Source organism: Lithobates pipiens, unplaced genomic scaffold, assembly GCF_037356315.1.
Source record: "Lithobates pipiens isolate NorthernLeopardFrog02 unplaced genomic scaffold, aLitPip1_a1.2 Scaffold_59, whole genome shotgun sequence".
NCBI classification, from domain to species: domain Eukaryota; kingdom Metazoa; phylum Chordata; class Amphibia; order Anura; family Ranidae; genus Lithobates; species Lithobates pipiens.
The window spans coordinates 931,094-1,906,268 of NW_027507880.1; the positions used below are offsets into that span (position 1 = coordinate 931,094).

General features: G+C 44.3%; 7 protein-coding genes, 1 long non-coding RNA gene and 1 pseudogene across 15 annotated transcripts; 6 read left to right on the forward strand and 3 right to left on the reverse strand.

Moving 5' to 3' along the window:
• Window positions 1-48,676: 48,676 nt before the first annotated feature.
• On the forward strand, window positions 48,677-136,798 carry LOC143958183 (uncharacterized). Its single transcript, XM_077467655.1, has 11 exons — window positions 48,677-48,716; window positions 50,839-51,049; window positions 55,339-55,437; window positions 103,539-103,610; window positions 105,230-105,301; window positions 107,652-107,723; window positions 121,642-121,694; window positions 130,900-130,971; window positions 132,622-132,693; window positions 135,003-135,074; window positions 136,685-136,798. The coding sequence occupies exons 2-11, from the start codon at window positions 50,857-50,859 to the stop codon at window positions 136,796-136,798; spliced, it is 891 nt and encodes a 296-aa protein (XP_077323781.1). The 5' UTR covers window positions 48,677-48,716; window positions 50,839-50,856.
• LOC143958164 (uncharacterized) lies at window positions 48,693-357,957 on the forward strand. 3 transcript variants are annotated; one of them, XM_077467621.1, is made up of 8 exons: window positions 48,693-48,700; window positions 324,748-324,949; window positions 325,797-325,895; window positions 334,550-334,621; window positions 335,942-336,013; window positions 348,208-348,252; window positions 355,944-356,027; window positions 356,571-357,957. In XM_077467621.1, the coding sequence occupies exons 1-8, from the start codon at window positions 48,695-48,697 to the stop codon at window positions 356,948-356,950; spliced, it is 960 nt and encodes a 319-aa protein (XP_077323747.1). In that variant the 5' UTR covers window positions 48,693-48,694; the 3' UTR covers window positions 356,951-357,957. The 3 variants fall into 3 exon arrangements, with proteins under 3 accessions (XP_077323747.1, XP_077323748.1, XP_077323746.1); XM_077467622.1 differs by lacking the exon at window positions 48,693-48,700 and adding an exon at window positions 322,533-322,732; XM_077467620.1 differs by lacking the exon at window positions 48,693-48,700 and adding an exon at window positions 322,533-322,716.
• Window positions 139,015-150,369, forward strand: LOC143958166 (uncharacterized). Its single transcript, XR_013270097.1, has 3 exons — window positions 139,015-139,088; window positions 140,713-140,784; window positions 150,303-150,369. It is a non-coding gene; the product is annotated as an uncharacterized LOC143958166 (long non-coding RNA).
• A 27,237-nt stretch (window positions 357,958-385,194) lies between the features above and the next one.
• LOC143958170 (mannose-binding protein C-like) lies at window positions 385,195-971,380 on the reverse strand. 4 transcript variants are annotated; one of them, XM_077467630.1, is made up of 6 exons: window positions 971,255-971,380; window positions 968,788-968,980; window positions 966,326-966,397; window positions 963,520-963,564; window positions 389,741-389,815; window positions 385,195-386,277 (listed from the first exon to the last, which is right to left on the reverse strand). In XM_077467630.1, exons 2-6 carry the CDS (start codon window positions 968,960-968,962, stop codon window positions 385,898-385,900), a joined length of 747 nt encoding a protein of 248 aa, XP_077323756.1. In that variant the 5' UTR covers window positions 968,963-968,980; window positions 971,255-971,380; the 3' UTR covers window positions 385,195-385,897. The 4 variants fall into 4 exon arrangements, with proteins under 4 accessions (XP_077323756.1, XP_077323755.1, XP_077323758.1 ...); XM_077467632.1 differs by lacking the exons at window positions 385,195-386,277; window positions 389,741-389,815 and adding exons at window positions 927,811-927,833; window positions 960,324-960,407 and having other exon boundaries at window positions 971,255-971,378; XM_077467631.1 differs by lacking the exons at window positions 385,195-386,277; window positions 389,741-389,815 and adding exons at window positions 955,902-957,461; window positions 960,324-960,407 and having other exon boundaries at window positions 971,255-971,379.
• On the reverse strand, window positions 499,946-536,443 carry LOC143958188 (mannose-binding protein C-like). 2 transcript variants are annotated; one of them, XM_077467658.1, is made up of 5 exons: window positions 536,337-536,443; window positions 526,930-527,121; window positions 518,653-518,778; window positions 510,885-510,965; window positions 499,946-500,410 (listed from the first exon to the last, which is right to left on the reverse strand). In XM_077467658.1, the coding sequence occupies exons 2-5, from the start codon at window positions 527,111-527,113 to the stop codon at window positions 500,019-500,021; spliced, it is 783 nt and encodes a 260-aa protein (XP_077323784.1). In that variant the 5' UTR covers window positions 527,114-527,121; window positions 536,337-536,443; the 3' UTR covers window positions 499,946-500,018. The 2 variants fall into 2 exon arrangements, with proteins under 2 accessions (XP_077323784.1, XP_077323785.1); XM_077467659.1 differs by having other exon boundaries at window positions 536,359-536,405.
• Window positions 766,962-814,962, forward strand: LOC143958153 (uncharacterized). The gene is made up of 5 exons (XM_077467612.1): window positions 766,962-767,017; window positions 797,928-798,120; window positions 802,443-802,514; window positions 809,619-809,663; window positions 814,808-814,962. The coding sequence occupies exons 2-5, from the start codon at window positions 797,946-797,948 to the stop codon at window positions 814,960-814,962; spliced, it is 447 nt and encodes a 148-aa protein (XP_077323738.1). The 5' UTR covers window positions 766,962-767,017; window positions 797,928-797,945.
• On the forward strand, window positions 816,752-821,649 carry LOC143958167 (pulmonary surfactant-associated protein A-like). The gene is made up of 2 exons (XM_077467626.1): window positions 816,752-816,831; window positions 819,624-821,649. The coding sequence occupies exons 1-2, from the start codon at window positions 816,771-816,773 to the stop codon at window positions 820,001-820,003; spliced, it is 441 nt and encodes a 146-aa protein (XP_077323752.1). The 5' UTR covers window positions 816,752-816,770; the 3' UTR covers window positions 820,004-821,649.
• LOC143958169 (pulmonary surfactant-associated protein A-like) lies at window positions 864,047-893,467 on the forward strand. Of its 2 annotated transcripts, none has more exons than XM_077467627.1 (4): window positions 864,047-864,172; window positions 877,870-878,044; window positions 889,501-889,584; window positions 891,891-893,467. In XM_077467627.1, exons 2-4 carry the CDS (start codon window positions 877,888-877,890, stop codon window positions 892,268-892,270), a joined length of 621 nt encoding a protein of 206 aa, XP_077323753.1. In that variant the 5' UTR covers window positions 864,047-864,172; window positions 877,870-877,887; the 3' UTR covers window positions 892,271-893,467. The 2 variants fall into 2 exon arrangements, with proteins under 2 accessions (XP_077323753.1, XP_077323754.1); XM_077467628.1 differs by lacking the exon at window positions 864,047-864,172 and adding an exon at window positions 864,466-864,527.
• Window positions 918,501-919,080, reverse strand: LOC143958189 (small ribosomal subunit protein eS6 pseudogene; annotated as a pseudogene).
• Window positions 971,381-975,175: the final 3,795 nt, after the last annotated feature.

The window sequence follows — 975,175 nt, forward strand, 5'->3', positions numbered from 1 at the left end:
CATTTCCTGTTCCTTTGCATGTTTGTCACACTTAAGTGTTTCGGAACATCAAACCAATTTAAACAATAGTCAAGGACAACACAAGTAAACACAAAATGCAATTTGTAAATGAAGGTGTTTATTATTAAAGGTGAAAAAAAATCCAAACCATCATGGCCCTGTGTGAAAAAGTGATTGCCCCCCTTGTTAAAACATACTATAACTGTGGTTGTCCACACCTGAGTTCAATTTCTCTAGCCACACCCAGGCCTGATTATTGCCACACCTGTTCACAATCAAGGCATCACTTAAATAGGAGCTGCTTGACACAGTAAGGTCCACCAGAAGATCCTTAAAAGCTACACATCATGCCGAGACCCAAAGAAATTTAGGAACAATTGAGAAAGAAAGTAATTGAGATCTATCAGTCTGGAAAGGGTTATAAAGCCATTTCCAAAGCTTTGGGAATCCAGCGAACCACAGTGAGAGCCATTATCCACAAATGGCGAAGACATGGAACAGTGGTGAACCTTCCCAGGAGTGGCCGGCCGGCCAAAATTACCCCAAGAGCGCAGCGACGACTCATCCAAGAGGTCACAAAAGACCCCACAACAACGTCCAAGGAACTGCAGGCCTCACTTGCCTCAGTTAAGGTCAGCGTTCATGCCTCCACCATCAGGAAAAGACTGGGCAAAAATGGCCTGCATGGCAGAGTTCCAAGGAGAAAACCACTGCTGAGCAAAAAGAACATCAAAGCTCGTCTCAATTTCTCCACAACACATCTTGATGATCCCCAAGACTTTTGGGACAACATTCTGTGGACCGATGAGACAAAAGTGGAACTCTTTGGAAGGTGTGTGTCCAAGTATATCTGGCATAGAAGGAACACTGCATTTCATAAAAAGAACATTATACCAACAGTAAAATATGGTGGTGGTAGTGTGATGGTCTGGGGCTGTTTTGCTGCTTCAGGACCTGGAAGACTTGCCGTGATAAAAGGAACTATGAATTCTGCTGTCTACCAAGAGATCCTGAAGGAGAATGTCCGACCATCTGTTCGTGTACTCAAGCTGAAACGAACTTGGGTTCTGCAGCAGGACAATGATCCTAAACACACCAGCAAGTCCACCACCGAATGGCTGAAGAAAAACAAAATAAAGACTTTGGAGTGGCCTAGCCAAAGTCCTGACCTGAATCCTATTGAGATGTTGTGGTATGACCTTAAAAAGGCCGTTCATGCTCGAAAACCCTCTAATGTAACTGAATTAGGACAATTCTGCAAAGATGAGTGGGCCAAAATTCCTCCAGGACGCTGTAAAAGCCTCATTGCACGTTATCGCAAATGCTTGGTTGCAGTTGTTGCTGCTAAGGGTGGCCCAACCAGTTATTAGGTTTAGGGGGCAATCACTTTTTCACACAGGGCCATGATGGTTTGGATTTTTTTCACCTTTAATAATAAACACCTTCATTTACAAATTGCATTTTGTGTTTACTTGTGTTGTCCTTGACTATTGTTTAAATTGGTTTGATGTTCCGAAACACTTAAGTGTGACAAACATGCAAAGGAACAGGAAATGAGGAAGGGGGCAAACACTTTTTCACACCACTGTACACCTGATGATTTACAGGATTTCTGTATGGCATTGGATCTTGACTACACCCCACTGCCGGATTGGTATGCAGAGTTTCAGGAGGTTCCCCTGGAAAAAATGCCATTGAACTCTCCTCTCTCCACCCCTGAAAAGAGGCTGAACAAGAAACGAAGGTCGCACCGCCTAGAAGGTTCTAAGAATGGAACGCCCAGAGCAACCAGAGGGGACCACAGAGGACAAGAAGATGACTGATGGTTTATCCCCCTGTTCGCAGCTACATGCTAACTAAGTATCCACTGGTTACTCCTATATGTGCAGGCTGAGAACATATTGTGCGGGGACTTGCTAAATGATAACCTAGGGGGACCCCCAGAAGCTCCGTAACAGACTACCACTGAAACTGGACCCTAACACCCCCCCTTTTTTTTTCTCTTCCCTCCCCCCTTACCCCTCCCTCTATTTCCCCTCCCCTCCCTCCCTCTCTTCCCCCCTTCTCTTCCATCCCCCAACCTCCTCCTCCCCTCCTCCCCCTCCCTTCCTCTACTCCCCCTTTTTATTTTGGGGATCAGATGACAAATGGGAGTAATTAGTAAAAGAGAGTAGGCGGTTGAATACCAATGACTGTGGTGAAATTACCTATGGGCCTGCCTACCCTCCTCAACCAGGTTGGGTGAAAATTAATATCTGGAAATAGATGATGTTACTTATATGCTAGTTATGCGGGTTGTGTGTGTTGAGTTGCAATCTGTTTACACATATACTTGGAATTACTTTTATACTGTTTATATTAGTAGAGATAAGTGGCTGACAGTGTACTTATTTGTCAGCAGCCTCCCTTCTTTACCCCCACCAAGTGCCTCCGCACCTACTATGTGTGTTGTGGACGCACTGATTCTCTACCTATTCAGTTATTATCTTTTCTTTCTACCTCCGGTATAGTCGCTAGGTGTAGAACCTCAAAAAAAAAGGTAGGCCGCATTTTGAACTCCAGCAGGAGACACATTTCAGGACAAATCAAGTCCCCAAACTGACTGATTCCTATTTCCCAGAGGCTTATCATGCCACAAATGATGAAACCAGAGCTAGGGGAGTCTCTACTTTGATAAGTAAAGATGCATCCTTCACCTTACAATCCATAAAGCTAGACCCAAAGGGCAGGTATCCCGATGACAATAGCTAATGTATACTTCCCAAATTCAGCACGCGTGTCCTTCTGTCAATATATCGTGCAGGAGCTCCTGGAGTTCTCTACGGGATGTTTAATCCTGGGGGGAGACTTCAACGTACCTTTAAACCCCATAAATGACACATCTACTGGGAAAACTTGCATTACATACAAGGCCCTTAAACAAATAATACTATTACTTCAATCCTTACAACTGATTGACACCTGGAGATTTATGCACCCCGAAGGTCGTGATTTTACGTTTTTCTCACCCCCACATAGTCAACATTCTTATATAGACTATATTTTCATCTCCCAACGAGACCTAGCCCTAATCTCTGGGGCCCACATTGGTATCCAGTCTTTTTCTGGCCACGCCCCCACTTCTTTGGCTGTGAAAACACCCACAACCACGGCAAAATCTTTTAATTGGAGATTGAATGCCTCTCTCCTGACAGATCAAGACTGCACGAGAGAACTCATAAGAATGGGCTCAAAGCGCAAAAAAGATAGGGAGAAACGTATACACTCCCTGACGGAACGCATAAAACATCTAGAAACTATTCATAAGCAATCTCTTTCCATTCAAACAGCCTCGGAAGCTCTGGAACACAGAAAGGCTCTTCAGAAGCACTTTGACGATAGGGCAAAGCGGTTTCTGATTTTTAGAAAGAAGATTTATTATGAAGCAGGCAATAAGCTGGGAAAACTACTAGCGAGGGCTTTAAAGGAACAGACAGACAAAAATTTTATAGTGGGGATTGGACGAAGTGATGGGAAATTAGATGTGACCACCGAGGCCATAACAAAACATTTCCATGACTTTTTAAGATTATGTAACCTACCACGCCAACACAGACCGGAGGGTCTAAAGGGAGGGAGGACGCAGATCATTCATGACTACTTAGAAAAAAGTGGCATAAAAAAGTGGCATGCCTACCCTATTAGAATCAAACATATTATTGCTAGAGGAGCCAATAACAACAGAGGAGATAACTATCGCGATCAAACATGCTTTAATCAGGCAAGAGTCCGGGACCGGACGGATTTACATCTATATACTATAAAACTTTTGCACACCTGCTAAACTTACCACTCAATGCGGCTTTAGACTCTCTGGCTAAGCCTAAAGCAGTAGTGTCTGACTTCCTATCAGCACACATTACCATTCTTCACAAGGAAGGCAAAGATGTAGCAAAATGCGCTAGCTATCGCCCTATTTCTTTGCTAAATCTAGATTAAAGATCCACGCAAAAATACTAGCCTCGAGGTTGAGCCCATTGTTCCCAAACCTGATTGGCCCAGACCAAGTGGGCTCTATGCCCGGCAGGGAGGCTAAAGACAACGTCATTAAGGCTTTGCTCTTGACTCAGGCGGCACGCAAGGGTAAAACAGAAGGCTTTCTCTTGTCTATGAATGCAGAGAAGGCATTCGACCGCGTAGCTTGGGATTATATGCTGGCTGTTTGTGCCAAGATAGGCTTAGGTCCACGTATACAATATATATTGGGGGATTGAGCCTCCCACTCACTAATCCCTCCAACCAACTGTAGATAATTTTAAATGTGCTAGTGCCTAAACTCACTAAGTGATCCCTGTGCCACCTTGATACAATATAACCTCCCCAAAGTGTATATAAAAAAATATATTATAACAACATATATATTTTCAAAATTATCGTCCTTCATATACAATGGTTATTTCAACAACTCCAACTGTGTCATCTTAATCCCCGTTCATCTTCTAATGGAACATCCGCATGTGTCACCAAAGAAAAACCAAATCTGTGCCACCATCACCTAGTAGAATGGCCACTCACCAGACGTCACCAACCAGTAAACCTTCGGTTCAGCCAACGAATAACCAATCCTCACTGTACTTCTCTCGTTAGCAATTCCTCAATGTCCGTATATCCATGCAAATTAAATAGAACCCCTATTTCGCGTAAAACCATTTCATCTTTAATAAAAAATCATTAAAAACATATTGCACTCACATTTCAATGTGTATATTAGCCGACACCAAACTTTTTCAGCAATGAGAAAACCGCATAGAATCAGGCAAGCCAACGATGTTCCGCAGGTGGTACTCTCCTCCCTCCACTAAACCGACCTGTTCCTGGCTGATATTCAAGGACAGTATGTCTCCCACAGCTTCTACGCGTTTCGCAATTCAGCGTCGTCAGGAAGCTTCTGTGCAATTCTGGGATAAAATATATCGTGCAGGAGCTCCTGGAGTTCTCTACGGGATGTTTAATCCTGGGGGGAGACTTCAACGTACCTTTAAACCCCATAAATGACACATCTACTGGGAAAACTTGCATTACATACAAGGCCCTTAAACAAATAATACTATTACTTCAATCCTTACAACTGATTGACACCTGGAGATTTATGCACCCCGAAGGTCGTGATTTTACGTTTTTCTCACCCCCACATAGTCAACATTCTTATATAGACTATATTTTCATCTCCCAACGAGACCTAGCCCTAATCTCTGGGGCCCACATTGGTATCCAGTCTTTTTCTGGCCACGCCCCCACTTCTTTGGCTGTGAAAACACCCACAACCACGGCAAAATCTTTTAATTGGAGATTGAATGCCTCTCTCCTGACAGATCAAGACTGCACGAGAGAACTCATAAGAATGGGCTCAAAGCGCAAAAAAGATAGGGAGAAACGTATACACTCCCTGACGGAACGCATAAAACATCTAGAAACTATTCATAAGCAATCTCTTTCCATTCAAACAGCCTCGGAAGTTCTGGAACACAGAAAGGCTCTTCAGAAGCACTTTGACGATAGGGCAAAGCGGTTTCTGATTTTTAGAAAGAAGATTTATTATGAAGCAGGCAATAAGCTGGGAAAACTACTAGCGAGGGCTTTAAAGGAACAGACAGACAAAAATTTTATAGTGGGGATTGGACGAAGTGATGGGAAATTAGATGTGACCACCGAGGCCATAACAAAACATTTCCATGACTTTTTAAGATTATGTAACCTACCACGCCAACACAGACCGGAGGGTCTAAAGGGAGGGAGGACGCAGATCATTCATGACTACTTAGAAAAAAGTGGCATAAAAAAGTGGCATGCCTACCCTATTAGAATCAAACATATTATTGCTAGAGGAGCCAATAACAACAGAGGAGATAACTATCGCGATCAAACATGCTTTAATCAGGCAAGAGTCCGGGACCGGACGGATTTACATCTATATACTATAAAACTTTTGCACACCTGCTAAACTTACCACTCAATGTGGCTTTAGACTCTCTGGCTAAGCCTAAAGCAGTAGTGTCTGACTTCCTATCAGCACACATTACCATTCTTCACAAGGAAGGCAAAGATGTAGCAAAATGCGCTAGCTATCGCCCTATTTCTTTGCTAAATCTAGATTAAAGATCCACGCAAAAATACTAGCCTCGAGGTTGAGCCCATTGTTCCCAAACCTGATTGGCCCAGACCAAGTGGGCTCTATGCCCGGCAGGGAGGCTAAAGACAACGTCATTAAGGCTTTGCTCTTGACTCAGGCGGCACGCAAGGGTAAAACAGAAGGCTTTCTCTTGTCTATGAATGCAGAGAAGGCATTCGACCGCGTAGCTTGGGATTATATGCTGGCTGTTTGTGCCAAGATAGGCTTAGGTCCACGTATACAATATATATTGGGGGATTGAGCCTCCCACTCACTAATCCCTCCAACCAACTGTAGATAATTTTAAATGTGCTAGTGCCTAAACTCACTAAGTGATCCCTGTGCCACCTTGATACAATATAACCTCCCCAAAGTGTATATAAAAAAATATATTATAACAACATATATATTTTCAAAATTATCGTCCTTCATATACAATGGTTATTTCAACAACTCCAACTGTGTCATCTTAATCCCCGTTCATCTTCTAATGGAACATCCGCATGTGTCACCAAAGAAAAACCAAATCTGTGCCACCATCACCTAGTAGAATGGCCACTCACCAGACGTCACCAACCAGTAAACCTTCGGTTCAGCCAACGAATAACCAATCCTCACTGTACTTCTCTCGTTAGCAATTCCTCAATGTCCGTATATCCATGCAAATTAAATAGAACCCCTATTTCGCGTAAAACCATTTCATCTTTAATAAAAAATCATTAAAAACATATTGCACTCACATTTCAATGTGTATATTAGCCGACACCAAACTTTTTCAGCAATGAGAAAACCGCATAGAATCAGGCAAGCCAACGATGTTCCGCAGGTGGTACTCTCCTCCCTCCACTAAACCGACCTGTTCCTGGCTGATATTCAAGGACAGTATGTCTCCCACAGCTTCTACGCGTTTCGCAATTCAGCGTCGTCAGGAAGCTTCTGTGCAATTCTGGGATAAAATATATCGTGCAGGAGCTCCTGGAGTTCTCTACGGGATGTTTAATCCTGGGGGGAGACTTCAACGTACCTTTAAACCCCATAAATGACACATCTACTGGGAAAACTTGCATTACATACAAGGCCCTTAAACAAATAATACTATTACTTCAATCCTTACAACTGATTGACACCTGGAGATTTATGCACCCCGAAGGTCGTGATTTTACGTTTTTCTCACCCCCACATAGTCAACATTCTTATATAGACTATATTTTCATCTCCCAACGAGACCTAGCCCTAATCTCTGGGGCCCACATTGGTATCCAGTCTTTTTCTGGCCACGCCCCCACTTCTTTGGCTGTGAAAACACCCACAACCACGGCAAAATCTTTTAATTGGAGATTGAATGCCTCTCTCCTGACAGATCAAGACTGCACGAGAGAACTCATAAGAATGGGCTCAAAGCGCAAAAAAGATAGGGAGAAACGTATACACTCCCTGACGGAACGCATAAAACATCTAGAAACTATTCATAAGCAATCTCTTTCCATTCAAACAGCCTCGGAAGTTCTGGAACACAGAAAGGCTCTTCAGAAGCACTTTGACGATAGGGCAAAGCGGTTTCTGATTTTTAGAAAGAAGATTTATTATGAAGCAGGCAATAAGCTGGGAAAACTACTAGCGAGGGCTTTAAAGGAACAGACAGACAAAAATTTTATAGTGGGGATTGGACGAAGTGATGGGAAATTAGATGTGACCACCGAGGCCATAACAAAACATTTCCATGACTTTTTAAGATTATGTAACCTACCACGCCAACACAGACCGGAGGGTCTAAAGGGAGGGAGGACGCAGATCATTCATGACTACTTAGAAAAAAGTGGCATAAAAAAGTGGCATGCCTACCCTATTAGAATCAAACATATTATTGCTAGAGGAGCCAATAACAACAGAGGAGATAACTATCGCGATCAAACATGCTTTAATCAGGCAAGAGTCCGGGACCGGACGGATTTACATCTATATACTATAAAACTTTTGCACACCTGCTAAACTTACCACTCAATGTGGCTTTAGACTCTCTGGCTAAGCCTAAAGCAGTAGTGTCTGACTTCCTATCAGCACACATTACCATTCTTCACAAGGAAGGCAAAGATGTAGCAAAATGCGCTAGCTATCGCCCTATTTCTTTGCTAAATCTAGATTAAAGATCCACGCAAAAATACTAGCCTCGAGGTTGAGCCCATTGTTCCCAAACCTGATTGGCCCAGACCAAGTGGGCTCTATGCCCGGCAGGGAGGCTAAAGACAACGTCATTAAGGCTTTGCTCTTGACTCAGGCGGCACGCAAGGGTAAAACAGAAGGCTTTCTCTTGTCTATGAATGCAGAGAAGGCATTCGACCGCGTAGCTTGGGATTATATGCTGGCTGTTTGTGCCAAGATAGGCTTAGGTCCACGTATACAATATATATTGGGGGATTGAGCCTCCCACTCACTAATCCCTCCAACCAACTGTAGATAATTTTAAATGTGCTAGTGCCTAAACTCACTAAGTGATCCCTGTGCCACCTTGATACAATATAACCTCCCCAAAGTGTATATAAAAAAATATATTATAACAACATATATATTTTCAAAATTATCGTCCTTCATATACAATGGTTATTTCAACAACTCCAACTGTGTCATCTTAATCCCCGTTCATCTTCTAATGGAACATCCGCATGTGTCACCAAAGAAAAACCAAATCTGTGCCACCATCACCTAGTAGAATGGCCACTCACCAGACGTCACCAACCAGTAAACCTTCGGTTCAGCCAACGAATAACCAATCCTCACTGTACTTCTCTCGTTAGCAATTCCTCAATGTCCGTATATCCATGCAAATTAAATAGAACCCCTATTTCGCGTAAAACCATTTCATCTTTAATAAAAAATCATTAAAAACATATTGCACTCACATTTCAATGTGTATATTAGCCGACACCAAACTTTTTCAGCAATGAGAAAACCGCATAGAATCAGGCAAGCCAACGATGTTCCGCAGGTGGTACTCTCCTCCCTCCACTAAACCGACCTGTTCCTGGCTGATATTCAAGGACAGTATGTCTCCCACAGCTTCTACGCGTTTCGCAATTCAGCGTCGTCAGGAAGCTTCTGTGCAATTCTGGGATAAAATATATCGTGCAGGAGCTCCTGGAGTTCTCTACGGGATGTTTAATCCTGGGGGGAGACTTCAACGTACCTTTAAACCCCATAAATGACACATCTACTGGGAAAACTTGCATTACATACAAGGCCCTTAAACAAATAATACTATTACTTCAATCCTTACAACTGATTGACACCTGGAGATTTATGCACCCCGAAGGTCGTGATTTTACGTTTTTCTCACCCCCACATAGTCAACATTCTTATATAGACTATATTTTCATCTCCCAACGAGACCTAGCCCTAATCTCTGGGGCCCACATTGGTATCCAGTCTTTTTCTGGCCACGCCCCCACTTCTTTGGCTGTGAAAACACCCACAACCACGGCAAAATCTTTTAATTGGAGATTGAATGCCTCTCTCCTGACAGATCAAGACTGCACGAGAGAACTCATAAGAATGGGCTCAAAGCGCAAAAAAGATAGGGAGAAACGTATACACTCCCTGACGGAACGCATAAAACATCTAGAAACTATTCATAAGCAATCTCTTTCCATTCAAACAGCCTCGGAAGTTCTGGAACACAGAAAGGCTCTTCAGAAGCACTTTGACGATAGGGCAAAGCGGTTTCTGATTTTTAGAAAGAAGATTTATTATGAAGCAGGCAATAAGCTGGGAAAACTACTAGCGAGGGCTTTAAAGGAACAGACAGACAAAAATTTTATAGTGGGGATTGGACGAAGTGATGGGAAATTAGATGTGACCACCGAGGCCATAACAAAACATTTCCATGACTTTTTAAGATTATGTAACCTACCACGCCAACACAGACCGGAGGGTCTAAAGGGAGGGAGGACGCAGATCATTCATGACTACTTAGAAAAAAGTGGCATAAAAAAGTGGCATGCCTACCCTATTAGAATCAAACATATTATTGCTAGAGGAGCCAATAACAACAGAGGAGATAACTATCGCGATCAAACATGCTTAAATCAGGCAAGAGTCCGGGACCGGACGGATTTACATCTATATACTATAAAACTTTTGCACACCTGCTAAACTTACCACTCAATGCGGCTTTAGACTCTCTGGCTAAGCCTAAAGCAGTAGTGTCTGACTTCCTATCAGCACACATTACCATTCTTCACAAGGAAGGCAAAGATGTAGCAAAATGCGCTAGCTATCGCCCTATTTCTTTGCTAAATCTAGATTAAAGATCCACGCAAAAATACTAGCCTCGAGGTTGAGCCCATTGTTCCCAAACCTGATTGGCCCAGACCAAGTGGGCTCTATGCCCGGAAGGGAGGCTAAAGACAACGTCATTAAGGCTTTGCTCTTGACTCAGGCGGCACGCAAGGGTAAAACAGAAGGCTTTCTCTTGTCTATGAATGCAGAGAAGGCCTTCGACCGCGTAGCTTGGGATTATATGCTGGCTGTTTGTGCCAAGATAGGCTTAGGTCCACGTATACAATATATATTGGGGGATTGAGCCTCCCACTCACTAATCCCTCCAACCAACTGTAGATAATTTTAAATGTGCTAGTGCCTAAACTCACTAAGTGATCCCTGTGCCACCTTGATACAATATAACCTCCCCAAAGTGTATATAAAAAAATATATTATAACAACATATATATTTTCAAAATTATCGTCCTTCATATACAATGGTTATTTCAACAACTCCAACTGTGTCATCTTAATCCCCGTTCATCTTCTAATGGAACATCCGCATGTGTCACCAAAGAAAAACCAAATCTGTGCCACCATCACCTAGTAGAATGGCCACTCACCAGACGTCACCAACCAGTAAACCTTCGGTTCAGCCAACGAATAACCAATCCTCACTGTACTTCTCTCGTTAGCAATTCCTCAATGTCCGTATATCCATGCAAATTAAATAGAACCCCTATTTCGCGTAAAACCATTTCATCTTTAATAAAAAATCATTAAAAACATATTGCACTCACATTTCAATGTGTATATTAGCCGACACCAAACTTTTTCAGCAATGAGAAAACCGCATAGAATCAGGCAAGCCAACGATGTTCCGCAGGTGGTACTCTCCTCCCTCCACTAAACTGACCTGTTCCTGGCTGATATTCAAGGACAGTATGTCTCCCACAGCTTCTACGCGTTTCGCAATTCAGCGTCGTCAGGAAGCTTCTGTGCAATTCTGGGATAAAATTAAATTGATAATTAAGCAAATAACCAACACCAAAATTAATTTGAATGCAGCTGCATGCCTGCTCCACATTACAAACATCTCAATAAGGAGATATAAAAACTCTTTGACCAGACATCTCCTAAATGCAGCAAAATCTCTGATCCCAGTATACTGGAAATCACAAAAAGTTCCCTCCGTGGCGGAATGGCTGAACAAGGTGTCTGACATATATACTATGGAAGAGACTCTGACTACATGGAGAATACATTCTAAGCCACCACTCTGTATTTTTAGAAACTGATGTCCGGGGACTCTTCATCACCCTAGAACTCCTAATGGAGCTGGAATTATAAACTCCTTCAGACATACGAATATACCATTCTACACTTTCTTTTCTTTTCTCTCTACTTCTTAATACTCTTTTGTCTATCTTCTATGCTTCATACGAAATTTACATTCTATAAAGGAAGATATAACAGCTTGTAATGATAACAACTATACTATCACATTACACCAAAATCTGGAAAAAAGATAACTTAATGCTGTATCACTATTAAATTCCTCACAATCAGTGGGGAAGAGGTTACTGTTTGAATAAGACAACTTTTTACATACTTAAGAATAGAACTTGACTCTAGTAAAACTCAGTTATATGTAATATATGCAATGTGATATCTAAATATGTACCTAACAATGTAATACAAGCAGATACATCTGCAAACGTCATGTTCCTGTCACTTTACTTTACATATCCTTTAATAAACTTGGAATGTTTAAAAAAAAAATATATATATATACTGGTATTGAGCATTGAAATATGAAGCCACACATTGTTTTTAGTTCAAATTTTTTAATCTGTGCACATTCACATGTGCGTTTTAATATATATTTGTTTTGATCATTTTTTTTAACATCAAAATAATATATATATATATATATATATATATATATATATATATATATGTATATATATATATATATATATATATATATATAATATATTTTTTTTAATTTTTTATTTTTAAAACCAGAACATGAACTATGAACTATAATAATGATATATAATAATATAAAGATGATCTATAATAACAATAAAATTGGGATGTGGTCATCATCATGCAGCAGGGAATGAAGAAAATTAAATATTTTTTAGAATGGAAAAAGGGATTATATTCTCCCCAAAATATCTATCATGCTCTTCATTTCCTGCTGCATGATGTTGAGGCGATTGCGCATGGCATCAATCTCCCCATTCCATGTCATGATCTGCCCGATGAGCCTCTGTGCGCTGTCTGTAGTGAACAGTTCTGCTTCCTGTTCCACAACCAGCACATCATCTAAAAATGGGTTAAAAAACATGTATTTAGAAATGTGCGGGCATGGGGGCGTGGCCTGCAGGGGGTAGCGGATGGCAGCTTGAGTCCGGAGCTCCGGAACACATCGGGGATCTAGCGGCACAAACCGACTCACCGGGACCCCTTCGCCCTGTACGAACAGCCTGACAGCCGCACACACCTCCGCACCATGTCGCGGAAACGCAAGGAGCTGCGCAAGCCCCAGCGCCTGACGGACTTTTATCCTCACAAGCTGCAGGAGGGTAAGCAAAATGTCCACCGGCCATCTTCCACACCATCAAACAATGCGGCCTCCTCTCCCCCCTCAGCTAGCAATGGTCATCATAATGACAGCTCCCCGGCAAGCTCCCACCTTAGTTCTCCCTCCCCCATATTGGGCAGCCCAGGGAAGGCCAAGTTTAAGCTGGATGGCGACGGATGCAATCTACAGGCCTTCCATGCTTCAGACTCAGGGGATGAGACACATGAACTTCCTGACTCCATTGAATCATTCCCCACGCAGCATCAGCCTGTCATGGACACTGTGCTGAAAGATATGCTTTTATCCCTGAGAAGCTCACTCCAATCCGACATGGCACAATGCATGCATAAGTTTCACACATCTATACAGGGAGTGGAGACCCGGGTTGAGCACATTGAACAGAAAATGGGTGAGTTTGCTAACACCATTAATGATCTGGTGGATTCTCATGAGGAAAGAGAAGGGGATACTGAGTGGATTAAATCAAAACTCGCTGACATTGAGGACAGAAACAGGAGGAATAATTTGAAAATCAGAGGAATACCAGAGTCAATACAACAAAATGACTTGCGTACATATGTCTCCTCATTGTTTAAAACCCTAGATCCTAATCTTTCTGACCTGGATATAACTATTGATAGGATTCATCGTTTACCTAAACCATCTTTTTTGCCAGAGCAGGTCCCAAGAGATGTGATCCTACGTCTACACTTTTACCATGTGAAAGAACAGTTGTCACTGCTGATGCGCAAAGGTGAGCATATTCCTACACAATACCATAACCTGCAGTTTTTTGCTGATTTGTCGCAATACACATTGCAAAAAAGGAAGAACCTGATCTCCATCACTAAGGCGCTTAGGAATCATAAAATCATTTACCGCTGGGGATACCCTACTAAACTCTCCATTGCGAAGGATGGCCGCACGCACGTCATTGACTCTTTGGAAAAGGGGCTTGCCCTCCTAGAACAATGGAAGATTCTCCCAGAGCGATCAGCGGAGGACAACACAAACAACTCTAGACGCACACCAAGTCCTACGTGGACAACCGTTACGCATAAGAATACACATTCCCATGCATAACCCGGGTGGGTACTATGTTTACTCCATCATCCCTGATGGTTTTCTCAAGACTGCCTTTAGGCTGACTAACTTTCTCCCCTTTTTTTGGACTCGGAGCAGTTTGCAACTGCATACCGGTGCTACAAGTTTTTCTGCTCACGTTGGAAGCGGTTAAGTTATGTGGCTTTAGGATAAGTCACTCAATTCTATGGTTCGCTTGTTTTCTTTACTTTACTTTGTTGTTTCTTGCTTTTTTCTGTTTCAAGTTCTTGTAATCGGAATTCGGAGACTCCAAGATGTACCCATTGCTCCAGAGCACCTCCTAGCACAGATGGATGTTGGTCACACACCGCAGTTCCAAGGCGCTCGGCACAGTGAGTACTCTTTATCCACTAATCAGGTAGCATGTGCCCTCCTGTACTCTCCCATGACAGCATTCGAGATGAGAATTCACCGCCTTTTGAATGTAAAGCCCATTGCTACAATACAGCTCACTTTAGTTACTACCCATGGGTATTAAACTTATCTCCATCAACACGAAGGGTCTCAACCATCCAGTCAAGAGAAGATCTATGTGGAATGAGGCAATCACCAACAAGGCTGATATCCTATGTGCACAGGAGACACATTTTATTGCGTCGCCTCCACCACGCTGTTTGCACAAAAGTTTTCCCCACGTATTTACTGCTAATGCTCCCACGAAAACGAAAGGAGTCTTAATAGCGGTTAAGGACTCAGTAGCTTTTTCTCTAATTGAGTTCATTAGCGACGCACAGGGTCGTTTCCTCATACTGATCTGTGAACTTAATTCAGCTACCTTCACCATAGTGAATGCCTATTCCCCTAATAGGCGACCGGTAAGCTTCTTCCATAGATTGATGAAGAAAGTGAGAGCACACCAAAAAGGGAGACTTATCATCTGTGGAGAATTTAATGCTACTCCCGATCCGACTACGGATTCATCCTCAGGATCCAGGCGCACTGGCCCATCCCTGCTACCCTCACTCCATAAACTTGAACTGTTTGACGCCTGGTGGTGCTTCCACGAGGAAGAAAGAGACTTCACTTTTTTTTCATCCCCACACAGGTCGTATTCCCGCATCGATCTATTCTTGGTCGAACAGGACACACTAGCGGACGTGGCCTCCACAACCATTAATACCATTACGTGGTCTGATCATGCCTCTATTACTTTGACATTGTCGGGTTCACTAACAGGGGGGCACCTCCATTATGGAGACTAAACTCGTTTCTTCTTCAGAGGAAGGACTGTAAGGAAAGAATTGAATCGCAATTGAAAGAATTTTTTTAACTTAATGCTTTATCTGTACAAGATAAATTTGTACTTTGGAATGCGCATAAAGCATTCATACGTGGTATATTTATGCAATTGGGGGCGTGGATCAAGAGGCAGCAACGTAAGCAGGTTACTGATTTAACTGAGCAGATCTCCCAATTAGAAACCCATAACAACTTCCGGTTCCGGCGCCACATGAGGAGGAGGTAAGCGGACTCAGCTCCCGCCGCATACCCCCTATTAACCGGCTACAAGGCAGCCATTCGCCTCGGGGATCCCTCCTGCTGTCAGGGGAAGGTGTAGAGCCCTTGATGGACCGTTTTGTGGAGCGGTCCGGGAACCGATCGCTGACCGCCGCGATGCCCGCGACGGCAGACGCGGTCGAATCCTCGGCCAATATGGCGCCGGTACAAGGCTGAGCCATCACTCACAGCTCCTCTGCTCCCAGGCATAGAAACGCTTCCTTCGGCGGACATAGCCCAGGCTGTGGTAGCCTTACTGACGCCTACGCTGACGGCCTCTATAGACTCTGCAATACACAAGGCTATGGAACAGTACCGGAACGAGCTTCAGGCCCAGGCACAGCGCCTTACACAGGCTGAAGAGCGGATCTCCCTCATGGAGGATGACACCACTGCTCAGGCTGCTGCTCTGGCTCGCCTCACACGTACTACCAGGGACTTGTGGATTAAATTAGATGATTTTGAGAATAGGGCGAGAAGGAATAACCTGAGAATAGTAGGATTGCCTGAATCAGTTTCTGCGGGACAGCTTATGGACCTCTGTATGGTTACTATCCCTGCTCGACTGGGCCTACCTACCCCATGTGTGGTGGAACGTGCGCACCGCCTGGGACAGCTCTCGGAACAGCGCAGCAAACCTAGAGCGGTCATAGCTAGATACTTGAACTATGCAGACAAGCATGCTATCCTGCAGAAGTTCCGCTCCCAACGCACCCTTACGGTTGATGGCGTTAATTTACTCCTGTTTGCTGATTACTCTGCAGAAGTCATGCGACTGCGAAAAGAATTTTCACCGATTTGTGCCTCCCTCTTTAAGAACCATGTCAAGTTTACTTTGGCTTATCCGGCGATTCTGCACGTTACTCTTCCCAATGGCACTCGCCGCACCTTCAACTCACCCTCTGAAGCAGAACGATTCACCAATTACCCTGCAGACATGGATACCACACGTGACCCCTCGATGCTGAGTCCCTCTGCTGATCCGGCTGCCGCCCCCCAGGCCCCTGCTGGTAATCAGCTGAGCCCCTCCAAACCACCATACAAGCAAAGTCGCTCCACTACCCAGCGCCCGCGCTCTGAGCTCCGCTGAACTTGCCTTTTGATCCCTCCCGGCTCCACGCCTGGATATTGGTAATGTTAAAAAGTGTTTCCACTTTTTGGTACTCTCAGCCACTACTCTTGCTGTGAGTTCATCAATGGGATGATTGCCTACGAAATGGTGCTTGCACACTGTTATTTTGTTATATACTTCATGTTCCTCTTATGTTTGTTTATAACTGGGGCTATTACCCCTATTCTTGAAAATGTCCATGTTATGTTGTTTTAGTTAGGGGTATTAGCCCGCCTATTTCACCTGCACGATTGGTTTTCCCATTCTTGTCATGCAGCTATCATGCTGCCCATCTACAACTTTGGGGTTAGCCCCTCTTCCCCTGCCCCCCCCCAATCCTCCCCCACCTCCCGGTCAGAGATACTGAGGGGTACTCTCTCCCTTCCCTTACCCTCCCCCCCTACCCTCACCCCCCCGGGGACTATTTCCGGCCTATCCCAGGGGGCTAATGCACCTGCCGGGAGCCGTCTACCTTAGATGCAACCCGTGTGGAAAAAGGTGAAGTGGGCTACGGCTACTCTATGGTGGATACACCTAACATGTTCTGTTACAATTCGTACTGTCTGGATCTGTCCCCTTTTCCTTTTCTTTTCCTTTCTCTTTCCTGCTAATGTTTTCCTTTTTTCTCTCCCTTCCACCTGTACCTGGCTACCCTTGGGGGTTTCCTTACATATGCGCACTCCCTGGAATATTTTTGTCTGTCTCAATGTCAACTTAATGCCTCTTTTGCCAGCTATTACCACCCCTGATGACCCCTATGGCTGATGCCTCCAAAGACCGATTGACTGTAGTATCATGGAATGTTAAAGGCCTTCGTTCACCCTCCAAGCGCATGAAAGTCCTCTGTCATCTGAAGCGGTTGAAAGCCGATGTGGCGCTCCTACAAGAGACCCACCTGACTGACGGAGATCTTTCACGCCTTCGTAAACTTTGGGTTGGCGAAGTTCTGGGCTCCCCGGCTGTGGGTCGCAAGGCGGGGGTGGTTATTCTGCTCCATAAACGACTGCAGTATACCACTCGTGATGTCCGTATAGACTCGTGTGGTCGTATGATCACCTTGCACCTGACCCTGGCTTCTAAAGACATTGCTATAACTAACGTGTATGCGCCCAACTCCCCCGACTTGTTGTTTTTCAGGGAGCTGGGAGCCTGGATCTCCCAAGCGCCTGAAGCACACCACCTGATAGGTGGGGACTTTAACTCGGTCATGTGTCCCTCTGAGGATAGGACTTGCACTAACTCCCGTGGCCCTGCTCCTTCGGCCCAAACTGACGGTGACGCCACCCCCCTTGCCCGTACGTTCTCATCACTAAATTTCACTGATATATGGAGTTTGTCCCATCCTACGGAGCGTGAATTCACTTTTTATTCACCCCCCCACAAGTCGTTCTCGCGTCTTGATTATCTCTTTGTGTCCCCTGCTCTCCTGCCGATGGTGAGCGATCCTGACATCAAGGACATGGCCATTTCAGATCATTGCCCTGTGACGGTTAGTCTGTTAAATGTGAGACCTTCCTCTTCCTCGCCCATATGGCGCTTCCCCTCCTATCTGGCCAATAACGAGGACTTCAAACAAATGCTACTCACTAGTTGGACCGAATATACAGAAACGAATGGTGAACATGTCGCCACTCCGAATCTCTTCTGGGAGGCGGGCAAAGCCTTCCTCCGAGGCAGGATTATAGCTTATGTGACGCAATACAAGAGACACTCAAAGCAACACTATATACAAGCTAGCGAAAAACTTCGCTCCATGCATCTTGAGCTCCAACGTAATCGCACGCAGGCTAATGTCAGGGCCTGGCAGTTAGCCAAGCAGGACTTTGACCTCTGGGCGGAACGGCAGGAGCAGATTGCCTCCTCCTTTCTGTCCTTGCGCCTTCATAAGCATGGCAATAAAGCGGGTAAGCTTTTATCTCGGCTATGTGCGGGCTTTAAAAGGCCCGCCCATATCCATGCCCTGAAGCACCCCGACGGATCCATCGCTACCTCCTCTAAATTGATAAGCCAATTACTGACTGACTACTACTCCTCCCTATATGCGGAGGATCCCATTGACCATTCAGTCGCTGACCAGTTACTCTCGAGGGTGAGTTTGCCACAATTGACCGGACCGCAATTAGACGCCATAAACGCCCCTATTACCCTGGACGACATTCGGTCTACGATAAAATTGATGTCCCCTTCTAAAGCACCTGGCCCCGATGGCTATTCAGCCGAATTTTATAAACTTACCCGAGACTTTATACCTGCCACTCTATCCAAAGTTTTTACAACCCTATGGGACGGTGGTTCCTACCCCCCTACAGGTTCTCAGGCTTACATTAAGTTGATTCCCAAACCGGGCAAGGATCCCCTATGCCCAGGTTCGTATAGGCCCATTTCCCTTATAAATGTTGACGTTAAAATACTATCCAAAATTATAGCTTCACGCCTAGCTACCATCCTCCCTACCCTCCTACACCAGGCCCAATCAGGATTCACTACTGGCAGATCAGCAACTTTAAATATCCGCAAGGTACTTCTGGCATTGGAAAGAGCGAAACTATACCCTGAACAGGACTTAGCCATCATTTCCATTGATGCCGAAAAGGCTTTTGATAACATAAATTTTGCCTGGCTATTTAAGGCACTGCAAGCCTTTGGCTTTTCGGGTCCAGTCACGCACTTCCTCTGCCAAATGTACAATGCCCCGACTGCCAGATTAGTTACTCCAGACTTTGTTTCGCCCACCATCTCTCTCACCAAAGGGACAAGACAAGGGTGTCCCTTATCCCCTCTACTGTTCAATCTAGCGATTGAACCCTTATCTAGACTTCTAAACTCCCCGGACGGTGTCAGCGGTATTGCGTTTGGGGACCAGAACCTTCAATCTGCGCTTTTTGCGGACGACATTTTACTTTTTTCGTCTAATCCCCCGGCTGATTTTGTTAAACTCCGTGACCTATTCGCAGCATATCGCCTTTGCTCGGGATTTAGAATCAATTTTGGTAAAAGCGAAATCCTGTCCTTAAATTTGCGAAAAGCCATCTCCTGGCAATCATCCTCACCCTTTGCAATGGCACGACACCACATAACCTACCTGGGAGTGCGCATAGGTCGAGAGCCCTCTTCCCTTTATACCCTCAATTACCCACCCTTGATCTCTAAGATTGTGCAGGAGCTGGAGGCTTGGGCAGGCCTGCCGTTGTCACTCTTTGGAAGGTGTCATCTCTTCAAGATGGTCTCCTTTGCGAGGCTACTCTATCCGATGCAGACCATCCCACTCCTCCTTAAGCACTCGGATGTGCAGAAAATACATAAAGCTTTGTCCGCTTTTCTCGGGGCCAATAAAAAGCCACGCATTGGCCTTCAAAAATTATGTCTTCCGAAGCCTGACGGAGGTGCGGGCCTGCCCAATCTCCGTTTCTATAATCTCTCATGCCTCCTGAGACAGGGCCTTGACTGAATAGCGGGCAAATCAAGATACTCCAATCACCACCTTGAGAAGGCGCTGGTACATCCTTACACGCTCTCTGCGATCCTTCACTCCAACGTTCACGCTTTACCACCTCATCTTAAATGTAACATCCTTATTCGGGACACTGTGGTGGCTTGGAGGGAGGTTAGGAGGCTCCTGGGATTACCCACTAATATTTCAGCTCATCTACCTATTCAAGGCAACCCCATGTTTCCGCCCTCTACTATTCATTCAGCTTTTGCCCACTGGGAGCAACGGGGTCTACTCAACGTGTCATCCCTTTATGAGCAGGGACGAGGAACACTCAAATCCTTCCAAACATTATCTCAGGAATTCTCACTGCCTTCTCATCATGCGTTTTATCACCACCAAATGCTGAGCTACCTGAAGTCAATTGGAGGAATACGTCCGGACTGCCTCCGCAAGTCGCATTTGGACGCTGTGCTTCGACAGGGCGATTACTCCATCTCTACCCTATACTCTCACCTAATCAACTACCAGGCGGAAAAATACCATGTTGCCCCCTTCAAACAATGGGCCTCTATATTTAATGATATGAACCTACCGGAAAGGATCCTGAAGGGATACAGACTTGTTTACAAACTGGTTATCTCGGAGAAGTGGAGAGAAACTCAATTTAAGATCACTCATAGAGCCTATTACCCCTTCCGTACTAACACCGAAGATCCCTCGCAAGCCAAATGTTCCTGGTGCTCTCTGGATCGCCCCACCCTACTACACCGTTTCTGGGATTGCACCTTCATATCAGCATATTGGGACTCAGTCTTGGATTACATCCAACTCGTTACCGGAACACATGTACCTAAGGACCCGTTGATCTGCCTGTTTAGTTGCGACCCTCTACCCGAGTCGCTAGCCTCTCCGAGTTCAGTTACCCTTTCTCATTGGTCTCACCTATGCTTGCTGGCGGCTCGCAGGACTATTATGAATTACTGGATTTCCACAACTCCACCGAGTCTAACAGGTGTTCAATATACCCTCCTCTCGCTGTTTCACATAGAACGGCTTGATGTTATATCATCCCACTTTGTTTCCACTCCTCGCTTCTTTGCCAGATGGAGGGCTTATATCGAACAATCCTTTACCTCGGAGGAAATTAATACTATTGTTTCCCCCTTTCGCTATACAAGCTGGTACCTACAACGAGACATCGGCAATGCATTGGGGAAACTCAAGCTGACATCACCCCCCGCCAACTCTTCTCCTTCACAGGACCCCGCTCTCTTATTGGCTCAACTACCACTGGACATGTCTGACCCTATCTCTTCTGCACTGGAGGACATGCAACCCTCTACCCACCCTTCTGCATCACCATGACTCTTCCTGGTCTTGGATCTCTGTTTGTACCGAACATTAGTGTTCTTTTATGGTCCTACATGTAGGGGTTTTATGTATGTATAGATGATACTGTTTCTCATCTCCATGTTTTTTCGTGTTACCACTCTGCAGTTGGATCATGACGTGATCCTCGCCTCCCAGGGTGCCATTCCCTATCTCCTTTCCCCCCCCTCTACCCGCCTTCCCTCCCCCCTCTTCTTTATCTTTTCTTTCTTTTTTTTTCTTTTTCCCCTTCTTCTCATCTTCCTTTTTCATTTACCTCTCTCTTGAAAGATTAAACTGCTTACTACTGTGGCCCTTTGGGTCGATGGGGTGTAATACTCCTTCTCTTTTTTGTTGTTTTACATTCTCTCGTATGTATGGCTTTCCAAAGATACTGTCTTACTTCGACTGCTGTGTATTGTTTAAATTTGTCTTTTTTGCTCAATAAAAATATATATAAAAAAAAAAGAAACCCATAACAAACATAATCCATCCCGCACAATATCACACCGACTTAGCAAGCTGAGACATGAGTTGAGATTATTGCTATTAGGAGATTTTGAGAAATCTTCCTGAAGGCTCAAGATGTCCTTCTATGCTACGGGGAATAGAGCAGGTAAAAACTTAGCGAATAGAATAAAGGGACTGAGACATAAGGCCAGAATTCCGTATATACTACACCCTGTCACACATAGCAAACTTTACCACCCCTAGGAGATAGCAGACGCATTTAGTCAATACTACAGCTCCCTATATAATTTGAAGAATGACCCCCATACTGCCCAACCTACTCCTGAAGCAATTCAGGCATTTTTGGATAAACTGAGTGTTCCTGCTGTTTCACAGGATCAATTAACAACCCTAAATCGCCCATTTACCGCTGAGGAAGTCCACAGAGCTATTAACTCCCTCCCGTGTAACAAATCACCAGGTCCGGATGGGTTCTCAGGGGACTATTACAAATCCTTTAAACTCTTGACTCCATATCTTGAGCAAGTTTTTAACACTGCTGCTGCCTCTGCCTCCTTTCCCCCTGAGATGTTGACTGCTGTCATTTTAACATTGCCGAAGCCAGGTAAGGAGCCTAACACCCCGCAAAACTTCAGACCTATATCACTCCTTAATATCGACCTGAAAATATATGCTAAAATAATTTCTTTCCGCTTGTTAGATCTCATGCCCTCGCTCATACATCATGACCAGACAGGCTTCACCAAAGTACGGCAGACATCTGACGCCACACGTAGACTGATAAATATTATCCATTTGGCCGGGTTGCGTAGGAGGCCTTCTCTGCTCCTAGCCTTGGACGCAGAGAAGGCCTTCGATCGCGTTCATTGGCAATATCTTTACCAGGTTCTATCGAAATTTGGTCTCTCTGGTAGTATCCTTAATGCCATCCTGGCCCTTTATTCCAAACCATCAGCCCAAATTTACACCTCGGGAGTACTGTTTAGGCCGTTTATGATTACGAACGGCACTAGGCATTGATGCCCTCTATCTCCTTTAATTTTCAACCTTTTGATGGAACCCCTGGCGATTCATATCCGATCTCACCCGGATATCTCAGGTTTTCCCACGACCGACTCAACACATACAATCAGTTTATTTGCAGATGATATCATAATGATCTTAACTGATGTGGAAACTTCCCTGGCTTCGGTGCATGCATCTCTTACTATGTTTAACAAGATATCTTACTACAAAGTCAATGATACCAAGTCATACATAATGGATCTAGGAGTGGACCCACGGGTCCAAAAGAAACTTATGTCACAATTCCCCTATGTGTGGAAGCAAGATGGGATCAAATACTTAGGTATAACCCTTACGAACTCCACGGCAGGGTTATTTACAGCCAACTATTCTCCGTTCTTGGATGCTCTTGGTGCAAAACTACAGGAGATCTCGAGGGTAGAATTGTCTTGGACAGGCCGCTTGGCAGCCTTTAAGATGATGGTGCTACCACAGCTATTGTACCTGCTCCGAGCATTACCTATTGTACTCCCCAACTCCTTTTTTATTAAGGCACAATCTATGTTGACCTATGGCGAGGTAAGAAAGCTCGTTGTGCCTTCAAAAATCTGGTTAAGGCTAAAAATGCTGGGGGTATAGGCCATGTCATATTGAAAGACTATTACTCCGCAGCTATCCTCGCTCAAGTTAGAGCTTGGTTCCCCCATCCGCATAGTCCCAGATGGGTGGAGTTAGAGAAAGCACAGATCAATGAGAGGGGACTAGTGGACCTACTTTTGTCTTCCACCTTCCCTGCTCAGATCCACGCGCATTTATCAGTTACTATGGAGGCTACCCTCAATGTCTGGAAACAGTTTACATCTTTAGACTTCTCAGAACAGGTTTTAAGAGCAATTCCACTCCCAATATCTTGTGTTTCATGGCTAGTACCTGATCTTAATGTAAGTAGGTGGGTGAATAGGGGAATCATTAACTTGTCAGACTTGATGACTGGACCCACTCTTAAAACGTTTGAGGCACTGCAAGTAGAATATGGTCTAGAGGAGAATGACCGTTACAGATACATACAGATAGTTCATTTTCTTACGAGAAATCCCACCCTACACATACACTTACCATGGCGCGCTGTTCTTTTTCTCACTAATTGTACTACCACTATTAAGGGCATATCCATTTTTTACTGTCTTTTTCATGATAAGACAAACTTTGAAAAATCCAATAATATTAAGGCGTGGGAACGCGAATTGGGTGCAGAATTCCCTGCAGACCAATGGATTAAGGCTTTACAAACAACCTTTAAAGCGACTAAAAGCGCTAACCTTTGGGAAATGACCCATAAATTACTACTAAGATGGTACCTGACTCCTTATAGGGTCTCCAGATTCTCCCCTCAGTCCTCCCCCCTTTGCTGGAGAGAGTGTGGGGAGACTGGAACTCTTTATCATGTCATGTGGGATTGCCCAGAGTTGAGGCAATTGTGGTCTGGGACATTTAGTTTGATCTCTACCTTAACAGGGAAATTGGTGCTACCGACTGCAGCTGTAGCAGTTTTATCCCTAGGCATAGAGCAATTACCACCACAGACTAGAACTATAGCCACTCATATTCTCCTAAGTACTAGGTTAGTAATATTGCGTCATTGGAAGGAGAGTAACCCCCCTTCCCTCAGAGAAGTCATTGAAACAACTAATACGAAATTCTCTTTGCAGCATCTCAGGGCAACTTTTTACAGATGAGTATTAACCACTTAAGGACCGCCGTATTGCCATTCTACGTCATCAGAATGGCACAGGCAGGCACAATCATGTAGATCTACGTGCCTGCCTTCCAGCGGGTGGGGGGTCCGATCGGACCCCCTCCCGCTGGATACGGCGGTCCGTTTCCCTCCAGCAGCGATCCGTGATGAGGGGATGGCCGTTGGTTTTCGGCCACCCCCTCTGGATCGCTCCTGGCCAATGATGAACTTCCTCCCACTGTGTATTGTTTACACAGGAAGGAGGAAGTGATGTCATTCTCCTCGGGGCGGTCTTTTTGACCGGACTACGAGGAGAAGACTAATAGTAAGTGTGCACCAACACTACACTGACATGTAGGTACACACAGGCACACAAACCCCCCTCCGATCCCCCCCCCCCCCGATCGCCCCCCCCCGATCCCCCCCCCCCCAGTCACAGTGTCACTGATTGCATTGATCATTTCTTTACTGATCAATGCATTCAGTGTCAGTTGTAAAAGTAAAAACTGTCAGGGCAGTTAGTGTTAGGTCCAGGGTAGCCCCCTATCACCCCCCAATAAAGATTTAACCCCCTGATTGCCAGTGTCACTAAGCGATAATTTTTCTGATCGCTGCAGTAGTGTCGCTAGTGTCGCTAGGTAGCTAGTTATTTGTTTAGGTTCACCGCCAGAATTTTATATCGCTAGGTACCCCGATATACTACCCAATAATGGTTTTAACATCCTGATTGCCCCTAGTTAACCCTTTCACCCCCTTTTGCCACTGTCACTAAGCGATCATTTTTCTGATCGCTGCATCAGTGTCGCTACTGTCGCTAGGTAGCTAGTTATTTTTTTAGGTTCACTGCCAGGTTTTTATAGCGCTAGGTACCCCGATATACTACCCAATAATAGTTTTAACATCCTGATTGCCCCTAGTTAACCCTTTCACCCCCTTTTGCCAGTGTCACTAAGCGATCATTTTTCTGATCGCTGCATCAGTGTCGCTACTGTCGCTAGGTAGCTAGTTATTTTTTTAGGTTCACCGCCAGGTTTTTATATCGCTAGGTACCCCGATATACTACCCAATAATGGTTTTAACATCCTGATTGCCCCTAGTTAACCCTTTCACCCCCTTTTGCCAGTGTCACTAAGCGATAATTTTTCTGATCGCTGCATCAGTGTCGCTACTGTCGGTAGGTAGCTAGTTATTTTTTTAGGTTCACCGCCAGGTTTTTATAGCGCTAGGTACCCCGATATACTACCTAATAATGGTTTTAACCCCCTGATTGCCCCTAGTTAACCCTTTCACCAGCGATCACAGTATAAGTGTCACTGGTGACGCTGGTTAGCCAGTTAGTTATTTAGGTTCCCCGTCAGGTTTTTATATAGCGCCAGGGACCCCCATATACTACCTAATAAAAATTTGAACCCCCTGATTGCCCCTAGTTAACCCTTTCACCACTGATCACCGTATAAGTGTTACGGGTGACTCTGGTTAGTTTGCTTTTTATAGCATCAGGGCACCCACCATTTATTACCCAATAAAGGTTTAACCCCCTGATCACCCAGCGGGTGATATCAATTAGGTTTTAGGGTCAGGGTCTGCGTCGCCCCAGGCAGCGCTAGGTTAGTGCCAGTACCGCTAACACCCACGCGCAAAGCATACACCTCCCGTAGTGGTATAGAATCTGAACAGATCAATATCTGATCTGATCAGATCTATACTAGCGTCCCCAGCAGTTCAGGGTTCCAAAAAAACGCATTGTTAGCGGGATCAGCCCAGATACCTGCTAGCACCTGCGTTTTGCCCCTCTGCCCAGCCCACCCAAGTGCAGTATCGATTGATCACTGTCACTTACAAAACACTAAACACATAACTGCAGCGATCGCAGAGTCAGGCCTGATCCCTGCGATCGCTAACAGTTTTTTTGGTAGCATTTTATGTTTAAATCCGGAAGGCAGTGCTTGGTTTTCGGGGTCCCGTACGTGGCTAGGCTCCCAAAAAGTCCCCCACATGTGGTATCCCCGTACTCAGGAGAAGCAGCAGAATGTATTTTGGGGTGTCATTTCACATATGCCCATAGCATGTGTGAGCAATATATCATTTAGTGACAACTTTTTTTTTTTTTTTGTCATTATTAAATCCCTTGGGACAAAAAAAAAATATTCAATGGTCTCAACATGGCCCTCAGCAAATAGCTTGGGGTGTCTACTTTCCAAAATGGGGTCATTTGGGGGGGTTTTGTGCCATCTTGGCATTTTGTGGCCTTCAAAACTGTGATAGGTAGTGATAGGTAGTGAGGAGTAAAATAAAAAATGTATGCCCTTAGAAATCCTGAAGGCGGTGCTTGGATTTCGGGGTCCCGTACGTGGCTAGGCTCCCAAAAAGTCCCACACATGTGGTATCCCCGTACTCAGGAGAAGCAGCAGAATGTATTTTGGGGTGTCATTTCACATATGCCCATAGCATGTGTGAGCAATATATCATTTAGTGACAACTTTGTGCAAAAAAAAAAAAGTTTGTAATATTCCCGCAACTTGTGGCAAAATATAAAATATTCCATGGACTCAACATGCCTCTCAGTAAATAGCTTGGGGTGTCTTCTTTCCAAAATGGGGTCATTTTGGGGGGTTTTGTGCTATTTTGGCATTTTATGGCCTTCGAAACTGTGATAGGTAGTGAGGAGTTAAATCAAAAATTTGCACCCTTAGAAATCCTGAAGGTGGTGATTGGTTTTCGGGGTGCCGTGCGCGACTAGATTCCCAAAAAGTGCCACACATGTGGTATCCCCATACTCGGGAGAAGTAGCGGAATATATTTTGGGGTGCAATTCCACATATAACCATGGCATGTGTGAGCAATATATCATTTAGTGACAACTTTTTGTAAAATTTTTTTTTTTTTTTGTCATTATTTAATCCCTTAGGACAAAAAAAATAAATATTCAATGGGCTCAACATACCCATCAGCAATTTCCTTGGGGTGTCTACTTTCCAAAATGGGGTCATTTGGGGGGGGGTTTGTACTGCCCTGCCATTTTAGCACCTCAAGATATGAGATAGGCAGTCATAAATTAAAAGCTGTGTAAATTCCAGAAAATGTACTCTAGTTTGTAGACGCTATAACTTTTGCGCAAACCAAAAAATATACGCTTATTGACATTTTTTTTACTAAAGACATGTGGCTGAATAAATTTTGCCCTCAATGTATGACTAAAATGTAGTTTATTCGATTTTTCTTATAACAAAAAGAAGAAAATATCTTTTTTTTTCAAAATTTTCGCTCTTTTTCCATTTATATCGCAAAAAAAAAAAAACGCAGAGGCAATCAAATACCATCAAAAGAAAGCTCTATTTGTGGGAAGAAAAGGACGCAAATTTCGTTTGGGTGCAATATTGCATGACCGCGCAATTACCAGTTAAAGCAGCGCAGTGCGAAATTGGAAAAAGACCTCTGGTCCTTAAGGTGTTTATTGGTCCGGAGCTGAAGTGGTTAAATGGTCAAATTGGTCTACGTGGTATACCTCTCGAAGTTGATAATGATGTTGTTTACATGGTTTACAAAGTCAACACTTATAGGATTCTAATCGGTTCTAACCCCTTCTTTTCTGTTATACTTAGCTCCTAGTGCTGTTTGATGTACAACTCTGTGACGTGCTAGTATTCTTGCTCTTTTATTGTATGCAAAAATTCTCCGATATTGAATGAAAACTGAATATCTTAATAAAAAGTTATTGAAATTAGAAATGTGCGGGCATACATAGATTACCTGAAGCTGGGGTGTCAGACACTCACCTGGTGGGGTGTACATCTCTGTCACTTCCTCCACCTCTCTTTCCGCCACATCCTCACGATTGCTAGGGCTAATTTGCCATTCAGGCTGGCGAGGTTGGGGTCCTGGCGAGGATGGGGGTCCCTGGAATCTTGTTGTCTGGGTCTTTTCTCCCCTATGAGAATGAAACAAAAGGTATACTTAGTACACAGATATGAAACATTGCTTTGAGGTGGTATGAACGGTGGTTCAAACATACGAACGGTTCAAGCATGCAATTTACTATTTAGAACAGGAACACACGACAGGTACTTTTTCTATGCACCTTCTTTATTTTGAGATACTGATCTGGCTCCCTCTGTTTTATGTCGGACCAGCGCTTCCTTAATTAGTCTTTGGACCGTCGTACCCCAAACTTCTGCTCCAGAGTGTTCACTACTCTACTCATGATTTGGTCCTTTGCCAAATATTGGATGCATGTATGGGCCATCTCCACCATTTCTTCAAAGGCCATGTTGGTGGCCTTAAATTTCCTCCTCCTAGATCGGGATTCCTCCTAACTTGATGACACATTGGCCAACATCTGTTTCTCTGCCATGCTTGCTCCAACTGCGCACCGAAGAGAGAAGGGGGCGGGGAATATTAGAGAAAAGGAACGTCAGGGGCAGGCAATGCGAGCGGAGTTTCACACATGCGTAGTGTATGTCAAGCTTAGCACGCGGTCTGTATATAGGTCCGATCGGAATATACGATGGACTCCACCCCATACATGATCGAAAATTTTAAGCACTGCACTTCTCTTTTGCTAAATACATGTATAGAAAAATAATATAATTCATAGACATGTAGAGAAAACCAACATGTAAAGAAACCAATTAAAGTCAATGGGACACGAACGTTAAATATTAACGATGCAATGTAACATTCAGAATAGGCAGGAAACTAACACAAGCCAAAACAAGGTGAAAGTAGACACGAAAGGAAGGTGCGTTTCTAAAATCTGTCGCTACCGCTGGTACTGTTAAATGACTGTATTTTACTTTGGAAATGTAATTTTTCTCTCTGACTGTTTTTAAACATGGGAAACATGCGCAACTTTACAGGCATACTATAGACATCCACACCCAACCCCCCAACACACACCCAGGTACGAAATGTAAAGGAATATTTTACTTTTCTTGTTTCACTTTTAAACATTAAAGTCCATGGTCCCAAAAAAACTGCCATTTTGGAAAACGTTCTTTTGCATTGATACATGTCCCCTGGGTCCCCAAAAACATTTTATGACAATAGCTTGCATATTGTTGATTAAAATTAAGACTTTAAAATTCTCAAATAGGCTTTTATAGGGTGTTCTGTGGATTTAGAATTTGTCACAAACAACCTAAACGGTTTGCTATTGGGTGAACAGGCAATGTTCAAGTCAAACTCATGTTTGACTCGAACATACAGCCCATCCCTACTGCTTAAATAAAGGCCCATATTGTGAGCAGCTTATGAGCTATACGCCACCCATTATGGTTCGTTTTTTATTATGTTTTGCAGACATAATATAAAAAAATACTGATACTTGACACCAAAATGATGAAGTCAAGTTTGAATTTACACAAATTCCTTACACAAATTATAAAAAAATACAGGGAACTCACTTGTCTGTGGCAAGTCAAACATAAAGACTATTGCAATAAAACCAAGAGAATAGCAGCAATTGAGCAACTGGTGGAATTAGCAAAAACTGTGTACCCCTACAGCTTTATCAAGACAAAAATTGGGGGCCTCAGAAGCATGTACAACAGGAAACGAAAGAAGATAGATGAATCCAAAACATCTGGAGCAGCAGATGAAGATGTCTATGTTCCCAAGCTATGGTATTTTAACAGCCTCCATTTTTTAAAGGTTCAAACGGTATCACACAGATTTCTCTCTACACTACCCCCTCCATCAGCTGAGGCCACCGATACTGAGCCTCATCCTACACAGGATGAAGAGGAGGCGGAGATCAGCTTGATCCAGGTATAGCATTATTTAAAAGCTTGGCTAAAATATATATATGTTGTTAATTAGATGCTAGTATGCCTAATAATTAGTTGTCTTAAAAAGTGAGTTCCATATCAATAGACAAGTAGAGGCCAAAAAGGATTTGGACAAGAATGAGAAATGCTGGAGTCATATTGATAGTCTTTAATAATTGGACACATTCCAAATTAAAAAAGTCATGAGCTGAAAAGTGTTTGTGATTGATGACCAAAAATTAAAATGATGGTGGCCCGGCAGAAGAACCGAAGAGGGGGACAAGACCCCCGAAGTCGGGAGAAGAGGCCGGCGGCGGGGAGGAAGAAAGCCGGACTCCTCCGCTAGTAAAAGAGCTACACACAGATAGCGGAGGAGTCCGGCGAGAAGACCCCCGAAGACGGAAGACCCCCGGAGCTGTGCAATAAAATATTTTTTCCCTGTGTTGTGTTTTTTTTTGTACTTTATTTCACAGGTGAATGGGTAGGGGTACATTGTACCCCATACTCATTCACATAGGGTGGGGGGCCGGTATCCGGGGGCCCCCTTCTTAAAGGGGGCTCCCGGATTCCGATAAGCCCCCCGCCCGCAGACCCCGACAACCAACGGCCAGGGTTGTCGGGAAGAGGCCCTTGTCCTCATCAACATGGGGACAAGGTGCTTTGGGGTGGGGGGGCCGCGCGGCCCCCCCCTTCCCCAAGGCACCCCCCATGTTGAGGGCACGCGGCCTGGTACGGCTCAGGAGGGGGGGCGCGCTCGCTCGCCCCCCTTTCCTGGCCGGCCGGGTAGCGTGCTCGGACAAGGGTCTGGTGTGGACTTTGGGGGAACCCCCACGCCGATTTTTTTCGGCGTTGGGGTTCCCCTTTAAGCCCATTCCAGGCGGCGGAGCCCGCGACGTCTCCTTCGCGGGCCCCGCCTACCTGTACACGCGCTCGAAATGGGCGGACTTTCCGAGCGGGAACAGTTTGCTCATTTCGAAAGTAGCCTACACACGGGCGGACTGTTCGCTCAAACACAGTTTCAGCGGACAGTTTTTCGGAATTTCCGAAAGACTTTGTCCGTCCAACTGTCCGCTGAAACTGTCCGCTGAAAGCCCACACACGGGCGGACTGTCCGCCCAAACACTGTTCAGCGGACAAGGTTGGGCGAACAGTCCGCCCGTGTGTACGCGGCCTTACACTACTGACTGCAAGCTCTATTATTAAAGATAGATCACTAGCTATATAGGTGAGGTGAATATCGCGGTGTATACTGCGGTCAGGGCACACAGACAATAACCAGAAAACAGCAGAGATAAAGGGGTATATACAGATGTATACTGTGCTGTGCTGGAGGCACACACAACTTCCAATAACTCCTGCAGATGGCAATTGGGCTCAAATAGAGAACAGCTATGTAGATGGATATAGCGGTATGTACTGGGTACAGAGCACGCAGACAGCACGCACTATCTCCTAACACTACTGACTGCAAGCTCTATTATTAAAGATAGATAGATCACTAGCTATATAGGTGAGGTGAATATAGTGGTGTATACTGCGGTCAGGGCACAGACAATAACCACAACACAACAGCAAGATAGGAAATCAGCCAAAAACGATCGGTGTGTACTGTGTTGAAGGTACACAGAACACCCACTGCTTCAGACGCCAACACACTACACGAGGCCGCCGCAATGGCGGCCTTATATAGTGTGGGGCGTGCACTACACAGCCTGAGCTATGATTGGCCACAGGCATCCTGCCTGTGGCCAATCATGGCTCTCCTCGCTGCTGGCGCTGCGATTGGCCAAGCATGCGGAGTCACAGTGCATGCTTGGCCAATCATGAGCCAGCAATGCACTGCGCCATCGCAGTGCATTGTGGACCGTGAGCGCCACGCGAATTTGACACGAACGGACCAAAATGTTCGGATTTCGCCGAACGGACGAACAGCCAATGTTCGAGTCGAACGTACGTTCGACTCGAACACGAAGCTCATCCCTAGTGATTAGTCTGTGAGGAATGAAACCAGATTGGAATGGGGAGATAAGGCAGGGGATATGGGTAGCAAGTCTATCTGCAAGGATTCTACTGAAAATTTTCAAATCATTATTCATAACTGAAATTGGTCTATAATTTTGGGGGAGTACATGATTCTTGTTTGGCTTGGGGATCAGGGACATGTTCGCTAATAACATTTCTTCTGGGAAGCTGCCACCCTGCATCACCCAGTTAAAGAGGAAGGTGAGTCTGGGAGCTAAGACCGACGCAAATTTTTTGTAATAGATGGCAGCAAAGCCGTCAGGGCCTGGGGCAGAGCCTTGTTTAAGGGATTTAATAACTTTTAAGACTTCCGCCGTAGAGATGGTGGAGTTCAGGTGTGCTATTTGGGATTCAGATAGGGTTGGCAATGGCACCTCCTCCAGCCATGTGTCAAGCTCCGGGACATTGATATTCGGGTCATGAGCCAACAAGGAAGCATAGAATTTTTCAAAGATAGCTAAAACTTCTTTAGGGTGAGAAGTGAGGTGGCCCTCGCTAGAGGTCAATTTATAGACATGCGTTGGTTGCTGGGAGTGTTGTAATTTGCGTGCGAACCTAGAGGAGGCTGCCCCATCTGATAGGATGTGTCACGCTTTCGCATATCTGAGAAGTTTTTCCGTTTTGTTTGTTAAAAGGGAGTCAAGTTCTAAGCGTTTACGGTCAATCTTCTGTCTGGTAGAGTCTAAGTGTAATGAGGACGTGTTCTTGTACAAGTGATCAAGCTCTCTCGTCAAGGTTAGAATCCTACCGTTTAATAGCTTATTACGGGCAGACGATATCGCTATTAGTTTACCTCTTAAAACAGCCTTATGCGGGACCCAGATTGTAGAGGGTGATAACTCTGGTAGGGCATTAATGGAAAAGTATTCCTCTATCGCTTCCTCTATTTTGGACACTGTATCTGCATCTGTCAGAAGAGATTCATTAAGTCTCCAGGAGTGTAATGTGGGGGACAACTTAATGAAAGTGGTGGTAAAAGCTGTGGCATGATGGTCCGACCAAACACAGGGGTAAATACAGCTCTGCGTCGAGTTTGCTAGAATAATGGGAGAGGCAAAGATATAATCCAGTCTGGCAGAACTGTTATGTGGATGGGAATAGAAAGTGAACTCCCGAACACCTACGTTATGTGCACGCCAGGTGTCCGAGAGTTGACACTCCAAGAGTCCATGGGTAAGTGATTTGGGGAAGGCCCTAGTGAGGGGGGTGTGGGAGGAATGGTCCAAGTTGGCATTAGCTACCAAAATTAAAATCTCCACCTATAATTAAGTGAGGGGAATGAAAGGAAGCTAATTTAGTGAAAAAAGATTTAAAGAAAGTAGCTGGGGCATCATTGGGGGCATACACACTTGCAATTGTCAATTCCCTGTTATGTATTAATCCCTTAATAATAACATATCTACTATCAACATCTTTATAAACCCGTTTCACCTCCATAGGAAAAGAGGAATGTAGGAAAATGGCGGCACCCCTAGATTTAGATTGGTATTGAGAATAGAACGCTTGAGGAAAGTTCCTATGAAAAAATTTAGGATGGGAATTATGTGAGAAGTGGGTTTCTTGAATGAGAAGTATTTTGGCATTTATTCCCTTGTAGAAATCAAACGCCTTACGTCTTTTCGTGGGGGAATTAAACCCCTTAACATTATGGGACACACATGTAATCGCCATAAGTAGAAACAAAGGGAGTGATCAGACAAGAGGCTCCAATCATAAAGCAATAATTGGGAAATATAATTCGGGGGGGACCGTAATAAGGAAAGGCAGAAAGGGGTGCAGCCATTATCCCGTTAAGAAATACATATATGCATAACCTAGTCCACAACATGCATAATAAAACGTGGCAATGTATGTAGCGTTGAGAATAAAGAGATTGATTAAAAAGTACTGGACCCCCAAAAATAAGGGGGGAGAGGAAAAAAAGAAAAAAGAAAAAAGAAAGGGGGGGAAAAACATATAAAAGTTGAAAAGAAAACTTTTTCGAGAAACCAAAACCCCTGAACCAAGCCATAGTCCAGAATACGTAGAGTCCAGTCAGGATATGTAGATCAGGGGGTTCAGGTGGTCAGGGGAGCCGACAACAGCAGTAAAAAAAGAAACGTCAGGTCCCCGTGCACCTGAAAGAAACAAACAACCGGAAAAAAAAGGTAACTTCGAGACACCAAGGTCTCAGTCCCAGCTTGATACGGCAAAAAAAGGAAAAAAAAGAGTAGGCACAACAAACCGTTCAGGTATTCTGCTGGGGGGGAAGCATGTCGCAGCACCAAAGGACACCAGCATGGAGCAGTCATAATGGGAACAGGGGAAAATGGGGGGCATACCTGCTACCAACACCACAGAGGGAGAAATGTCAAAAGAGAAGCATAGTGGAGTAGAGAACTTCAGCGAGGACTTCCTCCGTTAGGTTCACCGATCCCGTAACGAATACGCCTCCTGTCCCTCTGTGACGGTGGTGTTTGCCAGATAGGAGCCGGTCTCGGGGTCAGCGGGGGTCTCCGGGCTTCCGCAGCATCCAGGAGGCCCAGTTTCACCAGCAAATCTTGGCCCTCTTGAAGCGTAGATACCGAGCAAGTGCTGCCATTATGAGGGACTATCAATCTAAACGGGAAGCCCCATCTGTAACGAATGCGAGCAGATTGGAGTGAAGAGGTGATATCTTTGAGGGACCGACGTCTCTCAAGGGTGGCGGGTGAGACATCCGGGAAGATCTGGATTTGAGTGTCGTCAAGGAAAATGCGTTGTTTGTTTCTGGCAGCTCGTAGGATCTCCTCCTTCACCAAGAAATCTTTAAGACACAAGATGATATCTCTTGGGGGCTTGTCTGCTGGAGGTTTCGGTCGGAGGGCCCTGTGAATGCGGTCGCATTTAAACGCAGCAGATTCATGGTCAGGCAGGAGGGATTTGAACAGACGAATCACTGTGGGGATTAGGTCCACTTCTGTTTCTGGGATTCCTCTGAGACGCAAATTGTTACGCCTATTCCTGTTGTCGAGGTCCTCGACTTGCATTTGTATCATGGTAAAAGCAGAAGCAAGAGTTTCGTGTTCTCTGCTTAAATCGTTGTGAGCTATTGCTAGTTCATCATGTTTACTTTCAAGTCTCTCCGTTCTGGAGCCTAAAGCTGCTATTTCCTGCGATAACGTGTGAGACGTCTTATGTAGCTCAGTTTGGAACTTAGCAGCCATCTTGTCATATATGGCTTCCAGGCTAGCATCCAGATCAGCTTTAGAAAGGGTGTTAGACTCACCAGCCCTTGTCAGTGGTGGGAAGAGATCCGAAGAGATCTGCGGCGCGGAGGCCGGAGAGGCGGCGAAACTGCCCTGATCCGTGCCTTCTTGAGACATCACGCCATTGTCCCTTGTCCGGAGGAGATAGTGGGTTAGCGTATGTTGGCACGATTTGCGGGAGTTCTTCTTTTTAGCAGGCATGCACCGTGGTGAGGGGACCTGGGGGGTGTCAATGTTAGGGCGATAGAGAGGTTTCAAAGCCCCCAGGGCGCTGATTAAGTCCCGGTCTGCACGGAGCTCTCACTCTAGGCTGCCATCTCGTTCAGCGCCGCGCATGCGCCCTCTAAGTCAAGATTTTTAAGGCCATAACCAGACATATGGGCATTGCAAAAGTAAGCAGTAGAAATAACACCCGTGGTGTAGGCGGGTGTTATTAAAGCTAATATAACAGTTAGAGCAGAAAAAGGAAAAACAATTCCCAAAAAGGACAAAAGAAAGAAAAAAGAAAAATAAATTGTCTCTTGAGTTGGATATTAGCGTACCAACAAAAAGGCCAAATTAACCTAAAAAAAAAGGAGAAAAAAAACAAGAAAAAATACAGTAACAATTGTAGACCTGAGATTTAGTGGTGTCTCAAGAGCCCTGGGCCAGTGCCAGAGGACATGTGGGAAGATATGGAGACTCCACAAGATGACGAGACAGACGATTCCATCTCACTCTCCAACCGAACTAGATGTGATCAAACGTAACTTCAAAAACGGGGCTGTAGCTCAAAGTAAATAGTCAACTCTTGTGTAGGTATAAGAAAGTTAATATAACCAATACAGTTAACAGATGGTGAAATGATGAAAACGGTGATAAGATAAATTAGTGAAACGGTTCCATGGAGCTATCAATGCAATGGCATAGCCGAACTAAGAGCCTGGAGGTCGACCATGGTGGCATCAGGTGAGGAATCTATTGTAACCAGAGTGTTGAGGTGTAGAACGTTGAGAAAAAGTGGAGGCTTTCTTTCTTGTGCCCTTGGCAGGGGTCCCAGAGCCTAAATTGTGCAGAGGAGGCCCGTGGAGTAGAGGGTGGTGGGAGTAGATCCTCTGCTGGGAGAGGTGGAAGGCCCAGGCCTTTGAGGAATGCTTCACCTTCATGCAGGTCTCACAGCACATTCTGTGTTTCATCCTTCACGACACTCAGGCAGAATGAGAAACCTCAATAATAAGGAATTTTGTGGAACTGTAGATGTGCAGTGATGGGACGTAGATTGTGTCTTTTTGCCAAGGTGATAGGGGGAAAATCGCTGAAAATCTGAATTTTATCTTCCTTGTATTTTGTGTGGGCATGGTTGCGTGTCACTAGGGTGAGGGCCTCCTTGCTATCATAGTAGTGGAATCGCACCACTATATCTCTTGGCTTGACCAGGAGGGGTTGTTTGGAATGAGGACTCAGCCATAAGGACTTGGTCATTTGGAGAAATTGAGACCGGGGATGCAGGCCTAGTCAGGAATCACTGCATGGTAGTAGTAGGCAGTAGCACGTTATAGGACCGGGCATATGGCTTTTGATAGCCAATCTTCACCATGGGCTGCCCAGAGGGATCAAGGTCTGATTGAACTCACCCCCAAAGCTGAATGAGGCTTGCGTTGCTGAGAAGGGGTCACGGAGAGTGGAATGGGACCAGAGCTCACTTACATTGCGTCCCCCATCTCGAAAAGCCACACATGCTCCTGCTCTAAGCTATTCTGACAAACATCCTTTATATACGTATCACTATTCTGGTGTTTAAGAAATATCAATTTAATTCATGTGTGAAAGACAATGTAAGATGTGTTTACAGCACCAACATCATATTGGAGAAGGTTATTGGGGAACTGGAGAAAGTGCAGGGAAGAGCAACCAAACTGATAAGAGTCATGGAGGAGCTCAGCTATGAGGAAAGATCAGAGGAACTGCATTTATTCTCTGAGAAGAGGAGGTTAAAGGGAGATATGGTCAACATGTACAAATACATGTGTGGTCCATATAGTAAACTTGTTGTTGTGGTCATCATAGAGGACAAGGGGGGCACTCTTTACATCTAGAGGAAAATAGATTGAATCTCCAAATAGACTCCATCAAAAGCTGGTTCTGGCCATTTCAGTGGATTGCTTTAAGAAAAAAATCCTGGATTCTTTCCTAAATGTAATATAACTGGATAATAACAGTTATAGGTAAAATTGATTCAGGAAGGAAATGTTTCCCCTGCTGGAGCAAATTGGTTAATGCTTTGCTGTTTTGTTTTTTTGTTTGCTTGCCTTTCTCTGGATAAACTGTGGGTATAGGATTGTGTGCATAGAATTATAAGATTTTTTTTTCCACATTTTTTTTTCCTTTTTATTGGTTGAACTAGATTGATGTTTGTCTTTTTTCAACTAGACTAACTATGTAACTATATATCAACATTCTACACAATGGGCAATTCATAAACTTTTATATTATCTTATGATAAATATTTGTCTTGGCCTGATGGCATGTAAATACAATTCATTAAATACTGTTGGGAATGTGTGCTTAATTAATGAAGCCATCAATCATGTAAGATATTATGAACACGCTAAAGAAGGCTTTTCTGTGATTGTCAAATGAATTGTTTTGACGTGCCATTGGCAAATTCTTTACTTACCAGGTGGATTATTAATAAATGTATTATATTTATGGATTGATCTCCATAGATACAAAGGTCTCTATGACTGGCATGGCTGCATATGTACCTTGCAGTGACCGTGCACTGACCTTACCATAGGTCTAAATGTGTGAGGGGAAATAGGCCTGTGACAGACCCAATGGGGACAGAGGCTTTTAAAGGGAAATAGGGACAAGCTGCTTACCCACTGATTATGGCCTATGGAGAGAGCGGATCATTCTCCTATGATGGACAACCACGTGATAAATGGTGAGAGTGTGGCTTGGATTAATTCTCGGAATAATTACAATAAAACATCCCTTCTGGAGTGGATGGAAAGGTGTAATATTAATCTTGTACAAGTTAATGGTCAGAGGGAACATGGTGGCCCTCCTGCAGACTGGGTTGCAGAGGTTCCTTCACTTGGGACATAAATATTTATTAACAATATCAAGGCAGCTATAAAGATAAATTAATTTCTCTTTTTCAAAGTGCTGGAACATTGTATGAGTTTGTCTCATAGACTGTTGTAGGCTGTTGCCAGATGGTCTAAGGTGGGGTGGGGTGAGATGGGATCATTGTTTTTTATGTGTTTATTGTTAACTAGGTCTCTTCCATTGTGTAAAAGACACACAGAAAACCTGGAGCGCTGCAAGTCTAGGGGCCAAGTGAAGTGACTCTGATGAATGGTAGCCAAATTGGTGGATCAGATTCAGTGCAGCCAGAACAGCATGGGAAAAATGCAAAACAGTAAAAAAAAAAAAATCAAAGTGCAGCGCTCTGAAAGAGTGATCCAATATAATCCAAAATGGTGCTGTCTGCACAAATAATGCTTACTAACGTTTAAGTGTGCGATGCTGTTTATTCCATAAATTTGATAAAAAGTAACATTAACATAACATAACTTTGTTACTTTTTATCAAACGTATGGAATAAACAGCATCGCTCACTTAAAGAGGAAGTGAACCCTGATGAGTTTACTTCCTCTTTCATTCCCTGCAAAGGCAAAGCATAATGGACTACTATGCATCGCATAGTAGCCCATTATGTGTCACTTACCGGACACAGGAGCCAGCGAAGTCGCCGCTGTCCCCTGTAGTCCACCGCATCCATCTTGTTGGTGGGTTTCGCAGCTCCGCCGCTGTCATTCGGCGAAGCCGCGATGACGTTACTCCCGCGCATGTGCACGGGAGTCGACACGCACGGCAGCTCCATTCTTGGAAATGCTGCACTCAGTGCACCTGCGCGCCGCTGTCTACGGCGCATGCGCCATAGACAGCGGTGCCCGTTTTCGGGCAAATATCTCCTAAACCATATAGGTTTAGGAGATATTGCTTGGACCTACAGGTAAGCCTTAATCTAGGCTTCCCTGTAGGTCAAAGTGGTTTGTAAGGGTTTACAACCACTTTAAACGTTAGTAAGCATTATTTGTGCACACAACACCATTTTGGATTATATTGGATCACTCTTTCAGAGTGCTGAACTTTGATTTTCTCTCCCACTGTGCCCCTCCTAGGTGTGCATTCTCATTGTTAAATTGAGTCACCTGTTGTTTGTCTGTCTGATCATCTGTTGGGGATGTGATTAATATTGTGACCACTTTACCTTGTTACTGAACCATTGTAGGATGTTTATGCTTATGATAATGAGTAATGTGCTTTGTATCCATGGTAATGGTCTGGGTGGGCACTGAGTCACCTAGGTGGCTAGTTTTTTAATTAGCTTAATGTTTATGTTTATGTTGTCCCTTCCTTAGCTAGGTTTAATATATCCTGTTTAAAGTTTGCATTGTTAGGGTAATGTGATCAGGTACTACCTGATCTTCTGTGCTATAAATTCTGTGTGAGTTTTCAAAAAAGTGAATTCCAGTTTGCATCTAAGCTAGTCGCCTATTCTTGTAATCAGCTACATAACCTGGTTCCTGGGTCCAGACTGGAGGATGCTATGTCTTGAAGGAGGCACCAAAGCTGGGTGCTGGATGGTTCTTTCACAAGGCCAAAATATGTTTCAAGTTTTGAATAGAGGGGTGAAGGGATAGTAGCTGTGTTGGGTTTTAATTGCTGATTGTGTCCTTTAGTAGATTTTCCTTCATTGCCGAACAATTGACATTAAACAAGATGTGAATGTAGTGCTAATCCCGTAGGAGCTGCTGGATTGAATAGGTCCCTTGTTCATTACCTCAACCAACTCAATAGCCTCAGACACACTAGGTTGAATGTATAAAAATGCAATAGCGGGGGGCGTGGCCGGCAGCCGAGGAGTATGGCCGCGTAATTAGAGAGCTCCGTCCACCGCAACATTCCGGAGCTTATTACCGCATACCTGGGCCTCGTTTCTCAGCACAACTTACCTCTCCAGGTCCGGGCAACCGAGGAGATCATGTCCCGCCGCAGAAAGGAAGCCAAGAGACTGAGCAGGATGACGGACTTCTACCAGCCAGTGTACAGGCCCAAGATGGCGCCGGTAAGCAGCATGTCAGGGAACGTGGCACACAGGCAGAGGAGCATTCCCCTAACACTAAGCACAGGCAACCCCGTTCAGGATCATCCCCGGGGGATAGGCTCACCTCACCAGCGGCGTCCTCTACCTCCAGCCCAGTGAAGGCAAAGCAACCCCACTTACAGGAGAGGGAGGAAGAGGACTTTGGTAATGTTTCCCTAAACGATACTAGGGAATTACAGGACTCCATCTTGGAATTCCCCACTAGCAACCAACCTGTGATTGACACCACATTGAAGGATATGCTAGTATCTCTCCGCAGTACAACACACGCTGACATTTTGTCTCTTGCAAGCAGCTTTAATGCAGAGGTCAAAGCGGTGGGAGACAGGGTCTCACATATAGAGCATAAAATGGGCGAATTTGTAGGGACTATTAATGAAGTCATCGATGTTCATAATGAGAGAGATGATGAGCTTACTTTGATGAAAGAAAAACTGGCTGACCTTGAAGACCGCTCAAGGAGAAATAATATAAAGATCCGCGGGATCCCAGAATCAGTTAAGCCAGCAGAGCTGCAGGCTCACTTCCAAAAAAAATTTCAGGACGCTTTACCTGATGCCTCTATGTATGATCTAGCTATTGATTGGATCCATAGGCTACCCAAGCCCAAACATATTCCGGATCACTTGCCCAGAGACACAATTGCCAGAATTCACTTCTTTCAAACCAAAGACAAATTTCTTTTGCAAGTAAGAAATCCTGAAAACCTACCAGAATCAGCCCAAGGTCTGTCCTTCTTCCCTGACCTATCTTCCTTCACAATGCAAAGGCAAAGAAATATGGCGACTATTACAAAACCTTTACGGAATCATCGTATTCCCTACAAGTGGGCATACCCGGCTAAACTGTTGGTTTCCTATGAAGGGAAGACTTTCACAATCAAGTCAGTGACAGAGGGCATCCGTCTTCTGAGCGACTGGCGTATTTTTCCAAGGGAAGAGGACACCCATTCTGCGGGTTCATCCCCACATCCAGGTTCCCCCACCTGGTCCAGACCTGGCACAAAGTGATGACCCAGGCACTCATTAAAGTATTTCAGTTTAGAGCTCCGGAACTCGGTGGAATCTCTAGCTCTCTATAAGCCCTCCGTTGATTAAGGGTATTATCCCTACAGATTCTTTGAATCGCCTGTTTTTATTTCTGTTTTTTCTTTGTTACTGTTATTTTTTTAAATTTTTGACTGTTTTCGATTGCGCACTCTCTGGTGCACAAAGCGTGGAACACTCCAAAGCAACGCCTCTATAGTAGGCCAAAGGACCATTCATATACCTATATGCAGTACTATTCCTGGGGACCACTTACCCTGACGGATTGTTTTTCATTTATTTTGGTCTGTTTTCTTCTTGTTTGATTGTTTTTTCCTTGTTGGGTGATAACTCATCGGCTCGGGCCAACACTAATATTGTGAAGTTTGTTAATTTTGCTATTGGTTATTGCCAATCTGACCTGTTGTGCTGACTCTGACACCGGAGGTCTGCAAAATGGGTTTCAAGATTACCTCATTAAATGTCAGGGGGCTGAATAGCCCGCAGAAGCGTGGGCTACTCTGGAGAGAGGCGAGGAATCTGCGGAGCGATGTCCTGTGTCTACAGGAAACGCATTTCCGCAGTTCCAAGCATCCGCAACTACAAATCTTCCACTATCCTACAGCTTACTATTCTAATGCACAAAAGAAACATAGAGGAGTAGCTATTTTGATAAGTAATTCAATCTCATTTAAATGCATCCATGTTGAATCTGACCAGTCTGGTAGATTTATTATTTTGGTAGGGGAAGTTAACAACGTTACATACACCTTTATTAATGTATACCTGCCTAATACCGGGCAGCTTTCTTTTCTACGAAAAGTGTGGAAAAAGGTGAATGCAGTGCGCAAGGAATATCTGATTTTGTGCGGGGACTTCAATGCTGTCCCAAACCATTCTCTTGATGTTTCTACAAACCCTTCCAGAACGGGAGGCAGGGTCTCCCTTGCGCGCTTCATGGCCTCAGAGAGTCTATTTGATGTATGGAGGTGCCAGCACTCCACAGAACTCGATTACTCCTATTACTCTTCTGTACATAAATCTTATTCTAGAATTGATGTTTTTCTGCTTGACAAATTTTTACTCCAAAAAGTCAGCTCTTCCTCTATCCATAATATCACCTGGTCAGACCACGCTCCGATATCTATTGAGGTGGAGGGATGGCGTACAGAAACAAGGGCAAATAGGTGGAAAAACGACACATTTTTATTTTCTCACCCGAAATTTAAGGCAGAGATCGCAACTGAACTGCGTGGTTTTTTTGAGCTCAATGCCCCATCGGTGACAGATCCTTTTATTCTTTGGAACTCTCACAAGGCCTTTGTGAGGGGCATCCTCATTAAAATGAGCAGCTCGGCCAGAAAACAGTCCAACCTGAAGGTGCAATCCCTTATCTCCCAAATAGAGCACTTGGACTCAGCGAACAAACGATCCCCTGATCCCTCTATAGGCAATCAGTTAGACAATTTGAGACACGAGCTACGCCTCTTGTTAATTTCATGTCAAACTAGGTCACTAGCAAATTGGAAAGCTAGGTTTTACCAACAGGGTAACCGGGCGGGGAAACTTCTAGCCAAACAAATAAAAGAGAGGTCGATTCAGCAGAAAATCCCTTTTATTTATCACCCCGTAACTGGTTCTAAACTATCCAATCCTAAAGATATTGCGAACGCATTTCGTGATTACTATAACACTCTCTACAATCTGAAGGACGACGCGTCCATCCCTCAACCCTCCCCTGCTGCGATACAGGGATTTTTGGAGAAAATTTCTCTCCCTAAGATAAGTCAGTCACAACTAAATATCTTAAACGAACCGATTTCTTTGAGCGAGCTATCAAAAACGATTTTGGCCATGCCTTTAAATAAATCCCCAGGCCCTGACGGCTTCTCGGCGGAATATTATAAGGCATTCTACCCAATTTTGGGTGGGTACCTTCTTGACACCTTTATGAAAGCCACAGTAGACTCCTCGTTTCCGTCAGAAATGTTATCCGCCACAATAGTGACACTTCCAAAACCGGGTAAATCCCCAGATAAACCTCAGAACTTCAGGCCTATATCCTTACTAAATGTAGACCTGAAGGTCTTTGCAAAAATTTTGGCAAATCGGGTATCAAGTATTCTTTCCACACTGGTCAAAAATGATCAGGTGGGCTTTATCCCGGGGCACCAGGCGCCAGATGCAACTAGGAGGATCCTAAATTTAATTCATGCAGCCGAAATATCAGGTGTCCCTTCTCTGCTTCTGACTCTAGATGCAGAGAAGGCTTTTGATAGGGTCCACTGGGGGTATTTGGGCCAGGTTCTCGATAAATTTGGAATTTTGGGTACTATTAATTCAGCCATCTCTGCTTTATATTCCAAGCCCTCAGCCATGGTTTATACTGAAGGTATGTTCTCCGACTCCTTCCACATTACAAATGGCACTCGTCAGGGGTGCCCGCTGTCGCCCCTGATCTTTGCCCTTTTTTAATGGAACTTCTGGCTGAAACGATCCGCACGCATCCTCAAATAGCCGGTATTACGACATCCAAACTTACACATTCTATCACGCTATTCGCTGACGACGTTATTTTGTCCCTAAAACACCCCTCTTCCTCCCTACAAGCAGTACATGACACCCTTGCACAATTTAATAAAATATCATACTATAAGGTGAACTCCTCAAAATCCAGTATTTTAGCTATCAATGTCGCTGAGCAAACTAAAACGCTTCTGGCAAAGCGATTTCCTTACCCTTGGTCTGTAGACCCCATTCAATACTTGGGAATATATTTAACATCGCCTAGCGCCAACACTTTCAAGGTGAATTTTCCGCCCCTCATATCATCTATACAACAGGAACTTATAAGGCTGAAGGGGTTCTATTTATCGTGGATGGGTAGATTGGCGGCATATAAAATGCTGATTCTTCCAAAGTTACTGTACTACTTTAGGGCCTTGCCAATCGCCATTCCTAGGTCATTCTTCACTTCAGCCCAATCACAGCTACACAAATTCGTTTGGGGGGACAAAAAACCCAGATGCCCATATTCTTATCTACTCAGGAAGAAAGATGTTGGCGGCATGGGTCTACCTGTTTTAAAAGACTACTACGTAGCGAGTCTACTAGACCAAACGAAATTTTGGATATGCCCCCCGGTGGAGAAGCAGTGGGCCTCGATTGAGAGCTCTTGGCTTCTACCCAGTACACCATACTCCACACTGTTGGCATCTTTCATAACCACCAAGACCTTTAATTCAGCTTTCCCTATAGTGCAACTGGTTGTGGACACGTGGAGAGGCTTTGTCAGGGACGGGGCGTTACTTCACCCCTCGATTGACATCCCTATCCCCCTCTCATCCATATGCACACACGTCCCGGATTTGGATTTAGGGGCTTGGGAGAAGTTGGGTATTACATTGATCTCAGATTTGTTGGACGGTGGTAGACCCCTTTCTTTCGAGTCACTTATGCATAAATTTGAACTACCTAGGTCGGAATATTTTACTTATAGACGATTAGTCTCGTTCCTGTCTCAACACAAGGGTTCGGTTATTCCAATCCCGCGACAAGCGTGGGCATTCTGGTCTGATGTATCTAAAGTTAAAGGGGGTATTTCTTTATTTTATAACTTACTGCAAAACAAGAGCTGCTTTGTAAAATCCCCCCCATTTCATAAATGGGAAAGTGAGCTCTCTGCGAAGTTCTCGGACGATCAGTGGAGAAACGCAATTAAAAGTAACAGTGGATGCATCAGATCAGTTACGCACTGGGAAGTCTCACAAAAAATCCTACTTTGGTGGTATTATACCCCTTACATCACGGCAAAATTTACCCAGGGTAGTCCAAATACTTGCTGGAGAGGGTGTGGGAGAGTCGGCACTTTGTGCCATATGCTTTGGAAGTGCCCCCTCATCAGAGGCTTTTGGAGAGGGGTGTTTTCCTTGGTCTCTAAAGTGACTGGAATCCTAAGCGTGGTATCTCCAGAGTTGGCGTTGCTAAGCTTAAATATTGATCAGTTCCCACCTTCCTTGAGAATGATAGTGACCCAGATTCTATCTACAGCTAGACTATTGATAGCAAAATATTGGAAAAACCCCTGCCCCCCTGGCAAGGGGGAATTAATCAGAAGGATTGATGAAACGTATAAGCATGAGCAGCTACTGGCTAGTAGGGAAGGAAAATTCTCAAGTTTTTGTTTCCAATAGTCCCCATGGACTAACATTAGGAATATTGCGTAATTGGATATTTCTTTTTTTGTTGTTTTCAAATACGGTGTTAAAATTCACCGTTATTAACCTGTTTTTTTCCTGTATATTTTGAAAAATGCTACTGTTGTTATAACACAAAAAGGGGCTTGTCACCCTCTGGCGCCCAGGGGGTCACAGTGTACATTTCTATTTGTATGATGTGAATTGTAAATCGACACATGTATGTTTGCCATTGTTACCAAATGTCTACCTTATCTGTACACCATGCAAGCCTTTCAATAAAAAATATTTCTAAAAAAAAAAAAAAAATGCAATAGCACAGACAATTGCTGAAAATAGCACTTGGCACTCAGCTGTAGTAGCTTGTCAAAGAAGCAAGCACTAGGCAAGCTAGTAAAAGCAAACATGGTATATTGTCAGTTAAGAAGTGTTGGTGCACTTATCTGTCATCCCAACCTACCAGCATACTATATAGGGTGGTAAAAATGCAACATATATAAGACAGATGTAGTGTCCAGGGGCATTAAAAAAAAAGGTAAAGCGCAGGTGCAGTGTGGATGTGATATATTTAATGTCTTGCCTCCAATTAATTAGTTCCTGCTAGCAGTTTGAATGATGGGCAATGAGCCCCCTCACTAGAACCCTGTGAGCTGTGAGCTTTGCTGAAAAATAGGGCATCCCACTCTCTCCCTCAGAAATGCCTCTGGAATCCAGTGGTAGGAAGCAGCTGGTGAGCAGACATTCTGGTCCCTCTATGGCAATGTTGCAATGCTATCTCTCTGGTCAGCGATGGACAGCAAAGGCTCTTCCTAAACCTCTGCTTCATCCCCCCCCCATGGGTCAGCCTTGCTACAGTCTGTCAGTGCCTGCAGGTGTGCGCTCCCCAAGTCTGTGGTGCCAAGTGTGTTGTTTATGGCCAGTTCAGTAAAAGCTGTCTTGCCATGCCCTCTGCTCCTCAATGCCTCATGGGAACTGTAGTGTACATAGACTGTAAGCTCTAATGAGCGGGACCTTCTGATTCCTACTGTATTAACTCCTTCCTGACCAGCCCCGCAGTTGTACTGGTTGGCTCCCCTGGGAAAATCAACGTAACTGTACGCCGGTTTAACTTTTGGCCACTAGGGTGCGCATGGTCGTGCACGTGCCCAGCTGTTGTGATAACCGCCAGTCAGCCGCAATCGCTCCACACTGAGACAGAGTGTAATTTACCTGGAGAATGGAGAATACCTTTAATAGGATTATGGAGGGTTGTGTACGCAGAGATTTCCCCACTATAAATACAGAGCAGGGAGAAAATCCACCCTTCAACCATTCAACTAAATGACAAACACTCTATAGAAATGAAACCTCTTAAAGCTAATTCCATTGTCAATATTTGCATATTGAATTTGTAGGTATTTGCTAATCTTTGGTTTAGTTTAGATTGTGCAAATAGCGTATCAGTAGGTATAAAAGCCTGTTGGAACTATTTCACTAAATCTGATCTACAGTAAATGACTCTATACCAGGATTATAGGGTTGATACCTGCACTATAGAAACAGTGCAAGAAGAAATTCCACCCTTCACCTATCCAGCTAATTGACAGTTGTGTTATATTTGTAGGTTAGCAAGACTTTTGAAAGAGACATGTACCGTATCTGCTATTTTGTATGATATACACATCCTTATAGATATCTATGGGTAGATCTGTAAGGCGAACTTAAGAAATATCAGAGATGGCAAAACGGTTGTTCAGTTGTTCCATGTGTTAAGTAGATACGACACGGGTTTGGTCTGAATTTAGGTTTGGACTGAACTCATAAGCAATTTGAGTGTCATTATGTGCTGGGGAGAAGGGTAAGTAGTAGGCAACAACATACACTATATAAAAGTATTAGGATGTCTGCCTTTACACGCCCATTAAATTTAATGGCATCCCAGTCTTATTCTGTAGGTTTCAATGTTCAGTTGGTCCACCCTTTGCAGCTATAACAGCTTCAACTCTTTTGGGAAGGCTGCCCACAAGGTTTAGGAAAGTGTGCCTTTAGGAAAGTTTTACCATTCTTCCATGTAGACTTCCTATTGGATATCCAGGGTTTGGGTCCTCTCATGATCCAGAAGAGGACTGACATCACGAAAGGGGGGCAGTCGGGGACCGGCAATCTGGTTTTGCAGTGCCCCAGAGCCGGCAGTGGCAAGAATTAGTGAGTGTATCTGTAACAAAGTAAGGGAGAGAGAGAGTGGAGTTAGGGTTGAAAATATTTTAGACCAGAGCTACTAGACTGAAAATGTATCTATTTGGGATGTATCTAGTTACCTATGCTGATTTATTTGACTTAGGATGCAATCAATTCAATGTAAGGATCAGAACAATTTTCACTTTCGTTTTTCTCACACAGGGACACAATAACTCTATAGGAAGTTTCATCCACTAGAGAGTATTTCATAATAAATATTTGTAGATTTTGTTTCTACATCATGTTTGTTAAGTCTTTTGTTTAGCTACAGTAGATTATGCAAATAAGCCAATCATTTATCAGTATATATAGAGGCATGTTGGAGCTATTGTGCTACACCTGATTGATTCAGATTTTGACTGCATATGTCGGTGAGTACATGATCAGGTACTATTTGAATTATATTTATATGATTCTATTTGTATGTACTGTAGCTGCAACACAAAATAATTCCTGCGGCCTGTTTCTATTTTCTAACTATTGAAACATGCACTCCAACATGGGTAGGTTTCCAAATAGTGACAAGAGTAGATCATGCTCTGTTGGAAGCCTGTGTGATGGGGTTACAAAGCAGAAGCAATGAGTGCTGTCACCCTTAACAAGAAGTGTTTCAACAAAGACCTTCATGGCAGGGTCATCAGGGGTTGTTTTACTGAAAACTACTGATTTGAAAAGCTTGAAAATAACTTTTAAAATTACATTAAAATTGTGAATTTTTTTATAATATTTTATTAATTGGGTTTACATTTACTGTTATATGTTTTCTGTTTATTGATTTTTTTAGATGGTTGAGTTAGTTTGAATTTGGCTTAAAGTCAACATATACTTTGCCCACTCAAATTTGATCTTGTTGAAGCTTACACAAGGACCAAAGCTGTAGAAATTTCCGGTGAGGCCCCATAGCAAAACCATTAAAGTAGCCCACAGTAACCTCAATCTGGAAGACTATTCCTCTAGTGATACAACATACTAACTGTTATTATAGCAGGTGTATAGAGCAGCAATTTCAAACCAAGGTTCCTCTAGAGATTGCTGAGGTTTTCTTGAGCTGTGGCTGATTGACCTTTCATCTGATTTTGCATGTATAGTTCCAGGTCCAAATCCACCATGTCCAATGTCATTTGGCAGAATCAGCAGTATGATACCAATTAACTTTTTTAGCTGTTGGTAAGTGTGTCATTCTGACCACCAATGTAACAAGCATTCTACTCATTGACCAGCAATGTAAGGAACATTCTTTCCATTGACCACCAATGTAAGGGACATTCTTTCCACTGACCACCAATGTAACGGGAATCCTTCCTACTGATCACCAATGTAAGGAACATTCTTCACACTGATCACCAATGTAAAGGGCATTCTTCCCACTGATCGCCAATGTAAGGAACATTCTTTAACTGATCACCAGTGTAAGGGATATTCTTCCCAATGATCACCAATGTAAGGGGCTTTACTCCCAAAGATCACCAATGTAAAGGGCATTCTTCCCACTGATCACCTTCACCAATGTAAGGAACACTCTTCACACTGATCACTATAGTAAGGGATATTCTTCCCAATGATCACCAACGTAAGGGGCATTCATCCCAATGAAAACCAATGTAAGGGGCATTCTCCGCACTGATCACCAATGTAATGCTGCGTACACACGACCGGACTTTTTGACAGCAAATGTCCGACGGAACGAATCCGCCAGAAAATTCAATCGTGTGTAGGCTTCATTGGACCTTTGCTGTCTAAAAATCAGACGGACTTTAGAAATAGAACATGTTTAAAATTTTTCCCCGGAATCAGTTCCTATTGAGAAATCCGTTTGTGTGTATGCTAGTCCGATGGACAAAAACCAACGCTAGGGTAGCTATTGGCTACTGGTTATGAACTTCCTTATTCTAGTCCAGTCATACGTCATCACGTTCAAATCCGTCGGACTTTGCTGTGATTTTGTGTGTCCAAGTCCGTTCGTTTGTAAAGTCCGTCTGAACTCCACCGAAAGTCCGTCGGGAGGACCGTGGAACCTAGTCTGCCGGAAAATCGTGTGTACGCGGCATTAGAGGCATTCTTCCCAATGATCTGCAGCTGAACCAATGTAACTGTAGCAAATTTGCTATACCTAAACTTTAGCTTTAAGCCCTTGATATACAGTAAGTCCTAGGTTACAGATATAACCCTAACAGATGGTGCTCATGCCTGGTGATATTCAGGCATTTGGCATTGTGCCATAAAAGGCAAGATAATGAGACCCATACTCTACTACAACAAAAGCATCAAGTATTTAAATTTGTCTACGGTGGGTGAACAGTATGGCAGAGGAGCACACAGAATGTGATTGTAAGGACCAGGGGAGCAATTGTCTGCTCTAGATGTCCTAGAGCCATGTTAGATGTCTTAGCGTAGCCCTAGATATCCTAGGGTAGTCTTAAATGTCCTAGAGTAGTCCTAGATGCCCTAGAGCAGTTTAATAGCTTATATACAGTTACTATTACCTCAAATGTTTTTTTCTTCCATGCAGACCAGCTGTATTTGGAATATGTCAATCTTGTCAATCTTGAAGATTCTTGGTCTACTCTTGCTTCATGTGACTTTAGTGACTCCAGGTGTGCAGATATGCCGAGACCCTGATGAGAATGCCTACTCAATCATCACATGTGGAGCTCCTGGGAAGCATGGTCTACCAGGCATGAATGGAACAAATGGATTGAAAGGGGAAAAGGGTGAACCAGGTAAAATAGACACAATTTTCTTTCAATGATTTTTATTGAAATTAAGTTTTATCAATAACAGGGTTCACTTTGATACATATTTCGTTCACAATCATGTTACAGTTGTGGATCTCAGATTAGTGCAAAAGAAACCATATGTACTTATATTAAAACACATATCAACAAACTAGTGAATCATAGAATAACCAACCCTCTCTTTCCAAGACTGTTCATTATATATCTGACAACACTATCAATAACCTTTACAGCACACTATAGAGAAACCGTCGCGAGGTAGAATCCGGTTACCCAGCCTGGAATCGTAGCAGATCATTAATGGTAAACGCATGCTGGTTTGGATATTCCGCGGAGCCCACTATCACATTAATGGGAACCCAACCATGGGAACAAAATAGCCCTTTGTGTAAAAGGAAAAAAAAAGAAACAAAAAGGGGGGTGAAAGAAGAAAAGAGATGAAAGGTAAAAAGGGAGAAAATAAGGCAGGAGAAAAGAAGGAAAGAGGGGAAGACAAAAAGGGAGAAAAGAAAGAGTGTATAGACGATCTCCATGCTCCAGACTACTAACCCCCCTCCCTCACGGCAACTGAAGATATCTAACCCAGGGGTTCCATATCTTTTCAAATCGGTTCTGTTGGTCTCGGAGAATACTAGTTAGTTTTTCATTTATCATGATCCAGGAAATTTTGTTTTTAACTAGTGCCAGGTTTATCTAAGGGGTTTTCCACGCTCGTCCTATGGCAATTTTAGCTGCCAACAAAATAAAAGAAATGAGGGACCTGAGATGCTTAGGCAGGTCATTCGAGAGGTCAAATAGGGCTGTTTTAACATTTTTAGGTATATTTACTCCGGTCACCGAGTATATCAAATTAAAAATTCTTATCCAGAATCTGTTAACTTTTGGACATGTCCTCCAGGTGTGGAACACTGTGTCCACTTGACCGCACCCTCTAAAACAGAGGGGCGAAGCATCTGGGTGCATTTTAGCTATCCGCGTCGGGACCAGGTACCATCGTGACAGTACCTTGTAATTGGCCTCTACGAGGGACGTGTTCAAATTTCCCCTGTGCACCACGGTCGACCATCTGGACCAAACATCTTCATCAATCGTCTCCCCCAAGTCCGCTTCCCCAACTATTTGGTAAGAGAGCTTAGAGCCCCAGTCTGATAGCAAGGCGTACAACTCTGAAATGCTTCCCCGCGTCCCAGGCGCTTTGAGGCACTTATTTTCATAAAGTGTTCTAGAGTTGATATCTGCCTTGCCTTGACCAAGTGATTGAATATAATGGATAATTTGAGAGAATCGAAATGTCTCTGCCAATGTGTCTCGAAAGTAGGAAAGTTTTCTGATACCTTTATGGTCTATAAAATGTGCTATCCTAAGTAGGCCTTTATTGGTCCACCAAGCAAACTGTAGCGGGTGCTGTCCTGGTGGGAAATGCGGGTTTCCAAAGATTGGGGCCACTGGGATATGTGGTGACCTCAGAGGGTAAACTTTGCACATCCTATCCCAGAGGTCCAATGAGTGGGAGAGGGAAGGGCTCAGAATGGCTCTACGCTCTCTAGAAGGTAGCCACATCAGAGGATCTATGGGGAGGGGGGAACACGCCTGAGCCTCTAAATTAATTCGGGTCGATAGGTTGTAGAGTAAATTTGGTAAAGCTGTGTCAGTTGGGCCGCTCTATAGTAGCGCAAGAAGTGTGGTACCCCTAGTCCACCCTGCCCCTTTGCAGCATACAGGGAAGACCGGGCCACCCTGCAGCCCCCCCCCCCCCCCCCCCCCGATTCCAAATAAATGTAAAGACTAATGATTGGAGCTGTTTAAAAAATTTTGCGGGAATCGGGATCGGAAGGGACCTAAAGTAGTAAAGAGTCCTAGGGAGCGTCATCATTTTAACAGTGCCTATCCTACCCATCCAAGAAAGACTATAGTTCTGCCAGTTCTTTAAATACTCTATTGTGGAAGAGAGAAGGGGGCGTAATTAGCTTTGTATAAGGTGAATACATTTGTAGTGAGTTTGATATCAAGGTACAGGGGGGGCCTGTTTGCTCCATCGAAATGGGAAGGAAGCTTGTACGGTGGTCCTAGTTGAAGCGGATAAATTGATATTCATTGCCTCAGATTTAGACTGATTGACCCTCAGGCCCGATATTATTCCAAACTCAGAGAGGAGCGATGCCAAATTAGGTAATGTCGTGATGGGGTCTGTAATGAATAGCAGGAGATCATCTGCAAATAGTGCGCATTTATGATCTCTGCCTCCGCTAGTTACTCTGTGTATATTAGAATTGGCTCTGATGGCGATTGCCAATGTCTCTATTGCAATTATAAATAAAAGTGGCGACAGGGGACAACCTTGTCTGGTTCCTGTTCTTATTTGTATTAAATCCGACTTGTGACCAAAGGCGACGATGTTAGCCGAAGGGGTAGAATATAATTTGGACAGCAAAGAGAGGAATTTAGGTCCAAAATTCCATTGTCTCAGAATGTGGAACAAAAAGGGCCAAGAAAGGGAATCAAAGACTTTGTGGAGGTCCAATGATAACAGCATACCTCTTCTAGTTCCTAGGCCATCCCAATTAGAGTTAAGCAAAGATATAAGGTCTACTGCCCTGCGGATTTGATCCGCCGCTTGACGTCCTGGGACAAAGCACACCTGATCCACATGGATGTATTGTGCTAGGAAGGTATTTAGTCTATTAGCATAAATTTTGGTTAATAACTTCAAATCCACGTTAATGAGTGATATAGGGTGATAGTTTGTTATGTCACTGTGGTCTTTGGCAGGCTTTGGTATTAAACAAATATTGGCTCTATTTAGATCTCCCCCCAGGTGATCTCCTTCACTTAAGGCCATGAAAAATTCCAATAGGCGGGGTGCTAGGATATGGGCAAACTTCTTATAATAAGAGGCAGAGAATCCGTCTGGACCAGGTGTTTTAGAGGCATGAGCCTGTTTTATTGCAGACAATACCTCTTCTATGGAGATAGCACCGTCCAGTATTTCTTTGTGGAGGTCAGATAGGGACGGTAGAGGCAGGTCTCTGATAAAGTCATTTATGGCACCTGGTTGTAAGGTCTCCGGCTCTCTATATAAGGAGGCAAAATAGGAATGAAAGAGTTTTAATATCTTTTGTGGGTTCTGTGTATGGGACCCATCAGGCTGTTTAATCCTTGGGACTGTCCCGCGTGCGGGGTCTGGGGGTCAGTTTGCGTGCTAACCATGTTCCCGCTCTGTCAACCTGGGTGTACAATTTTGCCTGTGTCCATCTGACGTTTTTTTCCACCCTGGTTGTAAGAAAAAGATTTAGCTCCAATCTAACCGAGTCAATCTGGGCCCTCAGGTCTAGGTCAGGATTGTCCTTGTGTTGGGCTAGCAGGTTGGACAGTTCGCGCTCCTTTTGATTAATCAATGAATCAGAAATAGACACAATTTTAATACAATTAAAGACCTGTAGCCCAAGCCAGACCCCAATCCAGAAGGTGTATTCTGGAGGCTAGTGAATGCCCCTGGAAGTAGTACACCAACGCAGGACCCTGTATCCCATGTGACAAATTCAATCAAGAAGAGCTGATGTCAAAAGTACAGGAAGAACCTTTAGAATTGTTGTTACTGGTTACTGATCTCCTTTGCAGGCTGTGCAGTAAGAAGAATGTAAATACCTTTCTTAGTAATGTAGCTTTATTGTCTTCGGGGATTCTGGTCATCTCTGCCAGCATTAAAATAACCCTATATGCCTGACACAGTCTTCCTCGGTTAGTAAAACATTCATAGCTGTTTGTAGTTAAAAAAAATAGTTTAACCTCTTTGGATCTTTGGACCTGTCTAATAAATTGAAAGTCTGAAGTGGTTCAGTTTTGCTCAGCAGGCTCTGGGCTTCTGTCTAAAATTGATTTGGACTTCTATGGAGTTTCCAGATCACTTTTATGAACATAGAATGCATAAGGTCCCTCATTTATGGTTAACCAAACTGCTGAGCTGTGAAGGCATTTAAAGAGTTACCTATTGATAGATTTGAGTTTGGTCATTTTTTGCCCTTTCAAAGGCGTGCAGTTTTTAGGCTTGACATGTTTACCATCCTTTTAGCCAACGCTACCTCATCTTTTATTTTATTTTGAATTAAATTGCCTTTGTGTTCATTAAAATAAAGGTGTGTATTAGATCGTTGAGGGGGGGCTCATTAATATGTTACCATGGGGCCCCTTGATCTGTAGTTACACCCCTGCTTAACTTGAAAAATTATATCTGATGGGAGGTCCACTTTAGCTCTTTATATGTATTCCATAATTAGGTCTGCCTGGAACACCGGGGAAAACTGGACAAACTGGACCAAGAGGAGAACAGGGGCCAGCAGGACCAAAGGGAGAAAGAGGAGACAGAGGAGCTTCAGGTAATCTCTGAACTGTAAATTTCCTGCCAATTCAAAAATGAAATCCATGGTACATAGGTATAGAAGTCTTCATTGGCAGAAAACAGGAAAAAGCGATTTCAATCCTTGGATTTCAGTTATTTTAATCATTGTGGCTCAGCATCAGATCTGCACATTAAATAGTGCAGTCTGCATGCAAATGCAGTCTGCCTAGGAACATCCACTCCTTCAGACTGACATCAATCCATCTAATCATTTTGATATTTGCATACCTCCCAACTTTTGAACTTCAGAATGAGGGACACTTAAGGGAGGAAGCGACTGCCAGCATGCTGCATGCACAACGGCAAATACAGATGTGTTGTTCAACACTTAACAGTGGGGTACAGAGTACAAGGTTTAGGAGAGTGCTATGTACAGAGCGCAGGGTTCTGGAGTGCGTTATGTACAGGAAGGTGGGCTCTGGAGTATGTTATGCACAGGGTGCAGGTTTCTGTAGTGAACTATGTACAGAGTGCAGGAGAGTGCTAGGCACAAAGTGCATTGGTCTGGAGTGCATCACCTACAGAGTGCAGGGTTCTGGAGTGCAATATGTACAAAATGCAGGGTTCTGGAATGTGTTACATACAGAGTGCAGGGTTCTACAATGTGTTACGTACAGAGTGCAGGGTACTGAGGGGGGTTACGTACAGAGTGCAGGGTTCTGGAGTGTGTTATGTACAGAGTGCAGGGTTCTGGAGTGTGTTATGTACAGAGTGCAGGGTTCTGAAGTGTGTTATGTACAGAGAGCAGGGTTCTGGAGTGTGTTACGTACAGAGTGTAGGGTCCTGGAGTTTGTACAAACATACAAACACACACAAACACACACAAACATACAAACACATACATACACATACAAACACACACATATGCACTTTAGAGTTGATTTTTTATTGTCTACACATAACCTTGCACGGTATATATTGTTCACAATTTATGTTGTATCCACTAGTGACATCTGGTGGAAATTTATTATATTGCACTTTACACGTTATGCAGATATTGTTTAGTAGTGTTATTCACAAGGTAGTAGGGAGCATGGTTTATTATCATTTTTTCATACACTAAAGGTCATTAGCCTTACAACTAGCAGTCCCTATAAATATAAATACAAGTATTAGCATTTGCGCAGGTAAGGGAATATAAACAATTTTCAACTTTCCCCAATTTTATACAGTTTAAAAAAGGCTGTGCTAGCTTACATACTGTAAGGAGTTTGTATTTTCTTGATTTGGCCTCGTCAGAGTTAGCAGCTCTGACACAAGTGTATTATCCTGATCCTGCAAGTCCACACACTGTATGATTACTGGGAGTAGCGAAGTCCACATTTTGTTGACCCCTAGGTAGCTCTTTACAACCAGGACGAACCATTTTACATCTGCATGTAGCTTATAATGTGTAGCATCAGATAGAATCATATTCGACTAATACTTAGAATTTTTTAGAGATGAACATATTCACACTGATCTTGATAAAATTAGTGGTGGTTCTCAGAAAGGGCAGAGTCAGTGTTTAAAGACCTCTTCCTTACCACTGCTTTCACAACTGTAGGGTTCATTTAAAGGCTTATGAGGTGATAGTTTATTTGCACCACAGGTCCTGTTAGAAATTTGTTGGGGATGAAGAAGAAACCAGGGAAGTCAAAAACCAAGCAGATTAAACTAAAGCTTTTACTCTTTCTTGACTAACTAGGCCCTCCTGGATTACAAGGGATTTCCCGACCAACTGGAGCAAAAGGGGAAAGAGGAGTCAATGGGGCACCAGGTTACTGGGAACTTTGCCCACTAAAGTGAACCCTCTCTGCTTACATGAATGATTTGTATGACTTTAAATGAAACCACAGAGAGGAATATATACACCGTAGCTGAATGTGAACTGGTATAACTGGGTTTGCAATACAGGGTGCCTAGGTTTATGAAGGCTTCTATTGGAGGTTATATGGTAAAAAGTAGGGATGAGCCAAACACCCCCCCCCCCATTCGATTCGCACCAGAACATGTTTCATAGTTAGTAAGGTTGAATAAAGACACCAGTCCATCCAGTCCAACCTGAGTGAGTGTCTACAACTGTCCCTGTACATTGCACACTCACATCAGTCCCTACCCTCAAGGAGCCCACAATCCAAGGTCCCCATTCATACTAGGGCCAATTTTGGACAGAAGCCAATTAACCTACCTGCATGTCTTTGGATTGTGGGAGGAAACCGGAGTACCCGGAGGAAACCCACGCAGGCACATGGAGAACAGGTAGTTCCAGGCAGGTAGTGTCATGGTTGGGATTTGAATCAGTGACCCTTCTTACTGCTAGGTGAGAGTGCTAACCACTACACCACTGTGCTCCTTTGAAAGGCTTATATGCAAGTTATTTCCATAAAAAATGAATGGGGACCCGGGTCCAGCCCCAGGGGACATGCATCAATACGAAAAAAGTTTTAAAAATAACAATTTTTTCAGGAGCAGTGAGTTTAATAATGCTTAAAGCAAAACAATAAAAATGAAATAAATAAGAAATAGATGGTGTTGCGCTCCACACCAAATAAATTAAGTCTAGTAACACAATTACTAAATAATCGCATAAAATCTTAAAAACGCACTCATGTGATTAAAATTAAAATCACTAAATATAAATCTTGAAAACGTGCTCATACGATTAAAATTCCATTAATTCTAAGATATATACCAAGTGAATAATACAGTGCTTGAAATAAAACTATTTCCTACTAATATTCATAAAATGAAAAATGATCTATATAATCGTGATAAAGTGACAAGAAAAGAATCGCAAATCTTTAAAATTGTCAAAAGAATCGTGACATCAAACAAATCTGTGTCAGTCCATGAAAGTGCATCCAAGTGCCAGCATGTGTGCAGAAAAAAATATATATGATATTAAATACACAATAAAATTATATAAAACGGTGTGTGAAAAAAATTATTATCGCAGAATACAAAAGATAATAGTCCAGCAAACGTGATAAAAAATGTCTCTAAGGCGCATGCGCGGCAGCTCGATGGACGGTCGCAGGTCCTGAGAGCTCCGTTCACTCCGATCGTTAATTCCCGCCGCTGAGCCATACGGAGAAGAGCTCCTCACCGCCACATCGCCCTCATACTCCAGCGGATCGGTGTCACTTACCCGGTGACCGGTTACCACGGTGAGACGCAGTCTAACCCGGCAGTTAGATCCGGAGATCCAGGCCGCATCCGCCGCCATGATGGCGGACATTGCCTCACAAGCACAAGGCCGGAATCTTAATCCGATGCCATCCATCGCAGATCGGATCTCGTCTGATCCACAACCCAAGGATCCTCTTCCACATAATGTGAGTTACCCGCAGATGTCTTTATCTTCCCCAGCATCTACAGAATCATTGCTGTGGAGATTCCATGGGGGATCTCCTCTCACTCCTATGGAAGATTATCTCTCCTCTCCTGCAGCACATGGGGCTTCCCCATCTGCCCACACTAATCCCACTGATATGCCTGCTCTGCTTGAAACATTCTCCCAAATGCTATCGAGAGGCCTTGCTCAGAATGCTTCCCATATTACCTCAATTATTCAAGCTGACCTACAGCTCCTTGGGTCCAGGATTGAAGCAATTGAAATGAAAACTGATCAGACTGTAGCCAGGACCATACAGAATACTGACAGGATCTCTGAACTACAGGAGCAGCTGGACACTGCTTATTCTAAATTAGATGACCTTGAAAACAGGAATCGACGTTACAACTTTAGGCTCAGAGGCCTACCTGAATCTTTTAAAGATACAGATACGGTGGTACGCGCCTTCATTTCGTCTCTCTTACCAGATCTGCCGGATCATCGTCTAGAGCTAGACCGCGCACACCGAGCTCTTCAGCCTCCTCGCCAAGATGGGTTACCTAGGGACATCGTGGTCAAACCCCACTTCTTTAAAACTAAGGAAGAAGTCATGCGAAAGGCCAGAGAGACTGAAAATCTTTCCTTTCAAGGTCATCCAGTCCAAATCTTTTCGGATCTGTCCCCGTACACGATCCAATTGCGGAGATCCTTAAAACCACTTCTGCAAGTCCTAACGCAGAATTCTATAACTTATCGTTGGGCATTCCCATTTAGGCTACATTTTACACATGCAAACAAGTCGTATGGTTTTTCTAACTTCTCTGATGGCGAACGCATACTCCTTCAACTGGGCATTATCTCTCATTCTCCTACTGACCCTGCAGACCCCAAGTCCTCAAGTTCCGCGAAGAGACCACCCCCAGCGAGCCCAGACAAGCCCCTCTGGCAGAAGCAGAAGGCTAAGCGGTCTAAAGATGGTTGTCCTACCTGAGCGGGATCAAGCCTGGATGAGTCTTCTTTGTGAAACTCCATTGACACTACCTTTTGCTTTTTCACACTTTGGTAAAGGCGCTTAAGTTGCGCATTTTCAATTGTTTCCCCCCATTTTTTTTTTCGGGATGCGAGAGGATATCTCCTCAGACGGGTGCGATCCGCACTCCCACGAACTTCCTACATGACTTTTGACTCTTTTTATTTTATACATTTTTATTTTCGGGTTTTTTTTCCCTTTCTATACTACAGCCCTAGCTGGGCTATGCCACTATGAGCGGCAGCTCTTCTCCACATGGCAATTGTCAACTATCGCATGCTTAAGGCTCTCCCAATTTTTATTTGGTTTAATATTATTGTTTCATGTTTTGTGCTGGTTTTTTGATTCTTTTTTCTTTTCTCATTTAGGGGGCTGTAGAAGCTCCCCATTTATTTTGATTGGGTATTGGGCCTCGGGTGGGATCCGGTCGGGGTGGTTTGCACTGCGCCCCCTCCAGTCTCCGAGTGACGGACTGTTCATTCCTCTCACCCGGAGACTCCCACACTTTCCCCTTCGCTGGGAATTTCTCCCGAGACTTAGAGTCTCGGGCCCTACATGCAGGGGACTGACATGTGTCCACCTCCCCTGCATTTAGTTCTTTGTATTATACGTGTTATCATAGTTTATGTTCACTCACAGTTCACCAACGTTCACAGGTGGTTTTTTATATCGCTTTTGTTTTATCTCCGCAGGATTAGTCATCTCCTCCCTATCCCTTCTTCCCCTCCCCTCCTTTTCCGGGTCTACCAGGGCATCACTACGCTGACAACCTCACTGCCTAGGCCGGTAGCTTTCCCAGCATGGGATGATCCCTATCGCCATAGGGGCATGGTAAGAAAACCCTCTATAACGTTTTGGTTAATCTCTTTGACTCGTAATGCCTGACCACAGACATCCCCCCTCTTTTTGTATAGCTACACATAACGTACAGGGGATGAACTCTCCCATCAAACGGAGGAAATTATTTCAATTTTACCAAGCCCAAAAGATAGATGTGATTTTCATGCAGGAAACTCACTTTAAATCCACCTACAATCCCTCCTTTCTACATAGTCGTTTTCCTCAATTCTTTCTGTCTAATGCCAAAAACAAAACAAAGGGAGTAGCAATTTGTATTTCTAAGAACCTTAGATTTACCTCTTCGGAAATATTCAGAGACAAAGACGGTAGGTTTATTATGGTTAAGGGATCCCTGGAAGGAACTCTCTACTCTTTTGTGTCATATTATGCCCCCAACAAGGGACAATCGGCTTTCTTTCACTCCATGATGTCCACCTTAGACCCCCTATTAGAGGGTAAGATAATAATGGGGGGAGATACCAACCTCCCGTTTGACCGCACCCTGGATAAAGCAAGTAATAGATCAGCACACAACCGAAAACCTCCTAAACAGAGCACTAAGATTGCGACTACTCTAAACGCGAGAGGTTTAGTGGACATCTGGAGGGAAAAAAACCCCACTGGTAAAGACTATACGCATTACTCAGCCCCCCATCAGGTACATGCCAGAATTGATCACATTTTTGTACAATCACACACTATTCCATTAGCCATAACAGCAGAAATAAGGGACACTGCACTATCTGACCACTCGCTTGTGCTCCTTCGACTTCAGTCCTCGCACAACTCCTGCACTAGATTCACTTGGCGACTTAATGAGGGTCTCCTTAGTGATCCTGCACATAGTGCAGAAATCTCAAACGCCATCAAAGAATACTTCTCCCTTAACAAGGAACCCCATACTGCACCGGACATTGTCTGGGCTGCTCATAAAGCTGTCATCAGGGGGAAAATCATTCAACTCGCCTCTCAATTAAAGAAAGGGCGGAAGGCTCATATAGACTCTCTGACCAAGGAATTCCGCTTGCTAAGTAAAGCGCATAAGCGTAATCCCACTAGAGAATCCATGGAAGCCATGCACACAGCTAGGACTGCCCTCAATCTGGCTCTGACTACTGAAGCGGAGAAGCACTTGCGATGGTCGGGGGCACGGTTTTACTATCAGAAGGACAAGATAGGGGCTAAACTCGCAGCCAAATTATCCCCGAGGCTACGTTCTTTTGCGTTCCCGAAAATCAGAGACCAAGATGGGACCCTAACACAGAACCCCCTCCGCATTATGTCCTCCTTCCACAAATTTTACACCTCCTTATATAAGGACGATAAAGATATTCAGCGGACTCCAGTGGCTCAATTTTTGGACTCTGTCTCCCTTCCAAAGCTGTCCCCAGAGCATTCTACCCTATTAGAAGAACCAATTTCGGTGCCTGAAGTCCTAGAGGTGATCAAACGACTCAAAAGCAATTCTGCCCCGGGCCTGATGGGTTCTCGGTGGGATACTATAAAAAATTCGCCCCGATCCTTGCCCCCTCTATGGTTGCTTTCTTCAACTCCACCCGGTCTGGCTCTCCCCTGGATAAAGCCCTGAATTTAGCCTATGTTTCTGTCATCCCTAAACCTGGCAAAGACGCATCCCTGGTACAAAATTATCGCCCGATTTCACTTATCAATAACGATCTCAAAATCTTAACTAAGGTGCTTTCTAATAGAATCTCAACATTTATTTCCCGATACATTCACAAGGACCAGGTGGGCTTTATCCCGGGGAGACAAGGACCGGACCAAATTAGGCGAGCAATGGACATCATTTCTATCCTTAACTCTCATTGGGATGGCGGTCCCTCTCAGGAAGGCTTTTTGTTGTCTATTGACCTACAAAAGGCTTTTGATACGCTGACATGGCCTTTTCTATTTCAAGTCCTGGAAAGATGGGGCTTTGGTCCACTCTTTCTGGGGACCCTCCGAGCTTTGTATTCTACACCGAGCGCTCAAGTTCGTTTACAAGGTTGTTATTCGGAGACTTTTAATATCGAAAAGGGCACCAGACAGGGGTGTCCGCTCTCACCCCTGCTGTTCGCTATAGCAATAGAGACCCTTGCCATTGCCATTAGAGCTCACCCTGACATTAGAGGAGTGCGTTGTGGTCAACAGGAACATAGATGTGCCCTATTCGCGGATGATCTCCTCCTCTTTATTACCTCCCCTCTGATCTCCACCCCTAATATATTTGCACTTCTAAACGCGTTCGGATTGGCCTCGGGCTTAAAAATGAATGCTTCGAAGTCCTTAGCTTTAAATGTCTCGGTACCCCTGACTATGGTTAATACACTTCAAACTCACTTTCCTTTTACATGGTGCCCCACTTCGTTACCTTATCTGGGCATTTACCTGACGCCTACTGTTAATACTCTCTATTCGGCTAATTATCCCTCAGCCTTTACAAAATTGTATGCAGATTTACTAAACTGGTCCCATCTTGGTCTCTCATGGCTAGGTCGCATTTTTGCGATCAAGATGACGCTACTGCCCCGCATCTTGTACCTGTTCAGATCTCTTCCAATACCCGTTAAGAAAGCCCAAATTCAGCCACTTCAATCAAAAATCCTCCAATTCATCTGGGGATCCAAGGGTTGTAGAGGATCAAGACAACTATTATATAGACTCAAAAGACAGGGTGGTTTAGCACTACCCAACATTTGGTGGTATTACCAAGCGGCACAATTGACGCAGATTTCTGTGGTTTATTCCAGGGGTCCCAAACCTGATTGGGTCACTATTGAAAGACAGGCTGTTCCACATCACACCATCGACTACCTCATCTGGGCTCCTCCCAGAAACAGACCCCCTATCATGTCTCCCACCCTCTCTCATTCGCTTGCCCTATGTGATCGGCTGCACAAAAATACTGCATTAATCTCGGAACTACGCCCGTTAACACATGTTTTCCATAACCCTGACTTTCCGCCAGGCATGAATATATTGGCATTTAGTTGGTGGCTCAACAAAGGTCTTCTGAGGATTGGCAACTTTTTCAACGCTTCTGGCCCATTTTCTCTTTCATACTGTTTGAAGAAACTTGAGATGCCCCGCACCGAACATTTTAGATATTCCCAACTAGCACATTTCCTTCACTCCAGATGGCCCAATAGACCAGAACCCCCTTCTGTCACGGCATATGAGTCTTGGTGTTCAGACATTACGAGTCAAAGAGGAGGGATATCTACGATATATACGTCTCTAGCCTCTGCAAAGTCCAAACCTTCCTATGCGTTAGCCTGGGAAAATGACCTCAATATGTCATGGGATAGTGACCTCTGGTTCACCTGTTTCCGGAGATCCTTTACTGGGATCCTCAATGTGTCCCTGATTGAAGCTAGCATCAAAATTATTACTAGATGGTACAGGGTTCCCGCTCGACTTGCCCAGATCTTTCCGGAGGCGTCCCCTCTGTGTTTCCGTGGTTGCGGTCACGTAGGTTCACTACTCCACACATGGTGGAGTTGCCCATATATTAGGGGCCTTTGGAATAGGGTATTTGCACTCCTTCGCAAACTGGTATCAGTCCCGATTCCCCAAAATCCTGAAGTAGCTCTCCTTAACCTCAAAGTGGAAAAAGCTAACAAATCATCCCAGGCACTCATATTCTTTATCCTTTTGGGCACCAAAATCACCATAGCCGCTCACTGGAAACAGCGTACAGTCCCATTCAGGGCTGTCAAACAAAAGATCTCATGGATTATGGCTCAGGAGAAGCTGGTTAGTCGTATACTAGACAAAGCCTCTTTCTTTGAGAAAGTCTGGGAACCCTGGGCCGCATTCCACAAAATCCCACTTCTTCCGGGACTATAAACGTGAATTGGTTTTCTTTTTTTTTTTGTTTTTTTTTTTTTTTTTTTTTTTCTCTGATACCCTGGTAGACCCCCCCCCCCCCACCCCTCCCTGCTTTCCCTTCACCTTCCTCCCCTTCCCCCTCTTTAACACCTCTTTTTTAGACCGTTTTTGGTTCTGACTTGAGTTGACTATTCCTGTATTCTTCATGTTTTATGAACATCTTTTGATTTTTCATACCCACCGTATGGTTTTCTCGGCCTTTTGAGTTCTATGGTCGGAACAAGGGGTAACGGTAACTATACTCTAGATTGGTTTTAGTTACTAAGTTCATAACAAGCACGACGCAGCCTGGGTTTCCTGGGTTCATCTAGGGGACTCAGTCTCCGTTGCTATTTTTGGCTAATAGGTTGGACCCTCAAAATTTTATGTATTTTGTCTAAACTCTAACGGACTATCCAGGTCTGGGTTGGGTGGGGGGGCTCCCTGCCACAGCAAGAGCCCTTTTCGGGGTGGTAGGGGGCCTTCGGACACTTTGCCCAGGTCCGTTTGCAATAGGGTGCAGGTGTGAGATGCACCCCCAATAACAATACTGAGCAATGACAATTGACTATCCAAGTGATCTCTAACGGTCCAACCTATCTGGATGGCTGGAATCCATACATGGTCGTTATCCTTGAAGTTGTTACCCTTTTTCTGTTGTTACCCCAAATTGATCTACTGATATACCAACCCAGTTCCTGACCACTGTTCAATACATGTACGGTCTTGTTAACCCATCTGTTTTTCATATATGATTCAAATTATAAAGGGTTGATATTTTCCGACACCATATGCCTTTTGTTAGACAGTCTTACTTTACTATCACTAGTCTAATGTATCACAGCTTGATGTTGTATGCCTGACTTGTCTTGTTATTCTACTGTTTTGTTTTGCATAAAATCAATAAAAATATTGAAAATAAAAAATGTCTCTAAATAAGTATAAAAAAGCTAAATCATAAAGTTCATGCAGGAAATGAAATAAAATCCACGCTGTGCTATGTGAAGAAATTAATCCTATGAGCAACCCCGGGATGATTCCACCAGTGATTTTGCAGCTCCTTAAACGTGGGTGCTCACACACTGAGTGCAGTGGGTACCTTACCTCACTGCTGTCAATAAGACAGCAAAATGCTCCAGTGCAACAGTTGTGTCCTCAAATGGGGTGTATATCCTCAGTGGGTGTAGGGGAACTTCAACACTTTGCGGTGTATATCCTAAATGTAGTATGGGCGCCCCCAAAACCTTTTCCTCCAGATATTCCGCAAGGGTTCGCAAGTCAGACCCAAGAAAGAAAGAGGGGGGGCTCCAATGGTGAAGTACGTTCACACAAATACTTTATTATAAAAAGGAACTAAGTCCTGGGTACTCACATTTATGCAGTAAAAATCAAATGTTTTTTTCACTAACAAACAACGAACGGCTTCCTCGTTCGTACCCCGGACGTCACTTCCGGTATCCTCCTAGGCCAATCCTACGCGTATCGTCATTGATCACGTGACTTCATCAGGGACTAGTGCATAGGAGGTGGACGAACGTTTAAATAGTCTTTCTAATTGGCGGCCATTTTCCTGTAGTCAATCCTATTTAATACTATTCGCGGGCACGACTCTAGTTACACGGCCATTTTCTAATAGACTACATTATCGACCGGTTCTGTGCGCTTCCCGGTCGTGTTTTCTATAGGTACTAGAATAGTCTATTCGTATATTAGGTAGATCTGTGTCCGCTTGCCTGACCTAAAGCCCAATTGGGACACCCGGTGGTTGTGTTTATTCAAACAATAACCCGGGATCTCCCTAATTTGTGTGACGACGAATAGCATTCTTGATGTCAATAGCAATGTGAACACATTCACTTGCTATTGGAACGACGGGACCGCAGTCCGTTCGTGAGCTAGTTTAAAATTAAAAATGTATTGTAATAAAAAATACATAAAAAATTATAAAAAATGGCTTGAGATAGAGGGTAATAAGCAAATTATTAAATATTCTTTAATTGGTAAAAAACATAGTGAATCTAAATCTATCATATAAAATATTAAAATATTGGTACTAGTTAATTTGTGAGTAAAATATCTAGAATAGTGTGACATAATATTTTTAAAATAAAAATAAAGTGCTCCCGACAATTAGTTGAGCGATAATCAAGATATCAAAAGGACGCATATGTATGCGATTTGGGGGATGGATGCCGGAAATGAGGTCCAGAGTTCCAAAAATTCCCTTTCAGTATATCATTGTAGAATACAGTAACAGGCAAGATGTTATATGTCATAGTGCTTTAAATATATAAAATTCAAATTCATAATAAAATATCTAAAATTACCTAAAAATCGCTGATAAAACAGTTAAGATCAAATTCTATATTGAGTCCTTGAGGTGTAAAAGTATCTAAGGTAAAAATCCATTTAGATTCTAGCTGACTGAGCGTTCTCACTTTATGCCCCCCCCTCCAATGCTTTCTGTAGGGCTCAATCCCCCAAAATGTGAGGTGGGTGGGATCTTTATTATGGTGTGTTAGAAAATGTTTTGACACACTGTGTTTGTCAAATCCATTAATTATATTTTTGACATGTTCCTTTATGCGAACCCTCAGAGGTCTCTTGGTGCGGCCTACATACTGTAGGCCGCAACTGCATTGTAGGACATAAACAGCCCCTTCAGTGTTACAGCAAATAAACTCTTTAATATCGTAGGAATTCCCAGTGCTTGTGGAGCTAAATTTGAATCTTTTTTCGGGTGGGCATTTTGTTTTTGTACACGCAAAACACCGCTTGCATGGAAAAAAGCCCTTTCCTGTGAAAAAAGTCACACCATTGTATGGTGGGTCAGGAACATTCCTGACGATCTTATCCCTCAATGTTGGTGCCCTTTTGTACATGAACTTGGGAAATTGGGGTAGAAGGTCTTTTAGATGCACATCTGAGCGTAAAATATACCAGTATTTTTTAATAATTGCCTCTATTTTCTTATATTGGGCATTATAATTCAGAATGATTGGTACTTTGCCTGCTTCCAGCTTGGGGATTTGTTTGTCTTTAATCATCTCCATGCGATCCATATTTTTTACTTCTAAGATCTTCATTCTAATTTCTTCGTCCTTATATCCTTTATTTGTGAACCTGTGACCAATCTTCTCTGCTTGTGTCAGATATTCTTCAGTTTTTGTGCAATTTCTGCGCAATCGCATCAGCTGCCCTTTTGGGATGTTGCACAACCAGTTTTTGTGGTGGCAGCTCATGATTGGCAAATAACTGTTTTTGTCCACATTCTTAAAGTGCGTTCTTGTGCGTAGAGTTTCATTTTCTTGTAGGATTTCTAGGTCAAGAAAAGAGATGGATTCACTATTAACTACCCATGATAATTTGATATTTCTGTCATTGCGATTCAGTGTCTCCAGGAATACAGTTAGGCTATCTATGTCTCCTTTCCAGAGTATGAGGATGTCATCTATATACCTCTTATATAGTATTAGCTCTTCAGGTTTGCCGGGTAGTACCACATCCTCTTCCCATTGAGACATATAAAGGCAAGCTACACTGGCCGCAAACTTCGCTCCCATCGCAACTCCAGTTTTTTGGTAGTAATACTCGCGATCATACCAAAAATAGCTGTTCTTGAGGCAAAAGTCCAAGCATTTCACTAAGTATTTTCGCTGTACGCATGGCAAAGTACTGTATTTCCTTAGGCCCCACTTCACTGCCTCACACGCTTGATGGTGTAGGATAATTGTATATAATGACGAGACGTCTGCAGATGCCATAATCCATGGGCCTTCCTCTTTTGGTAGTCCTTCCAAGATTTGTAATACTTGTTTGGTATCTCTGAGGTACGCTTTTGTTTGTTTGACTACTGGTTGAAGATATTTATCGATATATTCCCCCATTCTAGAGGTTAAAGAGTCGATCCCATTAACTATGGGTCTTGGGGGCGGGTCCGCTTTATCCTTATGGATCTTGGGAAGTGAGTAAATAATCGGGGTCCTACATGCCTCGGGGATCAGATACTTCGCTTCTTTTTTATTCAAGATGTTTCTCTTTAATCCCAGATGCACCACCTGTTCCAGCTCCTTTCTACATTTAAACACTGGGTTCTTAGGTAATTTAGTGTAGGTAACACTGTCTGACAGTAATTTTGTCATACTGTTCTTATACTGTATTTTAGAGAGAATTACAATCCCTCCCCCTTTATCAGCAGGTCGGATGACTATGTCCTTCCTCTTTGTTAGTTTTCTGATACCACTCTTTATATGTTTAGGTTCCTCCAGTTTCTTAATTCTTAAATCTTTCAAGTCTTGTAAAACCACTTTTTTAAAAACTTCAATATGTCTGTTGTTCGAAATCAAAGGGTTAAAAACTGATTTGTTTCTTAATTCACTCCGTATGATATCTTGATCCTCATTCTGAATTCGCTTTTTAATCGGGTTACCGGCCAGGTATTTTTTAATATTCAAGGTCCTTACATACTTCTGTATTCCTACATATGTTTCAAATTTATCTAAATTCTTTGTCGGGGCATATTTAAGACCTTTATCTAGTACGCCAATCTCTTCTTGGGATAGGGGGAGGCCACTCAAGTTGAAGATCCCCTCACCTTTTAATCTCTTCTTTGCCTGTATTCTTTTTCCGGACCTCTTCCCTCTCTTCTTACAGGACTTCTTCTTTGATCCCACTGATCGTTTAGGCGTCTTGGTGGGTGATTCTCCATGCCCCTCCCTAAAAAAGGCCTGCTTTGATACTGGTCCTGGTAGTAGCCATGGGATCTCCCATCTCCGTTTTCCTCATAATGGTCCCTTAGGGGAGCATAATAGTTGTTTGTAGGTATTGGATAGCGTCCATCAGGATAGGGGTAATCGCGCGGTGTGCCCCAATTATCTCTATGACCAGTCCCATAATTATGTGGGGGGGTCCTTCCTCGTTGGCCCTGCGTTCCTTGGGGTGGGCCTCTATTATCCCTTTGATCCCTAGGGTCATATGGTGGCTTATTGTAGTTGCCATTCTGTGTCCTTCTCTGGTTATTATTTTTCCAGTAAGGCTTCTTACCCCCATTATGTGGTGTTTGGTTTGAGTAGGGCGGTCTCCTCTCAGCTCTTTGTGGTGTGGAGTAGTTGTGGTCATTTTCTCTCTCATTACCCCTTGGGGCCCTAGATGGTTCTACCAGATTTCCAGTTTGTAGATCATTTTGCTCTGATCTGATTTGGATATTCCCAGGTTGTGTAGTTCTCTCTGGGGTGGAGAATGTAGAGATCGGATCCAAATTACCTCTCTGTCTCTGCCATTTAAAAACATCATCGTTTTTAAAATCATTGATATCCCTTGTGTACTTCTTGCTTTTCCTAGTCTGGACTTCTTTGTCCTTCTTGGCTAGGTCTTTATTCAATTGTGACATGAGTGAAGTGAGCTCAGGCTTATCCTTATGTGTTTCCAGTTCCCCTTTTATCTCTCCTATGGTCTGATCTATTTTCTTTAATTTCCTCTGTTTTCTTTTAAGTAGGAAAGTGAGTAATTCTAAACCTTTTGTGTTAAAGAAAGAAAACCATTCATCGATCGACTCCTGGTCAACCAAACCATCGTTTGGTGTAATGTCCCATCTGAGTCTTCTCGGCACTATGCTATCTTTCTGGTACTGCTCAAAAGTGGTTATGTCCCACCATAGGCTCACTTTTTTCTCCATGTTGTGGCCCAACTTCCGCATCAGACTCTCCAAACCCCCATTTTTTATTGTATTGGAGTCTGAGCTATTAAATACTTGTTCTAGATCGATTTTCCTTTTTTCCATAAAAGAAAATACCTCCATTATGGCTGCAAGGATATATGGGAGAGTGAGTCAAAATTAGTAATGGTAGGTTATCCTCGCGCTATAGTGGTAAAGTTAGAGCAGGTTGGTGTGGTTGCAGCAAAAAACACCGACAGAGGTGCAAACCCTCCCCTCAAAGTGACAGTAAATAAGAAATAGATGGTGTTGCGCTCCACACCAAATAAATTAAGTCTAATAACACAATTACTAAATAATCGCATAAAATCTTAAAAACGCACTCATGTGATTAAAATTAAAATCACTAAATAATCGCATAAAATCTTGAAAACGTGCTCATACGATTAAAATTCCATTAATTCTAAGATAGATACCAAGTGAATAATACAGTGCTTGAAATAAAACAATTTCCTACTAATATTCATAAAATGAAAAATGATCTATATAATCGTGATAAAGTGACAAGAAAAGAATCGCAAATCTTTAAAATTGTCAAAAGAATCGTGACATCCAACAAATCTGTGTCAGTCCATGAAAGTGCATCCAAGTGCCAGCATGTGTGCAGAAAAAAATATATATGATATTAAATACACAATAAAATTATATAAAACGGTGTGTGAAAAAAATTATTATCGCAGAATACAAAAGATAATAGTCCAGCAAACGTGATAAAAAATGTCTCTAAATAAGTATAAAAAAGCTAAATCATAAAGTTCATGCAGGAAATGAAATAAAATCCACGCTGTGCTATGTGAAGAAATTAATCCTATGAGCAACCCCGGGATGATTCCACCAGTGATTTTGCAGCTCCTTAAACGTGGGTGCTCACACACTGAGTGCAGTGGGTACCTTACCTCACTGCTGTCAATAAGACAGCAAAATGCTCCAGTGCAACAGTTGTGTCCTCAAATGGGGTGTATATCCTCAGTGGGTGTAGGGGAACTTCAACACTTTGCGGTGTATATCCTAAATGTAGTATGGGCGCCCCCAAAACCTTTTCCTCCAGATATTCCGCAAGGGATCGCAAGTCAGACCCAAGAAAGAAAGAGGGGGGGCTCCAATGGTGAAGTACGTTCACACAAATACTTTATTATAAAAAGGAACTAAGTCCTGGGTACTCACATTTATGCAGTAAAAATCAAACGTTTTTTTCACTAACAAACAACGAACGGCTTCCTCGTTCGTACCCCGGACGTCACTTCCGGTATCCTCCTAGGCCAATCCTACGCGTATCGTCATTGATCACGTGACTTCATCAGGGACTAGTGCATAGGAGGTGGACGAACGTTTAAATAGTCTTTCTAATTGGCGGCCATTTTCCTGTAGTCAATCCTATTTAATACTATTCGCGGGCACGACTCTAGTTACACGGCCATTTTCTAATAGACTACATTATCGACCGGTTCTGTGCGCTTCCCGGTCGTGTTTTCTATAGGTACTAGAATAGTCTATTCGTATATTAGGTAGATCTGTGTCCGCTTGCCTGACCTAAAGCCCAATTGGGACACCCGGTGGTTGTGTTTATTCAAACAATAACCCGGGATCTCCCTAATTTGTGTGACGACGAATAGCATTCTTGATGTCAATAGCAATGTGAACACATTCACTTGCTATTGGAACGATGGGACCGCAGTCCGTTCGTGAGCTAGTTTAAAATTAAAAATGTATTGTAATAAAAAATACATAAAAAATTATAAAAAATGGCTTGAGATAGAGGGTAATAAGCAAATTATTAAATATTCTTTAATTGGTAAAAAACATAGTGAACCTAAATCTATCATATAAAATATTAAAATATTGGTACTAGTTAATTTGTGAGTAAAATATCTAGAATAGTGTGACATAATATTTTTAAAATAAAAATAAAGTGCTCCCGACAATTAGTTGAGCGATAATCAAGATATCAAAAGGACGCATATGTATGCGATTTGGGGGATGGATGCCGGAAATGAGGTCCAGAGTTCCAAAAATTCCCTTTCAGTATATCATTGTAGAATACAGTAACAGGCAAGATGTTATATGTCATAGTGCTTTAAATATATAAAATTCAAATTCATAATAAAATATCTAAAATTACCTAAAAATCGCTGATAAAACAGTTAAGATCAAATTCTATATTGAGTCCTTGAGGTGTAAAAGTATCTAAGGTAAAAATCCATTTAGATTCTAGCTGACTGAGCGTTCTCACTTTATGCCCCCCCCTCCAATGCTTTCTGTAGGGCTCAATCCCCCAAAATGTGAGGTGGGTGGGATCTTTATTATGGTGTGTTAGAAAATGTTTTGACACACTGTGTTTGTCAAATCCATTAATTATATTTTTGACATGTTCCTTTATGCGAACCCTCAGAGGTCTCTTGGTGCGGCCTACATACTGTAGGCCGCAACTGCATTGTAGGACATAAACAGCCCCTTCAGTGTTACAGCAAATAAACTCTTTAATATCGTAGGAATTCCCAGTGCTTGTGGAGCTAAATTTGAATCTTTTTTCGGGTGGGCATTTTGTTTTTGTACACGCAAAACACCGCTTGCATGGAAAAAAGCCCTTTCCTGTGAAAAAAGTCACACCATTGTATGGTGGGTCAGGAACATTCCTGACGATCTTATCCCTCAATGTTGGTGCCCTTTTGTACACGAACTTGGGAAATTGGGGTAGAAGGTCTTTTAGATGCACATCTGAGCGTAAAATATACCAGTATTTTTTAATAATTGCCTCTATTTTCTTATATTGGGCATTATAATTCAGAATGATTGGTACTTTGCCTGCTTCCAGCTTGGGGATTTGTTTGTCTTTAATCATCTCCATGCGATCCATATTTTTAACTTCTAAGATCTTCATTCTAATTTCTTCGTCCTTATATCCTTTATTTGTGAACCTGTGACCAATCTTCTCTGCTTGTGTCAGATATTCTTCAGTTTTTGTGCAATTTCTGCGCAATCGCATCAGCTGCCCTTTTGGGATGTTGCACAACCAGTTTTTGTGGTGGCAGCTCATGATTGGCAAATAACTGTTTTTGTCCACATTCTTAAAGTGCGTTCTTGTGCGTAGAGTTTCATTTTCTTGTAGGATTTCTAGGTCAAGAAAAGAGATGGATTCACTATTAACTACCCATGATAATTTGATATTTCTGTCATTGCGATTCGGTGTCTCCAGGAATACAGTTAGGCTATCTATGTCTCCTTTCCAGAGTATGAGGATGTCATCTATATACCTCTTATATAGTATTAGCTCTTCAGGTTTGCCGGGTAGTACCACATCCTCTTCCCATTGAGACATATAAAGGCAAGCTACACTGGCCGCAAACTTCGCTCCCATCGCAACTCCAGTTTTTTGGTAGTAATACTCGCGATCATACCAAAAATAGCTGTTCTTGAGGCAAAAGTCCAAGCATTTCACTAAGTATTTTCGCTGTACGCATGGCAAAGTACTGTATTTCCTTAGGCCCCACTTCACTGCCTCACACGCTTGATGGTGTAGGATAATTGTATATAATGACGAGACGTCTGCAGATGCCATAATCCATGGGCCTTCCTCTTTTGGTAGTCCTTCCAAGATTTGTAATACTTGTTTGGTATCTCTGAGGTACGCTTTTGTTTGTTTGACTACTGGTTGAAGATATTTATCGATATATTCCCCCATTCTAGAGGTTAAAGAGTCGATCCCATTAACTATGGGTCTTGGGGGCGGGTCCGCTTTATCCTTATGGATCTTGGGAAGTGAGTAAATAATCGGGGTCCTACATGCCTCGGGGATCAGATACTTTGCTTCTTTTTTATTCAAGATGTTTCTCTTTAATCCCAGATGCACCACCTGTTCCAGCTCCTTTCTACATTTAAACACTGGGTTCTTAGGTAATTTAGTGGTATCTTGGTATCTATCTTAGAATTAATGGAATTTTAATCGTATGAGCACGTTTTCAAGATTTTATGCGATTATTTAGTGATTTTAATTTTAATAACATGAGTGCGTTTTTAAGATTTTATGCGATTATTTAGTAATTGTGTTATTAGACTTAATTTATTTGGTGTGGAGCGCAACACCATCTATTTCTTATTTACTGTCACTTTGAGGGGAGGGTTTGCACCTCTGTCGGTGTTTTTTGCTGCAACCACACCAACCTGCTCTAACTTTACCACTATAGCGCGAGGATAACCTACCATTACTAATTTTGACTCACTCTCCCATATATCCTTGCAGCCATAATGGAGGTATTTTCTTTTATGGAAAAAAGGAAAATCGATCTAGAACAAGTATTTAATAGCTCAGACTCCAATACAATAAAAAATGGGGGTTTGGAGAGTCTGATGCGGAAGTTGGGCCACAACATGGAGAAAAAAGTGAGCCTATGGTGGGACATAACCACTTTTGAGCAGTACCAGAAAGATAGCATAGTGCCGAGAAGACTCAGATGGGACATTACACCAAACGATGGTTTGGTTGACCAGGAGTCGATCGATGAATGGTTTTCTTTCTTTACTGGAAAAATAATAACCAGAGAAGGACACAGAATGGCAACTACAATAAGCCACCATATGACCCTAGGGATCAAAGGGATAATAGAGGCCCACCCCAAGGAACGCAGGGCCAACGAGGAAGGACCCCCCCACATAATTATGGGACTGGTCATAGAGATAATTGGGGCACACCGCGCGATTACCCCTATCCCGATGGACGCTATCCAATACCTACAAACAACTATTATGCTCCCCTAAGGGACCATTATGAGGAAAACGGAGATGGGAGATCCCATGGCTACTACCAGGACCAGTATCAAAGCAGGCCTTTTTTAGGGAGGGGCATGGAGAATCACCCACCAAGACGCCTAAACGATCAGTGGGATCAAAGAAGAAGTCCTGTAAGAAGAGAGGGAAGAGGTCCGGAAAAAGAATACAGGCAAAGAAGAGATTAAAAGGTGAGGGGATCTTCAACTTGAGTGGCCTCCCCCTATCCCAAGAAGAGATTGGCGTACTAGATAAAGGTCTTAAATATGCCCCGACAAAGAATTTAGATAAATTTGAAACATATGTAGGAATACAGAAGTATGTAAGGACCTTGAATATTAAAAAATACCTGGCCGGTAACCCGATTAAAAAGCGAATTCAGAATGAGGATCAAGATATCATACGGAGTGAATTAAGAAACAAATCAGTTTTTAACCCTTTGATTTCGAACAACAGACATATTGAAGTTTTTAAAAAAGTGGTTTTACAAGACTTGAAAGATTTAAGAATTAAGAAACTGGAGGAACCTAAACATATAAAGAGTGGTATCAGAAAACTAACAAAGAGGAAGGACATAGTCATCCGACCTGCTGATAAAGGGGGAGGGATTGTAATTCTCTCTAAAATACAGTATAAGAACAGTATGACAAAATTACTGTCAGACAGTGTTACCTACACTAAATTACCTAAGAACCCAGTGTTTAAATGTAGAAAGGAGCTGGAACAGGTGGTGCATCTGGGATTAAAGAGAAACATCTTGAATAAAAAAGAAGCGAAATATCTGATCCCCGAGGCATGTAGGACCCCGATTATTTACTCACTTCCCAAGATCCATAAGGATAAAGCGGACCCGCCCCCAAGACCCATAGTTAATGGGATCGACTCTTTAACCTCTAGAATGGGGGAATATATCGATAAATATCTTCAACCAGTAGTCAAACAAACAAAAGCGTACCTCAGAGATACCAAACAAGTATTACAAATCTTGGAAGGACTACCAAAAGAGGAAGGCCCATGGATTATGGCATCTGCAGACGTCTCGTCATTATATACAATTATCCTACACCATCAAGCGTGTGAGGCAGTGAAGTGGGGCCTAAGGAAATACAGTACTTTGCCATGCGTACAGCGAAAATACTTAGTGAAATGCTTGGACTTTTGCCTCAAGAACAGCTATTTTTGGTATGATCGCGAGTATTACTACCAAAAAACTGGAGTTGCGATGGGAGCGAAGTTTGCGGCCAGTGTAGCTTGCCTTTATATGTCTCAATGGGAAGAGGATGTGGTACTACCCGGCAAACCTGAAGAGCTAATACTATATAAGAGGTATATAGATGACATCCTCATACTCTGGAAAGGAGACATAGATAGCCTAACTGTATTCCTGGAGACACTGAATCGCAATGACAGAAATATCAAATTATCATGGGTAGTTAATAGTGAATCCATCTCTTTTCTTGACCTAGAAATCCTACAAGAAAATGAAACTCTACGCACAAGAACGCACTTTAAGAATGTGGACAAAAACAGTTATTTGCCAATCATGAGCTGCCACCACAAAAACTGGTTGTGCAACATCCCAAAAGGGCAGCTGATGCGATTGCGCAGAAATTGCACAAAAACTGAAGAATATCTGACACAAGCAGAGAAGATTGGTCACAGGTTCACAAATAAAGGATATAAGGACGAAGAAATTAGAATGAAGATCTTAGAAGTTAAAAATATGGATCGCATGGAGATGATTAAAGACAAACAAATCCCCAAGCTGGAAGCAGGCAAAGTACCAATCATTCTGAATTATAATGCCCAATATAAGAAAATAGAGGCAATTATTAAAAAATACTGGTATATTTTACGCTCAGATGTGCATCTAAAAGACCTTCTACCCCAATTTCCCAAGTTCATGTACAAAAGGGCACCAACATTGAGGGATAAGATCGTCAGGAATGTTCCTGACCCACCATACAATGGTGTGACTTTTTTCACAGGAAAGGGCTTTTTTCCATGCAAGCGGTGTTTTGCGTGTACAAAAACAAAATGCCCACCCGAAAAAAGATTCAAATTTAGCTCCACAAGCACTGGGAATTCCTACGATATTAAAGAGTTTATTTGCTGTAACACTGAAGGGGCTGTTTATGTCCTACAATGCAGTTGCGGCCTACAGTATGTAGGCCGCACCAAGAGACCTCTGAGGGTTCGCATAAAGGAACATGTCAAAAATATAATTAATGGATTTGACAAACACAGTGTGTCTAAACATTTTCTAACACACCATAATAAAGATCCCACCCACCTCACATTTTGGGGGATTGAGCCCTACAGAAAGCATTGGAGGGGGGGGCATAAAGTGAGAACGCTCAGTCAGCTAGAATCTAAATGGATTTTTACCTTAGATACTTTTACACAGGACTCAATATAGAATTTGATCTTAACTGTTTTATCAGCGATTTTTAGGTAATTTTAGATATTTTATTATGAATTTGAATTTTATATATTTAAAGCACTATGACATATAACATCTTGCCTGTTACTGTATTCTACAATGATATACTGAAAGGGAATTTTTGGAACTCTGGACCTCATTTCCGGCATCCATCCCCCAAATCGCATACATATGCGTCCTTTTGATATCTTGATTATCGCTCAACTAATTGTCGGGAGCACTTTATTTTTATTTTAAAAATATTATGTCACACTATTCTAGATATTTTACTCACAAATTAACTAGTACCAATATTTTAATATTTTATATGATAGATTTAGATTCACTATGTTTTTTACCAATTAAAGAATATTTAATAATTTGCTTATTACCCTCTATCTCAAGCCATTTTTTATAATTTTTTATGTATTTTTTATTACAATACATTTTTAATTTTAAACTAGCTCACGAACGGACTGCGGTCCCGTCGTTCCAATAGCAAGTGAATGTGTTCACATTGCTATTGACATCAAGAATGCTATTCGTCGTCACACAAATTAGGGAGATCCCGGGTTATTGTTTGAATAAACACAACCACCGGGTGTCCCAATTGGGCTTTAGGTCAGGCAAGCGGACACAGATCTACCTAATATACGAATAGACTATTCTAGTACCTATAGAAAACACGACCGGGAAGCGCACAGAACCGGTCGATAATGTAGTCTATTAGAAAATGGCCGTGTAACTAGAGTCGTGCCCGCGAATAGTATTAAATAGGATTGACTACAGGAAAATGGCCGCCAATTAGAAAGACTATTTAAACGTTCGTCCACCTCCTATGCACTAGTCCCTGATGAAGTCACGTGATCAATGACGATACGCGTAGGATTGGCCTAGGAGGATACCGGAAGTGACGTCCGGGGTACGAACGAGGAAGCCGTTCGTTGTTTGTTAGTGAAAAAAACGCTTGATTTTTACTGCATAAATGTGAGTACCCAGGACTTAGTTCCTTTTTATAATAAAGTATTTGTGTGAACGTACTTCACCATTGGAGCCCCCCCTCTTTCTTTCTTGGGTCTGACTTGCGATCCCTTGCGGAATATCTGGAGGAAAAGGTTTTGGGGGCGCCCATACTACATTTAGGATATACACCGCAAAGTGTTGAAGTTCCCCTACACCCACTGAGGATATACACCCCATTTGAGGACACAACTGTTGCACTGGAGCATTTTGCTGTCTTATTGACAGCAGTGAGGTAAGGTACCCACTGCACTCAGTGTGTGAGCACCCACGTTTAAGGAGCTGCAAAATCACTGGTGGAATCATCCTGGGGTTGCTCATAGGATTAATTTCTTCACATAGCACAGCGTGGATTTTATTTCATTTCCTGCATGAACTTTATGATTTAGCTTTTTTATACTTATTTAGAGACATTTATTATCACGTTTGCTGGACTATTATCTTTTGTATTCTGCGATAATAATTTTTTTCACACACCGTTTTATATAATTTTATTGTGTATTTAATATCATATATATTTTTTTCTGCACACATGCTGGCACTTGGATGCACTTTCATGGACTGACACAGATTTGTTTGATGTCACGATTCTTTTGACAATTTTAAAGATTTGCGATTCTTTTCTTGTCACTTTATCACGATTATATAGATCATTTTTCATTTTATGAATATTAGTAGGAAATTGTTTTATTTCAAGCACTGTATTATTCACTTGGTATCTATCTTAGAATTAATGGAATTTTAATCGTATGAGCACGTTTTCAAGATTTTATGCGATTATTTAGTGATTTTAATTTTAATCACATGAGTGCGTTTTTAAGATTTTATGCGATTATTTAGTAATTGTGTTATTAGACTTAATTTATTTGGTGTGGAGCGCAACACCATCTATTTCTTATTTACTGTCACTTTGAGGGGAGGGTTTGCACCTCTGTCGGTGTTTTTTGCTGCAACCACACCAACCTGCTCTAACTTTACCACTATAGCGCGAGGATAACCTACCATTACTAATTTTGACTCACTCCCCCATATATCCTTGCAGCCATAATGGAGGTATTTTCTTTTATGGAAAAAAGGAAAATCGATCTAGAACAAGTATTTAATAGCTCAGACTCCAATACAATAAAAAATGGGGGTTTGGAGAGTCTGATGCGGAAGTTGGGCCACAACATGGAGAAAAAAGTGAGCCTATGGTGGGACATAACCACTTTTGAGCAGTACCAGAAAGATAGCATAGTGCCAAGAAGACTCAGATGGGACATTACACCAAACGATGGTTTGGTTGACCAGGAGTCGATCGATGAATGGTTTTCTTTCTTTAACACAAAAGGTTTAGAATTACTCACTTTCCTACTTAAAAGAAAACAGAGGAAATTAAAGAAAATAGATCAGACCATAGGAGAGATAAAAGGGGAACTGGAAACACATAAGGATAAGCCTGAGCTCACTTCACTCATGTCACAATTGAATAAAGACCTAGCCAAGAAGGACAAAGAAGTCCAGACTAGGAAAAGCAAGAAGTACACAAGGGATATCAATGATTTTAAAAACGATGATGTTTTTAAATGGCAGAGACAGAGAGGTAATTTGGATCCGATCTCTACATTCTCCACCCCAGAGAGAACTACACAACCTGGGAATATCCAAATCAGATCAGAGCAAAATGATCTACAAACTGGAAATCTGGTAGAACCATCTAGGGCCCCAAGGGGTAATGAGAGAGAAAATGACCACAACTACTCCACACCACAAAGAGCTGAGAGGAGACCGCCCTACTCAAACCAAACACCACATAATGGGGGTAAGAAGCCTTACTGGAAAAATAATAACCAGAGAAGGACACAGAATGGCAACTACAATAAGCCACCATATGACCCTAGGGATCAAAGGGATAATAGAGGCCCACCCCAAGGAACGCAGGGCCAACGAGGAAGGACCCCCCCACATAATTATGGGACTGGTCATAGAGATAATTGGGGCACACCGCGCGATTACCCCTATCCCGATGGACGCTATCCAATACCTACAAACAACTATTATGCTCCCCTAAGGGACCATTATGAGGAAAACGGAGATGGGAGATCCCATGGCTACTACCAGGACCAGTATCAAAGCAGGCCTTTTTTAGGGAGGGGCATGGAGAATCACCCACCAAGACGCCTAAACGATCAGTGGGATCAAAGAAGAAGTCCTGTAAGAAGAGAGGGAAGAGGTCCGGAAAAAGAATACAGGCAAAGAAGAGATTAAAAGGTGAGGGGATCTTCAACTTGAGTGGCCTCCCCCTATCCCAAGAAGAGATTGGCGTACTAGATAAAGGTCTTAAATATGCCCCGACAAAGAATTTAGATAAATTTGAAACATATGTAGGAATACAGAAGTATGTAAGGACCTTGAATATTAAAAAATACCTGGCCGGTAACCCGATTAAAAAGCGAATTCAGAATGAGGATCAAGATATCATACGGAGTGAATTAAGAAACAAATCAGTTTTTAACCCTTTGATTTCGAACAACAGACATATTGAAGTTTTTAAAAAAGTGGTTTTACAAGACTTGAAAGATTTAAGAATTAAGAAACTGGAGGAACCTAAACATATAAAGAGTGGTATCAGAAAACTAACAAAGAGGAAGGACATAGTCATCCGACCTGCTGATAAAGGGGGAGGGATTGTAATTCTCTCTAAAATACAGTATAAGAACAGTATGACAAAATTACTGTCAGACAGTGTTACCTACACTAAATTACCTAAGAACCCAGTGTTTAAATGTAGAAAGGAGCTGGAACAGGTGGTGCATCTGGGATTAAAGAGAAACATCTTGAATAAAAAAGAAGCGAAGTATCTGATCCCCGAGGCATGTAGGACCCCGATTATTTACTCACTTCCCAAGATCCATAAGGATAAAGCGGACCCGCCCCCAAGACCCATAGTTAATGGGATCGACTCTTTAACCTCTAGAATGGGGGAATATATCGATAAATATCTTCAACCAGTAGTCAAACAAACAAAAGCGTACCTCAGAGATACCAAACAAGTATTACAAATCTTGGAAGGACTACCAAAAGAGGAAGGCCCATGGATTATGGCATCTGCAGACGTCTCGTCATTATATACAATTATCCTACACCATCAAGCGTGTGAGGCAGTGAAGTGGGGCCTAAGGAAATACAGTACTTTGCCATGCGTACAGCGAAAATACTTAGTGAAATGCTTGGACTTTTGCCTCAAGAACAGCTATTTTTGGTATGATCGCGAGTATTACTACCAAAAAACTGGAGTTGCGATGGGAGCGAAGTTTGCGGCCAGTGTAGCTTGCCTTTATATGTCTCAATGGGAAGAGGATGTGGTACTACCCGGCAAACCTGAAGAGCTAATACTATATAAGAGGTATATAGATGACATCCTCATACTCTGGAAAGGAGACATAGATAGCCTAACTGTATTCCTGGAGACACTGAATCGCAATGACAGAAATATCAAATTATCATGGGTAGTTAATAGTGAATCCATCTCTTTTCTTGACCTAGAAATCCTACAAGAAAATGAAACTCTACGCACAAGAACGCACTTTAAGAATGTGGACAAAAACAGTTATTTGCCAATCATGAGCTGCCACCACAAAAACTGGTTGTGCAACATCCCAAAAGGGCAGCTGATGCGATTGCGCAGAAATTGCACAAAAACTGAAGAATATCTGACACAAGCAGAGAAGATTGGTCACAGGTTCACAAATAAAGGATATAAGGACGAAGAAATTAGAATGAAGATCTTAGAAGTTAAAAATATGGATCGCATGGAGATGATTAAAGACAAACAAATCCCCAAGCTGGAAGCAGGCAAAGTACCAATCATTCTGAATTATAATGCCCAATATAAGAAAATAGAGGCAATTATTAAAAAATACTGGTATATTTTACGCTCAGATGTGCATCTAAAAGACCTTCTACCCCAATTTCCCAAGTTCGTGTACAAAAGGGCACCAACATTGAGGGATAAGATCGTCAGGAATGTTCCTGACCCACCATACAATGGTGTGACTTTTTTCACAGGAAAGGGCTTTTTTCCATGCAAGCGGTGTTTTGCGTGTACAAAAACAAAATGCCCACCCGAAAAAAGATTCAAATTTAGCTCCACAAGCACTGGGAATTCCTACGATATTAAAGAGTTTATTTGCTGTAACACTGAAGGGGCTGTTTATGTCCTACAATGCAGTTGCGGCCTACAGTATGTAGGCCGCACCAAGAGACCTCTGAGGGTTCGCATAAAGGAACATGTCAAAAATATAATTAATGGATTTGACAAACACAGTGTGTCAAAACATTTTCTAACACACCATAATAAAGATCCCACCCACCTCACATTTTGGGGGATTGAGCCCTACAGAAAGCATTGGAGGGGGGGGCATAAAGTGAGAACGCTCAGTCAGCTAGAATCTAAATGGATTTTTACCTTAGATACTTTTACACCTCAAGGACTCAATATAGAATTTGATCTTAACTGTTTTATCAGCGATTTTTAGGTAATTTTAGATATTTTATTATGAATTTGAATTTTATATATTTAAAGCACTATGACATATAACATCTTGCCTGTTACTGTATTCTACAATGATATACTGAAAGGGAATTTTTGGAACTCTGGACCTCATTTCCGGCATCCATCCCCCAAATCGCATACATATGCGTCCTTTTGATATCTTGATTATCGCTCAACTAATTGTCGGGAGCACTTTATTTTTATTTTAAAAATATTATGTCACACTATTCTAGATATTTTACTCACAAATTAACTAGTACCAATATTTTAATATTTTATATGATAGATTTAGATTCACTATGTTTTTTACCAATTAAAGAATATTTAATAATTTGCTTATTACCCTCTATCTCAAGCCATTTTTTATAATTTTTTATGTATTTTTTATTACAATACATTTTTAATTTTAAACTAGCTCACGAACGGACTGCGGTCCCGTCGTTCCAATAGCAAGTGAATGTGTTCACATTGCTATTGACATCAAGAATGCTATTCGTCGTCACACAAATTAGGGAGATCCCGGGTTATTGTTTGAATAAACACAACCACCGGGTGTCCCAATTGGGCTTTAGGTCAGGCAAGCGGACACAGATCTACCTAATATACGAATAGACTATTCTAGTACCTATAGAAAACACGACCGGGAAGCGCACAGAACCGGTCGATAATGTAGTCTATTAGAAAATGGCCGTGTAACTAGAGTCGTGCCCGCGAATAGTATTAAATAGGATTGACTACAGGAAAATGGCCGCCAATTAGAAAGACTATTTAAACGTTCGTCCACCTCCTATGCACTAGTCCCTGATGAAGTCACGTGATCAATGACGATACGCGTAGGATTGGCCTAGGAGGATACCGGAAGTGACGTCCGGGGTACGAACGAGGAAGCCGTTCGTTGTTTGTTAGTGAAAAAAACGTTTGATTTTTACTGCATAAATGTGAGTACCCAGGACTTAGTTCCTTTTTATAATAAAGTATTTGTGTGAACGTACTTCACCATTGGAGCCCCCCCTCTTTCTTTCTTGGGTCTGACTTGCGATCCCTTGCGGAATATCTGGAGGAAAAGGTTTTGGGGGCGCCCATACTACATTTAGGATATACACCGCAAAGTGTTGAAGTTCCCCTACACCCACTGAGGATATACACCCCATTTGAGGACACAACTGTTGCACTGGAGCATTTTGCTGTCTTATTGACAGCAGTGAGGTAAGGTACCCACTGCACTCAGTGTGTGAGCACCCACGTTTAAGGAGCTGCAAAATCACTGGTGGAATCATCCCGGGGTTGCTCATAGGATTAATTTCTTCACATAGCACAGCGTGGATTTTATTTCATTTCCTGCATGAACTTTATGATTTAGCTTTTTTATACTTATTTAGAGACATTTTTTATCACGTTTGCTGGACTATTATCTTTTGTATTCTGCGATAATAATTTTTTTCACACACCGTTTTATATAATTTTATTGTGTATTTAATATCATATATATTTTTTTCTGCACACATGCTGGCACTTGGATGCACTTTCATGGACTGACACAGATTTGTTTGATGTCACGATTCTTTTGACAATTTTAAAGATTTGCGATTCTTTTCTTGTCACTTTATCACGATTATATAGATCATTTTTCATTTTATGAATATTAGTAGGAAATTGTTTTATTTCAAGCACTGTATTATTCACTTGGTATCTATCTTAGAATTAATGGAATTTTAATCGTATGAGCACGTTTTCAAGATTTTATGCGATTATTTAGTGATTTTAATTTTAATCACATGAGTGCGTTTTTAAGATTTTATGCGATTATTTAGTAATTGTGTTATTAGACTTAATTTATTTGGTGTGGAGCGCAACACCATCTATTTCTTATTTACTGTCACTTTGAGGGGAGGGTTTGCACCTCTGTCGGTGTTTTTTGCTGCAACCACACCAACCTGCTCTAACTTTACCACTATAGCGCGAGGATAACCTACCATTACTAATTTTGACTCACTCCCCCATATATCCTTGCAGCCATAATGGAGGTATTTTCTTTTATGGAAAAAAGGAAAATCGATCTAGAACAAGTATTTAATAGCTCAGACTCCAATACAATAAAAAATGGGGGTTTGGAGAGTCTGATGCGGAAGTTGGGCCACAACATGGAGAAAAAAGTGAGCCTATGGTGGGACATAACCACTTTTGAGCAGTACCAGAAAGATAGCATAGTGCCGAGAAGACTCAGATGGGACATTACACCAAACGATGGTTTGGTTGACCAGGAGTCGATCGATGAATGGTTTTCTTTCTTTAACACAAAAGGTTTAGAATTACTCACTTTCCTACTTAAAAGAAAACAGAGGAAATTAAAGAAAATAGATCAGACCATAGGAGAGATAAAAGGGGAACTGGAAACACATAAGGATAAGCCTGAGCTCACTTCACTCATGTCACAATTGAATAAAGACCTAGCCAAGAAGGACAAAGAAGTCCAGACTAGGAAAAGCAAGAAGTACACAAGGGATATCAATGATTTTAAAAACGATGATGTTTTTAAATGGCAGAGACAGAGAGGTAATTTGGATCCGATCTCTACATTCTCCACCCCAGAGAGAACTACACAACCTGGGAATATCCAATACAGATCAGAGCAAAATGATCTACAAACTGGAAATCTGGTAGAACCATCTAGGGCCCCAAGGGGTAATGAGAGAGAAAATGACCACAACTACTCCACACCACAAAGAGCTGAGAGGAGACCGCCCTACTCAAACCAAACACCACATAATGGGGGTAAGAAGCCTTACTGGAAAAATAATAACCAGAGAAGGACACAGAATGGCAACTACAATAAGCCACCATATGACCCTAGGGATCAAAGGGATAATAGAGGCCCACCCCAAGGAACGCAGGGCCAACGAGGAAGGACCCCCCCACATAATTATGGGACTGGTCATAGAGATAATTGGGGCACACCGCGCGATTACCCCTATCCTGATGGACGCTATCCAATACCTACAAACAACTATTATGCTCCCCTAAGGGACCATTATGAGGAAAACGGAGATGGGAGATCCCATGGCTACTACCAGGACCAGTATCAAAGCAGGCCTTTTTTAGGGAGGGGCATGGAGAATCACCCACCAAGACGCCTAAACGATCAGTGGGATCAAAGAAGAAGTCCTGTAAGAAGAGAGGGAAGAGGTCCGGAAAAAGAATACAGGCAAAGAAGAGATTAAAAGGTGAGGGGGGATGGGGCGTGGCTTGGCTGGGTCCGGAGATGGCCGCTTGAGTGAGGAGCTCCCGCACTCTGAGGACCTAATTCTGCTTCTTTTGGGGAACCGCTGCACCTTACCACCATGGGTAAGTCGAATAGAAGCACCTCAATCTCCCGGACACCGAAGGAGACCGGAACGCAGCTCGGCCGCAATATCCCCGAGCTGTTCCGCTCCCTCCGCTCTGACAACCACGAGGCTGCGCAGGCCTCAGGCCCTTACTCTCCGAGTCACGGCTCGGACTCACTGTCGGAGGAAAGAGAATCCCAAAGCAGGCACCCGACACCCGCGGTGAGCCTCTTTGACCTGCAGAAGGTAGCTGCCGACATTACTAGTAACATCACCAGTACTCTCTCGGCAGCCATTCTCGACCTTAAAACAGACATTCAGGCGGTGGCTACCCGACTAGATGACGTGGAACAGACCACACAACTACACACCGCTGCTTTAAAACAAGTGCAACGCACATATGATTCCCAACTTGCCTACCTATTTGACCTTCATCGCCAGGTCGAGGACCTTGATAACCGGGGACGTAGGCACAATGTGAGAGTCAGGGGGGTACCCGAGAGCCTGGAGGCCGGTTCCCTGCCACAAACAATATGTGCCATCTTTAACGATCTGCTGGATCGCCCGGCGGACTCGCCGATCGAGATGGAGAGACTCCATAGGGCCTTGCGACCCCCACCGCGTGATGGGGAGCCCCCCAGAGACGTGATATGCTGTATTGTAAACTTTCCACTAAAAGAGGAAATACTACGGAAGGCTAGGGAAAGAGGCCGGATACTACATAATGGTACTGAAGTAAAACTTTTTCAGGACCTTTCCCCAACTACTCTTCAGAATAGGAGAGCTCTTCGCCCTCTGCTGGACCAACTGAGATCGCGCAACATTCCATACCGGTGGAAGTTCCCATTCGGCCTCTCGGCGACCGCCAGGGGTCGCACCGCTATTCTACGTTCACCGGACGACTTGGCAGCCTTCTGTGAACAACTTGATCTACCCCTGACGGAGCTTCCGGACTGGTGCGCTTTCCATTTCCCGTCGGAACCATGGCGACCGGTGTCGCACAGCCCTTCTCCGAAAGCACAGAGGCACCGCTCAAGACGTCGAGGACCGGATCATTTCTCACCCGAGGCTCATGCATCCCGTCGGGACCCACAGCACCGCACACCGGGACCTCCTGAGACCCCTCATAGGGATCGCTAGGAAGCGCAAGTTGTCTCCAGATCCATAAACCTTGCCAGCCAGTAAGTGCGTACCGATGTTTTTTTTTTTTTGCTGTTGATCTGTACCTGCTTGTTCTAGCCAGCCCTTTGTCAACCGAGATGGTGACGTTGTCTACTTAACCCTAGAGGCCGCGCTATCCTGATCTCAAGGCTGTTATTAGTACTTTAACTCATAGTAGCACAGTGAGACTAAGGTGATTGTGAGTACAGGACCCCTTGAATGTTGCTTAAGACTCCTGAACTCCCCACGGAGCTGTAGCCGGCTGACCTCATCCCATTGCTGTGCAAAACCCTTCCATACCTGCTGCCATTAAGACATTGGTTCCAGTGAAACTGCACAGGCCGCAATCACTGGCACACAGACGGCCGCGATCCTGCAGGACAAGCAGTGGCATAGATTTTTTTTTTTTTTTTTTTTTTCTCTCTTCCCCCCCTGGTGCTATCTTTATATGTATTCACTACAGAACTCTGTGTTGTACGCTGCATGGACTGAGCCCCCCTTTTTCTTTTCCCTTTTCTTTTAAATTTTTTTTTTCTACGAATTCCTGTTCATTTATAGCTACACCTGCTTACGTGTAATGGAGCTTTTGGGTCTTGTATACCCCATTGATTGATGTTGCATTGGTTCTTGAATGTTGCCCCTTCCCACACCTGCAAGCACTCCCATATTGGGATACACCAATTATATTGTACATCTAGCAATACAGGCCCATTCTGGAATGGATCACAGGTGTAAAAAGCTCCTCTGGCCCACGTGCAGATCTATACACCAAAGCATTATCACCTCATAGATGTTTCTTTTTTGTTGTTGTTTATCTTCGGGCTATGGGGGAGGGATCTCAGCTACAGGGCCCCTGCCTTGACAAGGGGGAAAGGGATTGAGAGTCCTAATGCTTCCCCCCCCCCCCTTTTTTTTTTTTTTTTTCTTTTCTGTTTTTTTTTTTGTTTTTTTTTTTTTGTTTTTTTTTTTTTTTTTTTTTTTTATATACTACGGTGATAACCTCCCTACACCCCCTATCCTACTAGCTGTAGCACATTTTAATCTCTAAGAGATCTCTGTATTATCTCGGACCTGGACCCGTTACTCCTGTCCCGAAATTCCCAGAATCGCTGGGCTAGGACACTCGCTTCCCTCCAGGGCGGTGTTGACTGGTTCAGCCGAGCTTAGGACGGACCTGACTGTTCTCCCGTGAACGCATTTGGGTATATTAACCGCCCCCCAGGACTCCACTCCAGCCCCACTACTGACCCGGCTGAAACCCCCCCCCCCCCTCCCTTCTTTTTTCGTTTATTTATTTATTTATTTCTTATCTTTAGTTTTACTCCTTCCCTTTGCAAGTGCCACTGGCTAGATGATGTTTCGGGGGTTAGAATCAAACCGCCTCTCGAGAGCAGTTAAGGGTCACAGTATAGTTTTCCTCTTGCAATTTATTGTATGATACTGGCAGGCTGGCAATACTGGTAACAATGTTGATCTATTTTTTCTGCTTTTTTTTTCCCCCTTTTTTTGTGCCTTGTTGATTGTACTGAAAAGTTTTGGGTGTACCTTATATTGTTAAACCTGGTTCCCCTTCCCCTCCCTGTTTTACGCCCTGTTGTTCCCCACTCAGCTACTGTCCTCTAGCTCCTCTGGAGTGCGGAAGCATATGTGCCCAGTCATTCTCAGTGTTCCCCTGCAGCGGATCTACGAAACTGGACCGCTGACCCTCCAGCACCTTTCTCTCAGGTGGAGCGGTGTTTCCGTATCCACCTCTGGTAACCTCCTCTGATCTACACCTCGTGGTGCTCACGATCTTTCCCCCCCCTCTTTCTTCTATCTTTCCTTTCGCCCTTTGGGTCTTCTCACTCTTCCTGTTTCCCCTCACCTCCTTCTTGTCCTCCCTGTCTTTTCTTTCTCACTCTTTCCTCTCCCCCCCTCCCCTTCTTTCCTCTTCTTTTCTCTCTCTTTTAACCTTCCTCCCCATCTCCTCCCCCTTCTGATACCTGCCCTACCCCCTCCCCTCACCCACACCTTCCGCACTAGTCACACTTACCCACCCCTCAGCACAGCCACCTCGGTATAGAGAGGCGCTTCCTTTTACTTTGAACGAGTGTCCATAGAAGCCCGTTGCTTTACTTTTGAATCTCCACATACCGTGCAGATGGACCCGCACCGTCGCGGTCCCCTCTCCTTGAAGTGTGTGTCGCTCAATGTTAAGGGTCTAAATGTCCCCGAAAAACGGTCGCAGGTTATGTCCGCCCTTACTAAACACAAAGCTCAGTTTATTTTTCTTCAAGAAACCCACTTCCGCTCGAATTCCATTCCCAAGCTCACTAACCATGTTTACCGCACAGCTATCCACTCCTCAAACCCCTCCGCAAAAACGAAAGGTGCTTCCATCTTAATATCCAGGCACGCGCCTTTTCAAATCTCAGACACACTAGTAGACCCGGAGGGCAGGTTTGTGTTTATTAAAGGCCGTTACGCTTCAAAACCACTAACGTTAGCGAATATTTATGCCCCGAATGAACGTCAAGTCTCTTTCTTTAGAAAGCTTTGTGCCCTTCTCCACTCTTTCAAGGAAGGCATAGTCCTCCTTGGAGGCGACTTTAATGTCCCACTGCACCCGGACATCGATACCTCATCCGGCACCTCCTCACTGCCCTACCGGGCCCTCCGACAAATTAAACTACGGCTACAGGACCTAGAACTACACGATACATGGCGTACGTTGTTTCCCACGGTTAAAGACTACACCTTCTATTCCAACCCATTCCAAAAATATTCCCGCATTGACTATTTTTTCCTCTCTCAACCTGACCTGACATACCTTACACATTCGACGATAGAACCAATGTTCCTCTCGGACCACCACCCTATCACGGTTTCCCTGACCTTTCCAGACTCAGTCCCGCGACCTAAAACCTGGCGATTAAATTCTGCATTACTCAAAGACGGGGAGTTTGCCACACGCTTAGAATCCCGAATCCGGGAATATTTTCTAGACAATGCCCCGTCAGTTGCGTCCCCAATCACTCTGTGGGAGGCACACAAATGTGTCATACGGGGGGAGCTGTTAACACAAGCAGCGACAGTCAAGAGAAATCACCAGGATTCTATACTAAAACTAATAGACAGAATTAAACACCTAGAGGCCTCACATAAACATTCTCAATCACAGCGCTCTTTCCAAGAACTGTCTCACACACGCTCCCTCCTGCTGGAAGAGTTAGGGAAACATACAAGACGTCGCTATGTGCTTCATCAAAAAGTTTTTTACGAACAGGGCAATAAGTGCGGGCGACTGTTAGCTAGGGTAGTGAAAGCCTCTAGACCCTCCAACACTGTACACCAGATCCAGAGTCCACAGGGCACACCTTGCTTTAAAAATGAAGACATCGCAAAGTGTTTTGAGAATTACTACAAAAAACTATACAATTTACGACCTACCACCCAGAACCCGGGTCGGATAAATGAGAGGAAAGTGGCCATTCGGAATTTTCTGACTCAATACTTCCCAAATGTTCTCTCAGGTGAACAAGCTGCAGACATGGAGCGGCCTCTTTCCATGGAGGAGCTCCAGAACGTGTTAAAGCAGATGAAAACGGGAAAGAGCCCGGGCCCTGACGGGTTTACGTTACAATATTATAAATCCTTTTCCACCGTACTGTCACCACAACTATTAAATACCTTTAACGCCATGGCAAACCCCACGATCTCAGTCGGACGCATGCTAGAGGCCCACATTACGGTTATACCGAAAGAGGGAAAGGACAACACACGCGTACAGAATTACAGACCCATTTCCCTCTTAAATGTAGATATAAAAATTTACGCCAAAATGTTAGCGAATAGACTATCCCCACTTTTACCCAATCTTATCTCTTTGGATCAAGTAGGCTTTGTCCCTGGAAGGGAGGCTAGGGACAACACTATCAGAGCCCTAAACCTTCATCACTGGCTTTCAACATCAAACACTCAGGGTTTCTTCTTATCTCTAGACGCTGAGAAGGCGTTCGATAGAGTGGCCTGGGATTACATGCATGAAACCCTGCAGGCAGTAGGCCTCCAGTCTCGCATGCTGGCTCATATCTCTGCGCTATACTCCTCTCCGAGTGCGAGTGTGCGGGTTAATGGCCACCTATCGGACGCCTTCTCTATAGGTAACGGAACACGCCAGGGCTGCCCCCTGTCCCCGTTAATCTTTGTTCTGATATTAGAACCCTTCCTTAATAAATTAAGAGATAATCCCGATATAAAAGGCCTTTGGATACAGGATAGGGAATACAAAGTAGCTGCCTTTGCAGATGATATTCTGCTGTCCCTCACCTCCCCCCTCACCTCTATCCCTAATCTGCTGAAGGATGTAGAACATTTTGGAACTTTGTCTCACCTAAAGATCAATTATGCGAAATCCCATGCCTTAAATGTCTCCCTTCCCGTGACGGAAGTAGCACGTTGCCGGGAATCCTTTCCTTTCTTGTGGAATCAGGAAGCCATTACATATCTAGGCATTCAAATCACGACAAAATTGACTAACCTATACAAGGAAAATTTCCTGAAAGCCCTGAAAAAAGCCCAACAAGACTTGCAAGACTGGGGGAACCTCAATGTCTCTTGGTTCGGCAGGTCAGCCCTTTTGAAAATGATAGTGTTACCACGACTCTTATATCTCATCCAATGCATCCCCATCAGCCTCCCAGTATCCTTTTTCGCAACATACAAGTCAGCATCGTCATTGTTTATATGGAGGAACTCCCCGCCACGCATTAAATATACACGTTTAACACGCCCCAAACCCAGAGGTGGTATTGGGCTACCGGACCTCTACAACTATTACTTGGCGAGCCACCTTACTCGTCTTGTTGATTGGCGCATTCATGAGGCTGGTAAGGTCTGGGTAACACTGGAGAAATCTTTTACGCGTCTCCCTCTTAGGTCCTTGCCCTGGGTTCCCTCCCGACTTTGGCCTGTAGAGGTCGGGGCACACCCAACCATCTACCCATCTTTAGAAGCCTTTAGAAAGGCAACAAAATCGGCTGCACTTTCCTCGGTGCCCGGTCCACTGACGCCTTTAAGGGGGAACCCCGGTTTTACACCGGGTATCTCATCCTCCTTTCTTAGACAGGAGTGGCCACAGGAGGAAATCCTAGTTCATCAGCTCTTTGCTCGAGGAGCCCCTCGCTCCTATGAGGATTTAGTAGCGACGTCCCCTACCACTTCTTTTCCATTCTGGATATATAGGCAGATCCGACACTTTCTCTCCACTCAGGCGCCGACAGAGACTTGGACAAGACGCCTGACTCCGTTCGAGTCTATCTGCACACGCCCCCCCCCACAAAGACACCTGATTTCCGGTATCTATGAGATACTTATGGATGAAGTCCCTAGTTACCCGGACCCAGCTCGCGTAGCTTGGGAACGCGATCTTCAGGCACCTCTCACGGACGATAATTGGGCCCTTATTAATGAATACGTCCACAAGGGATCTCTTAATGTTGCCATCCAGGAAAACTGTTATAAAATCGAAACACGTTGGTATAGGACTCCTTCACTTCTACATAAGTTTTCCTCATCCGTTCCAGATTTATGCTGGAGGTGTAAGAAGGCGAAAGGAACTATGCTCCACATATGGTGGGAATGTGAAGGCCTTCAGCCATTTTGGAAGGAGGTACATGAGCTTATTGCCCACATCACGACTTACACTTTGGATTACTCCCCAGCACAATACCTCTTGCATCACACCCACCTGACCAAAACTGAGTACTATAAGTCCCTCGCCATGCACATGGTAAACGCGGCAAGATTATGCGTCCCGGTACATTGGCGAACTACACACACTCCAACGATAGGCGAATGGTTTAGGAGAATTTCCAGGATAGAGGAAATGGAAGAGCTAATACATATTTCTCAGGAACGTATTCAAAAATTCACGACAACTTGGGCCTGCTGGATCCACTTTAAATCTACGCAACGCTTTCAGACTTGTGGCACTTGAACATTAGCCGTTGCCGGACTGTACCGAGGTGGTGAGCCTGCTCTGGATCATATTGCCTATGGGCATATGTCCTCGATAGCAACTATACCTTACACTCCCCCCTTTCCCCTTACCCTTTCCCACCCCATGTTCCTTTTCTTGCTCCCCATTTTCCCCACCCCCCTCTTTTCCCTGTTCCTTTACTATTCTTCCTCCCCTCTTTAAAATCTATTCTCCTTTCCTACTCGTGCATCCCCTCCCCCCCCCCTTTTTTTCTTTTCTTCTCTCTCTTTTCTTCCTTTTTCTCTATTCTTCTCTCTCTTTCTCTCTTTCTTTCTCCCCCCTTTTTTTTCTCTTCATAATTCCCCACTTACTTTTCTATCTTTCTTCTTGCCAAGTGTGGCAATGTGAACCCCCTGCTGGTTTCTGAACTGCTAAGAGGGATTCCCAATGGGCTTATTATCCACATGACTACCATACTTCATGCCGATGCCCTGGAATCTCTGTAGATCATGTTTCTTGTTTTCTGTTTTGAACGTATAAGCTGTTATGTGCAAAATCTAATAAAAAATTTTTGTGGAAAAAAAAAAAAAAGGTGAGGGGATCTTCAACTTGAGTGGCCTCCCCCTATCCCAAGAAGAGATTGGCGTACTAGATAAAGGTCTTAAATATGCCCCGACAAAGAATTTAGATAAATTTGAAACATATGTAGGAATACAGAAGTATGTAAGGACCTTGAATATTAAAAAATACCTGGCCGGTAACCCGATTAAAAAGCGAATTCAGAATGAGGATCAAGATATCATACGGAGTGAATTAAGAAACAAATCAGTTTTTAACCCTTTGATTTCGAACAACAGACATATTGAAGTTTTTAAAAAAGTGGTTTTACAAGACTTGAAAGATTTAAGAATTAAGAAACTGGAGGAACCTAAACATATAAAGAGTGGTATCAGAAAACGAACAAAGAGGAAGGACATAGTCATCCGACCTGCTGATAAAGGGGGAGGGATTGTAATTCTCTCTAAAATACAGTATAAGAACAGTATGACAAAATTACTGTCAGACAGTGTTACCTACACTAAATTACCTAAGAACCCAGTGTTTAAATGTAGAAAGGAGCTGGAACAGGTGGTGCATCTGGGATTAAAGAGAAACATCTTGAATAAAAAAGAAGCGAAGTATCTGATCCCCGAGGCATGTAGGACCCCGATTATTTACTCACTTCCCAAGATCCATAAGGATAAAGCGGACCCGCCCCCAAGACCCATAGTTAATGGGATCGACTCTTTAACCTCTAGAATGGGGGAATATATCGATAAATATCTTCAACCAGTAGTCAAACAAACAAAAGCGTACCTCAGAGATACCAAACAAGTATTACAAATCTTGGAAGGACTACCAAAAGAGGAAGGCCCATGGATTATGGCATCTGCAGACGTCTCGTCATTATATACAATTATCCTACACCATCAAGCGTGTGAGGCAGTGAAGTGGGGCCTAAGGAAATACAGTACTTTGCCATGCGTACAGCGAAAATACTTAGTGAAATGCTTGGACTTTTGCCTCAAGAACAGCTATTTTTGGTATGATCGCGAGTATTACTACCAAAAAACTGGAGTTGCGATGGGAGCGAAGTTTGCGCCCAGTGTAGCTTGCCTTTATATGTCTCAATGGGAAGAGGATGTGGTACTACCCGGCAAACCTGAAGAGCTAATACTATATAAGAGGTATATAGATGACATCCTCATACTCTGGAAAGGAGACATAGATAGCCTAACTGTATTCCTGGAGACACTGAATCGCAATGACAGAAATATCAAATTATCATGGGTAGTTAATAGTGAATCCATCTCTTTTCTTGACCTAGAAATCCTACAAGAAAATGAAACTCTACGCACAAGAACGCACTTTAAGAATGTGGACAAAAACAGTTACGGTATTTGCCAATCATGAGCTGCCACCACAAAAACTGGTTGTGCAACATCCCAAAAGGGCAGCTGATGCGATTGCGCAGAAATTGCACAAAAACTGAAGAATATCTGACACAAGCAGAGAAGATTGGTCACAGGTTCACAAATAAAGGATATAAGGACGAAGAAATTAGAATGAAGATCTTAGAAGTTAAAAATATGGATCGCATGGAGATGATTAAAGACAAACAAATCCCCAAGCTGGAAGCAGGCAAAGTACCAATCATTCTGAATTATAATGCCCAATATAAGAAAATAGAGGCAATTATTAAAAAATACTGGTATATTTTACGCTCAGATGTGCATCTAGAAGACCTTCTACCCCAATTTCCCAAGTTCGTGTACAAAAGGGCACCAACATTGAGGGATAAGATCGTCAGGAATGTTCCTGACCCACCATACAATGGTGTGACTTTTTTCACAGGAAAGGGCTTTTTTCCATGCAAGCGGTGTTTTGCGTGTACAAAAACAAAATGCCCACCCGAAAAAAGATTCAAATTTAGCTCCACAAGCACTGGGAATTCCTACGATATTAAAGAGTTTATTTGCTGTAACACTGAAGGGGCTGTTTATGTCCTACAATGCAGTTGCGGCCTACAGTATGTAGGCCGCACCAAGAGACCTCTGAGGGTTCGCATAAAGGAACATGTCAAAAATATAATTAATGGATTTGACAAACACAGTGTGTCAAAACATTTTCTAACACACCATAATAAAGATCCCACCCACCTCACATTTTGGGGGATTGAGCCCTACAGAAAGCATTGGAGGGGGGGGCATAAAGTGAGAACGCTCAGTCAGCTAGAATCTAAATGGATTTTTACCTTAGATACTTTTACACCTCAAGGACTCAATATAGAATTTGATCTTAACTGTTTTATCAGCGATTTTTAGGTAATTTTAGATACTTTATTATGAATTTGAATTTTATATATTTAAAGCACTATGACATATAACATCTTGCCTGTTACTGTATTCTACAATGATATACTGAAAGGGAATTTTTGGAACTCTGGACCTCATTTCCGGCATCCATCCCCCAAATCGCATACATATGCGTCCTTTTGATATCTTGATTATCGCTCAACTAATTGTCGGGAGCACTTTATTTTTATTTTAAAAATATTATGTCACACTATTCTAGATATTTTACTCACAAATTAACTAGTACCAATATTTTAATATTTTATATGATAGATTTAGATTCACTATGTTTTTTACCAATTAAAGAATATTTAATAATTTGCTTATTACCCTCTATCTCAAGCCATTTTTTATAATTTTTTATGTATTTTTTATTACAATACATTTTTAATTTTAAACTAGCTCACGAACGGACTGCGGTCCCGTCGTTCCAATAGCAAGTGAATGTGTTCACATTGCTATTGACATCAAGAATGCTATTCGTCGTCACACAAATTAGGGAGATCCCGGGTTATTGTTTGAATAAACACAACCACCGGGTGTCCCAATTGGACTTTAGGTCAGGCAAGCGGACACAGATCTACCTAATATACGAATAGACTATTCTAGTACCTATAGAAAACACGACCGGGAAGCGCACAGAACCGGTCGATAATGTAGTCTATTAGAAAATGGCCGTGTAACTAGAGTCGTGCCCGCGAATAGTATTAAATAGGATTGACTACAGGAAAATGGCCGCCAATTAGAAAGACTATTTAAACGTTCGTCCACCTCCTATGCACTAGTCCCTGATGAAGTCACGTGATCAATGACGATACGCGTAGGATTGGCCTAGGAGGATACCGGAAGTGACGTCCGGGGTACGAACGAGGAAGCCGTTCGTTGTTTGTTAGTGAAAAAAACGTTTGATTTTTACTGCATAAATGTGAGTACCCAGGACTTAGTTCCTTTTTATAATAAAGTATTTGTGTGAACGTACTTCACCATTGGAGCCCCCCCTCTTTCTTTCTTGGGTCTGACTTGCGATCCCTTGCGGAATATCTGGAGGAAAAGGTTTTGGGGGCACCCATACTACATTTAGGATATACACCGCAAAGTGTTGAAGTTCCCCTACACCCACTGAGGATATACACCCCATTTGAGGACACAACTGTTGCACTGGAGCATTTTGCTGTCTTATTGACAGCAGTGAGGTAAGGTACCCACTGCACTCAGTGTGTGAGCACCCACGTTTAAGGAGCTGCAAAATCACTGGTGGAATCATCCCGGGGTTGCTCATAGGATTAATTTCTTCACATAGCACAGCGTGGATTTTATTTCATTTCCTGCATGAACTTTATGATTTAGCTTTTTTATACTTATTTAGAGACATTTTTTATCACGTTTGCTGGACTATTATCTTTTGTATTCTGCGATAATAATTTTTTTCACACACCGTTTTATATAATTTTATTGTGTATTTAATATCATATATATTTTTTTCTGCACACATGCTGGCACTTGGATGCACTTTCATGGACTGACACAGATTTGTTTGATGTCACGATTCTTTTGACAATTTTAAAGATTTGCGATTCTTTTCTTGTCACTTTATCACGATTATATAGATCATTTTTCATTTTATGAATATTACCGTATATACTCGAGTATAGGCCGACCCGAATATAAGCCGAGGCCCCCAATTTACCCCCAAAAAAACTGGTAAACTTATTGACTCGTGTATAAGCCGAGGGTGAGACATGCCTGTCCATCCCTGTGTGTGTGTCCCTCCCTGTGTGTCCGTCCATCCCTGTGTGTGTGTCCGTCCCTGTGTGTCCATCCATCCCTGTGTGTCCGTCCATCCCTGTGTGTGTGTGTGTCCATCCATCCATCCATCCCTGTGTGTGTGTGTGTCCATCCATCCATCCATCCCTGTGTGTGTGTCTCCATCCATCCATCCATCCCTGTGTGTGTGTGTCTCCATCCATCCATCCCTGTGTGTGTGTGTGTGTGTGTGTGTGTGTGTGTGTGTGTGTGTGTGTGTGTGTGTGTGTGTGTGTGTGTGTGTGTGTGTGTGTGTGTGTGTCCAGCCTACCTGTGTCCCGAGCCTCCGTCCCGTGCCTTGCCTCCTTGCCTCCGTCCCGTGCCATGCCTTGCCTCCTTGCCTCCGTCCCGTGTCGTGCCTTGCCTCCGTCCCGTCCCGTGCCGTGCCTTGCCTCCGTCCCGTCCCGTGCCTTGCCAGGATCGCCGCTCTTCGTCGGCGCCTCGGCGGCCATACTACAATTCGAAAGCCGCGCCTCCGCCTCCGCCTGTGATAGGCGGAACACTGAATTTCCCAGCAGCCTGTGTTCCGCCTATCACGGACATCGTCTCATCCTCGTACTACGGACGAGGATGAGACGATGTCCGTGATAGGCGGAACACAGGCTGCTGGGAAATTCAGTGTTCCGCCTATCACAGGCGGAGGCGGAGGCGCGGCTTTCAAATTGTAGTATGTCTGCCGTCTGTCTGCTCGATACGCTGATCGAGCAGTCAGACGGCGATGACTCGAGTATAAGCCGAGGGGGGCACTTTCAGCCTCAAAAAAGAGGCTGAAAATCTCGGCTTATACTCGAGTATATACGGTAGTAGGAAATAGTTTTATTTCAAGCACTGTATTATTCACTTGGTATCTATCTTAGAATTAATGGAATTTTAATCGTATGAGCACGTTTTCAAGATTTTATGCGATTATTTAGTGATTTTAATTTTAATCACATGAGTGCGTTTTTAAGATTTTATGCGATTATTTAGTAATTGTGTTATTAGACTTAATTTATTTGGTGTGGAGCGCAACACCATCTATTTCTTATTTACTGTCACTTTGAGGGGAGGGTTTGCACCTCTGTCGGTGTTTTTTGCTGCAACCACACCAACCTGCTCTAACTTTACCACTATAGCGCGAGGATAACCTACCATTACTAATAAAAATGAAATATCGTGCCTGGGGGTCCCTTTAGTCTACCTGTAAAGTAACACATATTTCTGATGTTTATTACAGTCCTGCAGAAAAATGAAATTTCTAAAGGAAAAAAATGTATTTAAAATTGCTTGCGCCTGTAATGTATTGCCAGATCCCGGCAATATAGATGAAACATTTTTGTTGTTTTAAATGGAGTGGGAGTCCCCCCAAAAAAATTTATACCAGGCCATTCAGATCTGGTATGGATTTTAAGGGGAACCCTTTAAAAAAATGGTGTGAGGGTCCCCCCAAAATCCACACCAGACCCTTATCAGAGAGAGCAGCCTGGCAGGCCGGGAAAGAAAGGAGACGAGCGAGCCCCTACAATGTACCCCTACCCATTCACATGGGGGACTGGGATCTGGGGGCTCCCTTGTTAAAGGGGCTTCCAGATTCCAATAATCCCCCTGCCCTCAGACCCCCATAACAACCGGGCAAGGGTTGTGGGGATGAGGCCCTGGTCCCCATCAACATGGGGACAATGTGCTTTGGGGGACCCCAAAGCATCCTTTCCATGTTGAGGGCACGTGGCCTGGTATGGCCCAGGAGGGGGGGGGGGGCTTGCTCGTCCATCTCCCACCTGGACCTTCAAGGTTGCATGCTCGGATAAGGGTCTGTTATTTTTAAAATTTCGGTTCAGGGTACCCCTTAAAATCCATACCAGACCTAAAGGGCCTGGTATGAATTTTTGGGGGGGCACCCCATTTTTAAAAAAAAATTTGGTATGGGTTTCCCCTTAAAATGTGAGTTTTTTTAGTAAATACTATGTTATCCTATATGTTGTTCTATCTTTAATTCATGTGATCACTGTATTACATGGCTTTTCAGGAGCACCTGGTATACAAGGGGTTGCCGGACCAACAGGCTCAAAAGGAGAAAGAGGAAGCAGCGGACTTGCAGGTAAATAAGGAACATATTGTTTGTATATATGAAGGAAATTAAGACTCATTTCTTTTTCTCTGGTCTGCATTTCAACCCAAGCTTCCATTAATGGTATCTCACCAAACTCTGCTGTAACTCAAAACCCACTTTCAGCAAAAAATCTTTTGCTTTGGATAGAACAAGGGAAGGTCAGTGTGAGGTATACACTGTTAGTTTAGGGCAGGGGTCTCCAAACTCTTTAAACAAAGAGCCAATTTACTGTCCTTCAAGCTTCAAGGGGGCCAGATTTTGGCCAATGTGAGTAGAAAATAACCCCGACATAATTGGGAGTAAACACTGTCCCATTACTGGTTTTAACAGGAGGAATAGCATTCCATTGATGATGTCAGTGGGAGGAATGATGCCCCATTATTGGTCATGGCAGGAGAAACAGTGCCCTATCAATGGCGTCAGTGGGAGGAATAATGCCTCATCATTGGTCATAGTAGGAGGAACAGTGCCCCATAGATGGGGTCAGTGGGAGGAATAGTGCCCCATAATTGGTCTTAGTAGGGGGAGCAGTGCCCCATGGATGATGTCAGTGGGAGGAATAGCACCCCATCATTGGTCTTAGTAGGGGGGACAATGCCCCATAGATGGTGTCAGTGGGAGGAATATTGTTCCATCGTTGGTCTTCATAGGAGGAATAGTGCCCCATTATTGGTGTCAGTGGGAGTAATAGTGTCCCATCATTGATATTAGTGGGAGGAATAGTGACAATAAGACAAATCTAAAATGAGCTTGCCCTACTTGTTATGTACAAATCCATGCACAATGCTGTAATTTGCAACTTTTGAACTTCAGAATGAGGGACACTTAAGGGAGGAAGCAACTGGCAGCACGCTGCATGCACAACAGCAAATACAGATGTGTTGTTCAACACTTAACAGTGGGAGGGGCTTAATGGGTACTGAGTACAAGGTTTAGGAGAGTACTAGATACAGAGTACGGGGTTAAGTGTGTTATGCACAGAGTGCATGGCTCAGGAGAGCGCTATGTACAGAGTGCAGGGTTCTGGAGTGCATTATGTACAGGAAGGTGGGCTCTGGAGTATGTTATGTACAGGGTGCAGGTTTCTGTAGTGAACTATGTACAGAGTGCAGGAGAGTGCTAGGCACAAAGTGCAGGGTTCTGGAGTGCATCACCTAAAGAGGGCAGGGTTCTGGAGTGCTTTATGTACAGAATGCCGGGTTCTGGAATGTGTTACATACAGAGTGCAGGAGTTTGAATTGTGTTACGTACGTGTGTTAGGTACAGAGTGTAAGGTCCTGGAGTTTGTACAAACATAAAACACAGACAAATACACACAAATAGAAACATACAAACACATACATACACATACAAACACACACATATACACTTTAGAGTTGATTTTGTATTGTCTACACATAACATTGCACGTTATATAGTGTTCACAATTCATGTTGTATCCACTAGTGACATCTGGTGGTCATTTATTATATTGCACTTTACACGGTATGCAGATATTGCTTAGTATTGCTTCCATAGAATAAAACTATTTAGCCTTACAACTAGCAGTCCCTATTAATATAAATACAAGTATTAGCATTTGCGCAGGTAAGGGAATATCAACAATTTTCAACTTTCCCCAATTCTATACTATTTAAAAAAGGCTGTGCTAGCTTACATTCTGTAAGGAGGTTTTTTTTTCTCTTGATTTGGCCTGGTCAGAGTTAGGAGCTCTGACACAAGTGTATTATCCTGATCATAGATGGTGTCAATGGGAGGAATATTGTTCCATCATTGGTCTTCATAGGAGGAATTGTGCCCCATTATTGGTGTCAGTGGGAGAGATGGTGCCTCATCATTGTCAGTTGGAGGAATAGTGTCCCGAGGGCTGGATAGAAGCAAGCAAAGGGCCACATCTGGCCCCTGGGCTGCAGTTTGGAGATCACTGGTCTAGGGTGACCACATTTCCAAACTTCCATTCAGGGATTCCCCCCAGCATGCACCAGTCAGTGACATCCCAAGGGGGCGGTGCCACCTAGTGACGTCCCATTTAAGAAATGTCACTCGGCTTACAATGCAGTCGGCAGATGGCCGTGTTTGAGAGTGGAATGGGGGTTTATATGCAACTTTAGTGCCTCAGATAAAAAAAAAGCATTTGTTAAATGTATGTTCGTCTAACATTGCAGCTGCATGTAGCCACTTAGATTCAAAGTGTGTAATTGTTCTTTCAATGTTCGGCTAACATACATTAAACAAATGCTCTTTATATCTAAGGCACTGAAGATGCATATAAAAAAAAACATACTTTAGACTACAAAAGGAATACAAATGACCTTAGGAATCTGGAGAAAAAATTTGGAAAAAATGAAGCGTCAAGACAAATCTAAAATGAGCTTCCCCTACTTGTTATGTACAAATCCATGCACAATGCAGTAAATGCAACTTTTGAACTTCAGAATGAGGGACACTTAAAGGAGGAAGCAACTGGCAGCATGCTGCCTGCACAACGGCAAATACAGATGTGTTGTTCAACACTTAACAGTGGGAGGGGCTTAATGGGTACTGAGTACAAGGTTTAGGAGAGTGCTAGATACAGAGTGCGGGGTTCTGAAGTGTGTTATGCACAGAGTGCATGGCTCAGGAGAGTGCTATGTACAGAGTGTAGGGTTCTGGAGTGCATTATGTACAGGAAGGTGGGCTCTGGAGTATGTTATGTACAGGGTGCAGGTTTCTGTAGTGAACTATGTACAGAGTGCAGGAGAGTGCTAGGCACAAAGTGCAGGGTTCTGGAGTGCATCACCTACAGAGTGCAGGGTTCTGGAGTGCATTATGTACAGAATGCTGGGTTCTGGAATGTGTTACGTACAGAGTGCAGAGTTCTGGAGTGTGTTACGTACAGAGTGCAGGATTCTGGAGTGTGTTACGTACAGAGTGCAGGGTTCTGGAGTGTGTTACGTATAGAGTGCAGGGTTCTGGGAGTAGGGAAGTCCACATAACCATTTTGTTGACCCCTAGGTAGCTCTTTACAACCAGGACCGATCATTTTGCATCTACATGTAGCTTATAATGTGTAGCATCAGATGGAATAATATTCGACTAATACTTAGAATTTTTTAGAGATGAAGATATTCACACTGATGTTGATAAAATTAGTGGTGGTCCTCAGAAAGGGCAAAGTCAGTGTTTAAAGACCTCTTCCTTACCACTGCTTTCACAGCTGTAGGGTTCTTCTAAAGGCGTATGAGGTGATGGTTTATTTGCACCACAGGTCCTGTTAGAAATTTGTTGAGGATAAAGAAGAAAAAAGGGAAATCAAAAACCAAGCAGATTTAACTAAAGCTTTTACTCTTTCTTGACTAACTAGGCCCTCCTGGATTACAAGGGATTTCTGGACCAACTGGAGCAAAAGGGGAAAGAGGAGTCAGTGGGGTACCAGGTAACTGGGAACTTTGCCCACTAAAGTGAACCCTCTCTGCTTACATGAATGATTTGTATGACTTTAAATGAAACCACAGAGAGGAATATATGCACCGTAGCTGAATGTGAACTGGTATAACTGGGTTTGCAATACAGGGTGCCTAGGTTTATGAAGGCTTCTATTAGAGGTTATATGGTAAGGAGTAGGGATGAGCCGAACACCCCCGGTTCGGTTCACGCCAGAACATTTTTCATAGTTAGTAAGGTTGAATAAAGACACCAGTCCATCCAGTTCAACCTGAGTGAGTGTCTACAATTGTCCCTGTACATTGCACACTCACATCAGTCCCTACCCTCAAGGAGCCCACAATCCAAGGTCCCCATTCATACTAGGGCCAATTTTGGACAGAAGCCAATTAACCTACTTGCATGTCTTTGGATTGTGGGAGGAAACCGGAGTACCCGGAGGAAACCCACACAGGCACAGGGAGAACATGCAAACTCCAGGCAGGTAGTGTCATGGTTGGGATTTGAAACAGTGACCCTTCTTACTGCTAGGTGAGAGTGCTAACCACTACACCACTGTGCATGTGAACATGCAAAAAATGTTTGCGAACACTGTGCTCCTTTTAAAGGCTTATATGCAAGTTATTTCCATAAAAAGTGTATGGGGACCCGGGTCCTGCCCCAGGGGACATGCATCAATGCAAAAAAAGTTTTAAAAACAAGCATTTTTTCAGGAGCAGTGATTTTAATAATGCTTAAAGTGAAACAATAAAAATGAAATATTGTGCCTGGGGGTCCCTTCAGTCTACCTGTAAAGTAGCACATCTTTCCGATGTTTATTACAGTCCTGCAGAAAAATGACATTTCTAAAGGAAAAAATGTCATTTAAAATTGCTTGCGCCTGTAATGTTTTGTCAGGTCCCGGCAATATAGATGAAACATTTTTTTTCTTTAAAATGTAGTGGTGGGAGTCCCCTCCAAAATCTATACCAGGCCATTCAGGTCTGGTATGGATTTTAAGGGGAACCCTTTAAAAAAAATGGTGTGGGGGTCCCCCCCAAAATCCACACCAGACTCTTATCAAAGCAAGCAGCCTGGCAGGCCAGGAAAGAAAGGAGACAAGCGAGCCCCTACAATGTACCCCTACCCATTCACATGGGGGGCTGGGATCTGGGGGCTCCCTTGTTAAAGGGGCTTCCAGATTCCAATAATCCCCCTGCCCTCAGACCCCCATAACAACCGGGCAAGGGTTGTGGGGATGAGGCCCTGGTCCCCATCAACATGGGGACAATGTGCATTGGGGGACCCCAAAGCATCCTTTCCATGTTGAGGGCACATGGCCTGGTATGGCCCAGGAGGGGGGGGGGCTTGCTCGTCCATCTCCCATCTGGACCTTCAAGGTTGCATGCTCGGATAAGGGTCTCTTATTTTTAAAATTTTGGCTCAGGGTACCCCTTAAAATCCATACCAGACCTGAAGGGCCTGGTATGAATTTTGGGGGGGCACCCCATTTTTTTAAAATTTTCGTGTGGGTTTCCCCTTAAAATGTAAGGTTTTTTAGTAAATACTATGTTATCCTATATGTTGTTCTATCTTTAATTCATGTGATCACTGTATTACATGGCTTTTCAGGAGCACCTGGTAGACAAGGGGTTGCCGGACCAACAGGCTCAAAAGGTGAAAGAGGAAGCAGCGGACTTGCAGGTAAATAAGGAACATATTGTTTGTGTACAACTGCACATGAAGGAAATTAAGACTCATTTCTTTTTTCTCTGGTCTGCATTTCAACCCAAGCTTCTATTAATGGTATCTCACCAAACTCTGCTGTAACTCAAAACCCACGTTCAGCAAAAAAACGTTTGCTTTGGATAGAACAAGGGAAGGTCAGTGTGAGGTATACACTGTCAGCCTAGGGCAGGGGTCTCCAAGCTCTTTAAACAAAGGGCCAGTTTACTGTCCTTCAAGCTTCAAGGGGGCCAGACTTTGGCCAATGTGAGTAGAAAATGCATAAGTGGGAGTAAACACTGTCCCATTACTGGTTTTAACCGGAGGAATAGCATTTCATTAATGATGTCAGTGGGAGGAATGATGCCCCATTATTGGTCATGGCAGGAGAAACAGTGCTCTATCAATGGTGTCAGTGGGAGGAATAATGCCCCATCAATGGTCATAGTAGGAGGAACAGTGCCCCATAGATGGGGTCAGTGGGAGGAATAGTGCCCCATAATTGGTCTTAGTAGGGGGAGCAGTGCCCCATGGCTGATGTCAGTGGGAGGAATAGCACCCCATCATTGGTCTTAGTAGGGGGGACAATGCCCCATAGATGGTGTCAGTGGGAGGAATATTGTTCCATCATTCGTCTTCATAGGAGGAATAGCGCCCCATTATTGGTGTCAGTGGGAGTAATAGTGTCCCATCATTGATATTAGTGGGAGGAATAGTGTCCCATCATTGATATTAGTGGGAGGAATAGTGTATCATCAATGGTTTTAGTAGGAGGAATTGTGCCCCATTATTGGTGTCAGTGGGAGAGATGGTGCCTCATCATTGTCAGTTGGAGGAATAGTTTCCCGAGGGCCGGATAGAAGCAAGCAAAGGGCCACATCTGGCCCCTGGGCTGCAGTTTGGAGACCACTGGTCTAGGGTGACCCCATTTCCAAACTTCCATTCAGGGATTCCCCCCAGCATGCACCGGTCAGGGACATCCCAAGGGGGCGGTGCCACTTAGTGACGTCCCATTTAAGAAATGTCACTCGGCTTACAATGCAGTCGGCAGATGGCCGTGTTTGAGAGTGGAATGGGGGTTTATATGCAACTTTAGTGCCTCAGATAAAAAAAAGCATTTGTTTAATGTATGTTAGCCTAACATTGCAGCTGCATGTAGCCACTTAGATTCAAAGTGTGTAATTGTTCTTTCGATGTTCGGCTAACATACATTAAACAAATGCTCTTTATATCTAAGGCACTGAAGTTGCATATAAAAAAAAAAACATGCTTTAGACTACAAAAGGAATACAAATGACCTTAGGAATCTGGAGAACATTTTTTGAAAAAATGAAGCGTCAAGACAAATCTAAAATGAGCTTCCCCTACTTGTTATGTACAAATCCATGCACAATGCAGTAAATGCAACTTTTGAACTTCAGAATGAGGGACACTTAAAGGAGGAAGCAACTGGCAGCACGCTGCCTGCACAATGGCAAATACAGATGTGTTGTTCAACACTTAACAGTGGGAGGGGCTTAATGGGTACTGAGTTCAAGGTTTAGGAGAGTGCTAGATACAGAGTGCGGGGTTCTGAAGTGTGTTATGCACAGAGTGCATGGCTCAGGAGAGTGCTATGTACAGAGTGCATGGTTCTGAAGTGCATTATGTACAGGAAGGTGGGCTCTGGAATATGTTATGTACAGGGTGCAGGTTTCTGTAGTGAACTATGTACAGAGAGCAGGAGAGTGCTAGGCACAAAGTGCAGGGTTCTGGAGTGCATCACCTACAGAGTGCCGGGTTCTGGAGTGCATTATGTACAGAATGTTGGGTTCTGGAATGTGTTACGTACAGAGTGCAGAGTTCTGGAGTGTGTTACGTATAGAGTGCAGGGTTCTGGAGTGTGTTATGTACAGAGTGCAGGGTTCTGAAGTGTGTTACGTACAGAGTGCAGGGTTCTGGGAACAGGGAAGTCCACATAACCATTTTGTTGACCCCTAGGTAGCTCTTTACAACCAGGACCGATCATTTTGCATCTACATGTAGCTTATAATGTGTAGCATCAGATGGAATAATATTCGACTAATACTTAGAATTTTTTAGAGATGAACATATTTACACTGATCTTGATAAAATTAGTGGTGGTCCTCAGAAAGGGCAAAGTCAGTGTTTAAAGACCTCTTCCTTACCACTGCTTTCACAGCTGTAGGGTTCTTCTAAAGGCATATGAGGTGATAGTTTATTTGCACCACAGGTCCTGTTAGAAATTTGTTGAGGATAAAGAAGAAAAAAGGGGAATCAAAAACCAAGCAGATTAAACTAAAGCTTTTACTCTTTCTTGACTAACTAGGCCCTCCTGGATTACAAGGGATTTCTGGACCAACTGGAGCAAAAGGGGAAAGAGGAGTCAGTGGGGTTCCAGGTAACTGGGAACTTTGCCCACTAAAGTGAACCCTCTCTGTTTACATGAATGGTTTGTATGACTTTAAATGAAACCACAGAGAGGAATATATGCACCGTAGCTGAATGTGAACTGGTATAACTGGGTTTGCAATACAGGGTGCCTAGGTTTATGAATAGTGATGGACGAACTTCCGACGGGACGTTTCGCGAACGCGGCAGATAGTTCGCGAACCGGAAAGTTCACGGCGGGCCCCATTGACTTCAATGGAAGGCGAACTTCGCAAACCTATAGGTCAAATTTGCAGCCACAAAATAATTATTAGCTGGGCAAACATAGTCCCACCACATGGCCAATGACATAACACATGTATGAGGTGAATCTGGGATCGACAACTACAAGCATTCTTTTTTTATATGGGAAATTGTTGTGACAATTCAGGACTGTGGAGCGCATGAAGGCAATGGAGGAGACGGAAGGTCAGGGACCAGGATAGGCAAAGAAGAGGGTGCAGGAGATGATCACCAGCAGAGTGACATACAGCAATGACACCTGCACCGTGATAGAGTCATCTGACAGCAGCACCGTGATACAGAGCACTGACATCAGCAGCGTGACATACAGCAATGACACCTGCACCGTGATAGAGTCATCTGACAACAGCACCGTGATAGAGAGCACTGACATCAGCAGCGTGACATAAATCACTCACACCAGCACAGTGATATACAGCACTGACAGCAGCACCGTGATAGAGAGCACTGACATCAGCAGCGTGACATAAAACACTCACACCAGCACGGTGATATACAGCACTGACAGCAGCACCGTGATAGAGAGCACTGACATCAGCAGCGTGACATTAAGCACTCACACCAGCACCGTGATATACAGCACTGACAGCAGCACCATGATAGAGAGCACTGACATCAGCAGCGTGACATTAAGCACTCACACCAGCACTGTGATATACAGCACCGACAGCAGCACCGTGATAGAGAGCACTGACATCAGCAGCGTGACATTAAGCACTCACACCCGCACCGTGATATACAGCACTGACAGCAGCACCGTGATAGAGAGCACTGACATCAGCAGCGTGACATTAAGCACTCACACCAGCACCGTGGTATACAGCACTGACAGCAGCACCGTAAGCAGCCCCAGGAGGAAGTCAGCACAGCACAGGGATGGTGAGATCCCCTCATAATAAGCAGGCCCAGGAGAAAATCAGCACAGCACAGGGATGGTGGGATCCCCTCATAATAAGAACCCCCAGGAGGAAGTCAGCACAGCACAGGGATGGTGTGATCCATTCATAATAAGAACCCCAGGAGGAAGTCAGCACAGCACAGGGATGGTGTGATCCCCTCATAATAAGAACCCCCAGGAGGAAGTCAGCACAGCACAGGGATGGTGTGATCCCCTCATAATAAGCAGGCCCAGGAGAAAATCAGCACAGCACAGGGATGGTGTGATCCCCTCATAATAAGAACCCCCAGGAGGAAGTCAGCACAGCACAGGGATGGTGTGATCCCCTCATAATAAGCAGGCCCAGGAGAAAATCAGCACAGCACAGGGATGGTGTGATCCCCTCATAATAAGAACTCCCAGGAGGAAGTCAGCACAGCACATGGATGGTGTGATCCCCTCATAATAAGCAGACCCAGGAGAAAATCGGCACAGCACAGGGATGGTGTGATCCCCTCATAATAAGCAGGCCCAGGAGAAAATCAGCACAGCACAGGGATGGTGTGATCCCCTCATAATAAGAACCCCCAGGAGGAAGTCAGCACAGCACAGGGATGGTGTGATCCCCTCATAATAAGCAGGCCCAGGAGAAAATCAGCACAGCACAGGGATGGTGTGATCCCCTCATAATAAGCAGGCCCAGGAGAAAATCAGCACAGCACAGGGATGGTGTGATCCATTCATAATAAGAACCCCAGGAGGAAGTCAGCACAGCACAGGGATGGTGCGATCCCCTCATAAGCAGCCCCAGTAGAAATATGACACCGCTCAACCTCTTCAAAGAGGAGGGTAGGGGCATATAGTACGGTGTGCTTTTTTGGGACAAGGAAGTGAGCCAAATGAAGAAAGAAGGTCTGTGTGCTTGATTAAAAAAATTGTTTATAGACATATACATGGTCTACTGGTCACATGTGTTGAATTCCTCCGAGATCCATGCCTCATTCATTTTTAGAAATGTGAGGTAGATTAACACTGTCGTGAGCTAGGCGAGTACGCTTATCGGTCAAGATCCCCCCTGCTGCGCTGAACGTCCTTTCGGACAGGACACTGGATGAGGGGCAAGCCAACAGTTCGATTGCAAATTGGGCAAGCTCTGGCCAGAGGTCAAGCCTGCCCACCCAGTAGTCCAGGGGTTCATCACTCCTCAGAGCATCCACATCGGCCGTTAATCCAATGTAGTCAGACACCTGATGGTCTAGGCGTTCCCTGATGCTGGATCCGGATGACACCTGTCGATGGGTCGGCTGAAAGAATGACCTCATATCCGAAGTCACCAACACATCTTCAAACTGGCCTCTTCTTGCAGGCGCTGTTGGATTGGTACCCGCAACTCCTTCTCTGGGAGTGGGAATTGCTCCTCTGCCAGCGCACGCAAAAGCAGAATGCAGCATTTCTCGAAGCAAGGCCTGGAAGTGCTGCATTCTGACAGCCCTCTGCGACGGCGGTAACATTTCTGCCATTTTGTGTTTGTACCGGGGGTCTAACTACGTTGCCACCCAGTACTGGTCCTTGACCCTTATGCTTTTTATACGGGGGTCCCTATTAAAACACTGGAGCATGAAGGCCCCCATTTGCACTAAAGTGGAAGCGATGTGGTGGCCTGGCTCCTGCTCATCATCCAGGATAATGTCGTCCTCTTCATTCTCCTCTCCCCATCCACGCACAACAGGGATCCCAGAAAGGTTTAAAGCATGCTCTTCTTGCTCCTCCTCATCCGCCCCGGCACCATCCTCCTCTGACTCCTCTTCAGACTCCTGTTGTTGACTTGTCTCAGATAGAGTAGCCCCCCCCTGGGAATTCATCCAGCATTGCGACTTCCTCATCTTCCCGCTCCTGCTCCTCCACAGCTTGATCAATGACATGACGCAATGCACGCTCCATAAAGAAGGCATAAGGTACCATGTCACTGATGGTGCCATGGCTGCGACTGACCAGTTTGGTGATCTCCTCAAATGGCCGCAGAAGTCTGCAAGCGTCGCGCATGAGCAGCCACTGGCGCGGTGAAAAAAACCCCAGCTCCCCAGAACCGTTTCTGCCGCAGAGTTCATACAGGTAGACGTTAACTGCACGTTTCTGCTGGAGCAGCCTATCAAGCATATAGAAGGTTGAGTTCCATCGCGTCGGGCAATCGCAAATAAGACGTCTGACCGGCAGATTGTGTCGCCACTGAATGTCAGCAAGGCGAGCCATGGCCGTGGAAGATCTTCTGAAATGGGCCGAGATTTTCCTTGCCTGCCGCAAGATGTCCTGGACCCCAGGGTATTTGACAACGAATCGCTGCACGACCAAGTTTAAGACGTGTGCCATGCATTGAACGTGCGTGATTTTGCCCTGTTTCAATGCGCTAAGCAGATTGGCACCGTTGTCACACACCACTTTACCAACTGTCAAATTGAGCAGTGTTAGCCACTGCCTGTGAACGCAAAGCTGAAAGGAGTGCTGGGCCACTGTGGCTCTTGGCTTCCAGGCACAACAGACGCAGCACGGCATGGCAACGTCTCACCTGGCATGTGGAATAGGTTCTGGGGAGCTTGGGCGGTGCAGCGGAAGAGACGGTAGCAGCGGAAAAGGAGGAGTCAGCTGAGGAGGAGAGGGAGGAGGATGGAGTAGGAGGAGGAGGAGAAGAAGAGTCAGGCCTGCATGCAATCTGTGGCGGTAAAACCAAATCTACACAGGTGCCACGGGTTACATGCTTGACGGCCGTCAGAAGGTTCACCCAGTGGGCAGTAAAAGTGATATACCTTCCCTGCCCGTGTTTGCTAGACCACGTGTCTGTGGTCAGATGTATCTTGGCACCGACACTGTGTGCCAGAGATACATTCACTTGCCGCTGAACATGGCCATATAGCTCTGGGATGCCCTTCTCTGAGAAATACTTCCTTCCTGGGACCTTCCATTGTGGAGTTCCAATGGCCACAAATTTGCGAAAGGCCTCTGAGTCCACCAGTTTATATGGCAGTAGTTGGCGGGCTATGAGTTCTGACAAGCCAGCCGTCAATCGTTGGGCAAGAGGGTTATCCGGCGTCATCATTTTTTTAAGCTCGAACATTAGGCCAGAAAAATGTGAGATTGGCATGATGGAAGGTGGAGTGGAGGACAATTGTGAGGAGAGAGGAGAAGGAGAAGTAGAAGACGAGGCTGGACGGTGAGAGCCTGCAGTGCGGCTTTGTGTGTTCCGTTGTTCCCACTCGGCTCGGTGATGGCTGCCCATGTGCCTTCTTAAGGCGGTCGTCCCTAGGTGAGTGTTGGGCTTACCGCGACTAATGCGTTGACTGCAAAGATTGCAGATGGCAACGCTATTGTCAGCAGCGGACACGTTAAAAAAAGCCCACACTGCGGAGCCATGTGCCAGTGTCCTGGCAGCGCCAGATGTGACCGTACATGGTCGATGACTCGCTCCTGATACATTTGCAGTCTGCTTTGTCCCTCCTGTGCAATGTAAGTTATTCCTGCTTCTCCTCCCTATCTGCTGGTCCATATCTCCCTCTGAACTCCCCTCCTCTTCCTCTCTTGTGGGCACCCACGTGACATCACTAGACACATCATCATCAACATCACCTTCCCCACCGCTATAAGTAGAGATCTCGGAGTAGGCAGCAACACCGGGGACCAACCTCCTCCTTGGGCTGATCTGGGTACTGTCGTCAGACTGCTGAGTAGCGGTTGTTGCTACCTCCTCTTCCTGATCCAATACCAAGAGTGGCTGCGCATCAGAAATGTCCTCATGATATGGATCGGAAAATAATTCCTGTGACTCAAGCGGAAGGTATGTGGTGGTGGTGGTGGTGGTGGTGTTGTTGGTGGTAGTGTCTTTGGGGGTGCACATAGCAGAGAGTGAAGAAGAGGGTGCAGATCGAGAGGATGAGGAGGGTGCAGAAGAGTAAGGCTGAGTGAGCCACTCAAACAAGTCTGGTGTGTCCTTTAAAGTAATTGAACGCACCTTCTGCAACTTCCCACTTTGGCTCAAGGCTGTTTCTCCTGCCCTACCCCTACCACCCCTGCGGAAGGGCCTGCCTCTTCCTCTGCCTGTCATTTTTTAAATGACCCTGTGACAAAACTCTTAGTCCCTACACCGATGAAGGACTGCTGCAGTATAGGGCAGCGGTCAGCAGTAGTGCACCTCAACCCTATGTATTGTGGACCGATACCGGTCCTTACAGAACAGCAGACTGTACCTCACTCAACCCTATGTACTGTAGCACCCTACACCAAGTTACCAGTCCTTATAAGGACCTTTGTGGACCAAGTAGGTTGTGTGTGACTGATTAGCAGACTGTACGTCAGTCCCTATACTGCTGAAGGACTGCTGCAGTATAGGGCAGCGGTCAGCAGTGGTGCACCTCAACCCTATGTATTGTGGACCGATACCGGTCCTTACAGAACAGCAGACTGTACCTCACTCAACCCTATGTACTGTAGCACCCTACACCAAGTTACCAGTCCTTATAAGGACATTTGTGGACCAAGTAGGTTGTGTGTGACTGATTAGCAGACTGTACGTCAGTCCCTATACTGCTGAAGGACTGCTGCAGTATAGGGCAGCGGTCAGCAGTGGTGCACCTCAACCCTATCTATTGTGGACCGATACCGGTCCTAACAGAACAGCAGACTGTACCTCACTCAACCCTATGTACTGTAGCACCCTACACCAAGTTACCAGTCCTTATAAGGACCTTTGTGGACCAAGTAGGTTGTGTGTGACTGATTAGCAGACTGTACCTCAGTCCCTATACTGCTGAAGGACTGCTGCAGTATAGGGCAGCGGTCAGCAGTGGTGCACCTCAATCCTATCTATTGTGGACCGATACCGGTCCTTACAGAACAGCAGACTGTACCTCACTCAACCCTATGTACTGTAGCACCCTACACCAAGTTACCAGTCCTTATAAGGACCTTTGTGGACCAAGTAGGTTGTGTGTGACTGATTAGCAGTCTGTACGTCAGTCCCTATACTGCTGAAGGACTGCTGCAGTATAGGGCAGCGGTCAGCAGTGGTGCACCTCAACCCTATGTATTGTGGACCGATACTGGTCCTTACAGAACAGCAGACTGTACCTCACTCAACCCTATGTACTGTAGCACCCTACACCAAGTTACCAGTCCTTATAAGGACCTTTGTGGACCAAGTAGGTTGTGTGTGACTGATTAGCCGACTGTACGTCAGTCCCTATACTGCTGAAGGACTGCTGCAGTATAGGGCAGCGGTCAGCAGTGGTGCACCTCAACCCTATCTATTGTGGACCGATACCAGTCCTTACAGAACGGCAGACTGTACCTCACTCAACCCTATGTACTGTAGCACCCTACACATACCAAGTTACCAGTCCTGATAAAGAGCTTTGTAGAACAAGTGAGTTGTGAATGATTAGCAGACTGCAGCAGAAGGGCAGCAGTCAAGTATAATATTCTTTCTATATTTGGAAGAAAGAATATTATACGTGTACAAGCCTATTACCATACCACTGATACCAGTCCTGAAAAGAACCTTTGTGGAACTAATAGTAACAGCTACTGTTTAAACTGACCCTCACTGCCTGACACACTGCTTCCTTCCTGTCCCTATACAAACTGTCAAAACAGAGGAGACTGGAACGATAACTGGTTACTCGAATAGCACTTTTGTGGTCCTGATAGTAACAGCTAATGATGATGATGATGACTAATCTGGCTGTCCCTAAAATAGCAGCAGACACAGCGCTCTGTCCCTTTATCTAAACTGACAAAAGACACTCAGGCTGCTGCAACAATCAGTAGCACAGCAAACCTATATACACCTAACACCTATACCAGTCCTGAAAAGAACTTTTGTGTACCAAATAGCTAGCGTTTTATCTGTCCCTGCTCCAAACAGCAACCTTTCCCTATAGTGACAGAAGAAAGAATGTAAAATGGCCGCCGGATCGGGTGTATTTATAAGTTAGGGGGAATGTCCAAGTGTCCATGTGCTGTCATGTCTCAATTGGCTGTCCTGTACCCCATGATGGATGTGTCATCAGGTCAAAGTTCCTTTACACAGTAAAAACACGGAAGTCCGCCGGGCGAACGACGCCAATAGTCCGCCGAACTGGCGGACCGCGAACAGCCGAAATTCGCCGCGAAACGACCGCCGGGCGAACTGTTCGGCCATCCCTATTTATGAAGGCTTCTATTAGAGGTTATATGGTAAGGAGTAGGGATGAGCCGAACACCCCCGGTTTGGTTCACACCAGAACATGTTTCATAGTTAGTAAGGTTGAATAAAGACACCAGTCCATCCAGTTCAACCTGAGTGAGTGTCTACAATTGTCCCTGTACATTGCACACTCACATCAGTCCCTACCCTCAAGGAGCCCACAATCCAAGGTCCCCATTCATACTAGGGCCAATTTTGGACAGAAGCCAATTAACCTACTTGCATGTCTTTGGATTGTGGGAGGAAACCGGAGTACCCGGAGGAAACCCACACAGGCACAGGGAGAACATGCAAACTCCAGGCAGGTAGTGTCATGGTTGGGATTTGAAACAGTGACCCTTCTTACTGCTAGGTGAGAGTGCTAACCACTACACCACTGTGCATGTGAACATACAAAAACATGTTTGCGAACACTGTGCTCCTTTTAAAGCCTTATATGCAAGTTATTTCCATAAAAAGTGTATGGGGACCCGGGTCTTGCCCTAGGGGACATGCATCAATGCAAAAAAAGTTTTAAAAACAAGCATTTTTTCAGGAGCAGTGATTTTAATAATGCTTAAAATGAAACAATAAAAATGAAATATTGTGCCTGGGGGTCCCTTTAGTCTACCTGTAAAGTAGCACATCTTTCCGATGTTTATTACAGTCCTGCAGAAAAATGACATTTCTAAAGGAAAAAATGTCATTTAAATTTGCTTGCGCCTGTAATGTTTTGTCAGGTCCCGGCAATATAGATGAAACAGTTTTTTCTTTTAAATGTAGTGGTGGGAGTCCCCTCCAAAATCTATACCAGGCCATTCAGGTCTGGTATGGATTTTTAGGGGAACCCTTTAAAAAAAATGGTGTGGGGGTCCTCCCAAAATCCACACCAGACCCTTATCAATGCAAGCAGCCTGGCAGGCCAGGAAAGAAAGGAGACAAGCGAGCCCCTACAATGTACCCCTACCCATTCACATGGGGGGCTGGGATCTGGGGCTCCCTTGTTAAAGGGGCTTCCAGATTCCAAAAATCCCCCTGCCCTCAGACCCCCATAACAACCAGGCAAGAGTTGTGGGGATGAGGCCCTGGTCCCCATCAACATGGGGACAATGTGCTTTGGGGGACCCCAAAGCATCCTTTCCATGTTGAGGGCAAGTGGCCTGGTATGGCCCAGGAGGGGGGGGGGGGGGGCTTGCTCGTCCATCTCCCATCTGGACCTTCAAGGTTGCATGCTCGGATAAGGGTCTGTTATTTTTAAAATTTCGGTTCAGGGTACCCCTTAAAATCCATACCAGACCTGAAGGGCCTGGTATGAATTTTTGGGGGGCACCCCATTTTTTTTTTTTTTTTTTTTTGGTGTGGGTTTCCCCTTAAAATGTAAGGTTTTTTAGTAAATACTATGTTATCCTATATGTTGTTCTATCTTTAATTCATGTGATCACTGTATTACATGGCTTTTCAGGAGTACCTGGTAGACAAGGGGCTGCCGGACCAACAGGCTCAAAAGGAGAAAGAGGAAGCAGCGGACTTGCAGGTAAATAAGGAACATATTGTTTGTGTACAACTGCACATGAAGGAAATTAAGACTCATTTCTTTTTTCTCTGGTCTGCATTTCAACCCAAGCTTCCATTAATGGTATCTCACCAAACTCTGCTGTAACTCAAAACCCACGTTCAGCAAAAAAACTTTTGCTTTGGATAGAACAAGGGAAGGTCAGTGTGAGGTATACACTCTCAGCCTAGGGCAGGGGTCTCCAAACTCTTTAAACAAAGGGCCAGTTTACTGTCCTTCAAGCTTCAAGGGGGCCAGACTTTGGTCAATGTGAGTAGAAAATGCATAAGTGGGAGTAAACACTGTCCCATTACTGGTTTTAACCGGAGGAATAGCATTTCATTAATGATGTCAGTGGGAGGAATGATGCCCCATTATTGGTCATGGCAGGAGAAACAGTGCTCTATCAATGGTGTCAGTGGGAGGAATAATGCCCCATCATTGGTCATAGTAGGAAGAACAGTGCCCCATAGACGGGGTCAGTGGGAGGAATAGTGCCCCATAATTGGTCTTAGTAGGGGGAGCAGTGCCCCATGGATGATGTCAGTGGGAGGAATAGCACCCCATCATTGGTCTTAGTAGGGGGGACAATGCCCCATAGATGGTGTCAGTGGGAGGAATATTGTTCCATCATTGGTCTTCATAGGAGGAATAGTGTCCCATTATTGGTGTCAGTGGGAGTAATAGTGTCCCATCATTGATATTAGTGGGAGGAATAGTGTCCCATCATTGATATTAGTGGGAGGAATAGTGTATCATGGATGGTTTTAGTAGGAGGAATTGTGCCCCCATTATTGGTGTCAGTGGGAGAGATGGTGCCTCATCATTGTCAGTTGGAGGAATAGTGTCCCTAGGGCCAGATAGAAGCAAGCAAAGGGCCACATCTGGCCCCTGGGCTGCAGTTTGGAGACCACTGGTCTAGGGCGACCACATTTCCAAACTTCCATTCAGGGATTCCCCCCAGCATGCACCGGTCAGTGACGTCCCAAGGGGGCGGTGCCACCTAGTGACGTCCCATTTAAGAAATGTCACTCGGCTTACAATGCAGTCGGCGGATGGCCGTGTTTGAGAGTGGAGTGGGGGTTTATATGCAACTTTAGTGCCTCAGATAAAAAAGCATGTGTTTAACCTCTTGGGACCCGCGCTACAGCCGAATGACGGTTACAGCGCGGATCTCCTTTCCCGGGACTACGTCTATTGACGTAGTCCCGTGCACGAGCGGCCTGCGCGACCCCTGAGGGGTCTATGAGACTCGCCTGATCACCGATCAGAGCAAGGGGTCGATCCCGACCCCTTATCACGTGATCAGCTGTCAGCCAATGACAACTGATCATGTGATATAACGGAGTCGGTAATCGGCTATTATTCCTCCTCGCGCTGACAGTGCGAGGAGAAAAAAAAAAAAGCCGATCACCTACCGGCCGTGATCGGACATCAGTCCCGGGCACGCCCAGCCCTGCCAGTGCCCACCTGCCCCCTGCCAGTGCCCACCTGCCCCCTCATCAATAAAGATGATTAAAAAATAAGTGCCCCCCGTCAGTGCCACCCAGCAGTTCCCATAGTGCCACCCAGCAGTGCCCACAATCTGCCTCAACAAAGGTGCTGCACCCCAGTGCCACATATCCGTGCCCATCCGTGTCATCTACCAGTGCCCATCAGTGCCCAGCAGTGCCGCCCATCAGTGCCCAGCAGTGCCACCTCTCAGAGCCACCTATCAGTGCCACCTATCAGTGCCCATCAGTCCCATCTATCAGTGTTACCTATCAGTGCCCCTTAGTGCCACCCATCTATGCCACCAATCTGTGCCATCTTATCTGTGCCCATCTTTGCCCATCGGTGCCGCCTTATCTGTGCCTATTAGTGCCGCCTTAGCTATGCCTATCAGTGCCCACCAGTGCAGCCTATCAGTGCCCACCAATGCAGCCTATCAGTGCCCACCAATGCAGCCTATCAGTGCCCACCAGTGCAGCCTATCAGTGCCGCCTCATCAGCGCACTTCAATGAAGGAGAAAAATGACCTGTTTGCAAAATTTTATAACAAACTATTAAACGTGATTTTTTTTTTTGATTTTTTTTGCGTCTTTTTTTGTTTGTTTAGCAAAAAATAAAACTCCCAGCTGTAATTAAATACCACCAAAAGAAAGCTCTATTTGTGGGAAAAAAATGATAAAAAATTCATTTGGGTACAGTGTTGTATGCCTGCACAATTGTCATTCAAAGTGCATCAGCGCTGAAAGCTGAAAATTGGTCTGGGACTGAAGGGGGTTTAAGTGCCCAGTAAGCAAGTGGTTAATGTATGTTCGCCTAACATTGCAGCTGCATGTAGCCACTTAGATTCAAAGTGTGTAATTGTTCTTTCAATGTTCGGCTAACATATATTAAACAAATGTTCTTTATATCTAAGGCACTGAAGTTGCATATAAAAAAAAAATACTTTAGACTACAAAAGGAATACAAATGACCTTAGGAATCTGGAGAAAAAATTTGGAAAAAATGAAGCGTCAAGACAAATCTAAAATGAGCTTCCCCTACTTGTTATGTACAAATCCATGCACAATGCAGAAAATGCAACTTTTGAACTTCAGAATGAGGGACACTTAAAGGAGGAAGCAACTGGCAGCACGCTGCCTGCACAACGGCAAATACAGATGTGTTGTTCAACACTTAACAGTGGGAGGGGCTTAATGGGTACTGAGTACAAGGTTTAGGAGAGTGCTAGATACAGAGTGCGGAGTTCTGAAGTGTGTTATGCACAGAGTGCATGGCTCAGGAGAGTGCTGTGTATAGAGTGCAGGGTTCTGGAGTGCATTATGTACAGGAAGGTGGGCTCTGGAGTATGTTATGTACAGGGTGCAGGTTTCTGTAGTGAACTATGTACAGAGTGCAGGAGAGTGCTAGGCACAAAGTGCAGATGTCAGTAAAATTCCATTCCTCTTACTGATCAGTCAACTCCAGTCATGTTGATTAGAAGACAGATTTATTACAGATATACCAGTACAAACGGATGAGGGACCCTTCTAGCAGGAGGTCCACAGCAAAGTCATACCAAGAAATATGTACACAGTCATTTTATAGCAGTATTTGGCAACCTGCCATTGGCTAAGGCACACTGGTGACTCATGGTGCATTGTCAGCTTTATTGCCAAAGCCAGAGTGCCTTTTACAAGCTTTTAGTAATATCTGCTAGTTTCTCAACTAGCCTTGGTCAGGCTCTTTAGCTACACAAAGTACATATAAGGAACAAGGCAAACATCGATATCACCTGTAATTCTTTGCATATTTCTTATCATTCCCTCCTCTGAGATCTATATTTGCCTCCTCAATTTATTATTTCAGTGCAGGTCTGTTCCACAACTGGGTTTTCAGACCTTACTTCATTCAGAGGAGTACTCTCATCATCATAGATATCATAGTTTCATAGTTAGTTAGGTTGAATAAAGACACCAGTCCATCCAGTTCAACCTGAGTGAGTGTCTACAATTGTCCCTATCCCTGTACATTGCACACTCACATTGGTCCCTACCCTCAAGGAGCCCACAATCCAAGGTCCCCATTCATATACTAGGGCCAATTTTGGACAGAAGCCAATTAACCTACCTGCATGTCTTTGGATAGTGGGAGGAAACCAGAGTACCCGTAGGAAACCCACGCAGGCACAGGGAGAACATGCAAACTTCAGGCAGGTAGTGTCGTGGTTGGGATTCGAACCAGGGACCCTTCTTACTGCTAGGTGAGAGTAGTAACCACTACACCACTGTGCTGCTGTTCCTTGGGGAACTGTGTGGTACATTGTCCTGGTCATGGCTGTCTCAATTAATCTTTGAGAGAGTCCTCGAATACAGGGAATACAACAACATCCACAAATGACTAAGATGGCTAAAACCACGGCGATAGAGATCAAACATGAGGTGACAAGTCCAGTCCATTTCCCAAACCAACCTTCAAGCCAATTTGTGAATGGATCATTAATACCCGAGTTTTCTGCGATTTCATTCGATAAAGCTGTCAATCCTTCGAGGGCTCTAGTCACGGTTCCTCCAGGAGCTGTATTGTTAGGAATAAAGGTGCAACACATACCGCCAAACATTTTACAGATCCCTCCTCTTTCTGCTAGGATCATATCTAATACCATCCTAATCTGCCATGCCATCAAAGAGGTAGGGGCTAATTGCTCTGCTAATCCCTTAACTGCATCCCTGGCGTAGTTTACAAACCTTTGTTGGTTATAGTATATATAGTTAATCCAGTCAACATTCTTGTTTACTGTCACCCACCAAAGAAGAGACTCAAATCCAGCTGCCACTTGATTCCTAGCCTTAAACTCGCTTGTCACTCCACGTGGAACCCCAATCTCATCCATGTAGATCTGGGGGTCAAAAGACCCTGCAGGAGAGGTGTCCCTTCTGCTCCCCTGGTGACCCTTCTTCCAAGGGGACTCTGACAGTGAGCGCAGAGGCATTGCCAGCTGTACCAGGGCACAATCCCCTCGGGAATTGGCTGGGATTCTCGCTCTGAGCCTCTTATCTCTGCATAACCACCAGATGTCCGCCCTCTGGGTGTCGTGCTCAACCCAGTCGTCACCCTCTCCCTTTACAATTTTGTTAATCCTCTCCATGCAGTAGTCATCCGGTAAAGACCCCAAATCTGTGCCACTCTCATTCCCTGGAAGTGAAAAACAAGTAAAGTTGCCAGGGTATGCCATGACAGCTGGGGGTATCTGAGGTCTCTGAACCTGGGGAAACAACAAACTTAACGTGTGACAGGAAGTGTTGGTGTCAGGTTTGTATGTTTTTTTTTATACAGCTTTAGCACACACCTTAAGCCATCTGGATCTGTATTATTATTTAAGGGAAAGGGCACTGTAGCTAGCTGGGGTCTGGCCCCTGCACAGACCAAGCAGTTCTCTTTTTTAAGGGTATTAGCAGTATATATTAACCATTCAAGCCATTCATTCTTATATTGGTATCCTGTTTCTAATATTATAGTTTCTTCCACTGTGAGATTGGTGAATCTCACTGTGGGTCCTAATAACTCTACTGTAAGTTGGTCCTCATTAGCTAATTCTTTCTTCTTGTTTGTCTCATTCTTGGGTTTGACTTCAAGGAAGAATTTTCCCAAAGGTTCAGTTCCTGATATCCAAGCTCCTATATGGTATAACCTCTGATCTTCTAGTTTAGGGTCCTTCAGGGAAATCAATAATATATTACAATTCTTTGGTTCCGTACAGGGAGAGTGGGCCGCTTTAGTTATGGTTAATCTATTCTTTAAATCTCCTGCTGCTGGGATCTCATATCCCCAATCTTGGGCTGCAGTTGTCCACATGACTGAATCCCAAGTAGTACACCCGGTAGTTCCAGTCAAGTAGCACACGTATTTGTCTGCCCAGGTCAACTTACATGCTTCTACCTTATCTCCACAATCTGTCATCTGGCAGAAATCCACCTGTATAGTACTGGTGGTTCCCTCAACAAAGGTGAGGTTTAATGCTGTTCCTGTCTCTTCCCAATTGATTGGTTCCACTATCCTCCCGTGTCTCCTACCTCCCCGTATAGAGGCCTTACCTAGAGTCACCAATGCTGCCACGAGGAACAAAATCCCTACCATCCTATCTGAAGTGAGGGGGGCCTAAATAGGGCCTTTTCTTCACCAAGGTTGAGACAAGCAGACCTTTTATCTGCCTCCCTTTGTAGTTGGACTTTCTCCCTCCTTCAGTCTTTCTGTCCCTACTCTGCCTATGTTTACCTTTTTACAGTGGGATTGGTGAATCCAGGTAGTCCTTTCAGCAATTCTTACTGCGGTGGGAGTAGTAAGGAGTACTTGATATGGACCATCCCACTTAGGGGAGTGCCAGTGCTTCTTTTTGATCACCTTGATGAGGACCCAGTCTCCGATTTGTACTTCGTCTTCTCCTATAGGCTCTCCTTCTGGAATGGAACACACTTGGTTAATTTGTTTCTGTTTTAACAACCTTGACATGTATTCTGCTAAGATTCTCTCCACTTCCTCTATGTGGGTTTCATTTGGTAATAAAGGTATTTTATAAGGTCTACCATACATCATTTCAAATGGACTCAGCCCCTCCTTAGTGGGGGTGATGTGCATGCTTAAAATAGCTAGTGGGAGACAGTACATCCAATTTTTCCCTTTCTCTGCCATAGCCTTTTTTAGCTTGCTCTTTAATATCCCATTATGTCTTTCTACGAGCCCTGCTGACTGAGGGTGATATGCACAGTGATTCTTTACTTCTATACCCATCACTTCTGTTAAATGTTTTATGGTCTGATTTACAAAATGTGGACCATTATCACTATAAATCTTCTCTGGTATCCCAAATCGTGGAATGATATCTTTTAGTAAGGCTTTGGATTCTGTTAAGGCATCAGCACTTCCTGTGGGGAATATCTCTACCCATTTGGTCAATGAATCACTGATTACCAAACAATATTTCTTCCTTTCACATTTGTGTAATTCAATAAAATCCATGCAAATGTGTTGGAATGGATATTGAGGTGTGGGGAACTTCCCTTTCCATGGTCTTATGCCTCCCTGAGCATTGTGTCTTGCACATATACCGTATATACTCGAGTATAGGCCGACCCGAGTATAAGCCGAGGCCCCCAATTTACCCCCAAAAAACTGGGAAACCTATTGACTCGTGTATAAGCCGAGGGTGAGATATGCCTGTCCATCCCTGTGTGTGTGTCCATCCATCCATCCATCCCTGTGTGTGTGTCCGTCCATCCATCCATCCATCCATCCCTGTGTGTGTGTCCATCCATGTGTGTGTGTGTGTGTGTGTGTGTGTGTGTGTGTGTGTGTGTGTGTGTGTGTGTGTGTGTGTGTGTGTGTGTGTGTGTGTGTGTGTGTGTGTGAGGCCTTGTGTGTCCAGCCTACCTGTGTCCCCAGCCTCCGTCCGGTCCCGAGCCTCCGTCCGGTCCCGTCCCGTCCCGAGCCGAGCCTCCGTCCGGTCCGGTCCCGTCCCGTCCCGAGACTCCGTCCGGTCCCGTCCCGTCCCGAGCCGAGCCGAGCCGAGCCTCCGTCCGGTCCCGTCCCAGGATCACCGCTCTTCGTCGGCGCCCATTTTCCTGTTCAAATGCCGCGCCTCCCTGTCTGTGATAGGCGGAACACAATTTCCCAGCAGTCTGTGTTCCGCCTATCACGGCCATCCTTTCATCCTCGTCCGTAGTACGAGGATGAGCGGATGTCCGTGATAGGCGGAACACAGGCTGCTGGGAAATTCAGTGTTCCGCCTATCACAGGCGAAGGCGGAGCCGGAGGCGCGGCTTTTGAATTAGAATAGAATGGCCGCTGTCTGTCTGCTCGACACGCTGATCGAGCGGGCAGACAGCGATGACTCGAGTATAAGCCGAGGGGGGCACTTTCAGCCTCAAAAAAGAGGCTGAAAATCTCGGCTTATACTCGAGTATATACGGTAATGCATTGAGAACAAAAAGTTTTTGAGTAGTTTGTAAAGCCATAGGCTGCTACCACTTTATTTAGTATCTCTCTCATCCCCCTGTTTAACACATGTGTTACTCCATGGGTCAAGAATGCTGCATACTTAAATAAAGTCTTTGGCAGGACTGGTTTGTTTTCTGGAGAGATATATCTGCCCTCCTGGAGGGTGCATCCTTTTGTGACCCAAAGTTGTTTTTCAGATGGGGGTGCACAACTTTGCATATCCTTCAAAATTGTGTGATCTAATTGTATATCTTCCTGTTGTACTAAGATTTGTGTAGATTGATTAGCTGCTTGTTTAGCAGCTTTGTCTGCTTTTTTATTCCCCTCACATATTGGGTCTTTGCCTTTTGTATGGGCCTGACATTTACATATTGTCTACTCTATTGGAAGCTGGATAGCATCGAGTAATCCTAAAATGAAATCAGTATGTGAAATGGGTTTGCCCCCAGAAGTGACCATTCCCCTGTTTTTCCATTGCTGGGCAAATACATGCACTGTAGAAATTGCGTACTGGCTGTCCGTGTAGATGGTGGCCTTTTTCCCTTCAGCTAGGGTACATGCTCTTATAAGAGCGATTAATTCTGCTACTTGTGCTGAGTAATGACTAGGTAACATTTCAGCTTCCATTACCTCTGTTTGTGTGACGACTGCATATCCAGTAGCATTCGTGCCATCAGGATTCTTTCTGCTGGATCCATCAACAAAAAGTGTCATGTCAGAATATGGTAATGGAGTGTCTTTAAGGTCACTCCTAGGTAATACCTTCTCAGCAATAGCGGCCGTACAATCGTGTTTTTCACCGTCTGTTGGTATTGGCAGAAGTGTGGATGGGTTTAAAGTAGTGCACCTTTGGATGGTTATATGCGGTTGTGTCAAAAGCACAGTTATACAGGATAAGTGTCTTGCTGGGCTAAGGTGTGAAATTTTCTGTTGTAGTAATATTACTGATACAGCATGTGGGACCTTTAATATGAGCGGGTGATACAGTACAGTGGAGGCTGAAGCCTTAATCTCTTCTGCTGCTGCGACCACTGCCTGCACACATGGGGGAAGTGCTCTTGTCACATTATCAAGTTTAGTGGAGTCATATGCGATTGGTCTTTGTTTACCCCTATGTGTCTGTGTCAGTACTGATGTCATGTGTCCATCTCTTGAATCTACAGTTTGCTCAAACAGTTTCTCATAGTTGGGTAGTCCCAGCACTGAGGTGCTTGTTAATGTTCTTTTTAATTCAGTAAAAGCTGTCTCACTTTCTTCATTCCACTGTATGTCATCCTGGGGGGCCATGGGTTCCCCATGTATTGCCTGCACTAAAGGTGCAGTCAAGACTGAATAGTTGGGAATCCATGTGCTACAGAAGTTTGCCATACCCAGAAATTACATCATCTGCTTCTTTGTTTTTGTTTTTGGCACTTGGAGAATTACTTGTATCCTTTCATCATCTAAATGTTTCCCCTCCTTTGAAATGTTATATCCCATGTATCTAACATTATCCTGGCAGAACTGCAATTTCTTCCTATTTACTTTATGGCCCTGCTCACATAAAAAATGCAAAAGGGCTATGGTGTCTAATGCACAATTTTTTTTTGTTGGAGACGCCAGGAGAATGTCATCTACATAAAGTAGAAGCTGACTGCCTCCTGATGGCTCAAACTGTGCTAAATTTGCTGACATTGCCTGTGCAAAAATAGTGGGCGATTCACAATACCCCTGTGATAATCTTGTGAAGGTATATCTTTTCCCTTTGTAGGTAAAAGCAAACCAAATCTGATGGTCTGGGTGAATTGGTATGCTAAAAAAGGCATTACTGATATCTATAACTGAGAATACCTTGCTGTCTGGAGAGAGATCATTGAGCAAAGTATGGGGGTCTGGCACCACTGGCGCTCGGGGTATCACTGCCTGATTTACCGCTTGAAGGTCCTGTACCATTCTCCACCGAGGGTGGTTGTTTCTTCACAGGAAACAAAGGGGTATTGCAAGGCCTGTCTGGGCAGGGTATAACTATCCCTGCTTTTAAAAGGTCCTGTATCACCGGGGATATGCCTCAGGGGGTACTGTCTTTGATGGGGTCTGTGGTGTCTGTGGTGTGATTTTGGAGTGATAGTCACTGGCTGGACTCCCTTAATAAGTCCTACAACTGCTGGTCCCTTGGTCCAGAGTTTCTCTGGAACCTGGTCCAAAGGATCAGCATCGGTCACCAAATATCATGGTGTTATGGACTTTCGCACATGGGCAGATGGTGTAGTGGTGACCTCATCTCCCCTGGGTCGCTGACAGAAGTAGCCAGTAGAATAACTTTCATACATGTCTGGTATCCTTGTCTGCTTCCAATCTTGCAATTCCTGGCATTGTTTTACAAAATCCCCACAATCCACCCAAGCCCTATCTTTCAGTTTACTGAGGGACAGATGGGGGGTTGTTTCCTTAAACAAATCCTTTTCCTCTGGTGGCAGAGCACAAGATGATGCACAAAACCCTTCGTTGTTCCAATAGACATTAGTTAACTGTAACACCACTTCCTTTTTCAAAAAGAAGTGGAAGGTATAGTCTCTGTCTGGTCCTGGTGTCTTTTTAACCCACATAGTGCAATACACTCTGCCCATTGGCTGGAAATCTACTGACCTTTTAGACCCCATGACTTCCCTTGTATGTTTAACCATTTTCTCGATCGTTTCTGAAGTAATTTTGTCTTTAAGGTATGCATCTAGTGAGTAATAGTAATAGTTTTCATCCCATGGGGGGAGAACAAGTTCTTTCCCCACCCTCACTGTGAACCCCGTGTCTTGTGCATGTATTGACAAGTGCATTGCTGACATCAAATCTCTTACTAGTAAGTTTACTGGGCATACAGTTGATAGGATTACCCTAGTAGTTACTCGCATCCCTATCCTGGGATGTTCTACTGTGACATATTCAGACAGGGCCTCTCTTACTGTTGTACCATTTACTCCCTGTACCAAAATTGATTTTGTGGATTGTTTTATTTGTGGTATGTCCTCTGGATGTATTAATGTCCTAGATGCTCCAGAATCTACCAAAAACGTAACATCTTTCCCTTCAATCTTCAGGCTCACCTGCGGTAGGTTATCCACATATCCTACCCTACCCAGGTGACTTATGCTCTCGATGTCTAGTCATTCTGTCCTCCAGGGGCCTGATCCCTCTGGACAGTCTCTGGCCAGATGTCCCTGTCGGTGGCATGTCCAACATTCTATTTTTTTTACCCATTCCCTATCTTGCCATCCTTCTCTGTTCCCTTCATTCCTACCTCTTCCTCTATAACTGCCCCTTCCTCTCCCCCTGTTGCCTCCCCGACCTCTCCCTCTGTTCTCGGGTGCGGCATCAACAGTGTATTCCTCCCCATCATCCTGATTATTGTCACCTTGCAAGAAAACTTTCACTTTCACATTCTTCTTTCCTTTCTCCTTAAGCCACCTTTCATTATGTTTTGCCCATTGTAATGTGTCTAACACTCCAGCTGTTCTATATGTGACCATACTTTTTGTGATATACTCTTTGTGTTCTGGTTTTAATCCATTAACAAAAGTAATCTTCAGCTGTTGCTGATATGCACTATTAACGTCCTCTGATTCCGGTAACCCGGAGTATGATTTGAAAATTTCCCTTAATCTATTTAAATAATCGTTAACGTTTTCCTTATCCTCTTGTGCAGTCATATTGATCTTTTGCCAATCTGTGCGCTGGATGAATCTATTAGTTATTCGTTGGAGAAGATTATTTACTCTTGCATTTAAATCTGCGTGATTTGGAGCAAGAGGGAGTCCCCTATTCCCTTGGTGGTCCACTGCACATGGTTCCCAGTCTCCTTTTACTGAGGCCCAATCTGGCCCCAATACACGTCTGATTGCCCGCTCTACCTCCACCCCATTTAGTTTATAGCTATCCCGCAGCCCCTGAATATTTTCAACAAATTCTGCTGGACCTAATTTGGGGTGCTTAATATGTTCGGTGGCTTTTTGTACATCACTTTCAGTCCAGGGCCGATATACGGTCATAGTAAGAGGATGGACTTGTCCATTTATGTTTTGACCTGCCATTGGATTAGGGACCTCAATCAGAGGGCACATATTCTCCTCCTCGTCCTCCCCAGGGTATCTTGTGGGAGCTCTTCGATCTCGGGCTGTTTCCCCCGCCTGTACCCACCCCTTAGCAATGGCTTCCATTAATGTCTCTATCATGGATCTGTTTAACCTAGGGCTGTCATGGGCTGCTTGTGCAATAGGGGAGACGCCCAGGCCTTCCTGTGGGGGCTGGTTGGGTCCCTTCTGGGGGGTGGAGGCTTGAAGGGGAAGAGGGTGTGACTGCAGGATGAAGGGGTTAGTTCCAGCCCCCTGCGGCAGGGTGGGATATGTTGGCTGTGGAGGGGGAGGGGCATGATAGGGCGGTGGTTGCTGCACTATACACATAGTATCATCTTCTCCATCAACCAAAGGCAACTGCATTTGGAATTTATTCCTTTGGTTTGATTTAGCTTTACTTTCTGCTCTACTCTGCGCTTGGTGCAACCATTCCTCTGCTACTTGAAGTCCATATCGCTTCTGATCCTTTGGTCCAAAGATATTAATTCTATCTACTAAAGCTTGACAACCCCTCACTGTTAGTTTCCCATTAAACCCACAGTCCTTTTCCCACTTACGGCAATATTTAACATTCTTTGGACTTTTACCATGCATACATTTCTTATCACCTTCTAATGGTACATTTGGTACACAGCAACAACACAAACAAGCGCAAAAAATACCTTTGCAGAGTGTATTCCCCATGTTTCCCTCTCTCTTTTTTTTTTCTTTTATACACACACACACACACACACACACAACAACAAAAAAAAAAAGTGAGTCCAGTTTTTATTTTTATTTTTTTTTAACCATCTGCAGGGACACAGATATATATAAATATATATATATATATATATATATATATATCTGCCTTAGCAAACAAGGCACTCCACTCCACACTCAGTAGAGAATCCAAAAAAAAAAAAAAATCGCTGCAGTAAGTTAAACATGAGGAAGAAAGACCAAGAGAGTTAATCTCATGTGTTAACAAATGCAGCAAAAGGAACAGTGCTAGAAATATTACTCTCGAGAGAAAAAGAGAAAAAAGAATCAATCTATGGAAGGGAGAAGTGTTGCTGAGAAAGTTACTCGCACAGTCACTTCCTCTTTTGTCCCAACCATCAAAAACCTGAAATGGCCACCGTGACTCTCTGTAATCTATCCGGAATACTTGTAGTCACTATTCACAACAATTATCAATTATCTTCCGGTACCTTATATTTTTTTTGTAATCTGTCTCGGACAGTGGGCTACGTCTATTTACCATAGGCAACGTCCCCAAGTGCCTCTGTCTTCGGCCACTGTGTCACCTAGCCACAGTGGAGGCATACTCAATAAATAGAAATAAAAAAAAAAAAAAATCACCTTGAGTAGAAGAGAAAAGAAAAGATCTGTCTTACCTTTCACAGACGGAGGACTGGATCAAATAAGTCCAGTAGCAGAGCTTAGGTGTGGTTCCGGAACCGACCAGCCTCTTTTTACCACTTAACTTGAGTGGGAGGACCTAGGTCTCGGTGAGAGGGAGTCTGATACTCACCGATATTTTGGACGGAACCGTTCGATCCACCACCTAATCCTTGCTTCCGGCTCGAAAGGACCATGGTGTCAGTAAAATTCCATTCCTCTCACTTATCAGTCAACTCCGGTCATGTTGATTAGAAGACAGATTTATTACAGATGTACCAGTACAAACGGATGAGGGACCCTTCTAGCAGGAGGTCCACAGCAAAGTCATACCAGGAAATATGTACACAGTAATTTTATAGCAGTATTTGGGAACCTGCCATTGGCTAAGGCACACTGGTGACTCATGGTGCATTGTCAGCTTTATTGCCAAAGCCAGAGTGCCTTTTACAAGCTTTTAGTAATATTTGGTAATATCTGCTAGATTCTCAACTAGCCTAGGTCAGGCTCTTTAGCTACACAAAGTACATATAAGGAACAAGGCAAACATCGATATCACCTGTAATTCTTTGCATATTTCTTATCAGCAAGGTTCTGGAGTTTATCACCTACAGAGTACAGGGTTCTGGAGTGCATTATGTACAGAATGTCGGGTTCTGGAATGTGTTATGTACAGAGTACAGGGTTCTGGAGTGTGTTACGTACAAAGTGCAGGGTTCTGGAGTGTGTTATGTACAGAGTGCAGGGTTCTGGAGTGTGTTATGTACAGAGTGCAGGGTTCTGGAGTGTGTTACGTACAGAGTGCAGGGTTCTGGAGTGTGTTATGTACAGAGTGCAGGGTTCTGGAGTGTGTTATGTACAGAGTGCAGGGTTCTGGAGTGTGTTACGTACAGAGTGCAGGGTTCTGAGAGTAGGGAAGTCCACATAACCATTTTGTTGACCCCTAGGTAGCTCTTTACAACCAGGACCGATCATTTTGCATCTGCATGTAGCTTATAATGTGTAGCATCAGATGGAATCATATTCGACTAATACATAGAATTTTTTAGAGATGAACATATTCACACTGATCTTGATAAAATTAGTGGTGGTTCTCAGAAAGGGCAGAGTCAGTGTTTAAAGACCTCTTCCTTACCACTGCTTTCACAACTTTAGGGTTATTCTAAAGGCTTATGAGGTGATAGTTTTTTTGCACCACAGGTCCTGTTAGAAATTTGTTGGGGATAAAGAAGAAAGCAGGAAAATCAAAAACCAAGCAGATTAAACTAAAGCTTTTACTCTTTCTTGACTAACTAGGCCCTCCTGGATTACAAGGTATTTCTGGAGCAACTGGAGCAAAAGGGGAAAGAGGAGTCAATGGGGCACCAGGTAACTGGGAACTTTGCCCACTAAAGTGAACCCTCTCTGCTTACATGAATGATTTGTATGACTTTAAATGAAACCACAGAGAGGAATATATGCACCGTAGCTGAATGTGAACTGGTATAACTGGGTTTGCAATACAGGGTGCCTAGGTTTATGAAGGCTTCTATTAGAGGTTATATGGTAAGGAGTAGGGATGAGCCGAACACCCCCCCCCCCCCCCCCAGTTCGGTTCACACCAGAACATGTTTCTAAGTTAGTAAGGTTGAATAAAGACACCAGTCCATCCAGTTCAACCTGAGGGAGTGTCTACAATTGTCCCTGTACATTGCACACTCACATCAGTCCCTACCCTCAAGGAGCCCACAATCCAAGGTCCCCATTCATACTAGGGCCAATTTTGGACAGAAGCCAATTAACCTACCTGCATGTCTTTGGATTGTGGGAGGAAAGCAGAGTACCTGGAGGAAACCTGAGTACCTGGAGGAAACCTACGCAGGCACAGGGAGAACACGCAAACTCCAGACAGGTAGTGTCATGGTTGGGATTTGAAACAGTGACCCTTCTTACTGCTAGGTGAGAGTGCTAACCACTACACCACTGTGCATGTGAACATGCAAAAATGTTTGCGAACACTGTGCTCCTTTTAAAGGCTTATATGCAAGTTATTTTCATAAAAAGTGTATGGGGACCCGGGTCCTGCCCCAGGGGACATGCATCAATGCAAAAAAAGTTTTAAAAACAAGCATTTTTTCAGGAGCAGTGATTTTAATAATGCTTAAAGTGAAACAATAAAAATGAAATATTGTGCCTGGGGGTACCTTTAGTCTACCTGTAAAGTAGCACATCTTTCCGATGTTTATTACAGTCCTGCAGAAAAATGACATTTCTAAAGGAAAAAATTTCATTTAAAATTGCTTGCGCCTGTAATGTTTTGGCAGGTCCTGGCAATATAGATTACATTTTTTTTTCTTTTAAATGTAGTGGTGGGAGTCCCCTCCAAAATCTATACAAGGCCATTCAGGTCTGGTATGGATTTTAAGGGGAACCCTTTAAAAAAATGGTGTGGGGGTCCCCCAAAATCCCCACCAGACCCTTATTAAAGCAAGCAGCCTGGCAGGCCAGGAAAGAAACGAGACGAGCGAGCCCCTACAATGTACCCCTACCCCTTCACATGGGGGGCTGGGATCTGGGGGCTCCTTTGTTAAAGGGGCTTCCAGATTCCAATAATCCCCCTGCCCTCAGACCCCCATAACCACCGTGCAAGGGTTGTGGGGATGAGACCCTGGTCCCCATCAACATAGGGACAATGTGCTTTGGGGGCCCCCAAAGCATCCTTTCCATGTTGAGGGCACGTGGCCTGGTATGGCCCAGGAGGGGGGGGGGGCTTGCTCGTCCATCTCCCATCCGGACCCTTCAAGGTTGCATGCTCGGATAAGGGTCTGTTATTTTTAAAATTTCGGCTCAGGGTTCCCCTTAAAATCCATACCAGACCTGAAGGGCCTGGTATGAATTTTGGGGGGTGGCACCCCATTTTTTTTTACATTTTGGTGTGGGTTTCCCCTTAAAATATAAGGTTTTTTAGTAAATACTATGTTATCCTATATGTTGTTCTATCTTTAATTCATGTGATCATTGTATTACATGGCTTTTCAGGAGCACCTGGTAGACAAGGGGTTGCCGGACCAACAGGCTTCTAAGGAGAAAGAGGAAGCAGCGGACTTGCAGGTAAATAAGGAACATATTGTTTGTGTACATGAAGGAAATTGAGACTCATTTCTTTTTTCTCTGGTCTGCATTTCAACCCAAGCTTCCATTAATAGTATCTCACCAAACTCTGCTGTAACTCAAAACCCACTTTCGGCAAAAAAAAACTTTTGCTTTGGATAGAACAAGGGAAGATCAGTGTGAGGTATACACTGTCAGCCTAGGGCAGGGGTCTCCAAACTCTTTAAAAAAAGGGCCAGTTTACTGTCCTTCAAGCTTCAAGAGGGCCAGACTTTGGCCAATGTGAGTAGAAAATGCATAAGTGGAAGTAAACACGGTCCCATTACTGTTTTTAACAGGAGGAATAGCAGTTCATTAATGATGTCAGTGGGAGGAATGATGCCCCATTATTGGTCATGGCAGGAGAAACAGTGCCCTATCAATGGCGTCAGTGGGAGGAATAATGCCTCATCATTGGTCATAGTAGGAGGAACAGTGCCCCATAGATGGGGTCAGTGGGAGGAATAGTGCCCCATAATTGGTCTTAGTAGGGGGAGCAGAGCCCCATGGATGATGTCAGTGGGAGGAATAGCACCCCATCATTGGTCTTAGTAGGGGGGACAATGCCCCATAGATGGTGTCAGTTGGAGGAATATTGTTCCATCATTGGTCTTCATAGGAGGAATAGTGCCCCATTATTGGTGTCAGTGGGAGTAATAGTATCCCATCATTGATATTAGTGGGAGGAATAGTGTCCCATCATTGATATTAGTGGGAGGAATAGTGTATCATCGATGGTTTTAGTAGGAGGAATTGTGCCCCATTATTGGTGTCAGTGGGAGTGATGGTGCCTCATCATTGTCAGTTGGAGGAATAGCGTCCCGAGGGCCGGATAGAAGCAAGCAAAGGGCCACATCTGGCCCCTGGGCTGCAGTTTGGAGACCACTGGTCTAGGGTGACCACATTTCCAAACTTCCATTCAGGGATTCCCCCCAGCATGCACCGGTCAGTGACGTCCCAAGGGGGCAGTGCCACCAAGTGACGTCCCATTTAAGAAATGTCACTCGGCTTACAATGCAGTCGGCAGATGGCCGTGTTTGAGAGTGGAATGGGAGTTTATATGCAACTTTAGTGCCTCAGATAAAAAAGCATTTGTTTAATACATGTTCGCCTAACATTGCAGCTGCATGTAGCCACTTAGATTCAAAGTGTATAATTGTTCTTTCAATGATCGGCTAACATACATTAAACAAATGCTCTTTTTATCTAAGGCACTGAAGTTGCATATAAAAAAAAAACATACTTTAGACTACAAAAGGAATACAAATGACCTTAGGAATCTGGAGAAAAAATTGGAAAAAATGAAGCGTCAAGACAAATCTAAAATGAGCTTCCCCTACTTGTTATGTACAAATCCATGCACAATGCAGTAAATGCAACTTTTGAACTTCAGAATGAGGGACACTTAAAGGAGGAAGCAACTGGCAGCACGCTGCCTGCACAACAGCAAATACAGATATGTTGTTCAACACTTAACAGTGGGAGGGGCTTAATGGGTACTGAGTACAAGGTTTAGGAGAGTGCCAGATACAGAGTGCGGGGTTCTGAAGTGTGTTATGCACAGAGTGCATGGCTCAGGAGAGTGCTGTGTACAGTGTGCAGGGTTCTGGAGTGCATTATGTACAGGAAGGTGGGCTCTGGAGTATGTTGTGCACAGGGTGCAGGTTTCTGTAGTGAACTATGTACAGAGTGCAGGAGAGTGCTAGGCACAAAGTGCAGGGTTCTGGAGTGCATCACCTATAGAGTGCAGGGTTCTGGAGTGCATTATGTACAGAATGTCGGGTTCTGGAGTGTGTTATGCACAGAGTACAGGGTTCTGGAGTGTGTTATGTACAGAGTACAGGGTTCTGGAGTGTGTTACGTACAGAGTTCAGGGTTCTGGGAGAAGGGAAGTCCACATAACCATTTTGTTGACCCCTAGGTAGCTCTTTACAACCAGGACCGATCATTTTGCATCTGCATGTAGCTTATAATGTTTAGCATCAGATGGAATAATATTCGACTAATACTTAGAATTTTTTAGAGATGAACATATTCACACTGATCTTGATAAAATTAGTGGTGGTTCTCAGAAAAGGCAGAGTCAGTGTTTAAAGACCTCTTCCTTACCACTGCTTTCACAACTGCAGGGTTCTTCTAAAGGCTTATGAGGTGATAGTTTATTTGCACCACAGGTCCTGTTAGAAATTTGTTGGGGATAAAGAAGAAACCAGGGAAATCAAAAACCAAGCAGATTAAACTAAAGCTTTTACTCTTTCTTGACTAACTAGGCCCTCCTGGATTACAAGGGATTTCTGGACCAACTGGAGCAAAAGGGGAAAGAGGAGTCAATGGGGCACCAGGTAACTGGGAACTTTGCCCACTAAAGTGAACCCTCTCTGCTTACATGAATTATTTGTATGACTTTAAATGAAACCACAGAGAGGAATATATGCACCGTAGCTGAATGTGAACTGGTATAACTGGGTTTGCAATACAGGGTGCCTAGGTTTATAAAGGCTTCTATTAGAGGTTATATGGTAAGGAGTAGGGATGAGCCGAACACCCCCCCACACCAGAACATGTTTCATAGTTAGTAAGGTTGAATAAAGACACCAGTCCATCCAGTTCAACCTGAGTGAGTGTCTACAATTGTCCCTGTACATTGCACACTCACATCAGTCCCTACCCTCAAGTAGCCCACAATCCAAGGTCCCTATTCATACTAGGGCCAATTTTGGACAGAATCCAATTAACCTACCTGCATGTCTTTGGATTTTCGATTGTGGGAGTAAACCGGAGTACCCGGAGGAAACCCACGCAGGCACAGGGAGAACATGCAAACTCCAGGCAGGTAGTGTCATGGTTGGGATTTGAAACAGTGACCCTTCTTACTGCTAGGTGAGAGTGCTAACCACTACACCACTTTGCATGTGAACATGCAAAAAATGTTTGCGAACACTGTGCTCCTTTTAAAGGCTTATATGCAAGTTATTTCCATAAAAAGTGTATGGGTCCTGCCCCAGGGGACATGCATTAATGCAAAAAAGTTTTAAAAACAAGCATTTTTTCAGGAGCAGTGATTTTAATAATGCTTAAAGTGAAACAATAAAAATGAAATATCGTGCCTGGGGGTCCCTTTAGTCTACCTGTAAAGTAGCACATCTTTCCGATGTTTATTACAGTCCTGCAGAAAAATGACATTTCTAAAGGAAAAAATGTCATTTAAAATTGCTTGCGCCTGTAATGTTTTGTCAGGTCTCGGCAATATAGATGAAACATTTTTTTTCTTTTAAATGTAGTGGTGGGAGTCCCCTCCAAAATCTATACCAGGCCATTCAGGTCTGGTATGGATTTTAAGGGGAACCCTTTAAAAAAATGGTGTGGGGGTCCCCCCAAAATCCACACCAGACCCTTATCAAAGCAAGCAGCCTGGCAGGCCAGGAAAGAAAGGAGACGAGCGAACCCCTACAATGTACCCCTACCCCTTCACATGGGGGGCTGGGATCTGGGGGCTCCCTTGTTAAAGGAGCTTCCAGATTCTAATAATCTCCCTAACCTCAGACCCCCATAACCACCGGGCAAGGGTTTAGGGGATGAGGCCCTGGTCCCCATCACCATGGGGACAATGTGCTTTTGGGGACCTCAAAGTACCCTTTCCATGTTGAGGGCTTGTGGCCTGGTATGGCCCAGGAGGGGGGGGGGGCTTGCTCGTCCATCTCCCATCCGGAACTTCAAGGTTGCATGCTCGGATAAGGGTCTGTTATTTTTAAAATTTCGGCTCAGGGTTCCCCTTAAAATCCATACCAGACCTGAAGGGCCTGGTATGAATTTTGGGGGGGGGCACTCCATTTTTTTTACATTTTGGTGTGGGTTTTCCCTTAAAATATAAGGTTTTTTAGTAAATACTATGTTATCCTATATGTTGTTCTATCTTTAATTCATGTGATCACTGTATTACATGGCTTTTCAGGAGCACCTGGTAGACAAGGGGTTGCCGGACCAACAGGCTCAAAAGGAGAAAGAGGAAGCAGCGGACTTGCAGGTAAATAAGGAACATATTGTTTGTGTACATGAAGGAAATTAAGACTCATTTCTTTTTTCTCTGGTCTGCATTTCAACCTAAGCTTCCATTAATGGTATCTCACCAAACTCTGCTGTAACTCAAAACCCACTTTCAGCAAAAAATCTTTTGCTTTGGATAGAACAAGGGAAGGTCAGTGTGAGGTATACACTGTCAGCCTAGGGCAGGGGTCTCCAAACCCTTTAAACAAAGGGCCAGTTTACTGTCCTTCCAGCTTAAAGGGGCCAGACTTTGGCCAATGTGAGTAGAAAATGCATAAGTGGGAGTAAACACTGTCCCATTACTGGTTTTAACAGGAGGAATAGCGTTTCATTAATAATTTCAGTGGGAGGAATGATGCCCCATTATTAGTCATGGCAGGAGAAACAGTGCTCTATCAATGGTGTCAGTGGGAGGAATGATGCCCCATTATTGGTCATAGTAGGAGGAACAGTGCCCCATAGATGGGGTCAGTGGGAGGAATAGCACCCCATCATTGGTCTCAGTAGGTTGGGACAATCCCCCATAGATGGTGTCAGTGGGAGGAATATTGTTCCATCATTGGTCTTCATAGGAGGAATAGTGCCCTATTATTGGTGTCAGTGGGAGTAATAGTGTCCCATCATTGATATTAGTGGGAGGAATAGTGTCCCATCATTGATATTAGTGGAAGGAATAGTGTATCATCGATGGTTTTAGTAGGATAAATTGTGCCCTATTATTGGTGTCAGTGGGAGAGATGGTGCCTCATCATTGTCAGTTGGAGGAATAGTGTCCCGAGGGCCGGATAGAAGCAAGCAAAGGGCCACATCTGGCCCCTGGGCTGCAGTTTGGAGACCACTGGTCTAGGGTGACCACATTTCCAAACTTCCATTCAGGAATTCCCCCCAGCATGCACCGGTCAGTGACGTCCCAAGGGGGCGGTGCCACCTAGTGACGTCCCATTTAAGAAATGTCACTCGGCTTACAATGCAGTCGGCAGATGGCCATGTTTGAGAGTGGAATAGGGGTTTATATGCAACTTTAGTGCCTCAGATAAAAAAGCATTTGTTTAATGTATGTTCGCCTAACATTGCAGCTGCATGTAGCCACTTAGATTCAAAGTGTGTAATTGTTTTTTTAATGTTCAGCTAACATATATTAAACAAATGCTCTTTATATCTAAGGCACTGAAGTTGCATATAAAAAAAAACATACTTTAGACTACAAAAGGAATACAAATGACCTTAGGAATCTGGAGAAAAAAATTGGAAAAAATGAAGCGTCAAGACAAATCTAAAATGAGCTTCCCCTACTTGTTATGTACAAATCCATGCACAATGCAGTAAATGCAACTTTTGAACTTCAGAATGAGGGACACTTAAAGGAGGAAGCAACTGGCAGCACGCTGCCTGCACAACGGCAAATACAGATGTGTTGTTCAACACTTAACAGTGGGAGGGGCTTAATGGGTACTGAGTACAAGGTTTAGGAGAGTGCTAGATACAGAGTGCAGGGTTCTGAAGTGTGTTATGCATAGAGTGCATTGCTCAGGAGAGTGCTGTGTACAGAGTGCAGGGTTCTGGAGTGCATTATGTACAGGAAGGTGGGCTCTGGAGAGTGCAGGAGAGTGCTAGGCACAAAGTGCAGGGTTCTGGAGTGCATCACCTACAGAGTGCAGGGTTCTGGAGTGCATTATGTACAGAATGCCGGGTTCTGGAATGTGTTGCGTACAGAGTGCAGGGTTCTGTAGTGTGTTACACACAGAGTGCAGGGTTCTGGAGTGTGTTATGCACAGAGTACAGGGTTCTGGAGTGTGTTATGTACAGAGTGCAGGGTTCTGGAGTGTGTTACGTACAGAATGCAGGGTTCTGGGAGTAGGGAAGTCCACATAATCATTTTGTTGACCCCTAGGTAGCTCTTTACAACCAGGACCGATAATTTTGCATATACATGTAGCTTATAATGTGTAGCATCAGATAGAATCATATTCGACTTATGCTTTGAATTTTTTAGAGATGAACATATTCACACTGATCTTGATAAAATTAGTGGTGGTTCTCAGAAAGGGCAGAGTCAGTGTTTAAAGACCTCTTCCTTACCACTGCTTTCACAACTGTAGGGTTCTTCTAAAGGCTTATTAGGTGATAGTTTATTTGCACCACAGATCCTGTTAGAAATTTGTTGGGGATAAAGAAGAAACCAGGGAATTCAAAAACCAAGCAGTTTAAACTAAAGCTTTTACTCTTTCTTGACTAACTAGGCCCTCCTGGATTACAAGGGATTTCTGGACCAACTGGAGCAAAAGGGGAAAGAGGAGTCAATGGGGTACCAGGTAACTGGGAACTTTGCCCACTAAAGTGAACCCTCTCTGCTTACATTAATGATTTGTATGACTTTAAATGAAACCACAGAGAGGAATATATGCCCCATAGCTGAATGTGAACTGGTATAACTGGGTTTGCAATACAGGGTGCCTAGGTTTATGAAGGCTTCTATTAGAGGTTATATGGTAAGGAGTAGGGATGAGCCGAACACCCCCCGGTTCAGTTCACACCAGAACATGTTTCATAGTTAGTAAGGTTGAATAAAGACACCAGTCCATCCAGTTCAACCTGAGTGAGTGTCTACAATTGTCCCTGTACATTGCACACTCACATCAGTCCCTACCCTCAAGGAGCCCACAATCCAAGGTCCCCATTCATACTAGGGCCAATTTTGGACAGAAGCCAATTAACCTACCTGCATGTCTTTGGATTGTGGGAGGAAACCGGAGTACCCGGAGGAAACCCACGCAGGCACAGGGAGAACATGCAAACTCCAGGCAGGTAGTGTCATGGTTGGGATTTGAAACAGTGACCCTTCTTACTGCTAGGTGAGAGTGCTAACCACTACACCACTGTGCATGTGAACATGCAAAAAATGTTTGCGAACACTGTGCTCCTTTTAAAGGCTTATATGCAAGTTATTTCCATAAAAAGTGTATGGGGACCCGGGTCCTGCCCCAGGGGACATGCATCAATGCAAAAAAAGTTTTAAAAACAAGCATTTTTTCAGGAGCAGTGATTTTAATAATGCTTAAAGTGAAACAATAAAAATGAAATATCGTGCCTGGGGGTCCCTTTAGTCTACCTGTAAAGCATCACATCTTTCCGATGTTTATTATAGTCCTGCAGAAAAATGACATTTCTAAAGGAAAAAATGTCATTTAAAATTGCTTGCGCCTGTAATATTTTGTCAGGTCCCGGCAATATAGATTAAACATTTTTTTCTTTTAAATGTAGTGGTGGGAGTCCCCTCCAAAATCTATACCAGGCCATTCAGGTCTGGTATGGATTTTAAGGGGAACCCTTTAAAAAAATGGTGTGGGGGTCCCCCCAAAATCCACTCCAGACCCTTATCAAAGCAAGCAGCCTGGCAGGCTAGGAAAGAAAGGAGACGAGCGAGCCCCTACAATGTACCCCTACCCATTCACATGGGGGGCTGGGATCTGGGGGCTCCCTTGTTAAAGGGGCTTCCAGATTCCAATAATCCCCCTGCCCTCAGACCCCCATAACCACCGGGCAAGGGTTGTGGGGATGAGGCCCTGGTCCCCATCAACATGGGGACAATGTGCTTTGGGGGACCCCAAAGCACCCTTTCCATGTTGAGGGCCTGTGGCCTGGTATGGCACAGGAGGGGGGGGGGGGGGCTTGCTCGTCCATCTCCCATCCGGACCTTCAAGGTTGCATGCTTGGATAAGGGTCTGTTATTTTTAAAATTTCGGCTCAGGGTTCCCCTTAAAATCCATACCAGACCTGAAGGGCCTGGTATGAATTTTGGAGGGGGGGGCATCCAATTTTTTTTATTTTGGTGTGGGTTTCCCCTTAAAATGTAAGGTTTTTTTAGTAAATACTATGTTATCCTATATGTTGTTCTATCTTTAATTCATGTGATCACTGTATTACATGGCTTTTCAGGAGCACCTGGTAGACAAGGGGTTGCCGGACCAACAGGCTCAAAAGGAGAAAGAGGAAGCAGCGGACTTGCAGGTAAATAAGGAACATATTGTTTGTGTACATGAAGGAAATTAAGACTCATTTCTTTTTTCTCTGGTCTGCATTTCAACCTAAGCTTCCATTAATGGTATCTCACCAAACTCTGCTGTAACTCAAAACCCACTTTCAGTAAAAAATCTTTTGCTTTGGATAGAACAAGGGAAGGTCAGTGTGAGGTATACACTGTTAGCCTAGGGCAGGGGTCTCCAAACTCTTTAAACAAAGGGCCAGTTTACTGTCCTTCAAGCTTCAAGGGGGCCAGACTTTGGCCAATGTGAGTAGAAAATGCATAAGTGGGAGTAAACACTGTCCCATTACTGGTTTTAACAGGAGGAATAGCAGTTCATTAATGATGTCAGTGGGAGGAATGATGCCCCATTGTTGGTCATAGTAGGAGGAACAGTGCCCCATAGATGGGGTCAGTGGGAGGAATAGTGCCTCACCCATCACTGAGCACAGGTGTGTGAGGAGGAAGGTGTCTGTGGAGCTCCTCCAGCTGATCGGTGTGAGAGGGGAGTGGTGAGGAAATCTCTCCCAGCTCTCCTGGCCCCTTTCTGGGGAAGCCTGCTGGAGGTTCTCAGCCATCTCCTGGGCCTTCGGGTGACATGCCTTCCTGTGGACAAGCGGATCTCTCTGCCCCTGGTGAGGACGAAGGCTCGCAAGCCATTCGGGAGCGAGTGGTGGCCGGGATAAAGGTCCTGAATAGGGAGAGGGATAAGCTGTACAAGTTACGTGCGGAGCTGAAGCGTCTGAGAAGACAGCGTGAGGGCTTACACAGCCAGAAGCGAGGATCCATGGATCCAAAGATCCAATTGGCCAAAGTCCATGTGGAACATCAGGAGACCATTGTGGCCATGATGGAAAGCAGAGTTGGGCCCTTCAAGGAGAAGTTTGGAAACGACAGGAGGTTTGGAAGTGTGACAAAGATGGAGGTGGAGGAGGAGACCCCTAATTCCGCCCCCCTGCCCCCCCAGGGAGAGGTAAGCAGCCCCATGCCTTCCCGGGACTCAGGAGGCATGCTGAGGGCCATCCAGGTAATGGAGTCTCCTATGCGGGGGGATCGGTTGGTGTTCAATGAGGAGGACATTACAGATAATGTTCCTGATAAGGTAAAGCCAGCGAAGCCCCATGTTGTGGACAAGACTGTGTTTGTGTCTTTTACTGATAATGACAATGTGCCTGATGACAGTCAGACTGCTAATCCTGTGTGCAGCCATGTTGTGCCGGATGATGATGTTGCAATGCAGCAAAACTTACATGTAAAAAGTGTTATTTCTGTGGATGAACTACAGGTGTCAGCAGAGCCCATTAACCCTTCTTTAGCAGAGTCCAAAGCTGTTTGCCCCACTGCTGCTGAGGACTCTACTGCGCAGCATCAGGAGACAGCTGGTACTGCAGCAGCAACTATGACCATTCCTGATGGGAAAATTTCTGTGACTGATAACAATCACCCCAGCACCAGTGTGATGGACAATCGTCCTGCTGCGGATTCAGTGTGGAGCCTTGGCCCTGATAAACCTACTTTTGCTCAGGTGGTACGCTCTGCTCCTGGTAGCTCCGCTCCCAAGTGGGGTTTTCCCCTACAGCCTACCACTTTGGGCACCCCAGGATCTGGTCTTGGGTCTCTGGCTTCTGCTGGGGGTCCCAGACGTAATGTTGTGATTCTGAAATGGGAAGGTGGTGCAGTCCCTCCAGCACGGCGTGCGGTGGTGGATCTCATTTTAGAAATGGGGTTTGGGGCAAATGATCTGTATGCCTTTATACATGTGTCTGGGACGAGGGATTATACAGTTAGCTTCACCAGGCCAGAGGGTCTTGATCTGTTCTGGGAGCGATATGAGGCTCGGTGCAGGTCAAGACCTGAATGGGAAGGTCTGGCCCCAGTTGCAATCTCTCAGAGGTCAACAGTTAAAAAAATCACCATCATTCTGACCAATGAGAGCGTCCCCGCTCGGGATTTAGAGGTTTGGTTGCGGAACTATGGGGAGGTTTTGATTAAGCCCAGCAAAATCCTTGATGAGCGTAACATCTGGACTGGGGGTTGGTCAGTAACAGTCAGGTTGGCCAGGGATGGGAATGTTGTCCGTCACCTGCCCTCCTCAGCTTTTATAGGGAGGGATAGGATGACTATTTTCTACCCTGGTCAGCCGAAGCTGTGTCACCGCTGTGGAGAAAAGGGGCATTTGAGCTCCTCCTGTTAGGCCTTGATATGTTCAGTGTGTCGGGATCAGGGTCACATGGCCAAGGACTGCCCCGATATGATCAGGTGCAACCTGTGCCTGCGCCTTGGCCATCCCTACAGCAAATGTCCTGAAGCCTGGCACAATATGGAGAAGGAGGTAATGGATGACTTGTCGGGGCTGGACAGGATGGAGGGTGAGGCCCCTGGTGTACCATCCTCCTCTGCGGTGACTGACTCCCCTGGTCCTGCTCAGGATCCCTCTCCAGTTTCTATGGCCACCCCTCCTGTGTCTGTAAGTATTCCTTCTGTATCTGTCTCTGTGTCCCCCCAGCCTGCTGTATCCTCTCCTCTTGTGTCAGAACCTTCCAAGTCTGTGCCCCCCGTGTCAGTTACCCCCCCCCCCCCCCCCCTCTAAATCTGTCTCAAAGTGATCACCACCCCCACCAGGAGTGGTAGCAGGTACTAAAAAAGTCGCTTCTTCCTCTATAAAGGAGTCTTCTGTGAAGACTCCAAAGAAAAAAAACAGAGATTATGGCATCTCTGAAGCTGACCTGCAGTACCTGGAGAAGAGAAGGAAGGTTGGGAAGCGGAAGCAGGTGGTGAGGACGGAACGGGCTCCAGTACCAGTCTCCAACTGTCGTAGGTCCTCTGAATGGTATGTTTCTTCATCTGGAGCTTCCTCTGAACGAAGTTCCGATTCTGAAATGGAGTTTGAGGCTGCCTCAAGAAAGAGAGCGGCTTCTGGTGATGAGCAGCAGAAGGGAGCTAAGAAGCAATCCACCCAATAACCCAAATGGCGGTTCCCCCTCCGTTAAAAGTGGTGACAATAAATGTTGCCAGCATTAAGTCAGTAAGAGCTCGTTCCATGGCCTTCTTTTTGTTCAGCCAATTAGATGCTGAAGTTTTATTTTTGCAAGAGACTAGGCTCACCTTCTTGGCAAATATTCATATGGCCAAGAGAGAGTGGAGGTATGGTCCATCTTACTGGTCTCTTGCGGCCGAGCCTTACGGCAGTGTGGCGGTGTTGTTTAAAACCGGTATGGTAAATGTCCGGCGGGTTATTGAGGTGGAGATTGGGAGATGTATGGTCTTAGACGTCCTTGTGGGGGGGCAGGACCTGCGCCTAATTAATGTTTATGGGCCGCACACAAAGTGGGACAGGAAAAGCCTTTTTACAAGGATCAAGCCATTTCTTTTTACATCCTGGCAAGTGGTCTTTGGAGGTGACTTTAATACAGTAACTAGGCCCAAGGATAGGAAGGACTTCAAGGACCGGCTGGGATATGATAGCGTTTTTTTAAATAGTATGGTTAGGGATGCTGGTCTTGTGGATGTGCACATTAAGCACCTCCTGGATGACACCGGGTTCACCTTTCATCGAGGTAGTAGTCAGAGTAGGATAGATAGTTTTTTTTGAAGGAGACCTCTGCTTTCTCGCCCCCCAGTGGTGCAGGCAGTAGAGTTCTCTGATCACTGTATGCTATCTGTGGTCCTGAATGCTTCAGACGCCCCTCAGAGGGGCAAGGGCATCTGGAGATTGAATTCGACTCTACTCAAGGAAGAACATGTTAGACAATCCTTTGAGGAATTCTTTCAGGCTCAGGTGACCATCCTGGACTTTTGTAGCAGCAAGGCTGAGTGGTGGGAGCTGACCAAAAAGAGGATCGCTGGATTCTTCAGGGGCCTAGCCAATAGAAAGCAGTTTAATAAATACATGACCTACCAATGTTTACGGAGGAAGCTGAATATTCTTATCTTGAGAGGAGGACCCTTACCAGAACTGCAAACAAGGTGTAGCTGTTAAAACGGTTGTTGGCCTTAAGGACAGTACAGGTTCCTTGACAAAGTCCAGGTCAGGGATCCTGGAGGCCGTGAGGTCCTTTTATGCTGACCTTCTTGGGAGGAAAGAGCTTGACCGTGACAAGATGGACAGCTTTTTGGACTCTACTCCAGGTCTAAATGGTGGAGATGTTCCATTGATGAATTTGACAGAGGAGATCACAGTTCATGAGGTGATGAGGGCAATTGATCAGCTTGCTATCAAAAAGTCACCTGGACCGGATGTCTTGACGGCTGAGTTTTACAAAGCCTTTAAGTCTATTCTGGCCCCACATTTGGTAGAGGTTTTTAACAGTTGCCTTGCTGAGGGGGTGCTTTCCCCTTCCATGAGGCACTCGGCTGTGATTCTTCTTTCAAAGGGTAAAGATCCTTTGATGATTGAGAATTGGCGCCCCATCAGCCTTCTTAATGTTGATAGAAAGATACTGGCAAAGATTATTTTCTGGCGCCTATCGTCAGTAGCAGAGTCTTTGCTTTCTAACCATCAGCACTGTTCGGTCCAGGGTAGGAGCACCTTCACAGCGGTTTTAGCTGTCCGGGAGGCCTTGGAGCGGTGCAGGGCTGCAGGCTAGGGAAAGTATTTGCTAACATTGGATCAGGCAAAGGCTTTTGATCGTGTTAACCATGAGTACCTGTGGTTGCTCCTTAGTAAGTATGGTCTGCCGGGTTGTTTTGTCGATTGGTTAAAGGTCTTGTATAAGGGGGAAGAAAGCTTTCCTCTTGTTAATGGTTGGGTTGGGCAGTCCTTTGAGGTTGGCTCGGGGTGGGGCAGGGTTGTCCTCTGAGTCCCCTGCTCTATGTGTTTGCAATTGACCCCTTCATTAGGAGGCTAGAGAGTGGCATGTTGTGTGGGGTGCCAGTGGGGCTCCCGGGTGAGCCACCTTTGAGGGTTGTTGCCTATGCGGACGATGTGTCGGTGATTGTCACTGGGGCAGATGAAGCAGAGGAGGTGGTCTCTCTGACATCACGGTATTCTGAAGCATCAGGCTCCAAGATCAATCAGGAAAAGAGTGAAGTTTTTTGGATAGGAAAGGAAGGTGAGGGGTTTGATCTCCCGGACACCTTTCCAGTGCCCAAGGAAAGAATTAAGATTCTAGGCATTGAATTTGGACCCGGTGATTATGGCCTCAAAAACTGGGAAGGCAGACTGGAAATTGCCAATACTAAGGTGGTCAGCTGGAAGAGATGGAAGTTATCTCTGAGGGAAAGGGTTGATCTGATTAAGACTTACCTAATTCCGATCTTCTTGTATGTCAGCTTTGTCTGCATATTGCTAGTGTCTCTCTATGCTAGAGTCAGTAGTGTGTTCTTTCAGATGCTGTGGGGGAACAGACTGAATCCCATCAAGAGGAATGTCACCTATCTATCCAGGAGGGAGGGTGGCTTAGGTATGGTCAACCCAGTTCTTTTCTTTTCACTGCTATTTCTCAAATGTAAGATTGGTAATATGCTTGCAGTGGAACCTCCTGGATGGGTAGGCATATTTAGATCTTGGTTTAGGCCTTTTCTGCGACTTTGGGAAGAAGGTGGCCAATTAAAGAATCTCAGGGGTCATCGTGGTCAGCTACCAGCCTATGTTGCTCCGTGCCTGAAGTTACTGCGGCAGTGGCGATTGTCGGCTGAAGATCTCAGATCGGTTCTGAGGAAAGTCCTTATGAGTCGAGTCTTGGGCGAAGTCTTTCATGACCCACTGGCCTTAATGGATTGCCCAGGCCCAGTTTTGAGGGTAGGGTTAAGATTGATTCATTTGGACAGAGTACCCCCTAAATTTAGGGATCTGGCCTGGTTGTGCTTCCATGGGAGGCTCTATGTTCGGGGCAATTTGAAATTCCGCAGTGGGGTGGATCATAGCTGTCCTCGGGGGGAGTGTGCAGGTGAGGAGGAGACTATGGACCATTTTCTGCATCATTGCCCCTTTAACATAGAGGTGTACAAACAGGTGGGACGGGCCCTCGATGTCCCTTTCCTCTCCAGGCTGGGTTATGCTGAGAGGGCGTATGAAGCATTCAATATTGGTGTTTTTTTTTGTTTGGATACACTTTTTCTAGTTAGTCTAGTAGTCCGTTATTTCACCTGGAACGCGTGGTGTCAGGTCAGCATTCGGCATAAAATCCTTCCTGTTGAGGTGGTGGTGTATGAAATTCTGCATGAGGTGGAAAAGATTCGGGTGCTTGAAGGGACAAGCGGAGTCAGGGGGCTTGGTTGAAGGCGTGGAGGGTTTTCAAGCCTCCCTGACTGCCATGAGTCTCTTTCCCGGGTGTGGCTCTCTGTCTCTTATCACCCTAGATTTTTTCATTTATCATTCATTTTTGATAAATGGCTGCGTACATAGGTGATGGGTTGTGCCTCTTAGGCCCTCTCTGCTGCTTTATGTAAATAGTTTTCTGAACATGTTTTGCTAATGGAATATGTATATATTGTATATATTCTGGACATTGATGTGTATTCCTTTGTTTTCTGTTGACGTTTTATAATATGTTTTTTTTTTTTTTTACTTTTGTATAAAATTGGTTGCTTGATTCTTTTTAATAAAAGATCAATAGTGTCCCATCATTGATATTAGTGGGAGGAATAGTGTCCCATCATTGATATTAGTGGGAGGAATAGTGTCCCATCATTGATATTAGTGGGAGGAATAGTGTATCATCAATGGTTTTAGTAGGATGAATTGTGCCCCATTATTGGTGTCAGTGGGAGAGATGGTGCCTCATCATTGTCAGTTGGAGGAATAGTGTCCCGAGGGCCGGATAGAAGCAAGCAAAGGGCCACATCTGGCCCCTGGGCTGCAGTTTGGAGACCACTGGTCTAGGGTGACCACATTTCCAAACTTCCATTCAGGGATTCCCCCCAGCATGCACCGGTCAGTGACGTCCCAAGGGGGCGGTGCCACCTAGTGACGTCCCATTTAAGAAATGTCACTCGGCTTACAATGCAGTCGGCGGATGGCCATGTTTGAGAGTGGAATGGGGGTTTATATGCAACTTTAGTGTCTCAGATAAAAAAGCATTTGTTTAATGTATGTTCGCCTAACATCGCAGCTGCATGTAGCCACTTAGATTCAAAGTGTGTAATTGTTCTTTCAATGTTCGGCTAACATATATTAACCACTTCAATACCAGGCACTTAAACACCTTCCTGCCCAGACCAATTTTGAGCTTTCAGCGCTGTCGCACTTTGAATGACAATTGCGTGGTCATGCTACACTGTACCCAAATTAAATTTTTATCATTTTTTTCCCACAAATAGAGCTTTCTTTTGGTGGTATTTGATCACCTCTACGGTATTTATTTTTTGCGCTACAAATAAAAAAATATCGAAAATTTTGAAAAAAAAAAAGTTTTTTTTGTTTCAGTTTCAAAACTTTGTAAATAAGTACATTTTCGCCTTCACTGATGGGCACTGATGGGGCTACACTGATGGGCACTGATAAGGCGGCACTGATGGGCACCAATGTGGCACCAATGAAGTGGCACTGATATGTGGCACTGATAGGCGACACTGATAGGCGGCACTGATGGGCGACACGGATGAGCGACACGGATGGGCGACACGGACGGGCACTGATAGCTGGCACGGATTGGCATGGATGGGCGGCACAGATGGGCGGCACAGATAGGCATGGATAGGCGGCACAGATGGGCATGGATAGGCGGCACAGATGGGCATGGGTGGGCACTAATAGGCGGCCCAGGTGGGCACTGATAGGCGGCCCAGGTGGGCACTGATAGGCGGCACAGGTGGGCACTCATAGGCGGCACAGGTGGGCACTCATAGGCGGCATTGGTGTTATACTATAGTAATGGATGCCAATCAGTGCCAAACAATAATGCATGCCAATCAGTGATGCCCATTGTGGGCACTGATTGGCATCCATTATGGGCACTGATTGGCACCCATTGTGCTGACTGGCATCCCTGGTGGTCTAGGGAGGATTACCTTTTCCCTGGTGGTCTGGTGGCGTCCCTGGTGGTCCAGTGTGGGCATCCTCGGGGGGGCTGTGCTGATAATCGATCAGCACAGACCCCCCCTGTCAGAGGAGCAGCCGATCGGCTCTCCTCTACTCGCGTCTGACAGACGCGAGTGAGGGAAAGCCGATCACCGGCTCTTCCCATTTACACTGTGATCAGCCGTGATTGGACACGGCTGATCACGTGGTAAAGAGTCTCCGTCGGAGACTCTTTACCGAGATCGTAGTTGCCGGGTGTCAGCCTGACACCCCGCAACAACGATCGCCGCGATGCGCGCCCCCGGGGGCGTGCAGCGGCTCATAATCCTGATCACGTCATATGACGTCCGGTCAGGATTATGCAACCACTTTGCAGCCGTCAATTGCCTATAGGGCGGGCGGCAAGTGGTTAAACAAATGCTCTTTATATCTAAGGCACTGAAGTTGCATATAAAATAAAAAAAAACATACTTTAGACTACAAAAGGAATACAAATGACCTTAGGAATCTGGAGAAAAAATTGGAAATAATGAAGCGTCAAGACAAATCTAAAATGAGCTTCCCCTACTTGCTATGTACAAATCCATGCACAATGCAGTAAATGCAACTTTTGAACTTCAGAATAAGTACACTTAAAGGAGGAAGCAACACGCAGCACTCTGCCTGCACAACGACAAATACAGATGTGTTGTTCAACACTTAACAGTGGGAGGGGCTTAATGGGTACTGAGTACAAGGTTTAGGAGAGTGCTAGATACAGAGTGCAGGGTTCTGAAGTGTGTTATGCACAGAGTGCATTGCTCAGGAGAGTGCTGTGTACAGAGTGCAGGGTTCTGGAGTGCATTATGTACAGGAAGGTGGGCTCTGGAGAGTGCAGGAGAGTGCTAGGCACAAAGTTCAGGGTTCTGGAGTGCATCACCTACAGAGTGCAGGGTTCTGGAGTGCATTATGTACAGAATGTCGGGTTCTGGAATGTGTTGCGTACAGAGTGCAGGGTTCTGGAGTGTGTTACGCACAGAGTGCAGGGTTCTGGAGTGTGTTATGCACAGAGTACAGGGTTCTGTAGTGTGTTATGCACAGAGTACAGGGTTCTGGAGTGTGTTATGTACAGAGTGCAGGGTTCTGGAGTGTGTTACGTACAGAGTGCGGGGTTCTGGGAGTAGGGAAGTCCACATAACCATTTTGTTGACCCCTAGGTAGCTCTTTACAACCAGGACCGATCATTTTGCATCTGCATGTAGCTTATAATGTGTAGCATCAGATAGAATCATATTCGACTTATACTTTGAATTTTTTAGAGCTGAACATATTCACACTGATCTTGATAAAATTAGTGGTGGTTCTCAGAAAGGGCAGAGTCAGTGTTTAAAGACCTCTTCCTTACCACTGCTTTCGCAACTGTAGGGTTCTTCTAAAGGCTTATGAGGTGATAGTTTATTTGCACTACAGGTCCTGTTAGAAATTTGTTGGGGATAAAGAAGAAACCAGGGAAATCAAAAACCAAGCAGTTTAAACTAAAGCTTTTACTCTTTCTTGACTAACTAGGCCCTCCTGGATTACAAGGGATTTCTGGACCAACTGGAGCAAAAGGGGAAAGAGGAGTCAATGGGGCACCAGGTAACTGGGAACTTTGCCCACTAAAGTGAACCCTCTCTGCTTACATGAATGATTTGTATGACTTTAAATGAAACCACAGAGAGGAATATATGCACCGTAGCTGAATGTGAACTGGTATAACTGGGTTTGCAATACAGGGTGCCTAGGTTTATGAAGGCTTCTATTAGAGGTTATATGGTAAGGAGTAGGGATGAGCCGAACACCCCCCGGTTCGGTTCACACCAGAACATGTTTCATAGTTAGTAAGGTTGAATAAAGACACCAGTCCATCCAGTTCAACCTGAGTGAGTGTCTACAATTGTCCCTGTACATTGCACACTCACATCAGTCCCTACCCTCAAGGAGCCCTCAATCCAAGGTCCCCATTCATACTAGGGCCAATTTTGGACAGAAGCCAATTAACCTACCTGCATGTCTTTGGATTGTGGGATCAAACCGGAGTACCCGGAGGAAACCCACGCAGGCACAGGGAGAACATGCAAACTCCAGGCAGGTAGTGTCATGGTTGAGATTTGAAACAGTGACCCTTCTTACTGCTAGGTGAGAGTGCTAACCACTACACCACTGTGCATGTGAACATGCAAAAAATGTTTGCGAACACTGTGCTCCTTTTAAAGGCTTATATGCAAGTTATTTCCATAAAAAGTGTATGGGCACCCGGGTCCTGCCCCAGGGGACATGCATCAATGCAAAAAAAGTTTTAAAAACAAGCATTTTTTCAGGAGCAGTGATTTTAATAATGCTTAAAGTGAAACAATAAAAATGAAATATCGTGCCTGGGGGTCCCTTTAGTCTACCTGTAAAGTAGCACATCTTTCCGATGTTTATTACAGCCCTGCAGAAAAATGACATTTCCAAAGGAAAAAATGTCATTTAAAATTGCTTGCGCCTGTAATGTTTTGTCAGGTCTCGGCAATATAGATGAAACAATTTTTTTCTTTTAAATGTAGTGGTGGGAGTCCCCTCCAAAATCTATACCAGGCCATTCAGGTCTGGTATGGATTTTAAGGGGAACCCTTTAAAAAAAATGGTGTGAGGGTCCCCCCAAAATCCACACCAGACCCTTTTCAAAGCAAGCAGCCTGACCGGCCAGGAAAGAAAGGAGACGAGCGAACCCTTACAATGTACCCCTACCCCTTCACATGGGGAGCTGGGATATGGGGGCTCCCTTGTTAAAGGGGCTTCCAGATTCTAATAATCCCCCTTACCTCAGACCCCCATAACCAACGGTCAAGGGTTGTGGGGATGAGGCCCTGGTCCCCATCAACATGGGGACAATGTACTTTGGGGGACCCCAAAGCACCCTTTCCATGTTGAGGGCACGTGGCCTGGTATGGCCCAGGAGGTGGGGGGGCTTGCTCGTCCATCTCCCATCTGGACCTTCAAGGTTGCATGCTCTGAAAAGGGTCTGTTATTTTTAAAATTTCGGCTTAGGGTTCCCCTTAAAATCCATACCAGACCTGAAGGGCCTGGTATGAATTTGGGGGGGCACCCCTTTTTTGTTTTTAATTTTGGTGTGGGTTTTCCCTTAAAATGTAAGGTTTTTTACTAAATACTGTTATCCTGTATGTTGTTCTATCTTTAATTCATGTGATCACTGTATTACATGGCTTTTCAGGAGCACCTGGTAGACAAGGGGTTGCCGGACCAACAGGCTTCAAAGGAGAAAGAGGAAGCAGCGGACTTGCAGGTAAATAAGGAACATATTGTTTGTGTACATGAAGGAAATTAAGACTCATTTCTTTTTTCTCTGGTCTGCATTTCAACCCAAGCTTCCATTAATGGTATCTCACCAAACTCTGCTGTAACTCAAAACCCACTTTCAGCAAAAAAACTTTTGCTTTGGCTAGAACAAGGGAAGGTCAGTGTGAGGTATACACTGTCAGCCTAGGGCAGGGGTCTCCAAACTCTTTAAACAAAGGACCAGTTTACTGTCCTTCAAGCTTAAAGGGGCCAGACTTTGGCCAATGTGAGTAGAAAATGCATAAGTGGGAGTAAACACTGTCCCATTACTGGTTTTAACAGGAGGAATAGCGTTTCATTAATAATTTCAGTGGGAGGAATGATGCCCCATTATTAGTCATGGCAGGAGAAACAGTGCTCTATCAATGGTGTCAGTGGGAGGAATGATGCCCCATTATTGTTTATAGTAGGAGGAACAGTGCCCCATAGATGGGGTCAGTGGGAGGAATAGTGCCCCATAATTGGTCTTAGTAGGGGGAGCAGAGCCCCATGGATGATGTCAGTGGGAGGAATAGCACCCCATCATTGGTCTTAGTAGGAGGGACAATGCCCCATAGATGGTGTCAGTGGGAGGAATATTGTTCCATCATTGATATTAGTGGGAGGAATAGTGTCCCATTATTGGTGTCAGTGGGAGTAATAGTGTCCCATCATTGATATTAGTGGGAGGAATAGTGTCCCATCATTGATATTAGTGGGAGGAATAGTGTATCATCAATGGTTTTAGTAGGAGGAATTGTGCCCCATTATTGGTGTCAGTGGGAGAGATGGTGCCTCATCATTGTCAGTTGGAGGAATAGTGTCCCGAGGGCCGGATAGAAGCAAGCAAAGGGCCACATCTGGCCCCTGGGCTGCAGTTTGGAGACCACTGGTCTAGGGTGACCACATTTCCAAACTTCCATTCAGGAATTCCCCCCAGCATGCACCGGTCAGTGACGTCCCAAGGGGGCGGTGCCACCTAGTGACGTCCCATTTAAGAAATGTCACTCGGCTTACAATGCAGTCGGCGGATGGCCATGTTTGAGAGTGGAGTGGGGGTTTATATGCAACTTTAGTGCCTCAGATAAAAAAGCATTTGTTTAATGTATGTTCGCCTAACATTGCAGCTGCATGTAGCCACTTAGATTCAAAGTGTGTAATTGTTCTTTCAATGTTCAGCTAACATATATTAAACAAATGCTCTTTATATCTAAGGCACTGAAGTTGCATATAAAAAAAAAAAAAAAAAAAAAACATTCTTTAGACTACAAAAGGAATACAAATGACCTTAGGAATCTGGAGAAAAAAATTGGAAAAAATGAAGCGTCAAGACAAATCTAAAATGAGCTTCCCCTACTTGTTATGTACAAATCCATGCACAATGCAGTAAATGCAACTTTTGAACTTCAGAATGAGGGACACTTAAAGGAGGAAGCAACTAGCAGCACGCTGCCTGCACAACAGCAAATACAGATGTGTTGTTCAACACTTAACAGTGGGAGGGGCTTAATGGGTACTGAGTACAAGGTTTAGGAGAGTGCTAGATACAGAGTGCAGGGTTCTGAAGTGTGTTATGCGTAGAGTGCATTGCTCAGGAGAGTGCTGTGTACAGAGTGCAGGGTTCTGGAGTGCATTATGTACAGGAAGGTGGGCTCTGGAGAGTGCAGGAGAGTGCTAGGCACAAAGTGCAGGGTTCTGGAGTGCATCACCTACAGAGTGCAGGGTTCTGGAGTGCATTATGTACAGAATGTCGGGTTCTGGAGTGTGTTACACACAGAGTGCAGGGTTCTGGAGTGTGTTACGCACAGAGTGCAGGGTTCTGGAGTGTGTTACGCACAGAGTGCAGGGTTCTGGAGTGTGTTACGCACAGAGTGCAGGTTTCTGGAGTGTGTTATGCACAGAGTGCAGGGTTCTGGAGTGTGTTATGTACAGAGTGCAGGGTTCTGGAGTGTGTTATGTACAGAGTGCAGGGTTCTGGAGTGTGTTATGTACAGAGTGCAGGGTTCTGGAGTGTGTTATGTACAGAGTGCAGGGTTCTGGAATGTGTTATGTACAGAGTGCAGGGTTCTGGAGTGTGTTATGTACAGAGTGCAGGGTTCTGGAGTGTGTTACGTACAGAGTGCAGGGTTATGGGAGTAGGGAAGTCCACATAACCATTTTGTTGACCCCTAGGTAGCTCTTTACAACCAGGACCGATCATTTTGCATCTGCATGTAGCTTATAATGTGTAGCATCAGATGGAATCATATTCGATTAATACATAGAATTTTTTTAGAGATGAACATATTCACACTGATCTTGATAAAATTAGTGGTGGTTCTCAGAAAGGGCAGAGTCAGTGTTTAAAGACCTCTTCCTTACCACTGCTTTCACAAATGTAGGGTTCTTCTAAAGGCTAATTAGGTGATAGTTTATTTGCACCACAGGTCCTGTTAGAAATTTGTTGGGGATAAAGAAGAAACCAGGGAATTCAAAAACCAAGCAGTTTAAACTAAAGCTTTTACTCTTTCTTGACTAACTAGGCCCTCCTGGATTACAAGGGATTTCTGGACCAACTGGAGCAAAAGGGGAAAGAGGAGTCAATGGGGCACCAGGTAACTGGGAACTTTGCCCACTAAAGTGAACCCTCTCTGCTTACATGAATGATTTGTATGACTTTAAATGAAACCACAGAGAGGAATATATGCACCGTAGCTGAATGTGAACTGGTATAACTGGGTTTGCAATACAGGGTGCCTAGGTTTATGAAGGCTTCTATTAGAGGTTATATGGTAAGGAGTAGGGATGAGCCGAACACTCCCTGGTTCGGTTCACACCAGAACATGTTTCATAGTTAGTAAGGTTGAATAAAGACACCAGTCCATCCAGTTCAACCTGAGTGAGTGTCTACAATTGTCCCTGTACATTGCACACTCACATCAGTCCCTACCCTCAAGGAGCCCTCAATCCAAGGTCCCCATTCATACTAGGGCCAATTTTGGACAGAAGCCAATTAACCTACCTGCATGTCTTTGGATTGTGGGAGGAAACCGGAGTACCTGGAGGAAACCCACGCAGGCACAGGGAGAACATGTAAACTCCAGGCAGGTAGTGTCATGGTTGAGATTTGAAACAGTGACCCTTCTTACTGCTAGGTGAGAGTGCTAACCACTACACCACTGTGCATGTGAACATGCAAAAAATGTTTGCGAACATTGTGCTCCTTATAAAGGCTTATATGCAAGTTATACGAACTGGAAGGAGGTTTGTGGCTTTAAATGAAGCGATTGAATAGTGGAGGTGAGTTATAAATACATAATATTCAATTGATGACATACATCATAAAAAATATTTATTGATTTAATATGTAGTACAAAGCACATGTAAAAAGCATAAACATGATAAACAGATTAGTACAAACATAGTACCATAAGATCAGGGTAATAGACAATATTTATATGGGTAGATACCTTGGTAGATGAATACCATGGCAACCCGCCCAAAACTGGCACATGTACCCACATGGTGCATATATATATGTATATCTATAAAAAAATAAAAAAATATATTTAAACAAATCTTTCCCAAATGTTGTACAATATGGAAACAGGTTGCTGAGTAGAAATCAGTGTCAGGCCATATGGAATATTTAACTGTAGCATCAAGTGTAGTTCGACGCGTTTCATGGATTTTTCCACTCGTCAGGAGCAGATGCATCGATAGTTCCTATGGAATATATATAGTAAAGATATAATATGTCATCACATATGCCTCACTTTCACATCCTTTTGGACATTTTTTACTTTGCACATCATACTTCATTACAAATATATATATTTTTCGGTTAGTTTATATTGGGCTCACTATTCGATTCAATCACTCACTCACACACATTTTTCTAATCACATGCTCACACACACACTTAAACTAGTGTGTTCACTCAGCTCAGGTGTGGCCCCACCTTCTCCATTGGCTCACTGTGTGGTATTGGCAGCATATTTCAACATCCCCCATTTGGAGCTGGCTGTTCATATGGCCAGTCTCCCTCTGGGGGTGAATGCACATCCATTTGTTGGTAGCGCTCTGTTGTGACACCATGGTATGATTTTTCTTCTTTGTATTTTTGCAGTTTTGCTGTTCAGCTTCATTTTTTTTATTTTATTTTTTGCATTTTCACATTTACTTACATTCATGTTTTTGCACACATCCACCACATCACACATGCTCTTACTTTTATATTCTTTTGGACACTTTTTACTTCGCACATTATACTTTATTACAAATATATATATTATTTTTTGGTTAGTTTATATTGGGCTCACTATTTGATTCAATCACTCACTCACACACATTTTTTCAATCACATGTTCACACACACACACACTTAAACTAATACGTGTTGTTTTCAGACATTTCGGTTTCATTTATTACACACCATCACTTCTCATTACAGAAAGTTATCCTGGTCACATTCCACCTACTTTGTGACTACCGGATGTTGCAATTTTATATTATGCTGCCTCAGCTCCCGCGGTGGGATATATATCCGCGGCTTGCCCTTGGCCAGTCACCATGCATTGCGGTTGCTGTTTGGGTTGGTGAGTGCGTTTGGTGAGCCGTCTATAGATATTTTATATGTTTTCAAATAATGACATATTATATCTTTACTATATATATTCCATAGGCACTATCGATGCATCTGCTCCTGACGAGTGGAAAAAGCCATGAAATGCGTCGAGCTACACTTGATGCTACAGTTAAATATTCCATATGGCCTGACACTGATCTCTACTCAGCAACCTGTTTCCATATTGTACAACATTTGGGAAAGATTTCTTTAAATATATTTATACATTTTTTTATAGATATACATATATATATGCACCATGTGGGTACATGTGCCAGTGTTGGGCGGGTTGCCATGGTATTCATCTACCAAGGTATCTACCCATATAAATATTGTCTATTACCCTGATCTTATGGTACTATGTTTGTACTAATCTGTTTATCATGTTTATGCTTTTTACATGTGCTTTGTACTACATATTAAATCAATAAATATTTTTTATGATGTATGTCATCAATTGAGTATTATGTATTTATAACTCACCTCCACTATTCAATCGCTTCATTTAAAGTCCCAAACCTCCTTCCAGTTCGTATACATTACCGGGATGGAAGCACCTTGTGGTGCTTCATTTAAAGTCCCACCCCTCCCCCCTTCATATATGCAAGTTATTTCCATAAAAAGTGTATGGGGACCCGGGTCCTTCCCCAGGGGACATGCATCAATGCAAAAAAAGTTTTAAAAACAAGCATTTTTTCAGGAGCAGTGATTTTAATAATGCTTAAAGTGAAACAATAAAAATGAAATATCGTGCCTGGGGGTCCCTTTAATCTACCTGTAAAGTAGCACATCTTTCCGATGTTTATTACAGCCCTGCAGAAAAATGACATTTCTAAAGGAAAAAATTTCATTTAAAATTGCTTGCGCCTGTAATGTTTTGTCAGGTCTTGGCAATATAGATGAAACATTTTTTTTTCTTTTAAATGTAGTGGTGGGAGTCCCCTCCAAAATCTATACCAGGCCATTCAGGTCTGGTATGGATTTTAAGGGGAACCCTGAGCCGAAATTTTAAAAATAACAGACCCTTATCCAAGCATGCAACCTTGAAGGTCCGGATGGGAGATGGATGAGCAAGCCTCCCCCCTCCTGTGCCATACCAGGCCACGGGCCCTCAACATGGAAAGGGTGCTTTTATTTTGGTGTGGGTTTCCCCTTAAAATGTAAGTTTTTTTTTTTTAAATACTATGTTATCCTATATGTTGTTCTATCTTTAATTCATGTGATCACTGTATTACATGGCTTTTCAGGAGCACCTGGTAGACAAGGGGTTGCCGGACCAACAGGCTCAAAAGGAGAAAGAGGAAGCAGCGGACTTGCAGGTAAATAAGGAACATATTGTTTGTGTACATGAAGGAAATTAAGACTCATTTCTTTTTTCTCTGGTCTGCATTTCAACCTAAGCTTCCATTAATGGTATCTCACCAAACTCTGCTGTAACTCAAAACCCACTTTCAGTAAAAAATCTTTTGCTTTGGATAGAACAAGGGAAGGTCAATGTGAGGTATACACTGTCAGCCTAGGGCAGGGGTCTCCAAACTCTTTAAACAAAGGGCCAGTTTACTGTCCTTCAAGCTTCAAGGGGCCAGACTTTGGCCAATGTGAGTAGAAAATGCATAAGTGGGAGTAAACACTGTCCCATTACTGATTTTAACAGGAGGAATAGCAGTTCATTAATGATGTCAGTGGGAGGAATGATGCCCCATTATTGGTCATAGTAGGAGGAACAGTGCCCCATAGATGGGGTCAGTGGGAGGAATAGTGCCCCACCCATCACTGAGCACAGGTGTGTGAGGAGGAAGGTGTCTGTGGAGCTCCTCCAGCTGATCGGTGTGAGAGGGGAGTGGTGAGGAAATCTCTCCCAGCTCTCCTGGCCCCTTTCTGGGGAAGCCTGCTGGAGGTTCTCAGCCATCTCCTGGGCCTTCGGGTGACATGCCTTCCTGTGGACAAGCGGATCTCTCTGCCCCTGGTGAGGACGAAGGCTCGCAAGCCATTCGGGAGCGAGTGGTGGCCGGGATAAAGGTCCTGAATAGGGAGAGGGATAAGCTGTACAAGTTACGTGCGGAGCTGAAGCGTCTGAGAAGACAGCGTGAGGGCTTACACAGCCAGAAGCGAGGATCCAGAGATCCAATTGGCCAAAGTCCATGTGGAACATCAGGAGACCATTGTGGCCATGATGGAAAGCAGAGTTGGGCCCTTCAAGGAGAAGTTTGGAAACGACAGGAGGTTTGGAAGTGTGATAAAGATGGAGGTGGAGGAGGAGACCCCTAATTCCGCCCCCCTGCCCCCCCAGGGAGAGGTAAGCAGCCCCATGCCTTCCCAGGACTCAGGAGGCATGCTGAGGGCCATCCAGGTAATGGAGTCTCCTATGCGGCGGGATCGGTTGGTGCTCAATGAGGAGGACATTACAGATAATGTTCCTGATAAGGTAAAGCCAGCGAAGCCCCATGTTGTGGACAAGACTGTGTTACTGTCTTTTACTAAAAATGACAATGTGCCTGATGACAGTCAGACTGCTAATCCTGTGTGCAGCCATGTTGTGCCGGATGATGATGTTGCAATGCAGCAAAACTTACATGTAAAAAGTGTTATTTCTGTGGATGAACTACAGGTGTCAGCAGAGCCCATTAACCCTTCTTTAGCAGAGTCCAAAGCTGTTTGCCCCACTGCTGCTGAGGACTCTACTGCGCAGCATCAGGAGACAGCTGGTACTGCAGCAGCAACTATGACCATTCCTGATGGGAAAATTTCTGTGACTGATAACAATCACCCCAGCACCAGTGTGATGGACAATCGTCCTGCTGCGGATTCAGTGTGGAGCCTTGGCCCTGATAAACCTACTTTTGCTCAGGTGGTACGCTCTGCTCCTGGTAGCTCCGCTCCCAAGCGGGGTTTTCCCCTACAGCCTACCACTTTGGGCACCCCAGGATCTGGTCTTGGGTCTCTGGCTTCTGCTGGGGGTCCCAGACGTAATGTGGTGATTCTGAAATGGGAAGGTGGTGCAGTCCCTCCAGCATGGCGTGCGGTGGTGGATCTCATTTTAGAAATGGGGTTTGGGGCAAATGATCTGTATGCCTTTATACATGTGTCTGGGACGAGGGATTATACAGTTAGCTTCACCAGGCCAGAGGGTCTTGATCTGTTCTGGGAGCGATAGGCTCGGTGCAGGTCAAGACCTGAATGGGAAGGTCTGGCCCCAGTTGCAATCTCTCAGAGGTCAACAGTTAAAAAAATCACCATCATTCTGACCAATGAGAGTGTCCCCGCTCGGGATTTAGAGGTTTGGTTGCAGAACTATGGGGAGGTTTTGATTAAGCCCAGAAAAATCCTTGATGAGCGTAACATCTGGACTGGGGGTTGGTCAGTAACAGTCAGGTTGGCCGGGGATGAAAATTTTGTCCGTCACCTGCCCTCCTCAGCTTTTATAGGGAGGGATAGGATGACTATTTTCTACCCTGGTCAGCCGAAGCTGTGTCACCGCTGTGGAGAAAAGGGGCATTTGAGCTCCTCCTGTTCAGCTTTGATATGTTCAGTGTGTCGGGGTCAGGGTCACATGGCCAAGGACTGCACTGATATGATCAGGTGCAACCTGTGCCTGCGCCTTGGCCATCCCTACAGCAAATGCCATGAAGCCTGGCACAATATGGAGAAGGAGGTAATGGATGACTTGTCAGGGCTGGACAGGATGGAGGGTGAGGCCCCTGGTGTACCATCCTCCTCTGCGGTGACTGACTCCCCTGGTCCTGCTCAGGATCCCTCTCCAGTCCCTATGGCCACCCCTCCTGTGTCTGTAAGTATTCCTTCTGTATCTGTCTCTGTGTCCCCCCAGCCTACTGTATCCTCTCCTCTTGTGTCAGAACCTTCCAAGTCTGTGCCCCCCGTGTCAGTTACCCTCCCCCTCTAAGTCTGTCTCAAAGGGAACACCACCCCCACCAGGAGTGGTAGCAGGTACTAAAAAGGTCGCTTCTTCCTCTATAAAGGAGTCTTCTGTGAAGACTCCAAAGAAAAAAAACAGAGATTATGGCATCTTTGAAGCTGACCTGCAGTACCTGGAGAAGAGAAGGAAGGTTGGGAAGCGGAAGCAGGTGGTGAACGGGTTCCAGTGCCTGTCTCCAACCGTCGTAGGTCCTCTGAATGGTATGTTTCTTCATCTGGAGCTTCCTCAGAATGAAGTTCCGATTCTGAAATGGAGTTTGAGGCTGCCTCAAGAAAGAGAGCGGCTTCTGGTGATGAGCAGCAGAGGGGAGCTAAGAAGCAATCCACCCAATAACCCAAATGGCGGTTCCACCTCTGTTAAAAGTGGTGACAATAAATGTTGCCAGCATTAAGTCAGTAAGAGCTTGTTCCATGGCCTTCTTTTTGTTCAGCCAATTAGACGTTGAAATTTTATTTTTGCAAGAGACTAGGCTCACCTCCTTGGCAAATATTCATATGGCCAAGAGAGAGTGGAGGTATGGTCCATCTTACTGGTCTCTTGCGGCCGAGCCTTACGGCAGTGTGGCGGTGTTTAAAACCGGTATGGTAAATGTCCAGCGGGTTGTTGAGGTGGAGATTGGGAGATGTATGGTCTTAGACGTTCTTGTGGGGGGGGCAGGACCTGCGCCTAATTAATGTTTATGGGCAGCACACAAAGTGGGACAGGAAATGCCTTTTTACAAGGATCAAGCCATTTCTTTTTACATCCCGGCAAGTGGTCTTTGGAGGTGACTTTAATACAGTAACTAGGCCCAAGGATAGGAAGGACTTCAAGGACCGGCTGGGATGTGATAGCGTTTTTTTAAATAGTATGGTTAGGGATGCTGGTCTTGTGGATGTGCACATTAAGCACCTCTCGGATGACACCAGGTTCACCTTTCATCGAGGTAGTAGTCAGAGTAGGATAGATAGGTTTTTTTTGAAGGAGACCTCTGTTTCTTGCCCCCCAGTGGTGCAGGCAGTAGAGTTCTCTGATCACTGTATGCTATCTGTGGTCCTGAATGCTTCAGACGCCCCTCAGAGGGGCAAGGGCATCTGGAGATTGAATTCGACTCTACTCAAGGAAGAACATGTTAGACAATCCTTTGAGGAATTCTTTCAGGCTCAGGTGACCATCCTGGACTTTTGTAGCAGCAAGGCTGAGTGGTGGGAGCTGACCAAAAAGAGGATCGCTGGATTCTTCAGGGGCCTAGCCAATAGAAAGCAGTTTAATAAATACATGGCCTACCAACGTTTATGGAGGGAGCTGGATATTCTTATCTCGAGAGGAGGAGATCCTGGGGCAATCTCTGAAGTGAAACTCCTCCTCAGGAAGTGTCAATATGACCGGCATGCCTCTTTGGTTCTGGAGAGGGACTATGGGAAGTACCACTCACCTGACCCTTACCAGAACTGCAGACAAGGTGTAGCTGTTAAAACGGTTGTTGGCCTTAAGGACAGTACAGGTTCCTTGACAAAGTCCAGGTCAGGGATCCTGGAGGTCGTGAGGTCCTTTTATGCTGACCTTCTTGGGAGGAAAGAGCTTGACCGTGACAAGATGGACAGCTTTTTGGACTCTACTCCAGGTCTAAATGGTGGAGATGTTCCATTGATGAATTTGACAGAGGAGATCACAGTTCATGAGGTGATGAGGGCAATTGATCAGCTTGCCATCAAAAAGTCACCTGGACTGGATGGCTTGACGGCTGAGTTTTACAAAGCCTTTAAGTCTATTCTGGCCCCACATTTGGTAGAGGTTTTTAACAGTTGCCTTGCTGAGGGGGTGCTTTCCCCTTCCATGAGGCACTCGGCTGTGATTCTTCTTTCAAAGGGTAAAGATCCTTTGATGATTGAGAATTGGCGCCCCATCAGCCTTCTTAATGTTGATAGAAAGATACTGGCAAAGATTATTTTCTGGCGCCTATCGTCAGTAGCAGAGTCTTTGCTTTCTAACCATCAGCACTGTTCGATCCAGGGTAGGAGCACCTTCATAGCGGTTTTAGCTGTCCGGGAGGCCTTGGAGCGGTGCAGGGCTGCAGGCTGGGGAAAGTATTTGCTAACATTGGATCAGGCAAAGGCTTTTGATCGTGTTAACCATGAGTACCTGTGGTTGCTCCTTAGTAAGTACGGTCTGCCTGGTGGTTTTGTCGATTGGTTAAAGGTCTTGTATAAGGGGGCAGAAAGCTTTCCTCTTGTTAATGGTTGGGTTGGGCAGTCCTTTGAGGTTGGCTTCGGTGGGGGGGGGGGGGGGGGGCAGGGTTGTCCTCTGAGTCCCCTGCTCTATGTGTTTGCAATCGACCCCTTCATCAGGAGGCTAGAGAGTGGCATGCTGTGTGGGGTGCCAGTGGGGCTCCCGGGTGAGCCACCTTTGAGAGTTGTTGCCTATGCGGACGATGTGTCGGTGATTGTCACTGGGGCAGATGAAGCAGAGGAGGTGGTCTCTCTGACATCATAGTATTCTGAAGCATCAGGCTCCAAGATCAATCAGGAAAAGAGTGAAGTTTTTTGGATGGGAAAGGAAGGTGAGGGGTTTGATCTCCCGGACACCTTTCCAGTGCCCCAGGAAAGATTCTAGGCATTGAATTTGGACCCAGTGATTATGGCCTCGAAAACTGGGAAGGCAGACTGGAAATTGCCAATACTAAGGTGGTCAGCTGGAAGAGATGGAAGTTATCTCTGAGGGAAAGGGTTGATCTGATTAAGACTTACCTGATTCCGATCTTCTTGTATGTCAGCTTTGTCTGCATCTTGCCAGTGTCTCTCTATGCTAGAGTCAGTAGTGTGTTCTTCCAGATGCTGAGGGGGAACAGACTGAACCCCATCAAGAGGAATGTCACCTATCTATCCAGGAGGGAGGGTAGCTTAGGTATGGTCAACCCAGTTCTTTTCTTTTCACTGCTATTTCTCAAATGTAACATTGGTAATATGCTTGCAGTGGAACCTCCTGGATGGGTAGGCATATTTAGATTTTGGTTTAGGCCTTTTCTGCGACTTTGGGAAGAAGGTGGCCAAGTGAAGAATCTCTGGGGTCATCGTGGTCAGCTACCAGCCTATGTTGCTCCGTGCCTGAAGTTACTGCGGCAGTGGCGATTGTCGGCTGAAGATCTCAGATCGGTTCTGAGGAAAGTCCTTATGAGTCGAGTCTTGAGCGAAGTCTTTCATGACCTACTGGCCTTAAGGGATTGCCCAAGCCCAGTTTTGAGGGTAGGGTTAAGATTGATTAATTTGGACAGAGTACCCCCTAAATTTAGGGATCTGGCCTGGTTGTGCTTCCATGGGAGGCTCTATGTTCGGGGCAATTTGAAATTCCGCAGTGGGGTGGATCGTAGCTGTCCTCGGGGGGAGTGTGCAGGTGAGGGGGAGACTATGGACCATTTTCTGCTTCATTGCCCCTTTAACATAGAGGTGTACAAACAGGTGGGACGGGCCCTCGGTGTCCCTTTCCTCTCCAGGCTGGGTTATGCTGAGAGGGCGTATGGAGCATTCAATATTGGTGGGGTTTTTTGTTTGGATACACTTTTTCTAGTTAGCCTAGTAGTCCGTTATTTCACCTGGAACGCGTGGTGTCAGGTCAGCATTCGGCATAAAATCCTTCCTGTTGAGGTGGTGGTGTATGAAATTCTGCATGAGGTGGAGAAGATTCGGGTGCTTGAAGGGACAAGCGGAGTCAGGGGGCTTGGTTGAAGGCGTGGAGGGGTTTCAAGCCTCCCTGACTGCCAGGAGTCTCTTTAACCACTTGCCGACCGCCGCACGACAATATACGTCGGCAGAATGGCACGGGCAGGCATATGGGCGTATATATAAGTCCCTGCCTGCCCGCGGGTGGGGGGCCCGATCGAGCCCCCCCCCGGTGCCTGCGGCGGTCGGCATTCCTTCGAGAGCGATCCGGGATGAGGGGGCGGCCATTCATTCATGGCCACCCCCTCGCGATCGCTCTCGACGAATGGAAATCCTCCGTGACATCACTTCCTCTCCTGTAATGTAAACACAGGAGAGGAAGTGATGTATTCTCTCCTCCGTGTCGGTATTTTTCGTTCCGGCACCGAGGAGAGAGGTTCGGTGAGTTGCACCAACACCACCACACATACAGTAGAACATGCCAGGCACACTCACACCCCCCCTTTACCTCCCGATCACCCCCCCAATTACCCCTGCCCCCCCAGTCACAGTGACACCAATTGCTTTTTTTTTTTTGCATTGGTGTCATTTGTGACTGTAATAACTGTTAGGACAGTTAGGGTTAGCCCCCTTTAGTTCTAAGGTACCCCCCTAACCCCCCCAATAAAGGTTTAACCCCGTGATCACCCCCCGTCGCCAGTGTCACTAAGGCTGGGTTCACATTGCAGCGGTTTGAGAACGGATGTGATTCGCACCGCACTGCAGTGCAAATCACATCCGATCTCTGTGCGATTCGAGTTCAGCCATACAGATAGTATGGCTGAATTCGTGTCGCACCCGCCGCACCCGCCGCAAACTCGCACGGGACCCTTTTTTTGGTCCGCAGCAGAATCGGATCGCATGGGTGTTCACACCATGCGATCCGAGTTTGCAGATCGCACTGCGATATGCGAACTGATCTGGGGGTGTCATTAACATTTCACTGACACTCCCAGCAGTTCGCATAGGGCAGTGTGAACTGCCGCCGGGAGGCATGCGATGCGGGAACCCGCCGCGGATTCGTGGCGTTCCCGCATCGCTCCAGTGTGAACCCAGCCTAATAAGCGATCATTTTTCTGATCGCTGTATTAGTGTCACAGGTGACGCTAGTTAGGCAGGTAGGTATTTAGGTTCGCCGCAACTTTTTATAGCGCCAGGGACCCCCATATACTACCGCATAAAGCCCCCTGATTGCCCCCTAGTTAACCCTTTCACCAGTGATCACCATATAACTGTTACAGGTGACGCTGGTTGGTTAGTTATTTTTTTATAGTTTCAGGGCACCCGCCATTTATTACCTAATAAAGGTTTAACCCCCTGATCACCCGGCGGGTGTCATTTGTGACTGTAATAACTGTTAGGTCAGTTAGGGTTAGCCCCCTTTAGTTCTAAGGTACCCCCCTAACCCCCCCAATAAAGGTTTAACCCCGTGATCACCCCCCGTCGCCAGTGTCACTAAGGCTGGGTTCACATTGCAGCGGTTTATGAGAACGGATGTGATTCGCACCGCACTGCAGTGCAAATCACATCCGATCTCTGTGCGATTCGAGTTCAGCCATACAGATAGTATGGCTGAATTCGTGTCGCACCCGCCGCACCCGCCGCAAACTCGCACGGGACCCTTTTTTTGGTCCGCAGCAGAATCGGATCGCATGGGTGTTCACACCATGCGATCCGAGTTTGCAGATCGCACTGCGATATGCGAACTGATCTGGGGGTGTCATTAACATTTCACTGACACTCCCAGCAGTTCGCATAGGGCAGTGTGAACTGCCGCCGGGAGGCATGCGATGCGGAACCCGCCGCGGATTCCTGGCGTTCCCGCATCGCTCCAGTGTGAACCCAGCCTAATAAGCGATCGTTTTTCTGATCACTGTATTAGTGTCACAGGTGACGCTAGTTAGGCAGGTAGGTATTTAGGTTCGCCGCAGCTTTTTATAGCGCCAGGGACCCCCATATACTACCGCATAAAGCCCCCTGATTGCCCCCTAGTTAACCCTTTCACCAGTGATCACCATATAACTGTTACAGGTGACGCTGGTTGGTTAGTTATTTTTTTTATAGTTTCAGGGCACCCGCCATTTATTACCTAGTCTCACTAGTGTACCCCTAAATTTAGGGGTGTCTACTTTCCAAAATGGGGTCATTTGGGGGGGGTTTGTGCCATCTTGGCATTTTATGGCCTTCAAAACTGTAACGCCCTTAGAAAGCCTGAAGGCGGTGCTTGGTTTTCGGGGCCCCGTACGCGGCTAGGCTCCCAAAAAGTCCCACATATGTGGTATCCCCGTACTCAGGAGAAGCAGCAGAATTTATTTTGGGGTGTCATTTCACATATGCCCATGGCATACGTGAGCAATATATCATTTAGTGACAACTTTGTTAAAAAAAAAAAAAAAAAAAAAAGTTTGTAATTTTCCCGCAACTTGTGGCAAAATATAAAATATTCCATGGACTCAACATGCCTCTCAGCAAATAGCTTGGGGTGTCTACTTTCTAAAATGGGGTCATTTGTGGGGGTTTTGTGCCATCTTGGCATTTTATGGCCTTCAAAACTGTAATAGGTAGTGAGGAGTGAAGTCAAATATTTACGCCCTTAGAAAACCTGAAGGCGGTTCTTGGTTTTCGGGGCCCCGTTACCTGGCTAGGCTCCCAAAAAGTCCCACATATGTGGTATCCCCGTACTCAGGAGAAGCAGCAGAATTTATTTTGGGGTGTCATTTCACATATGCCCATAGCATGTGTGAGCAATATATCATTTAGTGACAACTTTGGGAAAAAAAAAAAAAAAAAATTAAAGTTTGTAATTTTCCCGCAACTTGTGGCAAAATATAAAATATTCCATGGACTCAAAATGCCTCTCAGCAAATAGCTTGGGGTGTCTACTTTCTAAAATGGGGTCATTTGTGGGGGTTTTGTGCCATCTTGGCATTTTATGGCCTTCAAAACTGTAATAGGTAGTGAGGAGTGAAGTCAAATATTTACGCCCTTAGAAAACCTGAAGGCGGTTCTTGGCTTTCGGGGCCCCGTACGCGGCTAGGCTCCCAAAAAATCCCACACGTGTGGTATCCCCGTACTCAGGAGAAGCAGCAGAATTTATTTTGGGGTGTCATTTCACATATGCCCATAGCATGTGTGAGCAATATATCATTTAGTGACAACTTTGTGTAAAAAAAAAAAAATATATATTTTTTTGTCATTATTCAATCGCTTGAGGCAAAAAAATAAAATATTCGATGGGCTCAACATGCCACTTATCAATTTCCTTAGGGGGTCTACTTTCCAAAATGGGGTCATTTGGGGGGGTTTTGTACTGCCCTGCCATTTTAGCACCTCAAGAACTGAGATAGGCAGTCGTAAACTAAAAGCTGCGTAAATTCCAGAAAACGTACCTTAGTTTGTAGATGTGACAACTTTTGCGCAAACCAATAAATATACAGTTATTGACTTTTTTTTTACCAAAGACATGTGGCTGAATACATTTTGGCCTAAATGTATGACTAAAATTGAATTTATTGGATTTTTCTAATAACAAAAAGTAGAAAATATCATTTTTTTTCAAAATTTGCGGTCTTTTTCCATTTATATCGCAAAAAATAAAAATCGCAGAGGCAATCAAATACCATCAAAAGAAAGCTCTATTTGTGGGAAGAAAAGGACGCAAATTTTGTTTGGGTACAACATTGCATGACCGCGCAATTACCAGTTAAAGCAGCGCAGTGCCAAATTGTAAAAAGACCTCTGGTCATTTACCAGCAAAATGGTCCGGTCTGAAAGTGGTTAACGGGTGTGGCTGTCTGTCTCTGTCTCTTGTCACCCTAGATTTTATCATTTATGATTCATTTTTGATAAATGGCTGCGTACATAGGTGATGGGTTGTGCCTCTTGGGCCCTCTCTGCTGCTTTATGTAAATAGTTTTCTAAAGATGTTTTGCTAATGGACTATGTATATATTGTATATATTCTGAACGTTGATGTGTATTCCTTTGTTTTCTGTTGACGTTTTATAATATGGTTTTGTTTTTTACTTTTGTATAAAATTGGTCGCTTGATTCTTTTTAATAAAAGATCAATAGTGCCCCATAATTGGTCTTAGTAGGGGGAGCAGAGCCCCATGGATGATGTCAGTGGGAGGAATAGCACCCCATCATTGGTCTTAGTAGGGGGGACAATGTCCCATAGATGGTGTCAGTGGGAGGAATATTGTTCCCTCATTGGTCTTCATAGGAGGAATAGTGCCCCATTATTGGTGTCAGTGGGAGTAATAGTGTCCCATCATTGATATTAGTGGGAGTAATAGTGTCCCATCATTGATATTAGTGGGAGTAATAGTGTCCCATCATTGATATTAGTGGGAGCAATAGTGTCCCATCATTGATATTAGTGGGAGGAATAGTGTATCATCGATGGTTTTAGTAGGAGGAATTGTGCCCCATTATTGGTGTCAGTGGGAGAGATGGTGCCTCATCATTGTCAGTTGGAGGAATAGTTTCCCGAGGGCCGGATAGAAGCAAGCAAAGGGCCACATCTGGCCCCTGGGCTGCAGTTTGGAGACCACTGGTCTAGGGTGACCACATTTCCAAACTTCCATTCAGGGATTCCCCCCAGCATGCACCGGTCAGTGACGTCCCAAGGGGGCAGTGCCACCAAGTGACGTCCCATTTAAGAAATGTCAGTCGGCTTACAATGCAGTCGGCGGATGGCCGTGTTTGAGAGTGGAATGGGGGTTTATATGCAACTTTAGTGCCTCAGATAAAAAAGCATTTGTTTAATGTATGGTCGCCTAACATTGCAGCTGCATGTAGCCACTTAGATTCAAAGTGTGTAATTGTTCTTTCAATGTTCGGCTAACATATATTAAACAAATGCTCTTTATATCTAAGACACTGAAGTTGCATATAAAAAAAAAAAACATACTTTAGACTACAAAAGGAATACAAATGACCTTAGGAATCTGGAGAAAAAATTTGGAAAAAATGAAGCGTCAAGACAAATCTAAAATGAGCTTCCCCTACTTATGTACAAATCCATGCACAATGCAGTAAATGCAACTTTTGAACTTCAGAATGAGGGACACTTAAAGGAGGCAGCAACTGGCAGCACGCTGCCTGCACAACGGCAAATACAGATGTGTTGTTCAACACTTAACAGTGGGAGGGGCTTAATGGGTACTGAGTACAAGGTTTAGGAGAGTGCTAGATACAGAGTGCAGGGTTCTGAAGTGTGTTATGCACAGAGTGCATTGCCCCCTCAGAGTGCTGTGTACAGAGTGCAGGGTTCTGGAGTGCATTATGTACAGGAAGGTGGGCTCTGGAGAGTGCAGGAGAGTGCTAGGCACAAAGTGCAGGGTTCTGGAGTGCATCACCTACATAGTGCAGGGTTCTGGAGTGCATTATGTACAGAATGTCAGGTTCTGGAATGTGTTGCGTACAGAGTGCAGGGTTCTGGAGTCTGTTATGTACAGAGTGCAGGGTTCTGGAGTCTGTTATGTACAGAGTGCAGGGTTCTGGAGTCTGTTATGTACAGAGTGCAGGGTTCTGGAGTCTGTTATGTACAGAGTGCAGGGTTCTGGAGTCTGTTATGTACAGAGTGCAGGGTTCTGGAGTGTGTTATGTACAGAGTGCAGGGTTCTGGAGTGTGTTATGTACAGAGTGCAGGGTTCTGGAGTGCGTTATGTACAGAATGTCAGGTTCTGGAATGTGTTGCGTACAGAGTGCAGGGTTCTGGAGTGTGTTATGTACAGAGTGCAGGGTTCTGGAGTGTGTTATGTACAGAGTGCAGGGTTCTGGAGTGTGTTATGTACAGAGTGCAGGGTTCTGGAGTGTGTTATGTACAGAGTGCAGGGTTCTGGAGTGTGTTATGTACAGAGTGCAGGGTTCTGGAGTGTGTTATGTACAGAGTGCAGGGTTCTGGAGTGTGTTATGTACAGAGTGCAGGGTTCTGGAGTGTGTTATGTACAGAGTGCAGGGTTCTGGAGTGTGCTATGTACAGAGTGCAGGGTTCTGGGAGTAGGGAAGTCCACATAACCATTTTGTTGACCCCTAGGTAGCTCTTTACAACCAGGACCGATCATTTTGCATCTGCATGTAGCTTATAATGTGTAGTATCAGATAGAATCATATTCGACTTATACTTTGAATTTTTTAGAGCTGAACATATTCACACTGATCTTGATAAAATTAGTGGTGGTTCTCAGAAAGGGCAGAGTCAGTGTTTAAAGACCTCTTCCTTACCACTGCTTTCACAACTGTAGAGTTCTTCTAAAGACTTATGAGGTGATAGTTTATTTGCACCACAGGTCCTGTTAGAAATTTGTTGGGGATAAAGAAAAAAACAGGGAAATCAAAAACCAAGCAGTTTAAACTAAAGCTTTTACTCTTTCTTGACTAACTAGGCCCTCCTGGATTACAAGGGATTTCTGGACCAACTGGAGCAAAAGGGGAAAGAGGAGTCAATGGGGCACCAGGTAACTGGGAACTTTGCCCACTAAAGTGAACCCTCTCTGCTTACATGAATGATTTGTATGACTTTAAATGAAACCACAGAGAGGAATATATGCACCATAGCTGAATGTGAACTGGTATAACTGGGTTTGCAATACAGGGTGCCTAGGTTTATGAAGGCTTCTATTAGAGGTTATATGGTAAGGAGTAGGGATGAGCCGAACACCCCCCCGGTTTGGTTCACACCAGAACATGTTTCATAGTTAGTAAGGTTGAATAAAGACACCAGTCCATCCAGGTCAACCCAAGTGAGTGTCTAAAATTGTCCCTGTACATTGCACACTCACATCAGTCCCTACCCTCAAGGAGCCCACAATCCAAGGTCCCCATTCATACTAGGGCCAATTTTGGACAGAAGCCAATTAACCTACCTGCATGTCTTTGGATTGTGGGAGGAAACCGGAGTACCCGGAGGAAACCCACGCAGGCACAGGGAGAACATGCAAACTCCAGGCAGGTAGTGTCATGGTTGGGATTTGAAACAGTGACCCTTCTTACTGCTAGGTGAGAGTGATAACCACTACACCGCTGTGCATGTGAACATGCAAAAAATGTTTGCGAACACTGTGCTCCTTTTAAAGGCTTATATGCAAGTTATTTCCATAAAAAGTGTATGGGGACCCGGGTCCTGCTCCAGGGGACATGCATCAATGCAAAAAAAGTTTTAAAAACAAGCATTTTTTCAGGAGCAGTGATTTTAATAATGCTTAAAGTGAAACAATAAAAATGAAATATCGTGCCTGGGGGTCCCTTTAGTCTACCTGTAAAGTAGCACATCTTTCGTATGTTTATTACAGTCCTGCAGAAAAATGAAATTTCTAAAGGAAATAATGTCATTTAAAATTGCTTGCGCCTGTAATGTTTTGTCAGGTTTCGGCAATATAGATGAAACATTTTTTTCTTTTAAATGTAGTGGTGGGAGTCCACTCCAAAATCTATACCAGGCCATTCAGGTCTGGTATGGATTTTAAGGGGAACCCTTTAAAAAAATGGTGGGGGGGGTCCCCCCAAAATCCACACCAGACCCTTATCAAAGCAAGCAGCCTGGCAGGCCAGGAAAGAAAGACGAGTGAACCCCTACAATGTACCCCTACCCATTCACATGGGGGGCTGGGATCTGGGGGCTCCCTTGTTAAAGGGGCTTCCAGATTCTAATAATCCCCCTGCCCTCAGACTCCAATAACCAGCGGGCAAGGGTTGTGGGGATGAGGCCCTGGTCCCCATCAACATGGGGACAATGTGCTTTGGGGGACTCCAAAGCACCCTTTCCATGTTGAGGGCACGTGGCCTGGTATGGCCCAGGAGGGGGGGGGGGGGCTTGCTCGTCCATCTCCCATCCGGACCTTCAAGGTTGCATGCTCGGAAAAGAGTCTGTTATTTTTAAAATATCGGCTTAGGGTTCCCCTTAAAATCCATACCAGACCTGAAGGGCCTGGTATGAATTTTTTTTTGGGGGGGGGGCATCCCATTTTTTTATAATTTTGGTGTGGGTTTCCCCTTAAAATGCAAGGTTTTTTACTAAATACTATGTTATCCTGTATGTTGTTCTATCTTTAATTCATGTGATCACTGTATTACATGGCTTTTCAGGAGCACCTGGTAGACAAGGGGTTGCCGGACCAACAGGCTCAAAAGGAGAAAGAGGAAGCAGCGGACTTGCAGGTAAATAAGGAACATATTGTTTGTGTACATGAAGGAAATTAAGACTCATTTCTTTTTTCTCTGGTCTGCATTTCAACCCAAGCTTCCATTAATGGTATCTCACCAAACTCTGCTGTAGCTCAAAACCCACTTTCAGCAAAAAAAAACTTTTGCTTTGGCTAGAACAAGGGAAGGTCAGTGTGAGGTATACACTGTCAGCCTAGGGCAGGGGTCTCCAAACTCTTTAAACAAAGGTCAAGTTTACTGTCCTTCAAGCTTCAAGGGGCCAGACTTTGGCCAATGTGAGTAGAAAATGCATAAGTGGCAGTAAACACTGTCCCATTACTGGTTTTAACAGGAGGAATAGTGTTTCATTAATGCTTTCAGTGGGAGGAATGATGCCCCATTATTAGTCATGGCAGGAGAAACAGTGCTCTATAAATGGTGTCAGTGGGAGGAATAATGCCCCATCATTAGTCATAGTAGGAGGAACAGTGCCCCATAATTGGTCTTAGTAGGGGGAGTAGTGCCCCATGGATGATGTCAGTGGGAGGAATAGCACCCCATCATTGGTCTTAGTAGGGGGGACAATGCCCCTCAGATGGTGTCAGTGGGAGGAATATTGTTCCATCATTGGTCTTCATAGGAGGAATAGTGCCCAATTTTTGGTGTCAGTGGGAGTAATAGTGTCCCATCATTGATATTAGTGGGAAGAATAGTGTCCCATCATTGATATTAGTGGGAGGAATAGTGTATCATCAATGGTTTTAGTAGGAGGAATTGTGCCCCATTATTGGTGTCAATGGGAGAGATGGTGTGCCTCATCATTGTCAGTTGGAGGAATAGTGTCCCGAGGGCCGGATAGAAGCAAGCAAAGGGCCACATCTGGCCCCTGGGCTGCAGTTTGGAGACCACTGGTCTAGGGTGACCACATTTCCAAACTTCCATTCAGGGATTCCCCCCAGCATACACCGGTCAGTGACATCCCAAGGGGGCGGTGCCACCTAGTGACGTCCCATTTAAGAAATGTCACTCGGCTTACAATGCAGTCGGCGGATGGCCGTGTTTGAAAGTGAAATGGGGGTTTATATGCAACTTTAGTGCCTCAGATAAAAAAAAAAAGCATTTGTTTAATGTATGTTCGCCTAACATTGCAGCTGAATGTAGCCACTTAGATTCAAAGTGTGTACCGTATATACTCGAGTATAGGCCGACCCGAATATAAGCCGAGGTCCCCAATTTACCCCCAAAAAACTGGAAAAAATTATTGACTCGTGTATAAGCCGAGGGTGAGACATGCCTGTCCATCCCTGTGTGTCGTCCATCCCTGTGTGTGTCCATGCATCCGTGTGTGTGTGTGTCCATGCATCCGTGTGTGTGTGTGTGTGTGTCCATGCATCCGTGTGTGTGTGTGTGTGTCCATGCATCCGTGTGTGTGTGTGTCCATCCATCCCTGTGTGTGTGCATGCATCCGTGTGTGTGTGTGTGTGTGTGTGTCCATGCATCCGTGTGTGTCCATCCATCCCTGTGTGTGCATGCATCCGTGTGTGTGTGTGTGTGTGTGTGTGTGTGTGTGTGTGTGTGTGTGTGTGTGTGTGTGTGTGTGTGTGTGTGTGTGTCCGTGCAGCCTACCTGTGTCCAGCCTGCCTGTGTCCGTCCAGCCTGTGTCCGTCCAGCCTGTGTCCGTCCCGGCCTGCGTCCCGTCCCGGCCTGCGTCCCGTCCCGGCCTGCGTCCCGTCCCGGCCTGCGTCCCGGCCTGCGTCCCGTCCCGGCCTGCGTCCCGGCCCGTCCCGCAGCTCTTCGTCGGTGGCCATTCTAGGATTCAAAAGCCGCGCCTCCGTCGGTGATAGGCGGAACACTCAATTTCCCACTGACTGCTGGGAAATTGAGTGTTCCGCCTATCGGATGTCCGTGATAGGCGGAACACTCAATTTCCCAGCAGTCAGTGGTCCGCCTATCATGGACGTCCGCTCATCCTCATACTACGGACGAGGATGAGAGGACGTCCGTGATAGGCGGAACACAGACTGCTGGGAAATTCAGTGTTCCGCCTATCACAGGCGAAGGCGGAGACGGAGGCGCGGCCTTTGAATCCTAGAATGGCCGCTGTCTGTCTGCTCGACACGCTGATCGGGCAGACAGACAGCGATGACTCGAGTATAAGCCGAGGGGGGCACTTTCAGCCTCAAAAAAGAGGCTGAAAATCTCGGCTTATACTCGAGTATATACGGTAATTGTTCTTTCAATGTTCGGCTAACATACATTAAACAAATGCTCTTTTTATCTAAGGCACTGAAGTTGCATATAAAAAAAAAACACTTTAGACTACAAAAGGAATACAAATGACCTTAGGAATCTGGAGAAAAAATTTGGAAAAAATGAAGCGTCAAGACAAATCTAAAATGAGCTTCCCCTACTTATGTACAAATCCATGCACAATGCAGTAAATGCAACTTTTGAACTTCAGAATGAGGGACACTTAAAGGAGGCAGCAACTGGCAGCACGCTGCCTGCACAACGGCAAATACAGATGTGTTGTTCAACACTTAACAGTGGGAGGGGCTTAATGGGTACAGAGTACAAGGTTTAGGAGAGTGCTAGATAGAGTGCGGGGTTCTGAAGTGTGTTAGGCACAGAGTGCATGGCTCAGGAGAGTGCTATGTACAGAGTGCAGGGTTCTGGAGTGCATTATGTACAGGAAGGTGGGCTCTGGAGTATGTTATGTACAGGGTGCAGGTTTCTGTAGTGAACTATGTACAGAGTGCAGGAGAGTGCTAGGTACAAAGTGCAGGGTTCTGGAGTGCATCACCTACAGAGTGCAGGGTCCTGGAGTGCATTATGTACAGAGTGCATGGTTCTGGAGTATGTTACGTACAGAGTGCAGGATTCTGGAGTGTGTTATGTACATAGTGTAGGGTTCTGGAGTGTGTTATGTACAGAGTGCAGGGTTCTGGAGTGTGTTACGTACAGCGTGCAGGGTTCTGAGAATAGGGAAGTCCACATAACCATTTTGTTGACCCCTAGGTAGCTCTTTACATCCAGGACCGATCATTTTGCATCTGCATGTAACTTATAATGTGTAGCATCAGATGGAATAATATTCAACTAATACTTTTTTTAGAGATGAACATATTCACACTGATCTTGATAAAATTAGAGGTGGTTCTCAGAAAGGGCAGAGTCAGTGTTTAAAGACCTCTTCCTTACCACTGCTTTCACAACTGTAGGGTTCTTCTAAAGGCTTATGAGGTGATAGTTTATTTGCACCACAGGTCCTGTTAGAAATTTGTTGAGGATAAAGAAAAAAACAGGGAAATCAAAAATCAAGCAGTTTAAACTAAAGCTTTTACTCTTTCTTGACTAACTAGGCCCTCCTGGATTACAAGGGATTTCTGGACCAACTGGAGCAAAAGGGGAAAGAGGAGTCAATGGGGCACCAGGTAACTGGGAACTTTGCCCACTAAAGTGAACCCTCTCTGCTTACATGAATGATTTGTATGACTTTAAATGAAACCACAGAGAGGAATATATGCACCATAGCTGAATGTGAACTGGTATAACTGGGTTTGCAATACAGGGTGCCTAGGTTTATGAAGGCTTCTATTAGAGGTTATATGGTAAGGAGTAGGGATGAGCCGAACACCCCCCGGTTTGGTTCACACCAGAACATGTTTCATAGTTAGTAAGGTTAAATAAAGACACCAGTCCATCCAGGTCAACCCGAGTGAGTGTCTAAAATTGTCCCTGTACATTGCACACTCACATCAGTCCCTACCCTCAAGGAGCCCACAATCCAAGGTCCCCATTCATACTAGGGCCAATTTTGGACAGAAGCCAATTAACCTACCTGCATGTCTTTGGATTGTGGGAGGAAACCGGAGTACCCGGAGGAAACCCACGCAGGCACAGGGAGAACATGCAAACTCCAGGCAGGTAGTGTCATGGTTGGGATTTGAAACAGTGACCCTTCTTACTGCTAGGTGAGAGTGATAACCACTACACCGCTGTGCATGTGAACATGCAAAAAATGTTTGCGAACACTGTGCTCCTTTTAAAGGCTTATATGCAAGTTATTTCCATAAAAAGTGTATGGGGACCCGGGTCCTGCTCCAGGGGACATGCATCAATGCAAAAAAAGTTTTAAAAACAAGCATTTTTTCAGGAGCAGTGATTTTAATAATGCTTAAAGTGAAACAATAAAAATGAAATATCGTGCCTGGGGGTCCCTTTAGTCTACCTGTAATGTAGCACATCTTTCGTATGTTTATTACAGTCCTGCAGAAAAATGACATTTCTAAAGGAAATAATGTCATTTAAAATTGCTTGCGCCTGTAATGTTTTGTCAGGTTTCGGCAATATAGATGAAACATTTTTTTCTTTTAAATGTAGTGGTGGGAGTCCACTCCAAAATCTATACCAGGCCATTCAGGTCTGGTATGGATTTTAAGGGGAACCCTTTAAAAAAAATGGTGTGGGGGTCCCCCCAAAATCCACACCAGACCCTTATCAAAGCAAGCAGCCTGGCAGGCCAGGAAAGAAAGACGAGCGAACCCCTACAATGTACCCCTACCCATTCACATGGGGGGCTGGGATCTGGGGGCTCCCTTGTTAAAGGGGCTTCCAGATTCTAATAATCCCTCTGCCCTCAGACCCCAATAACCAGCGGGCAAGGGTTGTGGGGATGAGGCCCTGGTCCCCATCAACATGGGGACAATGTGCTTTGGGGGACTCCAAAGCACCCTTTCCATGTTGAGGGCACGTGGCCTGGTATGGCCCAGGAGGGGGGGGGCTTGCTCGTCCATCTCCCATCCGGACCTTCAAGGTTGCATGCTCGGAAAAGAGTCTGTTATTTTTAAAATATCGGCTTAGGGTTCCCCTTAAAATCCATACCAGACCTGAAGGGCCTGGTATGAATTTTTTTTTGGGGGGGGCACCCCATTTTTTTATAATTTTGGTGTGGGTTTCCCCTTAAAATGCAAGGTTTTTTACTAAATACTATGTTATCCTGTATGTTGTTCTATCTTTAATTCATGTGATCACTGTATTACATGGCTTTTCAGGAGCACCTGGTAGACAAGGGGTTGCCGGACCAACAGGCTCAAAAGGAGAAAGAGGAAGCAGCGGACTTGCAGGTAAATAAGGAACATATTGTTTGTGTACATGAAGGAAATTAAGACTCATTTCTTTTTTCTCTGGTCTGCATTTCAACCCAAGCTTCCATTAATGGTATCTCACCAAACTCTGCTGTAGCTCAAAACCCACTTTCAGCAAAAAAAAACTTTTGCTTTGGCTAGAACAAGGGAAGGTCAGTGTGAGGTATACACTGTCAGCCTAGGGCAGGGGTCTCCAAACTCTTTAAACAAAGGTCAAGTTTACTGTCCTTCAAGCTTCAAGGGGCCAGACTTTGGCCAATGTGAGTAGAAAATGCATAAGTGGCAGTAAACACTGTCCCATTACTGGTTTTAACAGGAGGAATAGTGTTTCATTAATGCTTTCAGTGGGAGGAATGATGCCCCATTATTAGTCATGGCAGGAGTAACAGTGCTCTATCAATGGTGTCAGTGGGAGGAATAATGCCCCATCATTAGTCATAGTAGGAGGAACAGTGCCCCATAATTGGTCTTAGTAGGGGGAGTAGTGCCCCATGGATGATGTCAGTGGGAGGAATAGCACCCCATCATTGGTCTTAGTAGGGGGGGCAATGCCCCTCAGATGGTGTCAGTGGGAGGAATATTGTTCCATCATTGGTCTTCATAGGAGGAATAGTGCCCAATTTTTGGTGTCAGTGGGAGTAATAGTGTCCCATCATTGATATTAGTGGGAGGAATAGTGTCCCATCATTGATATTAGTGGGAGGAATAGTGTATCATCAATGGTTTTAGTAGGAGGAATTGTGCCCCATTATTGGTGTCAATGGGAGAGATGGTGTGCCTCATCATTGTCAGTTGGATGAATAGTGTCCCGAGGGCCGGATAGAAGCAAGCAAAGGGCCACATCTGGCCCCTGGGCTGCAGTTTGGAGACCACTGGTCTAGGGTGACCACATTTCCAAACTTCCATTCAGGGATTCCCCCCAGCATACACCGGTCAGTGACATCCCAAGGGGGCGGTGCCACCTAGTGACGTCCCATTTAAGAAATGTCACTCGGCTTACAATGCAGTCGGCGGATGGCCGTGTTTGAAAGTGAAATGGGGGTTTATATGCAACTTTAGTGCCTCAGATAAAAAAAAAAAGCATTTGTTTAATGTATGTTCGCCTAACATTGCAGCTGAATGTAGCCACTTAGATTCAAAGTGTGTAATTGTTCTTTCAATGTTCGGCTAACATACATTAAACAAATGCTCTTTTTATCTAAGGCACTGAAGTTGCATATAAAAAAAAAACACTTTAGACTACAAAAGGAATACAAATGACCTTAGGAATCTGGAGAAAAAATTTGGAAAAAATGAAGCGTCAAGACAAATCTAAAATGAGCTTCCCCTACTTATGTACAAATCCATGCACAATGCAGTAAATGCAACTTTTGAACTTCAGAATGAGGGACACTTAAAGGAGGCAGCAACTGGCAGCACGCTGCCTGCACAACGGCAAATACAGATGTGTTGTTCAACACTTAACAGTGGGAGGGGCTTAATGGGTACAGAGTACAAGGTTTAGGAGAGTGCTAGATAGAGTGCGGGGTTCTGAAGTGTGTTAGGCACAGAGTGCATGGCTCAGGAGAGTGCTATGTACAGAGTGCAGGGTTCTGGAGTGCATTATGTACAGGAAGGTGGGCTCTGGAGTATGTTATGTACAGGGTGCAGGTTTCTGTAGTGAACTATGTACAGAGTGCAGGAGAGTGCTAGGTACAAAGTGCAGGGTTCTGGAGTGCATCACCTACAGAGTGCAGGGTCCTGGAGTGTGTTACGTACAGCGTGCAGGGTTCTGAGAATAGGGAAGTCCACATAACCATTTTGTTGACCCCTAGGTAGCTCTTTACATCCAGGACCGATCATTTTGCATCTGCATGTAACTTATAATGTGTAGCATCAGATGGAATAATATTCAACTAATACTTTTTTTAGAGATGAACATATTCACACTGATCTTGATAAAATTAGAGGTGGTTCTCAGAAAGGGCAGAGTCAGTGTTTAAAGACCTCTTCCTTACCACTGCTTTCACAACTGTAGGGTTCTTCTAAAGGCTTATGAGGTGATAGTTTATTTGCACCACAGGTCCTGTTAGAAATTTGTTGAGGATAAAGAAAAAAACAGGGAAATCAAAAATCAAGCAGTTTAAACTAAAGCTTTTACTCTTTCTTGACTAACTAGGCCCTCCTGGATTACAAGGGATTTCTGGACCAACTGGAGCAAAAGGGGAAAGAGGAGTCAATGGGGCACCAGGTAACTGGGAACTTTGCCCACTAAAGTGAACCCTCTCTGCTTACATGAATGATTTGTATGACTTTAAATGAAACCACAGAGAGGAATATATGCACCATAGCTGAATGTGAACTGGTATAACTGGGTTTGCAATACAGGGTGCCTAGGTTTATGAAGGCTTCTATTAGAGGTTATATGGTAAGGAGTAGGGATGAGCCGAACACCCCCCGGTTTGGTTCACACCAGAACATGTTTCATAGTTAGTAAGGTTAAATAAAGACACCAGTCCATCCAGGTCAACCCGAGTGAGTGTCTAAAATTGTCCCTGTACATTGCACACTCACATCAGTCCCTACCCTCAAGGAGCCCACAATCCAAGGTCCCCATTCATACTAGGGCCAATTTTGGACAGAAGCCAATTAACCTACCTGCATGTCTTTGGATTGTGGGAGGAAACCGGAGTACCCGGAGGAAACCCACGCAGGCACAGGGAGAACATGCAAACTCCAGGCAGGTAGTGTCATGGTTGGGATTTGAAACAGTGACCCTTCTTACTGCTAGGTGAGAGTGATAACCACTACACCGCTGTGCATGTGAACATGCAAAAAATGTTTGCGAACACTGTGCTCCTTTTAAAGGCTTATATGCAAGTTATTTCCATAAAAAGTGTATGGGGACCCGGGTCCTGCTCCAGGGGACATGCATCAATGCAAAAAAAGTTTTAAAAACAAGCATTTTTTCAGGAGCAGTGATTTTAATAATGCTTAAAGTGAAACAATAAAAATGAAATATCGTGCCTGGGGGTCCCTTTAGTCTACCTGTAATGTAGCACATCTTTCGTATGTTTATTACAGTCCTGCAGAAAAATGACATTTCTAAAGGAAATAATGTCATTTAAAATTGCTTGCGCCTGTAATGTTTTGTCAGGTTTCGGCAATATAGATGAAACATTTTTTTCTTTTAAATGTAGTGGTGGGAGTCCACTCCAAAATCTATACCAGGCCATTCAGGTCTGGTATGGATTTTAAGGGGAACCCTTTAAAAAAAATGGTGTGGGGGTCCCCCCAAAATCCACACCAGACCCTTATCAAAGCAAGCAGCCTGGCAGGCCAGGAAAGAAAGACGAGCGAACCCCTACAATGTACCCCTACCCATTCACATGGGGGGCTGGGATCTGGGGGCTCCCTTGTTAAAGGGGCTTCCAGATTCTAATAATCCCTCTGCCCTCAGACCCCAATAACCAGCGGGCAAGGGTTGTGGGGATGAGGCCCTGGTCCCCATCAACATGGGGACAATGTGCTTTGGGGGACTCCAAAGCACCCTTTCCATGTTGAGGGCACGTGGCCTGGTATGGCCCAGGAGGGGGGGGGCTTGCTCGTCCATCTCCCATCCGGACCTTCAAGGTTGCATGCTCGGAAAAGAGTCTGTTATTTTTAAAATATCGGCTTAGGGTTCCCCTTAAAATCCATACCAGACCTGAAGGGCCTGGTATGAATTTTTTTTTGGGGGGGGGCACCCCATTTTTTTATAATTTTGGTGTGGGTTTCCCCTTAAAATGCAAGGTTTTTTACTAAATACTATGTTATCCTGTATGTTGTTCTATCTTTAATTCATGTGATCACTGTATTACATGGCTTTTCAGGAGCACCTGGTAGACAAGGGGTTGCCGGACCAACAGGCTCAAAAGGAGAAAGAGGAAGCAGCGGACTTGCAGGTAAATAAGGAACATATTGTTTGTGTACATGAAGGAAATTAAGACTCATTTCTTTTTTCTCTGGTCTGCATTTCAACCCAAGCTTCCATTAATGGTATCTCACCAAACTCTGCTGTAGCTCAAAACCCACTTTCAGCAAAAAAAAACTTTTGCTTTGGCTAGAACAAGGGAAGGTCAGTGTGAGGTATACACTGTCAGCCTAGGGCAGGGGTCTCCAAACTCTTTAAACAAAGGTCAAGTTTACTGTCCTTCAAGCTTCAAGGGGCCAGACTTTGGCCAATGTGAGTAGAAAATGCATAAGTGGCAGTAAACACTGTCCCATTACTGGTTTTAACAGGAGGAATAGTGTTTCATTAATGCTTTCAGTGGGAGGAATGATGCCCCATTATTAGTCATGGCAGGAGTAACAGTGCTCTATCAATGGTGTCAGTGGGAGGAATAATGCCCCATCATTAGTCATAGTAGGAGGAACAGTGCCCCATAATTGGTCTTAGTAGGGGGAGTAGTGCCCCATGGATGATGTCAGTGGGAGGAATAGCACCCCATCATTGGTCTTAGTAGGGGGGGCAATGCCCCTCAGATGGTGTCAGTGGGAGGAATATTGTTCCATCATTGGTCTTCATAGGAGGAATAGTGCCCAATTTTTGGTGTCAGTGGGAGTAATAGTGTCCCATCATTGATATTAGTGGGAGGAATAGTGTCCCATCATTGATATTAGTGGGAGGAATAGTGTATCATCAATGGTTTTAGTAGGAGGAATTGTGCCCCATTATTGGTGTCAATGGGAGAGATGGTGTGCCTCATCATTGTCAGTTGGAGGAATAGTGTCCCGAGGGCCGGATAGAAGCAAGCAAAGGGCCACATCTGGCCCCTGGGCTGCAGTTTGGAGACCACTGGTCTAGGGTGACCACATTTCCAAACTTCCATTCAGGGATTCCCCCCAGCATACACCGGTCAGTGACATCCCAAGGGGGCGGTGCCACCTAGTGACGTCCCATTTAAGAAATGTCACTCGGCTTACAATGCAGTCGGCGGATGGCCGTGTTTGAAAGTGAAATGGGGGTTTATATGCAACTTTAGTGCCTCAGATAAAAAAAAAAAGCATTTGTTTAATGTATGTTCGCCTAACATTGCAGCTGAATGTAGCCACTTAGATTCAAAGTGTGTAATTGTTCTTTCAATGTTCGGCTAACATACATTAAACAAATGCTCTTTTTATCTAAGGCACTGAAGTTGCATATAAAAAAAAAACACTTTAGACTACAAAAGGAATACAAATGACCTTAGGAATCTGGAGAAAAAATTTGGAAAAAATGAAGCGTCAAGACAAATCTAAAATGAGCTTCCCCTACTTATGTACAAATCCATGCACAATGCAGTAAATGCAACTTTTGAACTTCAGAATGAGGGACACTTAAAGGAGGCAGCAACTGGCAGCACGCTGCCTGCACAACGGCAAATACAGATGTGTTGTTCAACACTTAACAGTGGGAGGGGCTTAATGGGTACAGAGTACAAGGTTTAGGAGAGTGCTAGATAGAGTGCGGGGTTCTGAAGTGTGTTAGGCACAGAGTGCATGGCTCAGGAGAGTGCTATGTACAGAGTGCAGGGTTCTGGAGTGCATTATGTACAGGAAGGTGGGCTCTGGAGTATGTTATGTACAGGGTGCAGGTTTCTGTAGTGAACTATGTACAGAGTGCAGGAGAGTGCTAGGTACAAAGTGCAGGGTTCTGGAGTGCATCACCTACAGAGTGCAGGGTCCTGGAGTGCATTATGTACAGAGTGCATGGTTCTGGAGTATGTTACGTACAGAGTGCAGGATTCTGGAGTGTGTTATGTACATAGTGTAGGGTTCTGGAGTGTGTTATGTACAGAGTGCAGGGTTCTGGAGTGTGTTACGTACAGCGTGCAGGGTTCTGAGAATAGGGAAGTCCACATAACCATTTTGTTGACCCCTAGGTAGCTCTTTACATCCAGGACCGATCATTTTGCATCTGCATGTAACTTATAATGTGTAGCATCAGATGGAATAATATTCAACTAATACTTTTTTTAGAGATGAACATATTCACACTGATCTTGATAAAATTAGAGGTGGTTCTCAGAAAGGGCAGAGTCAGTGTTTAAAGACCTCTTCCTTACCACTGCTTTCACAACTGTAGGGTTCTTCTAAAGGCTTATGAGGTGATAGTTTATTTGCACCACAGGTCCTGTTAGAAATTTGTTGAGGATAAAGAAAAAAACAGGGAAATCAAAAATCAAGCAGTTTAAACTAAAGCTTTTACTCTTTCTTGACTAACTAGGCCCTCCTGGATTACAAGGGATTTCTGGACCAACTGGAGCAAAAGGGGAAAGAGGAGTCAATGGGGCACCAGGTAACTGGGAACTTTGCCCACTAAAGTGAACCCTCTCTGCTTACATGAATGATTTGTATGACTTTAAATGAAACCACAGAGAGGAATATATGCACCATAGCTGAATGTGAACTGGTATAACTGGGTTTGCAATACAGGGTGCCTAGGTTTATGAAGGCTTCTATTAGAGGTTATATGGTAAGGAGTAGGGATGAGCCGAACACCCCCCGGTTTGGTTCACACCAGAACATGTTTCATAGTTAGTAAGGTTAAATAAAGACACCAGTCCATCCAGGTCAACCCGAGTGAGTGTCTAAAATTGTCCCTGTACATTGCACACTCACATCAGTCCCTACCCTCAAGGAGCCCACAATCCAAGGTCCCCATTCATACTAGGGCCAATTTTGGACAGAAGCCAATTAACCTACCTGCATGTCTTTGGATTGTGGGAGGAAACCGGAGTACCCGGAGGAAACCCACGCAGGCACAGGGAGAACATGCAAACTCCAGGCAGGTAGTGTCATGGTTGGGATTTGAAACAGTGACCCTTCTTACTGCTAGGTGAGAGTGATAACCACTACACCGCTGTGCATGTGAACATGCAAAAAATGTTTGCGAACACTGTGCTCCTTTTAAAGGCTTATATGCAAGTTATTTCCATAAAAAGTGTATGGGGACCCGGGTCCTGCTCCAGGGGACATGCATCAATGCAAAAAAAGTTTTAAAAACAAGCATTTTTTCAGGAGCAGTGATTTTAATAATGCTTAAAGTGAAACAATAAAAATGAAATATCGTGCCTGGGGGTCCCTTTAGTCTACCTGTAATGTAGCACATCTTTCGTATGTTTATTACAGTCCTGCAGAAAAATGACATTTCTAAAGGAAATAATGTCATTTAAAATTGCTTGCGCCTGTAATGTTTTGTCAGGTTTCGGCAATATAGATGAAACATTTTTTTCTTTTAAATGTAGTGGTGGGAGTCCACTCCAAAATCTATACCAGGCCATTCAGGTCTGGTATGGATTTTAAGGGGAACCCTTTAAAAAAAATGGTGTGGGGGTCCCCCCAAAATCCACACCAGACCCTTATCAAAGCAAGCAGCCTGGCAGGCCAGGAAAGAAAGACGAGCGAACCCCTACAATGTACCCCTACCCATTCACATGGGGGGCTGGGATCTGGGGGCTCCCTTGTTAAAGGGGCTTCCAGATTCTAATAATCCCTCTGCCCTCAGACCCCAATAACCAGCGGGCAAGGGTTGTGGGGATGAGGCCCTGGTCCCCATCAACATGGGGACAATGTGCTTTGGGGGACTCCAAAGCACCCTTTCCATGTTGAGGGCACGTGGCCTGGTATGGCCCAGGAGGGGGGGGGCTTGCTCGTCCATCTCCCATCCGGACCTTCAAGGTTGCATGCTCGGAAAAGAGTCTGTTATTTTTAAAATATCGGCTTAGGGTTCCCCTTAAAATCCATACCAGACCTGAAGGGCCTGGTATGAATTTTTTTTTGGGGGGGGGCACCCCATTTTTTTATAATTTTGGTGTGGGTTTCCCCTTAAAATGCAAGGTTTTTTACTAAATACTATGTTATCCTGTATGTTGTTCTATCTTTAATTCATGTGATCACTGTATTACATGGCTTTTCAGGAGCACCTGGTAGACAAGGGGTTGCCGGACCAACAGGCTCAAAAGGAGAAAGAGGAAGCAGCGGACTTGCAGGTAAATAAGGAACATATTGTTTGTGTACATGAAGGAAATTAAGACTCATTTCTTTTTTCTCTGGTCTGCATTTCAACCCAAGCTTCCATTAATGGTATCTCACCAAACTCTGCTGTAGCTCAAAACCCACTTTCAGCAAAAAAAAACTTTTGCTTTGGCTAGAACAAGGGAAGGTCAGTGTGAGGTATACACTGTCAGCCTAGGGCAGGGGTCTCCAAACTCTTTAAACAAAGGTCAAGTTTACTGTCCTTCAAGCTTCAAGGGGCCAGACTTTGGCCAATGTGAGTAGAAAATGCATAAGTGGCAGTAAACACTGTCCCATTACTGGTTTTAACAGGAGGAATAGTGTTTCATTAATGCTTTCAGTGGGAGGAATGATGCCCCATTATTAGTCATGGCAGGAGAAACAGTGCTCTATCAATGGTGTCAGTGGGAGGAATAATGCCCCATCATTAGTCATAGTAGGAGGAACAGTGCCCCATAATTGGTCTTAGTAGGGGGAGTAGTGCCCCATGGATGATGTCAGTGGGAGGAATAGCACCCCATCATTGGTCTTAGTAGGGGGGGCAATGCCCCTCAGATGGTGTCAGTGGGAGGAATATTGTTCCATCATTGGTCTTCATAGGAGGAATAGTGCCCAATTTTTGGTGTCAGTGGGAGTAATAGTGTCCCATCATTTATATTAGTGGGAGGAATAGTGTCCCATCATTGATATTAGTGGGAGGAATAGTGTATCATCAATGGTTTTAGTAGGAGGAATTGTGCCCCATTATTGGTGTCAATGGGAGAGATGGTGTGCCTCATCATTGTCAGTTGGAGGAATAGTGTCCCGAGGGCCGGATAGAAGCAAGCAAAGGGCCACATCTGGCCCCTGGGCTGCAGTTTGGAGACCACTGGTCTAGGGTGACCACATTTCCAAACTTCCATTCAGGGATTCCCCCCAGCATACACCGGTCAGTGACATCCCAAGGGGGCGGTGCCACCTAGTGACGTCCCATTTAAGAAATGTCACTCAGCTTACAATGCAGTCGGCGGATGGCCATGTTTGAAAGTGAAATGGGGGTTTATATGCAACTTTAGTGCCTCAGATAAAAAAACAAGCATGTGTTTAATGTATGTTCGCCTAACATTGCAGCTGAATGTAGCCACTTAGATTCAAAGTGTGTAATTGTTCTTTCAATGTTCGGCTAACATACATTAAACAAATGCTCTTTTTATCTAAGGCACTGAAGTTGCATATAAAAAAAAAACACTTTAGACTACAAAAGGAATACAAATGACCTTAGGAATCTGGAGAAAAAATTTGGAAAAAATGAAGCGTCAAGACAAATCTAAAATGAGCTTCCCCTACTTATGTACAAATCCATGCACAATGCAGTAAATGCAACTTTTGAACTTCAGAATGAGGGACACTTAAAGGAGGCAGCAACTGGCAGCACGCTGCCTGCACAACGGCAAATACAGATGTGTTGTTCAACACTTAACAGTGGGAGGGGCTTAATGGGTACAGAGTACAAGGTTTAGGAGAGTGCTAGATAGAGTGCGGGGTTCTGAAGTGTGTTAGGCACAGAGTGCATGGCTCAGGAGAGTGCTATGTACAGAGTGCAGGGTTCTGGAGTGCATTATGTACAGGAAGGTGGGCTCTGGAGTATGTTATGTACAGGGTGCAGGTTTCTGTAGTGAACTATGTACAGAGTGCAGGAGAGTGCTAGGTACAGAGTGCAGGGTTCTGGAGTGCATCACCTACAGAGTGCAGGGTCCTGGAGTGCATTATGTACAGAGTGCAGGGTTCTGGAGTATGTTACGTACAGAGTGCAGGATTCTGGAGTGTGTTATGTACATAGTGTAGGGTTCTGGAGTGTGTTATGTACAGAGTGCAGGGTTCTGGAGTGTGTTACGTACAGCGTGCAGGGTTCTGAGAATAGGGAAGTCCACATAACCATTTTGTTGACCCCTAGGTAGCTCTTTACATCCAGGACCGATCATTTTGCATCTGCATGTAGCTTATAATGTGTAGCATCAGATGGAATAATATTCAACTAATACTTTTTTTAGAGATGAACATATTCACACTGATCTTGATAAAATTAGAGGTGGTTCTCAGAAAGGGCAGAGTCAGTGTTTAAAGACCTCTTTCTTACCACTGCTTTCACAACTGTAGGGTTCTTCTAAAGGCTTATGAGGTGATAGTTTATTTGCACCACAGGTCCTTTTAGAAATTTGTTGGGGGATAAAGAAGAAACCAGGGAAATCAAGAACCAAGCAGTTTAAACTAAAGCTTTTACTCTTTCTTGACTAACTAGGCCCTCCTGGATTACAGGGGATTTCTGGACCAACTGGAGCAAAAGGGGAAAGAGGAGTCAATGGGGCACCAGGTAACTGGGAACTTTGCCCACTAAAGTGAACCCTCTCTGCTTACATGAATGATTTGTATGACTTTAAATGAAACCACAGAGAGGAATATATGCACCATAGCTGAATGTGAACTTGTATAACTGGGTTTGCAATACAGGGTGCCTAGGTTTATGAAGGCTTCTATTAGAGGTTATATGGTAAGGAGTAGGGATGAGCCGAACACCCCCGGTTCGGTTTGCAGCAGAACATGTTTCATAGTTAGTAAGGTTGAATAAAGACACCAGTCAATCCAGTTCAACCTGTTTGAGTGTCTACAATTGTCCCTGTACATTGCACACTCACATCAGTCCCTACCCTTAAGGAGCCCAAAATCCAAGGTCCCCATTCATATACTAGGGCCAATTTTGGACAGAAGCATATTAACCTACCTGCATGTCTTTGGATTGTGGGAGGTAACCGGAGTGCCTGGAGGAAACCCACGCAGGCACAGGGAGAACATGCAAACTCCAGGCAGGTAGTGTCGTGGTTGGGATTTGAACCAGCAACCCTTCTTACTGCTAGGCGAGAGTGCTAACCACTACAGCACTGTGCATGTGAACATGCAAAAAATGTTTGCGAATAGTGATGGCCGAACAGTTCGCCCGGCGATCGTTTCGCGGCGAATTTCGGCTGTTCGCGATTCGCCCGATCGGCGGACTATTGCCGCCGTTCGCCCGGCGGACTTCCGTGTTTTTACTGTGTAAAAGAACTTTGACCTGATGACACATCCATCATGGGGTACAGGACAGCCAATTGAGACATTACAGCACATGGACACTTGGACATTCCCCCTAACCTATAAATACACCCGATCCGGCGGCCATTTTACATTCTTTCTTCTGTCACTATAGGGAAAGGTTGCTGTGTGGAGTAGGGAGAGATAAATCGCTAGCTATTTGGTACACAAAAGTTCTTTTCAGGACTGATATAGGTGTTAGGTGTATATAGGTTTGCTGTGCTACTGATTCTTGCAGCAGCCTGAGTGTCTTTTGTCAGTTTAGAGAAAGGGACAGAGCGCTGTCTGCTGCTATTTTAGGGACAGCCAGATTAGTCATCATCATCATCATCATCATTAGCTGTTACTATCAGGTCCACAAAAGTTCTATTCGAGTGACCAGTAATTGTTCCAGTCTCCTCTGTTTTGCCAGTTTGTATAGGGACAGGAAGGAAGCAGTGTGTCAGGCAGTGAGGGTCAGTTTAAAGAGTTGCTGTTACTATTAGTTCCACAAAGGTTCTTTTCAGGACTGGTATCAGTGGTACAGTAATAGGCTTGTACACGTATAATATTCTTTCTTCCAAATATAGAAAGAATATTATACTTGACTGCTGCCCTTCTGCTGCAGTCTGCTAATCATTCACAACTCACTTGTTCCACAAAGCTCTTTATCAGGACTGGTAACTTGGTCTGTCTAGGGTGCTACAGTACATAGGGTTGAGTGAGGTACAGTCTGCCGTTCTGTAAGGACTGGTATCGGTCCACAATAGATAGGGTTGACGTGCACCACTGCTGACCGCTGCCCTATACTGCAGCAGTCCTTCAGCAGTATAGGGACTGACGTACAGTCTGCTATTCAGTCACACACAACCTACTTGGTCCACAAAGGTCCTTATAAGGACTGGTAACTTGGTGAAGGGTGCTACAGTACATAGGGTTGAGTGAGGTACAGTCTGCTGTTCTGTAAGGACTGGTATCGGTCCACAATAGATAGGGTTGACGTGCACCACTGCTGACCGCTGCCCTATACTGCAGCAGTCCTTCATTGGTATAGGGACTGACATACAGTCTGCTATTCAGTCACACACAACCTACTTGGTCCACAAAGGTCCTTATAAGGACTGGTAACTTGGTGAAGGGTGCTACAGTACATAGGGTTGAGTGAGGTACAGTCTGCCGTTCTGTAAGGACTGGTATCGGTCCACAATAGATAGGGTTGACGTGCACCACTGCTGACCACTGCCCTATACTGCAGCAGTCCTTCATCGGTATAGGGACTAAGAGTTTTGTCACAGGGTGATTTAAAAAATGACAGGCAGAGGAAGAGGCAGGCCCTTCCGCAGGGGTGGTAGGGGTAGGGCAGGAGCAACAGCCTTGAGCCAAAGTGGGAAGTTGCAGAAGGTGCGTTCAATTACTTTAAAGGACGCACCAGACTTGGTTGAGTGGCTCACTCAGCCTTACTCTTCTGCACCCTCCTCATCCTCTCGATCTGCACTTTCTTCTTCACTCTCTGCTATGTGCACCCCCAAAGACACTACCACCAACAACACCACCACCACCACCACATACCTTCCGCTTGAGTCACAGGAATTATTTTCCGATCTATATCAAGAGGACATTTCTGATGCGCAGCCACTCTTGGTATTGGTTTAGGAAGAGGAGGTAGCAACAACCGCTACTCAGCAGTCTGACGACAGTACCCAGATCAGCCCAAGGAGGAGGTTGGTCCCCGGTGTTGCTGCCTACTCCGAGATCTCTACTTATAGCGGTGGGGAAGGTGACGTTGATGATGACGTGTCTAGTGATGTCACGTGGGTGCCCACAAGAGAGGAAGAGGAGGGGAGTTCAGAGGGAGATATGGACCAGCAGATAGGGAGGAGAAGCAGGACTAACTTACATTGCACAGGAGGGACAAAGCAGACTGCAAATGTATCAGGAGCGAGTCATCGACCATGTACGGTCACATCTGGCGCTCCCAGGACACCGGCACATGGCTCCACAGTGTGGGTTTTTTTTAACGTGTCCGCTGCTGACAATAGCGTTGCCATCTGCAATCTTTGCAGTCAACGCATTAGTCGCGATAAGCTTAACACTCACCTAGGGACGACCGCCTTAAGAAGGCACATGGGCAGCCATCATCGAGCCGAGTGGGAGCAACGGAACACACAAAGCCACACTGCAGGCTCTCACCGTCCAGCCTCGTCTTCTACTTCTCCTTCTCCTCTCTCCTCACAATTGTCCTCCACTCCACCTTCCATCACGCCAAGCTCACATTTTTCTGAAAAAAGGCAGGCTTCCGTGGGCCTAATGTTCGAGCGTAAAAAAATGACGCCGGATAACCCTCTTGCCCAACGATTGACGGCTGGCTTGTCAGAACTCATAGCCCGCCAACTACTGCCATATAAACTGGTGGACTCGGAGGCATTTCGCAAATTTCGCAAACTCCACAATGGAAGGTCCCAGGAAGGAAGTATTTCTCAGAGAAGGGCATCCCAGAGCTATATGGCCATGTTCAGCGGCAAGTGAATGTATCTCTGGCACACAGTGTTGGTGCCAAGATACATCTGACCACAGACACGTGGTCTAGCAAACACGGGCAGGGAAGGTATATCACTTTTACTGCCCACTGGGTGAACCTTCTGACGGCCGTCAAGCATGTAACCCGTGGCACCCGCGTAGATTTGGTTTTACCAACACGGATTGCATGCAGGCCTGACTCTTCTTCTCCTCCTCCTCCTACTCCATCCTCCTCCCTCTCCTCCTCAGCTGCCTCCTCCTTTTCCGCTGCTACGTCTCTTCCGCTGCACCGCCCAAGCTCCCCAGAACCTATTCCACATGCCAGGTGAGACGTTGCCATGCCGTGCTGCGTCTGTTGTGCCTGGAAGCCAAGAGCCACACTGGCCGGCACTCCTTTCAGCTTTGCGTTCACAGGCAGATCAGTGGCTAACACCGCTCAATTTGACAGTTGGTAAAGTGGTGTGTGACAACGGTGCCAATCTGCTTAGCGCATTGAAACAGGGCAAAATCACGCACGTGCCATGCATGGCACACGTCTTAAACTTGGTCGTGCAGCGATTCCTTGTCAAATACCCTGGGGTCCAGGACATCTTGCGGCAGGCAAGGAAAATCTCGGCCCATTTCAGAAGATCTTACACGGCCATGGCTCGGCTTGCTGACATTCAGCGGCGACACCATCTGCCGGTCAGACGTCTTATTTGCGATTGCCCGACGTGATGGAACTCAACCTTCTATATGCTTGATAGGCTGCTCCAGCAGAAACGTGCAGTTAACATCTACCTGTATGAACTCTGCGAAAGAAACGGTTCTGGGGAGCTGGGGGTTTTTTCACCACGCCAGTGGCTGCTCATGCGCGACGCATGCAGACTTCTGCGGCCATTTGAGGAGATCACCAAACTGGTCAGTCGCAGCCATGGTGCCATCAGTGACATGGTACCTTATGCCTTCTTTATGGAGCGTGCATTGCGTCGTGTCATTGATCAAGCTGTGGAGGAGCAGGAGCGGGAAGATGAGGAAGTCGCAATGCTGGATGAATTCCCAGGGGGGGCTACTCTATCTGAGACAAGTCAACAACAGGAGTCTGATGAGGAGTCAGAGGAGGATGGTGCCGGGGCGGATGAGGCGGAGCAAGAAGAGCATGCTTTAAACCTTTCTGGGATCCCTGTTGTGCGTGGATGGGGAGAGGAGAATGAAGAGGACGACATTATCCTGGATGATGAGCAGGAGTCGGGCCACCACACCGCTTCCACTTTAGTGCAAATGGGGGCCTTCATGCTCCAGTGTTTTAATAGGGACCCCCATATAAAAAGCATAAGGGTCAAGGACCAGTACTGGGAGGCAACGTACTTAGACCCCCGGTACAAACACAAAATGGCGGAAATGTTACCTTACAGAGGGCTGTCAGAATGCAGCACTTCCAGGCCTTGCTTCGAGAAATGCTGCATTCTGCTTTTGCGAGCGCTGGCAGAGGAGCAATTCACACTCCCAGAGAAGGAGTTGCGGATACCAATCCAACAGCGCCTGCAAGAAGAGGCCGGTTTGAAGATGTGTTGGTGACTTCGGATATGAGGTCATTCTTTCAGCCGACCCATCGACAGGTGTCATCCGGATCCAGCATCAGGGAACGCCTAGACTGTCAGGTGTCCGACTACATTGGGTTAACGGCCGATGTGGATGCTCTGAGGAGTGATGAACCCCTGGACTACTTGTAGTGATATAATATATATATAGCGTGGCGGGTAGATGATTAATTCGTTATTATAAGTACTCTTCCGCAGCAACCCAATTCTTCCAGAGAGATGCACTTTATTGGACTTCCAATACAGAACAAAGTCTTGTAACAGATGACAAAATTCAACAGAGTATATCTTACAGATCTAGAACATATTCAGAGTTCCATGTTCCTTAATCCTTGGTGCCTTCACACACACAGACAAGACTGCCTGAATGCCAGCTTGAATGTCCTCTCAAGTACTGGTCTGACACGGAGGGGTTCTGCTAGGTCAACTAAATGTTTCCCATGAATACCTCCCTCCAATCTAATTACCATCAATAAATACTTTTTCTATGGTCCTACAACTTCCTTAAGTTAAAACAATGTATCCATTGAAATGTTCAATTAGCTTAACTGGCCATACCTCACACACCTAGGTAGACTTGCATAAGATTAACACATCAAAGGGTCTTCAGCTGTCCCTTTGATATGTTAAAATGCAGTTGGCTTGGACAACTCAACTGAATTTCTGGTCATTATGGTAATTTAATACAATATCCTACATGAATTGGCCAACATATTACAACACTACTGGGTGGCAGGCTTGACCTCTGGCCAGAGCTTGCCCAATTTGCAATCGAACTGTTGGCTTGCCCCTCATCCAGGGTCCTGTCCGAAAGGACGTTCAGCGCAGCAGGGGGGATCGTGACCGATAAGCGTACTCGCCTAGCTCACGACAGTGTTAACTACCTCACATTTCTAAAAATGAATGAGGCATGGATCTCGGAGGAATTCAACACATGTGACCAGTAGACCATGTATATGTCTATAAACAATTTTTTTTAATCAAGCACACAGACCTTCTTTCTTCATTTGGCTCACTTCCTTGTCCCAAAAAAGCACACCGTACTATATGCCCCTACCCTCCTCTTTGAAGAGGTTGAGCGGTGTCATATTTCTACTGGGGCTGCTTATGAAGGGATCACACCATCCCTGTGCTGTGCTGACTTTCTCCTGGGGGTTCTTATTATGAGGGGATCACACCATCCCTGTGCTGTGCTGACTTCCTCCTGGGGGTTCTTATTATGAGGGGATCACACCATCCCTGTCCTGTGCTGATTTACTCCTGGGCCTGCTTATTATGAGGGGATCACACCATCCCTGTCCTGTGCTGACTTCCTCCTGGGGGTTCTTATTATGAGGGGATCACACCATCCCTGTGCTGTGCTGACTTCCTCCTGGGGGTTCTTATTATGAGGGGATCACACCATCCCTGTGCTGTGCTGACTTCCTCCTGGGGCTGCTTACGGTGCTGCTGTCAGTGCTGTATATCACGGTGCTGGTGTGAGTGCTTAATGTCACGCTGCTGCTGTCAGTGCTGTATATCACGGTGCTGATGTCAGTGCTTAATGTCACGCTTCTGATGTCAGTGCTCTCTATCACGGTGCTGCTGTCAGTGCTGTATATCACGGTGCTGATGTCAGTGCTTAATGTCACGCTTCTGATGGCAGTGCTCTCTATCACGGTGCAGGTGTCATTGCTGTATGTCACGCTGCTGATGTCAGTGCTCTGTATCACGGTGCTGTTGTCAGATGACTCTATCACGATGCAGGTGTCATTGCTGTATGTCACGCTGCTGGTGATCATCTCCTGCACCCTCTTCTTTGCCTACCCTGGTCCTTGACCTTCCGTCTCCTCCATTGCCTTCATGCGCTCCACAGTCCTGAATTGTCAGAACAATTTCCCATATAAAAAAAGGAATGCTTGTAGTTATCGATCCCAAATTCACCTCATACATGTATTATGTCATTGGCCATGTGGTGGGACTATGTTTGCCCAGCTAATAATTATTTTGTGGCTGCAAATTTGACCTAAAGGTTTGCGAAGTTCGCCTCCCATTCAAGTCAATGGGGCCCGCCGCAAACTTTCCGTTTCGCGAACTATCGAAACGTCCCGTCAGAATTTCGTCCATCACTATTTGCGAACACCATGCTCCTTTTAAAGACTTGTATGCAAGTTATTTCCATAAAAAGTGTATGGGGACCTGGGTCCTGCCCCAGGGGACATGTATCAATGCAAAAAAAGTTTTAAAAACAACCATTTTTTCAGGAGCAGTGATTTTAATAATGCTTAAAGTTTAACAATAAAAATTAAATATTGTGCCTGGGGGTCCCTTTAGTCTACCTGTAAAGTAGCACATCTTTCCGATGTTTATTACAGTCCTGCAGAAAAATGTAATTTCTAAAGGAAAAAAATGTCATTTAAAATTGCTTGCGCCTATGTTTTGCATGATCCCAACAATATATAAAACTTTTTTTATAATATATTATATATATATTTATTTTTAAATGGAGCGGTGGGAGTCCCCCCCCCCCAAATCTATACCAGGCTGCTCAGGTCTAGTATGGATTTTAAGGTGAACCCTTTAAAAAAATGGTGTGGGGGTCCCCCCAAAATCCACACCAGACCCTTAAGAGACGAGCGAGCCCCTACAATGTACCCCTACCCATTCACATGGGGGGCTGGAATCTGGGGGCTCCCCTTCCCTCAGACCCCCATAACCACCAGGCAAGGGTTGTGGGGATGAGGCTCTGGTCCCCATCAACATGGGGACAATGTGCTTTGGGGGACCCCAAAGCACCCTTTCCATGTTGAGGGCACGTGGCCTGGTATGGTTCGGGGGGAGGCACTTGCTCGTTCGTCTCCCATCCGGACCTTCAAGGTTGCATGCTGGGATGCAACCTTTAATTTCGGCTCAGGGTTCCCCCCAAAATTCATACCAGTCCTGGGGGGGGGGGGGGGGACCCCTCGCCAGTTTTTTTTTTAATTTTGGTGTGGGTTTCCCCTTAAAATGTAAGTTTTTTTTAGTAAATACTATTTTAGCAATCCTTGTTGTAATAGTCTTGTTATATATAAATGTTATCCTATATGTTGTTCTATCTTTAATTCATGTGATCATTGTATTACATGGCTTTTCAGGAGCACCTGGTAGACAAGGGGTTGCCGGACCAACAGGCACAAAAGGAGAAAGAGGAAGCAGCGGACTTGCAGGTAAATAAGGAACATATTGTTTGTGTACATGAAGGAAATTAAGACTCATTTCTTTTTTCTCTGGTCTGCATTTCAACCCAAGCTTCCATTAATGGTATCTCACCAAACTCTGCTGCAACTCAAAACCCACTTTCAGCAAAAAACTTTTGCTTTGGATAGAACAAGGGAAGGTCAGTGTGAGGTATACACTGTTAGTTTAGGGCAGGGGTATCCAAACTCTTTAAACAAAGGGCCAGTTTACTGTCCTTCAAGCTTCAAGGGGGCCAGACTTTGGCCAATGTGAGTAGAAAATGCATAAGTGGGAGTAAACACTGTCCCATTATTGGTTTTAACAGGAGGAATAGCATTTCATTGATGATGTCAGTGGGAGCAATGATGCCCCATTATTGGTCATGGCAGGAGAAACAGTGCTCTATCAATGGTGAAAGTGGGAGGAATAATGCCCCATCATTGGTCATAGTAGGAGGAACTGTGCCCCATAGATGGGGTCAGTGGGAGGAATAGTGCCCCATAATTGGTCTTAGTAGGGGGGACAATGCCGCATAGATGGTGTCAGTGGGAGAAATATTGTTCCATCATTGGTCTTCATAGGAGGACTAGTGCCCCATTATTGGTGTCAGTGGGAGTAATAGTGTCCCATCATTGATATTAGTGGGAGGAATAGTGCCCCATCATTGATATTAGTGGGAGGAATAGTGTATCATCAATGGTTTTAGTAGGAGGAATTGTGCCCCATTATTGGTGTCAGTGGGAGAGATGGTGCCTCATCATTGTCAATTGGAGGAATAGTGTCCCGAGGACTGGATAGAAGCAAGCAAAGAGCCACATCTGGCCCCTGGGCTGCAGTTTGGAGACCACTGGTCTAGGGTGACCACATTTCCAAACTTCCATTCATTGATTCCCCCCAGCATGCACCGGTCAGTGACGTCCCAAGGGGGCAGTGCCACCTAGTGACGTCCCATTTAAGAAATGTCACTCGGCTTACAATGCAGTCGGCGGATGGCCGTGTTTGAAAGTGAAATGGGGGTTTATATGCAACTTTAGTGCCTCAGATAAAAAAAAGCATTTGTTTAATGTATGTTCGCCTAACATTGCAGCTGAATGTAGCCACTTAGATTCAAAGTGTGTAATTGTTCTTTCAATGTTCGGCTAACATGCATTAAACAAATGCTCTTTATATCTAAGGCACTGAAGTTGCATATAAAAAAAAAAAAACACTTTAGACTACAAAAGGAATACAAATGACCTTAGGAATCTGGACAAAAAATTTGGAAAAAATGAAGCGTCAAGACAAATCTAAAATGAGCTTCCCCTACTTGTTATGTACAAATCCATGCACAATGCAGTAAATGCAACTTTTGAACTTCAGAATGAGGGACACTTAAAGGAGGAAGCAACTGGCAGCACGCTGCATGCACAACGGCAAATACAGATGTGGTGTTCAACACTTAACAGTGGGAGGGGCTTAATGGGTACAGAGTACAAGGTTTAGGAGAGTGCTAGATACAGACTGCGGGGTTCTGAAGTGTCTTATGTACAGAGTGCAGGGTTCTGGAGTGTATTACGTACAGCGTGCAGGGTTCTGAGGTGTGTTATGAACAGAGTGCATGGCTCAGGAGAGTGCTGTGTACAGAGTGCAGGGTTCTGGAGTGCATTATGTACATGAAGGTGGGCTCTGGAGTATGTTATGTACAGGGTGCAGGTTTCTGTAGTGAACTATGTACAGAGTGCAGGAGAGTGCTAGGCACAAAGTGCAGGGTTCTGGAGTGCATCACCTACAGAGTGCAGGGTCCTGGAGTGCATTATGTACAGAATGCCGGGTTCTGGAATGTGTTAAGTACAGAGTGCAGGGTTCTGGAGTATGTTACGTACAGAGTGCAGGATTCTGGAGTGTGTTATGTACATAGTGTAGGGTTCTGGAGTGTTATGTACATAGTGTAGGGTTCTGGAGTGTTATGTACATAGTGTAGGGTTCTGGAGTGTTATGTACATAGTGTAGGGTTCTGGAGTGTTATGTACATAGTGTAGGGTTCTGGAGTGTTATGTACATAGTGTAGGGTTCTGGAGTGTTATGTACATAGTGTAGGGTTCTGGAGTGTGTTATGTACAGAGTGCAGGGTTCTGGAGTGTGTTACGTACAGCCTGCAGGGTTCTGAGAATAGGGAAGTCCACATAACCATTTTGTTGACCCCTAGGTAGCTCTTTACATCCAGGACCGATCATTTTGCATCTGCATGTAGCTTTGATGTGTAGCATCAGATGGAATAATATTCGACTAATACTTAGAATTTTTTAGAGATGAACATATTCACACTGATCTTGATAAAATTAGAGGTGGTTCTCAGAAAGGGCAGAGTCAGTGTTTAAAGACCTCTTTCTTACCACTGCTTTCACAACTGTAGGGTTCTTCTAAAGGCATATGAGGTGATAGTTTATTTGTACCACAGGTCCTGTTAGAAATTTGTTGGGGATAAAGAAGAAATCAGGGAAATCAAAAACCAAGCAGATTAAACTAAAGCTTTTACTCTTTCTTGACTAACTAGGCCCTCCTGGATTACAAGGGATTTCTGGACCAACTGGAGCAAAAGGGGAAAGAGGAGTCAATGGGGCACCAGGTAACTGGGAACTTTGCCCACTAAAGTGAACCCTCTCTGCTTACATGAATGATTTGTATGACTTTAAATGAAACCACAGAGAGGAATATATGCACCATAGCAGGTTTATGAAGGCTTCTATTAGAGGTTATATGGTAAGGAGCAGGGATGAGCCGAACACCCCCGATTCGGTTTGCAGCAGAACATGTTTCATAGTTAGTAAGGTTGAATAAAGACACCAGTCAATCCAGTTCAAGCTGAGTGAGTGTCTACAATTGTCCCTGTACATTGCACACTCACATCAGTCCCTACCCTCAAGGAGCCCAAAATCCAAGGTCCCCATTCATATACTAGGGCCAATTTTGGACAGAAGCATATTAACCTACCTGCATGTCTTTGGATTGTGGGAGGAAACCGGAGTGCCTGGAGGAAACCCACGCAGGCACAGGGAGAACATGCAAACTCCAGGCAGGTAGTGTCATGGTTGGGATTTGAAACAGTGACCCTTCTTACTGGTAGGCGAGAGTGCTAACCACTACAGCACTGTGCATGTGAACATGCAAAAAATGTTTGCGAACACCATGCTCCTTTTAAAGACTTATATGCAAGTTATTTCCATAAAAAGTGTATGGGGACCTGGGTCCTGCCCCAGGGGACATGTATCAATGCAAAAAAAGTTTTAAAAACAACCATTTTTTCAGGAGCAGTGATTTTAATAATGCTTAAAGTGAAACAATAAAAATGAAATATTGTGCCTGGGGGTCCCTTTAGTCTACCTGTAAAGTAGCACATCTTTCCTATGTTTATTACAGTCCTGCAGAAAAATGTAATTTCTAAAGGAAAAAAATGTTATTTAAAATTGCTTGCGCCGATAATGTTTTGCCAAATTCCAGCAATATATATGAAACTTTTTTTATAATATATTATATATATATTTATTTTTAAATGGAGCGGTGGGAGTCCCCCCCCCCCCCCCAAAATCTATACCAGGCTGCTCAGGTCTAGTATGGATTTTAAGGTGAACCCTTTAAAAAAATGGTGTGGGGGTCCCCCCAAAATCCACACCAGACCCTTATCAAAGCAAGCAGCCTGGCAGGCCAGGAAAGAAAGGAGACGAGCGAGCCCCTACAATGTACCCCTACCTATTCACATGGGGGGCTGGGATCTGGGGGCTCCCCTTCCCTCAGACCCCCATAACCACCGGGCAAGGGTTGTGGGGATGAGGCTCTGGTCCCCATAAACATGGGGACAATGTGCTTTGGGGGACCCCAAAGCACCCTTTCCATGTTGAGGGCACGTGGCCTGGTATGGTTCGGGGGGGGGGGGGGGGCGCTTGCTCGTTCGTCTCCCATCCGGACCTTCAAGGTTGCATGCTGGGATGCAACCTTTAATTTCGGCTCAGGGTTCCCCTTAAAATCCATACCAGTCCTGAAGGGACTGGTATGAATTTTGGGGGGGGGCCCCCTCGCCAGTTTTTTTTTTTTAATTTTGGTGTGGGTTTCCCCTTAAAATGTAAGTTTTTTTTTTGTAAATACTATTTTAGCAATCCTTGTTGCAATAGTCTTGTTATATATAAATGTTATCCTATATATTGTTCTATCTTTAATTCATGTGGTCACTGTATTACATGGCTTTTCAGGAGCACCTGGTAGACAAGGGGTTGCCGGACCAACAGGCACAAAAGGAGAAAGAGGAAGCAGCGGACTTGCAGGTAAATAAGGAACATATTGTTTGTGTACATGAAGGAAATTAAGACCCATTTCTTTTTTCTCTGGTCTGCATTTCAACCCAAGCTTCCATTAATGGTATCTCACCAAACTCTGCTGTAACTCAAAACCCACTTTCAGCAAAAAATCTTTTGCTTTGGATAGAACAAGGGAAGGTCAGTGTGAGGTATACACTGTTAGTTTAGGGCAGGGGTATCCAAACTCTTTAAACAAAGGGCCAGTTTACTGTCCTTCAAGCTTCAAGGGGCCAGACTTTGACCAATGTGAGTAGAAAATGCATACCGTAAGTGGGAGTAAACACTGTCCCATTATTGGTTTTAACAGGAGGAATAGCATTTCATTGATGATGTCAGTGGGAGCAATGATGCCCCATTATTGGTCATGGCAGGAGAAACAGTGCTCTATCAATGGTGTCAGTGGGAGGAATAATGCCCCATCATTGGTCATAGTAGGAGGAACTGTGCCCCATAGATGGGGTCAGTGGGAGGTATAGTGCCCCATAATTGGTCTTAGTAGGGGGAGCAGTGCCCCATGGATGATGTCAGTGGGAGGAATAGCACCCCATCATTGGTCTTAGTAGGGGGGACAATGCCCCATAGATGGTGTCAGTGTGAGGAATATTGTTCCATCATTGATCTTCATAGGAGGAATAGTGCCCCATTATTGGTGTCAGTGGGAGTAATAGTGTCCCATCATTGATATTAGTGGGAGGAATAGTGTGCCATCATTGATATTAGTGGGAGGAATAGTGTATCATCGATGGTTTTAATAGGAGCAATTGTGCCCCATTATTGGTGTCAGTGGGAGAGATGGTGCCTCATCATTGTCAGTTGGAGGAATAGTGTCCCGAGGGCTGGATAGAAGCAAGCAAAGGGCCACAAGGGCAAAATGGCCCCTGGGCTGCAGTTTGGAGACCACTGGTCTAGGGTGACCACATTTCCAAACTTCCATTCAGGGATTCCCCCCAGCATGCACCGGTCAGTGACGTCCCAAGGGGGCGGTGCCACCAAGTGACGTCCCATTTAAGAAATGTCACTCGGCTTACAATGCAGTAGGCAGATGGCCGTGTTTGAGAGTGGAGTGGGGGTTTATATGCAACTTTAGTGCCTCAGATAAAAAAAAGCATGTGTTTAATGTATGTTAGCCTAACATTGCAGCTGCATGTAGCCACTTAGATTCAAAGCGTGTAATTGTTCTTTCAATGTTCGGCTAACATACATTAAACAAATGCTCTTTATATCTAAGACACTGAAGTTGCATATAAAAAAAAAAACATACTTTAGACTACAAAAGGAATACAAATGACCTGAGGAATCTGGAGAAAAAAATAAAAAATAAATTAAGCCTCAAGACAAATCTAAAATGAGCTTCCCCTACTTGATATGTACAAATCCATGCACAATGCAGTAAATGCACAAAACTAAATTCAGCTATAGGGAACTACTAGTACTTAATGTACCTGATGTCTGTAACACACTGAGGAGAAGGAGGACTGAGCACTGCAGCTTCCAGTATTCTATCTGGGAGTCTGGACTCTCAGGACTCCCACGGCTATAAGACATGCCAAATACTGTCATGTGGGCGTGATGTCCACGTTGGGAGGCTGGAAAACAGTGCAGGCTAATGGCCACGGCTCCTCCTTTGTGAAAGTGCACAACTAGGAAGGGGAGGGGGCTTAGTCCACCTCTTGCTGTGTTTCTCCAGGAGAGGCAGGGCGCCGCAGGCCGCACGTCGTGTCGGGGTGACGTCATTGTCAATCAATGCAGCCATTATTTGCATCAATATAGAAATGGAAACGGCTGTATCAGCTGTGTCAGTTTCATACCAGGGCACTGTATTGTCCCGGAATGAGGATGCCCGGGACCCAGGACAGACCTACAAAATGCAGGACTGTCCCGGGCAATCTGGGACACGTGGTCACGTTATATCAGTCTCACCCGACAAAAAGATTTTCCCAATTGCAGGACAAAAAATGAAATACCAGCAAAACTGAGAGTGATTGTCACTGGGAAAGGTCAGGTAATCAATTAACCCTTTGCACACACAAAGTAGCCACAAAATTGTAATGTAAACACGCACCATTCACTGCATCCCCTGTTGTCATGCTGCCCTTTAAAAAAATGTCTGTATCACTCGAAACCATACGCAGACAGGAATGTAACAGAGTTTTTACTATTATTACAAAACAGACATAAGCGACAGTAAAATTAAAAGGGTTAAAAAATGAAAAAATACTTAAGAAGGTGTGCTGGAGTGTTTTTAAAATGCCCTAAACCCTTAACCACTTGCCTACTGGGCGCTTTCACCCCCTTCCTGACCAGGAAAATGTTCAGCTTTCAGCTCTGTCACACTTTGACGATTGCGTGGCCATGCAACATTGTAACTAAACAACATTTCTATAATTTTTTTGAGACAGATAGAGCTTTCTTTCATTGGTATTTAATCACCACTGTTTTTTGTTTTTTGTTTTTTGCTAAGAAAAATGTTGAAAGAAAGTTTTTCTTAGTTTCTGTTATAAAATTTTGTAAATAAGTAATTTTTCTCCTTCACTGATGTGCGCTGATGGAAACTGATAGGCTACACTGATGGGCACCGATGAGCACTAAAGAGATTGCACTGATGAGGAGGCACTAATATGCAGAACTGATGAGCACTGATAGGTAGCAGTAATGGGCACTGATAGGTGGCACTGATGGGCACGATATGCAGAACTTATGGACACTAATTGGCAGCACTGAGGGGCACTAATTGAAGACACTGATGCACGGGACTGATGAGAAGGCACTGTTGGGAACTGATTGGCATTACTGCTGGGTACTTTTGGGGCTACACTGATAATGAGGGCACTGATTATCAGTGCCCTGATTTTCTGTGCAGATCTCTCCTGTGAGAAAATGCTGCTAACAACTCTTCTCTCCTCACAGGCTGTCAATGTGTGGAGAAGAAAGCCGATAATCGTAAATTCCTTGTTTACATGTGATCAGCTGGGATTGAATTGCTGATCACATGGGTAAAGAGCCTCGTCATCGGCTCTTTACAGGGATCGGTGATACGCCGTGTCTCAGGGTCAAAACTCACCACCGATCACCGAGCTACTCACCCCTGTGGGCACACATGTGTGGGCAGAGTGGAATTACATCATATGAGGTCCTCCCAAAACGAGAGAGCCACCGCCCGCTCATCATTTGACAATACTGTGTGCGGGAGGCAGTTTTTGCCCACAATCCTGAGTAAGTCTTACTGTATTTTCATAGGACAATGCTCCACAATCAGAAAAACATAATTTCCTTCATCAGAAGGAACTTAAGATTTGAAAGAGAAAACTTGATATACTGTATACAGTATCTAATGTATATTTCTCCTAGGAGTTCTAATTAGTCCTACTAGCCTTCTTGCATAGCCGTGTTTGGTGTCAGAGTACTGTTCTCTTCTACATTAATGTAACTGTTTTTTAGGAACCTCATTACAGTACGAATTATAGAAAATGTATGAAATTGAGTTATGGGGAGTTCAGCTCAAAATCAGTAAAGGTTATTTCATCAGCTTCATAGTTATATATTTCTTAAACTGCACAACAGACCATATACAATAGGACCATTTAAAGACAGTTTTTTTTAGAAGTCTTTAGAAGGCTTATGATGTCTCAGCATTCTCTTAAATTGGACTTCCCTTTGTGAAATGTGTTGCCTTCCATAACTGCTTTAACAAAAATAGGATATTCTAATCTGACTGTTCTTTTGCCGACTTTTGAATCTTGGAGAAAAAGCTATGCCCACAATTTGAGGTTCATCACACCTTATTATCATCACTGTGGGATCCTCTGTTTTTTTGCAGTCTGTGTCCCTTATAGTTCAATTCACTCCTCACTTTTAAGAACTAGAAGTCATTGGAAATCAATTTTCTTCAGGGTTAAATGAGCTCTAGAAAATGGGATCTGCACCTATTGAATAGATATAACAAAATGCTTTCAATGACAGACCAAAAGCGAGTGAGAGTACAAAAGATTGATCATCAGCATGGCCTGTGGTCTCTCTGCAGAAGATATTTTCCCCACTACTGAGTTACCAGGCCATGTTCTGCACTGTGTCTCTGTATAGAGGTGGCCATCTTGCTAGAGGCAGGGCTTTTGCTTTCTTATGTCAGAGCACCCAGCAAGGAGAACAGTGAGTAGCACTGTGGTAATATCATCAAATCTCACTCCATATCTGGTGACATAGTTAGAGGCAGCAGTGCCCTACATCTCACACTGCAGATATACAGTTATTGGGCAGTAGCTACAAGAATGCCTAAACACCCTCACATATCTATTAGCAGAAAGTAAACAGACAGACTGTCATCAATGTCATCAATATTTCGTTTAAAATATTGATCTTCAACCAACAGATATTCATAGGATGCAATTTATTTTGACCTTCTGCACAGATTATTTAAAGTTTTAACTGTATGGGTTTTGTTTAATTAACTCTTTCAATAAATATGTTCTATAACTAACAGGACCACAGGGACCGAAAGGGGAAAGAGGAGACAGCGAGTCTCCAGATAACAGGCCATGTCATTTTTTCCTTACATAATCACATATTACATTGATTTCATTCAGTATTAGCTCTTGTACACACGGTCGGAGATTCCGACGACCAAATCCGTCGAAGTTATTCCGACGGATTCATTCCGGACCAGGTCCAGAAGTGATGTTGCATACACACGGTCGGACCAAGTTGTCGGAATTTGCGGTTGCCAAGAACGCGGTGATGTAAGCCATGTATGGCGGGTCTACAAAAGGGAAGTTCAGCACCACGTCCGGCACCCTTTGGGCTCCTTCTGCTGATCTCGTGTCTATCGCGTGTAGAAGTAGAAGTTTGGTGAAAGACGATTTGCGCTTTTCAGATTAGTGATTCAGATCGCTACTGCTCTTCGGTTTGTGCTTGTGTGTGCGTATCTGATTATCAGTTCGTGCAGTCATTAAGTATTTGTTTCTCATTGTGGACTATATCTTGGTATAGTACTCTTTGAAAGGCATTTCTTATTGTCTGCTTGCTTCTGCTAATCAGGTCGTTCTTTCAGGCCTTGCTGTTTATCGGTGCTTTCTGTTGTCCGTTCTGACGAGCCGACTGTTTTGAAACCATGTTTCGTACTCGTCGTAGAGTTTGTGCTGTGCAGGGGTTTCGTGTTGGGGTTCTTACTTTGACACAAGCCCGGTTCAAGAACAGGGAGGGGAGGCGTTTGTGGACCAAGAATTGGTTGCGCCAGCGTGACCAGTTCTTGCACATGCCTTTGCTCCGTGAGATCCGGGAGAATAATCCTGATGATTTCAGGAATTATCTCCAGATGACGGACCCCGTTTTTCACTGTCTGCTGGCTTTGCTGACCCCTTATATCAGCAAGCAGGATACCTGCATGCGGCAAGCCATCACTCCGGAGCAGAGGTTTATCGCCACGTTGCGCTACTTGGTGACAGGGAGAAGCCTTCAGGACCTCAAGTTCTCTACAGGCATCTCCCCCCAGGCTCTGGGGATCATTATTCCAGAGACCTGTTCTGCCATCATTCAGGTCCTGCAGAAGGACTATATGAAGGTAAGTTTTATTCTTTAACATCACATTCTATGTATTTCATGATTGATAATGTCTTGCATTTCTTTCCTAATTCCCTAATTACCATCATTGCAATATGCTCTAATTCATATGCTCTGCCCCTTTGTCCTCAGGCATATTTGCCTCACTAACTTCCCCACCATGCTCTTCTTGGCCCATAAACTATAGTCTAGTCACTTACCAATGTCTTTTGTCAGCTCCATAGTATTGTTTTCCCCTAAACACCACCTATAATGTCTACAAATGTGATGTGTGTGCTTCAATTCATGCAGAGTCAGTTTTTAAATTTTTTGGGGTTGTGCCAAACTCATTAGGAACTCCCCTCCCCCCAACTGCTAGCTCAGCTGATAGCAATCCTCTCTGATGACTTTACCAAACCCAATACACACTATATCTACCTTTTTAAAGATCACATTTATGGATGAATTCACCAAAGCATGTAGTGCAAGGGCCTGCCTCAATACTTTCAAATGCTATTTTTATTTCGTTTTTTCACCTATTAATTATCTTGATATGTAATAGCAGAATGTCAAAATGTGCTTCCATTTTGGTTTCTTTTTGGTATTATGACACTTATTACCTGTCTGGTGGGCTGCCAATAGTGTAACTAAGGAGGGGCTTTCCAAAGTATCACACATTATTTAGGCATTCAGCTCTCAATCAAGTGGAGAGGGTTACCTGTCCAAAACACCCCCCCCCTCATTTTTTAGCAAGGATCCATCAGATGGGGGGGATGGGGGGGTGATGACTCTCATAAGGGGACCTTATACTTAAGGATTTAAATACTCAGTTCCCAAAATGTTATACTAATCTTGGCCAAAAATGTTGGTGTCTAATCTGCTTGCAATGTTGATTTGTCAAATTACTAATTTTGGTTCTTGTTTCACTCCACAGTGTCCTTCAACGCCACAGGAAGGGCAGACTGTGGCCTCCCACTTTGCCAGTCGTTGGGACTTTCCCAATTGTGGAGGAGCAATTGATGGGAAGCACGTCCGCATCGTCCCACCACCCAACTCGGGGTCGTACTATTTTAACTACAAGGGGTTTAATAGTATCGTGATGTTGGCAATGGTGTCTGCGACATATGAGTTTTTGTATGTGGACGTGGGGCAAAATGGACGGATGTCCGATGGTGGAGTCTTTGCACGAACAGAGTTCTACTGGCGTCTCCAGAGTGACAGTCTGGGCTTGCCACCCCCAGAGGAGAATCAGGAAGGACTCCCGTTTGTCTTCGTCGCGGATGAGGCGTTTGCCCTGGCGAACCATCTGATGCGGCCTTTCCCGATGAGGACCCTCACCCCAGACCAGAGGATTTTTAATTTCCGCCTGTCCAGAGCCTGAAGAGTGGTGGAGAACACTTTTGGTATACTGGCCAGACGGTTCCGCCTTTTTCTTACGTCTATTCACATGGCAGAATACAAACTGAATCACATAGTGCTGGCGTGCTGTGTTCTGCACAATTTTCTTAAAAAAGTTTCTGCGAACTATGCGGTCTCAGTTGGCCAACAAGAAGCAGACTTGCTGGAAAATGAAGATAACCTCACGGGCCTTGAACCTGCTCATCCTGGCTTGCCCCCCCAAAGCGCCCGTGAGGTTAGAACCCAATACATGGACTACTTTGTGGGTAGGGGGGCCATTGATATGCCAGACAATGTCTGAGAGGCATTTTCAAAATACATTTTTCTTTGAAACTCCTTCATTTACTGCTTGGCTTGGTTTTAGGAGCCTCCTAGGTATATTTATGTTTTTTCAAGTTGTGCCTTTTTAAACAACAGTGCAAACCCAAGTTCTGAGCGAGATGAGGGGACAGTCTCTTCTTTAGATAAGCTTATTATGTTGTGGGTCTGCTACACACACACCTTGTTTTTGGTAACTAATGTATGTAGTGCATTAATGACCAAAATCATGCTCATTTTCAGCACCATGGCTGGAAAATGACATGATTGTCCAAATTTACACCTCACTGTGGGTGTTTTTTACTAAAGGCACATCCACTATGCACTATAAGTGCACTGCAAAAGTACACCTGAAACTGCACTTGGAGTGCAAAGTGGAGTTTCCTTTAGTAAATCACACTCCTTCTCAGCACAAACTAAAATTTTATTCCAAATACATTTTTGGTGCAATGAAAAAGGAAGCCACACATTGATGATAATTTAACTTTTTAATCCAAGCACATTCACATGTGCGTTTAGAAAAGGTTTTTACAACAAAACAATAAATTGTGTGTATCAAAAACAGAGTTTCTTAAATTTTTTGTTTATTGGTGTTTTTGTGTAAACATGCATGTATCAAAGCGTAAAATACAGAACAAAGGAACTTACAAAGTTCAACTTTAAAAAGTGAAGACAATATCAGACATGAGTATGTACAAACTGGGCTGATATTGCCTTCATCACATGGGGTGTCACCCCTGGAAAATCCAAATTTGGAAGATGCACACAGTGTGCCAACATGTGCTATCTCCCATCATGGGGGATCAATGTACATGTTTTGGTGCTGCAACCCCTTCATCTCAGCCACTTTACACAAAATGCATACATTGATCCCCCATGATGGGAGATAGCGCATGTTTACCCACTCTGTGCATCTACCAAATTTGTAATTTCGATAAATACAAAAGTTGTGTTTTAACCACTTCAGCCCCGGACCAATTTTCAGCCTAAGGACCAGAGGTCTTTTTACAATTTTGCACTGCACTGCTTTAACTGGTAATTGCGCAGTCATGCAATGTTGTACCCAAACGAAATTTGCGTCCTTTTCTTCCCACAAATAGAGATTTCTTTTGATGGTATTTGATTGCCTCTGCGATTTTTATTTTTTGCGATATAAATGGAAAAAGACCGAAAATTTTGAGAAAAAAAGATATTTTCTACTTTTTGTTATAAGAAAAATCGAATAAACTAAATTTTAGTCATACATTTAGGGCAAAATTTATTCAGCCACATGTCTTTAGTAAAAAAAATGTCAATAAGCGTATATTTATTGGTTTGCGCAAAAGTTATAGCGTCTACAAACTAGAGTACATTTTCTGGAATTTACACAGCTTTTAATTTACGACTGCCTATCTCATTTCTTGAGGTGCTAAAATGGCAGGGCAGTACAAACCCCCCCAAATGACCCCATTTTGGAAAGTAGATACCCCAAGGAAATTGCTGAGGGGCATGTTGAGCCCATTGAATATTTTTTTTTTTGTCCCAAGTGATTGAATAATGACACACAAAAAAAAAAAGTTTACAAAAAGTTGTCACTAAATGATATATTGCTCACACATACCATAGTTATATGTGGAATTGCACCCCAAAATATATTCTGCTGCTTCTCCTGAGTACGGGGATACCACATATGTGGGACTTTTTGGGAGTCTAGCCACGTACAGCACCCCGAAAACCAATCACTGCCTTCAGGATTTCTAAGGGTGCAAATTTTTGATTTCACTCCTCACTACCTATCAGTTTCGAAGGCCATAAAATGGCAAAATAACACAAACCCCCCCCCCCAAATGACCCCATTTTGGAAAGTAGACACCCCAAGAAAATTGCTGAGGGGCATGTTGAGCCCATGAAATATTTTATATTTTGCCACAAGTTGCAGGAATATTACAATTTTTATTTTTTTTGCACAAAGTTGTCACTAAATGATATATTGCTCACACATGCTATAGGCATAAGTCAAATTACACCCCAAAATAAATTCTGCTGCTTCTCTCGAGTACGGGGATACCACATGTGGGGGACTTTTTGGGAGCCTAGCCGCGTACGGGACCCCGAAAACCAAGCACTGCCTTCCGGATTTAAATATAAAACGCTACCAAAAAAAACTGTTAGCGATCGCAGGGATCAGGCCTGACTCTGCGATCGCTGCAGTTATGTATTTAGTGTTTTGTAAGTGACAGTGATCGATCGATACTGCACTTGGGTGGGCTGGGCGGAGGGGCAAAACGCAGGTGCTAGCAGGTATCTGGGCTGATCCTGCTAACAATGCGTTTTTTTGGAACCCTGAACTGCTGGGGACGCTAGTTTAGATCAGATCAGATCAGATATTGATCTGTTCAGATACTATACCACTACGGGAGGTTTATGCTTTGCGCGTGGGTGTTAGCGGTACTGGCACTAACCTAGCGCTGCCTGGGTCGACGCAGACCCTGACCCTAAAACCTAATTGATATCACCCGCCGGGTGATCAGGGGGTTAAACCTTTATTGGGTAATAAATGGTGGGTGCCCTGATGCTATAAAAAGCAAACTAACCAGAGTCACCCGTAACACTTATACGGTGATCACTGGTGAAAGGGATAACTAGGGGCAATCAGGGGGTTCAAATTTTTATTAGGTAGTATATGGGGGTCCCTGGCGCTATATAAAAACCTGACGGGGAGCCTAAATAACTAACTGGCTAACCAGCGTCACCAGTGACACTTATACTGTGATCGCTGGTGAAAGGGTTAACTAGGGGCAATCAGGGGGTTAAAACCATTATTGGGTAGTATATGGGGGTACCGAGCGCTATAAAAACCTGGCGGTGAACCTAAAAAAATAACTAGCTAACTAGCGGCACCAGTGACACTAATGCAGCGATCAGAAAAATGATCACTTAGTGACACTGGCAAAAGGGGGTGAAAGGGTTAACTAGGGGCAATCCGGAGGTTAAAACCATTATTGGGTAGTATATGGGGGTACCTAGCGCTATAAAAACCTGGCGATAAACCTAAAAAAATAACTAGCTACCTAGCGGCACCAGTGACACTAATGCAACAAACAGAAAAATGATCGCTTAGTGACACTGGCAAAAGGGGGTGAAAGGGTTAACTAGGGGCAATCAGAGGGTTCAAATTTTTATTAGGTAGTATATGGGGGTCCCTGGCGCTATATGAAAACCTGACGGGGAGCCTAAATAACTAACTCGCTAACCAGCGTCACCAGTGACACTTATACTGTTATCGCTGGTGAAAGGGTTAACTAGGGGCAATCAGGGGGTTAAAACCATTATTGGGTAGTATATGGGGGTACCTAGCGCTATAAAAACCTGGCAGTGAACCTAAAAAAATAACTAGCTACCTAGCGGCATCAGTGACACTAATGCAGCGATCAGAAAAACGATTGCTTAGTGATACTGGCAAAAGGGGGTGAAAGAGTTAACTAGGGGCAATCAGGGGGTTAAAACCCTTATTGGGTAGTATATGGGGGTACCTAGCGCTATAAAAACCTGGCGGTGAACCTAAAAAAATAACTAGCTACCTAGCGACACTAGCGACACTAATGCAGCGATCAGAAAAATTATCGCTTAGTGACACTGGCAAAAGGGGATGAAAGGGTTAACTAGGGGTAATCAGAGGGTTAAAACCATTATTGGGTAGTATATCGGGGTACCTAGCGCTATAAAAACCTGGCGGTGAACCTAAAAAAATAACTAGCTACCTAGCGACACTAGCGACACTAATGCAGCGATCAGAAAAATGATTGCTTAGTGACACTGGCAAAAGGGGGTGAAAGGGTTAACTCTAGGGGCAATCAGGGGGTTAAACCTTTATTGGGGGGTGGTAGGGGGCTACCCTGGACCTAACACTAACTGCCCTGACAGTTTTTACGGTCACAACTGACACTGAATGCAGTGATCAGTAAATAAATGATCACTGCAATCAGTGACACTGTGACTGGAGGGGAGGGGGGGTGATTGGGGGGTTTGTGTGCCTGTGTGTGCCTACGTGTTAGTGTAGTGTTGGTGTACACTTACTTTCACTTCTCCTCGTAGTCCGGTCAAAAAGACCGCCCCGAGGGGAATGACATCACTTCCTCCCTGCCTGTGTTTACTATACACAGTGGGAGGAAGCTTCTCATTCGCCAGGAGCGATCGAGAGGGGATGGCCAGAAACCAACGGCCATCCCCTCATCCCGGATCGCTCCTGCAGCGAAACGGACCGCCGTATTCAGCGGGAGGTTGTCCGCTGGAAGGCGAGCACGTACATGTACGTGCTTGTGCCTGTCGGTGCCATTGCACCGACGTACATTGCCATGCGGCGGTCCTTAAGTGGTTAAAAATGCAAAACTAAAATCCTATCTATTTTTTTCTGTTTCACACTCTCCCCAAAACATCAGTGATGTTCTTCATTTTATTTTTAACATCATTGATGTTTTGCTGTATATTTTCCAAATCCCGATTGCACCCCATTATCTCCCCAATCAGGATCTGGGCACTTTCACTGGTAAAACGGGAATCTTCTTCCACATCACCTACAAAACAAAGCAAAAAAAACACACCATGTAATAAAAATATGGTGACATACATTGATGACCTTACCGGAAGCTGTGTTCTCCAACACTCACCTGTTGTGGTGACAATTTGCCCAACCTCTGGTTTTCTGGTTTTCGAAGTTGCCCTTCTTTGGGAGGGGTGTGGTCCCTGGTGTCCTCATACTTGCCGAGTCTTCTCTCCCCTATGAGAATGTAAAAAAAAAAAAAAACATAGCACACAGAGGGCAGAAATAGGAATATGAAACATTGCTTGGAAGTGTTGTACAATTGTGTTTTTTGGCCGAGTTCCAAGGTGAGAACATTATTGTGGACACTTTGTTAAGCTGGAATACTTACCTGCAGACCGATGTTTCTTACGAATGAATGAAACCATGAACTTGAAAGTGGCCATTTTAAAATGCACAACATGAAATCAAAGCACATGGAGCAGTATGCAAGCAAGAATAATCATATGAACACACAACAACTACTTACTTTTTTTAAGAACACGCTTGATCCTTATGTACTGCTCCCTCAGTTTCAGGTCTGACCAGCATTTTCTCAGTTGATCCTTGGATCGTCCTACCCCAAAATTCTTCTTTAGACTCTTCACAACTTTATTCATGATCTTGGCCTTTCTGATATTTGGGTTTGGGTAAGGTCCATACTTCCCATCATAGTCGGTCCTGTTCAATATGTCCACCATCTCCAACATCTCTCCAAAAGACATATTTGAGGCCTTAAATCTTCTCTTCCTGGATGGGGACATTTCAGGCTCCGGGCTTTCCTCCACCTCCTCCTCGTTAGTGGAACTTTGATTGTGCACCTGCGTTCTCTCCGCCATGTGCTCTCCCCATTGCGCTGAAAGCGAAGGGGTGGGGAATAGTCTAGAAAGAACGTCAGGGGCGGGCGGAGTTTCACGCATGTGCACTGTATATAAAACGCAACACGCGTGTGTCGTCCGCACGATCTGGGAAGAGAGTGAGGCGCGGGCACGTCGATCGTGCAAACGAAGGTAACATTTTTAACTTAGTGCATCACTAGACTAAACTGCTTCTATCTAGGCCGATGTTGGGACAAGATTAGGAGGGTTTTTAATGGCATTATTAGTATTTGAGGGTTTGTCTTGTGTTGTGTCTTGCAGACAAGATGGATCCATTCCAAAACCCCAATTTTATGGGGCTATTCATCCAAATGTACAGGGAGATGCCCTGCCTGTGGCAGATCAACAACGAGTTTTATTACGACATAAGAAAGAGGAACGCAGCGCTGCAGAAACTTCTTTCTTTGGTGCGGATCATGGTCCCCACGGCAGACATGGCCTATATGAATATGAAAATTGGGGCCATGAAGATTACATATCTCAGGGAGAGAAAGAAGCACCTGGAGTCCTTGAGAGCAGGAGATCCAGATGACGTTTATTACCCCAGGATGGTTTACTTCCACAGGCTGCATTTTCTGGTAGACCAGGGGGTACCCAGGCCACCACTCGACCGTCTTCCTTCAAGACATCCTTCACCCCCAGCTGAGGCTTCCAACATCCAACCTGGGCCTTCCAGGAAGCAACATGTGGTGGGGCCCAGCTTGAGACAGGTATTGCATTGTTGAACATATTTCTTGTGTTACATTTAATGATGTTAAATAGATGTTCTTATTGATCAGTAAGTTGTGATTTAACAAAGTGGTTTACATATCAAGAGACAGTAGTGACCAAAAATGATGGGACGGGAAAGAAAATTGCTGGGCTCAGAATGATAGTCTGTTCTATTTGGTAACATTCAATTTGCAAAAGCCAGGAGCACAAAATGGTGTGATTGATGAGCAAAAAACTAAAACTATGTCCCATTTTCATACACAGGACGACCTCAGTCGGGGGGGGGCTGTGGCAAGTGGCAGCCAGGAGGTCGACCAACGCCCTCCTTCTCCTCCTCCTGCCCCAACTACAGGAGTCCAGCCACAGCCTCGAAGGATGCCTGGTGGGAAGTGCCTAAGGAAGACGAGAGAGTGATGGCCTGGGTTCAGTCTGGTCTGCCCGAAGATGCAGCCTCTTGAAGAACCACATCCTGGGGACATAAATGGCATCTGAATTTCCTGTTCTCTAGAACTTTGGGACCAGACTTCTCTCCCTGAGATATGTACTCCTCAGGCCACCAATTTTTCTTATTCTAATTTGTTCATGTCTGCCCCGGGGGCCAAAGGCTGCATCAAAGTAACAAGTTTCTCCAGCGCTGCGTTCCTCTTTTTATTTTATTGCGACCAAAATAAAGGTTTTTTTTGTTAGATGAAATACTTGCGTATGTGTTTTCCTTCCAAAAGGCCAGTTTATTTGTGAGCAGGCAGGTACATTTCAAAACTACAAAGTGAAATGAATAACAAGGGGTACCAACACTAAACAACCTCCTGTAGATTAAAAACGAAAAACCCAAGATAAAAAAAATAAAATAATGTTGTTGTGGTAAGTTTACACACAAAAAACACCCCAAAAAAAGGAGAAATTAGCAAACTATCTTTAAAGGAGATTTTTAGGAAAAAAAAAAAAAAAAAGCATCCAAAAAAGAATAAACAAAATCTAAAATGGTGTAGATGTGAGGAAAACAAAAATTGTATTGCCGAAATGGTTAAAAAAGAGTCATGAAATACGTTCGGGAGAAGTGTGTGTGACTATGAGCATCAAAAGAAGTTCCTTCTTGCAGCATTGTAAAGAACAAGAGAATGCGCTTCATCAAAGAATTTTTAACATTGCAGCGTGACGAATGTGCTATATCGATTATGAGCAGTAGTTTTACCAGAACGTGTCGGAATTTGAATGTGAGCATGCGTGGCACCTTGTCCGCCGGAGTAGGCTACACATGATCGGAGTATGTCCGATCGAAGCAGTTTGTCGGAAAATATTTCCGGCAAGTTGGAAAATTTGGTCCGACGGATATTCCGACGGAAACAGTCCGATGCATACCACACACAGTCGGAATATCCGAAAAACGCTCCGATCGGACACATTCTGTCGGAATCTCTGATCGTGTGTACAAGGGCTAAAACTGTTCAGCCAGGTTCACATCTACAGTATCTGGTCTGTTTTTCTTTAGCACATTTCTTAATGCGTGTTGTAGCACATCTACACACCTGTAAGAAGTGGTCTGAGTAGCGCCTTTCAGTGACCAACGTTTTTAAGACTGGATGACTCCCCCCTGTGGCACCAAGTGTGATTTTGCAAACTAGGCACTTACTGTTTGACCTGAGCACACACTCTGCCTGTGCTACCTTTCTTTCAGTAGGATTATTGTGGTTATACACCCTGCCTCTTCCTCTTTCTGGGAAGGACTTTGGAATAGCAACGTCTCCTGGTTTTCTCCTGTGGGCACAATATAGCAGTTGTTATCATGCTTCCTGTGTTACTGTGGCCTCCCTCTCTACTGCTGTGGAGATCATGAGTAGCCCTCTGGGGACCATGCATTTACAAGCATTGCAGATCTTAAGAGCAAGGAAAAAGGATCGGATGGTCTTGCTAGCTCAGGCTCAGTTGTTAGCTCTAATAGGGGTGGTCGTTTACCTACTCAGGACCCTTGTAACCTTTACTCTGATGGTTGCTTGCCTTCCTATTAACATTATTGAGCTCAGAGTAATTCGGTTGTCTTCCCTTTCGTGAGAATATCCAAGAAAAGTAAGACAATACCATGGCCATGGCTTACATAAGCACTATAGAGATATCAAAAGTCATGCCACACGAAAGAAAGCTGGCTTAATCCTTTCTTGGGCAGACCTGCAGGTTTCAACCTTGTTCATAGAAAAACATCCCAGTTATGGAAAATTGCCAGACAGACTTTTTCAGTTGTCAGCATCTAGATCCAGAAGAATGTTCTCTCCTTTCAGAGGTATTTCAAGCTCTTCACCACAGGTGGTAGACAAAAGACATAAATATGCTACCGTCCAGATTCAACATCAAACTGGACAGGTTTTTGCCAGGTCCAGGGACCCTCATGCCTTTGCAGTGGACTTGCTGGCGAAGTTCACTGGTTCAGGCTTTCTGTCCCTCTAGATCAAGTATGTCCAAAGTTCGGCCCGCGGGCCAAGTGTGGCCCACATTCTGGTTTCGAACGGCCCGCCGGTTAATTTGGACATATATGTCTTTTATGGCCCCCAACGAATCTCTGAGCGCCAGGACACAAAAGATATATATATTCTGGGTGCCTAGGAGGGGACATGAAGGGGGCAGGATGAGTGACGTAAATACAGGAGTATTTCCTGTTTACATGGCGGCCTCTGTAATAGGAGGTCCCATCTTCTGCACTGCCATTGGACGACTGATTTGTCCTTCTGTCCTGTTCTGTCCTTGTATTAAAGATTTACACCTTAAGCAGGATATTGTCCTTCCCTCTTTATATCTTGCTCCAAAACAACCAAAGAAAAGTCCCCTGCACACACTCAGTAGACTCTCTAGCAGCGGTGGTTTCTGGACAGGTATAACAGCATAATGCCAATCCAGTAAGACAGTTAAGCACTGGCTTTTGAGAATTTCCTCAGCAGGTAGTTTCCAAACTTTTTTCTCCTGCTCCAGCTCATTTTGGGACTTGTAGTCCCACATAGTTCTTCTACTAATTTATCTATCCTCCTAGGAACTAAATCCTCTATTATTCTTTGAGCCCTTCTCCCATTCTCAAATGGCAGGCTTTCCTTTTCCCAGGCTGTTCTGCTAATCATGGTGTCCTATTGCTGTCCCAGGCATAGACAGGGATTCTTTCCCATGGTTGGGCTACACTCCCCGAGCCTGTTAAGGCACACTCCAACAGATCTGTTATTGCTTCACGAGATTTTTAGCAGCAGGGTTTCTGTTCACATGTTTAATTTCTGCCATAGGAATGAGCTTGATGTTCGAGTGGAACATAAGTTCAACTTGAACATTGGGTGTTTGTCCGTTTGCCAAACAGCAAACAATATGGTTACAGTTTCTAATACACTTCAGGCAGTATACACAGTATATAATACAGTGCAACTGTTGTACTATTTCTAATACAGTGCAGGCAATATACATAGTATATAATACAGTGTAGTATGCTGTGAAAAGAAAAAATCCCCATCATGTCTGGAATTCCACCATGGGGAGGCAGACACTCACAGGCTAATAAAAGAGGGGGAGCAGCCTTTGTGTCTATAGTCAACAGTGGTGTTCGTCGACATGGTTCATTATCTGCAGGTGGCCTTGGGGCATGCTTGTCCTTTTTTCTGCTGCTGGCTGTGTTATTGAGCCACAACAAGAGTTGGTGGAGTGGATAACGAAGCTGTCCTCAGCCTACTCATCCTCTGTCACCCAGGCTCATAGTAGTTTGCCTTCTGACGCAGCTGCAAAAGTGGCCTATTACACTGGCTCCTTGTCCACAGTCATTCCTTCTGTAGCCCCACCATCATGCACAAAGGAGTCCCCTGAATTATTCGACCACAGTGTCGGTTACATGCTGCTGGAGGATGAGCAGCAATATGAAGGCTCCAATGTTGGTTCCCAAGTGGAGGAAGGGAGCAACGTGAGCCTAGAGAGAGAGGATTCCACAGAAGGACAAGAAACTGGCAGTCATGTCCTCAAACTGCAGCATACTGCCTAGTTTACTCCAGTGACAAGGAGCGAGGGCATGATGAGGTCACTGACCGTACTTGGGTGCCTGAGAGAAGAGTGGAGGAAAGTGAGGAGGAGGAGGCACAACTCCAATGAGGCAGGATGTGCTCCAGGGGTCAGCTTAAGGGCAGCCACCCTATTGCCTCACACCGCAGAGCTCCACAGGTGCAGAGTGCTGTTGACTTCCTGCTGACTTTTAGAAGTTCCTTGGTGTGGGTTTTTGATATATGTGCAGCAGATCACACCATTGCTGTTTGCAACCTATTTCTGAAGCAGATAAAGTGTGGCCAGAACAGCAGCCACTTGGGCACCACATGCTTGACCAGACATATGACAACCTGCCATGCAGTCCGTTGGCAGCAGCACCTGAAAGACCCACATCATAGAAAAAGGCAGACTTCTCCTTTCTCCTCTTCTGGGATCTCAAACCCTACTATACCTCCAGTCCTCTCAAATACCTGCCCTGGGGGGGATTAAGGTATAGCAATAGGTGTCACAAGTACTTGCAACCAATCTGCTAGCAGTACACTACCAGTTAATGTCAGCAGGCAAAGTTCCCTATCTCTGATGCTAAACCGTAAAAAGAAATTCAGTCCCAGCCATCCACATTGTCAGCATCTAAATGCTAGCTTGGCCAAATTTCTAGCACTGCAACTGCTGCCTTTTCAGCTGGTAGACTCAGCCCCCTTTCGTGAATTTGTGGAATGTGTTGTACCATAGTGACAGGTTCCAAAACGCCATTTCTTTTCAGGTAAGGCCAATCCAGCTCTCTACCAGGGCCGTCTTTAAGGCAGGGCAAAAGGGGCAGCTTCCCTGGGCTCTGTAATTGTTGTGGGGCCCAAAACAGCTGCCTCATACTTGCCAACTATCCAGGTTTAAATTCCCTTGTCCCTTGAAGTTTTAGTCCTGTGCTTTGTCCTAATATTTCAGTGTGAAGTGCTGGTACTAATGCTGCGCAGCTCTGCCCTATTGTGTACAGATGATTCACCTGCAGGCCCTGTGTTTACATGTAAAAAACAGCATTCATATGTAAATAGTGGTGCTAATACAAAGTAAATGGCTGCGGCCGGCGGCATTGATATGTAAATAAAAGCAGCATTCGTATGTAAATCATGCACCCCTGCAGTGAGGAGATGATGTGCTGTATCCTCTAGCAACCAATCAGTGAGCCATAATTTATGCTGTAACCTCTAGCAACCAGTCAGTAAGCAGTAAGAATATGCTGAAACTGCTGGCAACCAATCGCTTTTGCTGCCTGATCTGATACAGTAAACTGATTTTAAGTCTAGCTATTTATTGTATGTCTCAGAGCAGGTGGAGAGTGAAATTGTATGGGGGAAGCCCAAGAAAAATTTTGCCCAGGGTCCATTCAACATTAAAGACTTCCCTGCTCTCTACTGCCATGTGGAAGGCAATGTTTTGGCCTAATTGGACAGGGCAGTCAGCACTAAGGTTCATATTACCACTGACTCATGGTCCAGCAGACATGGGCAGGGACGTTAACTTTCCTTCACGGTGCACTGGGTAACTCTGCTGGCAGCTGGAAAAGATGCAGTACAGTTTTTAGTGTTGAAGCTTGTTCTGCCACCATGCCACAAAAAAGCTAGTGGTGATTGTGCCACAACATCTGTGTTCTCCCCTCCCTCATTGAATTTGGTGGTGCAACATTTCTTTACCAGGTACTCAGGCTTATAAGATCTTCTGAAGCAGGCCAAAAGTCTGTGGTCCTTTCTTACAATGTCAGTGCTCAGCTGGCTGGCATTCAAAGGGAATGCAACCTGGCCATCAACCGTCTCATTTGTGACATGCCCACCAGGTGGAACTCAATGTTGGCAATGCTGTAGCGGCTGCACACCCAGCAGTGGGCCATCAATGAGTACCTGTGTGGGTATGGCACCAGGACAGAGTCAGGGGAGCTTGGCTTCTTTTTGCCACTCCAGTGACTACTGATCAAGGATGCATGCACTGTCCTGTCACCATTTGATGAGGCCACAAGGATGGTGAGCAGTGACAGTGCATGCATCAGTGACACTCTACCTCTTGTCCACCTGTTGGAGCATATGCTGCATGGAATAATGGACAGGCACTTGAGGCAGAACAGAGGCAGGAAGAGGAGGACTTCCTTGCCTCTCAAGGCCCCCTTTATCCAGACCGTGTTCCTGCTGTCCCTCCTATCACACAGGAAGAGGATGAGGAGGAGGAGGATGATTGTGTCAGCATGGAGGTGGAGGCTGGCACTCATCAGCAGCAGCAGCAGTCTTGTAGGGATGATTTACAGTCCCAAGAAACCTGTGGACTTGTACGTGGCTGGGAGGAGGTAGCTGCGGATCATGTTGTCCTTAGTGACCCAGAGGACTCCAAACCGAATGCCTCAGCTAACCTACGCTGCATGGCCTCCCTGATCCTGCAAAGCCTGCGGAAGGATCCTTGTATTCTTCGGATCAAGGAGAGGGACCATTACTGGCTGGCCATTCTCCTTGATCCATGGTACAAGGGTAAGGTTGGCGACCTTATCTTGCCATTGCAGAGGGAGCAGAGGATGAGACATCTCCAGGAGGCCTTGCAGAAAGGTCTGTGTAACGCATTCCCAGATGCTGGTCGGTTACAAACTCCTGGTCCTGGACAACGTGTTGCTGAGGCTTGGTCAGAAGGAGCGGTGGAGAAGGTGGCTATCTGACCGATGCGTTCAGACAATTTTTTAGTCCTCAGCCCCAAGGTATGATCGGTTCCAGCAACCATCGCCAGCGTCTGATTTACATGGTGCAGGAATACCTAGGGGCAAGGTCAGATTTGGACACCTTTCCCACCGAAAATCCTCTGGCTTACTGGGTCTTGAGGATGGACCACTGACCAGAGCTTACACAGTATGCAATTAAGCTACTGGCTTGTCCTGCATCCAGAGTTCTTTAGGAACGCATCTTCAGTGCTGCTGGTGGCTTTGTAACCACCAGCAGCTGCCCACCGACTCGGCTGATCGACTTACCTTCATAAAGATTAATCAGTCTTGGATCACCACCAGCTACCAAGCACCTGAAGCTGATGTAACCAAATATTTTTTTTTGAAATATCACATCCCTTCAAGACTGCCTATGCTGATGCTGAGTGACTGTCCTGTTATGTTGACTGTCTATCCTCTTCCTCCTCCGTTGATATCTTGGAAGAACATTTTGGTTCTGGGTGATGCCAGTAATTACAATTCTTGATGCAATGCTTTGCAGCAGGGCTCATTCCTGCACTCCAACTAGAGTTTCTGTGAGAGGCTGCAGTGTTGTGGCACCAGCACCAGTGCCTAAGGCCCAATTTTTCTGCCCATGTTTAACAGGGGCATCTAATTACAATTCTTGATATAATATTTCACAGCAGGGCCCGTTCCTGTGCCCACCGAAGAGTAACTGTGAGGACTTATAGTGTTGCGGTACCACCACCACAACCACCAAAGGCCCAATTTTTCTACCAGTGTTCAGTGTTGAACAATGGCATGTAATTACAATTTTTGATATAATCGTTCACAGCAGGGCGCTCCAGCGCCCACCAAGAGTCACTTTGAGGGCTTACAGTGTTGTGGCAACACCAACACCTTATACCATTTCTGCAGAGCATATAGGGCAGGCCCCTACTTTCAAACACCCAACTTACAAACGTCTCCTACTTGCAAACGGAAGGAGACAACAGGAAGTGAGATGAAAAAAGACGGATGGCAAAAAAAAATGATACAGGGGTGATAACCCTTCCCTATGTTTTCCAAAAAGCTTAAAAATAGATTTTTTGACTGGAGCTACACTTTAAAAATGTACCAGTTCAAAATTACAGATTCTTCTTAACACAACAAACCTACACAGTCCCTATCTTGCTTGCACCCCCTGTATACTCCTGTTCTGAGTATATAGGGCCTGGGGGCCCCACGCCTTTCCTTTTTTTAATATGGGTACGGGGTTCCCCTTAATATCTGTACAAGACCCAAAGGGGCTGATAATGGGCAGGGGGGCTACCCATGCCATTTTTCTAAATGATTTTTATCCATATTGCTGGAACCAGATATTACATTAAAACCGCAAGCAGTTATAAAAGACTTTTTTTTCTGTTAAATGTCATTTTGTGCAGGGACTGTTCTAAACACGGGAAACACATTGGACAATTCATAGGCATACTATAGACACCCCCCAGGCACGATATTTAAAGGAATATTTCACTTTTTTCACTTTAATCGTCATTAAAATCAGTGCTCCCGAAAAAACTTCAGTTTTTAAAAACATTTTAGGCATTGACCCATGTCCCCTGGGGCAGGAGCCAGATCCCCAAACCCTTTTCAGGACAATATCTGGCATATTAGCCATTAAAATTAGCACTTTTTTTTCGAACGTTTGAGTCCCATAGACTTCAATGGTGTTTTAAAGTTTGCACGAATTTTCCATCCATTCGAAAGTTCTGGTGTGAACCGAACCGGGGGGTGTTCGGCTCATCCCTATTCCACAATGATCAGTACCTATGAGTCAAATAAGAATCAGGGTAAGTTTAAGAGAGGGTATGGCTGTCAAATCCAAGTGTCTATTTCATAAAATGTAGCCTCACTGTGCACATCATATGCAGACTCACTGTGCCCATAATGAGGGATTCCCGCCATGCCTGTACTGAGTTCCCGGGTCTGTACACCCACTGTGCCCATAATGAAGGGTTCCCACCATGCCTGTACTGAGTTCCTGGGTCTGTACACCCACTGTGCCCATTGTGAGGGGTTCCCACCATCCCTGTACCGAGTTCCCCAGTCTGTACACCCGTTATGCCCATAATGAGGGGTTCCCATCTTCCCTGTGATGAGTTTGTGGCTGGCTTTTATACTGGCAATAGACTTCAGAGAACAAGTGTACAGGGTACATTATGTAGGTTCAACCTGAGTTTATCTTGGAAAAACAATAGCTATCAGTTGTTATTTTGGGGTATTTTGGGGTATTTCCCTTTAGATTGTACACTTGAAAGGAAGTATAGACTAGGGATCTCCAAACTATGGCATGAGAACCACATCCGACCCACTACAAGATTTTACCCGGTCTGCATCATATACCAGACTGCACATTATACACCGGGCTCTGCACATCATATGCCAGGCTGCATATTATACACAGGGCTCTGCATATCATACACCAGGCTGCTCATTATACACCGGGCTCTGCACATCATATACCAGGCTGCACATTATACACTGGGCTCTGCACATCATATACCAGGCTGCACATTATACACAGGGCTCTGCATATCATATACGAGGCTGCACATTATACACCGGGTTCTGCACATCATATACCAGGCTGCACATTATACACTGGGCTCTGCACATCATATGCCAAGCTGCACATTATACACAGGGCTCTGCACATCATATACTAGGCTGCACATTATACACAGGGCTCTACTAAAGCAGATGAATCATGCCTATCTTGTGTATAACCACATCAGGCACCTTTTCTGCAACCTGTAAATCACACATATGTGCATTCTGGAACCTGTAAATCGCACATAACTGCATTTTCCAACCTGTAAATCACAGATATCTGCATTTTGCAGCCTGCAAATCATACATATCTGCATTCTGAAACCTGTAAATCACAAATATCTGCATTCTGCAACCTGTAAATCGCACATATCTGCATTCTGTAAATCGCACATAACTGCATTCTGTGACCTGTAAATGGCACATATCTGCATTCTGGAATCTGTAAATCACACATACCTGCATTCTGGAACCTGTAAATCGCACATATCGGCATTCTGTAAATCACACATAACTGCATTCTGCAACATGTAAATCGCACATATCTGCATTCTGCAAACTGTAAATCAAACATATCTGCATTCTGGAACCTGTAAATCGCACATATCTGCATTCTGTAAATTGCACATAACTGCATTCTACAACCTGTAAATCGCACATAGCTGCATTCTGCAACCTGTAAATCACACATATCTGCATTCTGGAACCTGTAAATTGCACATATCTGCATTCTGTAAATCGCAAATAACTGCATTCTGCAACCTGTAAATCACACATATCTGCATCCTGGAACCTGTAAATTGCACATATCTGCATTCCGTAAATCACACATAACTGCATTCTGCAACCTGTAAATCGCACATATCTGCATTCTGCAACCTGTAAATCGCACATATCTGCATTCTGTAAATCATACACATTCGCATTCTGCAACCTGTAAATCACAAATATCTGCATTCTGCAACCTGTAAATCGCACATATCTGCATTCTGCAAGCTGTAAATCGCACATATCTGCATTCTGTAACCAGTAAATCACACATAACTGCATTCTGCAACCTTTAAATTGCACATATCTGCATTCTGTAACCTGTAAATCACACATCTGCATTCTGCAACTTGTAAATCGCACATATCTGCATTCTGTAAATCGCACATAACTGCATTCTGCAACCTGTAAAGCGCACATATCTGCATTCACACATCTGCATTCTGTAAATCACCCATATCTGCATTCTACAACCTGTAAAACCTGTAAATTGCACATATCTGCATCCTGTAAATCGCACATATCTGCATTCTGCAACCTGTACATCGCACATATATGCATTCTGCAACCTGTAAATTGCACATAACTGCATTCAGCAACCTGTAAATTGCACATATCTGCAACATGTAAATCACACATATCTGCATTCTGTAAATCGCACATATGTGCATTCTGTAAATCTCACATAACTGCATTCTGCAACCTATAAATCGCACATCACTGCATTCTGCAACCTGTAAATTGCACATATATGCATTCTGCAACCTGTACATCGCACATATCTGCATTCTGCAACCTGTAAATCGCACATATCTGCAACCTGTAAATCGCGAATATCTGCATCTTGTAAATTACTCATAAAGTTGATAACCGGGGGGCGGGGGGGTTGCTGCCGCCGACCACCGAAAGTTTGATAAAGTTGATAGGGGGTATGGGTGCTGCCGTCGACCACCAAAAATGTAATAAAGTTGGTAAGTGGGGTGGGGGGCATGTGCTGCCGCTGACCACCACAAAAGTTTAAACAAGTAGTTAAGCTGGGGGGCAGGTGGGTGCTGCTGACGATGACCGAAAATGTGAAAACAAGTTGATAAGCGTGCGTGCGGGGGGCAGTGGGTTGGAGTGCTGCCGCCGACCGACCACCTGTGATTGTTGGGCAGGGGGGGACAATGCACATAAGGACATTTTTACTTTTATACACCTATGTGCCCCTTTTAAAAGTTGTTAAATGGGGGGTGGGGGGGGTTTGCCAACCCCCGAACATGTAAAAAACTATTTTATAAGTGGGGAGAGGTCAGGGGGTGCCACCAACCTCCAAATATCAAGAAAATCAAGTTGTTGAGGGGGTGCCGCTGACCGCCAAACACGTGCAAAATGATAAGCGGGGGGAGGTGGCCTGCCACCGAACAGCGAAAGTGTGCAAAAACCTGATTTTAAGGATGATAACACTGCTGTTAAGAGGGGGGTGTTCTGCCGCCGACCAACGAAGATTTCCACACCTCGAAGATCATGGCTTACCTGCTCCTCTCAGACAGGACGTTGCACTGAAGAGCAGAGTGGCAACGTCACTTCCTGGAGTGATGTCGGAAGCACCGCCCATGATAACTGAAAGTGCAAGTCTATGCCAGGACACCATGCCGGAAGCTGTGGCGCAATCGACAGAGTCAGTTTTTTGGGGCAAATGAAGCTCCGTGTCTGCAATTTCGTGATAGACGTGGCACTTCCCATATTGCACTGCGCCCGGCGCCAGGACACAGTGCACATAAGGACATTTAAACATTTTTTTTTTTAAAGGGACATGCTTAAATGTTTTTTTTTTTTTACATTTTTTTAACTGCTCCCAGCCATCCACATGCCCAGCGGTTAAATGCTAGCTTGGCTAAATTGCTAGCACTTCAACTGCTGCCTTTTCAGTTAGTAGACTCTGCCCTGTGAGTTTGTGGAATGTACGGTTCTTCAGTGGCCGGTTCCCAAATGCCACTTTTTCGCACGACAGGCGATTTCTGGCTCTCTACCGGCATGTGGAAGATAATGTGTTGGGCTCGCTGGACAGGGCGGTCAGAGCTAAGGTGCATATTACCACTGACTCATGGATAGGGACGTTGCCTATCTTTCACGACGCATTGGGTGACTCTGCTGGCAGCTGGGAAGGATGCAGGACAAGGTGCAGTAGTGTTGGAGGTTGTTCCCCAACCAAGCCTACAAAATACTACTACTAGTGATTGTGGCACACCTCTCTGCTCCACCCCCTCCTCTTCTTCTTCCTCCATGGCCTCTTCCTGTGCTTTGACCTCAGAACCAGCGGTGCTCCGTAGGCATTAAAGGGGCTACGCAAGTACGCAGGCAAAAAGATGCCATGCCATGCTTGTGCTGGTGTGCTTGGGGGACAGGAGCCACACTGGGGCAGGTATTCTGTCAGCTCTGCAGGGGCAGGCTGAGAGGTGGTTGACACCATGCCAGCTTAAGCCAGGAATGGTGGTTTGTGACAATGGCACCAACCTCCTCTCCGCCCTCTGACAGGGACAACTGTCCCATGTGCCCTGTTCTCACGTCCTTAACTTGGTGGTGCAGTGGTTCTTGGGCAGGTACCCGGGCTTACAGGATGTCCTGAGGCAGGCCAGGAAACTCTGTGTGCATTTCCGCCGGTCATATAATGCCAGTACTCGGCTGGCTGAGCTCCAAAAGGAATTTAACCTGCCCAAGAACCGCCTAATCTGTGACATGCCCACCAGGTGGAACTCAATGTTGGCCATGCTGCAGCAGCTGCACACACAGCAGAGGGTCATAAATGAGTACCTGTGCGACTATGGCCCAGGACAGGGTCAGGGGAGCTTGGTTTTTTTCCCCACGCCAGTGGGCCATGATCAAGGATGCATGCACTGTCCTGTTTTCATTTGAGGAGGCCACGAGGATGATGAGCAGTGACAGTGCATGCATCGGTGACACTGTCCCTCTTGTCCACCTGTTGGAGCATACGCTGCGTGGAATAATGGACAGGGCACTTGAGGCAGAACAGAGGCAGGAAGAGGAGGACTTCCTTACCTCTCAAGGCCCCCTTTATCCAAACAGTGTTCCTGCTGCACCACCAATTACACAGGAAGAGGACAAAGAGGAGGAGGAGGAGGATTGTGTCAGCATGGAGGTGGAGCCTGGCATTCAGCATCAGCAGCAGTCTTTTAGGGATCATTTACAGTCCCAAGAAACCAGTGGACTTGTACGTGGCTGGGAGGAGGTGGCTGCGGATCATGTCGTCCTTAGTGACCCAGAAGACTCTGGACCGAATGCCTCAGCTAACCTACGCTGCATGGCCTCTCTGATCCTGCAAAGCCTGCGGAAGGATCCTCGTATTTGTCAGATCAAGGAGAGGGATCATTACTGGCTGGCAACCCTCCTTGATCCACGTTACAAGGGTAAGGTTGGAAACCTTATCTTGCCATCGCAGAGGGAACAGAGGATGAAACATCTTCTGGAGGCCTGGCAGAAAGGTCCGTGTAACGCTTTTCCAGAGACTGGGAAACTCCTGGTCCTGGTGCTGCTGAGGCTTCGGTCAGTCACAGAAGGAGCAGTGGAGAAGGTGGCCGTCTGACCGATGTGGTCAGACAATTTTTTAGTCCGCAGCCCCAAGGTATGATTGGTTCCAGCAACCATCGCCAGCGTCTGATTTACATGCCCCTAGGAATACCTAGGGGCAAAATCAGACTTGGACACCTTTCCCACCCAAAATCCTCTGGGTTACTGGGTCTTGAACATAAAGAGAAAATAAGGGGGCCATAAAGCTCTACAGAAGGGAGTAACTCTGGAATAAATCCTGAGAGCATAGAGAATATAAGAGACTATTGTGGTATCAAATTATACTAAATAAAGAAGATCTTAAAATGTAATTAGATTTTATTTGAACAAAAAGAAAAATAGAAAACAGATATATAAATATTTAAACAATAGCCATAAGGACATATTGATAATAATTACTCGATATAAAATCAACAATGTTATACAAAAATAGCTGAAACCCCCATACAGAAGGGTTTTTACATGAGTGTAGGGTAGACGTATAGCTCGACCGGTTTCGCAGTAAATAACCGCTTTCTCTTTATGCTTGATTTGGGACGATGGTATCTTGTTTATTTAATAAAAATTGGTGAGGCGCCCCTTTAATCAATACTGGATCTTGAGGATGTATCACTGGCCAGAGCTTGTACGGTATACAATTGAGCTACTGGCTTGTCCTGCATCCAGCGTTCTTTCAAAACAACCATTCAGTGCTGCTGGAGGCTTTGTAACCAAGCACAGGGTGCACCTGTCCACCAACCCGGTTGATCGACTGACCTTCATAAAAATGAATCAGTCTTCGATCACCACCAGCTACCAAGCACCCCGATGCTGATGTAACTGAATAATCTTTTTTTAAATGTCAGATCCCTTGAGTGACTAGCCTCTTCCTCCTCAATGATCATGCTGATAGCTTGTAAGAACGTTTTTGGTTCTTGGCACCAGCACCAGTGCCTAAGGCCCCATTTTTCAGCCCCTGTTTAACAGGGGAGTTTAATGAAAACATTTTATTCAATACTTTGCAGCAGGGCTCATTCCTGCGCTCCAACTAGAGTATCTGTGTGGGGTGGCAGTGTTGTGGCACCAGCACCAGTGCCTAAGGCCCATTTTTTCAGCCCGTTTAACAGAGGCTTGTAATTACAATTTTTGATGCAATGCTTTTCAGCAGGGCTCATTCTTGCACTCCAACAATAGTATTTGTGAGGGGTTGCAGTGTTGTGGCCCCAGCACCAGTGCCTAAGGCCACATTTTTCAACCCCTGTTTAACAGGGGCGTCTAATTACAATTTTTTATGCAATACTTTGCAGCAAGGTTCATTCCTGTCTCGCACATGTGGTATCCCCGTACTCAAGAGAAGCAGAAGAATGTATTTTGGGGTGTTTTACATATAACCATGGCATGTGAGAGCAATATATAATTTAGTGACAACTTTGGGCAAAAAAAAGTTTGTCATATTCCCACAACTTGTGTAAAAATATAAAATATTCCCTGGACTCAATATGCCTCTCAACAAATAGCTTGGGGTGTCTACTTTCCAAAATGGGGTCATTTTGGGGGGGGGGGGGGGTGTGCTATCTTGGCATTTTATGGCCTTCTAAACTGTGATAGATAGTGAGGAATGAAATCAAAAATGTATGCCCTTCCTGAAGGCAGTGCTTGGATTTCTGGGTCCTGTACGCGGGTAGGCTCCCAAAAAGTCTCACACATGAGGTATCTCCATACTCAGGAGAAGCAGCAGAATGTATTTTGGGGTGTAATTCCACATATAACCATGGCATGTCTGAGCAATATATAATTTAGTGACAACTTGTATTTTTTGTTGTTGTCATTTTTCAATCACTTGTGACAAAAAAATAAAATATTCAATGGGCTCAACATGCCTCTCAGCAATCTCCTTGGGGTGTCTACCTTCCAAAATGAGGTCATTTGGGGTGGGGGGGGGGGGTTGTACTGCCCTGCCATTTCATTTTAGCACCTCAAGAAATTAGATAGGCAGTCGCAAACTAAAAGCTGCGTAAATTCCAGTAAATGTACCATAGTTGGTAGACGTTAAAACTTGCGCTTATTGACCTTTTTTTTTTTTCAAAGACATGTGGTTGAATATATTTTGCTCTAAATCTATGACTAAATTTGAGTTTATTGGAACAAAAACTAGAAAATATCATTTGTTTTCCAAAACATTTGGTCTTTTTTCGCTCATATCGCAAAAAAGAAAAACCTCAGAGGTGATCAAATACCACCAAAAGAATTCTCTATTTGTGGGAAAAAAGGGATACACAATTTGTTTGGGTACAGCAATGCATAACCTCGCAATTACCAGTTAAAGCAGCGCAGTGCCAAATTCTAAAAAGTGTTCTGTCAGGTAGGGGGTAAAACCTTCCGGGGCTGAAGTGGTTAAAATGAGCACTTTTGATTTTTCATGTTTGTGTTCCATAGACTTTAACGGTGTTCGCACACATTTTTTGCCTGTTCGCAAGTTCTGGTGCACACAGAACCGGGAGTGTTCTTAAATATACCTATATCTATGTGTTTTATTATTGAAAACATAAATTCTGTCAGTTAATGCATTGACTTGATTAACCAGGGCCAGCAGGACCACAGGGACTTCCAGGATCACAGGGACCTGCAGGGGTTGCTGGACCAACTGGACCTAGAGGAGAACAGGGGCCATCAGGAGCAAAAGGAGAAAGAGGAGACAGCGCAAATGCAGGTAAAGAGAAAGCCATCTATGAGAGCACATTGTTTCATCTACAAATCATTTATTTGAAGATAGTAAGGTTGGATTGTATAAAATGTCTTGATCATTAGTGTTTATGTGAAATAAGGCTCTCTAACCACATATTTCAAATAAATGCATTGTTCATGCCATATAGAAGGGCAGCTAAAATTGTGAACTTTAGGTGTAATCTGGTTCATCCTTATTTTAACATTTTCTGAACTGTGCAAAGACTTACAGTTTTTTTACTATAAATAAGTCACACCTTGAATAGAAAAGCCTGTCCCCAGCCAGCATGCTGCAGAATGGGACCCTTTCTCTCTATTAGAAAGCAGTGATCCTGCTAAGTTAGAGCCAAAGTTCTCCAATCAGCGGAAGCTTTGTTTATTGCAGAGCAATCAGGTGATCAGGGCACTGCTGGGGCTGCACTGATGATCAGTGCCCTGATTACCTGTACAGTCTCCCCTTGCGAGGTAATGCTGCTGATTGGCTCTGCTCAGGAGAGCCGATAAACTGCACTTCCTCATTTACATGTGATCATCTGTTATTGGACACAGCCGATCACATGAGTAAAGAGACGCATCATCAGCTCTTTACAGAGATCGGGGTCACATTGGGTCCTAGGGACACGGCATGACTGCCACAATGCACGGCCCCCACGAAGTGTGCGAAAGCGGTGACACTGGGGCGACGTCATATGACATTGCCCCAGAATGTGAGGGGATCCCATACACTATATTTTTCTTTATGGTAGGCGGGGGTTATTTAATCGAAAGGTTCCATTGGGCTTTAAGAATAGTCCTAAACATATTTTTATTTGAAGTTTCAATTGTTGAAAAATTATTTCTCTCAAAATATCATTCCCTGGTTTTACTGCTACAGGGCGGCAACTGTGTGCAGGATCACGTATATATATTCATGATCCTGCACTTCCAGGTAGGGGCACGAATGCGCTCTACCAGCAGTTCGTTCCTGCTGTGATTATACACAGCAGGAGCCGATCAGTAGGTACCGTGAACTCGATGTCCACTGGCACCCGCCTATTATCTGCAGACAAAATGTAAACAAGGCAGATTGCCGTTTTGACAGGAGGAAAACATGGATCCTGAGTCTCTGCAAAGCAGGGACAAGGATCCGGGTCTTTCCCTAATAAAAGCACCTCCCACACTGTAGTAAAACACTGGCTAGACACACAGTTAACCCTTTGATCGCCCTTGATGGTAACCCCTTTCCGGCCAGTGACGATGCATATTTTTTAGCACTGATCACTGTATTAGTGTCACTGGTTCCCAAAAAGTGTCAGTTAGTGTCAATATCACAGTCATGTTCTAAGTTGCCGATCGCTTCTTTTATTAGTAAAAAAATAAATAAAAATTAATTAAAATATCCCATAGTTTGTCGACGCTATAACTATTGCCCAAACCATTCAATATACGCTTATTGTTTTTTTTTACCAAAAATATGAAGCAGAATATATATTAGCCAAAATTTATGAAGAAATTTAATTTATTTATCGTACAACATGGGACACAGAGCCATCTCTCTCTCTCTGGATAGAGGGGAAAGCTGGAAAAGATCGGTGGATGCTGCTCCATTTTCCACCGCCTGCACGGTGGTTTGTCACAGCCTCCTTGACGCCCCCCCCCCACACACACACACACACACGCCGATCCCGTTGGAACGGAGGCCAAACTTGCGTGGGAAATGCTCTTTTTTAATAAGAGGAGGGAGCACAGTGGAAATACGGAGGGGGCGTGGCTTAGCGTGGCATTGGCGTTGCTGTCTGCAACTGTCGGAGGAACACAAGAGCAAAAGGGGACATGTAAGTGGTGACATAGGCATTCCCTTGGCACATTTACTAAAGCACCAGGCTGAGCAATAATGGCAGCGGCAGTTGCTGGACTATTTGCTCAAGCAGTGAGTGCAATTTCTTCTGGTAGTACCTCTGCATTTGTGCATTGGGCTATGGTCAGAAGGGGAGGTAGAAACACCCCAAAAAAGGGCTCAAGAGGGACTCCTTCAAGGTCTAAAAAGCCTAAACTCATCTCTACAATAGCATCTTCCCCTGAGAGATCTGAGGTGGCTGGTCAGGGTGAGCCATAAGGGCTGTCAAATGTTGCACCTGTTTCCAACACTGCAGCCCCTATCTATACTATGGAAGAGTTTTTTTATGCATCCATGATAGGTTTGGAAGATAGGTTAGCAGCTTTAATCGCATCCTAGTGTGGGACAAAATGTGACAGGTCCCCTTACATTACCCAGGACCCTCTAACTGAGGATCTCGGGGCAGGGGAAGATGAATTTCCCTCAGGAGACCATGAAGAGGCTGATGACTCCTCTTCTGAGGCGTCAGATGCGGAAAGATCAGCTTCATAATCTGATAGATTATTGGTGCAATCTCTTACTGAGATGGTCTGTTCCACATTTTTTGCTACCCTTAATGGAGTTGGTTGATAAGCCCACTTCTTGTTTGGGTTTCCTAAAGCCTCCTAAAGCTGTGCATGCCTTTCCTGTCCATGAATTGCTGGAAAAGCTGATGTATTCTGAGTGGGATCACCCAGATAAGCATTTTTGTCATCTTAAACAATTTTCATCACTTTATCCTATGGAGGAGAAATTCACAAAAAAAATGGGAGATACCAGAAATTGATGCTGCTATATCCTCTGACAATGCTCAAATGCTTAGGGATCCAATGGACAAAAAGTTGGAATTTCTATTAAAAAACACTTTTTCTCTGGCAGGTTCAGTGACTCAGCCTGCGCTGGCAGCAATTGGTGTATGTCAATCCTCGAGAGACCAGTAAACAGGTGCTCAAGGTTATTCCTGATCAGCAGGCCCAGGATTTAGCCAAAGCGTTAAGTTTTGCAATAGACGCCATGAGAGAGTCTATTCTTCAGGCCTTGTGCCTTATGTTTGTGCTGGTGCATATGCGTAGAATATTATGGTTGAAAAATTGGTCAGCCGAGGTGCCATGCAAAAAGTTCCTGGCTAGTGTTCCTTTTCAGGGTAAATGGCTGTTTGGGGATGATTTGGATAAATATATCCAAAGAATTTCTGGTGGAAAGAGTACTCTTTTGCCTGTTAGGAAGAGGAGTAAACATGTTTCATTTAAACAAGCTCCTTCTCCACTCTCCAGTGCCAGCTGAAATCAGCCTGCAGGCAGTCACGATGGCCTCCGCCATCAGGTTCAAGAGGTAAACCTCAGGGTCAACCCCAGGGACAAAAGAAGTCCTGGGGGAGGAAACCTACAAAACAATATACTAAAGCCTCCCCATGATGGGGCACCCGCTCACTTGAGTGGGGGGAAGACTTCTGCAGTTCTCAAGGGTCTGGCAGGAAGTGTGTCAAGACAAATGGGTGACTTCTTCAATAGCTTTAGGGTACAAACTAGAGTTCAGAGAGTCCCCGTCTCCTCATTTTCTCAGATCAAACGTTCCCAAGGATCCAGAGAAAAAGAAGTCTCTCTTTCAAGCATTGGACCGTCTTTTGTCTCAAAAAGTGATCTTGGTGGACCCCATGCAAGAGCAGGGATTGGGGTTTTATTTAAACCTTTTCACTGTGCCAAAACCAAATGGGGATGTCAGACCCCAATCTGGATCTCAAAGATCTAAACCAGTTCCTGAATATCTGTTCTTTCCGCAGGGAGTCAATCTGATCAGTAGTCTCCATCCTACTAGGAGGAGAGCTTCTGACATCAATCAACATCAAGGAACACCTCAAGTGTTTTCAAAGGTCCTGGCCCCTCCTCTAGCCAGATTAAGGGCCCAAGGTATAACGATTATAGCGTATCTAGACAATCTACTCTTGATAGACCAGTCGGTAGCCTGCTTAGACCAAAGTATGATCACCATACTCAGCTACCTGGAATACGTAGGTTGGATTCTCAGCCTAGAGAAATCCTCCTTAAATCTATCAAGGAGATTAGAATACTTGGGTCTAATTATAGACACAGCCCAGAAAAGGGTATTCTCGCCCCAGGCAAAGATCAGTGCCATAAAGGAACTGATTCAGGTGGTCAAGGCAAAGAAGAATCCTTCCATTCGACTTTGCATGAGGCTGTTAGGAAAGATAGTGGCTTCGTTCAAGGTCGTTCCTTATGCTCAGTTTCATTTGAGGCTGCTGAAAAACAGTATCCTATCCTAATAACCAAGAATCTGCAGAAGGAAAAATCCTTCCTACCAGTTACCTGGAAGGTGGTAACAACAGATGCCAGCCTTTCAGGTTGGGGAGTAGTCCTGGAAGAGGCAAATGTCAAAGGAAATGGTCCAGATCAGAAATGAGCTTGACCATCAACATTCTAGAGATTCGGGCAGCACGCTTGGCCCTGAGGGCCTGGCGCTCAGGTTATGGAATTGTCTTGTCAGGATTCAATCCGATAATGCCACAGCAGTGGCCTATATTAATCACCAAGGGGACACGAAAACTGGTGTGGCCCAGAGAGAGGTGAATCATATCTTAACTTGGGCAGAAAACAATGTACCTTGCCTATCGGCAGTCTTCATTCCAGGAATAGAAAATTGGCATGCGGACTACTTGAGTCGACACTAGGGATGAGTCGAAACACCCCCCGGTTCGGTTTGCACCAGAACTTTCGAACAAACCGAACTTTAGAACCCCATTGAAGTCTATGGGACTCAAACGTTTGAAATAAAAGTGCTAATTTTAATGGCTATTATGCAAGATATTGTCCTAAAAAGGGTTTAGGGACCTGGCTCCTGCCCCAGAGGACATGGGCCAATGCCTAAAATGTTTTTAAAAACGGCAGTTTTTTTGGGAGCACTGATTTTAATGACGATTAAAGTGAAAAAAAAGGGAAATATTCCTTTAAATATCGTACCAGGGAGGGTGTCTATAGTATGCCTATGAAGTGCTATGTGTTTCTCGTGTTTAGAACAGTCATTACACAAAATGACATTTAACGGAAAAAAAGTCATTTAAAACTGCTTGCGGTTTTAATGTAATATCTGGCAATATGAATGAAAATCATTGAGAAAAATGGCATAGGTAGCCCCCCCCTGCCCATTACCAGCCCCTTTGGGTCTTGTATGGATAATAAGGGAAACCCCGTACCCATATAAAAAAAAGGAAAAGCGTGGGGCCCCCAGGCCCTATATACTCAGAACAGGAGTATACAGGCAGTGCAAACAAGACAGAGACTGTGTAGGTTGTTGTGTTCAGCAGAATCTGTTTGTAATTTTGAACTGATACATTTTTAAAGTGTAGCTCTAGTCAAAAAATCAATATTTAAGCTTTTTGGAAAACATAGGGAAGGGTTATCACCCCTGTATAATTTTTTTTTTGCCATCCGTCTTTTTTCATCTCACTTCCTGTTGTCTCCTTCCATTTGCAAGTAGGAGGCATTTGTAAGTTGGATGTTTGAAAGTAGGGGCCTGCCCTATATGCTCGACAGAAATGGCGGAACAAGGTGTTGGTGTTGCCACAACACTGTAAGCCCTCAAAGTGACTCTTGGTGGGCGCTGGAGCGCCCGGCTGTGAACGATTATATCAAGAATTGTAATTACATGCCATTGTTGAACAGTGGTAGAAAAATTGGGCCTTTGGTGGTTGTGGTGGTGGTAGTGGTGCCACAATACTGTAAGTCCTCACAGTTACTCTCGGTGGGCGCAGGAACGGGCCCTGCTGTGAAATATTATATCAAGAATTGTAATTACATGCCCCTGTTAAACAGGGGCTGAAAAATTGGGCCTTAGGCACTGCTTTCTGGTGCCACAGCACTGCAACCTCCCCCAGATACTCTAGTTGGAGTGCAGGAATGAGCCCTGCTGCAAAGCATTGCATCAAAAATTATATTACATGCCCCTGTTAAACAGGGGCTGAAAAATTGGGCATATACACTGCAACCTCTCCCATATAGTCTATTTGTAGTGCAGGAATGAGCCCTGCTGCAAAGCATTGCATCAAAAATTGTAATTACATGCCACTGTTAAACAGGGGCTGAAAAATTGGGCCTTAGGCAGTGGTGCTGGTGCCACGACACTGCAACCTCTCCCATATACTCTATTTGTAGTGCAGGAATGAGCCCTGCTACAAAGCATTGCATCAAAAATTGTAATTACATGCCCCTGTTAAACAGGGGCTGCAAAATTGGGACTTAGGCACTGGTGCTGGTGCCACGACACTGCAACCTCTCCCACATACTCTATTTGTAGTGCAGGAATGAGCCCTGCTGCAAAGCATTGCATCAAAAATTGTAATTGCACGCCCCAAAAAATTGGGCTGGTGGCATCACCCAGAACCAAAAATGTTCTTCCAAGATATCAGGAGGAAGAGGATAGACAGTCAACATAACAGGAGAGTCACTCAGCATCAGCATAGGCAGTCTTGAAGGGATGTGATATTTCAAAAAAAAATTATTCGGTTAGATCAGCTTCAGGTGCTTGGTAGCTGGTGGTGATCCAAGACTGATTCATCTTTATGAAGGTCAGTCGAACAACCGAGTCGGTGGAAAGGTGCACCCTGTGATCGGTTACAAAGCCACCGGCAGCACTGAAGGTGCGTTCCTAAAGAACGCTGGATGCAGGACAGGCCAGTAGCTCAATTGCATACTGTGCAAGCTCTGGCCAGTGATCCATCCTCAAGACCCAGTAAGCCAGAGGATTTTCGGTGGGAAAGGTGTCCAAGTCTGACCTTGCCCCTAGGTATTCCTGCACTATGTAAATCAGATGCTGGCGATGGTTGCTGGAACCGATCATACCTTGGGGCTGCGGACTAAAAAATTGTCTGAATGCATCAGTCAGACGGCCACCTTCTCCACCGCTCCTTCTGACCGATGCCTCTGCAACACGTTGTCCAGGACCAGATGTTTGTAACCTACCAGTCTCTGGGAACGCGTTGCACAGACCTATCTGCAAGGCATCCCGGAGATATTGCATCCTCTGCTCCCTCTGCGATGTCAAGATAAGGTCGCCAACCATACCCTTGTACCGTGGATCAAGGAGAGTGGCCAGCCAGTAATGGTCCCTCTCCTTGATCCGAAGAATTCGAGGATCCTTCCGCAGGCTTTGCAGGATCAGGGAGGCCATGCAGCGTAGGTTAGCTGAGGCATTCTGTCGAGAGTCCTCTGGGTCACTAAGGACAACATGATCCGCAGCTACCTCTTCCCAGCCACGTACAAGTCCACAGGTTTCTTGGGACTGTAAATCATCCCTAAAAGACTGCTGCTGCTGATGCTGAGTGCCAGCCTCCTCCTCCATGCTGACACAATCATCCTCCTCCTCCTCCTCCTCCTCCTCCTCCTCATCCTCGTCCTCTTCCTGTCTGATGGGTGGGACAGCAGGAACACTGTCTGGATAAAGGGGCCTTGAGAGGCAAGGAAGTCCTCCTCTTCCTGCCTCCTGTCCATTATTCCACGCAGCGTATGCTCCAACAGGTGGACAAGAGGTACAGTGTCACTGATGCATGCACTGTCACTGCTCAGCATCCTTGTGGCCTCCTCAAATGGTGACAGGACAGTGCATGCATCCCTGATCATGCCCCACTGGCATGGTGAGAAAAAAAACAAGCTCCCCTGACCCTATCCTGGTGCCGTAGTCACACAGGTACTCATTGATGGCCCTCTGCTGCATGTGCAGCCGCTGCAGCATAGCCAACGTTGAGTTCCACCTGGTGGGCATGTCACATATAAGGCGGTTCTTGGGCAGGTTCAACTCCTTTTGGAGCTCAGCCAGCCGAGCTCAGGAATTAAATGATCTGCGGAAATGCACACAGACTTTCCTGGCCTGCTTCAGGACATCCTCTAAGCCCAGGTACCTGCCCAACAACTGCTGCACCACCAGGTTAAGGATGTGAGCCACACAGGGCACATGGGTCAGTTGTCCCTGTCGGAGGGCGGAGAGGAGGCTGGTGCCATTGTCGCAAACCACCAATCCTGGCTTAAGCTGGCGTGGCATCAAAAACCTCTCGGCCTGCCCCTGCAGAGTTGACAAAATATGTGCCCCAGTGTGGCTCCTGTCCCCCAAGCACACCAACGCAAGCATGGCATGGCATTGTTTTGCCTGCGTACTTGCATATTTCCTTGAACGCCTATGGAGCACCGCTGTTTCCAAGGACAGAGCACTGGAAGAGGCCATGGAGGAAGAAGAAGAGCAGGGGGTGGAGAAGAGAGGTGGGTCACAACCAGTAGTAGCATTCTGGAGGCGTGGTGGCAGAACAACCTCCAACACTACTGCACCTTGTCCTGCATCCTTCCCAGCTGCCAGAAGAGTGACTCAATGGGCCATGAAAGACAGGTAATGTCACTGTCCATGCCTGCTGGACCATGAGTCAGTGGTAATATGCACCTTACCGCTGACCGCCCTGTCCAGCGAGGCAAGGACATTGTCTTCCACATGCCGGTAGAGAGCCAGAATCGCCTGAGAAAAAGTGGTGTTTGGGGACCTGCACATTGCACAAATTCACGGAAGGGGGCAGAGTCTACCAACTGAAAAGGTAGCAGTTGAAGTGCTAGCAATTTGGTCAAGCTAGCATTCAACTGCTGGGCATGTGGATGGCTGGGAGTGAACTTCTTTCTAAGGTCCAGCTGGGGCAGGCAAATTTGACTGCTACAATCGGACGTGCGTGTACTGCTAGCAGAGTGCCCGCAAGCACTTGGCTGTGACACACCTAATTCTACACCTTCATTCCTCTCAGCACAGGTTTCAGAGAGGACTGAAGGTTTAGCGGGGTTGGATATCCCAGCTGATGAGGAGCAAGGAGAGGTCCGCCTTGTTCTTTGGTGTGGGTTTTTGAGGTAAGCTTGCCAACGAGCTGCATGGCAGGTCAACATATGTCTGGTCAAGCATGTGGTGCCTAAGCGGCTGATGTTTTGGCCATGCGAGATACGCTTGAGACGTATGTTGCAAATAGCAGCGGTGCGATCTGATGCACTCGTCTCAAAAAAGGCCCACACCAAAGAACTTTTAAAATAATGCGCAGAGGCAGCGCCCTGCACAGCCGGAGCTCTGCAGTGTGATTCAGTCTGTGTGCTGCCCCTCAGCTGGCCCCCAAAGGGCATCCTGCCTCATTGGAGATGTGACTCCTCCTCCTTCTCCTCCTCTCTCCTATCAGGCACCCACATGGAGTCAGTGCCCTCATCATCCCCTACCTCTTCGTCACTGGAGCAAATCTGGCAGTATGCTGCAGCATGTGGAACATGGCTGCTAGATTGCTGTCCTTCTTGAGCATCCCCTCTCTCTGCGCTCACGCTACTGCCTTCCTCTAGCTGAGTATCATCATCAGAGCCTACAAAACACTGGGGATTCTCCTGGAGCATGTACCCAACACTGTGCTCAAACAGTTCAGGGGACTCCTCAAGAGGAAGTGGTGGGTCTAGGGAAGGAGTCACTGATGATGACATTGAGACGATTGAAGAGGATGCGTTGGCAGCTGCTTTGATAGTACCCTGAGCCTGGGTGAGAGAGGATGAGGAGGATGAAGAGGGCTTGGTCATCCACTCTACCAAGTCTTCTGCATGATGCGGCTCAATGCGTCCAGCTGCCGAAAATAAGGAAAAGTGTGTCCCATGGCCACGTGCTGATGACGATGCACCGCGTCCACGTCCAGCACTGTTGTCTCTAGACACAGAGCCTGCTTGCCCTCTTTTATTGCAGAAATGGTAATGGCCTGCAGGGAGATGGGAAAAACAGCAATTGGGTAGTGTATATTGTGCTGGAGGCACAAAACACCCACTAACTCCGGCAGATGCCTTTATTATAGAACACCAGCAATAAAGGGCAGATACAGGTGTATATTGTGCTGTGCTGGAGGCACACAACACCCACTGACTCCTGCAGATGCCTTTATTATAGAACACCAGCAATAAAGGGCAGATATAGGTGTATACTGTGCTGTGCTGTAGGCACACAACACCCACTAACTCCTGCAGATGCCTTTATTATAGAACACCAGCAATAAAGGGTAGATATAGGTGTATACTGTGCTGTGCTGGAGGCAGACAACACCAACTAACTCCTGCAGATGGCTCAATTAGAGAAGAGCAATCTAGGTAGCTACAGGTGTATACTGCGCTGGAGGCACACAACACAAACTAATTCCTGCAGATGGCCCAATTAGAGAACAGCAATGAAGGGTATATACAGATGTATTCTGCGGTGCAGGCACACAGACAACACCCAGTCACCCACTAACTTCTGCAGATGGCAGATGGCTCAATTAGAGAACTGCAACAAAGGGTAGATACAGGTGTATTCTGCGGTGCTGTCACAAAGACAACACCCAGTCGCCCACTAACTCCTGCACATGGCAGATGGCTCAATTAGAGAACAGCAACAATGGGCAGATACAGGTGTATTCTGCGGTGCTGGCACACAGACAACACCCAGTAGCCCACTTACTCCTGCAGATGGCTCAATTAGAGAACAGCAACAATGGGTAGATACAGGTGTATTCTGCGGTGCTGGCACACAGACAACACCCTGTCGCTCACTAACTCCTGCACATGGCAGATGGCTCAATTAGAGAACAGCAACAATGGGTAGATACAGGTGTATTCTGTGGTGCTGGCACACAGACAACACCGAGTCTTGCACTAACTCCTGCAGATGGCAGATGGCTCAATTAGAGAACAGCAACAATGGGTAGATACAGGTGTATTCTGCGGTGCTGGCACACAGACAACACCCAGTCACCCACTAACTTCTGCAGATGGCAGATGGCTCAATTAGAGAACACTGAACAGCAACAATGGGTAGATACAGGTGTATTCTGTGGTGCTGGCACACAGACAACACCGAGTCTTGCACTAACTCCTGCAGATGGCAGATGGCTCAATTAGAGAACAGCAACAATGGGTAGATACAGGTGTATTCTGCGGTGCTGGCACACAGACAACACCCAGTCGCCCACTAACTCTTGCAGATGGCAGATGGCTCAATTAGAGAACAGCAACAATGGTTAGGTACAGGTGTATTCTGCAGTGCTGGCACACAGACAACACCCAGTCGCTCACTAACTCCTGCACATGGCAGATGGCTCAATTAGAGAACAGCAACAATGGGCAGATACAGGTGTATTCTGCGGTGCTGGCACACAGACAACACCCAGTAGCCCACTTACTCCTGCAGATGGCTCAATTAGAGAACAGCAACAATGGGTAGATACAGGTGTATTCTGCGGTGCTGGCACACAGACAACACCCTGTCGCCCACTAATTCCTGCAGATGGCTCAATTAGAGAACAGCAACAATGGGTAGATACAGGTGTATTCTGTGGTGCTGGCACACAGACAACACCGAGTCTTGCACTAACTCCTGCAGATGGCAGATGGCTCAATTAGAGAACAGCAACAATGGGTAGATACAGGTGTATTCTGTGGTGCTGGCACACAGACAGCACCCAGTCACCCACTAACTCCTGCAGATGGCAGATGGCTCAATTAGAGAACAGCAACAATGGGTAGATACAGGTGTATTCTGTGGTGCTGGCACACAGACAACACCCAGTCGCCCACTAACTCATGCAGATGGCAGATGGCTCAATTAGAGAACAGCAACAATGGTTAGGTACAGGTGTATTCTGCAGTGCTGGCACACAGACAACACCCAGTCGCCCACTAACTCATGCAGATGGCAGATGGCAGATGGCTCAATTAGAGAACACCAACAATGGGTAGATACAGGTGTATTCTGCGCTGCTATTACACAGACAACACCCAGTTGCCCACTAACTCCTGCAGATGGCAGATGGCTCAATTAGAGAACACTCAGAACAGCAATGAAGGGTAGATACAGATGTATTGTGCAGTGAAGGCACACACACAACATCCATTAACTCCTGCAGACGCCAGAACACTAAACAAGGCCGCTCAATTAGAGAACAGCAACAATGGGTAGATACAGGTGTATTCTGTGGTGCTGGCACACAGACAACACCCAGTCGCCCACTAACTCTTGCAGATGGCAGATGGCTCAATTAGAGAACAGCAACAATGGTTAGGTACAGGTGTATTCTGCAGTGCTGGCACACAGACAACACCCAGTCGCTCACTAACTCATGCAGATGGCAGATGGCAGATGGCTCAATTAGAGAACAGCAACAATGGGTAGATACAGGTGTATTCTGCGGTGCTGGCACACAGACAACACCCATTCGCCCACTAATTACTGCAGATGGCAGATGGCTCAATTAGAGAACAGCAACAATGGGTAGATACAGGTGTATTCTGCGCTGCTATTACACAGACAACACCCAGTTGCCCACTAACTCCTGCAGATGGCAGATGGCTCAATTAGAGAACACTCAGAACAGCAATGAAGGGTAGATACAGATGTATTGTGCAGTGAAGGCACACACACAACATCCATTAACTCCTGCAGACGCCAGAACACTAAACAAGGCCGCTCAATTAGAGAACAGCAACAATGGGTAGATACAGGTGTATTCTGTGGTGCTGGCACACAGACAACACCCAGTCGCCCACTAACTCTTGCAGATGGCAGATGGCTCAATTAGAGAACAGCAACAATGGTTAGGTACAGGTGTATTCTGCAGTGCTGGCACACAGACAACACCCAGTCGCCCACTAACTCATGCAGATGGCAGATGGCTCAATTAGAGAACAGCAACAATGGGTAGATACAGGTGTATTCTGCGCTGCTATTACACAGACAACACCCAGTTGCCCACTAACTCCTGCAGATGGCAGATGGCTCAATTAGAGAACACTCAGAACAGCAATGAAGGGTAGATACAGATGTATTGTGCAGTGAAGGCACACACACAACATCCATTAACTCCTGCAGACGCCAGAACACTAAACAAGGCCGCCGCTCATCCTGCCTGTGGCCAATCATGGCTCTCCTCGCTAGTGATGGACGAACTTCCGACGGGACGTTTCGCGAACGTGGACCGCGAACGTGGCCGATAGTTCACGAACCGGAACGTTCACGGCGGGCCCCATTGACTTCAATGGAAGGCAAACTTCGCAAACCTACAGGTCAAATTTGCAGCCACAAAATAATTAATAGCTGTGCAAACATAGTCCCACCACATGGCCAATGACATAACATATGTATGAGGTGAATCTGGGATCGACAACGACAAGCATTCTTTTTTTATATGGGAAATTGTTGTGACAATTCAGGACTGTGGAGCGCATGAAGGCAATGGAGGAGAGGGAAGGTCAGGGTAGGCAAAGAGGGTGCAGGAGATGATCACCAGCAGCGTGACATACAGCAATGACACCTGCACCGTGATAGAGTCATCTGACAACAGCACCGTGATAGAGAGCACTGACATCAGCAGCGTGACCTAAAGCACTAACACCAGCACCGTGATATACAGCACTGACAGCAGCACCGTGATAGAGAGCACTGACATCAGCAGCGTGACCTAAAGCACTAACACCAGCACCGTGATATACAGCACTGACAGCAGCATCGTGATAGAGAGCACTGACATCAGCAGCGTGACATACAGCAATGACACCTGCACTGTGATAGAGTCATCTGACAACAGCACCGTGATAGAGAGCACTGACATCAGCAGCGTGACATAAAGCACTAACACCAGCACCGTGAAATGCAGCACTGACAGCAGCACCGTGATAGAGAGCACTGACATCAGCAGCGTGACATACAGCAATGACACCTGCACCGTTATAGAGTCATCTGACAACAGCACCGTGATAGAGAGCACTGACATCAGCAGCGTGACATAAAGCACTAACACCAGCACCGTGATATACAGCACTGACAGCAGCACCGTGATAGAGAGTACTGACATCAGCACCGTGATATACAGCACTGACACCTGCACCGTAACCAGCCCCAGGAGGATGTCAGCATAGCACAGGGATGGTGGGAGCCCCTCATAATAAGCAGCCTCAGGAGGATGTCAGCATAGCACAGGGATGGTGGGAGCCCCTCATAATAAGCAGCCCCAGTAGAAATATCACACCGCTCAACCTCTTCAAAGAGGAGGGTACGGGCATATAGCACGGTGTGCTTTTTTTGGACAAGGAAGTGAACCAAATGAAGAAAGAAGGTCTTTGTGCTCGATTAAAAAAAATGTTTATAGACATATACATGGTCTGCTGGTCACATGTGTTGAATTCCTCCGAGATCCATGCCTCATTCATTTTTAGAAATGTGAGGTAGTTAACACTGTCGTGAGCTAGGCGAGTAGTCTTATCGGTCACGATCCCCCCTGCTGCGCTGAACGTCCTTTCGGGCAGGACACTGGATGAGGGGCAAGCCAACAGTTCGATTGCAAATTGGGCAAGCTCTGGCCAGAGGTCAAGCCTGCCCACCCAGTAGTCCAAGGGTTCATCACTCCTCAGAGCGTCCACATCGGCCGTTAACCCGATGTGGACGCTACATTTCCCATGATGCTCCACTATACTGCAAAGTGCAGAAGCATCGTGGGAAATGTAGTTCCAAAACATCTGGGGTGCCAAGGTTCGCCATCACTGGTCTAGGCGTTCCCTGATGCTGGATCCGGATGACACCTGTCGATGGGTCGGCTGAAAGAATGACCTCATATCCGAAGTCACCAACACATCTTCAAACCGGCCTCTTCTTGCAGGCGCTGTTGGATTGGTACCCGCAACTCCTTCTCTGGGAGTGGGAATTGCTCCTCTGCCAGCGCACGCAAAGGCAGAATGCAGCATTTCTCGAAGCAAGGCCTGGAAGTGCTCCATTCTGCCAGCCCTCTATGATGGCGGTAACATTTCCGCCATTTTGTGTTTGTACCGGGGGTCTAAGTACGTTGCCACCCAGTACTGGTCCCTGACCCTTATGCTTTTTATACGGGGGTCCCTATTAAAACACTGGAGCATGAAGGCCCCCATTTGCACTAAAGTGGAAGCGGTGTGGTGGCCTGGCTCCTGCTCATCATCCAGGATAATGTTGTCCTCTTCATTCTCCTCTCCCCATCCACGCAAAATAGGGATCCCAGAAAGGTTTAAAGCATGCTCTTCTTGCTCCTCCTCATCCGCCCCGGCACCATCCTCCTCTGACTCCTCTTCAGACTCCTGTTGTTGACTTGTCTCAGATAGAGTAGCCCCCCCTGGGAATTCATCCAGCATTGCGACTTCCTCATCTTCCCGCTCCTGCTCCTCCACAGCTTGATCAATGACACAACGCAATGACCAGTTTGGTGATCTCCTCAAATGGCCGCAGAAGTCTGCATGCGTCGCGCATGAGCAGCCACTGGCACGGTGAAAAAAAAACCAGCTCCCCAGAACCTGTTCTGCCGCAGAGTTCATACAGGTAGATGTTAACTGCACGTTTCTGCTGGAGCAGCCTATCAAGTATATAGAAGGTTGAGTTCCATCGCGTCGGGCAATCGCAAATAAGACGTCTGACCGGCAGACTGTGTCGCCGCTGAATGTCAGCAAGGCGAGCCATGGGCGTGTAAGATCTTCTGAAATGGGCCGAGATTTTCCTTGCCTGCCGCAAGATGTCCTGGACCCCAGGGTATTTGACAACGAATCGCTGCACGACCAAGTTTAAGACGTGTGCCATGCATGGCACGTGCATGATTTTGCCCTGTTTCAATGCGCTAAGCAGATTGGCACCGTTGTCACACACCACTTTACCAACTGTCAAATTGAGCGGTGCTAGCCACTGATCTGTTTGTGAACGCAAAGCTGAAAGGAGTGCCAGGCCAGTGTGGCTCTTGGCTTCCAGGCACAACAGACGCAGCACGGCATGGCAACGTCTCACCTGGCATGTCGAATAGGTTCTGGGGAGCTTGGGCGGCGCAGCGGAAGAGATGCTAGCAGCGGAAAAGGAGGAGTCAGCTGAGGAGGAGAGGGAGGATGATGGAGTAGGAGGAGGAGGAGAAGAAGAGTCAGGCCTGCATGCAATCCGTGGCGGTAAAACCAAATCTACACGGGTACCACGGGTTAAATGCTTGACGGCCGTCAGAAGGTTCACCCAGTGGGCAGTAAAAGTGATATACCTTCCCTGCCCGTGTTTGCTAGACCACGTGTCTGTGGTCAGATGTATCTTGGCACTGACACTGTGTGCCAGAGATACATTCACTTGCCGCTGAACATGGCCATATAGCTCTGGGATGCCCTTCTGTGAGAAATACTTCCTTCCTGGGACCTTACATTGTGGTGTTCCAATGGCCACAAATTTTCGAAAGGCCTCCGAGTCCACCAGTTTATATGGCAGTAGTTGGCGGGCTATGAGTTCTGACAAGCCAGCCGTCAACCGTTGGGTAAGAGGGTTATCCGGCGTCATCATTTTTTACGCTCGAACATTAGGCCCACGGAAGCCTGCCTTTTTGCAGAAAAATGTGAGCTTGGCGTGATGGAAGGTGGAGTGGAGGACAATTGTGAGGAGAGAGGAGAAGGAGAAGTAGAAGACGAGGCTGGACGGTGAGAGCCTGGAGTGTGGCTTTGTGTGTTCCGTTGCTCCCACTCGACTTGGTGATGGCTGCTCATGAGCCTTCTTAAGGCAGTCGTCCCTAGGTGAGTGTTGGGCTTACCGCGACTAATGCGTTGACTGCAAAGATTACAGATGGCAACGCTATTGTCAGCAGCGGACACGTTAAAAAAAGCCCACACTGCGGAGCCATGTGCCGGTGTCCTGGGAGCGCCAGATGTGACCGTACATGGTCGATGACTCGCTCCTGATACATTTGCAGTCTGCTTTGTCCCTCCTGTGCAATGTAAGTTATTCCTGCTTCTCCTCCCTATCTGCTGGTCCATATCTCCCTCTGAACTACCCTCCTCTTCCTCTCTTGTGGGCACCCACGTGACATCACTAGACACGTCACCATCGACGTCACCTTCTCCACCGCTATAAGTAGAGATCTCGGAGTAGGCAGCAACATCGGGGACCAACCTCCTCCTTGGGCTGATCTGGGTACTGTCATCTGAGTAGCGGTTGTTGCTACCTCCTCTTCCTGATCCAATACCAAGAGTGGCTGCGCATCAGAAATGTCTTGATATGGATCGGAAAATAATTCCTGTGACTCAAGCGGAAGGTATGTGGTGGTGGTGGTGGTGGTGTTGGTGGTAGTGTCTTTGGGGGTGCACATAGCAGAGAGTGAAGAAGAGGGTGCAGATCGAGAGGATGAGGAGGGTGCAGAAGAGTAAGGCTGAGTGAACCAATCAACCAAGTCTGGTGCATCCTTTAAAGTAATTGAACGCACCTTCTGCAACTTCCCACTTTGGCTCAAGCCTGTTGCTCCTGCCCTACCCCTACCACCCCTGCGGAAGGGCCTGCCTCTTCCTCTGCCTGTCATTTTTTAAATGACCCTGTGACAAAACTCTCAGTCCCTATACCAATGAAGGACTGCTGCAGTATAGGGCAGCGGTCAGCAGTAGTGCACCTCAACCCTATGCATTGTGGACCTATACCAGTCCTTATAGAATGGCAGACTGTACCTCACTCAACCCTATGTACTTTAGTACCCTATACCTTACCAGTCCTTATAAGGACCTTTGTGGAATAAGTAGGTTGTGTGTGAGTGATTAGCAAAGTGTACGTCAGTCCCTATACCGATGAAGGACTGCTGCAGTATAGGGCAGCGGTCAGCAGTAGTGCACCTCAACCCTATGTATTGTGGACCTATACCAGTCCTTATAGAATGGCAGACTGTACCTGACTCAACCCTATGTACTGTAGTACCATATACCTTACCAGTCCTTATAAGGACCTTTGTGGAACAAGTAGGTTGTGTGTGAGTGATTAGCAGACTGTACGTCAGTGCCTATACCGATGAAGGACTGCTGCAGTATAGGGCAGCGGTCAGCAGTAGTGCACCTCAACCCTATGTATTGTGGACCTATACCAGTCCTTATAGAATAGCAGACTGTACCTCACTCAACCCTATGTACTGTAGTACCCTATACCTTACCAGTCCTTATAAGGACCTTTGTGGAACAAGTAGGTTGTGTGTGACTGATTAGCAGACTGTACGTCAGTCCCTATACCGATGAAGGACTGCTGCAGTATAGGGCAGCGGTCAGCAGTAGTGCACCTCAACCCTATGTATTGTGGACCTATACCAGTCCTTATAGAATAGCAGACTGTACCTCACTCAACCCTATGTACTGTAGTACCCTATACCTTACCAGTCCTTATAAGGACCTTTGTGGAACAAGTAGGTTGTGTGTGACTGATTAGCAGACTGTACGTCAGTCCCTATACCGATGAAGGACTGCTGCAGTATAGGGCAGCGGTCAGCAGTAGTGCACCTCAACCCTATGTATTGTGGACCTATACCAGTCCTTATAGAATAGCAGACTGTACCTCACTCAACCCTATGTACTGTAGTACCCTATACCTTACCAGTCCTTATAAGGACCTTTGTGGAACAAGTAGGTTGTGTGTGACTGATTAGCAGACTGTACGTCAGTCCCTATACCGATGAAGGACTGCTGCAGTATAGGGCAGCGGTCAGCAGTAGTGCACCTCAACCCTGTGTATTGTGGACCTATACCAGTCCTTATAGAATAGCAGACTGTACCTCACTCAACCCTATGTACTATAGCACCCTACACCAGGTTATTACCAGTCCTTATAAGGACCTTTGTGGAACAAGTAGGTTGTGAATGATTAGCAGACTGCAGCAGAAGGGCATCAGTCAAGTATATTATTCTTTCTATATTTGGAAGAAAGAATATTATACGTGTACAAGCCTATTACCATACCACTGATACCAGTCATGAAAAGAACCTTTGTGAACCTAATATAGTAACAGCTACTGATTAAACTGACCCTCACTGCCTCACACACTGCTTCCTGCCTGTCCTTATATAAACTGACAAAACAGAGGCTACTGGAACAATAACTGGAATAGCACTTTTGTGGACCTGATAGTAACAGCTAATGACTAAACTGGCTGTCCCTACAGCAGACATACCGTCCTGTCCCTTTCTCTAAACTGACAAAAGACACTCAGGATGCTGCAACAATCACTAGCACAGCAAACCTATATACACCTAACACCTATACCAGTCCTGAAAATAACTTTTATGTACCACATAGCTAGCGATTTGGGTCACTGCAATCTCTCCCTGCTCCACACAGCAACCTCTCCCTATAGTGACAGAAGAAAGAATGTAAAATGGCTGCCGGATCGGGTGTATTTATAAGTTAGGGGGAATGTCCAAGTGTCCATGTGCTGTAATGTCTCAATTGGCTGTCCTGTACCCCATGATGGATGTGTCATCATAGTTCAAAGTTCTTTTACACAGTAAACACGGAAGTCCGCCGGGCGAACGGCGCCAATAGTCCGCCGAACGGGCGGACCGCGAACAGCCGAAATTCGCCTCAAAACGACCGCCGGGCGAACTGTTCGGCCATCACTACTCCTCGCTGCCGGCGCTGTGATTGGTCAAGCATGCGGGGTCACAGTGCATGCTTGTACAATCATGAGCCAGCAATGCACTGAGATGGTGCAGTGCATCGTGGGCCATGAGCACCACGCGAATTTGGCACGAACGGCCCACAGAGTTCTGGCTTTGCTGAATGGGCGAACAGCCGGTGTTCGCCCTCAGGCTTTCACACTGGAGAGATAGCAGCGGCTGTTTCAGGGCGCTTTGCAAGTGCTATTTTTAGCGATGTATCGCCTGCAAAGCGCCCCAGTGTGAAAGGGGCCTAACATGGCTTAGTTCTTTGCGAACTCTTGGGTGTAAGCCATCCTGCTCATTTATTCAAATTAAGTTTTTCTAGTCTTTTTTGAACACTGGCTTCTGTCAGCCACAAGGATTCATTCAATATAATGTTGTTGACATTATGTTCCTGTTTATTATACCCCTCCTTTTTTTATGGTGCTTATAAAGTCATCTTCAATGAGTTTCACATGTTATAATATAACTATGCAACTGTTTTCAGCGGTTTCAAGTAGAGATCAAATATGTCAAGCCTCAAAACTTTGTATGCCAGTGAAATGGCAAAAAATGGTGTTACCCAAAATTATTAATAGGTGACACTTTAAATTCCTTTATAGCTCATTAGTTTAGAGTTGACCATAAACGAGGGACCAGGGATTATCGCTCTAACTCCAGAGTGTATCATGATATATAACATGTTTTAACCTCTTCAGATATGCTAGAAAGGCATATTGTAATATGAGTAGATAAAATGTATTTTTTCAAATTCAGTTTTCTTAACCTCTTCCCAGCGATGTATCACACATATGTGGCAGCTCGGCAGATGGTCTTTAATGCCAGAGAGGCTGCATATATGCAGCCCTGTGTAAACAGATTTCTTTGCTTGTTCGCCCTGTGCGCTCCCAGCACAGTCACTGGCGGGGACAGGACAGTTCCCAATGCATATTTGCAATTGGGAGCTTTCCACTCATGTGACCACTGTGACAGCCAATCACAGCAGTCACATGACATGCCACCTCTTCCTCCCAACATTTAGAAGCTCTTAAAGGTCTGGGAGGCAGCAGCGGGGGGTTTATTTTATAGTGAATTAGAACATATGTTAAATAATCACAGTACGTGGATTGCTTGATTAGCCAATCACAAAGCATCAGAGTAGTCATGTGGGAGGAAGAGGGGTGAGTTACATGCTCCCGCATAACTAGAACTCTTGGTAACTCTGGGAAAATGAAGCAGTGTGGGAAGAAGAAGAGATTCCATAATGTAAGCTTTTGCATGGCCCTATGTTTTTTTCCTTAAAGTAAACCCAAACCAAAACCAAGGCTATAAGGTAGAAAGCCATTGTTGCCTACATTTACTTTTCAGAAGCTTCAGAAAAACCTGAGGAGCTCTATTATGCAAATAGCAACTTTGGTTCTGAAGTAGGAGTTCTCCTGCCTCCTTCACCATACTCTCAGTCCTTCTAAACGATTAATGGCTTTACTGACCAATAATGATATGTAGAAAGCAGGACTGGGCAGGTCAGAGCTCCGACTTTAAAGCCCATAACTGAGTTCCCTCTGGTTTATGGCTCCCAAGGAGCTTGTAAATACCTCATTATATTCTTAGGCACCTCTAGGCGAATGATTTTAAGTCTTGCTATAGTTTAGCCTTCTTTACAAGGAGCACAGGTTCACTGTAACCTGCATTCTGTGGCTTTAAATAGGAAGTAAACTCTCCCACTCTGATGCTTCTTTTTATTTAGTCCATTATAATAAGTCATTATCAGACTATAGCCACTGTAATCCAGCCCAAATAGCATATTACTCACTGTTTAAAGAAACTTTAAAAAACTTGTTTCCGGGGGTTAGGCAGCGCCATCTTAAGTATTGTTTTCTGAGTCCACAGTGGAGTGTATTTCCGCCCTTACATTGAGCACTTCCTGTACTGTTAACCAAACCTCCTTCTCAAGCCAACGTTTCTTTGGCAACCCTGCTTCCCTGTTCATAGCTTACTTGTTTATTTCATAGTATTTACTTGTGGTGATGTCTAATGTTTCCCTTTGTCAGACTTATCAGCTTCAGCTGATAAGACTGCAGTAATGGCCAAGTTTAGACTGTATGTGAGGTCACATGGTCACATGGTGTGTAGGAGGAAGCTCTGAGTGATTAGCAGAGTTCAGTGTTGTGCCGCATGAAGTCCTGATAACAGATAGATAAGACATAGAGAGTGTGCCTTAAATCAGGGGAGATCTGGGCAGAACAACAAGGATTACAACAATACTAAGCAAATAAGGGGATATCTACAAGCAGTGTTCATTAGGGTTTTTTTATGCTGATTTACATGGGACAAAGTTGTGGGGGACCACTTTAAAGAATATCGCAAATATGTTTTACCTGTAGGCTTAAAAAATAAGTTGTTTTTGCTGTTTTGAGTTTTGAGAGTACTAACTGACTTCTCTTTTCTTAGCACTTGAAGATATTAAAAAGCAAATCTTGGATTTGGACACACGACTTAAATCAGCATTAAAATCACAGAGCAAAGGTTAGCTGGATGCTTTAAACCATTGTTTGACAACCAGGGTGCAATGGCACCAGGGTTGCCAGTTGGGTTTCCCTGGGTCTGCCGAAAGCATGAGACCGAATGAATATTCACTGTTTCCACATGAAGGAGAGGGCTCTATGACAGGGGAACTCTGTGGTGATTAGAAGATTCTGATGTGAGGGGAGGACTCTGGCGTGGGGGTACTCTGATGTGATGGGGGGCTCTTGTTTAGAGGAAAAACTTTAATGTGATGGGAGGGTCTCAGATGTATAGGGGGGAGTTGGATGTTTAGGGGCCACTGACATGAAGGAGAGAACTCTGATGTGAAAGGGCTACTAAAGTGATGTTAACACTCATGTGGAAAGGTTTCTTCACAGTAAGAGCTGTGAAAATGTGGAATAGATTCCCTCCAGAGGTGGTTCTGGCTAAAGTAGATTGCTTTAAGAAAGGCCTGGATTATTTTCTAAATGTACAAAATATAACTGGGTACTAACATTTATAGGTAAAGTTGATCCAGGGAAAATCCGATTGCCTGTCTCGGATCAGGAAGGATTTTTTTTCCCCTGCTGTAGCAAATTGGATCATGCTTTTCTGGGGGGTTTTCGCCTTCCTCTGGATCAACTGTGGGTAAAGGATTGGGTATATGGGATTGTACAATATTTTTTTTTTATGGTTGAACTAGGTGGACTTGTGTCTTTTTTCAACCTGACTAACTATGCAATTTCATCAAGGTCGCTGTGTGCATTATCCCAGGCTCAGGTTTCCCATTGAGAAGTCATACTTTACACATTTTAGAATAGTGTGCCTCAAGGTTTTGCAATTTTATAAAGGATACTGTGACTGAAAAAAGTTTAAGGAGTACTACAATAGATTAGCATTAACCATGACCACACTATGGAAATAGCACACTTGAGAACTCAGCATAAGGTTAGTGTCAGGGGCGTAACTATAGGGGGTGCAGCAGTCGCGACCGCAACCGGGCCCTGTGATGCAGGGGGCCCATGCAGCCCCCTCTACATATGGCCGGCAGCAGCATAGGCAGATAGGGGTACCAGTGCACCATGCACACTGGTGGCTGGAGGTGGAGGGTGACTAGCAGAGCTCCATGCTCGACTATCGCACTGGCTGCTCTTCAGTTGTGCATTCCCCGCATGACCTGTGTCCTGGGCCGGCTCCTCAGAGTACCCCTCTCCTGCTCCATGCATTGCCGCTCAGTCCGATGTCTGTTCTCCCCAGCCAGATGGGGCACCTAAAAATAAAAAAATAATAAAAAAAAACTACTGATGCCAGTGGTGGAACTACAGGGCTCACAAAGGTCATACCTGTGACCACGCCCTGGAGTTCCACCGCCGGACTTGGAGAGAAGGGCCCTGGCTGGGGTTCAGGGGGGCCCTTCATGGTTTCTTGCATCGGGGCCCTGAAGGTTCTAGTTACGCCACTGGTTAGTGTGAATCCCTCTTAACCACTTCCCGACCAGCGCACGACGATGTACGTCGACAGAATGGCACGGGCAGGCATATTGGCGTACAGGTACGTCCAATATTCAATGCCGCCCTGCCATCGGGAGCGCGCCGCTGGCGGCACGCTCCCGCGCTGGTCAGGACCCCCGTGAGTCCGGTCGCGGGACCCGCGGACTCGATCGCTGTGGGCATCCCCGCGATCGTCTCACGGAGCGGCCGAATGGAGGAAATGCTGTGTAAACAACATTTCTCCATTCTCCCTAGCAACTAGTGACGCTGATCTCTGCTCCATGTGATTGGAGCAGAGATCAGTGTTCACTAAATGAAAGCCCAACCCCCCCACAGTTAGTAAAACACCCCTAGGAACACTTAACCCCTACACTGCCACCCACTGGTTAACCCTTTCACTGCCAGTGTCATTTACACAGGAATCACTGCATTTATATAGCAGTGATTACTGTATTAATGACAATGGTCCCAAAAATGTGACAAAAATGTCCGATGGGTCCCCCACAATGTCGCAGTCACAATAAAAATCGCTGATCGCCGCCATTACTAGTAAAAAAAAAAATAATAAAAAATTATTAGAAAAAATGCTATAAAACTATCCCTATTTTGTAAACGCTATAACTTTTGCGCAAACCAATTAATAATCGCTTATTGCGATTTTTTTTACCAAAAATATGTAGAAGAATACGTATCGGCCTAAACTGAGGGAAAAAAGTTTTTTGTATATATTTTTGGGGGATATTTATTATAACAAAAAGTAAAAAATAATGCGTTTTTTTTCAAAGTTGTCGCTCTATTTTTGTTTATAGCGCAAAAAATAAAAACCGCAGGGGTGATCAAATACCACCAAAAGAAAGCTCTATTTGTGGGAAAAAAAGGACGTCAATTTTGTTTGGGAGCCACGTCGCACGACCGCGCAATTGACAGTTAAAGCGACGCAGTGCCGAATCGCAAAAAGTGGTCTGGTCTTTGACCAGCAAAATGGTCCGGTCTGCAAGTGGTTAATGGGCACAACAGGTGTGCAGTCCCAAAATCTTAGTGTAGAGATATCAAGAGTACAGCGATAGAAGGGGCTATCTGGGGGTCAACTCTCCAGCATTCACCAAAGAATAAAACATATCATTTTTTAGTGAACTGACCCTTTAAGCTACCAATGGGTCTCATTTTTAAAAAGTCTAAAAAAGAAAGAGGACTTTTTCTCCACCAGCTGGCAATTTCTCGATACTATCTGGAAGCACAGACAGATCTTAGCTTAGTCTGTTTGTGTACTGTGGCAGGAGACTGGGAAAAACCAACACAGACAATGGGGAAATTTTAATAGATAGGTAGACCTGATTACAGCAAGTAGATCTTCCAGCAATTTCATGACTGGGGCAACCTGTGCCAGTATCTATCACACAGAAGCAATGCCGGGCAATGACATTTACTTGTTAGGTAGGTGTAGTCAGACCCCAAGCCAGTCGTATTGTCTGTCCCAGGTTCTATTACCAATTGGGTGCCCAGCAGCCAGGCACACAGCAGTTTCCAGTCTCTCTACACAATAACCAGGCAGAAGTTTTATTTTTTTTGGAGGTTTATTGTTTAAAGAACTTGGACGGGGAGAGGGTTAGCCTTGGGATACTCCAGAACCAGTGTAACTTTAACTAAGGACATGCTCTAGTAAAGGTTAACTTCTTCAAAGTAGGCCTCTAAGATAAGTGATTGTGGTCATACAGCTCAGGGAGATTCCACACTGGAAACAGCTCAGAGCCAGCAAATGTGGAACAGTCTCTTCACAGAAAAAGACAAAAGCAGAAAGTCTCTCAAGGATCTCAGTCTTTACTCACTATGTACCTGTATACATAGATGCCTCCTTCCAGTAACACCCACCTTGTACCGTGAGCTTCTCAGCCAGATCCTCAGCAGACTTTTTTCCAGACTATTCCCACATCATCAAAAGTCCATCCGTCAGCTCTTCCTTAGCTGAGATTGCAGTGGACCTTCAGCAGTCTTCAGCTAGATGGCCTAGGAGGGCAAACAGCCCTTCCAGACTGGGTTTCTCTCCACCAGGGCAAGGACCCTGAGGCCCTAAAAGAGTTATGCACACCTCAGCCTCCTGCTGGTTAGTCATCCTCTCGACCACAGATTGGCTGAGGCTGCATGAATAATATTCTGCCCAGATGTCAGAAACAGGTGTGACCAGAAATGTGTGGACTTCTATGGAGAATACCAGGCACAAGTAAAATAATGTAATTTATTAAGAATAAGCGGATAACATATATATATATATACCAGTGTATGTGTATATATATATATATATATATATATATATATATATATATATATATATATATAACACACCTCCAATATACCAGAACTGTATAGATCAAACCAGAGCACCTAATAAGTGAGTGAACACACATTGAACAACTGCCCAAACCAAGTATATATGGATAGCAGAATATGAGAAGCGCAGTCAGTGTCAGAGCCAGGGTCATACACGGGAGATCAGGCAGGAGGAGCTGGGAGAAAGCCAGGACAGGGAGATGGTAAACAGGAGAAGGAACAAGCAGGCAAGTAAGGGATCCTGCTGCAGGGTCAGGGTTCAGGATCAGGATGTATGAACGCAGGTCAGGGGTACATGGAACAAACACCAAGGCAAAGAAGAAAAGCATAGTCAGGGCTTAAATACACTTCCTGCAATGAGCATCAGGTGATGCCTGATTACCATGAGCTTCTGTCTGCTGAATCTGTAGGAAGCAGAACCCATAACAGCCAGAAGTAAGCAAATTCTGCTGCACTGGCTACAAGGAGACAAAAAAATTAAACATTTTACCTAAACCTATTAGCAACCTAACTAGGAGGGTGCTACATCAGTAATCATCCAGGAAAGAATATATTCTATTTTACTAAGCAACTAAATTACAGTTCTATGATAAAACAGGTTTCTTTCCTTATCCCTTTTCCTCTTCTTGTTACAGGTTTACCAACGGGACAGCGAGCCACAGCCGGTGACAAAATCTATATTTCAGGTGGTGCTATAGATACCTATGATGCAGCCATAACCATTTGTAAAACAGCTGGAGGTCAGCTGGCTGTACCGCTAAACTCGGCAGAGAATAATGCTATTCTTACACTCCGCAACCAATTTGCCATAAATGCAGTCCTTGGTATGAATGACAAACAGACACTGGGCATTTTCCAATATCTCAACAACATGGTCATCTCCTACCAGAACTGGGATTATGGAGAACCCAATAATCATAGGGGAATAAATGAGGACTGTGTGGAGATTCTTTATTCTGGAAAATGGAATGACTACCCTTGTGAAATGCCAAAACTTGTCATTTGTGAGTTCTAAATCTGCAGAAATTCATTGGCCTTACCCTCTGTGATTATGGATCTGGTAAAGCTTTTAGCTTCTAAAGTGACCCTGTTTACTTAATTTCCTAACCCACCCCAATTCTCGTTATTTCTTATATTCATCTTCCCTTAACTTACCCTCTGCAGGAAGCCTTATGTGATAGCCAATATGGCCTAGTTGGAGCTTACACAAAGCTTAGGACTCTCCTCCCCATCTGGGGTTTTGTGACTGGTTGCAAGGGTGGAAAGGAGCTGAGTCCCAGGCTCTCAAATACCTGGACATATGAAGTATTACTTCATATAACTTCATATTAGTAATACTTTGTATTACAATTTTCTATTTTGTATTTTCAAAATAACAATTTTTTTACCTATGAATATATTAAATAAAAAAAACACAGTTATGCAAGTTTGCAGATCGGGGGTTCTGGTTCTCAAATTTCCATGCTTGTTCTAGATCAGAAGCTCAAACAGTATTGGAGCCAGACGCAGCCAGGCCATGTATTTTCTAAAGGTTGTCAGCAATGGATGTCTTTATATTTCTACCAGTGCACGTTACATTTAACATCTTCCTTTACAAGGCTCAGATCCTAATTTCTTCAAATCATTACCAAACATAATCAGTTTTTTATAAATGTATGTAATAATTCTTCAGATTTAAAAAAAAAAATATCTTTGATTATAGGAACAAAAAATTATATATTAAAAAAATCTCCATACTCAAAGTTGACTTTTCATCTATGTATTATCACAGTGTTTCTTAAATCCAGTCCTCAAGGCGCCCCAACAGGTTATGTTTTCAGGCAGAGTGGGATGGCAGACACTGTGCGGTTAGTAAGGTGGATGAGTCTGGCAGCAGCATTCATGATGAACGGAAGGGGTATAGCCTATATAAAGGTAATCCAATGAGGAGGGAGTTGCAGTAGTTGAGACGAGAGATGACCAGGGAGTGAATTAGAAGCTTTGTGGTGTCATTGGTTAAAAAGGGGCATATTCTCGAGATGTCGCAGAGGTTGAGATGGCATGATTTCGACAGCGAATGGATGTGTTGTAAAAAGGACAGTTCAGAATCCAAGGTTACTCCTTGCATCCCAGCATGTAGAGATGGACTTATAGTTGTGCCATTGATCTTGACAGAGAAGTCAGGTGAAGGGGATACATGGGGAGGAAATATTATGAGCTCAGTTTTGGATAGATTGAGTTTGAGGAAGTGGCGTGACATCCAGTCAGATATATCTGTTAGTAAATCAGTGATACATCAGAAAAATGATGAGGTAAGCTGAGGGGTAGAGAGATAGATTAGGGTGTCGTCAGCATAGAAATTATATTGAAAGCCATGATGATATTGGAAGCTATCAGCTGACCCAGGGAGGAGGTGTAGATCAAGAATAAGGACAGAACCTTGGGGGGGCCCCTATGGTAAGAGGAATAGTAGAGAAGGAAGTAGAGTTGTAAGTGACACTGAAGGTGCTGTGAGATAGATATGATTTGAATCAATGGAGAGTACAGTAATGGAGAATTATTTGAAGAGGAGGGGGTGGTCAACTGTATTGAAGGCAGTGGAGGGGTCCAAGAAGGAAACTAGAAGGGTTTTTAACCAGTTGCCGACCGCCGCACGCCGATGTACGTCGGTAGAATGGCACGGGCAGGCATAAGGACATACATGTACGTCCCTTGCCTCCCGCGGGTCGGGGGCCCGATCGGGCCCCCGCCCGGTGCCTGCGGCGGTCGGTTTTCGTCCGGGAGCGATCCGGGACGAGGGGGCGGCCATTCATTCATGGCCACCCCCTCGCGATCGCTCCCGACGAATAGAAATCCCCGGTGACATCACTTCCTCTCCTGTAATGTAAACACAGGAGAGGAAGTGATGTATTCTCTCCTCCGTGTCGGTATTTTTCGTTCCGACACGGAGGAGAGCGGATCGGTGAGTTGCACCAACACTCTACACACACAGTAGAACATGCCAGGCACACTCACACCCCCCCTTTACCCCCCGATCACCCCCCCAATTACCCCTGCCCCCCCAGTCACAGTGACACCAATGTCATTTTTTTTTTTTTTTTTTGCATTGGTGTCATTTGTGACTGTAATAACTGTTAGGGCAGTTAGAGTTAGCCCCCTTTAGTTCTAATGTACCCCCCTAACCCCCCCAATAAAGGTTTAACCCCGTGATCACCCCCCGTCGCCCGTGTCACTAAGGCTGGGTTCACATTGCAGCGGTTTATGAGAACGAATGTGATTCGCACCGCACTGCAGTGCAAATCACATCCGATCTCTGTGCGATTCGAGTTCAGCCATTCGCCGCACCCGCCGCACCCGCCACACCCGCCGCACCCGCCGCAAATTCGCACGGGACCCTTTTTTTGTCCCGCAGCAGAATCGGATCGCATGGGTGTTCACACCATGCGATCCGAGTTTGCAGATCGCACTGCGATATGCGAACTGATCTGGGGGTGTCAGTAACATTTCACTGACACTCCCAGCAGTTCGCATAGGGCAGTGTGAACTGCCGCCGGGAGGCATGCGATGCGGGAACCCGCCGCGGATTCGCGGCGTTTCCGCATCGCTCCAGTGTGAACCCAGCCTAATAAGCGATCATTTTTCTGATCGCCGTATTAGTGTCACAGGTGACGCTAGTTAGGCAGGTAGGTATTTAGGTTCGCCGCAGCTTTTTATAGCGCCAGGGACCCCCATATACTACCGCATAAAGCCCCCTGATTGCCCCCTAGTTAACCCTTTCACCAGTGATCACCATATAACTGTTACAGGTGACGCTGGTTGGTTAGTTATTTTTTTATAGTTTCAGGGCACACGCCATTTATTACCTAATAAAGGTTTAACCCCCTGATCACCCGGCGGGTGTCATTTGTGACTAATAACTGTTAGGGCAGTTAGGGTTAGCCCCCTTTAGTTCTAAGGTACCCCCCTAACCCCCCAATAAAGGTTTAACCCCGTGATCACCCCCCGTCGCCAGTGTCACTAAGGCTGGGTTCACATTGCAGCGGTTTATGAGAACGGATGTGATTCGCACCGCACTGCAGTGCAAATCACATCCGATCTCTGTGCGATTCGAGTTCAGCCATTCGCCGCACCCGCCGCACCCGCCGCACCCGCCGCACCCGCCGCAAATTCGCACGGGACCCTTTTTTTGGCCCGCAGCAGAATCGGATCGCATGGGTGTTCACACCATGCGATCCGAGTTTGCAGATCGCACTGCGATATGCGAACTGATCTGGGGGTGTCAGTAACATTTCACTGACACTCCCAGCAGTTCGCATAGGGCAGTGTGAACTGCCGCCGGGAGGCATGCGATGCGGGAACCCGCCGCGCATTCGTGGCGTTCCCGCATCGCTCCAGTGTGAACCCAGCCTAATAAGCGATCGTTTTTCTGATCGCTGTATTAGTGTCACAGGTGACGCTAGTTAGGCAGGTAGGTATTTAGGTTCGCTGCAGCTTTTTATAGCGCCAGGGACCCCCATATACTACCGCATAAAGCCCCCTAATTGCCCCCTAGTTAACCCTTTCACCAGTGATCACCATATAACTGTTACAGGTGACGCTGGTTGGTTAGTTATTTTTTTATAGTTTCAGGGCACCCGCCATTTATTACCTAGTCTCACTAGTGTACCCCTAAATTTAGGGGTGTCTACTTTCCAAAATGGGGTCATTTGGGGGGGGTTTGTGCCATCTTGGCATTTTATGGCCTTCAAAACTGTAACGCCCTTAGAAAGCCTGAAGGCGGTGCTTGGTTTTCGGGGCCCCGTACGCGGCTAGGCTCCCAAAAAGTCCCACATATGTGGTATCCCCGTACTCAGGAGAAGCAGCAGAATTTATTTTGGGGTGTCATTTCACATATGCCCATGGCATGCGTGAGCAATATATCATTTAGTGACAACTTTGTGAAAAAAAAAAAAAAAAAAAAAAGTTTGTAATTTTCCCGCAACTTGTGGCAAGATATAAAATATTCCATGGACTCAACATGCCCCTCAGCAAATAGCTTGGGGTGTCTACTTTCTAAAATGGGGTCATTTGTGGGGGTTTTGTGCCATCTTGGCATTTTATGGCCTTCAAAACTGTAATAGGTAGTGAGAAGGGAACTCAAAAATTTACGCCCTTAGAAAGCCTGAAGGCGGTGCTTGGTTTTCGGGGCCCCGTACGCGGCTAGGCTCCCAAAAAGTCCCACATATGTGGTATCCCCGTACTCAGGAGAAGCAGTAGAATTTATTTTGGGGTGTCATTTCACATATGCCCATGGCATGCATGAGCAATATATCATTTAGTGACAACTTTGTTAAAAAAAAAAAAAAAAAAAAGTTTGTAATTTTCCCGCAACTTGTGGCAAAATATAAAATATTCCATGAACTCAACATGCCTCTCAGCAAATAGCTTGGGGTGTCTACTTTCTAAAATGGGGTCATTTGTGGGGGTTTTGTGCCATCTTGGCATTTTATGGCCTTCAAAACTGTAATAGGTAGTGAGAAGTGAACTCAAAAATTTACGCCCTTAGAAAGCCTGAAGGCGGTGCTTGGTTTTCGGGGCCCCGTACGCGGCTAGGCTCCCAAAAAGTCCCACATATGTGGTATCCCCATACTCAGGAGAAGCAGCAGAATTTATTTTGGGCTGTCATTTCACATACGCCCATAGCATGTGTGAGCAATATATCATTTAGTGACAACTTTGTGTAAAAAAAAATAAATTTTTTTTTTTTGTCATTATTCAATCGCTTGAGGCAAAAAAATAAAATATTCAATGGGCTCAACATGCCTCTTATCAATTTCCTTAGGGGGTCTACTTTCCAAAATGGGGTCATTTGGGGGGGTTTTGTACTGCCCTGCCATTTTAGCACCTCAAGAAATGAGATAGGCAGTCGTAAACTAAAAGCTGCGTAAATTCCAGAAAACGTACCTTAGTTTGTAGATGTGACAACTTTTGCGCAAACCAATAAATATACAATTATTGACTTTTTTTTTACCAAAGACATGTGGCTGAATACATTTTGGCCTAAATGTATGACTAAAATTGAGTTTATTGGATTTTTCTAATAACAAAAAGTAGAAAATATCATTTTTTTTCAAAATTTGCGGTCTTTTTACGTTTATATCGCAAAAAATAAAAATCGCAGAGGCAATCAAATACCATCAAAAGAAAGCTCTACTTGTGGGAAGAAAAGGACGCAAATTTTGTTTGGGTACAGCATTGCATGACCGCGCAATTACCAGTTAAAGCAGCGCAGTGCCAAAGTGTAAAAAGACCTCTGGTCATTTACCAGCAAAATGGTCCGGTCTGAAAGTGGTTAAAGATAAAATGTTCTCAATGGTTCTCAAATAATTTTCTTAGCATATCTAGTAGACATGTGCAGAGTAAAATATTTTGTTTCGGAATTTCGTTTTCGTCTGAAAACTTAATTTATTTAGTTACTCCCGAAATTCGTTTTTATTTATTTCGTTTTTCGTTCAAAAATTGCATTCGTCCAAAAATCCACATGAATCACGGTCGAATCTGTCTTTGAAGGCTTATGGTGTCTGTCGAATGTATAAAGAAGATTCGACGGAGCTAGTATATAGCATACTTTAGAACCCTATTAAAGTCTATGGGACTCCAACGTTCAAAATCTAAAGTGCTCATTTTAAAGGCTAATTTGCAAGTTACTGTCCTAAAAAGTGTTTGGGGACCTGGGTCCTGCCCCAGGGGACATGGATCAATGCAAAAAAAAGTTTTAAAAACGGCCGTTTTTTCGGGAGCAGTGATTTTAATAATGATTAAAGTGAAACAATAAAAGTGTAATATTCCTTTAAATTTCGTAGGGGGGGGGGGGGTTGTCTATAGTATGCCTGTGAAGGGGCGCATGTTTCCCATGCTTAGAACTGTCCCTGCACAAAGTGTCATTTATGCAGGAAAAAAAGTCCTTTAAAATCACTCGCAGCTGAATCTTACCCCATCCTCGTCCACCGCATCCCTGTTTTGTCCACTGACCTCTCCATCTCGCCGGTGGGACATTGGAGCTCCGGACGGAGCCGTTATTTTTGTCGGATCCGCCGCCGTTTTTGCCCTGCGGCGGCGGGCGACGCGACAGGCTGGACGCCGCCATCTTGCGGCCTACACCGCTACCCGGAGCCTCCGGATCGAGCATCCTGGGTCCCCCCTCAGCCGGGATCGCAGCAAGCGCTCACCGCGGACCCCTCGGGACAGCCTCTCCTGAGCCAGACCACCGCTAATCACCGCTTGGATGCCTGAAGGGACTCCCGGACCCCAGCTAGACAGGTGAGCTCCGGCGGCCATCTTGCTACACCCGAGGCCTTCAGCAACGTACCTGCCCTCTCCTGCAGCCGGATTATTGCTCCTGCCAGCACAGGCATTGCCCCTGCATCAGACTAACTTGCTAACCCTCCTGAGTGCCTGCCTGTACTCCCTGGTCACATCCTCCTGTACTGCACCTATCTCTGGCCTACTCAGCGGCCATCTTGGTCCACTCATCGCCTTTCCCAGCTGCCTGTGGCCTACATTGGCCTGCTACTCACCCTGGTTTTTGTGCCCTACTTTGTGCCTCCCCCCCTTGTTTCAACCAGTGGGGCAGTGGTGTCTGGATTTCACTCACCTGGCTGTTTGGAACTGCTGCGGCCTGCACTCCTGCTTCATCCCCCCCTCCCCTCCCCCCCACGGTTGGTTTGGGCCTCCTGAATGGCAGCTTACTATTTTGGGGTCTCATCTTGGGTCCCAATTGTTTGACAGCCATGTGATCATCCCACGTAGGCCTTAGCCGCCTTCCAATGCTCCCGTGCTGCTCACAGTTGCAACTTTCCTATGGGAATCACCGCATGTAACTGAATATACGCCTAGTCCCAACGCCTCATGGTGAAATACGGGCCGAAACACCTTCCTCAGTCTACGTCCCCGGATTTGCGGCCCTCACAGACACAGACTCTGGATCGATTTTTAAGCAGGCCAGTCTCCCCAGCCCCTTCTCCAGGTTCTTTCACATACGCACAAGTGGCGTCCCAAGCACCGGCGCACGACAGTCCACAATCCCTGTCACACAGCCACTCGGACGCAATGTCCGCCCCGGTCACAGTTGATGTACTTGACGACAAATTGCGAGCACTCCTACAAGACTTGACGAGTAATGTTTCTAAGGAAATGGGTAAGCTGGCCCATGAACTGCGGGGAGAGCTTGCCCAGATTGGAGAACGGACTGATGTCCTGGAATCCAAATTTGATGACCTGATACAATATGTCCACGTTCTGGAAGAAGACAACGCCGGTCTGAAACAATCAGTCTCTCAGCTCCAATCCCAACAGGAAGATTTGGAGAATAGGGAACGTCGCTAAAACCTTCGGATCAGAGGCGTCCCGGAGGCTATTGGTGAGGGGGAGATCAGACCATACCTACTCAGCCTCTTTAACGTTGTTGCCCCTAAAGTCCCGGACATAGACTGGAGAATGGATAGGGCTCACAGATCTCTGGCCCCAAAACCACCGGCCGGAGCCAATCCCAGAGACATTATCGTACGCTTCCATTACTACGATAGCAAAGAAGCTTTGACCATGGCCACCCGGAACAAATCCCGTTTGGAGTTTAAAGGAGCCAAGATACAAATTTTTAGTGACTTATCCCCTATTACTCTTGCCAAACGTCGCAGCTTCCGTCCCGTGACTGCCCACCTACAAAACCATCAGTTTCCGTATCGTTGGTTTCCTTTCCGCCTTTCTGCTACTAAGGATGGGATTCAATACTCTATGAGAGATCTTCAGGAGAGTGAAGCTTTCATACGTAACCTGGGCCTACCACCGCTTCCAGACGAAGACCCCATGCCGCTTCCGACGATGCCCAGACCCTCATCCATTCCTGCTCGGATCTGGACCCCAGCACGCCAGAAGCCGCAGAAATCCTTTTCTACTCCTCAACGTAACCTGCATCCTAGACTCCCTCCCTGATGGAAGCTTCCATGTGTTATGTTTGGCTGATCCTGGCCTCGGCCCCTATCTCACCATGTTTCCTCTTTAACAAGGGATTTTTGCAATTTTAGTTACAGGTTCTATTTTCCACCGCCCCTGTTCTTTTTTGGTTGTTGGGACTACAGTGTTTTGCTCTCATTTCCTGTAGATATTGCTGGAAGGTGGCGGGGTCTCTCCAGATGAGCTGGAACCCCTGATGTGCCTTCTTTGGTTCCATGGCTACGGCTGTGGACTCCTGGGTGGTTTTTACCCCCCAGGCTTTTTTTCTTTTAGTAATGTTTTTTTTTTCTATTTTCTAGGCCTATTTTTTGGCCTTTTTTTCATCTTTTGTTCAATTTGGATACACTCTACTACAATTCATAATTACATTGTTGTTATTATATGTCTTCATTTGCCTTTTACTTCTAGGACACACCACGAGTCCCGATTTCTTCATGGTTGGTATGGTTATGTCCGTTTTTTATGTGTATATTACGCTTGTCTTAAGCTTTCTCTGATTTCTAAACGATGGCTTTGAAGGTACTTACCTACAATGTTAAGGGCCTGAACTCAATCCATAAGCGCTGGTTGACTTTGAAGGAGTTCAAGTCCTCTAACGCGGATGTGGTCCTAGTCCAGGAGACCCACTTTCGCCCGGGGGGATCTCTTAAATTTGCGGCCAAATATTTTCCGGTCTCTTTTATGGCCTCCGACCCCTCTGGCAAAGCAGGGGTGGCAATACTGATTAAAAAGACATGCCCGCTACGGGTTAAGTCCTCATTTATTGATCCTCAGGGCAGATACATTCTCCTGGACTGTGACTACTTATCTCGTTCTCTTACTATAATCAATGTTTATGCTCCTAACTCAGGCCAGATTCACTTCCTCACTGAGGTCTTGGACGGCCTGGGCACCTATGCCCAGCCATTCATGATCCTTGGCGGGGACTTTAATATGGCCATGTCTGCTAGGAAGGATAGGCAGACCCTGTTTTCAGACAATCCCTCTTTAAAAACGGAACGTCAATCTGCTGCGTTTCGCAAGCTTATTAGGTCTCATAACTTTTTAGACACCTGGAGGATTAAACACCCTACACATCGGCAATTCTCCTTTTACTCTCCCCCACACAAGATGTACTCTAGATTAGACTACATCTTTGTTTCGGCGCCCCTCCTAACGTCGGTAGTGGCCTCGGAGTTAAATCCCATGACGTGGTCTGATCACGCATCGGTACAGCTCGATCTCGTCCTCACCCTCTCCACACCTAAGACCTGCCACTGGAGATTCAACGAGTTCCTCCTCCGCGATCCAGTTACCGAAACTCATCTATCTCACGGGTTAGCCGAATTTTTTCAGCTTAATGAAGGGTCGGTGCGGGACGTGTCCACCCTTTGGGAAGCCCACAAGGCTGTCTTTAGAGGATTATGTATCTCGGCTGGCTCTTGCCTAAAGCGGGACTCGGCAGCGCAGAGACTGGACCTCCTCTCGCAATTGCAAAGAGCTGAAGCTCTGCTTGTGTCCTCCCCATCGGTGCCGCGTCTTCGCACAGTGACCTCTCTCCGCGAATGGTTAAAGTCTTTAGACATGCACAAATGTTCTAAGGCTCTGCTTTGGACTAAACAGCGGTTCTATGAATTTGCCAACAAGCCTCATAGGATGTTGGTGAACAAGCTTAAGCCCCGTCCGTTTCACTCCTATCCTGACCTCCTGCTGCAGCCGGACGGCACTCCGACTTACTGCCCCTTGACGATGACTAAAGTGTTTGGCACTTTTTACAAAAAATTATATAACTGCCTAGCTTCTGACCCCAATCATGAGTTCTCCCAAGGTAGCTTTGATGACTTCTGCGCCTCCTTGAAATTACCAGTGCTGTCTTCCCCACAAGTAGACACCTTAAATGCCCCCGTTACACCGGAGGAGCTGGCTGCGGTTGTAAAAGACCTTCCGTCCCATAAATCCCCGGGTCCTGATGGGCTTCCTTATGTTTATTATAAAACTTTTCTCCCGACACTAAGCCCCCACCTGCTTAATCTTTTTACCTCCCTGCAAAGGGGCAATATGCCGCATTCTCAGTTTCTCCACGCACATATCACAGTTATCCCGAAACTGGGTAAATCCCCTACACTGCCAGATAATTACAGACCCATAGCCTTACTCAACTCCGACTATAAAATCTTCACCAAAATTTTAGCTAATAGGCTTTCCTTATTGATTCCTGCTCTGGTTCATAATGACCAGGTGGGATTTGTGCTGGGCAGACGGGCTGGGGATAATACCAGGCGTACCATTGACCTCATCGATCTACTCGATAAAATGTCTCGTCCGGCCATTGTTTTGAGTTTAGACGCACAAAAAGCCTTTGACAGGCTGGGATGGCCCTACATGTTTGCAACGCTTAAGCGCTTTGGTCTTTCTGGTTCTTTCCTATCAGCCCTGCAAGCCCTATACTCGTCTCCCACGTCCCAAGTCCAATTGGCATCTTACAGATCCCCGCTATTCACACATAGTAATGGTACCAGACAGGGATGCCCCCTCTCCCCCTTGCTGTTTATATTATGCTTAGAACCCTTGGCTGCAGCTATACGGGCGGATTCGGACATAAGGGGAGTCTCCCTCAGACTGAAAGAATACAAGCTGTCTCTTTTTGCGGACGACATTCTCCTCACACTGACGTAACCCCTAACCTCCCTTCCCAAACTTCACACTATTTTAGATTCCTTCGGTAGGCTCTCGGGTTATAAGGTAAATGCGTCTAAAACCGAAGCGCTCCCTATTCATATCCCCCCCGCACTTCAAGCTTCCTTGGAATCCACGTATCCCTACCGTTGGTGCCCCGTTTCTCTCAAATATCTTGGCATTAACCTGACCGCCAAGTACGGCTCCCTTTATGAAGCTAACTATACATCCTTAATAGCGGAAACGCATAGTCTACTCAGAAGTTGGTCCTCCTGCCCCCTATCTCTCCTGGGTAGGATTAATGTATTGAAAATGGCCATACTCCCTAAGTTTTTATATCTTTTTGAAACATTGCCAGTTGCTATCTCTATGCCTCAGCTTAGGAATATTCAGCGAGCCTTTGCTAAATTTATATGGGGGAATAAGAGGCATTGGATTGCCCAAACGGTGGTTTTTGCTCCACGATCTCATGGAGGACTGGGAGCCCCCGATATCGTGAAGTACTACTATGCGTCGCACCTAGTGGCGGCTATCTCCTGGTCGTCGTATTTTGCTGCCAGTAGATGGTCGGAGCTAGAAATGAGTGTGGTCACCCCGGTCCATCCATGCTCCATGCTATGGTCTGATTTGACCTCCTCTATGGCGCAGCTTAGGCGTATATGCCTGGGACCGATGCTTTTTACTCTCTCCGTATGGAAACAGTGTCACAAACGGTTCTCTCTCTCTTCTCCATGCTCACCCCTGCTGAATGTCATTTTTAATCCGGATATGCCTGACAGCCTCTCGGTGAAGAATATGTTTCCTTGGTATAGGTCTGGCGTCTTTCAACTCCGCCATCTGGTGCATCCAGTATCTCGCAAATTCCTATCCTTTCCTGAGCTTCAGAACAAATATGACATTCCTGATCGACTCTCTTTCTCTTACATTCAATTCAAACATTATTTCCACTCTAGATCTCCTGACCTGATTCTGGCCAACCCTAACACCTTTGAAACTTTGTGCTCACAAGGCCCGTGCCAGAAAGGACTTATATCCTCTATTTATAGTGTCCTCCACATTTCGACCTCACCCACTACGGACACACATCTCTATATGAGAAGATGGGCTACGGTTTTACCTTCCCCCTTAACCATTTCCCAATGGCAGGACATCTGGACCTCTACCTCTAGAGTCTCCAGATGTGTGGAGCAGAGAGAGACGGCCTACAAGATACTAATGTTCTGGTACAAAACCCCTGAAATGTTACATAAATATGATCACTCCGTATCTAAGTTGTGTTGGAGATGCCAACGAGATGAGGGCACCCATTACCATATTTTCTGGAGCTGCCCTTTGATTGTGCCTTTTTGGTCCATGGTCCAATCCTTACTACAATCTGTTCTGGAGGTAGATATTCCATTAGACCCTAAACATTATTTGTTAGGCCTGCCTGTCGCGGCGTTATCTAAACACGCCAAGAAATTGACAGCCTATATTCTTCTAGCTGCTAAGAGAACGATTCCCACTCTTTGGTTATCCACCTCCCCTCCGTCCCAATCGCAGCTAATCTCGGCTATTGCATATATACGCAGAATGGAACATATGACTGCGTTGGTGCAAGATACTCTACCCAAGTTTTCTAAAATATGGGACAGGTGGGATATTTCCATGGTTAACCCTGAGACTGTACCTTAACTCTTTTGACCATTTACTCTAGGGAATGGTTTTCTCAGGTTTGGCCCTGGGACTTCTACTCCACAACCCCTTCCACAATGATATATATATCCTTTGGTTTTTCTATGTGTCCTTACTGGTAGACTCGTGGTGTGTCCTTTTTTCTTTTTATTTTTTGATGTGCTGTATTGAAATGTTCACAGTCCATTTCCCGCCTGCGGCGGTTTTCTTTGGTGATGTTACATTATCAATAAGTGACTATTTGTATCGCTGTGTACGAATTCACCTGTTGTATGGAAAATTTTTCTTCAATAAAAACATATTTAAAAAAAAAAAAATCACTCGCAGCTATAATGAATTGTCGGCTCCCGTAATACAGAGAACACTCATTGAAAGTAATTGATAAAAAAATAAATAAATAAATAAATAAATAAATAAAGCGTGGGGGTCCCCCAAATTCAATTACCAGGCCCTTCAGGTCTGGTATGGATATTAAGGGGAACCCTGCCTCAAATTTAAGAAAAAATTTGACGTGGGGTTCCCCCTAAATATCCATAACCAGACCCTTCAGGTCTGGTATGGATATTAAGGGGAACCCCGCGTCAAATTAAAAAAAAAATTGACGTGGGGTTCCCCCTAAAAATCCATACCAGACCCTTTATCCGAGCACGCAACCTGGCAGGCCGCAGGAAAAGAGGGGGGACGAGAGAGCGGCCCCCCTCCCTCCTGAACCGTACCAGGCCACATGCCCTCAACATTGGGAGGATGCTTTGGGGGTCTGTGACCCCTCAAAGCACCTTGTCCCCTTGTTGATGAGGACAAGGGCCTCATCCCCACAACCCTGGCCGGTGGTTGTGGAGGTCTGCGGGCGGAGGGCTTATCAGAATCTGGAAGCCCCCTTTAACAAGGGGACCCCCAGATCCCGCCCCCCCCCCCTGTTTGAAATGGTAAGGGGGTACAAAAGTACCCCTGCCATTTCACAAAGAAAGTGTAAAAAATGGTTAAATAAAACAAACACACTTTTGAAAAATTCCTTTATTAAAAATAAAAAAATAAAAAAAAGATTCCAGCGGCGGTAATCCACTCTTGCTATCCAGCGACGGACGATCATCTCTCCAGCAATGGCTCATCTCATCCAGCGCAGCGATCCATCCTTCTTCTGTCTCCGTGGAGGAGACACTGCAAGGATTCCGGCGGCTGACGTTTCTTATATACAGAGGGCGGGGCCACCCGTCACCTGACCCCGCCCCCTCTGACGCAAGGGGAAACCCGGGGTTCCCCGTGACGTATAGGTGACCCCGCCCCCCTCTGATGTAACGGAAACCTGCCTGTGTTACATCAGAGGGGTGCGGGTCACCCATACGTCACAGGGAACCCCGGGTTTCCCCTTGCGTCAGAGGGGGGCGGGGTCAGGTGACGGGTGGCCCCGCCCTCCGTATATAAGAAACGTCAGCCGCCGGAATGCCTGCAGTGTCTCCTCCACGGAGACAGAAGAAGGATGGATCGCTGCGCTGGATGAGATGAGACATCGCTGGAGAGATGACCGTCCATCACTGGATAGCAAGAATGGATAACCGCCGCTGGAATCTTTTTTTTATTTTTTTATTTTTAATAAAGGAATTTTTCAAAAGTGTGTTTGTTTTATTTAACCATTTTTTACACTTTCTTTGTGAAATGGTAGGGGTACTTTTGTACCCCCTTACCATTTCAAACAGGGGGGGGCCGGGATCTGGGGGTCCCCTTGTTAAAGGGGGCTTCCAGATTCTGATAAGCCCCCCGCCCGCAGACCTCCACAACCACCGGCCAGGGTTGTGGGGATGAGGCCCTTGTCCTCATCAACATGGGGACAAGGTGCTTTGAGGGGTCACAGACCCCCAAAGCATCCTCCCAATGTTGAGGGCATGTGGCCTGGTATGGTTCAGGAGGGAGGGGGGGCCGCTCTCTCGTCCCCCCCTCTTTTCCTGCGGCCTGCCAGGTTGCGTGCTCGGATAAAGGGTCTGGTATGGATTTTTAGGGGGAACCCCACGTCAATTTTTTTTTTAATTTGACGCGGGGTTCCCCTTAATATCCATACCAGACCTGAAGGGCCTGGTAATTGAATTTGGGGGACCCCCACGCTTTTTTTATTTATTTATTTATTTATTTTTTTATCAATGACTTTCAATGAGTGTTCTCTGTATTACGGGAGCCGACAATTCATAATAGCTGCGAGTGATTTTAAAGGACTTTTTTTCCTGCATAAATGACACTTTGTGCAGGGACAATTCTAAGCACGGGAAACATGCGCCCCTTCACAGGCATACTATAGACAACCCCCCCCCCCCCTACGAAATTTAAAGGAATATTACACTTTTATTGTTTCACTTTAATCATTATTAAAATCACTGCTCCCGAAAAAACGACCATTTTTAAAACTTTTTTTTGCATTGATCCATGTCCCCTGGGGCAGGACCCGGGTCCCCAAACACTTTTTAGGACAGTATCTTGCATAATCTTTTCTCTCTGTCAAATCTTTTTTCTCTGTCGAATATTTTCTCTATATAATCTTGGACTAATAGAGGTAAGGTTAGGCACATTCGAACACAGGTTCTATAGACACAGATTGTTGTCAGAGTCATGTCGAATCTCCTATTCTATATCGAACTGTTGTAACAATGAAAACGAAAATAAAGCATTTATTTATGTCGGATCTTTCGTTTTTCAGATTTTGTGCTTTCGTTATCGTTTGTCAAAACGAAAACGAAAATAGCTGAAATTCGGACGAAAATGCATTCGGACGAAAACGAATGCACATGTCTAATATCTAGGGCCTTCAAAGTTTAGGCACTTCAGTAGATGACAAAATATAATTCTCTAGTTATTTCATTCAGAGTGCATGTGCTGTGACCAATTCGGAAATAGCTCTCGTGATTGGTACCAGCTTAAATGGTAAGGCAATGTGTCACTATGCCAAGGTCAATTTCCACTGCTGGACTACTCCTCCCCATGTCTACCCAGCCTTCCTCCAGGCTTCTGTGGTTCCTCAGCTGTCAGTTATGAAAAAGAGGTTTGCCTCATCTAGATGACTATGCTGCATGTGCGTCCCATCCCAAAAAGCATTGTTGAAAAACAGGTTCTTCAAAGGGTGGGACTTTAAATGGACGTCAGGCAGTGTTATAGTATAAAAGTAACAACATTTATTACGCAATACATAAATTACATCATACAAAACATGAAACCAATGATAAAACCATATGTAGGGAAAAAGATGGAAACAACAGCTATAGGAGAACAGGCGTGCTGGCGGCAAGATGTCCGACTCATTTCAAATGCACAAATGGTGCGGATCTTCCTCAGGGATCATGCGGCCTTAGCCACTACAAAAGCTGTGACTCTATGAGGATAATAAAATATGTACCATCAAAAGTCTATATTGAATATATAAGTACATTCCACATATTATAGATTATTAAATGACAAATCCTCAAAAAATGATTAATAAATATTGAGAAAATAGTCCAGTGAGGTGAAAAAAATGAATAAAAAAAAATAAAATGAATTATTTTGTGCATTCAAAAAACACTTATAATTGTGACCTCCACCACACAAAATATGCGCTTACCAGAAGGCAAGCAATATCATGCCTGTAGTTAGACTCAACATCCAGACACCAGACCAACAGCAAATCATTATATATACACTGGAGACAGGCCAGGAAATCAAACCTCGGCAGGTAAATCAACAGCCAGTGGTCAGGGTCCCAGGAGGATGAAAAGAAAACTCACCATAGTGGTAATCCGTAAATCATCGGTTTATTTAAAGATAAAAGTTTCACTTACATTTGCATAGAAGTAAAAAGCTTGTAAAAAATTCTGGCCGGCTTGCAGACACCCGTTCACACATATGCTACACCACAATGATGTCAGCAGGTCTTCTTCCTGATGTACATTTCGTCATAAGAAGACTTAGTCATGGGGAACGGGCGACGCACTGACTCATCCCTATAAATACAATACCAGACAACCAAGCCTCATTGAGAATAATAAGTGGGGGAACTGGATTGCCTGATTCCAAAATTAAAAAATGAAATAAGTCAGTATTTACCCAAAAAAGCTCCCATAAAAATTCATTAAAAAATGTTGACATGTTAACTACAATGAATTGAGAATTTTGGAGGAAGAGAACATATTAAAGTGGAAGTAAACCCATCGATTTAAACAGTTAAAAAAAAGGCATGCCGGGAATGCTAACTGCACATTGGCTGTGCTCTCAGCCAAACTATCAAACCATCCAATGGCTGGTGTCATAACGAATCGCATGTGCAGCACCATAGCAGTTGAAGGTTAAACAGAGGCAAAGATGGCAGCTTCCTTGGCTGAAAACGATAGGGGAGTTTACTTCCACTTTAAAAACATTAAATGATTATAAGCATGAAACATCACCTGTGAAATAAAAAATCATTATTTGTATTCACAGTCGTAATATGCCAAATGCATTGGATGATGTGGGTGAAATTCCACAGTGTCACCTAGTAGAACAGATAATAATTACACTCCAACCATCCTAAATATGGCAACTTCCACCTGTGCAATCTACCAACGGATATTATACCCACACCGAGGGAGGAGAATAGGTACACAATATGATCAAAAATAATAGCAAAAATGTATATAAAGGCCACATAGGGAACCATTGGGAACTGGAGGTGATCTCCCAGTTCCCATCAGACAAAAAAACAGGCACCAATCCATGAATGGATAACTGGAAATCACCTCCCAATCACCATCAATCAATTGGCACCAATATTATACATAGATAAATCCAAGATACAAATTATATTGGAAAACAACTGACCAGAGAAATATATATAAGTTTAGTAGGTGCAGCCACTGAGGGTTCACAGCAAGTTTACAAAAAATACCAACATTTTGGAATTATCAATAAATGCATTTAAATCAATATCTACATTCAAGCCAAAAGGGGTGTAACATTTTATTTTGTAGATCCAAGCCATCTGAAGTATCGAGACACCACGTACCAAAGAACCACCTCTCCAATGAGGGGTATACCTATCAATCCCAAGGAAGATGGTCTTGGCAGGATTCCTCTTGTGGACTTCTAGGTAGTGTCTCGAGACTGGATGTTTGGGAAAACCATGGATAATATTTGTCACATGCTCATTGAGCCTAACCGAGGGGGCCTGCTTAGTCCTGCCCACATATTGCAGCCCACATGGGCACTGGAGCAGGTACACGCAACACACACCATCAAACGGGACCACTAGTTCCATGTGACAAATTGCTTAATGTCAAACTCTTTCAGGGTACTGGGTGATGTAAATGTATGGTTTCTTCTTTGTGAACAGCCACTCAAAGAACAAACTTTACACCTCCTGCATTGATAGAACCCGGTTAGATTTAAAAAAAAAAAACATTTTAATGGGGGGAGGGTCAAGAACATTAGGTGCTACTCTGCCTCTAAGGGAGGAAGCTCCCTTGTAAATGACCTGTGGCTTGGCATGAAGAACAGTATTCAAAGAATTATCATTGGTCAATATATGCCAATGTTTTCTAATAAGTTTGCCTACATTTCTATAATGAATGGAATAGGTGGTGATAAAGGAGACAGAAGGTACCCTATCACCATTTGATGATCTCTCGCTAAGCAGATCTTTCCTATCTATTGATGATACTTCTTCCAAAGTCTTAACAAGGGAGGCATTAGAGTAACCCTTTTCAAGGAATCTTTTAGTCAGAACATTCGCCTGAAGAATAAACTCTCTATTGTCAGAGCAGTTTCACATCGCGTGCATGAACTGGCTTTTAGGTACTGATCTTAGCCATGCCTCATGATGGCAACTATCAACTGGAATGTATGAGTTTCGGTCAGTACTCTTGAAAAAGGTGGCAGTGGCAAACAGATCATGTGACACCCCAATCCTTAAATCAAGGAAATTAATCTCAGTCTGACTGGCTTCATATTTAATAGTAGAGATACCTCTAGTGTTAACATTTAGCTCACATATAAAGAGGTCCAATTCAACTTGACTACCATCCCACAGGAGGAGGATGTGGTCTATATACCTGGCCCATAACAGCACTTGGGGTTTCTTGTGGGCATAGACGACATCCTTGTCCCAAAGGGCCATAAAGAGGTTTGCCAAGCTGGGGGCATATTTAGCCCCCATGGAAACTCCTCTATCTTGTCTGTAAAAAAGGTTGCCAAACCAGAAATAACTTCTAGATGCTGCAAATTGGAGCAATTCCTGGTGCAATTCCTGGAGCAAAGAAGGCGGCGGCGGCGATGGCGAACAAGAAGACCGGGCCAACGCTAGTAAAAGAGCTGGAAGAAAATAGCGGAGGAGCCCGGCAGAAGAAGACCCCTGAAGTCGGAAGAGGACCCCCGTAGTACAGAAGAAGACCCCCGGACGGCGGTGACGACGAAGGAGAAAGCCAGGCTTCTCCGCTAGCAAAAGAGCAGCAAAAGAGCAGAAGATATTGGAGGAGCCCGGTGAGAAGACCCCCAAAGTCGCAAGAAGACCCCCGGAGCTGGCTAATAAACTACTTTAAAAACTTGTGTTGTGTGTTTTTTATTTACACTTTTTCCCCCAGATGAATGGGTAGGGGTACATCGTACCCCACACTCATTCACATAGGGTGGGAGGCCAGAATCTGGGTGCCCCCTTATTAAAGGGGGCTCCCAGATTCCGATAAGCCACCCGCCCGCGGACCCCATTAATCAATGGCCAGGGTTGTTGGGAAGAGGCCCTTGTCCTTATCAACATGGGGACAAGGGGCTTTGGGGTGGGGGCCTGCAGGGCGCCCCCCTTCCCCAAAGCACCCACCTCCCCATGTTGAGGCCACATGGCCTGGTACGGCTCAAGAGGGGGGCACTCGCTCATCCCCACCCCCTTTCCTGACCGGCCAGGCTGTGTGCTCGGATAAGGGTCTGGTATGGACTTTGGGGGGACCTCACGCCATTTTTTTGGTGTAGGGGTTCCCCTTTAAATCCATACCAGGCAATGGAGCTAGCAAGGTGTCAATCTCGCTGATGAAATCGGCAACATTGACTGCCCTCGCTAGTCCCGTCGTACCTGAAGTCACGTTCAAAATAAATGGACTTTACTCCGTGTGTGTTTAAGTCCGTTTATTTGAAAAGTTCAAATGATAACAAAAGTGCAGGATCTGAAAAACGAAAGATCCGACATAAATAAATGCTTTATTTTCGTTTTCGTTGTTACAGCAGTTCGATATAGAATAGGAGATTCAACGTGACTCTGACAATAACAATCTGTGTCTATTGAACCTGCGGTCGAATGTGCCTAACCTTACCTCTATTAGTCCAAGATTATATAGATAAAGTATTGACAGAGAGAAAATATTCGACATAGAGAGAAAAGATTTGACAGAGAGAAAAGATTCTAAAGTGCTAATTTTAAAGGCTAATATGCAAGTTACTGTCCTAAAAAGTGTTTGGGGACCTGGGTCCTGCTCCAGGGGACATGTATCAATGCAAAAAAAAGTTTTAAAAACGGCAGTTTTTTCAGGAGCAGTGATTTTAATAATGATTAAAGTGAAACAATAAAAGTGTAATATTCCTTTAAATTTCGTACCTGGGGGGTGTCTATAATATGCCTGTGAAGGGGCGCATGTTTCTCGTGCTTAGAACTGTCCCTGCACAAAGTGTCATTTCTGCAGGAAAAAAGTCCTTTAAAATCACTCGCGGCTATAATGAATTGTTGTCTCCCGTAATACAGAGAACACTCATTGAAAGTCATTGATAAAAAAAAAATAAGTAAATAAAAAAGCGTGGGGTTCCCCCGAATTCAATTACCAGGCCCTTCAGGTCTGGTATGGATATTAAGGGGAACCGTGCGTCAAATAAAAAAAAATTGACGTGGGGTTCCCCCTAAACATCCATACCAGACCCTTCAGACCCTTCAGACCTGCAGCAAAAGAGGGGGGACGAGAGAGCATCCCCCCTCCTGAACCGTACCAGGCCACATGCCCTCAACATTGGGAGGATGTTTTGGGGTCCCCCCCAAAGCACCATGTCCCCATGTTGATGGGGACAAGGGCCTTATCCCCACAACCCTTGCCAGTGGTTGTGGGGGTCTGCAGGTGGGGGGCTTATGATGTAATGCAGGTTTCTGTTACATCAGAGGGGGGTGGGGTCACCCACATGTCATTGGGGAAGCTTGGCTTCCCCAATCGCATCAGAGGGGGCGAGGTTAGGTGACGAGTGGCCCCGCCATCCGCATATAACAAACGTCAGGCCGACGGGATCCCACAGTGTCTCCTCCGTGGAGACAGAAGATGGATGGATTTGCTGCGCTGGATCAGATCAGCCATCGCTGGACCCCGGAGAGATGATCATCCGTCGCTGGATAGCAAGAGTGGATTACCACCGCTGGAATCTTTTTTTTTATTTTTAATAAAGGACTTTTTCAAAAGTGTGTTTGTCTTGTTTAACAATTTTTTACACTTTCTTTGTGAAATGGTAGGGGTACCTTGTACCCCCTTACCATTTCAAACAGGGGGGGCGGGATCTGGGGGTCCCCTTGTTAAAGGGGGCTTCCAGATTCTGATAAGCTCCCCTCCCACAGACCCCTACAACCACCGGCCAGGGTTGTGGGGATTAGGCCCTTGTCCCCATCAACATGGGGACATGGTGCTTTGGGGGGACCCCTAAGCATCCTCCCAATGTTGAGGGCATGTCGCCTGGTACGGTTCAGGAGGGGGGGCGCTCTCCCGTCCCCCCTCTTTTCCTGCGGCCTGCCAGGTTGCGTGCTCGGATAAAGGGTTTGGTGTGGATTTTTAGGGGGATCCCCACGTCAATTTTTTTTTTAGTTTGACGCGGGGCTCCCCTTAATATCCACCCACGTAAATTTTTTAAAATTTGACGCAGGGTTCCCCTTAATATCCATACCAGACCTGAAGGGCCTGGTAATTGAATTTGGGGGAACCCCACGCTTACTTATTTATTTATTTATATTTTTATCAATGACTTTCAATGAGTGTTCTATGTATTACGGGAGTCAACAATTCATTATAGCCGCGAGTGATTTTAACCACTACAGCCCCGGACCAATAAACACCTTAAGGACCAGAGGTCTTTTTCCAATTTCGCACTGCGCTGCTTTAACTGGTAATTGCGCAGTCATGCAATGTTGTACCCAAACGAAATTTGCGTCCTTTTCTTCCCACAAATAGAGCTTTCTTTTGATGGTATTTGATTGCCTCTGCGATTTTTATTTTTTGCGATATAAATGGAAAAAGAGCGAAAATTTTGAAAAAAAAAGATATTTTCTTGTTTTTGTTATAAGAAAACTCGAATAAACTAAATTTTAGTCATACATTGAGGGCAAAATTTATTCAGCCACATGTCTTTAGTAAAAAAAAATGTCAATAAGCATATATTTTTTGGTTTGCGCAAAAGTTATAGCGTCTACAAACTAGAGTACATTTTCTGGAATTTACACAGCTTTTAATTTATGACTGCCTATCTCATTTCTTGAGGTGCTAAAATGGCAGGGCAGTACAACCCCCCCCCCAAATGACCCCATTTTGGAAAGTAGACACCCCAAGGAAATTGCTGATGGGTATGTTGAGCCCATTGAATATTTTTTTTTTTTGTCCTAAGGGATTGAATAATGACAAACAAAAATAATTTTTTTTGCACAAAGTTGTCACTAAATGATATATTGCTCACACATGCTATGGGCATAAGTCAAATTACACCCCAAAATAAATTCTGCTGTTTCTCCCGAGTACGGGGATACCACATGTGGGGGACTTTTTGGGAGCCTAGCCACGTACGGGACCCCGAAAACCAAGCACTGCCTTCCGGATTTAAATATAAAATGCTACCAAAAAAACTGTTAGCGATCGCAGGGATCAGGCCTGACTCTGCGATCGCTGCAGTTATGTTTAGTGTTTTGTAAGTGACAGTGATCGATCGATACTGCACTTGGGTGGGCTGGGCAGAGGGGCAAAACGCAGGTGCTAGCAGGTATCTGGGCTGATCCTGCTAACAATGCATTTTTTTGGAACCCTGAACTGTTGGGGACGCTAGTATAGATCTGATCAGATCAGATATTGATCTGTTCAGATTCTATACCACTACAGGAGGTTTATGCTTTGCATGTGGGTGTTAGCGGTACTGGCACTAACCTAGCGCTGCCTGGGGCGATGCAGACCCTGACCCTAAAACCTAATTGATATCACCCGCCGGGTGATCAGGGGGTTAAAACTTTATTGGGTAATAAATGGTGGGTGCCCCGATGCTATAAAAAGCAAACTAACCAGAGTCACCCGTAACACTTATACGGTGATCAGTGGTGAAAGGGTTAACTAGGGGCAATCAGGGGGTTCAAATTTTTATTAGGTAGTATATGGGGGTCCCTGGCGCTATATAAAAACCTGACGGGGAACCTAAATAACTAACTGGCTAACCAGCGTCACCAGTGACACTTATACTGTGATCGCTGGTGAAAGGGTTATCTAGGGGCAATCAGGGGGTTAAAACCATTATTGGGTAGTATATGGGGGTACCTAACGCTATAAAAACCTGGCGGTGAACCTAAAAAAATAACTAGCTACCTAACGACACTAGTGACACTAATGCAGCAATCAGAAAAACGATCGCTTAGTGACACTGGCAAAAGGGGGTGAAAGGGTTAACTAGGGGCAATCAGGGGGTTAAAATCATTATTGGGTAGTATATTGGGGTACCTAGCGCTATAAAAACCTGGCGGTGAACCTAAAAAAAAAATAGCTACCTAGCGACAGTAGCGACACTGATGCAGCGATTAGAAAAATGATTGCTTAGTGACAGTGGCAAAAGGGGGTGAAAGGGTTAACTAGGGGCAATCAGGGGGTTAAAACCATTATTGGGTAGTATATCGGGGTACCTAGCGCTATAAAAACCTGGCGGTGAATCTAAAAAAATAACTAGCTACCTAGCGACATTAGCGACACTGATGCAGCGATCAGAAAAATTATCGCTTAGTGACAGTGGAAAAAGGGGGTGAAAGGGTTAACTAGGGGCAATCAGGGGTTTAAAACCAATATTGGGTAGTATATCGGGGTACCTAGCGCTATAAAAACCTGGCGGTGAACCTAAAAAAATAACTAGCTACCTAGCGACAGTAGCGACACTGATGCAGCGATCAGAAAAATGATCGCTTAGTGACAGTGGCAAAAGGGGTGAAAGGGTTAACTAGGGGCAATCAGGGGGTTAAAACCATTATTGGGTAGTATATCGGGGTAGCTAGCGATATAAAAACCTGGCGGTGAACCTAAAAAAATATCTAGCTACCTAGCGACAGTAGCGACACTGATGCAGCGATCAGAAAAATGATCGCTTAGTGACACTGGCAAAAGGGGGTGAAAGGGTTAACTCTAGGGGCAATCAGGGGGTTAAATCTTTATTGGGGGTGATAGGGGGCTACCCTGGACCTAACACTAACTGCCCTGACAGTTTTAACTGTTACAACTGACACTGAATGCAGTGATCAGTAAAGAAATGATCAATGCAATCAGTGACACTGTGACTGGGGGGGGAGGGGGGCGGGGGGCGATCGGGGGGGGGGGGGTTTGTGTACCTATGTGTACCTATGTGTCAGTGTAGTGTTTTGGTGCACTTACTTTTAGTCTTCTCCTCGTAGTCCGGTCAAAAAGACCACTCCGAGGAGAATGACATCATTTCCTCCTTCCTGTGTAAACAATACACAGTGGGAGGAAGCTTGCCATTGGCCAGGAGCGATCCAGAGGGGGTGGCCAGAAACCAATGGCCATCCCCTCATCACGGATCGCTTCTGCAGCGAACCGGACCGCCGTATCCAGCGGGAGGGGGTCCGATCGGACCCCCCACCCGCTGGAAGGCAGGCACGTACATGTACGTGCTTGTGCCTGCCTGTGCCATTGTAATGACGTACATTGGCAATACGGCGTTCCTTAAGTGGTTAAAGGACTTTTTTTCCCACAGAAATGACACTTTGTGCAGGGACAGTTCTAAGCACAGGAAACATGCACCCCTTCACAGGCATAGTACGGACACCCCCCTGGTACGAAATCTAAAGGAATATTACACTTTTATTGTTTCACTGTAATCATTATTAAAATCACTGCTCCCGAAAAAACTGCAGTTTAAAAAAAAAAATTTGCATTGATACATGTCCCCTGGGGCAGGACCCAGGTCCCCAAACACTTTTTAGGACAGTAACTTGCATATTAGCCTTTAAAATTAGCACTTTAGATTTTGAACGTTGGAGTCCCATAGACTTTAATAGGGTTCTAAAGTTCACACGAAGTATGCTATATACTAGCTCCGTTGAATCCTCTTTATACATTCGACAGACACCATAAGCCTTCAAAGACAGATTTGACGGTAATTCATGTGGATTTTCAGACGAATGCAATTTTTGAACGAAAAACAAAATAAATAAAAACGAATTTCGGGAGTAACTAAATAAATATATTTTTCGGACGAAAACGAAAATTCCGAAACGAAATATTTCACTCTGCACATGTCTAGTAGCTAGTGATTTGCAGACTGTCCCTCAGTCCCTACACTGATAAAAGACAGCTGCAGAATCGGTCAGCAGTCAAATATAATAGGCTTTCTATATTTGAAAGAAAGTACTGTATATTAAACGTGTACAACCCTATATACTGTACACCTATACCAGTCTTTAAAAGGACCTTTGTGGACCTAATAGTAATAGCTAGTGATTAAACTTACTGTCCCTGCTCCACACAGAGTCCTGTCCCTACACTGACAAAAGACAGCTGCAGAATCGGTCAGCAGTCCACTCAGCAATCAGCAGCACAGCAGTCAGCAGCAGTGCACCAGAACCCTATATACTGTACACCTATACCAGTCCTTAAAATGACTTTTGTGGACCTAATAGCTAGTGATTTGTGTCACTACAGTCTGTCCCTGCTCCACACAGCAACCTCTCCCTACACTGACAAAAGACAGAATGTAAAATGACTTCCAGATCAGGTCTATTTATAAGGTGGGGGAATGTCCAATTGTCCATGTGCTGAAAGGTCTCAATTGGCTGTCCTGTACCCCATGATGGATGTGTCATCACGGGTCAAAGTTCTTTCACACTGTAAACGCATATGTCCACCGCACGAACAGCGACAGAAGTCCTCCGGTTTGGCGAATCTCGAACACGCAAAATTCGCCACCTACCGATCGCCGGGCGAACCACAAGGCCATCCCTAGCTGTAAGGTCAATACTGTATTACACTCACACATAAGGAGGAAGTTTCCAGTGCCATATTTCTTCAGTTAAGCAGTCATCAACGTACCATTTATTCTACAGTTTTCTTTTTCTCTAGCTGAACATATCTGGAAGGAACTTTTATCATCTTCTGCAAAGCATTGCTGTTCTATTTGCAACTTGAACTTTGAATTGCAACCTAGGGGGAGCCATTGAGTACATTTTAGATATTGCATTGTATTACTGAGTGTAAGTGACATTATATTGCAAATTGGTGTGTGTATTGAGGCCTCAGTGGGAAGATGTTTAATATAGGTATTGAGTGATAGCGAAACACTTGTCCCATTGTACACCTGTCTAAATATACTCCCTACAGTGATTATACAGTCTATAGTTATCATATATAAGTTGAGTGCTACCAACTGTCATTTTTTCTTTATGTCCATTCACATTGTTCATTGTGATTGTTATTCACTCTAGTAAACTTTCTGAGTGGTTCAGTGACATTGATAACATCCTATTACAGAATGGAACCCAAGGTGTCAGAGGTAAGAGAGGATTTGCAGAGTCAGGCTAGCCAGTGGGGTATAGAGTCAATCAGCAGCATTCAAGGGTGTACCGCTACATTTGGAGGTCCCACCAAGATACCCCATCTGGGGTGCCCGTGCAGATCAGTTGATGACTCCAGAGTAGAAGTCATGGACCCAGCTACTGCCACCGAATGGAGCCAGGAGTATGGGAGCCGGTTGGAGAAAACCACAGTTCTAAGGCTACCAGGAGTCCGGTAGTTCGATAAAGAGGTATGGCAGTTGATGTGAAAGGCTGTCCCAGTATGAGGGTCCTACCTCTTGGACCTGAAACATGAATTGGATGAAGATTGCACCTATGCCCTTCTAGAGTGGAAAGTGGATGTTCCGGTGGTATTCCAAAAGGGGGTGGGGAGACTAGTGCTGCGTACACATGATCAGATTTTTCGACAACAAATGTTTGATGGGAGCTTGTTGTCAGAAATTCCGAACATGTAGGCTCCATCCGACATTTTTTGTCGGAATTTCTGACAACAAAAATTTGAGAGCTGGATCTCAAATTTTCCAACAACAAAATCCATTGTCGGAAGTTCAGAGCATGTGTACACAATTTCAAAGCACAAAATTCCACGCATGTTCTGAATCAAGTACGAGACAGGAGTGCTCGGTATGGTAAAACTAGCGTTCTTAATGGAGATAACACATTCGTCACGCTGCAAATTTTGAAATCTTTCAATACAGCGTATTCTCTTCTTTTTTATAATGCTAGAATTATTACGTTTTTTTGCAGCTGATATTCACACAGAGTTCTGACAAACTGATTTATTTATTATTTCTTGTGATCTCATGAATAAAAAAATAAATTTCGCCAGATCTCCAGAATAATGTTTTTTTATTTTTGTTTATAGTAATCTCATTTTTTTTTTAAGTCAAGATCTCCTGTTTTTTGCTTTTTTTTTTTTAGTGATCTCCATAATATTTTTTTTTTAGTTTTGTGTCAAGTTACCACAACACCATTATTATCTTGTATTTTTTAAGCTCAAGGAGATTGGTTGGTGTTGGTGTCCCTTGTTAATTTTACATTGCCTTTTTGAAATGTACCTGCCTACTCACAAACAAACTGTCTTTTTTTAATTTTAAGACATAGCCAATGATTTTAGACAAAAAATAGACATTTATTAGGAGTCATAACAAAATAAAGAGGAAGGCAACGATCCATTTAATAGGGAGCACAATCCGGTCCAGGACTTCGAGAGATCAGGAACAGCAGCAGGTAACATATATGTCCCCAGGCTGTGGACTTACAACAGCCTGGGTCTTTTGCCAGACCAGACCAAACCCAGGCCATCACTCTCTTGTCTTCCTTACATACTTCCTTCCATGCTTCCTTCCACGCTTGCTTCCAGGCTGTGGCTCTGGTGTTGGAGTTGTGGCAGGAGGTGGAGGAGGATTAGGATGATCCAACTCACAGAGGTGGGTTTTGCTTGTGAGTTCACCCCTCAACCCCTTATTTAGGGCCATATATATATTACCTCCTCACAATAGAGGCATTGGCCCACAACTGCAGTTTGCACCAATGCAGGCATAGGCCTCATGAAGACTGGGGGGGTTCTGAGGGCCACAGAAGCCTGCTGAATTAACCTAAGTGCTGATAACTCCACGCTCCTCCCCTTCCTGGACCTTTTTTGTTGAAGGCGGAGGGGAGGGACCTGAGATTCGGTCAGGCTACTGGGCTCGGACACCTCCTGGCTTCCACTTACCCCCGCAAACCTCCTGGCTGCCACTTTCCCCTTCCACCTCCTGGCTGACACATTCTACAGCCTCCTCCTGGCTGAGGATTTCCTGTGTATGAAAAGGGGACATCGCTTTAGTTTATTGTTCATCCATCACACACAATTTTGAGAAATATGTTGAACAATCCTATACCTGACTCAAGCTGGGTTCTTCCACATTTTCTTCCTGGGTGGAAGGCCCAGGTTGTATGTTGGAAGCCTCAGCTGGGGTGAAAGGAAGAATGGAAGGAAGGGTTGAGAGTGAAGGCTTGATTTCAGTCTGGTCTGACAGAAATTGCAGTCTGTCGTCCCCAGAACCTGGGGTCATAAATGTCATCTGCTGCTGCTACTGATGTCTGGGAATCCTAGACCTTCTTGCGCTCCCTATTATATGTGCTCCTCAGGCCACCAATTTTGCACTTCAAATAGTTGATGTTGATCTGCCGTGGGGGTCTGTGGCTCATAAATTACAGCAATTTATCCAGTGTTGCCTTCCTCTTTAGTCGATTTGTATAAAAGGGGTGTTTTGTCTGCCACAGACAGGGCAGCTCTCTGTACACATCAATGAATCGGGGGAGGAAATCATGATTGTTGAATCGATACATTTTATCTGCAAGACACAACAGAAGACAAACCCTAATGTCAGGCTAAACTTGCATAATCATGTCCCAATATAGGCCTCAATCTCTAAGCAGTATAGGATACTGATGCCCCAAGTTCAAATTGTACCTTCGTTAGAACGATCAGCGATTCTGCTACTCCGTCCTCCGCTCACAGATCGTATGTGTTATACTTTATATACACTGTGCATGCGTGAAACTCCGCCCGCCCCTGACCTTCTTTATAGTATATTCCCACCCCTTTCAGCACAGTGGGAGAGCACATGGCGGAGAAAGAACAAGTGCATGAAGACAGCAACAATGACGAAAGCCCGGAGCCACGAACATCCCAATCCCAGAGGAGATTTAAGGCCTCTAATGTATCCTTTGTAGAGATGGTGGAGATGGTGGACATCTTGAAGAGGGCCGACTATGATGGGAAGCATGGACATTAATCAAACCCAAATGTCAGAAAGGCCAAGATCATGACTAAAGTTGTGAAAAGTCTGAATTTTGGAGTACTGCGATCCAAGGATCAATTGAGGAAACGATGGTCAGACCTCAAATTGAGGGAGCAGGATCAGTACAGAAGAGAGTGCTGCAAAAAAGTAAGTATTTTGTCATGTGTTCCTATTCTTCTTATTATGTTCACGTGCTGATCCATGTGCTTTTTTTTTACTGTTGTACAGTTTAAAATGGTAAGTATCAGGTTTGTGGGCACAGTAATCTTAAACATTGTTCGTTCGCCCACTAATACAATATTTTTGGTAGATGCAGGTTAACTACATTTGTTCAGGCCTATTTGTATTAAAAGAAGTTTAGTACATTGTTGTCTAGATGAGTTTGTGACTAGAATTTAATGTAAACTTGATTCAGTATGAGGAGAGGACACTCAGCAGCTGTTTACACATCTGGACGCACTAGTGTGGGTCACTAGAACAAATGTTTTTAGGGTGTCCCACACAGGTGCTCCAGTGGATACTAGGGGTGTCTCTATGTTTGAAACATTACCCAAAAAGGTAAGTATTCCAGCTTGAAGAAAGGGAAAAAATCATGTCTTCAGCTTGGAATCTACCAAAACAGACAATTTTACGACACCTCAAGCAATGTTTCATATTCCTATTTCTTGCCTTAAATATCTGCGTGCTAAGTATAACTTTATTTTATTCACAGGATCAGGACATCAGAGTAAACCAGGGACCCCCAGCCTCCTAAAGAAGGGGAAGTCACCACACCACAACCTCAGGATGTGGAGGAAGGAGAGGTTTATGAAGTGGGCGAAATAGTGACCACAACAGGTGAGTGTCTGAGACCACAGCTTTAGGTAATAGATGTATGCCTGCATATTTATAATACATGGTGTGTTTTTTTTCTTTTAGGTGATGATGTGGATGTTGTGGAAGAAAAATCTAATTTCACAAGTGCAAGTGCACCTGTCCTCGGGGAGATCATGGTGGGCAATCGGGATTTACAGAAGATCAAGGAAGACATCAATGATGTTGAAAAAAGAATCAAAAACATAATTGATGTTTTAGGCAGAATATAAAACACACCATTTTTTTATTTTATTTTTATTTTTATAAGAACTTTTCTAAAAAATGTTGAAAGCCAAATTTTGAAGGTGCACTCAGTGGGGTTTATTTACTAAAGGAAAATCCACTTTGCACTGCAAGTGCACTTGGAAGTAAATTCACTGTAGAGCCGAGAGGAATATGCAAGAAAAAGAAAAAACAGAATTTTTGCTTGCTTACGTTTGGATGATAAAATCAGCAGAGCTTCCACTAATTTCAGATCTACTCCTTAGATTTAGAGCGACTGCACTTCCAAGTGCACTTTCAGTGCAAAGTGGATTTGCCTTTTGTAAATAACCCCAGTGTGTGACAGTGGGTTTTATTTACTAATGGAAAATCCACTTTGCACTGAAAGTGCACTCGGAAGTGCAGTCGGCGTAGATCCGAGAGGGACATGCAAGGAAAATAAAAAACAAAATTTTAGCTTGCACATGATTGGATGATAAAATCAGCAGAGCTTCCCCTCATTTCAGATATACCCCTCAGATTTAGAGTGACTGCACTTCCAAGTGCACTTTCAGTGCAAAGTGGATTTGCCTTTTTGTAAATAACCCCCAGTGTGTTAACATGTGCTATCTGCCATCACTGGATATCAAGGTACACATTTTGTGGGTGCAACCCCTTTCTCGCAACTAAAGTAGCTGAGACTAAGGGTTTGTACCCCAAAACACATACATTGATCCCCCATGATGGCAATTGATCCCCCATGATGACCCTAGGCATGGGATCAGGAGAGAAATCCCCATTTTGACTCCCAGTTTATGTGCATCTTCAAAATTTGGCTTTCACAGGGGTGACATCACCCTATCTGATGAAGGCAATGTAAACACAGTTTGGACATACTAATGTCTGATATTGCTTGAGTTGTGTATTGTTTTATGTTTTGAAAAGAATGCCTGTTTACCACAAAAAAGGATATTTCGACTGTCCCAAAAGAAAATATATATTCCAAAAATATGTTGGTTTGTTCAAAACCCCTTTTCTAAATGCATATGTGAATGTACACAGAGTAAAAAAAACATCTTCTACTCAACAATGTGTGTCTTTCAATGCTCATAGCATTTTTTTGCTTAAGTTGGTCTTTACAGTGACAATGAGGGTTATTTCCTAAAGGCAAATCCACTTTGCACTACATGTTTCAGTGCACTTGTAGTGAAAGTGGATTTTCCTTTAGTAAATAACACCCACAGTGCTTTATAATTTGCATCAATCAGGCCATTATCGTCACTCCAAAAAATTAATTCAGGGTGCTGAAATGATGAATATTATCATTAATGCGTTACATGCATTAACAACAAAAAGACACATTCTTCCCGCTACTCAAACTACTCCTTATAAGCTCTCATGGCCCACCCCTACACGTTGGTGGCCCTTCTCGACTGTAAATGGAAATCTATCCCTGTACTAGACATGTGCGATTAGTTTCGTATGAATCGAAAATTCGTACAAATTTCCATAAATTCATACATTCAGGAGGATCCGAAATATGAATTGCTATGCTTCTGAATTTTGTACGAAATACAAAATTTTGTTTTTGAATTTCGGATCCAAATTCCTTTACAACAAAAATGTGACTGGTGTTTTGTTGACCATTCAGAGGTTTTCTTTTGCTGCTGATTGAGGGTTGGGAAAATGACCTTTTTTAATATGGGAGTGGGAGAAAATAAGAATGTCCGTTAATTACGATTATTCGTTATGATGAAGTTAAAAACCCAGGAAGTCAGCACAGCACAGGAATGGTGGGAGCCCCTCATAATGATAAATTCATCATAACGAACATTCATAATTGTTATGAAAAGTTAACGAACCTACCAAAAATGTGTATTTCATACAAATCGAAATTGAATTTCGGACACGAATTACGAAACACAAATGAATTCTAATAAGAAACAGAGTGAAACAAAACAAAATGAATTTATTGACATGTCTACCCTGTACCCTTTCAGCATAACCTCCTCTTATGGGATACTGCCATAGCCTGGAGAGAAGTAAGAAAATGCCTGAAACTTTCCTCCTTCGTGTCCAGGCACCTCACGATCCAAGGGAACCCACATTTCCCTTCAGGAATAGATCACAAACCTTTCCACATCTGGGAACAAAAAGGCCTCACAAAGTTCTCCACCCAATGCAATATGGAAACGGGCCACCCCCACAATTTCTTAACTATTGCCGAAACATTCTCCCTTCCCAAACACATGCTTTCCACTTCGGCCAATGCATCAACTATCAACTTTATTCGGAACTCATGTAGAGAGAAAAGTAAGTGATTCCAAGTGTCCTTTACAGATCTATTACTCCAAGCTGGCTCATACATGATTTCCGACATCTACAAACCCCTTCTGCAAAAATGAATTCCCTTGATCGAATCCTCATCAGCAGCAAATTGGAGCAAATACTTCCCAGTCCCTGACATAGTGGACAAACTCCTACTGGGTTACAACAAAATCTCACAGCTTATCCCTAATGAAGCATGGAAAGAAACACAACTAAATATTCTCCACCGCGCCTACATACCCTTTCTCTCAGTCAAGAACAATTCAGATGCAGCCAAATGTCCCCTCTGTCACCAATCACGACCATCTCTTACCCACCATTTTTGGTCATGCTCCTTCATCCCCACATTCTGGGACCAAGTCATCTCCTACATCTTCAACATAACCCTGCTGAAAATACCAAAGGGCCCCTTGCTCCTCATTTTTGGGTATTGGGATGTTTAACTAGTACCATGGTCCCCCAACAACCACCTGCCTTATAAAGACTGGGCCCTGATATGTCTCTTAATCGCCAGGAGAATCATCCTAAAAAATTGGACCTCCCCCTGTCACTCGAACTCCAATGGGAGCGTCTAAACTTACTATACAAAGAAAAAATCAACATGGACCTCAAACAGGAAGCCTCCAAAGCACGATTCTTCTCCCGATGGCACGCCTTCATGCATTCAAAACTATCTAAAGAGGACCTTGATGACTTTGAAAAAAAATCCTTCTCCTACTACCTTTAACAACACCACTCACACCAAGAACGCTAAGTTCATGACAATGTAATTGGTGAATCCCCCCATCCTCTCCTCATCCCACCTGTTTATTTGTTCTCTGTTTTGCCTTGTAGATCTGATAGAATTTTTTGCAACTGATCCATCCAGTTATCCCTGTATTGATAGTTACTTTTGTTGTGTTGCCTTACTTCTGGTGTGTGCACTGTACACACAACGCCAGTCTACATGGTATTTATTTCTTATGTCATACGAAAACATTTTATCTTTGTTACTACCTCCTGTATCAAATTATCTTTCAATAAAATCTATTGAAAAAAAAAACAACAAAAAGAAAGTGTGTGTGTAGCAGACCCACAACATAAATAATAGTTAGCAGAAGAAGATTGTCACCTCATGTATCAAAGAAATTACGTTAGATCTATTGAAGAAACTGGCCAAAAAAAAAAAACCATTGGAGAACCTAGGAGACTACTAAAAGAAACACAAGCAGTAAATCAAAGGAATTTTTTTTTTGAGTTTAAAATACAAATTTATTTGAAAAATAAATTCATTTAAATACATATAATGTGATGTTAAAGGATAAAAGTTGTCCTAATATAGTCCTTCTGCAGGACCTGAATGATGGCAGAACTCTGGAATAATGATCCCCAGAGCCTGGGGGGAGATGCCTGTTGAGAACTTGATGTCCTGCAGACTTCTCCCCATCGCCAAGTACTGCAAGGTGGCGACAAGCATCTACTCGGGAGTTATGGCTTGCCATATGCAGGTGTCCTGCTTCATAATATAAGGGGACAGGAGAGCCAACAGATGGTGAAAAATGGGGTCCGTAATCCAGAGATAATTCCTCAAATCATCAGGATTATTCTTATGGATCTCCTGCAACAAAGGCATATGAGAGAATTGGTCATGCTGGAGCAAACAATTTTTCGTCCATGAACTCTTCCTCGCCCTGTTCCTGGATTGGACTTGGGTCAAAGTAAGAACCCCAACACCAAGCCCCTGCACAGTATGAACTGTACGATGAATACGTACCTGCAACATGGCTTAAAAACGGTCAGCTGGTCAGAGCGAACGAACAGGATGCACTGAAAATCAGAAAGCCCTGAGAAGAGTGAGCTGAAAATCAGAAATGAGCGCAAGAGCGCATTGAAAATCAAATACGTAATATAAAAATACGCGTTGAAAACCAGATGCAAAATGACTACACGCACTGAAAACCAGATACAAACGAGGCTGAAAACTGCGAATTGTCTCTTACCAAACTTCTACTAACATGAGATAAAAATGAGATTAGCAGAAGGAGCCCAAAGGGTGGCGCACTGGCTATTGAACTTCCTCTTTATAGTGCCGTCGTACATGTTGTATGTCAGCGCGTTCTTGGTGATCAGAATTTCCAACAACATTTGTGCGACCGTGTTTATACAAGGCAAGCTTGAACCAACATGCGTCGGAAAAAAATACCAGGATTTCGTGGTTGGAGTGTCTGATCGTGTATACGCAACATAAGAGAAGGCCTGGAAGGCCAAGTGATCCCAATACAGTTGCCGGAGGAGGTGGGTGAGAAGTCCCCAGAGCCACCGCCAGAGAGCCCTGTTGCCGGCAGTCCAGCTGTTGGTAACCCAAATACCAACCCAAATACCCAAAGATCAACCGGTGAAAAACTCCAGGGGGTCTCAGTGAGGGAGCCAACTGAGAACCCCGATGAGAAACAGAGCTCCAGGAAGCAAAGGAAGAGAGGGGCCAGAACGAGGCCATGAGGAGAAGAGAAGAGTGGTTCATTTACCTGAGCCATACCGACAGTTAAGCAACCTGGCACGGGGGTCAGGGAGCCAGGCGCAGATGCTTTACCATCATCTAGGACCATGGTTAGGTCCTACCAGAATATCCCCAATTCATTTGGGAATTTGTCCCCCACAAGTGTGTCATAGAGATGGAGGATTTTATCCCAGAAGAGAGTAATTCTCGGGCAAGTGCCTCAAATGTGTGTCATGGTGCCGGGGCCCACAAGCATCTCCAGCACGTATCTGATACATTAGGATCAATTTTATAATTGTGAGGCAGCGATACCACCTGGACACAATTCAGCATTTTTGTTCTTGATCATAAGATGAGATAGACAATTTAAAGGAAAGCGCCAGTGTTTTGCCCCATTCCATATTATCAAGAGATACCGTTCTCGTTCCCACTTGGAATGGTGGTGCATCTGGGAAAGAGATCTGAACCGAATCTGATATATCTGGGATAATGCGTGGTCTGGTCTGCTAGATTGGGACAGCAACAACTCAAATGACGTGTACACACGATCAAACAATCGGGTGGAAAAGTCCGGCAAACTCAAGTCCGCCAGACAATCCCCCCGTGTGTAGCCTCCGGCTGACTTTTTTTACCCGAAAGTACGGCGGACTTAGAAAGTAGTTTTGCACTCCAATCTTCCCGCCGGACTTGCATTTCGGCCGTGCGTATGCCAGTCCGCCGTACTTTTGAAATGAACTGACTTTTCCCGCTCATTTTGAGCACGTCTCCAGGTAGGCAGGGCCCGCGTCTCTGGCTCCGCCACCTGGTATGGACTTAAAGGGGAACCCCAACGGTGAACAAAATCCCCCCCGGTCCACATCAGACCCTTATCCGAGCATGCTACCCGGCCGGCCAGGAAAGGGGGGACTAGCGAGCCCCCCCCGAGCCGTACCAGGCCGCGTGCCCCCAACATGGGGGGGTGCCCTGGGGAAGGGGGGGCGTGCTGTGCTGTAAACTATTGCAGCTGTGCAATAAACTATTTTAACCATTGTGTGTTGTTTTTTTTACTTTTATTTACAGGTGAATGGGTAGGGGTACCCCATACTCATTCACATAGGGTGGGGGACGGTATCCGGGGGCCCCTTATTAAAGGGGGCTCCCGGATTCCCATAAGCCCCCCGCCCGCAGACCCCGACAACCAATGGCCAGGGTTGACGGGAAGAGGCCCTTGTCCTCATCAACATGGGGACAAGGTGCTTTGGGGTGGGGGATCCGCGCGGCCCCCCTTCTCCAAGGCACCCCCCCATGTTGAGGGCACGCGGCCTGGTACGGCTCAGGAGGGGGGGCGCTCGCTCGCCCCCCCTTTCCTGGCCGGCCGGGTAGCGTGCTCGGACAAGGACCTGATGTGGACCTGGGCGGGACCCCCACGTTGATTTTTTCGGTGTTGGGGTTCCCCTTTATGTTCATACCAGGTGGCGGGGCCAGCGACGCATCCTTCGCGGGCCCGCCTACCTGGAGACGTGCTCAAAATGAGCGGACTTTCCTCCGCGTGTGTGGGCGAGGCCGTTCATTTCAAAAGTACGGCGGATAGTCCGGCGGACTTAATACGCCGTATTAGTCCGCTGAAAAAGTGCCGTGTGTGGGCAAGTAGCCCATTCGGAAAATCCGGCGGACAGTCCGGCGGATAGTCTGCTACGTGTGTACGCGGCAAAAGGCTGTTTGTGACCTATTCAAGTTGGCGAAAAGATAATACAAGATATCTGATGGTTATTGTTTTGTGTATGGTGCCTAAAATGTCCAGAAGCCCCTTGTTCTATCTTTTTTCATGCTAGATTGGGACGTGGCACATGATACTTTTATGTATCCACAGTACCACTCTGTGCGAGATACATTATTTAAAATGTTTCATGTTTGGCATTTTGTCCAGAAAGTGTGTCAATCCAGACACCAGTTGGGGCTACGACATGCCAGGAGCATGTAGAATAAGGGAATTTGTTTATCAGCTCAGAGCATATGGCTCAGCAGAGGAGCATCAGACGTTTGCCTTGAAAGAAATTTAGAGTTAATACAAGTCAGAGAGAAAGAATGTAGTCAAAAGAGTGGGGTCAATGGGCTAGGTCTCGAGGACAGCCAACCTTTGGTAAGGTAACTGTCCCAGATTTGTTGCGTAGCAGCAGTCATAAGAGGTAGTAGGTTAGTAGGGGGTAGGGATGAGCTTCTTGTTCGAGTGGAACATACGTTCGACTCGAACATCGGCTGTTTGTCCGTTCAGCGAATACCGAACGTTATGGGCCGTTCGCGCCAAATTCGTGTGGCGCTCACGACCCACAATGCACTGCGCCATCGCAGTGCATGCTGGCTCATGATTGGCCAAGCATGCACTGTGACCCCGCATGCTTGGCCAATCAGAGCACCGGCAGCGAGGAGAGCCATGATTGGCCACAGGCAGGATGCTGTGTAGTACACGCCCCACACTATATAAGGCCGCCAGCGCGGCGGCCTTGTGTAGTGTGTTGGCATCTGTAGGAGTTAGTGGGTGTTCTCTGTGTACCATCAACACAGTATACACCGTTCATTATCGGCCAATATTGCTCTTCTGTAATTGAGCTGTTAGCAATCTGCAGGAGTTTGTGCCTGTTGTCTGTGTGCCCTGACCGCAGCATACACCATTATTAGGGATGAGCTTCGTGTTCGAGTCGAACGCATGTTCGACTCGAACGCATGTTCGACTCGAACATCGGTCGTTCGTGCGTTCGCCGAATTCCGAACGTTTGGGCCGTTCGCGGCAAAATTCGTGTGGCCCACAATGCACTGCGATAGCGCAATGCATTGCTGTCTCACGATTGGCCAAGCATGCACTGTGACCCCGCATGCTTGGCCAATCACAGCGCCAGTAGCGAGGAGAGCAATGGTTAGCTCAGACTGTGTAGTGCACGCCCCACACTATATAAAGCCGCCTTTCAGGCGGCCTCGTGTAGTGTTTGTTAGCATCTGAAGCAGTGGGTGTTCTGTGTACCTTCAACACAGTTACACACCAATCGTTTTTGGCTGATTTACTATTTTGCTCTTGTGTAGTGGTTACTGTCTGTGCCCTGACCGCAGTATACACCACTATATTCACCTCACCTATATAGCTAGTGATCTAGCTTTAATAATAGAGCTTGCAGTCAGTAGTGTTAGTGCGTGCTGTCTGCGTGCTCTGTACCCAGTACATACCACTATATACACCTACATAGCTGTTCTCTATTTGAGCCCGATTGTCATTTGCTGGAGTTATTGGAAGTTGTGTGTGCCTCCAGCACAGCACAGTATACATCTGTATATACCCCTTTAACTCTGCTGTTTTCTGGTTATTATCTGCGTGCCCTGACCGCAGTATACACCGTGATATTCACCTCACCTATATAGCTAGTGGTCCATCTTTAACAATAGAGCTTGCAGTCAGTAGTGTCACTCAGGAGATAGTGCGTGCTGTGTGCCTGCTCTGTACCCAGTACATACCGCTATTATCCACCTACATAGCTGTTCTCTATTTGGGCCCGATTGGCATCTGCTGGAGTTATTGGAAGTTGTGTGTGCTTCCAGCACAGCACAGTATACATCTGTATATACCCCTTTAACTCTGCTGTTTTCTTGTTATTGTCTGCGTGCCCTGACCGCAGTATACACCGTGATATTCACCTCACCTATATAGCTAGTGGTCCATCTTTAACAATAGAGCTTGCAGTCAGTAGTGTCACTCAGGAGATAGTGCGTGCTGTGTGCCTGCTCTGTACCCAGTACATACCGCTATTATCCACCTACATAGCTGTTCTCTATTTGGGCCCGATTGACATCTGCTGGAGTTATTGGAAGTTGTGTGTGCTTCCAGCACAGCACAGTATACATCTGTATATACCCCTTTAACTCTGCTGTTTTCTTGTTATTGTCTGCGTGCCCTGACCGCAGTATACACCGTGATATTCACCTCACCTATATAGCTAGTGGTCCATCTTTAACAATAGAGCTTGCAGTCAGTAGTGTCACTCAGGAGATAGTGCGTGCTGTGTGCCTGCTCTGTACCCAGTACATACCGCTATTATCCACCTACATAGCTGTTCTCTATTTGGGCCCGATTGACATCTGCTGGAGTTATTGGAAGTTGTGTGTGCTTCCAGCACAGCACAGTATACATCTGTATATACCCCTTTAACTCTGCTGTTTTATAAAAAAGGCATCTGCAGGAGTTAGTGGGTGTTGTGTGCCTCCAGCACAATATAAACTACCCAACTACTGTTTTACCCAACTCCCTTCAGGCCATTACCATGTCTGGAAGGCCAGCAAGGAGAGGCAGACAGGCGCGAGCTGATAAAAGAGGGCAAGCAGGCTCTGTGTCTAGAGACAACAGTGCTGGTCGTGGACGCGGTGCATTGTCATCAGCACGTGGCCATGGGACATGCTTGTCCTTCTTTTCTGCAGCTGGACATGTTGAACCGCAACATGCCAACGACTTGGTAGAGTGGATGACCAAGCCCTCTTCATCCTCCTCATCCTCTCTCACCCAGTCTCAGGGTAGTAGAAAAGCAGCTGCCAACACGTCGTCGTCCCTCCTCTCAATGTCATCATCAGTGACTCCTTCCCTAGACCCACCACGTCCTCCTGAGGAGTCTCCTGAACTCTTTGAGCACAGTGTTGGGTACATGCTCCAGGAGGATGCCCAGTGTTTGGTGGGCTCTGATGATGACACTCAGCTAGAGGAAGGCAGTAGCGTGAGCACAGAGAGAGGGGATGCTCAAGAAGGACAGCAATCTGGCAGTCATGTTCCACAAGCTGCAGCATACTGCCAGGTTTGCTACAGCGATGAAGAGGGAGGGGATGATGAGGGCACTGACTCCACGTGGGTGCCTGGAAGGAGGGAGGAGGAGGAGGAGGAGGAGGAGGCACATGTCCAACGAGGCAGGATGCCCTCCGGGGGCCAGCTTAGGGGCAGCACACCGACTGAATCACACCGCAGAGCTCCGCCTGCGCAGAGCGCTTCCTCTGCGCAGAGCGCTTCCTCTGCGCGTTATTCTAAAAGTTCTTTGGTGTGGGCCTTTTTTGAGACGAGTGCATCAGATCGCACCGCTGCTATTTGCAACATATGTCTCAAGCGTATCTCACGTGGCCAAAACATCAGCCGCTTGGGCACCACATGCTTGACCAGACATATGTTGACCTGCCATGCAGCTCGTTGGCAAGCATACCTCAAAGACCCACACCAAAGAACAAAGCGGACCTCTCCTTGCTCCTCATCAGCTGGCATCTCCAACCCCACTAGACCTTCAGTCCTCTCTGAAACCTGCTCTGAGAGGAATGAAGGTGTAGAATTAGGTGTGTCACAGCCAAGTGCTTCCGGGAACTCTGCTAGTGGTACATCCACGTCCGATTATAGCAGACAAATGTCCCTGCCCCAGCTGCTGGACCGGCGGAAGAAATTTACTCCCAGCCATCCACATGCCCAGCGGTTGAATGCTAGCTTGGCTAAATTGCTAGCACTTCAACTGCTGCCTTTTCAGTTGGTAGACTCGGCCCCCTTCCGTGAGTTTGTACAATGTGCGGTTCCTCAGTGGCAGGTCCCCAAACGCCACTTTTTCTCACGGAAGGCAATTCCAGGTCTCTACCGGCATGTGGAAGGCAATGTCCTTGCCTCGCTGGACAGGGCGGTCAGCGGTAAGGTGCATATTACCGCTGACTCATGGTCCAGCAGGCATGGACAGGGACGTTACCTGTCTTTCACGGCCCATTGGGTCACTCTTCTGGCTGCTGGGAAGGATGCAGGACAAGGTGCAGTAGTATTGGAGGTTGTTCCGCCACCACGCCTCCAAAATGCTACTATTGGTTGTGACACACCTCTCTCCTCCACCCCCTCCTCTTCTTCTTCCTCCATGGCCTCTTCCAGTGCTCTGTCCTCAGAACCAGCGGTGCTCCGTAGGCGTTGCAGGGGCTACGCAAGTACGCAGGCAAAACGATGCCATGCCGTGCTTGCGCTGGTTTGTTTGGGGGACAGGAGCCACACTGGGGCGGATGTTTTGTCAGCTCTGCAGGGGCAGGCCGAGAGGTGGTTGACGCCACGCCAGCTTAAGCCAGGAATGGTGGTTTGCGACAATGGCACCAACCTCCTCTCCGCCCTCCGACAGGGACAACTGACCCATGTGCCCTGTGTAGCTCACGTCCTTAACCTGGTGGTGCAGCGGTTCTTGGGCAGGTACCCCGGCTTACAGGATGTCCTGAAACAGGCCAGGAGAGTCTGTGTGCATTTCCGCCGATCATTTAATGCCTGTGCTCGGCTGGCTGAGCTCCAAAAGGAGTTGAACCTGCCCAAGAACCGCCTTATATGTGACATGCCCACCAGATGGAACTCAACATTGGCCATGCTGCAGCGGCTGCACACGCAGCAGAGGGCCATCAATGAGTACCTGTGCGACTACGGCACCAGGACAGGGTCAGGAGAGCTTGGTTTTTTCTCACCACGCCAGTGGGGCATGATCAGGGATGCATGCACTGTCCTGTCACCGTTTGAGGAGGCCACAAGGATGGTGAGCAGTGACAGTGCATGCATCAGTGACACTATACCTCTTGTCCACCTCTTGGAGCATACGCTGCGTGGAATAATGGACAGGGCACTTGAGGCAGAACAGAGGCAGGAAGAGGAGGACTTCCTTGCCTCTCAAGGCCCCCTTTATCCAGACAGTGTTCCTGCTGTGCCACCCATCACACAGGAAGAGGGTGAGGAGGAGGAAGAGGAGGAGGAGGATGATTGTGTCAGCATGGAGGTGGAGGCTGGCACTCAGCATCAGCAGCAGCAGTCTTATAGGGATGATTTACAGTCCCAAGAAACACGTGGACTTGTACGTGGCTGGGAGGAGGTAGCTGCGGATCATGTTGTCCTTAGTGACCCAGAGGACTCCGGACCGAATGCCTCAGCTAACCTACGCTGCATGGCCTCCCTGATCCTGCAAAGCCTGCGGAAGGATCCTCGTATTCTTCAGACTATTACTGACTGGTCACTCTCCTTGATCTACGATACAAGGATAAGGTTGCTGAACTTATCTAGCCATCGCAGAGGGAGCAGAGGATGAGCCATCTCCGGGAGGACTTGCAGAAAGGTCTGCGCAACGCGTTCCCAGAGACTGGGAGGTTACAAACTCCTGGTCCTATACAACATGTTGCTGAGGCATCGGTCAGAAGGAGCATTGGAGAAGGTGGCCGTCTGACCGATGCGTTCAATTTTTTAGTCCGCAGCCCCAAAGTATGATCGGTTCCAGCAACCATCGCCAGCGTCTGATTTACATGGTGCAGGAATACCTAGGGCAAGGTCAGACTTGGACACCTTTCCCACCGAAAATCCTCTGGCTTACTGGGTCTTGAGGATGGATCACTGGCCAGAGCTTGCACAGTATGCAATTGAGCTACTGGCCTGTCCTGCATCCAGCGTTCTTTCGGAACGCACCTTCAGTGCTGCTGGTGGCTTTGTTACCGATCACAGGGTGCGCCTGTCCACCGACTCGGTTGATTGACTGACCTTCATAAAGATGAATCAGTCTTGGATCACCACCAGCTACCAAGCACCTGAAGCTGATGTAACCGAATAATTTTTTTTTTTTAAATATCACATTGCTTCGAGACTGCCTATGCTGATGCCGAGTGACTGTCATGTTATGTTGATTGTCTATCCTCTTCCTCCTCTGCTGATATGTTGGAAGAACATTTTTGGTTCTGGGTGATGCCACCAGCCCAATTTTTCAGCCCCTGTTTAACAGGGTCGTTTAATTACAATTTTTGATGCAATGCTTTGCAGCAGGGCTCATTCCTGCACCACAACTAGAGTATATGGGAGAGGTTGCAGTGTCGTGGCACCAGCACCAGTGCCAGCAGCCCAATTTTCAGCCCCTGTTTAACAGGGGCATGTAATTACAATTCTTGATATAATATTTCAAAGCAAGGCCCGTTCCTGTGCCCACCAAGAGTAACTGTGAGGACTTATAGTGTTGTGGCACCAGCACCAGCACCACAACCACCAAAGGTCAATTTTTCTACCACTGTTCAACAATGGCATGTAATTATAATTCTTGATAAAATCGTTCACAGCAGGATGCTCCAGCGTTCACAAAGAGTCACTTAGAGGGCTTACAATGTTGTGGCAACACCAACACCTTGTTCCACCATTTCTGCAGAGCATATAGGGCGGGCCCCTACTTTCAAACATCCAACTTACAAACGTCTCCTACTTGAAAACGGAAGGAGACAACTGGAAGTGAGATGAAAAAAGACGGACGGCAAAACAAATTATACAGGGGTGATAACCCTTCCCTATGTTTTTCAAAAAGCTTAAAAATTGATTTTTTGACTGGAGCTACACTTTAAAAATGTACCAGTTGAAAATTACAAACAGATTCTACTTAACACAACAAACCTACAAAGTCCCTGTCTTGTTTGCACCGCCTGTATACTGCTGTTCTGAGTATATAGGGCCTGGGTACGGGGTTTCCCTTAATATCTGTACAAGACCCAAAGGGGCTGGTAATTGGCAGGGGGGGCTACCCATGCAATTTTTTTCAATGATTTTCATCCATATTGCCTGAACCAGATATTACATTAAAACCGCAAGCAGTAATTTTCCGTTAAATGTCATTTTGTGCAGGGACTTTTTTTTTTCACTTTAATCGTCATTAAAATCAGTGCTCCCGCAAAAAATGCTGTTTTTAAAAACATTTTAGGCATTGACCCATGTCCCCTGGGGCAGGAGCCAGGTCCCCATACCGTTTTTAGGACAGTATCTTGCATATTAGCCATTAAAATTAGCACTTTTTATTTCGAACGTTCGAGTCCCTTGGACTTCATACGAATTTGGGGTCCGTTCAAAAGTTCTGATGCGAACCGAACTGGGGGGGGGGGGGTGTTCGGCTCATCTCTACTTGGGATTATATGCTGGCTGTTTGTGCCAAGATAGTCTTAAGTCCACGTATGATGGCTAGCATCTCCGCACTATACCAATGCCCATCAGCAAAATTAAAGATAAACGGCACCCTGTCAGATAAAGTCCTGATAAAAAATTGAACTAGGCAGGGTTGCCCTTTATCACCTCTGTTGTTCATACTCTCCCTGGAACCTTTCATTAGGATAGTTTGAGAAAACACAGAAATCCGGGGCTTTAAAGTCAGGGAGAGGGAATATAAAGTGGCCGCCTATGCGGATGACTTGCTCTTTTTCTTGTCCAACCCACTGATCTCTCTCCCTGTTCTCTTGAAGGACTTTGCTACATAAGGCTACATCTCAAATCTTAAAATCATTTATGCAAAGTCAGAAGCCCTGAATGTCTCGCTGCCAGAGAAATTACTTAGTCAGGTACAATCAGCGTCCCCCTTTAGATGGGAATCCAAGGCTTTAAAATACCTAGGCACTTGGCTTACACCTAAATTAGAAAACATCTATGGATGTAACTTTCTTCCTTTTTTACAAAACGTATGGAAAGATCTCGACAGGTGGCAATCGAGAAACTTTTCCTGGTTCGGCCGAGCGGCCATAATTAAAATGACCATTCTCCCCAAACTGCTCTATTTATTGCACACACTCCCACTTGAAATCCCCAGGGCCTTTTTTGCGTCCCTTAGAACCATACTACTAAGATTCCTCTGGAATTTCCAAAGGCCCAGAATCAGGTATGCCTACCTAATGAAACCTAAGGAACGAGGTGGATTAGGCCTACCAGATTTTGAATCCTATTACAGAGCAACACACCTGTCTAGGATCATTGATTGGCACTGCCATGACACAGCAAAAGATTGGGTGACATTAGAAACAGACTTAACCTCTAAAGTACTCCCCATGGATCCCGTGAGAAAGCTGCCCAGAGAACTTAAAAAGACATCCCATAACCAGAAACGCACTAGAAATCTTCCACACTATATCCAAGACGCAGACCATCTATTCACAACCCAGACCGTTAACTCCCCTGAAAAATAACCCAAACTTTTTTCCGGGTATGAACAATCCACACTTTCATTCCGGAGAAAACTTGAGGCCAATATTAGCAGTGGGGGGCTCCTTTGCGGGCCCCGCCTACCTGGAGACCCGCTCAAAATGAGCGGACTTTTCTCTGGGCAGGAAAAGTCCGCTCATTTCAAAAGTACGGCGGACCGGCATATGCACAGCCGGATTGTCTGCCAAAATGCAAGTCCGGCGGGAAGATTGGAGTGCAAAACTACTTTCTAAGTCCGCCGTTCTTTCGGGTCAAAAAAGTATGCCGGAGGCTACACATGGGAGGATTGTCCGGCGGACTTGAGTTTGCCGGACTTTTCCACCCGATTGTTTGATCGTGTGTACGCGGCATAAGAATAGAACTTGACTCTAGTACCACTCAGATATATGTAATAGACGCAATGTGATATCTAAATATGTACCTAACAATGTAATACAAGCAGTTGCATCTGCAAACGTCATGTTCCTGTCACTTTACTTTACATATTCTTTAATAAACTTGGAATGTTTAAAAAAAAAAATATATATATATATATATATATATATATATATATACTGGTATTGAGCATTGAAATATGAAGCCACACATTGTTTTTAGTGCAATTTTTTTAATCTATGCACATTCACATGTGCGTTTTAATATATATTTTTTAATATATACTTTTTTTTAACATCAAAATAATATATATATATATATATATATATATATATATATATATATATATTGTGGCAGCACGCAGGTAAAGTCACCTGGTTGTATCCAGGATGGGAAATATGTGTGCCCTAGATTCAGGCTTTATGCAGACTTGTACAACTAGAGGGGAAGCTGAAGTAAGTGGGCTCATTAAGACCTCTACAAAAAACCCCAGCATGCTTAGGGAGATGCTCCATCCTGGAACCAGTTTTTGTGTGTATAGACTGGGGAGTGTGACACCTGTTCTGTGCGGTGAGTTAACGCCTGTGTGGCAAACCTCTACAACAGAGACAGGGACTGGTGCAGCACAAGGCTGCACTCAGTTGTTAGACAGGGAAACTAAGTGTGTAATTAGAGGTCAAGCTGACCAGGATTTATTTTCATGTTTTTCTTTTGTTTTGGTTGTTATATTTTTTACTGCATGTAACATGAATAAACCGCACCTTTTGTTTTTTTCCACTTACAACGCTGTCTGCTGTGCCTGATTTTGTGTTGTGAACCCATCCAGGGGGTCACACACACCCGCTGCCGAGCTAACTCCTCACAGTTGGTGGAGAATTTTGGCAGTTTTTTTTTTAAGGCCAGCATGGAGGAGATACTGAGACAGCTGGCTCTAGCCAATGCAAATCAGCAGCAAACAAATGCGGGTTTACAAAGGAGCCTTGCAGCCAAGCAAAAGACTATGTGGTACTAAAAACAGAAATATTGGCACGGCTGGGTGTCACCCTGGCCGTCCGGGCTCAGCGTGTTCATAATTGGACTTTTCAGGTTGGAAAACCTCCCAGGTCTCAAATGTATGATCTCATTCACCTGAGCAGGAAGTGGCTGCAGCCAGAGACTTTGACCGCACCAAACATTGTGGAACGTGTTGTCATGGATCGTTTCTTGAGAGCTCTTCCTACTGCCATCCAAAAATGGGTAAGCCATGGAGACCCAGAAAATGCAGATAAACTTGTGGATCTGGTTGAGAGGTACTTGGCTACAGAGAACCTGACCACCTCTTTCAGGGACTCACGGACTTTCTACCCTAAGACCAGATCATCCCCAGTGGTGGGTAAGATGACTCCAATGGGTGAGGGTGGAGAGAGTGAGAGGGTGGGAGTTCTACCTAAGGTCTGGCGGGAGCAGCCCAGGAAGCCCATGCTGCAAGAGGCAGCGAAAAAGATTATTTGCTACCGCTGCCGGCAAGAGGGACATATTGCAGCCAATTGCCCAGTTATGGATGAGCCTATGCAATGTGACTTTATAAGGGAGAGACGTCAGTCGCTGTTTGCGACAGTTGCATGTACTGCCATTCGGGGACCTGAGAAACATTTATGTAAAATGTGTATTAATGGTAGAAATGTTGATGTGTTGCTGGATTCAAGTAGCCTGGTAACGTTCATAAAAGCTGAATTAGTTACTACAAAGGTCTCTGGGAAGAACAAGGTGGCTGTTATTTGTGTGCATGGGGACACCCAAGAGTATCCTGTAACTTCAGTGTTTTTTGAGACCACCAAAGGTAACCTCTCTCATCAGGTGGGGTCAGTGTCTCACTTACCACATGATGCTATTGTGGGAAGGGATTTTCCAAAATTCTGGGAACTCTGGGATCGTCCTGAGCCCCCCACTGGTGCCCCTATAGACCAGGAAGATGACCAGAATTCCTCTGGGAGTGGTGAGGACTCTCCTGAATTTCCCTTGTCGGTATTGGGGGAACTCGAGAAACTGGGGAGGAGCCAAATCCTCAGATGAAAACATGCCATCTGTGGAGTTTTCAGATCTTGAGGTTCACATGGAAAATTTTGCCACAGAACAATTAAAAGATCCCACCCTAATAAAGGCACGGGAAAATGTGGTGAAAATAGATGGCGAGTTAGTGAACCCAGATAAGACTTGCACTTATCCGTACTTCATTATGGAAAGGGACCTGCTGTATTGAGTGGCTCAAAGGGCAGAAGAAACCATTGAGCAACTTGTGGTGCCCAAACCTTACAGAAAGTTGGTGTTAGAATTGGCCCATGGGCACATTCTGGGAGGTCATCTGGGGACCGAGAAAACCAGAGAGAGGGTACTGCAGAGATTCTATTGGCCTGGGGTCATGAAGGAAACAGAAAGTTATTGTTCTTCCTGCCCTGTGTGTCAGAAGTCGGCACCTATGCCACATTTCTGAAACCCGCTGGTACCTCTTCCTATCATTGAGGTCCCCTTTGAGAGGATCGCAATGGATTTGGTAGGTCCGATAATGAAGTCTGCTAGGGGGCATCAGTACATTTTGGTTATATTGGACTATGCTACCCGTTATCCGGAAGCAATTCCTCTTCGAAATACCTCGGCCAAAACCATAGCCAAAGAGATATCTCTTGTTTTTAGCCGCGTGGGTATTTGTAAGGAACTGCGCACGGACCAAGGTACACCCTTTATGTCCAGGGTTATGAAAGAACTATGCAAGTTGTACAAAGTGACACAATTGCGTACATCTGTGTATCACCCCCAAACAGATGGGTTGGTTGAAAGATTCAACAAAACCCTAAAACAAATGTTAAAGAAGGTGGTGGATAGAGATGGAAAGAATTGGGACTGTCTAATACCCTATCTGATGATTGCCATTAGGGAGGTACCCCAATCCTCTACGGGTTTCTCACCCTTCGAGTTGCTCTATGGGAGACACCCAAGAGGGCTGCTGGATATCGCCAAGGAAACTTGGGAAAATGAGAGTTCTCCTCACAGGAGCGTGATTGAGCATGTCGCCCTGATGCAAGATAGAATTGCACAGGTAATGCCAATCGTAAAGGAACATTTGACCTAAGCACAGTTAGCACAGCAGAGAGTGTACAACCGTGGGGCCAAGACCCGTACTTTTTCCCGGGGGGATAGGGTCTTGGTGCTAGTCCCTACGGTTGAAAGCAAATTTCTGCCCAAATGGCAAGGTCCATACGAAGTAATTGAAAAAATTAGTGAGGTGAACTACAGGGTTAGACAGCCAGGAAGGCGAAAGCCGGAGCAGATCTATCACGTCAATCTGCTGAAAGCCTGGAGGGATAGGGAATCCTTAGTCGCAGAGACTTTGTCACAAGCACAGCCTGATTGCTTAGTTCCTGAGGTTGGAATAGCAGACACCTTATCGAAAGCCCAACAACAGGAGGTTAAAGAGTTTGTACTTCGTAACAAAGAGATTTTCTCTGAGCTGCCGGGACAAACATCTGGCGTAGAGCATGACATTATCACCCCGCCAGGAGAGAGGGTAAAACTAAAACCTTACAGAATACCAGAGGCCCGACGGGAGGCAATACGTGGGGAGGTTCAAAGGATGTTGGAATTGGGTGTGATAGAGGAGTCCCAGAGTGACTGGTCCAGTCCTATCGTACTAGTGCCCAAACCTGATGGGAGCTGGCGGTTTTGTAACGATTTTCGACAATTGAATAAAGTTACAAAATTTGACACCTACCCCATGCCGCGTGTAGATGAGTTGATTGACCGGCTGGGAACAGCCCGATATATGACAACTCTTGATCTCACCAAAGGGTATTGGCAAATTCCCCTGGCCGAGTCGGCCAAGGAGAAAACTGCGTTTGTAACCCCAGATGGGGCATTCCAATATAAGAGAATGCCGTTTGGGTTACAGAATGCACCGGAAACATTCCAGCGGAAAATGGATAAGATTCTGAGGCCCCATCAGAAATATGCTGCAGCTTACCTGGATGATGTGATTATCCATAGCACAGACTGGGTCTCACATTTGCCAAAAGTACAAGCAGTCCTAGACTCTATCCGGGAAGCTGGGTTTACGGCCAATCCAAAGAAGTGTACCATTGGACAGGAGGAGGCCAAATATCTTGGGTACACTATTGGGAGGGGGGTGATAAAACCCCAAGTCAATAAAGTCAAGGCCATACAGAGTTGGCCACGTCCCAACAGCAAGAAACAGGTACGAGCCTTTCTGGGAATCGCTGGCTATTATCGACGATTCATTCCCCATTTTGCTTCTCAGGCTGTGCCCCTCACCAACCTGACAAAAGGGAAAGAGTCGGTCATGGTTAAATGGTCCCCAGAGGCTGAAGAAGCATTTCAGTCCTTAAAAACAGCCTTATGTAGCCAGCCAGTGTTGCACTCACCAGACTTCTCTAAGGACTTCGTGGTACAAACTGATGCATCAGACGTTGGGTTAGGAGCAGTGTTATCCCAGGTCTGGAACGGGGAATAGCACCCAGTCATTTACCTCAGCAGGAAGTTGAAGTCCCATGGGGTAAATTACTCCACGATTGAGAAGGAATGTTTAGCAGTGAAGTTGGCTCTAGATTCCCTTCAGTACTATCTGCTAGGTAGGCATTTGACCTGGTGACTGATCACGCTCCTTTAAAGTGGATGGCTCAGAACAAGTAGACCAATAGAAGGGTAAATAGGTGGTTCCCGGCCCTACAGGAATTTAACTTTACAGTTAAGCATCGCCCTGGTGTTAAAATGGGGAATGTGGATGCTTTGTCTCGGATACATGCGTGTCTGACTGCTTGTGTTACAACCCCAAGGTTGAAACAAGAGGGAGGGGTATGTGGCAGCACGCAGGTAAAGTCACCTGGTTGTATCCAGGATGGGAAATATGTGTGCCCTAGATTCAGGCTTTATGCAGACTTGTACAACTAGAGGGGAAGAGTTAATGAGCCCAGCTGAAGTAAGTGGGCTCATTAAGACCTCTACAAAAAACCCCAGCATGCTTAGGGAGATGCTCCATCCTGGAACCAGTTTTTGTGTGTATAGACTGGGGAGTGTGACACCTGTTCTGTGCGGTGAGTTAACGCCTGTGTGGCAAACCTCTACAACAGAGACAGGGACTGGTGCAGCACAAGGCTGCACTCAGTTGTTAGACAGGGAAACTAAGTGTGTAATTAGAGGTCAAGCTGACCAGGATTTATTTTCATGTTTTTCTTTTGTTTTGGCTGTTATATTTTTTACTGCATGTAGCATGAATAAACCGCACCTTTTGTTTTTTCCACTTACAACGCTGTCTGCTGTGCCTGATTTTGTGTTGTGAACCCATCCAGGGGGTCACACACACCCGCTGCCGAGCTAACCCCTCACAATATATATATATATATATATATATATATATATATATATATATATATATATATATATATATATATATTTATATATATATATATATATATATATATATTATATTTTTATTTTTTTGTGTGAAAAATAGGCATGTTTAAAACTGGAACATGAACTATGATAACTATGAACTATAATAATGATATATAATAATATAAAGATGAACTATAATGACAATACAATTGGAATGTGGACATCATCATGCAGCAGGGAATGAAGAAAATTATATATTTTTTAGAATGGAAAAAGGGATTATATTCTCCCCAAAATATTTATCATGTTCTTCATTTCCTGCTGCATGATGTTGAGGAGATTGCGCATGGCATCAATCTCCCCATTCCATGTCATGATCTGCCCGATGAGCCTCTGTGCGCTGTCTGTAGTGAACGGTTCTGCTTCCTGTTCCACAACCAGCACATCATCTAAAAATGGGTTAAAAAATATGTATTTAGAAATATGTGGGCATACATAGATTACCTGAAGCTGGGGTGTCAGACACTCACCTGGTGGGGTGTACATCTCTGTCACTTCCTCCACCTCTCTTTCCTCCACATCCTCAGGATTGCTGGGGCTAATTTGCCATTCAGGCAGGTGAGTTTGGGGGTCCCGGCGAGGTTGGGGGTCCCGTGAGGTTGGGGGTCCCTGGAATCTTGTTGTCTGAGTCTTTCTCCCCTATGAGAATGAAACAAAAGGTATACTTAGCACACAGATATGAAACATTGCTTTGAGGTGGTATGAACGGTGGTTCATACATACGAACGGTTCAAGCATGCAAGTTACTATTTAGAATAGGACACACGACAGGTACTTACTTTTTCAAAGCACCTTCTTTATTTTGAGATACTGATCCGGCTCCCTCAGTTTAATGTCAGACCAGTGCTTCCTTAATTGGTCTTTGGACCGTCGTACCCCAAACTTCTGGTCCAGAGTGTTCACAACTCTACTCACGATTTGGTCCTTTACCAAATATTGGATGCATGTATGGGCCATGTTTCCAATCGTAATCCTCCCTTCGCAAAATATCCACCATCTCCACCATTTCTTCAAAGGCCATGTTGGTGGCCTTAAAGCTCCTCCTCCTAGATCGGGATTCCTCCTCACTTGATGACACATTGGCCAACATCTGTGTCTCTGCCATGTTTGCTCCGACTGCGCACCGAAGAGAGAAGGGGCGGGGAATATTAGAGAGAAGGAACGTCAGGGGCGGGCAATGCGAGCGGAGTTTCACGCATGCATAGTGTATGTCAAGCTTAGCATGTGGTCTGTATATAGGTCCGATCGGAATATACAATGGACTCCACCCCATACATGATCAAAAATTTTAAGCACTGCTCTTCTCTTTTGCTAAATAAATATATGGAAAAATAATATAATTCATAGACATGACGAGAAAACCAACATGTAAAGAAACCAATTAAAGTCAATGGGACACGAACGTTAAATATTAACGATGCATGACGCTCGGAAAATGGAGGTTTGATGCATACGCCATTTATAAAGCATGAATGTGCGATGAAATATAACATTCAGAATAGGCAGGAAACTAACGCAAGCTGAAAGTAGACACGAAAGGAAAGTGCGTTTCTAAAATCTGTCGCTACCGCTGGTTCTGTTAAATGACTGTATTTTACTTTGGAAATGTAATTTTGCTCTCGGATTGTTTTTAAACATGGGAAACATGCGCAACTTTACAGGCATACTATAGACATCCACACCCAACCCCCCAACACACACCCAGGTAGAAATGTAAAGGAATATTTAACTTTTCTTGTTTCACTTTTAAACATTAAAGTCCATGGTCCCAAAAAACTGCCATTTTGGAAAACGTTCTTTTGCATTGATACATGTGCCCTGGGTCCCCAAAAACTTTTTATGACAATAGCTTGCATATTGTTGATTAAAATTAAGACTTTGAAATTCTCTCATATTCATTTTATAGGGTGTTCTGCGGATTTAGAATTTGTCACAAACAAACTAAACGGTTTGCTATTAGGCGAACAGCCAATGTTCAAGTCAAACTCATGTTCGACTCGAACATAAAGCCCATCCCTACTAAAGGCCCATATTGTGAGCAGCTTATGAGCTATACGCCACCAATTATGGTTAATTTTTTATTATGTTTTGCAGACTTGACACCAAACTGATGAAGTCAAGTTTGAATTCACATCAATTCCTTACACAATTTATAAAAAAATACAGGGAGCTCACTTGTCTGTGGCAAGTCAAACATAAAGACTATTGCAATAAAAACAAAAGGATAATAGCAGCAATTGAGCAACTGGTGGAATTAGCAAAAACTGTGTACCCCAGAGCAACCTACAGCTTTATCAAGACAAAAATTGGGGGCCTCAGAAGCATGTACAACAGGAAAGAAGATAGATGAATCCAAAACATATGGAGCAGCAGATGAAGATGTCTATGTTCCCAAGCTATGGTATTTTAACAGCCTCCATTTTTTAAAGGATCAAACGGTATCACACAGATCTCTCTCTACACTACCCCCTCCATCAGCTGAGGCCATCGATACTGAGCCTCATCCTACACAGGATGAAGAGGAGGAGGAGATCAGCTTGACCCAGGTATAGCATTATTTAAAAGCTTGGCTAATATATATATATGTTGTTAATTAGATGCTAGTATGCCTTTAATTATAATTAGTTGTCTTAAAAAGTGAGTTCCATATCAATAGACAAGTAGTGGCCAAAAGGGATTTGGACAAGAATGAGAAATGCTGGAGTCATATTGATAGTCTTTAATAATTGGACACATTCCAAATTAAAAAAGTAATGAGCTGAAAAGTGTTTGTGAATGATGACCAAAAATTAAAATGATGTTGATTTTTCACACACAGGAAATTTTGAGCCAAGAAGAGGCTGGGCCCAGCAGCCAGACAACGGAGTGCAGAATCCCTCCCCTGCATACTCCCAAAAAATGGGCCAGGAAGAGCCACCACCTGGATGAGGCCACAGCTGACTTCCTAACTAGGGCTACTTCTGTAATCACCACAGCACCCGAGAGTGTCTGAAGGGTTTGGCTGTTTTACAGCTAATAAGCTATGCAAAATTGACCCAGATCAAAGTGAGCTATGTGAGGATATCATCATCCAGCTCCTCAGCAAGGCCAGGAAATGTGAGCTAACCACCAAATCACATGTGTGTAATTTGGACCACACACCTTTACCTCCTCCACAACAAGCCTACCCACCTCAGCAAGCCTACCCACCTCAGCAAACCTACCCACCCCAGCAAGCCCACCCACCTCAGCAGCATGGTGGTCAGTGGCAAAATCAGCCCCAGGATGCACAACAAGGCCAGTGGTCTGGGGAGTTTAGCGGCTACTAATTTAGTATGTTGTATTTTTTGATTTGAGTATGATTTAATAGGCTATATTTTTTTATTTTTCGGTGTATCATTTGCTCTTTTGGCTTATAATTTTAAATTTAAAAATTGTGATGACAGAGAATATGTCTAATAATTTAAGAATTTTATTTATGTTGTAAATGCACAATAAACAAAATGGCCAAAAAAAATATTTTTTTTTATTGATATCATTAGAACACAAATCCTATGTAAAATATGTTTGTTAGTACTTATTCAGTATCACCAGCAAATCATATATATTATTAACCCATTAAATATGAGAGAATGTGCTCTGCATTTAGAAAATTCAGAATATGACATGTCAAAAATGTGCTATCTACATTACGAGCGCTAGTTTTGCAAGACTAACCTCTTCATGCTGGTCCTTGCTCCCGAGCATGCGTGTTTGTACTTTGGACTAAAGTCCGATGGTTTTGTGTACACACGTTTGGACTTTGCTCCATCTGACTTATGTTGTCAAAAAGTTTATCCGTTCGCACAGCCAACAAAAGTCAGATGAAAACCGCTAAAGTTTGTCCGATGCAGCGTACACACGGTCGGATGTTGCTCCAAAACAGCTACCGGTAATTTGTTGTCAAAAATTCTGATCGTGTGTACGGGCCTTAAGTCAAGATTTTTAAAGTCCTAACCAGACATATGGACATTGCAAAAGTAAGCAGTAGAAATAACACCCGTGGTGTAGGCGGGTGTTATTAAAGCTAATATAACAGTTAGAGCAGAAAAAGGAAAAACAATTCCCAAAAAGGACAAAAGAAAGAAAAAACAAAAATAAATTGTCTCTTGAGTTGGATATTAGCGTACCAACAAAAAGGCCAAACTAACCTAAAAAAAAGGAGAAAAAAAACAAGAAAAAATACAGTAACAATTGTAGACCTGAGATTCAGTGGTGTCTCAGGAGCCCTGGGCCAGTGCCAGAGGACATGTGGGAAGATATGGAGACTCCACAAGATGACGAGACAGACGATTCCGTCTCACTCTCCAACCGAACTAGATGTGATCAAACGTAACTTCAAAAACGGGGCTGTAGCTCAAAGTAAATAGTCAACTCTTGTGTAGGTATAAGAACGTTAATATAACCAATACAGTTAACAGATGGTGAAATTATGAAAACGGTGATAAAATAAATTAGTGAAATGGTTCCATGGAGCTATCAATGCAATGGCATAGCCGAACTAAGAGCCTGGAGGTCGACCATGGTGGCATCAGGTGAGGAATCTATTGTAACCAGAGCGTTGAGGTGTAGAACGTTGAGAAATAGTGGAGGCTTTCTTTCTTGTGCCCTTGGCAGGGGTCCCAGAGCCTAAATTGTGCAGAGGAGGCCCATGGAGTAGAGGGTGGTGGGAGTAGATCATCTGCTGGGAGAGGTGGAAGGCCCAGGCCTTTGAGGAATGCTTCACCTTCATGCAGGTCTCACAGCACATTCTGTGTTTCATCCTTCACGACACTCAGGCAGAATGAGAAACCTCAATAATAAGGAATTTTGTGGAACTGTAGATGTGCAGTGATGGGATGTAGATTGTGTCTTTTTGCCAAGGTGATAGGGGGAAAATCGCTGAAAATCAGAATTTTATCTTCCTTGTATTTTGTGTGGGCATGGTTGCGTGTCACTAGGGTGAGGGCCTCCTTGCTATCATAGTAGTGGAATCGCACCACTATATCTCTTGGCCTGACCAGGAGGGGTTGTTTGGAATGAGTACTCAGCCATAAGGACTTGGTCATTTGGAGAAATTGAGACCGGGGATGCAGGCCTAGTCAGGAATCGCTCCATGGTAGTAGTAGGCAGTAGCACGTTATAGGACCGGGCATATGGCTTTTGATAGCCAATCTTCACCATGGGCTGCCCAGAGGGATCAAGGTCTGATTGAACTCACCCCCAAAGCTGAATGAGGCTTGCGTTGCTGAGAAGGGGTCACGGAGAGTGGAATGGGACCAGAGCTCATTTACATTGCGTCCCCCATCTTGAAAAGCCGCACATGCGCCTGCCCTAAGCTATTCTGACAAACATCCTTTATATACGTATCACTATTCTGATGTTTAAGAAATATCAATTTAATTCATGTGTGAAAGACCATGCAAGATGTGTTTACAGCACCAACATCATATTGGAGAAGGTTATTGGGGAACTGGAGAAAGTGCAGGGAAGAGCAAACAAACTGATAAGAGTCATGGAGGAGCTCAGCTATGAGGAAAGATCAGAGGAACTGCATTTATTCTCTGAGAAGAGGAGGTTAAAGGGAGATATGGTCAACATGTACAAATACATGTGTGGTCCATATAGTGAACTTGTTGTTGAGGTCATCATAGAGGACAAGGGGGGCACTCTTTACGTCTAGAGGAAAAGAGATTGAATCTCCAAATAGACTCCATCAAAAGCTGGTTCTGGCCATTTCAGTGGATTGCTTTAAGAAAAAAATCCTGGATTCTTTCCTAAATGTAATATAACTGGATAATAACAGTTATAGGTAAAATTGATTCAGGCAATATCCGGGGGGGATCAGGAAGGACATTTTTCACCTGCTGGAGCAAATTGGTTAATGCTTTGCTGTTTTGTTTTTTGTTTTCTTGCCTTTCTCTAGATAAACTGTGGGTATAGGATTGTGTGCATAGAATTATAAGATTTTTTTTTTCCACATTTTTTTTTTTCCTTTTTATTGGTTGAACTAGATTGACGTTTGTCTTTTTTCAACTAGACTAACTATGTAACTATATATCAACATTCTACACAATGGGCAATCCATAAACTTTTATATTATCTTATGATAAATATTTGTCTTGGCCTGATGGCATGTAAATACAATTCATTAAATACTGTTGGGAATGTGTGCTTAATTAATGAAGCCATCAATCATGCAAGATATTATGAACACGCTAAAGGAGGCTTTTCTGTGATTGTCAAATGAATTGTTTTGACGTGCCATTGGCAAATTCTTTACTTACCAGGTGGATTATTAATAAATGTATTATATTTATGGATTGATCTCCATAGATACAAAGGTCTCTATGACTGGCATGGCTGCATATGTGCCTTGCAGTGACCGTGCACTGACTTTACCATAGGTCTAAATGTGTGCGGGGAAATAGGCCTGTGACAGACCCAATGGGGACAGAGGCTTTTAAAGGGAAAAGCTGCTTACCCACTGATTATGGCCCATGGAGAGAGCGGATCATTCTCCTATGATGGACAACCACGTGATAAATGGTGAGAGTGAGGCTTGGATTAATTCTCGGAATAATTGCAATAAAACATCCCTTCTGGAGTGGATGGAAAGGTGTAATATTAATCTTGTACAAGTTAATGGTCAGCGGGAATATGGTGGCCCTCCTGCAGACTGGGTTGCAGAGGCTCCTTCACTTGGGACATAAATATTTATTAACAATATACCTCAAGGCAGCTATAAAGATAAATTAATTTCTCTTTTTCAAAGTGCTGGAACATTGTATGAGTTTTTCTCATAGACTGTTGTAGGCTGTTGCCAGATGGTCTAAGGTGGGGTGGGGTGAGATGGGATCATTGTTTTTTATGTGTTTATTGTTAACTAGGTCTCTTCCATTGTATAAAAGACACACAGAAAACCTGGAGCGCTGCAAGTCTAGGGGCCAAGTAAAGTGACTCTGATTAATGGTAGCCAAATTGGTGGATCAGATTCAGTGCAGCCAGCTCAGCATGGGAAAAATGCAAAACAGTAAAAAAAAAAAATCAAAGTGCAGCGCTCTGAAAGAGTGATCCAATATAATCCAAAATGGTGCTGTGTGCATAAATAATGTTTACTAACGTTTAAGTGAGCGATGCTATTTATTCCATAAATTTGATAAATTGTAACATTAACATAACATAACTTTGTTACTTTTTATCAAACGTATGGAATAAACAGCATTGCTCACTTAAACGTTAGTAACCATTACTTGTGCACACAACACCATTTTGGATTATATTGGATCACTCTTTCAGAGTGCTGAACTTTGATTTTCTCTCCCACTTCGCCCCTCCTAGGTGTGCATTCTCATTGTTAAATTGAGTTACCTATTGTTTCTGTCTGTTTGATCATCTGTTGGAGATGTGATTAATATTGTGACCACTTTACCTTGTTACTGAACCATTATAGGATGTTTATGCTTATGATAATGAGTAATGTGCTTTGTATCCATGGTAATGGTCTGGGTGGGCACTGAGTCACCTAGGTGGCTAGGTTTTTAATTAGCTTAATGTTTATGTTTATGTTGTCCCTTCCTTAGCTAGGTTTAATATATCCTGTTTAAAGTTTGCATTGTTAGGGTAATGTGTTACTACCTGATCTTCTGTGCTATAAATTCTGTGTGAGTTTTCAATAAAGTGAATTCCAGTTTACATCTAAGCTAGTCGCCTAGTCTTGTACTCAGCTACATAACCTGGTTCCTGGGTCCAGACTGGAGGGTGCTATGTCTTGACGGAGGCACCAAAGCTGGGTGCTGGATGGTTCTTTCACAAGGCCAAAATATGTTTCAAGTTTTGGATAGAGGGGTGAAGGGATAGTAGTTGTGTTGGGGTTTATTTGCTGATTGTCCTTGTTTAGTGGATTTCCCTTCACTTACCGAACAGTTGACATTAAAGATGTGAATGTAGTACTAATCCCGTAGGAGCTGCTGGATTGAATAGGTCCCTTGTTCATTACCTCGACCAACTCAAGAGCCTCAGACACACTAGGTTGAATGTATAAAAATGCAATAGCACAGACAATTGCTGAAAATAGCACTTGGCACTCAGCAGTAGTAGCTTGTCAAAGAAGCAATCTCTAGGCAGGCTAGTAAAGGAAAACATGGTATATTATCACTTAAGAAGTGTTGGTGCACTTATCTGTCATCCTAACCTACCAGCATACTGTATAGGGTGGTAAAATTGCAACATATATAACACAGATGTAGTGTCCAGGGGCAGGTGCAGTGTGGATGTGATATATTTAATGTCTTGCCTCTAATTAATTAGTTTCTGCTAGCAGTTCGAATGATGGGCATTGAGCCCCCTCACTAGTCCCTGTGAGCTGTGAGCTTTTCTAAAAAATAGGGCACCCTCAGAAATGCTTCTGGAATCCAGTGGTAGGAAGCAGCTGGTGAGCAGACATTCTGGTCCCTCTACGGCAAAGGCTCTTCCTAAACCTCCGCTTGATCTCCCCCCCCCATGGGTCAGCCTTTCTACAGTTTGTCAGTGCCTGCAGGTGTGCGCTCCCCAAGTCTGTGTAGCCAAGTGTGTTGTTTATGGCCAGTTCAGTAAAAGCTGCCTTGCCATGCCCTCTGCTCCTCAGTGCATCACGTGAACTGTAGTGTACATAGACTGTAAGCTCTAATGAGCAGGACCCTCTGATTCCTACTGTATTAACTCCTTCTTGACCAGCCACTTCAGTTGTACTGGTTGGCTCCCCTGGGCGAATCAACGTAACTGTACGTCAGTTTGCCTTTTGACCACTAGGGGGCACATGGTTGTGCACGTGCCCAGCTGTCGTGATGACCGCCGGGCAGCCGCGATCACTCCACACTAAGACAGAATGGAGATCTGCCAATGTAAACAGACAGGGGTGAGGAGAGCGATCTGTTGTTCATACTAAGTATAAACAACGATTGCTGTCCTCACCCCGTCAGTCCCCTCCCCCTACAGTTAGAATCACTCCCTAGGGAACACAATTAACCCCTTGATTGCCCATTAGTGTTAACCTCTTCCCTGCCAGTGACATTAACACAGTAATCAGTGCATTTTTATAGCACTGATAACTGTATAAATTGCAATGGTCCCAAAAATATGTCAAAAGTGCAGTCCTGATAAAAATCGCTGATCACTGCCATTACTAGTAAAAAAAATAATAAAAATGCCATAAATCTTTCCCCTATTTTGTAGACGATATAACTTTTGCGCAAACCAATCAATATACGCTTATTGTGAATTTTCTTACCAAAATATGTAGAAGAATACATATCGGCCTAAACTGAGGAAAAAATTAGCTTTTTTTAAAAAAAAATGGGGATATTTATTATAGCAAAAAGTACAAAATATTGTGTTTTTTTTTTTTCAAAATTGTGGCTCTATATTTGTTTATAGAGCAAAAATTATAAAAAAGTCGAGATGATCAAATACCACCAAAAGAAAGCTCTTTTTGTGGGAAAAAAAAGAACGTCAATTTTGTTTGAGTACACTGTCGCACGGCTGCGCAATTGTCAGTTAAAGCGGAGCAGTGCCGTATCGCAAAAAATGGCCTGGTCATTGAGCAGCCAAATCTTCTGGGGCTGAATTGGTTAAAGTGTATTGTATTTGTACTGTCTACCCTCAAGTTTTATAGTGCTGCGTAAACTGTTGGCGCTATATAAATCCTGCAGAATGATAATAATAGTCCACTGGTCCCATTGTATAGCTGCAGTCTAAAACTACAACTACCATGATTCATAATGCTCTTCCATAACATTGGTAAATTACAAGTCTCCTGCTAGGTGGCAATGGGTTCCAGGTTCCGAGACATTGGTAAATTACGAGTCTACTTAGTGTGTTCCAAGACATTGGCAAATTACTGGTCAGCCGATAGGTGGCAGTGGATTCCACGACATTAGTAAATTATTAGTCTGCTGATATGTGACAGTGAGTTCCATAACATCATAGTTACATAGTTAGTTAGGTTGAATAAAGTCCATCCTGAGTGAGTGTCTACAATTGTCCCTATCCCTAGGTGAGAGTGCTACCCACTACACCACTACACCAGAATGATTAGTCTGCTGATAGGTGGCAGTGGCTTCCATGACATTGGTAAATTACAATTCTACTGATAGATGTAACTGGGCTCCATGACATTGGTAAATTACCATTCTACTGATAGGTGGCAGTGGCTTCCATGACATTGGTAAATTACAATTCTACTGATAGATGTAATTGGGTTCCATGACTTTGGTAAATTACCATTCTACTGATAGGTGGCAGCGGGTTCCATGACATTGGGAAATATGTCAGAATCAGTCTTTTGGAACATGGTGGCCTTACATTGCAGTTTCTCTATGAACAAGGCAGCCTCACCGTATGAAAATCTCTCTAGTAACAGACAAGTCTTGGCAATCTCACTCACATTGCTTTTCCCCTGAACAAATTACAACGGCTTTTGTAGTAACATAGCAAACCCATTTAGCATGGCAGTAGTCCCTAGGGTTTGTTTCCTATAAAAACTCACATGTTCAAAGTGGCAGCAGGCTCTTGTAGAAGTCTCTTGTTTCTGGTAGCATGACAGTTCTCTCTGATTGTATAACTGCACTCTTATATTATAGTAGTGCTCTCATGTAACACAACAGCACTCTGATTGTACAATATATCTGTTTGGTAACACAACAGCACTCTGATGGTACACTATGAATCTCTTGTAACACAATGATTTTTTCTGCTAACACTTCAGATCTTACTGGTGGCAACTGAAGCTTTTTTGGTCAGGATGGAATGGAGAATGTTTAAGATAACCTCTGATAAGGACACTTTTCACCCTAATGCATTTATCATGGAGAATACCTTTAATAGGATTATGGAGGGTTGTGTAAACAGAGATTTCCCCACTATAAATACAGGGCAAGGAGAAATTCCACCGTTCAATCATTCAACTAAATGACAAACACTCTATAGAAATGAAACCTCTTAAAGCTAATTCCATTGTCAATATTTGCATATTGAATTTGTAGGTATTTGCTAATCTTTGGTTTAGTTTATATTGTGCAAATAGCGTATCAGTAGGTATAAAAGCCTGTTGGAACTATTTCACTAAATCTGATCTACAGTAAATGGCTCTATACCAGGATTATAGGGTTGATACCTGCACTATAGAAACAGTGCAAGAAGAAATTCCACCCTTCATCAATCCAGCTAATTGACAGTTGTGTTATATTTGTAGGTCAGCAAGACTATTGTAAGAGACATGTACCATATCTGCTATTTTGTATGATATACACATCCTTATAGATATCTATGGGTAGATCTGTAAGGCGAACTTAAGAAATATCAGGGATGTCAAAACGGTTGTTCAGTTGTTCCATGTGTTAAGTAGATACGACACGGGTTTGGTCTGAATTTAAGTTTGGACTGAACTCAGAAGCAAGTTGAGTGTCATTATGTGCTGGGGAGAAGGGTAAGTAGTGGGCAACAACATACACTATATAAAAGTATTAGGACGTCTGCCTTTATACGCACATGAAATTTAATGGCATCCCAGTCTTATTCTGTAGGGTTCAATGTTCAGTTGGTCCACCTTTTGCAGCTATAACAGCTTCAACTCTTTTGGGAAGGCTGCCCACAAGCTTTAGGAGTGTGCCTTTGGGAATGTTTGACCATTCTTCCAGAAGCGCACTTGTGAGGTTAGGCACTGCTCTTGGACGAGAAGGCCTGGCTCTCATTCATCCCAAAGGTGTTCTATCGGGTGGAGGTCAGGACTCTGTGTAGGCCAGTCAAGTTCCTCCACTTCAAACTCTCTCATCCATGTCTTTGTGGACCTTGCTTTGTTCACTGGTCCAAATCATTTGGTGGAGGGGGAGTTGTGGTGTGGGGTTGTTTTTCAGGGGTTGGGCTTGGCCTCTTAGTTCCAGCGAAGGGAACTCTTAAGGCGTCAGCATACAAAGAAATGTTGGACAATTTCATGCTCCCAACTTTGTGGGAACAGTTTGGGGATGGCCCCTTTCTGTTCCAACACGACTGCTCACCACCAGGGCACAAAGCAAGGTCCATAAAGATTTAGGGTGGAGGAACTTGACAGTCCTTACCTCGATAGAAACGCTTTGGGATGAATTAGAGAAAAGACTGCGAGCCAGGCCTTCCCTTCAACATCAGTGCCCGACCTCACAATTGCACTTCTGGAAGAATGGTCAAACATTCCCATAGACACATTCCTAAACCTTGTGGACAGCCTTCCCAGAAGAGTCAAAGCTGTTGTAGCTGTAAAGGGTGGGCCAACTCAATATGGAACCCTACAGACTAAGACTTGAATGCCATTAAAGTTCATGTGTGTAAAGGCAGGTGTCCCAATACTTTTGACAATATAGTGTATTTAGATATCTATACACAAATTAGCGGCGAGCCTCACAAACTCCTGTATAGTCCATATAGTCCATACGACATTGTCTGTTGGGTTCCCATACACCGCTTCTGTAAATAAGTTCCAAAAGAAGAAAGGGATGGACCACAGAAATACTGTATCTTGATCTTCCTGATAGTTTCTGTTTATTCCTTAATATTAGGGATGAACATGAGTTTGGTTCATTAGGTTGCAAGCTGTCACTCCCACCTAATCAGCGTACAGTCAGTCGCAGCCAGGACATTCTTTTGTGATATGGCACTGCGTTACTTTAACTGATAATTCATGCAACGCTGTATCCAAATAAAATGATGTCCTTTTTTTCCCCCATAAATAGAGCTTTCTTTTGGTGGTATTTGATCATCCCTGTGTTTTTTATTTTTTTATTTATAAACAAAAAAAGTTGGACAATTTTGAAAAATAAAAATAAAAAATTATTTACCTTCTGCTATAAAACATATCCAATAAAAAAGTTGAAAAAATCTAATTTCTTCACAAATTTCTTCATAAATTTAGGATACATAATGTATTCTGCTACATATTTTTGGTAAAAAAATCCCACTAAGCGTATACTTATTGATTTGCGCAAAAGTTTTAGAGTCTACAAACTATGGGATATTTTTATTTATTTATTTTACTAGTAATGGCAGAAATCAGTGACTTATAGCGGGACTGCAATATTATATCGGACATTCTGACACTAACTGGCACCTTTGAAACTTTTTGGGGACCAGCGACACAGTGATCAGTGCTAAAAATAAAGACTGCACTAGTGATACTGGCTGGGAAGGGGTTAATCAGGGACGATCAAAGGGTTAACTATTTGCCTAGCCAGTGTTTTACTACAGTGTGAAAGGTGCTTTTACTGGGGAAGGGGTGACATTTATTCCCTGCTTTGCAGGAACACAAAAGCCATGCCTACCCTCCTTTCATAACGGCGATCTGCCTTGTTTGCATAGGTTGCAGTTACGTGTCTCTGCCTGATGATTGTCAGGTGCCGAATGACATCAAATACACTATATGCGCTGATCGGCTTCTGCTGTGTGTAATCACAGAGGGCGTGAGCTGCCGGTGGCACACATACATGCCCCTTACCCGGAATTGTCGGAGTGCATATATATATATATATATATATATATATATATATATATATATATATATATATATATATATCAGTATACTGTATATACACATATATATATATATATATATATATATATATATATATATATATATATATATATATATATATATATATATATATATATGATCCAGCACACAGGTGCCGCCCTGTAGCAGTAAAACTGCTATAGGAAGGACTTAAAGTAGCTAATATGGCCACATGACCATATTTGGGTAATGACAGTCCAAATATGATCATGTAGTCATATTGGGTCAAGGATGTCATAAGCATCCCAACCCCTTTGTTTCATGTGGTGGAATGCTCTGACTGCGGCTGATTGGGCGTTGATTTAGCTTAAACTTATGTTTAAACCAAACCAGTGCACATCTCGTCACCCACTCCTTTACCTTTTCCCCAGCACATATTAATATTTCTTCTCTCTAACCACTGTAAGTCTTGCGAGTTTCTCATGAAATGTTCATTGTATCTTCTTTAGACCAGTGTTTCTAAACCAGAGTGCCATCTGGGTTCCCGGGGTACCGCTAGCACAGAACCCAGTTTTCTCTGGTTTAGCATCATGAGTTGCCATGGTGCAGGTGGGCCATCTGCCAGCCCCAAAACATCCAGTGACACTCTAGGGCCAGGACGAATGGTGTCATTGGCCTCTATGGTGATGGAGGCCAGCTCACTGGAACATGGCAATTTATGACTTTGATGCAGGGCCTCCTGCATCCTTCACCCTTTTGCACTGTGCTGGAGCCAAACATTTATGCTATGATGTGAAGAGGGGACTGTATGATTGAAAGGCTCTATTCTGGATGGGTTTGAGGGCTATGTGATAGGAGACTGTGTGTTGATGGCATTCTACTGTTCTCGGGAGGAATTGATGTTATGGGGAACTCTGATGTGATAAAAATTGCCAGCACAAAATGGATCTTTAGATTGAGTCCAAATGATTTTTTATTGAAGAATGATCATACCACAAACAGAAGAATGCAACATTTTAGAGCCGCGAATGACCCCTCCATCAGGGATGTAATGGGGGAGGATATATAGGGAGGCTGATGTGATGGGGTGCTCTTATGTAGAGGGGGCCTCTGATGTGATGGGGGCCTATGGTGTGAAGGGGTGACTCTCACGTGAAGAAGGGACTCTGAAATGATGGTGGGACCTCCTACATGATGGGAGACCTCTGATGTGATGGGGCAACTTCTGATGTGAAGAGGACTTCTGATGTAATTTCATCAAGGTGATGGTATACATTGTCCCAGTCTCAGGTTTCCCATAAGTAACATTTCGATTTTTTTTTTTTTTTTACAATTTAGACTGAAGTGCCTCAAGATTTTTAATACCTTTTCGGGTGCCCTCCTAATCCCTATCTGATTGCTGGACAAATAATCCCTATCTAAATGCTCATTTATACTCACCTTAAGCTATGGTCATGCATTGCCACAACCCCAAGTCTTCCCTTCTATTTACTTTCTGCTTGGGTTCTTTATTGTCTTCATTATGTAGACTTCCTTTTGGATATCCAGGGGTTGGGTCCTCTCATGATCCAGAAGAGGACTGACATCACCAAAGGTGGGCAGTCGGGGACCAGCAATCTGGTTTTGCAGTGCCCCAGAGCCGGCAGTGGCAAGAATTGGTGAGTGTATCTGTAACAAAGGGAGAGGGAGAGTGGAGTTAGGGTTAAAAATATTTTAGACCAGAGCTACTAGACTGAAAATGTATCTATTTGGGATGTATCTAGTTACCTATGCTGATTTATTTGACTTATGATGCAATCCATTCCATGTAAGGATCAGAACAATTTTCACTTTCGTTTTTCTCACACCGGGACACAATAACTCTATAGGAAATTTCATCCACTAGAGAGTATTTCCTAATAAATATTTGTAGATTTTGTTTCTACATCATGTTTGTTAAGTCTTTTGTTTAGCTGGATTATGCAAATAAGCCAATCATTTATCAGTATATATAGAGGCATGTTGGAGCTATTGTGCTACACCTGATTGATTCAGATTTCGATTGCATATGTCGGTGAGTACATGATCAGGTACTATTTGAATTATATTTATATGATTCTATTTGTATGTACTGTAGCTGCAACACAAAATAATTCCTGCGGCCTGTTTCTATTTTCTAACCATTGAAACATGCACTCCAACATGGGTAGGTTTCCAAATAGTGACAAGAGTAGATCATGCTCTGTTGGAAGCCTGTGTGATGGGGTTACAAAGCAAGAGCAATGAGTGCTGTCACCCTTAATAAGAAGTGTTTCAACAAAGACCTTCATGGCAGGGTCATCAGGGGTTGTTTTACTGAAAACTACTGATTTGAGAAGATTAAAAATAACTTTTAAAATGATATTAAAATCGTGAACTTTTTTTAATAATATTTTAGTAATTGGGTTTACATTTACTGTTATATGTTTTCAGTTTATTGATTTTTTTAGGTGGTTGAGTTAGTTTGAATTTGGCTTAAAGTCAACATATACTTTGCCCAATTTGATCTTGTTGAAGCTTACACAAGGACCAAAGCTGTAGAAATTTGTGGTGAGGCCCCATAGCAAAACCATTAAAGTAGCCCACAGTAACCTCAATCTGGAAGACTATTCCTCTAGTGATACAACATACTAACTGTTATTATAGCAGTTGTATAGAGCAGCAATTCCAAACCAAGGTTTCTCGAGAGATTGCTGAGGTTTTCTTGAGCTGATTGACCTTCCATCTGTTTTTGCATGTATAGTTCCAGGTCCAAATCCACCATGTCCAATGTCATTTGGCAGAATCAGCAGTATAATACCAATGAACTTTTTTAGCCGTTGGTAAGTGTGTCATTCTGACCACCAATGTAACGAGCATTCTTCTCACTGACCACCAATGTAAGGGGAATCCTTCCCACTGATCACCAATGTGAGGTACATTCTTCACACTGATCACCAATGTAAAGGGCATTTTTCCCACTGATCGCCCATGTAAGGAACATTCTTCAACTGATCACCAGTGTAAGGGATATTCTTCCCGATGATCACCAATATAAGGGGCATTACTCCCAAAGATCACCAATGTAGAGGGCATTCTTCCCCCTGATCACCATAGTAAGGTATATTCTTCTCAATGATCACCAACTTAAGGGGCATTCATCCCAATGAAAACCAATGTAAGGGGCATTCTCCGCACTGATCACCAATGTAATGCTGCGTACACACGACCGGACTTTTCGACAGCAAATGTCCGACGGAACGAATCCGCCAGACAATTCGATCATGTGTAGGCTTCATCGGACCTTTGCTGTCTAAAAATCAGACGGACTTTAGAAATGGAACATGTTTCAAATTTTTCCACCTGAACCAGTTCCTATTGAGAAATCCGTTCGTGTGTATGCTAGTCCGACGGACAAAAACCGACGTTAGGGCAGCTATTGGCTACTGGTTATGAACTTCCTTATTCTAGTCCGGACGTACGTCATCACGTTCGATTCCGTCGGACTCTGGTGTGATTTTGTGTGTCCAAGTCCGTTCGTTTGTAAAGTCCGTAGGAACTCTGCCGAAAGTCCATCTTGAAGACCGTCGGACCTAGTCTGCCGCAAAGTCCGGTCGTGTGTATGTGGCATTAGAGGCATTCTTCCCAATGATCTGTAGCTGAACCAATGTAACTATAGCAAATTTGCTGTACCTAAACTTTATCTTTAAGCCCTTGATATAAGTCCTAGGTTACAGATATAACCCTAACAGATGGTACTCATGCCTGGTGATATTCAGGCATCTGGCACTGTGCCATAAAAGGCAAGATAATGAGACCCATACTCTACTGCAACAAAAGCATCAAGTATTTCAATTTGTCTGCGGTGGGTGAACAGTATGGCAGAGGAGCAAACAGAATGTGATTGTAAGCACCAGGGGAGCAATTGTCTGCTCTAGATGTCCTAGAGCCATGTTAAATGTCTTAGCGTAACCCTAGATATCCTAGGGTAGTCTTAGATGTCCTAGAGTAGTCCTAGATGCCCTAGAGCAGTATAATAGCTTATATACAGTTACTATTACCTCAAATGTTTTTTTCTTCCATCCAGTCCAGCTGTATTTGGAATATGTCAATCTTGAAGATTCTTGGACTACTCTTGCTTCATGTGGCTTTAGTGACTCCAGGTGTTCAGATATGCCAAGACCCTGATGAGAATGCCTACTCAATCATCACATGTGGAGCTCCTGGGAAGGATGGTCTACCAGGCATGAATGGAATAAATGGATCGAAAGGGGAAAAGGGTGAACCTGGTAAAAATAGACACAATTTTAATACAATTAAAGACGTGTAGCCCAAGCCAGACCCCAATCCAGCAGGTGGATTCTGGGGGTTAGTGAACCTCCAGAATCCCTGGAAGTAGTACACCAATGCAGGACCCTGTATCCCATGTGACAAATTCAATCAAGAAGAGCTGATGTCAAAAGTACAGGAAGAACCTTTAGAATTGGTGTTACTGGTTACTGATCCCCTTTGCAGGCTGTGAAGTAAGAAGAATGTAAGTACCTTTCTTAGTAATGTAGGTTTATTGTCCTCAGGGATTCTGGTCATCTCTGCCAGCATTAAAATAACCCTATATGCCTGACACAGTCTTCCTCAGTTAGAAAAACATTCATAGCTCTTTGTAGTTAAAAAAATAATAAAAAATAGTTTAACCTCTTTGGATCTTTGGACCTGTCTAATAAATTGAAAGTCTGAAGTGGTTCAGTTTTGCTCAGCAGGCTCTGGGCTTCTGTCTAAAATTGATTTGGACTTCTATGGAGTTTCCAGATCACTTTTATAAACATAGAATGCATAAGGTCCCTCATTTATGGTTAACCAAACTGCTGAGCTGTGAAGGCATTTACAGAGTTACCTATCGATAAATTTGAGTTTGGTCATTTTTTGCCCTTTCGAAGGTGTGCAGTTTTTAGGCTTGACATGTTTAGCATCCATTTAGCCAACGCTACCTCATCTTTTATTTTATTTTGAATTAAATTGCCTTTGTGTTCATTAAAATAAAGGTTTGTGTATTAGATTGTTGAGGGGGCCCTGCTTAACTTGAAAAATTATATCTGATGGGAGGTCCACTTTTGTTCTTTATATGTATTCAATAATTAGGTCTGCCTGGAACACCGGGGAAAACTGGACAAACTGGACCAAGAGGAGAACAGGGGCCAGCAGGACCAAAGGGAGAAAGAGGAGACAGAGGAGCTTCAGGTAATCTCTGGACTGTAAATTTCCTGCCAATTCAAAAATGAAATCCATGGTACATAGGTATAGAAGTCTTCATTGGCAGAAAACAGGAATAACCGCTTTCAATCCTTGGATTTCAGTTATTTTAAACATTGTGGCTCAGCATCACATCTTCACATTAATTATTGCAGTCTGCATGCAAATGCAGTCTGCCTAGGAACATCCACTCCTCCAGACTGACATCCATCCTTCAAATCATTTTGATATTTGCATACCTCCCAATAGGGATGGCCGAACGGTTCGCCCGGCGGTCGTTTCGCGGCGAATTTCGGCTGTTCGCCGTCCGCCCGATCGGCGGACTTCCGTGTTTACTGTGTAAAAGAACTTTGACCTATGATGACACATCCATCATGGGGTACAGGACAGCCAATTGAGACATTACAGCACATGGACACTTGGACATTCCCCCTAACTTATAAATAGACCTGATCCGGCGGCCATTTTACATTCTTTCTTCTGTCACTATAGGGAGAGGTTGCTGTGTGGAGCAGGGAGAGATTGCAGTGACCCAAATCGCTAGCTATTTGGTACACAAAAGTTCTTTTCAGGACTGGTATAGGTGTTAGGTGTAGTTCAGGATAGAGGTTTGAGGCACTGCTGTGCTACTGATTTTTGCAGCAGCCTGGCTTTTGTCAGTGTAGAGAGAGGGACAGGACGCTGTTTGCTGCAGGGACAGTCAGTTTAATCATTAGCTGTTACTATAAGGTCCACAAAAGTGCTATTCAAGTTATTGTTCCAGCAGCCTCTGTTTTGTCAGTTTAAATAGGGACAGGCAGGAAGCTGTGTGTGAGGCAGTGAGGGACAGTCAGTTTAATCAGTAGCTGTTACTATTAGGTCCACAAAGGTTCTTTTCAGGACTGGTATGGTAATAGACTTGTACACGTATAATATTCTTTCTTCCAAATATAGAAAGAATATTATACTTGACTGCTGCCCTTCTGCTGCAGTAGTCCTTTATCAGTATAGGGACTGAGGTACAGTCTGCTAATCATTCACAACCTACTTGTTCCACAAAGGTCCTTATAAGGACTGGTAAGGTAGAGGGTACTACAGTACATAGGGTTGAGTGAGGTACAGTCTGCTATTCCTTAAGGACTGGTATAGGTCCACAATATATAGGGTTGAGGTGCACTACTGCTGACTGCTGCCCTACTGCTGCAGTAGTCCTTTATCAGTATAGGGACCGAGGTACAGTCTGATAATCATTCACAACCTACTTGTTCCACAAAGGTCCTTATAAGGACTGGTAAGGTCTAGGGTACTACAGTACATAGGGTTAAGTGAGGTACAGTCTGCTATTCCTTAAGGACTGGTATAGGTCCACAATACATAGGGTTGAGGTGCACTACTGCTGACTGCTGCCCTACTGCTGCAGTAGTCCTATATCAGTATAGGGACTGAGGTACAGTCTGCTAATCATTCACAACCTACTTGTTCCACAAAGGTCCTTATAAGGACTGGTAAGGTATAGGGTACTACAGTACATAGGGTTGAGTGAGGTACAGTCTGCTATTCCTTAAGGACTGGTATAGGTCCACAATACATAGGGTTGAGGTGCACTACTGCTGACTGCTGCCCTTCTGCTGCAGTAGTCCTTTATCAGTATAGGGACTGAGGTACAGTCTGCTAATCATTCACAACCTACTTGTTCCACAAAGGTCCTTATAAGGACTGGTAAGGTATAGGGTACTACAGTACATAGGGTTGAGTGAGGTACAGTCTGCTATTCCTTAAGGACTGGTATAGGTCCACAATACATAGGGTTGAGGTGCACTACTGCTGACTGCTGCCCTACTGCTGCAGTAGTTCTTTATCAGTATAGGGACTGAGGTACAGTCTGCTAATCATTCACAACCTACTTGTTCCACAAAGGTCCTTATAAGGACTGGTAAGGTATAGGGTACTACAGTACATAGGGTTGAGTGAGGTACATTCTGCTATTCCTTAAGGACTGGTATAGGTCCACAATACATAGGGTTGAGGTGCACTACTGCTGACTGCTGCCCTTCTGCTGCAGCAGTCCTTTATCAGTATAGGGACTGAGGTACAGTCTGCTAATCATTCACAACCTACTTGTTCCAAAAAGATCCTTATAAGGACTGGTAATGTATAGGGTACTACAGTACATAGGGTTGAGTGAGGTACAGTCTGCTATTCCTTAAGGACTGGTATAGGTCCACAATACATAGGGTTGAGGTGCACTACTGCTGACTGCTGCCCTACTGCTGCAGTAGTCCTTTATCAGTATAGGGACTGAGGTACAGTCTGCTAATCATTCACAACCTACTTGTTCCACAAAGGTCCTTATAAGGACTGGTAAGGTATAGGGTACTACTGTACATAGGGTTGAGTGAGGTACAGTCTGCTATTCCTTAAGGACTGGTATAGGTCCACAATACATAGGGTTGAGGTGCACTACTGCTGACCGCTGCCCTATACTGCAGCAGTCCTTCATCGGTATAGGGACTGAGAGTTTTGTCACAGGGTCATTTAAAAAATGACAGGCAGAGGAAGAGGCAGGCCCATCCGCAGGGGTGGTAGGGGTAGGGCAGGAGCAACAGGCTTGAGCCAAAGTGGGAAGTTGCAGAAGATGCGTTCATTTACTTTAAAGGACGCACCAGACTTGGTTGAGTGGCTCACTCAGCCTTACTCTTCTGCACCCTCCTCATCCTCTCGATCTGCACCCTCTTCTTCACTCTCTGCTATGTGCACCCCCAAAGACCCTACCATCAACACCACCACCACCACATACCTTCCGCTTGAGTCACAGGAATTATTTTCCGATCCATATCAAGACATTTCTGATGCGCAGCCACTCTTGGTATTGGATCAGGAAGAGGAGGTAGCAACAACCGCCACTCAGCAGTCTGACGACAGTACCCAGATCAGCCCAAGGAGGAGGTTGGTCCCCGGTGTTGCTGCCTACTCCGAGATCTCTACTTATAGCGGTGGGGAAGGTGACGTCGATGATGACGTGTCTAGTGATGTCACGTGGGTGCCCACAAGAGAGGAAGAGGAGGGGAGTTCAGAGGGAGATATGGACCAGCAGATAGGGAGGAGAAGCAGGAATAACTTACATTCCACAGGAGGGACAAAACAGACTGCAAATGTATCAGGAGCGAGTCATCGACCATGTACGGTCACATCTGGTGCTCCCAGGACACCGGCACATTGCTCCGCAGTGTGGGCTTTTTTTAACGTGTCCGCTGCTGACAATAGCGTTGCCCTCTGCAATCTTTGCAGTCAATGCATTAGTCGCGGTAAGCCCAACACTCACCTAGGGACGACCGCCTTAAGAAGGCACATGATCAGCCATCACCGAGCCCAGTGGGAGCAACGGAACACACAAAGCCACACTCCAGGCTCTCACCGTCCAGCCTCGTCTTCTACTTCTTCTCCTCTCTCCTCACAATTGTCCTCCACTCCACCTTCCATCACGCCAAGCTCACGTTTTTCTGTAAAAAACAGGCTTCCGTGGGCCTAATGTTCGAGCGTAAAAAAATGATGACGCCGGATAACCCTCTTGCCCAACGGTTGACGGATGGCTTGTCAGAACTCATAGCCTGCCAACTACTGCCATATAAACTGGTGGACTCGGAGGCCTTTCGAAAATTTGTGGCCATTGGAACACCACAATGGAAGGTCCCAGAAAGGAAGTATTTCTCACAGAAGGGCATCCCAGAGCTATTTGCCCATGTTCAGCGGCAAGTGAATGTATCTCTGGCACACAGTGTCGGTGCCAAGATGCATCTGACCACAAACATGTGGTCTAGCAAACACGGGCAGGGAAGGTATATCACTTTTACTGCCCACTGGGTGAACCTTCTGACGGCCGTCAAACATGTAACCCGTGGCACCCGTGTAGATTTGGTTTTACCGCCACGGATTACATGCAGGCTTGGCTCTTCTTCTGCTCCTCCTCCTACTCCATCCTCCTCCCTCTCCTCCTCGGCTGACTCCTCCTTTTCCGCTGCTAGCGTCTCTTCCGCTGCGCCGCCCAAGCTCCCCAGAACCTATTCGACATGCCAGGTGAGACGTTGCCATGCCGTGCTGCGTCTGTTGTGCCTGGAAGCCAAGAGTCACACTGGCCCGGCACTCCTTTCAGCTTTGCGTTCACAGGCAGATCAGTGGCTAACACCGCTCAATTTGACAGTTGGTGAAGTGGTGTGTGACAACGGAGCCAATCTGCTTAGCGCATTGAAACAGGGCAAAATTATGCACGTGCCATGCATGGCACACATTTTAAACTTGGTCGTACAGCAATTCATTGTCAAATACCCTGGGGTCAGGGACATCTTGCGGCAGGCAAGGAAAATCTCGGCCAATTTCAGAAGATCTTACATGGCCATGGCTCGCCTTGCTGATATTCAGCGGCGACACAATCTGCCGGTCAGACGTCTTATTTGCGATTGCTCGACGCGATGGAACTCAACCTTCTATATGCTTGATAGGCTGCTCCAGCAGAAACGTTCAGTTAACGTCTACCTATATGAACTCTGCGGCAGAACAGGTTCTGGGGAGCTGTGTTTTTTTTCACCGCGCCAGTGGCTGCTCATGCGTGACGCATGCAGACTTCTGCGGCCATTTGAGGAGATCCCCAAACTGGTCAGTCGCAGCCATGGCGCCATCAGTGACATGGTACCTTACGCCTTCTTTATGGAGCGTGCATTGCGTCGTGTCATTGATCAAGCTGTGGAGGAGCAGGAGCGGGAAGATGAGGAAGTCGCAATGCTGGATGAATTCCCAGGGGGGGGCTACTCTATCTGAGACAAGTGAACAACAGGAGTCTGAAGAGGAGTCAGAGGAGGATGGTGCCGGGGCGGATGAGGAGGAGCAAGAAGAGCATGCTTTAAACCTTTCTGGGATCCCTGTTGTTGTGCGTGGATGGGGAGAGGAGAATGAAGAGGATGACATTATCCTGGATAATGAGCAGGAGCCAGGCCACCACACTGCTTCCAGTTTAGTGCAAATGGGGGCCTTCATGATCCAGTGTTTTAATAGGGACCCCGGTATAAAAAGCATAAGGATCAAGGACCAGTACTGGGTGGCAACGTACTTATACCCCCGGTACAAACACAAAATGGCGGAAATGTTACTGCCGTCACAGAGGGCTGTCAGAATGGAGCACTTCCAGGCCTTGCTTTGAAAAATGCTGCATTCTGCTTTTGCGTGCGCTGGCAGAGGAGCAATTCCCACTCCCAGAGAAGGAGTTCCAGGTACCAATCTAACAGCGCCTGCAAGAAGAGGCCGGTTTGAAGATGTGTTGGTGACTTCGGATATGAGGTCATTCTTTCAGCCGACCCATCGACAGGTGTCATCCGGATCCAGCATCAGGGAACGCCTAGACCGTCAGGTGTCCGACTACATCGGGTTAACGGCCGATGTGAACGCTCTGAGAAGTGATGAACCCCTGGACTACTGGGTGGGCAGGCTTGACCTCTGGCCAGAGCTTGCCCAATTTGCAATCGAACTGTTGGCCTGCCCCTCGTCCAGTGTCCTATCCGAAAGGACGTTCAGCGCAGCAGGGGGGATCGTGACCGATAAGCGTACTCACCTAGCTCACGACAGTGTTAACTACCTCACATTTCTAAAAATGAATGAGGCATGGAACCTTGGAGGAATTCAACACATGTGACCAGTAGACCATGTATATGTCTATAAACAATTTTTTTAATCGAGCACACAGACCTTCTTTCTTCATTTGGCTCACTTCCTTGTCCAAAAAAAGCACACCATACTATATGCCCGTACCCTCCTGTTTGAAGAGGTTGAGCGGTGTCATATTTCTACTGGGGCTGCTTATTATGAGGGGCTCCCACCATCCCTGTGCTGTGCTGACTTCCTCCTGGGGCTGCTTATTATGAGTGGCTCCCACCATCCCTGTGCTGTACTGACTTCCTCCTGGGGCTGTACCTCTGCTGTGCATTTTATGAGGGGCTCCCACCATACCTGTGCTATGCTCATTATGAGTGGCTCCCACCATCCCTGTGCTATGCTCATTATGAGGGGCTCCCACCATCCCTGTGCTCTGCTGACTTCCTCCTGGGGCTGCTTACGTTGCAGGTGTCAGTGCTGTATATCACGGTGCTGGTGTCAGTGCTGTATATCACGGTGCTGGTGTCAGTGCTGTATATCACGGTGTTGGTGTCAGTGCTTTATGTCACGCTGCTGATGTCAGTGCTCTATATCACGGTGCTGCTGTCAGTGCTGTATATCACGGTGCTGGTGTCAGTGCTTTATGTCACGCTGCTGATGTCAGTGCTCTCTGTCACGGTGCTGGTGTCAGATCACTCTATCACGGTGCAGGTGTCATTGCTGTATGTCACGCTGCTGATGTCAGTGCTCTCTATCACGGTGCTGCTGTCAGTGCTGTATATCACGGTGCTGGTGTTAGTGCTTTATGTCATGCTGCCGATGTCAGTGCTCTCTATCATGGGGCTGGTGTCAGATCACTCTATCACGGTGCAGGTGTCATTGCTGTATGTCACGCTGCTGATGTCAGTGCTCTCTATCACGGTGCTGCTGTCAGTGCTTTATATCACGGTGATGGTGTTAGTGCTTAATGTCACGCTGCTGATGTCAGTGCTCTCTATCACGGTGCTGTTGTCAGATCACTCTATCACGGTGCAGGTGTCATTGCTGTATGTCACGCTGCTGATGTCAGTGCTCTCTATCACGGTGCTGGTGTCAGATGACTATCACGGTGCAGGTGTCATTGCTGTATGTCATGCTGCTGGTGATCATCTCCTGTACCCTCTTCTTTGCCTACCCTGACCTTCCCTCTCCTCCATTGCCTTCATGCGCTCCACAGTCCTGAATTGTCACAACAATTTCACATATAAAAAAAGAATGCTTGTAGTTGTCGATCCCAGATTCACCTCATACATGTGTTATGTCATTGGCCATGTGGTGGGACTATGCTTGCACAGCTAGTAATTATTTTGTGGCTGCAAATTTGACCTGTAGGTTTGCAAAGTTCGCCTCCCATTGAAGTCAATGGGGCCCGCCACGAACGTTATGGTTCGTGAACTATCGGCTGCGTTCGCGGTCCGCGTTCGCGAAATGTCCCGTCGGAAGTTCGTCCATCACTACCTCCCAACTTTTGAACTTCAGAATGAGGGACACTTAAGGGAGGAAGCGACTGGCAGCACACTGCACGCACAACAGCAGATACAGATACGCTGTTCAACACTTAACAGTGGGAGGGGCTTAATGGGTACAGAGTACATGGTTTAGGAGAGTGCTAGATACAGAGTGCGGGGTTCTGAAGTGTGTTATGCACAGGGTGCATGGCTCAGGATAGTGCTATTTACAGAGTGCACCAGTCCCACCACATGGCCAGGGTTCTGGAGTGTGTTATGTACAGCAAGGTGGGCTCTGCAGTATGTTATGCACAGGGTGCAGGTTTCTGTAATGAACTATGTACAGAGTGCAGGAGAGTGCTAGGCACAAAGTGCAGGATTCTGGAGTGCATCACCTATAGAGTTCAGGGTTCTGGAGTGCATTATGTACAGAATGCAGGGTTCTGGAATGTGTTACGTACAGAGTGCAGGGTTCTGGAATGTGTTACGTACAGAGTGCAGGGTTCTGGAGTGTGTTATGTACAGAGTGCAGGGTTCTGGAGTGTGTTATGTACAGAGTTCAGGGTTCTGGAGTGTGTTACGTACAGAGTGCAGGATTTTGAAGTGTTAAGTACAGAGTGTAGGGTCCTGGAGTTTGTACAAACATACAAACACACACAAATACAAACATACAAACACATACATACACATACAAACACACACATATGCACTTTAGAGTTGATTTTTTATTGTCTACACATAACATTTCACATTATATATTGTTCACAATTTATGTTGTATCCACTAGTGACATCTAGTGGTCATTTATTATATTGCACTTTACACGTTATGCAGATATTGTTTAGTAGTGTTATTCACAAGGTAGTAGGGAGCATGGTTTATTATAATTTTTTCATACACTAAAGGTCATTAGCCTTATAACTAGCAGTCCCTATAAATATAAATATAAGTATTAGCATTTGCGCAGGTAAGGGAATATCAACAATTCACAACTTTCCCCAATTTTATACTGTTTGAAAAAGGCTGTGCTAGCTTACATACTATAAGGAGTTTTTTTCTCTTGATTTGGCCTGTTCAGAGTTAGCAGCTCTGACACAATTGTATTATCCTGATCCTGCAAGTCCACACACTGCATGATTACTGGGAGTAGGGAAGTCCACATAACCATTTTGTTGACCCCTAGGTAGCTCTTTACAACCAGGACAAACCATTTTGCATCTGCATGTAGCTTATAATGTGTAGCATCAGATAGAATCATATTCGACTAATTCTTTGAATTTTTTAGAGATGAACATATTCACACTGATCTTGATCTAAGTGGTGGTTCTCAGGAAGGGTAGAGTCAGTGTTTAAAGACCTCTTCCTTACCAGTTACCACTGCTTTCACAACTGTAGGGTTCTTTTAAAGGCTTATGAGGTGATAGTTTATTTGCACCACAGGTCCTGTTAGAAATTTGTTGGGGATGAAGAAGAAACCAGGGAAGTCAAAAACCAAGCAGATTAAACTAAAGCTTTTACTCTTTCTTGACTAACTAGGCCCTCCTGGATTACAAGGGATTTCCGGACCAACTGGAGCAAAAGGGGAAAGAGGAGTCAATGGGGCACCAGGTAACCGGGAACTTTGCCCACTAAAGTGAACCCTCTCTGTTTTCATGAATGATTTGTATGACTTTAAATGAAACCACAGAGAGGAATATATGAACCGTAGCTGAATGTGAACTGGTATAACTGGGTTTGCAAAACAGGGTGCCTAGGTTTATGAAGGCTTCTATCAGAGGTTATATGGTAAGGAGTAGGGATGAGCCGAACACCCCCCCCCCCCCCGGTTCGGTTCGCACCTGAACATGCAAAAAATGTTTGCGAAGAACCGTGCTCCTTTTAAAGGCTTATATGCAAGTTATTTCCATAAAAAGTGTATGGGGACCCAGGTCCTGCCCCAGGGGACATGTATCAATGCAAAAAAAGTTTTAAAAACAACAATTTTTTCAGGAGCAGTGATTTTAATGATGATTAAGGTGAAACAATAAAAATGAAATATCGTGCCCGGGGGTCCCTTTAGTCTGCCTGTAAAGTAGCACATCTTTCCGATGTTTATTACAGTCCTGCATAAAAATGACATTTCTAATAGAAAAAATGTCATTTAAAATTGCTTGCGCCTGTAATGTATTGCCAGATTCCGGCAATATAGATGAAACATTTTTTTTCTTTTAAATGGAGTGGGATCCACCCCCAAAATCTATACCAGGCCGTTCAGGTCTGATATGGATTTTAAGGGGAACCCTTTAAAAAAATGGTGTGGGGGGTCCCCCCAAAATCCACACCAGACCCTTATCAAAGCAAGCAGCCTGGCAGGCCAGGAAAGAAAGGAGACGAGCGAGCCCCTACAATGTACCCCTACCCATTCACATGGGGGGCTGGGATCTGGGGGCTCCCTTGTTAAAGTGGCTTCCAGATTCCAATAATCCCCCTGCCCTCAGACCCCCATAACCACCGGGCAAGGGTTGTGGGGCTGAGGCCCTGGTCCCCATCAACATGGGGACAATGTGCTTTGGGGGACCCCAAAGCACCCTCTCCATGTTGAGGGCACGTGGCCTGGTATGGTTCAGGAGGGGGGGCACTTGCTTGTCCGTCTCCCATCCTGACCTTCCAGGTTGCATGCTGGGATAAGGGTCTGTTATTTTTAAAATTTTGGCTCAGGGTTCTCCTTAAAATCCATACCAGACCTGAAGGGCCTGGTATGGATTTTGGGGGAAGGGCCCACGCAGGTTTTTTTTTAATTTTGGTGTGGCTTTCCCCTTAAAATGTAAGGTTTTTTAGTATATACTATTTTAGCAATCCTTCTAACAATATTCTTGTTGTATATAAATGTTATCCTATATGTTGTTCTATCTTTAATTCATGTGATCACTGTATTACATGGCTTTTCAGGAGCACCTGGTACACCAGGGGTTGCCGGACCAACAGGCACAAAAGGAGAAAGAGGAAGCAGCGGACTTGCAGGTAAATAAGGAACATATTGTTTGTGTACATGAAGGAAATTAAGACTCATTTCTTTTTTCTCTGGTCTGCATTTCAACCTAAGCTTCCATTAATGGTATCTCACCAAACTCTGCTGTAACTCAAAACCCACTTTCAGCAAAAAATCTTTTGCTTTGGATAGAACAAGAGAAGGTCAGTGTGAGGTATACACTCAGTCTAGGGCAGGGGTCTCCAAACTCTTTAAACAAAGTGCCAGTTTACTGTCCTTCAAGCATCAAGGGGGCCAGACTTTGGCCAATGTATGTAGAAAATGTCCCGGCATAAGTGGGAGTAAACGCTGTCCCATTACTGGTTTTAACATGAGGAATAGCGAATAGCATTCCATTGATGATGTCAGTGGGAGAAAGGATGGCCCATTATTGGTCATGGCAGGAGAAACAGTGCCCTATCAATGGTGTAAGTGTGAGGAATAATGCCCCATCATTGGTCATAGTAGGAGGAACAGTGCCCCATAGATGGGGTCAGTGGGACGAATAATGCCCCATAATTGGTCTTAGTAGGGGGAGCAGTGCCCCATGGATGATGTCAGTGGGAGGAATAGCACCCCATCATTGGTCTTGGTAGGGGGGACAATGCCCCATAGATGGTGTCAGTGGGAGGAATATTGTTCCATCATTGGTCTTCGTAGGAGGAAGAGCGCCCCATTATTGGTGTCAGTGGGAGAGAGGGTGCCTCATCATTGTCAGTTGGAGGAATAGTGTCCCGAGGGCCCGGATAGAAGCAAGCAAATGGGCCACATCTGGCCTCTGGGTCGCAGTTTGGAGACCACTGGTCTAGGGTGACCACATTTCCAAACTTCCATTCAGGGACTCCCCCCAGCATGCACCGGTCAGTGATGTCCCAAGGGGGCGGTGACACCTAGTGACGTCCCATTTAAGAAATGTCACTCGGCTTACAATGTAGTCGGCGGATGGCCGTGTTTGAGAGTGGATTGGGGGTTTATATGCAACTTTAGTGCCTCAGATAAAAAAATCATTTGTTTAATGTATGTTTGCAGTTTCATGTAGCCACTTAGATTCAAAGGGTGTAATTGTTCTTTCAATGTTCGGCTAACATACATTAAACAAATGCTCTTTATATCTAAGGCACTGAAGTTGCATATAAAAAAAACATACTTTAGACTACAAAAGGAATACAAATGACCTAAATTCAAATTAAATTCAGCTATAGGGAACTAATAGTACTTAATGTACCTGATGTCTGTAACACACTGAGGAGGAGGACTGAGCACTGCAGCATTCAGTATTCTATATGGGAGCAGGGGCGGACTGACCAGTCGGTCACTCGGGCGCCGCCCGAGGGCCCGCAGACGTTAGGGGCCCGGACTCGGCCATATGAGAGGCCACTTGCAGCGGCTGAATTACATGCCGCGCCCGCAATGCAGATAATAACACTGTTAACTGTGCGCTGCTCCCCGCCGGCCCCTCCTTCCCCTGTCCATCCCAGGCCAGGTGCTTGTACTGTATGCATCGTGACATCACCTGACCTGGGACAGACGAGAAGAGTGGAGGGGCCGGCGGGGAGCAGCGCGCTGTTAGAAGTGTCTCAGGCTCAGCATCCAGTGACTCGGTGAGTGAAGCCGAGACACCAGGGCCGCCACACGCGATGGGGGGGGGGGGGGCGGCGCGGTACAGACAGATGCATGGGCCCCGGGTCCCTCCATCCCACAGTGTCCTCCTGTGCTGTGTGTATGTCCTGTGTGCATGTCCCCCTGTGTGCTGTGTGTATGTCCTGTGTGCATGTCCCTCTGTGTGCTGTGTAAGTATGTCCCCCTGTGTGCATGTTCTCCCGTGTGCATGTCCTCGTGTGCTGTGTGCGTGTCCCCCTGTGTGCTGTTTAAGTGTCCTGTGTGCATGTCCTGTGCAAGTGTGTGTCCTATGTGCATGTCCCCCTGTGCTGTGTGCATGTCCTGCTGTGTGCATGTCCTGTGTGCATGTCCTGTGTGCATGTCCTGTGCTGTGTAAGTATTTGTCCTGTGTACATGTCCTCCCATGTGCGTGTCCTCCCGTGTGCGTGTCCTCCCGTGCTGTGTGCGTGTCCCCCTGTGTGCTGTGTAAGTGTCCTGTGTGCATGTCCTGTGCTGTGTAAGTGTGTGTCCTGTGTGCATGTCCCCCTGTGTGCATGTCCTCCTGTGTGCATGTCTCCCTGTGCTGTGTGCATGTCCTGTGTGCATGTCCCCCTGTGTGCTGTGTGCATGTCCCCCTGTGTGCATGTCCCCCGGTGTGCTGTGTAAGTGTCCTGTGTGCATGTCCTGTGCTGTGTAAGTGTGTGTCCTGTGTGCATGTCCCCCTGTGTGCATGTCCTCCTGTGTGCATGTCTCCCTGTGCTGTGTGCATGTCCCCCTGTGTGCATGTCCCCCGGTGTGCTGTGTAAGTGTCCTGTGTGCATGTCCTGTGCTGTGTAAGTATGCGTCCTGTGTGCATGTCCCCCCGTGTGCATGTCCCCCCGTGTGCATGTCCTCCCGTGTGCATGTCCCCCTGTGTGCTGTGTAAGTGTCCTGTGTGCATGTCCTGTGCTGTGTAAGTATGTGTCCTGTGTGCATGTCCTCCCGTGTGCATGTCCTCCCATGTGCGTGTCCTCCTGTGCTGTGTGCGTGTCCCCCTGTGTGCTGTGGAAGTGTCCTGTGTGCATGTCCTGTGCTGTGTAAGTGTGTGTCCTGTGTGCATGTCCCCCTGTGTGCGTGTCCTCCTGTGTGCGCATTCTCCCTCCAGTGTCCCCCTGTGTGTGTGCCTTCTCCCTCCAGTATCCCCCTGTGTGTGTGCCTTCTCCCTCCAGTGTCCCCCTGTGTGTGTGCCTTCTCCCTCCAGTGTCCCCGTGTGTGTGTGTGTGTGTGTGTGTGTGTGTGTGTGCGTTCTCCCTCCAGTGTCCCCGTGTGTGTGTGTGTGTGTGTGCGTTCTCCCTCCAGTGTCCCCCCCCCTGTGTGTGTGCTTTCTCCCTCCAGTGTCCCCCCCCTGTGTGTGCTTTCTCCCTCCAGTGTCCCCCCCGTGGGTGTGCGCGTTCACCCTCCAGTGTCCCCCCCCCTGTGTGTGTGCGCGCGTTCTCCCTCCAGTGTCCCCCCTGTGTGTGTGTGTTCTCCCTCCAGTGTCCCCCCCCCCGTGTGTGTGTGTTCTCCCTCCAGTGTCCCCCCCCCCTGTGTGTGTGCGCGCGTTCTCCCTCCAGTGTCCCCCCCGTGTGTGTGTGTTCTCCCTCCAGTGTCCCCCCCCCCGTGTGTGTGTGTTCTCCCTCCAGTGTCCCCCCCCCTGTGTGTGTGTGTTCTCCCTCCAGTGTCCCCCCCCCCCGTGTGTGTCCCCCTGTGTGTATGTTCTCTCTCTCCAGTGTCTCCCTGTGCAGGTTTGGCTTGAGTGTGGAGACCAAGGGGGCCCCATGATCTTCTATTGCCCGGGGGCCCCATGAGTTGTCAGTCTGCCCTGTATGGGAGTCTGGACTCTCAGGACTCCCACGGCTAGAAGACATGCCAAACACTGTCATGTGGGCATGATGTCCACGGCAGGAGGCTCCTCCTTTGTGAAAGTGCACAACTAGGAAGGGGAGGGGGCTTTGTCCACCTCTTACTGTGTGTCTCCAGGAGAGGCAGGGAGCCTCAGCCCGCACGTCGCGCCGGGGTGATGTCATCGTCAATCAGTGCAGCCTTTCTCTGCATTAATATAGAAATGGAAACGGCTGCATCAGCTGTTTCAATTTCATACCAGGGCACTGTATTGTCCCGAAATGAGGATGCCCGGGACCCAGGACAGACCTACAAAATGCAGGACTGTCCCGGGCAATCCGGGACACGTGGTCAGGTTATGTCAGTCTCACCTGGCAAAAAGATTTTCCCAATTGCAGGACAACAATCTAAATACCAGCAAAACTGAGAGTGATTGTCACTGGGAAAGGTCAGGTGATCAATTAACCCTTTACACACAGAAAGCAGCCACAAAGTTGTAATGTAAACATGCACCATTCACTGTATCCCCTGTTGTCATGCTGTCCTTTAAAAAAATGTCTGTATCACTCGAAACCATACGCAGACAGGAACAGAGTTTTTACTATTACAAAACAGACATAAGTGACAGTAAAATTAAAAGGGTTAAAAAATGAAAAAATACTTAAGAATAGTCTGGTTCCAATGGTAAAATGAGTGCCCCCAGCCATTTGTGCAAAGCTAACTACACCCAATCAAAAGGTCTGTGTGGTATGTTGTAGGTGTGCTGGAGTGTTTTTAAAATGCCCAAAACCCTTAACCACTTGCATACTGGGCACTTTCACTCCATTCCTGACCAGGAAAATGTTCAGCTTTCAGCTCTGTCACACTTTTACGATTGTGCGGCCATGCAACACTGTAACTAACCAACATTTTTATAATTTTTTTGAGACAGATAGAGCTTTCTTTCGTTGGTATTTAGTCACCACTGGGTTTTTTTTTTTTTTTGCTAAGAAAAATGTTGAAAGAAAACGTTTTTCTTACAAAATTTCTGTTATTAAATTTTGTGAATAAGTATTTTTTCTCCTTCACTGATGTGCGCTGATGGACACTGGTTGGACACCGATGAGCACTAAAGAGGTGGCACTGATGAGGAGGCACTAATATGCAGCACTGATGGACACTGATAGGCGACACTGATGAGCACTGATAGGTGGCACTAATGGGCACTGATAGGCGACACTGATGAGCACTGATAGGTGGCACTGATGGGCACGATATGCAGAACTTATAGACACTAATTGGCAGCACTGAGGGACACTAATTGAAGACACTGATGGACGGGACTGATGAGAAGGCACTGATGGGCACTGAAAGGCAACACTGATGGGAACTGATTGGCATTACTGATGGGTACTTTTGGGGCTACACTGAAAATGATGGCACTGATTATCAGTGCCCTGATTTTCTGTGCAGATCTCTCCTGTGAGGAAATGCTGCTAACGACTCTTCTCTCGTCACACGCTGTCAACGTGTGGAGAGGAAAGCTGATAATCGTAATTTCCTTGTTTACATGTGATCAGCTGGGATTGAATTGCTGATCACATGGGTAAAGAGCCTCGTCATCAGCTCTTTACAAGGATCGGTGATACGCCATGTCTGAGGGCCAGAGCTCACCACCGATCGTTGAGCTACTCACCCCCGTGGGCACACATGCATGGCCAGAGTGGAATTACGTCATATGATGTCCTCCCAAAACAAGAGAGCCACCGCCCGATCATCATTTGACAATACAGTGTGCAGGAGGCAGTTTTTGCCCACAATCCTGAGTAAGTCTTAGCCCTTGTACACACGGTCGGAGAATCTGTCGGAATGAGTCTTATCGGACCGTGCCGTCAGATAATCCGACTGTGTGTGGTATGCATCGGACTGATTCCGTCCGAATCTCCGTCCGACTCAATTTTCCAACATGTTGGAAATATTTCCCGACCAACTGGGCCAGACGGACCTAATCCGATCATGTGTAGAGCATTTTCATCGGACCAAGTGCCACGCATGCTCAGATCAAATTCCTACATTAAAGGTATTGGCTACTAGCCTGAATGTAGTCCCATCCTAATGAAATTACGTCATCACGTTCTGAAAGATCGGATTTTTCGCCAACTTGGCCCGACCGTGTGTATGCAACAGTTTCGGATACAATCCGTCGGACTAAATCCGACCGGCAAAATCCGACGGATTTGGTTGGCAAAATCTCCGACCGTGTGTACGTGGGCTCACTGTATATTCATAGGACAATGCTCCACAATCAGAAAACCATAATTTCCTTCATCAGAGAAGGAACTTAAGATTTGAAAGAGAAAACTTGATATACTGTATACAGTATCTAATGTATATTTCTCCTAGGAGTTCTAATTAGTCCTACTAGCCTTCTTGCATAGCCGTGTTTGGTGTCAGAGTACTGTTCTCTTCTACATTAATGTAACTGTTTTTTATCAACCTCATGACATTTGTAGGACTTAAGCCCCCTAAAAATGCATATCCATAACCTTCCACCCATGACAGGCACCCCCTCCAAACCCGATCCCCACCTTTAACAAACCACGGACAAGGTACGGAGTAAATGGCCAACCGGCCTTAATTTATTAACAAAATATATACTTTAATAAAAAATACCATAAATAACTTTAAATTGTAAACATTCCCAGCCTTTAAACGGGTCATGGGTACTAGCATAACAACATACTGGTCACTGCGAATGACTTCCCACTTTTTGACCTCTTGACCTCCAGACAGAATTCCCTGTCTCGGAGGCTATACCCAAACCATCGCAGTGACCTACCTCTTTTTAACCCTTCCAGGTTAACCCCTCGTAACCTGAAAGTACATTAACCACCCCCATCCCATGGATGGGTACAACAGTCTTTTATACCTGTAATCTCCCTTTTCCTACTCAAAATACCCAAGCACCACCTGCAGACCACCCCTATAACCCCAACCTGACATATCCAATAGAACCAGGGAGGGTAGGTGGGAATCGCTTCCTCCTCCGCTCTCCGAGTGAAAGCATGGTACGCCGCTATCACGTACAATGCCGTAGCTCCGCCCCCCAGCTCTGCCTGGCCCTGCTCTTAAAGTGGCCCGAGGCTCCTTTCTTAAAACAGCGACAGGGCTGTCCCTGCACCTGTCATGCCGTCCCTGCGCTGACCCCCCCCCCCCCCCTTTAGGGGTGTATGGCTGCGGAATTCTCTTTACAGTAAGAATTATAGAAAATGTATGAAATGGAGTTATGGAGAGTTAAGCTCAAAATCAGTAAAGGTTATTTCATCAGCCTCATAGTTATATATTTCTTAAACTGCACAACAGACCATATACAATAGGATCATTTAAGGACAGGGTTTTTTTAGAAGTCCTTAGAAGGCTTATGATGTCTCAGCATTCTCCTAAATTGGACTGCCCTTTGTAAAATGTGTTGCCTTCCATAACTGCTTAAACGAAAATAGGATATTCTAATCTGACTGTTCTTTTACCGACTTTTGAATCTTGGAGAAAAAGCTATGCCCACAATGTGAGGTTCATCACACCTTATTATCATCACTGTGGGATCCTCTGTTTTTTTGCAGTCTGTGTCCCTAATAGTTCAATTCATCCCTCACTTTTAAGAACTAGAAGATTGGAAATCTATTTTCTTCAGGGTTAAATGAGCTCTAGAAAATGATATAACAAAATGCTTTCAATGACAGACCAAAAGCGAGTGAGATGACAAAAAACTGATCATCAGCATGGCCCGTGGTCTCTCTGCAGAAGATATTTTCCCCATTACTGAGTTGCCAGGCCATGTTCTGCACTGTGTCTCTGTATGGAGGTGGTCACCTTTCTAGAGGCAGGGCTTTGCTTTCTTATGTCAGAGCCTCCAACAAGGAGAACAGTGAGTAGCACAGTGGTAATATCATCAAATCTCACTCCATATTTGATGACTAAGGATGAGCCAAACACCCCCCTGTTTGGTTCGCACCAGAACCTGCGAACAGACCTAAACTTCATGTGAACTTTAGAACCCTATTAAAGTCTATGGGACTGGAACGTTCAAAATTAATTTGCTAATTTTAAAGGCCAATATGCAAGTCACTGTCCTAAAAAGTATTTGGGAACCCGGGTCCTGCCCCAGGGGACATGGATCAATGCAAAAAAAAGTTTTAAAAATGGCTGTTTTTTCAGGAGCAGGGATTTTAATAATGATTAAAGTGAAACAATAAAAGTGTAATATTCCTTTAAATTTCATACCTGGGGGGTGTCTATAGTATGCCTGTGAAGGGGGGCATGTTTACCATGCTTAGAACTGTCCCGACACAAAGTGTCATTTCTGCAGATAAAAAATTCATTTAAAATCACTCGTGGCTATAATGAATTGTCGGCTCCGTAATACAGAGAACACTCAGGCTTGATTCACACCTATGCATTTTTTGTGCTTTTTGCATTTTGCAGATTTGCAATAAAGATCGTGTTCCATAGGAAACCATGTTAAATGGACTGTAGTGCAAATCTGCAAAATGCAAAAAGCACTAAAACTGCATAGGTGTGAATCCAGCCTAAATGAGTGTTCTCTGTATTATGGGAGCCGACAATTCATTCATTGATTAAAAAAAAAAAAAGCGTGGGGTTCCCCCAAATTCAATTACCAGGCCCTTCAGGTCTGGTATGGACATTAAGGGGAACCCCGCATCAAATTTAAAAAAGAAATTGACGTGGGGTTCCCCCTAAAAATCCATACCAGACCCTTTATCCGAGCACGCAACCTGGCAGGCCGCAGGAAAAGAGGGGGGGACGAGAGAGTGCCCCCCCCCCTCCTGAACCGTACCAGGCCATATGCCCTCAACATTGGGAGGATGCTTTGGGGGTCTGTGACCCCTCAAAGCACCATGTCCCCATGTTGATGGGGACAAGGGCCTCATCCCCACAACCCTGGCAGGTGGTTGTGGGGGTCTGTGGGAGAGGGGCTTATCAGAATCTGTAAGCTCCCTTTAACAAGGGAAAAGGAAGTTTAGATTGCGCTATGGGCCACTTGCTATAAAATAAATGGAATTTATGACAAATATATTAAATTAAATTAAATGGTAGTATGGGAAAATAGGTAAGAGCAGCCTCTATTTATTTCCACCTTGACAGGTGGAAAGATACTAGGAAAAAGGTGAGGAGAAATAGACTTGGCGCTATACCCTTTCCCACTGGGAATCTATATATTTTAAACTTTTATAAGATATATTTTCCAGCTTGCTGGCAATTAAATGAAAGTGTTGAATATTGTGGAACCCACAATGAAAACCAATAAATGGTAAATGCTTACCATAAACAGTTCTGGTGATATATGAACAAGTGCAAGTACACTACATGTGCCACGAATTATATACTGTCATTATTGGAAAAATTATTAGAATGCAAGTGAAAAAATACAAGTGAAAAAATAAATAAACACAAAAATGGTGGCTATTTCTTGCCTAAAAATATAGTGACTGTGCTTAATCTATAATAAAAGAATCATGCTGGATATAATCAAGGTAAGATAGCGTGATAACCAGCACACTGTGGCAAAAAAACAAACAAACATGTGTTGTGCGAAAATCAAAAGCAATAAAACCAATATTAAAAATTGGAATTAACATTCATAGTGAACCATATATATTTAGGTTGTGAATAATCTTTAGTGAATGGCGTGATCTTCCGTGCGTAAAGGGAGGAAAAGGGGGTGACGGTTTCCAAATAGTGTTTCCCGTGTTCAGTGGTTACTTCAATAATATGCTCTCACCGGAAAAAATACCCCATCCGGGGTGGATCGACCTTCACAATATCAGCTATCGTGTCGCTCTCTGGCTTGCTTCTGATGTGATACTGGGGGTCTCTCGTTTTTCGGTGAGTGTAGTAAGCCACGTGTGTTATGTCAAAAGAGAGGCATATCCATAGCGTGATACCGTTTAAAATGCATATTTATTAAAGAAAATGAATCAAACCTACTTACAGACGTAAATATTGCAATTGCAGTTATAATACAGCATTCAGGCAGGTTTAAAAGTCCCGCTCAGCTTCCTGGTTGATGCTAGAGGTGTACGTCGTCTGGCCATGGATATGCCTCTCTTTTGACATAACACACGTGGCTTACTACACTCACCGAAAAACGAGAGACCCCCAGTATCACATCAGAAGCAAGCCAGAGAGCGACACAATAGCTGATATTGTGAAGGTCGATCCACCCCGGATGGGGTATTTTTTCCGTTGAGAGCATATTATTGAAGTAACCACTGAACACGGGAAACACTATTTGGAAACCGTCACCCCCTTTTCCTCCCTTTATGCACGGAAGATCACACCATTCACTAAAGATTATTCACAACCTAAATATATATGGTTCACTATGAATGTTAATTCCAATTTTTAATATTGGTTTTATTGCTTTTGATTTTCGCACAACACATGTTTGTTTGTTTTTTTGCCACAGTGTGCTGGTTATCACGTTATCTTACCTTGATTATATCCAGCATGATTCTTTTATTATAGATTAAGCACAGTCACTATATTTTCAGGCAAGAAATAGCCACCATTTTTGTGTTTATTTATTTTTTCACTTGTATTTTTTCACTTGCATTCTAATAATTTTTCCAATAATGACAGTATATAATTCGTGGCACATGTAGTGTACTTGCACTTGTTCATATATCACCAGAACTGTTTATGGTAAGCATTTACCATTTAGTGGTTTTCATTGTGGGTTCCACAATATTCAACACTTTCATTTAATTGCCAGCAAGCTGGAAAATATATCTTATAAAAGTTTAAAATATATAGATTCCCAGTGGGAAAGGGTATAGCGCCAAGTCTATTTCTCCTCACCTTTTTCCCTTTAACAAGGGAACCCCCAGATTCCAGCCTCCCCCTGTTTGAAATGGTAAGGGGGTACTCCTACCATTTCACAAAGAAAGTGTAAAAAATGGTTAAATAAGACAAACACACTTTTGAAAAATTACTTTATTAAAAATTTAAAAAATTTAAAAAAGATTCCAGCGGTGGTAATCCACTCTTGTTATCCAGGCAGGTTTCCGTTACAGCAGAGGGGGCGGGGTCACCCATACGTCATTGGGGGAAGCCCTGGCTTTCCTCACTAGCGTCAGAGGGGGCGGGGTCAGGTGATGGGTGGCCCCGCCCTCCTAATATACAAAACGTCAGTCACCGGGATCCCCGCAGTGTCTCCTCAGTGGAGACAGAAGATGGATGCATGGATGGACTGCGCTAGACTGAAAATCACCCGTCGCTGGATCAGATCAGCCATCGCTGGACCCCGGAGAGATGATCATCTGTCGCTGGATAGCAAGAGTGGATTACCACCACTGGAATCTTTTTTTATTTTTTTTTATTTTTAATAAAGGAATTTTTCAAAAGTGTATTTGTCTTATTTAACCATTTTTTACACTGTCTTTGTGAAATGGTAGGGGTACTTTTGTACCCCCTTACCATTTCAAACAGGGGGGGCTGGATCTGGGGGTCCCCTTGTTAAAGGGAGCTTCCAGATTCTGATAAGTCCCCCGCCTGCAGACCCCCCCAACCACCGGCCAGGGTTGTGGGGATGAGGCCCTTGTCCCCATCAACATGGGGACATGGTGCGTTGAGGGGTCACAGACCCCAAAAGCATCCTCCTAATGTTGAGGGCATGTGGCCTGGTATGGTTCAGGAAGGGGGGCGCTCTCTCGCCCCCCCTCTTTTCCTGTGGCCTGCCAGGTTGTGTGCTCGGATAAAGGGTCTGGTATGGATATTTAGGGGGAACCCTGCGTCAATTTTTTTTTTCATTTGACGCAGGGTTCCTCTTAATATCCATACCAGACCTGAAGGGCCTGGTAATTTAATTTGGGGGACCCCCACGCTTTTATTTTTATTTTTTTTATCAATGAATGAATTGTCGGCTCCCGTAATACAGAGAACACTCATTGAGCGTTCTCTGTATTACGGAGCCAACAATTCATTATAGCCGCGATTGATTTGAAATGAATTTTTTTTCTGCAGAAATGACACTTTGTGCAGGGACAGTTCTAAGCACGGGAAACATGCGCCCCTTTACAGGCATACTATAGACACCCCCCAGGTAAAAAAATTTAAAGGAATATTACACTTTTATTGTTTCACTTTAATCATTATTAAAATCCCTGCTCCTGAAAAAACGGCTGTTTTTAAAACTTTTTTTTGCATTGATCCATGTCCCCTGGGGCAGGATCCAGGTCCCCAAACACTTTTTAGGACAGTAACTTGCATATTAGCCTTTAAAGTAGCACTTTAGATTTCTCCCATAGACTTGTACAGGGTGTTCCAGCTTTTCGAATTTGCCGCGAACAGCCCAAATTGTTCACTGTTCGCTGAACAGGCGAACAGGCAATGTTCGAGTCGAACATGAGTTCGACTCAAACTCGAAGCTCATCCCTACTGGTGACATAGTTAGAGGCAGCAGTGCCCTACATCTCACACTGCAGATATACAGTTATTGGGCAGTAGGTACAAGAATGCCTAAACACCCTCACATATCTATTAGCAGAAAGTAAACAGACAGACTGTCATCAATGTCATCAATATTTTGCTTAAAATTATGATCTTCAACCAACATATATTCATAGGCTGCAATTTATTTTGACCTTCTTCTGCACAGATTATTTAAAGTTTTAACTGTATGGGTTTTGTTTAATTAACACTTTTAATAAATATGTTCTATAACTAACAGGACCACAGGGACCGAAAGGGGAAAGAGGAGACAGCACGGCTCCAGGTAACAGGCCATGTCAATTGTTCCTTACATAATCACATATTACATTGATTTCATTCAGTATTAAACTGTTCAGCCAGGTTCACATCTACAGTATCTGGTCTGTTTTTCTTTAGCACATTTCCTAATGCGTGTTGTAGCACGTCTACACACCTGTAAGAAGTGGTCTGAGTAGCGCCTTTCAGTGACCAACGTTTTTAAGACTGGATGACTCCCCCCTGTGGCACCAAGTGTGCCTTAGCAAACTAGGCACTTGCTTTTTGACCTGCACACACACTCTGCCTGTGCTACCTTTCTTTCAGTAGGATTATTGTGGTTGTACACCCTGCCTCTTCTTCTATCTGGGAAGTACGTTGGATTAGCAACGTCTCCTGGTTTTCTCCTGTGGGCACAATATAGCAGTTGTTATCATGCTTCCTGTGTTACTGTGGCCTTCCTCTCTACTGCTGTGGAGATCATGAGTAGCCCTCTGGGGACCATGCATTTACAAGCATTGCAGATCTTAAGAGCAAGGAAAAGGGATCAGATGGTCTTGCTAGCTTAGGCTCAGTTGTTAGCTCTAATAGGGGTGGTAGTTTACCTACTCAGGACCCTTGTAACCTTTACTCTGATGGTTGCTCACCTTCCTATTAACATTCCTGGGCTCAGAGTAATTCGGTTGTCTTCACTTTCGTGAGAATATCCTAGGAAAGTAAGACAATACTATGGCCATGGCTTACATAAGCACTATAGAGATATCAAAAGTCATGCCACACGAAAGAAAGCTGACTTAATCCTTTCTTGGGCAGACCTGCAGGTTTCAACCTTGTTCATAGTAAACATCCCAGTTATGGAAAATGGACAGGCAGACTTTTTCAATTGTCAGCATCTAGATCCAGAAGAATGTTCTCTCCTTTCAGAGGTATTTCAAGCTCTTTGCCACAGGTGGTAGACAAAAGACATAATTATGCTACCGTCCAGATTCAACATCAAACTGGACAGGTTTTTGCCAGGTCCAGGGACCCTCATGCCTTTGCAGTGGACTTGCTGGCGAAGTTCACTGGTTCAGCCTTTCTGTCCCTCTAGATCAGGTATGTCCAAAGTCCGGCCCGCGGGCCAATTGTGGCCCACATTCCGGTTTAGAATGGCCCGCCTGGTAATTTGGACATATATGTCTTTTGTGGCTCCCAACGAATCTCCGAGCGCCAGGGGCACAAAAGATATAAATATTCTGGGTGCCTAGAAGGGGACAGGAAGGGGACGGGATGAGTGCCGTAAATACAGGAGTATTTCCTGTTTACATGGTGGCCTCTCTAATAGGAGGTCCCATCTTCTACGCTGCCATTGGATGACTGTTCTGCCCCTATTAAATATTTACACCTTAAGCAAGATATTGTGCTTCCCTCTTTTTATCTTGCTCCAAAACAACCAAAGAAAAGTCCTCTGCACACACTCAATAGACCCTCTAGCAGCGGTGGTTTCTGGACAGGTGTAACAGCATAACGCCAATCCAGCAAGACAGTTAAGCACTGGTTCTCCATTTGAGAATTTCCTCAGCAGGTAGTTTACAAACTTTTTTCTCCTGCTCCAGCTCATTCTCCTTTTGGGACTTGTAGTCCCACATAGTTCTTCTATTCATTTATCTATCCTCCTAGGAACTAAATCCTCTATTATTCTTTGAGCCCTTCTCCCATTCTCAAATGGTAGGCTTTCCTTTTCCCAGGCTGTCCTGCAGCTAATCATGGTGTCCTATTGCTGTCCCAGGCATAGACAGGGATTCTTTCCCATGGTTGGGCTACACTCCCCGAGCCTGTTAAGGCACACTCCAACAGATCTGTTATTGCTTCACGAGGTTTTTAGCAGCAGGGCTTCTATTCACATGTTTAATTTCTGCCATAGGAATGAGCTTGGTGTTCGAGTGGAACATAAGTTGCACTCGAACATTGGGTGTTTGCCTGTTTCCCGAATAGCAAACAATATGGTTACAGTTTCTAATATGCTTCAGGCAGTGTACACAGTATATAATACAGTGCAACCGGTGTACCATTTCTAATACAGTGCAGGCGGTGTACACAGTATATAATACAGTGTAGTATGCTGTGAAAAGAAAACATCCCCATCATGTCTGGAATTCCACCATGGGGAGGCAGACACTCAAAGGCTAATAAAAGAGGGGAAGCAGCCTTTGTGTCTACAGTCAACAGTGGTGGTCGTTGACATGGTTCATTCTCTGCAGGTGGCCTTGGGGCATGCTTGTCCTTTTTTTTTCTGCTGCTGGCTATGTTTTTGAGCCACAACATGCAGAAGAGTTAGTGGAGTGGATAATGAAGCTGTCCTCATCCTACTCATCCTCTGTCACCCAGGCTCATAGTAGTTTGCCTTCTGGCACAGCTTCAAAAGCGGCCTATTACACTGGCTCCTTGTCCACAGTCATTCCTGTAGCCCCACCATCATGCACGGAGGAGTCCCCTCAATTATTCGACCACAGTGTCGGTTACATGCTGCTGGAGGATGTGCAGCAATGTGAAGACTCCAATGTTGGTTCCCAAGTGGAGGAAGGGAGTAACGTGAGCCCACATCATAGAAAAAGGCAGACTTCTCCTTTCTCCTCATCTGGGATCTCAAACCCTACTATACCTCCAGTCCTCTCAAATACCAGCCCTGGGAGGAATTAAGGTATAGCAATAGGTGTCACAAGTACTTGCAGCCAATCTGTACACCACCAGTTGATTTCAGCAGGCAAATTTCCCTATCTCAGATGTTAAACCATAAAAAGAAATTCGATCCCAGCCATCCACATTCTCTCATCCACATCTAAATGCTAGCTTGGCCAAATTTCTAGCACTGCAACTGCTGCCTTTTCAGCTGGTAGACTCAGGCCCCTTTTGTGAATTTGTGGAATGTGTTGTACCATAGTGACAGGTTCCAAAACGCCATTTCTTTTCAGGTAAGGCCAATCCAGCTCTCTACCAGGGCTGTCTTTAAGGCAGGGCCAAAGGGGCAGCTTCCCTGGGCCCTGTCATTGTTGTGGGGCCCAAAACAGCTGCCTCATACTTGCCAACTATCCAGGTTTAAATTTCCTTGTCCCTTGAAGTTTTAGTCCTGTGCTGTGTCCTAATATCTCAGTGTGAAGTGCTGATACTAATGCTGCACAGGTCAGCCCTATTGTTGTGTACAGATGACTCACCTGCAGGCCCTGTGTTTACATGTAAATAACCGGCATTCATATGTAAATAGTGGCGACAATACTAAGTAAATAGCTGCAGTCGGCAGCATTGATATGTAAATAAAGGCAGCATTCATATGTAAATCATGCACCACTGCAGTGAGGAGATGATGTGCTGTAACCTCTAGCAACCAATCAGTGAGCCATAATGTGTGCTGTAACCTCTAGCAACCAGTCAGTAAGCAGTAAGGATATGCTGTAACTTCTGGCAACCAATCGTATTTGCTGCCTGATCTGATACAGTAAACTGATTTTAAGTCTAGCTGCTATTTATTGTGTGTCTCAGAGCAGGTGGAGAGTGAAATTGTATGGGGGAAGCCCAAGTAAAATTTTGCCCAGGGTCCATTCAATATTAAAGACTGCCCTGCTCTCTACTGCCACGTGGAAGGCAATGTTTTGGCCTAATTGGACAGGGCAGTCAGCAGTAAGGTTCATATTATCACTGACTCACGGTCCAGCAGGCATGGGCAGGGACATTACCTTTCCTTCACGGCGCACTGGGTAACTCTGCTGGCAGCTGGAAAGGATGCAGGACAGTTTTTAGTGTTGAAGCTTGATCTGCCACCATGCCACAAAAAAGGCTAGTGGTGATTCTGCCACAACATCTGTATTCTCCCCTTTCTCATTGAATTTGGTGGTGCAGAATTTCTTTACCAGGTACCCAGGCTTATAAGATCTTCTGAAGTAGGTCAAAAGTCTGTGGTCCTTTCCGCCGGTCCTACAATGTCAGTGCTCAGCTGGCTGGCATTCAAAGGGAATGCAACCTGCCCATCAACCATCTCATTTGTGACATGCCCACCAGGTGGAACTCAATGTTGGCAATGCTGTAGCGGCTGCACACCCAGCAGTGGGCCATCAATGAGTACCTGTGCGAGTATGGCACCAGGACAGAGTCAGGGGAGCTTGGCTTTTTTCGCCACTCCAGTGACTACTGATCAAGGATGCATGCACTGTCCTGTCACCATTTGATGAGGCCACAAGGATGGTGAGCAGCAACAATGCATGTATTAGTGACACTGTCCCTCTGGTCTTCTTGCTGGAACACACGATTTGTGGAAACATGGACAGGACACTTGAGGCAGAACAGGAGAGGAAGAGAAGGACTTCCTTTCCTCTCAAGGCCCCCTTATCCAGATAGCATTCCTGCAGGTGTGCCAAACACACAGGAAGAAGAGGAGGAGGAGGACGATTGTGTCAGCATGGATGTCAAGGGGATAACATGCAGCAGTCTTCAAGGGATGGTTTTCAGTCACCAGAAACCCAAGAAGTTGTACGTGGCTGGGAGGAGGTAGTTATGGAAAATGTGATCCTTAGTGACCCAGAGGACTCAGACTCTGCAAACTCATGCTGCATGGCCTCTCTGATTTTGAAAATCCTTCAAAAGAACCCTAGGATTGGTGGTTTTAAGGAGAGGGATCATTACTGACTGGCAACGCTTCTTGATTCACGTTAAAAGAGTAAAGTTGCAGATCTCATCCTGCCTTCGCAGAGGGAGTAGAGGATGAAACACCTTCAGGAGGCCTTGAAGAAAAGTGTGTGTAATGCATTTCCAGACACTGGGAGGTTAACATTTCCTGGTGCTGGAGAACGTGCTTCTGATGCTTTGTTCGGTCAGAGGAAGAGCGGTGGAGAAGGTGGCTGGCTGACCGATGCCTTTAAACAATTTTTCAGTCTTCAGTGCCAAGGTCCAGCAACCATTACCCACGTCTGCATTATATGGTGCAGGAATATCTAGGGGCAAGAGCAGACTTGGAGAACTTTCCAACAGAACATCCACTGGGTTACAGGGTCTTGAGGTTGGTCCCCTTGCCAGATCTTGCTCAATATGAAATTGAGCTACTTGCCTGTCCTGCATCCAGCGTGCTTTCTGAATGCACATTCAGTGCTGCTGGAGGGTTTGTAATGGATCAAAGCGTGCCTGTCCACAGACTCCGTTGATAGGCCCACATTTATAAAAATGAATTAGTCTTGGATCAACAGCTATCAAGCACCTGATGTTTGTGGATTGAATTTGCTATGCATCTGGGATCCCTTGAAGACTATGCCTATCTATGCTACCAGGGGCGAACTGACAACTCATGGGGCCCCCGGGCAATAGGAGATTATGTCACCCCCAGGCAATCAGAGATTATGGGGCCACACAGTATATACATACACACATACACAGTATACAGAAACATCTTTCTATTGGCTGAGAAGGTACTGGAGAGGTGGGGCAGCTATAATCTCAGGATTTTTAGACCAAAAGAATGTCGTATGGGACATTTCAGCGATAGATATAAAAAACACACAGATTTTTACACACTGTCCCTGGTTTTACTGCGGCTGGCAGCCCTGATGGGCCCCCTAGTGGCCCGGGGCAGTGCCCGAGTGGCCAAATGGTCAGTCCGCCCCTGTATGCTACCTATCATATTTCTCCTCAATCACGATGATGCTAGCTTACAACAATATTTTTAAGGCACCGCCAAACACCTAAGGCCAAATTTTTCTGTCCCTGTTTAACAGGGGCATGTAATTAGAAATTTTGAAATAATATTTAACAGCAGGGACCGTTCCTGCGCCCAGCAAGAATAACTGTGGGGTGTTACTCTGTTCTGGCACCACCAACACCTAGGGCCCAATGTTTCTGCCCCGTTTAACAGGGCCATGTAATTACAATTTTTGAAATAATATTTAACAGCAGGCCCCATTCCTGCACTCAATAAGAGTACCTGTGAGGGGTTAACATGTTCTGCCACCACCAACACCTAACGCCCAATTTTTAAGCAGAGTATATAGCGCAGTTCGTATAGTATATATACTGCAGTTCAGAGTATGTAGTGCAGTCCGTATAGTAAATATAATGCAGTTCAGAGTATATAATGCAGTCAGTGTAGTATACATAATATAGTGCAGGATATATAGTGCAGTGTACAATATATAATATAGTGTATTGAAGTGGTTAAGGGGAGTCCTATGACAGAATAAAAAAAAAAAAAATTGCGTGGAGTTTCCCTTAATATTCTAATATCCATACCAGACCCGAAGTGCCTGGTATGGACTTTTTTCATGTATTTTTATGTATATTGCTGGGATCTGGCAATACAATGCAGCCGTGAGCAATTTTGAATTAATTTTTTTTTTCCTTTAGAAATTTCATTTTGCTGCAGTACTGTTTTAAACATTGGGAAAATGCGCTACTTTACAGGGAGACACGATATTTAAAGGAATATTTAATTTTTATTGTATCACTTTAAGCATTCTTAAAATCACTGCTCCTTTAAAAACTTTTTTTGCATTGATGCATGTCCCCTGGGGCAGGACTTGCATATAAGCCTTTAAAATTAGCATTTTTGATGTTTCACATCATGCCAGTTTAAGAAGTCAGGTTCTGCAAGTGGCTCTCTGAGTCTGTCAAGCCTTCATTACCTGTTTGTTATGTGGGCCTTTTCAGATTGGTTGCTGTTTGATCAGTCCTCAGCTTCGGACATTCAATTTTTTTAATGATTAAAGACCATGTACACAGTGTAACTAAGAAAATGGGATTTTTTTACTTATTGGTAAAATTAGTTTCTTGGAGTACAGTACCGGACACTGGTCCTCCGTCTTTGTTCTTATGACCTCTGTTATACAGAGAGATTGTCCGTGCAAGCCTCTTTTTATGTCCAATAAACTGAAGGTAGCTGCATTGAACCCAGGCATAATGAATAAATAGCCTATGTCAGATAACATACTCCAAGAAATTATTTACTGGTAAGTACTTTTAGTGTCTGGTAAATGCTAGAACATTCAATTGTGTCTTCTATCTCTCAGGAACTCTATTTTAAGATCTCTGAGTTCCTGGGTCTAAAGAAATGCTGTGCCGATTATGAGAGGTTCTCAACACCGATGTTGGATTTTTTATTTATTTAAAATTATGGAGAGTGTAGAAGGAGAAACTGGAATACACAAAGGGGAACAGAAACATCAAAAACTCACAGGGGCACAGGAAAAGAATTAGGAACTATGGCAGGGAGAGCTCACTGGCAGAACATGCTTTTGGATACAAGGATCCTTCTTATTTTGCTTGGCCATTAACTTTCCGATGCAACTATGATTATGTTCAGGGATAAAAATAACTAAACTGTAAAGTGGTTTTATACTTCCACTACTGATGTTAAAGCCCTAGAAACACATGCAGTCCATACATTAAATGCTCAGATCTTGGAAACCACAGAAGTCAAAAGGAATAGTTGAACATAGTAAAGAGACAAATGTTTGGTAGTCTGGACACATCCATAGGAGGTTTCTGCTTTGGGTAATATGGTGGAAATGCTCATTTGTTTTGCCATTAGTCAATTAGAGCTACAGACTGAAAAACTGGAATAAAAAGTTTCCTCTCAAATTCTCAATGTCTCCTGACCAATCAGAAGTAAACAAAGTTTACATTTTTGGCCTTGAGCATATTAAAGAAAAACAAATTATTTATTATGTGATATATACACCTTAATCGTGTCAACTCTTTTCTTAGCAATCGAAAATCTTAAATTGCAAGTGACTGGTTTGGATAGACGGATGAGAGATCTGCAATCAGACCTTGAGAAGCATGGAAAAGGTTAGCTGCATACCTTTTATTTGGATGACTTTCACCTTGGTAATGTATATCTCGTGTTTGGGGCCAATGGGTAGGTAGGCAGATGTTGCCTTGAGCTCTTCAGTGAGGGGAGGAAGGCTAAAAGGATTGTAAGTCCATCCTATGAAGCAGTCTGCAACTCATGGCATGGTCAGAAGCAGTCTGTTAACCCAATAAAACAAACGCTAAAAATTAGTGTGGCAAGCTTAAAGCCCAACTACAGGAAACCCAAAAACTTTCCTTTGCAGTGTAGGCACAGCCACACTTTAAGGGAGGATTTTTAGGCATCCTTGAGTTCAGCTTTAAGTGCACAAGAGCTTCTGCTGGGCCTTCAGTTTAGATTTTTAGATTTTAGGAAGCTCTCTAAATAAATCATTTTTAGATGGAGATCATCAATGGTTGCCACAGTTGTCCACTTAGAGGATCTCTTTAACCTAATAAAAAGTGGTAGATGTTACTTTCTAATATATGTTGCAAGTCTGATGATGAAAATATTTTCTCTTTCTCTTATTCCCACTGTTACAGCTTTATCCTTTACAAAAGGATTCGCTAGAAGCGGTGACAAAATTTATATTATAAACGGCATTGAAGCCACTTATTTTGACGCCAAATCTAGTTGTGCTATTAGTGGAGGTCAGCTGGCCTCTCCCCGAACCCCCGAAGAAAACCAAGCCATCTTTACTCTCCGTAAGCAAGTTGATAAGCATGCATTCCTGGGTATAAACGACCTACAGAAAGAGGGTGATTTTAGATATCCATCTGGAGGAACCATCATCTACTCCAACTGGGCCCCAGGTGAACCCAACAATGTTGGTGGCAAAGAGCACTGTGTGGAAATGCGTGAAACTGGAAAGTGGAATGATGAGAATTGCACAGAAAAACGGCTTTTTGTTTGTGAGTTTTAAATCAATGCAAATAAGCTGATTCTATGAATAATAATAATTGTTTTAATAAAAAGAAAAACATTTCAGTGTCAGGATACAACCGGCCTCTGGCAAGCATTTCAACCTACAAAGTAATGGCTCCTATACTATCTATTGTGTTTAATTCTGTAATTGAGTGTTCCTGTTACTCCTACAACATTTACTAAAATAATATGAATGTATCTATACAGTTTTAAGTTTATCTTAATACAATACACTTAGGATATACCTCCATTCCATATTATCAGTATACATCCATTGAAGTATATATTTCCAATAGTAAGTATTTTACATAAATTATCCTCTTACATGTATTACCTATACAACAAATGTAATCTTAAAGCGTTTCTTAACCCTGATTCCACCTACCAGCCACTAATACCCTGATCATGTCATACTGTCAATATAGTCAGCCCAGATATTCCATTAGCTTTACTTTTGTGTTTCCCCACAACGTCTATTCAGCCCCAAACTTTTTCCCCTTTTCTCCATCCCTGCACATGCAATAGCACAGTAGTACTATAACAGTCAGCGAGGGGCTTTTCTGGCAGTCACTGCTACACTAAGTCAGAATCCTAACTGTAAATACTCTGGCATCACTTCTGACTTCTAGATCTTAAATCAAAAATCATCAAAAAAATCACATTAAAATGAAAAGAAAGAAAATTTCCAATTCTTAGTTTCTTCTGAAACTATGCCATGGTCCTGGAGTGAAACACCCTCATGTATAGTCAGATTGTTGGGTTCCTGGAAACATCTGTTCAGGGGTTATGATCATCAATCTATAGATTTGTCTCATGTACCTCTCATCCATGTGTGTTCGATTACTATATTTGCATTAAAATATGACTCTATTATTCAATGTTTTCTAATGTTACCATGCTGCTTATGCTTTGATGATGTGCTATCGAACATGCTGTAAACCTGACTTCTAAATGTTTGCAATTGGAACTTTCATTTTCATATTATGTGACCTCATTTTGGAAATAAGGGAATTACAAAAAAAATCTCCAATTCCTTTTTAACCCTGTTGGACAAACATAAATGATCTATCTATCTATCTATCTATCTATCTATCTATCTATCTATCTATCTATCTATCTATCTATCTATCTATCTATCTAATCTATCACACACATACTGTACATCTTGCTTCCTTATAAAGTTGAATATATTTTTATTTTTATTTTATTTTTTGTTGTAGAAGAATAATCTCTACATCAGAAGAGTGAGAAAACAATCTTGTCCATATAAAAAAAGATGTAGTAACAACAGTATTAAAGTACATCTTCTGAAGCAGTGGAGCCCTCATGTGTCCTGACATGGGAATATGCCATCATAGAGAACAAAAATATATAGGAATGAGGGCAAATATGACAACAATTAATTTTGCTTCCTTTTTACTGTATGTATCCCCTTACACAGGGGTCTCCAAACTTTCTAAACAAAGAGACAGTTTACTGTCCTTAAGACTTTTGGGGGCCAGACTATGGCCACTGGGAGTAAAAAAGGTCCTGATGTCAGTTGAAAAATACATTGCCCTAACTTTGGTGTCATTGGGAGGACATCGTTTCTGGTATCAGTGGATGAAACAGTGTCCCAGGGGCTGTATAAAAGCAAGCAAAGGGCCACATCTGGCCCCTAGGTCACACCTTGGAGACCACTTCCTTAACAGGCAGATAAGGGTTCTTTCCCACAGTGTGCAAGATATCAGGATATACGCTATACACATTACCAAATGTATTGGGACTCCTGCCTTTACACGCACGTGAACTTTAATGGCATACCAGTCTTAGTCCATAGGGTTCAACAGAGGCAGCTCTAGGCTTTGTGAGGCCTTAGGCAAACCTTAGACATGAGGCCCCACTAACTCCCACAATGAGAAAAATAATTCAAGCAATAAAAATTAATGGTATAAATTGCATATATATAGAGCCTTAAATCCTATGAATTATGAATTTACAGTTTCTAGAACTTTGTCTAACCAATTCTTCTTTAATCAAATATATATACACTACATATATATATTATATATATATATATATATATATATATATATATATATATATATATATATATATATAAGAGGGCCAGTATGGTGGCCCGTAATTATGGGAGGAGCCCGGAGGGTATATAATCAGACCACCCACAACGGTCTGTGTCGGTTCCAGTGCAAGGTACTGCACATCAAGGGGCCAACTCGTCTCAGCTCCCTCACGGTCGGCTATCTGTGCGTCCAATCGCAGGTGCACTTCGGCTTCTTCATTCGTGGTCTTCGTCGGTGGTTCCTGCTCATGGTCGCAGATAAATAGTATCCGAATCTTTTAATATCATGTGCAAACTTGCGGCTTATCGTGCTTACTATCCTGCACCCCTTTCGCAAAACCTACCTCTGAGTTGTTGACACTCATGTCCCGACATCTTTCGGCACAGTCATAGTACATTCGTAAATTCCTTCTACCAAACATACGATTCATTCATAGATCCAAGCCTCCGAGTCTCTGTCGGTCGTTCTCCAATATCACTCGCCATAGGCTTCACTAGTTATAAGATTCACTGTTCTCATCCTTTTTTGAGATAAACAGGTATTGTTTGTATGGGTTTCTGTGGCTGATTGACGTGTAATTAAACCCACCTGATGTCTTTCCTGCACTTGACTAGCCTGGGGTGATGGGTGGTTGATAGGTGTTTGGTTTCACAGCAAGGAATGGCATACACTCTACAACCAATTCATATCAGATACTCCTTACTGCCAATTTATATCAGATTCATCTCATACATTTTTTAAGCTGATTCGTGTCAAATGCATTGCACAGGCTGACTCTGCCAACTCACTGCGTGTCCACGTAGTTGTACCTTCGGTCGTATATCTTCATCGATTGTCCCACGCTCGGACCGCTACACACTCGCTGTTGCAGGTAGGACTTTGTTGTTACTGCTCCTCCAAACTCTAGTAGTTACGTTATCATGTTCGTTTATCATGTTCGTTTTGCAAAAAGTCGCACTTACGCCACCGTAAGTCTTTCTATGTCATCTTTCATGTATTTCATGCTTTCTACCCAAGGTGGGTTTACTCGAGCCGTTCACTTCACGGCGATGCGGTCAAATCCGACATTCAAGCCCCTTACTCACCTCGCGTCTACGGTCGATTCAAAACTAGTCGCAACTTTGCTTCTATGTTTCGGATCCTCGGCAATCACAAAGCCCCTTCAACCGCCATCACCATTTAGTTGATTCGAACCCAGCCATATCATCGGCAATACGGTCAGATCTGTCATACGAGCCCCGTAGTCACCTCACATCTATGGCCGATTCGAAACTAGTCGCAACTTCGCTTCTATGTTTCGGATCCTCGGCAATCACAAAGCCCCTTCAACCGCCATCACCATTTAGTCGATTCAAACCCAGCCATATTAGCGGCAATACGGGCAGATCTGTCATACGAGCCCTGTAGTCGCCTCGCATCTACGGCCGATTCGAATCTAGTCGCAACTTCGCTTCTATGTTTCGGATCATTGGCAATCCCCAGCCCCTTCAACCACCATCACATTCAATCAATCCGAACCCAGCCATATCCTTAGCGATACGGTCGGATCCCATATATGAGCCTCTCAGTCGCATCTACGGAAGATTCGAGTCTAGTCGCAGCATCGGCGCAACGATTCCAGTCCTTGCCAAACGCAACTCTAACAACCAAGCCGAATCCTGTTGCATCTCCGACTCAAATGAGTCAAATCAGACTATTCCATAGCTATAGCCCAGTTCAAACTAGTCACATCGACTGTACGAATTCAGCAGTACTTACGTTTGACTTTCTCAGTCTATCCATACATGATCATACACAATTCTCTCCACCAATTTGCTCAGTGTTGCGCACGGTCATTCCTACATAATCACATTTCCTCTATAACCTTTTCTTTCGCATTTCAACAAAGCTCCTTGCAATCGCTGCAAGCATCAATGCAGTGGCTCAAATACGGCCACTCATCTCCAGTAGCAACACGGCTGCTCTCCTCATTCCTACACACTTATAATTTAATTTATAGATTCAAATAAAGCTGCTTTCTTGCAATCGCTGCAAGCATTTCAGCAAGTGGCTCAAAGTGCCACTCATCGTCTCCAGTAGCAACACGGCTGCTCATCATTTTCTCTGTTGCTTTCCCCTTTTTAGGCCAGTTAGAACACCAGTTAGTCCACCCTGCACCAGGTTTGGACAGTATCTCCCAAAAAAAAACAAAAAAAAACAAAAAAAAAAATACAAAAAAAACAAAAACAAAACCAAAACCCATTGTTGAGGGCTTGCATCTTCACCAGGGGGCCAGCTTTGCCCCAAAGAGCTCTTTGCAATCCCTCTTGTCAAAACGAAATTCTCATGTCACCTTACTACAGGCTCCCGGTCAACTCAGTTCTCGACCCCAACCAGTCGACTTCACAACTAGTGCATAAAGTCAGGTGTTTAGTTCAATGGGATTCCCCCTTTCTCTTAAACACTCTCTTACTACATATTTTTACTTCACATACAGAATTTGACCTGCTCCTGAGGCGTTAGCAACTGTCACATACTTCTGTGCACTTCACTCTGTTTTCGAAGCACAAGCCTTCAATACGCAGACAAGGTCGCCTAATCTCCATACTTGCTGGCAGTGCAAGCATTAATAGACCGAACCCACGTCAATTAACTACAGATCGCAACATTCCTACTTAGTATACCAGACTTCAGCTACCCACCCCAGTCCGCCCTGGGGCGCTACGGTTCATTGGTCTGTGCCAAGCACAGACTGACACTCGAGCTATCGGTTACCTAGCCAGTCACCTCCTGGCTCACCGCGGTTGTCATGCATTCTTTTGAGTTTTCTAAAGTCACACTCAACAGCGCTCGAGCGCAAACCAACTGTCACTATGGCTGTCGTTCCTTGTCCTGTTCTTCTTGTTTCCTTCCGCCTTTCATCTTATCTACCCAACGCAACTATCCCCTCCTACCTTTGCAACTTACCTCAAACATACGCACCCCCCCCCCTTACTTTTAGTTGACGCCATGTCGCAGGCAGACAGTGAGGACTTTGCCTCAGCCCTGCCATCACCCTTTATGGGCTCAGCAAGTGGCGGTTTACAGTCTCACAAGAGCTTGGATCAATAAAAACAAAAAAAAACTCATAGCAGAACGGTGTCGCAGGAGTAAATCCTACCCTGCCGCAGCCAGGAAACCAAGCCTTTAGGCTATTGTTTCCACCGCCAGTGGCACCCCTTCCAGGCACCACTTCAGTCTATCTTCTTTGCGACTACTCAGCGGCACTCCTGGGTAACCGCACTGTCAACAGCAGTCGCCGAAGTCCAAGCAGAGTGACAGCTCTGGAGGTACGCCCAGCCGTGCCCCTACCAGCTCCAGTCACCACCGTCATTCCCGTACCTTCACTTACAGATACACCTAACTTCTGCACCATCGTCTTCCCTGCACACCTTGTCCTAGCAGGGCATCTAGGAGGACATCTTGGATGACAACGACGTTAACTTAGCATCCCTCCTCATAGCAGTACACAACTTGGCCTAGAACAAGTCATATTCGTGGTGAGATGTCTCCGTCATCCTGAAGGCCAGAGACCCTTTACTTAATCGCAAGCTCACTGTCACAGAGTTTGTGCTGGCCTTGGGGACAGTCAGAGACATGTTAGGCAGAGCAACCCCAACAGGAGGGTAGAATTGGACCCGTATCTGCATGCAGCAGGTCACAAGTACGCAGGGTGCCCATCCTTTGACTATCACCGCTCATTTTCAGCCAAGGCAGCAGCCAGACTCAAGGGGATCCTTTACCTCCCATCTTTTAGTGTTTCTCTTCCAGGTAAAGACCCTGACTAAATCCTTAAATTAAGATGTGCCAGCTATAGCAGATCTATCCATGGGAGTCGAATTTCTCACAAATTGGAATGGCATGCCAATGTGTATTCCCTCAGGATCTCTCTCTTCATCTCAGGTAGTCATGGTCACCACAGCCTCCACAGGTCCTCGCCTCAATTTTTTGCCAAATTGGGTTTATATGGCCATGGCCGTCAGAAATCCTCTTGATTCCTGGGTTCAGTTAGTCCTCCTCTTTGTTCGACCTCTACCCCATTGTCGCAGCAGCTCAAGTCTGGTGCAACAACTGGGCAGGACAAACAGCGACGTTCGCCACAGACAACCAAGCCACAGCCAGTATTATGAATAAAGGAGGTCCTAGTAGCCTGCCATCGTGGCCTTCCTGCGCAGGCTGGTGCCACTATCCCCACAGCACCAATCTAACGTCCTATGCATCCACATCCCAGACAAACGCAATAATCTGGCCGACGCACTACCCGTTAACTTTGCTTCGTTATTTTTTGCAGGAACCTGGAACTGACCCGACCATGTCTCTTATCCCACACTGGTCGTAGCTAACCTCGGATTCAAACAACACTTTCACAACGCTACCTGCCTTATTTATCTTTCACTATCTCACAACACCCTGAAGGCCTACCGTGCAGCCTAGAGGTTCTATGTCAGGTTCCTAGCCTCAAACCCCAGAGCAATACCAAGAGTTCTCCATCACATCCTGGTCTTCATATTATGCCACCACACACAGTTGGCATTGTCACACAATACCTTAGACCCCACTCAGCTGACATCCAGTATTTCATCCCCTTATGAGATCCTAACAAACCGTCTTGTTTGCCGCCCATACGGTCAAGACCATGTTGTGTGGTATTCACAGGCAATGACCCCAAATCAGTATCAAACGGCTACCCGTCACCAGCGCCATCTTCTGAGACGTGTCTTTCATCCTGTTACATTCCCCTTTGGCTAAATTCAGCCTGGTTGTTCAAGCAGCCATCTACCTGGCTTTCTACAGCTTCTTACGCCCCAGTGAATACTGCCACCATCCCAGTTGTAAAGTGTTACGTAGACGCCACCTCACACGCCTTCAGACTTCATCTTGCTCCTCAGGGTGTCCAAAACACAATAGTCCGGTCCAGGGGTTGACATCAAACCTTTCCAAACTCTCAAAGCCTGGTGCCCCGTGTCCATCCTAGATCAATTTTTGGTCCATATGTTTGATCCCTCGCAGGACAGCCCATTACTACCGTTCCCGATTAGTACCCCAGGCAGCAACAAGTTCATTAGTCACGTCAGGTTCCTTTTGAGTAAATTAGGCCAGGACCTTGGTCATTTTCTTGGACATTCTTTCACATTGGAGCAGCATCAGCAGCCTCACGAAACGGGGTCCCAGTCCACGCGATCAAAGATGGGCAGGCGGGAATCCACCTGCTTTACTCGATACATCTCCAATTGACAAGTGGAAATGTCCTGAGCCTTCAGCAACTTTGCCCCGTAGTGTCTTGTTGTAAATAAATTAATAATTACCTCCCTAAACCAAGTCTTTTGCGGCCTTCTCTTGGCATATCGCCCAGCAGACCAGGGCTCACCGCCCAGCTCACCAGGGCTTACCTTACAGCAGACCAAGGGCACAATTCAGGTCTATTTTATGTTGTTAGTCTTGTGACGTGTTTATGTGTTCTTTCATATCTCTTAGAGCGGAGGGCTCCGTCCATAAATAAGAGGGCCAGTATGGTGGCCCGTAATTATGGGAGGAGCCCGGAGGGTATATAATCAGACCACCCAAAATGGTCTGTGTCGGTTCCAGTGCAAGGTACCCACCCACCCATTTCCCTTCTCAGAGTACTTCACTTAAAACACGTTTCTCTACAGAAACATCCATTTACTTTCTTAAGGTATGCGGCCTTCTCTTGGCATATCGCCCAGCAGACCAGGGCTCACCGCCCAGCTCACCAGGGCTTACCTTACAGCAGACCAAGGGCACAATTCAGGTCTATTTTATGTTGTTAGTCTTGTGATGTGTTTATGTGTTCTTTCATATCTCTTAGAGTGGAGGGCTCCGTCCATAAATAAATATATATATATATATATATATATATATATATATATATATATATATATATATATATATATATTACACACACACAAATATAGATAACATTTGTGCAGCTGCTACTAGCAATATGTTTAAGTTATAACAAGAGTCAAAACCATGTTTGTCCATTTACATGAAGGTCAGGTTAATAAAAGCCAACACAGAGTTCCCCCTTACATCAGAGTTTCCCCCTTACAGTGCAAGGGGAAATTTGATGAAAGGGGGAATGTTGCAGACTTTGGTGTAAGGGACCTCTGATGTAAGGAGGGGCTCTGGTGATGAGATCACCTTATATCAGAGTTCCCCTTTATGTCATTGTCCACAGAGTTCCAACTTGCATTTAAAATGAAAACTCTAATGTGGGGAGGACTCTGGTCACCATAGAGCACCAGCCGCAGAGTGAATGTACTAAGAAGGTCAGAGAATGCAGATATGATACATGAGATGGTCAGAGACTGCAGACATGATACAGGAGATGGTCAGAGACTGCAGACATGATACAGGAGATGGTCAAAGACTGCAGACACACTATAGGAGATGGTCAGAGACTGCAGACATGATACAGGAGATGGTCAGAGACTGTAGACATACCACAGGAGATGGCCAGAGACTGCAGACATACTAAAGGAGATGGTCAGAGACTGCAGACATACTACAGAAGATGGTCAGAGACTGCATACAAGATACAAGTGATGGTCAGAGACTGTAGACATACTACAGAAAATGGTTAGAGACTGCAGACATGATACAGGAGATGGTCAGAGAGTGTGTGGACATGATACAGGAGATGGTCAGAGACTGCAGACATGATACAGAAGATGTTTAGAGACTGCAGACATGATACAGGAAATGGTCGGAGACTGCAGACATAATACAGGAGATGGTCAGAGACTGTAGACATACTAAAGGAGATGGTCAGAGACTGCAGATATACTACAGAATATGGTCAGAGACTGCAGACATAATACAGGAGATGGTCAGAGACTGCAGACATACTACAGGAGATGGTCAGAGACTGCATATATGATACAAGTGATGGTCAGAGAGTGTGTGGACATGACACAAGTGATGGTCAGAGACTGCAGACATACTACAGGAGATAACCAGAGAGTGTGCAGACATAATTTGGCTGAAATTGTACCCGGGTCACATTGCACAGAATGCACAGCATGTTCCTGTGTTTTTCACTTTGCTGCACTAACATGCCTAGAAAGGGGGCACTCGTTTGGGCACCTGGAGCAATTGTGCATATCAGTTGTGGGGTGCCAAGGGCCACTCCCTCTGTGGTAGACAGCATCTCTTTGATTGGGGGGGAGAGGATATGTGCTAAGGGGGTGGATTTCATATCCAAACCCCCTTGTAGCACAAGTCCTAAAGTGCCCCCTAAAACATATCCTCTCCCCCCAAATCATTCAAAGGGAACTGCAGGCTGCTTACGGGCGGCATGCGGGAATGAAAATAGCCTGCACGAATGCTGGAAAGGGTGAGGTACAGGTAAATTAGGCAACCGCGGGGTCCCTGGGATTTGCGAGGCCTGAAGCGGTCGTCTAATTTGCCTAATTAGAGAGCCGCCTCTGCATTTAAGCTTAAAGTATGAGAAGATCTGTACCATGATCACCACAAAAAGATGACACGGCCATCTGATTCATCTGAGGATGCACAGACAAAGCCACACCACACTATTCCAAGCTCCTCCGAACCCTAAACGGATCGGGAGCATCTTGATGTTAAAAGGGGGTGCTCGAAGGGATTTATCCCGGCAAATGGATGCAGTTTCTCAGGCCCAGGAGAAATCCAAATTGGGATATCATTGTGAAGCCACGTTTCTACAATGTGAAGGAGGAAGTCATGAGGAGGTGGTGGGAAGCAGACCATCTCACTATCCAGGGCCACCCTGTTCAGGTGTTCGCTGACCTATCCCCTTACAATATCCAGAGGAGATGATCCCTTAAACTGCTGCTGCTTGTACTATCCCAGAAATCTATTAAATATCGGTAGGCCCTTCAAGTTTACCTTTACTTATCAGAACAAGTGACATGGCTTCGCTACCATCCAGGAAGGTGATGGGCTTCTTCATCTCTCAAGCTACCTCAGTAATGCCTGAATCTGCCTCTTCACACAAGACCCCTGGATCTTTTAAGCGACCACCTCCAGTGAGCCCTATCGCCCCTCTATAGTAGAGGCAACACACCAAGCGATCCAAGGACGCTCAACCTCCTTGATACCACATCTGACTTGACTGGTGCTTTTTCTATTTTTTAAAAGGTCTTATTCTACCTGGTTTTATACTGACTCAAGTATCCCCTCAACGCTGATGAACATTTTTTGATTTTTCTTTATCTAAGTTATGTAGCTAATGTACTGTTCCGGAAAAAATAATGTTTCGTAACAATTTGCTTTCTCCTTTGTTATTGTCTTAGAGCCGTGTTTACGGGTGGGTGTGTGGGCACATTTCTGTTGGTGTGCATGGGTGTGCATGTGTACATGTGCACACTGAAAGTTATACATGTTTGACTGTTGCTTCCCACACATTCACCCAGTACGGTTCCTATATATAGTTATTAGAACTATCTGTTTGAAGGGAGGGCCTGGGCAGCTCTTTTTGCCTCCCAGGCTATCACTACAAAGTTTTCTCCTTTAACACATTTGCCTGTTGATCTGGTTATAATGACTCTCATCTTGGTCTTCACTTCTCACCCTAAGATCTCACTAGCCAACCCCCTTTGTGGGGCTGTACTTACTAAGATTGGTCTAGGCCTGAGCAGACTACATGCGTCTCCATCTGCCTCAATGCTGAGGATTTTCCTTAAGGTGGAGGCAGATCCCTGCCCTCCGATTTGGTGGGCATTTTCAAGGTACCCTGCCCATGTGGGATTTGGCAGGCCCATTCCCACCCTGGTAGAATCTGCGGTATCCAAAGGGAGGATGCCACGTGAGCCTCTACCCTTTCTCTTCTTGCTCTCTTTCCTCCTCCTATGCTCACATTCTCTTCTTCGGATCTTCCGTTCTTAGCTCCCACTCTTTTCCACTCTATGGTCCTGTGTGATACAATCCTTGCCAACCCAGCACTCACCTTTGAACTCTGCCCTTTAAGACACCTCTTTAATAATCCTCACTTCCCACCAGGTTTGGACATCAGAGCATTCCAGTGGTGGTTAAATAAAGGCCTATTTAGATAGGGCCCTTTTTTTTCGCTATGAGACCTCTTATTCTGAACCACTGTGTACAAAAACTGGAGATGTCCAAATCAGAAAACTTCAGACTGATTCAAATCCGCAATTTCTTGCTCTCTATTTGGAAAGCTGGTTCAGAAGTCCCGAGAGTCACACCCTATGAAAAAGGGTGCTGCGCTATCAGAGATCAGAAAGTGGGCATATCTTTGATATACACTTCTTGGGCAGACTTCAGGCAAGCTTTCGTATGCTTTAATATGTGAACAAGACTTGACTATAGATTGGGATATGGAAACCTGGTATCAACACTTCTCCCGTTCCTTTAAAGGTATTGTTAATGTTTCGCTAGTAGAGGCTAGTGTCAAACTCCTGACCCGCTGATATTTGGTCCCCTTTCGCCTAGCCCATATCTTACCTAGGGCTTCCTCCCTATGTTTTAGGGGTTGTGGCCAATGGGGAGATCTACTCCATATATGGTGGAATTGTCCCTGTTTAAGGGGTTTCTGGAATAGGGTTTTCTACTTGCTGCGGAAGGTCACAGGCGTGGCTGTCAACAAATCGCTGCTCATTGCCTTAATGAATGAAAAAATAAAAAAGATACCTGTGAGCACCCAAAAACTGATCTACTTTATTCTATTGGGGCAAAGATTACCATTGCACATGCCTGGAAGCAGCCCTCTGTGTCCTACCTGACAGCAAAGAGGAAAATACCTTGGATATTGGCCCAAGAAAAAGCAATAGGTATTATTCAAGACAGTGTTAAGAGATTTGACATGATCTGGGCACCCTGAACTGACTATGTCTTCTTCTTATCATAACTGACCAGGTTTTCTTCCTCCCCCTTGGTGTCTATGCTGACCTCTGTCTCTCTTCTTCTCCTCTTTTCTATACTCTCCTTGCCTCTTGTGCTTTCCTTTCTTACTCTTTTGCTATCCCTTAATTGCTTCCTTTGTCCTGTTTCACGTCATAGCGTGATCAGCAACACAGCTTTTCTCAATGTAGAAATATTCTCAAGTTCCTATAGGTTATGTTGGCGAGCATTATGTAGATACGTTTTCATACCTAGGAGTGAAAGGTTGTATGTTGTGGCAAACTGCCCAATCCACCCACTACTGGGATTACATCTTGGGAGCTCAGCCTGGAGGGCCTGGGAAGCCTACACTCCCGAGTCCTCTCTAGTGATCTTCACAAGGACATGATTACTACTGAGGTTCTTGATCATCTCTTTATTCCTCTTATAGTAAGGCATAACTTTGTTCTCAGGCTAATAATCTTTCCTACCTGGTTAGCTTGATTTCTACCTCATTCCCCCAATCTCTCTCCCATATATATGCTCAGCCTGTATTATGTTGTACTCTGTTGTCGACTTCTTTTGTTCAACCTTTTATATGAAACTTGTTACTGTATTATACTTGCATAACAATAAAAATATTGAAAGATAAAAAGATGACAAGGCCATATGAAAAAGATACTTGGGGTATATGGATGATGGAGTCAGCAAATAAAACAGAGGAAATTACTGTTTTTACTATGGGATTTAAGGAAAAGTCATTCCAAACAAAGAATCCAAATTGGGATGATCAGGGAGACAAGGAACAATTGTCAAGACTTGGGCCTTATGCAGTTGCCCTGTCTTTGTCAGCAAAGTGCTCAGGGGCTGACATGAACTGTCACCTTTCAGTGGCTGACAAAGGGGGAGAGCTACAACATAAGTCTGATACTCCAGTAAAATGTGAAGGGGATTGGGAGGTACAGGAAGAGGAAGGCAGAGCAGCAGGACATGGAGAGGAAATGGCCATGCTAGCAATAAGGGAGGAAAGTCTCCAAGCAGAAGGGACACTTTCTGTCCTGCTGACGGGAGAGGATGTGAAATTAAATGTCACTGGAAGAAGCTATACTAAGCGCACGGGAAGAACACTGCTAATCTTTGCAGCCAGGTGGTTAGCGAAACCGTATGAACATTTGAAAGTGCAAAACACATCCCTAAAAGAAGCGCTAGAAATACCAAAGATAACCTCAGTACTTTAGAAGCTTCTATGTCAAATTCTGAGGCTATCCACCAGCAATTAGTACTAGAAAACCAAAGATTACAAGAGGACGTTCATCAGTTGGGAAAAAGACTGAAGAATGCAGAAAGTGAACTGAAACCATTATCCGTCGACTGCTAGAAGCCGTTTTCTCATTTCTCAGAGTGGATAACAAAGCAACGGATTTGGGTATGTCTGAACTCAGGGGGACATCCTCCACACCTAGGGTATGTACCAACAAGAATAAATCCCTGGAAGGTAAGATAAAATTGCCCCTATATCTTGTAAATAGCCAGCTACTAATCCAGTTGTAGCCATCCCACTTGTAGCCATCAAACATTCTCATCTAAAACAAATATGCTTGTTAAGAGATGCTGTACCACATTAGATAAGATAAAGTGTTACTTATGTGGGGTATTTGGTCACATATCTAAGTTCTGTCTATACAGTCCCATTGAAAAAGTCAGTAAACATAATCCATATAGGACCAGAAGACGTGATTTTGAAGTGTACTCTGCACGCTTTGCCACGTGGCCTAGGTGTAAGAAGTATGGTCCACCTAGGTCATGGATCCCATTCCAAAATCCTGAGAATGCATCTATACAGGCAGAGAAGGGGCTAATGAAATGGGATGGATCTCTGAAAGAATGTAAACCTTACAAAACAGATGTTATGGGTTTAAGAATAAGTTCCAGTTATTATACAAAACATGCTGATATGTGTGATGTCTAGAGTTTGTCTTTAACCTAGCTAATTGTGTGAGTGTGTGTATGGAATATGAAATATACTGTATGTTGCGTCGTCTAACTCTGAACTCTACTGTCTAAACTGCTGAGAACCCACCCAAATGACCACCCCTTCTTTCTGACCAGGTCGGTGAGAGTGTAAAGCAAACTGTATTAACATGCAAATTACCTGAGCCAAGATAAATATTTCTAATAGTGAATTAAAATGTGTATTTACTAAAATGTGTTTGTTTTCCAGAGAGACAGTTCTGCGAGAGGTTCTTTGTGGTGAGGTATTATGATTTGTAGATAAATGGTTACGCTAAAAGGTATATTACGAGTTGCTAATTCTTTTTCTCACCATGGTGAATACATTTTTGGGGGGAAATTAATGGTATACCATAACACAAAAATCTATGTGGTAGTAATGAAATTAGAGCTCAACAATTTTTGGTATTTTAAAAAGTGCTAAAACAAATAAGAAAGACTTTCTTTATAGAATGTAATGTATATTTGTGTTTCATATGCTAATGTCTTGTTACAGGTACTGTATATATAACCAGTGGTTTATTTTGTGTCTTGTTGAAAAATGAAATGTTTATTATTAAATTTTACTGGTGTTTTATCCCTCAGATTCGATAATTGGGTTTCATGGCTTTCAGAAAAAAAGGAAATCACAGCCTCCATTGACAACTTTATACAAAATAGTTTTTCTTTTTCCTGCTTTGTCAGGATTCACATGTGAATGTTTTAGGCTCGGCTGTGTTTTGGACTACCTAGTGTGTGTTGTATGTTCTGATCCGACATGTATTAAGCTTTGGTGTGAACGAGTTTCTTTGCTCCACTGATTAGCAGAACCAACTAACTGAAGTCTGCATCTCCAGTTCTCTTTTTTTTAATGAAAAGTTGAGTAAGACTGAGGGGGATAATTGTCACTCTAACACATATATTATATAAATCTCTGTCTCTGACAGTGTTATTGCATTTAGTGGTAAGAGTGTTTTGCTTTTATTCAGAGTTTGAATTGCATCTGTCATAGATCTGTTACATATCTGTTTCCTATTCCTAAAGATCAGTGGCTACGCTGATACTTGCAGTTCCAAGGCTTTAGGGTAAAGGTCTTATGTTACTTTTGTGTAGACTTGTGTTTATGACTGCCTAAACCCCCTGCTGTTATTGTAATTAGTTACATGCCCAGCCATGCCTGGCTGTTCAAGCTCAGCTCATTGCCTCAGGCTAAGGTATGTTAATGTCCCTAGCAGTCTATCTGTGTGTCCCCATGTGTATTTGAAGCCTGTTTCCTGCCCAGTGTCACCATGCAACTCTATTTGCTCCTAGAGTTTCTTGTTTGTCTGTTTTTACATGGCTATTTGTTACCAATTGTCTAATGTGTCTTTGGCATATCTGTCATTAATATCTTGTGTTTCAAGGCACACTGGCTGGCTTGAATTGTACCCCCTATTGTTCAGTGATCCAGGTGCCTCAGTGCTGCAAGGGATTTTTCTTTACCTGTTGGCCAGTTGTGTCTGGTAGCAGCAGTTCCTCGAGCTGGATACACATAATGCAATTTTTGTTTTTCAGTTTCTTTAAGATTTACCTTCAGATGTATAGTACGAGGGCCTGCCTGATTGCATACAAGTTAAGAGTGTATATGTCTGACCTCATTTTGTATGGTTTTGGGTGAGTCTGGAGAAGAGTTGTGTATGAAGATTGGGCTTGTTACCAGATCTTGGCTGTTCCAAGGGCCCTAACTTTCGTTATATGTGTGGGCATGCTGTATTCTCCTCAGTTAATACCCATAGGTGTCCTTCCTGTCCTAGAGTCCTTGTGTACCTTAACTAGTTGTCTGTGTCCTGCATGTCAGGAAGAACGACTCCCCAGTGTCATTTATGTGAGTCCTGTCTGAAGAGTGTAGGAAGTCTATTTTGTATGGGTGAAGGATAGCCTTGTCTGATTACCAAATTGTTAAAGGAGGGAAAAGGGGTGCAGCCTCTATAAAGAATCGAGTGTACCTGTTGTGGTTTTCAATCTGGGTATTCAGACTATTTCCCATACTTATGATAAAGAGAGGCTTAATGGAGACTGCCTTTGGAGCTGGAGGTGGGGCACTGGGTACCTTAAAACACTATGGAGTGGCAGATACTGAGGACCACATTAGGAGGTCTTGTGCTATATATCAGTGAAGGGGTTAGGAAATCCAACTTGCTCTGTCCAGCATCCAGGACCTCGGAGAAGTGACTGACTTTTTCTCAGTGGGACAACTTTCACTTTGCAGGGACAGGCAGGTGGGGATAGTATCCAGGTTGCCTATGAGTCTTAATAGATTGGTGGATGGCTCATTTCCAGGATGGCCAAATTCGAACTTGCACTATTCTCATCCCTAATGGCAGGGATGGAACATTGTGCAGATATTACAGTCAATTTGGGTACTATCCTATCAGGCTCTACTGTGTTACACCCCGGAGTCCATCTTGTTCTGATGTTTTGAGTCCGGACAGCCTCAGATGACTGGTACTGATGAGTGCTGGAGAAAGGAAGGTGGTGTGCCTTGGGAAAAGGACAGAATCATGAGACAACAATGCTGGCACAGGAGGGGGTCGTGTCTAATGGATGCCGGGTTAGTGTCCCAACTGGTCTTAAACAAAGTTAAAAATACTTGGACCTGGGACCAGAGTACTGGTTCTGGTATCACATGTTTAATGATGCACTGTTTTCAGCATCAGGTTAAATTGTACTCAGCAGGGTACACTACCTCGAGCAGACTATTATACATCTCCTCTTGCCCTTGGCGTGGATATAGCAGGAACACCAGGTTGTACCCCGATCAACCCTGAAGAAAAGTTTTATAGCAAACCTGACATCCTCTTACACTGACTGAAACTTCCATTGGGATTCGGGGAGGAGTTAAAAGTTGGGTAGTTGGGTAGTTTGGGCAACAGAATTTAGTGCCAACAGTTTGTGCAAGGCGTGAATAGAAGGGCCCTGCTCGAGAGGTTTATGATCTAAGGGGAGGAGGGTGGTAAAAAAAAAAAAAAAAGAAAGAAATAGCTGCTGGGAATTATCTGATATGGAGTTAACATTTTAGTTGGAGCCGGTGTATTAATCCAAATACCTCATACTAAGGTTTCTTAATGGGAAAAGTTTATTCAGGTACCACAGCTTTAGTAAACTTCACCCTGTTGCTGTACTGATGCGTGTATCTATTAAGAGACCGATGTAGAGTATTGTGCGCATTTAAAAGAGGACCCTGGAACTATATTTTTCTTTTTGTTGTTTTGGGAAAAAGCCTCTAAAATTTTTGAGCAATAAACTGCAGACGGGTTTGACAAAATTCAAAAGGTTTTTGGCAATCATTGTTTTATTCTCTCCTTTTTTAATATTTTTTTTTACCCGACTTGTCAATTTTTAGTGACAGTGATCCTGTTCACCTGTTGATCACTAATATGGGAGAGGAGTTATCTAGCTGCAATGTATTATTTTTCAAGGTACTTTATAATATTCTTTCAGGACAGTTATTTATTGTTTGTGTGTTTTTATGAATGCAGATTCGATGCTCTTTGACATAATTTGAGTGATAAATGGTCTGGGTTGAAGCGGCATTAAACCTGTATGTTGTTTTCATTTTTTTGCTTATTTCATTTGTTTTTCTTCTTTCTCTTTCCTACTTTATTTGTTTTGTATTCTTATCTTTCATTACTTTAAATTATGGTGCCAGTCCATTAGCTGATAATGTACTTCTATATCTTTAGAAGTAAATGTATTAATCTTCTGATACTTTTGTTTGAATATCAGACATGAGCTATGAATTGTAAGGCTATACCGTTTCTCCTTTCCTAGGAATCCAGTGGGTCCTATAGAATGTTTTCCTGAAACATACAAATACCATATTTCACAAAGTATCCCTGGACATGCAGGTCTTATGTCCTTAATGTAATTCTACCTCCCCAAATGTCATTCTAACTCCCCTAGTCTGCCTACTGCTTTAACCTGAGCCCTGTGAGCAGGTGTGGTGAACCCAGGGACCTGTAAATGTCAAGCGTTGTTGACTATCCCTACCATCAAGGGCCATGGATGATGCTGGCTATTGCTCGGACTCTGTACCCTGTGGGGATCCCCCTTTACTCATCCACATTACACCCCTTATAAGTATTTAGTCTTAATGGCCAACCCGCTGCTCCTGTCTGGCATTCTTCCAATAGCTGTACACTGACATTCTTTTTTTTTTTGTATTCATACATGACTGCTTGGAGGCCCGCCCGACCCTCACCTGAACAAGCAACAACAACCAAGCAATTTCTTGCAACAAATGTGCAACGAATAAGACTCTCCTGAACTTTCCTTCACCATGCTGAAAAGTGCTGTCTCGCGGTCTGATCCATTGTTACAACCATTACAACATATTCCAAAGTTACAGGACTAGATATGCCAGGATCCCGCTATCGATGTTGGAGTTCCGCTCTTCCAAGGTAGAGGAACGTGGAAACATTGCAGCACAGGCACTCTTGGTCCGGATGTGGAGTCTCAAAGGCACCAGGATTTTTCTTGCTGTCTCTATCTTTATGGGTTCTGTCATGTTCAAGAAAGGAAGAGGAGGCCTCAATGGTGGTGGGGAAGGTTTGGGTCTTCTGGGCTGTTGTGGGTGGGTACAAAATCATTGAGGGAGGGCATAAGTTCAAGAATGAACTTCAGGGGGAACTGGTGTGGAAATCTTGCGCTTCATACTTATATTCATATCAAAGGGTTTCAAGGAAGCCATTGTGAGGACTTTCTAATTAATGCCCCGTTTCAATGTATGTGTGTGTGTATATGTGTGTGTGTATATATATATATACAGTGGTGTCATTTCCTGTTCCTTTGCATGTTTGTCACACTTAAGTGTTTCGGAACATCAAACCAATTTAAACAATAGTCAAGGACAACACAAGTAAACACAAAATGCAATTTGTAAATGAAGGTGTTTATTATTAAAGGTGAAAAAAAATCCAAACCATCATGGCCCTGTGTGAAAAAGTGATTGCCCCCCTTGTTAAAACATACTATAACTGTGGTTGTCCACACCTGAGTTCAATTTCTCTAGCCACACCCAGGCCTGATTATTGCCACACCTGTTCACAATCAAGGCATCACTTAAATAGGAGCTGCTTGACACAGTAAGGTCCACCAGAAGATCCTTAAAAGCTACACATCATGCCGAGACCCAAAGAAATTCAGGAACAATTGAGAAAGAAAGTAATTGAGATCTATCAGTCTGGAAAGGGTTATAAAGCCATTTCCAAAGCTTTGGGAATCCAGCGAACCACAGTGAGAGCCATTATCCACAAATGGCGAAGACATGGAACAGTGGTGAACCTTCCCAGGAGTGGCCGGCCGCCCAAAATTACCCCAAGAGCGCAGCGACGACTCATCCAAGAGGTCACAAAAGACCCCACAACAACGTCCAAGGAACTGCAGGCCTCACTTGCCTCAGTTAAGGTCAGCGTTCATGCCTCCACCATCAGGAAAAGACTGGGCAAAAATGGCCTGCATGGCAGAGTTCCAAGGAGAAAACCACTGCTGAGCAAAAAGAACATCAAAGCTCGTCTCAATTTCTCCACAACACATCTTGATGATCCCCAAGACTTTTGGGACAACATTCTGTGGACCGATGAGACAAAAGTGGAACTCTTTGGAAGGTATGTGTCCAAGTATATCTGGCGTAGAAGGAACACTGCATTTCATAAAAAGAACATTATACCAACAGTAAAATATGGTGGTGGTAGTGTGATGGTCTGGGGCTGTTTTGCTGCTTCAGGACCTGGAAGACTTGCCGTGATAAAAGGAACTATGAATTCTGCTGTCTACAAAGAGATCCTGAAGGAGAATGTCCGACCATCTGTTCGTGTACTCAAGCTGAAACGAACTTGGGTTCTGCAGCAGGACAATGATCCTAAACACACCAGCAAGTCCACCACCAAATGGCTGAAGAAAAACAAAATGAAGACTTTGGAGTGGCCTAGCCAAAGTCCTGACCTGAATCCTATTGAGATGTTGTGGTATGACCTTAAAAAGGCAGTTCATGCTCGAAAACACTCTAATGTAACTGAATTAGGACAATTCTGCAAAGATGAGTGGGCCAAAATTCCTCCAGGACGCTGTAAAAGCCTCATTGCACGTTATCGCAAACGCTTGGTTGCAGTTGTTGCTGCTAAGGGTGGCCCAACCAGTTATTAGGTTTAGGGGGCAATCACTTTTTCACACAGGGCCATGATGGTTTGGATTTTTTTTCACCTTTAATAATAAACACCTTCATTTACAAATTGCATTTTGTGTTTACTTGTGTTGTCCTTGACTATTGTTTAAATTGGTTTGATGTTCCGAAACACTTAAGTGTGACAAACATGCAAAGGAACAGGAAATGAGGAAGGGGGCAAACACTTTTTCACACCACTGTATATATATATATATATATATATATATATATATATATATATATATATATATATATATGCGACGTAACGTGTGCGGTGATGCGATGTACTTACTTCCAGAAATGTTGGATGCATGGGCATGTCCACCAAATGTGTACCAATGTGCCTTGATCTGTTTAACATCTCCAACACGTTTCTGACATGGTGGGTTTGAATTTATAAATGACAGTTGGAGTGCTATACCAGCATGATTGTATTTTATATCCGGCTATTGGTCCAAAAAAGGAGGAAGTGGGTTGCGGAAATGAGATGAGTTTGGGGTGGTTTTTGTGTGCCTCTTTCGAAAGGTGTCAGTGCTCTGAAGCAGGGTTTTTTGTCCAATGTCTTTATAAAGTGTGTGAGCTGTAGGTATGTCCATGATGGGATAGGGGGCTTATCTATGAGTGTGGCAAGTCAAGAGGCTGAAAGTATTTGCTCATGATCATAGAAATTATGTGCCAAGATTTGGTCTCGGGACCAGAACTGGTGTAGGAAGCTGTTAGTCATGCCCAGGGGGAAGTCTGGGTTCATTTTTATCTGGGTCATGGGGCCTGGAATGGTCGATAATTGAGTGTGATTACATGTTCTATGGAAACAGGTTATGGTGGGTTTGATTAATGGGTGTGAACCAATGTACTGGGAAGTGTGATAACTCTGCATCCATGGCATGGATTTATAAGGCAGGGCTGTAAAGAACGCCTCTAGTCCTACCCAGACTTTCGTTGATGCATGTAAATTCCAGTCAATGAGTCAGATAGATGGCCTTGTAGTTGTTCTGTAAGTCCGGTAGGCCGATCCCCCCTAATTGTTTGGGCAGGAAGAGGTGTGTATACTTTATTCTGGGTCTATGATCCCCCATAGGAATTTGGAGCAGAGGCCTCTATATGTTCTGAAAAAGGCAGGTGGGAGGTGGATGTATACTGTTTGTAATATGTATCTCAGTAGGTCCATTTTCGCTCGACCTTGCACCAAGCTTCCGCCACAGCACCATGACCACGTTGAAACGCAGCTAAGACGGATAATCTTAACACTACTCGAACTCCGTCCTCCCCTTCCCCATCCCCCACTTGCCCAACCCCCACTCGCACCCGTACCCCGATCTCTCCTCTAGAAGGGTTCCCCCCCCTTCCCCACCTTCCCCTTCACCTCTTCTCCACCCTAAACGCCAGATTATACCCTTCTGTATGCTCTTGGAGATATCCTCCTGCTCTATGTTCTGAAATTGAGACTAAGATGCGCTCATTGACACACACGATGGTCTGATCTACTTCACTGGCTACGTCCAGTTGCTAAATAAACAACACTAACTCATTGAGAATACTTTTCCATCCACAGTGTGCTCCCCTTTGGGGTGGATGGCTAGCCTGGAGACTGGACGTGGCTACAAGTACCCGCACCTATCCCATTATACCACTATACCCACACATATATTTGATGTTAGTTTATACCTAATATGGTTAATGCCTCATAGGCTTTTAGTTATTACACTTCAGGTGATAGTTCCACATCATACAACTATCGTTACAACATAAGTTAGCCCCCCCGGGGGTGTTTGGGCTTTATATCTATGTAATCCAATACTTCAGATGTCTGTTAGTCCGTTCAATCTATTTACATCAATCGGATTACGATAACTATGCTGTACTGGTTAACCTGCCTTCCCCCCATCTTTTTCTTATTTCTCTCTTATTTTTCTAATCTTTCTATACAACTATGATGCATGTACGCCTATGCCAACATGTTAATAACAAGATTTGTATTTTCTCATATTACTGCTCCATATTCGTACTGCTTGTACTAGCTTACTACGAATGTTTCGGATATTTGATATTTGTAATTTTTGCAATATTTATCAATAAAATTCTTTTGGAAAAAAAAAATATGTATCTCGGTAGGGCATTCATTTTTAGGATTGCTGCCCTACCGAACCACAAGAAAAGTGGTTTGTTTCAGTTTTTTAGGTCCGCTGTCACTTTGTTCAAGATTGGTATATAGTTTCTTACGTATAGGTCTTGCAGCTTGGATGGGAGTTGAATACCCAAGTAGGTAATTGCATTTGATTTCCATTGGAAAGGGAAGTTTTCTTTACATTGTGCCACTAGCGGTGAAGGCAAGGAAATTTTAAGAGCAAACGATTTTGAAAAGTAAATTTTAGGATTAGAGATCACATTGAAGTGGTAGAATTTTTTTAATAGAACTGGCAGCATTGTGTGGGGGTTTGTAAGAAACAGAAGTATGTTGTCTGCAAATGCAGAGAGTTGTGACCATTTTTCCCTTTAACCAGCAGAGACATATAGTGTTGGTTGCAATCCCAGTGCCATCTTGTGATGGGTTTTTGGGATTGATTTATCCACTTTTTTGCTTTTTGTGGATGCCAATTAATATATAATCCCCTTTCCTGACAGACTCCATGGCAGCAACATGTGGGTTAAGTCCCGCCTCCACTACCCTATAGGACACTACTCCCATACATCTTATAAACAGATACTCTAGTTGGAGTGCAGGAATGAGCCCTGCTGCAAAGTATTGCATCAAAAATTGTAATTACAAGCCCCTGTTAAATAGGGGCTGAAAAATTGGGCCTTAGCCACTGGTGCCGGTGCCACAACACTGCAACCCCTCACAGATACTGTAGTTGGAGTGCAGGAATGAGCCCTGCTGCAAAGTATTGCATCAAAAGTTGTAATTACACGCCCCTGTTAGACAGGGGCTGAATAATTGGGCCTTAGCCACTGGTGGCGGCACCCAGAACCAAAAATGTTCTTACAAGCTATCATGATCATTGAGGAGGAAGAGAATAGTCACTCAGCATAACAGGATAGTCACTCAGCATCAGCATAGGCAGTCTTGAAGGTATCTGGCATTTAAAAAAAAATTATTCGGTTACATCAGCATCAGGTGCTTGGTAGCTGGTGGTGATCCATGACTGATTCATTTTTATGAAGGTCAGTCGATCAAACGAGTCGGTGGACAGGCGCACCCTGTGAACGGTTACAAAGCCTCCAGCAACACTGAATGTGGCCAGTGATCCATCCTCAAGCCCCAGTAACACTAAGGATTTTTTGGTGGGAAAGGTGTCCAAGTCTGATCTTGCCCCTAGGTATTCCTGCACCATGTAAATCAGATGCTGGTGATGGTTGCTGGAACCGGTCATACTTTGGGGCTGCGGACTAAAAGATTGTCTGAACGCATCGGTCAGGCGGCCACCTTCTCCACTGCTCCTTCTGTGACTGACAGAAGCCTCGGCAACACGTTGTCCAGGACCAGGAATTTTTAACCACCCAGTCTCTGGGAACGCATTGCACAGACCTTTCTGGAAGGACTCTCGAAGGTGTTTCATCCTCTGCTTCCTCTGCGACTGAAAGATAAGGTCTGCAACCTTACCCTTGTATCGTGAATCAAGGAGGGTTGCCAGCCACTAATAATCCCTTTCCTTGGTCCAACAAATACAAGGTTCCTTCCGCAGGCTTTGGAGGATCAAGGAGGCCATGCAGCGTAGGTTAGCTGAGGCATTCGGTCCGGAGTCCTCTGGGTCACTAAGGATGACAGGATCCACAGCCACCTCCTCCCAGTCACGTACAAGTCCACAGGTTTCTTGGTGATCCCTAAAAGACTGCTGCTGATGCTGAGTGCCAGGCTCCACCTCCATGCTGACACAATCCTCCTCCTCCTCATCTTCTTCCTGTGTGATCGGCGGGGCAGCAGGAACACTTTCTGGATAAAGGGGGCTTTGAGAGGTAAGGAAGTCCTCCTCTTCCTGCCTCTGCTCTGCCTCAAGTGCCCTGTCCATTATTCCATGCAGCGTGTGCTCCAACAGGTGGACAAGAGGGATAGTGTCACTGATGCAGGCACTGTCACTGCTCACCATCCTTGTGGCCTCCTCAAACGGTGACAGGACAGTGCATGCATCCCTGATCATGCCCCACTGGCGTGGTGAGAAAAAACCGAGCTCCCCTGACCCTGTCCTGGTGCCGTAGTGCACAGGTACTCATTGATGGCCCACTGCTGCGTGTGCAGCCACTGCAGCATGGCCAACGTTGAGTTCCACCTGGTGGGCATGTCACAGATTAGGCGGTTCTTGGGCAGGTTAAATTCCTTTTGGAGGTCAGCCAGCCAAGCACTGGCAGAAATGCACACAGACTTTCCTGGCCTGCCTCAGGACATCCTTTAAGCCGGGGTACCTGCCCAAGAACCGCTGCACCACCAAGTTAAGGACGTAAGCCAAACAGGGCACATGGGTCAGTTGTCCCTGATGGAGGGCGAAGAGGAGGTTGGTGCCATTGTCACAACCCACCATTCCTGGCTTAAGCTAGAATGGCATCAACCACCTCTCAGCCTGCCCCTGTAGAGCTGACAGAATCTCTGCCCCAGTGTGGCTCCTGTCCCCAAAGCACACTAGCGCAAGCACCGCATGGCATCTTTTTGCCTGCGTACTTGCGTAGCCCCTTGAATGCATATGAAGCACCGCTGGTTCTGAGGACAGAGCACTGGAAGAGGCCATGGAGGAAGAAGAAGAGGAGGGGGTGTAGGAGAGAGGTGTGTTAGAATCACCAGTAGTAGCATTTTGGAGGTGTGGTGGCGGAACAACCTCCAACACTACAACACCTTGTCTTACATCCATCCCAGCTGCCAGCAGAGTCACCCAATGCGCCGTGAAAGATAGGTAACATCCCTGTCCATGCCTGCTGGACCATAAGTCAGCAGTAATATACACCTTACTGCGGACCGCCCTGTCCAGCGAGGCCAAGACATTGCCTTCCACATGCCGGTAGAGAGCCGGAATCACCTTCCGTGTGAAAAAGTGGCATTTGGGAACCTGCCACTGAGGAACTGCACATTGCACAAACTCATGGAAGGGGGCAGAGTCTACCAACGGAAAAGGCAGCAGTTGAAGTGCTAGCAATTTAGCCAACCTAGCATTCAACCGCTGGACATGTGGATGGCTGCTAGTGAACTTCTTTCGGTGGTGAAGCAGCTGGGGCAGGGAAATTTGCCTGGTACAATCGGTCGTCGGTGTACTACTAGCAGATTTTCCTCAAGCACTTGGCTGTGACACACCTAATTCTACACCTTCATTCCTCTCAGAGCAGGTTTAAGAGAGGACTGAAGGTATAGTGGGGTTGGAGATCCCAGCTGATGAGGAGCAATGAGAGGTCTGCTTTGTTCTTTGGTGTGGATCTTTTAGGTACGCTTGCAAACGAACTGCATGGCAGGTCAACATATGTCTGTTGAAGCATGTGGTGCCCAAGCGGCTGATGTTTTGGCAACGCGAGATACGCTTGAGATATATATTGCAAATAGCAGCAGTGCGATCTGATGCACTCAACTTTTAGAATAACATGCAGAGGCAGCGTCCTGCACATGCGGAGCTCTGTGGTGTGATGCAGTCGGTGTGCTACCCTTAAGCTGGCCACTGGCGGGCATCCTGTCTCTTTGGAGATGTACCTCCTCCTCCGCTTTCTCCTCCTCCTTCTCCTCCTCCTCTCTCCTATCAGGCACCCACGTGGAGTCAGTAACCTCATCATCCCCTCCCTCCTCATCACTGGAGCAAACCTGGCAGTATGTTGCAGCTGATGGAACATGACTGCCAGATTGCTGTCCTTCTTAGGCACCCCCTCTCTCTAGGCTCACTTTACTGCCTTCCTCTAGCTGGGTATCATCATCAGAGCCTTCAAAACGCTGGACATCCTCATGGAGCATGTACCCAACACTGTGCTCAAACAGTTCCGGGGACTCCTCAGGACATGGTGGGGCTAGGGAAGGAGTGGCTGATGCCATTGTGCCGAAGGAAGAGGCCACCCTTGGCAGCTGCTTTTCCAGTACCCTGAGCCTAGGGGAGAAAGGATGAGGAGGATGAGGAGGGCTTGGTCATCCACTCTACCAAGTCTTCGGCATGTTGCGGCAGCCAGCTGCCGAAAAAAAGGACAAGCATGCCCCATGGCCACGTGCTGATGAGGATGCACAGTGTCCACGACCAGCACTGTTGCCTCTAGACACAGAGCCTGCTTACCCTCTTTTATTGGCTTGTGACTGTCTGCCTCTCCTTGTTGGCCTTCCAGACACACTAATGGCCTACAGGGAGATGTAGCTGCACAAAGCTGGGACGTATATACTGATATACTGCAGCTAGCAGAATCAATTGCCTGCCAGAAGTATTATTAGTATGCGAACACCAGCAATTTGGGTAGCTTTAAGTGCACACTGTGCAGAGTACACAGTACACCAACTGTAATTACTGCAGCTGCCTTCCTGTTGTATAGGATCAGAACAACACCAGCAATTGGGATATCTTTAAGTGCACACGGTGCAGATGACACAATACACCAATACACCAAATGTAATTACTGCAGCTGCCTGCCTGTGGTATAGGATCAGAAGAACACCAGCAATTGGTGTAGCTTTAGGTGCACACTGAGCAGAGTACACAGTGTACCAACTGTAATTACTTCAGCTGCCTCTGGTATAGGATCAGAAGAACACCAGCAATTGGAGTAGATTTAGGCACACACTGTGCAGAGTACACAGTACACAAACTGTAATTACTGCAGCTGCCTGTCTGTTGTATAGAATCAGAAGAACACCAGCAATTGGGGTAGCTTTAGGTACACACTGTGCAGATGACACAATAAAATAACTGTAATTATTGCAGCTGCCTGTCTGTTGTATAGAATCAGAAGAACACCAGCAATTGGGGTAGCTTTAGGTGCACACTGTGCAGAGTACACAGTACACAAACTGTAATTACTGCAGCTGCCTGCCGTATAGGATCAGAAGAACTCCAGCAATTGGGGTAGCTTTAGGTGTACACTGTGCAGATGACACAATACACCAACTGTAATTACTGCAGCTGCCTGCCTTTGGTAGAGGATCAGAAGGACACCAGCAATTGGGGTAGCTTTAAGTGCATACTGTGCAGAGCACACAGTGCACCAACTGTAATTACTGCAGCTGCCTGTGGTATAGGATCAGGAGAACACCAGCAATTGGGGTAGCTTTAAGTGAACACTTTGCAAAGGACACAGTACACAGGAACGACTCTAGCTAAACTGAATACAGTGTGTGTGTGTGTGTGTGTGTATATATATATATATATATATATACACACACACACACGCACAACACCTAGGATGCATATATATACACAATACACTGACTGCAGCTAACCGACTAGCCTCCCGCCTGCTCTATCTAACTCAAATTAAATGAAATCTCTGTCTATCTGTCTCTGCCACCGCAACACACTACACAAGGCTGCCACGCAGGCGGCCTTATATAGTGTGGGGTGTGTACTAAACCCTCTGAGCCATAATTGGCCAAAGCCTGCTCTCTGTACAGACGGCGCTGTGATTGGCCAAGCATGTGGGTCATAGTGCATGCTTGGCCAATCATCAGCCAGCAATGCACTACGATTCCTCAGTGAATTATGGGCCATGACACGCCACTCGAATTTGGCGCGAACGCCCCATAATGTTCGGGATTTGCCAAACGGATGAACAGACGATGTTCGAGTCGAACATGGGTTTGACTCGAACACGAAGCTCATCCCTAGTCTCCACATGTCAAGATGCTAGGAGTAACCTGTCCTTTCTGCAACACATCCATTCCCTGTCCAAACCATGCCATCTCAACCTCTGCAACATCTCCAGAATACACCCCCTTTTAACCAATGACACCACAAAGTTTCTAATTAATTTCCTGGTCACCTCTCGCCTCAAATACTGCAACTCCCTCCTCATTAGATTACCTTTATATAGGCTATACCCCTTCAGTTCATCATGAATGCTGCTGCCAGACTCATCCACCTTACCAACTGCACAGTGTCTGCAATCCCTATCTGCCTGAAAACATAACCTGTTGGGGCACCTTGAGGACTGGATTTAGGAAACACTGTGATAATACATAGACGATAAGTCAACTTTGAGTATGAAGAATTTTTTTTAATATATTTTTTTGTTCATATAATCAAAGATATTTTTTTTTTTAATTCGTAAGAATTATTACATACATTTATTAAAACTCTTCATGTTTGGTAATGATTTGAAGAAATGAGGATCTGAGCCTTGTAAGGAAGATGTTAAATGTAACGTGCACTGATAGAAATATAAAGACATCCATTGCTGACAACCTTTAGAAAATACATGGCCTGGCTGCGTCTGGCTCCAATACTGTTTGAGTTTCTGATCTAGAACAAGTATGGAAATTTGAGAACCAGAACCCTGATCTGCAAACTTGTTCATAGGTAAAAAAAAGGTTTTGAAAATACTAAATAGTATTTTTAAAAAAAACAAAATAGAAAATAGTAATACAAAGTATTACTAATATGAAGTTATATGAATCAATACTTCATATGACCAGGTATTTGAGAGCTTGGGACTCACCTCCTTTCCAACAATTGGGTGCCTATGCAACCAGTCACAAAACCCCAGATGGGGAGGAGACTCCTAAGCTTTGTGTAAGCTCCAACTAAGCCATATTGGATATCACATAAGGGAAGATGAATATAACAAATAATGAGCATTGGGGTGGGTTAGGAAATTAAGTAAACAGGGTCACTTTAGAAGCTAAAAGCTTCACCAGATCCATAATCACAGAGGGTAAGGCCAATGAATTTCTGAGGATTTAGAACTCACAAACGACAAGTTTTGACATTTCACAAGGGTAGTCATTCCATTTTCCAGAATAAAGAACCTCCACACAATCCTCATTTATTCCCCTATGATTATTGGGTTCTCCGTAATCCCAGTTCTGGTAGGAGATGACCATGTTGATGAGATATTGGAAAATTCCCTGTGTCTGTTTGTCGTTCATACCAAGGACTGCATTTGTGCCAAATTGGTTGCGGAGTGTAAGAATAGCATTATTCTCTGCCGAATTTAGCGGTACAGCCAGCTGACCTCCAGCTGTTTTACAAATGGTTATGGCTGCATCATAGGTGGCTATAGCACCACTTGAAATATAGATTTTGGCACCGGCTGTGGCTCGCTGTCCCGTTGGTAAACCTGTAACAAGAAGAGGAAAAGGGATAAGGAAAGAAACCTATTTGATCATAGAACTGTACTTTAGTTGCTTAGTAAAATAAAATATATTCTTTGCTGGATGATTACCTATGTAGCACCCTCCTAGTTAGGTTGCTAATAGATTTAGGTAAAATGTTTAATTTTTTTGGCTCCTTGTAGCCAGTGCAGCAGAATTTGCTTACTTCTGGCTGTTCAGCAGCTTCCCCTTGCATTCCAATAAGTTCTGCAATATAGTGGGTTGGGAGAGGCAGACCTTGGCGCCAGGAAAGTGTTCAGCTGCTGGTGGCACTGTGGCTCCTAGACCTATAGGCTGCAGTTCCGGTGTCCATCAGTGGGTGTCTCAAGAGCCAGAAGCTCATGGTAATCAGGCATTGCAGGAAGTGTATTTAAGCCCTGCCTATGCTTTTCCTCTTTGGCTTGGTGCTTGTTCCATGTACCCCTGACCCGCGTTCATACATCCTGATCCTTAACCCTGACCCTGCAGCATGATCCCTTACTTGCCTGCTTGTTCCTTTTCCTGTTTACCATCTCCCTGTCCTGGCTTTCTCCCAGCTCCCTCTGCCTAATCTCCCGTGTATGACCCTGGCTCTGACACTGACCACGCTTTTCATATCCTGCTATCCATATATACTTGGTTTGGGCAGTTGTTCAATGTGTGTTCACTCACTTATTAGGTGCTCTGGTTTGATTTATACAGTTCTGGTATATTGGAGGTGTGTTTATATATATGTTATCCACTTATTCTTAATAAATTACATTATTTTACATTTTACTTGTGCCTGGTATTCTCTGCAGACATCCACATATTTCTGGTCACACCTGTTTCTGACATTTGGGCAGAATATTCATGCAGCCTCAGCCAATCCATGGTCGAGAGGATGATTAACCAGAAAGAGGCTGAGGTGTGCATAAATCTTTTGGGGCCGCAGGGTCCTTGCCCTGGTGGAGAGAACCCCAGCTTGGAAGGGCTGTTTGCCCTCCTAGGCCATCTAGCTGAAGACTGCTGAAGGTCCACTGCAGTCTCAACTCAGGAAGAGCTGGCAGATGGACTTTTGATGATGTGGGAATTGTCTGGAAAAAAGTCTGCTGAGGATCTGGCTGAGAAGCTCACGGTACAAGGTGAGTGTTACTGGAAGGAGGCATCTATGTATACAGGGACATAGTGAGTAAAGACTGAGATTCTGGAGAGTCTTTCTGCTTTTTTTCTTTTTCTGTGAAGAGACTGTTCCAAATTTGCTGCCTCTGAGCTGTTTCCAGTGTGGGATCTCCGAGCTGTATGACCACAACCACTTATCTTAGAGGCCTACTTTGAAGAAGTTAACCTTTACTAGAGCTTATCCTTGGTTAAAGTTATGCTGGTTCTGGGATCTCCCAAAGCTAACCCTATCCCCATAAAAGTTCTTTAAACAATAAACCTCCAAAAAACAAACTTCTGCCTGGCTATTGTGTAGAGAGACTGGAAACTGCTGTGTGCTTGGCTGCTGTGCACCCATTTGGTAATAGAAACTGGGACAAACAATACAACTGGCTTGGGGTATGACTACACCTACCTAACAAGTAAAGGTCATTGCCCGGCATTGCTTCTGTGTGATAGATACTGGCACAGGTTGCCCCAGTCAATTCATGAAATTGCTGGAAGATCTACTTGTTGTAATCCGGTCTACCTGTCTATTCAAATTTCCCCCTTGTCTGTGTTGGTCTTTCCCAGTCTCCTGTCACAGTACACAAACAGACTAAGCTAAGATCTGTCTGTGCTTCCAGATAGTATCGAGCCTCTTTCAGGCTCAAGCTAGAAATTGCCAGCTGGTGGAGAAAAAGCCCTCTTTCTTTTTTAGACTTTTTAAAAATGAGACCCATTGGTAGCTTAAAGGATGAGTTCACTAAAAAATGATGTTTTATTCTTTGGTGAATGCTGGAGAGTTGGCCCCCAGATAGCCCCTTCTATTGCTGTACTCGTGATATCTCTGCACTAAGATTTTGGGTCTGCACACCTGTTGTGCCCATTATGAGGGAATCACACTAACCTTATGCTGAGTTATCAAGTGTGCTATTTCCATAGTGTGGTCATGGTTAATGCTAATCTATTATAGTACTCCTTAAACTTTTTTCAGTCACAGTATCCTTTATAAAATTGAAAAACCTTGAGGCACACTATTCTAAAATGTGTAAAGTATGACTTATCAATGGGAAACCTGAGCCTGGGACAATGCACACAGCGACCTTGATGAATTTGTGTAGTTACATAGTTAAATAGTTATTCAGGTTGAAAAAAGACACAAGTCCATCTAGTTCAACCATAAAAAAAAATATATATATCATACAATCCCGTATACCAAATCCTATACCCACAGTTGATCCAGAGGAAGGCAAACCCCCCCCAGAAAAGCATGATCCAATTTGCTACAGCAGGGGAAAAAATTCCTTCCTGATCCCAGAGAGGCAATTGGATTTTCCCTGGATCAACTTTACCTATAAATGTTAGTACCCAGTTATATTATGTACATTTAGGAAATAATCCAGTCCTTTCTTAAAGCAATCTACTGAGCTGGCTAGAACCATTTCTGGAGGAAATCTATTCCACAATTTCACAACTCTTAAGCCTCATGCACACAATCGGACTTTGTACAAACTTTCCCGTGGAGTTTTGCACAAAGGCCGTCGGCCGTGAACTTGTATTGCATACATACGGCAGGACTTTTTCAGCCAACTTTCACCAAGTCACATGTTTTTTCTGCTCTTTACCACCACCTTTGGTCAACTTCTGTATTGTGGTCTGATCTTTTGCATTGGTTCTGAGCATGCGTTTGTACTTTGTACAAAAGTCCTATGGATTTCTGTAAACACGATCAGACTCCATCTGACTTTTGTTGCCGGAAAGTTTGTCCGTTCGCACAGCCAACAAAAGTCAGATGAAAACCGAAAAAAGTTTGTCCGATGGAGCATACACACGGTCGGATGTTGCCTTAAAACAGCTAATTTGCATGTTTGTTGTCAAAAAGTCCAATCGTGTGTATGGACCTTTACTGTGAAGAAACCTTTCCGTATTTGGAGATGAAATCTCTTTTCCTCTAGGCATATAGATGCCCCCTTGTCATCAGTGTTAACATCACTTTAGTAGCTCTTTCACATCAGAGTTCTCTCCTTCATGTCAGTGGCCCCTAAACACCAAACTTCCCCCTATACATCTGAGACCCTCCCATCACATTAAAGTCTTTCCTCTAAACAAGAGCCCCCCATCACATCAGAGTACCCCCATGCCAGAGTCCTCCCCTCACATCAGAATCTTCCGATCACCACAGAGTTCCCCCATCATAGAGCTCTCTCATTCATGTGGAAACAGTGAATAGTGGGTCTCATGCTTTCAGCAGCCCAGGGAAACCCAATTGGCAACCCTGATGCCATGGCACCCTGGTTGTGAAACAATGGTTTAAAGCATCCAGCTAACCTTTGCTCTGCGTGATTAATGCTGATTTAAGTCGTGTGTCCAAATCCAAGATTTGCTTTTTAAGATCTTCAAGTGCTAAGAAAAGAGAAGTCAGTTAGTACTCCCAAAATTTAAAACAGCAAAGACTACTTGTTTTTTAAGCCTACAGGTAAAACACATTCAGTGAATACTGTGTATTTGCTATATACTTTAAAACCACATAATACAGATTACAGTGAACCTGTGCTTCATGTAAAGGAGGCTAAACTATAGCAAGACTGAAACCATTCACCTACAGGTGCCCGAGAATACAATGAGAGAATTCCCAAGCTCCTTGGAAGCCCAGACACCAGAAGAAACTCAGTTATGGGCTTTGCAGTCAGAGCTCTGACCTGCCCAGTCCTGCTTTCTACATATCATTATTGGTCTGTAAAGCCATTAATCATATAGAAAGACTGAGAGTATGGTGAAGGAGGCAGGCAACTCCTACTTCAGAACCAAAGTTGCTATTTGCATAATGGAGCTCCTCAGGTTTTTGCACTTCCCGATTGGCTTCTGAAGCTTCTGAAAAGTAAATGTAGGCAACAATGGCCTTCTATCTTATAGCCTTGGTTTTGGTTTGAGGTTAATTTAAGGAAAAAACATAGGGCCATGCAAAAGGTTACATTTTGGAATCTCTTCTTCTTCCCGCACTGCTTCATTTTCCCAGAGTTACCAAGAGTTCTAGTTATGCGGGAGCATGTAACTGACCCCTCTTCCTCCCACATGACTACTCTGATGCTTGGTGATTGGCTAAGCAAGCAATCCATGTACTGTGATTATTTAACATATTTTTTTTTATAATTCACTATAAAATGAACCCCCGCTGCCGCCTCCCGGACCTTTAAGAGCTTCTAAATGCTGGGAGGAAGAGGTGCAATTCCGGTCATGTGACTGCTGTGATTGGCTGTCACAGTGGTCACATGAGTGGAAAGCTCCTAATCGCATGTATGCATTTGGGAACATTCCTGTCCCCGCCAATGACTGTGCTGGGAGTGCACAGGGCGAACACTCTCAGCAAAAAAATCTGTTTACACAGGGCTGCATATATACGGCCTCTCTGGCATTAAAGACCATCTGCCGAGCTGCCACATATGTGTGATACATCGGCAGGAAGAGGATAAGAAAATTGAATTTAAAAAAAAATACATTTTATCTACTCATATCTACTAGCATATCTGAAGAGGTTAAAACATGTTATATATCACCACTCACTCTAGAGTTAGAGCGATAATCCCTGGTCCCTCGTTTATGGTTAACTCGAAACTAATGAGCTATAAAGAAATTTAAAGTGTCACCTGTTAATAATTTTGGGTAACACCATTTTTTTCCATTTCACTGGCATACAAAATTTTGAGGCTTGACATATTTGATCTCTACTTGACCCATCTTTTATTTTGAAGAAAAAATAATGGGGTTAAATTGTTTTTGCATGCACTGAAATTCATTTTAGTGTATTTCTTCCTGACAATATGGGTATAAAAAACAGATGTATAGTTATATTATAATGTGAAACTCATTGAAGATGACTTTATAAGCACCATAAAAAAAGGAGGGGTATAATAAACAGGAACATAATGTCAATAACATTATATTGAATGAATCCTTGTGGCTTACAGAAGCCAGTGTTCAAAAAAAGACTAGAAAAACGTAATCTGAATAAATGATCAGGATGGCTTACACCCAAGAGTTCTCAAAGAACTAAGCCATGTTAGGCCCCTTTCACACTGGGGCACTTTGCGGGGGCGCTACAGCACTAAAAATAGCACCCGCAAAGCGCCCTGAAACAGCCGCTGTTGTCTCTCCAGTGTGAAAGCCAGAGGGCTTTCATACTGGAGAGGGGCACTTGCAGGATGGTTAAAAAAGTCCTGCAAGCCGCATCTTTGGATCGCTGTAGGATCGGTGTATTTACCACTCCTAAAGCGCCCCTTCCCAGCGGCTGCAGCAGCGATTTGCGGGTGGTTTTAACCACCTCAGATCTCTCAGGGAAGGATACCATTGTAGAGATGAGCTTAGACTTTTTAGAGCTTGAAGGAGTCCCTCTTGAGCCCTTTTTTGGGGTGTTTCTACCTCCCCTTCTGACCATAGCCTGATGCACAAATGCAGAGGTACTGCTAGAAGAAATTGCACTTACTGCTTGAGCAAATATTCCAGCAACTGAAACTGCTATTATTGCTCAGCCTGGTGCTTTAGTAAATGTGCCAAGGGAATGCCTGTGTTACCACTTGCATGCCCCCTTTTGCTCATGTGTCCCTCCGACAGTTGCAGACAGCAATGCCAATGCCATGCAAAGCCATGCCCCCACTCTATTCCCACTGCGCCCCCTTCTCTTTTTTAAAAAAGAGCCTTTCATGAGCGCGGGCCTCCGATCTGATGGGATTGGCGTGTGTGGGGGGGGGGGGGTGACAAGGAGGCTGTGACAAACCGCAGTGCAGGCAGTGGAAACTTAAAGCGGCATCCACCGATCGTTTCCAGCTTCCCCCTCTATCTAGAGATAGAGATGGCTCTGTGTCCCGTGATATATGATAAATAAATTGAATTTCTTCATAAATTTTGGCTAATATGTATTCTGCTACATATTTTTGGTAAAAAAATAAAACCCAATAAGCATATATTGATTGGTTTGGGCAATAGTTATAGCGTCAACAAACTATGGGATATTTTTATTCCTTTTTATTTATTTTTTTTCTAATAAAAGAGATGATCGGCAACTTAGAACATGACTGTGATATTGCAGCCGACGTTCTGACACTAACTGACACTTTTTGGGAACCAGTGACACTAATACAGTGATTAGTGCTAAAATTTATGCACTGTCACTGCACTAATGTCACTGGCCAGAAAGGGGCTACCATCAAGGGCGATCAAAGGGTTAACTGTGTGTCTAGCCAGTGTTTTACTACAGTGTGGGAGGTGCTTTTACTAGGGAAAGATCCAGATCTTTGTCCCTGCTTTGCAGAGACTCAGGATCAATGTTTTCCTCCTGTCAAAATGGTGATCTGCCTTGTTTACATTCTGCATGCAGATGATAGGCAGGTGCCAGTGGACATCGAGTCCACGGTAGCTACTGATCAGCTCCCACTGTGTATAATCACAGCAGGAGCGAGCTGCTGGTAGAGCGCATTCAAGCCCCCTACCTGGGATACGTGATCGTGCACGCAGTTGCCGCCCTGTAGCAGTAACACTGCTGTGTATAGTTAGGGAATGGTTTTTCATGAGAAATAATTTTCAACAATTGAAATTTCAAATAAATATATGTTTAGGACTATTCTTAAAGCTTTTAGATTAAATAACCCCCGCCTACCATAAAGAAAAATATAGTGTATGGTATCCCCTCTCGTTCTGGGGCAACATCATATGGCGTTGCTCCAGTGTCACTGCCTTGCAGTGCGGCAGTCCCGCCATGTTCCTAGGACACAACGTGACCCCGATCTCTGTAAAGAGCTGATGACATGGCTCTTTACTCATGTGATCGGCTGTGTCCAATAACAGATGATCACATGTAAATGAGGAAGTGCTGTTTATCGGCTCTCCTTGCCTCACACTGACAAAGTGTGAGGTGAGCAGAGCCAATCAGCGCCATCACCTCGCAGGGGAGACTGTACAGATAATCAGGGCACTGATCATCAGTGCAGCCCCAGCAGTGCCCCGATCACCTGATTTTTCTGCAATAAACAAAGCTCCCGCTGATTGGAGAACTTTGGCTCTAACTCAGCGGGATCACTGCTTTCTAATAGAGAAAAAGGGTCCCATTCTGCAGCATGCTGGCTGGGGACAAGCTTTTCTATTCAAGGTGTGACTTATAGTAAAAAACTAAGGCTTTGCACAGTTCAGAAAATGTTAAAATGAGGATGAACCAGTTTACACCTAAAGTTCACAATTTCAGCTGCCCTTCTATATGGCATGAACAATGCATTTATTTGAAATATGTGTTTAGAGAGCCTTATTTCACATAAACACTCATGAGCTAGACATTTTATACAATCCAACCTTAATATCTTCAAATAAATGATTTGTAGACGCAACTATGTGCTCTCCTATATGGCTTCATTTTTACCTGCATTTGCACTGTCTCCTCTTTCTCCTTTTGCTCCTGGTGTCCCCTGTTCTCCTCTTGGTCCAGGTGGTCCAGCAACCCCTGCAGGTCCCTGTAATCCTGGAAGTCCCTGTGGTCCTGCTGGCCCTGGTTAATCAAGTCAATGCATTTACTGACAGAGTTTATGTTTTCAATAATAAAACACACAGATATAGGTATATTTAAGAACACCCCCGGTTCTGTGTGCACCAGAACTTGCGAACAGGCAAAAAAATTGTGCAAACACCGTTAAAGTCTATGGAACACAAACATGAAAACTCAAAAGTGCTAATTTTAACCACTTCAGCCATGGAAGGTTTTACCCCCTTCCTGACAGAACACTTTTTACAATTTGGCACTGCGCTGCTTTAACTGGTAATTGCGCGGTCATGCATTGCTGTAGCCAAACAAATTGTGCATTTTTTCCCCCACAAATAGAGCTTTCTTTTGGTGGTATTTGATCACCTCCGTGGGTTTTATTTTCTGCGATATGAATGAAAAAAGACCAAATATTTTGAAAAAAAAAAAAGATATTTTCTACTTTTTGTTATAAAAAAATCCAATAAACTCAATTTTAGTCATACATTTAGGCCAAAATATATTCAACCACTTTGGAAAAAGAAATGTCAATAAGCGCAAAAGTTATAACGTCTACCAACTAGGGTACATTTTCTGGAATTTACGCAGCTTTTAGTTTATGACTACCTATATAATTTCTTGAAGTGCTAAAATGACAGGGCAGTACAACCCCTCTCCCCCCAAATGACCTAATTTTGGAAAGTAGACACCCCAAGGAGATTGCTGAGAGGCATGTTGAGCCCATTGATTTTTTTTTTGTCACAAGTGATTAAATAATGACAAAAAAAAAAGTTTTTTTACAAAAAGTTGTCACTAAATGATATATTGCTCACACATGGCATGGTCATATGTGGAATTGCACCCCAAAACACATTTTGATACTTCTCCTGAGTATGGGGATACCTCATGTGTAAGACTTTTTGGGAGCCTAGCCATGTACAGTAACCCGAAAAGCAAGCACCGTCTTCAGGATTTCTAAGGGAGTACATTTTTTATTTCACTTCTCACTACCTATCACAATTTCGCAGGCCATGAAATGTCAAGATAACACAAAACCCCCCCAAATGACCCCATTTTGGAAAGTAAACACCCCAAGCTATTTGCTAAGAGGAATATTGAGTATTTTGCAGATGTCCCTTTTTGTCACAAAGTTTGGAAAGTGGAAAAAAGAAAATAAATAAATGTTTATTTTCTTTGTTCATTTTCAAAAATAAATGAGAGTTGCAAAATACTCACCATGCCTCTACGTAAATACCTTGGGGTGTCTACTTTTCCAAAATGGGGTCATATGCCCCCCTGAAGGCGGTGATTGGTTTTCGGGGTCCTGTACAGGGCTAAGTTCCCAAAAAGTCTCACACATGTGATATCCACATACTCAGGAGAAGCAGCAAAATGTATTTTGGGGTGTAATTCCACATATTAGACATATGCGGAAATTCATACATTCAGGAGGATCTGAAATACAAATTTTTATGCATACCAATTTTGTACGAAATATGAAATTTAGTTTACAAACTTTGGATCCAAATTCCATTACAAAAGAATCGGAAAGAATGTTCGTTAATTACGATTATTCATTACGATGAAGTTAAAAACCCCAGGAAGTCAGCACAGCACAGGGATGGTGGGAGTCCCTCATAATGATAAATTCATCATAACGAAAATTTGTATTTCGTACGAATCCAAATTGAATTTTAGACACGAATTACAAATACAAGTACAAATTAATTTTAATACAAAACAGAACGGAACAAAACAAGTTTATTGACCATGGAATCAACATACCTATCAGCAAATAGCTTGGGGTGTCTACTTTCCAAAAAAGGGGTCATTTGGGGGAGTTGAAATGTCCTGGCATTTTATGCACAACATTAGAAGCTTATGTTGCGCATCACCCACGCGTCTAACCCCTTGAACACAAAGCCCTTTCTGATACTTTTTGTTTACATGAAAAACATTTTTTTTTTGCTGGAAAATTACTTTGAACTCCCAAACATTATATATATATTTTTTTAAAGCAAAGGCCCTAAAGCTTAAGATGGTGGGTTTTGAATTTTTTTTTTTTACACAGTATTTGTGCATCGATAATTCGAACGCAATTTTTTTGGAAAAAAAAACACCTTTTTTATTTTAATGCACTAAAACACACTATATTGACCAAATGTTTGATGAAATAAAAAGTATGATCTTATGCTAAGTATATGGATACTAATACTGACCTTCACAGTGATACCTCACATGTATGGTGCAATTGCTGTTTACATATGACACCAGACCAACGCTTGCGTTCGCCTTTGCGCATGAGTATGGGGGGACAGGGGTGCTTTCTTTTTTTTTAAACTGTTTCTTTCATTTTTTATTTTTTATAATTTTTATTGTTATCTCAGGGAATCCCCTATAATAGCAATAGGTAAAGGTACTCTTTTTAAAAAAAAATTGGGGTCTGGGTGTGATAAAATGCTTTCCCAATTTCCCAGTGGCACTGTTTATATCCCGTGAAACCTAAGTCATGAAATTCTTATAGCTTACGGTTTCTTAGGCCATAGAGATGATTGGAGCCATTCTGGTCTCTGATTAGCTCTATGGTCAGTTGGCGGAACCACCGGCTGCATTCTCGGGTTCCCTGTTGGGACAGGAGATCACGAGAAAACCATGGAAGATGGTAGAAGGGGGATGTTCCCTCCCACTGCTTGTAAAAGCAGTCTAGAGGCTAATTATCCACTAGGATTGCATTTAGATGAAAGCCAACCGCTGCCTGAAAAGAATGATACTAAGATGATACCTAAACCTGCAGGCATCATTCTGTTATAATAAGTCCAGCAACATACCAGTACGATGTTGGGAATATATTGTAATATTCTTTTTTTCATGCAGCCTGTGAGCCGTAAGAAAAAAAGAGATTGTTCGGGGGGTATGCCCACCATTAGAATACTGCCCTTCATCCACCCCATAAATCAGTGTTGCAGCTGAATGGCGTACCTGAAAAGCAAACAATGGTAATGATAAAACATTAACTCAACTAAAACAACTTGATTTTTTAACGCAATCTGTGCCTAAAAAATATATGCTGAAGCATTGGGGGCAATCTGCCCCTAATGTTAGGAGCAAATCGCTCCTCCACCTCTGCCCCCATGCTTCGGATATATGCTCTTTTTTTTTTACTGTTTTGGTGAAATCACCTCCTACAACGCTAGAGTCACGGCTTTACGTATCGTGGGAGCAAATGCTGTTGCTGTCAGAATAAATAAACCAGTGCTGCAGCTGAATGGCATACCTGCTAAGCAAACATTAGGTTTTTCCAACAACAAAAGCGTGGATTTTTTTCCAAAGGATGTAGGATGTAGGCTCAAACTTGTCTTGCATACACACAAATATTTGTATGAAGCATACACACGGTCAGACTTTCAGACAACAAGCTCACATCGAACATTTCTTGTCGGAAAATCCTATTATGTGTATATGGCCCATAAGACATACCATACCTGCAAAGCAAATACAATAAAAAATAGTAAAAATAAAATATTACAGTTCTAAAATACAGTAACAATAGAGATAGAACAATAGAGAGCGAACAATAGAGCGGCCAATAGAGAGCGAACATAAAAGAGAGAACAATAGAGAGAGAAGAAAAATAAAACCACAACTATTTTTGGCTTTTTTATTTTTTTGTGTGTGTGTTTTTTTTATTGCACTTTTACATAAACTATAAACTATAAACTTTCCAGATTAGGGTTTCAAAATCTTTCGAGATCCTGTGTAAGTGTGCCCTAGGACTGTGCAATGCTGTACCCTATGCTAATACTCCACTACTGTGTGGTAGCATTCAAAACATTCGCCAATCCGAAGACCAGGTTGGTCAGGACAGGAGGGACAATAAAAGCATCTGTCACGCCTATATCCATGCTTTCTGCAGACACAATATCTTATTTGGGGTGATCGTTGGGTAGGGGTACCAGGAAGGACATCCGGGAAAATGCCTCCAATGCAGCCATCTCACTGCATTTGGATTGGGAAGTTGGGCCACAGCACCATCTGAAAACAGAAGGGCTGTGATGTCCTCTTCCTGGAATTTAAGGAAGGATCCAGTTCATCCTGAAGCTTTGTATAGCACATAAGCATTCAGCAGAGCCAATTAGAATAAATATACAGACACTTTTTTATACCAGCATCTGGCCTTACGGACTATTAGGTATGGCGCTAACAACTGGTTGTTGAGGTCCACCCCTCCCATATTAAGGTTATATTCGTGGACACAGAGGGGTTTCTCCATGACACCAGTCGCCGTTTGAATTTGGACCGTCGTGTCTGCGTGAAGGGAGGACAGAAAGAAAACATTCTTATTATCCCTCTACTTCACAGCGAGCAATTTATTACATCTCAAGCAAGCTCCCTCCCCCAGCCTAAGATGGGAATCTACAAGCCACTGGGGTAAGTCCCGGCGATTAGATCGCACAATGTCACATGACTCAATTCCATGATCAAACAAGTGACTAAAAAGTGTCACGCTTGTGTAATAATTGTCCATATACGAGTGGTACCCCTTTCCAAATAAGGGTGACATCAAGTTCCACACAATCTTACCAGTGCTCCCTATGTGGTCTGGGCAGTTCTCTGGCTCTACGTAACTATCTCTTCCCTCGTTAACCATAAAACTATATGTATAGCCTGATGTCCTGTTACAGAGCTTATACATCTTGACCCCATATCTGGCACGCTTGCAGGGAAGATACTGTTTGAATGACAAGCGGCCAGAAAACATAATCAGGGATTTATCAACGTGGACAACTTGATCAGGAGTAAACAAGGCTGCAAACTGCTGGTTAATCTGCTCGTATTGTGTCCTGGTCATGCAGGAACATGGTGAATCGGGTCAGTGCACTAATATGACCACAACTCACTTTTTTTAGTTATGTCCATGAGGAGGGATAGGTCAAGGAAAGTCTTAAAGTCAGAGACCATAATAGGTCTCCAATCTCTGGCAAGGGTCCACTGGGGATTAGCGGCGATGAATTGAGCAGCATACAAATTGCTTTGGTTGACAAAAGATCTATAGAGATCTTCCTTGAAAAACAGCGAATAAAAATCAAGTGACATAAAATCAACTCTTTCCACCTGAATTCTGGGTTGGCCAGTGAATGGGGGAAGTACAGGTGCTGCAGAAGTGGTGGGCTCCCAATTCAGATTGGAAAATGAAGCAGGAAGGTCCCCATAGGCTTGACAGGCTTGACTTTGTCTTCTTGGTGGCTGCGGGACACTAGTTGTGCTAGCCACCTTACCACCTTGAACTGCACTTATGGGCCTCGCCACGTCACCAAGTGTTTACTGCAGTGCTGGATGTACAACCAGGATGTACTAGGCTGCTGGTGCTTGCCAGTTCACCAGAAGAATGAGCGGCACTAGTACTGGCTCTCTGCTCCATACGAAAGCCCTGTGGTTCTTGCACCTCACCAACAGCAGAAAAGGGTTGGGTACGCCTGACCTTGGCAGGGACCACTACTCCTTCACCAGAGCTATCTGTCTGTGTGCTGCTGCTGTCTACAGGTTTGTATTCTGTGCCTGAATCTGACAGATGGGTGACTTCCTCATGTAGGACTCTTTACTAGTGTACCTTCAAATGGACATTTTGGCCTCTAAATTTACTGGTACAACTAGTGAGACTCACAGGATAAAAGAGCACCAGGTTTTCAGTGACTGCTTCAAACGCTACCAAAAAAACTGTTAGCATTCGCAGGGAACAGGCCTGACATCATGCAAATGCTGCAGTTATGTGTTTAGTGTTTTGTAAGCAACAGTGATCGATTGATACTCCAATAGAAACAATGAAACCTAATCAAGCTGCTCCACAAAACCTCACCTAGAGATGCTTTATGGTCATGGAAGTAGCTGTTCTATAGACATGGAGATAGCTGTTCTATGGACCAAGAGGTGGTTGCTCTATGAACCTAGATGTGGCATTACTATGGTCCCGGAAGTAACTGCTCTGTGGACTTAGAAATTTCAATGGATCTAGTGGTAGCTGCTTTATTGCCCTGGAGATGGCTCGAACAATCTGCAGCTTCTTTATAAACTTGCATCATACAGTTTAAGCATTTGAAAGCATTAAAATATTTTTTTCATACCTGTTTCTCCCTTTTCCCCTCTTTCTCCATTTGTTCCATTTTTGCCATTCTTTCCAGGAGCTCCACATGTGATAATAGAGTAGGCATTCTCATTTGAGTCATAGCACACTTGTGTGGCTGGTGTCACTAAAGCTACATGAAGCAAAAGAACACCAAGCACCTTTATAATTTGTATATTCCACATTTTTTAGTCTGTAGAGGAGAAAGACATTTTTTGTCACTGACCGCCCAAAAAAAACGTCAAAACACAATATTATCTGCAGACAAGCAAATTAATTGCACATGGCTCCCGTATTAAAAAAGAGGAACAGAAAGAGATTGAAGATCTATTAGATAAAATTCATAAACTTGAAGTCAGACATAAGATACACTTTCGATCTCGTAGATGCCCAAGAAATGGAGACCCTGCGAATAAAGCTGTTACAGTGTCTGGATCAAAAGACCAAAGATAGGTATAGATATTTTGCCCATTGTTTTTATGAGCAGGGAAATAAGTGTGGTCGGTTGTTGGCAACACATCTAAAAAAACAATAAGAATCTCACCACATTCATTCTCTGTTGGTAAATAAAAAACAAGTACTAGATACTCAATTAATAGCGGCAGAATTCCACCGTTTTTATACATCTTTATATAATGTTTCCTCTCCTTCTTTAAATGCTGCAATGACTGTGTTGCCATCTGCGGCCTTGGAAGAAATGGAATGTCCAATTACTACAGAGGGATTGGATAATAGTAATAGCTACATTACCATTAGGTAAGAGCCCTGAGCCGGATGGCTTCACAAATGTATATTATAAAAAATTCCTTTCAACTTTGATACATCCTCTTTGCAATTATCGTAACTCTATCACTGCTTCAAACCCGCTGTCCTCAGAAGCTGTACTGGTCCATGTTGTGGTCCTTCCAAAATCTGGGAAGGATCCACAACAATGTGCCAACTATAGGCCCATATCCCTTCTTAATTCAGATACTAAAATCTTTTCTAAAATATTAGCCTTTTGATTACAGGAGCATGTCTGGCTTTATGAAGAATCGAGAAGCTAGAGATAACACAATTCAAGCTCTTCATATTCTTCACTAGGCTCAAAATGGACCTAAACAAACTCCACGAGCGGTAATATCAATGGATGCTGAGAAAGCATTTGATAGGGTAAATTGCAATCCCACAAAGCTTTTTTAAACGTATGCGCAGAGCCTTTCAGACTTTTGTATGGAATGACAAACATCCCAGACTGGCTTATGATATACTGCGCAGACCTAAATGGGAGGGAGGGGTCGGGCTTCTCGATATCACTCTATACTATAAGGCCATGTTTCTAATACATGTCCTAAATTGGTGTCATGACACAGCAAATAAAATATGAGTCTCTTTGGAGAAAACAATGGCAGGTAGGAACTTGGCAGGGGCACCTTGGATTCCAAGCGTGTCAAGGGGTCTTTCAGAATGGACATCTCCCTTAACGTTGACATCCTTGTCGCTATGGGATAAAATGAATATAATGGGCAAACTGGCCCCACAGACATCTCCTTTGGCCCCAATGGGGGTATATCCTTGGTTCTCCCCAGTAGTGATGGACGAACTTCCGACGGGACGTTTCGCGAACGCGAAACGCGAACGGACACAAACGTTCGCGAAAACGACCGTTCGCCGCGGGCTCCATTGACTTCAATGGGAGGCGAATTTCGCAAACCTTTAGGTCGAATTTGCGGCCACGGGGTAATTATTAGGGGGTAGCACGTAGTCCCACCACCTGGACAATAGCATAATACATGTATGAGGTGAATTTGGGATCGATAACTACAAGCATTTTTTTTTTATTTGGGAAATTGTTCTGACAATTCAGGACTATGGAGCTAATGAAGGCAATGGAGGAGAGGGAAGGTCAGGGACCAGGGTAGGCAAACAAGAGGGTGCAGGAGATACAGAGCACTGACAGCAGCACCGTAATACAGAGCACTGACATCAGCACCGTGACATACAGCGCTGACAGCAGCTCCGTGACATACAGCGCTGACAGCAGCTCCGTGACATACAGCGCTGACAGCAGCTCCGTGACATACAGCGCTGACAGCAGCTCCGTGACATACAGCGCTGACAGCAGCTCCGTGACATACAGCGCTGACAGCAGCACCGTGACATACAGCGCTGACAGCAGCTCCGTGACATACAGCGCTGACAGCAGCTCCGTGACATACAGCGCTGACAGCAGCTCCGTGACATACAGCACTGACAGCAGCTCCGTGACATACAGCGCTGACAGCAGCTCCGTGACATACAGCGCTGACAGCAGCACCGTGACATACAGCGCTGACAGCAGCTCCGTGACATACAGCGCTGACAGCAGCTCCGTGACATACAGCGCTGACAGCAGCTCCGTGACATACAGCGCTGACAGCAGCTCCGTGACATACAGCGCTGACAGCAGCTCCGTGACATACAGCGCTGACAGCAGCTCCGTGACATACAGCGCTGACAGCAGCTCCGTGACATACAGCGCTGACAGCAGCTCCGTGACATACAGCGCTGACAGCAGCTCCGTGACATACAGCGCTGACAGCAGCTCCGTGACATACAGCGCTGACAGCAGCACCGTAAGCAGCCCCAGGAGGAAGTCAGCACAGCACAGGGATGGTGTGATCCCCTCATAATAAGAACCCCCAGGAGGAAGTCAGCACAGCACAGGGATGGTGGGAGCCCCTCATAATAAGAACACCCAGGAGGAAGTCAGCACAGCACAGGGATGGTGGGAACCCCTCATAATAAGCAGCCCCAGTAGAAATATGACACCGCTCAACCTCTTCAAAGAGGAGGGTAGGGGCATATAGTACGGTGTGCTTTTTTGGGTCAGGGAAGTGAGCCAAATGAATTAAGAAGGTCTGTGTGCTTGATTCCAAAAATTGTTTATAGACATATACATGGTCTACTGATCACATGTGTTGAATTCCTCCGAGATCCATGCCTCATTCATTTTTAGAAATGTGAGGTAGTTAACACTGTGGTGAGCTAGGCGAGTACGCTTATCGGTCACAATCCCCCCTGCTGCGCTGAACGTCCTTTCGGACAGGACACTGGATGAGGGGCAAGCCAACAGTTCGATTGCAAATTGGGCAAGCTCTGGCCAGAGGTCAAGCCTGCCCACCCAGTAGTCTAGGGGTTCATCACTCCTCAGAGCGTCCACATCGGCCGTTAACCCAATGTAGTCGGACACCTGACGGTCTAGGCGTTCCCTGATGCTGGATCCGGATGACACCTGTCGATGGGTCGGCTGAAAGAATGACCTCATATCCGAAGTCACCAACACATCTTCAAACCGGCCTCTTCTTGCAGGCGCTGTTGGATTGGTACCCGCAAATCCTTCTCTGGGAGTGGGAATTGCTCCTCTGCCAGCGCACGCAAAAGCAGAATGCAGCATTTCTCGAAGCAAGGCCTGGAAGTGCTGCATTCTGACAGCCCTCTGCGACGGCGGTAACATTTCCGCCATTTTGTGTTTGTACCGGGGGTCTAAGTACGTTGCCACCCAGTACTGGTCCTTGACCCTCATGCTTTTTATACGGGGGTCCCTATTAAAACACTGGAGCATGAAGGCCCCCATTTGCACTAAAGTGGAAGCGGTGTGGTGGCCTGGCTCCTGCTCATCATCCAGGATAATGTCGTCCTCTTCATTCTCCTCTCCCCATCCTCGCACAACAGGGATCCCAGAAAGGTTTAAAGCATGCTCTTCTTGCTCCTGCTCATCCGCCCCGGCACCATCCTCCTCTGACTCCTCATCAGACTCCTGTTGTTGACTTGTCTCAGATAGAGTAGCCCCCCCTGGGAATTCATCCAGCATTGCGACTTCCTCATCTTCCCGCTCCTGCTCCTCCACAGCCTGATCAATGACACGACGCAATGCACGCTCCAGAAAGAAGGCATAAGGTACCATGTCACTGATGGCGCCATGGCTGCGACTGACCAGTTTGGTGATCTCCTCAAATGGCCGCAGAAGTCTGCATGTGTCGCGCATGAGCAGCCACTGGCGCGGTGAAAAAAAACCCAGCTCCCCAGAACCGTTTCTTTCGCAGAGTTCATACAGGTAGACGTTAACTGCACGTTTCTGCTGGAGCAGCCTATCAAGCATATAGAAGGTTGAGTTCCATCGCGTCGGGCAATCGCAAATAAGACGTCTGACCGGCAGATGGTGTCGCCGCTGAATGTCAGCAAGGCGAGCCATGGCCGTGTAAGATCTTCTGAAATGGGCCGAGATTTTCCTTGCCTGCCGCAAGATGTCCTGGACCCCAGGGTATTTGACAAGGAATCGCTGCACGACCAAGTTTAAGACGTGTGCCATGCACGGCACGTGCGTGATTTTGCCCTGTTTCAATGCGCTAAGCAGATTGGCACCGTTGTCACACACCACTTTACCAACTGTCAAATTGAGCGGTGTTAGCCACTCATCTGCCTGTGAACGCAAAGCTGAAAGGAGTGCCGGGCCAGTGTGGCTCTTTGCTTCCAGGCACAACAGACGCAGCACGGCATGGCAACGTCTCACCTGGCATGTGGAATAGGTTCTGGGGAGCTTGGGCGGTGCAGTGGAAGAGACGCTAGCAGCGGAAAAGGAGGAGGCAGCTGAGGAGGAGAGGGAGGAGGATGGAGTAGGAGGAGGAGAAGAAGAGTCAGGCCTGCATGCAATCCGTGGCGGTAAAACCAAATCTACACGGGTGCCACGGGTTACATGCTTGACGGCCGTCAGAAGGTTCACCCAGTGGGCAGTAAAACTGATATACCTTCCCTGCCCGTGTTTGCTAGACCACGTGTCTGTGGTCAGATGTATCTTGGCACCGACACTGTGTGCCAGAGATACATTCACTTGCCGCTGAACATGGCCATATAGCTCTGGGATGCCCTTCTCTGAGAAATACTTCCTTCCTGGGACCTTCCATTGTGGTGTTCCAATGGCCACAAATTTGCGAAAGGCCTCCGAGTCCACCAGTTTATATGGCAGTAGTTGGCGGGCTATGAGTTCTGACAAGCCAGCCGCCAACCGTTGGGCAAGAGGGTTATCCGGCGTCATCATTTTTTTACGCTCAAACATTAGGCCCACGGAAGCCTGCCTTTTTGCAGAAAAATGTGAGCTTGGCGTGATGGAAGGTGGAGTGGAGGACAATTGTGAGGAGAGAGGAGAAGGAGAAGTAGAAGACGAGGCTGGACGGTGAGAGCCTGCAGTGTGGCTTTGTGTGTTCCGTTGCTCCCACTGGGCTCGGTGATGGCTGCTCATGTGCCTTCTTAAGGCGGTCGTCCCTAGGTGAGTATTGGGCTTACCGCGACTAACGCGTTGACTGCAAAGATTGCAGATGGCAACGCTATTGTCAGCAGCGGACACGTTAAAAAAAGCCCACACTGCGGAGCCATGTGCCGGTGTCCTGGGAGCGCCAGATGTGACCGTACATGGTCGATGACTCGCTCCTGATACATTTGCAGTCTGCTTTGTCCCTGCTGTGCAATGTAAGTCATTGCTGCTTCTCCTCCCTATCTGCTGGTCCATATCTCCCTCTGAACTCCCCTCCTCTTCCTCTCTTGTGGGCACCCACGTGACATCACTAGACACGTCATCATCAACGTCACCTTCCCCACCGCTATAAGTAGAGTAGGCAGCAACACCGGGGACCAACCTCCTCCTTGGGCTGATCTGGGTACTGGCGTCAGACTGCTGAGTAGCGCTTGTTGCTACCTCCTCTTCCTGATCCAATACCAAGAGTGGCTGCGCATCAGAAATGTCCTCTTGATATGGATCGGAAAATAATTCCAGTGACTCAAGCGGAAGGTATGTGGTGGTGGTGGTGGTGGTCGTGTTGTTGGTGGTAGTGTCTTTGGGGGTGCACATAGCAGAGAGTGAAGAAGAGGGTGCAGATCGAGAGGATGAGGAGGGTGCAGAAGAGTAAGGCTGAGCGAGCCACTCAACCAAGTCTGGTGCATCCTTTAAAGTAATTGAACGCACCTTCTGCAACTTCCCACTTTGGCTCAAGCCTGTTGCTCCTGCCCTACCCCTACCACCCCTGCGGAAGGGCCTGCCTCTTCCTCTGCATGTCATTTTTTAAATGACCCTGTGACAAAACTCTTAGTCCCTATACCGCTGAAGGACTGCTGCAGTATAGGTGAGCGGTCAGCAGTGGTGCACGTCAACCCTATCTATTGTGGACCTATAGCGGTCCTTACAGAACAGCAGACTGTACCGCACTCAAGCCTATGTACCGTAGCACCCTATACCAAGTTACCAGTCCTTATAAGAACTTTTGTGGACCAAGCAGGTTGTGTATTAGTGTTTAGCAGACTGTACGTCAGTCCCTATACCGCTGAAGGACTGCTGCAGTATAGGGCAGCGGTCAGCAGTGGTGCACGTCAACCCTATCTATTGTGGACCGATAGCGGTCCTTACAGAACAGCAGACTGTACCGCACTCAAGCCTATGTACCGTAGCACCCTATACCAAGTTACCAGTCCTTATAAGAACTTTTGTGGACCAAGCAGGTTGTGTATTAGTGTTTAGCAGACTGTACGTCAGTCCCTATACCGCTGAAGGACTGCTGCAGTATAGGGCAGCGGTCAGCAGTGGTGCACGTCAACCCTATCTATTGTGGACCGATAGCGGTCCTTACAGAACAGCAGACTGTACCGCACTCAAGCCTATGTACCGTAGCACCCTATACCAAGTTACCAGTCCTTATAAGAACTTTTGTGGAACAAGCAGGTTGTGTGTTAGTGATTAGCAGACTGTACGTCAGTCCCTATACCGCTGAAGGACTGCTGCAGTATAGGTGAGCGGTCAGCAGTGGTGCACGTCAACCCTATCTATTGTGGACCGATAGCGGTCCTTACAGAACAGCAGACTGTACCGCACTCAAGCCTATGTACCGTAGCACCCTATACCAAGTTACCAGTCCTTATAAGAACTTTTGTGGACCAAGCAGGTTGTGTATTAGTGTTTAGCAGACTGTACGTCAGTCCCTATACCGCTGAAGGACTGCTGCAGTATAGGGCAGCGGTCAGCAGTGGTGCACGTCAACCCTATCTATTGTGGACCGATAGCGGTCCTTACAGAACAGCAGACTGTACCGCACTCAAGCCTATGTACCGTAGCACCCTATACCAAGTTACCAGTCCTTATAAGAACTTTTGTGGACCAAGCAGGTTGTGTATTAGTGTTTAGCAGACTGTACGTCAGTCCCTATACCGCTGAAGGACTGCTGCAGTATAGGGCAGCGGTCAGCAGTGGTGCACGTCAACCCTATCTATTGTGGACCGATAGCGGTCCTTACAGAACAGCAGACTGTACCGCACTCAAGCCTATGTACCGTAGCACCCTATACCAAGTTACCAGTCCTTATAAGAACTTTTGTGGAACAAGCAGGTTGTGTGTTAGTGATTAGCAGACTGTACGTCAGTCCCTATACCGCTGAAGGACTGCTGCAGTATAGGTGAGCGGTCAGCAGTGGTGCACGTCAACCCTATCTATTGTGGACCGATAGCGGTCCTTACAGAACAGCAGACTGTACCGCACTCAAGCCTATGTACCGTAGCACCCTATACCAAGTTACCAGTCCTTATAAGAACTTTTGTGGACCAAGCAGGTTGTGTATTAGTGTTTAGCAGACTGTACGTCAGTCCCTATACCGCTGAAGGACTGCTGCAGTATAGGGCAGCGGTCAGCAGTGGTGCACGTCAACCCTATCTATTGTGGACCGATAGCGGTCCTTACAGAACAGCAGACTGTACCGCACTCAAGCCTATGTACCGTAGCACCCTATACCAAGTTACCAGTCCTTATAAGAACTTTTGTGGACCAAGCAGGTTGTGTATTAGTGTTTAGCAGACTGTACGTCAGTCCCTATACCGCTGAAGGACTGCTGCAGTATAGGGCAGCGGTCAGCAGTGGTGCACGTCAACCCTATCTATTGTGGACCGATAGCGGTCCTTACAGAACAGCAGACTGTACCGCACTCAAGCCTATGTACCGTAGCACCCTATACCAAGTTACCAGTCCTTATAAGAACTTTTGTGGAACAAGCAGGTTGTGTGTTAGTGATTAGCAGACTGTACGTCAGTCCCTATACCGCTGAAGGACTGCTGCAGTATAGGTGAGCGGTCAGCAGTGGTGCACGTCAACCCTATCTATTGTGGACCGATAGCGGTCCTTACAGAACAGCAGACTGTACCGCACTCAAGCCTATGTACCGTAGCACCCTATACCAAGTTACCAGTCCTTATAAGAACTTTTGTGGACCAAGCAGGTTGTGTATTAGTGTTTAGCAGACTGTACGTCAGTCCCTATACCGCTGAAGGACTGCTGCAGTATAGGGCAGCGGTCAGCAGTGGTGCACGTCAACCCTATCTATTGTGGACCGATAGCGGTCCTTACAGAACAGCAGACTGTACCGCACTCAAGCCTATGTACCGTAGCACCCTATACCAAGTTACCAGTCCTTATAAGAACTTTTGTGGACCAAGCAGGTTGTGTATTAGTGTTTAGCAGACTGTACGTCAGTCCCTATACCGCTGAAGGACTGCTGCAGTATAGGGCAGCGGTCAGCAGTGGTGCACGTCAACCCTATCTATTGTGGACCGATAGCGGTCCTTACAGAACAGCAGACTGTACCGCACTCAAGCCTATGTACCGTAGCACCCTATACCAAGTTACCAGTCCTTATAAGAACTTTTGTGGAACAAGCAGGTTGTGTGTTAGTGATTAGCAGACTGTACGTCAGTCCCTATACCGCTGAAGGACTGCTGCAGTATAGGTGAGCGGTCAGCAGTGGTGCACGTCAACCCTATCTATTGTGGACCGATAGCGGTCCTTACAGAACAGCAGACTGTACCGCACTCAAGCCTATGTACCGTAGCACCCTATACCAAGTTACCAGTCCTTATAAGAACTTTTGTGGAACAAGCAGGTTGTGTGTTAGTGATTAGCAGACTGTACGTCAGTCCCTATACCGCTGAAGGACTGCTGCAGTATAGGTGAGCGGTCAGCAGTGGTGCACGTCAACCCTATCTATTGTGGACCGATAGCGGTCCTTACAGAACAGCAGACTGTACCGCACTCAAGCCTATGTACCGTAGCACCCTATACCAAGTTACCAGTCCTTATAAGAACTTTTGTGGACCAAGCAGGTTGTGTATTAGTGTTTAGCAGACTGTACGTCAGTCCCTATACCGCTGAAGGACTGCTGCAGTATAGGGCAGCGGTCAGCAGTGGTGCACGTCAACCCTATCTATTGTGGACCGATAGCGGTCCTTACAGAACAGCAGACTGTACCGCACTCAAGCCTATGTACCGTAGCACCCTATACCAAGTTACCAGTCCTTATAAGAACTTTTGTGGACCAAGCAGGTTGTGTATTAGTGTTTAGCAGACTGTACGTCAGTCCCTATACCGCTGAAGGACTGCTGCAGTATAGGGCAGCGGTCAGCAGTGGTGCACGTCAACCCTATCTATTGTGGACCGATAGCGGTCCTTACAGAACAGCAGACTGTACCGCACTCAAGCCTATGTACCGTAGCACCCTATACCAAGTTACCAGTCCTTATAAGAACTTTTGTGGAACAAGCAGGTTGTGTGTTAGTGATTAGCAGACTGTACGTCAGTCCCTATACCGCTGAAGGACTGCTGCAGTATAGGTGAGCGGTCAGCAGTGGTGCACGTCAACCCTATCTATTGTGGACCGATAGCGGTCCTTACAGAACAGCAGACTGTACCGCACTCAAGCCTATGTACCGTAGCACCCTATACCAAGTTACCAGTCCTTATAAGAACTTTTGTGGACCAAGCAGGTTGTGTATTAGTGTTTAGCAGACTGTACGTCAGTCCCTATACCGCTGAAGGACTGCTGCAGTATAGGGCAGCGGTCAGCAGTGGTGCACGTCAACCCTATCTATTGTGGACCGATAGCGGTCCTTACAGAACAGCAGACTGTACCGCACTCAAGCCTATGTACCGTAGCACCCTATACCAAGTTACCAGTCCTTATAAGAACTTTTGTGGAACAAGCAGGTTGTGTGTTAGTGATTAGCAGACTGTACGTCAGTCCCTATACCGCTGAAGGACTGCTGCAGTATAGGTGAGCGGTCAGCAGTGGTGCACGTCAACCCTATCTATTGTGGACCGATAGCGGTCCTTACAGAACAGCAGACTGTACCGCACTCAAGCCTATGTACCGTAGCACCCTATACCAAGTTACCAGTCCTTATAAGAACTTTTGTGGACCAAGCAGGTTGTGTATTAGTGTTTAGCAGACTGTACGTCAGTCCCTATACCGCTGAAGGACTGCTGCAGTATAGGGCAGCGGTCAGCAGTGGTGCACGTCAACCCTATCTATTGTGGACCGATAGCGGTCCTTACAGAACAGCAGACTGTACCGCACTCAAGCCTATGTACCGTAGCACCCTATACCAAGTTACCAGTCCTTATAAGAACTTTTGTGGACCAAGCAGGTTGTGTGTTAGTGTTTAGCAGACTGTACGTCAGTCCCTATACCGCTGAAGGACTGCTGCAGTATAGGGCAGCGGTCAGCAGTGGTGCACGTCAACCCTATCTATTGTGGACCGATAGCGGTCCTTACAGAACAGCAGACTGTACCGCACTCAAGCCTATGTACCGTAGCACCCTATACCAAGTTACCAGTCCTTATAAGAACTTTTGTGGAACAAGCAGGTTGTGTGTTAGTGATTAGCAGACTGTACGTCAGTCCCTATACCGCTGAAGGACTGCTGCAGTATAGGTGAGCGGTCAGCAGTGGTGCACGTCAACCCTATCTATTGTGGACCGATAGCGGTCCTTACAGAACAGCAGACTGTACCGCACTCAAGCCTATGTACCGTAGCACCCTATACCAAGTTACCAGTCCTTATAAGAACTTTTGTGGACCAAGCAGGTTGTGTATTAGTGTTTAGCAGACTGTACGTCAGTCCCTATACCGCTGAAGGACTGCTGCAGTATAGGGCAGCGGTCAGCAGTGGTGCACGTCAACCCTATCTATTGTGGACCGATAGCGGTCCTTACAGAACAGCAGACTGTACCGCACTCAAGCCTATGTACCGTAGCACCCTATACCAAGTTACCAGTCCTTATAAGAACTTTTGTGGACCAAGCAGGTTGTGTATTAGTGTTTAGCAGACTGTACGTCAGTCCCTATACCGCTGAAGGACTGCTGCAGTATAGGGCAGCGGTCAGCAGTGGTGCACGTCAACCCTATCTATTGTGGACCGATAGCGGTCCTTACAGAACAGCAGACTGTACCGCACTCAAGCCTATGTACCGTAGCACCCTATACCAAGTTACCAGTCCTTATAAGAACTTTTGTGGAACAAGCAGGTTGTGTGTTAGTGATTAGCAGACTGTACGTCAGTCCCTATACCGCTGAAGGACTGCTGCAGTATAGGGCAGCGGTCAGCAGTGGTGCACGTCAACCCTATCTATTGTGGACCGATAGCGGTCCTTACAGAACAGCAGACTGTACCGCACTCAAGCCTATGTACCGTAGCACCCTATACCAAGTTACCAGTCCTTATAAGAACTTTTGTGGAACAAGTGAGTTGTGAATGTTTAGCAGACTGCAGCAGAAGGGCAGCAGTCAAGTATAATATCCTTTCTATATTTGGAAGAAAGAATATTATACATGTACAAGCCTATTACTGTACCACTGATACCAGTCCTGAAAAGAACCTTTGTGGAACTAATAATAACAGCAAGTCTTTAAAATTACCCTCACTGCCTGACAACACTGCTTCCTTCCTGTCCCTATACAAATTGGCAAAAAAAGAGAACGATTAGTGGTTACTGGAACAGCTCTTTTGTGGACCTTGATAGTAACAGCTAATGATGATGATGATGATGATGATGATGAAAGACTAATCTGGCTGTCCCTGTAGCATACACCGTCCTTTCCCTTTCTCTAAACTAACAAAAGACACTCAGGCTGCTGCAAGAATCAGCAGCACAGCAAACCTATCAACACCTAACACCTATACCAGTCCTGAAAAGAACTTTTGTGTACCAAATAGCTAGTGGTTTATCTCTCCCTACTCCACACAGGAACCTGTCCCTATCTTAACAGAAGAAAGAATGTAAAATGGCCACCGGATCGGGTGTATTTATAGGTTAGGGGGAATGTACAAGTGTCCATGTGCTGTCATGTCTCAATTGGCTGTCCTGTATCACATGATAAACGTGTCACCAAAGGTTAAAGTTCTTGTATACATTAAACACGTAAGTCCGCCGCGGCGAACGACGGAAAAAGGCGTTCGAACGTGCGGACCGCGAATGTCGGAAATTCGCCGCGAAACGACCGCCGGGCGAACCGTTCGGCCATCACTACTCCCCAGGGGAAGAACTTAGAACACTGGGAGTATGGGGTACAGATGGGAATACAATGTTCGCCCCAAGGGGTAAATTGTCCCCCCTTTTGGAGCTGACATCATCTCTTGGGAGATCTAGAATAAGATCTTTAAGCTTTTTAACTGCATTTTAAGTGTTATGTTTTCATATCTCAGAATCTGGACACCTATTAGCTCAAATGTATAGACTCGTCCTTAGTGGGCAATACACCTCAACTCCATATTGTATTAGAGAATGGGAGAGAGAGCTGGGGTGTCATTTTGCATCTTTACAACTTAAGAGATTGATTAAAAGGACCCACTCCTCCTCTATAAGTTCTCAAATTCAGGAGATGTCATATAAATTCTTAAACAGATGGTATCAGACTCCTATGCCTAACACAGATATACGTGACAAGAGATGATCGCTGATGGAGAGGTTGTGGACAACGGGGCACATACATCCATATATGGTGTATGTGCCCCAAGATTAAACCGTTTTGGGAACCAATTGCACCATGGATTAAACAACTGACAATTAGACCCATAGAAGTTACTCCTTTACATTTTCTGTTTCATGGGATGCCATGTTCTAAAAAGCTCTATAAAAAAAGCATTACACCTTATCTGTTTAATGCAGCAAAAGCATTAATACCAAGGCTCTGGAAGCAGGAGAGAGCCCCCACCTTGATGCAATGGAAAAGGGAGGTTAATGCAATAATGGAGGTGGAATGATGGTTATTTACAGTTAAGGATCAAAAGGATAAGTTTAAAGATATATGGGCAGGTTGGATGTATTACTCAAGAGAAATATCAGCTGACTAGGGTTACTGGTGATCCCCTTATATTGGTTAAAGTATATATAGCAATAGATTTCCCCCTTAGATGCGCCTGTTATTAGTTAATGGTTAATTTATTTTAGTATTAGAAACCCCACATGGGAAAGGTTTTTTCTTTCCAACCAGTTGATGGAACAGATATGAGAAGGGGAGGAGGAGAGTGAAGGGACAGTTGGTGGGAGGAAAGAGATGAGAGAGGGAGGGGAAGAGGGAAAGGGCAAAGGGAAATAGATTTTTTTTGTTAAGGGGCTTTTAAAGTTATATGCACTAAATATAGATAACTTGAGTGTAGTTTTTAAATTTATATTGTAAATGTTTTAGAAATTTTAGATTATGTTTGGTATAAACGGATTATAGTGAATTTTCACTGCACATTTGAAGAATTGTAGATGAACAGTGTTCATCCCTAATTATAAAACATGTTTATTTATTTATTTAGTTATTTATTTATTTATGCACATATGAGGAAATGGAACAGGGCATCCCTAAATTAAATTCGTTTTTTTTTTCTCCTTCCTTCTTTTGTTGCTGTCTTTCTCCTTTTCACACCCTCTTTCATTGAAGAGAGGCAGGATTTAATGCTAGGAGGGTTTCTGGGGTTCTTTTTTGTATTTTTTTTTGTATTTATTTATTTATTTTATTTATGTTATGTGTTAATTGTATATAAATATACAGTAAGTAGAAAAAACAAGGTATTTATAAACATTAAAATTTGTACAATGTAGATAAAAAAGGAATATATGTTGATATATGTTAATGTTCTCCCAATTGGAGATGTTTATTATAGCACTTTGATTCAATAAAAAAATATAAAATAAAAAAAAAATTCTTCATACTGGTTTCTCCCTTTCCCCCCTCATTTTCCATCTGTCTCATTTCTGCAATTTTTTTCAGGAGCTCCACATGTGATAATAGAGTAGGCATTCTCATTTGAGTCATAGCATACTTGTGTGGCTGGTGTCTTTAATAGGGATGGGCTGAATGGACCCCTTTTCTGTTCGCACCAGAACTTTCAAACACCAGGAAAGTTCGGACCAGTATAACAAACTCCATTAAAGTCAATGGGACCCGAATGTCAAAAATCAAAAGTGCCCATTTTGAAGGCTTATATGCAAGTAATTGAGCATACAATCATTATAGGGGTCCGGGTCCTGCCCTGAGGGACATGTATCAATAAAAAAAGTTAGCAAAAAATAAATTTTTAAATCAACAGTGATTTTTTGATTTTTAAAGTGAAAGCATAAAAATGAAAAACTCCTTCCAATATAGTGCCTGGGGCATCCCCTTAGTCTACCTATAAATTGGCACATCTGTACCATGTCATTATCTGCTGCAGCAATAATTGCATTTATGAAGCCCAAAAAAATTATTTTGCTCAGTAACAGCTGGGGAGCCAGTGTGCATGATGAGGCCACAATGTAATGCACTGGGAACAAGAGAGATTAGAGATTTTTTTCATATATTCTGGTGTCACAGAAACAAGTGTGTAAAAATTGGCCTTTGGGTGTCAGTGGTGCCTTATAGAGGTACTCTTGATGAAAGCAAGAATTGGCCTTGCTGTAAAAAATCGCAATGCTATGCACCTGTCAAACAGGTGCAGAAAAATTGGTCTTTGGGTGTCGGTGGTGCCTTCCCACCATAACCCTATAGAGGCACTCTTGATAAAGGAAGAATTGGCCTTGCTTAAAAAAAAATTGCAATGATATGCACCTGTCAAACAGGTGCAGAAAAATTACTCTTTGGATGTTAATTGTGCCTATGAAACCTATAACGTTCTTCCAGATGAAATGATTGACCACCCTCAAAGCTAGGCAGCCTCAAAGTCCTGCAGAGATTCCACATCCCAAAAAGACTTAATCAGTGACATCGGCATCAGAGGCTTCATAGCTGGTAATCCAGGACTGATTCATTTTTTATAAAAGTCAAACGGTCCACGGAGTCTGTGGACAGACACGTTCTATGATCAGTAACAAAACCTCCTGCAGCACTGAATTTCCATTCTGAAAGCACGTTGGGCAGCCCAACAACTCAATAGAAAAAGTAGAGTACTAATGCGCTATCTAGAAAGTGCTTGACAGTCAATATTAAAAAGCTAAAAATATATTTAAAAAAATAGAAAAATAATATTTTCATATAAAGTGCTTAGTGGAAAGTAGAAAGCAGCTAGACTTCTATAGTGTTACTGGCACCAATAAATCTGTGTATAAATAATGAAGTAGCGCTAACAAAAAAAAAAAAAAACAAGTGCAAATGTGCTTAGAAATACACTGATTCCTCCTGAAAATGTGTCTTAGCACAAACAATTATTAACAAACAATTATAGTGATGAATAAAACGTTCAAAACACGATTAAGTCTGATCCAGTGAATAAAGTGCAATAAAATCCAGTGAATAAAGTGCATCACATCTTCTTATTATTATTCAATTAATTAGATTAAAAATGACCACATTTCAATATTTAAAGTGCATCAATAATCAGTCTAAAAAAATGTTCCCATCAAAAAGTACATCCAAAAAGTAGTTTGACAATTCAAGGAAATGTTCAGTCTCTTAATTCTATGTGATCAAGCAGAGATGAGGGGGACAGGGATGAATAAGGGAGTCCAATCTAAAATACTGCTATGAATATATTCAGAATCCTCCCCCAGTTGTACCAGCCTCTCACCTTCAAGGAAGACCCCCACGGGTCAAATGGTGCATCAATGGACAACAGTGTGGTCACTTTCTCCTCCTTGATGGATCCAGGGCTTGTATAGCATGGGCAAACTCACTAAACAGAAGAAATTATGCCCTGCCTAATGACTGACCACCATGTCCACCTTTGCCTGTGGACACATTTTTTGCTGGCCCCCTTACTGTGCCAAAGGAGCATCTGCCTCATTTATAACATCTGCTAATGATGAAATGCATCTGGAGGAAAGCACGTAGTGACGTTACCATGCAATCTTACTAGGAGGATGGGCTCTGTGTGTTTGTGCCGGCTGGCATCTTTTTAATATGCATGCAATCTTATACTTAAATGTAAGAGCATTACCTTGCTTTTTAATTAATGCAATTGTCGCAGTATCACGCTATGGTCAGTTTGCTTTCTTTTGGAGCATCAATTTGAGTATAAGAGAGGAAGTGATTTATACGATCCAGCCCACCGGCACCAGTGGTGACATCCGCAAGCTAAAGGCCTTGGCTGGGTTATAGCCATCTGCCCTTTATGCTTGCCATCTGGTAAGCAGATATCAGTTACAGTGGTTGGGCACTCTCTTGTCTGTGTGTATACACTGTGGTGACATCAAGATTTACAAGTGTTTCATATGGAATTTTCTTATATAGTTTATGGTTTTAAATGGATTTACTGATTGAGACTTTTTTTAGCTCAGCTTCTCCATTTCCAATGTAAAAAGGTGTTTGGTGCACTTTAATTTGAGTACTCACACTACACAGACACACTCCACGGATACACTATAGTATACTGCAATATAATGTGCCAAACATACAGTGGCGCACAGAATTATATATTACTACAGTATATATACTACAGTAACTCACACAGAAGTAAATGGCACTAAACTGGCAGGAACACACAAAACTATATGCCGTTAAACTGACAGTAACACACACAAAACGATATGGTGTTAAATTGGCAGTAACACACACAGAAGTAAATGACATTAAACTGGCAGTAACGCACGCAAAACCATATGGCGTTAAACTGTCAGTAATGCACACAGAGCTATATGGCGTTAAATTGGCAGTAACACACGCAAAACTATATTACGTTAAACTGGCAGTAATGCACACAGAAATAAATAGCGCTAAACTGGCAGTAACGCACCAAACGATATGGCGTTAAACTGCCAGTAACGCACACAAAACTATATGGCATTGAACTGGCAGTAACGCACAAAGCTATATGGTGTTAAACTGGCACTAAAGCACATAAAACTATATGGCTTTAAACTGGCAGTAACGCACATAGAACTATATGGCGTTAAACTGGCAGTAACGTACGCAAAACTATATGATATTAAACTGGCAGTAATGCACACAGAAGTAAAGTGCACAAAACTATATGGCGTTAAACTGGCAGTAACGCACACAAAATGATATGGCGTTAAACTGGCTATAACGAACACAGACGTAAATGCTGTTAAACGGGCAGTAATGCACACAGAACTATATGGCATTGAACTGGCAGTAACGCACACAAAACTATATGGCGTTAAACTGGAAGTAACGCACACAGAACTATATAGCGTTAAACTGTCAGTAACGCACACAAAACTATATGGCATTAAACTGGCAGTAACACACAGAACTATGTGGCACTGAACTGGAAGTAACGCACGCAAAACGATATGGCGTTAAACTGGCAGTAACACATACAGAGGTAAATGGTGTTAAACTGGCAGTAACACAAGCAAATAGATGGTGTTCAACCATCACTACACTGATGCTATCTGAACTGTCCCTACTCTAGCTATACACTAATCTAAAGATTACTGACACGGTCTTACTACACTACACTGAAACTATATGTCCTGTCCCTATTCTACACTAATGTATGTATGGATGACACGGTCTCACTACACTCACACTATCCCTAGACTGACACTAAACTAATATTCTAGACTGACAATTGAAGCAAAATAGCACAGTATAGCACACTAACTAACTGATAGCACTGAACAGAGCCATGTCCTATCTCTCTCCACGTCGAAATCACACTGAAAATGTCTGTCATTAAAAGAATACTTTTATACTGTGGGGCAGGAATGAGCCGTGATTGAATAAAGTCATGATGACAGTGTCCAATCGTGACTCTGACAGCTTTCACCGCTTCAGCCAATTAGGGCTTGCAATGCACTGTTTAGCACCGCAATGCATTATGGTCAGTACTGGGGGGTGAAAAAATGGTCGAACAGCTGTATCTCCTCTTTAAATTGGTCATTGGAAAGCATATCCTTTTATATTAGTGGTCAGTGGGAAGAATGTCCCTTACATTGGTGGTCAGAAAGCCACACTTACGAACAGCTAAAAAAATTATTGGTATAATTCAGCTGACTTTGCCAAATGGCACTGGACCTGGAACTATGCAAGCACCATCAGATAGAAGGTCAATAAGTCACAGCTTAAGGAGTCCCAAGTAACCTCTGGAGGAACCCTGGTTAAGAATGGCTGTTCTATACAACTGCTGTGATAACAGACATTATTCTGTGTATAGCTAGAGGAATAGTCTTTCATATGGAGATTGCTGGGGGCCCCTTTAATGTTTTTGCTATTGGGCCTCACCACAAATATCTACATCTTTAGTCCTTGTGTAAGCTCCAATCAGCTCAACTTAGAATGGGCAAAGTACATGTTGATTTCAACCAAACTCAACCATCTAAAAAAAAACAATAGACTGAAAAAAAAGGGTACAGTAAATATATTAATCAATAAGATGTTAATATAATTTTAAAAGTAATTTTCACTCTTCAAATCAGTAACATAACCTCTGATGATCCTGCCATGAAGGTAATTGTTTAAGCACTCTCTTCCTATCTCTTTTCACGGGTGTTGTAACCTCACCACATGGGTTTCCATCAGAGCATGGTCTACACTTTTCACTATCTGGAAACCTATCCGAGAAAATTCTATACTTAGTGCATGTCTAGTTGGCTACAGAGAGGCTGCAGGAATTATTCTGTGTTGCAATTACATTGAAATGCAATCATATAAATATCATTCAAATAGTACCCGAAAGAGTAATTCTACTCACCGACTTGAGCACGTAGAAATCTGAATCAGGTGTAGTGCAATAGCTTCAACCTGCCTCTATATATATATTGATAAGATAACAGTTTATGTGCATAATCTAAATAAACAAAAGACTAGAAATATGTATAAACACAGTAAAATTTTGCATATTTTACTGTGTTTATACATATTTCTAGTCTTTTGTTTATTTGACATTTTGACATTTAACATTTGACATTAGAGTTTGACATTTCCTGTAGAGTTACTTTGTCATGGGTAATAAGGAGGACACTCTTCTGAAAAAAGTGTGGGAACAAGGAAATTGTTCTGTTCCTAACATTGAATGCATGGCATTAATAAGTCTAGTAAATCAGCATAGGTAACTAGATACTTTCTATATGAAATGACCAATAGGAGGAACATTTTCAGTCCAGTAGCTAAACATTCAAAATCTCCATTATGGGCTAACATAATTTTTTCCCCAATCCTGCCTCTCACCCTGATCTAACCCATCCTACAAGACATTTTCCCCATTTAAAGGAAAAAGTAAGTATTTGCAATATCTCACATTACAGCGTCCCAAGTGATTGCGGACTCACCTCTTAGCGGTGCAACCCAGAGTTTTTTTGGGTAAAGGACCCCAAATAAGGAAGTCACAATAGGACCATGCAGCTTAATCATGGGAAAATTTTAATCAAAAATTAAAGTACAAAAAACACTGGGTAAAAAACTCCACCAACACCTTTACAAAGTCTAAAATAGGTCTAAAATGATAATGTTGTCTGGGATAGATGCAACTGTGATCACATAGCACACACACATACACAGTCATACTAATAGCCAGTATATAACATCATAAAGCTGTCAGCTATAAGGAATGTAGCCTGTATTGGGCATTAAATGTTAGTAATGCTACTTTCACACTGGGGATGCAAGAGCGTTGGAACTATAGCGTCACTTGTTTTAGAGACATTTTTTGGCTGCTAGGGGAGTGCTTTTAACCCCCCCCCCCCACTAGCGGCCAAGGAAGGGGTTAAAAGTGCCTGTGTTGCAGCACTTTGGAAGCGGTGCCCATTCATTTCAATGGGCATGGTGTTTTGGAAGCACTGTACATGGCGCTCCCAAACCACCCCAAAGATGCTGCTTGCAGGATTTTTCTCTGTGCTTTAAGACTTAGAAGGGATTGCACTTTATTACGTAGGTCAAGCAAGAGTGTATCAGTTTCCAGTGCTAATGATTGTTTATGCTTACTTTCAAGTTCACCTATAGCCCGTGTCAGATTAGTAAGTTCCTTTTCCGTCTCCCTCTATTTGGCAGTGCCAGTTTTCATAAATTCTCCCCATATTACACACTTATGGGCTGCCCACACTGTCAGTGGTCCCATCAGTGATGTTTTCCTTAAAGTACAGTTTTATCACTTCTGTTATCTTTTCTACAGTTGATGTGTCTGGGAGTAATGAGGAATTCAACCTCCAGTTGGGGGTTCCAAGTCGTCTAACAGTTTTGTGTAATGACACTGAGATCGGTGCATGGTCTGAGAACGTTTTTATGCCTATCTTGGCAGTTCGCAAAAGGTGTAGGTCTCACTGTGATAATAAAATGTAATCAATGCGTGTAAATTTGTTGTGCAAAGCCGAGTAGAATCTAAAATCTCTACCTGTGTGATTGCTCAAGCGCCAGGTATCAAATAAAGTAAGTGAAGTTAGAAGTTTTATTAATTTTACGTTGTTTTTTTGTATAGCAAACTGGATTTGCCATCTGATGTGTCCTGTAGGGGGTTTAGCGCCAAGTTGAAGTCCTTGCAGGACTTTTCTAACGTCCCGCAAGTGCACCACCCAGTGTGAAAGCACTCAGGCGTTCACATTCGGGCAGCATGGGAAGCAGTTTTCAGGCACTTTACATGCACATTTTCTAGTGCTAAAATGCCTGAAAGCTGTCTCAGTGTGAAAGGGGTCATAATTATTATGGCCCATTCAGGTCTGTAGCAGATAGATATTTAGGTGGATCACCAGATTGGGCTTGTCCTCATCTGGATTAGGAATGTATGCACAATAGTGGGACTGAATGTAGAGTAGCACAGGGCTGGAGTGGATAGAGTCTCTTGGACCTTCAGCACTGTATAGTATCAGTTATTATGCAAATTTATTAATACTGATATGAGTCAGTTGGTTCAAACACTCATACAGGCAGCAGTAAAGTGCACCCACACTGTAAGCAAAGTATGGGGTCGTTGGATCTGCTCACCCAACCAATACATCAGTATGTCCACTTTCTGGATCAGAGTAGGAGCGCATGGTCCTTGCAGATCTATATCTCACTGGGATTTAGGTTGGCTGCCAATGTTGGTACTCAATTACTCTGGTCTCTCGCAGGTGTTAGAGCAGTCTGTAGTCATCTAGTCAGTATGCGTGGCCTGTGCTGAAGATGGCATCCACTGCCTCAATAGGTACATCAAGGGTGTGCCAGTGTGAAGCCACGTCACCCGTGATGTCAGTGCGTCACTCACATGGTGTGTTTTACCCACTTACCTTGTTAAAAGATAAGTACACCTTTTGGATCATGTTACATATTCCACCCATATCTAGGTTGGAACATGTAACACGTTGCAGTAGCTGCAGCCTCTCAACCCCCCCAGTGACAGCAGGCAGGCATCTTCTCATGGCACCCATTGTCACTGTTTTGAAAATAACATGGCCGTGTGGTGCTCCTCCTGTCTGGACACATCATTCATTCACAGTCCTCTAGGAATGGGAAACTACAAGTCCCGACATTCTTTGCAGCTGTCGACTCGAAGTTTCCATGAACTACCATGGTGCTGTTGAGCGCTCTGGTAGTTCATTGTCTTTTTCTGTTAGCCCTTGTACACATGGTCGGAGATTCCGACAACCAAATCCGTCAGATTTTGTCAGTCGGATTTTGTCCGACGGATCTTGTCTGAAACTGTTGCATACACACGGTCAGACGAAGTTGTCGGAAAATCCGATCGTTCGGAATGTGATGACGTAATTTCATTACGATGGGACTACGCTCAGGCTAGTAGCCAATAGCTTTGATGTAGGAATTTGATCTGAGCATGCGTGGCACTTTGTCCGATCGGAATTCTCTACACATGATCGGAGTATGTCCGATCGGAGCATTTTGTCGGAAAATATTTCCGGTTAGTTGGAAAATTTGGTCGGACGGATATTCCGATGGAAACAGTCCGATGCAGACCACACACAGTCGGAATATCCGACAAAACGCTCCAATCGGACACATTCCGTCGGAATCTACGATCGTGTGTACAAGGGCTTAGTGTTTATCTTCTTGTATGAGGTATGAGCAGATACACTGTCAAGTCTGGAGGAGTCCTTTCCAGGCTCCAAATAAAATAAAATAAATGTAAATGCACATTTCTTTACCTGCAAAAAGTTGTGCATTTATTTTTATTTTTTTCATAGGTGAACTTAGCCTTTAAGCCCGATATACTCACCTAAGACCCCCCACAGGTTCTGTAAATCCAACTGTGATGAAGTCCGAGATCATTGGTCCCCTACTCTTCCCAGTGATGATGTCATTCTCTTCTGAATCCTGAGTGACCCCACCACTGGACATCCAAAAGGAAATGTTAATGTCATGAAGGCACTGAAGGAGCCAAGCGGAAAGTAATCAGAAGAGAAACTCTAGGCTATGGCATTACGTGACTAAGTAAAAAGGGCATTTACTTTTTTTTGATACAGCAATCAGATAGAGGTAGGTGTGAGAAAAGAGGAAGCAGTGGGCAGTACCCCCAGTATAAAATGTAAAAAAATTTACAATGGACAATGCATACAACTGCCTTGATGAAATTACATCAGAAGAAGCCCTTCACTTCAGAGGCGATAATTACTACCTGAGTTTGCTGGTAATATCAGCAGGTGGTAATTGGCTATCCCCTGAGGGTGTTGGAGTCTGGTTGGAGAGAGTGTGCAGCTCAGTCATGCAGGCGTTTGAGTGCAATCTGCTCCTGTTTAACCTCCTGAGGAGGAGAAGAGTTGACATCATGGCACCCATGCATTTTACTGAGCACACTTTAATGGAAGCCCTGAAAAAGTTTAATCAGACAAAGGAGCTCATTCTTGCACTTGAGTTTAGTGTTAGAAACCACAACCCAGCAAAGTCACACAATACCTGGCATGACAAAATTGTTAGCGGTGCTCCACTTCCTGGGAAAGGCATACTTCCAAACGGTTGCTGGTGACATGGAAGGAACATCACAGGCTTCTTTCTCGCGTGTACTAGAAAGAGTTCTTCGTGGCTTCCATGCCATAGCAGATACTCACATATATCATATGCCTTATATGCCATCATTGTGGAATTATATAAACAGTGGAGTTCATGCCATGGTATCCATGCCCAACGTATTGAGTGCTATTGATTGCACACATGTCCACTTTTTCCCACGCAGTCACAAGGGGCATATACTGTATACCTTAATAGAAAGGCAAATCATTCCATCATTATCCAAGTGGTTTGTGATGCCGAATTGTGATTGATGTTGTCAGAGGTTTTCTTGTATCTGTGTATGATGCACAGGTGGGCAGGGTCTACTGTGCCCGTGCATGTAGGGTAACACTTGCGCAGAATATGCTTATCAATGTCAGGGACCAGGCAGAGACTGCGGACATGTGAAAAATCAAGCATTAAAGCAGTTCCCTGACTTAGAGATGAACCTTCACTATGTGCCGTAATAAAGTGCAGAGTTCCTCTGAAAAGTGACTTGTCCCATGTCACTACACTCTGTCCCATGTCACTACACCCTGTAACTTGTATGTTGTATTAGAAGAGACATGTTGAGTCTGCACCCAATTCGGCATTCCAGCGTACCTCTGTTACCTCCCAGTAGCAGAATGGGGTCCTGCTGAACACATAGTATATGCCTCATGTGTGCTCTCATTCAACCTGCCCTTCCTATACCATGTGACAAGGCCATAGATCTCTGAGATGCTAGTCTTCTCCCAGTTGTCACAGGAGACCTACTGCTTGGGAGGGAGCCAGAACATTGACCCCTTCATTACCAGAGGACCAGTCACCTTACTAGGTACCATGCCTAATGACTGGTTGATTGTAGATTGTTCCTTACCTTTCCCTGACTCTAACTAAAATAGCATAATGGCCCAGGCATACCTACACAAGATGAGAAACCATATAGGCATTGTGTATGACTTGGATGCTGTCTGTGGCTCCCATTATCTTTAGCGCCATCTGTGTGCTCACAGGTGGATCTGCAAACCAACTACACGCTCTCCACTCTGACTACCAGCTTGACCCACTCAGCTCCCAGTCTCAACACTCCCTCTCTTTATATAACTGGTGGGCCCGCCAAAATCAAAAGCCTAGGAACTAAGCCAAAAATGTTTTAACCCCTTTCACAACCTGGGCCGGCTGTTGGAACTAACAACACATGTTTCAACTTGCCCATACACATATTCTACGATAGTCACAGCTGTAGATCCATATTTTAGGAGATTTAGGCAGGATATCCGTGTCCACCCTCATTCCAAAACTTGAATTGTTAATGAGCATACCTTTGTAGTTCTTCGTAAATCAAAAACATATTTTTGGAAGACTGATCTTGGATTCAAATGCTAATATTTGTATATAAGGTCTGCCGGCTTAACCACTTGCTTACTGGGCACTTAAACACCCTTCCTGACCAGACCAATTTTCAGCTTTTGGTGCTCTCACACTTTGAATGACAATTACTCAGTCATGCAACACTGTACCCAAATGAATTTTGTGTCCTTTTTTTCCCACAAATAGAGCTTTCTTTTAGTGGTATTTGATCACCTCTGGGGTTTTTATTTTTTGCGCTATAAATGAAAAAAGACCGAAAATTTTGAAAAAAAACGCATATTTCTTTGTTTCTGTGATAAAATTTTGCAAATTATAATTTTTTTTTCATAAATTTTGGCCACAATTTATACTGTTACATATCTTTGGTAAAAATAACCCAAATTAGTGGATATTATTTGGTCTTTGTGAAAGTTAGAGAGTCTACAAGCTGTGGTGCGAATCGCACAAAATTGATCACACCTGATGTACTGGTGGCCTATCTCATTTCTTGCGACCCTAACAAGTCAGGAAAGTACAAATACCCCCCAAATGACCCCTTTTTTGAAAGTAGACATTCCAAGGTATTTACTAAGATGCATGGTGAGGTTTTTGATGTTGTCATCTTTTTCCCACAATTCTTTGCAAAATGAAGATTTTTTTTTTTCTCACAAAATTTTCAATGTAATAGGTTATTTCTCTCACATTGCATGTGTATACCACAAATGACACCCCAAAATACGTTCTGCTACTCCTTCTGAGTATTACGATACCACATGTGTGAGACTTTTACACAGCCTGGCCACATACAGAGGCCCAATATTGAAATAGCACCATCAGGCGTTCTAGGAGCATAAATTACACATTTCATTTCTCAACCACCTATTACATTTTTGAAGGCCCTGGAGCACCAGAACAATGGAAATGCCCACAAAGTGACCCCATTTTGGAAAGCTAACACCCCAACGTATAATCTATGAGGCATAATGAGTCGTTTGAATGGTTCATTTTTTTTCCAGAAGTTTTGGGAAAATGTGGAAAAAAAATGAAAACGCATTTTTTTTACGCAAAGTTGTCCATTTATAAGATATTTCCAACACATAGCATGTACATAGCAAAAATGACACCCCAAAATACGTTCTACTACTCCTCCTAAGTATAACGATACCAAATGTGTGAGACTTTTACACAGCCTGACCACATACAGAGGCCCAATATTGAAATAGCACCATCAGGCGTTCTAGGAGCATAAATTACACATCTTATTTCTCAACCACCTATTACAGTTTTGAAGGCCCTGGAGCACCAGGACAATGGAAATGCCCACAAAGTGACCCCACGTGGCACTGACAACACGTGGCACTGACGACACGTGGCACTGACAGATGGCACTGGAGGCAGATGGCACTGGAGGCAGATGGCACTGGAGGCAGATGGGGCTGACAGATGGGGCTGACAGATGGGGCTGGCAGATGGGGCTGGCAGATGTCGCTGACAGATGGCACTGGGGCTAGCACTGGGGCAGGCACTGGCAGATGGCACTGGCAGATGGTGCTGGCTATTTGCTCTGGCTAATTGCTCTGGCAAATGGGGCTGGCAGATGGCACTGCGACTGGCAGATGGCACTGGCGCTGGCAGGTGGCGCTGGCAGGTGGCACTGGCAGGTGGCACTGGCAGGTGGCACTGGCACTGGCGGCACTGGGGATGACGGCACTGGGGCTGACGGATGGCACTGGCACTGGCAGGTGGCACTGGCGCTGGCAGGTGGCACTGGCATGTGGCACATGGCACTGGCGGCACTGGGGCTGGCGGCACTGGGGCTGACGGCACTGGGGCTGACGGATGGCACTGGCGCTGGCAGGTGGCACTAGCGCTGGCAGGTGGCACTGGCAGGTGGCAGGTGGCACTGGCAGGTGGCACTGGCGGCACTGGCACTGGCGGCACTGGTGGTGGCAGGTGGCACTGGCAGGTGGCACTGGCGGCACTGGCACTGGCGGCACTGGGGCTGACGGATGGCACTGGCGCTGGCAGGTGGCACTGGCGCTGGCAGGTGGCACTGGCACTGGCGGCACTGATGGCACTGGGGCTGACGGCACTGGGGCTTACGGATGGCACTGGCGCTGGCAGGTGGCACTGGTGCTGGCAGGTGGCACTGGCACTGGCAGGTGGCACTGGGGCTGACGGCACTGGCGGCACTGGGGCGGACGGCACTGACGGCACTGGGGCTGACGGATGGCACTGGGGCTGACGGATGGCACTGGGGCTGGCAGGTGGCACTGGCGCTGGCGGCACTGAGGCTGACGGCACTGGGGCTGACGGCAGGCACTGGCGCTGGCGCTGGCAAGTGGCACTGGCGGCACTGGCACTACTGGCAGATGGCACTGGGCCGACAGATGGCACTGGGCTGACAGATGGCACTGGGCTAACAGATGGCACTGGCACTGGGGCTGACAGATGGCACTGGGGCTGACAGATGGCACTGGCACTGGGGCTGACACATGGCACTGGGGCTGACACACAGATCGCTCTCCCTCCTCACACGCTGTCTCTGTGTGAGGAGGGAGAGACACGGCAATGGGAGATGATCTCATATGTTTACATATGAGATCATCTCCCATTGGCAGCTGCGATCGCGCTGTGAACGGCCGCTTTGATTGGCCGTTCACGGCGATCTGTATTTGCATGTCTCCGGGAGACCACGGCGAATACAATACTTCCGCGATGCGCGCCCCCGGCGGCGCGCATTGCGGAAGTAAATACAAGGCCGTCCAGGGACGGCCAGGCGAAGGAACCCGCCTGCTCTAAGGCCGTCATTCGGCTATAGGGCGGGCGGGAGGGGGTTAATAATGCTATTAAGAATTGGCTTGTATATTTTGTTTTGGTGACTTGCATGTTTGTATTCACATTGCAGACCATGCCATGGTTTTCTCAAGTTAATTCAAGCTATTAAGTTGATTCTGATAATGTGATCTCTGTGCTTCTATCCCTACCTATACTTAGTTGTAAAAGATACAAGCTGTAAGATCAGCCAACATTCAATTTTGCTTTCCACAATCCAAATAATATTAATAATTAAATCAGTGTAGCATGCCCTGCTCCCTTAAAGCACTTTTCCACCCTATATCCTTAAAATAGTGAATCCCCAATTCCTTAAAATAAAAACAAAAAAACTCAATATATAAGTAATACCTCCCATTATAATGCATAAAATAGCCAGAACAAAAAAACATTCCCACTCCACTCATATACTGTGACCTTCAACGTGTCCTTTCCATTTACAAGTGCATATGAATACAGAAAATTCCATTACATAATATATTTCGCACAGTGCATCTATAATGTGAGATTTTCAATCAATTCATGCATAATTATAGTTCTTGGTGAACCCAGTGTAAATTCCTACAATTCCAGTACACTATTCACCAGCGTGTGAAATATGCAGTATTTTTTTTTCTTCCACACGTGAGCCCTCTTCTACACCATTAGCTTATGGTGATGCTCTCATTCTGACAGATAATTGTCTAGAAGTGTGGCCCACATGTTGTAGCCCACACAGGCATTCTAACATTTAACCATATATGGGATATCCGCACTTCCATAAAAACTTCACACATAAATTATGAAAAATAGCAGCCAACACAATTTGTTTGATTCACAAACAAAAAGCATAAAGAGTCCACATTTGGTACTAAGAATAAATATTAAACGTCTTTAAAGTCTGGAAGAGGAAGAGATGAGATCCCTGCATCAGCTACAGTGTGAATTTGCAGCACACCACACCACAGTGCCAAATCCAATCTCCTTACCAGAAAGAGAATAATTACAAACATGTAACAGAATCTGTCAGCAACTCCAACATCAAGGATGTTCAATGGATGGATATGCATATGTGCTGTGGCAGCATCACAGGACAGGCTTACATTCATCACCTCTTTCCAAACTCAACTAGGACATCTGATATCCAAGTTCACTCATAACATTCCCCCAATCATGAGACCGGTGTCACAAACAAATGAAAAACACCACATAGTGAAGCCGGTAGAGGAATGTTAAGCAATTTATTAAAGGTTGTACTTCCATAAGAGTAGATAAAAATGAATATTTGGTTAAAAAGCAAGTGTTGCTGCGGCTCAGAGCATGCTTGTTTCTCCAGAGGCCCGCCTAACGCATTTCATCCAATAGCACATTGTCAGAGGCGTGGCCTTATGACACAAGCATGCCTATCTATGTTCATTCTGGATATCGCATCAATCAGAAATTGACACTTGGAACGCACAACATATCTGTCCATGGCTTAAAATTTGTTCCAGATAAATTAAATTTGGGGCCTTTATTGATGTGCAAAAGTACATCAGAAAAATAACATCAAAATATATCTTCTCTCTTATCCCCCGAGAGGGAGGGATGCCATTGAAGGTGGAGTGAGGCACTCAGGATTGTCCAATGCCTCTCTTTCAATCCACCAGGGAATGAATGTACTTCCATCTAGCTTGGTATTTAAAAACTTAGTGATGAAAGACATCGAAAAATTAAGGATCAAAAGAGACAGCAATAATCAAAGGTTTAAAGAGAGTTGGAATCCCTGAAAAGTATAGAGTAGGTATGAGCTGAACACCCCCCCATTCGGTTCGCACCAGAACATGCGAACAGGCAAAACATTTGTTTTTGTCTTTTTAAATTGTATTTTTTATTGAAAAATTTCAAAGAGAATATACAAAAGGAAGTATAACATCAAACAATTGTCAGTGTCAGCAATGTTACAGACAAAAGCAGAAGAATAAGCAAGAAAAAAAAGAAAAAGCAACAAAAATGCAGTGGTCAGGCAATATCTGGTCACAAACGCACCCATTGTACTAATTCACCCAACATGCTTAAAAGAGTCAGGGGGAAGCGGCTGGAGGGGGATGGGGAAGGATCCAGTGTGCAAGTAGGCCAAACATATGGACAACCCACATAAGAAGCATAGCCATCCACTGGATCTGGGATACGCTCATTCCCAGAGGAGCCTATACCAGACTGAGGCAGCCTCAGGGTGAAACTCACATAGGTGTAGGGGTGAGGGAGAATACCAAAGGATTCCTGAGAGGGCTATAGGTAGGGGACAGTGGAAATACCTCACCACACATCTGTTCAAGGGGTTGAGCATTGCCAGGGGGGGCTGTAGGAAGCCCTGGGTTAAGCTGTGAATGGTCCCACAAGTCCCAAACTCGGAAGAACCTAGGCAGTGTGTCATGAACAGTAGCGGTAAGGTGCTCCATTCTACGAATCTGTTCCAGAGTTTGTAATACCTATGGGAGCGTGGGCGGAGATTGCGATAGCCATCTCAATGGTATGGCTCGCTTCGCTGCCAATAGAATAAAACCTATTCATTTCTGGGCGTTTGTGGATAGATCAGGAAAGGGCAAGCTTAGTACAAAATGGATTGGGGTTAGCGGGAGGGAGGTGTCGAAAAGGTTTTGCAGGTATGCATGGATAGAGGACCAAAAAGGTTGAATGACAGAACATTCCCAGAAGATGTGAAAAAGAGAGCCAGTATCCTTCCGGCATCTCCAGCATAGTGGGGAGACCCCAGGATGGTATTTATGTAGAATCTCCGGAGTCCTATACCAAAACATTAGAATCTTATAGATTGTCTCCCTTTGTTCTACACATCGAGATGATTTAGAGGCTATCTCCCAAATTTTCTGCCACTGGGGAGTAGTTATGGTCCGGCTAATAATCCAGGATAACTTGTGCATATAGAGGTGACTGGAGCCAGGGAGAGAGGGAGTGATCTGTAGGTATTTGTAAATCTCAGAGATGAGAAGGGTTTGGTATGGGCCTTGGGAACATAGAAGCTCAAAGGGGGTAGGTTTGTTCAGGGTAAGGGTGGGATTTTTGGAGATAAAATGTCTAATAAAGATAAGATAATAAAAGATAACGTTTCTAATTTGGAGATAGGAGTAGAATAGACCTTTGGGAACCTGAAATTTACGTTGGATGTCTGCGAAAGACAGAAGCGAATGAGTAAGTGGGTGTACCAAATTACGGAGTTGGAAGATTCCAGAATGTGTCCAGGGGAGCATACGAGAGTAAGATAGGCTGTCTGGAATGTCAGGGTTAAACATTACATTTAATAAGGGTGAACATGGGGAGGCCAGGGAGAAACGCTGGGAACATTTCTTCCATATGGAAAGAGTAAAGAGCATGGGACGTAGGCAAAGATTTCTAAGCTGATGTATGGAAGTCTCCAACTCTGCCCAGACCATCGAGCAGGGGTGGACCGGGGTTGTAATACTCATTTCAATGTCAGACCATACACTGGACGACATCCTGTGTGACCACACTATGATCGGTTTCAAATGTGTAGCAAAATAGTATTTAAGAAGGTCAGGGGCCCCCAGTCCACCTCCGGCTCTGGGAGCAAGCACAACTGAGCTAGCTATCCTATGGGCTTTATAGTGCCAGATAAAATTAAGAAAAGACCTCTGGGTCGCTTTAAGTTGGGACATGGGAACGGGGATTGGTAAGGTTTCAAACAAACATGACAGACATCTTCAAGACATTGATTCGACCCAAGAGAGAAATGGGATAAGGGTCCCATTGTCGCAAGAGTCGGTCAATGTCCCAGAAGAGTGGCGGGAAATTAGCTTGATAAAGACTAGAGTAGGAGGATGTAAGGTTAACCCCTAGGTATTTAAGGGAGTCAGTACACCAATGGTAAGTGTAGTTACGCTGCAAAATAACGAGATCTGAGGGGGGAACAAGAATAGGTAAAGCTTCTGTCTTGTTGGTGTTGATTTTATATCCAGAGAGGGAGCTAAATTGTTGCAGTAGGGCATGTAAATTGGGAAGGGAGGTGTGAGGCCTGGTCAAGGTCAGCAGAATATCGTCAGCATATAGAGACAATTTATATTCGGTTTGGCGTAATGTCACCCCTCAAATATCAGGGTGATTACGAATAGCAGCTGCCAAAGGTTCCAGACAAAGAATAAAGAGCAAGGGGGACAACGGGCAGCCCTGTCTAGTGCCATTGCTCAAAGAGAAGGAGGGTGATAGATAGGAGGATAGCTGGACCTGCGAAGAGGGTCTGGAATAAAGGGCACGTAGGGCATCAACAAAGGGACCTTCAATGCCAAAGTGAGAGAGCGTGGCAAACATAAATGGCCAGCTATTTGAGCGTCGAGGCTCAATATTAGGGCTGGGCGGTTTGTTTTATTTAGTAAATCTATCAAATCTACGGTGCACCTGGTATTGTCACCCGCATGTCTAGCCAATACAAAACACACTTGGTCCTTGTGGATGAGCTGTGGTATTAAACGGGATAACCTATTCGCCAAGATCTTGGTGAAGATTTTGTAGTCGGAATTTAGCAGCGCAATGGTCCTGTAGTTATCCGGGAGGGAGGGGTCTTTACCTGGTTTCGTAATTACAGAGACATGGGTATGGAGAAACTGGGGGTCAGATATGGTGCCTTTCAGTAAAGAGGAGAATAGGGAGAGTAAGTGTGGGCCCAGAATCAGAAGAAAGGTTTTGCAGTAGGGCCAGGGGCTTTTTGAGTGGGAAGATTCTCCACCACCTTTGCCAATTCCTCAGGGGAGATTGCGGAGTTCAGGGATGGAAGATGGTCAGCAGAGTTTGGGAAGGGGTAACGATTCCATGAAGGAATTACATTTCTCCTGGGTAAAAGTGTAATGGTCATCGGTGAGCAGGCAGTTGTACAACTTATGGTAGAATTGGCCAAATATTTTGGACATCGTGAGAGGGCAATAAGAGGGGGTACCATCAGGCTGTTTAAGGGAGTCTGGATAAGCTTGGAACGGCCGAGGTTTGAGTTTGTTTACCAGCATCATGTGGGGCTTGTTAGAGTACTCGTAAAATTTCTGTTTGGACCATAAGAGGGATTTATCTATTTTTTTTTTTTTTGTTTCACAAGTTTTTATTGGGTGAAAAAGATGATATTATACAGCTTAAAGTAAAAATACATAGAAGCGCATATTGTATATGTATCAAAAGCCGAGCACAATTACATAGTGAAGTAAGAACAATATTCAAATAGGTAGTACATTAAATAAGAGATCAAATAAACATATTATTACACCGTATTGACGGAGGTCAGCTGTTTGTTAAATTGAATACATATAGAGAGGGAGAGGAAGGGGTGGGGGAGGGGGGAAGAGGGAGAGAAAAGAAAAAAGAAAAAAAAGAAAAGAAAAACAGTGAAATTTACAGATTCTATTTCATTTATAAATGAGTTATTCTCCTAATTCCGTGTTTCGTTACTGAGTAATAATTGATTTATATTCTTGAGAGTTCTTGTATTCTATCCATTCATGCCATGTTGCATAGAATCTTGTGATTTTTTCCTGAGAAATACTAATAAGCTCTTCAATTTGCTCTATATTATTTATTCTCCGAAACCATTCCTTTTTCGTTGGAACGGATTCGGAGCGCCAATGGAAGGGGATACAGTGATGTGCAGCGTTAACCATAAACATTGGTAGTGATTTCAGATATTTTTTCCTAGGGATATCGTTTATATGAATGAGGTATTGTGCGGCATTAAAGCTCAGGTGTTCTGAGGATATCTTGTTGATGGTTTCGTGAACCGCTTCCCAAAAGGTCTGAATTAAGGGGCAGGACCACCATATGTGGATCATCGAGCCTTCCTCTCGGTTGCATCTCCAGCATTTTTCTGAGATTGTGGGGGAAAATTTGTGTAAAATAGAGGGGGTCCTATACCATCTGGATAAGATCTTATAGCTGCATTCCTGAGTGGCTACATTTAGAGACCCTTTGTGTGCATAAATATGTATTTTCTCCCACTGTTCTTCGGAGATTGAGATGTCAAGGTCTCTTTCCCAGTTTTTGCATGTTGTATTGGCTAAGTCTGGTGCCCCTTCAAATAGGGAGTTATATATGATTGAGATGAGGTGTCTGTGTGGTGTTTTTTTCGTACAAAGGTCTTCGACTGTCGTTAGGGATTTTGTCCAATGATGTGATATCTGTTTGTTGGTTAGGAAATGCCTAATTTGAATATAAGTCCAAGGGGGTATTCGGAAGGGTGCTATAATGTCATGCAGGTCTTCTCTAGAGAGTATTTTCCCATATTTAAAGAAATGCTTGGTGAGAATTTCCTTATGTGGCCAGTTGTGTTTGAGAAAGTTTCTTTCTAATCCTGGTGGGAAGTCAGGGTTGTTTACCAGAGGGGTGAGGGGACCAAACCAGGGAGTAGAGTTCTTGGATTTGAATGTGCTGTTAAAGGTTTCTAATGTGGGTCCAATTAGGGGATGAGTCTTGATATCTTTAGAGTGAAATTTAGGGTTAATCCACGGGAGTGATTTAATTGATGGGGGAAATTGGGATTGTTCTAACGTCACCCAATCCTTTACAGATTGATGAATGTTCCAATCAACTATACGCGTTAAGAGAGTTGCTTGGTAGTATTTTCTAAGATCCGGGAGAGCTATACCACCCCTGTGTTTAGGGAGGTTTAATCTGGCAAACTTTATTCTGGGGGTTTTACCTCTCCATATGAACAAGGAGCACGCTTTACGGAAGGCTGTAAAGAAGGATGATGGCACTCTGATGGGGACTGTTTGCATAACGTAGAGGTATCTAGGTAGGATTGTAATTTTTATCAACGAAGCTCTGCCGAACCACGAGATGTTTAGGGCATTCCATCTTCTCAAGTCTTCTCGAGTTTCTTTTATCCACCCAGGTAAATGGGTGATTTTTCTTGCATAGTTCCACTGAACTCGACTGTAGTGTAATGTTAAGTGCGTTTGACTTGGAATGGTTTATTTTAAGATTGGAGAGAAGATGGAAATGTTCCAGGTCTTTGAGGAGGTTAGGTAAGGACGTGTGTGGTTCTGATAAGAAAAGGAGCATATCGTCAGCAAAAGCTGCAACTTTATAGGTGTTGTCCTGAATCTCTATTCCTTTGATATCATTTTATTAGCTTTGATCCTATTTAACAGCGGTTCTAGAGTGAGAACAAATAGGAGTGGGGAAAGCGGGCATCCTTGACGGGTGCCGTTTCGTAGGTAGAAGGCGTTCGATAGGTGGTTATTTACGCGGACACGTGCAGTAGGATTGGAATATAGCGCCTTGACGTAAGATCTCATTTGGGGTAAGATTCCTATATGAATTAATACTGCGTCTATGAAATCCCATGCCACCCTATCGAACGCCTTCTCTGCATCGAGGGAGAGAAAGAATCCTTGTTTTTGTTTCGAGGTTAGCCAATGAATAATGTTTAGCGCTTTGGTCGTATTATCTCTACCCTCTCTGCCAGGTATGAAGCCCACTTGATCTAATGTTATTAAGGATGTTAGTAAAGGTAAGATTCTGTTTGCTAGGATTTTTGCATATAATTTTACATCTACATTAATTAAGGAAATTGGTCTATAATTTGTGACTTGGGTTAAGTCCTTACCTTCTTTGGGAATTACAGTTATATGCGCTTCTAATAATTGTTTAGGGGGTTGGTTTTCCGTATGTAAAGATTGGAAAGATTTCAGGAAACGTGGTTTTAATATTTCAATAAAGGTTTTGTAGTATTGTAGGGGTAATCCGTCAGGACCTGGGGCTTTTCCTATTTTCATCTCTTTTATAGCTTTGTCTAATTCTGTGCCAGAGATCGGTTCTTCTAGTTTTTGGGCTGTTTCATCTGGGATTCGGGGTGGACTATATTTACCTAAAAAGTCGTGAATAAGGTTGGCTCTCAGGTCAGAGTTTTGTGGGCTTTTGGGATTGGAAGGGATATTGTAAAGAGATTGGTAGTAGAGTTCAAATTGTTTTGCAATCTCCTCATTTGAGGATCGTAATTTACCTTGTTTATCCATTATCTGATGGATCGTTGCTGAGGTTTTTTTGTTTTGTACTGCTTTAGCGAGTAATCTCCCACTCTTGTTGCCTTGTTCGTAGTATATCTTGTGTCTTAAGATATATTGCCTTTTGGTTTTTACATTTAGTTCCTCTGCGAGCTGTTTTCGCGCGCTTGTAAGTTCCTCAAATGTTGAGACTGCAATAGTTTGTTTATGCGTTTTTTCCAGATTGTGGATGTGGGTTATCAAAGAGTTTATTTTTGCTTGTTTTTACCTCTTTATTTTGGCTAGTTTTTTTTATAAATTCTCCTCTAATAACACATTTGTGTGCCTCCCACTGTGTGATTGAAGAGGTTTCCCCGTTGTCGTTTCTTGCAAAGTAATCTTTTAATATATCATTGAACTCGGAAATATCTTTGGGGTCTTTCAGTAAGGATGTGTTCAGTCTCCATGTTTTGGTGCTGGTATTTTTCTCTGGGAAGGTCATTGTCATGGTGATTGTATGATGGTCAGATATCGTCATTGGTTCAATAGTGCTGTTGCTCAGAAGGGGAATGTCTGGTTGTGTTATAAAAAAGTAATCAATTCTTGAATATTTTTGGTGAACATTGGAGAAGAATGTATAGTCCTTGGATAGGGGGTTGAGGGTTCTCCAGGAGTCATGTAACATAAGGTTCTGTAACTGAATTTTAATTTGTTTCAATGCTCTATATGGGAGACTCGATGTTCCATTTGAAGTGTCTATTGCGGGGTTAAGTGGGATGTTGAAGTCTCCCCCTAGTATGATAATTCCTGACGCAAAGATTGTTAAAAGGTCTGTGATTCGGCATAAGAAGGCTACCTGTTTAGAATTTGGGGCATATATATTAGCAATAGTCATGGGATGGTGTCCTAGTTTTCCTTTCAGAAAGATAAACCTACCTCCAGGATCTGTCATAGTGTCTTGAAGTTGGAAAGGTGTCTGTTTGGAAATCAGAATCGAGACCCCTTTTGTTTTACCTTCTGGGTTTGTGGCATGGTAAGCAAATGGGAATCTTTTGTCTTGTAATTTTGGGGCTTTTTCAGATTTGAAATGTGTTTCTTGGATACAAATGATATTTGCTCTGTGTTTATGAAGCTCATTAAAAAGTCTAGTCCTTTTTTCAGGTATGTTAAGACCTTTGGCATTAATTGAGAGAAGTTTAATCGTTAGTGGAGTGGATGTTTGTTTATAGTCAGTCATCTTAGAGTTTTGATGTTCAGTTCTTGATAGGTATGTACTAAAAAAAAAAAAAAAAAAGGGGGGATAGGGTGGGATAGAGTGGAAAGGGATAGGGGTATGCGATTGGTGTTGAACCGGGGGTAGATATAGACCTGCTAGTCTACCCTACGAAGAATCCGGTATGTTCAAAGAGCAATGATGGTTGCCCTTTGTGTGAGATCGGGGTCCACTCGGGGTTCAATGGATGCTTGTGTTTGCTTGTTAATTATTGGAATATTAACCAAAAGGAAGTGTTTTCTTTTATCTCTTATTTAATTTTTTCCTTTCTTTCTTCTTTAAAGATACTCTTCCTATCATGAAATAACTTCCTGCACTCGGGAGAAGTCAGTCAGCAAAAAATTGGGTAGTTTAGGGCGTTTATCGATAACTTGGGCCAGGGAAAGGGTTGGTATTTAACCTAGTATCAAATGGATTTCTTTAGAAATGAGACGTTGTGATTCAATCTCATGTGTGCACATGTGGAAACATATTTGGAAGGTTGTTTTTTAGGTGTACCAAAATATATAACTTTATTGATACAATCTTGTATTTCTAGTGCCCGAAAGAGGTTAATAAAACGATTAACTGGTCGTTAGTGTAGGCCTTCAGGTCTGACCTGAGGGATAGTTACAACAGGTGTATAGCGTACTAAAAACAGTGAGCCAACTTTAAGTCACTCCGATAACCCAGATTTGTATTTAACGTTACATCATTAGAATCAAGTGTTGATCATATCGTTGTGTTTATTTTAAACCATTGGAGATAGTGTATGTTGTGTAGTCACAAAGCTTTTACCGTATGTTAGTAATAACTGGCCAAAATTGAGATACTGAATGTGTTGTCTCCGCTCTGAAATTGGTGTCTCTCCTGGTGAAATACAGGAGGGAAAAAAAATTGGGTTGCTTTCTAACGTCTAATTGAAACACCTCCAAACTTCCGAAGGGGCGGATCTCTCCCTCGGGGTTACTACTATTTTTTTTTTTTTCTCAATAGATTTTTATTAAAGATTTTCATTACAAACAAATGGTGAACAGAGATGATTGTCTCATAGCACATGTAACATATACAGTTCCATTGTACAAATAGAAAGGAAAATAAAAACAGAAAAAGAAATAACGTCAAATCAGTAGATAACAAAGAAACAGATACCATGACTCATATGCTATAATGCCGTTACCTGGGTCTACTGGTGACATCCAAGGAAGTACAAGAATGGGCTACCGCCTATCCGTTACCCTTCATGTGTCAAGAAGCTTAGCGTTTACGTGATGTGATACAAGTTGCGCAGGGGAGCTCAGTACGGACCTTCATTATGTGTTGGAAGTCGTTCTGTGGGAGAAGTGCAGGAGGAACACCCCACCTGGACACCCCGTATAGGGATCACTTCTGCGTCCCTGTAGGGTGCTCCCCCCCCCCTCCGCTCCGTTAGTGAATCTAGAGATCCATATGTTATTGACCTTATTCAAAGATCTGTAACAACCTTGGGGATTCGGTCCATTCTATCCATGGTTTCCACATGAGGAGAGTTTGTGATGAGCTCTTATGGGTTAGTGCTAGAGTGGATTTGTGAGTAAAGTGTGTCTGTATTGTGTGAAGTACTTCTTTCAGGGTGGGGGGAAGTGGATCTTTCCATTTCCTGGTAAGGTTAAGCCTCGCCGCCAGAAAAATGTGAGCTATAATGTGTCTGGTTGGGTTGGGGAACCTGTTCAGTGATAGAGATAGTATGGCAAGAGAAGGTTTTTTTGGTACATCAGCTAATGTTACCTCAGTTATAAGTTGGTATACTGTTTTCCAATATTCCGAGATTTTTGGACAGTGCCAAAGTATATGGAGTAAGCTGCCTTTCATTCCGCAATTTCGCCAGCATAGGTCAGATATTGCAGAATCAAATTTGGATATCCTGACCGGGGTCAGGTACCAACGATACGTTATTTTATATGCTAGTTCCCAGAGGGTGGAGCAACTGGTGGCTTTGTAGACGGATCTACCTGCTTTTTCCCATTCTTCTGCGGTGAAGGAGTGGCCTAGATCTTTCTCCCAGCGGATTAGAGGAGTCGATTTGACAAATGTCAATTTGTGGTTAAATAGTTTATAGAACAGAGATATGCCCTTACTAGGGATGAGCTTCGAGTTCGAGTCGAACTCATGTTCTACTCGAACATTGCCTGTTCGCCTGTTCAGCGAACAGTGAACAATTTGGGCTGTTCGCAGCAAATTCGAAAAGCCCTATACAAGTCTATGGGAGAAATCTAAAGTGCTCATTTTAAAGGGTAATATGCAGGTTACTGTCCTAAAAAGTGTTTGGGGACCTGGGTCCTGCCCCAGGGGACATGGATCAATGCAAAAAAAAGTTTTAAAAACGGCCGTTTTTTCAGGAGCAGTGATTTTAATAATGATTAAAGTGAAACAATAAAAGTGTAATATTCCTTTAAATTTCGTAGCTGGGGGGTATCTATAGTATGCCTGTGAAGGGGCGCATGTTTCTGGTGCTTAGAACTGTCGCTGCACAAAGTGTCATTTGTGCAGGAAAAAAAGTCTTTTAAAATCACTTGCGGCTAAATTGTCGGGTCTCCGTAATACAGAGAACACTCAATGAGTGTTCTCTGTATTAGCCGACAATTCATTCATTCATTGATTTAAAAAAAAAAAAAAAAAAAAAAAAAAAAAAGCGTGGGGGTTCCCCTAAATTCAATCAAAAGGCCCTTCAGGTCTGACATGGATATTAAGGGGAACCCCGTGTCAAATTAAAAAAAAAAATTGGCGTGGGGGTCCCCCCCAAATATCCATACCAGGCCCTTCAGGTCTGATATGGATATTAAGGGGAACCCCGCATCAAATTTAAAAAAAAAATTGACGTGGGGGTCCCCCTAAATATCCATACCAGACCCTTTATCCGAGCACGCAACCTGGCAGGCCGCAGGAAAAGAGGGGGGGACGAGAGAGCGGCCCCCCCTCCCTCCTGAACCGTACCAGGCCACATACCCTCAACATTGGGAGGATGCTTTGGGGGTCTGTGACCCCCCAAAGCACCTTGTCCCCATGTTGATAAGGACAAGGGCCTCATCCTCACAACCCTGGCCGTTGGTTGTGAGGGTCTGCGGGCGGGGGGCTTATCAGAATCTGGAAGCCCCCTTTAACAAGGGGACCCCCAGATCCCGGCCCCCCCCTGTTTGAAATGGTAAGGGGGTACAAAAGTACCCCTACCATTTCACAAAGAAAGTGTCAAAATGGTTAAATAAGACAAACACACTTTTGAAAAATTCCTTTATTAAAAATAAAAAAAATAAAAAAAAAATTCCAGCGGTGCTAATCCACTCTTGCTATCCAGCGACGGGTCTCCGGGGTCCAGCGATGGATGATCATATCCAGCGACGGGGGATCTCTCAGTCCAGCGCTGTCCATACCTCCTTCTTCTGTCTCCACTGCGGAGACAATGCAGAGAGCCGAGCGCTGACATTTCTTATATTGGGAGGGCGGGGCCACCCGTCACCTGACCCCGCCCCTCTGACGCAGGAGAGGGAAGCCAGGGGTTCCCCAGTGACGTGTGGGTGACCCCGCCCCCTCTGATGTAACGCAGGTTTCCGTTACATCAGAGGGGGCGGGGTCACCCACACGTCACTGGGGAACCCCTGGCTTCCCTCTCCTGCGTCAGAGGGGCGGGGTCAGGTGACGGGTGGCCCCGCCCTCCCAATATAAGAAATGTCAGCGCTCGGCTCTCTGCAGTGTCTCCGGAGAGGAGACAGAAGACGGATGTATGGACAGCGCTGGACTGAGAGATCCCCCGTCGCTGGATATGATCATCCATCGCTGGACCCCGGAGACCCGTCGCTGGATAGCAAGAGTGGATTAGCACCGCTGGAATTTTTTTTTTTATTTTTTTTTTTTTTAATAAAGGAATTTTTCAAAAGTGTGTTTGTCTTATTTAACCATTTTGACACTTTCTTTGTGAAATGGTAGGGGTACTTTTGTACCCCCTTACCATTTCAAACAGGGGGGGGGCCGGGATCTGGGGGTCCCCTTGTTAAAGGGGGCTTCCAGATTCTGATAAGCCCCCCGCCCGCAGACCCTCACAACCAACGGCCAGGGTTGTGAGGATGAGGCCCTTGTCCTTATCAACATGGGGACAAGGTGCTTTGAGGGGTCACAGACCCCCAAAGCATCCTCCCAATGTTGAGGGTATGTGGCCTGGTATGGTTCAGGAGGGAGGGGGGGCCGCTCTCTCGTCCCCCCCTCTTTTCCTGCGGCCTGCCAGGTTGCGTGCTCGGATAAAGGGTCTGGTATGGATATTTAGGGGGACCCCCACGTCAATTTTTTTTTTTAATTTGATGCGGGGTTCCCCTTAATATCCATATCAGACCTGAAGAGTCTGGTATGGATATTTGGGGGGACCCCCACGTCAATTTTTTTTTTAAATTTGACACGGGGTTCCCCTTAATATCCATGTCAGACCTGAAGGGCCTTTTGATTGAATTTAGGGGAACCCCCACGCTTTTTTTTTTTTTTTTTTTTTTTTTAAATCAATGAATGAATGAATTGTCGGCTAATACAGAGAACACTCATTGAGTGTTCTCTGTATTACGGAGACCCGACAATTTAGCCGCAAGTGATTTTAAAAGACTTTTTTTCCTGCACAAATGACACTTTGTGCAGCGACAGTTCTAAGCACCAGAAACATGCGCCCCTTCACAGGCATACTATAGATACCCCCCAGCTACGAAATTTAAAGGAATATTACACTTTTATTGTTTCACTTTAATCATTATTAAAATCACTGCTCCTGAAAAAACGGCCGTTTTTAAAACTTTTTTTTGCATTGATCCATGTCCCCTGGGGCAGGACCCAGGTCCCCAAACACTTTTTAGGACAGTAACTTTCATATTACCCTTTAAAATGAGCACTTTAGATTGTGAACGTTCGAGTCCCATAGACTTTAATAGGGTTCTAAAGTTCACACGAAGTTTAGGTCTGTTCGCAGGTTCTGATGCGAACCGAACAGGGGGGTATTCGGCTCATCCCTAGCCCTTACTAAGTTTAGAGGAAGAAGAAAGGAACTGCCAAGCTGGACGGGGGATCGATACGGTACGTTTTTTAAGGGAATTAATACAATGTTTAGTGCGAAGGTATAGAAATATATCGGAGCCGGGAAGTTGGTATTGTGCACATAGTATAGGAAAAGGTGTAATGTCATTCTCGCTAACCAGATCATTTAGGTGAGTTATTCCTAACCCTTTCCATCGCTTGAAGTCGGATTCTTCGATCAGATGATGAAGTGTTTCAATGGGGATAGGAACATTGGAGCAGTCAGGGTCATCAGAGGAAAGTTTTGTTAATTTGGACCAAGTTTGGCATGTAGCAAGGATTGGGGGAGATAGGGTTCGGGGATGTTTGCCTCCTAAAGGGAGGGCCATTAGCCAGGGCACCAGGTCCTTGCCTGGGACTGAGGATCGTTCAATGGATTCCCATAGGGTAGGGGATGGTGCGTTGGAGAACCATGCTTTAGCTTGGGTCAGGATGGAAGCCCAGTAATAATCTTGGAAGTTAATATAGCCTAGTCCACCCGCCATGCGATGTTTAGTCAGTTGGTACCCTGCGCAACGGGGTCTTTTGCCTTGCCACACAAATTTCAAGAGGAGAGATTGCAGAGATTGGAAAAACTTGGCGGGGATGGGGATCGGGACAGTCCTGAACAAATATAATATTTGGGGGAGATGGAGCATTTTAAACGCCGCTAGTCTGCCCAGCCATGAGAATTCAACCGATGCCAGCCTGGTCAGGTCTGAGTGAAGTTTAGTTCGAAGTGGAATATAATTTGCTTCAAATAATAGCTTCGTTCTAGGGGTAAGTTGGATGCCGAGGTACGTTATGCTGAGCTTCGCCCAACTGTAAGGGAAGATTAGTTTGAGTCGATCGCTGGTGTCCTTACTTACTCCCAGATCTAGTATATACGATTTAGTGTCGTTAACCTTGTAATATGATATTTCTCCGAACCAGGCTAGCATCTTTTGGACCTCTGGTAGTGTTCTTTCTGGGTCTGTGATTAAAAGTATGACATCGTCCGCAAAGAGGTTAATCTTGTGTTCAGTGTCTGCTATGCGGATGCCCTGTATGTTGCTATTGGTTCTGATGCTTTCTGCTAGGGGTTCCATAACTAAGTTGAATATTAGTGGGGAGAGCGGGCATCCCTGTCTTGTCCCGTTAGTGATATTGAAGGGATCTGATAGGGTGTCTGAGGCAAGTACCCTGGCAGATGGGTTTGAGTAGAGAGCCATTATGTAGTCGTGGATTGGACCTGATAGCCCAAATTTATGAAGCGTCAATGAGATATAGCCCCAGTGCACCCTATCAAATGCCTTTTCGGCGTCGAGAGATAGGACTAGGGATGGTGTTTGGGTGTGTTCGACATGGTGGAGAAGGTCTATCATGCGTCTAGTGGCGTTAGATGCCTGGCGGCCTTTCGTAAATCCGGACTGGTCTGGGTGTATCAATGAGGGTAGGATGTTATCTAGTCGATTAGCAAGAAGTTTAGCATAAATTTTTATATCAATATTTAGCAGCGAAATGGGTCGGAAGTTTTTAGGGGAGTCTGGCTCCTTCCCCGGTTTGGGAAGAGCCACTATTCGAGCACTAAGCATTTCAGGGGGAAATTGTGCGGATTTGGCAGCTGTGTTAAAGGTATTACATAGAAAGGGCGCTAAAATGTCTTGGAACATTTTATAATATTCGCCTGTGAAACCGTCAGGGCCAGGAGATTTGGCTGCTGGGAGGTTATGGATGGCTCGTCTAATTTCATCAATCGTGAATGGGCTATTGAGTGAAGCGAGTTGGTTTGGCGATACTTGTGGGAGTTGTAGTTTGTCAAGGAAGGAAGATATACTCTCCGGGGAGGGCTGTGTGGCGGAGGGGTCTTTAGCAAGGTTATATAGATCTCCGTAGTACGTACTAAAGGCATTGGCGATGTCATGAGGTTTAAGAAGTTTCCTGTGGGAGTGAGGGTGGAATATAAATGGGATTTTAGTCTTGGTTCTATATCCTTTGATTTTGAGAGACATTGCTTTACCTGCTTTATTGCCAGTGGTGTATGATCTGGCCTTTATTAACCTGTATAGCTTTTCTTGTTTCTCAAGGAGGTGTGCCCGTAGGTCGTGGCGCAGGGTGAAAATTTGTGCTTGGAGGGCAGGAGAGGGTGCAAGTTTGTTCTGTGACTCAGCCTTCGCTAATGCATTAGTCAATTCATCTAGCTTCTGCGATCTAGCCTTTTTTTCTCTAGCACCTAGTTGCAAGAAGGTTCCCCTAATCACCGCTTTATGAGCGTTCCACACCACCACCGGGTCCGACACAGCTTCCTGATTGATTGAAAAGTATTCTACTAGTCGTTCCCTGATATGGGAGCATGAGCTAGTGTTACGGAGTAAGTAGTCGTTTACTCTCCATATGAAAGATTTTTGGTGGGAGGGGCCATCAGAGATGCTAATGCTCACTGGAGCATGGTCCGACCAGGTGGCGGTGTGTATATCAGATTTTACTATTCTCTGCAACAATATCTTATCAACCAAAAATAGATCAATTCTCGAGTAAGTGTTGTGACGCGGCGAGAGGAAAGTAAAGTCCCTCTCACTCGCGTGACAACACCTCCAGACATCATACAGATCCATTGAGGACAAATAACTCCCCAGTAGGGAGGGGCGTCTCTTGGTGCCAGAGGTTGAATCAAGGTCAACATCAGGTACCATGTTAAAGTCTCCACATAGGATGATATGGCCTTGATGGATTCTCTTAACTTTACGGACAATTTTTTTGATAAACGCCAATTGACCATTGTTGGGAGCATAAACAGAGACAAAGGTATACATAACATTATCAATTGAACCGATCAATATTAAAAACCTTCCTTCCGGGTCGGATTCGCAGGATCCAAGTTGGAAATTCACTGAGTCTTTGATCGCTATCATCACTCCCCGTTTTTTCTTGTGGAATGAGGATGTGAACACCCGTGAGTACAGCCGATGTTGGCATTTAGGGGGAGCTTTCGCAGAGAAGTGTGTCTCTTGAACGCAAATAATGTCGCTATGGTGGGACATAGCAGTTGACCATAGAGATGATCTTTTTGCGGGGTGATTTAGACCTCTTGCATTAATTGAGATGATGTTGATTCCCATATTCGTATTTAGGGGAGGAGGTCTCTAGCACTTAAAGATGTTGATGATAAGAGAGAAGGAAAAAGAAAAAAAAAATAGGCAAACAAAGGCAAGGGAGAAGATTCCTGGGGTCCTGAGGACCCGGGTGCTGGAGGATTAGCTCAGATCTAGGATGTGGTAGAAGTAACTTCAGCTCTAATCGGTATCCCCTCAAGCGTTTGGAGTTGGCAGTAGTTGTGGAAAAGACCTGGGTAGGTCCTCAGATGTCACCTGATAAAAGCACTAGTCGCTGCTCCTGGTAGCGGCGTTGAAAATATTGGTCGGTGAGCTGTGGTATCTGCAACTGGGGAGCAGGGCAATGAGAACAATAGAGGGTGGGACAAACGTGTCCAGAGGGGAGAAAAGGGGGGTAAAAAGAAAAAGTTAAAACAACAAAAAAAGTGGAGATCCGAGATGTGCAGTATGCACAATGGATCAGCCAGTGGCCAATTCAGCAGCAGACGCTGAAGGGCAGCTGGTCAGGGTGGGGGTATAGTTCAGCAAGTATGATTCGTGTCGCAAACCATGCCGGACGGGCAGTCGTTGAGAGTGTCCCGGGTTCTTTATCAGCGACGGTTATTCTTGCGGGATCCAAGGCCCGCGCCAAAGGAGAATGGATTTGGAGTCCCTATGGGATCACGCGTCTCCGGTGGTGGATCTAGAAGGACACCCCAATCTCGCAGCAGTTTCAAGCCTCCTTCCAGGGTGGAGATGGTGTGGGGTATGCCGTTGTAGGTGGCCAATATGGTGGCCGGGTGACGCCATTTGTACTGAATTTTGTGGTTATTCATGGCCTTAGTGATAGAGCGGAGTTGTCTGCGCATCTGTAGCGTGTATTGAGACAAGTCAGCGTAGAGCTGGATATCCGAGTAGGGGGCAGGTAGAGGGGACAGTTCTCTCGCTTTCAGGAGGATTTGCTCCTTGGCTTGGAAAAAGTGCACTCTGAGAAGAACATCTCTAGGGACATCCGCCTCAAGATGGCGTGGTTTAGGCAATCTATGTATGCGGTCAATCGTTAGTTCTATGGGGGACAGTTCTGGTAGTAAGCTGGAGAACAGGGTGCTAGCAAAATTATGCAATTCTGTAGGCTGTACAGATTCCGGGATGCCGCGTATCTTAACATTATTGCGCCTTGAGCGGTCCTCAAGGTCCGCGAGTTTAGATTTCATCCATAGGGAATCGTCTTTATGGTCATGATAGGCATCAACCAGATCATTAATCGTTTCCGTGCACTCTTCCACTTTGGTCTCAATGAAAGTCACCCTGTTATCCATGTGTTTCATTTCAAGTGAAAATTTGTTGATCAAAGAGGAAAGATTTGACATGAGGGATGATTGGAGGGACACTAACATGTCCTTCATGGTGGTGTCTAGCACCGGTTGCCCCAGGGTAGGGAACTGAGCGATGGATGATTGCAAGGAAGAGATTGCAGTGTCATTATGTAGGCCTGTACTCACAGTATCTGCGGCCTGTCCTGCTGTATCCATCCGCATCCTTGTCTTCGCTGGACTCTGGGTAGCTGGGGTCGCTGGAGCGTAGTCTGGCGGTTCTCCTGAGGCCATCCTGTGCCTAATTTCGTGTGGATGGTTTGAGGCAGGCTCAGGGAAGGACAGTGAATGGCGCGCTGTGCCTCCGGCGGCGCCATCTTGCCTGGCTGTGTGGGGCTGATAGGCGAACGATTGGAGGCGCCGTGGGCCCGGTTCCTGCCCTCGTTTGCGGGACATCTCGGTCGCTGGTGATGCGGGCAGCTACGGGGGATCTGTCGGTGCTGCGGATGTCGGTGTGGGAGCCCGGTAAGTTGCTTTGCCGTCCGGATGGTGTGCGGAGCTCTCAGCTCAAGCTGCCATGTTCGGCCGCGCGCAAGCCACGCCCCCGGGGGTTACTACTATTAATAACAACTCTATTATAATTTCGAACTTCAAACACTTTTAACCCGTATCAACATTGTAAACGTCTTAAACAACTTATACCCAGTTATCTTATCAAGATAATCTTATCTTAGATATAAAGAGCATGTAAGAAAAAACAATCCGTAATATGTAGGTATAAATCTAGTAGGATGTAAACTGAGCGATATGTTTGTTAACCTTAGGGCGCATGGAACTGCATACTCCTTTTTTTTTTTTTTAAACCTTAAATGAGGTCACTGTACGTGCAGTAACTAGATTTGCTAACATAGCATTACAGTATCCTACCTTAGAAACCTAAGCTTTCCCTGTTTTCCCTATTCTCCTTGTCCTCATCACCTCTTTTTGGTAGCATAGCATAACATTAAGCGGTGATTGTCTACTCTGTGGCTTAGCTGGTCTGAGTTGTTTAGAAAATTGTCTCAATTAAAGGGGTGTTCATTACCATGAAGGATCGAAAGGTCTGCTCCAGGGGGGGGGGGAGGGGATGTTTCTAATCTAAGTTAGTGGGGTGATCTAAAACCACATTAGATCCGTAGGGAGCATAATAGTTAACAAGACAACATATTATGTCTCTAGGGGGATCATCATCTCTACCTCTGGGTCTGAGAGCTCTGTGAATCCTCTCGAATTCAATAGGGGAATCAGGGGGTCTGTCCAGAATGTCATTGAATAAAGCAGCTGCCGTTTGTTCAACTGGATTTTGATCAGCCATTTCAGGGACCCCTCTGATTCTAATGTTGTGTCTCCTCCCCATATTGTCCAAATCTTCTATGCGGCGGTGCATATCAATAATGTGATTGAGGTGGATGTCTGCATTTCTTTGCACCTGTTTTATTGCTTCTGCCTGGTGTGCTGATGCTTGTTCTATTGCTCCTGTCCTTGCTGCAATGCTCTGTATGTCTGATCTGATCTCATTGATGGCAGCAGAAAAGGAGGCTTTTATGTCCATAGACATAGCCTGCAGATTGGTCTGGAGGTCTGCTAGGCTAAACGAATGATGGTGATGTGTCCCTTGATTTTGTGCGCCGTTCGCGCTATTAGCGGTGTCCGCGGCGGCCGCAGAGCCGCCGGGCGGCATGGGCGGCTTAGGCGAGGCCGCGGCTTTGGGGCCTTCTCCGTGTGCTGTCCGGAACATCGCCGGAATGCTTACCGGCGGCTGCTGTTGATGCTCCATCCGAGCCTGGGGTGCTGGGGGACTCAGATCTCGTGTTCCCTGGTGTGGATGCTTTAGAATTCGCCCTGATTGAGGTGGATTGTTCTCCCGAGTGCCGGAGCTAAGGGATTAGGCATCCATCTTCGTCCGGAGTTAGGCCACGCCCCTGTCTATTTTCTGCATATCAAGTGATCTAAGGTGGTTGCGTAGGTAGACCACATTCCTGAGCCCGGACACCGTGGGAGAAGAGAGCAAACGGTCCTCAGCTTTGCGAAGCCTGAGAAGAGCCGAGGCTCGCTGATGCGTGGCATCTCTTTTGAGTGGGGAGCTCGTAGAAATATAATGCCCGCTGAACACAGTTTTATATGCCTCCCACAGGGTGGAGGGCCTAGAGACGGTGCCAGCGTTAAGCTTAAAATAATCAGTAAGGCATTCGGACAGTCGAACTTTAGTCTCAGGGTTATGCAGGAGAGTCTCATTGAGCCGCCAGTGACAGGTTCGGGGGGAGGCTGAGGATAGGGAGAGTTCCAAATGCATGGAGAAATGACCGGACCAGGGGACGGGATTAATTTCCGAGGAAACCTCAGCTGTTAAGAGGGACGTGATGAAGAAATGGTCTAATCTAGAGAAAAGTTTATGAGGGTGTGAGTAGAAGGTGTACTGTTTCTCACTAGGGTGTTTAATCCTCCCTATGTCTAAGAAACGTCGGGCTCTGATAAGTCTGCGGAACGATTTGGAGAGTCCGAATTGGAGGGGGTTTTGGAGGGGAACAAGACACGCTTATCTTTACCAGGGGACATGATCATATTAAAATCTCCACCAATCACTATAAAAGGATGTGCAAACTTATCTAACATGTCAAAAACAGCAGTAAGGAAGTGAACCTGACCAGAATTGGGAGTGTATACGTTAAGGATCGTGAGAGATTGAGACTGAAATGTACAATCCAGAATAATAAATCTGCCCTGGGGGTCCAGGTATGAAGACTTAACTTGCAACGGACAGGAGCGAATGATCAGGACCGCCACACCTGCCTTACCAGATGGATCCAAAGCCAAAAAAGAGGTTCGTAAAAGTTTTGCTGGCGAATTTAAGGGAGCCCCCAGGACTCTCTTGGATCAGTATCATGTCAGCCTTAGAAGCTTTAAACTCTTTCAGAGCCAATCACCTCCTCCAAACAGAGTTTAAACTTTTCACATTACTCGTAAAAAATTTCAGCGACATAACAAATTAAACTGATGATAGAGCATATGTGGAATTACAGAACATTCAGTGGGTATAGGATCCCATGTTGTAGGGAATAAGAAGCAAGAAAAAAAAAACGAAATAAGAAAAAAAAAGAAAGCCTGACACTCTGGAGATCATTAGTATAATGGCAATATAGACAGCGACAATTATCAAAAAATAGCGGCTATTGGTCACCAAGAAAAAAAAGGAAACCGAGGCCATAACAATATAAACTTCCATAAAAGACAAAATGTAAACTTGAGTAGAGTCACAGGGATATGTGAAGCACTGGAGAAGAGCTGTAGGTAAAAAACAAAAAGGCAAAAAAAGCAGTCCATGGAGGGACTGCATGGACAACAAAAAACAAAAAAACAAAAATGTAGATGACATCCGAAGAGAAACCTGGAGAAAAATAACCTCCAGAAAGCCCAGGTCTGAGCCTAGGGCCAGAGCGGGGGTCATGAAGACCACCTAGTATGGGGGAGGGGGGCCAAGAGGCCGCACCCCGCCTTCCATAGCCAAAAAATCTAGTTCAGCCAGCCTATGAAAAGAACCGAGCAGCTGTTCAGGAAGAAAAAATAACAGTCAATAAGTAACATAGTAGAACTGTAAACAGTGAACAATGAACGGTGCACCCCGTGGGTGTCGGGGTATAGGTAGGGGGAATCCACCATGGTATTACGGCCAAAAACTGCGCCATGGAAGGTCCAACAAAGCCCCAAAGGGGGTAGGTAAACTCAGCTGTGTTCCGATGCGGTTCCCCTCAAGTTGGGGGTCTGAAGGACGGTCTCCTTTGAGGGGTGAGGTTTTGATCTAGAAGGCTTTGGTTGAACTGGGGTCCAAATCCGGGCTGGAAGTGCAGACGGCCTAGGAGTAGAGGGAAGCGGTGTAGGCTCCTCATCTGGAAGAGGAGGCAGGCCAAGGCTGTGCAGGAAGGCATCGCTTTCATGTAGATCTCGAAGAGAGAATTGCGTGCCTTCTCGGGTCACTGAGAGGCGAAAGGGGAAACCCCATCTGTACAGAATCTTGTGGGTTTGGAGATGAAGCGTCAGTGGGCGGAGGCTCCTTCATCTCGCTAAAGTAATGGGCGAGAGATCATTAAATATTTGGATCTTGGCTCCTTTAAAGTCCAGCCTGGGTTGGTTACGAGTAGCGAGTGTAAGAGCTTCCTTGCTATCAAAGTAGTGGAACCGAACCACCACGTCCCTTGGGTTAGCTCCCGCTGGGGGTTTGGGTGCCAGAGACCTGTGTGCCCTGTCTAAGCGCCAATCAATATCCAGGATCTGAGGGGCCACCACATTAAACAAGCTCAAAAGGTGGGAGTGGAGATCTCTGTCTTCTACCGCTTCAGGGATGCCTCTGATTCATAGGTTCTGTCTGCGTTCATGGTTTTTGAGGTTCTCCTGTTGTGATTGGAGTTGGGAAACAGAGTGCTTAACGGCGGCATTGTCTTCCTCCAAAACTTGGACATACTGAACCAGTTCATCAAATTTAGTCTCCAGGGTGTCTGTTTGACAGCCTAATTGATTGATCTCCCCTCTCAACTCCTTGGCAAGTTTCCCAACTTCTTGAGTTATGGAGTGAGTGATAGCTTTGAGCAAGGATTGGAGTTTAGCGTCTGGGACATCTGCTGTCAGCAAGGCGGGTGAACCCTGGTCTAGGGTGGGCGAGAGGGCATACGGAGTGCCCAAATCTGGTTTGTGGCGAGTGTGAGGGTCCGGTGTAGGGTCTCCCTCAGATTGGGAGGAGGGGACGGGTTTGTGTCGATAGCGGTCCATGGTGGATGAAGATTGGAGGAGAAGTGCAGAAGCGTAGGACTTTCTTTGGTCTCCTATTTTCCCCATGGGGTGCACGGCTAGGCTGAATGGGTGAGGATGCGACTCCCGGAGGTAGTAAATCTGCAAAACGTTTAACAGGAGTCTTGGGAAGGCGGGGGTGAGGACATGGTTGTCATGGCAGGGGGACTCACATTTTCTGATAGTCAGTAGGCCTGGCCAGGCTGGCACAGGGGTGGGAGGGGGGGTAGGAGAGGCACGGGCAGTATAGGGAGGGATGGGGGCAGAGAAATCAGCCCAGGTGAACGTTGGGGGAGGCCAGGGGCACAGGGGAGATAAAGAGGGGTGGAAGCAATAGAGTACCTGGCTAGAAGGCAGGAGCACTGTGCTGGAGACTGATGAATCCGGGCAGGGGGTTGAGAGCAGCAGGGAAGAACGGTCCGGAATCCTCCAGGGCCCCCCGACAGGCTTCACTACAGGTGGGGTGCGGCGTTGTAAGCGATCCGCCTCTTCAGGGGCTTCCAGCACCTCCGTTGATAAGGTAGGCCTGACAGGCCTGAGGCCAAAGATGGCGGCCGGCCGTGGGTGTGTGGGGCTCCGCAGTAGGCCTCGGTGCGGTCTGGTGCGTCCGTAAATGCTCCGCATCCCCTCCGGGGGTGGGCCTCTTCCCGGTCGGCTGTATGGAGGCGTCAGCTGCGCCACAGAGCACAGGGGGCAGCGCGGAGGTCCGGGGAAGCGGTAGGCCCCAAGATGGCGGCGGGGCTCTGATAGCAGGAGGCTGGCCACGAGCCTGAACAGGACTCGAGCGGCCAGCGGAAGAGGCAGGAAACCCCCCGGGATGGAGCAGGAAGGGTCCGGTACTCACTGGGGAGAGTCTAAGGCTCTCTCCCCGCAAAGATCACTCCGATGGCGGTGGATTAGGCGGCGGTTGGGTTGGAGCCCAGGCACAACACGTCCGCTACCGCCGACTTTCGGTCACACCCAGCAAAAAATTAGTTTGAACACGCAAACATCATTTAATACTATGGGACACGAACATGAATAATCAAAAGTGCTAATTTTAAAGGCTTATATGCATGGTATTGTCATAAAAAGTGCTTGGGGACCTGGGTCCTGCCCCATTGTGTTTTTTAACCTTTTTGTCACTTTTTTTGTGAAATGGTAGGGGCACACACCATTACTAATTCACACAATTCACACGGGGGTGGGATCTAGGGGTCCTCTTATTAGTACTTTTGATTTCTCCCATAGACTTTTAAAGGGTGTTCCGCGGCTTTTGAATTTGCCGCGAACACACAAAATTGTTCGCTGTTCGGCAAACTGGCGTACAGCCAATGTTCGAGTCGAACATGTGTTCAACTCGAACGTAAAGATCACCCCTCGTAGAGAGGACATCATAGTCCGCCCTACCGATAAGGTTGGTAGGATTGTTGTGTTAGACAGAACAGCTTATGTGGGTCAAATGAACAGAATTCTTTCTGATACTGATGCTTACATACCTTTGCACAACAATCCAACCACCAAATATAAAAAAGAATTGACCAAAATCATTGATTCAAGATTGTAGGGATAACTTACTCACAGAAGAAGAGAAGGCTTTTTTAATACCAATAGCACCAAGAGTACCAATCATTTATTACCTTCCCAAAGTCCACAAAAATTAAGCTAACCCACCGGGGAGGCCCATAATTAGCAGTTTGGACTCTGTTACTTCAAGAATTGGGAAGTATATTAATGGTTTTCTACAGCTCCTAGTCTCACAAACTCCATCCTTTTTAAAGGATGCTGCTCAAGTTATTACATTATGGCTATGGCTGATATTGCTTCTCTCTACACTATTATATCACATCAAGATGGATTTGAAGCAGTGAATATGTTCCTGAAAAGGGACAATAACTTTTTACCCACCCAAAGGGATTATGTGTTTACTAATTCACACAATTCACACGGGGGGGGGGGTGAGATCTGGGGGTCCCCTTGTTAAAGGGGGCTTCCAGATTCCAATAAGCCCCCTGCCCGCAGACCCTCACAACCACCGGGCAAGGGTTTTGTGAATGAGGCCCTTCTCCTCATCAACATGGGGACAAGGTGCTTTGAGGGGCTACCTCAAAGCACTCTCCCAATGTTGAGGGCATGTGGCCTGGTTTAGTTCAGGAGGGGGGGCTATTTCTCTTCCCCCCTCTTTTCCTGCCATCTGCCAGGTTGCGTGGTCGGATAAGGGTCTGGTATGTGATTTTTTGGGGGGACCCCGGGCCATTTTTTTAAAAAATGTTGGTGCGGGGAACCCCTTAATATCCATACTAGACCTGAAGGACCTGGTATGGAATTTAGGGGGACCCCAATGCATTTAAAAAAAAAAATTGGTTCAGGGTACCCCTGCGGGGAAATCCCCATGCCATTTTTATCAATGAACTTTTATGTGTATTGCGGACTGACAATTCATTATAGCCGCAAGTAGTTTTGAATGACCTTTTTCCTGTAGAAATGTCATTTTGCTGTCAGACTGTTCTAAACACGGGAAACATGTGCCCCTTTACAGGCATACTATAGACACCCCCCAGGTACAAAATGTAAACGGATATTACCCTTTTATTTTTTCACTTTAAGCATTATTAAAATCCCTGCTCCCGAAAAAAACAGCGTTTTTTAAAACATTTTTCTGCATTGATATATGTCCCCTGGGGCAGGACCCAGGTCCCCAAATACTTTTTTTGACAATACCATGCATATAAGCCTTTAAAATTAGTACTTTTGATTTCTCCCATAGACTTTTAAAGGGTGTTCCGCGGCTTTCGAATTTGCTGCGAACACACAAAATTGTTCGCTGTTTGGCGAACTGGCGAACAGCCAATGTTCGAGTCCAACATGAGTTTGACTCGAACATAAAGATCATCCCTGGTAGAGAGGACATCATAGTCTTCCCTACCGATAACATTGATGGGATTGTTTTGTTAGACAGAACAGCTTATGTGGGTGAAATGAACAGAATTCTTTCTGATACTGATAATTACATACCGTTGCACAACAATCCAACCACCAAATATAAAAAAGAATTGACCAAAATCATTGATTCAAGATTGTAGGGATAACTTACTCACAGAAAAAGAGAAGGCTTTTTTGATACCAATAGCACCAAGAGTACCAATCATTTATTACCTTCCCAAAGTCCACAAAAATTAAGCTAACCCACTGGGGAGGCCCATAATTAGCAGTTTGAACTCTGTTACTTCAAGAATTGGGAAGTATATTAATGGTTTTCTACAGCCCCTAGTCTCACAAACTCCATCCTTTTTAAAGGATTCTGCTCAAGTTATTACATTATGGCTATGGCTGATGTTGCTTCTCTCTACACTATTATATCACATCAAGATGGATTTGAAGCAGTGAATATGTTCCTGAAAAGGGACATTAACCTTTTACCCACCCAAAGGGATTTTGTGTTGAGTCTACTTAGGTTTGCCATGTCTGATAATTATTTTTGGTTTGGTGGCTCCTTGTATTGGCAAAATAGGGCAGTCACCATGGGCGCTAAGTTTGCCCTGAGCATGGCAAACCTATTTATGGCTAAGTGGGAGGAGGACATCATCTATACCAACAGGAGCCAGAGCTGGACTCTGGAGGAGGTATATAGATGACGTCCTCCTCCTATTGGACTGTGACCTAAGCTCTTTGGAAATGTTTATGGAGCAGCTCAATACCAAATCTTTGAGTAGTTCCTGGCAATATGAGACTAGTCAAACTAAAATCCATTTTCTATATCTTAATATTGAGATTAGAGAGGGATCTTTAGTTACTTCCATGTACTTTAAAAATACAGATTGAAACGGCTATATAGGACAGGGGAGTTGTCATCATCCCACGTGGCTAAAAGCTGGAGATTTAAGCAGGATATCCCTGTCCACCCTGCCTGTGTACATCCATTTGAGGCGGAATTGTACCAATAAAGATTATTTTTTGGTACAGATCTGAAGAATTGAATGGGACCATAATAGAAGTGGGAAATATGGATAGGCTGCTATTTTGGATGGTACAGGGAGGCCCAAAGCAGCTAAGAAAGATCATAATTTTTCATTTGTCACCACTTTCAAAGACTAAAAGGCTTTTTCCCATGCCGTAAATGTGCTATATGTAGTTTTTTCTAGCAATAAAAGTTTTTTTGAACATAGTTAACCACTTCAGCCCCGGACCATTTTGCTGGCCAAAGACCAGACCACTTTTTGCAATTCGGCACTGTGTCACTTTAACTGACAATTGTGTGGTTGTGCGACGTGGCTCCCAAACAAAGTTGACGTCCTTTTTTCCCCACAAATAGAGCTTTCTTTTGGTGGTATTTGATCACCCCTGTGGTTTTTATTTTTTGCACTATAAACTAAAATAAAGCGACAATTTCGAAAAAAAAAACGCATTATTTTTTACTTTTTGTTATAATAAATATCCCCCAAAAATATATATATATAAAAAAATGTTCCCTTAGTTTAGGCCGATACATATTCTTCTACATATTTTTGGTAAAAAAAATCGCAATAAGAGATTATTGATTGGTTTGCGCAAAAGTTATAGCGTTTACAAAATAGGGGATAGTTTTATGGCATTTTTATTAATATTTTTTTTTACTAGTAATAGTGGTGATCAGCAATTTTTATTGTGACTGTGACATTATGGAAGACACATCGGACATTTTTGAAACATTTTTGGGACCATTGTCATTTATACAGCAATCACTGCTATACAAATGCACTGATTCCTATGTAAATGACACTGGCAGTGAAGGGGTTAACCAGTGGGTGGCAGTGTAGGGGTTAAGTGTTCCTAGGGGTGTGTTACTAACTGTTGGGGGCTGGGCTTTCATTTAGTGAACACTGATCTCTGCTCCAATCACATGGAGCAGAGATCAGCCTCCCTGGTTGCTAGGCAGAATGGGGAGATTTTGTTTACAATGGCATCTCTCCGTTCAGCCGCCCCGTGAGATGATCGTGGGTATGCCCGCGGGGATCCAGTCTGTGGGACTCGCGACCGGACTCACGGGGGTTCCGACCAGCACGCGGGCACCCCAACCAGCGGTGCACTCGCGATGGCCGGCCGGCATTAAAGATTGGACATACCTGTACACCAATATGCCTGCCCGTGCCATTCTGCCAACGTACATCGGTGTGCGCTGGTCGGGAACTGGTTAAATAACATGTAAAACTATTATATCAACAGAATACATCGACATCTGTAAAGTTTAATACAAATTGAACATAATATCGATAAAAGATGTAGCAGGAAAATATCAACAATAACAGTCTTTTCGCATTTATCTTTAAGATTTACAAATCTTTGATAAATTAAATAAAGTCCACTACTGTACGAAGGAAGCAAAGGACTCCATTTGTAGCAGGGAAGAAATAGAATTTAAAGAAAAATAGTATAAGATCGAGATGGAAAGTAAACAGATAAAAATAAATAATTGAAACCTGGTGGACCATGTTTTGTGGAAATTTGTCAGAAGTTTCATCAGCTATAGCAAGCGTTTCTTCTATTTCGGAAATATGATTTACTGTGCGTGCCCATTCTCCTAATGAGTGTACTTTTGACAATTTCCAGTATTTAGGGATCAAAGCTTTTGCAGCATTCAGGAGGTGTCAAGTCAGAGATCGCTTATATCTATCTAGAGTTTAATTAGAGATGTGCAAGAGACAACATGCTTGGGTGAACTTAATCTTAGTGCCAGTGATGTAAAGAATTAAAGAATAAAGGTAGTAGGTTGCGCTATGGAACTTATGTAAAAAATACAGGGTAGATAAAAAATATATATAGGGGAAGGAAAAAATAGGTAAGAGCTGCCTCTATTACTATCCACCTGGTGGGGTGGAGAATGTTAGATGGGGAGTACTATGAATAGATCTGGCGCTATACCTATATATGAAAATATGTGTTGCCAAAAACTTAATAGTGTACTAAATTAAAAGTGTTATATCAAACTGGTGTGTAAGTGCCAATGTGCAATAAATAATTCTAGTATTGAAATAAAAATATAAATATATGAACTAGAAACGAAAAAGTATGTGTATAGAATATTTGTCGCGTTGGTAAGTATTTGCCAGCGTGCTGGCTATAAAATGTAAGATTAGCTTGAGTGCAATGGAAAACCTGAAATAGTGATCACTTCTTAAACTCTAGAACATGTAAATACCTTAAACTTGTGAACTGCTTAATATATTAGTGATCAATTGGATAAGAATTATACAAATAAAATATGAACCGCAAAAAAATATAACCCAGTAATTGGATTTAGAGTGCACAGATGTGACAATAAGGTCTATGCATGCAGTAATAAAATGTACAAAAAATATATGATAAATATCAGTACATCAAGTGAAACATGCCAAATATTGGGACTGAAAAAATAAAAATAAAAATTGTTTTTCAAAAATAAAAATGAAAATAAAAATAAATATAAATAAAAAAAAAAAAAAAAAAAAAATAAAAAAAAATATAAAAAAAAATAAATAAATAAATAAATAAAAATAAATAAATAAAAATAAAAATTAAATATTTGTCCCGGAAAAAGTCTAAAAATATAAAAGATAAAAAGTAGACAAGCAAGAAGTCTCTAGTGCAGTGCAATTAGTGGGGGATTTCCCGTGGGTGAAGGAAGGGATGTGATGGATCCAAACTATTCTTCATGCATTGTGGACACTTCTAGGTTGTACTCTCACCAGAAAAATAACCCCGTCCGGGGTGGATCAGCCTCCACAGTATGAGCTACTGTGTCGCTCTCTGGCTTGCTTCAAAATGGGCTGCTGAGGATCCCTCGTTATTTCCAGGTGGAGTGTGCCACAGTATATATATATTAAAAGAGAGGACCATCCATAGTGTGATACCGTATAAATCAATTTATTTAAGAAGATACTTAAAACTACTCACACTTTTGGTAGGAGTAATAGCATGAATGGATACAGTATAAAGGATGCAATGTGAAAGGTATGGAAGCTGCTGGGAGCGTTCCGTTCGGCTTCCCCGCCGTCTGTAATGGAGCTGGGAGCGTTCCGTTCGGCTTCCCCGCCGTCTGTAATGGAAGTGTGTATTCGATAGGCCACACCCTACGCGTTTCGTCACTGGGACGTCATCCGGAGCGGCCATCTTTACACACCTCACGCTTTATATAGGACACAATGCACCTATCGCGCATGCGCGGACAACCGCCGCCATTTTAATTGTGGGAATGCCCTTATGTCTAATAAAGCGCGGTGGTGATTGTGTTCCTATTACCATCCTATGCAGTGTTCTGCCGTTTGACCCACCGAAGGTTTTTCATGCAGAGCTATATATGTCTGCTAGTTTACTAGTATGTGATTATGCTGCTTACTAAAACCAAATTTAAATTACGCATGAATATAATACATATGAAGTTACAAATAGAAATTACTGAAAAAAACATAAAAATATAAAAATAAGTGACATTAACAATAGACAAACTGTGTTATAAAAGAATTACTAACCGATCATAAAACGATAGAGGCTTTGGACGGATAAAATTTGGGCGGATAAAATTTGGATTTAATTGTGTAATACGGAGGGAAAGAGAAAGTATAATAAAAACATGTGTGTGTAATGAATAAAATAGCTGAAAAAATGGGGTGGAAGATAAGAATAAAATATACAATATAAAAATTAAAAAGTTAAAATTGTGGGATTGGATTAAGATGAAATAAATAATTTTTAATAAATTTAACTTAATGTAGGATATTTTGGTTTCCTGGCTACGTGAGTGTATGTGTACAGAAGAGAGGAATATTTCAAGGCTAAATGTGCCCTTCCTTGATTACTATTTTTCTTTTTGGAGTAATGGGTTGGGGTGTTCATTAGTTGAATAGGTAACATTCGACCCTCAGTGCTGTAGTTTGCATTCAACCAGAAATTCAACCTACAAACATCTATACTTATTTCTTCAACGGTAATACAAATGAAATTGTATTCGTGCGATATTAACATTATTAGTTGATAGGCAGCATTCGACCCCAGATGCTATAAACTATATTCGATCAGGAATTCGGCACTGAATAATATATTATCTTTGGTAATCGTGTAAATAGGATTGCGTTCCTTCTAGATAAATTGTTGAAAAATTAAAAATTAGAAATTAAGAATTGAAGTGTGGGAAGAATTATATTTTTTATGTAAAACTATTATATTAAAATAAAAATTAAAATTAAAAATTGGTTATAAAACAGTTCAAATCCAGGTCTATATTCATTCCTGCTGGATGTAAACTTTCTAAATTAAAAATCCACTTTGTTTCATTCTGTGAAATCTTCTTAGTCATGTCTTCACCTCTCCAGTGTCCCTTCACTTTGTCAATGGCATAAAAAATCATTTGGTTGGGATCTTGGTTGTGAAAATCCCTAAAATGCCGCGAGACACTGTGTTTGTCATATCCCTTCCTAATGTTTTTAATGTGTTCACCAATTCTTATATGTAGTTCTCGTGTTGTTCTTCCTACATATTGTTTGCGGCATGGACATTCTATGATGTATGTCACATGCGTGCTTTTACAGGAGATCAATTCTTTTATGGGGAATGTCCTTCCATTGGTAACTGACATGAATTTAGTGGTTTTCCTTTGGGTTTTTTTGCTTTTGCTACATGGAAGACATTGTCCACACTTAAAAAAACCTTTTAGATGTTTACTAATTGTTATATGTCGTGGGGGGTCGATCGTGTTTTTAACCAATTTATTTCTTAGATTAGGGGCCTTCTTATAAATAAACGCAGGATTATTGGGTAATAATTTCTTTAGCGTTTCGTCCGTTTTTAGGATTGGCCAATGTTTTTTTATGATCTTTTCTATTTGTTTATGATGTCTGTTGAAACCTGTGAAGAAGGCCATTTCTATATTTTTCTTATTCCTTCCCTTCCCCCAATGATGCCCTTAACGATAAACATTTAATGGAAGACTGGTTTAAATTTTTCAATGAAAGTGAAACTATGCTATTACAAAAGATTGTACTAAGAAGACAAGTCAAACTTAAAAATATTGAAGTAGAGATTTCACACATTAAAGAACAACTGTCACCTTATAAAGAGACAACTGAATATAAGGAGAAAGAAAAAAATCTACAAGAAGCAATCAAGAAATATGACAAAGAAGTCCAACAAAAAAAGCAGAAAAAATTCCGGAGGGATGTATTGGACTATAAAAATCAGCAAATTTACAATAGTAAATAGAAAAATAGTAATCAAGGAAGGGCACATTGAAGAATGAAGAATAGTTTGGATCCATCACATCCCTTCCTTCACCCACGGGAAATCCCCCACTAATTGCACTGCACTAGAGACTTCTTGCTTGTCTACTTTTTATCTTTTATATTTTTAGACTTTTTCCGGGACCAATATTTAATTTTTATTTTTATATTTTTTATATTTTTTTATTTTTTTATTTTTTTTTTTTTTTTATAATTTTATAATTTTTTTTTTTTTTTTTTTCATTTTTTTTTTTTTTTTTTTTTTTTTTTTTATTTATATTTATTTTTATTTTCATTTTTATTTTTGAAAAACAATTTTTATTTTTATTTTTTCAGTCCCAATATTTGGCATGTTTCACTTGATGTACTGATATTTATCATATATTTTTTGTACATTTTATTACTGCATGCATAGACCTTATTGTCACATTTGTGCACTCTAAATCCAATTACTGGGTTATATTTTTTTGCGGTTCATATTTTATTTGTATAATTCTTATCCAATTGATCACTAATATATTAAGCAGTTGACAAGTTTAAGGTATTTACATGTTCTAGAGTTTAAGAAGTGATCACTATTTCAGGTTTTCCATTGCACCCAAGCTAATCTTACATTTTATAGCCAGCACGCTGGCAAATACTTACCAACGCGACAAATATTCTATACACATACTTTTTCGTTTATAGTTCATATATTTATATTTTTATTTCAATACTAGAATTATTTATTGCACATTGGCACTTACACACCAGTTTGATATAACACTTTTAATTTAGTACACTATTAAGTTTTTGGTAACATATATTTTCATATATAGGTATAGCGCCAGATGTAAAGAATTAGTTCACAGATTTTACTCCAATAGGAAGCTATTTTAGGACACTCCCACCAGATGTGCAGCATGTCTTCTCTAACCTCTCCGCATCTCCAGCACAGATCAGAAGTCTCCGGGTACAATTTTTTCACCTTCACTGGTGTTGCGTACCACTGTGGTAACAATTTGTAGGAATTTTCTTGCAATCTTATTCTAATTGAGTATGCTAGAATACATTTACTCTCCCACTGTGGGTTTGAGAAGTGCATTTGGAGAGCAGATTCCCATTGGGTTCTGAATCTGGCTGAATCTGCAGTATCTGATTGGAGACAAGAATACATCGTAGAGGTAGTTTTCTTGATCTGGTTGCCAGTCAAACAGATTGATTCAAACGAGGTAGGTTCCCTGACCATATCTCCCTTCCTATTGGAAGAGGGAAGGTAGTCACAAATAGGGATGGGTGCCGAACAACCCCCAGTTTGGTTTGCACCAGAACTTTCGAACATCGCAAAAGTTCTGAACTGAATAATGAACCCCATTGAAGTTTATGAAACCCAAAAAATCAAAAGTGCCTGGCTTTTCTTTCAAAAACTGCAAACAGGTGTGGAAAAATTGGTCTTTGGGTGTCGTTGGCATCTTCACACCATAACCCTATAGAGGTACTCTTGATGAAAGCAAGAATTGGACTTGCTGTCAAAAATAAAATCATATGCACCTGTCAAACAGGTGCGGAAAAGTTAGTCTTTGGGTGTTGTTGGCACCTTCATATCATAACCCTATAGAGGTGCTCTTGATGAAAGCAATAATTGGCCTTGCTGTCAAAAATTTTAATGATATGCACCTTTCAGGTGCAGAAAAATTGGTCTTTCTTTGGGTGTTAATTGTGCCCATGAAACCTACACCAAAAACATTCTTCCAGATTAAATCAACACCCACCATGCTAGGCAGCCTAAAAGTCCTGCAGAGATTTCACATCCCAAAAACACTTTATCAGCGACATTGACGTCAGGGGCTTCATAACTGCTGGTAATCCAGGACTGATTAATTTTGATAAATATCAGACGGTCCACTGAGTCTGTGGAAAGACACATTCTATTATCAGTAACAAAATCTCCATTTGCACAGAATGCCCATTCGGAAAGCACGCTGGACGCAAGGCAGCCGAGCAGTTCAATTGCATACTGGGCAATCTCTGGCCAGTGGTCTATTATCATGACCCAGTAAGCCAGTTGATTGTCATCTGGAAAGCTCTCCATCTGTGTTTTCTCCCTTAGATAATCGTCCACCATGTGATGCAGACACTGACAATGTGATGTGGAAGCTGACAGCTGGGCAACGAGAACTATAAAAATTGTGAAATGTATCACTTCTCTACCACTCCTCTAATGACCAACACACAAACAGGGATTATGTTACTGATGCATGCATTGTCACAGCTAACCATCCTTGTGGACTCCTCATATTGTGACAGTACAGTGCATGCATCCTTTATGAGCAGCCATTGGCATGCGGAAAAAAGCATAGCAGGCCTGAGCCTGTCTTTGTGCCATACTCACACATGTACTCTTTGACAGCCCTCTGGAGAACCTAACGCACTGAAATATATGGTGCTAAGCTTACAGTAATGCAATGAACTGTACTGCGTTAAACTGAAAATAATGCACTGAAATATACAGCGTTAAACTTGCAGTAATGTACAGAAATGTAATGCGTTAAACGGCATTTAGCTAACTGAAATATAGACAAAATTGCAGTAATGCAATGAAATATACTGTGTTAAATGGTTACTGCACTCACAATGACTAAACTATCCCTACAGTCACACTAATGTAAAGATAAATGGTGGTCGCACTACACTCACACTGACTGAACTATCCCTACAGTCACACTGATGTAAAGATGAATGGTCGCAATACACTGAACCATACTTAGATTCACACTAAACTGATATTCTACACTGACAATAGAATCAGAATAGCACACTATAGCACACTAACTGTCTAGTAGCGCTGAACAGAGTCCTGTTCTATTTCTCTCCATGCTGATATCACATTGAAAATGGCCGCTATTGAAAGAATAATTTTATAGTGTGGGATGGAACTAACAGCAGTGAGCCATGATTGGACAGAGTCATCATGACAGCATCCAATCATGGCTCTGACAGTGCTTGGTGCCCTGATTGGGCAAAGCCCTCATTGTTTCAGCCAATCAGGTCTTTCAATGCACTGTGCATTGTGGTCGTTAGGCAGGCCAAACAAATGGTTGAATGCCCTGCCTTCAACCTAAACTTTCAGTGTATCTACTGTATATCTATACACACACATATATGTTGCTTCCTTTTATGCTGAATATATTTTTTATTTGCATTTCCTTAAACAATACATCTCTACATCAGAAACGTAAGAAAACAATCTTGTCCATTTAAGAAAATATGTAGTAAAATCAATATTCAAGTGCATCTCTAGACTCAGAGGAGCACTCATGTGTCCTGACATGGCAATATGCTGTCACAGAGAGCACAAATATATCAAAATGAGGGCACATTATATATATCAAAAATTTATTTTGCTTAGTTTTATATGAAACATAGAAACAGAGAAAAGTGGCGGCAGATTAAAAAACAAGTAGTCCTTGAGTCCCGTGTTTTAGTATTTTTTTTTGTTTGTTATTTGTTTGTAAGTTTTTTGACTGAGTGTAGATCTTTTTTTCACATTACAACAAAAAAAATTAAGTAGCTCAGACAAGTTTTGACTACGGTAACAAAGCCAAAATATTAAAGAATCATGAAAGATTCAATACAATCAATGCAATACAATCAAAATTACTAAAAGAGGGGCAAAGTTGTCAAAACAACAAAATGCTATCTTATATAGAGTACAGCTCATCACAGCAAGTGATCAACAAAAGCCAACTATGATCGTATAAAGTATTCTCTCAGCGTAATATCGAAGTTTCCTAAAGGAGAGAAAAAAAAAAAACAAACATGAGAGAAGAAATGCATCATATTAACAAGCCATGAACTACATAAAAATAAAGTATAATGTAGTAAAGTAAAATATAGCAAAATTAGTATGGAGGAGTAAGTATCAGGAAAGGGGTTCTGTATGTTGATATAACATAGGAGAACCAACATTCATTATTTGAATCTTTCCAAAAGTGTAACATGCTTTCCAGGGGAATTTGTGTAGACACTATTTAAGGTGATAGTAGAATCAAAATCAAAATCAGGACTTCTAAAATCATATCACGTGCATAGATCTTTTAAATTAGTATAGGTATCGGAAAACTTAAAAGTAAACCAAGTATTTCATGTTTTATGGAAACTAGAGATATTATCAGATCTCCAGCAAATATCAGATGTTTGTGGAAACCAACTCTTGACTTTACCTAAACAGCATACCACTGGGTTAACATTTTATATGACGTCCCTTGAGTGTGGCTGCTAAGGAAGCATTTGTGTGCCATGATGCAAGCTCGTTGCCATTGTTTGTCAGAGAAGTTAGCTCGCAGGTCCAATTCCCATTGACTCTTCAATCAATGAGGTGCTTTCATTTTCTATTGTTGTAGACAGGCATAAGATAGTGAAGTAGCCCTTTGGACAGGTTTATCTCGTAAACACATCGATTCAAATGAGTTCAAAGGACTGGTAATGCATTCATTCTGTTTATAACTAGTCAGGTAATTGCGTGATTGGAAATAAGACCAGAAAGGAAAGTTTGGCACATAACAATCTTCCTTCAAAAGGTATAAACTTTTATTTCACCAGCCTGCACACAATGGGGGTCATTTACTGAGATTCCCGACAAAACTTGGGAGGCCACTGACCATTTGTCTCCTCTCTGCTTTGACAGTTCTTATATAGGCAAGGGGCAGGAACACCCAGTTATCTCACCTGTTGGCACCGCCCCCTTCTGATGTCACATGACACATTACACCCTCTCAATGGGCCATTGTTTGCCTGGGGATACAACTACTACATATTCCACAGTATTCCTCATTTCTGTAGCACTGGGTGGCTACATACCAAACTTTCCAGAGATGGACCAAATGTTTTTATAGTTCATATGCTATGTATGCATGATGTCACTTTCTAAAATTTTTCATATCAGTTCGTTTTTTTTCTCAATATCGATTTTATGGTGAGTGGAGTCATAAGCCGCGTACACACGGGTGGACTGTCTGTCCAACTTAGTCCGCCGAAACACATTTCAGCGGACAGTCCGCTTGTGTGTGGGCTTCAGCGGACTTTTTCAGCGTGCAGTCTGGCGGACTAAGTATTTCGAAATTTCCATAATATTGTCCGTCCAACTTTGGTTTCAGCGGACAGTCCGCTCGTGAGTAGGCTAGTTGGACGGACTAAGTATGGCGCATGCTCAGAAAGGATTTACACGGCGGAAGGTTGCATTGCTGTGTATTGGACGTCCTATTTCTAGTCCCGTCGTACGTGCTGTACACGTCATCGCGCAAGCTTTCAACGGACTGTTTGTTCATCGTGTGTGGTCAAGTCCGTTCATTCGAAAGTAGGACGGACTGTCCGTCGGATTGTCTGACGGACTAAGTTGGCCATACAGTCCGCCCGTGTGTACGCGGCTATAGACATGTTCAACCGTAATAAATTGTTGTGCTATTAAAGGTTATATATTTTTTGGTGTATCTAGTCATATGCATAACTGAGCTCTCATCCCCTCTCTCCTCCCCATCTACATTATCATTATTGTATTTTTTCTTTGAGGACATACATTTCAGATATATATGTTTATCACTGTTGATCAATTAATCATAATTATTAGAGTAGGCAGCACCTTGAGGGTCCTAAACGTTCAGTGTATCTACTGTATACGTATACACACACACACATTCTGCTGCTTTTTTGACTGAATATATTTTTATTTGCATTTCCTTAAAAAATACATCTCTACATCAGAAGAGTAAGAAAACAATCTTGTCCATTTAAGAAAATATGTAGTAAAGAGTAAGAAAACAATCTTGTCCATTTAAGAAAATATTTAGTAAAACCAATATTCAAGTAAATCTCTAGACTCTGAGGAGTCTTGACATGGCAATATGCTGTCACAGAGAGCACAAATATATCAAAATGAGGGCACGTTAAATATACCAAAAATGTATTTCCCTTCTTTTTATATAAAACATAGAAACAGAGAAAAGTAGCGGCAGAAAAAAAAACAAGTGGTCCTTGAGTCACGTGTTTTAGTATTTTTTTATTTTTATTATTTTATTTGAGGACAAAGTTTCCTAAAGGCAAGAAAAAAACAAAACAAAAACATGAGAGAAGAAATGCATCATATTAACAAGCCATGAACTACATAAAAACAAAGTATAATGTAGTAAAGTAAAATATAGCAAAATTAGTACAGAGGAGTAAGTATCAGGAAAGGGGTTCTGTATGTTGAAATAACAAATAGGAGAACAAACATACATTATCTGAATTTTTCCAAAAGTGTAACATGCTTTCCAGGGGAATTTGTGTAGACACTATTTCAGGTTATAGTAGAATCAAAATCAGGACTTCTAAAATCACATCACATGCCCAGATCATTTAAATTCCTATAGGTATCGGAAAACTTAAAAGTTAACCAAGTATTTAGTGTTTTATGGAAACTAGAGATATTATCAGATCTCCAGAAAATATCAGATGTTTGTGGAAACCAACTCTTGACTTTAACCTAAACAGCATACCACTGAGTTAACATTTTATATGACGTCCCTTGAGTGCGGCTGCTAAGGGAGCATTTGTGTGCCATGATGCAAGCTTGTTGCCATTGTTTGTCAGAGAAGTTAGCTCGCAGGGCCGATTCCCATTGACTCTTCAATCAATGAGGTGCTTTCATTTTCTATTGTTGTAGACAGGCATAAGATAGTGAAGTAGCCCTTTGGACAAGTTTACCTCGTAAACACATCGATTCAAAAGAGTTCAAAGGCCTGGTAATGCATTAATTGCATTAATTGCATTAATTCTGTTTATAACTAGTCAGGTAATTGCGTGATTGGAAATAAGTCCAGAAAGGAAAGTTTGGCACATAACAATCTTCCTTCAAAGAGGTGTAAGCTTTTATTTCACCAGCCTGGACACAATGGGGGTCATTTACTCAGATTCCCTACAAGTCTTGGGAGGCCACTGGCCATTTGTCTCCTCTCTGCTTTGACAGTTCATATATAGGCAAGGGGCAGGAATACCCAGTTACATTACCTGGTGGCACCGCCCCCTTCTGATGTCACATGACACATTACACCCTCTCAATGGGCCATTGTTTACCTGGGGATACAACTACTACATATTCCACAGTATTCCTCATTTCTGTAGCACTGGGTGGCTACATACCAAACTTTCCAGAGATGGACCAAATGTTTTTATAGCTCATATGCTATGTATGTATGATGTTATTATGTCGCTTTCTACAATTTTTGATATCAGTTTTTTTTTCTCAATAACAGTTGTAAGATTAGTGGAGTCATAGTCATGTTCTACCGTAATGGATGGTTGAGCTATCACAGGTTTTTATTTTTGAGTATCTAGTCATATGCATAATGTGAGCTCCCACCCCCTCTCTCCTCCCCCTCTACAGTATCATTATTGTATTTTTTTCTTTGAGGACATACATTTCAGATATATATATGTTTATCACTGTTGATCAATTAATCATAATTATTAGAGTAGGCAGCACCTTGAGGGTCCTAAACGTTCAGTGTATCTACTGTACTACTGTATACGTATACACACACACACATTCTGCTTGCTTTTTTGGCTGAATATATTTTTATTTGCATTTCCTTAAAAAATAGATCTCTACATCAGAAAAGTAAGAAAACAATCTTGTCCATTTAAGAAAATATGCAGTAAAGAGTAAGAAAACAATCTTGTCCATTTAAGAAAATATGTAGTAAAACCAATATTCAAGTAAATCTCTAGACTCTGAGGTGTCCTGACATAGCAATATGCTGTCACAGAGAGCACAAATATATCAAAATTAGCGCACGTTAAATATACCAAAACATTTTTTTGCTTCCTTTTATATGAAACATAGAAACAGAGAAAAGTAGCAGCAGAAAAAAAAAAAAAACAAGTGGTCCTTGAGTCCCGTGTTTTAGTATTTTTTTGTTTGTTTTTTGTTAACTTTTTTGACTGAGTATAGATCTTTTTTTTTACATTACCGAGTTTATTGAAAGCTTAATTATAACAAAAAAAAATAAGTAGCTAAAACAAGTTTTGACTACAGTAACAAAGCCAAAATATTAAAGAATCATGGAAGATTCAATACAATAAATCTAATACAATCAAAAAGACTAAAAGAGGGGCAAAGTTGTCAAAGCAACAAAATGCTATCTTATATAGAGTACAGATCTACTCAGCAAGTGATCAGCAAAAGCAAACTATGATCGTATAAAGTAATCTCTCAGCGTATGTTATGTTCTTAATATCTAAAATTTCAATTGGCTTTATTATACTTTATTTAGAATATGAATTCTCCATATTGTGTGAAAGAAAACTTTGAATCAATTAATCTCCATATTATGACACGCTGAAACTGAAAAAGTAAACATTTAAAACTTGTCAGGATTTTGATGAATATTGTAAATCTTATATATGCTTTTAAAGACATTTTCCTATGTAACTGATATTTTTTTTTAAAGTCTAAGGCTCCCCTTCCCCCACTTCCTGTCATTAGAATGGTCAGTCTGTGTCTGAAGAATACCAGATGTGAAAAGTAGCCCCCACTTCTGAATAGAAGGAGGGTTTATTCTTTTGGCGCAAATTTAGAAGCTTTGAGTTCATATAAGCAAAAGCTAGTTGGAAGACTGCCCCCTTTTGCATCTACACTCACCTCTGAATACATCCATCTATTTCTGCACACAGACTTTCAGCTATTCTTCAGCATACAAAGGGTTATTCCACCATTTTGTAAAAGGGAAGACAATAGAACACATGGTCTAACTTGAAGAACTCTTTTATACCTTTTAAAACGAATGAACAATACTAGAATTTTATCATTGTACTATTTTTGTAAGTATTATTTTTCTACTTTAGTGTATACAATAAAACACACATTTTGATTTACACTGACTCAGAACTAATTAAGGAAATTCATCTCACAATCGCAAGTTTGCCTTACCAAATATATACCGTATGTAAGACATATATATATATACTTACATATTTTTACATTGGCTCAGCCAGGCAGTCAATCATACGTCGGAAGTTTTTTTTTTTTAAACTTCCTTCCTTTGATCAGAGGGGAAAGAAGTGATGAACAGAAATAAACTTTGCAAAGATTGAAAAGAACCTAGAGGAACTTCGATCGATTGATTGTGAAAGACCGGAGAATTTCAGTCATACAAAAGTAAATCGAGTCCAGCGGGAAAACTGAAAAGTTTTATATTTGGTGAGTAGAAAATTAATATGGAATTTGTAGATCATTTTTTAGATGATCAAAGTAAATTAGAATTTACAGGTTTATCGAAACAGGTCTCTGATGATGTTTTATGGAAATCTATGTATAATCAATGCTTGTAAGCAAATATTGAAAAACAAATGATTTGTGTAGTGAATCAAACAGCAAGTCAAAATGTAACTGAAAATATGCAAACACATGAAAATGTATTTATTGAACCTAGTTGTTCAGGTTGTGAAACTTTTTGTACGTATATTGAGCATTTAGAGAATGAAGTAGAATTGCAGAATAATGCAACTTCAAAAAACAAACATATCTCGGTAATTACAAAGAAAGATGAGAAAAAGCAGTCAGATGCAGCAAAATCATCGTTTATACCAGATAATCCTATTGACATACAGGATCCTTCGATGGATGATGTTTGAAAACAGAAACTATTAGAAAGAGTGTCTAGACTTAAGTTGCAAATACATGATCAGCTGATGAAAATATTGAAAGATATCCTGGGGATGTCTTTGAAAGTTTTTGTGATCGTTTCAACTTGAGTGACGAACAAAGGAATAACATTTTTTGTTTATGGGTTCCTAGTCACATAGCAAGACGTTTAATCAAATCACCCTATCTTGATAATTATGGAGCTGAAGTTCATAGTAATGCATCTGAAAGACTGCGTCAGTTGTTGAAGTGTATTACTGTGGAAGAAACCCCAACAGCTGAGTTATTGGATTCTTTAAAAGTAACAATACATGATGATCCGTTTCATTTTAGTGAAACATTTGCAAAGGCATTCAAAATGGTTTATGCAGTGGATGAAGAGAATTCCGCATTAATAAGGGCATTTGTTCGACAATTTACATATTTAGACCCTGCATCAATGGTGTTAGCTAGTCAAAAAGAAACTTTGGATGACGCTACCTCAGTTATAGATCTTGCAAGAAGGCAATTGAAGCAGACTAATTTAAAATCAAAAAATTCTGTCATTCAGAATAGCAATTCTGAAATAGACAATCAGAAGGATGTTAAAGCAGGCAATGCTGCCACCTTCAGGAATGGCAGGGCAAGACAGTTTGATAATAAAAAGACAATTACTTGTTTTTTTTGTCAAAAGCTTGGCCATTATAAATCTCAATGTAGACAGTATTTAAAACATATTGAATTGAAAAACATTGGAAAAGAAAATGGATTAGTATCCAATAAACCTTCTGCCCCACCTTCAACAGAAGAAGTTACAAATTTTTCTCCTTACACCCCTCTGAGGAGAGAGTTAAAAGAGATTGGAATGAATATGAATGCATATTCAACCAGTGAAAGCAATGGGCGACAGCCTTTGTTATCTGCCCCATGACAGATAGAGGAAAGGGAAATCATTTATCATTCTCTAGTTCATATTGCCCCTATATTTTTAGACAAGAGTGGTCGCCCTTATTTAAAAGCTAAAATGAATGGACAAAAAATAAAAACTCTTTTAGACACAGGTGCTCAGATTAGTGTCATTGGTTTAAATTTACCTGTTTTATCATACGCAGCAGTTTGTACAATTGCCGGGTTTAATGGAACAGGTGATTCTCAATCTAAAATGTGCAAAAATGTTCCTTTTGAAATTCCAGGTTATTTGCAAACTGAAATAGACATGTGGTTCTGTAAGGGATCTGAAAATATCATCGGAACTGATATTTTGTATCAAAGAGGATGGATTATTGATTTAGGCAATGGAGTGATTTGGAAGGGTTCAGCTAATCATAAGCCTGTGGTAATTGATCCAGCTGATTATTCAGAAGTGGGAAGCATCTGTTTAACAGACGCAGTTGACACCGATTACAAATGGCCTGATACAGGAGAGAATTTGAAGTTAAAACAAGTGATACAGTCACACAAAAAACTTTGGAGTCAAAAAAAGAATGATGTTGGCTTATTTAAGGATATTTTAGTCAATGTCGAAGGAAAGGATCATCCCTTTGTGAAGCCATATAAATAACCACCAGATTCTGATGAACCTGTTTCATTGATCATACAAGAGTTTTTGGAACAGGGTATCATCAGGAAAGCAAATTCGGTAACAAAGAATCCTTTATGGGTAGTGGCTAAACGAGATGACCCTAGTGCATACAGACTTTTGATTGATCTAAGAATGCTAAACAAATACATACCCTGTTGTTCACCTATTGTAGCGGAAACATCAGATATCATGTCACAATTAAATGCTAATGCAAAAGTTTTTTCTGTATTAGATATTGCGAATGGATTTTTTAGCATTCCTTGGCCAAAAGCTGTCAATATAAATTTTCCTTTGTTTTAAAAAATATATCATATGTTTTCACAAGACTTCCCCAAGGCTTTCATAGCTCTCCATCTATATTTCATCAGGCATTGGCAAATGTTTTATCAAGGTTCTTTAGACCCGTTTGATTCAATATGTAGATGACATACTTCTTTCAAGTGAAAACGAGGAGGAGCATTTGACTCTTCTGGCAGAATTGCTGACACGTCTGCAGGAAGAAGGCCTAAAGCTGAATACACGCAAAGTTCAGCTCATGAAAAGTGAGGTAAAATTTCCAGGAATTTTGATTGGTCCAGGGAAAAAGCAGCCTTTGCAGGAACGTATAGAGGCTATTGCATCTTTACCTGTACCAACTACATTCAAAGCATTGAGACAATTTTTGGGATTGGTGAATTTTTCCAGAGATTTTATTCATTGGCAGAGGAGGCGAAACCGCTATATGACTTGTTAAAACATACAGAGGATAATGAATTTGGTCCCTGGACAGAAGTCCAGCAAAAAGCTGAAATGTTGAAAAATTATTTGCAGTCAGCTCCTGCATTAGCGACAGTGGATAAACAAGCACCATTTGCATTGCAAGTGCATGCTTCAGAAATTGCCATCTCAGCTGTTTTTCTTCAGAAACAGGGAGAAGATTGGATAATTCCTGGGTATTTTTCACGTTTAATTACCCCAGTAGAGAGGGGATTAGACAAATGTGTTCAACAATTAGTGGGTGTGCATCATGCAGTAAAAGCAACAGAGCATATTGTAGGGTTTAACAAAATCATTTTATAAACCCCACATAGTACCTTGAAGTTCCTTTTTGAGAAAAATGTTCCTGGAGTCTCCAATCAAAGATTTTCTCAATGGTTGTTGGCTCTGTCACCTAAACAAATACATGTTGAACACAATGCTAAGTATATCCTTCCTCAGTTGATGGAATACAATGGGCTAGAACATGAATGTTTGTGTGAAGTCCATGATACCCATTCTCCTCTCTTTCATAGAGAGGCAGAGAAAATGGATAAACCTGTATTTGTTGTTAGTTTGAGATATTGTATGTCAGGCAATTATTACAGTGGATATTCAATTTGGTATCCAAAACGTAATCTTGCCATACAACACAAGTTGCCAGGACATTTTTAAGCTCAACGAGCAGAACTTGAAGCAGTAAAAACTGCATTGACTATTGACAAGGAAGAGAAGAGAGGTTCACTAGTGATTTATAGTGACGTAGAGGTTTTGTGGATTCATCCAATAAGACTCTTGTGCAGAAAGAGACATTAGAAGCAGTTTTTGACCTTGCAGAGAGTAATCCTCTTACATATGCTATTGTAAAAATTCCAGCACATAAAAAAGATGATAGTGAGTTATCTGTAGGTAACAGAACAGCAGATTCATTGGCAAAGGAAGCAGCTTTGCATGGGAAGTTAGTAGTTCAACCTAAAATGGTCTCAATTAATGTTGTGAAGAAAACAGACACACAGATTCCTTAATTTTCAGAGGAACAAAAAAGGGACACGTCACTTTTTTCTCCATCGGTTGACACAGGCTCTTTGGTTTATGAAAACGGGATCTTATGTCATGACTCGGAATTCTATGTCCTGTTATACCACAACACCTACAGGTGGTATTCACTAAATATAACCATGACAGTTTAGGTCACATTGTTAAGCAAAATTACTTGAAATTCTTAAAGAGAAATTCCATTGGGACAAAATGGAGGAGACAGTAGACAGTGTAATTAAATCTTGTCTAATTTGTGCACAGGTGAATCCTAGACTAAAGGGTCAGAAACCTTCTTTGCAAAGAATTCCTCCAGCAGATGGACCTTGGTCTTCTATACAAATAGATTATATAGGGCCATTACCATCAGGAAAAATATGGATTCAGGTTTGCTTTGGTGTTGGTGGACATTTTCTCAAAGTGGATAGAGATACTCCCCGTACGCAGAGATGATGCTTTAACAACTGCTAGGATGTTGATTAATCATTAATCCCCATTTCTTTTTTCAGGAATTAACTATAAAAATCTAAAATGTAAAAAATGGACCCTCGCCCCACTAAGTGCTAAACGTGAAAATGTATCTAAGTACGTGTAAAAAATGGAAAATATACCAATACACAATATAAGTGAAATAACCAGTGAAGTGATACAAAAGTGCAAGTGCTACTAAATAATACAAAATGCAGAGGGACAAAATAGTAAACACAAACTATCGCATCAAAATGAATAAAATAAAGAGTCCTGCGCAAATCGTGCCACTGAAAAAATTGATGATGAATATAAAAATATAAAAAATAAAAACAGTCAATAAAAAATCAAAAAATAAACACACCGATGAGTGAAGGTATAAAGTGGAAAACAAGAGAAAGAACGGGACCAAATGTTCCAAAATATATAAATCCAGGCTCTCAGAACTCTCACCTCAAGATGAAATATTCAGACAAATGAAAATAACCCCAAAAACGTCTCCTTTGCTTCTTTGTATACAATAACCAAGGAATTGCAGATAAAGCATGTAGTATACACTTCTGCCACTAGAGGGCCATTTCCAGCTCTTGAATGTAATACTGCAGCTATGGACTTGTATTTCCGTGGTGTGGAACTTGAAAAGAACACAGAGGAGAGGGGGAAAGGGGGAGAGAGAGGGGACTCCAATCGTGTAGTGGTTTCAATAAATGAACAAATTTATTAAGCGATAAAAATGGACTCTCACATTTAAAAGAAAAAATTCAAACAGATAGAGTAAGATGGAGATCTGGCGTCTTATGCCAGTCTTACGCTACTTCCGGTTTGTCCTACGGCCACTCCCTACGCGTTACGTCATACCACGTGACTTCTTCATGGGGATCTTTGGGGTTATTTTCATTTGTCTGAATATTTCATCTTGAGGTGAGAGTTCTGAGAGCCTGGATTTATATATTTTGGAACATTTGGTCCCGTTCTTTCTCTTGTTTTCCACTTTATACTTTCACTCATCGGTGTGTTTATTTTTTGATTTTTTATTGACTGTTTTTATTTTTTATATTTTTATATTCATCATCAATTTTTTCAGTGGCACGATTTGCGCAGGACTCTTTATATTTTTTATTTTATTCATAACTATAAAAATCTAACCTGAAGAAATTGTGTATTTAAAAGGAGAAAAGATGTCAGCACAACAAATGAAAAGTGTAAAAGAGAGAAAATGTATCCTCATCACAGGATTCATCTTTTCCCTAGTGACAATTTTATCTGTGGTAAAATATATCATGAACTGTTCCAGTTATGCAGAGGTTAAGGATTGAAGAATTACACAACAAAGATCACGTATTATTCAGAAATAAGAGAGATGTAGACATTGATATCAATGCAGATGAACTAAAAAATAACAATGCTGATACCATTACAAAAGGACAAAAATGATATTGATATTAATGCTCATGATAAAAATCATGATTTTAGATATGTTGATATTAATACAGCAGAAGATTTGTATGGATTTGTATGTGTAGGACAGGGATATGATTTCTGTTTGAAATTGTATTTCATTCACAGCAATAATATTGAAATCAAAGTTAAAATAGAATCCAAAACAAATTTTGATAAAATGCAGGGATCTTATAGACTAAATAACAAAACCGGAACTTTTGAATGTAACATATTGTTGAGGAGTTTCTGGTCTATATATATTTAAAAGGTAATGATTCAACAATATGGTCTGGAGATGTTACTAATACTATGTCAAGATCTGGGAAAATACTTTATTCCTTTGATCAATTTTATTACCTTTTTCAAAGTTTCGTGAAGATATTAAATCCAAAATATTTAAATATAATTGGAGATGAAAAAGGGGACATTGTAAGAACATGGGATTTTAAAATAACAAAAAAATTTACTCAAATAAGGGTCAAAATTGATATTACCATAGTTGATAGGATTGTTACAGAAATTAATATTTTCCCACAATCTTTGAAAATTATGGAAGATAAAGATAATTTGCATTTGATATGTAATACAAAAATATCTTTACCTCAAAATTCATTGTTAACTTGGAAAAGGAATGATGAGTTTTTGGGTAGTTTTCTTTACAATTCTACTATCATAATTCATAAAGGAATTTTTGGTAGTGTGAATTGGATCAATGATACATTTGTTTATCAACAAATGAGAGTATCTTTGAATGATACTGGTATATATGAATGTTGCATATCAATAGGAAAGTATCCGGTGAAATGTGTTAAGGCAAGTGTTATTGTTATGTCTCCAAGGAAAACTCAATGTGTCAATAAGTAAAGTTTCTCTGCGAGTCCTTTTCAGATTAACCATTTCCAATCCAGAACTCTTTTGAGAGAGGTAAAATTTGTCATTATTTTTATGTTTCAGAATGGAAAATTTCTACAAAGTTTCCACAATGTCAAGGACATTTGGTTAATATGGAATTGGGTATTGAGAGATGGTTTGGAATTAATATTAGAAATGATAACAGAAATAAGCGTGGTATTGTTGAAGGTATTTTAGGAGGGATTGGCACAATCGGGAGTATAACAAATCGTATGGATATTAATACTTTAAAGTCTGATCTAGAAACCGCTGGTTTAGTGGGAAGTAATGGTATTAAAATACAAAGACATTTAAATCAGATTTTAGAAAATATGGTTATTAAAACTGCTAATATCATGGGTCCATCTATTTTACATCTTCAAAATATTACTCTTGATTTGATGATAAGTGAACAACATTCTCATATAGCCAGAGCATGCTTAGAGATTCAAACTGAATATTCCACTAATTTTAAAATAATTGCGCAAGCATTTCAGAGTGGAATAACTCCTCTTGGCATGTTACTATATTTACCCAAAGAATATGCATATGCTATAAATCATACAGATTTATGGGTAAATAAATGGATAGGATGCAAACAGGTCATATGTTATAGTTCTTCTATGATTCCAATAGCCGGAAAAGAACAAATTTTGGTTCCAATCACTGTTTTGGGATTACCTGTCAGCAATACACAATTATTATACTATAAATTACAGTATACAGATTTTGTATTTAACAATGAAAATTCTGAATTAGAACAATTAGATCTGTCATCATGTTTACAATTCCAGTCTAAAATTATCTGTTTACCTAATCAAGATAAAAGTATATTTCATTCTAGTTATCATAATCACACATTATGTTAAGCAAGAATAGAAAAAGTTGAAACAATTTTTGAATTAATTACTCGTGTAGATAAAAAGAAGGTTTGTTTTCAGATTATGTCAGATACAGAAAGTCTTAAAACTTTTTTCTCTTCTTGTACAAATACAGGAAACCTAAATCAAGGTTTGTATTGTATATGAGCCATTCTTGCAATAAGTATTAATGGGTTGAGAACAATTTTAACAAATATGTTTATGAAAAATATTAGCGCTCTTCCTACACAGTATAATATTTCCCAAATAGATGAATTTCCATGGGAAAATTGGTTTATTAATAGCTTTGGCTAAGGAATTGCAAAATGCAGAAGTATTGTTTAAACATGAACAAGGTAATTTGCAAGAAATATCACATCAATGGTCAGAATATTCAGGAAGTAATTGGTGGAAAAAAATTAGTAATAGTGTATCAATTTGGGGAAAAACTTTGATAACTTCAGCAGCAGGAAATATTTTATCACATCCTATTGTAATTCTTTTTATTATTATTATGTTATTTCTTATATTCCAGTTATGTTTGATGTTTAGAATGAAAAAATTATATTATCGAATTAGAAGTGAAATTAAGAAAGAAGATGATTTATTGCAAAACAAGCTTAAAAGGAGAATGGGTTTTGGAGTTACGAATTCAGTTACACATGACAGAACATTTGGCGTTATTGAATCAGAGTCTGGGTGATTATGACATGTATGTTTTGAATGGATTTATATCTGAAAAATATGATTAGTATTCATATTTCAGAGGGGAATGTTATATTCTTAATATCTAAAATTTCAATTGGCTTTATTATACTTTATTTAGAATATGAATTCTCCATATTGTGTGAAAGAAAACTTTGAATCAATTAATCTCCATATTATGACATGCTGAAACTGAAAAAGTAGACATTTAAAACTTGTCAGGATTTTGATGAATATTGTAAATCTTAGTTATGCTTTTAAAGACATTTTCCTATGTAACTGATATTTTGTTTAAAGTCTAAGGCTCCCCTTTCCCCACTTCCTGTCTCTAGAATGGTCAGTCTGTGTCTGAAGAATACCAGATGTGAAAAGTAGCCCCCTCTTATGAATAGAGGGAGGGTTTATTCTTTTGGCGCAAATTTAGAAGCTTTGAGTTCATATAAGCAAAAGCTAGTTGGAAGACTGCCCCCTTTTGCATCTACACTCAGCTCTGAATACATCCATCTATTTCTGCACACAGACTTTCAGCTATTCTTCAGCATACAAAGGGTTATTCCACCATTTTGTAAAAGGGAAGACAATTGAACACATGGTCTAACTTGAAGAACTCTTTTATACCTTTTAAAACGAATGAACAATACTAGAATTTTATCATTGTACTATTTTTGTAAGTATTATTTTTCTACTTTAGTGTGTACAATAAAACACACATTTTGATTTACGCTGACTCAGAACTAATTAAGGAAATTCGTCTCACAATTGCAAGTTTGTCTTACCAAATATATATATAAGACATATATATATATTTTTACATATTTTTACAGCGTAATATCGAAGTTTCCTAAAGGAGAAAAAAAAAAAAAAACAATCATGAGAGAAGAAACACGTCATATTAACAAGCCATGAACATGAAAATGAAAATAAAGTATAATGTAGTAAAGTATATTATAGCAAAATTAGTACGAAGGCGTAAGTATCAGGTAAGGGGTTCTGTATGTTGATATAACATAGGAGAACCAACATTCATTATCTGAATCTTTCCAAAAGTGTAACATGCTTTCCAGGGGAATTTGTGCAGACACTATTTCAGGTTATAGTAGAATCAAAATCAGGACTTCTAAAATCACATCACATGCCCAGATCTTTTAAATTCTTATAGGTATCGGAAAACTTAAAGGTAAACCAAGTATTTCATGTTTTATGAAAACTAGAGATATTATCAGATCTCCAGCAAATATCAGATGTTTGTAGAAACCAACTCTTGACATTAACCTAAACAGCATACCACTGGGTTAACATTTTATATGACGTCTCTTGAGTGCAGCTGCTGAGGGAGCATTTGTGTGCCATCATGCAAGCTTGTTGCCATTGTTTGTCAGAGAAGTTAGCTCGCAGGGCCAATTCCCATAGACTCTTCAATCAATGAGGTGCTTTAATTTTCTATTGTTGTAGCCAGGCATAAGATAGTGAAGTAGCCCTTTGGACAGGTTTACCTCATAAACACATCGATTCAAAAGAGTTCAAAGGCCTGGTAACGCATTCATTCTGTTTATACCTAATCGGGTAATTGCGTGATTGGAAATAAGACCAGAAAGGAAAGTTTAGCACATAACAATCTTCCTTCAAGAGGCGTAAGCTTTTATTTTACCAGCCTGCACACAATGGGGGTCATTTACTGGATGGTTGAGCTAGCACAGGTTTTTATTTTTGAGTATCTAGTCATATGTATAACCTGAGCTCCCATCCCCTCTCTCCTCCCCCTCTACATTATCATTGTTGTATTTTTTCTTTGAGGACATACATTTCAGATATATATATGTTTATCACTGTTGATCAATTAATCATAATTATTAGAGTAGGCAGCACCTTGAGGGTCCTTAATGTTCTGTGTATCTACTGTATGTGTATATACACACACACACATTCTGCTTGCTTTTTTGGCTGAATTTATTTTTATTTGCATTTCCTTAAAAATACATCTCTACATCAGAAGAGTAAGAAAACAATCTTGTCTATTTAAGAAAATATGTAGTAAAGAGTAAGACAACAATCTTGTCCATTTAAGAAAATATGTAGTAAAACCAATATTCAAGTAAATCTCAAGACTCGGAGGTGTCCTGACATTGCAATATGCTGTCACAGAGAGCACAAATATATCAAAATGAGGGCATGTTAAACATACCAAAAATGTATTTTGCTTCCTTTTATATGAAACATAGACACAGAAAAAAAAAAAAAAACAAGTGGTCCTTGAGTCCTGTGTTTTAGTATTTTTTTGTTTGATTTTTGTTAACTTTTTTGACTGAGTATAGATCTTTTTTTCACATTACCGAGTTTATTGAAAGCTTAATTATAACAAAAAAATTAAATAGCTAAAACAAGTTTTGACTACAAGTAACAAAGCCAAAATATTAAAGAATCAGGGAAGATTCAATACAATCAATCTAATACAATCAAAAATACTAAAAGAGGGGCAACCACCAGCTACCAAGCACCTGAAGCTGATGTAACCAAATAATTTTTTTTTTTAAATATCACATCCCTTCAAGACTGCCTATGCTGATGCTGAGTGACTTTCCTGTTATGTTGACTGTCTATCCTCTTCCTCCTCTGCTGATATCTTGGAAGAACATTTTTGGTTCTGGATGATGCCACCAGCCCAATTTTTCAGCCCCTGTTTAACAGGGGTGTGTAATTACAATTTTTGATGCAATGCTTTGCAGCAGTGCTCATTCCTGCACAACAAATAGAGTATATGGGAGAGGTTGCAGTGTCGTGGCACCAGCACCAGTGCCTAAGGCCCAATTTTTCAGCCCATGCTTAACAGGGGCATGTAATTACAATTTTTGATGCAATGCTTTGCAGCAGTGCTCATTCCTGCACAACAAATAGAGTATATGGGAGAGGTTGCAGTGTCGTGGCACCAGCACCAGTGCCTAAGGCCCAATTTTTCAGCCCATGCTTAACAGGGGCATGTAATTACAATTTTTGATGCAATGCTTTGCAGCAGGGCTCATTCCTGCACTCCAACTAAAGTATCTGGGAGAGGTTGCAGTGTTGTGGCACCAGCAAGCAGTGCCTAAGGCCCAATTTTTCAGCCCCTGTTTAACAGGGGCATATAATTGCAATTCTTGATATACTATTTCACAGCAGGGCTGGTTTCTGTGCCCACCAAGAGTAACTGTGAGGACTTATAGTGTTGTGGCACCAGCACCACCACCACAACCACCAAAGGCCCAATTTTTTCTATCACTGTTCAACAATGGCATGTAATTACAATTCTTGATACAATCGTTCACAGCAGGGCGCTCCAGCGCCCACCAAGAGTCACTTTGAGGGCTTACAGTGTTGTGGCAACACCAACACCTTGTTCCACCATTTCTGCAGCGCATATAGGGCAGGCCTCTACTTTCATAAAATCCAGCTTACAAATGTCTCCTACTTGCAAACAGAAGGAGACAACAGGAAGTGAGATGAAAAAGACGGACGGCAAAACAAATTATACAGGGGTGATAACCCTTCCCTATGTTTTCCAAAAAGCTTAAAAATAGATTTTTTGGCTGGAGCTACACTTTAAAAATGTACCAGTTCAAAATTACAAACAGATTCTACTTAAGACAACAAACCTACACAGTCCCTGTCTTGTTTGCACCGCCTGTATACTGCTGTTCTGAGTATATAGGGCCTGGGGGCTCCACACCTTTCCTTTTTTAATATGGGTACAAGGTTCCCCTTAATATCCGTACAAGACCCAAAGGGGCTGGTAATGGGCAGGGGGGCTACCCATGCCATTTTTCTCAATGATTTTCATCCATATTGCCGGAACCAGATATTACATTAAAACCGCCAGCAGTTTTAAATGACTTTTTTTCATTCATTTTGTGCAGGGACTATTCTAAACACGGGAAACACGTGGCACTTCACAGGCATACTATAGATACCCCCCAGGCAGGCTATTTAAAGGAATATTTCATTTTTTTGCACTTTAATTGTCATTAAAATCAGTGCTCCCGAAAAAAAGGGCCATTTTTAAAAACATTTTAGGCATTGATCCATGTCCCCTGGGACAGGAGCCAGGTCCCCAAACCCTTTTTAGGACAACATCTTGCATATTAGCCATTAAAATTAGCACTTTTTATTTCGAACGTTCGAGTCCCTTAGACTTCAATGGGGTTCTAAAGTTCGCAGGAATGTTTGGTCCGTTCCAAAGTTCTGGTGCGAACCGAACCGAGGGGTGTTTGCTCATCCCTAGTGGCAAACTTCTAAAACAGGGAGATAGGGACTGGGACAGCACAAGGCTGCACCTAGTTGTTAGTTAGGGAATCTACGTGTGTAGTAAGCTGACCAGGATTTCTTTTTTCATGTTTCATGTTTCTTTTTGTTGTGCTGTTATATTTGGGTCTTTTCTCCTCTTAGGGGTAGAATACAGTGGCGTAGCGTGGGTTGTTACCGCCCGGGGCAAGGCAAGTAATTTGCGCCCCCCTTAACCTGTGGACTTTTTGCACTCCCCGAGTTGCTTCCTTTCCTACAATAGTACTGACCAACCTGATTCCTACACTGACCTACCAGATTCCTTTGCCGACCACTACACTGACCTACCTGATTCCTATCCTCACCACTCCACTACACTGTCCACTAAACTCCCCTACACTGTCCACCCCACTACACTACACTACACTACACACCCCACCACACTACACTGCCCACCCCACTACAATGTCCACTAAACTCCACTGCCCACTAAACTCCACTACACTGTTCACTAAATTCCACTACACTGTCCACTACACTGCCCACTAAACTCCACTACACTGCCCACTAAACTACACTACACTGCCCACTAAACTCCATTCCACTCCACTACACTACACTTCCCACTAAACTACACTACACTGCCCACTAAAACTACACTACACTGCCCACTAAACTCCACTATACTGCCCACTAAATTCCACTACACTGCCCACTAAACTCCAATACACTGTCCACACCCCACTACACTGCCCACTAAATTCCACTACACTGCCCATTAAACTCCACTACATTACACTGCCCACTCCACCACACTACACTACACTGCCCACTAAATTCCACTACACTGCCCACTAAACTCCACTACACTGTCCACTAAACTCCACTACACTGTCCACTAAACTCCAATACACTACACTGCCAACTAAATTCCACTACACTGCCCACTAAATTCCACTACACTGCCCACTAAACTCCATTACATTACATTGTCCACTCCACCACACTACACTGCCCACTAAACTCCTCTACACTGCCCACTAAACTCCACTACACTACACTGCCCACCACACTACAGTGCCCACTAAACTCCATTCCACTCCACTACACTTCCCACTAAACTCCACTGTACTGCCCACCCCACTACACTGCCCACTAAACTCCACTACACTGCCCACTAAACTCCACTACACTGCCCACCCCACTTACACTACACTGGCCACCCCACTACACTACAGTGCCCACCCTACTACACTACAATGCCCATGCCACTAACACTACACTGCACACCCCACTTACACTACACTGCCCACCCTACTAACGCTACACTGCCCATCCCACTAGCGCTACACTGCCAACCCATCTCAACACTACACTGCCCACCCCACTTACACTACACTGCCTACCCCACTACACTGCCCACTAAACTCCACTACACTGCACTGTCAGTCATGCTGCATGTTTGTTCGCTGGCTGAAATGAATGCATGGATGTGGCGTGACTCTCCCTAACTGCTCGCTGGCTGGTGGCTACTCCCTCCTCTGAGACGACTCACCTGCTCTTTTTCATCGATCAGTTTGCCACAATGCCAATGGGGAACAATGGCGGCGGCTCAAATAAGGGGGCAGGACGGGACTCCAGGAACAGCCTGCGATCACGGACAGGCCAGGCCCGCTGCAGTTTATGACCCCATTTGCCCAATTACTGGGCACCAGCTGAGATTAAACATGGCCGCCGAATCGCAGGGGATACAGTAAATAGTAATTTGGAGGATTGAGGCAAAGTGACACACAATGGTGTGGGATTTCGCCCCCCCCCCCATATTTCGTGCCAGGGGCCATAGCACCCTCTGCCCCCCCATGCTAGGCTACTGGTAGAATATATTATCTAATACTACATATCTACAAGCTGACATATATGTATCCATTATGTTCATGCCATATGTGCACGTGTATGTATATATATATATATGAAGATACTTTTTTACTTGTTTCATACTATTGTCACAAATAAATAATGTTTACTAACCACTCTGCCTCCACAAGACAATTGCCTCATTCAAAGTCCCATATTCCTTTCTTATTTACCTGAATCGGGAGGTCATTTAAAGTCCTAAAACTCCCCCCTCTCATTTATAGACAATGACAGTATTCTATATATCACTTATCTAGTCTTTCAGATGGACATTACGGTGGGCCCCTTTATTGGTTTACATAAAAAGTAAGGCCCGGAGCATTACCTGCAAGGTAATTTAGTGCAGGGCCAGCATGACAGGGGTTAACGGGGCTTATAGTGAGGAAGGGGGTGGCGCTGTTTCTGGGGATGAAAGTGAAGAGAGGAGGGGGGAGGAGCCAGCATCGAGTTAGTTAGAACGGAAGGGGAGGCACCATTAACACGAAGAGTGAGGGGAAGGAAGTTCCCGCCCGCCCTACAATTTAGAGGATATGGTGGGGGTATGCAGCAACACAGGTGTGGGTTGCGGCAATTGGCAGGGCGCAAGATCCTTTTTGGGTCAGATGAGCACAGCAAAAGGCATGATGTAGGGACTCGTCTGAGGGACGGCTCCCAGTTGGTATATGGGTACCTGATAGTCGTCTCCGATTTGTGGATTCCACAACTGGAGGCCAAAAAGTGACTAGCAGGTACAGTTATGGTTATGCCTATGGGGAACCTTGCACTTCATTTTGTGTAAAACTGTATATATATATATATATATATATATATATATATATATATATATATATATATATATATATATATATATATATATATATATATATATATATATATTAAAAGGTTTATTTTGTTAATTATTATGTTAATTATTTTATATTTGGGTAATAAAAATTTACCCCATATCAGTGTTGTGTGGTCATTAGTGAGGACTGGGGGGGGGGGGGGTAATGGGATAGCAGGCACAAGCCATAGCTAATGTCATAGTCATGAAAGGCAATCAGTGCACACAAATATATACTACAAAAGACTTGCAAGCTGAACACCACAACGGCAAATCACAAATCCCCAAACATGAATACAAAACAATAAAAAGGTGCAGAGCAATAAATAAAGTTCATAAGCTGATTGAAATGCGGGATGATATTTTAGATAAACACCCAGTGATAGATGCACTCTTGAACTAAATCATCTCAGTGACAGGTCCTCCACCATAAGAAATGGATACTCTTACCAGGTGTGTTGGACCACTGAATGAACAAATGTTCAGAAGTGCAAGTTGCCACATATGGGGTGAAGATGGTACTCCAATCCAGCGAAATGACAACCAGGAATCAATCATACAGATGGCTAAAATGCCGGTATACAAGAAAATGTAAAGCATAAATCCCTTGTAAGAAGCGGCAGTGTGAATGCTAAAAACAGCGGTATGAAAACCGCACACTGAGTTCAGATGGATCACAGGTGACGACCATAGACAGTAACTCCTCCGTACGCACGTTACGCCTAGAACTCCCTTCGTCAGCAGTGGGTGGAGCTACCACATCACTCGCCATTTAATATTATTTTAAAGGTTTTAATTGTAGTTTTACAGAAACACTCGCCATTTAATATATAGTAGCCTAGTGTTCGTGGATAGCATCATGAATGCAAGGAATGCCGTGACCGGAAATCCGGGAAACTGACTTATCCATTAGCACAAACAGATACCAAATCCTATGGGGACACCAGTGGGCTTGTAAACAACGCAATGTAAACATCACATACTTAAAATAACTCAATTGATGAATATAAAATATAAAATATTTGCCAGATCAATACAAAGTGATGAATAATCTAAATACCTAGAAATGGCTAAGAAACATAAAATATATTTTTATAAAATACATTATAAAACATTATGAAACTGGACGAAAAACCTGCAAACATCTGAAAAATATATAGAAATAAAAAAAATATGAAGAACACAAATGCTGCATCAAATGGCAGGGGGAACTTTCTTATGACCTACTTGTCTGAGATAAAGCAATTGAGGTCAAAGTCGATGGAACCAACATGCGCATCTCGTGGATCCAGAAGGATTCACGCCGACTAAGTTGACGAATATATCTCCCTAACTGCTCGCTGGCTGGTGGCTGCTCCCTCCTCTGAGGCGACTCACCTGCTCTTTTTCATTGATCAGTTTGCCACAATGCCAACGGGGAATGATGGCGGCAGCTCAAATAAGGAGGCGGGATGGGACTCCAGAAACAGCCTGTGATCACAGACAGGACAGGCCAGGCCCGCCGCAGTTTATTACCCCATTCACCCAATCACTGGGCACCAGCTGAGATTAAACATGGCTGCCGGATCGCAGGGGACACAGAAAATAGTAATTTGGAGGATTGAGGCAAAGTGACACACAATGGTGTGGGATTTCGCCCCCCCATATTTTGTGCCCGGGGGGGCCATAGCACCCCCTGCCCCCCCATGCTATGCTACTGGTAGAGTATATTATCTAATACTACATATCCTTTTGTATTTACAGTTTATTTATGTACCCAACTCCTGATGAATGGCATATAGCCATGAAACGCGTCGATTTTCCATGGGGTGCTCAGTCAAGTCTGGCTCATTACCTATTCACTGTCCCATATATACATTTTATTCATTCTAAATTCATTGGGTACTATAACTGTAAATGTGTATGTGTATCTTTTTTTTGTTTTTACAGCAGCTCTGTTGCATATGGTGTACCAATGTCTGTTTGTATTAGGAAATATCTTGTATTAAATCTACAATTAATCATGCTCAGGATTGATATTATTCATCTTATTGCCAAATGCTGTTTCTATGACACGTGTACATATTTGTATTTATACCATTTTATCACTATTCATTACTTCTCATGTGCTACCAAACTGACATATATGTATCCATTATGTTCATGCCATGTGTGCATGTATATATATATATATATATATATATATATAAAGATACTTTTTACTTATTTCATACTATTGTCACTAAAAAATAATGTTTACTAACCACTCTGCCTCCACAAGACAATTGCCTCATTCAAAGTCCCATATTCCTTTCTTATTTACCTGAATCAGGAGGTAATTTAAAGTCCTAAAATACCCCCTCTCATTTATGTACAATGACAGTTAGTATTCCATATCACTTATCTAGTCTTTCAGATGGACATTACAGTGGGCCCCTTTATTGGTTTATATAAAAAGTAAGGCCCAGAGCATTACCTGCAAGGTAATTTAGTGCAGGGCCAGCATGCCAGGGGTTAACGGGGCTTATAGTGAGGAAGGGGGTGGCGCTGTTTCTGGGGATGAAAGTAAAGAGCGGAGGGGGGAGGAGCCGGCATCTAGTTAGTTAGAACGGAAGAGGAGGCACCATTAACACGAGGAGTGAGGGGAAGGAAGTTCCCTCCTGCCCACCCTACAATTTAGAGGATAGGGTGGGGGTATGCAGCAACACAGGTGGTGGGTTGCGGCAATTGGCGGGGAGCAAGATCCTTTTTTGGGTCAGATGGGCACAGCAAAAGGCATGGTGTAGGGACTCGTCTGAGGGACAGCTCCCAGTTGGTATATGGGTACCTGATAGTCGTCTCCGAGTTGAGGATTCCACAACTGGAAGCCAAAAAGTAACTAGCAGGTACAGTTATGGTTATGCCTATGGGGAACCTTGCACTTCATTTTGTGTAAAACTGGATATATATTAAAAAGGTTTATTTTGTTAATTATTATGTTAATTATTTTATATATGGTTAATAAAAATGTACCCCATATCAGTGTCGTGTGGCCATTAGTAAGGAGTGGGGGGGGGGGGGGGTAATGGGATAGCAGGCACAAGCCATAGCTAATGTCATAGTCATGAAAGGCAATCAGCGCATACAAATATATACTACAAAAGACTTGCAAGCTGAACACCACAAAGGCAAATCACAAATCCCCAAACATGAATACAAAACAATAAAAAGGTGCAGAGCAATAAATAAAGTTCATAAGCTGATTAAAATGCAGGATGAAATTTTAGAAAAGCACCTGGTGATAGATGCAGTCTTGAACTAAATCATCTCAGTGACAGGTCCTCCACCATAAGAAATGGATACTCTTACCAGGTGTGTTGGACCACTGAATGAACAAATGTTCAGAAGTGCAAGTTCCCACACATGGGGTGAAGATGGTACTCCAATCCAGCGAAATGACAACCAGGAATCAATCATACAGATTAAAGGATAAAAAAAGAAGGAATGATCTCAGTGCAGACTGTATAGATCGTAATTTATTCCAAAAATATAGTGGCTAAAATGCCGGTATGCAAGAAACTGTAAAGCATAAATCCTTTGTAAGAAGCGGCAGTGTGAATGCTAAAAACAGCAGTATGAAAACCGCACACTGAGTTCAGATGGATCACAGGTGACGACCATAGACAGTAACTCCTCCGTACGCACGTTACGCCTAGAACTCACTTCGTCAGCAGTGGGTGGAGCTACCACATCACTCGCCATTTAATATATAGTAGCCCAGTGTTCATGGATAGCATCATGAGTGCAAGGAATGCCGTGACCGGAAATCCGGGAAACTGACTTATCCATTAGCACAAACAGATACCAAATCCTATGGGGACACCAGTGGGCTTGTAAACAACACAATGTAAACATCACATACTAAAAATCACTCAATTGATGAATATAAAATATAACATATTTGCCAGATCAATACAAAGTGATGAATAATCTAAATACATAGAAATGGCTAAGAAACATACAATATATTTTTTATAAAATACATTATAAAACATTATGAAAATGGACGAAAAACCCGCAACCATCTGAAAAATATATAGAAATAAAAAAAAAATATATAAAAAAAAATATGAAGAACACATATGCTGTATCAAATGGCAGGGGGAACTTTCTTATGACCTACTTGTCTGAGATAAAGCAATTGAGGTCAAAGTCGACGTTCAACCCTCCTGGAACCGACACGCACATTCCCTCCTTTCCAATGCTGGTTAAACCTTGCAAAGCCCCAAAATTGGGTGATTGCAGCTGTCTTTTGTCAGTGTAGGGACAGGACGCTGTGTGGAGCAGGGACAGTCAGTTTAATCACTAGCTAGCTATTACTATTAGGTCCACAAAGGTCCTTGTAAGGACTGGTATAGGTGTACAGTATATAGGGTTGTGGTGCACTGCTGCAGACTGCTGCCCGATTCTGCAGCTGTCTTTTGTCAGTGTAGGGACTGAGGGACAGTCTGCAAATCACTAGCTACTAGGTCCACAAAGGTCCTTTTAAGGTCTGGTATAGGTGTACTATTTGGTGTGCAGTATATAGGTGTGTAATACACGTATAAAATACTTGCACATATAGAAAGCATAGTATAGTGCATTACCACTGTGCAGCATTGTGACTGCTGAGCGGTTCAGCAGTGATACTACAAAGAGTGACAAACGCAATAAAAAAAAAGTATTATAACTGGTGTGATAGACCAGTGGCCCCCAAAAATGACAGATTGAAGCAGGGTGTTATATACCTTCTTCCACATACATACTGCACTTCCCTAGAGACTTTTGTCACAGGGTCATTTAAAAAATGACAGGCAGAGGTAGGGCAGGAGCAACAGCCTTGAGCCAAAGTGGAAAATTGCAGAAGGTGCGTGCGATTACGTCAAAGGACGCACCAGACTTAGTTGAGTGGCTCGCTCAGCCTTACTCTTCTGCACCCTCCTCATCCTCTCGATCTGCACCCTCTTCTTCACCCTCTGCTGTGTGCACCCCCAATGACACTACCACCAACACCACCAAAACCACAATATACCTTCCGCTTGAGTCACAGGAATTATTTTCCGATCCATATCAAGACATTTCCGATGCACAGCCACTCTTGGCATTGGATCAGGAAGAGGAGGTAGCAACAACCGCCACTCAGCAGTCTGACGACAGTACCCAGATCAGCCCGAGGAGGAGGTTGGTCCCCAGTGTTGCTGCCTACTCCAAGATCTCTAATTGTATTGGTGGGGAAGATGACGTTGATGATGACATGTCTAGTGATGTCACGTGGGTGCCCACAAGAGAGGAAGAGGAGGGGAGTTCAGAGGGAGATATGGACCAGCAGATAGGGAGGAGAAGCCGGAAGAACTTACATTGCACAGGAGGGACAAAGCAGACTGTTAATGTATCAGGAGCGAGGCATCAACCATGTCTGGTCACATCTGGCACTCCCAGGACGCCGGTACATGGCTCTGCAGTGTGGGCTTTTTTAACGTGTCCGCTACTGACAATAGTATTGCCATCTGCAATCTTTGCAGTCAATGCATAAGTCACGGTAAGCCCAACACTCACCTAGGGACAACCTCCTTAAGAAGGCACATGAGCTGCCATCACCAAGCCGAGTGGGAGCAACGGAACACACAAAGCCACACTCCAGGCTCTCACCGTCCAGCCTCATCTTCTACTTCTCCTTCTTCTTTCTCCTCACAATTGTCCTCCACTCCACCTTCCATCATGCCATCCTCACGTTTTTCTGCAAAAAGGCAGGCTTCCGTGGGCCAAATGTTCGAGCGTAAAAAAAATGATGACGCCGGATAACCCTCTTGCCAACGGTTGATGGCTGGCTTGTCAGAACTGATAGCCCGCCAACTACTGCCATATAAACTGGTGGACTCGGAGGCCTTTCGAAAATTTGTGGCCATTGGAACACCACAATGGAAGGTCCCAAGAAGGAAGTATTTCTCACAGAAGGGCATCCCAGAGCTATATGGCCATGTTCAGCAGCAAGTGTATCTATGGCACACAGTGTCAGTGCCAAGATGAATGGATGGCATTATACTGTAAGTCAAGTAAATCTCCATAGGTAAATAGATACATTCCAAACTGGGTAGACACAGAATACATTATATGTGAAATGACCAATAGGAGCCCATTCTGGGCTAAGAATATATATATTTTTTTCACAACCCTGCCTCTCATCCCCTTCTAACTCATCCAACTAGACATGTTCCACCTTCTCTTGTTAAGCCAGATATACTCACCTAAGATCCCCATCCAGGTTCATCACCACTGCCGGTCCCAAATGACTGCAAATCCAGTGTAATGGAGTCATAGATCACTGATCCCCTACTATCCACCTGTGGTGATTTTATCCTTTTCTAGGTCCTGGGAGAAGTCCACCACTGGACATCCAATAGGAAGTGTTCATGTCATTAAGGCACCGGAGGACCAAAATGGGAAGGCAATACATGGATCTTGGCGACAAATTATTCTATAATTTCTTCTGATTATAGAATCCCCTATTACCACCAACTGTCTAGGCCTACCTGCACTCCCTTCACCACCCCCACTAGAAGGGCTGCTCTCCCAGCTGTTAGGGGGAGCAGTGACATCTAGGGCTGCCATGAGCAGCTCATACAGGGCGCAGGGGCACCACCCCCCTGATCCATGTGCCCAACCCCTAATCTACATGTAGGGTACCAGATGCATGGATTTAAATGTTTTTGTTTAACCACTTCAGCCCCGGACCATTTTGCTGGTCAAAGACCAGACCACTTTTTGCAAATCAGCACGGCGTCTCTTTAACTGACAATTGTGCGGTCATGCGACGTGGCTCCCAAACAAAATTGACGTCCTTTTTTCCCCACAAATAGAGCTTTCTTTTGGTGGTATTTGATCAGGCGTTAAGTGTTCCTAGGGGTGTGTTACTAACTGTGGGGGGCTGGGCTTTCATTTAGTGAACACTGATCTTTGCTCCAATCACATGGAGCAGAGATCAGCACTAGTTGTTAGGCAGAATGGGGAAATGCTGTTTACAACACCATTGCGTGCGCCGGTCGGGAACCGGTTAAGCACATGATTACAGCCTAAAGCTAAATTGGCTTCAAAAATGGTGGGCTGCAAAAAGGGGTGATGGCCTGATTGGTCACAAGTCCTAGGTCCTGTTTGGCCGGGAGGAGAAGCAACTGCCAGGACTCAGGAGACATGAGGAGGAAGCTGCCAAAGCTGCGACCTGGATGGGGTAAGTGCGGGGCTGGCGGGGACCTGGTGGGCAAGCAAAGCAGGGATCGATTGAGCGATAGGGGAGTGGTGATAGTGGCTGGATGGAGGCTGGGGGCCACCCCCCCCCCCAAGAAAATTGAGCACCAGCCGCCACTGGACATGAAAATATACAATAAAGCAAGTGTTACTCCAGGAGTAGTTTTTACATTTATTTTGTGGAAATTCTTGTTCAAAATTTGGCAAGCCAAGGCAAATTTCATTGAAGTCTATGAGTAGGTAAATCTTGGTGTTAAATTCTGGCAATTTTTAGGGCTAATAATCAAAACTACTGCAATGATAGGCATTCCAAGGGGGACATATCCAAAGCAAGAACTTTTTTTTTAAACTAAAATACAGTGTAACAGTCCTTCACTTGTTCTATAATCTCCTATTGTATATCTTCACTCAATGTCACTTTTCACTTTCACGTGATATATATTACATTTAGGAGAGACAAAAAAGACAACATAGGAGGTGCGCATGCAACATGGCTGGTGCATTACCAATGGCAATTTTATGAATAATAAAATCCATAAAAAGTGGGTACTCGCAAAACACAACTTTCAATTGAGCCATAAAAATCACAGGCTGTATGCACATGTGCAGCACCATACCACAGGGTAAAGCTGACAAGTTTCAGGGGCGCACCCCCTTCCTCAGAGCTCAAGACACCACTGAGCCTGTGCCCTCCACATCAGTCCAGCGTACCTCTGCCACCTCACTCTCTGTGACAGAATGGTGTCCCGCCATGCATGAAGTGTAAACCTCATGCCTGCACTTGTTAACTCCTTCCTAGTCTGTGATCAGACTAAGGCTACTAGACATAATTCTACTTCGGTTCCAGTTGCTATGGAGACTGACCGCTGGGGAGAGAGGACCCATTACCTGCACTAGGTACCACACTTTACATCTGGCTTCAATGTACCTTGTGCTAGTTTTTGGTTACCCATAGCAACTGCATTCTTTCTCCTTATCTTCTTAGGTTAACCTTTGTAGTAGTGTTGCTTCCTACCCTATGTGTGCTTTGCTGACCCAAGTTCTTTCCATATGCCAGAACCAACATGCACTCATTTGAATAACTTCAAACCAGGCTCAGAACAGTGGTTGCATCTTTTTTTTACAAGTCTTTAGCATACAGTTCAACGTGAACAACGCCAATAACCTGACCCTAGCCTTTACAGGTGATGGTCCATTGTTGGCATTCCCCAGGTTACCGGTTCCTCAGATTGACTGCACAACAATCACAGCATTCTCTATCTTGATTAGGCTGAAGCTCTGAAGTCCTGGGAACCCAGCCTTTGCCCTTTTTATACCACAGGTGGGTTGGCTGGATCCAAAAAGTCTGGGAACAGCAGAACACAAATTAACTCTTTCACTCTGAGCCTGGGCCAGCCACTGACTGAACTAGCATACCTGTAGGCAACCCTTGTTAGAGAGTACCTTCAGTTGTACTGGTTCTGGAGTATCCCAAGGCACACCCTTCCCCCATTAACGTTCTTCAAACAATAACCCCCCCCCCCACAAAAAAATAAAAATAAATTCTGCCTGGTTATTGTGTGGAGAGACTGAAAACTGCTGTGTGCCTGGCTGATGTGCACCCAATAGGGAATAGAACCTGGGACAAACAGTGAGACTGGCTTGGGATCTGCGCTACATACTTACAGTATCTCACAAAAGTGAGCACACCCCCCACATTTTTGTAAATATTTTATTATATCTTTTCATGTGACAACACTGAAGAAATGACACTTTGCTACAATGTAAAGTAGTGAGTGTACAGCTTGTATAACAGTGTAAATTTTCTGTCGCCCTAAAATAACTCAACACAGCCATTAATGTCTAAACCTCTGGCAACAAAAGTGAGTACACCCCTAAGTGAAAATGTCCAAACTGGGCCCAAAGTGTCAATATTTTGTGTGGCCACCATTATTTTCCAGCACTGCCTTAACCCTCTTGGGCATGGAGTTCACTAGAGCTTCACAGGTTGCCACTGGAGTCCTCTTCCACTCCTGCATGACGACATCACAGAGCTGTTAGAGACCTTGCGCTTCTCCATCTTCCATTTGAGGATGCCCCACAAAGGCTCAATAGGGTTTAGGTGTGCAGACATGTTTGGTTAGTCCATCCCCTTTACCCTCAGCTTCTTTAGCAAGGCAGTGGTCATCTTGGAGGTGTGTTTGGGATTGTTATCATATTGGAATACTGCCCTGCGGCCCAGTCTCCGAAGGGAGGGGTTCATGCTCTGCTTTAGTGTGTCAAACTACATGTTGGCATTCTTGGTTCCCTCAATGAACTGTAGCTCCTCAGTGTCGGCAGCACTCATGTAGCCACAGACCATGACACTCCCACCACCATCCTTGACTGTAGGTAAGACACACTTGTCTTTGTACTCCTCACCTGGTTGCCGTGACACACGCTTGACACCATCTGATCCAAATACATTTGTCTTGGTCTCATCAGACCACAGGACATGGTTCCAGTAATCCATGTCCTTAGCCCTTGTACACACGGTCGGACATTCTGACAACCAAATCCGTTGGATTTTGTCTGATGGATTTTGACCGAAACTGTTGCATACACACGGTCAGACAAAGTTGTCGGACAATCCGATTGTTCAGAACGTGGTGACGTTATATCACTATGATGGGACTACGTTCAGGCTAGTAGCCAATAGCTTTGGTCTAGGAATTTGATCTGAGCATGCGTGGCACTTTGTCCGATCGGAATCATGTTGTCGGAAAATTTTATAGACCAGCTCTAAAACTTTGTTGGTCGGATATTCCGACAGAAACAGTCCAATGGAGCCCACACATGGTCGGATTATCTGACAACACAGTCCGATCGGACATTTTCCGTCAGAATGTCTGACCGTGTGTACAAGGGCTTAGTCTGCTTGTCTTCAGCAAACTGCAGGCTTTCTTGTGCTTCATCTTTAAATGAGGCTTCCTTCTGGGACGACAGCCATGCAGACCAATTTGATGCAGTATGTGGCGTATGGTCTGAGCACTGACAGGCTAACCCCCCCCCCCCCCACCCCTTCAACCTCTGCAGCAATGCTGGCAGCACTCATACGTCTATTTCCCAAAGACAACCGCTGAGCACATGCACTTAACTTCTTTGGTCACCCATGGCAAGGCCTGTTCTGAGTGGAACCTGTCCTGTTAAACCACTGTATGGTCTTGGCCACTGTGCTGCAGCTCAGTTTCAGGGCCTTGGCAATCTTCTTATAGCCTAGGCCATCTTTATGTAGAGCAACAATTCTTTTTTTCAGATCCTCAGAGAGTTCTTTGCCCTGAGATGTCATGTTGAAATTCCAGTGACCAGTATGAGAAAGTGAGATTGATAACACCAAATTTAACACATCTGCTCCTCATTCACACCTGAGACACTAATGAGTCACATGGCACCGAAGAGGGAAAATGGCTAATTGGGCCCAATTTAAATATTTTTAATTGGGGGTGTACTCACTTTTATTGCCAGCGGTTTAGAAAATAATGTCTGTGTGTTGAGTTATTTTGAGGGGACAGCTAATTTACACTGTTATACAAGCTGTACACTCAGTGTTTTCACATGAAAAGATATAATAAAATATTTACAAAAATGTGAGGAGTGTACTCATTTTGTGAGATACTCAGGGCAGGACTTACCATTCAGCTTGACGGCTCAAGCCTATGGGCCCCGCTGAGATACATAGCCGAGTTTCCCCGGCTAGGCTCCGCTTACAGTCCCGCCCAGTCCCGCCCTATGATGGGCATAACACAGGGACTGGGCGTGACTGTGCGCCGAGCCGAGTACACTCGGCTCCGCTTGGGACCGCGAGAGGACCCTAGAGCCACTGTAAGGACATATTCAGGAAAGCCGCGATGACGTCACTCCCGGGCATGCGCAAGGGAGCCGAGACGCACGGCATTGCGTGGCATCTTCGTCATTGACGATGTCACGCTCAGTGCGCCTGCGCGCCACTGTCTACGGCGCATGCGCCGTAGACAGCGGTGCCTGTCTTCGGGAAAATATCTCCTAAACTGTATAGGTTTGGGAGATATTTCTTGGACCTACAGGTAAGCCTTAATCTAGGCTTACCTGTAGGTCAAAGTGGTTTGTAAGGGTTTACAACCACTTTAAAGTTAGTATATAGTGAAATACATTACTTACAACTCTGTCTGACTACTTAGATGTTGAATTTTAACCACTTCAGCTCCGGACCAATAAACACCTTAAGGACCAGAGGTCTTTTTGCAATTTCGCACTGCGCTGCTTTAACTGGTAATTGCGCGGTCATGCAATATTGCACCCAAACGAAATTTGCGTCCTTTTCTTCCCACAAATAGAGCTTTCTTTTGATGGTATTTGAGTGCCTCTGCGATTTTTTTTTTTTGCGATATAAATGGAAAAAGAGCAAAAATTTTGAAAAAAAAAGATATTTTCTTCTTTTTGTTATAAGAAAAATCGAATAAACTAAATTTTAGTCATACATTGAGGGCAAAATTTATTCAGCCACATGTCTTTAGTAAAAAAAATGTCAATAAGTGTATATTTTTTGGTTTGCGCAAAAGTTATAGCGTCTACAAACTAGAGTACATTTTCTGGAATTTACACAGCTTTTAATTTATGACTGCCGATCTCATTTCTTGAGGTGCTAAAATGGCAGGGCAGTACAAATCCCCCCCAAATGACCCCATTTTGGAAAGTAGACACCCCAAGGAAATTGCTGATGGGTATGTTGAGCCCATTGAATATTTATTTTTTTTGTCCTAAGGGATTGAATAATGACAAAAAAAAAGTTGTCACTAAATGATATATTGCTCACACATGCCATGGTTATATGTGGAATTGCACCCCAAAATATATTCCGCTACTTCTCCCGAGTATGGGGATACCACATGTGTGGGACTTTTTGGGAGTCTAGTCGCGCACGGCACCCCGAAAACCAATCACCACCTTCAGGATTTCTAAGGGTGCAAATTTTTGATTTAACTCCTCACTACCTATCACAGTTTCGAAGGCCATAAAATGCCAAAATAGCACAAAACCCCCCAAAATGACCCCATTTTGGAAAGTAGACACCCCAAGCTATTTACTGAGAGGCATTCTGAGTCCATGGAAAATTTTATATTTTGCCACAAGTTGCGGGAATATTACAAACTTTTTTTTTTTTGCACAAAGTTGTCACTAAATGATATATTGCTCACACATGCTATGGGCATATGTGAAATGACACCCCAAAATACATTCTGCTGCTTCTCCCGAGTATGGGGATACCACATGTGTGGGACTTTTTGGGAGTCTACTCGCGCACGGCACCCCGAAAACCAATCACCACCTTCAGGATTTCTAAGGGTGCAAATTTTTGATTTAACTCCTCACTACCTATCACAGTTTCGAAGGCCATAAAATGCCAAAATAGCACAAAACCCCCCCAAATGACCCCATTTTGGAAAGTAGACACCCCAAGCTATTTACTGAGAGGCATGTTGAGTCCATGGAATATTTTATATTTTGCCAAAAGTTGCGGGAATATTACAAACTTTTTTTTTTTTGGACAAAGTTGTCACTAAATGATATATTGCTCACACATGCTATGGGCAGAAGTCAAATTACACCCCAAAATAAATTCTGCTGCTTCTCCCGAGTACGGGGATACCACATGTGGGGGACTTTTTAGGAGCCTAGCCACGTACGGGACCCCGAAAACCAAGCACTGCCTTCCGGGTTTAAATATAAAATGCTACCAAAAAACCTGTTAGCGATGGCAGGGATCAGGCCTGACTCTGCGATCGCTGCAGTTATGTGTTTAGTGTTTTGTAAGTGACAGTGATCGATCGATACTGCACTTGGGTGGGCTGGGCAGAGGGGCAAAACGCAGGTGCTAGCAGGTATCTGGGCTGATCCCGCTAACAATGCGTTTTTTTGGAACCCTAAACTGCTGGGGACGCTAGTATAGATCTGATCAGATCAGATATTGATCTGTTCAGATTCTATAGCACCACGGGAGGTGTATGCTTTGCGTGTGGGTGTTAGCGGTACTGGCACTAACCTAGCGCTGCCTGGGGCGACGCAGACCCTGACCCTAAAACCTAATTGATATCACCCGCCGGGTGATCAGGGGGTTAAACCTTTATTGGGTAATAAATGGTGGGTGCCCTGATGCTATAAAAAACAAACTAACCAGAGTCACCCGTAACACTTATACGGTGATCAGTGGTGAAAGGGTTAACTAGGGGCAATCAGGGGGTTAACATTTTTATTAGGTAGTATATGGGGGTCCCTGGCGCTATATAAAAACCTGACGGGGAACCTAAATAACTAACTGGCTAACCAGTGTCACCAGTGACACTTATACTGTGATCGCTGGTGAAAGGGGGTGAAAGGGTTAACTAGCAGCAATCAGGGGGTTAAAACCATTATTGGGTAGTATATCGGGGTACCTAGCGCTATAAAAACCTGGCGGTGAACCTAAAAAAATAACTAGCTACCTAGCGACACTAGCGACACTGATGCAGCGTTCAGAAAAATTATTGCTTAGTGACACTGGCAAAAGGGGGTGAAAGGGTTAACTAGCGGAAATCAGGGGGTTAAAACCATTATTGGGTAGTATATCGGGGTACCTAGCGCTATAAAAACCTGGCGGTGAACCTAAAAAAATAACTAGCTACCTAGCGACTGTAGCGACACTAATGCAGCGATCAGAAAAACGATCGCTTAGTGACACTGGCAAAAGGGGGTGAAAGGGTTAACTAGCGGCAATCAGGGGGTTAAAACCATTATTGGGTAGTATATCGGGGTACCTAGCGATATAAAAACCTGGCGGTGAACCTAAAAAAATAACTAGCTACCTAGCGACACATGCAGCGATCAGAAAAATGATCGCTTAGTGACACTGGCAAAAGGGGGTGAAAGGGTTAACTCTAGGGGCAATCAGGGGGTTAAATATTTATTGGGGGGTGATAGGGGGCTACCCTGGACCTAACACTAACTGTCCTGACAGTTTTTACTGTCACAACTGACACTGAATGCATTGATCAGTAAAGAAATGATCAATGCAATCAGTGACACTGTGACTGGGGGGGGGCGGGGGGGGATCGGGGGGGGTTTGTGTGCCTGTGTGTACCTACATGTCAGTGTAGTGTTGGTGCACACTTACTATTAGTCTTCTCCTCGTAGTCCGGTCAAAAAGACCGCCCCGAGGAGAATGACATCACTTCCTCCCCACTGTGTATTGTTTACACAGGAAGAGGAAGCTTCTCATTGGCCAGGAGCGATCCAGAGGGGGTGGCCGAAAACCAACGGCCATCCCCTCATCACGGAGCGCTCCCGGAGGGAAACGGACCGTCGTATCCAGCGGGAGGGGGTCCGATCGGACCCCCCACCCGCTGGAAGGCATTCACGTACATCTACGTGATTGTGCCTGCCTGTGCCATTGTGCTGACGTACATTGGCAATACGGCGGTCCTGAAGTGGTTAAAAGCAGCAAACTTCTGTCAGATTAGCATACCTGTGAGATGGGTTGCCGCTGCTTTTAAAGTTCAAGATCTAAGTAGTCAGACGGAGTTCTAAGTCCTGTATTTCACTATATAAACTGACTTTACTGTTATAAATACGTGTAAAATGCAAAACTCCGGTGGGTGTAACAACATGTCCGCTTTACCCCTTCTTAGTGTATCCTTCCTGTGGACGAGTGTGGGGTGTAGCAAGATGGCGGCAACGGAACACCACTTCCGTATCAAGACTGCAGTGACAAGGCTGCAAATGACACTGGACAAGGCTTCAGACGCATGGGCAAGGCTGCAGATGGACACTGAAAAGGCTGCATTTAAATGTAAGTTTTTTCCTTAAAAAAAGAAACTTCCCTCCTAAAAGTTTTTTTCCCTTAAAATTCCCTCCTAAACTTGGGGTACGTGTTATACACCGGTCCCCACCACCCTAAGTCCTGCCCTGGAGATACTGTATGCCTGTACATACTGTCGTTAGGTAAATGCAATTTAGTTCTGTTAATTACTGCCAGTCAGAATACTGAAGGTGTTTAACACTATCTCTCAGAGTAACATTATGGTCTTATTGATTGTATAACTGCACTTGTTAATTGTTTCTTTTTTAGGCTATATATGGCCTAATAAATCCTTTGAAATGCCTCAAGGTGTGTCAGTAAGTGCTGGGTTACTGAAATGTGTCATCTTCATGCGTGCAGAGAAATCGCAAAACAATTCAGTGAATCTTCCAGGAGTCGTGCTACATACATTTTGATTTGTAAAAATCTGTGTATGGAAACTCTGAACATAAGTGGCTTTTCTTTTCATTATTTTTATACAATTTCTTTAGAAAATGAACATGTAGAATTCAAGTTTTTTATTTATTTATGGATATACAGCAAGAATAAAATGTAACATGCTGTCACAGCTTTAGTTTACTGAAACTCACAGATAACTAGGTATTTAGCACTACATGGGATGTCATTCCAATAACCATTGGCCCACATTTCCACACAGTCTTCATTGTACATGTAGTCATCTGGCTGTAGTCCGCCCCAGTTGGTAAAAATAACCTTTTCACCTGTTAAGTACGTGAATTTTCCTTCTACTTGTGAATCTGTTACACCTAGGAATGCTGGAATTGACCCTCCCTTAGTGTTGATTATCTCTAGTATTGCACTATTTTCTTCCGCATTTCTTGGAGTAGCCAAACTTCCTCCAACTCCTTTACATATATTTTGGGCATCGTTTTGGTTTTCTTTCCGGCCATTAGTCACAAATACTTTACCACCAACTTCTTTGGCACCAACTTCAAGAAACAGCATAACTGAAAAAAATAAATAAAATTAATTAAATGCATGACAGATATGGGAATCTAGACATTTGTAGAATAAAACTTGCTTTAGAAACCATCAGATGTAGTGTACCCATAAACAAAGACGTGTAATGACATGTGACTATATACACCCTCCAATAGCTTGACTAAGATATACCCCCACATTTCCTGGAAACACATATAATTACAGCTAGTGAAAGAGATTGGTGGCTACAGTCTTAGCCCTTGTACACACGGTTGGATATTCCGATGGACAATGTCTGATAGGACCGTGTTATCGGATAATTCGACCGTGTGTGGGCTCCATCGGACTGTTGGAGTATCCGACGGACCAAGTTTTCCAGCTGAGCTAAAAAAAATTCTGACAACATGATCCGATCGGACTTTGTCCGATTGTGTGTAGAAAATTCCGATCAGACAAAGTGCCACACATGCTCAGATCAAATTCCTAGACCAAAGCTATTGGCTACTAGCCTGAACGTAGTCCCATCGTAACAAAATTACGTCATTCGCGTTCTGAACGATCGGATATTCCGACAACTTTGTCCGACCGTGTGTATGCAACAGTTTTGGACAAAATCCATCAGACAAAATCAACGGATTTGGTTGTCAGAATGTCCGACCGTGTGTACAAGGACTTATACTGACACTGTCTTCAAGGGTACCCGATTTAAAGAATCTTTTAAAAACAAAATAAACTAGACATATTTTTTCTGGCATTAAGGTGCCCTGGAGACCATTTACAATAATCATTGTTTGTTATGCCTGTGGGCATACCAGGTTTTATTTAAAGTGGTGCAACTTAACCACTTCCCGACCGGTGCACGCCGATGTACATCGCCAGAATGGCACAGGCAGGCATATTGGCGTACAGGTACATCCAATTTTAAATGCCGCCCTGCCATCGGGACCCCCGTGAGTCCGATCGCGGGTCCCGTGGACTCGATCGCCGTGGGCATACCCGCAATCGCCTCACGGGCGGCTGAACTGGGAGATGCCGTTGTAACAGCATCTCCCCATTCTGCCTAGCAACAAGTGACGCTGATCTCTGCTCCATGTGATTGGAGCAGAGATCAGTGTTCACTAAAAGAAAGCCCAGCTCCCCCACAGTTAGTAACATACCCCTAGGAACACTTAACCCCTACACTGCCACCCACTGGTTAACCCCTTCACTGCCAGTGTCATTTACACAGGAATCACTGCATTTGTATAGCAATGATTGCTGTATAAATGACAATGGTCCCAAAAATATGTCAAAAATGTCCGATGTGTCCGCTATAATGTCGCAGTCACAATAAAAATCGCTGATCGCCGCCATTACTAGTAAAAAAAAAAATAATTAATAAAAATGTCATAAAACTATCCCCTATTTTGTAAACGCTATAACTTTTGTGCAAACCAATCAATAATCGCTTATTGCGTTTTTTTTTTTACCAAAAATATGTAGAAGAATACATATCAGCCTAAACTGAGGGAAAAAAAAAATTTAAATATATTTTTAGGGGATATTTATTATAACAAAAAGTAAAAAATAATGTGTTTTTTTCAAAATTGTCGCTCTCTTTTTTGTTTATTGTGCAAAAAATAAAAACCGCAGAGGTGATCAAATACCACCAAAAGAAAGCTCTATTTGTGGGAAAAAAGGGACGTCAATTTTGTTTGGGAGCCACGTCACACAACCGCGCAATTGTCAGTTAAAGCGACACAGTGCCGAATCGCAAAAAGTGGTCTGGTCTTGTGCCAGCAAAATGGTACGGGGCTGAAGTGGTTAAAGCCTGACTTCAACCATGATATAATACTACTTCAGCACTACTTCTGCGAAATTTGTAACAATTTGATATGACTTCAGTGCTACTTCAGTGAGAGAGGCTGTCCATGTCACAGGGAGGAACCGTGATGTTATGAACAAAAGTTTAACTTGCAAAGGGTTAATATTTAACTTCTTTCAGGCCCAAGTGGTGCTGACACAGGTACAATTTGCAGCACAATTTACATTATAGTCTATGGCAGTGAAATCACGCTAAAGTCCTGAATAAGTAATGCATGAACTACTTCTCAAATTGCATTACTTAAAATCATACCTATTAAGATACTCTAATGCCACGTACACACAATCGGAATTTCGGCCTGCAAAAGACCGATGAGAGTTTTTGGTAGGAAAATGCGACCGCGTGTACGCTCCATCAGTCTTTTGCTGGTTGAATTACAGCCAGCAAAAGATTGAGAGCATGCTACCAACTTTTCGGTTGGGAAAAGTTCCTATCCGAAAATGCAATCGTTTGTGGCAATTCTGACGTACAAATTTCCTACGCATGCTCGGAAACAATTCGGCGCACGCTCGGAAGCATTGAACTTCATTTTCTCGACTCGTCGTAGAGTTGTACATCACCGCATTCTTGACGGTCGTAATTTCAGCAAACTTTTGCGGGAACTTGTGTATGCAAGGCAAACTTGAGCGCAATCCTGTCAGAAAAGCCGTCACATCTTTTTCCGATGAGAAATCTGATCGTGTGTATGCGGCATAACAGAAATACATTAGATGCATGTCGTACCTGAAGTCTTACTGATGTGACTAGGGACTAAGAGTGTTCATGATTTCCTATATCTTAGTATGTTGTATCCTTTAAGATGTACATCTAATGCCACGTACACACGACCAAACTTTTTGACAGCAAAGGTCAGATGGAACGAATCCGTCGGACAATTTCGATCATGTGTGGGCTTCATCGGACCTTTGTTGTCCAAAAATCAGACGGACTTGTAACACAGGCAGGTTTCCGTTACATCATAGGGGGGCGGGGTCACCCATACGTCACGGGGAAGCCCGGGTTTTCCCTTGCGTCAGAGGGGGGCGGGGTCAGGTGACGGGTGGCCCCGCCCTCCGCATATAACAAACGTCAGGCTGCCGGGATCACGCAGTGTCTCCTCCGTGGAGACAGAAGATGGATGGATTTGCTGCGCTGATTCAGATCAGCCATCGCTGGACCCCGGAGAGATGATTGTCCGTCGCTGGATAGCAAGAGTGAATCTTTTTTTTTATTTTTTTTATTTTTAATAAAGGAATTTTTCAAAAGTGTGTTTGTCTTATTTAACTATTTTTTACACTTTCTTTGTGAAATGGTAGGGGTACTTTTGTACCCCCTTACCATTTCAAACAGGGGAGGTGGGATCTGGGGGTCCCCTTGTTAAAGGGGGCTTCCAGATTCTGATAAGCCCCCCGCCCGCAGACCCCAACAACCACTGGCCAGGGTTGTGGGGATGAAGCCCTTCATCAACATGGGGACAAGGTGCTTTGAGGGGTCAAAGACCCCCCAAAGCATCCTCCCAATGTTGAGGGCATGTGGCCTGGTATGGTTCAGGAGGGAGGGGGGCCCCTCTTTTCCTGCGGCCTGCCAGGTTGCGTGCTCGGATAAAGGGTCTGGTATGGATATTTAGTGGGAACCCCGTGACAATTTTTTTTAAAATTTGATGCAGGGATCCCCTTAATATCCATACCAGACCTGAAGGGCCTGGTAATTGAATTTGGGGGACCCCCACGCTTTTTTATTTATTTTTATTTTTTATCAATGACTTTCAATGAGTGTTCTCTGTATTACAGAGCCGACAATTCATAATAGCTGCGAGTGATTTTAACTGACTTTTTTTCCTGCATAAATGGCACTTTGTGCAGGGACAGTTCTAAGCACCAGAAACATGTCCCCCTTCACAGGCATACTATAGACACCCCCCCCCCCGTACGAAATTTAAAGGAATATTACACTTTTATTGTTTCACTTTAATCATTATTAAAATCACTGCTCCCGAAAAAAACTGCAGTTTTTAAAACTTTTTTTGCATTGATACATGTCCCCTGGGGCAGGACCCGGGTCCCCAAACACTTTTTAGGAAAGTAACTTGCATATTAGCCTTTAAAATTAGCACTTTAGATTTTGAACGTTCGAGTCCCATAGACTTTAATAGGGTTCTAAAGGTCACACAAAGTTAGGTCTGTTGGCAGGTTCTAGTGTGAACCGAACAGGGCAAATGGGCACAAGAACTGCTGCACCATCAAGTTAAGGAAGTGAGCCAAACAGGGCAAATGGGAAGTTGTCCCTGTCAGAGGGCAGAAAGGAGGTTGGTGTCATTGTCGCAAACTACCATTCCTGGCTTAAGCTGGTGTGGCGTCAACCACCTCTGAGCCTGCGCCTGCAGAGCTGACAGAATCCCTGCCCCAGTGTGGCTCCTGTCCCCAAGCACACCAGCTCAAGCACTGCATGGCATCTTTTTGCCCTTAATCTCCTACGGAGAACCGCTGGTTCCAAGGACAAATCAGCACAGAAAAAGGCCACAGAGAATGAAGTAGAGGAGGGGTTGGAGGAGAGAGGTGTGGCAGAATCACCACTAGGCGTGGTGGTGGAACAAGCTTCAACACTACTGCACCCTGTCCTGCATTCTTCCCAGCTGCCAGCAGAGTCACCCAATGCGTGGTGAAAGATAGGTAATGTCCCTGTCCATGCCTGATGGACCATGAGTCAGCTTTAATATGCACCTTACTGCTGACCGCCCTGTTCAGCGAGGCATGAACATTGCCATCCACATGCCGGTAGAAAGCTGGAATCGCCTTCCCTGAAAAAAAGTGGCGTTTGGGAACCTGCCACTGAGGTACCACACATTCCACAAACTCAATGAAGGGGGCAGAGTCTACCAACTGAAAAGGCAGCAGTTGAAGTGCTAGCAATTTAGCCAAGCTAGCATTCAACCACTGGGCATGTGGTTGGCTGGGAGCGAACTTCTTTCGCCGGTGGAGCAACTGGGGTAGGGAAATCTGCCTGCTAGAAACGGATGGTGTACCGATAGCAAATTGCCAGCAAGTACTTGGCAGTGGCACACCTAATTCTACACCTTCATTCCTCTCAGTGCAGGTTTCTGAGAGGACTGAATATATAGAATATATAGTGGGGTTAGAGATCCCAGCTGATGAGGAGGAGCAAGGAGAGGTCCACCTTGTTCTTTGGTGTGGGTCTTTTAGGTAATGTTGCCAACGGGCTGAATGGGAGCTCGACATATGTCTGATTAAGCATGTGGTGCCCAAGAACTTGCTGTCTAAACCACGCTTGATACACTTCAGACATATGTTGCAAATAGCAACGGTGCGATCTGCTGCACACATCTCAAAAAAGGCAACCATACCGAAGAACCTTTTGAATAACGTGTGGAGTCACCAGCACCCTGCACTGGTGGAGCTCTGCGGTGTGATGCAGTCCGTTGGCTGCCCTTAAACTGGTTCCTGGAGGGCATCCTGCCTCATTGGAGATGTGCCTCCTCCTCCTCTCTCCTATCAGGCACCCACGTGGAGTCAGTGGCCTCATCATCCCCTCCCTCCTCGTCATTGGAGCAAACCTGGCAGTATGCTGCAGCTGGGGGAACATGACTGTTTGTTGTCCTTCTTGGGCAACCCCTCTCTCTGGGCTCATGTTACTGCCTTTCTCAAGCTGGGTACCATGATCTGAGCCTTCAAAACGCTACGCATCCTCCTGCAGCATGTACCCGACACTGTGGTCAAACAGTTCGGGGGACTCCTCCAGTGGGACTAGGGAAGGAGTAACTGATGATGACCTCGAGTCGAAGGAATAGGCTGCTTTGGCACCTGCAATGGCAGCCAAGGTAGCCTGGGTGAGAGAGGATGAGGAGGATGAGGATGGCTTGTCTGTGACTGTCTGCTTCTCCTTGTTGGCCTTCCAGACATACTGTCTTTGATGTACTGGAATTGGTACCCAAGGAATGGCCTGCAGTGAGATGTAACTGCACAAAGCTGGGATGTATATATATACTGATTATAGTGCAGCTCGCTGAATCGCCTGCCTGCCTGCCTGTAGTATTATTAGGAAGAAAATAACAGGAATTGTCTGAATTGAGCTTTAGTTGCACAATGGGCACAGAATGTAGTACACTGACTGAAAATACTGCAGTTGCCAGCCTGTGGTATTATTAGGAAGAGAATACCAGCAATTTAGCTGCAGACTGTGCCCAGTATACAGTACACAAATATACTGCATCTAGCTGAATCAACTGCCTGCCTGTGGTATTATTAGGAAGAGAACACCAGCAATTGTCTGCAGTTAGCTTTAGTTGCACACTGTGAACAGGATACAGTACACTGACTGAAAAAACTGCAGCTGCTTGCCTGTGGTATTATTAGGAAGAGAACACCAGCAATTGTCTGCAGTTAGTTTAGTTGCACACTGTGCACAGGATACATTATACGTACTGAAAATACTGCAGCTGCCTGCCTGTGGTATTATTAGGAAGAGAAAACCAGCAATAGTCTGCTGTTAGCTTTAGTTGCACACTGTGCACAGGAAACAGTACACTGACTGAAAATACCGCAGCTGTCCGCCTGTAAGTATATTAGGAAGAGAATAAAAGGAACGGATCTAGCTAAACTGAATACAGTATATATATATATATATATATATATATATATATATATATATATATATATATATATATATATATATACATTGTAAGGGATCTTCCCGGGGTAGGGTGTGTTTGGACACAGTTCACAGCAGACTTGGAATTTATAAAGCAGATCTTGGCGTTTATTCGTGGTACAAACAGTCCAGCAAACAAAATATACAGCAACACCGTGCTTTCTAAGTACAACAAAAATAAAAGTCCTAGCCCGGCTGGGCGCTTACTAACAGGTTCTGCTCACCTATCTGACACTTACAAACACAGCGTCTTTCGCCTGGATGTCGCAGGGTGAGTTTTAGCTCCAGCAGTGGCTGTGCTTGCAGCTTCCTTCAACACACAGATTGTTCATTCCCTGGCTTAGAGCAATCACCTGCAGACCCTACAGAGCCTTTAGCTTCCCAGGCTAATTAGGATCCAAGCTCACCTGATCCCAAACCCAGAACTGGATCGGGGGATGTGGAATGACAGGTCCCTCTACCAAACCTACCTGCCATTCCATATAAACCCAGGCCCGGCAAAATTAAATAACAACTCAGCAGCATATCGCTGCTGAGAAACTGATCCATCCTGGATTTACCATCTCACACTGTGTAGCAACCTAGGTGAGATGTACACCCCCTCGATCACTTCTCCAGTGACATGTCTACATATCCCCCCCCTCTTTTTCAGACCGGAGGGCTGAGCCTTTTGTCCCCACAGACAACTTACCCTCGACAATGCGTCAGCATTTGCCTGTAATTTCCCTGGCCTGTGTTCCACAGTGAAATTAAAGTTTTGTAGGGAGAGAAACCATCTAGTCACTCTTGCATTTCTCTCCTTGTTTGACTTCATCCATGTTAGGGGGGCATGGTCTGTCACCAACTTGAATTTCCTGCCTAGCAAGTAATACTTTAACGATTCTAGGGCCCACTTTACTGCCAAACACTCTCGCTCCACAATGGCATAATTTTTCTCGGCCGGGGTTAATTTTCTACTCAAGTACGTCACCGGATGCTCCTCACCATTCACTACTTGTGAGAGTACTGCACCTAAGCCTGTGTTAGAGGCATCTGTCTGGACCAGAAATTCTCGTTTGAAATCGGGGGTAACTAAGACAGGTGGTTGGCACAAGGCAGACTTAAGGCTTTGGAAAGCCTTCTCGGCCTCTGGGGTCCACGTGACCATTGCTGTCTTTCCGCCCTTTGTCAAGTCAGTTAGTGGAGCAGCAACTGAGGCAAAGTTCGGCACAAATCTACGGTAATACCCCGTAATACCCAGGAAAGCTCTAACCTGTTTCCTTGTCAGGGGTCTAGGCCAATTCTGTATTGCCTCAATTTTATTTAGCTGTGGCTTAATCAACCCTCTCCCAATAATGTAGCCTAGATATTTGGCCTCTTCTAGGGCTAGAGCACACTTCTCGGCATTTATGGTCAACCCCGCATCACTTATGGCATCCAACACGGCCTGTACCTTACAGAGGTGACTTTCCCAATCAGGGCTAAAAATGACCACATCATCGAGGTAGGCGGCTGAGTAATCACGATGTGGTCGCAGAATCAAGTCCATCAACCTCTGGAAAGTTGCAGGCGCTCCATGTAACCCGAACGGCATCACTACATACTGGAATAGCCCATCAGGGGTGGAGAAAGCAGTTTTCTCTTTAGCCTCGTCAGAAAGAGGAATCTGCCAATAGCCCTTTGTGAGATCGAGGGTGGTTATGTACCTGGCGTTACCCAACTTCTCAATCAACTCATCTACCCTGGGCATAGGATACGCATCGAACTTGGAGATCTCATTCAACTTTCTGAAATCGTTACAGAACCTCCAAGTTCCATTGGGCTTTGGGATTAGCACAATTGGGCTGGACCATTCACTCTGTGACACCTCAATTACCCCCAGAGCAAGCATACGTTTTACCTCGGCAGATACGGCTTCCCTACGTGCCTCGGGTATCCTATAGGGCTTAAGGTTTACTCTGCTTCTAGGCTCAGTTTCAATGTGATGATGGATGAAGTGTGTACGCCCTGGAAGGTCAGAGAACTTGTTTTTGTTTTTCTGTAAAAATTCATGAGCCTCCTGTTTCTGTGATACTGATAGAGTATCACCTACCTTGACTGGAGGGATTGGTTGTGACAAATTATTAACAGTATTTGTCGCCCCCAAGGATTCCCTGTCTTTCCAGGGCTTGATCAAGTTTATGTGATAAACTTGGAAAGGCTTCCTTCTACCTGGTTGGTGCACCTTGTAGTTCACCTCACTGATCTTTTCAACAATTTCATAAGGACCTTGCCACTTCGCCAAGAATTTACTCTCAACAGTGGGGACTAGTATAAGGACCCTATCGCCTGGGTTGAATGTCCTGATTCTTGCGGACCGGTTATAAATTCTACTTTGGGCCTCTTGAGCTCTCTGGAGGTGTTCCCTTACCAGGGGCATTACAGTGGCTATACGGTCCTGCATTTGTGCTACATGCTCAATAACACTCTTGTATGGGGTGCCCGCATTCTCCACCAATTGTAAGGGATCTTCCCGGGGTAGGGTGTGTTTGGACACAGTTCACAGCAGACTTGGAATTTATAAAGCAGATCTTGGCGTTTATTCGTGGTACAAACAGTCCAGCAAACAAAATATACAGCAACACCGTGCTTTCTAAGTACAACAAAAATAAAAGTCCTAGCCCGGCTGGGCGCTTACTAACAGGTTCTGCTCACCTATCTGACACTTACAAACACAGCGTCTTTCGCCTGGATGTCGCAGGGTGAGTTTTAGCTCCAGCAGTGGCTGTGCTTGCAGCTTCCTTCAACACACAGATTGTTCATTCCCTGGCTTAGAGCAATCACCTGCAGACCCTACAGAGCCTTTAGCTTCCCAGGCTAATTAGGATCCAAGCTCACCTGATCCCAAACCCAGAACTGGATCGGGGGATGTGGAATGACAGGTCCCTCTACCAAACCTACCTGCCATTCCATATAAACCCAGGCCCGGCAAAATTAAATAACAACTCAGCAGCATATCGCTGCTGAGAAACTGATCCATCCTGGATTTACCATCTCACACTGTGTAGCAACCTAGGTGAGATGTACACCCCCTCGATCACTTCTCCAGTGACATGTCTACAACATACAACACCTGGGATGCATATATATACTAAATACACTGACTGCAGCTAACTGACTCACCTGCTCGCTCTATCTAAAGCAAATTAAATGACACTGTCTCTCTCTCTCTCTCTCTCTCTCTCTATCTCTCAGCACGCCGGAACACACTACACAACGCCGAATTCCAGGCGGCCTTATATAATGTGGGACATGTACTAACTCCCGTGAGGCATAATTGGCCAAAGCCACCTTTAGCCAATTATGGCTCATCGTTCTTACCGCGCTGTGATTGGCCAAAGCATGTGGGTCATAGCGCATTTGTTGGGCCAATCATCAGCCAGCAATGCATTGCAATGCCGCAGTGAATTATGGGCCGTGACACGCGCCACTCCAGTTTGGCGCGAATGGCCCATAATGTTTGTAATTAGACAAACGATCGAATGGCCCATGTTTGAGTCGAACTTGTAGCTCATCCCTACTAAATAGCCAAACTCTCTGCTAATTTCCCTCTAAGCTCCCACAAAATTTCAGATGCTTTTATGTTGTGTGTCAGAGAGCTTGTCAGAAGTTATCATGCTGATAACAGAAGAATGGAGCAGCAGAAAGACACAGCACTTAGACCTTTTAAGAGACATAAGTGAACACTACAGATATATGTGCCTAGATAAAATTTCAGGAATGGGGTTTACAACCACGTTAAATATACGAAACATAAAGTATGAATAAAATACAGAAACTTAGAGGTGGCAACATGTACCAACATGTATGTTGGGTGCTCAACAATGCAAATACTTTAATAAAAAAAACTCTACTTGGGAGGGCCTACCTCAAGCATCATGAATTTTATTCATTCTATCAATCTAATAACTGGTACACTTTAGGGACTGATTTGAAAAGCACATCTTCATGTCTATATCGGTATTCAGTATTACCACTTTTTGTCCAGGAGGACCATTTCTTCTCTAAGGAAGCGATTTGACTTTCCAAATCTGTAATTTTCTTGATCGCCACATCTACAATTACAAAGACAATGTTTATTAATTTCATCTGAAATATACAACCTGCATGGTACTGCAAAATGATGTGACATATCTGCAGAAAATATTTCTATTTATATCTACATCAGGTTAAAATTTGTAATTTGTATAATTTAACTTAAAGTGTATCTACAGTATAACAAAAAAACTTTTCTTGATGTTTTGGATAGAGTGGCATCAGTACTCAGATTCCTTCCATTCTTGTCTAATTAAAATGTTGAGGAAATGAGAAGAACTCTCTAAGCCCCTGTACACAGGGTCGGACATTCTGCCAACCAAATCCGTCGGATTTTGTCCGACGGATTGTGTTAGAAACTGTTGCATACACACAGTCGGACCAAGTTGTCGGAAAATCCGATCATTCAGAACGTGATGACGTTATTTAGTTACGATGGGACTACGTTCAGGCTAGTAGCCAATAGCTTTGGTCTAGGAATTTGATCTGAGCATGCGTGGCACTTGGTCGGATCAAAATTCTCTACACATGATCGGAGTATGTCCGATCGAACCAGTTGGTCGGAAAATATTTCCAAAATGTTGGAAAATTGGGTCTAACGGATATTCCGACAGAATCAGTCTGATGCATACCACACACAGTCGGTTTATCCGACAACACGGTCCGATAGGACACATTCCGACGGATTCTCCGACCGTGTGTACAAGGGCTAACAAGGCCTGGCTTATAGTATAATCTGACAGAAATTTTAACTTTTCCCTACTCCTCTCTATCCAGAATGAAAAAAAAAAAAAGTTTGGACTATAAATATATTTTAAACTGGTACTCTTTCATATGTGTATGATACATAGTGGTATGTTATTTTTACCATAAAATAAATCATTATTATACTGTTTACAATCATAGCCATGCACCTGCATATAGCTTTAGTGGAAATCTATACTTTTGCCACGTACACATGAGCGGAATTCTCATTGGACTGAATCACGATCACACCAAAGTCCGACCGTCTAGAGCGCGGTGACGTACACCAGGTCCGACGAGACTATAAAACGGAAGTTCAATTGCGAGTGCACTACGCTTTGGGCCCCTTCTGCCAATTTTGTGTTTATCTCGTGTTAGTAGAAGTTTGGTGAGAGACGATTTGCGCTTTTCAGAGTTTTTACAGATCGTTTAATTGTTGTTCAGTTTGTGCTTGTGGGGTTGCTATCTGCTTTTCAGTGCATGTAATCAGTTTGTATTTGTTAATTCAGTACGTTCTTGTCTGCTCGTTGCAGATTTTCAGCTCACTCTTTACAGGCCTTGCTGTTCTTCAGTGCGTTTGGTTGAAGTGGTTATAAATCCTTACAAACCACTCTGACCTACAGGTAAGCCTAGATTAAGTAGGTCCAAGAAATATCTCCTAAACCCACATGGTTGAGGAGATATTTACTAAAAGACAGCGGCACGCAGGCGCACTATCGCCGCTAGATATTATGCCGCTGCTAACTGCGATATGCCGTTAGTGGCGGCTTCCATGTGCATGCGCAGGAGTGACATCATCCCTGCTCCGGCGATGTGAGTGGCCGGAGCAGCGATACCAGGAAGAAGATGGACGCTCCGGACTACAGGGGACAGCGGTGACATCGCTGGCTCCTGTGTCAGGTAAGTGACACATCATGGGCTACAATGCAATGCATAGTAGCCCATTATGCTTTACCTTTGCAGGGAGACAAAGAGGAAGTAAACCCATCAGGGTTTACTTCCTCTTTAAGTTCGTTCTGACCAGCTGACCATTTTGAAACCATGTTGCATGTACGTACTCATCGTAGAGTTTTTGATTTGCTTCGGCTTTGTGTTGGGGTTCATTCCTTGCCCCAAGCCCAGTCCATGAACAGGGTGGGGAGGAGTTCCGAATTTTGAGATTCAAAGTCAGAATTCTGAGATTAAAAGTCAGAATTCTGAGATTCAAAGTCAGAATTCTGAGTTTATAAATATAGTAGTCTCTATTAAGAAGATTTTAGGACCAATGAGCAATAATGTAGTAACACCCACAGACTATCATTCTGCAGACATACATGTCTTCTGCTCTATATATGGATATGTAAATGTATCTTAGTTACAGCACACAGTATAGGGAAGCAGGCAGTGCTGGGTTCTCTGGTTCCTCTACTGTATTATTAGTTTCCTCTTTTTGCTGTCTTATCCTTCTTCTCTGTCATCTGCTCCAACAAGAAGAGCCATGCTGGAAACGTGTGTATTGTGTGTGAGTGGGGGAGACAAAGCTTCCATTGATAACAAAACACAATGGCCAGTGCAGCTCTGCACCCCAACTTGTAGGAAACATTGCACTATTGTCCCTACATGAGGGAATTGTGAATGGCTAGAAGGCAGCACGACAATGTGTTTTATTGTCATAATGGATTGATAATGGCAATTACTTGTCTGAACTAACAGAGTTGCTTCACCAACAATTAACCTCATATTAAACATAAAAGCAAGCTCAGCCAGCTTAAGCCCTTGTACACACGGTCGGAGATTCCGACAACCAAATCCGTCGGATTTTGTCCGTCGAATTTTGTCCGACGGATCTTGTCCGAAACTGTTGCATACACACGGTCGGACAAAGTTGTCGGAAAATCCGATCTTTTAGAACGTGATGATGTAATTTCGTTACGATGGGACTACATTCAGGCTAGTAGCCAATAGCTTTGATGTAGGAATTTGATCTGAGCATGCGTGGCACTTTGTCCGATCGGAATTCTTTACACATGATCGGAGTATGTCTGAAGCATTTTGTTGGAAAAAATTTCCGGCAAGTTGGAAAAGTTGGTCCGACGGATATTACGACGGAAAAAGTCAGATGTAGACCACACACAGTCGGAATATCCGACAAAACGCTCCGATCGGACACGTTCCGTCGGAATCTCCAATCGTGTGTATAAGGGCTTAGAGCAGCAGGCTTATATAGGTGAAGACAAGGGTTCTAATCCAGGTGACAGTGTATGTATTTATATTTTTTTAAATATGAGATAGCGAGGGCTTAAATTGTATTTTATCAATATATCAAAATTGATTTCAAGGTATATTAACAAAGACACACTGATATATTGAGCCCACAAAGTTGTAGTATATACTGGCTACTATAAATTAGAGAGTAGAGATTTAGAAGAAAAAACAGTGTATATATTAGGGTGATCAGATGGGAATATCAGGGGGTCATCTTCAGTTTCCTCTGGGGGCAGGTCACAATTTCAGAACAGATCGATCATAGCAATTACTTGACAGGCTAGCCTGGGACTACTTAGAAGCAGTATTACGGAAAATGGGTTTGGGAGAATGCATATTAAACTTCATAATGTCTTTGTACACAAATCCCAGAGCGAGAGTGTGAGCTAACGGGCTTCTGTCAAACGCCTTCCAAATACGAAACGGAACACGCCAGGGATGCCCATTATCCCCCTTACTGTTCATCCTCACAATGGAACCTCTTTTACGCAAATTACGCGAAAACACAGATGTCCGAGGAATCACCACAGACAGCAAGGAATACAAGACAGCAGCATTCGCAGACGGCATTCTCCTTTTCCTGTCCGACCCCCTCATATCTATCCCAAACCTCCTCAAGGATTTTAACCTATTCCAATACGTAGCACATTTTAAAGTACACTTTTCCAAATCCCATGCCCTAAACATAACCTTAACAGAGAGCCAGGTCTCACTATGCAAACAAAATTTCCCATTTATCTTGAAATCGGACGTATTAACATATCTTGGGATCCAACTGCCCTTGAAATTATCAGACCTCTTCCGGACAAACGACCTCCCACTTATCAAAACAATTTCTGAAGATTTAAAAAATGGAATAAGGCCCACTTCTCCTGGTTTGGGAGAACGGCCATAGTCAAAATGAACATCTTACCACGTCTACTTTATCTTCTCCAAACAATCCCCATCAAACTACCCAATTCATTCTTTCTAACCCTTAGAAAAATTACCAGAACATATATTTGGAACCAAAAACACCCCAGAATTAGTTACGAGCAACTAATAAAACCCAAAAACAAAGGGGGAATAGGAATACCCGACGCTACTATTGGTCGTGCCATCTGCAATGAATTGTTGACTGGCATACCCACCAACAGACTAAAGACTGGGTTGTCATAGAGAACTCATTCTCCCCCCAACACATTAGTGGGACCCTCTGGACCAGAAAAACCCTCCTACCAGAAGCACTCACAAGACACCCAACCATAGGTCCCACACTGGAATGCTCCGAACAAGTCAATCGCAAACTCAAACTATCTAAAATACCAGGGCCGCTCACACCCTTACTGTTTAACCCACAATTCCCTCCTGGAATGGGGAAACACCCACTAGCCAAAAAACAACCTGAAACGGGCCTACGTGTACAACATTTAATAAAAGATGGTAGACCACTACCTCATGACCATATAAACTCAGCATGGGCCTTACTCAACCTGAGCTTATTGGAATACTGGCAACTCAGGAATTACATAAAGAGCATTCAAAACACAACGGACCTAACGGAGGCCCTAACCAATTTTGAAAAACTATGCTTAAGCCACACCCCACAACGACATGTTATTTCCACGCTCCACAATATGTTAAAACTCAAAATTGCTCAGGAATAGCGTGCAAGGCTTGGGAAAGAGATCTTAATGTAGATATGACAGAAGGAATGTGGGAGGAAGTATACCGGAATGTGCACAAGAGCTCTTTGAATGTCTCTATACAAGAGACAAATTATAAAGTCATGATGCAATGGTACCGCACCCCCGCCATACTACACAGATTTAACACATCACATCCAAACAAATGCTGGAGGTGCCATAATCCACCTAGTGACCTCCTGCATATCTGGTGGTCCTGTCGGATTATCCAAGAGTTCTGGAAACAAGTCCATGCACTAACGGAAAAAATTACCTACAGACGTGCTAGAATACTCTCCTGCACAATTCCTTTTGCATCTCCAAAAACAAACAATACAGCATACCACAAATCACTAACAATACTGTTAATTAACGCAGCGAAAATGTGCATAACCCCCATATGGGGCTCAACAAAAGCCCCCTCCTTGTCAGATTGGTTCAAAAGAATAAACAAAATTGCAGAAATGCAGGAACTAATTGCAATCTCTAGAAATAACCCACACAAATTCTCCAAACTTTGGGCATGCTGGCTTCACTTAAAGAAATCTGAGGAGTACCTTCGAGAAATGCACTCGTGAACACCTTACCCCCTATGCATGCAGCATAACATTTAATGCACATCGGGAAATAAATTATCAAAGAACATCCAACGAACTAAGCAATAATCAAATCGAACATCACACGAACCTCCCCCTGGGAGAAACACGTGAGGAACCCCATAAGGAACAACAATACATAAAAAGTGCCACTTAGGATTGCATAACAACATATAGAACGTGTAACCAAAACGTTGTAACCCTTGCTCAGCACTTGTTCCCATTCTAGTCCCAACCCCCTCCAACCCCCCCCCCCCCTCCCCAAAATGGAAAAAAATGACCCTGCATCGGTGGTGTCACTGGATGGAAAAAAATGACCCTGCATCGGTGGTGTCACTGGATGGAAAAAATGATCCTGTATTGGTGGAGTCATTAGCTGGAAAGAATTTCCCTGTGTCAACGGTGTAGCTAAGAGGAAAATGGCACTGCATCAGTATCAGTGGGGATAAACTACAGCCAATCAGTGAAGGGGAGATATCGGCGCATGCATGTACATTGTAGCACACACACACAGATTACCTTTATAGTGCAGAGCCCAGGGCTAAGTCATGAGACATGGTAGTTATCATACAGCTTCCAGGGACAGGCTTCTGAAATTGAGAACTGGCCCCATGTCAATAAAAATCCTCCTTATATATACACAGATTTGTAAAAAAATCCCTACTCTCTAATTTAAGCCCCTTTCACACTGGGACAGTGGGTGTGTCGGCGGTAAAACACTGCTATTTTTAGCGGCGCTTTACTGCCAATTTTGTGGCGCTATTTGCCCACTAGCGTGGAGCTTTTACCCCCCACTAGCAGCTGAGAAAGGTTTAAACCACCGCAAAGCGCTACTGCAGCAGAGCTTTGCCGGTGGTATAGCTGTGCTGCCCTATTGATTTCAATGGGCAGGAGAGTTGAAGGAGCGGTGTATACACCACCCCAGTGTGAAAGGGGTCTTATAGTAGTCAACATATACAACAATTTTATCAATATGTCTTTGTTAATATACCTTGAAATCAATTTGGATATATCAATAAAATACAATTTAAGCCCTCACTAACTCATACTTTAAAATAAGTTTAATATAAAATCAATATATTGAATATATATATATATATATATATATATATATATATATATATATAACTATAAAATGTGTTCTGAACTGGACTAAAACCCACAGCTTAAACAATATGAGCCTGTCACTCTCACCACTATGCTATCACTTAAAGATTTTTAATTAGTGCTTTTTATGTTTCATATGAGATTAATTCTCAGTGAAACCACTGTACTAGTCCAGACAAGTAATTGCTATGATCGATCTGTTCTGAAATTGTGACCTGCCCCCGGAGGAAACTGAAGATGACCCCCTGATACTCCCATCTGATCACCCTAATATATACACAGTTTTTTCTTCTAAATCTCTACTCTCTAATTTATAGTAGCCAGCATATACTACAACTTTGTGTGCTCAATATATCAGTGTGTCTTTGTTAATATACCTTGAAATCAATTTTGATATATTGATAAAATACAATTTAAGCCCTCGCTATCTCATATTTAAAAAAATATAAACACATACACTGTCACCTGGATTAGAACCCTTGTCTTCATCCTATATAAGCCTGCTGCTCTAAAGCTGGTTGAGCTTGCTTTTATGTTTAATATGAGGTTAATTGTGGGTGAAGCAACTCTGTTAGTTCAGACAAGTAATTGCCATTATCAATCCGTTATGATAATAAAACACATTGTCCTGCTGCCTTCTAGCCATTCACAATTCACTCATGTAGGGACAATAGTGCAATGTTTCATACAAGTTGGGGTGCAGAGCTGTACCAGCCATTGTTTTCTGTTATCTATGGAAGCTGTGTCTCCCCACTCACACACAATACACACGTTTTCAGCATGGCTCTTTTTGTTGGAGCAGATGACAGAGAGGAATGATAAGACAGCAAAAATAGGAAACTAATAATACAGTAGAGGAACCAGAGAACCCAGCACTGCCTGCTTCCCTATACTGTGTGCTGTAACTAAGATACATTTACATATCCATATATAGAACAGAAGACATGTATGTCTGCAGAATGATGGTCTGTGGGTGTTACTACATTATTGCTCATTGGTCCTAAAATCTTCTTAATAGAGACTACTATATTTATAAACTCAGAATTCTGACTTTGAATCTCAGAATTCTGACTTTCAAACTCAGAATTCTGACTTTGAATCTCAGAATTCTGACTCTGAATCTCAGAATTCTGACTTTGAATCTCAGAATTCTGACTTTTAAACTCAGAATTCTGACTTTTTTTTCAAAAACATAATTCTGTATTTTTTTTTTTTGATGGCCCCATTGCTCTTCCATATTATTTCACATAAACACTCATGATCTAGATATTTTATGCAATCCAACCTTAATATATTCAAATAAATGATTTGTAGACGCAACTATGTGCTCTCATAGATGGCTTTCTCTTTACCTGCATTTGCACTGTCTCCTCTTTCTCCTTTTGCTCCTGATGGCCCCTGTTCTCCTCTTGGTCCAGGTGGTCCAGCAACCCCTGCAGGTCCCTGTGATCCTGGAAGTCCCTGTGGTCCCGCTGGCCCTGGTTAATCAAGTCAATGCATTAACTGACAGAATTTATGTTTTCAATAATAAAACACACAGATATAGGTATATTTAAGAACACCCCTGGTTCTGTGTGCACCAGAACTTGCGAACAGGCAAAAAAATTGTGCAAACACCGTTAAAGTCTATGGAACACAAACATGAAAACTCAAAAGTGCTCATTTTAACCACTTCAGCCACAGAAGGTTTTACCCCCTTCCTGACCAGAACACTTTTTACAATTTGGCACTGCGCTGCTTTAACTGGTAATTGCGCGGTCATGCATTGCGGTACCCAAACAAATTGTGCATCCCTTTTTTCCCACAAATAGAGCTTTCTTTTGGTGGTATTTGATCACCTCTGCGGGTTTTATTTTCTGCGATATGAATGAAAAAAAATATATATATTTTGAATAAAAAAAATATATTTTCTTCTTTTTGTTATAAAAAAATCCAATAAACTCAATTTTAGTCATACATTTAGGCCAAAATGTATTCAACCACTTTGGAAAAAGAAATGTCAATAAGCGCAAAAGTTATAACGTCTACCAACTAGGGTACATTTTCTGGAATTTACGCAGCTTTTAGTTTTTGACTGCCTATCTCATTTCTTGAGGTGCTAAAATGGCAGGGCAGTACAACCCCTCACCCCCCAAATGACCTCATTTTGAAAAGTAGACACCCCAAGGAGATTGCTGAGAGGCATGTTGAGCCCATTGATTTTTTTTTTTTTTGTCACAAGTGATTGAATAATGACAAAAAAAAAGTTTTTTTTACAAAAAGTTGTCACTAAATGATATATTGCTCACACATGCCGTGGTTATATGTGGAATTGCACCCCAAAATACATTTTGATACTTCTCCTGAGTATGGGGATACCTCATGTGGGAGACTTTTTGGGAGCCTAGCCACGTACAGGACCCCAAAAAGCAAGCACCGTCTTCAGGATTTCGAAGGGATTACACTTTTTATTTCAGTCCTCACTACCTATCACAATTTTGCAGGCCATGAAATGTCAAGATAGCACAAAACCCCCGAAATGACCCCATTTTGGAAAGTAAACACCCCAAGCTATTTGCTAAGAGGCATGTTGAGTATTTTGCAGATGTCGCTTTTTGTCACAAAGTTTGGAAAGTTTAAAAAAGGAAATAAATAAATGTTTATTTTCTTTGTTCATTTTCAAAAATAAATGAGAGTTGCAAAATACTCACCATGCCTCTTAGTAAATACCTTGGGTGTCGACTTTTCCAAAATGGGGTCATTTGCCCCTCTGAAGGCGGTGATTGGTTTTCGGGGTCCTGAACACGGCTAAGCTCTCAAAAAGTCTCACACATGTGGTATCCACATATTCAGGAGAACAGAAAAATGTATTTTGGGGTGTAATGCCACATATTAGACATATGCGGAAATTCGTACATTCAGGAGGATCTGAAATACAAATTTTTATGCATACCAATTTTGTACGAAATATGAAATTTAGTTTACAAACTTTGGATCCAAATTCCATTATAAAAGAATCGGACAGAATGTTCATTAATTATGATTATTCATTATGATGAAGTTAAAAACCCCAGGAAGTCAGCACAGCACAGGGATGGTGGGAGCCCCTCATAATGATAAATTCATCATAACAAACATTCGTAATTGTTACAAAAAGTTAACAAAACTAAAAGTTAAAAGTCCAGGAAGTCAGCACAGGGATGATGGGAGCCCTTCATAATGATAAATTCATCATAACGAAAATTTGTATTTCATATGAATCTGAATTGAATTTTAGACACGAATTACGAATACAAATTGATTTTAATATGAAACAGAATGGAACGAAACAAATTTATTGACTGTGCACATGTCTACCACATATGCATATGGCATGTTTGAGCAATATATCATTTAGTGACAACTTCGTGCAAAAAAAAAAGTTTGTAATTTTCCGGAAACTTGTGGCAAAATATAAAATATTCCATGGAATCAACATGCCTATCAGCAAATAGTTTGGGGTGTCTACTTTCCAAAAAGGGCTCATTTGGGGGGAGTTGAAATGTCCTGGCATTTTATGCACAACAGAGAAGCTTATGTTGCGCATCCCCTACTCGTCTAACACCTTGAACACAAAGCCCTTTCTGATACTCTTTGTTTACATGAAAAACATTTTTTTTTTGCTGGAAAATTACTTTGAACTCCCAAACATTATATATATATTTTTTAAAGCAAAGGCCCTACAGCGTAAGATGGTGGGTTTTGAAAATTTGTTTTTTACACAGTATTTGTGCATCGATTTTTCAAACGCAATTTTTTAATTAAATTTTAATGCACTAAAGCACACTATATTGACCAAATGTTTGATGAAATAAAAAGTATGATCTTATGCCAAGTACATGGATACCAAACATGACATGTTTTAAAATTGTGCACAAATGTGCATTGGCGATTAACTACATACATTTTTAAAAGCCTTTAAAGCCTTTAAATCCTTTACAGGTTACCACTTTAGATTTACAGAGGAAGTCTACTGCTAAAATTACTGCCTTCAATCTGACCTTCACAGTGATACCTCACATGTATGGTGCAATTGCTGTTTACATATGACACCAGACCAACGCTTGCGTTCGCCTTTGCGCATGAGTACGGGGGGACAGGGGTGCTTTCTTTTTTTTTTTAAACTGTTTCTTTCATTTTTTATTTTTTATCATTTTTATTGTTATCTCAGGGAATGTAAATATCCCCTATGATAGCAATAGGTAAAGGTACCCTTTTTTGAAAAAAATTGCGGTCTTGGTGTGATAAAATGCTTTCCCAATTTCCCAGTGGCACTGTTTATATCCGGCGAAAGTCATGAAATTCTTGTAGCTTACGGTTTCTTAGGCCATAGAGATGATTGGCCTAATTAGCCACTAGGATTGCTTTTACATGAAAGCCAACCGCTGGCTGAAAAGAATGATACCAAGATGATAACTAAACCTGCAGGCATCATTCTGTTATAATAAGTCCAGCAACATACCAATACGTTGTTGGGAATACAGTGGTGTGAAAAAGTGTTTGCCCCCTTCCTCATTTCCTGTTCCTTTGCATGTTTGTCACACTTAAGTGTTTCGGAACATCAAACCAATTTAAACAATAGTCAAGGACAACACAAGTAAACACAAAATGCAATTTGTAAATGAAGGTGTTTATTATTAAAGGTGAAAAAAAATCCAAACCATCATTGCCCTGTGTGAAAAAGTGATTGCCCCCCTTGTTAAAACATACTATAACTGTGGTTGTCCACACCTGAGTTCAATTTCTCTAGCCACACCCAGGCCTGATTATTGCCACACCTGTTCACAATCAAGGCATCACTTAAATAGGAGCTGCTTGACACAGTAAGGTCCACCAGAAGATCCTTAAAAGCTACACATCATGCCGAGACCCAAAGAAATTCAGGAACAATTGAGAAAGAAAGTAATTGAGATCTATCAGTCTGGAAAGGGTTATAAAGCCATTTCCAAAGCTTTGGGAATCCAGCGAACCACAGTGAGAGCCATTATCCACAAATGGTGAAGACATGGAACAGTGGTGAACCTTCCCAGGAGTGGCCGGCCGCCCAAAATTACCCCAAGAGCGCAGCGACGACTCATCCAAGAGGTCACAAAAGACCCCACAACAACGTCCAAGGAACTGCAGGCCTCACTTGCCTCAGTTAAGGTCAGCGTTCATGCCTCCACCATCAGGAAAAGACTGGGCAAAAATGGCCTGCATGGCAGAGTTCCAAGGAGAAAACCACTGCTGAGCAAAAAGAACATCAAAGCTCGTCTCAATTTCTCCACAACACATCTTGATGATCCCCAAGACTTTTGGGACAACATTCTGTGGACCGATGAGACAAAAGTGGAACTCTTTGGAAGGTGTGTGTCCAAGTATATCTGGCGTAGAAGGAACACTGCATTTCATAAAAAGAACATTATACCAACAGTAAAATATGGTGGTGGTAGTGTGATGGTCTGGGGCTGTTTTGCTGCTTCAGGACCTGGAAGACTTGCCGTGATAAAAGGAACTATGAATTCTGCTGTCTACCAAGAGATCCTGAAGGAGAATGTCCGACCATCTGTTCGTGTACTCAAGCTGAAACGAACTTGGGTTCTGCAGCAGGACAATGATCCTAAACACACCAGCAAGTCCACCACCGAATGACTGAAGAAAAACAAAATGAAGACTTTGGAGTGGCCTAGCCAAAGTTCTGACCTGAATCCTATTGAGATGTTGTGGTATGACCTTAAAAAGGCCGTTCATGCTCGAAAACCCTCTAATGTAACTGAATTAGGACAATTCTGCAAAGATGAGTGGGCCAAAATTCCTCCAGGACGCTGTAAAAGCCTCATTGCACGTTATCGCAAACGCTTGGTTGCAGTTGTTGCTGCTAAGGGTGGCCCAACCAGTTATTAGGTTTAGGGGGCAATCACTTTTTCACACAGGGCCATGATGGTTTGGATTTTTTTTCACCTTTAATAATAAACACCTTCATTTACAAATTGCATTTTGTGTTTACTTGTGTTGTCCTTGACTATTGTTTAAATTGGTTTGATGTTCCGAAACACTTAAGTGTGACAAACATGCAAAGGAACAGGAAATGAGGAAGGGGGCAAACACTTTTTCACACCACTGTATATTGTAATGTTCTTTTTTTTATGCAGCCTGTGAGCTGTATGAAAAAAAGAGATTGTTCGGTGGGTATGCCCACCATTAGAATACTGCCCTTCATCCACCCACTTCTAATGATGGGCATACATGCACTATTTTTTTATTTTTTTTTAACTGTTGTGATGAAATCACCTCCTACAGCAATGGAGTCACTGATTTACATATCACGAGAGCAAACGCTGTTGCTGTCAAGATGAATAAATCAATGGTAACGATAAAACATTAACTCAACTAAAACAACTTGATTTTTTAACGCAATCTGTGCCTAAAAAATATATGCTGAAAAATTGGGGGCAATCCACTCCTAATGTTAGGAGCAAATCGCTTCTCCACCCCTGCCCCCATGCTTCGTATATATGCTCTTTTTTTTTGCTCAAACTTGTCTTGCATACACACGGTCACACAAATGTTGTCGGAAATTCTGAACGTCAAGAACGCGGTGACATACAACACGTACTGTACAATGAGCCGAGAAATATTAAGTTCAATAGCCAGTGCAGCTCTTATGCTTGATTCCGAACATGCGTGGATTTTTGTGGGTTGGAGTTGTGTACACACGCTCAGAATTTCCGACAAAAAGTTGGAAAATTTGAGAACCTGCTCTCAAACATTTGTTGGTGGAAATTCCGACAACAAATATTTGTATGAAGCATACACACGGTCGGACTTTCAGACAATAAGTTCACATTGAACATTTGTTGTCGGAAAATCCTATTATGTGTATATGGCCCAGAAGACATACCATACCTGCAAAGCAAATACAATAAAAAATAGCAAAAATAAAACATTACAGTTCTAAAATACAGTAACAATAGAGATAGAACAATAGAGATAGAACAATAGAGAGCGAACAATAGAGCGGCCAATAGAGAGCGAACATAAGAGAGAGAACAATAGAGAAGAAAAATAAAACCACTATTTATTTATTTTATTTTTTTCTGTGTGTGTTTTTTAAATTGCACTTTTATATAAACTATAAACTCGAAACTTTCCAGATTAGGGTCTCTCAAAATCTTCCGAGACCCTGTGTAAGTGTGCCCTAGGACTGTGCAATGCTGTACCCTATGCTAATACTCCACTAGTGTGTGGTAGCATTCAAAACATTCACCAATCCAAAGACCAGGTTGGTCAGGACAGGAGGGACAATAAAAGCATCTGTCACGCCTATATACATGCTTTCTACAGACATGACATCTTGTTTGGGGTGATCATTGGGTAAGGGTACCAGGAAGGACATCCAGGAAAATGCCTCCCATGCATCCATCCATGCATTTGGTTTGGGAAGTTGGGCCACAGCACCATCTGGAAATAGAAGGGCTGTGATGTTCTCTTCCTGGAATTTAAGGAAGGATCCAGTTCATCCTGAAGCTTTGTATAGCACATAAGCATTCAGCAGAGCCAATTGGAATAAATATACAGACACTTTTTTATACCAGTATCTGGCCTTACGGGCTATTAGGTATGGCGCCAACAACTGCTCGTTGAGGTCCACCCCTCCCATTTTAGGGTTATGTTAGTGGACACAGAGGGGTTTCTCCATGACACCAGTCGCCGTTTGAATTTGGACCGTTGTGTCTGCGTGAAGGGAGGACAGAAAGAAAACATTCTTATTATCCCTCTACTTCACAGCGAGCAAATTATTACATCTCAAGCAAGCTCCCTCCCCCAGCCTAAGACGGGTAATCTACAAGCCACTGGGGTAAGCCCTGGCGATTAGATCGCACAATGTCACATGCCTCAATTCCATGATAAAATAAGTGACTAAAAAGTGTCACGCTTGTGTAATAATTGTCCACATATGAGCGGTACCCCTTTCCGAATAAGGGTGACATTAAGTCCCACACAATCTTATCAGTGCTACCTATGTGGTCTGGGCAGTTCTCTGGCTCTACGTAACTCTTCCCTTGTTAACCATAAAACTATATGTATAGCCTGATGCCCTGTCACAGAGCTTATACATCTTGACCCCATATCTGGCACACTTGCTGGGAAGATACTGTTTGAATGACAAGCGCACCAGAAAACATAATCAGGGACTTATCAATGTAGACAACTTGATCAGGAGTAAACAAGGCTGCAAACTGCTGGTTGATCTGCTCGTATCGTATCCTGATCATGCAAGAACACAGGCATATGGTGAATTGGGTCAGTGCACTAATATGACCGCAACTCACTTTTTTTAGTAATGCCCATGAGGAGGGATAGGCCACGGAAAGTCCTAAAGTCAGAGACCATAATAGGTCTCCAATCTCTGGCAAGGGTCAACTGGAGATTAGCGGCGATGAATTGAGCAGCATACAAATCGGTTTGGTCGACAAAAGATCTATAGAGCTCTTCCGTGAAAAACAGCGAATAAAAATCAAGTGACGTAAAATGAACTCGTTCCACCTGAATTCTGGGTTGGACAGTGAATGGGGAAAGTACAGGTGCTGCAGAAGTGGTGGACTCCCAATTCAGATTGGCAAATGCAGCAGGAAGGGCACTATGGGCTTGACAGGCTTGTCTTTGTCTTCTTGGTGGCTGCGGGACACTAGTTGTGCTAGCCACCTCACCAGCTTGAACTGCACTTATGGGCCTCGCCACGTCACCAAGTGTTACTGCAGTGCTGAATGTACGACCAGGATGTACTAGGCTGCTTTTGCTTGCCAGTTCACCAGAAGGATGAGCAGCACTAGTATTGGCTCTCTGCTCCATACGAAAGCCCTGTGGTTCTTGCACCTCAGCAACAGCAGAAGAACAGGGTCGGGTACACCTGACCTTGGCAGGGACCACTACTCTGTCGTCAGAGCTATCTGTCTGTGTGCTGCTGCTGTCTACAGGTTCATATTCTGTGCCGGAATCTGACAGATGGGTGACTTCCTTGTGTAGGACTCTTTACTAGTGTACCTTCGAATGGACATTTTGGCCTCTAAATTTACTGGTACAACTAGTGAGACTCACAGGAAAAAGAGCACCTGGCTGTCAGTGACTGCTTCAAACACTACCAAAAAAACTGTTAGCATTCGCAGGGAACAGGCCTGACATCTTGCGAATGCTGCAGTTATGTGTTTAGTGTTTTGTAAACGACAGTGATCGATTGATACTCCAATCGAAACAATGAATCCTAATCAAGCTGCTCCACAAAAACTCACCTAGAGATACTTTATGGTCCTGGAAGTAGCTGTTCTATAGACATGGAGATGGCTGTTCTATGGACCAAGAGGTGGTTGCTCCAAGGATCTGGAGGTGGTGTCTAAATGGACGTGGAGGTGAATGTTCTATGGACTGGGAGGTGACTGCTCTATGAACCTGGATGTGGCATTACTATGTTCCCGGAAGTAACTGCTCTGTGAACTTAGAAATTTCAATGGATCAATGGATCTAGTGGTAGCTGCTTTATAGCCCTGGAGATGGCTCGAACAATTTGCAGCTTCTTTATAAACTTGTCTCATACAGTTTAAGCATTTGACAGCATTAAAATATGTTTTTCATACCTGTTTCTCCCTTTTCCCCTCTTTCTCCATTTGTTCCATTTTTGCCATTCTTTCCAGGAGCTCCACATGTGATAATAGAGTAGGCATTCTCACTTGAGTCATAGCACACTTGTGTGGCTGGTGTCACTAAAGCTACATGAAGCAAAAGAACACCAAGCACCTTCACAATTTGTATATTCCACATTTTTTAGTCTGTAGAGGAGAAAGAAAATTTTTTGTCACTGACCGCCAAAAAAAACTTCAAAACCCAATATTATCTGCAGACAAGCAAATTAATTGCACATGGCTCCCGTATTAAAAAAGAGGAACAGAAAGAGATTGAAGATCTATTAGATAGAATTCATAAACTTGAAGTCAAACATAAGATACGCTTTCGATTTCGTAGATGCCCAAGAATTGGAGACCCTGCGAATAAATCTGTCACAGTGTCTGGATCAAAAGACTAAAGATAGGTATAGATATTTTGCCCATTGTTTTTATGAGCAGGGAAATAAGTGTGGCAACGCAACTAAAAAAACAATAAGAATCTCACCACATTCATTTTCTGTTGGTAAATAAAAAACAAGTAGTAGATACTCAATTAATAGCGGCAGAATTCCACCATTTTTATACATCTTTATATAATGTTTCCTCTCCTTCTTTGAATGCTGCAATGACTGTGTTGCCATTTGCGGGCTTGGAAGAAATGGAACGTCCAATTACTACAGAGGGATTGGGTAATAGTAATAGCTACATTACCATTAGGTAAGAGCCCTGGGCCGGATGGCTTCACAAATGTATATTATAAAAAATTCCTTTCAACTTTGATACATCCTCTTTGCAATTATCGTAACTCTATCACTGCTTCAAACCCGCTGTCCTCAGAAGCTACTGGTCCATGAAAATAAAATTGAGTAGAATGGGTGCTATACCTTTAAATCAATAATAAGTTTCAACTTACAAAGTCCTATAACCATTGGTGCTGTGAAATTGCTGCTAAGTGAAATATTTAGAAATTATTAATATATGCATGCCCTTTATTGCAAGGGCCCCTTACTAATATAAATTTCAAGTGCACCTTCTGAAAAAAAAAAAAAAAAAAAAAATATATATATATATATATATGTGTGCAATTCTAAACGTTATAAGCCATTAATCAACATTTATAACCCATGCCAGTGATTGTGGCAAAAAAATATAATAAAAAATTAACAAACAGGTGCATTGTAATGTGCAAAAAGTTCAAATCTTCCAATTTCCTTTCCTATACTGTAAGTGTGGAAATATAGACAGATGCTTTATATTATGCAAAACAATTCACGGCCAAAGTTTTTATTTCCAAGTGGTGACATGTGCAAATTCCAGAACAACTGGTCCATGTTGTGGTCCTTCCAAAATCTGGGAAGGATCTACAACAATGTGCCAACTATAGGCCCATATCCCTTCTTAATTCAGATACTAAAATATTTTCTAAAATATTGGCCCTTTGATTACAGGAGCATGTGGTGAAATTAATTCATCAGGATCAGAATGGCTTTATAAAGAATCGAGAAGCTAGAGATAACACAATTCAAGTTCTTCATATTCTTCACTAGGCTCAAAATGGGCCTAAACAAACTCCACGAGCGGTAATATCAATGGATGATGAGAAAGCATTTGATAGGGTAAATTGCAATCCCACAAAGCTTTTTTAAACGTATGCGCAGAGCCTTTCAGACTTTTGTATGGAATGACAAACATCTTAGACTGGCTTATGATATACTGCGCAGACCTAAGTGGGAGGGAGGGGTCGGGCTTCTTGATATCACTCTATACTATAAGGCCATGTTTCTAGTATGTGTCCTAAATTGGTGTCATGACACAACAAATAAAATATGAGTCTCTTTGGAGAAAACAATGGCAGGTAGGAACTTGGCAGGGGCACCTTGGATTCCAAGAGTGTCAAGGGGTCTTTCAGAATGGACATCTCCCTTAACGTTGACATCCAGTTCGCATTGTGCGCTATACAAGTATTTCATTCAATGAATATAATTGTCAAACTGGCCCCACAGACATCTCCTTTGGCCCCCACGGGGATATATCCTTGGTTCTCCCCAGGGGAAGAACTTAGAACACTGGGAGTATGGGGTACAGATGGGAATACAATGTTTGCCCCAAGGGGTAAATTGACCCCTCTAGGAGCTGACATCATCTCTTGGGAGATCTAGAATAAGATCTTTAAGCTCGTTAACTGCATTTGAAGTGTTATGTTTTCATATCTCAGAATCTGGACGCCTATTAGCTCAAATGTATAGACTGGTCCTTAGTGGGCAATACACCTCAACTCCATATTTTATTAGAGAATGGGGGAGAGAGCTAGGGTGTCATTTCGCATCTTTACAACTTAAGAGATTGATTAAAAGGACCCACGCCTCCTCTATAAGTTCCCAAATTCAGGAGATGTCATATAAATTCTTAAACAGATGGTATCAGACTCCTATGCCTAGCACAGATATACGTGACAAGAGATGATCGCTGCTGGAGAGGTTGTGGACAACGGGGCACATACATCCATATATGGTGTATGTGCCCCAAGATTAAATCATTTTGAGAATCAATTGCAGTGTTTATTAAACAACTGACAATTAGACCCATAGAAGTTACTCCTTTACATTTTCTGTTTCATGGGATGCCATGTTCTAAAAAGTTCTATAAAAAAGCATTACACCTTATCTGTTGAATGCAGCAAAAGCATTAATACCAAGGCTCTGGAAACAGGCCCCACCTTGATGCAATGGAAAAAGGAGTTTCAGAGGTATTTTCAGTTAAGGACCAAAAGGATATGTTTAAAGATATATGGGCAGGTTGGATGTATTACTCAAGAGAAATATCAGCTGTCTAGGGTTACTGGTGATCCCCTTATATTGGTTAAAGTATATATAGCAGTAGATTTTCCCCTTAGATGCACCTGTTATTAGTTAATGGTTATTTATTTTAGTATGAGAAACCCCACATGGGAAAGGTTTTTTTTTTTTACAACCAGTTGATGGAACAGATATGAGAGGGGGAGGAGGAGAGTGAAGGGACAGTTGGTAGGAGGAAAGAGATGAGAGAGGGAGGGGAAGAGGGAAAGGGCAAAGGGAAATAGATTTTTTTTAAGGGGCTTTTAAAGTTAAATACCCTAAATATACTGTAGATCACTTGAGTGTAGTTTTTAAATTCATATTGTAAATGATTTAGAAATTTTAGATTATGTTTTGTATGAATGGATTATAGTGAATTTTCACTGCACATTTGAAGAATTGTAGATGAACAGTGTTCATCCCTAATTATAAAACATTTTTATTTATTTTTTATGCACATATGAGGAAATGGAACAGGGCATCCCTAAATTAAATTTGTTTTTTTTTCTCCTTCCTTCTTTTGTTGCTGTCTTTCTCCTTTTCACACCCTCTTTCATTGAAGAGAGGCAAGATTTAATGCTAGGAAGGTTTTTGGGTTGTGTTTTTTTTGTATTTTTTTGTATTTATTTATTTTATTTATGCTATGTGTTAATTGTATATAAATATAAGTAGAAAAAACAAGGTATTTATACACATTAAAATGTGTACAATGTAGATAAAAAAAAGGAATATATGTTGATATATTTTAATGTTCTCCCAATTGGAGATGTTTATTATAGCACTTTGATTCATTAAAAATATAAAAAAAAAAAAATCTTCATACTGGTTTCTCCCTTTTCCTCCTCTTTTTCCATCTGTCTCATTTCTTCAATTCTTTTCAGGAGCTCCACATGTGATAATAGAGTAGGCATTCTCATTTGAGTCATAGCATACTTGTGTGGCTGGTGTCTTTAATAGAGATGGGCTGAACGGACCCCTGTTCTGTTCACACCAGAACTTTCAAACACCAGGAAAGTTCGGACCAGAATAACAAACTCTATTAAAGTCAATGTGACCCGAACGTCAAAAATCAAAAGTGCTCATTTTAAAGGCTTATATGCAAGTAATTGGGCATACAATGGTTATAGGGGTCCGGGTCCTGTCCTGAGGGACATGTATCAATAAAAAAAGTTTGTGAAAAAAGTAATTTTTAAATGAGCAGTGATTTTTTGATTTTAAAGTGAAAGCATAAAAATGAAAAACTCCTTCCAATATAGTGCCTGGGAGTCCCCTTAGTCTACCTGTAACGTGGCACATCTGTACCATGTCTAGAATCTGCTGCAGCAATAATTGCATTTATGAAGCCAAAAAAATATTATTTTGCTCAGCAACAGCTGGGGAGCCAGTGTGCATGATGAGGCCACAATGAAGTGCACTGGGAACAAGAGAGATTAGAGATTTTTTTGATACATTCTGGTGTCACAGTAACAGGTGTGTAAAAATTGGTCTTTGGGTGTCTGTGGCACCTTATACAGGTACTCTTGATGAAAGCAAGAATTGGCCTTGCTGTAAAAAATCGCAATGCTATGCACCTGTCAAACAGGTGCAGAAAAATTGGTCTTTGGGTGTCAGTGGTGCCTTCCCACCATAACCCTATAGAGGTACTCTTGATGAAAGCAAGAATTGGTCTTGCTTAAAAAAAGTTGCAATGATAGGCATTTGTCAAACAGGTGCAGAAAAATTACTCTTTGGGTGTTAATTGTGCCCATGAAACCTATACCAAAAGCATTCTACCAGATGAAATGATTGACCACCCTCAAAGCTAGGCAGTCTCAAAGTCCTGCAGAGATTCCACATCCCAAAAAGACTTAATCAGTGACATCTGCATCAGAGGCTTCATAGCTGGTAATCCAGGACTGATTCATTTTTTATAAAAGTCAAACGGTCTACGGAGTCTGTGGACAGACACGTTCTATGACCAGTAACAAAACCTCCTGCAGCACTGAATGCCCATTCTGAAAGCACGTTGGGCAGTCTAACAACTCATTAGAAAAAGTAGAGTACTAATGCGCTATCTAGAAAATGCTTGACAGTCAATATTAAAAGCTAAAAATATATAAAAAAATGTAAAAATAATATTTTCATATAAAGTGCTTGGTGGAAAGTGGAAAGCAGCTGGACTTCTATAGTGTTACCGGCACCAATAAATCTGTGTATAAATAATGAAGTAGCGCTAACAAAAACAAGTGCAAATGTGCTTAGAAATACACTTAGGCCGCGTACACACGCGGGGACTGTTCGCTCAACTTTGTCCGCTGAACAGTGTTTCGGCGGACAGTCCGCTCGTGTGTGGGCTTTCAGCGGACAGTTTCAGCGGACAGTCTGCTGAACAAAGTTTTTCGGAAATTCCGAAAAACTGTCCGCTGAAACTCTGTTTCAGCGAACAGTCCCCTCGTGTGTAGGCTTGTTCGTCAAACTAAGTTCCGCGCATGCTCAGAAAGGATTTACACGCCGAAGTTTGCATTGCAGTGTATAGGACGTCGTATTTTTCGTCCCGTCGTACGTGCCGTTCACGTCATCGCGCACGGTTTCAGCTGACTGTTCGTTCGTCGTGTGTGGGCAAGTCCGTCCATGCTAATTTTGAGCGGACTGTCCGCTGAAACTGTTTGGCGGACAAAGTTGGGCGAACAGTCCCCGCGTGTGTACGCGGCCTTATTCCTCCTGAAATTGTGCCTTAGCACAAACAATTATTAACAAACAATTATAGTGATAAATAAAACGTTCAAAACATGAATAAGTCTGATCCAGTGAATAAAGTGCAATAAAATCCAGTGAATAAAGTGCATCACATCTTCTTATTATTATTCAATTAATTAGATTAAAATTGACCATATTTCAATATTTAAAGTGCATCAATAATCAGTCTAAAAAAATGTTCCCATCAAAAAGTGCATCCAAAAAGTAGTTTGACAATTCAAGGAAATGTTCAGTCTCTTAATTCTATGTGATCAAGCAGAGATGAGGGGGACAGGGACGAATAAGGGAGTCCAATCTAAAATACTGCTATGAATATATTCAGGATCCTCCGCCAGTTGTACCAGCCTCTCACCTTCAAGGAAGACCCCCACGGGTCAAATGGTGCATCAATGGACAACAGTGTGGTCACTTTCTCCTCCTTGATGGCTCCAGAAACAGAAGAAATGATGCCCTGCCTAATGACTGACCACCATGTCCACCTTTGCCTGTGGACACATTTTTTGCTGGCCCCCTTACTGTGCCAAGGGAGCATCTGCCTCATTTATAACATCTGCTAATGATGAAACTCGTCTGGAGGAAAGCACGTAGTGACATTACCACTCAATCTTACTAGGAGGATGGGCTCTGTGTGTTTGTGCCGGCTGGCATCTTTTTAATATGCATGCAATCTTCTACTTAAATGTAAGAGCATTACCTGGCTTTTTAATTAATGCAATTGCCGCAGTATCACGCTATGGTCAGTTTGCTTTCTTTTGGGGCATCAATTTGAGTATAGGAGAGGAAGTGATCTGTATGATCCAGCCCACCGGCACCAGTGTTGACATCCGCAAGCTAAAGGCCTTGGCTGGGTTATAGCCATCTGCCCTTTATGCTTGCCATCTGGTAAGCAGATATCAGTTACAGTGGTTAGGCACTCTCTTCTCTGTGTGTATACACTGTGGTGACATCAAGATTTACAAGTGTTTCATATGGACTTTTCTTATATAGTTTATGGTTTTAAATGGATTTACTGATTGAGACTTTTTTTAAAAAAAAATTTCCATTTCCAATGTAAAAAAGTGTTTGGTGCACTTTAATTTGAGTACTCACACTACACAGACACATTCCACGGATACACTATAGTATACTGCAATATAATGCGCCAAACATACAGTGATGCACAGAACTATATATTACTACAGTATATATACTACAGTAACTCACACAGAAGTAAATGGCGCTAAACTGGCAGTAAGGCTCGATTCACACTAGCGCGTTTTTTGATGCATTTTGCATTTTGCAGAAATGCAAGGAAATTTTTTTAACATAGGTTCCTATGGAACATGTTCACATCAATGCATTTTTGTGCCCCTGCGTTTTTGGAAAGGGTCGGGAACTTTTTTTCATGCAAAATGCAGCATTTTGCATGTAATAGAAGTCAATGGACCTGCATCAAAAACGCAAGTACCGCGTTTTTGCCACGATTTTGCCGCGATTTGCGTTTTTTTTCCTCCATTTTTTCACTGTATATATCTGGTTGCTAAGCAACCACAGTGTAAAAAAAAACAAAAACAAAAAAAAAACGCAAAACATGGCAAAATCGCCGCAAAATCACAGTAAAAATGCGTGTCCAAAAACGCGGCAAGCACCACAAAAAGCACTGCAAAAACGCCCAAAAGCAACATGCATAGATGTGAATCAAGCCTAACACACAAAACTATATGCCGTTAAACTGACAGTAAAACACAAAACGATATGGTGTTAAATTGGCAGTAACACACACAGAAGTAAATTACATTAAACTGGCAGTAACGCACGCAAAACGATATGGCGTTAAACTAACAGTAATGCACACAGAACTATATGGCGTTAAACTGCAGTAACACATGCAAAACTATATTGTGTTAAACTGGCAGTAATGCACACAGAAGTAAATAGCGTTAAACTGGCAGTAACGCATCAAACTATATGGCGTTAAACTGCCAGTAACGCACACAAAACGATATGGCGTTAAGTTGGCAGTAACGCACAAAGCTATATGGCGTTTAACTGGCAGCAAAGCACACAAAACGATATGGCGTTAAACTGGCAGTAACGCACATAGAACTATATGGCGTTAAACTGGCAGTAACGCACACAAAACTATATGATATTAAACTGCCAGTAATGCACACAGAAGTAAATGGTGTTAAACTGCCAGTAGTGCACAAAACTATATGACGTTAAACTGGCAGTAACACACACAAAACAATATGGCGTTAAACTGGCAGTAACGAGCACAGAAGTAAATGCTGTTAAACTGGCAGTAATGCACACTGAACTATATGGCATTGAACTGGCAGTAATGCACACAAAACTATATGATGTTAAACTCGAAGTAACGCACACAGAACTATATAGCGTTAAACTGGCAGTAACGCACGCAAAACTATATGGTGTTCAACTGGCAGTAACATACAGAACTATGTGGCATTGAACTGGCAGTAACGCACGCAAAAAGATATGGCGTTAAACTGGCAGTAACACATACAGAGGTAAATGGCGTTAAACTGGCAGTAACATAATCAAATAAACAGTGTTCACCCATCACTACACTGACACTATCTGAACTGTCCCTACTCTATCTATACACTAATCTAAAGATTACTGACATGGTCTCACTACACTACACTGAAACTATATGACCTGTCCCTATTCTCGCTAATGTATGTATGAATGACTCGGTCTCACTACACTCACACTATCCCTAGACTGACACTAAACTAATATTCTACACTGACAATTGAAGCAAAATAGCACAGTATAGCACACTAACTAACTGATAGCACACTGAAATCACACTGAAAATGTCTGCCATTAAAAGAATACTTGTATACTGTGGGACAGGAATGAGCCGTGATTGAATAAAGTCATGATGACAGTGTCCAATTATGACTCTGACAGCTTTCACTGCTTCAGCCAATTAGGGCTTGCAATGCACTGTTCAGCACCACAATGCATTGTGGTCAGTACGGGGGGTGAAAAAATGGTCGAACGGCTGTATCTCCTCTTTAAATTGGTCAATGGTAAGAATATCCTTTTATATTAGTGGTCAGTGAGAAGAATGTCCCTTACATTGGTGGTCAGAAAGCCACACTTACTAACAGATAAAAAAATTATTGGTATCATTCGGCTGACTCTGCCAAATGGCACTGGACCTGGAACTATGCAAGCACCATCAGATGGAAGGTCAATCAGTCACAGCTCAAGGAGTCCCAAGTAACCTCTGGAGGAACCCTGGTTAAGAATGGCTGTTCTATACAACTGCTGTGATAACAGATATTATTCTGTATATAGCTAGAGGAATAGTCTTTCATATGGAGATTGCTGGGGGCCTCACCACAAATATCTACATCTTTAGTCCTCGTATAAGCGCCAATCAGCTCAACTTAGAATGGGCAAAGTATATGTTGATGTCAAGCCAATTTACAACCAAACTCAACCATCTAAAAAAAAAAAAAAAACTGAAAAAAAGAGTACATTAGATATATTAATAAGATGTTAATGTCATTTTAAAAGTAATTTTCACTCTTTAAATCAGTAACATAACCTCTGATGATCCTGCCATGAAGATAATTGTTTAAGCACTCTCTTTTCATGGGCGTTGTAACCCCACCACATGGGTTTCCATCAGAGCATGGTCTACACTTGTCACTATCTGGAAACCTATTCGAGAAAATTCTATACTTAGTGCATGTCTAGTTGGCTACAGAGAGGTTGCAGGAATTATTCTGTGTTACAGTGTTGCAATTACATAGAAATGCAATCATATAAATATCATTCAAATAGTACCCGAAAGTGTAATTCTACTCACGACTTGAGCACGTAGAAATCTGAATCAGGTGTAGTGCAATAGCTTCAACCTGCCTCTATATATATTGATAAGATGTTGGTTTATGTGCATAATCTAAATAAACAAAAGGCTACAAATATGTATAAACACAGTAAAATATGCAAAATTTTAAGGAAATTCTCCCTAGAGTTTGACATTTCCTGTAGAGTTACTGTGTCATGGGTAATAAGGAGGACACCCTTCTGAAAAAAGTGTGGGAACAAGGAAATTGTTCTGTTCCTAACATTGAATGCATGGCATTAATAAGTCAGCATAGGTAACTAGATACTTTCTATATGAAATGACCAATAGGAGGAACATTTTCAGTCCAGTAGCTAAACATTCAAAATCTCCATTATGGGCTAACATAATTTTTTCCCCAATCCTGCCTCTCACCCTGATCTAACCCATCCTACAAGACATTTTCCCCATTTAAAGGAAAAAGAAAGTATTTCCAATATCTCACATTACAGCATCCCAAGTGTTTGCGGACTCACCTCTTAGCGGTGCAATCCAGAGTTTTTTTGGGTAAAGGACCCCAAATAAGGAAGTCACAACAGGACCATGCAGCTTAATCATGGGAAAATTTTAATCAAAAATTTAAGTACAAAAAACACTGGGTAAAAAACTCCACCAACACCTTCACAAAGTCTAAAATAGGTATAAAAAGAAAATGTTGTCTGGGATAGACGCAACTGTGGGCACCAAATGTTAGTAATGCTACTTTCACACTGGGGACGCAAGAGCGTTGGAACTATAGCGTCACTTGTTTTAGAGACATTTTTTGGCTGCTAGGGGAGTACTTTTAACCCCCCCACTAGCGGCCGAGGAAAGGGTTAAAAGTGCCTGTGTTGCAGCACTTTGGAAGCGGTGCCCATTCATTTCAATGGGCGGGGTGATTTGGAAGCACTGTACATGGCGCTCCAAACCACCCCAAAGATGATGCTTACAGGACTTTTCTCTGTGCTTTAAGACTTAGAAGGGATTTTATTTTCTTACGTAGGTCAAGCAAGAGTGTTTCAGTTTCCAGTGCTAATGATTGTGTATGCTTGTCAGATCAGTAAGTTCCTTTTCTGCCTCTATTTGGCAGTGCCAGTTTTCATAAATTCCCCCCATATTACACACTTATGGGCTGCCCACACTGTCAGTGGTCCCATCAGTGATGTTTTCCTTAAAGTACAGTTGTATCGCTTCTGTTATCTTTTCTACAGTTGATGTGTCTGTGAGTAATGAGGAATTCAACCTTCAGTTGGGGGCTCCAAGTCGTCAAAGCCCTTGTACACACAGTTGGACATTCCAACAACAAAATCCGTTGGATTTTGTCCTACAGATTTTGTCCGAAACTGGTGTTGCATACACACGGTCGGACAAAGTTGTTGGAAAATCCAATCATTAGTAATGTGATGACGTTATTTAGCCTGGGACTATGTTCAGGCTAGTAGCCAATAGCTTTGGTCTAGGAATATGATCTGAGCATGCGTGGCACTTTGTCCAATCGGAATTCTCTACAAATGATCGGACAAAGTCTGATCGGATCATGTTGTCGGAAAATTTTATAGCCCAGCTCTAAAACTTTGTCGGTTGGATATTCTGACGGAAACCGTCCGATGGAACCCACACAAGGTCGGATTATCCGACAACACGGTCCAATCAGACATTTTCCATCGGAATGTCCGACCGTGTATACAAGGGCTAACAGTTTTGTGTAATGACACTGAGATCGGTGCATGGTCTGAGAACGTTTTTATGCCTATCTTGGTGGTTCGCAAAAGGTGTAGGTCTCACTGTGATAAGAAAATGTAAATTAATGTATGGAAATTTGTTGTGCAAAGCCGAGTAGAATCTAAAATCTCCACCTGTGGGATTGCTCAAGCGCCAGGTGTCAAATAAAGTGAGTGAAGTCAGAAGTTTTTTAATTTTACGTCGCTTTTTTGTATAGCAAACTGGATTTGCCACCTGAAGTGTCCTGTAGGGGGTTTAGCGCTAAGTTGAAGTCCTTGCAGGACTTTTCTAATGTCCCGCAAGTGCACCACCCAGTGTGAAAGCACTCAGGTGTTCACATTCGGGCAGCATGGGAAGCAGTTTTCAGGCACTTTACAAGCGCTATTTCTAGTGCTAAAATGCCTGAAAACTGCCTCAGTGTGAAAGGGGTCATAATTATTATGGCCCATTCAGGTCTGCAGCAGATAGATATTCAGGTGGATCACCAGATTGGGCTTGTCCTCATCTGGATTTGGAATGTATGCACAATAGTGGGACTGAAAGTAGAGTAGCACAGGGCTGTGGGGGATAGAGTCTCTTGAACCTTCAGCACTGTATAGTATCAGTTATTATGCAAACTTATTAATACTGATGAGAGTCAGTTGGTTCAAACACTCATACAGGCAGCAGTAAAGTGCACGCACACTGTAAGCAAAGTATGGGGTCGTTGGATCTGCTCACCCAACCAATACATCAGTATGTCCACTTCCTGGATCAGAGGAGGAAAGCATGGTCCTCGCAAGTGTATATCTCACAGGGAATTAGGTTGGCTGCCAATGTTGGTACTCAATTGCTCTGGTCTCTCGCAGGGGTTAGAGCAGTCTGTAGTCATCTAGTCAGTATGCGTGGCCTGTGCTGAAGATGGCATTCACTGCCTCAATAGGTACATCAAGGGTGTGCCAGTGTGGAGCCACGTCACCCGTGATGTCAGTGCGTCACTCACGTGGTGTGTTTTCCACACTTACCTTGTTAAAGGATAAATATACCTTTTGGCACATGTTACATATTCTACCCATATCTAGGTTGGAACTTTTAACATGTTGCAGTAGCTGCAGCCTCTCAACCCCCCCCCCCCCCCCCCCCAGTGACAGCAGGCATGCATCTTCTCTTGGCACCCGTTGTCACTGTTTTGAAAATAACATGGCCGTGTGGTGCTCCTCCGGCCTGGACACATCATTCATTCACAGTCCTCTAGAAATGGGAAACTACAAGTCCCAACAGTCTTTGCAGCTGTCGACTCGAAGTTTCCATGAACTACCATGGTGCTGTTGAGCGCTCTGGTAGTTCATTGTCTTTTCCTGTCAGTGTTTATCTTCTTGTATGAGGTATGAGCAGATACACTGACAAGTCTGCAGGAGTCCTCCAAATAAAATAAAATAAAATGTAAATGCACATTTCTTTACCAGCAAAATTATGTGCATTTATTTTTATTTTTTTCATAGGTGAATCTAGCCTTTAAGCCAGATATACTCAACTAAGACCCCCCACAGGTTCTTCATCACAACTTATCCTGGAGGACCGTAAATCCAACTGTGATGAAGTCCGAGATCATTGGTCCCCTGCTCTTGCCAGTGATGATGTCATTCTCTTCTGGATCCTGAGAGACCCCACCACTGGACATCCAAAAGGAAATGTCAATGTCATGAAGGCACTGAAGGACCCAAGTGGAAAGTAATCAGAAGAGAAACTCTGGGCTATGGAATTACGTGATAAGGTAAAAAGGGCATTTACTTTTTTTTGATCCAGCAATCAGATAGAGGTGGGTGTGAGAAAGGAGGAAGCAGTGGGCACTGGGCAGTACCCCAGTATAAAATGTAAAAAAATTAACAACGGACAATGCACACAACTGCCTTGATGAAATTACATCAGAAGAAGCCCTTCACTTCAGAGGTGATAATTACTACCTGAGTTTGCTGGTAGTATCAGCAGGTGGTAATTGGCTATCCCCTGAGGGTGTTGGAGTCTGGTTGGAGAGAGTGTGCTGCGCAGTCATGCAGGTGTTTGAGTGCAATCTGCTCCTGTTTAACCTCCTGAGGAGGAGAAGAGTTGACATCATGGCACCCAGGCATTTTACCAAGCACACTTTAAGGGAAGCCCTGAAAAAGTTTAATCTGACAAAGGAGCTCATTCTTGCACTTGAGTTTAGTGTTAGAAACCACAACCCAGCAAAGTCACACAATAGCTGGCATGACAAAATTGTTAACGGTGCTCCACTTCCTGGGAAAGGCATACTTCCAAATGGTTGCTGGTGACATGGAAGGAACATCACAGGCTTCTTTCTCGCGTGTACTAGAAAGAGTTCATCGTGACTTCCATACCATAGCAGATACTCACATATAGCATATACCTTATATGCCATCATTGTGCAATTATATAAACAGTGGAGTTCATGCCATGGCATCCATGCCCAATGTATTGAGTGCTATTGATTGCACACGTGTCCACTTTTTCCCACCCAGTCACAAGGGGCATATACTGTATACCTCAATAGAAAGGGAAATCATTCCATCATTATCCAAGTGGTTTGTGATGCCGAATTGTGATTGATGTTGTCAGAGGTTTTCTTGTATCTGTGTATGATGCACAGGTGGGCAGGGTCTACTGTGCCCGTGCATGTAGGGTAACACTTGCGCGGAATATGCTTATCAATGTCGCGGACCAGGCAGAGACTGCGGTCATGTGAAAAATCAAGCATTAAAGCAGTTCCCTGACTTAGAGATGAACCTTCACTATGTGCCGTAATAAAGTGCAGAGTTCCTCTGAAAAGTGACTTGTCCCATGTCACTACACCCTGTCCCATGTCACTACACCCTGTAACTTGTATGTTGTATTAGAAGCGACATGCTGAGTCTGCACCCACTTTGGCACTCCAGCGTACCTCTGTTACCTCACTCCCAGTAGCAGAATGGGGTCCTGCTGAACACATAGTATATCCCTCATGCATGTTCTCATTCAACCTGCCCTTCCTATACCATGTGACAATGCCATAGATCTCTGAGATGCTAGTCTTCTCCCAGTTGTCACGGGAGACCTACTGCTTGGGAGGGAGCCAGAACATTGACCCCTTCATTACCAGAGGACCAGTCACCTTACTAGGTACCATGCCTAATGACTGGTTGATTGTAGATTGTTCCTTACCTTTCCCTGACTCTAACTAAAATAGCATAATGGCCCAGGCATACCTACACAAGGTGAGAAACCATATAGGCATTGTCTATGACTTGGATTCTGTCTGTGGCTCCCATTATCTTTAGCGCCGTCTGTGTGCTCACAGGTGGATCTCTAAACCAACTACACGCTCTCCACTCTGACTACCAGCTTGATCAGCTCCCAGTCTCAACACTCCCTCTCTTTATATAACTGGTGGGCCCACCAAAATCAAAAGCCTAGGAAATAATCCTAAAATGTATTAACCCCTTTCCCAACCTGGGCTGGCTGTTGGAACTAACTACACATGTTTCAACTTGCCCATACACATATTCTACGATAGTCACAGCTGTAGATCCATATTTTAGGAGATTTAGGCAGGATATCCGTGTCCACCCTCATTCCAAAACTTGAATTGTTAATGAGCATACCTTTGTAGTTCTTCGTAAATCAAATACATATTTTTGGAAGACTGATCTTGGATTCAAATGCTAATATTTCTATATAAGGTCTGCCGGCTTAATAATGCTATTAAGAATTGGCTTGTATATTTTGTTTTGGTGACTTGCATGTTTGTATTCACATTGCAGACCATGCCATGGTTTTCTCAAGTTAATTCAAGCTATTCAGTAGATTCTGATAATGTGATCTCTGTGCTTCTATCCCTACCTATACTTATTTGTAAAAGATACAAGCTGTAAGATCAGCCAACACTCAATTTTGCTTTCCACAATCCAAATAATATTAATAATTAAATCAGTGTAGCATGCCCTGCTCCCTTAAAGCACTTTTCCACCCTATATCCTTAAAATAGTGAATCCCCAATTCCTTAAAATAAAAACAAAAAAACTCAATATATAAGTAATACCTCCCATTATAATGCATAAAATAGCCAGAACAGAAAAACATTCCCACTCCACTCATATACTGTGACCTTCAACGTGTCCTTTCCATTTACAAGTGCATATGAATACAGAAAATTCCATTACACAATATATTTCGCACAGTGCATCTATAATGTGAGATTTTCAATCAATTCATGCATAATTATAGTCCTTGGTGAACCCAGTGTAAATTCCTACAATTCCAGTACACTATTCACCAGCGTGTGAAAATTGCAGTATTTTTTTTTCTTCCACACGTGAGCCCTCTTCCACACCATATGCTTATGGTGATGCTCTCATTCTGACAGATAATTGTCTAGAAGTGTGGCCCACATGTTGTAGCCCACACAGGCATTCTAACATTTAACCATATATGGGATATCCGCACTTCCATAAAAACTTCACACATAAATTATGAAAAATAGCAGTCAACACAATTTGTTTGATTCACAAACAAAAAGCATAAAAAGTCCACATTTGGTACTAAGAATAAATATTAAACGTCTTTAAAGTCTGGAAGAGGAAGAGATGAGATCCCTGCATCAGCTACAGTGTGAATTTGCAGCACACCACAGCACAGTGCCAAATCCAATCTCCTTACCAGAAAGAGAATAATTACAAACATGTAACAGAATCTGTCAGCAACTCCAACATCAAGAACATTCAATGGATGGATATGCATATGTGCTGTGGCAGCATCGCAGGACAGGCTTACATTAATCACCTCTTTCCAAACTCAACTTCTGATATCCAAGTTCACTCATAACATTCCCCCAATCATGAGACCGGTGTCACAAACAAATGAAAAACACCACATAGTGAAGCCCGTAGAGGAATGTTAAGCAATTAAAGGTTGTACTTCCATAAGAGTAGATAAAAATGAATATTTGGTTAAAATCAAGTATTGCTGTGGCTCAGAGCATGCTTGTTTCTCCAGGGGCCCGCCTAACGCATTTCATCCAATAGCACATTGTCAGAGGCGTGGCCTTATGACACAAGCATGCCTATCTATGTTCATTCCGGATATCGCATCAACCAGAAATTGACACTTGGAACGCACAACATATCTGTCCATGGCTTAAAATTTGCTCCAGATAAATTAAATTTGGGGCCTTTATTGATGTGCAAGCGTACATCAGAAAAATAACATCAAAATATATCTTCTCTCTTATCCCCCGAGAGGGAGGGATGCAATTGAAGGTGGAGTGAGGCACTCAGGATTGTCCAATGCCTCTCTTTCAATCCACCAGGGAATGAATATACTTCCATGCAGCTTGGTATTTAGTGATGAAAGACATCAACAAATAAAGGATCAAAAGGGACAGCAGTAATCAAAGGTTTAAAGAGAGTTGGAATCCCTGGAAAGTAGAAAGTAGGTATGAGCTGAACACCCTCCCCATTTGGTTCGCACCAGAACATGCGAACAGGCAAAAAATTTGTTTGAACACGCGAACATCGTTAAAATCTATGGGACACGAACATGAATAATCAAAAGTGATAATTTTAAAGGCTTATATGCATGGTATTGTCCTAAAAAGTGTTTGGGGACCTGGGTCCTGCCCCAGGGGACATGTACCAATGCAAAAAAAAGTTTAAAAAATTTCAGTTTTTTCGGGAGCAGTGATTTTAATAATGCTTAAAGTTAAAAAAAAAAGTGTAATATTCCTTTAAATTTCGTACCTGGGGGGTGTCTATAGTATGCCTGTAAAGGGGTGCATGTTTCCCATGTTTAGAACAGTCTGACATCAAAATGACATTTCAATGCATGGGGGTCCCCCTAAATTTCACACCAGGCCCTTCAGGTCTAGTATGGATATTAAGGGGAACCCAGCACCAAAATTAAAAAAAAAATGGCGTGGGGTCCCCCAAAAAATCACATACCAGACCCTTATCCGAGCACGCAACTTTTATTTTTTCACTTTAAGCATTATTAAAATCACTCCTCCCGAAAAAAACAGCAGTTTTTAAAACTTTTTTTGCATTGATACATGTCCCCTGGGGCAGGACCCAGGTCCCCAAATACTTTTTTTTGACAATACCATGCATATAAGCCTTTAAAATTAGTACTTTTGATTTCTCCCATAAACTTTTAAAGGGTGTTCCACTGCTTTCGAATTTGCCACGAACACACAAAATTGTTCGCTGTTTGGCGAACTGGCGAACAGCCAATGTTTGAGTCGAACATGAAGATCATCCCTGGTAGAGAGGACATCATAGTCTGACCTACCAATAAGGTTGGTGGGAATGTTGTGTTAGACAGAACAGCATATGTGGGTGAAATGAACAGAATTTTTTCTGATACTGATACTTACATACCTTTGCACAACAATCCAACCACCAAATATAAAAAAAGAATTGACCAAAATCATTGATTCAAGATTGTAGGGATAACTTACTCACAGAAAAAGAGAAAGCTTTTTTGATACCAATAGCACCAAGAGTACCAATCATTTATTACCTTCCCAAAGTCCACAAAAATTAAGCTAACCCACCGGGGAGGCCTATAATTAGCAGTTTGGACTCTGTTACTTCAAGAATTGGGAAGTGTATTAATGTTTTTTTACAGCCCCTAGTCTCACAAACTCCATCCTTTTAAAGGATTCTGCTCAAGTTATTACATTATGGCTATGGCTGATATTGCTTCTCTCTACACTATTATATCACATCAAGATGGATTTGAAGCAGTGAATATGTTCCTGAAAAGGGACATTAACCTTTTACCCACCCAAAGGGATTTTGTGTTGAGTCTACTTAGGTTTGCCATGTCTGATAATTATTTTTGGCTTGGTGGCTCCTTCTATTGGAAAAATAGGGGAATCACCATGGGCGCTAAGTTCACCCTGAGCATGGCAAACCTGTTTATGGCTAAGTGGGAGGAGGACATCATCTATACCAACAGGAGCCAGAGCTGGACTCTGGAGGAGGTATATAGATGATGTCCTCCTCCTATGGGACGGTGACCTAAGCTCTTTGTAAATGTTTATGAAGCAGCTCAATACCAACTCTTTGAGTAGTTCCTTGCAATATGAGACTAGCCAAACTAAAATCCATTTTCTATATCTTAATATTGAGATTAGAGAGGGATCTTTAGTTACTTCCATGTACTTTAAAAATACAGATTGGAATGGCTATATAGGACAGGGAAGTTGTCATCATCCCACATGGCTAAAACCAGGAGATTTAAGCAAGATATCCCTGTCCACCCTGCCTGTGTACATCCATTTGAGGCGGAGTTGTACTAATAAAGATGAATTTTTGGTACAGATCTGAAGAATTGGATGGGACCATAATAGAAGTGGGAAATATGGATAGGCTGCTATTTTGGATGGTACAGGGAGTCCCAAAGCAGCTAATGTCACCACATTCAAAGACTAAAAGGCTATTACCTATGCCGTAAATGGGCTATATGTAGTTTTTTTAGCAATAAAAGTTTTTTTGAGCATAATTAACCACTTCAGCCCCAGACCATTTTGCTGGCCAAAGACCAGATCACTTTTTGCGATTTGGCACTGTGTCGCTTTAACTGACAATTGCACAGTCCTGCAATGTGGCTCCCAAACAAAATTTACGTCCTTTTTTTTCCCACAAATAGAGCTTTCTTTTGGTGGTATTTGATCACCCCTGCGGTTTTTATTTTTTGCGCTATAAACAAAAATAAAGTCTACTACTGTACGAAGGAAGCAAAGGACTCCATTTGCAGCAGGGAAGCAATAGAATTCAAAGAAAAATAGTATAAGATCGAGATGGAAAGTAAACAGATAAAAAAAAAAAAATAAAGGGTCAAAATTGCCCAATAGGGGCCACAGGTACAAATATGTTCTATTAATGGCAACTCATGGATGACAGAGGTAGGATGGTCAAGCTTGTAAATGATACAGCAAATGTTCAGAAGCTCCCTCACCCTGTTGTCAGTCTATCATAAGTTTCTAAATATTTTAATTGAAACCTGGTGGACCATGTTTTGTGGAAATTTGTCAGAAGTTTCATCAGCTATAGCAAGCGTTTCTTCCATTTCGGAAATATGATTTACTGTGCGGGCCCATTCTCTGAATGAGTGTACTTTTGACAATTTCCAGTATTTAGGGATCAAAGCTTTTGCAGCATTCAGGAGGTGTCAAGTCAGAGATTGCTTATATCTATCTAGAGGATAATTAGACATGTGCAAGAGACAACATGCTTGGGTAAACTTAATCTTAGTGCCAGTGATGTAAAGAATTAGTTCACAGATTTTACTCCAATAGAAGGCTATTTTAGGACACTCCCACCAGATGTGCAGCATGTCTTCTCTAACCTCTCTGCATCTCCAGCACAGATCAGAAGTCTCCGGGTACAATTTTTTCACCTTCACTGGTGTTGTGTACCACTGTGGTAACAATTTGTAGGAATTTTCTTGCAATCTTATTCTTATTGAGTATGCTAGAATACATGCACTCTCCCATTGTGGGTTTGAGAAGTGCATTTGGAGAGCCGATTCCCATTGGGTTCTGAATCTGTCTGAATCTGCAGTATCTGATTGTTGGAGACAAGAGTACATTATAGAGGTAGTTTTCTTCATCTGGTTGCCAGTCAAACAGATTGATTGAAACGAGGTAGGTTCCCTGACCATATCTCCCTTCCTATTGGAAGAGGGAAGGTAGTCACAAACAGGGATGGGCTGAACAACCCCCATTTGGTTTTGCACCAGAACTTTCGAACATCGCAAAATTTCTGAACCGAATAACAAACCCCAATGAAGTTTATGAAACTTGAAAAATCAAAAGTGCCTGGCCTTGCTTTCAAAAACTGCAAACAGGTGTGGAAAAATTGTTCTTTGGGTGTCATTGGCATCTTCGCACCATAACCCTATAGAGGTACGCTTGATGAAAGCAAGAATTGGACTTGCTGTCAAAAATAAAATCATATGTACCTGTCAAACAGGTGCGGAAAAATTGGTCTTTGGGTGTTGTTGGCACCTTCATATCATAACCCTATAGAGGTGCTCTTGATGAAAGCAATAATTGGCCTTGCTGTCAAAATTTTTAATGATATGCACCTTTCAGGGTGTTAATTGTGCTCATGAAAACTACACAAAGTCCTAAAAGTCCTGCAGAGATTCCACATCCCAAAAACACTTTATCAGCGACATTGACATCAGGGGCTTCATAACTGCTGGTAATCCAGGACTGATTAATTTTGATAAATTCACAGAGTCTGTGGAAAGACACATTCTATTATTAGTAACAAAATCTCCATTTGCACAGAATGCCCATTCGGAAAGCACGCTGGATGCAGGGCAGCCAAGCAGTTCAGTTGCATACTGGGCAATCTCTGGCCAGTGGTCTATTCTCATGACCCATTAAGCCAGTTAATCGTCATCTGGAAAGTTCTCCATCTGTGTTTTCGCCCTTAGATAATCGTCCACCATGTGATGCAGACACTGACAATGTGATGTGGAAGCTGACAGCTGGGCGACGAGGACTATAAAAATTGTGAAATATATCACTTCTCTAGCACTCCTCTCTTGACCAACACACAAACAGGGATTATGTTACTGATGCATGCATTGTCACAGCTAACCATCCTTGTGGACTCCTCAAATGGTGTCAGTACAGTGCATGCATCCTTTATGTGCAGCCATTGGCGTGGGGAAAAAAAGCATAGAAGGCCTGAGCCTGTCTTTGTGCCATACTCACACATGTACTCTTTGACGGCCCTCTTGAGAAGCTAACGCACTGAAATATATGGTGCTAAACTTGCAGTAACACAATGAACTGTACTGCGTTAAACTGAAAATAATGCACTGAAATATACAGTGTTAAACTTGCAGTAATGTACAGAAATGTAATGCGTTAAACGGCATGTAGCTAACTGAAATATGGACAAATTTGCAGTAATGCAATGAAATATACTGTGTTAAATGGTTACTGCACTCACAATGACTAAACTATCCCTACAGTCACACTAATGTAAAGATAAATGGTGGTCACACTACACTCACACTGGCTGAACTATCCCTACAGTCACACTGATGTAAAGATGAATGGTCGCACTACACCTAGATTCACACTAAACTGATATTCTACACTGACAATAGAATTAGAATAGCACACTATAGCACACTAACTGTCTAGTAGCGCTGAAGAGAGCCCTGTTCTATTTCTCTCCACGCTGATATCACAGTGAAAATGGCCGCTATTGAAAGAATAATTTTATAGTGTGGGATGGAACTAACAGCCGTGAGCCATGATTGGACAGAGTCATCATGACAGCATCCAATCATGGCTCTGACAGTGCTCTTGCCCTGATTGGACAACGCCTTCATTGTTTCAGCCAATCAGGTCTTTCAATGCACTGTGCAACAGCACAGTGCATTGTGGACGTTAGGCAGGCCAAACAAATGGTTGAATGCCCTGCCTTCCACCTAAACTTTCAGTGTATCTACTGTATATCTATACACACACACATATATTTTGCTTCTTTTTAGGCTGAATATATTTTTTATTTACATTTCCTTAAACAATACATCTCTACATCACAAAAGTAAGAAAACAATCTTGTCCATTTAAGAAAATATGTAGTAAAATCAATATTCAAGTGCATCTCTAGACTCAGAGGAGCCCTCATGTGTCCTGACATGGCAATATGCTGTCACAGAGAGCACAAATATATCAAAATGAGGGCACATTATATATATATCAAAAATTTATTTTGCTTAGTTTTATATGAAACATAGAAACAGAGAAAAGTGGTGGCAGAAAAAAAACAAGTGGTCCTGGAGTCCCGTGTTTTAGTATTTTTTTTTTTGTTTGTTTTTTGTTTGTAAGTTTTTTGACTGAGTATAGATCTTTTTTTCACATTACCGAGTTTATTGAAATTTTAATTATAACAAAAAAAAAATTAAGTAGCTAAGACAAGTTTTGACTACGGTAACAAAGCCAAAATATTAACCAGTTGCCGACCGCCGCACGCCGATGTACGTCGGTACAATGGCACGGGCAGGCATAAGGACATACATGTACGTCCCTTGCCTCCCGAGGGTCGGGGGCCCGGTGCCTGCGGCGGTCGGTATTCGTTCGGGAGCGATCCCGGACGAGGGGACGGCCATTCATTCATGGCCACCCCCTCGCGATCGCTCCCGACGAATAGAAATCCCCGGTGACATCACTTCCTCTCCTGTAATGTAAACACAGGAGAGGAAGTGATGTATTCTCTCCTCCGTGTCGGTATTTTTCGTTCCGACACGGAGGAGAGCGGATCAGTAAGTTGCACCAACACTCTACACACACAGTAGAACATGCCAGGCACACTCACACCCCCCCCTTTACCCCCCGATCACCCCCCCAATTACCCCTGCCCCCCAGTCACAGTGACACCAATGTCATTTTTTTTTTTTTTTTTTTTGCATTGGTGTCATTTGTGACTGTAATAACTGTTAGGGCAGTTAGAGTTAGCCCCCTTTAGTTCTAATGTACCCCCCTAACCCCCCCAATAAAGGTTTAACCCCGTGAACACCCCCCCCCTGTCGCCAGTGTCACTAAGGCTGGGTTCACATTGCAGCGGTTTATGAGAACGAATGTGATTCGCACCGCACTGCAGTGCAAATCACATCCGATCTCTGTGCGATTCGAGTTCAGCCATTCGCCGCACCCGCCACACCCGCCGCACCCGCCGCAAATTCGCACGGGACCCTTTTTTTGGCCCGCAGCAGAATCGGATCGCATGGGTGTTCACACCATGCGATCCGAGTTTGCAGATCGCACTGCGATATGCGAACTGATCTGGGGGTGTCAGTAACATTTCACTGACACTCCCAGCAGTTCGCATAGGGCAGTGTGAACTGCCGCCGGGAGGCATGCGATGCGGGAACCCGCCGCGGATTCGCGGCGTTTCCGCATCGCTCCAGTGTGAACCCAGCCTAATAAGCGATCATTTTTCTGATCACCGTATTAGTGTCACAGGTGACGCTAGTTAGGCAGGTAGGTATTTAGGTTCGCCGCAGCTTTTTATAGCGCCAGGGACCCCCATATACTACCGCATAAAGCCCCCTGATTGCCCCCTAGTTAACCCTTTCACCAGTGATCACCATATAACTGTTACAGGTGACGCTGGTTGGTTAGTTATTTTTTTATAGTTTCAGGGCACCCGCCATTTATTACCTAATAAAGGTTTAACCCCCTGATCACCCGGCGGGTGTCATTTGTGACTAATAACTGTTAGGGCAGTTAGGGTTAGCCCCCTTTAGTTCTAAGGTACCCCCCTAACCCCCCCAATAAAGGTTTAACCCCGTGATCACCCCCCGTCGCCAGTGTCACTAAGGCTGGGTTCACATTGCAGCGGTTTATGAGAACGGATGTGATTCGCACCGCACTGCAGTGCAAATCACATCCGATCTCTGTGCGATTCGAGTTCAGCCATTCGCCGCACCCGCCGCACCCGCCACACCCGCCGCACCCGCCGCAAATTCGCACGGGACCCTTTTTTTGGCCCGCAGCAGAATCGGATCGCATGGGTGTTCACACCATGCGATCCGAGTTTGCAGATCGCACTGCGATATGCGAACTGATCTGGGGGTGTCAGTAACATTTCACTGACACTCCCAGCAGTTCGCATAGGGCAGTGTGAACTGCCGCCGGGAGGCATGCGATGCGGGAACCCGCCGCGCATTCGTGGCGTTCCCGCATCGCTCCAGTGTGAACCCAGCCTAATAAGCGATCGTTTTTCTGATCGCTGTATTAGTGTCACAGGTGACGCTAGTTAGGCAGGTAGGTATTTAGGTTCGCTGCAGCTTTTTATAGCGCCAGGGACCCCCATATACTACCGCATAAAGCCCCCTAATTGCCCCCTAGTTAACCCTTTCACCAGTGATCACCATATAACTGTTACAGGTGACGCTGGTTGGTTAGTTATTTTTTTATAGTTTCAGGGCACCCGCCATTTATTACCTAGTCTCACTAGTGTACCCCTAAATTTAGGGGTGTCTACTTTCCAAAATGGGGTCATTTGGGGGGGGGGTTTGTGCCATCTTGGCATTTTATGGCCTTCAAAACTGTAACGCCCTTAGAAAGCCTGAAGGCGGTGCTTGGTTTTCGGGGCCCCGTACGCGGCTAGGCTCCCAAAAAGTCCCACATATGTGGTATCCCCATACTCAGGAGAAGCAGCAGAATTTATTTTGGGGTGTCATTTCACATATGCCCATGGCATGGGTGAGCAATATATCATTTAGTGACAACTTTGTGAAAAAAAAAAAAAAAAAGTTTGTAATTTTCCCGCAACTTGTGGCAAAATATAAAATATTCCATGGACTCAACATGCCTCTCAGCAAATAGCTTGGGGTGTCTACTTTCTAAAATGGGGTCATTTGTGGGGGTTTTGTGCCATCTTGGCATTTTATGGCCTTCAAAACTGTAATAGGTAGTGAGAAGTGAACTCAAAAATTTACGCCCTTAGAAAGCCTGAAGGCGGTGCTTGGTTTTCGGGGCCCCGTACGCGGCTAGGCTCCCAAAAAGTCCCACATATGTGGTATCCCCGTACTCAGGAGAAGCAGCAGAATTTATTTTGGGGTGTCATTTCACATATGCCCATGGCATGTGTGAGCAATATATCATTTAGTGACAACTTTGTTAAAAAAAAAAAAAAAAAAAAAAGTTTGTAATTTTCCCGCAACTTGTGGCAAAATATAAAATATTCCATGAACTCAACATGCCTCTCAGCAAATAGCTTGGGGTGTCTACTTTCTAAAATGGGGTCATTTGTGGGGGTTTTGTGCCATCTTGGCATTTTATGGCCTTCAAAACTGTAATAGGTAGTGAGAAGTGAACTCAAAAATTTACGCCCTTAGAAAGCCTGAAGGCGGTGCTTGGTTTTCGGGGCCCCGTACGCGGCTAGGCTCCCAAAAAGTCCCACATATGTGGTATCCCCATACTCAGGAGAAGCAGCAGAATTTATTTTGGGGTGTCATTTCACATACGCCCATAGCATGTGTGAGCAATATATCATTTAGTGACAACTTTGTGTAAAAAAAAAAAAAAAAATTTTTTTTTTGTCATTATTCAATCGCTTGAGGCAAAAAAATAAAATATTCAATGGGCTCAACATGCCTCTTATCAATTTCCTTAGGGGGTCTACTTTCCAAAATGGGGTCATTTGGGGGGGTTTTGTACTGCCCTGCCATTTTAGCACCTCAAGAAATGAGATAGGCAGTCGTAAACTAAAAGCTGCGTAAATTCCAGAAAACGTACCTTAGTTTGTAGATGTGACAACTTTTGCGCAAACCAATAAATATACAATTATTGACTTTTTTTTTACCAAAGACATGTGGCTGAATACATTTTGGCCTAAATGTATGACTAAAATTGAGTTTATTGGATTTTTCTAATAACAAAAAGTAGAAAATATCATTTTTTTTCAAAATTTGCGGTCTTTTTACATTTATATCGCAAAAAATAAAAATCGCAGAGGCAATCAAATACCATCAAAAGAAAGCTCTATTTGTGGGAAGAAAAGGACGCAAATTTTGTTTGGGTACAACATTGCATGACCGCGCAATTACCAGTTAAAGCAGCGCAGTGCCAAAGTGTAAAAAGACCTCTGGTCATTTACCAGCAAAATGGTCCGGTCTGAAAGTGGTTAAAGAATCATGAAAGATTCAATACAATCAATACAATACAATCAAAACGACTAAAAGAGGGGCAAAGTTGTCAAAGCAACAAAATGTTACCTTATATAGAGTACAGATCATCACAGCAAGTGATCAACAAAAGTAAACTATGATCGTATAAAGTATTCTCTAAGCGTAATATCTAAGTTTCCTAAAGGAAAGAAAAAAAAAAAAACTTGAGAGAAGAGATGCATCATATTAACAAGCCATGAACTAGATAAAAATAAAGTATAATGTAGTAAAGTAAAATATAGAAAAATTAGTACGGAGGCGTAAGTATCAGGAAAGGTGTCCTGTATGTTGATATAACATAGGAGAACCAACATTCATTATCTTAATCTTTCCAAAAGTGTAACATCCTTTCCAGGGGAATTTGTGTAGACACTATTTCAGGTGATAGTAGAATTAAAATCAAAATTCAGGACTTCTAAAATCACATCACATGGGCGTGGCTTGCGCGCTGAAGAAGATGGCTGCTTAAGCCTAGAGCTCTCCATAGTCGGCCGTTTAACAGCAAAAAACAGGCAGGTATTCTCCTATAAAAACATACCTAAATACTCTGCAGTACTCCTGGGACAGTAAGGGCAATAATGTCTCGCAAAAGAGGACAAGAAAGGAGACCAAAAAAGCTGTCATCATTTACATTTAAACAGAGCAGTGAGCTGACTAAAATCCAAGATGGGCGCCGCCGGAGCTGTGAGAAAAAATAATAAAACTCACACAAACCTTTCTGATAGCCATCCACCTGAAATGGATGAGGAATTATCATCCTCATATTCTAATGGCTCCTCTCAACTATCCCCAACATCCCAGGGACCCGCAAAATCGCGGATGAAGCTGGATTCATCATGTCAGGCAGCTGATACTGTGAACACAGCTCTGCATAGTGATAATGCTATGTCCTCATTAGAGACATCTATAGCTGCTTTCCCAACATCAGGTCAGCCAGTACTAGATTCCACAATGAAAGAAATGCTTGTGTCATTACAATCATCTATTATATCTAATCTATCCTCCATGATTTATAAATTCTCTCTTGATATGAAACATATGGATGGTAGACTGCAATACGTTGAAAACAAAATGGAGGAATGCACTAAAACAGTGAATGAGCTAGTGGATGCATGTACAGAACAAAAAGATGATTCCATGTGGGTCAAGATGAAATTGGCAGATCTCGAGGACCGCTCGCGTCGAAACAAAATTAAAATGAGAGGAATACCAGAGTCAGTTCTACCTATGGACTTACGTAACTATGCAAATACACTATTTTCAACATTATTGCCAGAATTATCGCAGATTGAACTTACAATCGATCGTATTCATAGAATTCCCAAACCAAAACATCTAGAAGAATTAGTTCCCAGAGATGTTATTCTGCGAATTCATTTTTATCAAGCTAAAGAGCAAATTCTCTCCAAAGCGAGGGAGCTAACTGCTCTGCCACCACCATACTCAGATATACAATTATTCGCCGATCTCTCGCAATTTACACTACAAATGAGAAGACAGCTCAAAACTGTAACAAAGGCATTATCTAATCAAAAGATCACATACAAATGGAGACATCCAGCCACTATCTTGACCACTTACAACGGGAAACATTTTGCTATATCTACCATTGAAGATGGCATGCAATTACTCCAAACATGGGGTATTATAGTTGATCTTCCACATAACACCCCTGCCTTGAAGGAAACACCAAATTTGTTCCACTTTGGACAAAAACGTGAACAAAATAGAATTAAATACAAATGAACTACTCCTGCCTGTTAACTCATATGCATTACTGACATACACGGTCTGGTTTGATGCTCAATACCTTACTATTTGAACTTCACCCCCTATCTTGGTCAGCATTCCTTTGAGTGGATTACTGCTGACTCTTGGAAAATATTTTTTTCTTCACTCTTTTATTTTTTTTTCTTCTCTGTCTTTTTTTTTTTTTTTTTTTTTTTTATAATTTTTTTTTCCCCTTGCAATATATATTGCCAAATAACTACTAATAGAGTAAGAACTCGTTTATTTCATAGGTTTGAAAAAAAATAATAATCTACATTGTTGTGTACATGATTTAATAGTAACTATGAACTGATCATATAACAAATACTTAGATATTTAGTTTAAGCGTTATAGAAACTAGAGAATATTCTTTTAGGATTATATAGAATTATAGTAACATATAATTTTGATATATATTAATATGTTTTTCAAAATATTGTCCCCAAATGCAAGGGGACTGAATCACCCAGCGAAACGAACCTCTATGTGGAGGTCTGCCTTATCCTTTAATTGTGACATATTATGTGTTCAAGAGACACATTTTGCTAAAGATGCATCTCCCAAATGTCAACATAAACATTTTCCTCATATTTTTCAAACAAAATTCTCCAAAAAACAAAGAGGGGTGTTAATAGCTATTAGAGATACTATTACATTTCAATTAGATAATTGTATCACTGACCCTGAAGGTCGCTATATTTTTTTTGATTCGTACCATTAACAATATTCAATACACCCTTATATCTATTTATGCTCCGAATATGAGGCAAATGCATTTCATAAAAAAAACTATAGAGGAGGCGAAGAAAGTTCAAAAAGGACACCTCCTGATATGTGGACATTTCAATTTGATTCCAAACAATGATATGGTTTCTTCTGCTAAGTCCAAACGCTATGCTTCTCCCCTTGATAAGTTGATAACTTCGAATGACTTATTTGATGTGTGGAGATGTGGACATGCTAATGAAAGGGATTACACATATTTGTCACCACGGCACAATACCTACTCCAGAATTGACTTATTCTTGACAGATAAATGGCTGCTTGACAAGATTTCATCCTTCCATATACATATGGCCATGTGGTCGGATCACGCTCCCATTACCATGTCTATAACAACCACATCATCCCAATCAAATTCATATATATATGGAGAGCTAATAACTATATTCTCCAAAATGAAAATTACTCCACAACACTCCAACAACACCTTACTGAATTCTTTTCAATTAATTTGACGTCTATATCTGACCCAATGATATTATGGAATGCTGCTAAAGCTGTTATGAGAGGGGTGTTTATGCAATTAGGTTCTAAAGCTAAAAGAAAGAGAACACAGAGAATGGATGAACTTACTAAGGAGATAGCCAAAGCTGAGGAACACAATAAAAATGTTCCTTCTCCTTTCATTAAAACACAAATTTTCCAGTTACGTAATGAATTAAGAACCATACTTCTAGAGACACATGAGAAATCCTATAAAAAATTCAGAGCTACCACTTATGCAACAGGGAACAAAGCAGTGAAAACAATGGCATTACGCATTAAAGGTTATCAGTCTAAGACTATTTCCATTCCTCTACCATCCTCACACTAATGAAAAATTGCTTAAGCCTTCTTCAATAGCTGAAGCATTTAGCTCATATTATAATAATTTATATAACATTAAGAACGATGGCGATACCCATCAACCTTCTCAGGAGGAGATTGACACCTTTTTGAAGAGTGTCAAACTTCCATCTATTTCCCCACAACAATTAGAATTTCTCAATTCTCCCTTTACTATCCCTGAAATTCTACAAACTATCCATATTCTTCCTAACTTGAAATCACCTGGTCCAGATGGCTTTACAGGGGAATATTTAAAAAAAATTCAAAGTACTCTAGCACCTATACTATGTGACATTTATAATTTAGCAGCCAATTCTTCATAATTTCCCAATGAAATGCTGAATGCTCTTGTTGTAACTCTTCCAAAACCAGATAAGGAACCATCTTCACCTAAAAATTTTAGACCAATTTCCTTACTCAATTTAGATGTTAAAATTTATGCGAAACTTATAGCCAAAAAACTAGATAGTTTGTTACCCTCTCTTATCCATAGAGATCAATCGGGTTTCACCAAAGGAAGACAAGCATCGGATGTTACTAGAAGAATGATAAATATAATACACCATGTAGAACTCACTAAATCGACATCCCTGTTTCTGTCGCTTGATGCTGAAAAAGCGTTTGATAGAGTTCATTGGGGATACCTGTCATCAGTTCTGACTAAATTTGGCTTAACAGGTCAATTCAACAAAGCAATATTAGCCCTGTACTCTGTCCCCTCGGCTCGAGTGTTGACTACGGATTCTTTATCTCCTCCATTCCCAATAACAAATGGTACACGACAAGGATGCCCCTTATCCCCCCAAATTTTTAACCTTGTTATTAAACCCCTAGCTGAGAGTATTAGGTCCAACAAAAAAATTCTAGGAGTTACCATTGCTGAACAAGAACATAAAATCAACCTTTTTGCAGATGATGTTGTTCTTATGATTACTGATCCTGTGAAATCATTACCGGAAATTCAGGAAACACTAACTATGTTCAGCAAAGTTTCTTATTATAGGCTTAACACAAATAAAGCTTGTATATTGAACTTGGGGATATATGAAAATACTACTAAACATCTTAAATTAAAATTCCCTTATACGTAAACTGAAAGTACAATTAAATATTTGGGTATTCAATTATCAAATTCATGTAAATCACTGTTCCAATATAAAATTATTGCATTTCATAATGCATTACAAGAAAATCTCACTATACTAGCATCCCATGAATTTTTAATGGATGGGACGTTTGGCAGCATTTAAAATGCTTCACTTTCCACAAATTTTATACTTTTTTAGAACTCCCATTTCCAATTCCGTTAAAAATTTTCAAATCCCTTCAGACTCTGTTTTCTAGATTCATCTGGCAGGGTAAAAAATCTAGATGTGCTCATTCAAACTTAGTGAAGAAACGTCAAGCTGGGGGAACAGGGTATGTGGATTTCCAAGATTATTATTTAGCCTCGGTTCTCACACAGTCTAAGGAATGGTTTCTGTCTCCTCCATCTACAATTTGGGGGAAGATGGAAACTGCTAAGATCCCAGGAAATAATCTATCAATATGGATTCCTTCCATGGCACTTGGAGCCAAGATACCTTCTCGCATCTCCCCAAAAATATTAGCAACACTTAAATCCTGGGTTTGATTTCTGCATCTAACTTCCTCACACCCTCTTCCTACCAAAGTCCAATTTCCGCTAAATACTCTACATAATTTCATGAAGACAACCTCATTTACACCATGGATAGAGAAGGGAATTAAATATCTATCTGATCTACTTGATAATGGGGTGATCAAACCATTTCCTACACTTCAAAAGAAATTTCAGTTGCCAAATTCAGATTTATTCCTCTACATCTGAACTAAGAATTGCATTTCCAACCTCCCATCATGGACCTATAATGTTCCCCAATCGGCTTGGTCCTTCCTTAAGATCCCCATACATCAACAAAAAGGGATCTCTCTTTTCTATAATCTTCTTCAACAAAAAAGTGTGTTTACAAAGACTATCCCTTTAATTAGATGGGAAGAAGACTTAGGATACGCCTATACTGTTGACCAATCGGAAAAAGCTTGTAACACCACATATAAAGCCGCATGCTGCTCTACATTATGGGAAGTATCCATTAAATTGACTCAACGCTGGTATCTTACTCCTGAGAAAATATCTAAATTCAACGGCACATTTGACGACAAATGTTGGAGATTGTGCGGCAAAAAAGGTGATATGTTACATACATTTTGGACACACCCTAAACTTGGGTAATATTGGGAACAAATCTTTCAAGTTATGTCTGAAATTACCAAAACAGTCATTCCTCCAAATCCCTCACTGGCTCTATTATCCATTGATCTTGATCGATATCCTATCCAGTTTAGAAATGTGTTTACACATATTTTGCTGTCAGACAGGATCAGTATAACGAGGAACTGGAAAAATCCTGATCCTCCTATCATAAAAGAAGTGATAGAATCGACTCAAACTCATTACATTTATGAATCAATTCTAGCTCTTCGGCCTCATAAAAAAGAACATACTCATAAAATATGGCAGCCATGGTTAAAATGGGCTAGTCCCCAAAACATTGCATGAGTTCTTTGTTCCTAGATAACTTGAATTAAAAAATTACTTACCCCGCTCTAATATTTAATCTTTGTTTTGTATCTATTAAATGACAGGTTAGTATTACTGTCCCGAACACAGTTTAGCACCCATAGGGGTGTTCGGGAATATATTTAGGTTCATTATCTTTGAATTACTTGAATTGGCAGTATATAAATATATGAAGATAATATTTATATTACTTTTGTGTATTGTCTCCACAATGGATGTATTAATAAACTCCCAATCGTTATCTTTATTATCCCTACTATAATTGAGATAATTAATATGGTTTTCTTTATATTATATTTTTTATTATTTTTGGATACTATTATCTATGTATCTAAATACTGTAACTGATCTGTTATTTAGTCATAATTTCTGTCATTTGTCTTGATAAAAATTTAAACTTTCATAAAAACTAATGATTATAAAATCACATCACATGCCCAGATCTTTTAAATTAGTATAGGTATTGGAAAACTAAAAAGTAAACCGTGTATTTTATGTTTTATGGAAACTAGAGATATTATCAGATCTCCAGCAAATATCAGATGTTTATGGAAACCAAATCTTGAATTTAACCTAAACAGCATACCACTGGGTTAACATTTTATATGACATCCCCTGAGTGCGGCTGCTAAGGGAGCATTTGTGTGCCATGATGCAAGCTCGTTGCCATAGTTTGTCAGAGAAGATAGCATGCAGGGCCAATTCCCATAGACTCTTCAATCAATGAGGTGCTTTAATTTTAGATTGTTATAGCCAGGCAAAACATAGTGAAGTAGACCTTTGGACAGGTTTACCTCGTAAACACATAGATTCAATATAGTTCAAAGGCCTGGTAACGCATCAATTCTGTTTATAACTAGTCAGGTAATTGCGGGATTGGAAATATGAACAGAAAGGAAAGTTTGGCACATAACAATCTTCCTTCAAAGAGTAAAAGTTCCATCAAAGTAAGCTTTTATTTCACCGGCCTGCACACAATGGGGGTCAATTACTGAGATTCCCGGCAAGTCTTGGGAGGCCACTGGCCGTTTGCCTCCTCTCTGCTTTGACAGTTCTTATATAGGCAAGGGGCATGAACACCCAGTTATGTCACCTGTTAGCACCCCCCCTTCTGGTGTCACATGACACATCACACCCTCTCAAAAGGCCATTCCTTGCCTGGGGATACAACTACTACATATTCCACAGTATTCCTCATTTCTGTAGCACTGGGTGGCTGCATACCAAACTTTCCAGAGATGGACCAAATGTTTTTATAGCTCATATGCTATCTATGTATGATGTTATTATTATGTCGATTCCTACAATTTTTTATATCAGTTGTTTTTTTGCTCAATAACGGTTATATGGTGAGTGGAGTCATAGACATTTTCAACCGTAATGGTTGGTTGAGCTATTACAGGTTTTTATTTTTGAGTATCTAGTCATATGCATAACGTGAGCTCCCATCCCCTCTCTCCTCCCCCTCTACATTATCATTATTGTATTTTTTCTTTGAGGACATATATTTCAGATATATATGTTTAGCACTATTGATCAATTAATCATAATTATTAGTGTAGGCAGCACCTTGAGGGTACTAAATGTTCAGTGTATCTACTGTATACCGTATATACTCGAGTATAAGCCGAGATTTTCAGCCTCTTTTTTGAGGCTGAAAGTGCCCCCCTCGGCTTATACTCGAGTCATCGCTGTCTGCCCGCTCGATCAGCGTGTCGAGCAGACAGACAGCGGCCATTCTATTCAAAAGCCGCGCCTCCGGCTCCGCCTTCGCCTGTGATAGGCGGAACACTGAATTTCCCAGCAGCCTGTGTTCCGCCTATCACGGACATCGTATTATCCTCGTACTACGGACGAGGATGATACGACGTCTGTGATAGGCGGAACACAGGCTGCTGGGAAATTCAGTGTTCCGCCTATCACAGGCGAAGGCGGCGGCGCAGCTTTTGAATTTTACAATGGCCGCCGACGAAGAGGGCACGGGACGGAGGCAAGGCAAGGCACGGCACGGCACGGGACGGGACGGGACGGGGGCAAGGCAAGGCACGACACGGGACGGATGCAAGGAGGCAAGGCACGGCACGGGACGGAGGCAAGGAGGCAAGGCACGGGACGGAGGCTCGGGACAAAGGTAGGCTGGACACACACACACACACACACACACACACACACACACACACACACACACACACACACACACACACATGGATGGAGACACACACAGGGATGGATGGATGGATGGATGGAGACACACACACACAGGGATGGATGGATGGAGACACACACACACAGGGATGGATGGATGGATGGATGGAGACACACACACACAGGGATGGATGGATGGATGGACACACACACACACAGGGATGGATGGACGGACACACAGGGATGGACGGACACACAGGGATGGACGGACACACAGGGATGGACGGACACACAGGGATGGACGGACACACACACAGGGATGGACAGGCATGTCTCACCCTCGGCTTATACACGAGTCAATAAGTTTGCCAGTTTTTTTGGGGGTAAATTGGGGGCCTCGGCTTATATTCGGGTCGGCCTATACTCGAGTATATACGGTATGTATAAACACACACGTTTTGCTTGCTTTTTTGTCTGAATATATTTGCATTTCCTTAAAAAATACATCTCTACATCAGAAGAATAAGAACCATGGAAGATTCAATACAATCAATACAATACAATCAAAAAGACTAAAAGAAGGGCAATGTTGTCAAAGCAACAAAATGCTATCTTATATAGAGTACAGCTCATCGCAGCAAGTGATCAACAAAAGCAAACTATGATCGTATAAAGTAATCTCTCAGCGTAGTATTGAAGTTTCCTAAAGGTGAGAAAAAAACAAAAACACATGAGAGAAGAAATGCATTATATTAACAAGCCATGAACTACATAACAATAAAGTATAATGTAGTAAAGTAAAATATAGCAAAATTAGTACGGAGGAGTAAGTATCAGGAAAGGGGTTCCGTATGTTGATATAACATAGGAGAACCAACATTCATTATCTGAATCTTTCCGAATCTTTCCAAAAGTGTAACATGCTTTCCAGGGGAATTTGTGTAGACACTATATCAGGTTATAGTAGAATCAAAATCAAAATCAAGACTTCTTAGCCCCTGTACACACTGTCAGAGATTTTGACAACCAAATCCGTTGGATTTTGTCCGTCGGATCTTGTCCGAAACTGTTGCATACACACGGTCGGACAAAGTTGTAGAAAAATCCGATCATTCAGAACGTGATAACGTAATTTCGTTACGATGGGACTACGTTCAGGCTAGTAGCCAATAGCTTTGATGTAGGAATTTGATCTGAGCATGCGTGGCACTTGGTCCGATCAAAATTCTCTACACATGATCGGAGTATGTCCGATCGAACCAGTTGGTAGGAAAATATTTCCAACAAGTTGGAAAATTGGGCCCGATGGATATTCCGACGGAATCAGTCTGATGCATACCACACACAGTCGGATTATCCGACATCACGGTCTGATAGGACACATTCCGATTATGTCACAGGGCTAATGTCACATGACACATTACACCCTTTCAACGGGCCATTGTTTGCCTGGGGATACAACTACTACATATCCCACAGTATTCTTCATTTCTGTAGAACTGGGTGGCTACATACCACACTTTCCAGAGATAGACCAAATGTTTTTATAGCTCATATGCTATGTATATATGATGTTATTATGTCACTTTCTCAATAACAGTTGTAAGATTAGTGGAGTCATAGTCATGTTCTACCGTAATAGATGGTTGAGCTATCACAGGTTTTTATTTTTGACTATATAGTCATATGCATAACGTGAGCTCCCATCCCCTCTCTCCTCCCCCTCTACATTATCATTATTGTATTTTTTTCTTTGAGGACATACATTTCAGATATATATGTTTATCACTGTTGATTAATTAATCATAATTATTAGGATAGGCAGCACAATGAGGGTCCTAAACTTTCAGTGTATCCACTGTATATCTATACACACACACATACATTCTGCTTGCTTTTTTGGCTGAATATATTTTTATTTGCATTTCCTTAAAAAATACATCTTTACATCAGAAGAGTAAGAAAACAATCTTGTCCATTTAAGAAAATATGTAGTAAAGAGTAAGAAAACAATCTTGTCCATTTAAGAAAATATGTAGTAATACCAGTATTCAAGTAAATCTCTAGACTCTGAGGTGTCCTGACATGGCAATATGCTGTCACAGAGAGCACAAATATATCAAAATGCGGGCATGTTAAATATACCAAAAATGTATCTTTCTTCCTTTTATATGAAACATAGAAACAAAGAAAAGTAGCGGCAGAAAAAAAAAACAAGTGGTCCTTGAGTCCCGTGTTTTAGTATTTTTTTGTTTGTTTTTTGTTAACTTTTTTGACTGAGTATAGATCTTTTTTCACATTACCGAGTTTATTGAAAGCTTAATTTTAACAAACAAAATGAAGTAGCTAAAACAAGTTTTGACTACAGTAACAAAGCCAAAATATTAAAGAATCATGGAAGATTCAATACAATCAATACAATACAATCAAAAAGACTAAAAGAGGGGCAATGTTGTCAAAGCAACAAAATTCTATCTTATATAGAGTACAGATCATCACAGCAAGTGATCAACAAAAGCAAACTATGACTGTATAAAGTATTCTCTTAGCGTAATATCGAAGTTTCCTAAAGGAGAGAAAAAAACAAAACAAGCATGAGAGAAGAAACACATCATATTAACAAGCCATGAACTACATAAAAATAAAGTATAATGTAGTAAAGTAAAATATAACAAAATTAGTACGGAGGCGTAAGTATCAGGAAAGGGGTTCTGTATGTTGATATAACATAGGGGAACCAACATTCATTATCTGAATCTTTCCAAAAGTGTAACATGCTTTCCAGGGGAATTTGTGTAGACACTATTTCAGGTTATAGTAGAATAAAAATCAGGACTTCTAAAATCACATCACATGCCCAGATCTTTTAAATTCTTATAGGTATCGGAAAACTTAAAGGTAAACTAAGTATTTCATGTTTTATGGAAACTAGAGATATTATCAGATCTCCAGAAAATATCAGATGTTTGTGGAAACCATCTCTTGACTTTAACCTAAACAGCATACCACTGGGTTAACATTTTATATGACATCCCTTGAGTTCGGCTGCTAAGGGAGCATTTGTTTGCCATGATGCAAGCTCGTTGCCATTGTTTGTCAGAGAAGTTAGCTCGCAGGGCCAATTCCCATAGACTCTTCAATCAATGAGGTGATTTCATTTTCCATAGTTTTTTTTTAAATATTCTTTATTTTCCAAGTTTTCCAGTATTGTACTCATTTACAAAAAATACATCATACTTTCTACAATACATACCCCCTTTCCCCCCCCCCCCCCTTACCCTCCCTCCCCCTCCCTAACCCCTCGCTCTCAGTCGATCCTTCCAATAATATTTCTTACTAACATTCCAGCAGCTTCATATACCTTTCAGTTTTTTCAAATTGCAGCCATTGCCGCCACTTATTATGGTACCTCCCTATTAAACACTCTGATTTGTATATTGACTCTTCGATATACCTTATCCTCTCTAGTCTTTCTACCCACTCCTTCATTAAGGGAGGTTCCTGTTTTTTCCATCTTAGCGGTATCAGTCCCTTTGCTGAATTCAGTAAGCAAGGGGTGAGAGAGTGACTATACTCTCTCTCCCCTTTTTCAGAGTCATGAAATAGGCACGTCCATGGGTCTCTCTTGATCCTTTCTCCTGTTATATCATGAATAGCTTCTATTATTTTCCCCCAAAATATCTGTATCTTGGGGCACTCCCACCACATATGTGCAAAGGTTCCCAATACCGAGCAACCTCTCCAACTCGTTGGGGGGTTCTCTATACTCATTTTATTTCCTTGCTGTGGAGTTATATACCACCTCGTTAAAAGTTTGTATGACATCTCTCTTGTTTGTGAGTCTTTGGTAACCGAATAAGTTTGTCTCATTATCCTGTCCCTCTGATGGTCGCTACTTAAGGGCCCGATTTCTCTTTCCCATTTTTCTATGTAGCCAGGATATTTAAGATCCACTGCATCAGTTAAGATTTTGTATATTTTTCCAAGCATTGGCGGTTCTCTAATAACTTTTCCAAGGGTCTAAATTGCTCCTTACTCTGCAATGGCTGTGGTAAAAACTGGGCGAAATAAAATAATTGTGAATATCTCCATTTATCTAGTGTCTTGTGTCCCCACTTACTTATAATTTCCTCGTATGTGCATAGTCTATTTCCCTCCATAACATCCTGTAGTCTAATATCATCTTTCTTAGTCCACCTACTAAAATATATGTATTCCTCTTGCCCTGGTAAAAAAAAATTAGTATCAAGTAACGGAATTAGTGGTGAATTGTGCTCCCATTTGTGTCTCTTATTTATTATATCCCAAACCCGAAGTGAATTTTTTGTTAATATGCTTGTATTAGGGCCTAATTCTCTACATCGTGCCGGTATCCATATTAGCTCACCTATTTTCTTTTTTTTTTTTTTTCAAATAAAATTTTATTGAAAAAGGGTATATAACAAATAATACAAAAATACAAAGACGAACATTTTTCTCATTGTAATATAAACATCGAGTGAAAGTAGTCATACAACCTAGGGTTTGGTAGTAACAAAGCATTTTGTACATTGCTCAAGGGAAGACTTACCATTCTCCCCAAAGGAGGGAGAAGGGGAAGCCTCAACTGGATGGATCTGGTGGTCATAAGGTAGCCTGGTATGTTTTATAAAAGCGAGCTACAAGGTAAAATAAAGCATATAAGGAATATGAAATAAAATAACCATGGGGGGGGGGGGAGGGGGGGTGATCAGTAGCAGGTGCGACTTATTGCATATTGGGGGGGGGAGAGGTGCTGCACAGATCCCGGCTGTCGATGAAAGGTGATGAGTCCCCGTGTGAGGGGGAGAGAGTCAGGAGCACAGAGACCCGCTTGGTAAGGTTTTAGGTTGCAGCGACTATCGCCGTTGGCGCGTGTCCCTTATGGATGAAGGAGTGGTCCTCAAGGTGGGCTCGTTCCTGTGGGGTGAGTTTAGATGCTATATACAAGCCCCATCTGTTGTGAAAGCGTTGTTTGGCTTTTGCGTGAAGAAGGCTAGTATTCAATTTGTCCCGAAAGAGAAGGTGCAGAAGTTCCCTATTGACTTGAGGGACAGAGGGTTTAGTCGTGGTTGTCCAGTTGGCTAGGATGGTTCTCCTAGCGAGTAACAGGCAGAGCAGGGCCCACTCCTTGCCCAGAGGTGTGGGGGTAGCCGACCAAGGGAGCAGTTTGGGGTCCCAATACCCAAAGATGAGGAGTAGCGGGTCCTTGGGGAGCTTCAGGAGTGTTATCTCGAAGATAAAAGCCAAAATCTTATCCCAGAACGAGTAGCGGTGAGTGAGGGAGGGTCTAGGATGGTGGCATAGAGGGCACAAAGAAGCAGATGATTGACTCGAAGGTGAGGAGGGTAGAAAAGGTATGTGTGCTCGATGTGCAATTTTTAGTTGGGTTTCCCTCCAAGTTTCATTAGGGACTAGACATGTGCAGAGTAAAATATTTCGTTTCGGAATTTCGTTTTTGTCTGAAAACTTAATTTATTTAGTTACTCCCGAAATTCGTTTTTATTTATTTCGTTTTTCGTTCAAAAATTGCATTCGTCCGAAAATCCACATGAATTACGGTCGAATCTGTCTTGGAAGGCTTATGGTGTCTGTCGAATGTATAAAGAAGATTCGACGGAGCTAACTATATAGCATACTTTAGAACCCTATTAAAGTCTATGGGACTCCAACGTTCAAAATCTAAAGTGCTAATTTTAAAGGCTAATTTGCAAGTTACTGTCCTAAAAAGTGTTTGGGGACCCGGGTCCTGCCCCAGGGGACATGTGTCAATGCAAAAAAAAGTTTTAAAAACGGCCGTTTTTTCGGGAGCAGTGATTTTAATAATGATTAAAGTGAAACAATAAAAGTGTAATATTCCTTTAAATTTCGTAGGGGGGGGTTGTCTATAGTATGCCTGTGAAGGGGCGCATGTTTCCCGTGCTTAGAATTGTCCCTGCACAAAGTGTCATTTATGCAGGAAAAAAAGTCCTTTAAAATCACTCGCAGCTATTATGAATTGTCGGCTCCCGTAATACAGAGAACACTCATTGAAAGTCATTGATAAAAAAATAAATAAATAAAGAAATAAAAAAAAAAGCGTGGGGGTCCCCCAAATTCAATTACCAGGCCCTTCAGGTCTGGTATGGATATTAAGGAGAACCCTGCCTCAAATTTAAGAAAAAATTTGACGTGGGGTTCCCCCTAAATATCCATAACCAGACCCTTCAGGTCTGGTATGGATATTAAGGGGAACCCCGCGTCAAATGAAAAAAAAAATTGACGTGGGGTTCCCCCTAAAAATCCATACCAGACCCTTTATCCGAGCACGCAACCTGGCAGGCCGCAGGAAAAGAGGGGGGGACGAGAAAGCGGCCCCCCCTCCCTCCTGAACCGTACCAGGCCACATACCCTCAACATTGGGAGGATGCTTTGGGGGTCCGTGACCCCTCAAAGCACCTTGTCCCCATGTTGATGAGGACAAGGGCCTCATCCCCACAACCCTGGCCGGTGGTTGTGGAGGTCTGCGGGCGGGGGGCTTATCAGAATCTGGAAGCCCCCTTTAACAAGGGGACCCCCAGATCCCGGCCCCCCCCCTGTTTGAAATGGTAAGGGGGTACAAAAGTACCCCTACCATTTCACAAAGAAAGTGTAAAAAATGTTTAAATAAAACAAACACACTTTTTAAAAATTCCTTTATTAAAAATAAAAAAAGATTCCAGCGGCGGTAATCCACTCTTGCTATCCAGCGACGGACGGTCAGCTCTCCATCGATGTCTAATGTCATCCAGCGCAGCGCAGCATCCTTCTTCTGTCTCCTCCACGGAGACACTGGAGGCATTCCGGCGCTGACGTTTCTTATATACGGAGGGCGGGGCCACCCGTCACCTGACCCCGCCCCCCTCTGACGCAAGGGGAAACCCGGGGTTCCCCGTGACGTATGGGTGACCCCGCCCCCCTCTGATGTAACGGAAACCTGCCTGTGTTACATCAGAGGGGTGCGGGTCACCCCTACGTCACAGGGAACCCCGGGTTTCCCCTTGCGTCAGAGGGGGGCGGGGTCAGGTGACGGGTGGCCCCGCCCACCCTATATAAGAAACGTCAAGCCGCCGGAATGTCTGTAGTGTCTCCTCCACTGAGACAGAAGAAGGATGCTGCGCTGCGCTGGATGACATTAGACATCGATGGAGAGCTGACCGTCCGTCGCTGGATAGCAAGAGTGGATTACCGCCGCTGGAATCTTTTTTTTATTTTTAATAAAGGAATTTTTCAAAAGTGTGTTTGTTTTATTTAACCATTTTTTACACTTTCTTTGTGAAATGGTAGGGGTACTTTTGTACCCCCTTACCATTTCAAACAGGGGGGGGGCCGGGATCTGGGGGTCCCCTTGTTAAAGGGGGCTTCCAGATTCTGATAAGCCCCCCGCCCGCAGACCTCCACAACCACCGGCCAGGGTTGTGGGGATGAGGCCCTTGTCCTCATCAACATGGGGACAAGGTGCTTTGAGGGGTCACGGACCCCCAAAGCATCCTCCCAATGTTGAGGGCATGTGGCCTGGTACGGTTCAGGAGGGAGGGGGGGCCGCTCTCTCGTCCCCCCCTCTTTTCCTGCGGCCTGCCAGGTTGCGTGCTCGGATAAAGGGTCTGGTATGGATTTTTAGGGGGAACCCCATGTCAAATTTTTTTTAAATTTGATGCGGGGTTCCCCTTAATATCCATACCAGACCTGAAGGGTCTGGTTATGGATATTTAGGGGGAACCCCACGTCAATTTTTTTCTTAAATTTGAGGCAGGGTTCCCCTTAATATCCATACCAGACCTGAAGGGCCTGGAAATTGAATTTGGGGGACCCCCACGCTTTTTTTTTTATTTATTTATTTATTTTTTTATCAATGACTTTCAATGAGTGTTCTCTGTATTACGGGAGCCGACAATTCATTATAGCTGCGAGTGATTTTAAAGGACTTTTTTTCCTGCATAAATGACACTTTGTGCAGGGACAATTCTAAGCACGGGAAACATGCGCCCCTTCACAGGCATACTATAGACAACCCCCCCCTACGAAATTTAAAGGAATATTACACTTTTATTGTTTCACTTTAATCATTATTAAAATCACTGCTCCCGAAAAAACGGCCGTTTTTAAAACTTTTTTTTGCATTGATACATGTCCCCTGGGGCAGGACCCGGGTCCCCAAACACTTTTTAGGACAGTAACTTGCAGAATCTTTTCTCTCTGTCAAATCTTTTTTCTCTGTCGAATATTTTCTCTATATAATCTTGGACTAATAGAGGTAAGGTTAAGCACATTCGACCACAGGTTCTATAGACAGATTGTTATCGTCAGAGTCATGTCGAATCTCCTATTCTATATCGAACTGTTGTAACAATGAAAACGAAAATAAAGCATTTATTTATGTCGGATCTTTCGTTTTTCGGATTTTGTGCTTTCGTTATCGTTTGTCAAAACGAAAACGAAAATAGCTGAAATTCGGACGAAAACGAATGCACATGTCTATTAGGGACCAGATTATAGACTGATTGGAGTCCGTGTAATATCTTATCCACAATATCGGTACTCGGGAAATCTTTGGCCCAGTTGGAGACCGAGGATGATTCCAGAGAGGGTGTTGTATTCAGTAGTAGAGGTTTGTAGATATCAGAGATGCCATAAGAGTCTTTGTGGAGAAGTACTTAGATGAAAGAGGATTGGAATCTTGCATGTTCCACCCTGCAAGTTTTCTGCAAGAAGCTGAGGCATTGGCCATGATGGAAGGTGGATGAATCCGGCAAGGAGAACTTGACAGTCAGCCGGCGGAAGGGGAGTGCGCGACCAGAGTCCGGGTCACATAAGGAGTAGAAGGTGTCGAGGCCCTTTTGACGCCATGTTTCATAGGGTTGGCGGTCCAGCCCCGGGGTAAAGTTCAGGTTACCCTGTATCGGGAGATGTCTAGAGATGAAGGGAGACAGCTTAAGGCTCTTCCGTGTTTCTCTCCAGGCAATAGCTGTGTCTCTCAGTAAAAGGTTGTGTTGCAGTGACGGATCTAATTGTTTCCATTTGCAGTGGAGAAGAGCTGCTAGGGAGTAAGGATGGGTCATTGCAGCTTCCAGTGGGTAGTTTGAGCAGCGGGATTTTTGGGTTATCCAGTCCAGACCTACCCTCAAAAGACATGCTAGGTTATACATTCTAAGATTGGGAAGGCTAATACCCCCTTCGCTCCTGGGAAGGTGAAGTTTAGAGAAGGCTATGCGGGGTCTCTTGCCTCGCCATAAGAATTTAGAGATTGCTGAGTTTAAAAGTTTTGTATCCTTATGCCTAAGGAGTAAGGGTATCATCTGAAGGGGATACAGGAGGCGTGCGAAGCTGACCATTTTTACCAGGTGGCACCTTCCCAAGAGCGAAAGAGGCAGATCCATCCAGTTGTCCAATTCTTGTATAAGTTTGACAAAGAGGGGGGGTAGTTCAGGTGATAGAGAGATGAGGGGAGCCTCCCTATCTTAATGCCCAAGTATGTGATATGGGTTCTAGCTACCTTGAAAATGGAGTGGTTTGCCCATGTCGGAGGTGGAAGGGATCCCAAGGGGAGTATTTCGCTCTTGGAGTAGTTGATACGCAGTCCCGAGCACTGTCTGAAACGGTCAAATAAGGATTTAATCGTGGGCATGTTTGCTGAAGGGTTGGCGGAAAATATAAAGACGTCATCTGCAAAGAGGGAGGTTCTTAATTCGTGCGACCCGATTTCGATCCCGTGTAGCGGTGCTTTATATGTCAGGTATCTGGAAAGCGGCTCCAAGGCCAGGTTAAAAAGGAGTGGGGACAGGGTGCAGCCTTGTCTGGTTCCCTTATGTAGCCGGAACTCATCCGAGGGGAGGCCAGCGGGCACCAGTCTGGCTGCAGGGGAGGTGTACATGGAGCTGATCAGGTGTAGAAAGGGTCCGGTGAAACCCATATCCCCCAGTACCATGGAAAGCCATTCAAAATTAACATTGTCAAAAGCCTTTTCGGCATCTAGAGTAATAATAGCTAGATCGCTGGTAGGGTTACATCTAGCATGTTCTAGTGCCATCATCACCTTCCTGATATTAATAGTTGCCGTTCTGCCCTTGACAAAACCTGACTAGGCGGAGTGGATCAGGGAGGGGATGATGTCAGCCAGCCTATTAGCTATTATTTTGGAAAGAATTTTGACATCAAGATTTAGGAGCGAGATGGGTCTATATGACCCAGGCTCTTGTGGGTCTTTCCCCTTTTTTTCCAACAATTTAATAATTGCTTGATTGCCGGACGGGAGATAGGGGCCACCAGACCATATATGTTGGTAGACATCAGCCAGGATCGGGGTTAGAAGTGAGTTTAAAGATTTATAGAACTCGTCTGATAGGCCATCCGGACCTGGGGCTTTGGAGGAAGCTAGCTTACGAATCGTATCGGATATCTCCGAGGAGGAAATGGGGGCGTTTAGCGAATCGAGTTGAGAGGGAGATACTCGGGTCAATTGTACTTCGTCGAGGAAGTCGCGAGCTGTGGGTCGGTCAACAGGGTTCGCCGCATAGAGGGTGGAATAAAAGCGGAGCATCGCCGCATTAATGCCCTTCTGAGTGGTCGTGACTGTGCCATCGGGGTCGCGTAGCGACGATATAACCGTGGGGCGGTAGGGTCCCTTGCATAATCTGGCAAGAAGCTTGCCAGCCTTATTGCCAAATTTGTGTAGAGTGGCATCGAAGTGAGCTTGTTTAGTGGTTTCCAAGGTTTCGGCCCAAGTGTCAAATGACTGCTTGGCTGTATGCCAGGCCTCACGATTTTTGGGGGAGTTTAAGGCATAGAGTGCTCGCTGGGCCTGATGTAATCTGGAACTGGAGGCTTTGTATTGAGACAGGGCGTGCTTCTTGAACGAGGATGCATAAGAGATAATGCGTCCCCTAAGGAACGCCTTACCTGCGTCCCAGAACAAGTTTGGGTTATCAGCATGTATTGCGTTCGTCTGCGAATAGGATGCCCATTCTTTCGTCATGTAGGCTTGAAAGTCTGCGTTGTGTTGCAAGTAGGAGGGGAAACGCCATATTTTGGGGTTAGGGTGTATGTCGGGGGTCTCTAGAGTCACTGAGATCGGAGCATGGTCTGATATAGCTATGTCATGGATTTCCGCTTTTGGAAGGAAGGGGATTAGGTCATTAGAGCTAAAAAAAATAGTCAATCCTAGAAAAGACATTGTGGGGATAAGAGTAAAAGGAAAATTCTCGGTCGGTAGGGTGGTGAAGTCGCCAAATGTCATGCAGGTGAAGGGATTCCATAGTCATTGCCAGGCTTGTGGGAATAGTAACGGTCGAGTAAGATACGGGGCTCAGTGATGAGGATTTGTCATCTACCGGGTGGGCAACAGAATTGAAGTCGCCCCCCACCAGGTGTGGGAGGTGGGGGAAGCGCAGAAGCCAATTAGTCAATGCGCTGAAAAAGGGTTTCTTGGGGCTATTGGGGGCATAGACGTTGGTAATTTGCAAGTTCATTGGTCCCTATGAGGGCCCTAATCGTAAGGAGTCTGCCCTGTTGATCTGTGTCCGTAGATAAGATCTTACAGGGAAGATTCTTGTTGATGAGAATAAGAACCCCTGCTTTTCGGCCTACAGCCTCAGAACCTACCACCTCACCTACCCAGAGCTTCCTCATCCGAACAAAGTCCGATGAGGAGAGATGGGTTTCTTGTAACAGTGCTACGTCCGTTTTGAGTCTCTTGAGGTGTCGCAGTATCTTCAGACGTTTGTTGGGGGAACGAAGCCCTTTAACGTTCCACGAGACTACTTGTAGCATGGTGGAGCGTTAAGTGAAGTAACAGTGGGGATTAATAGTACCATGTGGTAGGGAGGACCCGGGTCATGTAACAACAGGAGCTTTGCTCCAGATAGGGCCAGCGCGGCCCCTGGTAAGGTAGCAGCAAGGGAGGGTAAATTGGGGATAAGTGCAGCTGGGAAAAGAGGCAGAAGGAAGGGGTGGGGAAGGGAACGGCAAATGTGCCAGGCATAGTAACCAAGAAAGTAAATACAACTCACTATCAACTTCACTTTTTTCCGCATGGGGGTCACTGTGTAGACCAGCTCCCAGAACCAGGCCTCCAGACTGACATAGAAATGGCTGCCCTAGAAAGAAGGAGCATGGCACGCCGTCAACCCAGGCAAGGATCAGAAAGAAGTGAGATGGTCTGCACAGAAGAATCCACAGGGGGAACAAGTGTGTGTAACCAGAAAGAAAAAAAAAACACAAACATTGAGGAAAAATAGTTATAATAGAACAACCAGAAGCCGAAGGCTTATGGGACATGGTAAAAGACAGGTTCAGTCAATGCAGCACACGGGGCCAGTCACGGCCCTTGGTCAAATATTACCTGAGGAGCGCATGCATAGCGCAAGTGGCCCGGGAGGAAATTGTTCAAACATAAGCCACTTCTACCATGAGAGAACGGGTGGTAGGCAAAGCTTTGTCCCTAGGAGGGAGAGAAGACAAGAAAGGTCACATGGTCCTGGGGTCCATCAGCGTGGGTTCAGAGCGTGTTGAGCTGGACCTGAGGCTCTGAAGCGCTTGGGGGAATCCTTCCGTGGGCTCCTCTGGTCTAGAGCCCTATTAACTGGAGCCGCTTTGGGTGCCGGGCTGAGTGGAGTGCCCGAATGTATCGATTTCAGGAAACGAGATGCATCGTCCGGGTCTTGGAAAGAGAGCTGTTCTCCGTTGGGTGCTTTAATCCGTAAGATTGCCGAAAATGCCAAAGTAAATTTCATCTGCCGTTGGAATAGTTCCATGCAGATATGTTGAAAGGCCTTCCGTTTCTTGGAGACATCCACTGAATAGTCAGCAAAAATCAGGATTTTGACCCCGTCAATCTGAAGTGATCTGGACTGGCGATACTGCTGCAGAATGGAGGCTTTGTCTGAATAATTCAGGTATTTGGCAATTATCGGGCGCAGGGATTTGCGATCCGAGTTGGGCGCCCCCACACGATGTGCTTGTTCCACGGTGAAGGGTCCCCCCAGACCCAGAGCCTCCGGGATGCGGCTTGCACACAGGTCTGACAAAGCGGATTGGTGAAGCGACTCGGGGATACCCACAAAACGCAGGTTGCTCCTCCTGGACCTATTCTCGAGGTCATCGAGCTTTTCCAAAATATATTTGTTGGTTCTGTCTTGAGCTTGTTCCAGGGACTGCGTTTGATATAATTCTTCCTCTAAAGTAGAGATGCGATTTTCAGCCTCATTGAGTCTGGAAGCATGTTCCCCGAGCTGGGCTTGAAATTTATGCATGCCTAGGGTGACAGCTTTTTCAACAGAGGCAGCTATCATAGGGGAGAGGAGAGCAGCAACAGCCTGTGCCAGAAGTTCTGTCTGTTGATCCTGCAGCGGTGGGGATGGCAGAGATTGCAGCATGGCTACAGGCGCCACAGGTCCAGGTACATGTGTGGAAGCTGGAGATTGTAGGGAAGAGGGTGTCTTGGAGGCTGTCTGGCCTTGTGTGGGGTCTCCTACCTCCATGTCTGGCGCTGTCTCCTCCGGATAGGCCGTGCAGGCCGGAGCGGTGGTGTAGGCCGAGGCCGGGGCATCAATTTGCGGTGCGGCCTGCCGCGCGGTGGCGGCCGCGTACGAATGCGGCCCGGTTTTTTCCACGAACCGCTCCATCCTGGAGCTGGTAGCGTGGGGAAGTCAGCTGGCCGGTGGAGCGGGCAAAATCGCCGGATTTGTAGCCGATTTAGAGGCCGGTTTGCGGGAGCTGTGAGAGAGGACAGCTACTCCATGCGGCGCCGGAACCGGAAGTCCACCTATTTTCTTTTTGCTTAACTTAATTTCTAATTCCACCCAGTATTTCCCCCCGTCACCGTGGATCCAGTCTGCAATTCGTGACATCACTATCACCTCATAATACCTTTTAAAGTCTGGTACTGCTAGACCTCCTCTATCTTTGCTCCTAGTCAGAGTATTAAAGGCCACCCTCGCCGATTTTTGTTTCAAGATAAATCTTATAATCATGGTTTTCAGTTTGTTTAAATATGTTTGAGGTAATAATATTGGGACCATTTGACATGTATATGTAAATATTGGTAGAATGAACATCTTAACTACATTTATTCTCCCTATCCATGAGAGTAGTGATGGCCGAACAGTTCGCCCGGCGGTCGTTTCGCGGCGAATTTCGGCTGTTCGCGGTCCACCTGATCGGCGGACTATTGCCGCCGTTCGCCCGGCGGACTTACGTGTTTACTGTGTAAAAGAACTTTGATCTATGATGACACATCCATCATGGGGTACAGGACAGCCAATTGAGACATTACAACACATGGACACTTGGACATTCCCCCTAACTTATAAATAGACCCGATCCGGCGGCCATTTTACATTCTTTCTTCTGTCACTATAGGGAGAGGCTGCTGTGTAGAGCAGGGAGAGATTGCAGTGACCCAAATCGCTAGCTATTTGGTACACAAAAGTTCTTTTCAGGACTGGTATAGGTGTTAGGTGTAGTTCAGGATATAGGTTTGAGGCAGTGCTGTGCTAGTGATTGTTGTAGCAGCCTGAGTGTCTTTTGTCAGTTTAGAGAAAGGGACAGGACGGTGTGTGCTGCAGGGACAGTCAGTTTAATCAGTAGCTGTTACTATATTAGGTCCACAAAGGTTCTTTTCAGGACTGGTATGGTAATAGGCTTGTACACGTATAATATTCTTTCTTCCAAATATAGAAAGAATATTATACTTGACTGCTGCCCTTCTGCTGCAGTCTGCTAATCAGTCACAACCTACTTGTTCCACAAAGGTCCTTATAAGGACTGGTAAGGTCTAGGGTGCTACAGTACATAGGGTTGAGTGAGGTACAGTCTGCTATTCTATAAGGACTGGTATAGGTCCACAATACATAGAGTTGAGGTGCACTACTGCTGACCGCTGCCCTATACTGCAGCAGTCCTTCATCAGTATAGGGACTGACGTACAGTCTGCTAATCACTCACACACAACCTACTTGTTCCACAAAGGTCCTTATAAGGACTGGTAACTTGGTCTAGGGTGCTACAGTACATAGGGTTGAGTGAGGTACAGTCTGCTATTCCGTAAGGACTTGTATAGGTCCACAATACATAGGGTTGAGGTGCACTACTGCTGACCGCTGCCCTATACTGCAGCAGTCCTTCATCACTATAGGGACTGACGTACAGTCTGCTAATCAGTCACACACAACCTACTTGTTCCACAAAGGTCCTTATAAGGACTGGTAACTTGGTCTAGGGTGCTACAGTACATAGGGTTGAGTGAGGTACAGTCTGCTATTCTGTAAGGACTGGTATAGGTCCACAATACATAGGGTTGAGGTGCACTACTGCTGACCACTGCCCTATACTGCAGCAGTCCTTCATCAGTATAGGGACTGAGAGTTTTGTCACAGGGTCATTTAAAAAATGACAGGCAGAGGAAGAGGCAGGCCCTTCTGCAGGGGTGGTAGGGGTAGGGCAGGAGCAACAGGCCTGAGCCAAAGTGGGAAGTTGCAGAAGGTGCGTTCAATTACTTTAAAGGACGCACCAGACTTGGTTGAGTGGCTCACTCAGCCTTACTCTTCTGCACCCTCCTCATCCTCTCGATCTACACCCTCTTCTTCACTCTCTGCTATGTGCACCCCCAAAGACACAACCACCAACAACACCACCACCACCACATACCTTCCGCTTGAGTCACAGGAATTATTTTCCGATCCATATCAAGACATTTCTGATGCGCAGCCACTCTTGGTATTGGATCAGGAAGAGGAGGTAGCAACAACCGCTACTCAGCAGTCTGACGACAGTACCCAGATCAGCCCAAGGAGGAGGTTGGTCCCCGGTGTTGCTGCCTTCTCCGAGATCTCTACTTATAGCGGTGGGGAAGGTGACGTCGATGATGACGTGTCTAGTGATGTCACGTGGGTGCCCACAAGAGAGGAAGAGGAGGGGAGTTCAGAAGGAGATATGGACCAGCAGATAGGGAGGAGAAGCAGTGGTTGTGTCTTTGGGGGTGCACATAGCAGAGAGTGAAGAAGAGGGTGCAGATCGAGAGGATGAGGAGGGACAAAGCAGCCTGCAAATGTATGAGGAGTGAGTCATCGACCATGTACGGTCACATCTGGCGCTCCTAGGACACCGGCACATGGCTCCGCAGTGTGGGCTTTTTTTAACGTGTCCGTTGCTGACAATAGCGTTGCCATCTGCAATCTTTGCAATCTTTGCAGTCAACGCATTAGTCGCGGTAAGCCCAACACTCACCTAGGGATGACCGCCTTAAGAAGGCACATGAGCAGCCATCACCGAGCCCAGTGGGAGCAACGGAAAACACAAAGCCACACTCCAGGCTCTCACCGTCCAGCCTCGTCTTCTACTCTCCTTCTCCTTTCTCCTCACAATTGTCCTCCACTCCACCTTCCATCACGCCAAGCTCACGATTTTCTGCAAAAAGGCAGGCTTCCGTGGGCCCAATGTTCGAGCGTAAAAAAATTATGACGCCAGATAACCCTCTTGCCCAACGGTTGATGGCTGGCTTGTCAGAACTCATAGCCCGCCAACTATTGCCATATAAACTGGTGGACTTGAAGGCCTTTCGCAAATTTGTGGCCATTGGAACACCACAATGGAAGGTCCCAGGAAGGAAGTATTTCTCACAGAAGGGCATCCCAGAGCTATATGGCGATGTTCAGCAGCAAGTGAATGTATCTCTGGCACACAGTGTCAGTGCCAAGACACATCTGACCACAGACACATGGTCTAGCAAACACGGGCAGGGAAGGTATATCACTTTTACTGCCCACTGGGTGAACCTTCTGATGGCCGTCAAGCATGTAACCCATGGCACCCGTGTAGAATTGGTTTTACCGCCACGGATTGCATGCAGGCCTGGCCCTTCTTCTCCTCCTCCTCCTACTCCATCTTCCTCCCTCTCCTCCTCGGCTGACTCCTCCTTTTCCGCTGCTAGCGTCTCTTCCGCTGCGCCGCTCAAGCTCCCCAGAACCTATTCGACATGCCAGGTGAGACGTTGCCATGCTGTGCTGCGTCTGTTGTGCCTGGAAGCCAAGAGCCACACTGGCCCGGCACTCCTTTCAGTTTTGCGTTCACAGGCAGATCAGTGGCTAACACCGCTCAATTTAACAGTTGGTAAAGTGGTGTGTGACAACGGTGCTTAGCGCATTGAAACAGGGCAAAATCACACACGTGCCATGCATGGCACACGTCTTAAACTTGGTCATGCAGCGATTCGTTGTCAAATACCCTGGGGTCCAGGACATCTTGCGGCAGGCAAGGAAAATCTCGGCCCATTTCAGAAGATCTTACACGGCCATGGCTCGCCTTGCTGACATTCATCGGCGACACAATCTGCCGGTCAGACGTCTTATTTGCGATTGCCCGACGCGATGGAACTCATCCTTCTATATGCTTGATAGGCTGCTCCAGCAGAAACGTGCAGTTTACGTCTACCTGTATGAACTCTGTGGCAGAACAGGTTCTGGGGGGCTGGGTATTTTTTCACCGCGCCAGTGGCTGCTCATGCGCGACGCATGCAGACTTCTGCGCCCATTTGAGGAGATCACCAAACTGGTCATTCGCAGCCATGGCGCCATCAGTGACATGGTACCTTATGCCTTCTTTATGGTAGCGTGCATTGCGTCGTGTCATTGATCAAGCTGTGGAGGAGCAGGAGCGGGAAGATGAGGAAGTCTCAATGCTGGATGAATTCCCAGGGGGGTCTACTCTATCTGAGACAAGTCAACAACAGGAGTCTGAAGAGGAGGATGGTGCCGGGCGGATGAGGAGGAGCAAGAAGAGCATGCTTTAAACCTTTCGGGGATCCCTGTTGTGCGTGGATGGGGAGAGGAGAATGAAGAGGATGACATTATGCTGGATGATGAGCAGGAGCCATGCCACCAGTTTAGTGAAAATGGGGGCCTTCATGCTCCAGTGTTTTAATAGGGACCCCCATATTAAAAGCATAAGGGTCAAGGACCAGTACTGGGTGGCAACGTACTTAGACCTTCGGTACAAACACAAAATGGCGGAAATGTTACCGCTGTCACAGAGGGCTGTCAGAATGGAGCACTTCCAGGCCTTGCTTCGAGAAATGCTGCATTCTGCTTTTGCGTGCACTGGCAGAGGAGCAATTCCCGCTCCCAGAGAAGGAGTTGTGGGTACCAATCTAACTGCGCCTGCAAGAAGAGGCCGATTTGAAGATGTGTTGGTGACTTCGGATATGAGGTCATTCTTTCAGCCGACCCATCGGCAGGTGTCATCCGGATCCAGCATCAGGGAATGCCTAGACCATCAGGTGTCCGACTACATCGGGTTAACGGCCGATTTGGATGCTCTGAGGAGTGATGAACCCCTGGACTACTGGGTGGGCAGGCTTGACCTCTGGCCAGAGCTTGCCCAATTTGCAATCGAACTGTTGGCTTGCCCCTCATCCAGTGTCCTGTCCGAAAGGACGTTCAGCGCAGCAGGGGGGATCGTGACCGATAAGCGTACTCACCTAGCTCACGACAGTGTTAACTACCTCACATTTCTAAAAATGAATGAGGCATGGATCTCGGAGGAATTCAACACATGTGACCAGTAGACCATGTATATGTCTATAAACATTTTTTTTAATCAAGCACACAGACCTTCTTTCTTCATTTGGCTCACTTCCTTGTCCAAAAAAAGCACACCGTACTATATGCCCATACCCTCCTCTTTGAAGAGGTTGAGCGGTGTCATATTTCTACTGGGGCTGCTTATTATGTGGGGCTCCCACCATCCCTGTGCTGTGCTGACTTCCTCCTGGGGCTGCTTATTATGATGAGCTCCGACCATCCCTGTGCTGTGCTGACTTCCTCCTGGGGCTGTACCTCTGCTGTGCATATTATGAGGGGCTCCCACCATCCCTGTGCTATGCTTATTATGAGGGGCTCCCACCATCCCTGTGCTGTGCTGACTTCCTCCTGGGGCTGCTTATTATGAGGGGCTCCCACCATCCCTGTGCTATGCTGACATCCTCCTGGGGCTGCTTATTATGAGGGTCTCCCACCATCCCTGTGCTGTGCTGACTTCCTCCTGGGGCTGTACCTCTGCTGTGCATATTATGAGGGGCTCCCACCATCCCTGTGCTATGCTCATTATGAGGGGGTCCCACCATCCCTGTGCTATGCTCATTATGAGGGGCTCCCACCATCCCTGTGCTATGCTCATTATGAGGGGCTCCCACCATCCCTGTGCTATGCTCATTATGAGGGGCTCCCACCATCCCTGTGCTATGCTGACTTCCTCCTGGGGCTGCTTACGGTGCAGGTGTCAGTGCTGTATATCACGGTGCTGATGTCAGTACTCTCTATCACGGTGCTGCTGTCAGTGCTGTATATCACGGTGCTGGTGTTAGTGCTTTATGTCACGCTGCTGATGTCAGTGCTCTCTATCACGGTGCTGGTGTCAGATGACTCTATCACGGTGCAGGTGTCATTGCTGTATGTCACGCTGCTGATGTCAGTGCTCTCTATCACGGTGCTGCTGTCAGTGCTGTATATCACGTTGCTGGTGTTAGTGCTTTATGTCACGCTGCTGATGTCAGTGCTCTCTATCACGGTGCTGGTGTCAGATGACTCTATCACGGTGCAGGTGTCATTGCTGTATGTCCCGCTGCTGATGTCAGTGCTCTCTATCACGGTGCTGGTGTCAGATGACTCTATCACGGTGCAGGTGTCATTGCTGTATGTCACGCTGCTGGTGATCATCTCCTGCACCCTCTTCTTTGCCTACCCTGACCTTCCCTCTCCTCCATTGCGTTCATGCGCTCCACAGTCCTGAATTGTCACAACAATTTCCCATATAAAAAAAAGAATGCTTGTAGTTGTCGATCCCAGATTCACCTCATACATGTGTTATGTCATTGGCCATGTGGTGGCACTATGTTTGCACAGCTATTAATTATTTTGTGGCTGCAAATTTGACCTGTAGGTTTGCAAAGTTCGCCTCCCATGGAAGTCAATGGGGCCCGCCGCGAACGTTCCGGTCGCGAACCGCGTTCACAAAACGTCCCGTCGGAAGTTCGTCCATCACTACATGAGAGGCCTTTATATTGAATCCTTCCCAATTGCTGTTTGATTTTGTTCAGAAGGGGATATAATTTATCTCAAACAGGTCTCCCAGCCTTGCTGTCAATTTTATTCCCAAGTATCCTAGTTCCTTCGGGAACCACCTAAAAGGTCATTTAGTTTGGAGTGCAATCTGTTCTTCTAATTCCTCCATAATCACTGGAATAGAGGTCCTGGGGGTAGCAATATAGAGCAGGAGGTCATCTGCGAAGGCCGCGATCTTATACTCCCTCCTCTCCACCCATATTCCCTGAATGTCTTGATTTTTCCTGATGGCTGCCAGGAGGGATTCCAACGACAGGATAAACAGTAGTGGGGAAAGCGGGCATCCCTGTCTTGTCCCATTGAACAATTCGAGGGGACAGGACAGGGTCCCATTAATTCTTATTTTAGCTTTAGGGTGACAGTATAAAACTTTTATCCAGCTCCTCATCCTCTCACCTAATCCAAACCCCTCTAATGTCTTGAAGAGAAACACCCAGCTAACCCTATCGAATGCTTTTTCAGCATCTATAGACATGAGTACCGTAGGGCCCCCCCACCTAATTGCTTCTTGGATTAGCATAGTAGTCTTCAAGACATTATCCCGACCCTCCCTCCCTTGGACAAATCCCACCAGATCATTCTGTATCCACTCCGGCACATAGGGCCCTAATCGCTTCGCGATAATCTTGGCGAACAATTTAATATCGGAATTTAATAAAGAAATTGGCCTGTAGCTTTCAACTGCCAACGGATCCTTTGCTTATACAGGATCAGAACCACATGTGCCAGAAGTGTCTCTTCACAAAATCTCTCGTCCTTCCCCACTGCTTTTAAAATAATCGCATAATTTTGGAGCTAGCTGCTTTTGAAATGTCTTATAGTAAGAGATTGGGAACCCATCGGGTCCAGGGCATCCTCCCGTAGCTGTGTTTTTAATTGCTCTCTCAAACTCCTGATTGCGATTGGGGCTTCTAGTGTATCCCTTTCTTCTTGTTTGAGCCTGTGTAGATCTAACACCTTCAGGTATTCCTTTATTTCCTCTGGCCCTCTACTTTCAGCATTATCCAGATGTCCAATATTATAGAGGGTCCTGTAGTATGCATAAAATGTGTTCATTATGTCATCCGGCATATTTTGTACTTCCCCCTCCCTATCTCTCACCTTTGGGATAAAAGTTCTGCTCTTCCTTTCCTTCACCCTCCTGGCCAACCATCTACTTGATTTATTTCCCCATTGGTACCTGTCTCTTTCGAGGATGTGATAAGAAGCCCTCCTGTCCTGCTCTAGACAGTCTTCTAGCTCCTTCTTTATCAGTATTAAGTCCTGCCTATCTTGAATCCCCCTTGATCTCGTACTCTGCTCAAGTCTCTGAATTTCCTCATAAAGTCGGGGTTTCCTCCTCTCTCTGTCCCTCTTTTTCCCCGCTCCGATCCCTATTAAGACCCCTCTTATTACTACTTTATGCGTCTCCCATAGTATTGAACTAGAGATTTCCGGGGTGTCATTCAATATAAAGAATTGTTCTAGTTCCTGATCAATCCTATTTACTGAATCCTCATCCTCCAGCAATGATACATTCAACCTCCAGTTTGTCCCCGGTCCACGAATTTCCCCTATCTCCAGCTGAATCTTTACAGGTGCGTGGTCTGTTACCGTTCTTGTTTTTATTTCTGCTTTCTTAAGTGCCGGCAAGAACTGATGTTCCAAAAAAATGTAGTCTATTCTAGAGAAGGACCCGTGGACCGGGGAGAAACATGTGTAATCCCTATCTTTAGGGTGCAGTACCCTCCAGGTATCCTGTAACTGATAAGTAGCCAAAGCCCATGAGAACATTCTCTGTTTCTGTTCCGATGTCCTATTCCCTCCCCCTGTAGTATCTATTTTAGGGTTTATACTCCAATTAAAGTCACCTGCTAGTATCAATTTGCCCTCCTTAAACCCTTCTATTTTATTGTATACTTTCTTTAGGAATTTGTCCGCATTCTCATTCGTAGCATAAACATTTACAATTGTGCATTTAATATTGAACAGCATCCCTTTTAAGCACAGGTACCGTCCCTCCGGGTCCACTAGACGCTCCTCCAGACTGAACCTCATTGTTTTACTGAAGCCTATCGCTATTCCTCTAGAATAAGAGGAAGGGGAATCCCCCTGAAACCATATCGGGAAATTTACTGAATTCAATCTAATACCTGAGGTGTGTGTTATATGCGTCTCTTGGAGACAAACTATATTTGCTTCCACATAGTACAGTTCATCATTTATCCTGTATCTTTTCTTTTTTGTGTTAAAACCCCTTACATTATAAGTAACTACATAGATTACTGTCATACCTTTCTTCTAATGGTGATTCCCTCTACTTTTTGGTGCGTCCAGTGGACCCAGCTGTACCTGCCCTTCCTTAACCTATGAAAGGATCGAGTGAGAGCCCCGACAACAAAAAATAACAAACCCAAGAGGGAACCTGAGAATTCCCCCCTAAAACCCTTCCTTTCCCCCTCCCCCCCCCCCTTGTCCTATAACGGAACATCTCGTAAGACTGGATAGGACTTCCTCTTTCCCGTTAGAACTATGGGTCCAGTTGACCAATATTTGTGGTTGTCTCTCCCCCATAGCGTCCCTGGGGCTCACTCCTATGACCGTCAGAGACCGCCCCCCCCCACCTTCCCTCCCCCCTCCCCCTCCATCCCTCTCCCCCCTCCCCCCTACTCCCAACACTGGGTTCAGTTGCCTTCAGGCATTCAGGATCTTCCCTCTCTCCCTCCGGGTACCCCAATCTTCCTGCCTCTCACTCCTTTGGGATCTGTGTGCTAGTCCCCCCATCTTTTCCTCATTTTCCCATTCTATCTGTGGGGTGGGTCTTATTCCTAAGCGCTCGCAAAATTCTTGGAGGTCTTCGGGGAAGCGCAGGACCGCAGAACGCCCCTCTTTCAAACCTATGAGACATGCCGGAAATCCCCATTGATATGGGACATTGGCAGCCCTCATCAATTCCGTAAGCGGTTTTAAACGTCTCCTTCTTGCAAGTATCTCAACTGCTAAATCGGAGTAGATCTGCAATTCTGCACCCCGTAGACCACCCCCCGGTGCTATTCTGACTTTTCTCATTACCTGCATTTTTTCTTCAACATAATGAAATCTTACTATCACATCTCGCGGGGCTTTTGATCGTAATCCGAAGGATCGTGACATTCTATGTATTCTATCTATTTTCAATGGGGCTGCAGCTTCTTTATCCAAGAGGGGGTTAAATATTTGCTGAGCTATTTCCCTTAGCGCTGAACTGCTATGTGACTCGGGGAGACCTTTTATTCTTAGGTTCTTTCTTCTGCCTCTATTCTCCTGATCTTCTAACCTATATCTAATTGTTCTATTTCCCTTCTGGAGAGCTGTTACCTGCTCAAGTATATCCTCTATTCTTTGCTCCTGGGCCTCTACTCTGTTTTCTATCTCCTCCACTCTCCCCAGGACCTGGGCGATATCTGCCCTTTTTGTCGCAATATCTGCTTTTAGAGAGGTTTCCATTCTCGAGAACATCTCCATAAGCATCTCTCTAATTTGTGGACCTTGTTCTGGGTGTGGGGTTTCCACCTGCCCTTCCAGAGTAAGTTCTCCTTCCTCCATATTTACTTCTCCCCCGTTTCTTTGAGATCCCTTCTGCCTTATGTCCCTGACTTGTGAGTTGACACCATTTTTTTTTCAACTCAGTTGGCTTTGTGGTGGGGTTCTTGTTCCCCCTGCTCTCCTTCCCCCTCTGTCTACTTGGGCCCGACCGGAGTGATTTTTCACCCCTGGGGCTCCCCGCCTCTTCTTTCCTTATACTTGAGTTTGCAGCCATATACCTTTGAATTCCGACCGGGCTTGCAGCTGGGGTAGGTGGTTTATTTGCCTTACTTGTTATCCCCCTCATATTTAAAGAGGAGGGAAAAAGCAGGGAAACAAACAATACCCCCCTCTCTCTTCCAAATTGCTACTAGCTTGTTTTCTACGGCTTTAGCTCTCAGCTTATGCCCTACTGACCCGGCCCTAGTCTATTGTAATACACCTCCCTTCCTCTACCCCTTAAACCGCCCTCCCCTCAGGCGCCCCCACAGTATTATAGAATATTATTCAGTCTGAATACAATACCTAGTACACTATCACCAAAATTTCACTGACATTCACTTATCTTTTTCCATTCAGGGGGAACAGAGGAGGGTGGGAAAAAAAAGGGAGGGGGGGAAGGGCGGGGGGCCTAATATTATATCCCTTAGGGGCAGTACCTCCTATTTTATCTTCTGGAGCCGAGTCCAGGCTCATTTATCCCTGGTTGCTATTACTTAACACTGGAGCAAGAGTTATTATACAAGTCTCGTTAAATCAGTCTCTCTATAATAATACACCCTACTAGCAAAAGAAGCAAAAATAGAGTCACATAGGCACACGTTTTAGGCAGTGATTGACTCAGAAATTATCACAGGTAACATCAGGTAGCAACCCTTATCCATCCTCCGATAGCAGCTTTTGCGTCCACACTAAAGTATGCAGGCCGTCTCCAACGAACATTAAACGGTGTGGGCACCACTCTCCCTGCACCTTGTATTAGTGACCATTGCAGTCTGTTGCAGTCTCTAGTCCATCTCAGGGGCCACAGGACAGGCCAACCTTCCGTCACCAGTTTTCCCCCTTTCTCCCTTTTTTTTATTTATTTGGGGAGCACCTATATATGTAACCGTGGATGAAGATCAATCACCAGGGGCATAATGTCTTTAACAGCCCCCCACACAGCTCCCTGCTAGTTCCGGGGGGGGGGGGGAGAGAGAAGAGGAAGAGGGAGAACAGTCTCCAAAAATACTTCCAGATTTGACCCCCTATCTGAGGTAGCGTCAGCGTGTCCCTCAAATCACACAGTAATAGCTTCCCCAGCTCACCATCGAGTTTCCCAGCTTACCAGCGCCTCTGGGTCCACTGATTCGCCTCTGCACTTGAATGATCCAGTGTACAGGTGTTCTCCCTTCTCTCCTTCTCAGCTGAGCAAGGGGAAGCACAGCAGCTGATGCACTGTAGCAAATGCCTCCATCACCCCGAGCCACGGTGAAGTGCCAGCGGATGATCCCAGGCAAGCAGACAGCTATGGGATGTCGGGGCTGAGCTGCAGTGACTGGGCGGCCAGCGTGCAATAAGGCTGCGGCTGGTGTATAGCGTTGCGGAGGGTTGTTCCACCCCTGCTCCGATCAGCTGCCGCTGGCTACGTCTTGCTGTGTCCTCATGCAGAAGGGAGGAAGGGGGGGGGGGGCGAGCCAGTGCGGGAACTGCGGCTGACCGGCTGATCGGCTGACGGATATTGAGGCACGGAAGATTACGACGGTGCCGCTCCCCTCCTCATGCCAGTCGGATAACACCGCCTCAAATCGGAAGGAGGAGGAGGGAGGGACAGCGGAGGATCATCGGGAGTCTTGGCTGGGAGGATGTCTCCTACGTCATGACGCCCGCCCCACCTTCACTCTACAGCTACTATTCTAACGTCCACAGGACATACTCTAGGTAATTTTCCATTGTTGTAGCCAGGCATAAGATAGTGAAGTAGTCCTTTGGAAAGGTTTACCACGTAAACATATTGATTCAAAAGAGTTCAAAGGCCTGGTAATGCATGTGTGATTGGAAATAAGACCAGAAAGGAAAGTTTGGCACATAACAATCTTCCTTCAAAGAGGCATAAGCTTTTATTTCACCAGCCTGCACACAATGGGGGTCATTTACTGGATGGTTGAGCTATCACAGGTTTTTATTTTTGAGTATCTAGTCATATGCATAACGTGAGCTCCCACCCCCTCTCTCCTCCCCCTCTACATTATCATTATTGTATTTTTTCTTTGAGGACATACATTTCAGATATATATGTTTATCACTGTTGATCAATTAATCATAATTATTAGAGTAGGCAGCACCTTGAGGGTCCTAAACCTTCAGTGTATCTACTATATACGAATACACACACACACATTCTGCTTGCTTTTTTGGCTAAATATATTTTTATTTGCATTTCCTTAAAAAATACATCTCTACATCAGAAGAGTAAGGCCGCGTACACACGCGGGGACTGTTCGCCCAACTTTGTCCGTCAAACAGTTTCGGCAAACAGTCCGCTCAAAATTAGCATGGACGGACATGGCCACACACGACGGACGAACAGTTTGCTGAAACCGTGCGCGATGACGTGAACGGCACGTACGACGGGACGAAAAATACGACGTCCTATACACTGCATTATAACTTTCGGCGTGAAAATCCTTTCTGAGCATGCGCGCAACTTTGTTTGACGAACAAGCCTACACACGCGGGGACTGTCCGCTGAAACAAGGTTTCAGCGGACAGTTTTTCGGAATTTCCGAAAAACCTTGTTCAGCGGACTGTTCGCTGAAACTGTCCGCTGAAAGCCCACACACGAGCGGACTGTCCGCTGAAACTTGGTTTCAGCGGACAGTTTCAGCAAACAGTCCCCGCGTGTGTACGCGGCCTAAGAAAACAATCTTGTCCATTTAAGAAAATATGTAGTAAAGAGTAAGAAAACAATCTTGTCCATTTAAGAAAATATGCAGTAAAACCAATATTCAAGTAAATCTCTAGACTCTGAGGTGTCCTGACATGGCAATATACTGTCACAGAGTACAGATCATCACAGCAAGTGATCAGACTATGATTGTATAAAGTATTCTCTTAGCGTAATATCGAAGTTTCCTAAAGGAGAGAAAAAACAAAACAAACATGAGAGAAGAAATGCATCATATTAACAAGCCATGAACTACATAAATATAAATTATAATGACTAAAAGAGGGGCAAAGTTGTCAAAGTAACAAAATGCTATCTTATATAGAGTACAGATCATCACAGCAAGTGATCAACAAAAGCAAACTATGACCGTATAAAGTATTCTCTTAGCGTAATATCGAAGTTTCCTAAAGGAGAGAGAAAAAAACAAAACAAACATTAGAGAAGAAATGCATCATATTAACAAGCCATGAACTACATAAATATAAATTATAATGTAGTAAAGTAAAATATAGCAAAATTAGTACGGAGGCGTAAGTATCAGGAAAGGGGTTCCGTATGTTGATATAACATAGGAGAACCAACATTCATTATCTGAATCTTTCCAAAAGTGTAACATGCTTTCCAGGGGAATTTGTGTAGACACTATTTCAGGTTATAGTAGAATCAAAATCAACATCAGGACTTCTAAAATCACATCACGCTCCCAGATCTTTTAAATTAGTATAGGTATTGGAAAACTTAATAGTAAACTAAGTATTTCATGTTTTATGGAAACTAGAGATATTATCAGATCTCCAGCAAATATCAGATGTTTGTGAAAACCAACTCTTGATTCAACCAATATTCAAGTAAATCTGTAGACTCGGAGGCGTCCTGACATGGCAATATGCTGTCACAGAGAGCACAAATATATCAAAATGCGGGCACGTTAAATATACCAAAAATGTATTTTGCTTCCTTTTATATGAAACATAGAAACAGAGAAAAGTAGCAGCAGAAAAAAAAACAAGTGGTCCTTGAGTCCCGTGTTTTAGTATTTTTTTGCTTGCTTTTTGTTAACTTTTTTGACTGAGTATAGATCTTTTTTTCACATTACCGAGTTTATTGAAAGCTTAATTATAACAAAAAAAATGAAGTAGCTAAAACAAATTTTGACTACAGTAACAAAGCCAAAATATTAAAGAACCATGGAAGATTCAATACAATCAATACAATACAATCAAAAAGACTAAAAGAGGGGCAAAGTTGTCAAAGCAACAAAATGCTATCTTATATAGAGTACAGATCATCACAGCAAGTGATCAACAAAAGCAAACTATGACCGTATAAAGTATTCTCTCAGCGTAATATCAAAGTTTCCTAAAGGAGAGAAAAAAACAAAACAAACATGAGAGAAGAAACACATCATATTAACCACTTGCTTACTGGGCACTTAACCACTTGCCGACCAGCGCACGACGATGTACGTCGACAGAATGGCACGGGCAGGCAAATGGGCGTACATGTACGTCCCTTTAAATTTGCCGCCCTGCCATCGGGAGCGCGCCGCCAGCGGCGTGCTCCCGCGCTGGTCGGGACCCCCGTGAGTCCGGTCGCGGGACCCGCGGACTCGATCGCCGCGGGCATCCCCGCGATCGTCTCACGGAGAGGCCGAATGGAGAAGTGCCGTTGTAAACAACATTTCTCCATTCTGCCTAGCAACTAGTGACGCTGATCTCTGCTCCATGTGATTGGAGCAGAGATCAGTGTTCACTAAATGAAAGTCCAACCCCCCCACAGTTAGAAACACATCCCTAGGAACACTTAACCCCTACACTGCCACCCACTGGTTAACCCCTTCACTGCCAGTGTCATTTACACAGGAATCACTGCATTTATATAGCAGTGATTACTGTATAAATGACAATGGTCCCAAAAATGTGTCAAAAATGTCCGATGGGTCCCCCACAATGTCGCAGTCACAATAAAAATCGCTGATCGCCACCATTACTAGTAAAAAATAAATAATAAAAAATTATTAATAAAAATGCTATAAAACTATCCCTATTTTGTAAACGCTATAACTTTTGCGCAAATCAATCAATAATCGCTTATTGCGATTTTTTTTACCAAAAATATGTAGAAGAATACGTATCGGCCTAAACTGAGGGAAAATATTTTTTTGGGGGATATTTATTATAACAAAAAGTAAAAAATAATGCGTTTTTTTCAAAATTGTCGCTCTATTTTTGTTTATAGCACAAAAAATAAAAAAAAAAGGGGTGATCGAATACCACCAAAAGAAAGCTCTATTTGTGGGAAAAAAAGGACGTCAATTTTGTTTGGGAGCCACGTCGCACGACCGCGCAATTGTCAGTTAAAGCGACGCAGTGCCGAATCGCAAAAAGTGGTCTGGTCTTTGACCAGCATATTGGTCCGGTCTGAAAGTGGTTAAACACCCTTCCTGCCCAGACCAATCTTCAGCTTTTTGTGCTCTCACACTTTGAATGACAATTACTCAGTCATGCAACACTGTACCCAAATGAATTTTTTGTCCTTTTTTCCCCACAAATAGAGCTTTCTTTTGGTGGTATTTGATCACCTCTGGGGTTTTTATTTTTTGAGCTATAAATGAAAAAAGACCGCAAATTTTGAAAAAAAAACGCTTATTTCTTTGTTTCTGTGATAACATTTTGCAAATTATAATTTTTTTTTCATAAATTTTGGCCACAATTTATACTGCTACATATCTTTGGTAAAAAAAAAAACAAATTAGTGGATATTATTTGGTCTTTGTGAAAGTTAGAGAGTCTACAAGCTGTGGTGCGAATCATAAAAAATTGATCACACCTGATGTTCTGGTGGCCTATCTCATTTCTTGCGACCAGAACAAGTCAGGAAAGTACAAATACCCCCCAAATGACCCCTTTTTTGAAAGTAGACATTCCAAGGTATTTACTAAGATGCATGGTGAGGTTTTTGACGTTGTCATCTTTTTCCCACAATTCTTTGCAAAATGAAGATTTTTTTATTTATTTTTTTTCTCACAAAATTTTCAATGTAATAGGTTATTTGTCTCACATGGCATGTGTATACCACAAATGAAAATGAAAACGCATTTTTTTTACGCAAAGTTGTCCATTTATAAGATATTTCCAACACATAGCATGTACATAGCAAAAATGACACCCCAAAATATGTTCTGCTACTCCTTCTGAGTATTACGATACCAAATGTGTGAGACTTTTACACAGCCTGGCCACATACAGAGGCCCAATATTGAAATAGCACCATCAGGCGTTCTAGGAGCATAAATTACACATTTCATTTCTCAACCACCTATTACACTTTTGAAGGCCCTGGAGCACCAGGACAATGGAAATGCCCACAAAGTGACCCCATTTTGGAAAGCTAACACCCCAACGTATAATCTATGAGGCATAATGAGTCGTTTGAATGGTTCATTTTTTATCCAGAAGTTTTGGGAAAATGTGGAAAAAAATGAAAACGCATTTTTTTTACGCAAAGTTGTCCATTTATAAGATATTTCCAACACATAGCATGTACATAGCAAAAATGACACCCCAAAATACGTTCTACTACTCCTCCTGAGTATAATGATACCAAATGTGTGAGACTTTTACACAGCCTGGCTACATACAGAGGCCCAATATTGAAATAGCACGTCAGGCGTTCTAGGAGCATAAATTACACATCTTATTTCTCAACCACCTATTACAGTTTTGAAGGCCCTGGAGCACCAGGACAATGGAAATGCCCACAAAGTGACCCCATTTTGGAAAGCTAACACCCCAACGTATAATCTATGAGGCATATTGAGTCGTTTGAATGATTTATTTTTTTCCAAAAGTTTTGGGAAAATGTGGAAAAAAAATGAAAACGCATTTTTTTTGCGCAAAGTTGTCCATTTATAAAATATTTCCAACACATAGCATGTACATAGCAAAAATGACACCCCAAAATACGTTCTACTACTCCTCCTGAGTATAACAATACCAAATGTGTGAGACTTTTACACAGCCTGGCCACATACAGAGGCCCAATATTGAAATAGCACCATCAGGCGTTCTAGGAGCATAAATTACACATCTTATTTCTCAACCACCTATTCCAGTTTTGAAGGCCCTGGAGCACCAGGACAATGGAAATGCCCACAAAGTGACCCCATTTTGGAAAGCTAACACCCCAATGTATAATCTATGAGGCATATTGAGTCTTTTGAATGGTTTATTTTTTTCCAGAAGTTTCGGGAAAATGTGGAAAAAAATTAAAACGCATTTTTTTTTACGTAAAGTTGTCCATTTATAAGATATTTCCAACACATAGCATGTACATAGCAAAAATGACACCCCAAAATACGTTCTGCTACTCCTCCTGAGTATGGCAATACCAAATGTGTGAGACTTTTACACAGCTTGGCCACATACAGAGGCCCAACATGCAAGGAACACCATCAGGTGTTCCAGGGACACATAGCATGCACATACCAAGAATTACACCCCAAAATACATTCTGCTGAGAAAAGAGTAAACAAAAGATTACCTGTGGTTTTAGCAGCGCAGTTGTCCACAGGATGATAGCACTGGTCCAGGCAGCAGGCAGGGACTTGGTCAGCAAAAGTGAACACAATTTTCCAGGCAACAGGCAGGTATACTGTCCATAGTCAATATTGGCAGCAGGCAGGGATACTGTCCATATACAGTCCAAGGTCAGTGCAGGCAGAGATCATCAGCATTGCCAAAATATTGGTCCTGGTAGTAGGCAGGAACATGGTCCATCCATGTGGTGTGATCAGTTCATGCGACAGGCAGAGGCATGATGGTATAGGTCCTACATGCAGCAGGCAGAAGTAGGGCCTTGTTCAGGACAGAATGGGGATAGGGGTAGAGGCTTCTACCACCCAAATCTCTTTGAAGTCTCCGAGTCTCCAGACCCTAATCTAGGAATGAGAAAACAAAGGAAATTGTCTTCTTCATCCAAAAAAACTATTCTGGAGCCCCTCACATATGTGAGACCCCTGTTATGAATCCCACTAGTCCACTGAGAGGGTACAAGATCAGTCCAAGAGGCAGGCAAAAGGCATGGTCAAACAGTCCAGGGTCAGTTCCAGATCAGGCAGAGGTATGTACAGAATCAGTAGGCAGAAGCGTGGTCGAATAACAGTCCAGGGTCAGTTCCAGATCAGGCAGAGGCATAAACAGAATCAGTAGGCAGAAGCGTGGTCGAATAACAAGCCAGGGTCAGTTACAGAGCAAGCAGAGGCATAAGGGGTTTAAAGGTAAATGGCAGGAAGTGAGGGTTATGGTTACCATACTTCACTAATAATTCACTGAAGTATGGTAACGGCGGAAACAGTCACCTATGCAGAGGCCTGGTTGGGAAGGGCATTGGGCACAATGATAAGTGGTGTCTCTTCTCAATCCTCGTTTGCTGCACACCCGACATTTTTTCTGATGTCTTCGGCCTGTTGGTCTGGGAGAGATTTTATCAGGAAAGTGGCATTCAGAGAGTCTGCTAATTACATCGGATCAAATGTTTTGTGGTGGGCCGTTGGGGTATATAAGGACAGTGGTGATTTCCTCCTGGTAGCCAAGGAAGAGTATGGGTCTTTCTGTGGATTTACGATAAATTACATACGTGTTGTATATGGCCAAATTAAAGAAATAAATTGAATTTTTTTTATACCACTTGTATGTTCTTCTCATGGCAAGGTAGGGTTCGAGCATCTGGTCGTTCAAGTCGACACCCCCCATGAACATGTTGTACTCATGGATACAAGTGGGTTTTTGTATTGGGCCATCCCTCCTGGTGATCTCAACAAAAGTGTTGTTGTGGATCGAAGAAAGCATGTACACATCCCTTCTGTCCCTCGACTTCACAGCCAAAATTTCCTCGTTCCGTAAACTTGCCGCTTCGCCTTTTCTTAACCTTTTGTTGACGAGGCTTTGAGGAAAGTCCTTCCGGTTCGTTCTTACGGTGCCACATGCTGGAGTTTGCTTTCTATGGAGGTTGCGGAACAGGGGTAAACTTGTATAAAAATTATCCACATAAAGATGGTAGCCTTTCTCCAGGAGTGGGTTTATGCGTTCCCAAACAACTTTCCCACTCGATCCGATGTATTCGGGGCAATTAGGGGGATGTAGCTGGGTGTCCTTCCCTTCGTATACCATGAAGGAATATGTATACCCTGTGGCTCGGTCACACGATTTATACATCTTCACCCCATAGCGGGGCTTTTGGAGGGAATAAATTGCTTTAGGCCCAGCCTGCCAGAAAATTTGATCAGGGACTCATCCACACATATGTGTTGGTCTGGGGTAAACAACTGGGGGAAGATCTCAGAAAAATAATTTATTAGCGGCAGAATTTTGTAAAGTTTATCAAAATTTGGGTCATTCCGGGGAAGGCACTGGGTATTGTCGTTAAAGTGTAGGAATCTCATTATCATTAGATATCTGGTCCGGGGCATTATTGAGGAAAAGATGGGCATGTGATAGATGGGGCGGGATGACCAATATGCACGCATTTAATTTTTATTGTTTAGTCCTATACAAAATGTGAGGCCCAAAAATTTTTTTAACTCCTCCACTGTTAGGGCTCTCCACTCGTAGGGACGGGCATAAGAGGAAGTTGGGTTGCTTTCAATAAATTGTTGGGCATATAGGTTGGACTTGACCACAATGGATTCAAGCATGTCCTCTGTAAAAATTAGGTGGAAAAAGTCCATCAGGGAAAAATTGTGTGTGTCCACCTGGACTCCTGGGTTGGCAGTGAAAGGGGGAACGTTAGCTTCTCCTGAGTTAGGAGGAAGCCACAAGGGGTTCTGAAGGGAATAGGGAAGGCTGGCATGGGACCTAACCCTTTGGGGCCGAGTTGACACACTGGTACTTGGCCTTTACTGAGGTACTGTGGTGCCGGTGGATGGCACTGGGTTGCCGGTGGATGGCTCTGCGGTGCTGGTGGATGGTACCGCCTCCTCACCAGTGCGCCTTCGTCTGACGGGCGGACTATCATCTTCCTCCTCTGAGGCTGTCATGGTACCGCTGCTGAGGACAGGCTCGTAGTCCATGTCAGACTCAGAATCTGAATATGAGGAGGAATCCGAAGTGGAAACCTCCCCGTTGCTCTCGTCGGCTGCAAGAATATCATATGCCACCTCAGCTGAATATAATCTTTCTGACATTTTTATTGATCACAAATGGCACTGACAGGTGACGCTGATCTGGCAGATGACACTGACAGGTGACGCTGATGTGGCAGGTGACACTGACAGCACTGATCACAGGTGACACTGACGACACGTGGCACTGACGACACGTGGCACTGACAACACGTGGCACTGACGACACGTGGCACTGACAAATGGCACTGGAGGCAGATGGCACTGGAGGCAGATGGAGCTGACAGATGGCGCTGACAGATGGGGCTGACAGATGGGGCTGACAGATGTCGCTCACAGATGTCGCTCACAGATGACGCTGACAGATGTCGCTGGCAGATGTTGCTGACAGATGTCGCTGGCAGATGTCGCTGACAGATGGCACTGGGGCTGGCACTGGCAGATGGCACTGGCACTGGCAGATGGTGCTGGCTATTTGCTCTGGCTAATTGCTCTGGCAAATGGGGCTGGCAGATGGCACTGCGGCTGGCAGATTGCACTGGCGCTGGCAGGTGGCACTGGCACTGGCAGGTAGCACTGGCACGTGGCACTGGCACTGGCAGGTGGCACTGGCACTGGCGGCACTGGCACTGACGGCACTGGGGCTGACGGATGGCACTGGCGCTGGCAGGTGGCACTGACACTGGCAGGTGGCACTGGCACGTAGCACTGGCACTGGCGGCACTGGGGCTGACGGCACTGGGGCTGACGGATGGTGCTGGCAGGTGGCACTGGCGCTGGCAGGTGGCACTGGCACTGGCAGGTGGCACTGGCACTGGCGGCACTGGCGCTGGCGGCACTGGGGCTGACGGCACTGGGGCTGACGGATGGCACTGGCGCTGGCAGGTGGCACTGGCGCTGGCATTGGCACTGGCAGGTGGCACTGGCGGCACTGGCACTACTGGCAGATGGCACTGGGCTGACAGATGGCACTGGGGCTGACAGTTGACACTGGGGCTGACAGATTTTAGTCACAGTAAAAAAATGTCACTCACAGATCCTCTCTCTCCTCACACGCTGTCTCTGTGTGAGGAGGGAGAGACACGGCAATGGGAGATGATCTCATATGTTTACATTTGAGATCATCTCCCATTGGCAGCTGCGATCGCGCTGTGAACGGCCGCTTTGATTGGCCGTTCACGGCGATCTATGTTTGCCTGTCTCATTTTTATTGATCACAAATGGCACTGACAGGTGACGCTGATCTGGCAGATGACACTGACAGGTGACGCTGATGTGGCAGGTGACACTGACAGCACTGATCACATGTGACACTGACGACACGTGGCACTGACGACACGTGGCACTGACGACACGTGGCACTGACGACACGTGGCACTGACAAATGGCACTGGAGGCAGATGGCACTGGAGGCAGATGGAGCTGACAGATGGCGCTGACAGATGGGGCTGACAGATGGGGCTGACAGATGGGGCTGACAGATGTCGCTCACAGATGTCGCTCACAGATGACGCTGACAGATGTCGCTGGCAGATGTTGCTGACAGATGTCGCTGGCAGATGTCGCTGACAGATGGCACTGGGGCTGGCACTGGCAGATGGCACTGGCACTGGCAGATGGTGCTGGCTATTTGCTCTAGCTAATTGCTCTGGCAAATGGGGCTGGCAGATGGCACTGGCGCTGGCAGGTGGCACTGGCACTGGCAGGTAGCACTGGCATGTGGCACTGGCACTGGCAGGTGGCACTGGCACTGGCGGCACTGGCACTGACGGCACTGGGGCTGACGGATGGCACTGGCGCTGGCAGGTGGCACTGACACTGGCAGGTGGCACTGGCACGTAGCACTGGCACTGGCGGCACTGGGGCTGACGGCACTGGGGCTGACGGATGGTGCTGGCAGGTGGCACTGGCGCTGGCAGGTGGCACTGGCACTGGCAGGTGGCACTGGCACTGGCGGCACTGGCGCTGGCGGCACTGGGGCTGACGGCACTGGGGCTGACGGATGGCACTGGCGCTGGCAGGTGGCACTGGCGCTGGCAGTTGGCATTGGCACTGGCAGGTGGCACTGGCGGCACTGGCACTATTGGCAGATGGCACTGGGCTGACAGATGGCACTGGGGCTGACAGATGGCACTGGGGCTGACAGTTGGCACTGGGGCTGACAGATTTTAGTCACAGTAAAAAAATGTCACTCACAGATCCTCTCTCTCCTCACACGCTGTCTCTGTGTGAGGAGGGAGAGACACGGCAATGGGAGATGATCTCATATGTTTACATTTGAGATCATCTCCCATTGGCAGCTGCGATCGCGCTGTGAACGGCCGCTTTGATTGGCCGTTCACGGCGATCTATGTTTGCCTGTCTCCGGGAGACACGGCGAGCACATAACTTCCGCGATGCGCGCCCGCGGCGGCGCGCATTGCGGAAGTAAATACAAGGACGTCCAGGGACGGCCACCCGGACAAAACCGCCTGCTCTACAGCCGTCATTCGGCTATAGGGCGGGCGGGAGGTGGTTAACAAGCCATGAACTACATAAAAATAAAGTATAATGTAGTAAAGTAAAATATAGCAAAATTAGTACGGAGGCGTAAGCATCAGGAAAGGGGTTCTGTATGTCGATATAACATAGGAGAACCAACATTCATTGTCTGAATCTTTCCAAAAGTGTAACATGCTTTCCAGGGGAATTTGTGTAGACACTATTTCTGGTTATAGTAGAATCAAAATCAAAATCAGGACTTCTAAAATCACATCACGCTCCCAGATCTTTTAAATTAGTATAGGTATTGGAAAACTTAAAAGTAAACTAAGTATTTCATGTTTTATGGAAACTAGAAATATTATCAGATCTCCAGCAAATATCAGATGTTTGTGAAAACCAACTCTTGACTTTAGCCTAAACAGCACACCACTGGGTTAATATTTTATATGACTTCCCCTGAGTGTGGCGGCTAAGGGAGCATTTGTGTGCCATGATGCAAGCTCGTTGCCATTGTTTGTCAGAGAAGTTAGCTCGCAGGGCCAATTCCCATAGACTCTTCAATCAATGAGGTGCTTTCATTTTCAATTGTTGCAGCCAGGCATAAGATAGTGAAGTAGCCCATTGGACAGGTTTACCTCGAAAAAACATTGATTCAAAAGAGTTCAAGGGCCTGATAACGCATACATTCTGTTTATAACTAGTCAGGTAATTGCGTGATTTGAAATAAGACCAGAAAGGAACGTTTGGCACATAACAATCTTCCTTCAAGAGGCGTAAGCTTTTATTTCACCGGCCTACACACAATGGGGGTCATTTACTGAGATTCCCGACAAGTCTTGGGAGGCCACTAGCTGTTTGTCTCCTCTCTGCTTTGACAGTTCTTATATAGGCAAGGGGCATGAACATCCGGTTACCTTACCTGTTGGCACCACCCCCTTCTGATGTCACATGACACATTACACCCTTTCAACAGGCCATTGTTTGCCTGGAGATACAACTACTACATATTCCACAGTATTCCTCATTTCTGTAGCACTGGGTGGCTACATACCAAACTTTACAGAGATGGACCAAATGTTTTTATAGCTCATATGCTATGTATGTATGATGTTATTATTATGTCGCTTTCTACAATTTTTGATATCAGTTTTTTTTTTTCTCCATAACGGTTGTATGGTGAGTGGAGTCATAGACATGTTCAAACGTAATAAATTGCTGTGCTATTAAAGGTTTTTTTTTTTTTTTTCTTAAAAGTTTTTTTTATTGAAATTTTCAAAAATAGATACAAAAGGAATTGTTGAAAGAAACAGATTAGAAAAGAAAGTAGACATTTCAGTTGCCGTATATGTATACATAACTCAAACAATGGAATCATACAACGTCTGCTTATTGTGCACGTAGGTTATACATAAGTACAGAAAAGGCACAGAGGATTCAGTTCGACAATCATAGTTCGTCACGAACAGTAACTGAATTAAGTACACTATTATGTTAGTACAATCACAAATTTGCATAAACAGATATCTTTGAAGTAGAAGAGTAAGTCATACATTACAGAGTAAGGCAAGAAAACAACTTGTACACTAAACTTAGTTTGTTTTGTTATATTTATCCCATAGTGACCACTGGGCAAGGGCTTTCTTGTGATTGCCCTCCTTCCACGCAATAGTTTTTTCATATGCGCACGAATCTTTAACCAATTGTAAAACCTCTTTGATCAGTGGAGGGGTTGTTGACTTCCAGTGACGGGCTATAACCAGCCGTGCAGCACATAGAATATGTAGCACTACAAAGCGGCAATTACCCGGATAAAGGTCAAGACCGACACTCAGGAGGGACTGTGCGGCGGTCAATTTGTTTAGTATACCTGTTACACCAGCTATTAGGTTTGATAATACCGCCCAGAAACTTCTTAAGGAAAGACAAGACCAGGCCATATGTTCCAGGTTTCCTACTAGACCACACCCTCTCCAACATAAGTTATTCTGCGTTTTGTCGAATTTCGCGATTATGTACGGAGTTTTATACCATCTAAGCATTAGTTTTTGCGTGGTTTCTTTATAATTTGCGCACTTTGTAAGTTTATTATTATATCTTATGGCTTGAAGCCATTGTTCTCGAGAAATGTTAATTTTCAAGTCCGATTCCCATTGTTGAAACTGTCTAGGAATCTCTAAGAGTTTTTTGCTATTAAGTAGGTTGTAAAAGCATGAGATGCCTTTTTTTCTAGAGGGACCAGCTGCCCAAAGTTTATGTACTTCCCATGGGATATTAGTTACAAAAGTAGAAGACGTTCTTAGAGTATGTGAGACTCTAGCAAATGTCAGAAACTCTGAGGGTGGTAAAGAGTATTCAGCTTGTAGGTGTGTAAAGGGTTTCAGTGTTTGCTTAACATAAAGGTCAGCTAAAAAAAGAATCCCTGCCTTTTCCCAATTTTGGAGGTTCAGGTCTGGCGTGCATAAAAGAAGAGAACTAATAGGGATCTGTGGTGAAACGTGTTTGACGTAAGGGTTTTTAACTTTCAGGAAGTAGACCCATGCATTATGAGTAGCATGAATCGTGGGGTGACTGTCACATTTAGGTAAGTGCGCTATTGTTGTGGTCCCCAAAAGGTTATGTATTTCTCCCTTCTGCACATAAGTTTGTTCAGCTCTGCACCAATGTATTGGGTCCGATGAGTCGTACCATGCCGCGGCTTGAGATAAAATAGCCGCCACATGGTAGTCCTTTAAGAATGGAACTCCCATACCTCCCGCTTCTCTATGTTTCGTAAGGAGATTTCGTTGACATCTAGCCTTTTTTCCATCCCACAGAAAATGTGACAAAGCAGTTTGCATTTTAGAATAGAATGAGGCTGGCACTTGGATAGGGAGCGTTCTAAAATAGTATAATAATTTGGGGAGCAGGATCATCTTGTATGTCGCTAATCTTCCTGACCAAGATAGATAATAACGTTTTAATTTCCCCATTTCTTGTGTGAATTCTGCAATTAGAGGCTCAAAGTTGGCACGGTAGAGTTGGGAAATTTGTTTTGTAATAGAGATGCCCAGATATGGAAAGGAGCTGTCCACCCATGTGAATGGTAGTGAATTTTTCAATAAGAGTTCCACCTCCGAGGGCAAAGCCAAACCCAAGATATTGGATTCGTTAACTTTATAGTAGGAAATCGCATTGAATTGAGAGAGTAGGTCTTGGATAGATGAGAGTGACTGACTTGGGTTGGACAGTGAGAGTATAATATCATCCGCAAATAATGTAATAGTGTGTTCTTCCTTTCCTATAAGTATACCGTTTATTTGTGGATGTTGTCTAATTAATTCCGCTAACGGTTCCATCATAAGCACAAAAATTAAAGGCGACAGGGGGCACCCCTGTCGCGTTCCATTAGTTATTGGAAATGAATCAGAGAAAACACCCTCTGTGAATACCATGGCTGACGGAGTGGAGTATAATGCATTGATAGCTGACTTGATTTGCCCATTAAAACCAAATTTATCAAGCACTTTGGACATGTAACCCCAATGTATCCTGTCAAAGGCCTTTTCGGCATCTAATGACAGGAGAACAGAGGGTTGACTGGAAACATTTGCACTGTGTATAATATTAAGTATACGTCTCGTAGCGTCCGTGGTTTGCCTGCCTTCTATGAAACCCACCTGATCCTGTTTGATAAGATGTGGGAGAGCTTTTGCCATTCTGTTTGCTATAATTTTTGCGTACAATTTAACATCTGTGTTTAGCAGCGATATGGGTCTGAAATTTTGGGCACTATTTGGTTCCTTTCTTGGTTTTGGTAAAGTAATAATTGTGGCTTGCAGCATTTCTTCAGGAAATGAGGCCAAGGAGGCAGCGCTCTGGAAGACCTTCTGAAGGTGTGGAACCAGTATGTCTTTGAATTGTTTATAATATTCGGGGGAGTAACCATCTGGTCCTGGCGTTTTACCATTGGGAAGTCTAGCAATAGTGTCTTCAATCTCTAGCTCGGTGAATGGGGAATTTAGTATGTCCAAGTCCCCAGGCTGAACCGCAGGGAGTGAGATATCTTTCAAGAAAGAGTTGATTAAGTTCAAAGACGGTTGGGAAACACTAGGGTCTTTACCAATATTGTACAAGGCTTCGTAATAGTCTTTGAAAGCGTCAGCTATGTCTTTAGGGTTAATATGTTTAGTTTTAGTCTTATGATGAATTATGAAGGGAATTTTTTGTCTGACAAGTTTATCCTTCAGTTGGTTTGCTAGTAGTTTACCTGCTTTGTTACCATGCATATAAAAGTCCGCTTTAATTCTGTGTAAAGTTCTGGTATGTTGGGAAATCAATAGGTTTCTGAGATCCTCTCTTGCCTTAAATAGCTTGGAGCTAGTATCTATGGAAGGTGTCAATTTATTTAGGGAATCTAAACGTTTAATGTCGTTCAGTATTTCTTCCAGTCATTGCCTCCTTTTCTTCCGTAAGGCTGCACTATGTTTCAGCAAAATTCCCCTCATAAATGCCTTATGGGATAACCATAGGGTGAATGGGTCAACGTTGGGTTTGTCATTAAATTGAAAAAACTCTTTGATGGAGTTCTCCAAGTCCGATGCAAGTGCCGGGTCTGCAAACAGCAGGGTGTCATTACGCCATCTATTGGCTCTAGTAGAAAACTGTTGAGTGCCTACCGTTACAGACACCGGCGCGTGGTCGGACCAAGAGATTTGGCCTATGTCGGAGCTGGATATTTTTTGCAATAGAAATTTATCCACTAGAAAAGTGTCTATTCTAGAGTATGACAAATGGACTTTTGAATAAAAGGAGAAATCCCTTTCGTTGGAGTGCTGGCATCTCCAAACATCATACAGACCATTTTTACACATGAAGTCACTTAAGGAAGATCTAATCGCCTTCCCGCCACCAGATCTAGATACGTCCATCTGGTGGTCGGCAATGACGTTCAGATCCCCACAAAGTATAACATGACCATACATATGAAGTCGTATTTTTTTCCATAGCTTATTCAAAAAAGCTATTTGATGACAGTTAGGTGCATAAGCATTAACAATAGTATAGGCAACCCCTCCTATCTCACATGTCAAAATAATAGTGAGCTTTGTATTTAAACTCTACTGACTGTTTAATTAGAATAGCTACTCCTTTTGATTTCGATTTTGCACAAGCTAGATAGCAATATGAGAATTGGTTGTGAGACAGGAGAGGGTGCCCTTTTTCTTTGAGGTGAGTCTCTTGTAGACACAGTATGTCACATTTTTGGCGGCGAGCTTCTTTCCACAACATATGCCGTTTAAAGGGAATATTTAAACCATTTACGTTCAGGGATGTGATTTTAAACGCCATTCTCATGAATAGAGTAGCAATACAAGTAAAGAAGCGGGCCACCTGATACACAGGAAGGAAACGCTAGGATTAGCGGTGAACCAGTAGTACCTTAGATGGAGAAAAATGAAGCGATACTAATGGGATAGTTCAGTGTGCCGTATCACCCTAGCAGGATGAGTGGCAGTCTCAGGGGTACGATGTACCTTTGTTCGGTAGTTCAAAGATCTTGCCTTATGAGTAGTCTGTCGGTGGTTGTCTTAATGGACTGAGAATCGTGATCCAGAAATGTCTGAAAAGGTAAAAGATGAGAAACAAAAGAAAAACTGGAGAACAAGTCAAACAAACAGATGTGCTTTGGCACTTAGAATAAAAAGATGCGATTTCCTACGAAATCTGAACAGGTATATGCCTGCTATTCTTAGGGGAACGATGAACTTGACCATATCGCCGGTACAACTCTCCGGAGCAAATAAATGAAACAAAACTGTGGGCACCAACTTGAAGAAAGTTCAGGTGTAGTGATCAGGGCTACGCTTACCATCCATTTCATCCTGCTGAGTTTCATTCTGGCGGGGAACAATGTTCCACTTTTCCAGCAGCTGGATGCCTTCTTCCAGATTAGAAATCATGTAGTCACGGTCGCCTCTCATCACCACCAATTTGGCCGGGTAGCTCCAACGGTATGGAATTTTGTGGTTCCTTAACGGTTTAGTGATCGTCACCAAATTACGTCTACGTTGCATTGTGTGGGCAGAAAGATCTGCAAAGAAAGACAGTCCTTGCAAGGTGTCTGGTAGTTGGGTCGCATTTCTAGTCGCTGCTATAAATTTTTCTTTGAAATGGAAGTAATGAATACGGGCTATAGTATCTCTTGGAAGTTGTTCAGGAATGTGACGGGGTTTCGGTAATCTATGAATCCTGTCGATTATCAACTCTTCCTCAGATAAATCTGGCAACGCATCTTTCATCACTTTACTTAGGAAGGTCACAAGCTCCTGCGGTTTAACTGTTTCGGGGATCCCCCTTATTTTAATGTTATTCCTCCTAGAGCGGTCCTCGAGGTCCGCGACCTTTGACTTCAACCACTGAATATCATCATCACGATCATTGTGTGCGTCCACCATTGCATTAAAAGTTTCAGTAAATTTGCCCATTTTATTCTCAATATGGGACACTCTGCTGCTGACCCCTTTAACTTCTGATTTACACTGTTTGACTAGTTGCAGCATGTCCGTGTGGATTGCACCTCTTAGGGTTAACAACATCTCTTTCATAGTAGAATCCATTACTGGGGCGTTGCTAGTGGGGAAGGCCGCAATGGCGTCTTTAAACTCCAAGGTATCATCTAATGCTGCATCTCTGCTGTCAGAGTCTGAGCCCGCAGGAGATGCATCTGCCATCTTCTGTTTGGCTTTAGCGGGACTATTTGAAGCGGACGAGGCTCGGGAATCCGGGGAGCGTTGACTCCGCTCTGCCGCTGGGGATCTATCTCCTCTCCATCCCCCTCTGGCTTGCGGGGAGGACGGACGAGCAGCGTTGGAGCTATGGCCGGCGTCATCTTGGCTGGCGGCGCGGCCTGCACGAGCGAAAAAGTTCGTAAGCTTACCGGGTTCCCTCCGGTCTTTTCTTTTCCTCGGCATGCTCGCTATGATCAGCGGTTCTTCCTCGGGCTGTACGTGCAGAAAATCGGTGCCCCACGTTGCTGTACTTCGCTCCGGAAAGAAGACACGGCGGGAGCTGTACGCTTACACAGCCATTCACTCCGCCGGCCGGCTCCGCCCAAGGTTTTTATTTTTGAGTATCTAGTCATATGCATAACATGAGCTCCCACCCCCTCTCTCCTCCCTTTCTACATTATCATTATTGTATTTTTTCTTTGAGGACATACATTTCAGATATATATGTTTATCACTGTTGATCAATTAATCATAATTATTAGAGTAGGCAGCACCTTGAGGGTCCTAAACGTTCAGTGTATCAACTGTATACGTATACACACACACACACATTCTGCTTGCTTTTTTGGCTGAATATATTTTTATTGGCATTTCCTTAAAAAATACATCTCTATATCAGAAGAGTAATAAAACAATCTTGTCCATTTAAGAAAATATGTAGTAAAGAGTTAGAAAACAATCTTGTCCATTTAAGAAAATATGTAGTAAAAACCAATATTCAAGTAAATCTCTAGACTCTGAGGTGTCCTCACATGGCAATATGCTGTCACAGAGAGCACAAATATATCAAAATGAGGGCACGTTAAAGCGGGAGTCCACCGGGACTCCACATTTATTTTTATTTTTTTAAAGCCAGCAGCTACAAATACTGCAGCTGCTGACATTTAAAATAGTGACACTTACCTGTCCAGCGCGCCCGCGATGTCGGCACCCGAAGCCGATCGCTAGGTCGTCTGTCGGGTCCTGCCGCCGCCATCTTTGGTATGGGAATCAGGAAATGGAGCCTTTCGGCTTCATTTCCCGGTTCCCTACAGCGCATGCGCGAATTGCGCTGCGCAATAAGGACGCTCCCCGCTGCCTCTGGGAGCTGTGTGTTTCCCAGCAGGCAGCGGGGCACTTGCGGGAAGGGGCGGGCACTTGCGGAAAGGGGTGTAAGTTACGCCCCTTTCCGCAGAGAGCTGTCCCGGAAGTGGGTGCAGTTACCTGGATTATCCAGGTAACTTCACCCCCCTCCCCCCTGAAAGGTGCCGATTGTGGCACCGGAGGGGGGGAGGGTTCCGATGAGCGGAAGGTCCACTTTAGGGTGGACCTCCGCTTTAAATATACCAAAAATTTATTTTGATTCCTTTTATATGAAACACAGAAACAGAGAAAAGTAGCGGCAGAAAAAAAACAAGTGGTCCTTGAGTCCCGTGTTTTAGTATTTTTTTGATTGTTTTTGTTAACTTTTTTGACTGAATTTTATCACATTACCGAGTTTATTGAAAGCTTAATTATAAAAAAATAAAAAATAAATGAAGTAGCTAAAACAAGTTTTGACTACAGTAACAAAGCCAAAATATTAAAGAATCATGGAAGATTCAATACAATCAATACAATACAGTCAAAAAGACTAAAAGAGGGGCAACCACCTGCTACCAAGCACCTGAAGCTGATGTAACCAAATATTTTTTTTTGAAATATCACATCCCTTCAAGACTGCCTATGCTGATGCTGATTGATTGTCCTGTTATGTTCACTGTCTATCCTCTTCCTCCTCCGCTGATATCTTGGAAGAACATTTTTGGTTCTGGGTGTTGCCACCAGCCCAATTTTTCAGCCCCTGTTTAACAGGGGTGTGTAATTACAATTTTTGATGCAATGCTTTGCAGCAGGGTTCATTCCTGCCTAACAAATAGAGTATATGGAGAGGTTGCAGTGTCGTGGCACCAGCACCAGTGCCTAAGGCCCAATTTTTCAGCTCCTGTTTAACAGCGGCATGTAATTACAATTTTAAATTTTTTTTTTCAAAATAGTTTTTATTGAGTTTAGCGAACATACAACAATGCAAATAAGCAGTAGGTACAAACGGTACTACAGGTACAATAGGTATGATAGGTACAATAGGAATAATAGGTACAATATAATGTTCATTTTAGTACATAACAGTCTATAATATCAGCTTATAAACAGCAATGATGATAGGGAAGGGTGAGAGATATAGGGGGGAGGGGAGTGGGAGGGGGGAGAGGAAAGGGAGTTGAAGAAAAAGAGGGGGGAAGAGAAGAGGAGGGGGAAAAAAGGGAGGGGGGAGGATAGGAGGGGAAGAAGCAAGAGAGGACGGAGAGCTGTGGTATTATCCAGAATCAAAGAGTTAATCAAACATTGCGGTAATGGTCATACCATACCGACCAGGGATTCCAGAGAGTTTTAATGCAATGATGGTTGTGTTTCCCTCTAGAGAGGACAATTTCATATGTATAGTGAGTTTGGACTACCATGATAATTTCGTCCAGTGATGGGGCTGCAGTTGTCTTCCATTTTCTTGCTATTAAGAGTTTTGTGGCTAAGAGAATGTGTGTAGTGATTAAACGTAGGTCTGATGGAATGTCGTTGATGGTGAGATTGAGGATTGTCAGAGAAGGAGTAAGTGGAATGTGTAGGTGCAGAACTTCATGTAGTAGCGTTTCTACTTTGGACCAGACTTGTTTTATAGGCGGGCATGCCCAGAAAATATGTAGGAGTGTCCCAGGTAAGTTACATTCTCTCCAGCAGGTATGCGTTGTTTGTTTGTTGAATTTTGCCATTCTATATGGTGTCAAGTACCACCTCATTGTAAGTTTTTGGGCGAGCTCCCAAAGTGCGGAGCAAGCAGTGTATGTGTAAGTGGATTTAATTGCTTGTTGCCACTGACAATCTGAGAATTGTGTTTCAAGGTCTGCCTCCCAGTCTGTAAGGGGTTTGGACTTGTAAAACACGTGTTTTCCCTGTAAGGTGGAGTATACTATTGAGATCCCTTTAGAGTTATGATCGTTAAGGAAGAGGAACTTCCAAATGTTTAGTGGTAAAGAACTTTCTAAAGAAGGGTGAGCAGCGAGGCAATGTCTTATCCTGTAGTATGTTAGATAGTCCGTCATATGAGTGGCCGACTGTTGTTGCGTGAGTGTATGTGAATTGGATTTAATTAGAGAGCGAAGTTCCGACGTGTAGGTTGCGATGGCAGATATCCAGACAGGAATGTGAAGGTCAGGAGTAAGTAGTTGTAGTGTTTCAAGGGGGATGGGAATGGGTCGCAGGGGAAGATTTGTCCAGTTAGTGTAGTGTAGTGTTCTCCAAGTTTTGACAGTGGCTTGTATGGTAGGTGAGTATAGAGATAATTGTGGAATCTTAGTGGAGGTGCTAAACAACCAGGTGGATAGATTAGTGGCAGGTGTCATTGTGTTCTCTATAGCTCCCCACAGGGTATTGGCGTGTGTGTTAAACCATTCTTTCGTTTGGGATACGATGGTAGCAATATAGTAATCCTTAATATCTATGTGTCCCATACCACCTACTGATCTGTGTTTAATGAGCTTTGTATGATTGCATCGTGGTTTCTTGCCTTGCCAGAGGAAGAGTGTTAATGCAGATTGTAGTGAATTAAGATAAGCAAGCGGTACTGGTATAGGCAGTGTACGAAAGACATATAACAGTTTAGGTAATGCCATCATCTTGAAGGCAGCTAGACAACCTGCCCAAGAAAATTCATGTTTCGATATCTTTTCCATGTCTTGGAGTAGCGTTTGTTTGATGTCAGGATAGTTACGGGAGAAGAGTAACTTTGTGAATCTAGTAATATGTATACCCAAATAGGGTAAACCAGTGTCAGTCCAAGAGTAAGGGAACAAATTTCTAAGAAGGTTGCCAGTGGTCGCATCCAAACCCATGTCTAAAATAAGGGATTTATGTTCATTCACTTTATAATATGATACATCACCGAACCTTTTCAATAATGATTGTACCGAAGCCAGGGAAGGAAGGGGATCCGCGATCATCAATATGACGTCATCAGCAAATAAATTAATTTTGTGTTCTGTCTGGCCAATGGTGAATCCTTTTATGTTGCAATGTGTTCTAATGTGTTCGGCCAGGGGTTCCATTATTAAGTTAAAAACTAGTGGCGATAAGGGGCACCCTTGGCGTGTGCCATTAGTGATCTGGAAGGGTCTAGATAACATTTCAGAGGTATATACTTGGGCAGATGGTGACGAGTATAGAGCTAAAATTGCAGAGAGTATCGTATCTTGGAATCCAAACTTAAGTAGGGTTGCTTTCATATATTCCCAGTGTACTCTATCGAACGCCTTCTCTGCATCTAAAGATAGAAGCAGAGAAGGCGTTCTAGTAAGTTCAGCATGGTGTACCACATTAATTATTCTACAGGTAGCATCAAAGGCTTGTCTCCCCTTGGTAAATCTGGATTGGTCTCTATGTATTAAATGGGGCATTAAGTCTATCAGTCTGTTAGCTATAAGTTTGGCGTAAATCTTGGTGTCTACATTTAGAAGAGAGATTGGTCTAAAATTCTGTGGATGTGATGGGTCCTTCCCCGGCTTTGGCAATGTAATAATTAGAGCAGACAACATTTCTGGAGGAAGAGAGGAGGAGGAGGCAGCGTCGTTGCACACTCTGGAAAAGTATGGACTGAGGAGCGAGCTAAATTTTTTATAATATTCACCAGTGAGACCATCTGGGCCCGGAGATTTGTTGGATGGCAGGGCAGAAATGGTGCTAATAATTTCCTGTGGCGTGAATGGTGCATTCAGTGACTGAAGTTGATCACTTGAGAGTCTGGGAAGTTTTATTCTTGGAGAAAGGAATCTATGTCCTGAGGAGAGGGTTGTATGGTATTGGGGTCCGATTTTAAATTGTAGAGGGATTCATAGTAGTGGCTGAATGCGTCTGCTATAGCAGAAGAATCTATTACTTTTTTGTTCGTGGTGAGGTGAAATATAAAAGGGATTTTAGTCTTGGAGTAATGACCTTTAATTCTGGTAGCCATGGCTCGGCCAGCTTTGTTACCAGTGGAATAATGTACAGCTCTAAAGTATGTACGTGCTTTTTGGTAAGTATCAAGTAGGTGAGCTCGTAATTCTTGCCTAAGGTGATCTAATTTAAGTTTAGTGGAGGGGTTAGGATTGGATTGATTTTGGCTTTCCAGGAGTTTGATGTCTGAAGTAAGTGTGTCTAGGCGCTGTGATCTCCTCCTCCTCTCTTTGGCTCCCAATTGTATAAATACTCCTCTTATGAACGCTTTATGAGCGTTCCATAATGTGAAACTATCATTAACAGACTCTTCATTGAGGGAGAAGTACTCCTCCAGTGCTTGTTTGAGGTGTTCTGAATATTGTAGGGAGTTAAGAAGTGAGGCATTAGCTCTCCAGATCCGACTTTTGGATGTGGTCGGAGAGTCCTCCACAGTTATCATAATCGGTGCATGGTCGGACCATGTAATGGTAGAAATCTCTGAAGCAGATATATGGGGTAAAGTCCATTTGTCCACCAAGAAGTAATCTATGCGTGTGTAAGAATTATGGCGTGGAGAAAAGTATGAATAGTCTCTTTCCGTAGTGTGGTGACATCTCCAAACGTCATAGAGATCATTATTCCTTATGAAGGGTCCCATTTGGGAGGCAGGTCTAGTAGTGTGAGAGGAGGTATCGATGATGATGTCCGGGACTATGTTGAAGTCCCCACATATTATGAGTTGGCCATGTTTAAATTTATTTATCTTCTTCAGAAGCTTGGAGAGGAAGTTCATTTGCTTTTTGTTGGGAGCATATAGGGCAGTGATGGCGAACCTTGGCACCCCAGCTGTTTTGGAACTACATTTCCCATGATGTTCCACTACACTGCAAGGTACCAGAGCATCATGGGAAAGTAGTTCCAAAACATCTGGAGTGCCAAGGTTCGCCATCACTGATATAGGGCCAAAATAGTATATCTGACGTTATTTAAAGAGCAATCCAGTGCAAAATATCTGCCATTGGGATCTACTAGGCTATCGTGTAACGAAAAGGAGAGGGTATTTTTAATTGCTATTAGAACTCCGTTTCTTTTTTCAGGCCCCGAGGCTCGAAAAATATTGGGGAAGTGTCTATTGGTACACGTGGGTTCTGCTGTGATTTTAAAGTGCGTCTCCTGAACGCAAAGGACATCACAGTGAGAGGATAGTGCAGTTTTCCACAGAGACGACCTCTTGGCTGGGTGATTAAGACCCTTAACATTGAAAGATAAGAATTTAGGCATTCTGTGCAATGGTGAGGGAGGGTCGTGAGAGGTGTAGTAGTACTCACAGTTGACGGCTTATCAGGTATTGTCGGTGTAGAAGTTGCGGAGACGATGGTTCCCCCAGTCGGTTGATGGAGCAGGTGCGGAAGTCAGTAAAGGACTGAGGGTCGTGCTCTCCAAGGAAAGGATGGGTGGGGGAAATAAGCGGACAGTCAATATACACAAGCTGAAACAACAATAAAAAGGAGATAAAAACAATGGAAGGGGGGTGAGATGAGGAGAGGAAGAAGGGTAGCGCTCAGTAGTAAGGTGGTAGAACTACCTAGCAATCTGTGGGGGTAGTGTTCGTGAACAATCTGCAATGAGCAGGCACTGGAACGGAGGTTGCAGTGGATTTCTAAACAGTGATACCACTAATCTCATGTTCAGTAGCCGGAGTGGACCCTAGGATCAGAAGAGCCATGGAGTTGGGTTTTAGTATGCAGCTGCTGGATTGGCAATACTGGTTCAGGGACAATGCCCCATTCACGGAGAAGCTGTATACCTTCTTCAACTGTATGGATGCTGAATTTCTTTCCATTTCTGTTGATCAGGAGTTTGGTGGGGTAACCCCATTGATATGGAATCTTGTGGTTATTTAGGGGCTTAGTAATGGTGTGTAGTTGGCGCCGTTGCTGGCGCGTGTACTGGGATATATCTGCATAGAATTGCAGTTTTTGGTATGGTGGAGGAAGATGTTCCATTCTCCTGGTTTTGGCTAGAAGCATATCTTTGGTGTGGAAGAAATGTATTCTCATGAGGGTATCTCGTGGGACTTCCACAGATAAGTGATGTGGTTTCGGAAGTCGGTGAATACGATCGATGATCGTTTCAATTGGGGTAGCTCAGGTAGGATTGAAGAAATCATTTTTCTAGCATAGGATTGTAGATCTGAGGGCAAGATTGTTTCGGGTATCCCCCTGATTTTTATATTATTGCGCCTCGAGCGGTCTTCAAGGTCCGCCATTTTGGTGCAAACCCATTGTTGTTCTTCTCTGGTGTGGTCGTGAGCATCGACTAAATCATTAACTGTGACAGCCATTGTGCCCATCCGTTGTTCAAGAACGTTTACTTTGCTACTCACAGTGACCATTTCAGACTTGAACGCTGTGACTAGAGAGGCGATATCAGAATGTAGGGAGCTGTGTAGAGAGATCAGCATGTCCTTTAACGTGGTGTCTATCACAGGCTGATTAGCAGTGGGGAAGGCAGCAATAGGGGAGGATGCTGGTGTCTGTGTGAGGAGACTGTCCAGTGTAGGCCTTACCTCCATGGCTGGAGTAGTAGTATCGAGCCTCATTCACGACTTAGCCGGGCTGTTGGATGCTGACTGGGGTCCTTGTGATGCTGCGGAGGTCACATCTTCTTCCTGTGCCTGTGTGTTCAAGACGTCCGCATCAGGCAGATCAGTATAGGCCCGTTTGTTGTGCTGTGAGGTATCGTGGGCGCCATTTTGAGAGCTACCGGAGGAAAAGAAATCTGTCAATTTTTTCGGGTGCCGGTACTCTTTTAGTTTCCGTGATGTTCCGTTCTGATTCCTGAACGTGTGGGGATCCGGTTGGTTCATTTTTAGCGGTCGGATCAGCGGTATACGGCCGTTTTCACCCGTTCAGTGCAGGAGCTGAGGAGTCAGGCTTCCATTCAGCTCGGCAGTTGGCCACGCCCCCCGTAATTACAATTTTTGATGCAATGCTTTGCAGCAGGGCTCATTCCTGCACTCCAACTAGAGTATATGGTAGAGGTTGCAGTGTATAGACCCAATTTTCAGCCCCTGTTTAACAGGGGCATATAATACAATTTTCGATGCAATGCTTTGCAGCAGGGCTCATTCCTGCACTCCAACTAGAGTATCTGGGAGAGGTTGCAGTGTTGTGGCACCAGCAAGCAGTGCCTATGGCCCAATTTTTCAGCCCCTGTTTAACAGGGGCATGTAATTACAATTCTTGATATAATATTTCACAGCAGGGCCCGTTCCTGTGCCCAGCGAGAGTAACTGTGAGGACTTATAGTGTTGTGGCACCAGCCAATAAAGACCCAATTTTTCTACCACTGTTCAACAATGGCATGTAATTACAATTCTTGATATAATCGTCCACAGCAGGGCGCTCCAGCACCCACCAAGAGTCACATTGAGGGCTTACAGTGTTGTGGCAACACCAACACCATGTTCCGCCATTTCTGCAGCGCATATAGGGCAGGCCCCTACTTTCAAACATCCAACTTACAAACGTCTCGTACTTGCAAACAGAAGGAGACAACAGGAAGTGAGATGAAAAAGATGGACGGCAAACCAAATTATACAGGGGTGATAACCCTATCCCTATGTTTTCCAAAAAGCTTAAAAATAGATATTTTTGGCTGGAGCTACACTTTAAAAATGTACCAGTTCAAAATGACAAACAGATTCTACTTAACACAACAAACCTACACAGTCCCTGTCTTGTTTGCACCGCCTGTATACTCCTGTTCTGAGTATATAGGGCCTGGGGGCCCCACGCCTTTCCTTTTTTTAATATGGGTATGGGGTTCCTCTTTATATCCGTACAAGACCAAAAGGGGCTGGTAATGGGCAGGGGGGCTACCTATGACATTTTTCTCAATGATTTTCATCCATATTGCCGAAACCAGATATTACATTAAAACTGTAAGCAGTTTAAAATTACTTTTTTTCATTCTTTTTGTGCAGGGACTGTTCTAAACATGGGAAACACGTGGCACTTCACAGGCATACTATAGACACCCCCCAGGCACGATATTTAAAGGAATATTTCACTTTTTTTTTCACTTTAATTGTCATTAAAATCAGTGCTCCCGAAAAAAACTGCCATTTTTAAAAACATTTTAGGCATTGACCCATGTCCCCTGGGGCAGGAGCTAGGTCCAAAAACCCTTCTTAGGACAACATCTTGCATATTAGCCATTAAAATTAGAACTTTTTATTTCGAACGTTCGAGTCCCATAGACTTAAATGGGGTTCTAAAGTTTGCACGAATGTTTGGTCCGTTCGAAACTTCTAGGTCAAACCGAACCGGGGGGTGTTTGGCTCATCCCTAGTGGAAAACTTCTAAAACAGGGAGATAGGGACTGGGGCAGCTTAAGGCTGCACCCAGTTGTTAGGGAATCTACGTGTGTAGTAAGCTGACCAGGATTTCTTTTTTCATGTTTCATGTTTCTTTTTGTTGTGCTGTTATATTTGGGTCTTTTCTCCCCTTAGGGGTAGAATGCAGTGGCGTAGCGTGGGTTGTTACCACCCGGGGCAAGGCAAGTAATTTGTGCCCCCCTTAACCTGTGGACTTTTTGCACTCCCTGAGTTGCTTCCTTTCCTACAATAGTACTGACCAACCTGATTCCTACACTGACCTACCAGATTCCTTTGCTGACCACTACACTGACCAACCTGATTACTATCCTGACCAGTCCACTACACTGTCCACTAAACCCCACTACACTGTCCACCCCCCACACTACACTGCCCACTAAACTCCACTACACTACACTGCCCACCCCACCACACTACACTGCCCACCCCACTACACTGTCCACTAAACTCCACTACACTGTTCACTAAATTCCACTACACTGTCCACTACACTTCCCACTAAACTACACTACACTGCCCACTAAACTCCACTACACTGCCCACTAAATTCCACTACACTGCCCACTAAATTCCACTACACTGCCCACTAAACTCCACTACACTGTCCACACCCCACTGCACTGCCCACTAAATTCCACTACACTGCCCATTAAACTCCACTACATTACACTGCCCACTCCACCACACTACACTACACTGCCAACTAAACTCCACTACACTGTCCACTAAACTCCACTACACTACACTGCCCACTAAATTCCACTACACTGCCCACCCCACTACACTGCCCACTAAATTCCACTACACTGCCCACCCCACTACACTGCCCACTAAATTCCACTACACTGCCCACTAAACTCCACTACATTACACTGCCCACTCCACCACACTAAACTGCCCACTAAACTCCACTATACTGCCCATTAAACTCCACTACACTACACTACACTGCCCAGCACACTACACTGCCCACTAAACTCCATTCCACTTCACTACACTGCCCACTAAACTCCACTGTACTGCCCAGTCCACTACACTGCCCACTAAACTCCACTACACTGCCCACTAAACTCCACTACACTGCCCACCCCATTTCACTGCTCACTAAACTCCACTACACTACACTGCCCACCACACTACACTGCCCACTAAACTCCACTAAACTTCACTACACTGCCCATCCCACTACTGTACACTGCCCACCCCACTTACACTACACTGCCCACCCCACTACACTACAATGCCCATGCCACTAACACCACACTGCACACCCCACTTACACTACACTGCCCATTCCACTACACTGCCCACCCCACTTACACTACACTGCCCACCAGTGGCGGCCCGTCCATAGGGGGCGCCCGGGCGCCGCCCCCCCCTCCAGGCAGTCACAAAAAAAAAAAAAAAAATTGAAAAAAAAATATATTTTTTTTTTGGAAATGGCCCTTTAAAAAAAAATAAATGAAAAAAAGTCCTTAAGTGCACTGTGTACGAGCGCCGGACACAGTGCAGCGCTGGACACAGTGCACTATGTGAAGACGCCACGTCAACGCAATCACAAGATTGCAGACGCGGCGCTTCATTTGCGGGGTTTTAACCCGCCTTGTGGCGCTAGTACAAATGCCGATCTGCATCCGCCCGGCGTCCATAGGTTTACAATGCTATGGGTTTGAGTGACAGACTAGTTAGCCGTCACTTCCGGTCTTCCCCTGTCGGATCAGCGCGCCGAGCGGAGGAGCAGAGGAATGTGAACTGCTGCTGGCCTGCTGCACAATGAAACAACAAGGTAGATGGCGATGCATTGCTGGAAATCCACAGGAGGGGGGCAGAGCTACAGGATGGATGGAGGGGGAGGCTTTACACGGGCAGCACTGATGATCAGCACTATTATCTCCACTCAGTGGTTTTGCTGTGTCTCGGTTTGGCAGTCAGACCTGAATCTCTCCAAAAGCCTGTCTACTGCAGATAGTGACATCTAGTATAGGCACTTGTTGGCCATTCGGAAACCAACACTCCTTCCAGTGTTTTACCCCCCCCCCAACACCCCAGGATAACATTACCTTTAGCAAAAGTTCCCCACTGCTTCACTAAAATATACTCATCAAACCCTGACAGTGTATTGCATCTGGATGTGAATGCCTAGGTCCCGCTGCTATGTCTGCATGGTTGTGGTTGCTGTTCAGCTTTACCTCCTGTAGCTGTGGTTTCAATAGAAGCCTTTTTAGTAGTTGCCAAATATTCTCCGCATCGTGCTTGCATTCTGTGTATCATCTGATGACTTCTGTCCCTTTAGTATGTAGTAGTAAATCTTTATCGATATGTAATATTGAAGATTTGCTCACTGCCTTTGATTTTTTTGTGAGCTTTAAGCCAATTTCTCCTGCCTTTAAACCTAAAGAACAATTTGTATGCCAGTTCAAAATGTTTAGCCTTTTAATGTAGTCTATACCAGTGGAGGCTCTTGTGAAACACACAGCCCATATGAAGCCTCCCCCCACCCACCCATCCCTCTGTCCCTGATTCATCCCAACCACCATCTCTCTGTCCCTGATCCCTGATCCATCCCACCCACCATCCCTCTGTCCCTGATTCATCCCACCCACCAGCTCTCTGTCCCTGATCCCTGATCCATCCCACCCACCCACCATCCCTCTGTCCCTGATTCATCCCACCCACCAGCTCTCTGTCCCTGATCCATCCCACCGTCCTTCTGTCCCTGATCCATCCCACCGTCCTTCTTCTCTCCCTGATCCATCCCACCCACCATCTCTCTGTCCCTGATCCATCCCACCGTCCTTCTGTCCCTGATCCATCCCACCTACCATCTCTCTGTCCCTGGTCCATCCCACCCACCATCTCTCTGTCCCTGATCCATCCCACCGTCCTTCTGTCCCTGATCCATCACACCTACCATCTCTCTGTCCCTGGTCCATCCCACCCACCATCTCTCTGTCCCTGATCCACCCCTCTGTCCCTGATCCATCCCTCTGTCCCTGATCCCATCCCACCCACCACTGATCCAACTCCCCACCCCACCTCCATCCTTCTGTCTCTGATCATCACCATCCCTCTGATCCCACCACTAAAGGAAAACATGTAAGATATTGCATTATTGCAGTCACTAAATGTGATGACTGTATTTGTTTTATTTTATTAGGCTTTCTTGTACTTCATTGTCTGCGGTGACCTCTGCCTATTGCTGTTTCCCGAGCACCTTTTTTGTGTTTCCTGTTTTTTTTTCTCTGGTGAACGAGGAGTGTGGCTGGGCTGTCAGACATATTGATGTGTCATTAGAACCTGGTGTATAATGTAGAGCCTGGTATATGATGTACAGAGCCCTGTCTATAATGTAGAGCCTGGTATATGATGTACAGAGCCCTGTCTATAATGTAGAGCCTGGTATATGAAGTATAGGGCCCTGTGTATAATGTAGAGCCTTGTATATGATGTACTACAGGGGACGAAGTTGGTGGATTCTATAATGGGTGGGGCTTATGAGAAGTGGGATGGGTCAAAAGGGTGGGCGTGGTCTAGCGCCCCCCCATCTTAAAACTTCACCAGCCGCCACTGCTGCCCACCCTACTAACACTACACTCCCCATCCCACTAATGCTACACTGCCCACCCCTCTAACACTACACTGCCCACCCCACTTACACTACACTGCCTACCCCACTACACTGCCCACTAAACTCCACTACACTGCACTGTCAGTCATGCTGCATGTTTGTTCGCTGGCTGAAATGAATGCATGGATGTGGCGTGACTCTCCCTAACTGCTCGCTGGCTGGTGGCTACTCCCTCCTCTGAGACGACTCACCTGCTCTTTTTCATCGATCAGTTTGCCACAATGCCAATGGGGAACAATGGCGGCGGCTCAAATAAGGGGGCAGGATGGGACTCCAGGAACAGCCTGCGATCACGGACAGGCCAGGCCCGCCGCAGTTTATGACCCCATTTGCCCAATTACTGGGCACCAGCTGAGATTAAACATGGCCGCCGAATCGCAGGGGATACAGTAAATAGTAATTTGGAGGATTGAGGCAAAGTGACACACAATGGTGTGGGATTTCGCCCCCCCCCATATTTCGTGCCAGGGGCCATAGCACCCTCTGCCCCCCTAGGCTACTGGTAGAATATATTATCTAATACTACATATCTACAAGCTGACATATATGTATACGCCATATGTGCATGTGTATGTATATATATATATATGAAGATACTTTTTTACTTGTTTCATACTATTGTCACAAATAAATAATGTTTACTAACCACTCTGCCTCCACAAGACAATTGCCTCATTCAAAGTCCCATATTCCTTTCTTATTTACCTGAATCGGGAGGTCATTTAAAGTCCTAAAACTCCCCCCTCTCATTTATAGACAATGACAGTATTGTATATATCACTTATCTAGTCTTTCAGATGGACATTACGGTGGGCCCCTTTATTGGTTTACATAAAAAGTAAGGCCCGGAGCATTACCTGCAAGGTAATTTAGTGCAGGGCCAGCATGACAGGGGTTAACGGGGCTTATAGTGAGGAAGGGGGTGGCGCTGTTTCTGGGGATGAAAGTGAAGAGAGGAGGGGGGAGGAGCCAGCATCGAGTTAGTTAGAACGGAAGGGGAGGCACCATTAACACGAAGAGTGACGGGAAGGAAGTTCCCGCCCGCCCTACAATTTAGAGGATATGGTGGGGGTATGCAGCAACACAGGTGTGGGTTGCCGCAATTGGCAGGGCGCAAGATCCTTTTTGGGTCAGAAGGGCACAGCAAAAGGCATGATGTAGGGACTCGTCTGAGGGACGGCTCCCAGTTGGTATATGGGTACCTGATAGTCATCTCCGATTTGTGGATTCCACAACTGGAGGCCAAAAAGTGACTAGCAGGTACAGTTATGGTTATGCCTATGGGGAACCTTGCACTTCATTTTGTGTAAAACTGTATATATATATATATATATATATATATATATATATATATATATATATATATATATATATATATTAAAAGGTTTATTTTGTTAATTATTATGTTAATTATTTTATATTTGGGTAATAAAAATTTACCCCATATCAGTGTTGTGTGGTCATTAGTGAGGACTGGGGGGGGGGGGGGGGGTAATGGGATAGCAGGCACAAGCCATAGCTAATGTCATAGTCATGAAAGGCAATCAGTGCACACAAATATATACTACAAAAGACTTGCAAGCTGAACACCACAGCGGCAAATCACAAATCCCCAAATATGAATACAAAACAATAAAAAGGTGCAGCTCAATAAATAAAGTTCATAAGCTGATTGAAATGCAGGATGATATTGTAGATAAACACCCAGTGATAGATGCACTCTTGAACTAAATCATCTCAGTGACAGGTCCTCCACCGTAAGAAATGGATACTCTTACCAGGTGTGTTGGACCACTGAATGAACAAATGTTCAGAAGTGCAAGTTGCCACATATGGGGTGAAGATGGTACTCCAATCCAGCGAAATGACAACCAGGAATCAATCATACAGATGGCTAAAATGCCGGTATACAAGAAAATGTAAAGCATAAATCACGATTCACCAAACCGGCGGACTATTGACGCTGTTCGCCCGGCGGACATATGCGTTTACAGTGTGAAAGAACTTTGACCCATGATGACACATCCATCATGGGGTACAGGACAGCCAATTGAGACATTTCAGCACATGGACAATTGGACATTCCCCCTACCTTATAAATAGACCTGATCTGGCGGCCATTATACATTCTGTCTTATGTCAGTGTAGGGACAGGACGCTGTGTGGAGCAGGGAGAGACTGTAGTGACACAAATCACTAGCTATTAGGTCCACAAAAGTACTTTTAAGGACTGGTATAGGTGTAAAGTATAAAGGGTTTGGTGCACTGCTGTGCTGGTGATTGCAGCTCTCTTTTGTCAGTGTAGGGACAGGACGCTGTGTGGAGCAGGGACAGTCAGTGTAATCACTACCTAGCTATTACTATTAGGTCCACAAAGGTCCTTTTAAGGACTGGTATAGGTGTACAGTATATAGGGTGCTGGTGCACTGCTGGTGACTGCTGCCCGATTCCGTAGCTGTCTTTTATCAGTGTAGGGACTGAGGGACAGTCTGCAAATCACTAGCTACTAGGTCCACAAAGGTCCTTTTAAGGACTGGTATAGGTGTACAGTATATAGGGTTGTGGTGTACTGCTGCTGACTGCTGCCCGATTCTGCAGCTGTCTTTTATCAGTATAGGGACTGAGGGAAAGTCTGCAAATCACTAGCTACTAGGTCCACAAAGGTCCTTTTAAGGACTGGTATAGGTGTACAATATATAGGGTTGTGGTGCACTGCTGCAGACTGCTGCTCGATTCTGCAGCAGTCTTTTATCAATGTAGGGACTGAGGGACAGTCTGAAAATCACTAGCTACTAGGTCCACAAAGGTCATTTTAAGGACTGGTATAGGTGTACAATATATAGGGTTGTGGTGCACTGCTGCTGACTGCTGCCCGATTCTGCAGCTGTCTTTTATCAGTGTAGGGACTGAGGGAAAGTCTGCAAATCACTAGCTACTAGGTCCACAAAGGTCCTTTTAAGGACTGGTATAGGTGTACAGTATAAAGGGTTGTGGTGCACTGCTGCAGACTGCTGCCCGATTCTGCAGCTGTATTTTATCAGTGAAGGGACTGAGGGATAGTCTCCAAATCACTAGCTACTAGGTCCACAAAGGTTCTTTTAAGGACTGGTATAGGTGTACTATTTGGTGTGCAGTATATAGGTGTAGTGATGGACGAACTTCCGACGGGACGTTTCGCGAACGCGGACCGCGAACGCGGCCGATAGTTTGCGAACCGTAACATTCGCGGCAGGCCCCATTGACTTCAATGGGAGGCGGACTTTGCAAACCTACAGGTCAAATTTGCAGCCACAAAATAATTACTAGCTGTGCAAACATAGTCCCACCACATGGCCAATGACATAACACATGTATGAGGTGAATCTGGGATCGACAACTACAAGCATTCTTTTTTTATATGTGAAATTGTTGTGACAATTCAGGACTGTGGAGCGCATGAAGGCAATGGAGGAGAGGGAAGGTCAGGGTAGGCAAAGAAGAGGGTGCAGGAGATGATCACCAGCAGCGTGACATACAATACTGACACCTGCACCGTGATAGAGTGATCTGACACCAGCACCGTGATAGAGAGCACTGACATCAGCAGCGTGACATACAGCAATGACACCTGCACCGTGATAGAGAGCACTGACATCAGCAGTGTGACATAAAGCACTGACACCAGCACCGTGATATACAGCACTGATAGCAGCACCGTGATAGAGAGCACTGACATCAGCAGCGTGACATACAGCAATGACACCAGCACCGTGATAGAGAGCACTGACATCAGCAGCGTGATTAAAGCACTGACACCAGCAACGTCATATACAGCACTGACAGCAGCACCGTGATAGAGAGCACTGACATCAGCAGCGTGACATAAAGCACTCACACCAGCACTGTGATATACAGCACTGACACCAGCACCGTAATATACAGCACTGACACCTGCACCGTAAGCAGCCCGAGGAGGAAGTCAGCATAGCACAGGGATGGTGGGAGCCCCTCATAATGAGCATAGCACAGGGATGGTGGGAGCCCCTCATAATATGCACAGCAGAGGTACAGCCCCAGGAGGAAGTCAGCACAACACAGGGATGGTGGGAGACCCTCATAATAAGCAGCCCCAGGAGGATGTCAGCATAGCACAGGGATGGTGGGAGCCCCTCATAACAAGCAGCCCCAGGAGGAAGTCAGCACAGCACAGGGATGGTGGGAACCCCTCATAATAAGCAGCCCCAGGAGGATGTCCGCATAGCACAGGGATGGTGGGAGCCCCTCATAATAAGCAGCCCCAGGAGGAAGTCAGCACAGCACAGGGATGGTGGGAGCCCCTCATAATGAGCATAGCACAGGGATGGTGGGAGCCCCTCATAATATGCACAGCAGAGGTACAGCCCCAGGAGGAAGTCAGCACAGCACAGGGATGGTGGGAGCCCCTCATAATAAGCAGCCCCAGGAGGAAGTCAGCATAGCACAGGGATGGTGGGAGCCCCTCATAATAAACAGCCCCAGTAGAAATATGACACCGCTCAACCTCTTCAAAAAGGAGGGTACGGGCATATAGTACGGTGTGCTTTTTTTGGACAAGGAAGTGAGCCAAATGAAGAAAGAAGGTCTGTGTGCTTGATTAAAAAAATTGTTTATAGACATATACATGGTCTACTGGTCACATGTGTTGAATTCCTCTGAGATCTATGCCTCATTCATTTTTAGAAATGTGAGCTAGGTGAGTACGCTTATCGGTCACGATCCCACCTGCTGCGCTGAACGTCCTTTCGGACAGGACACTGGACGAGGGGCAAGCCAACAGTTCGATTGCAAATTGGGCAAGCTCTGGCCAGAGGTCAAGCCTGCCCACCCAGTAGTCCAGGGGTTCATCACTCCTCAGAGCGTCCACATCGGCCATTAACCCGATGTAGTCGGACATCCGACGGTCTAGGTGTTCCCTGATGCTGGATCCAGATGACACCTGTCGATGGGTCAGCTGAAAGAATGACCTCATATCCGAAGTCACCAACACATCTTCAAACCGGCCTCTTCTTGTAGGCGCTGTTGGATTGGTACCCGCAGCTCCTTCTCTGGGAGTGGGAATTGCTCCTCTGCTAGCGCACGCAAAAGCAGAATGCAGCATTTCTCGAAGCAAGGCCTGGAAGTGCTCCATTCTGCCAGCCCTCTGTGACGGAGGTAACATTTCCGCCATTTTGTGTTTGTACCGGGGGTTTAAGTACGTTGCCACCCAGTATTGGTCCTTGACCCTTATGCTTTTTATACGGGGGTCCCTATTAAAACACTGGAGCATGAAGGCCCCCATTTGCACTAAACTGGAAGCGGTGTGGTGGCCTGGCTCCTGCTCATCATCCAGGATAATGTCATCCTCTTCATTCTCCTCTCCCTATCCATGCACAACAACAGGGATCCCAGAAAGGTTTAAAGCATGCTCTTCTTGCTCCTCCTCATCCGCCCCGGCACCATCCTCCTCTGACTCCTCTTCAGACTCCTGTTGTTGACTTGTCTCAGATAGAGTAGCCCCCCTGGGAATTCATCCAGCATTGCGACTTCCTCATCTTCCCGCTCCTGCTCCTCCACAGCTTGATCAATGACACGACACAATGCACGCTCCATAAAGAAGGCATAAGGTACCATGTCACTGATGGCGCCATGGCTGCGACTGACCAGTTTGGTGATCTCCTCAAATGGCCGCAGAAGTCTGCATGCATCGCGCATGAGCAGCCACTGGCGCGGTGAAAAAAAAAACAGCTCCCCAGAACCTGTTCTGCCGCAGAGTTCATACAGGTAGACGTTAACTGCACGTTTCTGCTGGAGCAGCCTATCAAGCATATAGAAGGTTGAGTTCCATCGCGTCGGGCAATCGCAAATAAGACGTCTGACTGGCAGATTGTGTCAGCGCTGAATGTCAGCAAGGCGAGACATGGCCGTGTAAGATCTTCTGAAATGGGCTGAGATTTTCCTTGCCTGCCGCAAGATGTCCTGGACCCCAGGGTATTTGACAACGAATCGCTGCACGACCAAGTTTAAGACGTGTGCCATGCATGGCATGCGCTTAATTTTGCCCTGTTTCAATGCGCTAAGCAGATTGGCACCGTTTTCACACACCACTTTACCAACTGTCAAATTGAGCGGTGTTAGCCACTGATCTGCTTGTGAACGCAAAGCTGAAAGGAGTGCCGGGCCAGTGTGGCTCTTGGCTTCCAGACACAACAGACGCAGCACGGCATGGCAACGTCTCACCTGGCATGTCGAATAGGTTCTGGGTGGTGCAGCGGAAGAGACGCTAGCAGCGGAAAAGGAGGAGTCAGCCGAGGAGAAGAGGGAGGAGGATGGAGTAGGAGGAGGAGGAGAAGAAGAGTCAGGTCTGCATGCAATCCGTAGCGGTAAAACCAAATCTACACGGGTGTCACGGGTTACATGCTTGACGGCCGTCAGAAGATTCACCCAGTGGGCAGTAAACGTGATATACCTTCCCTGCCCGTGTTTGCTAGACCACGTGTCTGTGGTCAGATGTATCTTGGCACCGACACTGTGTGCCAGAGATACATTCACTTGCCGCTGAACATGGCCATATAGCTCTGGGACCTTCCATTGTGGTGTTCCAATGGCGACAAATTTGCAAAAGGCCTCCGAGTCCACCAATTTATATGGCAGTAGTTGGCGGGCTATGAGTTCTGACAAGCCAGCCGTCAACCGTTGGGCAAGAGGGTTATCCGGCGTCATCATTTTTTTACGCTCGAACATTAGGCCCATGGAAGCCTGCCTTTTTGCAGAAAAATGTGAGCTTGGCGTGATGGAAGGTGGAGTGGAGGACAATTGTGAGGAGAGAGGAGAAGGAGAAGTAGAAGACGAGGCTGGACGGTGAGAGCCTGGAGTGTGGCTTTGTGTGTTCTGTTGCTCCCACTGGGCTTGGTGATGGCTGCTCATGTGCCTTCTTAAGGCGGTCGTCCCTAGGTGATTGCAGATGGCAACACTATTGTCAGCAGCGGACACATTAAAAAAAGCCCACACTGCGGAGCCATGTGCCGGTGTCCTGGGAGCGCCAGATGTGACCGTACATGGTCGATGACTCGCTCCTGATACATTTGCAGTCTGCTTTGTTCCTCCTGTGCAATGTAAGTTATTCCTGCCTCTCCTCCCTATCTGCTGGTCCATATCTCCCTCTGAACTCCCCTCCTCTTCCTCTCTTGTGGGCACCCACGTGACATCACTAGACACGTCATCATCGACGTCACCTTCCCCACCACTATAAGTAGAGATCTCGGAGTAGGCAGCAACAGCGGGGACCAACCTCCTCCTTGGGTTGATCTGGGTACTGTCTTCAGACTGCTGAGTGGCGGTTGTTGCTACCTCCTCTTCCTGATCCAATACCAAGAGTGGCTGCGCATCAGAAATGTCTTGATATGGATCGGAAAATATTCCTGTGACTCAAGTGGAAGGTATGTGTTATGGTCTTCAGGTGGTGAGTCTGACTTAGTGGAAGGGGACCGCTCTTACGGCTCTGGTTCTGGTCTCACTGGAATGGGAACAGGGAGACCAGAGCACAGCGGGGTAGGAGAGTCCAGCCGGGTGCAGCAGCAGGTACTGGATAGGAGAGGATCCTCTGGAGCAGGAACTTGCAGCGGCAGGAATGCAGCTAGGAGAAGACTGCAGACGGATGGCGGCTCTTCAGGATGCAAGGTACAGATGCAGGAGCAAACAGGAACTGGCAGAGGTGTCAGGTGCAAGCAGAGGTTCGGCAACAGGTAGACAGTCCAAGAGAGGTCAAACAAGCCGGGGTCGGAGTAGGAGAGGTCAGCAGAGTCAGACAGAGCCAGGTCAGGTATCAGGTAGGTAGCAGACGGATCAACAGGTTTCTTCAGGCACAAGCTGCAGACGAACAGCACAGAACGACTGCAGCTGCTCCTTTAAAAAGGGCCACTGGCGCCAATAGCGCTAACGCGCACTCGTGCGTGCGTATGCCGCGCGCACATCCGAACGACGTGCACCCGCTCGTGCTTGGAGACGCGCGTGCCCACGACGACCCGCGGCACGAACGCGCGTGCGCGAACGGGCACCCGATCGTGCAGAACGGGCGGATTCCTGACATTGCCCCCCCACAAGGGGCAACCTCCGGGTGCCCCTAACGGCTCTCTTCTCAGGGTGTGCAGTAAAAAAGGCCTGAATTAGTCTATCTGCATGTAAGTTGGCAGCAGGTTCCCAGGAGTTATTCTCTGGACCATAACCCTTCCATTTAATTAAAAACTGACCTTGTCCATGACGTCTTCTAAAATCCAGAATGGCCTCCACTTCATATTCCTCATTGCCGTCGATCAACACAGGATCAGGAGGACCTGTTCCTCTACCGGGAAAAGGATCAGGTACAGCAGGCTTAAGCAGAGCTACATGGAAGACCGGGTGAATTTTCATGGAAACAGGCAAAGACAGTTCATAGGATACTTCATTGATCCTCCTTTTAACTGGAAATGGACCCAGAAATTTGGGTGCCAATTTTTTAGAAGGGCAGGCTAATTTTAAATTAGAAGTGGAAAGCCATACCTGGTCCCCGACTTGAAGAATCAGCTCTCCCCTTCTTCCCCGATCGAAGTTTCTCTTGCTATCCGCCTGAGCCTTGGTTATGGTTTCTTGGAGGATCTGGTTGTTCCGCTGTAGGAAAGATACGGTGTCCTGTACCGCTGGAACGTGGGATTCTGAAAGAATATCAGGAAGAAAGGACAGGTTAAAACCAAAATTAGCAAAAAACGGGGATTGGCCGGTGGTAGCGTGGCTGGCATTGTTATAGGCGAACTCCGCCAAAGGTAAGAGGGAAACCCAATCGTCCTGGACAAAGGATGAAAAGCACCTAATGTATTGTTCGAGGGTTTGATTGGTGCGTTCTGTTTGTCCGTTGGTCTGCGGATGGTAGGCAGAGGACAAGGCCAATTCTATTTTCAGGGCTTCACATAAGGCTCTCCAGAAACGAGAGGTGAATTGCACCCCTCTATCAGAAACAATATTGGAAGGTACCCCGTGAAGCCTGACAATCTCCTTGATGAAGATATGAGCCGTCTCCGATGCAGTGGGTGTTCCCTTCAAGGGTAGGAAATGGGCCATTTTGGACAAACGGTCACAGATCACAAAGATGGCTGTACAGTTCTCTGAAGGGGGAAGTTCCACAATGAAGTCCATCGTAATCATCCGCCAGGGGCGGTCGGGCACGGGAAGTGGTTTAAGCAGACCCCAGGCCCGGTTTCTTGGGACCTTATTCCGGCTACACACAGGGCAGGAATTCACATATTTCTTGCAGTACTCCCTCATGCCTGGCCACCAGAAGGGGCGCTGTACCAGCTCCAGAGTCTTGCGGACACCGAAGTGCCCGGCGAGAGGGTGATCGTGGAGGAGGCCCAAGACCTTTATCCGGACGTCTTCCGGGACAAAGATTAGGTTGTCCTTCCAAAGCAGACCTTCTCTGGAAATAAGCGTAACTCCTGGAGGACTGGAGGACACGAGGGAAGCTCTCTTTAACAGGGACAGGAGGTCCGGCTGGACAAGCAAAAAGGTGTTGGCAGGGAGGATGGTATCAGGGGGTGTGATGTCCTTGGCGCTATCGAACATGCGGAAAAGCGCATCCGGCTTTATGTTCCTTGACCCGGGGCGGTAGGTAATATGAAAGCTGAACCGGGAGAAGAAGAGGGCCCAACGGGCCTGTCGAGGTTTCAGACGTTTGGCGGTACGGAGGTACTCAAGGTTCTTATGGTCTGTGTAGATAAGTACGGGGTGTACCGCCCCTTCCAGTAGGTATCTCCACTCCTCCAACGCAGACTTGATGGCGAGTAGCTCTCGATCCCCCACATCATAATTTCTCTCTGCCGGAGAAAGTTTGCGAGAAAAGAACCCCACAGGGTGCATCAGGTCATCTTTACCTTGACGTTGGGAAACCACCGCCCCTACTGCTACCTCAGAAGCATCCACCTCCAGGATAAAGGGTCTTGATGGATCCGGGTGCCTGAGAACGGGAGCAGAGGTGAACAGATTCTTGAGTCTCTGGAAGGCGGCCTGCGCTTCGGGCCCCCAATGAAAGCGTAAATTTTGTTTGGTGAGCTGAGTAATGGGAGCGATGATGGCCGAGAACCCCTTTATGAATCTCCTATAAAAATTAGCGAAACCCACAAAGCGCTGGATTCCCTTTTTATCAGTGGGAGCTGGCCATTCGAGAACAGCAGAAACCTTTTGTGGGTCCATCTGGATGCCTGATGGAGAGATTTCTAAGCCGAGAAATTGGATACTCTGCTGCTCAAACTTACATTTCTCGGCCTTAGCGTAAAGTCCGTGTTGCCGGAGCCGGAGCAGCACTCTGCTGACATGCCCACGATGCTGTTCTAGGGACCCGGAAAAGATTAGAATATCGTCCAGGTAAACAATGACGAAGATGTCCAGGAAATCTCGGAAAACATCATTAATCAGGTGCTGGAAAGTGGCCGGGGCATTGCAAAGTCCGAAGGGCATTACTAAGTACTCGTAATGCCCAAAACGAGTCCGAAACGCAGTTTTCCACTCGGCGCCTGCTCGTATTCTGACCAGATTGTAAGCTCCCCTCAAGTCCAACTTAGTAAAAATAGAAGCTGACCTTAATTTTTGAAAAAGCTCCGGAATCAGTGGTAAGGGGTAACGGTTCTTAATCGTGATCCGATTTAACTCCCGGTAGTCCACACAGGGCCGAAGGGTCTGATCCTTCTTTGTAACAAAGAATATTCCGGCACCGGCAGGAGATGTGGAATGGCGGATGAACCCCTTCTTGAGGTTCTCGGTGATGTAGACCTTTAGGGCCTCCTGCTCCTTCTCGGACAAGGGGAAGACACGCCCGAATGGGATCTCTGCCCCAGGAAGGAGCTCGATGGGACAATCGTAGGGGCGATGTGGGGGGAGAGAATCAGCCCCCCGTTTACTGAAAACGTCCAGAAACTCTTGGTAGGATTCTGGAACTAACTGACAAAAGTCCTGATCTGGATCCAGACAGAGGAGCGTTCTGGGCTGTACCGGAGCTCCGGGCAAACAGTGATCCTGGCAGTAAGAGGAGAGAAAACTCACTTCCCCAGAAGACCAGTCGATGGAGGGATTATGTGCCTGAAGCCAAGGAATACCCAAGATCACAGGAAAAAGTGGTGATGAAATAACGTCCAAGGTTAGCAGTTCAGTATGTTGGCAGGAAGTGGTAGTGGGTAGCGGAAGAGTCTCCTGGGTAACTCGGCCAGACTTAATTTGCGAACCATCAGCCAGGAAGATGGAAAGTTCATGGGGTTTCTTCCGAAGGGGGATGGAGTGCAGGTTGGTGAAGGCAGCGTCGATGAAGCAGCCGCAGGCCCCTGAGTCAAGGATAGCGCTGACGTGAATCACTCTTCCCTGCAGCTGGAATGAGAGCAGAAGAGCGACATGGAACGAATTGGAAGGCAGAGTTACAGGATTGTGAGATACAGAAGAAAGGCACTTACGTGTCTTAACAGGGCAGTTGATCACGTAATGTCCGGGACCGCCGCAGTATAGGCACAAGTTCATCTGCCGGCGGCGGGCTCGCTCTTCAGGTGACAGGGTAGGCCGGAGTAACCCGAACTGCATGGGTTCTTCAGATGCTTGGGCGGCACTAGCAGGTCTCCCTTGAGAGGATGGTATGAAGAAGGGTGCTGAAGAAGGGGTCCTGGCGGACATCCAAGCTGGTCTTTGGGATTGGGTGGAGCGTTCCGCCCTACGCTCACGGAGCCTCCTATCAATCCGAATGGCCGAAGTGATCAACTCCTCCAAGGAATCCGGGGTTCCAACACGGGCAGACTCATCTTTAAGGCCCTCGGACAGGCCCAAGCGGAATTGATGTCTCAGGGCCGACTCGTTCCACTGGGTATCTGCACTCCAGCGTCTAAAGTCTGATACATAGTCTTCTGCCAACCTCCGGCCCTGCTGGAGCGCAGTTAGTGCAGATTCTGCGGTAGCGGACCGCTGGGGATCCTCGTAGAGCTGGGCCATTCCCTCAAGAAAGGTAGCAAGGGTCTGGGTGAGAGGACTGTCATTTTCCAGGAGGTGATGGGCCCAGGACTGGGGCTCTCCTTGCAGAAGAGAGATAACGAATCCCACTTTAGTAGCCTCCAGAGAAAAAGTCCTAGGCTGTAGAGCAAAGTATAGTTGGCAGGCGTTACGGAAGGCCCGGAACTTGGAGCGGTCCCCGGAAAACCTCTCAGGAATGGGAACCCTAGGTTCAGGTGGAAGCGTCATCACGGCTGGTTGAATGGCAGGCTGAACAGGAGGAGGCTGAGGAGCGGTGGTAGGAGGACCGGAGGTAGATAGAAGTTGCACACGTTCCTCCAGCCTGGAGTAACCATCCTGAAGGGACTTCACTGCTTGAGTCAGGGCCGCAAGATGCGAGCAGATCTCCTTCATGGCGGAGGCCCCTTCCGCAGACTCAGACATTTTTGGCTGTTCGTACTGTTATGGTCTTCAGGTGGTGAGTCTGACTTAGTGGAAGGGGACCGCTCTTACGGCTCTGGTTCTGGTCTCACTGGAATGGGAACAGGGAGACCAGAGCACAGCGGGGTAATGGGGGGTCCAGCCGGGTGCAGCAGCAGGTACTGGATAGGAGAGGATCCTCTGGAGCAGGAACTTGCAGCGGCAGGAATGCAGCTAGGAGAAGACTGCAGACGGATGGCGGCTCTTCAGGATGCAAGGTACAGATGCAGGAGCAAACAGGAACTGGCAGAGGTGTCAGGTGCAAGCAGAGGTTCGGCAACAGGTAGACAGTCCAAGAGAGGTCAAACAAGCCGGGGTCGGAGTAGGAGAGGTCAGCAGAGTCAGACGGAGCCAGGTCAGGTATCAGGTAGGTAGCAGACGGATCAACAGGTTTCTTCAGGCACAAGCTGCAGACGAACAGCACAGAACGACTGCAGCTGCTCCTTTGAAAAGGGCCACTGGCGCCAATAGCGCTAACGCGCACTCGTGCGTGCGTATGCCGCGCGCACATCCGAACGACGTGCACCCGCTCGTGCTTGGAGACGCGCGTGCCCACGCCGACCCGCGGCACGAACGCGCGTGCGCGAACGGGCACCCGATCGTGCAGAACGGGCGGATTCCTGACAGTATGTGGTGGTGGAGGTGTTGTTGGTGGTAGTGTCTTTGGGGGTGCACATAGCAGAGGGTGAAGAAGAGGGTGCAGATCGAGAGGATGAGGAGGGTGCAGAAGACTAAGGCTGAGTGAGCCACTCAACCAAGTCTGGTGCGTCCTTTAAAGTAATTGAACGCACCTTCTGCAACTTCCCACTTTGGCTCAAGCCTGTTGCTCCTGCCCTACCCCTACCACCCCTGCGGAAGGGCCTGCCTCTTCCTCTGCCTGTCATTTTTTAAATGACCCTGTGACAAAACTCTCAGTCCCTATACTGATAAAGGACTACTGCAGCAGTAGGGCAGCAGTGAGCAGTAGTGCACCTCAACCCTATGTATTGTGAACCTATACCAGTCCTTAAGGAATAGCAGACTGTACCTCACTCAACCCTATGTACTGTAGCACCCTAGACCTTACCAGTCCTTATAAGGACTTTTGTGGAACAAGTAGGTTGTGAATGATTAGCAGATTGTACGTCAGTCCCTATACTGATGAAGGACTGCTGCAGTATAGGGCAGCAGTCAGCAGTAGTGCACCTCAACCCTATGTATTGTGGACCTATACCAGTCCTTAACGAATAGCAGACTGTACCTCACTCAACCCTATGTACTGTAGCACCCTAGACCTTACCAGTCCTTATAAGGACCTTTGTGGAACAAGTAGGTTGTGAATGATTAGCAGACTGCAGCAGAAGGGCAGCAGTTAAGTATAATATTCTATCTATATTTGGAAGAAAGAATATTATACGTGTACAACCCTATTACCATACCAGTCCTGAAAAGAACCTTTGTGGAGCTAATAGTAACAGCTACTGATTAAACTGACTGTCCCTCACTGCCTCACACACAGCTTCCTGCCTGTCCCTATTTAAACTGACAAAACAGAGGCTGCTGGAACAATAACTTGAATAGCACTTTTGTGGACCTAATAGTAACAGCTAATGATTAAACTGACTGTCCCTGCAGCACACAGCGTCCTGTCCCTTTCTCTACACTGACAAAAGACACTCAGGCTGCTGCAACAATCACTAGCACAGCACTGCCTCAAACCTATATCCTGAACTACACCTAACACCTATACCATGATACCAGTCCTTAAAAAAACTTTTGTGGACCTAATAAATAGAGATTTGGGTCACTGAAGTCTCTCCTTGCTCCACACAGCAACCTCTCCCTATAGTGACAGAAGAAAGAATGTAAAATGGCCACCGGATTGGGTCTATTTATAAGTTAGGGGGAATGTCCAAGTGTCCATGTGCTGTAATGTCTCAATTGGCTGTCCTGTACCCCATGATGGATGTGTCATCATAGGTCAAAGTTCTTTTACACAGTAAACATGGAAGTCCACTGGGCGAACGGCGGCAATAGGCGAAATTCGCTGCGAAACGACCGCCGGGCGAACCGTTCGGCCATCCCTATATAGGTGTGTAATACACGTATAAAATACTTGCACATATAAAAAGCATAGTATAGTGCATTTCCACTGTGCAGCATTGTGACTGCTGAGCGGTTCAGCAGCCAAACTACAAAGAGTGACAAACGCAATAAAAAAAACTGGTGTGATAGACCAGTGGCCCCCAAAAACTACAGATTGAAGCGGGGTGTTATATACCTTCTTCCACATACATACTGCACTTCTCTGGAGACTTTTGTCATAGGGTCATTTAAAAAATGACAGGCAGAGGAAGAGGCGGGCCCTTCCACAGCGGTGGTAGGGGTAGGGCAGGATTACATCAAAGGACGCACCAGACTTGGTTGAGTGGCTCACTCAACCTTACTCTTCTGCACCCTCCTCATCCTCTCGATCTCCACCCTCTTCTTCACTCTCTGCTGTGTGCACCCCCAAAGACACTACCACCAACACCACCACCACCACCATATACCTTCCGCTTGAGTCACAGGAATTATTTACCTATCCATATCAAGACATTTCCGATGCGCAGCCACTCTTGGCATTGGATCAGGAAGAGGAGGTAGCAACAACCACCACTCAGCAGTCTGACGACAGTACCCAAATCAGCCCAAGCAGGAGGTTGGTCCCCGGTAGGGATGAGCTTCATGTTCGAATCGAACATACGTTCGACTCAAACATCGGCTGTTTGTCCGTTCGGCGAAGTCCGAACATTTTGGTCCGTTCGCGCCAAATTCGTGTGGCGCTCACGGCCCACAATGCACTGCAATGGCGCAGTGCATTGCTGGCTCATGATTGGCCAAGCATGCACTGTGACTCCGGATGCTTGGTCAATCGCAGTGCCGGCAGCGAGGAGAGCCATGATTGGCCACAGGCAGGATGCCTGTGGTCAATCATAGCTCAGGCTGTGTAGTGCACGCCCCACACTATATAAGGCCGCCAGCGCGGCGGCCTTGTGTAGTGTGTTGGCGTCTGAAGCAGTGGGTGTTCTGTGTACCTTCAACACAGTACACACCGATCGTTTTTGGACGATTTTCGATCTTGCTGTTGTGTAGTGGTTATTGTCTGCGTGCCCTGACCGCAGTATACACCGCTATATTCACCTCACCTATATAGCTAGTGATCTATCTTTTATAATAGAGCTTGCAGTCAGTAGTGTTAGGAGATAGTGCATGCTGTCTGCGTGCTCTGTACCCAGTACATACCGCTATATCCACCTACATAGCTCTTCTCTATTTGAGACCACTTGCCATCTGCAGGAGTTATTGGAAGTTGTGTGTGTCTCCAGCACAGCACAGTATACATCTGTATATACCCCTTTATCTCTGGTGTTCTATAATAAAGGCATCTGCAGGAGTTAGTGGGTGTTCTGTGTACCTTCAACACAGTACACACCGATCGTTTTCGGACGATGTTCGATCTTGCTGTTGTGTAGTGGTTGTTGTCTGCGTGCCCTGACCGCAGTATACACCGCTATATTCACCTCACCTATATAGCTAGTGATCTATCTTTTATAATAGAGCTTGCAGTCAGTAGTGTTAGGAGCTAGTGCGTGCTGTCTGCGTGCTCTGTACCCAGTACATACCGCTATATCCACCTACATAGCTCTTCTCTATTTGAGCCCACTTGCCATCTGCAGGAGTTATTGGAAGTTGTGTGTGCCTCCAGCACAGCACAGTATACATCTGTATATACCCCTTTATCTCTGGTGTTCTATAATAAAGGCATCTGCAGGAGTTAGTGGGTGTTGTGTGCCTCTAGCACAATATACACTATCCAACTGCTTTTTTACCCAACTCCCTTCAGGCCATTACCATGTCTGGAAGGCCAGCAAGGAGAGGCAGACAGGCGCGAGCCGATAAAAGAGGGCAAGCAGGCTCTGTGTCTAGAGACAACAGTGCTGGTCGTGGACGCGGTGCATTGTCATCAGCACGTGGCCATGGGACACTCTTGTCCTTCTTTTCGGCAGCTGGACATGTTGAGCCGCAACATGCCAACGACTTGGTAGAGTGGATGACCAAGCCCTCTTCATCCTCCTCATCCTCTCTCACCCAGTCTCAGGGTACTAGCAAAGCAGCTGCCAATGCATCGTCTTCCCTCCTCTCAATGTCATCATCAGTGACTCCTTCCCTAGACCCACCACGTCCTCCTGAGGAGTCTCCTGAACTCTTTGAGCACAGTGTTGGGTACATGCTCCAGGAGGATGCCCAGTGTTTTGTAGCCTCTGATGATGACACTCAGCTAGAGGAAGGCAGTAGCGTGAATGCAGAGAGAGGGGATTCTCAAAAAGGACAGCAATCTGGCAGTCATGTTCCACAAGCTGCAGCATACTGCCAGGTTTGCTACAGCGATAAAGAGGGAGGGGATGATGAGGGAACTGACTCCACGTGGGTGCCTGGTAGGAGAGAGGAGGAGGAGGAGGCACATGTCCAATGAGGCAGGATGCCCTCCGGGGGCCAGCTTAGGGGCAGCACACTGACTGAATCACACCGCAGAGCTCCGCCTGTGCAGGGCGCTGCCTCTGCACGTTATGCTAAAAGTTCTTTGGTGTGGGCCTTTTTTGAGACGAGTGCATCAGATCGCACCACTGCTATTTGCAACATATGTCTCAAGCGTATCTCGTGTGGCCAAAACATCAGCCGCTTGGGCACCACATGCTTGACCAGACATATGTTGACCTGCCATGCAGCTCGTTGGCAAGCGTACCTCAAAGACCCACACCAAAGAACAAAGCGGCCCTCTCCTTGCTCCTCATCAGCTGGCATCTCCAACCCCACTAGACCTTCAGTCCTCTCTGAAACCTGCTCTGAGAGGAATGAAGGTGTAGAATTAGGTGTGTCACAGCCAAGTGCTTCCGGGCACTCTGCTAGCAGTACACCCACGTCTGATTATAGCAGGCAAATGTCCCTACCCCAGCTGCTGGACCGGCGAAAGAAGTTCACTCCCAGCCATCCACATGCCCAGCGGTTGAATGCTAGCTTGGCTAAATTGCTAGCACTTCAACTGCTGCCTTTTCAGTTGGTAGACTCGACCCCCTTCCGTGAGTTTGTACAATGTGCGGTTCCTCAGTGGCAGGTCCCCAAACGCCACTTTTTCTCATGGAAGGCGATTCCGGCTCTCTACCGGCATGTGGAAGGCAATGTCCTTGCCTCGCTGGACAGGGCGGTCAGCGGTAAGGTGCATATTACCGCTGACTCATGGTCCAGCAGGCCTGGACAGGGATGTTACCTGTCTTTCACGGCCCATTGGGTCACTCTTCTCGCAGCTGGGAAGGATGCAGGACAAGGTGCAGTAGTGTTGGAGGTTGTTCCGCCACCACGCCTCCAAAATGCTACTATTGGTTGTGACACACCCCTCTCCTCCACCCCCTCCTCTTCTTCTTCCTCCATGGCCTCTTCCAGTGCTCTGTCCTCAGAACCAGCGGTGCTCCGTAGGCGTTCCAGGGGCTACGCAAGTACGCAGGCAAAACGATGCCATGCCGTGCTTGCGCTGGTTTGTTTGGGGGACAGGAGCCACACTGGGGCGGATGTTTTGTCAGGTCTGCAGGGGCAGGCCGACAGGGGTTACCGCCATGCCAGCTTAAGCCAGGAATGGTGGTTTGCGACAATGGCACCAACCTCCTCTCCGCCCTCCGACAGGGACAACTGACCCATGTGCCTTGTGTAGCTCACGTCCTTAACCTGGTGGTGCAGCGGTTCTTGGGCAGGTACCCCGGCTTACAGGATGTCCTGAAGCAGGCCAGGAAAGTCTGTGTGCATTTCCGCCGATCATTTAATGCCTGTGCTCGGCTGGCTGAGCTCCAAAAGGAGTTGAACCTGCCCAAGAACCGCTTTATATGTGACATGCCCACCAGGTGGAACTCAACGTTGGCCATGCTGCAGCGGCTGCACACGCAGCAGAGGGCCATCAATGAGTACCTGTGCGACTACGGCACCAGGACAGGGTCAGGGGAGCTCAGATTTTTCTCACCACGCCAGTGGGGCATGATCAGGGATGCATGCACTGTCCTGTCACCGTTGTAGGAGGCCACAAGGATGGTGAGCAGTGACAGTGCATGCATCAGTGACACTGTACCTCTTGTCCACCTCTTGGAGCATACGCTGCGTGGAATAATGGACAGGGCACTTGAGGCAGAACAGAGGCAGGAAGAGGAGGACTTCCTTGCCTCTCAAGGCCCCCTTTATCCAGACAGTGTTCCTGCTGTGCCACCCATCACACAGGAAGAGGAGGAGGAAGAGGAGGAGGAGGATGATTGTGTCAGCATGGAGGTGGAGGCTGGCACTCAGCATCAGCAGCAGCAGCAGCAGTCTTGTAGGGATGATTTACAGTCCCAAGAAACACGTGGACTTGTACGTGGCTGGGAGGAGGTAGCTGCGGATCATGTTGTCCTTAGTGACCCAGAGGACTCCGGACTGAATGCCTCAGCTAACCTACGCTGCATGGCCTCCCTGATCCTGCAAAGCCTGCGGAAGGATCCTTGTATTCTTCTGATCAAGGAGAGGGACCATTACTGGCTGGCCACTCTCCTTGATCCACAGTACAAGGGTAAGGTTGCCGACCTTATCTTGCCATCGCAGAGGGAGCAGAGGATGAGACATCTCCGGGAGGCCTTGCAGAAAGGTCTGTGCAACGCGTTCCCAGAGACTGGGAGGTTACAAACTTCTGGTCCTGGACAACGTGTTGCTGAGGCATCGGTCAGAAGGAGCGGTGGAGAAGGTGACCGTCTGACTGATGCTTTCAGACAATTTTTTAGTCCGCAGCCCCAAGGAATGATCGGTTCCAGCAACCATCGCCAGCGTCTGATTTACATGGTGCAGGAATACCTAGGGGCAAGGTCAGACTTGGACACCTTTCCCACCGAAAATCCTCTGGCTTACTGGGTCTTGAGGATGGATCACTGGCCAGAGCTTGCACAGTATGCAATTGAGCTACTGGCCTGTCCTGCATCCAGCGTTCTTTCGGAACGCACCTTCAGTGCTGCTGGTGGCTTTGTTACCGATCACAGGGTGCGGCTGTCTACCGAATCAGTTGATCGACTGACCTTCATCAAGATGAATCAGTCTTGGATCACTCACAGCTACCAAGCACCTGAAGCTGATGTAACCGAATATTTTTTTTTGAAATATCACATCCCTTCAAGACTGCCTATGCTGATGCTGAGTGACTGTCCTGTTATGTTGATTGTCTATCCTCTTCCTCCTCCGATGATATGTTAGAAGAACATTTCTGTTTCTGGGTGATGCCATCAGCCCAATTTTTCTGCCCCTGTTTAACAGGGGCGTTTAAGTACAATTTTTGATGCAATGCTTTGCAGCAGGGCTAATTCCTGCAATAAAACTAGAGTATGTGGGAGAGGTTGCAGTGTCGTGGCACCAGCACCAGTGCCTAAGGCCCAATTTTTCTGCCCCTGTTTAACAGGGGCGTTTAATTACAATTTTTGATGCAATGCTTTGCAGCAGGGCTAATTCCTGCAATAAAACTAGAGTATATGGGAGAGGTTGCAGTGTCGTGGCACCAGCACCAGTGCCTAAGGCCCAATTTTTCTGCCCTCTTTAACAGGGGCGTTTAAGTACAATTTTTGATGCAATGCTTTGCAGCAGGGCTAATTCCTGCAATAAAACTAGAGTATGTGGGAGAGGTTGCAGTGTCGTGGCACCAGCACCAGTGCCTAAGGCCCAATTTTTCTGCCCCTCTTTAACAGGGGCGTTTAAGTACAATTTTTGATGCAATGCTTTGCAGCAGGGCTAATTCCTGCAATAAAACTAGAGTATATGGGAGAGGTTGCAGTGTCGTGGCACCAGCACCAGTGCCTAAGGCCATTTTTCTGCCCCTGTTTAACAGGGACATGTAATTACAATTCTTGATATAATATTTCACAGGATGGCCCGTTCCTGTGCCCACCCAGAGTAACTGTGAGGACTTATAGTGTTGTGGCACCAGCACCACAACCACCAAAGGTCAATTTTTCTACCACTGTTCAACAATGGCATGTAATTACAATTCTTGATATAATCGTTCACAGCAGGGCGCTCCAGCGCCCACCAAGAGTCACTTTGAGGGCTTACAATGTTGTGGCAAAACCAACACCTTGTTCCGCCATTTCTGCAGAGCATATAGGGCAGGCCCCTACTTTCAAACATCCAACTTACAAACATCTCCTACTTGCAAACGGAAGGAGACAACAGCAAGTGAGATGAAAAAAGATGGACGACAAAACAAATTATACAGGGGTGATAACCCTTCCCTATGTTTTCCAAAAAGCTTAAAAAAATTTTTTTTGACTGGAGCTACACTTTAAAAATGTACCAGTTGAAAATTACAAACAGATTCAACTTAACACAACAAACCTACACAGTCCCTGTCTTGTTTGCACCGCCTGTATACTGCTGTTCTGAGTATATAGGGCCTGGGGGCCACACGCATTTCCTTTCTTTAATATGGGTACGCGGTTCCCCTTAATATGCGTACAAGACCCAAAGGGGCTAGTAATGGGCAGGGAGGGCTACCCATGCCATTTTTCTCAATGATTTTCAACCATATTGCAGGAACCAGATATAACATTAAAACCGCAAGCAGCTTTAAATGACGTTATTTCCGTTAAATGTCATTTTGTGCAGGGACTGTTCTAAACATGGGAAACACGTGGCACTTCACAGGCATACTACAGACACCCCCCAGGCACCATATTTAAAGGAATATTTCACTTTTTTTCCACTTTAATCGTCATTAAAATCAGTGCTCCCGCCAAAACGGACGTTTTTAAAACTTTTTTTTGCATTGACCCATGTCCCCTGGGGCAGGAGCCAGGTCCCCAAACCCTTTTTAGGACAGTATCTTGCATATTAGCCGTTAAAATTAGCACTTTTAATTTCGAACGTTCGAGTCCCATAGACTTCAATGGGGTTCTAACGTTCGTACGAATTTGGGGTCCGTTCGAAAGTTCTGGTGCGAACCGAACCGGGGGGTGTTCGCCTCATCCCTACTTACCAGTGGCGGCTGGTGAAGTTTTAGGATGGGGGGGGCACCAGACTCCGTCCTTTTGATTCCTACCACTTCTCATAATCCTCACCCCTTAGACAATCCACCAACTCCGTCCCCTGTATTCCAGTTGCTTCCACCCATAGTGTCAGGAGTAGGGATGAGCTTCGAGTTCGAGTCAAACTTATGTTCGACTCGAACATTGCCTATTCGCCTGTTCAGCGAACAATGAACAATTTGGGCTGTTTGTGGCAAATTCGAAAAGCCAGAACACCCTATACAAGTCTATGGGAGAAATCTAAAGTGCTAATTTTAAAGGCTAATATGCAAGTTACTGTCCTAAAAAGTTTTTGGGGACCTGGGTCCTGCCCCAGGGGACATGAATCAATGCAAAAAAAGTTTTAAAAATGGCAGTTTTTTCAGGAGCAGTGATTTTAATAATGATTAAAGTGAAACAATAAAAGTGTAATATTCCTTTAAATTTCGTACCTGGGGGGGTGTCTATAGTATGCCTGTGAAGGGGCACATGTTTCCCGTGCTTAGAACTGTCCCTGCACAAAGTGTCATTTCGCAAGGAATAAAAGTCTTTTAAAATCACTTTCCATTGTCGGCTCCCGTAACACAGAGAACACTCAATGAGTGTTCTCTGTATTAGCCGACAATTCATTCATTGATAAAAAATAATTAAAAAAAAAAAAAAAGCTTGGGGGTTCCCCTAAATTCAATTACCAGGCCCTTCGGGTCTGGTATGGATATTAAGGGGAACCCCATGTCAAATTAAAAAAAAAAAGGACTAGGGTCCCCAAACACTTTTTAGGACAGTAACTTGCATATTAGCCTTTAAAATTAGCACTTTAGATTGTGAATGTTCGAGTCCCATAGACTTTAATAAGGTTCTAAATTTCACACGAAGTTTAGGTCTGTTCGCAGATTCTGGTGCGAACCGAACAGGGGGGTGTTCGGCTCATCCTTAGTCAGGAGTATACAGCTCAGCCTCACAGATCAGGGTATACAGCTCAGCCTCATAGATCAGGGTATATAAACCCCCATGAGTACAGACCTCCCCAGGAAAAACCATACCATCAGCACAGACCCCCCAGTACAAACCCCTCCCCCCAACATCAGCACAGACCCCCCCACCCTCCCCGGACAAACCACCTCTCCACCATTGTATAAATATAATTCAAATAGTACCTGAAAGTGTAATTCCATTCACCGACTTGCTCACATAGAAATCTGAATCAGGTGAAGTGCAATAGCTCCAATGTGCCTCTTTATATACTGATAAGATGCTGGCCTACGTGCCAATCTAAATAAAATCATTATATACTAAATGTGAATTTCGGAAGATGTTTTTTTTTAATTTCTTTTGCAGATTACTATTTGTTTCCATAAGATCTCCTGCAGACTATTAGCATCTATATCTTTTTTTGCAGATCTCCTACAGACTATTAGTATCTATTTTGTTTTCTCAACAGATCTCATGCAGACTATTAGCATATATTTCTTTTCTTTTTTTTAGCAGATCTCCTGTAGACTATTAACAGCTATTTTACGTCTTTTTTTTTTTTGCAGATCTCCTGCAGACTGTTAGAATCAATTAAATTTTTTTGCAGATTACTATTTATTTCCATCAGATCTCCTACAGTATAGTAACATCTATTTCATTTTATTTGCAGATCTCCTACAGACTATTAGCATCTATTTCATTTTTCTTTTGTTATTTTGCATTTTGCCTATCACATCTAGCTGACGATCAACAGCCACAGGAGATAAGGCTACTGAACCACCACTGCACCCAGCCAGCGCAGAGACTGACTCTACAGGACTTCATGATGTGCTTCATTTACCTTACCTAGATGTAAGTGCTTTTATGCCTTGTTAAAAATAGGATTTTTATAACAGCTTACCTGTAAAATCCTTTTCTTGGAGTACATCATGGGACACAGAGCACCATAGTAATAACTATGTGGGTTATACGCCACCTTTAGGTGAATGGACACTGGTACTCCAAAAAAAACACAAGTCCCCCTCCATATATAACCTCTCCCATACCGGGAGTACCTCAGTTTTTGTAGCATGATGTGGGGTGGGATCTTTGTGTCCCATGATGTACTTCAAGAAAAGGATTTTATAGGTAAGCTGTTATAAAAATACTTTTTTCTTTATCGTACATCACGGGACACAGAGCACCATAGTAATAACTATGTGGGATGTCCCAAAGCTATGCCACCTGAGAGGAGGGAGACACAAAGCGAAACAGCCGCCGCCAGGTGTGAGGACCTATACTGCTGCCTGCAGCACACTGGGCCTGAAGGCGGTGTCCTCCTGCCATCTTACATCCATTTGATAGAATCTTGTGAATGTATGTACTGACGACCAAGTAGTGGCCTTGCAAATCTGAGCCACAGAGGCTTGGTGATGCACTGCCCATGAAGCACTGACTGCCTGGGTAGAGTGCACTTTAATCTGAAAGGGAGGAACCTTTCTTTTCAAACCATAAGCCTGACTAATCACCTGACAAATCCATGTAGCAATAGTAGATTTCAATGCTGCCTGGCCCTTTCTAGGGCCTTCTGGCAACACAAACAAAACATCAGTTTTCCGTGTCTGAGCTGTCGCTTTCAGATACATATCTGAATATATGCATATACATATAACCTTTCCCTTCAAAGAAAAGGATGCGTCCGAGCCCGGAAGACTCCAGTGTATATGCTGTTTGTTCGTTTCTTCAATTGTAAGTGGATATTATATTATTCTTAAAACTATTTTTTAAATACTACACCATGGAGTCCTCTGCTTGCCTTTCCATGCTTTTGAGTGCTGCCAATCTGAGAGCTTTTATGTTTATAATTCCGAAGTTTGTCTCCCCCCCACAAAACCCATCTGGTTGCGTTGGATTAGAGAAGGTATGAAATCTGCTAATTGTTGGCTAGGAGCTTGGCATATACTTTAATGTCTGTGTTTAATAAAGATATGGGTCTGAAGTTACTTGGTGTTGTTGGATCTTTTTCCAGGTTTTGGTAAAGTGACTATGTACTCTTTTAGCATCTCTGGGGGGAATGTTGCTTCTTTAGCAGCCTTTGTGAAGACCTTTTGCATGTGTGGAGCAAGTGTATTTTGTGAAACCGTCTGGTCCAAGTGATTTGCCATTGGCGATTGTTGACCCAATTTCAAATGTTGTAAATGGGGATTATTATGCCTCTCATGTAGGCCTTATGGGCATTCCAGAGTGTGAATGGGTTATCTATGGAATTTTCATTGTTCTGAAAGAAGGATAGGAGGTGTTGAGATATTTCTTTGGAGGTTTTTGGTTCTTGTAGCAATCTTATGTAGCGGCCATAACCCTCGATTTGGCGGCCTTGACTTTTGGGCTTATCGGTTACCTCCGCTTGGCTTGTTCTTCCACGTCTAGGGGTTCCAAGGGTTAGTACCCAACAACTTTTGACGCTGACACCATAAAAGTCCTTTAGAAAGGTTTTATTTGCAGGGGTAACATCCAACAAACACAGTTTCGTATGGGAACTGAGGGCAAGGGTGAAGAAACTCAGACACCTTGAACTGCTAGTCATCAGAAAGTCTCTAATACAACCCAAAGAGTATACACTCGCAGCTCGCCGCTTCAAGGCTGAACAAATCTCTAGCCAGAGTTTATGGCAGTCAGCCATTTGATCCGGAACTTACAAAGTCTTTGACCTTGAATAAAGCTTGCAACTGAAAATGAAAAGGAACCTTTCCTCGGTACCTGGAACGTTCTCTGTCTCCTTGGCAGTACTGGAAAAGTGTGGATTCATTAGTGTCCTTGACAACCCAGCAACCAGTCACTTCTTGAGATGCCAGCTTGTTGGCCCTCCTCCGAAGAGTCCTCCCCTGACCGCTTACACAGGCTTCGGTGCCCTTCCAATTTGAGGGCACACCCGGACGCCTTGAATCCTCCTTCAGTTACTGCACCTCGGACCAGCCGGGTTCTGAGACAGGGGAACAGATGGATCCTTACCCCAGACCATGCGGGTCTAATGGGGCTAGTCAAAACGACCATGTTGCATGGCGGCACACGCTCCCTTGACCGGGACCCCTCGCTGGGCTACCCAGTCCAGATCCAGGAACAGGCAGCTATGGCCTCACGAACGACCCTGAACATGTGACTCCAACATCTTAAGTACCCTTCCCCAGACTCCTCAGCGGGGCCAGATGCATCCACTGATTGGCTCCGGGGAATGCTGATACCTAAAGCGTCCAACCAGGCCTGGTTCTGGGCCTTTCATGTGCACCTAACTGTACACATGGCCAGGCAGAACTCTAACACAGCCCAATCAAACTGATGCCAAAGTTAAACCTATACAATCAGCCCTCAGAACCCCTTTACTGTTCTGCGGAAAAACTAAATTTGTACATAGCAGACACCTTGTCCAAAGTGTCACCGCTACACATCCCCCCCAGTCATTTAGACGATGTCCCCATCGTCTAGGCAAAAACCAGGGCAAAAATCCTATCCTATTTAAAAAAAAAAGGAAAAAACAGATGCGGTACCTGAGTTTTTTGTAGGTATTGGGAAAGGGAAGAAAGGGAAACACATTTAAAACATTTAACATTTTCACAACAACACATTTAAATGCTGTACATATACCACCCAGCTAAACAGACTAACCCACCCAATCTTCGATGAGCTTGACAGTCGATCTCGGTGCATCCTAAAAAAGAAAAAAACACAACATACAAGGCAATACTGTACACTATACATTTTGTTTTAAAGAGTGAAATTCCACTGCTGCTTCAATGGAATTTCCTTCTTCAAAGACACATAAAATTCTTTTTTTTCCTAGCATTTTCTAACAACTATAAAAGAAAGATTCTGCTATTTCTGTTTCTTTCCCTCCGAATCACGCCACCTAGTGGTCAGAGCCGCTGTAACTGCAAGTCTTTTAGAAACCAGAATGCTGTGAGCTAAGAGCCTGTAGAACTTTACATGTAGTTTCCTGTAGCAAACACCTGCCTATCTACCCCACAGTCCTTGTAACTTGCAGAAAGATATCGCAAAAACTGAAGACACAAAGAAGTTATTTTTGCGGAAATTTAAAAGACTTGACTCCAGGAACAGTTCACCAATAAAACCATGGATCGGGCAAAATTAGGTATTTTCCTTGTGCATCTACGGTAGTGATAAAGTATATAGCACTCTCTTTATCCAGTCTGCAGATCACAACTTGTCACAATAGACATGCCAACCATAATTCCAATGCAACAGACATCCTTGGAATCAGTCAAACATTTTCCGGAAGAAAAATGTTTTCCGCAGTGGCTTTTAGACCTTAAGGTGGTCCTGGACATCTTCCGCATGCCACTCCTTCCAATTCTCTCCCACCATGTTCATGACTTCCCTAAGCACATAAGGGAGTTCAAGTCCATACTCTGTTGCCACCTGCTTGTGAAAGTCTCAGGGGCCTAAGCAACCCCGTCATGATCGGGCAGTGTCTATGCACGGAAAACATTTAGAACTAAGCTAAAAGCTTTTAAAAAGTTAAAACCTTTACTCACGGCAGTCTGGGTTCAAAATACCAATCGTCTCCCTCGTCAGAGCCGGTCTTAGTTGGTGAACCAGGCGAGGAATCTCCAGCAGGCCAATAACTTCCCACAGCATCATTCACAGCTCCCCAATATATATGCAGAATACTCAAGCGCTGATGCAAAAATATATATATATATATATATATATATATATATATATATATATATATATATACCAAAAATTACTTACTGAAAATAGCTGCACCTAAAAACAGTGATCCCTCACTTGTGCAATATTAAAATTATATAAAATATATTAGTGCGCTAAATTCAATCCTAAGTATTAAAATCAAATCAAATATTATTAGGGAGGAGGAGCCAAGTGGCGTTGAGCCTTCGGTGTGCAGAGAGGCTGTGAGGAGGAGTACAATCTGACACTCTATCTGAGGTTTATGTTTTTAACTGGTTTCGTGAGTAGGATTACTAAAGGCAGTGTAGTATCATCCTGTGTAACACACTAATAACTAATAACACACTATCCCTGGTTCTCTTTCCTTTCTTACATGTCTGCTAATGGTGGAGTGAGTTTAAGATAAAGAGGAAGGAAAAACGCTATATAAGCTATAGGCAGCGATGAGAATGTGTGGATACGATCAAAATGACTGAGGCTGAAAAGACATATTATTAATTGCAGATTATATATGAAGTTTTGAAGAGATCAGCGCACTATGTTATGAAGCTGCTGGAAAGAGACAAGTGCACGGAAATGAACTGTACCTGATTGCAGAAACATTGGATGTTCAAGTGATCAATGAATTTGTTGGATTCATTTGGTTTTGCTTGTACATTGTGTATAATTAGATATTGAGCAACAGGATTTTTATGCACAAAAGGCACTTTATTATTTATATTTTTTTAATTGTATGGATTAATTTGGTGTATGCTCATCATCCTTTAAGCACGCATAGCACTTTACATTTGCATTGAGTATATGTAGATAATCACATGGATTAATTTGGTTTGCACATATCCTAATGCTGCGTACACACGACCAGACTTTTTGAGGGACTAGGTCCGATGGTCTTTCCGACTGACTTTCGGCGGAGTTCCGACGGACTTTCCGAATGAATGGACTTGGCTATACACAATCACACCAAAGTCCAACAGATTAGAACGTGATGACGTACGACCGGACTAGAATAAGGAAGTTTATAGCCAGTAGCCAATAGCTGCCCTAGCGTCGGTTTTTGTCCGTCGGACTAGCATACACACAAACGCATTTCTCAGTCCGGCGGAGTTCCGGTGGGAAAATTTAAAACATGTTCTATTTCTAAAGTCCGCCGGATTTTTGGCAAGCAAAGGTCCAATGGAGCCCACACACGATCGAATTGTCCGACCTTTGCTGTCAAAAAGTCCGGTCGCGTGTACGTGGCATTATGCACGTAAGCACTTTATAATTACGTGGATTAATTTCCTTTGCACATATCCCTATGCACGTTAAGCACTTTATATTTGCATTGATTATATGTAAATAATCACATGGATTAATTTGGTTTATACATATCACTTTTACATATTTATATAAGATAAGAGATTTATACGCACAGGGATTCAATAATTTATTGTGAATGCTCAGATCATTGAATATTCATATTGAGTATTTATACAATAATATTTGAATTGATTTGAATACTTAGAATTGAATTTTGCACACTAAAATATTTTATATAATTCACAGCTCCCCATGGTAGGCATTTAAACACTTTCCCCCAAATATCCGGTCTAGGGGTGCAGGAGGCAGGCCTGCCTCTGCAGTGGCGAAGGTTGCTGAGCAGCTCCTTCGCTTAAGAAACTGGTGCTGCAGCAGCAGCTTTCTCCTGCGGGGTCACATCCGTGACTTCTGTAAAAGTCTCTGGTACCTGAGAAGGGGCAGGATCCCTTCTGGCATTCTGAGCCCCGAAGGACGATGCCGGGGCATACCCGATGGACTCCTCAATGGAGATACCCGTGGCTCAATCATACTGGAAGGCCTAGGGTTGCACGGTGGGTTGTTCGACCTTGAATATGTACTCGCCGCACTTCCGACACCTGGTGAATGGCCGAGGGTTTGCGACCAACCCATCACACCTTCCGCACAACATTCCGAGGGCCTCGACATCCCTGATGTTGCACAGAATGAACCGCCCCTGCAGCAGTAACCGAATGCCCGTGTCCACGATCACTATGCCAGGCATCTGCATACTTGCTGGACCCCTCACCGTAGGCATCCTGGGTCCGGGTGCTGACTGCACGCGCGGAAGCCAGTGCATTCTGAAAAACTTTTTCTCCAAGCTTCCGATAAAAAAAGTAAACAGCTTTTTCCTGATGTAGCCTCCACCGAAGTGACGTGGTTGTATATGTGGGAAAATCTGCAACCTGTCAAAAACTCCAACCATGTTTGATGGCACAGTGGCAGCGTTTGATGGGCACGGTGGCTGCTTTGTATCGTGTATGTTAAAACATGTGCATTGCTTTAGTAACAAGGGATTGTATACGAAGGGCGCGCAGGCACAGTGAAGTTGGTGTATTCGATTTATTCAGGGGTAATCAAGAGGTAATCGCAGGTTAATGAAAGGCCACGCAGGCGCAGTGTGGAGTTGGCGTTTTTGATAAGAAGACAACGTGAAGCAGGCTGCTCTCATGCATGTGCAGTACATTCGGTTGGAGAATTTGATAAGTTGGAACTTATGACAGAAGACCGGCATTGCAAGTGTGGGCACCCAGCTGTGACAGCTTGCAGCTTCACAGCCGAGTGCGCACTGCACATGCATGAGTCACGCTGTCCTGAATGTCCAGGCAATCTTCTGGGACGTGTGATGTGTCCCTGAGGTTTCACGGAGGGATGGGGAGAGGAGGAGTCGCCTAGGTAGCGAGGCTGGAAGTGAGAGATAGGTACCTGTCAAAACTAGGTACCCACTCCCCCCACCCCCAAAAAAAAATGACATGCCAATGTGGCATTTCAGGTAGTTAGGACTCCTTAAAGTGGAACTTCAGTAATTTTTTCAGCTTTCAATCTATTAAATCTTCTGCCCTTGTTATTTTAACTTTGGATAGTAAAACATTTTTTTTCTGCCAGTAAATACCTTATACAGCCCACTTTCTGTTTCTTGTCTGGTCATTAGCCTAGGCTTATGATATCATGCACAGCTCTCTCTCGTGAGAGTTTACCAGGAAGCGAAGGGAGGGTGAGTCATAAGAGGACCAATGAGAGCTGCAGGGCTGCAGAGCTAGAGGTGTGCCTCTTGTGTAAATCCAGGAAGTGATCAGGCAGCACCTTCAGCTGCCCACAGTTAAAATGGATGTAGCCAGACTGGAGGGAGATTTCTGCAGCATATTTGGCAAGTACAGAGTGACATTATATATAAAATAATATGCAAAGTGTTTGGAGGGAAGCTTCAGAATGGCAAAGATGTTTTTATTACAAATTATGTGAGCAGACTGCAGTTCCTCTTTAAAGTGGAAGTTCCACTTTTGGGTGGAACTCTGCTTTAATTAACAAAAAACAGAAACTAGCTAAGTTTTGACTACAGAACAAAGCCAAATAAATAAAGAATTATGTAAGGTATACAACCATAAAATCAAAAAGCCTAAAAGAGGGGCAAAGTCATCAAAGCAACAAAATGTTATCTTATATAGAGTACAGTTAATCACAGCAAGTGATCAACAAAAGTAAATGATGATCGTATAAAGTAATATTTAGGTTTATAAAGGTAAGAGCAAAAAAATAAAAAACAAACAAAAGAAAATAAATAGATTATATTAACAAGTCATGAATAGAGTTGAGTGGACACCTGGATATTGGGGTTTGACGGGTTTGGCCGAACTTTGCAAAAAAGTTTGAGTTCGGGACCCGAACTTGATCCCGAACCCGAACCCCATTGACATCAATGGGAACCCGACCTTTTGAGGACTAAAGTGGCTTTAAAAAAGTAATGGAAAGGGCTAGAAGGCTGCAAATGGCAGCAACATGTTGTTAAGAGCATGGCAAGTGCACTGCAAACAAATGTGGATAGGGAAATAACTTAAAATAATATAAAATACATAAAAATAAAAAATAATAATCTTGACCTAAGAGGACGAGGTCCATATGGAGTAGGAGGTTGAGGTGGCGGTGTAGGTGGAAGTGGCGGTGGAGGAGGACGAGGTAACACTGTTTTTTTTTTTTTATAACAATAGATTTTTATTGAAAATTTCCACAAGAATAGCAGCAGAGAAGTTTAACATCATAAATACAAGCAAACTGTAGTACAGAGTATGGTCATATGGCATTGTGAATTCAGTCCATACAAGCAATAAACATTTAAGTTACATTATTTCTTTAATGGAGACCAGATTCCTGCCATAGCAATTATATATGTTACCCACTACGTGATATGAAACTATTAGAAAGAAGAGAAATACCGATCTAAGTGTGTATGAATATAATAACCACTGGGTAGTCTCCAGAGAGTAGGAGTGAAACATTTAGGTAGGGAGCATGCGATCCTCCAACCCGAGCGCCCCATCTGGGATCTAACTGCGCCCGAGCCAGTGGACCGCACCCCCCCCCCCTTTGTTATGGGCCTTGAGTAGCTCTACTCTTGGGTATCTAGCAATGCACATTAATTAGTTAACTACATAATAGGAATCCGTAGTTAAACTTTGTTTCTCTTGTACCAATTCAGCCACAGTTCCCATTCTTGGTAGGCCTGCCTGTATTTGCCTAGAGAGGAGGCAAACATCAGTTTGTAAGAAATGTGTAAGTGCGTTGTCTGGAGAATTACCGAGAACAAAGGCGCTACCAACGTCCTCCATCCCCTGGCTATCTCCAGCCGTACACTCAAAAGAATATGTGTTATAGTTTTCCTTAAATGAGGGCGTAATTTGTCTATACCTAGAGATAGAATGGCTAGACCTGGGCATGGATGCACAGTGGTGTTTGAAAGTATGGATATTGTTTTAAATATGGCAGTCCATATGGGTTGTATTACCGGACAGTCCCAAAAGATATGAATGAGTGTGCCTCTATAGCCACAGTTTCTCCAGCACAAAGGCTTGCGGGGTATAGCAGGCGATTCTCGAGGGAGGTACCACCTCAACAGCAACTTCTGGTAAAGTTCCCACAAGTTGGCGCTTCTGGTGGTCTTGTAGGTAGAAGATATGGCAATACGCCATTGATCGTCTGTGAATGACTTGGATAAGTCTAACTCCCACGATCGCATTGAAGGGGTTTTAATAAATATTGTTTTCTGCTGTAGAAGACTATACATTAACGAGATTCCCTTAATAGATGTGGTAGGGTTATTGAAGTAAAGATAGACCCTCCACGGTAAAACAGTGGATGGGTCGGGAAGTGTTGAAAGTAGGTGGGAGACTTGATTATAGGTAAAAATGTCATCCTGTTGTAATCCGAATTCCAATTGTAATGCCCTAAAGGTTTTCGTTCCTGGTCCTATTTGTAATGCGGTAACCGTAGTAACACCTTTGTTTAACCAGTGTTTAATTTTTAAGTTCGGGATTAAGAGTTGTAGGCTAGACAGGTTTAGCGGAATGGATTTCGAGGGAGCATCGTCTAGTGGGGTGCAGAGTAAAATTTTCCAAGCCTCTATGGCTGCCACCATAGGTGGAGAAATGTTGGAGGGTAACGCGGGCATGAATCTAGCTGCTAAGAGTAGATCCAGTGGGTTCCTTTAAGGGCATTGGAAGGTTTCCAACTCGATCCATCTAGTGTTGGCTTTACCTAAAAACCACTGTCTGATTTGGGCTAGACACGCTGCCAGATAGTAATCTTTTAGAGAGATATGTCCAAGTCTCCTACCAATCTGGACTTGATGAGTTTGTGAGATGCACACCTAGCTTTCTTCCCCTGCCACAGAAAATTGTTCAGCATGGATTGAGCTTTAGTAAAGTATATGTTTGGAACTGGAATAGGGAGAGTAAGAAACAGGTATATAAATTGAGGGAGAATTGTCATTTTTAGAGTAGCTAGTTTGCCGGACCACGTTAGTTCTATTTTGGATATAGAGTGGAGTTTGGGTTCTAAGTGTTGGAGAAATGCTGTGTAATTCGCCTCAACTAGTTGTGCAGTTCTAGCCGTTAGTGTAATGCCTAGATACTGTATCCCATTGGAGTTCCAAGAATAAGGGTACATTTTCTCTAGGCGAGCTTGAATGGTAGGGTTGATGCCCAGGCTAAGAATATGGGATTTGCTTTCATTAACCTTATAGTAGGATACTCGGTTGAACAAAGTCAAAGTTTCAGAAATCGCAGCCAGGGAAGACTCCACTTCCGTCATGATCAAAATGATATCGTCAGCAAATAAGCTAATAGTATGGGTGTCTGCGCCAGCTGGGAAACCTCTAATTTCAGGGTGTCCTCTGATCTATAGCTAGGGGTTCCATTAACAGGTTAAAAATTAACGGGGAGAGTGGGCACCCCTGCCTTGTGCCATTAGAAATTGCGAAAGGTGTAGATAATACCCCGGATGCATTAACTCTAGCCGAGGGATTAGAATATAAAGCCAGAATAGCTGTGAGTATATTACCACTAAAACCAAAGGCCTCCAGGACCCTTGTCATGTAGAGCCAGTGTATGCGAACAAAGGCCTTCTCCGCGTCTAGAGTCAGAAGCAGAGAAGGCCTTTTCTGTCTCTCGGCCATGTGGATGATATTAAGCATTCTACGAGTAGCGTCTGACGTCTGCCTGCCCATGGTGAACCCCGTTTGATCCAGATGAACAATTGTGGGGATTATTTCAACTAAGCGGAGAGCGATTAGTTTAGCATACAGCTTCACATCCGTGTTGAGGAGCGAAATCGGCCTGAAATTAGAGGGGGTGTCAGGAGTCTTCCCTGGCTTGGGTATAGTAACAATTATTGCTTCTAACATTTCAGGAGGGAAAGAGGCAGAGGCGGCCGCATCATTAAAGACTTTCACTAAGTAAGGGGTCAGCATTGGAGCAAATTCTTTATAATATTCCCCTCCAAATCCGTCCGGTCCCAGAGATTTATTTAATGGTAAAGGGGCAATAGCTTTGTGGATGTCGGTATCAGTAAATGGTTCGTTTAAGGATTGTAATTGGGCGGGCGTCAGTTGGGGAATGGAAATGGAGGAAAGAAAGTTGTTAATTGTGTCTAATTGCGGTTGGTGTGTCAAAGGGTCCTTTTTAAGGTTGTATAAAGATTCGTAATAAGAGCTAAATGCATCCGCTATTTGTTTGGGGTGGTACACCTTTTGCTTAGTCACAGGGTGAACTATGAAAGGAATTTTAGATTTATGTCTGTTGCCCCTCAAATTGTGCGCTAGGAGTTTACCTGCTCTGTTACCATGCACATAGTAGTTCATTTTCATTCGCTTGGATGATTTTTCGAATTCCTCTAGGAGCAGGAGCCTAAGATCATGTCTGAGTTGGGACAATCTTTCAGATAAGGCCTGGGTGGTGTGAAGTTTGTTTTGTTTTTCTGCGTCTGCAAGTGCTTTAGTTAGATCATTAAACCGCTGCAGCCTCTGCGCCCTCGCCCCCAACTGTACCATAATTCCCCATATAAATGCCTTATGGGCATTCCATAATACACAATTATCAGTAACTGAACCATCATTATGATCAAAAAATTCCTGAAGGCTGATTTGAAAAGTGTTTCTAGAATCTTTCTGCTGGAGAAGATAAGAGTTTAGTTTCCATAATGGACTCCTCTGTACAGCTGTTGGATCAGCAATGGACAACACCACTGGGGCATGGTCCGCCCAAGATATTGTGCCAATAGAGACAGATTTTGACATTAATAATACTCTCTGATCAACTAGAAATAAGTCTATTCGTGTGTAGACCCGGTGGGGTGAAGAGAAAAAAGTGAAATCCCTTTCAGCCGCATGGAAGCAACGCCGAGCATCATATAAATTGTTGTTGTGGATGGAGGGTAGTAGTTTAACCGCATTTCGGTTGGAAGTCGAGGTCGAGTCACATGTCGGGTCCGGAGTGGCGTTAAAGTCTCCGCAGATTACTAATAAACCTTGTTGGATCTTCCGGATCTTCCTAAGAAGTTTGTTAAAAAAAATGTACTTGGTGCACATGAGGGGAATATACGATGGCGATTGTGTAGGTGGAAGAGTTCACATCACAGACCAGAATCAAGAATCTGCCGTTTGGATCTTTAACTTCTAGATGTACCTTAAGCGCCACTGTATCTCTGAGGCCGCGTACACACGCGCGGACTGTTCGCCCAACTTTGTCCGTCCAACAGTTTCGGCAAACAGTCCACTCAAAATTAGCATGGACGGACATGGCCACACACGACGAACGAACAGTTTGCTGAAACCGTGCGCGATGACGTGAACGGCACGTATGACGGGACGAAAAATACGACGTCCTATACACTGCATTATAACTTTCGGCGTGTAAATCCTTTCTGAGCATGCGCGGAACTTAGTTTGACGAACAAGCCTACACACGGGCGGACTGTTCGCTGAAACAAGGTTTCAGCGGACAGTTTTACGGAATTTCTGAAAAACCTTGTTCGTCAAACTGTCCGCTGAAACTGTCCGCTGAAAGCCCACACACGAGCGGACTGTCCGCCCAAACACTGTTCAGTGGACAAAGTTGGGCGAACAGTCCGCGCGTGTGTACGCGGCCTAACAGCTATGAGAACTCCTCTAGACTTGGAATCAGCGTTGGCAGTGAAGACATGGGGGTAGCTTCTGTGTAAGCATTTGGGGGGAGTCGAAGAGCTAAAGTGTGTCTCCTGTGCGCAGATAATATCACTATTATGGAGCAAAGCTTCCCTCCATAGGGATTTCCGCTTTGCGGGATGATTAAGTCCTCTAGTGTTGATAGTGAGGATCCTCAAAGCCATATGTCTAGGGATCTATGTGCTGAGATGTCGCGTTGATAAAGACCTGAGGTGGCGATGCATTCGACAGTAGGAAATTGGGGGTGTAACAATGATGACTGTCCCATAGTCAGTAACAAAAGGGGTGTACTCACATTGCCGATCATAGAAGCAAGGGGTCCTCCTGAAGGATCATAAGGACTAAAATTCCAGTAGTCCGGGGTCTCTGTCATCATGGTCTCCTGAAGGGGTACAAAGGGTCCTGCTTTTGGTGCAGGTAGCCATCTCGTGGAAAGAAAACAAAACATATTAGGAAAAAAGAAGAGAAACAAGCATGTAGAAGCGAAAAAAAAAAACATAACCAGTGCAACTGAGCACCAAACAGGGTGCTCCACTTAGGGAGTAACAGGTCACCAGCAGTCAGCGGGAAACTGCTTCTATTTTTGGGGGTTTAGTCCGACCGTACAAGTCATGGCCCTACACTCCAGGGATTCAAAGTTACTAATGACCATCCGATAAGGTCATGTATGAGAACGAGCGTTCCTTCCAGTGACCTCCTTCCAGTCCTTGTCCACCTGTCTGGGAGTGCTGGTGGCTGGAGGAGTAACCACATCCTCAGGCAGAATGTCCCATGCTCGCAGGAGAGCTATACCCTCTTCTATAGAAGAGATTGCATATGTGCGATTTTCTCGTGTCACTATGAGCTTCGTGGGGTGACCCCATTTGTATGCAAGTTTGTGGTTCCGGAGAGCTTTTGTAACTGTGTTCAGGTTCCTCCGTTTCTGTAAGGTGTATTGGGATAGATCTGAAAAGAATTGCAAGTTCTGATACTGTGGGGGAGTAGCATCCTGATTTCTCATGTACATCATGAGGCTTTCTTTAACATGAAAGAAATGTAGGCAGAGGAGGACATCCCTTGGTATTTACTCAGACAGGTGGGAGGTTTGGGCAGCCGGTGTATTCTATCAATGGTAACGTCGAGATCAGTGAGCTCAGGGATAAGGGTTTGAAAAAGCGTTTTAGCATAAGGGTGCAGGTCAGATTGTTGCACAGATTCGGGGATACCCCTGATTTTCAGGTTGTTTCTCCTCGACCTGTCTTCCAAATCGGCCAATTTCGCCCTGACCCATGCAGTGTCACTTTCTTTTTCCTCATATCCATCGACCAAATCGTTGATCGTATCAGCGTATTCGCCCATTTTCACTTCTATGTGATCTACCCTTTCACCCAGCTCATGGATATCCCAATTGAATTTGTGCATGCAGGATGCCATGTCAGATTGTATGGTACTTCTAAGGGACAACAGCATGTCTTTTAACACAGTGTCCATCACAGGTTGATTCTGCGTAGGGAAGGATTCGATCGATTCCGGCATGTCCCTCGTGTCATCCCCAGACTCGGAGCCTGGGCTATCCAATTCGTGCGATCCGTTGCCCTCCAGCCTAGGTCTGGACTTAACTGGGCTCCGGGTCGGTGAGTATGTAATTTTAGAAGGATTCCCTTTCTTAGTGTGGTGTTTTGCTGGGCCTGCGGGGACGGAGTAGGCCTCGGCGGCATCTTGCTTACCCTCCATGGCTTTCGCGTGGAAGAAGTCCGTTAAGCGTTTCGGGCGCCTCGGGTTACGCCGTTTGCCAGGCATGTTCACGGCTGTTGCCCAGGCTGAATTGCCGGTTTTTGGGGTGGAATCGTTGGTCGGATGGTTCGCTAATAGCCGCTTAATCCCTAAAGAGCCAGAGCTCTGGATCTATGCGACCATCCGGCTCCGCTGCAGGCCACGCCCCCGTAACACTGGTTTTTAATTTAATTTTTTTTTTAAATTAGGGTACACCCCAAAAGTGTGAGAAAGATCAAAAATACAACAATGGCTGGGTAAGGCCGGTATACATGTCTATTCTGCACAAGGTACGGACAAGTCCCGTGGGATCCATGCATGGTTCATTTTAATGAACGTGAGCTTGTCCACATTGGCTCTGGACAGGCGGCTGCGCTTGCCTGTGATAACGCCCCCTGCCATGCTAAATACACGTTCAGATAATACACTGGCTGCAGGGCAGGCCAGCACCTCCAAGGTGTAAAGGGCAAGCTCAGGCCATGTGCCAAATTTGGAGACCCAGAAGTTGAAGGTGGCAGACCCTTCATTCAGCACGTGTAGGCATGTGCACACATACTGCTCCACCATGTTGGTGAAATGCTGCCTCCTGCTAACACGTTCCATATCAGCTGGTGGTGCTGGTTGTTGTGGCGTGCTGACAAAGCTTTTCCACATTTTGGCCATGCTAACCCTGCCTTCTGAGGTGCTAGCGGTGCCCCGGCTGCATTGACGACCTCTTCCTCCTCCTCTGTCTTTGCCTTGTGCTTCCACTGTGCCCCCACTGTCAGGTGGGAATGCCACCAGTAGCACGTCTACCAGTGTGTGCATGTACTCGCGCATCTTACAATCATGCTCCAGTGAGGAAATTAAGGACAGTACGTTGTCCTTGTAACAGGGATCCAGCAGCGTGGCCACCTAGTAATCAGCACCAGTTAGAATGTGGGCAACTCGACGGTCGTTGCAGAGACACTGCAGCATGTAAGCGCTCATGTGTGCCAGGCTGCCCAGAGGCAAACAAAAGCTGTCCTCTGTGGGAGGTGTATCGTCTGTGCCCTCTATATCCCCCCAGCCACGCACCAGTGATGCCCATGAGCTGGTCTGGGTGCCACCCTGCTGTGAACATGGTTCCTCCTCCTCCATCTCCTCATCCTGCACCTCGTCATCCTCCAGAACTTTGCCCTTGCTGGACAATTGTGTACCTGGCGTTTGTTGGTGCAGGAACCCACCCTCAGAGCCACTTGTGAATGACTGCCCTGAAAGCCTTGGAAATGATCCCTCTTCCTCCTCCTCCTGTGCCACATCCTCTTGCATCATCGCCCAAAGTGTTTTTTCAAGGAGGCATAGAACTGGGATAGTAAGGCCGAGAATGGCATCATGAGCACTGGCCATGTTGGTGGAGTACTCGAAACAGCGCAACAAGGCACACAGGTCTCGCATGGAGGCCCAGTTATTGGTGGTGAAGTGGTGCTGTTCCGCAGAGCGACTCACGCGTGCATGCTGCAGCTGAAACTCCACTATCGCCTGCTGCTCGCACAGTCTGGCCAGCATGTGCAAGGTGGAGTTCCACCTTCTGGGCGCGTCACATATGAGGCGGTGAGCGGGAAGGCTTGAGTTACGCTGCAGAGCTAACAGGCGAGCAGCAGCAGGGTGAGAACGGCGAAAGTGCGCACAGACGGCCTGCACTTTCTGCAGCAGCTCTGGCATATAGGGGTAATTTTTAAGGAACCTCTGTACCACCAAATTCAGCACATGCGCCAGGCAAAGGATGTGCGTCAAACCGGCTAGGCCCAGAGCTGCTACGAGATTTCACCCATTATCGCACACCACCAGGCCGGGCTTGAGGCTCACTGCCACCAACCACTCATCGGTCTGTTGTTCCATGTCCCTCCACAACTCCTGCGCAGTGTGGGTTTTTTCCCCCAAACAGGAAAGTTTTAAAACTGCCTGCTGTCATTTACCCCTGGCTGTGCTGAAGTTGGTGGTGAAGGTGTTACGCTGACCGGATGAGGAGGGGGTAGAGGATGAGGAAGCGGAGTAGGAGTAGTTAGTAACAGGAGGTAAACTGAAGAGCCCTGCAATCCTCGGTGGTAGAAGAACATGCGCCAAACTGCTATCCGCCTCAGGCCCAGCCGCCACTGCATTTACCCAATGTGCTGTTAGGGAGATATAACGTCCCTGACTGTGCTTACTGCTCCACATATCGGTAGTTAGGTGGACCTTGCCACAGATGGTGTTGCGCAGTGCACACCTGATTTTGTCCCCCACTTGGTTGTGCAGGGAAGGGATGGCTTGTCTGGAAAAGTAGTGTCAGCTGGGCCCAACATACTGTGGGACAGCCAATGCCATCAGGCTTTTAAAACTCTGCGTCTCCACCAGACGGAATGACAGCATTTCAAAGGCCATGAAATTAAATGCTGTCATTCAGGGCCAGGGATCGCACCTGGGTAGGGGGGTACTTCCTCTTCTGCTCCAGTGTTTGGGAGATAGGGAGCTGAACACTTCCATGGGACATTGTGGAGATGGTTGGTAACCCAGGTGGTAGTGTTGCTGGCAGATCTTCTGTTTGCGGGGTGGCAGGTGCCACTGTCACTACAGAATTGGATGAAGAGGCCGAGACTGCAGCAGAAGAGGAAGCAGGAGGAGCCAGAGACCTTTCTTGGTTTTGGAGGTGTTTACTCCACTGCAGCTTGTGCTTTGCACTTAGATGCCTGGACATGCAGGTTGTGCTCGGGTTGAGAACATTTATGCCTCGCTTCAGGCTCTGATTGCACAGCGTGCAAACCACTCGTGTCTTGTCATCAGCACATTGTCTGAAGAACTGCCACGCTAAGGAACTCCTTGGACCTGGCTTTGGCGTACTGTCTAGGGGACAAACACTCCGCTTTTGCACCCTGCTCCCTCTTCTGCTGTGCTGGTGGCTCTGTGCGACCACCGCTTCTTCCTCCGAACTACACAGGTCACCTGTATGACATTGATTCCATGTGGGGTCAAGGACCTCATCGTCCTCCACATCATCTTCCACCCAGTCTTCACCCCTGCCCTCCTTGTCAGTCTGCACAATTACGAAAGCAGCAGCAATTGGCACCCGTGTTTCTTCATCATCCGAGACGTGCTGCGATGGTCCTCCCATGTACTCATCTTGAAACATAAGTGGTTGGGCATCGGTGCATTCAATCGCTTCCACTTCTAGGGCAGGGCTAGGTGGATGGCCCTGGGAAACCCTGCTAACAGAGTCATCAAAAAGCAGAAGAGACTGCTGCTTGATTTGGGGCTCAGACTGCTTTGTTGATTTCCAAGGAGGTGAGGTGAAAGACTGATGGACATCGGCTGCAGGTGCCAACTCTGATTTTTCAGCAGGAGACTGGGTGGGAGACAATGTGAAGGAACTGGAGGCACTGTCAGCAACCCAATCTACTATCGTCTGTACTTGTCCTGGCCTCAACATTCATAGAGCCGCATTAGGCCAGATGAAATACCGCTGCAGGCTCTGTCGCCTACTCGCACCTGAGGAAGGTGTTTCACTTGTGCATGTAGCTGGCACAGATCGACCACGTCCTCTCCCTGCAACAGGAGCTCCACCAGCAGCACCACCACAACTGGGGCCACGTCCCTTATTTGACGTTCTCCTCATATTTCTCAAATTTAGGATCTTGCCCTAAATGGGTGTTTTTTGAATATCAGAATAGAACAACAGTATCTAAAGGGTGTATCTAACATGTACAGATATGCAGCAAACGCTGCAAAATTATGTATTTTTTTGCTCTAAATGGGTCTTTTTAGAATAGCAGAATAGAGCAACAGTATCTAAAGGGTGTATCTCACACGTACAGATACAGACTAGGCCGCAATTTAAGATTTTTCACCAAAATGTGTTTTTTTGAATATCAAAATAGAGCAACAATAGTGCAACAATAGAGCATCTAAAGTGTGTATCTCACACATACAGATATGCAGGAAACACTGCATTTTTTTTTTTTTGCCCTATATGTGTTTTTTTAAATACCAGAATAGAGCAACAGTATCTAAAGAGTGTACCTCACACATACAGATACAGATTAGGCCGCAATTTAAGATTTTTCCCCTAAATGTGTTTTTTTATGAATAGCAGAATAGAGCAACAGTATCTAAAGGGTGTACAGCTATGCAGAAAATGCACCCAAAATTTTTTGCGTGTCCCTGGGGATAGACGCCTAGGAAGATCCAAGGATTGGGGCTTCCTGTTCCAAGCCGCAAGGTTGCAACTTTGCAGAGGCCTTGAGTGGAACTGGGCGAATGGGACGGCCTCGAAGGAGGCGACCATTTTCCCTAACAGTCTCATGCACAATTGAATGGGGGAAGATCTCCTGCCCAGAATTAGGCGCACCAGATCCCCAATGGCCAAGGCCTTTGGCCTTGGAAAAACACCTTGCCCTGAGCGGTGTCAATGATCATACCCAGGTATTCCAACCTGGTGGCAGGCTGTAGGGACGACTTTTCTAGGTTTATGATCCAACCTAGGTGTTCCAGGTGTTCTAGCGTTCTGGTGACGCTGTGGTTCAGGAACGCTACTGTTTTCTCCATAAGAAGCAAATAGTCTAGATCAGCCATGACGACTATACCCTGAGCTCTTAAGTTTTCCAAGAGAGGGTCCAGAATCTTTGTGAAGACTCGAGGGGCTGTAGCAAGCCCGAACGGCAAGGCCACAAATTGAAAATGGCGCTGCTCTACCGCGAACCTTAGAAATTTTTGGTGCGCGGGAAAAATTGGCACATGGAGATATGCATCCTTGATATCTATTGATGCCATAAACTCTCCCCCTTTCAGGGAGGAGACCACAGTTCAGATTGACTGCATTCAGAAGGACCGGTTGCGTAAAAACCGGTTCAGATCCGTCAGATCTAGGATAGGTCTGACACTTCCATTTGGCTTCGGAACGGTGAAGAGATTTGAGTAAAACCCTGAACCCTGTTCTTTTGGGTCCACTTCTACTATCCCAGGGGGTGATAGTAAGTGATCTAAGGCCAGAAATAGCGTTTTTTGCTATACTGGATCCCTGGGGATCCTGGACCTTAGAAAGCGAGAAGGTGGAATCTCCTGAAACTCTAGCCTGTAGCCCAGAGATACCGAAGAGATCACCTACTTGTCCCGGATCTCTTCCCACCAGGCTCCTGCAAACTGCAGGAGCCTTCCCCCCCACTCGGCCGAGCGGGGGCGCCCCTTCATAAGGAAGCTTTTGGGCTCTGCTTAGCAGGCTTTCGCCCCCAAGTCTTTTTCTGCCCCTGGGCCCGGCCCTGAGCCTTTCCTGTAGAGGAAGGTTGAGAAGGCCTTCGCCACTGCTTAGAGCTTGATGCTCCGTGAGAGAGAGCATGCCTGAATGAAGGAGGCTTGCTCCTTTTGACTGGAAGGAGAGTAGATTTACCCCCTGAAACTTTTTGGATGAATTTGTCTAATTCTTCTCCAAACAAACATTCCCCTTTAAACGGGAACCCAATCAAATGCTTTTTGCATGACAGCTCAGCTGCCCAATTCTTTAGCCATAGGGCCCTTCTCATGTGTACCAAAATTTGGGACAAACGAGATGCTTGTTGGACAGAATCCAAAATCGCATCAATCATGAAGCACAGAATATGAGGCAATTCTGCATACTTCTCTACTTCCTCGCTGGGAAGGAGCCCAAGCATCTGCTTAACCTGTTCCTTGAGAAACTGACACAACCTCATGGCTGCGACTGTAGGTTGCACTACAGCGCTAGTCATGGAAAAGGAGGCTTTCAATAAGGTTTCCAGCTTCTTATCAGTTGGATCTTTAAATACCTGAGCATTATCCAAGGGACAAGTCGGGTTTTTATTCACGCAAGAAACAGCCGCATCAACAGATGGGACCCCCCACTTCTTGGTGAAACTTTCCTCCAGAGGATAATGCATAGAAAACCTTTTAGGAGGAGCAAACAGTTTATCGGGATGTCCCCAATCCTCATACAACTATTCATCCATTAAGGGATGAATTGGAAAGGAATAGGCAGTCTGTGGGGCTTTCCTGACTCCCAGGGAAGAAACAGAGGATGTAGCGACTTCAGCAGCAGGCATTCTGAATGTGGTACGCACCAATTCAGTATAATACTGCACCTGTTTTCTGATCGCCTGGGAGGAGGGGACTCTCTCTTCTTCCTCTGATTCATCCGACTGCTCAAGATACCTGTCCCAAGACAGGGATCTCTCCTCATTTTCAGAAGAATCATCTGAGAGAGCAATTTCAGCAGAGGGAGGGAATCTACCCCTTTTCCTGCTATCTTTCAGGGAAGCAGAAATAAAATTCATTATTCTCCCTTCAAAACCCTCCAATGTAGCCCTAAGGGAGTCCTCAGTGACATAAACTGGGGCTGGGACATTAGGAGAGGCTGCAAAACCTGACAGGGGCACTGACTCGTCTTGAGAGGCTGGCTCCAGTCTTGCAGGGGGGGATGGTAACTTACAGGCACTTTTAGAACCCCTGGACCTAGGCAGTGATTTACCAGTGCCTTTGCTACCTCCCCCTGAGACCCTCTTACGAGGAGACATAGTCCTAAGCTACAAAGCAGAGGTACTAGTACAAGTGCAATCACTGTTGTACTTAAAGTCTCACAATAAATATATATGCTTAAACTGCACAACCTGATGCTGAGTAGGTGTCTTAGGTTTGCCTGGATCCAATCCCCTCGGATGCTTACTGCCCACAGCTCCTGTGTCTCCACTTACAGCCCCCTGACGCTCTTGTGCTTTTTAAATCTGCCGCCTGGTGCCCTCGCAGTACAGCGCCGTGCACACTGATGTGCATGGCTCACAACCACACTCCCCCTCCTCCATTAGGCCGGGAACGCGCCCGGCGTGTGTGCACGAGGACCGCAGGATCCAGGGGGAAAGGAGAACTCCACCAGAGCTGCGTGGGACCCCCAGACTACGTGGGACCCCTTTGTTACCTTGTTGTGGCAGAGACTGCAGTGGAGACGTGAGACAGCTGGAGAACCAGGCTTCACTGAGCGTGTGTACTGAAAGGCATGTAAGTATGCATCAGGCTGCTCTTACTCCCTCTAGTGGTGGAAACCAGGTAAGACATACAACTACTCAAAATGAAGAAATCCATCATATAATTACATATATAGGATTAACTTCCCTTACATGTCCTCGCCGCAGGAATTGCTGAAACAGATAAATTCCAGCCTTCACCCATCACGGTGGGCAGTGTTAGCCAACCTTCAGGTTTATCTGGGGCTCTTTCTCGGAAGAGGCTCCTACCTGGACCATGTAAAAGACTCTGCCAGAAACTTTCGTGCGCTCTGTATAAACAGTACACCAAGTCTGGTTTTCCCAGAGCCCAGTCTTCCAATAGGAGAGGACTTACAGGCCTAACCTAATTTCTTCGGCTGATGAGGCCCGGATACCAAACCATCTTGGGAGTCAAATATCGGCCCGAGGTATGGATCCGGTTTGCTGTAGCCCTTAGGCCCTCGCAGGGACCTGTACAGAGCTAAAGTTTTACATGACCAACCACCATAGACACTGGCGAAAAAAACGGAGGTGCCTCCCATTTGGGAGGGGTTATATAGGGGAGGAATTCTCCTTAATTGGGGTTAACCAGTGTCCAATCACCAGAGGTGCCTATATAACCCACTATGTAATGAAGCCCCTGTGTCACGTGATGTATGATTAAGAAATATCTTTTTATTGCCCTAATTGGGTGTTTTTAGAATAGCAGACTAGACCAACAGTATCTAAAGGGTGTATCTCACAGTAACATATGCAGTGCTGGTGCACTGAGCTTGCATAAAATGCCCGCCAACGCCAACCTAACAGATGTATAAAAGTTATCTTTTCTCTGGCACTGGGCTCAGGGCAGTGAAAAAAGATTGTGCACTGCACCCACCAGGGGCATTGCTAGGTGTCAAAAAGACCAGGGGCTTCAGCCCAAAGGCCGATAGTGGCACTGCGGAGGGACTCGGGGTGGTCGTGTCGCGGGTGTGTTTGGCAGAGAGATGGGGTTGTGTGGCGGGGGTAAGCTAACTTGCTGGTTGCTGCCTGGCTTACTAGTGCTGCCCATCAATGATGCATCGATGTATGACTCACCTACCTGACACACACTGACCTCACCTACCTGAAATACATACACTAATGGACAGTACAGACATACATACACTGACCTCACCTTACCGGCTACCTGACATACATACACTACACTGACCTGGCTAACTGACATACACTGAATTCACCTAAGACGAGTATTATATATACCTATATTTAAGTCATTATTAATCGTATGCAGGGAGCAAAAATAGAATATATGCATGGGCATTGCGCACACATATTCCCTTTGTGCAATGCACACACCAAAACACATTGGCAGAAGAGTAAACTTAGACTCAATTAAAAAAATATGCATACAAAATTTCTTAATAAGCTGTATTTTTATTATACTTAAAACAAAGTCATCAACATCCAATATATGGGTGGGAGAGAGACAGAGTCACGCTATGTCTCCTCTAATATTAAAAAACACAACTAGAAACATACAGTAGAGTATCCCCTCCCACAGAATTAGGTATATTAAATTATAATATCCAACACTGTGCATGAAAGTTTACCCCGTATTGATGCCCACCATATACTCTAAAAAGTCTGAGAGTGAATCCCCTCTTGTGTGCTCACACTGCTAGATCGTACTATATCAGGCCATTACAAAATCCACAAAGGTAAGTAAAGGACAACAACATTTAATAATAGAAATAATAATACATAAAATATAAGAAATTAACCACATCAATACCAGGCACTTAAACACCTTCCCGCCCAGACCAATTTTGAGCTTTCTGCGCTGTCGCAATTTCAATGACAATTGCGCGGTCATGCTACACTGTACCCAAATGAATTTTTTTTCTTTTTTCCCCCACAAATAGAGCTTTCTTTTGGTGGTATTTTATCACCTCTATGGTTTTTATTTTTTGCTAAACAACTAAAAAAAGACAGAACATTTTGAAAAATTTTTTTTTTTGTTTCAGTTTCAAAACCTTGTAAATAAGTATGTTTTCTCTTTCACTGATGGGCACTGGTGGGGCGGCACTGATGAGGTGGCACCAATGAAGTGGCACTGATGAGGTGACATTGATGGGCACTGATATGTGGCACTGATAGGTGGCACTGATGGGTGACACGGATGGACACTGATAGGTGGCACAAATTGGCGCGGATTGGCATGGATAGCTGGCATGGATGGGCATGGATAGGCGGCACAGATGGGCATGGATAGGTGGCACGGATGGGCATGGATGGGCACTGATAGGTGGCATGGATGGGCACTGATAGGCGGCATTGTATTGTACTGATGGATGCCAATCAGTGCCAAACAATAATGCATGCCAATCAGTGATGCCCATTGTGGGCACTGATTGGCATACATCATGGGCACTGACTGGCATCCCTGGTGGTCTAGGGTGGCTTGCCTGCTGCTGGGCATCCCTGGTGGTCTGGTGGCGTCCCTGGTGGTCCAGTGTGCAGCACAGACCCCCCCCCCCTCTCAGAGGAGCAGCCAATCGGCTCTCCTCTACTCATGTCTGACAGACGCGAGTGAGGAACAGCCGATCACCGGCTCTTCCTATTTACACTGTGATCAGCCGTGAGTGGACACAGCTGATCACGTGGTAAAGAGTCTCCGTCGGAGACTCTTTACCGAGATCGTAGTTGAGGGGTGTCAGACTGACACCCCGCAACAATGATCGCCGTGATGTGCACCCCCGGGGGCTCGCAGTGGCTCAAAATCTTGAGGACGGTCTATGACGTCTTTGCTGCCGTCATTTGCTACGACTTTGCTGCCGTCATTTGACAATGGGCGGGTGACAAGTGGTTAATGTAGACTAGAATATAAGTGTCTTAAATATCGTATATCGTATATAACATCCAACGTTAATCAAGGATCAATAAAAGTCCAAAAATAGTGCAAAACTGTATATCTCTTGTGCCCATAAAGTGCAGAGTGCAAAAAAAAAATAATCCAAAAAATATGTGCAAAAAAAAAATTGTATATGCAAAAAACTGTAAAAAAAACTGAGCAAAGCAAAGCTGTTTTATATGTGCCACATAAGGCTACCAGCTATATAAATAATGCGCTCAGTCAATATGTATCAGTTCACAGGAACCATGAGGTAGATCAAAAACAGATTATAGGTGACTCACCTATAATCTGTTTTTGATCTACCTCATGGTTCCTGTGAACTGATACATATTGACTGAGCACATTACTTGTATAGCTGGTAGCCTTATGTGGCACATATAAAACAGCTTTGCTTTGCTCAGTTTTTTTCACAGTTTTTTGCATATACAATTTTTATTTTATTTTTTTTTTGCACTATTTTTACATATATTTTTTTGCACTCTGCACTTTATGGGCACAAGAGATATAATACTGATTTGCACTATTTTTGGGCTTTTACTGATCCTTGATTAACGTTGGATCAGAGCTAATCCTCCAGGCTCCAGCCTCCAGCTAAGTTATTAATTATGCTTACCAAGCCCTCCTGCCGCCGTTCGCGCCCCCACGGCGCCACACTGCACATAAGCGAGGAGCATCGGCGGTGCCGCACTGCGCATGACCAAGAAGGAGCGTCGGCGGCGCCGCACTGCGCATGAGCGATGCATAATTATAAAATAAATGTACCAGACTCGGGACATTTTGGGAACACATTCGGGGGTTCAGCCACTGCTAGCCACCCCCTACCGATGCCCCTGGCACCCACACAACAAAATCAAGGTAGATCACTGAGTAATTTGATTTCTGAATCAGGACTCCTATCTAATTTTCTCCCTCAAAGCAGCAGCAGCAGCAACCTTTCCCTACAAAGCAGAGTGACGTGCTGTGCTATGTGCCTATAGCTTATATAGATGCTGGGTCACATGCTGCACTGGCCAATTTAGTAGGCATGGCTATGATGGCTTCTAAGGCACACGAGTTTAACAAATGTTGATTGGCTGCCCTGCAGCTTTTTAAAATGTGCCATTACATTGCCTAACACCGAACTTGAACCTGAACATACAGTAAATTGTTCGGGTTCGCTCAACCCTAGTCATGAACAACGTAAAAATAAAGTATAATGTAGTAAAGTAAAATATAGCAAAATTAGTATGGAGTCATAAGTATCAGGAAAGGGGTTCTGTATGTTGATATAACATAGGAAAACCAACATTCTTCATCTGAATCTTTCCTAAAGTGTAACATCCTTTCCAGGGGAATTTGTATAGACACTATTTCAGGTGTTAGTAGAATAAAAATGAGGACTGCTCAAATCACATAAAGTGCCCAGATCATTTTAATTAGTATAGGTATCGTAAAACTTAAAAGGAAATCATGTATTTCATGTTTTATGGAAACTAGAGATATTATCAGATCTCCAGCAAATATCAAATGTTTGCAGAAACCAACTCTTGACTTTAACCGGAGTGGCATACCACTGCGTTACATTTTATATGACGTCTCCTGAGTGAGGCTGTTAAGGGAGCATTTGTTTGCCATGATGCAAGCTGTTTGCCTTTGTTTGGCAGAGAAGTTTGTTTCCCAGGGCATTAACATAGACTCTTAAATCTATGAGGTGCTTTAATTTTCGATTACTGTAGCCAGACATAAGATAGTGAAGTAGCCCGTTGGACAGGTTTACCTCGTAAACACATCAATTCAAAAGAGTTTAAAGGCCTGGTAAAGAATTTCTTCTGTTTATAACTAGTCAGGTAATTGCACAATTGGAAATAACCAGAAAGGAAAGTTTGGCCGGGGCTGAATAATTCAATAAGACAATGGCCCAAAACACTGCTCAAAATCTACTCGCCCATTTATGCAGAGGAACAAGCACAATGTTGTGGAATGGCCATCCCAGTCCCCAGACCTGAATATCATTGAACATCTGTGGGGTGAAATTAAACTGCTGATCCAAACACCCAAATATTTATAAATAACAATCATGGAAATTGTCAGGGGTTCCTAAACTTTTGCATACAACTGTAGCTCCATTTCATTATGACCGATAAATGTATCTTAGCTGGATCAGGAGGCTGATCAGCAATTTTCTGATGTCCTTGTCTTCTCCACTTCGGATGCAGGATCTATGTGGGGTGTTCTTACAGATGGAATAAAAAAAAACCTGAGAAATTAGTAGATTAGCATGGTTTGACTATCCCAACCATCTAGCAATTGTGGGATAACATACTTGTAACACTTCTTAGGACCACTGAAAGGACTCAGAGATTTGCTTTGTGGCACAGGGACACTACTTTGATCAACAAAGGGGATCTGGCTTAAACACTACTCTGTTCAGGAGAATGATTTAAAAGGACTCCCTGACAGACCTTTTTTTTAATTTTTCATTAAATTGTTGTGTGTAATCTTTTCTATTTAATAAATCAATTATATAAATCACAGTGTCCTATGTCTGGCCCTCTTGGTAGAACTTTCTTCCCCCTCTTTTGTTATATGTGATTTTAGAGTTGCTAGGATTGCATCTTTTGGTTATCCACTCAGATGAAAGATTGATAATTTTTTGTAAATTATAGCTTAATTTAATAGTATTTAACAGTTAATCCGGGCATCCAATTATTTTTTCCCTGACAGACCTTGCAGGTGCCCTTTAATTTATATTGTATTCCTAGTGATGAGTAAAGGGAAGCCCACTTAAGGGAAAAAACAACAAGGGAAGGTTGTTCCCTGGACTCAGAAGGCTGGACAGGTATGTATCCAAAGCACACCAAACCCAAGACTTCCTTCACATCTGAATGCTGGCATGTTAGCTGTGAAAAAGCACCCTTTACACCTGCATGCAAATGCATTAAAATAAAGTGAAAAAGAGCTTGGAAAACACCTGATCGTACCTACTCCATTAATATCAGGTGTACTACCTGATGTCTGAACCCATACCCCACTCCAATACCACTGGGTGCCTTTTGGTGTTAGTGAGGGATACATTAAACAGAACCCTACTACAGGAGGTTAAGTCTATATAGCAGGAGCAGAACACTCACAATGGTTTGCTATGACCAGTTCTGCTTAAAGGGTGATATGAAGAAAACTTATACAGTATCTCACAAAAGTGATTAAACCCCTCACATTTTTGTAAATATTTTATTATATCTTTTCATGTGACAACACTGAAGAAATTACACTCTCTACAATGTAAAGTAGTGAGTGTACAGCATGTATAACAATTTGCTGTCCCCTCAAAATAACAACACACAGCCATTAATGTCTAAACTACAGGCAACAAAAGTGAGTACACCCCTAAGTGAAAATGTCCAAATTGGGCCTAATTAGCCATTTTCCCTCACGGTGTCATGTGACTCATTAGTGTTACAAGGTCTCAGGTGTGAATGGTGAGCAGGCATGTTAAATTTTGTGTCATCACTCTCACTCTCACATACTGGTCACTGGAAGTTCAACATGGCACCTCATGGTGAAGAACTCTCAGAGAATCTGAAAAAAAGAATTGTTGTTCTAAATAAAGATGGCCTATACTATAAGAAGATTCCCAAGACCATGAAACTGAGCTGCCGCACGTTGGCCAAGACCATACAGCAATTTAACAGGACAGGCCTTGCCATGGTTGACCAAAGAAGTTGAGTGCACATGCTCGGTGTCATATTGAGAGGTTGTCTTTGGGAAATAGAGGTATGAGTGCTGCCAGCATTACTGTAGAGGTTGAAGGGGTGGGGGGGTCAGCCTGTCACTGCTCAGACCATTCGCTGCACACTGCATCAAACTGGTCTGCATGGCTGTTGTCCCAGAAGGAAGCCTCTTCTAAAGATGATGCACAAGAAAGTCGCAAACAGTTTGCTGAAGACAAGCAGACTAAGGACATGGATTACTGGAACCATGTCCAGTGGTCTGATGAGACCAAGATAAACTTATTTGGTTCAGATGGTGTCAAGCATGTGTGGCGGCAATCAGGTGAGGTGTACAAAGACAAGTGTTTCTTGCCTACAGTCAGCATGGTGGTAGGAGTGTCATGGTCTGGTGCTGCCGGCTCAGTTTATTGAGGGAACAATGAATGCCTACATGTACTGTGACATACTGAAGCAGAGCATGATCCCCTCTTTGAGACTGGGCTGTAGGGCAGTAGTCCAACATGATAACGACCCCAAACACACCTACAAGACAACCACTGCCTTACTAAAGAAGCTGAGGGTAAAGGTGATGAACTGGCCAAGCATGTCTCCAGACCTAAACCCTATTGAGCATCTGTGGAACACCCTCAAAGGTAAGGTGGAGCAGAGCAAGGTCTCTAACATCCACCAGCTCTGTGATGTCGTCATGGAGGAGTGGAAGAGGACTCCACTGGCAACCTGTGAAGCTCTGGTGAACTCCATGGGGTAGTGCTGGAAAATATTGGTGGCCACATGTTACCGGCCTCAAAATGTGAATTAAGAGAGCCGATGATTGTAGACGCGATGAGATAAGGTGATCAGCTTGGCGTGGACTGCAAAGAATCACACAAACAGCATGAGATATGACCACTGACTTTATGGCTGGAAGTAGTTAAATTTTTGCATAACAATACATCTTTTACATGTTTATAGTCACATGTTTATAACCATTAACAATATATATAATACCAATTTTAACTAAAGTATTTTAAAACGTAGTTATAACAATGAACATTACTAAAGTTAATAACATATATCCCTGTTATTCAGTGTTATAGACAATTATCTTTATCTCTCTGGTACACTTTAAGTGTGCAATAATCATACTGGCAATGCATTGCTTTAATACAAATATTTTCATGGTAGTACTCTTTTTTAACCACTAGATGGTGCACATTGCATGTCTGTATGATGCAATACATAAGCTTTACATACAATAGGTTTTTTTTCTATATTAAATAACAGAAAACATGTGCTTCTATAAATCTATGCAATTTCCAATAAATCAGGTTTAAATATACCTATTTAGAAAGGTTTAGTGTTTATCATAGACATTTGTTCTGACTAATGCAGTATTTTCATGTTCTTATGCACTTTTCACTTGTTTCTGACACATGCTGTTCTAAACTTCTAATTACAGCAAAACTATAGCATAAAATCTGCTGAGACTTTTTCTGCATCTGCTCAAGATGTTTAGGAATCTTTCTATCACAGGTTAATACAGATTAGGAACGATTTAGAGTACATACCTGCAAAGAATCACACAAACAGCATGAGATATGACCACTGACTTTATGGCTGGAAGTAGTTTAATTTCCAGTCACATGGTGTGTGGCCTTATATAGACTCTGTTTGTGTACCTTCTCTGCCATCTACTGGTTATTAATAGAATAGAAGGAAGATGTTTAGAAATATAAAAAAAAAAAATGAATATGTACTTTGCTTTGGGGTGTCTGTTTTGTGACCATATAAACCCCAGTCCGTCACACTCTCCACTCCTTCAGTTAATGGCTCCCGACATTAAACTCAATTGGTATCTAAACACTATTTAGTGATTTAAGTAACCCAAATAGGTACTTGTTGCCACCAAGGAGCTACGTTAACTACCTGGCATGTCATGGGAGTAGCTAGCATTGTAGGAGTTTGTATGGTGTGAATCTGACTTGGTATGTATCTTGGCTGACCTAGTGTGTCATATGTAAAGATCTCTTTAGGCTTAGCTTGTCTGGTAGATCTTCTGACAGGAGTTGAGTCTTCTCCCTCAACATTGTTACCCATTTGCATATCTTGGTTCACAGGTAAGTCTTGACTTAATGAGGGTAATTCTGCAGTGTCTAGTCCCACCATATCTGTAGCCCAGATTTGGTCGCCAACTACTGTTCCATCATTTTGTTCTTGTTCAAGATTGGGTGTGGTAGTTGTAGGATAGAACTCTTCAGCAGAAACTCTTAATGGAATTTTCTGTACGTTTTGAGAGTTTGGTTGAGACACAACACAATCATGACTTTCTGTAGTCTCTGGTATATAAGGATAATACCATCTTTCTTCATCTGAACATCCCTCCTCCTGGTCCACATCCATTCTGGTATCCTTTCTGTTACTTGATTGTCTTTGTTTCATCGGTACTCTTGGAATGTGTCCTTCAATTGGTAGGTCATTTACTGGTAGTAAAAGATTTCTGTGCAGTACTCGAATAGTCTTTTTACCACTTTCAGGCTGAATTTTGTACACAGGCCCATCTTTGATTCTTTCTACCACTTTGTGTACTGATTCTTCCCAGTATGAACGAAGTGTACCAGGTCCTTCTCTTTTAGAGAGATTTCGCACTAAGACCCGATCACCCGGTTGAAGAGGTGCTCCTTTTATCTTTTTGTCATAGTACTTCTTCCCTTTAGCAGATGATTTTTTGCTATTCTCGGATGCGATTTTGTAAGCTTCTTGCATTCTAGATGCCCATTTCTGAGTAAATGTTGGTTGACTTTCTGATTTCTTTTCCAAATTTAGGTTGAGCATTAGGTCAATTGGCAAACGAGGAGATCTTCCATACAATAGAAAGAATGGCGAGTATCCTGTGGCTTCATGCCTGGTGCAATTGTATGCATGAACCATATGTGGAAGATGTTCTTTCCAATCTGACTTTTTCTCTTCCTCTAAGGTGCGAAGCATCTGTAACAAAGTACGGTTCAGTCTCTCCACTGGGTTACCCTGTGGATGGTATGGAGTAGTTCTTGAATGAGAAATCCCTGCCAATCGTTGCAATGTCTGAAATAAGTTGTTTTCAAATTCTCTTCCTTGGTCATGGTGGAGTTTCTCTGGATAGCGAAAACGTGGTATGAAATCTTGAAAGATCTTTTCTGCCGCCGTTTTTCCAGATTTGTTCTTAGTTGGATACGCTTGTGCAAAGCGTGTGAAATGGTCAACTATTACAAGTATATACTCATATCCTCCTTTGCTTTTCTCCAAGTGAAGATAATCAATGGATGCTAACTCCAAAGGTGAACTGGTAGTAATCGAACCCATAGGTGCTCTTTCGGTGATATTTGGACGCTTTTGTTTGATGCAGCTGCACTTCTTCAGCACATATTCATCAATGTCTTTTTGCATAAATGGCCAGTAAAATCGTTCACGTGCTAGGTGGGTTACCTTCTCAGTACCAATGTGACCCATGTCATCATGAAGATTTCTTAAGACCAATGGTTTTAACTTTTCTGGTAGAACTAGCTGTTTTCAGGTTCCAGAGTGTCGGTAGAGGATTCCTTCATCGACTCTGAGTTTATTCCATTCATGTATCAAACGTCTTGTTTTGCTGGTCATACTCTCCTTTTCTTTGTGGTTTGGAATCCAGTCGTTCTCCTTAAGCCAGACCACTTCTCTAATGTTGGTATCGTCTTGTTGTAATGCTCTGATATTCTCCTAAGTCATTGGGCAGATTGTCTGTCCTTTCAGCAATTCTTCGGCCACATCACTTTCTGAGTGAAGAGTCAATGAAGCCACCCATAATGCCTCTTCTTCGTCAACAGCTTTGCTCCCTTGCCACATAGCTGACACAACCTCAGATGGTACAAGCTCTGTGTACTCACTCAGATTCTTTGTGAGTTCCACCGGAAATCGTGACAGTGTATCTGCGTCTGCATTCTGTTTACCTGGCCTGTACTTGATATCGAAGTGGAAATCAGCCAACTCGCCAACCCAGCGATGACCCACAGCATTCAGTCTGGCAGTACTTAATACATATGTCAATGGGTTGTTGTCTGTGTAAACGGTGAATGTTGGAGCGTAGTACAAGTAATCTCTGAATTTGTCACAGACTGCCCACTTGAGAGCTAAAAACTCAAGTTTACCAGAATGAAGATGGTAATTGCGCTCTGCTGGAGTCAATGTTCTGGAGCCAAACCCAATAACACGAAGTTTTTCTCCTTGTCGTTGGTATAGTACAGCACCTAGGCCTTTATTGGAAGCATCAGTGTGTAAGACGAAAGGTAAGTCAAAATCAGGGTATGCTAGAATTGGTGGATTGGTTAGCATGTCTACCAGTCTGGATACTACAGCTTGATGTTTGGGTGTCCATTGAATCAGTGTTTTAGATGGCACTTGTGCTTTGTTCCCGTTTTTCTTTGTAGATTCCCTCCGATTGTTTTTGGGGATGGATGTAGCAGATTCTTTCTCAGTGTTCTGCAAAAGTTCATACAGTGGTTTAGCAAGTCGAGAGAAATCTTGAATGAAGGACCTGTAGTAGCTCAGGAATCCTAACAAAGATCTGACTCCTCCCACTGTTTTTGGTTCTTTCTTTTTCAAATGTAATACCGCTTCAAGATCTTTTGGGTCAATTTTTATGCCTTCTTCTGACACCATTCGTCCAAGGTATCGAATCTGTCGTTTAAAGAGTTCACACTTCTTCGGTCTAAGTTTGATACCATGCTCACGCATTCGACTAAGCACTTGCCTAATATCATTGACATGCTCCTGAAAAGTTTTGGAGTAGCAAAGTACGTCATCCAAGTATGGAGAACAACATTTGTCTCTGATGCCCTCTAATACATTCTCCATGCATCTCTGAAAAGCTGCTGAGGCATTTGTTAATCCAAATGGAATACGGTTCCACTCCAGGAGTCCCCAGGGGGTGCTGAAAGCCGTCAGATGTCTGGAGTCTTCATGCACAAAGCCTTGATGATACGCACTACCCTGGTCCAGGATTGAGAACCACGTAAATCCTCCTAAGCTATCCAGCAGATCTTGTATTCTGGGTAGTGGATGTCTATCTGGGATAGTCTTTCGGTTTAACTCCCTAAAGTCAACACATAGTCGTAGGCTACTGTCCTTCTTTCGAACACAAACAACTGGTGATGAGTATGCGGAAGAAGATTTTGTTACCCAACCTCGGTCAAGAAGGTTTTGGATATATTCTTTCACTTCTTTGTATAGGGGTTTCGGTATCGAATTGTAGCGTTTCTGGACAGGAGTTTCATCTTTCAGATTTATCCTCAGTTTCAGGTTAGGGATGCATCCTATGTCTCCCTCATCTTGAGCAAAGACATCTGATTCATCATATAACATTTGTCTCGCTATCTCCTGTTCTTCTTCTGAGAGATCTTCCAAATTGACAGGTGGGTGCCACTTAACAGATTTGTTAGTGGGTAGCTGATTTCCAGTTTCCACTTGATTCAACTGGTTTACATGAAACACCCTTTTCTTCTGGTCAATTCCCTTTCCATCGTCTTTGTTTGGAGACAATGGTAGAATCTCAGCTGCTGGAGAAATGGTACCCAATACTGTTCTGGGTGGAAGGTAGATGTCATGTTGAGCACGGTTCAGTATAGGTATCTTCACCAGTTTAGAGAACCCATTTGGCACATCTACCACTGAAGGAAATAGTTCAAGTCCTTCCTCAACTGGATATTCGGAAAGTGGTTCAAATGGCATGATTCCTCCTTTCGGCCACGCTCTAATTCTGCATTTGACTTCACAGAGCTCGCCTCCTTTAATCTGGAGTCCCTTCTTCCCCACTTTGACCATACGACTATCGAATATTTCTCCTGGGTCAGTTGCTTGACTGACAGCATTGACAATGTTATTCGCTACACTCTGTCTTACTTTTATAGCTTCACTCAGCAAGATAGTCAGGTTTTGGGTGCTGTTTGGTCGGTCACGGTTTTCTCTGATCAATTCTTCGATAACATTAAACCCAAGAATTGGATTGTCATTACAGCAGTCACTCACCAGCATTGGCACATAAATGGCTAAGTTTCCATGTCCACTACTTTCGAATTCCAGACAGACTTCAATCCACCCGATGAATGGAATGATAGAACCATTTGCAGCTGTAATGGATAAGTTGTCATCACAAAGTAAATCTTGTATGTGCCTAATGGAGACGCTGGGTAGAAACTTTTCTAACCATGCCTTCCCGACAATGCTGACCTGAGCTCCTGTATCCATCAACATGTCAACCGGAACACCATTCATCCGACATGACAGTAGGCATTTCCCTCCAATTAATTGTGCTACGTGTTGTTTGGAGAATCCATTCTCTTTTGGGAGTGTTCTAGTTGACCGGTGGGTGAATACCCTGTTTACCTTAGCATGGGACAGATCATTTGAGGTGGTCACTGGTTGTCCCTTTCCCAGTGACCGTCTGTCGTTTCCCGACTGCCTTCTTTTCTTCAAGCAATCAACCGCTCTGTGTCCTGTCCAACCACAGTAGAAACAATGGTAGCAGTTCTGACTCTCTCGTTTAATGCAATCATCACACCTGGGCTTGCAGTGAGTTGTATCTGGAACTTGAACATTGGTTAGTGGCTTAGTCATTTGGTTTCCAACAATAGGAGTTAGCTTCATCATCTTTTCCAAGTTCTTTGTGAGAGCAGAGACCTGTGTTGTTAGTTCCATTAATGCAGTGTGATTTGCTCTAGCATCTCCCTCCACTCTCTTTTGGAAGGTGTCTTTTTCGCTATTCCCTGGTGTCTGGGATGAATGAACAGTAAGAGGTTTATGTTTAGGTGCACTGTTTAAGCGTCTCTGCCTTTCTGTTTCCTCATCAACTGATCTGGTGACCTGCTCTATGATAAAGTAATCCGTTACTGTCAAATCAGACACATAAGGCTTGATATCTCGCCTAACATTAGAATTTTTCTCATTTAGTCCCTGATACAGTGTATGAAGGAATATGCCTTGCACCAGTTTTTTGTCATAGCTAAGCTCTTGCCTATCACGTTGTGATGTAGACAGAACTTTTTGTTTTAACCCCACTAGCCTGTAAACAAATTGTTGTGCTGTTTCTCTTTCTTGCTGGGTAGCATTGCTAAGGTCCTGAAATAACTCATTACCACTTTGTTCTCTCATATGTGACTTCAAAAACCTTTTTAATTCAGCAACAGTAAGATCATCTTTGTCAGTCAACATATCTTTAAAATTACCAGGTTTGATTATTCTCAACACTGTGCGTATAATTTCAGATTCAGGGAATTTTTCTGTTAGACCCTCGTCAATTTGTCTGCACACGCTACTGTAACTCATGTCCGAACCATGATCTGAAATTACACCACCATGCATTTTAAATTCTCTACGTGGCAATAAAGCAACAACATCAGTTAATCTCACCACCTCCGATACCTGTTCAGTCCTTGCAGTTCCACTACTTATTTTTTTTGCAGCAGTTGCAATGTCCACAGTTGGTGTACTTTCCTTGTTAAGTTTTAGTTCATTGATCTTGTCTTCGATGATGAGTAGGTAAGACATACCTTGATCTTCCAACTTTTCCAGCTGATCACTTCTCAAGTAGTCTTTAATAAATTCAACAAGTTCCATTTCGTTGGTACCAGTCACTGACGGAACTTCCACATCTCTTTCATCTTCCAGCGTAATAGCGAGGCTATGCAGCTGTTCTTCATTAAGCAGATGAATTTGTTTCCGGATATCCCACATCAGCGCACGATGAGGAGACGCCATCTCTGTTGCAATCTGAAGACTTGCACTCACGAGGCAGACGACACTCACGACTCTCCTTGTAGCTCTGTAGCAGGCTCACGCTTGTCTCGCACTTCCCTCTCACTGGTAACACAACGAATCCCGGCACACGAGCCCCCAAAAATGTTACCGGCCTCAAAATGTGAATTAAGAGAGCCGATGATTGTAGACGCGATGAGATAAGGTGATCAGCTTGGCGTGGACTGCAAAGAATCACACAAACAGCATGAGATATGACCACTGACTTTATGGCTGGAAGTAGTTTAATTTTTGCATAACAATACATCTTTTACATGTTTATAGTCACATGTTTATAACCATTAACAATATATATAATACCAATTTTAACTAAAGTATTTTAAAACGTAGTTATAACAATGAACATTACTAAAGTTAATAACATATATATCCCTGTTATTCAGTGTTATAGACAATTATCTTTATCTCTCTGGTACACTTTAAGTGTGCAATAATCATACTGGCAATGCATTGCTTTAATACAAATATTTTCATGGTAGTACTCTTTTTTAACCACTAGATGGTGCACATTGCATGTCTGTATGATGCAATACATAAGCTTTACATACAATAGGTTTTTTTTCTATATTAAATAACAGAAAACATGTGCTTCTATAAATCTATGCAATTTCCAATAAATCAGGTTTAAATATACCTATTTAGAAAGGTTTAGTGTTTATCATAGACATTTGTTCTGACTAATGCAGTATTTTCATGTTCTTATGCACTTTTCACTTGTTTCTGACACATGCTGTTCTAAACTTCTAATTACAGCAAAACTATAGCATAAAATCTGCTGAGACTTTTTCTGCATCTGCTCAAGATGTTTAGGAATCTTTCTATCACAGGTTAATACAGATTAGGAACGATTTAGAGTACATACCTGCAAAGAATCACACAAACAGCATGAGATATGACCACTGACTTTATGGCTGGAAGTAGTTTAATTTCCAGTCACATGGTGTGTGGCCTTATATAGACTCTGTTTGTGTACCTTCTCTGCCATCTACTGGTTATTAATAGAATAGAAGGAAGATGTTTAGAAATATAAAAAAAAAAAAAATGAATATGTACTTTGCTTTGGGGTGTCTGTTTTGTGACCATATAAACCCCAGTCCGTCACACACACAAAATATTGACACTTTGGGCTCAATTTGGACATTTTCACTTAGGGGTGTACTCACTTTTCTTCCCAGTGATTTAGACATTAATGGCTGTGTGTTGAGTGATTTTGAAGGGACAGCAAATTTACACTGTTCTACAAGCTGTACACTCACTGTTACATTGTAGCAAAGTGTCATTTATTCAGTGTTGTCACATGAAAATATATAATAAAATATTTACAAAAATGTGAGGGGTGTACTCACTTTTGTGAGATAATGTAGAACTGTAAACCTATTGAGTTAGGTATATGGGTCAGATAGCTTCTGATACTGCATCTTTGGGTAATACTCATATAAACCAAAGTTCTTACTAAAAATTTTAATTTTATAACTTCTTCCAGTGTCATACAACCCTACCAGCTTACAAGCACAGGGAATGCCTCAGGTATGCCTGAATGTAAGGGACTGAATTTTGACCTCTGAAGTTTCTGCAGCCAGAATTACTGGCCCCTTCCGTGTCCATAGGAAGCTAAGGTCTGAAAAAAAAAGTGATACATGTATGATTAATATCACAAATATAAATACCATAGACAACAATGTTGTGTATTTCTGAAGTGCAGCTAGATAGACCATCACAGAAATGACAAGACATGAGCTTCAAAGTCCCAAATTTAAAAAGTGCAACAAACTATGGCTATATAATAAATATACATAGGAAAGACGCAAACAGTCTTCAGTGTTTCATATTCTGATGTGCAGCCAAATGTAAAAAACAGAAAAGACACAGAAACTTGTAGTGTTGTGCATTTCTGAAGTGTGCCAAAAAAAAAAAAAGCAGCAATATAAGGACAGAAGGACACAAACTTCAGAGCTGTGTTGCTCGACAAGGTACAGCCGTATAACCAATATGAAAACAGAAAAGGTTCAACATTGTGCCTTTCTGATTAGTAACAAAGTGTGGTCATAACAGAAAGACACTAATACATTTTAATGCTGTGTGTTTCTGATTAGCAACAGCGTATAGTCGTATAACCAACAGAAATGTCGTTAGCAATTCCAATGCTGTACCTTTGTAATTAGCAACAGCGTACAGTTATATAGCAGAAATGTCACTAGCAACATTAATGCTCTGCTTTTCTGATTAGCAGCAGGGTACCGTCTTTTGATTGGTAAACTTTAAATGCTGAAAATATTTTATTTTGGGTGCACAGCAGGCCTTCCATTTGATGACAGCTGCAATTATTAACCACCCCTGCAGGTTTTTTTCACCGGGGACCCCTGGGGTGAAGATCTGGGAGTTACCTGTACCCATGTACATGCTTTTAAAGTATACATCTTCTGAACATCTGTAAGTTTTGTTTGTGTTCTTGATACTGCATATTATCATACATTATGCCATTTTGGTATATTTCTTTGACTTATTGTTCTATTTTAAAAATAGGGTTTCTCCCTGCTCTTACCCCTTGATAAAGGAGAAAACTATAGACTCTGAAATGCATCGGGTGTAAGAAACCTAATAACTGCATTGTATATTTACATGTTGTACTAGTTCTAATAGATGTTCTAACATTTCATGTTTTTACACATACAGTATACACTCCTTTTTCCGTCTGAAAAAATTGGACGCATTTTGTGGTCGGAATATCCGACCGTGTGTACAAGGCGTTAAAGCGGTGTTCAAATACTGCAGCTACTGACTTTTAATATATTGACACTTACCTGTCCAGGGCGCCCGCGACGTCGGGTCCCAAAGCCGATTTGTCCCTCGGCTCTCGGGTGGAGGCGCCGCCATCGGCTGCCTTGTGGCTTCACTTCCTGGTTCCCTACTGTTCATGTGCGAGCCATGCTGCATATCCTCACTGGTCCCCGCTGTCTTCTGGGACCTGTGTGTCTCCCATAAGTCAGCGGGGGGGATGGGGGAGTAGGTGCCGGACATCACCGTGGTGATTTATGTCAGGAAGTGGGAGCAAATACTTGTATTACACAGGTGTAGTGGTACCCCCCTAAGGGCTGCTGATTTGGATACTTAGCAATCCGCCAATCACCCTGCTGCCAGGCTCCCCACGATCATTTAAGACAAGGAACAGTCATTTGCACTGTTTTGTTACGTTTATTGCAAGATACAACTTGGATGGAACAAGGGGTTATATGGGATGCCCATAGCCATTGGTGTATTGTACAATAATACTGAATAGCCTTGGCTTGAAAATTGTTGTACATCTAGTATTCTCAGCAAACTATTGAAACACTACTTCTTCACTTCCAATTTTAACAAGGAAGAATCACTCTTAATAATTCCACCTTGCAGACTATGTCAGTTTCCAGGAATCAAAGAACCAGAGGCCTAACACAGCCTCTCCCCAAAGGATCAATGAGTTAGACAGCCACACAGTCTTTGGAAGATTTAATCAATGTGCCAACCAGACCAGAGATAACACAGTATCTCCCCCGATGGCCTGACACATGATAATTGGCGGACTACTATTCCCAGCCAGTCCTTTACTATCAATGCTGCGTTCCCCGGCCACAGCATTCAGCCCTATTCTTGATAACTTCTCTTGTTCTGTTCACATTGAACTTTTACTACTTGGCCGTTTTGTGTCCCTGGTCACAGAACGCCGATCTACTCTCTTCCGCTTTGCTGTTACTCCTTCTGTATTGAGCTTGTCCAGCATTCAAGCCCTGTGTTCCCCAGTCCCAGAAGCTCGATACCTTTTCCAAAGACGAAGATCTTTATCTAGAGCTCCCTCCTAGCGGTTACTCCATCCCTCCTCCACACTCTGAGCATTCCCGCATAGGGATGCCCGGAACAGCACCTCAATACTCCATGCTGTTCTTTCCTGAACTTCAGGCTCCTCCCTAGCAACATGTGACCCCAGCTTATATGGGAGGCCTGCCCCCTGCCAATACTGAAAGATAATTGGTCAAGGCTCCTCACATGAGCTGTCCGCCACTCAGACTTCAGGTCCCTATTCCAGACCCATCTTCTGAAGGCAGGGGAGGCATCTCCGAATCCGAGCACAGGTGACCACACCCACCACTACACTGAACACTCCCAGTCTCAAAATCAAAACAGACAGGCCCAGCGCACAGCATAAGCCTGCCTAAATTTACCTACACATATCCTGAAAATCATATTCTAGCACCTACCTTAAGGTAGAGGGTACTACACAGGTATCTTCTCCCTCCTCCCCCCCTGAAAGGTAAAAAATGTGACACCAGAGGGGGGAGGATTCCAAAAAGTGGAAATTCCATTTTTGGGTGGAACTCCGCTTTAAGAACAACAGAGGTGTCACTAACCAACTTCCAATGCTGTGCATTTTCGATTAGCAACAGCATATAGTCAGATGACCAATCAGAAATGTTACTAAGTGCCGGTTCACACTTGTGCAATGCCAGACATCCCATGTAATTCGCAGCGCACTGCTGTTCACATTACATGCGATGTCTGTGCGGGTGCGATGTCAGCCATACAGATAGTATGGCTGATATCGCACCGCATTCGGTCCAAACACGCACAAAACCCTTTTTTCTGTTCGGACCAGAATCGGATCGCATGTGTGTTCACACATATGCGATCCGATTCATGTCCGAACTGTCAGTTCGCAGTGCGATATGTGAGCTGAAATGGGGGTGTTGTTAACATATAATGACAATCCCCAGCAGTTCGCATATGGCAGTGTGAACTGCCGTGCGTGTCGAGTGCGATGCGGGAACCCGCAGTTAATTTGCAGGGTTCTCGCATCGCACTAGTGTGAACCGGCACTAACAACTTTAAATGCTGTGTATTTCTGATTAGCAACAGGGTACAGTCCTAAGAATGACAGAAAAGTCGCTAACAACTTTAAATGCTGTTCATTTTATATCAGTAATAGCGTACAGTCATAAGAGAAAAGTCACTAGCTATTGAAATGCTGTGCATGTCTGATTAGCAACAGGGTACAGTCTTATGATCAACAGAAAAGTCGCTAACAACCTTAATGCTATGCATTTCGGATAAGCAACAAGGTACAGTATCATTTACTGTAAAGAAGGGGGGTTACTCCTGCGCTAGTACAAAAAAGGGGGGTGAAGACAAGGTTGCTGCAGACACCGTCGGGGTCAAACACTACCCGTAATAGATAAAAAACAACAAAGGATTGGTGTTGCGCTCCTTGATAAAATTATGTTCAAAAGAAACGATTTTACCAGTCATACAATTTAAAGTGTAAATGAACAGAATATATAAAATTTAAAGTGCAATAAGTGTCACAGTGTAAATTGTGCCAAGCAATAGATCTAAAAAATAACTAAAATCCACAATTCTAACCAAGAGGTAATTGGTGCAATTTGACACATAAAATAAATGAAATCAATAAATCTGTGATAGATGGAATGCTAAAAAATATTAAAATTAAATCAGTGGCATAAGGTTTAACGTGTCCATGTAGTGGGTAAATTGCAGAGTGCAGAGTGCTGGTGTTCTAAAAAAACATCCAATAGCAATAGGCAATCTTCCGTGACTTTTCAGTGAAGTGAAGCTTCAGTGTATATAACACCCGCAGGTGTACTAAATCGTTACCTTACTGCTGTAGGGTAAACAGCATTGAGAGTTATGGAACAAATCACTCATTGTCCATCTGCCTGTGTCCGTCTGCCTTGGACACAGGCAGACGGACACTGAAAGTGTAATCAGGAAACGAACCCGGCTTTTGTTTTTACATCGATCGCTTTTCTTATTTCAAATATGAGTAAAGTATTGTTATTTTTAAAAATAAATACAAAGTTTTTAAATTGCTACACCTAGAAGGCTCTATATAGCCTCTTTTATATACGGACCTGTGTACATCTGAGCACCATCTGCTGGTACTATACTGGAAAGGAGGCTCATACACACACTGATGATCCATAGGAGGGACGCGCAAGGACCCCCCCCCCCCCCACACACACACACTACTACCTGAGTGATTTGTTCCATAACTCTCAATGCTGTTTACCCTACAGCAGTAAGGTAATGATTTAGTACACCTGCGGGTGTTATATACACTGAAGCTTCACTTCACTGAAAAGTCACAGAAGATTGTGTATTGCTATTGGATGTTTTTTTTAGAACACCAGCACTCTGCACTTTACCCACTACATGGACACTTTATACCTTATGCCACTCATTTAATTTTAATATTTTTTAGCATTCCATCTAGAAGAGATTTATTGATTTCATTTATTTTATGTGTCAAATTGCACCAATTACCTCTTGGTTAGAATTGTGGATTTTAGTTATTGTTTAGATCTATTGCTTGGCACAATTCACACTGTGACACTTATTGCACTTTAAATTTTATATATTCTGTTCATTTACGCTTTATATTGTCTGACTGGTAAAATCGTTTCTTTTGAACATAACTTTATCAAGGAGCGCAACAGTATCATTTACTGTTGTGTATTTCTGATGAGCAATAAGACAACCAGAAAAGACACAAATAACTTCCACATTTGATGTACAACCAGGCAAAGCATAAAGTCAGAGTCATGGTATATTCAACTGCCCAACAAAGGGCAAAATCTACCAAGGCATAGACTGGACTTAATATACTAAACCTTCATCCACCAGAGGAAAACCAGGATAGTTCAAAATAATGGGAGTCTAAAAGGTAGGTGAGTATTCTACGGTAACAGCTACAGTAATAGCTGTTGTTCTACCACTTTCAAAGTAAGTGTAGGGTGTAGTTAGACCAGTGTTTCTCAACTCCAGGCCTCAAGGCGCCCCACCAGGTCATGATTTCAGGATTTCCCTCAGATGAAACGGCTGTGGTAATTACTAAGGCAGTGAAACTGATCTAATCACCTGTGCAAAATAATAGAAAGCCTGAAAACATGACCTGTTGGGGCACCTTGAGGATTGGAGTTTAGAAACGCTGAGTTAAACAGACACACAGACACACACACACGTGGGAACGAGGCCAAACCTCCCAAGCATCTAAGATCTTAACGAGCACAGGCCTAGAGATCAATTAAAGCGGGAGTCTGCCGTGTTTTTTTTTTTTTTTTAAAGCCAGCAGCTATAAATACTGCAGCTGCTGACTTTTAAAATAATGACACTTACCTGCCCAGCGTGCCCGCAATGTCGGCACCCGAAGATGATCTCTCGATCGTCTCTCAGGTGCTGCCACCGCCATCTTGGGTATGGGAATCAGGAAGTGGAGCCTTGCGGCTTAATTTACTGGTTCCCTACTGCGCATGCGCGAGTCACGCTGCGCAATAAGGATGGTCCCCGCTGTCTCTGGGATCCGTGTGTTTCCCAGCAGGCAGCGGGGGACCTTCGGAAAGGGGAGTAGATTCTGCAGAAAGGGGCGTACCTTCTGCAGATATCTATGCCGGAAGTGGGTGCAGATACCTGTACTGTACAGGTATGTGCACCCCCCTCCCCCCTGAAAGGTGCCAATTGTGGCGCCGGAGGGGGGGAGGGTTCCAATAAGCGGAAGCTCCACTTTAGGGTAGACCTCCGCTTTAAGCCAGCCTCAACAAGAGGTGGTTACAATCTTAGCCTGGAGGCAATCAGACACTTGTAGGGCGTTTTACAAGCAATCGTTGGATACAGGTTAGTATATGTAGCTCTTGCATAAAGGATTGAACCAGAAACCAGTTAATTAAGGGTTGCAGGATAACATTTTTTTATTTTATTTTTTTGTTTCACAAAGTTTATTGAGTGAACCAGAACATAAAATACATCTTAGTATAAAGACATATAATGTCGCATATTATACATGTGATAATAGTAGAGTACAGTTACAGAGGAAAATAGGAAAAATATTCATGTAGATAGTACAATATATATATATATGAACAAATAAGCATATATGTTTACAATTGAATTATATTCCTGAGAGCTTTTATATTCTATCCATTCATGCCAGGTTGCAAAGAATTTTGTAATTTTTTCCTGAGATACACTGATAAGTTCTTCAATCTGCTCTATGTTGTTTATTCTCCGAAACCATTCCTTTTTCGTTGGAATGGCCTCGGAGCGCCAGTGGACAGGCATACAGTGACGTGCGGCATTGACCATAAACATTGGCAGTGATTTCAGATAAATTTTCCTGGGGATGTCATTTAAGTGAAGGAGGTATTGTGCCGCGTTAAAGTTCAAGTGTTCTGAGGAGATTTTGTTGATTGTTTCGTGAACCTCTATCCAGAAGGTCTGGATTAAGGGGCAGGACCACCACACATGGAGCATCAAGCCCTCTTCTCGTTTGCATCTCCAGCATTTTTCTGAGGATGTGGGGAAAACTTGTGTAGAATAGAGGGGGTCCTATACCATCTGGTCAAGATTTTATAGCTGCATTCCTGAGTGGCTACATTTAGTGACCCTTTGTGTGCGTAAATATGTAATTTCTCCCATTGTTTTTCGGATATTGAGATATCAAGGTCTCTTTCCCAATGTTCACATGTTTTGATGGAGAAATCAGGTGCCCCTTCAAATAGTGAGTTATATATGATTGATATAATATGTCTGTGTGGGGTTTTCTTCGTACAAAGGTCTTCAACAGTCGTTAGGGGGTTCGTCCAAAGATGCGTTGTCTGTTTGTTGGTCAAGAAGTGTCTAATTTGAATATAGTTCCAATGGGGTATTTGGAAAGGTGTTATAATGTCATGGAGGTCTTCTCTAGAGAGTATTTTCCAATTTTTGAAGAAATGTTTGGCAAGGATTTCTTTATGTGGCCAATTGTGTGAAAGAAAGTTTCTATCTAATCCTGGTGGGAAGTCAGGGTTATTTCTCAGAGGTGTGAGAGGGCTATACCAAGGAGTGGGGTTTTTGGATTTGAATGTGTTGTGAAAGATTTCTAATGTGGGTCCAACTAGGGGGTGCGTTTTGATGTGATTAGAGTGAAGTTTAGGGTGGATCCACGGAAGTGACTTGATTGAGGAGGTAAACTGAGATTGTTCTAACGTCACCCAGTCCTTAACAGCTTGATGAATGTTCCAGTCTACTATACGGGTTAAGAGTGTTGCTTGGTGGTATTTCCTAAGGTCAGGGAGAGCTATACCACCCTTGTGTTTAGGAAGGTTTAGTCTGGCAAACTTTATTCTGGGGGTTTTGCCCCTCCATATAAACAGGGAGCACGCTTTACGGAAGGCTGTAAAAAAGGATATTGGCACTCTGATGGGGATAGTTTGCATAACGTATAGGTATCTGGGTAAGATTGTCATTTTAATCAGCGAGGCCCTGCCAAACCACAAGATGTTTAGGGCGTTCCATCTTCTCAAATCGTCTCGTGTTTCTTTTAGAATGGGTATATAGTTTAATTGGTATAGTTTTTTTAAATCTGAGGGAATTTCAATGCCCAAATATGTGATGCTCTTTTCAGCCCAGATAAATGGGTGATTTTTCTTGCAGAGTTCTACAGAACTTGGCTGCAAAGTGATATTAAGAGCGTTTGATTTGGAGTGGTTGATTTTTAGATTGGAGAAAAGATGGAAATGTTCCAGGTCTTTGAGGAGGTTAGGCAAGGATGTGTGTGGTTCCAATAGGAAGAGTAGCATATCATCAGCGAATGCTGCAACTTTGTAGGTGTTATTTTGGATTTCTATTCCCTTGATGTCATTATTTGCTCTGATTTTATTTAATAGTGGTTCTAGGGTGAGGACAAATAGGAGTGGGGAGAGTGGGCATCCTTGTCTGGTGCCATTTCGTAAGTTGAAGGCGTTCGATAGGTGGTTGTTTACACGAACTCGTGCAGTCGGATTGGAAAATAGTACATTGATGTAAGATCTCATTTGGGGTAGTATTCCTATATGGTTCAATACTGCGTCTATGAAATCCCATGCCACCCTATTGAATGCCTTCTCCGCATCGAGGGAGAGAAAGAATCCTTGTTTTTGTTTTGAAGTTAACCAGTGACTGATATTTAAGGCTTTGGTCGTGTTGTCTCTTCCCTCTCTGCCGGGGATAAAGCCCACTTGGTCTAGGGTTATTAGGGATGTTAGTAAAGGTAATATTCTGTTTGCTAAAATTTTCGCATAAAGTTTTACATCAACGTTAATTAAGGAAATCGGCCTATAGTTTGTGACCTGGGTAATGTCCTTGCCTTCCTTGGGTATAACATTTTATACTTCTAATTCATCCAAAGGGTGGGCTGTAGCTAGGGTTGCCACCTTTTCTTCAAGTCAAACTCAAACACTTTAGCGGCGCACAGTAATTGTTTTCCTAGTATAAACTATACATGTATTTTGCTATTAATTACCATTTCTAATCATATGAAGTTAATAACAAGAGTCCCCCTTTTACATCTGAACTCGTAGGGTTCCCTTTTACTGTAAGGGGGGACTCTGTATACTCTGGTGTAAGGGAGAACTCTGGGGGCTCTAACATAAGGGATGCGCTAGGAACCATGATTTAAGGGGGAACACTGAGAACTCTGATGTATGGAGAAGACTCTGATGTAAGGGGAAACACTGTGGCCTCTTGTATAAAGGGGAACTTTGATGTAAGGGGTGCTCTGAGAACCTTGATTTGCCTTAGTGTACTCAATCAGAGGCAGGAGGGAGAAAGGGGTGACTTTATTCACAGACAGGGGTGCATGGTGAGCTCCTTCACCCCTTGGCATTCAGCACCTCTCATCCAGATGTATCTGATGCTGCTGGACTTCAAATTACCAGCCCCAACTTTTCTGAGGCACAGCACTGGGGATTGGAGTGTGGGCAGACATGGAGGGGTAGGGGTGGGGGGAATAGGTGCAGATCAAGTCCTCTCTCGGGCAGTGTGAAAGAATTTAACAGACACTCTCAGCTTAGACAACTGCAGCCAGAAACCCTGTTGGGAAGCATGATTCCAAACTCGAATTGTCCAGGTGAATCCTGGACAGGTGGCAACCCTAGCTGTAGACCAAACCACAAGAGGTCCACATTAACTCTTATGCCGCGTACACACGACTGGACTTTTCGACATCAAAGGTCCGACGGAACGATTCTGGCAGACCATTCGATCGTGTGTGGGCTGCAGCGGACTTTTGATTTGCAAAAATCCGTCAGACTTTAGAAATGGAACGTTTCAAATTTTTCCGCCGGAACTCAGCCGGACCCAGTTCCTAACGAGAAATCCGCTTGTGTGTATGCTAGTCCGATGGACAAAAACCGACGCAAGGGCAGCTATTGGCTACTGGCTATGAACTTCCTTATTCTAGTCCGGTCGTACGTCATCACGTTCTAATCCATCAGACTTTGGTGTGATTGTGTGTGGCCAAGTCCGTTCATTCGGAAAGTCCGTCAGAACTCTGTCAGAACTCCGCCGAAAGTCCGTCGGACCTAGTCCCTCGAAAAGTCCGGTCGTGTGTATGCGGCATTACACACTACAGGTATAAACAGTGTAAGGAGGAATAAATAGGTTGGAGATTGTTAGATGTTTATACATACCAAGCTACCCCCACAGAGAGAATGTGTTCACAAGGGTACCCCATGCTGTGCCACCCCCCATTTGGAGAAAAAACTAGGAGGCATGCCTTTAAAAGCCAACAACCACTAAATGAGCCCTCTTGGAGCTACATGCCAGATTCATAGCAGCTGGCCCAATATATTCAGATTACCTGATGTGCATTGCTGACCAGGGGAAATCTGTTCTATTACTCCTGAAATCTCCAAGTACCCGCAGACCACTTCACATCCCATCCAGATAAAACTTTAGGATTGTGTAAGTTGTTTAGTGGCAAAAAGAGCTGGGGGGTTACTCCTGCCCTAGTACAAAAAAGGGGGGTGAAGAAGGCAAGGTTGCTGCAGACACCGTCGGGGTCAAACACTATCTGTAATAGATAAAATACAACAAAGGATTGGTGTTGCGCTCCTTGATAAAATTATGTTCAAAAGAAACGATTTTACCAGTCATACAATATAAAGTGTAAATGAACAGAATATATAAAATAAGTGTCACAGTGTGAATTGTGCCAAGCTATAAATCTAAAAAATAACTAAAATCCACAATTCTAACCAAGAGGTAATTGGTGCAATTTGACACATAAACTAAATGAAATCAATAAATCTCTTATAGATGGAATGCTAAAAAATATTAAAATTAAATCAGTGGCATAAAGTATAAGGTTTCCATGTAGTGGGTAAATTGCAGAGTGCAGAGTGCTGGTGTTCTAAAAAAAAACATCCAATAGCAATAGGCAATCTTCCGTGACTTTTCAGTGAAGTGAAGCTTCAGTGTATATAACACCCGCAGGTGTACTAAATCGTTACCTTACTGCTGTAGGGTAAACAGCATTGAGAGTTATGGAACAAATAACTCATTGTCCGTCTGCCTGTGTCCGTCTGCCTTGGACACAGGCAGACGGACACAGGAAGTGTAATCAAGAAACGAGCACGGCTTTCGTTTTTACATTGATCGCTTTTCTTATTGCAAATATGAGTAAAGTATTGTTATTTTTAAAAATAAATACAACATTTTTAAAATGCTACACCTAGAAGGCTCTATATAGCCTCTTTTATATTCGGACCTGTGTACATCTGAGCACCATCTGCTGGTACTATACTGAAAAGGAGGCTCATACACACACTGATGATCCATAGGAGGGACGCGCAAGGACTCCCCCCCCCCCCCCACACTACTACCTGAGTGATTTGTTCCATAACTCTCAATGCTGTTTACCCTACAGCAGTAAGGTAACGATTTAGTGCACCTGCGGGTGTTATATACACTGAAGCTTCACTTCACTGAAAAGTCACGGAAGATTGTGTATTGCTATTGGATGTTTTTTTTAGAACACCAGCACTCTGCACTTTACCCACTACATGGACACTTTATACCTTATGCCACTGATTTAATTTTAATATTTTTTAGCATTCCATCTAGAAGAGATTTATTGATTTCATTTATTTTATGTGTCAAATTGCACCAATTACCTCTTGGTTAGAATTGTGGATTTTAGTTATTTTTTTAGATCTATTGCTTGGCACAATTCACACTGTGACACTTATTGCACTTTAAATTTTATATATTCTGTTCATTTACACTTTATATTGTATGACTGGTAAAATCCTTTCTTTTGAACATAACTTTATCAAGGAGCGCAACAGTATCATTTACTGTTGTGTATTTCTGATGAGCAACAAGACAACCAGAAAAGACACAAATAACTTCCACATTTGATGTACAACCAGGCAAAGCATAAAGTCAGAGTCATGGTATATTCAACTGCCCAACAAAGGGCAAAATCTACCAAGGCATAGACTGGACTTAATGTACTAAACCTTCATCCACCAGAGGAAAACCAGGATAGTTCAAAATAATGGGAGTCTAAAAGGTAGGTGAGTATTCTACGGTAACAATAGCTGTTGTTCTACCACTTTCAAAGTAAGTGTAGGGTGTAGTTAGACCAGTCTTTCTAAACTCCAGGCCTCAAGGCGCCCCACCAGGTCATGATTTCAGGATTTCCCTCAGATGAAACGGATGTGGTAATTACTAAGGCAGTGAAACTGATCTAATCACCTGTGCAAAATAATAGAAAGCCTGAAAACATGACCTGTTGGGGCGCCTTGAGGATTGGAGTTGAGAAACGCTGAGTTAGACAGACACACAGACACACACACACACATGGGAGCGAGGCCAAACCTCCCAAGCATCTGAGATCTTAACGAGCACAGACCTAGAGATCAATTAAAGCAGGAGTCCGCCGTTTTTTTTTTTTTTTTAAAGCCAGCAGCTATAAATACTGCAGCTGCTGACTTTTAAAATAATTACACTTACCCGCCCAGCGTGCCCGCAATGTCGACACCCGAAGCCGATCTCTCGATCGTCTCTCGGGTGCTGCCACCGCCATCTTGGGTATGGGAATCAGGAAGTGGAGCCTTGCGGCTTCATTTTCCGGTTCCCTACTGCGCATGCGCGAGTGGTGCAGCGCAATAAGGATGGTCCCCGCTGTCTCTGGGATCCGTGTGTTTCCCAGCAGACAGCGGGGGACCTTCGGAAAGGGGCGTAGATTCTGCGGAAAGGGGCGTACCTTCTGCAGATATCTATGCCGGAAGTGGGTGCAGATACCTGTACTGTACAGGTATCTGTACCCCCCTCCCCCCTGAAAGGTGCCAATTGTGGCGCCAGAGGGGGGGAGGGTTCCAATGAGCGGAAGCTCCACTTTAGGGTGGACCTCCGCTTTAAGCCAGCCTCAACAAGAGGTGGTTACAATCTTAGCCTGGAGGCAATCAGACACTTGTAGGGCGTTTTACAAGCAATCGTTGGATACAGGTTAGTATATGTAGCTCTTGCATAGAGGATTGAACCAGAAACCAGTTAATTAAGGGTTGCAGGATAACATTTTATACTTCTAATACATCCAAAGGGTGGGCTGTAGCTAGGGTTGCCACCTTTTCTTCAAGTCAAACTCAAACACTTTAGCGGCGCACAGCAATTGGTTTCATAGTATAAACTATACATGTATTTTGCTATTAATTATCATTTCTAATCATATGAAGTTAATAACAAGAGTCCCCCTTTTACATCTGAACTCGTAGGGTTCCCTTTTACTGTAAGGGGGGACTCTGTATACTCTGGTGTAAGGGAGAACTCTGGGGGCTCTAACATAAGGAATTCGCTAGGAACCATGATTTAAGGGAGAACACTGAGAACTCTGATGTATGGAGAAGACTCTGATGTAAGGGGAAACACTGTGGCCTTTTGTATAAAGGGGAACTTTGATGTAAGGGGTGCTCTGAGAACCTTGATTTGCCTTAGTGTACTCACTCAGAGGCAGGAGGGAGAAGGGGATGACTTTATTCACAGACAGGGGTGCATGGTGAGCTCCTTCACCCCTTGGCATTCAGCACCTCTCATCCAGATGTATCTGATGCTGCTGGACTTCAAATTACCAGCCCCAACTTTTCTGAGACACAGCACTGGGGATTGGAGTGTGGGCAGACATGGAGGAGTAGGGGTGGGGGGGCTAGGTGCAGATCAAGTCCTCTCTCGGGCAGTGTGAAAGAGTTTAACAGACACTCTCAGCTTAGACAACTGCAGCCAGAAACCCTGTTGGGAAGCCATAGTCCAGTCTAAATAATGTGTCCGGTTTTCAGGCTGTCTGAAACCTGGACACATGATTCCAAACTCGAATTGTCCAGGTGAATCCTGGACAGGTGGCAACCCTAGTTGTAGCCCAAACCACAAGAGGTCCAGATTAACTCTTACACACCACAGGTATAAATAGTGTAAGGAGGAATAAATAGGTTGGAGATCTTCTCCAGAGCCTTTAAAGGCATCAGAAATGTTTCACTAATTGAGGCCAACGTAAAGGTCCTTACCAGATGGTACTTAACTCCCTCTCTTTAATGTATCCCGCAGCTGACCCCAAATGTTTCCGGAGATGCCAACTGGTCGGGTCCATGGCCCACATCTGGTGGAAATGCCCCAGAATAAGGCCTTTCTGGAAAAAAATCCTGGCCTTAACAAGGAAAATCACAAATCTTACCCTCCCGAGAAGCCCTGCCATTGCTCTCCTTAATGCTAATCTTCCTAAGATCCTGAAACACACTCGTAAACCAATTCAATTTATATTCCTGGGTGCCAAAATGACAATAGCCAAAGCATGGAAACTTCCTAGAGTCTCCTTAGCAGCTACCATTAAAAAAATTATTGGATAATGTTACAAGAGAAACTTACTGGCATACTACTAGACTCCACAGCCCAGTTTGAGGCTACATTGGAGCCTTGGGCTCAATACATGGGCATATCGCTGATTCCAGGAATCCAGCCCTAGATTCCCGGACCTCTCTTGGATGTGGGTGTCGCTCGCCTGCGGACATGCTTCCCCCCTTCCTCCCCTCTCCCACCTACCCACGCCCCCCATCCCTTGTCTGTCTGTACAGAGTTTCCATTCGCTCCCTCAACCTCCAGGACTTTTTACATACCCCTTTTTATTAGCTGTATAGAGCTGGAGCGAAGAGGTGCTGGAGCTTTAGACACACCCCTGAAAGAGTCCCCCTCCTACATTACAGTTGATGTCCTTCACCCTTTGTACAGGACGCAAGACACCACTGGACTCTCACCCAGCACAGTATGATCCCAGTTGGGGTGCAGGTTAGGCCCAGCAGGTGTTCCTCAAGTAAAACCTGAAGATTACATAAGTAATTGAGAGGGGAGACTATAATCAAGAATACTAAAATTCTAGTTTCATGTTATCTTCTAAGTAACCATTTCTGAATTTGTTGACAATGTCTTATGCCTTCGACGCATAATGCGCGATAACTGTACTGTGTTGTATTGTTCTCTCTGTTTTGTAAACTCAATAAAAATTTTGAAAGTAAAATAGGTTGGAGATTGTTAGATGTTTATACATACCAAACTACCCCCACAAAGAGAATATGTTCATAAGGGTACCCCTTGCTGTGTGACCCCCCATTTGGGGAAAAAACTAGGTGGCATGCCTTTAAAAGCCAACAACCACTAAATGAGCCCTCTTGGAGCTACATGCCAGATTCATAGCAGCTGGCCCAATATATTCAGATTACCTGATGTGCATTGCTGACCAGAGGAAATCTGTTCTATTACTCCTGAAATCACCAAGTACCCGCAAACCACTTCACATCCCATCCAGATAAAACTTTAGGATTACGTAAGCTGTTTAGTGGCAAAAATAGCAAAAGAGCTGGGGGGTTACTCCTGCGCTAGTACACAAAAGGGGGGTGAAGACAAGGTTGCTGCAGACACCGTCGGGGTCAAACACTACCTGTAATAGATAAAATACAACAAAGGATTGGTGTTGCGCTCCTTGTTAAAATTATGTTCAAAAGAAACAATTTTACCAGTCATACAATATAAAGTGTAAATGAACAGAATATATAAAATTTAAAGTACAATAAGTGTCACAGTGTGAATTGTGCCAAGCAATAGATCTAAAAAATAACTAAAATCCACAATTCTAACCAAGAGGTAATTGGTGCAATTTGACACATAAAATAAATGAAATCAATAAATCTCTTCTAGATGGAATGCTAGTTGAGAAACACTGGTCTAACTACACCCTACACTTACTTTGAAAGTGGTAGAACAACAGCTATTGTTACCGTAGAGTACTCACCTACCTTTTAGACTCCCATTATTTTGGACTATCCTGGTTTTCCTCTGGTGGATGAAGGTTTAGTACATTAAGTCCAGTCTATGCCTTGGTAGATTTTGCCCTTTGTTGGGCAGTTGAATATACCATGACTCTGACTTTATGCTTTGCCTGGTTGTACATCAAATGTGGAAGTTATTTGTGTCTTTTCTGGTTGTCTTGTTGCTCATCAGAAATACACAACAGTAAATGATACCGTTGCGCTCCTTGATAAAGTTATGTTCAAAAGAAACGATTTTACCAGTCATACAATATAAAGTGTAAATGAACAGAATATATAAAATTTCAAGTGCAATAAGTGTCACAGTGTGAATTGTGCCAAGCAATAGATCTAAAAAATAACTAAAATCCACAATTCTAACCAAGAGGTAATTGGTGCAATTTTACACATAAAATAAATGAAATCAATAAATCTCTTATCGATGAAATGATAAAAAATATTAAAATTAAATCAGTGGCATAAGGTATAAAGTGTCCATGTAGTGGGTAAATTGCAGAGTGCTGGTGTTCTAAAAAAACATCCAATAGCAATAGGCAATCTTCCGTGACTTTTCAGTGAAGTGAAGCTTCAGTGTATATAACACCCGCAGGTGTACTAAATCGTTACCTTACTGCTGTAGGGTAAACAGCAAAATCTTATGGGCTATTTGTTCCCAGACCCAAGGGCAAGGATAGTAGCACCCTCACCCTGTATTGGGGGAGGGAGTCCTATCTCAATGCCCAGAAACCACATGGCTGCTAGTAGGGATTCTGTTGCTAATCTTCCAAGGCAAAAAAGGGAAGTACACTATTTCCTTTCCTTTTGCCACAGCCATGGGGCTTGCTTTTCTCTCCTCAAGGTCACATGAGAAGAGGATAGTGGCCAAAGATCACCTCCTTCCAAGTTTCTGTCCCAACTAGGGAGCTGTCAAGTTAGACGATGTGCACTGCACCAGTAGCATGCCCACACACCTCTTCTGAGATCAAAACTTCTTTCAAAAAGGAAGGGGGAGGGAGATGCCAGGGCCATTACCCTCTTTAGGGGTGAGTTGCTCTGAGTCTACCACCTGAGGTGTAGGTACAGAATTGCGGAAAGTTTAAATAGTGGCCAACATTTCCTCTTGAACAGATTTAAGAAAATCTTTCATTAATCCTGAGGCCTGTTTCCCAGACAGTTTGTTAATACACCTATAACAAAATGGCTTGGCTTAGACAATCTTTCCCCACAGTGAATGCACTTTTTACTGGCACTAATGCTAGCGGATATAGAAGGAGGTTTGTCAAAGACCACCTGTGCTCCACTTGGGGAATCTGCAAGAGAAGAGCAGAGATCTCAAGTCTCAAGTCTCCCGCGAAGTGCGGGAGTCTCCCGCATTTCAGCTGCGTCTCCTGGACACCCGCAATTGGGGGCAATATCCTGACTGCAGGGCTGACCTATCAGGGGAAAATAGGAGCGGGGCTGGTGGCACTACGGCAGAAATCAGCACTGCATCACTGTTGGGGTGCAGGTGGCCGCTGGCCGGGCATCCATCGCCACACACAGCAGTAATCAGTAAGCCAAGGGCAGATAGGCGGGCGAGCTTGATAGAGCCTGGGACTCGGAAGAAGAGCTCCACCAGCACCGCCGCCTCCTCCTTAAACAATGCCCCCGAACAGGCGAGAAGCAGTGGGGCGGGTGCAGCAGACCGTAACCCGTGTTACCAGAGCAACATGGATTGCTCAAACTTCCTCTGCCCTCTAGCGCCACGTGAAGCCCGGAGCAAGGATAGGCTGACTTGGGGGCACAGAGGATGGCTGGGAGCAGCTGAATGGCTGAAAGGATCAAAGTAGATGTTCTCCAGAAGTCAGACTGGCATGGCATGGAATGGAAGGTACCATTATCATCATCATACACACACAGGTCTGCAGACTACAGATAGACACTGGTACACTACAATGGGACAGAGGAAGGACTGCAGATTGGGGACAGGACTTGGGATCTCTCTCCCCCGTCACTCCCATCTCTCTCTCAGCAACCCCCTCTCTCAGCCCCTCCCCTCTCTCAGCATCCCCCTTTCTCAGCATCCCATCTCTCAGCCCTCCCCTCTTTCCTTCAGCACCCCCCCCCTCTCTCTCTGTCTCTCAGCCCTACCTGTTCCAAGCAGAAACACTGCACATACTAACTCCTACCACCATGACCACTTCAAATCACTGTAGCGGTCATGGTTGATAGAGTGTTCCTTTAATATCTCTCAGAAGAAGTAAACCTCTGTATACTGATTCCATTTTATTTGATCATCCTCTAGTTGTGTTAAATTGGTGTGGGGGTATGCACGGAGTGCCACCTCCCTGAAATTAGTTTGCCGCCTCCCTGAAATGAGTTTTTGCAGGTTGGGATGTCTGGATGAGGGAACAACCAACAGTCACTCTTCCTGCCCCCTGTATCATGGCTGCAGGCCCCCATCCCAAGGGGTGAGAGCATGGGGGTTTACTTCTTAATCTGGTGTCACCCCCCCTAGTAGGTAAACAACACTTACCCTGCCCCCCCGGTTTGCACTTCCCTGCAGCCACCGGTGTTGTCTTTCCATCCTCCTTCTCCATGAGGTAGGATCAGACAGACTTTTAGCTCCTTGCAGCTAGCTGAGCCCTGGTTTGGGACAGGAATGCTTCAGCCTCCGTAGCCACGTGGGTCCTGCGTCTCCTCCATGCTAGGTCACTCTGGGCGTGCTCCACACTCTTCCTGCTGACAGGAAGTTTCAACCTGAGAATGAAGTTTGGAGCGCACCAAGTCTTCCCCTTAGTGTCTTACATCATTCCAGTTTTAGCAAAATGATGCCCGCTGCACCAGGGAACGATAGGAGGAGACCCGAGCTGTTGAGCAGCATGCAACAGCGGGGGTTGAATATGCCCATACCGTCTGCACAAATGCCATTGATGCAACCTACTAGAAGCATTGAGGCAGCAGCTAAGTGCAGCCCTCACCGGCATTCCTACACCTGGCTCACAGGGGTACTATCCGACTCTTTTTAGTCTTCTGGTCAGAAAAAAAATATATAATTTTCGCTGTGGGACAAGGGATAAGGTGAGGCCTTTTAAACATCTGTGAACTGATTGTTTCCTGTAGGGAGGAGCCTATCATCTCTCATGTGTTGCCATCCTGGAAGGTGAGGTGAGATAAATTCTTTAATCACTTGCCTACTGGGCACTTAAACCCCCCTCCTGCCCAGACCAATTTTCAGCTTTCAGTGCTCTTTGACTGACAATTACTCAGTCATGCAACACTGTACCCAAATTAATATTTTGTCCTTTTTTTCCCACAAATAGAGCTTTCTTTTGAAGGTATTTGATTACCTCTGGGTATTTTATTTTTTGCGCTATAAAAGAAAAAAATACCGAAAATTTTGAAAAAAAAGCATTTTTCTTTGTTTCTGTTATAACATTTTTCAAATTATTAATTTTTCTTCATAAATTTTGGCCACAATTTATACTGCTACATATCTTTGGTAAAAATAATCTGAATTAGTGTATATTATTTGGTCTTTGTGAAAGTTAGAGAGTCTACAAGCTGTGCTGCGAATCATACAAAATTGATCACATCTGATGTACTGGTGGCCTGAACAAGCCAGGAAAGTACAAATACCCCCCAAATGACCCCTTTTTTGAAAGTAGACATTCCAAGGTATTTAGTAAGAGGAATAGTGAGCTTTTTGATGTTGTAATTTTTTCCCACAATTCTTTGCGAAATGAAGATTTTTTATTTTATTTTAATTTTTTTCCACAAAATTGTCATTGTAATAGGATATTTCTTTCACGTAGCATAATGCCCCAAAATAAATTCTGCAACTCCTCCTGAGTATTACGACACCACATGTGTGGGACTTTTCCACAGCCTAGCCACATAGAGAGGCCCAACATGCAGGGAGAGCGGTCACGTGTTCTAGAAGCATAAATTACACATCTAACTTGTTGACTACCCATTACACTTTTGAAGGCCCTGGAGCACCATGACAATGACACATGACACTGAAGTAGCACTGATAACAGATGCCACTGATACGTGGCACTGATGACAGGTGGCCCTAATACGTGGCACTGATGACACGTGACACTGACAGATGGCACTAATATGTGGCACTGATGACAGGTGGCACTTATACGTGGCACTGATGACACATGGCACTTATACGTGACACTGATGACAGATGGCACTAATATGTGGCACTGATGACAGATGGAACTGATACCTGGCATTGATGACTCGTGACACTGATAACAGATGGCATGTGACACTGACAGGTGCCACTGATGACAGATGACACTGATATGTGACACTGATGACAGATGGCACTAATATGTGGCACTGATGACACATGGCACTGATTGCAGATGGCACTATGTGGCACTGATGGCACGTGGCACTGATGATGTGGCACTGATGACGTGGCACTGATGACATGTGGCACTGATGACAGGTGGCACTGATGACAGATGCACTTGTACGTGGCACTGGGGACAGATGGCACTAATGACAGGTGGCACTGGGGACAGATGGTACTGGGGACATGTGGCACTGGGGACAGATGGCACTGATGACAGGTGGCAGTGGGGGCAGATGGCACTGACAGGTGGCAGTGGGGGCAGATGACAGTGGGGGCAGTGGGGACAGGTGGCAGTGGGGACAGATGGGCACTTTGATTTCCTTTTCTTTTTTTTTTCTTTTTTTTTACACTAACCACTGTGAGATCTCACAACGGTTCATTTCTCCCTCCTCACATGCTGTCTGTGTAAGGAGGGAGAGTCGGCAATGAGAAATGATCACAGATGTTTACATGAGATCATCTCTCATTGGGCACGCCGATCGCGCTGTAAACGGCCGCTGTGATTGCCCGTTTACAGCGATCTGTGACTGGCAGTGTCCGGGGGACACGGCCAGCACAGAACTTCCCCGATGCACGCCCACGGTGGCGTGCAGAGGGAAAGTAAACAGGAGGACGTCCAGGGACACCCTCCCGGCAGATAGCGTCCGCGCTGAAGCCGTTTTTGGAAGCAAGCTATTTGCTGAGAGGCATGTTGAGTCCATTGAATATTTTATATTTTGCCACAAGTTTCGGGTTTCGTTTTTTTTTTCACAAAGTTTTCACTAAGCTCTGGTTCCCACTGGTGCATTTTTTTTTATTATTTCAATAGATTTTTATTGGATTTTATCACATACAGATATGACAAAACAAAGGATAAGGAAATAAAGAAAGGTAAGTTAGGTTAGGTTATTGGACACAGTAAAACAAGAAAATACCTGGGTACGTACAATCACAAAGTATCTGCAACATATACCATGCAATTACTGAGATATGAGAAAACTTAATTAACAAGGTTTAAACCTAGTGGTCCACAATTTCCAATTACTGTCAAAGGTTTTGCAAGAAAAGGAGTTAAGTGCCAGCAGTCTTTCAAAAGAGTGGTTCCTATTCACAATAGCAATCACCTCAGAAAAATTGAGGGCTAGAGAACTCTTCCAGTTACGTAAAATTAGGTTACGTGTTGCCAGGAGAATATGTGTTACCATGGCCCTATCGCCATATGGAAACCTATCTATACCGATGTGTAAGATGGCCAAGTTGGGGTTTGGGGGCGTTAAGATACCTGTAAGATCAGAGATCGTTCGGAACGTCTTGTTCCATAGGCCTCTCAGACACTTGCATTCCCACAAAACGTGTATCAAGTTCCCTATGTGACCGCATTGCCGCCAGCACTGAGGTGAGGAGGTCGGGAACATGACCGACAGCCTGTAAGGAGTGTAATGCCATCTATGTAGTATTTTCAGGGTCATTTTCCAGTGACTTACGCAATGGGAGGATTTTTGGATGGTTCTGAGGGCTGAAAGCCATTGGTCTTCAGTAAAGGTAGTTGCTAAGTCCCTTTCCCATTTGCTAAAGGCAGAGTGTTTGTGAAACTGTTTTTTGTCCTGGAAAATGTTATAAAACAGGGAGATACCCTTATCATTTTGTTTCGAGTTTGAGTAGAAATCCCAGGCTTTTGTGGGTATTGAAATGGGGGGTATTGGGCGTGAATTCAAAAAGTGATGAGCACGAGCGCAGGAGAACCACATGGAGTGCGATAGTTCGAATTTTGAGATAACGTGTTCTACCGACATAGGCACTGTGCCCTGGAACAAGTCCTGGACATAGCATATATTTTTCGCCTTAAAACGCGACGTCTGTAGGGAGGGGAGTTTGGCGGATAGAAGTTCTATAGGTAGGTCGTATTGTAACCCAGTCGCTGCCACACTCTTACATTTGAGGAGATAGCGCCATGCTTGTAATGACACCTGTATAGTCGGGGACATATGACTGGTCACCCAAGGGTCCCAGGCATCACTGAGCAGAAAGTCCGCAGGACTGTCTACAGGAAGCAAAGAGGATTCGATGTCCACCCATTGCGGACTTTCTGCAGAGCGGAACCAGTATTTGAGTTGATCGAGTCTAGTGGCCCACATGTAATCTGTGAGATCTACATATCCAGCTCCCCCGAACGCTTTGTGGGGTAGAAGAACCCGACGAGGACATCTGGCTCTCTTACCCCCCCATGTGAATTTCCACATACTTTTGGACAATGCGTTAATGTATTGAGTGGGTATCGGGATTGGTAAGGAGCGGAAGATGTAGAGTATCTGTGGCAGTATTGACATTTTATAAGCTGCTATTCTGCCCAGCCATGATATTTCTTTCTTCCCAATGTCCGCGAGTTGTCTGTCTATGTTAGTCAATAGCGGTGTAAAATTCTTCTCTACAAGAGTGGATGTTGTGCTCGTCAACGTCAGGCCTAAGTAGGTGATGCCGTTTTCAGACCAGGAGTAAGGAAGAGTAGATTGCAGGAATAGTTTAGTGGATGGGTGAACTCCCAGGTCTAAGATCAATGATTTGGAGGGGTTGACTTTATAATAGGATATGTCCCCAAAATCCGATAAGATTTTGTGGGCTTGAGGGAGGGAGTGTGAGGGGTCTGTTAGTAATAGTATAATGTCGTCAGCAAACAAGTTTATAACATGTTTGGATTTATTAAACGTAAAGCCCTTGATGAGGTCGTTTGCCCGTATAGATTCTGCCAACGGTTCTATAATAAGGTTGAATATGGTGGGGGAAAGAGGGCACCCTTGGCGAGTGCCGTTGGTAATGGTAAAGGATTTGGATAATAGACCCGCTGTGTACACCTGTGCAGATGGGCAAGAATAAAGTGCCAATATGGCATTAAGTATTGGACCCTGGAAACCAAACTTGTCTAACACAGCCTTCATATAGGTCCGATGCACCCTATCGAACGCCTTCTCCGCTTCTACAGAGAGAAGCAGAGAAGGCGTTCGCGAGGACCTCGCATGGTGAATAATATTAACAATTCGCCTGGTGGCATCCGAAGTTTGCCGCCCCCTCACAAAGCCCATCTGGTCTTTAGAAATGAGGTGTGGTATGATAGTCATCAACCTATTGGCTAGTATTTTTGCGTAAATTTTTGTGTCAGAGTTTAGGAGAGAAATCGGCCGAAAATTGGAGGGAGTGGTAGGGTCTTTACCCGGTTTTGGTAGAGTCACTATGTGAGCTCTCAGCATCTCAGGGGGGAAAGAGGAGGTCTGTTCAGCTTTCGTGAAAACTTCTAAAAGGTGTGGGGATAGCAAGTCTTGGAAGACTTTATAATATTCATTCCCAAAGCCGTCTGGACCTGGGGATTTGCCAGAAGGCATTGAACTGATTGTTTTTTGTATCTCCCGACACGTAAACGGAGCATTTAAGTAGGTGATATGATCTGCGGATAGGGAAGGGAGATTAATATGCTGTAAGAAGGATTGAATGCCTTGCATGGACGGTTGGGGAGTGTCCATGTCATCACGGAGGTTGTAGAGGGCCCCATAGTATTCTGCAAATTGGTCCGCTATATCTTGGGGGTTTACTATTTTATGGCTGGTGAGAGGTTGTAGTAGGTGAGCGATTTTAGAACGGGTGCGCGCCGCTTTGATTCTATGGGCTAGGTACTTTCCCGCACGATTAGCGTTTGCATAGGAATTAAGTTGTAGCTTACGGAGGTGTCTATCAAATTTTTGAGTTAGTATGTTCTTTAATGTATTCCGAAGATCAGTGAGCATAGTCGCTGTAGCGGGTGAAGGGAAGGCTTTATTGCGTAAGTCTAACACGTGTATCTCCTTCAGGACTCCCTGAAGTAGTGCATTGTATTTTTTCTTCTCCCTGGCCCCTAATTGTATAAGAATGCCTCGCATGAAAGCTTTGTGAGTGTTCCAAAGGAGAAATGGGTCAATACCCGTGGTAGAATTGGTTTGGAAGAAATCCCTGAGATGCTGAGAGATAAGTGGTGCAAGCTTAGGTTCCTGAAGGAGCCGAGTATTGCAACGCCAGATAGGTGGTGAGGAGGCGGCACCATGGGTGGCAAAAGACAAGGAAATTGCAGCATGGTCTGACCATGAAATATCATGTATCTTAGTGGATCGGACCCTCTGCAAAAGCCATTTGTCAGTCAGGAACATATCAATACATGAATAGGAGCAATGTCTTGTGGAAAAAAAGGTATAGTCCCGTTCCATAGCGTGATGACATCTCCAGACATCGAAAAGGTCTTTGGTGTGAAAAAGATTAGGTAGAGGCGAAGCCCTGCGTTGGTGAGTTGCTGTAGTATCCAAATTGTGATCCGCAATGAGGTTAAAGTCCCCTCCAATGAGGAGGTTTCCATATAACATGGAATCAGCCTTTTGAGAACCCGCCTGATAAATCTCAATTGGTGAAGGTTAGGGGCGTACAACGTCACTAAGGTGAGGGTCTGGGAATCAAAGTCACCTGTTAGAATGATAAATCTGCCTTTGGCATCGATGAATGAGTCCTTAGGAAGAAAAGACACTGTGTTTTTGATGGCTATCATGACCCCGCCAGTTTTTTTGTTAGGAGTACATGCTAGAAAAATGTGCGGGAAATCCTTATGCGTACAAGTAGGTGTTTTCATTAGTTGGAAGTGAGTCTCTTGAATGAGGAGGATGTCCGCCTTCTGGGTTTGAGCCTCCCGCCATAATGAAAAACGTTTGGCAGGGTGATTCAGACCGCACACGTTAAGGGATAGACACTTAATGGTCATTGGGGTGGTGCGGGAAAAGTTTGTAATGCAACAGATGCAGGGTACTCACTGCGTCTTCCTCTTGTCAAAGCAGGAAAGGGTGCCAGCGGTTCATCCGCGTGTGCAGTCAGGTTCCAGGCGAGTGGTCCACCGTGTCCAGAAAGGGAGAAGGAAAAGAAAAAACAAAAACATGAGGCAAAAACAAGTAACTGTTGCATAGTAAAAAAGGATCTTATAACTGATCCGCGTGCAGACATGTCTGCTGAACTGAGCAATAGGGTGATCGGAGACTGATAAATGACTCCGTCAGCCAGAGAGACATAACGTGAAAGTCAGAAGTTGTTCAGGAGCCGCTCCCGGCCTGATGTTTGCTGTGACGTCTACGCGTGACTAACTGCCATTCCTCCCTGAGGGGGGAAGGTTGTGGCGGGTGAATTGAGACTGGGTGTGGGTCATGCAGGATTCCCCATTGTGTCAAGGTTGCTATGCCATCCTCCAAGGTGTTGACGGATCTTGTAACCCCATTGTACGTGATTACCAGTGTGGCAGGATATTTCCACTTATGTGGAATTTTGTGGTTCCTTAAAGCTTTGGTAATGGTGGCTAGATTGCGCCTTCTCTGCAGAGTGTGTCTTGAGAGATCCGGGAGGAATATCAAGTCAGCATACTGAGGAGGTATATTGTCAGGGTTGCGCGCTGCTTGAAAGATCTGTTCCTTAACGTGGTAAAAGTGAATCCACAGGAGAGTGTCTCTAGGCCAGGGCCGCTGATAAGCCAGTACAGCTGACCCTGTTGTACCGGGCCCAGCCAGCAGGGGGGGCCCGAGCAATCTTAAAGTGGGGTATCCCCTAAAAAAAAAAAATTAAAAGTCAGCAGCTACAAATACTGCAGCTGCTGGCTTTTAATAATCGGACACTTACCTGTCCCGGGTTCCAGCGATGCGGGGGAACGAAGCCCCCCCCCTCGCTCCCCGCTCCGCTCGCGGCGCCGTCATGCATACTGTGGGCACCCGGCTGTGGCTTCACAGCCGGGCACCCACTGCGCATGCGCGAGCGGCGCAGGGCGCCGTGATACGCCGTACAGTCACCTGGGACACGTGACAGGTCCCAGGTGAATGTGCGGCGCGAGGGGAAGTGATGTCACCAGCCCGGGCAATGAAGAAGGCAGACTACGAGGGACCCCCTAGCAACCGGTATTTAGAGGTGAGTAAAAATTTTTTTTTTAGCCAATTATTTTTTTTTGATTTTTTTAAAGATTTTTAAGTGGTTTTATTTTTTGGGGGGCAACTCCACTTTAACAGCATTTAGAATAATAAAAAAAAAAAGAAAAAAGTCTGACTGCACAGGGCTGACCGAGGGAGGAGGAGAGCATCACCGCAGGAGCCTGGATCTCAGATAACACAGGGGTCTATGGCTAAGAGAAGAGGGGACGTGTATTCCTATCAGCACCCGAGCCTCCCCTCCCCCTCCTCGGGAAGGACAGAACACAGGAGCTCTCCTCAAGGCAAGATAACGGGTGACAGATTGCATTCTTCTCCTGTGATCACCATTGTTCTGCCTCTACAAATCTGTGCTGTAAACTTGCCCTGCACCTCAGCAGGACAGGTCTGGTGGAAGTGAAAGCTAAATTCATGAATATGTTAGGAAAATAATGGGACTTTTCAGGGACTACACACAGATGCATTTCACAAAATCATTCTTTTAATATAGTTGTATGTTGAATATATTTATATAGCACCTGAAAAGTCCCAGTATATTCCTAACATATTCATAAAGTTGAGTATTAACAGCAAAGAAAGTGTATATATATATAATACAGCCCATCTCCAGGAAATGAAATAAAGTCCAATCTTGCATTGTGTGTGGAGGGGGGGGGGGGGGAATAGACTCTTTTACTTACCTGTTTCCATGCTCCAGCCAGCTGCAGAGCCCTCTTCCCCCACCAAACCTCATCACATCGCAGGGGGGCTGAAGTGTGAGCAACTGGGCTTAGGTGTCTGTTTGTGAAGCAGTGATGAGTGGAGATCCAGAGGATCGCCGCTGATCACAGCCCATAAACAGTTTATGAACCAGAGATAATCGGGGGAGAAGTGTTTGAATATGTTCTCCCGCCGATTATCTCCGCACACTGAGAATCCTCATTGAATGACACAGAAACGGCCAGTTTATGAAGCTGCAATCTCAGCGTTTCACTGGCGATCTGTGTCAGAATTCACACTCCCCGATTCACCAGCTCAGAGGTGGAGAACCGGGGAGTGAAGAGGGAATCGGGGGGATCTGAGGAGGAAAGAGGAAGATGATTAACTTCCTTATGCCTCGTTCAGACCCCCCAACACTGTAACCATGTCCCCCTGTCATATTTATATATAATGTGTGTGTATATATATATAATGTTTGTGTATATACATGTATATAATGTCTGTGTGTGTATACATGTATATATTATGTAGGGGGACTCTTTATTTTACTAACATTAATCACACCGTGTGTCAGTGTATTGAGCTGTGATAATTTATCACTGCTTAATAAATTGACATCTCTGTGTATTGGTGAATTTCTAGTACTGTAATCTCATAAAGTCTCACAAGATTGCAGTATTAGGGGCCGTTCTCCAGTGTTAGAAGCGTTTGTAGATCGCTTCACTCCTCCAAGGGTGAAGCGATCTACTCCGCTTTATAAACTGACATACAGAGGAGAAAGATCTCCTCTGTGAATGCCGGAGAATGAAGCAGTGAATAGATTTCACTGCTTCATAAAAGGACACCATAGTCAGTAAAACATACACAAGCGCTGTAGGGAACCATTCAGCGCTGGAAGAAGCCAGCTAAAGCAAGAAGTTGGGTAAAGCTGGGTACACACACATCAAAATTCAGTTTAGCAGTAATCGGACAAATTTTGATCTATGTGTAGCCCTCCGTGTTAGAAGCCAATCATTATACCACCTTGGTATATTCATATGCCATCCCACATACTGACTCCTACCACCTTTGATCACTTCAAATCACTGAAGTGGTCATTGTGGTTAGAGTGTTCCTTTAATATCTCTCAGAAAAAGTTAACCTCTGTATACTGATTCCATTTCATTTGATCATCCTCTAGTTGTGTTATATTGGTGGGGGGTGCTGTCTGTATACCCTAGCCTCTCGGTATAGGGGCGGGGCCAGGGATGTGGCTAAAGGGGGCCCCATCAGGTAGGCTGTACGGGGCCCCATGATTTCTATCAGCAGCCCTGCTCTAGGCGTACCTTCTGGTAAAAAGGAGGGTTTAGGGATCCTGTGTATGCGGTCCACTATCAAGTCTTGTGCAGTCAGGTTAGGCAGTAGAGAGGAAAATAGCGTTTGTGCGTATTGTAAAAGTTGCTGTGCAGGGACCGATTCGGGTATACCACGCAATTTAATATTGTTACGTCTACTGCGGTCTTCAAGGTCAGCGACCTTATCCTTTAACCAAGCTATGTCCTCTCCCTGTGCTGAATGTGCGTCCACCATTACGTTATATGTTGTGGAGAAATCCTCCATCCTGCTCTCAACTCTGTCCACTCTGACTCCCATAGCTTGCACTTCCCTGTGACATTGATTAATGCCTTGTACCATATCACTGTGAAGAGCTGACCGAAGTGAAATCAACATTTCTTTCAGTACTGTGTCAGAAATTGGCTGGTCAGTTGTGGGAAAGGTAGCTATGGGATCTGGGGCCTGCGTGTGTGAGACCTGTGCAGCCTGCATGCCTGAGGTAGCGCTTACCTCCATGTCCTGTTGTCTGTCAGGGGAGAGCAGTCTAGGCTTAGACTTGGCTGGGCTCCTTGTCGTGGGACTCGGCGTCCCTGAAGATGGATCACTGCTGATATCTGCTTGTCCTTTGGACATGAGGGAGCGGCCTTCTATCGTGCTGCTGCTGTGTGCGGCCTGTGGCTCCGCGTCGTGAGGGCGCCGTCCGCCGCCATTTTGCGGAGGTCCGCGGGTTTTCGCCGCGAAGAACTGAGCCATTTTCTGTGGTTGGATCATGTTCTTCCGTCGCCTAGACATGCCTCTGCCGTTCCGCCGATCGTTCCGTAGGTTCGGAGGTATTTTGTTGGCCGGTGCGCTCTGATGCGGCAAGGTCTTTCTGGAGGACGAACGGAGCTCCGGAATCAAGCGTCCATCTTGGAGCTCGGTCGCCACGCCCCCCCTCCCACTGGTGCATTTTGACATGCGATTTGACATGTCAAATTGCATGTCAAATCGTCAGCATTTGTTGGCAACTGCCAGTAATGGCACTGTCCTAATCAGTGCAACGCCACATCTGCAGTGTGGCACCAATTTCAAAAAATAGTTTCTTTACTACTTTTTGTGAATTCAGGCCGCAATTTACATTGATATCTGTGCAGAAACCTGCACAGATGTCTCTGAAATCGCGGCCAAAATTGGGATTGACAAGCAGGAAGGAGATCGCGCGAGTTCAGCTGAACTTGCACAGCTTCATTCCCGCAGCCCAGTGTGAACCTGGGCTAAATGATATATTGTTCAAACATGCCATGGGCATATGTGAAATAACACCCCAAAATACATTCTGCTGCTTCTCCTGAGTACGGGGATACCACATGTGCGAGACTTTTTGGCAGTCTAGAATTAGGGCGTAATTTTTTTATTTTACTACTCACTACATATCAGTTTCAGAGCCCATGAAATGCCAAGATAGCACAAAACCCCCCTTAATGACCCCATTTTGTGAAGTAGACACCCCAAGCTATTTTCTGAGAGGCATGGTGAGTATTTTGCAGATCTTGCTTTTTGGCACAAAGTTTTGAAAATTGAAAATTGAAAAAAAAAAAATCCTTTTTTTCTTTCCTCATTTTCAAAAACAAATGAGACCTGCAAAATACTCACCATACCACTTAGCAAATACCTTGGCATCTACTTTCCAAAATGGGGTCTTTTAGGGGGTGGGGGGGGGGGGGGGTTGTGCTATCTTGACATTTCATGGCCTTCGTAAGTGTGATAGATAGTGAGGAAGTGAAATCACCATTTACACCGTTAAGCCCCATACACACGAGCGGACTTATGTCCGACAGACTTCCGAAGGAGTTCTGCCGGAGTTCTGCCGGAGTTCCGACAGAGTTCTGACGGACTTTTCGAATGAGCGGACTTGGCCACACACAATCACACCAAACTCCGACGGATTCGAACGTGATGACGTACGACTGGACTCGAATAAGGAAGTTCATAGCCAGTAGCCAATAGCTGTCCTAGCGTCGGTTTTAGTCCGTCGGAATAGCATACACACGAGCAAATTTTTCGGTAGGAACTGGGTCCGGCGGAGTTCCGTCGAAAAAATTTGAAGCATGTTCCATTTTCTAAAGTCTGTCAGACTTTTGCGAATCAAAAGTCCGTTGCAGCCCACACACGATCGAAAAGTCTGACAGAATCATTCCGTCAGACTTTGGATGTCGAAAAGTCCGCTCGTGTGTACGGGGCTTTAGAAAGCCTGAAGGCAGTGATTGGTTTTCGTGGTCCTGTACGCGGATAGGCTCCCAAAAAGTCTCACACATGTGGTATCCCCTGTACTCAGGAGAAGCAGCAGAATGTATTTCGGGGTGAAATTTCACATATAACCATGCCATGTTTGAGCAATATATCATTTAGTGACAACTTTGTGTAAAAAATTTTTTAATTTTCCCAAAACGTGTGGCAAAATATAAAATATTCCATGGATTCAACATGCCTCTTAGCAAATATCTTGGAGTGTCTACGTTGTAATTTAGGGGGGGGGGGGGGGGGGTGGGGGGTTCGAACTGTCCTGGAATTTTATGCACAACATTAGAAGCTTATGCCACACATCACCCAATCTTCTAACCACTTGAATCACCAAGTCCTTTCTGACACTTTTTGTTTACATAAAAAATTTTGCTAGAAAATATACTTTGAACCCTCAAACATTATATTTTTTTTTTTAAAGCATAGGCCCTACAGAATAAAATGGTGGGTGTTGCATTTATTTTGTTCACGTCGTATTAGTGTAGAGATTTTTCTAACGCAGTTTTTCTTGGAAGAAAAACAAATTTTTGTTGATGCACACTATATTGCCCAAATGTTTGGTAAAATTCACTGGTCCAATTTCATAGCACAAGCTCCTTTGGATGCTGTAAGACACAAGTTCAGTGCATACCAGTTTTGCAAGGATACAAGTATCAGATTTTCCATTTCCTCCTTTAAGGAATTAAAACCATTCTTTGTAGCGTCTAACAACTGTAACACGTTGTATCTTGTCTTCTGTAACCATCTGAAATTTGCCTGGATATGAGATACGCCTCCAAAAATAATAGTTGTGGGGGGTGCATGTGCAGCTTCCACGGGGCCGCCCGCATGACTGAGTAGCTCTGTCCCGCTCGTTCCATTTAGCCTGCTTCCTGGGGCCAGAAGTGCACACATTTCTCCACAACTGCCTCCAACACCCCCCAGACCACGTTGTGCATGCCACTAAAGAACAAAAAAGGAAAGAAGTCCGCGCAGAGGTCACTAACTATCTGTTGCGGATGCAGGAACGATACAGCATGCCTCAAGATGGTGCCGGCAGCCCTGCTTCTCCTTTACCACAAACTGCACAGGACATCTCTGCTCCACTTCAGGTCTGTGAGTACTCCCCACTTGTCACAAAGGCTGACTTAGACAAGAGCCTGGAGTCTATTTACAGTAAAATAGCCACCAAGTTCCAAACAGAATTGCACAAAAGCACGAATACCCTATGTAATATTTGGGGGTTATTTTAGCTTAAAGGTAGAGCTTACCAGTGAGCTGAGTCCACGCCAGATATGCCGTTTTAAGGGCTTGTAGGCCCACTTTTATTAAAGAAAGAAAAGTCCAATAACAAAATAGTTGCCCACACAGGGGTTTCAGCTTTCCACAGCAATAATGTACGTAGAACCAAAAATACCAAGCCACCTGGCTCTCTTTAGCAGCAATGCTGCTCAGACTTCTGCTGCAGCCCTCTTGGCTCTTTAACAGAGTTCCTGTACACCCAGTACCTCAGCACTCTTTACTAGCTTCTTTTTTTCAGCCCACAAGCTTGGACCCTCTGTCTGCTCTGACAGACCGACCTGTGCAGACATGCACACTTCTTCTCCCTTACACGCCTGGACTCCTCGGGAGGGTGGAGCCCAGAACCTGTGCAATCATCCAGCCAGACTGCTGGCTGTTCCCAAAACCCGTTCCCAGGATTGGAGATTCCGTACTACCACATATCCCCCCCCTTTGTTTCGACCCCGAGGGCGGAACACCCAAGTTACTTTTGGCACCTCTGTGCCAGATACCATTTATAGAAGTACCCTCCTGTCCAACCTCGCTTCTCCTAACGGGGAACTCCACCCAATGCCTCCTTTGGTGTCTCCCTCTAAGCCTTACTGTCACTCTGCTATGAGCTTTGATGCGACCTTCCCAACTTTTCTTCCGAGTGAATTTCCATAAGCACTTCCTCTCCTGAAATCTTAATGGGTTCCCATTGGTCTTCCTACCAACCCTTCTGCCTCCACGCTTCAGGTTCCCAGGTTTCCCCAAAACTCTCTCAGCAGTACTGTTCTGAGACTGTAGGGGGCCTATTTCTATAGTGTTTAGAACGGAAACCCACCTCTTATTTCTGGTACCTGACTCAGCAGTCACTAATTGATTATCAGGTTTACCTGTACCTTTGGACACCACATTATCATGTACCATTAACACATTATTTGGTTCATCATTGACAGACATATTCAAACCAACATTAGACCTCTCAATGTTGCACATGTCACCAATGCCTTTTTTTTCAAAATTTGCTAGGGCAGAGTCTGCAGAGGGCACACATACTGGAGGGCCGCCATCACCCACAGGAACCTCACAGGACGCCACCTCCCCTGGGTTCACCCACTCTGCAGGCAGCTGTCCTACCACTTGACCCGTTCTGATGCTACCTGTATTTTTATCCACCGGAACAGGCCAGCTCTCGTCTGATCCACATACAATTTTTACCACGCTCCTTGCCCATTCCCCTGTCCCGGGGACCTTAGTAGGTTTGTCACCTAAACCAACCACTGGACTGGGAACCCCAGTCTCTTTAACCACCTTTGTTTGAGCCCTGGTCAGGATCTCTGCTGCTTTTCAACTTCTCCAACGTCTGTCTCAAATATTTCTTCTGGATCTAATCTAGCAGCATACGTAGCGGCAACTTTTAACAAAAGTAGCAAATTTAGGAATAAACCATTCCTGTCCTGTTTTGCTTTGCTCTGTACAGCCTTCCATACAGTGCTCCACCTAGTGGTACTCCACAATACCAGACCATCAGACTGTGGAGGAGACACACTAGTATAGATTGGCTGTACATCCCAAAGTTCAAGCATCTCTTTTAATGCTTCAGTTATAAACCAGGCCCTTGACTCCAGACCTAAGTCCTTCCTGGGGATTTTCATGACACTGGGGATGCAGAGAGACCCACTTGCTGAGACTTGAAAAGTTGCGACGGTTAACGGAACCTTCTCGCAGCTGGAGGTAAACACGGCCTGGTGCTCCACCAGAGTGCTGCCAAGTGCTGGACTCATACTCAACTTCTCAGGCTCAGCATCAGTGAACTGCTCCAGAACATTACCAGTGACGTCACGTTGACACTCCATGCCAACCTCAGTTTTGTGGGTCACGGACAATGTCTCTGCTGTGCCCTTATTTGGTTCATCCTGCTCACCAGGGTTAACCCCTGCAGCAGCCACCGTGCCCTCAGGTACAGGCTGTTCTGCAGCCCCTCCTGCTGGCCCAGCAGAAACCGTGTATTTTTGTGCATAAAAGCCTTATCTATCAGGGAGATAAGATTTTCACCCCAACTATTCCAATCTATTGTATGTGAGCTCCCTTCTGCGGTACTCCTCAGCACCGATCCTTCTGCCCAAGGAGACACATAAGAACAGACTGGCTTAGTTGCAGACTCATTACACCAGTCATTGTAAATCATGTCAGACTGTGGTAGCACAGGTTGCAATACACCATATTCACCACCTTTCTCTGCTTGCATTTCAAAAGCCTCACACATTTTTGCATTTTTCACAGGATGTGTTAATCCACCATTCACCTGCACATTTTTAGTACTAGCAGCTTGCACTAACACATTACCATTACACAGTACAGTTCCATTCTGTCCCACCAGAGTGACATCGCAGTTGTCCAGGGCAACCTCTGACTCCAACACATGAAGTTCCCTGGAGATTCCTGTGGACAACTGTGCCGTCTTACCACCAGTTGCTACAGGCAACGGCCCATTTTTGATAACCCCAGGTTCTTTCAGAGCAAAAGTTTTCCCAACAGCAGCAAACTTTTCATTAACATTAACACTTATAGCATTTTTCGCATTTGTAGGCTGTCCTAGCCCATGGTCAACTTGAGCCTGATAGTCATTAGACACAACACTTTTAGACATCAACACAGGTTCTATTTGGATTTTAACCCTTGCATTCCCACTATATAGGGAAAAGTCATTCTCAAGTGCACATTCAGTGGCCCCACTAACTGGGGTCACTCTCACATCATCATGGACAGTCTCGTAACCAGTCCTTTTATACATGAAATCAGCAGTTCCATTAAAGACAGTCTTACCCACCGCAGTAGTTGGGGTCACCATCTTCATTTGAGTACATCGTCTTATGCACCAGTCCTCTACTGCACTTTTACTGGCCAATTCCTCCTGGTGGCCATGGGATGAAACTACAGCAGGCATCTCCCACCGTTTAGCACCCCCTGCAGGCACAACAGGAAACTTCTTGTTGCTAGGGGTGACTGCAAACATATTTTCACCGGAATCTGAGCCTACAGACAAAACTTTCTCAGCAACATTATCTCCAGCTGTATTCCACAACCTAGGGCAAGAAAACATGCCATGCCCCAGCTGCCCACATTCCAGGCATAGTACTGGACGATTTTTTCCCAAAGCGATTCTCTCCTGGTGATTCCCAGCTGGCCGGAATGCACAGGCCTCTTTGTGGGGACGCTGAACCAAACCTCTACTGCAGCTCCTTTCAGGCATAAATTTCACTCCGGTTGCCATGGGAGACCGCACTCTCCCAGCAGAACTTTGCTGGCTCTCTCCAACATGAAAAATTGGCTCCTCCTTAAGCTGCTTTCCACGATCCTTATTAGACATAGCCCATGGTACAGCGACAGCCCGACAGGCTTCCTCTGCGTTGCTATGGGCAACCACTCTCATCCTTAGCCTTTGATCAGCCTACAAGCTTGGACCCTCTGTCTGCTCTGACAGACCGACCTGTGCAGACATGCACACTTCTTCTCCCTTACACGCCTGGACTCCTCGGGAGGGTGGAGCCCAGAACCATGGTGTTGGCTTTGTTTTAAGCCCAAGACCCACCTGTGCAATCATCCAGCCAGACTGCTGGCTGTTCCCAAAACCCGGTCCCAGGATTGGAGATTCCGTACTACCACACCTAACACAGGAAATCTATGCTTTAGGAGCCCGTACTGATTGGTTAGAAACTAGGCATGATGAACTCAGTATAGCCCATAATAACCTCTCTAGAGAATTTGAATCCCTTACTGCGACTGTCTCACAATTACAGTCCCAAGTTGAGGACCTCGACAATCGCAACCACAGGAATAATCTCAGGATCAAAGGGGTTCCTGAGACCACCCCTGACCTTATCCCTGCTATGCACAAATTATTCCAGTCCCTCCTACCAGAACATGAGCTGGATTCTTTTACCTGTGACTGTATACACCAGGCACTCCGCCCGAAACCCCCACCTGATAAACCCCCTTGAGACATTGTCGTCTGTTTAAAGGACTTCCTCATTAAAGAAGAGATCCTTAGGGCTGCCCGCAACTCTCACAATATCTCCCTGGATGGTACTCCAATACAAATATATTCAGACATATCTCCTGCAACCCTGGAAAGATGCCTCATGATGAAGGAAGTGACCACAGTGCCAGCAAATGCACAAATTCGCTACAGATGGGGCCCTTTAAACTCTCAGTTCCCCATAATGGCACAACATATACAGCAATTACAATCTTGTAAGGACTGGAAATTTTAGTTAAATTGGGCCTCCTAGATGCTGAAGTCCTACCTCGTCCACCCTCCACTCCCAGGCCAATGTCCATCTGGTGCACACCCTCTCCGAGATGCGACCGCAGACACCGCAAACAGGACTCTGGCCAAAAAGTCCATCAAAACTGAATGCAGGCACTTTGTTGTCATCATTAGGGATTCTTTCCCAATGCTCACATTGAATCCTGGCTATCCTCTGGAGTTTTCTGAGATCTAAGCACCATTTAATGTCCGTTTTTGGAAGTTTTGGTATCCAACTTATCCTATGTTACACACTATCTCTTACTACCTTATACAGCAAACCTCCGGACTACTATGAAGGTTTGATCTCCCCATCCCAGATGACTTTTATACCCCCTCACATTATACATTCCAAATACCCGCATATTTTGCCATTTATGCAACCCGCATCCTGTTTGGCTAAGTACTAACCAGCCCCCCTTTTTTTCTGGGGGGGATTGGTAACATCCTCTATTCTTTTCTGGTATGGTAATTTTTCCAGGACTTCTGTTGATATCTATAAGATACTACCCTCAGACCCTTAGTCATGGAGACCACCCATATCAATTTGTTCTTGCATGCACACATAATGTGTTATTTTCTTACCTAGTAGGCTATTTCGGTGGATATCGATGCTATGCTACCCCACTCCCCTTATATCTTGACTTCCGATGGAATTCTGGATATGACCTCAGGAGTTAAGGGCGCTTTTGTCTCTTACATATATAACTTCGCTGTTTCAGGTTCTTGCTACTTGCAACCTGACCCGTCAAAAATCCAGCTCTTAATCATTATGCTGGTGTTGTTTTTTGTTGTTTTTTTTGGTTGAACTGTTTCAAGTTATGTTTTTGTTATTTCACTTGCCGAAGCATTTCAGTCACAGTTTTGAAGCTGTACTGACATTGCCGCTATCCCCTTCAGGTGAGCTTAAAATATTTTCTTTACAGAAATGGTGATAACATGTATTACACATAACATGCAGGGCTTTAATTCTCCCCACAAATGAAAAAAAAAGCTTTTACTAACTATAAGAAACTGGGAGCCCAATTTATATTATTACAGGAGACTAATTTTGGCTCTAATAAACACCCAACTTTTTTCCATAGATCATATAAGCAAGCTTTTTATACCCTGTACCAATCCAAATGTAGAGGGGTGGCGATACTTTTACATAATTCATTCCCCCTAGAGGTGAAACAAGTCTATAAGGATCCAGACAGCAGGTTCCTTATAATCAAGGGTTTAGTGGCTGGGAGGGAACTCACAATAGCAAATGTATACACCGATAATGTAGTGCAAGCTGCCTTTTTCGCCTCCTTTAAAATTCTCAAACGATACTCTTCAACACATGTTTGTAGGTGGAGATTTCATCCTGATGGCCCATCCCCAGATAGACAGAAGCACTGCTTCCCAGCTCAATTCAGCTTTCCCTACATCACTAAGCAAAACACTACAGTCATTCCAATTATCCGATGCATGGAGAGCACACAATACAGGTGCAAGAGATTTCACCTTTTACTCTCACCCCCATATCTCTCTTGCTACTGTAGATTATATTACATCTATTGCACACCCATCATTCTGGCTAACTCCACAAACTGTGCTATTCACCTCTGCCCTTGGTCTGACTACAACATGGTTACCTTAGCTACCTCCTTAATTGGCCTGTCAGACACCCCCTACTCATGGAGATTGAACGATTCCCTCCTCACTGACCCTTTAATAGGACAAGAAATTTCTACTTCTATTCAGGAATATTTCACTATAAATGCCTCTCCAGACAGTACCTAGTCCTCCCATAGTACTCTCTGGGTTGCCCACAAGGCAGTTTTGAAAGGCTGGCTCATTAGTATAGCATCCTGGAAAACTAAAGAATGCTGGCAACAAATTTATTATTTAACCACCGAGTTAGACAAACGACACAAAATTCAAATAGGGAGCCCGTCGAGGTCTAATGAATGTATGGTAGCTCAGAAAAGACTTGAGCTGGATGCCCTATTATCAGCTAAGAATGAAAAATCTCTTTGTTGGTCCAGGGCCAGATTTATCCTGCATAGCAACACCGCATCCTCTATGTTTGCCCATAAATTGAATCAAAGCCCATCTCTATAAACTCCATAATTCAGCCGGTAATGTAGTCTCACACCCCAAGGAGGTTCTGAATATTTTTGAAAATTTTTACTCTATCCTCCCTCCTCTACCTATCAACATCACACACAGACTCCCTTACAGCTAGTTACTACAAACATTTTGCCTCTATTTTAGTTCCATGCCTTACAACTATGTGTAACAAAATTCTCAAGGGAGATCGGTTCCATACTGAAATGACCTTGGCCAACATGTCCCTTCTTCTCAAACCCCTTAAGGATCATCTGCTCCCGCAAAATTATAGACCAATATTGGTCATTATAATGACCTCAAAATCTTTAGTCGTGCCCTAGCTAACAGACTTACCAATATTGTTGAATCTCTGACCTCTCCTGACCAGTCGGGTTTCATTCCGAACAGATTAATCACTGATAATATCCGATTAACACTGAACTTCCTCCAGGATGCTAATCTACACAAGAAACAGGTCCTTTAATTGAGTCTAGATAGTAACCACTTTCAGACCGGACCATTTTGCTGGTCAAAGACCAGACCACTTTTTGCGATTCGGCACTGCGTCGCTTTAACTGACAATTGCGCGGTCGTGCGACGTGGCTCCCAAACAAAATTGACGTCCTTTTTTCCCACAAATAGAGCTTTCTTTTGGTGGTATTTGATCACCCCTGCGGTTTTTATTTTTTGCGCTATAAACAAAAATAGAGCGACAATTTTGAAAAAAACACATTATTTTTTACTTTTTGTTATAATAAATATCCCCCAAAAATATATAAAAAAAACATTTTTTTCCCTCAGTTTAGGCCAATACGTATTCTTCTACATATTTTTGGTAAAAAAAATCGCAATAAGCGATTATTGATTGGTTTGCACAAAAGTTATAGCGTTTACAAAATAGGGATAGTTTTATAGCATTTTTATTAATAATTTTTTATTATTTTTTTTTTACTAGTAATGGGGGCGATCAGCGATTTTTAGTGTGACTGCGACATTGTGGGGGACCCATCGGACATTTTTGACACATTTTTGGGACCATTGTCATTTATACAGTAATCACTGCTATATAAATGCAGTGATTCCTGTGTAAATGACACTGGCAGTGAAAGGGTTAACCAGTGGGTGGCAGTGTAGGGGTTAAGTGTTCCTAGGGGTGTGTTACTAACTGTGGGGGGGGGGTCGGGCTTTCATTTAGTGAACACTGATCTCTGCTCCAATCACATGGAGCAGAGATCAGCGTCACTAGTTGCTAGGCAGAATGGAGAAATGCTATTTACACGGCATTTCCTCCATTCAGCCGTCCCGTGAGACGATCGCGGGTATGCCCGCGGCGATCGAGTCCGTGGGTCCCGCGACCGGACTCACGGGGGTCCCGACCATTGCGATGGCAGGGCGGCATTGAAGATTGGACGTACATGTACGCCAATATGCCTGCCCGTGCCATTCTGTCGACGTACATCTTCGTGTGCTAGTCGGGAAGTGGTTAATAAAGTGTTTAATAGCGTATTCTGGCCTTACTTATTCCCTATCCTACAACATATGGGTTTCAGGGATGAATTTCTGACGGGTATACAAGCCTTTTACCACCACCCTAAAACAAGAAATAAACTGCCGGGTTGAAACTCTGAGTTTTTCAAACTGGGTAGGGGCACTCGACAGCGATGTCCTCTATCATCCCTATTGCTCTAGCATTAGAACCCCTAGCAACCACTATCAAACAACATCCAGACATATCTGGATACCCGTTGGCATACACCCCCTCTAAACTCTGCATGTATGCAGATGATGTCATGCTCTTTCTAACCCAACCCCAAATCTCCCTACCAAATTTATTCGCCTTACTATCCAAATTTGCCTCTATTTCTGGACTTACAGTAAATGTAACAAAATCAATTGCACTCCTGGTTAATATACCTCCTGCTCAGTGTGAGACTCTCCGGAGATCCTTCCCATTTCATTGGTCAACAGATAAAATACCCTATTTGGGCATCTATATCACACCACAGTGGTCCTCCATTTTTGCAGCGAACTATCCGGCATGTGTGTCCCATCTTCGGAATATGCTTAAATCCTGGAGCACCTACCATATTTCATTTCTTGGGAGAGTCACGGCAATCAAAATGACCCTTCTACCAAAATTTTGTATCTATTCAGAGCCCTACCTATCATTACCCCAAATCCCCCATCCAGACTTTAGGCCATGTTTCCTGGGGCTTCTGGACTATGCTTCAGGGGCTGTCAGCTCCCAGGTACCTTTAAGCATATATTTTTGGACTGTGGCCTTCTTTCTCCAGTTTGGGGAGGGGTGACAGACAGCCTCTGCAATATCTGGTACCCCTCTACAACTCAAAATCTCCATGTGCCTACTTGGAGCTTCAATCCCGGGTATCTCCCATAAGGAAGAATGTCTTATACACACTATCTGTATAGCTACCCTATGGTCCATTGCTCTGCACTGGAAGTCCCCTACGGTACACCTGTCCTCTGTTCTAAACAGAATGGATTCCATTATGCTAATGGGGAGGATTTTGTATATGCTATGTGATAAAATGAACTTGTTCGACAGCAGGTGAAAGGCTTGGAAGGCCCACAGGAATGTTTTCCTGCCACAGGACTAAATGCCAGTCTGGGTTACCAGAACTCACATAATTAATACGCTCAGGTATACCTTCCACCTACGCTTGAAAGAAAAGAAAGAAAGTTATGTCAGTTATTAATGATCAGTAATTTGTTTTTCTGATGACTTTTTGTATTTTTTCGGAATTTTGATTTTTTATTTTGATTCCTAAAAATGTCCTAATAACATTCAGTTAATGTTAAGTATAATTATTATTATAATTTTACTTGCCTCAATAAAAAATGTTTGTAAAAAAAAAAAAAATAGTTGTATTAATCACGGGGTACTTTCACCCCCTTCCTGACTAGGCCAATTTTCAGCTTTCAGTGCTGTAGCACTCTGAATGACAATTGCGCAATTATGCAACACTGTACCCAAATGAAATTTTTTACACTTTTTTCACACAAATAGAGCTTTCTTTTGTTGGCATTTAATCACCGCTGTTTTTATTTTTGCTAAATAAATGAATAAAGGCTGAAAATTTTGAAAAAAAACGATCTTTTTCATAGTTTGTCGTAATATTTTGTAACCAGGTAATTTTTTTTCTCCATCACTGATGTGTGCTGATGGGCATTGACAGGCTGCACTGATGGACACTGATAGGCTGCACCGATAGATGAACACTGATGGGCACTGGTAGGCGATACTGATGGTCACTGCTAGACAGCACTGATGGGTGCCATTGATCCAGCTTCTGTTGACATCGCGATCAACACAGTGGTGTAGTGGGAAGCAATTTGAATCCCAACCATGACTCTACCTGCCTGGAAAATAAATTATAGTTTGAAACGCGCAGTGGAACAAATGTGGTACAGGAACAGTGAAAGTCTTGTGCTGTCTATATTCGTGATGGAAATTTCACCAGAACTGCTGCCCCTACTAACTTCCACCAAAAGGTGGAGTCAGAGATGAAAAAGTGTGATATGGTAGGTCTTGGCGCTGCTCCTTATGGCTGATGGAAGTGTGTTATAATCTCTGTGAGTGATAATCTTGTGTGAGGGAGAAGACCCCTAAGGTTAATTAGATAAAATACCACTAACACTGCAACTATATATGTCTTATCCTTTGTCCTAAAAAATTCTTATTTTTATGTGTTAGAGGCTCGGTCTGTGTTTGACTATTATCTGTATTGTTCGTATGGTCTTCCAAAACTTCTCCCTTATTTAGGCTCAATATTAGCAACCAATGTTCCTTTGTTTAAAAACAAAAAACTTTTTATAGGATTGATCTGTGTTAGAGCCTCTGGAGTTTTTTGTGTGAAACAACTCTAGTGATAAAAATAAATAATTTCCTATATGACCTTTAATTGAGTGATTTATACTTATAAATCTCTCCAAATAAATGCTCTTCTAGAAGCACCAAAAAATCAAAAATAAAACTGACAGACGTTGTGAAAAAATTTATATATGGTTACAACCATGGATGATTAGTTAACCTATTGTCACCAACTTCTCACGTGCTTACATGCACGGGAGATAAATAGGTGTAAATATTTTAAGTGTCACCTCTACCATTCTATTTTCATACATAAAGTGACTAGTGCTTTAATATAATAAACAAGGTGGCTGTGTGCCTCAGTGGACAAAACACAGCTAGTGTTCAACACTATATAAGTATACCGTATGAAAAAAGTGACTGGTACTCATAAAAAGTGACTGGTGCTCAGAACAATATGCAAACAAAAAGTGACTTTGTGCTCTGAGAATAGTCCCATAAGCAAAAAAAACAGCTTCTTAGGGAGGATTCCTTTTCATACAAATCGTGCGTGATGGCGTGATCCGTGCTCCTATTGCCAATGCACTCACCAGAACCTCTTATCCCTCCAGGGGTATTACGCGATCACAGTAATTTTTATATATTATATATTTTTATTTGCTTGTTTCGCTTGTATATCTCTTATAAAAATGTGAGTAGATTATTTGTTATAATAAAATCTTGGTTTTAAAAATGAAACTACACTATGGGCATTCCCTTCTCTTCTACATGGTGAATATATGAGGCCAATACAAAATAGTGACATTGCGCCGAAGCCTAGAAGCCCCCGAGTTGCTACACAGTGGCTACCTGTTTGGAGTTTGCGTGTTCTCCCTGTGCCTGTGTGGGTTTCCTCTGGGTACTCCGGTTTCCTCCAACACTCCTAAGACATGCTGGTAGGTTAATTGGCTTCTGTCCAAAATTGGCCCTAGTATATGAATGGGGACCTTGGATTGTGAGCTCCTTGAGGGTAGGAACCGATGTGAGTGTGCGATGTACAATGTACAGGGATAGGGAAAATAGTAGATGCTCACTCAGGTTGAACTGGATGGACTGGTGTTTTTATTCAACCTTATTAACTATGTAACTATGTAATCTAACTCTAATGCCCCATACACACAGTCGGACTTTCCGATGGAAAATGTGCGATCGGAGCTTGTTGTCGGAAATTCAGACCATGTGTAGGCTCCATTGGAATTTCCGTTGCACAAAGTTTGAGATCTGGTTCTCAAATTTTCCGACAACAAAATCCGTTCATGCAATTTCCAATCGTGTGTACACAATTCCGACACACAAAGTTCCACGCATGCTCGGAATTAAGCAGAAGAGCAGCACTGGCTATTGAACTTAATTTTTCTCGGCTCATCGTACGTGTTGTGCATCACCACGTTCTTGACATTCGGAATTTCCGACCAACTTTGTGTGACCATGAATGAATGAATGAATGAAATACTTATATAGCGCACAATGCGAACTGAATCGCCTCTAGGCGCTGTGTGTACCATGTGTATGCAAGACAAGTTTGAGCCAACATCCGTCTGAAAAAATCCCATGGATTTTGTTATCAGAATCCGATTGCATGTACGCGGCATAAGATGTTTGAAATAAAAGACTTCAATTCATGTAAGTCTACCTATGTAGTATATGCGATTTAATGTATATTGGTCGCACAAAACGCACTTCAGGTAAACGTGTATCAGAACATATCAATGACATTAGGATTGGTTACAAAGAGCAAAGCATCTCAATGCACTTTAAAATTAAACATAACAGTGACCCCTCAGGATTAAAATCCTGAGAAAATTTATTCTGATTGGCGAGGCAGTAATAGAGTAAGGGTATTATCTAAATGTGAAACAAAGTGGATTTATTTAACTGATACCCTGAGTCCAAGAGGAATGAACGTCGAGCTAGATTTAAATTGTTTTATTAGTGATTACTACGTTTTTTTATCAAATTGTATTAATTGCTAATTTTTTATATTTGGAGTTGGTTTTATGAATTTTATTGTGATATATAATTTTATAGATTTATGTTTTATTTATTTAGTGAATGAATATATTATAATTTGCATTTTACATGTATGACCCATTAATCTGTATCCATAGTATAATTATGTATATTATTCTGATATATATTATTCTGTTTTACACATGATGTCGTAATGATATACATAGGGGGTATCATGTATCAACATAGGTTTAAGAGTCTAACATGGTGCTATGCTATTATCACATATGTAGATTATATACACTCAAATTATCTAGGATATTAATATTGCATTTAAGACACAATTTAATGCATGTGGGAGTAGCATTAGATATTCATAGGATGCTATATACTCCAACATATTTCTGGTCTAGGAATCTAATCAACATAGCTAAGGGACAGTCAACATATACTATAAACATAAGTTAATTAAACAACGATCTACCTGGATGACTCAGTGCCCACCAGAATATTTAGCACCAAGCCCTTACACCATGGATACAAAGTAAATAATCATAAACATAAACATCCCACAATGGTTAGATAATAAAGTGTACAGTGGTCACAATATCAATCACCTCTGCATGAGATGATCAGATAGACAGAAACAATAGGTGACTTAATTAGCACAATTAACAATGTGTGAAAGATCCTTAGAAAGAACACTATGGGAGAGATCTACTTACAATAAACACATTATAGCAGGAGACCCAGACAGGTGGCTTGAGCTGATCCTATTAACATCTGCTATGAGTCTCAAAGTGTGAAGCAGATATTGTTGGTAGCGAGGCATCTAGGCCCTAAACATGGATCCTGGGCCTAGATTTCCAGAGCCTGTGTGTTTTGGGTAGAAATGAACTTCAATCAGAAACAAGACCACTCCAATGGTCCCCCAGGCATACACCTCCCAAAGAGTAGTGTTCCCTTAAAAGCCAGAGCCCATAGTCAGTGGGTAAGAGTCCTCTCCAAAAGCCCCTATTCTGGCTGGGTTTGTCATACCATACAAAAAATGTAAACTTATAGATTTACTTAACCCTGATTCCACCTACCAGCCACAATTGCCCAAATCATGTCATACCGTCAATATAGTCAGTCCAGATATTTCATTAGCTTTACTTTCATGTTTTCCCACAAAGTCTATTCAGCCCAAAACCATTTCCCTTTTTCTCCATCCCTGCACATATAATAGCACAGCAGTACTATAACAGTCAGCGAGAGTCTTTCTGACAGTCACTGCCATAGTAAGTCAGAATCCTAATTTTAAATACTCTGGCATCACTTCTGATTTCTTCTATGTCTTAAAACATAAATCATAAATATATATACATATATATATATATATACACATACATATACATATATATTTTGCTTCCTTTTAGGTTGAATATATTCCTACTTGCGTTTCCTTAAAACAATACATCTCTACATCACAAGAGTAAGAAAACAACCTTGTCTATTTAACAAAATATGTAGTAACAAGTACATCTCTAAGATCAGAGGAGCCAGCATGGAAATATGCCGCCAGAGAAAACAAAAATATATCAAAATGAGGGCATGTTAAATATACCATTTTGCTTTCGCTTATATAAACATAGAAAAGTGAAGGCAGAGAAAAAATCAAGTGGTCCAACGAATCTGCCGTTATTTTTTATTGATACATGGTTTTAGTATTTTTTTGTTTGTTTTTTTTGTTAACTTTTTTTTGTATAGATTTACACTACCGTTCAAAAGTTTGGGGTCACATTGAAATGTCCTTATTTTTGAAGGAAAAGCACTGTACTTTTCAATGAAGCTAACTTTAAACTAGTCCTAACTTTAAACAAATATACTCTATACATTGCTAATGTGGTAAATGACTATTCTAACTGCAAATGTCTAGTTTTTGGTGCAATATCTACATAGGTGTATAGAGGCCCATTTCCAGCAACTATCACTCCAGTGTTCTAATGGTACAATGTGTTTGCTCATTGGCTCAGAAGGCTAATTGATGATTAGCAAACCCTTGTGCAATCATGTTCACACATCTAAAAACAGTCTAGCTCCTTCCAGAAGCTACAAAACTGACCTTCCTGTGAGCAGATTGAGTTTCTGGAGCATCACATTTGTGGGGTCAATTAAACGCTCAAAATGGCCAGAAAAAGAGAACTTTCATCTGAGACTCGACAGTCTATTCTTGTTCTTAGAAATGAAGGCTATTCCATGCGAGAAATTGCAAAGAAATTGAAGATTTCCTACAACGGTGTGTACTACTCCCTTCAGAGGACAGCACAAACAGGCTCTAACCAGAGTAGAAAAAGAAGTGGGAGGCCGCGTTGCACAACTAAGCAAGAAGATAAGCACATTAGAGTCTCTAGTTTGAGAAACAGACGCCTCACAGGTCCCCAACTGGCATCTTCATTAAATAAATGAATAAGGAAGGCTATCACTCCATTTTGCAAGGCCATGCCATACCCAGTGGACAGCGCTTGATTGGAGCCAATTTCATCCTACAACAGGACAATGACCCTAAACACACCTCCAAATTGTGCAAGAACTATTTACAGCAGAAGCAGGCAGCTGGTATTCTATCGGTAATGGAGTGGCCAGCACAGTCACCAGATCTGAACCCCATTGAGCTGTTGTGGGAGCAGCTTGACCGTATGGTACGCCAGAAGTGCCCATCCAACCAATCCAACTTGTGGGAGCTGCTTCTAGAAGCGTGGGGTGCAATTTCTCCAGCTTACCTCAATAAATTAACAGCTAGAATGCCAAAGGTGTGCAATGCTGTAATTGCTGCAAAAGGAGGATTCTTTGACGAAAGCAAAGTTTGATGTAAAAACAATGTTATTTCAAATACAAATCATTATTTCTAACCTTGTCAATGTCTTGACTCTATTTTCTATTCATTTCACAACGTATGGTGGTGAATAAGTGTGACTTTTCATGGAAAACACAAAATAGTTTGGGTGACCCCAAACTTTTGAACGGTAGTGTATGTTTGTCCCAAGCGTGGGAAGTCTATTCCAAGCATCAACTACCCTTTCAGTAAAATAATGCTTTCTAAGATTCATTTGAACTTTTCTCCAGTTAGTTTGAGGACATGTCCCCATGTTCTTGTTTTTAGATTCGTATTGAAAATACTGCCCTCCTAAACCTTATTCACCCCCTTGATGTATTTGAAGGTTTCAATCATGTCTTTCCTTTCCTCCAGACTGTACATATTAATGTGGAATTCCACCCAAAAATGGAACTTTCGCTTTTCGGATTCCTCCCCCCCCCTCCAGTATCACATTTGGCACCTTTCAGGGGGAGCAGATACCTGTGTAATCCAGGTATTTGCTCCTACTTCTGGGCATAGATCTCTGCAGTATCCACAGTGATCTACCCCATGTCCGACCCCTCCTCTGTCCCCCACGCTGTTTTCTGGGAGACACACAGGTCCTAGAAGACAGCAGGGACCAGTGAGATTGTGCATGCGCAGTAGGAAACCAGGCTATGAAGCCACAAGGCTTCACTTCCTAAATTCTCTTACCTAAGATGGCGGAACCTCCACCCGAGAGCCAAGGGACAGATCGACTTTGGGTGCTGACATCGAGGGCACCATGGACAGGTAAGTACCCATATATTAAAAGTCAGCAGCTGCAGTATTTGTAGCTGCTGACTTTTAATTTTTTTCTGGCGGAACTCCGTTTTAAGTTCCTGAAGTCTCTTTTCAAATGTTTTATCCCCAAACCTTTCATCATTTTTATTACCTGTCTCTGGACTCATTCTATCTTATCAATATCTTATTGTACGTGAGGTCTCCATAACTTCCAACTCACTGCTGGTTATCCCTCTAGTGATATAAAGATATATATAAAGGAATCTGGTCCTCCTTCCCCTTACTGGTGACACCTCTAGTGATAACTAAAGATCTATATAGGGGAATAAGGGCCTCCTTCCCCTCTGCTGGTGACCCCTCTAGTGATTAGAGGTGTAGTTGGAGGAATCATGACCTCCTTCCTCCCAATGGTGACCCCTCTAGTGATAGAACGTTTACATACCTTCTCCACTCCCCAAAATTACAGACCCCTCGGGGCTTTATTATGATTGTATTTAAAATGTTTGGAAACACAATGCCTTGTGAAACTAGGGTTGCCACCTGTACGGGATTCACCCGGACAGTCCGGGTTCTGAATCATCTGCCCGGTTTTCAGACTGCCTGAAACCCGGACAGACCATCCTGGCAGGGGGGAGCTTCATTACAATACATGCCACTGTGGAGACAGTCACAGCAGCAGTATCGTTTTGTCTCAATAAATACACACATTGTGCTGGTGTGTGTGTGTTGGGAATCTGAAGCTCCTTTCTGTCTCCCCCCCTCCAGGCTCCTGCAGGATCTCCATTATCTCTGTTCCCCCCTCTGCAATCACTAGTGCTGTGGTCTGGAAGAAGGGGGAGGCGGAGCGGAGGAGATCACTGGAGCTGCTGTCGGGCTGCCCACTGTTCATCAAGAGGTGAGCCGACTTTTTATTTTACTAAGCAAAGTTCCGGAGAGTTTATTTTGTGAAAGTTAAAGATAAGCAGAATCGAAGAGACAGCAGTGAGTGTGGGGGGAGGGGGGGGGGGGTCTGCAGTCCAATCACAGGATCTCCCAAGCAGCTCACTTATCTATGTACACAAACTTCCCCATCCTCTGTCCGGATTATGTGATGTCATTTATGACCATTCACTTAACCCCTTGTGTATGTGATGAGTTTACACCCTTGATAGTCCAGACTCAACACAGGATAACACAGGATATATGAATGATCATACATTACCTCCCCATCATCTGTACATACAGAGTGCTGGGGGCAGCATCTTATAGCACATTGTTTTTATTTAATAGTATTGTTGTATATTTTAGTAGATGATCACAATAGCTTTTTTTTTTAATTATAGACATCCCTATCTGACCACTTCTCAGCCCCCAACTCCCCCCCAGCTTATATCACCCCCAGACCACTTCATACAGACATCACTCCGAGCCGCTTCCTACCCCCCAGCTGAGAGACTTCATTCTATAGTCACCCCACAGACACCGCAAGAAATCCCTCCCCATACTGCCTCCTACCCTCTGCACCCCTTTCCTGTACATACTACCCCCATCATACCCTCTGCACCCATCTCCTGTACATACTGCCTCCATCATACCCTCTGCATCCCTCTCCTGTACATACTGCCTCCATCATACCCTCTGCACCCCTCTCCTGTAAATACTGCCTCCATCATACCCTTTGCACCCCTCTCCTGTACATACTGCCTCCATCATAGCCTCTGCACCCCTCTCATGTACATACTGCCTCCATCATACCCTCTGCACCCCTCTCCTGTAAATACTGCCTCCATCATACCCTTTGCACCCCTCTCCTGTACATACTGCCTCCATCATACCCTCTGCACCCCTCTCCTGTACATTCTGCCCCCATCATACCCTCCACACTCCTCTCCTGTACATACTGCACCCATCATACCCTCTACACCCCTCTCCTGTACATACTGCCTCCATCATACCCTCCGCACCCCTTTCCTGTACATACTACCCCCATCATACCCTCTGCACCCATCTCCTGTACATACTGCCTCCATCATACCCTCTGCATCCCTCTCCTGTACATACTGCCTCCATCATACCCTCTGCACCCCTCTCCTGTAAATACTGCCTCCATCATACCCTTTGCACCCCTCTCCTGTACATACTGCCTCCATCATACCCTCTGCACCCCTCTCATGTACATACTGCCTCCATCATACCCTCTGCACCCCTCTCCTGTAAATACTGCCTCTATCATACCCTTTGCACCCCTCTCCTGTACATACTGCCTCCATCATACCCTCTGCACCCCTCTCCTGTACATTCTGCCCCCATCATACCCTCCACACTCCTCTCCTGTACATACTGCACCCATCATACCCTCTACACCCCTCTCCTGTACATACTGCCTCCATCATACCCTCTGCACCCCTCTCCTGTACATTCTGCCCCCATCATACCCTCTACACCCCTCTCCTGTACATACTGCCTCCATCATACCCTCTGCACCCCTCTCCTGTACATTCTGCCCCCATCATACCCTCTGCACCCCTCTCCTGTACATACTGCCCCCATCATACCCTCCACACTCCTCTCCTGTACATACTGCCTCCATCATACCCTCTGCACCCCTCTCCTGTAAATACTGCCTCCATCATACCCTTTGCACCCCTCTCCTGTACATACTGCCTCCATCATACCCTCTGCACCCCTCTCCTGTACATTCTGCCCCCATCATACCCTCTGCACCCCTCTCCTGTACATACTGCCCCCATCATACCCTCCACATTCCTCTCCTGTACATACTGCCTCCATCATACCCTCTGCACCCCTCTCCTGTAAATACTGTCTCCATCATACCCTTTGCACCCCTCTCCTGTACATACTGCCTCCATCATACCCTCTGCACCCCTCTCCTGTACATTCTGCCCCCATCATACCCTCTGCACCCCTCTCCTGTACATACTGCCCCCATCATACCCTCCACACTCCTCTCCTGTACATACTGCACCCATCATACCCTCTACACCCCTCTCCTGTACATACTGCCTCCATCATACCCTCTGCACCCCTCTCCTGTACATTCTGCCCCCATCATACCCTCTGCACCCCTCTCCTGTACATACTGCCCCCATCATACCCTCCACACTCCTCTCCTGTACATACTGCCTCCATCATACCCTCTGCACCCCTCTCCTGTAAATACTGCCTCCATCATACCCTTTGCACCCCTCTCCTGTACATACTGCCTCCATCATACCCTCTGCACCCCTCTCCTGTACATTCTGCCCCCATCATACCCTCTGCACCCCTCTCCTGTACATACTGCCCCATCATACCCTCCACACTCCTCTCCTGTACATACTGCACCCATCATACCCTCTACACCCCTCTCCTGTACATACTGCCTCCATCATACCCTCTGCACCCCTCTCCTGTACATTCTGCCCCCATCATACCCTCTGCACCCCTCTCCTGTACATACTGCCCCCATCATACCCTCCACACTCCTCTCCTGTACATACTGCCTCCATCATACCCTCTGCACCCCTCTCCTGTAAATACTGTCTCCATCATACCCTTTGCACCCCTCTCCTGTACATACTGCCTCCATCATACCCTCTGCACCCCTCTCCTGTACATTCTGCCCCCATCATACCCTCTGCACCCCTCTCCTGTACATACTGCCCCCATCATACCCTCCACACTCCTCTCCTGTACATACTGCACCCATCATACCCTCTACACCCCTCTCCTGTACATACTGCCTCCATCATACCCTCTGCACCCCTCTCCTGTACATTCTGCCCCCATCATACCCTCTGCACCCCTCTCCTGTACATACTGCCCCCATCATACCCTCCACACTCCTCTCCTGTACATACTGCACCCATCATACCCTCTACACCCCTCTCCTGTACATACTGCCTCCATCATACCCTCTGCACCCCTCTCCTGTACATACTGCCTCCATCATACCCTCTGCACCCCTCTCCTGTACATTCTGCCCCCATCATACCCTCTGCACCCCTCTCCTGTACATACTGCACCCATCATACCCTCCACACCCCTCTCCTGTACATACTGCACCCATCATACCCTTCACACTCCTCTCCTGTACATGCAGCCCCCATCATACCCTCTGCACCCCTCTCCTGTACATTCTGCCCCCATCATACCCTCTGCACCCCTCTCCTGTACATACTGCCCCATCATACCCTCTGCACCCCTCTCCTGTACATACTGCCCCCATCATACCATCTGCACCCCTCTCCTGTACATACTGCCTCCATCATACCCCCTGCACCCCTCTCCTGTACATACTGCCTCCATCATACCCTCTGCACCCCTCTCCTGTACATACTGCCTCCATTATACCCTCTGCACCCCTCTCCTGTACATACTGCCTCCATCATACCCTCTGCACCCCTCTCCTGTACATTCTGCCCCCATCATACCCTCTGCACCCCTCTCCTGTACATACTGCCCCCATCATACCCTCAATAACGCCTCTCCTGTACATACTGCACCCATAATACCCTCCACACCCCTCTCCTGTACATACTGCACCCATCATACCCTTCACACTCCTCTCATGTACATGCAGCCCCCATCATACCCTCTGTACCCCTCTCCTGTACATACTGCACCCATCATACCCTCTGCACCTCTCTCCTGTACATACTGCCCCCATCATACCCTCTGCACCCCTCTCCTGTACATACTGCCCCTATCATACCCTCCGCACTCCTCTCCTGTACATACTGCACCCATCATACCCTCCACACTCCTCTCCTGTACATACTGCACCCATCATAGCACTCCTCTCCTGTACATACTGCACCCATCATAGCACTCCCCTCCTGTACATACTACACCCATCATAGCAATCCTCTCCTGTACATACTACACCCATCATACCCTCCACACCCCTCTCCTGTACATACTGTACCCATCATACCCTTCACGCTCCTCTCCTGTACATACTGCACCCATCATACCCTCCACTCCCCTCTCCTATACATACTGCACCCATCATACCCTCCACACCCCTCTCCTGTACATACTGCCCCCATCATACCCTCCACACTCCTCTCCTGTACATACTGCACCCATCATACCCTCCACACCCATCTCCTGTACATACTGCACCCATCATACCCTTCCCACTCCTCTCCTGTACATACTGCACCCATCATACCCTCCACACCCCTCTCCTGTACATACTGCACCCATCATACCCTTCACACTCCTCTCCTGTACATGCAGCCCCCATCATACCCTCTGCACCCCTCTCCTGTACATACTGCACCCATCATACCCTCTGCACCTCTCTCCTGTACATACTGCCCCCATCATACCCTCTGCACCCCTCTCCTGTACATACTGCCCATATCATACCCTCCGCACTCCTCTCCTGTACATACTGCACCCATCATACCCTCCACACTCCTCTCCTGTACATACTGCACCCATCATAGCACTCCTCTCCTGTACATACTGCACCCATCATAGCACTCCTCTCCTGTACATACTACACCCATCATAGCAATCCTCTCCTGTACATACTACACCCATCATACCCTCCACACTCCTCTCCTGTACATACTACACCCATCATACCCTCCACACTCCTCTCCTGTACATACTGCACCCATCATAGCACTCCTCTCCTGTACATACTGCACCCATCATAGCACTCCTCTCCTGTACATAGTACACCCATCATAGCAATCCTCTCCTGTACATACTACACCCATCATACCCTCCACACTCCTCTCCTGTACATACTGCACCCATCATAGCACTCCTCTCCTGTACATACTACACCCATCATAGCAATCCTCTCCTGTACATACTACACCCATCATACCCTCCACACTCCTCTCCTGTACATACTAAACCCATCATAGCACTCCTCTCCTGTACATACTGCACCCATCACCCCCTCCAGAAATGTTATTTAATCACAAAACTATATGTATAGGGTATACAACATAAAAAAAGATGTTCATTACAATGTACAGTGGTAATGAATTTAATGTACTACAAAAAAAAAATATTTGCCGATGTTCTGGCAGATAGTGTCCTGCCATCATATAGCGTCCGCCCCATACTGCGCATGCTCAGTACGGAGCAGATGAAGCTTCGGAAAATCTCCGAAGCTGAACAGCGCCTGCGCCGTGAGTGGAGGTGGTAGCCCCACCATCCAAGCGGACATAGGGTTGTGAATATTAGAGGGCCCCTCGCGGGCGAGCTTTGCTCGCCACGCTTTGGGCTCGGCCTCGCTGTGCTCAGCTCTTTTATATTCCTACTCTATGTCCACTTGTATGGTGGGGATAGAACCTAGACTCACAGCGCATGCGCCGTTCATCCTCGGCAATTTTTCGGAATCTGTGTTGCTGTGTACTGCGCATGCGCAGTACACAGCGGACACTATCGGATGGGGGACCTTATATGATAGGACACCGGCGCTGCTAAAGTGTTCGGGTTTGGCTTGAAGAAAAGGTGGCAACCCTATGTGAAACCATTCTTAATATTGTAAATATGTACCCTTATTCTTCCATGTAACTGTTTAGAAGTGTGACGCACATATTGTAGCCCACATGGGTACTCTAATATATAAACCACTTCTTCTGTTGAACATGATGAAAAATACTTCCCTGTAGCTGTTGCTGTAAACGTTGCTTCTTGCAATGCTGCCCCATGACCTCCTTGCATGTGTAAGACTTTCCACATACGTAGAAGCCTTACTGCCTGGGGAACCGAAAGATAAGTTGTTTAGGAGGATCTATCACACTTTCCACTCTTTTATCTTTCAGTGTTGGTGTCTTACTATATATACATTTAGGGTATTCTAGTAGGATAGTGAGCAAATGTTGATCCCCTTAAATTAAATTAAATTAAATCTTTCTTGTACCATTTTTTTTTTTATACATTTTTCTATTTTCAGATATTGAAAATTGGAGTCTAAAATAATTGGTCTCAGAATCCTTCCTATTGGAGCCTTTCTTCACTGAATCAACTAAAAGTTCCTTTCTCTCCATAATTCTTACTTTGACAACCTGTTGAGAAATAAATGCTTTATCATAACCTTGTAAATATGTTTCCTTGTTCTTACAGATAACTTTCTATCAATGATTTACTGATAAATCTATCTCTGATCATGTGTGCCTGCACTAGGTAGGTTTGCTCTTCTATACAATTTCTGAGAAACTGAATAAAGTGGCACTTTGGAATGTTCCCTAGCCACATATGATGAAGGCAACTTCCTCGAGGAATATATGCATTTCTGTCAGAGGGTTTGAAATAACTATTTTCCATATGCTGTTTCCAGGAGAGTTTTATATTCTTGTTATTTGTGTCCATCTTCCTTTTGAAGTCTTCCAAGTCTTCCAAGATTTCCCTGTGTACTTCCCTTATGAACAGGGTATCATTATGTAGCACCTAGCCCACATTTCCAGGGGCCTAGTGATGAACCTCAGAGACAGGGAGGGCTGACATACTTCCTCAGGTTGCAGGTTACTAGGCATAAGGGGAAGATAGAAATTGGGCGGCAGTCACTTTTATGCTTGAACAGAGAGAAGTTTATTTCTCATAACAGGAAAAATGTGGGACCCTCTTAGTCAAAAACAGTAATGATCAGCAGACAGGCAGGCTCCTCAAAAATCAAAAGTGCACATTTTAAAGGCAAATATGCAAGTTATTGTCCTAAAAGGTGTTTGGGGACCCGGGTCCTACCCCAGGGGACATGTATCAATGCAAAAAAGTTTTAAAAAATGATTTTTTGGGAGCAGTGATTTTAATAATGCTTGAAGTGAAAAAATATTCATTTAAATATCATACCTGGGGGGTGACTATAGCATGCCTGTAAAGTGGCACACGTTTCCCATGTTTAGAACAGTCCCTGCACAAAATGACATTTCTAAAGGAATAAAAGTCATTTAAAACTGTTTGCGGCTGTAATGTAATGTCAGGTCCCGGCAATATGGATGAAAATTATTGAGAAAAACAGCATGGGTAACCCCCCAGCCCATTACCAGGCTCTTTGGGTATTGTATGGATATTAAGGGGAACCCCGCACCCAAATTAAAAAAAGAAAAGGCAGGGGCCCCTGGGCCCTATATACTTTTTATATACTCTTGTTCTAAAGTTAAATCTGTTTGTAATTTGGAACAGGTACATTTTATAAGTGTAGCTCCAGCCAAAAAAAAATTATTTTTAAGCTTTTTGGATAATATAGGGAAGGGTTAACGCCCCTGTAACATTTGTTTTGCTGCCTGTGCCCCTGTTCAGCAGATTTCACCTCACTTTCTGTCACAATGACAATTGAATTTTGAAAATTTGGGGTTGGTAATAAAACATCAGCGGAAACACCTTTTTACCATATTAACTCTTACAGGAGAGAATTTTCCTTCCTAGGAGTAGATTTCCTCTCACGTCCTGTTGTCTCCCTTCATTTGTAAGTATGAGTTGTTTGTCAGATGTTTGAAAGTAGGGAACTGCCTGTATATACATACTATACAGCCTGCCCTATATACTCTGCAGAAAATTGTGCCTTAGGTGTTGATGGTACCATAACACCGTAAGCCCTCACAGACACTTTTGGTGGGCACTGGAATGGGCCCTGCTGTGAAATATTATATCAAGAATTGTAATTACATGCCCCTGTTGAACAGAGGCAGAAAAATTGGGCCTTTGGTGGTGGTGTGGTGGTGGTGCCACAACACTGTAAGCCCTCACAGTCACTCTTGCTTTACACTGGAAGGGGTCCTGAGGTGAAATATTATATCAAGAATTATAATTACATGCCCCTGGTGAACAGAGGCAGAAGAATTGGGCCTTTGGTGGTATGGTGGTGGTGCCACAACACTGTAAGCCCTCACAGTCACTCTTGCTTGGCACTGGAAGGGGTCCTGAGGTAAAATATTATATTAAGAATTGTAATTACATGCCCCTGTTGAACAGAGGCAGAAAAATTGGGCCTTTGGTGGTGGTACCACAACACTGTAAGCACTGACAGTTACTTTTGGTGGGTGCAGGAACGGGCCCTGCTGTGAAATATTAGATCAAAAATTGTAATTATATGCCCCTGTTAAACAGGGGCAAAAAAATTGGGCCTCAGGCACTGGTGGTGGTGCCCTGAAACAAAAATGTTCTTGGAAGCTATGAATATGAACATTGAGGAGGTATAGGATAGTCAGCATAACAGGATGGACACTCAGCATAGGCAGTTTTCAAGGGATCTCATATTCATAGTAAAATGAAATGGTTACATCAGCATCAGGTGCTTGGTAGCTGGTGATCCAAGACTGATTCATTTTTAGGAAGGTGAGCCGATCCACTGAGTCTGTGGGCAGGTGCACTCTTACTCTTTGATCACAGTGGATGATGGGACTGTGACATCATAATGGGTGGGGACATCATCCGGCGATGTCCCTATATAAGTCGCCGCGTGCCTGTCGTGGCCAGAGACAGCGACGAGGCAATAGCTCAAGAAGAGAAGAACAGAAGAAGAGAAGAAGAGAAGACAGCGGCAGCGGCGACAGTGGAGACAGAAGACCGGGCCACCGGGCCACCACTTGTAAAAGAGCCAGAAGAAGGCACGGAGGCCCAACAAGAAGAACCGAAGAGGGGGACAAGACCCCCGAAGTCAGAAGAAGAGGGCGGCGGCGACGAAGAAGAAAGTCGGGCTCCCCAGCTAGTGAAAGAGCTAGCAAAATAGCAGAAGATAGCGGAGGAGACCAGCGATAAGACCCCCAAAGACGGAAGAAGACCCCTGGAGCTGTGCAATAAACTATTTTAACCCTTGCGTGTTGTGTTTTTAAAAAAAAAAATTCACAGGTGAATGGGTAGGGGTACATTGTACCCCATACTCATTCACATAGGGTGGGTGGCCGGTATCTGGGGGCCTCTTATTAAAGGGGGCTACCGGATTCCGATAAGCCCCCCGCCTGCAGACCCCAACAACCATAGGCCAGGGTTGTCGGGAAGAGGCCGTTGTACTCATCAACATGGGGACGAGGTGCTTTGGGGTGGGGGGGCCGCGCGGTCTTTTAAGTACTGTTGCCAATGGACTGCATGGGAGGTTGACATATGTCTGGTCAAGCATGTGGTGCCCAAGCGGCTGCTGTTTTGGCCACGCTTGATACACTTCATATGTTGCAAACAGCAACGGTGTGATCTGCTGCACACGTATCAAAAAAGGCCCACACCAAAGAACTTTTCAAAATACGCAGGGAGTCAGCAGCGCCCTGAACATACGGAGCTCTGTGGTGTGATGCAGTCGGGTGGCTACCCTTAAGCTGGCCCCTGGAGGGCATCCTGCCTCGTGAGATGTGCCTTCTCCTCCTCTCTTCTATCAGGCACCCATGTAGAGTCAGTGACCTCATCATCCTCGTCATTGGATCAAACCTGGCAGTATGCTGCAGCTGGGGGAACATGACTGCCAGTTTCTTGTTCTTCTTGGGCACCACCTCTCTCTGGGCTCACGTTACTGCCTTCCTCAACCATCATCGTAGCCTTCAAAACACTGCACATCCTCCTACAGCATGTACCCGACACTGTGGTTGAACAGTTCGGGAGTCTCCCCCGTTCATGATGGTGGAGATAGGGAAGGAGTGACTGATTACATTGAGCCAATGGAATAGGCTGCTTCGGCAGCTGCATTGGCAGGCAAACTACTCTAAGTCTGGGTGACAGAGGATGAGGACAGTTTAGTTATCACTTCCTGATTCCCTTACCGTAGATGGCGGTGCCTCCACCCGAGAGCTGAGGGACAGATCGGTTTGGGATGCCAACATCGCGGGCACCCTGTACAGGTATGTGTCTATTAAATTAAATGTCAGCAGCTGCAGTATTTGTAGCTGCTGACTTCTATTTTTTTTCTGCTGGAACTCCGCTTTAAGTTCCTGAAGTCTCTTTGTTTTATCCCCAGATCTTTCATTATATTTGTTACCCGTCCCGGACTCATTCTATCTTATCAATATCTTTTTGTACATGAGGTCTCCAAAACTTCCCCCTGCTGGTTATTCCTCTAGTGATATAAAGATATATATAAAGGAATCAGGTCCTCCTTCCCCCTACTGGTGACACCTCTAGAGATAACTAAAGATCTATATAGGGGAATCAGGACCTCACTCCTCCTTCTGGTAACTCCTCTAGTAATATAAAGATCTATATAGAGGAATCAGGACCTCCTTCCTCCTGCTGGTAACCCCTCTAGTGATATAAAGGTGTATTTAAAGGAATCAGGACCTCCTTCCTTCTACTGGTGACCCCTCTAGTGATAGAAAGATCTATATAGAGGAATTAGGACCATCTTTCATTGCCTGGTGATGGTCATGCACGCGACCTGTATGCTTTGGCCAATCACAGCACAATGTACTAAGAGAGCCATGACTGGCCAAAGGCAGGGTACCTTTGGCCAATCTTGGCTCAGGGGCCAAGTCCACACCCCACACTATCGGGAGAGGGGATCGGGGCAGAGAGAGGGGAGATAAGGAGGGGGCAGAGAGAGGGGGGCAGGAAGAGGGGTTTTAGGGGGAGAGGGAAAGACAGAGGGGAACAGGGAGAGACAGAGGGGGGCAAAGAAGGGGGAGGGGGGCATACAAAGGAGGGCAGAGGGAGGGGGCATGTAGAGGCAGAGAGGGGGGAGAGACAGAGGGGTGCAAATAGAGGGGGTTGGGTGGCATAGAAAGGGGGGCAGAGAGAGAGAGTGAGGGGGATGGGGGGCAGAGAGAGGGGGACAGGGAGAGAGAAGAGCAGAGAGAGGGTCAGGGTCTGGTCAGTGACAGAGTTCAGCTCACTCACTTGGATGGTCCAGGGGGATTCACAGTCAGCGGCTTTAATGTGGCTGCCGGCTGTCCCCCGATGCCCACACACTGACAGCAGGGTTGATCCAGAGGATGCAGCGACAGCAGCTGCCAGAGGACCTTTGTCCCCGCCCATCACCATGACCTATCTGACAGCTATCGCAGCCAGTGGCAGAGCCAAAGGAAGTGCTCCAAATCCCTGTTGGCTCTGTGCTGCAGGTGGTGGGTGGGCCGGCAATGATAAGAAGCCTGCAGTTTCAGTAGCAGCAGAGAAGCTGACCTGAACACTGCAGTTCACAGCACACTCCCATCGGCCCAGTCAGCCCCTGAATTGCTGCCCCTCTCAAATTGTCCCCTCTGTCCCATGGACCGACTGGGGCCCATGGTAGGTCCTGCCCTGCTATACAGGGTACGCAACAATGACATGATCATTTTTCTGAAGTTCTTCTGAGCCCTGCCTATCGTAATGACTTCACAGATACTCCCATCTGATGGATTACAACCCTACTGGACTTTTTCAAAGATAGGAGGAGTCCTAGCCACATCACGCTTAAAAACGTCTCCGTATAACCTGTATATTCAGCATGTGGACATTCTGCTGTTCTCACTCACTGGCGATCCCAGGCCAAACCTGAATCAAGTCCATAGCTGGTTGTCAAAACATCAAGTTAACAATATTCATAATGGCTCTTATCAGGGTACTGGAGGTGGGTAAATATAATAAAGACAGCATGTCTGCAATTCATTCTTCATAATATGCAGGCTTACCATACATTTATTTTTATACATTGGTGCATTACTATTATTCCCCTAACACCGTAAAAAAAACATACTTTTATTCCTAACATAGATAATTTAACAAAAATTCAGAACTGTATATAAAAAAATACTGTATATGTAAAAACATATACAAAATGGTTAAAATGTAAATCCAAAAACAATCTAAAAACATGACTATGCATTTTCATAACTCTAAAAATCTATAGGACACTTAAAGAGGAAGTAAAGGCAATAAAAAAAAAATGCAACCTGCAAGGCAAAGGCATAATGAGCTAGTATGCATAGCATACTAGCTCATTCTGAATAACTCACCTGAGAACGAAACCCCCAAAGCGGTCCTCTGTCTTCATCTTCGCCGCTGCCATGTATCCTAGAGTGACTTCCAGGTCTCGCTGCTCTGGCGCTGTGATTCGCCGGAGCCGCGATGACATCACTCCCGGACCATAGACATCGGTGCTTGTCTTTTTCTAAATATCTCCTAAACCGTATAGGTTTAGGAGATATTTCTTGGACCTACAGGTAAACCTTAATCTAGGCTTACCTGTAGGTCAAAGTGGTTTGTAAGGGTTTACAACCACTTTAATGACACAATAAAATGCACTGATGCAGATCCCCATAGAACCTCCTTTTAGATGAAGGTAAAAGGTGTTTTTCTACAAAGAATCTTTGAATCAAAAATCCACCATGATGCTCTTTGACTCAATTTCTGAATTCAGTTCCCACCTCTTTGGTGTTTACATACGTTCTCTACTCTCCAAAATTACAGACCACTTGGGGCTTTATTATGATTTGTTTTATGTAATCAGATGCCTAGAGGCGATTCAGTTCGCATTGTGCGCTATATAAGTATTTCATTCATTCATTCAATGCATTGTGTGTGAATGGTATAGGGGTAATGATATGGTAATGCCACTCTTTATGTCCCTGCAGTGCTATGTAAAAGCCAAATATGAGCACATCAATCAGCATTACACTTCTAGCATATTCAGATTTCATGGGAAATATCCAATGTTTGGAAACACAATGCCTTGTGAAACCATTCTTAATATTGTAAATGTGGTCTTTTATTCTTCCATATAACTGTTTAGAAGTGTGGCGCACATATTGTAGCCCACACGGGCATTCTAAAATATAAACCACTACTTCTGTTGAACATGATGAAAAATCCTTCAAAACATAGTGTTTCCCTGTAGCTGTTGCTGTAAACTTTTCTTCTTGCAATGCTGCCCCTGACCTCCTTGCATGCGTAAGACTTTCCACATGCGTAGAAGCCTTACTGTCTGGGGAACCGAAAGGTAAGTTGTTTAGGAGAATCTATTACACTTTCCACTCTTTTATCTTTCAGTGTTGGTGTCTTACTATATATAAAGTTAGGGTATTATGGTAGGATAGTGACCAAATGTTGATCTTTCCTTAAATTAAATCTTTCTTGTACCATTTTTTTTTTTATACATTTTTTGTTTCAAAATCCTTCCTATTAGAGCCATTCTTCACTGAATCAACTAAAAGTTCCTTTCTCTCCATAATTCTTACTTTCTCAACCTGTTCAGAAATAAATGCTCTATCATAACCTTGTAAATATGTTTCCTAGTTTTTACAAGTAACTTTCTATCAATGATTTACTGATAAATCTATCACTCATCATGCGTGCCTGCACTAGGTATGTTTGATCTTATATACAATTTCCGAGGAACTGAATAAACTGTCAATTTGGAATGTTCTCTAGCCACATTCAGAGGGTTTGAAATAACTCAATCTTTTCCATATGTTGTTTCCAGGAGAGTTTTATATTCTTGTTATTTGTGTCCATATTCCTTTTGAAATCTTCCAAGCTTTCCCTGTGTACTTCCCTTATGAACAGGATATCATTATGTAGCACCTAGCCCACATTTCCAGGGACCTAGTGATGAAGGCAGGGAGGGCTGACATACTTTCTCAGGGTTAAGGTCACTAAGCATAGTGGGTGATGTACAAGATAGAAATTGGACGCCAGTCACATTTATGCTTGAACAGAGAGAAGTTTATTTCTCATAACAGGAAAAATGTGGGAGAAAAATGTGTGAGAGAGGGGATAGGGTACAGGACCCCCTTAGTCAAAAACAGTAATAATTAGTAGACAAAAAATAGTGAGTAGGGATGAGCCGAACACCCCCCGGTTCGGTTCGCACCAGAACTTTCGAACTGACCCCACGTTCGTTACGAACGTTAGAACCCCATTGAAGTCTATGGGACTCGAACGTTGAAAAGGAAAGTGCTAATTTTAACGGCTAATATGCAAGATATTGTCCTAAAAAGGGTTTGGGGACCTGACTCCTGCCTCAGGGGACATGGGTCAATGCAAAAAAAAGTTTTAAAAACGGCCGTTTTGGCGGGAGCACTGATTTTAATGACGAGTATGTAGTATGCCTGTAGTATGCCTGTGAAGTGCCACGTGTTTCCCGGGTTTAGAACAGTCCCTGCACAAAATGCCATTAAACGGAAATAACACCATTTAAAACTGCTTGCGGTTTTAATGTTATATCTGGTTCCTGCAATATGGTTGAAAATCATTGAGAAAAATGGCATGGGCAGCCCTCCCTGCCCATTACCAGCCTATTTGGATCTTGTACGCAAATTAAGGGGAACCCTGTACCCATATTAAAAAAAGGAAATGCGTGTGGCCCCCAGGCCCTATATTCTCAGAGCAGCAGTATACAGGCGGTGCAAACAAGACAGGGACTGTGTAGGTTTGTTGTGTTAAGTTGAATCTGTTTGTAATTTTCAACTGGTACATTTTTAAAGTGTAGCTCCAATCAAAAAAACTATTTTTAAGCTTTTTGGAAAACATAGGGCAGGGTTATCACCCCTGTATAATTTGTTTTCTCGTCCATCTTTTTTCATCTCACTTGCTGCTGTCTGATGTTTGTAAGTTGGATGTTTGAAAGTAGGGGCCTGCCCTATATGCTCTGCAGAAATGACGGAACAAGGTGTTGGTTTTGCCACAACATTGTAAGCCCTCAAAGTGACTCTTGGTGGGCGCTGGAGCGCCCTGCTGTGAACGATTATATCAAGAATTGAAATTACATGCCATTGTTGAACAGTGGTAGAAAAATTGACCTTTGGTGGTTGTGGTGCTGGTGCCACAACACTATAAGTCCTCACCGTTACTCTGGGTGGGCACAGGAAGGGGCCCTCCTGTGAAATATTATATCAAGAATTGTAATTACATGTCCATGTTAAACAGGGGCAGAAAAATTTGGCCTTAGGCACTGCTGCTGGTGCCACCACACTGCAACCTCTTCCATATACTCTAGTTTTTTTGCTGGAATTAGCCCTGCTGCAAAGCATTGCATCAAAAATTGTACTTAAACGCCCCTGTTAAACAAGGGCAGAAAAATTGGGCCTTAGGCACTGGTGCTGGTGCCACCACACTGCAACCTCTGCAATATACTCTAGTTTTATTGCAGGAATTAGCCCTGCTGCAAAGCATTGCATCAAAAATAGTACTTAAACGCCCCTGTTAAACAGGGGCAGAAAAATTGGGCCTTAGGCACTGGTGCTGGTGCCCCCACACTGCAACCTCTGCCATATACTCTAGTTTTATTGCAGGAATTAGCCCTGCTGCAAAGCATTGCATCAAAAATTGTACTTAAACGCCCCTGTTAAACAGGGGCAGAAAAATTGGGCTGCTGGCATCACCCAGAACCAAAAATGTTCTTCCAACATATCAGCGGAGGAGGAAGAGGATAGACAATCAACATAACAGGACAGTCACTCAGCATCAGCATAGGCAGTCTTGAAGGGATGTGGTATTTCAAAAAAAATTATTCGGTTACATCAGCTTCAGGTGCTTGGTAGCTGTGGGTGATCCAAGACTGATTCATCTTGATGAAGGTTAGTCGATCAACTGATTCGGTGGACAGGCACACCCTGTGATCGGTAACAAAGCCACCAGCAGCACTGAAGGTGCGTTCCGAAAGAACGCTGGATGCAGGACAGGCCAGTAGCTCAATTGCATACTGTACAAGCTCTGGCCAGTGATCCATCCTCAAGACCCAGTAAGCCAGAGGATTTTCGGTGGGAAAGGTGTCCAAGTCTGACCTTGCCCCTAGGTATTCCTGCACCATGTAAATTAGACGCTGGCGATGGGTGCTGGAACCAATCATACCTTGGGGCTGCGGACTAAAAAATAGTCTGAAAGCATCAGTCAGACGGCCACCTTCTCCACCGCTCCTTCTGACCGATGCCTCAGCAACACGTTGTCCAGGACCAGGAGTTTGTATCCTCCCAGTCTCTGGGAACGCGTTGCACAGAGCTTTCTGCAAGGCCTCCCGGAGATGTCTCATCCTCTGCTCCCTCTGCGATGGCAAGATAAGGTCGGCAACCTTACCCTTGTACCGTGGATCAAGGAGAGTGGCCAGCCAGTAATGGTCCCTCTCCTTGATCTGAAGAATACGAGGATCCTTCCGCAGGCTTTGCAGGATCAGGGAGGCCATGCAGCGTAGGTTAGCTGAGGCATTCGGTCCGGAGTCCTCTGGGTCACTAAGGACAACATGATCCGCAGCTACCTCCTCCCAGCCACGTACAAGTCCACGTGTTTCTTGGGACTGTAAATCATCCCTATAAGACTGCTGCTGCTGATGCTGATGCCGAGTGCCAGCCTCCACCTCCATGCTGACACAATCATTCTCCTCCTCCTCATCCTCTTCCTGTGTGATGGGTGGCACAGCAGGAACACTGTCTGGATAAAGGGGGCCTTGAGAGGCAAGGAAGTCCTCCTCTTCCTGCCTCTGTTCTGCCTCAAGTGCCCTGTCCATTATTCCACGCAGCGTATGCTCCAAGAGGTGGACAAGAGGTACAGTGTCACTGATGCATGCACTGTCACTGCTCACCATCCTTGTGGCCTCCTCAAACGGTGACAGGACAGTGCATGCATCCCTGATCATGCCCCACTGGCGTGGTGAGAAAAAACCAAGCTCCCCTGACCCTGTCCTGGTGCCGTAGTCGCACAGGTACTCATTGATGGCCCTCTGCTGCGTGTGCAGCCGCTGCAGCATGGCCAATGTTGAGTTCCATCTGGTGGGCATGTCACATATAAGGCGGTTCTTGGGCAGGTTCAACTCCTTTTGGAGCTCAGCCAGCCAAGCACAGGCATTAAATGATCGGCGGAAATGCACACAGACTTTCCTGGCCTGCTTCAGGACATTATGTAAGCCGGGGTACCTGCCCAAGAACCGCTGCACCACCAGGTTAAGGACGTGAGCTACACAGGGCACATGGGTCAGTTGTCCCTGTCAGAGGGCGGAGAGGAGGTTGGTGCCATTGTCGCAAACCACCATTCCTGGCTTAAGCTGGCGTGGCGTCAACCACCTCTCGGCCTGCCCCTGCAGAGCTGACAAAACATCCACCCCAGTGTGGCTCCTGTCCCCCAAACAAACCAGCGCAAGCACGGCATGGCATAATTTTACCTGCGTACTTGCGTAGCCCCTGGAACGCCTACGGAGCACCGCTGGTTCTGAGGACAGAGCACTGGAAGAGGCCATGGAGGAAGAAGAAGAGGAGGGGGTGGAGGAGAGAGGTGTGTCACAACCAATAGTAGCATTTTGGAGGCGTGGTGGAGGAACAACCTCCAACACTACTGCACCTTGTCCTGCATCCTTCCCAGCAGCCAGAAGAGTGACCCAATGGGCCGTGAAAGACAGGTAACGTCCCTGTCCATGCCTGCTGGACCATGAGTCAGCGGTAATATGCACCTTACCGCTGACCGCCCTGTCCAGCGAGGCAAGGACATTGCCTTCCACATGCCGGTAGAGAGACGGAATCGCCTTCCGTGAGAAAAAGTGGCGTTTGGGGACCTGCCACTGAGGAACCGCACATTGTACAAACTCACGGAAGGGGGCCGAGTCTACCAACTGAAAAGGCAGCAGTTGAAGTGCTAGCAATTTAGCCAAGCTAGCATTCAACCGCTGGGCATGTGGATGGCTGGGAGTAAACTTCTTCTGCCGGTCCAGCAGCTGGGGCAGGGACATTTGCCTGCTAGCAGAGTTCCCGGAAGCACTTGGCTGTGACACACCTAATTCTACACCTTCATTCCTCTCAGAGCAGGTTTCAGAGAGGACTGAAGGTCTAGTGGGGTTGGAGATGCCAGCTGATGAGGAGCAAGGAGAGGTCCGCTTTGTTCTTTGGTGTGGGTCTTTGAGGTACGCTTGCCAACGAGCTGCATGGCAGGTCAACATATGTCTGGTCAAGCATGTGGTGCCCAAGCGGCTGATGTTTTGGCCACGTGAGATACGCTTGAGACATATGTTGCAAATAGCAGCGGTGCGATCTGATGCACTCGTCTCAAAAAAGGCCCACACCAAAGAACTTTTAGAATAACGCACAGAGGAAGCGCTCTGCGCAGGCGGAGCTCTGCGGTGTGATTCAGTCGGTGTGCTGCCCCTAAGCTGGCATCCTGCCTCGTTGGACATGTGCCTCCTCCTCCTCCTCCTCCCTCCTTCCAGGCACCCACGTGGAGTCAGTGCCCTCATCATCCCCTCCCTCTTCATTGCTGTAGCAAACCTGGCAGTATGCTGCAGCTTGTGGAACATGACTGCCAGATTGCTGTCCTTCTTGAGCATCCCCTCTCTCTGCGCTCACGCTACTGCCTTCCTCTAGCTGAGTGTCATCATCAGAGCCCACCAAACACTGGGCATCCTCCTGGAGCATGTACCCAACACTGTGCTCAAAGAGTTCAGGAGACTCCTCAGGAGGACGTGGTGGGTCTAGGGAAGGAGTCACTGATGATGACATTGAGAGGAGGGAAGACGATGCGTTGGCAGCTGCTTTGCTACTACCCTGAGACTGGGTGAGAGAGGATGAGGAGGATGAAGAGGGCTTGGTCATCCACTCTACCAAGTCGTTGGCATGTTGCGGTTCAACATGTCCAGCTGCAGAAAAGAAGGACAAGCATGTCCCATGGCCACGTGCTGATGACAATGCACCGCGTCCACGACCAGCACTGTTGTCTCTAGACACAGAGCCTGCTTGCCCTCTTTTATCGGCTCGCACCTGTCTGCCTCTCCTTGCTGGCCTTCCAGACATGGTAATGGCCTGAAGGGAGTTGGGTAAAACAGTAGTTGGGTAGTTTATATTGTGCTGGAGGCACACAACACCCACTAACTCCTGCAAGATGCCTTTTTTAAAGAACAGCAGAGATAAAGGGGTATATACAGATGTATACTGTGCTGTGCTGGAGGCACACACAACTTCCAATAACTCCTGCAGATGGCAAGTGGGCTCAAATAGAGAACAGCTATGTAGGTGGATTATAGCGGTATGTACTGGGTACAGAGCACGCAGACAGCACGCACTATCTCCTAACACTACTGACTGCAAGCTCTATTATTAAAGATGGACCACTAGCTATATAGGTGAGGTGAATATCACGGTGTATACTGCGGTCAGGGCACGCAGACAATAACCAGAAAACAGCAGAGATAAAGGGGTATATACAGATGTATACTGTGCTGTGCTGGAGGCACACACAACTTCCAATAACTCCTGCAGATGGCATTTGGGCTCAAATAGAGAACAGCTATGTAGGTGGATTATAGCGGTATGTACTGGGTACAGAGCACGCAAACAGCACGCACTATCTCCTAACACTACTGACTGCAAGCTCTATTATTAAAGATGGACCACTAGCTATATAGGTGAGGTGAATATCACGGTGTATACTGCGGTCAGGGCACGCAGACAATAACCAGAAAACAGCAGAGATAAAGGGGTATATACAGATGTATACTGTGCTGTGCTGGAGGCACACACAACTTCCACTAACTCCTGCAGATGGCAATTGGGCTCAAATAGAGAACAGCTATGTAGGTGGATTATAGTGGTATGTACTGGGTACAGAGCACGCAGACAGCACGCACTATCTCCTAACACTACTGACTGCAAGCTCTATTATTAAAGATAGATCACTAGCTATATAGGTGAGGTGAATATAGTGGTGTATACTGCGGTCAGGGCACAGACAATAACCACTACACAACAGCAAGATAGGAAATCAGCCAAAAACGATCTGTGTATACTGTGTTGAAGGTACACAGAACACCCACTGCTTCGACTCGAACACGAAGCTCATCCCTAATGGTGAGATAAGGTAGACATCAGTACAGGAAAAGAGCCTTTAAGCTGAACCAGCACATCTGTATTTGTAGAATAAGCTGTCTCCTATAGTAACTGAACTTAACTCACAGAAGGTGTAGGAATTCTATGGATGGTATCATCTTGAATTGGGATGAGCCGAACACCCCCCCCCCCCCCCCCCCCGGTTCAGTTTGCGGCTGAACATGCGGCGAACAGACCGAAAGTTTGCATGAACATTTGAACACCGTTAAAGTCTATGGGAACCAAACGTGAAAAATCAAAAGTGCACATTTTAAAGGCTAATATGCAAGTTCTTGTCCTAAAAAGTGTTTCGGGACCCGGGTCCTGCCCCAGGGGACATGTATCAATAATAAAAAAAGTTTTAAAAATGGTTGTTTTTTTGGGAGCAGTTCTTTTAATAATGCTTAAAGTGAAAAAATAAAAGTGAAATATTCATAAAAGTGGAGCATGTTTCCCGTGTTTAGAACAGTCCCTGCACAAAATGACATTTCTAAAGGAATGAAAGTAATTTAAAACTGCTTGCGGTTGTAACGTAATGTCAGGTCCTGGCAATATGGATGAAAATTATTGAGAAAAACGGCATGGGTAACCCCCCAGCCCATTACCAGGCTCCTTGGGTCTTGTATGGATATTAAGGGGAACCCCGCACCCAAATTAAAAAAAGGAAAGGCATCGGGCCCCCAGGCCCTATATACTCTGAACAGCAGTATACAGGTGGTCCAAACATGACAGGGACTGTAGGTTTGTTCTTAAGTTGAATCTGTAATTTGGAAAAGGTACATTTTGTATAGCTCCAGCCAAAAAAAAAAAGCTTTTTGGATAACATAGGGAAGTATTCTCAATCCTGTAAAATACGTTTTTTCTGCCTGTGCCCCTGTTTAGAAGATTTACCCTCACTTTCTGTCCCAATGAAAATTTGGGGTTATTAGGTGTAGCGGTTGACATTTTGGCAAAATGTCATACGCATGTAAATCTAGTTTTGCCTCAGAACAGTAGGGGTTTTGGGAGTTAATTACAGGTTGGCCTTACCATCAGTCTGGCCAGGCTGTGTTTGGAAATTCTGCCTGGTCATGTGAGCGGTGATGCGCACATGACAGGCCAGACCCAGGCCTGGTTGGATGTTTGCGTATCGGCCTTCTCGGAGCCAATCAGTGGGGGTCTGGGAAGGGGTACTTAAGAGGTGTGGGTCACGTGTTGAGGAGAGGAGTTCGTGAGGCCCGTGTGGTCTGTTCTGGTTCCAGGACCGGGTAGCCCCGTGAGGGGTCCCGGTCATGGGGTGTTCGACATCCCACAACATGTTCCTGTTAGAGGCCCCTAGTAGACCTGCCTGGTCTGGGGCAGGGATCCGTCTGTTCCCGAGTCTTGGAACCGGCTGGTCCGAGGCGCAGTAATTGAGGGAGGATTCAAGGTGTCCCGGTGTGCTCTCAGCTTGGAGAGGCGCCACAGCTCATGGAAGTGACCGGGGGAGGACTCTTTGGAGGAGGGCCGGCAAGTGGCATCCAAAGAAGTGCCTGGTTACTAAGTTGGGAAGGACATTGACGAATCCACACTTTTCTTTGCTTACCTGGGAGGTGCCAGAGCCTAAAGAACCAGAGTCTATCGCTTGTGCAGCTTTCTCCATGTTCCCTGGTGTTTTGCGCAGCCTTGCCGAGCCTTGTACACTGCTCCGGGTGCCTATGTATCCACTGCTGTACCTCAGAGACTGGAACCATGTCTCACGGTGCCCCCTGATGACACGGTTTCATCGGAAGTACCTTGCGTCACTTCCGCCTGTTGGAACACACAAGCCCCACCCCTACGCCGCACGCTGAGACCGGAAGAGCCACATAGGTCACCGGCATGGCAAGCGTCTCTCATCAGCTGGCCCAGGAATAACCTGAGATACCACAAGTGGCGGTACTGTGCTGTAGGGGGATATGGCAGTAGTCACCTGGGGTCCTGCTCTCTCTGAACTAATGGCAGCAGTGGGGCTAGCATTGCACTCAGGACAGAGGGATACCCAGGCAGAGGAGAGTCAATACCAGGGGCTCTCCATAAGCTCTCCATAAGCCAGAGACATGGAGCTCCCTTGGTTCCTTAGCGTACTCCTTCCTGTCCGGCAGGAAACACAATAACTGAAGAGGGAGGAGGAGCCCTATGTCTCAGAGGCTGTCCTGGAAGATGAAAGGAGAAATTATAATTTTAGCAAGGAATGGGGCTTTAAAAAAACACTTGCTCGTTATACGGCAGCAGGTCGGCACAATCCCGCAAACTGTTGTAGCTGTACATCAGTCCCTTTAAGCGGGATAGCAAGCTGCATCGCGGGGGTGCCGATGCTCATGACCGCTGGTCACGATCACCACCGCCTGCAAGCAGTCGCGGGCACGAGAAGCAGAACAGGGACATGTGTGTGTGTGTGTAAACACACACGTCCCTGTTCTGTTCCGTGAGGAAAGACATTATGAGTTCCTAATAGCTAGGAACCAAGATCTCTAATTTCCTCTAGTTCAGTCCCCTCCCACTACAGTTAGAAACACACTAAGGAACACAGCTTGATGGCCCACTAGTGTTAACCCCTTCCTTGCCAGTGACATTTTTACAGTAATCAGTGCATTTTTATAGCACTGATCGCTGTATAAATAGTGCCAAAAATGTGTCAAAAGAGTCCGATGTGTCCGCCATAATGTTGCAGTCCCGATACAAATTGCAGATCGCCGCTTTTACTAGTTAAAATAATAATAATAATTCTATAAATCTATCCCCTATTTTGTAGACGCTATACCATTTGCGCAAACCAATCAATATACGGTTATTGAGATTTTTATTACCAAAAACATGTAGAAGAATACACATTGGCCTAAATGAAGGAAAAAAAATCACTTTAAAAAAAAAAAATTTGGATATTTATTATAGCAAAAAGTACAAAATATTATGTTTTTTTTTCAGAATTGTCGCACTTTTTTGTTTACAGCACAAATTATAAAAATCTCAGAGACATTCAAATACCACCAAAAAAAAGCTCTATTTGTGGGAAAAAAAGTACATCAATTTTGTTTGGGTACAGTGTGGCACGACCGCGCAATTGTCAGTTAAATTGGCACAGTGCCAAATCGCAAAAAATGGCCCGGTCATTGGGCAGCCAATTCTTCCAGGGGGTTAAGTGGTTAAACGGTTTAGCTGCTGGACTAAAAGTGTATCTCCTATTGGTCATGAAGTAACTGATCAATGCACTCTATTCTTATTATTATCAGTTATGTATTCCTTTGTCTAGTCCCTATAGTTTAGCTAATCTATCAATATGCCAAGCACATGTTATTGTTAATACCACAATGCTATCACCCTTGGCTATGAAATCAATACACGGTCTAAGGTCAATTAAATCTTATTTATTTCCCAAGGAAATAATACAGCGTGCATAAGGTATCAATAGAAGTTACAATAATACATAGCATACAATCAAAGTACAATATATGCCATACTTATCCGACCTTCGCAGCTACGCCTCATGATGGAATAAACAGACAGAGAGGAAGACCTCATGGTTGCGAAACCTTTTTGTTAAACATACCTCAGCCATACCACACCCCATAGCCCATCCTACTCTTTCCCGTAGACCAATCAGCGTCTCTGGGGCGTCTCCTCCCCCAGGCTAACAGTCCTGCCATACTTGGCCTCTGGGGGCAGTGTTTGCCCATGAATTGCAACTGCTCCGACTGGATTGCTATCTCGTGGCTTGATCTCGGACGCCCCACCAGCTGTCCCCCCATTCTTGCAGACAAGCCGGCGCCATATCATCTTTGAAGTTCAGTACATTCCAGGTGGGCTGAATAGAAACTCATTCTGCTATTCAAATTGTGTCACATTCCTTGCTTTCACACATATGAAACTGCCTGGCATCACTATGGCTGAGTTCGGCTGTACAAACAGCTGTGTAGATGTATAATAATAATTCCTGTCTGATTCCAACATATGCCGCTTTGCGCCTAAAAACGGCGCATACCACCCTTCTTCAGACACGGCTCCTTTTGAACAGTCCATAACTGTCTTAACGTGTGTGGTTCCCCAACATGTGCTTCCGAACCAGTACCTGTGGCACAGTCCTTAGCTTGTGTAACGCGTGGTTGTTTCCAACGAGCGCTCCAGAGACATCTCTTATGGAACAGTACACAAGTGTCTTACCACGTTGTGTTTTCAACGTGTGCAGAAACAGGTCCTATGGAGCAGTCCATAATTGTTTTATCACGTGATGTTTCCCAACACGTGCCGCTTTGCCACTGAGTGACACATCTCCACCATTCTTCAGCGACAGCTTCCATGTCACCATTCTGCATCTTGGGTATCTTCAGGATGGCAGTACAGGCAAGGGGTGCCCATTCATTCACCATTCACCAGCACCCATTCAGAGCGACATATCACCCAGCTTTCAGACCCAGAGTCTTGAGGAGGGCCTTTCTTGCCCATATTACTAGCCTACAATACCCATAGGTCATACTCTACCACAAACATAAATCAACTTATTACCATAATATATACTTATATATGTATTACGCACCCCGCTCCCAACCTCCTATAACCTTTTACTGTAAATACGGGTCGGGATTAGGCAGGCTTGCTCGCAGCGGCGTTGCAGGGCTCTGACTTGGCAGCAACGTCTCCAATTTGTACACAGAGCGCTCACCGTCAAATCATCCCTCAACTTGCATAGACAACTGGGAGACCCTTCTAGATAAATATCGCTTAATTACACATATAAGTTTACAACAATTACCAAACCCACACAATTCCACCCCTGTACCTGGATTTCAGAGATCATGCCCATTGTGTACCATGCACCTCTACCTACGGTTAGGTTCAAGGAACCCTCGAGTCCCATGACTAACACTACACCGGTATTCTTTAGGACAAAGAAACAAAACTCGCCTATGTCCTAAACAATACCTGGGTGCCTTCTTCCCAGCAATGACCTCTCCATCCAGAATACAGAGAGAAATAACTTCCCAACATTATTCGTTCATCCCCATGTATTGACCTGGCCTACAAAGGACATCATGGTCATGCTTCCGACAAAGGGAAATATCAACCTGCCTCCAGCGTTCATCTTCTCTGATCACATGTGTGATATAGCCTCAAATGCAACAAGATAGAGTCCCCAATCAGTAAGCCCATTGATGCCACCAAATATACAGACCAAGTCTGCACTTCTGTATATGAGAACATACAGCATAACACCTTTCACAATCCAACTTAGTACCACCCATACAGGCATTCGACCACTATTTTGGATTAGTGTAAGCAACGTGTTTTGGCAAAATCTTACTGAGCGGTGACGCTAACTCATCAGGCCACTGCCCCTCATACAGAGACAGTACAATCAGCTTGATGTTGGCTGATATTTCCACCTGCCACAGAGTGCGCGCCAGAGCCAATGACAGGTTTCTGTCCTCCCTACCAACCTCTCAACATGGTTGACAGAATCCGGAGCCACTCTGACCTGAGTGCTTCTGTGACTACATTGAATGTTATCAAGGATGCCACCAATCTCCCAGGGTAACAAAGTCACGCTCCTTCTCTGAAGCTATGGCTGTGAGTTTGTTCCTCAGGAGGCCGATGTCCCCTCCATTAATAACACCCATCCCAGCTATTGTTCCCCCCCAATATAGTGCTGAATACATCCCTCCTCTTTCGGGTTACTCCTCAGAAATAAGCATCCTGCATGGACTTCATTCTCATCTCTGGGAGTAAGTCACTGGTACAATAACCGCACCTGATTCAGTGTATACTCAGCACATATAGGGTGATAGGTTTTTGTCAACCACCATGAGATGTTGCAGCACCATGTGGTGAAGTCCTACTGTACCCTGGTAGCCAGCGTTTGTTCCCTTTATTTTAACGGAGCATGCTCCTGTGTGTATTTACTGGCATTATCTGTGCAGGGTTTCAACCTCTCAGGTGAGACACCAACCGGGCGTATCTTCCTCATGTCTAGTTCTGGTGTCCCGCATGTCCTGTAACCGAAAGCTTCTCTCTAGGACCGCTAGGATTGAGACACCACCCCTACGAGGAAGTTTTCCCCCATTGATGTGTCACCTGGCACCCTTTAGTCTGATCCACAGCTACCTTATTATGCATAAGCGCCAGTATGCCTCCTGGGTACCTGCACCATATTAACTCCGTTACACCAATACATGTAATACATTAAAACCTTTCTTCTTTCAATTCCTCCTTCCAACAAAAAAACACATATTTTACATTTTCATGTTTTGACGGATTGGATGTGTCATAACTCTTCCCCAACCTCCAACCCATTGCACATGTATAAATAACATGTTTGCATTCATCAGAAGAGACTTCAGCAAAAATATTTCACAAGTTCTCTTGCTAGGCACAGTCTTTCAGATTCAGCATTAGCACCAAATTGTCCATACGAAAAAAAACAGGTATTAATCTGAATCTTTCAGTTTTCCTTCTCTCCTGATGTTTATCGGAACTAATTTGTGGTATGGTGTGGCACAGACAAACTGCCAACCAGATGATCATCTGTCATCCATGTTCCAGAAGCCTCTCCAATTCTCGCTCCACTTGGATTCTGGAAATGAAAAACAAGAGCAGTATCAAATTCTTATCCACAATATCTGATCGCTTACCATGTTTACTTATAGTTCCCTCCTTGGAGCCCAGGACCTCAGTATTCCTGGCTTCTGCAACTCTGACCAAACTATCCAAACAACCATGACCTCTTTAGGCTACACCCACTGTAAAATGGATCCCCATGGTATGATCAAAAAACGTTTAAAACTGAACGTCAGTGTTGCTTCTCAAAAACTTCAAATTTTACAAACTAAAAAAAACAATGCATCTATCTGTATCTTTACGATGTATGCACTACCCCCTTTCAGGTGACTGGTTCTAACTGAGGGCATTGTCAATTCCCCCCCTTTCAGGTGGATTAGACCTACTACTTTTCCACCTGAATACACATATAACTAACATAGAGGACTAAACCAATATCAACAAAAAAAAAATTTTAGAAGAAAAATAAATAAAAAAAATAAAAAAAAATAAAAAAAAAATAAAAATGAAAATAAAAAAAAAATTTTTTTTTTTAAAAATTAAAAATCTGGCCATGATCACACAAACAACATGACAAGACAACCATAATAAAACAATGACAAACACTCAACTTTTAGTTAACAACATCCATGGACTTTTCTCCTGCAAAGAGTGCTTATTCCAATCTGAAATACAATTAGTTAATGGGGAAAACAAAAACAAAACAAAGCATATGTATCATCACAACATTTTAGCTTCATTTGTAACTCTTTTTAGTACTATTATTTTTCATTGTTTGCAAACAATTACTAACTAATGAGCTCATGGTACCATGTGATAATCGATTATGCATTTACAATAACCTAACCCCTGTTCTGTTATATTTTACCACTGTTGTTACTTTGAGAGACCTGCAAACAAATGCAAATGTCCGTATACGAATCAGTTTAACTTCTTCCTGGTCTCTGGAAAAAGGAACACACAAGTGATTACACACAATTCTTATGTTAATCAGCAGTATTGGATACTCAGGAAAAGTTTACAAAGACTGACAATAAGAGAAGAGTAAAGAAACACAAGATTAAAAAACTCATAACAGAAACATCTTTTACCACACAAACGAAAAACCACAATACCAATTCAGGGGTTTATCCCTAAAAGTACAAAACAAAAAAAAATGTATATCTATATCCAGGTCCTCTATCATATTCTGAACTTGAAACTTACATCAAACCTTTTTCATAGCCGGGAAACATTGACCAGAATATTCTTACCATGCTTGCAGCTCACTAAGTTCTGCTAACATTGTTTCCCCCAGTGCTATATTTGAGTAACCATGCGTCTATCTCCATTTTGACTCTACACAACTGTCCTACATATTGCTTTTTAGTTTCTAGACCCCGCATTTGCGTTTTACACGGGAAATGGGTTTGATTACTATTGGTTCCGTGCTGTGGATGGCTACCCCACCTGGCTGAATAACACACACGAAGCCTTGGGGTCGTTTTCGGGTATAATTTCCTTTCGATATCATTATTCGCCGCCCGACAATATTTTGAAGTGTGACCCCCCCTTTTACACAAAAAACATTTTAGTTCTGGTTTCCCTGCATAGGCCATTTTTTTAGCATATGGCGCTGGAAACCCACATTGCTGGATAATATTACTGCGATTGGAATGCACAGACTTTACACTTTCGTTGTCTGAGGAGTCATCCGAAGTGTCAACTCCTGAGTCAATTTCAAGTGCAGTTATCCCACCTTTATTTGCTTCTGCCACATCGATTCCCATCACATTACTATCATTTGCAGTGATAATAGCATACGGGTTTTCTTCATATTTCACTTCTGGCTTTTCTATACACTGAGCATGTGTGGAGGGTACCTCCACTATTGCACACTTGGAGGATAATTCCATTATGGCTGCTTGTGCCTTAAGCCTTGTGATAACCTGCAAATTCTCAGCCTCCCTTTGATTCAAAGAGGCAATGCAACTTTCTCTCAATTTACACGTTTGTTCTAATTCATCTAATCTCTTTTGCAATACACATTTCTCAGCCACTAATTGTTTAATCCGACTACAAGCATCCGCATCAGCCTTTTCAATCCTGATTGATATATCCCTTACCTGTTCCATCACTTTTTCTCTATCAGCAAACCATTCTAATTCTTTTTGTTCCGCAATTTCTTTCATTCTCATTAACATGCATAAGGCATTGGCCATTCTCTGTTTCCTGCCTTTTTTTGATTTATTAAATATGCGACTGTTATGTGTATCACATTGTTTTAAAAGTTCATTAAACTGATATGTTAATTTACCTTTGTGAGTAATTTGAAATCTAATCCCACCATGCTTGCTAACGAAACCTTCAATGGCTTCCATTGATATGCTAATTAGCCTATCCACACCAAGTTGCTCCACCAGTTGCTTACAATAGACAAACAACTATATAACCCCCACAAAGACAGATTCCTACCAACACACGAACAACAAAAAAAAAAAAAAAAAAAAAAACAGATACGAACCGTTTAAATTTCCAGTGACTTGTGGTTCTGCAGCATACAAGACACAAGGCACACTCTTAATCAATGCCTTGGTCTTCTATTGGACCAGAGCTATTTCACTCTCACGTGTGTAGAAATAAACCTATACTTCCCCCACTTTTTCCTCAAAGATGTATGGTAATTCCTGCCACTCTCTAACCAACACTGTGCATTAGCAATACACTAAACAATCAGATACCAAGCACACAAAGACATAGAGGAAGCTGTTTAGAAGCTAGCTTTGACCTGTAGTCCCCCTCCAAATACAAAAAACAACAACAACAAACAACAAATACAAATCCGTTTACCCACGAATTTCTGTAGGAGAACACACTCTTATTCAATGTCCTTCTACCCGATAGCAGGTCATAGGGAATTTCTATTGGGACATTGGGATATTTCCACTTTTCCCTCAAAATTGTATGATTTATCCTGTCAATCTGCGGTTATATCACATAACCAGGGATGATCAGTCCCTTATCTCGCCAGTGCGCCAATTTGCCCTCTGGTTACAGTTTCTGCAGCAAACACAACAATAATGTACATATATATATATATATATCAGTCACAATTCTCACCAGGTTTTACGCGTGCGTTTATACCAGTGAAATATCTCACAGAATTTTCCTGCTCATCCAAGCGTGGTTTCAGAATTCGCGAGCCCGCGCTAATCTTGTCCACACTAAAGATGACTTCCAGTTCTGGGTGGCTTTGAGCATCTGTGCTTACAGGGACTCAAACAAAAATACCTTAGATTTTTGTGGATTCTGTGTAAAAATATGTTTTACAAGCCTACTGGGGTGCCAAATGAAGTAACTGATCAATTCACTCTATTCTTATTATTATCAGTTATGTATTCCTTTGTCTAGTCCCTATAGTTTAGCTAATCTATCAATATGCCAAGCACATGTTATTGTTAATACCACAATGCTATCACCCTTGGCTATGAAATCAATACACGGTCTAAGGTCAATTAAATCTTATTTATTTCCCAAGGAAATAATACAGCGTGCATAAGGTATCAATAGAAGTTACAATAATACATAGCATACAATCAAAGTACAATATATGCCATACTTATCCGACCTTCGCAGCTACGCCTCATGATGGAATAAACAGACAGAGAGGAAGACCTCATGGTTGCGAAACCTTTTTGTTAAACATACCTCAGCCATACCACACCCCATAGCCCATCCTACTCTTTCCCGTAGACCAATCAGCGTCTCTGGGGCGTCTCCTCCCCCAGGCTAACAGTCCTGCCATACTTGGCCTCTGGGGGCAGTGTTTGCCCATGAATTGCAACTGCTCCGACTGGATTGCTATCTCGTGGCTTGATCTCGGACGCCCCACCAGCTGTCCCCCTATTCTTGCAGACAAGCCGGCGCCATATCATCTTTGAAGTTCAGTACATTCCAGGTGGGCTGAATAGAAACTCATTCTGCTATTCAAATTGTGTCACATTCCTTGCTTTCACACATATGAAACTGCCTGGCATCACTATGGCTGAGTTCGGCTGTACAAACAGCTGTGTAGATGTATAATAATAATTCCTGTCTGATTCCAACAGGTCATTTCCCATATTATTATTATACAGGATTTATATAGCGCCAACAGTTTAGGTAGTGCTTTACAACTTGATGGTAGACAGTATAAATACAATACACTTTAATACAGTAGGAATCAGAGGGCCCTGCTCCTTAGAGCTTACAATCTAAAGCCGCGTACACACGGGCGGACTGTATGGCCAACTTAGTCCGTCAGACAATCCGACGGACGGTCCGTCCTACTTTCGAATGAACGGACTTGACCACACACGGATGCACAAACAGTCCGTCGAAAGTTTGCGCGATGACGTGTACAGCACGTACGACGGGACTAGAAATAGGAAGTCCAATACACAGCAATGCAACCTTTCGCCGTGTAAATCCTTTCTGAGCATGCGCCATACTTAGTCCGTCGAACTAGCCTACTCATGAGCGGATTGTCCGCTGAAACCAAAGTATGACGGACAATATTACGGAAATTCCGAAATACTTAGTCCGCCAGACTGCACGCTGAAAAAGTCAGCTGAAGCCCACACACGAGCGGACTGTCCGCTGAAATGTGTTTCGACGGACTAAGTTGGCCAGACAGTCCGCCCGTGTGTACGCGGCTTAAGAGGGAAGGTCAAAAGATACAAGAGGTAATAAGTGTGGGTGATGTGCTGATTGAGAAGATAAATGTACAGTTGGATTCAAAGCTTTGCAGTGACATTGGTTAGGAAGGGGCGTATCTTGGTGGTTGAGGCCACAAATTTTAGATAGCAATAGGATGTGGGGTGGAAAGGTTTGTTTGGAGTCCAGGATTACACCTAGGACCTTGGCGTGTGGGGGGGGGGGGATAGGTTGATAGTTGAGCCGTTGGTATTGACAGAGAAATCAAGGGAAGCGGCACCTGGGGGAGGAAATATCATGAGCTCGGTTTTGGATAGGTTGAGTTTGAGGAAGTGATGTGACATCTAGGCTGATATGTCTGCTAGTAAGTTGGTAATGCGTGAGGAGACGGAGATGGAGAGAGCTGGGGTGGAGAGATAGATTTGGGTGTCATCAGCGTAGAGATGATATTTAAAGCCGTGGGAGGCAATCAACTGACGCAAGGAGGTGGTGTATATTGAGAAAAGGAGAGGTCCAAGAACAGAACCTGGGGGGGACCCCAACGGAGAAAGGAAGAGGAGAGGAGGAAGTAGAGTTGTAGGTGACACTGGAGGAGCGGTGGGATAGGTAGTGTGGCAGCAGGCAGGTGAAGTCCCCTGGTTGTATCCAGGATGGTAAATATGTGTGTCCTAGATTCAGGCTTTATGCAGACTTTTACAATTAGAGGGGAAGAGTTAATGAGCCCAGCTGAAGCAAGTGGGCTCATTAAGGCCTCTACAAAAAACCCCAGCATGCATAGGGAGATGCTCCATCCTGGAACCAGTTTTGTGTTGTATAGACTGGGGAGTGTGTCACCTGTACTGTGCGGTGAGTTAACGCCTGTGTGGCAAAACCTTTACAACAAAGGCAGGGACTGGTACAGCACAAGGCTGTACCCAGTTGTTAGACAGGGAGTCTATGTGTGTAGTTAGAGGTCAAGCTGACCAGGATTTATTTTCTTGTTTTATTTTTGGCTGTTATATGTATCACTGCATGGAGCATAAATAAACCGGATCTTTTGTTTTTTGAACCTACACCGCTGTCTGCTGTGCCTGACTTTGTGTTGTGAACCCATCCAGGGGGTCACACACACCCGCTGCCGAGCTAACCCCTCACAGTTGGTGGAGAATTTTGGCATTTTTTTTTTTTTTTTTGTTAAGGCCAGCATGGAGGAGATACTGAGACAGCTGGCTCTAGCAAATGCAAACCAGCAACAAGCAAATGCAAATCAGCAGCAAACAAATGCAGCTTTACAAAAGAGCCTTGCAGCTCAACAACAGAGCCTTGCAGCCCAGCAGCAGACAAATGCAACTTTGCAGCAGAGTTTGGAAAATCAGCAGAAGGCTCACCAGCAGAGTTTGGAAGCTCAGCAACAAGCCCAGCAGCGATCTGAAGCCCGCTTCATAGACCTGTTGCAGAAGCAAGAGCAGAATTTTCAACAGAAAATAGAGACATTAATACAGCAACGTCCGCAGACCAATGAAGCAAGTGGTTACAATAAAACCCCTTCTTTTGGTGTGAGCCGTTTACTGACAAAAATGACTGGAGAGGATGATCCGGAGGTGTTTTTGACCACATTTGAAAGGACTGCTGAAAGGGAAAAGTGGCCTAAGGAGCAATGGGCTGGACTGGTGGCCCCTCTGTTAACTGGGGAATCGCAGAAAGCTTATTATGACCTAGAGCCTGACCAAGCAAAAGACTATGTGGTGCTAAAAGCAGAAATATTGGCACGGCTGGGTGTCACCCTGGCCGTCCGGGCTCAGCGTGTGCATAACTGGACTTTTCAGGTTGGAAAACCTCCCAGGTCTCAAATGTATGATCTCATTCACCTGAGCAGGAAGTGGCTGCAGCCAGAGACTTTGACTGCACCAAACATTGTGGAACAGGTGGTTATGGATCGTTTCCTGAGAGCTCTTCCTACTGCCATCCAAAAATGGGTAAGCCATGGAGAGCCAGAAAATGCAGATAAACTTGTGGATCTGGTTGAGAGGTACTTGGCTACAGAGAACCTGACCACCTCTTCCAGGGACTCACGGACTTTCCCCCCTAAGACCAGATCATCCCCAGTGGCGGGTAAGATGACTCCAAGGGGTGAGGGTGGAGAGAGTGAGAGGGTGGGAGTTCTACCTAAGGTCTGGCGGGAGCAGCCCAGGAAGCCCATGCTACAAGAGGCAGCGAAAAAGATTATTTGCTACCGCTGCCGGCAAGAGGGACATATTGCAGCCAATTGCCCAGTTGTGGATGAGCCTATGCAATGTGACTTTATAAGGGAGAGACGTCAGTCGCTGTTTGCGACAGTTGCATGCACTGCCATTCGGGGACCTGAGAAACATTTATGTAAAATGTGTATTAATGGTAGACATGTTGATGTGTTGCTAGATTCAGGTAGCCTGGTAACATTGATAAAAGCTGAATTAGTTACTACAGAGGTCTCTGGGAAGAACAGGATGGCTGTTATTTGTGTGCATGGGGACACCCGAGAGTATCCTGTAACTTCAGTGTTTTTTGAGACCCCCAAAGGTAACCTCTCTCATCAGGTGGGGTTAGTGGCTCACTTACCACATGATGCTATTGTGGGAAGGGATTTTCCAAAATTCTGGGAACTCTGGGATTGTCCTGAGGCCCCCATTGGTGCCCCTATAAACCAGGAAGATGACCAGAATTCCTCTGGGAGTGGTGAGGACTCTCCTGAATTTCCCTTGTCGGTATTGGCGGGGGAAACTCGAGAAACTGGGGAGGAGCCAACATCCTCAGATGAAAACATGCCGTCTGTGGAGTTTTCGGATCTTGAGGTTCACAGGGAAAATTTTGCCACAGAACAGTTAAAAGACCCCACCCTAATAAAGGCACGGGAAAATGAGAGTTCTCCTCACAGGAGTGTGATTGAGCATGTCGCCCTGATGCAAGATAGAATTGCACAGGTAATGCCAATTGTAAAGGAACATTTAACCCAAGCGCAGTTAGCACAGCAGAGAGTGTACAACCGTGGGGCCAAGACCCGTACTTTTTCCCCGGGGGATAGGGTCTTGGTGCTAGTCCCTACGGTTGAAAGCAAATTTCTGGCCAAATGGCAAGGTCCATATGAAGTAATTGAAAAAATGAGTGAGGTGAACTACAGGGTTAGACAGCCAGGAAGGCGAAAGCCGGAGCAGATCTATCACGTCAATCTGCTGAAAGCCTGGAGGGATAGGGAATCCCTAGTCGCAGAGACTTTGTCACAAGTACAGCCTGATTGCTTAGTTCCTGAGGTTGGAATAGCAGACACCTTATCGAAACCCCAACAACAGGAGGTTAAAGAGTTTGTACTTCGTAACAAAGAGATTTTCTCTGAGCTTCCGGGACAAACATCTGGCGTAGAGCATGACATTATCACCCCTCCAGGAGAAAGGGTAAAACTAAAACCTTATAGAATACCAGAGGCCCGACGGGAGGCAATACGTGGGGAGGTTCAAAGGATGCTGGAATTGGGTGTGATAGAGGAGTCCCAGAGTGACTGGTCCAGTCCTATTGTACTAGTGCCCAAACCTGATGGGAGCTAGCAGTTTTGTAACGATTTTAGACAATTAAATAAAGTTACAAAATTTGACACCTACCCCATGCCACGTATAGATGAGTTGATTGACCGGCTGGGAACAGCCCGATATATGACAACTCTTGATCTCACCAAAGGGTATTGGCAAATTCCCCTGGCCGAGTCGGCCAAGGAGAAAACTGCGTTTGTAACCCCAGATGGGGCATTCCAATATAAGAGAATGCCGTTTGGGTTACAGAATGCACCGGCAACATTCCAGCGGAAAATGGATAAGATTCTGAGGCCCCATCAGAAATATGCTGCAGCTTACCTGGATGATGTGATTATCCATAGCACAGACTGGGTCTCACATTTGCCAAAAGTACAAGCAGTCCTAGACTCTATCCGGGAAGCTGGGTTTACGGCCAATCCAAAGAAGTGTACCATTGGACAGGAGGAGGCCAAATATCTTGGGTACACTATTGGGAGGGGGGTGATAAAACCCCAAGTCAATAAAGTCGAGGCCATACAGAGTTGGCCACGTCCCAACAGCAAGAAACAGGTACGAGCCTTTCTGGGAATCGCTGGCTATTATCGACGATTCATTCCCCATTTTGCTTCTCAGGCTGTGCCCCTCACCAACCTGACAAAAGGGAAAGAGTCGGTTATGGTTAAATGGTCCCCAGAGGCTGAAGAAGCATTTCAGTCCTTAAAAACAGCCTTATGTAGCCAGCCAGTGTTGTACTCACCAGACTTCTCTAAGGACTTCGTGGTACAAACTGATGCATCAGACGTTGGGTTAGGAGCAGTGTTATCCCAGGTCTGGAACGGGGAAGAGCACCCAGTCATTTACCTCAGCAGGAAGTTAAAGTCCCATGAGGTAAATTACTCCACGATTGAGAAGGAATGTTTAGCAGTGAAGTGGGCTCTAGATTCCCTTCGGTACTATCTGCTAGGTAGGCACTTTGACCTGGTGACTGATCACGCTCCTTTAAAGTGGATGGCTCAGAACAAGGAGACCAATAGAAGAGTAAATAGGTGGTTCCTAGCCCTACAGGAATTTAACTTTACAGTTAAGCATCGCCCTGGTGTTAAAATGGGGAATGTAGATGCTTTGTCTCGGATACATGCGTGTCTGACTGCTGGTGTTACAACCCCAAGGTTGAAACAAGAGGGGGGGGTATGTGGCAGCAGGCAGGTGAAGTCACCTGGTTGTATCCAGGATGGTAAATATGTGTGTCCTAGATTCAGGCTTTATGCAGACTTTTACAATTAGAGGGGAAGAGTTAATGAGCCCAGCTGAAGCAAGTGGGCTCATTAAGGCCTCTACAAAAAACCCCAGCATGCATAGGGAGATGCTCCATCCTGGAACCAGTTTTGTGTTGTATAGACTGGGGAGTGTGTCACCTGTACTGTGCGGTGAGTTAACGCCTGTGTGGCAAAACCTTTACAACAAAAGCAGGGACTGGTACAGCACAAGGCTGTACCCAGTTGTTAGACAGGGAGTCTATGTGTGTAGTTAGAGGTCAAGCTGACCAGGATTTATTTTCTTGTTTTATTTTTGGCTGTTATATGTATCACTGCATGGAGCATAAATAAACCGGATCTTTTGTTTTTTGAACCTACACCGCTGTCTGCTGTGCCTGACTTTGTGTTGTGAACCCATCCAGGGGGTCACACACACCCGCTGCCGAGCTAACCCCTCACAGTAGGATGAGAACCAGCGAAGAGTACAGTCACAGAGACCAAAGGAGTAGAGTTTGTTAAGGAGGGGGTGGTCCACTGTGTCAAAGACAGCAGAGAGATCCAGGATAAGTAGTACAGAATAGTGTCCACTGCTTTTAGCCATTAGTAGGTCATTTGAGAGTTTAAGGAGAGCAGTTTCTGTGGAGTATTGAGGGCGAAATCTAGACTGAAGGAGATCAAGAAGTTTATTCATGTTCAGATTAATGAGTTGTAGACCAGTCTTTCAAGAAGTTTGGAGGAGAAGGCGAATAAGGAGATCGGACGTAATTTGTTAAGATTGGTGGGGTCCAGTGAGGGCTTTTTAAGTATGGTGGAGACTAGCGCATGCTTTAGAGAGTTTGGGAAGATGCCACAAGAGAGGGAGAGGTTGAAAATGTGAGTTAGAGAGTATAGAATTGAGTCAGAGGGTGAGCGTAGCATTTGCGAGGGAGTAGGGTCCAGGGGGCAGGTGGTTAGATGAGTGTTAGATAAAAGTTTAGCAACCTCATTAATAGTAGCAGGGTTGAACGAGGGAATTAATGATTGTATCTGTGGACATGGGTTGTTGCATGGGGGAGGTTTTTGCGCATTGGAGATCTCCTCATGAATTGTATCAATCTTAGTTTTGAAGTGATTGAGCAGTGAGTGAGTTGGTGGGTGGAGGCAGTGGAGGACAGAGTAGAGTGTTGAAGGTAGAGAAGAGTTGATGTGGAGTGGATGAGAAGGTGTTAATAAGTGTGATAAAGAAGGTCTGTTTGGCAGTGCGAAGGCAGGAATAGTATTTTAGGAGGGCAAATTTATATTGTGTGAAGTCTTCCTGGAACTTATGCTGCGTACACACAATCAAACAATCCGGTGGAAAAGTCCGGCGGACTCAAGTCAAATCCCCCCGTGTGTGGGCTCCGGCGGACTTTTTTACCCAAAAGTCCGGTGGACTAAGAAAGTAGTTTTGCACCAAAGTATGTCCGTCGGACAATACGGCCGTGTGTGTGCTAGTCCGCTATACTTTTGAAATGAACGGACTTTCCCGCGCACAGAGAAAAGTCCATTCATTTTGAGCGCGGCTCCAGGCAGCCGGGAACCAACGAAGGAAGTGCCGCTGGCCCAGTCACCTGGTATGGAGTTAAAGGGGAAGACCCCCTAGGTCCATATCAGGGGGGCTTCCCCTTTAACTGGGTTGCGTGCTCGGATAAGGGTCTGATATGGACCCCCTAGGTCCATATCAGACCCTTATCCGAGCACGCAATCCAGCCGGTCAGGAAAGGGGGTGGGGTGGGGGGAGCGCCGCCCTCTTCTTCCAATTTCAGGGGTCTTGTCCCCCTCTTCGGGGGTCTTGTCCCCCTCTTCGGTTTTTCTTGCCGGGCCTTCGCGCCTTCTTCTAGCTCTTTTACAAGCGGTGGCCCGGTCTTCTATCACCTTCTGTTCTTCTCTTCTTCTGTTCTTCTGTTCTTCCCTTCTTGAGCTGTTGCCTCGTCGCTGTCTCTGGCCACAATGACAGGCACGCGGCGTGCGGTGACTTATATAGGGACAACGCCGGATGATGTCACAGCCCATTATGATGTTGATGTCACAGTCCCAGAGGATGCTCGCTTATCCCATTTCCTGACCGGCTGGGTTGCCTGCTCGGATAAGGGTCTGATATGGACCTGGGGGGGGGGTAACCCAGCTACGTTTTCTGAGACTTCTGGTGTCATCTGTTTGCCAGGGTTGTAGTCGGGGTCTAATTCTGCATGTAGTGAGGGGGCAAGCTTGTCTAGGGAGGAAGACAGTGAGCTGTTGTAGATGAAAGTGGTTAGGTTGGGGCAGGACAGGGGTGAGATTTTTTCATAGATCAGTAGCAGAGTAGATAAGAGAAGGTTTGAGGTGGTGAAGGTTTCTACGTGTAGCTGTTAGGCAGTTGGAGGGAGAGGAGGTGGAAGACAGGGAGAGAGCAAAACTAATAAGGTGGTGATCAGAGAGTGGGAGAGGATTGTTGGAAAGTTTGCACAGAGTGCACAGATAGGAGAAGACAAGGTCAAGGGTGTTGCTATTAGAGTGAATAGGAGCCTGTATCCATTGCTTCAGGTCAATCGATGAGGTTAGACTGAGAAGTTTAGAAGTAATAGTAGGGTTAGTGTTAACGGGGATGCTGAAGTCACTGGGAATAATTGTAGGGATTTCAGAAGAGAGAAAGTAGGGTAGCCAGGCAGAGTCAAGTACTCAAGGAAGGCTGATACTGGTCCAGGGGGCCGGTAGATGACAGCAATTGTTAGAGAAATAGGAGAGAATAAACAAATGCAATTCGTCTCAAGAGAGGAGAATGTCAGAGAAGGAGGGTGGGTGAAGTACCTGATAGGTGCTACATGGGGCTAGAAGGATTCCCACTCCACCTCCCTTCCGTCCACTTAGTCTGGGGGAGTGAGTTCAGAGAAGGCCACCATGGAAGAGAGAAGCAGAAGTAGTATCTGATTCATGAAGCCAGGTTTCAGTAATGGCAAGTAGGTTAAAGGAATTTGTGATAAAGATGTTGTGGAGGGCGGTGAGTTTGTTACAGACAGAGCGTGCATTCCAAAGGGCACAGGAAAAGAGGGGGCTGGTTTTGGAAAGAAGAGGAATAGAGACCAAGTTATGTTGTGGCTGCTGTCAGAGGGTGTAGGGGGATGGGAGCATTGGGCAAAGACATATGATGGTGGCTCTGGGTTTGGGGATATGTCACCAGAGGTTAGGAGAAGCAGGAGGGTGAGGGAGGTAATGTGGGAATGTGATTTATATGAAGGGGCATGTCTCAGAGTACTGGAGGTTTTATCAGTATATGGATGTAGAATGAGCAAGAGTTGGCAGGAGCAATAGTAGGGAGAGGGCAGAAGGCAGGGTGATATGTATATGCAGGGGGGTGGAGAAGAGGGGTGAAGGTAAAAGAGTTTGAGGAGGGAGTGTCAGAAGCAGTGGTAGAGAGCACATGTTACAGAGTAGAAGGAGAGACAGGGTCACCTGCGGTCTGTTAGGTGCTTTTCAGTGCAGTTTGCTATATTTGTTTGCTTTGTGCAATCGCTGAAGTGCAGAGATTGAAGTGCATATCACTTAGCCCTTGTATATACGGTCGGAGATTCCAACAACCAAATCCGTTGGAGCTATTCCGACAGATTAATTCCAGACCAGGTCCGGAAGTAATGTTGCATACACACGGTCGGATTAAGTTGTCGGAAAATCCGATTGTACATAACGTGATGACGTTATTTCGTTACAACAGGATTACATTCAGGCTAGTAGCCAATAGCTTTGGTCTAGGAATTTGATCTGAGCATGTGTGGCACTTTGTCCATCGGAGTAGGATACACATGATCGGAGTATGTCCGATCGGAGCATTTTGTCTGAAAATATTTCCGGCAAGTTGGAAAAGTTGGTCCGACAGATATTCTGACGGAAACAGTCCGATGCAAATCACGTACAGTCCGATAGGAAACATTCCGACAGAATCTCCGACCGCGTGTACCCCGGAGAGATGATCATCCATCGCTGGATAGCAAGAGTGGATTAGCACCGCTGGAATCTTTTTTATTTTTTTTATTTTTAATAAAGGAATTTTTCAAAAGTGCGTTTGTCTTTTTTAACCATTTTTTACACTTTCTTTGTGACATGGTCAGGGTACTTTTGTACACTCTCTCTTGTCCCCCCCCCTCTTTTCCTGTGGCCTGCCAGGTTGCATGCTTGGATAAAGGATCTGGTATGGATATTTAAGGGGACCCCCACATCAATTTCTTTTTTTATTTGATGCAGGATTCCCCTTAAAATCCATACCAGACCTCAAGCCTATACTTCACTGAGAGCTGATACTGGTGGATCAAAGACAACTATACCGGAGGTAGTTATAAGTGTGCCACATTACCATAACCATTTCAATACTTATTCTGCACTGTTCTTGTTTACCAAACCCCTTTTTGATTACAATTATTTCAACACAATAGCTAGCAAAAGAATAAAGAATAAAGACTACATCTTCATTGCAAGGCCTTGCATTCATTTCAAATAGAAAGAACTGTCTTATAAAGTAAGGGGGAGCTCCCTAGCTAGTGTGTTGTACTGTATTGCTGGTTTTACAATTTTGTGTTTAATACGGCGTGCTGGGAGTGGGAAAGGTGCCCAGAGTAAGGCATTGTCCCTCTGGGCATAGGTCCCACTTGGAGACGTTTGTGCATCTAAGCATTCTTTACATGTAAAAAAAACCAGTTGTGAATATCTACTGTGCTGCGGCACTACGTTTGTGTGACAGTGCAGTTAATGTAATTATTGCTTTTCTACTAGTTCCAGTAAAATCTGGTAAACTACAATTAGTGTGAAGCATTGTACCTTCTCCCACAGGCAAAGTAGTAGACTGGATACCCAGGTACAGGTAAAGGTAAAGGTACATTGTTGTTGTATTGTATATGCAGGGTCATCCTCTGTTATTATTTTCACACCATACGGTACCACAGCTGTGTCAAGGGGATGGAGCCAAGTTACTGGGGGTGTAAAATCAGAGTACAGGCCCAACAAAAACCAGCAGCTCCTTCGGGGGTCAGTGCTACATATATATATATAATGTATCCTGTATCCACCCAGTTTCAGATTTGCTGACGGGTGGCACAGTGGTGTAGTGGTTAGCACTCTCACCTAGCAGTAAGAAGGTCACTGGTTCAAATTCCAACCACGACACTATCTGCCTGGAGTTTGCATGTTCTCCCTGTGCCTGCGTGGGTTTACTCCGGTTTCCTCCCACAATCCAAAGACATGAAGGTAGGTTAATTGGCTTCTGTCCAAAAAAAAAAAAAAAAATTGGCCCTAGTATATGAATGGGGACCTTGGATTGTGGGCTCCTTGAGGATAGGGATGTGGGTGTAGCAATGTACAGGGAAAGGGACAATTGTAGACACTCACTCAGGTTGAACTGGATGGACTGGTGTCTTTATTCAACCTAACTATGAAACTATTTACTAGACTTACTATATAAATGTCATAAATCAATGTAAGGAGCAGAAAAATATTCACTTTCATTGTACTCAAACATTTTTCAGGAGAAGGGTGTGATCTTTATTACACAGTTAGTCTACAGTAAATATCATTCTGGTGAATTAATAAAATTTCTTTAGAAATACTGATTTACATATTTCTAGTATGTTGTTAATTTAGACTATGCACGTAGGCCAGCATCTTATCAGTATATATAGAAGCACGTTGGAACTTTTGCACTACACCTGATTCAGATTTCTACGTGCAAGTCAGTGAATAGAATTACACTTTCAGGTACTATTTGAATTATATTTATATGATGGTGGAGGGGTGATTGGTCCTGGGAGGGTCTGTGCTGATGTTGGGGGGGTTTGCCCTGGGGGTCTGTGCTGATGTTGGGGGGAGTTTCTCCTGGGGGGGCTGTGCTGATGGTGTGGTTTTTCCAGGGGAAATATACTGATGGGGGAGCTATATACCCTGATCTGTGAGGCTGAGCTGTATACCCTGATCTGTGAGGCTGAGCTATATACCCTGATCTATGAGGCTGAGCTGTATACCCTGATCTGTGAGGCTGAGCTGTATACCCTGATCTGTGAGGCTGAGCTGTGTACCCTGATCTGTGAGGCTGAGCTGTATACTCCTAACACTATTGGTGGAAGCAACTGGAATACAGGGTACAGAGTTGGTGGATTCTCTAAGGGGTGGGGCTTATGAGAAGTAGGAAGGGTCAAAAGGACGGGGTCTGGCGCCCCCCATACTAAAACTTCACCAGCCGCCACTGGTAAGGAGCATTCTTCCCACTGATGACTATTGTAAGGAGCATTTTTCCCACTGATCACCCGAAAGACCCCTTTCACACTGAAGCAGTTTTCAGGCATTTTAGTGCTGGAAATAGCACCTGTAAAGTGCTTGAAAACTACCTCCCATCCATTGCAACAGGTGCTTTCACACCTGGGCGGTGCGCTTGCGGGACATTAGAAAAAGTTCTTCACGCAGCATCTTTGAAACTGCAATGAATGGGCAGTGCTTCCATAATGCGTGAAAAGCATTTCGGAAATACCGCAACACAGGAAAAAGCAGCGTAACAGCCCCATTTAAACAGCGGTAAAGCACCACTAAAACAAGCAATTTTTTACCGCGAACAAACGAGCGGCTCAGTGTAAAAGGGCACATTTTTCCCACTAATCACCAATGTAAGAAGTATTCTTCTCACTGATCACCAATGTAAGGGGCATTTTTCCCGCTGACCATCAAATGTAAGGAGCATTCTTCCCACTGACCAATATTGTAAGGAGCATTCTTCATGCTGATCACAATAGGGATGAGCTTCGAGTTCGAGTCAAACTCATGTTTGACTCAAGCATTGCCTGTTCACCGAACACCGAACAATTTGGGGTGTTCGTGGCAAATTCGAAAAGCCACGGAACACCGTGTAAAAGTCTATGGGAGAAATCTAAAGTGCTCATTTTAAAGGATTATATGCATGGTATTGTCATAAAAACTGTTTGGGGACCTGGGTCCTGCCCCAGGGGACATGTATCAATGCAATTTTTTTTTTAAAAACGGTTGTTTTTTCGGGAGCAGTGATTTTATAAAATGCTTAAAGTGCAACAATAAAAGTGTAATATTCCTTTAAATTTCATACCTAGGGGGTGTGTATAGTATACCTGTAAAGGGGTTGCACGTTTCCCGTGCTTAGAACTCTCCCTGCAGAAAGTGTCATTTGTGGGGGTCTGCGGATGGGGGGCTTATCGGAATCCGGAAGCCCCCTTTAACATGGGGACCCCCAGATCCCACCCCCCCCATGTTTGAAATGGTAAGGGGTACATTCTACCCCTACCATTTCACAAAGAAAGTCTAAAGAATTGTAAAAAAAACACACAGACACCGTTGGGATAAGTCCTTTATTAAAAATTAAAAAAAATATTCCAGCAGTTGTAATCCACTCTCGGTATCCTACAATGGGTGATCATCTCTCTGGGGTCCAGTGATGGATGATCTATCCTCTCCAGGTCCAGGGTCCAACAATGATGTCCAGCGCAGCGCATCCTGTCTCCACCGGAGACACCACGGGAATCCCGGCAGCCTGACAGGTCTCTGAGCTGAGGACGGAGCCACCCGTCACATGACCCCATTACCCCTCTGACGCAACGGAAACCTGTATTACATCAGAGGGGGCGAGGTCACCCACACGTCACTGGGGAAGCCCAGGTTTCCCCTTGCATCAGAGGGGGAGGGGGTCACGTGAAGGGTGGCCCTGTCCTCAGCTAATAGACCTGTCAGGCTTCCGGGATTCCTGCGGTGTCTCTGGTGGAGACAGGATGCGCTGCTCTGGACATCATCTTTGGACCCTGAACCTGGAGAGGAGAGATCATCCATCGCTGAACCCCGGAGAAGAGATCACCCATCACAGTATACCAAGAGTGGATTACCACCGCTGGAATCTTTTTTTTTATTTTTTTATTTTTAATAAAGGATTTATCGCAATGGTGTCTGTGTTTTTTTTTTTATATTTTTTTTTTTTTCCAATTCTATTTTTATTTTCAATTATTATAAAGCATTACACACAGTTAAACAATATTCAAACATATGTATTTACTTACATGCATAATAATCACATTTATTATTTTATTTCCTCTACCCTCCCTCCCCATCCCTCCCCAGAAGAAAAAAAAAAAAAAAAAAAACACACACACAGAGATGAGGAAAGGGGGATACTGTATATCTAACCTCTCCCCCCTCCCCCGCCTCTCTCTCCTCTACAGATCCCTCCTTCCCCCCTCCCTTCTCCTAGTTCCTTAATCTTTTACCAATTTCCTATGTTGTCTCCATGGAGTCCAAACCAAGAGGCACCTTTCATATGTATCTAATTCTTGTGCTAAGAGTATCTCCATTCTCTCTATATTATCCATTTCTAGAGCCCATTCATTTATCGTAGGCGACTGGGTTGATCGCCAGTGCCGCGGTATCACAGTTCTTGCCGCCGTCAACCAGTATCCTAGTAGATTCTTTTTAACATTTTTATATGTTCTTGGTAACATAGAGAGGAGGGTGATTTGTGGTGTATTCGGGATTGCCTCCCCAGTGACTGTTGTATATAATTGCATAAGCTTTTCCCAAAATCTAAAAATTAGGGGGCATTCCCACCAGATGTGGAGCAATGTGCCCTTGTCTCTATGGCACCGCCAACATATATCCGATTTTTCTCGGTATATACGGTGAAGTGTCACTGGGCTCCAGTACCATCTTGAGAGCAATTTGTAATTCGTCTCTTGTGCTTTAATCGACGGTGATAAACAGTGAGAAAAATTAAATGCCTTCTCCCATTCCCCCAACCTCAATTTGAGCGTTGATCTCATTAACCCATTTACTTATGTATTCTGGGGGCTCCGGGTGATTTTTAATAATAAACATCTTATACAGTACTGATATAACATGATTTGGTTTTTGATCTTGTGTCAGGATAGTTTCAAGTTGTGTTAAATCTCTACCCAGAGATTTACTTGATCGAATTGTACACCAGAATGACCGCAACTGCCAAAACTCCAACATTTGCATAGGTGATGGTCGCTGAGTAGGGAATAAATTTAATAAAGACGGAATTGTCCCCTGACATAAAATGTTACTCAGTCTATAATGGGATTCCCTATTCCATATAAGAAAACTTGTCCTATTTAATGCCGGTGGAAATAAAGGGTTGCCAAATAGAGATGTCATAGGTCCTACATAAGAAGAAAGTTCCAATTTTATAACTGTTTTGCCCCATACATTCAACACAGGAGATGTGAGGGAAGGCATAGATTCTAACAACTCACGATTTAAATTGCTACCAGACAAGTCTATCCATGGCAATGCCTTTAAATCCAGTTGATTCAACCCTTGTTCTATTTTTACCCATTGTTTGGTTTCCAGACAATAAAACCAGTCCACCAGTCTAGTCAGAACAGCCGAAACATAGTAGTAGTATAGATCAGGTGCACCCACACCTCCTTTCGTTTTTGGTAATGATAATAATTTCTTTTGTAATCTTGGTTTTTTATGTCCCCAAATAAATTTTGTAAAAGCCGATTGTAAAGTGGAAAAAAAAGATCTGGGGACATCAATTGGGATAGTTTGAAAAAAATACAAAAACCGCGGTATTATATCCATTTTTAATATATTAATTCTCCCAAACCATGAATATTGCTTAACATCATATTTTTTTAGATCTTGTAGGGTACGTTGCAGGAGAGGAACATAGTTCATTGAGTATAAATGATTTGAATCCGGGGTGATTTTAACACCTAAATATTTTACAGCTGTAGAACAAATCCTAAACTTAAAATTAGCTCTCAACATTGTAACCTGTTCGGGTACGAGCGACACATTAAGGATTTCTGATTTTGATATATTTACTTTAAAATTACTCAGTTTCCCAAACCGCTGGAATTCAGACAAAACAGAGGGAATTGCAATGTGTGGATTAGTGATATAAAGTAATAGATCATCGGCAAACAGAGCCATTTTTATTTCCCTCTGTTCTATCCGAACACCAGAAATGGAAGAGTTCTGTCTAATAGCCGTCGCTAAATATTCCATTACTATAACATAGAGTAAAGGGGATAACGGGCATCCCTGACGGGTACCATTTTGTATATTAAAACTTGTCAATGAACCATTAATTTTTATTCTAGCTACCGGTTTAGTATATAATGCCATGATCTTATGGAATATATTTGACCCCAGTCCTATTTGCATTAAAGAATGTTTAAGGAAGGGCCATCCCACCCGATCAAATGCCTTTTCTGCATCAACTGAGAGAAGGCATACTGGAATTTTAGCCCTTTGTGCATAGTTCATCAACAAAAAAGTTTTAATCGTGTTATCGCGTGCTTCTCTACTTTGAATAAATCCTACCTGATCTGTATGTATTAAGCTTGGAAGCAATGGTTGAAGACGGAGTGCAATCAGTTTAGCATATATCTTTAAATCTATCCCAATCAATGATATGGGTCGAAAACTAGAACAAAGTGTCAAATCCTTTTCTGGTTTGGGAATCAAAGTTATATGAGATTCCAGAGTCTGTGTTGAAAATTGGTTCGTGAAGGAGATAGAGTTAAACACTTGAAGCATAAACGGAGCTATATGTTCTTTAAACGTCTTATAGAATTTTGATGTAAACCCGTCAGGGCCTGGACTCTTATTTGTTGGAGTATTGGCAATTACTTCTAGTAGCTCTTCAAGTGAAAATGGAGAATCCAAAGATTCCCCAGTAGCACTATCTATTGTCGGAATAGCGTTTTCCCTTACATATTCCCCCATAATATTGTCTCCAATTCCCTCATCCTCCCCTAATGATGATGGGGTCAAATTATAGAGGGCTGAGAAGTATTCCCTAAAAGTTTGTTGAAGCTCACGTGGGTCAGATGTCAATTCCCCTGATGATTTTTTTATACTTGGTATAAAAGTCTGTGGTTGACGTGGATGTAACATATCAGCTAACATTTTCCCACACTTATTCTCAGATCTATATCTTCCCACTGCACGTCTTTGTTGGTATGAGCTCTGAGATGATTTGAATAACTGTAATAAAGATATCCTTGTAGAGAAAATATTGGCTGATATATCTGGAGAACAGTGGGTTTTATGTCGAGTTTCCAAAGAATGGAGCTTCAATAACGTATTTTCGATAATTTTTGATTTTTCTTTTTTAAGACGAGAACCATGTTGAATGAAGTTTCATCCTGTTCATGGTCGGAGATAAAATTATCAATCGCCTCTGTAATTGCTTTATGACAGATTTGATCTTGCATAAGTGTATCATTCAAACGCCACGACCAATTAGTACCCTGAGTCTGAGGGGGTACTATTGTTAAGAATACTGGTGAATGGTCGGACCAAATAAATGACCCGATTTCTATAGAGGGGTTCCATTCCAATAACTTAGGACCAGTTAAAAAAAAGTCTATTCTACTATATGTTTTATAGACATGTGCATTCGTTTTCGTCCGAATGCATTTTCGTCCGAATTTCAGCTATTTTCGTTTTCGTTTTGACAAACGATAACGAAAGCACAAAATCCGAAAAACGAAAGATCCGACATAAATAAATGCTTTATTTTCGTTTTCATTGTTACAACAGTTCGATATAGAATAGGAGATTCGACATGACTCTGACAACAATCTGTGTCTATAGAACCTGTGTTCGAATGTGCCTAACCTTACCTCTATTAGTGCAAGATTATATAGAGAAAATATTCGACAGAGAAAAAAGATTTGACAGAGAGAAAAGATTCTGCAAGATACTGTCCTAAAAAGTGTTTGGGGACCCGGGTCCTGCCCCAGGGGACATGTATCAATGCAAAAAAAAGTTTTAAAAAGGGCCGTTTTTTCGGGAGCAGTGATTTTAATAATGATTAAAGTGAAACAATAAAAGTGTAATATTCCTTTAAATTTCGTAGGGGGGGGTTGTCTATAGTATGCCTGTGAAGGGGCGCATGTTTCCCGTGCTTAGAATTGTCCCTGCACAAAGTGTCATTTATGCAGGAAAAAAAGTCCTTTAAAATCACTCGCAGCTATAATGAATTGTCGGCTCCGTAATACAGAGAACACTCATTGAAAGTCATTGATAAAAAAATAAATAACTAAATAAATAAAAAAAAAAAAAGCGTGGGGGTCCCCCAAATTCAATTACCAGGCCCTTCAGGTCTGGTATGGATATTAAGGGGAACCCTGCCTCAAATTTAAGAAAAAATTTGACGTGGGGTTCCCCCTAAATATCCATAACCAGACCCTTCAGGTCTGGTATGGATATTAAGGGGAACCCCGCGTCAAATTAAAAAAAAAATTGACGTGGGGTTCCCCCTAAAAATCCATACCAGACCCTTTATCCGAGCACGCAACCTGGCAGGCCGCAGGAAAAGAGGGGGGGACGAGAGAGCGGCCCCCCCTCCCTCCTGAACCGTACCAGGCCACATGCCCTCAACATTGGGAGGATGCTTTGGGGGTCTGTGACCCCTCAAAGCACCTTGTCCCCATGTTGATGAGGACAAGGGCCTCATCCCCACAACCCTGGCCGGTGGTTGTGGAGGTCTGCGGGCGGGGGGCTTATCAGAATCTGGAAGCCCCCTTTAATAAGGGGACCCCCAGATCCCGGCCCCCCCCTGTTTGAAATGGTAAGGGGGTACAAAAGTACCCCTACCATTTCACAAAGAAAGTGTAAAAAATGTTTAAATAAAACAAACACACTTTTGAAAAATTCCTTTATTAAAAATAAAAAAATAAAAAAAAGATTCCAGCGGCGGTAATCCACTCTTGCTATCCATCGACGGACGGTCATATCTCCAGCGATGTCTCATGTCATCCAGCGCAGCGCAGCATCCTTCTTCTGTCTCCGTGGAGGAGACACTACAGGCATTCCGGCGGCTGACGTTTGTTATATACGGAGGGCGGGGCCACCCGTCACCTGACCCCGCCCCCCTCTGACGCAAGGGGAAACCCGGGGTTCCCTGTGACGTAGGGGTGACCCGCACCCCTCTGATGTAACACAGGCAGGTTTCCGTTACATCAGAGGGGGGCGGGGTCACCCCTACGTCACGGGGAACCCCGGGTTTCCCCTTGCGTCAGAGGGGGGCGGGGTCAGGTGACGGGTGGCCCCGCCCTCCGTATATAACAAACGTCAGCCGCCGGAATGTCTGTAGTGTCTCCTCCACGGAGACAGAAGAAGGATGCTGCGCTGCGCTGGATGACATGAGACATCGCTGGAGATATGACCGTCCGTCGATGGATAGCAAGAGTGGATTACCGCCGCTGGAATCTTTTTTTTATTTTTTTATTTTTAATAAAGGAATTTTTCAAAAGTGTGTTTGTTTTATTTAAACATTTTTTACACTTTCTTTGTGAAATGGTAGGGGTACTTTTGTACCCCCTTACCATTTCAAACAGGGGGGGGGCCGGGATCTGGGGGTCCCCTTATTAAAGGGGGCTTCCAGATTCTGATAAGCCCCCCGCCCGCAGACCTCCACAACCACCGGCCAGGGTTGTGGGGATGAGGCCCTTGTCCTCATCAACATGGGGACAAGGTGCTTTGAGGGGTCACAGACCCCCAAAGCATCCTCCCAATGTTGAGGGCATGTGGCCTGGTACGGTTCAGGAGGGAGGGGGGGCCGCTCTCTCGTCCCCACCTCTTTTCCTGCGGCCTGCCAGGTTGCGTGCTCGGATAAAGGGTCTGGTATGGATTTTTAGGGGGAACCCCACGTCAATTTTTTTTTAAATTTGACGCGGGGTTCCCCTTAATATCCATACCAGACCTGAAGGGTCTGGTTATGGATATTTAGGGGGAACCCCACGTCAAATTTTTTCTTAAATTTGAGGCAGGGTTCCCCTTAATATCCATACCAGACCTGAAGGGCCTGGTAATTGAATTTGGGGGACCCCCACGCTTTTTTTTTTTTTTTTTTTTTTTTTTTTTTATCAATGACTTTCAATGAGTGTTCTCTGTATTACGGAGCCGACAATTCATAATAGCTGCGAGTGATTTTAAAGGACTTTTTTTCCTGCATAAATGACACTTTGTGCAGGGACAATTCTAAGCACGGGAAACATGCGCCCCTTCACAGGCATACTATAGACAACCCCCCCCTACGAAATTTAAAGGAATATTACACTTTTATTGTTTCACTTTAATCATTATTAAAATCACTGCTCCCGAAAAAACGGCCGTTTTTAAAACTTTTTTTTGCATTGATCCATGTCCCCTGGGGCAGGACCCAGGTCCCCAAACACTTTTTAGGACAGTAACTTGCAAATTAGCCTTTAAAATGAGCACTTTAGATTTTGAACGTTGGAGTCCCATAGACTTTAATAGGGTTCTAAAGTATGCTATATACTAGCTCCGTCGAATCTTCTTTATACATTCGACAGACACCATAAGCCTTCAAAGACAGATTCGACCGTGATTCATGTGGATTTTCGGACGAATGCAATTTTTGAACGAAAAATGAAATAAATAAAAACGAATTTCGGGAGTAACTAAATAAATTAAGTTTTCAGACGAAAACGAAATTCCGAAACGAAATATTTTACTCTGCACATGTCTAATTTATGCGCTAAAGAAAAATATGTATAGTTACGATCTTTAGGGTTTAGGGTTCGCCATAGATCCATCAACCTATGTTCAAAAAGTTTGTTTTTAAGTGCCCGCAAACGAGAATATGAAATATTTGATCGTTGAGCTGACGTATCTAGTGAAGGGTCCAGTACTAAGTTAAAATCTCCTCCCACGATAACCGTACCTTCTGCAAAATCTGCTAGAAGGCCTAGATAACTCACAATTGTCTTAGTTTGGTCACAATTTAGAATATAAAAGTTTGCAATCGTGAAAATTTTATCCCACAGTCGGATTTTAAGAAACAGATATCTTCCATTTAGATCAGCTCTATATTCCAAATTCTGAACTGGTAAGCGCTTGTGAAAAGCAATAGAGACCCCTCTTGATTTTGAACTCGACATAGTGCTATGAAACCATTGCGAATAGTGTTTATGAGAACACACAGGAATATTATCACTTCGAAAGTGGGTCTCTTGAAAAAGTATAATATCTACCTTAGCTTTATGCAAACTACCGTATATAAAATCTGACCTCTTTTTGATTTATTATTAAGACCTTTAATATTGTAGGTACATAATTTTAGTGATACTGGCGAGGAAAAAATCGCTGCCATATCAAATTCTGAGTGGACCAAAGAAAACGGAAGAAGGATGGAAAAAGAAACAGGAGGGAAGAGAGAGAGAGAAAAAAAAAAAAAAACAAAGGAAAAAACCCCCACACCCCCGGCGCAAAAATTACAGAGTTGTACTCTCTAAAATTGGAGAAGCTCCTTCTCCCCGATCCCCAAGTTACCCAGGGGAACGTTAACTAAATTACCCAAAAAAAAAACACCCCACCCAATATGGGATCTATCCCAAAAAAAAAACACCAGACCCTACCTGAGGGACGGTGATTCCTATAAGGGGAAAGAGTTATGGAGCACTTAAGGAGGCTCTGTGCAGTAACAATGGGCATCCATAAACAAATATAATAATAATCCAAGAAAAGACAATTCTCAATTCACTATTAAATTAAATAGCTATTACTCAAATGACACTTGAATTCGCCAGCTGTTTTACTCTGCCTAATTAAATTTTGGATTTTCTGATTGATTGTTTCTATTATCCTCCCGGGGTTCCGGTCTTCTAAACTGTGTATAAGTCTTGGGCCAAGTTATTAATGGAAGGTCATGTAAACCCAAGGCAGTTTGTATAGCGGGAATATCAGAGGGATCACATAAATTTAGCCACCTGCCCTCTTTCTTAATTTGTAGCTGAAAAGGGAAATTCCACCTATATACAATGTTACGATCTTGCAGCATTTTTAATAGAGGCCTTAACGCCTTCCTCTTCTCCAGAGTAAATTGACATAGATCTTGTAACAATTGTATATTTGCTCCATTAACATTAATTCGTCCCCTCTCTCTTGCCCTTCTCATAATCTCCTCCTTATCCTTATAAAAATGTACTCGACATATTATGTCTCTTGGTTTATCTGGATCTAGTTTACGTGGTCCCACTGTCCGATGTACTCTATCAAGTTCAAAATTTGATTCCTCTGGTTTCCCCAGCAGTGAGGTAAAAATGTGGTTAACTGTTATAACAAGCTCTTCATTTCTAACTGATTCTGGCAGTCCCCTAATCCTAATATTATTTCTTCTATTACGATTGTCTTGGTCCTCCCATAATTGAAATAGTGTATGAATATGAGACTCCTGGGTATCTATACGCTGTTCATAAGATTGTACACGATCCCCTAATCTGTCTACAGAACGTTCGACTTCTGTTATTTTCTCCCCAGTTGCCTGTAGTTCTTTATGTACAGATTGAATCTCCTTGTGGAAACCATGTTCTAGACGCTGGATAAAAGCTTCCATTTCATGGCGAGTGGGCAGTGCTCTTAAGTAGGTCTGAACATCCCCCACTTCTGGTCCCAACTCATCACCCATTATGTCACCTTTTGGGTTCCCATCTATATTCTCATTATCCACTATATTTACTGGAATATATCCCCCTAGCAACGGGGGGGATGGGGTTGAGTATTGAGGGCCATCCTCGAGTCCTCCCACATTCATATGCATATCTAATGCGCCTATATCTGAGGTATTAGGCACTTTGTTTATAACTACGGATTCTACAAACTCAATCGGTTCTTGTGACTCCAAAGCCGATTCCCATATGTTTTTTATGACATCTGCACTATCCGTTTTTGATATCTGTAAATTTTTTACTGCCCCAGTGCTTAAAGAGCCCAATGGCCCTACAGATGACACTGATGGTTTCATTATTGATACCACTGGTGTTAATATAGTTTTTTCTGCTTGTAATGATTGTATATGTGTATCCTGCATAACAACAGAAGCTGACATTCCCCTGTTGCTATCTATTGTTGTCTTCGATGTACGTGATCGTGTCTGGCCCCCTACCGGAAAAAACTCTGCTATCCCTTGTTGAGCGTTAGAGGGACCTATTAATTTTACACTTTCTTTGTGAAATGGTAGGGGTGCAATGTACCTGTTACCATTTCAAACAGGGGGAGGGGCCTGAATCTTGGGGTCCCCTTGTTAAAGGGGGCTTCCAGATTCCAATAAGCCCCCCTCCTGCAGACCCCCACAGCCACTGGGCAAGGGTTGTGTCGATGAGGCCCTTGGCTACCCCGAGAGCACCCTCCCAATGTTGAGGGCATGTGGCCTGGTACGGTTCAGGAGGGGGGCACTCTCTTGCCCCCTCTTTTCCTGTGGCCTGCCAGGTTGCATGCTCGGTATTCATTTTTGGGGTGAACCTTGTGCCATTTTTTTATTTAGCGTGGAGTTCCCTGATTGTACCAGGCAAATTTCCCTGCCCCAGCTGTTGAACCGCCGAAAGAAGTTTGCTCTTAGCCATCCACATGCCCAGCGGTTGAATGCTAGCTTGGCTAAATTGCTAGCACTTCAACTGCTGCCTTTTCAGTTGGTAGAATCTGCCCCTTTCCGTGAGTTTGTGGAATGTGTGGTTCCTCAGTGGCAGATTCCCAAATGCCACGGAAGGCGATTCCGGCTCTCTACCGACATGTGGAAGGCAATGTCTTGGCCTCGTTGGACAGGGCGGTCAGTGGTAAGGTGCATATTACCCCTGACTCATGGTCCAGCAGGCATGGACAGGGACGTTACCTATCTTTCACTGGGTGACTTTGCTGGCAGCTGGGAAGGATGCAGGACAGGGTGCAGTAGTGTTGGAGGTTGTTCCACCACCACGCCTCCAAAATGCTACTAGTGATGATTCTGACACACCTCTCTTCTCCAGCCCTTCCTCTTCTTCTTCCTCCATGGCCTCTTTCTGTGCTGATTTGTCCTCAGAACCAGCGGTGCTCTGTAGGCTTTCAAGGGGCTACGCAAGTACGCAGGCAAAAAGATGCCATGCAGTGCTTGAGCTAGTGTGCTTGGGGGACAGGAGCCACACTGGGGCAGAGATTCTGTCAGCTCTGCAGGGGCAGGCTCAGTGGTGGTTGACGCCATGCCAGCTTAAGCCAGGAATGGTGGTTTGCGACAATGGCACCAACCTCCTCTCTGCCATCCGACAGGGACACTTCACACATGTTCCCTGTTTGTCTCACATCCTTAACCTGGTGGTGCAGTGGCTCTTGGGCAGGTACTCTGGCTTACAGGATGTCCTGAGGCAGGCCAGGAAAGTCTGTGTGCATTTTCGCCGGTCATATAATGCCAGTGCTCAGCTGGCTAACCTCAAAAAGGAATTTAACCTGCCCAAGAACCACCTAATCTGTGAAATGCCCAGGAGGTGGAACTCAACGTTGGCCATGCTGCAGCGGCTGCACACGCAGCAGAGGGCCATCAGTGAGTACCTGTGCGACTATGGCAACAGGACAGGGTCAAGGGAGCTTGTTTTTTTTCCCCACACCAGTGGGCTATGATCAGGGATGCATACACTGTCCTGTCACCATTTGAGGAGGCCACGAGGGTTGTGAGCAGTGACAGTGCATGCATCAGTGACAATGTCTTTTTCACCTGTTGGAGCACACGCTTCATGGAATAATGGACAGGCCACTTGAGGCAGAACAGGGGGAGGGAGAGGAGGACTTCCTTACCTCTCAAGGCCCCCTTTATCCAGACAGTGTTCCTGCTGGCCCGCCAATCACACAGGAAGATGATGAGGAGAAGGAGGAGGGTGATTGTGTCAGCATGGAGGTGGAGCCTAGCACTCAGCATCAGCAGCAGTCTTCAAGGGATCATTTACAGTCCCAAGAAACCCATGGACTTGTACGTGGCTGGGAGGAGGTGGCTGCGGATCATGTCATCCTTAGTGACCCAGAGGACTCTGGACCAAATGCCTCAGCAAACCTACGCTGCCTGGCCTCCCTGATCCTGCAAATCTTGCGGAAGGATCCTTGTATTCGTGTTATCAAGGAGAGGGATCATTACTGGCTGGCAACCCTCCTTGATCCATGTTACAATGGTAAGGTTGTGGACCTTATCTTGCCTTTGCAGAGGGAGCAGATGATGAAACATCTCCAGGAGGCCTTGCAGAAAGGTTTGTGCAACACTTTTCCAGAGCCTGGGAGGTTACAAATTCCTGGTCTGGGACAACGTGTTGCTGAGGCTTCGGTCAGTCACAGAAGGATCAGACAATTTTTTAGTCCTCAGCCCCAAGGTTTGATCGGTTCCAGCAACCATCGCCAGTGTCTGATTAACGTGGTGCAGAAATACCTAGGGGCAAGATCAGACTTGGACAACTTTCCCACTGAAAATCCTCTGGGTTACTGGGTCTTGAGGATGGATCACTGGCCAGAGCTTGCACAGTATGCAATTGAGCTACTGGCCTGTCCTGCATCCAGCGTTCTTTCGGAAACGCACATTCAGTGCTGCTGTGGGCTTTGTAACCAGTTACAGGGTGCGTCTGTCCACCAAATCAGTCGATCGGCTGACCTTCATAAAAATGAATCAGTCTTGGATCACCAGCTACCAATCACCTGATGCTGATGAACCCGAATATTTTTTTTTTTAATGTCATATCCCTTTAAGACTGCCTATGCTGATGCTGAGTGACTATCCTGTTATGCTGAGGGATTATCCTCTTCCTCCTCAATTTTCAGGCTGATAGCTTGTAAGAAAATTTTTGGTTCTGGGCACCGCCTCCAGTGGCTAAGGCCCAATTTTTCTGCCCCTGTTTAACAGGCGCGTGTAATTACAATTTTTGATGCAATACTTTGCAGCAGGGCTCATTCCTGCGCTTCAACTAGAGTATCTGTGAGGGGTTGCAGTGATGTGGCACCAGCACCAGTGGCTAAAGTCCAATTTTTGTGTCCCTGTTCAACAGGGGCATGTAATTACAATTCTTGATCTAATATTTCACAGCAGGGCCCATTCCTGTGCCCATCACGAGTAACTGTGAGGTCTTACAGTGTTGTGGCAACACCACCACACTGTCCACCACCAAAGGCCCAATTTTTCCGACCCTTTCCAACAGGAGCATGGAATTACAATTCTTGATATAATATTTCACAGCAGGGACCGTTCCTGCGCCCACCAAGAGCAACTGTGAGGCCTTACAGTGTTGTGATAACACTACCGCACCGTCCACCACCAAAGGCCCAATTTTTCTGACCCTGTTCTAATATTTCACAGCAGGGCCCATTCCTGCGCCCACCAAGAGTAACTGTGAGGGCTTAGAGTGTTGTGGCAACACCAACACCTAAATTTCTGCAGAGTATATAGGGCAGGCCCCTACTTACAAATCCAACAAATGACTCCTACTTTCAAACAGAAGCAGATAACAGGAAGTGATGGGAAATCTACCCATAGGAAGGGAAATTCTCTCCTGTAAGAGTTCCTTGTTTCACTAAAAACCCAAAATTTTCAAAATCCAATTGTCATTGGGACAGAAAGTGAGGTGAAATCTTCTGAACAGGTGCGCACAGACAGCAAAACAAAGGTTAGAGGGGTGATAATCCTTCCCTGTGTTTTCCAAAAAGCTTAAAAATAGATTTTTTGGCTGGAGCTACACTTTAAAAATGTACCAGTTTAAAATTACAAACAGATTCTACTTAAGAATAAACCTAAAGTCCCTGTCTTGTTTGGACCGCTTGTATACTGCTGTTTGAAGTATATAGGTCCTGGGGGCCCCACGCCTTTCCTTTTTTTAATTTGGGTGCGGGGTTCCCTTAATATCCATACAAGACACAAAGGGGCTGGTAATGGGCTGGGGGGGGGTACCTATGCCTTTTTTTCTCAATGATTTTCCTCCATATTGCCGGGACCAGACGTTACATTAAAGCTGCAAGCAGTTTTGAATGACTTTTATTCCTTTAGAAATGTCATTTTGTGCAGGGACAGTTCTAAACAGGGGAAACACGTGCCACTTTACAGGCAAACTATAGACAACCCCCAGGTACGATATGTAAAGGAATATTTCACTTTTATTTTTCACTTTCACTGCTCCTGAAAAAACGGCCATTTTAAAACTTTTTTTTGCATTAATATATGTACCCTGGGGAAGGACCACTTTTTAGGACAAAACCCTTTTTAGGACAATAACTTGCATATTAGCCTTTAAATTTGCACTTTTGATTTCTCACATTTGAGTCCCATAGACTTTAACGGGGTTCGCGCACTATCGGTCCATTCGCAAGTTCTAGTGCGAACCGACCCAGGGGGTGTTCGGCTCATCCCTACTGACCATCATGTAAAGGGAATTCTTCCCACTGACTACCAATGCAATGGGCATTTTTTCCACTGACCACCAATGTAAGGGGCATTCTTCCCAATGTCACCAATGTAAGGGGCATTCTTCCCACTGATCACCAATATATGGGGCATTTTCCCCACTGGCCATCAATGTAAGGAGCATTTTTCTGACTGACCACCAATGTAAGGAGTTTTCTTCCCACTGAAGCTTCCTGGGGAGGGACTTGATATCCTCCACTGTCACCTGCCACTGCCAAAGTATTTTCAGAAATCGGGCAACATAAGCTGGAATCTTGCCATGTCGGATTCTCAGACTCTTCACTGGCCCACCATCTACCCAGCATTGCAGAAAAGGGCTAAAACCAGATTGAAAATTACCCACCCACCCCGGCTGGGTCTCGGCTAGCATGTTACCAAGATTCTACTTTACAAAGAGCAGAGAAAAGAAAACTATTGGGTTGACCATTCCTAGGCCACCCTCTCGCCTGGACAGGTAATGCCGCGTACACACGAGCGGACTGTATGGCGTACTTAGTCCGTCATACAATCTGACGGACAGTCCGTCATACTTTCGACTGAACGGACTTGACCACACACGGATGCACAAACAGTCCGTCGAAAGCTTGCGTGATGACGTGTACAGCAAGTACGACGGGACTAGAAATAGGAAGTCCAATACACAGCAAAGCACCCTTCCGCCGTGTAAATCCTTTCTGAGCATGCGCCATTCTTAGTCCGTCGAACTAGCCTACTGACGAGCGGATTGTCCGCTGAAACCAAAGTACGACGGACAGAATTTCGAAAAATCCGAAATACTTAGTACGCCAGACTGCACGCTGAAAAAGTCTGCTGAAGCCCACACACGAGCAGACTGTCCGCTGAAATATGTTTCGACGGACTAAGTACGCCATACAGTCCGCCCGTGTGTACGCGGCATAAGTTACATTGTGTTTGATCATGTTCAGCCTATTCCCCCATAACAAGTGAAAAAAACAGCTATAAACCCTTGCATAGAGAAATGCTGGCAAGATACAGACTAAGTACCTTTTGATCAAGTCAATGCTCTCCCTCAAGGAAAGTTTCCATATCTTCCAGCTTGCTACTTTGGCATTGGTGCCCATCAACCTGCATTCCCAATTTTGATGACCATAGTCACAGGACCAAATTTGTTGCCAAACACTTTAATTTTCTACTGGGGCTCTGGGAAGGCATCCAGAAATTGAAAGCTTTCACCCTCCTCACAAATCCAGAAAACGTTACTCTTTTCATGGTTGACTTTAGAACCAGAAGCCTCCGTGTACTGCACTATCACAGAGACCACCACCTGTCCCAGAGACAATAACAGACACATCATTGGTATAGGCCATGACCTTTAAAAGTGGCCCACCATCAATGCCCAAAGGCACCCCACACAAAGATCAACCCTCTAGCCTTCTTATAAAGGGGTCGATAGCGAATACATATAGCAGGGGGCTCAGAGGACATCCCTGGCACACATCAGAGCCAAACTCAAAAGGCCGTCCAACACAATCATTAACCAGTGGGAAGCTTTCAACCCCTCTATATAATGTTTTCAGCGAATCTATAAACCTCTCCTGCAGGCTGTATCTACCAAGCAGCAAATACAGGTACTCATGATTGACTCTATCAAAAGCCTTCACCTTTACCTTCCAATGCCAGCAAGTACTTTCTCCATCCAGCATCCCCACATCATTCCAATGGAACTTCTACCTTGGACCAAGTAGTGCTGATGACTGGACAGCAAATCGCCTGCTACTGACGACAAGCGCCAAAAAAGAATCTTTGCTAAGATGTTTCTATCAACATTGAGAAGACTGATGGGGCACCAGTTCTCTACCTTTTGACAGAAGAATCACGGAGGGTTTCGCCTCATGGAGAGAGGAAGCGAACCTCTTCTAGACAGCTGTTATAAACCTCTGCTAAAAAGGGAGCCAGAATGGACTTAAAACACTTGTAGAATTCAGCTGTCAACCCATCTGACCCAGGTGAATTTTTGGTAGCCAGCTTCTCTATAGCATGAACTACCTCATCCACTGAAATAGATTCTGTCAAATCCATCAAAGGCAATGTACCATTTCCTAATCCTGGAGTAGAATCCAGAAAGCTTTCCATCCTGTCTTGACAAAGGTCCTTTCTTCCCAGAAGGTCTGCATAATATGACCTGAAGATCTCCAGGATCCCTGATCTGGACATCACCAGGGAACCCATACTATCCCTCAAGCCTATGACCATCTTAACTGCTATGCCTTGCTTACAGTTCTGGTAAAGATCAGGCGAGTGATATTTTCCATAATCCCTCTCCAGAACCAAGAAGGCATGCCAGTCGTATTGACACTTCCTAAGAAGAAGCTTCCCCTCAGAGATCTCCTCTATATGAGACGAGACGATCAGGCTTCCTTCGCAAATGCTGGTAGGCTCTAGGCAATGTACATAACAAGCTGCTTCTTCTTATTTATGGCCTTGAAAAGTCCAATTGCCCTTTGTTTCACAAGCTCCCACCACTCTGACTTATGCTGCAAAAGTCCAGAATAGAAACTTATGCCTGAATAAAATCCTCAAAGGATTGTCTTACCTCTACATCTTCCAAGAGAGCCAAATTCAGTTTCCAGGTACCCCTTCCCCTGGGTGGATTGTCCAAGGAGTCACAGACAGCATACAGTGGTCAGAGAACTCCACCGCCTTCAACTCAGGAGCCGATGGGCGCGATGGGCTCTTTTCTTGTCGAGCTTTAATTAACTTGTCTCATTCTTACCCGGTACTAAGAATGTAAGGACTGATGTCTTGTCACGACAATTTTCCTCCACTTCCAAGTCGGAGTCAGTTCCGGTCCCTGTGATTCCTCCTGATCGTATCTTGGCTACGGTTCGCACCAGTCTTACTTCTCCTTTGGGTGACAAAATTCTTGCTGCTCAGGTCCATGCTCCTCTTGATAAACCTTGTGACCGCTGCTTTGTCCCAGAGAGTCTCCGTACTGCAGTGCTCCAGACTTACCATTCTCCCAAGGCAGCTGGCCATCCTGGGAAGAATCAACTCATTTGGGCCATCTCCCAACAATTCTGGTGGCCTAGTCTATGGGCTGATGTTACTGCCTTCGTAGCTGCCTGTCCCATGTGTGCTCAGAGTAAGACTCCACGACACCTTCCAGTGGGCCTCCTACAACCCATACCCAATGGAGAGAGGCCCTGGACTCACCTGTCTATGGATTTCATTGTGGAATTGCCCAACTCCCAAGGCAACACTGTTATCCTTATGATGGTTGACCGGTTCTCAAAGATGTGTCATTGTATTCCACTTAAGAGGTTGCCTACCTCTAAGGAACTGGCTTCCATTTTTGCTCGGGAGATCTTTCGCTTACATGGGCTACCCAAGGTGATTGTCTCGGACAGAGGCAGTCAGTCTGTCTCCCAGTTCTGGTGAGCCTTTTGTGCACAGTTGGGAATCCAGCTTGCTTTCTCTTCTGCGTATCACCCGCAGTCTAATGGGGCTGCAGAACGAGCCAATCAGTCCTTGGAGCAAGTCCTATGTTGCTATATTTCTGACCATCATAACAACTGGTCTGACCTATTACCTTGGGCAGAGTTTGCTCACAATAGTGCCTTGAATTATGCCTCCCGATTGTCTCCATTTATGACGAATTATGGTTTCCAACCTTCCATGTTGCCTGACTCCTTTGTTCCGCAGGGTACTCCTGCATTAGAGGAGCATCTTCGTGGTCTTCGTTCCACTTGGCTACAAGTCCAGGAGGCTTTGCATCATGCTAATGATAGGTACAGACTCCATGCTGACCGCAGACGCCTGCCTGCACCTTCCTACCAGGTTGGGGACAGGGTCTGGCTGTCATCTCACAACCTCCGGCTTCGTGTTCCCTCACTGAAGTTTGCACCTCGGTTTATTGGGCCGTTCCGTATCCTTCGCAGGATTAACCAAGTAGCTTATGCGTTGGACCTTCCTCCTAGTATGCGCATCTCTAATGTGTTTCATGTCTCCTTATTGAAACCGTTGGTCTGTAACCGGTTTACCACCTCGGTGCCACCCTATTCTGGTTGAGAACCATGAGAAGTATGAGGTACAATCCATTGTTGACTCCCGTAGGTTCCGTGGGCGCATACAGTACCTGGTGCATTGGAAGGGGTACGGTCTGGAGGAACACTCCTGGGTTTCATCCCCTGATGTACATGCCCCTGTCCTCCTCCGCGAGTTCCATAGATGGTTTCCCCTCAAGCCCAGTGGCCCTCCGAGGGAGAGGGGTCATTGGGGGGGGGGGTACTGTCAGGGCTGGCTTAGCCCTTCCTCCTCTGGGCTGGCCACTCAGCTGTTGGCTAATTGCCAGGTCTCTTCTCTTTCCACAGTTACCAGCTGTTCCCAATGATGCTCGTCTGACCTGCCTATTTAAAGCCTTCCTGCTCACTTTTTCATTTGCCTTCACGTTGGTCACATCGCAAAGAACCATCTCCTGCTGTTTGTTTCAAGACTGGCTCGCTGACATCCCTCCTGGCTTCTTATTCTGCTTGTTATTGCTCTCTTTGGATCCCTGACTTCAGGCCTGGCTGATTACCCGATCTGGTTAATGAACTTTGGACTGGCTGACTACCCGATCTGGTTACTGGACTCTGGCTATGCTTTATTACGCTTTTTTCTATTTACCTTTTTATTTTTATTAATAAACAAGTGTGATTTAATTGTACTTCTGTCTCAGTCTGTTTCATGGTTCTGACAGGACCGCATCTTCACTCCCTTTTTGCTAGATGGACATCGGCCAAAAGTATTGAGCCAGGTCTCTTGCAAAAATAAAATCTCAGCATCAAACTTGCTGAGTAAAAATAAGGCAATATCATGAGCTTTTGCAGATTTAATGCTGGCGACATTAATGGTCACCACCTTTATCGGAGTGGGAACTGCCATCAGGATAATTGGGGTAGTCGTTTCTTAACCTTAAGCACACTCTCATCACCAGAAACAGCTCTCTTCAGACTACGTGATTCTCCCTCATCCATGGATGAGAAAGATATATCGGACATCTCATCACCTGACAAAACTGAAAAAGTGTTGCCAAGAGGAACCCCTCCTGGGTCCAAATCTGAGGAACAAATTACCACTTTACTTGTCTTCCATTTCTTCTTTTTCTTCCTGCTAAACTTCCCCACCCCCATCCAGCACCCCCAGATTCCCCTGACCAGGTTTGCGCTGCTGAGGGACAGGCGAGTGGAGGCTGAGTGGGAAGATCCGCTAAACCTTCCCCCCCCCCCCCCCCCAGCAGCTTCTGCTAGTCTGGAGGATCTATGTTTAGAAGGATTAGGGACTACCACAGGAGGGACAGATTCAGGGACCACATCACTAGGGGAATCAGAATCCAAAACAACAGATGTACAGGGTGCTTGCTGTAGGTTCATCAGCATTCCTCTGATGGTACGAAGGCATCTCTGCCAAGGGTTTTCCTTCCATGTCTGTAGAGGGGTCTTTTACAGAAGAAACTGCAGGTAGGTCTTTGCACCTTCTCTTTCTGCTCCTCAGTCAGGTCTCCATCCACCACAGCAGGTGGGGCAGACATGTTAGAAGTGGAAGGCAGTGTGATGTACTGGGATTTCTTCACCTGTACTGGTTTGTATCTCGGCTCATCTTCAGGGACTTCTGATGGATCATCAGTAAAGGCGAGCTTGTCTGCTCTCAGGGGTGACTCCATCTGCCGGATGAAGGTCATGGTGCCATGCTCACTATCTACCCCCTGGCTGGTTTCTGCTGGCAATTCCAAGCCCTGACATGGGGGGAAAGGTGCATAGGCAGATGGACCTGTGTCATCCATTACCTGAGGCTCCTGATTCATGGAACTTGCTGTCTGGCTGGCAAATCTCCTCTCATTATCCAACTTTTCTTTAAACGCTTCACTTCTATCTTTCAGCTTTTCCAATAATAAAGATTTTTTCTTTACCTTTTCTTCCAATTCCTGCAACTCAGGCTTCATGGCCAAACGATTTTTACTCCAGACTAGAGATGGCTTTGCGGTTAGCCCGGCGGTCGGTTAACGGCAAATTTTGCGTGTTCGCGATTCGCCAAACTGGTGGACTTCTGGCGCTGTTCGCCCGGCGGACATATGCATTTACATTGTGAAAGAACTTTGACCCATGATGACACATCCATCATGGGGTACAGGACAGCCAATTGAGACATTTCAGCACATGGACAATTGGACATTCCCCCTACCTTATAAATAGATCTGATCTGGCGGCCATTTTACATTCTTTCTTTTGTCAGTGTAGGGAAAGGTTGCTGTGTGGAGCAGGGACAGACTGTAGTGACACAAATCGCTAACTATAAGGTCCACAAAAGTCCTTTTTTTTTTTGGTTTCAAAATTTTATTGAACATAGGTGTACAGTATATAGGGTTCTGGTGCACTGCTGTGCTGGTGATTGCTGAGTGCACTGCTGACTGATTCTGCAGCTGTATTTTGTCAGTGTAGGGACAGGACACTGTGTGGAGCAGGGACAGTCAGTTTAATCACTAGCTATTACTATTAGGTCCACAAAGGTCCTTTTAAGGACTAGTATAGGTGTTCAGTATATAGGGTTGTACACGTATAATCTACTTTCTTTCAAATATAGAAAGAATATTATACTTGACTTCTGACCGATTCTGCAGCTGTCTTTTATCAGTGTAGGGACTGAGGGATAGTCTGCAAATCACTAGCTACTAGGTCCACAAAGGTCCTTTTAAGGACTGGTATAGGTGTACAGTATATAGGGTGCTGGTGATTGCTTGGTGCACTGATGCCGATTCTGCAGCTATCTTTTGTCAGTGTAGGGACTGAGGGACAGTCTGCAAATCCCTAGCTACTAGGTCCACAAAGGTTCTTTTAAGGACTGTTATAGGTGTACAGTATATAGGGTTGTACACATATAATCTACTTTCTTTCAAATATAGAAAGAATATTATACTTGATTGCTGACCGATTCTACAGCTGTCTTTTATCAGTGTAGGGACTGAGAGACAGTCTGCAAATCACTAGATACTAGGTCCACAAAGGTCCTTTTAAGGACTGGTATACGTGTACGGTATATAGGGTTGTACACGTATAATCTACTTTCTTTTCAATATAGAAAGAATATTATACTTGACTGCTCACCGAGCAGCTGTCTTTTATCAGTGTAGGGACTGAGGGACAGTCGGCAAATCACTAGCTACTAGGTCCACAAAGGTCCTTTTAAGGACTGGTGTAGGTTTACTATTTGGTGTGCAGTATATAGGGGTGTAATACACGTATAAAATACTTGTACATATAGAAAGAATAGTGTTCTCTATCTTGGTGCTGGTGTCAGTGCTCTCTATCACGGTGCTGGTGTGGTGTCAGTGCTCTCTAACTCGGTGCTGGTGTCAGTGCTCTCTATCACAGTGCTGGTGTGGTGTCAATGCGCTCTATCTCGGTGCTGGTGTCAGTGCTCTCTATCCCGGTGCTGGTGTCAGTGCTCTCTATCACGGTGCTGGTGTCAGTGCTCTCTATTACGGTTCGGGTGATCATCTCCTGCACCATCTTCTTAGCCTGCCCTGACCTTTCCTCTCCTCCACGGCCTTCATGCGCTCCTGAATTGTCAAAATTTCACAGATAAAAAAAGAATGCTTGTCGTTGTCGATCCCAGATTCACTTAATACTTTTGTTATGTCAGCGTCCATGTGGTGGGACTATGTGTGCATATCTAGTAAGTATTTTGTGGCTGAAAATATGACAGTCTGCAAATCACTAGCTACTAGGTCCACAAAGGTCCTTTTAAGGACTGGTATAGGTGTACAGTATATAGGGTTCTGGTGCACTGCTGTGCTGGTGATTGCTGAGTGCACTGCTGACTGATTCTGCAGCTGTCTTTTGTCAGTGTAGGGACAGGACACTGTGTGGAGCAGGGACAGTCAGTTTAATCACTAGCTATTACTATTAGGTCCACAAAGGTCCTTTTAAGGACTGGTATAGGTGTACAGTATATAGGGTTGTACACGTATAATCTACTTTCTTTCGAATATAGAAAGAATATTATACTTGACTGCTGACCGATTCTGCAGCTGTCTTTTATCAGTGTAGGGACTGAGGGACAGTCTGCAAATCACTAGCTACTAGGACCACAAAGGTCCTTTTAAGGACTGCTATAGGTTTACTATTTGGTGTGCAGTATATAGGGGTGTAATACACGTATAAAATACTTGTACATGGGGGCGCATGCGCGAAGCTCTCCATGACGGACGCATCCCGTTAGAGCTCCGCTCTCACCGCCGCGATCCCGAGCTATAATCTCCTAGTCCCCAGTGGCTATCATCTCGACTGACGCGGGCATCTGTAGCAGATCCCCTCGTGCACCTCCCGGTATGGTTCTGACTGGCCATCGGGGAAAATCCAAACCAAAGCCGATAAAAGAAGCACTGGCGCGTGCTTCTTCCAAGATGGCGGCGAAGGCCTCCGCGGCCATCCAGCACACCACCAGCCCGCATCATCATGAGAGCAGTGCGGAGGAGAACATCCAAGCTGACTGCACGGCTGCGGCTCAGTCTCCCCCCCCCCCGTCAGGTATGTCTCAGACTGATTTTTTGAAACATATGGAGGCTATGCTGTATAAGGCCCTAAAAATCACGTCCGACCAGATCACCGACAAACTCACCCGTGAGATCTGTGACCTGGGCCAGCGCACTGCTGACCTCGAGACAAGAGCTGATGACACCGAGCTTACCTTGCAAGAACTGGCTCGAGAACAAGCAAGCCTCCGCGACGACAATGCTGTCCTACTGTCCTGTTTGGAAGACGCGGAAAATCGCTCACGGAGGTCGAACCTTCGCCTCCGGGGCATCCCTGAGACCGTGGACGACCTCCAGTCCTTCACCACAGCACTTTTCCAAGAACTGTCCCCGGTGATACCGATAGAGCGACTCGAATTTGATCGGATCCACAGGGCGCTAACGCGACGCCAACCTGAGGGCCCTCCGCGCGATATAATCGTGAAGCTCCATTACTTCCGCATGAAAGAACAACTGATCTCCGCAGCACGCAACAAGCAAGATCTACAGTTCCAGGGCCACTCTTACCAGCTTTTCACCGACCTGGCGCCCACAACTATTGCGAAGAGGCGAGCCATGAAACCACAACTCCAAATTTTACTGCAGCATCAGATAAAGTATGCATGGCACTTTCCTTTTGCGCTTCACTTCTCTTACCAAGGTCAGCAACATACCTGCTCCTCATCCGAAGCTCTGCAAAACTTATTGGAAACGCTCCACCTCGCCCCGCCGGAGCCTCCGGAAACAAATCTTCCTCACACGCCAGCCCGTCCTGCTCCCTACTCCTATGCAGCCACGCCGAGGAGGAACCATCAAGCCACACCGAGCTCCTCTTCCATTCGACGAGGCACACCTAAACGCCCGGCCAGTTGGGGCCTCCCTAGCCCTAAGGTATTTATCCCTCGTTGACTCACGTTATCAGTTGACTTTATGTTCTCTTTTTTTCTGCCCTGGCTTTTTTTTCAAGTTTGAACCGCCAGTCTTTGGGACCTAACATGTCCTTATCCCCTTCCTGGACTTTGTTTGCCTCAACTTTGCCATCTCTACCCACCCTATGATTTTTAGATTTTTTTGACAGTTTTGCAAGAGCCTAGCCACAGATACTTTGCCCCCCCCCCTTTTGTCCCCCCCCCCTTTTTTTTTTTTTTTATTCGCCCTACGGTCCACAGATCACCCACCCTCCGGACTAGCTGCTACATGGCTCTCCTATGGACACCACTTGCGATCTGTTCTCCCTCAGGCTTTGCATTCCTAAGCTTGCTTGACGCTGGTGGGCACGATCCTTAATGCATTCTTTCTGATTTGTGGTTTTTGAATTCACAGTCTCATTCTGTCCCACACTCTCTCACACTAGTTCGCCTCCCCCTCCTCTCCTCCGCCTATCCCCCCCTCTCATTTACCCTTTTCCCCCACATATAACCTCTTCCCCTTCCATCTCCCCCTCCCCTTTCCATTACCCCTGGGCTCCCATTTATTCCATCCCCCCCTCATGTCTTTTTGTTTTATTTTTACTCTCAATAATGCTTTTCACAGTACTGTCCTCTACGTGACCAATACCTTTTGATTTTCTTTATTTATGTCATATATGTCTCTCTTATCTGGTAGAGTTTGATAATGTTAAGGTTTATATCTCCTTTGTAATGTCCTTTTGACCATTGAACGGGTACGCGGCGGTGAGCTGTCACTGCTCCCCCCTCTTGTTGATGCACACTCCGCCTGACTGGCTGTCACCCACTTGTTGGGCGGTCCAGTTCTATCTGCACCGCCTCACACTCTTCTCCTTCCTCCCTTACCAACCTCCTTTCTCTTTCCTTTCTCTATCCCTACGCTCTCTCCCTCCTGCCCTCTTTTATCCCCATGGTCGGCTGGCTCGCCCGGGTCCCCAATGGCCTGCTAAGCACTTCCCCCCTCTCATACTATGGCTCCCTTGAACATCCTGTCCTTGAATGTCAAGGGACTCAACTCGCCTCAAAAACGGGTCAAAGCATTCCGCACCTTTCTTTCACTGAAAGCTGGTATAGTAGCCCTCCAGGAAACCCATTTCACTTCCCACTCCACTCCCAAATTTTTTCATTCTAAATACCCCCAAGTTTTTACAGCCTCCTCATCTACGAAACACAGAGGAGTTCTCCTCGCCTTTCACCATACCCTCCTCTTCACTAACTGAAATTAGGGACCCAGAAGGCCGATATCTTATAGTCACAGGTCTAATCCAAGACACAGAAGCCACTTTTGTCTCTTACTACGCCCCCAACACGAATCCCAATCCATTTTTCTCCCACCTCCTCCAGACCATTCGATCACATCGGGTAGGCACTCTTTTTATGTGCGGTGACTCTAACTTAGTCCTCTACCCACATTTGAACAAATAACCCTACTCTCCGGAACATCTTGCCCCCTCAGTGAAACTTCGTAAGCAACTTCAGCAGGCAGCATTAGTAGACACCTGGAGAGAATGTAATCCCCTCAAAAAAAACTTTACTTTTTACTCCAATCCCCAAAAGTCCTTCTCTAGAATTGACCACATCTTTATACCTATAACGTCCGCTCCCACTCTCCTATACTCACGTATACATCCCATCACTTGGTCCGACCACTGCGCAACAATTACAACAGTGTCTTCTATTATACCACCGTCCATGGATAGAGGGTGGAGCATGAATGAAACTCTCCTCTCCAACCAGTCTTACTGCCTAGATATCCAGGTAGCCCTTTCTGAATATCTCACCCACAACACTACTCCTGGCATCTCCCCTACCCTCTTCTGGGAGGCGCACAAGCCGGTCATTAGGGGCACCTGTATCTCTGTCGCCTCACACCTTAAAAGGGCTAGACAGGAGAGGTCCTGCCAACTAGAGAATACCCTCCAACAACACTTCCTTCAGTTCCAAACCAGCCCCACAGAGTTAAACAGGTTGACCCTCGAAAAGACGAAATTGGAGTTGGACCTACTTTTGACTGAAGAGTCTGACAAGCAAATTCGTAGATCCTCCCATACCATCTATACCAAAGCCAATAAGCCAGACACCTTTTTAGCAATGCGCTTAAGAAACCCAGAGAAATCTTACAAGCCCTTTAGACTCCGAATAGCACAAGAAGGACCCACTAGTAACCCCGCCAAAATACTCACTGAATTTAGCACTCAATTATCTAAATTATATGAAGCCAAAGCTAGCCTCCGTAAACCACGACTCAATCGAAGCTCCTATCACATTGGCTGAAGTGCTTGCAGCTATCAAATCCCTTAAACCACACAAACGCCCGGGACCTGACGGTTTACCGGCATCATATTATAGAAAATTCGCTGACACGCTAGCCCCTCTCCGTACCAACTCTTTTAATTCCCTCCTACAAGATCACTCCCTTGGCAGGGACACCTTGACAGCTATTATCACTATGATCCCCAAACCCAACTCTGACAACACAATCTGGTCCAATTTCAGACCCATTTCATTGCTCAACGTAGACGTCAAGATCTTGGCCAAGGTCTTGGCGCTCCGATTGAACCCGCTTATTGGTAGGCTGATATATAAGGACCAGGTTGGGTTCATTCCCCAGAGGCAGGCCAGCGATAACATCCGTCGTGTGATTCTCCTCCAACACATAGCGAAAACTAGAAATATTCCCATGCACCTACTCTCCCTTGATATACGCAAAGCGTTTGATACAATATCTTGGCAATACCTTCACTACATTTTGCAATGCTGGGGTTTTGGCCCCTTTTACTCCGCTGGATAGGCGCTCTGTACTCTCAACCTCAGGCCTACGTCAGATATGCGGGTTCGCGCTCAGTGACCTTCCCCATACAACGGGGGACGAGGCAGGGGTGCCCCCTCTTCCCCATTTTATTCGCATTAGCAATAGAACCCCTTGCTGCGCTGATCAGGGCACACCCCGATATACGCGGCCTTGAATTGGCTTCGACCACGCATAAGCTATGCTTATTCACCGATGATGCCCTGCTTTTCATTACTACCCCCCATACTACTCTACCTAATCTTTGTAAACTTTTAGACAGATTTGCTAAAGTGTCAGGCTTAGAAGTCAATCATGCTAAATACAGAGCTCTCAATGTCTCCCTGCCAACGGACGAGTTTAAACGCCTACAAAGCAACTTCCCCTTTCTATGGTCTTCGACCTCTATCCCTTACCTGGGCATCCTACTGACGAGTGACCCGTCCTCCCTCTTCCAATCAAACTACCTCCCCCTACTCAGAAAACTCACAAACATTTTAGCTTCATGGCAGTCGCTTTGTGTCTCGTGGCTGGGTAGAATATCAGCAGTTAGGATGTCACTACTACCTAAATTACTCTACCTCTATAGGGTCCTCCTTATCGCGGTCCCCCCATATTTTCATCGTATCATACAAAACAAAGTTTTAAAGTATATTTGGGGACCCACTAGACCCAGAATCGCTAAATCTATACTCTTCCGCCACAGGACACAGGGCGGCTTAGGCGTGCCCAATTTCTCACACTACTTCCGTGCGGCCCAGATAGCCCAAATCGCCCTTTACCACGCTAAGTCAGAAGTTCCTTTGTGGGTTAGCCTCAAGGCCATGGATGTTCATCCGATTACTATATCAAATCTACTCTGGCTGCCCCCCTCCCGGAGAGGTATACTTACTAACCCTGTTACACTCCCCTCCCTGAAAATTTGGGATATGGCCCGTAAATCTTCCCCACTCATTTCCGCACATACCCCACTACTTTCTATTTTTGGTAACCCACTTTTTCCCCCGGCTTTTCTAGAGCCAGGCCTATTTGCGGCCTGGTCCCGAGCAGGCGTGGACAGGGTCTCGGACCTCCTGAAGGGTGGTTTACCAAAATCCTTCCCAGACCTTCACGCTCAGCACCACATTCCACTAAAGGAATGCTTTCGCCACCTTCAAATTCTACACTTTCTGCAATCACTGCCTAAGCCCATTCCCGCTCTGAATCATATGTCATTCTATGAAAAGATATGTGACTCAGACCCACATGCCCCAGGCATTATTTCACAATTATATGCTTACTTCACTCTCCCCCCTTCCTCTCTCCCAGCTTACGCGACAAGATGGTCGACTGATTTCACTATAGATCTGGACACGGAGGACTGGAGGGAGATCTGGACTAACATCAAGAACGCAACCCAAAATGTTGTTGCCTCTGAGGCTAATTTTAAAGTCCTAATGCGTTGGTACCTAGTCCCAGCTAGAATAGCCAGATACGTTCCGGGATACTCAGCGATTTGCTTCAGGGGCTGTACTGACATTGGCACTCACCTACATATCTGGTGAGCGTGCCCGATAGTCCGGCAATTCTGGGATGCAGTGTTCCAAATGGCATCAACACTATTTATGTTCACACTTCAACTGGACCCTACTCTTGCTATACTCAACAAGTCACCCGAACGCTGTACTCGCAATCAACTAAGACTGTTCCTCCAACTCAGCACGGCAGCTAAGCAAACTATTGCACAGGCTTGGAAGACTGCATCCCTGCCCTTGCCCGCAGTTAGGAACAGGGTAACACAGGCCATGATCCACTGCAGGATCGAGGTCAAAATTCTTGACCGCCTCCCTCAGCATAATAGAATTTGGCAGCCGTGGGTAGATCACTTCTTACCCCTTGACATTGACTTAGCCACATTGGATTGCTGAAATAGATAGATCGATACCAGATGAAACATCACTGGTTCTAGACCCTCGGGCCCGCGCGGGCCCGTTGACCCCCCTCTCTCCCAGCCCACTCTCTCCCTTCCCTTACCCCTATCTCTCCTTTCTTGCTTTGCTCTTTTCTTTCTCTTTCTCTCCCACACCCTCCTCTACTTAAAACTACTCACTACGCAGTACCAAGATCCCTACTCGGGATTAAACCTCCTCTTAGGGAAGGCTTTGTTCCTCTTTCCTATACATCTTCATGTCTACGGCCTTCTCCACCAAACATATGATGTGCACTCTCTCTATATTGCATCCTTCTGTTATCACCTTGTTTTACTGTTCGGGATTATGACGCCCGCTATTGATGTATCGCTTTTGTTACATTGTCACTATTCTGTTTGTAATATTGCACACCAGCATGTGATCTGTACTGTGTACCCGCTCTAATGCATGTTAATAAAATATGTCAAAGAAAATACTTGTACATATAGAAAGCATAGTGCTCTCTATCTCGGTGCTGGTGTCAGTGCTCTCTATCACGGTGCTGGTGTGGTGTCAGTGCTCTCTAACTCGGTGTTGGTGTCAGTGCTCTCTATCACAGTGCTGGTGTGGTGTCAGTGCTCTCTATCTCGGTGCTGGTGTCAGTGCTCTCTATCTCGGTGCTGGTGTCAGTGCTCTCTATTACGGTTCGGGTGATCATCTCCTGCACCATCTTCTTAGCCTGCCCTGACCTTTCCTCTCCTCCATGGCCTTCATGCGCTCCTGAATTGTCAAAATTTCACAGAATGCTTGTCGTTGTCGATCCCAGATTCACTTAATACTTTTGTTATGTCAGCGTCCATGTGGTGGGACTATGTGTGCATATCTAGTAAGTATTTTGTGGCTGAAACTATGACCTGTAGGTTTTTAAGGTTCGCCTGCCATTAATGTCAATGGGGCCCACCGCAAACTTTGCAGTTCGTGAACTTTTGGCCGCATTCGTGGCCCTAGATGTCCTTGAGTGACCCTAGATGTCATAGAGTAGCCCTAAATATCCTGGATTGTTCCTGGATGTCATAGAGTAGCTTTAGATGTCCTAGAGTAGCCTTATATGTCCTAGAGTAGCCCTAGATGTCCTTGAGTGGCCTAGATGTCCTAGACTAGCCCTACATGTCCTGGAATGGCTCTAGTTCTCCTAGAATAGCCCTAACAGACCTAGAGTATACGTCCTAGAGCAAAACATGAACTTATTTACTGTAATAATAACCACAGGTGTTTCTTTCTCTCATACAGACCAGCTGTAATTGGAATATGTCAATTATGAAGGTTCTTTGTCTACTTTTGCTCCATGTGGCATTAGTGACACCAGCAACACAGATATGCCAAAACCCAGATGAGAATGCCTACTCAATTATCACATGTGGAGCTCCCGGGAAGAACGGTCTGCCAGGCATGAATGGGTCAAATGGAGCAAAGGGTGAACCAGGTAAAAATGAACACAATTTTAATACCAATAAAGATCTGTAGCCTAATACTTCACCAGGTGGATTCTGCATACCTCCCAATATTTAAAAATGGGAATGAGGGACACCTACTAGAAAAAGTATGTTGGTGGTAGAGAATATGCCCCTGCCGTGTCCCCTTAACCATTTTCAGACTGGACTATTTTGCTGGCTTAAGACCAGACCACTTTTTGCGATTCGGCACTGCGACGCTTTAACTGACAATTGCGCGGTCGTGCGATGTGGCTTCCAAACAAAATTGAATTGGGTTAACCAGTGGGTGGCAGTGTAGGGGTTCCCAGGGGCGTGTTACTAACTGTGGGGGGCTGGGCTTTGTTTTAGTGAACACTGTTCTCTGCTCCAATTACATGGAGCAGAGATCAGTGTCACTTGTTGCTAGGCAGAAAGGGGAGATGCTGTTTACAATGGCATCTCCTCGTTCAGCCTCCCCGTGAGACAATCGTGGGTATCCCTGCGGCGATCGAGTCCGCGGGACCCGTGACTGGACTCACAGGGGTCCCGACCGGCACGCGAGTTTGCCGGCGGCGGCACACTCGCTATGGCAGGGCGGAATTTAAAACTGGACGTACCTGTACGCCAATATGCCTGCCCGTGCCATTCTGCCGACGTACATCAGCGTGCGCCAGTCGGGAAGTGGTTAAAGGAGATTTAAATTTAAAAAAAAAAAAGATTAGTTAAATCCACAAGAACTTTTTTTTACCACTACTATTCCTTATATTGGCTTTTAAAATTTACAAATGCAGAAATTTTGAAATTAGAAGAAGGTTTTGCACTGGGAAACACTTTTTTTTAAAGATAAACAGTGCATTTTATATACAACTATATAGATCAGACCAAAATGAGGGAAAAATGAGGAGAAAAGAGGGAAAAAGGGACATTGCTCCAAATCAGGGACAGTCCCTCCAAATAAGGGACAGTTGGGAGCCATGATTCTGGAGAACTAGGAACTCCCTTCACTTTTTCTGGAAGTATTACACCAACACGTTATTAAGCAGACTCACACTCAACACTAGCCATAGCAGCCCTCACAGTTGCTTTGAGGCCTGGTGGTGGAAGTGCCACTGTTAAGGGTATTTTAGAGTAATCGAAACATAGACAACACAGATTCAGTACCGTATCATTATTGATTGCAGAAGTTGCTGTGACCTGTGGCCCTGTACCAACCCCCCCAACATTTCTAATCAAGGGTTGATGTCAAAAGTACAGGAAGAGCCTTCCAAATTTTTGTTACTGGTCACAGATCCTCCTTTGCAAGCTGTGCAGTAAGATTTGACTACCTGTTTTAGTATTGTAAGCTTATTGTCCTCAGAGATTCTGATCATCCCAGCCAGCACTGAAATTGACCCAGTATGACTAATGTAGTCTTCCTCAGGCTGTACAAAATCCAGAGTCAGAGTGAGCTAGAGTATCTCCTCAGTTAAAAATGTATTGCTGTTTGTAGCTCTTCGAAAAAAACATAATTTAACCTTATTGGATCTTCAGACATGTCTAGAACATCCAAAGTCTGAAGTGGTTGAACTGTTTTGTTCAGTAGGCTTTGGGCTTTTGTTTAAAAGTAATCTGGGCAGCTATAGCATTGCCCGTCCACTTTTATGTTTTTGAGGAGAATACATAAGGTGCACAAGGTCCCTCATTTATGGTTTATAAACTGATAAGCTGTCAAGGTATTGTAGCACCCTCTAGTACAGTAAACATGTTTGAACATGTTGATCAAATCCCCCGTGTACTCCTCTTCTCAAGAGTGAATAAATCATTTCCTCTAATCTTTCCTCATAGCTGAGTTCCTCCATGCCTCTTATCAGTTTGGTTGCCCTTCTCTGCACTCTCTCCAGTTCCCCAATATCCTTTTTGAGAATTGGTGCCCAAAACTGAACTGCATATTCCACATGTGGTCTTAGTAATGATTTGAACAGGGGAAAAATCATATCTCTCTCTGCAGTCCATACCCCTCTTAATAAAAGAAACGACTTTGCTCGCTTTGGAAATGGCAGCTTGGCATTGCATGCTATTACTGAGCTTATGATCTACCAAAACCCCCAGATCCTTCTCCACCATGGATCCTAGTTGTACTCCCCCTAGTATGTATGATACATGCATATTCTTAGCCTCCAAGTCCATAACTTTACATTTATCAACATTAAACCTCATCTGCCACATAGTCGCCCAATTAGAGAGAGCATTGAGGTTGGCTTGTAAATTTGAGACATCCTGTGAGGACGTTATTCCACTGCATAGTTTGGTGTTATCTGCAAAGACAGAAATCTTACTTTTGATGCCAGTCCCTATATTATTTATAAAGATATTAAAAAGTAAGGGTCCCAACACTGAACCTTCTGGTACACCACTGATAACCTTAGACCATTCAGAGTAAGAATCATTAACCACTACTCTCTGAATTCTGTAATTTAGCCAGTTTTCTATCCATTTACAAACTGATATTTCCAGGCCTGTAGACTTTACCTTACACATGAGCCGTGTGTGCAGAACTGTATGGAATGCTTTTGCAAAATCCATGTATACCACGTCCACCGCCACCCCTCTGTCCAATGTTTTACTTACCTCCTCATAAAAAGAAATCAGGTTTGTTTGACAACTTCTGTCTTTCATGAATCCATGCTGTCTGTTGCTTACATTTTTTTTTTTTCCAGCAAGAACTCCTCTATGTGGTCTTTTATTAATCCCTCCAGTATCTTCCCAACTATAGAAGTTAAACTAACAGGTCTATAGTTACTTGGTAAAGACTTTGTTCCCTTTTTAAATATAGGCACCACATTCGCCCTGCGCCAATCCAGTGGTACTATTCCCGTCATTAATGAGTCCCTAAAAATGAAATACAATGGCTTTGAAATCACAGAGCTCAATACTTTTAGGATCTGTCTGTGAATGCCATCAGGTCAATCCAAACCCTCCCCCCAAACACACACACCCAAACGGGAGTGGAGGGAGGGCTCAATCTGCACCTCTTCCCCCCACTCCTACCCCTCTGTGTATGCCAACACTCCAATCCCTGTCGCCGTGCCTCAGAAAAGCAAAGTGGGAGCTGAAAATGTTAAGTCCAGCAGCCTCAGATACATCCGGATGAGAGGTGCTGACTGCCAAGGGCTCACCATCCAGCCCTCTCAGTGACTGAAGTCTCCCCTTTCTCTCTCCTGCCTCTAAATACACTAAGGTAATTCAGAGTACTCAGAGCACCCCTTACATCAGTGTTTCCCCTTACATCAGAGTCTTCTCCGTACATGAGAGTTCTCAGTGCCCCCTTTAAATCAGGGCTCCCAGAGAATCCCTTATGTTAGAGGCCCCAGAGTTCTCCTTTACACCAGAGTCTACAGAGTCCCCTCTTACAGTGAAAGGGAACCCCACAAGTTCAGATGTACTGTAAAAGGAACTCTGTGGATTCAGATATAAAAGGGGAACTCTGTGGACTCTGATGGAAAGGGGGACTCTTGTTATTAACTTCGTATAATTAAAAATGTTATTTAATAGCAAAATATATATATAGTATAGTTTATACTTTTAAAAAAATTGCTGTGCACCGCTAAAGTGTTCAGGTTTGACTTGAAGAAAAAGTGGCAATCTTAGGCCGCGTACACACGCGCGGACTGTTCGCCCAACCTTGTCCGCTGAACAGTGTTTGGGCGGACAGTCCGCTCGTGTGTGGGGCTGCAGCGGACAGTTTCAGCGGACAGTTGGCCGAACAAGGTCTTACGGAAATTCCGAAAAACTGTCCGCTGAAACAAGGTTTCAGCGGACTGTTCGCTCGTGTGTAGGCTTGTTCGGCCAACTAAGTCTCGCGCATGCTCAGAAAGGATTTCCACGTCGGAAGGTTGCATTGCAGTGTATAGGACGTCGTATTTTTCGTCCCGTCGTACGTGCCGTTCACGTCATCGCGCACGGTTTCAGCAAACTGTTCGTCCGTCGTGTGTGGCCATGTCCGTCCATGCTAAGTTTGAGCGGACTGTTCGCTCAAACTGTTGGACGGACAAAGTTGGGCCAACAGTCCGCGCGTGTGTACGCGGCCTTAGAGCAACAGGACTAAAGAGAGCAGGAGGAGACACAGGGGCTTCAGGTAAATTCTGAACTCTGAAGTTTAAATTCAGTTTAATTGCAAACATTTGTCTAAGTGTTGACCACTGAATTAAGAAAAATGTAATTGTATTCTATATTTAATGTTACAACTGCATTTAAAAACTTTATTAGCACATTTTTGAGGGGGTAAAGGAGGAACCAGAGGGGTCAAAAACTAAGCAGATTCAACTTTAACTTTTATTCTTTTTTGACTGATTAGGTCCTCCTGGATTACAAGGAATCACCGGACCACCTGGAGTAAAAGGGGACAGAGGAGCCAATGGGGAGCAAGGTAACTGGGAACTTGTCCCACTAAGGGGAACCCTATCTGCTTACATGAATGATTTGTATGACTTTAAATGAAAACAAATCTAAAAGCATGGCTTAGTTTTCTCATGGATATTTTAATGATTTGTTTTAAACCCCGTAGGCTGTGGGGTGGGGAAAGGCCCAGGTGGTAGGGACCCAGAGGGAAGGCACGGCACACACAGTGGTTGGAAATGCAAAGTTATATTGTCAGACCATTCCAGATACAATAACAGAGTCTATCCAGCAGTATGAAACAAGTGGCAACACTCAGAGAAGTAGGCGGGACTTGCATAGAGAGAGTGATGCCCAGAGGCTGGCAGCACCTAGTGCAGGGAGCAGCCAGATGCAGTAAGCACAGGTTGCTGGGAAGTTCCCCAAGGAGTTCTGATGATGATCCCTGTGCTGTCACTCCTCTGAAACCTTTCCCTACGCTAGGAACACTCTCCCTATCAAGCAGGTTACTGTCCCTAACCTAACCACACTCACAATGGCAGTGAGGTAGGGTTTTTTGTAAGTTTTGCCCTCAAAAGATGGCCACAGAGGTTACCCGGGTGGCAGTTTCCAATTTGACAGCAGCCCATCCAATGACACGTATGGAAGCCTAAGAGAAATGAGGAATGGCTATTCCTCCTGTCCTCCACTCTCCCTGCATGTTGGATGCAGCAGTGCCACCTGTATAAGAAGGTCAATCTACACCTGCCTACAATTCCCGGCTTTGACAGATGCAGTCCTCGGCATCGCCTCTCACAAAACACAATAAAACAGTGAAAATCAACAGCATAAGCAGATGGTTAACCGAAAAGAACACAATAACAACAAGCAGTACATTATACAACAGAATATTTGGCCAGCAGTTGACCCCCGGTTAGACCAAATAGGGCAGCAACCCTCGCTGGAATATTCCGGCTCATCGTCAGGATTGTAATTTTTGTAATTTACTTGAGCTTGCCCAGGAGCTTCAGATGCTTGGGGGTTATCATGGGTACCCTCATCTGGGCTCTCATTAGTGTTCTCACAGGAGTCCACAAGTTCCTCAGAACTCCTAGAACTTTCCCAGTCCTCTGCTGTGTGATCTTCTAAAGAAGTGGCAGTGGTTTTATCTTCAGACCTGGGATAATTAGTGGGGATCACATCGATGGGTGGCTAATACCACTCAACTGGAACCTCTTTAACAGGGGGAATGTTTGTAGGGGGGAATGTTTATGAGAGTCTGTAGGGGGCTTAATGGAGCTGTCTTCGCCCTATACACAGATTCTGGTGGAGACGTATCCTGTTGACTTCAGGGTCCTCAGACACCACATTGTATAGTTAGAGCAGTGAGAATGGCTGTTTCTCTACCCGGTACGGGGTGGTCTCCCACGACATTTCCAGTCTACTCCCCCTTTATAATGTTGGGTTTTTTAATAGCACTCCATCCCCCAGCTACAGTGGCAATAGGTCCAGGGTGGCTTCCTCGGCCACTTCCTGATAATGCTCAAGAAACTGCTGTTGAGCTTTTCTCAGCCTTTCCCACTGCTCTTGCACCCATTCATTGGGCTTTCAGGGGGCAGCTTGCTTTGGTGTGTTCAGCAGCAAGTCCATAGGGAGCCTCTCACTACGTCCAAACATGAGGAAAAAGGAGGGGGGGTTCAGACAATGTTTCCCTATGTGCAGGTGCCAGTGGTCTCGATCCCCATGCTACAGGGTCCACAGCATACTCAACAGTTTGTGATTAAAGCATTCCCAGACCCCATTGCCATGTGGATGGTAGGGGGCATGTGGGGCTAACAAATTCCACTTAATCAACACAAGTCTGAAAATACCTGAGACTTGAAATTGGGGCCCTGGTCTGACAGGATGTGCTTGGGGCACTCTATGGAAGCTGGCCACGGTGTCCTTAAAGGGGTTGTATAGTCTATGAATATCAAGACGTAGTGGAACGTGGATGGGAAGGTTGACACCATTAGGAAGTACATAGCCACTAGTTTAAAGGGTTATGAGGTGATGATGGATAGAGGGGCCATGTGTTCTGGGGTGACCTTGTGTGGAGAACAGGCCCTACACTCACGGAAAGATCACTCCCCCACGTTCCTGAGCCTCAGTCCGGTCCACTCCATAGTGCCCACTGCAGATATACAGTTATTGGGGTATAGGTACAGGATTGCCTAGATAACTTCACACACCCATCAGTGGAAAGTAAAGCAACAGGTAGCTTAGGTAGGTAGGTTGTTAGAGGTAGTTGTGCTTTTTTACAGCCAGTGAAGGTAAATTTAGGCAAGCACCTCCCTCTGTTTCTAGAAGGTTCTGGAAAAGAGGCAGGGAAGAGGATTGAAGTGGCATGGAGTGTATCTGGGAACCATGACCAATCCCCATCTAGGATTGGCAGGGGGCAGGCCTCCTTTATATACTCAGGGCCAGCCTGCTGTGGGAGGAGTTGTCGGGTGGAAGAACTCAGTGATGGAGTGTTAGGCAGTCAGGGCCTTTGAGGGAGCCCCCTATCTGGGGGGGCGTGACCTTGGGCCGGAGCTCAGGAGCTGTGAAAGGACCTCTCATAAAACCCACATCAAGGGTTTGAGAAAATCATCAGGAGGGAAGATCTGGGAGAGACATGCCAGGATTGGATGTAGAGCCAGAGGGAGAGACTGTGATGTTACTGGCATTCGAGACAGGTTGCTGCAGCCAGGAGGGTTGGTGGGACTTGCACAGGACTGACTGGGACCAGTAGTTCACCAAGTTACATCTAGCACAACAAGTACTCTTTTTTTTCATTGTCATTGGTTGCTACATCAAAGGGGACTGTGTGTCTTGGATGCTCTGGGCTCCTATGCTCAGCCATTCATGATCATTGGCGGGGACTTTAATATGACCATGTCCGCTAAGAGGGACAGACAAACCCTTTTCCCAGGTAATCCCTCTTCCAAAACTGAACGTCAATCCACTGCGTTTCGCAAGCTTATTAGATCCCATCACCTGCTAGATATTTGGAGGATTAAACACCCCACACACCGCCAATTTTCTTTTTATTCCCCCCCACATAAAATGTACTCTAGATTGGATTATATTTTTGTAACGGCACCTCTACTGATGTCGGCAGTAGCCTCAGAGTTGAATCCCATGACGTGGTCAGACCATGCCTCGGTCCAACTCGACCTTACCCTCTCCTCCTCTACACCCAGGACCTGTCATTGGAGACTTAATGACTTCCTTCTCCGGGATCCGGTCACTAAGGCTCATTTATCTCAAAGTTTAGTTGACTTTTTCCGATTTAACGTGGGATCTGTGCGGGACGTATCCACCCTTTGGGAGGCGCACAAGGCCTTCTTTAGAGGAGAATGTATCTCAGCCGGCTCCTGCCTTAAGCGGGACTCGGCAGCGCAGAGACTAGATATTCTTTCTCAGTTGCAAAAAGCTGAAGCTCTGCTCCTGTCCTCCCCTTCGGTGTCTCGTCTCCGCGCAGTGACCTCCCTACGCGAACGGTTAAAATCATTAGATTTGCATAGATGCTCCAAAGCCCTACTCTGGGCAAAACAGAAATTTTATGAGTTCGCTAACAAGCCTCATAGGATGTTGGTGAATAAGCTCAAACCCCGCCCATTCCACTCCTATCCCGATCTTTTTATTCAGTCGGATGGCACACCAACCTATTGCCCCTTAACAATGTCTAAAGTTTTTGGTGCTTTTTATAAGAAACTATATAACTGCCTAACCTCCGATCCCAACCACGCTTTCTCCCAAGATAGCTTTAATGACTTCTGCACCTCTTTGAAACTACCAGTGTTATCCTCTTCCCAGGTGGATACCCTGAACGCTGCCGTCACGCCAGAGGAATTGGCTGCGGTAGTGAAAGCTCTCCCATCCCATAAATCACCAGGCCCAGACGGACTTCCTTATATCTATTATAAATCTTTCCTTCCGACTCTGAGCCCTCATTTGCTAAATCTTTTTTCCTCTTTACAGAAAGGTAGAGTGCCTCATTCCCAATTCCTACATGCGCACATAACGGTTATCCCGAAGCCGGGTAAATCCCCTACCCTACCGGACAATTACAGACCCATAGCTTTACTTAACTCCGATTATAAGATCTTCACCAAAATTTTAGCTAATAGACTTTCCTCGATGATTCCCGCCCTGGTCCATAATGACCAGGTGGGATTTGTCCTGGGTAGACGAGCCGGTGATAACACTAGACGCACCATCGATCTCATAGACCTGCTAGACAAAACATCCCGCCCTGCCATTATTTTGAGTTTAGACGCACAAAAAGCCTTTGATAGGCTGGGATGGCCATACATGTTTGCCACGCTCCAGCGTTTTGGTTTTGCTGGTTCTTTCCTGTCAGCCCTGCAGGCCTTGTACTCACTTCCCACGTCCCAGGTCCAATTGGCATCTTATAGATCCCCACTCTTTACGCATAGTAACGGCACTAGACAGGGATGTCCCCTGTCCCCCCTGTTGTTTATATTATGCCTTGAGCCCTTGGCCGCAGCTATAAGGGAAGACTCAGATATAAGCGGGATTTCTCTCAAACTGAAGGAATATAAGTTGTCCCTTTTTGCAGATGACATCCTCCTCACCTTGACGAAACCTCAAATTTCCCTCCCCAAACTTCATACACTCCTGGATACATTCAGTAAACTCTCGGGGTATAGGGTTAACACGACTAAAACTGAAGCGCTCCCCATTCATATTCCTCCTCCACTTCTGGCTTCTTTAAAGAATGACTTCCCCTACCATTGGTGCCCGGTCTCCCTTAAATACCTTGGCATTAATTTGACCGCTACATATAACTCCCTATACGAAGCTAACTTTGTCTCTCTGATAGCGGAAACACATAGTCTGCTCAGAAGCTGGTCAACTTGCCCTCTGTCCCTCCTGGGTAGGATTAATGTATTAAAAATGGCCATACTCCCTAAATTTTTGTATCTCTTTGAAACGTTACCAATTGCTATTTCCATGCCTCAGCTTCGGAATATTCAACGGGCCTTCACTAAATTTATATGGGGAAATAAAATGCACAGAATCGCCCAGACCGTAGTCTTTGCTCCGCGGTCTCATGGGGGGTTAGGAGCTCCTGATATAGTGAAGTACTTTTATGCGACTCACCTTCTGCCGGCTATCTCCTGGTCGTCCTATTTCGCTACCAGTAGATGGTCGGAACTTGAAATGAGTGTCATTGGTCCTGTTCACCCTTGCTCCATGTTGTGGTCAGATCTGCCCTCCTCTATGGCTCAGCTTAGACGCATACTCCTTGGGCCGATGTTATTTACTCTATTCATATGGAAAAAATGTCATGGGAGGTACTCTCTCTCTTCTCCATGCTCACCCTTGTTAAACGTCGTTTTCAACCCAGACATACCTGATAGTCTCTCCTTGAAGAATATGTACCCCTGGTTCAGTTCGGGTATCTTCCAACTTCGCCACCTAGTAAACCCGATATCTCGTAAATTCCTATCCTTTTCAGAACTACAGAATAAGTACGATATCCCGAACCAACTCCTATTTTCATACCTCCAATTTAAACACTATTTTCATTCCAGATCCCCTGACCTGGCTCTGGTCAATCCCACCATCTTTGAAACTTTATGTTCCCAGGGTCCTTGCCAGAAGGGCCTCATATCCGCCATATACAGTATACTTCACAATTCTACTGCTCCCACCGCGGAGGCTCACCTTTATATGAGGAAATGGGCCACTATTTTACAGACTCCCTTAACCCTCTCTCAATGGCAAGACGTCTGGATGTCTACCTCCAAGGTTTCTAGGTGCATGGAGCAGAGAGAGACAGCCTACAAGGTACTGATGTTTTGGTACAAAACTCCTGAAATGCTACACAAATATGACCCCTCTATATCTAAGATGTGCTGGAGGTGCTTACGACATGAGGGCACCCATTATCACATTTTTTGGAGTTGCCCCTTGATTGTACCTTTTTGGTCTATGGTCCAATCCCTACTCCATACCGTGTTGGGGATCACCATCCCTATAGACCCGAGGCATTACTTGCTGGGCCTGCCTGTTGCGACGCTATCAAAAAGCGCTAAGAAGCTGACAGCATATGTCCTCCTAGCTGCCAAGAGAGTGATCCCTGCTCTTTGGTTGTCCTCCTCCCCCCCAACCCACTCTCAGTTGATTTCCGCCATTGCAAACATACGTAGAATGGAACATATGACTGCTTTGGTACAAGACTCTCTACCTAAATTTTATAAAATATGGGACAGATGGGACAACTCTATATCGAATCCTGAGACAACACCCCGATGTATAGACATGAGCTTCCAGGAAATTTTTCCCATGGCTCTTTCCCGAGATCCTACCCCTGCGTTACCTCTATAAAATACGGTATATGGTTTAATTATGCATCTTTACATGTGAATCCGTGGTGTATCCTGTTCCTTCCCCTTTAATGTGATATTTTAAATTACCGACATTTGATATCCCGCCTGCGGTGGTACTTGCTGTTACAGTTGCAATGTTAATTTTGATTGTATGTATCGGAAGCATATATACTTTGTTCTGTGAAAGAAATCTTTTTCTCAATAAATATACATTTATAAAAAAAAAAAGGGGACTGTGTACCCCTGCCAGCAAATGGTGGATCTTAAATTGCTAGGCCTTATTCAGAGTGGGGCCTAGCCATGTGCTAGTTGTACCAGGAATCAAGCATTGCACATTAGAGAAAGTGGAGTTTACTCAGAAGTGATGTGCTGGAGGAATTGGAGCTTTAGAGACATTCCAATTCAGATTCCAAATACTTTATTCACCTGACAAGGTCAATTATTTGGGTATCCCATGTTCCCTTTTCTCCTTCCAAATGTAATCCCTCAAATAAAAAACACAAAAACAAGCTGATGGACTATTCATTGTCTAGAAATGTGTGACTGGAGGTGAATGCCTGGCCAGGGTGACATGTGGAACTACTGTACTCAGCGACCCCACGGGGGCACCGCTACACTGTCATTGACACCTCTGGTTAAAATAAAGATCTTTGACTAAAGGATATTTGTAGGATGTAGTTTATTTTGCCCTTCTGCTCTCAGTATATAAAGATATAACTTTATAAAAAAAAAATTCACTAACTCTCTCATTAAATATGTTTCATAACTGACAGGACTACAAGGACCAAAAGGGGAAAAAGGAGACAGCATGGGTCCAGGTAAAAGACCATTTTTATTGAAAGGGAATGTTTCTTGCTCACATAATTACATGTTGCTTTATTTTAATTCAGTATTAGGCCTCATACACATGGACGTTTTTACAGCCGTGTTTTTGAGCTTTTTTTACAGCTTAAAAACGCCTCTTCATGTTATTCAATGGCCTCACACACACAGGTGTTTTTAAACTGTAAGTGGCAAAGGGGATTTAAGCTTCAAAAAACCCCAGGACCAGCATGTTCTGAGGCTCCAGCGCTAAAGCTGTAAAAACGGCAGATGCTGGTAAAAGTGGCTTAATGCTGTATACAGAGCATTAAGCCTTGTCAGACATTTCTCTGCCTCTATACAAAATCAATGGTTCTATATGGGAGCCCATTGATTTGAATAGAAGTTGCACCAGAAGTTGCGACTTGTGTGCTGAGGATCTTGAAAGGGAATTTCCCGCCAAAATAAAAAAGGGGAACCCAGAAGGTCAGGAAAGGGGGGAGAGCGAGCGCACCCTTCCCCCGGACCATACCAGGCCACATGCCCTCAATATGTTGATGAGGGCCTTTTCCCAATTTGTATTGTTGCACTTTAAGCAAAATTTAACAGCACTATACCTGGAAAAAACTATTGTTTTAAAAAACATTTTTAGAATTGATACATGTCCCCAAGAGCAGTACCCAGACCCCCATACCTCTATTATTGCCAAATACTTGCCTATAAGCCTTCAAAATGGGCACTTTTGGTTTTCCTGTTCAGCTCACATACAGTTAGGTCCATGTTTATTTGGACACAGGCACAATTTAATTTTTTTTTCAGGTATTTACCAAAACATATTCAAGCTATAGTTATATAATTGATATGGGCTGAAAGTGCACACTCTCGGGTTTAATTAGAGGGTATGTACATCCAAAGTGGAAAAAGGGTTTAGGAATTACAGCTCTTAAGAATAGCCATCCCCTTTTTTAAGGGACCAAAAGTAATTGGACAATTGAATCAAAAGCTGTTTCATGGCCAGGTGTGGGCTACTACTTTATTTCTTCATCAATTAAGCAGGTCAAATATCTGGAGTTGATTCTAAGCTCTTGTACACACGGTCGGAGATTCCGACAACCAAATCCGTCGGATTTTGTCCGACGGATCTTGTCCGAAACTGTTGCATACACACGGTTGGACAAAGTTGTGGAAAATCCGATCTTTCAGAACGTGACGACATAATTTTGTTACGATGGGACTACGTTCAGGCTGGTAGCCAATAGCTTTGATGCAGGAATTTGATCTGAGCAGGCGTGGCACTTTGTCCGATCGGAATTCTCTACACATGATCGGAGTATGTCCGATCGGAGCATTTTGTCGGAAAATATTTCTGGCAAGTTGGAAAATTTGGTCCGATGGATATTCCAACAGAAACAGTCCGATGCAGACCACACACAGTCGGAAAATATCCGACAAAACACTCCAATCGGACACATTCCGTCGAAATCGGTGTACAAGGGATAAGTGTGGTATTTGCATTTGAAATCTATTGCTGTGAACCTACATCATGCATTCAAAGTAGCTGTCCAGTGAAACAGGCCACTGTAAGGCTTCAATAATGAAACATCCATCAAAGAGATAGTAGCAACATGAAGTGGCTAAATCAACAGTTTGGTAAATTCTGAGGAAAGAAGAATGCACTTGTGAGCTCAGCAACATTAAAAGACCTGAACATCTATGGAAGACAACAGTGGTGGATGATCGCAGGATCCTCTCTATGGTAAAGAAAACCCCATTCAAAACATCCAGACAAGTGAAGAACACTCTCCAGGAGCATATCATTGTCAAAGTCTATAATCAAGAGAAGACTTCACAAGAGCATATACAGAGGGTTCACCACAAGGTGCAAACCATTCATAAGCCTGAAGAATAAAAAAAGCCAGATTAGACTTTGCCAAAAAAAAAACTAAAAAAGCCAGACCAGTTCTGGAAAAGCATTCTTTGAATGGATGAAACTAAGATCAATCTGTACCAGAATGACGGGAAGAAAATAGTGTGGAGAAGGCTTGGAACAGCTCATAATCCAAAGCACACAACGTCATCTGTAAAACATGGTGGAGGCAGTGTGATGACTTGGGTATGCATGGCTTCCAGCGGCACTGGATCATTGGTATTTATTGATGAAAGAAGACATAAACAGCCAGATGAATTCTGCAGTGTTTAGAGATATAATGTCAGCCCAGATTCAGCCAAATGCAGAAAAGTTGATTGGACGGTACTTCACAGTACAGATGGACAATGATCCAAAACACACTGCAAAAGCAAACCAGGAGCTTTTGAAGGAAAAGAAGTGGAATATTCTGCAATGGCCGAGTCAATCAGCTGATCTCAACCCAATTGAGCATGCATTTTACTTGCTGGCAAAACTAAAGACAGAAAGACACACAAACAAAGAACAACTGAAGACAGCTGCAGTTAGAGCCTGGCAAAACATCAGAAAAGAGTCTTTGGTAAAGTCTATTGGTTCCAAACTTCAGGAAGTTATTCAGGATTCTCAACAAAATATTAAAAATTAACATTTTATTTATCATTATATTAATTTGTCCAATTACATGTGAGCCCCTGAAAATGGGGGGGGGGGGGGGGTGTATAAAAATGGTTGCAGTTCCTGCTCTTTCTTGTCTTAAAGCGGAGGTTCACACAAAAATTGAACCTCCGCTTTTCGGAACCTTCCCCCTTCTGGTGTCACATTTGGCATCATACTTGGTGGAGAAACCCTTGTTGGCAAGCATAGAGGTAAGACATTTCTTGTAGTTAGAATATTATTTCAAATTCATAATTTGGCACTTATAGGTGTTATAATATATTTATAGCAAGCTTGCAAAACATATTTGGTTTTATGATTAGTCATAATAAATAGTATGCGTGAATGATCTTGATCAAATGTTCAGGAAAAAATATCCTCATCTAAAGCTGAACATTGCTGGATGTTTCTGGTGTAGCCAATTTGAGTATGACATATATGATATCTTGGTATAGAATGTCATTAGAAGACAAAAATAGACACGTGTGTACGTAGCTAAAGGAATGATATATTGTGGATTATATCCTGTTAAGTTTAGAGTAATCTCAGTCATATTAATAAGTATAAGTATAAGTATTAGTATATAGTTACTTAAAGTTTTTTTTTTTGGTGTCATAATGTAGAGTATAAGATTTTCTATCGTTTGAGCCCAGTCTTGCCACAGAGAGTTAATCCAGCTCTGAGCAATCCTCTTTTATTATTCAGTGAGATAAATCTTGACAAACAGAGAAAAACGTTGTCAAATCCTCCCCCTTGCTGTGAGTGACAGGTGATTTACAGATCTCGTGCACTATCCTAAGAGACATGCATTATTTTTTAATTCCCTCCCACTCCTTTCTTCTGCTGCTCTGCCAGGATTGGATGTTCCCCACCTCAGCATAATTGGGCATGCTGAAGTCATGTGGTTACTTTCCTCTCTTTTCACTGGATGTTAGAGATCATAGCAGAAGTTCAGTGTAAGAAATACACAGGAGAAAATACATATTGACAAGGGGAGTGTAGAGGTGGGCGGGGAGTCTACTGACATCACGACTCCACCCACCAAGCTCCAGACAACAGACCCACCCACAGAATCTGCAGTTTTTGTGGGTCTCATAACAGACAGAGAGGAGACATTTGACAGGTAAAGGTACATGCAGGAGGCATGTATATCCTTATAGATAACCCCTATGGCAGTAGTTTAGAAAGGATGACATTGGTGTTACATCCACTTTAAAGTAAAGTTAGTAATATGCGTTCATATTATGTAAATGTTTGGTTATATGACATTACATGATCAGCACATTACTTCAAGTATGGAGTGTTACATGTGGGCTTGTCAATCTAGCTCCATATGACTCTGAGTTAGTATCTACTTTTGAATAGTATATTGCTGAAGTTAGCAGAAATGAATGTGTGCCATACAAGGTTCTAATAATTCACATGTAACATATAAAGCCAATGTTTCTATACAGAAGGGCAGACAGATACACACACACCCACTGGAGAGATGGCACTGACATATTCACACAAAGAGATGGTCTAGGAATTTGATCTGAGCATGCGTGGCATTTTGTCCAATCGGAATTCTTTACAAACGATCAGACAAGGTCTGATCGGATCATGTTGACGGAAAATTTTATGGCATAGCTCTAAAACTTTGTCGGTCGGATATTCCGATGGAAACAGTCCGATGGAGCCCACACACGATCGGATTATCCGATAACATGGTCCAATCAGACATTTACCATCAGAATGTCCAACCGTGTGTAATAGGGCTTAGAATGTAATTTCCTGCTTCTTCGTGAATGACACAAGAGACAGCATGTACAGAAGTCAACAGCCATGAAGCACACATGCTTTCATAAGCTTATTACAGCTTTAGAACTTTTTATTCTATTTCATATATCTTTACCCACACTGAACTGAACTATTATACTTTTTACATTATATTTATGATGCCAACTGAGTGACAATAAACTCACATTTTGTTTTAAGTCAGTTTGACTATCAATGTTATTCATCCAGAAACGCATTTCAGATACAAGAATATTAGATATTAATATTATTCTTCAGTTGGTTACCGAGTTTGCACACAGCTCAGGAGGGATTTTGGTCCACACTTCTTTACATATCTTCTATAAATCCTTAAGGTTTTTTAGCTGTTGCTTGACAACTTGACATTTCAGCTCCCTCTATACATTTTCTATAGGATTGAGGTCTGGAGACACTCCAAGACCTTAATGTGCTTCTTCTTGAGCCACTTCTTTGTTGCCTTGGCAGTATGTTTTAGATCATTGTCATGCTGAAAGACCCATCCACGACCCACCTTCAGTGTTCTGTCTAAAGGAAGAAGGTTCCCATCCAAGAATACATGGCCCCATCCATTGGCCCCTCAACGTGGCAAAGTCGGCCTGTACCTTTAGCAGAGAAACAGCCCCAAAGCTTAATGTTTCCACCAAAATTCATCTCTTTGGCATAAACTCGACTCACCGTGTTTAGAGGAAGAAAAATGCTGACAATGACTCTAAGAACACGATCCCTACAGTCAAGAACGGAGGTGGAAACATTATGCTTTGGGACCGTTGTAGATGTCCCAAACTTTTTTGTACTGGAGAGCAGTTCTGGATGCCCAGTGCACTTTGTCAGAGAAGGAAGTTCACCTTCCCATTAACTTTCCAGATCTAAGAGCAACTCGGTTGTCTCTTCTATTGCGAAGACACCAGATGAGAATAAAGTCAGACAATACCATGGCCATGGCCTACATCAACCATTAAGGAGGCACCAAAAGTCATGTTAAAGGACAAAGTTTCCTTGTGGTATAAGGCCTCCTTCCTCCCAAAGGTGGCTCCTGCTATTCACCATACCCCGAGCATTGTTCTTCCTTCCTTATGTCCTGCTCCAAAATATTTAAAGAAAGTTTCTCTCTAAACGTGGGGCATGGGTGTCCCAAACTTTATTGGACTGGGGAGCAGTTTTGTATGTTCACTGTACTTTACCAGAGAAGGAAGCTTACCTTCTTTTAAACAATCAGATTCCCTCTGTATGTTTCCTGAGGATTACCCCAGGGGTCTTCATGCTTCTTGCTTCACCATTGCTAGATGGATGGGAGTTATTTTTAGTGCCTAATGTCTGAACTTGTAGAGCCATTGATGTTTGGGTTACCTGGGTCCTGGTGGTAATGACCCTTCATGCAGTACCGCAATCTCTGACATTAAGGTTAAAGGGAAGGATTTCTTTTGGGCAGCATGTTCAACAGGGCAAATAACAGCAACAATAATAACAAACAATTGTAAACAGAAGCAAATCAGGGTTGAACCAAAACACAATTTGTTAAAAAAAAAAAATTAAAGCCTCTTAAACAGGGTACCCAAAACTTGATTTGAAGGGGCAAAGTCTATACCTCTTAAGACCTGATCTATGGGGTACCCTAAATACAGGAAGTCTACACTCAAGGACTATAAATCACAGTTCCCCCTAATGACCGATGGTGGCCAGTGGTGGGGTCCAAGGCTGTCAAATGTTGAAATGCTCTCAATAGAAATTTGGAATTCCAACAGGAAAGGGGGACATACACTCAGAATGAATCCCTGGAGGCTGTGTCATTAAGCAGGAGTATAATAAAGATGGCAGCCAAGGCCTCTCACCTCTCAGAGGTCTGTCACTTGATCTTCTTCCTCTTGTAGGTGTCTGAAACTCTGACTACATGAGCAGGCCAACTCTTGCAGTCACCGAGGGTGACATCAACAGCTCTCAACACTGTAGCAGTGATCTTGGGCAAAGCAGCAGATGTTCTGGGTTCAGAAGTTCTCTCTTGCAACTCACTGGGTCTTGCAGTCACAGACCTGGATACTGCAACTTTAGCAAGGTCCCACCTCGGCAAAGATGTGAGAAGCAGTCTTTCACCAATTGTGGTGTGCAACCATGGCCTTGTGGGTTCCTCCGCTCCAGTGCGTGGTCCTCTGTGGTCCCTCCAGTGGTGTTGGTCTCTAGCCAGGTGTAGCAGTGTAGCCTTGATTCAGTATTAAGTACTGGTACTCATCAGGGTCACTAGCCTCAGCAGCCCATCTCTCTCTGGAGACTTTCCTCAGCAGAAACTTTCTGGAACTTTTTCAGAACATCTCAGACATCACTTTTGGGTACAAGGACCCTTCTTCCTATTTTGGTGGCTGTATGCTTCCACTGCTGATGTTAAAGCCCTAGGAACACATGCAGTCCATACGGTAAATGCTCAGATCTTGGGAACCACAAAAGTTAAATGGAATAGTTGGATTTAGTAAAGAGTCATATGGTTGGTAGTCTGAAGTTGTCTATAGGGGTTTTCTGCATTGGGTAATATGGTGGAAATGCTCCTTTGTTTTTGCCATTAGTCAGTTAGAGGCATGTTATTATTTTATGGTGCCCGCTACAAACACTGGAAAACTGGAATGAAAAGTTTCCTCTTAATTCTCAATGTCTCCTGAGCAAAAAAAAGTTGAAAAATATCCTAATGTTTAGTCCTGAACATAACAATTATTTAGCATATAATACATACAAATCGATTGTGTGAACTCTGTTCTTAGCTATCGAAAATCTTAAATTGCAAATGACTGTTCTGGATTCACGGATGAGAGATCTGCAAGCAAACCTTGAGAATCAGGCAAAAGGTTAGCTGGATACTTTATACGGGGCTACTTTCAGTTGGGTAATGTATATCTTGTATTTTGGGACAATGGGTAGTTGGGTACGCAGAAGAGACAGTTGCTTTGGACACTTCAGTAGGGGGAGGAGAGTTGAAAGGATTGGAGGTCCAACCTATGCTGCTGAAGTCCACAGCTCAGTCAAAATCAGCAGTCTACTGAGTCAATGATGCAAATGCTCAAAATTTGTGTGGCAAGCTTAAAGCCCAACTCCAGGAAACCTAAAAGCATTCCCTTGCAGTAGTAAGCAAAAAATCAGTGCATTGGTCTTGTTGAAGTCAGAAGACCTTAGACCACAGAAGCATAGGAGAGTTCAGGCTGAAGGGACTGCTCTAGCAGTGCAGAAGAGCCTGCAGGAGTGGAGGATCAGGTTAGTAAAAGTGCTTTACCAAGTTCTCTAGTCATAAACAAGCATTTAACCCTGCCTTGCAGATGCAGCACTACTTCAAGGGGTGATTTTTAGGTGTTCTGGAGTACATGTTTAGATGAACAATAGCTACTGCTGAGGCTACAGTTTAGGCATCTGCATTTTAAGCAGCTGAGCCCTCTAAATTACAATTATTAGATGGAGATCATCAATGGCTGCCACAGTTGTCCACCTACAGCAGGCATGTCCAACGTCCGGCCTGCGGGGCAATTGCGGCCCGCGTTCCAGTTTAATGTGTCCCCACTAGTGATTTGGATACATATTGTATTTATCGGCGTATAACACGTGCCAGCGTATAACATGCACCCAAAGTTTAGGAGGGAATTTAAAAGAAAAAAACTTTTAGGAGGGAAGTTTAAGGAAAAAAACTTACATTTAAATGCCCATCAATGCAGCCTTGTCAGTGTCATTTGCAGTCTTGCATTGCAGCCTTGTCAGTCATTTGCAGCCTTGTCAGTTGTATGCAGCCTTGCATTTGCAGCCTTGTCAGTCGTTTGCAGCCTTGTCAGTCTTAGGCAGCCTTGCATTTGCAGCCTTGTCAGTCATTTGCCGTTTAAAAATGGCACTGGTAGTTCTCGGGTGTTCTCAGCGGATTTCTTGTATTTTTGGCCGCACTCGGCCATTCTTGGCTATTTTCGGCCATACTCGGCCGTTCTCTCCGGCTTTTGGGAATTTTCGGCTGTTCTCTGCTATTTTCGGCCCCTTCTCGGTGGTTTTCGGAAAGCCACCGAGAATGGCCGAGTGTGGCCAAAGATAGCTGAGAATGGCGAAGATAGCCGCGAACGGCCGAGTGTGGCCAAAAATAGACAGAAGCCGCAGATAGTGGAAGAAAGCCCTAGCAACAGCGGGGGATCGGCGTATAACACGCACCCTCGATTTCCCTAGATTTTTTTTAAAAGTGCGTGTTATACGCTGATAAATACGGCATATCTTTTGTGGACCCTAATGAATCTCACGAACGAGATACCATATATAACGTATTTAACGTTCTTCGGAGGGTGTGGGATGAGTGCCGTCAGATTACATACAGTAGAAATCTCCTGTTTACTCGGTAGCCTTTGTAATAGGAAGTCCTGTCTCCTGGGCCATCATTAGACTACTGTTCTGTCTATCATATGAGGTGGGACTTTGTATTAAAGAGGCCGCCACATAAACAGGAGATTCTCCTGTATGTTATCTGTTAGCACACGTCCCGCTCCCTCCCTGTCCCCTCCAAGGATGCAAATGGGCATGGATCAGGCTGCAACGATGGAAATGGTGAGGCTGCATTCATGTCAATGTCATGTCATGTCAATGGTGAGGCTGCATTCATGGAAATGGTGAGGCTGCATTCATGGAAATGGCGAGGCTGCAATCTTGGCAATGGTGAGGCTGCAATCTTGGCAATGGTGAGGCTGCAATCTTGGCAATGGTGAGGCTGCATTCATAGCAATGGAGAGGCTGCAGATGGGCACTGATTAGGCTGCATTGATGGGCACTGGCCCTTATTTTGCTTCACAGTTCTTTATCTAAAATGTAAGTTTTTTCCTGAAACTTCCCTCTTAAAGTGAAGGTGGGTGTTATATGCCGATAAATATCCAAATAGCACGCCTAGGCTCATCCTTATGCCGCGTACACACAAGCGGATTTTATGGCGTACTTAGTCCGTCGAAACACATTTCAGCGGACAATCCGCTCGTGTGTGGGCTTCAGCGGACTTTTTCAGCGTGCAGTCCGGAGTACTAAGAATTTCGTTTTTTTCTAAATTCTGTCCGTCGTACTTTGGTTTCAGCGGACAATACGGTCGTCAGTATGCTAGTTTGACGGACTAAGAATGGCGCATGCCCAGAAAGGATTTACACGGCGGAAGGGTGCTTTGCTGTGTCTTGGACTTCCTATTTCTAGTCCCGTCATACGTGCTGTACACGTCATCGCGCAAGCTTTCGACGGACTGTTTGTGTATCCGTGTGTGGTCAAGTTCGTTCAGTGGAAACTACGACGGATTGTCCGTCCGATTGTATGACGGACTAAGTACGCCATACAATCCGCTCGTGTGTACGCGGCATTAGACTCTTTACCACACACAGCCACAAAGGCAAGAGAATTTTTGTTGGACAATGTATTAGTTAATTTGCTTTTATTTTTAATGGTTCAAAGAATGTCAAGCAAAATGGTCGACCCCCACGCATGTTAAATTTATCAAATCTGGCCCTCTTTGAAAAATGTTTGGACACCCCTGACCTAGAGGATTCCTTTAACCTAATAAAAAGTGACAGATGTTACTTTCTACTATGTGTTCCATGATGTCTCATCATAAAAATGTTTTCTTTTTCCTTTCTTTCCACTTTTACAGTTTTTTCATTTGGAAAAGACATTGCTAGAAGCAGAAACAAAAACTATATTTTGAATCGTTTTGAAGTCACTTATGACGAGGCCAAAACCATCTGTGCCAGTGGCGGAGGTCAGCTGGCCGTACCTCGGACCCAAGAAGAAAACCAAGCCATTTTCTCCCTCCGCAAAAAGGTTCAAATGCACACATTTATGGGTATAAACGATTTGCAGTACGAGGGTGACTTTAGAGATCTATCTGGACAAGTCATTAGATACTTCAACTGGCGTGCAGGTGAACCCAACAACCTTCGTAACAATGAGGACTGTGTGGAAATGTGGGACGATGGAAGGTGGAATGATGAGAATTGCGCAAGCAAACGTTTTTTCATTTGTGAGTTTTAAATCAATGCAAATAAGCCAATTCTTTGAATTCATGCTCCTCTTTTATCCTTCAAATTCTCCTTTTATAATTTTTCAAAAACCAAACTTTTAGAAGCTACATTCCTTTTTTTTTCTTGCGCGACTCCATATACCAAGCATTAAAGTGGTTGTAAATCCTTACATTAACCCAGTGAAGTGACTGGCCTCAGATGATACACAGAGATGAAAAAAATCTTCCTACTTAAGTTGCACCTGTCTATCTACGGTCCTATATTCTCTACAGACCTTCAAAGTGCAGAATTTATGCAGCTCGTCTGAGCTTTCAGAAAGCAGGGGAGAGGGGGGAGATGGCAACACACACACACACACACACTGCAGAGCTCAGTGAGGGGATCGCTGAGAGCTGATTGGAGGGAAGATACACCCCCCCTTCATACAGTACATAGGAATAGAGCTGAGGCTGTCAATCAGAGGCACTTGATGTAAGAAAAACTTGTCAGAAGTGGCTCATACACATAGCATAGGAATAAAGCAGCATGCAGAAATGACACTTAGTGCTCTGGACTGAGATACATACAGACTATAGAGGGATATGCTTTGTTCATATTTCATGTCTGAGGTTTACGATCACTTTAATACATTTTGGTGATTGTGTTCAGTTACTCTCCTGAAAAGTATTAAATACATGTGACTATATGAAAAATTACATCTTATTTACGATTTATCACTGTATCTCCAGTTTTGATGTTTCTTCTAAATATGTACCTTTTTCAGAAATGTTTTGCAAAGATAAATAATGCACGGTGGCAGTAAGCCAAAACAACCAATCAGAAATAATCTTTTGATAAGGCAATAAAAGACTAACCGATTACTGAACTTACTAAATAGGACCACACCTGATCTTAGTCTTAAAAAGAAAATGGGATGGTAAATGTTTCTTCACAATTTGTTAATATTTATTTATCTATGTTAGACTTTAACTTCCTGGGGGTTTAAAATAGGGGGGGAACAAGGAAAGGAGGTGCAGGACTCATTGGGGATACTCATATCCCTTTGGCTTAGGATGTAGGACTCTGGAAAAAAACTCCTAAGGCCGCGTACACACGAGCGGACTTTTCGACATCCAAAGTCCGACGGACTGAGTCCGTCAGACTATCCGATCGTGTGTGGGCTGCAACGGACTTTAGCTTAGCTAAAGTCTGACGGACTTTAGAAATGAAGCATGCTTCAAATTTTCCCGACGGAACTCCGCCGGACCCGGTCCCCTTCGAAAAATCCGCTCGTGTGTATGCTACTCCGACGGACTAAAACCGACGCTAGGGCAGCTATTGGCTACTGGCTATGAACTTCCTTATTCGAATCCAGTCGTACGTCATCACGTTCGACTCCGTCGGAGTTTGGTGTGATGGTGTGTGTCCAAGTCCGTTCGGTCGAAATGTCCGCCAGAACTCCGTCGGAACTCCGGCGGAAGTCCTTTGGAGGTCTGTCGGAATTAAGTCCTCTCGTGTGTACGGGGCATAAAGGTTTGGGCTGCTCCTCGACGCCCATCTATGCTGTTCTCTATCTGCTTGCAACTTAAGGAATGTACCATCACCATTGGGATGACTGACATAATCTAATGTAAATCAACTATGAATCAAATGTGTTCCAATAAAGAGTAAAATGTCTGTCGTTGTGTGGACTCTTCTTTCTCCTAAGCTTAAGTTGGAAACTTCTTCTGAAAACAATCCTTGTGCTGGGTGGGGCTGCTATCGGGGTGATTTGCTGTAAGGCCTAAGAATGGTAAGCAATGGGCTTAGTTTTGTACTGCCGGAGACCCGGGCACATTATTCAGCTCAGACCAGGGGCAATTACTATCACATTATTTGGGCATACACAGAGCGCTAGAGGCTGGTATCTTTTTTAACAGCGGATTGTTTTCATTGAGTAGTATTGTTGTATGATTTATTGTTGTATATATTAGTGGATGAGCACAATAGCTTTTTTTTATTATAGACACACATCACTATCTGGCCAGTCCTCTGCACCCAACCCCCCTCCAGCTTGTATCACCCCCAGACCACTTCATACATCCAGCTGACAGACATCACTCAGAGCTGCTTCTTACCCCCCAGCTGAGGGACATCATTCCATACTCACCCCACAGACTCTGCACAAAATCCCTCCCCATTCTGCCCCCATCATACCCTCCGCACTCCTCTCCTGTACATACCACCCCAGCATACCCTCCACACTCCTCTCCTTTACATACTATCCCCATCATACCCTCCACACTACTCCCCTGTACATACTACCCCCATCATACCCTCCACACTCCTCTACTGTACATACTACCCTCATCATACCCTTCGCACTCGTCTCCTGTACATACTGCCCCATAATAGCCTCGGCACTCCTCTCCTGTACATACTGCCCCCATTATACCCGCCACACTCCTCTCCTGTTCATACTTCCCCCATTATACCCGCCACACTCCTCTTCTGTACATGCTGCCCCAATAATACCCTTCACACTCCTCTCCTGCACATATTGCCCCCATCAGTTCTTGTAGCCCCGGCATGGCCCATGAAGAGCCTGGTATGCAGAAATCATAAAGATGGCAGTGGGGGACCCGTGGACCCTTCCACCACGTTCAGCCCTGCTTTCGCAGGGACCAGTGTTCCATCCCTACCTTGCAATCTCAATTTAATGGTTTGGCTATTGAAACCCACATTCTAAAAGATTGGGGGCTTTCAGGTTCAGTGGTGACTACCCTGATCAATGCTAGGAAGCCAGACTCTAGAGTCATTTATTATAGAATCTGGAGGACATATGTTTCTTGGTGCAAATCCAAGGGTTGGCATCCTTGGAAGTATGTCATAAGTAGGGATGAGCTTGATGTTCGGGTCGAACATAAGTTCGACTTGAACCTCGAGTGTTTGCCGTTTGTCGAAAAACAAACATCATGGAGGGTTTTTGGGCAAATTCGATAATGCACTGTGAGATCACAGTGCATTTCTGTATGATGATTGGTCAAAGCATGCACCATGATCTGCATGCTTTGGCCAATCCCAGCGCCCTCTGCTAAAATAGCCATAATTGACCAAAGGCAGGGTGCATTTGTTCAATCATGGCTCACACTATATAAGGCTGCCTGTACAGCGGCCCTGTGTATTGTTGTTGGTGTGGACGGAGAGATAGTGTGATTTAGATTGAGTAGGCAGGTTATTCAGTTAGCTGCAGTGTATTTCATATATACAGTTCGGGGGACTAGCTAGATCGCAGGACACAGGCTTTTTACTAAAAAGGAGGTTTATTGAACTTAAATAGCTTTACAGTAGCAAGAACAAAAGAAAGGGATTTCAGTCTCACCAACTTGCAAAGTCCAGAATTGTTATTGCAGTCAACCAGTCCTTGGTTTCTATTGCAGGTAGCTTCCCCTGCCAGGAGGCTTCCAGGCAGGACACTGCTGTTCACTTTTGTTGCTGCAAACAAAGCACCATTCACAATCTCCTCTACACTCCTCCACACCCACCTACAACTTCCTGTCTTGTTTTAAACCCACTTCCTCTGACAGGTGAGTTAACCCCTTTTGTTCCCTTAAAGGGACCACAGCCCAAACAGAGGGGAAACATAGTGTCCTTCCAGGACCCAGCCACAGTGTAGCCTATATCTGACTGCAGTGCATTCCTGGTGCAATTTTTCTAATATACTTCAGGTGGTGTATTAACCACTTCAATACCAAGCACTTATGCACATTCCCTCCCAGACCAATTTTCACAACACTTCTATCATTTTCTTCTCACAAATAGAGCTTTCTTTTGATGGTATTTAATCACCACTCTGTTTTTTATTTTTTGCAACATAACCAAAAAAACAGCGTACATTTTGAAAAAAAACACACTTTTTTTTCTATTGTAAAAAGTTGCAGATAAGTAATTTTTCTTCTTACATTTGTGCCAAAATTTATACTGCTACACATCTTTGATAAAAATACCCCAAATTAGTGTATATTATTTGGTCTTTGTGAAACTATGGTGCCAATCACTGAAAATTGATCACATCTAATCACACCTGATGCACTGAAGGCCTATCTCATCAGACACTAACAAGCCAGGAAAGTACAAATACCCCCCAAATGACCCCCTTTTTGGAAAGTAGACAGTCATAGATATTTACTAAGAGGCATGGTGAGTTTTTTGAAGTTCACAATTCTTGGGAAAATTAAGATTTATTAACAGGTTATTTCTCTCACACAGCATATGCATAATTGCAACTATACCCCAAAATACATTTTGCTACTCCTTTCGAGTATGGCGATACCACATATGTGAGACTTTTACACAGCCTGGCCACATGCAGAGGCCCAACATTCAAGTAGCAACTTCAGGTGTTCTACAAGCATAAATTGCACATATCCTTTCTCAACCACCTATTACACTTTTGAAGGCCCTGGAGCATCAGGACAATAGAATTGTCCACAAAATGACCCCATTTTGGAAAGCACACATCTCGACATATAATCTGTGAGGCATAATGAGTCTTTTGAATGGTTAATTTTTTTCTAGAAGGTTTTGGAAAATGTGGAAAAAATATGAAAATGCATTTTTTTTACACAAAGTTGTCCCTTTCTAAGATTTTTCTAACACATAGCATGTACATAGCAAAAATTACATCCCGAAATACATTCTGCTACTCCTCCTGAGTATGTTGATACCACATGTTTGAGACTTTTACAGAGCCTGGCTACATACAAAGGCCCAAAATTGAAGTAGCACTTTCAGGCTTTCTACAAGCATAGATTGCACATATCCTTTCTCAACCACCTATTACAATTTTGAAATCCCTGGAGCACCAGGACACTGGAATTGTCCACAAAATGACCCCATTTTGGAAAGAACATACCCCAACGTATAATCTATGAGGCATAATTCGTTTTTTGAACGGTTCATTGTTTTCTAGAAGGTTTTGGAAAATGTGTAAAAAAAAAAAATGAAAACGCATTTTTTTTTTACACAAAGTTGTTCCTTTATAAGATATTTCTAACACATAGCATGTGTATAGGAAAAATGACATCCCAAAATACATTCTGCTACTCCTCCTAAGTATGGCGATACCACAAGTTTGAGACTTTTACACAGCCTGGCCACATACAGAGGCCCAACATCCAAGTAGTACCTCCAGGCATTCCAGCAGCATTAATTACACATATCATTTTCTGACTACCAATCACATTTTTGAAGGCCCTTCATATTTCTAACACATAACAAGTACATACCAAATAACAAAAGATTACCTGTGATTTTAGAAGTGCAGTGGTCCACAGAGGAGAGCATCGGCCCAGGCAGCAGGCAGGAATGAGGTCAGCTACAGCAAAAGCAATCATCCAGGCAGCAGGCAGGAATACTGTCCATAGTTCGTACAGGCAGAGATACTGTCAGTACAGTCAGAGCACAGCCAAATCACAGGTCCAGGTAGCAGGCAGAGGTGTCCCGGCAGAAATACTGTCCAAAGTCAGTAGAGGCAGCAGGCAGATATATGGTCAACACAGCCAAAGTATTGGTCCAAGCAGCAGAAAGAAACATGGTCCATAATGTCATGGGTCATTACAGGCAGCAATATGGTCAGCACAGCCCAAGTATTGGTCCAGGCAGCAGGAAGGACCATCAATCTTAGGACCAGGGGGGTAGCGGTAGAGGCTTCTCCCACCCAAATCGCTTTGAAGCCTCCGGGCAACCAGACCCTGTTGTGGGAGCACAGAAAATGAAAAAAAGTTTTTCTCTACTCAGAGTGCTATTCCGAAGCCCCTCACATATATATTTGAGACCCCTGTGTACTAAAGTAGATGGCCAAAAGATCAGTCCAAGTGACAGGCAAAAACATAGTAGATTAAGAGGACAAGGTCGGTGCATATGGAAGTCAGAAGCGTGGTTTAAATTGGCAAGCAAACACATTGTTGGTAAACAGACCAGGGTCAGTTATTTAACATGGTAGCAGGCAAATGGGAAAATTTCAGTCTGTTAATAATAAGGGGAACTAATATTGGATGGATGTATGATAATTTTTGAAGCAATCCCCAATGCACAGGCCAGGTTGGGAGGGACATTGGGGACAATAATAGCTGGTATCTCTTCTTACTCCTCCTCTGCTGTATATACGGAATTTCTTTTGGCGTCTTCTTCCAAATTCTGTGGGGGGGAATGTGGTAGGGAAAGTGTTGCTTGTGAAGTCAACTTACGCTATCAGAGTGAATGCTTCCTGGGGCATGACCTTGTTGGTAAATGAGAGCAGTGGCAATAGCTTCAATATACTTGAGGTAGGTGATTTGTTGGTTTTGAGTTGCTTTTTGGTAGCAGACAAACAAATTAAAAGGGGCCATGTGAAACAGCTTTCTTGTACCAATAACGGGATTTCGTTTCAATTTACCACCCCCCCCCCATGTGCATATTGTAGTTGTGGACACATTTGGGCTTTACAATGGGGCCATGTCTTCTTTGGATCTCTACCACGGTGTCATTGTGGATGGTAGAGAGAATGTGGACATTTTTCTTATCCCTCCACTTCATGGCCAACACGTCCTTGTTCCTCATGAATTCTACATTTTGCAATTTTTTGGTCAACAGATTTTAAGGGAATCCCTTGTTTATTTTTTAAAGTACCGCAGGCGGGGTTTTTTTTACTATAAAGGTGAGGAAAAAGGGGCAGGCTGGTATAATAGTTGTCAACATATAAATGGTATCCTTTTTTGAACAGGGGGTATGCCAGCTCCTAGACAATTTTCCCACTGGTTCCAATACATGTGAGGCAATCACGGGGCTGGAGCTGGGAGTCTTTGCCTTCGTAGATCCAGAATATGAAGACGTATCCAGTGGCTCAATCACATCATTTATTTAATTTCAGCCCATACCTGGCTCTCTTGCTTGGTATATACTGCTTGAAGTGCAGTCGGCTAGTGAAATGTTTGAGGGACTCGATCACACAATTTTTTTGGTCTTGGATAAATATGCCTCTAAGTTGCTGGGAAAAGGAATTGATTAGGGGGCATATCTTGTACAATTTGTCGTGGTTGGGATGATCTCAGGGAGGGCACTGTGAATTGTCATTGAAATGGAGAAAACGCATAATCATGTTGTATCTTGTCCTGGACATGACAGCGGAATATATGGGCATGTGGTGGATGGGGTTGATGGACTAATATTCATGGACTTTGTTCTTTTTTGTAAGCCCCATATTAAACGTAAGGTCCAAAAACAATTTAAATTCGTCCAGTGTTAGGCGTCACCACTGGAAATGTGGGCGTGGGAAGAATTGGGGTTATCAGCAATAAATTGGGATGCATACAGTTTAGTTTGATCAACCATATTCTGCAGCAAATCTTGTGGGAAAAATAAACAAATATAATCAAATTGAGAAAAATTTGTAGTGTTGGGCTGCACACATGGCTGTGCAGTGAAAGTGGGGATGATAGCGGAGTTGGCAGGCAACCATAAGGGATTTGCCAGGGGATCCGGAAGATAGGACTGGGGCTGGGTTCTTAACGTGGGGCGTGTGATTCCAGTACTTGCACTGGCCTCCTCTTCCTGGAGTCTGCTGGAGGTGGGCAGATCTCCTGATCTTGGTCCTGATCTTGGTCCTGTATAGGGAAAGACACATATAGGAGGAAAGAAACATACCGCACACCCCGAATAGTGTCAAAAAATGTGAAGGGTTCCCCATAGTGGGGTTTTCTAGGCGGCAACAGTTAGAGTAATAATTCATATGAATTTAAAGATTCCATTTTATTGATGGCAATCAAATCATGTTATCAGTGATTTGTGCACCACCAGAATTTATAAACATTAAATGTTGTGTACAATTATGTTTGCATTAATTGTATTGATTCATATATCCCCTATACCAGAGTTTACATTTTAACTGTCACTGTTAACATGATTTGATTGCCATCAATAAAATGGATTCTTTAAATTCATATGAATTATTACTCTAACTGTTGCCACCTATAAAACTTCACTATGGGTGACCCTTCCAATTTTCTGATCTTGGTCCTGATTTTGTTCCTGATCTCATTCTTTTGGGAGGGACTGTTTCCCCCACGGACTTGGACTCTGATCCCCTATCCTCCACTGGCTCGTATTCCGAACCAGAATCGGATGATGGAAGCTCCCTGCTGCTCTCATCATCCAACATGGTAAGAATGGCATATGCCTCCTCAGGTGTGTAAACCCTTTGGACATTATGGTAGTGCTTTTTGGCAGGCCTATGTAATGGTACTGCTGGTGGTAGTATCGATGTGATATTAGTGGCGGGCCTGTGTGGCGGTACTGGTGGCGGTACAGGTGACGGTATGGGTGGTGGTGGTACCGATGGCAGTACAGGTGGCGGTGCCGATGGCGGTAGGAGTGGTGGTGGTACCAGTGACGGGCCTGATGGCGGTATTGATGGCGGTACTGATGGCGATATTGGTATTAGGCCTGTGTGGCGGGCCTGTGTGGTAGTATAGATGGTGGGCCTGATGGCGGTACTAATGACGGGCCTGATGGGGAACTGGCAGTGGTACCGATGGTGGTACTGGTAGCCTGTGTGGTGGTACCAATGGTGGTACCGAAGGCGATGGGCCTTTGACAGATGATTGACAGATGGGCTGATTGAATGACTGATGTGCTGATTGATTGATTGTCAGATGGGATGATTGATTGATTGATTGACAGATGGGCTGATTGATTGGCTGATGGGCTGATTGACAGATGGGCTGATTGATTGACTGGGCTGATTGACAGATGGGTGATTGATGGGCTGGACAATATATACTGCTAGTTCACTTACTGATCTCTGCTCTCTCCTCACATGATCAGTGTGTGAGGAGAGAGCAGAGATCAGATAGTATACTATATACATAAATACATATATATATATATATATTTATATTTCCTGGCCCATCCTCCCGTCATCACACAATGGGTTAACATCTCCTCTGGAGCCCCACATTACCACCTGTATAGCTGAATAAAAAGCAGCCCCTCCCCAACTAAAATGTTCTTTCTTTTTTGGTCTGCTCCAGGCCACCTGTTGATTGCAGTTGGTAAGTAAGTTGTTTGCTGTATCCCCCCCGCCGAACTTACCCCCCCATGTTCAGCCTCTCATGGAGTTGGAAGACCCTAAATGCTGAAGGTAAATCCTTTTTTTAAAACCGGGTGCCTTTTTGTGCCAAGGCTATGGACAAAATGATGCTTAAACAGCATTGATATTGTACAGGTGTGGTATTATAAGAGCTCTGTTATCTTTGTCTCTCCGTTTGGTTTTTATTTTGTCCTGGCTTTAAATGCAGCACACTGCACTGCTGTCCTGGCTTTATTGTCAGTCTGAGAGTGGCTGTGATTGGTGCACAGGGTGCAGGGACATGGGCAGCACAGGATAGGACCGCCAGACGCCATGCAATGGTGTAATGATCTTGGGGGTCTGCGGTTTTGAGGGCTTCTCTCCCTCTCTCTCTGCAGTCCTGCCAGGTAAAGGACTTACCTCAGATTCTGACTCTCCTGTCTGTCTCTGGATGTGATGTCCTGGCTCCCTTGCTGTGCTGTGTACTCCTGTGGACTTTTTGTCTCAGACTCTAATGCCTTGTACACACGGTTGGAAATTCTGACGGGAAAAGTCAGATCGGATTATGTTGTCGGAAAATCCGATCATGTGTGTGGGCTCTAGCGGGCTTTTTCTGTCGGAAATGAGAGCAGGACCTAAAATTTTCCGACAACAAAAACCGATCTGACTTTTTCCGTTCGTGTGTATAGAATTCCCACGCATGCTGAGAATAAATTTGGTGAAGAAAGCTATTGGCTACTGGCCTCTACGTAGTCCCGTCGTACGTTTTTTACTTCACCTCGTTCAGAAACTATCAGATTTTCTGACAACTTTGTGCGACCATGTGTATGCAACACAAGTTTCAGACAAAATCCGTCATAAAAATCTGATGGATTTTGTGGTCGGAATGTCCGACTGTGTGTACAAGGCATAAGACCCCTTACACACTATGAAACTTTTGTTGTCTGGTTACCTAAAGATTTAGCAGAGCCATGTAGTGCAAAGGCATACCTAATTGCATACAAATTGAGACTCTTTAGGTTTGGCCTCTTGTTATGTGGTTTTGATGAATCTGAGGGAAGAAACCCAGAGAAGATTGTATAGTGTGTGTCCAGCTTAACTGTGTCTGATGTCTGCCTTTGGAAATGCTACCTGAAGCTCACCTGGTGCTTCTAAAGTGAGTGGATGAAGGCAGATGGCTCTTAAAGAGACAGGGTACCATGTTTTTTGGTGAGAGGTATGTAGCACTGACACCCGAAGGAGCTGCTAGTATTTTATTGGGCCAGCACTCTGTTATTACACCTCTATTAACTTGGCTCAATCCTCTGGACACAACTGTGGTGCAGTGTTGGTGTGAAGCTAACAGAGGATGACCCCGCAATGTACAATACAGCAAATGTGTACCTTTTACCTGGGTATCTGTTGCTCCACCTGTAGAAAAAAGAACAACACTGCACACCAAATGTAATTAACCAGAATGTGTTTTTACTGAAACTAGTAGAAAACAATAACTACACCATCACACAAACGTAATGTGACAGTACAGTGGGTATTCACAACAATTTTAACATGTAAAGAATTCTTAGATAACCCCTGCACGCATGTCTCCAAGTGGGACCAATGCTCAGAGTGACAATGCCTTAACTCCGGTCACCTTCCCACTTCCAGCACGCTGTGATAAATACAGAAATGCAAAGCTATCAACACTATGCAATACTGCTAGGGAGCTCCCCCTGTTTTATAATGCAGTCCTTTCCTATAGTAATTGAATGCAAGGCCTTGCAATAAAAGATTTCGTCTTTGTTCTTCTGTCTTCTGCTAGCTATTGTATTGAAGTAATTGTAATCCAAAGGGATTAACAAACAAGAATAGTGTAGAATGAACATTGAAACTGTTCTTGTGATGTAGCACACTTGTAACTACCTCCTGTGTAGTTGTCTCCAAATCACACAGTGTCAGTTCTCAGTGGAGTATATGCTTGAGGCCTGCTTTAACTCAGTCTAATGATGTGAAACCTCCTCTGTGGGACTACTGGTCCCAGCAACACTGTGGTCTGAGTCTACGTGTGTTAAAAATTGTGGGCGGCAGCCCTCTCACCGAACCAGGCCCCAATTATTTTTGGCTACTACTGTCTATTGATATGTAAAACACTTTATTAAATCAACAATTAGTGATCAATAATCACATCTAGTTAACCTCATTCATTTTTACAAAAAAAAAAAATATGTACAACAATACTATACCTGGCTCAAGCTGGGCTCCTCCACTTCTTCCTGGTTGGAAGTCCCAGGTTGGACATCGGAAGCCTCAGCTGGGGTGGAAGAAAGTGTTGAGAGGGATTCCCCGATTTCAGTTTGGTCTAACAGAAAATGCAGTCTCTCATAGTACCACAGCCTGGGGACATAAACGTCATTTGCTGCAGCTCCAGACCTCTGGGAATCCTGGACCTTCTTGCACTCCCTCAGATATGTGCTCCTCAGGCCACCACTTTTGGCTTTTAAATAGCTGATGGTTGCTGTGGGGACCACCGGCTTAACCAACTCCAGTAGTTTCTCCAGCGCTGACTGCCTCTTTATTTTGTTATTATAATGTGGATGTTTCACCTGCCACAGACAGTGTGGCTCCCTGTACTTGTCAATGAAGATTGGTAGAAAGCTCTGGTCTTTGAACCCATCCATTTTCTCTGCAAGAAACTCTCCTAATCTTGCCCCAATATAGGCTTTAATCTATAAGCAGTATAGGCCACTGATGCCCTGAGTTTAAATTGTACCTTCGTTCTAACGATCGTCGCTTCCAATACTCCGTCCTCCACTCACAGATCGTACATACAACGCACGTGTGTTACGTTTTATATACAGTGCGAATGCGTGAAACTCTGCCAGTCCCTGACGTTATTTGTAGTCTTTTCCCTGCCCCTTCTCTTTTGGCGCAGTGGGGAGAGCACATGGCAGAGACACAGCGGGTGCATGCTAATTTCAGTAACGAGGAAGATGAGGAAAGCCAGAAACGTCCCGATTGCAACTTTGCAATGGAAAACGTGTGATCGGATCTTGTTATCAGAAAATACGATCATGTGTGGTTGGATTTTAGGGGAAGGGGGTGTTTAGGGTAAAGCACTACTATGGAGCTGACAAAATACATTGCTAAGTGACTAGGCTATAGGTGTATATGGGCCCAGTAGAGCATGCTGGGGAGCTTAGTGAAGGAAAATATGCATGAAGGACAAAAATGGAACTTTAAAAGCTTCCAGCATGCATGAGGACAAAGGGACACAGCATATTGCAGAATATTACAATCATGGTAATTAGGGAATGATGGAGATAATTCCTGAAATCATCAGGATTATTCTCCCGAATCTCACAAAGCAAAGGCATGTGCGAGAATTGGTCACGCTGGAGCAACCAATTCTTCTTCCATGAACTCCTCCCCGCCCTGTTCATAGACTGGGCTTGTGCTAAAGCCCAACACCAAGCCCCTGCACAGAACAAACTCTACGATGATGTACGTACATGCAACATGGCTTCAAAACGGTCGACTGGTCAGAACAAACTAACAGAAAGCACTGAAAAACAGCAAGGCCTTAAAGAACAAAATTAAAATTAGCAACGAGTGGTCAAGAACGCACTGAAAATCAAATGCAGTACTATAAATAGCACACACTGACAAACAAACTGACTACACGCACTGAAAAGCAGATACGAACCCACAAGCATGAACTGAAGAGCAGTAATGACTTCAAACACAAGTCTGAAAAGCGCAAATCGTCTCTAACCAAACTTCTACTAACACACAATAAACACGAGATCAGCAGAAGGAGCCCAAAGGGTGCCGCACATGCTACTGAACTTCCCATTTATAGTCCCTTCGTACGCGTTGTACGTCGCCACTTTCTTGATGATTGGAAATTACGACAACTTTGCACGTCTGTATCTATGCAAGACAAGTTCGAACATCTGTCGGAAAAAAATCTGATGGATTTTGTTGACGGAATGTCCGATCGTGTGTACAGGGCATGATACACACAGAGGACAGACCTGCTGATGTCCTTCGAAATTCATCTGTCATTGTAACCCTGACATGTGTTTCTGAGAGAATAAAAAAAGAAGAGTTCCCCTTGGGGTTTTCAGGCAGCAACAAGAAGCAGAGATAAATCCGTGAAAAGTTATATTTATTTTATTGATTCAACGGCTTATTTGCCATCATAGATTTAAAAATACAGGCTCTGGTATATAATATTAGAGCATATCAGTGGATAAACAGTATATGCAACATTTAATACAAAATAGGTTACAGGAACAATTTAGTGGTTCTGGGACTCGAACATTCGAAATCAAAAGTGCTCATTTTAAAGGCTAATATGCAAGTTATTGTCCTAAAAATGGTTTGATGATTCAGATCCTGCCCCAGGGGACATGGATCAATGCAAAAAAAAGTTTTAAAAACGTTAGTTTTTTCGGGAGCAGTGATAGATTGCTGTTATATAAAATGGAAGACAAAGAAAATCGAAGCCAACGAGAAAATCTTCAGATTATCAAGAGGATTTAGAGGATTATCAGAGAAATGTAAAAATTATGAATTAACAAAGTTGATGCAGGAACTGTTCAATCCTATGCTTGGGGAAGAAATAACAGAAATATTGAAATTGGATAGGGTATATAGGATTGTGAGATTGTGAGATGCCAAGTTCAGGCGAATGATAATCCAAGAGATGTAATAGTTAGGTTTCCCTATGCTGAAGAGAAATCTAAAATGATGGAAGACATACAGTAATCAGCAGGAATTCTATATGAGGGAACTGAGCTTTAAATATTCTTGCATTTATCAGCAGAGGCTCTAGCAAGAAGACTCCTTAAGCCTTTGACAGAACAAATGCGGACATTGAACGTGGCATACCAGTGGGGATTTCCAGTGTATCTTAAGGGGAAAAAGGACTGTCGAAATGCAGTACTTAGATTCCCCAAAGATCTCCAGGACTTTTGTAGTAAATTGAATCTTATACCTCCCCCCTACTGGGCTGGGAAGAAAATACTAGGACAATTTTGGCTCCAAGTAACATGCAGTGGTCCCGTAATGAGAGAAGAGGGGGGAGGGAGAGGTAGAGGGGGATGGCACAGTATATATTGAAGCATTTATGTAGAGGGATGCTCAAGAGCAAGAAACACTAGGATGTAGATAAAAACCTGTCTAAAAATAAATAAACAGATGGAGGCGAGGGGGGGGGGGACTAGAGGGCCAGTAGAGAGGTCAGTAAGTTCAGGAGTAACTGCCCCCCCCCCCCCCCAGAAGGTATGGGAACTGGACGATATCTGGATAGATGGTCTGTCTCCAAGAAACAAATATTGCACATGCCTCTGGGCACGGACTGTCCTTGCACTTGTTCCTAGTATGGTTCTATGGTGATTCAGTATCCACCCAATTGGGGGCGGTAGCCATGGGTGTTGATAAGACCACACACAGTATTTGCTGTAAAGGAGCAGCTGGAAGACCCGGAGGGTAGGTTCCTTTTTATAAATGGGAGATTGTTTAACATGGAATGTACGATGGTGAATATTTACTCCCCAAATAAGGAACCGGATACATTTTTAAGGAAAGTTTTGAAAAAACTTAAAGGTATTTAAGGAATGCAAACTTATAATAGCAGGAGACTTTAACCCTCGAGTAGATACTATGGGGGGCCCCTCCTGCTATACATTTGAAAGACAAAAAGCGGTAAAAAAAATGCTATTTGAGAGTCAGCTGGTAAATGTATGGAGGGTCAGGCACCCAGGGAAAAGGGATTATACTTTTTATTCCCCAGTCCATGGGTCGTTTTCAAGGATCGGCTATGTCCTCATAGAACATTAACTATTACCGTCTCTTAAAAATGTGGAGATTAAAGTAACAACCCTCTCTGATCATGCTGCAGCAGTGATTCAATTAGAAATATCACAAGACTTTACGGAGGAAAGGAACTGGAGATTAAATTACTCTTATTCAGGATCCAGTGATAAATAAGAAGATTGAGTAGGAGCTGGAAAATTTCTTTGCGGTTAATGATACACCAGAAATTCCCCAGTCAACTTTGTGGGAAGCACATAAGGCCTTTATAAGGGGAAAATTGATGGGGTCAGAGCAGGGAAGAAGAGAGAGAGGGGAGAATAACTCAGTACCTTATGTAGAGAGATATATGATTTAGAACAAGTGACAAGACCCCAAGGCATCCCAGAGAGACAAGAATTAATAGCAAAAAGAGAGGAACAACTGCTAGAGCAGGATAAAAAAAAAACGTGCTTTTCATATAGTAAACAAAGAGTGGTATCAATGGGGTAATATAACCAGAAATGGCTGGCCAGAGCAATAAAGGAGAAAAATGCTGATCCTTTATCCCTAGAATTAAAAATGATAGGGGGGAGATGGTACATTCATCTCCTGAAATAACAAAGGTATTCCATGCATACTATAGCGCGTTATATAAGGTGAATCAGAAACGGGAAGATATAGAGAAGCAAGAGGCAGAAGTTTATGAGTACTTGCAGGGCCTAGACCTTCCCATGGTGCCTAAGGAGGAGCTTGAACAACCTGAAGCTCCGATTACCCAGGAAGAGCTAGCAAGAGCAATAAAAAACATGGCCCTGGGAAAAAGCCCGGTCCCCAACGGATACTCTATCCTGTATTATGAAAGATTTCAAAAGTTTCTGATCCCTAAACTTTGTGAATATCTGAATACTCTGTGGAAGGAGAGACTCTGTGGGAGGAATCATTATTAGCCTATATAACTCTCATTCCAAAAGAAGGAAAGGAATCAGCAGCCCCAGCGAGTTATAGGCCAATATCGATGTTAAATACAGATATAAAGATTTTAGCTAAAATAATCACAGAGAGATTAAAACCACTACTACAGAGCTGGATACATAATGATCAGGTAGGATTTGTAAAAGGGAGAGAGGGAAGGGATAACTGCCTTAAGTCAATGTTTTTGGTTCATGAAGTACAAAGGGGAGGCTTCAATCACATTTCTGCCAATAGATGCTGATAAAGCCTTTGACACGGTGGACTGGGGGTTTGTGCTTGGAACATTAAGCTACCTAGGTTTGGGGGTTAGGATGATGAAATGGATATCAGCTTTCTATCATCACCCAACAGCTAACATTAGAATAAATGGGAACCTATCCTCATCCCTTGAATTATTTAACGGGACAAGGCAGGGGTGCACCCCCTCTCCAGTGCTGTTTGTAATGGCATTGGAACCTCTGTTAGCAACAATCCGTAAAAATCTGGATATCAGAGGGGTGAGAGTGGGGGAACGGGACTACAGAGTAGTCGCTAATGCGGATGATTTGCTTTTTTATGTCTCCAACCCTAGGATAACAATTCCAATTATGCTAGAGGAGCTGAGTAGATATGGAAAGTTGTCTAATTTTAAAATAAATATGTCCAAATCTGAGATTTTGAACACTACTATTCCAAGGGAGGAACAACTGGCAATTTAACCAAAATTCCCCTTTGTATGGTGTAAGGAGAGATTGGGGTACTTAGGAATAAAATTTACTGCATTATTGGGGACTATGTTTAAGGCCAACTACATACCAGTGCTTAATAAGTTCAAGGAACATTTAAAAAATGGGAGATATAAGCCTCTCTCTCTTAGATAGGTAAAATGAATGCCTTAAAAATTAATATCTTAACCAGGATGATCTACATCTTTCAAATGATTCCAATAGCGGTACCTAAGGTATATGTTAGGAAATTAAGATCAATGGTTCTAAAATATATATGAGTATATAAACGCCCTAGGTTGCATATGCAACATTAGTGAAGGAAAAAAGGGCAGAGGGACTAGCAGCACCGGACTTCGAGAAATATAATAAGGTGATTTCTAGATTTCAGAGTGGATTCATAACAAAGAAGGGGAAAGTTGGGTAAATATAGAGATAATACAAAGTAAGGTAGATCTACGAATGATGGTTTGGATACCACGGTGACATCGGGATTTAGCTACTAGCCCAAAACCACTAACTAGAAACACATTTAAGATTTGGGATGGGTTAGGGAGATTGCACCATTGGGAAAACAACTCAGAACTAATGTCTATATTGAGCACAAATTATTTTTATCCAGGGAAAGAGGAATACATATATTTCACTAGATGGACAAAAGAAGAGGAAATATTAGTGCAAGATGTGATGAAAGATAATAGGATTTATACGTATGCTGAAATCACACATGAATTGGGAAATAAGCCACTAAACAAATGGAGCTTTGCACAAATAAAGCACTTTACACAATCACTACTACAACCATTGCGGGGTAAAGGACACATGAGGTTAATAAAGAAACTACTTTGTTCCTCTCTCAGTTTAAATTGAAGTATATCTAAAATCTATAAAATTTTGATTAAGGAAGCAGAAGCTGAATCCCTCCCCCCCCCCCCCCCATCTGGGAAAGTGGGAGGAGGAACATAAAAGGAAACTCCTTAGGACAGCTTACTTCTCGTCAAGCGATATAAGGACAGTGGAAATGTGCTATAAACTTCTGGCGAGATGGTACATGACCCCACAGAGAGTGCACAGGCTCAGAGCAGAAGGCCCCCCAACTTGCTGGAGGGGATGTAATTCTCCGGGGACCTTTGCGCACCTGCGGTAGGAATGTACAAAGATACAACCTTACTGGGGTAGAATTATAGCAGCGATCCACCAAGTAACAGGAGAACGGGTTCAGAATGATCCCTGAGAATGTCTATTTCATGATACAAGAAAGACAGTGTCCCAATACAAGAATGCCTTACTTCCATACCTTCTAATTGCTGCTAAAGGTCTGATCTCAAGCCTATGGAAAACCCAAGAAGCGCCAAATATGAAGGAATGGGTAGTAAGAGTGGAAATGGTGAGAGCCATAGAGGAAACAGTTCATACAGTAGAGGATTCATTAGCGATATATCAAAACATATGGGGGAAATGGATAGAGATTAAAAAATCAGAAGGTTGGAGGAACTTGATAGAGGTTTAGGGGTTCAGGGGGAGGGGGTTCCTTTTTTTTGGGTTGGGGTAATAGGGAGAATAACTGTATATTGTAATTAATGTACTGTATGTAATAAGGAATGTTGATATAGGAATGAATTTTTTTATATGTATTTGTGTATCTTTGTCTATATAATAAAAGAAAGAATAAAAAAAATGCATTGAAAATTGTCCAGATGACCCCTGATGATGTCAGATGTTGCTGACGAAACACGTTGGGGTCCATGATATGTGCTACGTCACGTTCGCCACCAGTTGGAACACAGGTGGAATGAGGACGGTGTCCCTACCATTTTCTATGGGCATGATTTTCATCTCTATTTTGTAAGTGCAATCTGTAGTTTTAATAAACATGCTTTTTAATGTTACCGCATTATGGGGAGCTTCTGTTTATTTATTTTTGGTTGACATACCATATCCATTCGGGGAACATATTTGCCTTGAGCTGCTGTCTCTGGATCCTTGGCCATTTGCTGTTTTTGACTACCTGTCATGGGTGTCACTTACGTCCGGTGAGTAGGGTACTTAAAGTAGCTGGTGAAAGGAGACGTACTTTTCTGTGGAGACACCATTGTATTTTCATCATCACGTTTGATGAACTAACAAATATATTGGCACTTGGTGGTGGATTATTGGACTTTAGTTATTCATTTATTTACCTGTTTGTGTATGTTATTTTTGAAACATATAATTTTTGTAAACACTTTTTTTTTTGTTTAGCGTGGTATGCTATAACTTTTGTGCAAACCAATCAATATACGCTTATTGGGATTTTTTTTTACCAAAAATATGTAGCAGAATACATATTGGTCTAAAATGATGAAGAAATTAGATTTTTTAAAATTTTTTATTGGATGTGTTTTATAGCAGAATGTAAAAGAAATTGTTTTTTTTTTTCAAACTTGTCAGTCTTTTTTTGTTTATAGTATAAAAAATAAAAACTGCAGAGGTGATCAAATACCACCGAAAGAGAGCTTTTGCACAACACGCAAAATAACGCAGTGCAGATCGCAAAAAAAATGGCCTGGTCATGAAGAGGGGTAAACCTTCTGGGGCTGAAGTGGTTAAAAAAATTGGCGGCATTTCTATTTTATTCTTCAAGCTCTCTGCCTTAAGAATCGATATGCTATTTTTACAGAATTAAGTAAAAACAAAGACATTTTTAAATGGAAATAGCATTTCAGTATCAACTTAATAAAGGAGCACTTTGGGGAGGATATCTCTAACTTCCTATTGTATCTTTGCCATAGAAAGTAAAAAGGAAATCTTCCCAAAAGAGACACAAAGGGGGAAAAACTTGCAAGACTTTGTTTAGTTGATCAAACTTAGATTATTTGTGGATTACAATAAATGAAACAAAATGTTGGCAATGTCAAAATTTACTGAAGTCTGTTTCTAATTTATTGACCTCACTGTAACAAAAGGTTAAAGAAAAATTTTGTAATGTAGATTTACTGGAAACTGATATGATAGAACCTTACGTTAACTCTGGAAACTTTGAACTTTTTTAAACCGGTAACTGCTGAAAAGAGTTGAAGTCCAAGTTTGGTTTTTACTTAGTTTGCAGATTAGATAATAGGTGCAGGTCAGTCAACATACTAGTAGGCATATAGTAGATGTAGTAGATCTGTAGCTTTGTTGTCTCCTCTATTCCTAAAGATCAGCAGGCAGGCTCGTACATGTAGTTCCATGGCTTTAACTTGTAAGGTTCTGCTGTTGCCTGTAATCCCATAAGACTTGTGTTCAAGACTGATTGAGTACCTGTTGTTGATTCAATTAGCTGCACACTAGCCAGGCCATCTCCCCATTAATTTAAAGGATAAGTTCACCTTTTTTTTAAAAATAAATAAATGCACACATTTTTGCCGAAAAAAAAAAAAGTGCATTTATTTATTTTTTCCTGCAGGAGCCTGGAAAGCATTGCACCTGTGATTAGTGGATCAGGGTGCAATGTCAGGCTTCTGCATACAAGCCCTGCAGAGCTTCTGAATGAACTACGAGATCGCTCATCAGCACCCCCACAGTTCATTCAGAACTACAAGACATGATGGATGACTGAACTTGTAGTACATCCGTCCATGGGAAAGTGTGAATGAATGATGCGGCTGTGTGGGCTGAGACCAAAAAGTGACAGTGGGCGTGGGGAGAGGATTCCTCACTAGTTGGGTAGAACATGTAACATGTTCTAAAAGGTGAACCCAGCTTTTAAGCTGGGCTCATTCCCTATAGGCTTTTCCTGAACAACAACTCATGTTGGGGGTTGCCAACAGCAATTTATCTGTCCAGGTAAAAGTGCCGGTAAAAAAAGGAGGCTGTGGTTGGCTTTTAAATTGTACATGTGCGGCTCTGAAGCAAGCTGAATGGTACTCAACTGTGTGGCCGTGGGGTGGGTCCAGGAGGTGCATGCTTGTGCTGTGCAACCTACATGTGGTGTGACATCAACAACCCATGTGCCTTTTCCCACCAGCGGCCATTCCATTACCAAGAGCCAGAGGGGACGGACATGCCCCCCGCTTCTGCCCGCCATGCTGCATCTGCAAGCCACCACTGCCAGCGTCCTTCCTGTCTCTTACCTGCAGCTACCCGCTGCCGAATGTGCCCAGAGTTGCCCACTATTTATCCAGAAGCCAGCTCTCTCTCATCGGTAAATCAGTAATGGTATTTGGGCAATGGAGCAGTCTCTCTCTCTCTGGCAGCAATGGAGCAAGTCTCTCTCTCTCTGGTGGCAATGGAACAGTCTCTCTCAGTCTGGGGACAATGAATGGAGCAATCTCTCCTTGTCTGGGCCTGGAGGCAGTGGAGTAGTCTCTCTTTCTCTCTCTCTCTCTGGGAAATGGAACACTCTCACTCTAGGGGCAATGGAGCACTCTCACTCTCTCTCTCTCTGTGGGCAATGGAGCACTATCTATCTCTGTGGGCAATGGAGCAGTCTCTCTGTCTGGGGGTAATGAATGGAGCAATCTCACCTTGTCTCAGCCTAGGGGCAATAGAGCATTCTTTCAGCATTCTTTCAGTCTCTTTCTCTCTCTGGTGGCAATGGAACAGTCTCTCTGAGTCTGGAGACAATGGAGCAGTCTCTCTCTCTGTGGACAATGGAGTACTCGCTCTATCTCTCTGTGGGAGGAGGGAATGGGACACTCTCTCTCTGGAGGCAATGGTGCACTCTCTCTTCCCGGGGCAACAGAGCAGTCTCTCTCTCTCTCTCTCTCTCTCTCTGGGGGAAATTGAGCACTCTCTCTATCTCCCTGGGGCATATGAGCACTCTCTCTATCTCTCTGGGGGAAAGTGAGCACTCTCTCTGGGGACACTGGAGCATGCTCTCTCTCTGGGGGTAATGGAGCAGTCTCTCTCTCTCTCTGGGATGATGGAGTAGTCTCTCTCTGGGGAAAATAGAGCAGTCTCTCTCAGTCTGGGGCAACAAATGGAGCAGTCTCTCTCAGCCTGGGTCTGGAGGCAAAGGATCAGTCTCTAAATTTGGGCCCTGGGGACAATGGAGCAGCCTCACTGAGTCTGGGGGGGCAATGGAGCAATGTCCCTCTTTCTGGTGTAGGGGCAATGGAGGACAATGGAGCAGTGTCTGTTTCCCTGAGGGCAATGTTTCTAATTTGAGAATGTTTTGGGTGGGTTTAGCTGGCATTACAATTTATTCTAGGGTTTATTGCCTTCTCCTTTGTGCAGTTAGCTTCTCCTGGACTCACAATCACACAACACTGCTATTGACCAGCCTGTTCCACTGCTGCCAGTGCCTTGCCATCTACCTCTCTCCTTGGATCAAGTTAACTGTACGAAGGACATGGTTAGCTGCCTACCTAAGAGTGCCACTGCTGCCTGCTGTAACTCATGAAGCATCCCACTGCTAGTCTTTAGAATAAATTTACAGCTATAACTAGTGCTGGAGCTCGGACCAAACATTGGCTGTTTGCCCCATTCACTGAACACCCAAATTAGCAGGTGTATTTGGAAGATGTTCGCTCCTCTGAATGCCCTGCGATGCGCTGCACAGTGCATTCTGTGCCCTAAATTGGGCAAAGCTTTGCCCAATCAGGGCATAGTACAAGCTGGTTGTGGGGTCAGGAAGACATCTGCAGCCTCCTTAACAACTGATGAGTCATCAGCTGTCGATGGACATCCCTGCTGACAGTGGAATAAAAAAAATGTTCCGTTAAAAAAATAGTTAAAAAAAAAGCAGTGTGGGACCCCCCACCCAGTTCATACCAAATCCATCTGGTATGGATTTTAATGGAACCCCCATGCCATTTTTTGCCTTTTGGTATGGGGTTCCCCTTAAAATCCATACCAGATCCAAAGGGTCGTGACATCACAAGGGGAGGTGGTGCCACCAGAAGACATTGCCAGGTGGCCCCATTCTCACCTATATGCAGTAAGAACTGTCAAATGGCAAGGAGGCATTCGACGGTCAGCTATCAATGAGTTCAGGGTTTTTTTTTTTTCTTTTTTTGGGGGCGGCGGGCGGTGTGATTGGCAATGAATTTACATCAGGGGACATTGTTTTTTTTATTTTTTAATAACAGAATTGTCAAAAATTGTCTGTGTTTTTATTACTTTTTGACACTTTTTTGATGAATGAGTAGGGGTACAATGTACCCCATACTCATTAAAATAGGGGGGGGCTATAATCTGATGGCCACCTTGTTAAAGGGGGCTTTCAGCTTCCAATAAGCCCCCTGCCCGCAGACCCCCCCAACCACAGCCCAGGGTCACAGCAAAAAGATCCTTATCCCCATCAACATGGGGACAGGGTGCTTTGGGGGGGAAGCACCCCCCATGTTGAGGGCATGTGACCTGGTATGGTTCAGGGGGGCACTCGCTTATCCCCCCCTTCCTGACCTGCTAGGGTCTGGAATGGACTGAGGGGAGGACCCCACACCATTTTTTTTCTTTTTTTTTCAATAGACGGGTTCCAGCAATTGCAACTGAGAGTAAATTTAAATGTAGCAAGCTCAGAGGTGGCAGCCCTAGATGTCACTGCTACCCCTAACTGCCGGGAGAGCAGCCCATCTAGTAGAGATGGTAAGGGTAGTGCGGGTAGGCCTAAACAGTTGGTGGTAATAGGGGATTCTATAATCAGAAGGACTGATAGAATAATTTGTTGCAAGGATTGCCTCAACCGAATGGTTTGCTGTCTCCCTGGTGCCAGGGTTCGGCATGTGGTGGACCGGGTTGATAAATTACTGGGAGGGGCTGGGAATGACCCAGCTGTCTTGGCCCATGTTGGAACCAATGACAGAATATATGGAAGGTGGAGGCTCCTTAGGAACCAATTTAATGAACTAGGATGCAAGTTGAAGGGAAGGACCTCCAAGGAGAGATTCTATGAAATATTGCCTGTGACATGCGCAACACAGGGAAGACAGGGGGAGCTGAATGCATGGCTAAAGAACTGGTGTAAGAAGGAGGGATTTGGGTTTTTAGAGCACTGGGCTGACTTTTCATTGTGGTACAACCTATATGCTAAAGATGATTTTCACCTAAATAGAAGGGGGTCTACTGTGCTGGGGGAGAGGTTTGTGGGAAGGGTGGAGGAGTATTTAAACTAAGATTGAGGGGGGAGGGTGAATTTGATTATAATGGGTCAGGCAGCTCAGACAAGGGGATGCGTGGAATGGGGAAAGATGGTGGGAGGGCTATGGCAGGTGATATGACGTTTCCCTTGGTATAAACAACCATTGGATATTGTAGTATTTGTACTAAAATAAAAAATTTGCATAATAAGTATGAAACATGTGACAATGTAAAGTGTTTGTTCACAATGCCAGAAGTCTGACATGCACAATAGGTGAGTTGGAAGCTCTGGTGCACGAGGAGAACTATGATTTAATTGGTATTGCTGAATCTTGGTTTCATTCTTCTCATAACTGGGCAATTAATTTTCCTGGCTATGCTCTCTTTCGGAAAGACATGGTAAAATGGAGGGGTGGTGGTGTCTGTCTCTGTGTGAGAAGTGATCTCAAAACGATCTCTAATTGATGGAGAGTGTGATGAGTCTGAAGCATTATGGTTGGAAATGTACATGGGTGTGCGTACTACAAAGGTTAATATTGGAGTCTGTTATAGACCTCCCAGTTTTAATGAGGAGGTGGAGACTCAGCTCCTTGCACAGATAGAAAGGGCTGCAAAGGCTCGGACAGTGCTAACAATGGGGGATTTTAATTACCTGGAAATTGACTGGAGTAATGGCACTGCTGCAACAGTTAAAGGGCAAAAATGTATAAACCTAATACAAGACAATTTTATGGTCCAGTCTATTGTTGCTCTGACTAGGAATGATACTGTGCTGGACCTGGTAATCTCAAACCATGCAGAGCTTATTACCAATATTCATATAAAAGGAAAGCAAGAAAATCCTAGGGGTGAAGGATATCACAACAATGTATTGTCATGTATTTTTGTCATGAAGCATTTCCAGTTGTTTAGGTCATGTCTATTCCATGTTTTCTATTTTAAGCATTTTCTATTTATTAAATTGATTTTATAATTACTCCATTGTACTGCTAATGAATGCCTTCAAAAAGTCCCACCCCTAGGGGTTTTCCCGCTTTCCAGATATATACAGGATGTGGTGTGTTAAGGAATAGCAATCATTATTATCTTTCCATTAACATTCATATAAAAGAACATCTGGGTAGCAGTGACCATAACATGATTTAATTTAATGTTAGCTGTAAGCAACAAACACATATGGGTAATATAAAAATACTTAACTTTAAGAGAGCAAGTTTTCCAAGGATGAGGGCTGCTCTCAAAGATGTAGACTGGGAGGGAATATTGGCATTGATGAACACAGAACAGAAACTTACTGCAAAGTATATTCCCATGGGCAAAAAATTTAAAAGGCAAAAAAAAATTAAAAAAAAAAGTTAAAAAGGCTATAATAATATGAAAAGAGTATGTAAAAAGGAAATCAAGGATGCAAAATTTCAAAACAAATGACAGATTGCAAAAGATAGTAGGACAAACCCTAAAAAATTCTTCAAATATATTATTAGTAGAAAGGTCAAGTCTGAGCATGTAGGCCCTTTACAAAACAATCTGGAGTGGGTAACTGGGGACAAAGAGACAGCAAAGGTATTATATTTAAATGTACTAAATATTTTCTTCAGCTCTGTGTATGCAAAAGAGCATGGCAGAGCTCATGTCCATAATGGGGATGGTATGGTATTGACACAGCCCCAAATGATCCAGAATGGCTCAAAAGTGATATGGTCCAGACATATTTAGACAGAATAAAGGTGGATAAAACACCTGGACCAGATGGAATCCACCCACAGATCCTAAAAGAATTGAGCTCTGTCATTTCAAAGACATTGTTTCTAATTTTTAGGGACTCATTAATGATTGGAATAGTACTACTAGATTGGCGTAGGGCCAATGTGGTGCCCATATTTGAAAAGGGTTCAAAGTCTTTACGAAGTAACTATAGACCTGTTAGTTTAACTTCTATACTAAAGTCGGGATTCGGGAAGATACTGGAGAGTTTAATAAAAGACCACATAGATGAGTTCTTGCTGGAAAAAAATATTTTAAGCAACAGACAGCATGGATTTATGAAAGACAGAAGATGTCAAACAAACCTGATTTCTTTTTATAAAGATGTAAGTAAAATGTTGGACAGAGCGGTGGCTGTGGATATAGTCTACTTGGATTTTGCAAAAGCGTTTGACACAGCTCCCCACACACGACTAATGGACAGAAAACTGGCTAAAAGACAGAATTTAGAGAGTAGTGGTTAATGATTCTTACTCTGAATGGTCTAAGGTTACCAGTGGTGTACCCCAAGGTTCATTGTTGGGACCCTTACTTTTTAATAACTTTATAAATGATATTGGGTCTGGTATTAAAAGTACCATTTCAGTCTTTGCAGATGACACCAAGCTATGCAGTGGAATAACGTCCTTACAGGATGTCTCCAACAAGCCAGCACTGTTTCATTGGGCAACTATGTGGCAAATGAGGTTTAATGTTGATAAATGTAAAGTTATACACTCGGGGGCTGAAAATATGCATACATCATACATACGAGGGGGACTATAACTGGGGGGATCCATAGTGGAGAAAGATCTGGGGGTTTTGGTATATCATAAGCTTAATAATATTATGCAATGCCAAGCTGCGGTTTCTAAAGCGAGCAAAGTCCTATCTTGTATTAAGAGAGGTATGGACTCCAGAGAGAGAGAGATCATTTTGCCCCTGTACAAATCATTAGTAAGACCTCATTTGGAATATGCAGTTCAGTTTTGGGCATCAGTTCTCAAAAAGGATATAAGGGAACTGGAGAGAAGGGCAACCAAACTGATAAGAGGCATGAAGGAGGTCAGCTATGAGGAAAGATTAGAGGAACTGAATTCTCTCTTGAGAAAAGATTAAGGGGGGGATATGTTCAATATGTACAAATACATAAGGGGTCCATATAGTGACCTTGGTGTTCAGTTATTCACTTTAAGGTCATCACAGAGGACAAGGGGCACACTTTAAGACTAGAGGAAAAGAAATTTCATCTCCAAATACGGAAAGGTTTCTTCACAGTAAGAGCTGTGAAAATGTGGAAAAGGTGGTTTTGGCCAGCTCAGTAGATTGCTTAAAAAAGGCCTGGATTTTTTCCTAGGTGTACATAATATAACTGGGTACTAACATTTATAGGTAAAGTTGATCCAGGGAAAATATGATTGCCTCTCGGGGGATCGGGGAGGAATTTTTTTCCCCTGCTGTTGCAAATTGAATCATGCTTTACTGGGGTTTCCTCTGGATCAACTGTGGATATAGGAGTGTGTACATGAGATTATATGGTTGTGTTTTTTTTTATTGGTTGATCTGGATAGACTTATGTCTTTGTTCAACCTGACTAACTATGTAACTATGTAAATGTGATTTGACTAGTTTTTTCTTTAGAAATCAAATTTTTGCTGCAGCATGTTCTATACATGCTACCAGGGCCGGACTGGGAATAAAATCCAGCCCTGGAATTTTTTTTATACCAGCCCCACAGCATTATTATACCAGCACAACAGCATAACGTCATTATTTTATGTTCATAAAAGGGAAAACCATACATTTTAAAGCACATTTGAAGAGTGTATTATATATAGATAAGACAGATATGAAATCACATAGGGATTTGTATGTATGTATATATATATATATATATATATATATATATATATATATATATATATATATATATATATATATAAGCAAATTGCAGTTAAAAGTGGTCAATCATCAAGGGTGACCCCAGGAACTCAGAACATGGGGGGGAGACCACCTTCTGCAGAAAGAATACACTAAGGTAAGGGGGGATGGGTTACTGATATAAGGGGGAAACCCTTTATATCAGTGCCATTATCGTATTCACTCCCCCCTTACATCAGTGACCCCCCTTCAGACTGGCCTGGTGGTGCTGTCACTGACGACCTCTCGGGTGCACCATGCAGGGCTCAGTCAGTCAGCTCCAGCTTGGTTGGCTCTGGTTTTATACTATAGTCTCCTCTTCACAGTCCACACAAGTCTGACTTCTCCCATGACCCCCATCCTGACTCCTCTCCAGACTCCCTCAGAGACTACAGACATGATACAGGAGATGGTCAGAGACTGCAGACATAATACCGGAGATGGTCAGAGGCTGCCGACATGATACAAGAGCTCAATGCAGCCTCACCAGTGCCCATCAAATGCAGCCCCACTGTGCCCATCAATGCTGCCTCACTGTTCTCATCAAATGCAGCCTCGCTGCGCCCATCAATGCAGCCTCACTGTGCTTTTCGAATGCAGTCACACTGTGCCCATGAAGGCGGCCTCACTGTGCCCACCATTGCAGCCTCACTGTGCACATCATTGCAGCCTCACTGTGCCCACCATTGCAGCCTCACTGTGCCAATCAAATGCAGCCTCACTGTGCCCAAATTCAGCCTCACTGTACCCATCAATGCAACCTCACTGTGCTCATCAAATGCAGTCTCACTGTGCCCATGAATGCGGCCTCACTGTGCCCATCATTGCAGCCTCACTGTGCCCATCAAATGCAGCCTCACTGTGCCCAAATGCAGCCTCACTGTGCCCACCATTGTAGCCTCACTGTGCCCATAATTGCAGCCTCACTATGCCCATCATTGCAGCCTCACTGTGCCGTGAATGCAGTCTCGCTGTGCCCATCATGTCAGCCTCTCCTATGCCGCATGTCCCAGTCTGCAGTGCCTGTCTGTGGGAAGGTGTGCTGTTGATGCTCGGTACAGTATCTTGCATGTCAGCAGGATATCCATGACGGCCAGCAGCAGCCAGAGTCTGTTCTCGTTTTGGATGGGGACAGTGCTCCTTCCAGAGGATCTGTTTGCTGTGAGATGGAGTGGTCCTTGGCCACCTGCAACCTTCAGCCGTCCTTATTTTTCGGCCCCAGTCAGCCTGTCCCCTGGTCCTGGGGAAGTGGAGAGCACTGGGTGGGAGTTGGAGAGAAGGGGGAGTAGAGAGTACTGGTGGGGTTGGAGAGCACATGGGTGGGGGCAAAGAGCAGGGGCGAGTGGAGATCACAGGGGTGGGGAGTGCTGGGGGGGACTTAGGAGCATTGGTGGGGGCCAAGAAGAACAGGGGTGGAGAGCACGGAATGCTGAGAGTACTGGGGGGGCTAAGAGTGTGGGGTAGCGAAGAGCACTGGGGGGGAGCTTGAGAGTACTGCTGGGGGGCCAAAAAACAGGGCTGGAGAGCTCTGGGGGGTACAAAGAGCAGGGTGGAGTGGAGAGCAATTGGGGGAGCTTGAGAGCACCAGTGGGGGGGCAGAAAGAACAGGTGTGGAAAGCACGGGGGACTGGTGAGCACTATAGAGGACGGAGAGCACTGGCGGGGTTGGAGAGCATATGGGTGGGGGCAAAATGCAGGGGGAGTAGAAAGTACAGGGGTGGGGAGCGGAGAGTGCTGGGGGGAATTTGAGAGCAATGGTGGGGGCCAAAAAGAACAGGGGTGGAGAGCATGGGAGGCTGAGAGCACTGGGGGGCTAAGAGTGTGGGGTGGTGAAGAGCACTGGGGGGAGCTTGAGACTACTGGGGGGAAGAAAAACAGGGGTGGAGAGCACTGGGGGGTACAAAGAGCAGGGAGGAGTGGAGAGAAATGGGGGTAGCTTGAGAGCACCAGTGGGGGCCAGAAAGAACAGGGGTGGAAAGCACGGGGGACTGGAGAGCGCAATGAGGGGCGGAGAGGGCTGGCAGAGTTGGAGAGCACATGGGTGGGGGCAAAATGCAGGGGGGAGTGGAGAGTACAGGGGTGGGGAGCGGAGAGTGCTGGGGGGGAGCTTGAGAGAGCACTGGAGGGGGAGCCAAAAAGAACAGGGTTGGAGAGCACGGGGCAGAGAGTGCTGGGTGCAGAAAGAACAGGGGTGGGGAGCATGGGGGGCTGGAGAGCACTGTGCGAGCTGGAGACCACTGTGGGGGGGTGGAGAGCACTGCGGGGGCTGGAGACCACTGTGGGGGGGAGGTGGAGACCACTGTGGGGGGGAGGTGGAGACCACTGTGGGGGCTAGAGAGAACTGTGGGGGGTGGAGAGCACTGGGGGGGGTGGAGAGCACTGTGGGGGGGGGGGGGGGTTGAGAGCACTGTGAGGGGCTGGAGAGCACTGAGGGGGGGTAGAGAGCACTGTGGGAGGCTGGAGAGAAGTGTGGGGGTTGGAGAGCACTGTGGGGGGCTGGAGAGCACTGTGGGGGCGGGCTGGAGAGCACTGTGGGGGCTGGAGAGAACTGTGGGGGGGGTGAATGAATGACTGACTTGTATAGCACTACCTATACAAACTGAATCGCCTCAGGGCGCTTTTCTTGCCACCGGTGTCCATCTGCAGCTATTTATGCGGTCCTTTAACCTGTAGAGTCCTGACACACTTACAACATTGACATACACATACACATATTATGGCCAATTTTTTGGAGTGTGGGAGGAAACTGGAGTACCCGGAGGAAACCCACGCAGGCACAGGGAGAACATGCAAACTCCAGGCATATAGTGTCGTGGTCGGGGTGGACAGCACTGTGGGGGCTGGAGAGCACTGTGGGAAGTGGACAGCACTGTGGGGGCTGGAGAGCACTGTGGGGGGCTGGAGAGTAATGTGGGGGTGGACAGCACTGTGGGGGAGGGGCTGGAGAGCACTGTAGGGGGTGGACAGCACTGTGGGGGGGCTGGAGAGCACTGTGGGGGGCTAAAGAGCACTGTGGGGGGGGGGTGGCTGGAGAGCACTGTGGGGGGCTGGAGAGTACTGTGGGGGGTGGACAGCACTGTGGGGGGGCTGGAGAGCACTGTGGGGGGCTAAAGAGCACTGTGGGGGGGTGGCTGGAGAGCACTGTGGGGGGCTGGAGAGTACTGTGGGGGGTGTACAGCACTGTGGGAGGGTGGACAGCACTGGGGGGGGGGCTGGAGAGCACTGTGGGGGGGCTAGAGAGCACTGTGGGGGGTGGACAGCACTGTGTGGGGGGTGGCTGGAGAGCACTATGGGGGGGAGGGCTGGAGAGTGTGGTGAGGGAGGAGAGCAGGGGGGGGCAGGGAGCACAAGGATAACTGGAGGGGGCAGTAAAAGAAGTTGGATTGGATAGGAGGAGAAGCAGTGGCTGCATGTAGGAATATAGAGAGCTCATCTCCTCTATATGTCCTGCTTCTCCTCCTATCCAGGCACACAGGGCGGCATCGCTTACTGTGTATCACAGAGCTGGCTGGCTGGCTGTGTTCGGTGGCCGTGCTATAACACGGCCCCGCCCCCCTAGACCTGCTTGTGTGATAGTAGATAGAATCAATACTCCGCCTATATAGGGGGGCGGGACCGTGTTATAGAGAGGAGCGGCCCCAGGGCAGAGATGTGCCACTTTTCAGGCAGACTAATGGGAACCCCCCCCCCCCCCAAACTATATTTAAAATATTTTATCATTTTTATTGTTGCACTTTAAGCATCATTAAAATCACTGCTCCTGACAAAACTATTGTTTTTTAAAAATGTATTTTGCATGGATACATGTCCTTCAGAGCAGTACCCAGCCCCCCATGTCCCTTTTATGGTCAGTTACTTGCATATAAGCCTTCAAAATGGGCACTTTTGATTTCTCATGTTCAGCTCCCGTAGACTTTAACTGTTTCAGCCTCGGAAGATTTTACCCCCTTCCTGACCAGAGCACTTTTTGCAAAAGAAGAGCATAAAGTTTGAAAAAAAGCAATATTTTTTACTTTTTGCTATAATAAATATCCCCTAAAAATATATAAAAAAATGTTTTTTTCCTCAGTTTAGGCTGATATGTATTCTACATATTTTTGGTAAAAAAAAAATCTCAATATGTGTATATTGATTGGTTTGCGCAAAAGTTATAGGGGATCGTTTTATGGCATTTTTATTATTATTTTTTTATTATTAGTAATGGCAGCGATCTGCGATTATTATTATAAAAATCAGGATACACACTTTAAAAGACCGCCAACTTAGTGTATCATCACAGCGCTAAAAACACCCTAACTCCAGCTGCTACTTAAAAAATGCAAATATATAAATCAGAAGGTGAATACAGAAATAAAATAAATTGTCAAAAAAATCACCTTGTAGCGCTCAACTACTACTAGAAGAGATAAAGTTATAACATTGATAGTAAAACTATATTAGCCCCACAATTATATAAATTCACATGTGCATAATCAATAGTGACTCAATAGTGATAGACTCTACTACAATACAATGCAAGTGTGAAAAAATAGTAGAAAAAATAAAAATAAATGTGTAGAGAACAAAGAATATATAAAGTCCATAAAAAGAAAGCCAAAATACGGGAAACTTTCTTTTATGTGAAAATTCAGTGTCCGTATACCACAAAGCCTTCACCACACCCTTGGTGTTCGTGACCTCCCTCGTATGGAGCACTCACCAGCTGTACTGCTCAGCACTCTCGTGTTGAGCCAGAAAAGCATTTAAAGATCTTATGAATGATGTTGATCAATATCCAGCAATCGCTTGCAGTATAATTCCCTTCAGATATCAATAGAGTTTCATCTCAAAGTACCTCAAGGAGACAAAAAGACTTTCCATAGTGTAACACTGTAAAAATCTTTTAATCTCAATAAAAAACACTCATTATTACACTCACATGAACCAAACTTGAATGAAAGCACTTCAAAACACTCCACTTCTCAACAACAGCTTCCTTTCCTCAGAGGCATCGGTGAGCACACTTGATACTGGCAGGGTTAACAGCATGAACACCGTCTCTATTAATGATTGCTGTATGGTACCTGACAGCAGAACATCAAGTTGAAATCAGCACCAAAAAATCCCGTCCAGTCCTCTCTCCTGTGTCTCCTCCTCTCTCCACCTCAGCTGTGCTCCTTAGTGTGTCAAAGAATAGTTGCCAGATAACCACACCCCCGACATGTTTCGTCACAAGAATTCCTCATGGGATTGGCTATCCAGCTCTCAGATCAACCCTTTTATTCAAATTGACAGGCAACCATCCCATAATATCCCGGGAGTCCCCACCTCCACCATTAAATCAGATTGGGTATCAGCACCGTGCGACGAATCAATCGCTGTCCAGTACAGCCCCTCCCCCACGTGGGTCCAGCCGCCGAACGCATCCACACAACTCCACTGTTAAAAACATTCGCCGATCACCTCTGCGATGTGCGCGTCTTACCGCGCATGCGCGGAGCCCCGGAGCCACCCATCAAGCCCACACACCGCTCAGCACTTCTGCCAATACCCTACACGATGTGCGCATCCAACGCACCCATCGCGCATGCGCGGAGCTTCAGAACCACCCACTACACCCACACCTCATTCAGTCCTCATCAGCTGCGCAGGCGCCATCCCTCTCGTTGCACCAACCCACAGCCAGCGCAACACGGCGGAGCTACCAGCCTCCTCCCCACCAACGTCACAAGTTACTCATGTGTGATCACCATTCACCAACAGGGGCAAAGGGGCAGGCGCACTCCCAGGGCCAACCCCACATCGTAACCACACACAAGTAAATTCTATGCATCTCCCTCCCCCCTAGGCAGGCACTTCACACATACATTGCCTAAACCTAGCAAAACGATACAAAGAAACACCCTCCCAGACGTAATTAGTCAGCCAGGCTGAGTGCTGCGTGTGACTGTATTGATCACCCTCATATTTGGGTCAATGCACTGAACCCCAGAAAGTACGTGGAGCGAGCACTGAATATTTATACGCATACCGGCCAGACCCTGAATGTTTAAACAGCACTCCAGACAAAAATTTTAAATTTAAAATTGAAAATAAAAAAATAAAAAGAAATACTGAGATGGCAAATATTAAACGAGAGAATAGGTGAAGCTAGCCACATCCCTCCTCCACTCACTTCCCACATCCCATCTTACACATATTGCAGAAAGCAATATCTATAAAACTTATGCCAATTCCACCAGCTGCCATATCCCTGTGTTACCAATGCCTGAGAGTTTACATCAGCATGAATAAATCTAATATTTCCTCACATCTCAGAGGACGCACTTTATCCAACACAAATTAAATATAAATGCACTCTCAGAACACATACGGCAAGCATAGATAAAACTATAAAACGAATAACATTTATGTGGATTAACTTCCTCAAGCACATCTAATTATTTGTACATAATGAGTGTACATATTATTTAAAAAATTGTCAGATATATAAGTGGGAACACCCATCTAGCTCCACAACTAAATCTATCACAATAAAAAATATTAAATAATAAATAAAAAATAATATCGACAAATTGTAGAAACAGATGAACTTTAACATAGGCGCCATACATAGCACCCCCAAATTACTCATAATGCACATCTTTATACCCAGGATCTCTATAATTATGTGTGCATATATCCCCCAAGCTTACTCATGTAAAGATCGAATATACAAAAGGGGGGGGCCTCTACCCAAAGGGTGTGCCCCATTAGCAATAGCTGTTGTTCACTCAGAAAGAAGAGAATCTCATCCCCATTAAATGGATATCAAGAATTGTTAATGAAGCTATTGACATCCAATTCGATATTCATTCCCATTGGTGTCAAGCTTCTCATCAAAAATATCCATTTTGTTTCCCTTTGGGACAAATCCCTAATTCGGTTTGAACCCCTCCAAGAGGGATGGACATGATCTATGCCACAGAACTGTAAAAGGCTTGGGTCCTGTTGGTGACATTCCTTGAAATGCATTGATACACTGTGGTATTTATAACCCTTACGTATATTGGCCAGGTGTTCGGAAATCCGAATCCTCAGCAGTCTCTTAGTGCGTCCCACATAAAAGAGGTTGCAGGGGCACCATAGCAAATATACGACATATGACATGTTGCAAGTCATGAATTCCTCTATCTTCAAAGTTTCTCCCATTCCATTAGTAACTGAGGTGATGCCTCTGTTAACTTGTCGAACAGTTCTGCAGCAACTGCATCTTCTGCACGCATAAAATCCTTTTAAATCTCCGGAAATAGTTTGTCTAACCGGGGGGTCCAATACCTTCCTGACAATTTTTTCCCCAATATTAGGTGCCCTTTTATAGATAAACTTGGGACAGGTTGGTAAAATTGGACCCAGGTGCTTATCCCTACCTAAATTGTGCCAATGTTTGGCGAAAATCTGTTCTATATCTTTATATTGATGGTGGTAACCTGATAAAAATTTAAATTGATGTTGTGCCTCATCCCTCGTCTTAACGTGTCCCTGAAGGCATACACTCCTAGGAGTATTTCCAACCTCCTCTATGATAGTATCCAGACAGGTGACATTATAGCCTTTTTGTAAAAATCTGTTCTTCAAGACCCCAGATTGAACACCAAAGTCCGCATCTGTGGTGCAATTACGGCGGACCCTCAGAAATTGTCCCTTCGGGATGTTCCTTATCCAAGTGGGGTGATGACCACTCCTCGTGGACAAGTAGCTATTTCGGTCTGTGGTCTTGAAGAATACAGTTGTCTTCAACTGGTCCACATCCCTTTCTATGGTGAGGTCCAAAAAGTTGACACTTTTAGGGCTGATATTGAAGTCCAACCTGATGTTATTAGAATTGGAATTCAATCCCTCCATGAACATTCTAACTGTTTGTTCAGTCCCCACCCAGATAAACAACACATCATCTATAAATCTCCGATAGAAGATCAATTGTTGAGGTTTGTTTAAAAAGACAACCCTATCTTCCCACTCAGCCATAAAGAGGTTGGCGAGGCTTGGAGCATACTTAGTCCCCATTGCCACGCCAACACGCTGGGAGTAGAATGCCCCTCCATACCAAAAATAATTGTGGGACATACAAAAATCTAATGCATGGCCCACAAACAGCTTTCGGGCATGATGGATATCCTCCCTTCTACTCATAGACCAATTTAGGGCCAATAACGCATCCTGGTGTTGGATAATGGTATACAAGCTTGCCACATCAGCCGTGGGTCCAAAGGCACCTAATATTGGGGACAAAATTGTCAGGAAGGTATTGGACCCCCCGGTTAGACAAACTATTTCCGGAGATTTAAAAGGATTTTATGCGTGCAGAAGACGCACTTGCTGCAGAACTGTTTGACAAGTTAACAGAGGCATCACCTCAGTTACTAATGGAATGGGAGAAACTTTTAAGATAGAGGAATTCAAGACTTGCAACATGTCATATGTTGTATATTTGCTATGGTGCCCCTGCAACCTCTTTTATGTGGGACGCACTAAGAGACTGCTGAGGATTCGGATTTCCGAACACCTGGCCAATATACGTAAGGGTTATAAATACCACAGTGTATCAATGCATTTCAAGGAATGTCACCAACAGGACCCAAGCCTTTTACAGTTCTGTGGCATAGATCATGTCCATCCCTCTTGGAGGGGTTCAAACCGAATTAGGGATTTGTCCCAAAGGGAAACAAAATGGATATTTTTGATGAGAAGCTTGACACCAATGGGAATGAATATCGAATTGGATGTCAATAGCTTTATTAACAATTCTTGATATCCATTTAATGGGGATGAGATTCTCTTCTTTCTGAGTGAACAATAGCTATTGCTAATGGGGCACACCCTTTGGGTAGAGGCCCCCCCCCTTTTGTATATTCGATCTTAACATGAGTAAGCTTGGGGGATATATGCACACATAATTATAGAGATCCTGGGTATAAAGATGTGCATTATGAGTAATTTGGGGGTGCTATGTATGGCGCCTATGTTAAAGTTCATCTGTTTCTACAATTTGTCGATATTATTTTTTTATTTATTATTTAATATTTTTTATTGTGATAGATTTAGTTGTGGAGCTAGATGGGTGTTCCCACTTATATATCTGTCATTTTTTTAAATAATATGTACACTCATCATGTACAAATAATTAGATGTGCTTGAGGAAGTTAATCCACATAAATGTTATTAGTTTTATAGTTTTATCTATGCTTGCCGTATGTGTTCTGAGAGTGCTGTTATATTGAATTTGTGTTGGATAAAGTGCGTCCTCTGAGATGTGAGGAAATATTAGATTTATTCATGCTGATGTAAACTCTCAGGCATTGGTAACACAGGGATATGGCAGCTGGTGGAATTGGCATAAGTTTTATAGATATTGCTTTCTGCAATATGTGTAAGATGGGATGTGGGAAGTGAGTGGAGGAGGGATGTGGCTAGCTTCACCTATTCTCTAGTTTAATATTTGCCATCTCAGTATTTCTTTTTATTTTTTTATTTTCAATTTTTAATTTTTAATTTTTGTCTGGAGTGCTGTTTAAACATTCAGGGTCTGGCGGGTATGCGTATAAATATTCAGTGCTCGCTCCACGTACTTTCTGGGGTTCAGTGCATTGACCCAAATATGAGGGTGATCAATACAGTCACACGCAACACTCAGCCTGGCTGACTAATGACGTCTGGGAGGGTGTTTCTTTGTATCATTTTGCTAGGTTTAGGCAATGTATGTGTGAAGTGCCTGCCTAGGGGGGAGGGAGATGCATAGAATTTACTTGTGTGTGGTTACGATGTGGGGTTGGCCCTGGGAGTGCGCCGGCCCCTTTGCCCCTGTTGGCGAATGGTGATCACACATGAGTAACTTGTGACGTTGGTGGGGAGGAGGCTGGTAGCTCCGCCGTGTTGCGCTGGCTGTGGGTTGGTGCAACGAGAGGGATGGTGCCTGCGCAGCTGATGAGGACTGAACGAGGTGTGGGTGTAGTGGGTGGTTCTGAAGCTCCGCGCATGCGCGATGGGTGCGTTGGATGCGCACATCGTGTAGGGTATTGGCGGAAGTGCTGAGCGGTGTGTGGGCTTGATGGGTGGCTCCGGGGCTCCGCGCATGCGCGGTAAGACGCGCACATCGCAGAGGTGGTCGGCGGATGTTTTTAACAGTGGAGTTATGTGGATGCGTTCGGCGGCTGGACCCACGTGGGGGAGGGGCTGTACTGGACAGCGATTGATTCGCCGCACGGTGCTGACACCCAATCTGATTTAATGGTGGAGGTGGGGACTCCCGGGATATTATGGGATGGTTGCCTGTCAATTTGAATAAAAGGGTTGATCTGAGAGCTGGATAGCCAATCCCATGAGGAAGTCTTGTGACGAAACATGTCGGGGGCGTGGCTATCTGGCAACTATTCTTTGACACACTAAGGAGCACAGCTGAGGCGGAGAGAGGAGGAGACACAGGAGAGAGGACTGGACGGGATTGTTTGGCGCTGATTTCAACTTGATGTTCTGCTGTCAGGTACCATACAGCAATCATTAATAGAGACGGTGTTCATGCTGTTAACCCTGCCAGTATCTAGTGTGCTCACCGATGCCTCTGAGGAAAGGAAGCTGTTGTTGAGAAGTGGAGTGTTTTGAAGTGCTTTCATTCAAGTTTGGTTCATGTGAGTGTAATAATGAGTGTTTTTTATTGAGATTAAAAGATTTTTACAGTGTTACACTATGGAAAGTCTTTTTGTCTCCTTGAGGTACTTTGAGATGAAACTCTATTGATATCTGAAGGGAATTATACTGCAAGCGATTGCTGGATATTGATCAACATCATTCATAAGATCTTTAAACGCTTTTCTGGCTCAACACGAGAGTGCTGAGCAGTACAGCTGGTGAGTGCTCCATACGAGGGGGGTCACGAACACCAAGGGTGTGGTGAAGGCTTTGTGGTATACGGACACTGAATTTTCACATAAAAGAAAGTTTCCCGTATTTTGGATTTCTTTTTATGGACTTTATATATTCTTTGTTCTCTACACATTTATTTTTATTTTTTCTACTATTTTTTCACACTTGCATTGTATTGTAGTAGAGTCTATCACTATTGAGTCACTATTGATTATGCACATGTGAATTTATATAATTGTGGGGCTAATATAGTTTTACTATCAATGTTATAACTTTATCTCTTCTAGTAGTAGTTGAGCGCTACAAGGTGATTTTTTTGACAATTTATTTTATTTCTGTATTCAACTTCTGATTTATAGATCCGCGATTATTATTGTGACTGCAACATTATGGCGAACACATCAGACACTTCTGACACTATTTTGGGACCATTGTCATTTATATAGAGATCAGTGCTATAATAATGCACTGATTACTGTGTAAATGACACTGGCAGGGAAGGAGTTAAACACTAGGGGGAGATCAAGGGGTTAAGTGTGTCCTAGGGAGTGAATCTATCTGTGGGGGGATGGGCTTCCACCCACATGACAGTGATCACTGCTACCAATGACAGGGAGCAGTGATCTTCCCCATTCTTTGGCTCTGTGACACGATTGCCGGTAACCGGCGAACATCAAGTCCGCGGGTCCTGGGGCACGGTCATGGTGTACATGGCATGCGTGCCCTCTAGCCTCGCCAATTAAGGGGGACATACAGGTACGCCCATTTGCTCACCGCTGCCATTGTGCCAACGTATATCGCGTGCAGCGGTAGGCAAGTGGTTAATGGGGTTTGCTGTTTGGGTCAGAACTTTTCCCCTGTTCTGGAGTTCTGCTACAAACCAAGCAGCGGGGTGTTTGGCCCATCTCTAGCTATCATGTGCTCCGCCTCAGTTCCTGGGTAAAACACCTGCTGCTGCCTCTGGGAACCGTACACCTGTTGTCCTGGCCTTATTTAGTGGTGAGTATGGGACCTCGCATTATGGCTCCCACGCTCTGCAACTAGTCTATCAATACTATACCACCTACCTATTGTCTTCCATTTTAGGTGCATCTGTACACGCATCAACCCCGGAAGAGCAAGCTTGGTCTTGTGAAAAGCCTTTGGTACACTACATGCTTGTGTATCACGTTTTCTATTCATAGGGTACACCAGGTTCCCATTTATTACATGTTTATTATCCATTTGTGTACCCATTGTCCATTTTACATGTATGTTGTTTTACAACTGGCCATTGCTGATGTATGCATGACTTTTACCTGAATAAACGCATATACTTTATACTCTAGTTACTAGTATGATGCTTTTTGGCCAAATGGTGCCCACCTCACTTAAAGTCCCATTACGGTAAATCTTTTTTTTCATATTTCAGGGATGGAGGTGTGTCACCGGTGACACCAGACCCTTTTTGTTTTTTCAATCTCTGTATTTGCGGACGATACTAAGCTAAGCAGGGCAATAACTTCTCCGCAGGAAGTGGAAGCCTTGCAAAACAAATTAATGGGGTGAGCAACTACATGGCAAATGAGGTTCAATGTAGAGAAATGTAAAATAATGCATTTGGGTGGCAAAAATATGAATGCAATCTATACATTGGAGAGAGAACCCCTGATCGAATCTAGCATGGAAAAGGACCTGGGGGTCCTAGTAGATGATAGGTTCAGCAATGGCATGCAATGCCAAGCTGCTGCTAACAACGCAAACAGAATATTGGCATTAAAAAGGGGATTAACTCCAGAGATAAAATTATAATTCTCCCGCTCTACAAGACACTGATCCGGCCGCACCTGGAGTATGCTGTCCAGTTCTTTGCACCAGTCCTCAGGAAGGATGTATTAGAAATAGAGCGGGTACAAAGAAGGGCAACAAAGCTAATAAAGGGTTTGGAGGATATTAGTTATGAGAAAAGGTTGCGAGCACTGAACTTATTCTCTCTGGAGAAGAGACACTTGAGAGGGGATATGACTTCAATATACAAATACCGTACTGGTGACGCCACAATAAGGATAAAACTTTTTTGTGGAAGAAAGCTTGTAGCAACTCACTAAAATTAGAAGAAAAGAGTTTTGACCTTAAACTACTTAAATCCTTAGGTTTATCCTTAAACTACTTTACTGTAAAAGCGGCAAGGATGTGGAATTCCATTCCCTTCCACAGGCGGTGGTCCCAGCAGGGGTCATCGATAGTTTCAAGAAACTATTAGATAAGAATCTAAATGACCGTAACAAACAGGGATATACAATGTAATACTGACATACAGTATAATCACACACATAGGTTGGACTTGATGGACTTTTGTCTTTTTTCAACCTCACCTCCTATGTAACTATGTAACATGGTAGATATATCCTTTTGCACTGTAAATTGTTTGAGTTGAGTTGTTTTGTAGCAAATATATATTTACCACCCTTATTTTTCTGAAGTGCTTTGCCTGCTTGCTAGATTTTTAGTTTATACTTATTTTATTGTGGACCAACTCCAACACATGGCTGGCTGAGAGAATTGCTCCCCACCAGGGATGAGCTTTATGTTCGAGTCAAACTCATGTTCGACTCGAACATTGGCTGTTCGCCATTTCTCTGAACAGCGAACAATTTTGAAAGCCACGGAACACCCTTTAAAAGTCTATGGGAAAAATCAAAAGTGCTTATTTTAAAGGCGTATATGCATGGTATTGTCATAAAAAGTATTTGGGGACCTGGGTCCTGCCCCAGGGGACAAGTATCAATCCAAAAAAAAGTAATTTAAAACTACTCGCGGCTATAATGAATTGCAATACACATAACAGTTCATTGATAAAAACAGCATGGGGATTTCCCCACAGGGGAACCCCGAACCAAAATTAAGAAAAACAAATGCATTGGGGTCCCCCCAAATTCCATACCAGGCACTTCAGGTCTGGTATGGATATTAAGGGGAACCCCGCGCCAAAATGTAAAAAAAAAAATGGCCTCCTAAAAATCCATACCAGACCTTTATCCGAGCACGCAACCTGGCAGGCCACAGGAAAAAGGGGGGACGAGAGAGCTTATCGGAATCTGGAAGCCCCCTTTAACAAGGGGACACCCAGATCCTGCCCCCCGTGTGAAATGGTAATGGGGTAAAAAAGTACCCCTACCATTTCACAAAAAAAGTGTAAAAAATGACAAGAGACAGTTTTTGACAATTCCTTTATTTAAAGTCTTCTTCTTTCCATCTTCTTTGGGTCTTCTTCCTTCCTTTTTCCTTTGGTTTCTTCCTCCATCTTCTTCTTCCGCTGCTCCTTCCTCCGATCCTCTGCTTCTTGCTCTGGTGTTCTCGTCCGGCATCTTCCTCCACGACGTCTTCTTCCCCGCTTCGTTCTTGGGCCGCTCTGCATCCATGGGAGGCTCCCGCTGTGTGAAGCTTCTCTTCTTCTGACAGTTCTTATATAATGGAGAGCGGGGCCACCCAGTGACAACCAAGAATGAAGCGGGGAAGAAGACGCAGCAGAGGAAGATGCCCATCAACATGGGGACAATGTACTTTGGGGGGCTACCCCAAAGCACCCTCCCAATGTTGAGGGCATGTGGCTTGGTATGGTTCAAGATGGGGGCGCTCTCTCCTCCCCCCTCTTTTCCTGCGGCCAGCCAGGTTGTGTGCTCGGATAAGGGTCTGGTATGGATTTTGAAGGAGACCCCATGACATTTTTTTTTTTTACATTCTGGCGCAGGGTTCCCCTTAATATCCATACCAGATCTGAAGGGTTTGGTATGGAATTTCAGGGGACCCCCACACATTTGTTTTTCTTAATTTTGGTTCGGAGTTCCCCTGTGGGGAAATCCCCATGCTGTTTTTATCAATGAACTGTTATGTGTATTGTCGGACAATTCATTGTAGCTGCGAGTAGCTTTAAATTAGTTTTTTTCCTTTAGAAATGTAATTTCCACTCTCTGCTGACGTCATGAATGTCAGTCCACTGCGTCATCACGACAATAAAGTCTGGATCCACCAGGTGCCTGGATTGACAACCAGCTCTGCCTCTCAGCGAGCCGCTGAGAGCCTGAGCTGTCCACCCCCGCCCTCTACACAGCCCAGCGCTCCAGTGAGTGAAGAGGGGGCAGAGCAGAGAGCTGTGACTAACAGTCTACAGCTCTCTGTTCATGGAGCTCTAAAAACCAAGCGATGTTGGTGTTCGATCACTCGGTTCTCAGTGCAGAGACGCCAGGGGACAGATAATATGAAATAAGAATTTTGGTTAATTACGATTATTCATGCTTCTGACGCCTGAACATGGTGCCGATGTGTAGGTGTCCCCATCCACCCAAAAACAGATGGGGACACCAGGAGACATGGAAAAGCCTCCCTTTATACACATCGCAGCTCCCAATGCGAGACAAAAATCGCTAGCACCAACCAAGGAATCACACAAGGAGGCAGGGTATATAACAATAGTCGAATAAAAATTGTGTTGGAGAATGAGTAACCTAGTATAGTATCTAAATGTAACGAGGTCTCTAGGGATACATCACTACACCTATGCCATGCCTGCTCTCCGTTTGGCCCTGGGTGGGGTCCCATCTGACTCTGCCCCCTCAGTTCCCTGGGGATCTGCTGCCGCCGTCTTGAGGCCGCACACCTGGAGCCATGGTCAAGCTCAGTGGTAAGTATGGGGACCCACAACCCCTCCTACCCTGTGCCTTTATAACTAATACTGTGCTATATTGCCAAACATATATATATTTTTGTTAATCCTAGGTACATTGTTACACACATCCACCCCTGAAGAGCAAGCTGGATCTAGCGAAAATAGTCGGGTAGTATTATGCCCGTGTACTATGACTACTACTACATTTATGTACCAATATTCCTTGTTCATGTATCTTTTTTAATTGCCAACTGTTGGTGTTATTTATGCATGTAAACAATTGTATTTGAATAAACCATATACTATATTTACTACTGTTATGTTAACTGGCGGAAACAGTACCCACTTCATTTGAAGTCCCAGGGCGAATCCTTTGTTTTTTATATCCTTCACAGAGTGCATTGTACAGCTGACTTTCTTTACAGAACTGGTCGTGAAGAGAATTCACAGTGTATCGGTGTAACCACATGCAGGGTAACCACATACATTTATTATGGAGATGACCAAAGCTTAGGAGGTAATGGAACAAGGTCATCACAACCTTAAGTTGACTTTATGGTATTACCATGAATCCTGATCCTCTAACATGTATACTAGGCTATGTTACTCAACTGTGTTGGATAATACTTAACCTTAACTGTTTCAAGATCACTCAGCACAGAAAATGCTAGCTGTAAATGGGTACCTGCTATTCCACCAATTATTGAAGAGTGGAAATCTGAATCAAAGACGTATATCATTTTAAAAAGCATACACACCTCCTCCGCAATACAATGGCAAATTTGATGCAATATGGTCCAGTTGGATAGATGTAATGAACCTCTCAATTGCTTATTTCATATATCAATTTCAATGCTAACTGTGGTTAGAGTGAATGTTTATAGAATGCCACCAAAGTTTTCAGGTGACGGGACTTTGTGTGCTCAGTGCTGTCTTTTAGTCCTATCTTTATCTTTCATTGTCTATCTTTCCTGTGTGACAACGTGTTTCTATGTTACTATGTAAATGGAAAACTTTTTCTATCTTTAAATAAAATCTGACTTTAAAAAAATATAATTATTTGTGCAATACTGTAAAGTAAATTTTGACAGTGCCATGTTTCCTGAAATCCATTTTTCATTTACTGTCATCTCTGTAAAAAACGGGTTATGCACACAGAAGTTTAATAATTGTAGATCTTCTATGTCTCATGGTAAACCAAAGCATGTCTTTGTAAACACTAAAAATCTGCTTACTGGAATCATTATTTTGGGGTCAAAGTTTGTATTTGCTGTTTTTGATTTACTTACTATAGTTTGCAGGTCGAAATATGTACATAGTCAGATAACATATCAGTATATATATATATATATATATATATATATATATATATATATATGACCACTCTGGATCTTCTGCTTCATCTTCTCCAGGTCTCTTGTGTCTACCTTGGTGAGTACCATTGTACAATTAAGTACCATTTAAATGAGCACCTTACTTCTATTTCACAATACATTTATATCTATGTATTGGTAGGTCCAGCTGCCAAAATGACTTAACCAGTTAACAACCGGCCCATAGCCGAATGATGGCTACAGGGCGGTTACTTAACATGTTGACAAAATTAATGAAGAAAAATTACTAATTTGCTAAATTTTATAACAGAAACAAAGAAAAAATTAATTTGTTTTACAGAATTTTCGGTCTTTTTTCTTTTATAGCACAACAAAAAAAAAACCCGGCGGTGATTAAATACCACCAAAAGAAAGCTCTACTTGTGTGAAAAAAGGACAAAAATGTCATATGGGTACAGTGTTGCATGACTAAATGAGTAATTGTCATTCAAAATGTGAGAGCACCGGAAGCTGAAAATTGGTCTGGTTATAAAGGGGGTTTAAGTGCCCAGTGGTCAAGTGGTTAAATTACTTTTTTCCGTTAGAAATGTCATTTTGTGCAGGGACTGTTCTAAACATGGGAAATACACGCCACTTCATAGGCATACTATAGACACCCCCCAGGCACGATATTTAAAGGAATATTTCACTTTTTTTTTTTCATTTTAAGCATCATTAACCATTATTATATTATTTATTCACAACTCAGTTTTTTATTTTTTGCGATATAAGCGAAAAAAGAGTGTAAATTTGGGGAAAAAAACAATATTTTCTTCTTTCTATTTTAAAAGGAATCCAATAAAATCGAATTTTGTCATAAATTGAACTCAAAATTTATTCTGCTACATGATTTTGGTAAAAAAAATTCTGTCAAGTGCATAATAATTGGTTTGTGTGATCATGTACAGATGTGTGCAGGTGATCACGGATATATGTGTGCAGATAATCATTGGGACATGTGATTTTAGTGGGACATATGTGGGGGACACGTGTGTTTATTATTTGGGGACATGTGTGTTTATTATTTGGGGACATGTGCGTTTTGGGGACATATGTGCATGTGTGTTTTACACTAGACTGGTGATCAGTGAGTGAAAAGCTGTAAAAAAACAGCTCATACTCATTGATCACCAGCCTGATGCAGGGATCTGCTCTCCTCTCCTCAGCGACGACTTCCGTGTGAGGAGAGCCAATTGCCTGGCAACCGGCTGTTTGTTTACATCACATGGCAGCTGTGATTGGACACGGCCATCATGTGATCAGGAGGGCAAATCACAAAGCCCTCCTGCTGATCCGAGATGCGCCATGTCCAGGTGACACGAGTGCACCAGGATTGTGCCGCTGTGCGGGCACACGGGCAATCCCCCTCCTTCTGAAGGATGTTGCTGAACATCCAGTCAGAAGGAGAGAGCTCCCACCCGGCCAATGTATATATACATTGGCCGGGTGGGAAGTAGTTAAAATCAGTGCTCCCGAAAAAACTGACGTTTTAAAACTTTTATTTGCATTGATACATGTCCCCTGGGGCAGGAGCCGGTCCCCAAACCCTTTTTAGGACAATAACTTGCATATTAGCCTTTAAAATTTGCACTTTTGATTTCAAATGTTCGCGTCCCATAGACTTTAACAGGGTTCTAAAGTTTGCACACATTTTTGGTCCGTTCTCAGGTTCTGGTGCAAAATGAACTGGGGGGGTGTTCGACTCATCCCTAGTCCAGAGCAACAAAAACAACATCATGGTTATGGACACAGGGCAACAGATAGAGAAGGCCACATACCAAAGACGTGAATTACAAAAAAGAACCGCGCTGTCCTAAGTATAAACTTAGGTCGTGTATAATCCCAATAACGAATAAATCGAAAATTTAATTACCTCAATTCGTGAAATTGTATCAGTAACTAATATCTCAAAACTTAGATCTAGTGATAAAAAAATATGTGTAGGATACCGTCTGTAACTAGAACCTAATAGGTGTAAATGAATACCCCATAAGTATTAGCTCACAGATAATAATAAACAAAATAATACATATAAAGGAACAATTTAAGTGTTGTTGACAAATTACTAATAGTCATATAAATTGTCCCATTAGTTGAATCAGTCCATGAAAAGAACACCACCACGTGTCGGAAATATGATTATAACTTATTCGGAATTTCCAGTAGTTCGACAACTGTGAGCGTGCACCACCACCATAGATAAAGATGGCTCCTTACCAGATGTTCTAAGATTATATGCTCTAAACGTCAGACCAGGCTGTAAATATTCCTCAGACATCCATAGGTTCCACCATAGGTCAAATGGTTAAACAGTCAGGTTCCAATATTTGACAATAACCGGTCGGCCATAAAGAGGAGGAAAAAGCTCCAAATAGTGTAAAAACGTTTTATTAAAATATTAAAAACAAGAAATGCACTTACAGAGAGTCAAGCACAATGGGGCATGTCACAGTAGGTAGCGCCGGCCGGACGCGAATCCTCCACTCCAGTACCCTTTCTCCAGTTCGTTCGTTAAGAGGCAATGAATAGCGTGTCACACCGCCCGACGCGTTTCGTGAAATATCACGTCTTCTCGGGGCTCTCGAGCCCCGAGAAGACGTGATATTTCACGAAACGCGTCGGGCGGTGTGACACGCTATTCATTGCCTCTTAACGAACGAACTGGAGAAAGGGTACTGGAGTGGAGGATTCGCATCCGGCCGGCGCTACCTACTGTGACATGCCCCATTGTGCTTGACTCTCTGTAAGTGCATTTCTTGTTTTTAATATTTTAATAAAACGTTTTTACACTATTTGGAGCTTTTTCCTCCTCTTTATGGCCGACCGGTTATTGTCAAATATTGGAACCTGACTGTTTAACCATTTGACCTATGGTGGAACCTATGGATGTCTGAGGAATATTTACAGCCTGGTCTGACGTTTAGAGCATATAATCTTAGAACATCTGGTAAGGAGCCATCTTTATCTATGGTGGTGGTGCACGCTCACAGTTGTCGAACTACTGGAAATTCCGAATAAGTTATAATCATATTTCCGACACGTGGTGGTGTTCTTTTCATGGACTGATTCAACTAATGGGACAATTTATATGACTATTAGTAATTTGTCAACAACACTTAAATTGTTCCTTTATATGTATTATTTTGTTTATTATTATCTGTGAGCTAATACTTATGGGGTATTCATTTACACCTATTAGGTTCTAGTTACAGACGGTATCCTACACATATTTTTTTATCACTAGATCTAAGTTTTGAGATATTAGTTACTGATACAATTTCACGAATTGAGGTAATTAAATTTTCGATTTATTCGTTATTGGGATTATACACGACCTAAGTTTATACTTAGGACAGCGCGGTTCTTTTTTGTAATTCATGTGAGTAGGTATATTTTTGGGTATACAGCAGGACTGCAGCAGTATTAATGTGTGCACTAAGACACATTTTTTCGTTTGTTTTTCTTGTTTTCTTTTGATTGATAGTTGGTAGCGCGATTTTTTCACTAATTTATCTCACATACCAAAGACACATACACAGAAACAGCAAGCAGATCCCAATTTCATTTAAAGGTGGAAGATGTGGTAGAGCTGACACATACCTGTAAAGAGACTGAGAAGGAATGTTCAGGTGAGGCAAAACTTAAAGCAAAGATTGAAGTGCATATCACTTGTAGAAAGAATCACCTAGAGATAGAAGCCCCTGCAATGTGCTCCCCCAGCAATGTGCTGACCCCTTAGGGATGCTCAAATTTATACTGTTATGAGGGTGGGGTGGAAGTTTGTTAATTAACCATGGGTTAATATAAGAATGACTAACAATAGAAGTGAAAGATCCACTTTGAAAGTCAGAATTGCAAGAGACCAGAGGCCAAGATAAGATCAACACATAAAACTTAGGTAAGCTAGTCCAGAGCAACAAAAAACAATGTCAAGGTTATGCACACAGGGCAACAGATAGAGAAGGCGACATACTAAAGACATGTTGCTCCCTGCTCCTGATGAGCACACAATATTGTTGTTTTAATTTAATCATCTGAAGCTGTAGTTTGGCTCAGAATAATTTCTCTAAAAGTTCTGGTTTCTGCAACAGTCCAGTTGGGTTGCACCGATTCCCACCTGACCATAGGTGTCGCTGTCACCGTCAGTGGGTGTGGAACAGCAGCAGACTGGATGCATTGAATATCGCCTCTTGCTCAGAAATGGTTCAGTGGGGGTAGTTGCCCTGCTGTGCATTCTGGCAGAGGGTATTTAAGGTACTGATGCCATTTTTTGGGTTCGTTTCCCGAGGTTCATGATCCCAACCCCAGGGTCCTCCTGGCCTGGGGTCTGTGTCGCATGGTCTTGTGCCTCAGGGCCTGCTGGCCCGAGGCTTCGCAACTGATAGTGTAAACCCAGGAATGTCTTGGGGCCTGCTGATCCAGGGGTTGTCCTGTGCTGTCTCGCCCACAGGGAGAAGCCAAGGAAACCTGAAGGATCCAGGGGAGGACTTCTCCAGTGGAGGACCGAGCGCAAGGCTGGTGTCTCTGGAGGAGCCTGGAAACTCAGATCTTATCCTTACAGTATCGCCGGGTCGGCTGAAAGAATCTGGTACTGTATGGTAGATCTTTCTAAAAACTCTCAAGAATCTCTAAGTTCAGTTAACAAGTCTGTGGCAGAGACTTTGTTGCGCATCTACTTTCAGGAACCACTAAGTTTAATTAACAATTCTGTGGCAGAGACTTTGTTTGGCATGTCCATGGCTGCTAGGTCAAGTGAGGTAGGCCTATCCGGTGACTGCTGGATCCAGTCTGTGGAGCTGTTTGCCCTCTGGATCTGAATGATACCTCTAACCCACAATTACTAGGTGCCTGAACTCCCCTTATCCTCTAACCCTCTATTGAAGGACTGTGTCTTGTGTCTTTCTTTGGTATTACCCCTAAATAAATCTTCAAAAAGAACCACAAGTCTGATATATCTTCATTTGGGCTACTTTCCACGGGACCCCCTAAGATGAAGAGGCGAGCAGAAGAGGTAACGGTAAGCCCGAATAAAACCAGCAGCTCCTTCGGGGGTTAGTGCTACAGACACATACACAGAAACAGCAAGCAGATCCCAATTTCATTTAAAGGTGGAAGATGTGGTTGAGCTGACACATATCTGTAAAGAGACAGAGAAGGAATGTTCAGATGAGGCAGAACTTGAAGCAGAGATTGAAGTGCATATCACTTCAGATCACTTCACTTTAGAAAGAATCACTTATGCCGACACGACTAGGTCCGACGAAATGAATCCGTCAGATATTATGATCGTGTATGGGATCCAGCAGACTTTTTTTCCCCAAAAGTCTGACGTTCCTAGAAATAAAACATGTTTTAAATCTGTCCGACGGACTCAAATTTCCAGCGTGAAAACCGTTTATCTGTGTGCTAGTCTGACGGACCAAAAACGACACATGCTCTGAAGCAAGTACAAGACGGACGCACTCAGTGTGGTAAAATTAGCGTTCATATTGAAGCTAGCACATTCCTCACCCTGCTAATTCTGTGATATTTTAATACATCACATTCTTTTCTTCTTTAGAATGCTTTAGAATGCTAGAAGAATGAAGTTGTTTTGCTGCTCATATTCACACAGACTTCTCACAAACTTCTTTCTTCATTATTTATCCTCATCCCATAACTAATATTCTAGTTTTTAAAAGCCCGATCTCCATAAATAATGTTTTCAATCATTTTTTAGACTCATCTTTTATAATTTTATATTTCATCAATATTTATTTTACGATTATTATTTTACAATTTTAAGTTTTCAAAATTTTAAAGTTACCACAATAACATTATTATGTTGTATTTTTTCGGAAACCTTAATGAGGTTGGTGTCCCTTGTAGATTTGACATAGGGGGTTATTTATGAAAGGCAAATTCATTTTGCAATACAAGTGCAAAATGCACTTGGAATTGCACTGAAAGAGCACTTGGAAGTGCAGTCGCTGTGGATCCGAGGGGGACATGCAAGGAAACTAAAAAAAACAGCATTTTAGCTTGCACATGATTGGATGATAAAATCAGCAGAGCTTCCCCTCATTTCAGATCTATCAAGTGCACCTGCAGTGCAATTTCAAGTGCACTTTGCACTTGTAGTTGGCACTTGTAGTGCTAAATGAATTTGCCTTTCGTAAAAAAAAACCCATAGTCTTTTTGACATGTACCTGCCTACTCACAAACAAACTGTCCTTTTTGAGTAAAAATACATAGGGTATTTATTGAAAATAAAATATCCATTTATTCTGGTTAACAAAATAAAGAGGAAGGCAAAACTGGAGACACTTTTGGAATTTGTGGAGCATTTTGTCCCCCAGGGCACACATCAAGTCAGTGGAAAACAAAATCTTGCGGAGTCCATATAATAGGAAGCACAATCTAGTCCAGGACTCCCAGTGATCAGGAACAGCAGCAGATGACATCTATGTACCCAGGCTGTAGTACTACAACAGCCTGCATCTTCTGTCAGACCAGACTGAAGCCAGGCAATCACTTTTGACTCTTCCATGCAGCTTTCGCTACACACTGCCCTGCAGCCTTCCCTTCATGCTTCTCTGCAGCCTTCCTTTAGAGGCTGTGCCTCTGGTGGTGGACTTGTGGCAGGAGGAGGAGGAGGAAGAGTAGGGGCTTGATCATAGATATGGCTGGTTTAAGTGAGCTGGCCCCCCAATCCCTTCTGAAGGGTCTCAGAGAAAATTCCCTCACAGAGGAGGCGTTGGCCCTTCTCCAATTCCACCAACCTGGTGACCAAATAGATACCATAGGCCACTTCAACATTGGGGGGGGGGAGGGTTACACAGGAATTGGCTGGCTTCCCAAATGAGGGCAAGTGATGCCTGTAACGCTCCTACTGGGCCCAGCCACCTCCTGGCTGCCACTGGGCACAGCCTCCTCCTGCCTGCCACTGATCACGGCCTCCTCAGGGCTGAGCTTGTCGTGTGTATAAAAAAAGGGACCTAGTTGTATTTTTTGCTTCATCAATGGCACACAATTTTCAGCTCATGACTTGGAAATTGAATTTTAAGAAATAGAAAAGGCTATCATTATGACCCCAGCATTTTTCTAGCTGTTCACTAACATTTTTGGCAATTGTATCATGGTAATTAGGTTATGATGAAATGAATACAACTTAATAAAACTTACCTTAATATAGTCCTTCTGCAGGACCTGAATAATGGCACAATAAGTCTCTCTAAGATAATGATCCCCAGAGCCCAGGGGGAGATGCCTGACATGAACTTGAGGTCCTTAAGGTTTCTCCAAGTTCCCAAGTACAGCAACGTGGCAACTATCCTCTGCTAGTGATGGCTTGCAGCATGCAGGTATCCTGCCTGCTGATATAAGGGGTCAGCAAAGCCAGCAGATGGTGAAAAACGGGGTCCGTCACCCTGAGATAATTCCTAAAATCCTCAGGATTATTCTCACGGATCTCACGAAGAAAAGGCATGTGCGAGAATTAGTCACGCTGGAGTAACCAAGTCTTTGTCCATGAACTCCTCCTCGCCCTGTTCATGGACTGGGCTCGGGTCAAAGTATTAACCCCAACACCAAGCCCCCACACAGCAAGAACTCGAGAACAAGTATGTCCATGCACCAAGTCTTCAAATCGGTCGGTTAGTCAGAAAAAACTTACACGAACGCACTGAAGAACAGCAAGGCCTGTGAAGAGCGACCTGAAGACCAGGAATGAGCGGACCAGAACGCCCTGATATACAGGCACGAACTGACCAACACGCACTGAAAACCAGATACAAACCAACAAGCACAAACTGAACCACAGAAAAACTATCAAAATAAGCTGAAGTCTGAAAAGTGTGAATCGTCTCTAACCAAACTTCAACTAACCCGAGATAAACACGAGATTAGCAGAAGGAGCCCAAAGGGTCACGTACTGGGTCTTTGATTTCCTTTTTCTAGTCCTGTCGTACGTGTTGTATGTCACCGCATTCAAAATGGGTGGACTTTTGGAGTGATCATGTGTGTGTGCAAGTCCGTTCACTTGAAAGTCTATCGGACCTCCGCTGCAAAGTCTGTCAGAAAGACTGACGGACCTAGTCCGTCAAAGTCCGGTCGTGTGTACGTGGCATTAGAGATAGGAGCCTTAAGGATAGAAGCCCCTGCAATGTGCTCCCCCAGCAATGTATAATATAATAAATATAATGTGTCCTGTGTCCTCCCAGTTTCGGATTTGCTGATTTACTAGACTTACTGTATAAATGTCATACAATTAATATAAGGAGCAGAAAAATGTTCACTTTCATTGTACTCAAAGATTTTTCAGAAGGGTGTGATCTTTATTACACAGTTACTTTACAGGAAATGTCATCCTGGCAAATTTATTAAATTTCCTTAGAAATATTGATTTCCATATTTCTAGTATGTTGTTCATTTAGATTATGCACGTAGGCCAGCATCTTATCAGTATATATAGAGGCACATTGGAGCTACTGCACTACACCTGATTCAGATTTCTACATGCGCAAGTCAGAGAATAGAATTACACTTAGTTTCAAAAACATTTGGCATGTCCTTTAGATCAGACATCTGCAGACTCCTTCTTTTCACAAATTACTCTTCCACCATTTCTTCGGCCCATTGCAAATGCCTTGAAAACCCTATTTCCTCTAGTGAAGTCTTGACGGTCATTAAATCTCTCAAGTTGAATAAACATCCAGGCCCAGGTGGTTTTTCCACCTTATATTACAAAAAAATTGCTCCTATCCTAGCTCCAGTACTGACTGAGGCCCTTAATTCCGCATTAAACGGACATTCCTTTAGAACTGAAACTTTGACTGCAATTATCTCAATGATTCCCAAACTCTGATGAAACATCTTGCTCCAATTATAGACCCATTTCATTGCTTAATTTAGATATCAAACTCCTAGCGAAAGTTTTAGCTACCCATCTAAATGATATAGTTGGTTCTTTAATACACAAAGACCAAGTAGGTTTAATTTCAAAGCGTCAAGCGGGAGATAATATACATAGGACGTCACTATTGATGCATATTGCCGAAACAAGGAAAATCCCACTTTGCTTTTCGTCCCTAGATATCAAAAAAGCATTTGATACCGTTTCATGGCCCTACCTACGCTATGTCCTACAATGCTATGGATTTGGCCCCCATTTCCTTAATTGGATCTCCTCTTTATATGATAAACCTAAAGCATATGTAAAATATGCAGGATACAAATCAAACACAATTAATATCTGCAGAGGTACGAGACAAAGTTGCCCATTATCCCCACTTATATTTGCCTTACTTATTGAACCCCTTGCCCAATCTATTCATTCTAATCCCTCAATTAGAGGTATTGAGCTAGCTGGACACCATCACAAAACCTGTCTCTTTGCAGATGACGTCTTCATTTTTATGACCTCTCCGCATATTTCAGCTCCTAATCTTATCCAAAATCTTGATAGTTTCACTCATATTTCTGGTTTAGTCATTAATCCTTAAAAATCTATGGCACTAAATATCTCTCTATCCCCTTCAGCTTTACAACAAGTGCAAGCATCTCTCCCTTTCACATGGTCTGCCACCTGTCTTCCATACTTAGGAATTAATCTCACGCCTAATCTCTGAACTATTTAGGGCTAATTTTCCACCTATCATACGTCAAATTACCAACTTATTGACTCTGTGACCTTCTCTCCCCACATCCTGGATAGCTAATTAATGCTCCTAAGATGACTATACTACCTAAAATCTTGTATCTTTTTAGGGTTTTACCCATCTTGGTCCCAGCATAGTTCTTAAAAATAATACAGTGTAAATTAACAACCTTTGTTTGGGGCTCTTCAAAACCTTGCTTGCCTAAACATATGCTATATCTTCCAAAGCTTCAAGGTGGTCTTGGATTTCCTAATATATCTATATACTACCATGCAGCTCATTTGGCACAATTGCCTAAATACCATGCAATCAATGAAATACCACTCTGGGTAGCTTTGGAATCTATAGATTGTGACCCATTATCGATGTCTAATCTTTTATGGTTACAACCCTCTAACCGGAAAAAAACGTACAAATCCGATTGCCAAACAATCCCTCGTAATTTGGGACAAAACTAAATTGTTATGTGGCCTACAATGCTCAAATAATCCACTCTTACCGGTTCTTAAAAATCTTATTTTTTATCTCACCTGGAAATTTCCTAAAACTTTTAAAGCATGGACCACTTCTAAATTGACCCAACTACATGATCTTATTTCTATTGATTCCTTTAAAATGTTCCCTGACTTATGTAATAGTCATGAACTTCCAAACTCAGAAATTTTCAGATATCTCAGATATCTCCAGAGTAAACATTTTTTCATGCCCAATATTCATGGAAGGACTATACTTGATAAATGATCTCACTTTGAAAACGTATGTAAACATGACCCTCATGCAAAAGGACTTATTTTGAATCTCTACGCCCAACTCATTTATAAACTGGATTCTAGTGCGCCCACGTATGTAGCTAAGTGGGAATCTGATCTTGGATTTACATTAGATACTACAAAATGTGACATGATTTGGACAACTACAAAATCTTCCTCTTAGATCATAGCTGCTTTAGAAACTAACTACAAAGTACTTACACGTTGGTACCTATCAGAATTGCGAAATTTGCTCCCAATTTTCGAAGGCTGCACTGAACTGGATCACATTTCCAAATATGGTGGACCTGCCCCATTGTCCAAAGATTTTTATTTTTTCCCCATATTTAAAACTTGATTGAAAAACACACATTACCTTGGAGATCCCTTTCCTTTCACTTATCTTCCTTTCTCCTCCTTTCTTTCTTTTCTAACCCCTCTGTTACTTTACTTTACTTTTCTTCTCTCATACCTCTTTCTCTTCATCAGGTTCATATAGTGTCCCTTTGAATTGTATTTCTTGTTCTTATAATGTTATAAACCATAGAAAATGTTTCCTGCTTGAAAAATTAGAGCAATGTTCCCTTAATGCTTCCTGTATTAATAATTTTTAGATAATTTTTCAACTATAATTATTTGGAAACTCCATTTTCCCATCATAATTTATGTTTAGAAATGTATCCTCTATTAACATTATAGGAAATAGTCTCTCTAAGTTATTACCCTTATGACTATAGAGCAATATTAATTTATCCTTAGTCAAATAATATAATTATATTGTACCTTAATATTATATATTCCTGTATCACTTTTGAACTTGTTTCCTGACTTATAAAACTTCAGTAAACAAATCTGACGATAATTACACTTTCAGGTACTATTTGAATGATATTTATATGATGGTGGAGGGGTGATTTGTCCTGGGGGGGGTCTGTGCTGATGTTGGGGGGTTTGTCCTGGGGGAGGCAGGTGCTGATGGTGTGTTTTTTCCTGGGGAGGTCTGTACTGATGGAGGGGCTATATACCCTGATCTATGAGGCTGAGCTGTATACCCTGATCTGTGAGGCTGAGCTACTACCTACGGCAGTGGGTCTAAAATGCGTGTAGTCCCAAAGGGATTATGCTCCAACTTCTGATGGAATGGGTCCCAGCATACAGTCCTCCCATAGACGCCTCAGTCTCAGGTAAAGGTAAATGATCCCAGTGGTCGTCGGCCGATGTTTTCCACAATCCAGGGCGATAATATTTCCAGGACCAGATGTATCCAAGCTTTAGTTTCGGATAAGAACTCAAACGGATGGCATGTAAACCGAAACAAAGAAAAAGAAAGGGGGGGCTCCGGATAGTGTAGGTCAAAACAAACCAGTTGGTTTTATTAAAATTGTACATATTTAACAGATATAAAAAGTGATCACAAAAAGCGAAATCAATTGAAAAAAGCAATGTGGGGTGCAAGTAATGCTGACAGATGCGTTTCGACACAAGCGGTCATCAACAGGGGCTGAACTTGAACAAGTGGACTTTGACACTGAGGTAGAAGATCAGATTAAATATATCAGCAGAAGAGTTTTGTTATATCTGTTTAATAAGTGCAAAAAAAGTCCTGTCAATCCTGCCAGATATTTTGTCAGTCGATAACTTCCTGGGCTATTGGTTTTTGCTGAATTCTTATCAGTCACTTTGTACCCAGCCACCTCTGTGGACTAGAGGGTGCTTCCCCCCATGGTATAGAGATTAATAGAGGGGGGTGTTCTGTAGTCCTGCCCCAGGGTGACAAAGCTGGCATCACTTACAGAACAGTGAATAAGCATCCTCTCCATAGGACAGGAAGTGTGTTACTGGCAGGATCACCAGGTAAATATAAAGAAATAAGCCCGAATGCAGTCACCTCATACAGAAAAACGACTAGTGAGCTGCAATATGTTACATTTTTTATTTTGGGTTTAGATACTTGTTGATGCAATCCGAATGTATTTGCTTAATGTTACCTATATAAATGACTGCTTAGCCAGATAGCTCTGGTTCCCCTCTGATCCTGGACCCACAGCAGTTCCATGATCTGAACTGATATCATTAATGCTGAACTTCGGACACAAAAACTTTAATTTTAGTATATAAATACAAATCAAAATCTGCAGTGCTCTAAACACTAACTTACACAATTACCTAATAAAGCAATGTAATAAATCATGAAAAGTGAATAATATAAATAATTTGCAGTGATTTTTCCTGTTTAATGTAAAGTAGATTGTTTCACAAAATAAATTATCATTAAATAAAACAGTGCTTCCTAGGGGTCTAGATATACGATATTGCTGTGTCTTAAGCACTATGACACAACAAATGAGAGCTGCATTATTTGTAAAATTAATATCACCTAAGATCATCGGCTCCACCTAGTGGCCATAATGCAATATCTTTTTGATTGAGGTATTTTAGGAAAAATGCTGCATTATGGCCACTAGATGGAACTGACAATCATAGGACATAATGAATAAGCAATACGGCAAACTTTTTTTTTTACACCTGTACGAATGCTTAAGAAATCAACATCGTAAATGTTTTTTTACCTAGACCCCCATGTTTATATTCAGTACAGTCTCTCAATCACGTGTGATCTCAACTTCACTCTGTATGCTCTGCTCCCCCACTTCTCCCTTACTCATGTTCTGAAAAGGCACTCTCCAATTATATTATTTTCAAACAACAGAAAGGTATTTGAACCTAATGGACAACATGCATACTTACATTGATCCTAGTTGGACCAATGCAACTATAAAAAAATCTGACGCTGCACCGCAAAAAAAAGGGAGGGTAGTGGGTCCCATGCTCTACAACAACAAAAGTACCAGATATTTCCCCTTGTTTGGGTGAGCGAAACAGTATGACAGGAGAACAAACAGAATGTGACTATAAGCAACAGGCCATTGCCTGCCCTAGGTGTCCTAGAGTACTCCTAGATGACCTGGATTGGTCCTAGATGTCCTAGAATAGCTTTAGTTGTCCTAGAATATCCCTAGATTTCCTTGAGTGGCCATACATGTTTTGGAGAGGCCCTAGAAACAGATGTCCTGGAGTGATTCAAGATGTCCTGGAGGGCCCTAGATGTTCTATAGTAGCCCTAGATATCCTGGAATGGCCCTAGATGTCCTTGAGTGACCCTAGATGTCTTAGAGTAGCCCTAGATATCCTGGATTGTTCCTGGATGTCATAAAGTAGTTTTAGATGTCCTAGAGTAGCCCTAGATGTCCTGGAATGGCTCTAGTTCTCCTAGAATAGCCCTAAAGGACCTAGAGTAGACATCCTAGAGCAGAACATGAACTTATTTTCTGTAATAGTAACCACAGGTGTTTCTTTCTCTCATACAGACCAGCTGTAATTGGAATATGTCAGTTATGAAGGTTCTTTGTCTAATTTTGCTCCATGTGGCATTAGTGACTCCAGGAACACAGATATGCCAAAACCCAGATGAGACTGCCTACGCAATAATCACATGTGGAGCTCCCGGTCTACCAGACATGAATGGGTCAAAGGGTGAACCAGGTAAAAATGAACACAAATTTAATACCAATAATGATCTGTAGCCTAATACTTCACCAGGTGGATTCTGCATACCTCCCAACATTTAAAAATGGGAATGAGGGACACCTACTAGCAAAAGTATGTTGTGGTATAGGATATGCCCCTGCCACACCCCCTTAAAGGAGATTTAACAAAAAAAAAGAAAAGATTAGTTAAATCCACAGGAACTTTTATTTTAACAGTGCCATTCCTTTATATTGGCTTTTACAATTTACAAATGCAGCAATTTAGAAATTGGATGGAAGGTTTAGCACTGGGAAACACTTTTTTAAAGATAAATAGTGCATTTTATATACAACTATATAGATCAGACCAAAATGAGGGACAATGAGGAGAAAAGAGGGAAAAAGGGACATTGTTCCAAATCAGGGACAGTCCGTCCAAATAAGGGACAGCTGGGAGCCATGATTCTGGAGAACTGGGAACTCCCTTCACATTTTCTGGAAGTATTACACCAACACGTTATTAAGCAGACTCACACTTAACACTAGCCATAGCAGCCCTCACAGTTGCTTTGAGGCCTGGTGGTGGAAGTGCCACTGTTAAGGTTGTTTTAGCCCTTGTACACACGGTCGGACATTCTGACAACCAAATCTGTCGGATTTTGTCCGACGGATTTTGTCAGAAACTGTTGCATACACACGGTCGGACAAAGTTATCGGAAAATCCGATCGTTCAGAACGTGGTGACGTTATTTAGTTATGACAGGACTACGTTCCGGCTAGTAGCCAATAGCTTTGGTGTAGGAATTTGATCTGAGCATGCATGGTACTTTGTCCGATCGGAATTGTCTACACATGATTGGACAAGGTGCGATCAGATCATGTTGTAGGAAAGTTTTATAGCCAAGCTGGAAAAATTGGTCCGTCAGATATTCCGACGGAAACAGTCCGATGGAGGCCACACACAGTCGGATTATCCGACAACGCGGTCCGATCAGACATTTTCCGTCGGAATGTCCGACCGTGTGTACAAGGGCTTACAGTAATTTAAACATAGACAACACAGATTCAGTACTGAATCATTATTGATTGCAGACGTTGCTGTGGCCTGTTGCCCTGTACCAAGACCCCCACCCCCCGACATTTCTAATCAAGGGTCGATGTCAAAAGTACAGGAAGAGCCTTCCAAATTTTTGTTACTGGTCACAGATCCCCCTTTGCAAGCTGTGCAGTAAGAAGAAGATTTGACTACATGTTTTGGTATTTTAAGCTTATTGTCCTCAGAGCTTTTGATCATCCCAGCCAGCACTGAAATTGACCCTGTATGACTAATGTAGTCTTCCTCAGGCTGTACAATCCAGAGTGATCTAGAGTATCTTCTCAGTTAAAAACGTATTGCTGTTTGTAGCTCTTTGAAAAAAAACATAATTTAACCTTATTGGATCTTCAGACATGTCTAGTACATCCAAAGTCTGAAGTGGTTGAACTGTTTCAGTTTTGTTCAGTAGGCTTTGGGCTTTTGTTTAAAAGTAATCTGGGCAGCTATTGCATTGCCCGACCACTTTTATGTTTTTGAGGAGAATACATAAGGAGCACAAGGTCCCTCATTTATGGTTTCTAAACTGATAAGCTGTCAGGGTATTGTAGCACCCTCTAGTACAGTGAACATGTTTGAACATGTTGATTATATCCCCCCCATGTTCTCCTCTTCTCAAGAGTGAATAACTTCAGTTCCTCTAATCTTTCCTCATAGCTGAGTTCCTCCATGCCTCTTATCAGTTTGGTTGCCCTTCTCTGCACTTTCTCCAGTTCCCCAATATCCTTTTTGAGAACTGGTGCCCAAAACTGAACTGCATATTCCAGATGCGGTCTTAGTAATGATTTCAACAGGGGCAAAATTATATCTGGAGTCCATACCCCTCTTAATACAAGAAACGACTTTGCTCGCTTTGGAAACCACAGCTTGACATTGCATGCTATTGCTGAGCTTATGATCTGCCAAAAACCCCAGATCCTTCTCCACCATGGATCCTAGTTGTACTCCCATTAGTATGTATGATGCATGCATATTCTTAGCCTCCAAGTGCATAACTTTACATTTATCAACATTGAACCTCATCTGCTACATAGTCACCCAATTAGACAGAGCATTGAGGTCAGTTTGTAAATTGGAGACATTCTGTGAGGACGTTATTCCACTGCATAGTTTGGTGTTATCTGCAAAGGCAGAAATGTTACTTTTGATCCCAGACCCAATATCATTTATAAAAATATTAAAAAGTAAGGGTCCCAGCACTGAACCTTGGGGTACACCACTGATAACCTTAGACCATTCAGAGTAAGAATAATTAACCACTACTCTCTGAATTCTGTTATTTAGACAGTTTTCTATCCATTTACAAACTGATCTTTCCAAGCCTGTAGACTTCACCTCAAACATGAGCTGTGTGTGTGGAACTGTATCGAAATCTTTTGTAAAATCCAAGTATACCACGTCCACCGCCATGCCTCTGTCCGATCTTTTACTTACTTCTTCATGAAAAGAAATCAGGGTTGTTTGACAAATTCTGTCTTTCATGAATCCATGCTGTCTGTTGCTTAACCACTTAAGCCCCAGACCAATTTGCAGCCAAAGGACCAGGCCCCTTGTTGCGATTTGGCACTGCATGCTTTAACTGACAATTGCGCAGTCGTGCGATGTGGCTCCCAAACAAAATTGGCATCCTTTTTTTTCCCACAAATAGAGCTTTCTTTTGGTGGTATTTGATCACCTCTGCGTTTTTTATTTTTTGAGCTATAAACAAAAATAGAGCGACAATTTTGAAAAAAATGCAATATTTTTTACTTTTTGCTATAATTAATATCCCCCAAAAATATATTTTTGGTAAAAAAAAATTGCAAAAAGCATTTATTGATTGATTTGCGCAAAAGTTATAGCACCCACAAAATAGGGGATAGCTTTATGGCATTTATATTAATAATTTTTTTTTTTACTAGTAATGGTGGCGATCAGCGATTTTTATTGTGACTGCAACATTAGGGCGGACACGTCGGACAATTTTGGGACCATTGACATTAATACAGCAATCAGTGCGATTATAAATGCACTGATTACTGTAAAAATGTCACTGACAGTGAAGGGGTTAACCACTAGGAGACAGGGTAGGGGTTAAGTGTGAGTTTGTGTGTGTGGTTTTTTTTACTGTAAGGGTGTGGCTTGGCATGTGAGGTCACTGATTGTCTTTCCCAATGACAGGGAACAGACGATCAGTGACAGACTCACTAGGAAGCATGGGCAGAGGTTTGTTTACCCTTACTTCTCCCCGTTCTTCAGGGACTGTGACATCATAATGGGCGAGGACATCATCCGGTGATGTCCCTATATAAGTCGCTGCGCGCCACGTCCCTGCCATTGTGAGTGGAGGCAGCGACGAGGCAACATCTGAAGAGAAGAACAGAAGAACAGAAGACAGCGACAGCCGCGACAGCCGTGACAGAAGACCGGGAAAAGAGCTAAAAGAAGGCGTGGTGGCCCGGCAAGAAGAACCGAAGAGGGGGACAAGACCCCCAAATTTGGAAGAAGAGGGCGGCAGCGGCGAAGAAGAAAGCTGGGCTGCTCCGCTAGCAAAAGAGCTAGCAGAAGATAGCGGAGGAGTCCAGCAAGAAGACCCCCAAAGACGGACAGAAGACCCCCGGAGCTGTGCAATAAACAATTTTAACCCTTGTGTGTTGTGTTTTATTTTTACTTTTTTCACAGGTGAATGGGTAGGGGTACATTGTACCCCATACTCATTCACATAGGGTGGGGGGCCGGTATTCGGGGGCCCCCTTACTAAAGGGGGCTCCCGGATTCCGATAAGCCCCCCGCCCGCAGACCCCGACAACCAATGGCTAGGGTTGTCGGGAGGAGGCCCTTGTCCTCATCAACATGAGGACAAGGTGCTTTGGGGTGGGGAGGCCGCGTGGCTCCCCCTTCCCCAAGGCACCCCCCATGTTGAGGGCACATGGCCTGGTATGGCTCATGAGGGGGGGCACTCGCTCGTCCCCACCCCCTTTCCTGGCCGGCCGGGTAGCGTGCTCGGATAAGGGTCTGATATGGACCTAGCCGATTTTTTGCCGTAGGGGTTCCCCTTTAAGTCCATGCCAGGTGACGGGGCCAGCGACGCCTCCTTCGCTGGCCCCGGCTACCTGGAGATACGCTCAAAATGAGCGGACTTTCCTCTACGTGTGTGGGCGAGTCCGTTCATTTCAAAAGTACGGCGGATAGTCTGGCGGACTTAGTACGCCATATTAGTCCGCTGAAAAAGTGCCGTGTGTGGGCAAGTAGCTCGTTCGGAAAGTCCGGCGGACAGTCCGGCGGGAAGTCCGCCAGACTAAGTCCGCCGGATAGTTGGCTACGTGTGTACGTGGCATAAGGCTTAAATAATGAAACATCCATTGAATAGATAGCAGCAACATTAGGAGTGGCCAAATCAACAGTTTGGTAAATTCTGAGGAAAGAAGAATGCACTTGTGAGCTCAGCAACATAAAAAGACCTGAACGTCCATGGAAGACAACAGTGGTGGATGATCGCAGGATCCTCTCTATGGTAAAGAAAACCCCATTCAAAACATCCAGACAAGTGAAGGACACCCTCCAGGAGCGTATCATTGTCAAAGTCTATAATCAAGGGAAGACTTCACAAGAGCAAATACAGAGGGTTCACTACAAGGTGCAAACCATTCATAAGCCTGAAGAATAAAAAAGCCAGATTAGACTTTGCCAAAAAACATCTAAAAAAAGCCAGACCAGTTCTGGAAAAGCATTCTTTGGATGGATGAAACTAAGATCAATCAGTACCAGAATGACGAGAAGAAAAAAGTTTGGAGAAGGCTTGGAACAGCTCATAATCCAAAGCACACAACTTCATCTGTAAAACATGGTGGCACTGGATCATTGGTATTTATTGATGACAGAAGACATAAACAGCCAGATGAATTCTGCAGTGTTTAGAGGTATAATGTCAGCCCAGATTCAGCCAAATGCAGCAAAGTTGATTTGACGGAAATAATACAGGTATTTGCACCCACTTCTGGGCATAGAGTCCCACGGGAGTCTATGCCTCTTCCTGTCCCGCCGCGCTGTCTGCTGGGACACACACAGGTCCCAGACACAGCGCGGATCATTCTCATTGCACTGCGCGACTCGCGCATGCACAGTAGGGAACCGAGAAGTGAAGCCGCAATGCTTCACTTCCTGATTCCCTCACCGACAATGGCACCGGCAGCAGCCGAGAGCCCAGCTATTGCTCGGCCTCGGCTGCCGACATCGCTGGACTCCAGGAAAGGTAAGTGTCCATTTATTAAAAGTCAGCAGCTGCAGTATATGTAGCTGCTGGCTTTTAATAATTTTTTTTTCAGGTGGACTCCCTCTTTAACAAGACCCACGTGGTCTTCACGGTGAATAAGCCTGTGTGCAAAGTTCTCTTTTCTGTGGAGGGCCCTGTCATGCAATATGACATTGCTTCTGTGTCTTCCAAGATTATCACTGTCTGGATTAAGCACATGGCACAAGATTCTAGCTCCAACCTAACAGATGCTCTGTCCACAGTGTGTATACAGTGGGGAAAATAATGATTTAATTCCCTGCAGATTTTGTAATTTTGCCCACTTACAAAGTAATGAAGGATCTATAACTTTTATCATAGGTGTATGTTAAATGATAGAGACAGAATATCAACCAAAAATAAACAAAAAACACATGATACAAATGTTATAAATTGAGTTGCTGTATAAGTATTTGATCCCCAAGCAAAACATAACTTAGTACTTGGTGGAGAAACCCTTGTTGGCAAGCGTAGAGGTAAGACATTTCTTGTAGTTGGTGTTAGAATATTATTTCAAATTCATAATTTGGCACTTATAGGTGTTATAGTATATTCATAGCAAGCTTGCAAAACATATTTGGTTTTATGATTAGTCATAATTAATAGTATGCGTGAATGACCTTGATCAAATGTTCAGTGAAAAATATCCTCATCTAAAGCTGAACATTGCTGGATGTTTCTGGTGTAGCCAATATGAGTATGAAATATATGATATCTTGGTATAGAATGTCATTAGTAGCCCTTGTACACACGGTCGGACATTCCGACAACCAATATCCGACGGATTTTGTCCGAAACCGGTGTTGCATACACACGGTCAGACAAAGTTGTCGGAAAAACCGATCGTTCAAAACGTGATGACGTTATTTCATTACGTTGGGACTACGTTCAGACTAGTAGCCAATAGCTTTGGTCTAGGAATTTGATCTGAGCACTTTGTCCGATTGGAATTCTCTACAAACGATCGGACAAAGTCTGATCGGATCATGTTGTCGGAAAATTTTATAGCCCAGGTCTAAAACTTTTCTCGGTCGGATATTCCAACGGAAACAGTCCGATGGAGCCCACACACTGTCGGATTATCCAACAACACGGTCCGATCGGACATTTTCCGTCGGAATCTCCGACCATGTGTACAAGGGCAAAGACAAAAATAGACACATCTCTATGTAGCTAAAGGAATAATATATTGTGGATTATATCCTGTTAAATTTAGAGTAATCTCAGTCATATTAATAAGTATTAGTTTATTTTAAAGATACACACCCCACAAACCCTTTACCTAGTGTATCGTCACAGCGCTACAGATGACCCAATATTTTATACCTTAGCGGCCACTTACCATAAACTGTCAAATATATAAAGGTGCATACAAAACTAGTGTTAAAATTCCAAATAACTAATTGGTTGCACGTGGCGCTATTACCTGTGTACCTTTCAGTAAACGTGCCCTCACCTCCTCAGTGATCCTATCTCAGACCATAAATTGTGTGATCAATAACAAATTATATAAATATTTATCACTCAGTGAATACCCAAATTTACATTTAGATTACATATACAGTGACAAATATAAAAAAATGTGAATATAGTCCATCCACCAAACAGTATTTAAGAATATCCAGATTACAGAAAGTCTTTCTATAAATGCGTGAAAAAATCATTAGGATAGGATCACTGAGGAGGTGAGGGCACGTTTACTGAAAGGTACACAGGTAATAGCGCCACGTGCAACCAATTAGTTATTTGGAATTTTAACACTAGTTTTGTATGCACCTTTATATATTTAATAAGTATTACTATATAGTTACTTAAAGTGGATGTAAACCCAAAAATATATATATTTTTTTGATGTCATAATGTAGAGTATAAGATTTCCTATCATTTGAGCCCAGTCTTGCCACAGAGTGTTAATCCAGCTCTGAGCAATCCTCTTTTATTGTTCAGTGAGATGAATCTTGACAAAAAAAACGTTGTCAAATCCTCCCCCTTGCAGTGAGTGACAGGTGATTTACATATCTCGTGCACTAGCCTAAGAGACAGGCATTATTTTTTAATTCCCTCCCACTCCTTTCTTCTGCTGCTTTGCCAGGATTGGATGTTCCCCACCTCAGCATAATTGGGCATGCTGAAGTCATGTGGTTACTTTCCTGTCTTTTCAGTGGATGTTAGAGATCATAGCAGAAGTTCAGTGTAAGAAATACACAGGAGAAAACACATAATGACAAGGGGAGTGTAGAGGTGGGCGGGGAGTCTACTGACATCACGACTCCACCCACCGAGCTCCAGACAACAGACCCACTCACAGAATCTGCAGTTTTTTCGGGTCTCATAACAGACAGAAAAGGAGACATTTGACAGGTAAAGGTACATGCAGGAGACATGTATATCCTTATAGATAACCCCTATGGCAGTAGTTTAGAAAGGATGACATTGGGGTTACATCCACTTTAAAGTAAAGTTGGTAATATGCGTTCATATTATGTAAATGTTTGGTTATATGACATTACATGATCAGCACATTACTTCAAGTATGGAGTGTTACATGTGGGCTTGTCAATCAAGCTCCATATGACTCTCTGAGTTAGTATCTACTTTTGTATAGCATATTGCTGAAGTTAGCAGAAATGAATGTGTGCCATGCAAGGTTTTAAGTTTTTGTGAGGTTATGACGTTCACATGTAACATATAAAGCCAATGTTTCTATACAGAAGGGCAGACAGACAGACAGACACACACACACACACACACACACACACACACACACACACACACACACACACACACACACACTGGAGAGATGACACTGACATATTCACACAAAGAGATTGATAAGTTGGGACAGCTGAATTCTGCCAGAAGTCTTAGAACGTCATTTCCTGCTTCTTCGTGAACGACACAAGAGACAGCATGGACAGAAGTCAGCAGCCATGATGAAGCACACATGCTTTCATAAGCTTATTACAGCTTTATAACTTTTTATTCTATTTCATATATTTTTACCCACACTGAACTGAACTATTATACTTTTTACATTATATTTATGATGCCAACTGAGTGACAATAAACTCACATTTTGTTTTAAGTCAGTTTGTCTATCAATGTTATTCATCCGGAAATGCATTTGAGATGCAAGAATATTAGATATTAATATTATTCTTCAGTTGGTTACCGAGTTTGCACACAGCTCAGGAGGGATTTTGGTCCACACTTCTTTACATATCTTCTCTAAATCCTTAAGGTTTTTTAGCTGTTGCTTGACAACTCGATATTTCAGCTCCCTCTATACATTTTATATAGGATTGAGGTCTGGAGACACTCCAAGACCTTAATGTGCTTCTTCTTGAGCCACTTCTTTGTTGCCTTGGCAGTATGTTTTAGATCATTGTCATGCTGAAAGACCCATCCACGACCCTCCTTCAGTGTTCTGTCTAAAGGAAGAAGGTTCCCATCCAAGAATACATGGCCCCATCCATTGGCCCCTCAACGTGGCAAAGTCGGCCTGTACCTTTAGCAGAGAAACAGCCCCAAAGCTTAATGTTTCCACCAAAATTCATCTTTTTGGCATAAACTCGACTCACCGTGTTTAGAGGAAGAAAAATGCTGAAAATGACCCTAAGAACACCATCCCTACAGTCAAGAATGGAGGTGGAAACATTATGCTTTGGGACCGTTGTAGATGTCCCAAACTTTTTTGTACTGGGGAGCAGTTCTGGATGCCCAGTGCACTTTGTCAGAGAAGGAAGTTCACCTTCCCATTAACTTTCCAGATCTAAGAGCAACTCGGTTGTCTCTTCTATTGCGAAGACACCAGATGAGGATAAAGTCAGACAATACCATGGCCATGGCCTACATTAACCATTAAAGAGGAAGTAAACCCTGATGAGTTTACTTCCTCTTTTTTTCCCTGCAAAGGTAAAGCATAATGGACTACTATGCATCGCATAGTAGCCCATTATGTGTCACTTACCTGACACAGGAGCCAGCGAAGTCGCGCTGTCCCCTGTAGTCCGCTGCATCCATCTTGCTGGTGGCGTCTCGCAGCTCCGCCGCTGTCATTCGGCGAAGCCGCGATGACGTCACTCCCGCGCATGCGCACGGGAGTCGACAAATGCGGCAGCTCCATTTTTGGAACTGCCGCGTTCAGTGCGCCTGCGCGCCGCTGTCTACGGCGCATGCGCCGTAGACAGCGGTGCCCGTTTTCGGGCAAATATCTCCTAAACCATATAGGTTTAGGAGATATTGCTTGGACCTACAGGTAAGCCTTAATCTAGGCTTACCTGTAGGTCAAAGTGGTTTGTAAGGGTTTACAACCACTTTAAGGAGGCACCAAAAGTCATGTTAAAGGACAAAGTTTCCTTGTGGTATAAGGCCTCCTTCCTCCCAAAGGTGGGTCCTGCTATTCACCATACCCAGAGCATTGTTCTTCCTTCCTTATGTCCTGCTCCAAAATATTGAAAGAAAGTTTCTCTCTAAACGTGGGGCATGGGTGTCCCAAACTTTAATGGACTGGGGAGCAGTTTTGTATGTTCAGTGTACTTTACAAGAGAAGGAAGCTTACCTTCTTTTAAACAATCAGATTCCCTCTGTGTGTTTCCTGAGGATTACCCCAGGGGTCTTCATGCTTCTTGCTTCACCATTGCTAGATGGATGGGAGTTATTTTTAGTGCCTAATGTCTGAACTTGTAGAGCCATTGATGTTTGGGTTACCTGGGTCCTGGTGGTAATGACCCTTCATGCAGTACCGCAATCTCTGACATTAAGGCTAAAGGAAAGGATTTCTTTTGGGCAGCATGTTCAACAGGGCAAATAACAGCAACAATAATAACAAACAATTGTAAACAGAAGCAAATCAGGGTTGAACCAAAACACAATTTGTTAAAAAAAAGAAAATTAAAGCCTCTTAAACAGGGTACCCAAAACTTGATTTGAAGGGGCAAAGTCTATACCTCTTAAGACCTGATCTATGGGGTACCCTAAATACAGGAAGTCTACACTCAAGGACTATAAATCACAGTTCCCCCCTAATGACCGATGGTGGCCAGTGGTGGGGTCCAAGGCTGTCAAATGTTGAAATGCTCTCAATAGAAATTTGGAATTCCAACAGGAAAGGGGGACATATACTCAGAATGAATCCCTGGAGGCTGTGTCATTAAGCAGGAGTATAATAAAGATGGCAGCCAAGGCCTCTCACCTCTCAGAGGTCTGTCACATGATCTTCTTCCTCTTGTAGGTGTCTGAAACTCTGACTACATGAGCAGGCCAACTCTTGAAGTCACCGAGGGTGACATCAACAGCTCTCAACACTGTAGCAGTGATCTTGGGCAAAGCAGCAGATGTTCTGGGTTCATAAGTTCTCTCTTGCAACTCACTGGGTCTTGCAGTCACAGACCTGGATACTGCAACTTTAGCAAGGTCCCACCTCGGCAAGGATGTGAGAAGCAGTCTTTCACCAATTGTGGTGTGCAACCATGGCCTTGTGGGTTCCTCCGCTCCTGTGCGCGGTCCTCTGTGGTCCCTCCAGTGGTGTTGGTCTCTAGCCAGGTGTAGCAGTGTAGCCTTGATTCAGTATTAAGTACTGGTACTCATCAGGGTCACTAGCCTCAGCAGCCCATCTCTCTCTGGAGACTTTCCTCAGCAGAAACTTTCTGGAACTTTTTCAGAACATCTCAGACATCACTTTTGGGTACAAGGACCCTTCTTCCTATTTTGGTGGTTGTATGCTTCCACTGCTGATGTTAAAGCCCTAAGAACACATGCAGTCCATACGGTAAATGCTCAGATCTTGGGAACCACAAAAGTTAAATGGAATAGTTGGATTTAGTAAAGAGTCATATGGTTGGTAGTCTGAAGTTGTCTATAGGGGTTTTCTGCATTGGGTAATATGGTGGAAATGCTCCTTTGTTTTTGCCATTAGTCAGTTAGAGGCATGTTATTATTTTATGGTGCCCACTACAAACACTGGAAAACTGGAATGAAAAGTTTCCTCTTAATTCTCAATGTCTCCTGAGCAAAAAAAAGTAGAAAAATATTCTAATGTTTAGTCCTGAACATAACAATTATTTAGCATATAATACATACAAATTGATTGTGTGAATTATTTTCTTAGCTATCGAAAATCTTAAATTTCAAATGACTGTTCTGGATTCACGGATAAGAGATCTGCAAGCAAACCTTGAGAATCAGGAAAAAGGTTAGCTGGATGCTTTATACGGGGCTACTTTCAGTTGGGTAATGTATATCTTGTATTTTGGGACAATGGGTAGTTGGGTACGCAGAAGAGACAGTTGCTTTGGACACTTCAGTAGGGGGAGGAGAGTTGAAAGAATTGGAGGTCCAACCTATGTTGCTGAAGTCCACAGCTCATAGTCGAAATCAGCAGTCTACTGAGCCAATGATGCAAATGCTCAAAATTCGTGTGGCAAGCTTAAAGCCCAACTCCAGGAAACCTAAAAGCATTCCCTTGCAGTAGTAAGCAAAGAATCAGTGCATTGGTCTTGTTGAAGTCAGAAGACCTTAGACCACAGAAGCATAGGAGAGTTCAGGCTGCAGGGACTGCTCTAGCAGTGCAGAAGAGCCTGCAGGAGTGGAGGATCAGGTTAGTAAAAGTGCTTTACCAAATTCTCTAGTCATAAACAAGCATTTAACCCTGCCTTGCAGATGCAGCCCTACTTCAAGGGGTGATTTTTAGGTGTCCTGGAGTACATGTTTAGATGAACAAGAGCTACTGCTGAGGCTACAGTTTAGGCATCTGGATTTTAAGCAGCTGAGCCCTCTAAATTACAATTAGATGGAGATCATCAATGGCTGCCACAGTTGTCCACCTACAGCAGGCATGTCCAAAGTCCGGCCTGCAGGGCAATTGCGGCCCGCGTTCCAGTTTAATGTGGCCCCACTAGTGATTTGGATACATATCGTATTTATCGGTGTATAACACGCGCCAGCGTATAACACGCACCCCAAGTTTAGGAGGGAATTTAAAAGAAAAAAACTTTTAGGAGGGAAGTTTAAGGAAAAAAACTTACATTTAAATGCCCATCAATGCAGCCTTGTCAGTGTCATTTGCAGCCTTGCATTGCAGCCTTGTCAGTCATTTGCAGCCTTGTCAGTTGTATGCAGCCTTGCATTTGCAGCCTTGTCAGTCGTTTGCAGCCTTGTCAGTCTTATGCAGCCTTGCATTTGCAGCCTTGTCAGTCATTTGCCGTTTAAAAATGGCGCCGGTAGTTCTCGGGTGTTCTCAGCGGATTTCTTGTATTTTTGGCCGCACTCGGCCATTCTTGGCTATTTTCGGCCATACTCGGCCGTTCTCTCCGGCTTTTGGGAATTTTCGGCTGTTCTCGGCTATTTTCGGCCCATTCTCGGTGGCTTTCGGCTTTTCGGAAAGCCACCGAGAACGGCCGAGTGTGGCCAAAGATAGCCGAGAATGGCCAAAGATAGCCGCGAACGGCCGAGTGTGGCCAAAAATAGACGAAGCCGCAGATAGAGGAAGAAAGCCCTAGCAACAGCGGGGGATCGGCGTATAACACGCACCCTCGATTTCCCCCGATTTTTTAAAAAAGTGAGTGTTATACGGCATATCTTTTGTGGACCCTAATGAATCTCACGAACGGGATACCATATATAACGTATTTAACGTACTTCAGAGGGTGTGGGATGAGTGCCTTCAGATTACATACAGTAGAAATCTCCTGTTTACTCAGTAGCCTCTGTAATTGGAAGTCCTGTCTCCTGGGCCATCATTGGACTACTGTTCTGTCTATCATAGGAGGTGGGACTTTGTATTAAAGAGGCCGCCACATAAACAGGAGATTCTCCTGTATGTTATCTGTTAGCACACGTCCCACTCCCTCCCTGTCCCCTCCAAGGATGCAAATGGGCATGGATCAGGCTGCAACGATGGAAATGGTAAGGTTGCATTCATGGAAATGGTGAGGCTGCATTCATGGAAATGGTGAGGCTGCAATCTTGGCAATGGTGAGGCTGCAATCTTGGCAATGGTGAGGCTGCATTCTTGGCAATGGTGAGGCTGCATTCATAGCAATGGAGAGGCTGCAGATGGGCACTGATTAGGCTGCATTGATGGGCACTGGCCCTTATTTTGCTTCACAGTTCTTTATCTAAAATGTAAGTTTTTTCTTGAAACTTCCCTCTTAATGTGAATGTGGGTATTATATGCCAATAAATATCTAAATAGCACGCCTATGCTCATCCTTAGACTCTTCACCACACACAGCCACAAAGGCAAGAGAATTATTGTTGTACAGTGTATTAGTTAATTTGCTTTTAATTTTAATGGTTCAAAGAATGTCAAGCAAAATGGTCGACCCTCACGCATGTTAAATTTATCAAATCTGGCCCTCTTTGAAAAATGTTTGGACACCCCTGACCTACAGGATTCCTTTAACCTAATAAAAAGTGACAGATGTTACTTTCTACTATGTGTTCCATGAAGTTTCATGATAAAAATGTTTTCTTTTTCCTTTCTTTCCACTATTACAGTTTTTTCATTTGGAAAAGACATTGCTAGAAGCAGAAACAAAAACTATATTATGAATAGATTTGAAGTCACTTACGACGAGGCCAAAACCATCTGTGCCAGTGGCGGAGGTCAGCTGGCCGTACCTCGGACCCAAGAAGAAAACCAAGCCATTTTCTCCCTCCGCAAAAAGGTTCAAACGCACACATTTATGGGTATAAACGACTTGCAGCATGAGGGTGACTTTAGAGATCTGTCTGGACAAGTCATTACATACTTCAACTGGCATGCTGGTGAACCCAACAACCTTCGTAACAATGAGGACTGCGTGGAAATGTGGGATGATGGAGGGTGGAATGATGAGAATTGCGCAAGCAAACGTTTTTTCATTTGTGAGCTTTAAATCGGTGCAAATAAGCCAATTCTTAGAATTCATGCACCTCTTTTATCCTTCAAATTCTCCTTTTATAATTTTTCAAAAACCAAACTTTTAGAAGCTACATTCCTTTTTTCTCTTGCGCGACTCCATATACCAAGCATTAAAGTGGTTGTAAATCCTTACATTAACCCAGTGAAGTGACTGGCCTCAGATGATACACAGAGATGAAACAAATCTTCCTACTTAAGTTGCACCTGTTTATCTACGGTCCTATATTCTCTACAGACCTTCAAAGTGCAGAATTTATGCAGCTTGTCTGAGCTTTCAGAAAGCAGGGGGAGGGGGAGATGGCAACACACACACTGCAGAGCTCAGTGAGTGGATCGCTGAGAACGGATTGGAGGGAAGATACACCCCCCCCCCCCCTTCACACAGCACACAGGAACAGAGCTGAGGCTATCAGAGGCACTTGATGTCTGAGTCACTTCTGACAAGTTTTTCTTACACATAGCATAGGAATAAAGCAGCAGGCATAAATGACACTTAGTGCTCTGGACTGAGATACGTACAGACTATAGAGGGATATGCTTTGTTCATATTTCATGTCTGAGGTTTACAATCAATTTAATACATTTTGGTGATTGTGTTCAGTTACTCTCCTGAAAAGAATTAAATACATGTGACTATACGAAAAATTACATCTTATTTACGATTTATCACTGTATCTCCAGTTTTCTTCTAAATATGTACCTCTTTCAGAAATGTTTTGCAAAGATAAAATAATGCACGGTGGCAGTAAGCCAAAACAACCAATCAGAAATAATCTTTTGATAAGGCAACAAAAGACTAACCGATTACTGAACTTACTAAATGGGACCACACCTGATCTTAGTCTTGAAAAGAAAATGGGTTGGTAAATGTTTCTTCACAATTTGTTGATATTTAGTTATATATGTTAGACTTTAACTTCCTGGGGGTTTAAAATAGGGGGGGAACAATGACAGGAGGTGCAAGACACATGAGGATACTCATATCCCTTTGGCTTAGGATGTAGGACTCTAGAAAAAACTCCTAAAGGTTTGGGCTGCTCCTCGACGCCCATCTATGCTGTTCTCTATCTGCTTGCAACTTAAGGAATATACCATCACCATTGGGGTGACTGACATAATCTAATGTAAACCAACTATGAATCAAATGTGTTCCAATAAAGAGTAAAATGTCTGTCGTTGTGTGGACTCTTCTTTCTCCTAAGCTTAATTTGGAAACTTCTTCTGAAAACAAACCTTGTGCTGGGTGGGGCTGCTATTGGGGTGATTTGCTGTAAGGCCTAAGAAAGGTATGCAATGGGCTTAGTTTTGTACTGCCGGAGACCCGGGAACATTATTCAGCTCAGACCAGGGGCAATATAGGGTTACGTGAATGGTCATCAATTACTATCACATCATCTGGGCATACACAGAGTGCTAGAGGCTGGCATCTTTTATTACAGGAGATTGTTTTCATTGAGTAGTATTGTTGTATGATTTATTGTTGTATATATTAGTGGATGAGCACAATAGCTTTTTTTTTATTATAGACACACCATCACTATCTGACCAGTTCTCTGCCCCCAACCCCCCTCCAGCTTGTATCACCCACCAGTCCACTTCATACATCCAGCTGACAGACCTCACTCAGAGCTGCTTTTTACCCCGCAGCTAAGGGACATCATTCCATAGTCGCCCCACAGACACTGCCCAAAATTTCTCCCCATTCTGCCCCCATCATACCCTCCCCACTCCTCTCCTGTACATACTACTGCCATCATGCCCTCCATACTCCTCTCCTGTACATACTACACCCATCATACCCTCCACACTCCTCTCATGTACATACTACCCCCATCATACCCTCCACACTCCTCTCCTGTACATACTGCCCCATTATACCCTCAGCACTCCTCTCCTGTATATACTGCCCCCATTATACCCTCCACACTAGTCTTCTGTACATGCCGCCCCCATAATACCCTTCACACTACTCTCATGTACATACTGCCTCCATCAGTTCTTGTAGCCCTGGCATGATCCATGAAGAGCCTGGTATGCAGAAATCATAAAGATGGCAGTGGGGGACCTGTGGACCCTTTCACCACATCCAAACCTGCTTTCGCAGGGACCAGTTCTATCCCTACCTTACAATCTCAATTTAATGGTTTGGCTATTGAAACACTCATTCTAAAAGATCAGAGGCTTTCAGGTTCAGTGGTGACTACCATGATCAATGCTAGGAAGCCAATACTCTAGAGTAATTTATTATAGAATCTGGAAGGCATATGTTTCTGGTGTGAATCCAAAAGTTGGCATTCTCAGAAGTATGTCATAAGTATTGATGAGCTCAATGTTTGGGTCGAACATAAGTTTTACTCGAACAACGAGTGTTCGCCGTTTATCAAAAAATAAATATCATGGGGTGTTTGTGGCAAATTCGAGTGCCGTGGAATGCCCCATAATGCACCACGAGATCGCAGTGCATTGCTGTATGATGATTGGCCAAAGCATGCACCATGACCTGCATGCTTTGGCCAATCCAGCGCCCTCTGCTAAGAGAGCCATAATTGGCCAAAGGCAGGGTGCCTTTGGCCAATCATGGCTCACACTATACAAGGCTACCTGTGTAGTATTGTTCATGTGGACGGAGAGATAGTGTGATTTAGATTGAGCAGGCAGGTTGTTCAGTTAGCTGCAGTATATTTCATTCATATATATATATATATATATATATATACACTCTGCATCCAGTGTAGCCTATATCTGACTGCAGTGCATTCCTGGTGTTCTTTTTCTAATATACTTCAGGCGGTTTATTAACCACTTCAATAGCAGGCACTTATGCACCCTCCCGCCCAGACCAATTTTCAGCTTTCAGCATTCTCACACTTTGAATGACAATTACTGTCATGCTACACTGTATCCAAACAACATTTTTATAATTTTCTTCTCACAAATAGAGCTTTCTTTTGGTGGTATTTAATCACCACTGTTTTTTTTTATTTTTTGCGATATAAGTGAAAAAACATTGAAAAAAATTTTGAAAGAAAAAAAAAATTTTTTTAGTTTCTATTGTAAAATTTTGCAAATAAGTAATTTTTCTTCATAAATTTGTGGCAAAATGTATACTGCTACATATCTTTGGTAAAAATAACTCAAATTAGTGTAAATTATTTGGTCTTTGTGAAAGTTATAGAGTCTACAAACTATGGTGCCAATCACTGAAAATTGATCATATCTAATCACACCTGATGTACTGAAGGCCTATCTAATTTCTTGAGACCACTTTTTGGAAAGTAGATAGTTCAAGGTATTTACTAAGATGCAAAGTTTTTTGAAGTTGTAATTTTTCCCCACAATTCTTGAGAAAATTAAGATTTTTTTCTTAATTTTTTTTTACACAAACTGTTCATATTAACAGGTTATTTCTCTCACACAGCATATACATAACTGCAAATACACCCCAAAATACATTCTTCTACTCCTCCCGAGTATGGCGATACCACATATGTGAGACTTTTACACATACAGAGGCCCAACAATAAAGTAACACCTTCAGGCGTTCTACAAGCATAATTTGCACATCTCATTTCTCAAACACCTATTACAATTTTGAAGGCCCTGGAGTACCAGGACAATGGAATTGTCAACAAAATGCCCTCATTTTGGAAAGCAAACACCCCAGCGTATAATCTATGAGGCATAATGAGTCTTTTGAATGGTTCATTTTTTTCCATAAGTTTTTGGAAAATGTGGAAAAAAATGAAAATGCATTTTTCTTACACAAAGTTGTTCCTTTATAAGATATTTATAACACATAGCATGCACATAGCAAAAATTACATCCCAAAATACATTCTGCTACTCCTCCTGAGTATGGCGATACCACGTTTGAGACTTTTACAAAGCCTAGCCACATACAGAGGCCCAACATCCAAGTAGCACCTCCAGGCATTCTAGCAGTATTAATTACACATATCATTTTCTGACTACCAATCACATTTTTGAAGGCCCTTCATATTTCTAACACATAACAGGTACATACCAAATAATAAAAGATTTCCTGTGGTTTTAGAAGTGCAGTGGTCCACAGAGGAGAGCATCGGTTCAGGCAGCAGGCAGGAATGAGGTCAGCAACAGCAAAAGCAATCATCCAGGCAGCAGGCAAGAATACTGTCCATAGTTTGTACAAGCAGAGATACTGTCAGTACAGCCAGAGCACAGGTCCAGGTAGCAGGCAGAGGTGTCCCGGCAGAATTACTGTCCAAAGTCAGTATAGGCAGCAGGCAGATATATGGTCAACACAGCCAAAGTATTGGTCCAAGCAGCAGGAAGAAACATGGTCCATAATGTCATGGGTCATTACAGGCACCAATATGGTCAGCACAGCCAAAGTATTGGTCCAGGCAGCAGGAAGGACCATCAAGCTTAGGGCCAGGGGGACAGGGGTAGAGGCTTCTCCCACTCAAATCGCTTCGAAGCCTCCAGGCAATCAGACCCTGTTCTGTTAGCACAGAAAATTAAAAACAGTTTTTCTCTACTATCCTGAAGCCCCTCACATGTGTGAGACCCCTGTGTACTAAAGTAGATGGCCAAAAGATCAGTCCAAGTGGCAGGCAAAAACATAGTAGATTAACAGGCCAAGGTCGGTGCACCTGGAAGTCAGAAGCATGGTTTAAATCAGCAGTCAGAGGCATTGTCAACAAACAGGCCAAGGTCAGTTAATTAACATGGTAGCAGGCAAATGGGGAAATGGCAGTCTGTTAATAATAAGGGGAACTAATATTGGATGAATGTATGATCATTTTTGAAGTAATCTCCGATGCACAGGCCAGGTTGGGAGGGACATTGGGGACAATAATAGCTGGTATCTCTTCTTACTCCTCCTCTGCTGCATACACAGTATTTCTTTTGTCGTCTTCTTCCAGATTCTGTGGGGGGAATGTGATAGGGAAAGTGTTGCTCATGAAGTCAATTCACTCTATCAGAGCAAATGCTTCCTGGGGGGGGGGGGGGTCCTTGTTGTTAAATGAGGGCAGTGACGATATCTTCAATATACTTAAGGTAGGTGATTTGTTTCTATTGAGTTGCATTTTGGTAGCAGACAAACAAATTAAAAAGGGCCATGTGAAACAGGTGAAATGCAACTTTCTTGTACCTGTACTTTCTTGTACCAATAACGGGACTCTCTGGTTGATAAATAGGGCTGTAGCATCTGATCGTTTAAATCCAGCCCCCATGTACATATTGTAGTCGTGGACACATTTTACAAGGCTTGACAATGGGGCTGTATGTTCTTTGGATCTCCACCACGGTGTCATTGTGGATGGTAGAGAGAATGTGGACATCTTTCTTGTCCTTCCACTTAATGGCCAACACCCCCTCCTTCCTCATGAATGCCGATTCTCTGTTTTGCAATTTTTTTGTCAACAGGTTTTTTTTTTACTATAAATGTGACAAAAAAGTGGCAGGCAGATATAATAGTTGTCTACATATAAATGGTATCCTTTTTTAAACAGGGGGTATGCCAGCTCCCAGACAATTTTCCCACTGGTTCCAATATATGTGTGGCAATCACGGGGCAGGAGCTGGGAATATTTGCCTTCATAGGTCCGGAAGGTGAAGACGTATCCAGTGGCTCAATCACATAATTTATTTAATTTCAGCCCATACTTGGCTCTCTTGCTTGGTATATACTGCTTGAAGTGCAGTCGGTCAGTGGGGGTCTGGGATAAAAATGCCTCTAAATCTCTGGGAAAAGGAATTGAGTAGAGGGCATATCTTGTACAATTTGTTGTGGTTGGGTTATTCTCGGGGAGGGCACTGTGAATTGTCATTGAAGTGGAGAAAACGCCTAATCATGTCCTGGACATGACAGCGGAATATATGGGCATGTGATGGATGGGGTTGGTGGACCAATATGCATGGATTTCATTCTTTTTTTGTAAGCCCCATATTAAATGTATAACCCAAAAACAATTGAAATTTGTTCAGTGTTAGGCATTGCCACTGGAAAATGCAGGCGTAGGAAGAATTGGGGTTGGAAGCAATAAATTGGGATGCATACAGATTAGTTTGATCAATCATATTCTGCATCAAATCTTGTGGGAAAAATAAAAATAATCAAATTGAGAAAAATTGTTGGGCTGCACACCTGGCTGTACAGTGAAAGGGGGGATGATAGCGGATCCTGAGTTGGCAGGTAACCATAAGGGGTTTGCCAGAGGATCTGGAAGGTAGGACTGGGGCTGAGTTCTTCAGGTTGGATGTGTGATTCCAGTACTTGTACTGGCCTCCTCTTCCTGGGGTCTGGCGCTACTGGTGGTGGGTAGATCTCCTAATCTTGGTCCTGATCTTGGTCCTGCATAGGGAAAGACACATATAGGAGGAAATAAACATAACGCACACCCCGAATAGTGTAAAAAAATTGGAAGGGTCCCCCATAGTGTTTTTTTTAGGCGGCAACAGTTAGAGTAATAATTCATATGAATTTAAAGAATCCATTTTATTGATGGCAATCAAATCATGTTAACAGTGATTTGTGCACCACCAGCATTTTTAAACATTAAATGTTGTGTACGATTATGTTTGCATTAATTGTATTGATTCATATATCCCCTATACCAGAGTTTACATTTTAACTGTCACCGTTAACATGATTTGATTGCCATCAATAAAATGGATTCTTTAAATTCATATGAAATATTACTCTAATGCCCCGTACACACGATCGGAATTCTCCTCGGAAAAAGATCTGATGGTTTTCCCGATGGAATTCCGACGGAATTCGGCTCAAGCTGTCTTGCCTAAACACGGTCACATCAAATTCCGATCATTTATAACGCAGTGACCTACTACACATACAACCTAACTAGAAAAAGGAAGTTCAATAGCCAGTAGCCAATAGCTTCTGTCTCGTAGTTGAATCTGAGCATGCGTGATTTTTGGCGTGTCGGAATTGCATACACACGATCGGAATTACCAATAGAAAGTTTTTCCGTCAGGAAAATTGAGAACATGCTAGAAATTTTTGGCTGGCGGAAATTCGGACAGCTAAATTCCGATGGAGCATACACATGGTCGCATTTTCAGATGAAAAGCTCTCATCAGTCTTTTTCTGGCCAGAATTCCGATCGTGTGTACTCGGTTGCCGCCTAGAAAACCCCATAACTGTTGCCGCCTAGAAAACCCCACTATGGAGGACCCTTCCCATTTTCTGATCTTGGTCCTGATCTCATTCTTTTGGGAGGGATGGTTTCCTCCACGGACTCGGACTCTGATTCACTATCATCCACTGACTCCGAAGACTTCCGAACCAGAATCGGATAATGGGAGCTCCCCACTGCTCTCATCATCAGACATGGTAAGAATGGCATATGCCTCCTCAGGTGTGTAAACCCTTTGCGACATTATGGTAGTGCTTTTTGGCGGGCCTATGTAATGGTACTGCTGGTGGTACAGATGTGGTATATATATTTCCTGGCCCACCCTCCTGTCAGCACACAACAGGTTATCATCTGTTCTTGAGCCCCACATTACCCCCTGTATAGCTGAATAAAAGGTAGCCCCTCCCCAACTAAGATGTTCTTTCTTTTTTGGTCTGCTCCAGGCCATCTTTTGATTTCAATTGGTAAGTACGTTGTTTGCTGCATCCCCCTGCTGAACTTACCCCTCCATGTTCAGCCTCTCATGGAGTTGGAAGACCCTGAATGCTGAAGGTAAATCCCTTTTTTAAAACTGGGTGCCTTTTTGTGCCAAGGCTATGGACAAAATGATGCTTAAACAGCACTGATATTGTACGGGTGTTGTATTATAAGAGCTCTGCAATGTTATCATTGTCTCTTCCTTTATTTTTTATTTGTTCCTGTCTTTATATGCAGCACACTGCACTGCTGTCCTGGCTGTATTGTCAGTCTGAGAGTGGCTGTGATTGGTGTCACAGGATGCAGGGACATGGGCAGCACAGGATGGGACCGCCAGACACCATGCAATGGGTGTAATGATCTTGGGGGTCTGCAGTTGTGAGGGCTTCTCTCCCTCTCTCTCTCTGCAGTCCTGCCAGGTAAAGGACTTACCTCAGATTCTGACCCTGTCTGTCCCTGGATGTGCTGTCCTGGCTCCCTTGCTGTGCTGTGTACACCTGTGGGCTTGACAGTCTGAATGTTTTTTTGGTCTCAGTCTCTAAGACCCCTTACACACTATGCAACTTTTGTTGTCAGGTTTCCTAAAGATTTAGCAGAGCCATGTAGTGCAAGGGCATACCTGATTGCATACAAATCGAGACTCTAATGCCACGTACACACGACCGTACTTTTCAACAGCAAAGGTTCGACAGAGCGAATCCGTCGGACAATTCGATCGTGTGTGGGCTCCATCGGACCTTTGTTGTCCAAAAATCTGACGGATTTTAGAAATAGACCCAGTTCCTATCGAGAAATCCGCTCGTGTGTATGCTAGTCTGACAGATGAAAACCGATGCTAGGGCAGCTATTGGCTACTGACTATGAACTTCCTTATTCTAGTCCGGTCGTACGTCATCACGTTCGAATCCGTCAGACTTTGGCGTGATTGTGTGTGGCCAAGTCCGTTCATTCGGAAAGTCCGTCGGAACTGCTCGTGTGTACGCGGTATTAGGTTTGGCCTCTCGTTATGTGGTTTTTGTGACTCTGAGGGAAGAAATCCAGATAAGATTGTATAGTGTGCGTGTCCAGCTTAAAGTGGTTGTAAACCCTTACAACACACTTTAACCTACAGGTAAGCCTAGATTAAGGCTTACCTGTAGGTCCAAGAAATATCTCCCAAACCTACACGGTTTAGGAGATATTTGCCGAAAGACAGGCACCGCTGTCTACGGCACATGCGCAGTAGACAGCGGCGCACAGGTGCATTGAGCACACCGCGGTCAGCGGCGATATGCCGCGAGTGCCGGCTCCCGTGCGCATGCGCGGGAGTGACGTCATCGTGGCTTCGCCAAATGACAGCGATGGAGCGGCGAGACCCACCAAGAAGATGGATGCGCCGGACTACAGGGGACAGCGGTGACTTCGCTGGCTCCTGTGTCAGGTAAGTGACACATAATGGACTACTATGCGATGCATAGTAGTCCATTAAGCTTTACCTTTGCAGGGAAACAAAGAGGAAGTAAACTCATCAGGGTTTACTTCCTCTTTAACTGTCTCTAATGTCTGCCTTTGGAAGTGCTGCATGAAGCTCACCTGATGCTTCTAAAGTGAGTGGATGAAGGCAGATGGCTCTTAAAGAGACAGGGTACCATGTTTTATGGTGAGAGGTAATATGCTTTTCACCATATTATTATTATTATTATATTATTATTATTTATTTTGTGCAAATATGAGCTTTCCACACCTGTTAGTGGCACAGAAGATTAGCAAAGATAGGAGGGGGTGAAGTGGGAGATGGTTCTTAACCACCTCAATACAGGACACTTAAACCCCCTTCCTTCCCAGACCAATTTTCAGCTTTCAGTGCTCTCTCACTTTGAATGACAATTACTCAGTCATGCTACACTGTAACCAAATGAATTTTTTATCATTTTGTTCACACAAATAGAGCTTTCTTTTGGTGGTATTTATTCACCACTTCATTTATTATTTTTTGTAATATAAGCGAAAAAAGAGCGAATTTTTTGAAAAAAAAACAAAATTTTCTACTTTCTCTTTTAAAAGAAACCAAAAAAATCTAATTTTGGCGAAAATTTAGGCCAAAATGTATTCTACTACATGTCTTTGGTAAAAAAAATCCTGATAAGTGTATGATCATTGGTTTGTGTGAAAGTTATAGAGCCTACAAGCCATGCTATGCATAATTGAAAATGTATCAATCCTAATGCACTGATGGCCTATCTCAGTTCTTGAGGCCCTAAAATGTCAGGACAGTACAATAACCCCCCAAATGACCCCTTTTTGGAAAGAAGACAGTCTGCGGTAATTGGTAAGAGGTGTAGTGAATTTTTTGAAGTTGCAATTTTTTCCCCACAATGCTTTGGAATATTAAGAAATATATATATATATTTTTTTTCTTCACGAAATTATCATATTTACAAGTTATTTCTCACACATGGTGCAGGCATAATTGCAATTACACCCCAAAATACATTCTGCTATTCGTCCTGAGTATGGAGATACCCCATGTGTCAGACTTTTCCATAGACTGGCCACATACAGAGGCCCAACATCCATGTAGCACCATCAGGCGTTCTAAAGGCATAAATTAACACATTTCAACACATTTCAACACATTTCATTTCCTGAGTACCTATTACATTTTTGAAGGCCCTGGAGCACCAGGACAATGGAATTACCCACAAAGTGACCCCATTTTGGAAAGAACAACCCAATGTATATTCTGTGAGGCATAATGAGTCTTTTGAACATATAATTTCTTTCCACAAGTTTTTGGAAAACGTGGAAAGAAAATGAAAACCTATTTTTTTTTCACAAAGTTGTCAATTTAGAAGATCTTTCTAACACATAACATGTACATAGCCAAAATGACACCCCAAAATACATTCTGCTACTCGTCCTGAGTATGGAGATACCCCATGTGTCAGACTTTTCCACAGCCTAGCAACATACAGAGGCCCAACATCCATATAGCACCATCAGGCGTTCTAAAGGCATAAATTACACATTTCATTTCCTGAGTACCTATTACATTTTTGAAGGCCCTGGAGCACCAGGACAATGGAATTACCCACAAAGTGACCCCATTTTGTAAAGAAAACAACCTAATGTATATTCTATGAGGCATAATGAGACTTTTGAACATGTAATTTCTTTCCACAAGTTTTTGGAAAACGTGGAAAGAAAATGAAAACCTATTTTTTTTTCACAAAGTTGTCAATTTAGAAGATCTTTCTAACACATAACATGTACATAGCCAAAATGACACCCCAAAATACATTCTGCTACTCGTCCTGAGTATGGCGATACCCCATGTGTCAGACTTTTCCACAGCCTGGCCGCATACAGAAGCCCAACATACAAGTACCACCTTCAGGCTTCTAACATATAGCATGTACACACCAAGAATTACACACCAAAATACATTCTGCTGAGCAAAGGGTAAAAAAAAGGCTCACCTGTGGTTTTAGCAGGCAGGGACACCGTTCCAGAGCAGTCAAAGCATTTTCTAGACAGCCAAAGGAAATGTCCAGGAATTGTCCAGGCAGCAGACAGATATGGAAAATTATGAACATGGTTCAGTACAGTCCAAGGTTTAGCAGGCAGTTCAGGCATAGGCATGTCCAGTTCAGGTGGCAGGCACAGGCATGGCCAGTTCAGGTGGCAGGCAAAGGCAGGGCCAGTTCAGATGGCAGCAGGCGGCACTTTGTACATTGGGCCTTGGTCAGGTAAGACCCGAGGACAGGGGTAGAGGCTTCTTCCCACCCAAATCTCTACGAAGCCTCCGAGTCTCCAGACCCTAATCCGAGAAAACGAAAAACCTGGAGAAAAAGGTTTTCTCCACTCGGAAAACTTTTTCTGGAGCCCCTCACATGTGAGACCCCTGTGCTGTACAGTGGCAGGGCAAATGATCAGTTCAGGAGGCAGGCAAAAAGCATGGTCATTTAACAGGCCGAGGTCAATACACGTTGAAGGCAGAAATATGTTTGGCAGAGGCATAGTCATTTAACAGTCCGGGTCATACACAGAAATGGCAGAAAGTGGAAACTGGAAAGAAATCATCTTCACTTTACTAATAGTTTAGTGAAGTATGATAGCTTCGATAGCAAGTTCCAATGCAGAGGCCTGGCTGGGAGGGACAGTCTGGACAGTAGTATCGGGTGTCACGGCGAATTCCTCTACTTGTACACACACAGCATTTTTTTGGGGGTTTGCGACCTGTTTGGGTAGGAGGGAGGATGTCGGGAAAGTGCCTTTCATGGAGTCTGGCTACTGCATCAGACCGAATTAGTTGAGTGGGTTGGCCATGGGGATAGACAAGGGCTGTGATGACATCTTCTTGAAATCTTAGATAGGTCAGGGAACTTTGGGTGCTCTTAGAAAAAATAATATACGAATTGAACATGGCCAGTTGCATCAAATAAACGGCGACTTTCTTGTACCAAAACAGTGATCTCCTGGTGGCCAAGTAGGGCTGCATCATCTGGACATTCATATCCAACCCCCCCATGTATAAGTTATACTCGTGGATACATTTTGGCTTCTGGATGGGGCCTTTTCTTCTTTGCAGTTCCACCAAGGTGTCATTGTGTATTGTGGAAAGGATGTAGACATCTCTTTTTTTATCTCTCCACTTCACCGCTAGTACCTCGTTAGTCCGCATACTGGCCATTTCACCCGGTTTCAATTTCTTGGTGACCAATATCTGTGGGAAGCCTTTGCGGTTGGTCCGTGCTGTCCCACAGGCCACAGTCTGCTTTAGGTACAGATGGCGGAAAAGTGGGAGACTTGTGTAGAAATTGTCTACATATAGGTGGTAACCTTTCCCAAGCAATGGTTGGATCAGCTGCCAGACAATTTTGCCACTTGTTCCCATGTAGGTAGGGCATCCAGGGGGGTTTAGCTGTCGGTCTTTTCCCTCATAAATTATGAAGTCATATGTGTAACCCGTGGCCCTGTCACACGCCTTATAAAATTTTACCCCACGTCTGGCTCTTTTACTGGGCATGTATTGTTGTATTCCAAGTCGCCCAGTGAAGTGTAATAGGGATTCATCCACACAAATATTTTTATCAGGGGTAAACATCTGTTTGAAACTGGCGGAAAAAAAATTGATTAGGGGCCGAATTTTGAATAATTTATCATAACTGGGATGATTTCGAGGGAGGCATTGGGCATTGTTATTGAAATGTAAAAATCTCATGATCATCTCATAACGGTTTCTGGGCATAATTGATGAATAGACCGGCATGTGGTGGATCGGTTGGGTAGACCAGTAGGAATGGACTTCATTTTTTTTTGTTAGCCCCATGTTGAGGGTTAGGCCAAGGAAAATTTTTAATTCTTCCACGGTGAGGGGTTTCCAAAAAAAAGGACGGGCATAGGAAGAACTGGGATTGTTGGCTATATGTTGGCTGGCATATAGATTACATTGCTCCACAATGTCGGTTAGGAGATCATTGGTAAAAAATAAATGAAAATAATAAAGTGGGGTTACATTTTCCGTCTGTATCTGAGGGCCTGGCTGGGATGTAAAAAGGGGAATAACAGGTTCTACTGACGTATCGGGCAGCCATGTTGGATACAGCAGAACATCTGGAAGGCTAGTATGGGCACTGCCTCGTTGATGGGATGCTCCGTTGCTAGTATCTGGCCTATCTTCAAGGAAGGTTGCAGAACTGCTGGTGGATGCCTGCCTATCCCGGAGTGCTGCGCTGCTGGTGGATGCCTGCATATCATCCTGGAGTGGTGCGCTGCTGTTTGATGTCTGCGCCTGCTCATTTCTCCCGTTTCTCCTTGTTAGGATTCTATCTTCCTCGGTTTCCATCTCAGAGCCACTGCTTTCCACTGGCTCATAATCGATATCCGAGTCTGACGGAGAGAGTTCCCCGCTACTCTCGTCGGACATACTCTGGAGCATCTGGAAAGCCTCCTCTGCGCTGTACGACCTTTTAGTCATGTTGACGGGCAGATGTCAGATGGCGGGCGGAAGATGTCAGATGGCGGGCGTCAGATGTGCCTGATGGCGGGCGTCAGATGGGCCTGATGGCGGGCGTCAGATGGGCCTGATGGCGGGCGTCAGATGGGCCTGGTGATGGCGGGCGTCAGATGGGCCTGGTGATGGCGGGCGTCAGATGGGCCTGGTGATGGCGGGCGTCAGATGGGCCTGGTGATGGCGGGCGTCAGATGCGCCTGGTGATGGCGGGCGTCAGATGCGCCTGGTGATGGCGGGCAGATGCACCTGGTGATGGCGGGTCAGATGCGCCTGGTGATGGCGGGTCAGATGCGCCTGGTGATGGCGGGCAGATGCGCCTGGTGATGGCCGGTCAGATGCGCCTGGTGATGGCGGGCGTCCGATGCGCCTGGTGATGGCGGGCGTCAGATGCGCCTGGTGATGGCGGGGCAGATGCGCCTGGTGATGGCGGGGCAGATGCGCCTGGTGATGGCGGGGCAGATGCGCCTGGTGATGGCGGGGCAGATGCGCCTGGTGATGGCGGGCAGATGCGCCTGGTGATGGCGGGGCAGATGCGCCTGGTGATGGCAGGCAGATGCGCCTGGTGATGGCGGGGCAGATGCGCCTGGTGATGGCGGGTCAGATGCGCCTGGTGATGGCGGGTCAGATGCGCCTGGTGATGGCGGGTCAGATGCGCCTGGTGATAGCGGGCAGATGCGCCTGGTGATGGCCGGGCAGATGCGCCTGGTGATGGCGAGGCAGATGCGCCTGGTGATGGCGGGCAGATGCGCCTGGTGATGGCGAGGCAGATGCGCCTGGTGATGGCGGGCAGATGCGCCTGGTGATGGCGGGCAGATGCGCCTGGTGATGGCGGGTCAGATGCGCCTGGTGATGGCGGGCAGGTGCGCCTGGTGATGGCGGGTGGCTGATGTGTCAGATGGCGGGCTGATGTGCCAGGTGTTTTTGGGGACACTGTGTTTTTGGGGACACTGTGTTTTGGGGGACACTAGCTGGGAGATCAGTGGGTAAACAGCAGACAAACAGCTAGAAAACTCACTGATCTTCCCGGCTGAAGCAAAGATTTCTCTTCCTCTCCTCACTGACAGGTTCTGTGTGAGGAGAGGAAGAGATGAGAGCAGTTAAAACTGCTCTCTATTTACATTACATGACGACTGTGATTGGACACAGTCGTCATGTGATCAGGAGGGCCAATCACATGGCCCTCCTGTTGTATTTTTCTCTCCGGTCTCCGGGGGTGTCAGGCAGATCGGGATCGCGCCGCTGCGCGGGCACGTGGCGGCACGATCACCGGTGTTCTGCCGCCCATCCCCCCTTTGTTTACTTACGATGGCTGTGATTAGACACAGCCATCGTGCGGATCAGGAGGGCAAATTACATTGCCCTCCTGCCGATCCGAGATGCGGCGTGTGCGGGGGACACGTGCGCATCGGGGTCGCGCAGCTGCGCGGAAGCGCGCCCGCGCGATCCCGCCCGCGCGATCCCGCTTCTTTGACAGGACGTTCGGGAACGTCCTGTCAGGAGTAGAGAGCTCCCACCCGGCCGTTTATATGCAGTGGCCGGGTGGGAAGTGGTTAAAAGAGCGCCCAAGGAGAATATGCAAATTAGGGGTTTTGCATTATTTTAGGAGAAGAAACCCTGAACGCAAAATGCTCCAAAAAGATATAAGACCCGCCAACAATCATCTTATCCTGACCAGGACAATGACACCTAACAGGTTGTTACATTCATTAAAATGGATGTAAACCCTCCATACACCCGGTGAAGTGAATGGCCTCAGATGATACACAGAGATGAACCAAATCTCCCTACATAAGTTTCTACATGTATATCTGCTGTCTTCACATTTATATACTTTTTTAAAGTTCAGATTGTGTTAGGAAATGTTCTCTTCCTGTTTAACACGGAGTGTGATGTTTGGGCATACAGCCAAGATAGCGTACATTGCTGATTGGAGGAAAGGCACACGCCCCCTCTCATCGTGTTTTGTAACAGGGCCAGCTCCCTGCTAATCTATTTAAAGCAGCCTCCCCTGACAGAAATGTCAGGCTGCTTTTTTTCTGATGTTCTCCAAGAATTTGTCAGGAGTTATCTGGCTGATAACAGAGGAAGGGTCAGAGCCGGTTCACACAGTCGGATCCCGGTCGCCTGAGGCAGTCGCGCTGCCTCAGTGTGAATCGGGTCTCAGGAGAGAGCTACAGGACGTCTCTCTTTGAAGAGATATAACAGAACACTGAACATATATGTGTCCAGCTCAAATTTCATGAATTAGGTTCACATCCACTTAAGCATGGGGTCTATACACTCTAAGCCCCTGTACACACGGTCGTAGATTTCGACAACCAAATCCGTCGGATCTTGTCCGTCGGATTTTGCCCGTCGGATCTTGTCCGAAACTGTTGCATACACACGGTCGGACTAAGTTGTCGAAAAATCCGATCATTCAGAACGTGATGATGTAATTTTGTTACGATGGGACTACGTTCAGGCTAGTAGCCAATAGCTTTGATGTAGGAATTTGATCTGAGCATGCGTGGCACTTGGTCCGATCAAAATTCTCTACACATGATCGGAGTATGTCTGATCGAACCAGTTGGTCGGAAAATATTTCCAACAAGTTGGAAAATTGGGTCCGACGGATATTCTGACGGAATCAGTCCGATGCATACCACACACAGTCGGATTATCCGACAACGCGGTCTGATAGGACACATTCTGACGGATTCTCCGACCGTGTGTACAAGGACTAAGTAGTTGTTTCCACTTGTCCTGTGAAGGGACAGGATCCAGGAAACTGGCACAAACACGTTTATGTCAGCATGATAGAAAATGCCTCACCAATGCAATGCATTTTGGGCCTGCATGCAGTCTGCAGTGGCAGAGAAATTCAATTCAACAGGTTGCCTCACAAGGATGTGGTTGTGAAAAATTCTAAGCCCTATTAAGGCAGCTATTGTGGAAAGTATGCTACAAATATCCATACCACAAGCAACACCCATAATGATAGAGCGTAAAGTGCTCATTGATGAAGGATGACATTTTCCCATAATAGCAGAGCATATACATGGACAGTAGGCATGAGCTTCGTGTTCGAGTCGAACATACGTTCGACTCGAACATCGGCTGTTCGTCCGTTCGGCGAAGTCCGAACATTTTGGTCCGTTCGCACCAAATTCGTGTGGCGCTCACGGCCCACAATGCACTGCGATGGCGCAGTGCATTGCTGGCTCATGATTGGCCAAGCATGCACTGTGACCCCGCATGCTTGGCCAATCGCAGCGCCAGCAGCGAGGAGAGCCATGATTGGCCACAGGCAGGATGCCTGTGGCCAATCATAGCTCAGGCTGTGTAGTGCACGCCCCACACTATATAAGGCCGCCAGCGCGGCGGCCTTTGTAGTGTGTTGGCATCTGAAGCAGTGGGTGTTCTGTGTACCTTCAACACAGTACACACCGATCATTTTCGGACGATTTTCGATCTTGCTGTTGTGTAGTGGTTGTTGTCTGCGTGCCCTGACCGCAGTATACACCGCTATATTCACCTCACCTATATAGCTAGTGATCTATCTTTTATAATAGAGCTTGCAGTCAGTAGTGTTAGGAGCTTGTGCGTGCTGTCTGCGTGCTCTGTACCCAGTACATACCGCTGTATCCACCTACATAGCTGTTCTCTATTTGAGCCCACTTGCCATCTGCAGGAGTTATTGGAAGTTGTGTGTGCCTCCAGCACAGCACAGTATACATCTGTATATACCCCTTTATCTCTGGTGTTCTATAATAAAGGCATCTGCAGGAGTTAGTGGGTGTTCTGTGTACCTTCAACACAGTACACACCGATCGTTTTCGGACGATTTTTGATCTTGCTGTTGTGTAGTGGTTGTTGTCTGCGTGCCCTGACCGCAGTATACACCGCTATATTCACCTGACCTATATAGCTAGTGTATTGCTCCGTCGGAATTTAGCTGTCCGAATTTCCGCCAGCCAAAAATTGATAGTAGGCTCTCAATTTTCCCAATGTAATAACTTTCTATCGGTTATTCCGATCGTGTGTATGCAATTCCGACATGCCAAAAATCACGCATGCTCAGATTCAACTACGAGACAGAAGCTGTTGGCTACTGGCTATTGAACTTCCTTTTTCTAGTCACGTTGTACGTGTTGTACGTTGCAGGTTGCAGTGTCCTGGCACCAGCACCAGTGCCTAAAGCCCAATTTTTCTGCCCCTGTTTAACAGGGGCGTTTAATTACAATTTTTGATGCAATGCTTTGCAGCAGGGCTAATTCCTGCAATAAAACTAGAGTATATGGCAGAGGTTGCAGTGTGGTGGCACCAGCACCAGTGCCTAAGGCCCAGTTTTTCTGCCCCTGTTTAACAGGGACATGTAATTACAATTCTTGATATATTATTTCACAGGAGGGCCCGTTCCTGTGCCCACCCAGAGTAACTGTGAGGACTTATAGTGTTGTGGCACCAGCACCACAACCACCAAAGGTCAATTTTTCTACCACTGTTCAACAATGGCATGTAATTACAATTCTTGATATAATCGTTCACAGCAGGGCGCTCCAGCGCCCACCAAGAGTCACTTTCAGGGCTTACAATGTTGTGGCAAAACCAACACCTTGTTCCGCCATTTCTGCAGAGCATATAGGGCAGGCCCCTACTTTCAAACATCCAACTTACAAACATCTCCTACTTGCAAACGCAAGGAGACAACAGCAAGTGAGATGAAAAAAGATGGACGACGAAACAAATTATACAGGGGTGATAACCCTTCCCTATGTTTTCCAAAAAGCTTAAAAATAGTTTTTTTGACTGGAGCTACACTTTAAAAATGTACCAGTTGAAAATTACAAACAGATTCAACTTAACACAACAAACCTACACAGTCCCTGTCTTGTTTGCACCGCCTGTATACTGCTGTTCTGAGTATATAGGGCCTGGGGGCCACACATATTTCCTTTTTTTAATATGGGTACGGGGTTCCCCTTAATATGCGTACAAGACCCAAAGGGGCTGGTAATGGGCAGGGAGGGCTACCCATGCCATTTTTCTCAATGATTTTCAACCATATTGCAGGAACCAGATATAACATTAAAACCGCAAGCAGCTTTAAATGACGTTATTTCCGTTAAATGTCATTTTGTGCAGGGACTGTTCTAAATACGGGAAACACGTGGCACTTCACAGGCATACTACAGACACCCCCCCAGGCACCATATTTAAAGGAATATTTCACTTTTTTTTTCCACTTTAATCGTCATTAAAATCAGTGCTCCCGCCAAAACGGCCATTTTTAAAACTTTTTTTTGCATTGACCCATGTCCCCTGGGGCAGGAGCCAGGTCCCCAAACCCTTTTTAGGACAGTATCTTGCATATTAGCCGTTAAAATTAGCACTTTTAATTTCGAACGTTCGAGTCCAATAGACTTCAATGGGGTTCTAACATTGGCAATTAGCAATTATTGATTGGTTTGCGCAATAGTTATAGTGTTTACAAAATAGGGGATAGTTTTATAGCTTAGTTTCATAGTTTCATAGTTAGTAAGGTTGAATAAAGACACCAGTCCATCCAGTTCAACCAGTTCAACCTGAGTGAGTATCTACAATAGACCCCATCCCTGTACATTGCACACTCACATTGGTCCCTACCCTCAATGCGCCTACAATCCAAGGTCCCCATTCATATACTAGGGCCAATTTTGGACAGAAGCCAATTAACCTACCTGCGTGTCTTTGGCGCCGGCGCGCTCCCGACCCACGGCTGGGCACTTAAAGAATCACATACTGCTACGTGATTGTGCCCAGCCGTGCCATTCTGCCGACATATATCGGCGTGAGGCGGTCCTTAAGTGGTTAATCACAGAAAGTACTGTGATCTGACCAATAATAAAGCTAGTGCCCCTATCCAAAGATGCTCTAATGTCAATACCAATGTGTATATAAATCCATTCAAATGCAATCAATTTTCAACAAATCAAAAGAATAAGAAATATATATAAAAAAAAAAAATAATTGTATCCAAAGACATGCAGGTAGGGTAATTGGCTTCTGTCCAAAATTGGCCCTAGTATATGAATGGGGACCTTGGATTGGGGGCTCCTTGAGAGTAGGGACCAATGTGAGTGTGCAGTGTACAGGGATAGGGACAATTGTAGACACTCACTCAGATTGAACTGGATGGACTGGTGTCTTTATTCAACCTAACTAACTATGAAACTATGAAACTATGTATGAAAAAATTTAAAAGACTGGAAAAATTAAACTGAAAAAGTGCTCATGCACCCGTGAATCTGGAATAGTAAAGTGATAAAAATAAAGTGGTAAAAATAGTGCAATTGTGCTCTCCTCCCCTGTCAGGTGTGCCCTCACCTTAAGGGCTTAAATTATTATTATTCAATTTTACTGAATTGAATATAATATATGGACTTTATTGCAACATATCTATTTTTTTTATCATTTACAACAAATGTATTTTTATTTTCAAATGATTTTATTGTAATATAATGCAGTGACAAACATTGATATCAACCATTGTACATAAGATACAGGGTGTTGACGAAAAAAAAATAAAAGAAGCAAGAAATGCTCAGATACATTGTACAACATGAGTTACTAGCAGAAAAAAGAGAAGAAAAAAAAAACAAAAAAAAAACAAAAAAAAAAAAACATATGGGCCTGGAGCCCATCTGCTGTATACTACACATTCTGTATCGCTAGATCCAGTAGGTCCGGGGGCATCCCGTCCCCTCCCGACACCCCAGTGGGCTGTGTCGAGTGGGGACGCCACGCCAGATAAAAACAGTGAAAAGTAAGTTAGAGTGAGAGTGAAGTTTAGTCCCAAGGCGGTTGTAAAAAACAAGAAAAAGAAAAGGGAAGAGAAACAGGTAGAATAGAGGAGGAAATTGATTGAAATGCCTGAGTCAAGTAACCTGAGCTGCAGGAGAATCAGAGCTAACTTACATATGATGTATAAGAAATAGTACACTGAACCAGTGACTTTCGCTGCCGGCTCCACTTGGTCTGGGGATGATGTATTACTAGTTAAACAAGCTTAACACAGTTTGGGTGTGATAACCAGGAGGACCACTGTTTGTTGAATCTAGATTCTGTCATGTTTACTCTGGAGAAAAGAAATTCCATGTGACAATGAACATTAAGTGTGTTAATAAGCTCAGTTAGGGTTGGAGGGAGGGGGTTTTTCCACGCACGAGCTATGAGCAGGCGCGCTGAGATTAAAACGTGGTGTACTACGGGTAGACTGGTGGAGGGCCAATATTGGGAATCCAGACCAAAGAGAGCCATTCAGGAGGTCAGCTGTTGGGGAGAGTTGGTTAGAGTCTGGACCAGAGAAGAGACTTGTAGCCAAAAGGATCCAATAGCCGGGCAGCTCCACCAGATGTGGAATAAGTCCCCGGTGGAGTTGCAATTTCTCCAGCACTTTGAAGAGTGGGTGGGGAAGATGGTCGCTAACTTTTGCGGTGTATAGTACCACCTATGAAACAATTTCATGACCGCTTCCCAATGCGTTATGTTTTTGGAGATGACTAGTGGGGTGCGAAGTACTCGATGCCAATCTTCCATAGGGAAAGAGCAGTGTAGCAGGGATTCCCAATAGAGTATGCTCGAAGATTTTGAGGACGAGGTAGGTCTGGAGAGGAGTTTGTAAATGAAGGATATACCCTTTAAGACAGTAAGAGGGCGGTTATAGAAATGGAGAAGCTCCTTGGAGGTGGGGTCTGGAGATGCCAAGCTTTGAGAGATGATATGTCGAAGCCTTAAGTAGATATAAAAGTCCTTATGCGAGAGACTAAATTCCGAAATCAGTTGAAAACTTTTTAGATCTATTCCAAGAAACAGGGCTCCAATTGTTTTGATTCCGGCTTCATACCAGTGCTTGATCGATAGGTCCGGAGAGAGGAGTTGGAGCGCTAGTAAGGGGAGATTTTTCAATGCGTCTCTGTGTATGCCTTGATGATCTTGGCGTATAGCAGCCCATTGAGTTAGGCAGGCCTGTACCGTGGGAAGGATGGATCGTGCGATCGGAAGAGACAACCAAATTGCAGCTAGGGTCAGTCGTGGGTCAGCTGGAAGAGTTGCTGCTTCGATTTGGTGCCACCTTGTGTTGGGGTCTTGCGACCAAAGTTGTCTCCCTTGGTCTAGAATGATTGCCTTGTAGTACTTTTTAACGTCTGGTGAACCCATCCCTCCCACGGTAGAGGGAGTGCGTAGAACAGAAGACTTCAAGCAGGGTTTACGGCCTGCCCATATGAATGAATCTAAAGTACGCTGTAGTTTAGCTAGGTCTGCTGAGAGGATCGGAAGCGGGAGGGTCCAAAAGAAATAAAGAACATGTGGAAGGAGAAACATTTTGGTTAGGGCTATCCTACCAGCCCATGAAGCTTTTAAGGAGGTCATATTCGAAGATAAATTGTTCAGTTTCATGAATAAAGAGGCGAGATTATTTTGTAATAATCCAGAGGAGGGAGAGACCAGTTGAATGCCTAGATATTGCAAAGAGGAACCGGGGGCCCAGGAGAAGGGCGATACTTTAGCAATTTCTGCTTTGAGCGCTGGCGAAATCTCTATGCCAAGCATGGCTGATTTCGAGTGGTTTAATTTGTATAGGGATGCTTCACTAAATTTTTGTAGAACTTCAGTCAGGGTAGGTAGGGATTTCACTGGGTCAGAGACAGCAATGATGACATCGTCCGCATAGAGACCTATCTTGTGACAGGTGTCTTTCACATTGATACCATATATATGGGGGTGCACGCGGATGGACTGCGCCAAAGGCTCCATGACTAGAGCAAAAATCAATGGGGAGAGTGGGCAGCCCTGGCGAGTACCGTTAGTGATTCTAAAGGGATTCGAGAGAATGCCTGAAGTGCGGACTCTCGCAGTAGGCGAGGTATATAGACCTAGAATAGCTCGTAAGAATTCGCCCTCTATGCCAAATTTCTTGAGAACTGCCTCAAGATAACCCCAATGGACTCTGTCGAACGCCTTCTCTGCATCTAGTGATATCAGCAGAGAATGCGTTTGACTGTGCTCTGCCCAGTGGATAAGATCTATAAACCTGCGGGTGCCATCTGAGGCTTGTCGGCGGGGAATAAAGCCCACCTGGTCTGGGTGTATGAGGGAAGTCATGTGTTGTGAAAGGCGGGTGGCAAGAAGTTTGGCATACATTTTCAGATCGGTATTAAGTAGCGAAATAGGGCGGTAGTTAGCTGGGTCATGCGAGGCCTTCCCTGGTTTATGTATAGTGGAGATGGTTGCTTCTAGGGATTCCGAGGGGATCTCCCCTGTGGCCAGCATGTGATTAAAGGAGCTGCATAGATGCGGGGTCAGTACATCTATGAATGTCTTATAATATTCATTTCCAAAGCCGTCTGGACCCGGGGCTTTATGTAGGGGGAGACTTTTAATTGCATTTTTAATTTCCAGCTGTGAGAAAGGTAAGGCTAGGTCAGCAGCTTGAGAAGGGGACAGGGAGGGGAGGGCAATGTTGGAGAGAAATGTCTGGATATTCTCTGCCGTGGGCTGCGTTTCAGTCGTGGAGTCTTTTAAGTTATACAGTTGTTGATAAAATGCTCCGAAACAGTTGGCTATGGCTTTGGGATTAGTCAATCTGTTGCCTTTAGAATCTATTAGGTGGGAGATTGTGGATTGGGCAGTCCTGTGTTTGTATTGTTGGGCTAGAGCTTTCCCTGATTTGTTACCTTGAGAGTACCAGGTTAGTTTAAGTTTTCGGAGATAGAATTCATGTTTATTCTGAAGATAAGTACTCAATTCTGACCTCAGTTTACTGAGTTCTGCGTGCGTAGAGGCAGAGGGCGAGTTCATATTACTCTTCTCTAGAGACTTTATCTTATCTAGATAAGTGTTAAGGGTCGCTGAGCGCTTTTTCTTCTCCTGAGCCCCTAGCCGCAATAGAATTCCCCGTAGAACCGCTTTATGAGCGTTCCAGCACGTGGTGGGCTTGGGGACAGAGTGTTGATTTAGAGCGAAATAATCTTCTATGGCAGTCTTGACCTGTTCCCTAATGTCCTTGGTGCTGATCAAGTTGGGGTTCAGTCGCCAAATTGTGAATGGGGTGGTAGGAGGGGAGAGATTGAGAACCATAGAGATGGGGGCATGATCAGACCACGATATTACGCCAATTTTAGTGGACGCAACTGCTTGCAGTAGCACTTTGGATGTCAGGAACAGGTCAATCCTGGAATATGACCTCTGAGCAGTAGAATAAAACGTATAGTCTCTCTCAGTACCATGTTGACACCTCCAAGGGTCATAAAATTCTTCCAGATGCAAAAAGGAGGAGAGGGTAGAGGACCTTCTCCTTTGGGGAGAAGAGGAGTCCAGTGCGTGATCTGGTACCGCATTGAAGTCTCCACAAAAAATGATTTGATCTTTCGGGTAGTGTTGTATTTTGGCGAGAATGGACTTAAGAAAGGGCTTTAGGTGAGTGTTGGGAGCATAGATGTTCACAATCACCAAGGGTTTGTTATTGAAAGAGGCGGATAGGATCAAGAACCTCCCTTCGGGGTTTTGCTCTACATTGGAAACCGTGAGCGCCACCGTAAGGAGCGCACTGCAATCAGAACACCTCTAACTTTTTTATCAGTGCGGGAATGAAAGATATGTGGGTAGCGTTTGTTGGTACATTGTGGTGGGTTCCGGGATGATAGATGGGTCTCCTGTATGCATAGGATATCAGAACGGGAAGTCGCTGCTTCCCTCCATAAGAGGGAGCGCTTGAAAGGACTATTTAGTCCCTTAACATTAAGGGACGTGATTGTAAGGGACATTAGTAGCTAGGGTCAGTTGTCAAAATGGTACTGAAATAGACGGACCTTTACAGAAAAACAAAGTACAAACACTAACTCTGTGTACAGAGAATGAACACAATAACCGTTGATTTTAAGTCGGGGTGATCAGGTAATAAAACAGTAACTCAAAAGAAATGAAAAACAATAACGAAATTGCAATAAATCCAACAAACAGTATTGAAATTTCTATATCGATGACCGGGAGATATAGAGGCGTAAACCAAGGATCCAAATGGTTCCCGAAGGAACAGAAAGTGGCTGGGGGTAAGGTGCGATAGTAAATAGGGAGAGAGAATAATGCCGTGTGCGTGGCACACAGTGGCAGTTCGGTGTGGGGGGGTTTAAAAGAGGAAAAAAAAAAAAAAAGCAGTCATCCACTTTAACCTGGTAAGTCAAGCGCCTGGTTAGAAGGGGGGTTGCCCAGGGGGGCGGCCCCCCAATTTTTGGAGGTTCAGGATTTAGGTTTCGTATCCCATCTGGGAGGGATCTTTGCAGATCTAGTATTCAGAGGCGGAGCCGGGAGTGCATGAGGGGCAATGCCCCAGTTATGTAGCTGTTTGAAACCGTCTTTGGGGGTCAGAAATGCGACTTGTTGTTGCTGGTAGTTTACAAGAAGCTTGGTGGGAAATCCCCATTTGTATGCGATTTTATGTTCTATAAGTATCGCAGTAATTTGGGAGAAGGCCTTGCGTGCCTGTGAGGTAGCGGCTGAGATATCATTATATAGTTGAATCTTAGCAAAGGGATCAGGGAGGTTGCGTATGGTTCTTGCGGCCCTCATAATCTGCTCCTTAGTGTTAAAGAAGTGAATCCTGGCCAGGATATCTCTGGGTACTGCGTCTGGGAGGTGCTGTGGTTTATGGATTCTATGTGCTCTATCAATAAGGAGATCCTGCGGTGTAACAGCCGGTATGAGCTTGTGAAACAGCTGGTGCAAGTAGGGGACAATATCGGGGGGCGACACAGTCTCTGGGACTCCCCTGATCTTGATATTATTCCGCCTTGAGCGGTCTTCGAGGTCTGCGACTTTAAGACGCAGTTGGCGAATCGCAGAAGTATGTTCATCTTGAATGTCAACTACAGTGTTATGAGAGCTAGTAGCAGCATAGAGATGGTGCTCTATATGATCTATGCGGTCTTCCATTCTATCCATCAAATGGTTAATGGAGGATCTGAACTCTTTCTGCATGTCAGCTTGTAGTGAGAGAAGCATGGCTTTCAATGTATGTTCAGATGCAGGGCTGTCTGATGTGCTGTAAGCGGCCAGCGAGGAGTTAGTGTCAGTCAGCGCTGCTGTGGAACTACAAGTGCCAGCGCCATGTTGCTTCTTCATTAGTGGAGGCTTAGAGGGAGAGTGTGCTGGGGATATTGCTGCTCTCTTACCTCTGTCAGCCGGTGACATGGTGGGCGAACGTTGCTGTTCTCCAGAGTCCTCCATGTCAGAGAGGTGATCCTCTATGGGTGCAGGGGCCGCCGAGGCCGCGGGTTTCTGCTGAGGAGTGAGGCCTTCATCCCGGACGGCGCCATCTTGGGCCTGCACGCCGGCCGGCTTCATGTAGAAGTCCATGAGTTTCTTCGCCCCGTGGACGGCGGTTCTGCCTCGGGTCATGTCCCCGGAGGTGCGGGGTGATCCCTGGAGCTCCGTGGGATGAATCGCAATGGCAGATGGCGCTGGATGCTGCGTGTAGCTGAGTGGATGTGTGGAGCTCAGCACTTATGCGGCCATTCCGGTCAGCGGCCAAGCCACGCCCCACAACAAATTAATTTTTAACTATGAGGCTTTATTTCTGGCTGGATTCAGATTTAGATGTGGAGGCTCTCAGTAATGAAAGTGGCATTTGGTGCCATCCTGGCACTTCTCCTTTGCTTCCTATGTTCTCTCAGCAAGAAGTTTGGCATACTCTGATGCTTCCTCCTTACTCTTCTGAGTCTAACCACATATTGGCACACATCATCTTCTTTGGACAGGTTGAAGAGCTTGCGTATTCTGCTTGCCCTTTTAGGACCCAAACGACGTGGAACAGTGTTGTCTGTGAGACCAGGGATGTCCTTCTCAACTTTCCTGACAATCACCAAGTTCAACACACTTAACTTGGCATCTACAATACAGCCACACACAGACTTGTATTTGTGCTTGCCAGTCCTCCTGGGGTGATAACAGGAGTGACATTTACTCAATAGCAGACGAACACGGCCATGGGTGAGAACTCCCTGTTTCATGGGGAAACCTTGCTTATCGTTGCCTCCACTGAAACTTCTGTGGCCATGCATTTCTCATAAAAAGTACGCAGCTTGCGTTCATCGTGAACTTCAATCAGCTTCCGGCAGCCAGTGGCCAGGGAAGAGATATTAAGCTTCATGTCTGCACAGCCTATCTCTGGTCCCCCGCCGGAAAGAGCGCAACATATCTATTTTTATCACTTTACTATTTGAGATTCACGGATGCACGAGCACTTCTTCCGTTAAATTTTTCCAGTGTTTTCTTACATTAATTTATGATTTTTTATATATTTCTTATTCTTTTGATTTACAGATCACAGTACTTTCTCTGATTAGGAGCACAACACTTTATACACAAGTACAGGTGTATATAATATATACATAACTTTGATTACAATTACATAGTTCACACCAGTACAGAGCATTCTAGTACAGTCAACAAAAATAGAAGAAAAAAAAAGAAAGAAGGAAGAAGAAGAAGAATAATCTTTTTTCCCCCAGGTGAATTCACATAGGGTGGTGGGCCTTATTAAAGGGGGCTCCTCGATTCCGATAAGCCCTCCGCCCGCAGACCCCAACAACCAATGGCCAGAGTTGTCGGGAAGAGGCCCTTGCCTCATCAACATGAGGACAAGGTGCTTTGGGGTGGGGGGGCCGCAGGGTGACCCCCTTCCCCAAAGCACCCACCCCCCATTTTGAGGGCATGCGGTCTGGTACGGTTCAGAAGGGGGGGTGCGTGCACTCATCCCCACCCCCTTTCCTGGCTGGACGACTGCATGCTCGAATCAGGGTCTGGTATGGACTTTGGGGGGACCCCACACCTTTTTTGGCATAGGGGTTCCCCTTAAAATCCATACCAGACCACGGTCACTGCAATAGGAAAATGTGTTTTTCCTATTGCAGCGAGCATGAGATGTACAGTATCTTGCAGCCGAGAACCAGTGCGATAGGATCACGCTGGAAACATTCTCATGGGCAGGTGCTGTAGCTGCCCTTGCATCGTATTTGTTCAGTCTGACCACCATACAGACGAACGGGCTTCCCGATAGGAACTGGGTCTGGCGGACTTGAGGTGGGAAGATTTAAAACGTGTTTTATTTCTAGGCCTGTCAGACTTTTGGGAAGAAAAAAAGTCAGACGGAGCCCACACACGATCAAATTGTCCGATGGATTCCGGTCCGCCGGACCAAGTCTGCCGGAAAGTCCGATCATGTGTATGGGGCATTAGTCAGTTAAAATTGGTCTTCTTGCCAGGGAAGCAAGATCAATTATTGGTCCGGTATGGTCAATATTGGGCCCTATGGGGCATTCCAGCAGTAGTTCTCAGGGAGACTTCACTGACCATGCAGCTTCTGATATTTGCAACAGGATACCAATGCAAAGACTCTGTCATACAAGGTGCGGGGTGCCATGGAATTTTCTGTTTGATTTTTATCTCTGGTCAAGTGAATTCTTCTATGGCACCCCAATCCAATTGGACTACTTTTAATAGCCTGGCTATGGAATAAGCTACATTAGAGGGGCAGGGATTCTCATCTGATGTTGTTCAGATCCTGGTGACCAGAAGATCATCCTTGAATGTTACATAGAAGGGGATATGAAAGAAGTTTGTTTTGTTTGCTCAGCAAAGCTTTCTCTACTGTGTCCCTTGCTCTAGCCAATATCCTTGACATTTTACAGTCAGCGCTAGAGGTTGATCTGGCATACAACGCCATTTAAGGAATCTCTACTTTATTTTTTCACAGGCTGCAGATAGGTGCAAGCCAGTGACCAGATGCTTCTTCCAGATAACAATCTACGGTATATATGACCTTGAGGGAAATCCTTGTTCCCTCTGTGGGACTTAGGTTTGGATCTGAGAGCACCCTTTGCTCTAACAGGTTTAATTTCCACTGAAGTACTGCATGGTAAAACTAGTTCTCCTGACAATAACTACTTCAGACAGAAGGATGTTGGAGATTGCAACACTTTTCAGCAATGGCGATTTGTTTTTTTTGTTTTTTGTTTGTTTGGTTTTTTTTGTTTTGTTTTTTACCAGAGTTAGGGATACCACGTCTATCTCCAAAGTTCAATTTTAAAGTGGTATCCAATTTCCAGGAAAACTGGTAAGTAGGGAAACTTGGTCAAAGGAGGAAAGAGTTTAAAAAATCCTTTCATTTAGCCACCAGGTCCTTAGGAGTCATCCACTTTGGGTTACCAAGATGAATAAACTGGCATGCAGGAAGTATGCTTTTTGCTCTGAAATAATTACAAGCCTATTTGACTAGGGGGGGGGGGGTGGCAGCCTTTGAGGCAGATATGCCCGGATTGCTTGGAGGATATAGGTAAGGGCTAGCTTGAAGGTCTGTTGTGGCCTTCATTCAACCTTACAAACTAAATATGTGACCAGCATGTTTGGGACCAGAGAGATCAATTCCTTCTGGCTTTAGCAGCTTTTCTTTAGATGTCAGTGTCTCTTAATTTGTTCTCTCCCACCGTATATTGAGATTTGGTATATCCCGTTGTGTGCTGATGGGAGGATGGGCCAGAAAAGCGCAAAATTGTTATCAAATACTTGCCATCATTTTCCTTTCCTGGCCCACCCTCATGTCTGCACAGGACTCCCTCCCTAGTGGCCTGTCGCAGGCTAAGTTATCAAACATCTTAGTTGTGGAGGGGCTTTCTTTTATTCAGCTATACAGGTGGTAATGTGGGGCTCCAGAGGAGATATTAACCCATTGTGTGCTGACATGAGGATGGGCCAGGAAAGGAAAATTATGGTAAGTATTTGATAAAAAATTTCTGTTAAATACACAGTCTTGCCAGGGTGGCTTTGGCCAATTATGTCTCAGGAGGTTTAGTACACGCCCCATAATATATAAGGCCACCTGCGTGGTGGCCTTGTGTAGTGTGTTGCGGCGGTGGTTAAAGACAGACAGAGAGAGAGACAGTGTCATTTAATTTGAGTTAGATATAGTAGGCAGGCAAGTCAGTTAGCTTCAGTTACAGTGTGTAGAGGATATATATGCATCCCAGGTGTGTTGTGTATATATATTTATAGACTGTATTCAGTTTAGCTAGATCTGTTCCTGTTATTCTCTTCATAATGTACTGACAGGCAGGGAGCTGAAGTATTTTCACTTAGTGTACTGTGTCCTTTGCACAGTGTGCATCTAAAGCTTTACCTGAATACAATTGCCGGTGTTCTCATACAAATACAGGCAGTGAGCTGCAGTATTTTGTTTCAGTGTCCTTTGCAGAGTGTGCACCTAAAGCTTACCTGAATACAATTGCCGTTGTTCTCATACTAATAATACTACAGGCAGGCAGTTGATTCTGCTAGCTGCAGTATAATCAGTATGTATATATATATATATATATATATATATATATATATATATATATATATATATATATATATATATATATATATGTCCCAGCTTTTTGCAGCTACATCTCCCTGCAGGCCATTAGTATGTCTGGAAGGCCAACAAGGAGAGGCAGACAGCCATGAGCCAATAAAAAAGGGCAAGCAGGCTCTGTGTCTAGAGGCAACAGTGCTGGTCGTGGACACGGTGCATCCTCATCAGCACGTGGCCGTGGAACACACTTGTCCTTTTTTTCGGCAGCTGGCTGTGTTGAGCCGCAACATGCTGAAGACTAGGTAGAGTGGATGACCAAGCCGTCCTCATCCTCTCTCACCCAGGCTATGGGTACTTTGTCTGCCAATTTGGCCTCTTCCCTCAGCTCAATGGCATCAGTCACTCCTTCCCTAGCCCCACCATGTCCTCCTGAGGAGTCCCCCAAACTGTTTGACCACAGTGTTGGGTACATGCTCCAGGAGGATGCCCAGTGTTTTGAAGGCTCTGATGATGGTACTCAGCTAGAGGCAGGATGCCCTCCAGGGGCCAGCTTAAGGGGCAGCACACCGACTGCATCACACCGCAGAGCTCCACATGTGCAGGGCACTGCTGTCTCTGTGCGAAATTCCAAAAGTTCTTTGGTGTGGGCCTTTTTAAGATGAGTGCAGAAGGAGCGGTGGAGAAGTTGGCCGCCTGACCAATGCGTTCAGACAATGTTTTAGTCCACAGCCCCAAGGTATGATCGGTACCAACAACCATCACCAGCATCTGATTTACATGGTGCAGGAATATCTAGGGGCAAGATCAGACTTGGACACCTTTCCCACCGAAAATCTTCTGGGTTACTGGGTCTTGAGGATGGATCACTGGCTAGAGCTTGCACAGTATGCAATTGAGCTACAGGCCTGTACTGCATCCAGCGTTCTTTCAGAAAGCACATTCAGTGCTGCTGGAGGCTTTGTAACTGATCACAGGGTGCGCCTGTCCACTGACTCAGTTGATCAACTGACCTTCATAAAAATGAATCAGTCTTGGATCACCACCAGCTACCAAGCACCTGATGCTGATGTAACCAAATATTTTTTTTTAAAATGTCAGATCCCTTCAAGACTGCCTATGCTGATGCTGAGTGACTATCCTGTTATGCTGAGTGACTATCCTCTTCCCCCTCAATGATCATGCTGATAGCTTGTAAGAACATTTTTGGTTCTGGGCGCCACCACCAGTGGCTAAGGCGCAATTTTTCAGCCACTGTTTAACAGGGGCGTGTAATTACAATTTTTTTATTCAATATTTTACAGGAGGTTTTGTTGCTGCGCTCAACTACAATATCTGTGAGGGGTTGCAGTGTTGTTGCACCAGCACCAGTGCCTAAGGCCCAATTTTTCAGCCCCTGTTTAACGGGCCTGGAATTTTGAATGCAATAATTTGCAGCAGGGCTCATTCCTGCACTCCAACTAGAGTATCTTTGAGGGGTTGCAGTGTTATGGCACCAGCACCAGTGCCTAAGGCCCAATTTTTTAGCCCCTGTTTAACATGGGTGTGTAATTACAATTTTTTTATGCAATATTTTGCAGGAGGGTTCATTGCTGTGCTCAACTACAATATCTGTGAGGGGTTGCAGTGTTGCGGCACCAGGACCAGTGCCTAAGGCCCAATTTTTCAGCCCCTGTTTAACAGGGGCATGTAATTACAATTTTTGATCCAATACTTTGCAGCAGGGCTCATTCCTGCGCTCCAACTAGAGTTTCTGTGAGGTGTTGCAGTGTTGTGGCACTAGTACCTAAGGCCCAATTTTCTGCCCCTGTTCAAGAGGTGCATGTAATTACAATTCTTGATATAATATTTCACAGCAGGGCCCGTTCCAGCGCCCACCAAGAGTAACTGTGATGCCGCGTACACACGGGCGGACTGTATGGCCTACTTAGTCCGTCGAAACACATTTCAGAGGACAGTCCGCTCGTGTGTGGGCTTCAGCGGACTTTTTCAGCGTGCAGTCTGGCGTACTAAGTATTTCGGATTTTTCGAAATTCTGTCCGTCATACTTTGGTTTCAGCGGACAAACCGCTCGTCAGTAGGCTAGTTCGACGGACTAAGAATGGAGCATTCTCAGAAAGGATTTACACGGCGGAAGAGTGCATTGCTGTGCATTGGACTTCCTATTTCTAGTCCCGTCGTACGTGCTGTACACGTCATCGCGCAAGCTTTCGACGGACTGTTTGTGCATCCGTGTGTGGTCAAGTCCGTTCATTCGAAAGTATGACGGACTGTCCGTCGGATTGTATAGCCGCGTACACACGGGCGGACTGTATGGCCTACTTAGTCCGTCATACAATCCGACGGACAGTCCGTCATACTTTCAAATGAACGGACTTGACCACACACGGATGCACAAACAGTCCGTCGAAAGCTTGCGCAATGACGTGTACAGCACGTACGACGGGACTAGAAATAGGAAGTCCAATACACAGCAATGCACCCTTCCGCCGTGTAAATCCTTTCTAAACATGCGCCATTCTTAGTCCGTCGAACTAGCCTACTGACGAGCGGATTGTCCGCTGAAACCAAAATATGACGGACAGAATTTCGAAAAATCCGAAATACTTAGTACGCCAGACTGCACGCTAAAAAAGTCCGCTGAAGCCCACACACGAGCGGACTGTCCGCTGAAATGTGTGTACGCGGTAGTTACAATTATTGATATAATAGTTCACAGCAGGGCGTTCCAGAACCCACCAAGAGTAACTGTGAGGGCTTACAGTGTTGTGGCAACACCAACACCTTAGGCCCAAATTTCTGCAGAGCATATAGAGCAGGCCCCTACTTTCAAACATCCAACTTACAAACGACTCCTACTTGAAAACGGAAGGAGACAACAGGAAGTGAGGTGAAATCTACCCCAGGAAGGGAAATTCTCTCTTGTAAGAGTTGATATGGGAAAACATGTCTCCTCTCCACTGATGCTTTATCACCAATCACTGTTTCACTAAAAAAACAGAATTTTGAAAAAACATTTGTGATTGGGACAGAAAGTGAGGTGAAATCTTCTGAAGAGGTGCACAGACAGCAAAAATGTTACAGGGGTGATAACCCTTCCCTATATTTTCCAAAAAGCTTAAAAATAGATTGTTTGGCTGAAGCTACACTTTAAAAATGTACCACTTCAAAATTACAAACAGATTCTACTTAACAACAAACCTACAGTCCCTGTCTTGTTTGCAATGCCTGTATATGCTGTTCAGAGTATATAGGACCTGGGGGCCCCACGCCTTTCCTTTTTTAATTTCGGTGCGGGGTTCCCCTTAATATTCATACAAGACCCAAAGGGCCTGGTAATGGACCGTATGCCGTTTGTCTCACTGATTTTCATCCATATTACCGGAACCAGACATTACATTAAAGCCACAAGCAGTTTTAAATTACTTTTATTCCTTTAAAAATGTCATTTTGTGCAGGGACTGTTCTAAGCACAGGAAACACGTGTCATTTACAGGAATACTATAGACACCCCCCAGGATACGATATTTAAAGGAATATTTCACTTTTCTTTTCACTTTAAGCATCATTAAAATCACTGCTCCCGAAAATACGTCAGTTTTTGAAACTTTTGTTTACATTGATACAGTGCCTTGCGAAAGTATTCGGCCCCCTTGAACTTTTCAACCTTTTGCCACAATTTAGGCTTCAAACATAAAGATATACATTTTTTTGTAAAGAATCACCAACAAGTGGGACACAATTGTGAAGTGGAACGAAATCTATTGGATAATTTAAACTTTTTTGGCAAATAAAAAACTGAAAAGTGGTGCGTGCCAAATTATTCGGCCCCTTTATTTTCAGTGCAGCAAACTCACTCCAGAAGTTCAGCGAGGATCTCTGAATGATCCAATGTTGTCCTAAATGACTGATGGTGATAAATAGAATCCACCTGTGTGTAATCAGGTCTCTGTATAAATGCACCTGCTCTGTGATAGTCTCAGGGTTCTGTTGAAAGCGCAGAGAGCATCATGAAGACCAAGGAACACACCAGGCAGGTCCGTAATACTGTTGTGGAGAAGTTTAAAGCCGGATTTGGATACAAAAAGATTTCCCAAGCTTTAAACATCCCAAGGAGCACTGTGCAAGCGATCATTTTGAAATGGAAGGAGTATCAGACCACTGCAAATCTACCAAGACCTGGCCGTCCCTCTAAACTTTCAGCTCAGACAAGGAGAAGACTGATCAGAGATGCAGCCAAGAGGCCCATGATCACTCTGGATGAACTGCAGAGAACTACAGCTGAGGTGGGAGAGTCTGTCCATAGGACAACAATCAGTCGTACATTGCACAAATCTGGCCTTTATGGAAGAGTGCCAAGAAGAAAGCCATTTCTCAAAGATATCCATAAAAAGTCTCGTCTAAAGTTTGCCACAAGCCACCTGGGAGACACACCAAACATGTGGAAGAAGGTGCTCTGGTCAGATGAAACCAAAATCAAACTTTTTGCCCACAATGCAAAACGATATGTTTGGCGTAAAAGCAACACAGCTCATCACCCTCAACACACCATCCCCACTGTCAAACATGGTGGTGGCAGCATCATGGTTTGGGCCTGCTTTTCTTCAGCAGGGACAGGGAAGATGGTTAAAATTGAGGGGAAGATGGATGCAGCCAAATACAGGACCATTCTGGATGAAAACCTGTTGGAGTCTGCAAAAGACTTGAAACTGGGACGGAGATTTATCTTCCAACAAGACAATGATCCCAAACATACAGCAAAATCTACAAAGGAATGGTTCACAAATAAACGTATCCAGGTGTTAGAATGGCCAAGTCAAAGTCCAGACCTGAATCCAATCGAGAATCTGTGGAAAGAGCTGAAAACTGCTGTTCACAAACGCTCTCCATCCAACCTCACTGAGCTCGAGCTGTTTTGCAAGGAAGAATGGGCAAGAATTTCAGTCTCTCCATATGCAAAACTGATAGAGACATACCCCAAGCGACTTGCAGCTGTAATCGCAGCAAAAGGTGGCTCTACAAAGTATTAACGCAAGGGGGCCGAATAATTTTGCACGCCCCGCTTTTCATTTTTTTATTAGATAAAAGTTTCAAAAATCCAATAGATTTCGTTCCACTTCACAATTGTGTCCCACTTGTTGGTGATTCTTCACAAAAAATAAAAATGTTATATCTTTATGTTTGAAGCCTGAAATGTGGCAAAAGGTTGAAAAGTTCAAGGTGGGCGAATACTTTCGCAAGGCACTGTACATGTCCCCTGAGGCAGGACCCAGATCCCCAAACCCTTTATAGGACAATAACTTGCATATTAGCCTTTAAAGTTAGCACTTTTGATTTCGAACGTTTGAGTCCCATAGTCTTTAATGAAGTTCTAAAGTTCGCACAAACTTTTGGTCCATTCACAGGTTCTGGTGCTCATCCCTAATCCCCCTCAGACAGGCCTTGCTACGCTGTCACTGACCACCACTCAGGTGCACTGTGCAGGGTTCAGTCAGATGGTCTTCTCTGGGCTCCGGCTTGGTGGCTCTTGTTTCATCCTATATTAGACTACGAGACTGTGAGGACATGATAAAAGAGATGGTCATAGGCTAAAGACATGATACAAGAGATGGTCAGAGACTGCAAATATGCTATAGGAGATGGTAAGAAACTGCAGACATACTACAGGAGATTGTCAGAGAGTGTGCAGACATGGTAAAAAAGATGGTCAGAGACTGCAGGCATAGTACAGGAGATGGTCAGAGAGTGTATGGGCATACTACAGGAGATGGTCAGAGACTGCAGACAAAGTACAGGAGATGGTAAGAAACTGCAGACATAGTACAGGAGATGGTCATAGACCGCATGCATGATACAGGAGATGGTCAGAGAGTGTGCGGACGTGGTACAGGAGATGGTCAGAGACTGCAGACATAGTACAGGAGATGGTCAGAGAACGCATGCATGATACAGGAGATGGTCAGAGAGTGTGTGGACATGATACAGGAGATGGTCATAGACTGCAGACAGGATACAGGGGATGGTCAGAGAGTGCAGACAAAGTACAGGAGATGGTCAGAGATTGCAGACACGATACAGGAGATGGTCAGAGAGTGCAGACATGATACAGGAGATGGTCAGAGAGTGTGCAGACATGGTACAGGTGATGGTCAGAGATTGCATACATGATACAGAAGATGGTCATTGACTGCAGACATAGTACAGGAGTTGGTCAGGCTGGAGACAAAGTACAGGACATGGTCAGAGACTGCAGACATAGTACAGGAGATGGTCAGAGACTGCCAACATAGTAAAGGAGAAGATCAAAGACTGCAGACATACCACAATAGATTTTTAAGGAAATAAGGGAGACTGTGGCACTTCATTCAGGCTGTTCCAGGAAATCAAATGGATCCTTCACCGTCAATTGCCAAATGGTTGCATTTGGCAATTGACGGTGAAGGATCCATTTGATTTCCTGGAACAGCCTGGATGAAGTGCCACAGTCTCCCTTATTTCCTCTTGCGGAAAGGCTAATCACTTACTTAGAGGATCTAATTATAAATACCATCTGACAATACTCCGATCAATTCGAGGTACACTGCCCTCTACAGTTAAAATTTGGCTCAAAAACACTTATACTTCTGACACTTTTCAGACTGCCGGGGAATATCAGGGCTCCTCGCTGGCGCATTTGTTTGTGTGCAGTTCTTTCCACACAAAAAATGATCAACTTTTTATTAAGCATGGATCCATGACCCACTGTTTTTTTGTTTGCAACTGTATACACTGCAACATCCTGAAGAAGCTCAAGAGAGCGAAACATGTAGAGAAAAATGCAGCATACTTATGTACAAGTTTGGTAACATGTATGGTGATCTGTGATTCTGTACCATTTTTTGTACTTCAGTAGTTGTTACATACATTCACACTCCTTTTAGGAAATGTTTTCTGTATTTGTATTTTTAATAAAATTGTATTGATTTTATTTTTGGCATGTGATTATCTTGCCTCTACATTTGGTACCGTTTTAAAAGTCCCGGGAGTTGGTTACCCTCCAGACCCTTTCTCCCTTTCCTTTATCCTTAAAATTCATACTCTGGGATGTGGTACCATTTTATTTTTTCTGATTAACTTCATCTATCAAATCCTTTTTTCTATAGTACAATAGATGGTCAGAGACTGCAGACATAATACAGGAGATGATCAGAGACTGCCAACATAGTACAGGATAGACATGTGCAGAGTAAAATATTTCGTTTCGGAATTTCGTTTTCGTCTGAAAACTTAATTTATTTAGTTACTCCCGAAATTCGTTTTTATTTATTTCGTTTTTCGTTCAAAAATTGCATTCGTCCGAAAATCCACATGAATTACGGTCGAATCTGTCTTGGAAGGCTTATGGTGTCTGTCGAATGTATAAAGAAGATTCGACGGAGCTAACTATATAGCATACTTTAGAACCCTATTAAAGTCTATGGGACTCCAACGTTCAAAATCTAAAGTGCTAATTTTAAAGGCTAATTTGCAAGTTACTGTCCTAAAAAGTGTTTGGGGACCCGGGTCCTGCCCCAGGGGACATGTATCAATGCAAAAAAAAGTTTTAAAAACGGCCGTTTTTTCGGGAGCAGTGATTTTAATAATGATTAAAGTGAAACAATAAAAGTGTAATATTCCTTTAAATTTCGTAGGGGGGGGGTTGTCTATAGTATGTCTGTGAAGGGGCGCATGTTTCCCGTGCTTAGAATTGTCCCTGCACAAAGTGTCATTTATGCAGGAAAAAAAGTCCTTTAAAATCACTCGCAGCTATAATGAATTGTCGGCTCCCGTAATACAGAGAACACTCATTGAAAGTCATTGATAAAAAAATAAATAAATAAATAAATAAAAAAAAAAGCGTGGGGGTCCCCCAAATTCAATTACCAGGCCCTTCAGGTCTGGTATGGATATTAAGGGGAACCCCGCGTCAAATTAAAAAAAAAATTGACGTGGGGTTCCCCCTAAAAATCCATACCAGACCCTTTATCCGAGCACGCAACCTGGCAGGCCGCAGGAAAAGAGGGGGGGACGAGAGAGCGGCCCCCCCTCCCTCCTGAACCGTACCAGGCCACATGCCCTCAACATTGGGAGGATGCTTTGGGGGTCCGTGACCCCTCAAAGCACCTTGTCCCCATGTTGATGAGGACAAGGGCCTCATCCCCACAACCCTGGCCGGTGGTTGTGGAGGTCTGCGGGCGGGGGGCTTATCAGAATCTGGAAGCCCCCTTTAACAAGGGGACCCCCAGATCCCGCCCCCCCCCTGTTTGAAATGGTAAGGGGGTACAAAAGTACCCCTACCATTTCACAAAGAAAGTGTAAAAAATGTTTAAATAAAACAAACACACTTTTTAAAAATTCCTTTATTAAAAATAAAAAAAAGATTCCAGCGGCGGTAATCCACTCTTGCTATCCAGCGACGGACGGTCAGCTCTCCATCGATGTCTAATGTCATCCAGCGCAGCGCAGCATCCTTCTTCTGTCTCCTCCACGGAGACACTGGAGGCATTCCGGCGCTGACGTTTCTTATATACGGAGGGCGGGGCCACCCGTCACCTGACCCCGCCCCCCTCTGACGCAAGGGGAAACCCGGGGTTCCCCGTGACGTATGGGTGACCCCGCCCCCCTCTGATGTAACGGAAACCTGCCTGTGTTACATCAGAGGGGTGCGGGTCACCCCTACGTCACAGGGAACCCCGGGTTTCCCCTTGCGTCAGAGGCGGGCGGGGTCAGGTGACGGGTGGCCCCGCCCACCCTATATAAGAAACGTCAAGCCGCCGGAATGTCTGTAGTGTCTCCTCCACGGAGACAGAAGAAGGATGCTGCGCTGCGCTGGATGACATTAGACATCGATGGAGAGCTGACCGTCCGTCGCTGGATAGCAAGAGTGGATTACCGCCGCTGGAATCCTTTTTTTATTTTTAATAAAGGAATTTTTCAAAAGTGTGTTTGTTTTATTTAACCATTTTTTACACTTTCTTTGTGAAATGGTAGGGGTACTTTTGTACCCCCTTACCATTTCAAACAGGGGGGGGGCCGGGATCTGGGGGTCCCCTTGTTAAAGGGGGCTTCCAGATTCTGATAAGCCCCCCGCCCGCAGACCTCCACAACCACCGGCCAGGGTTGTGGGGATGAGGCCCTTGTCCTCATCAACATGGGGACAAGGTGCTTTGAGGGGTCACGGACCCCCAAAGCATCCTCCCAATGTTGAGGGCATGTGGCCTGGTACGGTTCAGGAGGGAGGGGGGCCGCTCTCTCGTCCCCCCCTCTTTTCCTGCGGCCTGCCAGGTTGCGTGCTCGGATAAAGGGTCTGGTATGGATTTTTAGGGGGAACCCCATGTCAAATTTTTTTTAAATTTGATGCGGGGTTCCCCTTAATATCCATACCAGACCTGAAGGGTCTGGTTATGGATATTTAGGGGGAACCCCACATCAAATTTTTTCTTAAATTTGAGGCAGGGTTCCCCTTAATATCCATACCAGACCTGAAGGGCCTGGAAATTGAATTTGGGGGACCCCCACGCTTTTTTTTTTATTTATTTATTTATTTATTTTTTTATCAATGACTTTCAATGAGTGTTCTCTGTATTACGGGAGCCGACAATTCATAATAGCTGCGAGTGATTTTAAAGGACTTTTTTTCCTGCATAAATGACACTTTGTGCAGGGACAATTCTAAGCACGGGAAACATGAGCCCCTTCACAGGCATACTATAGACAACCCCCCCCTACGAAATTTAAAGGAATATTACACTTTTATTGTTTCACTTTAATCATTATTAAAATCACTGCTCCCGAAAAAACGGCCGTTTTTAAAACTTTTTTTTGCATTGATACATGTCCCCTGGGGCAGGACCCGGGTCCCCAAACACTTTTTAGGACAGTAACTTGCAGAATCTTTTCTCTCTGTCAAATCTTTTTTCTCTGTCGAATATTTTCTCTATATAATCTTGGACTAATAGAGGTAAGGTTAAGCACATTCGACCACAGGTTCTATAGATTGTTATTGTCAGAGTCATGTCGAATCTCCTATTCTATATCGAACTGTTGTAACAATGAAAACGAAAATAAAGCATTTATTTATGTCGGATCTTTCGTTTTTCGGATTTTGTGCTTTCGTTATCGTTTGTCAAAACGAAAACGAAAATAGCTGAAATTCGGACGAAAATGCATTCGGACGAAAACGAATGCACATGTCTAGTACAGGATATGATCAGAGACTGCAGACATAGTACAGCAGATGAACAGAGACTGCAGACATAGTACAGCAGATGAACAGAGACTGCAGACATAGTACAGGAGATGGTAAGAGACTGTGCGGACATGATACAGGAGATGGTCAGAGACTGCAGGCATGACACAGGAGATGTTCAGAGAGTGTGTGGACATGATACAGGAGATGGTCAGAGACTGCAAAGTACAGGAGATGGTCAGAGACTGCAGACAAAGTACAGGAGATGGTCAGGGACTGCAGACAAAGTAAAGGAGATGGTCAGAGATTGCAGACATGATACAGGAGATGGTCAGAGAGTGTGCGGACATGATACAGGAGATGGTCAGAGACTGCAGACATAGTACAGGATATGATCAGAGACTGCAGACATAGTACAGCAGATGAACAGAGACTGCAGATATAGTACAGGAGATGGTCAGAGACTGCAGACATGGTACAGGAGATGGTTGGAGACTGCAGACATAGTACAGGAGATGGTCAGAGACTGCATACATGATACAGGAGATGATCAGTGACTGCAGACATAGTACAGCAGATGATCAGAGACTGCAGACATAGTACAGGAGATAGTCAGAGACTGCAGACATAGTACAGGAGATGGTCAGAGACTGCAGACAAAGTACAGGAGATGGTCAGAGACTGCAGACAAAGTACAGGAGATAGTCATAGACTGCATGCATGATACAGGGGATGTTCAGAGAGTGTGTGGACATGATACAAGAAATGGTCAGAGACTGCAGATGTGATACAGAAGATGGTCAGAGACTGCAGACATGATACAGGAGATGGTCAGAGAGTGTGTGGACAAGATACAGGAGATGGTCAGAGACTGCAGACATAGTACAGGAGATGGTCAGAGACTGCAGACAAAGTACAGGAGATGGGCAAAGACTGCATGCATGATACAGGAGATGGTCAGAGAGTGCGCAGACATGATACAGGCGATGGTCAGAGACTGCAAAGTACAGGAGATGGTCAGAGACTGCAGACAAAGTACAGGAGGTGGTCAGAGATTGCAGACATGATACAGGAGATGGTCAGAGAGTGTGCGGACATAGTACAGGAGATGGTCAGAGATTGCACAGATGATACAGGAGATGATCAGAAACTGCAGACATAGTACAGGAGATGGTCAGAGACTGCGGACATAGTACAGGAGATGGTCAGAGATGCATACATGATACAGGAGATGGTCAGAGACTGCAGACATAGTACAGGAGATGGTCAGGCTGCAGACAAAGTACAGGAGAGTACAGGAGATGATCAGAGACTGCAGACATGATACAGGCGATGGTCAGAGACTGCAAAGTACAGGAGATGGTCAGAGACTGCAGACAAAGTACGGGAGGTGGTCAGAGATTGCAGACATGATACAGGAGATGGTCAGAGAGTGTGCGGACATAGTACAGGAGATGGTCAGAGATTGCACAGATGATACAGGAGATGGTCAGAAACTGCAGACATAGTACAGGAGATGGTCAGAGACTGCGGACATAGTACAGGAGATGGTCAGAGATGCATACATGATACAGCAGATGATCAGAGACTGCCAACATAGTACAGGAGATGGTCAGAGACTGCAGACATGCTACAGGAGATGGCCAGAGACTGCAGACATAATACAGGAGATGATCAGAGACTGCCGACATAGTACAGGAGATGATCAGAGATTGCATACATGATACAGGACATGATCAGAGACTGCATACATAATTTGGCTACAATTGCACCTGGGTCACATGTGAATCACACAGAACGCACAGCGCATTCCTGTGTTTTCATAGTGTGAACCTACCCTGTGACCTGGAACCCACAGTTCTCTCCACTAACTTGGGGGGCAGGGCCATCCGGTTATGTAAATGGGTGGCCTGCCCCCCTCTGACACAATGGGGCAGTCCCCGTGCAGCAGGAGGGGGGGTGGGGTCATCCGGGTACGTCACAGTGTGGTGCCGCCCTCAGTTATAAAAGATCTGTCACCTAGGAGGACTCGCAAAACGGCGGGTCCCTCCCATGGAGGCAAATCTTTTTTATTTCTTTTTTCAGTCCTTCAGCGGAGCGAGAAAAGGAGAAGATGGTCAGAGACTGCAGACATAGTACAGGAGATGGTCAGGCTGCAGACAAAGTACAGGAGATGGTCAGAGACTGCAGACATAGTACAGCAGATGATCAGAGACTGCCAACATAATTCAGGAGATGATCAGAGACTGCCGACATAGTACAGGAGATGATCAGAGACTGCAGACATGATACAGGACATGATCAGAGACTGCAGACATAGTACAGCAGATGATCAGAGACTGCATACATAATACAGGACATGATCAGAGACTGCATACATAATTTGGCTGCAATTGCACCTGGGTCACATGTGCATCACACAGAATGCACAGCGCATTCCTATGTTTTCATAGTGTGAACCTACCCTGTGACCTGGAACCCACACTTTGCTCCACTAACTTGCCTGGGGTTGCACTAGTATGGGCACCTGGAGCAATTTTCCACATCTCTTGTGGGATGCCAAGGGCCGCCCCCTCTGTGGCAGACATCATCTCTTCAATATTGGGGGAATATGTGCTAAGGGGGGTGGACTTCATATCCAAGCCCCCTTGTAGCACAGGTACTAAAGTTCCCCCCAAGAAGATACCCCCCAATCACTCAAAGTGAACTGTAAGCTGGTTCCCTCCTCACCCTCTTGTTCATGCCCCCCACCTCTGGAAGTCTCACTGTGGATTAGTTGACAGATGATCTCAGTCCAGCAGCTTTGTCGGTAGGGATGAGCTCCGGTATGTTCGCATACTCCACGGGCAGAGCCCGCCAGGAAGTCAGCGCAGCGCTGCGCTAATCACAGGCAGTGAGACATTGACGATCTCTGCAGCAGCACATCGGGGCAATGTCTCACTGCCTGTGATTAGTGCAGCGCTGTGCCAATTTCCTGGCGGGCTCTGCACGTGGAGTATGGGAACAAGCCGGAGCTCATCCTTAGTTGGCGGCAGCGTGGTGAGCCTTCTCCTCCTCCTCCTCTTTGTACACAGGAAAACAACACAGCAGGAGGAGGAGGGGCGGGTTCAGTTCTCTCCGCAGCACTCTCTCTGCACTAGTCTGTGCAGCTGGGGACAGCGGGGGGGGGGAGATGTCGGCTGTGCCCTGCCATGAAAAGTGGAGGCTGTGGAGCTCACGGGCGGCACGCAGGAACGAATATATCCCGCACAAGCTGTGAGCATTCCATTACTATGATTCCCCGGGGAAGTTAATTATAGGACCGCCTGTCACTGTGTAGGCAAGGCACGCCGCCCAGGGAGTCACTGGCGGGTCTGAATAAAACCCGTACTGTCCGGCTGAATCTCGGGCAGGTGGCAACCTGGGATGTAGGGACACCCAATAGAGAAGCTGTGTAGAAGGGATACAGAATCTGTGGGGTACCCATGGATGTAGAGGTTAAGCAAAAGGAGGGGTGCAAAAGGGGGATATTGATGGGAGGAGAAGGAGTTTGTGGGTTACCCAAAGGAGTATATGCAAGGCATTAGGAATATATGTGCCCCCTCTGCACCCCTCCTTTTGCTTACCAATCCCAAAACCCTTCTTTTGCACAGCTTCTCTATGCAGTGTCCCTTACACACATTTCTCAGATTACTTTACAGCTTCCCCTTGTAGAGAGCAACCCCACTTTTAACTTATTCTTAGATCAGCCACTTCCCAACCACCTCCTGTGCTAAGAGAGCTTCTATTTTGCAGCCCCAACTTTAAGTTCCCCTTCCTGAACCCATCATGCCTAGCTTGCCTTTGACAGAGACCCCACCTTCAATTACCTCCTTTGCTGCACCCATTAGACAGCTTTCCCCTTCTTCCCCTCTTTGAGCCCACTTTCTGCTTTGTTTGCCCTTCTATTTTGCAGCCCCAATCCTAAGGTCCACTTCCAGAAGCTAACATTCCCAGCTCACTCATGCTGCAGCCTCCAGGCCTATCACAACTTCAGACACCTCAATACCAATCCTCTTATTGCACCTGTAGTATAGGTTGCTATTGAACCTCAACTTCAGGCCAATCCCAAGCTATTGTTGCATCAATCTAAGCATACCACCGTCAGGATTTGAACTTATGACTGCACAAGCCCACAGTAGCACAGCTGGTGCATTAACCTGCTGAGCCACAGGCAGATCTGCTTGTGACGCCTCCCAAAAACTTGGGCTTTGTTAGACATAGAAACTTTCCAATAAATTTACAGCTGGTTGAGACGTGGGTTCTGTATCTAATATGGCCCTCCTTTTTGGCAGCCCTCACAAGCTACTCTGATGGTAGACTAGTCTACTAGGTAAATTTGTTCCGCTTTGTATTAATTCGTATTTTGAAATTCAATTTGGATTTGTACGAAATTTTGTTAGGTTCGTTAACTTTTCGTAACAATTACCAACGTTTGTTATGAGGAATTTTTTAACGAACATTCTTATTATGTCCGATTCTGACCCTCCCATCGACTACCAGTACCAGTCTCCCACTCCCATATTAACCACTTAACAACCGGCCCATAGCCAATTAACGGCTACAGAGCGGCTGTTTAACTCTGAGAGGCGTGCACTCGAGAACATCCGTGACCGCCGGGTCCTGCATCACAGATCACGGTAAACGGTTCCTCTCTGCCCTCTCTGTACCAATCGGTACAGCAGAGGGGGAAGAGATCGGTGTCAGCAGCGCTGTGGGCTGCATCTGCAGTTCCCACATCGCTGCTCACCCAATTTAACCCCTCAGTTCCCTGGCAATACTCTGAAATACCCGCCAATACTCTGCAATACCAGCCAATACTCTGCAATACCATGACAATACTCTGCAATACTCTGCAATACCAGCCAATACTCTGCAATACCAGCCAATACTCTGCAATACCAGCCAATACTCTGCAATTCCAGTCAATACTCTGCAATACCCGCCAATACTCTGCAATACACGCCAATACTCTGCAATACCAGCCAATACTCTGCAATACCAGCCAATACTCTGCAATACCCTGCCAATACCAGCCAATACTCTGCAATACCCGCCAATACCCGCCAATACTCTGCAATACAATAAAAGCCAGAATTTTTTAATTTTTTTATTTCAGGCTTCCCAGCCTAGAGGTGAGATGTGGGGTCTTATTGACCCCATATCTCACTTTAACACCAGTGACAGACACCAGTGAAGTAGCACAGTGAAGAGCCCCCCAACCCCTGGCCTACCCATACCTGGTATAAGGAAGTGAGAGGGTGAGTGCAAAAAAGACCAGTGACAGGAGAAAAAAGCTGTCTGCCTGATGGATGTGATGGAGTAGGTGCCATGGCAATGAGCATTGACAGTCCTGGAGACACCATGCCAGACACAGGACCCTGGTCCCACCGGATACGAACAGGACGTGCTTTAGCCTGAGACCTACCAACCAAGACCGAATCCTGAGCCAAGGAATGAGAGTCAGACTCCAAACCAGGGAAGTAAGTCCCATGGCATGGTACAGCCATGCCCAAGTGACTGAAGGCCCCCCCCCCCCACCTGGAACAGACCGGGATCAGCAAAGATGACTGGACCGACGTCCCTGAGCAGTACTCCAGGCAACCTCCTAGACAAGAGATCGGAGATGAGATTGGAATCCAGAATCATGACGACGTCGCCCAAACCTACCACCTAAGGACTGTGGCTTGGACACATCCTGAGAGACTATACATCCCTGGCCGGTAACCAGGGCCTCAACACAACAAGATATCAACTGAAGAAAATTGACGACTGCTTCTGACCCAAGGGTGAGCCCAGTTGCAAAACGATATCAGCCCAATCAGCTAGCCCCCCAACAACGGCCGGGCTGAAGGAAGAGAGTGCAGACATGGTCGATATCGGTATGGATGCCAAGAGGGCCCAACCTAAAAACACAAACTAGATAAATGATAGATAATCAGACATGAGAACAACAATGCCCCTCTGCCTACCTAAGAATGAAACATGAGCAGAAATGTCAAGACCACGGCGCGTAAATGAACCTGATGACAGACCCCCCCCCCCCCACACCCTTATGTAAGTGGTAAGCGAGCCCGAGTAACCTGCAGCGCAGAGACGGGTAATTAACTGAAAAAACTCAGGGCTAGTGTACCTAGTGTACCACCAGGCCGTGGTGGGTAGTCGTATGGATGTGGTGAATGAACATGCATCATATGACGTATAGTATATGGGCGAGAAGATTGTGGACAACAATCAGTTAACAAACGAAACCTCAGCCCGTATGGATCTGTAGACATGACAGATCCTGATGTACGAGCCCTAGCTAACTGACCCAGGTACAAACATCAACACAGATAGGATGAGACATGACAATCAACAAAGACAAACCTACCAGAGTATGTCATAAGTGAACAACGCCCCTCTGAGAACACTGAGGCTAAACACAGAGGCCGAGTTTGTGGGGGGGAGGGGAACCCAAAGATGGCAGGAGATTGGGTTGTCACTTCGGTATGGGAGGTGTGGCAAAGGGAGGGGAGTTTGTGTGGGGAGTCCCAAAGGAAGTAGATGGGAAAAAAAGCAAAAGGAGGGAAACAAGAGTTTGTGGGCGGGGGGTACCCAAGGGAGGAGCCGGAGTAGCAAGGGTAGGGGTTCCTGAATGGAGTTGGTGTGCAGGAGCTTGGGGAGTAAGGGATTTCTGCACCCCCTGCACCCCTCCTTTTGCTTACCATCTGCACCAATGTAGTAGCCCTACTCCTGTACTCCTTCTTTTGTATTTACACAGCTCTTCTCAATGGAGTGTTTATTAAACACATCTCTCAGATTACCAATGCCACTTTACAGTTTCCCCTTGTAGAGAGGATTTTTCAGCACCAATTTTAAACTTCCCTTCCCAAAGTCTAGCTCACTCATGCTGCAGCCTCCAGGACTATCACAACTTAAGACAGCTCAGTACCATTCATCTTGTTAAACACATAGGGCAGGTTGCTATTGAATGTCAACTCACTCCAACCTAACTCCTCTTAGGCCACCCCAAATTCCTGATGCCAACACACTTATGTCATTCTTGCTGCAGCCTTCAGGCTGATCACAAGCTTTGCATCAATCCAAGCATACTGCTGTCAGGATTTGAACTTATGACTGCACAAGCCCACAGTAGCACAGCTGGCGCATTAACCCACTGAGCCACAGCCAGATCTGCTTGTGACACCTCCCTTGGGCTTTGTTAGACATAGAAACATAGAAACATAGACATAGAAACTTTCCAATAAATTTACAGCTGGTTGAGACGTGGGTTCTGTATCTAATATGGCCCTCCTTTTTGGCAGCCCTCACAAGCTACTCTGATGGTAGACTTGTCTACTAGGTAAATTTGTTCCATTTTATATTCATTCGTATTTTGAAATTCAATCTGGATTCGTACGAATTTTTGTTGTAAAACAATTACGAACGTTAGTTATGAGGAATTTTTTAACAAACATTCTTATTTTGTCCTATTCTGAACCTCCCATTGACTACCAGTACCAGTCTCCCACAGAAACGCTATGACAGAAATACAAACACTGGGCAGAACACTGTGACAGAAATGCTGGACAGAACGCTGTGAAAAGCTAGACCAAAATGCTATGGCGGGAAAAAATGCCGGACAGAATGCTGACTGTGATAGAAACCACCGACCAAAGAAAGAAAAAATAACAAGTAAAACAGCAACCTGGCAGACCTGTCACCTGACATTACCATGACTGCTGTGGGTGGTCAGGCATCCTCTGACACTGCTGCAGAGATACCAGTTTGTGGGGAGAAAGGGAGCGACGGACGGGTGAGCCCCCAGTGAGCACCGGTACCCACCAGGTGTGCGGCTCCCTTGTGGGGATTTGATGTGCATGGGGAGCAGAGCCGGCCGATCAGCCACCCCCCCCCCCCCCACATCGGCCGTTACACATGGAGTAAAAAAGAAATAAGGGGAGAGGAGCTGTCGGGCAGCCAATCATCTGGCAGGCGGCTCCCTCGTGGGTCATCATTTAATACACCGCTTGAAGTTGTTGACCCTAGCAATGCGCCAAGCCAAGCAATTAGGTTGCACTTAACTATGGAATGAGGTTAGAAAGACTAGTTGCCAGCGGGGGCCGAACACCCCGCCCCCCCCCCCCCCACCAGGAGAATCGGCGGCCACGAGGAACAAGTATAACATGGGGAGAGAGGAGCTGGTGGCAGCCGATCCCCGGGAAGGGAGAGGGGAGAATGTGCCGTGGAACATGGACAGGGTAGGACGGACGTACCCCCCTCCCCCCCGGCATGAGCGCCGGGAGAAGTGGGTGGGCGGCATACCAGCCAGATGGACCCGTGGGTGGTGGAGGGAGGAGGTAGGATGGATGGATGGACTGCCCCCCCCCGTGGATGGTGGAGGGAGGAGGTAGGATGGATGACTGCGGATGGCTGACACAGGGCTAAAAGGGAAGGACAGCAGGGTGGCCTCCACACGCCGGTGGACCCAGGGATGACAAGGGGGGCTCTGAAGTGACATGTGTCCACCCAAAAAACGCCAACCCTGGCCCTGACAGAGGAGGAGGGTTAAATAGTCTCTCAGACTCCTCCCACAAATACAGACTGGCCTTCCCACATATATGTACATTTTTTTAAACGGCGTCTTTTCACTCGAAAATATTTTGGAAACAATACACTTTAATGAATGTTAGTGCACACAAACACAATAGCATTTCTTGCTTTCAGTTCACTACTTAGGGGAGTGGTTAAGTGTTTGCAGCTGTGATATAAGCAAGTGCACAACTCACTGAGCTTGCTCACTAGGATTGAAATCTAGAACCCTGGTTGAACCCTGGGTTCTAGATCTAATGTAGGCTTCCTTTTTGGGAGGCCTCTCAAGCAGCTACAACTGTGGCTTAGTGGGCAGATGCGCCCTCCTAACAATTGAGGGGTTATGCATTTTGAATCCTGTGTGTGCTATACTAAAATAAATCTAAACAGGAGTGTGTGGGGTACCCATGGATGTAGATGGTAAGCAAAGTGAGTAGGTGGGGATATTAATGGGAGGAGTAACAAAAGTAGGGTAGTAGGAGTTTGTGGGGAGAGGGGTACGCAAAAGAGTAGATGGAAGGAGATTGGGGTGTAACTTTGGTATTGGAGGGGTGCCAAAGGAGCAGAGTTTTGCTTTGGGGGGGTCCCAAAGGAAGTAGATGGAAGAAACAGCAAAAGGATGGACTTCCATATCTGTTCAACCCCCCCCCACACCTTCATTTGTCTTCATAGGAAAATAGTGATATCATTGCAGGACTATTTGGAGACAGAACTCTGTTTTCTTTATATTTGAACTATATGATTCCCTTTGTTGGACTTCTACACCAGCTCTTTTCCCCCCTCATTCCCATTTGTCTTTTTAGAAAAAGAGTGATATTGTTGCAAGATTATTTGGAGTCAGTACTCTGGTTTCTATTTATTTTTTCTATTTTTTTCCACAACAGGAACTCAGTTCCCATTACCAGCCACGTCCTGCAAGACTTTGAAGTATGCAAGCCGTGTGACAGGTGCTACACCAGCAGCTGCCGACACAGCTCGCAATAGTAAGTGTCACACACCTGACCATTCAGACATTGCCAGTAGAGGGCCCCATGACAGCTTCTGCTTTGATCTACCTGTCAGTCACAGCTAGCTCATGGGTAGATCAGGTCTAGGTCTAGCAGATGGGTAGATCAACTATTCTGCTCACAGGACATGCAGGGAGAGAGAGGAGCTGAGGGAGGAACATCAGTTTGGGGTGGTAAGCTGAGCGCAATACCTGGCAAAGTTTAATGCCAGGAGGGAAGTTTATGTGGAAATATGTGAAAGGTTGGAATAGCAATGAGTGTGTGTTGGAGCCCTGCAGAGTTTGCAGCCAGGAGCGGACTGACAACTCATGGGGCCCCCGGGCAATAGGAGAAGATTATGGGGCACCCGGGCAATAGGAGAAGATTATGGGGCCCCCGGGCAATAGGAGATTATGGGGGGCCCCCAGGCAATAGGAGATTATGGGAGGCCCCCAGGCAATAGATTATGGGGACACACAGTATACACACATACAGTATACACACCCAGAATACACATACACACACTGAAAAGGTACTGGAGATGCGGGGCAGCTATAATAAGCTATAAAAAACACAGATTTTTACATATTGTCCCTGGTTTTATTGAGGCTGGCAACCCTGATGGGGCTCCTTAGTGGCACGGGGCCCTCGGCCAGTGCCCAAGTACCCGAATAGTCAGTCCGCCCTTGTTTGCAGCCCCCCAAGCTAACATACATCTCCTAAGCAGGAAGACATCACTATCTCCCCAAGCATACTGTCCAGATAATGTGCAGTTAATTTATGACCTTTCTGTTTAACACTGTGTTATCCAAACTCTGTTGTCAGGTCACCTTGAGGCCAGGTGACAGATGCACACCGTAGGGATCAGGAGTGCACCACAAGGTTGTGGACCCTACGGCTGACTGCTGCGGACGGGAGACAGATCCCACTGGGATTAGAGCGTAAGATTCCGTGGGGCGCGGAGTCTAAGAGCCAGCAGGTGTTCCCCAGAGCCTCGAGTGGTGAGGATGGACTTGGCTGCAACTGGCTCCAGGTCGCGACCCCCAGGGTCCCCCAGCTCACACCCACAGTAGGCAACAGGAGGATAGGGATGGTGAGGGACAAAGCCAAGGTCGGGGCCACAAGCAGACAGGAATAGTCAGGGACACGCCAAAAGGTCAGGATGACAGGCAAACACGGATAGTCAAAGACACGCCAAAGTCGGTAACAGAACAACAGAAGAGCACACGGCAGGTAACAGGAAGCTAACACACAAAGGTTGATCAGCGGGGATGGCCTGCAGTGCACAGGTTAATATAGAGTTCTCTGATAGGAGCTAGGGTGGAGCCATACCAGAGGATGGATTACAAAAGCAGTCAGGTGAGGGTCGGCTGGTCTCTAGAGAAGAACACATGGAGACAGGTAAGAAGACGAACTCTATTGCATAACCATGACAGTACCCCCCCTCTTACGAGGCCTCCCCTTTCCCCGCCTGGGACCAGGTTTAGAGGGGAACTTCAAATGAAACTTCCTCAACAGAAGAGGTGCAAAGACCTCGGAAGCCGAAATCCACGACCTCTCCTCAGGACCAAAACCTTTCCAGTGCACGAGGTACTGGAGAATACCTCTACAGAGTCGGGAATCCAAAATTTGGCTAACCTCATACTCCTGATCATCCTCAGAGACCGGTGATACGGTAGAGAGAGGACGAGAGAACTTATTGAGGACTAAAGGCCTCAGAATGGCAACATGGAAGGAGTTAGAGATTTTGAGGCTTTTGGGAATCTGGAGCTTGAAACAAACCAGATTCAGTTTAGAAATTATGGTGTACGGACCAATAAATCTTGGGGCAAATTTGAGAGAAGGAACCCGGAGTTTAATGTTCCTGGTGGAGAGTAGTGATGGACGAACTTCCGACGGGACGTTTCGCGAACGCGAAACGCGAACGGACACAAACGTTCGCGAAAACGACCGTTCGCCGCGGGCTCCATTGACTTCAATGGGAGGCGAATTTCGCAAACCTTTAGGTCGAATTTGCGGCCACGGGGTAATTATTAGGGGGTAGCACGTAGTCCCACCACCTGGACAATAGCATAATACATGTATGAGGTGAATTTGGGATCGATAACTACAAGCATTTTTTTTTTATTTGGGAAATTGTTCTGACAATTCAGGACTATGGAGCTAATGAAGGCAATGGAGGAGAGGGAAGGTCAGGGACCAGGGTAGGCAAACAAGAGGGTGCAGGAGATACAGAGCACTGACAGCAGCACCGTAATACAGAGCACTGACATCAGCACCGTGACATACAGCGCTGACAGCAGCTCCGTGACATACAGCGCTGACAGCAGCTCCGTGACATACAGCGCTGACAGCAGCTCCGTGACATACAGCGCTGACAGCAGCTCCGTGACATACAGCGCTGACAGCAGCTCCGTGACATACAGCGCTGACAGCAGCACCGTGACATACAGCGCTGACAGCAGCTCCGTGACATACAGCGCTGACAGCAGCTCCGTGACATACAGCGCTGACAGCAGCTCCGTGACATACAGCGCTGACAGCAGCACCGTGACATACAGCGCTGACAGCAGCTCCGTGACATACAGCGCTGACAGCAGCTCCGTGACATACAGCGCTGACAGCAGCTCCGTGACATACAGCACTGACAGCAGCTCCGTGACATACAGCGCTGACAGCAGCTCCGTGACATACAGCGCTGACAGCAGCACCGTGACATACAGCGCTGACAGCAGCTCCGTGACATACAGCGCTGACAGCAGCTCCGTGACATACAGCGCTGACAGCAGCTCCGTGACATACAGCGCTGACAGCAGCTCCGTGACATACAGCGCTGACAGCAGCTCCGTGACATACAGCGCTGACAGCAGCTCCGTGACATACAGCGCTGACAGCAGCTCCGTGACATACAGCGCTGACAGCAGCACCGTAAGCAGCCCCAGGAGGAAGTCAGCACAGCACAGGGATGGTGTGATCCCCTCATAATAAGAACCCCCAGGAGGAAGTCAGCACAGCACAGGGATGGTGGGAGCCCCTCATAATAAGAACACCCAGGAGGAAGTCAGCACAGCACAGGGATGGTGGGAACCCCTCATAATAAGCAGCCCCAGTAGAAATATGACACCGCTCAACCTCTTCAAAGAGGAGGGTAGGGGCATATAGTACGGTGTGCTTTTTTGGGTCAGGGAAGTGAGCCAAATGAATTAAGAAGGTCTGTGTGCTTGATTCCAAAAATTGTTTATAGACATATACATGGTCTACTGATCACATGTGTTGAATTCCTCCGAGATCCATGCCTCATTCATTTTTAGAAATGTGAGGTAGTTAACACTGTCGTGAGCTAGGCGAGTACGCTTATCGGTCACAATCCCCCCTGCTGCGCTGAACGTCCTTTCGGACAGGACACTGGATGAGGGGCAAGCCAACAGTTCGATTGCAAATTGGGCAAGCTCTGGCCAGAGGTCAAGCCTGCCCACCCAGTAGTCTAGGGGTTCATCACTCCTCAGAGCGTCCACATCGGCCGTTAACCCAATGTAGTCGGACACCTGACGGTCTAGGCGTTCCCTGATGCTGGATCCGGATGACACCTGTCGATGGGTCGGCTGAAAGAATGACCTCATATCCGAAGTCACCAACACATCTTCAAACCGGCCTCTTCTTGCAGGCGCTGTTGGATTGGTACCCGCAAATCCTTCTCTGGGAGTGGGAATTGCTCCTCTGCCAGCGCACGCAAAAGCAGAATGCAGCATTTCTCGAAGCAAGGCCTGGAAGTGCTGCATTCTGACAGCCCTCTGCGACGGCGGTAACATTTCCGCCATTTTGTGTTTGTACCGGGGATCTAAGTACGTTGCCACCCAGTACTGGTCCTTGACCCTCATGCTTTTTATACGGGGGTCCCTATTAAAACACTGGAGCATGAAGGCCCCCATTTGCACTCAAGCGGAAGGTATGTGGTGGTGGTGGTGTTGTTGGTGGTAGTGTCTTTGGGGGTGCACATAGCAGAGAGTGAAGAAGAGGGTGCAGATCGAGAGGATGAGGAGGGTGCAGAAGAATAAGGCTGAGTGAGCCACTCAACCAAGTCTGGTGCGTCCTTTAAAGTAATTGAACGCACCTTCTGCAACTTCCCACTTTGGCTCAAGGCTGTTGCTCCTGCCCTACCCCTACCACCCCTGCGGAAGGGCCTGCCTCTTCCTCTGCCTGTCATTTTTTAAATCACCCTGTGACAAAACTCTTAGTCCCTATACCGCTGAAGGACTGCTGCAGTATAGGGCAGCGGTCAGCAGTAGTGCACGTCAACCCTATGTATTGTGGACCGATAGCGGTCCTTACAGAACAGCAGACTGTACTGCACTCAGGCCTATGTACCGTAGCACCCTATACCAAGTTACCAGTCCTTATAAAAACTTTTGTGGACCAAGCAGGTTGTGTGTTAGTGTTTAGCAGACTGTGCGTCAGTCCCTATACCGCTGAAGGACTGCTGCAGTATAGGGCAGCGGTCAGCAGTAGTGCACGGCAACCCTATGTATTGTGGACCGATAGCGGTCCTTACAGAACAGCAGACTGTAACGCACTCAGGCCTATGTACCGTAGCACCCTATACCAAGTTACCAGTCCTTATAAGAACTTTTGTGGACCAAGCAGGTTGTGTGTTAGTGATTAGCAGACTGTACGTCAGTCCCTATACCAATGAAGGACTGCTGCAGTATAGGGCAGCGGTCAGCAGTAGTGCACGGCAACCCTATGTATTGTGGACCGATAGCGGTCCTTACAGAACAGCAGACTGTAACGCACTCAGGCCTATGTACCGTAGCACCCTATACCAAGTTACCAGTCCTTATAAGAACTTTTGTGGACCAAGCAGGTTGTGTGTTAGTGATTAGCAGACTGTACGTCAGTCCCTATACCAATGAAGGACTGCTGCAGTATAGGGCAGCGGTCAGCAGTAGTGCACGGCAACCCTATGTATTGTGGACCGATAGCGGTCCTTACAGAACAGCAGACTGTAACGCACTCAGGCCTATGTACCGTAGCACCCTATACCAAGTTACCAGTCCTTATAAGAACTTTTGTGGACCAAGCAGGTTGTGTGTTAGTGATTAGCAGACTGTACGTCAGTCCCTATACCAATGAAGGACTGCTGCAGTATAGGGCAGCGGTCAGCAGTAGTGCACGGCAACCCTATGTATTGTGGACCGATAGCGGTCCTTACAGAACAGCAGACTGTACTGCACTCAGGCCTATGTACCGTAGCACCCTATACCAAGTTACCAGTCCTTATAAAAACTTTTGTGGACCAAGCAGGTTGTGTGTTAGTGTTTAGCAGACTGTGCGTCAGTCCCTATACCGCTGAAGGACTGCTGCAGTATAGGGCAGCGGTCAGCAGTAGTGCACGGCAACCCTATGTATTGTGGACCGATAGCGGTCCTTACAGAACAGCAGACTGTAACGCACTCAGGCCTATGTACCGTAGCACCCTATACCAAGTTACCAGTCCTTATAAGAACTTTTGTGGACCAAGCAGGTTGTGTGTTAGTGATTAGCAGACTGTACGTCAGTCCCTATACCAATGAAGGACTGCTGCAGTATAGGGCAGCGGTCAGCAGTAGTGCACGGCAACCCTATGTATTGTGGACCGATAGCGGTCCTTACAGAACAGCAGACTGTAACGCACTCAGGCCTATGTACCGTAGCACCCTATACCAAGTTACCAGTCCTTATAAGAACTTTTGTGGACCAAGCAGGTTGTGTATTAGTGTTTAGCAGACTGTGCGTCAGTCCCTATACCGCTGAAGGACTGCTGCAGTATAGGGCAGCGGTCAGCAGTAGTGCACGGCAACCCTATGTATTGTGGACCGATAGCGGTCCTTACAGAACAGCAGACTGTACCGCACCCAAGCCTATGTACCGTAGCACCCTAGACAGACCAAGTTACCAGTCCTGATAAAGAGCTTTGTGGAACAAGTGAGTTGTGAATGATTAGCAGACTGCAGCAGAAGGGCAGCAGTCAAGTATAATATTCTTTCTATATTTGGAAGAAAGAATATTATACGTGTACAAGCCTATTACCGTACCACTGATACCAGTCCTGAAAAGAACCTTTGTGGAACTAATAGTAACAGCAAGTCTTTAAAATTATCCTCACTGCCTGACACACTGCTTCCTGCCTGTCCCTATACAAATTGGCAAAAAAGAGTAGGCTGGAACGATTAGCTGGAACAGCTCTTTTGTGGACCTGATAGTAACAGCTAATGATGATGATGATGATGATGATGAAGAAAGACTAATCTGGCTGAGCTGTCCCTAAAATAGCAGCATACAGCGCTCTGTCCCTTTATCTAAACTGACAAAAGAAACTCAGGCTGCTGACCTAACACCTATACCAGTCCTGAAAAGAACTTTTGTGTACCAAATAGCTAGCGTTTTCTCTGTCCCTACTCCACACAGGATCCTTTCCCTACAGTGACAGAAGAAAGAATGTAAAATGGCCACCGGATCGGGTGTATTTATAGGTTAGGGGGAATGTCCAAGTGTCCATGAGCTGTCATGTCTCAATTGGTTGTCCTGTAACACATGATAAACGTGTCACGAAAGGTTAAAGTTCTTGTATACATTAAACACGTAAGTCCGCCGGGGCGAACGACGGAAAAAGGCGTTCGAACCCGCGGACGGCGAAAGTCGGAAATTCGCCGCGAAACGACCGCCGGGCGAAACGTTCGTCCATCACTAGTGGAGAGCCAGACTTTGTCTCCTGGCTGAAGAGAAGGTGGCTTCCGCCTGCGACGGTCAGCAAAACTCTTGAATTTGTTGGCAGTAGGGATGGCCGAACAGTTCGCCCGGCGGTCGTTTCGCGGTGAATTTCGGCTGTTCACGGTCCGCCTGATCAGCGGACTATTGCCGCCGTTTGCCCGGCGGACTTCCGCATTTACTGTATAAAAGAACTTTGACTTATGATGACACATCCATCATGGGGTACAGGACAGCCAATTGAGACATTACAGCACATGGACACTTGGACATTCCCCCTAACTTATAAATACACCCGATCCGGCGGCCATTTTACATTCTTTCTTCTGTCACTATAGGGAGAGGTTGCTGTGTGGAGCAGGGAGAGATTGCAGTGACCCAAATCGCTAGCTATTTGGTACACAAAAGTTCTTTTCAGGACTGGTATGGGTGTTAGGTGTAGTTCAGGATATAGGTTTGCTGTGCTAGAGATTGTTGCAGCAGCCTGAGTGTCTTTTGTCAGTTTAGAGAAAGGGACAGGACGGTGTGTGCTGCAGGGACAGGCAGTTTAGTCATTAGCTGTTACTATCAGGTCCACAAAAGTGCTATTCCAGTTATTGTTCCAGTAGCCTCTGTTTTGTCAGTTTATATAGGGACAGACAGGAAGCAGTGTGTGAGGCAGTGAGGCTCAGTTTAATCAGTAGCTGTTACTATATTAGGTCCACAAAGGTTCTTTTCAGGACTGGTATCAGTGGTATGGTAATAGGCTTGTACACGTATAATATTCTTTCTTTCAAATATAGAAAGAATATTATACTTGACTGCTGCCCTTCTGCTGCAGTCTGCTAATCAGTCAGCCCTATACTGCAGCAGTCCTTCATCGGTATAGGGACTGACGTACAGTCTGCTAATCAGTCACACACAACCTACTTGTTCCACAAAGGTCTTTATAAGGACTGGTAAGGTCTAGGGTGCTACAGTACATAGGGTTGAGTGAGGTACAGTCTGCTACTCTATAAGGACTGGTATAGGTCCACAATACATAGGATTAAGGTGCACTACTGATGACCGCTGCCCTATACTGCAGCAATCCTTCATCGGTATAGGGACTGACGTACAGTCTGCTAATCAGTCACACACAACCTACTTGTTCCACAAAGGTCCTTATAAGGACTGGTAACCTGGTGTAGGGTGCTTTAGTACATAGGGTTGAGTGAGGTACAGTCTGCTACTCTATAAGGACTGGTATAGGTCCACAATACATAGGGTTGAGGTGCACTACTGCTGACCGCTGCCCTATACTGCAGCAGTCCTTCATCGGTATAGGGACTGAGAGTTTTGTCACAGGGTCATTTAAAAAATGACAGGCAGAGTAAGAGGCAGGCCCTTCCGCAGGGGTGGTAGGGGTAGGGCAGGAGCAACAGGCTTGAGCCAAAGTGGGAAGTTGCAGAAGGTGCGTTCAATTACTTTAAAGGACGCACCAGACTTGGTTGAGTGGCTCACTCAGCCTTACTCTTCTGCACCCTCCTCATCCTCTCGATCTGCACCCTCTTCTTCACTCTCTGCTATGTGCACCCCCAGAGACACTACCACCAACAACACCACCACCACCACCACATACCTTCCGCTTGAGTCACAGGAATTATTTTCCGATCCATATCAAGACATTTCTGATGCGCAGCCACTCTTGGCATTGGATCAGGAAGAGCAGGTAGCAACAACCGCTACTCAGCAGTCTGACGACAGTACCCAGATCAGCCCAAGGAGGAGGTTGGTCCCCGGTGTTGCTGCCTACTCTGAGATCTCTACTTATAGCGGTGGGGAAGGTGATGTCGATGATGACGTGTCTAGTGATGTCACGTGGGTGCCCACAAGAGAGGAAGAGGAGGAGAGTTCAGAGGGAGATATGGACCAGCAGATAGGGAGGAGAAGCAGGAATAACTTACATTGCACAGGAGGGCCAAAGCAGACTGCAAATGTATCAGGAGCGAGTCATCGACCATATACGGTCACATCTGGTGCTCCCAGGACACCGGAACATGGCTCCGCAGTGTGGGCTTTTTTTAACGTGTCCGCTGCTGACAATAGCGTTGCCATCTGCAATCTTTGCAGTCAATGCATTAGTCGCGGTAAGCCCAACACTCACCTAGGGACGACCGCCTTAAGAAGGCACATGAGCAGCCATCACCGAGCCCAGTGGGAGCAACGGAACACACAAAGCCACACTCCAGGCTCTCACCGTCCAGCCTGTGTGAGCCGTGTGAGCCCATTAACGGAGTCTGTGGACAGGCACACTCTGTGACATGTTACAAACCCTCCAGCAGCACTGAATGTGCGTTCAGAAAGAACACTGGAGCAGGACAGGCCTGTAGCTCAATTGCATATTGAGCAAGCTCTGGCCAGTGGTCCATCCTCAAGACCCAGTAACCCAGTGGATGCTCTGCTGGGAAGGTTTCCAAGTCTGCTCTTGCCCCTAGATATCCCTGCACTATGTAATGCAGATGTTGGTGATGGTTGCTTGAACCGATCAGATCTTGGCGCTGAGGACTGAAACATTTCTGAAGGCATCGGTCAGCTGGCCACCTTCTCCACCGCTCTTTCTCTGACTGAACGAATCCTCAGCAACACGTTGTCCAGCACCAGGAAATTGTAACCTCCCTGGGTCTGGAAATGCATTGCACAAACTTTTCTTCAAAGCCCCCTGAAGATGTTTCATCCTCTGCTTCCTCTGTCAAGACAGGATGAGTTTTGCAACCTTACCCTTGTAACATGGATTAAGAAGGGTTTGCTAGCCAGTAATGATCCCTCTACTTGATACCACGAATCCTAGGGTCCTTTTGCAGACTTTGCAAAATCATAGAGGTCATGCAGCGTAAGTTTGCCAAGGCATTCGATTTTGAGTCCTCTGGGTCACCAAGGATCACATGATCTGCAACTACCTCCTCCCAGCCATGTACAAATCATTGAGTTTCTGGGAACTGAAAACAATCCCTTGAAGACTGTTGCTGAGTGTTATCCTCCACGTCCATGTGGACACAATCCTCCTCCTCTTCTTCCTGTGGGTTTGACGGGCCCACAGGGATACTATCTGGATAAAGGGGGCCTTGAGAGGTAAGGAAGTCCTCCTCTTTCTTCTGCTGTTCTGCCTCAAGTGCCCTGTCCATTACTCCACAAAGCATGTGCTCCAACAGGAAGACTAGAGGGACAATATCACTGATGCATGCATTGTCACTGCTCACCATCCTTGTGACCTCCTCAAATGGTGACAGGACAGTGCATGCATCCTTGATCAGTAGCCACTGGCACCATGAAAAAAGCCAAGCTCCCCCCTGTCCTGGTGCCATACTCACACAGGTACTCATTGATGGCCCTCTGCTGCGTGTGCAACTGCTGCAGCATTGCCAACGTTGAGTTCCACCTGGTGGCCATGTCACAAATGAGGCGGTTGGTGGGCGGGTTGCATTCCCTTTGAATGTCAGCCAGCCGAGCACTGGCATTATATGACCAGCAGAAATTGCCACAGACTTTTCTGGCCTGCCTCAGGAGATCCTGTAAGCCTGGGTACCTGCTCAAGAACTGCTGCACCACCAAATTCAGGATGTGATCCAAACAGGTAACATGAGTCAAGTGTCACTGTCGAAGGGCAGAGAGGAGGTTGGTGCCATTGTTGAATACAACCATTCCTGGCTGAAGCTGGTGTGGTGTCAACCACCTCTGAGCCTGCCCCTGCAGAGCTGACAGAATAGAATCTCTGCCCCAGTGTGTTTTCTGTCGCCTAAACAGACCAACTCAAGTATCGCATGCCATCTTTTTGCCTGAGTGCTTGCATAGCCCCATGAACGCTTACAGAGCACCACTGATTCAGAGGACAAATCTGCAGAAGAAAAGGCCATAGAGGAAGAAGGAGAGGAGGGGTGGAGGCAAGAGCTGTGGCAGAATCACCACTAGCATTTTGGAGGCATGGTGGTGGGAACAAGCTCCAACAATACTGAACCCTGTCCTGTATCCTTCCCAGCTGCCAGCAAAGTTACCCAGTGCTCTGTGAAAGAAAGGTAGCGTCCCTGTCCATGCCTGCTGGACCATGACTCAGAGGTCATATGCACCTTACTGCTGTCCAGCGATGCCAAAACATTGCCTTCCACGAGAGCCAGAATGGCCTTCCGTGAAAACCACCAGAAGTGTAGTAGCAAGTGCACTATGGTTGCACTGTATTGTGTACTGTGTACACCACCAGAAAAGTAGTAGCAACTGCATTATGGGTGCACTGTATTGTGTACTATGTACTCCTAGAAAAAATAGCTGCGCTAAAACTTATAAAACAAAATTATAAAGTGACATAATCTTTCCAATTTCTTTACAAAAATCCCAAAGCTTGCAAAATAGTGCCAAAGTAGTCATTTCCAGGTATATAAGCAGTCCAAAGAAGAGGGAAGATGAATAGGATGCTGAATCTCAATCCCTTTTCGGTGACTTACAAAACCACCCTTTACACACGTAGCAGGTGCACCCAGAGAAGAAAGGAATTATCCACCACCAAATTAAAGGAGGCTTACCAGCTGCCAAGATCTCTTTTTTAAGGAGATCATATGAGCTTGCAAAATGGTACGTTCCTGGTCCCCTTACTAGGCTCTGTTGATAACTCCAATTTTCCTGCTCCCTTCTTATAGTATATCTCGTTCCGCCACGATCATTTAGCAAGACAAGAAAAGAGAAGCTCCCATAGCATAACTCCGTAAAATTTTATTAAAATGTAAAAAATATAGTAACAACTCACTAATTTCCAGCAGAGTATAAGCGTATAGCGTATAGAAAAACACGAGCCGGCCGGCTCTCTCCTGTTTACACTGCCTGCCCTTCCTGGTCAACGTGGAAATGCGGTGACGTCAGCACGCCGCTCACCCCAGTACTATGTACTCCACCAGAAAAGTAGTAGCAACTGCACCACAGGTGCACTGTATTGTGTACACCACCAGAAGTGTAGTAACAACTGCTCTACAGCTGCACTGTATTGTGTACTGTGTACACCACCAGAAAAGTAGTAGCAAATGCACTGCAGTCAGATATAGATGCAGTCAGGAATGCACTGCAGTCAGATATAGGCTACACTGGATGTAGTATATATATATAGACAGTTAGCTGTAGTGTATTTCATATATATATATATATATATATATATGAAATACACTACAGCTAACTGAATAACCTGCCTGCTCAATCTAAATCACACTATCTCTCCATCCACACCAACAACACTACACAGGACCGCTGTGATGGCAGCCTTATATAGTGTGAGCCATGATTGGCCAAAGGCACCCTGCCTTTGACCAATTATGGCTCTCTTAGCAGAGGGCGCTGGGATTGACCAAAGCATGCAGGTCATGGTGCATGCTTCAGCCAATCATCATATAGCAATGCACTGCTATCTCGCAGTGCATTATGGGGCATTCTGTGGTGCTGGAATTTGCTGCAAACGCCCCATGATGTTCGTTTTTCGAGGAACAGCGAACACCCGATGTTCGAGTCGAACTTATGTTCGACCCGAACATTGAGCTCATCCCTACTTATGACATACTTCTGAGGATGCCAACCCTTGTATTTGCATCAAGAAACATTTGTCCTCCAGATTCTATAATAAATTACTCTAGAGGCTGGCTTCCTAGTATTGATCAGGGTAGTCACCACTGAGCTTGAAAGCCCCCAATCTTTTAGAATGTGGGTTTCAATAGCCAAACCTTTAAATTGAGATTGTAAGGTAGGGATGAAACACTGGTCCCTGCAAAAGCATGTCTGGACGTGGTGCAAGGGTCCATGGGTCCCCACTGCCATCTTTACGATTTCTGCATACCAGGATTTTCTGGGCCATGCCGGGGCTACAAGAACCGATGGGGGCAGTATGTACAGGAGAGGAGATTGAAGGGTATTATGGGGGCAGCATGTACGGAAGAGGAGTGTGGAGGGTATGATGGGGCAGTATGTACAGGAGAGGAGTGCTGAGGGTATGATGGGTGTAGTAAGTACAGGAGAGGAGTGCGTAGGGTATTATGGGGCAGTATGTACAGGAGACGAGTGCGAAGGGTATGATGAGGGTAGTATGTACAGCAGAGGAGTGTGGAGGGTATGATGGGGGTAGTATGTACAGGAGAGGAGTGTGGAGGGTATGATGGGGATAGTATGTACAGGAGAGGAGTGTGGATTGTATGATGGGGGTAGTATGTACAGTAGAGGAGTGTGGAGGGTATGATGGGGGTAGTATGTACAGGAGAGGAGTGTGGAGGGTATGATGGGGATAGTATGTACAGGAGAGGAGTGTGGATTGTATGATGGGGGTAGTATGTACAGTAGAGGAGTTGCGGAGGGCATGATGGGGCGGTATATACAAGAGAGGCATACAGAGGTTATGATGGGGGTAGTATATACAAGAGAGGAGTGCAGAGGGTATGATGTGGTGGTATGTACAGGAGAGGAGTGCGGAGGGTATGATGAGGGTAGTATGTACAGGAGTGGAGTGCAGAGGGTATGATGGGTTAGCATGTACAGGAGAGGAGTGCGGAGGGTATGATGGGGTGGTATGTACAGGAGAGGAGTGCGGAGGGTATGATGGGGGCAGAATGGGGAGGGATTTTGTGCTGTGTCTGTGGAGCGACTATGAAATGATGTCCCTCAGCTGGGGGGTAAGAAGCAGCTCTGAGTGATGTCTGTCAGCTGGATGTATGAAGTGGTCTGGGGGTGATACAAGCTGGAGGGGGGTTGGGGGCAGAGAACTGGTCGGATAGTGATGTGTGTCTATAATAAAAAAAAAGCTCATCCACTAATATATACAACAATACTACTCCATGAAAGCAATCTCCTGTATTAAAAGATGCCAGCCTCTAGCACTCTGTGTATGCCCAGATGATGTGATAGTAATTGATGACCATTCACGTAACCCTATATTGCCCCTGGTCTGAGCTGAATAATGTGCCCGGGTCTCCGGCAGTACAAAACTAAGCCCATTGCATACCTTTCTTAGGCCTTACAGGAAATCACCCCGATAGCAGCCCCACCCAGCACAAGGTTTGTTTTCAGAAAAAGTTTCCAACTTAAGCTTAGGAGAAAGAAGAGTCCACACAACGACAGACATTTTACTCTTTATTGGAACACATTTGATTCATAGTTGATTTACATTAGATTATGTCAGTCATCCCAATGGTGATGGTACATTCCTTAAGTTGCAAGCAGATAGAGAACAGCATAGATGGGCGTCGAGGAGCAGCCCAAACCTTTAGGAGTTTTTTTCCAGAGTCCTACATCCTAAGCCAAAGGGATATGAGTATCCCCATGAGTCCTGCACCTCCTTTCCTTGTTTCTTCCTATTTTAAACCCCCAGGAAGTCTAACATATATAACTAAATATTAACAAATTGTGAAGAAACATTTACCAACCCATTTTATTTTTAAGACTAAGATCAGGTGTGGTCCTATTTAGTAAGTTCAGTAATCGGTTAGTCTTTTATTGCCTTAGCAAAAGATTATTTCTGATTGGTTGTTTTGGCTTACTGTCACCGTGCATTATTTATCTTTGCAAAACATTTCTGAAAGAGGTACATATTTAGAAGAAACATCAAAACTGGAGATACAGTGATAAATCGTAAATAAGATGTCATTTTTCATATAGTCACATGTATTTAATGCTTTTCAGGAGAATAACCGAACACAATCACCAAAATGTATTAAAGTGATCGTAAACCTCGGACATGAAATATGAACAAAGCATATCCCTCTATAGTCTGTACATATCTCAGTCCAGAGCACTAAGTGTCATTTCTGTCTGCTGCTTTATTCCTCTGCTATGTGTATGAGTCACTTCTGACAAGTTTTTTCTGACATCAAGTGCCTGTGATTGACAGCCTCAGCTCTGTTCCTGTGTGCTGTGTGAGGGGGAGTGTATCTTCCCTCCAATCAGCTCTCAGCGATACCCTCACTGAGCTCTGCAGTGTGTGTGTTGTCATCCCCCCCCTCCCCCACTGCTTTCTGAAAGCTCAGAAGAGCTGCATAAATTTTGAACTTTGAAGGTCTGTAGAGAATATAGGACCGTAGATAAACAGGTTCAACTTAAGTAGGAAGATTTGTTTCATCTCTGTGTATCATCTGAGGCCAGTCACTTCACTGGGTTAATGTAAGGATTTACAACCCCTTTAATGCTTGGTATATGGAGTTGCGCAAGAGAAAAAAGGAATGTAGATTCTAAAAGTTTGGTTTTTGAAAAATTATAAAAGGAGAATTTGAAGGATAAAAGAGGATTATGAATTCTAAGAATTGGATTATTTGCACTGATTTAAAACTCACAAATGAAAAAACGTCTGCTTGCGCAATTCTCATCATTCCACCTTCCATCATCCCACATTTCCACACAGTCCTCATTGTTATTAAGGTCGTTGGGTTCACCTGGGTACCAGTTGAAGTATCTAATGGCTTGTCCAGACAGATCTCTGAAGTTACCCTCGTACTGCAAGTCGTTCAGACCCAAGAATGTGTGCGTGTTAACCGTTCTGCGGAGGGAGAAAATGGCTTGGTTTTCTTCTGGGGTCCGGGGTAAGGCCAACTGACCTCCGTTCCTGGCACAGGTGGCTTTGGCCTCGTCGTAAGTGACTGCAATACTATTCAAAATATAGTTTTTCTTTCTGATTCTTGCAATGTCTTTTCCAAGTGAAAAAAGTGTTATAGTGGGAAGAAAGGAAAAAGAAAACATTTTTATCATGAGATTTCATGGAACACATAGTAGAAAGTAACATCTGCCACTTTTTATTAGGTTAAAGCAGGGGTGCCCAACCAGTGGCCCGGGGGCCACATGTGGCCCGCGGAGCCCTCTGATGTGGCCTGCGACCTCCTTCTCTGGGATGGCGGATTGGCAAATCCAGATCATGGGTTGCGGACCCGTCATCCCAGAGCATCTGTGTTGTTACTGAAGCCGGCGGTAGAGAAAGCAAGCAGAGCTGTGTAAGCTGATGCTTCCTGCATAGCGGTGGCTCTTGTCACAGGCGGAGTGATACCAAATGCATTCTGCCTGGGACAGCAACAGGAGGCGATACCTGAATGGAAGATTGTTATTAAAGGTCAGTTATTATCAGTCTTATATTATTAGTGTATGCATGGGCATAACGGTGCAGTGGTTACTGGGCTGCTTTCAAACTGATCCGCAGGTGCAGCACACCTGAACTGCACCTGCGGATCAGTTTGAATACAGCCTAGTAACCACTGCACAGATATGCCCATGCATTCCTGCACTGAGGCATAGACTTCTCGTATTACCTACGGGTTTGGTGCACTTTCAGAAAGTGGACCACACCTGCAGGATATAATAGAAGTCTATGGCAAAGTGTAGCTAACCCACAGGAAAGACACAGGTGCACTGCGCTGCATTTGTGTGAAAACAGTCTTATACCCTGCACACACGGAAAAAGTCAGATCGGATTATGTTGTTGGAAAATCCGATCGTGTGTGGGCTCTATCAGACTTTTTCTGTTGGATTTTCCGACGCACAAAGTTTGAGAGCAGGATCTAAAATTTTCCGACAACAAAGTCCGATCATATAAAATCCGATCGTGTGTAGACAATTCCAACGGACAAAGTGCCACGCGTGCTCAGAATAAACTAAGAGACAAAAGCTATTGGCTACTGGCCCGTTTATAGTCCCGAGGTATGTGTTTGACGTCACCTCGTTCAGAACGATTTTCCGACAACTTTGTGTGACCGTGTATATGCAACACAAGTTTCAGACAAAATCCGTCAGAAAAAATCAGGCGGATTTTGTGGTCGGAATGTCCGACCGTGTGTATGGGGCATCATGCCCTGTACACACAGTTGGAAATTCCGACAAAAAAGGTCCGATCTGATTATGTTTCGGAAAATCCGATCGTGTGTGCGCTCTATCAGACTTTTTCGGGAATTCAGATGGAAAAAGTTTGAGAGCTGGATCTACAATTTTCCAACAACAAAATCCGATCTGACTTTTTCCGATCGTTTGTAGAGAATTCTGGCGGACAAAGTGCCACACATGCTCAGAATAAATTATGAGATGAAAGCTATTGGCTACTGGCCTCTACGTAGTCCCACTGTACGCAACAAACGTCACCTCGTTCTGAATTTTCCGACAACTTTGTCCAACCGTGTGTATGCAATACAAGTTTTGGCCAAAATCCGTCTGAAAAAATCAGACGGTTTTTGTGGTCGGAATGTCCGACCATGTGTACAAGGCATTAGGCCCCTTTCACACAGTCGGTCAAACCCAATCAGATCCTCCATTCAGCTCTATGAAACAGCAGATGTAAGCCCATTTACACTACCTCCAATCTGATCCGCTAAAAAAAACAGAAGAGGATCAATCCCTTCTGTCTGGCCCTTACTCTTCAAAAGGTTGGGCACCCCTAGGTTAAAGGGATCCAGCAGGTCAGGGGTGTCCAAACTTTTTTCAAAGAGGGACAGATTTGATGAATTTAACATGCGTGAGGGTCGACCATTTTGCCTGACATTCTTTGAACCATTAAAATTAAAAGCAAATTAACTAATACACTGTCCAACGAAAATTATCTTGCCTTTGTGGCTGTGTGTGGTGAAGAGTCTAAGGATGAGCTTGGGTGTGTTATTTGGATATTTATCGGCATATAACACGCACCTTCACTAAGAGGGAAGTTTCCGGAAAAAAACCTACATTTTAGATAAAGAACTGTGAAGCAAAATAAGGGTATACGGTATATACGGTATCCTGAGTGTGGGATTTGTTAGGGTCCGCCAAATATATATATATATATATATATATATATATATATATATATATATATATATATATATATATCCAAATCACTAGTGGGGCCGCATTAAACTGGAACGCGGGACGCAATTAGCCCGCAGGTCGGACTCTGGGCATGCCTGCTGTAGGTGAACAACTGTGGCAGCCATTGATGATCTCCATCTAATAATTGTCATTTAGAGGGCTCAGCTGCCACCAGATGTCTAAACTGTAGACTCAGCAGTAGCTCTTGTTCATCTAAACATGTACTCCAGGACACCTAAAATCATCCCTTGTAGTAGGGCTGCATCTGCAAGGCAGGGTTAAATGCTTGTTTATGACTAGAGAACTTGGTAAAGCACTTTTACTAACCTGATCCTCCACTCCTGCAGGCTCCTCTGCACTGCTAGAGCAGTCCCTGCAGCCTGAACTCTCCTATGCTTCTGTGGTCTAAGGTCTTCTGCCTTCAGACCAATGAACTGCTTTTTTGATTACTACTGCAAGAGAAGGCTTTTAGTTTTTCTGGAGTTGGACTTTAAGCTTGCCACACAAATTTTGAGCATTTGCATTATTGGTTCAGTAGACTACTGATGTTGACTATGAGCTGTGGACATCAGCAGCATAGGTTGGACCTCCAATTCTTTCAGGTCTCCTCCCGCTACTGAAGTGTCCAAAGCAACGGTCTCTTCTGCGTACCCAACTACCCATTGTCCCAAAATACACGATATACATTACCCAACTGAAAGTAGCCCCGTATAAAGCATCCAGCTAACCTTTTTCCTGATTCTCAAAGTTTGCTTGCAGATCTCTCAACCGTGAATCCATACCAGAAATTTGCAATTTAAGACTTTCGATAGCTAAGAAAAGAGTTCACACAATCAATTTGAATGTATTATATGCTAAATAAATTTTATGTTCAGGACTAAACATTAGAATATTTTTCTACTTTTCTTTGCTCAGGAGACATTGAGAATTAAGAATTCCAGTTTTCCAGTGTTTGTAGTGGGCACCATAAAATAATAACAAGTTCTGAGCATTTACCGTATGGACTGCATGTGTTCCTAGGGCTTTAACATCAGCAGTGGAAGCATACAACCACCAAAATAGGAAGAAGGGTCCTTGTACCCAAAAGTGATGTCTGAGATGTTCTGAAAAAGTTCCAGAAAGTTTCTGCTGAGGAGTCTCCAGAGAGAGCTGGGCTGCTGAGGCTAGTGACCCTGACTAGGGTCGGTGGTGCGGCGGGCGGCCTGATTGATGGTGTATTCACATTGAGGGACACTGTTTTTTTTATTTTTTAATAAAGGATTTGTCAAAAACGTCTCTGTTATTTTTATTTATTTTATACACTTTTTTGGTGAATGGATAGGGGTACTATACCCGATACTCATTGACATGGGGGAGGGGGCCTCCAGATTCTGATAAGACCACAGACCCCCGTAACCACTGATCATGGTTGTGGGGATAAGGCCCTTGCCCCCATCAACACAAAGCACCCCCCCCCCCCATGTTGAGGGCATGTGGCCTGGTATGGTTCAGGAGGGAAGGGGGCACTCGCTCACCCCCAGCTTTCCTGACCTGCCAGGCTGCAAGCCCAGATAAGGGTATGGATTTTGGGGGCATGGGTTTCCCCTTAAAATCCATACCAGACCCGAAGGGACTGGGGGAGGACCCCGTTTTTTTTTTCTTTTTTTCTCAATAGCCGGGTGTGGGCAATTGTAAATGCAAGTCATTTTAAATGGGATTTGGTTCATTTTTTTTTCTTTAGAAATGTCTGTTTTTCTTTAGCTTGTTCTATATATGCTACAGATGCATTTTTTTAAAATTTTGGCTGTTTTTTTATTTAGCTGTCAGCGGGGAAACCCATTGACAACTGACGACTCATCGGTTGTTAAGGACGCCGTGGCCAGCCCTGTTCCTTAACAATCAGCTCACACTGTGCCCTGACAGACATACCCTCACAGAGATAATCAGGGACAGGGGTCTGCTGCTGCCAGATTACAGCCCTGGACCTGTAAATCACACTTTGGCTAACTCCACTTATTGGATAACCTGCCAAAGGGACCACCTACTTTACATGCCAGCCCCACTTCTTCCATATGGTACAGCCTCCAAGGCCCCTATAGATTTTAAAAGATGGGGCTTTAGGCCAGAGTGAAGTCTGGAAGGAGTGAAGTCTTGAACAACATGCATGAACTTGAGAGGGTGGGTTTATCCTCTGGGCTCCCCAGGTTGGAGTTAAAGGCCTGATCATGGGATAATACTGTATAGCTTACATCAGGTTTTTTACAACTTAAGTGTGATTATCAGAAAACCTGTCTTCCCCTGTATATTTGCTTTGTTTTATTCCTTATACGGAACCTATTGTCAATAATATGGATTGAGGACTTGTTGAGTACAATCTGTCTTTTACTGTGTATATGGAATTGTACATTTATACTAACTGTTTGGATTGTTTATGTTACATTTCAGTAAAGGAAATTATTCTATAAGGATTCATGTTTCATTGGCTTACGTCCTAAATGTGCATCAAGTAGAAGAACCTTTTTAGGCAAAACAGTCTAATTATTGCAGGATTGGGATTAATTTAATTCACATCTTTTATAAGGGGAGAGAAGAAAGCAGCAAGGTCTGGAGAAGGAGTATGTGATGTAATAGTGGAGTGATTGGTCTGGGATGGTGGACAGTAGTCTTCCCTTGTTGCACCTCCTTTGCCCCTAAGTACTAGTGTTTTGGACCTTGTGAATGCAGTCAACTGCCACATTGCACCTGCAACCACGTGTGTACTGAGGCCTTGGACAAAGTATAAGTATTCTCCTTCCCAGGTTTAGCACCATCAGAGAAGCAGAACTGTGTGGTAGAACCGGTGGGGGTGAAAATCATCTGGATCTTGTCCATGAAAATCTCAAGGATTGGAAAACTGGCTTGGCAACTCCAGGTTACTGGAAGGCATTATGCGGACCATTTCTTATACGTATGTAAATGCACTAAAAAAAAGCCAACTAGATAAAAGTGATCCGGGCTAACAGTTTACATTGAAGGCCTCATACACACGGGTGATATAAAAAACAAGCTGTAAAGCTAGTACCGACGCCAGGAAAAAAGCATGTGAAAAATAACATTTTATCAGCTTTTTGCATTGGCATCAATATATGTTTAGCCACGCTAGATTTTAGCAGCTTTTCCCCGACTCTATTCAAAATCAATGGTTCCCTATGGGAGCCCATTGATTTGAATAGAAGTCACACCAAAAGTCGGATCATGATGATCTGACTTGCAGTGCGACTTGTGTGCTGAGCATCTTGAAGGAAAACCCCCTCGCCAAAAAATAAAAATAAATTGACGTGGGTTCCCCCCCCAATCTGTCATGGCACACGGCGGACCCAGCATTACACCGGTAGATCACATTGAGTCAATATTGGAAGAAGAACAGAGGTAGAAGACCTGGCAAAAGAGCGAGAAGATAGCAGAGAGAGAAGACCCAGCAGGAGAGGGAGAAGACATTGCCGAAGGAGGGAGAAGAGCCGGAGAGGGGAGAAGAAATAGGAAGAGACGCTGAATTTGCTTTAATAAAACACTTAAAAAAAACCTGTGTACTGTGTTTATTTTTGATACTTTTTTTAGGTGGATGGGTAGTGGTACAATGTATCCCATACTCATTTACATAGGATGGGGGGCCAGGATCTGGGGGCCCCCTTGTTAAAGGGGGCTTCCATATTCCGATAGACCCTCGCTGCGCTGGTCCTGGGGTTTTTTGGAACTTAAAATCCCCTTTGCCACTTACAGCTCAAAAACACCTGTGTGTGTGAGGCCATTGAATAACATGAAGAGACGTTTTTAAGCTGTAAAAAAAGCTCCAAAACACGGCTGTAAAAACGTCCATGTGTATGAGGCCTAATACTGAATTAAAATAAAGCAACATGTAATTATGTGAGCAAGAAACTTTCCCTTTCAAGAAAAATTGTCTTTTACCTGGACCCATGCTGTCTCCTCTTTCCCCTTTCGGTCCTTGTAGTCCTGTCAGTTATGAAACATATTTAATGAGAGAGTTAGTGGGGAAAAAAATTATAAAGTTATATCTTTATATACTGAGTGCAGAAGGGCAAAATAAACAACATCCTACAAATATCCTTTAGTCAAAGATCTTTATTTTAACCAGAGGTGTCGATGACAGTGTAGCGGTGCCCCCGTGGGGTCGCTGAGTACAGTAGTTCCACATTCACCTCCAGTCACACATTTCTAGACAATGAACAGTCCATCAGCTTGTTTTTGTGTTTTTTATTTGAGGGATTACATTTGGAAGGGGAAAAGGGAACATGGGATGCCCAAGTAATTGATCTTCTCAGGTGAACAAGGTATTTGGAATCTAAATTGGAATGTCTCTAAAGCTCCAATTCCTCCAGCACATCACTTCTGAGTAAACTCCACTTTCTCTAATGCGCAATACTTCATTCCTGGTACAACTAGCACATGGCTAGGCCCCACTCTGAATAAGGCCTAGCAATTTAAGATTCACCATTTGCTGGCAGGGGTACGCAGTCCCCTTTGATGTAGCAACCAATGACAATGAAAAAAAAAAGAGTACTTGTGCTAGCTGTAACAGTCCTGTGCAAGTCCCGCCAGCCCTCCTGGCTGCAGCAACCTGTCTGGAATGCCAGTATCACCACAGTCTCTCCATCTGCCTCTACATCCAATCCTGGCATGTCTCTCCCAGATCTTCTCACTGTGCGTGTCACTCACCGACCCCGGATGCATCCCTCCTGTTGATTTGCCCGGCAATGTTCCCCGCTGCCCTTCTCCTGCTTCTGTTCAGGACACCCTTGATGTGGGTTGTATGAGAGGTCCCTTTACAGCTCCCGACCTCTGGCCCAAAGCCACCCCCCCCAGATAGGCCCCGACAGCCTAACCCTCCATAAATCAGTTCTTCCACCCGACAACTCCTCCCACAGCAGGCTGACCCTAAGTATATATATTAGAGGCTTGCCCTCTGCCGATGTAAGCTGTTGTGGAATCATGTGGTTCAGCCCTATAAGTGCCCCAAGCGCATCCTATCAGACCAGGGCCCCAATTTAAAGTCCCAGGTATTTTCAGAATTGTGTTGATTAAGTGGAATACGTAAGTCCCACATGCCTACCTACCATCCACATGGCAATGGGGTCTGGGAACACTTTAATCACAAACTGTTGGGTATGCTGTGGACCCTATAGCATGGGGATCGAGACCACTGGCACCAGCACATAGGGGAACATTGTCTGGGCCTACAAAAACACATTCCCTTCTTCCTCATGTTTGGATGTAGTGAGAGGCTCTCCGCGGACTTGCTGTTAAACACGCCAAAGCAAGCTGCCCCCTAAAAGCCCAAGGAATGGGTACAAGAGCAGTGGGAAAGGCTGAGCAAGGCTCAACAGCAGGTTCTTATCAGGAGGTGGATGAGGAAGCCACCCTGGAACTGTTGCCACTGAGTGCTAGTGAAAAACCCAAAGTTATAAAGGGGAGTAGACTGGAAACGTTGTGGGAGACCATCCTGTACCGGGTAGAGAAACAGCCATTCTCACTGCTCTAATTATACAATGTGGTGTCTGAGGACCCTGAAGTCAACAGGATACATCTCCATCAGAATCTGTGTATGGGTTGGAGACAGCTCCATTAAGCCCCCTACAGACTCACAGGATTTTAATCTCGCAAATATTCCCCCTGTTAAAGAGGTCCAGTTGAGTGGTATCAGCCACCCATTGACATGATCCCCACTGATTATCCCAGGTCTAAAGATGAAACCACTGCCGCTTCTTTAGAAGATCACACAGCAGAGGACTGGGAAAGTTCTAGGAGTTCTGAGGAACTTGTGAACTCCTGTGAAGACACTAATGAGAGCCCAGGTGAGGGTACCCATGATAACCCCCAAGCACCTGAAGCTCCTGGGCAAGCTCAAGTAAATGACAATCCTGATGATGAACTGGAGGATTCCAGCGAGTTTTGCTGCCATATTTGGGCTAACCGGGGGGCAACTGCTTGCCAAATATTCTGTTGTACAACATACTGCTTGTTGTTATTGTGTTCTTTTCAGTTAACCATCTGTTTATGCTGTTGAATCTCACTGTTTTATTGTGTTTTGTGAGAAGCGATGCCGAGGACTGCATCTGTCAAAGCCGGGAAGTGTAGGCTGGTGCAGATTGACCTTCTTACACAGGTGGCACTGCTGCATCCACCATGCAGGGACAGTAGATTACAAGAGGAATAGGCATTCCTCATTTCTCTTAGGCTTTCATATGTGTCATTGGGTGGGCTGCTGTCAGATTGGAAACTGCCGCCCAGGTAACCTCTGTGGCCATCTTTAGTGAGGGCAAAACTTAAAAAAAAGCTCTACCTCACTGCCATTTTGAGTGTGGCTAGGTTAGGGAAAGTAACCTGCTTGATAGGGAGAGTGTTTCTAGCGTAGGGAAAGGTTCCAGCTGAGTGACAACACAGAGATCGTCGTCAGAACTCAGTAGTTCCACCTACTGCTCTGAGTGTTGCCACTTGTTTCATACTGCTGGATAGACTCTGTTATTGTATCTGGAATGGTCTGACAATATAACTTTGTATTTCCAACCACTGTGTGTGCCGTGAGTTCCCTCTGGGTCCCTACCACCTGGGCCTTTCCCCACCCCACAGCCTACGGGGTTTAGAAACACATCATTAAAATATCCATGAGAAAACTAAGCCATGCTTTTAGATTTGTTTTCATTTAAAGTCATACAAATCATTCATGTAAGAAGAGAGGGTTCAAGTTCCCAGTTACCTGGCTCCCCATTGGCTCCTCTGTCCCCTTTTGCTCCAGGTGGTCCGGCAATTCCTTGTAATCCAGGAGGACCTAATCAGTCAAAAAAGAATAAAAGCTAAAGTTGAATCTGCTTAGTTTTTGACCCCTCTGGTTCCTCCTTTACCCCCTCAAAAAATGTGCTAATGATGTTTTTAAATGCAGTTGTAACATTAAATATAGAATAAAATTATATTTTTCTTAATTCAGTGGTCAACAGTTAGACAAATGTTTGCAATTAAACTGAATTTAAACTTCAGAGTTCAGAATTTACCTGAAGCCCCTGTGTCTCCTTCTACTCCCTTTAGTCCTGTTGGCCCCTGCTCTAGGGTTGCCAACTTTTCTTCAAGTCAAACCCTAACACTTTAGGCGGGCACAGCAATTTATGTGTAAACTACATATATTTTCCTATTAAATAACATTTCTAATCATATGAAGTTAATAACAGGAGTCCCCTTTACATCAGAGTCCACAGAGTTCCCCCTTTATATCTGAATCCACAGATTCAGATCGCAAGGTTCCCTTTCACTGTAAGGGGGGACTCTGTAGACTGTGGTATAAGGGAGAACTCTGGGGCCTCTAACATATGGGGTGCTCTAGGAACCATGATTTAAGGGGGAACACTGAGAACTCTGATGTACGGAGAAGACTCTGATGTAAGGGGAAACACTGTGGCCTCTGGTGTAAAGAGGAACTCACCTCTTGGCAGTCAGAACCTCTCATCCAGATGTATCTAAGGCTGCCAGACTTAACATTTCCAGCTCCCACTTTCCTTTTCTGAGGCACGGTGCCGGGGATTGGAGTGTGGGCATAGACAGAGGGATAGGAGTGGGGGGAAGAGGTGCAGATTCTCTCTCTCTCCTCTGTGTGTGTGTTTGGGGGGAGGATTTGTTAGTGTTGGCTTTGAGCACTGTGAAAGAGTAACAGTCTCAGCTTAGACAACTGCAGCCAGCGACCCTGCTGGGAAGCCATAGACCAGTCTAAATTATATGTCCGGGTTTCAGGCAGTCAGAAACCTGGACGCATGATTCCAAACTCAAACTGTCCAGGGGGATCCTAGACATGTGGCAACCCTACCCTCCTCTCCTCTTGTCTACTTATCTTAGGGAGGAGGCAGATCAGGCAGACATGGATCCGGGCTGCAGCTCCTCAGTCTGGGGCCAACAGTTCTCCGCGCTTTGACTGCCAGTGCAAGTGACTGCCTGGCAAGGGGATTCCCTCCCCTATACTGGCAGCGCGCTGCATACCCACAGAGAGGGCTCAGCGTGCCAGCTGTGGTACGTGTGCAATAGGTTCGCCATCACTGTACTAGAGGGTGCTACAATACCTTGACAGCTCATCAGTTTATAAACCATAAATGAGGGACCTTGTGCCCTCTATTCTCCTCAAAAACATAAAAGTGTCTGGGCAACGCTATAGCTGCCCAGATTACTTTTAAATAAAAGCCCAAAGTCTGAAGATCCAATAAGGTTAAATTATATATTTTCTGAAGAACTATAAACAGCGATAAGTTTTTAACTAAGGAGATACTCTAGATCACTCTGACTCTGGATTTTGTACAGCCTGAGGAAGACTACATTAGTCATACCGGGTACATTTCCTGAGGACAATAAGCTTACAATACCAAAACAGGTAGTCAAATCTTCTTCTTACTGCACAGCTTGCAAAGGAGGATCTGTGACCAGTAACAAAAATTTGGAAGGCTCTTCCTGTACTTTTGACATCAACCCTTGATTAGAAATGTCGGGAGGGGGGGGGGGGGGGGGGTTGGTACAGGGCCACAGGCCACAGCAACTTCTGCAATCAATAATGATTCAGTACTGAATCTGAGTTGTCTAGTTTAGATTACTCTAAAACCCCCTTAACAGTGCCACTTCCACCACCAGGCCTCAAAGCAACTGTGAGGGCTGCTATGGCTAGTGTAGAGTGTGAGTCTGCTTAATAACGTGTTGGTGTAATACTTCCAGAAAAAGTGAAGGGAGTTCCCAGTTCTCCAGAATCATGGCTCCCAACTGTCCCTTTAGTTGGAGGGACTGTCCCTGATTTGGAGCAATTTCCCTCTTTGCCTCCTTTCTCTTCATTTGTCCCTCATTTTGGCCTGATCTATATAGTTGTATATAAAATGCACTATTTATCTTTCAAAAAGTGTTTCCCAGTGCTAAACCTTTCATCCAATTTCTAAATTGCTGCAAATTTTAAAAGCCAATATAAAGGAATGGTAGTATAAAAAAAAAAGTTCTTGTGGATTTATCTAATCTTTTTTTTTTTTTTTTTAGTTAAATCTCCTTTAAGGGGGTGTGGCAGGGGTATAGCCCATACCAACATACTTTTTCTAGTAGGTGTCCCTCATTCCCATTTTTAAATGTTGGGAGGTATGCAGAATCCAGCTTGTGAAGTATTAGGCTACAGATCATTATTGGTATTAAAATTGTGTTCATTTTTACCTGGTTCACCCTTTGCTCCATTTGCCCCATTCAAGCCTGGTAGGCCGTTCTTCCCGGGAGCTCCACATGTGATGATTGAGTAGGCATTCTCATCAGGGTCTTTGCATATCTGTGTTCCTGGAGTCACTAATGCCACATGGAGCAAAAGTAGACAAAGAACCTTCATAATGGACATATTCCAATTACAGCTGGTCTGTATGAGAGAAAGAAACACCTGTGATTACTATTACAGCAAATAAGTTCCTGTTCTGCTCTAGGACGTCTACTATAGGTCTATTCTAGGAGAACTAGAGTCATTCCAGGACAGCTAGGGCTAGTCTAGGGCAGCTAGGACACTCAAGGACATATAGGGCTACTCAAGGAAATCTAGGGCTACTCTAGGACATCCAGGAACAATCCAGAATATCTAGGGCTACTCTAGGACATCTAGGGCCACTCAGGGACATTTAGGGCCATTTCAGGCTATCTAGGGCTACTCTAGGGCATCTAAAGCTACGCTAGGAAATCTAGGGCCCCTCCAGGACATCTTGAACACTCCAGGACATCTGGTTCTACTCTATGACATCTAGGGCCTCTCCAGAACATGTATGATTACTCCAGGACATCTAGGGATACTCTAAGACAACTAAATCTACTCTAGGACATCTAGGACAAATCAGGTCATCTAAGAACACTCTAGGACACCTAGGGCAGGCAATTGCTCTCCCGTTGCTTATAGTCACATTCTGTTTGTTCTCCTGCCATTCTGTTCGCTCACCCAGACAAGGTGAAATATCTGGTACTTTTTTTGTTGAAAGGGGCACACTACCCTTCCCTTTTTTTTTTTTTGCGGTGCAGTGCCAGATTTTTTATAGTTGCATTGGTCCAACTAGGATCTATGTAAGTATGCATGTTGTCCATTAGGTTCAAATAGCTTTCTGTTTTTGGAAAATAATATAATCAGAGAGTGTTTTTCAGAACATGAATAAGGGAGAAGTTGGGGAGCAGAGCATGCAGAGTGCAGTTGAGATCACACATGATTGAGAGACTGTACTGAATATAAACACGGGGGTATAGGTACAAAAACATTTACCATGTTGATTTCTTAAGCATTCGCACAGGTGCAAAAAAATGATTGCCGCATTGCTTGTAATATCATTATCTCCTATGATTATCAGCGCCATCTAGTGGCCATAATGCAGCATTTTACCTAAAATACCTGAATCAAAAAGATATTGCATTATGGCCACTAGATGGAGCCGATGATCTTAGGTGATAATCATTTTACAAACAATGCAGCTCTCATTTTTTGTGTCCTAATGCTAAACAATGCAGCTCTCATTTTTTGTGTCCTAATGCTTAAGACACAGCAATATCGTATATCTAGACCCCTAGGAAGCACTGTTTTATTTAATTATCATTTATTTTGTGAAAAAATCTACTTGATAAACAGGAAAAGTCACTGCAAATTATTCATATAGTTCATTTATTATGATTTATTACATTGCTTTATTAGGTAATTATGTAAGTTAGTGTTTAGAGCACTGCAAGTTTTGATTTATATTTATATACTAAAATTAAAGTTTTTGTGTCTGAAGTTCAGCATTAATGATATCAGTCCAGATCATGGAACTGCTGTGGGTCCAGGATCAGAGGGGAACCAGAGCCATCTGGCTAAGCAGTCATTTATATAGGTAACATTAAGCAAATACATTCGGATTGCATCAACAAGTATCTAAATCCAAAATAAAAAATTTTACATATTGCAGCTCACCAGTCATTATTCTGTATGCGGTGACTGCATTTGTTTTTTTTACTTTATTTTCACCTGGTGATCCTGCCAGTAACATACTTCCTATCATATGGAGAGCATGCTTATTCACTGTTCTGTAAGTGATTACAGATTTGTCACCCTGGGGCAGGACTACAGAACACCCCCACCCCTCTACTTATCTCCGTACCATGGGGGGAAGTGCTCTCTAGTGCACAGAGGTGGCTGGGTACAAAGTAAAAACTGCTTCACTGTGAAAGGGGTCTTTCGGGTGATCAGTGGGAAAAATGTTCCTTACAATAGTCGTCAGTGGGAAGAATGTTCCTTACCAGTGGCGGCTGGTGAAGTTTTAGGATGGGGGAGCGCCAGACCCCGTCCTTTTGACCCCTACCACTTCTCATAAGCCTCATCCCTTAGATAATCCACCAACTCTGTCCCCTGTATTCCAGTTGCTTCCACCCATAGTGTCAGGAGTATACAGCTCAGCCTCACAGATCAGGGTATACAGCTCAGCCTCACAGATCAGGGTATACAGCTCAGCCTCACAGATCAGGGTATATAGCCCCCCATGAGTACAGACCTCCCAGGAAAAACCATGCCATCAGCACAGACCCCCCAGGACAAGCCCCCTCCCCAACATCAGCACAGACCCCCCCCCACCCCCTCCCAGGGCAAACCACCTCTCCACCATTTATATAAATATAATTCAAATAGTACCTGAAAGTGTAATTCTATTCACTGACTTGCTCACGTAGAAATCTGAATCAGGTGTAGTGCAATAGCTCCAATGTGCCTCTATATATACTGAAAAGATGCTGGCCTACGTGGCAATCTAAATAAACAAATTCCTCAGGATGATATTTCCTGTAGGGTAACTGTGTAATAAAGATCACAATCTTTTCCTGAAAAATGTTTGAGTACAATGAAAGTGAAATTTTTTCTGCTCCTTACATTGCTTGTATAACATTTTATACAGTAAGTCTACTAAATCAGCAAATCCCAAACTGGGTGGACACAGGATACATTATATGTGGAATGACCAATACGAGATACATTTTCAGTCCAGTAGCTAAACTGTTTAACCACTTAACCCCCCGGAAGAATTGGCTGCCCAATGACCAGGCCATTTTTTGCGATTCGGCACTGCATCTCTTTAACTGACAATTGTGCGGTTGTGCAACGTTGTACCCAAAACAAAATTGACGTCCTTTTTTCACCACAAATACTGTATTTAAAATCAGGGGGAAATCGTGGGTGCCTGTTGTACACTGATCCCCCAATGATTGTGAGCTTCTCGGCGGCTTTCAGCCCTTCTCGGCCGAGAACAGGTGAGAGCCACCGAGCGCTACCGAGCACCACCAAGATACACAGGACATCCGGCTCTGTATCTCAGCGGCAGGGCTGGGCTTACCATTGGGCTTGACTGGGCTCAAGCCCATGGGCCCCACTCAATAGGGGGCCCCATGGGCCCTGCTCATTTACATTTTAAATATCTTCATATTAGTTACAATTTAATTATCATTTTATCCATTTTTATTGCTTTTATTAATCTCCTGGTTCGTTTTTAATAATTACATTGTTTACTGTGTATATGGTTGTTTCCGCACATCCGGCCACTTCCCTAAAGCATGTGTGTATATATATCTAACCTTGTGAATGATCAGCTAGATCAGACGAAACAGCGAATGCTGTAAAACGCGTCATCTCATTGGCCACGACGTCACTTCCAGTCCGCGGTGTTTGTGTTCCACCTTGGAACGGACTTCCGGCCTCTGTCTTCCAGTTCACGGACGCCATCGATACTGCACGGCGTGCATCGCCTACACTGCCCTTGAGACATACAAAGCATGGAGAAGAGTTACCACCACCACCGCTTCTCATCATCCTCCTGTGGTGCCTCTGAGAATGATCGCTTACATCGTGGACCCAGGACAAATACCAGGACAGTATCCCCCACTTATACGCTTATATATTATCTACTTTTGTGAGTAGCCATTTGGCTGTTTTGTCTTGTCCAATTAAACAGAAGTTCTTTAATACTGCACTGAGTCTGGCGCACCTTGTCCTTTTCTATTTCTGTTTTATAGAGCTGTGCTTGGCTCTCCAGGTTGCAGCCATCCAAGCAATCCTAATGATTGTTCTTATACATAATATTTGGGACTATTTTAGGACTATATGGAATTGTTCCTTGCGCCATCTCTCCTTTTTTCTTATCTTGAGGTTTTCTGATTGGCTATTGGCAGTTATGTATCATTTTGTTCTATTTAAAGTAATGTATAGAAGGTAGGGCCCGAAAGTGATTTAAGCCCAGGGGCTTCCACCACATTAATTCTTGCTCTGCTCGGCGGCGCCATTTTTAAATGGCAAGGCTGCAAATGACACGACAAGGCTGCAATGGACACTGGCAAAGCTGCAATGGACAATGGCAAGGCTGCAATGACAAGGCTGCAAAGGACACTGACCTGGCTGCAATTTTTTAAGTGTTTTTTTTTCTTAGTTTAGGCCATTATGTATTCTTCTACATATTTTTGGTAATAAAAATCACAATAAGTGTATATTGATTGGTTTGCACAAAAGTTATAGCACCTACAAAATAGGGGATAGCATTTTTATTATTATTTTTACTAGTAATAGCCGCGATTTCTGAATTCTTTTTTTTTTTTTTAACGGGACTGCAACACATTTTTGGGACCATTTATACAGCGATCAATGCTATTAAAATTCACTGATTACTGTAAAAATGTCACTGGCAGGGAAGGGGTTAAAACTAGGGGGCGATCAAAGGGTTAATTGTGTTCCCTAGGGTTGTTTCTAACTGTAGGGGGAGGGGACTGACCTAGAGGAAATGAGATTGTGGTTCCTAGCTATTAGGAACTCACAATCACTTTCCTCACAGAACAGAACAGGGACGTGTGTTTACACACACACACACACACACACACACACACACACACACACACACATGTCCCTGTTCATCTTCTCATGCACGCGATTGCTCGTGGGCGTTGGTGATCGCGACCTCCGGTCATGAGCATCAGCACCCCCGCGATGCAGCCTGCTATCCCGCTTAAAGGGACTGATGTACAGCTACGACGGTTGGTGAGATCATGCCGACTTGCCGCTGTATAATGAGCAAGTGGTTTTTAAAGCCCCATTCTTTGCAAAAATTATATTTTTTCCCCCAATCCTATCTCTCATTCTCTTCTAACCCAGGGCGTCTAGTGGTAATTGTTTTTATCTTTTTGGGGGCGAAGGCCGCGGCAAACCATGCCAGGTTCCCCCTCCCCATCTATGCTGGCTAGAACTTCTCCCACGCTTCACCGGCGGCTCCCCAGCTCTCTGTGGTCATCACGGTGGCGGCTTCCCCTTCCCCTGCTCTCCACGGGAATGACGGCGGCAGCAGCTTCCGTTTCCTCCCTCCTCCTCGGTGACCAATTGGGACACTTTTCCTTTTGGCCAAACTGGGAAACAGGTCTCAGACCCACTTGTGCATGCTTGCTCCAGAGCCCCTGCTCTATATATCCATAAGACACATAGAGCTACGGCTTGGCCCCATTCCCCACTCTCTTCTCATTGGCTGTGATTGACAGCAGTGTGATGCCAATAAGGAGAGGAAGTCCTGGGACAGCCAAGGCTCTTGTGCACATCGCTGGATCGAGAGGGGGCTCAGGTGAGTATTAGAGGGGGTTGTGGGGGGAGAAACACACAGTTTTTTTACCTTCAAGCAAAAATCCTCAGCCTTTACAACCACATCAAGTTAAGTCAAAAGGGCATTTACTTTTTTTTCTTTTTTTAATCCAGTGATCAGATAGAGGTGGGTGGGTGGGAAGAAGGAGTGGGCAGTACCCCAGCGTAAAATGTAAAACATTTAACAATGGGTTCCTCTGCACTGCTCATGTAAATAGCTCTTAAAAAGGGGATTAAGTACAGAAATATCCGGACCCAGATCCAAGCTATCACTCCAATCAGTGCCCAGTCGGCTATGGCCAGGACATTCCCTGCAGCTGTATTTAAAGCGTTTGTTAACCTAAAAAGAAAATGGATCCTGTCCCTTTAACCACTTCAATACCAGGCACTTAGACACCTTCCTGCCCAAGCCAATTTTCACCTTTCAGTGCTGTAGCAATTTGAATGACAGTTGCGCAGTCCTACAACACTGTACTCAAACAATTTTTTTATTGTTTTGTTCCCACAAATAGAGCTTTCTTTTGGGGGTATTTGATCGCCTTTGCGATTTTTATTTTTTGCGCCAACAAATAAAAAAAGACTGAAAATTTTGAAAAGTTTTCTTCTTCAATAATGGGCACTGATATGGCTGCACTGACGAGTACTGATAGGGTGGCACTGATGGGCACCGATGAGGTGGTACTAATGAGGTGCCACTGATGGGCACTGATGATGGGCACTGATAGGCGGCACTGATAGGTGGCACTGATGGGCACTCATAGGCAGCACTAATGGGTACTTATGGGTGGAACTGGGTGGCACTGATGGCCACTGATAGGTGGGCACTGATGGGCATGGGTGGTCACTGATACGTGGCACTGCTGGACACTGATGGGTGGCAATAATGATACCAATGGGTGGCATTGCTGGGCATCACTGATTTTATTTTGTACATGATGGTGCCAGTCAGTG

Bases quoted from the DNA above. Each gene is read 5' to 3' on its own strand.
- LOC143958164 (XM_077467621.1), top strand. The intron at 334,622-335,941 runs GTAACCGGGAAC...ATGGCTTTTCAG, and splicing joins AGGAGTCAATGGGGCACCAG to GAGCACCTGGTACACCAGGG. The intron at 348,253-355,943 runs GTAACAGGCCAT...CTCTTTTCTTAG, and splicing joins AGGAGACAGCACGGCTCCAG to CAATCGAAAATCTTAAATTG.
- LOC143958183 (XM_077467655.1), top strand. From the start codon at position 50,857: ATGTCAATCTTGTCAATCTTGAAGATTCTTGGTCTACTCTTGCTTCAT. The intron at 121,695-130,899 runs GTAAGTTGGTCC...TTGACTAACTAG, and splicing joins TGGGTCCTAATAACTCTACT to GCCCTCCTGGATTACAAGGT. The intron at 130,972-132,621 runs GTAACTGGGAAC...ATGGCTTTTCAG, and splicing joins AGGAGTCAATGGGGCACCAG to GAGCACCTGGTAGACAAGGG.
- LOC143958170 (XM_077467629.1), bottom strand. From the start codon at position 400,214: ATGTGGAATATACAAATTATAAAGGTGCTTGGTGTTCTTTTGCTTCAT. The intron at 393,942-400,030 runs GTATGAAAAAAA...TTGATTAACCAG, and splicing joins AGGGGAAAAGGGAGAAACAG to GGCCAGCAGGACCACAGGGA. The intron at 386,278-389,740 runs GTTAGCTGGATG...TTCTTGTTACAG, and splicing joins ATTAATCACGCAGAGCAAAG to GTTTACCAACGGGACAGCGA.
- LOC143958188 (XM_077467658.1), bottom strand. From the start codon at position 527,113: ATGTGGAATATACAAATTGTGAAGGTGCTTGGTGTTCTTTTGCTTCAT. The intron at 518,779-526,929 runs GTATGAAAAACA...TTGATTAACCAG, and splicing joins AGGGGAAAAGGGAGAAACAG to GGCCAGCGGGACCACAGGGA. The intron at 510,966-518,652 runs GTAAAGAGAAAG...TTGTAATTGTAG, and splicing joins AGGAGACAGTGCAAATGCAG to ATGTGGCGATCAAGAAAATT.
- LOC143958153 (XM_077467612.1), top strand. From the start codon at position 797,946: ATGTCAATTATGAAGGTTCTTTGTCTACTTTTGCTCCATGTGGCATTA. The intron at 798,121-802,442 runs GTAAAAATGAAC...TTGACTGATTAG, and splicing joins TGGAGCAAAGGGTGAACCAG to GTCCTCCTGGATTACAAGGA. The intron at 802,515-809,618 runs GTAACTGGGAAC...CATAACTGACAG, and splicing joins AGGAGCCAATGGGGAGCAAG to GACTACAAGGACCAAAAGGG.
- LOC143958167 (XM_077467626.1), top strand. From the start codon at position 816,771: ATGACTGTTCTGGATTCACGGATGAGAGATCTGCAAGCAAACCTTGAG. The intron at 816,832-819,623 runs GTTAGCTGGATA...CCACTTTTACAG, and splicing joins CCTTGAGAATCAGGCAAAAG to TTTTTTCATTTGGAAAAGAC.
- LOC143958169 (XM_077467627.1), top strand. From the start codon at position 877,888: ATGTCAGTTATGAAGGTTCTTTGTCTAATTTTGCTCCATGTGGCATTA. The intron at 878,045-889,500 runs GTAAAAATGAAC...TTATTTTCTTAG, and splicing joins TGGGTCAAAGGGTGAACCAG to CTATCGAAAATCTTAAATTT. The intron at 889,585-891,890 runs GTTAGCTGGATG...CCACTATTACAG, and splicing joins CCTTGAGAATCAGGAAAAAG to TTTTTTCATTTGGAAAAGAC.